Raw genomic sequence first — 1044112 nt, forward strand, 5'->3', positions numbered from 1 at the left:
AACAGCCAAACAAAACTCAATATTTATGGCCCTGATTCTGTAGTTTACAGAAACACCCCATATATGGTCGTAAACTACTGTACGGGCACAGAAGGAAAGTAATGCCATACAGTTTTTGGAAGGCAGATTTTTCTGGACTGGTTTTTTGGACACCATGTCCCATTTTAAGCCCCCCTGATGCACCCCTAGAGTAGAAACTCCAAAAAAGTGGCCCCATTTTAGAAACTACGGGATAGGGTGGCAGTATTGTTGGTACTAGTTTAGGGTACATATGATCTTTGGTTGCTCTATATTACACTTTTTGTGAGTCAAGATAACAAGAAATATCTGTTTTAGCACCGTTTTTATTTTTTGTTATTTACAACATTCATCTGAGTTTAGATCATGTGATATTTTTATAGACCAGGTTGTCACGGATGCGGCGATACCTAATATCACTTTTTGTGATGTAAGGTGACAAAAAATTGTTTATTTAGCACAGTTTTTATTTAAATTTTTTATGGTGTTCATGTGAGGGGTTAGGTCATGTGATATTTTTATAGAGCTGGTCGATACGGACGCGGCGATACCTAGTATGTATACTTTTTTTATTTATGTAAGTTTTACACATTAATATCATTTTTGAAACAAAAAAAATAATAATCATGTTTTAGTGTCTCCATTTTCTGAGAGCCATAGTTTTTTTAATTTTTCAGGAGATTATCTTAGGTAGGGTCTCATTTTTTGCAGGATAAGATGACGGTTTTATTGGCACTATTTTGGGATGCATATGACTTTTTGATTGCTTGCTATTGCACTTTTTGTGATTTAAGGTGACAAAAATTGGTTTATTTAACACAGTTTTTATTTTTTATTTTTTATGGGGTTAGATCATGTGATATTTTTATCGACCAGGTTGTCACGGATGCGGCGATACCTAATATGTATACTTTTTTTTATTTATGTAAGTTTTACACAATGATTTCTTTTTTGAAGCAAAAAAAATCATGTTTTAGTGTTTCCATATTCTGAGAGCTATAATTTTTTCAGTTTTGGGGCGATTACCTTGGGTAGGGTATGATTTTTGCGGGATGAGATGACAGTTTTATTGGCACTATTTTGGGGTGCGTGTGACTTTTTGATCGCTTGTTATTACACTTTTTGTGATGTAAGGTGATATGGCCAGTCGATACGGACGCGGCCATACCTAATATGTATACTTTTTTTTTCCCCTTATTTTTTACCCATTTTATTTTTAGTTTATTTGGGGAAAATTACGTTTTTGTTTATTTTTACTTGACACTTAATTTTTTGGGGGGAAAACTTTATTTTTTAAACTTTTTTTTCACTTTATTTTTTGTCCCACCCTGGGACTTAAACTTTTGGGGGTCCAATCCTTTACAATGCATTCCAATACTTCTGTATTGGAATGCATTGGCTGTATGAGTAATGCTGTGTGTATTACTCATACTGCTTCCGGCCTGTGAGATCCAGGGGGCTGGATCTCACAGGCTCGTCACCAAAAGGCAGCGCAGATGCCTAAGGAAGGCATCGCGCTGCCTTCCATGCCATCAGGTCCCCCCTACAGCCCCATGGGGACCCGATGGCACCAGCGCCGCCGCCGCACCAGGTAAAAGCCGCAAACCACAGGTCTGAATTGACCTGTGGTTTGCGGCGATCACCAACACGGGGGGGTCACGGGACCCCCCCGCGCATTTAGCCCAGGTGCCTGCTCAATGATTTGGTGATCGGAACTATACATGCGGTGATCGGAACTATACATGACGTACCGGTAGGTCATGGGTCCTTAAGGACTCGGGAACCATGCCATACCGGTACGTCATGAGTCCCTAAGGGGTTAGGCAAATGTTGGCAGAGATTAAGGAAACTGGAGAATCCTGAGGAAACACACCCAAACATGCTCCAGTTCCAAATTCGTCTGCAGATTTTTATTGCATGTCAACAAAGATGTAACATGCAACCAATGTTTTAGCTCCTTGGGTATTCTACAACATAGTTACATCCTTGTAAAGGAAACCTGTCCCTAGGACATTGTTCTATATGCATTATATATCCATGGTGTCATAATAACAAATCAAACAATGATTATATCCATTAGATGAAACTTATATAATACATTGTTTTAAAATAATAATAATGTATAATAATATTGGTTTCTGATTCCTAAGTTTTTTTTCTACCAATTTCACTGAATTTAATGAGGATTTGTCAAAGAGACAGAGTATCTGTTAGATGCCCTTATTAAAATAAAAACTAATGGTTCCTGTTAAATTATAGGACAGACAGTTTTGTTCTAATTAGAGCTTCCCTCTCAAATGGCTGGCCTTGAAGCGATAATGCAACCTTCTCAATGGCCCGTGTACAAAAAAGTAAACGTATCCACTACCTTAGTTTAATCAGGACACATAATAGATGCCCTAATAGATGCCCTGATATAAAGAAGACAGATGACAGATCATTTTGATTTTTTTCCTAAACAAAAAGTAATCTGAAATATGCAAACCATCAAAAAGACAAAAAACTAGTGATTCAATAGAAAGACAACTTACATTCAGTAACCTGATAATTCTGGTCATTAGCCAGCTCAGATAATGAAAACTGATGTAGTGTGAAACACATAGATGCAATTTACAGACTTTTTCATAATGAGATCTTTCTACCATTCTTAGTAAATACAAAAGATGGAAATTAAATTGTACCCTTGTAACACTATCACTACTACCATGAATACAGAAAACTACCTATAAAAAGTCAGCACAGTCAAGTGGCCTTTTTTTCTGTGTACAGCTTATATATGACATCACATTCCTGTTTGTTAGTAATATAGGCCATGAAAAATGCAGCAGTCACCGCATATTTTATAGATCCCAAACACAAATTATTGCGATCGATTAGCTAAGGAGATTGGCGAAGGAATTATAGTGTAAAGGAAAAGTAATAAATGAATTGCTTATATACAAATTTTTTCAATTATCCCAAACCTTCACTTCCCCTCCTAAATAACTACTATTTCAAAATCCTTACAGCTAAGCACATTAGTAATCTGGAAAATTAATTAGCGCAAAATACCTAGTAATACCTATCTAATGTACATAACTCAATTATTGGTGCTTATTCTGTCTATACGACACGTCTTTTTTCAACTGTATTAACTATGTAACTATGACACAGTGGGATATTATTTTGCTATCTTCTCCTCCAACCAAACAGAACACAAAATAACTAATCGATACATCACTGCTGCAGTTTATGACTGACCACTGAGCTCATTGCGCGGAAAACATTGTGCAGGACAGTCTAGGAATTAAAAAACTGTAAGAATTTTTAGGCATCTAGAGAAGGTATGGGCTATGCAACAAATTGAGTACTGAAAATCATTTATAAAAAAATTCTAAGAGTAAAACTGTCTTTGTTGCCCATAACAAATGATCAGAACTCAGTTTTTGTTTTTACAGCGCAGTTTAAGAAATAAAAGATGACCTATAATTGGTTGCTATGGGTAAGAAAGACAATTTTAGACAACTTGATAAATTAAGCCCATTTATCATTAAGGGGTTGTCCCACCCTTTACAACTGATGTCCTATCCACAAGGATAAGTGGGGCTTCGTACTCCCCATTAATCAGCTGTTCTGCAGTGGCTTTGGTTACGAAAGTTGACATTACACAGTTGGAAGTTGGAATTACACAGCTCCATCAACTGTACAGTGAATGGAACTCTTTAGTGGTTATTACACTTTATTACACTGCTTGTAGCAAGATGAAGTCTTATTGCAGAATCAGCCTTGTCAGTTATCTCTACCTCAAACTACTTATGAAAAAAGTAGCTTGGTCATGAGTATATAAATGCTAATGTTATGTTTTTTATTAGTGTTGAGCGAAGTGAAGCATTTGAAGTGGAATTTGGTCAAAAATGTAGGAAAACTTTGATTCGCAACTAATCCGAATTTTCTCATGCTTTGTGGTAACAAATCAGTTTTCCTAAAATGGCGGCTGCACATGTTACAAAGCGAAACTAAGCGTAGAGGAGACAAGCCCGGGACCGCAAGATGACCCATAATGCCATGCAGCTGGCCAATCTGCAGATAGCCATCCCCTGTAATGTCGCAGCCCTATAAAACCCTCATCCTATGCATTTGCGCCATTGTCTTGTGAGCTGAGCATAGGGACAGACGTGGCAACCGCTCATGTGCTAGGGACAGTGTTGCTGAAAGCAATTAATAGAAGAATATTGGAGAGGAAGAGTATAGGGACAGAGAGACCTATGCTGCATCCATTTTATTTATTCCTACATTCACTTATTCCTATATCAGCCGTAAACTAAGATATGTAATTCAATACCAATAAAATGAAAACCTTTATTATTATTGTACCAGCGTGCCAACCAATACCATCCAGTCTGTACCCCTTAGGAGGGTCAGGTCTTAGTGATGACCATCCTCATCTTTTGCTGGCTTTACTTCTTTCAAATCATTCTTCAAAGTCTCCATGTCCTAGGAATGTCAGCAAGATGCAAAGAGGAGGAGCTGGATGTTCCTGATGACATATTCTCATCGATGTTAGACGAGTAGAAAAGGAGGAAAAGTAGATGTCAGAAGAAGGGCTCCCACCTGTAGGGCAGGAAAGTGCTGGGGTTGAAGAAGTAGGTACAGCAGTGTCAGACTGGGGTGCCTAGGGCACACCAGTATAATTTATTTTGGGGGCCCACCGTACGAATACATTCAAATATTACCTACTCACAGAGCAGCAAGATGCTACCAGATGACTGAATATGGAAGTCCTTGCAGCAACTTTGAAAAGGAAGGTCCTGGGGAAAAGAGGATACTGGCTAGTTCCTCTATACCTAGAAGTCATCTCAGTTATCTGATCATGTCTATAATAATAAACTGGGGAGTTTCTTTAATAATCTATACATTTTTATATGAACATAGGCTGGTTGAGGTGCTGTACACTGAATATATGTATGTAGTGAAGTAAGTCTACTGTGTTATGTGCCACTTGTGATGGGGGATGAAGACTAGGGACCCACCTTGCTCAGTTCCCACCTGTGGATTCACCTGTACCACTGTGGGCCAGTCCGAGATTGTGGTACAGCCCCTGTTTAAAGGAGCATTAAAGATGCCACATGGCCATTAACAATACAGATCGACTATACAATGTGGTCTTCATTATTAAATGCATGGCAGTGCAGGCTAGATGTTTGCGCAGTTCTTCACCACAGCATGGCCTCAACCCACCCACAGCACGGCCGCTCCATGGTAGAGGACGTACCCACTCCAGTATTGCTAGGTTTTTTGACTAGGCCCATGTGCAGCACGAGGCCCCAAAACGTCCTCATCTCGACTGCACTGACCGGAATCCAGCCACCGGCCCTAGCCAAAAAGGAGCCCGGGTGTTGAGCATCGAACTGTTGGGCGTACAGGTTCGTTTGCTCCACCATCAGGTTCACAAAGTGGTCACTGAAAAAAAGACTAAAATAGTCATATTCAGTGAAGCCCACTGTGGGAATCTGGATTCCTGGTTGGCCAACAAAATCAGGAATCGCAGGCTCTAAATTCTCTGGGGTACACCATGCAAGTTCACTGGTAGGGTAGGGGGTTTCGGTGGACTTAACCGGTGGGCCGCAAAACTAGTACGAGCCCCAGAGCTGCTCGTACTAGTGTGGGCCACAGGGTCCCTAGCAGGCGGTCCCCTTGCTCCACCTGGTGGTGTCTCTGCCGCATTGGGGGCTCATCATCATCGCTAGATGATGAGGAGGACGCGGATGACAAAAGTAAAATGCGGTCATCCTCATCCTCACTGGGGCTATCTGACTCAGAGGCAAGCTGGGCGTATGCCTCCTCGGCCGAGAACATCCGGCGGGCCATAGTGGAGTGTGTGTGTGTGTGTGTACCTGCGTGGAAATCTTTATTTGGTGTGCGTGTGTGTGGGGGCACGGGTGTTCATGTACTTATCCCTAAACCTAACAGAATTTTTTTTTTTAATACATTTGAATAAGGCCCAAAAATGTGAAATAAATAAAAACAAAATCTAACTCGCTCATCAGCCGCCCGAAGCTGATCAGCAGTGGGGTGTGCGATGCGCTAACAGTGGCCGGATGCTAAGAGTGCCGGCACCAGTCAGCATATGCAGAAGAAAAAAAAACTTATTGCGCACCAAAAAAAAGTTGCAGGGGGGGGGGGCAAGCTGCAGCTTCTTCTTTTTTTTTCCACTGAACTTTCCCTGAATATCCCTTCCTAACCTAACCTTTCCCTAAATACCTTTTAGTGCCAGATGGCACTGTGGAGGGCCTGAAAAATTGAGTATTTTGCCCAAAAAAGGGTGTTTTATTAATCGAAGAATATAAGCCCTGTATATACAGGGTGTATCTCATACGCCCTGACCCACACTAGGCCGCAATTAAAGATTTGTGTACAAAAGGCCGTATTTCAAATAACTGAATAGAAAACCTGTATATAAAGGGTGTATCTCACACGCCCTGACCCACACTAGGCCCCTATTAAATAATTGTGCCCAAAATGGCTTTATTTCAAATAAGTGAATAAAACCACACTATGTAAAGGCTTTATCTCACAATGACATAAAAACCTTTTTTTCCCCCAAACTCGTGTTTGTTTAATAACTAAATATGACAGCAGTATATAATCCTTGAATTTCACACGTGCAGATGCTGGAAGGCCAGAAAAATAGTGGATTTTGGCAAAAAAAGTGTGTTTTTAAAAACCCAGAAAATTATGGCTGTATTTCTAGCTTAAATTGCACACTCACTAATACAGATGTTGTATATTGCCAAAAAAGTTTTTTTTTTTGGTAACAGAATATGAAAGCGGTATATATTAAACTTGAATTTAACACTTGTAGATCTGTAAAATAGGGATTTTTGGCAAAAAAAAAGTGTGTTTTTAAAAACCCAGAAAATTAGCGCTGTATTTTTAGCTTAAAATGCACACTGACTAATACAGATGTTGTATATTGCCAAAAAAAGTGTTTTTTTGGTAACAGAATATGAAAGCTGTATATATTAAACTTGAATTTAACACTTGCAGATCTGTAAAATAGTGATTTTTGGCAAAAAAGTGGGTTTGTAAAAACCCAGAAAATTATGGCTGTATTTCTAGCTTAAATTGCACACTCACTAATCCAGGTGTTGTATATTGCCCAAAAAGTTGTTTTTTTTTGTAACAGAATATGAAAGCTGTATATATTAAACTTGAATTTAACACTTGCAGATCTGTAAAATAGTGATTTTTGGCAAAAAAGTTTGTTTTTAAAAACCCAGAAAATTATGGCTGTATTTCTAGCTTAAATTGCACACTCACTAATCCAGGTGTTGTATATTGGCAAAAAAGTGTTTTTTATTGGTAACAGAATATGAAAGCTGTATATATTAAACTTGAATTTAACACTTGCAGATCTGTAAAATAGTGGATTTTGGCAAAAAAAAAGTGTGTTTTTAAAAACCCAGAAAATTATGGCTTCTACAGAATACTTAGAGGGAATCAACAAGGTAAAAGAGGAAAGAATATTTAAAAGAAGAAAAACTGCTACAAGAGGACATAGTTTTAAATTAGAGGGGCAAAGGTTTAAAAGTAATATCAGGAAGTATTACTTTACTGAGAGAGTAGTGGATGCATGGAATAGCCTTCCTGCAGAAGTGGTAGCTGCAAATACAGTGGAGGAGTTTAAGCATGTATGGGATAGGCATAAGGCCATCCTTCATATAAGATAGGGCCAGGGGCTATCCATAGTATTTAGTATATTGGGCAGACTAGATGGGCCAAATGGTTCTTATCTGCCAACACATTCTATGTTTCTATGTTTCTATGTTTCTCCTCCCTATCTGCTGCTCCATGTCTCCCTCTGAACTCCCTTCCTCTTCCTCTCTTGTGGGCACCCATGTGACATCCCTCGACAGGTCATCATCATCACCTTCACCACCACTGACATTAGAGATCTCATGATAGGCAGCAACAGCGAGGACCACCCTCCTTGGGCTGATCTGGGTACTGTCGTCAGACCGCTGGGTGGCAGCCGTTGCCACCTCCTCTTCCTCATCTGATGCCAAGAATGGCTGCGCTTCAATAAGGTCTGGGAATGGATGGGAAAATAATTTCTCTGACTCGAGTAGAGGGGCTATGGTGGTGGTGGTGGTCTCTTTGGTGGTGCACACAGCAGAGGGTAATGAGGGTGCATTTACAGAGGATGAGGAGGGCGCAGAAGCGAAAGGCTGAGTGAGACACTCATCCAACTCTGGTGCGTCCTTTGATGTAATCGCACGCACCTTCTCCAACTTCCCACTTAGGCTCCGGCTTGGTGCACCTGCCCGACCCCTACCACCCGACCCCTACCGCAGCCGGTATATCATATCCCTCAATCAGTATTTTGTGGAAGCAGGTATATAGAACCCCTTAATAAGTATTCTGTAGAAGCAGGTATATTGCACCCCTCAATCAGTATTTTGTGGAAACAGGTATATAGAACATCTAAATCAATATTTGGTGGAAGCAGGTATAGTGCACCCCTCAATTAGTATTTTGTGGAAGCAGGTATATCAAACCCCTCAATCAGTATTTTGTGGAAGCATTATATTAAACCCCTTAATCAGTATTTTGTGGAAGCAGGTATATCGCACCTCTCAAGCAGTATTTTGTGGAAACAGGTATATAGCACACCTAAATCAATACTTGGTGGATGCAGGTATATCACACCCCTCAATCTGTATTTTGTGGAAGCATTATCTCAAACTCCTTAATTAGTATTTTGTGGAAACAGGTATATCAAAACCCTTAATTTGTATTTTGTGGAAGCAGGTATATCGCACCCCTCAATCTGTATTTTGTGGAAGCAGGTATATCAAACCCCTCAATCAGTATTTTGTGGAAGCAGGTATATAGAACTCATTAATCAGAATTTTGTAGAAGCAGAAATATCACACCCCTCAATCAGTATTTTGTGGAAACAAGAATATAGAACACCTCAACCAATATTTAGTGGAAGCAGGTATATCACACCCCTCAATCTGTATTTTATGGTAGCAGGTATATCAAACCCCTTAATCAATATTTTGTGGAAGCAGGATTATCAAACCCCTCAATCAGTATTTTGTGAAAAAATGTATATAGAACCCCTGAATCAATATTTGGTGTAAGCAGGTATATCCCACCCCTCAATCAGTATCTTCTGGAATCCGGTGTATCGTAGGCCTCAATCAATATTTGAAGGAAGCAGGTATAACGCACCCCTCAATCAGTATTTTGTGGAAGCCGGTGTATCGCAAGTAGAGTTGAGCGAACACCTGGATGTTCGGGTTCGAGAAGTTCGGCCGAACATCCCGGAAATGTTCGGGTTCGGGATCCGAACCCGATCCGAACTTCGTCCCGAACCCGAACCCCATTGAAGTCAATGGGGACCCGCACTAAAAAGGCTGTAAAACAGCCCAGGAAAGAGCTAGAGGGCTGCAAAAGGCAGCAACATGTAGGTAAATCCCCTGCAAACTAATGTGGATAGGGAAATGAATTAAAATAAAAATTAAATAAATAAAAATTAACCAAAATCAATTGGAGAGAGGTCCCATAGCAGAGAATCTGGCTTCACGTCACCCACCACTGGAACAGTCCATTCTCAGATATTTAGGCCCCGGCACCCAGGCAGAGGAGAGAGGTGTCAAGGAACCATGAACCAGACGTACAACAAGAGATAAGAGGAAATAAGAAGGCTTTATTGAAAATCAAGCTGTAAGCAAAAGTCCAAACGGATGGCTAAACCGAAGCAGGGTCTTGCGTAGACAGAGGTCAGGAACCAGGAGGGTAGTCAGACGAAGCCTGGATCAGGAACCAGCAGGGTAGTCAGACGAAGCCAGGATCAGGAACCAACGGGGTAGTCAGACGAGGCCAGGATCAGGAACCAGAAGCAGCAGCAGTCTTAGAAGCATGTGAACACAGGAGGACCAAGCAAGGAACTGAAGCCACAGACCTCCTATATATATGAGCTAGGCATCCAGCTCCTCCCAGTGGGAAGGAGAAGCCGCAGGGTGGGAGGCTACAAGAAACCCAGAAACCAAGATGGCCGCCAGCACATGTCAAACGAAGGAGAATAGTAAGAAGGTAAGACCATAACAGTACCTCCCCCTCAAGGGCCCCTCCTCCGCGGAGTAAGGAACGGTTTCTGAGGGAAGCGTGCGTGGAAGGCTCGGAGCAAAGCAGGAGCATGGACATCTGCGGAGGGAACCCAGGAACGCTCCTCTGGACCATAACCACGCCAATGGACCAAAAACTGCAACCGACCGCGGACCAGGCGTGAGTCCAGGATATTGCTCACCTCATATTCCTCACGATTGCCCACTTGGACCGGACGGGGCCGAGGAACCGAGGAAGTGAAACGATTACACACCAATGGCTTCAACAGGGAGACATGAAACACGTTGGAGATCCGCATGCCAGGAGGAAGCGCAAGGGCATAGGCTACCGGGTTTACCCTGCGAAGCACTCAGAAGGGACCAACAAAGCGAGGCGCCAGCTTGGGAGTGGGCACTCGAAGGTTGAGGTTGCGGGTGGACAACCATACACGGTCTCCGACCTGGTAGGAAGGAGCGGGCGCTCGTCTGCGATCAGCCTGGAGTCTCTGGCGCTGCGCAGAGACCTCAAGGGACCTCTGGATCTGTACCCAAGAAGCACGTAGGACGGAAAGGTGATCCTCCACAGCCGGAATATCCTGGGGAGAGAATACCTCCGGTAACACGGCAGGTTGGAACCCATAATTGGCCATGAAGGGAGACGTCCCAGAGGAAGAGTTCATCGCCGTGTTCCTGGCAAACTCAGCCCAAGGCAGGAGGTCAACCCAATTGTCTTGGTGATCGGAGACATAGCAACGAAGGAATTGCTCCAAGGCCTGATTGGATCGTTCTGCGGCCCCATTGGACTGAGGGTGGTAGGCCGAGGAGAAAGAGAGATGAATCCCCAACTGGGAGCAAAAGGCGCGCCAGAACCTGGACACAAACTGACTCCCCCGATCCGACACAATCTCCTTGGGCAAACCGTGCAACCGGAAGACCTCCCTGGCGAAAATCGTGGCCAACTCTTGTGCAGAGGGTAACTTCTTGAGAGGAACACAGTGGCACATTTTGGAAAACCGATCCACAATCATGAGAATGACCGTATGGCCTCGGGATGCAGGGAGGTCCACAATGAAATCCATCCCCAGGTGTGACCATGGGCGCTCCCCGGTGGCTATGGGTTGCAAAAGGCCCAACGGAAGGTGCCGAGGGGACTTACTCTGGGCACAAACGGAGCATGCCGCTACATATGCGGCGATGTCGGAACGTAGAGAAGGCCACCAGAACAGACGTGAAACAGCCCAGGACAGCTGATTCTTTCCAGGATGCCCCGCGGCCTTGGAGTTATGGTAGGTTCGCAACAACCGAGTGCGCAACTCCTCAGGCACAAAACACCTGCCGTTGGGTCTCCCAGAGGGAGCACCAGATTGAGCCGCCAAAATCTGCTCACCCAGGGGAGAGGTCAGGCTGGTGCGAATGGCGGCCAGGATCTGATTCGGAGGTATGACCGAAGTCGGAATCGACTCCTCCCCGGACAGCTCGGAGTACTGCCGTGATAAGGCATCCGCTCTGATGTTCTTGGAACCGGGTAGGTAGGAGACCACGTAATTAAAACGTGACAAGAACAGAGCCCATCTGGCCTGACGTGGTGTCAATCTCTTGGCCTCAGAAAGGTAGGTCAGATTCTTGTGGTCCGTCAGGATGAGAACCGGAACCACCGCACCCTCGAGCAAGTGCCTCCATTCTTTAAGGGCCTGCACGATGGCCAATAACTCCCTGTCACCAATCTGATAGTTGCACTCCGCGGAAGACAGTTTCCGGGAGTAAAACCCACAAGGAAGCAGAGGACCCTCTGGTGTTCTACGCTGAGACAGAAGGGCGCCTACTCCCGTCTCAGACGCGTCCACCTCGAGGACAAAGGGCAACCCAGGGTTGGGATGCGACAGAATCGGAGCTGACACAAAGGCGGACTTTAGAGCCTCAAAAGCTCGGATGGCCTCGAGCGGCCAGACCTGGAAATTACTGCCCTTCCTGGTCAGATCCGTTAGAGGCTTGGCTAGCATAGAAAAGTCCCTGATGAACTTCCGATAATAATTGGCGAAGCCCAAAAAGCGCTGCAGGGCACGGAGACCACTGGGCTGGGGCCACTGTAAGACAGCCGAAACCTTCTCAGGATCCATGGAGAACCCCTCAGCGGAAATGATGTAACCTAAGAAGGTTACCTGGGATCGGTGAAACTCGCATTTCTCAAGCTTACCGAACAGCCTGTTCTCTCGTAACCGTTGCAACACTCGTCTGACATCCATAATGTGGGCCTCCATGGATTCAGAATATACCAAGATGTCATCCAAATAGACCACCACACACTGCTGCAACAGGTCACGGAAAACATCGTTGATGAATTCCTGGAAGACTGCGGGCGCATTGCACAACCCAAAGGGCATAACCAAGGATTCATAATAACCGGTCCTGGTGTTAAACGCGGTCTTCCACTCATCGCCCGCCTTGATCCTTACCAGGTTATATGCCGCCCTCAGGTCGAGTTTGGTAAAGACCGTGGCCCCTTTGAGGCGATCGAACAGCTCGGAAATCAAGGGTATCGGGTAAGCGTTCTTGATCGTGATGCGATTGAGACCCCTGTAATCGATGCAAGGCCTCAACTCACCGCCCTTCTTTTTCACAAAGAAAAATCCAGCCCCTGCCGGGGACGAGGATTTGCGAATGTGTCCGCGTGAAAGCGCCTCCCTCACGTACTCCTCCATGGCCTCATTCTCCGCTACCGACAGTGGATAGACTTTGCCAAGAGGAGGAACGGCACCAGATTGTAACTCTATGGCACAATCGTATGGGCGGTGCGGAGGTAGGGCAACCGCGCGCACCTTATCGAATACATCCCGGTACTCTTCGTATTCAGGAGGCAACAGAGAGTCCGAGGAAGTACACAGCAACTTGACAGGCCCATGGATGCAACTAGCCCCACACTGCGGTGACCACGAGAGGATCTCGGCCGATCTCCAATCGAAAGTCGGATTATGCTTCTGGAGCCAGGGGTACCCCAAGACCACCGAGTAGTGTGGAGACGAAATCACCTGGAGACAGACCGACTCTCTGTGAACGGCACCAATGGCTATCCCCACTGGAAGGGTCTCATGAGTCACGTGTGGCGGCAGAAGGGGTCTGCCGTCTATCGCCTCAAGAGCCAGTGGGGAACCTCGAGGCTGCAGAGGAATGGAATTGGCAGCAGCGAACACACTATCAATGAACAAACCACCAGCACCAGAGTCCACCAACGCCTGGGTCGTCACCGAGCCCCCGACCCAGGAGAGGACAACAGTGATCAGTGGTTTGTCAACACGGGAAACCGGGGACGAGGAGACTCCACCCAAGATCTGCCCCCGACAGGATCTCAGGTGCGAGCGTTTCCCGGACGGTTCGGACATGCCAACCGAAAATGCCCACCGAGACCACAGTACATGCATCGGCCCTCGCGTCTCCGGAGTGCCCTCTCCCCCTCGGACAGGCGAGCAAACCCCAGCTGCATGGGTTCACCTACAGACAAGTCATCCCCAGGAGGCGTGGGAGGAGAGGGAGGCACGGGTGGGACAGCAAACGTAGGCGCCAAACTGTTAGAAGACCTCCGCAGGCTCTCCTTAAAGGAAGGTCTCTCCCTGAGTCTGGTGTCAATCAAAATCAGGAAAGAAATAAGAGACTCGAGCTCCACTGGTAGGTCCTTAGCTGCAACCTCATCCTTCAAGGCATCCGAGAGACCATGAGAGAAAGCAGCGACCAGAGCCTCATTATTCCAGCCCACCTCTGCTGCCAGGGTACGAAACTCAATGGCGTATTCAGCTACGGATCGTGAACCCTGTCTGATGGACATAAGGAGCTTCGCAGCAGAGGCAGCACGAGCCGGCACATCGAATACCTTCCGAAGAGAAGCAACAAAACCGGAAAACTCGGCAACCACCGGATTGTTGTTCTCCCATAAAGGGCTGGCCCAGGCCAAGGCCTTGTCCGAGAGCAGCGAGATCAAGAAGCCCACCTTTGATCTCTCAGTAGGAAAGGCATGTGGCAGCAACTCGAAATAAATGCCCACCTGGTTAAGGAAACCTCGGCACTGAGTTGGCTCTCCCCCAAAACGCTGTGGAAGGGGGGCAGAACCGGTCATACCCCGAGACACCGCAGGCGCAGCAACAGGTGTCGGGATAGACTCTGGCGCAACAACCGGAGCGGCAGTAGGAGCGGGCCCAGGAGCGACAACCGACCCATCGGCAACGGAAGCAAAATGAGCCGTGCGTTCAAGCAGGGTTTGCAACGCCACAGCGAACCGACCCAACAGGTGATCCTGCTGATCAAGTCTGGCAACCAGCGTAGGTAGCGAGGATGGCCCTGAACCGTCAGAATTCATGGCTTGGTCCTAATGTCAAGGAACCATGAACCAGACGTACAACAAGAGATAAGAGGAAATAAGAAGGCTTTATTGAAATTCTAGCTGTAAGCAAAAGTCCAAACGGATGGCTAAACCGAAGCAGGGTCTTGCGTAGACAGAGGTCAGGAACCAGGAGGGTAGTCAGACGAAGCCTGGATCAGGAACCAGCAGGGTAGTCAGACGAAGCCAGGATCAGGAACCAACGGGGTAGTCAGACGAGGCCAGGATCAGGAACCAGAAGCAGCAGCAGTCTTAGAAGCATGTGAACACAGGAGGACCAAGCAAGGAACTGAAGCCACAGACCTCCTATATATATGAGCTAGGCATCCAGCTCCTCCCAGTGGGAAGGAGAAGCCGCAGGGTGGGAGGCTACAAGAAACCCAGAAACCAAGATGGCCGCCAGCACATGTCAAATGAAGGAGAACAGTAAGAAGGTAAGACCATGACAAGAGGTCCCGTAACAGAGAATCTGTCTTCATGTCAGCAGAGAATCAGTCTGCATGTCATAGTAGAGAATCAGGCTTCACATCAGCCACCACTGCAACAGTCCATTGGCATATATTTAGGCCCAGCACCCAGGCAGAGGAGGGAGGTCCCGTAACAGAGAATCTGTCTTCATGTCAGCAGAGAATCAGTCTGCATGTCATAGCAGAGAATCAGGCTTCACGTCAGCCACCACTGTAACAGTCCATTGGCATATATTTAGGCCCAGCACACACACAGGCAGAAGAGAGAGGTCCCGTAACAGAGAATCTGTCTTCATGTCAGCAGAGAATTAGTCTGCATGTCATAGCAGAGAATGAGGCTTCACGTCAGCCACCACTGCAACAGTCCATTGGCATATATTTAGGCCCAGCACCCAGGCAGAGGAGGGAGGTCCCGTAACAGAGAATCTGTCTTCATGTCAGCAGAGAATCAGTCTGCATGTCATAGCAGAGAATCAGGCTTCACGTCAGCCACCACTGCAACAGTCCATTGGCATATATTTAGGCCCAGCACACAGGCAGAGGAGAGAGGTCCCGTAACAGACAATCTGGCTTCATGTCAGCAGAGAATCATTCTGCATGTCATAGCAGAGAATCAGGCTTCACGTCACCCAACATTGGAACAGTCCATTGGCATATATTTAGGCCCCAGCACCCATACAGAGGAGAGGTTCATTCAACTTTGGGTAGCCTCGCAATATAATGGTAAAATGAAAATAAAAATAGGATTGAATGAGGAAGTGCCCTGGAGTCCAATAATATATGGTTAAGGGGAGGTAGTTAATGTCTAATCTGGACAAGGGACGGACAGATCCTGTGGGATCCATGCCTGGTTCATTTTTATGAACGTCAGCTTGTCCACATTGGCTGTAGACAGGCGGCTGCGTTTGTCTGTAATGACGCCCCCTGCCGTGCTGAATACACGTTCAGACAAAACGCTGGCCGCCGGGCAGGCCAGCACCTCCAAGGCATAAAAGGCTAGCTCTGGCCACGTGGACAATTTAGAGACCCAGAAGTTGAATGGGGCCAAACCATCAGTCAGTACGTGGAGGGGTGTGCACATGTACTGTTCCACCATGTTAGTGAAATGTTGCCTCCTGCTAACACGTTGCGTATCAGGTGGTGGTGCAGTTAGCTGTGGCGTGTTGACAAAAGTTTTCCACATCTCTGCCATGCTAACCCTGCCCTCAAAGGAGCTGGCATTGACACAGCTGCCTTGGCGACCTCTTGCTCCTCCTCTGCCTTGGCCTTGGGCTTCCACTTGTTCCCCTGTGACATTTGGGAATGCTCTCAGTAGCGCGTCTACCAACGTGCGCTTGTACTCGCGCATCTTCCTATCACGCTCCAGTGCAGGACGTAAGGTGGGCACATTGTCTTTGTAGCGTGGATCCAGCAGGGTGGCAACCCAGTAGTCCGCACAGGTTAAAATGTGGGCAACTCTGCTGTCGTTGCGCAGGCACTGCAGCATGTAGTCGCTCATGTGTGCCAGGCTGCCCAGGGGTAAGGACAAGCTGTCCTCTGTGGGAGGCGTATCGTCATCGTCCTGCCTTTCCCCCCAGCCACGCACCAGTGATGGACCCGAGCTGCGTTGGGTGCCACCCCGCTGTGACCATGCTTCATCCTCATCCTCCTCCACCTCCTCCTCATCCTCGTCCTCCTCGTCCTCCAGTAGTGGGCCCTGTCTGGCCACATTTGTACCTGGCCTCTGCTGTTGCCAAAAACCTCCCTCTGAGTCACTTCGAAGAGACTGGCCTGAAAGTGCTAAAAATGACCCCTCTTCCTCCTCCTCCTCCTCCTCCTGGGCCACCTCCTCTTGCATCATCGCCTAAGTGTTTTCTCAAGGAGACATAGAAGTGGTATTGTAACGCTGATAACGGCGTCATCGCCACTGGCCATGTTGGTGGAGTACTCGAAACAGCGCAACAGGGCACACAGGTCTCGCATGGAGGCCCAGTCATTGGTGGTGAAGTGGTGCTGTTCTGTAGTGCGACTGACCCGTGCGTGCTGCAGCTGAAACTCCACTATGGCCTGCTGCTGCTCGCACAGTCTGTCCAGCATGTGCAAGGTGGAGTTCCACATGGTGGGCACGTCGCATATGAGGCGGTGAGCGGGAAGGCCGAAGTTACGCTCCAGAGGCGGAGGAAGAGGCCGAGGCGGCAGCAGCAGAAGAGGCCGAGGCGGCAGCAGCAGAAGAGGGAGCAGGGGGAGCCTGAGTGACTTCCTTGGTTTTAAGGTGTTTACTCCACTGCAGTTCATGCTTTGCATGCAGGTGCCTGGTCATGCAGGTTGTGCTCAGGTTCAGAACGTTAATGCCTCGCTTCAGGCTCTGATGGCACAGCGTGCAAACCACTCGGGTCTTGTCGTCAGCACATTGTTTGAAGAAGTGCCATGCCAGGGAACTCCTAGAAGCTGCCTTTGGGGTGCTCGGTCCCAGATGGCGGCGGTCAGTAGCAGGCGGAGTCTCTTGGCGGCGGGTGTTCTGCTTTTGCCCACTGCTCCCTCTTTTGCTACGCTGTTGGCTCGGTCTCACCACTGCCTCTTCCTCCGAACTGTGAAAGTCAGTGGCACGACCTTCATTCCATGTGGGGTCTAGGACCTCATCGTCCCCTGCATCGTCTTCCACCCAGTCTTGATCCCTGACCTCCTGTTCGGTCTGCACACTGCAGAAAGACGCAGCAGTTGGCACCTGTGTTTCGTCATCATCAGAGACATGCTGAGGTGGTATTCCCATGTCCTCATCATCAGGAAACATAAGTGGTTGTGCGTCAGTGCATTCTATGTCTTTCACCGCTGGGGAAGGGCTAGGTGGATGCCCTTGGGAAACCCTGCCAGCGGAGTCTTCAAACAGCATAAGAGACTGCTGCATAACTTGAGGCTGAGACAGTTTCCCTGGTATGCATGGGGGTGATGTGACAGACTGATGGGGTTGGTTTTCAGGCGCCATCTGTGCGCTTTCTGCAGAAGACTGGGTGGGAGATAATGTGAACGTGCTGGATCCACTGTCGGCCACCCAATTGACTAATGCCTGTACCTGCTCAGGCCTTACCATCCTTAGAACGGCATTGGGCCCCACCATATATCGCTGTAAATTCTGGCGGCTACTGGGACCTGAGGTAGTTGGTACACTAGGACGTGTGGATGTGGCAGAACGGCCACGTCCTCTCCCAGCACCAGAGGGTCCACTAACACCACCACGACCATGTCCGCGTCCCTTACTAGATGTTTTCCTCATTGTTATCGTTCACCACAACAACAAAAATATTATTTGGCCCAATGTATTGTATTCAAATTCAGCTGGATATAAATTTGAGGCCTAGTATTTAGGCGCTGGGTGACAGGTATGGGTTTAGTGACAGAATTAGACTTGGAAATGCACAGTAGCGGGTGTGTGAAGTTATTCTGAATGACCCTATGTGCACCTTCAATATGATCTACCCTTTTAGGGATAGATTTCAAATAGCTCTGATACAGCAGAAACCACTAAATTTTTAAATTGCTAAATTGGGAATTGTATTTCAACCCAGAACAAAAAATGTGCTTTGACGGACACTAAATAACTTGCCCAGCAACAACAGTACAGCGGTAACGAGAGATTTAGCGGGATATAAATTTGAGGCCTAGTATTTAGGCGCTGGGTGACAGGTATGGATTTAGTGACAGAATTAGACTGGGATATGCACAGTATCGTGTGTGTGTGAAGTTATTCTGAATGACCCTATGTGCACCTTGAATATTATATACCCTTTTAGGGATAGATTTCAAATAGCTCTGATATAGCAGAAACCACTAAATTTTTAAATTGCTAAATTGGGAATTGTATTTCAACCCAGAACAAAAAATGTGCTTTGACGGACACTAAATAACTTTCCCAGCCACAACAGGACAGCGGTAACGAGAGATTTAGCGGGATATAAATTTGAGGCCTAGTATTTAGGCGCTGGGTGACCGGTATGGATTTAGTGACAGAATTAGACTGGGATATGGCCAAAAAATAACCACACTATTGCTGGTTAAATGCACTTGGTGACGGGCGCAGCTTGCCCCTGATGTAGTATATGGCCAAAAAATGAACAGACTATTGCTGGTTAAATGCACTTGGTGTCACAGCTTGACCAACCACACTACTGAGGGTTAAATGCACTTGGTGACGGGCGCAGCTTGCCCCTGATGTAGTATATGGCCAAAAAATGAACAGACTATTGCTGGTTAAATGCACTTGGTGTGATAGCTTGACCAACCACACTACTGAGGGTTAAATGCACTTGGTGACGGGCGCAGCTTGCCCCTGATGTAGTATATGGCCAAAAAATGAACAGACTATTGCTGGTTAAATGCACTTGGTGACAGGCGCAGCTTGCCCCTGATTTAGTATATGGCCAAAAAATGAACAGACTATTGCTGGTTAAATGCACTTGGTGTGATAGCTTGACCAACCACACTACTGAGGGTTAAATGCACTTGGTGACGGGCGCAGCTTGCCCCTGATGTAGTATATGGCCAAAAAATAAACAGACTATTGCTGGTTAAATGCACTTGGTGTGACAGCTTCACCCTGATGTAGGCTTTAGCCAAAAAACAAACGCACCATTGAGGGTTAAATGCACTTGGTGACAGGCGCAGCTTGCCCCTGATGTAGTATATGGCCAAAAAATAAACAGACTATTGCTGGTTAAATGCACTTGGTGTGACAGCTTCACCCTGATGTAGGCTTTAGCCAAAAAACAACCACACCATTGAGGGTTAAATGCACTTGGTCGCAGCTTGTGCCGGCGCACCACAAGACACAAAATGGCCGCCGATCACCCCAGAAAAATGTGACTGACAAACGGTCTGGGCAGCCTAAAAACAGTGAGCAATTGAGGATCAGCAGCTCAATGATCCACAGCTGCAGATCGATCAGTTAATCAAGTCCTTTGGAGGAGTTAATCTGCCTAATCTCGCCCTACTGTCGCAGCCGCAACCTCTCCCTACGCTAATCAGAGCAGAGTGACGGGCGGCGCTATGTGACTCCAGCTTAAATAGAGGCTGGGTCACATGGTTCTCTGGCCAATCACAGCCATGCCAATAGTAGGCATGGCTGTGATGGCCTCTTGGGGCAAGTAGTATGACGCTTGTTGATTGGCTGCTTTGCAGCCTTTCAAAAAGCGCCAAGAAAGCGTCACAAAAGCGCGAAGAAAGCGACGAACACCGAACCCGAACCCGGACTTTTACGAAAATGTCCGGGTTCGGGTCCGTGTCACGGACACCCCAAAATTCGGTACGAACCCGAACTATACAGTTCGAGTTCGCTCATCCCTAATCGCAAGCCTAAATCAATATTTGGTGGAAGCAGGTATATCACTCCCCTCAATCACTATTTTGTGGGAGCCGGTGTATCGCAGGCCTCAATCTATATTTGGTGGAAGCAGGTATATCACACCGCTCAATCAGTATTTTGTGGAACCAGGTATATCGCACTCCTCAATCAGTAATTTGTGGAAGCAGGAATATAGAACCCCATAATCAGAATTTTGTAGAATCGCACGCCTCAATCAGTATCTTGTGGAAACAGGCATATAGAACACCTGAATCTTTATTTGGTGGAAGCAGGTATATTGCAGCCCTCAATCAGTATTTTGTGGAAACAAGTATATAGAACCCCTGAATCATTATTTGGTGGAAGCAGGTATATCGCACCCCTCAATCAATATTTTGTGGAAGACGATATAACGCAAGCCTCAATCAATATTTGTTGAAGTAGGCATATCGCACCCCTCAATCAGTATTTTGTGGAAGCAGATATATAGAACACCTGATTTAATATTTGGTGGAAGCAGGTATATCACACCACTCAATCTGTATTTTATGGAAGCAGGTATATCAAACCCCTTAATCAATATTTTGTGGAAGCAGGAATATCGCACCCTTCAATCAGTATTTTGTGGAAGCAGATACAGCATGTGGTATGCTGGTCGGGCATAGTGTTGAGCGCGAACATTCGTAAAGCGAATTTTTATTGCGAATATCGGCACTTCGAGAATTCTTGAATATTTAAAATATAGTGCTATATATTTGTAATGACAAATATTTTTTTTTTTTTTTTTTTTACACAGTACACATCAGGTGATCATCCCTCCCTTCTTCTAGCTTGTGGGCCAATGAGAAGGCTTTGTCATAGCTTAGCAACATCCTTAGCAACCAATAGAAAAGTTGCCTACCCCACGCCAGTATTTTGCGCGCATTACACGTATAATACATTGCCGATTTTTGCAATCAAGAATGTATCTTGAATTTTCAAATTCACAAATATATGACGAATATTCTACAAAATATTTAATGAAATATCGGGAATTCTAATATTGCCCCTGTCGCTAGTTGGGCACTGGGACTTGTCCCGACAGTGGAGGCTGCGGACACGGTGCAGGATGAGGAGGCAGTTGATGGTGTGGCTGTGCAGGAACCACATTCACCCAGTGGGCTGTAAAGGACATGTACTGTCAATGACCGTAGTTGCAGCTCCACATGTCGGCGCTGCCGTGCACTTTGGCAGACACCGACAGGGTCAAGGACTGGCGCTCCTTCTGTTCTACATATTTGTGCAGGGCTGGCACTGCCTTTTTGGCAAAGAAATGACGGCTTGGGAATCTCCAACTTGGCTCGGCATAAGCCATTAGTTCTGAAAGGTGCAGAGTTCACCACTTGGAAATGGAGGGACTGCAGCACCAGCATCTTGGACAGGAGCACGTTCAGCTTCTGTGCCGTTGGATGCGTGCACGCATACTGCTGTCTCTCGACAATCGCTTCGGAGATCGATTGCTGACGGAATGCGTGACGAGGAGTAGGAAGAGTAGAAGCATCTGGACCAGCAGAAGATGGTATTGACAGACAGCTCCCTTCGGCTAAGGTGGTGGAGCCCTGACTGGCTGAAACCGGGTGCATGCCAGTGGGTGTTGCAGCGGTTGCTGCGGCAGGCTGGACCACCACATCGGAGCCACGGTTCTCCCAGGCCACAGTCTGGTGACGCTGCATATGTTGATGCATGGCCATAGTGCCAACATTGGCCCCATGGCCCCGCTTCACTTTCTGCCCACAGATCCTACATATGGCCACGTTCACCTCCTCCGGCGGCTTCACAAAAAACTGACACACCACCAAGTAGTTTTTTTTCTACAATAAGGTTTTTCAAATCGCTCCCCCTAGTGCCTTCTCACGTCTGTCCCTGCACTCTGAACGATGGAAAATGTCTGAATCCGCGATGGTCACTGTATTTATAGGGCTGTGACATCACAGTGCTGGCTGGTCGCTGAATGGCTGCATGCATGCATGTCAATCTGGGTGATCCCGCCTTCCCAGAGTTTGTTGCCCCATGTCCTCAGTCCTCACACTTGTAGCCACCATTTTAGGAAAAATGCAATTCATTACCACGAAGCGCAATGAAATTCGCATTCGTTGCGATTCAAATTTTTTATGACATTCCGAACAAATTCCACTTTGTCAGCTTCAATTCGCTCATCTCTAATGGCAACCATCGGCCCCCTGTCAGCGCAGCGCAGGGGGGCGATGGAGTCAGAGGGAGCCACCTCCCTTATGTAAACCCCTCCCTATGTGAAAGGGTTAATCCGCCAGCATCACTGTATACAGCGATGCCGGCGGATGCAGCAAGGGCCCGGCTATCAGTAACAGCCAGGCCCGTGCTGTGTATCGGGCGGGTGCAGCTCCTGCACCTGCCCGATCACATCACGTACAGGTACGTGGGAATGCAGTAAGGCATCACATTCCCCCACTTACATGTATCTGATTTTGCTTGAAGTGTTAATAGGCGTGAAGGCCTTACGACCAGACGTGTCGACAGTGGTGTGCAGAGGATGCTGGAGGTGGTCCCACCTGAGCTGAATTAAGAGGAGTAGGACAGGACAGCAGGTGTATGTAGGGTGAGTAGTGCGGCACCCATACCCGCAGGATAGAGCGAGGCACAACAGCATCATGGTGTGGGGGTGTTTTTCAGTGGTTTCGAGAGGGAGAGGGTTTTGAGAGGGAGACTAGTCAGTGTTGAGGAAAACAACACAGCAATGGCTTAGGGACAACTCTGTGAATGTCCTTTAGTGGCCCAGCCAGAGCCCTGACTTGAACCCAAGTGCACATCTCTGAAGAGACCTGAAAATGGTTGTTCTCTGTCGGTTCACAACAAGCCTGACAGAGCTTGAAAGGATCTGTAGAAAAGAACATCCGAAAATCCGCAAATCCAGGAGTGCAAACCTTGTGGCATCATACCAAAGAAGACTGGGGACTGTAATTGCTGCCAAAGATGCTTCAACTAAGTAATGATTAAAGGGTCTGAATACTTTTGTCAGAGCAATTTTTTTCTTTTTAAGAAATTAGCAAAGATTTAGAGAATTCTGCTTTCACTTTACCATTATGGGGTATTAACTGCAGATTGATGCGGAAAAAAACACAATTTTTCATTTATTTTAGCACAAGGGCTCACCATAACAAAATGTGAAAAAGTGAAAGGGTTTCAAGACTTTCCTAATGCACTGTAAAATGAACAGTTATTCTGTCTCAGGCCATTAAAGACAGAAATACAACACTGAAGAGTTGAAGAAACTGTTAACATAACAAAAAAAAGTAAATTCCTATCAAAGCCATTAACCTAATTCTATAATTTCCTTTGGGAAGCTATTAGGATGAAGACAGGTATATTATAATGTTATTACTAATGACAAATCATTAAACTACTTAATTATAGTACTGTACATTAAACTATAAGCAAATACTAAATTTTTATTACTAATTGGAAAGTTTTAAAATTGTCAACAGTCCCTGACAATGAAACTTATGTGGCCATCATAAGCGCTTTGTATTTAGATGGAGAACAATTATTGTTTTATTGTTTAATTTTTTTATATGATGTATTTTTATCAGGTTAGGCCCAATTCACACATAGCATTTTGATGCATTTTCGATGGAGTTTTTGTGTGAGGGGGGTGGACACATATTTAAAGTTCATTCATGTTCATTGTTTTTGGTGTCTTTGTAGCATTCTTGAGGTTGGAGGTATTTTTTACAAAATGCAGTAGGGTCTAACAATGTTGATTTTCTTCTGGTGTTTTCATTCATAAGCGCCTCCATAGAACCTAAGAAACTCCAGGAAAAAACAAAGGATGTACAGAAAATGCTAAACTAAAAAAAAAAGCAAACAAATTAAAAAATTACAGAAAAATGCTTGAAACACTTGAAAGAAAATTTCCCTACCCCATATGCCAGTTGCAAAAAGTCACAAGCCCCCAATTTTAAACTCCAGTGAGATTAAATTTAGTTGCAATTGATGTTTTTAAACTGCCCTTACCACTTTCCAAAAAATGCGGCATGGCAAGGACCGGGTATCTTACATCTTAAAAAGTGAGGTACCTACATTTTTAAAAATTTTCATTTTATTACAATAGGAGTGGTGGCTGCTCGGATGGCATTTCTGATGCTAAACTTCACTCACAAAAGAGAAAGATAAAATAATTATAAAAGTAACAAAATGAAGAAATGCTGAAAACTGTAGAATTCCAAAATTGAGACAGTAGGGTATTGGGAAAAGTGAGTTATTTTTTTTAAATGTTCTGATTCCTGGAGACTGGTTGATATAATGCACTGTATGCATTTCCCTACAGAAGAAAGAGAAATGTCACTTACATAGCATTGATTCACCAGGGACTGAACTCTGAATTATTAGTATTTACTATTCATCTCTGATGTACAATTGAACATGATAGAGTAGATAATGGAAGTGAAGTATGTCTCAGAACAAAGTTTTCTCATCCAATATGTTAACAAATTTGAGCTAATATCAGAGGTGGTAGTTTCAAGAATTATATATTATACACTATATACTCCTGCATAAAACATTTATAACTTCCTTCCTAATTTATAATCTAAAAAATTATGGTGGTCATTTATTATCAGATATATGCCATGTTTTGGTGTATATCTTGCCCATATTGTGGCGCAAAGGTTATTTGTGCTGCAATCTGTGACTTTTCCCCGCTCACGCCAGGTCTAAAAAAGGAGGCATGCCGTCTTATTTATCATTTTCTAAACCTGTTTTAGGCATAGAAAATGTTCTTTAGACAAGTGGTGGATAGAACGAAGTTATGTAGAGTCTGGCGCCTCAACATAACTTTGGCGGATCAGACGCCAGCGGAGGGGTTATTAAGACCACAATTCCTGACATTTAATTCTAGCACATAATAAACAAATACAATCAATTCAAAAATAAAAGCAAACAACCTTGTGGAGATGCTGGAGGAAACAGGTACAAAAGTATTTATATCAACGTTTTCTATATCGACATGTCCTTAAAGTCCATTTATCAATGGAGAAGCCACAGCTCCAAAACTGAAATAGGAAGGCCAAGTCACAGTTTGCAGCTGCCCATAGGGGTAAAGTACTTACTGGAGAAATGTCCTTGGTCTGATGAAACAAAAATGGAACTGTTTAGTCATGAGGGAGAGGCTTTCAAGCCAAAGAACACCATCCTAAGGGCTCATGCACACGAACGTATTTTCTTTCCGCTTCCGTTTCATTTTTTTGCGGACCGTATGCGGAACCATTCACTTCAATGGGGCTATAGAAAATATGGAAGTTACTCCGTGTGCATTCCATTTGTCCGCATGGCCGTTCCGCAAAAAAGTTGTAGTGCATGTCCTATTATTTTCTTCAAATCACGGTCCGAGGCCCCATTCAAGTCAATAGGTCCGCAAAAAATACGAAACGCACACGGAACACATTCGTATGCCATCCGTATTTCATCCCTATTTTGTGGATGCATACTGTAGAAATGCTATGCCCAGCCCATATTGATCATGTGTTTGGTGATTAATAAGTTACTGTTTCTGTTTCTGATCCGCAAAAAACTGATCAAATACGGAAACCATACAGATATGTTTTGTGCAATAACGGAACGGAAGAGGACTTAAATCAGAGGAAAAAAAACCTCAGATACAGAACAACGGATCTGTGAAAAACGGACTGCAAAACAACAATGGTCGTGTGCATGAGCCCTAACTGTGAAGCATGAGGGTGGCAGTATCATGTTGTGGGGGTGCTTTGCTGCAGGCGGGAGTAGTGCATTTAAAAAAATAAATAGCATTCAGGAGAAGGAAAATTATGTGGATATTGAAGCAACATCTCATGATATCAGGAAGTTGAAGCTTCATACAAATAGATCCTCCAAATGGACAAGGACCCCCAAGCACACTTCCAAAGTTGTGGAAAAATGGCTTAAGGTCAAAAAGTGAAAGTAATAGAGTTTACATCACTAATTTTTAACCTCAAACTTTTAGAAAATGGATGGGCAGAACTGAGAAGTATTTTAGCTACCCAAAGCATGATGATCTGCAAAAAAGAAACAATATAAAATATGTAATGGCTAACTAAAATAATTGATGCTATAAGACAAGCTTTCGAGACTCTGGGGTCCCTTCTTCAGGCCAGAGTCTTAAAAGCTTGCCATTAAAAGGTATCAAATTACAATATTTTATACTGTTTCTCTTTTGGAGAGCATCAAGACTTTTCACTACTGGCTACCAGTACCAAACTTTTTTATTTTTACCCAAAACATGTGATCCAAGTTAGACAACTTAAAGGCAATGCAACCAAATATAAATTTCATGTACATCAACTTAAAGGGGTTCTACAGTTTGTTTTAACTGATGATCTATTCTCTGTATACAACTGAACGGAGCTTACCGCGCCCAGGCCAGTTGATACTAGTCATGACGTCACTGGACCAGCGGTAAACAGTGAGAAGGCTGCCTTCTCAAACAGCTGATAGGCGGGGGTCCCGGGTGTCGGACTCCCGCCGATCAGATGCTGATGATCTATCCAGAGGATAGATCATCAGTTAAAACAAACTGTAGAACCCCTTGAAGTCGTTGGAGATTTGATGAAAGAAATAAAAGCTGAAATAAATACTTGTCTCTAGAATTATTCTGACATTTCACATTCTTGAATACGGCAATGATCCTCACCAACCTAAGAGAGCATATGTGTGCTAGGATTAAATGTAAGCAACTGTGAAAAGTGATGTTAATAAATGCATAAATGGTGCATGTAACATTTTGGCATCACTCTCTAAATCACTCACAAAATATCCTTGCATTGTGCCCAGATAAATGTTGCCATACTGCACAGATTAATACTGCTCTAGAGCTGCCATTTAAATATTGTAGTACACCAACGGTTTATCTCTGAATGGATGTTCTGAAACGTCCATTCAGAGATTGCAGCTGCATGCTAATCATGCAGCTGCCGAGTGGGGGGCCCGCACTCAACGAGCGCTGTATATACAGATCAGGAACCGCTATGCCGCTTCCTGTCCCAGCTCAGTGGTCATGTGAACGCCAGGTCCGGGGGAGTGCAGGAGCTGTTGGGCCTTCCATACACCACGATCAGCCCTGCACTGAGGCTGTACAAAATAAATAAATAAACATTGCGCCAAAACAAACTTTTTAGTGAGCTCACCTCTCAAAAAACATAATGTTTATCAATCAAAAAGTCGGATGTACCCCAAAATGGTAGCAATAAAAATGTCACCTCATTCCACAAAAAATGAGCACCATAACCAGAAAAATAAAAAAATATGGCTCTATAAAAAATTGCAACACAAAAACATGATTTATTTTTAAATGGTCTTATTGTGTAAAATGCAAAAAATAAAATAAAAATAGACATATTTGGTATCGCCGCATCTATAACAATTGGTTCCACAAAAATATCACTTGATCTACCTAATCAAGTGAATGGTGTAAAAACCAAATAAAAATTATGCCAAAACAATTTTTTTAGTCACCTCACCTCACATAAAACATAATATCAATCAATCAAAAAGTCTTATGTACTCCAAAATGGTAGCAAGAAAAACGTCACCTCGTCCCGCAAAAAACAAGCCCTCACACAAGACTTTAGCCATAAAAATGAAAAAATATGGCTTTAAGAAAATGTCAACACAAAAATATGATTTTTTTTCTAAAAATGTTTTTACTGTGTAAAACATAAATAAAAATTGGATATATTTTGTATTGTTGCGTCCATCATGACCAGATCTATAAAAAATATCACATGATCTACCCTATCAAGTGAACGTTTTTTTTTGGTGACTTCACCTCCCCAAACTGAGATAAAAAGTAACCAGAAAGCCAAATGTACCTCAAAATGGTGCCAATAAAAACTACTTGTCTTGCACAAAATAAGCCCTCACAAAGCTGATTCAACAATAAATAAAAACAAGTTATTCTTCTTAAAAACCATGACAGAAAATTCCATGTTAGAAAATCCAAATGCCGCTCCTTCCCTTCTGAGCCCTAGCATATCCCCAAATAACGATTTATGACCACAATTGGGGTGTTACTGTATATATGAGAAAGTGGGTAGCAAATTGGGGGGGATATTCTACTGTTATCTTTTGTGAAAAAGAAAGTTTTAGCTTAAAGCACAATTTTCTTGTAAAAAAAACTGTAATTTTTCATTTTCACACCCAAGTATTAAAAATTCTATGAAACAGCTGTTGAGTGAAGTGCCCGCCTTAAAAATTCCTTGTTGGTGTAGTATACAAAATGTGGTCATTTTTTAGGGGTTTTCACTGTGGGGTTACCTGAGGGCCTCTTCAGATGCAACATGGTGCCCAAAGACCATTCCAACAAAAAATCTGCCCTCCGAAAACCATATGGCGCCCTTTGCCTTCTGTGCCCTGTCGTGTGCCCAAACAGCAGTATACAACCACATATGGGGTGTTTATGCAAACTGCAGAATCAAAGTAATAAATATTGAGGTTTGTTTTGTTGTTAACCCTTCATGTGTCCCAGGATTTTTTTTATCAAAATGGAAAATCTGCAAAAAAAGGTGACATTTTGAAATTTCACCTCTATTTTTCTTTAATTCCTGTGAAATACCTAAAGGGTTAAAAACATTTCTAAAAAACAGTTTTGAATAGTTTGAGGGGTGTCATTTCATAAATGGGGCAATTTATGGGTTGGTTCTATTAGGTAAGCCCCACAAAGTGACTTTAGAACTGAACTGGTCCTTAAAAAAGTTGAGTTTGGAAATTTTTTTAAAAATAAAAAAAATTGCCTCTAAAATTCTAAACCTACTAGCATCCTAAAAAATAAAATTACATTACTAAAATGATGCCAACATAAAGTAGACACATGGGGAATGTTAATTAAATATTTTATGAGACATTACTATCTGTCTTAAGGCTCATTCACACAAACATGTGATGCCCGCTGCCGTATTGCGGACCGCATTTGTGGATCCGCAATACACGGGCACCATTCCGTGGCCATTCCGCATTACGGATGCGGACCCATTATTTCAATGTATCTGCAAATCCAGAGATGCAGAACAGTGCAGAACGGAAGAACGGAACACTACAGAAGCACTATGGAATGCTTTCTGGGGTTCCATTCCGTGCTTCCACACTGTTTTTGCAGAACGGAAGGATTGCGGACCCATTCAAGTAAATGGGTCTGCGATCCCCATGCGCCTGCCCCATGGACGGTGCCCGTGCATTGCGGATCACAATTTGCGGTCCACAGCACGGGCACGGGCTTCACACGTTCGTGTGAACAAGCCCTTAAAAGCAGAGAGATTCAAATTTAGAAAACAGTGAATTTTTTCACATTTCCGTTAACTTTTGGATTTTTTTTAAAACAAATGGACTCAAATTTACAATTAACATGAAGTACAATGTGTCATGAGAAAACAATCTCTGAATGGCTTGGATAAGTAAAAGCATAGTGGTTAATGACCTCCTGGGGGACATATGTGCCAAAAATTAATAAAAAATATAATAATAATAAAAAATACAAATAAAAACATTTTTACATTTTATTTAAAAATGCTGTCGCTAACAGAAACTGTCACGATAGTCGCCTCATTCTCTCAAACATATACATGTTATATATGAAAACGATCATCACAAAATTGGAAGCCTATTGCAATAATCCATTTTTGTGTCATTTTTAATATTTAAGAAATAAAAAGCTCTAATTAAAAAAAAAAATACTTTAATAATAATTAGCAGTTTTCCTCCAAATTAAACCTAAAAATAGAAGAAAAAAAATTCCTAAGTGTCAAGTAAAAAAAAAAAAAAACACAAAAATTATAAAAAAGCTATGGTCACTAAACCACCACGTGTACAAAATCACAAAATGTTGCCTGGACATTCAGGCCTTTTTTGGGCCCGGTCATGAAAGGGTTAAATCACATTTTTATGTTTAAAAAATATTTATACAGAATTTTTGGCCACTAAGCCTAATAATAGTGATTAATGATCAAAATAAAAACAAAACATTTTGATTCTCGTGTCCCTTTAAGCATTTGCCTACCAATTTACCAACTACAATGTTGGTATACACTCACCTAAAGAATTATTAGGAACACCATACTAATACGGTGTTGGACCCCCTTTTGCCTTCAGAACTGCCTTAATTCTACGTGGCATTGATTCAACAAGGTGCTGATAGCATTCTTTAGAAATGTTGGCCCATATTGATAGGATAGCATCTTGCAGTTGATGGAGATTTGAGGGATGCACATCCAGGGCACGAAGCTCCCGTTCCACCACATCCCAAAGATGCTCTATTGGGTTGAGATCTGGTGACTGTGGGGACCATTTTAGTACAGTGAGCTCATTGTCATGTTCAAGAAACCATTTTTCCAGTCTTCAACAGTCCAATTTTGGTGAGCTCGTGCAAATTGTAGCCTCTTTTTCCTATTTGTAGTGGAGATGAGTGGTACCCGGTGGGGTCTTCTGCTGTTGTAGCCCATCCGCCTCAAGGTTGTGCGTGTTGTGGCTTCACAAATGCTTTGATGCATATCTTGGTTGTAACGAGTGGCTATTTCAGTCAACGTTGCTCTTCTATCAGCTTGAATCAGTCGACCCATTCTCCTCTGATCTCTAGCATCAACAAGGCATTTTTGCCCACAGGACTGCCGCATACTGGATGTTTTTCCCTTTTCACACCATTCTTTGTAAACCTTAGAAATGGTTGTGCGTGAAAATCCCAGTAACTGAGCAGATTGTGAAATATTCAGACCGGCCCGTCTGGCACCAACAACCATGCCATGCTCAAAATTGCTTAAATCACCTTTCTTTCCCATTCTGCCATTCAGTTTGGAGTTCAGGAGATTGTCTTGACCAGGACCACAACCCTACATGCATTGAAGCAACTGCCATGTGATTGGTTGACTAGATAATCGCATTAATGAGAAATAGAACAGGTGTTCCTAATAATTATTTAGGTGAGTGTATATGTTTTGTTGTTAACAGTTGGCATTAGTAGAATTTTTCTAGATTTGTCTGTGACAAAAGTCCAATATGCATCAATGTCCCATTTTTAGCATGGATTGAAGGCTGAGATTCTCAGATCAGGCACATGGATCTGTGAAAAATGCGTGAATAGCCTCATAGAATTTTTTGAATCAGTGCGCTATCTGTTTAAAAAAAAAAAGTATCACGCTGAAGAAAAATAAGGTCACGAGGCCTTAAGCAGTATAATTTAGTTATTTATACTGGAGATAGAATTATTGTAGCCATCTACTGGAGATTAAGGGTATATTCCCATGTGGCAGATTTATTGCAAAAATTGTTGCGTATAAAGATAAGTTCCATTCATTTGAAAGCGGTTGTATTGATGGCAAGTACATGAATTTCTGAAAGCCTTATTCAGATGTACAGGACAGTCTCAGAAACGTCAGCAAAAAGTCTGCTGCTTGTGAATATACCCTTCGGCCCCTTTCACACGGGCGAGTATTCTGCGCGGGTGCAATGCGTGAGGTGAACACATTGCACCCACACTGAATCCTGACCCATTCATTTCAATGGGGCTGTGTACATGAGCAATGTTTTTCACGCATCACTTGTGCGTTGCGTAAAAATTGCAGCATGTTCTATATTCTGTGTTTTTCACGCAATGCAGGTGCTATAGAAGTGAATAGGGCTGCATGAAAATCGCATAGCATCCGCAAGCAAGTGTGGATGTGATTTCTACAGATGGTTGCTAAAAAGACGATTGATGAGCGACCCGGAACCCCATTTACTTTATTATTTTCCATTATAACATGGTTCTATCTTCATTCAGCAGGACCTGCGCTGATGTCACTGAGCTCACCACGTGGTGAGCGCGATGATGTCAGCGATGGTCCTTTTGCAGGTCCTTCAAAAAGAACAAATAAGAGGATCCCGGCTGCGCGATCAAGTGGATGGGGTGAGTAATGTTTTTATTATTATTTAACCTTCAATTGACTTTTAACTGCATTCTGTATTAAAGAATGCTATTATTTTCCCTTATAACCATGTTACAATGAAAAATAATAAAATCTACAGAACATCGAACCCAAACCCGAACTTAAGTGAAGAAGTCCGGGTTCGGGTCTGGGTACCAAACATTCAGTTTTTTATCACACGTGTGCAAAACGCATTGCACTCGCGCTGAAAAAACTGAAGAACACAGCGATTTTCCCTGAACGCACCCGCATCTTATCCGCCCGTGTGAAAGAGGCCTTAACCTCCAATAGATACTAATGAAAGAATCCAAAGAATACATGAGACAAAAAAATTATAATAATAATATTAATAATAATAATAATAAATTGTTTGTAAAAAATATTGATGCAATCGTAATGTTAGATTTACTGCTATTGTGCTATTTTATACAGTGAGTATACATTAAACCCTACTGCATATGTTACCAAAAACGGAGCCATAAAATCTAACGCATTTCCTCTTTATACAGCTAGGTAGACAATATTTTATAATTAAACATCTTACAAAAAGTATGCAGAGAGGCAAAATTCTTTTGGTCCTTCAGGGCATATTTGGCTTCATCCTTATTGGGTTAATCCTGTAGTCCAAGTATTATTCTCTAAGAATTATTCTCACCTGCTATAAAAATACAAAGTTTTGCTCTGATACGTAGGAAGACAATCTTGGTGAACAACCTTGCTTTAAAAAAATAAATAAAAAAACTTAAAACACATAATAAAGCTATATTAGACTGGAAGCAAGTCAAACTAAATCTATTATTATTGATACCAGCACCAACAAAAGATAGACACGTCAACTGCTGCCTCAAAGTTACAACTGAGAGTCCCCACCATGTTCACATGACCACTAAAATGCACAGGCTGGATTAGTGAGAATTTAATTAACTACTCAATATGGGATTGGGCTGTGGGAGGTATTCATGGCAACTAAAGAAAAAACATAAAAATATACAATAAGCCATTCTTCATACGTCAGAGATTCACATCTGTCTTAGTTATCTGCAAATTTTTTTTAAATCTTAATTTTCTCTTATCTTGGATGACATTTTGGGGCTTTGGAACCGATTACTCAACTTACAATGGTTTCAACATACAATGCTCATCCTGGAACCAATTAATATTGTATCTTGAGGGACCACTTTATATGCCAACATTATATATGTACTAAGCCCTCACTCTAATGATAAAGTCTGAGACTCTCAGCCAATATATTTTGATCAAAACACATCTGTGCCCACCTACCTGCGCCACGGTGGTCTCAGTCAGGCAGGTCTAATAATTTTAGTGCATTATTTTCTGTGATTTTATGAATGGAAAAAAAACAGAAGCATGCACAACTTTGGTCCATGTTGTGGACCAAACACACCAAATCAAGTCTATTGGCATCCATGTTTGGCCTGTTTTTCACTGATCATTCCACAAAAAATTTATACTAATTTTGTAAAAAAAACACAGACATGTCCTGACCTTGGATATTTGCAGATGCAGAACTTGGATACAACATGGTCTAATTATTTGCATTAGCAAAACAGACTTGGATGTGTGAATAAGCCCTGAAGACCTAACAGAGGGACAACAAGGTCAAGGTAAAAAGCAATAAAATAAGCCCCCTTTCACACAAGCGTGATGGATTAGGTCCGGATGTTCAGTGAAACTTGCACCATTTTGCAAGCAAGTCCAGTAAGTTTTATCTGCAATTGCGTTCAATTGTTCAGTTTTTGCCGCATGAGTGCAGTGCGTTTTGATGCAATTTTCACGCTCATGATTAAAAACTAAAGGTTTACAAACAACATCTCATAGCAACTATCAGTGAAAAATGCACTGCATCCTCACTAGTTTCCGGATGCAATGCGTTTTTCACTGAAGCCCCATTCACTTTTATGGGGCCAGAACTGTGTGAAAAACGCAGAATATAGAACATGCTACGATTTTCACACAACGCAGAACTGATCCGTGAGAAAAAAAACACTCATGTACACAGACCCATTGAAATGAATGGGTCAGGATTCAGTGCAGGTGCTATGCTTTAACGTCACGCATTTTACCCACACGGAAAACTCGCTCATGTGAAAGTAGCCTAAGAGTCAATAAAATTGAAATTGATTCTAATAAGAGTTTTCTATCTTTTCAATAATTATTGATTAATATTTAATTTTAATTATTGGAAAGAACTAGAGTAGAGCTTTTACTGATCTGAAAATAAACTCAAAATTGGACATGTATAATATGGGCAACTTTCTAGCATTCAGTAAAAGATAATCCAAGTGGCAAAACAAGTACAATTATATTTCAAGAAAATAGCATATGTACATTAAAAAAAATTATATCAACTAAAAAGGGTACATGTGTGATATTGATGTAATATCATGCTTAAAGGGTTCCCTGGGTGGTTTTTCACCCTTTTATTCATTAAGAAGGGCTTTCCAGTTACTTACATTAAAAACTAAACTTAAAGGGGTTGTGTCACTTCAGCAAATAGCATTTATTATGTAGAGAAAGATAATACAACCACTTACTAAAGTATTGCTATTATCCATACTGCTTCCTTTGCTGTCTTGATTCATTTTTCCATCACATTATACACTGCTCGTTTTCATGGTTACAACCACCCTGCAATCCATCAGTGGTGGTGGTCATGCCAGCACACTATAGGAAACAGTGCCGACCTCTCTGGTGGTGTAGACTGTGGGACCGCACATAGGCTAGTGCAGGGATGGCCAACCTGAGGCTCTCCAGCTGTTGCAAAACTACAACTCCCAGCATGCCTAGACTGACTACAGCTATCAACCTAAAGAAGGGCATGGTGGAAGTTGTAGTTTTACAACAGCTGGAGAGCTGTAGGTTGGCCGTCCCTGGGCTAGTGCTTTTTCCTATAGTGTGCAAGCATGGCCACAGCTGATAGATTGCAGGGTGGTCGTAACCATGGAAACGAGTAGTGTATAATGTGATGTAAAAATGAATCCAGCCAGCAAAGGAGGCAATATGGACAATCACAATACATTAGTAAGTGCCTTGTGTTCACTTTCTCTACATGATAGATGCCATTTGCTGAAATGAGACAGCCCTTTAATTTCCAACAAATGCAACAAAGTGAAAGTATTTTGATGAATTAAGTATAAAGCAGACAGCACCACTTGGTTTTCATTTAAACACTAACAGAATTGTTAGAATAAGTACATGGAATGAAGATTTGAGAGGATTTAATGGTGCCCTGCAGAGATATTTAAATGGCGTTTAAATTGAGATTAAAGTACAATATAAAATATGTTTACAGTTTCTTTATTATTAGACTGAAAACTAAGTTATGTTCCTGGAGGAAGAGAACAAAAAGTCAAAGTTGAAAATTGTCTCTTGAAGAATGTAAATAGCAGGAAATAGTAGAAAATAATGCATATTTTCACTAAACAGTTCGCTTTTATTCTGTTTAACATAATAACTGTCTACATGATATATACATCCTCAACTTTTTCTCAGCAATATTTTAAAAAATATGTTTTCTTGAAATCATTTTAACAGCCAGATGCAACAATCAAGCTACTGTAGCATAACATCTTCCTAATTACAACTGTCTGAAAAAAGCTATGATATATAGTCCATTTTTCTTCTACTGACAGTTCTGATGACACAGAGATAAAGGAAAGGCCGATGTGACTCTAAGCTGTATTCACTTAGTTGTCTTCTTATTTCAGGAGTGCAGTTATGGGGGATCAGTGGAACATGGTGTGCTGGATGAACAAGTGCAGTGACCAGGAACGGGTACACTGATGCCACTTTACTGCATTGGCAGGGTCAGGTGGATAATATATTCTGTATTTGTCATGAGGCCAATTGCAGCGTGCGCAGGGTACTATCTCAGGGCCCTTCCAAGGTGTTATAACGCACGTCCCAGATTAGGAATGCCAGAGTGGTGTGATGGCCTATAAATCTATAATGTCTCTGTAGGATAGTGATAATTGTGTCACGGTGTCTCCTACCTGGGTATGGCCAGAATTCTGGCTCCTGGCTCACTTGCAATAAATTTAAGTGTAGTGATAGCAGGAGTAATAGAGGAATTTAGCAAAATAAATAATGTCCAGACCTTTAGATGAAGTTCAAACGTTTCTTTACTTGAAATAACTTTCATCCAAGCAGTATACAGCTTTGGTCTCTTGGTCCCAGCAGGTTTTGGCAATCATTGGCAGGAATGAGTACTTCTGCTTTAAATGTGGAGCTTGCAGCATAAAACGTCTGCTTAATAGCTCTGTAATTGTGGCAGGGTTAGATTCTGCACTTATCTCGTACCTTCTGCTATGTGGGGACAGACTAGTTGAGGAGGAATTGACGTCTCCTAGGCACTGGACTTATCTCACAGATGGCTTCTCAGGGGATGCTTTCTTCCTGGAACTCTGGAGTTTGTCTGTAGTTTTCTGCTTTCCTTATCCGGCTGAGCTGAAGGTGCTCTAGCTGGGTATATGGACAAGTCTCAGCCGAGACTAGGTACTTGCTGTCTTCCCTATGCAGGGGTTCTCCTGGACACTATCACATAGTCTTCCCCAACAGGGGTGGCTGGTACACTAACTCTAACTTCCTTCTTCACCCCTGCTGTAGGATGTAGCACCAGCCCACCTCTCCACAGAGGGGGAGCTAAGCTGGAATAAACCATTCCAGCTTAGATGCATTAAACACTAAACTTGCACCTGCCAATGTGTTGCTGCCACCTACTGGTAAACAGGCAAATTACATGAACAATTGCATTTAACATGGTTTTGTATGCACATTTCTGGAAGACATGAGCAAAATCATATCTTATGACAGTACAAAAGGCTCTTAGAATATAGTAGGGGGTAGAGGCGTGTAATAACACAACTCTGGGGTGTTAAACAAGCAAAGAGCTATGCCACAGACAAGAGAAGATTAATTGGTATTGTGCATTAAAGAAGTTGTCTGCTTTTTACTATTGATGCTCAGGATCCTCAGGATATGTAATCAATATCAAGTCAGCGAGGGTTTAACTCCACTCACTGCTATGGGACAGCTCTGTCTGCTCAAGTGAATACTACAAAGCCTTCCCACAGAAGTGAATGTGTAATTACACTGCTCACCACTGCAATTGCTAGCAGATAAACAGAGCAGAGAAGGCATTGCTCCTACCAGCACTGTCTCCTCTTCAGGCAGCCTATTGGTATGGGGGCGCCCAGAGTAGGACCCCTGCCAATCTGATATTGATGACCCTTCTGATACTAAAGACGTTGTCCAGGCAGTAACATTTTTTAAGTGTCAGAATGGCTTGAAAATAATCCGATCCTCCACCAAACGTCTCCAATTTTTCACAGGTCCCCTGTTGGTCCATACTTCCTGGTCTCAATGGTGACCCATCTCAGCCACTGATTGGCTGAGCAGGTACATTTCCTTGTAGATACCTGTGGGGAACCGGGTAAGCATTGGAATGTGTCTTTAATTTTTGAAGCTATTGTGACCTTTTTTTTAAATTGTTACCAACCATACAACCCCTTTAAAATAAGAAAAGTAAAGGGATGGATTGCCGCTAGAGATGAGCGAAGTTAATGAGTTAATGAGGATACTCACCTCACTTCATAACGCTCACCACAGGTCCATTGGCAAGTTTTCTTGAATCAAGATGGGAGCAGATGGCTTATGGATGAAGTGAGTATAATTTTTTAATTTTCAGCCACCATTTTAGGAAAAATTGATTTGTTACCACAAATAACCAGCTCCATCTGCTACCTAACAGATGGAGCTAATTGGTTCTGCCTGGAAGATGCCTGCAGCCTACGCAAGTGGACAAACCCACAGTATTCATGGCGCATGCACCGTGAATACATGAGATAATTCACAAACTGATTTTTTTTTCTGCTGGATGCTAAGGACAGCAGAAAAAAAATCCTGTTTTTGCGGACTGTCTGTAAATCTACGGGCGGCTGGCAACCCTGGCCACCACTCCTGACAGATTTTAGTAAATAATTGTATTCCACATGAATTGACAATTCTGGAGCATTTATTCTTCTAAATCTTTGTTGTGCTATCTCTCTGTTATTAGAATTACTAGAATTTTATGACTAAAGGTACAGATGGGTGTCACCTGTGAGGAATGTGTCCCTGCACAGTCAGACACAATCCAATTATCATTGCTGCCAGTGTCAGACTGTACAGGGACACCCACCATCGTGTAACACCCATTAGTACCTTTAGTCATAAATTTCTAGCAAGAACAGAGCAACGGCACAACGTTTAGTTATAAGAAGAGTTGCTCCAGAATTGTTATTTCACGGGAAATGCCAGTCATTTCTAAAACAGATTTGTCAGGAGAGGAAACAGGTCCTCTTTTACTACAACAGTCTGATATCTATCCTTAGAAGTTGTGCAGTCAGTACCTATTGATGACCTATCCTCACGATAGGTCATCAATATCTGATTGGTGGGGTCCAACACCCGCAGCCCCGCCGATCAGCTGTTTGAAGAGGAGTCGGCACTAGTGCGACAATTACTTCTTTGTCAAGATTACATTCTGCATGGTTTCAGAAGTCTCAGCAGCGCAGTGTAATTATAAGCACGTGTTCCATTCACTTGAAACTAAGCCCATTGTAATCTTGAAGGGAAGCAGTGCTCGTACAAGCCTGACTGCTCTTCAAGCAGTTGATCATCGGGGATGCCAGGAGTTGGAACCCTACCGATCAGATATCAATAACCTCTCTTGAAGATAGGTCATCAATATGTACTGGCTGCACAACCCTTTTAAGCCAACTAAAAATCTACTGAACTATCCAGGGATTAAGTCCAGTTTTCAATAACGTACTATTCAGCTCTTTATATGGCACTTTATCAAAATCTTTGTTGATATTCAGATAGGAGGCATCCACAGCACCACCTTTATCCAACACTTTGGTAACATAGTCAAAGAAATCAATGAGATTAGTTTGACATGATCTTCCTTCAAATCATGTCAAACTATACATAATATACTGTGTAACATTAAAGGCTACAGTATGTGCATGTAAGTTTTACTCAGCAGTGCTTACATTATAATCTTCTGTTATGAATCCCAGACCAGGCTTAGCAACTGTTAAACAGATTATATGAGATTAGAAAAAGGTATTTTTTCAGGAACGGTGCTACTCTTGTTCAGGGGCTGGTTTTGGTATTACAGTTTTGCTGTATACTCTGAGACGCATAAACTGAGGAAGTTTTATTCAAATATATGGAAACAAGGGTACACATTAAATGGTAAAACATTGGGCAAATCTGACATGGAAAATTACTTTAGCTGGAATTTTAGTTCATAGAAAACTTAACTGTAGCAACCAGACTAATAGGATTATGTGGTGCATTAAAATAGGCATAGATGCACAGGACTAGAACATAGTCCTGCCCCTATACAACTCACTAGTCAGACCACGCATGGAGTACTGTGTACAGTTCTAGGCTCCTGTGAACAAGGCAGACATAGCAGAGCTGGAGGGGGTTCAGAGGAGGGCAACTAAAGTAATAACTGGAATAGGTGGACTACGGTACCCAGAAAGATTATCAAAATTAGGGATATAGCTCATTCTGGGACGACTTACATGAGAAAGGAGTTTTTGGGTTGCATCCAAGTGGCAATAGATTTTGCTTTGGAATTGCCAGTCGGCGAGTCGAGGTTCCAAGTTGTTATGGGGGGGAGGGGGGGATGTTGGGTTAGAAAATAGAAAATGGGAAGAAATAAGAATGTCGGTGGGAGAACTGGATAGATTCTAATCTATGGATGAGAATTGTATATCGTTTTGATACTGTCCTCATATGATCATTCATTTTTGTAATGCTGATTCCATTGATGTCAGTGTACATTTGATTATTTCCTTATTTTTCCTGAATACATTTTTTTACAAAAAATAAAAATAAATAAATAAATAATATAAAAAATTAGGGTTATTCAGTTTACAAAAAAACGACTGAGGGAAGAGCTAATAAAAATGTAGATATATATTAAAGATCAGTACAGAGATCTCTCCCATCATCTATACCCAGGACTGTGAAAGTGACAAGGCAACATCCATTATGTCTAAACGAAAGAAGGTTTCTACACCAACATAGAAGGGGATTCTTTACTGTAAGAGCAGTGAGACTATGGAACACTCTGCCAGAGAATTTTCTGATGATGAACTCATTATAAGAATTCAAGAGGAGTCTGGATGCATTTCTTGAGTATAATCATTTTACAGGTTCTAGTTACTAGATTTCTGGAGAAGAGTTGTTAATCCTGGGGGTTAGGCCTCATGCACACTCGGCCGTTCCGTGCATTGGGGATTGCAATTTGCGGTCCCCAAAAAACTGGCAACATCCGTACCGCTGCCACAATGGATCCAGACCCATTCAATTTTTTTGTGGTGCGGAGGCACGGAGAGAAATCCGACGGAAGCACTTCCGGATTGCAGACCCATTCAAGTAAATGGGTCCACATCCGTGTGCATGGGGCCTTATTCTGATTTTCTGATTAGAGTCAGGAAGGAATATGTTTCCTAAAATGAGGAAAACTGAATTCTACCTCACAGTTTGTTTTTCTTTTCTCTGGATAAGCTAGTCTAAAATGTTTGAAAAGGTTTTTTTTTCTGTCCTTACAAACTGTGGGGGAAAATTATCATGTCCTGTAGTCCAGAATTCTGGCTTCAAAATGCAGCAAAATATGATTTTTGTGACTTTTTGAGCTTACTTGCACAAACATTTGTGACATTTTAAATTTTTATACCACTCACTCCAGTAATGAAAAGTGGTTGAGCGAATGCGTGTGGTTAGCAATGTTAATTTGTTTAAACTTCAGATTTATCACCGTGACTGAAAAGTTGCAAACTCATTCCAGTAGGGAAGTGGTGTAAAAAAAGACTAGAGTAGCATTTCTAGAAAAAAATATTAGGTTTAAAGATGCACCAAATTTAACAAACAAATGGCTATTTGTTACAGTTCATTGTACATGTACCTTGCCTTTTGTGGCTCAGAAAAAACGTTCAACTACCACGGGGACAAAAAAACTAAAATATTGTCCAAATGAGAAGACGCAGTCAAAAAACATAAACAACTCAGACATATAAGGCACTAAATTGAAACTCTTCAATTATATATTTTTTTATAAAATAAAACAATGAGGTTCCTCATTACACTAGTACATTTCCAAACTTGCTTAAAATCTCCCTCTTTAAGTGTTGATAGGTTAGTGGGTTACCATTCTATCTACACTTATTTTTGGCCTCTCAACTTCAAAAGACTGATCTTAAAGGGAACCTGTCACCGGGATTTTGGGTATAGAGCTGAGGACATGGGTTGCTAGATGTCCGCTAGCACATCCGCAATACCCAGTCCCCATAGCTCTATGTGCTTTTATTGTGTAAAAAAAATTATTTGATACATATGCAAATTAACCTGAGATGAGTCCTGTCCCTGACTCCTCTCATGTACAGGACACAGGTTAATTTGCGGGTTTTTTTGCACAATAAAAGCACACAGAGCTATGGGGATTGCGGATGTGCTAGCGGCCATCTAGCAACCCATGTCCTCAGCTCTATACACAAAATCCCGGTGACAGGTTCCTTTTAATGCCCACAATCCAAGGTATTACCTTTTATTATGGTCAGATTGTGTACTGGCAACAATGGACATTTTCTCTCTTTGCCCCAATTTGCTAATTAAAATTGTAGGAAGGAGAAAAGGTCCGTCGTTGACACCAAGGTTCCTGGCCTCAGTGAAGTAAGAGCTGGTATTTTCAGATGTCAGCAACAGCTAATGCTGATTGACACTTTACTTTTTTAGTATGGCTGTATAGCTGATCCTGGACAGCTCTTACTGGGAGTAGGCAAAGTGTTGGGTGGGTGACTACTCCCCACGTTCCAGGCCAGGTCTTGACTGGTCTTTAAAAAACCCAGCTGGCAGTGTCAGCTGGAAGTGATTACCTCTCTCTGACAGAGGAGCTCTGGCAATCGCTGGTGTGGGAACTGAGCTCTGTGCTGGGCTGGAAAGCTGAGACCTATGTGTTGGAGTGCAGGCCATCTAAAGCCTTCATTTGGACTGCTGAAGGTATAACCGCTGACAAGGTGACTTTTTTTATGCACAAACTTTCTACTCGGTGTGAACAAACATCAACCTTGCAAAGAGTGTTTTTGTTTGACCTTATGTGTAAATAAACACGGATATTTGAATTACGAACTTGTACTTTGCCTATGTACTGCCGCTAGAACATCCGCAATACCCAGTCTCCATAGCTCTGTGTGCTTTTATTGTGTAAAAAAAAACGATTTGATACATATTCAAATTAACCTGAGATGAGTCCTGTCCCTGACTCATCTCATGTACAGGACAAAGGTTAATTTGCATATGTATCAAATCTTTTTTTTTTTTTTACACAATAAAAGCACAGAGAGCTATGGGGATTGGGGATTGCGGATGTGCTAGCGACCATCTAGCAACCCATGTCCTCAGCTCTATACACAATATCCCAGTGACTGGTTCCCTTTAAGATCAGTTTTTTGAAGTTGAGAGGCCAAAAATAAGTGTAGATTGGAAGGGAATCCCAACTACCAGAGCCAATCCCCACAGTATACAAGGATTACTGTAGACGCCAACAAAGTGTTGGTGCCCAGTGAAAGCAGCTATGCACATTGCTTATCAAGCCTCCTGATAATACCCAACATTTGTTGAACATTCTTGTAACAGAAAACTGTTAAAAGTTGATACTTTCTTCAGATTTCCTTGGCAATCTATGCCATTGGCATGCACATGCTATTACCAGGGGAATCCGCAATCATACATTTCCTCTATGGTGGCCACTCATGGTTGTCCATGGACGGGCCAGGATCTGTCAGTGGGTCTACCCTCTGAGTCACAGCCAGGTGGGAGACCCCTGGTATCTCCTCCTTAATACTCTAATAGGACATTAGAAAATGGTTGACAACTGCTTTAATTCCAAAAAGGCCACCTTTGAAAATATACAATTCAGGAAAGCTACAATGCTGGACTCTGTATTATAATTAACATTTTAATTAATACAGTATTTCCATAATGTATTTTAGAGAATAGCAAATCAATTCTAAACTAATCAGATTCATAACAAATTAAGCAAACATTTGTCCGCAAAACAAACCCAGTTTTTTAAGTGTTTCAGAAGAATCTCATAAATACAGCACCTAGCACCATTTTACTCTGAATATTGGTGGGGAAGAACAAGAGGGAGGAAGAAGATGTCAAATCACATGAAACTGTGAGGAAGTGTGGGGCTGACAGATAGCCTGGATCAGGCAATCCAGGGCAGAATTGAGGAAGGCTCTTTGCAGAGAACATCACAGAAGTAGTATTCTGTGTTCAGCTCCTGCCCTGCAAGGGTGTCATGTGGCAGTGTCTGACACAAAGCTATTGCAGACACAAGCCACTAATGTAGTGTGATAGTGACACTATAGGTAGAGTATAGGGAGCGAATAAGAAGATATAATTGTGTAGATTGCGCAGTTCTTTCCCTGAGGCTGATTCCAGCACAGGGAAGAAACACTATACCGGCACTGCGCATGCCCGAGCTCGCGCATCGCGAAATTACGGCAATCTATAGTTGATGAAAGGGGGACATAGGCAGTGCTGGGCTCCTTCACAGGCGGGCATGGCTGGGCACGGCTGGGCTCCAGGAAGGTTAGTACAGCCCATTGCACACATACAAGACTCATTTACATATCTATAAAATCCTTTTTTAAAGAAATTAAAACCACACAGCCCTATAGGACAGATATATTGCGGACATGCTAGCGGCGATCTAGCCGTGCATGTCCGCAGCTCTATAGCCCAAAACTTGATGACAGAATCCCTTTAAAGCAGGGGTGTTATATACCAGTAATATACTTTCTATATAGTGCATTTGGGTAGTGCAGCATTTGTCTACGGTTTTGCTGCGTTACCGCATCTACACAGAGTGACAAACGCTATTGGAACCAATAATTTCTACTGGTGTGATTTACCAGTTGCCCCCCAAAAAACTAATTGAAGCAGGGGTGTTATATACCAATAATATACTTTCTATATAGTGCATTTGGGTAGTGCAGCATTTGTCTGCGGTTTTGCTGCGTTACCGCATTTAAACAGAGTGAAAAACACTATTTGAAGAAATAATTTCTACTGGTGTGATTTACCAGTTGCCCCCTGAAAAAACGATTGAAGCAGGGGTGTTATATACCAGTAATATACTTTGTATATAGTGCATTTAGGTAGTGCAGCATTTGTCTGCAGTTTTGCTGCGTTAACGTATCTACACAGAGTGGAAAACACTATTTGAAGAAATAATTTCTACTGGTGTGATTTACCAGTTGCCCCCCTAAAAAAACGTTTGAATCAGGGGTGTTATATACCAATAATATACTTTCTATATAGTGCATTTCGGTAGTGCAGCATTTGTTGGCAGTTTTGCTGCGTTACCGCATCTACACAGAGTGACAAACACTTTTGGAACCAATAATTTCTACTGGGGTGATATACCAGTTGCCCCCCAAAAAAACTGATTGAGGCAGGGGTGTTGTATTCCAATAATATACTTTCTATATAGTGCATTTGGGTAGTGCAGCATTTGTTTGCGGTTTTGCTGCATTACCGTATCTACACAGAGTGAAAAACACTATTTGAACAAATAATTTCTACTGGTGTGATTTACCATTTGCCCCCCCAAAAAAATGATTGAGGCAGGGGTGTGATATACCTTCTTCCACAACTACTGCTCTTCTATAGGGACTTTTGTCACAGGGTCATTTTGAAAATGACAGGCAGAGGAAGAGGCAGGCCGTAGGGGTGGTAGGGGCTGGGCAGGTGCACCAGGCCGGAGCCAAAGTGGAAAGTTGCAGAAGGTGCGTGCAATTATGTCAAAGGACGCACCAGACTTGGTTGAGTGGCTCACTCAGCATTCAGCTTCTGCACCCTCCTTATCCTCTCTATCTGCACCCTCTTCACTCTCTGCTGTGTGCACCCCCAAAGACACCACCACCACCATATCCCCTCCGCTCGAGTCAGAGGAATTAATTTCCCATCCATTACAAGACCTTACTGATGCACAGCCATTATTGGAATCGGATCAGGAAGAGGAGGTTTCAACGGCCTCCACCCAGCAGTCTGATGACAGTACCCAGATCAGCCCAAGGAGGGTGGTCCCCGCTGTTGCTGCCTACTCCGAGATCTCTAATGTCAGTGGTGGTGAAATTGAAGAATCCGATGATGACGTGTCGATGAACGTCACGTGTGTGCCCACAAGAGAGGAAGATGAGGGGAGTTCAGAAGGAGAGATAAAGCAGCAGATAGGGAGGAGAAGGAGGAGAAGCAGGCAGAACTTACAGTGCACATGAGGAATAAAGCAGACTGCTAATGTATCTATAACGAGCCATCCACCATGCACGGTCACATCTGGCGCTCCCAGGAAGGCGGCACATGGCTCTGCAGTGTGGGATTTTTTTAAAGTGTCCGCTGCTGACAATAGTGTTGCCATCTGCAGCCTGTGCTGTCAACGCATAAGTGGCGGTAAGCCCAACACTCACCTAGGGACGACCACCTTAAGAAGGCACCTGGCCTCCCATCATCGAGCCCAGTGGGAGCAACACCGTCAGAACCCACAAAGCCACACTCCCGGCACTCCTCGTCCTGCAGCTTCTGCTTATCCTCTCTCCTTCCAGTTTTCCTTAACTCCACCTTCCACTGTGCCATCATCGCGTTCATCTGGCAAAAGGCAGGCTTCCTTGCCCCAAATGTTCGAGTGAAAAAAGATGATGACGCTGGATAACCCTCTTGTCCATTGGCTGACTGCTGGCTTGTCAGAAGTGCTAGCCTACCAACTACTGCCATATAAACTGGTGGACTCGGAGGCCTTTATAAAATTTGTGGCCATTGGAACACCGCAATGGAAGGTCCCCGGAAGGAAATATTTCTCCCAGAAGGGCATCCCAGAGCTATATGGCCACGTTTAGCGGCAAATGAATGTATCTCTGGCACACAGTGTCGGTGCCAAGATACATCTGACCACAGACACATGGTCTAGCAAACACAGGCAGGGTAGGTACATGCACACGTCCTGAACTTAGTCGTGCAGCGATTTGTTGCCAAATACTCTGGCCATTTTAGAAGATCTTACAAGGCCATGGCTCACCTTGCTGACATTCAGCAGCGACACTACCTGCCCGTCAGACGTCTGATTTGTGACTGCCCGACGCGATGGAACTCCACCTTGTATATGCTTGATAGGCTGCTCCAGCAGAAACATGCAGTTAACGACTACCTGTACGAACTCTGCGGCAAGACAGGTTCTGGGGAGCTTGTTTTTTTTTCACTGCGCCAGTGGCTGCTCATGACTTCTGCGGCTATTTGATGAGATCACCAAACTGGTCAGTCGCAGCCAGGGCGCCATCAGTGTCATCGTACCTTACGCCTTCTTTCTGGAGTGTGCATTGCGTTGAGTCATTGGGGGGGCTACTCCATCTGAGACAAGTCAACAACAGGAGTCTGAAGAGGAGTCAGAGGAGGTTGGTGCTGGGGCGGAGGAGGAGCAAGAAAAGCATGCTTTAAACTTTTCTGGGATCCCTGGTGTTGTCCGTGGCTGTGGGGGAGGAGAACGAGGACAACATTATGCTGATGATGAGCAGGAGCCAGGCCACTCCACTGCTTCCAGTTTAGTGCAAATGGGGGCCTTCATGCTCCAGTGTTTGAAGAGGGATGCCCGTATAAAAAGCATAAAGGGCAAGGACCAGTACTGGGTGGCAACATACTTAGACCCCCGGTACAAACACAAAATGGCGGACATGTTATCACCATCACAGAGGGCTGTCAGAATGCAACACTTCGAGGCCTTGCTTCGAGAAATTCTGCATTCTGCTTTTGCGGGCGCTGGCAGAGGAATTTCCACTCACAGAGAAACAGTTGTGGGTACCAATCCAACAGCGCATGCAAGAAGAGGGCGGTTTGAAGATGTATTGGTGACTTTGAATATGAGATCATTCTTGCAACCAACCCATCGACAGCCGTCCCCCGGATCCAGCCTCAGGGAACGCCTAGACCGACAGGTGCCCGACTACATCGGGTTAACGGCCGATGTGGACACTCTGAGAAGCGATGAACCCCTGGACTACTGGGTGTTCAGGCTTGACCTGTGGCCAGAGCTGGCACAATTTTCCATGGAACTGTTTGCTTGCCCCTCATCCAGTGTCCTGTCCACATATGACGAGTCAACCACGTTTGATTAAATTTCCTCATGACAGCCCACAAATATCCGACCATGACCACCCAGAACAAATCATGGTCCATGTCTTAGGTAAATACAGGTGCATAAAAGGCCTTTTATGTCCATTGAATGCCTAATTTTTGGGGCCTGTACTGGCCGACAGTTACATATTTATCCTGTGACCGCCTAATGTACCTCCAGCCACAGAATCCAAAGTTCTTTGCTGTCAGGTGAATGCCTATTGCCTAATTATTGGGGCCTGTACTGGCCGACAGTTACATATTTATCCTGTGAATGCCTAATGTACCTCCAGCCACAGAATCCAGGTGAATGCCTATTGGCTAATTTTTGGGGCCTGTACTGGCCGACAGTTACATTTTTATCCTGTAACAGCCTAATGTACCTCCAGCCACAGAATCCAAAGTTCTTTGCTGTCAGGTGAATGCCTATTGGCAAATTTTTGGGGCCTGTACTGGCCTACAGTTACATATTTATCCTGTGACAGCCTAATCTACCTCCAGCCACCGAATCCAAAGTTCTTTGCTGTCAGGTGAATACCTATTGCCTAATTGTTGGGGCCTGTACTGGCCGACAGTTATATTTTTATCCTGTGACCACCTAATTTACCTACAGCCACAGAATCCAAAGTTTTGTGCTGTCAGGTGAATGCCTATTGCCTAAGTTTTAGGGCCTGTACTGGCCGACAGTTCCATTTTTTATCTCTAGCAACATAATCTCACCCATGTCACTCCTCTGCCTCTCATTATGGTGGCGCATTCACCATAAGGACCTTCTAATGTCACAGGGTCATGTGACTGTGCCCCCCACCCTGTACTGTGCCCCTCACCCCGTACTGTGCCCTCTTATACCCTGCATTGTGCCCTCTTACCACACCCTGTGCAGTGCCCCTACTCATTCCCTGTACTGTGCCCTCTTATACTCTTTTATCTGGTCACGGTATGGCGTGTTATCCTGTCACTGTGCAGAGGTGAGGTGTTATCCGGTCAATGTATGGCGGTGGTATCCAATATCTGGATGGCCATAACTGTATCCCTTTCCCTGCCCACGACATCCTTTTTTAGACCTGGCATAAGCGGGAAAAATATGCAGATTGCGGTGCAAAGGACCTTTGCGCCACAATCTGTGTCAGAAATACGCCTAACATAGACGTATTTCTATATAATAAATGATCACCTAATTGTATTATCATTCGGGGGTAGGGCTAATAGCTTTATATTATATAGATTCTAGTGTATTATATTGTGCCCTGTATTTCCCAGTAGAAAATGATCCTTGGGAAACACAGTCCAAATCCATGACCACCAGAACCAGGTAGCGCTCTGTCAGTACATGGCAGCCTCCCCTATCCGCCACGCTGCTCCGATGTGTACTCGTGCTTATTCTGACACTAGGGCTGGGTTCACATCCTATTTTTGCCATCCATTTAATGCATACCAAAAATGTATGCGTTAACAGATGCCTCAATCAATCAGCTCGGCAGCAGACCCTCACCCCTAATGTTTTAGAAGGTCAGATCGGCAGCAGACCCTCACCCCTATTTTTTTAAATGGTAAGCTGAGCAGCAGACTCTCATCCCTAATGTTTTAGATGGTCAGCTTAGCAGCAGACCCTCACCCCTAATGTTTTAGATGGTCAGATCAGCAGCAGGCCCTCGCCCCTAATTTTTTAGATGGTCAGCTCAGCAGCAAACCCTCACCCCTAATGTTTTAGAAGGTCAGATCAGCAGCAGACCCTCACCCCTAATTTTTTAGATGGTCAGCTCAGCAGCAGACCCTCACCCCTACTTTTTTAGATGGTCAGCTCAGCAGCAGACCCTCACCCCTAATTTTTTAGATGGTCAGCTCAGCAGCAGACCCTCATCCCTAATGTTTTAGAGAGCCAGATCAGCAGCAGACCCTCATCCCTAATGTTTTAGAGAGCCAGATCAGCAGCAGACCCTTACTCCTAATTTTTTAGATGGTCAGCTCAGCAGCAGACCCTCACCCCTAATGCTTTAGATGGTCAGATCAGCAGCAGGCCCTCACTCCTAATGTTTTAGAGGGTCACCAGCAGGCTCTTTCTCCTAATGTTTTTGAGGGTCACCAGCAGGCCATCAATCATAATTTTTCAAGGGTGTGTATGATGCCCTCCTTTATGTGTAGTAAAGGGTGTTTTGGAGTGCCGATTCCTTGTAATTTTTGGCAGCTCTTTCACTTAGTGCATAGGCGTTATGAGTGTAGGAGTAACTCTACCTGAACAATTGTACCACAATGCGAATGAGGCCCTTTTTTATGTGATATACAGATTGTATTGGAGTGCCTCTTCCTTGTGATTTTTGGCAGCACTTGCACTTTATATACGTAAATATATAGGAAAGAATATTTCCTAACAATTTTTCCCCTAAAATCGATTTTATCTTTGGTTTTGTGCGTAATATTGTCAGTCTGTAAAAGTGGCATACTACTCGGACAACATCGTTCCCAGCAGCGGCCTGCGAGACCAAGATGCATCCAGACATCCTCCCAATGCTGTTCCCGGACCATTTCAGTGGTGTTTCCATCAATTTCTGACCTTTTCATGTAAACCAGACACCGTCCCCTCTTCAGGGCAAGGGGGTGCCTGGTTTAATGATCGGGTTCTCCCGTTGACTTCCATTGTGCTCGGGTTCTCGGTAGAGCACCAGAGCATCCTGAGGTGTTCTACTCGAGCACCCGAGCACTTTGGTGCTCGATCAACACTGATCTACTGCCTTGTCTGTTCCATGCTGCGCTGCAACTGCTGCTGCTACTATTGTGGCCACATGCCAGTATTATCCTACCCTTTCCACCTCCACACTGTACTGATGCTGCCCTCAATTAAAATAGATAATTTTTCCAGGCTCGTTCAGAACATGTCACTGTTTCTTCGAACAATTAACACTTGTGTGTGTATACTGTATTTTTAACTCTATAAGACACATCTGATCATAAACGCACCTGGGTTTTAAAAGGAGGAAAATACATGAAAAAAATATTTTGACCCAAATGGTGTGCTAAAATATTTAATAAAATAACAGAATAATATTTCAACGATATAAAGGTCAACAGCAGCATTAAGAACTGTTGCTGACACACTGTTATAGGGAGTTTGCGGATGACACACTAATATGGGGGATCTGTTAATTACACACTGATATATGGTATCTGCTGCTGACATACTGTTATGGGGAGATCTGCAGATGACACCGTTATGGGCAATCTGCTGCTGACACACTGTTATGGGTGATGGGTGGATCTGCGGAGGACACTCAGACCCCTATTAATGTGGGACCTCCACAGACCTCATTAAAGTGTGTGTGACACAGTGAAGGGTCTGTTAGTAGATGGGAGGTATTTTCTTCCCAGCATATGCCGCAGAGACTAGAGTGTGGGATATAGCTGTCTGTGTTAAGGTAAGAGGTTTGTTCCTGGATGAATGCTTGAGACCTGTTTGGGGAAGACAGGTCGACTAAATCCTGGACTTTGGTGTGGACCTGTTTGCAAAGTGTGAATACACACCAGGACTTTCAACTTAGGTGAAGTTGTTTGCTGAGCTGTTAAACCTGCTCGTGTGAATAAAACACTGGAGGTTGATTAAGAACTGTTTTTGGTGCGTCTGTTCTGCGTCCGCTCACCCTGCCTACCAGAGCGAATCCCCACATGTGTCAGCAAGTGTGTCAGCATTAGTATTGATCTCAAATATTCTAATCGCAAATTTTTATTGTAGGCCAATGAGAAGGCTGCAATATCTTTGTCAGAGCTTAGCAACATCCCTAGCAACCAATTGGAAAGTTGCCTACCCCTTACTATATAAGAAACTCCCCAGTAGCCATTTTCTGCAGTTTTTTGCCGTTCTGAGAGCGAGAGCAGTGTCATTGCTTTCATCTAGATCCTATTCCTTATCCAATTACATTCGATAGCTAGTTAGCTCATATATATGTAATACAGATAGTTAGTTGGATATAGTCAGTGTAGGTTAGATAGTGATGATAGGTTGCAGTGCAGGGTGTTAGGCAGTGTTATAGGAACTACTGTTTCTCTGCTGTCCATAGATACATGCTACAGACATAGTGCTGTGATGTCACAACAATACTTAGTGCACCAATCAGTAATATCTACTCAGACCTAATAAAATGTGAAGTTGCATGTATTGCGCAAAAAATATGCGCATCATTAGTGCCGATTTGCGCAATCGCAAAAATAATGACGAGATCACGAATTCTAGAATTTGTGAATTTATTGCGAATATTATGTGAAAAATGTGCGCAATATTGCGAAAACGAATGTTGCCTATGCCGCTCATCACTAGTCAGCATCAGAACTCCCATGACAGTATGTTCAATGCTGGGAAGGCTATATATATTCATACATCACTACTATGCTTATTGCTGGTAGGGCAGTATATACACATACACTTCTGAGCTCCTGACAGTACATAGCACCACCAGATTTTAAAAAGTTAGCTTATGGCCTCATGCACACGACCGTTGTTCTGGTCCGCATCCAAGCTGCAGTTTTTGCGGCTCGGGTGTGGACCCATTTACTTCAATGGGGCCGCAAAAGATGCGGACAGCACTCCGTGTGCTGTCCAAATCCGTTGCTCCATTCTGTGGCCCCGCAAAAAAAGACAACATGTCCTATTCTTGTCCTTTTTGCCGACAAAAATAGGCATTTTTACAATGGCCCGCCTGTTCCGTTCTGCAAATTGCGAAAGGCACACGGGCAGCTTTCTTGTTTTGTGGATCCGCAATTTGCGGACCGCAAAAACAGACCGGTCGTGTGCATGTAGCCCATATCTAATGTATTAAATTTTTTTGTTTTGTATAATATTGCACTATGCGCTTTAGTGATAATTATCATCTCAAGAGGAGAAACACAATACTAATTGATGTCAATGTGTAACATTAGCACATTTATATAAGAATATCTGCTATTCTTTGTAATCCATGAGAGATGTGAGATGCAGCTATTTATTAATGCTGCAATCTGCATACAGGCGTCTGTAGTGACTTCATATGCGAATCTATTATGATACAGCATCTGTTTCTTTGTAATAATTACAATTACTCCACTCTCTTTTCAGCTCCCACCAATGAATGATGGCAGATTTTCCCTCTGCATCTAGAAGTATCTATAAAATACTGAAAGGTGAACTGGAGTTGAATTAACAAAATATTTTCATTTTCTTTAGCGACATTCATACCTTACATTCAACTGTAATTTCTCAATATAATTTTCTTTCCGAATAAATGAATTATGTTATGAACGAATAAACCAAGGAAAAAGCTGTTCCATCATGTACTGAGTTCTTTTTTCCTGAAAAGAAATAGATTATTCTTCTGGGTTTATAAATCAAAGGGAGGACAAAAAGAATTAACAGATGAACCCTTCTCTTTCCAGACTGTGCTGTCTGTTTACTAAATGTCAATACATTCTGCAGTCAATGATAATGAAGAAACATAGAGGAGAGCACCACAGAAGTAACATGCCTTGCATAAAATATTAAGCAAATTGGCCTCTTAATGACCAGGCTTGAGAAGGCCTTCCCGTTTGCACCAAAATCCTTAAAAACAACCATTTATGGAGATAACTGTAATTTTGTAATGTATTTCTTTTACTTTTATTGCTCCTAAGTCCTATCTTCCATTCTGGGCTGTGGTTACATGACCATGTCCATGCAGCTCTTTCTTGTTTCCTGTTATGTCAATGGACATGTCAAAGCAGGGGATAGGGGAGTGTCTATGTAACTAGCCGGGGAAAATATACATGAGGTAATCAACAACAAAAGCATATATTTTAAAAACCATAGTAATCCCCCCCCCAAAAAAAATTTTTTTTTAATGACCAGCAACATTTTTCCACTGTGACTATTCCAGTTTGACTTTAGCCTATTTCTGAGGGCGTTATCCTGGCAGTCCCCTGGTTTTCACCCTTTAACCCCTATACAGAGATCTGTTTTTTGCTGCAGAGGAGCCACCAGGCTACTGCCTCTTGGAATAGTCCAAGTGTAGTTGGCTGTTGACTCACAGGAGTCAGAAATTCTGATGCAGAACACCAAGAGATCAGACTATACTCATAGTCGGGAAAAAAGCCAAGGTCATGGCAGACAGAGTATGTGCAAATTCTAATACAGAAAGGTTAGGGCAGGAGACTCATGGTCAGCACGGTAAGCAGGCATGGGTCAGGTTGGGCGGCAGAAAATCAGTCCAGGAGACAGATAGATTCCGGTAAACAGGCAAGCAAAAGGATATAGCTCTTTTACTAGTCGAGCAAAACTGAGAACCTTTTGCTTAGGCAATCACTAAAGGAAATAGCCAGGCATATATAAGGGCAGATGATTAGTGATTGGACACAGCCATGCAGCAGCTTATAGGGCAGAAAATTAATCCTTGCAGTGTTTCAGACTGAGGTTCAAAGAATGCAAGTCCTAATACAGACAGGACACTGATGCCCTGACCTGTTATCAGAGTGCTGGAATTACAACAGAGACAGGGTGAATGGAGCGGCAACCATTCCCAACTGGGAGAGAAGACAACAGTGGATATGAGCTGCCAGCATAACAGTACCCCTTCCCCCTCCACACCCTTTCTTTATTGGTGTGGAATACAAACACTGCTTCAGAAGAACAGGGGCATCAAAACTCTCAAGAGATCACCAGGATCCCTTCTCAGGAACGACACCTTCCTTCTTCATATCCAAGATGCTTTTTACTCTCTAGACACACTCAGTGCAGATGGGAGAAATAGCAGAATCAGAACATGTGTCATTCTGGTCTTGTTCAGTAACACTGTTCACAGGAGCTAAGATCTGCAGTAGGAAAGACTTAGTCACAGGCCAAATCTGAAAAAAATAACTGGCAGAAGCGACTAAAGCAGGGAGAGGCACTTTACTCTGGCTCTTAGCCAAACAAGTTTTTACACCTCTCTTAAAGAGGACCTTTCACCTGGATATCTATAATCAAATTATTATACTACCTTATAGTGCGTCCCCCAGTGATGTCTTGGCCATTTAATATTTTTTCTAAAGAAACCCCCGTTCGTCCGCTGTGGCCCCCGTATCTTTTATAGGCCTCATATGCCAAGAACTTGAGCTCCTTCTCCCTGGCTAAGAACGATGGCGCTCTGATTGTATGCGCTCGCAGCCAGGGAGAAGATAACTGCGCCCAGGAGAACTTCAAGTCCATGCCTAGTATAACCAAGTTGCCTCATTAGCATATGAGGTGCCAAAAGATATGGAGACCACAGTGGATGAATAACGAGGTTCTTTAGGAAAAAAAATTGCCAAGACATCACTGGGGGATGCACTATAAGGTAGTATAATAATTAGATTATAGATATCCAGATGAAAGGTCCTCTTTAAGGCTCTCTGAGACAAGTTCAGACTTAGTGTGGGCTTTAGGCATAGCCAAGGGGCATACTCAACCCTTGGGTGGATTAGTATCCGAAATAGGGACAAGTCTCCAGTCCTCTTCCTCATAAAGACCTCTGTACAACAGACATACAGTCATGTGAAAAAATTAGGACACCCTTTGAAAGCATGTGGTTTTTTGTAACATTTTTAATAAAAGGTTATTTCATCTCCGTTTCAACAATACAGAGAGATTAAAGTAATCCGACTAAACAAAGAAAACTGAAGAAAAGTCTTTTCAAGATCTTCTGTAAATGTCATTCTACAAAAATGCCTATTCTAACTGAGGAAAAAGATAGGACACCCTTGCCCCTAATAGCGAGTGTTACCTCCTTTGGCTGAAATAACTGCAGTGAGACGGTTCTTGTAGCCATCTACCAGTCTTCGACATCGGTCTGAGGAAATTTTACCCCACTCCTCAATGCAGAACTTTTTCAGCTGTGAGATGTTTGAGGGGTTTCTTGCACGTCCAGCCCTTTTCAAGTCACCCCACAGCATCTCAATGGGATTCAAATCTGGACTTTGACTTGGCCATTCCAGGACTCTCCATTTCTTCTTTTTCAGCCAATCTTTGGTTGATTTACTAGTATGTTTTGGGTCATTGTCATGTTGCATGGTCCAGTTCCGCTTCAGCTTTAATTTTCTAACTGATGGTCTCACATGTTCTTCAAGCACCTTCTGATACACAGTAGAATTCATCGTGGATTCTATGATGGTGAGCTGACCAGGTCCTGCTGCAGCAAAACAGCCCCAAACCATGACACTTCCACCTCCATGCTTCACAGTTGGTATGAGGTTCTTTTCTTGGAATGCTGTGTTTGGTTTACGCCAAACATGTCCTCTGCTGTTGTGTCCAAATAATTCAATTTTGGACTCATCTGTCCAAAGAACATTATTCCAGAAGTCCTGGTCTTTGTCAACTTTATCTCTGACAAATGTCAGTCTGGCCTCGATGTTTCTCTTTGAAAGCAAAGGTTTCCTCCTTGCACACCTCCCATGCAAGTTAAACTTGTACAGTCTCTTTCTGATTGTAGAGGCATGTACTTCTACATCAACAGTAGCCAGAGCCTGCTGTAGTTCTCGAGATGACACTTTAGGGTTTTTGGAGACCTCTTTTAGCATCTTGCGGTCTGCTCTTGGGGTGAACTTGCTGGGGCGACCAGTCCTGGGCATGTTGGCAGTTGTTTTGAAAGCCCTCCACTTGTAGACTATCTTCCGGACAGTGGAATGGCTGATTTCAAAATCTTTTGAGATCTTTTTAAATCCCTTCCCAGACTCATAGGCTGCTACAATCTTTTTTCTGAAGTCCTCTGACAGCTCTTTTGCTCTCACCATGGTGCTCACTCTCACTTCAACAGTCAGGAGCACACCAAACTAAATGTCTGAGGTTTAAATAGGGCAAGCCTCATTCAACATGCAGAGTAACGATCTACTAATTATGTGCACCTGGTGTGATATACCTGTGTGAGATCTGAGCCAATTTAAGAGGGAATACATGTGAGGGTGTCCTATCTTTTTCCTCAGTTAGAATAGGCATTTTTGTAGAATGACATTTACAGAAGATCTTGAAAAGACTTTTCTTCAGTTTTCTTTGTTTAGTTGGATTACTTTAATCTCTCTGTATTGTTGAAACGGAGATGAAATAACCTTTTATTAAAAATGTTACAAAAAACCACATGCTTTCAAAGGGTGTCCTAATTTTTTCACATGACTGTATGTGGACAGCAGACCTTGCGGATGTTGGGGTTATGGACAGGCAGAACAGTTGACAAGCATAACCCCAATGAATAATCTGCTCAGATGGAGTAGACAGAGCTAAGACAGTCCCAGAAGTGTACTAGTACACTGGCAGAACATATAGAAATTTTATCCAAAAAAGACGCACTCACTTGAAGCTTCAAGGGCTAAGTGACGTACTGGATGGTTTCAGAAAGAGTCTTTCCATTGAGGTAGGTATATGGTACTGGTTCGCAAGGACTGAGGAAGGAAGTTTTCTGACTAGCCAGAGTAATAAGAAAGGCCTGTGTGGCAAACTGCCTACCACCACAAGACAAAGACACAGAGAAGGTCAACTTAGGAGAGAGCTGGTCTTCATCTAGGGCCATCTCCCCTATGGTCGCTAAGCTAGGTTCTGCCTTGTGAGGACAAGTGCAGACATGGTGCCACAACACCACAATACATGCATAAGCCATTGGAATGCCCACACAGATGCTCCTCTTTGGTCAACTTTGGACCAAACCCTCCAGGGTCGCCAGAACTTCACCATACATCAGTTCATTCTTAATACAAGCTGACAGGCCCTCACAGAACGCTGCTTGCTCAGATGACAGTGGCGAATTGTATGGCATGTTGCATAACAGAAAGATTATTCTGGCAAAGTTGCAGAAAGGAGGAGGTGGTAAAAAGTATGCCTGGGTTCTCTAAAGACTGTACAGAACATGTTTAGAAATTATTGCAAATCACCTGTTGAAGGATCGCCTCTCTTATAATCAATTAGAGCAGGCAAGGGCCTCGCCACACAGGAATGAATTCATAAAGGCAACAGAAAACAGATGTGGCTGCAGCAGAAAAAGGACACTAGTTAATGAAGCCATGACACAGCTTGGGATCTCCACCATAATATATGAGAAGTGAGTGGCATAAACTGGAACCTTCTGCACACAAGACTTAAGATGGAGGTTGGTGAGGCAAAGATCAATGTGTTCAGGCAAGCAGAAATTCTGCGTATGAAATCCAGCAGTCGTGCATACTTCAGGCAAAATCATCTGGGTTATCCATGGTCTGTGGACACACTATGTCAAATAACCTTTGCGCTAATCCTGAGGTCGTTGTCTTGGCAGTAGTTTGGTTTTCAACCTTTCACCCCTATACAGGGATCTGCCATTCACTGCGGGGGAGCCACCAGGATGCTACCTCGTGAAATAGTCCGGGTGTACTTGGCACCTGAACTATGGGAGTCAGAGACTGTTGTCAGAGCAGGCAGAAAATGTGCAAATCCGAAAAAAGTCCAGAAGTTAGGGGAGGAGGCTCAGAATCTGTAAACAGGCATGGGTCAGGTGAGGTGGCAGAGAATCAGAGTCCAGGAGACAGGTAGATGTCGGTACTCAAACAAATGGCTATAGCTCTTTTATAGGTCAAGCATACCTGAGAACCTTGCATGATCTGTAGAGACCTAATACTTAGGCAACCACTGAAGTAAACAGCCATGTACAAACCGGATTCCAAAAAAGTTGGGACACGAAACAAATTGTAAATAAAAACTGAATGCAATGATGTGGAGATGGCAAATGTCAATATTTTATTTGTAATAGAACGTAGATGACAGATCAAACGTTTAATCCGATTAAATTTATCATTTTAAAGGAAAAATACATTGATTCAAATTTTCACGGTGTCAACAAATCTCAACAAGGTTGGGACAAGTAGCAATAAGAGGCTGGAAAAAGGAAATTTGAGCATAACGAAGAGCTGGAAGGCCAATTAACACTAATTAGGTCAAATGGCAACATGATTGGGTATAAAAAGAGCTTCTCAGAGTGGCAGTGTCTCTCAGAAGCCAAGATGGGTAGAGGGTCACCAATTCCCACAATGTTGCGCAGAAAGATAGTGGAGCAATATCAGAAAGGTGTTACCCAGCGAAAAATTGCTAAGACTTTGCACCTATCATCATCAACTGTGCATAACATCATCCGAAGATTCTGAGAATCTGGAACAATCTCTGTGCGTAAGGGTCAAGGCCATAAAACCATACTGGATGCCCGTGATCTCCGGGCCCTTAAACGACACTGCACCACAAACAGGAATGCTACTGTAAAGGAAATCACAGAATGGGCTCAGGAATATTTCCAGAAACCATTGTCAGTGAACACAATCCACCGTGCCATCCGCCGTTGCCAGCTGAAACTCTACAGTGCAAAGAAGAAGCCATTTCTAAGCAAGATCCACAAGCTCAGGTGTTTTCACTGGGCCAGGGATCATTAAAAATGGAGTGTGGCAAAATGGAAGACTGTTCTGTGGTCAGACGAGTCACGATTCAAAGTTCTTTTTGGAAATCTGGGACACCATGTTATCCGGACCAAAGAGGACAAGGACAACCCAAGTTGTTAACAACGCTCAGTTCAGAAGCCTGCATCTTTGATGGTATGGGGTTGCATGAGTGCGTGTGGCATGGGCAGCTTGCATGTCTGGAAATGCACCATTAATGCAGAAAAATATATTTAGGTTCTAGAACAACATATGCTCCCATCCAGACGTCATCTCTTTCAGGGAAGACCCTGCATTTTTCAACAAGATAATGCCAGACCACATTCTGCATCAATCACAACATCATGGCTGCGTAGGAGAAGGGTACTGAAATGGCCAGTCTGCAGTCCAGATCTTTCACCTATAGAGAACATTTGGCGCATCATAAAGAGGAAGGTGCAACAAAGAAGGCCCAAGACGATTGAACAGTTAGAGGCCTGTATTAGACAAGAATGGGAGAGCATTCCTATTTCTAAACTTGAGAAACTGGTCTCCTCGGTCCCCAGACATCTGTTGAGTTTTGTAAGAAGAAGGGGAGATGCCACACAGTGGTGAAAATGGCCTTGTCCCAACTTTTTGGGGATTTGTTGACACCATGAAATTCTGATTTAACATATTTTTCCCTTAAAATGGTACATTTTCTTAGTTTAAACTTTTGTTCCGTGATTTATGTTCTATTCTGAATAAAATATTAGAAGTTGGCACCTCCACATCATTGCATTCAGTTTTTATTCACGATTTGTATATGTCCCAACTTTTTGGGAATCCGGTTTGTATGTACAGGGGCAGTTGATTAGTAAATGGACACAGCCATGCAGCAGCTCGCAGAGCAAAAGATTAACCATTGTAGCGTTTTAGACTGAGGTTCAAAGAACACAAGTCCTAATACACACAGGACACTGAGGCCCTGACCTGCTGCCAGAATGCTGGAACTACCACAGACACTGAGTAAGTGGAGCTGGACAGCAGTGGACAGAGGCCACAAGCGTAACACGATATATATATATATATATATATATATATTTATATATACAGTACAGACCAAAAGTTTGGACACACCTTCTCATTTAAAGAGTTTTCTTTATTTTCATGACTATGAAAATTGTAGATTCACACGGAAGGCATCAAAACTATGAATTAACACATGTGGAATTATATACATAACAAAAAAGTGAAACAACTGAAAATATGTCATGTTCTAGTTTCTTCAAAGTAGCCACCTTTTGCTTTGATTACTGCTTTGAACACTCTTGGCATTCTCTTGATGAGCTTCAGGAGGTAGTCACCTGAAATGGTTTTCACTTCACAGGTGTGCCCTGTCAGGTTTAATAAGTGGGATTTCTTGCCTTATAAATGGGGTTGGGACCATCAGTTGCGTTGTGGAGAAGTCAGGTGGATACACAGCTGATAGTCCTACTGAATAGACTGTTAGAATTTGTATTATGGCAAGAAAAAATCAGCTAAGTAAAGAAAAACTAGTGGCCATCATTACTTTAAGAAATGAAGGTCAGTCAGTCTGAAAAATTTGGAAAACTTTGAAAGTGTCCCCAAGTGCAGTCACAAAAACCATCAAGCGCTACAAATAAACTGGCTAACATGCGGACCGCCCCAGGAAAGGAAGACCAAGAGTCACCTCTGCTGCGGAGGATAAGTTCATCCCAGTCACCAGCCTCAGAAATAGCAGGTTAACAGCAGCTCAGATTAGAGACCAGGTTAATGCCACACAGAGTTCTAGCAGCAGACACATCTCTAGAACAATTGTTAAGAGGAGACTGTGTGAATCAGGCCTTCATGGTAGAATATCTGCTAGGAAACCACTGCTAAGGACAGGCAACAAGCAGAAGAGACTTGTTTGGGCTAAAGAACACAAGGAATGGACATTAGACCAGTGGAAATCTGTGCTTTGGTCTGATGAGTCCAAATTTGAGATCTTTGGTTCCAACCACCGTGTCTTTGTGCGACGCAGAAAAGGTGAACGGATGGACTCTACATGCCTGGTTCCCACCGTGAAGCATGGAGGAGGAGGTGTGATGGTGTGGGGGTGCTTTGCTGTTGACACTGTTGGGGATTTATTCAAAATTGAAGGCATACTGAACCAGCATGGCTACCACAGCATCTTGCAGCGGCATGCTATTACATCCAGTTTGCGTTTAGTTGGACCATCATTTATTTTTCAACAGGACAATGATCCCAAACACACCTCCAGGCTGTGTAAGGGCTATTTGACTATGAAGGAGAGTGATGGGGTGATGCACCAGATGACCTGGCCTCCACAGTCACCGGACTTGAACCCAATCGAGATGGTTTGGGGTGAGCTGGACTGCAGAGTGAAGGGCCAACAAGTGCTAAGCATCTCTGGGAACTCCTTCAAGACTGTTAGAAGACCATTTCAGGTGACTACCTCTTGAAGCTCATCAAGAGAATGCCAAGAGTGTGTAAAGCAGTAATCAAAGCAAAAGGTGGCTACTTTGAAGAACCTACAATACGACATATTTTCAGGTGTTTCACACTTTTTTGTTATGTATATAATTCCACATGTGTTAATTCATAGTTTTGATGCCTTCAGTGTGAATCTACAATTTTCATAGTCAGGAAAATAAAGAAAAATTTTTGAATGAGAAGGTGTGTCCAAACTTTTGGTCTGTACTGTATGTATATATATATATATAGAAAAATAAATACACCGCAGCACGTCCATAAGGTGAAAATGTGGGATCCTTTATTCACCCAAACAGCGACGTTTCGGTCCGCTTGCTGGGACCATTTTCAAGCTTGAAAATGGTCCCAGCAAGCGGACCGAAACGTTGCTGTTTGGGTGAATAAAGGATCCCACATTTTTACCTTATGGACGTGCTGCGGTGTATTTATTTTTCTGGTTATTGGACACTGTGGTATAGTGTCGATACCGCTGGCACCCGACATCTGCCACAAGGAGTGCTGCCCTGAACTTTCATCTATATATATATATATATATATATATATATACACATTCATCTATCTCATATTTATAAAATCTATTACATTCAATGACCCATAAAGTAGGTGTGAGAGTAATGGGGTCATTGTCAGAAATTCTCCATAATATGAATGACTATATTATGCATATATTCATATAGGTAAAGTTTAGTTCTCAAAAAAGTATATTCACTGTGAAATTATCATTTATTCCACTGTTCATAATTTCTAGAACATATTCTGAAGGCCATCTGTAATTGTGCAATGAAATGAGTAGTGATGGATGAAAATCAGCCGGGACGGTTCCCGAATTGGATCGCGCGAATGCGGGCCCCATTCACTTTAATAGCAGGTGAACCTAAAAAAAACTTCAGCTCATATTTGCAGCCACCAAATACTTAGTAGAAGTGTACAAATAGTCCCACACCATGGACAGTGACATACTAGAGGGGGATCAATGACAAAAAATCCAAAAAATATGTATCTTAATCAGGGGACATTTTTATGCGTCTTAAAGGGAAATTCTCTGAAATGTGCCCTGTTGGAGCCTAGGAAAGTTTAATTTTAGGCCACAGGAGTACGGGCCTTAAAAATTAGGCATTGCTTCATGAGGGATAGGTCATGCAAAACTAATTTAATCAGTTTCTATGAGGAGGTATGTTCTAGACTTGACAGTGGCGAATCAATGGATGTCGTATATCTGGACTTCTCCAAAGCATTTGACACTGTACTACATAAAAGGTTAGTATATAAAATGAGAATGCTCGGACTGGGAGAAAACGTCTGTAAGTGGGTAAGTAACTGGCTCAATGATAGAAAACAGAGGGTGGTTATTAACGGTACAAACTCAATTGGGTCACCGTCCCTAGTGGGGTACCTCAGGGGTAGTATTGGGCCCTATTTACTTCAATATATTTATTAATGATCTTGTAGAAAGCTTGCATAGTAAAGTATCAATTTTCGCAGATTACACTAAACTGTGTAAAGTAATTAACACTGAAGAGGACAGTATACTACTACAGAGAGATCTGGATAGATTGGAGGCTTGGGCAGATAAGTGGCAGATGAGGTTTAACACTGACAAATGTAAAGTTATGCACATGGGAAGGAAAAATGCAAGTCATCTGTACATACTAAATGGTAAAACACTCGGTAACACTGACATGGAAAAGGATCTAGGAATTTTAATAAACAGCAAACTAAGCTGCAAAAACCAGTCTGGCAGCTGCCGCCAAGGCCAATAGGATAATGGGTTGCATCAAAAGGGGCATAGATGCCCATGATAAGAACATAGTCCTACCACTTTACAAATCGCTAGTCAGACCACACATGGAGTACTGTGTACAGTTCTGGGCTCCTGTAAACAAGGCAGACATAGCAGAGCTGGAGAGGGTCCAGAGGAGGGCAACTAAAGTAATAACTGGAATGGGGCAACTACAGTACCCTGAAAGATTATCAAAATTAGGGTTATTCACTTTAGAAAAAAGACGACTGAGGGGAGATCTAATTAATATGTATAAATATATCAGGGGTCAGTACAGAGAACTATGCCATCATCTATTTATCCCCAGGACTGTGACGAGGGGACATCTGGAGGAAAGAAGGTTTGTACACAAACATAGAAAAGGATTCTTTACGGTAAGAGCAGTGAGACTATGGAACTCTCTGCCTGAGGAGGTGGTGATGGTGAGTACAATAAAGGAATTCAAGAGGGGCCTGGATGTATTTCTGGAGCGTAATAATATTACAGGCTATAGCTACTAGAGAGGGGTCGTTGATCCAGGGAGTTAGTCTGATTGCCTGATTGGAATCGGGAAGGAATTTTTTATTCCCCTAAAGTGGGGAAAATTGGCTTCTACCTCACAGTTTTTTTTTTTTGCCTTCCTCTGGATCAACTTGCAGGACAATAGGCCGAACTGGATGGACAAATGTATTTTTTCGGCCTTATGTACTATGTTACTATGTGACCTGACATAAAAGAAATTCTGATTATGTGGCTCGAGGTACATTATGCGGTCAATGGATAAATTTTTTTACTGTAGGCCACTGGACAACAGGCCCCAAACTTTAGGCATTCACCGGACAGAAAAGAACAAGTGATTATGTGGCCGGAGGTATATTACACAGTCAATGGATATCAATTTTACTGCTGGCCCGTACAAATACAGGTCAAATACATATGTTTAAAAGAACTAAAAATATAAAATTGGATTAAAAACCAGGCTAACGAAATCCCCCCACTTGAAAAAAAACCAAATGATAATAGTTGAAATTCGATAACACGTGGTTGTCACTGGTGTAGAATTCCTCCGAGGTCGCAACCTTTTTATTCATTCACCGTACAGAAAAGAACAAGCAAGTATGTGGCTGGAGGTAGATTACATGGTCATTAAGTATCAATTTTACAGCAGGCCAGGGTACTACAGGCCCCAAAAAGTATGCATTCAGCATACAGAAAAGAACAAGTATGTGGCTGGAGGTAGATTACACGGTCATTGAGTATCAATTCTACAGCAGGCCAGTGTACTACAGGACCCAAAAATTATGCATTCAGCGGACAGAAAAGAACAAGTAAGTATGTGGCTGGAGGTAGATTACACGGTCATTGGATATCAATTTTACAGCCGGCCAGTGGACTACAGGCCACAAAAATTATGCATTCAGCATACAGAAAAGAACAAGTAAGTATGTGGCTGGAGGTAGATTACACGGTCATTGGATATCAATTTTACAGCAGGCCAGCAGACTACAGTCCCCAAAAATTATGCATTCAGCGGACAGATAAGAACAAGTAAGTATGTGGCTAGAGGTAGATTAGACGGTCATTGGATATCAATTTTACAGCAGGCCAGTGGACTACAGGCCCCCAAAATTATGCATTCAGCATACAGAAAAGAACAAGTAAGTATGTGGCTGGAGGTAGATTACACGGTCATTGGATATCAATTTTACAGCAGGCCAGTTGACTACAGGACCCAAAAATTATGCATTCAGCATACAGAAAAGAACAAGTAAGTATGTGGCTGGAGGTAGATTACACGGTCATTGGATATAAATTTTACAGCAGGTCAGTTGACTACAGGACCCAAAAATTATGCATTCAGCGGACAGAAAAGAACAAGTAAGTATGTGGCTGGAGGTAGATTACATGGTCATTGGATATCAATTTTACAGCCGGCCAGTGGACTACAGGCCACAAAAATTATGCATTCAGCATACAGAAAAGAACAAGTAAGTATGTGGCTGGAGGTAGATTACACGGTCATTGGATATCAATTTTACAGCAGGCCAGTGGACTATAGGCCCCAAAAATTATGCATTCAGCGGACAGATAAGAACAAGTAAGTATGTAGCTAGAGATAGATTAGACGGTCATTGGATATCAATTTTACAGCATGCCAGTGGACTACAGGCCCCAAAAATTATGCATTCAGCATACAGAAAAGAACAAGTAAGTATGTGGCTGGAGGTAGATTACACGGTCATTGGATATAAATTTTACAGCAGGCCAGTGTACTACAGGCCCCAAAAATTATGCATTCAGCATACAGAAAAGAACAAGTAAGCATGTGGCTGGAGGTAGATTACACGGTCATTGAGTATCAATTTTACAGCAGGCCAGTGGACTACAGGACCCAAAAATTATGCATTCAGCAGACAGAAAAAAACAAGTAAGTAGGTGGCTGGAGGTAGATTACATGGTCATTGGATATCAATTTTACAGCCGGCCAGTGGACTACAGGCCCCAAAAATTATGCATTTAGCATACAGATAAGAACAAGTAAGTATGTGGCTAGAGCTAGATTAGACGGTCATTGGCTATCAATTTTACAGCAGACCAGTGGACTACAGGCCCCAAAAATCATGCATTCAGCAAACAGAAAAGAAGAAGTAAGTATGTGGCTAGAGGTAGATTATACGGTCATTGGATATCAATTTTACAGCAGGCCAGTTGACTACAGGACCCATAAATTATGCATTTAGCGGACAGAAAAGAACAAGTAAGTATGTGGCTGGAGGTAGATTACATGGTCATTGGATATCAATTTTACAGCCGGCCAGTGGACTACAGGCCCCAAAAATTATGCATTCAGCATACAGAAAAGAACAAGTAAGTATGTGGCTGGAGGTAGATTACACGGTCATTGGATATCAATTTTACAGCAGGCCAGTGTACTACAGGCCCTAAAAATTATGCATTCAGCATACAGAAAAGAACAAGTAAGTATGTGGCTGGAGGCAGATTACACGGTCATTGAGTATCAATTTTACAGCAGGCCAGTGGACTACAGGCCCCAAAAATTATGCATTCAGCGGACAGAAAAGAACAAGTAAGTATGTGGCTGGAGGTAGATTAGACAGTCATTGGATATCAATTTTACAGCCGGCCAGTGGACTACAGGCCCCAAAAATTATGCATTTAGCATACAGAAAAGAACAAGTAAGTATGTGGCTGGAGGTAGATTACATGGTCATTGGATATCAATTTTACAGGAGGCCAGTGTACTACAGGCCCTAAAAATTATGCATTCAGTGGACAGAAAAGAACAAGTAAGTATGTGGCTGGAGGTCTATTAGACGGTCAATGGATATCAATTTTACTGAAGGCCAGTACAAATACAGGTCAAATACATATGTTTAAAAAACTAAAAATATAAAATTGGATTAAAAACATGGCTAACGAAATACACCTTCTTGAAAAAAACGCTAATGATAATAGTTGAAACACGTGGTCGTCACAGGTGTTGAATTCCTCTGAGGCCCAAAACATTAGGCATTCAGCAGACAGAAAAGGTCTTTTATGCCGCTGTATTTACCTAAGACAGGGACCATTATTTGTTCTGGCTGGTTGCGGATATTTGTGGACTGTCATGAGGAAATTCAATTAAACGTGGTGGACTCGTCACATGGGTTTAATTCATCCATGCCTCATTTATTTTTAGAAATGTGAGGTAGTCCACACTGTCTTGAGAGGGGCTAGGGGAGTGCGCTTATCGGTCACGATCCCCCCTGCTGCACTGAATGTCCTTTCGGACAGGACACTGGACGAGGGGCAAGCGAAGAGTTCCATGGCAAATTGTGCCAGCTCTGGCCACAGATCAATCCTGCACACCCAGTAGTCCAGAGGTTCCTCGCTTCTCAGAGCATCCACATCGGCCGGTAACCCGATGTAGCCAGGCACATGTTGGTCTAGGCATTCCCTGAGGCTGAATTCGGAGGGCGGCTGTCGATGTGTTGGCTGCAAGAATGATCTCATATCCGAAGTGACCAACACATCTTCAAACTGCCCTCTTCTTGCATGCGCTGTTGGATTGGTACCCGCAACTGTTTCTCTGTAAGAAGAAATTCCTCTGCCAACGCCCACAAAAGCAGAATGCAGCATTTCTTGAAGCAAGGCCTGGAAATGCTGCATTCTGACAGCCCTCTGTGATGCTGGCAACATGTCCGCCATTTTGTGTTTGTACTGGGGGTCTAAGTACGTTGTCACCCAGTACTGGTCCTTGCCCTTTATGTTTTTTATACGGGGATCCTTCTTCAAACACTGGAGCATGAAGGCCCCCATTTGCACTAAACTGGAAGCGGTGGAGTGTCCTGGCTCCTGCTCATCGTCCAGGATAATGTAATCCTCGGTCTCCTCCCTCCAGCCTCCTGTTTACTTGTCTCAGATAGACTAGCCCCCCTGGAAATTCATCCAGAATTGCGACTTCCTCATCTTCCTGCTCCTGCTCCTCGATGGCTTAATCAATGACACGACACAATGCACGCTCCAGAAAGAAGGCGTAATGTACAATGTCACTGATGGCGCCCTGGCTGGGGCTGACCAGTTTGGTGATCTCATCAAATGGCCGCAGACGTCTGATGCATCGCGCATGAGCAGCCACTGGCACAGTATAAAAAAAACAAGCTTCCCAGAACCTGTCCTGCCGCAAAGTTCGTACAGGTAGTGGTTAACTGCACGTTTCTTGTGGAGCAGCCTATCAAGCATATACAAGGTGGAGTTCCATCGCATCGGGCAGTCACAAATCAGCCGTCTGACGGGCAAGTGGTGTCGCCGCTGAACGTCAGCAAGGCGAGCCATGGAAAATCTTCTAAAATGGCCAGAGATTTTCCTGGCCTGCCGCAAGACGTCCTGGACCCTGGGGTATTTGGCAATGAATCGCTGCACGACTAAGTTCAGGACGTGTGCCATGCACGGCATGTGTGTCATTTTGCCCTTTTTCAGCGCCATGTTTCAGCACGCTCAGCAGATTGGCACTGTTGCTGCACACCACTTTACCAACTGTCAAATTGGGCAGGGTTAGCCACTGATCGGCCTGAGACTGCAAAGCTGAAAGGAGTGCAGGGCCAGTGTGTCATGCCCGGCTCTGACTATGTGCGGAGGTCGGACAGAATAGCAGCACGTGTTTAGTGTTTGTTTTGGAGTCGTGCTGGATCTGCCTACCATCAGGTGCACTGGGTGGGGTCATTAGTTTAAATGGCTCTCAATTCCAGTGCTCTGAGCAGGTTATAGAAATCAGTCTGGCCTAGGAAGCAAGCAAGGAAGGAAGGAAGGTTTTCTGTCCCATCTCTGATAAGATAAGTGTGGTTTCTGTTTTTGTTGTTTGCTGTTTTAGTTGTGTTTGTGTCATCTCTCCCTTCCAGGTTCTGTGCGAGCAGGCTGCTCCTATTTCCCCTTTTCACCATCTCAGGGAATTTAGGGTGTATTAGCCCAGGCACGAGGACACAGCATTCCTACCACCAAGGTTTGCCTGTGGGCTGAGCAGTGCAGGGAGAGAGGTCAGGGATTAGCTAGGAGGTGACCCTTCCCCTGCATCTTGCTCAGAGCCTGGTTGTTGGTGCTTGTCCGCCGTGACACAGTGTGGCTCTTGGCTTCCAAGCACAACAGCCATAACACAGCATGGCAATGTCTCACCTGGCACTGCGATAGGAGTGGAAAAGGAGGAGTCAGCCGTGGAGAAGATGGAGGATGGACTAGGAGGAGAGGAAGAAGAGACAGGTGTCATGGTCATATTGTTGTTTGACCGTGACGCGGTTGCCATGCAGACTGGTTGCCGGTGGCAATGTGTTGTTGGCAGTTTGCATGTGCACTTCCCCTTCAAGGTTTGCCTCCCTGCTGTTTGGTGAGCAAGGGGTTAATCTTCTTGCTAGTGGGGATTAAGGTGTTTGCTGGGTGTGGCCGCGGGCTTTATATATACCTGTGGCTTGCTGGCTGGGTGCAGTTGTACTACAGCCTTGCTTGGTGTTGGAGCTTTGCTCCTTGCCTGGGTTTTTCTGCCCAGTCATTGAGGGCCACCTTATGGAACATAAATTGCCCTCTCTTATGTACCTCACTTGTTGTATGTGTGAAGCAATTTGTTGGTTGTTACATGTCTGGGCTGTTGTTGGTGTTGGTCCCTGCATGTATGCTATACGTCACCCGGTATGTTGATACCTACGGAAGGGGGCTGGTTTCTCGGAGGGGTGAACCATAAGTCTGTATCAGGTGTGGTGGATTCCGGTGTGTGGTGTTTATACGGTGTCTTATTTGGTGTGTGGGCACCTGTACTTATGCACGGGTTCCAGTCATGGTAGCTGCAGCAGGTAAGTGTGTTTCTGGTGTTCTGACCTGCCGACTCTGTTGCTGTATTCAGTCGTCCACTTTTCCCTGCAGCTAGGCCTGTGGAGACTCTGGTTCATCCGTGTCTTGGATGAACCTGATTGTCTCTTGTCCCTGTCTCCTAACCTCAGGGATATTCAGGGATTTCACGATTCTGAGGTTCCAGTGTATTGGCCCTCCTACCTTAAGGGTCGGCTGATACAGTTAGGCGAACAGGGCCAGATTTAGGGATGCTATAGGAGGTGACCAGCTCCCTTTTCTTGGCAGCCTGGTCTAGCTGCTACCCCTATCCTGTTTAAATTGTACGGCGGGGGGTTTCCCTTCTCCCTTCTGGGAGAAATATTTCCTTCTGGGGACCTTCCATTGCGGTGCTCCAATGGCCACAAATATTCTAAAGGCCTCCGAATCCACCAGTTTATATGGCAGTAGTTGGGGGACTAGCAGTTCTGACAAGCCAGCGGTCAGCCATTGGGCAAAAGGGTTATCCGGCATCATCATTTTTTTTCGCTCAAACATTTGGGCCACGGAAGCCTGGTTTTTTGCAAACGATGGTACGGTGGAAGGTGGAGTGGAGGACAAATGGGAGGAGAGAGGAGAAGGCGAAGTAGAAGAGGCAGGACGTGGAGCACCAGGAGTGTAGCTTTGTGGGTTCTGACGGTGTTGCAACCACTGGGCTCGGTGATGGGAGGTCAGGTGCCTTCTTAAGGCGGTAGTCCCTAGGTGAGTGTTGGGCTTACCGCGAATTATGCATTGACAGCAAAGGCTGCAAATGACAACACTATTGTCAGCAGCGGACACGTCTGCTTTTTGCCTCCTGTGCACTGTAAGTTCTGCCTGCTTCTCCTTCTACTCCTCCCTATCTGCTGCTCCGTCTCTCCCTTCGAACTCCCCTACTCTTCCTCTCTTGTGGGCACACACGTGACATCCATCGACACGTCATCATCGCCACCTTCACCACCACTGACATTAGATATCTATCCTTGGGCTGATCTGGGTACTGTTGTCAAACTGCTGGGTGGCGACTGTTGAAACCTCCTCTTTCTGATCCGATGGCAAGAATGGCTGCTCATCGGTAAGGTCTTGTAATGGATGGGAAAATTATTTCTCTGACTCAAGCGGAGGGGATATAGTGGTGGTGGTGTCTTTGGGAGTTTTGAGGGAGCAGAGGGTGAAGAGGGTGCAGATAGAGAGGATGAGGAGGATGCAGAAGCGGAAGGCTGAGTGAGCCACTCAACCAAGTCTGGTGTGTCCTTTGACGTAACCGCATGCACCTTCTGCAACTTCCCACTTAGGCTCCGGCCTGGTGCACCTGCCCAATCCCTTCCACCCCTGCGGAATGGCCTGCCTCTTCCTCTGCCTGTCATTTTCAAAATTACCCTGTGACAAAAGTCCCTATAGAAGAGCAGTATTTGTGGAAGAAGGTATACAAATGCAAAAACACAAATGCAATCGCACTCTGCAACCAGCACTCTGCCCTGCCTTTATGCATTTGTGTTTTTGCGTTTGTATCTGTTTTTCGCCATAGCAATCTGCACCTGCATAGGGTTGTGCGGGCTGAATCCCCATATTTTTTCTTTGTAGTATATATTGGAGGCGTGGCGATCTCCAAGCAGTCATGCACACCTGACCAGTTAGTATGCCCTGGAGGCTGGTTTTAAAGTCAGTATAAAACTGAGTCTGCTTATATAGCACCTACCAGTAGCCATTTGGCTCCAGGAGAAGTATATAGTGGGCTCAGCATGCATGTTGGTACTTGCATCCCTGGATCCGATGAAAGCTGTAATGGCACCAGACGGGGTTAAAAGCAGAGTGTGCTTGGCGTGCATTCTGTACCTACATTCCCTGGACTTTGTGTGGTTGTCATGGCCCTAAACAGGTAGGAACTAGTGTTAGGGACCACTCATGAAGGCGACCTTGACGTGGTGAGTGGCTTATTACGCTTTGGCCAAAATGTACACCAATGCCTTATTCAACATCCAGCATAAAGGCAGGGCAGAGTGCTGGTTGCAGAGTGCGATTGCATTTGTGTTTTTTCGTTTGTATCTGTATTTCGCCATAGCAATCTGCACCTGCATAGGGTTGTGCGGGCTGAATCGCCCATATTTTAACTGGTATATCACATCAGTAGAAATAATTTGTTCCAATAGCGTTTGTCACTTTGTGTAGCTGCAGTAACGCAGCAAAACCGCAAACAAATGCTGCACTACTCAAATGCACTATATATAAAGTATATTATTGGTATATCACACCCCTGCTTCAATCATTTTTTTGGGGGGGCAACTGGTATATCACACCAGTAAAAATAATTTGTTCCAAAAGCGTTTGACACTTTGTGTAGCTGCAGTATCGCAGCATAACCACACACAACTGCTGCACACAACAAATGCACTATAATATAGTTTCTATGTTAGAAAGTATATTATAAGTATATTACACCCCTCAGTAAGTCACACCTATCGATAGCACACCTATACCAGTCCTTAAAAGGACTTTTGTGGCCCTATTAGCTAGCGTTTGGTGTCTCTAATAGTCTGTCCCTGCTCCACACAGTAACCTCTCCCTACACTGGCAAAAGACTGAATGTAAAATGGCGGCCAGATCGGGTTTATTTATAAGGTAGGGGGTATGTCCATATGTAGAGTTGAGCAAACCCGAACTGTAAAGTTCGGTTTTGTAACGAACTTTAGGTTTTTCGGCACCCAGACCCGAACCCGAACATTTACGTAAAAGTTCGGGTTCGGGTGCGGTGTTCGGCGATTTTGATGGCGCTTTTTTATAAGGCTGCAAAGCAGCCAATCAACAAGCGTCATACTACTTGCCCCAAAAGGCCATCACAGCCATGCCTACTATTGGCATGGCTGTAATTGGCCAACTGCAGCATGTGACCCAGCCTCTATTTAAGCTGGAGTCACTTAGCGCTGCCCGTCACTCTGCTCGGATTAGTGTAGGGAGAGGCTGCAGCTGCTGTGAGGGAGAGATCAGGGAGCGATCTTATCAAGAACTGGTTTATGTACTCAGCGATCTACAGAAAAAGTGTTTTGTGGGTGCAGTGCACAATTTTTTCAAGCCTGCCCTGAGCCAACTACTGCTGAAAACAACCTTTTTTTTCTTCATTTCATCAATATCAATACCTGATCGGCAGCCATTTTATGCAACGATAGTGCACCAGCACAGGCTATCTGCAAGTCCAGAAATACAGCTTTGGCATACTGGGGTGAAAAAAGCCTCTAATATACTGCACCTCTGTGATTACACATGCATAAGTCACTGTCACATTTAGGACAGAAATACAGCATTTTGGTTAGGGTGAAAAAACCCTCTAATATACTGCACATCTGGGATTAGACAAGCATAAGTGACTGTCACATTTAGGCCATAAATATGGCTTTTTGGTTACTGGGGTGAAAAAAGCCTCTAATATATTGCACATCTGGGATTACACGTGCATAAGTGACTGTCACGTTTAGGCCATAAATACGGCTTTGGCATAATGGGGTGAAAAAAGCCTCTCATATACTGCACATCTGGTATTACACATGCATAAGTGACTGTCACATTTAGGCCATAAATATGGCTTTTTGGTTACTGCGGTGAAAAAACCCTCTGATATACTGCACATCTGGGATAAGACGTGCATAAGTGAGTGTTACATTTAGGCCACAAATACCGCTGTCATATAGAGTAAAAAAAAAAAAAATTTGTGCAATACCCTACATCAGGGTTTATATTGGCGGTTTATTATTTTAAACATACTTAAACACTTTTTACTTTGCTTTGTGAACGCTAACTATGAGGCAAACATCTAATAAGGGACGTCATCATGGTCGTGGTGGTGGTGGATCCTCTGGTGCAGGGAGAGGACGTGGCCGTTCTGCCACAGCTACACGTCCTACTGAACCTACTACCTCAGATCCCAGTAGCTGCCAGAATCTACAGCGATATTTGGTCGGGCCTAATGCCGTTTTGAGGATGGTAAGGCCTGAGCAAGTATAGGCATTAGTCAATTGGGTGGCCAACAGTGGATCCAGCACGTTCACATTATCTCCCACCCAGTCTTCTGCAGAAAGCGCACAGGTGGCACCTGAAACCCATGCCCATCAGTCTGTCACATCACCCCCGTGCATATCGGGGAACCTGTCTGAGCCTCAAATCATGCAGCAGTCTCTTATGCTGTTTGAAGACTCTGCTGGCAGGGTTTCCCAAGGGCATCCACCTAGCCCTTCCACCCTAGGGGTGGAAGACATAGAATGCACTGACGCACAACCACTTATGTTTCCTGATGAGCATATTGGAATAGCACCTCAGCACGTCTCTGATGATGACGAAACACAGGTGCCAACTGCTGCGTCTTTCTGCAGTGTGCAGACCGAAAAGAAGGTCAGGGAGGAAGACTGGGTGGAAGACGATGCAGGGGACAATGAGGTCCTAGACCCTACATGGAATGAAGGTCGTGCCACTGACTTTCAGAGTTCGGAGGAAGAGGCAGTGGTGAGCCAACAGTGTAGCAAAAGCGGGAGCAGGGTGCAAAAGCAGAGCAGCCGTCGCCAAAACAGTTCGCCTGCTACTGGCCACCATCACCAGGGACCGAGCACACCAAAGGCAGCTTCAAGAATTTCCCTGGCATGGCACTTCTTCACACAATGTGCTGACGACAAGACCCGAGTGGTTTGCATGCTGTGCCATCAGAGCCTGAAGCGAGGCATTAACGTTCTGAACCTTAGCATAACCTGCATGATCAGGCATCTACATGCGAGACACGGGCTGCAGTGGAGTAAGCACCTTCAAAACCAAGAAAGGGCTCGGGCCCCTCCTGCTCCCTCTTCTGCTGCTGCCTCGGCCTCTTCCTCCGCCTCTGGAGGAACATTGGCACCTGCCGCCCAGCAAAGGATGTGCCACCAACAACACCACCTCCGTCACCAAGCATCTCCACCATGTCACACAGAAGCATTCAGCTCTCCATCTCACAAACCTTTGAGAGAAAGCGTACATTCCCAGCTAGCCACCCTCGATCACTGGGCCTGAATGCCAGCATTTCTAAACCTATGGCCTTTGAAATGCTGTCATTCAGGCTGGTGGAGACGGACAGCTTCAAACAGCTCATGTCGCTTGCTGTCCCACAGTACGTCGTTCCCAGTCGCCACTACTTCTCCAGGAGAGCCGAGCCCTCCCTGCACAACTAAGTATCGGATAAAATCACAAGGTCCACTTAAGGTCCACCAGCAAGGTCCACCTAACCACAGATACGTGGACCAGTAAGCACGGCCAGGGACGCTATATCTCCCTAACTGCACACTGGGCAAATGTAGTGGCGGCTGGGCCCCAGGTGGAGAGCTGTTTGGTGCAAGTCTTTCCGCCGCCAAGGATCGCAGGGCATCATTCTTTGCCTTCTGTTGCCTCCTCTTCCTAGTCGGCTTCATCCTCCTCTTCTTTCACCTCCTCATCCGGTCAGCGACAGACCTTCACCACCAACTTCAGCACAGCCAGGGGTAAACGTCAGCAGGCCGTTCTGAAACTGATGTGTTTGGGGGATAGGCCCCACACTGCGCAGGAGTTGTGGCGGGGTATAGAACAACAAGCTTGGCCTGGTGGTGTGCGATAATGGGCGAAATCTCGTTGCAGCTCTGGGACTAGCCGGTTTGACGCACATCCCTTGCCTAGCGCATGTGCTGAATTTGGTGGTGCAGAAATAAATTCACAACTACCCCGACATGTCTGAGCTGCTGCATAAAGTGTGAGCCGTCTGTGCGCGCTTTCGGCGTTATCACCCTGCTGCTGCTCGCCTGTCAGCGCTGCAGGGTAACTTCGGCCTTCCCACCCACCGCCTCATATGCGACATACCCACCAGGTGGAACTCCACCTTGCACATGCTGGAGAGACTGTGTGAGCAGCAGGCCATAGTGGAGTTTCAGCTGCAGCACGCACGGGTGAGTCGCACTGCGGAACAGCACCACTTCACCACCAATGACTGGGCCTCCATGCGAGACCTGTGTGCCCTGTTGCGCTGTTTCAAGTACTCCACCAACATGGCCAGTGGCGATGACGCCGTTATCAGCGTTACAATACCACTTCTATGTCTCCTTGAGAAAACACTTAGGGCGATGATGGAAGAGGATGTGGCCCAGGACGAGAAGGAGGAAGAGGGGTAATCTCTAACACTTTCCGGCCAGTCTTTTAGAAGAGGCTCAGAAAGAGGATTTTTGCAACAGCAGAGGCCAGGTACAAATGTGGCCAGCCAGAGCCAACTACTGGAGGACGAGGAGGATGAGGAGGAGGATGGGGATGAAGCCTGTTCACAGCGGGGTGGCATCCAATGCAGCTCGGGCCCATTACTGGTGCGTGGCTGGGGGGATACGGAGGACACAGGCGATACGCCACCTCTGGGCAGCCTGGCACACATGAGTGACTACATGCTGCAGTGCCTGCGCAATGACTGCAGAGTTGCCCACATTTTAACGTGTGCTAACTACTGGATGGCCACCCTGCTGGATCCCCGTTACAAAGACAATGTGCCGTCCTTAATTCCCTCACTGGAGTGTGATCGGAAGATGCGCGACTACAGGCGCACACTGGTAGACCCACTCCTGAGAGCATTCCCGACTGACGCCGGGGGACAAGTGGAAGCACAAGGTGAAGGCAGGGGAGGAGGAAGAGGTCGCCAACGCAGCTGTGTCAGCGCCAGCACCTCAGAAGGCAGGGTTAGCATGGCCAACATATGGAAAAGCTTTGTCACCTCGCCGCAACAACCGGCCCCAACTGCTGATATGGAGCGTGTTAGCAGGAGACAGCATTTGAACAACATGGTGGAACAGTACCTGTGCACACGACTACACGTACTGACTGATGGTTCTGCCCTATTCAACTTCTGGGTCTCCAAATTGTCCACATGGCCAGAGCTTACCCTGTATGCCTTGGAGGTGCTGGCCTGCACTGCAGCCAGTGTACTCTCAGACGCAGCCGCCTGTCCACAGCCAACGTGGACAAGCTCACATTCATTAAAATGAACCAGGCTTGGATCCCACAAGACTTGTCTGTACCTTGTGCAGAATAGACATTTATACCACCATCAAACATACATTCTTGTACTCAAGTCAAGTGCAATGATTCTTTGTTTTTATTTGTCCCAATATTTTGGGGGCTACCTACCCCAATAAAAAATAAAAAAAACATTGTTGGCTACCTCCTCCTGCTCCATTACTGCCTCCACCTACAACACCACATTCAACGCCTCCTCAACCTCCGACTCCATATCCACCTCCTTCTCTGAGTTGCAGGTTAATAATTTGAAATTTTTAGTTATTTTATTTCATTTTAAGTTATTTCCCTATCCACATTTGTTTGCAAAGCAGTTGCCATGCTCTTAAGCACATTTTACTGCCTTTTACATCCCTCTAGCCTTTTCAAGGACTATTTTAGAGCCATTTTAATTTAAAAAAGTGGCAATTTTAGTGCCCTAAATTGAAAAAATTCTTATTTTCAATTGTCGGGTGACATTTTACCATTTTTAGCGTATACAAACCCCTGCTGTGCCTGGGGGACAGGGGCCTAAATCTCTCAAAATCCTCTGTTGTACTGCTGGGTGACATGAACCCCCTTTTGCTGTGAATGAACCCCTGCTCTGCATTGCTGACAGGGGCCTAAATCTCTCAAAATCCTCTGTTCTATTGCTGGGTGACATGATCCCCTTTTGCCGTGAATTAACCCCTGCTGTGCCTGGGTGACAGGGGCCTATATCCCTCAAAATCCTCTGTTCTATTGCTGGGTGACATGAACCCCCTTTTGCCGTGAATAGACCCCTGCTCTGCATTGCTGACAGGGAACTAAATTTAGTGAAAACATCTGTTACTGATCGGAAGATGCGCAACTACAAGCGCGCGCTGATGATAGCATTCCCACCTGACAGCGGGGGCACAGTGAAAGTACAAGGCGAAGGCAGAGGAGGAGGAAGAGGTCGCCAACGCAGCTGGGGCACCACCAGCATCTGAAAAGGCAGGGTTAGCATGGCCAAAATGTGGAAAAGCTTTGTCAGCTTTGGAGGTGCTGACCTGCCCTGCAGCCAGTGTATAGTGTAAACGTGTGTTTAGTGTGGCAGAGAGCATTATCACAGGCCGCAGCCAATGTGGACAAGCTTACGTTCATTAAAATGAACCAGGCATGGATCCCACAGGACTTGTCCTTACCTTGTGCAGAATATACATTTATACTAGCCTCAACCATCCATTCTTGTACTTAAGTGCACTTATTCTTAGTTTTATTTTGTTATATAAATATAAGATAATGTCGCACTCGAATGAGGTGGGGATCCAAATAGAGGTGCTCCCACTATCAGACGACACCCAGCCTGAAAAAATGAAGTAGATAAATAGAATTGAAGTGGGGCACACTCTTTTAAGTAAAGGGATCTTTAATAGTTTATACAATAATACACAGTAAGTTTATAATACAATAGTAGATAAAAGAGAAGATAGTGACCCTATAAAAATAAAATAAAATTATATTAAATTACAATGAATAAAACATAAATCCCAATAAATGCACTAAAATGATTCATATAATATTCAATAAATAATCAGTGTAAATTGTGTATTAGCATAAAAATCTTACACTGATATTTATAAATACATCCGAGGAATAGATAAAGAATCTTGATTAAAACCAGTCTTTTGTGACTCAATTGGTGACTGAGCAAAGTCTTTCCTGATGTAGATAGTTTGTGTGCAATAAGTTAATAATACTGCAACATTATAACGATACACTTGTGTGTGCTTAATCGAATTCCAAGCAATGTAGCTTTCAACAGTTCAAATAGTAGCGTATAGCTATAAAGACATACAGCGGCGTCCCGCTGTGTTTGGAGAGAGCGATCGCTTGTGTAGAATCAATGCAACCTTACCCGGAGGTCTTTGGACCTGACGATGAGTCCTCGACTCGGTACGGTCAGCTTGTGATGTCCCGGTCTCAAGGGCTGTTACTGAATTGTAGCGTCAGTCAGGTTATGTTCCACGTGGTCTTTGGCATCTCCGATGACGCAGTAAGTTAGCTCTTACAATTGCTTCTTCTTGTAACAGTGTCCAGACCTTTACCGGGGTTGCAGTGTCCTTGCTGTCCTTAAGGGGGATTCACACCAGACGCGTTTCGGGGCTTTAGAGTATTGGCCCCTTCTCTCCAAACACAGCGGGACGCCGCTGTATGTCTTTATAGCTATACGCTACTATTTGAACTGTTGAAAGCTACATTGCTTGGAATTCGATTAAGCACACACAAGTGTATCGTTATAATGTTGCAGTATTATTAACTTATTGCACACAAACTATCTACATCAGGAAAGACTTTGCTCAGTCACCAATTGAGTCACAAAAGACTGGTTTTAATCAAGATTCTTTATCTATTCCTCGGATGTATTTATAAATATCAGTGTAAGATTTTTATGCTAATACACAATTTACACTGATTATTTATTGAATATTATATGAATCATTTTAGTGCATTTATTGGGATTTATGTTTTATTCATTGTAATTTAATATAATTTAATTTTATTTTTATAGGGTCACTATCTTCTCTTTTATCTACTATTGTATTATAAACTTACTGTGTATTATTGTATAAACTATTAAAGATCCCTTTACTTAAAAGAGTGTGCCCCACTTCAATTCTATTTATCTACTTTATTTTGTTATATGTCCCAATATTTTCAGGGATACCCCAATTTAAAAATAAACAATAACACAAATCAGTTTGGCTACCTATTCCTCCTTCACCGCCGCTTCCACCTACACCGCCACGTCAACCTACACCGCCACATCCACCCATCCATCGCCTCCTCAACCTCCTACTCCTAGATCCAGATTGTTATTTTAAATTTTTCTGTATTTAATGTTATTTTAGGACTATTTTAGAGCCATTTTAGTGCCTAAAAGTTCGGGTTCCTATTGACTTCAATAGGGTTCGGGGTCAAGTTCGGGTCCCGAACCCAAACTTTTTTTTCAAGTTCGGCCGAACCTGCCGAACCCGAACATCCAGGTGTCCGCTCAACTATAATGAGGAGGAATACATGGGTGGAGGAATAATAAGACAAGTTCCCACCAGGAGAGTACGTTTTAGTGTTGATACTTCTCCTGCGACTGCTCCCCCACCTGTATCAGGCACACAAAGCAGACTTTATCCAGATCTGTCAGGGTCAGAATTGACAATGCCCGGTAGTAGTACAGAATATGGTCATATGAAATATGATTAAAAAAGACATATGCTGGACCACCGACATATACCAGCACGATGCAGTGGAGACCTTCTCAGCCATCAACTTCCTCGACATCTTCCATGAGGGAGGGTTAGGAGGGCTGGAAATGTACATATTGTGGCCAATGCAACACCATGAATGTAAATCAATGTGAGAACTATGATACTCCCTGAAGTGATTTTGCAAGAACTTGTTCGAGAGGAGCCATGTCTGCAGACTCGTCTCGGAGCATTTTGTACGGTCCTCCTCAGAATGCCTCAACTCCTGCCCCAACTACTCCCCATTATACTCCTGAGCAGGCTATGAACTAACTATCAGCCACATGGATTTGTAAGTGTGGGGATTCTCATAGGCACAGGGACAGTCCAGGATGTACAAAATGTGGGTCTGTTACACCTAAAGTAGTGCCCCCTCCTACATTTGGGAATTATTCAGTAGTAGCTCAAGTTACTATGGCTTGCAATGAGTAGGGCAACCCAATCAGAGCTACCCAGCAGGTAGAGTGGTATAAGCCCATTCTAAAGATCATTTCACCGCATACAAGCAATCCCTTCTCATATTCAAATCCTCACTCGCTGATGCAAAACAGGCCTACTTCTCATCTCTCATATCTTCCCTGTCACACAGCCCTGAACAACTTTTTAGCACTTTTAACTCCCTTCTCCGTCCCCCAGTGCCCCCACCCTCTCCTCTCTTCTCAGCTGAGGACTTTGCCAAATATTTCAAACAAAAGATAGTCAACATCAGAGACAGCTTTACTACACAGTCCCCACAGACCCTCTACACAACTGCTCAGTCCTCTTCTCCCAAAACCTGCTTCTCCACCATTACAGAAGAAAAACTCTCCACTCTACTCTCCAAATCTCATCTGACCACCTGTGCACTTGACCCAATCCCATCCCACCTCATCCCTAACCTCACCACAGTGTTTATCCCAGCCCTAACTTATCTCTTCAACCTATCACTAAACTCTGGTTTCTTCCCCTCTGCTTTTAAACATGCTACCATTTCACCCATCCTCAATAAGTCTTCACTTGACCCATCTTCCTTGTCCAGTTATCGCCTCATATCACTTCTTGCGTATGCCTCAAAGCTACTTGAACAACATGTCCATTCAGAACTGTCCTCCCACCTCTCCTCCTGCCCCCTCTTTGACCGCCTACAATCTAGCTTCCGACCCCACCACTTGACCGAGACTGCCCTTACCAAAGTCACCAATGACCTACTGACAGCCAAAACAAAGAAACAATACTCTGTCCTCCTTCTCCTTGACCTGTCCTCTGCCTTCAACACTATTGAGCACTCCCTTCTCTTGCAAACTCTCTTCTGTTGCAAACTCCCTTCTCTTGCATTAGCTTTGGCCTACAGCCAAAGCTAATGCAAAAACAGTAGCCAAGAAAATTTTGTCTGAGCTGGTGTGCAGATTTAGAGTTCCAGTGACAGGGAAACTCATTTCACTTCAGAGGTTTTACAGGAGATACTTCACTCTCCAGGCATAGACCAGGCATTTCACACACCTCATAGGCTTCAAAGCAGCGGAAAGGTAGAACGCTTGAATGGAACCTTAAAGCTAAAAATCTAGAAAGCAATGGCCGAGACTGGTAATGGTAAGCCATGGACAGAGTGTTTACCAATAGCATTGTATACAGTTAGAGTAACCCTTCATAGGAAAACACAGTTAAGTCCCAATGAGATACTTTTTGGCACGGTGCCAAGGACAGGACTGTATTTCCCTCAGCAGCTCCAGACCATTCTTTCAGACTTGACAAAATATGTTGGCGCATTGCACAGGAGATTACAACAGGTTCATATTTGTGTTATCAGTTCTATTCCAGATGCCTCTTCACTGGAAGGGACTCATTCATTAAATCCTGGAGACTGGGTCACTGTGAAAAGATATGTAAGGAAAGCAATAGAACCTCGATTTGACGATCCATTCCAACCAAGTCCAGCTGACTACACCAACCTCTGTGAAGCTGGAAGGGAAACCAACTTGGATCCACACCTCCCACTGCAAGAAGCTGATAAAGCCATGATTTGGGGAAAGTATTTGTTCACAAGTATTGTAGTCCACTACACTTTTGGGGCATATGATGAAGATAGTAGTGAATGGGAAAATAAGTTTATCAAGCACCATAAAATAGTTTCCCATATGAGAAATTTATCTGACTGCTGGATTTGCAGTAATTCACCAATTACTACCAATTCCATGCCATATATTGCTAAACCCCTTTCAGAGAAGGAGCTATTAGATTTACCTTGCTGGGATATACCTCAGCTGACACTAGAATCACATTATAAGGAAACAGCTTTAGCATTAGAGATGTCGCGAACATAAAATTTTCCGTTCGCAAACGGCAAACGTGAATTTCTGCGAATGTTCGCGAACGGGCGAACTGGGCGAACCGCCATAGACTTCAATAGGCAGGCGTATTTTAAAACCCACAGGGACTTTTTCTGGCCACAATAGTGATGGAAAAGTTGTTTCAAGGGGACTAACACCTGGACTGTGGCATGCCGGAGGGGGATCGATGGCAAAACTCCCATGGAAAATTACGTAGTTGACGCAGAGTCAGGTTTTAATCCATAAAGGGCATAAATCACCTAACATTCCTAAACGTGCTTTAAAACATCAGGTATGATGTTGTGTCGATCAGGTAGTGTAAGGGTTACGCCCGCTTCACAGTGACAGACCAAACTATGACATGTGCGCCCTCATACGCCAATTTATTTCTTGGCTTTTGGGAACGTGAATATGTACAGCAGGCAATGGATGGAGCGGATGGACAGGTTATATCCTGGATCCGCTTTATAGACAACATTTTGTTTATCTGGAAGGGGTCTAGGACGGCATTGGATTCGTTTTTGATACAGCTTAACATGAATGATTGGAACATCAGGCTGACCCAGACCATTTCTCAACATCAAATGACCTTTTTGGATATCAACATCAAGACATCTGTAGATGGTACCTTGTCAACTGGAGTTCAGCATAAGGACACTGCTGTAAATGCTCTTCTGCATGCCTCCTCCTTTCATCCCCAACATCAAAAGCGTTCCATACCAATTGGACAGTTCTTAAGAGCCAAGAGATTATGTACAACAACAGAGGATTTTAAAGATGAGTTCCGACAGCGCTTTAAACAAAGAGGTTACCACCCTGGGGTTATTGAACGGGGTATCAACGGGCCCTAAATACATCTCGACAGGCCCTCCTTACAACAAAGCCCAAGAAAGTGTCGGATATCACATCCGACAGGGCGCCACCAGTCTGCATGATTACGGATTACAGCACACAATGGAAAAATATCAGGAAAACCTTTGTGAAGCTCTGGACGATCCTGCAGACTAATCATGTTCTAGACTCAGTGCTCACCTCGAGCCCCACTCTGGTATCCCGACGCAGCAAGAATCTCAATGACATCTTGGTATCCAGCCATTATGTCCCACCAAAACCCCAGGATTTTTTGTCCCAGTCTAGGGGGCCCAGATGGGGTTCGACATCTTGTGGGCATTGTAGTATTTGTAGGGCCATGGTTAAGAGTGATTCCTTTAATGATTCATCTGGCAAAAATGTATACAAGATTGTGTATTTCATTAATTGCAGCAGTAGTGGCGTCATATATTATGCAACATGCCCATGTGGATTAATCTACATTGGCACGACAATACGTGAATTGCGCATACGCATTCAGGAACACCAAAGTGATATACGTACGGCATCTAAAGTTGGTGATGATGACAGAGAACGGATAGTGAAGCTCAAACCAGTTGCGTGACACTTCAGTTTGAAACACAACAATCGATGGCAGGACCTGAAGGTCCGTGGCATCGATAGAGTAAACTTGAGTTCTCGGGGTGGTGATCTCTTTAGGCGTCTTGAACAGGTTGAAAGCAAGTGGATAATTAAACTCCAGACCCAAGCACCATATGGGCTAAACGATAAGGTACCCTTTGCATCCTTTTTGTGAATGTCTCCTCTTTGAATCTCCTTGCTGTGTCCAGGTCCCTTTATGTTTTATGTGATTGTCTTGGTTGTGTGTGGTAGAGTCTCCAGTGGGTTGTGGACTATGTGAGTGGCCAATCAAATCATGAGTATGTTTGTGCTATTGAGAGTGGGTACACATGGTGTGTTCTGCATGAGATTGCAAAGATATACAGGGGTTGTATTGATGCGACAAATAGATTATGGGGTTATTAAGGGGGCAGAATTCATGAAGAAATGGGTGTGGGGATATCATGATGTTATGCGTTTATTTATATTTGGGATACTATGAGGGGATTTGATTTAATTATATCACAGCATTTCTTATATGATGGATGTTGAATAACTCACTTCCTGTGCTTTTTTTAGTACATTATCATTATCTTTTCATCTACACTCACCTAAATAATTATTAGGAACACCTGTTCTATTTCTCATTAATGCGATTATCTAGTCAACCAATCACATGGCAGTTGCTTCAATGCATGTAGGGTTGTGGTCCTGGTCAAGACAATCTCCTGAACTCCAAACTGAATGTCAGAATGGGAAAGAAAGGTGATTTAAGCAATTTTGAGCGTGGCATGGTTATTGGTGCAAGACGGGCCGGTCTCAGTATTTCACAATCTGCTCAGTTACTGGGATTTTCACGCACAACCATTTCTAGGGTTTGGAAATAATGGTGTGAAAAGGGAAAAACATCCAGTATGCGGCAGTCCTGTGGGCGAAAATGCCTTGTTGATGCTAGAGGTCAGAGGAGAATGGGCCGACTGATTCAAGCTGATAGAAGAGCAACGTTGACTGAAATAACCACTCGTTACAACTGAGGTATGCAGCAAAGCATTTGTGAAGCCACAACACGCACAACCTTGAGGCGGATGGGCTACAACAGCAGAAGACCCCACCAGGTACCACTCATCTCCACTACAAATAGGAAAGAGAGGCTACAATTTGCACAAGCTCACCAAAATTGGACTGTTGAAGACTGGAAAAATGTTGCCTGGTCTGATGAGTCTCGATTTCTGTTGAGACATTCAAATGGTCGAGTCCGAATTTGGCGTAAACAGAATGAGAACATGTATCCATCATGCCTTGTTACCATTGTGCAGGCTGGTGGTGGTGGTGTAATGGTGTGGGGGATGTTTTCTGGGCACACTTTAGGCCCCTTAGTGCCAATTGGCCATCGTTTAAATGCCACGGGCTACCTGAGCATTGTTTCTGACCATGTCCATCCCTTCATGACCACCATGTACCCATCCTCTGATGGCTACTTCCAGCAGGATAATGCACCATGTCACAAAGCTCGAATCATTTCAAATTGGTTTCTTGAACATGACAATGAGTTCACTGTACTAAAATGGCCCCCACAGTCACCAGATCTCAACCCAATAGAGCATCTTTGGGATGTGGTGGAACGGGAGCTTCGTGCCCTGTATGTGCATCCCTCAAATCTCCATCAACTGCAAGATGCTTATCCTATTTCTAAAGAATGCTATCAGCACCTTGATGAATCAATTCCACAAAGAATTAAGGCAGTTCTGAAGGCAAAAGGGGGTCCAACACTATTAGTATGGTGTTCCTAATAATTCTTTAGGTGAGTGTATATTATTTATCATTCACTATCTTTCCCCAAAAACTTTTTCTCCTTGTGTGCACAATGTTGAGTACTACAGAGAGATAAATAGTTGAGCACGTTACTTCCAACCCCTTTGGGTTGGGTTAAATTGTCAATTTTGTGTTGCACGAGTCTATTATAATAAATCAACTCTTTGGGGTTGATCTAGATTGCTGACTATATATGATGCACTAGTGTATTGTGCATTATAATGCTGATTCCACATGTATTCACCTATTAATATTCATATTTTTTCAAGACAATATATGATCTTTTCATTTTTAGTCTTTTTATATTCTTCGCAAGCGTCAAAATCTTCCCATCCTTTTATCCTAGCTCCATTTTTAACACACTGAACTATTGTATAATCCAGTGTGTATGATGACTACCCCTGTGTAGTGTGTGGTATGTGTATAGCGCAATTGCGCTGCACATTCATGCACTATACTACTATATATATATATATATATATATATATATATCTCAAAAACAACTAAAATCTAAAATTAAAATATTAATAGGTGCCTATGTTTGTTACCTCTGCCTTTAGGATGCTGCATTAACATATTGTATATTGCATTTGAAACACACCATTTGGAGTGAATGTATATCTGTATGACTATGAATTGGTGGCCCATCTATATCAGGTCTGGATATTGTAAATACAATTATGTTGTATGCAACTGTAATGGCAGCCGGTCCGCATCACCTAACATGGTGGTTGCGGAGCGCCCGACATTCCACGCATGCGCCGGGCTGGGGCGCTGCCCGCCGCTCCCGGATGCCGATCGTCGCGCAGTAAGTGCGTGACTTCCCTCCTCCGGACCGGCGTGGCGTGGCCTGCAGCGCGGCGCTTGTGGTGGAATGCCGGGCGCCATGCACAGAGCACTCACCATGTGATAACATTCAGGTGAGTTGAAATAGACGGATGGCAGGCTAGCCAATGATATCAGTGATTTGATTGAATGACAGCCCACCAGCAAAGAAGATAAAGTCATCCCACCTACCCCTTGAAAAAGCTGTACGCGAAACGTGCGTTGGGGAGTGGACCGGTGGTGTTGCTGTACGGTATACTATAACTGTGTGGTCAGTATTTTTCTATGTGCTGGTTATAACTCTATTTACTCTACTGCCTCAGCTAGCAATCTGTGGTGTGTATTATCACTCCCATCTTGGTATCTGTTGTACAAATAATGCATTTAGGTAAATTATGAAATTTGGAGCCATAGTGTGTAGGTATAACATATCATCCTACTGGTGACCAATCAGGAAGTTTTTTGCACATGCACTTTATTTATATATACCGGCAGTTCACCATCGGTCCCCTTGGTTTTTAATATGTATTGTGGCCTGTATTAAATGTCTTTGTGTGACTTGTGTCAATCATGTGTCTTTCTGTGATTTTCTAATAAAATTATGCTATTTTTGGACTATCTTAGTACCACTAGTGTTATTTGTAATATATCTGACCCACTTATTTTGGTCGGTTTTCAAACTATGACAGACCAAACTCCCTGTTTAACGCACCGCAAACAACCGCAAACAGTCCATTTGCACAACCGCAAACTCCCCATTTGCACAAGGTTGGATACCAAGCTAGCCATGTCCCGTTCCTTGTCCTCACTGACGTCATTGAAGGTCTCTTCCTCCACCCAGTCATGTACAACACCAAGGGTCCCCGAAAGGTGACAACAAGCCCCCTGGGACGCCTGCTGTGGTTGGTCTTCCACCTCCTCAAAGCCACCTTCCTCCTCTGACTCCTCTTCTCCAGACTCCTCTCTCTGCGTTGCCGCAGGTCCAGCAATCGACGACGGCAAGGCTGCTTCTGGTGGTGATGGTGACCACAACTCTTCCTCTTCATGCTCATCTACGGCCTGATCCAGTACTCTTCGCAGGGCATGCTCCAGAAAAAACGCATATGGGATGAGGTCGATGATGTTGCCTTACGTTAGACTGACCAGGTTTGTCACCTCCGCAAAAGGACGCATGAGCCTACAGCCATTGTGCATGAGCGTTCAGTAACGCAGCCAAAAAATACCCAGCTCCGCAGAGGCTGTCCTTTTTTTTTTTTTATTAAAAAAATCTGTTCTTACCAGTTTAATCTCTGTTTTGTCCCCTATCAGGGGCCGGTGTATGGAATAGATTTTAGGAACCGGGAGATGGAAAAAGATGCTTGGTCGGTCCTCTTACTTCCAATTTGGGGCACTGCGCATGTGCCGTGCAATGTACTGTGCCACCCTATATGAGTGGTGTGTTAACTAGTACCCCCTATCAGGGGACGTGTATCGAATAGATTTTAGATAACCGCAAAGAGTTGTCAATAGTTGACACACTCATGACATAAATTTTATTCCTCTATGCGTCAATCTTGGTGTAGTGATGACTGTGCTCGTGCGCACGTTTGGGAGATTGCAGGCGATGGTGGTTTTTCAAAAAGCCTATGGTCGTGCTGAGGTAGTTCAGTGACAGTTAAGTGACCCAGAAAACAATGACTCTGCAGTGTGGGCCCATTGTTGGCCTAGTAGGCTTTAATGATCACCTTTGATGATCACAAAGAAAATTCATGTTTTTTTCTATGCAAAATTATCCAGCCGATCGCTTTTGGTCTGTTCACAATGAAGCAATGACCTTATCATCTGGGGTGTGCCAACATTGCGATTGCCAACATACTCATAGAGCTGATCGCTTCATTGTGATATGCAAGCCCCTTCACCACAACAAGGTAACGATCACGAAGGGCAATTGACACATGTATGTGCCTTTTTTTTTGTTTTGTTTTTGCAGCCACAGTGCAGCACCAGAGGCCAGAAAAATTAGGCATGTACACATGCCTGAAAAATTAGATATTGTTGCAGCCGCTGCTGTAGCAGAAGTCAGAAAGATTTATGTTTTCCAGGCAGAAACTGCACTAAAACATTGCGGCTTGAACCCTAGTTCGTGGCGAAGAAGTCACGGGATGCAGAGGTTAAATACAGCAGCGTGTGGACCATTTTTAGCCCAAGGCATCTCATCTCATCGGGCCTTTTTTAGTCAAATGTATCGCCCACTGTCAGTCCCTTCGGGATCCATGCCTCATTCATCTTAATAAAGGTGAGGTAATCTGTACTTTTTTTACCTAGGCGACTTCTCTTCTCAGTGACAATACCTCCTGCTGTTCTGAAGGTCCTTTCTGACAGGACACTTGAAGCGGGGCAGGCCAGAAGTTCTATCGCAAATTGGGATAGCTCAGGCCACAGGTCAAACCTGCACACCCAGTAGTCAAGGGGTTCATCGCTCCTCAGAGTTTCGATATCTGCAGTTAAGGCAAGGTAGTCTGCTACCTGTCGGTCGAGTCGTTCTCTGAGGGTGGACCCCGAAGGGCTGTGGCAATGCGTAGGACTTAAAAAGCTCTGCATCCTCCATCAACAACACGTCTGTAAAGCGTCCTGTCCTTGCCGGCGTGGTCGTGGTAGGAGGAGGATTACTTTCACCTCCTCCCCTGTTAGATTCCCGTTGTGCTGTGACATCACCCTTATATGCTGTGTAAAGCATACTTTTTAACTTGTTTTGGAACTGCTGCATCCTTTCCGACTTCTGGTAATTCGGTAACATTTCAGCCACTTTCTGCTTATACCAGGGGTCTAGTAGCGTGGCCACCCAGTACAGGTCGTTCTCCTTCAGCCTTTTTATACGAGGGTCCCTCAACAGGCATGACAGCATGAAAGACCCCATTTGCACAAGGTTGGATGCCGAGCTCCTCATGTCCCATTCCTCGTCCTCACTGATCTCACTGAAGGTCTGTTCTTACCCCAGCCACGTACAACACCACGGGTACCAGATAGGTGACAACGAGCACCCTGGGATGCCTGCTGTGGTTGGTCTTCCTCCTCCTCAAAGCCACATTCCTCCTCTGACTCCTGTTCCTCAGACTCCTCTTCCAGCGTTGCCGCATGTCCAGCAAGCGATGCTGATAAGGCTGTTTCTGGTGGAAGATTGGGTGTCCTGTGTTAGCCAGTTAACTATGTCACCAGAACTTTTCGAGTTCAGGGTACGTGGCCTCTGAACACTGGGCATTATTATAGGGCCAAAGAAAATCACAGCACCACGACCACGACGGCCCCTGCAGGGTGGCCTGCCTCTGCCTGTCATTTTTTTTTAGATTAGTGGTACTATGCGTGCAAGGTACTGTGCCACCAGATATGAGTGGTGGGCACTGGCAGTGGGCACAGTAAACTCTGTGGGCCTGACACACGCTGGCAGGCAACTGCAATTATATTACAGAGAAAAAATAGTTTTACTGTTTTAAATGCAAGCTACTGTGACACCAGATATGAGTGGTAGACACTGGCAGTAGTGGGCACAGTACACGCTGTGGGCCTGACACACGCTGGCAGGCAACTGCAATTATATTACAGAGAAAAAAAAAAAGAAAAAAAGCAGACTGATGTACTAGCCCTAAAAAGGGCGTTTTGGAGTGCTGTCCTTACAGCAGAGATCAGATGAGTCTTTCAGGACTGGAGTGGACACAGAACACTGGCCTAGCTAACGATTTCCCTAATCATCAGCATCAGCTGCACTGTCCCTGCTCTCACTAACACTGCAGCTTCAGAATGAATCTAAGATGGATGCTGTCCTTGCTTTTTGATAGGAGGTGGGAGGGTCTAAGAGGGTGGGTATGCTGCTGATTGGCTAGAATGTGTCTGCTGACTGTGAGGTACAGGGTCAAAGTTTGCTCAATGATGACAAATTGGGGGAGGACCGAACATCGAATATGTTCGCCTGCCGCGGCGGAAGCGAACAAGCGATGTTCGCCGGGAACTGTTCGCCGGGGAATAGTTCGGGACATCTCTATTTAGCATTACCTGTAACTGGATGGATAAAATATCCCTGGTGGTGGGTGAATATATCTACAAGGGTAGGTACTTTGTATAATTATGACAAGCGAGAGGATGGTTGGAAATAAAGACAGGTTGCTCTGATGGACGTGGGAGAAGTTCCTAGTCAAGAGATTAAAATAAGCTTTTCAGGCCAAGAAAGTAAACATAAATATTATTTGGCAAGGAAAATACATGATTCTAAGTGGAATTATAAAGTACAGTTTCCACTTGGAAATAAGGCACAGTGTGGGAGATTAGGTGCTTTTTTTTATCAGCAATGAGGAGTAGATTCAGAAGAAGTAATAAAAAGTATAAAAGGCGATGGGGCAGCAGTCTGTGGTCCATTGTTATATTATAATCTTATTACTAATGATATCAACCCTGAATCTTGGTATATGTATATATATATATATATATATATATATATATATATATATATATATATCAGGATACTAAGATATTCATTTCAATTGTTGATGCATTAATTAGAAAGGTTCAAATTCAATTAGCTGATGATGTCTACATAGTATGTTGCAATAAGGCATTCAAGTGGCTTCCACAAGGAGCTGGAGAAGTTTGTACCCTAGCTAGGCTTGAACCTGCCACATGGACATGGCAATCTGAGTGAGGACATCCCTTATCAGCATTTGCCTGGATATATGCTGACAAAGAGGAGTGCGCCTGTTATACCTGACATGCCTGAGAGATTACATTTTAAACACCCAACTAAATTGATTCATGCTGATCACCAACCATAGAAAAGGTGGGAATGTACTTCCCACTAATGAATACTTATTTCCTGTCCACTGTAATCGTCAAAAATGCTAGACAAATTGATGATTTAGGTGAATTTTTTGATATCACAGATTATTTGCTTGATGCTGTAGAAGAAAATTTAGTATACCTGAAGCAACTAATCATTAGCACACATCAGCATGCAATGGTCTTAGACTATCTTACAGCAGCCCAAGGAAGGTTGTGTCAAATAGTGAGTTCTGCATGCTGTCATTATATATCCCACAAGTATATTTAGAGTATCACAAGTAGGGATGAGCGAACTCGAACTCGAATTTTGGGGTGTCCGTGACACGGACCCGAACCCGGACATTTTCGTAAAAGTCCGGGTTCGGGTTCGGTGTTCGTCGCTTTCTTGGCGCTTTTGTGACGCTTTCTTGGCGCTTTTTGAAAGGCTGCAAAGCAGCCAATCAACAAGCGTCATACTACTTGCCCCAAGAGGCCGTCACAGCCATGCCTACTATTGGCATGGCTGTGATTGGCCAGAGCACCATGTGACCCAGCCTCTATTTAAGCTGGAGTCACATAGCGCCGCCCGTCACTCTGCTCTGATTAGCGTAGGGAGAGGTTGCGGATGCGACAGTAGGGCGAGATTAGGCAGATTAACTCCTCCAAAGGACTTCACTTGATTAATCAATCGATCTGCAGCTGTGCATCATTGAGCTGCTGAAATTCAAATGCTCACTCACTGTTTTTAGGCTGCCCAGACCGTTTGTCAGTCACTTTTTTCTGGGGTGATCGGCGGCCATTTTGTGTCTTGTGCGGTGCTGCGACCAAGTGCATCCAAGCTGCGACCAAGTGCATTTAACCCTCAATGGTGTGGTTGTTTTTTGGCTAAAGCCTACATCAGGGTGAAGCTGTCACACCAAGTGCATTTAACCAGCAATAGTCTGTTCATTTTTTGGCCATATACTAAATCAGGGGCAAGCTGCGCCCGTCACCAAGTGCATTTAACCCTCAATGGTGTGGTTGTTTTTTGGCTAAAGCCTACATCAGGGTGAAGCTGTCACACCAAGTGCATTTAACCAGCAATACTCTGTTCATTTTTTGGCCATATACTAAATCAGGGGCAAGCTGCGCCTGTCACCAAGTGCATTTAACCCTCAATGGTGTGGTTGTTTTTTGGCTAAAGCCTACATCAGGGTGAAGCTGTCACACCAAGTGCATTTAACCAGCAATAGTCTGTTTATTTTTTGGCCATATACTACATCAGGGGCAAGCTGCGCCCGTCACCAAGTGCATTTAACCCTCAGTAGTGTGGTTCGTCAAGCTGTGACACCAAGTGCATTTAACCAGCAATAGTCTGTTCATTTTTTGGCCATATACTACATCAGGGGCAAGCTGCGCCCGTCACCAAGTGCATTTAACCCTCAGTAGTGTGGTTGGTCAAGCTATCACACCAAGTGCATTTAACCAGCAATAGTCTGTTCATTTTTTGGCCATATACTAAATCAGGGGCAAGCTGCGCCCGTCACCAAGTGCATTTAACTAGCAATAGTCTGTTCATTTTTTGGCCATATACTACATCAGGGGCAAGCTGCGCCCGTCACCAAGTGCATTTAACCCTCAGTAGTGTGGTTGGTCAAGCTATCACACCAAGTGCATTTAACCAGCAATAGTCTGTTCATTTTTTGGCCATATACTAAATCAGGGGCAAGCTGCGCCCGTCACCAAGTGCATTTAACCAGCAATAGTCTGTTCATTTTTTGGCCATATACTACATCAGGGGCAAGCTGCGCCCGTCACCAAGTGCATTTAACCCTCAGTAGTGTGGTTGGTCAAGCTATCACACCAAGTGCATTTAACCAGCAATAGTCTGTTCATTTTTTGGCCATATACTAAATCAGGGGCAAGCTGCGCCCGTCACCAAGTGCATTTAACCAGCAATAGTCTGTTCATTTTTTGGCCAAATACTACATCAGGGGCAAGCTGCGCCCGTCACCAAGTGCATTTAACCAGCAATAGTGTGGTTATTTTTTGGCCATATCCCAGTCTAATTCTGTCACTAAATCCATACCGGTCACCCAGCGCCTAAATACTAGGCTTCAAATTTATATCCCGCTAAATCTCTCGTTACCGCTGTCCTGTTGTGGCTGGGAAAGTTATTTAGTGTCCGTCAAAGCACATTTTTTGATCTGGGTTGAAGTACAATTCCCAATTTAGCAATTTCATAATTTAGTGGTTCCTGCTATATCAGAGCTATTTGAAATCTATCCCTAAAAGGGTATATAATATTCAAGGTGCACATAGGGTCATTCAGAATAACTTCACACACACGCTACTGTGCATTTCCAAGTCTAATTCTGTCGCTAAATCCATACCGGTCACCCAGCGCCTAAATACTAGGCCTCAAATTTATATCCCGCTAAATCTCTCGTTACCGCTGTCCTGTTGTGGCTGGGAAAGTTATTTAGTGTCCGTCAAAGCACATTTTTTGTTCTGGGTTGAAATACAATTCCCAATTTAGCAATTTCATAATTTAGTGGTTTCTGCTATATCAGAGCTATTTGAAATCTATCCCTAAAAGGGTATATAATATTCAAGGTGCACATAGGGTCATTCAGAATAACTTCACACACACGCTACTGTGCATTTCCAAGTCTAATTCTGTCACTAAATCCATACCGGTCACCCAGCGCCTAAATACTAGGTCTCAAATTTATATCCCGCTAAATCTCTCGTTACAGCTGTCCTGTTGTGGCTGGGAAAGTTATTTAGTGTCCGTCAAAGCACATTTTTTGTTCTGGGTTGAAGTACAATTCCCAATTTAGCAATTTCATAATTTAGTGGTTCCTGCTATATCAGAGCTATTTGAAATCTATCCCTAAAAGGGTATATAATATTCAAGGTGCACATAGGGTCATTCAGAATAACTTCACACACACGCTACTGTGCATTTCCAAGTCTAATTCTGTCACTAAATCCATACCGGTCACCCAGCGCCTAAATACTAGGCCTCAAATTTATATCCCGCTAAATCTCTCGTTACCGCTGTCCTGTTGTGGCTGGGAAAGTTATTTAGTGTCCGTCAAAGCACATTTTTTGTTCTGGGTTGAAATACAATTCCCAATTTAGCAATTTCATAATTTAGTGGTTTCTGCTATATCAGAGCTATTTGAAATCTATCCCTAAAAGGGTATATAATATTCAAGGTGCACATAGGGTCATTCAGAATAACTTCACACACACGCTACTGTGCATTTCCAAGTCTAATTCTGTCACTAAATCCATACCGGTCACCCAGCGCCTAAATACTAGGCCTCAAATTTATATCCCGCTAAATCTCTCGTTACCGCTGTCCTGTTGTGGCTGGGAAAGTTATTTAGTGTCCGTCAAAGCACATTTTTTGTTCTGGGTTGAAGTACAATTCCCAATTTAGCAATTTCATAATTTAGTGGTTCCTGCTATATCAGAGCTATTTGAAATCTATCCCTAAAAGGGTATATAATATTCAAGGTGCACATAGGGTCATTCAGAATAACTTCACACACACGCTACTGTGCATTTCCAAGTCTAATTCTGTCGCTAAATCCATACCGGTCACCCAGCGCCTAAATACTAGGCCTCAAATTTATATCCCGCTAAATCTCTCGTTACCGCTGTACTGTTGTGGCTGGGAAAGTTATTTAGTGTCCGTCAAAGCACATTTTTTGTTCTGGGTTGAAGTACAATTCCCAATTTAGCAATTTCATAATTTAGTGGTTCCTGCTATATCAGAGCTATTTGAAATCTATCCCTAAAAGGGTATATAATATTCAAGGTGCACATAGGGTCATTCAGAATAACTTCACACACACGCTACTGTGCATTTCCAAGTCTAATTCTGTCACTAAATCCATACCGGTCACCCAGCGCCTAAATACTAGGCCTCAAATTTATATCCCGCTAAATCTCTCGTTACCGCTGTCCTGTTGTGGCTGGGAAAGTTATTTAGTGTCCGTCAAAGCACATTTTTTGTTCTGGGTTGAAATACAATTCCCAATTTAGCAATTTCATAATTTAGTGGTTTCTGCTATATCAGAGCTATTTGAAATCTATCCCTAAAAGGGTATATAATATTCAAGGTGCACATAGGGTCATTCAGAATAACTTCACACACACACTACTGTGCATTTCCAAGTCTAATTCTGTTAGTAAATTTATATCCCGCTGAATTTGAATACAATACATTGGGCCAAATAATATTTTTGTTGTTGTGGTGAACCATAACAATGAGAAAAACATCTAGTAAGGGACGCGGACGTGGACATGGTCGTGGTGGTGTTAGTGGACCCTCTGGTGCTGGGAGAGGACGTGGCCGTTCTGCCACATCCACAGGTCCTAGTGTACCAACTACCTCAGGTCCCAGTAGCCGCCAGAATTTACAGCGATATATGGTGGGGCCCAATGCCGTTCTAAGGATGGTAAGGCCTGAGCAGGTACAGGCATTAGTCAATTGGGTGGCCGACAGTGGATCCAGCACGTTCACATTATCTCCCACCCAGTCTTCTGCAGAAAGCGCACAGATGGCGCCTGAAAACCAACCCCATCAGTCTGTCACATCACCCCCATGCATACCAGGGAAACTGTCTCAGCCTCAAGTTATGCAGCAGTCTCTTATGCTGTTTGAAGACTCCACTGGCAGGGTTTCCCAAGGGCATCCACCTAGCCCTTCCCCAGCGGTGAAAGATATAGAATGCACTGACGCACAACCACTTATGTTTCCTGATGATGAGGACATGGGAATACCACCTCAGCATGTCTCTGATGATGACGAAACACAGGTGCCAACTGCTGCGTCTTTCTGCAGTGTGCAGACTGAACAGGAGGTCAGGGATCAAGACTGGGTGGAAGACGATGCAGGGGATGATGAGGTCCTAGACCCCACATGGAATGAAGGTCGTGCCACTGACTTTCACAGTTCGGAGGAAGAGGCAGTGGTGAGACCGAGCCAACAGCGTAGCAAAAGAGGGAGCAGTGGGCAAAAGCAGAACACCCGCCGCCAAGAGACTCCGCCTGCTACTGCCCGCCGCCATCTGGGACCGAGCACCCCAAAGGCAGCTTCAAGGAGTTCCCTGGCATGGCACTTCTTCAAACAATGTGCTGACGACAAGACCCGAGTGGTTTGCACGCTGTGCCATCAGAGCCTTAAGCGAGGCATTAACGTTCTGAACCTGAGCACAACCTGCATGACCAGGCACCTGCATGCAAAGCATGAACTGCAGTGGAGTAAACACCTTAAAACCAAGGAAGTCACTCAGGCTCCCCCTGCTACCTCTTCTGCTGCTGCCGCCTCGGCCTCTTCTGCTGCTGCCGCCTCGGCCTCTTCCTCCGCCTCTGGAGGAACGTTGGCACCTGCCGCCCAGCAAACAGGGGATGTACCACCAACACCACCACCACCACCTCCGTCACCAAGCGTCTCAACCATGTCACACGGCAGCGTTCAGCTCTCCATCTCACAAACATTTGAGAGAAAGCGTAAATTCCCACCTAGCCACCCTCGATCCCTGGCCCTGAATGCCAGCATTTCTAAACTACTGGCCTATGAAATGCTGTAATTTAGGCTGGTGGACACAGACAGCTTCAAACAGCTCATGTCGCTTGCTGTCCCACAGTATGTTGTTCCCAGCCGCCACTACTTCTCCAAGAGAGCCGTGCCTTCCCTGCACAACCAAGTATCCGATAAAATCAAGTGTGCACTGCGCAACGCCATCTGTGGCAAGGTCCACCTAACCACAGATACGTGGACCAGTAAGCACGGCCAAGGAAGCTATATCTCCCTAACTGCACACTGGGTAAATGTAGTGGCAGCTGGGCCCCAGGCGGAGAGCTGTTTGGCTCACGTCCTTCCGCAGCCAAGGATCGCAGGGCAACATTCTTTGCCTCCTGTTGCCACCTCCTCCTTCTCGGCTTCCTCCTCCTCTTCTTCCACCTGCTCATCCAGTCAGCCACACACCTTCACCACCAACTTCAGCACAGCCCGGGGTAAACGTCAGCAGGCCATTCTGAAACTCATATGTTTGGGGGACAGGCCCCACACCGCACAGGAGTTGTGGCGGGGTATAGAACAACAGACCGACGAGTGGTTGCTGCCGGTGAGCCTCAAGCCCGGCCTGGTGGTGTGCGATAATGGGCGAAATCTCGTTGCAGCTCTGGGACTAGCCAATTTGACGCACATCCCTTGCTTGGCGCATGTGCTGAATTTGGTGGTGCAGAAGTTCATTCACAACTACCCCGACATGTCAGAGCTGCTGCATAAAGTGCGGGCCGTCTGTTCGCGCTTCCGGCGTTCACATCCTGCTGCTGCTCGCCTGTCTGCGCTACAGCGTAACTTCGGCCTTCCCGCTCACCGCCTCATATGCGACGTGCCCACCAGGTGGAACTCCACCTTGCACATGCTGGACAGACTGTGCGAGCAGCAGCAGGCCATAGTGGAGTTTCAGCTGCAGCACGCACGGGTCAGTCGCACTACAGAACAGCACCACTTCACCACCAATGACTGGGCCTCCATGCGAGACCTGTGTGCCCTGTTGCGCTGTTTCGAGTACTCCACCAACATGGCCAGTGGCGATGACGCCGTTATCAGCGTTACAATACCACTTCTATGTCTCCTTGAGAAAACACTTAGGGCGATGATGCAAGAGGAGGTGGCCCAGGAGGAGGAGGAGGAGGAGGAGGAGGAAGAGGGGTAATTTTTAGCACTTTCAGGCCAGTCTCTTCGAAGTGACTCAGAGGGAGGTTTTTGGCAACAGCAGAGGCCAGGTACAAATGTGGCCAGACAGGGCCCACTACTGGAGGACGAGGAGGACGAGGATGAGGAGGAGGTGGAGGAGGATGAGGATGAAGCATGGTCACAGCGGGGTGGCACCCAACGCAGCTCGGGTCCATCACTGGTGCGTGGCTGGGGGGAAAGGCAGGACGATGACGATACGCCTCCCACAGAGGACAGCTTGTCCTTACCCCTGGGCAGCCTGGCACACATGAGCGACTACATGCTGCAGTGCCTGCGCAACGACAGCAGAGTTGCCCACATTTTAACCTGTGCGGACTACTGGGTTGCCACCCTGCTGGATCCACGCTACAAAGACAATGTGCCCACCTTACTTCCTGCACTGGAGCGTGATAGGAAGATGCGCGAGTACAAGCGCACGTTGGTAGACGCGCTACTGAGAGCATTCCCAAATGTCACAGGGGAACAAGTGGAAGCCCAAGGCCAAGGCAGAGGAGGAGCAAGAGGTCGCCAAGGCAGCTGTGTCAATGCCAGCTCCTTTGAGGGCAGGGTTAGCATGGCAGAGATGTGGAAAACTTTTGTCAACATGCCACAGCTAACTGCACCACCACCTGATACGCAACGTGTTAGCAGGAGGCAACATTTCACTAACATGGTGGAACAGTACGTGTGCACACCCCTCCACGTACTGACTGATGGTTCGGCCCCATTCAACTTCTGGGTCTCTAAATTGTCCACGTGGCCAGAGCTAGCCTTTTATGCCTTGGAGGTGCTGGCCTGCCCGGCGGCCAGCGTTTTGTCTGAACGTGTATTCAGCACGGCAGGGGGCGTCATTACAGACAAACGCAGCCGCCTGTCTACAGCCAATGTGGACAAGCTGACGTTCATAAAAATGAACCAGGCATGGATCCCACAGGATCTGTCCGTCCCTTGTCCAGATTAGACATTAACTACCTCCCCTTAACCATATATTATTGGACTCCAGGGCACTTCCTCATTCAATCCTATTTTTATTTTCATTTTACCATTATATTGCGAGGCTACCCAAAGTTGAATGAACCTCTCCTATGTCTGGGTGCCGGGGCCTAAATATATGCCAATGGACTGTTCCAATGTTGGGTGACGTGAAGCCTGATTCTCTGCTATGACATGCAGAATGATTCTCTGCTGACATGAAGCCAGATTGTCTGTTACGGGACCTCTCTCCTCTGCCTGTGTGTGTGCTGGGCCTAAATATATGCCAATGGACTGTTGCAGTGGTGGCTGACGTGAAGCCTCATTCTCTGCTATGACATGCAGACTGATTCTCTGCTGACATGAAGCCAGATTCTCTGTTACGAGACCTCCCTCCTCTGCCTGGGTGCTGGGCCTAAATATATGCCAATGGACTGTTGCAGTGGTGGCTGACGTGAAGCCTCATTCTCTGCTATGACATGCAGACTGATTCTCTGCTGACATGAAGCCAGATTCTCTGTTACGGGACCTCTCTCCTCTGCCTGTGTGTGTGCTGGGCCTAAATATATGCCAATGGACTGTTGCAGTGGTGGCTGACGTGAAGCCTCATTCTCTGCTATGACATGCAGACTAATTCTCTGCTGACATGAAGACAGATTCTCTGTTACGGGACCTCTCTCCTCTGCCTGTGTGTGTGCTGGGCCTAAATATATGCCAATGGACTGTTGCAGTGGTGGCTGACGTGAAGCCTCATTCTCTGCTATGACATGCAGACTGATTCTCTGCTGACATGAAGCCAGATTCTCTGTTACGGGACCTCCCTCCTCTGCCTGGGTGCTGGGCCTAAATATATGCCAATGGACTGTTGCAGTGGTGGCTGACGTGAAGCCTCATTCTCTGCTATGACATGCAGACTAATTCTCTGCTGACATGAAGACAGATTCTCTGTTACGGGACCTCTCTCCTCTGCCTGTGTGTGTGCTGGGCATAAATATATGCCAATGGACTGTTGCAGTGGTGGCTGACGTGAAGCCTCATTCTCTGCTATGACATGCAGACTGATTCTCTGCTGACATGAAGCCAGATTCTCTGTTACGGGACCTCTCTCCTCTGCCTGTGTGTGTGCTGGGCCTAAATATATGCCAATGGACTGTTGCAGTGGTGGCTGACGTGAAGCCTCATTCTCTGCTATGACATGCAGACTAATTCTCTGCTGACATGAAGACAGATTCTCTGTTACGGGACCTCTCTCCTCTGCCTGTGTGTGTGCTGGGCCTAAATATATGCCAATGGACTGTTGCAGTGGTGGCTGACGTGAAGCCTCATTCTCTGCTATGACATGCAGACTGATTCTCTGCTGACATGAAGACAGATTCTCTGTTACGGGACCTCCCTCCTCTGCCTGGGTGCTGGGCCTAAATATATGCCAATGGACTGTTGCAGTGGTGGCTGACGTTAAGCCTCATTCTCTGCTATGACATGCAGACTGATTCTCTGCTGACATGAAGCCAGATTCTCTGTTACGGGACCTCCCTCCTCTGCCTGGGTGCTGGGCCTAAATATATGCCAATGGACTGTTGCAGTGGTGGCTGACGTGAAGCCTCATTCTCTGCTATGACATGCAGACTAATTCTCTGCTGACATGAAGACAGATTCTCTGTTACGGGACCTCTCTCCTCTGCCTGTGTGTGTGCTGGGCCTAAATATATGCCAATGGACTGTTGCAGTGGTGGCTGACGTGAAGCCTCATTCTCTGCTATGACATGCAGACTGATTCTCTGCTGACATGAAGCCAGATTCTCTGTTACGGGACCTCTCTCCTCTGCCTGTGTGTGTGCTGGGCCTAAATATATGCCAATGGACTGTTGCAGTGGTGGCTGACGTGAAGCCTCATTCTCTGCTATGACATGCAGACTGATTCTCTGCTGACATGAAGCCAGATTCTCTGTTACGGGACCTCTCTCCTCTGCCTGTGTGTGTGCTGGGCCTAAATATATGCCAATGGACTGTTGCAGTGGTGGCTGACGTGAAGCCTCATTCTCTGCTATGACATGCAGACTGATTCTCTGCTGACATGAAGCCAGATTCTCTGTTACGGGACCTCTCTCCTCTGCCTGTGTGTGTGCTGGGCCTAAATATATGCCAATGGACTGTTGCAGTGGTGGCTGACGTGAAGCCTCATTCTCTGCTATGACATGCAGACTGATTCTCTGCTGACATGAAGCCAGATTCTCTGTTACGGGACCTCCCTCCTCTGCCTGGGTGCTGGGCCTAAATATATGCCAATGGACTGTTGCAGTGGTGGCTGACGTGAAGCCTCATTCTCTGCTATGACATGCAGACTAATTCTCTGCTGACATGAAGACAGATTCTCTGTTACGGGACCTCTCTCCTCTGCCTGTGTGTGTGCTGGGCCTAAATATATGCCAATGGACTGTTGCAGTGGTGGCTGACGTGAAGCCTCATTCTCTGCTATGACATGCAGACTGATTCTCTGCTGACATGAAGCCAGATTCTCTGTTACGGGACCTCCCTCCTCTGCCTGGGTGCTGGGCCTAAATATATGCCAATGGACTGTTGCAGTGGTGGCTGACGTGAAGCCTCATTCTCTGCTATGACATGCAGACTAATTCTCTGCTGACATGAAGACAGATTCTCTGTTACGGGACCTCTCTCCTCTGCCTGTGTGTGTGCTGGGCCTAAATATATGCCAATGGACTGTTGCAGTGGTGGCTGACGTGAAGCCTCATTCTCTGCTACGACATGCAGACTAATTCTCTGCTGACATGAAGACAGATTCTCTGTTACGGGACCTCTCTCCTCTGCCTGTGTGTGTGCTGGGCCTAAATATATGCCAATGGACTGTTGCAGTGGTGGCTGACGTGAAGCCTCATTCTCTGCTATGACATGCAGACTGATTCTCTGCTGACATGAAGCCAGATTCTCTGTTACGGGACCTCTCTCCTCTGCCTGTGTGTGTGCTGGGCCTAAATATATGCCAATGGACTGTTGCAGTGGTGGCTGACGTGAAGCCTCATTCTCTGCTATGACATGCAGACTAATTCTCTGCTGACATGAAGACAGATTCTCTGTTACGGGACCTCTCTCCTCTGCCTGTGTGTGTGCTGGGCCTAAATATATGCCAATGGACTGTTGCAGTGGTGGCTGACGTGAAGCCTCATTCTCTGCTATGACATGCAGACTGATTCTCTGCTGACATGAAGCCAGATTCTCTGTTACGGGACCTCTCTCCTCTGCCTGTGTGTGTGCTGGGCCTAAATATATGCCAATGGACTGTTGCAGTGGTGGCTGACGTGAAGCCTCATTCTCTGCTATGACATGCAGACTAATTCTCTGCTGACATGAAGACAGATTCTCTGTTACGGGACCTCTCTCCTCTGCCTGTGTGTGTGCTGGGCCTAAATATATGCCAATGGACTGTTGCAGTGGTGGCTGACGTGAAGCCTCATTCTCTGCTATGACATGCAGACTAATTCTCTGCTGACATGAAGACAGATTCTCTGTTACGGGACCTCTCTCCTCTGCCTGTTTGTGTGCTGGGCCTAAATATATGCCAATGGACTGTTGCAGTGGTGGCTGACGTGAAGCCTCATTCTCTGCTATGACATGCAGACTGATTCTCTGCTGACATGAAGCCAGATTCTCTGTTACGGGACCTCCCTCCTCTGCCTGGGTGCTGGGCCTAAATATATGCCAATGGACTGTTGCAGTGGTGGCTGACGTGAAGCCTCATTCTCTGCTATGACATGCAGACTAATTCTCTGCTGACATGAAGACAGATTCTCTGTTACGGGACCTCTCTCCTCTGCCTGTGTGTGTGCTGGGCCTAAATATATGCCAATGGACTGTTGCAGTGGTGGCTGACGTGAAGCCTCATTCTCTGCTATGACATGCAGACTGATTCTCTGCTGACATGAAGACAGATTCTCTGTTACGGGACCTCCCTCCTCTGCCTGGGTGCTGGGCCTAAATATATGCCAATGGACTGTTGCAGTGGTGGCTGACGTGAAGCCTCATTCTCTGCTATGACATGCAGACTGATTCTCTGCTGACATGAAGACAGATTCTCTGTTACGGGACCTCCCTCCTCTGCCTGGGTGCTGGGCCTAAATATATGCCAATGGACTGTTGCAGTGGTGGCTGACGTGAAGCCTCATTCTCTGCTATGACATGCAGACTAATTCTCTGCTGACATGAAGCCAGATTCTCTGTTACGGGACCTCTCTCCTCTGCCTGGGTGCTGGGCCTAAATTTATGAAAATGGACTCTTACAGTGGTGGGTGACGTGAAGCCAGATTCTCTGCTATGGGACCTCTCTCCAATTGATTTTGGTTAATTTTTATTTATTTAATTTTTATTTTAATTCATTTCCCTATCCACATTTGTTTGCAGGGGATTTACCTACATGTTGCTGCCTTTTGCAGCCCTCTAGCTCTTTCCTGGGCTGTTTTACAGCCTTTTTAGTGCCGAAAAGTTCGGGTCCCCATTGACTTCAATGGGGTTCGGGTTCAGGACGAAGTTCGGATCGGGTTCGGATCCCGAACCCGAACATTTCCGGGATGTTCGGCCGAACTTCTCGAACCCGAACATCCAGGTGTTCGCTCAACTCTAATCACAAGATCTACAGCAAGCCAAGCAATTAAAAGAAGGGTTCTGAAATGTACATCTGACACCTCCTGACCTTGCATTACCTGATTGGTTATCATGGCTTAATCCCCTTAATTGGTTCCGTGGGACAGGTGGATGGATTTCCGGATTATTCCATATGTTACTACAAGGATGTTTCCTAATATTATTGATTTTTATCGTTGTTAAACTTTTCCTGCTGATTCTTCAAAAAATATTAAAGTCTAAATGTTTTACAGGAAAATCTAAGGTAACTACTGTGATTAAGAACAAAGATACTCCCGCACAAGTGATGGTCATGACGGCTTCACCCTCAACATCTGCCACTGCAACAACTACGATTGTATCTCCTGTTTTAAAGTCAGCTACACCAAAGGACAGTTGTACCTACTGCGGACAGAAGACATTTGAGAATTTTACTAATTGCATTTATTGCAGAACATTATTGAAAACAAAAAGGAATAATGGTTAACTGATTGAGGTTCCCTAAGATGAATTAGGCAGGATAGGTAGTGCAGATGGTTTAAGGAAGTAGAATCTTCTGGATGGATGCTGATCATCCCACAATCTGCAAGAATTAGTATTCTTCCACTTTGTGTAAATAGGAAGATTCTTTAAACCTGTCTTCCTCTAGTAAGGAGGTAAGGAAATCTATACAGTCAGTGGAATAATGTAGGGCTTTCAGGATCGAGATTTATAATAGATGCACCATTAATTGCATTTTCCAGGGTCCTCCAGCAAACTTAATCTAATCCTACCAGTGGTATATCATACATGCTAGGACGAGCAACAACACCTTTTGCAACCTTAGATTGTCTTTTGGGATCTCTCTGCCAAAGATCCACGTTCAATAATTTTGAAATTAAAGATAATACTCATAAGAATTTGTGATAAGTGATATTTATTGATTGCATTGCCAACTTGTAAATAATTACAACATTTTGGACAAAACCATGCCCTACTTCAGACAGCATGTTATCAGTTTTCATTTATTGGTGGCAGCCTATGGTTGCCGAACATGCGAACATATGGCGATGTGCACCGGAGCCATTTTATTTTGCATTGTGCTGAACGTTGACCCATGACACATACATCAGGTGGGACAGGACAGCCTATTGAGATGTTTCAGCACATGGACACACCCCCACCCTATAACAGAACTCAATCTGGCAGCCATTTTACATTCTGTGTTTTTCCAGTGTTGGGAGAGGTTGCTTTGTGGAGCAGGGACACACTGTTAGAGACACCAAATGTTAGCTAATAGTCATTTTAAGGACTGGTATAGGTGTGCTATCAAAAGGTGTGATATACTGAGGGGTGTGATATACTTATAATATACTTTCTAACATAGAAAATATATTATAGTGCATTTGTATTTTGCAGCAGTTTTGTGCGGTTCTGCTGCGATACTAAAGCTATATAGAGGGAAAAATGCTATTGGAATGACTAATTGCAACTGGCGTCATATACCTGTTGCCCCCCAAAAAAACTAATTGAGGGGTGTAATATACCTATAATATACTTTCTAACATAAAAAGTATATTATAGTGCATTTGTATTGTGCAGCAGTTGTGTGCGGTTCTGCTGCAATACCAAAGGTATATAGAGGGACAAGCATTATTGGAACAACTATTTACAACGGGTGTGATATACCTGTTGATCCCCCAAAAAATTATTGAGGGGTGCGATATACCTGCTTCCACAAAATACTGATTAAGGGGTTTGATACACCTGCCTCCACAAAATACTTATTGAGGGCTGCAATATACCTGCTTCCACCAAATATTGATTCAGGGGTTCTATATACCTGTTTCCACAAAATACTGATTGAGGGGTGTGATATAACGGCTTCTAACAAATACTGATTAAGAGGTTCTATATACCTGCTTCCGCAAAATACTGATTGAAAGCTGCAATATACCTGCTTCCACAAAATACTGATTAAGGGGTTTGATGAACCTGCTTCCACAAAATACTGATTGAATTGTGCGATATACCTTCTTCCACCAAATATTGATTCAGGTGTTCTATATACCTGTTTCCACAAAATACTGATTGAAAGGTGGGATATAACTGCTTACACCAAATATTGATTGAGGGCTGCGATATACCTGCTTCCACAAAATATTGATTGAGAGGTACGATATACTTGCTTCCACCAAATATTGATTCAGGGGTTCTATATACCTGTTTCCACAAAATACTGATTGAGGGGTGCGATATACCTGCTTCTACAAAATACTGATTAAGGGGTTATATATACCTGCTTTGACAAAATACTGATTGAGGGTTGCTATATACCTGCTTCCACAAAATACTGATTGAGGGGTGTAATATACCTGCTTCTACCAAATATTAATTCAGGTGTTCTATATACCTATTTCCACAAAATATTGATTAAGGGGTTTGATATACCTGCTTCCACAAAATACTGATTGAGGCCTGCGATATACCTGCTTCCACAAATAGTGCTCTTCTCTAGGGACATTGGCACAGGGTCATTTTGAAAATGACAGGCAGAGGAAGAGGCAGACCATTCCGCAGGGGTGGTAGGGGTCAGACAGGTGCACCAGGCTGGAGCCTAAGTGGGAAGTTGGAGAAGGTGCATGCGATTACGTCAAAGGACGTACCAGAGTTGGTTGAGTGGCTCACTCAGCTTTCCGCTTCTGAACCCTCCTCATCCTCTGTATCTGCACCCTCCTCACTCTTTGCTCTGTGCACCCCAAAAGACACCACCACCACCACCATAGCCCCTCCAATCCATCCATTCCCAGACCTTACCAATGCACAGCCATTCTTGGCATCGGATGAGGAAGAGGAGGTAGCAACGGCCGCTACTTAGCGGACTGATGACTGTACCCAGTTCAGCCCAAGGAGGGTGGTCACCACTGTTTCTGCCTACTCCGAGATCTCTAATGTTAGTGGTGGTGAAGGTGACGATGATGACGTGTCCATGGACGTCATGTGGGTGCCCACAAGAGAGGAAGAGGAGTTCAGAGGGAGAGGCGGAGCAGCAGATAGGGAAGAGGAGGAGGAGAAGCAGGAAGAACTTGCAGGGTACAGGAGGCAAAAAGCAGACTGCAAATGTATCTGGAGCAAGCCATCCACCATGCACGGTCACATCTTGCATTCCCAGGACGCCGCCAAATGGTTCCGCAGTGTGTGCTTTTTTTAACGTGTCAGCTGCTGACAATAGTGTTGCCAACTGCAGCCTGTGCTGTCAACGCATAAGTCGCAGTAAGCCCAACACTCACCTTAGGGATGACAGCCTTAAGAAGGCACCTGGCCTTCTATCACCGAGCACAGTGGGAGCAACGCCATCAGAACCCACAAAGACACACTCCTGGCGCTCCACATCCTGCTCTTCTCCTTCTCCTCCCATTTGTCCTCCACTCCACCTTCCACCGTGCCGTCATCGCGTTTATCTGGCAAAAGGCAGGCTTTCGTGGCCAAAATGTTAGAGCGTAAAAAGATGATGACGCCGGATAACCCTCTTGCCCAACGTCTGACCGGTGGCTTGTCGGAACTGCTAGCCCGTCAACTACTGCCATATAAACTGGTGGACTTGGAGGCGCTTACAAAATTTTGGGCCATTGGCACACTGCAATGGAAGGTCCCCGGAAGGAAATATTTCTCCCAGAAGGGCATCCCGGAGATATATGGCACGTTCAGAGGCAAGTGAATATATCTCTGGCACACAGTGTCGGTGCCAAGATACATCGGACCACAGACATGTGGTCTAGCAAACACTGGCAGGGAAGGTACATAACTTTTACTGACCACTTGGTGAACCTTCTGACGACCGTCAAGCATGTAACCCGTGGCACCTGTGTGGATTTGGTGTTACCGCCACGGATTGCATGCAGGCCTGCCTCTTCTCCTCCTCCTACTCCATCCTCCATCTCCTACACAGCTGACTCCTCCTTTTTCACTGCTACTGCCTCTTTCGCAGCATCCCACAAGCTTCCCAGCACCTATTTGACGTGCCAGGTTAGACATTGCCATACTGTTCTGCGGCTGTTGTGCCTGGAAGCCAAGAGCCACACCAGTCCTGCACTGCTTTCAGCTCTGCGTTCACAGGCCGATAAGTGGCTAACCCCGCTAAATTTGACAGTTGGTAAAGTGGTGTGCCACAACGGTGCCAATCTGCATGGCACACATCCTGAACTTAGTCGTGCAGCGATTAGTTGCCAAATACTCCGGGGTCCAGGATGACTTGTGGCAGGCCAGGAAAATCTCTGTCCATTTTAGAAGATCATACACGGCTATGGCTCGCCTTGCTGACTTTCAGCGTCGATACCACCTGCCCGTCAGACGTCTGATTGGCAACAGCCCGACGTGCTGGAACTCTACCTTGTATATGCTTGACAGGCTGCTCCAGCAGCAACGTGCCGTTAACAACTACCTGTATGAACTCTGCAGCAGGACAGGTCCTGGAGAGCTTGGTTTCTTTCCACCGCGCCAGTGGCAGCTGATGCGCGACACATGTAGACTTCTGCGGCCATTTGATGAGATCACCAAACTGGTCAGTCGCAGCCAGGGCGCCATCAGTGACATCGCACATTACGCCTTCTTTCTGGAGTGTGCATTGCGTTGTGTCATTGATCAAGCCATCGAGGAGCTTGAGCTGGAAGATGAGGAAGTTTCAATGCCGAATCAATTCCCAGAGGGGCTATTCCATCTGAGACAAGTCAGCAGGAGACTGAAGAGGAGGATGGTGGCTGGGGGGAGTAGGAGGAGGAGCAAGAAGAGCAGGCTTTGAGATAGACTTTAAACTTTTCGGGGATCCCTGGTGTTGTCCGTGACTGGGGGCAGGAGACCGAAGACGACATTCTCCTGTGCGATGAGCAAGAGCCAGGGAGCTCCACCGCTTCCAATTTAGTGCATATGGGGGCCTTTATGCTCCAGTGTTTGAAGAGGGACCCCCGTATAAAACACATAAAGGGCAAGGACCAGTACTGGGTGACAACGTACTTAGACCCCCGATACAAACACAATAAGGCGGACATGTTACCAGCATCACAGAGGGCTGTCAGAATGCAGCATTTCCAGGCCTTGCTGCAAGAGATGCTGCATTCTGCTGTTGCGGGCGCCGGCAGATGAATTTCCACCCACAGTGAAACAGGTGCGGGTACAAATCCTACCGCGCCTGCAAGAAGAGGGTGGTTTGAAGATGTGCGTTTACAGGCCGATAAGTGGCTAACCCCGCTCAATTTGACAGTTGGTAAAGTGGTGTGCCACAACGGTGCCAATCTGCATGGCACACATCCTGAACTTAGTTGTGCAGCGATTAGTTGCCAAATACTCCGGGGTCCAGGATGTCTTGTGGCAGGCCAGGAAAATCTCTGTCCATTTTAGAAGATCATACACGGCCATGGCTCGCCTTGCTGACTTTCAGCGTCGATACCACCTGCCCGTCAGACGTCTGATTGGCAACAGCCCGACGTGCTGGAACTCTACCTTGTATATGCTTGATAGGCTGCTCCAGCAGCAACGTGCCGTTAACAACTACCTGTATGAACTCTGCAGCAGGACAGGTCCTGGAGAGCTTGGTTTCTTTCCACCGCGCCAGTGGCAGCTGATGCGCGACACATGTAGACTTCTGCAGCCATTTGATGAGATCACCAAACTGGTCAGTCGCAGCCAGGGCGCCATCAGTGACATCGCACATTACGCCTTCTTTCTGGAGTGTGCATTGCGTTGTGTCATTGATCAAGCCATCGAGGAGCTTGAGCTGGAAGATGAGGAAGTTTCAATGCCGAATCAATTCCCGGAGGGGCTATTCCATCTGAGACAAGTCAGCAGGAGACTGAAGAGGAGGATGGTGGCTGGGGGGAGTAGGAGGAGGAGCAAGAAGAGCAGGCTTTGAGATAGACTTTAAACTTTTCGGGGATCCCTGGTGTTGTCCGTGACTGGGGGCAGGAGACCGAAGACGACATTCTCCTGTGCGATGAGCAAGAGCTAGGGAGCTCCACCGCTTCCATATTAGTGCATATGGGGGCCTTTATGCTCCAGTGTTTGAAGAGGGACCCCCGTATAAAACACATAAAGGGTGGACATGTTACCAGCATCACAGAGGGCTGTCAGAATGCAGCATTTCCAGGCCTTGCTGCAAGAGATGCTGCATTCTGCTGTTGCGGGCGCCGGCAGATGAATTTCCACCCACAGTGAAACAGGTGCGGGTACAAATCCTACCGCGCCTGCAAGAAGAGGGTGGTTTGAAGATGTGTTCACTTCGGATATGAGATCATTCTTGCAGCCAACCCATCGACAGCCGCCCTCCAGATCCAGCCTCAGGGAACGCCTAGACTCACAGGTGTCTGACTACATTGGATTAACGGCCGTTGTGGACGCTCTGAGAAGCAAAGAACCCCTGGACTACTGGGTGTGCAGGCTTGACCTGTGGGCAGAGCTGGCACAATATGCCATGGAACTCTTGACTTGCCCCTCATCGAGTGTCCTGTCTGAAAGGACATTCAACGTAGCAGGGGGGATTGTGACCGATAAGCACACTCGCCTAGCTCACGACAATGTGGACTACCTCACATTTCACATTTCAAAAAATGAATGAGGCATGGATCTCGGAGGAATTCAACAACTATGACGACTACGTGTAATTGAATTTCCTCATGCCAGTCCACACATATCCGCCACCACCCAGTACAAAGAATGGTCCTTGTCTTATGTATATACAGCAGCATAAAAGGCCTTTTCTGTCAGGTGAATGCCTAATGTTTGGGGCCTCTACTCCACTGGCCTGCAGTAAAATTGTTATCCATTGACCGTATAATTAGTGATGGGGAAAGTTTGCGAATGCGATCGCGCGAACGTGATCATATGTTCAATCCCATTCATTTTAATAGCAAGCGAACCTGAAAAACCTTGAGCTCATATTTGCAGCCAAAAAATAATTACTAGAAGTGCACAAATAGTCCCACAACATGGACAGTGACAGACCAGATCTATTATTCGAATTTGCGATCTCCATTCATTATTTTTTTCAATGCGAAATATCGGCAATATAATTTTCGCGTACGCGCATGTGCAAATGCATTATACAGTACCCAAATGCACTATAACAAAAGTATATTGGTTTATAACATCCCGCTTCAATCAGGTTTTTTTTGTGGGACGACTGGTATATCACACCAGTAGAAATTATTTGTTCCAATAACACTTGTCCCTCTATATACCCTCTATATTATAAGTATAACCCCTCTGTGTATCACACCTATCAATAGCACACCTATACTAGTGTTTAAAAAGACTTTTGTGGCCCTATTAGCTAGCGTTTGGTGTCCCTAACAGGCTGTCCCTGCTCCACACAGCAACCTCTCCCTACACTGGCAAAAAACTGAATGTAAAATGGCGGCCAGAATAGGTTTATTTATAAGGTAGGGAGTATGTCCATGTGCTGAAACGTCTCTATTTGCTGTCCTGTACCACCTGATGGATGTGTCATAGGTCAAAGTTCTTCACAATGTAAAAGAATATGGCGGGAGCGAATATCTCCATATGTTCGCATGTTCGGCTAATCGCGAACACACAAAGTTCGCCGTGAAACGACCACCGGGCGAACCGCAAGGCCATCTCTACGTTTAATATACCTCCAGCCACATAATCACTTGTTCTTTTCTGTCCAGTGAATGCATAATTTTTGGGGCCTGTACTCCACTGGCCTACAGTAAAATTGTTATCCACTGACTGTCTAATATACCTCCAGCCACATAATCACTAGTTCTTTTCTGTCAGGTGAATGCCTAATTGTTGGGCCCCGTACTCCCGTGGCCTAAAATAAAAAATTTCTAGGCTCCAGCAGGGCACATTTTTGAGAGTTTCCCTTTAAGACGCATAAAAATGGCCCCTGATTAAAATGCATATTTTTTGTGGGAATTTTTCCATGTATCCCCCTCTGGTATCTCACTGTCCATGTTGTGGGACTATTTGTGCACTTCTATTAAGTTCGCCTGCCATTAAAGTGAACAGGGCCCGCCGCGAACACGCAGTTCGAGAAAAAATTTGCGTTTGCAAAACGTCCCGGCCGATGTTCGGCCATTACTAATCATGACAGTCAGCTATATCAAGCTTCTAATTAAATATGTTACAATTTAATTATCCTGTGGAATGAATATCTCATTCAGTTCACCTTGTCATGTTCACATTACTGGTTTATAATGCACATGTGAACTTAGGTTCTGAATTGCACAGTTAATATATCACCTTTTCTCAGCAATTTTTTTCTCTATTATACAATTAATTCCTTCCAAAGTACTAATGATTCATACCAGCGTTGCACACCACACCTCTACATGTTATTCATTTATTTAGATTACTCTGACTCAGGTAAAGGTAAATTCACTTAAATTAACATTATTCTATTTGTTTAGTAGCAAATACATTTCCTATTACAGTTCTGGATATCGTAATGATTCAGAGCTTAGGAGTATGATTTAAAATGTTACATGTAGTATTACTAATACTAATAGTATATTAGTAGTAATTAATGCATTGTATCTTCACAGATAGGTTCAGACATTGCAGCTTTATTAAAAGATGTTTGCACTTCATCTGCTCCATTCACTTCTATGAAAGTTCTAAAACCAATTATGAAATGTGCATGCTGGGAGTTGTAGTCTGTAGTAGTTCTGTAGTGCAGGAGTACGCTGACCCCTGACAGAGTAATATTATAAAACTCTAACTGCTGGAAGCCACTACTAGTGGAGCATTACTGTATAAGATCTGCACATAGAATAATAATAAATTAATATGCAGTAAGCTCCTAAATAAACCCTAACGTTCACTGGCCACAGTCAGAAAGTTAGAATTAAAAGATTGATGTCACGGTGACATATGAAAGGTTTTGAAGTGCTGAGACTGCTGCTGATCGCCAAATGAAAAGATAGAAGCACTCACACAAAGTGGTGGGTCTCCTTGTTGCAAAAGAAGGGCTCAATAGAAAGTCTATGAGCCCATCTCCGGTCCATTTTCAGTAGCGAGGAGAGACAACACTGTGTGAACTATTCTCTCTTCTTGTTCTAGCGATCAGTGGGGGTCTCAGCACTCAGGTCCCCATCAATCAAAACCTTTGATATGAACCAGCCCTGTACCTCCCATGTAACCAGAGATCTCCCCATTCATTGGTCTGCTAGATTTATATCAAGTTGGCTGCTCAAGGTTAGTGTATTTTCTGTTGCAGCTAAGGAGGCGTGTCCATGCTCTTCCTATCACAGCTAAGGAGGCGTGTCCATGCTCTTACTATCACAGCTAAGGAGGCGTGTCCATGCTCTTCCTATCACAGCTCAGGAGGCAGTTGAAGGATGAAACTGAGCATGTGTGGCCATCTCAGTGAGCAGGTCAAAGAAATAAGAAGAAAAAACAAACAGCAGGTAGCACTATACAGATACATTTAATTGAATAACTTAGTGGCTATGCTAAATTTTTAATTACATGCAATTACAAAAGTATTTAGATCCAGGTGCTAGTTTGAAAACTGTAGAATATTTTTTCGTGGGACAACCCCTCTAAATAAGCCTCACCAACTCAGTGAAGCGACGTGTACTGTCCTTTTCATCATCTTTGCACTGAGCATCCGCCATAATGCAGCTAAACTCTTCTCATAACTCTTCTCCAGTAACTTAAAGCATACGTTTTATTACGACTCCTTTTCATACACAATGCTAAAACGCAGTTTTGTGTGAGGCATATTTAGAAGACTAAACCCCCACAGTATAACATCATGATGGTGGGTTAACACCTTAAACTCTATTAATAATGTTGTAGAGAACATTAATTTACTTTATGGTCTGTTAGGGACTCAGGGGTCTCAGCCTTCTACTTGAATAAAGAATTGCCATGGAATATAGAACAGTAAATTGTGCTAAATAATAGAAGATCTGATTTTCTTTAAAATTTGTTAAAACTGGCTAACAAATATTATCTACTTTGGAAAATCCTTTTTTCTTGAAAGGATCTCTGACAAGAAGCTTAGTACAGGGTATCCCCATGTTGGGACTCCCAGTGAACAGTTGTATTCGCCAGTTGAATTTGCAGTTCCACCTCAGGGGAAATTAAACACTACACAATTCCCATTGATATCACTGGGCTGTCCATGTTATACCCATGTGTTAGGTCAAGACTCTGAAAATGTTTTTTGCATGGATACAAAATTATAGTTGTGCTATAATTGGTTGCCATAAGTAACAAGGAAGCCAGATAGCTAGTTTTGATAAATTAGGCATGTCAAGATCATGGACTTAGATTCAGGAGGGGAACCTGCAGGGTCACACTGGACATCCCTCTGTCAGCACTCTGTCATCTGAAACTAATTAATCTTAGCTGCTGCCAACCGTCAGATCAGGCTGACGAGACACCTTGCATGAAATACTCTCTACAACTGCTAGCATTCACAGGGTTAATAAATCAATCTAGGTAACACTTCTTCTAAGGTCATGGAATTGTTAGAACACAAGAAGGCTCTTATTAAAGGGGTTGTCCAGGTTCAGAGCTGAACCCGGACATACCCATATTTTCACCCAGACAGCCCCCCTGACAAAAGCATCAGAGCATTTCATGTTTCGATGCTCTCCCTTGCCCTGCATTTTCAGGAGATCCGGTGATGTACCGGGCTCTCCTTAGGGATGCTAGGCTGAAGCTTCTGCCCAGCAGTGTATTATTGTAAATAAAAAAGCCCTGCACGATCCAGCGCAGGGCAAGGGAGCACATCGGAACATGACATACTCCGATGCTAACATCAGGGGGGCTGCCTGGGTGAAAATATGGGTATGTCTGGGTTCAGATCTGAACCCGGACAACCCCTTTAAAGTGAAATTTTAATATAAAAAAGGACTGTGCATACAAACAATGGGGTTATCATAGAAAATATAACATACATTATACAGACATATACATACATTGCAAAATAACAGTTTGTAAAATAAAAGGGATAAAAACAGAACTTAATACATTACGCGTCGGTTAAGTCCGGTTGCCTGGGGAAGAAGAAATATTGGCCAGTCCATCAAACTAGTGATCCCCAAAGAAATTGCAGTTTACTTTTCTCCCTGCGTGTGTTAAAAAGGGTCAGTATCATTCCCCCATCAATTACACCCCCCCACACCTGTAAAGTCAGAGGAGGCCAGGGAGTATGGTAATGACCTTTTATTACAGTTTTTACGACCACTGTCTGGAAACCAAGTCTGCCTCAAACTCTTTATATAGAAATATCTTTTCAGGTATTCACCTTAGCAATTTCAGATTACCTCCATCCACTCTTTCCTAATGTCCCGCACACTTGCGTACTAAACATGGCGGAGGTAATAGCAGGATAGCTGTAGTTATCTAATTGCTCCCTGTTACTGAGCTGGGATCTATTTGATTTTGATACCATGTAAGAATATATCCATGGCCTGAGTTCTCAGGAGGAAGCACGTGGCTCAAATATGGATTTGTCCACGTATTTCTTTGATGTATATTGCAAAATAGGGGTTTCATGTGTGACCTTGGTGGAAAGGACACTAGCCTTTTCCTGACCCCTCTAACGGTTCTGGTCTGTATAATGCTGGTATGTGAGATATTCACATTTTATGATGGGGTCTCGGGTTTCTGTGAAGTTGTTCCATCATACTGGTTTTTATTGCTACAATCTCCGGACCTGTCTCTGGAAAGGACATGGAAGAGGTAATGACCCCCTACAGGAATGTAAAGGGAGGGGTTGCCTACTGCTAACAATAATTTTAATATCTGGATCCCTCTATCACCACAAGGCACAACACAAATGATGCATGTAGATATGGATGACAATTAAAGGGAGGATTCTGGAGGTATCTGTTCCCTATCCTGGCTGGGAGACTGGGACATCAGAAGCATATGGACACCAACAAAGGAGGAAAAAATGACACCCTCTTTGGTGCAGGCTCCCACAGACCATGGAATTATGTTTCTGTTCTACAGTTTATTAGTTATATTATGTCTCAAATACAACTCGTTTCGAGGAACAATAGTCCCCTTTGTCAAGTACCAATGTAAATTGCATGTCGCCTCCTGTTACTTGAGAAAGGGAATATTTGTTTCCGGAAACACGTAATTTCGGGGTCTGTTGGAGCCTGCGCAGGAAAGAATGTCATTTTTCCTCTGGATTCGTGTGTGGTCTACATCTTTCTGACAAACTAAAATACACCATATTAAAAATAAATCCTTTTTAGGGTATGTTCAGACGACAGATTTAAAAAATCTGCAAATTCTGTCTTTGTGGGTGTTTTTCAGCACATTTTTTGTATGGTTTTTCACATGTTTTTGATGTGGTTTTTGAATTATTTTAATTTTTTTGTTTACTTTAGTTGAAACTGCATTTTCAGCTCATGTTTTTTGCTGTGGATCTACTCCAAAAAGCACACAAAAAACATGCGGACATGTATGGAGCTATTTTTGATGCTTTCCACTCATTTCAATGCAGATTCTGCCCCAAGATACGGAATGCTGTGTCTTTTTCCATGTGGCTTCCCATTGAAATTAACAGGAGGCTGTTTTGACGCATTTTTGAGCTGATTTGGAAGAGAAAATGTGCCAAAATCAGCACCACAATACTCTGTATGAACTGGCCCTTACCATTTTCCTTTTCATCCTGAAGTTGATCATTATTATTATCAGCCATACTTTTTTAATAAGCATGCATTTCTTCGGAGTCAAAGATACAGTCGCAATACAATTTGTCATAAGATTAATTATTAACCAACTCCTTTTCACTGGACTTGAGGCTTGATTGGTTGGTTTCATATCTGTCATAGGTAAAGCAAAGATTACATTTTATTTGCACTACAACATTAATTTGTTACTTGGGCATGATTGATCGTTTGGCACACATACCTGGTACCAAGAAGTGCTTTCTTTTGTTTTAGGCAAACAAAATATGATACGTGTGTCAGATAATGAGGGTGGAGTCGGCACCTTCCATTCATAGGTTTCCACCACGCCTGCCACAGTCAGAGCCTGTACGTGTGTTCATCTCTTCACTAGCTGCACAAGACAACCAAGGCCACAATGTTTTCTGGGGGCTATGTAAGTTGCACTATTGATAACATACTGTACATCTGAATAACATGCCTTTAAGTCTGGATCTGAATATCTAATAATCATAATGGGGGGGGACGGGTCTTTTAAGAATAGTGTCCTGTGTAACAAGTCTGACAATTTCATGACACTTTACACATGAATCAGAGGAAAGGCTATAAAATAGGTCTCTCCACTTGCACAAGGTACACCATTATTTTGTAAATGGAACTGCCATACTCTGATCATGCATATATTGCTGACTGTGACTGTGCAACCATAACCCCTTTATAAGAATAAAGCATATTATTGGAGTTTTTGGAATTTGGGTTTAACATGGAACGATACAAGTATAGCTGATGTTCCAATTTTTGTGACCTGTTTTTTCTTGCTTGATTTATACACATCTTCCACTGTGTCTATCAGAAGTGCAAATTGTATATTTTATTGATGAGTTATTTTTATACATAATGTCTTATTTTTAGCATTTTTGTCAACATGGTTATATCTAAACGTAATTCTTTACATATCCTGTTTATATGCTGTTTTAGGGTTCATGCACACGACCGTCTGCTGGCCGGGCCCGTGCTGCGGACAGCAAATAGCGGTCAGCAATGCAAGGGCACCGACCGTGGGGCCGCTGCATGTGGATCGCGGACCCATTTACTTGAAAGAGGTCCACAATCCGCATCTGACGGTCTGCACGGCAAAAAAGTAGTGCATGCAGAAGGTCCTAATGAAAAAAGGGAATGCTGGACCCTTTGCAGCCCACCAGCTAAGGCTTCATTCACACTGGCGTTAGGCTTGTCCGACAGGGGAACAGCATGCCAAATACGTACTAACGCTTGCACACATGTGCTGCCAGAAGTCCACCGGGCCCAATTCACTATAATGGGGATGTGCCGGAGATGCGGCCAGACAAAAACTGCTTCTTCTTCTTAGAGGTCTGTGGTTGTCCATGTGTTAGAAACTCAAGCTGCCCCTAGTGACAACTACATAGAATGTGTCGGCAGATAAGAACCATTTGGCCCATCTAGTCTGCCCAATATACTGAATACTATGAATAGCCCCTGGCCCTATCTTATATGAAGGATGGCCTTATGCCAGCCATACAGCCAGTTAGAATGTTATTTTAATGATTCAATGTACAGAGGTATGTCATTGTGTGCTCCAACTTCTATAAGGATGAGGGGAGGAGCAGAAACATGAAAATAAGTGCAGAATAGTGCATATAACTGACAACAACAGAGCTGAACAGACTCCATTAACTACAAGTTCGTTCAGTTTCCATTCAGAATTCCGTTTTTTTTTTTACGGACAGAGAAAGTCCTGCATGCAGGACTTTTTTGTCCGGTCTTTTTGATGAAATCTGTCATGGAGGGCCCAAACAGAGCCTCCAATGCACATATGAACAAGCCCTAAGCTATACTATAAAATCCTAGATGTACTGTATGTTAGAAATTGTATAGCATGACAACAATTCTGAAATTGATGCCTTTGCAAAAATAAATTAATAATCTATTGATCTAGACACTATGGGTAACACCACCAGGCTTTTTCTACAGTGGCTTTTATTATGAGGCCCAATTTGGTTCTGATGTTAAGGACCCTATTTTTTACAATGTCACCCATAACAAAAGGCCTAATGAAAAATGTATCCATGCGTTTATCCATTGTTATCTCTTTTACCTTTAAATAAAAGCCTACTGGATACTTAGTAGTCAATTACGGTAGATATTATAAATTAGTTATTATTTATTAAAATTCATGTTAAATATATTAATATTAAATTATTAAATGTTACATTTTGCTAGAGAAAATGAACATTGTCCCAAGCCTACTAGATAATTATATGTACAGTCTATAGGAATCTATTAGGAGCTTGTGTATACTTGTGTATTTTCGTCAGTGAGTTTGTGCCTCAATAATGTAATTAAAAACTTCAATATAAATCAGGCTGCTTCATTTCAGGCTTCTGTGCACACAAACTGTATGAAGGTTTACCCAAAGACTAGGCTGCATTGGAGGATTTTCTAGAATAACAAGTAAAAAATTGAATTTTAGTTAAAGTTAGCAGCAACACTTACTATATGGATACCCATATACTTTCAGGGTTTGATCAGGTTTTTCATGCAGTTTTGAAGCCAAATCCTGGTGTGGATCATAAAGTATGAAGGACAGGTTATACTTCTATTCTTATTTGAATCCACTCCTTAACAAAACCTGATCGAAACCTGAACGTGTACTGACAGCCTAAAGATATGAAATATTTGATGATAAGTCCTTTCAGTCGGCCATATCAACAGCATACTGTAAGGTAAATGCACTTTCTAATGGGTTTGGTAGACAATGACTTTGTGATAAGCTTTGTCTGCAAATACAAGTATAGCTAATCAGCAGTTATGACGACATTTAGTATGATATTATGTAACAAATATCTGCCTATGTGAAATGATTTCTAATTGGCATATTAGTGTGACAATACTAATAGTCTGAAACTGAAAAAAAAAAATGTTAGGTAGTAGGTAGGTAGTTCTATGCTATTCTTCCAAAAACGAATAAAGGACGACAAATGTGAAAAATTGTGAATATATGAATAAATAATCAAATGAACAAATTATCTGCTGAATGAACTAAGGATGGCCATAATACTAAGGGTGGGTTCACACTAGCATAAGGGATTCCATTATGGCATAAGGGATTCACACTAGCATAAGGGATTCCATTATGGCATAACGGAAAATAGCGGAATCCATAAGACGGAAGGACGGATCCGTTCTTCTGCCTATAGACTTGTATTATGACAGAATGCAAAACGGAAGCCTTTAAAAGGCTTAATAGAAGTCTATGGGAATTAAAACGAATCCGTCTGGGTCCCGTTATGCAAGAAGGAAAGCAAAGTCCTGTCGATCCGTTATGCTTTTCCATAGAGTTCTATTTGGACGGAAAGCAAACGGAATGCCTTTTAAAGGCTTCCGTTTTGCATTCTGTCTGGGTATTCCATTATTTTCCGTTATAACCATGTTATAACGGAAAGCCATAACGGAATCCCTAACGCTAGTGTGAACCCACCCTAAGATAGCTGTGGGCAGACAGGTCTTTCTTTCAAATTCCCCAGACACATGCAAGCTCCTCTTGGCTGAGCATGCATGTGTTCTCAATGAAGAGAACAAAAGATTGGGCATGTTTAAATACAACAGACCAACCCTTCTTCCCTCCCACCATTGAGAGAATAACAAACCCATACACGTTAAGTGGTTGGATGATCCTGCTAAAATTGATGGATTCGGCCAATATTCATCTAATAAGAATGGTCAGTTGGTCACCTTAACAAACAGTCACAAAACTCCTAAAGGCTACTTATCAGGGGATTTGTAGTTTGTGCCTATGACACTGGCTGACATGTTACATGTGCGCTTGGCAGCTGGAGGCATCTGTGTTGGTCCTATGTACATATGTGCCCGCATTACTGAGAAAAATGATGTTTTAATATATGCAAATGAGCCTCTAGGAGTAAAAGGGACATTGTCGGTACATCTAGAGCAGGTGTGCACAACGTTTTCTGGTTGGGGGCCACATTGTCAGACTGAACCAACGTCAAGGGCCAAAAATAAAATTTAAAGAGGTATTAACAACTGAAATACTGTATTTATATTTGTGGCATATTGAACACACAGTATATAACATTAATATCTAGTTATGGTTCTAGGACTCCCATCTACTGGAAGAATTCATGAAAAATACATTTGAGCAGACACAAAACATAGACATACATGTCTGTTACCAGATGGTAGGGGGCCGCACAGAATGGTATCAAGGGCCGCAGGTTGTGCACCCCTGATCAAGAGGCAAAGCAGTCTCTGCAACTGCCGCGCCCTCTCTACTTTGATTGACTAAGCGCAATGCCATTTACACTGACTGACCCTGTAAAAGTGCAGAGAAAGCAGAGCCTCTAGGTGTAATGGCAATGCCCCCTGTTGCTCCTAGAGACTGATGTGCATTTATTCAAACATCATTTTTCTCAGCAATGTGGGCACATATGAACATGGGACCAACACAGATGCCTTCAGCTGCCAAGCGCACACGTAACAGGTCAGTCAGTGTCATAGGTGTCACAGATGCCCTTTACCCATTCCCAACTGCCTTATGCATATACATGTCGGCGATCGAAACTTTAAAGATGGCGCCCACTTGCAAGTGCAGCAGGCACCATATCGGATAGGTGTCTGCTGTTTCAAACAGCAGTCCCCCTGCGCTAGTGTATGCAATCAACAATAACGTAAATCACATACATTTAACCCCTCAAAAGACACCAATGCTAATTTTATATGGGCAAATTATCCCGCTTAGCCAAAAAAAAAAAAATTGGAGCTTGTAATATAAATCTTATTGTAATTGTTGTCTTTTTTCCATCTCTCTGGCAGCAATGTTAAGAGGTTTCTATTACACTTGTTATGGCAAGCATAGATCTCTACTGTAATACGGTTTCTTTTTTAAATATAATATATAAGAAAAGTTCCCCGGACATGGCCAAAACAAAAACCTCCATTGTTTACATTGCTGGTTGCATTCAGGGAACCAGAATATAATGTGCAATAGAAGTAAGGCTTATATTACACAGTGACACTTCATGAATAAATGGCTTCATTTATAGAAATACGGAGCCCCCATAAAGAGCAATTCTGCCCAAAATGCATGTCACACTGCACAATTCTCTCCATATTAATGGCCCGCAGAGCTCTGTTTATCCTGCTGAGCTAATCCCCATATAAACACGTTCTACAATAATGTTCTTATAGAAAAATCTTTCTGAAAGCTGCCAAATACCATGCATGAAAGGTAGCCACATTTCAATGAGAAGTTATGAATCTCATTCAGTGCACGCTGAAATTGAAAAGGTCCTACTGCAGATTATAATTTTTTTAAACCACAATATTTCTGTATATTTTTTTTTTTTACAGCATTACAGCCAATATTTTTTCATAGGAGACAGAAGGGCAAAAAATGTACCAATTTTCTACTTTTTCCTGCAGTTTTTTTGTAAAGTGAACATAGTGAACAACTGAATAAGGAGAGGGGTTTGTATAGTGTAAAAGCAAAGCTACGTGTATCTAACAGATTGGTGCAGCGGGATCATAATCTTATAACCGTAGACTTGGATTGTACAAACCACAAAGCTGTGAATGCTCCTGTTTTTCCACAGAACAGAAAAATTAGAGTTGCCTTTTGTCTGACAAATGAAGATAACTGAACAATTTTTACTTTTCTTTTGAAAAATAAAAATTAAATAGATGTTTGAAAAGGATATTGAAACATGATGTGAACCAAACCTGAATCTATGAACACATATGTGCAGATGCAGAACGAGCTAAAGGATTTTAAAGTTGTACAGTATTTCTGTACCCAGGCCTTAGGCGCACGTTGTTGGCTGATTTCTGCATTTCGTCCTTTATTTTCAAGTCTTGCTTTCACTGACATCCCTGACTGTAGACATGCATCTTTTCTTTGGTTTTAAAACAGGTGTTAGGCTGGCGTCACACATACTGTAGGTTCTTTTATGGCAATTTTTCGGTAGATTGATATCTTTGGTGAATTTCTTTCCTGGATTTCTTTGCAGTTTTTAGGCCAGCTACAGATGTTACATAGAAGTCTATGAGAAATATTAAACACAGCACATACAGACATTTTTCATTGTGATGTTTTTCGTTTTTTTTTAACAATGCTTTCTTCCCATACAGCTTCACAAAGTAATTGAAATTACAGGGGGATACATACTTTCTTCTAATAAATAGGTTAGGCATTCACAAAACACCATTAGAGGTTGTGTCACTTCAGTAAATTGCATTTATTATGTAGAGAAAGTTAATACAAGGCACTTACTAAGGTATTGTGATTATCCGTATTGCTTCCTTCGCTGGCTTGATTCATTTTTCATCTCATTATATACTGCTCATTTCCATGGTTACAACCACCCTGCAATCCATCAGTGGTGGTCATGCTTTCACACTATGTGCTGGCCATTCCATTCTGCAAAATGCGGAATGCACATGGCTGCAGACCGCAAAACACCCAATGGTCGTGTGCATGAGCCCTTAGTTTTAGTTATGGGCCAGATCAGACACTTCAGTTATTTTCGTTGTTGAGCTTCTATAACAACAATGAGAAAGCAGCCTTAGGGCTCATTGACGCGAACATAAGGGCTGGCCATTCATATGCAAATGCAACCATTTTCTTACGGCTTATTCATATGTGAGTGAATCACGGACATGTGCTGTCCGTGTTCTCCATGGACAGCACACATCTACTGATTGTGGTATATTTAGTCATACATTCTTGTTTTTCCTCTGTGCGACTTTGGTCCATCTTGTGGACCAAACATGCTGATTAAATCCTATGGCATTTGAGTTCTGTCTGTGGTTTCCACTGACCATTAGTAGGAGATGCTCTGGAAATCCTCTTTTTGGCCTATGAAATATGGATGCAACAGAGGCTACAAGATGGACATGAAGTAAAAAAACAAACGACCCTACACGCAGAGAGGCAGTTTCTCCAGAAGCTAAAGTGTAAGAGGGCACCCAGCCGCCTGGGCACTTACAGACAATGCCATTCACTCTGCTGCATGCAGCGCACTGGGAGCATCCCGCCATAGCCATTCAGGAAATCATTCACTAATTGGCGATGGTGGGATGCACGAAATGCAATGTCTCTGACAGAGCGAATGACATTCACTCACTCATATTCCACACACCATAGCCTGAGAACCCCAGCGCACGTGCACTGACAAGTCATCAGAGCATCAGAAGCCACTCCAGTAAAGAGCATCTGAGTTCAGAACGCAATCTACAGCATCTGATTCTCAACACTGAGCATTGTGTCCCTATAACAAGGATTATTATTTTCTGTTAAGGGGGAATTTTAGTGAGAGGGGCTGCCACCAGTGCCTAGTCAAGGGAATTGGAACTGGCTAATAGAGCATAACAAAGGACTAGTTTTTCCATCATGTATAACGGAAACAAACAGAAACGTTATTTTGCCCCATAGACATGTATTAGGAAGAAGCAAAATGGAATGCCTCTTAAAGGCCTCTTTCACACGGGCGAGTTTTCCACGCTAGTGCAATGCGTGAGGTGAACGCATTGCACCCGCACTGAATCTGGACCCATTCATTTCTATGGGGCTGTGCACATGAGCGGTGATTTTCACGCATCACTGGTGCATTGCGTGAAAATCACAGGAAGCTCTATATTGTGCATTTTTGAGCCCCTACCTAAGACAATTGCCCAAAAAAAAGAAAACTATGGCTCTCAGACTATGAAGACACTAAAACATGATTTTTTTGTTTGAAAAATGCTTTTATTGTGTTCAATGTAAAAAAAAAAAGTTGACATATTAGGTATCGCCGTGTCCGTAACAACCTTCTCTATAAAAATACCACATGACCTAACCCCTCAGATGAACACCGTAAAAAAATTTTAATAAATAAAATAAATAAAAACGGTGTAAAAAAAGCCTTTTTTGTCACCTTACATCACAAAAAGTGTAAATAGCAAGTGATCAAATAGTCATATGCACCCCAAAATAGTGCCAATCAAACCTTCATCTCATCCTGCAAAAATGGTACTCTACCTAAGACAATCGCCCAAAAAATAAAAAAAAATATGGCTCTTAGACTATGGAGACACTAAAACATGATATTCATTTTTTTTGTTTCAAAAAATATATTATTATTGTGTAAAACTTAAATAAATAAAAATAAGTAGACATACTAGGTATTGCCACGTCCGTAAGGACCTGCTCTATAAAAATATCACATGAACTAACCCCTCAGATGAACACAGAAAACTCTGTGGTATTCTCCTGATGCTGCTGCTGCTTCCATATCCACACTATGTCACCTTGCCACTCTTTGGTATCCTGATGCTGCTGCTGCCATATCCACACTATGTCCCCTTGCCGCTCTGTGGTATCTGGGAAGCTGATGCTGCTGCCATATCCACACTATATCACCTTGCCATTCTGTGGTATCTGGGATGCTGATGCTGCTGCCATATCCACACTATATCACCTTGCCACTCTGTGGCGTCCTGATGCTGCTGCCATATCCACACTATGTCACCTTGGCACTCTGTGGTATCATCCTGATGCTGCTGCTGCCATATCCACACTATGTCACCTTGTTACCCTGTGGTATCCTCCTGATGTTGCTTCTGCTGCCATATCCACACTATGTCACCTTGCCACTCTGTGGTATCTGGGATGCTGATGCTGCTGCCATATCCACACTATATCACCTTGCCACTCTGTGGTATCCTCCTGATGCTGCTGCTGCCATATCCACACTATGTCACCTTGTTACCCTGTTGTATCCTCCTGATGCTGCTGCTGCTATATCCACACTATGTCACCTTGCCACTCTGTGGTATCCTCCTGATGATCCTGCTGCTGCCGACTCCAGACTCTGTCATTGTGCCACTTGGTTGCCTCCTCATACTGCTGCCACCTTCAGACTCTGTCATTGTGCCACTCGGTGGCCTCCTCATACTACCGCCAACTCCAGACTAGGTCATTGTGCCACTCGGTGGCCTTCTCCTGATGCTGTCAACTCCATACTCTGTCATTGTGCCACTAGGTGGCCTTCTCCTGCTGCTGCCGCCACCTCCAGACTCGGTCATTGTGCCACTGGGTGGCCTTCTCCTGCTGCTGCCGCCACCTCCAGACTCGGTCATTGTGCCACTGGGTGGCCTCCTCATACTGCTGCCAACTCCAGACTCTGTCATTGTGCCACTCGGTGGCCTCCTCATACTACCGCCAACTCCAGACTAGGTCATTGTGCCACTCGGTGGCCTTCTCCTGATGCTGCCAACTCCATACTCTGTCATTGTGCCACTAGGTGGCCTTCTCCTGCTGCTGCCGCCACCTCCAGACTCGGTCATTGTGCCACTAGGTGGCCTTCTCCTGCTGCTGCCGCCACCTCCAGACTCGGTCATTGTGCCACTGGGTGGCCTCCTCATACTGCTGCCAACTCCAGACTCTGTCATTGTGCAACTCGGTGGCCCTCTCCTGACGCTGCTGCTGCCACCACCTCCAGACTAGGTCATTGTGCCACTTGGTTCACTGTTGTATAGGTGAAGCACCGCACACCATTGCTGCTGGTGCCCACAAGGACATGTAAGTCAAAGTAAAAAAGTAGGGAATTGCAGTACACAGTTTCTTTTGTCTGCAATTAGTTATTTATTTATATTACATCATATAAAGTTCATAATCCAGTTCCTTTTACAAGGGTTTTACAGTAATCACATAAATATGAGAAATAGCAAAAACATTTATCTGTGACATACAGTGTACTTTTTCAATAGACGGTGTCCTGCTGACAGTGACATTACCAGTGCCACATCTGCAGTGTAACATGTGCGCTGAAAAAATTTATCTGTGACATCCAGTGTACTTTTTCAATAGACGGTGTCTGCTGCGGACAGTGACATAACCAGTGCCACATCTGCAGTGAAACGTGTCCCCTGAAAAACTTGTGACTTACAGAGTACTTCATCTGCACTATTTTACAACCTTTGGTATGTGAACTATGTAAACATCTAGGTGGCAGCGCCATATTGTAATGGCTTCACACTAACATCAGTACAACATACATCAAATATGACACATCAAGGAGAAGGATCCTCTTGGGTTCTGAGTTAGATCCATTCCAGTATCAGAAGACATCATGGGCATGGTATCCTTCCATTATGGTTTATTACTTTCTTATCCAGGATTTTGACTTTATGGGTCTAGACCAGCAAGATGCTTGTACATATGAGTGTGCTTTAGACAAGATATTGCAATGTTAATTTAAGCTGTCTGCAGTAGGCTTCTATTGTTGAGCATACTGCTTATATTACCGTTGACATCTCTGCATAACTCAGAACATATCTATGATAATATATACAGTACAGACCAAAAGTTACGACACACCTTCTCATTCAAAGAGTTTTCTTTATTTTCATGACTATGAAAATTGTAGATTCACACTGAAGGCATCAAAACTATGAATTAACACATGTGGAATTATATACATAACAAAAAAGTGTGAAACAACTGAAAATATGTCATATTCTAGGTTCTTCAAAGTAGCCACCTTTTGCTTTGATTACTGCTTTGCACACTCTTGGCATTCTCTTGATGAGCTTCAAGAGGTAGTCACCTGAAATGGTCTTCCAACAGTCTTGAAGGATTTCCCAGAGAAGCTTAGCACTTGTTGACCCTTTTGCCTTCACTCTGCGGTCCAGCTCACCCCAAACCATCTTGATTGGGTTCAGGTCCGGTGACTGTGGAGGCCAGGTCATCTGGCGCAGCACCCCATCACTCTCCTTCATGGTCAAATAGCCCTTACACAGCCTGGAGGTGTGTTTGGGGTCATTGTCCTGTTGAAAAATAAATGATGGTCCAACTAAATGCAAACCGGATGGAATAGCATGCCGCTGCAAGATGCTGTGGTAGCCATGCTGGTTCAGTATGCCTTCAATTTTGAATAAATCCCCAACAGTGTCACCAGCAAAGCACCCCCACACCATCACACCTCCTCTTCCATGCTTCACGGTGGGAACCAGGCATGTAGAGTCCATCCGTTCACCTTTTCTGCGTCGCACAAAGACACGGTGGTTGGAACCAAAGATCTCAAATTTGGACTCATCAGACCAAAGCACAGATTTCCACTGGTCTAATGTCCATTCCTTGTGTTCTTTAGCCCAAACAAGTCTCTTCTGCTTGTTGCCTGTCCTTAGCAGTGGTTTCCTAGCAGATATTCTACCATGAAGGCCTGATTCACACAGTCTCCTCTTAACAGTTGTTCTAGAGATGTGTCTGCTGCTAGAACTCTATGTGGCATTGACCTGGTCTCTAATCTGAGCTGCTGTTAACCTGCGATTTCTGAGGCTGGTGACTCGGATGAACTTATCCTCCGCAGCAGAGGTGACTCTTGGTCTTCCTTTCCTGGGGCGGTCCGCATGTGAGACAGTTTCTTTGTAGCGATTGATGGTTTTTGTGACTGCACTTGGGGACACTTTCAAAGTTTTCCCAATTTTTCGGACTGACTGACCTTCATTTCTTAAAGTAATGATGGCCACTCGTTTTTCTTTACTTAGCTGCTTTTTTCTTGCCATAATACAAATTCTAACAGTCTATTCAGTAGGACTATCAGCTGTGTATCCACCTGACTTCTCCACAACGCAACTGATGGTCCCAACCAGGGCCGGACTGGGACAAAAAATAGGCCCGGGCATTTTTGACTGAGCAGCCTAATCACATGACACCCAACAGGCCCCACCCCCTTGCAGTCTAGGGGTGGAGCCAAAACCGGAAGCACAATTGACTTTGTTTTCCGACTTGCATAACAGGAACCAGATGGATCTGTTTTGATTCCCATAGACTTTTATGAGGACGGAGAGCAAACTGAAAGCCTCTTGCAGAGTCTGCACTGTACAAGAGAGAGATAGCAGTGGCTGTGAAGGGAAAAGTTCCAGAGCGCAATGACTGCCCCAGAGCCTTTCTGCTGCCTGACCAACCGTATGCTGCCACAGCACCAGCCTGCAGGACATCAGAGAGGCCTGGGGTCCACATTATAGCACCACTACATTTACTTACTACATTTATAATAAAACAATTTACTTACAAAAGAAGCTATTAAGTTGTCTGCTTTGCCGTCCTCTGCTTGCTTCCACTGATTATTTGCCCTCCTTTCTGTCTCTCCTCGCAGGCGCACTGTTATGGGCATCAGTGGATGACACACTGTTATGGGCATCAGTGGATGACACACTGTTATGGGCATCAGTGGATGACACACGGTTATGGGGGCATCTGTGGATGACACACGGTTATGGGGGCATCTGTGGATGACACACTGTTATGGGCATCAGTGGATGACGCACTGTTATGGGCATCAGTGGATGACGCACTGTTATGGGCATCAGTGGATGACGCACTGTTATGGGCATCAGTGGATGACGCACTGTTATGGACATCTGTGGATGATGCACTGTTATGGGAGGATCTGTGGATGACGCACTGTTATGGGCATCTGTGGATGATGCACTGTTATGGGGGCATCTGTGGATGACACTGTTATGGGCATCAGTGGATGACGCACGGTTATGGGGGCATCAGTGGATGACACACGGTTATGGGGGCATCTGTGGATGACACTGTTATGGGCATCAGTGGATGACGCACTGTTATGGGCATCAGTGGATGACACACGGTTATGGGGGCATCTGTGGATGACACTGTTATGGGCATCAGTGGATGACGCACTGTTATGGGGCATCGGTGGATGACGCACTGTTATGGGGCATCAGTGGATGACGCACTGTTATGGGGCATCTGTGGATGACGCACTGTTATGGGGCATCTGTGGATGACGCACTGTTATGGGGGATCTGTGGATGACGCACTGTTATGGGGGATCTGTGGATGACACTGTTTCTGTGGATGATGCACTGTTATGGGCATCAGTGGATGACGCACTGTTATGGGGCATCTGTGGATGACGCACTGTTATGGGGCATCTGTGGATGACACTGTTTCTGTGGATGACACTGTTATGGGGACATCTGTGGATGACGCACTGTTATGGGGGATCTGTGGATGACACACTGGTATGGGCATCTGTGGATGACACACTGGTATGGTGGCATCTGTGTGGATTGTGGAATGATGGAATCTGACACAGATACCGGGGGGGGGGGGCATCTGTGGATGACACTGTTATGGGTGGCCGGGGGGATCTGTGGATGACACACATATATGGCAGCGCAAGCATCTTGTGCTATATAAATGTGTCATCATCCACATATCACATCTCCCCCCCCCCATAACAGTGTCCCTCCCTATTGTAAGACGTCTGTTCCTTATGTAAGTGAGCTATTGAGCTTGTAAATAAACTTGTGCAAAGTATATGAGTAGTTAGTAACCAAACTACTCATATACTTTGCAGTTTGCACAAGTTTATTTACAAGCTCAATAGCTCTCTCACTTACATAAAGTTACTATCTAATATAATCTATCACTATCATCACTAACTTACCAAAGCCAGTTGGGCACTAGTACTGGGGCAGGCGGGCAGGCAGAAGCTGGTGGGCTGGTGCGGTGGTGGCTCCAGTCCAGTCCCGCTCTTCAACATTCAAACTAGGTGGCCGCGTAGCGTAACGTGCCGTCACTCACTACGTCACGTCGCACGCTCCTCCCTCTTTATTAATGAAGGCGGAGCAGGCGCGTGACGTCTGAGTGACGTTACACTGCCGGCCGCCGGAAGATGGAGTCACAGAGGCCGGGCACAGGAGGCGGAGCAGTGGGGGTGGACTCACACAGTGAGTAAGTATGAGTGTGAAGCCGGGGCTGGCAGGAGGCAGAGCACAGGGAGGGGTGTGATTAGGCCATACCGGCACACCCACTCGAGCCCTGAGGCGGCCCGGCCCTGATCAGACAGATTATTAAGATGTGCGGCCGGGGGTGGCAGGAGGCGGAGCACAGACAGACAGGGGTGTGATTAGGCACACCCACTCGAGCCCTGAGGCGGCCCGGCCCACCGGGCAAATGCCCGGTCTGCCCTATGGCCAGTCCGGCCCTGGTCCCAACCCCATTTATAAGGCAAGAAATCCCACTTATTAAACCTGACAGGGCACACCTGTGAAGTGAAAACCATTTCAGGTGACTACCTCTTGAAGCTCATCAAGAGAATGCCAAGAGTGTGCAAAGCAGTAATCAAAGCAAAAGGTGGCTACTTTGAAGAACCTAGAATATGACATATTTTCAGTTGTTTCACACTTTTTTGTTATATATATAATTCCACATGTGTTAATTCATAGTTTTGATGCCTTCAGTGTGAATCTACAATTTTCATAGTCATGAAAATAAAGAAAACTCTTTGAATGAGAAGGTGTGTCCAAACTTTTGGTCTGTACTGTGTATATATATATATATATATATATATATCATCTATTGTCATACCATTTAGGATTTTGTAGGCTATTGGTTTTATGGCTGATCCCCATAATATGTATCCTATGTATAAAGTTCTTTGGAGAGTCATCAACCAAGGTCTTTTTGTGTTTGGAAAAATCTTATACTTCAGAAACCCTGCAAGTTAAGAGCTCACACATTTACAGCTTTCACATGTGACATGTTCAGCTGGGGCCATATGTACACCTCTACGTTAAAGGGGTTGTATGGATGTAGCATTATGGGGATAGTGAAAACAATACTGAAAAGTGAATAACTTTACAATATATTTTAGTTTAAAATCTGGACTCACAGGATGTTAGAAAATAGTGTTATATAGGGCAGTGTTTCCCAACCAGTGTGCCTCCAGCTGTTGCAAAACTACAACTCCCAGCATGCCCGCACAGCCAAAGTCTGTCAAGGCATGCTGGGAGTTGTAGTTTTGCAACAGCTGGAGGCACAATGGTTGGGAAACACTGATATAGGGAGCACTTACTTCGCCATACATAGCCCATAAAGCTGTCCCTCGCTCAGTTGAATGTACCATGCATAGCAGTCACTATTTGGATGGCATTCCAATGATTCTGTAGCCATGCCACTTTAATTATTTCATTGCGCATTGTAATGGAATAAGTGTTCCATGTTACATTGCGGGTTATTTATGCAGATGCAAATGTATTAATACAGATGTAAATGTGACATTGTAGTTACCTTTCTCAGCATGTTAGGAATCATCTGTGATTGGTATAATGTACTTTGCGCAATGGAGGCAAATGTCGCATTGACTGCTATGCTCCACTGCACTTTTTTATTTGCACTTTTAAAATGTTTTCCATTATTCTAGTAAATTACACGTACACCTTTCTTTGGCTTTTATACTCCTAAGTGTTTCGCGTAAAGGTCAGTAATCAGTAAAGTAATGGATAGTTGTCCGTCCATCTGTCATTCTAATAATAAACCGATTGCAAGATATAGAGTACACAGAAGGGTTTTCGCAATAATATGAATCCACTAAACAATGTTGTAACCTAGTAACCCCTTTAACACTACCATTTAGGCCCCTAATTTCTATTTTTTCTATCAAAATTGGGATTTGCATCCAAATTATCTGTAGATAAATGTGTGGGGATCCGCTCTGGTAGGCAGTGGTAGCGAGTGCAGTATAGAGGAAACACAGACCGGTCTTGGTGTAAAACACGATGCTTTGTTTATTCACACGGTGCATACAAGTGAAAGATTGTGCAGTTCATAGGCAGGGTGGTCACACACAACAGCAAAATAATAGTTCAAACACAGCAAGTCCCTGCTGCAGGCTACTTGAGGCCTGTTTCCGTCACATAAAGCAAAGTCTATTTAAACCCAGGAGTAATGTCACCTTTTTTTCTCCTTGGTGAAGTAAGTCCCTGGGTCCGGCTTCTACCTACGGAACACGGAACCCTCCTGGCTTCAGCTGCGGGTTCCCGCACACTCCTTTACAGGCCTCAGCACACAGCCCAGCTCACCTCCACTTCTCACTCTCCAGAGAGCAAAGAAGCTCCACATTGCGCACCACACCCTTGTTGCTGGTCGGGTTTTAACCCTTCCCTGCAAAACCTGGCCTGGACCGTGGGGAGACAGGCACCCGCCCGTATATCTGCCTGCTCCCAGTAAGAGCCGGCCTGGATCCGCTGTGTTAACAGCATAACTGCTGCAAAATGCACTTTTCCGGCTCTTACTCCACCGGGGCCAGGACCCCCCGGGGGCACGTACCTCCCGTCTACCACCACCCCAGGTACTCTCCTACAAATGGTTCCTGGTGTTATAGAGTTATGTAGCAGACAATATTGTGACACCTCTGGCAGGATACCCTGTTAGCATAGGTAGGATACCATTAGTGTAGCTCTCCGTTCCTCATGATAGTGGCTGCTTTTTTATATTTAATATTTATAGTTTTATAAATGGAATGACCAATGTTAACTCATTTCTTCAAGTAGGCCTATAACTTTTCTTTCTGACACACTACCTGTCACGGCTTGGTGGTAGTTTGCCGTGACACTTTTGCCTCACATGCTGGTTGCCGGTGGCAATGAGTTGTATTGCATGCGTGGGTGCTTTCCCTTTTTTAGGCTGTTGCCCTTCCTTTCTGGTGTGCATGGGGTTAAGGTGTGAGCAAGGTGGAGCTGGGTGTGGTCTCAGGTCTCTTCATATACTGTTGCTGTGAGACTGAGATCATGGTTATGTCTGCCTTTGTATGAGAAGGAGCTTGCTCCTTTCTTGGATGCTATCTGAGTTTTTTTTCTTTTTTTTTTATCAGATTAGACCCCCAATTGTTCATCAAACCCCCAATCCTCATCAAACCTAAAATCAGACACCCATTCCTCATCAGACCTCAGATTAGACCCCATTCCTTATCAGACCTCAGATCAGACCCCCAAACTAATTCCCATTCATTATTAGACCTTAGATCAGACCCCCATCAGAACTCAGATCAGACCCTCATTCTTCATTAGACCTCAGATAAGACCCCCATCAGACATAAAATAAATGGCATGTCCCTCCTGTTTTGGACGGCACTGCCACTTTACAGACCCAGCAGCTGTTCATGCACTCACCACTCCGTGGTCATCTCTGGCTGGGAAATGGTTGCATGATGAAGGTGTTACACAGGATTGAATCTGATTTCTTAAGTGCCTGCATAATTAATACAGGAAATGGAAGATGGCCACTAGAGAATTAGATGCCTTCTTGATGCCCTTATAGATGTCCTACCTCTTTGGAAAATGTAGTTTGCTAATGGCTACTCCTTGCTACTATTCCCTACTTTGTTACACCATGTCAACTAATGGGAGAGCTAGAGAAAGTCTCCAGTGTGAGAGCTATAGTATCTGTTTCAACTGCGATAGCTAGATTTTGTGTGGGCTATGCTTAACCAATGTACCATAGAGAAACAGTTCACCATTCTTTTTTAGATGTATTTTGTTCATTATATACTGTGAAATCTCCCTTGTTTTCTTGTGTAATTATTCTTTATATTTTAAAATATCAGCAGGTCCAGGGGACAATATTTCCAAACCCCAACTGTGATCCAATGATGGACGCACAGCTCATTGGAGGAGCTCTACAAGGATTCGGTCTGTATTATATTGTAATGTTAAAGCATGTGTACCATAATTATACATGTCGTGTCCCATCTAAAAATAGTCATTCATTACATTTGTATGTTCAAATATGCTGAATCACATAATTTTTCACAACAAACTGTCATACACTCCAACATTTCGAAATGAAAATGGTACAAGCCTCCACCACACATACACACAAGTGCTAAGATGCTAAGCATATGAGGGAATAAACCCAATATGCTCCTTGTTTTCAGGATGTAGGTGGCGACTAGAGATGAGTGAAGTTTTGGGAAATTTGTTTTGGTTGCTTCGCCGAATTGTACCCAAAAATCTGCTTCGTGACTAATTACTTTGTCACGAAGCGCATTTTTTTATAAGTAGCCAGTGCAATGACAGGGAGCAGCGATAGCGCCGCTTCCTATCATTGTATTCCTCAGATGCCATGTTCATAGATGATCGCGGCATCTGAGAGTAATAAGATGGAGGAGGTAAGTATGATTATTTTTGTTTTTTACATTAGTTCAGGTTAAATCGGTTAGCTACCATGAAGCACGAGGAAATTCAGCTTTGCGTTGAATAAAATTTATCCTGAAATTCGGATAGAATTCCACTTTGTTGGATTTGATTCGCTCATCTCAAGTGGTGACATTCCAAATGTCTGAATTGCCATGCATCGTTATTCCATCTATAAAAGATGAAAAATTTCAGTCCTGTACCACCAAAATGGGTACAATTGGAGGGTCTGAACAGACCACCTGAATTAAAGGGAATGTGTCAACAGAAAAGTCAAATTTTTATGTTAAACATAATTTTAGAATTTTTGCTGATTTGTATTCCATGTCATTATCCAGATCTAAAAAAAAAGTATATACTGGTAATCCTGCAATTTTCACACTGGCCACTAGGCCTAATAATAGGTAATGATTATCTTTTCTGTATAGATAACTTTTCAGTAGCTATTATCATTATAATCACCGGCAGAATTACAATGACAAGTAATACCTCTATATAGATAACACAGAAATAAACATTCACAATAGGTGATATCACAGCCTGCCAGCTCCCTCCTGACCTCTGCACAGGTCACAGAGCATGCCTCAAAAGCTCTCCCTTAGGCCTCTTTCACACGGGTGAGTTTTCAGCACGGGTGCAATGCGTGCGGTGAACGCATTTCACCCGCACTGAATCCGGACCCATTCATTTCTATGGGGCTGAGCACATAAGCGGTGATTTTCACGCATCACTTGTGCGTTGCGTGAAAATCGCAGCATGCTCTATATTGTGTGTTTTTCATTCAACGCAGGCCCCATAGAAGTGAATGGGGTTGCGTGAAAATCTCAAACATCCGCAAGCAAGTGCGGATGCGGTGCGATTTTCACGCATGGTTCCTAGGAGATGATCGGGATGGGGACCCGATCATTATTATTTTCTCTTATAAAATGGTGATAATGGAAAATAATAGCATTCTTAATATAGAATGCTAAGTAAATTAAGGATGGAGGGGTTAAAAAAAAATAATAAAAAATTAAACTCACCTTATCCACTTGTTCGAGCTGCCCGGCTCGTCCTCTTTCTTCTTCTTTGATGACCTGGGAGGAAAAGGACCTTTGGTGACGTCACTGCGCTCATCACATGGTCCATCACATCATCCATCACCATGGTGATGGACCATGTGATGAGCGCAGTGACGTCACTAAAGGTCCTTTTCCTCCCAGGTCATCAAAAAAGAAGAAAGAAGAGAAGCCGGGCAGCGCAAACAAGTGGATAAGTTGAGTTTATTTATTTTTTTATTCAACCCCTCCATCCCTAATTTACTTAGCATTCTGTATTAAGAATACTATTATTTTCCCTTATAACCATGTTATAAGGGAAAATAATAAAATCTACACACCACCTAACCCAAACCTGAACTTCTGTGAAGAAGTCCGGGTTTGGGTCTGGGTACCAAACATGCCGATTTTTCTCATGCACGTGCAAAACGCATTAAAACGCTTTGCATTCGTGCATTTTCCCGCGACGCACCCGCATCCTATCCGGCCCTCACCAAAAATATGTTTAACATAAAAACATGATTTAAATAGGCCATTTTCTGATGACACATTCCTTTTCCTTGTATTTGCTTTATGCTCTTACTGTCAGGCAGTCCATAAAATACATATTTGACAAAAATTAGCACAGTCTCTAGTGCTATTCTTGCCATAAAAATACTGAATCCCTGCTAGTCAAAGGTATTTATCCAGATTATTTAAGAAACAGGTCCATCATAGTTGTCATGAACAGAAGTCATGATGCTTGTGTAAACCAGGTATAACATCTGCCAAAGCCTTCAACAAATAATTCATTATAGAAAAGAAGATCTTCTGATGCTTGTCCCCTCTCCTAACATGTTTCTTTTAGTAACTACATGCATTCCCCTTGTAATAATAACTCTGAGGTATCTGTTATAACTATGTTGTGTCAATCTTTTATTATCCCCTTAGTGACCACCCATACGTGTTTTTACAGCAGTCACTAAGGCGCCTTAGGCTGGGCCACCGCTTTTTGATGGCGGCCCAGTCTAAGCTCTGCACGGGTCCCCCGTGCAGCGTCGAGCGGGGCCCCGGCTCTCACATGAGAGCCACGGCCCTGCTTTAACAGCCCGGACCGGCAAGAGTGCCAATACTGGCTGTTTAACACTTTACATGCCACAGGAAATGGTGCCTGCCGCATGTAAAGTGCTGACAGAGGGAGCGGACTCCCTCTGTCTCCCATCCTTACCCCACAAATGCGATCGCGGGGTGCCGATAAGTGTGAAGGCTGGCTGGGGTCTCATGTAGGCCCCAAACCAGCCTTGAATAATTGCCAGCAGGCTGCAAACATTTATTCAATAAAAAAATTACCATTAAAAAAATTACTCTTTTTTACTATTTAAAATATGCTTTTCAATGAAAAAATTGCAAAAAAAATCCTTCCCCATATGTTTGGTATTGCCTCGTTTGTAATGACCTGGACTACATAAATATCATGTAAATTATCCTCTACGGTGAACGCCATAAAAAAATTTTTTTAAAAGACAGAATTGCTCATTTATTCTTAGTTGCCACCGAAAAAACGTAATAACAAGCAATCAAAAAGCGTAGTTTATTCCAAAATGATACCAATACAAGTTGTCTCACAAAAAGCAAGCCCTCACACAACTCCATATAAATAAAAAAAAAAACAGTTATGGGTCTTGGGAAAAGGCAATGCAAAAGAAAATTTTCTTAAAAAAAAGGGGGTTTATTGCAAAAAAGGAGTAAAACTGAAAAAAACGGTATGTATTTGGTATCACTGTAATCGTAGTGACCCAGAGAATAAAGATTTTATGTTATTTATACTGAAAAATGAACACCATAAAATTTATAATGTAAAAACGCAATGGCAGTATTGCTGTTTTTCCCATCTCCCTCCCAGAAAGAGTCATAAAAGTTAATCAGAAAGTTATGTGTACCCCAAAATGGCCATTAAAAACGACAACTTGTCCTGCAAAAAAACAAGCCCTCATAAAGCTATACAGACGGAAAAATAAAAAAGTTATAGCTCTTGGAACGCGACAATGAAAAAAGGAAGAAAAATGCTTGGTCAGTAAGGCCCAAAATACGCTGGTCACTAAGGGGTTATTCCTTCTATAAGTTATGAATCGAAAAAAGCAAGGGTGGTGCGCTTACCTGAGGCCAATCAAGGATGCATGGGCGACGCCGGGAACCTAGGCATGAATGTACATATCCAGATAAAGAAAAAAGAAAGTCCAGCTTCCAAATAATGTCGAATCTTTTAATAATTCAGTGAGATAAAAACCAAAAGCAATTCAGGCCTACTGTCATGGAACCATGAACCAGACGTACAACAAGAGATAAGTGGAAATAAGAAGCCTTTATTGCAAATCAAGCTGTAAGCAAAAGTCCAAGCGGATGGCTAAACCGAAGCAGGGTCTTGCGTAGACAGGGGTCAGGAACTAGAAGGGTAGTCAGACGAAGCCTGGATCAGGAACCAGCAGGGTAGTCAGACGAAGCCAGGATCAGGAACCAACGGGGTAGTCAGACGAAGCCAGGATCAGGAACCAACGGGGTAGTCAGACGAGGCCAGGATCAGGAACCAGAAGCAGCAGCAGTCTTAGAAGCATGTGAACACAGGAGGACCAAGCAAGGAACTGAAGCCACAGACCTCCTATATATATGAGCTAGGCATCCAGCTCCTCCCAGTGGGAAGGAGAAGCCGCAGGGTGGGAGGCTACAAGAAACCCAGAAACCAAGATGGCCGCCAGCACATGTCAAACGAAGGAGAACAATGAGAAGGTAAGACCATGACAGTACCTCCCCCTCAAGGGCCCCTCCTCCGCGGAGTAAGGAACGGTTTCTGAGGGAAGCGTGCGTGGAAGGCTCGGAGCAAAGCAGGAGCATGGACATCTGCGGAGGGAACCCAGGAACGCTCCTCTGGACCATAACCACGCCAATGGACCAAAAACTGCAACCGACCGCGGACCAGGCGTGAGTCCAGGATATTGCTCACCTCATATTCCTCACGATTGCCCACTTGGACCGGACGGGGCCGAGGAACCGAGGAAGTGAAACGATTACACACCAATGGCTTCAACAGGGAGACATGAAACACGTTGGAGATCCGCATGCCAGGAGGAAGCGCAAGGGCATAGGCTACCGGGTTTACCCTGCGAAGCACTCGGAAGGGACCAACAAAGCGAGGCGCCAGCTTGGGAGTGGGCACTCGAAGGTTGAGGTTGCGGGTGGACAACCATACACGGTCTCCGACCTGGTAGGAAGGAGCGGGCGCTCGTCTGCGATCAGCCTGGAGTCTCTGGCGCTGCGCAGAGACCTCAAGGGACCTCTGGATCTGTACCCAAGAAGCACGTAGGACGGAAAGGTGATCCTCCACAGCCGGAATATCCTGGGGAGAGAATACCTCCGGTAACACGGCAGGTTGGAACCCATAATTGGCCATGAAGGGAGACGTCCCAGAGGAAGAGTTCACCGCCGTGTTCCTGGCAAACTCAGCCCAAGGCAGGAGGTCAACCCAATTGTCTTGGTGATCGGAGACATAGCAACGAAGGAATTGCTCCAAGGCCTGATTGGATCGTTCTGCGGCCCCATTGGACTGAGGGTGGTAGGCCGAGGAGAAAGAGAGATGAATCCCCAACTGGGAGCAAAAGGCGCGCCAGAACCTGGACACAAACTGACTCCCCCGATCCGACACAATCTCCTTGGGCAAACCGTGCAACCGGAAGACCTCCCTGGCGAAAATCGTGGCCAACTCTTGTGCAGAGGGTAACTTCTTGAGAGGAACACAGTGGCACATTTTGGAAAACCGATCCACAATCATGAGAATGACCGTATGGCCTCGGGATGCAGGGAGGTCCACAATGAAATCCATCCCCAGGTGTGACCATGGGCGCTCCCCGGTGGCTATGGGTTGCAAAAGGCCCAACGGAAGGTGCCGAGGGGACTTACTCTGGGCACAAACGGAGCATGCCGCTACATATGCGGCGATGTCGGAACGTAGAGAAGGCCACCAGAACAGACGTGAAACAGCCCAGGACAGCTGATTCTTACCAGGATGCCCCGCGGCCTTGGAGTTATGGTAGGTTCGCAACAACCGAGTGCGCAACTCCTCAGGCACAAAACACCTGCCGTTGGGTCTCCCAGAGGGAGCACCAGATTGAGCCGCCAAAATCTGCTCACCCAGGGGAGAGGTCAGGCTGGTGCGAATGGCGGCCAGGATCTGATTCGGAGGTATGACCGAAGTCGGAATCGACTCCTCCCCGGACAGCTCGGAGTACTGCCGTGATAAGGCATCCGCTCTGATGTTCTTGGAACCGGGTAGGTAGGAGACCACGTAATTAAAACGTGACAAGAACAGAGCCCATCTGGCCTGACGTGGTGTCAATCTCTTGGCCTCAGAAAGGTAGGTCAGATTCTTGTGGTCCGTCAGGATGAGAACCGGAACCACCGAACCCTCGAGCAAGTGCCTCCATTCTTTAAGGGCCTGCACGATGGCCAATAACTCCCTGTCACCAATCTGATAGTTGCACTCCGCGGAAGACAGTTTCCGGGAGTAAAACCCACAGGGAAGCAGAGGACCCTCTGGTGTTCTACGCTGAGACAGAAGGGCGCCTACTCCCGTCTCAGACGCGTCCACCTCGAGGACAAAGGGCAACCCAGGGTTGGGATGCGACAGAATCGGAGCCGACACAAAGGCGGACTTTAGAGCCTCAAAAGCTCGGATGGCCTCGAGCGGCCAGACCTGGAAATTACTGCCCTTCCTGGTCAGATCCGTGAGAGGCTTGGCTAGCATAGAAAAGTCCCTGATGAACTTCCGATAATAATTGGCGAAGCCCAAAAAGCGCTGCAGGGCACGGAGACCACTGGGCTGGGGCCACTGTAAGACAGCCGAAACCTTCTCAGGATCCATGGAGAACCCCTCAGCAGAAATGATGTAACCTAAGAAGGTTACCTGGGATCGGTGAAATTCGCATTTCTCAAGCTTACCGAACAGCCTGTTCTCTCGTAACCGTTGCAACACTCGTCTGACATCCATAATGTGGGCCTCCATGGATTCAGAATATACCAAGATGTCATCCAAATAGACCACCACACACTGCTGCAACAGGTCACGGAAAACATCGTTGATGAATTCCTGGAAGACTGCGGGCGCATTGCACAACCCAAAGGGCATAACCAAGGATTCATAATGACCGGTCCTGGTGTTAAACGCGGTCTTCCACTCATCGCCCGCCTTGATCCTTACCAGGTTATATGCCGCCCTCAGGTCGAGTTTGGTAAAGACCGTGGCCCCTTTGAGGCGATCGAACAGCTCGGAAATCAAGGGTATCGGGTAAGCGTTCTTGATCGTGATGCGATTGAGACCCCTGTAATCGATGCAAGGCCTCAACTCACCGCCCTTCTTTTTCACAAAGAAAAATCCAGCCCCTGCCGGGGACGAGGATTTGCGAATGTGTCCGCGTGAAAGCGCCTCCCTCACGTACTCCTCCATGGCCTCATTCTCCGCTACCGACAGTGGATAGACTTTGCCACGAGGAGGAACGGCACCAGATTGTAACTCTACGGCACAATCGTATGGGCGGTGCGGAGGTAGGGCAACCGCGCGCACCTTATCGAATACATCCCGGTACTCTTCGTATTCAGGAGGCAACAGAGAGTCCGAGGAAGTACACAGCAACTTGACAGGCCCATGGATGCAACTAGCCCCACACTGCGGTGACCACGAGAGGATCTCGGCCGATCTCCAATCGAAAGTCGGATTATGCTTCTGGAGCCAGGGGTACCCCAAGACCACCGGGTAGTGTGGAGACGAAATCACCTGGAAACAGACCGACTCTCTGTGAACGGCACCAATGGCTATCCCCACTGGAAGGGTCTCATGAGTCACGTGTGGCGGCAGAAGGGGTCTGCCGTCTATCGCCTCAAGAGCCAGTGGGGAACCTCGAGGCTGCAGAGGAATGGAATTGGCGGCAGCGAACACACTATCAATGAACAAACCACCAGCACCAGAGTCCACCAACGCCTGGGTCGTCACCGAGCCCCCGACCCAGGAGAGGACAACAGTGATCAGTGGTTTGTCAACACGGGAAACCGGGGACGAGGAGACTCCACCCAAGATCTGCCCCCGAGAGGATCTCAGGTGCGAGCGTTTCCCGGACGGTTCGGACATGCCAACCGAAAATGCCCACCGAGACCACAGTACATGCATCGGCCCTCGCGTCTCCGGAGTACCCTCTCCCCCTCGGACAGGCGAGCAAACCCCAGCTGCATGGGTTCACCCCCAGACAAGTCATCCCCAGGAGGCGTGGGAGGAGAGGGAGGCACGGGTGGGACAGCAAACGTAGGCGCCAATCTGTTAGAAGACCTCCGCAGGCTCTCCTTAAAGGAAGGCCTCTCCCTGAGTCTGGTGTCAATCAAAAGCTCCACTGGTAGGTCCTTAGCTGCAACCTCATCCTTCAAGGCATCCGAGAGACCATGAGAGAAAGCAGCGACCAGAGCCTCATTATTCCAGCCCACCTCTGCTGCCAGGGTACGAAACTCAATGGCGTATTCAGCTACGGATCGTGAACCCTGTCTGATGGACATAAGGAGCTTCGCAGCAGAGGTAGCACGAGCCGGCACATCGAATACCTTCCGAAGAGAAGCAACAAAACCGGAAAACTCGGCAACCACCGGATTGTTGTTCTCCCATAAAGGGCTGGCCCAGGCCAAGGCCTTGTCCGAGAGCAGCGAGATCAAGAAGCCCACCTTTGATCTCTCAGTAGGAAAGGCATGTGGCAGCAACTCAAAATAAATGCCCACCTGGTTAAGGAAACCTCGGCACTGAGTTGGCTCTCCCCCAAAGCGCTGTGGAAGGGGGGCAGAACCGGTCATACCCCGAGACACCGCAGGCGCAGCAACAGGTGTCGGGGTAGACTCTTGCGCAACAACCGGAGCGGCAGTAGGAGCGGGCCCAGGAGCGACAACCGACCCATCGGCAACGGAAGCGAAATGAGCCGTGCGTTCAAGCAGGGTTTGCAACGCCACAGCGAACCGACCCAACAGGTGATCCTGCTGATCAAGTCTGGCAACCAGCGTAGGTAGCGAGGATGGCACTGTACCGTCAAAATTCATGGCTTGGTCCTAATGTCATGGAACCATGAACCAGACGTACAACAAGAGATAAGTGGAAATAAGAAGGCTTTATTGCAAATCAAGCTGTAAGCAAAAGTCCAAGCGGATGGCTAAACCGAAGCAGGGTCTTGCGTAGACAGGGGTCAGGAACTAGAAGGGTAGTCAGACGAAGCCTGGATCAGGAACCAGCAGGGTAGTCAGACGAAGCCAGGATCAGGAACCAACGGGGTAGTCAGACGAAGCCAGGATCAGGAACCAACGGGGTAGTCAGACGAGGCCAGGATCAGGAACCAGAAGCAGCAGCAGTCTTAGAAGCATGTGAACACAGGAGGACCAAGCAAGGAACTGAAGCCACAGACCTCCTATATATATGAGCTAGGCATCCAGCTCCTCCCAGTGGGAAGGAGAAGCCGCAGGGTGGGAGGCTACAAGAAACCCAGAAACCAAGATGGCCGCCAGCACATGTCAAACGAAGGAGAACAGTGAGAAGGTAAGACCATGACACCTACGCGTTTCAGATCCTACAGTATAGATCCTTACTCATGACAATGACGCTTTTCGGATCCTACAGTATAGATCCTTACTCATGACCATGAGTAAGGATCTATACTGTAGGATCCGAAATGCGTAGACCTGGATTGCTTTTGGTTTTTAGTGCACTGAATTATTAAAAGATTCCACTTTCTTTTTTCTTTATCTGGATAAGTTATGAATGAACTGCTAACAGTTTACAGTGAAGGTTTAGCTGAGTGTTTTCAGTAGGAGGTGTGTCCCTGCACAGTCTGACAGCACTAATTGGTTAGTGTCAGACTGTTTGGGGACACACCCACAACTTGTAACACCCAGTTGGACCTTCATTGCAGACCACTATCAATTAGAATAATGAATGGTACAACATAGATTCATAAGAATAGATGCTCCAGAATTAGTATTACATGAGGAATGAAAGCATTTGCTAAAAGTGACATGTCAGGGGAGGGGACAAGTTCTTTTTAACCCCTTAAGGACTTAGGGCGTACGGTACGTCCTAAGTTTAAATCGCGTTTGCGGCGCCCCGGGGGTTAATCCGAACAGGATGCTGGCTGAAATCATTCAGCCGGCATCCTGTCACAACGCCAGGGGGGTTATGTGACCCCCCCCCCCCCGTATCGGCGATCGCCACAAACCGCAGGTCAATTCAGACCTGCGGTTTGCTGCGCTTTCTGCAGTTTCTGCACATTGCTGACACTTTGCAGATGTCAGCCGTTTAACCCTTTCCATACCGCGGTCCGTACGGACCGCTGTATGGAAAAGGTTAACTGTCAGGGTCAGAGAGCTCCCTCACTCTCCCATCGGGGGGCTGCTGTGCCTTTGCAGCCCCCCGATGGAGAGGGAGAGAGCCCCCAGACAGCCCCGTCCTTACCCTTACCCATCTGCGAAGTTGTGGCAGATGGAAAAGGTTCCCATGGCAACAGGACGCCTTCTCAGGCATCCTGCTGTCCATGGTGCTGAACAGATCTGTGCTGAAGGCATAGATCTGTTCAGACAAAGTGTAAGTAAAATACAGTACAATACACTATATAGCGTACTGTACTGTATTATACAGACATCAGACCCACTGGATCTTCAAGAACCAAGTGGGTCTGGGAAAAAAAATAAAAATAAAAAGTGAAAAAATAATAAATAACTGAATAAAAATTTAAAAAATAAAATACACTACACATATTAGGTATCGCCGCGTCCGTAACGACCTAATCTATAAAAAGGTAATGTTACTTTCCCCGCACGGTGAACGCCATAAAAATTAAAAAATAAAAACTATGAGAAAATTGAAATTTTGCCCACCTTACTTCCCAAAAAAGGTAATAAAAGTGATCAAAAAAGTCGAATGTACGCCAAAATAGCACCAATCAAACCGTCATCTCATCCCGCAAAAATCATACCCTACCCAAGATAATCGCCCAAAAACTATGGCTCTTAGACTATGGAAACAATAAAACATTATTTTTTTTGTTTCAAAAATGAAATCATTGTGTAAAACTTACATAAATAAAAATAAAGTATACATATTAGGTATCGCCGCGTCCGTATCGACCGGCTCTATAAAAATATCACATGACCTAACCCCTCAGGTGACCACCGTAAAAAAATAAAAAATAAAAACGGTGTAAAAAAAGCAATTTTTTGTCATCTTACGTCACAAAAAGTGTAATAGCAAGCGATAAAAAAGTCATATGCACCCCGAAATAGTGCCAATCAAACCGTCATCTCATCCCGCAAAAAATGAGACCCTACTTAAGATAATCACCCAAAAACTGAAAAAACTATGGCTCTTAGACTATGGAGACACTAAAACATTTTTTTGGTTTTAAAAATGAAGTCATTGTATAAAACTTACATAAATAAAAAAATTTATACATATTAGGTATCACCGTGTCCGTGACAACCTGCTCTATAAAATTACCACATGATCTAACCTGTCAGATGAATGTTGTAAATAACAAAACAAAAAACGTGCCAAAAAAGCTATTTCTTGTTACCTTGCTGCACAAAAAGTGTAATATAGAGCAACCAAAAATCATATGTACCCTAAACTAGTACCAACAAAAATGCCACCCTATCCCTTAGTTTCTAAAATGGGCTCACTTTTTTGGAGTTTCTACTCTAGGGGTGCATCAGGGGGGCTTCAAATGGGACATGGTGTCAAAAAAACCAGTCCAGCAAAATCTGCCTTCCAAAAACCGTATGGTATTCCTTTCCTTCCTCGCCCTGCCGTGTGCCCGTACAGCAGTTTACGACCACATGTGGGGTGTTTCTGTAAACTACAGAAACAGGGCCATAAATAATGAGTTTTATTTGGCTGTTAACCCTTGCTTTGTAACTGGAAAAAAAATATAAAAATGGAAAATCTGCCAAAAAAGTGAAATTTTGAAATTGTATCTCTATTTTCCATTAAATCTTGTGCAACACCTAAAGGGTTAACAAAGTTTGTAAAATCAGTTTTGAATACCTTGAGGGTGTAGTTTCTTAGATGGGGTAACTTTTTTGGAGTTTCTACTCTAGGGGTGCATCAGGGGGGCTTCAAATGGGACATGGTGTCAAAAAACCAGTCCAGCAAAATCTGGCTTCCAAAAACCATACGGCGCACCTTTCCCTCTATGCCCTACTGTGTGCCCGTACAGTAGTTTATGGCCACATATGGGGTGTTTCTGTAAACGGCAGAGTGAGGGCAATAAAGATACAGTCTTGTTTGGCTGTTAACCCTTGCTTTGTTAGTGGAAAAAATGGGTTAAAATGGAAAATTTGGCAAAAAAATGAAATTCTCAAATTTCATCCCCATTTGCCAATAACTCTTGTGCAACACCTAAAGGGTTAACGAAGTTCGTAAAATCAGTTTTGAATACCTTGATGGGTGTAGTTTATAGAATGGGATCATTTTTGGGAGGTTTCTATTATGTAAGCCTCGCAAAGTGACTTCAGACCTGTAGTGGTCCCTAAAAATTGGGTTTTTGTAAATTTCTGAAAAATTTCAAGATTTGCTTCTAAACTTCTAAGCCTTGTAACATCCCCAAAAAATAAAATATCATTCCCAAAATAATTCAAACATGAAGTAGACATTTGGGGAATGTAAAGTCATCACAATTTTTGCAGTATTACTATGTATTACAGAAGTAGAGAAACTGAAACTTGGTAAATTAGGTATTTTTTTATGCAAAAAAATTATTTTTTTTTACTTCATTTTACCAGTGTCATGAAGTACAATATGTGACGAAAAAACAATCTCAGAATGGCCTGGATAAGTCAAAAGTGTTTTTTAAAGTTATGAGCACTTAAAGTGACACTGGTCAGATTTGCAAAAAATGGCCTTAAGTCCTTAAGATGAAATAGGGCTGAGTCCTTAAGGGGTTAAGGATAGCTATTGCAATGAAACAATCAATGATACAAATGCGTTAGTAAATAGTGTTGATCGCAAATATTCTAATCGTGAATTTTTATTGCGAATATTGGCACTTCGAGAATTCGCGAATATCAAGAATATAGTGCTATATCTTCGTAATCGCGAATATTCTAGATATTTTTTTTCATCAGTACCCTTGATCCCTCACTGCTTCTTGCTTGTGGGCCAATGAGTAGGCTGCAATATCTTTGACTTTAGGAGTAGTGTTGATCGCAAAATTTAGTATTGCGAATTTATATTGCGAATTTTACGATTGCCAACTTTTGCAATACAGAAAATAATGACTGGAGATCACGAATTCTCAAATTTGCGAATATTCGCGAAATATCGCAAATTTGAATATTGCCCCTGCCGCTCATCACTGTTAGTAAAGTCTTCATTTCAGCACCCACTTCATTTCATCAGCACAAGATGCCTATCAATAATGACTCTGAAATGGGTCTTACTTTAATTGTTTCTGGTATTTAGTGCACTTTTTTGATAAGTGATCATTTTAAGCACTTTAACAACTGTTCCACACAACACTCCATCTACAAGGAATTTAATCGAGTTTAATTACTAGCCACTGTATGCTTAAGGCAAAAATGTTGCTCATCTGAGATCCATTCAGTTTATAGTTTAAATGATGCATCTACATTGAATTTTAATCGGGTATATACGAATACTAGGCAGAGTTATGGGTAATTATAAATTTAGACATCTCATTAGCAATTTATTCTCAGCACAGATCAAAAGTTGTGAGCTATAAATTAACCAGCTATTCTTTTATGCAAAGATAAATGCGTACGTACAGTATATACTAAATTTACTGCAATACAATCTGATGTCTGCACTGCATAAACTATCCTGCGCACACTGCGCTCTCAATCATTATTGCAAATGGTACAAGAAGAGACATTTTGTTACTTACCTTCCTCCTTAAATTCTACCAATCTACAGAATGACTTTGCTCCCTACTACGTTTCACTATATCATTTTGATCAAGGGAGAACTTTATAGGTCGTGCTATGAAAGATTAAAGTTTATGCAGCTTTAGGCCTCAATTATGCATTTAATCTTCCACAGGTAAGAGGACTGTAAACTGCATCTTACCGAGTAATTGTCCTAATTTAAACCAAGGTTCTACACACTTTAAAGCATGGTTCCTCAACTCCAGTCTTTAGGGCCACCTGCCGGTCAGGATTTGAGAATATCCCACAGAATAAAATACCTGTGGTAAGTCCTGATGCATTGACAATAACTATATCACCTGCTCAATATCAAGGAAACCTTGAAAACATGGCCGGCAGGTGGGCTCTGGGGATTGGAGTTGAGGAACACTGCTTTAAAGGGGATGTATCATCAGGGAATTACATTGCTTAAATCGAGCTTTTATGTTAAACATATTTACTAAAAATGTTAAACTTTGCTTCTGCTTGACGAAAGGTGTAGTCCCATGGGAGCACATAAAAGTCCGATAGATGCAGTTCCCACCTCTGGTATCCATCTTTTTACAAGAACTGTACTAAATTGAAAAATGGCTGCCTACATGTCAATCCCTCCATTCTCTGCTCTGAAACTTTCAAAAGTAGCTGCATAACAATGCCCCTTCTGGAGACAGGTTCCATAGGTTGGACAAGCACCCAACAGACATTTTTATGGCATATCCACTAAAGCCTGTATTAGAAATTCTGCGAACCAAAGGAAAAATTGAAATATTTTTAACAAAACAGCGATCTTCGCACGTGTGATAGTTTCCAGCGATCATTCAAAAAATCATTTGATTCTTGCTGATTCTGATCTTTTAGCATGCCTAAAAATTGGCAGTCATTGAGCTTATATCTGAGCATGTCATAAGTCGTCCCCTGCTTTCTTTGTGTGTAATATGTGCATTGACGAATGATTAGCGAGTTTATACAGATCGAATTACCGATTAATACAGCAATCATTGCTCTGTGTAATGTCAGCGCTTTCAAATGCCAACGTGCCGCTAACTATTCAATCATCAATCATCATTTGTACAAAATGTACTTGTCTAATACTTCCCTAAATGTCCAGATGGAAATACTATCATGATAATGTGATGACTGCTGTCAGTCAGCAGTTATCATATTATCATTAGAGAGTAAAGGTGAATTTACACACCCAGATGAGCAGCAGATTGTTGAGAAGGAAACTTTTCTTTCCGACAGTCGGTTGCTCGCTCAGTGGAGGCGCAGCGATCACCTCCACAGTATGAGGGCGAACAGCTGCTATTACTATCGCTGGTCCTCATACAGCCGCATTTTTTCCAGGCAGCAAATCACTGTTTAGGCCGCACAATCTGCTCCCCAGAAAAAATAATTGGTGTGCCTGCACGAACGACAGGATCAACCGCTGAACAAGTGTTTTGCTTGTTCATGAGGTGATCAGTAGCACCCTTACACGGGCAGGTTGTCGGGAATGAGCATTTGCAGGGACATTTGTTCCCGATAATCTGCCCAATAATGCGCCCATCTAAAACCACCTTTACACGGGCCGACAATTGAACAGATCGTCGCTAACAAGCGCTACTAGTAACATTCGTTAGGGATTATCTGGCAGTGTAAATTTAGTCCACACAATGAATGCCACAATCACACAATTGCTATTTTTTGCTTTTTCAAAAACATGTGCCCCAACATTACAAAGATTTAATCTACCGAAACTAACCAAAGTAACCAAACAACCAAATGTTGGCAATTACTGTAACTTCTGATTTAGGGTGGGTTGACATCGGCGTTATGTATTCCATTTTGGCTTTCCGTTATAACATGGTTATAACGGAAAATAACAGAATCCATAAGACGAAAGTCAAAACGAAAGCCTTTAACCCCTTAGGGACCGGGCTCATTTTCACCTTAAGGACCAGGCCATTTTTTGCAAATCTGAACAGTTTCATTTTATGTCGTGATAACTTTAAAAGCCTTTGACTTATCCAGGCCATTCCTAAGATTGTTTTTTTGTCACATATTGTACTTCATGACACTGGTAAAATGGAGTTAAAAAAATCCATTTTTATTTATAAAAAAATACCAAATTTGCCTAATATTTGGAAAAATTTGCCAATTTCCAAGTTTTAATTTCTCTACTTCTATAAAACATAGTAATACCTACAAAAATAGTTATTACTTTACATTTCCCATATGTCTACTTCATGTGAGGATCATTTTGGGAATGACATTTTATTTTTGGGAGACGTTACAAGGCTTAGAAGTTTAGAAGCAAATCTTGAAATTTCTCAGAAATAAAAAAAAAATATACTTTTTAAGGACCAGTTCAGGTCTGAAGTCACTTTGTGAGGCTTACATAATAGAAACCACCCAAAAATGACCCCATTCTAGAAACTACACCCCTCAAGGTATTCAAAACTGATTTTACAAATTTTGTTAACCCTTTAGGTGTTCCACAAGAATTAATAGAAAATAGAGATACAATTTCAAAATTTCACTTTTTTGACAGATTTTCCATTTTAATAATTTTTTTCCAGTCAGTTACAAAGCAAGGGTTAACAGCCAAACAAAACTCATTCTGTAGTTTACAGAAACACCCCACATGTGTTCGTAAACCGCTGTACGGGCACACGGCAGGGCGCAGAAAGAAAGGAATGCCATACGGTTTTTGGAAGGCAGATTTTGCTGGACTGATTTTTTGACACCATGTCCCATTTGAAGCCCCCCTGATGCACCCCTAGAGTAGAAACTCCAAAAAAGTGACCCTATTTTAGAAACTACGGGATAGGGTGGCAGTTTTGATGGTACTAGTTTAGGGCACATATGATTTTTGGTTGCTCTATATTACACTTTTTGTTATTTACAACATTCATCTGACAGGTTAGATTATGTGGTATTTTTATAGACCAGGTTGTCACAGACGCGGCGATACCTAATATGTATACAATTTTTTTATTTATGTAAGTTTTACACAGTGATTTCATTTTTGAAAAAAAAAATCATGTTTTACTGTCTCCAGAGTCTGAGAGCCATAGTTTTTTCAGTTTTTGGGCGATTATCTTGGGTAGGGTATGATTTTTGCGGGATGAGATGACGGTTTGATTGGCACTATTTTGGGGTGCGTATGACTTTTTGATCGCTTGCTACTACACTTTTTGTGATGTAAGGTGACAAAAAATTGCTTTTTTTTTTACACATTTTTTTTTTTACGGTATTCACCTGAGGGGTTAGCTCATGTGATATTTCTATAGAGCAAATTATTACGGACGCGGCGATACCTAATATGTATACTTTTTTTTATTTATGTAAGTTGTACACAATGATTTCATTTTTGAAACAAAAAAAGCATGTTTTAGTATTTCCATAGTCTGAGATCCATAGTTTTTTCAGTTTTTAAGCGATTATCTTGGGTAGTGTATAATTTTTGCGGGATGAGATGACGGTTTTATTGGCACTATTTTGGGGTGTGTATGACCTTTTGATCGCTTGCTATTACACTTTTTTGTGATGTAAGGTGACAAAAAATAGCTTTTTTTACACTGTTTTTATTTTTATTTTTTACGATGTTCACCTGACGGGTTAGGTCATGTGATATTTTTATAGAGCAGGTTATTACGGATGCGGCAATACCTAATATGTATACTTTTTTTTATTTACTTAAGTTTTACACAATAACAGATTTTTAAAAACCAAATGTTTTAGTGTCTCCATATTCTGAGCCATAGTTTTTTTTGGGTGACTGTCTTTGGTACGGGCTAATTTTTTGCACAATGAGGTGACGGTTAGATTTGTACTATTTTGGTGGGCATATGCCTTTTTGATCGTTTGCTGTTGTACTTTTTGTGGTGTAAGGTGACAAAAAAATTGTTTATTTAGCACAGTTTTTATTTTTTACAGTGTTCATCTGAGGGGTTAGGTCATGTAATATATTTATAGAGCCGGTCGATACGGACGCGGCGATACCTAATATGTCAACTTTTTTCCTAATTTTTACCAATTTTTTTTAACTTTATTTGGGGAAAATTACGTTTTTGTTTATTTTTACTTGAAACTTTAAATTTTTGTGGTGAAAAACTAGTTTTTTCAACTTTATTTTTTCACTTTATTTCCCTCTTTGGGACTTCAACTTTTGGGGGTCTAATCCCCTTTACAATGCATTTCAATACTTCTGCATTGGAATGCATTGGCTGTATGAGTAATAAAGTGTGTATTACTCATACAGCTTCCGGCCTGTGAGATCCAGGGGGCTGGATCTCACAGGCTCGTCACAGGAAGGCAGCGCCGATGCCTAAGAAAGGCATTATGCTGCCTTCCATGCCATCGGGTCCCCCCTACAGCCGCACGGGGACCCGATGGCACCGCCGTCGCCGCATCATGTAAAAGCCGCAAACTGTAGGTCTGAATCGACCTGCGGTTTGCGGCAATCGCCAACACGGGGGGTCACAGGACCCCCCGCACCTTGTCCCCGGGTGCCTGCGCATTGTCCCCGGGCAGCGGTGATAAGAACTACACATGACGTACCGGTACGTCATGTGTCCTTAAGTACCGGGACATCATGCCGTACCGGTACGTCATGTGTCCGGAACAGGTTAAAAGGCATTCCGTTTTGATCCTCCATAATACAAGTCTATGGGCAGCATAATGCATCCATTATGCAGGAGTCCAGTCCTGCACAACGGAAACTAGGACAGATCTGTTATACTGCCCATAGACTTGTATTATGACGGAATGCAAAACGGAAGCCTTTAAAAGGCATTTTGTTTTGCTTTCTGTCATAATAGAAGTCTATGGGAATCATAATGGATCCATCCCATTTCCGTTATGCAGAACGGAGAAAAAAGTCCTGTCGACAGGACTTTGTTTTCTGTCTTGCATAATGGGAACCAGACGGATCAGTTATGATTCCTATAGACTTCTGTTATGACAGATCAAAACAGAATGCCTCTTAAAGGCTTCTGTTTTGACTTCCGTCTTATGGATTCCGTTATTTATCGTTATAACCATGTTATAATGGGAAACAATGATGGAATCCATAATGGTGATGTGAACCCGCCCTTACTTGTTTAAGGTAATTTCTACATTTCAGGTGGAAATCTCCTTAAGGCAGGCATCCTCAAACTGCGGCCCTCCAGCTGTTGCAAAACTACAACTCCCAGCATGCCCAAACAGCCTACAGGTATCAGCCTATAGCAGGGCATTGTGGGAGTTGTAGTTTTACAACAGCTGGAGGGCCGCAGTTTGAGGATGCCTGCCTTAAGGCCTCTTGCAAACGAATGTATTTTCTTTCCGTGTCCGTTCCATTTTTTTTGCGGACCGTATGCGGAACCATTCACTTCCATATGACTGTATTTCCATTCTGCAAAAAAAATAGAACATGTCCTATTATTGTCCACATTACAGACAAGGATAGTACTGTTCTATTAGGGGCCAGCTGTTCCATTCCGCAAAATAGGGAATGCACACGCATGTCATCTGTATTTTTTGTGAATCCGTTCTTTGCGGACTGCAAAATACATACGGTTGTGTGCAAGAGGCCTAAAGCTACTGCATAATCTTTATTTTCTTTAATCTAAATATACTGGATAGATAGATAGATAGATAGATAGATAGATAGATAGATATGATGTAGATAGATAGATCTTTGAATTCGAGATATTTTGTGAATTTTTGGCTAAATATTCGCCATAAATTCGCAAATTTGAGAATTCGTGATCTCCAGTCATTATTTTCTTGATTGTGAAAATCAGAAATGTAATATTTTCGTGATAACATTTTGCGATTAAAATATTTGCGATCAACACTAAGGGGTTGGAAACTTTCCTATTGGTTGCTAGGGATGTTGCTCAGTGCCGATATTCGCGATAAATTTGCGACTGGAATATTCGCGGACAACACTATTCACGTATACAAATATATAGCACTATATTCAAAATATTTGCGAATTCTAGAAATGCCGATATTCGCGATTAAAATTTGTGATTAGAATATTCGTGCTTAACATTAATAGATAGATATGATATAGATAGATAGATAGATAGATATGATTATCACTGAGACTCTGGTTAAGACTGGGGTCTAGGCGCAAAATCTGCATGGAGGTTCATTGTTCTTTATGTGCCTGTATACATTATTAATTAGTAGTTTGTAGAGATGCATATGTGAATGAGCTCTGTACTTGTATATTCCTGCTGGCCTTGAGAGGTCATCACAATGGCTACACTGAGCTCTACTGAGCCCTAGTTTTAGCAGCTCAATTCCCTTTCTGCCACCCCCACATAAGCAAAAGCAATGTTTAGAAGAAAAACATGTTCCTGTTAAATAATTCGAATAGGGGAATCACAATGATCAGATGCTTATTTATAAATCTGGATGAGAAACAATACTCTTACAAATTGTCACAAAGGAGCAGAAAGTGAGTGAATGGTTACTATGGAGCCTATTCACTACGTATAGCAAGGCTGTACTGTATATATGAGTTCCATGCCTTTGTGATGGTGTGATGGGGAGAACAGAGTATTTATCATTTCTCAAACAAGGGAAACTTTCCTTTCTTTTATTTCCTTCCTCTTGCAGTCAAGGCTCACCCAAGGCCAAAGCAGCTGTGACAACTGTTCAACATATGTACAAATCATAACATTTTCCGTGATATTTACGCTAGTTATTCACTTTAATTAAAGAAATTAGATCTTGACTTTTGTCTGTAGAGTGTACTGATAGATTTTTAATATTCAGAGTAGTCTAACGGGGGGTTAATAGGAAGGACACCTTGGTACGGGATGTTTCTTTAGGGTCACATTCACACTTGTGTACACTTGGCAGAAATTTCCTTGCAGAGTCATATGTTGACCATCTGGATGTTTTAAGTCATTTGGTGGTCTGCAAGTACTGTAGTTAAAATGTAGACAGACCTTGGACCTCCAATCTAAAGATGCACCAATTTTCAAAAATGAGTGGCTCATGGATGTAAACTTGGTGAATGGCTAAAGGCTATTATCCACCTTTACACCAACTAGTGGTTGGCCTACTTTACACCCCAAAAAATTGTGACACAGTCTTGGTGCATGTTGTTGCATCTTAAGTCATGTCCTTTTTCCGCCAAGCCACCCTACTTGTCAAGCTAGAAGACTGAAACGGGCAAGCTAGGCACACAGAGCATTATTCTATTTGCTTCATATATAGGTCTAAAACTTTATGGAACATTATCATCCAGAGATGTGCTTTATAACAGTCACATGGACATGGTAAGGGTCCATTCACACGTCCGTAAGTGTTCCGCGAATCCACAAAACACGGACACTGGCAATGTGCATTCCGCAATTTGCGGACCGCACATTACCGGCACTATAATAGAAAATGCCTAATCTTGTCCGCAATTGCAGACAAGAATAGGACATGTTCTATTTTTATGCAGAAACGGAAGCACGCATGCGGAAGTGCGGATCCGCAAATGCGTATGCGGACAGCACATTCCGGCCCCATTGAAAATGAATGGGTCTGCACCCGTTCCGCAAAATTGCGGAACGGATGCGGACCCATTTTGTGGACGTGTGAATGGACCCTAAGGCTCCATTCACACGTCCGCAACGTGCTTTGCGGATCCACGGAGCCGCGGATCCGCAAAACACGGAAAGCGGCAATGTGCGATCCGCATTTTGCGGACCGCACATTGCCGGCACTAATAGAATATGCCTGTTCTTGTCCGCAATTGCGGACAAGAATAGGACATGTTCTATTTTTTTGCGAAACGAAAGTGTGGATCAGCAATTCCGTGTCCGGGCAGCACATCGTGCTGCCCTATAGGAATGAATGGGTCCGCAATTCCGTTCCGCAAAATGCGGAACGAAATTGCGGAGGTGTGAATGGAGCCTTAACCAGTATCTGGAGATGACTCCTATGGTAGGGTTTTCTAGGGATGCTATATGTGCATTGGTCATTGTGCAGAGAGAGAATGATGTGCACTGTGACCATTGAAAATAGTGGATCCTGCTTGTAGCTTAATAATATTATAATCTTGCCCTGTGATGATAATGAGATGACTGCTGATAAGTAAACTCTACAGAACAGGAAATATCAGTCTATTCTAGTGATCTGTGGTTAGTATGTTTACTATATCTGCAGTTCCATTAAAAAACAGATAATGATTTCACAAAATATTGTACCAAATGACTTAGCTTTGTACAATAACCTAACATTTGTAAATGTCATGGTGTCTATAGCAAAACATAAAACTGCCATAAAGGCTTGTGGGGAAAAACTAGTAAGAATACTCAGTAATGATGGGGAGTAATGATATGTACAGCACACGTTACTAATTGTGAATAAGGGCTTGTTCACACGAATGTGTGAAGCCCATGCCCGCGCTGAGGACCTAAAATTGCGGTCCGCAATGTACGGGCACCGTCCATGGGGCATGCGCATGGGGATTGCAGACCCATTCACTTGAATGGGTCCGCGATCTTTCCGTTAAGCAAAAAGATAGAGCAAGTTCTATCTTTTTGCGATGCGGAAGCACGGAACAGAATCCCAGAAAGCACTCCGTAGTGCTTCCGTAGTGTTCCGTTCTTCCGTTCCGCATCTCCGAATTTGCGGACCCATTGAAATGAATGGATCCGCATCCGTGATGCGGAATGGCCACGGAACGGTGCCCGTGTATTGCGGATCCGCAAATGCAATCCACAATACAGCAATGGGCATTACACATTAGTGTGAACGAGCCCTAAGAAAAAGGTCACATGGAGAAAAGTGCAGTCGTGCAGAATCATATACGGTGAATGATAAATTTGATGAAGTGATATCTAAAGTTAACTATGTCATTCCTCTCCAGGTTGCGACAAGGACGTCTTGATTGATATTCTTACCCAACGCAGCAGTGCACAAAGAACTATGATTGCAGAGGCCTATGGCGGTTTGTATGGCAAGGTATAGAATATCTAAATATCTGGTATTTTCATAGAATTATGAATTTCTTTAAAGGGAGTCTGTCATCAAAGTTTCACCTTTTTAACCCTTCCCATAGCTTTCTAGCAGCCTTACAGTTAATAAAAACGTTACCTAAGTATAATAAAAAGCTCCAATCTACTTACTGGATCAGTTCTTCGTGGTTTTCAAGAGCTCTGCTTGCAGTCATTCAGAATGAATCTTCCCTGTCCACTCCATGGTCCATCTGATGATCACACAGGTGTATGGCTTGTTAGAAGGCACAGCTCTGGTAACTGTACTGTAAGGGCTCTTTCACACGAGCGGATCCCGTGTGTGTCATCCGCAGAGTCAATGAGAGCCGAGCCGCGTTCCGGACAGCAGAGACACGGAGCAGTAACATGACTGATAATGCTCCGTGCCTCTCTGTGACCTTTTAACTACAAAATCACGGTGAGATCAAGTTGTCACTGTGATTTTGTAGTAAAAAGATCACAGAGAGGCACGGAGCATTATCAGTCATGTTACTGCTCCGTGTCTCTGCTGTCCAGAGCGGGGCTTGGCTCTCTTTCGCGCAGCGTATTCCATGCACGGGATCCGCTCGTGTGAAAGAGCCCTTAGGGTATGTTCACATGTAGCATAAACGCTAAGGATGTTCTGCAGCAAAATTGTGCGCAGACAGTCTGCAGCATTTTACAGTAGCATCAAAGTAAAGCAGATGTCATCTAAGAAATCCATAGTGGAAGTTATCCTGTGGTGTGGATTTGAAATACGTGACATGCCAATTTGCATAGCATAGCGTGAAATCTGCTGCAAATCCACAACTCATGCAGATTGTGTTGCAGATTAAATGCAAATTTTCCTCCCAAAAAAAGTCCCATGTGGATGTACCCTAAGGTCTCATGCACACGAACATTTTTTTTCCCGTTAACGTATATGGACCGTATACGGAACCATTCATTTCAATGAATCCGCAAAAAAAACGGAAGGTACTCCGTATGCCTTCCGTTTCTGTATTTCCGTTTTTCCGTTCCCTTCAAAGATAGAACATGTCCTATTATTGTCCACATAACGGACAAGGATAGTACTGTTCTATCAGGGGCCAGCTGTTCCGTTCCGCAAAAAATGAAATGCACATGGATGTCATACGTTTTTTTTGTGGATCAGTTTATACTGAAAAAGACATACGGTCATGTGCAAGAGGCCTAACTGCGATGTGCCTCACACAAGTGATATGGCCCCTGGGAGTAAATAATATAATTAAATAAAGAGGTTATCTCATGACTAATGTAAAAAATTCTAATCAGACATCATATAGTACATGACAGTCCCTTTCCAACAAAGCCAGAACCAGCCCTGTACCTCACTGGATCCAGAGATCTCCCCATTCACTGCTCCAATTGTTCTGCTACGCTAACCCTGCTTTCACACCTGAGCGTTTCTCAAACGCGCGTTTTACGCGCGTTTTTGTCGTGCGTTTTTATGCGCGTTTTTTGTAAAAGTAAACGCGCGTTTGACGCGCGTTTGTGTGATTGACTGCAGTGTCCTATGGCCACAAACACGCGTCAAAACGCCCCAAAGAAGCTCAAGTACTTGATTATGCGTCGGGCGTTTTACAGCGCGATCGTACGCGCTGTAAAACGCCCAGGTGAGAACCATTCCCATAGGGAAGCATTGGTTTTCATGTGTTGAGCGTTTTACAGCGCGTTTGAACGCGCTGTAAAACGCTCAGGTGTGAACTTAGGGTCAGAGAACTGCATGTCGGCTCTTAGCTTAGCGGAGCCGGCGGAAGCAGGAGCCCACTCCGCTCAGCTAATCCTGGCATAGTACATGGGTACAGGAGATAGTAATCATCCAGAGAGCATGGCCAGGATCAGCAATGCGCGCTCCTGCCCGTACTGTCAGCAGTGTACAGAGAACACCAGTGAATGGTGCGCTTTAGGTAGGAAAAAGAGTAGTAAAAATAGAAAATTCACTAATAAAGTATATTAGCGTTAGGGAGCACATATTAAAAGCTTAGATAAAGGTTTAGTTACTCTTTGAGGCTATAGCGCCATAGCTTGATACAGATTGTGTGTATTAGTACATAGACTGTTTTATGCAATTCATTGACAGAATATCTATATAGTGAACAGAGCTGGCAACACTGAATTAAGTAACTGGTACACTGTAAGTAGTGCTGCATAGATTGCCTCCGTATTTGACAAGATTAATGGTAAAATCAAATATAACTGAAGTTTGATACAAATTTCATTCTGAGTGCACTGTAGCTGTGCATAAACTGCCAATTACATACACATTGCTGGCAGTATAAAAGCAATAAACGGACACATTACAGCACGCTGCACTCACAGAGCGTATCTTCTCTGTGTGATACAGTCCTTACTACAGAAAATCTAGCAAGTATATTACCTCCGTAGGAATTATTTGGAGATTTTTATAATCTGGCTGCTATAGGGATGAAAAGCTGAGTGCAGAAGAAAATGGATATATACAGTATATAGATAGTTCATAAGACACATGTAAAATTATAGCTAAAACAATAGTAAGGCAATGAACATACGATAGTAAGAAATGTTGTGGGGCATTTACTAAAGACTGGGGTTTCACACGTTGGTGTTAGTTAAATACCTCCTAATAGGGCCTCTTGCACACGACCGTATGTCTTTTTCTGTATTTTGCAGTTCGTTTTTCAACGATCACTTTTTTTAGTTTTTTGTTTCCGTTTCCTTTCCGATCTGTAGTTCCGCAAAAAATCTCCGTATAGTTTCCAAATGCTATCCATTTTTTGCAGATCGCAAATGGAAACATAAAATTTGTAATCATCACTGTAACGTACAGTAATGTTTTTAAACAGTAAACACATGTGCAAAGTGGGCATGGATCCGCAAAAATCTGATGACATACGGATGTGTTCTGTATGCATTCCGTATGTTTTGCGGACCTATTGACTTGAATGGAGCCACGGATCGTTATTTGCGGGCAATAATAAGACAAGTTTTATCTTTTAGGGGAATGGATATACGGAAATACGGAAACGGAATGCATACGGAGTACATTCATTTTTTTGGGGGAACCATTGAAATGAATGCTTCCGCATACGGACCGCAAAAGGAAGCCACAAAAATGGAACGGGCCACCAATGAAATTTAAACTGGGGAGGGAGGGGGGTCTGCCCCCTGCTGCCTGGCAGCCCCGGATCTCTTACAGGGGGCTATGATACGCACAATTAACCCCTTCAGGTGCAGCACTTGAGGGGTTAATTGTACGGATCACGGCCCCCTGTAAGAGATCGGGTGCTGCCAGGCAGCAGGGGGCAGTCATGTACACAGTTCGTTGTATATTCTAACTAGAAGCGTCCCCATCACCATGGGAACGCCTCTGTGTTAGAATATACTGTCAGATCTGAGTTTTCACGAAGTGAAAACTCAGCTCTGAAAAAGCTTTTATGCAGACGGATCTTCGGATCCGTCTGTATGAAAGTAACCTACGGCCACGGATCACGGACACGGATGCCAATCTTGTGTGCATCCGTGTTCTTTCACGGACCCATTGACTTGAATGGGTCCGTGAACCGTTGTCCGTCAAAAAAATAGGACAGGTCATATTTTTTTGACTGACAGGATACACGGATCACGGTCTCGGCTGCAAAACGGTGCATTTTCCGATTTTTCCACGGACCCTTTGAAAGTCAATGGGTCCGCGAAAAAAAAACGGAAAACGGCACGACGGCCACGGATGCACACAACGGTCGTGTGCATGAGGCCTAATGGTGGTGTTTTGGAGGTGGAACCACACAAAAAGAAAAAACTAGTGCCATGCTCTATCCATTTCTTCCAGGAGAGATAAAATCCGGCATCATATGGGGCCCACCTTCTAGCTCTGTATTGCTGGGTGTTGCTGTGTAGCCTCTGGCTCTGCTGTATATGTGAGGCCTAAGAGCACGGTAATTACTAATGATTCTGATGATATTTATAATCATTAGTGATCATTGTTAAGGGTATGACCACACAGAGTGATTGTGCCATGGTTGCAACTAGAGATGAGCGAATCGAAGTTGACGAAGTGGAATTCGAGCCAAATTTCTGTAAAAATTTGATTTGCACCAAATCCGAATTTCCTCACGCTTCGTGGTAACGAATTGCATTTTTTCCTAAAATGGCTGTTGCACGTGTGAGGACATGGAGCAAGGGTACGGCCACCCTAAAACTCTGATGATTTTTCAAAGTGGAGTGGCGTGGGGAAAATCTACAGCCCTTGCGGTAAAAGCATTTGAAAAAACCTCATCCACACAAGGCAGAAAGTCAATGAAATCTGCATATAACTTGACAAGCCGTGCAGATTTTTGACAACACATCAATTTATGCTGCAAATTTCCACTGTGATTTTCACCCTTTGAAATGCAGCACATTTACACTCTGTAGCCCGCAGTAATATCCACAGGATTGATGCAGATTTTGCCAATGCGGATTTCCGTCCGATGCACTGGATTTTATGCTACGGTCTACAAATAATCTGCAGTGGATGCCCATGATATGAACCATCTACATGGGGAAAAGGCAGACATATGATGGGGAATATTAACTCATGTATGCCATTTTCTCTTCCATTTAGTGCTTGGATTGAAACTGAAAACTGAAAAAAAAAAAAAGACTTTGTTTCAGCTCACAGACTGGTTTAGGTCACTGGCCAGGACTTGTCTGAGCAATAATTGTTCTCTGTAACTGTTGTCACATGGAGATTACAACTTTTTAATTGATATTATTATTATTATTATTATTTTTAAAGAACTTGCTTGAAGACTTGAGAGAAAATCTGGATGGCCATTTTAAGGAAGTTATGGTTGGCTTGATGTACTCTCCACCAGCCTTTGAGGCCCATGAACTATGGCATGCTATGAAGGTAATACTACAGCTCACAATGTAACCAATATTCTTTACTTTTTAATCTAAAGCTGAAATACTTAGTTTCACATTTATGATGTAATTTACACCTTATCTGAGTGGGAGATTGTACAGGTTAAAAAGTTGCATCAAAATTTGTGGCATGTTTTTGCTAGAAAAAAGGCACGTGCAAGGTGTAAGGATAGGTTCTTAGATAGGTTCTTGTAAGGACAGGTTTTTGGAGCAAGTTCTGAGGCAGATTTTCCTTTAGGTTTTTCAGGGAAAACCAGAAGTGGATCCAGCAGGAAGAAGTATAATTCTTTCAATTGTGGACAAGAATAGGCATATTCTATAGTGCCGGCAATGTGCGGTCCGCAAAATGAGGAAACACGTTGCGGACGTGTGAATGGAGCCTAATTGTGAGGCTGTGCTGCTGCTCCCATGTATCATATCTAATAATAATTGATACTGTGCGGCTTAACTGGTGTGTTCACATAAGTCTATCATTTAGATAGACTTGTGATACTGTGCCATTGTATCTAATCCTATCGTGTGATACTGTCTGCTGAGCTGCTGTATCCAACCGTAGCATGTGTGATATTCCTATGTGTGTAAAAACCCATACTTTAAACATGGAGGGGAACATTTATTAAGACCAGCGATTTATACCCTCTTCTAAATGCCGCATGGCATGGGTGGGGAAACTACTGTGACTTTTTCCCACCCTTGCCACTTTCCCGACAGGTCTAAAAAAGATAGCCGTGGGGGCGGGGAAGAGGGCCGACTGGCACACCCGTCTCATTCATAATTTTGCATGCCAGTTTTTGGAATATAAAATTATTTAAATTTACGCCAGCAATGGAGCTAACGTAGAGTTTAGATTGTCGCATGTCCTGCTGGAGGAAGCGACAAAGTTATGTAGAGGCCTGCACCTCCACATAACTTTGGCGCTTCCTTCAGCAGTGCAGGCACAATTAAGACTAGCATCTAAGTCTTAATAAATGTGCCCCTATTTATCTATAAGAGGCCTAAAGGTAGCAAGAATAGCGATCCGATAGCCCTGGAAGTCTGGTAATGCTGCAAGCTGCTCACTTAAGCCCCTTTTACACGGGCGTTGCGGGAAAATGTGCGGGTGCATTACGGGAACACCCGCGATTTTTCTGCGCGAGTGCAAAACATTGTAATGCGTTTTGCACTTGCGTGAAAAAAATCGCGCATGTTTGGTACCCAAACCCTAACTTCTTCACAGAAGTTCGGGCTTGGGATCGGTGTTCTGTAGATTGTATTATTTTCCCTTATAACATGGTTATAAGGGAAAATAATAGCATTCTGAATACAGAATGCATAGTCAAATAGTGCTGGAGAGGTTAAAAATTTTTTTTTAATTTTTAACTCACCTTAGTCCACTCGTTCGCGTATCCCGGCATCTCCTTCTGTCTCCTTTGCTGAACAGGACCTGGGGTAAGCATTAATTACATGAACAGGACCTGTGATTACGTCACTCCGGTCATGACATGGTCCGTCACATGATCTTTTACCATGGTGATGGATCATGTGATGGAACATGTGATGACCGGAGTGACGTCATCACAGGTCCTGTTCATGTAATTAATGCTCACCCCAGGTCCTGTTCAGCAAAGGAGACAGAAGGAGATGCCGGCTACGCGAACAAGTGGACTAAGGTGAGTTAAATCATTTTTATTTTATTTTTAACCCCTCCAGCGCTATTTGACTATGCATTCTGTATTCAGAATGCTATTATTTTCCCTTATAACCATGTTATAAGGGAAAATAATACAGATCGGGTCTCCATCCCGATCGTCTCCTAGAAACTGTGCGTGAAAATCGCACCGCATCCGCACTTGCTTGCGGATGCTTGTGATTTTCACGCAACCCCATTCACTTCTATGGAGCCTGCGTTGTGTGAAAAACGCAGAATATAGAGCATGCTGCAATTTTCACACAACGCACAAGTAATGCGTGAAAATCACCTCTCATGTGAACAGCTCCATAGAAATGAATGGGTCAGGATTCAGTGCGGGTGCAATGCGTTCACCTCTCGCATCGCATCTGCGCGGAATACTCGCCCGTGTGAAAGGGGCCTTAGTCCTCTGACCGTTACATGAGGAGAACGCTCTTGAAGGGGAGAAACCTGTCAATCAGCAGCTCCTCTCCAATCAGGCTCGCTGATAGGACCCTCCTCTTGAAGCAGCGCTCACCATCCTTCCAGTGGAATAAAAAAATCAGGTAATAGCACATCTCAAACTATAATTCCGGGACTCTTTTGCCCTCATTTTTAGAAATCTCCCCCTTTATGTGTTGAAATTTAATCTATTGTGCAGAACGGAGAATACAGACACTGCTGCACCCATTTGCACATGAGATAACCAAAAAACAAGGACCATACAACGAAAAACCATGTGTGGTAACATATCTATAAAACCAAACTACAAACACCACACATATAGTGCAAAATACATCTTTATTGTGTCTCATTAAAAAGACATACGTTGCCAAAACTGACCCATTCACACATGTTGGGACACTTTAACCATTATTATTTACAAAAGGTCCAAAGGACCAATAATTGTCTCTTAGCTACATGTGCTACTAGTTTCTCATCCTAAAACATAACGTTTATTTCTTATCATAAAATCATGCCTCTAATTTTCATGTGGTTTAAAACTATCAGCTGTGCCACCCTAGTGACCGCTAGTTGCCCTATTGAATAGACTAGCGCTATTTGTTTGCGGTGCAATGTGATCAATAACGGTGTGGAACAGTACTGTCCGCACCCTTTTAACTAGAGTCTTCTAGATAATACAAGTATTCCAATGCAGCCAAATCTAAGGTGCGCACACTGTTTAAAAACTTTTCACATGCTGCCCCCCATCACACAACCAAAAAGTCGTCACAATCCACCTAATGGGGATTTAGTTTGCCTCCTTTGAACGATGCTTAATAATGTAGCATGTAAAGAGTACAATGCATAGCTGGTACGGAGGTAAAAGAGCATACAGACCAGGAGCTGGGGGGGACAAGACAGACCCCAACATACGTTTCGCCGCGCTTCTTCTGGGTAAACTTTGTAAACGTTTTGATTCATTTACAGAGAACCCCTTAAAATCTTGAAAATTCTTGTATGTGGGCCATCAGTCAAAGTAACAATTTACGTCATCCCTAGTGTTCCTAGGGCAAAAGAACAGCATATGAATGACTATAATGAGCAGCGACTGTGTCACCATATTGTCATATGGAATCATATGCCTTCTTTTTCTTAGAAAACAGTCTCATTAAAATGTATAATTCAAGCCCATCTGAAACTGAGTGTCCCTAATTAGTCATCTGAAGGGGTGGGTTTATATGTACACAGAACATCATGGCATTATACACTTTGTGAAAAGCATTTAATTTGTTTACTTATGTCACGTCTTTTTCACTCCGCGCACTTGTTTACAGGGAGCTGGCACCGATGAAAATTGCCTTATTGATATTTTAGCTTCAAGAACAAGTTCAGATATAATTCAGTTGAAGGAAGCCTATTTATTGCGTGAGTATTCCTTTAGTCACAATATTCGGAACTAATTAGATCGCAGTGGTATTGTCTACGATGTAGCGTTCACAGCGGAAACAAACTCATTATTTTTGCACAATTTATCAAAGAGTGAACTGAAGCTGTGGTTGGGTTTGTTAAATGTATATATAGACATATCCTAATGTTATTCGCTCGTAAATGAAACAGAAACAGGAAAAAAACCATGAGAACAGACCCTAATAATGGCCTATTAGACAGAGAGATTATGGCTTAGATTTTCATATAATTGCATGAATTTGAGAAATTAGGGTACGGCCATACAGTCAGGTTTCTGGATGCAGTTTAGGAAGCCAAAATCAGGAGCGGATTGTAAAAGGAGAGAAAGTATAAGGCCTCTTCCAGACGAGCGAGTTGTACACTCCGGACTCGGAGCGTGAGTATAAGGCCTCTTGCAAACGACCGTATGCCCTCAGTGAGCGGGCCATATGTCCCGGAGCGGCAAACATCGTGTGCACGGGAGCGCACAGCATCATAGGTTACTATGATGTTGTGCGCATCGAGCCGCCCGCGGGACTATTGTCCCGCACTCAAATGATATTATGAGTGCGGGACAATAGCCTTGCAGGAGGCCCGATGCGCACAGCATCATAGTAACCTATAATTCTGTGCGTTCCTGTGCGCACGATGTTTGCCGCTCCGGGACATATGGCCCACTCACGGACCGTATGTCTTGAAGGGCATACGGTCGTGTGCAAGAGGCCTAACACAGCTCCCGTCCTGAACTCCCAGCACAGCCGGGGTCGCATAGCATTATATTGATTTATGATGATGCTATGTAACCCTTCAGAGGTCTGGAATGTATTAGATAACACTGACAGCATTATGTCAGTGTTATCCAATACATTCCAGAAAAGTAAGGGTTACATAGCATCATGAATCAATATAATGCTATGCGACCCCGGCAGTGCTGGGAGTTCAGGACGGGAGCTGTGGTATACTCACGCTCCGAGTCTGGAGTGTACCACTCGCTCATGTGAAAGCGTTCAAAAAGACAGCGACATGTTCTCCTCTTTATTTTTTTTATTTACAGATTTTGTTATTATCATTGCATGTATTAGCGTGTAACAATCAAATGAAAAGCAATAAATAGTTTTTAGTGCACTGGACTTATCTGCAAATGTCAGTCACCACCACATCCCCTCATCTAATCAGAAATCTGTTGTTAGTAGTGTAAAAGCTCTAGGGGAGGCCGTGCAACAATTGCAGCAATGAACAAACTGTAAAATAATTAGCGATTGTTTTGGGTAAATGAACAACTTTTATAAAGAAATGACTACAAAATTTAAAAATATCTGTCCGTTTAATAGGACCCTAAGTGATCAACACAAGGAAGGGCTTGTATGCCCGAAACGTGTAAGCAACAGTGGTTTTAATATTTTTCTACTATGTTCTTAGTCAATAAAGGAATTTGTTTATATTTGAGTGCCGGATCCGTCCATGTTTTTCCAACACAAAGGTTCGTTTGTCCTGTTGTAGTAGGGCTAGGTTCACATCTACAATATAATTACATTTATCAGAGTTGGTCTAGGTACTGAAAAATGAAGCAAATTGGACCAAGCACTAGATCCGTCATATGACAGATATCACCAGCACCTGAGGGTCCGTTATTTTGTATTATTATTAATATTAAAGTTTTGTTTTGGTTTTTGCTGTTTTGGCTAATAGGAGAGCAGACCTATCCCCACAGAACTCTGCCCTTCTGCACAAAAGGCTATTTTATTCAAAGATTTACATAAAAAGGTCAAAAAATATAAGCAGGACAAAACAACACTACAAGGACCTAAATGAAATGAAAAAATATAAATTTGGGTAACATGAAACAGACTTCCTTAAATGAACAATCATAGAGTTTACTTTGCTGTAGCTTCTTATAAAACACAGGCATATGGCTTTTGTACATTTCGGATACTTTGATCCTTTTTTCTATTATTTTGCATGTCTAAGGGGCCTCCGTGCAGCTAAACAAATGTATACATGCAGGCATCAAAGCCATAAGAGAGATAAAAAAAAAAGATTAAAGCCCCCCAAAAAAGCATGATTACTCAGCTTTCTGTAACCCAAATGCTAGCGAGGGGAGCTAATTCTACTGTGGGTGTCTGCTTTGTGTTGGTTACAGTACAATCTCATGAGTCTTAGATATTTCATGAATATCTGCCTGTAACTGTTCCTCACAGAAACCTTTCTGGTGACGTGCTCGGCACTTCAGATGTTTGATTAAACGCAATGGATGTTTTCACAGAACACATGCATGACATTTAAAATAACATGCCACCATTTGTTTCCTTTGTAGAATATGGCAACAATTTGGATCAAGAGATTTATTCTGAAACCTCAGGGCATTTTAGAGATGCTTTAATAAACTTAGCCCAGGTACTGTATAATGTATTCTACTCCAGATGGTAAACTAGATACTGGACATAGGCAGCACATGAAACATAAAAACAATATTACCCTGCTTTCACACCTGAGCGTTTCTCAAACGCGCGTTTTACGCGTTTTTGTCGCGCGTTTTTATGCGCGTTTTTTGTAATAGTAAACGCGCGTTTGACGCGCGTTTGTGTGATTGACTGCAGTGTCCTTTGGCCACAAACGCGCGTCAAAACGCCCCAAAGAAGCTCAAGTACTTGATTATGCGTCGGGCGTTTTACAGCGCGATCGTACGCGCTGTAAAACGCCCAGGTGAGAACCATTCCCATAGGGAAGCATTGGTTTTCATGTGTTGAGCGTTTTACAGCGCGTTTGAACGCGCTGTAAAACGCTCAGGTGTGAACTTAGGGTTAGGCCCCTTTCACACGAGCGAGTATTCCGCGCGGGTGCGATGCGTGAGTTGAACGCATTGCACCCGCACTGAATCCTGACCCATTCATTTCTATGGGGCTGTTCACATGAGCGGTGATTTTCACGCATCACTTAAGCATTGCGTGAAAATCGCAGCATGCTCCTCTTTGTGCGTTGCGGTGCGATAATCCACGCAACGCAGGCCCCATAGAAGTGAATGGGGTTGCGTGAAAATCGCAAGCATCCGCAAGCAAGTGCGGATGCGGTGCGATTTTCACGCATGGGTTCTAGGTGACAGTCTATTCACTGTATTATTTTCCCTTATAACATGGTTATAAGGGAAAATAATAGCATTCTGACTACAGAATGCATAGTATAATAGTGCTGGAAGGGTTAAAAAAAATAAAAAAGTTAACTCACCTTATCCTCTTGTTCGCGTAGTTCGTTCCCGGTCTGTTCTTTGCTAGCTGTGGGCTTGGGCTAAAGGACCTGTGGTGATGTCAGATCACATGCTCCATCACCATGGTGATGGACCATGTGATTGGAGCATGTGATCTGACGTCACCACAGGTCATTCAGCCCAAGCCCACAGCTAGTAAAGAACAGACCGGGAACGAACTACGCGAACAAGAGGATAAGGTGAGTTAACTTTTTTATTTTTTTAACCCTTCCAGCACTATTATACTATGCATTCTGTAGTCAGAATGCTATTATTTTCCCTTATAACCATGTTATAAGGGAAAATAATACAATCTTCAGAACATCAATCCCAAGCCCGAACTTCTGTGAAGAAGTTCAGGTTTGGGTACCAAACATGCGCGATTTTTCTCACGCGAGTGCAAAACGCTTGACAATGTTTTGCACTCGCACGGAAAAATCGCGCATTTTCCCGCATCGCACCCGCCTCTTATCCGGGCAAAAAACATGACGCCCGTGTGAAAGAGGCCTTAGGGGTTTTTCTCACATAAACTTGGCCCTGGCATTCTTTTAAGGGCTCTTTCTGGAAATCACACTCCGCGAGCGTGATCCTCCATTCTGGACACTGCTCGTCTTGCAGGAGCGCACAGCATTATACAGATTTAATATGCTGTGTGCCTCTGCCTGATGTTATTGCTACAGAATAGTGACAGCTTTATGTCAGTATGATCCTGCAGAAGGAAAGTCCAGAGCCGAGGATCACGCTCACAAACGGAACGTGATTTCTGGACTGCTCACGCTCTTGTGAAAAAAAATAATCAAAAATAATCACAAGCGGTTTTTTTTTCCGCCTGTGGTTTTTTATGCTTTTTTTTTCTAGCGTGGAGTGGAGTGCCGGAGGAAGGGGGGGGGGGGGGAAGGAGTGTCAGCTGTCAGGAGGGTTCAAGATCAGTGATGGCCGGTTCGCATTGTTCGCCCGCGAACATATGCGGGCTGCCATCTTTTTTCACAAGTCCGGCGAGGCACAGGTAAGCCCTTACCTGTGCCTGTGCGCGAGCCGGTCTAAAACAAGTGCGGTCAGCGGAAGCAGGCAGTTCCGAGAACAGCCACTGGGGGCCTTCATAGGGCTGTTCTCGGAACTGCCTGCTCCCGGTTACCGCATTTGTTTTCAGACCGGCTCGCGGCACAGGTGAGGGCTTACCTGTGCCTCGCCGGACTTGTGAAAAAAGATGGCAGCCCGCATATGTTCACGGGCGGACAATGCAAAATGGCCATCACTGTTCAAGATGCAATGAGCTCTTCCATCAATACAGACAGAAGCGCTCATTCCTTTCACTTACTGACCGCTTATCAGCCTCTGGCCAACCCTCGCACCAGTGTGATGCATTAAGTGAATGCATGGCACCCGCACTGAATCCTGAACAATTCATTTCAATGGGTCTGTGTACATGAGCGTTTTTTGTCACGCATCAGTTTTGCATTGCATGAGAATCGCAGCATGTTCTATATTCAGCATTTTTCACGCAGTCCTGGCCCCATAGAAGTGAATGGGGCTTCAGTGAAAAACGCATTGCATCCGGATGTAACCTGGATGCAGTCTGGATGCAATGCGTTTTTCACTGATGGCTGCTATAAAATGTGGTTTGTAAACCTTCCCTTTTTTTTTTTTTCACGCGTGTGAAAAACGCATCAAAACTGATAGCACACGTGTGGAAAAAATGGAACCACTGAACACAATTGCAGACAAAACTGACTGACCTTGCTTGAGAAATGGTGTGAGTTTCACTGAACACATCCTGACACAATCCGTATCGTTCGTGTGAAAGAGTCCTTAGGTTTGCAAGCTTTACCCCATGATTTGGTGGGGTGCGGCTTCATGAGAAAGACGTGGCTTTATATGCAACATTTTGCACCAAAATGACACCACTATTCTGATGCAACCAAAAGCTAGCATAAAGTTAGACTAAAGTGTCTAGCTGTGTGCCATCTACAGGATTAGTAAATCTGCCCCAATGTTTTTTTACTCCGGCATATGTGAAACAATACAGATATATTGCCATCTATTGGTAGAAACAACTAATGTATTGTGTTAGTTCTGAAAAATGCATTCCTTTGAGAAAATATATACAGGTCCTTCTCAAAAAATTAGCATATCGTGATAAAGTTCATTATTTTCTGTAATGTACTGATAAACATTAGACTTTCATATACTTTAGATTCATTACACACCAACTGAAGTAGTTCAAGCCTTTTATTGTTTTAATATTGATGATTTTGGCATACAGCTCATGAAAACCCAAAATTCCTATCTAAAAAAATTAGCATATCATGAAAAGGTTCTCTAAACGAGCTATTAACCTGATCATCTGAATCAACTAATTAACTCTAAACACCTGCAAAAGATTCCTGAGGCTTTTAAAAACTCCCAGCCTGGTTCATTACTCAAAACCGCAATCATGGGTAAGACTGCCGACCTGACTGCTGTCCAGAAGGCCATCATTGACACCCTCAAGCAAGAGGGTAAGACACAGAAAGAAATTTCTGAACGAATAGGCTGTTCCCAGAGTGCTGTATCAAGGCACCTCAGTGGGAAGTCTGTGGGAAGAAAAAAGTGTGGCAGAAAACGCTGCACAACGAGAAGAGGTGACCGGAGCCTGAGGAAGATTGTGGAGAAGGACCGATTCCAGACCTTGGGGGACCTGCGGAAGCAGTGGACTGAGTCTGGAGTAGAAACATCCAGAGCCACCGTGTACAGGCGTGTGCAGGAAATGGGCTACAGGTGCCGCATTCCCCAGGTCAAGCCACTTTTGAACCAGAAACAGCGGCAGAAGCGCCTGACCTGGGCTACAGAGAAGCAGCACTGGACTGTTGCTCAGTGGTCCAAAGTACTTTTTTCGGATGAAAGCAAATTTTGCATGTCATTCGGAAATCAAGGTGCCAGAGTCTGGAGGAAGACTGGGGAGAGGGAAATGCCAAAATGCCTGAAGTCCAGTGTCAAGTACCCACAGTCAGTGATGGTCTGGGGTGCCATGTCAGCTGCTGGTGTTGGTCCACTGTGTTTTATCAAGGGCAGGGTCAATGCAGCTAGCTATCAGGAGATTTTGGAGCACTTCATGCTTCCATCTGCTGAAAAGCTTTATGGAGATGAAGATTTCATTTTTCAGCACGACCTGGCACCTGCTCACAGTGCCAAAACCACTGGTAAATGGTTTACTGACCATGGTATTACTGTGCTCAATTGGCCTGCCAACTCTCCTGACCTGAACCCCATAGAGAATCTGTGGGATATTGGGAACAGAAAGTTGAGAGACGCAAGACCCAACACTCTGGATGAGCTTAAGGCCGCTATCGAAGCATCCTGGGCCTCCATAACACCTCAGTAGTGCCACAGGCTGATTGCCTCCATGCCACGCCGCATTGAAGCAGTCATTTCTGCAAAAGGATTCCCGACCAAGTATTGAGTGCATAACTGAACATAATTATTTGAAGGTTGACTATTTTTGTATTAAAAACATTTTTCTTTTATTGGTCGGATGAAATATGCTAATTTTTTGAGATAGGAAATTTGGGTTTTCATGAGCTGTATGCCAAAATCATCAATATTAAAACAATAAAAGGCTTGAACTACTTCAGTTGGTGTGTAATGAATCTAAAATATATGAAAGTCTAATGTTTATCAGTACATTACAGAAAATAATAAACTTTATCACAATATGCTAATTTTTTGAGAAGGACCTGTATAATCAAAGCACCAATGTTACATCTAGCAATAGTGATAAATTCAATGGTAACGCTGCCATGATTACATTCTGTCTAACTAAACTAACCTCATTTGGTGTTGGCTAACTGATACTGGACATCTCCTTCTATCTAATGCAAGACTAAATCATTATGAATGTATCTTTCAATGTCCTTATGCTTTGCGTGAGGGACATTAAACCAGAGACACTGTTGCATTTAATCTATATAATGGATTTGGGCTGCCTCAGTAACAATAAAACAGACACTATTTGCCAGCCACTTGCCCCTGCCTATATTGGTTCCAGTACCTCCTCCTCAACCTTAGTCATGACAAAGCCCCCACAGATTTGCCCTCTCTCGCTATGGGTACATGTCTACTGTGATAACATAAATATTAAAACTCATTTCCACGTTTAATTTTGTTGCTGCAGTTTTTTAAGCCAAAGCCAAGAACAGATCATAAGTGGACACAAGCCTTCTTCGCTTTCTGGATCAGCTTTTTTTTTTTTTGCTTCAAAAACTGCACAAAAATCCTGAATGTGGAAACCCAGCTTGAAACTCATGCTCCTAAGGTCTAGTATGGGTAGATTGATACATGTATATTATCTCTGTCTTATAGGGAGTAAGAGAGGAAGGATATGCAGATCCTGCAATGGCAGCTCAGGATGCCATGGTATGTGAAGAGCAGTACTTGTCTGACACTCGCTTTCCTGATTGATATTTTACTGTTTAAATATTCCTTTTAAATTTTGGCTGCAATATTAAAGTGTAACTGTCATTATTTTTTTTATTTTTGTAATGTATAGGGGCAGTGATACTGACCAGTTTTGTAATATACTTTAATTACTGAAATCTGAAAAATAGCTCCTAAGTGGCCCATTTTGAGTCTTAGCAACGCTCCTCTGTCTATAACACGGTCAATGTTGAGCGAGTCTCCACACTTATGTAAACAGAAGACAGAGGAGCAATGCTAAGGCTTAAAATGGGTCACTTTTGAGCTATTTTTCTAATAGAAATATATGATTTCAGTACTTTAACCTGTCAACAGAAGTCAATTGATTCTAGGTCCCAGCAGGTGATTTTATTGTACACTACATAAAGTAAAACCAAATGAAAACACAGGAAGAAACCCCGCAGAGTTATTCAGCCTTTCCTAATAATAGGTCATCAATATTAGATCAGCACTCTTGCCACATGCCAGTAAAAGTATGGGCATTATGCAGTAAGAACAGTGTGTAGATAAATTGGCGTAGGCTAAACTGAGATGTAAAGTCTAACAGATTATGTGTTCTTTGTCCTATGCCCTCTCCGAGGAGGGATGGACTTTATGGCAGTGAATTCCCTGGTTACTCTCACCTGGAGTAGTCAAGTGATGCAGAAACAGCATATGTTGTCCAGTAACAGGTAAAGGTCAGCAACAGAAGGTCAACAGAAGTACAATATCAGGAGTAAATAGACTAACAAAAGTCTTGAGCAAGCCAGTGTCAGAGCTGTGGAATCACAGGTCAATCCAAGGACAAAGAGTGTACCTAAGGCTCCTTTCACATCACCGTTTCTCCTTTCTGTTCTCTGGCTCCGTTGAGGAGTAGGAGAACAGAAAGGACAGATTCTGCAGATAACTGAGACCTAACTGAGCGTAACGGAGCCTAAAGACCCCATAGACTATAATGGGGTCCGTTCGGTGTCCGCTCAGAACATGATTTGGGAGCGGAGACGAAAGTCCATGGAGAAACGGTGATGTGAAAGGAGCCTAAGTCTTGAACACACCAGAGTCCAAACAATGAAACAAAAAGTTTCAATAGTCAAAGAAGCAAAGCATTAAACAGGTCAGAGAAGTCAAAGAGTCAGCAACAATCAGGAATTAAAGGGCTTTTCCAAGACTTTACTACTGATGACCTATGCTCTGGATATATCATCAATATCTGATTTGTGGGGGTCAGACACCCTGACCCCCACCGATTAGCTGTTTGAGAAGACACCAGCACTTGTAGCTTAGCCTTGACCATGTGATGTCATGTTCATTGGTCACATGGTCTACTGTAGGTGTAGCTCAGCCTCATTGGAGTGAATGTGGCAGAGCTGCAAAATCATCTTCAGACACTGGCTGCCTTGACAGAGCTGGACTGGAGTCTGGTGCAGACATAAGTAGAAGAGGCGTCGGGTTCCTGGACAAATAAGCAATAGATGCTGGAAGCTGTAAATGACTTTGTATGGTGAGGCAGGGGCTTCTTCAGGGTCTTGCATAGTGCATACAGTAGAGTACCAGAAAAATAAAATGGAGTTGCCGCTCAACAGGTGTCCAAAGTAGCAGCTCATCCAGGCACAGACCGGAGGCATTACAGAACATTTAGTACTGCAGAGGATCTACTAGACAACCAATAGAGGTGTGTTATCAGTGAAATGGCCATGTGGATTTGTTGGATCTGAGTCTGAGACATTGTATGTCGAGTCTAGTTTCAACTTATGATGGCCCAGAAAAGACCATTGTATGTTAAAAATATTGTATCCTGCAGCCATTGTATTTTGAAGTACCATTTGTATACACAATCAGAAATATTCAACCCCGCCTTCTAAAAAAAATGTAAGGATTTATAAGGTAAAGTTTTTTCAAAGAGCAAGATTCTGCTTTGGATGACTTCTTTATGAGTTGAGTTATAAATTCAACAAGAAAATGCATGATGTAGTATTTATGTGTAACAGTAGATTTGGCCATGTCACAGTTATTCAACCCCTATATAAGGGCTCATGCACACAAACTTATTTTCTTTCCGTGCCCGTTGTGGGTTTTTTGCGGACCGTATGCGGAACCATTCATTTCAATCGGTCCACAAAAAATAACGGAAGATACTTTGTGTGCATTTCGTTTCCGTATGTCCATATGTCCGTTCCGCTTCAAGTACAAGGATAGTACTGTTCTATTAGGGGCCAGCTGTTCCGTTCTGCAAAATACAGAATACACACGAATGTCATCCGTATTTTTTGCAGATCCGTTTTTTGTGGACCGCAAAATACATATGGTTGTGTGCATGAGCCCTAATACTGTTGATTTTAAAAGAAAGCCCAAAATTTCATCAAGAGCCCATAGCAACTTAGAACAACTAAGAAAACCCAACTACAGGATGACATGCTGAAGGCTGGTAAAAGTTCTTAAGTGGCAAGTATAAGAAGTGTATTGAATAAACAAGGATTTCATGTCCGTACTCCGCTCTTAACCACAAGGAACATCAAAAGTCAACTAGAATATGTCAGGAGGAATTTGGATAAGACTAAGACAGTTCCATGTACTGAAGGAACCGAATTAGACCTGTTTGGATTTATGGACAAGCAGCATGTCTGGCGTGTGAAAGGCCAGGCTTATGAAGAATATCATCTCCACAGTTAAGCATGGAGGTAGGTCACTGATGATGTGGGGCTGTTTTTCTGCGCAATCTTGATTGTGTACCTGGCATCATGGATTCCCAGAAATACCAGGCCATTTTCAAGAGGAGCAAGATGCCTTCTGTTGACAAATTAAACCTTGGTGATTAATGGACTTTCCAGCTCGACAATGATTCCAAGCACACATAAAGTCAAACAAAGGTTGGTTGGGAAAAAGATCCTCAAACATCCTGGAGTGGCCTTCTCAGTCACCAGATTTAAATCTGATTGAAAATCTTTGGCTTGTAAAGAGGGCAGTTGGAACACAGAAGCCATCAAACATCACTGAGCTAGAGGCTTTTGCACATGAAGAATAGCCAAAGATTCCAATTGAGAGATGTAAAAAGCTTGTTAATGTTTATTTAAAAGTTATAAAAGCTAAAGGATGCTCCACAAAGTACTGAATCTGGGAGTTGAATAAATGTTTTTTTTGTCATTTATTGTCATTATCTTTCATCAACATCACTATAATGTATTTTGAAGTGAGAGGATTAAATATTTCTGATTGTAACTTACATCGTAATAGTGTCACAACCAGACAGCTGAGAAGCTCTGACAGAGGCCTTTCAGAACCTCCTCCTTGAATTTCTGTGTTGTGGTATTCAGCTCCTCCTCTCGTCAGCCTCTCTCAGCTGTCATGTCTTAATTGCTTCCCTTTAAATGCCTCCTCAGAATGCTTTTCTGGGCGGCTTATATTTCCTCCTGGAGTGTGTGTGCACGCTGATCTGTCCTCCTCTTTGCTTCAAAGCTAAGTGTACTTTTATATGTTTATATCTGTTTGCTGGATCCCAGATGACCCTGACTCCCTCCGTGTCTTGTGTAGGGAGCCGGTGGTCGTGTCCCCTCACTATAGTAGGGTGCTCAGGGCTTTATAGTCAAGGTTCGTGGATATGCAAACCTCCACCATTAGGATCTTTGCATAGGCTGAGCAGCCAGGGAAAGTGCCAGGTCTTCTGCAGGGGTCTCCCTTGGTTCCTTAGTTTTTGGATCCAGCGAGTCGTTTATACATGTTGCTTTGCCTTGTTACCTGTACACATTCCGTGACATTATAAGCCGCCAAAACCGTCTTAAGCATGGATCCGGTTTCACTTTTGGCTGAACGCTTCCAGGGTCTTTCATTGGAGGTAGCTGACCTCCGTAAGACTTTGTCTCAGCTTCAAGTGACCGGTTCAGCTTGCGTTCATGGAGCTTGTTCTGAGCCTAAGATCTCGCTCCCGGATACGTTCTCCGGGGGTAGTGAGAATTTTGTGCGTTTTAGAGAGGCTTGCAAACTCCATTTTCGCCTTCTTCCCCATTCTTCTGGTGATGAGGAACGGAGGGTGGGGATCATTATATCGCTGCTCAGGGGTAACGCTCAGTCCTGGGCCTTTTCGCTGCCGGAGGGGGCACGGCCCCTCCGTTCAGTGGATGAATTCTTTTTAGCCCTGGGTCAGATATATGATGATCCGGATCGTATTGCTCTGGCGGAGTCTAGACTACGTCTCCTATGCCAGGGTAAACAATCCGCAGAAATATACTGCTCAGAATTTCGGAGTTGGGCAGCTGATACTGGTTGGAATGATGCTGCACTCCGAAGTCAATTTTGCCATGGTCTTTCAGAGGGATTGAAAGATGCATTTGCCTTTCATGAAAGGCCTATTTCTTTGGACTCTGCTATGTCTCAGGCCGTTCGTATTGACAGGCGTCTTAGAGAGAGAGGAGAGATCTCTCCTTCCTGTCATACTCGGTCCCAGGACTGTGCAGCGGTCCCATTCTCTGCGCAGGGGTCTCAGTCGCTGTCAGCCCCTTCTGAGCAGGAGCCCATGCAGCTGGGGTTGATTGCTTCTGACAATAGAAGATTCAGCCCGCATGAGAGGGTTTGTTTTTGTTGTGGAGGTATTAATCATTTGGCAAATATTTGTCCCTCTAGGAGATTCAGGCAGTTCTCTGGGTATAATAAAGAAACAAAGAGGAAAAAATCTTTGAAAAATGTTCCGTCTGTTACTATTGGCAGGATTGAGGCGGAAATTGAAGATTTTCCGTTTGCTTGTAGTTCCCGTTTTGTCCTGCCGGCTAGGGTGGCGCTAGAGAGCAAGAACATTTTTTGTGAGATTTTTGTGGATAGTGGAGCAGCGGTTAATCTCATTGATAATCACTTTGCGATAACTCATGGTTTCCAGGTGTGCGCTTTGAGAAAGGATATTCCTGTGTTTTCTATCGATTCCGCTCCACTTTCTCAGAAGTCATTAAAGGGCATAGTTCACAATATCCGTTTAATTGTGAGTGATGCTCATGTTGAGGATGTGTCATGTTTCGTCCTTAGCGGTTTGCCGACCCCTTTAGTGTTGGGGCTACCCTGGCTCACTAAACATAACCCCACCATTGATTGGCAAGCAAGGCAAATAAATGGTTGGAGTGACTTTTGCAGAGAGAATTGCCTCACGACATCTGTTTCTGAGGTTGCTACTAAGACTGTACCATCTTTTCTCTCTGAATTTTCGGATGTCTTCTCTGAGAGTGGAGTTCAGGATTTGCCCCCGCACAGGGAGTACGATTGCCCTATTAATCTCATCCCAGACGCCAAGCTGCCTAAATCTCGTTTATACAATCTTTCCCAACCTGAGAGGATCGCTATGCGTACTTATATCTCTGAGAGTCTGAGAAAGGGACACATACGACCCTCAAAGTCACCTGTTGCCGCTGGTTTTTTCTTTGTTAAGAAAAAAGATGGTTCTTTAAGACCTTGTCTGGATTTCAGGGAGCTGAATAATATCACAATTCGTGACCCTTATCCGCTTCCTCTGATCCCGGACCTGTTTAACCAGGTTGTTGGGGCTAAAGTCTTTTCCAAATTAGATTTAAGAGGGGCATACAACCTGGTCAGGGTCAGAGAAGGGGACGAATGGAAGACGGCCTTCAATACCCCTGAGGGCCATTTTGAGAATTTGGTTATGCCTTTTGGGTTGATGAATGCCCCAGCCGTTTTTCAGCATTTCGTGAACAGCATTTTTTATCATTTGATGGGAAAATTTGTATTGGTGTATTTGGATGACATTTTGATTTTTTCTCCCGATTTCAAAACTCATAAGGAACATTTACGTCAGGTCTTGCTCATCCTGCGGGAGAATAAACTATATGCGAAACTGGAAAAATGTGTGTTTGCGGTTCCAGAAATTCAATTTCTGGGGTTTCTTCTCTCCGCTTCTGGTTTTCGCATGGACCCCGAGAAGGTCCGCGCTGTGCTTGAGTGGGAGCTTCCTGAGAATCAAAAGGCGCTGATGCGTTTTTTGGGCTTTGCCAATTATTACAGGAAGTTCATTTTGAATTATTCTTCTATTGTTAAACCACTCACTGATATGACCAGAAAGGGGGTAGATTTTTCTTCTTGGTCAGTAGAGGCGCGTAAGGCCTTTTCTGATATCAAGGAGAGTTTTGCTTCCGCTCCCATCTTGGTGCAACCTGATGTTTCATTACCCTTCATAGTTGAGGTTGATGCTTCTGAGGTGGGTGTGGGGGCGGTCTTGTCTCAGGGTTCCTCTCCTGCCAATTGGCGACCGTGTGCCTTTTTCTCAAGAAAACTCTCCTCCGCAGAGAGAAATTACGATGTGGGAGATAGGGAATTGTTGGCCATCAAGTTGGCTTTTGAGGAATGGCGCCATTGGCTAGAGGGGGCCAGACACCCTATTACCGTATTTACTGACCATAAAAATCTGGCCTACTTGGAGTCAGCCAAGCGTCTGAACCCGAGACAGGCCAGATGGTCGTTGTTCTTTTCTAGGTTTAATTTTGTTGTCACGTTCCGCCCTGGAGTTAAGAATGTGAAGGCAGATGCCCTGTCACGTTGTTTTCCGGGAGGCGGGAATTTTGAAGACCCGGGTCCCATTTTGGCTGAAGGTGTGGTGGTCTCTGCTCTTTTTCCTGAATTGGAGGCAGAGGTGCAGGCAGCCCAGTCAGAGGCTCCTGATCTTTGTCCTCCTGGGAGGTTGTTTGTGCCTCTCGCTTTAAGACACAAGATTTTTAAAGAACACCACGATACGGTCCTTGCTGGGCACCCGGGGGTAAGAGCCACACTGGATCTCATCGCTCGGAGATTCTGGTGGCCTGCGCTTCGTAAGTCGGTTGAGGGTTTTGTGGCAGCCTGCGAGACTTGCGCTCGTGCCAAGGTCCCTCATTCACGGCCATCAGGTCCTCTCCTTCCCTTACCCATTCCTTCCCGTCCTTGGACACATCTGTCCATGGACTTTATCACGGACCTGCCTCGTTCCTCGGAGAAGACTGTGATTCTGGTGGTGGTGGACCGTTTTAGCAAAATGGTGCATTTCATCCCTTTTCCTGGTTTGCCCAATGCTAAGACGCTGGCGCAGGCATTTGTTGATCACATTGTCAAGTTGCACGGTATTCCTTCAGACATAGTCTCTGATAGGGGCACGCAGTTTGTTTCCAGATTCTGGAAGGCTTTCTGTTCTCGCTTGGGGGTTCGGTTGTCATTCTCTTCTGCTTTCCACCCGCAGTCGAATGGCCAGACAGAGCGCGTCAATCAGAATCTGGAGACATATCTGCGTTGTTTTGTGGCGGAGAATCAAGAGGATTGGTGTTCTTTTTTGTCCCTTGCTGAGTTTGCTTTAAATAACCGTCGTCAGGAGTCCTCTGATAAGTCACCATTTTTTGGTGCATATGGGTTTCATCCACAGTTTGGGACTTTCTCGGGAGAGGGGTCTTCTGGTTTACCTGATGAGGACAGATTCTCCTCGTCTTTGTCATCTATTTGGCAAAAGATTCAAGAGAATCTAAAGAGCATGAGTGAGAGATATAAGCGTGTGGCTGATAAGAGACGTGTGCTTGGTCCGGACCTGAATGTTGGTGATCTGGTGTGGTTGTCTACCAAGAATATCAAATTGAAGGTTCCCTCCTGGAAGTTGGGTCCTAGGTTTATTGGGCCTTACAAAATCTTGTCTGTCATCAATCCTGTTGCATACCGTCTTGATCTTCCTCAGACTTGGAAGATCCATAATGTTTTTCATAAGTCCTTATTGAAACCTTATGTTCAACCCATTGTACCCTCGCCTTTGCCTCCTCCTCCGATTATGGTTGATGGGAATCTTGAATTCCAGGTCTCTGGGATTGTGGATTCTCGTCTTGTCCGCGGTTCTCTTCAGTACCTTGTTCAGTGGGAGGGGTATGGTCCTGAGGAGAGGATGTGGGTCCCAGTGACGGACATTAAGGCCTCTCGTCTCATCAGGGCATTCCATAGGTCCCATCCTGAGAAGGTGGGCTCTGAGTGTCCGGAGTCCACTCGTAGAGGGAGGGGTACTGTCACAACCAGACAGCTGAGAAGCTCTGACAGAGGCCTTTCAGAACCTCCTCCTTGAATTTCTGTGTTGTGGTATTCAGCTCCTCCTCTCGTCAGCCTCTCTCAGCTGTCATGTCTTAATTGCTTCCCTTTAAATGCCTCCTCAGAATGCTTTTCTGGGCGGCTTATATTTCCTCCTGGAGTGTGTGTGCACGCTGATCTGTCCTCCTCTTTGCTTCAAAGCTAAGTGTACTTTTATATGTTTATATCTGTTTGCTGGATCCCAGATGACCCTGACTCCCTCCGTGTCTTGTGTAGGGAGCCGGTGGTCGTGTCCCCTCACTATAGTAGGGTGCTCAGGGCTTTATAGTCAAGGTTCGTGGATATGCAAACCTCCACCATTAGGATCTTTGCATAGGCTGAGCAGCCAGGGAAAGTGCCAGGTCTTCTGCAGGGGTCTCCCTTGGTTCCTTAGTTTTTGGATCCAGCGAGTCGTTTATACATGTTGCTTTGCCTTGTTACCTGTACACATTCCGTGACAAATAGCTTCAGTTTTGGAAGCACCATTGTTCTTGAAGACATTTTCAATTCAATTTTGGATGATCATTCTATATAATAAGAAAATGTATCTTATATATTGTGAAGCTTCTCAGGTAGTATATAATATTGGTTTATGTTCTAATGAATAAAAATAGCCTCCACTTAAATAGCATAAAGTTTATCATACTCTCTGTAATGTTCCAGGTTCTGTGGGAAGCATGTCAAAGAAGAACAGGGGAGCACAAAAACTTGATGCAAATGATCTTATGCAATAAAGGCTACCAGCAGTTATGGATGGGTAATGTTTCCTTATTATGGTACATCTAGATAACAATATGCTTTTAGTAACATAGTAACATATCGGGTCATTTATAAAATTGGTGTAAAGTAGAACTAGTTGCCCATAGCAACCAATAAGATTCCACCTTTCATTTTCCAAAGGAGCTGTCAAAAATGAAAGCTGGAATCTGATTGATTGCTATGGGTACTAAGCCAGTTCTACTTTACTCCAGTTTGTTAAATGACCCCAGTAGTTTATAAGCCTGAAAAAAAAAATACGTGGATCCAGTTCAGTCTGTAAACCCCCAAGTTGATCCAGATACAATTTTCCTCATTTTAGGGGAAAAAATTCCTTCCCAACTCCAATCAGGTCGTCAGAATAATCCCTGGATCAACGACCTCTCCAGAAATCTTATAACTATAACCTGTAATATTATTACACTGCAGAAATACATCCAGGCCCCTCTTGAACTCTTTTAGTGAACTCACCATCACCACTTCCTCAGGCATAATCTCACTGCTCTTACTGTAAAGAATCATCTTCTATGTTTGTGTACAAACCTTCTTTCCTCCAGGCGCAGAGGATGTCCCCCTGTCACAGTCACAGTTCTGGGGATAAATAGATGATGGGATAGATCTCTGTACTGACCCCTAATACAGTCAGGTCCATAAATATTGGGAAATCGACACAATTCTAACATTTTTGGCTCTATACACCACCACAATGGATTTGAAATGAAACAAACAAGATGTGCTTTAACTGCAGACTGTCAGCTTTAATTTGAGGGTAATCACATCCAAATCAGGTGAACAGTGTAGGAAGTACTCCCACATGTTAAGGAACCAAAAGAAATGGGACAGAATAATAATCATAAATTAAACTTTCATTTTTTAATACTTGGTTGCAAATCCTTTGCAGTCAATTACAGCCTGAAGTCTGGAACGCATAGACATCACTAGATGCTGGGTTTCATCCCTGGTGATGCTCTGCCAGGCCTCTACTGCAACTGTCTTCACTTCCTGCTTGTTCTTGGGGCATTTTCTTTTCAGTTTCATCTTCAACATGTGAAATGCATGCTCAATCGGATTCAGGTCAGGTGATTGACTTGGCCATTGCATAACTTTCCACTTTTTTCCCTTAAAAAACTCTTTGGTTGCTTTTGCAGTATGCTTTGGGTCATTGTCCATCTGCACTGTGAAGCGCTGTCCAATTAGTTCTGAAGCATTTGGCTGAATATGAGCAGATAATATTGCCTGAAACACTTCAGAATTCATCCTGCTGCTTTTGTCAGCAGTCACATCATCAATAAATACAAGAGAACCAGTTCCATTGGCAGCTATACATGCCCACGCCATGACACTACCACCACCATGCTTCACTGATGAGGTGGCATGCTTAGGATCATGAGTAGGGATGAGCGAACTCGAACTGTATAGTTCGGGTTCGTACCGAATTTTGGGGTGTCCGTGACACGGACCCGAACCCGGACATTTTCGTAAAAGTCCGGGTTCGGGTTCGGTGTTCGTCGCTTTCTTGGCGCTTTTGTGACGCTTTCTTGGCGCTTTTTGAAAGGCTGCAAAGCAGCCAATCAACAAGCGTCATACTACTTGCCCCAAGAGGCCATCACAGCCATGCCTACTATTGGCATGGCTGTGATTGGCCAGAGCACCATGTGACCCAGCCTCTATTTAAGCTGGAGTCACATAGCGCCGCCCGTCACTCTGCTCTGATTAGCGTAGGGAGAGGTTGCGGCTGCGACAGTAGGGCGAGATTAGGCAGATTAACTCCTCCAAAGGACTTGATTAACTGATCGATCTGCAGCTGTGGATCATTGAGCTGCTGATCCTCAATTGCTCACTGTTTTTAGGCTGCACAGACCGTTTGTCAGTCTCATTTTTCTGGGGTGATCGGCGGCCATTTTGTGTCTTGTGGTGCGCCAGCACAAGCTGCGACCAAGTGCATTTAACCCTCAATGGTGTGGTTGTTTTTTGGCTAAAGCCTACATCAGGGTGAAGCTGTCACACCAAGTGCATTTAACCAGCAATAGTCTGTTCATTTTTTGGCCATATACAAAATCAGGGGCAAGCTGCGCCTGTCACCAAGTGCATTTAACCCTCAATGGTGTGGTTGTTTTTTGGCTAAAGCCTACATCAGGGTGAAGCTGTCACACCAAGTGCATTTAACCAGCAATAGTCTGTTCATTTTTTGGCCATATACAAAATCAGGGGCAAGCTGCGCCTGTCACCAAGTGCATTTAACCCTCAATGGTGTGGTTGTTTTTTGGCTAAAGCCTACATCAGGGTGAAGCTGTCACACCAAGTGCATTTAACCAGCAATAGTCTGTTCATTTTTTGGCCATATACAAAATCAGGGGCAAGCTGCGCCTGTCACCAAGTGCATTTAACCCTCAATGGTGTGGTTGTTTTTTGGCTAAAGCCTACATCAGGGTGAAGCTGTCACACCAAGTGCATTTAACCAGCAATAGTCTGTTTATTTTTTGGCCATATCCCAGTCTAATTCTGTCACTAAATCCATACCGGTCACCCAGCGCCTAAATACTAGGCCTCAAATTTATATCCAGCTAAATCTGTCCCTAGTGCTGTAGCTGGGCGAGTTATTTAGTGTCCGTTCAAGCACATTTCTTGTTCTGGGTTGAAATACAATTCCCAATTTAGCAATTTCATAATTTAGTGGTTCCTGCTATATCAGAGCTATTTGAAATCTATCCCAAAAAGGGTATATAATATTGAAGGTGCACATTGGGTCATTCAGAATAACTTCACACACACCCGCTACTGTGTATTTCCAAGTCTAATTCTGTCACTAAACCCATACCTGTCACCCAGCGCCTAAATACTAGGCCTCAAATTTAAATCCCTCTAAATCTCTCGTTACCCACCGCTGTACTGTTGTTGCTGGGCAAGATATTTAGTGTCCGTCAAAGCACATTTTTTGTTCTGGGTTGAAGTACAATTCCCAATTTAGCAATTTCATAATTTAGTGGTTTCTGCTATATCAGAGCTATTTGAAATCTATCCCTAAAAGGGTATATAATATTGAAGGTGCACATAGGGTCATTCAGAATAACTTCACACACACGCTTCTGTGCATTTCCAAGTCTAATTCTGTCACTAAATCCATACCGGTGACCCAGCGCCTAAATACTAGGCCTCAAATTTAAATCCCTCTAAATCTCTCGTTACCCACCGCTGTACTGTTGTTGCTGGGCAAGATATTTAGTGTCCGTCAAAGCACATTTTTTGTTCTGGGTTGAAGTACAATTCCCAATTTAGCAATTTCATAATTTAGTGGTTTCTGCTATATCAGAGCTATTTGAAATCTATCCCTAAAAGGGTATATAATATTGAAGGTGCACATAGGGTCATTCAGAATAACTTCACACACACGCTTCTGTGCATTTCCAAGTCTAATTCTGTCACTAAATCCATACCGGTGACCCAGCGCCTAAATACTAGGCCTCAAATTTAAATCCCTCTAAATCTCTCGTTACCCACCGCTGTACTGTTGTTGCTGGGCAAGATATTTAGTGTCCGTCAAAGCACATTTTTTGTTCTGGGTTGAAGTACAATTCCCAATTTAGCAATTTCATAATTTAGTGGTTTCTGCTATATCAGAGCTATTTGAAATCTATCCCTAAAAGGGTATATAATATTGAAGGTGCACATAGGGTCATTCAGAATAACTTCACACACACGCTTCTGTGCATTTCCAAGTCTAATTCTGTCACTAAATCCATACCGGTGACCCAGCGCCTAAATACTAGGCCTCAAATTTAAATCCCTCTAAATCTCTCGTTACCCACCGCTGTACTGTTGTTGCTGGGCAAGATATTTAGTGTCCGTCAAAGCACATTTTTTGTTCTGGGTTGAAGTACAATTCCCAATTTAGCAATTTCATAATTTAGTGGTTTCTGCTATATCAGAGCTATTTGAAATCTATCCCTAAAAGGGTATATAATATTGAAGGTGCACATAGGGTCATTCAGAATAACTTCACACACACGCTTCTGTGCATTTCCAAGTCTAATTCTGTCACTAAATCCATACCGGTGACCCAGCGCCTAAATACTAGGCCTCAAATTTAAATCCCTCTAAATCTCTCGTTACCCACCGCTGTACTGTTGTTGCTGGGCAAGATATTTAGTGTCCGTCAAAGCACATTTTTTGTTCTGGGTTGAAGTACAATTCCCAATTTAGCAATTTCATAATTTAGTGGTTTCTGCTATATCAGAGCTATTTGAAATCTATCCCTAAAAGGGTATATAATATTGAAGGTGCACATAGGGTCATTCAGAATAACTTCACACACACGCTTCTGTGCATTTCCAAGTCTAATTCTGTCACTAAATCCATACCGGTGACCCAGCGCCTAAATACTAGGCCTCAAATTTAAATCCCTCTAAATCTCTCGTTACCCACCGCTGTACTGTTGTTGCTGGGCAAGATATTTAGTGTCCGTCAAAGCACATTTTTTGTTCTGGGTTGAAGTACAATTCCCAATTTAGCAATTTCATAATTTAGTGGTTTCTGCTATATCAGAGCTATTTGAAATCTATCCCTAAAAGGGTATATAATATTGAAGGTGCACATAGGGTCATTCAGAATAACTTCACACACACGCTTCTGTGCATTTCCAAGTCTAATTCTGTCACTAAATCCATACCGGTGACCCAGCGCCTAAATACTAGGCCTCAAATTTAAATCCCTCTAAATCTCTCGTTACCCACCGCTGTACTGTTGTTGCTGGGCAAGATATTTAGTGTCCGTCAAAGCACATTTTTTGTTCTGGGTTGAAGTACAATTCCCAATTTAGCAATTTCATAATTTAGTGGTTTCTGCTATATCAGAGCTATTTGAAATCTATCCCTAAAAGGGTATATAATATTGAAGGTGCACATAGGGTCATTCAGAATAACTTCACACACACGCTTCTGTGCATTTCCAAGTCTAATTCTGTCACTAAATCCATACCGGTGACCCAGCGCCTAAATACTAGGCCTCAAATTTAAATCCCTCTAAATCTCTCGTTACCCACCGCTGTACTGTTGTTGCTGGGCAAGATATTTAGTGTCCGTCAAAGCACATTTTTTGTTCTGGGTTGAAGTACAATTCCCAATTTAGCAATTTCATAATTTAGTGGTTTCTGCTATATCAGAGCTATTTGAAATCTATCCCTAAAAGGGTATATAATATTGAAGGTGCACATAGGGTCATTCAGAATAACTTCACACACACGCTTCTGTGCATTTCCAAGTCTAATTCTGTCACTAAATCCATACCGGTCACCCAGCGCCTAAATACTAGGCCTCAAATTTAAATCCCTCTAAATCTCTCGTTACCCACCGCTGTACTGTTGTTGCTGGGCAAGATATTTAGTGTCCGTCAAAGCACATTTTTTGTTCTGGGTTGAAGTACAATTCCCAATTTAGCAATTTCATAATTTAGTGGTTTCTGCTATATCAGAGCTATTTGAAATCTATCCCTAAAAGGGTATATAATATTGAAGGTGCACATAGGGTCATTCAGAATAACTTCACACACACGCTTCTGTGCATTTCCAAGTCTAATTCTGTCACTAAATCCATACCGGTGACCCAGCGCCTAAATACTAGGCCTCAAATTTAAATCCCTCTAAATCTCTCGTTACCCACCGCTGTACTGTTGTTGCTGGGCAAGATATTTAGTGTCCGTCAAAGCACATTTTTTGTTCTGGGTTGAAGTACAATTCCCAATTTAGCAATTTCATAATTTAGTGGTTCCTGCTATATCAGAGCTATTTGAAATCTATCCCAAAAAGGGTATATAATATTCAAGGTGCACATTGGGTCATTCAGAATAACTTCACACACACGCTTCTGTGCATTTCCAAGTCTAATTCTGTCACTAAATCCATACCGGTGACCCAGCGCCTAAATACTAGGCCTCAAATTTAAATCCCTCTAAATCTCTCGTTACCCACCGCTGTACTGTTGTTGCTGGGCAAGATATTTAGTGTCCGTCAAAGCACATTTTTTGTTCTGGGTTGAAGTACAATTCCCAATTTAGCAATTTCATAATTGAGTGGTTCCTGCTATATCAGAGCTATTTGAAATCTATCCCAAAAAGGGTATATAATATTCAAGGTGCACATTGGGTCATTCAGAATAACTTCACACACACGCTTCTGTGCATTTCCAAGTCTAATTCTGTCACTAAATCCATACCGGTCACCCAGCGCCTAAATACTAGGCCTCAAACGCAGCCGCCTGTCTACAGCCAATGTGGACAAGCTGACGTTCATAAAAATGAACCAGGCATGGATCCCACAGGACCTGTCCGTCCCTTGTCCAGATTAGACATTAACTACCTCCCCATAACCATATATTATTGGACTCCAGGGCACTTCCTCATTCAATCCTATTTTTATTTTCATTTTACCATTATATTGCGATGCTACCCAAAGTTGAATGAACCTCTCCTCTGCCTGTGTGCTAGGCCTAAATATATGCCAATGGACTGTTGCAGTGGTGGCTGACATGAAGCCTGATTCTCTGCTATGACATGCAGACTAATTCTCTGCTGACATGAAGCCAGATTGTCTGTTACGGGACCTCTCTCCTCTGCCTGGGTGCTGGGCCTAAATTTATGACAATGGACTGTTGCAGTGGTGGCTGACGTGAAGCCTGATTCTCTGCTATGACATGCAGACTGATTCTCTGCTGACATGAAGCCAGATCCTCTGTTACGGGACCTCTCTCCTCTGCCTGGGTGCTGGGCCTAAATTTATGACAATGGACTGTTGCAGTGGTGGCTGACGTGAAGCCTGATTCTCTGCTATGACATGCAGACTGATTCTCTGCTGACATGAAGCCAGATCCTCTTTTACGGGACCTCTCTCCTCTGCCTGGGTGCTGGGCCTAAATTTATGACAATGGACTGTTGCAGTGGTGGCTGACGTGAAGCCTGATTCTCTGCTATGACATGCAGACTGATTCTCTGCTGACATGAAGCCAGATCCTCTTTTACGGGACCTCTCTCCTCTGCCTGGGTGCTGGGCCTAAATTTATGACAATGGACTGTTGCAGTGGTGGCTGACGTGAAGCCTCATTCTCTGCTATGACATGCAGACTGATTCTCTGCTGACATGAAGCCAGATCCTCTGTTACGGGACCTCTCTCCTCTGCCTGGGTGCTGGGCCTGAATATATGCCAATGGACTGTTGCAGTGGTGGGTGACGTGAAGCCTCATTCTCTGCTATGACATGCAGACTAATTCTCTGCTGACATGAAGCCAGATTGTCTGTTACGGGACCTCTCTCCTCTGCCTGTGTGTGTGCTGGGCCTAAATATATGCCAATGGACTGTTGCAGTGGTGGCTGACGTGAAGCCTCATTCTCTGCTATGACATGCAGACTGATTCTCTGCTGACATGAAGCCAGATCCTCTGTTACGGGACCTCTCTCCTCTGCCTGGGTGCTGGGCCTAAATTTATGACAATGGACTGTTGCAGTGGTGGCTGACGTGAAGCCTGATTCTCTGCTATGACATGCAGACTGATTCTCTGCTGTCATGAAGCCAGATTGTCTGTTACGGGACCTTTCTCCTCTACCTGGGTTCTGGGCCTAAATTTATGAAAATTGACTCTTACAGTGGTGGGTGACGTGAAGCCTGATTCTCTGCTATGATATGAAGACTGATTCTCTGCTGACATGAAGCCAGATTGTCTGTTACGGGACCTTTCTCCTCTGCCTGGGTTCTGGGCCTAAATTTATGAAAATTGACTCTTACAGTGGTGGGTGACGTGAAGCCTGATTCTCTGCTATGATATGAAGACTGATTCTCTGCTGACATGAAGCCAGATTGTCTGTTACGGGACCTTTCTCCTCTGCCTGGGTTCTGGGCCTAAATTTATGAAAATTGACTCTTACAGTGGTGGGTGACGTGAAGCCTGATTCTCTGCTATGATATGAAGACTGATTCTCTGCTGACATGAAGCCAGATTGTCTGTTACGGGACCTTTCTCCTCTGCCTGGGTTCTGGGCCTAAATTTATGAAAATTGACTCTTACAGTGGTGGGTGACGTGAAGCCTGATTCTCTGCTATGATATGAAGACTGATTCTCTGCTGACATGAAGCCAGATTGTCTGTTACGGGACCTTTCTCCTCTGCCTGGGTTCTGGGCCTAAATTTATGAAAATTGACTCTTACAGTGGTGGGTGACGTGAAGCCTGATTCTCTGCTATGATATGAAGACTGATTCTCTGCTGACATGAAGCCAGATTCTCTGTTACGGGACCTCTCTCCTCTGCCTGTGTGTGTGCTGGGCCTAAATATATGCCAATGGACTGTTGCAGTGGTGGCTGACGTGAAGCCTCATTCTCTGCTATGACATGCAGACTAATTCTCTGCTGACATGAAGACAGATTCTCTGTTACGGGACCTCCCTCCTCTGCCTGGGTGCTGGGCCTAAATATATGCCAATGGACTGTTGCAGTGGTGGCTGACGTGAAGCCTCATTCTCTGCTATGACATGCAGACTAATTCTCTGCTGACATGAAGACAGATTCTCTGTTACGGGACCTCTCTCCTCTGCCTGGGTGCCGGGGCCTAAATATCTGAGAATGGACTGTTCCAGTGGTGGGTGACGGGAAGCCAGATTCTCTGCTATGGAACCTCTCTCCAATTGATTTTGGTTAATTTTTATTTATTTAATTTTTATTTTTATTCATTTCCCTATCCACATTTGTTTGCAGGGGATTTACCTACATGTTGCTGCCTTTTGCAGCCCTCTAGCTCTTTCCTGGGCTGTTTTACAGCCTTTTTAGTGCCGAAAAGTTCGGGTCCCCATTGACTTCAATGGGGTTCGGGTTCGGGACGAAGTTCGGATCGGGTTCGGATCCCGAACCCGAACATTTCCGGGATGTTCGGCCGAACTTCTCGAACCCGAACATCCAGGTGTTCGCTCAACTCTAATCATGAGCAGTTCCTTTCCTTCTCCATACTCTTCTCTTCCCATCAATCAGGTACAAGTTGATCTTGGTCTCATCTGTCCATAGGATGTTGTTCCAGAACTGTGAAGGCTTTTTTAGATGTCCTTTGGCAAACTCTAATCTGGCCGTCCTGGTTTTGAGGCTCACCAATGGTTTACATCTTGTGGTGAACCCTCTGTATTCACTCTGGTGAAGTCTTCTCTTGATTGTTGACTTTGACACACATACACCTACCTCCTGGAGAGTGTTCTTGATCTGGCCAAATGTTGTGAAGGGTGTTTTCTTCACCAGGGAAAGAATTCTTTGGTCATCCACCACAGTTGTTTTCCGTGGTCTTCCGGGTCTTTTGTTGTTGTTGAGCTCACCGGTGCGTTTCTTCTTTTTAAGAATGTTCCAAACAGTTGTTTTGGCCACGTCTAATGTTTTTGCTATCTCTCTGATGGGTTTGTTTTGTTTTTTCAGCCTAATGATGGTTTGCTTCACTGATCGTGACAGCTCTTTGCATCTCATCTTGAGAGTTGACAGCAACAGATTCCAAATGCAAATAACACACTTGGGAGGCACATATGCAAACTGTTGTAATTCCTACACCGTTCACCTGATTTGAATGTAAATACCCTCAAATTAAAGCTGACAGTCTGCAGTTAAAGCACATCTTGTTCGTTTCATTCCAAATCCATTGTGGTGATGTATAGAGTCAAAAATGTTAGAATTGTGTCGATGTCTCATTATTTATGGACCTGACTGTATATTTATACATAGTTATTAGATCTCCCCTCAGTCAACTTTTTTCTAAAGAGAGCAACCCTAATTTTGATAATCTTTCTGGGTACTGTAGTCCACCCCTTCCAGTTATTACTTTAGTTTCCCTCCTCTGAACCCTCTCCAACTCTGCTATGTCTGCCTTGTTCACAGGAGCCCAGAACTGTAAACAGTACTCCATGTGTGGTTTGACTAGTGATTTGTAAAGTGGTAGGACTATGTTCTCATCACGGGCATCTATGCCCCTTTTGATGCAACCCATTCTCTTATTGGCTTTGGCAGCAGCTGCCTGACACTGGTTTCTATAGCTTAGTTTGCTGTTCACAAAAATTCCTAGGTCTTTTTCCATGTCAGTGTTACCCAGTGTTTTACGATTTAGTATGTACAGGTGACTTGCATTACTTTTCCCATATGCATAACTCCCATTTGTCAGTGTTAGCCCTCATATGCCACTTATCTTCCCAAGCCTCCAATTTATCCAGATCCATCTGTAGCAGTATACTGTCCTCTTCAGTGTTAATTACTTTACACAGTTTAGTGTCATCTGCAAAAATTTATATTTTACTGTGCAAGCCTTCTACAAGATCATTAATAAATATATTGGAGAGAACAGGGCCCAATACTAACCCCTGTGGTACCCCACTAGTGACAGTGACCCAATCTGAGTGTGTACCATTAATAACTACCCTCTGTTTTCTAGCACTGAGCCAGTCACTTACCCACATACAGACATTTTCCCCAAAAAATTCCAAGCATTCTCATTTTACATATACTAGCCTTTTATGTAGTACCGTATCAAATGTTTTGGAGAAGTCCAGATATACGACATCCATTGACTCGCCGTGGTCAAGTCTAGAACTTACCTCCTCATAGAAACAGATTAAATTAGTTTGACAGACTATTTTGTTAGGCTATTATTAGAAAATGTTACTATGATAATTTTCTATTTACTATAAGGTGTATCTTCTATAATGTGTATCTAGCAATTCAAGAAATTGCTTATTCACACAGAAGCAGTCACAGGAGATCAACATTATCGTACAAAGCATTATGTTCTCTAGTAATTTCAGAGCTCCCATGCTGTGAATGCAAATGACTGACTCCTTATAACAGTCCTATGCAAGCACACAGAAAAAAGGCTGCCACCTGACACATACTGTATAGGACTAGGAATGTATCCTGCTTTCTATTCTAGGATTTGGTTCAAAACTTCAGAAATGGTGGTGTTCAAATCTGGCATAAATGTTGTGGTACTTTATAAATCAACATTATTAGGGATAAGCGAATTTCATATGTTGAAATTCGTTCACACTTCGTTTTGGTGGTAAAAGGTGAATTGCGTTATGGATTCCGTTACCACAGAACATAAAGCAATTCTATTACGGAATGCATAACGGAGTGCCTTTAGAGTCTATGGGCTGCAAAACGGATCCGTTTTACTACATTGCTTAGTATCATCTGCAAAAATAGAAATAATGCTATTAATTCCATCCTTGATATAATTAATAACTAATTTAAATACTAGAGAACCCAGCACTGAACCTTGAGGTACACCACTTATAACCTGGGACCATTCCGAATAGGAATCATTGACCACAACTCTCTGGACACAGTCCTTCGGCCAGTTTTCAATCCAATTACAAACTATACTTTCCAAGCCTATAGACCTTATGTCACGGATGATCCGCGAGAATATTGAACTGTCCTCCCAATATTATCAATATTACTCTGCCTTATTAAACAGTAATTATTTCCCTAGGCCCCAGAACCTACAATTTGATTATTCAGAGCGTCTCCTTCTGTTGTACCCAGAGAACAACATAGTCCTTTTGTTCAAGTCAGTCAATAGATGCCCAGCAGATAACGCAATTACAGCTGGCTTCCTATGGTTGACAAAAGAACTTCTCTTCCTGAAGAGATATCACAGCTAGGTGTGAAGACTGCACCTGGGGGGGGGAGACATTTGGTGTCGCTGCTATAAGGGTCTGTAAGCTGGCTTGCTGCAGACAGTCCGGCCCCAAGGTTTCCCAGATTGCAACATGAATCTGAGATATGATTTTTACCTTTTTAAGAGAGCCCATGCATCTTACGGACGTAAAAATTACATCATCGTGTCACTCAGAATTCACTGGTCGTTTACATAGGACAAACATAACTCTAAGATGTGCCCAGGTAAAGTTATGGTGTTACCCCATCATAGAACCAGTTATAATAGTAATATTTGGTATCCCTGAACTCCATATTTTGTGGGGAATGTGAATATGTGCTTGTTACTTGTGTACAGCGGAGACATCCCGCGATATGGCACATGACATATTTCAGAACTGACATTCACCTCAGGAATACAGCCTGCCCAGTAGGCGGACTCTCAATTCCCCGCCTTGATTCTAGGACCCTTTATAACACAGACCTAGGATCTGCTAAAGGAGTTCTCCACTTTTAACAACACCTAAAGAGGGCCTCAGCCAGAGAACCTGTGGGCTGAAGGCATATTACACTGGACAAAGGCTTCTTGGACTTTATCCCTGCAACAGACTATTTCACCAACGGACATCTTTTCTGCGGAAACTAAGTATTTTCTTTCTTTTCTCTCTTTTTGGTTTATTGGACTATACTTTCCTTGATTATTGTGTTATAATTACTGTGCATCGTGATAATTTGTATTGTATATAGATATATAATAAATGACCTCCAAGTCATTTCTCTAGCCATATGCCTGTTTTCAAACACTGCAAAAACTTACCCTAGCCTCTCCGAAGGGAAAGCTACTCGGTTGTGTTATCTAGATAGTGGGTTCCTCGCTCCCATAAATTGTGAGGTGGTGGCAGTTAAACTACCCTGTGTGTAGTTCCGGTCCAGTTCGTCACACGCTTACTTGCGGTCGGTCGGCGGTCCACTCCCTGCGCTTTCAGCCTATCGACTGTACGGACTCAAGTTAGACTGTCGGTGTGCTGAAAGTGGCTGGGAGGCCTGTTTGCGGATTGACCACTAGGGGCGCTGTGACGGTTTCGTGACGTATTGTGGCCGCGGCGGTCGCAGTTCGTCACATATTGGTAGGCAGCTACTGGGATTCCTTTTTGCATGTGTTTAGAACATCTGAACAGAGATTAACTAATTTACCTCTGTCAGAACCAAACCAATTTGGTGGTGGTGTGGCTGAGTGCAATACATTTATCTGTGTGTACAGAGAGACTGTGTAGTCCAGTACCCTCCCCGAAATCTTGTTTTCTTTATCTATCTTTTATTTGGTGTGAAAATGTCCGGGGAATACAAGAAAATGGCTTTGGCAGATCTGGAAAATCTGTGCCAAGAACGGGGCATTGAAGTCGGTCGCAAGACGAAGACCGACCTGATAAAAGACTTGTTCCGATGGGATAACCAACAACTGCGGCTGTTGGATGTGTCTACTGCGGGAGACACCGGCCCATCTGACTCAAGTCCTGAGGAACCGGAGACTGAGAATCCTGACTACTCGGAGGGGGAACAACCTGCGGGCCCTGTTGGCCCCCCAGCGCAGTATTTCAGTACGGATCCTAATTTTTCTTTAAGTACTCGCCCGGAAGCGGCCAGTACCGGACTATCTATTTGTACGGACCCTATGATGCAGCAGGCCCTCCAAAAACTAATGGACACTGACCCGGTAAAGTACCTGCAGTACATGGCGGAGCGCGAAGAACGCCGAGCTGAGAGGGAGGCCGCTGCTGCAGAAAGCCAACGTCGGCATGAACTGAGCATGGCCAGAATACATCAACCCAGCCGAAGCTCATCACCCAACTTTCCTGCAGAAGGAGCAGCATCACACGTGAGTGCAAAATTTAAATTTGCTCCCATTGAAAAGGACACTGACATAGACTTGTTTTTGCGATCCTTTGAGAAAGCCTGCCGTCAGTATCGTCTGCCCCAAGAGCAGTGGGCCAGACACCTGACCCCCCTGTTGCGCTACAAAGCGCTGGACGCGTTTGCGGAGTTATCCATGGAGCAGGATGAAGATTATTCCGCCATAAAAGACGCTATCATTGCTAAATACCAGCTGACCCCTGAAGTCTATCGGAAAAGGTTTAGGTCCTTACAAAAGGATCGTACGGACTCTTATCCGGATGTGGTCAGCAGCTTACGCACTACATTCCGGCAGTGGACTTTAGGCCTAACAAAGGGGTCTTATGACATCCTAGAGGACTTGATGGTGCTAGACCAGCTTCTTTGTATTTGCCCTGCGGATGTGAGACAATTCGTGCTAGAACGGAAGCCTGCGTCAGCAACCGCTGCTGCAGACTTAGCTGAGACTTTTGTCACAACCCGAGTGCCCGATCTGCGTAAATCTGCACCATCTCACTGGAGAGGAGGTCCGCCCAATGTCAGGGCAGACCCCCCTGCCTCTGTGGGCCGTCCACCACAGAGACCACCAAGTGCAGCTACTGCTTCCAGACCTGGGGCACCTAATGGAATCACCTGTCACTACTGCCGCAAGCCTGGACATATGAAATTCAACTGTCCTGAGCGGAGACAGCCACAGCCAGCATCTGAACCACCTGTACCTCGCCCACGACAGACACAGCCAGCCAGCGCATCCCAGCGTGAACCATCATCTTCAACTGTTTTGTTCGCCGGTGGGGAGGAGATTCACCCCATCACCAGCAATCACCAGCTTGTTACAGTGAATGACCAGCTAGTCACCGGTTTCCGGGACACGGGAGCCGATGTCACCCTGGTGCGTCCGCACCTTGTGCCCACAAAGGACATCATCCCAGACAAGTATCTCACCCTCACTGGGGTGGGGGGCACTCTTTCTCACATTCCCCAAGCCCGGGTTTCAATCGACTGGGGGGTGGGTGTTCAAGAAAAGGTAGTTGGTATCCTAGACCAGCTACCAGTTCCTGTTTTGTTGGGGTCCGATCTAGGCAAGCTGGTATCCTATTATGAACCCGCCACGAACCCCTCGGGTTCCCAGGAAGGGGGTCCGCCCTCTGCCCCCACCCAGGTGCTTGGCACCCGGGGGCAAAAGTCTGGGGGAGGGGGGTTGAATGTATCCAATATTAATGTTGATGATATGCATGATGTACCTGCTAATGTGATTTCTACATGTGATATTGAAAATGCTAATCTGCCTTGCTCCGAAGTCATACCTGTCCTAGCTGTGACTCGGAGTCGGGCCACCCAAAACTTGAACTCAGAACAGGGGGAAGAGGCTCCGGTCTCCTCCCACTCCTCTGACCCCAGGGAGGGTGACTGTCAGCCACAGGCCTCGTACGCCACGGGCCAGCTGGCTGAAACGGATCAGGCGGCCTTCGAGCACGCACTTCAAACCGATCCTAGCCTCGAGGGTCTCAGAAGACAGGCTGCTGAGCCCCTCGCGGATGGGGCCGGGTTCAAAGTGTACTGGGAAGGTGGGAAGTTGTATAGTGAGGCGATACAACCCACCGAAGGCGAAATGACCGTGAGTACCAAGTCGCTTGTGGTACCTAGTGCCTTCCGGGGGCATGTGCTGAAATCCGCACATGACATCCCCTTGGCAGGGCACCTAGGAATTCGCAGGACACTTGACCGTATTCAGGGGCATTTCTACTGGCCTAGAATGAGGATAGATGTCATCAATTATTGTCGCTCCTGTACGGTTTGTCAGAAGGTTAAACGAGCTGGGAATCCGCGCAGGGCTCCCCTGTGTCCACTGCCAATCATAAGTGAGCCATTTCACCGAGTGGCAGTCGACAGAATTGGACCTCTGCCCATTCCCAGCCACAGCGGCAAGAGGTACATCTTGACGCTGGTGGATTACGCGACTCGCTACCCAGATGCGGTCGTCCTCTCCTCCCTGAGGGCAGACAAGGTAGCAGACGCGCTAATTTCCATATTTTCCCGTGTAGGGTTCCCTGCGGAGATGCTCACAGATCAGGGACCCCAGTTTATGTCTGAACTGATGGACGCCCTGGCGGCAAAGATCCAGATGACGCACCTCGTCTCCAGTCCATACCACCCGCAAACCAACGGCCTCTGCGAGCGCTTTAACGCGTCATTAAAGCAGATGCTGGCCACATTCGTTGAGTCGCAGGGTGGGGACTGGGAACGGTACCTGCCTCATCTGCTGTTTGCCTACAGGGAAGTACCGCAAGAGTCCACCGGGTTCTCCCCGTTTGAGCTCCTGTATGGCAGGAACGTCCGAGGGCCACTACAGCTGATGCGAGAGACGTGGGAAGGCAAAGGTGATCCCACGGATGTCTCTGTAGTGGATTACGTCCTGAAGTTCAGAGACAAAATGGAGTCACTCTCTGCCATGGTAACGGAGAATCTGGCCCAGGCCAAACAGAAACTATGGTACGACCGCACCGCAGGAGACCGGGCATTTGAAACTGGAGACAAGGTCTATGCCCTTCTTCCCATACGGCACAATAAGTTACAGGCGGCATGGGAGGGGCCATACACCATAGAGAAGCGTTTAAACCCCCTGACATACTTGGTGAACATGGGGGGTAGAAAACAGAAGGCCTTTCACATTAACATGCTGAAGGCTCACCACGATAGAACCCAGTATGTACTCCCAGTGTGCAGCCGGTTAGAACAGGGCGAGACAGACCCTCTGGTAGATCTGCTGGCTGACACCCGGGAGACGGACGGGGACATCAATGTCAACCCACAGCTCTCCCCGTCCCAGAGAGAGCAGTTACAGGAGGTGTTAGGTCGGTACCACCGGACCTTCTCAGGTATCCCGGGACGGACCAATCTGGTCGCTCACCGGTTAGATACCGGAGCACATCCCCCCATCAAGCAATCCGCCTATCGCGTCTCTCCGGAGGTGCAGGCGGACATGCAGCGTGAGGTGGGGGAAATGCTAGAACTGGGGGTCGTTCAGCGGTCCTGTAGTCCATGGGCGGCACCCGTCGTCTTGGTACCCAAGAAAGACAACGCGGTTCTGCGTGGACTACCGGAAGTTGAACGCTGTAACCACTACGGACGCCTACCCCATGCCTCGCATCGATGAGATGCTAGATAAGCTGGCAGCTGCCAGCTATCTATCAATCATGGATCTGAGCCGGGGGTACTGGCAGATCCCTCTTGCCCCGGACGCGCGGCAGAAGTCGGCCATTATCACTCCCTTCGGGCTCTTCGAATTTACGACGATGCCCTTTGGAATGAAAAATGCGCCTGCCACGTTCCAGCGGGCTATGAACGACCTGCTGGAGGAAATGCAACCGTTCGCTGCAGCATATTTGGACGATATTGCGGTGTTTAGCCCCACCTGGGAAGAACACCTCAAACATCTGTCCCAGGTACTGCAACGGCTGGCTGCAGCCAATTTGACAGTTAAGCCAAGTAAGTGTCAGATCGGCATGACGGAAGTCCAGTATTTAGGGCACCGAGTGGGAGGGAACACCCTGAAACCGGACACGGGAAAGGTCGACGCCATCTTAGCGTGGCCTCGGCCTATCACCAAGCGACAGGTTCAGGCATTCCTGGGGACCGCGGGCTACTATAGGAAGTTTGTACCGGCCTATAGTGCCATCGCGAAGCCCCTAACAGATGCCACTAGGAAGAAGGAACCAAAAACCATTAGTTGGACACCTGAGTGTGAGAACGCCTTCCGGGCCTTGAAGCAGGCGTTAGCTAGCGCCCCTGTGCTTCAAGCCCCAGATTTCAGCCGTCGGTTCATAGTGCAAACCGACGCATCAGATTACGGTCTCGGCGCTGTCTTAAGCCAGGTGGATGGAAAAGGGGACGAGCATCCTCTTCTGTACCTGAGCCGGAAACTTCTTCCCCGAGAAGTCTCCTACTCAACTACAGAAAAGGAGTGTCTGGCGATTGTGTGGGCCCTGCAGAAGCTTCAATCCTATCTGTACGGCCGCTCCTTCACAATCATTACGGACCATAATCCTCTCAGTTGGCTGAACCGTACTGCGGGGTCCAACGGGAAGCTCCTACGTTGGAGCTTGTCGCTGCAGCAGTACGATTTTACCATCCAGCACAGGGCAGGCAGCAGACATCAAAACGCGGATGGCTTATTCCGGTGCAAGGGCGATCCAGACTGATCAGCGCAGGTTAGCGGCAACGCCACCCGTCTTGCAGACGGGTGTCTAGCCACAGACGCGGGGGGGAGGTGTCACGGATGATCCGCGAGAATATTGAACTGTCCTCCCAATATTATCAATATTACTCTGCCTTATTAAACAGTAATTATTTCCCTAGGCCCCAGAACCTACAATTTGATTATTCAGAGCGTCTCCTTCTGTTGTACCCAGAGAACAACATAGTCCTTTTGTTCAAGTCAGTCAATAGATGCCCAGCAGATAACGCAATTACAGCTGGCTTCCTATGGTTGACAAAAGAACTTCTCTTCCTGAAGAGATATCACAGCTAGGTGTGAAGACTGCACCTGGGGGGGGAGACATTTGGTGTCGCTGCTATAAGGGTCTGTAAGCTGGCTTGCTGCAGACAGTCCGGCCCCAAGGTTTCCCAGATTGCAACATGAATCTGAGATATGATTTTTACCTTTTTAAGAGAGCCCATGCATCTTACGGACGTAAAAATTACATCATCGTGTCACTCAGAATTCACTGGTCGTTTACATAGGACAAACATAACTCTAAGATGTGCCCAGGTAAAGTTATGGTGTTACCCCATCATAGAACCAGTTATAATAGTAATATTTGGTATCCCTGAACTCCATATTTTGTGGGGAATGTGAATATGTGCTTGTTACTTGTGTACAGCGGAGACATCCCGCGATATGGCACATGACATATTTCAGAACTGACATTCACCTCAGGAATACAGCCTGCCCAGTAGGCGGACTCTCAATTCCCCGCCTTGATTCTAGGACCCTTTATAACACAGACCTAGGATCTGCTAAAGGAGTTCTCCACTTTTAACAACACCTAAAGAGGGCCTCAGCCAGAGAACCTGTGGGCTGAAGGCATATTACACTGGACAAAGGCTTCTTGGACTTTATCCCTGCAACAGACTATTTCACCAACGGACATCTTTTCTGCGGAAACTAAGTATTTTCTTTCTTTTCTCTCTTTTTGGTTTATTGGACTATACTTTCCTTGATTATTGTGTTATAATTACTGTGCATCGTGATAATTTGTATTGTATATAGATATATAATAAATGACCTCCAAGTCATTTCTCTAGCCATATGCCTGTTTTCAAACACTGCAAAAACTTACCCTAGCCTCTCCGAAGGGAAAGCTACTCGGTTGTGTTATCTAGATAGTGGGTTCCTTGCTCCCATAAATTGTGAGGTGGTGGCAGTTAAACTACCCTGTGTGTAGTTCCGGTCCAGTTCGTCACACGCTTACTTGCGGTCGGTCGGCGGTCCACTCCCTGCGCTTTCAGCCTATCGACTGTACGGACTCAAGTTAGACTGTCGGTGTGCTGAAAGTGGCTGGGAGGCCTGTTTGCGGATTGACCACTAGGGGCGCTGTGACGGTTTCGTGACGTATTGTGGCCGCGGAGGTCGCAGTTCGTCACACCTTACTTTACATATTAAGAGTCTATGAGGGACAGTATCAAAAGCCTTTGCAAAATCCAGAAACACTACATCCACCGTCGCCCATCTGTCCAAGCTTCTACTCACCTCCTCATAAAAACAAATCGGGTTAGTCTGACAACTTCTGTCCTTGGTAAACCCATGCTGGTTATCACTTATAATATTATTTACAGTCACATACTCCTGTATATAGTCCCTTAAGAGTCCGTCAAACATTTTTCCAACAACAGAAGTTAAACTAACTTGTCTAAAATTACCTGTGGAGGACCTAGATCCTTTTTTGAATATGGGCACCACATTTGCCTTGCGCCAATCACTAGGCACTGTACCAGTACCTAGAGAATCTTAAAAAATTTAAAACTGGGGCACATCAATGATTGAACTGAGCTCTTTAAGCACTCTTAGGTGTAATTTATCTGGACCTGGAGCCCTGTTCACATTTATCTTAGCTTGGACCATATCTACAGTTAGCCAATTGAGTATATAGAATGGGCACTAATGTGAAGAAGACAATGAGACAAACACTTTTTTCAGTAAATTAAGTAATGCAAAGTATGTATATAAGATCTGTGTTAAGATAGGGGGATTTAAAGAGGACCTGTCACCACTCCTGACATTCCTGTTTTAATAGTTTCATGCATTCCCCATGTAATAACAATTCTGGAACATCTATTCGTATGGCTCTTTGTTGTACCATTCCTTTACTATTTCTGCTATAAGTTATGAATTAATTACTAGCAGTCTGCAGTAAGGGTACAGAGGGGAAGTTGGGTGTGTGTACCTGCAGACTCACTATATTCAATTCAAGGGTAGAGAGGGGTGGTAACAAGTTGGGGATGTGTACCTGCACAGACTCACTCTATCCAATCAGTTCTGTCATTTTCAGACTGTGCAGGTACACCCCCCCCCCCCAACTTGTTGCCACCCCTCTGTACCCTTACTGCAGACTGCTAGCAATTCATTCATAACTTCTAGCAGAAATAATAAAGGAATGGCACAACCTAGAGCCATAAGAATAGAGGCTCCAGAATTGTTATTACATGGGCAAAACATGCAGCTATTAAATCAGGCATGTCAGGAGTGGTGAAAGGTCCTGTTTACTGGGGAATTTTGGTTGCTACAATTATTCCCTATCCAGAGGACAGGGGCCAACTATTAGATAAGTGGGTGTCCTGTCGCTGAGACCCTTACTGAGCACAATAATGGAGACCCCATATCCCTTTGAGCCCTCCAAAATGAACAGAGCTGGAGGACCAGCATGTGCACTGCTGCTCAATTCCTCTCTATAAGAGTTCCAGAGTTAGCAGAGTACAACGGTTGTCTATTTCCGGAACTCCCACAGAGATGAATGAATTGGCACTTGGCAGTATGTACGCCCAATCTGCCACTCTGCTCATTTTAGGGGGCTATGAGGGCTACAGGGTTCCTGTTCTCAATGATAAATTTGGCACGTTGTATTCCGGTGGATATAAGTTTTCAAACCCTTTTATAGTTAATTCCATCTCATAAATGTGCTTCTCCATCAAATTACTGTGCAGTACCTGGAGTAAAGAATACACTTCCAGAAGGCACAAGACCAGGGGTGTAACTATTGGAGATGCTTAAGTTATGGTCAGATTTTGCCATGCATTCCCAGTGGATTTCGCACTATACATTGTGAACTATGGAATCCATGGTGAAAATATTTTTTACTGTGGATTTGAAAACAATCATTTCAGCATCTTCATTTATTGTGGCTTTGGATTTGCAGTGCATACAATTATGGCATGTCTGAACATAAGATTTTTAATAACGCAGTGCAGAAAATTTATTACAGCTTTTGTCCAAATCCTTGTTTTAATGTCTATATTATAGTGTATAAGGTCAAGGCAGTCCTTGTCTGTATTCATTGTTATATACAGTATTTGTGCTAGTATTTATTGCACATAATAATGATTCCGATTTTCATGCAACAGATGCGATTTAAAATAATGCCGCATAATACACTATTCACAATGTAGTCATTCTATTCACAAAACAGAATCTCCAAATAAATACAATATCTAAAAAAAATACATATAAAAGTAATCTGCACAGAACAAGAAAAAAGAGAGAAATAGCATACCATTTATAATTGTTAAAATAGTATTTGATTTATACTTCTCAATTCACGGACTTTAAATCTCCAAAGTGTTCCTTTTCATCTTGCCTAATGGCCTCAGTATTCTAACTATACATACTAGATTTATTTTATTCCATCAGCTAGTGGGTAGTTTTTAATCTGAAAGACTATAGAAAGCAAATTTTCTGATTTTTCTTTATTACAGTTTTTCTTTACTGCTATTAAAAATGAAATATAAATTGTTCTGCAAACCACGGATCCGCAAAATTACTGGTTGTTCACATCCTGCACTTTCTGCGGGTCCTATTATAGACATGCCTATTCTTGTCTGCAAAACGGATAATTTGCTTAACAGCCATGTGGATGCAGGCAGCACACAGATGATTTTCAAATGCTGTCTGCATTTTTTGCAGCCCCGTAGAAATGAAAGGGTTGGTGCACAATCCACAAAAAATGGGGATCAAAAAACAGACCCAAAATACGGTTGTGTGAATGTAGCCTTAAAGATCAAGATGCCCACAGAAGAGCATTGCACTTATCAGTGTAATGTGTGATAGTCTAATTGAGGCACTCACCATCTTCACTCTCTGGTCGGATGATGGCCTGACTGAAAAACTTAAAGAGGACCTTTCATCGGTCCAAACATTGTGAACTAAGTATCATGACATATACAGCGGCGCCCAGGGATCTCACTGCACTTACTATTATCCCTGGGCGCCGCTCCATTCTCCCGTTATGTCCTCTGGTATGTTCAGGGACTTGGTTATAGTAGGCGGAGACTTAGGGGACTTGGTTATAGTAGGCGGAGTCTGCCCTTGTTCTGCTGGGGGGCGTCTCCTTCTCCTAGGCTGTAGCGCTGGCCAATCGCAGTGCAGAGCTCACAGCCTGGGAGGTTTTTTCTCCCAGGCTGTGAGCTCTGTGATGCGATTGGTCAGCGCTACAGCCTAGGAGGAGGAGACGCCCAGCAGAACAAGGGCAGTCTCCTTCTACTATAACCAAGTCCCCGAACATACCGGAGGACATAACGGGAGAACGGAGCGGCGCCCAGGGATAATAGTAAGTGCAGGGAGATCCCTGGGTGCCGCTGTATATGTCATGATACTTAGTTCACAATGTTTGGACTGATGAAAGGTCCTCTTTAAGAGAGGCTGTTTGCTGTGCAAAAAAGCAAAAGAGGAAGTTAAAGAGCCAGGACCGGAAGTAGAATACATGGAGTGACTTCAAAACATTATATCCACAAAATTATTTACCTATAAGAAAAAAAAATTATATAGAATATTCACATATGGGTTCTTAACCCTTTCGCTACCAGTGCCGTACATTTATGGAGCTGAAGCGATGGGTAAACATGACACCCGCTCGCACATGCAGCAGGAGCCATGGCCAGCAGGTCTCCACTATTTCAAACAGCAGAGACCCGCGGCTAATGACCGCGACTGGGAATAATGCCGCAATTGTGATCACGGCATCTAAAACCCCAAAAAATCTGGAAGCTCGAGCTTCAGGGCTTTTCTGCGGCCAATGAGGATGCCAGTAATTGATTTCAATACGCCGAGAGCTGCAATTCTTATTTTGGCCAGCAGGTAATATTGAAGGAGAAAAAAATAAATAAAAAAGTCAGTCTTGTAGCCTCAAACATGAGCTACAAATACATAAAAAAGTAAAAATATATATATTTAAAAAAATAAAATAAATCACCTCCTTTTCCATAGAATAAAAAAATAAATACATAAATAACAAAAAATATAAACATCATGGGCATCACCGCGTCCAAAACGCCTGTACTATTAAAATATAAAAATATCTTTCCAATACGGCGAATAGTGTAACAGAAAAAAGGGTCAAAATGGACGATTCGCCATTCTTTCATCGCTTCTCTTGCCCAAATTTTTTTAATAAAATGTGATCAAAAAGTCAAACACACTCCAAAATGGTAAAAATAAAAACTACAGATCATCCCACAAAAAATGAGCTCCCCCGCTTTCAAAGTTTTCATAGTTTTCATCTAGTTTTACATTATTTAGGGTACTTTCACACTTGCGTTGTGAGGATCCGGCAGGCAGTTCCGGTGATGGAACTGCCTGCCAGATCCGGAAATCCGTATGCAAATGAATATCATTTGTAGACGGATTCAGACGCGGATCTGTCTGACAAATGCATTGAAATACCGGATCCGTCTCTGGTGTCATCCGGAAAAACGGTCCGGTATTTATTATTTTCAAATTTCTTAAGGTCTGCGCATGCGTAGTGCATATCCTAGCGATAGGCCCCCATTGTCTATGATGGGATAATCCCTTTAATACTTAGCAAACAACCTTTAGCAGTGCTGCAACATTTTATTTATTTTGTGATCTAATAGATTTGGATGAGCATGTTCTGACATATATCACTCTCATATTTAGGGCTCATTCAGACGGCCGTATGCTGTCCGCAGAAATACTGAATGCTATCCGTTTTTTTGCAGATCCGCAAAAAAACGGATCCGCAAAAAAACGGATAGCATTCAGTATTTTTGCTGACCCATAGACTTCAATAGGGCCATGTCCTGATTTTCACGGACAAGTATAGGACATGTTTCATTTATTTTGCGGAACCTTGGAATAGAAAAGGGCCCCATAGAAGTGAATAGGTCAGCATCTAATCCGCAAAAAAACGGATCCGCATTTTTGCGGATAGCATACGGCCGTCTGAATGAGCCCTTAGTCAAACTATTTTGAAAGAAAAAAGTTTTAAGCATGTGATTCAATTATCAAGATTTTATAGAGTGGCTATACAGGTCAGCAAGAACCTGTGTAGGACTCTTCAGAGGACCTACCTTGTCAACAAACAAGGGGTTAAGGAATTTGTTCAAGGGTAGGGATGAGCGAACCCGAACTGTATAGTTCGGGTTCGTACCGAATTTTGGGGTGTCCGTGACACGGACCCGAACATTTTCGTAAAAGTCCGGGTTCAGTGTTCGTCGCTTTCTTGGCGCTTTTTGAAAGGCTGCAAAGCAGCCAATCAACAAGCGTCATACTACTTGCCTCAAGAGGCCATCACAGCCATGCCTACTATTGGCATGGCTGTGATTGGCCAGTGCAGCATGTGACCCAGCCTCTATTTAAGCTGGAGTCACGTAGCGCCGCACGTCACTCTGCTCTGAACAGTGTAGGGAGAGGTTGCAGCTGCGACTATTAGGGCGAGATTAGGCAGTGATTAGCTCCTCCAAAACACTTAAGTCAGTGATCGATCTACAGCTGTGGATCATTGAACTGCTGCTATTCAATTGCTCACTGTTTTTAGGCTGCCCAGACCGTTTTTCAGTCACTTTTTTTCTGGGGTGATCGGCGGCCATTTCGTGTCTTGTGGTGCGCCAGCACAAGCTGCCACCAAGTGCATTTAACCATCAATAGTGTGGTTATTTTTTGACTATATCCTACATCAGGGGCAAGCTGTCATAAAGTGCATTTAACCATCAATAGTGTGGTTATTTTTTGGCTATATCCTACATCAGGGGCTTGGCTGTGCTTGCTATTTTATTAAGGGGTGAAATACAATTGCCAAAATAGCAGTACCCTAAATCTGGTGTTTCAGCTGTGGCCAGCCAATTGTAATACTGTCTGCTGTCTGGCAAAGGATATATTTTTGTTCAGGGTTGAAATACAATTCCCAACTTAGCAATTTCCTAAATTAGTGGTTTCTGCTGTATCAGGGCTACTTTAAATCTATTCATTAAAAGGGTATATTAGATTCAAGGTGCTGATAGGGTCATTCTCAATAATTTCACACACACGCTACTGTGCAATTCCAAGTCTAATTCTGTCTGTAAACGTATACCTGTCACCCAGCGCCTAAATAATAGGCCTCAAATTTATATTCATCTAAATCTGTGGTTATTGCTGAGGCTGGTCAAGTTATTTTGGGTCCTATGATGAAAATGATGATCAGCCGGCACTCCGTAACAAATGGCGTGGTGCTCGCGTTCGAGATCACGATCTCATAAATATAGTAAGAAAAGACCGGCACTCACTGTAGCTTGAAGAAAAGGAAATCTTTATTGTCACATATAATCCGTGACGCGTTGCGACTCACATCTGGAGCCTTCCTCAGACGTATAGGATATGGTACAAACAGAGATAAACACACGGCATTTAAGTAACCCGCCAAGGCGGAAATGACATCACATTACCATGGTGACGATATCAACAAAACAATTAAACAATTAAGGTGTAGCAGGTGAAGAAAATGAAGAGAGGATCCCAGCCGCAATCAATTGCAATTCAAATAGTAAGTATTCCATAATAGTAGTGATAGGGTTAAATGAAGTTTCAAAATAATGATGCCGCTGGGATGTCTTCAAGTTTTCTAAAAGTAAAGAGAAAACAAATTATTTGATACATTGGTTTGCAACAATGGTACATGTTATTCTATACAAAAGGGTTATACAACAAAAAATATATATATATCTCACAGGAACTGAAGATTCACAAAAAGCTGTGGAGGTCATACTCGCGGTTCAAGCCCTTGGGTTCCAATGTTTGCAAAGTGTGAATCCAATAGGACTCACGCTTTTTCAACATCTTAACCCTGTCACCACCTCTACGGGGTTGTGAAACATGTTCTATTATCTGGAACCGCAGTTGCGAAATATTGTGGTTACAACGTTCAAAGTGGTGCGGTATAGGTAGAAGCAGGTTCTTTTTCCGTATGGTAGATTTATGTTTGGAAAAATGATCCTTCATGCGCATCGAGGTCTCGCCTACATATAATAAGCCACATGGGCACTTTAGTAAATAAACAATAAAATTGCTATTACAAGTGTAGAAACCCTTGATGGGAAATTGTTTTCCTGTATGTGGGTGTGAGAAAGACTCACCTTTAATCACGCTGGAACAATGTATGCAGCCTAAACAGGGAAAAGTGCCATTTTTTTTGTGTAGATAAGGTCATTTGTCGTTGTGTCTTGTGAACACTGCCAATATCAGCCCGCACCACCATATCGCGTATATTTTTGTTTCGTTTATAACAAATCATCGGACGATTCTGGAATTCCTCAACTGAGGGATAAGCCCTAGATAATATATTCCAATGGTGATTAATAATTAATTATTTTGGGTCCGTCAAAGCACAGTTTTTGTTCTGGGTTGAAATACAATTCCCAACTTAGCAATTCTCTAAATTTGTGGTTTCTGCCGTATCAGGCCTACTTTAAATCTATCCCTAAAAGGGTATATTAGATTCAAGGTGCTGATAGGGTCATTCTCAATAACTTCACACACACGCTACTGTGCATTTCCAAGTCTAATTCTGTCTGTAAACGTATACCTGTCACCCAGCGCCTAAATAATAGGCCTCAAATTTATATTCATCTAAATCTGTGGTTATTGCTGAGGCTGGTCAAGTTATTTTGGGTCCGTCAAAGCACAGTTTTTGTTCTGGGTTGAAATACAATTCCCAACTTAGCAATTTCCTAAATTAGTGGTTTCTGCTGTATCAGGCCTACTTTAAATCTATCCCTAAAAGGGTATATTAGATTCAAGGTGCTGATAGGGTCATTCTCAATAACTTCACACACACGCTACTGTGCATATCCAAGTCTAATTCTGTCCGTAAATGTATACCTGTCACCCAGCGCCTAAATAATAGGCCTCAAATTTATATTCAGCTAAATCTGTCATTACTGCTGTGCCTGTATTAGTGTAATACGGTACCTAAATAGATAGCCAGATAGTGTTAGGTGTCTGTAAAAAAAGGCCTGAATTTGAATTCAATACATTGGGCCAAATAATATTTTTGTTATTGTGGTGAACGGTAACAATGAGGAAAACATCTAGTAAGGGACACGGACGCGGACATGGTCGTGGTGGTATTAGTGGACCCTCTGGTGCTGGGAGAGGACGTGGCTGTTCTGCCACAGCCACACGTCCTAGTGTACCAACTACCTCAGGTCCCAGTAGCCGCCAGAATCTACAGCGATATTTGGTGGGGCCCAATGCCGTTCTAAGGATGGTAAGGCCTGAGCAGGTACAGGCAATTAGTCAATTAGGTGGCCGACAGTGGATCCAGCACGTTCACATTATCTCCCACCCAGTCTTCTGCAGAAAGCGCACAGATGGCGCCTGAAAACCAAGCCCATCAGTCTGCCACATCACCCCCATGCATACCAGGGAAACTGTCTGAGCCTCAAGTTATGCAGCAGTCTCTTATGCTGTTTGAAGACATAGAATGCACTGACGCACAACCACTTATGTTTCCTGATGATGAGGACATGGAAATACCACCTCAGCACGTCTCTGATGATGACGAAACACAGGTGCCAACTGCTGCGTCTTTCTGCAGTGTGCAGACTGAACAGGAGGTCAGGGATCAAGACTGGGTGGAAGACGATGCAGGGGACGATGAGGTCCTAGACCCCACATGGAATGAAGGTCGTGCCACTGAATTTCACAGTTCGGAGGAAGAGGCAGTGGTGAGACCGAGCCAACAGCGTAGCAAAAGAGGGAGCAGTGGGCAAAAGCAGAACACCCGCCGCCAAGAGACTCCGCCTGCTACTGACCCCCGCCATCTGGGACCGAGCACCCCAAAGGCAGCTTCAAGGAGTTCCCTGGCATGGCACTTCTTAAAACAATGTGCTGACGACAAGACTGAGTGGTTTGCACGCTGTGCCATCAGAGCCTGAAGCGAGGCATTAACGTTCTGAACCTGAGCACAACCTGCATGACCAGGCACCTGCATGCAAAGCATGAACTGCAGTGGAGTAAACACCTTAAAAACAAGGAAGTCACTCAGGCTCCCCCTGCTACCTCTTCTGCTGCTGCCGCCTCGGCCTCTTCTGCTGCTGCTGCCGCCTCGGCCTCTTCCTCCGCCTCTGGAGGAACGTTGGCACCTGCCGCCCAGCAAACAGGGGATGTACCACCAACACCACCACCTCCGTCACCAAGCATCTCAACCATGTCACACGCCAGCGTTCAGCTCTCCATCTCACAAACATTTGAGAGAAAGCGTAAATTCCCACCTAGCCACCCTCGATCCCTGGCCCTGAATGCCAGCATTTCTAAACTACTGGCCTATGAAATGCTGTCATTTAGGCTGGTGGACACAGACAGGTTCAAACAGCTCATGTTGCTTGCTGTCCCACAGTATGTTGTTCCCAGCCGGCACTACTTCTCCAAGAGAGCCGTGCCTTCCCTGCACAACCAAGTATCCGATAAAATCAAGTGTGCACTGCGCAACGCCATGTGTGGCAAGGTCCACCTAACCACAGATACGTGGACCAGTAAGCACGGCCAGGGACGCTATATCTCCCTAACAGCACACTGGGTAAATGTAGTGGCGGCTGGACCCCAGGCGGAGAGCTGTTTGGCGCACGTCCTTCCGCCGCCAAGGATCGCAGGGCAACATTCTTTGCCTCCTGTTGCCTCCTCCTCCTACTCGGCTTCCTCCTCCTCTTCTTCCACCTGCTCATCCAGTCAGCCACACACCTTCACCACCAACTTCAGCACAGCCCGGGGTAAACGTCAGCAGGCCATTCTGAAACTCATATGTTTAGGGGACAGGCCCCTCACCGCACAGGAGTTGTGGCGGGGTATAGAACAAGAGACCGACGAGTGGTTGCTGCCGGTGAGCCTCAAGCCTGGTGGTGTGCGATAATGGCCGAAATCTCGTTGCAGCTCTGGGACTAGCCGGTTTGACGCACATCCCTTGCCTAGCTCATGTGCTGAATTTGGTGGTGCAGAAGTTCATTCACAACTACCCCGACATGTCAGAGCTGCTGCATAAAGTGCGGGCCCGTCTGTTCACGCTTCCGGCGTTCACATCCTGCCGCTGCTCGCCTGTCTGCGCTACAGCGTAACTTCGGCCTTCCCGCTCACCGCCTCATATGCGGCGTGCCCACCAGGTGGAACTCCACCTTGCACATGCTGGACAGACTGTGCGAGCAGCAGCAGGCCATAGTGGAGTTTCAGCTGCAGCACGCACGGGTCAGTCGCACTGCAGAACAGCACCACTTCACCACCAATGACTGGGCCTCCATGCGAGACCTGTGTGCCCTGTTGCGCTGTTTCGAGTACTCCACCAACATGGCCAGTGGCGATGACGCCGTTATCAGCGTTACAATACCACTTCTATGTCTCCTTGAGAAAACACTTAGGGCGATGATGGAAGAGGAGGTGGCCCAGGAGGAGGAGAAGGAGGAGGAAGAGGGGTAATTTTTAGCACTTTCAGGCCAGTCTCTTCGAAGTGACTCAGAGGGAGGTTTTTTGAAACAGCAGAGGCCAGGAACAAATGTGGCCAGCCAGGGCCCACTACTGGAGGATGAGGAGGACGAGGATGAGGAGGAGGAGGATGAGGATGAAGCATGGTCACAGCGCGGTGGCACCCAACGCAGCTAGGGCCCTTCACTGGTGCGTGGCTGGGGGGGAAACGCAGGATGATGACGATACGCCTCCCACAGAGGACAGCTTGTCCTTACCTCTGGGCAGCCTGGCACACATGAGCGACTACATGCTGCAGTGCCTGCGCAACGACAGCAGAGTTGCCCACATTTTAACGTGTGCGGACTACTGAGTTGCCACCCTGCTGGATCCACGGTACAAAGAAAATGTGCCCACCTTACTTCCTGCACTGGAGCGTGATAGGAAGATGCGCGAGTACAAGCGCACGTTGGTAGACGCGCTACTGAGAGCATTCCCAAATGTCACAGGGGAACAAGTGGAAGCCCAAGGCAAAGGCAGAGGAGGAGCAAGAGGTCGCCAAGGCAGCTGTGTCACGGCCAGCTCCTCTGAGGGCAGGGTTAGCATGGCAGAGATGTGGAAAAGTTTTGTCAACACGCCACAGCTAACTGCACCACCACCTGATACGGAACGTGTTAGCAGGAGGCAACATTTCACTAACATGGTGGAACAGTACGTGTGCACACCCCTCCACGTACTGACTGATGCTTCGGCCCCATTCAACTTCTGGGTCTCTAAATTGTCCACGTGGCCAGAGCTAGCCTTTTATGCCTTGGAGGTGCTGGCCTGCCCGGCGGCCAGCGTTTTGTCTGAACGTGTATTCAGCACGGCAGGGGGCGTCATAACAGACAAACGCAGCCGCCTGTCTACAGCCAATGTGGACAAGCTGACGTTCATAAAAATGAACCAGGCATGGATCCCACAGGACCTGTCCATCCCTTGTGCAGATTAGACATTAACTACCTCCCTTTAACCATATATTATTGTACTCCAGGGCACTTCCTCATTCAATCCTATTTTTATTTTCATTTTACCATTATATTGCGGGGCAACCCAAAGTTGAATGAACCTCTCCTCTGTCTGGGTGCTGGGGCCTAAAAATATCTGACAGTGGCCTGTTCCAGTGTTGGGTGACGTGAAGCATGATTCTCTGCTATGACATGAAGACTGATTCTCTGCTGACATGAAGCCTGAATCTCTGTTATGGGACCTCTCTCCTCTGCCTGGGTGCCGGGGCCTAAATATCTGACAATGGACTGTTCCAGTGGTGGGTGACGTGAAGCCTGATTCTCTGCTATGACATGAAGACTGATTCTCTGCTGACATGAAGCCAGATTCTCTGTTATGGGACCTCTCTCCTCTGCCTGGGTGCCAGGGCCTAAATATCTGACAATGGACTGTTACAGTGGTGGGTGATGTGAAGCATGATTCTCTGCTATGACATGAAGACTGATTCTCTGCTGACATGAAGCCTGAATCTCTGTTATGGGACCTCTCTCCTCTGCCTGGGTGCCTGGGCCTAAATATCTGACAATGGACTGTTCCAGCGTTGGGTGACGTGAAGCCTGATTCTCTGCTATGACATGAAGACTGATTCTCTGCTGACATGAAGCCAGATTCTCTGTTATGGGACCTCTCTCCTCTGCCTGGGTGCCAGGGCCTAAATATCTGACAATGGACTGTTACAGTGGTGGGTGACATGAAGCATGATTCTCTGCTATGACATGAAGACTGATTCTCTGCTGACATGAAGGATAGTTATATCACCCGAGGGTGATGTAAGACACCAGCGCTGGAATAGCAAAAAAAAATAAAAAAAATAAAAAAATAAAAACCCCGTCTGCTTAATCCCTATATTTCTAGAGTGTGTGAGTGGGTGTAGGGGAGGGGGGGGGAAAGAACAAAGGTGGGAAGAGAGAGAAGGTGCAAATGACAGAGACCTGGACTCACCAGTGGGCAGTCCGTAGCGTTCGCTGTCTGTGCTGAGGATGCAATGAAGGCCTATACAATCAGGTAATAGCGCAAGTCTTCCAGTGTGCAATATGAAGATGAAAGTGTACCTGGTAAGTTCCTGCTTTAATAGGTTCCGAGATGCGTCTTCTTCCAATTCTTTTTCTCTTTTTCAACGTTCTTGTCGGTGTTCTGCAATAAGTCCTTCTTGCTCACCTGCTAGCACGAACGCTGCCCCGGCCGGAAGCAAGCGTGGTGCGAGGGAGCTTGTTGTTACGGTCGTCCTGGAAACCGCTTCGGTGACGTCACCTCCGTGGATACCGTAGCCTCCGTGGGAAAAAATTACCTCCAACGCGTTTCAGAGCCTATCGGGCTCTGAAACGCGCTATTCCAGCGCTGGTGTCTTACATCACCCTCGGGTGATATAACTATCCTTTATATCGTATATCCAAGGAGGACAACAGCTCCTTTCCGACATCTAGCCGCAGGATCAGCCAGGCTTGGCTGATTTGTTGCAGACCCTTAGGCCGGGAGCGCAAGGAGGTCTATTTCTTATTTTAGATCATTCTGCTGACATGAAGCCTGAATCTCTGTTATGGGACCTCTCTCCTCTGCCTGGGTGCCAGGGCCTAAATATCTGACAATGGACTGTTACAGTGGTGGGTGATGTGAAGCATGATTCTCTGCTATGACATGAAGACTGATTCTCTGCTGACATGAAGCCTGAATCTCTGTTATGGGACCTCTCTCCTCTGCCTGGGTGCCGGGGCGTAAATATCTGACAATGGACTGTTACAGTGGTGGGTGACGTGAAGCATGATTCTCTGCTATGACATGAAGACTGATTCTCTGCTGACATGAAGCCAGATTCTCTGCTATGGGACCTCTCTCCAATTGATATTGGCTAATTTTAATTTATTTTATTTTTATTTTAATTAATTTCCCTATCCACATTTGTTTGCAGGGGATTTAACTACATTTTGCTGCCTTTTGCAGCCCTCTAGCCCTTTCCTGGGCTGTTTTACAGCCTTTTTAGTGCCGAAAATTTCGGGTCCCCATTGACTTCAATGGGGTTGGGGTTCGGGACGAAGTTCGGGTCGGGTTCGGATCCCGAACCCGAACATTTCCAGGAAGTTCGGCCGAACTTCTCGAACCCGAACATCCAGGTGTTCGCTCAACTCTATTCAAGGGTCATAAGTAGGTTTTCCGACCTGTGTGGCAAAACCTGCCATAATAACAGGGTGCTTAGTTTTATCTTTGCTGTTGGACACTGTCTCTTTACTGATGTACCCATTGTTTTGGTAGTCACATATTAACTGATGTATTAAGCAGTTGGTATAGAAACGAACTACAATTTATAATTTTCACTAATGATATTGAAAAAAAGATCTGAACTGTACATATTGCAATATATATATATATATATATATTATTTTTTTAAAGTTTTTCAGGAATTTCAGAATATTTCCGGACAGGACATAGCAGTAGCCATTGAAGAATGCTACGATGGATACTTTCAGCAGCTACTCTTGGCAATAGGTTAGTAGTTGAAAATCTAGAAAATCATCTTCTGTTTATAATGCTAGTATATAATTAGTGTGATTAAATCAATCTCATGTCTAGTATTTAAACTGTAGAAGTGGCCAATTATACCATATAATAGCCAGGACTTGAAATGTGAATAGGATGTAATTTATACAGTATGTTCAAGCCTTAACACTGCACTCTGACTAATACTCTGTATCCATACAGAAAATAATCATTTATATAAATGTAATTTCCTCTTGGGAGAATACTCTCTTAGTCTGCAAGTTGCTTGAGGCGGAATGCATTATTATGAAATGTCATCGTACATAAGAACTCCCGCTTCTCTTTCTACAAATCATATTTGTTGGGTCAGATGCTACCATGGAAAGAGACATGTGTGAAAATACTAAATCTGATCCATCTGCATTTACATTGTCACCTTCATTGCACCACAACGTTTATAAATAGGCTGTAATTAAAAATGTTCCCAACACACTGATGATTTCCCTTGGGTAAGTACCTGCATAGGGAATGGTGCAACACTTCTGCATCACTGCTATATCCACTATGAACATATCTACACAGGACAGATCCCAGTAGGAACCAATGAATTACATCGGCCATATAGTTAGAGATTTCATAGCAAAAAAAAAATATTGTGCAGAAGACCCTGCGAACATCTAGGTTTAAAGGGGTTTCCATTCTTAAGCCAGTTTCAGATGAGCAAGTTCACTGTGAGAAGCACGCTCCGTGTGCGAATGTGATTTCCCGTTCTGGACTCTGCTGCTGTAATGAAACCTCACAGCTTAATTTATAATGCTGTGTGTTCCTGTCCGACATCATCAGTAGAGAATTCTACTGACATATTGCCATCAGTAAAAATCATTATAGCAGAGGTCAGACAGGGACACACAGCATTAAAAATCATTATAATGCTGTGAGGTCCCATTACAAGAGCAGGATGAGAAATCATGTTCCCACACGGAGCATATTTCTCACAGTAAACTCACTCGTCTAAAACTGGTCTTATGGTCATTTTTAATTAGTGTTTTGTACCTAATGAAAAAAATCATGCTCCTCGCCACTCTGTTCCAGCAAGCTGGACCACCCCATGGTCTTCTGATCCCTAGCCCGTAAACTCCCAAACTGGGTGACACACACCAATCCAGTCTACGACTGGCCTCAGCAGTGACATGTCCCCAAGAGTCATTTCTCCCAGCAGTGATGTACTGCTTGTGGACACGTCACCGCTGAGGCTAGTCATTGGCTGCAGCGACACACATGGCCCTGGCCAAAAGTTGACAGCAAATTTTTGTACAAGTGCCAGGACACTGGAATGCAGTGGTAAGTACCCACTCCTTCGGCTAGTTAAAAAGCCCTAAGGCTGGAAAACCTCTTTGAATGCCACAGGGCCACTTGCAGTTTAGCACCACTGAATGGAGCCAAACTGTGAAAGAACACCAAGGGGTTTTGTACAGTAACCACATCATAAACTTCTGTGTAAACAGGTCCTTGAAAGGGGTTGGCCACCTTTTGTTTTTTTTTGGCACACTACATCCTGGTCAGACCTGCAGTGCTGTCAAACCGGAGAGAGGCAGCTGATGAAAGGTAGTGAAGGAGCTGGGATCCATCAGCAGGGAGCAGTTAAGTAGGCTTCCATTTTTCAGGTCTAGCCAGGAGGAGGGTTCGCAAAAATTCCCCAAATGGCAGCCAACCCCTTTAAGGAGCTCACTAGTGTTGGGCGAAGCAAAGCATTCAAAGCGGAATTCAGTCCAAAGTATAGGAAAACTTCAATTTGCAACTTCACCGCAACCCGTTCGCAGCATGGCCGCTCCATGTAGCTGTACCCTAAGGGCTCATGCACACAACCGTATGGCTTTTTCAGTGTTTTGCGGTCCGTTTTTTACGGATCCGTTGTTCCATTTTTTGTTTCCGTTTCCTTTCCATTTTTCCGTACCGTTTTTCCGTATGCCATGTACATTATACAGTAATTACATAGAAAAAATTGATTGGGCTGGGCATAACATTTTCAATAGATGGTTCAGCAAAAACGGAACAGATACGGAAGACATACGGATGCATTTCCATATGTGTTCCGTTTTTTTGCGGACCCCTTGACTTGAATGGAGCCAAGCACCGTGATTTGCGGACAGGAATAGGACATGTTCTATCTTTTCACTGTACGGAAATACTTAAATACTGAAACGGAATGCACATTTTTTTGCTGAACCATTGAAATGAATGGTTCAGTATATGTACCGCATACTGAACTAAAAAAACGGCCAGTATACTGAACGCAAAATACTGTTGTGTGCATGAGCCCTAAGGCAGAGTGACCTGGGTGTACCTGATTTATAGTAATTTGTGACTAATTAATTCACAATATATCTAATTTCTTGGCAAAATTCGGCGAAGCTGCTGAATTGAATTTTTGAAACTTCGTGTGCCCACACATAGTCAATAGCTATCAGCTAAACATTCTACTGGTAGAGGCTTATCTCCTGGGAGAACAAAAACATTGGGTGTAATTTGATTGTGCTCAGTCTAAATGATCTGGGGGGTCAGGAGCTTCCCATACACATAAAATTGTCATCCTTTCCCGCTGAAAACGGCAGGTTTGAATGACAATAGTCTAATGTGTAAGGTGCCAGCTGAGTGTACGGTGGTCCGGTGTACGGTGGTCCGGGGTCAAGGTAGCATTTGTTGCCTTGACAACACCTATTATTTTGCTTGCAGCTATTAGGCATTAGTGTGATTACTACTTAAATTGAATTACAAAACTGAATACAATCAATTTACCAAACATTAGCAATAATGGCTGTGCACTATATATGATGTTGTCTATGTCTGATGGCCTGCTTGTGCACTAGCTGTACTTATACATGGTTACATACGGTGCTTATTGATGCTGTAAACCTTTTGGAGCCAAATATGATGTCATAACATTTATTTTTTGCATATTTTTCAGTGTCTTGTGTTCGAGACAAGCCATCGTATTTTGCGTACAGGTTGTACTCTGCAATTCATGTAAGTGGCTATTCTTTATTATACATTTATACAAGCTAATGGGCAAACATTGCTTCCTAGTTCAGAGGTGATCTGGATTGGATGAGGTATTCGGGATCCATGGCTCAAAAGCATCATTCACATGTGGCAGGCTTGCTGCACAAATTTCTGTGTCAAATTTATTTGAATCAACTTATTTGCTGCAGAAACATCCCCTCTCATATGTACAATTTTCTTGGAGAAAATCTTCCACGTGTGAAATTATCCTTAGAGCAATGTGTTACTCATCAACAATATACCGTATTTTTCGCCGTATAAGACGCACCGGCCTATAAGACGCACCTAGGTTTTTGAGGAGGAAAATAAGAAAAAAAATATTTTGAACCAAAAGGTGCACTTTTGGTGGGTTTTGAACTAATTGTGGTCTGTGGGTGACACTTATGGGGGATCTGTGGGTGACACTTATGGGGGATCTGTGGGTGACACTTATGGGGGATCTGTGGGTGACACTTATGGGGGATCTGTGGGTGACACTTATGGGGGATCTGTGGGTGACACTTATGGGGGATCTGTGGGTGACACTTATGGGGGATCTGTGGGTGACACTTATGGGGGATCCTCTCTGGATGGCACTGTTATGAGGATCTGTGAATGACAGTTATGGGGGGGATCTGTGGATGACACATATATAGCATCTTATGCTGTCATCCACAGATCCCCTCCATAAGTGTCCCTGTAGTGAATGACCCTCAATACAGGGGCTGGGGGCGGCATCTGCATTAATAATGACAGCGGGGCCCGTGCAGTGACTATTCTACTACACGGGCCCCGCTCACTGTATAATCATATCTCTCTAATAGTTAATTGTTGTATGCATGTAATCGCATAATGAGCGCTAATGAGCGCTGTGTATTACCGTACTTAAAACTAGCAGCGCTCGCCGTTCGGAGCATAGAGGAGGCAGGCCGGGAGGACGGGAGGACGGGCGCTTGCAACGTGAGTCATACGTCACGCGCCTGCGCCGCCTGCTTCATTCATAAGTGGGCGGTGCAGGCGCGTGACGTATGACTCACGCTGCAAGTGCCCGTCCTCCCGGCCTGCCTCCTGCCTCCTCTATGCTCCGAACGGCGAGCGCTGCTAGTTTTAAGTACGGTAATACACAGCGCTCATTAGCGCTCATTATGCGATTACATGCATACAACAATTAACTATTAGAGAGATATGATTATACAGTGAGCGGGGCCCGTGTAGTAGAATAGTCACTGCACGGGCCCCGCTGTCATTATTAATGCAGATGCCGCCCCCAGCCCCTCCTCCCTCACAGCTGATACACCCGCCGCGCGGCATCGCGGCGGGTGTATCATTTAAAACTGGGCAAAATCAGCTACATTCGCCGTATAAGACGCACTGCTATTTTCCCCCCACTTTTGGGGGGAAAAAAGTGCGTCTTATACGGCGAAAAATACGGTAACTATAATTAAAGCTACTGCCCACTTCAGACAACCCAAAGGAATACTGCAAATCCTCCTGAGTGGGGCTGATTGCTAGAGGTCTCGATGATTGGGTCTGACTGACAACAGATGAATTAAAACAGTGTTGAGCCATATGTTTTACCAGGTGGTACAGAATCTAAAAATATAATACATTGGATACAAGTCACGTGGCTCATCCAGTCCATTACTACACTGCACTAGCTGTAAAATGATATTTTAAGGATAATAGTGACTTGTTCTAAGAAGATATAAGCAATACACAATTGCTTTAGAAAATTCTAGTTTGCAAATTCTACATCTACAGTATTCACCTAATGCATGGACTTTGCTGCCACCTGGTGTTGAAAGTTGTAATGAACACAACTATTACTTGACTGCAGATTTTTGATCTTAAGGCATTTATAACCCTTCTAGATCTCTGTACAGACGGCTCTTAAAGATCCATACAATATCTGACAAGTAAAAAGCTGTGATATGGCACAGATGGAAGTTTTTGGGGTCCTACTAAACTTATATATCAATTCAGTATGGAGGAATACAGCATTTTTGAATCCAGCAGAAAAAAAAAAGAAATACATTGTAATATGCTTCCTCATATTTCATACTACAGAGCTATGCTATGCTCTTGAAGAAACACTTTAGGCATCATGCACTTATGCACAAGTGCAAGATGCCTAAAACAAAAAAGCAAAAAAAATAATAATATATAAATATATTTGTGGTCATGGCTACGGCCAAGAGGTATCCGAAGAACCCTAGGGAGAAAACAACGGGAACAACCTAACCCAGCTAGGCGTGTCTTAGCTGACCTGACTAAATGGCTTGTTGTGTGCCCTAAGCCATGATCGTGGGTAGGCCTATAAGTGGGCATACCCTGTGGAAATGAGAAGATAAGGGAGGGAGGGTGGGGCACCTGAAAACACACACCTGTGAGTGAGGGTGTGGCTCGTATATGAAGAGCCTCCGCCCCTCCCACAAATGCAGGCTGACTAATCAGCCTTACCAACTTGTGGTCATGGCTACGGCCAAGAGGTATCCGAAGAACCCTAGGGAGAAAACAACGGGAACAACCTAACCCAGCTAGGCGTGTCTTAGCTGACCTGACTAAATGGCTTGTTGTGTGCCCTAAGCCATGATCGTGGGTAGGCCTATAAGTGGGCAAAAACCAAGCCAAGTAGGGTAGAAAAGGAATTTGAATGGCAACTGATCCCCAAGCCAACTGCAAGGCATCCAGGATCTAGAGCGAAAGTTCGGGGTGTGTGAGGCAAGACCAGTAGGAAACCTACAACCCATCTTGTGGATGACAAGGCCAGAGACATGATGCTCAATATTGCGGATACTGCACCAAATCGGAATGGAGGACCGAGAATACGTTGTGAAATGGATCATAAAAACCAACTGAAACTTGTAAAGTTTGGTTCTAGTGCGAGTACTGGCAATGCCCTAGCGTCAGGAGATCGTGGGACCAAAACCTAACTGCCTAGACTATGCAGGAATGAGGGCCAAAAAGAACCATGTAGATAGGAAGAGAATCCTTGAATAGTTACCCAGACAACAGCTATCCGCGCGTTGTTCTACTGTGCGCCCCTGAGAATTGTTTTTACGCTTGAGACGTGAAGACCGACCTACTATCTGAATCTTCTACCGTGAGAAAATGCTGGACCTTGTCCAAAATCCGATTCAACGTGGTTGTAGGGAGTCGGAGGTTAGTGGGGCAAGAAGCCATAATATACAAGATTCTGTCTATGCCCTCCCATGCGTGAGGGAATGCAATGCAATGAAGCTACTGGCGAAAATGAATTCCTGGTCGTGGTAAAAAGGCAAAGACTTTGCGCGGGGACCTGGTTGACAAGATATGATCGACTACGATCAGAGACTGAAATGCTAGAGCGAATTGCCCTACTTGTTCTTCCTCTGGCAGGACCTGAACGAAGGCATGAACAATTAAAGAAAGACGAAATATCTGCGTAAGACATGACAATAATGCTGTAGGGCGAACCGGACCAGTTTGCGGTCAAAACATAAAATGAGCGATCAACATGGATTATTAGGAAATTAGGGAAGCAGGTATGTATGCGATACATAGGGGCCAAATCAGCTTAGATGCACAGATGGACAACCAACCAGGCAATCAGCCCAGCAGGTTTGAAAACAGTCGTCGGGCCCCCGAAGCCATGGGGCCGAAGCAGGTCATCGGGCCCCCGAAGCCATGGGGCCGAAGCAGGTCGTCGGGCCCCCGAAGCCATGGGGCCGAAGCAGGTCGTCGGGCCCTCGAAGCCATGGGGCCGAAGCAGGTCGTCGGGCCCCCGAAGCCATGGGGCCGAAGCAGGTCGTCGGGCCCCCGAAGCCATGGGGCCGAAGCAGGTCGTCGGGCCCCCGAAGCCATGGATCAACATGGAGCGATCAACATGGATTATTAGGAAATTAGGGAAGCAGGTATGTGTGTGATACATAGGGGCCAAATCAGCTTAGATGCACAGATGGACAACCAACCAGGCAATCAGCCCAGCAGGTTTGAAAACAGTCGTCGGGCCCCCGAAGCCATGGGGCCAAAGCAGGTCGTCGGGCCCCCGAAGCCATGGGGCCGAAGCAGGTCGTCGGGCCCCCGAAGCCATGGGGCCGAAGCAGGTCGTCAGGCCCCCGAAGCCATGGGGCCGAAGCAGGTCGTCGGGCCCCCGAAGCCATGGGGCCGAAGCAGGTCGTCGGGCCCCCGAAGCCATGGGGCCGAAGCAGGACGTCGGGCCCCCGAAGCCATGGGGCCGAAGCAGGTCGTAGGGCCCCCGAAGCCATGGGGCCGAAGCAGGTCGTCGGGCCCCCAAAGCCATGGAGCCGAAGCAGGTCGTCGGGCCCCCGAAGCCATGGGGCCGAAGCAGTCGTCGGGCCCCCGAAGCCATGGGGCCGAAGCAGTCGTCGGGCCCCCGAAGCCATGGATCAACATGGAGCGATCAACATGGATTATTAGGAAATTAGGGAAGCAGGTATGTGTGCGATACATAGGGGCCAAATCAGCCTAGATGCCCAGATGGACAACCAACCAGGCAATCAGCCCAGCAGGTTTGAAAACAGTCGTCGGGCCCCCGAAGCCATGGGGCCGAAGCAGTCGTCGGGCCCCCGAAGCCATTGGGATTTTTATTTTATTTTTTTTAAGAATTATAACTATGAAAAGTGACATGAATAAGGTGCACGTGAATTAAACCATGAGCCTGACCAATGTGGCAGGTGATACCCAAGATAAACTACGTGGCCTGAATAAACATGCAAGGCGAAATATCGTTAGGAACGAGACCTGATCGACGTGGAAGGTGACCCCAATAGTTCAACTGCAGGACCTGAAAAGACGAAGGGAAACGTGACAGAAAATGGAGATAATAACGGACATTAACTAAAATTAATAACATAAGCTGGCAAGCAGGTAAAGATATGAGTCATTCAAAAGCATAGCTGCACAGGTGGACAGGCAACCATTGGTCAGACCCCTGAAGGCACCTGAAAACACACACCTGTGAGTGAGGGTGTGGCTCGTATATGAAGAGCCTCCGCCCCTCCCACAAATGCAGGCTGACTAATCAGCCTTACCAACATATACACTCACCTAAAGAATTATTAGGAACACCTGTTCTATTTCTCATTAATGTGATTATCTAGTCAACCAATCACATGGCAGTTGCTTCAATGCATGTAGGGTTGTGGTCCTGGTCAAGACAATCTCCTGAACTCCAAACTGAATGGCAGAATGGGAAAGAAAGGTGATTTAAGCAATTTTGAGCGTGGCATGGTTGTTACAACCGAGGTATGCAGAAAAGCATTTGTGAAGCCACAACACGCACAACCTTGAGGCGGATGGGCTACAACAGCAGAAGACCCCACCGGGTACCACTCATCTCCACTACAAATAGGAAAAAGAGGCTACAATTTGCACAAGCTCACCAAAATTGGACTGTTGAAGACTGGAAAAATGTTGCCTGGTCTGATGAGTCTCGATTTCTGTTGAGACATTCAAATGGTAGAGTCTGAATTTGGCGTAAACAGAATGAGAACATGTATCCATCATGCCTTGTTACCACTGTGCAGGCTGGTGGTGGTGGTGTAATGGTGTAGGGGATGTTTTCTGGGCACACTTTAGGCCCCTTAGTGCCAATTGGCCATCGTTTAAATGCAACGGGCTACCTGAGCATTGTTTCTGACCATGTCCATCCCTTCATGACCACCATGTACCCATCCTCTGATGGCTACTTCCAGCAGGATAATGCACCATGTCACAAAGCTCAAATCATTTCAAATTGGTTTCTTGAACATGACAATGAGTTCACTGTACTAAAATGGCCCCCACAGTCCCCAGATCTCAACCCAATAGAGCATCTTTGGGATGTGGTGGAACGAGAGCTTCGTGCCCTGGATGTGCATCCCTCAAATCTCCATCAACTGCAAGATGCTATCCTATCAATATGGGCCAACATTTCTAAAGAATGCTATCAGCACCTTGTTGAATCAATGCCACGTAGAATTAAGGCAGTTCTGAAGGCAAAAGGGGGTCGAACACCGTATTAGTATGGTGTTCCTAATAATTCTTTAGGTGAGTGTATATATATAATCATAAAAGCAGTATATGCTAAAAAAAATAATAATTCTCTGCTGATTAAAAATGTATCCCCATCAGCGTGTTATATGAACAATTAATAGAATACGTCATAAAACTATGGGACTTGATCACTGGGGCCCACTTCTGATCCCAATTTTAATCAAATATCCAATAGGAAAGCCGAAATTGGTTTGTCCCTTACAATGTTTTATGAGAAAACTCTGTTAAGGAGTGAAAACCTCCTGTCATCAAGTGATTAAACATACTGTATGGGGTTGGCCAAGATTTAAAAAAAAATCACTTGCTAGCGACATCTTTTAAAAGTGGCTCCCTATGAGTTAAAGTCCAACTTTTTAACAAACCTTGCAACATGACAATGGAAAAAAAACAAGCCAAATAACCATCTGCTGTTTTAGAGTCCTTGCCCTTCATCAGTACCGAGTAGGATTCTGTCTGGCTCAGTGCGATGCCTAGGATGCAGCTGGCTCTTTAAGGAGACCCTGCCTAAGCTGTGTCCAAGGCATGGTACTCAGCCAGCCAGATTCCTACTCTGTACTGATAAGGGGCAAGCACCCCGAAACAGCTGTCTGCGGATGGATATTTGGCTTAGCTATTTTCCCTTATGTCCCAAGGCTTGCTAAAAAAATAAAAAATAAAAAACGGACTTTGACTCATAGGGAGACACTTCCAAAAGGTGGCACTAGCGAGGTGGTTCTCTTCCCCTGGGAGATACCTCTTTGCATATTTTTACCCATAGTGCTTTGCCAATAAGTTTCCATACACAGTACCCTGCCTAAGCTAAATATACTGATAAAATATCCTCTAACACTACTTTACAATACAGCTGTCTTCTATCGACCAATATATAATATAGGGAGCACTTAAAGGGGTTATGCCATGATTGATGTCAAAAATAGAAATCATATAGTACATGACAATACCTTTCTAACAAAGCTATAACCAGCCCTGTACCTCACATTGATCCAGAGATCTCCAAATTCACTTCTACAATTGCTCTGCAAGACTCTCTTCAGCCTGGCAGCTCAGGGGGCATGTCCTCTCTGCTGCAGCTCTCTCTCTCTCTCTCTATCTCTCTCTGTAACTGACACAGCTTCTAACAGAACATGTGACTGGTTGCAGTTCAAGATTTAAACTTGGCACCTCAGCAGCTCAGTGAGAAAGACAAAATAGTAAGGAAAAGATCAAACAGCAGGTGGCACTATACAGATACATTTTGCGGAATACTAAATTATACAAAAAATGTTATTACATTCAATTACAAAAGTATTCAGATCAAGGAGCTGGTAGTATATGTTTTGTGACACAACCCCTTTAAGCAACCAACAATACATAAAGCCTCTTCGTGACCGTTATACAATACACAGAGTTTTAGCACTTATATAGCAGGCAGAATGAATCACACTTCATCACAGATGGCATTGTGTTTTTACAATGATACTTCAGAAAAAGAAAAAAAATTAGAGCAGAGAAAAAAGAGTGATGTAGAAAACTTTTTGTGGATTAAGGTTTCAGACCCAAGAGACAATTTTCCTGCCAATAGGTAAATACAGATACTGATCTAATTATCTAATTAATCATCACCCAACCACATTTACAGACATTGTCAACGTATTTGTATTTAAGGGGAAGAACGGACTGTGTATCACTGAGTTACAAAAGTCTATCTTTCTGTACAGAAGGTGCTACCTGGTGTGGCTCAGTATCAGTACGCTTTAATTACTTGTTGTGGTATCCTCTTGAACTTGTTTAGGGCGACCATTTGCATAAGGCCTGTTAGTCAACCGAGAGGCTCCCACACTTGGACTGTTTAATATCATGGGGACACGTTCATCTGAATGATGAAGTTGTAATAATTGTGGTAAAGTTGCTGTACAATACTGTCATATGTAACATGGATTTGTCCCTTGTTCACTTTAGGATTTTGGTTTCCACAATAAAACAATTATAAGGACCATCATAGCTAGAAGTGAAATAGATCTCCTGACTATTAGGCAGAAATACAAGGAGAGATATGGAAAATCCCTCTACCATGACATTAAGGTAAATTTATTTCTCTGGTCATACTGCTTTTTCTATCTCCCTTTATCATCAGTTAGTGCCTAAATAAATCACTGTAAGTACCTACCATGTTATTGCCACAAGGACAATGGAGTCTTTCTCACATGATATTCACTCCATCTTTTGGGTTTCTGCATTGACCTCTGGAAGCCATTGAATGACTTGCCTCAGTCAGTGAATAGCTGAGCAGGCATTTCCAGTGGGTCAAGCCATGACAGGAAGTGGACAGCGGCAGGGACCAGAGCAGCACTGGAACAGGCAGCATAAGTCCTAGTTAACATGTTAGTTTGTCTGTGCTTGGTCAGTGATGTCCATCAATGATTGTGAGCCAAAACCAAGTGCAGGTCAAATACACAGAACAGGTGCAAATCTTCCCATTATACCTTATTTCTTTGTAGGCTCAACTCCTGGTTTTAGCTAGGAATCACTGATGGAAATCACTGACCAAATCACAGACATGCTGATTCCAGTGTTGTCTTTTATGTGTGCATAATGTAGTTTCTAACAAATGTATAATGTACTAGTTACAGGGCTGGAAATGTGCAGTGGGCCCTCGTATTGGCAGGCAACGAGTATACCTCTACCCAGCCCTGCTTTTCAGTCAATGATTGAAACCTTCTCCCTATGCACAGTAATACAATGCATTCGGAAACTGTTCAGACCCTTTCACATTTTATGTTGTGGCCTTGTGCTAAAATAAAAATAAAAATCATTTTTGTCCCCTTTAACCACCTGCCGCCATGCTAACGCCGAAAGGCGTCATTGCGGCGACTCTCCCAGGTCACACTAACGCCGATTGGCGTCATCTCGCGTGAGCCGAGATTTCCTGTGAACGCGCGCACACAGGCGTGCGCGTTCACAGGAACGGAAGGTAAGCGAGTGGATCTCCAGCCTGCCAGCTGCGATCGTTCGCTGGCAGGCTGGAGATGCGATTTTTTTAACCCTTAACAGGTATATTAGACGCTGTTTTGATAACAGCGTCTAATATACCTGCTACCTGGTCCTCTGGTGGTCTCTTTTGTTTGGATCGACCACCAGAGGACACAGGTAGCTGTGTGAAGTAGCACCAAACACCACTACACTACACTACACCCCCCTGTCACTTATTAACCCCTTATGAACCCCTGATCACTTCATATAGACTCCCTGATAACCCCCCTCTCATTGATCACCCCCCTGTATGGCTCCATTCAGATGTCCATATGTGTTTTACGGATCCACACATCCATGGATCGGATACATGGATCCGCAAAACACATACGGACGTCTGAATGGAGCCTTTCAGGGGGGTGATCAATGACAGAGGGGTGATCAGTGACAGGGGGGTGATCACCCCATATACACTCCCTGATCACCCCCCTGTCATTGATCACCCCCCTGTAAGGCTCCATTCAGACATTTTTTTGGCCCAAGTTAGCGGAAATATTTTTTTTTTGTTTTTGTCTTTTTTTTCTTACAAAGTCTCATATTCCACTAACTTGTGTTAAAAAATAAAATCTCACATGAACTCACCATACCCCTCACGGAATCCAAATGCGTAACATTTTTTAGACATTTATATTCCAGACTTCTTCTCACGCTTTAGGGCCCCTAAAATGCCAGGGCAGTATAAATACCCCACATGTGACCCCATTTCGGAAAGAAGACACCCCAAGGTATTCCGTGAGGGGCATATTGAGTCCATGAAAGATTGAAATTTTTGTCCCAAGTTAGCGGAAAGGGAGACTTTGTGAGAAAAAAAAAAAAAATCAATTTCCGCTAACTTGTGCCCCAAAATTTTTTTTCTATGAACTCGCCATGCCCCTCATTGAATACCTTGGGGTGTCTTCTTTCCAAAATGGGGTCACATGTGGGGTATTTATACTGCTCTGGCATTTTAGGGGCCCTAAAGCGTGAGAAGAAGTCTGGGATCCAAATGTCAAAAAATGGCCTCCTAAAAGGAATTTGGGCCCCTTTGCGCATCTAGGCTGCAAAAAAGTGTCACACATGTGGTATCGCCGTACTCAGGAGAAGTTGGGGAATGTGTTTTGGGGTGTCATTTTACATATACCCATGCTGGGTGACATAAATATTTTGGTCAAATGCCAACTTTGTATAAAAAAATGGGAAAAGTTGTCTTTTGCAGAGATATTACTCTCACCCAGCATGGGTATATGTAAAATGACACCCCAAAACACATTCCCCAACTTCTCCTGAGTACGGCGATACCAGATGTGTGACACTTTTTTGCAGCCTAGGTGGGCAAAGGGGCACACATTCCAAAGAGCACCTTTAGGATTTCACAGGTCATTTTTTACAGATTTTGATTTCAAACTACTTACCACACATTTGGGCCCCTAGAATGCCAGGGCAGTATAACTACCCCACAAGTGACCCCATTTTGGAAAGAAGACACCCCAAGGTATTCCGTGAGGGGTATGGTGAGTTCCTAGAATTTTTTATTTTTTGTCCCAAGTATAAGGTCAAACAGCTGACAAAGCAAAAACCAAGCCGTGGGGAAAGAACGCCTGTGGAGCTCAGGGCTATATTACATACAGCTATGTAGCAGGCAATTGTCAGGAGGGAAGTGTTCCTTCCCGGCAGTCACCTGTTTGTTAGTGGAGGAGACTGCTGCTATTACATGCAGCGATCTCCTCCACAGCATATTGAGGCGCAATCGTTATACCATCGCTCATCCCCATACTCACTAATTGTTTGCGGGCAGCAGATCGTGATTATACAGCATGATCTGCTGCCAGCAAACAATGATTTTTAAGTATGCTTAAAAATCCAGATTGCCTGAAGAACAAGCGTTTGCTCGTTCATCGAGTAATCTGCAGCAGATTATCGCTAACAAGCGTTCCTGTTGAATCCAGCAATGCCGGATCTGGTGTACACAGGCAGGCTGTTCTCTACCGGAACAGCCTGTCGGAAACATTTACCGGAGATGTGAACGTAGCCTTAAAAGTAACTCTAATTCTAGTTAATGCAATATAATTTTATTTCCACAGTGTAGATAAGTAGATAACAAAGTGACTTTTGAGGGCCCCCTCTATCAGCTAAACATACTAGAATAGGGCATAAAACAAGGGCCTGTCTAACCCCTTTAAGTCAGCACTTTCTGAACTCCTTAAGCTTACTCCTATCTGCAAATAATGCGGAAGAATTACATTAGGATTTTATGTAGAGAGGATACAAAGAAGCATTCTTTTTCTCCAGATCTTCATTCTATGGCTTCCTGCACTGTTTATTGTCGATACAACAAATGCCATATGGTGTTCATCACATATTTAATTCACAATAAAGATTTATAGGTTGCTTTTTTGTCATTTCCTAATATAAAACATCTCAGTTGCAGCACATTTTAGCTAGAAGGGGTAATAATCCTATTTGCCCATGTTGCTGATTTGCAGCACGTCGCATATGTAAAATGTCAAATGCTATTAAAACAGCAAATTTACTTTTTTTTCCCATCTAATTTAGTAAGACTTTTCAGCAAACAGAAATCCAAACGTCTCTTTTGGCTTTTTTTATTTGCAAAGAGATGTTACGCTAGATATTAAAATCCACACTATATACGCAAGAACCCTGCTAATTTCATGTGGCACTGCTGATACTTGTCTACCCATTCATTTCTAAAGTTTATGTCTTCAATAAGAGGCTAAAATAAACTTTTTAATATAAGGAAAAAATAGTATAAAGGACACACTATAGGGAAATGAGATACTGACTTCTATAAGGGAACCAGGTGTCAACATTATGTTTTCCTCACTGAAGGAAGAATAAAGTAGTGACAAAAACCTTGATTTCATCAGCTTGTCACCCATGAGCCAATATTAGGTTGTTGCCTAGAACTTACTACAGGGTAGCCCAACCGAAAAGTAGCCCGTCTGACAAGATAAATAATCAAGTGGATTGTTTTTTTGTTTTTTTATTATTACCTACAAGTCACAAAAATGCTGCAAGTGTTCCCCGTTCACATCTATGCATCTTTGGGCACGTTGGATTATGTTGTCTGCTACTTCTTGCAGCTCTTCAACATTGAAGTTGAAGATAGTGTTTGTGATATTGGAGGCAGGCTACTTTAGTTGGCCACCCTATAACCGTATTAGTAACTGGACTATAAGAGGCACCTAGGATTTTGAGGATGAAAATAAGAAAAAAATATATTTTTCATCAGACCTCAGATCACACCCCCAATCCTCATCAGACCCCCAAATCAGACCTCTATTCTTCATCACACCTCAAAAATCAGACCCCCAAGCTCCATCAGCCTCAGATCAGCCCCTCCTCAGACCCCCCAGCTTCCATAAGCCTCAGATCAGACCCCTATCAGCCTCAGATCAGAGCCTCAGGTAAGACCACTATCAGCCTCAAATCAGTCCTCCATCGGACCTCAGATCCGACATTACAAAATAAATAAATAAATATACTTACCTCTCTTGCTCCGGACAGCTCTGCAACTGACTTACCACTCCCTGGTCTTTATCCAGCACTGCACTGTGAACTGACATAGCAGTGTCAGGTCACAGTGTGTGCCTAGGTGCAATACGTCCTAACGCTGTATGCAGTCAGAACACAGTAAAGAACGGAGCCCAGAAGAAGACCAAGAAGGCTGTTTAGAGTTAGTGTAGCATTTCCCTCACCGCTCCCCATACCTCCCGCATGCTGATGACCACTTCCCTAATGGAGGAATAGGAAAGAGAAGCACTCATAGGGAGGACTATATGTGTAAGGTACACTGTATAAGCCAAGTGTCTTATCTTATTGGGTTGTGCAGAAGGCAAAACACTTGACAGAGCAGAGGAAGAGAGTGTTCCACGGGCTTGCAGCAAGGCCGGTCAGGTGCCATACCGGCCGACCTGTAACTTGAATTTAGTGGATAAAGAAATAAGGTCTGCATGCTGCTCGGATCAGGAACATACTTAAGGCAGGGTTGGCATACAATATTTGCATCCACAATAAAGATATTGTATCCCAACCCTACCCGATGCTTTCAGTTACGTGGATACCTTTGGTCTAGTATAAATGCTTCCAGTGAAACATCAGGACTAGTCTTGAGGGAGACGAGCTTTGGATCATAGATTCAACTTTGCTTTTAATACTTCTCTGTACACCATACATTTTAATTAAAATCAAAGTTTTTGAACAAGTCGACTTCGGAGCTATGATTTGCTTGAGACTAATCAGGACTAAGGAGATCTTGCGGCTCCGATGCTGTATGCCATCAGGATGGTTATGGGTGCACCACTTGGCATGCCAGTACTCCATTGCCCAGAAGTTTGGACCCAAGTCCTGCAGGGAATCATGTCATTTGCATAAAGTACTTGACATTTGTGAAGTACTTTTTTACATCTTTTTTAATAACATACTTAGAAAATGTTTCCTTTATATGGGGCATATCAGTTTTTACGATACAACAGATAGGATGGTGAAGGTCACCTTTTTAGCATCATCTAGATATGCAGTAAATTGATATATCCTTTAATCCTGCATGATTGCATAATTATAGAGATTTTCTTTCAGGAATCAAAGCAGGGCATAGTTATAAGGCTTGCAATTGTAGCAGTCGTATCTGTGCTTGGAACCTGAGGGAGCCCAAAGGCCCCTTCTACCATTTAGGCAGAGAAACATAATAAATGGCATTGGGGCCTAGAATCTTTAAGATGTGACACAAAATCTAAGAATGCTAGGTGACAACACTTGGGGAAACTGTAAGCTTTGAACAGTCCGCATAAAAATCATATCAATGAGGATAATGTAAGAACCAAAATAACCTATTATAAATTCCTTTTCAGCACTTTGCTTCAGGACACTATGAGAAGGCCTTGCTTGCAATTTGTGCTGGTGATGGACAAGACTATTGAGAGACAGCTCGGGAAAAAATGTAACAAAGAAGTGAAAGAATAACTTGAATGATGAAAACATGAATAGGAACATGTTCATAATCTTGATGTGCCTAATAAAGAGTCATAGAAATTTCCATGAATACTAATTTATGCAAATCTGTGTTTCCATAGCAAAGATTTAACGATATTGCCTTGCAATTATCATGTCCAGTTGGCACTGTGCCATGTCTATACAATCTAATTTAATAGGCTTTCCTTTGAATAGCTTTTTTTTTTAAATAGTAGCTTTCCAGCCATGCTGGTGTTGGAGTCCGTTTATCTAATAGTTGTACAGGTCCTTCTAAAAAAATTAGCATATTGTGATAAAGTTCATTCTTTTCTGTAATGTACTGATAAACATTAGACTTTCATATATTTTAGATTCATTACACACCAACTGAAGTAGTTCAGGCCTTTTATTGTTTTAACCCCTTAGTGACCACCCATACATGTTTTTACTGACGTAAACAAAGGGGGTTTTAGCTAAATGGCTGGCTTTAATCAATCATTACATAAACTTAAAATTGTGCATTAAAAACTATAACTTGTCCTGCAAAAAATAAGACCTCATACAAGTACATTTATGAAAAAACAAAAAAGTTCTAGCTCTTGAAATGCAATTTTTAAAAAATGTGCTTGGTCACTAAGGGGTTAATATTGATGATTTTGGCATACAGCTCATGAAAACCCCAAATTCCTATCTAAAAAAATTAGCATTTCATGAAAAGGTTCTCTAAACAAGCTATTAACCTAATCATCTGAATCAACTAATTAACTCTAAACACCTGCAAAAGATTCCTGAGGCTTTTAAAAACTCCAAGCCTGGTTCATTACTCAAAACCGCAATCATGGGTAAGACTGCCGACCTGACTGCTGTCCAGAAGGCCATCATTGACACCCTCAAGCAAGAGGGTAAGACACAGAAAGAAATTTCTGAACGAATAGGCTGTTCCCAGAGTGCAGCATATAGGCACCTCAGTGGGAAGTCTGTGGAAAGGAAAAAGTGTGGCAGAAAACGCTGCACAATGAGAAGAGGTGACCGGACCCTGAGGAAGATTGTGGAGAAGGACCGATTCCAGACCTTGGGGGACCTGCGGAAGCAGTGGACTGAGTCTGGAGTAGAAACATCCAGAGCCACTGTGTACAGGCGTGTGCAGGAAATGGGCTACAGGTGCCGCATTACCCAGGTCAAGCCACTTTTGAACCAGAAACAGCGGCAGAAGCGCCTGACCTGGGCTACAGAGAAGCAGCACTGGACTGTTGCTCAGTGGTCCAAAGTACTTTTTTCGGATGAAAGCAAATTTTGCATGTCATTCGGAAATCAAGGTGCCAGAGTCTGGAGGAAGACTGGGGGAGGGAAATGCCAAAATGCCTGAAGTCCAGTGTCAAGTACCCACAGTCAGTGATGGTCTGGGGTGCCATGTCAGCTGCTGGTGTTGGTCCACTGTGTTTTATCAAGGGCAGGGTCAATGCAGCTAGCTATCAGGAGATTTTGGAGCACTTCATGCTTCCATCTGCTGAAAAGCTTTATGGAGATGAAGATTTCATTTTTCAGCACGACCTGGCACCTGCTCACAGTGCCAAAACCACTGGGAAATGGTTTACTGACCATGGTATTACTGTGCTCAATTGGCCTGCCAACTCTCCTGACCTGAACCCCATAGAGAATCTGTGGGATATTGGGAAGAGAAAGTTGGGAGACGCAAGACCCAACACTCTGGATGAGCTTAAGGCCGCTATCGAAGCATCCTGGGCCTCCATAACACCTCAGCAGTGCCACGGGCTGATTGCCTCCATGCCACGCCGCATTGAAGCAGTCATTTCTGCAAAAGGATTCCCGACCAAGTAATGAGTGCATAACTAAACATAATTATTTGAAGGTTGACTTTTTTTTGTATTAAAAACACTTTTCTTTTATTGGTCAGATGAAATATGCTAATTTTTTTAGATAGGAAATTTGGGTTTTCATGAGCTGTATGCCAAAATCATCAATATTAAAACAATAAAAGGCTTGAACTACTTCAGTTGGTGTGTAATGAATCTAAAATATATGAAAGTCTAATGTTTATCAGTACATTACAGAAAATAATGAACTTTATCACAATATGCTAATTTTTTGAGAAGGACCTGTATACTATTACAATTGCTCCCTTTACAAGTAGGAATGGTGATGAGGAACTTCAAATTTACTGCCTTTGTCATGAGAATCCAACTGCAGCATATAGGCTGCCCTTCAATGTTGTTCGACGTATCACAGCCTGTATCTAATGATGGGGATGGATTATCTAAAAGCCTTGGTGTACACTGAGTGATTCTGATTTTAGGTATCTGTTAGGCTATACTAAGAGGAATTCCAGTAGGCATATGAAATCACACCCACCTTCTCCGAACCTAGCCCACCCTCATGAAACTTGTGACTTGCTATCAGCAATCTAAATTCAGAAAATCGCTTACTGCAAGCTAGGGCCCAGTGATTAAAGGAATTTTTTATATTTTTTTATCAAAATCGACATAATCTTAATCTTGCCTATGTCAAGTATTTCAATTATTCTGGTTCCAGCTGGCATTGCTTTACCCGGAGTCTCCCCTCCCCTGCTCATTAGATGTTTGCGTCAGGCTCCTCCACTCACTTTAATTGTGTCCGCCTCCCTTCCACTGCTCTAACTGTATCCGCTTCCCCTCCACTGCTCCAACTGGGTCTGCCTCCTCCCCACTGCATACACCTCCCCCCAAATGCTCCAGCTGAGCCTGCCTCTCCTGCAATGCTCCAACTGCATCTGCCCCCCACTGCTCCAACTACATTCGCCTTGCCTCCACTGCTCCATCTGCACCCATGCCCCCCCCCACTGCTCCAACTGCCCCCCCCCCCCCTCCTTCCACTGCTCTAACTGTTAACAATAAACTATAAGGGCAAAACACAAAGCAAAACAAAAATTAAATAATCATTCATAAAAATAAAAAAAAATACTTAAATATTACTTTATTATAAACATTTTCCCATACACCTTTCATTAGTTCTAATGCCTTTTTTTTTGTCTAGGGAGCAATCATCGGGGCAAATAACATGTCTTGTGTCCTATTAGTACATATAAAACCTGTCCTAATCACACAGCATAAAAAGATACTTTACAACAGTGAGGTAAAAAGCTGCCTCACACTCCCCTCTGCTCTGCTTGTCAGGGATTATCATTATTTATATGTACTAATAGAGTGGCAGCCATTTTATTTCTCCTGATGATTGCTCCCTAGACAAAAAGGAGCCATTATAACTAATGAAAGGTATTTGGGAATATATATATATATATATATATATATATATAATAAAGTAATACAGTTTTTAAGTATTTTTATTTTCTTCCTGGAGAACCCCTTTAATCATAATCGAGGTAAAATGTTCAATTAATCGAGATTTTGATCATAATTGCCCAGCTCTGCTGCAGGCAGTAGCCCTGATAGGAAATTTTAGTTACAGTATATAGATCGTTCTAAAATGTGAAAAGGATGCTGAAGAGCCACATATTTAGGTGATAGATATGGATGAGCGAATCGACTTCGGATGAAACATGAAAGTGGTACCTTGGAACCGAACCAGAGTTCGGGAAATGTTTTTTTACAGTATGAATCAGTTTCTGAAGTTATTATGCGAAGTCTCACGAGACTTCGCGAAGTAATAACTTCGGCTCATCAGAGCCAATACATTCTAATACTATACGGAGCGCTTGCTTTATACAGTATTGAAACTAAGTTTTATGCGAATCAACTTCGGATGTTTGCCTCACAAAAAGAGTAATATATATATACACACACACACAATGCACAACTACCTCTAGCAAAATAATTATATACTGCAGGAATAACCCTAATACAGTGGCGTTGCTAGGGCTGTTGTCACCCGGTGCGGTAGAAAATGGTGTCACCCCCCCTGGGTGACACCTGACAGTGTAGGCTATATGTGTATAACAAACATATTTCATATGAACACTTACAATTTCTTGGCTTGGCCCTTGGGGATCTCGGATGCCACTTCCACACTTTGACCGGGGGCTCGGCGGAGCTGATGTTGTGTTTTATCCTAATGAGAAAGATTTCATAATAAGTATTTGGAGAAGGGGCAGAGGGATAGCAGAGCAGGGAGAGGCTGGTGCTGCTACTAGGGGGTCATACCATGGGGGAGTAATAAAACCCACCATAATGCCCCCCCAGTAGAAATAATTCTCCTTATAATGTGTCAGTGCAAAAAATACCCCCCTGTAATGTCCCCAGTTGAGCTAATGTCCCCATAGTGCCTCTATAATGTGCCAGTATAAAATACCCCTATATAGTGACCCCAGTAAATGCCCCCATAGTGCTCCTCTCCCCCCTAGTGCCCCCCATAATGTACCAGTATAAAATGCCCGATATATAGTGCGCCAGTAGATGCCCTCAGTGTCCCCCATAATTTGTAAGCATAAAATACCCCTTTTCAGTGCACCCGTAGTAGTCCTCTCCCCCCTTCCCCATAGTACCCACCACAATGTGTCCCAGTATAAAATGCCCCTATACAGAGCCCCCATATAAAATAACCGTTCTTTGTGGCCTCAGTAGATGCCCCTATAGTGCCACCAATAATGTGCCAGTAAGAAGTGCCCCCATAGATGTCCCCCAATAATGTGCCAGTGAAATGTGCCCTCATAGATGCCCCTTAATCATGTGCCAGTAGCCTAAGCCCCCCACCAACATGTGCCAGTAGCCATAGGCGCCCCCCCATCATGTGCCAGTAGCCATAGGGCCCCCCTATCATGTGCCAGTAGCCATAGGCGGCCCCCCATGAACATGTGCCAGTAGCCATAGGCGGCCCCCCATGAACATGTGCCAGTAGCCATAGGCGGCCCCCCATGAACATGTGCCAGTAGCCATAGGCGGCCCCCCCTATCATGTGCCACTAGCCATAGGGCCTCTCCTATCATGTGCCACTAGCCATCAGTATTGTACAGAAAAAAAAAGAAAAAAAAAGGAAAAAAAACACTTACCTCCTTGGCAGCGATGCGATGCAGGCCTCTTCTGGCCTGTGTCCCGCGCTGTGTACGGCTCAGGGCTCAGGCGGCGCGATGACGTCATCGCGCCGCCTGCGCCGGCCTCTGATAGCAGGGCTCCAGACTAAAAAAAATACCTAGTAGCCATTGGCTCCTGAACTGAAAAATTTAGGAGCCAAATTAAATTTTTAGTCGCCAAATCAAAACCGAATGAAAATTTTGGTATCGTGACAACGCTACGCCGATCAGATCGGCGTAGGGTTGTTTCAATACCAAAATTTTGATTCGCTTTCATCACCATAAAAAAGTATTGCGATACTCAATACCACGCAAAAAAGCCACGTGCATTTCGCATTTTATGAAACGTTCGGCCCATAATAGAACAGTCCTATCCTATTTTTTGGGGTGACAAGGTGACTAAAAAATGGTGAATGCTCACCGCATAGGAGATATTATTTAATAATTTAATAGTTTGGACTTTTCGGATGCAGCGCTATGTAATATGTTTATTTATTGTATATATTTTTTATATGTAAAATTGGGAAAGGGGGGATTTAAACTTAATATTTTAGAGTACTTTCACACTAGCGTTTTTCTTTTTCGGCATAGAGTTCCGTCACAGGGGCTGTATACCAGAAAAGAACTGATCCGTCATATCCCCATGCATTCTGAATGGAGTAATCCGTCCAGGATGCATCAGGATGTCTTCAGTTCAGTCATTTTGACTGATCAGGCAAAAGATAAAACCGCAGCATGCTACGGTTTTATCTCCGGCGAAAAAAACTGAAGACTTGCCTGAATGCCGGATCCGGCATTTTTCCCCATAGGAACGTATTAGTGCCAGATCCGGCATTCAAAATACCGGAATGCAGGATCCGTCCTTCCGGTCTGCGCATGCCGGTAAAAATGTGTAAAAAGATACAAGACGGATCCGTCTGTCCGCATGACAAGCGGAGAGATGGATTCATTCTTGCAATGCATTTGTGAGATGGATCCGCATCCGGATGCATCTCATAAATGCTTTCAGTCACATCAAGATCGGCGGATCTGGCACGCAGTTCTGACAACGGAACTGCTTGCCGGATCACACTACTGCAAGTGTGAAAGTAGCCTTAGTGTTTGTGTTTTATTTTCACTTACTATTAGCCCCCTTAGGGGCTGGAACCCTTGTCCTATTCACCCTTAGGCCCCTTTCACATGGGTGAGATTTCTGCGCGGGTGCAATGCGTGAGGTGAACGCATTGCACCCGCACTGAATCTGGACCCATTCACTTCTATGGGGCTGTGCAGATGAGCGGTGATTTTCACGCATCACTTGTGCGCTGCGTGAAAATCGTAACATGCTCTATGTTGTGCGTTTTCATGCCCCATAGAAGTTAATGGGGCTGCGTGAAAATCGCATTGTATCGGCAAGCAAGTGTGGATGCGGTGCGATTATCACGCTTGGTTGCTAAGATGAAAGTCTATTCACTGTGTTATTTTCCCTTATAACATGAGTGCGCCCCCCCAGTATAATAAACATTGAGTGCGCCCCCCCAGTATAATAAACATTGAGTGCGCCCCCCCAGTATAATAAACATTGAGTGCGCCCCCCCAGTATAATAAACATTGAGAGCGCCCCCCCCCCAGTATATCAAACATTGAGAGCGCCCCCCCAGTATAATAAACATTGAGAGCGCCCCCCCAGTATAATAAACATTCAGAGCGCCCCCCCCCCCAGTATAATAAACATTGGTGGCGCAGTGGGCAGTGCCAATGAGGGTTAAAAAAATAAATAAAAATTAACTCACCTCCTCCAATTGATCGCGCAGCTGCCGGTCTCCTGTTCTTTCTTCAGGACCTGTCAAAGGACCTGTGGTGACATCACTGTGGTCATCACATGGTACATCATATGATCCATCACCATGGTAATGGACCATGTGATTAGCTCAGTGACGTCACCACAGGTCCTGAAGATAGAACAGGAGACCGGCAGCTGCGCGATCAACTGGTGGAGGTGAGTTAATTTTTTATTTATTTTTTTAACCCTCATTGGCACTTCCCACTGCGCCACCAATGTTTATTATACTGGGGGGGGGGGGGAAGTTGGGCAATGTATAAAAAAAATGGGAAAAGTTGACTTTTAGAGAGATATTTCTCTCACCCAGCATGGGTATATGTAAAAATACACCCCAAAACACATTGCCCTACTTCTTCCGAGTACGGCGATACCACATGTATGACACTTTTTTGCAGCCTAGGTGGGCAAAGGGGCCCACATTCTAAAGAGCACCTTTAGGATTTCACAGGGCATTTTTAAACACATTTGTATTTCAAACTACTTCTCACGCATTAGGGCTCCTAAAATGCCAGGGCAGTATAACTACCCCACAAGTGACCCCATTTTGGAAAGAAGACACCCCAAGGTATTCCATGAATGGCATGGCGAGTTCCTAGAATTTTTTATTTTTTGTCACAAGTTAGCGGAAAATGATGATTTTTTTTATTTTATTTTTTCTTACAAAGTCTCATATTCCACTAACTTGTGACAAAAAATAAAAACTTCCATGAACTCACTATGCCCATCACGAAATACCTTGGGGTGTCTTCTTTCTAAAATGGCGTCTCTTGTGGGGTATTTATACTGCCCTGGCATTATAGGGACCCTAATGCGTGAGAAGTAGTTTGAAATCAAAATGTGTAAAAAATGACCTGTGAAATCTTAAAGGTGCACTTTGGAATGTGGGCCCCTTTGCCCACCTAGGCTGCAAAAAAGTGTCACACATGTGGTATCGCCGTACTCAGGAGAAGTTGGGCAATGTGTTTTGGGGTGTCTTTTTACATATACCCATGCTGGGTGAGAGAAATATCTCTCTAAAAGACAACTTTTTCAATTTTTTTATACAAAGTTGTCATTTGACAGATATTTATCTCACCCAGCATGGGCATGTGTAAAAAGACACCCCAAAACACATTGCCCGAATTCTACTGAGTACGGCGATACCACATTTTTGACACTTTTTTGCAGCCTAGGTGGGCAAAGGGGCCCACATTCCAAAGAGCACCTTTAGGATTTCACAGGGCATTTTTTACACATTTTGATTTCAAACTACTTCTCACGCATTAGGGCCCCTAAAATGCCATGGCAATATAACTACCCCACAAGTGACCCCATTTTGGAAAGAAGACACCCCAAGGTATTTCGTGATGGGCATAGTGAGTTCATGAAAGTTTTTATTTTTTGTCACAAGTTAGTGGAATATGAGACTTTGTAAGGAAAAAAATAAAGTAAATCATCATTTTCCACTAACTTGTGACAAAAAATAAAAAGTTCGATGAACTCACTATGCCCCATCAGCAAATACCTAAGGGTGTCTACTTGCAAAAATGGGGTCATTTGTGGGGTTTTGCAGAACCTCAGGAAACATGACAGATGCTCAGAAAGTCAGAGCTGCTTCAAAAAGCGGAAATTCACATTTTTGTACCATAGTTTGTAAACGCTATAACTTTTACCCAAACCATTTTCTTTTTTTTACCCAAACATTTTTTTTTATCAAAGACATGTAGAACAATAAATTTTGAGAAAAATGTATATAGAAATGTATTTTTTTTTAAAGAAATTACAACTGAAAAAGATTTTTTTTATTTTTTTTTTGCAAAAATTTCGATAAATAACAAAAAAAGTAAAAATGGCATGAAATACCACCAAAATGAAAGCTCTATTAGTGAGAAGAAAAGGAGGTAAAATTCATTTGGGTGGTAAGTTGCATGACCGAGCAATAAACCGTAAAAGTAGTGTAGTGCAGAATTATAAAAAGTGGTCTGGTCATTAAGGGGGTTTAAGCTAGGGGGGCTGAGGTGGTTAAAACCTTTTTTGCCCTATTGACACAGTTTGTATAATGTATATTAGTTTGGAGTGTTTAATATCGAGGTAAGCAGACTATACAGCCATCCAAGTGGTGATGGATATGCATGGAGGTGGACCAGTGTCCCAGATATGTGACCTGTGATACTCTATGCCTGCCACATCGCTCTGGTGGGAGATGTCTGTCTGAGTGATACAGTTCAGTTGTCAGAACTTGGACTGATCATAAGACTTATATTTTCACTGATTCTTCCTCTTTCTCTAGTGTTACATAGGAAATGGCGGGCACGGTTTGATTCGGAACTGGGGACAGACATTGAGCAACCTGTGCTGCCTTCTGACACATCTGATGCACATGAATTTGTGTGATCAGAGGTTGATGACCCTTGGATCACAATTACATAAATTACTTCGATTTATTCAACAACTTTTTTTTATAAATACCGTACTGATGGGTTAATGTGAGGATAACCAATGGGGTAAAATGGTATTGAATATTACCTAGTGGACTTGATTGTCATGTGATTCATTTGGTATGAGCTGTGGGCTGGGGGTGGTTGATCATGTGGTGGTCACATGAACGCTACTGAGACAACCCCTGCCCGGACCGACCATGTGACGGTGAGGTTTTGTGTCACATGATCGCATGGACACATGATCGTAGCGCATTGAATCAAGTCATGCGTTCCATTAAGTGCGCAATGTGTGATGTGTACTTCGCGCATGCGCAGTAAAACATATACCACGCCGAGTACCTCATGATGCCCAGGGATCCGAGCCAGGTTATTACTGTTCAATCACTTTCCTTTAATCATGATTTTAATCACACCTGCACACTTGTCAATGAATTGATCAGCACTTTATTATGAATTATGTTTTAGATATGAATTTTTTCATTTAATACACAGTATTTTTTCTATAATCATGTCTGCATTGTCAATTATTCATACCACATCTATAATCTTGTTTTTGTTATACATTTATACACATTGAAAATAGATTTTATACCTAATGATGTTGCTAATTGATTGTTATTGATCACCCTATTTATATGTTGAGAGCCCCCACTATTTGTATCACTGCTTGAGAAAGGTTCCAGTGTATGGACCATTTCATTTTTCACAGCTTCATTGGAAAATGAAAGGTGAAATCTGATTGGTTGCTATGGGCAACTAAAGCAGTTCTACTTTACACCAGTTTTGATAAATCTCCCCCACTATGTACTTCTATGTGTACATAGCATTGTGTGTCATCACACTGTACTAATCTGTGTGGGGAAAAGTGACAACTCACTGTGCGGACTGCACATAATACTGTATTTAGAAAAGAGTGCAGGTAGTGAGGGCTATCAGTAATGAGATCTATATCCTGCTTATAACGCCATGGTTATGACTGTAGATCGCTGCACTAATGTTATCAGCAGAAATATCTATTGTGTCTACAAATAATGGACTTTCTACAGAATGGAAAGTGAGAAACAGATCTGCTGATTACAGGTTGTAGAATACAAGTAGCTGTGCTGTGTAACAGGATGTGGGGGCGGGGCAGCAGATCCTGTGCTGGTGCATGTGAAATCAACAGGAACGCCCACAGGAGATGACAGCACTGAGCAAAACTCATAGAAGAGCATTTCTGAGGGCATGTGAAGCAAAGCTGATACCAGTAAACAAACAAGTGCAATTTTCTTATGTGCTGCATTACGGTAAGATATGGGTTATTGATCTTTAGTGGACAAAGGTGTCCATAGCCTTTAGTTGGTCACTTTCAGGGTACTGTTCATTTACCAATGTGTATGTGAGATGACTATATGGCACAGTGTGCGCAGGGTGTCTTAATAGCGTCTCTCACTGCAGTAAAGTATTACCAGCTTTTGGTAGCAGGTTACCTTAAGGGCTCAGTCGTGCAGTTTTCTGAACCTTCTTGTCGGACTCATTCGCTCCTTCTGTAGATCATGCGGAGATCGATAAGTCTCTGTAGCTTTTTTGACCTAAGAAGAGGAAGCACAAGTCACAGCTTCCACTCTTTTCCAAACTCCTACACTATAGATGGGGGTAGAGTCAGCCAACACCTAAACCTGGCTGTGCCATCCATCCATAGTTATGCTGGGTACAAAACATAACTTGACATAACATCAAATAACATTAGAGAATACACAATTTGCAGGCATCCTTTTGCTCTGGGGTACTGCACACCCCTTATAAAAAGGCAAGCCATCTGTCACGGAAGGTGTACAGAAAACTAGAAGACACAAAATGAAGATCTGACTGACTGGATCCAAAACTAAGGAACCAAAGGGAAAGCCCTGCAACAGACCTGGCTCTCTCCCTTACTGCTCAGCCTATGCAAAAATCTCAATGGTAGATGATCGCATATCCTCGTTCCTCAACTGTATAACACCTGAACACCCTATAATAGTGAGGGGACACGACCACCGGCTCCCTACACTTGATACGGAGGGAGTCAGGGTCACCTGGGATCCAGCAAACAGGAAAACACTAATGAATGAACAAAACTTATCTGTAGAAGACTCAGTAGTAGCATCCAGCATGCACACACTCCAGAAAGTTGTATAAACCGCAAAGTGATGCAGTATGGGAAGGGATTTAAAGGGATGCAACCAGTGCAACTACATGACAGCTGAGAGAGGCTAACGAGATGAGAAAACGACAGCAAAACAAAAGGAACCTTAAGCAGGAGGTTCTGAAGGACGTCTGACAGGCAGGTCCGTAATGAAGTCCAAGGACAGATGTGTCCAAGGACGGGAAGGAATGGGTAACGGAAGGAGAGGACCTGATGGCCGTGAATGAGGGAGGCTGCCACAAAACCCTCAACTGACTTACGAAGCGCCGGCCACCAGAATCTCAGAGCGATGAGATCCACTGTGGCTCTTGCCCCCGGGTGCCCAGCAAGGACAGTATCTCTCTGCGGAGGAGAGTTTCTTCGAGAAAAAAGCACACGGTCGCCATTTGGCAGGAGAGGGACCCTGAGACAAGACCGCACCCACACCCACCTCAGAAGCGTCCACCTCAACTATGAAGGACAGAGAAATATCAGGTTGTACCAAGATGGGAGCGGAAGCAAAAGTCTCCTTGATACTAGAAAAGGCCTTACGCGCCTCTAACGACCAGGAGGAAAAATCTACCCCCTTTCTAGTCATATCAGTGAGTAGTTTAACAACAGAGGAATAATTCAAAATAAACTTCCTGTAATAATTGGCAAAACCCAAAAAATGCATCAGCGCCTTCTGATTCTCAGGAAGCTCCCACTCAAGCACAGCGCGGACCTTCTCGGGGTCCATGCGAAAACCAGAAGCAGAGAGAAGAAACACCAGAAATTGAATTTCTGGAACCACAAACACACATTTTTCCAGTTTAGCGTACAATTTATTTTCCCGCAGGATGAGCAAGACCTGACGTAGGTGGTCCTTATGAGTTTTGAAATCAGGAGAAAAAATCAAAATGTCATCTAGATACACTAATAAAAATTTCCCCATTAAATAATAAAAAATGCTGTTCACAAAATGCTGAAAGACGGCTGGAGCATTCATCAAACCAAAAGGCATAACCAAATTCTCAAAATGTCCCTCAGGGGTATTGAAGGCCGTCTTCCATTCGTCTCCTTCTCTGACCCTGACCAGGTTGTATGCCCCTCTCAGATCTAACTTGGAAAAGACTTTAGCCCAACAATCTGGTTAAACAGGTCCGGGATCAGAGGAAGCGGATAAGGGTCACGAATAGTGATACTGTTCAGCTCCCTGAAATCCAGACAAGGTCTTAAAGAACCATTTTTTTTCTTAACAAAGAAAAAACCAGCGGCAACAGGTGACTTCGAGGGTCGTATGTGTCCTTTTCTCAGACTCTCAGAGATATAAGCACTCATAGCGACCCTTTCAGGTTGGGAGAGGTTGTATAAACGAAATTTAGGCAGCTTGGCGCCTGGGATGAGATTAATAGGGCAATCGTACTCCCTGTGCGGGGGCAAATCCTGAACTCCACTCTCAGAGAAGACATCCGAAAATTCAGAGAGAAAAGATGGTACAGTCTTAGTAGAAACCTCAGAAACAGATGTCGTGAGGCAATTCTGGAAAAGTCACTCCAACCATTTATTTGCCTCGCTTGCCAATCAATGGTGGGGTTATGTTTAGTGAGCCGGGGTAGCCCCAACACAAGAGGAGTAGGTAATCCGCTAAGGACGAAACATGACACATCCTCAACATGAGCATCACTCACAATTAAACGAATATTGTGAACTATGCCCTTTAATGATTTCTGAGAAAGTGGAGCGGAATCAATAGCAAAAACAGGAATATCCTTTCCCAAAGTGCACACCTGGAAACCATGAGTTATCGCAAAATGATTATCAATGAGATTTACAGCTGCTCCACTATCTACAAAAATCTCACAAAAAATGTTCTTGCTCTCTAGCGCCACCCTGGCAGGTAGGACAAAACGGGAACTACAAGCAAACGGAAACCTTCAATTTCCGCATCAACCTTGCCAACAGTAACAGATGGAACGCTTTTAGAGGATTTTTTTTTTTGTTTCTTTATTACTCTAAAAAAACTGCCTGAATCTCCTAGAGGGACAAACATTTGCCAAATGATTTATACCTCCACAACAGAAACAAACCTTCCTATGAGAGCTGAATCTTCTATTGTCAGAGGCAAGCAAACCCAGCTGCATGGGCTCCTGCTCAGAAGGGATTGAAAGCGACTGAGACCCCTGTGCACTGAATGAGACCACCGCACTGTCCTTGGACTGAGTATGACAGGAAGGAGTGATCTCTCCTCTCTCTCTAAGACGCCCTGTCAATACGAACGGCCCGAGACATGGCAGTGTCCAAGGAGGTAGGTCTCTCATGAAAGGCAAATGCATCTTTCAATCCCTCTGAAAGACCATGGCAAAATTGACTTCGGAGTGCAGCATCATTCCAACCAGTATCAGCTGCCCATCTCCGAAATTCTGAACAGTATATCTCTGCGGACTGTTTACCCTGGCATAAAAGACGTAGTCTAGACTCAGCCAGAGCAATACGATCCGGATCATCATATATCTGACCCAGGGCTAAAAAAAATTCATCCACTGAACAGAGGGGCCGTGCCCCCACCGGCAGCGAAAAGGCCCAGGACTGAGCGTTATCCCTGAGCAGCGAGATGATGATCCCCACCCTCCGCCCCTCATCACCAGAGGAATGGGGAAGTAGGCGAAAATAGAGTTTGCAAGCCTCTCTAAAACGAACAAAATTCGCACTACCCCCCGAGAACGTATCCGGAAGCGAGATTTTAGGCTCAGAACAAATTCCATGAACGCAAGCAGAAACGGTCACCTCAAACTGAGAGACAGTTTTCTGGAGATCTGCTACCTCCAGTGAAAGACCCTGCATGCAGTCAATCAAGGTTGAAACTGGATTCATGCTTAAGACGGTTTTGGCGGTTTATAATGTCACGGAAGGTGTACAGAAAACTAGAAGACACAAAATGAAGATCCGACTGACTGGATCCAAAACTAAGGAACCAAAGGGAAAGCCCTGCAACAGACCTGGCTCTCTCCCTAACTGCTCAGCCTATGCAAAAATCTCAATGGTAGATGATCGCATATCCTCGTTCCTCGACTGTATAACACCTGAACACCCTATAATAGTGAGGGGACACGACCACCGGCTCCCTACACTTGATACGGAGGGAGTCGGGGTCACCTGGGATCCAGCAAACAGGAAAACACAAATTAATGAACAAAACTTATCTGTAGAAGACTCAGTAGTAGCATCCAGCATGCACACACTCCAGGAAGTTGTATAAACCGCAAAGTGATGCAGTATGGGAAGGGATTTAAAGGGATGCAATCAGTGCAACTACATGACAGCTGAGAGAGGCTAACGAGATGAGAAAACGAAAGCAAAACAAAAGGAACCTCAAGCAGGAGGTTCTGAAGGACGTCTGACAGAGCTTCTCAGATGTCTAGTGGTGACACCATTCTCAGATTGGTGCTTGGATCACCATTCGTAGCAAGATGCATGAGCTCACAGATTCAGGTACTAGCTGGCTCCCTTCTCTTGTTCTTCAGATGCAAGATAAAGGGTGAGACACGTCGCTACAAATAAAAAGTACAAAGCCTAGGCACTAATTACCATGATGGCAAAAATACTTAAAGGCTATGTACACCTCTGGGGGCAAATTTCTTATTATATCATTGTACTCATTTTGAGTACAAAAAAATGAGTACAATGATATAATTAAAAATCTTTATTAAAAATTTGGAAACTCTGTCTCTGTGCAGCCTTGAGTTTCTCTAGTAGCAGGCTCTGTATTTTTAGTCTGTTCCGTCAGGCAGCTCAGCTGATCTGCTCCTTTTCTCTAATCTCTGACCTTCTAAATTCTCATTATAGTTTAATTCTTATCTGACTGATAAGAATGTAGCTTAAATAAGTGTTTTTGACATTTTAGTAATTTAGAGATAAAGTTTATTAGATGACGAACAAGTGGAAAGTAAAAAGTACAATTCACAAATCTAGACAAATAGTTAAAGGGAGTCTTTCGCGCCGATTGACACTATAAACCTATTAACAGACTAATGTCCATGGCATGCAATTAATAGGTTTATAGTGTCAATCGGCGCGAAAGACTCCCTTTAACAGAACAGCTCAATATTTTTAATAAACACCATGCAAATTAGGCAGTGAAGGTGCCCAGGGGCGGCCTTAGAACGGCCGGTGCCCAGGCCCCTGGGTCATCTTCATACTAATCCACTCCCCCATCCGCCGCGTCTTCCCGCCCATTCGCCGAGTCTGCCCGCCCATCCGCCGAGTCTGCCCGCCCTTGGTCTCATGTCTTTACCTTCCTCCTCCTGGCCGTAATCCCGCGCATGCGCCGATGACCGCGATGCGCTGGCCCCGGTCTCACTTACGTTCCTGCCATGCGTAGTCGCATCAGTAGTCGTTACGGCCAGGAGGAGAAAGGTAAAGACATGAGACCAAGGGCGGGCAGACTCGGCGGATGGGCGGGCAGACTCGGCGAATGGGCGGGAAGACGCGGCGGATGGGGGAGTGGATTAGTATGAAGATGACCCAGGGGCCTGGGCACCGGCCGTTCTAAGGCCGCCCCTGGGCACCTTCACTGCCTAATTTGCATACAGAATAAAAGTGTTTTTCGGACGAACGACTATAGCAGGGAACTAAGGGTAAGAACTGTTTTAATAGGGGGGATGCCATGGACATTAGTCTATTAATAGGTTTATAGTGTCAATCGGCGCGAAAGACTCCCTTTAACAGAACAGCTCAATATTTTTAATAAACACCAATTTATTTATTTTTTGCCCAAAATGACTAAAATTTAATCTTAAAAAAATTGCCCTCAAAGCTGTACATAGCCTTTAAATCCTGAGTAGCAGTCCATGGGATAGTGTACCTATGCAACTAGCTATAGAGGTTCAAATATGTCAGAGTCTATTCCTGAGAGCAAAGAAAATTAGAGAACGATTCTTGGATTTGCGTCTCTGTTATCATTAGTGTCCAAATAAATACAAGATCGGGGCACATTGCAGCTCCAGTACATGAAGGTCCATGGCAAAGTGTTTAAACATGATGTAACAGATTCTAGGGAGCTCAGGTTACATTTGAGTCTTTCCACTGGGCACATGGCTCTAAAACATCAACATAAAAGAGCAAAGAGCTCTAGTAACATCAGTGTAATTTACTTATCATCCCACGCGTCTACGTTGGGCTCTGTCCCAATGCGATTTATAGAACTTGAATTAATCGCATTGCGATTTGAACTTAGAGCTTCTGCTGACTTCCGTCCGTGCTCATGGAGCGTCCCCATCACCATGGGAACGGCTCCATGCTAGAATGTACTGTCGGATTTGAGAAAGCTGAAATCGCAATGCGATTAATTCAAATTCTATAAATTGCATTGCGATTTCAACTTAGAGCTTCTGCCAACTTCCGTGCTCATGGAGCGTCCCCGTCACCATGGGAACGGCTCCATGCTAGAATGTACTGTCGGATTTGAGAAAGCTGAAATCGCAATGCGATTAATTCAAGTTCTATAAATTGCATTGCGATTTCAACTTAGAGCTGCTGGGTTCCTAATGGTTGTATTGCTAGAATATAACGAAGATTGAGAATATAGTGCTATATTCGTTGTATTCGTAAATTCTAGCAATACAACCATAGGGAACTTAGCTCTAAGTTGAATTCGCAATGCGATTAATATAACCTGCATTATTCGCATTGCGGTTACAACTTAGATCTGAGTTCCTAATGGTTGTATTGCTAGAATTTACAACGAATATAGCACTTATTTCTCAATCTTTGTTATATTCTAGCAATATAACCATTAGGAACCCAGCTCTAAGTTGTAATTGCAATGCGATTAATATAACCTGTATAAATCGCATTGCGATTACAACTTTGTGACACTGCAGCTTCAGAATTAATCTAAGATGGATGCTGTCCTTGCTTTTTAATAGGCGGTGGGAGGGTCTGGGAGGGAGGGTATGCTGATTGGCTGGAATGTGTCTGCTGACTGTGAGGGACAGGGTCAAAGTTTGCTCAATGATGACGTATAGGAGGCAAACCGAACATCGCATATGTTCGCCCGCCGCGGCGAACGCGAACATGCGATATTCGCCGGGAACTGTTCGGGCCATCTCTACTCACTAGCATCTTTATTTACTGTGGATTCCAGACCTTGGCAACTTCTCTGACCCTGTTTTTGGAGTCTGATTTAGCACTATGGACTCTCCTGGTATTGGTCTGCTGATTTGGTCCTCTTTTAACTCTCCTGGTCTTGATCTGGTCTGGCTAGTTTCCTCTCTGCTTGTCAGTGTTTGTTCCTGTACTGATTGTGCCTGTCTGTCACTACGGTTATTATTTTCCTCCCTGATGTCTATTCCCTCTTAGGCCCCAGCACCTAGTTAGGAAGGGACAGTCGTCAAGTTGTGGGCTGTCGTTTTGGATGGATTGTGCAAGTAGCTAGGGACAGTGATGTGGGGGGAATTCAGCGCTTCACTCATCCTTACTGTGGCAGTCAGAGTGTTTCTTTGGGTACTGCTTCTTAGAAAGTTGTAAACAACTCAGGCTTAACTTGAGAAGGGATGGGATGGTGCAACATGCACAACTGGGATATATATATATATATATATTCTGACATGAAGAGAGTATAGCATTTAAATACAGAGTCATGCAGGCAGGCAATATGGCCCAGAAGAGACAGTTGTAGCACAAGGATAGAGAACCGCTGGCTCAAACGTCGGTGGCATAATGCTCCGTCCAACAGGCAATATGGCCAACTACACACAAAAACAGACAGGGGTCAGTCTATTACACACAGCTCTTGGCTCTGTTTCACAGCTTGAGCAGCTGAGACTAGGAAGAATCCCTCATCTTCTGGCTCCTTCACAGGGTTTCCAGTAATGATAGCTCCACAGTAGTAGACCTCTGCACTGTCACTCCTGTAGAGAGATCCATGAGGCTCTGCCTCCCTCCTTTTGCTTAATGCTGGACTGCAGGCTTACCAACTTTAGGGCATGAGCGCCTCCTTGGCCTAGAAGAAACAGTTTTAGCACAAGGATAGAGAACATCTGGCTCAAACGTCGGTGGCATAATGCTCCGCCCAACACTGCTTCCTTTACACTCCCTATGAGTACCACGTCTTGAGATGCACTATTTCACTCCACTCATCACTAGTAGTGAAGAATGCGTTTCATAAACAGTTTTTCTTACTTTTTTGAGGATTATCTGTCTTTTTTATTTTATCATTTATTTTCTGGATTTAGACTGCACTTCAGCTGAATTTGCCCTAATTATGTTGTCCCTTCCTGTTCCATCAATTTTATACTGAGCTGCTTTGCATTATGATATGTGAGGAAGAGAGTGGAACCCTTCCAAATGCAATGCACTTTACTGATTTAGCAACTTACATTTTGATTTAATACATTTTATATAAATGTTACCAGCACTCCAGAATCCCTATTGTATCCTTTTTCTTATTTTAATTTATACAAGACCATGATACTTGGTCCAGAGGGAAGTTAACTGTGCCTGTGGTGGGCAACTACACGTTCTCATGCCTATAGCCAGAGTTGTGCCTGAGACTGAATAACTCTATCTGATAAGCACCTGACATAACTGCATGTCTTTACATTGATTTTTTTTGGTAATGCAATAGGATGCATCCTTTGTGTTTCTTTCTTTTTAGACAATCAAATCGTGCAGTGACCCAATAGATCACTGCTAAGAGTTAATTTACTGTTAAAAGGGTTAAATGGGTTTTCCAATTCTTGTTAAAAGGGTTATTTAAGACTTAGCAAACCATCCCCCAACAATGCCCAGAACCATGGTGTTGACTTACTAGGTCCTTGTCACCGGGTTTCTTCCTGTTCACGCTACGGCTGTCTCCGCATCTCCCCTGTGTGCAGATAACAACATCCATTGCTAGAAGTGGGTCATGTGACTGCTGCAGCCAATAGCCAGCCACAGCAGTGACCTGTTAAACTTGCGACACATTTGACATCACATGTGATACAAGGGGATCAGTTCACCACTGCAGTGGTCACTTGACCTTTCCCCTCCTCACTGGATGTTGTTATCTACACGCGGGGAGATGCAGAGACGGCCATAGAGCAATCAGCATTGGGGACCAGGTAAGTATGGTCATCACCTCAAGTCCGGGCGATGTGGGGGGTTGTTAAGTCTTGGATAACCCCTTTAATGTCTGCCATTAGGGGTTAATGTACTTTCTATTCTTTAAACATGATTCCAAGAGCTATATACAGGTGGTGCAGCATTATTATAGTATCCTACTCAGCAGAGAGAAGGCTGGATCTTTTCCTCCGAGAGAGGAGTTAGGGTAGGCTGATTGCATCAGCCAGTGAGTCTGACCATAGCAGCTGAAGTATGTGTTGCTGCATGGGTCCGGTGTAGTGTGAAGTCTACTACAAGAGGTTCTCCATCCCTTCATGCTGAAGATAAGTACCGGACCCCTGAGAGAAGGAAGCGAAGAATCTATAGACTGTCTAGGATCACATGGGACTGTGCATGTTATCAAAGATAATACTCATTTATGGCTATGGAATTTGTTGCTTGTGTAGAGGGTATATTGTTTTTGCACCCACCACACTTATACAATGGATCAGTTTGAAAATCTGCACTCAGCTATGGGAACTGCAGTACTGATTGTGAGAGGTTTGCACACCTGTGGTCGATCTTGGAAACAACTGCAAAGTGTTTAGAAAGAGACTCAGGGACTATTACTACTATCATTGCCACTGCCTATACACCTATACACAGCCATTGGGAAAGGAAAGCTCTGTGGAATACCTAAAAATTGTGCCTGATATAATCTTGTAATGCATAACCCAACAGAACAAATCAAATTATTATATATTTTTTTACAATGGAACTGTATGGTGATGGATGGCATGTGTCTGAGGCATCCATTAACGTATACATTTTATTGTGTATGTAAGAGCCCATTCTTGTATTGCCCAATCTTGTATTGCATAACCCAACAGAACAAATCAAATTTTTTATTTTTTTTACAATGGAACTGTATGGTGATGGATGGCATGTGTCTGAGGCCTCCATTAACGTATAAATTTTATTTTGTATGTAAGAGCACATTCAGGCGACCATGATGTTTTGCAGATACGCAAAACACGGATACCGGCCGTGTGCGTTCTGCAATTTGTGGACCGCATATGGCCACAACCATAATATAAAATGCCTATTCTTGTCCGCGATTACTGACAAGAATAGGACATGCTCTATCTTTTATACGGAGCCGTGGAACGGAACCACGGATGCTGTCTGCAACTTTTTCAGCCCAATAGAAATTAATGGGTCCGCAACTCTTCCGCAAAATTACAGAACGGATGCAGACTCATTCATACAGCCGTCTGAATGAGCTCTTAAACATATGACAAAAACGTGATGTGAACCTCAAAAAAGTTGACCAAGAACTGCAATTCTGCCAATTTTTTTTTATGTTGTTCAACAAACAGGATACATAACATGACATTTTATCAGTTTAGACTTTAAGATGTAGATGTACAGTGCTGCGGACTGTGCCTTGAATCCCAGCACCATAGCGGGCTGTTCGGGCAGGTACGGGAGCTGCGCCTACCCAATGAGCAGCAGTCACTGATAGCCGGGCCCCTGCTGTATGCGCCGGAATGGGTGAAAACACTGATGCCAGCGCATTAGGCCTAGCTGTGCCCAGGGCCGGCGCCACCCATAAGCAGAGTAGGCAACCGCGTAGAGCGCACTCTGCCTGGGGGCGCTGGCCACCGCCTGCGCCCCGCCCCCTACTTGTGTCATCCATCTGACATCATCTCATCTCCTTCCGTTCTTGCCGGCCAGATGCGCTCCGATGAGTTCACTACGGGCAGAGAGAGCGGCACGCAGCTGAGACACCCTGGTGTATTTAAATCTCATCTAGGCTTTCTGTCAGAAAAGTTTCTCGTGGGATTCGAACTCACGACCTTGACACATCTGAGCCAAGGCATTTACCCTCACAGCCATGAAAGCTGTATTACTAGTTGCTTAAAAAAAAAAAAGTAATAAGACTTCTACTGTAACTTTGATACCTAGTGTACATCCATACACATGTCAGCTGCCCCAACACACCCAGCTCTAATACATCCATACACAGTGTACTGGGGCAGCTGTCATGTGTATGGATGTACACTATCAAAGTTACCTACAGTAGAAGTCTTATTTTTTTTTTTTTAAGCAATTGATAATACAGCTTTCATGGCTGTGAGGGTAAATGCCTTCCTTCTGATGTGTAAAGGTTGTGAGTTCGAATCCCAGAAAAACTTTTCTGAAAGTGTTTTTTTTTTTTTTTTTTTTTAATACCGGACTGTTACTTTACTGCCACGGGGGAGGGGGGGGGCTATTGGCACCATGATACTGGCACATGGAGGGGGGAGGAGAGAGGCACTTTATACTGGCACATTAGGAGGCAGGGGGAGAGGATGGCACTATGATATTATCACATGGGGGGCAAGAAATGGACATGAATCATGAGGGGCAGAAATGTGAAATGATGGGGAGGGGGCAAGAGATGGACATGAATTATGAGGGGCAGAAAAGTGAAATGATGGGGGGGGGGGGGCAAAATGTACATTTGCTTCTGTTGACAAAAATCCTTGCACCGGCGCTGACTTCGGGCGCGCAATCCCACGATATTATATATAAATGACCATAGTCGGACTGGCACAGGGTACACGACCATAGTTAAATGTTGCATGCAATAGGTGGCTGAAAAAGGGGCGGAAAAAGGGGTGTGGTCAATGGGCGGAGTCAAGGGGGCGGCAAAATTAGCTTTTGCCTAGGGTGGCAAAAATCCTTGCACCAGCCCTGGCTGTGCCGCAGTCAGCACTGACCACGGCATGTGCAATATGTGTGGAGGGAGGTCGCTCCCTCCCCATACCTATTGGGTCACCGCACTGCGGTGACGGAGACCTGATGGCTGGGACGGCAGCCTGATGCTTTCCTTAGGCATCATGCTGCCGTCCACGTAAACCTGTGTGACCCAGCCCCCTTGATGTCATCAAGACCCTGCATTTTTCAACAAGATAATGCCAGACCACATTCTGCATCAATCACAACATCATGGCTGCGTAGGAGAAGGATCCGGGTACTGAAATGGCCAGTCTGCAGTCCAGATCTTTCACCTATAGAGAACATTTGGCGCATCATAAAGAGGAAGGTGCAACAAAGAAGGCCCAAGACGATTGAACAGTTAGAGGCCTGTATTAGACAAGAATGGGAGAGCATTCCTATTTCTAAACTTGAGAAACTGGTCTCCTCGGTCCCCAGACATCTGTTAAGTGTTGTAAGAAGAAGGGGAGATGCCACACAGTGGTGAAAATGGCCTTGTCCCAACTTTTTGGGGATTTGTTGACACCATGAAATTCTGATTCAACATATTTTTCCCTTAAAATTGTTAATTTTCTCCGTTTAAACTTTTGTTCCATGATTTATGTTCTATTCTGAATAAAATATTAGAAGTTGGCACCTCCACATCATTGCATTCAGTTTTTATTCACGATTTGTATAGTGTCCCAACTTTTTTGGAATCCGGTTTGTACAATAGGGCTGGAAAAAAAATAATTAAACTCACCTTAATCCGCTTCTCTTCTTTCTTCTTCTTTGCTGTGCAGGAGGGAAAGGACCTGTGGTGATGTCACTGCGCTCATCACATGGTCCGTCACATGGTAATGGATCATGTGATAGACCATGTGATGAGCGCATTGAAGTAATCAAAAGGTCCTTTACCCAGGTCCTGAAGAAAGAAGACAGAAGAGAAGCCGGGCTGCGCGAACAAGTAGATTAAGGTGAGTTAAATTATTTTTTTAAAACCCCTCCAGCCCTATTTTACTAAGCATTCTGTATTAAGAATGCTATTATTTTCCCTTATAACCATGTTATAAGGGAAAATAATACAATCTACACAACACCTAACCCAAATCCGAACTTCTGTGAAGAAGTGGGTAACAAACATGCCGATTTTTCTCACGCGCGTGCAAAACGCATTAAAATGTTTTGCACTCGTGCGGAAAAAATCACACATTTTTCCGTGACACACCCGCATCTTATCCGGCCCAAATCCATGACGACCGCGTGAAAGAGGCCTAAGGGTTTACAAAGGTTGTAACACCAGTTTTGAATAATTTGAGGGGTGTAGTTTCTAAAATGGGGTGGTTTCCATTACGTAAGCTCCTCAAAGCACTTTATAACTGAATTGGTGTTTAAAAAAAAAGGCGTTGAAAATTTTGTTGAAAATTTTAAAAATTGCTTCTAAAATTCTAAGCCTTCTAACGTCCTAAAAAATAAAATGGCATTTACAAAATGATATCAACATAAAGTAGACATATAGGGAATGTAAAGTAATAACTATTTTGTGAGGTATCACTATCTGATATAAAAGCAGAGAAATTCATATTTAACAAATATTGACTTATTCCAAATTTTCTAAAATTTTTGGATTTTTTAATGAATAAAGGTTAAACATATTGACTTAAAGGGAACCTGTCACCGGGATTTGGGGTATAGAGCTGAGGACATGGGGTGCTAGATGGCCACTAGCACATCCGCAATACCCAGTACCCATAGCTCTGTGTGCTTTTATTGTGTAAAAAAAACGATTTGATACATATGCAAATTAACCTGAGATGAGTCCTGTATGTGAGATGAGTCAGAGACAGGACTCATCTCAGGTTAATTTGCATATATACCAAATCTATTTTTTACAGAATAAAAGCACAGAGAGCTATGGGGACTGGTTATTGCGGATGTGCTAGCGGCCATCTAGCAAGCCATGTCCTCAACTCTATACCCCAAATCCTGGTGACAGGTTCCCTTTAAATTTAACACTGTCACGAAATACAATTTGTCATGAGAAAAAATCTCAGAATGGCTGGGATAAGAAAAAGTGTTCCAGAGTTAGGGCGCATGCACACGAACATATTTTCTTTCTGTGTCCGTTCCGGTTTTTTTGTGGACCGTATACGGAACCATGCATTTCAATGGGTCCGCAAAAAAACTGAAGTTACTCCGTGTGCATTTCGTTTCCGTATTTCCATTCCGCAAAAAAATAGAACATGTCCTATTATTGTCCTCATTACGGACAAGGATAGGACTTTTCTATTAGGGGCTAGCTGTTCCGTTCCGCAAAATACAGAATGTACACGGACATCATCCGTATTTTTTGCGGATCCGTTTTTTGCGTAAAGAAAAATACATACGGTCATGTGCATGAGGCCTTATTACCACATAAAGTGACACATCAGACTTGCAAAAATCAGCCTGGTATTTAAGGTGAAAAGTGGCTCTTTACTAAAGGGGTTAAACAGACGTAGCCCTACCAATTATTTTTATCTTTTTCCTAAGAAATATATATTTTTTCTTTTAATATTTGATTTCAATTGGTAAATACTGTATTTTAAAGATAATATTATCTGGTTGTTGCAGAAAAAAAAATGGCGTCACAGTTAGATATAATAGTTTTAATCACATCCACTTTTTAGACATATAGAAATATGCGCTGAGTACATCAAAAGAAATCCCTAAAATCGAAAAAGAAAAAATAGGAAAAAAAATTAAATCAGTTGCCTCTAAAATAAAAACAAAAAACTATTCGGACTGAATAGTGTGTATATTCACTTTACCAGATTACGTTGTATTAAAGGGAACCTGTCAGCGGCAAAACCCATCCCAAACTGCCAGCAGTACCAAGTAGCCGGCAGGGAGTTTTTCATGATGATTTTCTTACTGTATTCAGATGAGGCAGAAGTATGAAAAACGTTCTTTTATCCTCCGTCCGTGCTATTTTCCAGTCAGGCTTGAAGTCAAGGGGGCAGCGGCCTCTTTGCTTCAAGTCAAGGTAACCGCACCCCCTTTGCCTGTGACTGACATCCTGCTGTTCAGCAAAGCCAGCCGGCTGTCGGGCATAAGCGCTGTCAGTCACAGTGAAGGGGCGGGGAAGGGGGGTGCTGTTACCTTGACTTGAAGCAAAGAGGCCGCTGCCCCCTTGAGTTCAAGCCTGACTGGAAAATTGCGCAGATGGAGGATAAAAGAAAGTTTTTCATACTTCTGCCTCATCTGAATGCAGTAAGAAGATCATCACTGCCGGCTACTTGAAGGTACTGCTGGCGGTTTGGGATGGGTTTTTCCTGCTCCTGAGAAAGGTAGACATACGGTGAGGGTCTGAAGATGAAGATTGAGGAGCGCTCCTCCTTGTTACAGATAAATGGATAGCACATAACCCAAAGTTCTCATCATAAGGGTATCGCTACTTTCAAGTGTACTGTCAATTGCTTAAAGGGAACCTGGCACTGGGATTTTGTGTATAGAGCTGAGGACATGAGCTGCTAGATGGCCGCTAACACATCCGCAATACCCAGTCCCCATAGCTCTGTGTGCTTTTATTGTGTAAAAAAAACGATTTGATACATATGCAAATTAACCTGAGATGAGTCCTGTATGTGAGATGAGTCAGGGACAGGACTCATCTCAGGTTAATTTGCATATGTATCAAATCATTTTTTTTACACAATAAAAGCACACAGAGCTATGGGGACTGGGTATTGCGGATGTGCTAGCGGCCACAAAATCCCGGTGACAGGTTCCCTTTAAAACACCAGACGCGTTTCGGAGCTCATGCTCCTTCATCAGTGGCAGACAATACACAAATATGAGGGAGGGAGGTATTCTATCACAATGGTATGAATAAATATATGGAGTGGATCCCATTCATCATGATTCCCCATATATAAAACAGACAGAAATACTCATAAAGGCAATATATACAAATTCCACCATATTCATCCTTACAGATCATATACAGATAGATTCAACGTCATAATATAATTAATATATTATATCAAATAGAAAAAAACGCATAAGCATTTCATATGCGATTTTAATGCGTTTTCTCCAATTTGCGCATATTTCATGCATCTTTACTTCATTATGTTTGCACTTCATGGATTATTGAGATAAAAAATAAACAATCACTTTCTGTTATTATGAGGAATATCATTTCAAAGAAAATATACATTTACTACATACATATCAATAACTGTTGGAACACTATATATCAAACGTATATACTAATCGATAGATGTCGATTTCCATCTGTGTTCATGCATCTCCCTAATTTCATCATTTTCTTCTGTATAAGTAATCGAATAATGTCCAGGGCTGAATCAAGGAGAATCTTTGAGTTTAATATGTTGATCCCCGCTGGTCTGAATGCAGAGATGGAACTGTTTGGTTTCTTATAGTCAGGTGGGTTGGGTGCCATTGACGACGGGACATCGAGGTCTGGCTGTTTATCAGCACCTCGATTTCCCCTCCTTGGTGTGCCCCCACCCCTATTTCTTCATTCAATTACTCTCATACCCTTGGTCTAGGATGAAATCTCTCATCACTTGGTCTAGATATATCCCACTGTTTTGTGTTAGAGAATTAATTCCTGGAACTATTGGGCGACCCCTTAAGGGACTTGTCCCCTTATGCACCTTAGGAAGGCTGTAAAAGGTGGCAATTTGTGGTGCAGTGGGAAGCATGAAGTCATATTCAGCCTTGCTAAAGACTTTGTTGCCAAGACCAAAATGAAGAATGGACCTGAGCCTCCCTTGGAAAACATCAGTAGGGTCTCCCGCTAGAATCCGATAACCATCTCTGTCCTTTAAAAGGTCTAAACACATTTTTGAATAGATGTCATGGTCCATAATCAGAAGATTACCGCCTTTGTCGGATTGCTTGATGACTATGGAACTATCCAATTCAAGTGTTCTCAAAGCCTCTAAATCAGGCAGAGACAAGTTCCCATGGCTGTTATAGGGGACTTTCAGGCGTTCTAGTTCAGAAGTTACGAGATGTTGGAATATATCAATGAACTCGTAATTTGAAGGAGGGGGTGTCTTAGTACTTTTTTAACTAAGTTTAGTGAAAGGGCCTTCACCAGGGTTCCTTGAGCCTTCTTCCTAAAGCTCCATCAAGAGTCCCAGGTGAGCCATGTCACTATCCTGTATTCCCAATCTGTCAAAGGACTGCCTATTGGAAACATCAACAAACATCCTCCATTTAAATTGTCTGCAGAAGAGGTTGTTGTGGCTGACCAAGGGTCAGTCATGTGATGATCGTTGCCTCGTGTTCAGGTGAATGACGTTGACGGAGGAAAATGACAGAAGTCTGAGTATAGTTCAAAATTCTGCCAGGAACCCAAAGTGGGAGTGTCCTAGGCCCTTTATTTATACCCCTTCCAAGGGTGTAACCTCTTAAAATATTGACATGATTGGTTTACAAATATTTCAATAATGGCTTTTGATTGGTACACAAATAATACTTCTAATTGGTTACAACTGAATCCATCTATTGATTGACTAATTCCAATAATGTGTTAACTGCTGAGTTAGGTTTTTAGAAAGAAATGCATATTTGCTACTAAGCACGTACAAACCTTATCTTATCACACATGGCTAACTTCTATAGTTTTTTTTAGCTTATGTCATTAGTATTTTCTTGTTTTTTTTCCAATTGTCACCACAATCTATCACGCACACAGACAAATGAAAACATCTATAAATATTTGATATTCACTTTCAGAAAAGCTGGATCATTTCCTTAACAAGGTCAAGGTCCTTTACCCAGGTAAAGACCTTGAAATCTGTAGTTGGGACAAAGGACAGACCCCTTCGCAGAACAGAAATCTCAGCCTCATTAAATACACGTGAAGAAAGATTCATTTACCTGTAGAGCCTCACTCATTTGGTCCTGTCTCGAAGTTGATAGGGGGCCTGGCCCTGTCCTAAAAAAGATGACGAAGAAGTGGATAAGGGTGCAGACCAAACAAAGTAGTGTATCCAAACCGGGATGGCGTTACCCCAATGCGTGTTTCGGTGTGCCTTCATCAGGGAACGCCTTTGGGCTAACGCCATCCCAGTTTGAATACACTACTTTGTTTGGTGAGTCTCCCCTATACATGTTCATCACCTGTTTCCCGGTCAGTACTCTGCTAGGCGCCATGCTTCCACTTGGTTTCCATATGGTTCAGCTATATTTGCAGGTCTGACTGTCGTTACTGTCTCTCTTGTCCTACATAGGGATATTGAGCATATTTATATAGGAGACTCTGCCACATATTATAGAGATTCATTATTGCTATTCATGTCATTATTTTTAATGTAGTGTACCACCGGGATGGTGTTTTTTTCCTGACTCATTGTAGTTTTGGCATGGGAATCAACGTTGGTCTTATATCGGTATTAATTGATACAATACGAGGTATAACTGAAGAAAAATATAAAGGACACTTATCTAAATTGGATCCTAATGTGTTCTGCCTTTTGGACTGCACAATAATACCCATACAAGGCATTGCTGATTACTTGTGTCATTTGGATTCATCACTTAGATTGTGGACTTGTAATGTGAGATAATGCATGTTTAAATGAGATGTGCCTAGCCACTTATCCGTAATCTGGTAACGTGGATACACACTATTCAGGCCGAATTGTTATATTTGTTTTTATTTTAGGGGCAACTGATTTTATTTATTTTAGGGGTTTCCTTTGATGTACTCAGCGCATATTTCTATGTCTGAAAAGTGGATGTGATTAAAGCTATTTTATTATATCTAACTGTGACGCAATTTTATTCCTGCAACAACCAGATAATTGAGTGCCCTCCTCATATATTATCTTTAAATCATTTGGTTGGTATTGGGTGTTGCCATAAGGAGAGTGCACCTTACCTCTGTGTTTTGTGCTGGCTCAGCCACTAAAATAATATATATATTGTTTTCTTTAAATACTGTATTTTACGCTGAAATTTCGCAAGAAATTCGTTAAGTCTGAAGTGGCTGCCCAACAAAAACCGTTAGGCCTATTAGACACAGAGCGCAGCCGCGCGCGCGCGTGACCCCGCCCCTCTGTGTACAGACGGCTCCTTCGCCTATAAAGCCACGTGTTACGGCCGGCGGTCACGTGGTGTGCGGCAGGAAGGAGTGCGTCTGGTTTGATTGTTTGTTCCCCGTGAGGCGCAGTAACTTTCCGTTGTGCAGTGCGGCTCCGCAGGTCTTCCTACCGAGTTGTTTGAGGAGATGGAGGCCAGCCTGACGTGCGCCGTGTGCCTCGGAGTGTTCCGGGAGCCGGTGACGCTGCCGAGCTGCTCCCATAACTTTTGTAAGAGCTGTGTGCTGGAGTGCGCCTCCCCGCTCGTGTGGACTGGGGCTCAGCCCAGGGCCGACCTCCATACCACCGTCACCTGTCCGCTCTGCCGCAGGGTGAGCAACCTGGCCGGCGGTCTGGCAGCGCTGCCAGTCAACACCACGCTGGCCGAGGTCGTCAGGCTGATACCTCAGAGCAAAGCCCGGGAGAGACCGGGGGCGAGCGGTGGGAACCAGGACTGCGGGGTGTCCGGGAAGGAGCCGTGTGTGGAGCACCCGGAGCTCAGGCTGGAGCTCTTCTGTAAGAACTGCGAGCTGGCGTGCTGCGGCAAGTGCATATTCCTCCGCCACCAGGGCATCTTCCACAGCGTCAACCTGCTGGACATGGTCTTCCAGGAGGAGAAGGTCAGATCGCCGGCACACGGCTACTAAGCGCCGTTCTTGTAGTGCTCCCCTAATAAGTGGTGTCTTTAGAGTATATTCAGAAGGTGCGGTTCTGCAGCTGAAATTCCCCTGACAGTCTCCTCCAGTAGCAAGTATGTGTATTCCTGGATATCCTCTGGAGCATCATTTCCCTCCTGCCTCTCCTCCATTGTTCCTCCTGGAAGTTTATGAATAAAGCAGGGGCTGTAGGGCGCTCTTGTCAGCAGTACATGTCACATGACTGCCGGGGGGGGTTCACTTATTACACCGTTTTTTTTATATATCCCCTCTGCCACAGGAGTGCAAATGTACAACGAGGCGCAGGCCTGGTCATAATCTAGGTGCCTCCGCTGCCCATCTGGTCGTCTAGGTTGACATCTACTCCAACATGTAGCTGGAGTAGATTTCTATTGTCATTATACTAGGAAACTGCCAAAAAACAGTGAATGTGCCAGGGCTGATGCCTCAGCTACTTCCCAGGTTCAAGGGTGGTGTAAAAACAGCGTGCGTCTAAATGAAGGCACATGAGAGTTAGTGGTTTTCCTCTGGGTAGGTAATCTGTATCTGATCAGTGGGCTTTGACACCAGAGACTCCCACCGATCAGCTGTTTGAGAAGGCACTTGCAGTAGTGCCATGGCCTTCTCCAGCCTTCCCTAGGCCAAGTTGACATCACCTTCATCAGGCACATGGCTGTAGAAGTGAATCTCAGGGCTCTGATTGGTTACTAGGACAGCCTGGGGCCTGTTGAAGGTTCCTAGGCGTGTCGTGGTAATCTGCCTGCTAAGTTGTGCACGAGGCAGAGCTCGCCATGTAGAGTGGCAGAATCCCATTCACCGTGATGGGACAAGGGATCAAAAGATCCCAGGTTCTGATCTAGGTAAACAGTTTAAAAAAAATTGTAATGTAAAGTTCATCTCTCCCCCTGATCCAATTTTACATATTAAAATAAACCATAAAAAAAAATCTGTGTGACAATATCTGAACTATTAAAGTATTAAATATTAAAATATTTTTCCATTTTTGTAGTTACCTTGTCCCTTCATCTCCCCCCCCCCCCCCACCCCAAAAAATTGAATAACTGTGATGAAAAAGTTTAACATAAATACTAACAAATGTTCATCGCTGGAAAAAGTCCTCATAGGTTTGTAGATAGAAACTTATGAGTTTCAGAAAATGGCAATAGAGAGATATCTATATCATATTCAAAATGAAAGCTATAAAAAATTTGCTTAAAGGGAACCTGTCACGTCCTAAATGCAGGTAAACCCGCCAGCAGTACCTCAGGGTAGCCCGCAGTGTGATACTGATCATACCTTTCATCCTGCAGTCTGATGCTGCATAAAGTCAGAAAACAATCTTTTATCCTCCGCCTGCGCTATTTGCATGTCAGCTTGAAGTCAAGGGGGTAGCGACCTTGCTTCAAGTCAAAGTAATCACGCCCCCTCTTGCATTTTGAGTGACAGCCCGCTTCGCTTTCCTAAGTCTCGCGCGTGTGGTGGTGCCCTGTTTTACTGCGTGATCCCATGTCAGGGCGGGTTTACATGCAATTAGGTGACGGGTTCCCTTTAATCATAGTGGCTCACAGAATTGGGACATGTCATTTTTAGTGCACAGTGAGCATCGTAATATCAAAAACCTTGGCTGGTTTTTCTTTTACAAAGAATATTTTTCCAGTTTTCCAATACAAGTCATGGTAAATTAAATGGTGCCACTAAAAATGCATCTTGTTTGTAAAAAAATAAGCCCTCATTTGGCTTACGGGAACGGAAAATTGAAGAAGTTATGGCTGTTGGAATGTGAGGAGGAAAAAATGCAAAAAACAGAATAGTCCCAGTCCTTAACCACTTCAACCCCCCTAGCTGAAACCCCCTTAAAGGGAACCCGTCACCAGAATTTTGGGTATAAAGCTGAGGACATGGGTTGCTAGATGGCCGCTGGCACATCCACAATACCCAGTCCTCATAGCTCTGTGTGCTTTTATTGTGTAAAAAAACGATTTGATACATATGTAAATTAACCTGAGATGAGTCCTGTACGTGAGATGAGTCAGAGACAGGACTCATCTCAGGTTAATTTGCATATGTATCAAATCGGTTTTTTTACACAATAAAAGCACAGAGAGCTATGGGGACTGGATATTGCGGATGTGCTAGCGGCGATCTAGCAGCCCATGTCCTCCGCTCTATACCCAAAATCCAGGTGACAGGTTCCCTTTAATGACCAGGCCACTTTTTACACTTCTGCACTACACTACTTTCACCGTTTATTGCTCGGTCATGCAACTTACCACCCAAAGAATTTTACCTCCTTTTCTTCTCACTAATAGAGCTTTCATTTGGTGGTATTTCATTGCTGCTGACATTTTTACTTTTTTTTGTTATTAATCGAAATTTAATGATTTTTTTGCAAAAAAATGACATTTTTCACTTTCAGTTGTAAAATTTTGCAAAAGAAAAGGACATCCATATATAAATTTTTCGCAAAATTTATTGTTCTACATGTCTTTGATCAAAAAAAAATATGTTTGGGCAAAAAAAAAAAATGGTTTGGGTAAGAGTTATAGCGTTTACAAACTATGGTACAAAAATGTGAATTTCCGCTTTTTGAAGCAGCTCTGACTTTCTGAGCACCTGTCATGTTTCCTGAGGTTCTACAATGCCCAGACAGTACAAACACCCCACAAATGACCCCATTTCGGAAAGTAGACACCCTAAGGTATTCGCTGATGGGCATAGTGAGTTCATAAAACTTTTTATTTTTTGTCACAAGTTAGCGGAAAATTATGATTATTTTTTATTTTTCTTGCAAAGTCTCATATTCCACTAACTTGTGACAAAAAATAAAAACTTCCATGAACTCACTATGCCCATCACAAAATATCTTGGGGTGTCTTCTTTCCAAAATGGGGTCACTTGTGGGGTAGTTATACTGCCCTGGCATTTTAGGGGCCCAGATGCGTGAGAAGTAGTTTGAAATCAAAATCTGTAAAAAATGACCGGTGAAATCCGAAAGGTGCTCTTTGGAATGTGTGCCCCTTTGCCCACCTAGGCTGCAATAGATGCGCAAAGCGGCCCAAATTCCTTTTAGGAGGGCATTTTTAGACATTTGGATCCCAGACTACTTCTCACGCTTTTACAGTCCCCGATCCTGCCTGCACAGCAGGAGACGCTGGCATTGAATAAGGGACGCAGGCGCACTGCGAGTGAGGGTGCCGGGCAAGTTATCCAGCGCACGTGCAGAAGGTACAATTGAGTTCAATGCCAGCGTCTCCTGCGCCGGCTCGGCAGGATCGGGGACTGTAAAAGCCGCCCAGCGCAGTGAATAATAATGAGCTGGGCGGCGCTAGGAAACGACAGTTGGGGCAAGGCTGGGCACAAAGGTAGGAGTAAAAAAACGGGCATAAAGGAAGGTGATTGACAGATTATAAAGTTGAATTTCTGTAGGAATGGAGTTCAAGAGCAGATGTGGATAATGAGCAGCAGCTCTTGTCCTGTCCGTCCACTCTGTACTTCATGTCTCATGAACTTTACTACAGGGAATCGGCTGAAGACCATATTAAAAATAGTCAGGATCATAATTAGGGATGAGTGAATATACTTCGGATAAAACATCCGACGTTGATTCACATAAAACTTTGTTTCAATACTGTATGGAGTGAGCGCTCCGTACAGTATTAGAATGTATTGGCTCAGATGAGCCACAGTTATTACTTTGCGAAGTCTCGACTTTGGGCAATAACTTCAGAAGTTGATCTATACTGTAAACCATTTCCCAAACTCTGGTTCAGTTCTAAGGTACCACTTGGAACTGAACCAGAGTTCGGGAAATAATTTCTACTGTAAAAAACTAATTTCTGAAGATATTACCCGAAGTCTCAAGAGACTTCACCAAGTAATAACTGTGGCTCATCTGAGCCAATACATTCTAGTACTGTACTGAGCGCTCACTCCATACAGTATTGAAATTAAGTTTTATGTGAATCAACGTCGGATGTTTAATCCGAAGTTGATTCGCTCATCCCGAATTATGATCCTGACTACAGTTTTTAATATGATCTTCAGCTGATTCCCTGTAGTAATAAAGTTCATAAGGAGACATGACGTACAGAGTGGACGGACAGGACAGACACTGGTAGTGGAGACTGCAGACAAGAGTTGCTGCTGATTAGCCACATCTGCTCTGGAACTCCATTCCTACAGAGATTCAGCTAAAAGTTCTTATCAGCTGTATTCAGGATCATAATCTCTGACAAGCGGAGAAGGGGATGAGGCAGCTCTTTAGCTCAGTCATGTGAAATAACTTGTCCTCCTGTGTGATTAGGACAGGTTTTGTGCGTACTAATAGTACAGAGGCCATTTTGATTTTCCTAATTGTTCCCCAGAGAAAACGAGCCATTATAACTAATGTAAGGTATTTGGGAATATATTTATAATGAAGTATTTTCATTTTCTTAATTCCCGGAGAACCCCATTAACCATATTGTTACTATTTGGCAAATACAACTTCTCACTTAAAGGAAACCTGTCATCATGATTTTGCGCATAGAGCTGGGGACACGGGCTGCTAGATGGCCACTAGCACATCTGCAGTACCCAGGTCCCATAGCTCTGTGCTTTTATTGTGTTAAAAAACCGTTTTGATATGCAAATTACCTGATATGAGTCCTGTAGCCGGAGAGGAGTCAAGCGTAAAGGAGCCCAGCACCGCCCCCTCCGAATCTCCTCCTTGCTGGCTGACGTCACAGAGCTGGAGTGCGGAAATCTCGCGATGTGCGAGCTAGCGCATGCGTAGTTTGTTCCCTGTGCTGATGCCAGTACAAGGAATGAACATGATGCCGACACTGCGCATGCGCTAGCTTGCGCATCGCGAGATTTCGGCGCTCCAGCTCTGACGTCAGCCAGCAAGGAGGAGATTCGGAGGACGCGGTGCTGGGCTCCATTCCGCTTGACTCATCTCCGGATACAGGACTCATATCGGGTCATTTGCATATCAATAAAAAGTTTTTTAACACAATAAAAGCGCAGAGAGCTATGGGACCTGGGTACTGCGGATGTGCTAGTGGCCATCTAGCAGCCCATGTCCCCAGCTCTATGCGCAAAATCACGGTGACAGGTTTCCTTTAACCAAGAGTAAAGGGGTTTTCCAACTACTTTTAACTGATGAGCTATCCTCTGAATAGGCAATCAGCCTTAAGGGGGTCCGACACCCAGGCTCCCACCGATCAGCTGTCTGAGAAGGCCTGGCACTCGCAGCCCACTGGGGCAGAGCTCCGCCTAGGCCACGTGACCGATGGCTGTGACATCACTGGCCGAGCAGCAAGAAGGGCTTCTATGAACAGCTGATTGACAGGGGGTCCCAGGTGTCAGACCACCACCAATCAGATGCTGTTGACCTCTCCAGAGGATATATCATTAGTTAGAAATAGTAGGATAACCCCCTTAATACCAAAACCTGTCCTTCCCGCAAATGTCTGATGGCTCATGGTTTTTTCTTTTCTTTCTAGCTTCTGTTTTTCAACAACTTAAAGACTCTGCGTGAATTGCATGGGAAGCTCACCAAGGAAATATCCGAGGCAGAGAAAAGCGCTGAGGTGAGTTGATGAATTCTGCCACTTATGGGTTCTTGTCCCAGAGGTATGCCAACTTGTGCGCTCAAAGATTTTGTTGCCTTACATTAGGAAAACCTTAGTGTATTCAGGGGCAATTAGTAAATGTTTTGCGTAGCTTTTGTGGTCTAAAAAAGTTGCATATTGTGATGCACGCAGTTTTTGCGACTTCACATCTCTCTCCTTCTTTGAAGTATGCAGAACCTTCTGCGGCTCAACAGATTTTCTATAATTTTTGCCAGAAACTGTTGTAAATGAGAATTCAAATGTACTCCAGCTCATAACTGGCTTAGATCTCAATTGGACAAAGCTTTGTGATTAGGATAGAGCTTATTGATTAGATTTAGGGGGTGTAATCCTACCGTTGGAACCCTCACAGATCATAAGAACGGGGGCCCCATACCCCCAGCTGCCCCCTAAAATGAACAGAGCAGCTGATTGAGCATGTAAGTGGCTGCTCCATTGTTTTCTATGGGAGTTCTAGAGAAGCTGAGGACTTTACTCCGGAATTCATATAAAAATGAATGGAGTGGCCACACACATGCCTGACCTGCCATTCCATTCATTGCATGGGAGCTGTAGTGGGTACGGGGCCCAGTTCTCATAATCGGGGTGGGGTCCCAACGGTAGGACTCGGCTGCCTATCACTTGACACAGTGGGTAGGGCAAAAATAATCCATTCAAAACCCACAAACTGTGGTGGGTCTGTGGTGGTCTCGGTTATCTACCATGTTGCTGTCCATACTACAGGACAACCCTATCAGACCCACCTCTTTGAATATAGCATTTTCCCATCTCTGTCTCTGGCTCTTTTTTTTTTTTTTCTTTTGCTGTTTCTGGAAAGGGCACCTTCCTAGCATTTAGTATTTTACTGTAGGAGCTGAATAACTTCATGTGCTGATTTGTTTCTGAGTTATATTTTCTATTTGTTTTGCTAAGCCTTTATTGTGGACCTCTTTGTGGTAAGTTCAGTTTTATTTATTTTTTTTGATTCTCAAAATTGTGCATCTATTAATGTGTAGAAATTAATATTTACCAGTTGCCCCTTTTTTTTTTTCCCCCCCCTCTTATCTTCTTTCCTATGAAAAAAGTATGTATTGCTCTGCCCATATGATGGAGAAAAGGAGACAGAAAGCAAGTCCTGTCTCCTAGATTCCTGTATTCATTAGTTCGTTCAGAACGGATCCGATCAAGCGCAAGTGTGAAAGTAGCCTTAGTCTTACAACTGCAGTGTATGGGGAAAATCACTGTGTTCCTCTTACCCCTTAAAGCATATTGATTTTCATGTATGGCGTAAGGGCTTGTATGGAGCGGGTCACTGCCCGCTCCATAATTGCAGGTGCCAGTTGTATAATACAGCAGGCAACCGGCTGCAATGACTGGGATTGGTGATGATGCTGAAAGTGGTTACTTAAACCCTCAGATGCTGCATTCAATAGTGATAGCGGCATCTTTGGAGTTCAGTGAAGGGTGGCAGTTCCTTCTGCCTTCCAATCGAAGCTCCCGCAGTGAAATAGCATGCCTCCAATTGGCCACTATGACAGCCTGGGGCCTACTGACGTTTCCTAGGCCTGTCATGGTAATCTGCCTGCAAAGCTGCGCACAAGGCACAGCTAAGTAGGCCGAGCAGCATCCCATGAATCTTTATTATTGAGTATGGGGCAGTGGAGCAAAAGATCCCAGGTACTAGCCTCTTAAGGGTGCTAAACGTTTTAAGTTTTTAAAAATAAAGTTTACAACAAAACTTTGAAATAAAACAAATAACAGTTTAAATTACTCCCCTTTTCCAATTTTACATATAAAAAATATACATAATAAAAATAAACAACTTGTATTGCCATGTCTGAAATATTATTCCTGCATGGTGAACGCTGTAACAGAAAAATCAATAAAAACATGCATTTTGCCATTTTGTCACCACCCAAAAAAAAATACAACAATTTGATCACCATTCAATTTTTTTTATGTGCCCCAGAAATGGGACTAACAAACTACAGTTTGTCCCACAAACATTTCCTCATAGAGCTCTGTAGACAAACATAAACGTTATGGCTATCAGAAAATGGCGATGCCAAGAAAATGTTAATTAAAAAAGTGTTATTTTAAAGTGGGGAAAAAAAATACAAATTTGTATCACTTTATTCATATTGACCCGTAGAATAAGGATGCAATGTCATTTTTAGCACACAGTAAACATTGTGGGTGGGGAATTTATTTTTTCAAGAACAAGACATGATAAATTGAATGGTACCATGAAAAATGCATCTTGTCCCGCAAACAATAAGCCCTCATATGGTTATTGGAACGGAAAGTGTAAAGTTATGGCTATTGACATGTGGGGAGAGAAAATTAAAATGGGCCTAGTCCTTAGAGGTTTTGCCATCTCAGACAATAGGGGCATATCGCTAGGGTATGCCTCCATTGTCTTATAGGTGTGGGTCCAAACTCTGGGGCCCACAACTACAATGACAACGGAGCAGGGAAATGAACAGAGGGCGTACGGTGCATGCGCAGCCGCCCTCCATTCATTTCTATGGGGCTGCCTAAAATAGCAGTGCTGGCTTGGCTATGCACTCCCATTCACTTCTATAGGAGCAGCGCTTGGTGGTCTCGTTGTAGGTGCGGGTCCCAGAGGTGGGGCCCGCACCTATGTAACAATGGGGGAATATCTTAGCTATATTCCCCCATTGTATGTGATGAGAATACCCCTTTAAAGTGTTATCCAGGACTTCCTAGCCTTAGCATAGGCCATCACTATTGGATTGGTGGCAGTCCAACACCCACACGATCAGTTGGCTTGATCAGCCAGGGGTAGGCAGTGCTGTCCTTTGGTTAAAGTGAACTGGACCTGGGCTATAGTATGCTGACACTGGAGACTATGCATTGGACGGAGCGCCTGCTTCCTGCTCTGTCCACTGTGTAGTTTCAGGCAGTTGATCGGTTTTTAAGCAGGGTGTTGGACCCCCACTAATCAAATACTGATGACCTATCCCAGTGTTCCTCAACTCCAGTCCTCAGGGCCCACCTTCTGGTCATAATTTGAGAATATCCCACCGAATGAACACCTGTGGTAAGTCCTGATGCACTGACACTAATTATATCACCTGCTCAATACTAAAGAAATCCTGAAACCATGACCGGCAGGTGGGCTCTGAGGACTGGAGTTGAGGAACCCTGACCTATCCCAAGGATAGGCTATCAATATCTAAGTCCTGAAAAACTCATTGAAGCCAGACAGGTAGGGCCAAAAGGAGCCTTCAGAAAGATATATAATCCTGCCATATCAACCGAACGGTTCTCGTGATCTCGAGGGGAAGGGTGAGGCTGGTCTTCAAGAATTGTCTGCTCTCTGTAAGTGACCTCTCAAAGGCCTTGGTCACAGTTGATCGGAGATTTCAACAGTCGGGCGCCATCTTAAACACCCCCTATACATGTACAGTGAATAACGGGAAGAGGTTAAAGGAAATCTGTCAGCAGATTTGTACCTATGAAACTGGCTGACCTGTTACATGTGCGCTTGGCAGCTGAAGGAATCTGTTTTGTTCTCATCTTCATATGTGCCCGCATTGCTGACAAAAAGGATGTTTTAATATATGCAAATGAGCCTCTAGGAGCATTACTCCCAGAGGTTCTGCTCTGCAACTGCTGCGCTCCCTGAAGTTTGACAGGGTCAGGTGTGAAGACCTTTTCACTGCCTTGTCCTGTCAGTCCTATCAAAGTGCAGAGGGCCTGGCAGTTGCAGAGAGCTTTTTTGAACCTCTAGCAGCTCCAGGGCTTTGCTGTTACTTTTAGAGCAGGGATATGCAACCTCCGGCTCTCCAGTTGTTGTAAAACTACAACTCCCAGCCTGTATTATTGCTCTGCTCTTCTCAGAACTCTCATAGAAATGAATGGAGCATGCTGTAGTGTAGTTTCAAGAAATCTGAAGGTTGCTGACGCCTGTCCTAGAAGATTGCTTTCTCTGCACCTGCCATATCCTCTCCACTTTGACAGGGCTAGGCAGTGTAAACATGATCAGGCACAGTACAGGTAAGAGGCTTGCAGTACAGAAGAGAACTGCCGGCAAGCATTTCTTGTATTGCGTCTGTTCCAGATACTGCAACGCGAGACCTAAAACGTCAGTCAGGCGTGATGTTTACACTGCCTGACCCTGTCACTCAAATTGCAGAGTGCTGCAGTTGCAGAGGGCAGAGCCTCTTGGAGTAATGGTAACGCCCCCATTGCTCTTAGAGGCTTACTTGCATATATTAAGACATAATTTTTCTCAGCAATGCAGGTACATATGAACATGGGACCAACACAGATGCCTTCAGCTGCCAAGCGAACATGTAACAGGTCAGTCAGTGTCATAGGTGCATATCTGCTGACAGGTGCCCTTTAACCCCTTTGGGACCCATGACGTACTGGTACGGCATGGATCAGAGTCCATAAGGACCCATGACGTACCGGCGGGCGGTGATCGGAACACTGTGCCTGCTCAAATCATTGAGCAGGCACCACCCTATGGCTCTCAGGCTATGGAAACACTAAAACATGATTTATTTATTTTTTTGCTTCAAAAAAGAAATCGTGTAAAACTTACATAAATAAAAAAAGTATACATATTAGGTATCGCCGCATCCATGACAACCTGGTCTACAAAAAATCACATGATCTAACCTGTCAGATGAATGTTGTAAATAAAAAATAAACGGTGCCAAAACAGCTATTTCTTATCTTGCCTCACAAAAAGTGTAATATAGAGCAACCAAAAATCATATGTACCCAACCTGCCACCCTATCCCGTAGTTTCTAAAATGGGGCAATTTTTTGGCGTTTCTACTCTAGGGGTGCGTCGGGGGGGGGGCTTCAAATGGACATGGTGTAAAAAAAAAAAAAAAAACTCCAGCAAAATCTGCCTTCCAAAAACCGTATGGCATTCCTTTCCTTCTGCGCCCTGCAGTGTGCCCGTACAGTAGTTTACGACCACATATGGGGTGTTTCTGAAAACTACAGAATCAGAGCCATAAATATTAAGTTTGGGTTGGCTGTTAACCCTTGCTTTGTAACTGCAAAAAAGGTTTGTAAAATCAGTTTTGAATACCTTGAGGGGTGTAGTTTATAGAAAGGGGTCATTTTTGGGTGGTTTATATTATGTAAGCCTCGCAAAGTGACTTCAGACCTGAACTGGTCCCTAAAAACTGTGTTTTTGAAAATTTCTGAAAAATTTCAAATTTTCTTAACTTCTAAGCCTTGTAACATCCACCAAAAATAAAATATCATTCCCAAAATGATCCAAACATGAAGTAAACATATGGGGAATGTAAAGTAATAACTATTTTTGCAGGCATTATATAGAACTAGAGAAATTGAGACTTGAAAATTGTGCAATTTAAAAAAAAAAATGGGTACATTTTGTATTTTACAAATAAATTATATTTTTTTTACTTCATTTTACCAGTGTCATGAAGTACAATATGTGACGAAAAAACAAACTTAGAATGGCCTGGATAAGTCAAAGCGTTTTAAAGTTATCACCACATAAAGTGACACTAGTCAGATTTGCAAAAAATGGCCAAGTCAGTAAGGTGAAATAGGGCCAAGTCCTTAAGGGGTTAAGGAGGATTTCTTCTCAAAACTGAAAATAAATGGTTAATATTTGGCTTGCAGACAAATTGACTTTGTCCAATTTTTGGGAAATGAAGAGAATAATTGAATGATTTTCCTAGTTTATGACGTAAAGTCATGATTTTATTAAAGACACGGAGGCTTCATATTGCTATCTCTTCCTTTACTAAATCCATAGCAGCAAGAAGAATAACCATGGTAACAAAAAAACGAAACACCCCCAAAGGTAACCCCTCCCTCCATACGTCCATAAATAGCCCTTCCTCAGGGAACACTTCCTCTTTCTTGGTCCAACTGAAACAGCACGACGATCCAGAAGACGCTGGGATCCACTAAACCGGTGCACTCCAACGGGAGACGAACAAAACCGAGACCCAGAGTCGCCACGAACAGCACAGACATGCGTCTAGAGAAGGAGAGTCAACCTAGGGGAAACGGAAACAAAACAGTATGGTAATCCCAGAGTATAGAACACTGCAAAAAGACAGCAGTAGTATCACAGCCAAAATAAACTGAGCAGTATATAGATACAAAATGACATAACAAAATGCAAATCACTGAAACAGCAGGCAAAAATCGACTGGCGCATAAATATAAATACAACATATAAACGGGAGGGAAAGGGTGGGCAATATTCGCCTCCGTGTCTTTAATAAAATCATGACTTTACGTCATAAACTAGGAAAATCATTCAATTTTATAACAAGACACGGAGACTTCATATTGCTAGTTCAAAGCTAAGGAATGACTGAAGAAAACGCATGAGGACCAGGCCTGAAATAAAAATCCCTAAACGTAGAGGCCCTGGACCAGTCCGCCAATTTCAAGATATCCTCCAAGCGGGCCCCCGACACCGCCATAGACGTCGCGGAAGCCCCACGAACCGAATGTGCGGTAAAGATGGAAGTATCGACGCCCGCAAGGGACAAAATCCACTTGACCCAGCGAGAAAGGGTAACACTAGTAACCGGGGCAAACGGCCTGCGAAATGACACAAAAAGCTGTGGTGAGTCCCTAGACCTAAGGGACGCCGTACGAGAAAAGTACTCCCTAAAACAGGATACCGGGCAAACAGCGGGGCAATCCGGAAAGGCCGGATAGGCCACCATTGAAATGCTCGTCTTGGTGCGACGAGAAACATTAAAAGAAATCCCCTCTGGAGTGAAAGAGACCGCGTCGAAGTCCAAGGCCCGGACATCCGACACGCGCTTACAAGAAACGAGGCAGAACAAAGTAACCAGCTTAGCCGAAAGCTGTCGTAAGGAAAGATCCGGGTTCGAAGGCCAACGAGATAAAAAGTCAATGACCAAGGATACATCCCACAAAGAGGAGAACCGAGGTCTGGGAGGCCTAGAAAGACGAGAACCCTTGAGCAACCGGCGAACCAGAGGATGTTGACCTGCCGGAAGACCCGAGAAACCTTGATGGCGGGAAGAAATGGCAGACCGGTACAAATTAATCGTACGATAGGCCTTGCCATCCTCGAAAAGGGAAGATAGAAACCGCAAAACATCCTCTACAGGAGCCGTAAGGGGATCCAGGTTCCGTCCCACGAACCAACCAGACCAGACTCCCCAGGCCGCCCGATAAGCCCGAATGGTACCGGGGGCCCACGCACTTTCCAGAAGGAATCTAGTCGTCTCCGATATTCAAGCGATGTCCCAACGGCCCCTGAGATCCTGCACGCCAGAAGACGGAGAGAATTGTCCAACAGAAGAGGGTGGTGCTGCCCCGAAGGAGATTCGTACGGGTCGGAAGAAGGACTGGGTCCGCAATCAACAGCTCCAACAGCTGTGGGAACCAAGTCTGCGGACGCCAAAACAGGACCACCAGGACTAACTCTGCCTGGTGATGACGCACCTGAGAAAGAATCCGAGGTATCAAGGCGAAGGGTGGAAAACCGTACAAGAGGGCGCCTGACCAATCCTGGAGCAATGCGTCCACCGCCTCCGAATGAGGGTCCGGCATCCAACTGTAATACCTGGGCAGCTGGGCGTTCCAACGAGAAGCAAACAGGTCCAACGAGAACGGGCCCCAAAGAGATTCGATGGAGGAGAACACCGCAGAATCCAACATCCAGTCGCTGAAGTCCGAGATGTAGCGCGAACTCCAATCCGCGTGGACGTTGAGGAGACCTGGAATATACTCCGCCACGACCGCGATCCCCCTGTCCAGACAATAGGACCAGAACTCCTTCGCCAGGTGAGTCAGCATTGCCGACCGAGTACCGCCCATGGAGTTCACATAACGAACGGCTGACACATTGTCCATCCTGAGTCGAATACAAGCATTGACCTTGCCGTTGACGAAGCTCTGAATCGCAAAGGATCCCGCCAGTAGCTCCAATGCGTTGATGTGCAGAGACGTCTCCGACGTGGACCATGGCCCTCCGGTGGACACACCGTTGCAGCGAGCACCCCATCCATGCAGGCTGGCGTCCGATTCTATCACCACGTCCGGCTGAGGACCTACGATGGCTCTGCCGTTCCACGCTTCGAGATTGTGAATCCACCACGTCAGCTCGTCCCTGGTGTCTTGATCCAGGACCACCGATTCCCCGTAGGAAACCCCCGCCCGCAGATGGGCGATCTTGAGCCGTTGAAGCGCCCGATAGTGGAGCGGGGCCGGAAAGACCGCTTGAATTGAGGAAGACAGAAGACTCAAGACCCGGGCCAAGTGACGTAGGGAAACCCGCGGCAACCGGAGATTGTGAAGTAACTCCCTGCGGATGGCTCGAACTTTGGACATTGGAAGACAAAGAGTGCGGGTGGAGGAATCCACACGGAATCCCAGGAACTCCATGGATCTGGAAGGTTGCAGACAAGATTTCTCGTGATTGATAACAAATCCCAGACCGGTCAGCAGGGAGACGGACAGACGCAGATGTGCCCGGAGGGCAGCAGGATCCTGGGCAATCAGGAGCATGTCGTCCAGGTAGATTATCAGACGGACACCCTGACCCCGAAGCCACGACACCACCGGCTTCATGAGTTTGGTGAAACACCAAGGGGCTGATGATAGGCCAAACGGGAGACATGTGAATCGCCATACCTGATCCCCCCCACAGGAAACTCAGAAGATCCCGGGACTGATGGGCAATGGGCACTGTGAGATAGGCATCCTTTAAATCGAGTTTGACCATCCACTCGCCCGGAAGGAGAAGGTCTCTGAGCAGATGAATGCCCTCCATTTTGAAATGGCGGTATCGCACATAAATGTTCAGATTCTTCAGGTTGATCACTGGACGAAACTGTCCCCCTTTCTTTTCCACAAGGAAAATATCGCTTAGCACACCCCCGTGGGGGTCTGGAGCCCTTTCTATGGCACCCTTCTCTAGAAGGGAGAAGAGTTCCTTGTCTATGAGAGTGCGAGACTCTAGAGAGAACACTCGTGGTTTGAATGGGGGCAGACAAATTGGGGTGTCTATCAGTTCGATTTGAAAACCCCTGATCGTAGACAGCACCCATGGATCGGTAGTGATGCGATCCCAGGCATGCAAAAAATGTCGGAGCCTGCCCCCAATGCATGGGGAAGAAGACAGAGGACAAACTTGGGGACTTACCAAACGGACGCCGGGAACCTGGAGTTCCTCTGGAACTTTCCGAAGGTACCCCTGGACGGAAAGAAAGGGGTCTGTCGCTGATCCTGAAACGTTTGGCGCTGCTGGAAGGAGCCTCGACCGGTGTTACGGGTCTGGAAGTGGGTACGGCCGGACAGACGGCCCCTTGAGCTGCCGGCCCTGGTAGAGACCCTATTCTGAAAAACCTTGCGCATATTAGATTGCGCCTTATCCAAAGCCGTGAAGGCTCCCACAAATTTTCCTAACTCCTTAATAAAGGAGTCTCCAAAAAGGAGTCCCTGTGCTTCTTTGCCAGTCTCGGACAAAGCCATGTTGGTTAATTTTGGCTCGATTTTCATGAGGATAGCCTTCCTCCTCTCGATCGCCAGGGAAGTGTTGACATTTCCCGTGACGCATACGGCCCGTTGCGCCCAGCCCCTGAGCTCATCCGGATCAATCCGGGTGCCATCCGCCTTGGCAGACTCCGCCAGCTCAAAAATTTTTGTGAGGGGCCCTAAGATGTCCAAGAGCTTATCTTGGCAAGCTCGCAGGGCCGAGTCAAGGCCCCTGCGAGGGTTAAAGCCAGTTTTGGCCAGAAATTGGACCATTTTAGGGTCTACGTTCGGTGTCTCACCGACTTTATTGGGGATAATGGGGCGTGGGCACTCTGCCCGTAGCTTGTTGCGGGTCTCCTTAGATAACGGGGTTCTAATTCTAGCCTCCAAGTACTGAGCCACATGGGATGTAGGGACCCATTCGGCCGACCTGGGATGATGGAGGCTATCGGGATCAAATAATGGCTCCCCAGCTGGGTCAGTAAGAGGGGTTTCACTAGAGACAGCCGCCGCTGAGGCCCCACTAGTGGATGGCCGGGAGGGGGGGACGTAATCGTCCACGTCAGGATCCACCATCACACCTGTAATATCATCATCCGAACCATCAGGGCGGAAACTCAAAGCCTTCTCATCAGACTCCTTTTCAGAGTGATCACTAAGCTCGAACTGATTGCGAGCAGATTTCCACCGGCGCGACTTTTCTGCCTGGCGCGGACAGGCTCGTTTGCGTGTGCTAGGCACGCTCTCATGTGATAGAACTGTGCTATCAGTGACAGGGTTTCTGGAGGCAGTAGCTGCAGGTGGTGGAATGCTGGGAGAAGCCATAGGGAGAAGGGCCTGTGAAATGGACTGTGTGATCACAGAAGACATAGATCCCATGCCAGAAGCAATCGCCTGGGATATAGACTGCTGCAGGGCCAGAGCTTGGGCCTCAGCAGAGGAGACAGGGAATGACCCCTGGGAAATGGGGATTAGAGGGCTGGGGACAGGGGTGGCCGAGTCCTGGGCAGACATAGTGAATATAGCTGGAGTTAGTCACTCCAGAGAAAGAAGCAACGAGGGGAGGCTGATCCTACCTAACCTGACGTTTGCACTAAAATGGCGCCGGGAAGTAAAACCGCGGTCGCCGGAATACAGGATCCCCTCCCCGGAAACGCCCCCTCCGCTCCCAGACCAATAGGAGCGGGGAGGAGGAGCTTGACGCCCACAGAAAGGAACCGCCCCTGGAGGCGCGAGCGGCGAGGGACACCAAGATGGCGCCCGAGACTTGTGGAGATGATTGGCAAGATGGTGCCCGAACTCTCGTGAATCGCGAGAGTTCGGGCGCAAGAAGAAGGGTGAAGAAGATGGCGCCGAAAGAGCCTAGGACGACGGGAACCAGACGGGGAACCGGTAAGAAGTTAACCGGCAGGAGGAGGAGGGGAGAGGAGGAAAAGAGGGATGAATATGCGGCACCCGAATGAGGAGAAAAAACGCGGCGCCCAAGGGGGTAAACCTAAACAGAAAAAGGAAAGCAGGAGCACCTTAATAAAATGGGAAAAAAACAAACAAAACGGCCAATAAAACGGGTAGGTGGCTGGGGAGACCACCGACAGAGATACCAAGCCAAACAATTTGAGAAACACAATGGGTTAAAACGAAGACACGAATATGACACAAATACACTACTTATCTGCCATGGAGCAGCAAGAAAGAGGAAGTGTTCCCTGAGGAAGGGCTATTTATGGACGTATGGAGGGAGGGGTTACCTTTGGGGGTGTTTCGTTTTTTTGTTACCATGGTTATTCTTCTTGCTGCTATGGATTTAGTAAAGGAAGAGATAGCAATATGAAGCCTCCGTGTCTTGTTATAAAATTGCAGCCATATTGATTGTCAGCCATGTATTACATTGTGACTTGACTAATTTGAAAGGACACCATGTAATACTAGGCTTGTCATTCCTCATAAAGAAGCATAGATGACCAGTTTTATTGTCCGGTTGGCCATTCAGTATTTGACACAACGCTTTTAATGCAGTTTGATTTTACGCTTTATTTTGTATTTATTTTATTTAGTCAATTCTAAAAGCAAATGAAGATGCAGTCATGTCCGCATTTGATGAAGTGCAGAAAGCTTTGGATTTAAAAAAGCAGCAATTTCGGGACATGGTTAAACAGCAGCAAGGCACCTCAATAAAGCGGTTTGAAGTACAGAAAGTAACAAAAACTCATAACAAAACTACAGTTGAAAGTCTCCTCAGTGCTTGTGAAACTGTTGTAGATGATTATGAACCAAGAAGTTTTCTTCAGGTAACCTGTATTTAATGTTTATCATACTGTTAATAGATTTTTGTGGTTTGTTTAGCTTGCAGGATATACAGTAGTCCTTTAAAGAGCCTTTTTCAGCATGATTGCTATTAAACAAGGCATACTGCCTGGTAGGGTTGATTATGCTGATTAAAACGATTCCTTTCTTTTGTCTGCATGTTAAACAGCTGCAGAGATCTTTGTTTTTGTTCATATACAAATGAGCACATTGGAGCACCAGGAGGCGGGGCTGAATCCTTTGAGCACTGCTTTGTAACGCCCCCTGTGCTCTGCACTCTCCTTCCTCCTCTTAATTGACAGGGCTAGGAATCGGCATGCTGCGGGCAGAGCTGTGTCCTGGCATGTACAGATCATCTACTCTCTACTGTAGCCTTACTATAATGGTACTATGTATTAGCTTTCTAAGCACAGAAAAGGCAGTCTTCTCTATATAGTAAGCCTATATCCTGGTGGTAAGTGGTCTGCTTTGCATGTAGCACAGGAGTGTTTACAAAAGCAGTGCTCCAAGGATTCAGCCCCAGCCCCCTGGTGCTCCAACTTGCTCGTTTGGATGTGAATAAAAAGATCTCTGCAGCTGTTTAACAAACAGAACGAAGGTATGGTTTTAATCAGCATAATCAACCCTACCAGGCAGTATGCATGGCTTATTGCATTCATCATGCTGACAGGAGGCTCTTCAAGTTCAGGAACAACAAATGTCAATTTAATCCATTGTAACTTCCATCCATAATTCTATGGAAAACTAGCGATTGGTTCCAAAGACCCAAATGTCTTCTCTATATAAGAAAAATAATCAGATAACGAATACAGATAAATCAACTACTACATAGAACAGTCAGGGTGCTGTAAATTGCTTTCTGTGATGAGGACAGAAGCTTCATTTGGGTCTTGTATAGCACACAATATGCCTGAAAGTGTTCGTTTTTTCAGTATTCAAATGCAGGAAATGCTATACATATGTGTTATTGTAATTGCACTGAAGAGTAGAATAAAAGTAAAAGGTCAGTTTTACCACATGGAGAATGCTATAAAAACAAAACCCATAAAACTGTGGCAGAATTTTATCCTCTTGGGGGCCCCCCCCCCCCCCCCCCCCCTTACTACAATGTGTGCAACTGTAAATGATGCCTTTTAGAAGGCAGCATATGTGAGCGGGACAATAGAAGTTTATTAGGGAAAACCGTAAAATTGAGATATAATACCTGTTGGGACGACTCTAGTCTTGATGCAAGATGAGATACGGTTGGGTGTCTTTTAGCGGTTTACCAAACACATTCTAGATAGTAATACAATCAATATGGGCTTAAAGGGAACCTGTCACCGGGATTTGGGGTATAGAGCTGAGGACATGGGTTGCTAGATGGCCGCTAGAACAGCCGCAATACCCAGTCCCCATAGCTCTGTGCGCTTTGATACATATGCTAATTAACCTGAGATGAGTCCTGTCCCTGACTCATCTCACATGCAGGACTCCTCTCAGGTTAATTTGCATATGTATCAAATTATTTTATTTATTTATTTTTATAATAAAAGCACACAGAGCTATGGGGACTGGGTATTGCAGATGTGCTAGCGGCGATCTAGCAACCCATGTCCTCAGCTCTATACCCAAAATCCCAGTGACTGGTTTCCTTTAAAGTGCAGACTCTCAGCTTTAATTTGAGGGTATTCACATCCTAATTGGAGGAAGGGTTAAGGAATTACAGCTCTAATATGTAGCTGCCTCTTTTTCAATGGACCAAAGGTAATGGGACCATTATCTGAAAAGCTATTTAATGGGCTGCATGGTGTCGGGTGGTAATAATTCAATTAAGAATTATTAATTATGGTCATAAAATTAACCATAAAAAAATAAAATTTGTCATAAAATCTTAAAATCATGACCTGGTGAATTGTAGACAACCTAATTGATACAATTCACATCTGAGTCCGATTATTTCCTCAGATAAATAAGTTCTTTTTGACGTGAGATGACGTTAATGATAAAACATGTAGTTCTGCATTATACAATAATACACAGGTATTATAAAAATATGCAGATTTATTGGTTACAAGATTATAAACATATATAAGTAAATAAACACAATGAAACATGCAAATGAATATATATATAATATAGCGTTAATATAAAGCATTACAAGCTTAACAATACATGTGAGTGGAAATAACTTGTCACATTATAACAAAGCTATTATTAGGTTAGGATATCAAAGTAGGAACATAAGTTATATATATTACCTCTGTTCAGAGAAAACCTCATGATATCAGGATGGGCATGTCTAATCCTAGACATAAATATGGAATGCTAAATACATTCCACCCCCCTCTAACCAACTACACATCACATGACTTCAGGATGGGAAAATCCATTCAAGGATATAACTTAGAAGAGATAACTGTATCCTTCCGCCCCATCCTGGACTATTTTCACACATATGACTTTGGTAAGACTATTAAGACAAATAACAGGGATCTAGGATCATTGCTAGATCATATCTTAAATGGGAAGGACTTTGAAATATGTCTTTCCTGTGGGAATCCATCAATTAGCTTATTAGCTTGGCGAAGAATGTTCTATCAAAATATACATAGATAGATAGTCTAAGCAATTATTTAATGCTTTGCTAGATTGAGTCTTGATTCTTCTGCAGGTAGAATGAAGTCTCACAATATCCTAAGACTACATCTCAAATATGGAGATGATCGATTAATTAATGCATTTATTCGCCAATCTAGATGGTATAATTTCACCCACACTATCAAATTAGTCTTAATAAAATGAAATATCATTTTCTGTGTCTCTTACCAAGTCCTAGTAGAAATCTTATTTCTGCTCCTAGGAAAGCTGGGTGGTCCATCATAGCGCATGTAACCATGGCTTTCATCCTGATAGACACCTAGATAGCTCAACTTCTCTTCTCTCTCCTCTTTCTTGTCTGTGTGTCCTTTCTCCCCCCCCGTGTATGGTTTATGATCACAAACTTATCAGTTAGACACACCTTCCTAATTTGGAAGTTTCCAATCATTGCCGGATGGGTGTGACTATTGATACGAAATATGACATCATAACCTTACCCAGAATGCACTTTTGCTACTGTTGTAATGTCACCTACTCATACCTAGGTGGCACTGCCGTGTAAGCTATTTACATCATAGTATAAAGGGTTAACTTCTGTAAGTCTGAATAAAGGTATAATATACATTTTGACCTTAAAAACTTTAATTCAAAGCTATAGGGATTAATTCTGACACTTGTAGCAATTAGAGACAGACCTCTAGGCGTCTCTGAATGTTTCTCACACTGTTTATTTGTGCATCGTAAATAACTTCAATGGCTTTGTTTTTCTCCTCTCATACCAAAGAGGTGAATAATTGTTACAAAACACACATCTTCACAGACACTCTTTTAGAGAGAAAGATTCTCCTAATGAGAAATGTATATAATATACTGGATACATGTTGTCTTCATAACATATACCAGTATAATATAATATATATCATATGTTCTACTGATTCTTATGCTAAGGACTAAGGCTCATTAAATGAATACATGAATATTATATATTTGCTTCATTGATAAATGCCTAATTGTATAGGTAATTATCACCAGCTGCATAGAGCTTATCTTTATCTTCCGTCATAAATTTATAAGTAGATAAGGAGGCCTCTTCTCAGACTGGTACATTCATGAGAAGAATAACACTAAAAAGTAGAAACCTTCGTGTGACCTTACTTTGGCCTTCTCAAGACATACAAAATTGTAACTATAGTCGAGCATGGCTCTTAAAGGTAATGAACATTCATCTAGACTAAAATAATTGGATATCAATGCATTTACCTATGAAAAGGCACAACAATGGGATATTCCCTCATTACTCAATTAAGCAGGTAAAAGATCTGGAGTTTTAGTTGTGGCATTTCCATTTGGAAGCTGTTGCTGTGAACCCACAACATCTGGTCAAAGGAGATCTCAGCAGAAGTGAAAACAGATAATGATTAGGCTGAAAAAAAAATCCATCTGAGATAGTGAAAATGTTAGGAGTGGCCAAATGAACAGTTTGGTACATTCTGGTTAAAAAAAGTGCGAAATGAGTTTGGGAATTCAAAAAGGCCTAGACATCCACGGAAGACTATGGTGGATGGTAGCAGAATCCTTTCCATGGTGAAGAAAAACCCCTTCACAACATCCACTCAAGTGAAGAACACTCCAGTGAAGAAGGGGTATCAGTATCCAAGTCTACCATTAAGAGAAGACCTCATGAGCGCAAATACAGAGGGTTCACAACAAGGTGCAAACCATAAATCTGCCTTAAAAATAGAAAGTCCAGATTAGACCTTGCCAACAACCCCCACCCCCAAAAGCCCACAATTTGCTGTGCTCTTTAAACTAACATTTCTGTACACCACGTAAGACACTTTATGAATGGGGCACGAGCGCGTGTTGCTTCTCCTGCCTGTGCACCCTGGAGGTTTACAAACTCCTGGCATAGCACACGGGTACCCATGTGCTATTCCAGGATTAGCAGGTTCCTGCTTGGTTAAGCTAAGTGCTGACATACAGGACTTTTAGCTTGGCGGAGCAGGCAGGAGCCCGCACCGCTCAACTAATCCTGCCATACCACCCATGTGCTATGCCAGTAGTTAGTAAACCTCCGGGGGGCATGGTCAGGAGCAGCAATATGCTTCACTGCCCTTACACACTGCTGCGGCCCAATTCATAAAGTGTCTACTGCCCTGGCTTGGTTATTTCTGTCTGCACCATAGAAATGAATGGGAGCAGGGGCTGCGTGTGCACAGTGCGCTCCCATTCAGTTGTATGGGAGCAGGGCTTGGTGGTGGACAAACCCCAGAAAAACCCGGGGTCCTCCAGCCACAGCTTTCCCCGCTCTGTTCTCCTTGTATGTGCAGGTCCCAGAGGTGACACCTGTACCTATCCAACAATGGGGGCATATCCTAGCGATATGCCCCCATTGTATCTGATGGGAATACCCATTTAAGACAAAAGGGAAGGCAGAAAGACCCACAAACAAGCAGCAACTGTGGACAGCTGCAGTAAGGGCCTGGCAAAGCAATCATAGGAGAAAACCTATGGTGGTCATTTGGTGGTGATCATGGGTTCCAGACTTCAGGGAATCAAGGGTTCTCTACAAAGTATTAAATCTTTTATTTATGGCGATTTTAATTTGTCATATTACTTTTGAGCCCCTGAAATGAGGCTTTGTAGAAAAATGGTTGCAATTTCTAAATGTTTCACGGGGTGTTTGTTCAACCTCCTTGAATTAAACCTGAAAGTCTAAACTTCAGTCATTTCGAATCCAATGTGGTGGCATGCAGAGCTCAAATACACTTATTTAATTTTTAGTGGTAATAGAAATAAAAGCAGTTTTGCCATTGTTCTTTGCACTTTACTTAGGATGTTCATGGTGCAAATACCCGGCTTGTTACTCCTAATCTATGGGTCAGTATGATTACTGTGATACCAAATATGTATAGACTTATTTATTTTTGTACACTAATGGCACAACACGGGGGGTGCCCATTACTGCCATTGATGGATGCTGTTGTCACTATTGACCATTGCATCTAAGGAGTTAAGTAGCTGCAATTGGAATTTTCTATTCTGACCATCACAGCGAGAGCCCAGCTAGTCAGTAGGGTCTCCAGCTGTGATGCCGAGCACTGTATCGGCACATCCTGTTTGGGGACTGCATCAGGGTTAATGACGAGGGTGCCTGGGACTGAACACTCCTGCTCTGAGATTATTATATCTATCCTCTGAAAGGGCAAATTAATTGAAAAAATTGGATTAATCGCCCACCCCTAGTTTATATATGGTCAGCCTGAGGCCTCAGGTGGCTCTGTACAATGTCCATATCCATAGGCCCTAGTCATAAATGATGTCAGATGACTTGTGTGTTTAGTTAACCTTTCTTTCCTTTCCATTTACAGGTGGCTTGTGGCCTTAATAAAAGGTGCGTATTTTGTCTAACTCCCAGGGGTGCCTCTCACTAACTTTGGCAATGTGTACTGTTCGCAGATGCCCTAAATATCTATTGATCTTGATGAATGTCATGTTTTTACATGTTCCTCAAAATTGCATTGAAGTGATGGTATTGTAGTCACATGGTACGGAGCTGGGGCATCGAAACCTAAATGGATAGATTAATTGCCAGACCCTAATTCTATTTACACATGAAGATTTGTGATCAGTGTGGAGGGGAATGTGTTAATCCCTACACGCTGGAATTTTGGTGTCCGTCCCAAATTACATATTTTGGGCCTTACTTGAGAAACAAAATTGTGACCCTACTCTTTTAGTATACTCCACTATTGAAACGTGGGTTGGAATGTGGTCATGTGTAGCTTGCGTAGCTAATGAAAGCCACATTTCAGGTACAACTCTTTCAAAATTGCAAAATTTGTTGCAACCTCAGTAACATCTCAGTATGTGAAAAATCTCCCCCAAAGTGTGATACATTTATCAAAACTGGTGTAAAGGAAAACTGGCCTATTTGCCCATAGAAAACGGATTCCACCTTTGATTTTCCAAAGGAGATTTTGAAAAATCCAGTTTTCCTTTTTATACCAGTTTTTATAAATTTCCTCCATTGTGACATTTGATAAAGAACAGCAACGCAGACTCTAACAACTGACTTAAAAAATTCTCAATTAATCTTCTCCAAATTAGCATATTAAAGGTAATGTGTCATCAGAAAACAACCTATTGTTTAAATCCCCTTTATATGTTTAACATGGTTTTTAGTGCTTTTTTTATTTTCCATGTCAACATCTATATTTAAACAAAGACGATAAAATCCTGCTGTTTTTGCACTGGTCACTAAGCCTAATGGGTACCACTTCTTGGTCTGTAAATATCATTTTACTGTAGTTGCCTGCTTATGTCATTCTAATCCTGCCTGTAATGATGAGATATATATATATATATATATATATATATATATATATATATATATATATATATATATATATATATATATATATATATATATATATATATAATATATATCCGAATTCACAATAGGTGATTGTCAAAGCTTATCTATTCTTTCCTTGTACAATGACTTCTGCACAGGTCATAGAGCATGCCTAGAAACCTCTCCCATAGTCAGTGAGGTCCCCTCCAACCATTGTCATGTTAGCACCTATGGTCCCGGCCACTAGAGAAGCAGTCACTTTTTCCTACAGTGTGCAAGCACGGCCACCACTGACGGATTGCAGGGTGGTTGTAACCATGGAAACGAGCAGTGTATAATAGGATGGATAAATGAATCAAGCCAGCAAAGGAGGCAATATGGACAATCACAATACATTAGTAAGACTACTTGAACGCTCACGTTTGGTGCGGGTCTGTCTTGAACACCATTGAAAGTCAATGGAGGATGGATGCGTTTTCTATTGTGCCAGATTGTCATAGAAAACGGATCCATCCCCATTGACTCCCATTGTGTCAGAATGGATCAGTTTGGCTCAGTTTTGTCAGACGGACACCAAAACGTTTCAAGCAGCGTTTTGGTGTCCGCCTCCAAAGCAGAATGGAGGCAAACTGATGCATTTTGAGCGGATCCTTATCCATTCAGAATGCATTAAAATGAACCTGTCACCTGGATTTTGTGTATAGAGCTGAGGACATGAGTTGCTAGATGGCCGCTAGCAGATCCGCAATACCCAGTCCCCATAGCTCTGTGTGCTTTTATTGTGTAAAAAAACTAATTGATACATATGCAAATTTACCTGAGATGAGTCGGAGCTTGAAAATGACTTCTCTGGTCACGTAAGATATGACTCTTATGTTTATTTGCATAAAAGGCTGGAAGTAAAAAATTGCATAATACTTATTGAATTTGTCTGCAAATGAAATTAAAGGGATTCTGTCACCTCCCCTCAGCCAAAAAACGATTTAAAAGCAGCCATGCAGCACAGCTTACCTGGATTAGGCTGTGCTGTTCTATCTTGAAATCCGTCCAGCAGTTACTTAAAAAAACGACTTTGATCAATAAGGAAATGCGTCCTGAAGGTGCCCAGAGGGGCGTTTTTTTCTTCCTAGTGAGCCCAGTACCGCCCCTCTTTCAGTGCCCAGCCCGCCTTCCTTGTATTTTCTAACCGCCGCCTCCAGCCTGCCACAGCCTCTCCTCCCTCTCCTCCCCCTCCCTCACGCCGAACGAAGTCTCGCACAGGCGCAGTACCCACTGAGGGCTGCGCCTGTGCGATCAGCAGGAGACTGAGGGCAGGAGCTTCATCCTCGTCACTGGGCATGCGCCGAGCCCAGTGACGTCCGATGCTCGCTCTTCCCTGCTGACTGAGGGAAGAGCAAGCATCGGACGTCACTGGGCTCGGCGCATGCCCAGTGACGAGGATGAAGCTCCTGCCCTCAGTCTCCTGCTGATCGCACAGGCGCAGCCCTCAGTGGGTATTGCGCCTGTGCGAGAGTTTGTTCGGCCGTGAGGGAGGGGGAGGAGAGGGAGGAGAGGCTGTGGCAGGCTGGGGGCGGTTAGACAGTGCAAGGAAGGCGGGCTGGGCACTGAAAGAGGGGCGGTACTGGGCTCTCTCAGAAGAAAAAAACGCCCCTCTGGGCACCTTCAGGACGCATTTCCTTATTGATCAAAGTCGTTTTTTGAAGTAACTGCTGGACGGATTTCAAGATAAAACAGCACAGCCTAATCCAGGTAAGCTGTGCTGCATGGCTGCTTTTAAATCGTTTTTTGGCTGAGGGGAGGTGACAGAATCCCTTTAAGTGTAATTTATATGTTTAGGGTAATATGATGAACATTTAGAAACGCTCAGTGAGGGTAGCATAGTAGAGGTGACAGGTTCCTGATCAGTTTTGGACCGCCTGTGAGAGCCCTGAACGGATCTCACAAACTGAAACCAAAACGCCAGTGTGAAAGTAGCCTAAGTGGCTTCCATTAACTTTCTCTACATGAGAATTGCTGTTTTCTGAAGTGACACAACTTCAACACTTTATGACAAAGCTGCAATATATTTTTACTAACGATCAATTAAAAATATATATTTAAAGCAATCATTAAAATTGTCCCAGAAGGTATACATGGCTTCTTAAAGGGGTTGTCTCACTTCAGCTAGTGGCATTTATCATGTAGAGAAAGTTAGTACAAGCCACTTATGTATTGTCAACACTTGAAAATAGATCACAGGTGGAGTGGCCCTGCTAGTTTTCCCCAATGTTCCCCAAAGCCTTGAAATGGACTTCAAGTATAATGCACATAAAGAGAGAAAACGAGGTGGCACTCGCCAAAGTCGTGAATTCTTCTTTTATTCAAGGCAGATACATGTTTTCATCAACCGGGGGCGGACAAGCGTACCAAGCAAGTTTGCAGCACAAGGCGACGACCACTACCACGCGCAAGCTGTACTTCCTCATCCCACTGAGGAATTGTGCCCAAAAGGTTTCCTTGTCTTGGTTAATTTTAGTCACATTATACACTGCTCGTTTCCATAGTTAAGTTAATCAGTGGTGGCTGTGCTTGCTGGTGACCAGGACCTTGGGAGCGCAAATGGGCTAGTGCGAGGAGGCGGGGAAAGCATCCTATGGTAGTAATGAGCCTAAGCCTGTACTAGGGTTAAAGGGTCATGTGTATATCAGTTCATGTCAGCAGGTGGCAGCACTGAACTGCGATAGTGATTTCTGTATAAGAATGGAGCTAATTCCATTATTTTATACAAGTTGTAGTCTGATTGCAAGGGGGGGGGGGGTGTAATAGAAATGGGCAATTTTGTTTTGTTTTTTTTCACTTCCCCATAAAATCAAATCAAAAGTAATCAGTAATTTAGACCCTGACATGGTATTAGCAAAAACTACAGATCATCCCCCAAAAATGAGCAATCATCTCCGTAAACATAATTATAAAAGTTATGTGAGTCAGAATACAGCGATGATGAGAAAAAAAATAAGTTTATTTTCAATATTAAAACGCAAGAATACGGTATCTTCATACTTGTACTGACCTGGAGAAAAAAAAGCACAAGCTGGTTTTACTACATAGTGAACGTCTTAAAAATAAAACCTGTAAAACTGGCAAAATCGTTTGTTTTCCATTTGGATTTTTTTCCCTGCTTCCCACAAACACAAAAATAAAGTTATGGCTCCAGGAAGGCAGGGAGCGAAAAACGAGAATGGAAAATTGATGTCAGGAAAGAGTTAAAGGAAGTTTGTCACCTCATTTTCACCAACATAACTTACCACACGCCCCACAGAAGATTGCGGACACATTCCAAGCATACCTGTGTGCACGGTCTGTAGTCCATGTCCAGGAAAAGCACTTTTATTCTGCTGGAAAACAGCTCCTAAGTGCCCAACTAGAAGTGAAAGTAAAAACGTCTTTCACTCCTCACTCTATTTCTAATGGCTATATCTTCTGATGTAGTGGATATAATGCTATGATATGGTATCATTTGAAAGGTTGGAATGCCAGCCTTCAAACCGGGTCAGGCCCATGTTTCTGGCTGGTACCAATCCTAAGATGTGAGCAGATAAAGCAGCCCTCCCCTCTTCAGTCTGGTTTGCTTTGGGCACTTAGCTGTTTTCCAGCAGAATAAAAGTGCTTTTCCTGGACATGGCATACAGACACAGTGCTCACAGGTATGCTTGGAATGTGTCCGCAATCTTCTATGGTACAGTGCTCTTAGATATATTGGTGAAAAATAGGTGACACTCTCCTTCGTGACCTCGTACAACCAACAGGCTACAGACCACTAGACTAAGCTTTGCTTGTAAAGCATAGGCTACAGATTGTGGTCACTTGCGTTCTGCTGCTGAAACCCAATACCTTTTTTAAAATTTCTGTTTGTCATTATGGTCATTCCTTGAAGCGTAATTTTACATTTATTTTTATTTTTGTTCCCAATTACAGGATGAAATCTAATCTTGAACTTATGCAGTTCTGTGGTGATCACGATGAAAAAGTCTTGACATTTGAACCTCAGTGTGTAGATGTACAGGCTGTACTAGATGCAGTTTCTGCCCTGAAAATTACAAGCCCCTCCAATGGTTAGCGGCTCTTACAGCTTTTTCTTGTCGTTATTTATAGCAGTCTGTTTCATCTTAGGCTACTTTCACACTAGCGTTCGGCTGTCCGCTCGTGAGCTCCGTTTGAAGGGGCTCACGAGCGGACCCGAACGCTTCCGTCCAGCCCTGATGCAGTCTGAATGGATGCGGATCCGCTCAGACTGCATCAGTCTGGCGGCGTTCAGCCTCCGCTCCGATCCGTCCAGACTTACAATGTAAGTCAATGGGGACGGATCCGTTTGAAGATGCCACAATATGGCTCAATCTTCAAGCGGATCCGTCCCCCATTGACTTTACATTGAAAGTCTGGACGGATCCGTCCGAGGCTATTTTCACACTTAGCTTTTATATGCCAAAATAATGCAGACGGATCCGTTCTGAACGGAGCCTCCGTCTGCATTATTATGATCGGATCCGTTCAGAACGGATCCGATCGAACGCTAGTGTGAAAGTAGCCTTACCTGTACCTCCCTTCCGTTCCTTATCTATCGTTTACTTGGCTTGAAAAAGGTTCTGGGAGAGAACCGAAATGTTGCTTTATGACATGTGTGAATAAATAGCACATTTTTTCATCTTTCACTGAGTGCTACGGATTTTTATTTGTTCATCATCCTGAATTGAGGGATTACCGCTGGCACCCATCTTTCAACTAAATAAAGGAGTGCTGCCCGGCTTTTTATGGGTCTATATTGTATAATATAATTTTTATTTTATATTTTGTGGAAAATGGAGTTGGCGCTCTTTTTGTTATTGAAAATCTTAATGTTTAGAACTGCAGTTAAAAATCTATGCACAAACTGTTTTGTTTCATTTTTGGCTCCTACCTGGATGATTATGTGATATAGCCTTACAGGGGGATTCCCTGGCGGGGGATGTCCTGACCAATCATAGTTGTACTGCAGACACATTGGTTTCCCTTAACTTCAGAGAACCATGCAGTGTAGCAGTATGTCGCATGCTATGGTGGAATACCATTTGTTAACCCCTTAGTGACCACTGATAAGTGTTTTTACAGCGGTCACAAAGGGCCCTTAGGCTGGGCCACTTTTTTTTTTTACTCTGGCCCAGTCTAAGCGTTGCATGGGTCTCCCGGACCTGGCTCTCATATGAGAGCCGCGGCCCCGCTCTAACAGCCCAGACCGGCAGGAGTGCCCATCCGGGCTGTTTAACACTTTACATGCCGTGGGCAATGGCGCTTGCCGCATGTAAAGTGGTGGCAGAGAGAGTGGACTCCCTCTGTCTCCCATCAGCACCCTGCAAATGCGATCGTGGGGTGCCGATGTGTTTGAAGGCTACCTGGCATTGGTTGTAGGCCCTGGTCCCAGCTGTAGTAATTTCCAGCAGGCTGTGCCTGAGAGGCAATATTGAAATAGCATTGCTATTAAAATTCAATGCATTATAGGGATAATACATTGCATTTTAAAAGCAATCAAAACACTGTTAGTCTCCTTGTAGGACTATTAAGTGGTAAACAAAGAGAAAAAACACATTTAAAAAAAATTACCTTTTTCCATTTGAAAATATGCTTTTTCAATGAAAAAAAATTGCAAAAACCCTCCACCGTATATTTGGTATTGCCGTGTCCGTAACTACCTGGACTACATAAATAGATCATAAATAATCCCCTACGGTGAACTCTGTAAAAAAGACAGAATTGTAAATTTATTCTTAGGGCTCTTTCACACCTGCGTTAATGTCTTCCGGCGTAGAGTTCCGTCGTCGGGGCTCTATGCCAGAAGAATCCTGATCAGTTTTATCCTAATGCATTCTGAATGGAGTGAAATCCGTTCAGGATGCATCAGGATGTCTTCAGTTCCGGAACGGAACGTTTTTTGGCCGGAGAAAATACCGCAGCATGCTGCGCTTTTTGCTCCGGCCAAAAATCCTGAAGACTTGCCGCAAGGCCGGATCCGGAATTAATGCCCATTGAAAGGCTTTGATCCGGATCCGGCCTTAAGCTAAACGTTGTTTCGGCGCATTGCCGGATCCGACGTTTAGCTTTTTTGAGTGGTTACCATGGCTGCCGGGACGCTAAAGTCCTGGCAGCCATGGTATAGTGTAGTGGGGAGCGGGGGAGCAGCATACTTGCCGTCCGTGCGGCTCCCGGGCGCTCCAGAGTGACGTCAGGGCGCCCCAAGCGCATGGATCACGTGATCGCATGGCACGTCATCCATGCGCATGGGGCGCTCTGACGTCACTCTGGAGGGAGCCGCGCGGACGGTAAGTATACCGCTCCCCGCTTCTACTATGGCAACCAGGACTTTAATAGCGTAACACTGAACACTGAAAGCATTTTGAAGACGGATCAGTCTTCAAATGCTTTCAGTACACTTGCGTTTTTCCGGATCCGGCGTGTAATTCCGGCAAGTGGAGTACACGCCGGATCCGGACAACGCAAGTGTGAAAGAGGCCTTGGGTGATCAAAACCGGCACTTACTCCAAAATGATACCAATAAAAATGACAAGTCGTTCTGCAAAAATTTAGCCCTCAATAGAAAGAAAAATAAGTTATTGGTCTTGGGAAGTGGCAATGTAAAAACAATTATTTTTAAAAAAGGTGTTTTACTGCAAAAAAGTTGTAAAACCTAAAACTAGATGTATTTGGTATCACTGTAATCCTACTGACCCAGAGAATAAACTGTTTATACCGAAAAATGAACGCCTTTAAAATTTATAACTTAAAAACGCAGTGGCAGTATTGCTGTTTATCCCATCTCCCCCCCCCCCCCCCAGAAAGAGTTAAAAAAAAAAGTTAATCAAAGTTGTGTACCCCAAAATGGCGCCATTAATAACTACAACTTGCCCTGCGAAAAACAAGCTTTCATAAAGCTATATAGACGGAAAAATAAGTTATAGCTCTTGGAATGCGACAATGAAAAAAACCTTGGTCAGTAAGGCCCAAAACAGGCTGGTCACAAAGTGGTTAAAGTAGTTGTTGCCAAAATCTGTGTAAGAGATGGAGTGTTTGTCCTGGGAGAAATAAGTGGAATTTCTAAATAGAATACCTGACTTAATAATTTTTTTATCTTTTTGTTGTAGATGTGCATAAGAAAAATGGAAGCTTTTCATTTAGGTCTGTGTCAAGAAGTTGGAATAATGCAGTGATAACTAATGAGAAGTATTGCGTAAGTAGCCACACCCTCTCTTAACAAGCAAGCTGTGTACTATGCATTATACATATACGGGGATGACCACAGACCATCTTTATTTCTTTCCAGCCTGTTCAGGATCAAGAACTTACTTATCTTCAAGGTCAAATGCAAAAAATGTCCATACGCTTTGTATGTATCACAAAGATGCCTGAGTATCAGCACTTGAGCTATGAGGTAACATCTGCTAAGGTGCTTTTCTTGCTAAAATTTTTAAAGAGCCTCTGTTAGCATGATCAACCCTACCAAGCAGTATGCCTGGTTTAATACGGTTGATCATTGTGACAGAGGCTCTTTAAATTAAGTTCTTACCTTTTTGCTTTGCAGAGGCTTTCCATAAAATATCTGAATAAAGCCTTATGCACAACACAGTATCAGTTTTGTGGTTGCAAAATGAGCTTCTGCCAAACACTGTTTTGTGTGCCCTCTATTTTATTTTTTACTGGTTCTGTTGACTTCAATGGTTCCATGGTCTGCAATTTGCGACCAAGTAAAAACATGTTCTGTATTTTTGCAGAATGGATATACAGATGTGGAAAGCACGTCCGTTCCATTCTGGAAAGTTGAATTGCCTATGGAGGCAGCTGTACTAAAGGTTGATTGTGTAGTTCTGTAAAGTACTGTACATATACTGACAAAACATGTAGCCCACGATTTTGTATTTAATCGGTAGGAACTTCGTCTGAAGTATTATGAGCCATCTGTCGTACAAGAAAAAGAGGCAGTCTCTGCGCCTGAAAGACAAAGGCCATTTGTTTGCAATAATGTTAATAATTTCACCTTCAAAATGTCACTAACAAATGGTGTAACATTCACTGGCCTGAAAAGACAAGAGACCTTTGACATGGATTGTACAGCTTACGGTAAAGATGTATTCAAAGACAAATCCACAAAAGCAGACTCTGGGAAAATGGGGCAAAAGGACAGCCATATTGCATGTGCACAGAAAAAGGATAATCCAGTCAAGACACATGACTTTCCTAGCACTTCCTCAGGTGGACTGACCACTAACTTGTCCTCTGATGTTAAAGGGTGCAAAACCCCTAAACTCTGTGATGCTACCAGCAGCAAAGCCTTGTTTCCAAATTTTTGCTTTGGAAAATCGGATATTGTAACTGTAGAGAGGCCTGCTAGGAAAGAGAAATTGTATAAAAAGCTGAGGTCCACAGCAAGCTTAGCAAAGAGTGCGGGGTCAGTTGTAACCGTGACTGCTGTGGCTGACAGATCAACTAATGTATTTAGCAATGGAGTTGGTAATGCAGAAGGTAGGACTCCTGGTTATCTAAATCCTCTCTTCCTCCCACTTTCCAAAAAGATCCGATGAGATTTCTCATGATGTCCGTATACAACAGTTTGAATAATATGTACTTGTTCAAGTATCTCACTACAGTAGAAGGGGTTCCTCATAGTTCTGATCTTGCCTAAATAGATACAATTTATACTTTTCCTGTTGGGAAATGTTGTGGGATTTTAATGTGTAAACCTTTTTCTTTTGAAAGGTTTTTTCATTTCCTCACTACTTTTGGACAATTTTTTTTTTTTTTTTTTCTAAGACCTAATTCAGATGATCAGGGTGGAGGAGAATCTGTTTATATCTGACCACCCAGACATATCTTTTCTTATAAATGTGTTTGTTTTAAATTTACAGAGAACATGTCTGTCAATTCTGCCTCCTCAGAAGAATTTTATGATGCAAGTTCTACTATAAATCCAGCTGCGGAGGAGACCTGTGAACAGAGGAGCAGGCCGAACGCCACAGACGGTGATGAATCGTCAACCTTACCAAGGAGTCCGCATTAATGCTGTTCTGCCATTTGTCGTAGTATAGTTAATGACGGGGTGCCTCCAGTTAACGTTTAGACTTGCCACAGTCCTGATGAAGGATTTGTCCTTGTGCTGGAACCCCTGTATATAACTGTTAAACCTTGTGCCCCATGGATATAAGCATTACTTACCAAAGCTTTACTTGCACTCCTAAAAGCTTGAATGGGTCCACAGTGCCCACCATCTAAAGTTCTCCCACCAAGGAAGGTTCTGCCAAGCTGGAGAGGTCTTCAGGTACCCCATTTTGTGCTCATTTACAATTTCTCTTGTACAGCTTTGCTCTGATCAAAACCTGACTGTGTAGGTAACCCTTGAGTCAAGGAAGATGCATAGAAAGTTTAGTGGGGTCTTCACCTTAAATTGTACAGTTACTTTAAATGTTTCAGCTTTTCTGTGGCAAAATGAATGGAAGAAAAGTGCCACTCTGCTTCAGCTGTGATCAGTGTCCAAAATAACAGATGAATGTTTTGGTGCAAGCGAAGGTAAACTCCTAAAGCAAAAAAACGCCTTACTACTGCATCACTATATGCAGTGCTCATCAGACTTTCACCTCCAAACTGTACACCGGATCTGTTTGATGTGCAAACACGTTCCCTGCAAACATTGGAGTTGATTAAGAAGAGGTCCGTTATATCGGACATGACACTGCAATGCCCAAACATCTCCAATAACCTGGCTTCCTGGACCCATGTTAATGTGCCATGGGAGTAGGAAAAGCCATCATTCTGTGTAAGCAGTGGGGGTCCTGGCTAGGACCAGTCACAGAATGACTGAACCAGTCACTTGAGAATTACAGATCCTTCATTGTAATACTAGAAATAATGTGGTTTCCTTTTGTTGATCCGAGGCTCTGTGCCAGAGTTATGATGGTGTTTTTTTTTTTTGGTTTTTTTTTTATATGCAAACTATAAATTTGGTGTAATTCGGTCATCACCATTGCTCTTGTTGCACCCAAGCTCTGCTCCTTTCTGTAGCAAGTCTTTCCCCGGCTGCCTTGCTTGAAAGGGACAGGCAGCGGCAAAGCAGTGAGGGTGGGGCTGGCCACGGAAAGGAATGGAGCTTGGGTGCAGTAAGAGCACTGGTGATTCCCTCATTGCACCAAAGACCTAATTTGCATATTAAGAAAAAGTATAGACTCTGGAACACATCAAAAGAAAAACTGCATTTTAATTTGATGAACTATAATTGTGTTTATGCAAACAGTTTCATAGGGAAGTCGCTGGTTAGTCTTTTTAATGACCTTAATGGTAAGCCATCAATGTTATTCCTGATAGATTATGTAACTTACTGATGTGCAAAACTTTAGATATAGTGCAAATTCATAAATTTATATGCAATTGTCACACATTACAAGGTTTATCTTAAAGGGGTTGTGCAGGGGGGGTTATATTGATGACCTATTCTCGGGATAGGTAATCAATATTAGATAATCGGTGGGAGTTAGATCTCCGCCAATCTATCTGAAGAGGTGGTGGTGCTCATCCTCTTCAATATTACGCTGTGCTGCAGCATATAATTAGAATTGCTTGTCCCACTCACTTGAATAGGACGAGCACTTGAAATTGTACTAGAAAACTTGCATGAGTGCTGCCTCCCCTTCAAACAGCTGATTGCTGTGGGTGCCAGCAGTCGGACCCCCAATCTTATATTGATGATCTATCCTGAGCGTAGGTCACCAATATACATCCCAGCACATCCCTTTAATCTCATAATAAAGGTCTGCAGCAGCAGCATTTTTTTTTTGTATTCATTGTTCATACAATAAACCTTACAATTATGTATGTAGCAGTGTGTGTCCTGACAATTCTTCCTGAAAATACCCTTTTGCAGTTTGCTGAAAGACATCTACAAAAATTAAAGTGCTTACGGTTCATGACACTTAGGGTACTTTAACACTTGCGTTTTTCTTTTCCGGCATAGAGTTCCGTCACAGGGGCTCTATACCGGAAAAAACGGATCAGTTTTATCCCCATGCATTCTGAATGGAGAGTAATCCGTTCAGTTTGCATCAGGATGTCTTCAGTTCAGTCGTTTTGACTGATCAGGCAAAAGAGAAAACCGCAGCATACTACGGTTTTCTCTCCGGCCCAAAAAACTGAATACATGCCTGAACGCCGGATCCGGCATTTTTTCCCTAAGGAATGTATTAGCGCCGGCATTCGGAATACCGGATCCGTCGTTCCGGCATGCGCATGCGCAGATCGGCAAAAATGTGAAAAAATGTACAAGACGGATCCGTGTGTCCGCATGACAAGCGGAGAGACGGATCTGTCCTTGCAATGCATTTGTGAGACGGATCCGCATCCGGATCCGTCTCACAAATGCTTTCAGTCAGCGGCAGATCGGAGGATCCGGCGGCCAGTTCCGACGACGGAACTGCCCGCCGGATCACACTGCCGCAAGTGTGAAAGTAGCCGTAAACTGTAGTGAAATAAGTAAGAATGCTTCTTGTGTTGGAAATTGGTAACATTTCTTTTGAAGTCTTGTCAAGACGGGGTTTACTTCTGTAGTAAAATGACTTGCTCTGGAATGCTACATCTCAAATGTTTTAACATTTGGTCCACACTGTTCATTGGGTGCTCCTTTTCATATGCAGGGGTGGCTGTGCCCGTCCAGTGTTTTTCAGTACACATCACTACTGCCAGTCCAGTACTTTACAGTAAAATGCATCTTTGCCCCATTGAAGAGAATTAGGCTAGGTTGCACAGCTTACTCGCTGAATAGGTGCTGATGGGGATGCTGTGCTTTACTACTTAGGATTTATTACGCCCAGAAAAGATCATGGTATACACAAAATCCCATAACTTAACTATTGCTTCAGACAACTGCCAGCTGATGCATCAATGCTACCAACTGAGAATTCCTTCACCCATACAGAATCTGACCGAATATAGCATGTTTTTTTGTTTTCCCTTTACCCATGACAGCACCCATGTCTGCTGTCTCCATGACTCCACGGCCAATAACCGGGTCAGCTGTATAGCAGTTACCTGTAAGTACATGCATGTCAGTGGACAACTAGACCCCTACTACAAAGGTGAGGAATGTAAACTGGAGTTAGAAATGGTGCATCATGGAGCCTGAGTGATAAACCTGAGGTAACTTTATTCAAGCCCCATCTTCGCTGGTGTCCTGTTAGTATCATACAGAGGCGTGTGTATATTTTGTTATACTGGCTCTGAGGTGACTAGCAGGGGCTCTCTGTAAAGGTACCATTACAGGGAATAAAACTGTGGGAGCATGTATAACTAAATTGCTGGCCAAAGGGTTAATTTTTAGTTTTTACATGGAGGGACTCTCTTCGTGGTAACAAATCAGTTTTTCCTAAAGTAGGGGCTGCCCTTGTCACAGTGAAAGAAGGAAGCCTGGGAATGTGAGATTACCCATAATACTGAGCAGTCAGCCAATCCACAGATGGCCAGCCCTATAAAACCCTCACCCCGCAGAGTCTCCACCATGGTCCTGTGAGCTGAGCTTAGGGAGAGATGTGGCAAGTGCTCAGGAACTGTATTGCTGAAAACGTCTGATAGAATATTGGAGAGAGACAGACTGCAGGAAACCTTATTCTGCGTCAGTTAGATTTATTCCTAAATTTACTTACTCCTACATCAGCCGTAAATGTAATTCAATACCAATAAGATGGAAGCCTTTATTATTCCAGTGGCCAGCATGCTAACAAATACCATCCAGTCTGCACCCCTTGGGGGGGGGGGCGCGCGGCGCAGGTATTAATGACCATGCTTATCTTTTGCTGGCTTTACTTCCAAATCATCCTTCAAAGTCCTAGAAAAGTCAGCAAGATGCAGAGGGATGAGGAGCTCTGTGTTCCTGATGACATATCTCCTCGATATTAGATTATGTGGGAAAGCAGATGGCAGGAGAGTGCTGTGGTTGAAGTAGGTATGCCAGAGCGGATTAATATTCTGTGTTTACTATCAAATAACCTGCAGGAGATGGCAGGCAAGAACAGCAGTAATATGCGTATTGTGCCACTACCTAACAGCCAAAACCCATACCAGCCCCAGTTTAAAGGTACCGCATGGCCATTATCAATGAAGACAGACTATACAGTGTGGTCTTTGTTATTAAATCAAAGGCAGCTGTGGGCTTATTAGCCGCATGGTTCTTCATCCCAGCATGGCCTGGGTAAACCTGATTTTATAGCTATTTGTGACCAAAATCAGAACTAATCAAATTTCTTGACTAACTTTAGTGAAGTTGCTGAATTTTTCACAACTCTAGTTATAATCCATTTGTAGTCTGTTATGGGCAAGTTTTAAGGCTGAGCTTTAGGACAGTTTTTGCATCTTGTCCATTATGGAGAGGCCTTCTCGTATCTGTGATTTTGGGATATTTATCTGTATAAATCAAGGCAGTTATCAGCAACCACAGACTGGTATTCCACAAATAAGTGTTTAAAAAAAATATATATATATATATATATATATATATATATATATATATATATATATTTTTTTTTTTTATTTTTTATTTTTTTTACATTACAACCTGGGGCAGATGCACACACAATGATACCCCCACAATTCACAATATAACCGAATAGCCTGGTATGATCTCCACTGGTTTAACCCCTTCAGTACCTTGCCACTTTTCACCTTAAGGACCAGCCATTTCTCGCCCATATTCATTGGGGGGGACACAGGAACTGTGGGTATTGCTATGTCCTCTAGGAGGTGTTGACACTAGTAAAAGCTGTTAGCTCCTCCCCTGGCAGCTATACCCCCTCCAGCCTGGAGAGAGAGAGCTTCAGTTATTTCTAGTGTCAATAGGAGGCAAGACCTTGCTGCTCTGCAGGGTAGCTCCGGGAGATTTTATTTTTCCTTCTTTCAGGTGGGAAACAGTGGTCGCCTAGCCTCCCTGTTCTTCCGGGGGAGCACGCCAGCGTTGGTCCGCCACGCCTCCTCCCCCGCAAGAAGACTAGGTGGACCAGGGCAGCCTCTCTCCTGCATCCCGCCAGCAGAAGGGTCACTCATTCAAGCCCCCTTTCCAGTGTCCTGCCACTACGGTGCCAGTAGCTGAAGGGGTGACCCTGCTGGAGAAGAGGAAGGGTAAAGATGGCGGCAGGACAGAAGATGAGGTGAGTACATGGGACTAGGTAAGTATTAACCTCTTCCCCCTCCCTCTTGGCATAGTTCTCTCCTGGTGCCCTCAACGGTTAACTGAGGGGGACACAGCAAGGCACAAAGCTGCCAGGGGCCTTTATTATCATGGGATGGAGGGCAGTCAAAGACCCCTAAAACAGTCCTTCTCACTCTCCCTCTAGGCCGACAGATGGTTAATATGGCAAACTACTACTAAATCGGCGGGAGAGAGAGGACTGCAGGTGCTCCTGCTATCCAGCTCCATATTCCGCCCCTGTCGGGAGCGGGCGCCAAGCGTGCTGCTCCGACAGGGTTAACGGCGGACACCTCATGCGCCGCATAGCTCCTTTACCACATGGGGGACTCCGGCTACGGGGGTGACTACCTCTGACTGATCTGCATCCAGCGGCAGTGTCTGTTTCCTCCCGGTGGCAGGCACCCCCGATGATGGGCGCAAGCTGGCACAAATTCTTCCCACCTAGCTGTTCCCTCTTCCCCAGAAGCTAGTTGAGCTCCGTCCCTGGTCTCTGCACTTTTAACCCTTCCTGGCCGGCCATTTCTTTTGGCTGGCGCTGGGTCTTCAAGGAGTTAGAAAACAGTGCAGTTACTCAAGAAGTAACCCTTCATACTTTTCTCCAGTATTATTAAGAAAAAGAAAGAAGCATTTAATACGGGCCCTCAGCACACATTCTGGGAAAGTGGTTATGCATAACTGTGGTACCAGACTGGGCCCGTACCCTGTCCCGGTCACAGGAGAACCTCTCATAGTCCCTATCCGCCCTTCACGGCCACTTGGTTGATACTTCTGCAAACACCTGCGTAATACAGGGAACCCTGAAGGATTCCCTATACGCCCTCCGGGGCCGTTGGCTGACAATCCTCCACCTGCGCAATCAAAGAAGGACCTCTGACATTGCCAATCCACCCTCCTGAGTCGTTTTGTTGATAATTCTCTGCCTGCCCAATTCAATAGAGGACCTCTGACATTTCCCAATCCACCCCTCTGGGTCGGTTGGTTGATCTGAAGAATTCCCAATCCCACCTCCCGGATCGTTTGGTTGATAATTCTCCACCTGCGCAATCCAGTGGAAGTCCTCTGGAGCTTCCCAATCCTCCCTCCAGGGTTGTTTGGTTGATAATGCAATCTGGTAGACGGGCCTCTAGAAGTTCCCACTTCACCCCCTGGGTATTTTGGTTGAGAAGTCCCCAACTGCGCAGTCCGCTAATGCCAGGGGCGAGATTCTGAGGGGTAGACTTACGTGCAAGTGGCCCACAGCAGGACATCTTTCAGATGCACCCTCCCTCCCCGGAGAGGGTCAGTCTAAGGAAGGGGGGGGGGGGTATTTTCCCTACCACTGGCTTAAGTACTTGCCGTATGCATTCCATCTTTCACAGGTAGAGTAATTGCACTACAACTGTATACGGTCCCGACTGTCGCGCTATCCCTTTCCATAGGCAGAGTGTTGTACTTTACCATGCTTCCTGTTGCATTATCCCCTTCCGCAAGTGATCCACTAGCGGGGAATAACTAAACATCTTGGTTGCAACTCAACTATGCCATGTCTCCAGGTGCCTTTGCTTTCACATGAGGGCGTGGCAACAGTCTGTACTTTTACTCTAGTGGTATACTGGTGCCGCCAGTTGATACGGTGGCCATTCATTCCTTCCTTCCTTTTGGCGTGGTTTTAAACATGCTCATCCTCTCTTTCCAGGGGGATGCCTAGTCACTTATATGTCCCAAAGACCCCTCATCTCCATGGGCCTCCACCATTCCTTTGTCATGATATTGTCTGCATCAATGCGTAGTGCGTGCACCATTGCACATATTTGGTGAGTACGTTCCAGCGACTTGTGTTTCACTGACTCTTTATTCTCTATCCACCACTCCTCCTTGTGAAAGTGGTTATGCTGGCACTCTCCACAGGTGCGGCCTTTTTTGCTAATGCTTGAGTTCGTAGTCGCTGCAGTGGGTCATCCCCCCCCCCCCCCCCCCTCCTCCTATCACTAGCTTTGGCAGTTGCTCCTGCTCAGCGCCCTTCCAGGTAGAGTTTTCATGAAAGCTTCCCACCTTTCTCTCCCGTGCAAGAGTTCCAGAAGCATTTGGCGTGGACACCCTGATATCTCCTTTTAAAGGGAGGTCTCCCTCCTTAAGTGTGTGGTGTTTTTTTTTTTTGTGTTTTTTTTGTGTTTTTTTTTCTTCCCCCCCCCTCCCTCCTACCCAGGTTTCTACGGAAGATCGAGGGCATTCCAATGAATTCTAGTTGCTTCGGATTGGACCTGTCGCGCGTGGTATGCCAACCTCGTTCTCCTTCTAGGAGACGTCCCTTGGTCACTGACACTCAGTTGACCTTCTTCACAGGGTCCAGTTTTACATCAGCATTTAGAGTCTTTGGTTGACGGTGTGGCTATTGAAACCGCCATTCTGACATGGAGGGAGTTTTCTGATGTCGTCCGCACTATGATCCAGGCCAGGAAGCCTGCATCGCCCAGGATCTATTAGGTCCTGGAGGTCCTTCCTGGGCTTCTGTGAAAGCCGGGACATCCCCTCACTCCGTGTGTTTTGTTTTCTCTCCCCATCCTATCCTATCCTTTCTACAATCAGGTATCTTTTTACCCCAAATACCATCTCAAAAAAGGTGTTACATATATGTCCATTCATATACCCAAACTGTGCCACCAAAAAATAAAAATGCCAGTTAAATATTGCCATTCCCCCTTCTTTGATAGGAAATCCTGCAATTGCCTTCCTTATTCTAGGACTACCTCCTTTCCAAATAAATTCCCTCATTATCTTATCAAATATATAAAAAATCCTAAATGGCAACCAGACCGGCGCACACTGTAATACATAAATAATCTTCAGGAGAAAGATTATCTTTATTAGATTAACCTGTCTTGTCATTAACATTGGTAATCTTCTTCTCCAAATATGAATTTTTCTTTTCAACTCCTCAATAAGAGGAATCCCATTTAACTTAATATATCCGGATAAACTCTTTGCAATATTTATTCCCAGTTATTTAAAACTACTATCACTACCCACAACATGTACATCAAGACACCATCTTGTTCCCTATCCCCCAGTAACATCAAGTGTGACTTTCCCCAGCTTACTTTCAAACCAGAATAGTATCCAAATTCACCAATTGTGTCTCTTACTCTGGCTAATTCTAAATCCATGTCAGCCAAAAACCATAAAATATCATCTGCGTAACTTATTTTCTTCCTTACATTACCATATTGAATTCCCCTAATACTATCATTCTCTCTTATGAAGGCACTATTGCAGTTGCAAAGAGCAACAGAGAGAGGACATCCCTGCCTAGTGCCCCTAAAAAGGGCAAAGGGCAGGGACAAAACCCCTTCCACTGTTACTCTCTCTCTCTGGGATGTGAGTAAATAAGCTTAATCTAACTTATAAAAGAATCCCCAAACCCAAAACGTTTGAGGACCTCCCACAAGTGTTCCCACTCCATGCAATCAAATGCTTTGGTTGCATCCAACGACCGTATTGCCCTTTTAGGATCTATACTTTTATTTCCTTCTATATTCATAAGTCTCCTAACAGAGTATATCAATCGCCCAGGGATAAAGCCACTCTGGTCTTGGATTAAAGGGGTTGGCCACTATATAGAAGTACTTTCCACTATATAGTGGGAGGTAGGGTAAAAAAGAGTTTCCTAATATACTTTATAAAAAAAAAAAATCCGAATGGTAATGTTTTTATAATGAGCTCAGCCCCACTCTGTGTGCAGCCAGTTCGTCAATGGCAGCACGCGACATGGAAGAGCTTTAGAGAAGGCTTTTCCACAGCTTTATTCTAACTGCACACGCGCTGCATTCCTAATAAGAGCAGCGCATGCCCAGTCTATACAGCTCCTAGTAATATTCCCCAAATGCTTCATTAATTTTAATAATTAATCTACCATAATATTATCAAGCACTGGCTTTTTCTTTTGGTGTATGGAAATGCTAACTCACCAGCAATATAATTTGTATACATTTTGAACCTTTCCATTATGGACACCAGGTCATGTCATATCCAGTCTGATCACCAGTCCACAGCTAATGTGAACAGAGCTGAAAAAAACTGCGTATATATCAAAATTTCACTACCCAAATGCAACTATTTTAATGGTGCAGCTATAGATTTCCACAGTTACGGTATAGTAAAATAGCTTGAATGTTGTCATGGTGCTCTGAGGAGGACTTGTTATACTACACGTAGTTTTTCCTCATACATCGTTTTCAGTTGTTCAAAGGCCAATGCAACTGGGTCCGATTCGCATAATTCGTTCAAAGCAACACTGGTAAAAAATAAATAAAAAAATCTGTTATTTAGATGTTCACCTTTTACATACAGAGAAAATCTAGAAATGTCTATCTGACCTTATTTAACCCCTTAAGGACACAGCCTTTTTACACCTTAGGACCAGGCCATTTTTTGCAAATCTGACCAGTGTCACTTTAAGTGCTGATAACTTTAAAACGCTTTGACTTATCCAGGCCGTTCTGACATTGTTTTTTCGTCACATATTGTACTTCATGACACTAGTAAAATGAAGTAAAAAAAATATTTTTTTTTGCACCAAAAAATACCTAATTTAACAAAAATTTTGAAAAATTAGCAAATTTCAAAGTTTCAGTTTCTCTACTTCTGTAATACATAGTAATACCCCCAAAAATTGTGATGACTTTACATTCCCCATATGTCTACTTCATGTGTGAATTATTTTGGGAATGATATTTAATTTTTTGGGGATGTTATAAGGCTTAGAAGTTTAGAAGCAAATCTTGAAATTTTTCTGAAATTTACAAAAACTCAATTTTTAGGGACCAGTTCAGGTCTGAAGTCGCTTTGCGAGGCTTACATAAAAGAAACCACCCAAAAATGACCCCATCTAAGAAACTACACCCCTCAAGGTATTCAAAACTGATTTTACATATACAAAAGATAATAAACAGGTGGCTCACTTTGATTTGCCACGACAGGTGCACAGGTTCAAAAAACACCCCTTGGTTCTAATGGATATACAGGTCCTTCTCAGAAAATTAGCATATTGTGATAAAGTTCATTATTTTCTGTAATGTACTGATAAACATTAGACTTTCATATATTTTAGATTCATTACACACCAACTGAAGTAGTTCAAGCCTTTTATTGTTTTAATATTGATGATTTTGGCATACAGCTCATGAAAACCCAAATTTCCTATCTCAAAAAATTAGCATATTTCATCCGACCAATAAAAGAAAAGTGTTTTTAATACAAAAAAAGTCAACCTTCAAATAATTATGTTCAGTTATGCACTCAATACTTGGTCGGGAATCCTTTTGCAGAAATGACTGCTTCAATGCGGCGTGGCAAGGAGGCAATCAGCCTGTGGCACTGCTGAGGTGTTATGGAGGCCCAGGATGCTTCGATAGTGGCCTTAAGCTCATCCAGAGTGTTGGGTCTTGCGTCTCTCAACTTTCTCTTCCCAATATCCCACAGATTCTCTATGGGGTTCAGGTCAGGAGAGTTGGCAGGCCAATTGAGCACAGTAATACATGGTCAGTAAACCATTTCCCAGTGGTTTTGGCACTGTGAGCAGGTGCCAGGTCATGCTGAAAAATGAAGTCTTCATCTCCATAAAGCTTTTCAGCAGATGGAAGCATGAAGTGCTCCAAAATCTCCTGATAGGTAGCTGCATTGACCCTGCCCTTGATAAAACACAATAGACCAACACCAGCAGCTGACATGGCACCCCAGACCATCACTGACTGTGGGTACTTGACACTGGACTTCAGGCATTTTGGCATTTCCCTCTCCCCAGTCTTCCTCCAGACTCTGGCACCTTGATTTCCGAATGACATGCAACAGTCCAGTGCTGCTTCTCTGTAGCCCAGGTCAGGCGCTTCTGCCGCTGTTTCTGGTTCAAAAGTGGCTTGACCTGGGGAATGCAGCACCTGTAGCCCATTTCCTGCACACGCCTGTATACGGTGGCTCTAGATGTTTCTACTCCAGACTCAGTCCACTGCTTCCGCAGGTCCCCCAAGGTCTGGAATCGGTCCTTCTCCACAATCTTCCTCAGGGTCCGGTCACCTCTTCTCGTTGTGCAGCGTTTTCTGCCACACTTTTTCCTTCCCACAGACTTCCCACTGAGGTGCCTTGATACAGCACTCTAGGAACAGCCTATTCGTTCAGAAATTCCTTTCTGTGTCTTACCCTCTTGCTTGAGGGTGTCAATGATGGCCTTCTGGACAGCAGTCAGGTCGGCAGTCTTACCCATGATTGCGGTTTTGAGTAATGAACCAGGCTGGGAGTTTTTAAAAGCCTCAGGAATCTTTTGCAGGTGTTTAGAGTTAATTAGTTGATTCAGATGATTAGGTTAATAGCTCGTTTAGAGAACCTTTTCATGATATGCTAATTTTTTTAGATAGGAATTTGGGGTTTTCATGAGCTGTATGCCAAAATCATCAATATTAAAACAATAAAAGGCTTGAACTACTTCAGTTGGTGTGTAATGAATCTAAAATATATGAAAGTCTAATGTTTATCAGTACATTACAGAAAATAATGAACTTTATCACAATATGCTAATTTTTTGAGAAGGACCTGTATATGGATTGGATAGAACCGGCACTCAAAACAATCGGATTGTACGTGGAAATAAATTGAAATTATTTATTAAACAATAAACGCTTAATAAGCTATATTCTGTGTACATCAGAGTAAAACTCATAAAAATGACATAAAAAGCATATAAAACATATATACCAAATGAATATCTCTGATATAGAGGAATCTTAAAGGCTGGGCACAGCAGGCTGCATCCGTGTCCCCCCCCAGTTGGGTAAGGTTATTAGATCGCAGGCGTCTGTGACAAAGCAGATTGGTGTATTTGAAATATATTCAGTGGTATTTATGCATAGAAAATAATGCTATGCATAAATGGATTCAATAGTCTATATCCCACATAATCCTAAATTTATCACCATATAGGATAAAGGATAGAAGATAGTCAGATATGGTCTGTATTTTAAACCATGAATAGATTGTCCAGCATCAATCTATTCATGGTTTAAAATACAGACCATATCTGACTATCTTCTATCCTTTATCCTATACGGTGATAAATTTAGGATTATGTGGGATATAGACTATTGAATCCATTTATGCATAGCATTATTTTCTATGCATAAATACCACTGAATATATTTCAAATACACCAATCTGCTTTGTCACAGACGCCTGCGATCTAATAACCTTACCCAACTGGGGGGGACACGGATGCAGCCTGCTGTGCCCAGCCTTTAAGATTCCTCTATACCTGATTTTACATATGTTGTTAACCCTTTAGGTGTTGCACAAGAGTTATTGGCAAATGGGGATGAAATTTGAGAATTTCATTTTTCTGTCTAATATTTCATTTTTACCCATTTTTTTCCACTAACAAAGCAAGGGTTAACAGCCAAACAAGACTGTATCTTTATTGCCCTGACTCTGCAGTTTACAGAAACACCCAATATGTGGCCGTAAACTACTGTACGGCCACACAGCGGGGCGTAGAGTGAAAGGTGCGCCGTATGGTTTTTGGAAGGTTGATTTTTATGGACTGGTTTATTTACACCATGTCCCATTTGAAGCCCCCTGATGCACCCCTGGAGTAGAAACTCCCTAAAAGTGACCCCATCTAAGAAACTACACCCCTCAAGGTATTCAAAACTGGTTTTACATATGTCGTTAACCCTTGTCGTGTTGCACAAGAGTTATTGGCAAATGGGGATGAAATTAGAAAATTTCTTTTTTTGCCTTATTTTCCATTTTAACCCATGTTTTCCACTAACAAAGCAAGGGTTAACAGCCAAACAAGACTGTATCTTTATTGCCCTGACTCTGCCGTTTACAGAAACACCCAATATGTGGCCGTACACTACTGTACGGCCACACAGCGGGGCGTAGAGTGAAAGGTGCGCCGTTTGGTTTTTGGAGGGCTGATTTTTATGGACCGGTTTATTTACACAGTGTCCTGTTTCAACCCCCCTGATGCACCCCTGGAGTCGAAACTCCCTAAAAGTGACCCCATTTTGGAAACTACGGGATAAGATGGCATTTTTTGGGGGGAGTATTTTTAGGGTAAATATAATTTTTGGTTGCTCTATATTACATTTTTGTGAGGCAAGGTTACCAAAAATTTAAATTCTGATATTTCATCTCCATTTGCCATTAACTGTTGAACACCTAAAGGGTTAATAAAGTTTGTATAATCAGTTTTGAATACCTTGAGGGGTGTAGTTTCTTAGATGGGGTCAATTTTAGGCAGTTTTTACTCTAGGGGGCATCAGGGGGGCTTCAAAAGGGATATGGTGTCAATAAAAAAGGCCATCAAGATCGGCCTTCCAGAAACCATGTCGGTCCTTTCCTTTTGCGGCCTCCCTTTTACGGATACAGCAGTTTACGACTACAAATGTGGCGTTTCTGTAAACTGCAGTATCAGGGTAATAAATTTTAACTTTTGTTTGGTTGTTAACCCTTGTTTTGTTACTGGAAAAAACGGACTGAAATGGAAAAGTGCCCAAAATAGCGGTTTTGGCACTTTTTTTTTTTTTTTTTTTAACCGTGTTAATCTGGGTAGTTAGGTCATGGGATATTGTTATAGAGATTCTTACGGACGCGGCAATACCTAATAAGTCTACTTTTTTTTTTACAATTATTTAGGTTTTTGACTTATCTTTTTTGATACAACATTTTTTTTTGGGTATCTCTAAAGTCTAAGTGTCATTTTTTTTATTTTCTTTTAGCCAATTATCTTATGTGGGGGCTCATTTTTTGCGGGATGAGCGGACGGTTTTGGGGGCTATATTTTGGGGGCTATATGACTTTTTGATCGCTTGCTATTAAACTTTTTGTTATGTAAGGTGACAAAAAAAAATTTTTTTGCACCTATTTTTTATTTTATTTATTTTTTTACTGTGTTAATCTGGGGGGTTGGGTCATGGGGTATTTTTATAGAAGAGATTCTTACGGACGCGGCGATACCTAATAAGTCAACTTTTTTTACAATTATTTAGGTTTTAGACTATATTATCCTTTTTGATACCCTAAAAAAAATTTTGTATGTCTAAAGTCTGAGTCATTTTCTATTTTTTTTTTTAATCCGATTATCTTATGTGGGGGCTCATTTTTTGCGGGATGAGATGACTGTTTTATTGGCACTAATTTGGGGGCTATATGACTTTTTGATCGCTTGCTATTAAACTTTTTATTATGTAAGGTGACAAAAAACTTTTTTTGCACTTTTTTTTTTTTTTTTTCTGGACCATGTTAATCTGGGGGGTTAGGTCATGGGGCATTTTTATAGAGGAGATTATTACCGACGCGGCAATACCTATGTCTACTTTTAATAAATTATTTTAGTTTTTTTGGGTGTCTCAAGTCTGAGAACCATTTTTTTTTTTTATCCGATGTCAGTGCTAAATTGGGATATAAATTTAGCACTCCATGGAAGTGTGATACTCCCTGAAGCAACCGTCAATGCAGAGGCCCGGATGATCGGGGCATGTGTCGCATTGAGTAGTCGTGTCCTTCCGTATCCCCCTCCTGCGACACACTCTGCACTTTTTTTGGGTTCGTCCCTTCTTTCCAGTATAGGGGGACCACACCTGGAAAGTGTTGGCCAGGGACGATCCGGGCGCCTACAGTTCCCGAGGTACTCCGGCCTGCTCTTTCCCGGTCCGAAAAGATCAGGGCCTTGAGGACTGCCTCATAGAACTGGAGGAATGTCCCTGTGCTGCCAGCGCTTCGGGATAGTACAAAAGAGTTGTACATGGCAACCTGTACCAAGTAGACCGCAACTTTTTTGTACCATGCCCGGGTTTTGCGCATGGCGTTATATGGCTTGAGGACTTGATCCGAGAGATCAACTCCTCCCATATACCGATTGTAGGCGACGATACAATCGGGCTTGAGGACCGTTGGCGCGGTACCTCGCACAGGGACAGGGGTGATGCCGTTACCATGAATTGTGGACAGCATAAGGACATCCCTCTTGTCCTTATACCTGACCAGCAACAGGTTTCCAGTGGTAAGGGCACGGGTCTCACCCCTGGGGATAGGTACCTGGAGGGGGTGGGCAGGGAAGCCGCGTTGATTTTTCCTCACGGTCCCACAAGCGGACGTGGATCTGGCGGCAAGGGACTGGAAGAAGGGGATACTGGTATAAAAGTTATCCACGTACAAGTGGTAACCCTTATCCAGCAGTGGGTGCATAAGGTCCCACACAAGTTTCCCGGTAACACCCAGAGTGGGGGGACATTCTGGGGGTTGAATCCGGGAATCTCGCCCCTCGTATACACGAAATTTGTAAGTGTACCCTGAGGTACTCTCACAAATTTTGTATAGCTTCACGCCATACCTCGCCCGCTTGGAAGGCACATACTGGCGGAAAATGAGTCTCCCCTTGAACGCAATGAGAGACTCATCAACCACGACCTCCCTTCCAGGTACATAGGCCTCCATGAATTTGGCCCCAAAGTGATCGATGACCGGCCGTATCTTATACAGACGGTCATGGGCAGGATCACCTCGGGGTGGACATGCTGCATTATCGGAATAATGCAGACATTTCCGGATGGCCTCAAACCGGGAGCGTGTCATAACCGTACTGTAAAGTGGGGTCTGATATAGGACGTCCCCACTCCAGTACAGCCTGGCACTGGGTTTCTTGACCAGGCCCATATGCAGCACGAGGCCCCAAAATGTCCTCATTTCGGCTGCACTGACCGGCGTCCAGCCACCGGGCCTGGCAAAAAAGGAGCCCGGGTGTTGAGCGACGAACTGTTGGGCGTACAGATTCGTCTGCTCCACCATCAGATTTACCAGTGGGTCACTGAAAAAATGACAAAAAAAGTCATATTCAGTGTAGCCCACTGTGGAAATCTGGATTCCTGATTGGCCTACGAAATCAGGAATCACGGGCTCGTATCGCTCTGGGCTACACCAGATAAGTTCACCGGCAGGGTGCTCCGGTGGATTTAACTGGTGGGCCGGGAAACCAGTACGAGCCCCAGAGCTGCTCGTACTAGTGTGGGCCACAGGGTCCCTAACATGGCGGTCCCCTTGCTCCGCCTGGCGGCGTCTCCGCCGCCTTGGGGGCTCATCATCATCGCTAGATGATGAGGAGGATGCGGATGACAACAGGAATGTGGGGTCATCCTCATCCTCACTGGGACTCTCGGACTCGGAGGCAAGCTGGGCGTATGCCTCCTCGGCCGAGAACGTCCGGCGGGCCATAGGGGAGTGTGTCTGCGTGTATATGTGCGTGTGTGTAACTCTTTATTTGGTGTGCGTGGGCACGGGTGTTCACGAACTCACCCTAAAACTAACAGAGAAAATAAATAAACTAACTAAAAAAATGTGGGAAAAAAAAATTCTAAACTGCTGATCCACCGTCCGAAGTTGATCAGCGGTGGGGTGTGCGATGCGCTAACAGTGGCCGGACGCTAAGTGCCGGCCACAGTCAGCGTACGCAAAAAAAAAAAAACACCCCAAAAAAGGTGGGGGGGGCAAGTGGCAGCACCCCTGGGGGGTCTAGGGTCACACAGCTGTGCTGTGGACCCCAGACACCCTAACTGGGGTGATGCAATAAAAGTTCAAAAAAAACTACCTTTCCCTTTTTTTTCCCTGCCTAAACCAAACTTTCCCTAGCTGTCCCTATGTACCTGATGGGGTGCTGGGGGCAGAGATCGGGTCCTGGGGGCACAGATCGGGTGCAGGCAGCGGTGGCAGCAGACACGTGCAGGCAGCTCCTCTCTCCTCCGGCTCCGGAACACAAAAGGAGGAGGAGAGGGGCGCCTGCCTCTTTTGAATCTGCCGCCAGACCGCCCACAGACCAATCAGAAAGCGATCCTGAGTGGTGATGTCACCATCACCACTCAGGATCGCTGGATGGTGATTGGTGGAGTGAAATCACACCACCATCACCATCCTGTTCCGGGTTATCGGGTCTTCAGAGACCCGAATAACCCGGAAACGCAGAAAACCGCAGGTCTGAATTGACCTGCGGTTTTCTGCGATAGCATACATGGGGGGGGTCACCGGACCCCCCGGCGCATTTGCCCCAAGTGCCTGCTAAATGATTTGAGCAGGCACGGGGTTCCGATCGCCGCCGGACGCGCGGCGGTGATTGAAAATACATGTACGCCCTGTGTCCTTAAGGGGTTAAAGGGGTTGTCCAACTTTGGGGTATTTTTAACTGATCAGCATTGCGTTGTACCTGTTAGGCTACTTTCACACTCCTGTTTGGTTTGGATCTGTCATAGATCTGCACAGACGGATCCGTTCAGATAATACAACCGTCTGCATCTGTTCAGAACGGATCAGTTTGTGTTATCTATAACATAGCCAAAACGACGGATCCGTCTTGAACACCATTTAAAGTCAATGGAGGACGAATCCATTTTCTATGGTCAGTGAAAACGGATCCGTCCCCATTGACTTGCATTGTGTGTCAGAACGGATCCGTTTGGCTCAGTTTTGTCAGACTGACACCAAAACGGCCTCCAACGCGGAATGGAGATGGAACAGAGGCAAACTGATGCATTCTGAGCGGATCCTTTTCCATTCAGAATGCATTAGGGCAAAACTGATCCGTTTTGGACCGCCTGTGAGATCCCTGAACGGATCTCACAAACTGAAAGCCAAAACGCCAGTGTGAAAGTAACATTAAAAAGTTCATTCTCCTGTTTCCCACTTCCAAACCTCTGCATGGATGGAGGCACATGCACCACTAATGTCAATGACTGATCGCTGTGACGTGTCCCCCAAATGGTATGCCACTGCTGAAGCCAGTTAGTGGCTGCAGTGGTGCATGTGAACCCATCCATTACCAGGAATGGTGCTAGAAGACTAGTTTAGTTAAAGGGGTCACTTTAGCAAATAACTTTCTCTACATAATAAACGCTAATACAAGGCACTTACTGATGTATTGCTATCCATATTGCTTCCATCGCTGGCTGGGTTCATTTTTTTTTTCCATCGCATTATACACTGCTCGTTGCCATGGTTATGACCACCCTGTAATCTGTCAGTGGTGGCCATGCTGGCACACTATAGGAAAAAGCACCAGCCTAATTGCCCTCCCACGGTGGATTACCACTGGCCACCACTGCTGGATTACAGGGCAGTCGTAACCATGGAAACAAGCAGTGTATGTGATGGAAAAATGAATCAAGCCAGTAAAGGAGGCAATATGGATAATACATTAGTAACCGTGCTTCAGAAGGTGACCAAAATGGTCACCAATGCGACTTAGAATGTGCAGATGGCAACAAGACTTTAGTTTTGTCTCCATCTGTGACTGGAACGCAGCCACGTCGCAGCTAAATACTGCGGCGGGGCACGGGAATACATGGTTCCCTGCCCTGCTGCCGATCTGTCATAGGCTTCAGGCCTATGTGGTAGTAAAATCCCAGCGCAGGCAGGCGTGATGACGTCATCGCGCGCCTGTGTCGGGACGCAGCCTGCCTCAGCATTCCGGTCCATAACATCTGCGAGCGGGTGTCGGGACACAGGTGAGTTTTAGCTTTTTTTCTTCTTTTTTTTTTTGCCAACTTTGGGGGCACAGGAGGCCATATTGCTGAAGGGACTGTGGAGGAAAACTACTACATGGGGGGGGGGGGGTGTCAGTGTGGGGACAAATTGCTATGGGGGGATTACTGTGTGGGGGAAATTATTATATGGGGTCAGTGTGGGAGACGTTGCTATTGGGGGGCACTTCTATTACAGGGACATTTTTGGGTACACTATACAGGCATTATTACCTGGAGCACAATATAGGGTGGTATTATTACTGGGGGCATTATTATTGCTGTAGATACTATACAGTGGCGGAAATAATTATTTGACCCCTCACTGATTTTGTAAGTTTGTCCAATGACAAAAAGAAATGAAAAGTCTCAGAACAGTATCATTTCAATGGTAGGTTTATTGTAACAGTGGCAGATAGCACATCAAAAGGAAAATCGAAAAAATAACTTTAAATAAAAGATAGCAACTGATTTGCATTTCATTGAGTGAAATAAGTATTTGAACCCCTACCAACCATTAAGAGTTCTGGCTCCCACAGAGTGGTTAGACACTTCTACTCAATTAGTCACCCTCATTAAGGACACCTGTCTTAACTAGTCACCTGTATAAAAGACACCTGTCCACAGAATCAATCAATCAAGCAGACTCCAAACTCTCCAACATGGGAAAGACCAAAGAGCTGTCCAAGGATGTCAGAGACAAAATTGTAGACCTGCACAAGGCTGGAATGGGCTACAAAACCATTAGCAAGAAGCTGGGAGAGAAGGTGACAACTGTTGGTGCGATTGTTCGAAAATGGAAGGAGCACAAAATGACCATCAATCGACCTCGCTCTGGGGCTCCACGCAAGATCTCACCTCGTGGGGTGTCAATGGTTCTGAGAAAGGTGAAAAAGCATCCTAGAACTACACGGGAGGAGTTAGTTAATGACCTCAAATTAGCAGGGACCACAGTCACCAAGAAAACCATTGGAAACACATTACACCGCAATGGATTAAAATCCTGCAGGGCTCGCAAGGTCCCCCTGCTCAGGAAGGCACATGTGCAGGCCCGTCTGAAGTTTGCCAATGAACACCTGAATGATTCAGAGAGTGACTGGGAGAAGGTGCTGTGGTCTGATGAGACCAAAATAGAGCTCTTTGGCATTAACTCAACTCGCTGTGTTTGGAGGAAGAAAAATGCTGCCTATGACCCCCAAAACACCGTCCCCACCGTCAAGCATGGGGGTGGAAACATTTTGCTTTGGGGGTGTTTTTCTGCTAAGGGCACAGGACAACTTATTCGCATAAACGGGAAAATGGACGGAGCCATGTATCGTGAAATCCTGAGCGACAACCTCCTTCCCTCTGCCAGGAAACTGAAAATGGGTCGTGGATGGGTGTTCCAGCACGACAATGACCCAAAACATACAGCAAAGGCAACAAAGGAGTGGCTCAAGAAGAAGCACATTAAGGTCATGGAGTGGCCTAGTCAGTCTCCGGACCTTAATCCAATCGAAAACCTATGGAGGGAGCTCAAGCTCAGAGTTGCACAGAGACAGCCTCGAAACCTTAGGGATTTAGAGATGATCTGCAAAGAGGAGTGGACCAACATTCCTCCTAAAATGTGCGCAAACTTGGTCATCAATTACAAGAAACGTTTGACCTCTGTGCTTGCAAACAAGGGTTTTTCCACCAAGTATTAAGTCTTTTTTTGTTAGAGGGTTCAAATACTTATTTCACTCAATGAAATGCAAATCAGTTGCTATCTTTTATTTAAAGTTATTTTTTCGATTTTCCTTTTGATGTGCTATCTGCCACTGTTACAATAAACCTACCATTGAAATGATACTGTTCTGAGACTTTTCATTTCTTTGTCATTGGACAAACTTACAAAATCAGTGAGGGGTCAAATAATTATTTCCGCCACTGTAGGGACATTTGGAGTAGAACTGGCTTAGTTGCCCACAGCAACCGATCAGATTCCACCTTTCATTTTTCAGATCTCCTTTGGAAAATGAAAGGTGGAATCTGGTGGCTTTGAGCAACTTAGTTTAGTTTTCCTTTTTACAGCAGTTTGATACTGTAAATCTCCACATTTTTATGTTTTTTACATTTTTAAACACAAGTTGTTCATACATGTTCATTCTTATATACTCTACTGGCAACAAAAAAAAAACTGAAGGAGGAAGAATGTAGGTTGCTAGAATAAAAATAAATACAAAATTACGCATATAGAGATCAGCATACAAAATACCTCTATATATTAGATCCAAAACAGGTATTTCACAAATTTAGGGCTTGTTCAGACGACCGCGGTTTTGTTCCGCATCCGAGCCGCATCTTTTGCCGCTCGGGTGCTGACCCATTCACTTCAGTGGGGCCGCAAAAGATGCGGACATCACTCCGTGTGCTGTCAGCATCAGTTGCTCTGTTACATGGCCCGCAAAATTTTTTACGTTTTGCGGACAAGAATAGGCATTTCTATAACGGGCCTCCTGTTCCCTTCCGAAAATTGCGGAAGGCACACAGGTGGCATCCGTGTTTTGCGGATCCGCAATTTGCGGACCGCAAAATACGGCATGGTCGTGTGAACAAGCACTTATACTTAGTTTTGTGCATACAAAATAAATATCATATGGTCCATACACTACATACTGGATTGAATGTGTCACATTTTTCTCATTACTTTTATTTTTTCAATAAGCGATTTTCAACTGGTGCAACAGTAATATACAAGCAGAGACGCAGTGAGTAACATTGATGTATCAAGTGACTGCTGAAAAACGTACCATACTCAGTGACTGTTTACAAATACCACTTGTAACAATTGTTTTAACCCCTTGAGGACAGTTATTTTTCACCTTTTAAACCCCTAAGGACCAGCGCTGTACATGTACGGTGGGCTGATCTGGCGGGTGCAGGAGCTGTGCTCGCCCGATCAGCGGCAGGGGTCCAGCAGTCACTGATAGCCGGACCCCTGCTGTATGCACCGGCATTGGTGAAAACACAGATGCTGGCACATTAACCCTCGCACTGCCGCGGTCAGCGCTGACCACGGCATGTGCGGAATCCTGTCATCGGGTCCCCGCACTGCTGTCACGGGGACCCGATGACTTGGACGGCAGCCCGATGCCTTCCATGACAGTCTGTGAGATCCATCCCCCTGGATCTCACAGGCAGGAAGCTGTAAGTGTATTACACTATGTAATTCACTTACAGCTAATGCATTACAATACAGAAGTATTGTAATGCTTTGTAAAGGGGATCAGACCCCCAAAAGTTGAAGTCCCAGAGTGGGACAAAAAAAGTAAAAAAAGTAAAAAAAAAAAAATTGTAATTAAGTTTCATGAGGGGAAAAAAAAAGCATTCCTTTCCCAAAATAAAGTAAAAAAAGTGTGGGGGAGGGGGAAGAAAAGTAGACATATATAACCTTTTTTGTCACCTTTCATCACTAAAAACTAAGTGATCAAAAAGGCGTATACCCCCCAACATATTACCAATCTAACCGTCAACAAAAACAATTAGGTATCGCCACGTCTAACAACCTGCTCTATAAAAATACCACATGACCGAACCCCTGTCAAAAAAGCTATTTTTTGTCACTTTACATCACAAAAAGTGTGATAGCAAGCGATCAAAAAGTCATATGCACCCCAAAATAGTGCCAATCAAACTTTCATCTCATCCCTCAAAAATGAGCGCCTACCCAAGACAATCATCCAAAAAATAAGAAAACTATGGCTCTCAGACTATGGAGACACTAAAACATGATCGATTGATTTTTTTATTTTTTTTTTCAAAAATGATATTTTTGTGTAAAACCTTAAATAAAAAAATAAGAGTATACATATTAGGTATTGCCACGTCTGTAAGGACCTGCTCTATAAAAATATCACATGATAAAAATAAAAGAAGTGTCAAAAAGGCAATTTTTTTTGGGTCACCTTACATCACAAAAAGTGTAATACTAAGTGATCCAAAAGGCATATGTACCCTAAAATAGTACCAGTCATCTCATACCGAAAAAAATGAGCACCTACATAAGAAAGTCGCCTAAAAAACAAGCTTTCAGAATATGTAGACACTAAAAAATCTTTTTTATATATTTTTTTTAAACCCCTTAAGGACTCAGGGCGTACCGGTACGTCCTAAGTTTAAATAGCGATTGCGGCGCCCCGGGGGTTAATCTGAACAGGATGCCGGCTGAAATCATTCGGCCGGCATCCTGTCACAACGCCAGGAGGGGTCGCAGCAAACCCCCCCCCCCCCCCCGTGTCGGTGATTGCAGCAAACCGCAGGTCAATTCAGACCTGCGGTTTGCTGCGCTTTCTGCAGTTTCTGATCCCCGCTGTCAGGGTCAGAAACTTTAGTGTGCCTAAAATAAAGATTTTGCACCCCTGCATGATTTTATGCCAGCGGGTGGTGCAGGGGGGGGGGGGGGGGTTGTGGGCTTTGCGGGAGGCGGGCGGTGCGGCAAGCGGGATCGCAATCCCCCGCCCGCCTCCTCTTGAAAATTCGTTGGTGTACAGTGGTTGTACCAGAGTGTCAGCACATTGCTGACACTCTCGCATAAACGGCTGACATCTGTGCAGATGTCAGCTGTTTAACCCTTAACATACCGCGGTCCGTACGGACCGTGGTATGGAAAAGGTTAACTGTCAGGGGGCTCCCTCCCTCTCCCATCGGAGGGCTGCTGTGCCTTTGCAGCCCCCAGACAGGATGGGGTGACAGAGGTAGGGAGCCCCCCTCCTTACCCTTCCCCGTCTGAGAAGTTGTGGCCAGAACTGAGCAGACGGGGAAGGTTCCCATGGCAACAGGACGCCTTCTCAGGCATCCTGCTGTCCATGGTGCTAAAGGCATAGATCTGTTCAGACAAAGTGTAAGTAAAATATAGTACAGTACACTATATAGTGTACTGTATTATACAGACATCAGACCAACTGGATCTTCAAGAACCAAGTGGGTCTGGGTCAAAAAAAGTGAAAGAAGTGAAAAAAGTTAAGATAAAAAAAAAAACATATCACTGAATAAAAAAAAAAAAAAAAATACACTACACATATTAGGTATCGCCGTGTCCTTAATGACCTTATCTATAAAACGGTCATGTTACTTTCCCCGCACGGTGAACGCCATAAAAATAAAAAAATTAAAACTATGAGAAAATTGAAATTTTGCCCATCTTACTTCCCAAAAAAGGTAATAAAAGTGATAAAAAAAGTCGCATGTACGCCAAAATAGTACCAATCAAACCGTCATTTCATCCCGCAAAAATCATACCCTACCCAAGATAATTGCCCAAAAACTCAAAAATGAAATCATTGTGTAAATCTTACATAAATAAAAATAAAGTATACATATTGGGTATCGCCGCGTCCGTATCGACTGGCTCTATAAAAATATCACATGACCTAAACCCTCAAATGACCACCGTAAAAAAAATAAAAACGGTGTAAAAAAAACCCCATTTTTTGTCATCTTGCGTCACAAAAAGTATAATGGCAAGCGATCAAAAAGTCATTTGCACCCCAAAATAGTGCCAATCAAACCGTCATCTCATCCCGCAAAAAATAAGATAATCGCCCAAAAACTGAAAACTATGGCTCTTAGACTATGGAGACACTAAAACATTTTTTTTGTTTTAAAAATGAAGTCATTGTATAAAACTTACATAAATAAAAAAGATTGTATACATATTAGGTATCACCGCGTCGTGACAACCTGCTCTATAAAATTACCACATGATCTAAACTGTCAGATGAATGTTGTAAATAACAAAAAAAGTTAGTTGCCGCAAACTAGTACCTTGTACCCTAAACTAGTACCAACAATACTGCCACCCTATCCCGTAGTTTCTAAAATGGAGTCACTTTTTTTGGAGTTTCTACTCTAGGGATGCATCAGGGGGCTTCAAATGGGACATGGTGTCAAAAAAACAGTCCAGCAAAATCTGGCTTCCAAAAACCATACGGCGCACCTTTCCCTCTACGCCCTACTGTGTTGCCGTACCGTAGTTTACGGCCACATATGGGGTGTTTCTGTAAAAGGCAGAGTCAGGGCAATAAAGATAGTCTTGTTTGGCTTTTAGCCCTTGCTTTGTTAGTGGAAAAAATGGGTTAAAATTGAAAATTAGGCAAAAAAATGAAATTCTCAAATTTCATCCCCATTTGCCAATAACTCTTGTGCAACACCTAAAGGGTTAATGAAGTTTGTAAAATCAGTTTTGAATACCTTGAGGGGTGTAGTTTATAGAATGGGGTCATTTTTGGGCGGTTTCTATTTAAGCCTCGCAAAGTGACTTCAGACCTGTAGTGGTCCCTAAAAATTGGGTTTTTGTAAATTTCTGAAAAATTTCAAGATTTGCTTCTAAACTTCTAAGCCTTGTAACATCCCCAAAAAATAAAATATCATTCCCAAAATAATTCAACATGAAGTAGACATATGGGGAATGTAAAGTCATCACAATTTTTGGTGGTATTACTATGTATTGCAGAAGTAGAGAAACAAACTTTGAAATTTCCAAATTTTTGGTAAATTAGGTATTATATTATTTTTTTACTTTTTTTTCGTCACATATTGTACTTCATGACACTGGTAAAACGATCTCAGAATGGCCTGGATAAGTCAGTGTTTTAAAGTTATCAGCACTTAGTGACACTGGTCAGATTTGCAAAAAATAGCCAAGTACTTAAAGTGAAATAGAGCTGAGTTCAAACCGTCATCTCATCCCGCAAAAAATGAGACCCTACGTAAGATAATCGCCCAAAAACTGAAAACTATGTATCTTGGACTATGGAGACACTAAAACATTTTTTGGGCTTTAAAAATGAAGTCATTGTATAAAACTTGCATAAATAAAAAAAAATTGTATACATATTGGGTATCGCCATGTCCGTTAAATGCTTTATGTAAAACTGAAACAAATAACCAAAAAAGTCATATTTGGTATTGTCGCGTCCGTAACAAACTGCTCTACAAAAATAGCACATGATCAAACCTGTCAGATGAACATTGTAAATAAAAACTGTGCCAAAACAGATTTTTTTTTTTTTTTTTACCTTGCCTCACAAAAAGTATAATATAGAGCAACCAAAAATCATTTGTACCCTAAAATAATACCAACAAAACTGCCACCTTATCCCGTAGTATTTTTTGGCTGTTAACTCTTGCTTTGTTACTGGAAAAAATTGATTAACATGGAAAATCTGCCAAGTGATTCTGAAAATTCATCTACATTTTCCTTCAATTCTTGTGGAACACCTAAAGGGTTAAGAAAGAGAAAACATTGAATACCTTGAGGGGTGTAGCTTCTAAAATAGGGCCATTTATAAGTGGTTTTGGATTTATGTACGCCTCACAAAGTGACTTCAGACCTGAACTGGTCCTTTTAAAAGGTAGGTTTTGTAAACTGTCTGAAAAATTTCAAGATTTGCTATTAAACTTTTATAAGCCTTCTCACATCCTAAAAAAAAAAAAAGTCATTTTACTAAATGATCCAAACATGAAGTATACATATGGGAAATGTAAAGTAATAACTATTATGTGAGGTATCCCTATCTGTTTTAAAAGCAGAGAAATTGAAATTTACAAAATTGCTAATTTTTCCAAAGTTTTGGTAAACTTGGTATTTTTTCATAAATAAAAATGAAATATTTTGACTCAATTTTACCACTGTCATGAAGTACAATTTGTGACGAAAAAACAGTCTCAGAATGGCTTGGATAAGTAAAAGCGTTTTAAAGTTATGATAAAGTGACACGTCAGATTTCCAAAAAATGGCAGGGTCCAGAAGAGGACCAGGCCTTTTTTTTTGCAAATCTGGCGTGTGCCTTTATGTGGAGATAACCTTAAAACGCTTTAACTTATCCAAGCGATTCTGAGATTATTTTCTTGTCACACATCGTAGTTCGTGACAGTGGTAAATTTAAGTAAAAATATATATATTTTTTTTTATAAAGAATTCCTAATTTACCAGCAATTTGGAAAAATTAGCAACTTTCCAAATTTTTATTTCTCTACTTTTTAAAACGGATAGTAATACCTCCTAAAATAGTTACTTTACATTTACCATATGTCTACTTCATGTTTGGATCATTTTGTAATTGCCATTTTATTTTTTTATGTTAGGTTTAGAAGCAAATATTTAAATTTTTAAGAAAATTTCTAAAAACCCACTATTTTAAGAACCAGTTCAGTTATGAAGTCACTGATTCTAGGCAGGGCTTACATATTAGAAAACACCCATAAAGGACCCAGTTTTAGAAACTACACGCTTCAAGGTATTCAAATCAGATTTTACAAACTTCGTTAACCCTTTAGGTGTTCCACAAGATTTTCAATTTGAATCCATTTGTTCTGTAACACATTAAGGGCTAACAGCCAAAACTCAATGTTTATTACCCTGATTCTGTAGTTTACAGAAACACCCCACATGTAGTCAGAAATTGACATATGGGTGCATAGATATGAGAGAAAAAAATGTAGAGGGTTAATCACAAGACTTACTTGGAACCCAATCCAAGAAGTCTATATAATTACTTGCAGGGCGCCAAAGGAGGAAAGAGCAGAGAATACGGTAGGGTAATCGGTAGGCAGCCGAATGTGGTCGGTAGTGTGAACTGGTTCAACACCTACATGGAGTGAAAGAGGAAAAATAAAGTAAGTGACCACAGTGTGAGGCGCCAGTCGAGAAAGGGAACAGTAGCTGAAAAATATATGTATATTTTTTGACCCTATAGATCAATGATAATGGTACCGGAGGTATCGAGATTTTAGACTAGTTATTGGTCAATGGATAGCAGTAAAAGCAATCTGGAGGGTGCAACACGGGATTAGACCCTGAGCATTCAAATCCTGAATAGGCTGAGTAGACAAAATCTGGAAACAATAAAAATCACACTGGTGGTCCTAGGTTTAAGACCCATACAGGGTCAATCCAAATGCATAAAAATGTATATAAATATAAATACATATAGTAGATTTAAAATCAATAGATAATAATAGTCACTACTCACTTCACAGGGAGGAAATTTTTGAGGGATAAAGCTCAAGACACCCAAAAAGAATTTCCTCCCAATCCTGGGGCGCTTCAAAGGTCTTAGGAAGAGGCGGCAGTTCCACACTTGGTACTTCTTGCAAATTCCTTTATTTCCAATAACACAAGAAAAATAGAGCTCTACGCGTTTCGGGGCACAAAGTAAGTCCCCTTCATCAGGAGCAGGGTGATAATACATAAGACAGACAGACATTTTATACCTAAAGTGTGAGATCAAACAATATGGTATCCTGGGGTTGGAGTGTCACTTCCGGGTCAAACATTGATGAAGTAATTATTGCCTAACTTTTTTTTGGGGCAGTTGAAGTGCGGCCAGAGGCCACACCATTTATTCCATATCTAGTTATATGATGTGGGTTTTATAGTGTGGGTCCTTTACCTTTAGAACCTGAAGCTGGAAGGCCAAAGGAGCGGAGTGTGCCGTGGGACCACTTCCGGTCTGTGGAACGCACCGCTGGAGCGCACGTTGGGTGAGTGCGCATGTGCCAGGTGAAATGCCGGGAATGTAGCGCATATGACCTGGCGTGCTTGGCGTAATGACGTCTTGGTGTCCCGCCCCATGTATCTGTTGAAGGGGAGGTGTGGAACGCAAAGTGCGTTCCACTCACGGCCTCGCATTGTTGTGGAAATCAGATACTGAATTATAGTGTCCTTGCGGGCGTATATGTTTAAAGAATGGAAGACTATAGGCATGATGATAATAAATATCTGGAAAATGGATGGGTGCATATGTGAATGAAAGGGTATATATATGAAGGGATATCATAGGGAAATCAATCGATATAACTAAAAGATGGGTGTATATACAAAAATGGGTATATATGAAACCGGTACAAAAATGAATGAACAGGTGTATATAAAAATGAAAGAATAGGTGTATAAAAAAATTAATGAATGTTTGTATATAGAAAAAGGGATGGGTATATATATATATATATATATATATATATATATATATATATATATATATATATAATATAAAAAAAGAGAAAATTGGACTACTGTGTATATATCTCTCAGGGGAAAATAAAATTAATTCCTAGAAAATGAATGGATATATATCTAAAAAGTGTGTGTGTGTATATGTATATATATATATATATATATATATATATATATATATATATATATATATATATATATATATATATATATATATATAGTAAAAAAAAAAAGGGGGGGAGACAGAGTGAGCAAGTTGAATTGCTGTGTGTGTGTGTGTATATATATATATATATATATATATATATATATATATATATATATATATATATATATATATATATATATATATTTTATTATTCAAGGCCCCTAGGGGATTAGGTCCTGGGATTCCAATAATAAGGGGAAAGTATATAAATATATATAAAAGCATAAATTCTTGCGATACATAAACTGTGTATGCATAAAATAAATATATATATATATATATATATATAACAATGCATGTAATATGTTTAAAATATATAAAGAATAAACATATAAATAAATAAAACACACATATATATGGATCAACTCGATAAATGGGTAATAGATAATAAATAAAAAATAAAAAAATAAGTAAAAATAAAAAAATTCACATTTGAGGGGTAATTGGTTTCGTAAATGAATTCAAACTTCAGAGATCAGTAATTAGTGTATTCGAGGGTTTCGTTAAGGCCGAAGGGGGACAGCGTGTTCAAACGATAGATCCAGTACATTTCTTTGCGTGACAAACACTGATATGACTGGGGTACCCATTCGAGGGGTGTGACCCTTAGGAGTGCTGTGTTGCTGTTGTGGGACTCATGGAAGTGTTTGGGGATACTGTGTGTGAAGATCTGTCTTTTTATGTTCGAGCGGTGCTCGTTCATGCGTTCCCTTAGAGTCTGTGTAGTTCTTCCTACATAGAAGAGCTTACAGGGGCATTCTAATAAATAGATGACAGATCTTGTCCCACAATTCATATTGTGTCTTAGGGTATAGGTATCGTTGGTACCTGGGATTTTAATTTCTGTTGTTCCATGGGCTATCATCTGACAGCATTTACATCTTTTCGTTCCACATTTAAAGACCCCTTTGATAATGTCCTTGTGGTTGTTTATTTTATTTTTTACAAAATTCGGACACAAAGGCGCCAGAATATTTTTCAAAGTGGGTGCCCTTTTTTTTTAGGCAACAAGGCTTCGGTTTGGCTTAGCTTTAGGGATCTTTTCATAGAAATCCTGAACTAGGGATCTGGGGTAACCCTTCTCTTTGAAGCGGGTCTGAAGAATAGACAGTTGCTCACGGAGAACTAAGTTATCGGAGCAATTCCTTCTGATCTGCTTCATTTGGCTGAATGGTATGTTCCTTTTCCATTTGGCAAAATGACAACTTTTGAATTCCAGGTAGCTGTTAGCGTCTACCTTTTTTAAAATGAGTCCCCCGTAGTGATGGTATCAGAATCGGATTCCAAAGGATGTCCAAAAAGATAGCTTTAGTGGGATGTTGTTCCATGGTGAAGGTTAGACCCCAATCGTTCATATTGAGCTCGTTAAAAAAGTGTGTGAGTTCTTCACTGTTTCCTTCCCAGATGAACAACATGTCGTCTATATAGCGTTTATAGAATCTTATTTTGGTGTGAGAAAGTAGGCCGAACTGTTTCTCAAACATCCCCATAAATAAGTTCCCATACGATGGGGCAAACTTAGTTCCCATCGCAGTACCTTTTGTTTGAATGTAAAATTGGTCATTGAAATTGAAGTAATTATGTAGTAAAATAAATTCTATTGAATTCAAAACAAATTATTTTTGTGTATCCGGCATGGAGGAATCTTGGCTGAGGTAATGTCTGACTCCTGCTATCCCAAATTCATGTTTGATATTGCTGTACAAGGAGGTTACATCTAGTGTTACCCAGATATACTCATTCTGCCACTGGAAGTCTTGTAGAAGCTTAATAAGGTGAGGGCTATCTTTAAGGTATGAAGGTAAAGATTGAACATGCTTTTGTAGAAAGAAATCTACATATGCTGAAAGATTTGAAGTCAGTGAATTTATACCAGAGATTATGGGACGGCCTGGGGGGTTATCGAGTGATTTGTGGATCTTAGGAAGGAAATAAAATTTGGCTAAAGATGGGTGAGACGGAGAGAAAAAGAGTTTTTCTTTTTTGTTGATAATATTCGATTGGAAGCCTTGCTCTACCAGTATTGTTAGGGCCTTTTTGAAGATATTGGTTGGATCTTCTATGAGGATTCTGTAATACTCCGGATCGGATAAAATCCTGTTGGCTTCGGTTAGATAATAATCGGTGTTAAGGATAACTACTCCCCCTCCTTTATCCGCATTTTTGATCGTGATGTCTTTATTATTTTTGAGTGTTTTTAGGGCCCTCTTCTGCTGGTTTTTAAATTCTGCCCTCTGGTTTTGATCTTGTTATTTTCACATAAATTTTTAAAGTCATCAAGGACCATTGTGTAATAGCTCTCTAATTGGGGGGCCTCGGTGTTCTATAGGATAAAATGTAGAATTCCTTTGTAGGTTGGATGGTATGGGGGGAGGTGATTTAGATAGTGTTTTCTCATTATTAGAATCCGAAGAGTACTCGTCGGGTGTATCAGTGTTCCCTACTTGTGGTGTAGTAAGTTCCTTTATTCTAAAATGGCATTTTAGAGTGAGTTTCCTAATGAATTTGTTTCAATCAATAAAAAGTTCAAATCTGGTGCGTTGGCGGGACAAAAGGATAGTCCTTCACTTAAAATTTTTATCTCGTCAGGTAGAAAGGTGTGACTAGAGAGGTTAAAAATACCCTTTTTCCTTTCTAGTTCTTTGTTGTTGGCGTAACCAGTATCGCCTGAGGGGGGGGGGGATTGAGATGGTGTCGACTGTTGGAGGTTTAGGGTTTTTAGGTAGTGGGTCTTTGGTTTCTTCTTTTCTGGTGCGTCTGGATTTTCCTCCTCTGCATCCTCTGGTCCTTCTTTTGGACGTTTTCTGGAGCTGGCTACGGGGGTGAAGAAGTGTGTAATCTTCAAATTTCTCTTTGCTTGAGGGGAAATTTTTGATATTAGGTTGGTTGGAGTGAAAAAGGGACTGATCGATTGAAAAGAGGTTAGTGTGACTCGCACAGGAGGGGTCAATCCTGGCGGGGGGGACTTTTCTGGTATTACAAGTCTTAAAAAAGGACTGTCCGAAAGATTAGTAGGGAGTGTTAGAAAAGTTTCTGACTGTGCAGTGGAATTGGAGTAGGTGGAGATATTGAGTAACGTAGACCCTTGGGTGGTAGGTGGATCTTCTGAATCCAATGTTATATGTGTGGCTATGGGCAGGTCATCTGGTGTTGCTGATGACATAGTACCTGATTTTTTTTTTTTTTAATATATATAGGGGTTCAGGAGTGGTGTATATGGAAAAATCTCCAGGGGTGTGGTCCACCAATGTAGTACCGGAGCTCTTATCGGTGGGTGGGGATCCATAAGTGGGGAGCTCTCCAACTGTATCTCGAGGAGTGATTGGAGAGAATTTGATCAGATTCATAATTGGGTTTTTTGTATTATTATTACCTCTATCTAATGAGTTTGTTATTTCTGCATATTAGCCACATTTATAGATTTAGATGTAAACAGTTTAGCGGTGTCGGTGGGATGTATCTGAATTTTATCAGAGTCTACCGGTCTGTATGGTTTTTGGAACTTGCTGTTCACAAAGGTCTTAGTATGATGTGATACTGTTGCAGCCGAAGCAATGGTATGATGGTGCACTGTGTTGGCCCGATCAGAGTTGGCCCGTTCAGTAGAATAAGACTTGTAAGAAGGATCATAGGATAGGGTGTGCAGGGGGGGGGGAGATCTATAATTGGTTTTCCTTTCCCATGTCCTAATTCTGTCTGTTTTATAGTCAGAAAGGTCTCTGAGTAGTTTTCTACACTTGGTCCGGACCTCATTATATTCAAATATTCTCAGTGTTATCCCCATTTGAGAATTTTTACTGTGTGTTTCTATTGAAGCCATGTTATAATTGAGTATTTGTTTACTTTATTTGTGCCCCGAAACATGTAGAGCTCTATTTTTCCTGTGTTATTGGAAATAAAGGAATTTGCAAGAAGTACCAAGTGTGGAACTGCCGCCTCTTCCTAAGACCTTTTGAAGCGCCCCAGGATTGAGAGGAAATTATTTTTGGGTGTCTTGAGCTTTATCCCTCAAATTTCCTCCCTGTGAAGTGAGTAGTGACTATTATTATCTATTGATTTTAAATCTACTATATGTATTTATATTTATATACATTTTTATGCATTCGGATTGACCCTGTATGGGTCTTAAACCTAGGATCACCAGTGTGATTTTTATTGTTTCCAGATTTTGTCTACTCAGCCTATTCAGGATTTGAATGCTCAGGGTTTAATCCCGTGTTGCACCCTCCAGATTGCTTTTACTGCTATCCATTGACCAATAACTAGTCTAAAATCTCGATACCTCCGGTACCATTATCATTGATCTATAGGGTCAAAAAATATACATATTTTTCAGCTACTGTCATTGTTGCTGTTCCCTTTCTCGACTGGCGCCTCACACTGTGGTCACTTACTTTATTTTTCCTCTCTTTCACTCCATATGGGTGCATAGCAGGGTTCAGAATGGAAGGAGCACCATATGGCTTTTGGAGAGCAGATTTAGCCGGAATGGTAATTGGGAGCTTTGTCGCATATGAAGACACCCTGAGGTGGCCATACAGTGGAAACCCCCAAAAAGTGACCCCATTTTGGAAACTACACCCCCTCAAGGAATCTTTCAAGGTGTATAGTGAGCACTTTGACCTCAACTGTGTTTCCTAGAATCATTATTCTAATCGTTTTCAGCAGTGAAAATGAAAAATAAAATAAAAATTTTCAATAAAAATTTGCTTTACACCCACATTTTTCCCTTTCACAAAGGGTAACAGGACAAAAAGCACCCCACATTTTGTTCCCCAATTTCCCCAGAATACAGCAACACCACATATGTGGTCAAAAACTGATGTCTGGGCGCACAGCAGGGCTCTATAGGTAAACTGCAAAATATGGATTTTGCAGGCCTGAATTGGCAGACATGGATTTTAGGTGCCATGTCGCATGTAAAAAATTCCTGAGATCCCCAGAAATTAAAAGCACCAAGAAGTGACCCTATTTTGGAATGGGCACCTTTTGAACTAACAGGTGTTTCAAAAAAGACAAACCCTTGTCAAAGTGTTTAAAAGCACACGGCTGTAAAAATTAAAAATTACTATCAGACCATATTTTTCACTTTCACAAGGGTTACAGGAGAAAATGGACCCCATGTGTTACCCATTTTCTCTCCATTATGACAACACCCCATATGTGCTTGTAGCCAGCTGTATGGGCGCACAGCAGGGCTCTAGAGGAAAACTGCAAAATATGGATTTTGCAAGTCTGGATTGGCAGACATGGATTTTAGGTGCCATGTCGCATGTAGAAAATTCCTGAGGTCCACAGAAATTAAAAACTCCAAGAAGTGACCCCATTTTGGAAAGTGCACCCCCTGTACACACATTTTAAGGGGTGGAAAGGGCACCTTTTGAACTAACAGGTGTTTCACAGAAATGAATATGTAGTGGTTAGTGAAAAGTGGATATTTAAGCTATTTTCACTAATGGCTCGTTCACACAAACTTTTTTTTGTGTTCCATATAAGGAACCATTCATTTCAATGGGTCCGCAAAAGATGTGGACAGCACTCCCTGTGCTGTCCGCATGCGTTGCTCTGTTCCGTAGCCCCGCAAAAAATTGAGTCCTGTCCTATTGTCCGTTTTGCGGAGAAGAATAGGCATTTCTATAATGGGCCTCCTGTTTTGTTCTGCAAATTGCGGAAGGAACACAGACTGCATCCGTTTTTTGCAGTAAGTAATACTTACCACAGGGTACACAAAGGATGGAAATAAATTAATATTCCATGGATGTGTTGTAGGTTTTGAAACAATCCTACATGCACAGGCCAGGTTTCGCATTGATAAATTGTGTCTTTCCTTATCCCCCTTTTGGAACACACACTGCATATTTTTTAGGTCTTTCCCTTCTGGGGGACTTGACCTGGAAAATGTTGCCCTGGTACAACACAGGCACCATGACTTCCTAAAGTACTGGGGCCCTCCCTGGCCTGGCTTTGAAAAATTAGGGCCTTGATAACCACCTCTTGGAACTGAAGGAAAGTTCCGGTGTGGCCTGCAGATTGAAAAAGAACGCATGCATTGTGTACATTGCTGTCTGTATGAGGTGCACGGACAGCTTTTTGTACCACACTTCAGAACTTGATCTGAAAGATCAACCCCTCCCATGTGCCTGTTGTTGTAATCAAGGATGTAAACTTGTTTAGGGACAGTGGTAACTTGTTCAGGAGCAGGGGAGCTGGTGTTACTGTGAATGGTGGTCAGTAAAAGGACATCTCTTTTGTCCTTGTACTTAACAGCCAGCATGTTTTCATGAAGGAGAGCTCTGATTTCACCCATTCTCAGTGGTTGCCCTACCAGGGATCTAGTAGCACCTCTCTGATTTTTACGTACTGTGCCGCAAGCCACAGTACCTCTGGCAGTTAGGGACATGAATAGGGGTATACTGGTATAATAGTTATCCACATAGGAGGTGGTAACCCTTATCTAACCCTCCCTTCGAAAAGTACTAGGGAGTCTCCCCCGACGTAGCATGTGGGCGAGGGAGACTCCCTCCCCCACCTGCTGCCTTGATACGCCGCTGAACCACTGACCTACCGCCGTTCATCATCCAACTGTCTTGCTCGCACTACTGACCTGCCGCTGTTCATCATCTGACTGTCTTGTTCCTGCTGAACATGCTGAGGTGTACAGGTGGCTGAATCGGAGCTGATCGTTGGGCCGAGACTGAAGGAAGGCTGAGTCGACTTGGTGGTTCTTGAGTGCCCTCCCCCCCCCTCTGTGAATGTGACGTGAGATGTGTGCCTCTCTTTTTGCCTGGAGATCTGGAGGTCTGTTGTTTTGGCAATCCGGGACAGCAGTGGAGAGAGGGAGCAGGCTGGGGACTGTTGGAAGGGGGTCACGGAACGGGTCCTAAAGGTATACACGTGGGATCTGTGTGGCGCCCTCTCCCCCCCGAAGGTCTGCGGAAAGTTTTGTGGAGAACTTCTCAATTAGCTGAGTTATGAAATTTGACTGCTATTGATTTGCATGATACTAACAGTTTGAGCGGCTAACACTATAAATATTGGAACCTGATACTGGGTATACTGCTCAAAATGAAATGGCTGGATGAACTGATGGTCTGAATTAACCTGATTAACACTGCAAATCAATTAAGCGAGTGTTACTGATCTCCATGTTTAATTGTCCTTGCTGTGAATTTTAAAATCATGACAGCCCTGCCATACGCTATACACTCACCTAAAGAATTATTAGGAACACCATACTAATACGGTGTTGGACCCCCTTTTGCCTTCAGAACTGCCTTAATTCTACGTGGCATTGATTCAACAAGGTGCTGATAGCATTCTTTAGAAATCTTGGCCCATATTGATAGGATAGCATCTTGCAGTTGATGGAGATTTGAGGGATGCACATACAGGGCACAAAGCTCCTGTTCCACCACATCCCAAAGATGCTCTATTGAGTTGAGATCTGGTGACTGTGGGGGCCATTTTAGTATAGTGAACTCATTGTCATGTTCAAGAAACCAATTTGAAATGATTCGAGCTTTGTGACATGGTGCATTATCCTGCTGGAAGTGGCCATCAGAGGATGGGTACATGGTGGTCATGAAGGGATGGACATGGTCAGAAACAATGCTCAGGTAGCCTGTGGCATTTAAATGATGGCCAATTGGCACTAAGGGACCTAAAGTGTGCCCAGAAAACATCCCCCACACCATTACACCACCAGCTTGCACAGTGGTAACAAGGCATGATGGATACATGTTCTCATTCTGTTTACGCCAAATTCGGACTCTACTATTTGTCTCAACAGAAATCGAGACCAGGCAACATTTTTCCAGTCTTCAACAGTCCAATTTTGGTGAGCTTGTGCAAATTGTAGCCTCTTTTTCATATTTGTAGTGGAGATGAGTGGTACCCGGTGGGGTTTCTGCTGTTGTAGCCCATCCGCCTCAAGGTTGTGCGTGTTGTTACTTCACAAATGCTTTGCTGCATACCTCGGTTGTAACGAGTGGTTATTTCAGTCAACTTTGCTCTTCTATCAGCTTGAATCAGTCGGCCCATTCTCCTCTGACCTCTAGCATCAACAAGGCATTTTCACCCACAGGACTGCCGCATACTGGATGTTTTTCCCTTTTCACACCATTCTTTGTAAACCCTAGAAATGGTTGTGCGTGAAAATCCCAGTAACTGAGAAGATTTTGTGAAATACTCAGACCGGCCCGTCTGGCACCAACAACCATGCCACTCTCAAAATTGCTAAAATCACCTTTCTGTCCCATTCTGACATTCAGTTTGGAGTTCAGGAGATTGTCTTGACCAGGACCACAACCCTACATGCATTGAAGCAACTGCCATGTGATTGGTTGACTAGATAATCACATTAATGAGAAATAGAACAGGTGTTCCTAATAATTCTTTATGTGCGTGTATACTGCAAACATGGGATGGCTGGATGAAGTGATGGTCTGAATTAATCCAACTGAGTAACTGCTACTAACTTTGGTGTTAACTGTTTGGGTTGCGGATATATGGCTGAATACGAAATGACTGGATGAACTGATGGTTTAAATTAATCTAACCTGACAAAATAATTGAGTTACCGTTGATTATTTCCATTCCATTAATTGTCCGAGTGCGAGCTCTATAATAACGCAGTCTTCAATCAAACTATCCGTATTATAACGGATTAGGCAGAGAAGGTCTATGGCTAGGTCTACACGGCGACATTTGTCGCACGACAATTTTTATAATGGCAGTATATGGTGTTGCACTGCAACATGCGACATGGTGCGACTGTGATGCAACAGTCGCAGAAAATCCATTCGAGAAAGGGGATGTAGTGGTGGGCAAAGAGGGGGAGAGTCTATTTTAGAGGGAAATTTTGGCCTGAGGGTACCTGAGATAGGCTTCCAGTCTGGGGAGATTGGTAGTAAAAAGTTAAAGGAGTTGGAGGAGAATGCCTTTACTAACCCCTAGCCTGCAAGATATATTCCAAGAAATAAAAAATTTTTGCTTGGCAATACAGGACCTCTCTCTCCAGACTGGAAACATTAGGGAGTCGGTGGGGCTTCTCCGAGCCGACGTGCAAAAATATAAAGAAAGGTTGATAGAAATTGAGGAAAGAGCATCTGACTCTGAGGACCTTTTACAGATAACTATTAAAGAAAAAAAAACTCCCTAAAGGAATAAAATAGGGATTTGAAAAATAAACTACTTGATTTAGAAAACGGATCCAGAAGGGTAAATCTGAGATGTCTTGGGATCCCAGAGGGTGCAGAGGGACAAGATCCCTGCACTTTTTTACAAACTTGGTTGATGCAACAACTGGGCCAAGACGTCTCGGATTATAAGAATTTTGTGGAGCGGGCCTATAGACTCTCGCTAAAACTGCCCCCACCTGGAATGAGACCAAGACCTATAATATTTAATTTATTATCGGTCAGGGATAAGGAGGAGATATTGCGTAGGTCAAGGAAAAACGGGAAGTTAGAATATTTGGGTACAACTGTAATGTTATTTCCTGATTATGCAAAAGAAACAGTAAAGGGAAGAAGTCAGTTTATTGATATGAAAAAAAAATTGCGCTTGAATAACGTGAAATATTCAATGCTGTTTCCGGCTAAATTAAGAATTGAATGGGAGAACAAAAATTGGGTTTTTGATACAGTGGAAGCGGTTGAAACGTGGATCAAAGAAAAGATAAGGAGCTGAGGGATAAGTGGGCTGGGGGTTGGTTGGGAGCGTGAACTGTTAAGATAGAGAACCAGGACTGAAGTTAGCCTGGCTCATTCAGAAGGGAGACTGGGTGGGTAGGTTAGTTATTCTATTGTACTGCTTGTTCTTGTTGAGAATTTTTTTTTTTTCCTCTGCCTTCTCTCTCTCCCTTCCCCGGGGCCCCTCCAACCACACTCTGGAAACGGCTAGAGACCTAAATAGGTCTTTATGAGAATTATCTTGTGGAATATCAGGGGACTGAGTAGGGGTGTAAAGAGTGGCAGTTTTTGACGCAATACACAGATCCCTACCTGCTATAGTTTGTCTACAAGAGACACATTTGATAGGTGAAACGATAAATGGGTTGTCTACGCCATGGATATTTATTCAGTTTACTCATCCGCTAAAGGGGCGAGTATGTTAATACACCGTGACATAGACATTAAAATAGGGAAAATAGCGATACATGAGGAAGGTCGATATGTCCTGATTTGTTTATTGGAAGGAAGACCATGGATAATGGCAAACGTTTATATACCGCCACCCTTTAAAATAGATGTTTTATTAAAAATTCACGATTTTGTGCTTAAAGGGAACCTGTCACAGGGATTTGAGGTATAGAGCTGAGGACATGGGTTGCTAGATGGCCGCTAGCACATCCGCAATACCCAGTCCCTATAGCTCTGTGTGCTTTTATTGTGTAAAAAAACTGATTTGATACATATGCAAATTAACATAAGAGTCATATCTTACTTGTGTGACCAGAGAAGAGTCATATTTTCAAGCTCTGACTCATTTTAGGTTAATTTGCATATGTATCAAATCGCTTTTTATACACAATAAAAGCACACCGAGCTATGGGGACTGGGTATTGCGGATGTGCTAGCGGCCATCTAGCAGCCCATGTCCTCAGCTCTATACCCAAAATCCAGGTGACAGGTTCCCTTTAAGTGATTTCAATAATGTTATGGATAGTAAAATAGATAGATGTAGAGCTGGTAATGCTCAAATTTTCAGCACGGAATCTAAGTTAAAAAATATCACAGAGGAAATGGGATGGATTGATATTTGGAGGGTAATGCACCCCAAATTAAAAAAAATACTCATGTTTTTCAAAGACTTATAGGAGTTTATCATGGATTGATTTAGTGTTTACTAATAATAAAGGCTCGTTTGATATTAAACAGGTGAAATATGGACAGCGTGGGATCTCGGACCACAATCCAATTATTATAAGCATAAGCACGATAAAAAAAACAAGTGATGCACATAAATATACTAGGGATACACAATAGGATTTTGAAAGAGAAAACAGATTTTTTTTTTATATGAATGAAGGGTCAGCGGCAAATAATATAGTATGGGAGGCTGCAAAGGCTTATATTAGAGGGATTTTTATAAAATATACAGCAATATATAAGAAAGAGACAAGGAAAAAAAATAATGGAGTTGGAACATGAAAAAAAGTATATTGAAAATCCCATAGATAAAAATTATGAAGAGTGGATAGAAAAAGCATCCCAACTGGAAGATGAGTGGCTTCTATTGGCGGAACAACAAGAAGAAAATTATGTGAGAGATAATTATATCTACCCTCATATCCCGGGTACAAAGCTAGCAGCCTTGGTAGCGACCCAGATTAAAAAAAAAAAACTATATCCATTGTTTACTAGACAAATCAGGACATAAAATTACTGAACAAGGGGCTAAAATATAACTGCTCAAAGAATATTTTGAAGACATATATGGTAGCAAGATAAATAAGAACTTGGCTCAAATACAACAGTTTTTTGGAGGAAATCACTATTTCTAGGCTAACAGATCAATTTGAAACCCTGGAAGCCCCCTTAAACCTCTAGGAAGAGGATAAAGCTCTATCCAGGATCACAAAGAATAAGGCCCCAGGCAGTGGCGTACATATAGGGGTCGCACTTGCGACCGGGCCTGGCACCCCAGGGGGGGCCGGCCGCCTGCGGACCCCTGGCCCCTGCTGCAGCTGCGTCTGGCATCCATCCGTCCGATTCACATCACATTTAAGTTGCCCCCCCCCGGGCCCGCCTCCTTCCCTCCTCCAGGCCCGCCTCCTTCCCTCCTCCTTCCTCCCTGCGGCCGGTGCCGGGCCCGTGAACTCCCGCGAGACCTGTGAACTCCTGTGCAGGTCTCGCGGGAATTCAGAGAGGACGTCACATTCGAGAAGAGGACCGCCGAGGCGCCGACCGGAAGAACAGAAGAAGAACTGAAGTTCCCCTGCCCTGCCAGCCGGTAACTCGACGGTAAGTAAAAGCCGGGGGGGGGGGGGGGGACCGGACCGGACCGGACCGGACCCTGGGCTGGCCTGGCAATCGTCGGCTCTCTGGGGCACAGGGCAAACTAGGCCCCCGGCATCCCCCCTGCCAGATGACCGGGGGGGGGGGCAGCGGCAGGCCGCAGCAGCAGGGCACATTAGGCCCCCAGGCACCCGGGGGGGGGGGGGGGGGTTTGAGCTGCCTGGCAGGAAAAGCCCGCCTCAGGCTGGGCCCCTGACTTGAATAGTGAGGGCCCCTGGGGGCCCTGGCCTACCATGACCCCAAAAGTGGCTGATGGGGGGTCTTTGGGCTGATCTGAGGTCTGATGGGGGCTGACTGGGGGTCTGGGCTGATCTGAGGTCTCATGGGGGCTGACTGGAGGTCTTTGGCCTGATCTGAGGTCTCATGGGGGCTGACTGGGGGTCTGATGGGGGTAGGAAACTAAGATGTCTGTCTGTCAAACTCTGCAGAGATGACTGAAAGAAATCATCATGGTGGTCCGGTCTGAATGGAGAAGATGAAGAAAGAGAACATCTACATCAAAGGAGACGTCACTGGATGTAAGAGGTATGGGCGCGATATATAGGTAGGGCTGTGCGTAGGTGTGGCTTGAGGGTGGGCGACTGGGCGGGGACACTGGGGGGCCCTTGGATCAGTTTCGCACAGGGGCCCCATGGATTGTGTGTACGCCACTGGCCCCAGGAATAGATGGTATTCCGTTTTGAAGTCTATGTCCAATATAAACAAATATTAACCCCAAAATTGGTAATGTGGGATGAGTCGAGGGCGGTAATGAAACTGCCAGACTCATTAAGAGAAGCTCTAATTACATTGATTTTAAAACCCGGAAAAGATCCAACTTTTCCGGACTCATACCGATTAATATGCGCTATTTTGTGAAAACCCAGCTTGAACCCACAAATTGTGGTGAACGCCTGATTACCATAGACGCCTCAAAGGCGTTTGGCCCTTTTTGATTACAACATTAGAGAAGATGGGATTTGGTGACAATTTCATATCATGGGTAAGATTGTTATACACAGAAATCTCAGCAAAAGTGATATTAAATGGGGAATATTCTGATGACCTAAAAATCTGCAGGGGGTTAGACAGGGGTGTCCCCTTTCCCCTCTGCTCTTTGCGATAGCAATAGAACCGTTAGCTGGTATGATTAGGCAAGATGAAGAAATTGTGGGTTTCAGGTTTGGGGAACACGAGGAAAAAATTGCTTTATATGCAGATGATATTATGTTTGTAGGCTCACATAGTTCACTCTTGAAGATTTTCCAGGTATTTGACCAATATGGCAAAAATGCTGGGCTCAATATAAACTGGGCTAAATCGGCCTGTGTCCCGCTTGATCCTCTGAACAACTTTTATACCCGGACCACTGGAAATTAAGAAGATTACTGAAACCATTAAATATCTGGGCATTCAAATAACTCCAAACCCCAAGGACTATATTCAGTTGAATGTAGCCCCTAAAATACAGGAAATTAGGAAAAAAATAGATGCATGGAAAAGACTATATGTGTTGATGGCAGGTCGTATTTCCTTGGTTAAAATGTGTCTACTACCTCCCTTGTATTATATTTTGTGGAATTCTCCGGTAATAATCCCCCCAAAAAATATTTAAAATAATAGCTAGCCTTTTAATGGATTTGATATGGCGAGGGGAAAAAAACAAGGATAAAAGCACAAATATTGTATATCCAAGAGAGGGGGGGCGGATTATCCGTCCCAGATTTAGAATTTTTTCATCGCTGGCCATATAAAAAACATGATAATGTGGAGTAATACGCAAAGATATAAGTCCATGATTGCAGGGATAAATTATAGGTTAGACAATTGTACTATTTTTCAATTAATAGAAGCGGGAATTTTGGCACAACAGGGAAGTAGTAAGATACCGCTATTTGAATTGATGGATAGGGTTTGGAAGGAGGCAAGAGTACTGAGGGCCCAGTTTGGACCCCATGCTGACACCTTATTCTGGGACAATACCCACTTTACAGAATTAAAGTCAATTGAGCAGAAAATTTGGTGGAAACATGGCTTCTACAGACTGGGTCAGGTATGGAGACAGGGGGATATAATATTATATGAAGATCTTAAAAATGAGTATGGTTCGAGCAATACAGACCTGAGGTTTTTCTATTTGCAATTAAAACGAGCTGTAATGACCGGCGTCACGCAAAGGGAGGGAAAAGGGAAGGCCCTGCCCAAGGGAGAGGGAAAGGTGGTGACCCCTGACTCACCTTGCGGCTGGCACCTGACTGCCCTGACGTCCCTAGACGGGTTCCTCACCCTTACGCCGATCACGTGCCTAAACCCTGGCTTTCCCTAAGATGAGCCCTAGGTAGTGAATGGGGCGGTGGGAGCACTAGTCCGCACCACTGACACTAAGAGGAAAACACCAAGGAGAGGACAGACAATACAGACAAACATATAATCCCAGGTGGGCGACAACAGCAGACCACAAAGGCCCAACAGGGATCCGGAGGGTAACGTTCTGGAACAACAACCAGGGAACGCAGCAACACAGCTCTAGTGGGTCAGTATAGAAGTCCAGGCAGGAAGCTCTATATCTGGCAACCAGAGAAGTGGGAGAGGGGAATATAAGGAGGGTGGGAGTGCTGGACAAGGAACAGGAGCTACGGATCCCTGAGTGAGCCAAAAAGGGTTGAAAAGCAAACCCAGAAAGCTACCATAAAGAAACAGCCCTATCTTTCTACATAGAGCGCGCAGCCAACCGCTACGACTTCCTGACCCCGGGTATAACGGAGTCAGGCGTGGTTCTTGACACCCTCGTGACAGTACCCCCCTCTCTACTAGGGGCCTCCGGACACTCAAGACCAGGTCTCTCAGAATGAACTAGCCTGTCGGCGTTTACCTCAGACGCAGGAACCCACATTCTTTCCTCGGGACCGTAACCTCTCCAATGCACCAGATATTGAAGAGAGCGGCGGACCCGACGAGAATTAACAATTTTGGATATCTGAAACTCTAGATTACCATCCACAACAACAGGAGGGGGTGGCAGCGGTGACGGTTCTAGAGGTGGAACATATTTCTTGAGTAACGACTTATGAAAGACGTTATGGATTTTAAAAGTCTGAGGTAGCTCCAGGCGAAAAGCCACGGGGTTAATGATGGCTACAATTTTGTAAGGGCCAATGAACCTAGGACCTAGTTTCCAAGATGGAACCTTTAATTTAATATTCCTAGTAGACAACCACACATAGTCATTCACTCCTAGGTCCGGACCTGGCGACCGTCTCTTATCAGCCATGCATTTGTATTTACCTCCCATATTTTTCAAGTTAGCTTGCACCTTCTGCCATACCGATGAAAGAGATGACGAAAACCGTTCCTCTTCGGGAACCCCAGAAGACCCCCCCTCTTTGAAAGTACAGAATTAGGGATGAAAACCATATGCACCAAGAAATGGTGACTTGCCAGTGGATTCCTGACGACGATTATTTATGTCAAACTCAGCTAACGGTAAATATGACCACAATTCTTGGTTTTCAGACACAAAACATCTTAGATATGTCTCAAGGTTTTGGTTGGTACGCTCAGTCTGTCCATTCGACTGAGGATGGAAAGCTGAGGAAAATGACAAGTGTACCCCCAAACGGGAACAAAAAGCTTTCCAAAATTTAAAAATAAACTGGGTACCCCGATCCGAAACATCGGAAGGGACCCCGTGAAGCTTCATGATTTCACTGATGAATACCTGAGCAAGAATCTTAGCATTAGGTAGTGCGGGTAACGCAATGAAGTGTACCATTTTGCTAAACCTGTCCACTACTACCAAAATAACTGTTTTACCTGCAGACAAAGGTAAGTCAGTGATAAAAGCCATTGACAGATGTGTCCATGGCCTATTGGGAATGACAAGTGGTAATAACGACCCTGCAGGACGTGTATGAGAGACTTTCGCGCGCGCACAAGTAGAACAAGAAGACACAAAATCCATTACATCCTGACGCAACCTTGGCCACCAAAAACGACGAGACAATAGCTCCAAGGTTGCTTTACTACCCGGGTGCCCAGCAAGTGCCGAATTAGGCCTCATGCACACGACCGTTGTGTGCATCCGTGGCCGTTGTGCCGTTTTCCGTTTTTTTTTCGCGTACCCATTGACTTTCAATGGGTCCGTGGAAAAATCGGAGAATGCACCGTTTGGCAGCCGCATCCGTGATCCGTGTTTCCTGGCCGTGAAAAAAATATGACCTGTCCTATTTTTTTCATGGCCAACGGTTCACGGACCCATTCAAGTCAATGGGTCCGTGAAAAATAACTAATGCACACAAGATTGTCATCCGTGTCCGTTTTTTCCTATCATTTTAATGGCAAACTATTTTTTTTTCATGTCCGTGGATCCTCCAAAAAACAAGGAAGACCCATGGACGAAAAAACGGTCACGGACCTACGGACCCCGTTTTTGCGGACCTTTAAAAAAAACGGTTGCGTGCATGAGGCCTTATGATGTTCTTTTAATAATTCGAAACGCAGGTTCAACGGTACAAACAATTTCTCTGAGGGGCAAGAGACCGGGGCGTCCCCCTGGGCCTCTAACACCTTCCCCTCCAGAGCTGAGTGTACCGCAGAGACAACCACTCCTCTTTGTAGAATGGGTACCGGATCACTCACATTACCCCCTCCAGGGAAACGACGAGATAATGCATCAGCCTTGGTATTTTTTCTCCAAGGACGATAGGTAATAACAAAGTTAAACCTGGTAAAAAAAATAGCGACCACCTAGCTTGTCTAGGGGTGAGACGCTTAGCTGATTCGAGGTACAGAAGTTTTTGTGGTCCGTAATCACAGTGACGGGGTGGATTGCCCCTTCTAAAAAGTGACGCCATTCTTCAAACGCTAGTTTAATAGCTAATAGTTCCCTATTGCCAATATCATAGTTCTTTTCTGCTGCAGATAGTGTTTTAGAAAAGAAAGCACAAGGACGCCATTTGCCAGGAGACGGACCCTGAGACAGCACAGCCCCCACTCCCACCTCTGACGCATCGACTTCAACAATAAAAGGCTGGGAGACATCAGGTTGGACTAGTACAGGTGCCGAGGTAAACCTCTCTTTTAGAGAGGAAAAAGCAATTTTAGCGGCGTCAGACCATTTAAAAAAACATCAGTCCCCTTCCTAGTCATGTCAGTAAGGGGTTTTACAATAACTGAATCATTTTTAATGAATTTCCTATAGAAATTTGCGAAGCCCAAGAACCGTTGCAGTGCTTTGAGGTTCTCAGGAAGATCCCAATCTAAAATTGCCTGGACCTTGCTAGGATCCATACGGAAACCTGAAGCAGATAATATATAACCTAGGAATTGTATCTCCTGAACGGCGAAGACACACTTTTCAATTTTTGCATATAATTTATTCGTCCGTAGGACCTGCAGTACTTGTCTGACATGCACCTCATGTGTTTTCAGATCAGACTAATAAATTAAAATATCATCTAGGTATATTACCACAAACCTGCCGATAAGATGACTAAAAATGTCATTAACAAAATTTTGGAAGACAGCAGAAGCATTGGTCAGACCAAAAGGCATTTTCATAATGCCACTCAGGGGTGTTAAAAGCTGTCTTCCACTCATCCCCCTCATCCCCCTCCTTGATACGAATCAGATTGTAGGCCCCCCTAAGATCAAGTTTGGAGAACCACCTAGCACCCGCAATCTGATTAAACAGGTCAGGAATGAGAGGAAGAGGGTATGGGTCTCGGATGGTTATCCAGTTTAATTCGTGAAAATCTAGGCAAGGACGCACGCCCCCATCTTTCTTTTTAACAAAGAAAAACCCTGCAGCCACGGGTGAAGAAGAGGGTCTGATGTGTCCCTTAGCCAAGCTCTCGGAGATATAATCTTTCATGGCTTGTCTCTCCGGACCCGAAAGATATATATATATATATATATATATATATATATATCTATATATCTATCCTGGTCTTGGGTAATTTTGCGCCGGGAAATTATAAGGGCAATCATAAGGACGGTGAGGTGGTAACTTCTGACAACCCTTTTCAGAAAAAACGTCCTCAAAGTCCGAAACAAATGTAGGTAGGGTAGCTATGGAGGTGACTAAGCAATTGCTATTTAAGCAATTTTCTCTGCAATGCTCACTCCACTCCAATATCTCCCTGGCCTGCCAATTCACCACTGGATTTTGCTCTACCAACCAGGGAAGGCCCAGCACCACCGGAGTGGGAAGCCCCTCCAGAACATAACATGAAAGCATCTCATATGGTGGTCCCCTACCCGAAGGTGTAATTTATGGACAACGTGGGTGAGGTTTCTCTGAGACAGAGGAGCAGAATCAATAGCGAATATGGGAATAGGTCTCTGTAGCGTACAGAGAGACAAACCCATAGTGTGGGCAAAATGGGCATCTATCAAATTTACTCCTGCTCCACTGTCTAGAAAAAAAAGAAATAGTCTCCGTCTTAGCGCCAAAAACAACAACCGCTGGCAACACAAATTGCGATGTTCGTAAGGAGGAAACATATACCCCCCAGCTGACATCCTCCACGCAGCCTGGGGTTAGTAGTTTTCCGACAGTCTTTTGTTTTTGAGGAAAGAAGGACAGACATTAATGAAATGACCCCTCTCCCCACAGAAAAAACAAACCCCGGAAGATGGACCTGATGAGTAGTTCCTCCTAGCTGCATAGGCTCGTCTACAGACTAACTGCTGCTTGGGAGGGGTTACCAATTGCTCCGGGTCTTTCAATCTGTCCCTAAGACGTCTATCTATTCGGATAGAAAGGGACATAACAGCATCAAGGGAAAAGGGGGTCTCATATAGCGCAAGCGCCTCCTTAACCCTTTCAGATAACCCAGAGCAGAACTAACTCCTGAGAGCCAGGCCGTTCCACTGGGTATCCGTAGCCCACCTACGGAACTCAGAGCAATACTCCTCTACTGGCCGCTCTCCCTGTAGGAGTCTCCGAAATTTTGATTCAGCCAGTGCGACTCAGTCAGGGTCGTCATATGAGACCCAAGGCCCCAAAAAATTCATCCACTGACCGGAGAGCCTGGGAATCAGTGGGTAAAGAGAACGCCCAGGACTGCGGGTCCCCCTGCAGCAGGGAAATAACAACCCCCACCCGCTGTTCTTAATTACCCGAGGAGTAAGGGCGCAGCTTAAAATATAATTTACAGGCCTCACGGAATGTCACAAACTTGTCCCTTCCCCCAGAAAATCTGTCAGGGAGAGCAACCTTGGGTTCCGCAACAACCTGGTTACCTGTAGCAACCGCTGGGCTTGCGGTCAGTTGTAATTGCTGCTGTTGCTGAAGGACCGACGCCTTCAATCCTGCCACCTCCAAAGACAGGCCATGAAATTGCTTTGACAAAGCAGCAATTGGATCCATACTGGATTCTAAGTAGGTAAAAAAAAATATATTTTTTTTACCTACACAAAATAAGGGCCAGATATAATGTAATGACCGGCGTCACACAAAGGGGGGGAAAAGGGAAGGCCCTGCCCAAGGGAGAGGGAAAGGTGGTGACCCCTGACTCACCTTGCGGATGGCACCTGACGTCCCTAGACGGGTACCTCACCTGTACGCCGATCACGTGCCTAAACCCTGGCTTTCCCTAAGATGAGCCCTTAGTAGTGAATGGGACGGTGGGATCACTAGTCCGCACCACTGACACTAAGAGGAAAACACCAAGGAGAGGACAGACAAACATAATCCCAGGTGGGCGACAACAGCAGACCACAAAGGCCCAACAGGGATCCGGAGGGTAACGTTCTGGAACAACAACCAGGGAACGCAGCAACACAGCTCCAGTGGGTCAGTATAGAAGTCCAGGCAGGAAGCTTTATATCTGGCAACCAGAGAAGTGGGAGAGGGGAATATAAGGAGATTGGGAGTGCTGGACAAGGAACAGCTGAGGAGAATGCGCTACGGATCCCTGAGTGAGCCAAAAAGGGTTGAAAAGTAAACCCAGAAAGCTACCATAAAGAAACAGCCCTATCTTTCTACATAGAGCGCGCAGCCAACCGCTGCGACTTCCTGTCCCCGGGTATAACGGAGTCAGGCGTGGTTCTTGACACCCTCGTGACACAAGCATTACGAACCTCGTTAGGAAAAGGTACACAAATTGATACCCTCCTGCAGCAGTTAATGAATATCTCCAGGATAACAGCAGGGGGGAAATTAATTTCTAAAATATATGAATGTCTGTTGCATCAAAAGACTAAGAAAAAAGCAGAATTTCAATACTGGAAAAATGCGTTTCTGGTTGTATAAAGAATTATCTATCACAGAGGTCAACCACCTAAAATATAACTTTTATTGAGTAATGTTAAAAATTACCGTGAATCCCTCACATGGGGAAAATTAGACTAGACAGACAAACAAACAAGCACAAGTAGGCTAAATTAAGGACAGGGGGATGGATGGTAAAGTAGGACTAAGGGCTGGCCAGAGGGGTCCCTAGTATAGCCCTAGGGTGTCCCTTACTCGTACTCAGCCCAGAGATGCACCCAGATGGTGGGAGCACTCTGTCCCTGTGCCTAACCTATCTGTCCTTAAAAAAACCTACAACACACAGTAGACCCTTATGGATGCCCAGGTCATATAATATAGTAAGATATCAATACAAAATGATTGTCTCAACTAAAGGTTCTCGCAGCCAATAGCTTAATGTTTAAATGGAAAGACAACATAAATCTAAGAACTTTTTCCATAGGATTACTCAATTTAATATATTATACCGTCTGTACTACTCCCCTAAGATATTAATGCAGTGTTATAAACCTAGGTAGGGGTGGACGATGTCCATATACTCTGGACATGTATAAAGACTCAAGAGTTTTAGGGAAAGGTCAATGACAGAATAGAGCAGTTTAAAGTCCCTAGCCAATTTGAGACACTGGGGGTGATGAAAATTGATGCCCCACAACATCAGGAAATTGCATCCAAACTCCTTTTCCAAGCTCGGAAGTGTATTATTGGACATTGGGGAGGCAGTGCAGCTCCTACAGTCAGGGAATGGGAGAAGTCTACTAAAATCTCACTTGCTAGAAAGGAATTTCATCTGGCAAATTATAAGAAAAAACTAAGATTTGTTAAAATATGGCAGAAATGGTTAATATAGTTACTCCCCAGGAGACGACGGGTGTTGTTGGTTGGGGCCGGGGGAGGGTGTCGGGGTGAGAGAGGGGCAAAAGGTGTGAGGATTTTTTTATTTTTATTTTCTTTCCTCTCTTCAAGAGGGAGTAGACAATGAATAAGGGAGGGGGGGGGGGTATATAATGCTATGTAACTAAAAGATTGTTATATTTTGTATGATGTAAAAAACAATAAAGATTTAAATAATAAAAGTACTAGGGAGTCATATTGACAGACATTTCTATCAGGGGTGTACACCTCAGCAAACCTGATGTTAAAGTGGTCGAGGACAGGCCTAACCTTGAACAGACAGTCAAATGTCAGGTCGCTATGGGGTAGGCACTGTGCATTGTCATTGTAGTGTAGGAATTTCCAAATTTTACTCAAATCGCTTCCGGGTCATGGTATTAGTGTAAATTGGAGTCTGGTAGAAAATGTCCGAACTCCAATATTGTATTACGTTTGGCTTCTTAACAAGGCCCATATGTAGCACGAGTTCCCAAAACTTCATAATCTCTGTTGCATTTACTGGGGTCTAGCGTATGGTGATGTAGGGTTCTGAGCAATGAATTGTTGGGCGTATTAATTGGTTTGGACCACCATTAAATTAACAAAATCTTCAGAGAAGAAGATTTTGAAAAAATCGAGTTCAGTGAAGCCTGCACAATCTGTATTCCGGAGCTGGCCTCAAAATCAGGAATCTACTATAGAGAGCAACCCCCCACCACCCACTCCTCCTTTCCCCTTGTTGTACCTTCCCCTCTGTCTATCTACGTCAAGTCTATGTCCCTTGTCTATATGTCTTTTTTTGAACAACCAGCAACGAAACTTGTAGGAATTATAGGTGCCTCCAAGAGACAATAGACTTTTGACATCTTATGCTTTTGGGTAAATGTCTCACGTTAAATAACAAAAGTTATTACATGTCCAAAGTTGTACTATCGTTTTCAACTAGATCTCTTTTTACATTATGTTTATTGTAGCTTGTTGTATGTCTGTGACAAAAACGTAATAAAAGAGAATTTACAAAAATAAAAAATCCGGAATTTGGGGCTGATAATCCTCAGGGATTAGGGTCCATAAGGGTTCACTCAGGGGGACTGCCTCCGCTGCTACCCTGGGGCACCTTCTTGAAGGTTCCTCATCACTGGATGATGATGAGGGAGTAGAGGAATGTGGCATCCACTTCTACCTCACTAGCAGATTCGGTATCGGAGGCAAAGATGGCATATGCCTCTTCAGCTAAGTATACTCGTTGGGATGGACGGGCCATTTTTATTTTATTGGGCTGTGATGTGTAAAGTGTTTTAGAGGTGAACGTAAACCGACTATATTTCAATCAGTGACTTGTAAAATGTGTAAACCTTTACACTTGTAAAATGTGTAAACCTTTATTTATTGTCAGGAGTGTGTATGTTGTGTTTTCACACATGAAGGGGCTTGTAATAAATTCAAAATGCAGAGAAAAGGAGGGGGGGGGGGGGGTGTATAAACCCCCCCCCCCCCCCCAAAAAAAAAAAAAAGATAATCCTGCACCTGTTTTTTTTTTTATCACTGAAAAATAATCTGCACGGTAAACTGAGCATGTGCAGGACACATGCACACCAATATTTTGCACGTGCAAAAATCCACTCAACACTACCTAAAATGTATATATTTCTATATAACACTAAATATTTTTTTTCACCCCCAGAAAAACCTGAGCACAAAAGCGACCAGTAAAAAAAAAATATTGTGCTCAGGGTTGCTGAACGCATGCAAGATGACGTTTGGTGCGTCAGTGAAGACATTGCAGTATAAAAATATACTGCAGATACAAAAAAACAAAAACAAACACTAGCTGAAAATTATATAATTATACCATGTTTTTCGCCCTATAAGACGCACCTACATTTTAGAGGAAGATGATAAGAAAAAAATATTTTTCATTTGACCTAAGGTCAAACCAGCAATAAGACCCCCAATATTAATCAGACCTAAGCTGACAGCCCCAATTAGACTCCCCAATGTTAATAAGACCCCAATAAAACCTCAGCTCAGACGCCACGGTGTACGACCCCCAATTAGACCTCAGATAAGTGCATCAGTATAAATGAGACCCCCATTCAGACCTCAGATCATTCCCCCCCCCCCAGCCTTTTATCATTTTCCCCCCCCCCAGCCTTTTATCAGCCCCCCCCCCTAGCCTCTTATCAGCCTCTCATCATCCCTCATACCTTGTACACGGGAGCAGACAGAGGCTGAGCAGACATGTGTGCACATTTGCTATTTGTTTGCCCTGTATTCACCCCATAAGACGCACTAGCATTTTAGGTGGGGGGGGCTTCTTATGGGGTGAAAAATACGGTGTATATAGTGACACAGTGAGAGGTTTGGTCTGGGAAAACTGTTATTTTCCTCCCAGCATGTGCTGCTGGGCTGATTTCTGGATTTTAAGTGCCGGTCTTGGTTTTGGCAGCACCTGACTGTCCTTTAAATAGACAGCTGGGCTCAGCAGCCAAGTCTGTGTACTGGGATCTGAGGCCTGTGCTGGGCTGGAGAGCTGAGACCCCATGTGTCGGGGGGAATATAAAGCCTGTATTTGGACTTTCTGAAGCAGAACTGCCACCAAGGTGACTTTTGTTATATTAACTTGCTATTGGGTGTGAAGTAACACCAATACTGCAAAAGTGATGTTTTTGTTTTTGGCATCATGTATGAATAAACAAAATCACAGAATAAATTATAAATAGACAAAAAATACTCAAGACCCCAAATGCTGTTGTGCATTTTTACCCGGGGGAGAAAATCCTGCCCATGTGATCCGTTGCTAACAGCAACCCCCAGCAAAAAAAAAATGCATACAATGGAGGATGCCGGCAGCGGACCACATGTACCTCAAAAACATCCTACACAGCTCTTAAAAGCAGAAAATGCTCAATACCCCATATGCTGTTGTTCATTTTTACCCGGGGGAGCAAATCCTGCCCATGTGATCCGTTGCTAACAGCAATCCCCAGCAAAAAATGCATACAATGGAGGATGCCCGCAACGGACCACATGTAAGATAAATGTGTGGATGTGGCAATAAGAAACAGAAAATCACTGAAAAATGGTGCACTACAATGGTAAATGCAATTGACAATATATGGCTAAACCCTCATGCTGATATTAAAATGAGATTTCACCAATATATTCTTATATCAAGAACATACCGGAGCCCATGCACCTTGTCAAGGTATCTCAGAACGGCACGGAACCTAACTCTAACCTACCTATGCCATATTGACAATTTATGATAGGTGCATAAAGTCCGACACACAGCCAGCAGCTCCCAGTTACCTCCAGCGGGAAATCACACATACAATGGGAGGAGGGAGGAGGCTGTGAGTCCCACCTATAACTGGCTCATGTGACGCAGGCTGCCCAGGTGCACCTGAATATTACCCATAGATCAAAATTAAGGCACATTCAAACCTGAGGTTGCCCCACCTCCTATATGTTCTTGATATAAGAATATATTGGTGAAATCTCATTTTAATATCAGTGTGAAGGTTTAGCCATATATTGTCAATTGCATTTACCATTGTAGTGCACCATTTTTCAGTGATATGATGTGTGAATAAACACTGAAGTTTGAATTACAAACTTGTATTTTGCCTCTGTACTGCGCCCGCTTATCCTAACTACCAGAGCGAATCCCCACTATATACAGACGTGGACAAAATTGTTGGTACCCTTTGGTCAATGAAAGAAAAAGTCACAATGGTCACAGAAATAACTTTAATCTGACAAAAGTAATAATAAATTAAAATTCTATAAATGTTAACCAATGAAAGTCAGACATTGTTTTTCAACCATGCTTCAACAGAATTATGTAAAAAAATAAACTCATGAAACAGGCATGGACAAAAATGATGGTACCCCTAGAAAACACAGAACATAATGTGACCAAAGGGACATGTTAATTCAAGGTGTGTCCACTAATTAGCATCACAGGTGTCTACAACCTTGTAATCAGCCATTGGGCCTATATATATGGCTCCAGGTAATCACTGTGTTGTTTGGTGATATGGTGTGTACCACACTCGACATGGACCAGAGGAAGCAAAGGAAAGAGCTGTCTCAAGAGATCAGAAAGAAAATTATAGACAAGCATGTTAAAGGTAAAGGCTATAAGACCATCTCCAAGCAACTAGATGTTCCTGTGAGTACAGTTGCACATATTATTCATAAGTTTAAGATCCATGGGACTGTAGCCAACCTCCCTGGACGTGGCCGCAGGAGGAAAATTGATGACAAATCTAAGAGACGGATAATCCGAATGGTAACAAAAGAGCCTAGAAAGACTTCTAAAGAGATTCAAGGTGAACTTCATGCTCAAGGAACATCAGTGTCAGATCGCACCATCCGTCGTTGTTTGAGCCAAAGTGGACTACATGGGAGACGACCAAGGAGGACACCATTGTTGAAAACGAATCATAAAAAAGCAAGACTGGAATATGCCAAACTACATGTTGACAAGCCACAAAGCTTCTGGGAGAATGTCCTGTGGACAGATGAGACAAAAATCGAAGTTTTTGCCAAGGCACATCAGCTGTATGTTCACAGACGAAAAAATGAAGCATATCAAGAAAAGAACACTGTCCCTACTGTGAAACATGGAGGAGGCTCTGTTATGTTCTGGGGCTGCTTTGCTGCGTCTGGCACAGGGTGTCTTGAATCTGTGCAGGGTACAATGAAATCTCAAGACTATCAAGGAATTCTAGAGAGAAATGTACTAGCCAGTGTCAGAAAGCTTGGTCTCAGTCGCAGGTCATGGGTCTTGCAACAGGACAATGACCCAAAACACACCGCTAAAAACACCCAAGAATGGCTAAGAGGAAAAAATTGGACTATTCTAAAGTGGCCTTCTATGAGCCCTGACCTCAATCCTATTGAGCATCTTTGGAAGGAGCTGAAACATGCAGTCTGGAAAAGGCACCCTTCAAACCGGACACAACTGGAGCAGTTTGCTCATGAGGAGTGGGCCAAAATACCTGCTGAGAGGTGCAGATGTCTCATTGACAGTTACAGGAAGCGTTTGATTGCAGTGATTGCCTCAAAAGGTTGCGCAACAAAATATTAAGTTAGGGGTACCATCATTTTTGTCCATGCCTGTTTCATGAGTTTATTTTTTTACATAATTCTGTTGAAGCATGGTTGAAAAACAATGTCTGACTTTCATTGGTTAACATTTATAGAATTTTAATTTATTATTACTTTTGTCAGATTAAAGTTATTTCTGTGACCATTGTGACTTTTTCTTTCATTGACCAAAGGGTACCAACAATTTTGTCCACGTCTGTATCAGTGAAGTACTGACTGTTCACAGCTCGCACACAGATAAAGTGGTGCAGAGCAGGAACAAACAAAAAAAAGCCAGATAAAAATGACAAAGCCACAATTTGTTCGCAGTCGGACAGGGGGAGAAGGGGGAATAGGGACAGAGATTAGGGCTTGGAAAAGGAGGGTGGATTATGATCTGGAACTGCAGCAAAAAAAAAATCACTGCAGCAAATGTTCTTTTTTTCTTTTTACAGGTACCAGTAAAAGCTGTGGTGGTGCACCACAAGTCCCAGCAAGCAGATACAGCCCAGAGGGGCACAGGTCCACTCTGCATGCAGTCGCTAGCTAGAATGGCTGCATGCAGAGGGATTCTGTTGTTCCAGCCAATTGCAGCGCTGGCAGGGGAGCCCAAACACTGGAGTCCCCTATATGACCTTGGGGGAGACTGGTGCTGACTAGTTCAGCATCAGTCACCTCCCTATGCCCCCCCCCCCCCCAATGCAGCTCCATACTGCTTACGGCACTGCGATCGGTTGGTCTTCATTGACCGACCAATCTCAGCGCTTGGAGCTGCAGGGGGAGGGTGGACAGACGCTGTGCTGCCCTTAGCCGGCATGCATGCTTGCCGGTAAGAGCGGCCTTGCGCCGTACATGTATGGCACTGGTCCTTAAGTTACAGCCATCTGGTACTCTACGGGTTAAGAGCCATACAAATATATTTCTTGGAAATGAGAATGGCAGATATATACCGCCCATTGTTGGTAATTACCATCCAACCAATAGGGATTGTTGGCTTGTGTCTGCAAGGACTCTTTCAACTTAAATAAAAGCATGCTATCGTAAAGATATTTGCCAACAAATAAAAAGTAGACATATATAGGTTTGTGGCAGTATGTATATTAGTTGAGAACAACTACCAAGCCATAATAAGGATTTATCATCGGCATGTGTCCGGAATGCAAAACTGTATGAAGTTGCATGTAGAGTGGGTTCAGGACATGGGCGGACGGGGAAATGAAAGTGGCCCTAGGAAAAAAAAAAAATGCAAGTGGCTCTATGTTGTATTGCTCTACCTTCTGGTCCATTTGGACCTGTCTATAAGTAGGCAAGGTCAGCAATACCATAACACAAAATACTTTCCCTAAACCACAGTGCAGCACAATATATTACCCCAAAAGCCATCCCTTTGTGGTGGCCATAAATAGCTACCATTTTCTGTCCTCCTCCCCCAGTTGTCTCTGTTTAAGATATGGAGCATGGGGCTTAGGAGGTGAGATGCGGGCCACAGCAGTTGAATTCAAGAGGGCATGTGTGTTTGCTAGCTGGATACATGAGTACCTGATTCTTAAAGTGTTAATTATCACCAAGAGCTCATTATGTACCTGGTCAGCGGCAGAGATGAGGGCTTGGCTTGGTTTTATTAACCATCTCCCGACCGCCTAACGCAGGGATGCGTCCTGCGGGCGGCCGGGTTATTCCTCGTAGACGCATCGGCGAGTCATCTCGCGACGCTAACCTGAGAAGTTGATCTACAGCCTGCCAGCAGCGATCATTCGCTGGCAGGCTGTAGATGCGTTTTTTTTTTTTTTACCCCAAAAAGGTATATTAGACGCTGTTTTGTTAACAACGTCTAATATACCTGGTACTCTGGTGGTCCCTTTTGCTTGGATCGACCACCAGTGGACACAGGCAGCTCTGTAAGTAGCACCAATCACCACACTACACCCCCCCCCCTGTCACTTATTAACCCCTGATCACCCCATATAGACTCCCTGATCACCCCCCTGTAAGGCTCCATTCAGAAGTCCGTATGTGTTTTGCGGATCCGTAAAACACGGACACCGGCAATGTGCTTTCCGCATTTTGCGGATCTGCACATTGCCAGAACTATATAGAAAATGCCTTTTCTTGTCCGCAATTGCGGACAAGAATAGGACATGTTCTATAGGCTCTACAAAAAACGCAGTGTTCGCATTCAGTCCGCCCCACCACAGTGACAGAATTTTTTTTCTTCAGATGACTGCAAAAACATTGCTGCGGCCCTATAAAGATCACTTTTGAGGGGCATGGCGAGTTCATAGAAGATTTTTTATTTTTTTTGGCACAGGGCACAAGTTAGCGGAAATTTTTAGTTTTTTCTTACAAAGTCTCATATTCCACTAACTTGTGACAAAAAATGAAATCTTACATGAACTCACCATACCCCTCATGGAATCCAAATGCGTAAAAATGCCCTGTGAAATCCTAAAGGTACTCATTGGAATTTGGGCCCCTTTGCACGTTTTGGCTGCAAAAAAGTGTCACACATGTGGTATCGCCGTACTCTGGAGAAGTAGGGCAATGTGTTTTGGGGTGTATTTTTACATATACCCATGCTGGGTGAGAGAAATAGCTCTGTAAAATGACAACTTTGTATAAAAAAAATGTAAAAAGTTGTCATTTACAGAGATATTTCTCACACACAGTATGGGTATATGTAAAAATACACCCCAAAATACATTGCCCTACTTCTCCTGAGTACGGCGATACCACTTGAGTGACACTTTTTTTGCAGTTTAGGTGCGCAAAGGAGCCCAAATTCCAATGAGTACTTTTAGGATTTCACAGGGCATTTTTTAGGTCCCCTAAAATGCCAGGGCAGTATAAATACCCCACAAGTGACCCCATTTTGTGAGGGTATGGCAAGTTTATGTAAAATTTTATTTTTTGTCACAAGTTAGTAGAATATGAGACTTTGTAAGAAAAAAAAAAATCAATTTCTGCTAACTTGTGACAAAAATAAAAACTTCCATGAACTCGCTATGCCCATCAGGGAATACCTTAGGGTGTCTACTTTCCGAAATGGGGTCATTTGTGGGGTGTTTCTACTGTGGGCATTGTAAAACCTCAGGAAACATGACTGGTGCTCAGAAAGTCAAAGTGCGTAAATTAATTTTTTTGCACCATCGTTTGTAAATGCTATAACTTTTACCCAAACCAATAAATATACACTTATTGCATTTTTTTTTTATCAAAGACATGTAGAACAATAAATTTAGAGAAAAATTTATATAGAAATGTAGTTTTATTTGAAACATTTTACAACAGAAAGTGAAAAATGACATTTTTTTGCAAAAATTTCGGTCAATTTTGATTAATATAAAAAAAAAGTAAAAATGTCAGCAGCAATGAAATACCACCAAATGAAAGCTCTATTAGTGAGAAGAAAAGGAGGTAAAATTCATTTGGGTGGTAAGTTTTATGACCGAGCAATAAACGGTGAAAGTAGTGTAGTGCAGAATTGTAAAAAGTCGTCTGGTCATTAAGGGGGTTTAAGCTAGGGGGGCTGAGGTGGTTAATATTGAAGTGTTAAAATTGTGGCAATGAAAGGCTTAAAAAAAAATACCATGAGTGGATCCTAAAAAAAAAAGTTTTAACCCTAGATATATTATAATAGTATTGTGTAGTAAATATGGAGTAATGTTTGAATAATGTAATTGGCACAGGAATGAATACTTTACCTTATAGCTGCAATGGTAAGGTAGAAGTCCCTCAATACATAATATGCATCTCCAGGATTAAACCTTGAAAAAGAAGAGACACCTTATACAGCTTGTCCAGGATAATGTGACCAGCATCCATGATTTTTTATATTTTTTTCCTGAAAGGTTGACTGTTCAAAAATGAATTTGTACTGTTAAAAACTCGGGTTCAGGAAAAGGTTTTTAACAGTACAAATTAATTTTTTAAGTTATTACCCGAAGTATCACGAGACTTCGCAAAGTAATAACTTCGGCTCATCTAAGCCAATACATTCTAATACTGTACAGAGCGCTCGCTCCATACAGTATTCAAACAAAGTTTTATGCGAATCAACTTCGGATGTTTCAGCCAAAGTCAATTCGCTCATCCCTAATTACAAACAGTCAACCTTTCAGGAAAAGGGACCTTGTTTTAAGTAACAATGGAAGTGCAGAGGTTGGACAACCACGTATCTTAAGGCCCCTTTACACTGCCCAATGTTGGGCAGATTATCTCTAATGAGTATTTGTAGAAATGCTCTTTAGCAGTTATCTGGTGGTGTAAAGGTGCCGCTGGTTACCGGATGAATGAGTGAAACACTCATTGACGGGCAATAGATGGTTGGTGTGGACACCTAAATCATTGTTTGCCGACAGCAGATTGTAGTGTCTAAACAGTGCTCTCCTATTTGCAAACAATGGTTCTGTGATGGCATTAGTGTCTGCTTCATTGAGCGGTGTGAAGGGGCCTGCATTTAGGACCTGGCTGAAGACCTGTCCTTTAATATAGTACGTGTAAGTTTTTGGTGGGTGTGTAAGAATGCTTTTAAAAATAGAAGTCTTAATTTTAAATTTATTCGGCAGCAGGACACAGACACCAGACATACAACTAATGTCATTAAAGGGACTTTCAAAGAAAAATTATTTTTTAACAAGTTTCTGCAGCATGACCTCTGAAACAGAAATTCATTCTTCTCCACACTGGCCTAGCCCTCCGTGCTGTCTCATCTCCTGTTCCCAGCACTGTTAGGTTTGAGTTCAGCTGCCTGTCAACTTTTACCCCTCTCACACATAAGGAGGACACAAGACCGATACTCTGCCCATGTACAGGTGCAGCAGATCACCCAATCATCATTTCTGGGTAGCACATTGGGCTGTGTGAACAGGAATCTGCTGCCCAAATACAGTGCAGCTGTATGAGGACAAGTGATAGCAGTAGCGACTGTTCATTCTCCTACAGTGGAACTGGTTTGATCCTTACTATGGGGCCCTTACTTCTCTATGTACGCCACTGGTTCTACCCCCAGAGGCAGTAAGTAATAGCAGATACTATGTCAGCATTGAAAAATGTCAAGATGCCTATCTAATAGCTAACAGCATTGGGGGGTTACAATTACTCTAACAATGTTGTATGATTGATCTGAGAAAGGTTGAACTTGATGGACCTGTTTCTTTATCAACCTGTGTAACTAATGAAAAACTAACAAAAGCTACCTTGTTGCTCATAGCGATTCACAGCTACTTACATTTAAAAGCTAAACTCTAAATTGCTGCTTTCGGTGAGGCTACACTCTCATGTGCTTACAGAGACCTTACCAGGAGTCTGTCAAAAAGGGCAGAGTGGCAGACCCCATTATAAACAAAGGCTAGCAAATTTTCCTTTTAGACAGAGATGCCCATTGTTTTTTTTAAGTTTATCTTTTTTTTTGTATTAACAGACAAATATATGTCAATGTGTTGCTGTATTTTCCTGTAAAGTACAAAACATACCCATTATCCTCAACAATGGCATCCAAGCTGCCGTGTTTGAAGAAATCCAGGGCATAGGCGTTAAGGTATCGTTTTCGTCCGAACATATCCGTTTTTTCAAAGGGCAACAGTGGAATATATCTCTCGGGAATGTGCGCCGTTTGCATCATCAGCTGATGGAATATTATAGGTAACATTTAAAATTCAAGAACAAATAAGACTGTTACTTTATACTGTGTATTTAAAGTAGCCCCTCTATCTCCTACTCAAGTGCAGATAGAATTAAGGCTCAAATATCTGTTATACAGGTATATTAAGAAGGAAGTTGATGAGATTCCCTCTGCTTACTTTTTAAATAAAGTTTTACAAAATATGCCAAACCAAGAAGAAAGACCTTTCCATCTGTAAGGGACCCATGTTGAAAGAATACCCCTCACTGAACTGCTTGCCTTCATGATAACCAGCAGGAGTCGCTAGGGAGAGCACACTATAGACAGACAGATACAGCTGCCACTGAGTTCAATGACAGCTGCATAAACACATGCAGAGAGCTCCACCTAGTGGTGCCTACAAAGGGCCATAATTTTATCTTCTAACTTTATCTAAGGATAAGGAGGGGATTCCCAAAGTACAAAAAAGGGAATTCTGACACGTGTTTTAGATTCTTCCTTTTACTTACACTGCTCAGGTTTTTCATACTCATCAAGTCATTATCTGTGTTTCCTGAGAGACATGCAAACGGAGTGATACCACTTATTCCTTCATAACACGACATCAAGTGATCCACCAATCCAGAATTCAAACACTCTTTACCTGAAAAATCTGAAAGTAGACCTTGCATTAAATAGAATATCTCAAACAAATGGTAAAAGAATCAAAGGTAGAAATAAACTTGAAATAAGGTAATTTATGTGTGCTCCCCAACTACATATATTTGAAAAATGGTGGAGCCATGTCGTAGGCATCTACATTAATGACCACATCCGATTACTTTGATGTTAATTGGCTAGACATGTAAAAAAGTCAATAGGGAATTAATATCTGTGTTCTCTGCCAGGATAACATTTACCATTAATTTCTAGGATTATTGTTTAATGCCATTAACCCATTAAGACACAGACTGTTTGGCATTAACCCCTTAACAACTTGGTGCAGCCAGCAAGGAGTTTTGCCTATAAGCTCCCAGTGATGTAGGGTGCAGATAGTTGCTATGTTAGCTCAAGGCTATACAAAGGCCTGTGTCAGCTACAGAAGCTTATGAAGCCCAGCCCCTGGCTTGGTCTCATAGGCAACTTTCAGTGTACAATGTATTGTACCAATGATCAAAAAAAATAAAAATTTGTGTTTTAGGCCTCTTGCGCACACACGTTATTTTTTTCCGTTCAGCAAAAAAAATGGAATGTATTCCGTTTCCGTTCAAAGAAAGAACATGTCCTATTATTGCCCGCAAATCACGTTCCGTGGCTCCATTCAAGTCAATGGTTCCGCAAAAAAAGGAATGCATCCATATGTCTTCCGTATCCGTTCCGTTTTTGCAGAACCATCTATTGAAAATTTTATGCCCAGCCCAATTTTTTTATGTATTTCTGTTTAAACATTATTATATGCTTCCGTTTCAGTTTTTTTCCGCAAAAAACTGATCACAAACGGAAACCAAACAGAAAAACGGAACCGCAAAAACTAAACGGAAACACTACTGAAACAAAAAAAAACGGAAAAATTTATACCATAGGGTTGTGTGCAAGAGGCCTTATAAAAATAGAATAAAATTCAAATATAAAAACCCTTTGCCCTCAACAACCATTTAAAAAAAAAAATAAAAAAAAAAGTTGACATATTGGCTATTACCAAGTCCATAATGATCTGCTCTACAAAAAAAAAAGATAGTCATGTTTTGGTCACTTCAACTCCCAGAAAAACATATCAGGCAATCAAAAAATCTTTAAAAATAAAAATCACCTCATCCTGCAAAAAAAACGAGACCTCACATGACCATCGCCATAAAAATTAAAAATAAAATATTGATCTTATTGTAATCTCTGTAATCCTACTGACCGGCAGAATAAAGATAACATGTAATTTTTTCCCACATTGTGAGCACTGCAATAACAAAACTCAAAAGCCAATTGCAGAATTGCTTCCTATTCTTAATCTTTTTTTTTTTTTTTTAAACCTGAATAAAAAGTGATAAAAAATTAATATGTACCTCAAAACAGTACACAGTCTGTTTGAAAGCAACAGTGCGCCAGTAAACAAACTCATCAAAATCTGCACTGCAAAAGCCCCAAAAAGTGGTCTATCCTTTTCTGAACCCTACAGAGTAACCAAGCAGCTGTTTATGGCCACATCTTGTTACCCCTTGTGAATATGAAAAAATCTGGGCCTAAAGCTACATTTTATTGCAAGAAAAGACATTTTTAATTTTCACAGCCAACTGTTTCTAAAGTCTATGAAATGTCTGTGGGGTCAAAGCACCACTCAGGGTCTCTTCAAATGCTAGAACAGCAAAATCTGCCCTCCAAAACCCTTATGTTGCACCTTCCGTAGTAAGCCCTGTAGTGTGCCCATACAGCAGTTATTAACCACATATGTGGTGCTTGTTTTAAACTGCAGAATCTGTTAACCTTTGCTATGTTACAGGAGAAAATGGATTAAAATGGACAATCTGCACAAATTTAATTCTTAAATTTCTTCATTTTGCTTTAATTCCTATGGAACACCTAAAAGGTTAACAAAGTTTTAAAAATGAGTTTTTAACCTCTTAAGGACACAGGGCGTACAGGTACGCCCTGATGTCCTGGTATTTAAGGACACAGGGCATACCTGTACGTCCTGTGTAGTTCCGATCACCGACGTGCGGCGGGCGGTGATCAGAACTGGGTGCCTGCTCAAATCATTGAGCAGGCACCCTGGGACAATGCATGGGGGGGTCCTGTGAACCCCCCGTGTCGACAATCGCAGCAAACCGATGGTCATTCAGACCTGCGGTTTGCTGCGTTTCTGGGTTATTCGGGTCTCTGGGGACCCGATAATCTGGAACAGGATAGTGATCGGTGGTGTGAAAATACACCACCAATCACCATCCTGCGATCCTGAGAGGGGATAGTGACATCACCTCTCAGGATCAGCTCTGATTGGCTGCAGGGGCGGGCGGGCAGTTCAAATTATTGCTCGGATCTCCAGAGCCAGCACCCCCATCTGTGCCCAGCACCCCCTTCACCTTCACTAAGGCTGAGTTCACACGGGCGAGATTTCCACGCGGGTGCAATGCGGTAGGTGAACGTATTGCACCCGCACTGAATCCGGCACCATTCATTTCAATGGGGCTGTGTACATGAGCGTTTTTTTTCACGCATCACTTCTGCAATGCTTTAAAATCGCAGCATGCTCTATGTTCTGCGTTTTGTAACGCAGGCCAGGCCCCATAGGTCTCTTTCACACGGGCGTCATGTTTTTGCCCGGATAAGAGGCGGGTGCTTTGCGGGAAAATGCGCGATTTCTCCGCGCGAGTGCAAAACATTGTCATGCGTTTTGCACTCGCGTGAGAAATATCGCGCATGTTTGGAACCCAAACCCGAACTTCTTCACAGAAGTTCGGGCTTGGGATTGATGTTCTGAAGATTGTATTATTTTCCCTTATAACATGGTTATAAGGGAAAATAATAGCATTCTGACTACAGAATGCATAGTATAATAGTGCTGGAAGGGTTAAAAAAATAAAAAGTTAACTCACCTTATCCTCTTGTTCGCGTAGTTCGTTCCCGGTCTGTTCTTTGCTAGCTGTGGGCTTGGGCTGAATGACCTGTGGTGATGTCAGATCACATGCTCCAATCACATGGTCCATCACCATGGTGATGGAGCATGTGATCTGACATCACCACAGGTCCTTTAGCCCAAGCCCACAGCTAGCAAAGAACAGACCGGGAACGAACTACGCGAACAAGAGGATAAGGTGAATTAACTTTTTATTTTTTTAACCCTTCCAGCACTATTATATAATGCATTCTGTAGTCAGAATGCTATTATTTTCCCTTATAACCATGTTATAAGGGAAAATAATACAGTGAATAGACTGTCACCTAGAACCCATGCGTGAAAATCGCACCGCATCCGCACTTGCTTGCGGATGCTTGCGATTTTCACGCAACCCCATTCACTTCTATGGGGCCTGCGTTGCGTGGATTATCGCACCGCAACGCACAAAGAGGAGCATGCTGCGATTTTCACGCAACGCATAAGTGATGCGTGAAAATCACCGCTCATGTGAACAGCGCCATAGAAATGAATGGGTCAGGATTCAGTGCGGGTGCAATGCGTTCAACTCACGCATCGCACCCGTGCGGAATACTCGCTCGTGTGAAAGGGGCCATAGAAGTGAATGGGGCTGCGTGAAAAACGCATTGCATCCGCAAGCAAGTGCGGGTGTGATGCGTTTTTCACTGATGGTTGCTAAGAGATGTTGTTTGTAAACCTTCAGTTTTTTATCACGCGCGTGAAAAACGCATCAAAACGCATTGCACCCGAGCGGAAAAAAAAATGAACAACTAAATGCAATTGCAGACAAAACTGACTGAACTTGCTTGCAAAATAGTACCCTGAACGCACCCTGAGCCAATCCGTCACGCCCGTGTGAACCCAGCCTAAAAGGTATTTAGGGAAAGGTTAGGAATAGGTTAGATTAGGCAGGGATATTCAGGGAATGTTTTTAGTTGAAACAAATAAAATAAAGTTTTTGGTTGCATCACCCTAAATCGGGTATCTGGGCTCCACAGCACAGCTGTGTGAACCTAGACCCCCCCATCCTCCCCCATGAGAGCTGCAGCTTGCCCCCCTGCACCCATCCACAACCTTTTTTTGGTGCACAAGCAGTTTTTTAGTTTTTTTCTGCGTACGCTGACTGTGGCCGGCACTCTTAGCTTCGGATGGCTGATCAGTGAGTTTGAATGAAAAAAATGTAAAATTTTTTTAATTTAGTTTTATTTTTTATTTTTTCTGTTAGGTTTAGGGTAAGTATGTGAACTCCCGTGCCCCCACACATGCACACCAAATAAAGATTTCAACACACACACTCCCCTATGGCCCGCCGGATGTTCTCGGCTGAGGAGGCATATGCCCAGCTTGCCTCCGACTCCGAGAGTCCCAGTGAGGACGAGTATGACCCCACTTTCCTTTTGTCATTCGCGTCCTCCTCATCATCTAGCGATGATAAAGAGCCGCCAAGGTGGCGGAGACGCCGCCAGGCGGAGCAAGGGGACCCCCATGCTAGGGACCCTGTGGCCCACACTAGTATGAGAAGCCCTGGGGCTCGTACTAGTTTTCTGGCCCACCAGTTAAGTCCACCGGAGCCCCCCTACCGGTGAACTTGCATGGTGTACCCCAGACCATTTTGAGCCTGCGATTCCTGATTTTTGTTGGCCATTCCAGGAATTCAGATTTGCACAGTGGGCTTCACTGAATATTACTATTTTTGCCTTTTTTTCAGTGACCACTTTGTGAACCTGATGGTGGAGCAAACGAACCTGTTCGCCCAACAGTTCATTGCTCAACGCCCGGGCTCCTTTTTGGCTAGTGCCGGTGGCTGGACTCCGGTCAGTGCAGCCGAGATGAGGATGTTTTGGGGCCTCGTGCTGCACATGGGTCTAGTCAAAAAACCTAGTGTCAGGCATTACTGGAGTGGGGACGTCCTCTACCAGTCCCCACTTTACAGTACGGCCATGACACGTACCCGGTTTGAGGCCATCCAGAAATGCCTGCATTATGCAGATAATGCAGCATGTCCCCCCCAATGTGATCCTGCCTATGACCGCCTGTACAAAATCAGGCCGGTCATCGATCACTTTGGGGCCAAATTTCTGTAGGCCTATGTACCTGGAAGGGAGGTCGTGGTTGATGAGTCTCTCATTGCTTTCAAGGGGAGACTCATTTTCCGCCAGTATGTTCCCTCTAAGTGGGCGAGGTATCGCGTGAAGCTGTACAAACTTTGTGAGAGTACCTCAGGGTACACTTACAAGTTTTGTGTGTACGAGCGGTAAGATTCCCGTATTTAACCCCTAGAATGTCCCCCCCCTCTGGGTGTTAGCGGGAAACTTGTGTGGGACCTAATGCACCCACTGCTAGACAAGGGTTACCACCTGTACGTGGATAACTTTTGTACTAGTATGCCCTTGTTCCAGTCCCTCGCCGCCAGATCCACGTCCGCTTGTGGGACCGTGTGGAAAAATCAACGCGGCCTCCCTTCCCACCCCCTCCAAGTACCTATCCCCAGGGGTGCGACCCGTGCTCTTACCAGTGGAAACCTGTTGCTGGTCAGATATAAGGATAAGAGGGATGTCCTTGTACTGTCCACAATTCACGGTCCTCAAGCCCGATTGTATCGTCGACTATAAATCGGTATATGGGAGGAGTTGATCTCTCTGATCAAGTCCTCAAGCCATATAATGCCATGCGCAAAACCCGGGCATGGTACAAAAAAGTTGCAGTCTACTTGGTACAGGTTACCTTGTACAACTATTTTGTGCTGTCCCAGATCACTGGCAACACAGGGAAATTCCTTCAGTTCTATGAGGCAGTCCTCAAGGCCCTGATCTTTTCTGACCGGGAAAGAGCAGGCTGGAGTACCTCGGGAACTGGAGGCGCGTGGATTGTCCCTGGCCAACACTTTCCAGGTGTGGTCCCCCATACTGGAAAGAAGGGACTGACCCCCAAAAAAGTGCAGAGTGTGTCACAGGAGGGGGATACAGAAGGACACCACCACTCAGTGTGACACGTGCCCCGATCATCCAGGCCTCTGCATTGCCGGTTGCTTCAGGGAGTACCGAACTTCCATGGAGTACTAAATTTATAATCTCCTTCCCCAATTTTAATTCCATTTAGCCACTGACAATCGAAAAAAAACTATGGTTCTGACTTGACACTAAAACAAAATAAATAAAAAAAAGTTGACATATTAGGTATCGCCATGTCTGTAAGAATCTGCTCTATAAAAATACCCCATGACCTAACCCCTCAGATGAACACGGTAAAAAAAAAAAAAAAGGTGCAAAAAATTGTATTTTTTTGTCACCTTACATCACAAAAATTGGAATAGCAAGCGATTAAAAAGACATATGCCCCCCAAAATAGTGCCAATAAAACCGTCCTCTCATCCCGCAAAAAATGAGCCCCTACCTAAAATAATCGGCTAAAAACTTACACGGTCAAAAAAATAAAATAAAAACTGTACCAAAACAGCAATTTTTGGGCAAATTTTCTATTTTAAACAGTTTTTCCCAGTAACAAAGCAAGGGTTAACAGCCAAACAAACACCCCATATGTGGTCGTAAACTGCTGTATGACCAAACGGCAGGGCGCAGAAGGAAAAGAACGCTGTATGGTTTCTGGAAGGCAGATTTTGAAGGCCTTTTTTTTGGGCACCATGTCCCATCTGAAGAATCCCTGATCCACACACTAGAGTAGAAACTCCATAAAAGTGAAACTATCTAAGAAACTACACCCCTCAAGGTATTCAAAACTGAGTTTACAAACTTTATTAACCCTTTAGGTGTTCCTCAACAGTTTATGGCAAATGGAGATGAAATTTCAGAATTTCTATTTTTGGTAACCTTGCCTCACAAAAATGTAATATAGAGCAACCAAAAATCATATGTACCCTAAAAATAGTCCCAACAAAACTGCCACCTTATCCCGTAGTTTCGAAAATGGGGTCACTTTTATGGAGTTTCTACTCTAGGGGTGCATCAGGGGGCTTCAAAAGGCACATGGTGTAAACAAACCAGTCCAGTAAAATCTGCCTTCCAAAAACCACACGGCGCACCTTTCCCTCTACGCCCTACCGTACAGTAGTTTATGGTCACATATGGGGTGTTTCTGCAAACTACAGAATCAGGGCAATAAGTATAGTGTTTTGTTTGGCTGTTAACCCTTGCTTTGTTACTGTAAAAAATGTATTAAAATGGAAAATTTGCCAAAAAATTTAAATTCTCAAATGTTATCTCCATTTGCCATTAACTCTTGTGCAACACCTAAAGGGTTAACAAAGTTTGTAAAATCAGTTTTGAATATCTTAAGGGGTGTGGTTTGTTAGCTGGGGTCACATTTATATGGAGTTTCTACTCTAGGGGTGCATCAGGGGGGCTTCAAATAGGACATGGTGTAAATAAACCAGTCCAGCAAAATCTGCCTTCCAAAAACCACACGGCGCACCTTTCCCTCTACGCCCTACCGTGTGCCCGTACAGTAGTTTACGGCCACATATATGGGGTGTTTCTGCAAACTACAGAATCAGGGCAATAAATATAGCGTTTTGTTTGGCTGTTAACCTTTGCTTTGTTACTGGAAAAAATGGATTAAAATAGAAAAACGCATCAAAACGCATTGCACCCGCGTGGAAAATACTGAACAACTGAAAGTAATCGCAGACAAAACTGACTGAACTTGCTTGCAAAGTAGTGCGAGTTTCACTGAACGCACCCTGAACGCATCCGGACCTAATCCGTCACGCTCGTGTGACAGAGGCCTAAGCCTTCTAATGTCCTAAAAAAAAATTAATGACATTTACAAAATGATGCCAATATAAAGTAGACATATAGGGAATGTTAAGTAATAAATATTTTATGAGGTATCACTTTCTGTTTTAAAAGCAGAAAATTTGGGATTTTTTCATAAATAAAGGTGAGTATATTGACTCAAATTTATGACCATCATGAAGTACAATGTGTCACGAGAATACAATCTCGGAATGGCTTGGATAAGTAAAAGAGTTCCAAAGCTATTACCACATAAAGTGACACATGTCAGATTTGCAAAATTAGGCCTGGTCAGGAAGCGGGTAAATGGCCCGGTCTGGAAGTGGTTAAAGGGGTTAACCAGTTTACTTTGCTAATTGCACATGTGCTGGTAACAGCACATGCATGCAGCTAGTAATGAGCATTACTGAACATTATCAGCACTGATGTCGGATAGTTCAATGAGAATAATTCGTATTGACAGGCAGCTACCCTGATGTGTGTGACAGCACTGTGTTCGGAACATGGCAGCTGATGGAGGATTCCGTCTGTCAGCAGCCTCCATTCACTTATACTGGGGATGGACAGGGGAACTAGCGCATGCGCAGTCCGTCTCCAGTATAATTGAATGAGGCTGCGGATGCAAGGGATCTTGTTCTGAGTGCAACACCGGTATGCAGATCAGGGGACCATTGTGTAAACAAGAATTCTTATTAAACTATCGGACATCAGTGCCATAGTTCATTACTAGCTGCATGCTTTTGCTGTTACCAGCATACATGCAGCTAGTCATAGTGTGGTCCACGAAAAAGTAGTCTTAGGCCTCGTTCACACTTCAGTGTTTGGTCAGTGATTTCCATCAGTGATTTGTGAGCCAAAACCAGAAGTGGAGCCTCCACAGACATGTGGTAGAAGGGAAAGATCTGCTCCTGTTCTGTGTTTAGAGTTGCACCTGGTTTTGGCTCACAAATCACTGATGGAAATCACTGACTAAACACTGACGTGTGAACGAGGCCTTAGTTGTCCATAGCAACCACTCAGAGCTCAGCTTTCATTTTTTCAGAGCCCTGTAGGAACATGGACAACTAAGACAGATTTACCATTAGATCAATTGGCACTCAATATCTGTTCCACGCTGGTAGCATTTTAATAATAAACAATAAAATAGTAAAAATGCAATTGCCAATTGTTCACACTAAAAACAAAATTGTACACTGTAAAAGCAAGATACACAAAAATGCGTAGCGTTGACCTAGTTTATGCTTGTATAAACACCAAAGTCCTGCATAAAACTATTCGAATGTCAGTGCAGACAATTTGTAAAAAATCGCACCAAGGTGGTATTGCTGTTCATCCGATTTTATTGCGATTATTGTTTGCGATTTTTACTCAATACATATTTATATCGATGCAACCTATTTCTGTATTGAGAATGAACTTGAATCCTATATTGGACTTAAATGATGGTTACTCAACAAAGTCACATCCGATTATTTGTAATGTTCGTCCTATTAGTAATCGCACAAATTGAACATTATTATATCTACGATTTTTCATAGATTATCCCAACATGTGTTTTCAGGATCTCTGCGGATTTCGATTTTACCACTTTAAACTTTCGTATATATACAGTCATGTGAAAAAATTAGGACACCCTTTGAAAGCATGTGGTTTTTTGTAACATTTTTAATAAAAGGTTATTTCATCTCCGTTTCAACAATACAGAGAGATTAAAGTAATCCAACTAAACAAAGAAAACTGAAGAAAAGTCTTTTCAAGATCTTCTGTAAATGTCATTCTACAAAAATGCCTATTCTAACTGAGGAAAAAGATAGGACACCCTCACATGTATTCCCTCTTAAATTGGCTCAGATCTCACACAGGTATATCACACCAGGTGCACATAATTAGTAGATCGTTACTCTGCATGTTGAATGAGGCTTGCCCTATTTAAACCTCAGACATTTAGTTTGGTGTGCTCCTGACTGTTGAAGTGAGAGTGAGCACCATGGTGAGAGCAAAAGAGCTGTCAGAGGACTTCAGAAAAAAGATTGTAGCAGCCTATGAGTCTGGGAAGGGATTTAAAAAGATCTCAAAAGATTTTGAAATCAGCCATTCCACTGTCCGGAAGATAGTCTACAAGTGGAGGGCTTTCAAAACAACTGCCAACATGCCCAGGACTGGTCGCCCCAGCAAGTTCACCCCAAGAGCAGACCGCAAGATGCTAAAAGAGGTCTCCCAAAACCCTAAAGTGTCATCTCGAGAACTACAGCAGGCTCTGGCTACTGTTGATGTAGAAGTACATGCCTCTACAATCAGAAAGAGACTGTACAAGTTTAACTTGCATGGGAGGTGTGCAAGGAGGAAACCTTTGCTTTCCAAGAGAAACATCGAGGCCAGACTGACATTTGCCAGAGATAAAGTTGACAAAGACCAGGACTTCTGGAATAATGTTCTTTGGACAGATGAGTCCAAAATTGAATTATTTGGACACAACAGCAGAGGACATGTTTGGCGTAAACCAAACACAGCATTCCAAGAAAAGAACCTCATACCAACTGTGAAGCATGGAGGTGGAAGTGTCATGGTTTGGGGCTGCTTTGCTGCAGCAGGACCTGGTCAGCTCACCATCATAGAATCCACGATGAATTCTACTGTGTATCAGAAGGTGCTTGAAGAACATGTGAGACCATCAGTTAGAAAATTAAAGCTGAAGCGGAACTGGACCATGCAACATGACAATGACCCAAAACATACTAGTAAATCAACCAAAGATTGGCTGAAAAAGAAGAAATGGAGAGTCCTGGAATGGCCAAGTCAAAGTCCAGATTTGAATCCCATTGAGATGCTGTGGGGTGACTTGAAAAGGGCTGTACGTGCAAGAAACCCCTCAAACATCTCACAGCTGAAAAAGTTCTGCATTGAGGAGTGGGGTAAAATTTCCTCAGACCGATGTCGAAGACTGGTAGATGGCTACAAGAACCGTCTCACTGCAGTTATTTCAGCCAAAGGAGGTAACACTCGCTATTAGGGGCAAGGGTGTCCTATCTTTTTCCTCAGTTAGAATAGGCATTTTTGTAGAATGACATTTACAGAAGATCTTGAAAAGACTTTTCTTCAGTTTTCTTTGTTTAGTCGGATTACTTTAATCTCTCTGTATTGTTGAAACGGAGATGAAATAACCTTTTATTAAAAATGTTACAAAAAACCACATGCTTTCAAAGGGTGTCCTAATTTTTTCACATGACTGTATATGCAGTACTCACTGGTAGATGGGTTTCTCCGGGTGTTTGTCCGTTGCTTTTACAGTGTACAATTTTGTTTTTAGTGAGAACAATTGGCAATTGAATTTTTACTATTTTATTGTTTATTATTAAAATGCTACTAGCGTGGAACAGATATTGAGTGCCGATCGATCTTTTTTAATATATAATTTTTACACGTGATTGGAGGTATCATACTGATCAGTGCACCTACCATTATTTCTGGGTTAGTTGTGCAACTCTTAATATATCCAGATTTACCATTAGGAAGTTTAATTTGGAGATATTGGAGGCGGGCTACTTTTTCGTGGGCCACTCTGTATAAACTGGCCAACCCCTTTAACCCCATTCAGCACTGGGCCATTTTCCTTTTTTCATTTTTGTTTTTACTCTCAGCCTTCCCACAGCCATAACTTTTTTATTTTTCCATTCAGAAAGCCATATGAAGGTTTTTTTTTTGTAGGACAAGTTGTACTTTCCAATGGCACCATCACTGTTGCATACAAGGTAGTGGTAAGCTGGAAAAATATTTCAAATGGGATGAAGTTCTAAAAAAAATAAAATAAAACACATTCCACCATAGTTTTATGGATGTTGTTTTTACAGTGTTTCCTGTGCGGTAAACCTGACCTGCTACCTTCATTTTCTGGGTCAGTACAATTACAATGATACCACATTTATATTATTTTAATACTGAAAAAACTAAAAACTTTGGAATAAAAACAAATTGTTTCTTTGCATCGACATATTAAGACCCCCAAAGCTTATTTTTGTATTTATTTTTTGTCTATGAAGCTGTGTGAGAGCTCATTCATGTGAACTATGCTTTGCAAAGGATATACTTACTGGTTTTTGAAAGTGGTAACTGGAGCTCCTTTTCCATATCTGCCACTTTGGAACCTGCAAGGATACAATGTCCAAATACAGTGGCAACTTTCTGGTTGTGTTCGTTGACAACAGAAGCAAAATCTTTTGGAAGTTTTTCAAGAAAGACCTGTGTGAAAACAAAGTGTGAAATTCTTTTTCTCGGCTAGTATATATAACGTATTTTTCGCTTTATAAGACAGACTTTTTAGCAAGAAAATCAATCTTGTGAAAAAGTGCGTGCATCTTATAAACGTCAGTCAGGGAAATCCAGCATCACCAGAGACCCCCTGACTGCTTCCTTAATGTTCCAGCAGAGCTCACATACATCGCATTGCCCAATGAGTGAGAGAACTGTGCCTCTGCACTAACCTCTCTCTCCCTGCCGACACCCATCTGTATGATCAGCGGCAGCAGGAGAGCACATGGGGAGGAAGGTCCTACAGCTGTACTGACGGGAAATAAAAACTCCAAACTAGTTTCTATCTGCCATTGGCTTCCCCCCTCCCCACCAACACCGGATGTTTTCATCCGCGCGCATGGAGAAACAGCAACGACGTGGGGTAAGTATATTCACCGTGAGGGGCCTGGCATATGCGAGGCAGTTTATAGTATTTATAGTTAACCACCTTTAATGATGTCATCAATGGGAGGAGCCAGAACAGAAGAACTATACAGTCGGCACTAGTGCAGGGAAATGTGAGTTATTTTAAAGATAAGTGAGATCATAAACTAGCATAGGAGGGATATTTAAACGGGGAGAGTGCTGGACAACAGACTATTGGATCCAGAGGAGTGAACATCATGGAGGACTAGACATTGCAAACACCGAATGTGAGTACCTTTTGGGCACCTCGTTCTTACTCTGAAGATACAGATGGTTAGTAACCGGGCATCTTTTTTAACACAGGCAACATAGTGCAATCAGCTGCCCTGCATCAGTTTGACTCTGCCCATTGTGTGGCGAATTCAAGGTAGCTTTTCATGATTTAGATGCTTTGATTCTGTGATTTATACAGGTTGGGTGTATCTATTGGCTGTACTAGCAAGTATATGTGCTTTTATTCTACAGCCATAATTCTTAATCTCGCTACTTGGTCTGAAAACATAATAATCATAAATGGATGCCACTCGATCATCATAGTTACTCCATGCTGCCTCATCAATTGTCTATCACTCTGTATTGAATTGAATTGAATTGGATAGGATATCCGGCACTTTGCTTACACAGTGAGTAGCCTCTTTGATCATGGTGCTTATGGGTGATGGCCATAATTTAAGTGTACCAACCACATTCAGCATTACCAATGTATAAATGTGTGTATGTATGTATATATATATATATATATATATATATATATATCGCTTCGAGACTACTATCTGTTCCTTCGGTGGTCACCGGACCGGATGTGCCTCTTCCTCCTCTAAATTATACTATTGGGTCCAATATAGTATATAACGACACCATGGCATCAATAACGGTGCTTCATACCCGTTTTACGGAGTTCAGATTATATGCCTGGTCTCCGTCACCTAACTTTATAATCTTATCTATTTCCATTATTTATCTATATATCTATTCTCATTCACCCCCTGATGATCCCACACCATGGGGGAAACGCGTCGGGGCTTTTCAGATCACCGATGTTATTATTACACTATTTCTTGGGGTGTTTTTAGATTTTTCGGTGCACCTTGTACCTTTTGGTGTGTTCTCACATCAACTGGGCTGTATACATAGGGCACCTTTGTATTCGTTTGTCTGTCTGTGTATTTGGTAGTCCACCACATAGCCAGCTTCCACCCCCTGTCAAGCATCGAGAGAACAGTAGGAGGTGGTAGTCGAGGCTCGAGGACATGGAGTCCCCACCATCAGGGGGCGTCCCTGGGCTGAGGTGTAGTCTCCCCAACCTTTATTAGCTCACCCGGCTATTGGTAGGCTCTACCTTAAATAGTTTAGTGGAGTATGTCATATGTGTTTGATCATTAATAAAATTATATATTATTTTATATAAGGGTTAATTCTATTGCTGGATCTGGTAAGTGTGTATGAATGTAGCAGAGCTGTATCTGTGTATGTATGACAGTGCTGTGTGTGTCGCAGATAAATACTTAAAAATAATGTAGAAGAACAAGAAGCATGGCAGGAAATAACAGAGCAATGACAGGAGACAAATTTGGATAGGTACATTTAATGAGTTGACCACATGCACCATTGCTGGTTGCTACAATGGTCAGCAGATGACTCACTAAGGGTAACAGGAGCGGACCATAACTATCCCCCACACGCTGCATCCTAAAGTTACTGACCTTGACCCCTCCACTTCAGTCAACCACATTCCCTTCATAGAGGACCTAAAAATATATTTTTTTTAAACTGGGGTGTGTCATATAATCCAGTGTGTCTTATAAAGAGAAATATTATTTATTTATTTATATATATATATATATATATATATATATATATATATATACACACAGTACAGACCAAAAGTTTGGACACGCCTTCTCATTCAAAGAGTTTTCTTTATTTTCATGACTATGAAAATTGTAGATTCACACTGAAGGCATCAAAACTATGAATTAACACATGTGGAATTATATACATAACAAATAAGTGTGAAACAACTGAAAATATGTCATATTCTAGGTTCTTCAAAGTAGCCACCTTTTGCTTTGATTACTGCTTTGCACACTCGTGGCATTCTCTTGATGAGCTTAAAGAGGTAGTCACCTGAAATGGTCTTCCAACAGTCTTGAAGGAGTTACCAGAAATGCTTAGCACTTGTTGGCCATTTTGCCTTCACTCTGCGGTCCAGCTCACCCCAAACCATCTTGAGTGGGTTCAGGTCCGGTGACTGTGGAGGCCAGGTCATCTGGCGCAGCACCCCATCACTCTCCTTCATGGTCAAATAGCCCTTATGGAACTTGAAAAAGGAATGGTCTCGGATTCAAATAGAGATCCTCTTAAAAACTTCTTCTTTATTGGTACATTCATAAACAGCAGACACAGCCACTTGGTACACAAGACAAGTTGATGCGTTTCGGGTACTTGACCCTTAGTCGTAACAATATCACATAGTGAGACACTGAAATTTAAATGCGTTGAGTGCTCACCCCTCCAAAGTTCGGGGGAGGAGAGCACATTCCTCATTGGTTGTCTCACTATGTGTCACACCCATCATCTAAGCTGCTAATCACAGGATAGATGTATTTCACATTGTGCAGAAGCTCTAGATCCAATTAACCCCTAGGGAACTATAGTCCCGTCATATTGACTAGAAAAAGGGGAAAGAGAAACCGCACAGTGTGAATGGTATACTACACATAAAAACATATAATATCATAACTAATATGACCTTGATCCTGCCGTTGGATTCCTATCATAAGGGATTACATCCATTACCCCTAGGAGAATGACATGTATAATACATTGCCTCCTGAGTTGTAAATTTACTGATAGATGTACATTAGCTCCCTTTTTAAATTTAAACCAGCCGGGACTCTACTGTTTAATCTGAATATCCAAAACGCCTCCCGTAGGAGGAGTTTTTTCCGGTGGTCACCCCCTCTCGTGGGTGCGAGCTCCCTCTCTATTGCAAAAGCATTAAAGCTTTTTACTTTACGGGCATGCATTTGCAAGAAATGTCTTCCTACATTGGAGATGTTTAATGCGTTGGGATTACTAATATAATTCAGATGCTCCAATTGGTCCAGAGTCCATTCTTGAACTTCCGAATAGTACTCCCAACGTACATCAAGTCACATTCGATACAACGGATAATGTAAACCACTCCTGCAGTGTTACAATTGATGTAACTTTGGATTGGAAAACTGCCGGAGTGGTACAAATTTTCAAAAGATTGCAAGGGAGTCACATAGTTGCAAGTTTTGCATGGATTGCCCCCGCACCTTGTGAACCCCTTGTAACTGAGCCAGCTTTGTTTTTTGTTAACCTCTGATCTGTTGGAGGTGAATAGAGACGGAGACAGAAAGCAGGACAATGCAGTAGCCCTCGTGGGTACGATTCTACAGCCAGATTTTAGTGCATTGTATAGGATCTCATCGTCATATAGGATAGGTAAACATCCCTTAATCACAGAGCTAATTTTATTAAATTCCTTACTGTATGTTATGGATAGAATCGGGATATTGTCCTGGTCCCTGTCTCCATGTACCTTCGCACTCCTTCCTGGAGTTTTGGATTTTCTCCTATCCTTTTCGGACCCAAAAAGCATGTCACATCTATTTTTTTGCATTGCAATGTTTCTACCCCTCAACAACATCCAGTCAGGGTAGTTTCTAGCTTTTAGCCTTTTATCCACTATACTAAATTCCTCTTCTAGGAGCATTGATGAACTGCAGTTTCTCGCAGTCCGTATGTATTCCCCAACGGGGATCGCTCTGATAGTGTGTAGGGGGTGATGGCTTCTGGCATTCAGAATCAAATTTCCAGCTACCTTTTTCCTATATGTTCGGGTGTGCACCACCTCACCTGGACAACCGTGGAGTGTCAAATCAAGGAAGTTGATGCTGGATTCATCTACTGTGCACGTAAAGCGCAAGTTATAATCATTGGCATTGAGATAGGCCTGGAGGTCCGGGACGGCAGACACATCGCCCGCCCAGATCATGAGCAGGTCATCGATGTATCTGCCGTACCAGACCAATCCAGACCTAAACGGGTTATTCAAGCTATAAATGAATTTTTCTTCCCCGTATGCCATAGTTAAATTCGCCAATGAGGGCGAGAATTTAGCCCCCATTGACACTCCACGTGTCTGTAGATAGTGCACACCGTCGAACATAAAATAATTATGAGTCAGCAAAAAAGCCGCAACCTCACACACATAGTCTATATCAGTGTTTTCCAACCAGCGTGCCTCCAGCTGTTGCAAAACTACGCCTCCCAGCATGCCCGCACAGCCAAAAGCTGTCCGGGCATGCTGGGAGTTGTAGTTTTGCAACAGCTGGAGGCACGCTAGTTGGGAAACACTGGTCTATATAACTGGAATTGGATCCCGTATACCTGTGGAGGTGATACTCCATAGCTAATAGGGCGACCCCGTGGGGAATAGAAGGATACAATGCTATTACGTCTGCCGCAATCCATTTATAATCAGCTTCCCATTTAAGACTGAACATGGCTCTTAACACGTCTGCTGTGTCTTTTAGGAAACCTGACGTGCGCCTGACCAATGGCTGCAGGATAGTATCCAGCCAGTTTCCCAGGCGCTCAGTCAGGGATCCAATGCTTGACACTATTGGACATGTGGGGGGGGGGGGGGGCATCCTTGTGGATCTTAGGCAAGGCATGCATAATTGGGGTCACAGGCGCATCCACGCACAAATACCTAAACTCGGTCTCATTAAATAGACCCGTATCTCTCCCCTTATGTATTAATGTCATATATTCATTATTGTACTCACTGAGTGGGTCTCTAGCTAGTCTCTTGTACGTGGATGCGTCTGATAACATGCCCTGCATTTGACTATTATATACCTCACTGTCCAGGATGACCACCGCCCCCCCCCCCCCCCCTTTGTCAGCCATTTTAATTACAATTTTGTTGCACTTTTGCAGTTCCATGAGGGCCTGGATCTGAGAGTGGGTTAAATTATCAGAGCTTCTGACATCATTCCTTTCTTGTTGTAATCTACCCAACTCTTTTTCCAGTACCTCCTGGAATATATCCATGCTGCCAGTGCGTGACATTACTGGGTAAAATTGGGCGTTGCGGGTCTGCAACTTTTTTCCAGATTTTTCTGGCTCCACGATTCCCTGCTCCTGCTGAAGCCCCGCAAGGCAACACAGTGACACCTGTTCATTGAACAATAAATCCTTATAGGAATTCTCTTCGTGGGTCTCCGTCTGTGTCAGCGGGGGATCAGCAGGAAAATCAGCATTGGTATTAAACATTGCCAAGGATTCCTTACAGAATTGTATGTCCAACTGTAAGGCAAGTAACTTTTCATTTTCATATGGCTTACAGTTGGACATACAATTCTGTAAGGAATCCTTGGCAATGTTTAATACCAATGCTGATTTTATAATCATGGAGGAGCAAATGAAAGTATCGATCAACCAGCTGGAGGATACCATTATGGATTATAAGCATACCAAATACCAGCGGGATCTCCACGATTATACGAACAATCAGGTCTATGAATGAGGGAGACAGGAGAACCTACACTCTACGCTTAAATCAATTAAAAAAAATCGCAAGAAAGCGAAACTGCAAAAAAAAGAGTATCCAGAGTTAGTTTTTCCTCGGACACTGATATGTCAGATCATTCAAATACAGTCGGGATATTGGAGTCTGGGTCTGGTGCGTCCGTCCTACCCATACCATCTGAAGATGGGGGTAATAAAGCCTCATATTATAAAAAATTTTAATCTGATAAAGATAAGAGGGATGTGGCAAGCGTTTCAAAAAACGCAGAACCAGGGCTGGACGGAAGCATCAGACAGCAGCATCCAAGATCAACCCGACTCCAGACAAAACACAAGTAATTCAAGATCAGTTAAATGTGGTGAATTTGTCCAATATTGTACTGAGCAGTGAACAAGAGTATGTCTTATCTTTAGGTCTGAATTTTGCGCCATCTGCACACTTTGACATGTTTTCACTATATTAGATATTAATAAGTTTGTTCGCAATCTGACAGTGTCCCGGCATTTCCATGATATCCATGCTCCTGCTGATCCCCTGCTGACACAGACGGAGACCCACGAAGAGAATTCCTATAAGGATTTATTGTTCAATGAACAGGTGTCACTGTGTTGCCTTGCGGGGCTTCAGCAGGAGCAGGGAATCGTGGAGCCAGCAAAATCTGGAAAAAAGTTGCAGACCCGCAACGCCCAATTTTACCCAGTAATGTCACGCACTGGCAGCATAGATATATTCCAGGAGGTACTGGAAAAAGAGTTGGGTAGATTACAACAAGAAAGGAATGATGTCAGAAGCTCTGATAATTTAACCCACTCTCAGATCCAGGCCCTCATGGAACTGCAAAAGTGCGACAAAATTGTAATTAAAATGGCTGACAAGGGAGGGCGGTGGTCATCCTGGACAGTGAGGTATATAATAGTCAAATGCAGGGCATGTTATCAGACGCATCCACGTACAAGAGACTAGCTAGAGACCCACTCAGTGAGTACAATAATGAATATATGACATTAATACATAAGGGGAGAGATACGGGTCTATTTAATGAGACTGAGTTTAGGTATTTGTGTGTGTATGCGCCTGTGACCCCAATTATGCATGCCTTGCCTAAGATCCACAAGGATGTCCACCCCCCCACGTCCAATAGTGTCAGGTATTGGATCCCTGACTGAGCGCCTAGGAAACTGGCTGGATACTATCCTGCAGCCATTGGTCAGGCGCACGTCAGGTTTCCTAAAAGACACAGCAGACGTGTTAAGAGCCATGTTCAGTCTTAAATGGGAAGCTAATTATAAATGGATTGCGGCATACGTAATAGCTTTGTATCCTTCTATTCCCCACGGGGTCGCCTTGTTAGCTATGGAGTATCACCTCCACAGGTATACGGGATCCAATTCCAGCTATATAGACTATGTGTGTGAGGTTGCGGCTTTTCTGCTGACTCATAATTATTTTATGTTCGACGGTGTGCACTATCTACAGACACGTGGAGTGTCAATGGGGGCTAAATTCTCGCCCTCATTGGCGAATTTAACTATGGCATACGGGGAAGAAAAATTCATTTATAGCTTGAATAACCCGTTTAGGTCTGGATTGGTCTGGTACGGCAGATACATCGATGACCTGCTCATGATCTGGGCGGGCGATGTGTCTGCCGTCCCGGACCTCCAGGCCTATCTCAATGCCAATGATTATAACTTGCGCTTTACGTGCACAGTAGATGAATCCAGCATCAACTTCCTTGATTTGACACTCCACGGTTGTCCAGGTGAGGTGGTGCACACCCGAACATATAGGAAAAAGGTAGCTGGAAATTCGATTCTGAATGCCAGAAGCCATCACCCCCTACACACTATCAGAGCGATCCCCGTTGGGGAATACATACGGACTGCGAGAAACTGCAGTTCATCAATGCTCCTAGAAGAGGAATTTAGTATAGTGGATAAAAGGCTAAAAGCTAGAAACTACCCTGACTGGATGTTGTTGAGGGGTAGAAACATTGCAATGCAAAAAAATAGATGTGACATGCTTTTTGGGTCCGAAAAGGATAGGAGAAAATCCAAAACTCCAGGAAGGAGTGCGAAGGTACATGGAGACAGGGACCAGGACAATATCCCGATTCTATCCATAACATACAGTAAGGAATTTAATAAAATTAGCTCTGTGATTAAGGGATGTTTACCTATCCTATATGACGATGAGATCCTATACAATGCACTAAAATCTGGCTGTAGAATCGTACCCACGAGGGCTACTGCATTGTCCTGCTTTCTGTCTCCGTCTCTATTCACCTCCAACAGATCAGAGGTTAACAAAAAACAAAGCTGGCTCAGTTACAAGGGGTTCACAAGGTGCGGGGGCAATCCATGCAAAACTTGCAACTATGTGACTCCCTTGCAATCTTTTGAAAATTTGTACCACTCCTGCAGTTTTCCAATCCAAAGTTACATCAATTGTAACACTGCAGGAGTGGTTTACATTATCCGTTGTATCGAATGTGACTTGATGTACGTTGGGAGTACTATTCGGAAGTTCAAGAATGGACTCTGGACCAATTGGAGCATCTGAATTATATTAGTAATCCCAACGCATTAAACATCTCCAATGTAGCAAGACATTTCCTGCAAATGCATGCCCGTAAAGTAAAAAGCTTTAATGCTTTTGCAATAGAGAGGGTGCTCGCACCCACGAGAGGGGGTGACCACCGGAAAAAACTCCTCCTACGGGAGGCGTTTTGGATATTCAGATTAAACAGTAGAGTCCCGGCTGGTTTAAATTTAAAAAGGGAGCTAATGTACATCTATCAGTAAATTTACAACTCAGGAGGCAATGTATTATACATGTCATTCTCCTAGGGGTAATGGATGTAATCCCTTATGATAGGAATCCAACGGCAGGATCAAGGTCATATTAGTTATGATATTATATGTTTTTATGTGTAGTATACCATTCACATTGTGCGGTTTCTCTTTCCCCTTTTTCTAGTCAATATGACGGGACTATAGTTCCCTAGGGGTTAATTGGATCTAGAGCTTCTGCACAATGTGAAATACATCTATCCTGTGATTAGCAGCTTAGATGATGGGTGTAACACATAGTGAGACAACCAATGAGGAATGTGCTCTCCTCCCCCGAACTTTGGAGGGGTGAGCACTCAACGCATTTAAATTTCAGTGTCTCACTATGTGATATTGTTACGACTAAGGGTCAAGTACCCGAAACGCGTCAACTTTGTGTACCAAGTGGCTGTGTCTGCTGTTTATGAATGTACCAATAAAGAAGTTGCCTAGTAATTAGATTTTTATTAGATTTTATTATCACATGGGGTTTATATAGTTTACTTTTAGAATTAGTGACTTTTAAAAATACCTTTTATTAGTGATCATGTGGGTATAGGTATGTATATACCAACAGAGTGTGCTACAATTTCAAAAGAATTTATATATGAATATTTCTTATGACCGGGGAGTAGTGACCCCTACACATTACATTTACTAGTGATACAATACGTCAGTAGGCTTAGGCAGTTCGAGGAACACGTCAGCAAAATAATAATGAGACAGGGTCTGAGGAAAAGGGCAGGGCAGACACAATGCTTACCCTACAGGGCCCTCAAAAGCTGCTCAGCCCAGGGTGACCCCCTGATGGTGGGGGTTCCCTGTCCCCGAACCTAAGACTAAACAAATCCCTAGGTTGACCCTAGCCAGGGAAAGATAAAAGATAAACAATAACCGTAATAGCGATGAATCGGGAATGGAGGGTGGTTCAGTATGAATAGGGTCACCACCTGCCCCTTCCGAAAATTGGAAATAGAAATGAAAATAACAATTAAGTTATACAAACAGTATACGAGTGGAAGGCGGTCCAAATAATACGGAGATCACCATTCCACTCATCAGTACAATACGCACGTTTTAAAACATACACATCTTATTACATACACCACGACGCGTTTCGCCTGTATACAATCAGGCTCATCAGGAGGTAGGTAGAAAAACGGACAGAGTCCAACTTAGATGTAGATGTGATCAATAGTATATAGATGGTAAAATAGATAGAGCGATACTTAGCTACCGATGTTCAGTAGGGAAGGCGTGGATAAGACATTACCAGAGGGCATGATAGTTACAGCCAAAAGGGATATACCTAAAAGGATGTAAAATATAAGAAGGACGCTTAGATAGGGATTCACCACAGCTCTAGGTAAAACAATTGCAAAAGCATTTAGATAACCTATAAGGACTTACATGGTAATGGTGCTTGGCAAGGTCTCCCCCAGTAGCCTATTTTGGGCCCAGGTACCGTGCCAATGGAATCGCAACCCATTTATAGGGACCGATTCTAGCTTCCGGACGCCGGAAGCGCACTTCCGGTCTCTTGGAACGCATGGTGGAACGCATTGGGGCTCTGTGTCTTACGTCACTTCCGGCGCCGTGGAACGCATCGTGAGCCGCATATGGCTCGATGCCGGCACCGGAGGACAGCTGGGGCCGGCAATCAATGCAGATTGAAGCAAAGGCGATTGCACAGATGGAAAAAGGACAGACTAAGAGGGAATTACGGAGAAGAATCTGTGAACACCTAAACGATATTAAAAAATCTAAAGATACTCCAGTGGCCAATCACTTTAATAGTTGCCACCAAGGTGATATAAGGTTGGCTCGCTTTTCGGTTTTGGAGGTGGTCCCCTTTCCTGAGAGGAGGGGTGACTGGGACAGAAGGATTCTCCAAAAAGAGTCCTCCTGGATTTATCGTTTGCAATCCCAGTCCCCCCTTGGTCTCAATGAAAGATTAAATTTTGCATGCTTTATTTAAATATCCTCCTTGTCTGTGGCAATTTTGACTTTCCTGAGTAATTTTTTACTGAATTATTGGTATGTGACCCAGGGCTTCTGTGCCTATCAGTGCGAAAAGCACCATATGATTAATGGGTTATTAAAATAATTGATTCCCCATATCTTTAAATACTACCTGGCACCTCTTAATTCTAATTAAACTACCATAGAGGCATGTCTGTATGTATTCTGCATCATGATCTACATCTGTCAATATTATATCTTGTTTGTTTTGTGATACATTTTTTTCTTTAGGGGGGCTGATATTGAGGGCCCTTTATGCCTCCAGGTTATATCTGTTAACTTTTGGCACATTTCTCGCTTTGGATATTAATATTGACAGCTCCTAATAACAAATTTTACTGTCCTTTTTCCATCTGTGCAATCGCCTTTGCTTCAATCTGCATTGATTGCCGGCCCCAGCTGTCCTCCGGCGCCGGCATCGAGCCATATGCGGCTCACGATGCGTTCCACGGCGCCGGAAGTGACGTAAGACACAGAGCCCCAATGCGTTCCAAGAGACCGGAAGTGCGCTTCCGGCGTCCGGAAGCTAGAATCGGTCCCTATAAATGGGTTGCGATTCCATTGGCACGGTACCTGGGCCCAAAATAGGCTACTGGGGGAGACCTTGCCAAGCACCATTACCATGTAAGTCCTTATAGGTTATCTAAATGCTTTTGCAATTGTTTTACCTAGAGCTGTGGTGAATCCCTATCTAAGCGTCCTTCTTATATTTTACATCCTTTTAGGTATATCCCTTTTGGCTGTAACTATCATGCCCTCTGGTAATGTCTTATCCACGCCTTCCCTACTGAACATCGGTAGCTAAGTATCGCTCTATCTATTTTACCATCTATATACTATTGATCACATCTACATCTAAGTTGGACTCTGTCCGTTTTTCTACCTACCTCCTGATGAGCCTGATTGTATACAGGCGAAACGCGTCGTGGTGTATGTAATAAGATGTGTATGTTTTAAAACGTGCGTATTGTACTGATGAGTGGAATGGTGATCTCCGTATTATTTGGACCGCCTTCCACTCGTATACTGTTTGTATAACTTAATTGTTATTTTCATTTCTATTTCCAATTTTCGGAAGCGGCAGGTGGTGACCCTATTCATACTGAACCACCCTCCATTCCCGATTCATCGCTATTACGGTTATTGTTTATCTTTCCCTGGCTAGGGTCAACCTAGGGATTTGTTTAGTCTTAGGTTCGGGGACAGGGAACCCCCACCATCAGGGGGTCACCCTGGGCTGAGCAGCTTTTGAGGGCCCTGTAGGGTAAGCATTGTGTCTGCCCTGCCCTTTTCCTCAGACCCTGTCTCATTATTATTTTGCTGACGTGTTCCTCGAACTGCCTAAGCCTACTGACGTATTGTATCACTAGTAAATGTAATGTGTAGGGGTCACTACTCCCCGGTCATAAGAAATATTCATATATAAATTCTTTTGAAATTGTAGCACACTCTGTTGGTATATACATACCTATACCCACATGATCACTAATAAAGGTATTTTTAAAAGTCACTAATTCTAAAAGTAAACTATATAAACCCCATGTGATAATAAAATCTAATAAAAATCTAATTACTAGGCAACTGTTTGAATCTAAGCATGGCCAGTTTCCTAACGGGTACTATTTTTTACTGAGGACCTTATTAACGAAGTCAAGGATATTTTCTCAGACAGGGAGGTTGCTGGACTAACGTCCGCAGCCAGTTGCAAAATTGTGTTTAAAGATCTATATCAGGGTTATAAGGACAATATTAAATCTTGGTGGGAAATCAAGTCCCTAGAAAACTATCTAGAGCATAAGATCGTACCTAGAGGCCTGCGTATTCCCCTTAGACCAGCAGAACGTGTTCAATCTCCAGAACTTATATCCAAGTGGGAACAAGAGATCACTAGTAGTTCCCTAAGACTGATGTCACTTCTCCTTGGTGAGGAAAAACAAATCTTTGAGAATACCTCATCTAAACTAAAGGGACTTATTGAGTCAGCGTTAAAACTCAAACTAGATCCCGATTTTGATAAAAGGGAATCCTCACTACAATCGGCTGTTGAAAGGTTCCAGAACCTCATCAAGGAGAGGAAACATCGTCAGTTCATTAAGGATCTGGGTGAATTCAGAGACAATAGAGCTTACACCACTCTGAGCACTAAAATTCCAGTGACCGATTCAGAGTTATCATCCTCTGATCAAGAATTCTCGGATCCAGAAACTACTGGTGTATCCTTTACGCGAGGAAGCATTAGAGGTGGCCGTTATTCAAAAGGGAGAGGGTCAGGTCAAAGATGGAGAGGACAAAGGGGGCAGAGAGGAAACTATTGGGGAGGACGGGGTTCTGGAAACAAAGGATCCGGACCATCAGGACCACAATATCATACACAAATGGACAATCCTTCCCAATATATTCCCTATCAAGGCCCGCCTCAAAACAAGACTGGAACTACTGTCGCCCCTATGGTGGATTCCAATCCTCCTTCACCTTCCTCTTCGTCTTCCTCTGCTTCTTTTTTAGCCAAGGGCCAGGCCGCGTACCAAACAAGGGCCAGGGACCGCAGTCGGAACAATTAACAGATCAGCTGCAGGTGATTAATCTGTCAGAGTACAGCCTGACCCCGACTGAGATCAACCTACTCCAGAAGGGTCTGTCCTTTGTGCCGACAACCAAACATGACACCTTTACCTGGGTAAAGGACTTGAATTTATTTGCCAGAAAATTGAAATGGCATAAATTCTTTAAAAATTATAATAAAAAAACATGTTTGGATTTGGGAATCAGCCCAGATGACTTCCCAGACTTCCAAAACCTATTAGATCTCTGTGAAGAGGGAACTAGGGTCCCAGGAAGGGGTCCTTTCACAGAATTACGGCCACGAAGCACCAGACTGCCACCACCTGTCAGTACCGAACATATTGATATTTTTTTACGCCTTGTTATTGCTGACATTGAGGGAATACAGGATATGCCCCTCCATTCAAATCTTTCGGCACCAGAGTTTCAGGCCCTGAAAAATCTGGAAAACAACAAGGACCTGATTATCAAACAATCAGACAAAGGTGGCAATCTGGTGCTTCTGGACCATCATAAATATCAGATAATGTGTATGACATTACTGAATGACAAAAACAACTACAAAAAAATCCCTGTAGACCCTACTGAGGTATTCCTCACCGATCTTGCGGGAGTCCTCAATCAGGGCCTCCAACAGGGTGTCATCAGTAAGACTGAATATGACTTCCTCCTTCCGAAAACCCCTCAAACGGCAACCTTCTATTGCCTCCCTAAAATTCATAAGGGGATACACCCCCTGAAAGGGCGTCCCATTGTATCGGGCATTGATTCATTGACACATCACGGTGGAATTTACCTTGATAAGGTACTCCGTGACTTTGTCTCTAGCTTACCATCATTCACCCGTGATACAATGGACTTTCTCCGTAAAATCGAAACCCTCACGATAAACCCGAAAAGTATCCTGGCAAGCATTGATGTGGAATCGCTTTATACCTCGATTCCACATGATAAAGGAATCATCGCTGTAAATTATTTCCTCAATACGAGAGGAACCCAGTTCATTACACATAATGGTTTTATCTTACAACTACTGGAATATATCCTCACTCATAATTTTTTTCTGTTTAGCGGCTGCTTCTACCACCAGCTCAGGGGGACCGCAATGGGGAATTCCTGTGCCCCCACCTATGCGAATCTCCTCCTGGGCTGGTGGGAGGATACTGTCGTTTTCCCAGATCAGCACCCTTGGTGGAGTGAAAATATCTCTTTTTGGACTCGTTATATAGACGATGTCTTCTTGATCTGGGAAGGAAGCATTCCAGCTTTCCACAGCTTCATCGATAGCCTCAATCATAATGACATCGGCCTGAGTTTTACCTATGAAACCCAATCGGAACGGATCACCTTTTTGGACGTAGTGGTCACCAAGGTGGAGGGTACCTTGAATACCTCGGTTTTCCGTAAACCCACGGCGACCAACAGTATCCTCCACTGGGAGAGCCACCATCCCACTGCGGTCAGAAAGGGGATCCCAAGGGGACAATACCTGCGGGTCCGTAGGAATTGTTCCTCGGGGGGTAACTTCTTCTATCAAGAGTCAGGAAAACTCAGGAAGAGGTTGATGGAGAGAGGTTATCCATCCAAGATTCTTAGGGACTCCTTTCAGTTCGCAGAGTCAAAGAAAAGAGAAGAACTTCTAATACCAAGAACAAGAGACATGGATGATAACTTGATACGTCTCATCTCCACTTTTGACTCTGGGAACAGGGAGGTGGTTTCGATACTGAGAAGACACTGGGCAATTTTAACTATGGACCCCGACCTTACACAGGCAATTGGGAATTATCCTCAGGTAACTTACCGTAAAGGAAGAAGCCTACGAGATCGGCTAGTCCATAGTCATTATGATGGCCCAAAGAGGGAGGGCACTTGGTTAGACCGTAGGCCACTCGGTGTTTTCAAATGCGGTTCCTGCAAGGCTTGCAATTTCATCAACTCATCCAAATCAATAATTTGTTCGGTGACTCAGCGACCGTTCTTGATCCGTGACTTCGCCAACTGTAAAACCAAAGGCGTAGTCTATATTTGCCAGTGTAGTTGCCCTCTGGACTACATTGGCAAGACTAAGAGGGAATTACGGAGAAGAATCTGTGAACACCTAAACGATATTAAAAAATCTAAAGATACTCCAGTGGCCAATCACTTTAATAGTTGCCACCAAGGTGATATAAGGTTGGCTCGCTTTTCGGTTTTGGAGGTGGTCCCCTTTCCTGAGAGGAGGGGTGACTGGGACAGAAGGATTCTCCAAAAAGAGTCCTCCTGGATTTATCGTTTCCAATCCCAGTCCCCCCTTGGTCTCAATGAAAGATTAAATTTTGCATGCTTTATTTAAATATCCTCCTTGTCTGTGGCAATTTTGACTTTCCTGAGTAATTTTTTACTGAATTATTGGTATGTGACCCAGGGCTTCTGTGCCTATCAGTGTGAAAAGCACCATATGATTAATGGGTTATTAAAATAATTGATTCCCCATATCTTTAAATACTACCTGGCACCTCTTAATTCTAATTAAACTACCATAGAGGCATGTCTGTATGTATTCTGCATCATGATCTACATCTGTCAATATTATATCTTGTTTGTTTTGTGATACATTTTTTTTCTTTAGGGGGGCTGATATTGAGGGCCCTTTATGCCTCCAGGTTATATCTGTTAACTTTTGGCACATTTCTCGCTTTGGATATTAATATTGACAGCTCCTAATAACAAATTTTACTGTCCTTTTTCCATCTGTGCAATCGCCTTTGCTTCAATCTGCATTGATTGCCGGCCCCAGCTGTCCTCCGGCGCCGGCATCGAGCCATATGCGGCTCACGATGCGTTCCACGGCGCCGGAAGTGACGTAAGACACAGAGCCCCAATGCGTTCCACCATGCGTTCCAAGAGACCGGAAGTGCGCTTCCGGCGTCCGGAAGCTAGAATCGGTCCCTATAAATGGGCTTGCGATTCCATTGGCACGGTACCTGGGCCCAAAATAGGCTACTGGGGGAGACCTTGCCAAGCACCATTACCATGTAAGTCCTTATAGGTTATCTAAATGCTTTTGCAATTGTTTTACCTAGAGCTGTGGTGAATCCTATCTAAGCGTCCTTCCTTATATTTTACATCCTTTTAGGTATATCCCTTTGGCTGTAACTATCATGCCCTCTGGTAATGTCCTTATCTACGCCTTCCCTACTGAACATCGGTAGCTAAGTATCGCTCTATCTATTTTACCATCTATATACTATTGATCACATCTACATCTAAGTTGGACTCTGTCCGTTTTTCTACCTACCTCCTGATGAGCCTGATTGTATACAGGCGAAACGCGTCGTGGTGTATGTAATAAGATGTGTATGTTTTAAAACGTGCGTATTGTACTGATGAGTGGAATGGTGATCTCCGTATTATTGGACCGCCTTCCACTCGTATACGGTTTGTATAACTTAATTGTTATTTCATTTCTATTTCCAATTTTCGGAAGGGGCAGGTGGTGACCCTATTCATACTGAACCACCCTCCATTCCCGATTCATCGCTATTACGGTTATTGTTTATCTTATATCTTTCCCTGGCTAGGGTCAACCTAGGGATTTGTTTAGTCTTAGGTTCGGGGACAGGGAACCCCCACCATCAGGGGGTCACCCTGGGCTGAGCAGCTTTTGAGGGCCCTGTAGGGTAAGCATTGTGTCTGCCCTGCCCTTTTCCTCAGACCCTGTCTCATTATTATTTTGCTGACGTGTTCCTCGAACTGCCTAAGCCTACTGACGTATTGTATCACTAGTAAATGTAATGTGTAGGGGTCACTACTCCCCGGTCATAAGAAATATTCATATATAAATTCTTTTGAAATTGTAGCACACTCTGTTGGTATATACATACCTATACCCACATGATCACTAATAAAGGTATTTTTAAAAGTCACTAATTCTAAAAGTAAACTACCAATAAAGACGTTTTTAAGAGGATCTCTATTTGAATCCGAGACCATTCCTTTTTCAAGTTCCATGCAGACTGCAATGGGGACACTCCCCTAAGGTTTCAGGAGTCGGGAGCATACATTGACCAGGAAGGTGAGCTGGATAAAGTGTGTTTGTTATATCAAATAGCCCTTACACAGCCTGGAGGTGTGTTTGGGGTCATTGTCCTATTGAAAAATAAATGATGGTCCAACTAAACGCAAACCGGATGGAATAGCATGCTGCTGCAAGATGCTGTGGTAGCCATGCTGGTTCAGTATGCCTTCAATTTTGAATAAATCCCCAACAGTGTCACCAGCAAAGCACCCCCACACCATCACACCTCCTCCTCCATGCTTTTCTTGCCATAATACAAATTCTAACAGTCTATTCAGTAGGACTATGAGCTGTGTATCCACCTGACTTCTCCACAACGCAACTGATGGTCCCAACCCCATTTATAAGGCAAGAAATCCCACTTATTAAACCTGACAAGGCACACCTGTGAAGTGAAAACCATTTCAGGTGACTACCTCTTGAAGCTCAGCAAGAGAATGCCAAGAGTGTGCAAAGCAGTAATCAAAGCGAAAGGTGGCTACTTTGAAGAACCTAGAATATGACATATTTTCAGTTGTTTCACACTTTTTTGTTATGTATATATTTTCCACATGTGTTAATTCATAGTTTTGATGCCTTCAGTGTGAATCTACAATTTTCATAGTCAAGAAAATAAAGGAAACTCTTTGAATGAGAAGGTGTGTCCAAACTTTTGGTCTGTACTGTGTATGTATGTATATGTATATATATATATATATATATATATATTTATATTTATTTATTTAACAATTTATTAATTCTATACAGGGATTGCAGAATTATTAGGCAAGTTGTATTTTTGAGGATTAATTTTATTATTGAACAACAACCATGTTCTCAATGAACCCAAAAAACTCATTAATATCAAAGCTGAATATTTTTGGAAGTAGTTTTTAGTTTTAGCTATTTTAGGGGGATATTTGTGTGTGCAGGTGACTATTACTGTACATAATTATTAGGCAACTTAACAAAAAACAAATATATACCCATTTCAATTATTTATTTTTACCAGTGAAACCAATATAACATCTCAACATTCACAAATATACATTTCTGACATTCAAAAACAAAACAAAAACAAATCAGTGACCAATATAGCCACCTTTCTTTGCATGGACACTCAAAAGCCTGCCATCCATGGATTCTGTCAGTGTTTTGATCTGTTCACCATCAACATTGCATGCAGCAGCAACCACAGCCTCCCAGACACTGTTCAGAGAGGTGTACTGTTTTCCCTCCTTGTAAATCTCACATTTGATGATGGACCACAGGTTCTCAATGGGGTTCAGATCAGGTGAACAAGGAGGCCATGTCATTAGATTTTCTTTTTATACCCTTTCTTGCCAGCCACGTTGTGGAGTACTTGGACACGTGTGATGGAGCATTGTCCTGCATGAAAATCATGTTTTTCTTACCTTGCAGACTTCTTCCTGTACCACTGCTTGAAGAAGGTGTCTTCCAGAAACTGGCAGTAGGACTGGGAGTTGAGCTTGACTCCATCCTCAACCCAAAAAGGCCCCACAAGCTCATCTTTGATGATACCAGCCCAAACCAGTACTCCACCTCCACCTTGCTGGCGTCTGAGTCGGACTGGAGCTCTCTGCCCTTTACCAATCCAGCCATCTGGCCCATCAAGACTCACTCTCATTTGATCAGTCCATAAAACCTTAGAAAAATCAGTCTTGAGATATTTCTTGGCCCAGTCTTGACGTTTCAGCTTGTGTGTCTTGTTCAGTGGTGGTCGTCTTTCAGCCTTTCTTACCTTGGCCATGTCTCTGAGTATTGCACACCTTGTGCTTTTGGGCACTCCAGTGATGTTGCAGCTCTGAAATATGGCCAAACTGGTGGCAAGTGGCATCTTGGCAGCTGCACGCTTGACTTTTCTCAGTTCATGGGCAGTTATTTTGCGCCTTGGTTTTTCCACACGCTTCTTGCGACCCTGTTGACTATTTTGAATGAAACGCTTGATTGTTCGATGATCACGCTTCAGAAGCTTTGCAATTTTAAGAGTGCTGCATCCCTCTGCAAGATATCTTACTATTTTTGACTTTTCTGAGCCTGTCAAGTACTTCTTTTGACCCATTTTGCCAAAGGAAAGGAAGTTGCCTAATAATTATGCACACCTGATATAGGGTGTTGATGTCATTAGACCACACCCCTTCTCACTACAGAGATGCACATCACCTAATATGCTTAATTGGTAGTAGGCTTTCGAGCCTATACAGCTTGGAGTAAGACAACATGCATAAAGAGGATGATGTGGTCAAAATACTCATTTGCCTAATAATTCTGCACGTAGTGTATTTGTAGGTGCACGATATACCGGGATCTCAACCACTTTGGGACGACTTGGACGTTAGTTTCCTCCATGAGTGCAGGAATCTATATTTCTTCACATGAGACTTAGTTTGTGGGGATCATTAGCTGGGCTGTGGAGCCGGAGGCAATTTTGGGTACCTGGAGTCAGAGTCTGCAAAAAATGAACTGACTCCGACTCCTACTAGATTTAAATTGGACAAAAAAAAAGCTATTTTAAATGTCCCAATTTACTAAAAGTTATAATTAATTACCGTATTTTTCGCCCTATAACACGCACCTGCCCATTAGACGCACCTAGGTTTTTGAGGAGGAAAATAAGAAAAAGAAAAATTTGTGCTTTTGGTGGGTTTTGAACTAATGGTGGTCTGTGGATGACACTATTATGGGGGATCTGTGGATGGCACTGTTACGGGGGCATCTGTGGATGCCACTGTTATGGGGGCATCTGTGGATGGCACATATATAGCTTCTTATCTTATGTGTCATCTACAGATCCCCTCCCCCCCCCATAACAGTGTCCCTGTGTAGTGAATGGGGGCCGAGATCTGTTTCTGTAATGGCAGCAGGGCCCTGTGCCTGTTTTATTCATAAAGTGGGCGGAGCAGGCGCGTGACTTAGTGAGCTATGCTACGAGCGCCCATCCGGCCTCCTGACTGCCAAGAAGTTAGTAGTAAGTAGTACAGCACTAGATTTAAGATAATTGGAATACTTTAACAATACCCACAAGTTAGATATGATTACCGTATACTACAGTGAGCGGGGCCCGGTGTAGTAGAATACAATGACTGCACTGGGCCCCGCTGCCATTACAGAAACAGATGCCGGCCCCCAGCCCCTCCTCCCTCTCAGCCTATTCACCGGACCGTCGCAGCATTCGCCCCCCATAAGACGTACTACTATTTTCCCCCCACTTTTGCAAAAAATACGGTACTTCTCTACTGTAAGATTAAAGGCCAATGCATGCAGTGTGTCACGTTACCACAAAACGAGCACGTTAAGTGACCTTGAAGAAGCATGCTTTTCATATGCTTCACTATATGGCACGCAACGCATAGTTAAGGAGCGGCAATACTTATACTTTCCATTGTGTTGTGTTCCGCTGTTACAGGGAACGCAACGCTCATGGTTAACCTAGCCTCTCACTGATAACTGATTAAGTAAATATGTTTTTTGCAGGACTAGAGACACTTGTATAAGTGACGGGAATGGATAGTCAATAGTTCAAGACTAAAGCTGGAAACCATTTGAAAAACTGCTGTCATTCAGCTAAGGCTATAAAAACTTGTAAACTCAGATTGTTAGCTTAAACTTTAAACATGACTAAGGGATTCTACTAGGGAAATTATGTTTTACAATAAATGCCTCTTCCTGGATCCTCCCACTGCCCTATCTTCAGCAGAAGATCAGCACACAAAGGAGAAGGCAGCAGCTTCCTAGCCAGTAGTTCTGTGGTAATGACATGTATGTTGCCTTTCTGTTCTTCAAGGAATGTATAAAAATGAATGTATAATCTAACTGTCACCTCATCCCGCAAAATATGAGCCCCTAAGAAAGACAATCGCTCAAAAAATAAAAAAAAACTATGGCTCCGAATATGGAGACACTAAAACATATTTCTTTTTGTTTTAATAAAGCTGTTATTGTGTAAAACATACATAAATTTAAAAAAAAGTATACATATTATGTATCGCCGCGTCCGTATCGACTGGCTCTATAAAAATATCACATGACCTAACCCTTCAGGTGAACACAGTAAAAAATAAAAACTGTGTTTAATAAACAATTTTTTGTCACCTTACATCACAAAAAGTGTAATAGCAAGTGATCAAAAAGTCATATGCACCCCAAAATAGTGCCAAACCATCATCTCATCCCGCAAAAATCATACCCTACCCAAGATAATCACCGAAAAACTGAAAAAACTGTCTCTCAGACTATGGAGACACTAAAACATGATTATTATTTTGTGTAAAACTTACATAAATCAAAAAAAGTATACATATTAGGTATTGCCGCGTCCATGACAACCTGGTCTATAAAAATACCACATGATCTAACCTGTCAGATGAATGTTTTAAATAACAAAAAATAAAAACTGTGCCAAAACAGCTATTTCTTGTTACCTTGCCTCACAAAAAGTGTAATATAGAGCAACCAAAAATCATATGTACTCTAAAATAGTACCAACAAAACTGCCACCCTATCCCGTAGTTTCTAAAATGGGGTCACTTTTTTGGAGTTTCTACTGTAGGGGTGCATTAGGGGGGCTTCCAATGGGATATGGTGTCAAAAAAACAGTCCAGCAAAATCTGCCTTCCAAAAACCGTATGGCACTCCTTTCCTTCTGCGTCCTGCCATGTGCCTGTACAGGGGTTTGACCAAATATGGGGTGTTTTTGTAAACTACAGAATTAGAGCCATAAACATTAAGTTTTGTTTGGCTGTTAACCCTTGCTTTGTAACTGGGAAAAAAATTATTAAAATAGAAAATCTGCCAAAAAAGTGAAATTTTGAAATTGTATCTCTATTTTCCATTAATTCTTGTGGAACACCTAAAGGATTAACGACGTTTGTAAAATCAGTTTTGAATACCTTGAGGGGTGTAGTTTCTAGAATAGGGGTCATTTTTGGGTGGTTCATATTATGTAAGCATCACAAAGTGACTTCAGATCTGAACTAGTCCTTGAAAAGTGTTTTTTTTTTAAATTTCAGAAAAATTTAAAGATTTGCTTCTAAACTTCTAAGCTTTGTAACATCCCCAAAAAATAAAATGTAATTGCCAAAATGATCCAAACATGAAGTAGACATATGGGGAATGTAAAGTAATAACTATTTTTGTAGGTATTACTATGTATTATAGAAGTAGAAACTTTGAAATTTGCAAATTGTTCCAAATTTTTGGTAAATTTGGTATTTTTTTTATAAATAAAAATGATATTCTCTACTCCATTTTACCAGTGTCATGAAGTACAATATGTGATGAAAAAACTATCTCAGAATGGCCTGGATAAGTCAAAGCATTTTAAAGTTATCACCACATAAAGTGACACTGGTCAGATTTGCAAAAAATGGCCTGATCCTTAACCGCTTGCCGCCACGCTAACACCGAAAGGCGTCATCGCGGCGGCTCTCCCAGGTCACACTAACGCCAATAGGCGTCATCTCGCGAGACGCGAGATTTCCTGTGAACGCGCGCACACAGGCGCGCGCGCTCACAGGAACGGAAGGTAAGCGAGTGGATCTCCAGCCTGCCAGCGGCGATCGCTCGCTGGCAGGCTGGAGATGTGATTTTTTTAACCCCTAACAGGTATATTAGACGCTGTTTTGATAACAGCGTCTAATATACCTGCAACCTGGTCCTCTGGTGGTCCCTTTTGTTTGGATCGACCACCAGAGGACACAGGTAGGTCAGTAAAGTAGCACCAAACACCACTACACTACACTACACCCCCCCCTGTCACTTATTAACCCTTTATGAACCACTGATCACCCCATATAGACTCCCTGATCACCCCCCTGTCATTGATCACCCCCCTGTCATTGATCACCCCCCTGTAAGGCTCCATTCAGAGGTCCGTATGATTTTTACGGATCCACGGATACATGGATCGGATCCGCAAAACGCATACGGACGTCTGAATGGAGCCTTACAGGGGGGTGATCAATGACAATGGGGTGATCACGCATATAGACTTCCTGATCACTTCCCTGTCATTGATCACCCCCCTGTGAGGCTCCATTCAGACGTCCGTATGATTTTTACGGATCCACGGATACATGGATCGGATCCGCAAAACGCATACGGACGTCTGAATGGAGCCTTACAGGGGGGTGATCAATGACAATGGGGTGATCACGCATATAGACTTCCTGATCACTTCCCTGTCATTGATCACCCCCCTGTAAGGCTCCATTCAGAGGTCCGTATGATTTTTACGGATCCACGGATACATGGATCGGATCCGCAAAACGCATACGGACGTCTGAATGGAGCCTTACAGGGGGGTGATCAATGACAATGGGGTGATCACGCATATAGACTTCCTGATCACTTCCCTGTCATTGATCACCCCCTTGTCATTGATCACCCCCCTGTAAGGCTCCATTCAGACGTCCGTATGATTTTTACGGATCCACTGATACATGGATCGGATCCGCAAAACACATGCGGACGTCTGAATGGAGCCTTACAGGGGGGTGATCAATGACAGAGGAGTGATCACCCATATAGACTCCCTGATCACCTCCGTCATTGATCACCCCCCTGTAAGGCTCCATTCAGACGTCCGTATGATTTTCACGGATACATGGATCGGATCCGCAAAACACATACGGACGTCTGAATGGAGCCTTACAGGGGGGTGATCAATGACTGGGGGGTGATCACCCATATAGACTTCCTGATCACCCCCTGTCATTGATCACCCCCCTGTCATTGATCACCCCCCTGTAAGGCTCCATTCAGACGTCCGTATGTGTTTTGCGGATCCGATCCATAGATGCGTGGATCCGTAAAACACATACAGACGTCTGAATGGAGCCTTACAGGGGGGTGATCAGGGAGTCTATATGGGATGATCACCCCCCTGTAAGGCTCCATTCAGACGTCTGTATGTGTTTTACGGATCCACGCATCTATGGATCGGATCCGCAAAACACATACGGACGTCTGAATGGAGCCTTACAGGGGGGTGATCACCCCATATACACTCCCTGATCACCCCCTGTCATTGATCACCCCCCTGTCATTGATCACCCCCCTGTAAGGCTCCATTCAGACGTCTGCATGTGTTTTACGGATCCACGCATCTATGGATCGGATCCGCAAAACGCATACGGACGTCTGAATGGAGCCTTACAGGGGGGTGATCAGTGACAGGGGGGGTGATCACCTCATATACACTCCCTGATCACCCCCTGTCATTGATCACCCCCCTGTCATTGATCACCCCCCTGTAAGGCTCCATTCAGACGCCCATATGTGTTTTACGGATCCACGCATCCATGGATCGGATCCGCAAAACGCATACGGACGTCTGAATGGAGCCTTACAGGGGGGTGATCAATGACAGGGGGGTGATCACCCCATATACACTCCCTGATCACCCCCCAGTCATTGATCACCCCCATGTAAGGCTCCATTCAGACGTCCGTATGTGTTTTGCGGTTCCGATCCATGTATCCGTGGATCCGTAAAAAACATATAGACGTCTGAATGGAGCCTTTCAGAGGGGTGGTCAATGACAGAGGGGTGGTCAATGACAGAGGGGTGGTCAGTGACAGGGGGGTGATCACCCCATATACACTCCCTGATCACCCCCTGTCATTGATCGCCCCCCTGTCATTGATCACCCCCTGTAAGGCTCCATTCAGAATTTTTTTTGGCCCAAGTTAGCGGAAATATTTTTTATTTAATTTTTTCTTACAAAGTCTCATATTCCACTAACTTGTGTCAAAAAATAAAATCTCACATGAACTCACCATACCCCTCACGGAATCCAAATGCGTAACATTTTTTAGACATTTATATTCCAGACTTCTTCTCACGCTTTAGGGCCCCTAAAAAGCCAGGGCAGTATAAATACCCCACATGTGACCCCATTTCGGAAAGAAGACACCCCAAGGTATTCCGTGAGGGGCATATTGAGTCCATGAAAGATTTACATTTTTGTCCCAAGTTAGCGGAAAGGGAGACTTTGTGAGAAAAAAATAAAAAATAAAAAATAAAAAAATTTCCGCTAACTTGTGGCCAAAAAAAAAAATTCTATGAACTCGCCATGCCCCTCATTGAATACCTTGGGGTGTCTTCTTTCCAAAATGGGGTCACATGTGGGGTATTTATACTGCCCTGGCATTTTAGGGGCCCGAAACCGTGAGAAGAAGTCTGGGATCCAAACGTCTAAAAATGCCCCCCTAAAAGGAATTTGGGCCCCTTTGCGCATCTAGGCTGCAAAAAAGTGTCACACATCTGGTATCGCCGTACTCAGGAGAAGTTGGGCAATGTGTTTTGGGGTGTCATTTTACATATACCCATGCTGGGTGAGATAAATATCTTGGTCAAATGCCAACTTTGTATAAAAAAAATGGGAAAAGTTGTCTTTTGCAGAGATATTTCTCTCACCCAGCATGGGTATATGTAAAATGACACCCCAAAACACATTCCCCAACTTCTCCTGAGTACGGCGATACCAGATGTGTGACACTTTTTTGCCGCCTAGGTGGGCAAAGGGGCACATATTCCAAAGAGCACCTTTAGGATTTCACCGGCCATTTTTTACAGATTTTGATTTCAAACTACTTCGCACACATTAGGGCCCCTAAATTGCCAGGGCAGTATAACTACCCCACAAGTGACCCCATTTTGGAAAGAAGACACCCCAAGGTATTCCGTGAGGGGCATGGCGAGTTCCTAGAATTTTTTATTTTTTGTCACAAGTTAGCGGAAAATTATGATTTTTCTTTTTTTCTTTTTTTTTCTTACAAAGTCTCAGATTCCACTAACTTGTGACAAAAAATAAAAAAATCCAGGAACTCGCCATGCCCCTCACGGAATACCTTGGGGTGTCTTCTTTCCAAAATGGGGTCACTTGTGGGGTAGTTATACTGCCCTGGCAATTTAGGGGCCCTAATGTGTGCGAAGTAGTTTGAAATCAAAATCTGTAAAAAATGGCCGGTGAAATCCTAAAGGTGCTCTTTGGAATGTGTGCCCCTTTGCCCACCTAGGCTGCAAAAAAGTGTCACACATCTGGTATCGCCGTACTCAGGAGAAGTTGGGCAATGTGTTTTGGGGTGTCATTTTACATATACCCATGCTGGGTGATATAAATATCTTGGTCAAATGCCAACTTTGTATAAAAAAATGGGAAAAGTTGTCTTTTGCCAAGATATTTCTCTCACCCAGCATGGGTATATGTAAAATGACACCCCAAAACACATTCCCCAACTTCTCCCGAGTACGGCGATACCAGATGTGTGTCACTTTTTTGCCGCCTAGGTGGGCAAAGGGGCACACATTCCAAAAAGCACCTTTCGGATTTCACAGGCCATTTTTTACACATTTTGATTTCAAACTACTAACCACACATTAGGGCCCCTAAATTGCCAGGGCAGTATAACTACCCCACAAGTGACCCCATTTTGGAAAGAAGACACCCCAAGGTATTTCGTGATGGGCATAGTGAATTCATGGAAGTTTTTATTTTTTGTCACAAGTTAGTGGAATATGAGACTTTGTAAGAAAAAAATAAATAAATAAATAAATCATCATTTTCCGCTAACTTGTGACAAAAAATAAAAAGTTCTATGAACTCACTATGCCCATCAGCGAATACCTTAGGGTGTCTACTTTCCGAAATGGGGTCATTTGTGGGGTGTTTGTACTGTCTGGGCATTGTAGAACCTCAGGAAACATGACAGGTGCTCAGAAAGTCAGAGCTGCTTCAAAAAGCGGAAATTCACATTTTTGTACCATAGTTTGTAAACGCTATAACTTTTACCCAAACCATTTTTTTTTACCCAAACATTTTTTTTTTATCAAAGACATGTAGAACAATAAATTTAGCGAAAAATTTATATATGGATGTCGTTTTTTTTGCAAAATTTTACAACTGAAAGTGAAAAATTTCATTTTTTTGCAAAAAAAATCGTTAAATTTCGATTAATAACAAAAAAAGTAAAAATGGCAGCAGCAATGAAATACCACCAAATGAAAGCTCCATTAGTGAGAAGAAAAGGAGGTAAAATTAATTTGAGTGGTAAGTTGCATGACTGAGCAATAAACCGCTAAAGTTGTGGAGTGCCGATTTGTAAAAAAGGGCCTGGTCACTAGGGGGGTATAAACCTGTGGTCCTTAAGTGGTTAAGGTGAAAATGAGCCCAGTCCCTAAGGGGTTAAGGTACACCACAATGTTGATGAATTTTTCACATATATAAATGTCTAAAGATGTTCAATTTTTATGCCATTCACCTACTGGATTTTGTGAAAACAAAAACAAAAAAACTTGCAGTTCATAAATGTGCCCAATACATTCAAAGTAAAACAATTTACATAGGATGTTGTTACTTTTCACGGCTATAAGAATATAACTTTTCACATATTGCATCTAAAAGCCTGTGTCCAATTCAAATAGAAATATACAGTAGGCATACCATATTCTCTATGGAAGCCTGTGGTTCATTAGCAGCAAACATCTGCAAAGTTACCTTTGACTGGTCAAATATATCTTCCCCTGGAAATCTGCAGCGTGGTAAGTAGCGTCTTCCAAACAGGTTTGCTAATATCAGCACAAGGGTTTCCATTACAGAGTCAGGAAATTTGGTAGAATCTATATAACATAAAAACAATGTATGAATAGTCATGCACCTGAAATGTCTCATTGTTTGATTTTCATTTTTTACATCAGTCATGGGATACATGATAGATGTAAAAAATGAATATCAGACATCATATAGTACTGATAATCCCTTTCTAACAAAGCTAGAACCAGCCCTGTACCTCACATGGATCCTGAGATCTCCACATTCATTGAACTGCTAGATTTATATCAAGCTGACTCAAGTGTCTTATCTGATGCAGCTCAGGAGGCGTGTCTTTTCTGGAGTTCCCACCCTATCACAGCTCAGGAGGTAGGTTAATGATGAAACTGAGCATGTGCGGCCTTCTCAGTGAGTAGGACAAAGAAATAATAAGAAAAAACAGCGGGTGGTACTATACAGATACATTTTATTGAATAAGTAGCTATGCTAAATTTTTTATTACATGCAGTTACAAAATAATTCAGTTCCAGGTGCTGGTTTGAAAAATGTATTCTATTTCTCATGGAACAATCCCTTTAACTTTTTTCATTAATATAGGGGAATTTTGTCACTAAATAGCTATTTCTTTATTAAAGTCCAATTTTGCATTTGGGTAATATTTAAAGGAGTCATGTATGACAATAACACAGCAATGTTGCACAACATTTTGGTAATGATAGTCAATGGTGTTGTACTGCAACATGCAAAATACTACGAAGCGACAGTCGTACCAAAGTCTATCCAAGCTGTATTTTTGTGCGATTGTCACTGTCACAAGGGTGTCAAGGGCCACGCCTGACTCCGTTATACCCGGGGTCAGGAAGTCGCAGCGGGTGGCTGCGCGCTCTATGTCTAAAGATCACGCTGTTTCTTAATAGTTTTTTGTGTTTGCCTAGCAATCCTTTTTGTCTCACTCAGGGATCCGTAGCTTCTTCTCCTCAGCTGTTTCTGGTCTGTCACTCCCAACCTCCTTATATTCTCCTCTCTCACTTCTCTGGTTGCCAGATATAGAGCTTCCTGCCTGGACTTCTATACTGACCCACTGGAGCTGTGTTGCTGTGTTCCCTGGTTGTTGTTCCAGAGTGTTACCCTCCGGATCCCTGTTGGGCTTTTGTTGTCCACTGTTGTTCCCCACCTGGGATTATATGTTTTGTCTGTCCTCTCCTTGGTGTTTTCCTTTAGTGTTAGTGGTGCGGACTAGTGCTCACACCGCCCTATTCACTACCTAGGGCTCATCTCAGGGAAAGCCAGGGTTTTAGGCACGTGATCGGGACGTCAGGGCAGTCAGGTGCCAGCCTCAAGGTGAGTTAGGGGTCACCACCTTTCCCTCTCCCTTGGACAGGGCCTTCCCTTTTCCCTCCCTTTGTGTCACGTATGTGATTGGCACGCCGGTCATGACAGTCACATTGCAGTCGCAGCACGTTGCAGTGCGACACCATTGACAATCATGGCAAAAGATGTCGTGTGAACATGTTGCAGTGTTGTTGTACCCTTTTTGTTGCATGACAAATGTCATGTAGCCCTGGCCTACAGGGGTTGTCCAGGTATATTCTCCTGACACTCCTTGTGCTGGATGGCCACAACTGCATACTGGGTGGTACTGATGCTGAGGCAGCTATCTATTTGAATTAATTGGATCCATGCACGTTACTCGATGGCTGTCAGGACAGTTGCCTTGACAACTACTTTGACTATTGTGCAGGAGCATCTCTCCACGCCTGATGGCAAATCAGACTGAAGAGTATTCCTACACAACCCCTTGAAAGAAAAGGGCCTATATTTTAGGGAAATAGCTCCACTCTTGAATAGTAGCAGTGCTGCAGTAACCAGGCACAGTCAATGTACAGTGTACAGAATTGTTTAGTTCCGGTGCCCAGTTTCAGTGATGGACCTTGTGAAAACATCTGATTGGCAGGCAGGGGCGGATTAAGTGCATGATAGGCCCGGGGCTGTCTACCCAATTCGGGCCCCCCCCCCCCCCCCCCTCCATTTTAGTTTTAGTTTTTTTTTCTATATGAAGAGGCTGCGGTGCTTCGTAAGCGCCAACGTCTCTTCCTAGGCCATATGACATCGTTCACATGGTCTAGGTGCAGCTCTGTCTCATCCGAGTGATTGCGGCTGAGCTGTAATACCGAGCGCAGGGCTATCAAATGGACATCGCTGTGCTTGGTAACGAGCAAAGAGGCTGCGACGCTCACTGGGACATCGCGGTCTCCTCAAACAGCTGATTGGTGGGGGTGCCAGGAGTCAGACCCCCACCATCTCATAACTCTCTGTGTACAGATGTCATAGATGTTACCTGCAGTCCTATGTAACAACCCACATAACACAGTGAACTATTGTGTTATGTGGGGTGTTACATAGGACTGCATGGAACATCTACTACATTATCTGTACACAGAAAGTAATCACTGTTATCTAGGCTGTTACATAGGACTGCAGGTGACAAATACAAATTTTAGTTGCCAAATTTAAAACACATACGATTATGATAAAAAAAAGACTTGGAGGAGGAGATGAGACGCAGGTCACAGTGGTGAGCCAGCTCTACATATAGGAGAATACTGCACCACATACCTGTTACATCCAGTGACATCTCCTGTCATGTAGATCCTCTCTTTCATCTTCTCCTCCGTTTGACCAAGACCGCCATGACAAATTCTTTCAGCCGCATCTCGTCTCTACAGAGTTTGTTACACAGACACGTTAGAGTTCTCATAATTGGGGTCATTTATCAAACTGGTGTAAATTACAACTGGCTTAGGTGCCCACAGCAACCAATCAGATTCCACCTTTAATTTTCCAAAGGAGCTGTGAAAAATGAAAGCTGGAATCTGATTGGCTGCTATGGGTAACTAACCCAGTTATACTTTACACCAGTTTGATAAATTACCCCAAAGGTCCCTATAGTGTCTACAGCAATTATAATGTCCCCTAGAGTGCCCCCAGTAATAATAACACCCTATATTGTGTTCCAGGTAATAATACCTGTATAGTGTCCCCAAAAATAATGTCCCCTAATAGAAAGGCCCCCACACTACCCCCATATAGTAATTTCCCCCACACTGCCCCATATAGTAATTTCCCCCACACTGCCCCATATAGTAATTTCCCCCACACTGCCCCATATAGTAATTTCCCCCACACTGCCCCATATAGTAATTTCCCCCACACTGCCCCATATAGTAATTTCCCCCACACTGCTCCATATAGTAGTTTCCCCACACTGCCCCATATAGTAATTTCCCACACACTGCTCCATATAGTAGTTTCCCCCACACTGCCCCATATAGTAATTTCCCCCACACTGCCCCATATAGTAATTTCCCCCACACTGCCTCCCATGTAGTAATTTCCCCCACACTGCCCCATGTAGTAATTTCCCCCACACTGCCCCATATAGTAATTTCCCCCACACTGCCCCATGTAGTAATTTCCCCCACACTGCTCCCATATAGTAATTTCCCCCACACTGTCCCATGTAGTAGTTTCCCCACACTGCCCCATATAGTAATTTCCCCCACACTGCCCCATGTAGTAATTTCCCCCACACTGCTCCCATATAGTAATTTCCCCCACACTGCTCCCATATAGTAGTTTCCCCCACACTGCCCCATATAGTAGTTTCCCCCACACTGCCCCATATAGTAATTTCCCCCACACTGCCCCATGTAGTAATTTCCCCCACACTGCTCCCATATAGTAGTTTCCCCCACACTGCCCCATATAGTAGTTTTCCCCACACTGCCCCATATAGTAGTTTCCCCCACACTGCCCCCACACAGTAATTCCCCCACACTGATCCATATAGTAATTCCCCCACACTGATCCATATAGTAATTCCCCCACACTGCCCCCATATAATAATTTCTCCCACACTGCCCCATATAGTAGTTTCCCCCACACTGCCCCATATAGTAGTTTCCCCCACACTGCCCCCACACAGTAATTCCCCCACACTGATCCATATAGTAATTCCCCCACACTGATCCATATAGTAATTCCCCCACACTGCCCCCATATAATAATTTCTCCCACACTGCCCCATATAGTAATTTCCCCCACACTGCTCCCATATAGTAGTTTCCCCCACACTGCCCCATATAGTAATTTCCCCCACACTGCCCCATATAGTAGTTTCCCCCACACTGCCCCATGTAGTAATTTCCCCCACACTGCTCCCATATAGTAATTTCCCCCACACTGCTCCCATATAGTAATTTCCCCCACACTGCTCCCATATAGTAATTTCCCCCACACTGCTCCCATATAGTAATTTCCCCCACACTGCTCCCATATAGTAATTTCCCCCACACTGCTCCCATATAGTAGTTTCCCCACACTGCCCCATATAGTAATTTCCCCCACACTGCCCCCACACAGTAATTCCCCCACACTGATCCATATAGTAATTCCCCCACACTGATCCATATAGTAATTCCCCCACACTGCCCCCATATAATTTCTCCCACACTGCCCCATATAATAATTTCTCCCACACTGCCCCATATAGTCATTTCCCCCACACTGCCCCATATAGTCATTTCCCCCACACTGCCCCATATAGTCATTTCCCCCACACTGCCCCATATAGTCATTTCCCCCACACTGCCCCATATAGTCATTTCCCCCACACTGCCCCATATAGTCATTTCCCCCACACTGCCCCATATAGTCATTTCCCCCACACTGCCCCATATAGTCATTTCCTCCACACTGCCCCATATAGTCATTTCCCCCACACTGCCCCATATAGTCATTTCCCCCACACTGCCCCATATAGTCATTTCCCCCACACTGCCCCATATAGTCATTTCCCCCACACTGCCCCATATAGTCATTTCCCCCATATAGTCATTTCCCCCACACTGCTCCATACAGTAATTTCCCCCACACTGCCTCCCATGTAGTAATTTCACCCACAAAGTAATTTGCTGCCCACACTGCCCCCATCAAGTAATAACACCACACACTGCCCCCCATTAGATCATTTTACCTGACACTGCCATCCATTAAGTGATTTGCCCCGACACTGCCATCCATTAAGTGATTTGCCCCCACACTGCCCCATCATTAAGTAATTTGCCCCCCACACTGCCCCATCAAGTAATAACCCCCCACACTGCCCCCCATTAGATAATTTGCCCCCACACTGCCCCATCAAGTAATAACCCCCCACACTGCCCCCCATTAGATAATTTGCCCCCACACTGCCATCCACTAAGTAAATAGCCCCCCACACTGCCCCCACAGTATTAATTTCTCCACACTGCCCTCACAGTATTAATTCCCCCCATGGTAGTAATTTGCCCCTACAGTATTAATTGTCTCCCACACTACCCCCACATTATTAATTTCCCCCATACTAGTAATTTGCCCCCACGTAGTAGTTTGCCCCCCCTGTTCCTTCAGTAATGTCCCCCAAAGTCGGCAGTTGGCACACAAAAAAATAAAAGCTAATACTTACCTGTGTCCCAGCCGGCGCTCACTCGTAGATGGTGCAGGCGTGCGCACACACGTCAGTGTGCTGCGTCCGGGCACAGGCACTGCGTGATGACGTCATCACGCCCGCCTGCATCGGGATTTTACTACCGCATAGGCTTCAGGCCTGAAGCCTATGGCGGTGATCGGCGGCGGGGCAGGGAACTATGCGCTCCCGTGCCCCGCCGTAGTTTGTGGGCGTTTGGGTCGTTGGGCCCCCCAGCGATGCCGGGCCCGGGGCTACCGACCCAAACGCCCCAATTATAATCCGCCACTGTTGGCAGGGGAGCAATGAGTCAGACCCCTTCCGATCTGATATGGATTAAATATCCTATGAATGCATTATTACCCTACAACCAAAAAATCTCTTTAGGCTTCCTACACATAATGATCTAGTGTGGATTTCAGCAACCTTTTTTCTTAGGTTTTGATAAATTTGATTTGCAGAGGGGTGTCCACGCTTTCCGCTAAGCCTCACCTCCATGCATGGTGGAAAATCTCATAAAGTTGCAAATTTTAGTGCTAAAATGTGCAACTTTTTGCCAGTAAACTGCCACACAGGCCATGATGCAAATTGTCCCTATTATACGTAATGAACCTTACAAGAAAAAAATATATACATACCTTTAAAAAGGAAAACAGCCCTATATGCCATGAAAAATATTTTGCAAAAAGTTAGAGCTCTTAAACCACCACCTGCACAAAAGTGCTAAAAAGTGTATGGCCATTAATGACCAACTACTGATTGTTAATGGTTAAGAGAAAACATTAATTTTTTTAGATTTATTAAGCAAAAAAAAAACAGTGTGCAGTTGCAGTATAAGACACACCTTTCAAGCTTGGTATGCACAGTTTATGAAACAAGCCTTTTTCTAGAAAGCGGACAAACACAAAATTTGATGGTTCATGGTAATGTAGGTGAGTAACAAGTCCTGTGAATGCAGTAGGCTCACAATCCTGATTCAGGAATCCCTACAGGAAACAAAATTTTGTTAATTTACATCTACTATTGTCAATATAGTCACTACTTCTATTAGTTATCAAGAAATTATTTTATGTAAAGTTGGTTGGGTTAATAAAGTGGCATATTTTTGTGGCAATTTTTGGCACCCCTCAAATGGAACCTGTCACTAAACCACCAATATTTTCTTATTCCCTTTTGGTTTAGCTTAAAAATGGTTGCCAGAGCCTATGCAAATAAGCTCTTAGCAAGTTCTGTCTCTAATGCCACAATTTCTGCATTATGTAGTAAAAGAGCTGATCTATTACCTAAGAAATCTGGTGACTTTAGACACATGCACATCGCACAAATAAAGCTGAGGACAGTGCAGATGATTTTATTACGCAGGATGTTTTACCGTTTTTAGATTTAAACCCAGTTAATACCTGTGAAAAATTGGGAGAGCATGACTCTCCTCTGTACTATACCTGCTGTGCTGGACTACATCTGATTACCTATTTCTGTCCATTACAGTTCCGCCTTTTTTTTTGCCGAAGATTGTCTACTTTTGCATAATGAAGGGCCTATTCAACTAGCTGGAGTAAATGTTAGCTGAGGATAGTGACTAGAGATGAACGAAGTTTTGAAAAATTCGATTTGCCGAACTTCAACAAGAGTCTCGATTCATTACAAATTAATTTGCCACAAATCACTATAAATCAGGTATACCCAGGCCTCTTAGTGTGAAGGCTTGGAAGTTAACCCTTTCCCTTCTGCTGCCATGGCCGCCAGATGTTTGCTGTTTTAAAGAGCAGACACCTGTCACTAATTTCTGTGACCGGCGGAAGTAGCGGTTACAGACTTTTAACCCTTAAGATGTCATTTGGTCATCATCTTATATGGCAGCTAGTTTTCAGATGGTCCACATCCAACATTTTTGAAGGACAAGTGGCGTTCAGCAATAACAAGATTGTGATGTTCTTATATGTCTGGGACTGCCTGCACACTACACTGAAGGGATTGCTGTGTGTCTACCCTTTGCCGACAGGTGTGGGTAACCCGCCCAATGCCGTTCGTCATAAGGATCAGGGATCGCAAAACAGACGCAGATCGTATTAGCGATGATGAATTTGGGTCCACTGCATGTATGTAACGCAACAGCATGCACTCGCTATGATAAATGTGAACCTACTGCACAATTGAACAGGGGAAAATATTACACCGTCCTGGAATACGGACGCAATGTAACTGTTTCTCTAACATAACGGATTAAGGCCCCATGCACACGGCCGTGTTTCACAGCCGTGTGCGGGCCGTGGAACCGCGGCCTGGATCCCTCCTGAGAGCAGGAGCGCACGGCGTCACTGGTTGCTATGACGCCGTGCGCTCCCTGCTGCCGCCGCAATACAGTAATACACTGGTATGATTTATACCAGTGTATTACTGTACTGTGCCAGCAGCAGGGAGCGCACGGCGTCATAGCAACCAGTGACGCCGTGCGCTCCTGCTCTCAGGAGGGATCCAGGCCGTGGTTCCACGGCCCGCACACGGCTGTGAAACACGGCCGTGTGCATGGGGCCTAGCTCTGAATGTGGGAGCAGTAGAACGTGCTGCCCACAATGATACACTCAACCTGCAGTCTCCCTACAGTCTCCCTGAACTGTCCCTGCTCTCGGCCTCTCCAATATTCTTTTTTTTAAACTAGTTTTTCAGCAACACTGTCACTAGCAAATGAGTGCTTGCCACTAGTGTTAGCTAAATATTTAAACATGGTCTTATACTGACGCTAGGTAATTCAACAGCTAACAGAATGCATTTGCTATGATATTGAACAAAACAATTCAGTTGTAGTTGAAGTTCAGACTTTCAGATTTAATTCAGTGAGGAACTAAAGCATTTTTTAAACTCAAAAGTAATTGGCCACATTAGATAATTGAAAATAAAATGTTAATTTATAATAAGTCTTGAACTCATGGACATCACCAGACTCTGTGTTTCTTCTTTTTTAATGTTTTGCCAGGCCTTTACTGCAGCGGTTTTGAGTTGCTGTTTGTTTGTGGGCCTTTCTATCTGAAGTTTCGTCTTTAACAAGTGAAATGCATGCCCTATTGGGTTCAGATAAGGGGACCGACTTGGCCATTCAAGAATATCCCACTTCTTTGCTTTAATAAACTCCTGGATTGCTTTGGCTTTATGTTTTGGGTCACTGTCCATCTGTATTATGAAACGCCGACCAATCGGTTTGGCTGCATTTGGCTGGATTTGAGCACACAGTATGTCTCTGAAAACCCCAGAATTAATCCGGCTGATTCTGTCCTGTGTCACATCATCAATAAACACTAGGGACCCGGTGCCACTGGCAGTCATGCATGCCCAAGCCATCACACTTCCTCCGCCGTGTTTTACAGACGATGTGGTATGCTTTGGATCATGAGCTGTACCATGCCTTCGCCATACTTTTTTTCTTTCCATCATTCTGGTACAGGTTGATCTTGGTTTCATCTGTCCAACGAATGTTCCTTTCAGAAGTGTGCTGTTTTTTTAAGATTTTTTTTTTAGCAAAGTCCAATCTAGCCTTCTTATTCTTAGAGCTTATGAGTGGCTTTCACCGTGCAGTGAACCCTCTATATTTACTTTCATGCAGTCTTCTCTTGAAAGATTTAGATATTGATACGCCTATATCCTGGAGAGTGTTGTTCACTTTGTTGACTGTTGTGAAGGGGTTTCTCTTCACCATGGTAATTATTCTGTGATCATCCACCACTGTTGTCTTCCGTGGGTGTCCAGGTATTTTTGCATTGTTGAGGTCACCAGTGCTTTCTTTTTTTCTCAGGATCTACCAAACTGTAGATTTTGTCACTCCTAATAGTGTGGCAATTTCTCGGATGGGTTTTTTCTGTTTTCACAGGAGAAGGATGGCTTGTTTCCTCTGCATTGAGAGAGCTCCTTTGACTGCATGTTTACTTCTCAGCAAAATCTTCAAAATGCAAGCTCCACACCTCAAATCAACTCCAGGCCATTTATGTGCTTAAGTGAGAACGAAATAATGAAGGAATTGCGCACAGCTGGCCATTAAAAAGGGTTTGAGTCAATTGTCCAATTACTTTTGGTTCCTTTAAAAAAAGGGTTCCATATGTAAAGGAGCTGAAACTCCTAAACCCTTTATCCAATTTTAATGTGGATACCACCATATGAAAGCTAAAAGTCTGAACTTTATGTCCATGTCCATTGTATAATTATAACTTGAATATGTTTTAGTAAACAGGTAATAAAAACATAATTTGGCTCCACTGCACTGGTGAACAGGGCAAAATATTACAGTCCTGGAATACAGACGCAACATAACTGTTTTGCTAACATAATGAATTAACTCTGAATGTGGGTGCAGTAGAATGTGCTGCACATGGCAATACACTCAATCTGAACAGTCCCTACTATCTCCCTACAGTCTCAAATCAGTCTCCCTGCACTGTCCCTGCACTTGCCCTCTCCAATATTTTTTAACCCAGTTTTCAGCAACACTGTCCCTAGTGAATGAGCGCTTGCCACTAGTGTTGAGCAAATCAAAGCAACAGAAGTGGAATTCGATACGAAGTTTAGGCAAAATTTGTGGTAACGAAACTTTTTTGTCCAAAAATGTCGGCTACACGTGTTACAAAGTGAAAGTAAGAAGCCTAGGCATGCAAATTCACCCATAATGCAGTGCAAACAGCCAATCAGCAGCTAGCCATCCCTTTTAAAACCCTCATCCCATGCAGTCTCTGCCATTTCACTGTGAGCTGAGCATAGGGAGAGGTGGGACAAGTACCAGGGACAGTGTTGCTAAAAACTTTTGTGTAATATTGGATAGGGTGATAGTAGGGAGAGTCTTTACACATGTAGGGAGAGCATTGGTAGAGCAGGATACTGCAGGAACAGTAATCTGAATCTGAAGGGATCCATAGAAGACAGAGCAGTTTGCATCAATTGCTGTGTAGGGCACAGAGCTATCTAATTTGTCTTGATTTTCAAATTGGTGAATAAGCTGTCTAGTTCTACTGTTATTGGTGAGTTCACCTTGTTTAATAGATAAGCAATTCATGTATGCTTTGATTCTCAAATTGGGGTAAATAAGCTGTCTAATTTTACTGTTATTGTGATATCCACCTTGTTTAATAGATAAAAAATTCTATTATAACAACCAAAAAGCAGACTGGCACTACTAGGACTGCTTTGCATATGTTGCTGTCAGTTCTTGGATCTCTAATCACACATAATCCTTAGTGGTGCTCTGTGTCTTTAACCATTTCACATCCACCAATAGGATATAAACGTCCTATGGGTGGTTGTTTAACTCTGAATGGATGTTCTGGAATGTCTGATCAGAGATCACAGCTGCACGCTAGTCATGCAGCTGTAGAGCGGGTTGCCCACTGTCAGTGACAGCAGGGCAACCCAGAGAGAAGGCAGGGACAGTTCCCAGGTGTCCCTGCCTTCTAGATCGCTGCAACAAGCGCTGTGTATACAGAGCAGGAAGCGCTATGTGACCGCCAGGGCCGGGAGAGTGCAGGAGCTGTCGGGTCTTCCATAGACCTCGATCAGGCCTGCACTGAGGCTGTACAGCTCACTATATTGCTGTACAGCCTCTCTGGGGGGCAGGGGGTGCATTTCCCCTGTAACTGGGCTACTATGTCAGCCACAGTTACAGGAGAAATCAATAGTGAAAAAAATAAATAAAAAATGTCCCCCAGAGGGGTTGTATGACCATATGGGGGACACAAAGTGTAAAATATAAAATAAAAAAATAGTGTTTTATAAACAAATAAAAAAAAGTTAAATAAAAGTTAAATAAAAAAAGTAATTAAAAAAAAATATATCACATGATCCACCCTGTCCGATAAACACCATCAAAAATTAAAACTGTGTAAAAATGTTTTTTGTCACCTTACATCACAAAAAATGCAACACGAAGAGATCAAAAAGGCGTATGTCCCACAAAATAGTACCAATAAAGCAGTCACCTCATCCTGCAAAAAATTAGCCCCTATATAAGAAATTTGCTCAAAAAATAAAAAAAACTATAGCTCTCAGAACATGGAGACATTAAAACATAATTTTTTGTTTCAAAAATGCTATTATTGTGCTAAAGTAAAATAAATAAAAAAAGTTTTTACGCCGCGTCTGTCACACAACCCAACCCCTCAGGTGAATGCCGTAAAAAAAAAACAATAATAGAAACAGTGCCACAAAAATAGTAATTTTTTGTCACCTTACATCACAAAAAGTGTTATAGCAAGCGATGAAAAAGTCATATGCACCCCAAAATAGTGCAAATCAAACATTCATCTCACCCTGCAAAAAATGAGACCCTACCTAAAACAATCACCCAAAAAATAAAAAAAACTATGACTCTCAGAATATGGAGACACTAAAACATGATTTTCTTTTGTTTAAAAAATGATATTATTATGTAAAACTTAAATAAATAAAAGAAAGTATGCATATTAGGTATTGCCACATCCGTAACGACCGGCTCTATAAAAATATCATATGACCTAACCCCTCATGTGAACACCGTCAAAAAAATTTAATAAAAACCTTTTTTGTCACCTTACATCACTAAAAGTGCAACACCAATCTATCAAAAAGGCATATGCTCCCCAAATAGTACCAATCTAACAGTAACCTCATCCTGCAAAAAATGAGCCCCTACCTAAATCAATCACAAAAAAAAAACTATGGCTCTCAGAATATAGAGATACTAAAATATCATTTTTTTTTGTTTAAAAAATGCTGTTATTGTATAAAACTTAAGTAAATAATAAAGTATACATATTAGGTATCACCGCGTCCGTACGAACCTGCTCTATAAAAATATCACATGACCTAACCTCTCAGGCGAACACCGTAAAAAATTAAAAATAAAAACCCCAAAATAGTACCGTATCAAACAGTCATCTCATCCCGCAAAAATTATACCCTACCTAAGATAATCGCCCAGAAAAAAAAAAAAACTATGGCTCTCAGACTATGGAGACACTAAAATTATGATATTATTATGATATTATTGTGTAAAACTTAAATAAATAAAATAAAGTATACATATTAGGTATCGCCACATCCCATGAACCTGCTGTATATTACATTACCTAACCCCTCAGGTGAACACCGTAAAAAAATAAAATAAAAAGTGTGTAAAATAAGCAATTTTTTTGTCATCTTACATCACAAAAAGTGTAATACCAAGTGATCAAAAAGTCATATGCATCCTAAAATAGTACCAATCAAATCATCATCTCATACCGAAGAAAATGAGCACCTACATAAGACCAAAATACAGGGAGTGCAGAATTATTAGGCAAATGAGTATTTTGACCACATCATCCTCTTTATGCATGTTGTCTTACTCCAAGCTGTATAGGCTCGAAAGCCTACTACCAATTAAGCATATTAGGTGATGTGCATCTCTGTAATGAGAAGGGGTGTGGTCTAATGACATCAACACCCTATATCAGGTGTGCATAATAGGCAACTTCCTTTCCTTTGGCAAAATGGGTCAAAAGAAGGACTTGACAGGCTCAGAAAAGTCAAAAATAGTGAGATATCTTGCAGAGGGATGCAGCACTCTTAAAATTGCAAAGCTTCTGAAGCGTGATCATCGAACAATCAAGCGTTTCATTCAAAATAGTCAACAGGGTCTCAAGAAGCGTGTGGAAAAACCAAGGCGCAAAATAACTGCCCATGAACTGAGAAAAGTCAAGCGTGCAGCTGCCGAGATGCCACTTGCCACCAGTTTGGCCATATTTCAGAGCTGCAGCATCACTGGAGTGCCCAAAAGCACAAGGTGTGCAATACTCAGAGACATGGCCAAGGTAAGAAAGGCTGAAAGACGACCACCCCTGAACAAGACACACAAGCTGAAACATCAAGACTGGGCCAAGAAATATCTCAAGACTGATTTTTCTAAGGTTTTATGGACTGATGAAATGAGAGTGAGTCTTGATGGGCCAGATGGATGGGCCCGTGGCTGGATTGGTAAAGGGCAGAGAGCTCCAGTCCGACTCAGACGCCAGCAAGGTGGAGGTGGAGTACTGGTTTGGGCTGGTATCATCAAAGATGAGCTTGTGGGGCCTTTTCGGGTTGAGGATGGAGTCAAACTCAACTCCCAGTCCTACTGCCAGTTTCTGGAAGACACTTTCTTCAAGCAGTGGTACAGGAAGAAGTCTGCATCCTTCAAGAAAAACATGATTTTCATGCAGGACAATGCTCCATCACACGCGTCCAAGTACTCCACAGCGTGGCTGGCAAGAAAGGGTATAAAAGAAGAAAAACTAATGACATGGCCTCCTTGTTCACCTGATCTGAACCCCATTGAGAACCTGTGGTCCAGGGGCGTACACAGACATCACTGGGCCCCATAGCAAGAGTCTGAATTGGGCCCCCAACCCCGCCCACTACCCACCCCTGGCCCATCCCACCCCCTGGCTCCTCCCCGCCACACCCCCATTTGCCAATAAGAAAATGTATACATGTTCTACTGAAACCGTTAGAAACCTTTAAGAAATAGGTGCTGAATTCAGGTGCTTATAGCGCTTTATAATCCATACTCTCTCTGTATGGGAGTAAGGATCTCAGCCATGTACAGCAGACATCACTGCTCCTGCCTGTCTGCTTTGGTAAAGTCGGGCATAAATGGGCGATGTCAGGCTTTAGCAGAGTGGGCACAGGGCGCCATATGTATGCGAGCATATATATCACTCCTCCTGCCTGTGCCCACTGCGGTAAAGCCTGACACAGCTTTGTTACCAGCACCATTTTTTCATCACTTCTCTCACCCCAAAAAATGTAATAAAATGTGATTTAAAAAGTCACACACACTTCAAAAGGGTATCAATAAAAACTACAGTTCATCCCACAAAAAATGAGCCCCCACACAACTCAGTAGATCATATAACTATAAAAAAGTTATGGGGGGTCAGAATATGGTGATGTAAAAAAGTAAATATTTTTTTTTAAATCAAAGTGTTAATGTATTTTTACACTATTTAGACATAAAAAACCTATACATATGTGGTATCGTTGTAATCGTACTGACCCAGAGAATGAAGGGCACAGGTCAGTTTTGCCACAAAGGTAAAGCTGTAGGAACAAAACCCCTAAAAAGGTGGAAAAATTGTGGGGTTTTCCCACAAAAAAAGTTATGGCTCAAGGAAGATAGGGAAGGAAAAATAAAATGCAAAAATGAAAAAACCTCTGGTATCCTAAGGGTTAAAGGGGCTATCTAATCCCTATTATGCCCCCCAAATTGCCCAGGCACCGCATACAGTTAATACTTATGCCCAATGGGGGGGTGCAGACAATAGCAGGCTGCGTCAGAAATGAGCCTCCCTAGCGTCACCCGCGATGCTAGGGAGGCTCGTTCCCATTGTGGCCTGCTATTGGCTGCTCCCCCCTATGTCGCAGGATGTATTAATCTGCGTGACGGGAGGGAGGCAGTGGCGGCTATGTGGGCATCAGGAGCAATGCGGGTGCTGGGGAATGAGGTAAGTAAGGTGCCTGGCCCCGAGCATTTTGGGGGGCATTATAGGGGTTGGATAACCCCTTTAACTCATTGCTGCTGATGCTAAGTGTGCACATAGCCACCAATCATATTCTCCCCCCACCCCTGCAAGGTGACTGATATGCTGGGGGGCCCTGTAGGATCATAGAGGACTCAGGAGGACAGTGTGCTTCCACCCTCTTCTCCCCGGGGAGTGAGGGGGGGGGGGGGGAGTAGGAGGAAAGCACACTGTCCTCCTGAGTCCTCTATGATCCTACAGGCCCCTTTCCCCCCAAACCCCACTGCTTGCTGCTGCCCTCCCCCTATCAAGAATACCCATATCCAACCAATACCATATATGAGCTTTATATTAAGTCTGCTGCTGTCCTCTTACTGTGGCACACTTCACTGACCAGTCCTTCAGTATGGGCCAGGGGTGTGGGGCACTCACTGGCTGATAACTGTCTTGAGGGCGGGCGGCAGATGGCGGGCAGCACGTGAGCGCAGAGGATAACTCTGCCACGCCGAGTGCACTGCTCTATTAGGGTGACCAGACGTCCGGTCTTTAGACTCCTGGTCCTCCGTCCGGCACAAGGCCAGGACGGACTGCCAGAAGTCCTCCTTTTTTGTGGTCATCAGCGACTCTAGACTCGACGAGTACGGGGCACTTTAAGGATCACTCGCATCACGGCGTAGAGCGCACCGACATCAGTCGCACGTCTGGCAGCGCCTGCATCGCGCCAGTCAATTCTGGTTTGTGCAGGCGCGGCCACGCAGGAAGTGGAGGAACAGACTCTGAGGAGCGCAGCTGCGCTGAGGTACTCACTGGTCTGTGCTGTGGGCTGTCGGGGATTGCTCACAGGGGGAAAAGGGCAGGCGCTGGTAATTTTGAAAGGGGTTAATAATACTTACTGTGTGGGTCCTGGGAACAGCTGAAAGGGGAAAATAAATAAGTGTGAAGAGGGGACTTAAAGGGGTTAAATACTGTGAATGAGGGACTGCTGAAAAGGGTCTATGTGAAGGCCCTTCACACTTTCACAGTATTTATTAACCCCTTTCAGCAGTTCCCCATTCACAGTATTTATTAAGCCCTCAGGGGACTGCTGAAAAGGGTTAATAAATACTGTGAATAGGGTACTGCTTAAAGGGGTTACCGTTAATAACTACTACTGTCCCTCCAGGACACACATGACCCCTCCACAAGTTCTTACCTCTCCTCCACCCGTTTCCTGACATGCGATGGGGGCGTGGCTTCGAGGAGGTGGGCGTGGTTTGTAAGTTCTGGGGGCGTGGCCGGCGAGGTCCGTGAAGCCAGTGGCCACCCTAGTCTCTATGTGTGCCTGGCTGCGCTGCTCCTGCTGCCTGATACACTGGCCAATCAGCAGCAGCAGGATCCTTGCCTGGGAGGGAGCTTCAGCCCGAACAATGGGTGGGGTTGAGGGAGAAGTTCAAGAACGCCGCCTGAAACTATGAATACACTGTAGTGTCACTGTCTTGTGCAGAGTAGGGGGCGGAGCCTTTCATGCGCTCCGGGCCCCCCTGTGCTGCGGGCCCCATAGCAACGGCGTGGTCTGCCTATATTGGCAGTACGCCACTGCTGTGGTCCATCATCAAATGTGAGATTTACAAGGAGGGAAAACAGTACACCTCTCTGAACAGTGTCTGGGAGGCTGTGGTTGCTGCTGCATGCAATGTTGATGGTGAACAGATCAAAACACTGACAGAATCCATGGATGGCAGGCTTTTGAGTGTCCTTGCAAAGAAAGGTGGCTATATTGGTCACTGATTTGTTTTTGTTTTGTTTTTGAATGTCAGAAATGTATATTTGTGAATGTTGAGATGTTATATTGGTTTCACTGGTAAAAATAAATAATTGAAATGGGTATATATTTGTTTTTTGTTAAGTTGCCTAATAATTATGCACAGTAATAGTCACCTACACACACAGATATCCCCCTAAAATAGCTAAAACTAAAAACAAACTAAAAACTACTTCCAAAAATATTCAGCTTTGATATTAATGAGTTTTTTTGGGTTCATTGAGAACATGGTTGTTGTTCAATAATAAAATTAATCCTCAAAAATACAACTTGCCTATATATAGATATGGCTTTCAGAATGTGGAGTATTTTTCAAAAATGCTTTATTATGTAAAACTGAAACATACAACCAAAAATAGTAGTCGTACTTGGTATTGTCGCATCCGTAACAACCTGCTCTATAAAAATAGCACATGATCTAACCTGTCAGATGAATATTGTAAATAACAAAAAATAAAAACTGTGCCAAAACAACTATTTTTTGTTACCTTGTCTCACAAAAAGTGTAATAAAGAGCAACCAAAAATCATATGTACCCTAATGTAGTACCAGCAAAAAATTTGCAAGCCACACTTCGGAAAGAAAGTGGTAAATACAACCTTTATTAAATGTAAAATGTTACAATACAATACACTGTCATTTAACCCTAGAGGGCCCAGTGCCCCGGTTTTTAAGATATATTCTGCCTCCGTTTGCAATAGCATTTTCTCTTTATCTCCTCCTTTTGTTACCTGTTGTAAACAGAATAAACCACAGAACCGCATTTTGCCAATATCCCCTCCATCTTGCTCGCACATGTGGTCGATCAATATCGGGGCTCCCACCTTAGTTCTAAGTGAGCGTGCATGCTCGCTAAGGCGAACATGCCTCGCCCTAAATGTTTTCCCTATATAGTATAAGCCACATGTGCATATAATGGCATACACTACATAATTAGTCTTACAGGTAAAAAACTCCTTTAAAAAGAATTCACTATTGCCCAATCTTACATTTGATCCCTTTAATAAATTTCTGCAAAAACAACACTGGATTATTACCCTCTGGCATTATACGTCTTAGCAAGTTGGGTCCCTGTTGAGGTTGTCTCTCAAACCTACCCTTCACTGCCAAATATCACAGGTTCTTACTGCGTCTAAACCTAACCAGTGGACACTGATCTGCTACCTCTTTTAGCTGGGGATCACTTGCTATTATGTGCTAATTCTTCTTTACAGAGGCCTTGATTGCATCAGCCATAGGACTAAACTGGAAAGAAAAAGTAAATCTTTTTTTCTTTTTCTTTCTTTCTTTTTTATTAGTTTGTAGTAACATATATTGATCCTGACCCCAATCCCTTTTATAGGCCTCCTGTATGACGTTACGGGGATATCCTCTGCCTTAGACGAAAGCTCAGATGCTGTGCTTGTAAATCAAATTGTTCAGTGCTACTGTTAATCCTTCGGAGTCATAAGAATTGACCATACAGTAGGGATTGTTTAATGTATGCAGGGTGGTAACTATCATATCTCAATAAGGAGTTAGTAGCTGTGCTCTTCCTAAATTCTCTAGTATGAATCACTCCTTCTTTTATCTCTATTTCAACATCTAGGAACTGTAGGATATTACCTCCAAACTGTGATGTAAAAAACATATTACAATTGTTATCATTTAAGTATGTCCTAAACTTGGTGAATTCCTCTTCCGACCCTGACCAAACCACAAACACGTCATCAATGTATCTCAAATATAACTTGATATATTATACAAATGTATTCCTCATATCATAAATCTTGTCATCTTTAAATTTTGCCAGGAACAGGTTAGCGAAAGTGGGCGCCACTGCAGTCCCTGTCCTTTGGCGGAACCATGACCCCCCAAACTGAAAAGCATTATGTTCCAACACAAATAGCAACAATTCCTGAATATATTTGGTAAATCCCGGGTCTGTACCAGAAGCCAGCAATCAATGCCCCACCGCCTGTCCACCTGCATCAGTAGGGATGCGAGTGTACAGGCTCTCAACATCAATGCTGACTAATTGGTATCTCTCCTGCCAGTGGAAAGACAGTAAGGTATCCAAAAACTGTGACGTATCCCGCAAATATGAAATCACTCCCTGCAATAAAGGTCTTAACCAATCCAAGTACCTAGAGATAAGCTTGGTCACCGAACCTCTCCCCGACACTATCGGGTGACCTGGGGGGCAGTCCCTATTTTTGTAAATTTTAGGGATCATATACCAATATGTTTTTTGCGGAAAATCATACATTAATTTACGAGCAAATTGTTCAGAAAAAAACTGACACTCTACTCCCTGTCTCAACTTGGTACGCAGTACGTTTTGGTAGTGTAAAGTTGGATCTGTACTTAGGGTCTCATACACTTTCAAATCTCCTAATTGCCTCCTTGCCTCTGTTTTTATAGGCTGACCTGGACCAGAGGACGATATTATCTGCTGGCTTCACCACTACCTCTTTAAGAGAGGTTAACCATTTCAATGCCTTTTTCTCACCTTCATTTAGATTAGAGCCCGCCATTGGATATATTTGGGCCCATATATCTTCCATAACCATTTTATTAAAAATATCAAGCGGTGATCCAGGAGACAAGGGAGGAGTCACCATAGATTTTCTACCTCCTAAGGGCTCGTGCACACGACCGTGCCTTTTTTTGCGGTCCGCAAATTCCGGATCCGCAAAAAAAAACAGATACCGCCCGTGTTCCTTCCGCAATTTGCGGAACGGAACAGGAGGCCCATTATAGAAATGCCTATTCTTCTCCGCTAAACAGACAAGAATAGGACATGCCTATTAAATTTTGCAGGGCCACGGAACGGAGCAACGGATACGGACAACACACAGAGTGCTGTCCGCATCTTTTGCGGACCCATTGAAATTAATGGTTCCGTATAAGGAATAAAAATGCAGCCCGTATACGGAGCGCAAGAAACGTTTGTGTGCATGAGCCCTAAAAAGATATTTCCTTATATCCCTATTTGCAACATGTTCAGCAGGTATATCCATCAATTCACATAACAATAACCTGTTCTCATGTGAGAAGTGTGTGTTCATACTAAACCCTAATGGGCCTATTTTTACCTTACTTTGGCCTCATGCACGCGGCTGCTGGGCAGCCGTGGCCGTATTGCGGCCCGCAAATGGCAGGTCGGCAATCCACGGCCGCCGGCCGTGTGCACCCGCATCACGGATGCGGACCCATTCACTTGAGTGGGTCCGCAATTCCGGAAATGCCGAACGGAACACCGGAAGCACTATGGAGTGCTTCCGTGCTGTTTCTTTCCGTGATTCTGCACCGCAAAAAAATATGACACGGACTCATTCAAGTTAAATGGGTCCGGCCCGCTGCACGGATGTTGCCCGTGCATTGGGGACTGCAATTGTGGCCCCCAATTCACGGAATGGCCGCGCAAGGCCGTGTGCATGAGGCCTTTCCCCTACTGGTCTTGTTTCCAGGGTTTCTTGATTTTTATTACCATATATTTCAAATAAATTCATTTTTCTTACAGCCTTAAATAAATCTATCTCAAACTGCACTTCATCAAATTCATGCACAGTGTATGTCTTACATACCTCATAGAGAAGGAATTGCAGTGAGAATATGCAGTACAGCTTTAACACCTGTGCTTCTTGGGGTCGTTTGAATGACATAAGTGGGTGCATCAAAATTGATAGAACCTATGAAATTGCATTGTTATGATTATTTAGTGATGTTTCATTTAAGCACAGAGTCTCAATTCAGTTATCCAAAGTAACCAAATATGCAAGGGAGGGGAAATATAATACAGCTGGCAAATCATATCACGGACAAAGCTCCTGAACCTCTTTGTGTTAACTACATTCTTGCCATATCATATTAATACCCACGTGGAAGAAAACGGTTAATAAAGAAAATACATTCTTTTCTACATAAAGGGCAGATTTATTAAAACTGGTGTATAGGAAAACTGACTTAGTTGCCCATAGGAAGATTCAACCTTTCATTTTTTAAAGCTGCTTTGGGAAATGAAAAGTGGAACATGAGCAACTAAGCTAGTTCTACTTTACACCGGTTTGCTAAATCTCCCCCACAGTATTTAAATTCAATCAGTGTTTAATATATCATACATCCCCACTAAGCTGATAGAAGGAAGGACTTGGTGTGGCTAGGTTTTCAAGCACCTGCTACATTTGTATTGCAAATATGTGAATAAATGGGCTTTTTCTTTGCCATAGAAGTAGCAATAAAGTAACAAAATAGTAATACAACAGTGTATTACCTCTATAGCAGCCTGTGCTGTGATAAAGCTTGTTAATGACATATACATGGATGAACCTAGCCCACCTCATGACTGGAAAACATAGTTCTATATAAAAGCCGCCTTCTAATGTAATGAAATATCTTGGGCATACCCCCCTTGTGCACAGACTTACCTTGGCCTTCGCATCCTTTTTGTCATCTGCTTTGGTGGCTAGTAACATTAATCTGAGAATGAAGGAAACACTTAGAGGAAACTGTCCTCTCAACTGAGGAACATTGGACTTCAAGAGCTTTTTCACCTTAGGCATGGGGATGTTGAAAAAATAGACATTCCCCAGCAGGTCATGGCCTCTTCTTCCAGCTCTTCCTGCCATCTAAAGAGGGAACAGTACAGAGGCAGACAACTTTTTTATTACTTTACAACTAGAATGTGGATACCCTGTACAGTGCTTCAGTGTGGGCACTGAATGCAGCAGAGGCTGCTGTGCACAGAAGCTGCTGTGCACCGTGCCACCCCAGCTTGGTACGACCCATATCATACTGTACATCCCTGTACAGAGCTTTCATGTGGCTGCTGAACGCGGCCGAGTTCAGGGCACAGTGGAGTGAGTTTGGATGAGACAGCACCCCCTCTCCACTCTTCCTACATGTTAACGCCCATATCATGCTGTACATTCCTGTATGAGTGCTCTGCCAGATCATTAAAGCAGCTGTCAGGTGGGTAAGTGCTTTAGTGTTTCATGTGGTCATCCAACCACATGGTGGCAGTATTTCTGTTAAAAAACAGACACAGGACAACCCTAAGGCATATACACTGACGAGCAAAAGGGTAACAATGTTTTGAACTTTTGACTTTCAGGCTTCATATCTCACCATCCACTACAGCTTCGAACGTGAGACTACCATTTTATCAGAAATAAGGATAGTAACATAGTTTATAAGGCTGAAAAAAGACATCTGTCTGTAACAAAATCTGAGGTAAATAGACAGATGGCTAGATATATAGATAGATAGATCTCATATTCTCCTAGACTTACATTATCAATAGCTGATTGAATAGCAGTGGCTAATTGATCTATTAAGCAAATGCACATGGGGCCTCTCGATGCCAGCCCTTCTGAAGACTAAGTGAGACACTCCACATTATCAGAGGCAGCCCCCATTTAGCACAGGCCTGCTAATTGAAAACCATTTGGGTGTCCTAATGAAGACCTGGGAGGGGGATACTTAAAATGCACAGCCACCCTAGACAAGTTGGCTGCTAGACCAGTGGGTGGTCTGGGTTTCATTCATTAGATGAATGAAATAATATCAGAAGCCATAACTCCGACCTCATGGCACCTACAGCCTCAGAACCCTAAGGCCTCTTTCACACGGACGTCATGTTTGCCCGGATAAGAGGCGGGTGCGTTGCGGGAAAATGCATGATTTTTCCGCGCGAGTGCAAAACATTGTCATGCGTTTTGCACTCGCGTGAGAAAAATCGCGCATGTTTGGTACCCAGACCCGAACTTCTTCACAGAAGTTCGGGCTTGGGATTGATGTTCTGAAGATTGTATTATTTTCCCTTATAACATGGTTATAAGGGAAAATAATAGCATTCTGAATACAGAATGCATAGTATAATAGTGCTGGAAGGGTTAAAAATAATAAAAAAGTTAACTCACCTTCTCCTCTTGTTAGCGTAGATCCCGGTCTGTTCTTTAGCTGTGGACTGAATGACCTGTGGTGATGTCAGATCACATGCTCCAATCACATGGTCCATCACCATGGTGATGGAGCATGTGATCTGACGTCATCAAAAGTCCTTTAGCCCAAGCACACAGCTAGCAGACCGGGATCTATGCTAACAAGAGGAGAAGGTGAGTTAACTTTTTTTATTATTTTTAACCCTTCCAGCACTATTATACTATGCATTCTGTATTCAGAATGCTATTATTTTCCCTTATAACCATGTTATAAGGGAAAATAATACAGTGAATAGACTGTCACCTAGAACCCATGCGTGAAAATCGCACCGCATTCGCACTTGCTTGCGGATGCATGCGATTTTCACGCAACCCCATTCATTTCTATAGGGCCTGCGTTACGTGAAAAACGCACAAAGAGGAGCATGCTGCGATTTTCACGCAACGCACAAGTGATGCGTGAAAATCACCGCTCGTGTGCACAGCCCCATAGAAATGAATGGGTCAGGATTCAGTGCGGGTGCAGTGCGTTCACCGCACGCATCGCACCCGCACGGAAAACTCGCCCGTGTGAAAGGGGCCTAATAATTGTGTTCAGCCTGACATGGGCTTCAGGCAGAGTCTATGCGCGCCATACTGGACCGGAGGCATTTCTCGGTATTCAGGATCTGGCCGTCTGGAAATCATAACTCAATTATATTTGGTGTCTGTATGACCGGGACAAAGCGATTCAGATTATGGATCATACCTGTACCCACAGTCCCTGTCATAAAGCGAGGAACCGCCGTGATCAGGGGCGTACATACAGGGGTCGCAGTTGCGACCGGGCCCGGCACTCCAGGGGGCCCGGTCATCTGTGGACCCCTGGCCCCGTCCTGCAGTAGTTCTGTGTGTGCTGCACCTGCCTGTATAACCCGGGTGGCCGACCCGGGGCCCGCCGCCCAGTGTTGCGTTTCTGCGCTGCAGTGCCAGGCCAGCCCTACCCTCCCTTGAGTCTCCTCCCGGTGCGGTGGTGCGGCGTGCCTTGTCATTTCCTGTTGGGCGGCCGCACCGAACATGATGTTTCCCTAGGCTGCGCAGGCGCACAACAACACCGAGACGCAGCAGGGAGAAGGCGCCGGAAAAGCTTTGAAAGAGCGCCAAAAAAACGGTCCGGAAGTGGAAGATTTGTAAAAAAAAAAAAGGTCTTCATAATTGCTCACCACATTTATGGTGAGTTCAGAACTTCAGAGTAGACCAAGAGTGGGGTCTGATGGGGGCTGAGAGGGGCTGACTTTAGAACTAACTCTGCTATATTTCTGTAGCCTGCAACCTCTGACTGCCCAGTTGGGCTGAAACTACTACACCCAACATGTTCTGGCAGTAATAGTAAATGGATATTGGTGCAATTCTGAGCTACTAGTCTATATAATACATATGTAGCCTACATATGTATTATATAGACTAATAGCTCAGAATTGCACCAATATCCATTTACTATTACTGCCAGAACATGTTGGGTGTAGTAGTTTCAGCCCAACTGGGCAGTCAGAGGTTGCAGGCTACAGAAATATAGCAGAGTTAGGCTACTTTCACACCTGCGTTAGGTTTGGATCCATCTGGTATCTGCACAGACGGATCCGCACCTATAATGCAAACGCATGTATCCGTTCAAAACGAATCCGTTTGCATTATTATTTAAAAAAAAAGTCTAAGTCAAAACAGATCCCTCCTGACTTACATTGAAAGTCAATGGGAGACGGATCAGTTTTCAATTGCACCATATTGTGTCAGTGAAAACGGATCCGTCCCCATTGACTTACATTGTAAGTCAGGACGGATCCGTTTGGCTCTGTATCGCCAGGCGGACACCAAAACGCTGCAAGCAGCGTTTTAGTGTCTGCATCTAGAGCGGAATGGAGGTGGAACGGAGCCAAACTGATGCATTCTGAACGGATCCTTATCCATTCAGATGGCATTGGGGCTGAACTGATCCGTTTTGAACCGTTTGTGAGATCCCTGAAACGGATCTCACAAACGGAATTCAAAACGCCAGTGTGAAAGTAGCCTTAGTTATAAAGCCATTGATAGGCCAATGAAGTATTTTACCATATGAAGGCAAAAATGCATGACAAAACCAGCTCTGCTACATAATGTAGCAGAGCTGGTTTTACATGGGAAATTCATTGCTGGTACCTGATGTTGACACCTGCAGTTCTGGGTAAAAGTACATAGTTATGGTTGAGGCCATTTGTTAACTCTGCTCTGCTACATCTGCTTATAAAGGGATGAACAGACTGCGCACATTGGGGTATACCTTCTTGTTCTTGCATTAGTCTTCTGCCTGTGGCTCTCTAGACCTGGTGGAAATACAAATTTAGGCATGCTGCTGTCTGGTGATGCTGGGAGTTGTAGTTGGGGCGTACATACAGGGGTCGCAGTTGCACGGGCTTACGTGACGTCACAATGTTATCAGCGCTGCAGGTCCGGCAGGAAGTTGGGAACAGAGGAGCGTGGGAGCCACTGCCCAGTAGTCTGACTCTATACTAAAGTCACTCACCTCGCCTCGTTCTCTCTCTCTCTGCCAGCCTGAGCCAGGCCCAGGAGCAGCCCTCATTCAGCCAGCCAGAGCCCACACTGAGCCCAGCCTCCAGCATTCAGCCTTGCCAGTTGCCACAGACTTTCAGCAGGTCGATTCAGCAGCTTTCAGCCTGAGCCAGCCCAGGTAAGAGTTACTATCTGATCTTTGGTATGTTCTGTATATTATTATATGTGAGCTGGCCTGGTATAAGTTATACATCTTCTGTTATATTAAGATGTAGAACTTATACCAGCTGTACATATATAATAATATAAGGAGATACCTAGGTAATATCATCAACGTGGTCTACTATATCACTATATACAAGAAGATGTTATACCGAATATCATCCTCTTGTATATAGTAATATACAGTGTGTGTATATATATATATAAATATATATACACACACACACACACACACATACATACACATGGGGGGGCGTCGACAGGGAGGGGGCCCCCATGGATCAGTTTTGCACCTGGGCCCCATGTATTGTGTGTACGCACTGGCCGTGATTCCTATTGCCACCTCAGTCAGTCTTCTGGGAAGGTGGGGCAGAAACCTGAATAATATCAGACATCCCAGAAGGCCGAACCGAAAGGAGGGAGGTTCCCTCACAGCCCATCCCAAAATGGGTGTTTGGGAACAGGTAATGATCAGTCATTTTGGGGATCCACATAGTTTGGAGTGACTGCCCATATCTTCAGCTGTCCCCACAGCCGGAATTTAACTGCTGCCTCTCAGTAAGCCAATATTCTGTATTTTATCCCGTTTATTTTATCTGTTCACTGCATTGTTATTGTATGTATATTTAGTTTTTATCTTTTATCTGACACTTTCTTTTTGTATTGCACTGCACTATTGTGTATTAAATTTAAACATTAATAAGTCCCTTCTTTGTGGTCTTATAGAACTTGCTCTTTCAGAGGGAATAACATTACCACTAGTGTTTCAGAGGATTTTAGGTTCCATATAGATAACCTGTGTTACTGTGCTAAATTTGGGTTGAGAGAATATCTGAGTATAGGCCCCTATATAGGATATCTGGCTTTGACTGTGTTGAAGACCCATAACTGGGGCTCCACAGCTATTTTGCATATTACGGTTTCCCAGGGAGCTTTGCACTTTGGATTGCTGTGTCGAGACTCTTAAATGGAGGCTCCACAGTGTTTTCTGTAGCTGGTCTCCCTAAGATCAGCCATTGTTTTGTTTGAGTTCTAAATGTAAGGCAGCTTCCTTGCTGTCTTACATTAAAGGGGTATTCTCAACACGTCCCTTTTTCTACACCTGAAACAGGTCCTCCTGGCCCTTCCCCTGGCCACCCACGCATGCCAACTTTTTTGGACCTGGCGTGAGCGGGGAAAAGTCACAGATTGCAGATTTCCGCATCATAAATGACCCCATAGTGAATTTCTCATAGGCTTTAATCGTTATGCATTTGAGTCTATGGGAGAAGCAATCTGATGATCGCTTGCTCAAGTCCCTAGGGGAACTTTTAAAAAGTGTAAAAAAAAGAAAGTTTTTAAAACTACAAAAGAATACAAATCACAACATACTATTAAAATAGAAAAATATTTATCCCATATGGCATAATGTTAAAAAAAGGCAGATTTGCTATTTACCTCCCCAAACAAACGTGAACAAAAAATAATCAAAAAGTCATACACGGCTCCGGGAAGGCCGGGACTAAAAAACAGAAACACAAACAAGGGAAATGCCCCACTTCTGGAAGTGTTAAACAGGAATACCTACTTGTCTGTAGTTCAGTGCATCTAGATACAAAGAATCTTGTATGAAAACCACTGATTTACATGGCATGTTAATTCCCAAAGCAAGTGAACTGGTAGAAGTTACAACCTGAAAAAAATAATAATTTAATATTAGCAAATGTATGTGTTCTTAATAAGGTGTGTACGTTGAATTTATTACCTGATTTGTCAGATTGGTAGATTCGCTAGCTGGAAGGTTAGGGCATCCTTCACAGGAATTGAACTATATACTAATTAATGAAGGGACCATGAATTCTGCACTTCACCAGGAGGCCCCTAGGACTAATGTATGGAATCGACGACAACGGTGTTCGCAGACATTTAACTCCTCAGATGCCATGGTCAAATGTAACCATGACATTTGGGCAGTGAAAAACCAGGAGAGTGCTCTACCAGCCATGCATCCTAGAGAGGATTGGGGGAACCAGATGGTAAGTGCCATACCCTTGGTTCTCCTGAATGATCTAAGGCTGCTGCACATAAGTTCCTATGGAAAGCCTGACTGAGGCAGGGCTCCATAGGAACATAGTATAATCCTCATGGACCCCAATTCCCATGCACTGGGGTCTGACAGAGGCAATCTACCTTCTAGGGAAAGTATTCAAAAGTAAAAAAAAAAGCTTTAAAAATATAAAAATTCTAATCACCCCACTATCTCCAAAATTAAAATACAAAAAAATTAAGTGAAAATAAAACATCATGGACATTTAATACAGCAAACTTTGAAAAGGAAAAAAAAAAAGAGGTAATAATGGACAATTTAAAGTTTTTTGGTCGCTTCACTTCCCACAAAAAAATGGACTAAAAAGCAATCAAAAAATCTTACAAACACTAAAACAGTATCAATTAAAAGTACACATCACCCCACAAAAAATGAGCTCTCACATAGGTCTGTACACATAAAAAAAAGTTATGGAAGCCATAATATGGCGATTAGGCTTGAGCGAATCGATCTTCGGAGGAAAAAAAAAGTGACAGACATTGTTTAGTGTTCTATTAATTTGGTCATTTTGCAATTAAACCTTTTGTGTACTGAAACTGCCTAGATTTTGTACCTCAGTTGAGTGCTGAAACCAATAAGCTTATTTTTCCTTTAAAGTAACAGTAACCAAATGATTGCGTGCCACTGTATCTGTACTCGTATTCAGCAGAGTTGAACTGTTGAAATAGTATTTGTTCTCATGAGGAACACATGTGACACAACATTGTGGAAATATGTTCAATATCCTTCCAAGTGAGGTATGTTTATGGCTGCAGTTAAAATACTTACTCTTACGTAACCCATCCTGAACAGCATCTCAACAAGTTGCCTTCCTTTTGCATCCACTGAGCCATGGTGATAACCAATTCCTTTACGTGTAAAAGGTATAAGATCGCCGTGTCTTGCTGAATATCTTCTTGTTCTCTCATACATTTGCAGTAATGTCTGTAACAGATAAGATTTTTACAAATTATATAATCCCGGATAGCAAAGCATACAGAAATAGAGTTTGTTATTGTTGCCACAATTAACAAGTTGTTAAACTAGGTGACACAGGTTGACACTGTGTTATTGTGATCTTCTGTGATGCAGCATACAGTATGTCATTTATGCTGCATATAACAAAATGATTCATCTACTAAATAATATTTATAAAGCTATTTTCTAAATTAAGTAATCAGGTAAGCTACAAAAGAAGCCTACAACAATGTGACCAACAGGCCCAAGGACCAGGGGCATGACAAAGTTCCCCATAGCACAGTATGAAATGGTATGAAACTCTACCACGAGCACCGTCAGAAGCAACGGAGCGCAGGACAAGAAAAATGTATCTGTATTTTGGTCCCCTATGTTTTTCCCTCCTTGTTCTCCCAGTTTTCCTTTGTGCCATTGACATCTGTTGGTTTGAGTTTTACATACTTTCCTCTATTTTATAATTACTATTTGCTAAGTTAGTTAACCTTAGATAGCTGTTCTTCTAAAAATGGGTTGAGTGGGTATGAGCTAACAATACCAATCTGCACAGTGTCTTCCTTCTGGCTTGTTAATATAACCCTAAATAGGTGGATCCATGGTCCCTCACATAGCTAAAATGACACTCTCCATATCTTAACACTTGTAAAACCAAAACATATATCTCTGGTTAGCTAAACTACCAAGTCATGTTTAAAGGGGCTGCTGGGTTCTGATTCCTTTGCTCTTCCACTACTGCTGCTGCCACTCTCCAGTATCCCTGTGTCAACATTTGTTTGACACTGGTCATGTGCCACTGCATCCAATTACTGCATCCAGTGACATGACACTCGGTGGACACTTCACCAAGCGGTCACCTGTGAAACCAAATGTTAACATGAGGATACATACACTTATCTGTTATATACGATGTACATAGATTAACCACTTTATTACCAGAGTGTTTATCCCCCTTCCTTACCAGGCCAGTTTTTCAGTTGTAGCAATGCATCTAACTGCAAATAACTGATTAATTTCTGAGCCAGCCGACATGTATTTGATCTTATTTTTCTTGGGACACCTTAGACCTTTCTTTTGTGCCATTAGATGACGGATATAATATATATAATAAAATAAATATATATATATATATATATATATATATATATATATATAAATATGTGTGTAAAAACTGAAAATTATGAAAAAATTAATTTCCTTTCTTATCAAAACAGACAAAACATTTCTAAAACCATTCTTGTACGCTTGTATTCTGAAAATAAGCGCTATTTATGCAATTTATCTATTGGCTGGGCCCACCGCAAGACTTCAAAAGACTGGAGCACATTTTGGAGGCCTTTTTTAATATTGCTGGTTCTATAGCACCGTACTGCCAGAAAAATCTTGTACAGTGCCAAAATGCAACAAGCCCCTTTAAAGTGACTTTTTAATGTTATTCTCCTAAGGGGAAAATTTGGACATTTTAGATTTTTTTTTTTACATTTTTGTGTGCGTTTGTATATTTTACGTAGAAAAAAAAACTGCTATAGAAAATATAGCTAAAAAAAAGATTTTTTAAATAAACAAATGTGTGTATGTTTGTATATTTTACACATATAAATTCCACTAAGCTATTGGTTAAACTAAACAAAAAATAAATAAATATATTAAAAAAAACAGGCCAAGCACTAATAACACCTAAGTACACTGTGTTTGAGCGCTACCTGCATCTATTATGGTAACCAATGTACCAGCTCAAAAACTGCAAACACCTTACAAAGAAGAAACAAGCCCAAAACAGTACCCATAAAATATAATAAAGCTTTATTGTATATACAAATATCATGAAAAAAAGTTTAAAAAAAAAAAAATCACATGATGCAAGGACAAGTGGCAGAAAAAGCATAATTTACAAATGGCGGTGAATATGGAAAGGTGTGTATATTATAATGTATGGTCTGGACTACATCCACTGGGATAATACACTGTAAATAACTTAACTACAAATAGTGCCAGGAATAAATAGTGGTGTCCAGACCAGAGTATAAAAAACGAATACCAATATTCAAACTCACCCATTTGCAATTGTGGTCAATGGTAGGCACGACCCCCCCCCCCCAACGCACTTTTTTGCCGTATCTTCATCTGGGGGTAACATCATCATTGCAAATCATGCCTAATAAACCCACCAACACCAATCACAAAGAGGCTCCTCTTAATTGTAAAAAGTATCACCTGAGTATAGGCTGCAACATGAGGGATGCACAACCGCACATCACTTCCAGGCCGAGCGTCACACTCGCATGCACACAGTCACGTGACAAAAGGTCAGCATATAGACACATGGCCAGAAGGTGTCATGTGAGAGCCATCAATCATGTGCTGATAGTCAGGGATAGTGAAGGGAAAGGCTAGAGTTACAAAGAAGAAGAATTGTGCGTGTAAAGTAGGGATAAGCATGGAAGCTACCTGCAAAGACATAATTTCCTCCCCCCACTTTCACGGAAATCCTTTTTTGGAGGTGTGGAGGAGTGGAATAAGTGAAAACTGTACAAAACGTGTTCTAACATCAATCAAGTATAGCATATAGAATACTAGTGAGAACTCTGTCATATCCTCTAACATACTTAATTAGTAAATAAATCAGTTTATTATCTACACACACACAATGTTGAATTTAATTAACCCTTTCTACCCCGGGCCACTTTTCACCTTCCTGCCCAGGCCATTTTTTGCAAATCTGACACGTGTCACTTTATGTGGTAATAACTTTGGAACACTTTTATTTATCCAAGCCATTCTGAGAATGTTTTCTCGTGACACATTGTACTTCATGATAGTCATAAATTTGAGTCAATATATTTCACCTTTATTTATGAAAAAATCCCAGATTTACCAAACATTTAGAAAAATTCACAATTTTCAAAATTTCTATTTCTCTGCCTATAAAACAGAAAGGGATACCTCATAAAATATTTATTATTTAACATTCCCCATATGTCTACTTTATGTTGGCATCATTTTGTAAATGTCATTTTATTTTGTTAGCATGTTAGAAGGCTTAGAATCTTAGAAACAATTCTTAAAACTTTTAAGAAAATTTACAAAACCCACTTTTTAAGGACCAGTTCAGGCCTGAAGTCACTTTGTGGGGCCTACATAGTGGAAACCCCTATAAATGACCCCATTGTAGAAACTACACCCCTCAAGTTACTCAAAACTGATTTTACAAACTTTGTTAACCCTTTAGGTGTTCCACAAGAATTAAAGGAAAATGGAGATAAATTTCAAAATTTAACTTTTTCGGCAGATTTTCCATTTTAGTCAAATCTGTTTTTATTGAAAAGGGAAATCTCACAATGTACATAAAGTGAAAGCAGGTTCCAAATAGGTACATCAATGCAGAAAACAGATTGCAGTGTTTCACAATAACACAGTCTAGTATGAATTAGGCTTCTAGGGCAATAGCCCGACAACACAGGAAGGTGAAGACATACAATCACTATAAGCTGGGGAAAACATGAGGAAATACAAAAACATAAAAACACAAAAATTATGACAAAAAGACATAATAAACATAATAGTCCTGTCATCCATGACTCTGTTTCAATATTCTCTAAGAATAGCCGTCTACTGGATCAAAAGGCTAAACCTAAAGGCCTAGTTGAAAGGTTCGGTCTAGATCCGGTCTAATGGTCAAACATGGTCTCCCTCACCAAGACTCAAACTGCTTGGAATGTGTGGAGTGATTCCATAAGGCAGGCTTACTCACCCCGCAGCACTAACACTTGCTAATCTCCACTATATCTATCTTCTTAGCGTACTTTATCCACGGTTCCCAGACCTGTAAATATCTATCTCTAGTATTATAAGTCCACCCCACTAACTCTTCCATTCTGCACATATCGCTTATTTTTTCGTGCCACATCTTTAGGGACGGCGGGTCCTTATCTTTCCATTTTACAGGGACTAACAACTTAGCCGCCGCGATCATATGCGTGGGTAGGTTCATTCTGCCCGGTCTGAAGCCAGCTAGGGGTAACAACAATATGACTAACTCCGGAGTGAGCTTCAGGTCAACAGAACAAATCTGATTAATCAGCTTTTCAATACCTTCCCAGAACTCCTTCAGATTCGGGCAGAACCACCATATGTGTGACAAAGAACCCTTATCTTTCCCACATCTCCAACAAAGATCATCCGGCACTAATCCCATTTTGAATAACAGCTCTGGTGTTCTATACCATCTAGTGAGAATTTTCAGGGAGTTTTCTTGGGTCAAAATACATTTGGAGAATCCATGTGAATGAGTCAAGATATAGCTCCTATCCCTATCATCCAGCACACAGTTCAACTCTCTCTCCCAGGCTCTAATATAAGAAGGTAAACAGTTGTTTCTATCCCTCAACAATTGCGTGTAGATGAGTGAGATGCATTTCGGGGGGAGTTTGGGAAGCAGGGTGTACGTTTCTAGCCAAGTAGGATCCATAAGAGGAACAAACTTGGACTTTTTGAACTTGGCACACGTGATCTCAAAATCCCTTTCTTGCAGGAAATCCCATTTGGTACTATTTTTCCCAGCAAAGGAGGCATAGTAATCATTCTGATTGGGCATTTTTCGCAAGATCCCCCAATACCACTCCCGGCAAAGAATTCCAGATGGGGCTTGATTCTACATATGATTTATTTAGTATCTGGGGCAGCATTCTAAGTTGTGTAAGAGGTGACAATTTCCCCCTCCCTATGTTAAGCGCCTCCGTTCTATTGCATGCAATGACAGTACTTTTCGTGATAACACTAATCAGAGATTCTTTATCTGGCTTTTTAAAAGGGAACCACAACATATAGTTTGCTGAGTTTCCCATTAGGGCAAGCTCCATCTCTACATGCAAGGGTGGGGGCGCAGGCCTCGTCAAGGCAATCCATCTCTCCAAGTGTATAGCTTTTATATATTGCTCCACATCTGGGAGTGATAGGCCTCCCTGTTTCCTTCTCCTAGTAAGCAGCCCAAAGGGGAGTCTAGCTTTTTTGTTCGCCCAGATATACCTCCCTATTATCCGTCTGATCTTGGATATGTAATTGGCCGGCAAATACAGTGGAAGAGATCTTAGGGTGTATAACAGCTGAGGTAGGATGTAGGCCGTAATCACATTTTTCCTCCCTAGGCAGGCTAGGAATGGCAGAGAACTTTTGGTTAGGAAGGTTTTAATCTTATTCAGCAGAGGAGGGAAAGTCTGAACAGCAGTCTAGGATCGCTAGATATATTAATTCCTAAGTACTTAATGGAAGTTGGTGGCCACTTAAAGGGTGTCCTATTCTTAAGTCTGATTTGTTGTGCAGAGCAGAGGGATATTCCTAATGCTTCTGACTTGTCCAGATTGATCTTAAAGTTGGACAATGCCCCAAACTGCTGGAAGATATTCAAAACCTCAGTCATAGCATTTACTGGGTCAGTTAACATGAGGAGCAAATCGTCGACGAACGCCGCCATTTTATGGGTGTATGTACCTAAGCGCAATCCCCGGATAGCAGGGTTTTGTCTAAATTTTAGAAGTAAGGTCTCTAAAGGTGAGTATAAAGAGCGTGGGGGATAGGGGGCATCCCTGCCGTGTGCCGTTACGTATCGAGAAGGCGTCCGACAGAGTCCCATTCACCATGATACGTGCTGATGACGAAGAGTATAGCGAAAATATGGCGTCAATAAACTGTTCTGGAAAGCCAAATGCTTCCAATGCGCTGCGCATGTATAGCCAACTGACCCTGTCGAACGCCTTCTCCGCATCAGTACCTAGTAGCACCAATGGGGTCCGAGTCTTCTTAGCATGACAAACAGCATGGACCACCCTACTAACATTGTGTCTCCCCTCCCGTCCTGGGACGAACCCCACCTGTTCCTCTCCCACAAGCTCAGGCAGAAGCTTAGAAATCCTGGTACTAAGCAATTTAGCCCACCACTTTAAATCAGTGTTGAGTAGGGAGATAGGCCTATAGGTCCCACAAACTTCTTGGCCTTTCCCCTCCTTATGTATCACTGTAATATGCGCTGCCTGAGCCTGTGGGGGCAGAGTCCCACCTCTGAGTTGGATAAACGAACAAAGTGAGGAACAAGTATATCCCTAAACTTTTTATAGTAAGCGATGGGGAACCCATCCGGGCCAGGGCTTTTCCCAGAGGGAATGGTGTCTAGAACTTGTGTCACCTCCTCTGCTGTAAAGGGCTTAAGCAACTCAAGGCTATTCGCCTCTGAAACTGATGGAATCTTAATGGAACTTAAAAATTCCTTAATCTGCAGGGCCATATCAGGACAAGGGCTACTATCCTTCAAGTTATATAGGGATTCATAGAACTTACAGAACTCCTTTGCTATGTCTGGCGTGTTTGTGAATCTATTCCCGTTTGAAGATTTTATCGCTTGGATAAAGGACTTATCTCTCTGATGTTTTAAAAGAGCGGACATTAATTTGGAGCTTTTGTTACCATGAACAAAGAGTTCAGCTCTTTCAATCTATGCCTCTTTATCCTAGTGCCCAGACTAATAAGTTCTCCTCTAATCACTTCTTTGTGAGCTTCCCACAGAATGGGGCTCGACACCTGACCTGAGTCATTATTCAGAAAATAATCTCTCCGCTTTTGTGAGATTGACTGTGCATGCAGTGCATCATCTATTAATGTGGTGTTTACTCGCCAAGTCCAGGATCTACGCGGCAAGTCCGCAAACTTCACACTTACACTTATGGGAGCATGATTAGAAATAACCGCATTGTCTATCTTGGCGTCCGTCACTAACGGGAGTGCTTGGTTAGACAAGAAAATATAATCCAGTCTCTGGTACGAATCATGTACTCTGGAGTGAAATGTATAATCTTTATCTTCTTGATGTAACAACCTCCATACGTCCGACACCCCCATGTCCGACAATGCAAGGTGAAGTTTGCGGAGTTGTTTAACCGACGTGCTCCTACCCCTAGATGTGGTGTCTTTCATAGGGTCAAAGATCATGTTCAGATCACCCCCCATGATTAATAAACCTTCCGCAAAGGGCTTCAAGGTGTCAAGCGTCCGTAAAATCCACCTAATCTGAATACAATTGGGAACATACAGATTCGCCGTAGTAACGGTTAAGTTAAGAATTTTCCCTTTAACCAAGAGGTACCTGCCCTCTGGATCTGCAATTTTTGCTAACATTTGGAACGGGATAGTCTTCCCAATACCTATAGATACGCCCCTTGAGGCCGACGAGTGGGACGCATGGTACCATAAGGGGAATTGTTTGCTGACCACATTAGGTATATGCATATGTCTGAAGTGAGTCTCCTGAATAAAAGCGATGTCAACATGTTCTTTCTTTAAGGTGTGATATAACTGGCTCCTCTTTTGAGGGATATTAGCGCCATTAACATTGAGAGAGTAAACTTTCACTTCAGCCATATCCAAATAAACATCTATCTAAGTGTCCAGCAATACAATGGATGTCAAGTAAGACAGGACAGAAACAACAACAGTCAAAAATGTCTATGAACAAAACAAGTGGGCTATGGGGCCCAATGGCGTCTTGCGACGCTGTAAAGCACACGCTGGCCAAATAATCAAGGCCAGTGGGGGGTAACATGTGTGGAGAAGTCACAGGACCCGTCTCCATCCACCCGGCCTATCAAGCTGGAAAAAGAGTACCCGTAATTACATCATGTAACAACATGTAAATACAAAGGGTTAAAACATGTAGGTTAGCATTCAGTTTAGCATTAAACCCCTAACTGGGGAAGATAACTTTGCTACCTCAGTGGTAAACTCAGACATATGTAAGGTGACCCACTATGAATACATATATAATGAACTGTCTAGAGGAGTAAACTTCTCTTATAGGATCAAAGTCCTGTTTCTCAAGTGGCCCTCTTCCTCAGCGAGCGGCCTTTGCTTGCCGTCTGCCACTGCAGGTTCTGCGGGAGCTGAGGTAGATCCGGCAGGAATGACGTCGGTAGCCATGATGGGATTTCCAGCGGGTCCATCTGCAATGCCTCCCACATCTTGGGTAAATCCTCTGGTGCTCGCACAGTAAATTGACGTCCCTCAATAGTGGTTGTTAAGCCAAAAGGGAAGAGGCATTTCACAGGGAACTTCCTCTCCCTTAAAGCATTAGTTAGTGGACGGAAGGCTCTCCTTTTAGCCAGTGTACTAGCCGCCAAGTCCTGAAACAATAGAATCTTATACTCTTCCAGCAAAAGGTCTCCCGCCTCTCTCGCAGCTCTAAGCAAGGCCGCAGTGTCCAGGTAGTTCATGAGAGCACATACCACATCCCTGGGTGGTTCTGTGGCCGGCAGTTTCGGTCGCAGGGCTCTATGAGCTCTTTCAATAACAATGGCGTCTGCGTGCTTTTTGCCTACAAGCATCTCAAACACATGGCGCACTGTGGGTATCAGCTCCTCTACAGTGACCGACTCAGGGATTCCTCTTAAACGGATGTTCTTCCGTCGGCCCCTGTTCTCTTGGTCTTCCAGGTACAAGAATGCGGTATTCACCTGTTTACAGACCGAGGCAAGTTGCGATTGCATCCCCGCACTGTGCTGTGTCATGAGGGAGTGTGAGTCCTCCAAGGCCTCTACTCTGTGGCCCATATGCAGGACCTCTGTTTTAATGTCCGACAGCTCTTTTAGAACTGGCGACAAAGCTTTGTCCAGCGATTGGGCTAGCGACTGTTGCAGGAAGGTTCTGGTAATCGGCAAGGCGTCATGCTCACCTTGAAGTTCAGAGCAGGCATCAGAGCTGTCGCCATCAGAGTAGTCTTCCCGCGTCTCCACTGCTGGTATAGATTGCGCTGCCTTCCCCCGCTCCGACTGAGAAGAAGAAGTCTTCCTGCTGAGGTATTTGTTCATGTCGCTTTGCGAGCTTTTCAGTTTCGGGGTGCTCTCCACTTCCCCTCTCTTTTCTCTACCAATCTTCCCCATAATCACGACGGGTAGCTTTAAAATAGAAGTGAAAAATAGCCAGCAGCACTCCAAATCAAATCAAATGTTGAAGATTTATTGGACCCAAAATCAGGCGACGTTTCAACAGCTTATTGCTGTCTTTATCAAGACAGCAATAAGCTGTTGAAACGTCGCCTGATTTTGGGTCCAATAAATCTTCAACATTTGATTTGATTTGGAGTGCTGCTGGCTATTTTTCACTTCTAGTACATTGGACCTAGGTGCTGGTCCACACTGGCCGGACGTGCACCCCCTGCTTATACAGTGTGCTGCTTCCTCACTTTCTTCAAATAGCTTTAAAATAGGCTAAAAGACCGGGCTTAAGGCGAGGAGCTCAGACGCACACGTCCTCCACCATGCTCAGTCGGCTCCGCCCCCCAGATTTTTCATTTTAATCCATTTTTTTCTTCAACACATGGAGGGTAACAACCAAAAGAAACCTCAACATTTATTACCCTGATTCAGCTGTTTACAGAAACACCCCACATGTGGTCGTAAACTGATGTGAGGGCGCACTGCAGGGCGCAGAATAAAAGGAACGCCATATGGTTTTTGGAAGGCAGATTTTGCTGGACTGGTTTTTAGATGCCATGTCCCATTTTAAGCCCCCCTGATGCACCCTTACAATAAAAACTCCCCAAAATTGACCCCATTTTGGAAACTAGGGGATAAGGTGCCAGTTTTATTGGTACTATTTTGGGGTACATATGATTTTTTATTGTTTTTTGTGAGGCAAGGTAACCCCAAAAATTTTTTTGCTACCGTTTACATTTTTTTTTTTGCAACATTCATCTGACAGGTTAGATCATGTGCTACTTTTATAGAGCAGGTTGTTACAGACGCAATAATATCAAATATGTCTACTTTCTTTGTTTGTTTGATTCAGTTTTACACAATAAAGCATTTTTGAAAAATAAGTATGTTTTTGTGTCTCTATTTCCTGAAAGCCATATTTTTTTTGTTTTTCTGCCGATCATCTTGTGGAGGGGCTTGTTTTTTGCAGGAAGAGTTGAAGTTTTTATTGGTACCATTTTTGGGTACATATGATTTTTTAATTATTCATTATTACACGTTATTAGTTTATATTAGTGTATTATAGTCTGAGAGCCATTGCTTTTTTTTATTTTTTAACAGTTATCTTAGGTAGGGTCTCCTTTTTTGTGGGATGAGGTGATCATTTCATTGGTACTATTTTGGGGGGCATACGCCTTTTTGATCGCTTGGTGTTGCAATTTTTGTGATGTAAGGTGACAAAAATTGCTTTTTTGGCACTTTATTTTTTTATTTTTTACGGTGTTCATCTGAGGGGTTAGATCATGTGGTATTTTTATAGAGCAGGTTGTTACGGACGTGGAAATACCTAATATGTCTACTTTTTATTTATTTATTTCACTTTAGCACAATAATAGCAGTTTTGATGCAAAAACAAAAATCATATTTTAGTGTCTCCATTGTCTGAGAATGATAGCTTTTTTATTTTTTGACCGATTGTCTTAGGTAGGATCTTATTTTTTGCGGGATGAGGTGACAGTTTGTTTAGTACTTTTTTGGGGGGAATATGCCTTTTTGATCACTTGGTGTTGCAATTTTTGGGATGTAAGATGACAAAAATGGCATTTTTTTAATACAGTTTTTATTCTTTGTTTTTTTACGTTGTTCACCTGAGGGGTTAGGTCATGTGATATTTTTATAGAGCTGGTTGTTATGGACGTGGAGATACCTAATATGTATACTTTTTATTTATTTATTTTACTTTAACACAATAATAGCATATTTGAAACAAAAAAATTATGTTTTTGTGTCTCATGTTCTGAGAGCTATAGTTTTTTTTATATTTTAGCGATTTTCCTATGTAGGAGCTCATTTTTTGCCGGATGAGGTGACGGTTTTATTGGTATCATTTTGTGGGACATACGCCTTTTTGATCGCTTGGTGTTGCACTTTTTGTGATTAAGGTGACAAAAAAAGCTTTTTTTGACACAGTTTTCATATATTTTTTTATGGTGTTTATTGGATGGGGTGGATTATGTGATATATTTATAGAGCCACGAACGTGGCGATACCTAATATGTATGTTTTTTCTTTTTTTTTCAATTTTTTATTATAAAATCAGGGGAAAAGGGGCGTTTTTCTTTTTTCACTTGAAACGTTATTTTTTTAACTTAAAAACACAGTTTTTTTACTTTGTTTTAACTTTATTCCTGACTAACTTTTGGGGGTCTGATCCCCTCGGCAATGCATTACAATACATCTGTATTGTAATGCATTGCCTGTTAGTGTATTACACAGAGTAATACACTAACAAGTTGCCTAGGAGACCCAGCCTGAGCCTGGATCTCCTGGGCACCCATAGAAGGCAGGTCCTGATGCCGTGCAAGGCATTGGGCAGCCTCTGCACGGCATTGTGCTGCCTTCTCACCCATGGGGTCCCCCCCACAGCAGCTCGGGTACCCGATGGGCTCACTCACCCGCAGCAAACCCCTTCTATGTCACGGTCAGTGCTGACCGAGGCATAGGAGGGGTTAATGCGCTGGCATCTATGTTTTCATGTCCTGCTGCGCCGTACTATTATGGCGCTGGTCGGGATGGGGTTAAACCAGCAAAGATGATCAGTACACCAATACACAGGGTAGGTGGTGGAATTGCATTTTGTTTCCAACTCCACCCCATTTGGATTTTTTTTCCTGCTTCCCACTACATTGTATGCCATATTAAATGGTGACATTGAAAAGTACAACTTTTTCCCGCAAAAAAAATCCCTCATATAGATACGTGAGCAGAAAAATAAAAAAGTTATGGCTCCGGGACGACAAATGAAAAACTGGTTACTCTGGGGGGGGGGGGGGGGGGTGCACTGGGGGTGTCATTATACTATATGGGTGCACTGGGGGTCATTATACTGTATGGGAGCAACAGGGGGACATGTAAATGTAAAAAAAAAAAAATAATTGTATTGTGGGGGAGGGGGGTGCCAGAGAAAGGATCTGCCTCGAGTGCCAAATACCCTAGGCACACCACTGCAGCTCCAAAATTCCGGCGGCTGCAATAGAAACTGTCCGGCAGCCGCCCGGACGAACTATTGAAGGCCCGAGGCACTTTAAACTATCAATGCAGTCTGCGCATATAGCAGCAGATACAGTCTGTATCTTACAGACTGTACTGGCTGCGCAGTGTAATGATCGCAATGCTGGCACTTGTCGTGGCTTCATTGCACGTCACACCTCAGCCCTCAGCCAATAGTAGCTGGCATCTTTGTGATCTGTAATGAAGGCACAGAAAAGCCCAACAGGATAGGTGCCAGCATGGAGCAGGCAGGAGAGGCAGACTGCACATCAGCATCATAAGCATAAAGTGGGGCAGTGTGTCTGTTTGGCAAAGTGCCTCCAGCTCAGCAACCCTCTCCTAGTCTGCAGTATATGACTAGAGATGAGCGAATCGAAGTTGACGTAGTGGAATTCAATCCGAATTTCAGGAAATTTTTTATTCATCCCGAAGTCGAATTTCCTGGCACTTCGTGGTAACAAATTGTATTTTTTCTAAAATGGCTGCTGGACATGTTACAAAGTAAGAAGCCCGGGAACGAGGGAGCACCCATAATGCCATGCAGACAGCCAATCAGCAGATAGCCAGCCCCTGTGATGTCACAGCCCTATAAATAGCCTTTACCATCATGGTCTCCACCATTTTACAGTGAACTTAGTGCACGGAGAGACGTCAGCAGGCACTAGGGACAATGTTTAGAAAAGACTTTAAATAAAAAAAATAAAAAAAACAATTGAGCAGTACAGGGAAGGATTATTCATAGTGTAGAGAAAGGATAGGGAGGGGCAGGGACCAATTGCACAGTGTAAAGCCTGGGTAATAGGAGCTAAGCTATTACACCTTGCTGCACTAATTGGGGTTACTAAAAGTGATCTATTACTGCAGATTTTAGGTTGCAAATGCAGTAATCCAAGCATCTGTTTTTGGGTTGAAAGTGTGGTCTGATACAAACAGTTTTGGGGTGTGTTTATTCTAAATACATAAAAGTACGTCCATTCATCCTTGCTTTTGGTGGGAAATTGCAGCCTGATACAGTTTTGGGGTGTGTTCATTTCATATATATAAAAGTATGTCCATTCATCCTTGCTTTTGGGGTGAATTTGCAGTCTGATACAAACAGTTTTGGGGTGTGTTTATTTCATATATAAAAATATATTGCGTGTAACAGAACAGGTTCTGTAGAAATCTATGTGGAATCAGCTGAAGACGGTGTAAAAGAAGTGCGCTCGTTCACGCTATAGTAGGAGCTTGGGCCTCTGCACGGTTCTTTATACCTGACGCTAACATCGACCTGTAAGGCTGAGTTCACACTTGAGATATTTGGTCAGTTTTGGCCCCGTAACTGCCCAAATAAGTGACGTGTGCAGTGATTCTAAGAGCGACGCCTGTCATCTGCATGTCATACTGACTCACAGTATTGTTTCACTACCACAGCAGACTCCCTATGCGTGTTTCTGCAAGGCAGTGTTCTACACCAGCGGTCTCCAACCACTGGGCCGCGGACCAGTACTGGGCCGTAGAGCATCTGGTACTGGTCCGCGGAGTGTGCTGGTGTTAAATGATGGGGAAAGGGACTATACTGTCCTCATACATGTTAGCACGGTGTGTAATCTGACATGTAGCTAAACCACGAAATAGAAGGAAGGCTCCAGCACAAAAGATGGACGTTGTGAGTAATCCCGATCTTTATTTGTCACCAAAATTCAGGTAAGTACAGCAAACGGTAACACTGAAGCCCACTTGTTCCCAAGATCTACGTGTTTCGAACAGTAGTGTTCTTAATCATGATCCAAGGTGTCTGACATGTTCCAAACTGAAATAGGGTTCACCTCCGACATCCCCGCCCCCAGGGAGGGGTGTGGGGAAGCAGGGTGGACGGAAAAATCAGCTGGGTTCATGCAAGACACCTGTGCAAACCTTTTCGCCCGTATCATATAGTAATACACCTAATAGTGCCATAAATAAACAGTGAAAAATACATAAAAAGTATGTGACATAAATAAAACCCATGTAGCCCTTTCTTAGATGGTATAAACATGATATCCCTGTGTGGTACAGATTACATTGCTTATAACCATGAGCAATAGAAAAGCAATGATTTCATGAAAATATATTCGGCCACTGGTTGATTGCATCGTGTTTTATGTCTGGTTTTAAATTATTATTATTTTTAATTTTTGGTTTTCAATTTTTTAATATGATATTTTATTTTAATTATGGTTTATTTGGTATATCAGTGCCGGTAATATATGTACACGCCTTACCGTTCTTATGATGAGTCAATATAAAATTCTATCAACACCATGCTCATATAATACCGCATGGTGTGAATTGAGGCTGAAGTGTATACCTATATAACCGTCGGACAAGTGGTGGTAAACACGATGCATTCAAAGATTGCTGTCCATGACCATTTTCCCAGCTTCATTACATTGGTCCAGTAAATCCATGAATTCTTTATTTATAAAAAGTCGCACGGTATGAACTATGATATGTGAGGAACTCAGAGACAATTCATATAACAGGTACAATGCAATTAATAGTTGTTATCCACAATGATTTTTCCTGATATAATATATTATCTTCCGAATTCTCATTGATAAAATCGCATGGTATGTACTATGACATATCTTCGGAGATATAAACTGGTCAGTTGGTTATGACCAGACATATAGAACATGCAGGTATAGAGAGGACCGGCACTCGCTTTAGTTATGATTTTCAATTAATTTTAATGGTCACATACAAGTGGTAAGTGACGCGTTTCGGCTGCTATGAGCCTTTGTCAAACATAATCTTTACAAGCAACAAACATGTTTAAATAGCCCGCGATGGAGCCGGAAATGACGTAGGTAACCATGGCAACGTTGTAAACAAAGGGCACAACAATACAAAAGTAGGATTTTTGTGCAAAAATGTCATTAGTGGTTCGGGCACCATGCTTTATAGTGCTGTATTTTGCTGCACATTGTTATAGTGGTGTATAGTGCTAGAAACTGTAAATAGAATCCGCTGGAAAAAAGTCAGCTGGAAAAAAACATGTCATAAATTCACAAAGCACCATGCTTTACACTGCTGTAATATGCTAAGCATTATGTTATAGGTACAGAATGTTGCAAAAAAACTTACATAATAATGATTATTGAATACTGAATGGTAAGCTTGCGTGATGCTATGTTATACTTTACAGTGCTAAACACCATACTTTACACTGCTATATTTTGCTTCATATTATTATAATAGTGTGAAAAGCTGGAAGCTGCATGCTGCAATGAATTCGCAGGAACAGAGATGATGAATAGGCAGCACACCATACTATACAGTGCTCAGGGCCGTCTTTAATATTGATTGGACCCTGGGCAAAAATTTACTTGGGCCCCCTGGAATCCGCCTTCCCACACCTTAGCAGGCAATCACGCCCTCCACCACAACACACACACAAAAAATCCACACATCTGGTAGAGTACAGTGAATGACTGTAAATACTTCCAGTTCTGAAGACTCCAGCGGCTCAGGATCAGTGCTCTTGGCAGCTGGGCTCAGGCTGGAAGTGGGCACCGCTCTGCAGGAAGGAGACCGGGGCTTGGCCCTAGTGTTACAGTGCACCCCAGCACCCCACAGTATGCAGTATAGCACCCTATAGTATACAGCACCACACAGTATGCAGTATAGCACCCCACACTATACAGTACCCCACAGTATATAGTAGAGCAGTATAGCAGCCCACAGTATACAGCACCCCACAGTATACAACACCTCACTGTATACAGCACCCAAACTATACACGATACAGCCCCCCACACTATACAGTACAGCAATATAGCACTCCACACTATACCGCACCCACAGTATACAGACCCCCACAGTATACAGTACAGCAGTATAGCACTCCACAATATACAGCCCCCCCCCACACTATACAGGTCTCCCACACTATACAGCCCCCCCCACACTATACAGGCCCCCCATGCTATACAGGCCCCCCCACAGTATACAGACCCCCACACAGTATACAGCCCCCCACACAGTATACAGCCCCCCACACAGTATACAGCCACCCCCACACAGTATACAGCCCACCACACAGTATACAGGCCCCCAAACAGTATACAGGCCCCCACACAGTATACAGCCCCCCACACAGTATACAGCCCACCACACAGTATACAGCCCACCACACAGTATACTGCCCACCACACAGTATAAGGCCCCCCACAGTATACAGGCCCCCACACAGTATACAGCCCACCACACAGTATACAGCCCCCACAGTATACAGGCCCCCCACAGTATACAGCCCCACACAGTATACAGCCCACCACACAGTATACAGTCCCACACAATATACAGCCCCCCACACAATATACAGCACCCCACTATACAGTAGTTTACAGTATATTAACATAACAGCCCCTGTCACCTTTTTCTGATGTAATCTTCACACAAAAAAGCTCCACAGTTAACTTCTGCAACACTCCTGCTAGGACCTGTGATGACCTCATAGCCATGTGAACAGTAATTGCTAGGTTACTGGTCACATGGTGATGATGTCATCTAAGGTCCTAGATCACAACGTTAAAGTACACAGACAGCTTGACACCCGGGGCAGTAGCTAGCAAGGCTCAAGAGGCAGCTGCCTTGGGCCCCCCAGGAACAACTGGGCCCGGGGCAGCTGCCCCTTTTGCCCCTTGGTAAAGACGGCCCTGACAGTGCTGCAGCATACAAAGCACTGTCGTGATGGTAAAAAATATTAGATATTAGACATTATATGTTAAACGGTGAACTTACGCCCTGATCAGACACTAAATGACATAGATTTTAGAATGCATTAAGTTCTCTGTGGAAGAAAGAAAAAGGGAATATGTTGAAAGGGTAACTACAGGCAATATCTTATAGGAAACTATTCAGATCATAGTCACGATTTAACCCCTTCGGTTCTAGGGTTTGCAGGCGATGAATCCAGTAGGCTTCTAGTTTTTTGAGCATTTTAAGTCTGTCTCCTACTCTCCAGGGTAGTGTTACGTGTTCTATTATCTGGAAGCGCAATTGGGGAATGGTCGGTATCTCTCAAAATGATACGGAATGGGAAGTAATACATTTTTCTTTCTAATTGTGGATTTGTGCTTACAGAAGTGATCTTTCATCCTCATGGAGGTCTCACCGACATACACAAGTCCACAAGGGCACTTCAAGAGATAGACTACGAAATTACTATTGCAGGTAAAGAAACCGTTAATTTTAAATTTTTCCCCTGTGTGTGGGTGAGTGAAGTATTCTCCTTTGATGGCACTTGAGCAATGTATGCATTGAAGGCATGGGTATGTTCCATTTTTAGGAGTGGAGAGGGTGGTCTGTCGAAGATTTAGTCTGTCACTGCCCACATCAGCTCTAACTAAGATATCACAGATATTTTTGGACCTTTTGTAGCACAACATAGGGGAGGACTGGAATTCCACAATATTCGGATAGGCTCTGCTAATAATGTTCCAATGTTTATTGATGACGGTTCTACATTTATTTACCCAAGGGTGATATTTCACCACAAAGCGAATTCGTGGTGGTTTATCACTAGTAGAGATAGTTCCACTGGATTGTTTTGTCCGTTGTGAAATTAATAAATCACTCGGATAGCCTCTGTTGCGGAATTTGTCTAACATCTCATCTTCTCGTATTATTCTCATATCCGTGTCAGATACTATCCTGTTCACCCTCTGGAGTTGTGAATGGGGTAGTGATTTTTTGACAGCCGGTGGATGATTGCTCGTGAAGTGTAGTAAACTGTTGCGGTCAGTATTCTTGGTGTAAAGGTCCGTATGTATCTGACCCCTCTCGTCCTTTATGACCCATGTGTCCAGGAAATTAATTCTGGACACGTCTGAGTGTATGGTGAATTGCAGTTCTGTCCAGATAGAGTTCATGTGCTGTAAAAATTGTTCGAGGGTTCGAATGTCGCCCCGCCACACGCAGAATATGTCGTCGAAAACCTGCGCCAGAAAATGCAATGATCCTTATATAAGTAATTTTCATAGATGTATTCTTTCTCGAACCACAACATATAACAATTAGCGTAAGGCGGTGCGGCATTCGAACCCATCACGGTCCCCCGCCGCTGGCGGAAATAGGTGTCCTGAAATAGGAAGTAGTTCTCATAAAGTATGGTGGTGAGGAGACTCAGGAAAAAATTCCTTTCATTAGCATTATACGTAGATGATGCCAATAGCCATTCTACTGCTCGGATGCCTTTCTGGTGTTCAATGGATGTATATAAGCTGCACACATCAAATGTGGCCAATATATCACTCTCCCTTAATTCAAGGTCACGTATTTGTTTAAAAAAATCATTGGTATCCAGGACATATGACGGTGCCTTTTTTGTGAGTGGAGTGAGGGCTTTTTCTAGAATAATAGCTGAGGCTGACAGAATGGAATCTGTAAGTGCAACTATCGGGCGTCCTGGGGGGCTGTTTAGGGATTTATGTACCTTGGGTAATGTATAGAATACAGGTATTGTGGGGTGTTGATGTATGATATATTCACCCATTTTTATGTCAATAGTGTTATTTTTCACATATTCATTGGTGATCCCCTGTAATTTTGCTTTAATGGTGTATACGGGGTCTGTTGTTAGTGGCTGATATGTATCGACATTAGACAATTGTTGCAAAATCTCATCCACATAATAATCCCTATCCAGTACGACCAGGGCTCCCCCCTTGTCTGCAGGCTTCACGATTAAGGACTTATCCTCTAAAAGCTGTGCAAGGGCATCCCTTTCCAGACGTGACAGATTTTGTGACATATGGTAGTCACCTGTCCGGAAGCCATGCGTATTTTGCAAGATATCACGTTGTACCAGAGATATGAACGTTTCAACAGGATGGTACGTTTTTGGGGGCTGAAATTTACTTTTGGTCCTTAAACCAAACTGTTGTAGGGATAATTTCAAAACGTCCATTATCTCATTGGTACATGGTGATTTTTCAACACTGGCAAAGTGTGCTTTAAGCCGTAGGTTGCAATAAAACCTTTGGCAGTCCATTTCAAGTTCAAATGTGCCCAAATGTCCAGTGGGGCTGAAGGATAAATCCTTCTGCAGCACTTGCAATTGAAGTGGACTCAGTATTTTTGATGATAAGTTCAGGACTAAGGATGTGTCAGTACCAAGCTATGTGAGTCAGGCAAGTGATCGCATGGACAAGAGATCTCCAAGTAGAAAACCTACTGAATGTATGGGATTTCAGGTGGTGGTCTAAAGTGTATGCAACACAGATACCTGAGGACGTATCTCAACATCAGTATGTGGGTCTACTAGTTCAAACATGGCAGTTTCTGCTGTGTTGGACGTCGGCCTATACAAAAAGGTGGGGCCTGTAAACCAAATTGTATCCTTGAGACAGTCAGCAGCGATGGATCTAGTTGCTTGGTCCGCAGTGTTGAGATGCGTACATATTTCCATTGTTCAGGAGAGGTAAATCTTCTGATCCTTAGCACTCTGTTGTTGACGTAGACATAGAAGCGTCTAGCTTTATTATAGATATATTCTAGTACTATCTTACTATTGGTATAGAACTCAGAGTCTTTAATCTCCAGGTCCATTTCTGTAGCGATGAGTTCGGCTAACTCCACCGCTAACACTGTGGCACATCGTTCCAGACGTGGTATTGTGAGTTCATGGAGTGGTTTTAGTTTCGCTCTGCTCGTGACGAACCCTACATGGCATTGTCCGCTGGTATCTAACATCTTCAAGTAAGCTACAGCAGCAATTGCTTTGATTGAAGCATTGCAGAAAACACAAAGTCTTTGTGTCTCAACCTTAGTAGTTGGTACAGAAACATATGGGCGAGCTATGTGAAGATCAGATAAGGTTGTAAGGGAATTTTTCTAGGCCATCCACATGGCTCTTTCCTTCTCTTTCCCAGTTTGACGCTTCTTTGGTGAAGTCTCTTAACATAGCTTTATCTTTGATGAGTATAGGAGCTGCAAATCCCAATGGGTCATATAAATTGCTTATGGCTGACAGTACTCCTCTGCGAGTAAAGGGTTTTTCTTCTCTGCTAACCTGGAAAGTGAAAGTATCAGCTTTTATGTCCCAGAGTAGGCCAAGGCTCCGTTGCATCGGAGGTGAGTCCCAGCCTAGGTCTAAATCTTTTAAGCCATCTGAATGGTCCTGAGACTGAAAGGCTTTCATCAATTTCTGTCTATTAGAAGCAATCTTGTGTAGCCTCAGGTTAGACAGAGAGAGCATCTCCTGTTTTTTTTTTTAAGAAGACTGATTGCAGTCTCATCCGAGGACATTGATTTCAGACAGTCATCCACATAATCCACATAGAAGTCCTTCTCTACAAAGAGTCTGACATCCGCTCCGTACTTCTCTTCTACTTTCTGAGCTGCACGTCTTAAGGACTATTGCCAAAGATGTTAACTTTTATACGATACTCTGTAACATCGTTAGAGGGATCGTTGTCCTTGAACCATAGGTATCTCAAGAAATTTCTATGTTCCCTTTTAACTAGGAAGCAATGGAACATCTGTTGGATATCAGCCGTGAATGCAACGGAGTCTCTGCGAAAACGGAGGAGCACTCCTATGAGCTTGTTGTTTAGATCTGGGCCTGACAGCAAAACGTTGTTCAATGATATGCCTTCATACTTGGCACTTGAGTCAAACACTACTCTGATCTGTATAAATAGTAATAGAGGGGCACTCAAATATCAAGGAGCCTCGGACAGCAAATACGTGAAAAGTGGAGTATTTAATAAACACCAATAAAACTAAATCAAATTATATTGCAGAAAAATGACATAAAATGACATAAAACTTGCATAAAAAATGGCTAATAATGTTAATAGGCAGATCAAAGGTAAAGTAGCACATACATGTGATCATGCACAATGGTATAACAGATCTGTGGTTCCATATATAGCCGTATAGGACCCTGGATGAAAGGCTAATGGGTCCCTATGGAGCTTGATGGAAAACTTGCTGCTTGATCAGGGAACACTGTGGACAATTGTCCCATACGAGGATGGAAAACAAAAAGCGAAAACGTGTCACTCAGGAGCGTGTCTCCTTTGGTATGTACCTTGTAAGGTAAATGAATAATAGAAGTACGTCCGTATCTCAAATATCATAGGTACATGCGGTAAAAATCATACATTACCACCGGATCGTAGGCCAGTTGTCAAGTGCCTAATTCGCACTGTCGGTTACAGACCTTACTGCCAGGTTAGTAGATAGTTGTCAAGTGTCTCCTCTCTCTCCACTGCCGGAATCACTAGCGGCGTCCCGTGTGGTCTCAACGTGGCGTCCCACGTGACTTGGCGGTGGTTCACGTGACTGAAGGTATGTCCACGTGATCAGAGGGTCGTGTACTACGAGAGATACGTCTTTTAGTTCCGCGTCTCCAAGTAGATTGTTCAATAAAAAATTATTCTGTACTCCTGGATCAACAATGAATGGCTGTAGTAAACCAATAAAGTAATCCACATGAGGCAAAGTCAATTTAGATGTGTTACTTGCTACTCCTACCAAACCAACCATAAGCGTTTCGTGGTACCTCCCCTTCTTCAGTGGCGGTATTTAGCAAGCAAGAAGTGCAACGTATTTGTACTCAATTCTAAACCTGGTCGAGAACTACAGGAAACATTTGACCTCTGTAATTGCAAACAAAGGCTTCTGTACCAAATATTAACACTGATTTTCTGAGGTGTTCAAATACTTACTTATGTTCAGTAGTGCAAAACAAATAAATTCTTGAAAAACATTAGCTGCGGCGCCATCTTTAAAGACCCAGCCAGCGCTGTACTAGTACGATGCTGGTCGGGAAGGAGTTAATTTTCACATCTGAGTTTTGTTTTTTGTTGCTCTGCTCTAACATGGGAGCATAACAACGAAAATACCAAAATTGCTGACACCCTGGCCCAAAGACCCGTATAGTATCGCTGCATCTAGTGGTGAGCGAATCGAAGCATCCACAGTGGAATTAGATCCGAAGTTTAGGAAAAATTTGATTCAACACGAATCCAAATTGACTCGCGCTTAGTGGTAACGATTCTTTTTTTTTTTCTAAAATGGCGGCTGCATGTGTTACAAAGTAAAAGGAACAATCCCAAGAATGCGAAATCACCAATAATGCCGTGCAGCCGGCCAATCCACAGATAGTCATCCCCTGTGATGTCAAAGCCCTATAAAAGTCTCCATCTCGCGCGGTCTCCAGTGCTGCGACACTCATAGTTAATCTGTTATTTTATACCTAGACTTATTGTGCGTCAGCCTCAGTATTGCAAGGAGGTCTAATATATCGCTGCGTGCATCTTGATCAAATGCTGCGACATTCATAGTTAATCTGTTATATTACTGATACAGTTACTGTACACTATGGCCAGTTGTCTGGGCCCTACAAAGGAACGGGCAGTGGCAAAAATGTAGTTGTACCCTGCACAAGTAGCAGCAGAAGGGGTGGTGGTAGCAGCTGCTGCAACAAGCCAGAACTGCCACTGTCATCTGGCAGTAGTATTTTGACCAACAATGCAGCGGTACTGGAATGGTCGACTCGCTCTTCAACATCATCTCAAGTGAAAACAGAAACATACAGTCATGAATCAGTGGGCTCCTCTGGCACCACACTTAGTTGGCATGGCCCAGGAACTGACTCTTGCCCTCAACTGTCCTGAGCTTGTCTCTTGCTTTTGCTGCTCCTTCTACTAGCCAAATAATGTATGCCGTCGGCTCTACTCTGCTTTTTAGCGAGGATGATCTTTGTGAGGACAGTCAGCAGTTATAGTCAAGCAGTTGCAGGCCAGCATAGACTTAGAGGGGAGGTTTGCTGCGGACTCCTTTAGGTCTACAACTACCTATGATCACAGTTGGGTGAAGAGGGGGCATCGTCATCATCAGGTGGCAGTACGTCTGTGAGACAGCAGGGTGGAAGTGTGCCTTTGAGACAACAGGGTAGAAGCAGTGGGAGACCTGCAGCCAAATTCAGGAGAGGTACACCGTCTGCTACTCAGGAGACTACCTGTGAGGAATACACTAGCAGTGCCCGGGTTCATAAAAGCAGCAACAGGCAGGCATCACGCAGTGGTGGAGGAAAAATGCTACACTTGCTAGTCTGGACATTTTTCAGCAAGTTGCTGGAGGACGTTAGTGTAGCGGTATGCAAGATGGCAGAAGGTGAGGGGCGGCCAGGGTGCTAATGGTGGCACGACGGCCCTGTGTCAACACATGGAGCCAGGGCCGTCTTTAATATTGATTGGGCCCTGGGCAAAAATTTACCTGGGCCCCCTGGATTCCGCCTTCCCACACCCTTGCATGCAGGGAACCCAGGAACGCTCCTCTGGACCATAACCACGCCAATGGACCAAAAACTGCACCCGACCGCGGACCAGGCGTTAGTCCAGGATATTGCTCACCTCATACTCCTCACGATTGCCCACTTGGACCGGACGAGGCCGAGGAACCGAGGAAGTGAAACGATTACACACCAGTGGCTTCAACAGGGAGACATGAAACACGTTGGAGATCCGCATGCCAGGAGGAAGCGCGAGGGCATAGGCTACCGGGTTTACCCTGCGAAGCACTCGGAAGGGACCAACAAAGCGAGGCGCCAGCTTGGGAGTGGGCACTCGAAGGTTGAGGTTGCGGGTGGACAACCATACGCGGTCTCCGACCTGGTAGGAAGGAGCGGGCGCTCGTCTGCGATCAGCCTGGAGTCTCTGGCACTGCGCAGAGACCTCAAGGGACCTCTGGATCTGTACCCAGGAAGCACGTAGGACGGAAAGGTGATCCTCCACAGCCGGAATATCCTGGGGAGAGAATACCTCCGGTAACACAGCAGGTTGAAACCCATAATTGGCCATGAAGGGAGACGTCCCAGAGGAAGAGTTCACCGCCGTGTTCCTGGCAAACTCAGCCCAAGGCAGGAGGTCAACCCAATTGTCTTGGTGATCGGAGACATAGCAACGAAGGAATTGCTCCAAGGCCTGATTGGATCGTTCTGCGGCCCCATTGGACTGAGGGTGGTAGGCCGAGGAGAAGGAGAGATGAATCCCCAACTGGGAGCAAAAGGCACGCCAGAACCTGGACACAAACTGACTCCCCCGATCCGACACAATCTCCTTGGGCAAACCGTGCAGACCTCCCTGGCAAAAATCGAGGCCAACTCTTGTGCAGAGGGTAACTTCTTGAGAGGAACACAGTGGCACATTTTGGAAAACCGATCCACAATCATGAGAATGACCGTATGGCCTCGGGATGCAGGGAGGTCCACAATGAAATCCATCCCCAGGTGTGACCAAGGACGCTCCCCGGTGGCTATGGGTTGCAAAAGGCCCAACGGAAGGTGCCGAGGGGACTTACTCTGGGCACAAACGGAGCATGCCGCTACATATGCGGTGATGTCGGAACGTAGAGAAGGCCACCAGAACAGACGTGAAACAGCCCAGGACAGCTGATTCTTTCCAGGATGCCCCGCGGCCTTGGAGTTATGGTAGGTTCGCAACAACCGAGTGCGCAACTCCTCAGGCACAAAACATCTGCCGTTGGGTCTCCCAGAGGGAGCACCAGATTGAGCCGCCAAAATCTGCTCACCCAGGGGAGAGGTCAGGCTGGTGCGAATAGCGGCCAGGATCTGATTCGGAGGTATGACCGAAGTCGGAATCGACTCCTCCCCGGACAGCTCGGAGTACTGCCGTGATAAGGCATCCGCTCTGATGTTCTTGGAACCGGGTAGGTAGGAGACCACGTAATTAAAACGTGACAAGAACAGAGCCCATCTGGCCTGACGTGGTGTCAATCTCTTGGCCTCAGAGAGGTAGGTCAGATTCTTGTGGTCCGTCAGGATGAGAACCGGAACCACCGAGCCCTCGAGCAAGTGCCTCCATTCTTTAAGGGCCTGCACGATAGCCAATAACTCCCTGTCACCAATCTGATAGTTGCACTCCGCGGAAGACAGTTTCCGGGAGTAAAACCCACAAGGAAGCAGAGGACCCTCTGGTGTTCTACGCTGAGACAGGAGGGCGCCTACTCCCGTCTCAGACGCGTCCACCTCGAGGACAAAAGGCAACCCAGGGTTGGGATGCGACAGAATCGGAGCCGACACAAAGGCGGACTTTAGAGCCTCAAAAGCTCGAATGGCCTCGAGCGGCCAGACCTGGGGATTACTGCCCTTCCTGGTCAGATCCGTGAGAGGCTTGGCTAGCATGGAAAAGTCCCTGATGAACTTCCGATAATAATTGGCGAAGCCCAAAAAGCGCTGCAGGGCACGAAGCCCACTGGGCTGGGGCCACTGTAAGACAGCCGAAACCTTCTCAGGATCCATGGAGAACCCCTCAGCGGAAATGATGTAACCTAAGAAGGTTACCTGGGATCGGTGAAATTCGCATTTCTCAAGCTTACCGAACAGCTTGTTCTCTCGTAAGCGTTGCAACACTCGTCTGACATCCAGAATGTGGGCCTCCATGGATTCAGAATATACCAAGATGTCATCCAAATAGACCACCACACACTGCTGCAACAGGTCACGGAAAACATCGTTGATGAATTCCTGGAAGACTGCAGGCGCATTGCACAACCCAAAGGGCATAACCAAGGATTCATAATGACCGGTCCTGGTGTTAAACGCGGTCTTCCACTCATCGCCCGCCTTGATCCTTACCAGATTATATGCCGCCCTCAGGTCGAGTTTGGTAAAGACCGTGGCCCCTTTGAGGCGATCGAACAGCTCGGAAATCAAGGGTATCGGGTAAGCGTTCTTGATCGTGATGCGATTGAGACCCCTGTAGTCGATGCAAGGCCTCAACTCACCGCCCCTCTTTTTCACAAAGAAAAATCCAGCCCCTGCCGGGGACGAGGATTTGCGAATGTGTCCGCGTGAAAGCGCCTCCCTCACGTACTCCTCCATGGCCTCATTCTCCGCTACCGACAGTGGATAGACTTTGCCACGAGGAGGAACAGCACCAGATTGTAACTCTATGGCACAATCGTATGGGCGGTGCGGAGGTAGGGCAACCGCACGCACCTTATCGAATACTTCCCGGTACTCCTCGTATTCAGGAGGCAACAGAGAGTCCGAGGAAGTACACAGCAACTTGACAGGCCCATGGATGCAACTGGCCCCACACTGCGGTGACCACGAGAGGATCTCGGCCGATCTCCAATCGAAAGTCGGATTATGCTTCTGGAGCCAGGGGTACCCCAAGACCACCGAGTAGTGTGGAGACGAAATAACCTGGAGACAGACCGACTCTCTGTGAACGGCACCAATGGCCATCCCCACTGGAAGGGTCTCCTGAGTCACGTGTGGCGGCAGAAGGGGTCTGCCGTCTATCGCCTCAAGAGCCAGTGGGGAACCTCGAGGCTGCAGAGGAATGGAATTGGCGGCAGCGAACACACTATCAATGAACAAACCACCAGCACCAGAGTCCACCAACGCCTGGGTCGTCACCGAGCCCCCGACCCAGGAGAGAACAACAGTAATCAGTGGTTTGTCAACACGGGAAACCGGGGACGAGGAGACTCCACCCAAGATCTGCCCCCGACAGGATCTCAGGTGCGAGCGTTTCCCGGACGGTTCGGGCATGCCAACCGAAAATGCCCCCCGAGACCACAGTACATGCATCGGCCCTCGCGTCTCCGGAGTACCCTCTCCCCCTCGGACAGGCGAGCAAACCCCAGCTGCATGGGTTCACCCCCAGACAAGTCATCCCCAGGAGGCGTGGGAGGAGAGGGAGGCACGGGTGGGACAGCAAACGTAGGCGCCAATCTGTTAGAAGACCTCCGCAGGCTCTCCTTAAAGGAAGGTCTCTCCCTGAGTCTGGTGTCAATCAAAATCAGGAAAGAAATAAGGGACTCGAGCTCCACTGGTAGGTCCTTAGCTGCAACCTCATCCTTCAAGGCATCCGAGAGACCATGAGAGAAAGCAGCGACCAGAGCCTCATTATTCCAGCCCACCTCTGCTGCCAGGGTACGAAACTCAATGGCGTATTCAGCTACGGATCGTGAACCCTGTCTGATGGACATAAGGAGCTTCGCAGCAGAGGCAGCACGAGCCGGCACATCGAATACCTTCCGAAGAGAAGCAACAAAACCGGAAAACTCGGCAACCACCGGATTGTTGTTCTCCCATAAAGGGCTGGCCCAGGCCAAGGCCTTGTCCGAGAGCAGCGAGATCAAGAAGCCCACCTTTGATCTCTCAGTAGGAAAGGCATGTGGCAGCAACTCAAAATAAATGCCCACCTGGTTAAGGAAACCTCGGCACTGAGTTGGCTCTCCCCCAAAGCGCTGTGGAAGGGGGGCAGAACCGGTCATACCCCGAAACACCGCAGGCGCAGCAACAGGTGTCGGGGTAGACTCTGGCGCAACAACCGGAGCGGCAGTAGGAGCGGGCCCAGGAGCGACAACCGACCCATCGGCAACGGAAGCTAAATGAGCCGTGCGTTCAAGCAGGGTTTGCAACGCCACAGCGAACCGACCCAACAGGTGATCCTGCTGATCAAGTCTGGCAACCAGCGTAGGTAGCGAGGATGGCCCTGTACCGTCAGAATTCATGGCTTGGTCCTAATGTCAAGGAACCATGAACCAGACGTACAACAAGAGATAAGTGGAAATAAGAAGGCTTTATTGAAAATAAAGCTGTAAGGCAAAAGTCCAAGCGGATGGCTAAACCGAAGCAGGGTCTTGCGAAGCCAGAAGTCGGGAACCAGAAGGGTAGTCAGACGAAGCCAGGATCAGGAACCAGCAGGGTAGTCAGACGAAGCCAGGATCAGGAACCAGCAGGGTAGTCAGACGAAGCCAGGATCAGGAACCAGAAGGGTAGTCAGACGAAGCCAGGATCAGGAACCAGAAGCAGCAGCAGTCTTAGAAGCATGTGAACACAGGAGGACCAAGCAGGGAACTGAAGCCACAGACCTCCTATATATATGAGCTAGGCATCCAGCTCCTCCCAGTGGGAAGGAGAAGCCGCAGGGTGGGAGGCTACAAGAAACCCAGAAACCAAGATGGCCGCCAGCACATGTCAAACGAAGGAGGACAGCAAGAAGGTAAGACCATGACACCTATAGAATACAGCACCCCACAGTATACAGCACCCCAAAATATACAGCCCCCCACAGTATAAAGCACCCCACAATATACAGTATACAGCACCACACAATATACAGCACCCCACAGTATACAGTAGAGCAGTATAGCACCCCACAGTATACAGTAGATCAGTATAGCACACCACAATATACAGCACCCCACAGAATACAGTAGAGCAGTATAGCACCCCACAGTATACAGCAATCCACAGTATACAGCCCCCACAGTATACAGCACCCCACAGTATACAATAGAGTAGTATAGCACCCCACAGTATACAGTACCCCACAGTATACAGTAGCTTACAGTATATTAGCATAACAGCCCATGTCACCTTTTCCTGATGTAATCTTCACAAAAAAAGCTCCACACTTAAGGCAAACGTCTCCTGCAGCAACACTCCTGGTAGAAAGGACCTTTGATGGACTCATAGCCATGTGACCAGTAATATTGCTAGGTTACTGGTCACATGGTGATGATGTTATCTAAGGTCCTTTCTTCTAAGAGAATCACAGCTCTCACAGCTCGCTGCCTGGAGTGCCGGCAGGCATGGCATGACAGCACCCTCCTGTGTAGCTGACAGCCTGACACCCGGGGCAGTGGCCCCAGGAGCAACTGGGCCCAGGGCAGCTGCCCCTTTTGCCCCTTGTGAAAGACGGCCCTGCACGGAGCATCACTATAAAGTGGCATGGGAAAACCATGGTACTCATTTAGTGTTACAACCTGATGCAGCAAACGCTGCATCTCCCACCAGCCTGCACCCCCTCTTTAGCAGTCAGGGCTCCACAACGTCAGCAGAAGGAAACTGTTCCTTCCCATCTACTTCAATGTTGTCTGTTGCTCCTGAAGCTCCTCCTTCTAGTCTACTCCTCCTACTCTTATTCCTCCTCGTCACTTTTTCGATAGCAATCACCGAGGCTATTACAAAAATACAAAAGTATGTGTGCACTTATCCAAGGGTGCAGAAGCTGGACATGCACCTGGCCAAGTTGCTGGTACTACAGTCCCTCCCTTTCCATGTAGTTTACTCTGTACATTTCAGAGAACTGATGGCTTGTGCCCACCCAAGGTGGAGAGTCCAAAGCCGACATTACTTTCCCAAAAAAAAAACATACCAGCCTTGCACATGTACATGTCACGGACGGTGTACAGGAAACAAGGCAAAGCAACATGTATAAATGACTCGCTGGATCCAAAAGCTAGGGAACCAAGGGAGACCCCTGCAGAAGACCTGGCACTTTCCCTGGCTGCTCAGCCTATGCAAAGATCCTAATAGTGGAGGTTTGCATATCCACGAACCTTGACTATAAAGCCCTGAGCACCCTACAATAGTGAGGGGACACGACCACCGGCTCCCTACACAAGATACGGAGGGAGTCAGGGTCACCTGGGATCCAGCAAACAGAAAATAACAGATAAAGGTACAACACTTAGCTTTGTAGCAAACAGGAGAACAAAGTCAGCATGCACACACACTCCAGGAAGAAGTATAAGCCGCCCAGAAAAGCATTCTGGGGAGGAATTTAAAGGGAAGCAATTAGTCCAACACATGACAGCTGAGAGAGGCTAACGAGAGGAGGAACTGAATACCACAACACAAACTCAAGGAGGAGGTTCTGAAAGGCCTCTGTCAGAGCTTCTCAGCTGTCTGGTTGTGACAGTACCCCTCTCTCTACGAGTGGACTCCGGACATTCAGAACCCACCTTCTCAGGATGGGACCTATGGAAAGCCCTGATGAGATGAGAGGCCTTAATGTCCGTCACTGGGACCCACATCCTCTCCTCAGGACCATACCCCTCCCAATGAACAAGGTACTGAAGAGAACCGCGGACAAGACGAGAATCCACAATCCTAGAGACCTGAAATTCAAGATTCCCATCAACCATAATCGGAGGAGGAGGCAAAGGCGAGGGTACAATGGGTTGAACATAAGGTTTCAATAAGGACTTATGAAAAACATTATGGATCTTCCAAGTCTGAGGAAGATCAAGACGGTATGCAACAGGATTGATGACAGACAGGATTTTGTAAGGCCCAATAAATCTAGGACCCAACTTCCAGGAGAGAACCTTCAATTTGATATTCTTGGTAGACAACCACACCAGATCACCAACATTCAGGTCCGGACCAAGCACAAGTCTCTTATCTGCCACACGCTTATATCTCTCACTCATGCTCTTTAGATTATCCTGAATCTTTTGCCAAATAGATGACAAAGAGGAGGAGAATCTGTCCTCATCAGGTAAACCAGAAGACCCCTCTCCGGAGAAAGTCCCAAACTGCGGATGAAACCCATATGCACCAAAAAATGGTGACTTATCAGAGGACTCCTGACGACGGTTATTTAAAGCAAACTCAGCAAGGGACAAAAAAGAACACCAATCCTCTTGATTCTCCGCCACAAAACAGCGCAGATATGTCTCCAGATTCTGATTGACGCGCTCTGTCTGGCCATTCGACTGCGGGTGGAAAGCAGAAGAGAATGACAACCGAACCCCCAAGCGAGAACAGAAAGCCTTCCAGAATCTGGAAACAAACTGCGTGCCCCTATCAGAGACTATGTCTGAAGGAATACCGTGCAATTTGACAATGTGATCAATAAATGCCTGCGCCAGCGTCTTAGCATTGGGCAAACCAGGAAAAGGGATGAAATGCACCATTTTGCTAAAACGGTCCACCACCACCAGAATCACGGTCTTCCCCGAGGAACGAGGCAGGTCCGTTATGAAGTCCATGGACAGATGTGACCAAGGACGGGAAGGAATGGGTAAGGGAAGGAGAGGACCTGATGGCCGTGAATGAGGGACTTTGGCACGAGCGCAAGTCTCGCAGGCTGCCCTAAAACCCTCAACCGACTTACGAAGCGCAGGCCACCAGAATCTCCGAGCGATGAGATCCAGTGTGGCTCTTACCCCCGGGTGCCCAGCAAGGACCGTATCGTGGTGTTCTTTAAAAATCTTGTGTCTTAAAGCGAGAGGCACAAACAACCTCCCAGGAGGACAAAGATCAGGAGCCTCTGACTAGGCTGCCTGCACCTCTGCCTCCAATTCAGGAAAAAGAGCAGAGACCACCACACCTTCAGCCAAAATGGGACCCGGGTCTTCAAAATTCCCGCCTCCCGGAAAACAACGTGACAGGGCATCTGCCTTCACATTCTTAACTCCAGGGCGGAACGTGACAACAAAATTAAACCTAGAAAAGAACAAAGACCATCTGGCCTGTCTCGGGTTCAGACGCTTGGCTGACTCCAAGTAGGCCAGATTTTTATGGTCAGTAAATACGGTAATAGGGTGTCTGGCTCCCTCTAGCCAATGGCGCCATTCCTCAAAAGCCAACTTGATGGCCAACAATTCCCTATCTCCCACATCGTAATTTCTCTCTGCGGAGGAGAGTTTTCTTGAGAAAAAGGCACACGGTCGCCAATTGGCAGGAGAGGAACCCTGAGACAAGACCGCCCCCACACCCACCTCAGAAGCATCAACCTCCACTATGAAGGGTAAAGAAACATCAGGTTGCACCAAGATGGGAGCGGAAGCAAAACTCCTTGATATCAGAAAAAGCCTTACGCGCCTCTACTGACCAAGAAGAAAAATCTACCCCCTTTCTGGTCATATCAGTGAGTGGTTTAACAATAGAAGAATAATTCAAAATGAACTTCCTGTAATAATTGGCAAAGCCCAAAAAACGCATCAGCGCCTTCTGATTCTCAGGAAGCTCCCACTCAAGCACAGCGCGGACCTTCTCGGGTCCATGCGAAAACCAGAAGCGGAGAGAAGAAACCCCAGAAATTGAATTTCTGGAACCGCAAACACACATTTTTCCAGTTTCGCATATAATTTATTCTCCCGCAGGATGAGCAAGACCTGACGTAAATGTTCCTTATGAGTTTTGAAATCGGGAGAAAAAATCAAAATGTCATCCAAATACACCAATACAAATTTTCCCATCAAATAATAAAAAATGCTGTTCACGAAATGCTGAAAAACGGCTGGGGCATTCATCAAACCAAAAGGCATAACCAAATTTTCAAAATGGCCCTCAGGGGTATTGAAGGCCGTCTTCCATTCGTCCCCTTCTCTGACCCTGACCAGGTTGTATGCCCCTCTTAGATCTAATTTGGAAAAGACTTTAGCCCCAACAACCTGGTTAAACAGGTCCGGGATCAGAGGAAGCGGATAAGGGTCACGAATTGTGATATTGTTCAGCTCCCTGAAATCCAGACAAGGTCTTAAAGAACCATCTTTTTTCTTAACAAAGAAAAAAACAGCGTCAACAGGTGACCTCGAGGGTCGTATGTGTCCCTTTCTCAGACTCTCAGAGATATAAGCACGCATAGCGATCCTCTCAGGTTGGGAAAGATTGTATAAACGAGATTTAGGCAGCTTGGCGTCTGGGATGAGATTAATAGGGCAATCGTACTCCCTGTGCGGGGGCAAATCCTGAACTCCACTCTCAGAGAAGACATCCGAAAATTCAGAGAGAAAAGATGGTACAGTCTTAGTAGCAACCTCAGAAACAGATGTCATGAGGCAATTCTCTCTGCAAAAGTCACTCCAACCATTTATTTGCCTCGCTTGCCAATCAATGGTGGGGTTATGCTTAGTGAGCCAGGGCAGCCCCAACACCAGAGGGGTAGGTAAACCGCTAAGAACGAAACATGACACATCCTCAACATGAGCATCACTCACAATTAAACGGATATTGTGAACTATGCCCTTTAATGATTTTTGAGAAAGTGGAGCGGAATCGATAGCAAAAACAGGAATATCCTTTCCCAAAGTGCGCACCTGGAAACCATGAGTTATCGCAAATTGATTATCAATGAGATTGACCGCTGCTCCACTATCCACAAAAATCTCACAAAAAATGTTCTTGCTCTCTAGCGCCACCCTAGCCGGCAGGACAAAACGGGAACTACAAGCAAATGGAAAACCTTCAATTTCCACCTCAACCCTGCCAATAGTAACAGACGGAACATTTTTAAAAGATTTTTTCCTGTTTGTTTCTTTAATACTCCCAGAAAACTGCCTGAATCTCCTAGAGGGACAAATATTTGCCAAATGATTTATACCTCCACAACAAAAACAAACCCTCCCATGCGAGCTGAATCTTCTATTGTAAGAAGCAATCAACCCCAGCTGCATGGGCTCCTGCTCAGAAGGGGCTGACGGCGACTGAGACCCCTGCGCACAGAATGGGACCGCTGCACTGTCCTGGGACTGAGTATGACAGGAAGGGGACATCTCTCCTCTCTCTCTAAGACGCCTGTCAATACGAACGGCCTGAGACATAGCAGAGTCCAAAGAAATAGGCCTCTCATGAAAGGCAAATGCATCTTTCAATCCCTCTGAAAGGCCATGGCAAAATTGACTTCGGAGCGCAGCATCATTCCAACCAGTATCAACTGCCCATCTCCGAAATTCTGAGCAGTATATTTCTGCGGATTGTTTACCCTGGCATAATAGACGTAGTTTAGACTCAGCCAGAGCAATACGATCCGGATCATCATATATCTGACCCAGGGCTAAAAAGAATTCATCCACTGAACGGAGAGGCCGTGCCCCCTCCGGCAGCGAAAAGGCCCAGGACTGAGCGTTACCTCTGAGCAGCGATATAATGATCCCCACCCTCCGTTCCTCATCACCAGAGGAGTGGGGAAGAAGGCGAAAATGGAGTTTGCAAGCCTCTCTAAAACGCACAAAATTCTCACTACCCCCGGAGAACGTATCCGGGAGCGAGATCTTAGGCTCAGAACAAACTCCATGAACGCAAGCTGAACCGGTCACTTGAAGCTGAGAAAAAGTCTTACGGAGATTAGCTACCTCCAATGAAAGACCTTGGAAGCGTTCAGCCAAAAGTGAAACCGGATCCATGCTTGAGACGGTTATGGCGGCTTATAATGTCACGGACGGTGTACAGGAAACAAGGCAAAGCAACATGTATAAATGACTCGCTGGATCCAAAAGCTAGGGAACCAAGGGAGACCCCTGCAGAAGACCTGGCACTTTCCCTGGCTGCTCAGCCTATGCAAAGATCCTAATGGTGGAGGTTTGCATATCCACGAACCTTGACTATAAAGCCCTGAGCACCCTACAATAGTGAGGGGACACGACCACCGGCTCCCTACACAAGATACGGAGGGAGTCAGGGTCACCTGGGATCCAGCAAACAGAAAATAACAGATAAAGGTACAACACTTAGCTTTGTAGCAAACAGGAGAACAAAGTCAGCATGCACACACACTCCAGGAAGAAGTATAAGCCGCCCAGAAAAGCATTCTGGGGAGGAATTTAAAGGGAAGCAATTAGTCCAACACATGACAGCTGAGAGAGGCTAACGAGAGGAGGAACTGAATACCACAACACAAACTCAAGGAGGAGGTTCTGAAAGGCCTCTGTCAGAGCTTCTCAGCTGTCTGGTTGTGACAGTACATTGAGCCGAAGGTGGGCCAGTCCTTGGGCCTCTCAGTGTCTGGTAGAGTTCACGCCAGTGCTGACATATGGAGTTGAAACTATGGTCAAGGACAGCCCACTGGGTAAATGTTGTTCCAGGCTAGGCACACCAGCAAGGTGGCCAGGTGATGGCAGTGCCACCCCCACAATCCTTTTCCCCAACATCGCCTGATATGCAACATTTCCACCCCTTGGAACTCCACGCTCCATCTGTTACACCACGAGAAGAGGAAGGCGGTCAATGATTTCTTAATACAGCAGATGGGCAGGTCTACTCCACGGTGTAACTTGCGAGTTGGCAAGTGGCAGCTCATGCATAACACATGCTATTTGCTCAGGCCCTTTGAGGAGACCACTTTGTCATTTGGCAGAACTAAGCAATAAATCATGTCATTCCACTCCTTCACATCATGGAGGGGATGCTGACAAATCTGATTGGCGAGGGGACACGTGGCACCTACATCTCACAGCCACCTGAGCCCTGAGGAGGGTGAACTGGCAGAGGAGGAGGATGAGGACATAAACACCCAGGAATTTTTTACACAACTAGTTGGTTTATCTGCCCAAGCAACAGGAGGAGCATGAGAAGCTGGAAGGCAATGACGAAGATGACACAGATGACCCCGACAGACCGTGGCAGTATGCAGTGGAGATGGAGGCAGGGAGGCCCTCCATCTCCCTTGTGCAAATGTCCAGATGCATGCTTACTTGTTTGTGTAGTGACAGCCACACTTTCAGGATTTGGCAGAGCGATAACTACTGGAAATCCACATTGTAAGACCATTGCTACAGGATGGGTGCATTTCTTAGACCTTCCGAGAGGGATGCAAAAATGCACTATTATAGAGACATGCTGTGTAGTCGGTTGGTTGCTGACTAGGTTCCCCTCTGCACTTATGCTCTAGTGCCATGACTGGTGGGGGGAGGGGGAGGAGCAGCACCAGCTGCATATTCAGCAACTTCAGTCTGCAATCTCTGACGAGCAATTTTCTTCAGCTGCCTACTGAAGAAACCACCTAGCAGCAGCAGCAGGACATGCAGCAGAAACTCAACCAGCAGGTGGTGACATACTTGGACTGCACCCTGTCACCCATGATCCAAGATCCCCTGGACTACTGGGCATGCAAACTTGAAGTGTGGCTACAACTGGCCGAGTTTGCCATGGACATGCTTTCCTGCCCAGCCAGTAGTGTGGCATTAAAGCAGGTGTTCAGTGCGGCGCCACCTTTCCTCCTAAAATGTTGAGAGACTGACCTTTATAAAGATGAATCAGGCGTGGGTCAACCAGGAACTCCAGATGCAACAGAATAGATACATTCTGCCACTAATGATCATAGTGTTGTGTGCTGCCACACCGGAATATTCTGCAAAATGGGCCGTTACTTCTGGTCACGTGCTACTGCCATCATTCTAAAGCTGCAACCTGTCTGATGCCACCCACCTGCTGCCTCTACTGATATTACTACAATGGGGCTTCTTGACCTACTGATATGTAAATGTTAAACTTTTAAAAGGATATGCATGCCACTGGGCCTTGCTATCACACTGCTGTTGTTGGGTTCTGCTACTATTGTGATCTGCTACCATCTTGTGCTGTATGCCACTGCTGCTGCCCAGCACCCCACTTTGTTATGGGGCCACTATTGTCCCTGTTACTGCAACTGCTGTTGGCCCCCATACGCACTCAGTTATTGGGGTGTTACGGCTGTGTCTAGTGTGTAGTTTAAGCAGCATATGTGTACACTTCTCCTTTAAGGTTTGTTTCCCTTCCCCGTCTTGTGCTTGTGGGGTTAACAACCTTGCTGGGTGTGGTCACTAGGTGCTTATATTGCCTGTGCCTGGTAGTCTGGGGTTTAGTTGTCCTCCAGCCTCTATTGGTGCTGGAGCTATGCTCCTGTCCTGGGTTTCCATCTGCCCAGTTATTGAGGACCACCTAGTGAGACATCAATGTCATCCCGTTGTTACCATGTCTTGCTACCTTACCCGTTTCTATGTATGGTGTGGTTTATGTTCAGGGTTTGTGCTGTAGGTCTAGTTGTTGTTCCATGTCTGGTCAGTTTTGGTGTGTACAGTCCTGAATGGATGCTAGACACTCCCCTGTCTGTCTGTGCCTTCGGTGAGAGAGCTCCAGGGTCAGGCTACTACTCACCTCCTCATAAAAACAAATCAGGTTAGTCTAAAAACTTCTGTCATTGGTAAACCCATGTTGGTTATCACTTATAATAATATTTACAGTCACATACTCTTGTATATAGTGTCTTAAGAGTCCTTCAAACATTTTTCCCACAACAGAAGTTATACTAACTGGTCTATAATTACCTGTGGAGGACCTAGATCCTTTTTTGAAAATGCCTTGTGCCAAACACTTGGCACTGTACCAGTACCTAGAGAATCTTTAAAAAATATAAACGGGGGCACAGCAATGACTGAACTGAGCTCTTTAAGAACTCTCGGTTGTAATCCATCTGGACCCAGAGCCTTGTTCACATTTACCTTATTTAACTTAGCTTGGACCATATCTACATTTAGCCAATTGAGTAATTTACTGGGTATACTAACAGCCCCAGCACCACAGATATCAGCTCCTTTCTCTTCTTTACTATATACAGAGCTAAAAGAAAATAACATTTAGTAACTCTGCCTTTTCCTCATCTTCAGTGACTAATCTCCCTTTACCATTATTTAGGGGACCTACCTGCTCAGACCTTGTTTTTTTTGCTTTTATATATTTAAAGAATTTTTGGGGATTTGTTTTGCTCTCTTTTGCCACTTGCTGTTCATTTAGTATTTTTGCAAATTTTATCTCCTTCTTACAGATTTTATTAGGCCTTTGTAGACTTCAAAGGCTACAGCTGACCCCTCAGATTGGTATTTTTAAATGCCCTTTTTTGTAATTTAAATCTCTCCCATTTATCCTCAGTATTATTATGTGACAGTAGCTGATCCCAGTCTATGCCCTGAAATGCTGCCCTCAACCCAGGGAAATTAGCCATTTTAAAATTCTGTGTTTTTGCTCTGCCTGTCAGAGTTTGCTTCTTATAGTTTAGGGGGAATATAATTATATTGTGGTCACTATTACCTAGTGTTTCTTGAACAGTAACATTTCTAACAAGCTCTGCATCATTAGAAATTACCAGATCCAACAGAGCATTGCCCCTAGTGGGAGCTTCTGCAAACTGGCCCAAGTTGTAGCAAGTTGAGGAATCTTCTCCCCTTTGTGGTTGAGGCAGAACCATGACCCCAGTCAATGTCTGGGAAGTTAAAATCTCCCATTTTGACCACTGTACCAGCCTGTGCAGCCCGCTCTATTTGGTTATACAGTTGAGCTTCTATCTCCTCTGTGATGTTAGGGGGTCTATAGATTACACCAAGCATTATTCCACCTATAAGGTTTCAACATCCTCACCATCCGCACCCACAATTGCCTCTTTCACACTTGTCTTCAGATCACTCCTCACATGCAGGCACACGCCACCACCTTTTCTATCAGGATTTTTTTGTTACCTTGGTTGATGTTTGTATGTAACAGGTTCTTGTTACCAGCAGCATTATTTTTAATTAGTGTACAGCTTTGCCCAGTCTTCTCCCTACTTTCCTCACTAACCCCAGCACCCACTAAATCCCCACTGTCCCCTCCTATATCCCACTCTCTATCTACACCAGGCATCCTCAAACTGCGGCCCTCCAGATGTTGCAAAACTACAACTCCCAGCATGCCCGAACAGCCTACAGGTATCAGCCTACAGCAGGGCATTGTGGGAGTTGTAGTTTTACAACAGCCAGAGGGCCGCAGTTTGAGGATGCCTGATCTACACTATCTACCCCCTTATTAGTATGACCCCCCCCCCCCAGATCCTAGTTTAAAAGCTCCTCCAGCCGTTTAACCATTTTTTTCCCCAGAGCAGTTGCACTCTCCCCATTAAAGTGCAGCCCATCCCTAATGTAGAGCCTGTAAACGACAGAGAAGTCGGCCCAGTTCTCCATGAACACAAACCCTTCCTGACTGCAACAGCTTCAGAGCCACTTATTTAACTCGCTAAGCTCCCATTCTCTCTCTGGTGACGCCCTTGCACTGCTAGTATTTCTGAAAACACTACCTTGGAGGTCCTGGACTTGAGCTTCTCTCCTAGTTCCCTAAAATCATTTTTAAGGACCCTTCATCTCCCCATGACTTTGTCATTGGTGCCAATGTGTACCATGACCGTCGGGTCTTCCCCAGCCCCACCCAGCAATCTGTCAATCCCATCCACAATATGCCAAACCTTAGCACCCGGAAGACAACACCCTGTTCTACATTTATGGTTTCGGCGACAGATGACCCTGTCTGTACTCCTAATAATAAAGTCCCCTACCACTAGCATCTGTCTGACCTTTGCTGCACTCCTTTTCCCATCCTTCCCGCAAAGGTCATCCTTCTGGTTGCTAGGAAAAACGCCCTGCTGCAGTGTTACTGGCCCTGGTCTTTCATCCCTAATATCAGCCAGGCATTATTACTAGGGCGTTCCAGCTCATGACTAGGTTCCAGCTCATGACTAGCCTCCCTGGCACTTTTCCCTCTACCCCTTCTTCCTACATTAACCCAACTGCTGACCTGATAATCCCGATCTTGCCCTCCTCCTCCCACCTCCATTTCACTGACCCCAGTTGGTGCCTTCACAGTGAGGTCTAAGCCTCTCTCCAGGTTTGCAATGCCACTAAGCATTTCAAACTGCCTATTTAGATCCAAGATCTGGGCTTACAAATATGCAACATGCTTGCATCTAGTGCAAATGTATTTACCCTCGATGGCTCTTCAAGGCACGCATACATTGCACAGGACATACACTTAGTAGCATTGTCCATGGAGCACATGTTTAAATGGGGATTAACAGGAAAGAAGAAAACAGTAAATATGAGTTAGATTTAGACTCTTAATGGTAGACTGGCACACTATATCTGGTAAACATGTAGAGGACAGACAAGTGGTGTTTAAATAAATAAAAATATATTTTCCTATTTACTCTATATCTAGGTTAAAGGTATGCATATATCAAAAAGTATCTAAAAAATATTATAAAGGATAAAAATAGAAAATAGAAAAAGTAGGAATGGTAAAATAGTAAGGTAAAACTTCAGAAGTCTTCACAAGTGATGGTTGGAGGTATATAGTCAATGTGGCCACAAGGGTATGGCCAGCAAAAGTAATAATAATCAGTAGTTAGTAGTATAATAATAGTGGTAAATGCTCCTATTTGGCCAAGGAGTAGATAAGATTCACTTAAATTTTCAGTAGTCACAGTGGGTCACAAAAGAGTTAATACATTCCAGAAGGTTATTGAAATCCAATGGCAGGCAGTGTGTATTGTATCGCTCCTGTGGCGTCCCACAGGAGAGTATTACACTGCCTGCTGTTACCTAACTGGCGTCTTCATTCACGGCAGGCAAAGATCGTCGTCCCACGTGGTGCTGTATGAATTCAGCACGCTTAGAGCGCTTGGCGCCCCACATGGTGTTATATAAATTCGGAGTACCACGTGGTCCTATGTGGAGTCGGCATGTCACGTAGTAACTAGAGTTGAGCGAACACCTGGATGTTCGGGTTCGAGAAGTTCGGCCGAACATCCCGGAAATGTTCGGGTTCGGGATCCGAACCCGATCCGAACTTCGTCCCGAACCCGAACCCCATTGAAGTCAATGGGGACCCGAACTTTTCGGCACTAAAACGGCTGTAAAACAGCCCAGGAAAGGGCTAGAGGGCTGCAAAAGGCAGCAACATGTAGGTAAATCCCCTGCAAACAAATGTGGATAGGGAAATTAATTAAAATAAAAATTAAATAAATAAAAATTAACCAAAATCAATTGGAGAGAGGTTCCATAGCAGAGAATCTGGCTTCCCGTCACCCACCACTGGAACAGTCCATTCTCAGATATTTAGGCCCCGGCACCCAGGCAGAGGAGAGAGGTCCCGTAACAGACAATCTGGCTTCATGTCAGCAGAGAATCAGTCTTCATGTCATAGCAGAGAATCAGGCTTCACGTCACCCACCACTGTAAGAGTCCATTTTCATAAATTTAGGCCCAGCACCCAGGCAGAGGAGAGAGGTCCCGTAACAGAGGATCTGGCTTCATGTCAGCAGAGAATCAGTCTGCATGTCATAGCAGAGAATCAGGCTTCACGTCAGCCACCACTGCAACAGTCCATTGTCATAAATTTAGGCCCAGCACCCAGGCAGAGGAGAGAGGTCCCGTAACAGAGGATCTGGCTTCATGTCAGCAGAGAATCAGTCTGCATGTCATAGCAGAGAATCAGGCTTCACGTCAGCCACCACTGCAACAGTCCATTGTCATAAATTTAGGCCCAGCACCCAGGCAGAGGAGAGAGGTCCCGTAACAGACAATCTGGCTTCATGTCAGCAGAGAATTAGTCTGCATGTCATAGCAGAGAATGAGGCTTCACGTCAGCCACCACTGCAACAGTCCATTGGCATATATTTAGGCCTAGCACACAGGCAGAGGAGAGAGGTCCCGTAACAGACAATCTGGCTTCATGTCAGCAGAGAATCAGTCTGCATGTCATAGCAGAGAATGAGGCTTCACGTCACCCACCACTGCAACAGTCCATTGGCATATATTTAGGCCTAGCACACAGGCAGAGCAGAGAGGTCCCGTAACAGACAATCTGGCTTCATGACAGCAGAGAATCAGTCTGCATGTCATAGCAGAGAATGAGGCTTCACGTCACCCACCACTGCAACAGTCCATTGGCATATATTTAGGCCTAGCACACAGGCAGAGCAGAGAGGTCCCGTAACAGACGATCTGGCTTCATGTCAGCAGAGAATCAGTCTGCATGTCATAGCAGAGAATGAGGCTTCACGTCAGCCACCACTGCAACAGTCCATTGGCATATATTTAGGCCTAGCACACAGGCAGAGGAGAGAGGTCCCGTAACAGACAATCTGGCTTCATGTCAGCAGAGAATCAGTCTGCATGTCATAGCAGAGAATGAGGCTTCACGTCACCCACCACTGCAACAGTCCATTGGCATATATTTAGGCCTAGCACACAGGCAGAGCAGAGAGGTCCCGTAACAGACAATCTGGCTTCATGTCAGCAGAGAATCAGTCTGCATGTCATAGCAGAGAATCAGGCTTCACGTCAGCCACCACTGCAACAGTCCATTGTCATAAATTTAGGCCCAGCACCCAGGCAGAGGAGAGAGGTCCCGTAACAGACAATCTGGCTTCATGTCAGCAGAGAATTAGTCTGCATGTCATAGCAGAGAATCAGGCTTCATGTCAGCCACCACTGCAACAGTCCATTGGCATATATTTAGGCCTAGCACACAGGCAGAGGAGAGGTTCATTCAACTTTGGGTAGCCTCGCAATATAATGGTAAAATGAAAATAAAAATAGGATTGAATGAGGAAGTGCCCTGGAGTCCAATAATATATGGTTATGGGGAGGTAGTTAATGTCTAATCTGGACAAGGGACGGACAGGTCCTGTGGGATCCATGCCTGGTTCATTTTTATGAACGTCAGCTTGTCCACATTGGCTGTAGACAGGCGGCTGCGTTTGTCTGTAATGACGCCCCCTGCCATGCTGAATACACGTTCAGACAAAACGCTGGCTGCCGGGCAGGCCAGCACCTCCAAGGCATAAAAGGCTAGCTCTGGCCACTTGGACAATTTAGAGACCCAGAAGTTGAATGGGGCCGAACCATCAGTCAGTACGTGGAGGGGTGTGCACACGTACTGTTCCACCATGTTAGTGAAATGTTGCCTCCTGCTAACACGTTGCGTATCAGGTGGTGGTGCAGTTAGCTGTGGCGTGTTGACAAAAGTTTTCCACATCTCTGCCATGCTAACCCTGCCCTCAGAGGAGCTGGCCGTGACACAGCTGCCTTGGCGACCTCTTGCTCCTCCTCTGCCTTGGCCTTGGGCTTCCACTTGTTCCCCTGTGACATTTGGGAATGCTCTCAGTAGCGCGTCTACCAACGTGCGCTTGTACTCGCGCATCTTCCTATCACGCTCCAGTGCAGGAAGTAAGGTGGGCACATTGTCTTTGTAGCGTGGATCCAGCAGGGTGGCAACCCAGTAGTCCGCACAGGTTAAAATGTGGGCAACTCTGCTGTCGTTGCGCAGGCACTGCAGCATGTAGTCGCTCATGTGTGCCAGGCTGCCCAGGGGTAAGGACAAGCTGTCCTCTGTGGGAGGCGTATCGTCATCGTCCTGCCTTTCCCCCCAGCCACGCACCAGTGATGGACCCGAGCTGCGTTGGGTGCCACCCCGCTGTGACCATGCTTCATCCTCATCCTCCTCCACCTCCTCCTCATCCTCGTCCTCCTCGTCCTCCAGTAGTGGGCCCTGGCTGGCCACATTTGTACCTGGCCTCTGCTGTTGCCAAAAACCTCCCTCTGAGTCACTTCAAAGAGACTGGCCTGAAAGTGCTAAAAATGACCCCTCTTCCTCCTCCTCCTCCTCCTGGGCCACCTCCTCTTCCATCATCGCCCTAAGTGTTTTCTCAAGGAGACATAGAAGTGGTATTGTAACGCTGATAACGGTGTCATCGCCACTGGCCATGTTGGTGGAGTACTCGAAACAGCGCAACAGGGCACACAGGTCTCGCATGGAGGCCCAGTCATTGGTGGTGAAGTGGTGCTGTTCTGTAGTGCGACTGACCCGTGCGTGCTGCAGCTGAAACTCCACTATGGCCTGCTGCTGCTCGCACAGTCTGTCCAGCATGTGCAAGGTGGAGTTCCACCTGGTGGGCACGTCGCATATGAGGCGGTGAGCGGGAAGGCCGAAGTTACGCTGTAGCGCAGACAGGCGAGCAGCAGCAGGATGTGAACGCCGGAAGCGCGAACAGACGGCCCGCACTTTATGCAGCAGCTCTGACATGTCGGGGTAGTTGTGAATGAACTTCTGCACCACCAAATTCAGCACATGCGCCAAGCAAGGGATGTGCGTCAAATTGGCTAGTCCCAGAGCTGCAACGAGATTTCGCCCATTATCACACACCACCAGGCCGGGCTTGAGGCTCACCGGCAGCAACCACTCGTCGGTCTGTTGTTCAATACCCCGCCACAACTCCTGTGCGGTGTGGGGCCTGTCCCCCAAACATATGAGTTTCAGAATGGCCTGCTGACGTTTACCCCGGGCTGTGCTGAAGTTGGTGGTGAAGGTGTGTGGCTGACTGGATGAGCAGGTGGAAGAAGAGGAGGAGGAAGCCGAGAAGGAGGAGGTGGCAACAGGAGGCAAAGAATGTTGCCCTGCGATCCTTGGCGGCGGAAGGACGTGCGCCAAACAGCTCTCCGCCTGGGGCCCAGCTGCCACTACATTTACCCAGTGTGCAGTTAGGGAGATATAGCGTCCCTGGCCGTGCTTACTGGTCCACGTATCTGTGGTTAGGTGGACCTTGCTACAAATGGCGTTGCGCAGTGCACACTTGATTTTATCGGATACTTGGTTGTGCAGGGAAGGCACGGCTCTCTTGGAGAAGTAGTGCCGGCTGGGAACAACATACTGTGGGACAGCAAGCGACATGAGCTGTTTGAAGCTGTCTGTGTCCACCAGCCTAAATGACAGCATTTCATAGGCCAGTAGTTTAGAAATGCTGGCATTCAGGGCCAGGGATCGAGGGTGGCTAGGTGGGAATTTACGCTTTCTATCAAATGTTTGTGAGATGGAGAGCTGAACGCTGGCGTGTGACATGGTTGAGACGCTTGGTGACGGAGGTGGTGGTGGTGGTGTTGGTGGTACATCCCCTGTTTGCTGGGCGGCAGGTGCCAACGTTCCTCCAGAGGCGGAGGAAGAGGCCGAGGCGGCAGCAGCAGAATAGGCCGAGGCGGCAGCAGCAGAAGAGGTAGCAGGGGGAGCCTGAGTGACTTCCTTGGTTTTAAGGTGTTTACTCCACTGCAGTTCATGCTTTGCATGCAGGTGCCTGGTCATGCAGGTTGTGCTCAGGTTCAGAACGTTAATGCCTCGCTTCAGGCTCTGATGGCACAGCGTGCAAACCACTCGGGTCTTGTCGTCAGCACATTGTTTGAAGAAGTGCCATGCCAGGGAACTCCTTGAAGCTGCCTTTGGGGTGCTCGGTCCCAGATGGCGGCGGTCAGTAGCAGGCGGAGTCTCTTGGCGGCGGGTGTTCTGCTTTTGCCCACTGCTCCCTCTTTTGCTACGCTGTTGGCTCGGTCTCACCACTGCCTCTTCCTCCGAACTGTGAAAGTCAGTGGCACGACCTTCATTCCATGTGGGGTCTAGGACCTCATCGTCCCCTGCATCGTCTTCCACCCAGTCTTGATCCCTGACCTCCTGTTCAGTCTGCACACTGCAGAAAGACGCAGCAGTTGGCACCTGTGTTTCGTCATCATCAGAGACATGCTGAGGTGGTATTCCCATGTCCTCATCATCAGGAAACATAAGTGGTTGTGCGTCAGTGCATTCTATGTCTTTCACCGCTGGGGAAGGGCTAGGTGGATGCCCTTGGGAAACCCTGCCAGCGGAGTCTTCAAACAGCATAAGAGACTGCTGCATAACTTGAGGCTGAGACAGTTTCCCTGGTATGCATGGGGGTGATGTGACAGACTGATGGGGTTGGTTTTCAGGCGCCATCTGTGCGCTTTCTGCAGAAGACTGGGTGGGAGATAATGTGAACGTGCTGGATCCACTGTCGGCCACCCAATTGACTAATGCCTGTACCTGCTCAGGCCTTACCATCCTTAGAACGGCATTGGGCCCCACCATATATCGCTGTAAATTCTGGCGGCTACTGGGACTTGAGGTAGTTGGTACACTAGGACGTGTGGATGTGGCAGAACGGCCACGTCCTCTCCCAGCACCAGAGGGTCCACTAACACCACCACGACCATGTCCACGTCCGCGTCCCTTACTAGATGTTTTTCTCATTGTTATGGTTCACCACAACAACAAATATATTATTTGGCCCAATGTATTGTATTCAAATTCAGCGGGATATAAATTTGAGGCCTAGTATTTAGGCGCTGGGTGACCGGTATGGATTTAGTGACAGAATTAGACTTGGAAATGCACAGAAGCGTGTGTGTGTGAAGTTATTCTGAATGACCCAATGTGCACCTTGAATATTATATACCCTTTTAGGGATAGATTTCAAATAGCTCTGATATAGCAGAAACCACTAAATTATGAAATTGTTAAATTGGGAATTGTATTTAAACCCAGAACAAAAAATGTGCTTTGACGGACACTAAATAACTTTCCCAGCCACAACAGGACAGAGTTAACGAGAGATTTAGCAGGATATAAATTTGAGGCCTAGTATTTAGGCGCTGGGTGACAGGTATGGGTTTAGTGACAGAATTAGACTTAGAAATACACAGTAGCGGGTGTGTGTGAAGTTATTCTGAATGACCCAATGTGCACCTTGAATATTATATACCCTTTTAGGGATAGATTTCAAATAGCTCTGATATAGCAGAAACCACTAAATTATGAAATTGCTAAATTGGGAATTGTATTTCAACCCAGAACAAAAAATGTGCTTTGACGGACACTAAATAACTTTCCCAGCCACAACAGGACAGCGGTAACGAGAGATTTAGCAGGATATAAATTTGAGGCCTAGTATTTAGGCGCTGGGTGACAGGTATGGGTTTAGTGACAGAATTAGACTTGGAAATACACAGTAGCGGGTGTGTGTGAAGTTATTCTGAATGACCCAATGTGCACCTTGAATATTATATACCCTTTTAGGGATAGATTTCAAATAGCTCTGATATAGCAGGAACCACTAAATTATGAAATTGCTAAATTGGGAATTGTACTTCAACCCAGAACAAAAAATGTGCTTTGACGGACACTAAATAACTTTCCCAGCCACAACAGGACAGCGGTAACGAGAGATTTAGCGGGATATAAATTTGAGGCCTAGTATTTAGGCGCTGGGTGACCGGTATGGATCTAGTGACAGAATTAGACTGGGATATGGCCAAAAAATAACCACACTATTGCTGGTTAAATGCACTTGGTGACGGGCGCAGCTTGCCCCTGATTTAGTATATGGCCAAAAAATGAACAGACTATTGCTGGTTAAATGCACTTGGTGTCACAGCTTGACGCACCACACTACTGAGGGTTAAATGCACTTGGTGACGGGCGCAGCTTGCCCCTGATGTAGTATATGGCCAAAAAATGAACAGACTATTGCTGGTTAAATGCACTTGGTGTGACAGCTTCACCCTGATGTAGGCTTTAGCCAAAAAACAACCACACCATTGAGGGTTAAATGCACTTGGTGACAGGCGCAGCTTGCCCCTGATTTAGTATATGGCCAAAAAAATGAACAGACTATTGCTGGTTAAATGCACTTGGTGTGACAGCTTCACCCTGATGTAGGCTTTAGCCAAAAAACAACCACACCATTGAGGGTTAAATGCACTTGGTCGCAGCTTGGATGCACTTGGTCGCAGCACCGCACAAGACACAAAATGGCCGCCGATCACCCCAGAAAAAAGTGACTGACAAACGGTCTGGGCAGCCTAAAAACAGTGAGTGAGCATTTGAATTTCAGCAGCTCAATGATGCACAGCTGCAGATCGATCGATTAATCAAGTGAAGTCCTTTGGAGGAGTTAATCTGCCTAATCTCGCCCTACTGTCGCATCCGCAACCTCTCCCTACGCTAATCAGAGCAGAGTGACGGGCGGCGCTATGTGACTCCAGCTTAAATAGAGGCTGGGTCACATGGTGCTCTGGCCAATCACAGCCATGCCAATAGTAGGCATGGCTGTGACGGCCTCTTGGGGCAAGTAGTATGACGCTTGTTGATTGGCTGCTTTTCAGCCTTTCAAAAAGCGCCAAGAAAGCGTCACAAAAGCGCCAAGAAAGCGACGAACACCGAACCCGAACCCGGACTTTTACGAAAATGTCCGGGTTCGGGTCCGTGTCACGGACACCCCAAAATTCGGTACGAACCCGAACTATACAGTTCGAGTTCGCTCATCCCTAGTAGTAACCCTTCTTTACTCTGCCGGGGAGGTTATGATGGATTTGAAGGCTGATAATAGATGGAAGCGCTTCCTAAAGTGTTGTCCTCTCAGTTTCTTGGACAGACGGGCATTTGGTTTCTTATCCTGCCGTGAATGAAGACGCCAATAAGGTAACAGCAGGCAGTGTAATACTCTCCTGTGGGACGCCACAGGAGCAATACTATACACACTGCCTGCCATTGGATTTCAATAACCTTCTGGAACATATTAACATTCCTACTTTTTATATTTCCTATGTTTATATTTTCTATTTTTATACTCTTACTTATACCCCTCTTCTGACTGGGTGAGCCAGCCAGTTCTTGAGCACCTTACATGACAATAGATGGGTGAGCATTTATATAACCCTGTTTTTCTACATACAGATGTAGCAGGGGTAACACACACTCTTAACTCAAATTTCTTAACTCATCGCGTTATCTTGAAACAAAAGCCATTGAAAAGCAATTGCTTAATGCATTTAGTTGCATTTAGTTTAGATAACATGTCTCATAAAGCATGTGTGTTAACCCTGCTACATCCGTAGATTTAGACTCTGTTTGCTGTAGTTGGAGAACTTGCTAGAATCAAGCCAACACACAAGAAACATCTATCAAACTTTAGTTTCTTGCTCCTTGTCTTAAACTTTGGTTCTTTAAACTCCACTTATTCAGAAGGGTGCTTTATGCTTTTATTTTTGTTTAACAGAAGTGATTGCTATGAATCTTTGTGCACACTGTTACTGCCACTGCTGCTGATGACCTTGAATCTTGGCGCACTGCACAGTTAAGTCCATGGCAATAAATTAGACCTGATGATAACATTCATCTGTAATACTGATGCACAGTAAGGCTACTTTCACACTAGCGTTTTGGCTTTCCATTTGTGAGATCCATCATAGGTAGAGATGTCGCGAACATAAAATTTTCTGTTCGCGAACGGCGAAACGCAAATTTTTGCAAATATTCGCGAACGGGCGAACCAGATAAACTGCCATAGACTTCAATAGGCAGGTGAATTTTAAAACCCACAGGGACTCTTTCTGGCCACAATAGTGATGGAAAAGTTGTTTCAAGGGGACTAACACCTGGACTGTGGCATGCCGGAGGGGGATCCATGGCAAAACTCCCATGGAAAATTACGTAGGTGACGCAGAGTCGGGTTTTAAACTATAAAGGGCATAAATCACCTAAAATTCCTAAATTGTTTAAAATAACGTGCTTTAAAACATCCAGTGTGTGTATACGATCAGGTATGATATTGTATCAATCAGGTAGTGCAAGGGTTACGCCCGCTTTACAGTGACAGACCAAACTCTGACAGACCAAATACCCCGTTTAACACACCGCAAACAGTCCAATTATATTACAGTCAAAATTATTTATATTTGTTTTTTAAATGCAAGCTAATGTGACACCAGATATGAGTGGCACTGGTGGTACTGTGCACTGGCAGTAGTTGGCACAGTACACACTGTAGGCCTGACACACATGCTTGCAGGCAACTAACTGCTATTATATTACAGTCAAAATTGTTTATTTTTTTTTTTTTAATGCAAGCTACTGTGATGCCAGATATGAGTGGCATTGGCAGAAGTTGGCAGAGTAGAAGCTGTAGGCCTAACACACACGCTTGCAGACAACTAATTGTTATTATATTACAGTCAAAATTGTTGTTTTTCTTTTTAAATGCAAGCTACTGTGACACCAGATATGAGTGGCACTGGCAGAAGTTGGCAGAGTAGACGCTGTAGACCTAACACACACGCTTGCAGACAACTAACTGCTATTATATTACAGTCAAAATATATATTTTTTTTTATGCAAGCTACTGTGACACCAGATATGAGTGGCACTGGTGGTACTGTGCACTGGCAGTAGTTGGCACAGTACACGCTGTAGGCCTGACACAAACGCTTGCAGGCAACTAACTGCTATTATATTAAAGTCAAAATTTTTGTTTTTCTTTTTAAATGCAAGCTACTGTGACACCAGATATGAGTGGCACTGGCAGAAGTTGGCAGAGTAGACGCTGTAGGCCTAACACACACACTTGCAGACAACTAACTGCTATTATATTACAGTCAAAAAATATTTATTTTTTTAAATGCAAGCTACTGTGACACCAGATATGAGTGGCACTGGTGGTACTGTGCACTGGCAGTAGTTGGCACAGTACACGCTGTAGGCCTGACACACACGTTTGCAGGCAACTAACGGAAAAATTATTATTAGTTTTTTTAAATGCAAGCTGCTGTGACACCAGATATGAGTGGCACTGGCAGAAGTTGTCAGAGTAGACGCTGTAGGCCTAACACACACGGTTGCAGACAACTAACTGCTATTATATTACAGTCAAAATTGTTGTTTATTTTAAATGCTAGCTACTGTGACACCAGATATGAGTGGCACTGGCAGAAGTTGGCAGAGTAAGCGCTGTAGGCCTAACACACACGCTTGCAGACAACTAACTGCTATTACAGGGATGGCCAACCTGAGGCTCTCCAGCTGTTGCAAAACTAAAACTCCCAGCATGCTTAGATTGTCTACAGCCATCAGCCTACAGCAGGGCATGGTGGGAGTTGTAGTTTTACAAAAGCTGGAAAGCCTCAGGTTGGCCATGCCTGTGCTATTATATTACAGTCAAAATATTTATTTATTTTTAAATGCAAGCTACTGTGACACCAGATATAAGTGGCACTGGCAGAAGTTGGCAGAGTAGACGCTGTAGGCCTAACACACACGCTTGCAGACAACTAACTGCTATTATATTACAGTCAAAATTGTTGTTTTTCTTTTTAAATGCAAGCTACTGTGACACCAGATATGAGTGGCACTGGCAGAAGTTGGCAGAGTAGACGCTGTAGGACTAAAACACACGCTTGCAGACAACTAACTGCTATTATATTACAGTCAAAATATATTTATTTTTTTAATGCAAGCTACTGTGACACCAGATATGAGTGGCACTGGTGGTACTGTGCACTGGCAGTAGTTGGCACAGTACACGCTGTAGGCCTGACACACACGCTTGCAGGCAACTAACTGCCATTATATTACAGTCAAAATTGTAGTTTTTCTTTTTAAATGCAAGCTACTGTGACACCAGATAGGAGTGGCACTGGCAGAAGTTGGCAGAGTAGACGCTGTAGGCCTAACACACACGCTTGCAGACAACTAACTGCTATTATATTACAGTCAAAATTTTTGTTTTTCTTTTTAAATGAAAGCTAGTGTGACAGCAGATATGATGGGCACTGGAGGTACTGTGCACTGGCAGTAGTTGGCACAGTACATGCTGTAGGTCTGACACACACGCTTGCAGGCAACTAACTGCAATTATATTACAGTCAAAAATATTTTTATTTTTTTATGCAAGCTACTGTGACACCAGATATGAGTGGCACTGATGGTACTGTGCACTGGCAGTAGTTGGCACAGTACACGCTGTAGGCCTGACACACATGCTTGCAGGCAACTAACTGCTATAATATTAAAGTTAAAATTGTTGTTTTTCTTTTTAAATGCAAGCTACTGTGACACCAGATATGAGTGAAACTGGTAGAAGTTGGCAGAGTAAACGCTGTAGGCCTAACACACACGCTTGCAGACAACTAACTGCTATTATATTACAGTAAAAATTGTTTTGTTTATTTTAAATGCAAGCTACTGTGACACCAGATATAAGTGGCACTGGCAGAAGTTGGCAGAGTAGACGCTGTAGGCCTAACACACACGCTTGCAGACAACTAACTGCTATTACAGGGATGGCCAACCTGAGGCTCTCCAGCTGTTGCAAAACTACAACTCCCAGCATGCTTAGACTGTCTACAGCCATCAGCCTACAGCAGGGCATGGTGGGAGTTGTAGTTTTACAACAGCTGGAGAGCCTCAGGTTGGCCATGCCTGTGCTATTATATTACAGTCAAAATATTTATTTATTTTTAAATGCAAGCTACTGTGACACCAGATATAAGTGGCACTGGCAGAAGTTGGCAGAGTAGACGCTGTAGGCCTGACACACACGCTTGCAGGCAACTAACTGCCATTATATTACAGTCAAAATTGTAGTTTTTCTTTTTAAATGCAAGCTACTGTGACACCAGATAGGAGTGGCACTGGCAGAAGTTGGCAGAGTAGACGCTGTAGGCCTAACACACACGCTTGCAGACAACGAATTGCTATTATATTACAGTCAAAATTGCTGTTTTTCTTTTTAAATGCAAGCTACTGTGACACCAGATATGAGTGGCACTGGCAGAAGTTGGCAGAGTAGACGCTGTAGGCCTAACAAACACGCTTGCAGACAACTAACTGCTATTATATTACAGTCCAAATTGTTGTTTTTCTTTTTAAATGAAAGCTACTGTGACAGCAGATATGATGGGCACTGGAGGTACTGTGCACTGGCAGTAGTTGGCACAGTACACGCTGTAGGCGTGACACACACGCTTGCAGGCAACTAACTGCAATTATATTACAATTAAAAAAAGTTTTTTTTTTTTATGCAAGCTACTGTGACACCAGATATGAGTGGCACTGGTGGCACCGTTCACAGGCAGTAGTTGGCACAGTACACACTGTAGGCCTGACACACACGCTTGCAGGCAACTAACTGCAATTATATTACAGTCAAAAATATTTTTATTTTTTTATGCAAGCTACTGTGACACCAGATATGAGTGGCACTGGTGGTACTGTGCACTGGCAGTAGTTGGCACAGTACACGCTGTAGGCCTGACACACACGCTTGTAGGCAACTAACTGCTATTATATTACAGTCAAAATTGTTTTTGTTTTTTTAAATGCAAGCTACTGTGACACCAGATATGAGTGGCACTGGCAGAGGTTGGCTGAGTAGACGCTGTAGGCCTAACACACACGCTTGCAGATAACTAACTGCTATTCTATTACAGTCAAAATTGTTGTTTTTCTCTTTAAATGCAAGCTACTGTGACACCAGATATGAGTGGCACTGGCAGAAGTTGGCTGAGTAGACGCGGTAGGCCTAACACACACGCTTGCAGACAACTAACTGCTATTATATTACAGTCAAAATTGTTTTTAGTTTTTTTTTTAAATGGAAGCTACTGTGACACTACAGTTACAGTCAAAATGTTTTTTTATTTTTTTATGCAAGCTACTGTGACACCAGATATGAGTGGCACTGGTGGTACTGTGCACTGGCAGTAGTTGGCACAGTACACGCTGTAAACCTGACACACACGCTTGCAGGCAACTAACTGCTATCATATTGCAGTCAAAATTGTTGTTGTTTTTTTTAAATGCAAGCTACTGTGACACCAGATATGAGTGGCACTGGCAGAAGTTGGCAGAGTAGACGCTGTAGGCCTAACACACACGCTTGCAGACAACTAACTGCTATTACAGGGATGGCCAACCTGAGGCTCTCCAGCTGTTGCAAAACTACAACTCCCAGCATGCTTAGACTGACTACAGCCATCAGCCTACAGCAGGGCATGGTGGGAGTTGTATAATACAGTCAAAATTGTTGTTTTTCTTTTTAAATGCAGGCTACTGTGACACCAGATATGAGTGACACTGGCAAATGTTGGCAGAGTAGACGGGGTAGGCCTAACACACACGCTTGCAGACAACTAACTGCTATTATATTACAGTCAAAATTGTTGTTTTTCTTTTTAAATGCAAGCTGCTGTGACACCTGATATGAGTGGCACTGGTGGCACTGTGCACTGGCAGTAGTTGGCACAGTACACGCTGTAGGCCTGACACACACGCTTGCAGGCAACTAACTGCAATTATATTACAGTGAAAAATATTTTAATTTTTTTATGCAAGCTACTGTGACACCAGATATGAGTGGCACTGGTGGTACTGTGCACTGGCAGTAGTTGGCAAACTACACGCTGTAGGCCTGACACACATGCTTGCAGGCAACTAACTGCTATTATATTAAAGTCAAAATTGTTGTTTTTCTTTTTAAATGCAAGCTACTGTGACACCAGATATGAGTGGCACTGGCAGAAGTTGGCAGAGTAAACGCTGTAGTCCTAACACACACGCTTGCAGATAACTAACTGCTATTATAATACAGTCAAAATTGTTGTTTTTCTTTTTAAATGCAGGCTACTGTGACACCAGATATGAGTGGCACTGGCAAAAGTTGGCAGAGTAGACGGGGTAGGCCTAACACACACGCTTGCAGACAACTAACTGCTATTATATTACAGTCAAAATTTTTGTTTTTCTTTTTAAATTCAAGCCACTGTGACACCAGATATGATGGGCACTGGTGGTACTCTGCACTGCCAGTAGTTGGCACAGTACACGCTGTAGGCCTGACAAACACACTTGCAGGCAACTAACTGCAATTACATTACAGTCAAAATGTTATTTTTTTTATGCAAGCTACTGTGACACCAGATATGAGTGGCATTGGTGGTACTGTGCACTGGCAATAGTTGGCACTGTACACGCTGTAGGCCTGACACACACGCTTGCAGGGAACTAACTGCTATCATATTGCAGTCAAAATTGTTGTTGTTTTTTTTAAATGCAAGCTACTGTAACACCAGATATGTGTGGCACTGGCAGAAGTTGGCAGAGTAGACGCGGTAGGCCTAACACACACGCTTGCAGAAAACTAACTGCTATTATATTACAGTCAAAATTGTTTTTAGTTTTTTTTTTAAATGGAAGCTACTGTGACACCAGATATGAGTGGCACTGGTGGTACTGTGCACTGGCAGTAGTTGGAACAGTACACGCTGTAGGCCTGACACACACGCTTGCAGGCAACTAACTGCTATCATATTGCAGTCAAAATTGTTGTTGTTTCTTTTAAATGCAAGCTACTGTGACACCAGATCTGAGTGGCACTGGCAGAAGTTGGCAGAGTAAGCGCTGTAGGCCTAACACACACGCTTGCAGACAACTAACTGCTATTATATTACAGTCAAAATTTCAGTTTTTCTTTTTAAATGCAAGCCACTGTGACACCAGATATCATGGGCACTGGTGGTACTGTGCACTGGCAGTAGTTGGCACAGTACACGCTGTAGGCCTGACAAACACACTTGCAGGCAAGTAACTGCAATTACATTACAGTCAAAATGTTTTTTTATTTTGTTATGCAAGCTACTGTGACACCAGATATGAGTGGCACTGGTGGTACTGTGCACTGGCAGTAGTTGGCACAGTACACGCTGTAGGCCTGACACACACGCTTGTAGGCAACTAACTGCTATTATATTACAGTCAAAATTGTTTTTGTTTTTTTAAATGCAAGCTACTGTGACACCAGATATGAGTGGCACTGGCAGAAGTTGGCTGAGTAGACGCTGTAGGCCTAACACACACGCTTGCAGATAACTAACTGCTATTCTATTACAGTCAAAATTGTTGTTTTTCTCTTTAAATGCAAGCTACTGTGACACCAGATATGAGTGGCACTGGCAGAAGTTGGCTGAGTAGACGCGGTAGGCCTAACACACACGCTTGCAGACAACTAACTGCTATTATATTACAGTCAAAATTGTTTTTAGTTTTTTTTTTAAATGGAAGCTACTGTGACACCAGATATGAGTAGCACTGGTGGTACTGTGCACTGGCAGTAGTTGGCACAGTACACGCTGTAAACCTGACACACACGCTTGCAGGCAACTAACTGCTATCATATTGCAGTCAAAATTGTTGTTGTTTTTTTTAAATGCAAGCTACTGTGACACCAGATATGAGTGACACTGGCAGAAGTTGGCAGAGTAGACGCTGTAGGCCTAACACACACGCTTGCAGACAACTAACTGCTATTACAGGGATGGCCAACCTGAGGCTCTCCAGCTGTTGCAAAACTACAACTCCCAGCATGCTTAGACTGACTACAGCCATCAGCCTACAGCAGGGCATGGTGGGAGTTGTATAATACAGTCAAAATTGTTGTTTTTCTTTTTAAATGCAGGCTACTGTGACACCAGATATGAGTGGCACTGGCAAATGTTGGCAGAGTAGACGGGGTAGGCCTAACACACACGCTTGCAGACAACTAACTGCTATTATATTACAGTCAAAATTGTTGTTTTTCTTTTTAAATGCAAGCTGCTGTGACACCTGATATGAGTGGCACTGGTGGCACTGTGCACTGGCAGTAGTTGGCACAGTACACGCTGTAGGCCTGACACACACGCTTGCAGGCAACTAACTGCAATTATATTACAGTGAAAAATATTTTTATTTTTTTATGCAAGCTACTGTGACACCAGATATGAGTGGCACTGGTGGTACTGTGCACTGGCAGTAGTTGGCAAACTACACGCTGTAGGCCTGACACACATGCTTGCAGGCAACTAACTGCTATTATATTAAAGTCAAAATCGTTGTTTTTCTTTTTAAATGCAAGCTACTGTGACACCAGATATGAGTGGCACTGGCAGAAGTTGGCAGAGTAAACGCTGTAGTCCTAACACACACGCTTGCAGATAACTAACTGCTATTATAATACAGTCAAAATTGTTGTTTTTCTTTTTAAATGCAGGCTACTGTGACACCAGATATGAGTGGCACTGGCAAAAGTTGGCAGAGTAGACGGGGTAGGCCTAACACACACGCTTGCAGACAACTAACTGCTATTATATTACAGTCAAAATTTTTGTTTTTCTTTTTAAATTCAAGCCACTGTGACACCAGATATGATGGGCACTGGTGGTACTGTGCACTGGCAGTAGTTGGCACAGTACACGCTGTAGGCCTGACAAACACACTTGCAGGCAAGTAACTGCAATTACATTACAGTCAAAATGTTTTTTTATTTTTTTATGCAAGCTACTGTGACACCAGATATGAGTGGCACTGGTGGTACTGTGCACTGGCAGTAGTTGGCACAGTACGCGCTGTAGGCCTGACACACACGCTTGTAGGCAACTAACTGCTATTATATTACAGTCAAAATTGTTTTTGTTTTTTTAAATGCAAGCTACTGTGACACCATATATGAGTGGCACTGGCAGAAGTTGGCTGAGTAGACGCGGTAGGCCTAACACACACGCTTGCAGACAACTAACTGCTATTATATTACAGTCAAAATTGTTTTTAGTTTTTTTTTTAAATGGAAGCTACTGTGACACCAGATATGAGTAGCACTGGTGGTACTGTGCACTGGCAGTAGTTGGCACAGTACACGCTGTAAACCTGACACACACACTTGCAGGCAACTAACTGCTATCATATTGCAGTCAAAATTGTTGTTGTTTTTTTTAAATGCAAGCTACTGTGACACCAGATATGAGTGGCACTGGCAGAAGTTGGCAGAGTAGACGCTGTAGGCCTAACACACACGCTTGCAGACAACTAACTGCTATTACAGGGATGGCCAACCTGAGGCTCTCCAGCTGTTGCAAAACTACAACTCCCAGCATGCTTAGACTGACTACAGCCATCAGCCTACAGCAGGGCATGGTGGGAGTTGTAGTTTTACAACAGCTGGAGAGCCTCAGGATGGCCATGCTTGTGCTATTATATTACAGTCAAAATATTGTTTTATTTTTAAATGCAAGCTACTGTGACACCAGATATAAGTGGCACTGGCAGAAGCTGGCAGAGTAGACGCTGTAGGCCTAACACACACGCTTGCAGACAACTAACTGCTATTATATTACAGTCAAAATTGTTGTTTTTCTTTTTAAATGCAAGCTGCTGTGACACCTGATATGATGGGCACTGGTGGTACTGTGCACTGGCAGTAGTTGGCACAGGACACACTGTAGGCCTGACACACACGCTTGCAGGCAACTAACTGCAGTTATATTAAAGTCCCTAATTTTTATTTTTTTTATGCAAGCTACTGTGACACCAGATATGAGTGGCACTGGTTGCACTGTGCACTGGCAGTAGTTGGCACAGTACACGCTGTAGGCGTGACACATACGCTTGCAGGCAACTAACTGCAATTATATTACAATTAAAAAAAGTTTTTGTTATTTTTTTAATGCAAGCTACTGTGACACCAGATATGAGTGGCACTGGTGGCACCGTTCACAGGCAGTAGTTGGCACAGTACATGCTGTAGGCCTGACACACACGCTTGCAGGCAACTAACTGCAATTATATTACAGTCAAAAATATTTTTATTTTTTTATGCAAGCTACTGTGACACCAGATATGAGTGGCACTGGTGGCACTGTGCACTGGCAGTAGTTGGCACAGTACACGCTGTAGGCGTGACACATACGCTTGCAGGCAACTAACTGCAATTATATTACAATTAAAAAAAGTTTTTGTTTTTTTTTAATGCAAGCTACTGTGACACCAGATATGAGTGGCACTGGTGGCACCGTTCACAGGCAGTAGTTGGCACAGTACATGCTGTAGGCCTGACACACACGCTTGCAGGCAACTAACTGCAATTATATTACAGTCAAAAATATTTTTATTTTTTTATGCAAGCTACTGTGACACCAGATATGAGTGGCACTGATGGTACTGTGCACTGGCAGTAATTGGCACAGTACACGCTGTAGGCCTGACACATACGCTTGCAGGCAACTAACTGCAATTATATTACAATTAAAAAAAGTTTTTTTTTTTTTTAATGCAAGCTACTGTGACACCAGATATGAGTGGCACTGGTGGCACCGTTCACAGGCAGTAGTTGGCACAGTACATGCTGTAGGCCTGACACACACGCTTGCAGGCAACTAACTGCAATTATATTACAGTCAAAAATATTTTTATTTTTTTATGCAAGCTACTGTGACACCAGATATGAGTGGCACTGATGGTACTGTGCACTGGCAGTAGTTGGCACAGTACACGCTGTAGGCCTGACACACACGCTTGCAGGCAACTAACTGCAATTATATTACAGTCAAAAATATTTTTATTTTTTTATGCAAGCTACTGTGACACCAGATATGAGTGGCACTGATGGTACTGTGCACTGGCAGTAGTTGGCACAGTACACGCTGTAGGCCTGACACACACGCTTGCAGACATCTAACTGCTATTATATTACAGTCAAAATTGTTTTGTTTATTTTAAATGCAAGCTACTGTGACACCAGATATGAGTGGCACTGGCAGAAGTTGGCAGAGTAGACGCTGTAGGCCTAACACACACGCTTGCAGACAACTAACTGCTATTATTTAACAGTCAAAATTGTTTTGTTTATTTTAAATGCTAGCTACTGTGACACCAGATATGAGTGGCACTGGCAGAAGTTGGCAGAGTAGACGCTGTAGGCCTAACACACACGCTTGCAGACAACTAACTGCTATTATATTACAGTCAAAATTGTTTTGTTTATTTTAAATGCTAGCTACTGTGACACCAGATATGAGTGGCACTGGCAGAAGGTGGCAGAGTAGACGCTGTAGGCCTAACACACACGCTTGCAGACAACTAACTGCTATTACAGGGATGGCCAACCTGAGGCTCTCCAGCTGTTGCAAAACTACAACTCCCAGCATGCTTAGACTGACTACTGCCATCAGCCTACAGCAGGGCATGGTGGGAGTTGTAGTTTTACAACAGCTGGAGAGCCTCAGGATGGCCATGCCTGTGCTATTATATTACAGTCAAAATATTTATTTATTTTTAAATGCAAGCTACTGTGACACCAGATATAAGTGGCACTGGCAGAAGTTGGCAGAGTAGACGCTGTAGGCCTAACACACACGCTTGCAGACAACTAACTAATATTATATTACAGTCAAAATTGTTGTTTTTCTTTTTAAATGCAAGCTGCTGTGACACCTGATATGATGGGCACTGGTGGTACTGTGCACTGGCAGTAGTTGGCAGAGTACACACTGTAGGCCTGACACACACGCTTGCAGGCAACTAACTGCAATTATATTAAAGTCTAAAAAGTTTTGTTTTTTTTTATGCAAGCTACTGTGACACCAGATATGAGTGGCACTGGTGGTACTGTGCACTGGCAGTAGTTGGCACAGTACACGCTGTAGGCCTGACACACACGCTTGCAGGCAACTAACTGCAATTATATTACAGTCAAAAATATTTTTATTTTTTTATGCAAGCTACTGTGACACCAGATATGAGTGGCACTGGTGGTACTGTGCACTGGCAGTAGTTGGCACAGTATACGCTGTAGGCCTGACACACACGCTTGCAGGCAACTAACTGCTATTATATTAAAGTCAAAATTGTTGTTTTTCTTTTTAAATGCAAGCTATTGTGACACCAGATATTAGTGGTACTGGCAGAAGTTGGCAGAGTAGACGCTGTAGTCCTAACACACACGCTTGCAGATAACTAACTGCTATTATATTACAGTCAAAATTGTTGTTGTTTTTTTTAAATGCAAGCTACTGTGACACCAGATATGAGTGGCACTGGCAGAAGTTGGCTGAGTAGACGCTGTAGGCCTAACACACACGCTTGCAGAATACTAACTGCTATTCTATTACAGTCAAAATTGTTTTTAGTTTTTTTTTAAATGGAAGCTACTGTGACACCAGATATGAGTGGCACTGGTGGTACTGTGCACTGGCAGTAGTTGGAACAGTACACGCTGTAGGCCTGACACACACGCTTGCAGGCAACTAACTGCTATCATATTGCAGTCAAAATTGTTGTTGTTTCTTTTAAATGCAAGCTACTGTGACACCAGATATGAGTGGCACTGGCAGAAGTTGGCAGAGTAAGCGCTGTAGGCCTAACACACACTCTTGCAGATAACTAACTGCTATTATATTACAGTCAAAATTTCAGTTTTTCTTTTTAAATGCAAGCCACTGTGACACCAGATATCATGGGCACTGGTGGTACTGTGCACTGGCAGTAGTTGGCACAGTACACGCTGTAGGCCTGACACACACGCTTGCAGGCAACTAACTGCAATTATATTACAGTCAAAAATATTTTTATTTTTTTATGCAAGCTACTGTGACACCAGATATGAGTGGCACTGGTGGTACTGTGCACTGGCAGTAGTTGGCACAGTATACGCTGTAGGCCTGACACACACGCTTGCAGGCAACTAACTGCTATTATATTAAAGTCAAAATTGTTGTTTTTCTTTTTAAATGCAAGCTACTGTGACACCAGATATTAGTGGTACTGGCAGAAGTTGGCAGAGTAGACGCTGTAGTCCTAACACACACGCTTGCAGATAACTAACTGCTATTATATTACAGTCAAAATTGTTGTTGTTTTTTTTAAATGCAAGCTACTGTGACACCAGATATGAGTGGCACTGGCAGAAGTTGGCTGAGTAGACGCTGTAGGCCTAACACACACGCTTGCAGAATACTAACTGCTATTCTATTACAGTCAAAATTGTTTTTAGTTTTTTTTTTAAATGGAAGCTACTGTGACACCAGATATGAGTGGCACTGGTGGTACTGTGCACTGGCAGTAGTTGGAACAGTACACGCTGTAGGCCTGACACACACGCTTGCAGGCAACTAACTGCTATCATATTGCAGTCAAAATTGTTGTTGTTTCTTTTAAATGCAAGCTACTGTGACACCAGATATGAGTGGCACTGGCAGAAGTTGGCAGAGTAAGCGCTGTAGGCCTAACACACACTCTTGCAGACAACTAACTGCTATTATATTACAGTCAAAATTTCAGTTTTTCTTTTTAAATGCAAGCCACTGTGACACCAGATATCATGGGCACTGGTGGTACTGTGCACTGGCAGTAGTTGGCACAGTACACGCTGTAGGCCTGACACACACGCTTGCAGGCAACTAACTGCAATTATATTACAGTCAAAAAAGTTTTTTTTTTAATGCAAGCTACTGTGACAACAGATATTAGTGGCACTGGTGGCACTATGCACTGGCAGTAGTTGGCACAGTACGCGCTGAAGGCCTGATAAACACACTTGCAGGCAAGTAACTGCAATTACATTACAGTCAAAATGTTTTTTTATTTTTTATGCAAGCAACTGTGACACCAGATATGAGTGGCACTGGTGGTACTGTGCACTGGCAGTAGTTGGCACAGTACACGCTGTAGGCCTGACACACACGCTTGTAGGCAACTAACTGCTATTATATTACAGTCAAAATTGTTTTTGTTTTTTTTAAATGCAAGCTACTGTGACACCAGATATGAGTGGCACTGGCAGAAGTTGGCTGAGTAGACGCTGTAGGCCTAACACACACGCTTGCAGACAACTAACTGTTATTATATTACAGTCAAAATTGTTTTTAGTTTTTTTTTTAAATGGAAGCTACTGTGACACCAGATATGAGTGGCACTGGTGGTACTGTGCACTGGCAGTAGTTGGCACAGTACACGCTGTAGGCCTGACACACACGTTTGCAGGCAACTAACTGCTATCATATTGCAGTCAAAATTGTTGTTGTTTTTTTTAAATGCAAGCTACTGTGACACCAGATATGAGTGGCACTGGCAGAAGTTGGCTGAGTAGACGCTGTAGGCCTAACACACACGCTTGCAGAATACTAACTGCTATTCTATTACAGTCAAAATTGTTGTTTTTCTCTTTAAATGCAAGCTACTGTGACACCAGATATGAGTGGCACTGGCAGAAGTTGGCTGAGTAGACGCGGTAGGCCTAACACACACGCTTGCAGACAACTAACTGCTATTATATTACAGTCAAAATGGTTTTTAGTTTTTTTTTAAATGGAAGCTACTGTGACACCAGATATGAGTGGCACTGGTGGTACTGTGCACTGGCAGTAGTTGGCACAGTACACGCTGTAGGCCTGACACACACGTTTGCAGGCAACTAACTGCTATCATATTGCATTCAAAATTGTTGTTGTTTTTTTTAAATGGAAGCTACTGTGACACCAGATATGAGTGGCACTGGTGGTACTGTGCACTGGCAGTAGTTGGCACAGTACACGCTGTAGGCCTGACACACACGTTTGCAGGCAACTAACTGCTATCATATTGCAGTCAAAATTGTTGTTGTTTTTTTTAAATGCAAGCTACTGTGACACCAGATATGAGTGGCACTGGCAGAAGTTGGCAGAATAGACGCTGTAGGCCTAACACACACGCTTGCAGACATCTAACTGCTATTATATTACAGTCAAAATTGTTATTGTTTTTTTTAAATGCAAGCTACTGTGACACCAAATATGAGTGGCACTAGCAGAAGATGGCAGAGTAGGCGCTGTAGGCCTAACACACACGCTTGCAGACAACTAACTGCTATTATATTACATTCAAAATTTATAAAAAATTTTAAATGCAAGCTACTGTGACACCAGATATGAGTGGCACTGCCAGAAGTTGGCAGAGTAGACGCTGTAGGCCTAACACACACGCTTGCAGACAAGGAACTGCTATTATATTACAGTCAGAATTGTTGTTTTTCTCTTTAAATGCAAGCTACTGTGACACCAGATATGATGGGCACTGGTGGTACTGTGCACTGGCAGTAGTTGGCACAGTACACGCTGTAGGCGTGACACACACGCTTGCAGGCAACTAACTGCAATTATATTACAATAAAAAATTTTTTTTTTTTTTTTTATGCAAGCTACTGTGACACCAGATATGAGTGGCACTGGTGGCACCATTCACAGGCAGTAGTTGGCACAGTACACGCTGTAGGCCTGACACACACGCTTGCAGGCAACTAACTGCAATTATATTACAGTCAAAAATATTTGTATTTTTTTATACAAGCTACTGTGACACCAGATATGAGTGGCACTGGCAGAAGTTGGCAGAGTAGACGCTGTAGGCCAAACACACACGCTTGCAGACAACTAACTGCTATTTTATTACAGTCAAAATTGTTTTGTTTATTTTAAATGCTAGACACTGTGACACCAGATATGAGTGGCACTGTCTAAGTTGGCAGAGTAGACGCTGTAGGCCAAACACACACGCTTGCAGACAACTAACTGCTATTATATTACAGTCAAAATTGTTTTGTTTATTTTAAATGCTAGCTACTGTGACACCAGATATGAGTGGCACTGTCTAAGTTGGCAGAGTAGACGCTGTAGGCCTAACACACACGCTTGCAGACCACTAACTGCTATTACAGTGATGGCTAACCTGAGGCTCTCCAGCTGTTACAAAACTACAACTCCCAGCATGCTTAGACTGTCTACAGCCATCTGCCTACAGCAGGGCATGGTGGGAGTTGTAGTTTTACAACAGCTGGAGAGCCTCAGGTTGGCCATGCCTGTGCTATTATATTTCAGTCAAAATATTTATTTATTTTTAAGTGCAAGCTACTGTGACACCAGATATAAGTGGCATTGGCAGAAGTTGGCAGAGTACACTCTGTAGGCCTAACACACATGCTTGCAGACAACTAACTGCTATTATATTACAGTCAAAATTGTTGTTTTTCTTTTTAAATGCAAGCTGCTGTGACACCTGATATGATGGGCACTGGTGGTACTGTGCACTGGCAGTAGTTGGCACAGTACACACTGTAGGCCTGACACACACGCTTGCAGGCAACTAACTGCAATTATATTAATGTAAAAAAAGTTGTTGTTTTTTTTATGCAAGCTACTGTGACACCAGATATGAGTGGCACTGGTGGCACTGGACACAGGCAGTAGTTGGCACAGTACACGCTGTAGGCCTGACACACACGCTTGCAGGCAACTAACTGCAATTATATTACAGTCAAATTTTTTTTTAAATTTTTTATGCAAGCTACTGTGACACCAGATATGAGTGGCATTGGTGGTACTGTGCACTGGCAGTAGTTGGCACAGTACATGCTGTAGGCCTGACACACACGCTTGCAGGCAACTAACTGCTATTATATTACAGTCAAAATTGTTGTTTTTCTTTTTAAATGCAGGCTACTGTGACACCAGATAGGAGTGGCACTGGCAGAAGTTGGCAGAGTAGACGCTGTAGGCCTAACACACACGCTTGCAGACATCTAACTGCTATTATATTACAGTCAAAATTGTTATTGTTTTTTTTAAATGCAAGCTACTGTGACACCAAATATGAGTGGCACTAGCAGAAGATGGCAGAGTAGGCGCTGTAGGCCTAACACACACGCTTGCAGACAACTAACTGCTATTATATTACAGTCCAATTTTTTTTATTTTTTTAAATGCAAGCTACTGTGACACCAGATATGAGTGGCACTGGCAGAAGTTGGCAGAGTAGACGCTGTAGGCCTAACACACACGCTTGCAGACAAGGAACTGCTATTATATTACCGTCAGAATTGTTGTTTTTCTCTTTAAATGCAAGCTACTGTGACACCAGATATGATGGGCACTGGTGGTACTGTGCACTGGCAGTAGTTGGCACAGTACACGCTGTAGGCCTGACACACACGCTTGTAGGCAACTAACTGCAATTATATTACAGTCAAAAAGATTTTTTTTTTTAATGTAAGCTACTGTGACAACAGATATTAGTGGCACCGGTGGCACTATGCACTGGCAGTAGTTGGCACAGTACACGCTGTAGGCCTGACACACACACTTGCAGGATACTAACTGCAATTACATTACAGTCAAAAAAGTTTTTGTTTTTTTTATGCAAGCTACTGTGACACCAAATATGAGTGGCACTGGCAGAAGTTGGCAGAGTAGATGCTGTAGGCCTAACACACACGCTTGCAGATAACTAACTGCTATTATATTACAGTCAAAATTGCTGATTTTCTTTTTAAATGCAAGCTACTGTGACACCAGATATGAGTGGCACTGGCAAAAGTTGGCCGAGTAGACGCTGTAGGACTAACACACACGCTTGCAGACAACTAACTGCTATCATATTACAGTCAAAATATATATATATTTTTTTATGCAAGCTATTGTGACACCAGATATGAGTGGCACTGGTGGTACTGTGCACTGGCAGTAGTTGGCACAGTACACGCTGTAGGCGTGACACACACGCTTGCAGGCAACTAACTGCAATTATATTACAATTAAAAAAAGTTGTTTTTTTTTATGCAAGCTACTGTGACACCAGATATGAGTGGCACTGGTGGCACCGTTCACAGGCAGTAGTTGGCACAGTACACGCTGTAGGCCTGACACACACACTTGCAGGCAACTAACTGCAATTATATTACAGTCAAAAATATTTTTATTTTTTTATGCAAGCTACTGTGACACCAGATATGAGTGGCACTGGGGGCACTGTGCACTGCCAGTAGTAGGCACAGTACACGCTGTAGGCCTGACACACGCTTGCAGGCAACTAACTGCTATTATATTGAAGTCAAAATTGTTGTTTTTCTTTTTAAATGCAAGCTACTGTGATACCAGATATGAGTGGCACTGGCAGAAGTTGGCAGAGTAGACGCTGTAGGCCAAACACACACGCTTGCAGACAACTAACTGCTATTCTATTACAGTCAAAATTGTTTTTTTTTTTTTTAAATGCAAGCTACTGTGACACCAGATATGTGTGGCACTGGCAGAAGTTGGCAGAGTAGACGCTGTAGGCCTAACACACACGCTTGCAGACAACTAACTGCTATTATATTACAGTCAAAAATTATATATTTTTTTAAATTCAAGCTACTGTGACACCAGATATGAGTGGCACTGGTGGTACTGTGCACTGGCAGTAGTTGGCACAGTACACGTTGTAGGCCTGACACACACGCTTGCAGGCAACTAACTGCTATTATATTAATGTCAAAATTGTTGTTTTTCTTTTTAAATGCAAGCTACTGTGACACCAGATATGAGTGGCACTGGCAGAAGTTGGCAGAGTAGACGCTGTAGGCCTAACACACACGCTTGCAGACAACTAACTGCTATTATATTACAGTCAAAATAGTTTTTCTTTTTTTTATGCAAGCTACTGTGACAACAGATATTAGTGGCTCTGGTGGCACTATGCACTGGCAGTAGTTGGCACAGTACACGCTGTAGGCCTGACACACACACTTGCAGGCAACTAACTGCAATTACATTACAGTCCAAAAAGTTTTTTTATTTTTTTATGCAAGCAACTGTGACATCAGATATGAGTGGCACTGGTGGTATTGTGCACTGGCAGTAGTTGGCACAGTACACGCTGTAGGCCTGACACACACGCTTGCAGGCAACTAACTGCTATTATATTACAGTCAAAATTGTTTTAGCTTTTTTTAATGCAAGCTACTGTGACACCAGATATGAGTGGCACTGGCAGAAGTTGGCAGAGTAGACGCTGTAGGCCTCACACACACGCTTGCAGACAACTAACTGCTATTATATTACAGTCAAAATTGTTTTTTTTTTTTTTTTTTTAAATGGAAACTACTGTGACACCAGATATGAGTGGCACTGGTGGTACTGTGCACTGGCAGTAGTTGGCACAGTACACGCTGTAGGCCTGACACTCAAGCTTGCAGGCAACTAACTGCAATTATATTACAATTAAAAAAAGTTTTTGTTTTTTTATGCAAGCTACTGTGACACCAGATATGAGTGGCACTGGTGGCACCGTTCACAGGCAGTAGTTGGCACAGTACACGCTGTAGGCGTGACACACACGCTTGCAGGCAACTAACTGCAATTATATTACAATTAAAAAAAGTTGTTTTTTTTATGCAAGCTACTGTGACACCAGATATGAGTGGCACTGGTGGCACCGTTCACAGGCAGTATTTGGCACAGTACACGCTGTAGGCCTGACACACACGCCTGCAGGCAACTAACTGCAATTATATTACAATTAAAAAAAAATTATTAATTTTTTTATGCAAGCTACTGTGACACCAGATATGAGTGGTGGCACTGGGCAAGTGAGCACAGTATACGCTGTGAGCCTGACACACTAGCAGGCAACTGCAATTAGATTATAGAGGAAAAAGAAAAAAAAAGCAGACTGATGTACTAGCCCTAAAAAGTGCTTTTTGGGGTGCTGTCAGGACGCTGTCTTTACAGCAGAGATCAGATGAGTATTTCAGGACTGGAGTGGACACTGAATACACTGGCCTAGCTATTGATTTCCATATTAAATCAACAGAAGCTACATTGTCCCTCCTCTCACTAAGACTGCAGCTTCCGAATGAATCTAAAATGGATGCTGTCCAGGAGGTGGGAGTGTCTGGGAGGGAGGGTCTGCTGCTGATTGGCTGGAATGTGTCTGCTGACTGTGAGGTACAGGGTCAAAGTTTGCTCAATGATGACGAATAGGGGGTTGACCGAACATCGCATATGTTTGCCCGCCACGGCGAACGCGAACAAGCAATTTTCGCCGGGAACTGTTCGCTGGCGAATAGTTTGGGACATCTCTAGTCATGGGCTCTCACAAGCGGTCCAAAACTGATCAGTTTTGCCCTAATGCCTTCTGAATAGAAAAGGATCCGCTCAGCATGCATCAGTTTGCCTCTGTTCAGTCACCATTCCGCTCTGGAGGCAGACACCAAAACGCTGCCTGCAGCGTTTTGCTGTACGCATGACGAAACTGAGCCAAACGGATCCATCCTGGCACACAATGTAAGTAAATGGGGACGGATCAATTTTCTTTGACACAATCTGGCACAATAGAAAACGGATCCGTCCCCCATTGACCTTCAATGGTGTTCAAGACGGATCCGTCATGGCTATAGAAGACATAATACCACCGGATCCGTTCATGATGGATGCATGCAGTTGTATTATTCTAACGGAAGCGTTTTTGCAGATCCATGACGGATCAGCAAAAGAAGCTAGTGTAAAAGTAGCCTTACTCAACAGCTAACATAAGGGATTAGCTATAAATCTTGATGCATTGCATAGTGATGCAGACGTTGACAAATTACAACTGTCTGTAATACTTACGCCACAGTACCTACAGAAACTATGAATGTGGGTGCACTTCAGCGTAATGCACAAAGTGATACACTCTCCCTGCAGTTTAACTTCCAAGTCTTCACACTGAGATTGGGCCACCAAGTGGGATGAATATGATTAGGCAGAGTGGCCTGCGGGTACCTGATTTATCGTGATCAGTGACAAATTAATTCGGAACAATTCAAATTTCTTGTTGGAATATGGCGAATTGGCAAATTGAATTTTTCAAAACTTTGCTCATCTGTAACCGTATCATACAGTGTCACAATTGAAACCCATATGGGCAAAAAGTGTGTAATGCCAAACTTCATGGTTTTTTTGCCACATACCCCACAAAAAATTTAATAAAAAGGAATCAAAAAAGTTTTTGTAATGCAAAAATGATACAAACTGGGAGTAGACCTGAGGGACTGAAACACTGGGTTGCTAAAAAAAAAAAAGTAGGCACATAAGGACTGATTCACATATATCCACTCTGTAGCATGCTCTACATTTGGCAACATCTATAATACATGTAGTTTTATTGCTGCGACTTTATTGCCCATAAATATTGGGACATCTACACAATTCTAACATTTTTGGCTCTATACACCACCACAATGGATTTGAAATGAAACGAACAAGATGTGCTTTAACTGCAGACTGTCAGCTTTAATTTGAGGGTATTTACATACAAATCAGGTGAACGGTGTAGGAAATCCAACAGTTTACATATGTGCCTCCCACTTGTTAAGGGACCAAAAGTAATGGGACATAATAATAATCATAAATCAAACATTCACTTGTTAATACTTGGTTGCAAATCCTTTGCAGTCAATTACAGCCTGAAGTCTGGAATGCATAGACATCACCAGACGCTGGGTTTCATCCCTGGTGATGCTCTGCCAGGCCTCTACTGCAACTGTCTTCAGTTCCTGCTTGTTCTTGGGGCATTTCCCCTTCAGTTTTGTCTTCAGCAAGTGAAATGCATGCTCAGGTCAGGTGATTGACTTGGCCATTGCATAACATTCCACTTCTTACCCTTAAAAAACTCTTTGGTTGCTTTTGCAGTATGTTTTGGGTTATTGTCCATCTGCACTGTGAAGCACCGTCCAATGAGTTCTGAAGCATTTGGCTGACTATGAGCAGATAATATTGCCCGAAACACTTCAGAATTCATCCCGCTGCTTTTGTCAGCAGTCACATCATCAATAAATACAAGAGAACAAGTTCCATTGGCAGCCATACATGCCCACGCCATGACACTACCACCACCATGCTTTACTGATGAGGTGGTATGCTTAGGATCATGAGCAGTTCCTTTCCTTCTCCATACTCTTCTCTTCCCATCACTCTGTTACAAGTTGATCTTGGTCTCATCTGTCCATAGGATGTTGTTCCAGAACTGTGAAGGCTTTTTTAGATGTCGTTTGGCAAACTCTAATCTGGCCTTCATGTTTTTGAGGCTCACTAATGGTTTACATCTTGTGGTGAACCCTCTGTATTCACTCTGGTGAAGTCTTCTCTTGAGTGTTGACTTTGATACTCATACACATACACCTACCTCCTGGAGAGTGTTCTTGATCTGGCCAACTGTTGTGAAGGGTGTTTTCTTCACCAGGGAAAGAATTCTTCGGTCATCCACCACAGTTGTTTTCCGTGGTCTTCCAGGTCTTTTGGTGTTGCTGAGCTCATCGTTGCGTTCCTTCTTTTTAAGAATGTTCCAGCCTAATGTTTTTCAGCCTAATGATGGCTTGCTTCACTGATAGTGACAGCTCTTTGGATCTTATCTTGAGAGTTGACAGCAACAGATTCCAAATGCAAATAGCACACTTGAAATGAACTCTGGACCTTTTATCTGCTCATTGTAATTGGGATAATGAGGGAATAACACACACTTGGCCATGGAACAGCTGAGAAGCCAATTGTCCCAATACTTTTGGTCCCTTAACAAGTGGGAGGCACATATGCAAACTGTTGTAATTCCTACACCGTTCACCTGATTTGGATGTAAATACCCTCAAATTAAAGATGACAGTCTGCAGTTAAAGCACATCTTGTTTGTTTTATTTCAAATCCATTGTGGTGGTGTATAGAGCCAAAAATGTCAGAATTGTGTTGATGTCCCAATATTTATGGACCTGACTGTAAGTCTGTTCTTTAGGAATACTAATTGGCCTGCTGGAGATCGTCTTCTTGATAAGGTAAACTGCTGAAAAGCACATTGTTGTCAGAAATATATTACTTGAGTACACAGTTATTCTGAAAATTCACCTTATCTTTGAATTTCCACTAAGGTTAAGAAGACATGACGCTTCTCTATATGGTGTCTTACCTTCTCATCCACAGCTTTGACATCAGCATAAGTACAATCAGATGGTATTTCTTTAAACTTTTCAATCTTTTTAATTAAACTGTCATACTCGGCTTGTTTGATCATCAGTTCTTCATTTTTACTTGGTGATCTGTTAATAACAGTGGAATAAGTATATGGCCTATGGCTAAGTAGTCACAAGCAACTTAAACAATTTTTATTATTAACAGCTAGGGATCTAACAGTCAATAAATAATATGGAATCTTCAGCTGTAACCATGCTTCTATACAATATAGATAACAACCATCCAGGATAGATATAAAAAATATTGATGATGTTGAACTTTGGTGGCATTATGAGAATTTCTAAAATGGCAAGGTGGATCCTGAGTAAATCAAGCTCATCTTTATACTTAAAACATATTGGAGGAAACATTATAAGTGTGAGGTGCATAAAAAACACTGAGCACCATAATTGGGGGCCGAGTTAAAGGGCGTCTGTCATAAGATTTGTACCTATAAAACTGGCTGACCTCTTGCATGAGCGCTTGGCATCTGAAAACATCTATGTTGGTCACATGTTCATAGATGTCCGCATTGAGGGAGAAAAATGAAGTTTTAATATATGCAAGTAATGTCGCGGTCTCTCGCTTGACAGGTGTCAGAAGATCTAAGAGACTGGCGGCACGTGATGTCATCTGACAGCCTCTTTGGTTTCACTTGTTTCTGTGTTGTTGCTGGTTATGACCACACCTCTTGTCTCAGGTGTAGCTTAAGTGGTCATTCCAACTCCTCTATTTAGTCTGGTCTCACCCATCATGCTATGTGGTTGATAGCTCCTTCTGGTTGTGGAAGTGCTGGTGTTTGGTTCTCCTCTGAGTTCCTGCTCGTCCGTGTACTTCGGAGTTAAGTGTCTTTTTCCTATTTCTAGTTTGTTGTATTTCCCCATATTTTGGTATTAGGCCTGAGGGAGCCCCCTGTTCCTTCAGCTGGGAAGGAACAGGTCGTCTTTTGTCCTGACACTATTTCCAGGGCCCTTTAGGGTCAGATTGGGCTATAGGTTCCTGCGTATGAACATTTTTACCATCGAGGTCTGTTCATACTGATAGTAGTCAGGGCTCAGTTTAGGGATTCACTAGGTGGTGACCTTTCCCTAGTTTCCAGGCCTAGCACCTCTTCCCTTCCCTCCTGTGTTCGGTGTGGAGTTTACCTCCCACACTGCGCCGTGACAAGTAAGCCTCTATGCCAGGGATGGGCAAACTACAAATCCCATCATGCCCTGCTGTAGGCTGATAGCTGTAGGCAGACCAGGAATGATGGGATTTGTAGTTTTACAACAGCTGGAGGGCCAAGTTTGCCCATCCCTGCTCTAGGTGCAACAAGGGTGTTGTTACACCTACAGGCTCTGCTCTCTCTGCAATTGTCTTGCCCTCTGCATTTTAATTGACAGGACCAGGCAGTGTAAACATGATAATACAGTACCTGGCCCTATCAATCATAGTGCAGAGGGCGCAGTAGTTGCAGAGATTGCTGAGCCTCTATTACCAATGGTAACGCCTGGTTGCTTCTAGAGGCTCATTTGCAAATATTGAAATGTCATTTTTCTCAACAATGCGGGCACATATGAACATGAGACCAACACAGATGCCTTCAGCTGCCAAGAGCACATGTAACAGATCAGCCAGTTTCATAGATACAAATCTGCTGACAGATGCCCTTTAAATTTTTATTGTTTGGACCTGGTTATTTTATGCACACCACAGGTCCCAGCTGTATACATTATGTGCTGATATATAAAAAAATATATAACAAAAATCCTTAGCATATGTCATGTTTTTAATGATGGTTATCTTGATTAATCAATATGAAAAGGCTACTTTCACACTGGCGTTTTGGTTTCCGTTTGTGAAATCTGATTCAGGGCTCTCACAAGCGGTTCAAAACGGATCAGTTTTGCCCTAATGCATTCTGAATGGATAAGGATCTGTTCAGAATGCATCAGTTTGCCTCCGTTCCGCCTCCATTCCGCTCTGGAGGCGGACACCTGATGATGGGGAGGCAAACAGATCCATCCTGACACACAATGTAAGTCAATGTGGACGGATCCGTTTTCACTGACACAATATGGCACAATAGAAAACGGATCCATCTTCCCTTGACTTTCAATGGTGTTCAAGATGGATCCGTTTTGGCTATGTTACAGATAATACAAACGGATCTGTTCTGAATGGATGTAGACGTTTGTATTATCTGAATGGATCCGTCTGTGTAGATCAATGACTGATCCGCACCAAACGCGAGTGTGAAAGTAGCCCAATACAGATAAAGCTGGGACCTTTACAGTTTCTTTTGAAAAGACCTAAACCTCCTTCTGTTACAGCTAAAGATTTACACAACTTGTCTGACTTCTAATTTCAAGGGTTTATCTGGGATTGAGAAACTTATTTCCATAAATAGCAACCCTCTTACCCACGATCTGGTATTTAGGCTCACCCCAATCCAAATGATCCATATATACAAAAAGAAGTATGGAGACAGCACGTCCTTTTTTGTGAAATTTATTCCAGATGAAACATAAGCACGCAATTTCACAAAAAAAAAGGACGTGCTGTCTCCATAATTCTTTTTTTATATACTGATCATCCGACCAGCAAGGGGAGGCTCACCACTTTCCTCGGAAACGTGCACCCACCACACCACTATCCAAAATAGGTGTGCTGTCCGCTTTTTCCCAATTCAAATAAATGAGGCCCATATTTAATGCCAGTCACAACCTATTGTAACAGTTTCTGAAAAAAAGCACACTTATTACCAGGGTGCACACACTAAAGAGTGTGCACCCCCTTCCCCACCCTTGCCACACCCCCTTTAGGGAAAGTGGCAAGGATGGCATAAAACTGATGGATGCAACAATTTTATAAAAAGTCGAGGTTAAAAAAAAAAGTTACACGTGCGACTTTTTAATGTCACTTTTCAGGTGCAAGGGAGAAGATAAATCTCCTCTTATGTGTTTCATTGATTTCAATCAAGGGGGAACTAACTCTCCTTAGGTAGAGAGCACCTTAATCAGTGTGAGGAGACTTATAGGCCATACATGCTCCTCTGGAATTCTGGGAGGGAAGAAATGCAAATGAGCTCTTAACAAGCTTTGCCTCTAATGCCACCAGATGTAAGGCAGCTATCATATAAGTCAATATTCAGCTCTTAAAATAAGCCTTGAGACATGACTTAGATATTAAATAAGCCAGCACCTCATCTGCAGACAGCTGTTTCAGGGTGATTGCCCCTCATCAGTGCAGAGCAGAGAGTACTGGCTTAACTGGGTAGGAGGCCTGTGTCCGAGCAAGGGGGGAACTAACTCTCCTTAGGGAGAGAGCACCTTAATCAGTGTGAGGAGACTTATAGGCCATACATGCTCCTCTGGAAAATAAGCCTTGAGCTCTTAAAATAAGCCTTGAGACATGACTTGGATATTAAATGAGGTGCTGGCTTATTTAATATCCAAGTCATGTCTCAAGGCTTATTTTAAGAGCGGAATACTGACTTATAGTATAGCTGCCTTACATCTGGTGGCAATACATGTAAGAGAAAAGGACGGCACTCACCCCTTCTTTGCGCTGAATCAAATCTTCTTTATTTGCAGTGGTGAGCGGACACAGACATAGGAATGCAACCAGGTGAATGGGCGACGGCCGTTTCGCACCGAAGTGCTTCCTCTGGCCCGTAATCAGGTGCTCGATTCACCTGGTCTTTTTAAAACACTCAGGTAATGACGTGGAATTACATGCGCATGAACGGCATAACACCTGAGCGGTGCTTACCGGCCTGCCTCATTGCCAGCCACGTCACAACTGAGTATCACGAATCACATGTAACAATTAAAAAACGTAAGCACGCAATTTCACAAAAAAAGGACGTGCTGTCTCCATACTCTTTTTTTATATACTGATCATCCGACCAGCAAGGGGAGGCTTACCACTTTCCTCGGAAACGTGCACCCACCACACCACTATCCAAAATAGGTGTGCTGTCCGCTTTTTCCCAAATCAAATAAATGAGGCCCATATTTAATGCCAGTCACAACCTATTGTAACAGTTTCTGAAAAAAGCACATCCCTTCTTCCAAACACAGAATTCCCTTAATGCTGCAGAGTGAACCTGCTTCTACAACCTACCAAGAATTCTTACTTGTCCTGTCCAACCCAGACCTACCATGCTCCGGTATCATGTATTTTAAACATGATACAGTATCTTTAGTGTGTGCACCCTGGTAATAAATCAGAGGAGAGATCTCGATACACCAATATTAATAATCCCCCCCCCCCCCAGTATTTTCACATTTGCATACAGCACCCATACAATAAACTTAGTAGAGAGAACATTAATAAGTACTGTTGTTTGCTTGTATATGACAGTGAATTCCGAGGGAAATGGAAAATGCATTTAAATGTGGATTTTACCTTGAAATACTTGTTTCTGTTTGTGTTCCCCTGAATAAAAGCAAAGCATGATTTTATTTACTGCTCGTCATATGGTTGTAATATTTTATATACAGCACCGAGAAAGGAACATTATACCATATATAGACAATAAGAATTAACAACCTTAAAAATGTAGACACATACAGTATGACAAACATGAACACCAATTTACTGTTTATTTAATGTAACTAACTACATAAAAATCTGACTGACTATATAACATTATCTGGTGGAGATCCTGAATTACAGCCTTTAATATATAGTCCAGAGCTTAAATCAAAGATCATACGGTCTTCAGCGCAAAAATCTCGCAGTATTCATCTTGCTTACATTTTGTTCATTAAAGGAGTTGTCTCACTTTAGCAAGTTACATTTGCTAATTTTCTCTCATGTGTTCGATTAGACGCATGCAACCTCTCCCTGAAGATAGTGAATTAAGGTGTTCTCTAATTCTCTCATGAAGACCCCTAATCGTCTTTCCTATATAAAACCTCCTGCAACTGCATTTCAGGAGATATACAACATACCTACTTTTGCATGTAATAAGAGAGGTGACCTTATGTTGAACCCCACCAAATTCCAAGACCTTCCATTGGGGGTTAAATTTACAACAGGAGCAATGTCCACACTTGCGGTTGCCTTTTGGGCCCCAGCTTTCCAGCCATGTGGCGTTTTTTTTTTCTATAAATCTGCTGTGGACCAGCTTGTCCCGCAAGGTGTGGCATCTCCTGAAGGCTATGATGGGCGTCGTACTGCACACCTCTTTTAAAATCTCGTCTCCCTCAAGTATGGGCCAATTGTCCCTGATGACCCTCTTAATGAGGGGGGCCATTGGTCCATACTTGAAAGAGAAGACAAAGGGGTGTGCTCCTCCCATGGGGCCCGTCTGTTGCGAGCCTACATTCTCACTGGGTGAAGGGCACATCTGAGGAATTACAGCCTTTATTATATAGTCCAGAGCTTAAATCAAAGATCATACGGTCTTCAGCGCAAAAATCTCGCAGTATTCATCTTGCTTACATTTTGTTCATTAAAGGAGTTGTCTCACTTTAGCAAGTTACATTTATCATGTAGACACAGTCAATACAAGTCACCTTCTAATGCACTTTTATTATCCATATTGCTTCCCTTGCTGGCTGGATTCATTTTTCCATCACATTATACACAGCTTGTTTCCATGGTTACATCCACCCTGCAATCCAGCAGCAGTGGCCGTGCTTGCACACTAAGAAAAAGCACCAACCTCTCTGGTGGCCAGGACCATGGCAGTGCACCTAGACTGGAGCTTTTTCCTATAGTGTGCAAACACGGCCACCGCTGCTGGATTACAAGGTGGTCGCAACCATAATGTGATGGAAAAATGAATTCAGCCAGCAAAGGAGGCAATATGAGCAATCACAATACATTAATAAGTGCCTTGTATTAACTTTGTCTACATGATAAATGTTATTTGCCAAAGTGAGACAATCCCTTTAATTTGACATAGGAAATACTAACTCACTGCAACTCAACTCTTAGCTGATAACTGCAAACTTTTTCCAACAAGCAGAATTGTGAATGAATCTTTGGACCGGCTCAGGGTTGCCAACCTACATTTTTATTTTTTCTGGACAAATTTATCCAAAAATCACGAACAGCCAACATTTTTTACAGACAAATTGGAAAACTATAATGAACTATGAAAATTATAAGTAACAGAAGTCTATAGGTCTATAGATATAGTCTATACTAATACTGTACACATTACCAGCATTTACTGTGATCTATAAAATGCAGGGATTTACAATTGCAGTGACCTGCTCAAGTACCACCAGCTTAAAAAGACCATCACAGAAACATCTAATTTTTTCATGGACACTGGAAAAAAGTCGGCTATTTTTATGGAATCTCCAGGAATTTCTGGACGGTTGGCAACCCTGGGAAGGCTGTAAGTGAGAATCAGAACAATGTAAGTAATACATGGTATTGGTACAGTATATACTGTTCAAAAACATTTCATTTTATAATAAAACTAAAAACTGATGTTTTATGGTATAATTACATTCTGGCATTTGTTTATTAAAGGGAACCTGTCATCAACTTTTTGCTGCCCATACTAACGGGCAGCAAAAATGTATCCCCTATCCACAGTTAAGCATGCATCTTGCTGCTCTATTCATTCTCTATGGGACTACAAGAGATAGGAGACTACAGCAAATCACTATTTCCAGTAGACCCATAGAGAATAAATAGAGCAGCATTCTCAGCGGTGGTCCCAGCAGTAAGACCCCCACCAATCAGTTATGCCCTATCGTATGAATAGGGAATAATTTTCATTCTTGGCACAAACACTTGTCACATAAAATAAAGGTCTAAGCAATATGAGGTTGATTTATCAAGCCAAGCGCTTTCTGCCCCAGTCTTGAAATCCCCTGCACTGCCAGAGGATGAGCCTAATTTATGATGAGGCGCTTGCCTCATCATAAATTAGGCTCATGCTTCTGCAGTCTGTCTGCCTAAACAGAAATATATGACATCTCAGAGCTGCCGTAGATTTCTGGTTTTATTTGTGCCAGAAAACTGGAGTAAATAAAGATAAATATGTTGGGGTGGCTGGTCACGCCCCCTTCCCCACCCCCTTTAGGGAAAGTGGCAAGGATGGCATAAAACTGATGGATGCAACAATTTTATAAAAAGTCGAGGTTAAAAAAAAAAGTTACACGTGCAACTTTTTAATGTCACTTTTCAGGTGCAAGGGAGAAGATAAATCTCCCCTTATGTGTTTCATTGATTTCAATCAAGGGGGAACTAACTCTCCTTAGGTAGAGAGCACCTTAATCAGTGTGAGGAGACTTATAGGCCATACATGCTCCTCTGGAATTCTGGGAGGGAAGAAATGCAAATGAGCTCTTAACAAGTTTTGCCTCTAATGCCACCAGATGTAAGGCAGCTATCCTATAAGTCAATATTCAGCTCTTAAAATAAGCCTTGAGACATGACTTAGATATTAAATAAGCCTGCACCTCATCTGCAGACAGCTGTTTCAGGGTGATTGCCCCTCATCAGTGCAGAGCAGAGAGTACTGGCTTAACTGGGTAGGAGGCCTGTGTCCGAGCAAGGGGGGAACTAACTCTCCTTAGGGACAGAGCACCTTAATCAGTGTGAGGAGACTTATAGGGCATACATGCTCCTCTGGAAAATAAGCCTTGAGACATGACTTGGATATTAAATGAGGTGCTGGCTTATTTAATATCCAAGTCATGTCTCAAGGCTTATTTTAAGAGCGGAATACTGACTTATAGTATAGCTGCCTTACATCTGGTGGCAATACATGTAAGAGAAAAGGACGGCACTCACCCCTTCTTTGTGCTGAATCAAATCTTCTTTATTTGCAGTGGTGAGCGGACACAGACATAGGAATGCAACCAGGTGAATGGGCGACGGCCGTTTCGCACCGAAGTGCTTCCTCTGGCCCGTAATCAGGTGCTCGATTCACCTGGTCTTTTTAAAACACTCAGTTAATGACGTGGAATTACATGCGCATGAACGGCATAACACCTGAGCGGCGCTTACCGGCCTGCGTCATTGCCAGCCACGTCACAACTGAGTAAACGAATCACATGTAACAATTAAAAACAATGTTTAAATGCTATAGTATCATGAAGCACACACTGAATAGGCATCAGGTATTTACAGGAATATACTCATGTCGATCTTATCATTTAACCCCAGGGGTCCCATTGCGTTGGAGCGCAATATCCATCTGCTCTCCCGTCTAAGGAGTTCTTTTTGCTTATCACCCCCCTGTGGTAGATTATGTAATATTTCTGTGCCTGCAAAGCTGAGCGCTGAACTGTCACCTGCATGCTCTTCTCTCATGTGTTCGATTAGACGCATGCAACCTCTCCCTGAAGATAGTGAATTAAGGTGTTCTCTAATTCTCTCATGAAGACCCCTAATCGTCTTTCCTATATAAAACCTCCTGCAACTGCATTTCAGGAGATATACAACATACCTACTTTTGCATGTAATAAGAGAGGTGACCTTATGTTGAACCCTACCAAATTCCAAGACCTTCCATTGGGGGTTAAATTTACAACAGGAGCAATGTCCACACTTGCGGTTGCCTTTTGGGCCCCAGCTTTCCAGCCATGTGGCGTTTTTTTTTTCTATAAATCTGCTGTGGACCAGCTTGTCCCGCAAGGTGTGGCATCTCCTGAAGGCTATGATGGGCGTCGTACTGCACACCTCTTTTAAAATCTCGTCTCCCTCAAGTATGGACCAATTGTCCCTGATGACCCTCTTAATGAGGGGGGCCATTGGTCCATACTTGAAAGAGAAGACAAAGGGGTGTGCTCCTCCCATGGGGCCCGTCTGTTGCGAGCCTACATTCTCACTGGGTGAAGGGCACATCTGAGGTTTTACTCGTTCGGCCTTCTTCATGGCCTGGTTAAGTAATAGCGAGGTACCCCCTCGCCAGCAATCTATTTTTAAATTCTTGGGCCTGGCACTGATAGTCTGTCTCGAACTTATTTATGCGCCGTAAACTGACAAATTGGCCGTAGGGTACCGCCCTCTTGACACTTGGATCGTGGTAACTGGAATAATGTAATAGAAAGTTGGTGGCCGTGAGCTTACGGTAGCCCTCGGACACCAACTCCCCATCCCTTACTGAGATCTCCACGTCTAGAAACTCTAGACGATCCCCCCCAAATTTATACGTGAATGACATATTCATGTCATTCACCTCATTCAGGTATTGTACGAATCTCAGGAAATCTGGTTCTGTCCCTGTCCATACAATAAGTACATCATCAATATACCTAAGATAAGTATGGATATACTGTGCAAAAGGATTTGAGACAGTATATACATATCTGTCTTCGAATTTGGCCAGATATAGGTTTGCAAATGTGCATGATACTGGTGTGCCCATTGCAGTGCCGAACTTTTGCCTGTACCACGCATCCCCAAATCTGAAGGCATTATGCTTCAGACTAAATTCCAATGCATCATGTACAAAACTGGTGAATGCTGTGCTCTTGCCAATCTCTGACAAAATATCCGTTACCACTTTCATGCCTTCATCTTGGGGGATGCGTGTGTACAGGCTCTCTACGTCCAACGACACTAGCTGGAAGCCCTCCTGCCAAGGGAGGAACCTTAGTGTCTGGAGAAGATCCGACGTGCCCCTGACATATGAGGGTATGCTGCTAACCATGGGTCTGAGCAGCCAATCCACATACTTTGACAGGGGTTCAGTCACTGACCCAACCCCCGATACGATGGGTCTACCAGGGGGGTGGGTCAGTGACTTATGGACCTTAGGTACAAAGTACCACGATGGTTTAGATGGGAAGGGTGGCAATAATTTTTCCGCCATTTTTTGCGAGAGCGTGCCATTTTCACAATATTTGTGGAGCAAGTTCCTCAAGAGGCCTTGTACCTGATGCGTAGGATCTATCTGAATGGCCTCATAGATCTCTTTATTATGCAATTGGCGGTGGGCTTCTGTAACATAGTATTCCTTTGTGATCAGAAGAACCACATTGCCCCCCTTGTCCGCTGGTTTTATTACAATATCGTCCCGTGTTCCTAGCCATTTAAGGGCCTTTTCTTCATCAGCATTCAAATTTTTGGGTGCCCTGGGGTATACTAGAGCCTTCACCCCAGTTAGCACCTTTTGCTGAAACACGTCAATTGGACTCCCAGCGGGCAAGGGGGGGTTAAATGTGGATCTGACCCCTCCCCGGAAACCAACCTCCTCTGAGTGTGGCCCCAACATGGGGGTACTGAGTGACTGATTAAGGTGCTCTCTCCCTAAGGAGAGTTAGTTCCCCCCTTGCTCTGACACAGTTCTCCTACCCAGTTAAGCCAGTACTCTCTGCTCTGCACTGATGAGGGGCAATCACCCTGAAACAGCTGTCTGCAGATGAGGTGCTGGCTTGTTTAATATCCAAGTCATGTCTGAAGGCTTATTTTAAGAACTGAATATTGACTTATAGGATAGCTGCCTTACATCTGGTGGCATTAGAGGCAAAGCTTGTTAAGAGCTCATTTGCATTTCTTCCCTCCCATTGATTTCCATGTAATGCAAAGGTAAGCTCACATCAAGGGATCACATTGGGATCATCAGCTTGCAGTTTTCACCTGTCCCAAAGAGTCAGATGTTGCTTCTCAGGGTAATACATACGAATGTTGCATAATACCACATCATGATATAAGACCTTTGACACTAGACTTACTGAATACTTTTTTGTAATTTTTCTGCTCTTGCTTCAAGTTTCTGGATATTCTTCTTCTCCTCCTCAGTCTGTTTCATTTCCCACTTTTCACTTAGATGCTCATAGACCATTTCTGCTAAACCTTCTACTAAATTAAGTTTAAATCTAAAAGAAAGATTGCAATAATAATCAATATGTTATTAGTTATTTATGTCAAATAATTTTCAATAAATAAGTAAAAAATAGTCTAATAGTTTTGTGCTTGCTTGTCTCATACTACATAGAAATCAGATATATTGTATCCAAGTTTAAAATGGCTAGAGTAATGGTGGCTATAAAAGCACAATTAACTTGTCCCCTTTTTATTTTGATGGAATCTTGAAAAAAGGGGCATTAAAGGAAATGTAACACCTACAGATTTCAAAAACGTAATTTTTTTTTTACTTTTAGGACGCTACCCCTCAGCTCCCCTACAGCTTTAAATACTCCTGTTGACAAGGTTGCTACATACTCTTCCTTACTACTTTGTCTAGCCTAAGAAGGACCTTTAGGTCCAAAACATTTCTACTCAGTAACCATTTTACTGTCACTATCATGACACTCTCATGAAATAAATAGATTAATATTTGAAGCAAATAGTCTGGAGTGCTGTTTCTTATTTCTCGCTATTCTTGGATGCGATTGGTCCTATGGCAACAAGGACCAGAACTGGTGCTTGGCAACTCCTCCTTTTCAGTGCCTTGAAAAAGCAATCATATCTCTTGAACTTTTTGAAATATTTTCACGGTACACCCACAAACTTAAATATATTTTATTGGGATTTTATGTGATAGACCAACACAAAATAGCAAGTATGTGTTAAGTGAAAAGAAAATGATACATGGTTTTCAAAATTCTTGATAATGAAAAGTCTAGAAAGTGTGGCGTGGATTTGGATTCAGCTCTCCTGAGTTGAGATGATCGAGCACCAAAGTATTCGGCCTGAACACATTGCTATATTCGTGTGCTTGACTGAGCATCTGAGTATAATGGAAGTCAATGAGAGACAACCAGGCACCCCTTGCTCTGACGAGGGAAGGGTGCCTGGTCCATTGGAAAAGGTCAGAAAGTGACAGAAAGACCACCGAAATGGATCGGGAACGGCAAGGGGACTATGTCTGGATGCATCTTGGACTCCCAGGTCGCCGCTGGGAACCATGTTGTCCGAGTTGTACACCACTTTTACAGACTGACAAAAATACACACAAAACCCCCCCCAAAAAAATCTATTTTACAGAAAAAATTGTTAGGAAACATTCTTTCCTGTATATTCAATTGTATATAAAGTGCAAGTGCCGCAAAAAGTTACAAGCAAGAGGCACACCGAAACAGCCTGTATATCACATAAAGGAGGGCCTCATTCACATTGTGGTACAACTGTTCAGGTAGTGGGACTCCTACACTCATAAAGCCTATGCACTAAGTGAAAGGGCTGCCAAAAATTACAAGGAACCGGCACTCCAATACACATAAAGAAGGGCATCATACACACCCTTGAAAAATTATGATTGGTGGCCTGATGGCGACCCTCAAAAACATTTGGAGCAAGGGCTTGTTGATCTGACCATCCAAAACATGAGGGGCGAGGGCCTGCTGCTGAGCTGACGCTCTAAAACAATATATGCGAGTGCCTGCAGGTGAGCTGATGCTGTAAAACATTATATGCGAGTGCATGCTGTTCAACTGACGCTCTACTATATGGTGTCCGCCTCCAGAGCGGAATGGAGGCTGAACGGAGGCAAACTGATCCTTTTCCATTCAGAATGCATTAGAGCTAAACTGATCCGTTTTGGGCCGCTTGTGAGAGCCCTGAAACGGATCTCACAAGCGGACCCAGAAAAGCCAGTTTGAAAGTAGCCTTATCTGTTATAATGCCACCAGCACCACTAAATACACGCTCAGACAAAACGCTGGCAGCAGGGCAGGCGTAGAGCGCAAGTTCGTGCCACGTGTCCACCTTGGACACCCAGTAGTCGTAAGGCACTGAGGGATCATTTAGGACTCTGACACGGTCTGCTATGTATTCCTTCACCATCTTCCAAAACTTTTCCTTCCTTGTACCACTAGGCCACGCTTCAGGGTGAGGTTGCTGGCGGGGTGTCATGAAAGTGTCCCATGCCTTGGAGAGTGTTGCCCTGCCTTTGTTGGAACTGCTGTGTGTTTCCCTTGTCTCCCTTCCTCGGTTGCCTAAGGAAGTACGGACTCTGCCGGCCGCGTTGTCAGATGGAAAATTTCGGAGCAATCTCCCAACAAGTACCTTCTGGTATTGCACCGTTTTACTCGTCCTCTCCACCACAGGAATGAGAGATGAGAAGTTATCTTTGTAGCAGGGATCGAGAAGGGTTAACCTCCAGTAAACTGTGTTATCTAAAATGCGTATAACGCGAGGGTCGCAGGAAAGGCAGCCTAACATGAAGTCAGCCATGTGTGCCAGAGTACCAACAGGCAAGACGTCGATGTCGACATCAGGATGACTCTCCATCTCCTCATCCTCCTCTTCTGCCCATCCACGCTGAACATATGGAATTAAAATTCCAAGGGTACCACCCTCTGTAGCAGAGGCAACTGTCTCCAGCTCCTCCTCCTCCTCTTCATGGTCGAATTCACGCTGAGAAGACGAACTGTGGGTGGTCTGGCTATCACCTTGTGTAATGTCCTCCCCCATTTCCTCTTCTGCCACATTCAGAGCGTCGTCCTTAATTGTGAGCAGCGATCGTTTGAGTAGACACAGCAGTGGGATGGTTACGCTGATAATAGCGTTATCACCACTAACCATCTGTGTGGATTCATCAAAGTTTTTTAAAACCTCACAGAGGTCTGATATCAATGCCAACTCCTTGCTTGTGAATAGTGGCAGTTGATTCGAAAGGCGATGACCATGTTGCAGCTGGTATTCCACAACTGCCCTCTGCTGCTCACAAATAGAGATGTCGCGAACATAAAATTTTCCGTTCGCGAATGGCGAATGCGAATTTCTGCAAATGTTCGCGAACCGAGCGAACCGCCATTGACTTCAATAGACAGGCGAATTTTAAAACCCACAGGGACTCTTTCTAGCCACAGTAGTGATGGAAAAGTTGTTTCAAGGGGACTAACACTTGGACTGTGGCATGCCGGAGGGGGATCCATGGCAAAACTCCCATGGAAAATTACATAGTTGACGCAGAGTTGGATTTTAATCCATAAAGGGCATAAATCACCTAACAATCCAATTTTTTTTTTGAACAACGTGGTTTAAAACATCCAGTGTGTGTATACGATCAGGTATGATGTTGTATCGATCAGGTAGTGTAAGGGTTACGCCCGCTTCACAGACATTGACAGACCAAACTCCTCTTTTAATGCACCACAAACAACCGCAAACAGTCCATTTGCCCAACCGCAAACTTCCCATTTGCACAAGGTTGGATACCAAGCTAGCCATGTCCCGTTGATGTCATTGAAGGTTTCTTCCTCCACCCAGCCACGTACAACACCAAGGGTCCCCGAAAGGTGAATTGAATTGATTTTTCGAATGGGGAGATGGTTAAAAAAACGCTGGCTCCCTCCCCTTTGTTTGAATCCACGCCACGGTCACTGCGTCTGCGCCGTGCAATTTACTGTCACACCCGATATGAGTGGTATTTTCTGTAGTACTATTGTCATCAGTTTAATCCCTGTATGGTCCCCAATCTGGGATCCATTTATTAAATAGATTTTTCGAACGGGGAGATGGTTAAAAAAACGCTGGCTCCCTCCCCTTTGTTTGAATCCACGCCACGGTCACTGCGTCTGCGCCGTGCAATTTACTGTCACACCCGATATGAGTGGTATTTTCTGTAGTACTATTGTCATCAGTTTAATCCCTGTATGGTCCCCAATCTGGGATCCATTTATTAAATAGATTTTTCGAACTGGGAGATGGTTAAAAAAACGCTGGCTCCCTCCCCTTTGTTTGAATCCACGCCACGGTCACTGCGTCTGCACCGTGCAATTTACTGTCACACCCGATATGAGTGGTATTTTCTGTAGTACTATTGTCATCAGTTTAATCCCTGTATGGTCCCCAATCTGGGATCCATTTATTAAATAGATTTTTCGAACGGGGAGATGGTTAAAAAAACGCTGGCTCCCTCCCCTTTGTTTGAATCCACGCCACGGTCACTGCGTCTGCACCGTGCAATTTACTATCACACCCGATATGAGTGGTATTTTCTGTAGTACTATTCTCATCAGTTTAATCCCTGTTAGGTCCCATATCAAGGATTGCCTTTTGTGAAAAAAAAATTTGGCCGGGTACCTTCGACTGCTTTCAGTGACAGACCAAACTCTGATACACCAAACTGAATTGATTTTAGGAACCGGGAGATGGAAAAAGCAGCTTGGTCGGTCCTCTTACTCCCAACTTGGGGCACTGCGCGTGCACGGAGCAATGTGCTGTGACACCCTATATGAGTGGTGTCTTAACTAGTACTATTCCTATCAGTTTAATCCCTGTTACATCCCCTATTCGGGGACATGTGTCGAATTGATTAACCATTGTCGAATTAACAAACCATTACGACATCCTGAAATAATTTAGTTCTGAGCTCTGTACTTGCTTTGTATTGGAATGGATGGGGATTTTTTAAATTGTCTGCATTATTTCTAATAAACTATTAAGAGACTTTATTATGATTTTTTTATTTTATGTATTAAAAACCCATACAACTTAAAAAAAAAGAAAATGTATGTTTTTTCTATGAAAAATTATCCAGCCGATCGCTTTTGGTCTGATCATAATGAAGCAACGGCCTTATCATCTGGGGTGTGGCAACATTGACAACACACTCATAGAGGTGATGATCGCTTCATTGTGATACGCAAGACCCTTCACCACAACAAGGTAACGATCACGAAGGGGAATTGACACTTGTATGTGCCTTTTTTTTTTTTTTTGCAGCCACAGTGCAGCACCAGAGGCCAGAAAAATTAGGCATGTACACATGCCTGAAAAACAATGTTATTGTTGCAGCCGCTGTTGTAGCAGCGGCCAGAAAAATTGAGGTTTTCAAGGCAGAAAGGTGACTAAAACATTGCGGCTTGAACCCTAGTTGGTGGCGGAGAATTCACGAAAGTCATCCGATATGACATTAAATACAGCAGCGTGGGGACCATTTTGAGGCCAAGGCATGTCATCAGGCTGCACTGCACTGAAGGTCCTTTCTGACAGGACACTTGAAGCGGGGCAGGCCAGAAGTTCTATCGCAAAATGGGATAACTCAGGCCACAGGTCAAGCCTGCACACCCAGTAGTCAAGAAGTTCATCGCTCCTCAGAGTGTCGATATCTGCAGTTAAGGCGAGGTAGTCTGCTACCTGTCGGTCGAGTCGTTCTCTAAGGTTGGATCCCAAAGGGCTGTGGCGATGTGTAGGACTGAAAAAGCTCTGCTTGTCCTCCATCAACAACACATCTGTAAAGCGTCCTGTCCTTGCCGCCGTGGTCGTGGTAGGAGGAGGATTACTTTCACCTCTTGCCCTGTTAGATTCCCGTTGTGTTGTGACATCCCCCTTCTAAGCTGTGTAAAGCATATTTTTTTGTTTGTTTTGAACTGCTGCATCCTTTCTGACTTTCGGTAATTTGGTAACATTTCCGCCACTTTCTGCTTATACCGGGGGTCTAGTAGTGTGGCCACCCAGTACAGGTCGTTCTCCTTTATCCTTTTTATACGAGGGTCCCTCAACAGACATGACAGCATGAAAGACCCCATTTGCACAAGGTTGGATGCCGAGCTACTCATTTCCCGTTCCTCGTCCTCACTGATGTCATTGACGGTCTGTTCTTCACCCCAGCCACGTAGAACACCACGGGTCCCAGAAAGGTGACAACAACGAGCACCCTGGGATGCCTGCTGTGGTTGGTCTTTCTCCTCCTCAAAGCCACATTCCTCCTCTGACTCCTCTTCCTCATACTCCTCTTGCAGCGTTGCCGCAGGTCCGGCAAGCAATGATGACAAGGCTGTTTCTGGTGGTAATGGTGACCACAACTCTTCCTCTTCACGCTCATCTACAGCCTGATCCAGCACTCTTCGCAGGGCACGCTCCAGGAAGAAAACAAATGGAATGAGGTCGCTGATGGTGCCTTCGGTGCGACTGACTAGGTTTGTCACCTCCTCAAAAGGACGCATGAGCCTACAGGCATTGCGCATGTGCGTCCAGTAACGTGGCAAAAAAATTCCCAGCTCCGCAGAGGCAGTCCTAGCACCCCAGTCATACAAATACTCGTTGACGGCTTTTTCTTGTTGGAGCAGGCGGTCGAACATTAGGAGTGTTGAATTCCAACGTGTCGGGCTGTCGCAAATCAAGCGCCTCACTGGCATGTTGTTTCGGCGCAGAATGTCTGAAAAGTGCGCCATGGCCGCGTAGGAACGCCTGAAATGGCCACACACCTTCCTGGCCTGCTTGAGGACGTCCTGTAAGCCTGGGTACTTAGACACAAAGCATTGTACGATGAGATTCAACACATGTGCCATCCACGGCACATGTGACAAAATTGTCCAAATTCAATGACGCCAACAAATTGCTTCCATTGTCACACACCACTTTGCCAATCTCCAGTTGGTGCGGGGTCAGCCACTGATCCACCTGTGCGTTCAGGGCGGACAGGAGTGCTGGTCCGGTGTGTCTCTCTGCTTTTAGGCAAGTCAACCCCAAGACAGCGTGACACTGTCGTATCCGGGATGTGGAATAGCCCCTGGGGAGCTGGGGGGATTCAGTTGATGTGCAGCCAGACGCCGCAGCAGAAGAGGACTCAGCCGAGGAGGTTATGGAAGAGGATGGAGTAGGAGGAGTAGAGGAGGTGTCACCAACTCCGCTGCAGAGCCACGCATTCCATGCTTGGCAGCCGTCAGCAGGTTGACCCAATGCGCAGTGTAGGTGATATACCTGCCCTGAGCGTGCTTTGCAGACCAGGTATCAGTGGTCAGATGGACCCTTGCCCCAGAGAGTGGGGAGAGTGGTAACTTGAGAGCAGGTGACCAAAACTGAGCTGGAGGAGGATGGTGCGTCAAGGTTCTTAGCAGAAGCTGTTGAAGATTGGGTGTCCTGTGTAAGCCAGTCAACTATTTTCTCCGAATTTTTTGGGTTCAGGGTACGAGGCCTCTGAACACTGGGCATTATTCGAGGGCCAGTGGAAATCACAGCACCACGACCACGATGGCCCCTGCGGGGTGGCCTGCCTCTGCCTGTCATTTTTCTTTAGATAAGTGTTACTATGCGTGCAAGGTACTGTGCCACCCTATATAAGTGGTGGGCAGTGGGCACAGTACAGTCTGTGTGGGCCTGACACACACTGGCTTGCAACTGGGATTATATCACAGAAAAATATTAAATAGAATTTTTTTTATTTGCAAGGTATTTGAGTGAGTGACACCCTGTAACGGTATGAGTGGTGGACTAGCCAGTGGCCACAATACAGTCTGTGTGGGCCTGACACACACAGGCTTGCAACTGTGATTATATCACTGAAAAATATTAAATATAATTTTTTTATTTGCAAGGTATTTGAGTGAGTGACACCCTGTAACGGTATGAGTGGAGGCCTAGCCACTAGCCAATGGCCACAATACAGTCTGTGTGGGCCTGACACACACGGGCTTGCAACTGTGATTATATCACAGAAAAATATGAAATATAATTTTTTTTATTTGCAAGGTATTTGAATGAGTGACACTCTGTAACGTTATGAGTGGTGGCCTAGCCAGTGGCCACAACACAGTCTGTGTGGGCCTGACACACACGGGCTTGCAACTGTGATTATATCACTGAAAAATATTAAATATAATTTTTTTATTTGCAAGGTATTTGAGTGAGTGACACCCTGTAACAGTATTAGTGGAGGCCTAGCCACTGGCCACAATACAGTCTGTGTGGGCCTGACACACAAGGGCTTGCAACTGTGATTATATCAGAAAAATATTAAATATAATTTTTTTTATTTGCAAGGTATTTGAGTGAGTGACACCCTGTAACGGTATGAGTGGTGGCCTAGCCAGTGGCCACAACACAGTCTGTGTGGGCCTGACACACACGGGCTTGCAACTGTGATTATATCACTGAAAAATATTAAATATAATTTTTTTATTTGCAAGGTATTTAAGTGAGTGACACCCTGTAACGGTATGAGTGGAGGCCTAGCCAGTGGCCACAATACAGTCTGTGTGGGCCTGACACACACGGGCTTGCAACTGTGATTATATCACAGAAAAATATTAAATATAATTATTTTTTATTTGCAAGGTATTTGAGTGAGTAACACCCTGTAACGGTATGAGTGGAGGCCTAGCCAGTGGCCACAATACAGTCTGTGTGGGCCTGACACACACGGGCTTGCAACTGTGATTATATCACAGAAAAATATTAAATATAATTTTTTTTATTTGCAAAGTATTTGAGTGAGTGACACCCTGTAACGGTATGAGTGGAGGTCTAGCCACTAGCCAGTGGCCACAATACAGTCTGTGTGGGCCTGACACACACGGGCTTGCAACTGTGATTATATCACAGAAAAATATTAAATAGAATTCTTTTTTATTTGCAAGGTATTTGAGTGAGTGACACCCTGTAATGGTATGAGTGGAGGCCTAGCCACTAGCCAGTGGCCACAATACAGTCTGTGTGGGCCTGACACACACGGGCTTGCAACTGTGATTATATCACTGAAAAATATTAAATATAATTTTTTTTATTTGCAAGGTATTTGAGTGAGTGACACCCTGTAACGGTATGAGTGAAGGCCTAGCCAGTGGCCACATTACAGTCTGTGTGGGCCTGACACACACGGGCTTGCAACTTGGATTATATCACAGAAAAATATTAAATATAATTTTTTTACCTGCAAGGTATTTGAGTGAGTGACACCCTGTAACGGTTTGAGTGGAGGCCTAGCCAGTGGCCACAATACAGTCTGTGTGGGCCTGACACACACTGGCTTGCAACTGGGATTATATCACAGAAAAATATAAAATATTATTTTTTTCTGTGAGGTATTTTCTGTCACACCCTGTATGAATGGTGTGCACACAGTACTGTCTGTGACTGAGCCTGCAGCCTCTCACACACGGGCAGGCAACTGCAATATATATATATATATATATAAAAATATAAAAAAAAGCAGACTGATGTACCAGCCCTGAAAAGGGCTTTTTGGGGTGCTGTCAGGACGCTGTCCTTACAGCAGATGAGTCTGTGGACACAGAACACTGCCCTAGCTAGCGCTTTCCCTATTGAATCAGCAGCAGCAGCACTGTCCCTCCTCTCACTGAGAATGCAGCTTCCGAATGAATCTAAAATGGATGCTGTCCAGGAGGTGGGAGGGTCTGAGAGGGAGAGTCTGCTGCTGATTGGCTGGAATGTGTCTGCTGACTGTGAGGTACAGGGTCACAGTTTACGCAATGATGATGTATAGGGGGCGGACTGATTATCACACGTGTTCGCCCACTGTGGCGAACGTAAACAAGCTATGTTCGCCGGGAACTGTTCGCCAGCGAATAGTTCGGGACATCACTACTCACAAAGCCTGGCCAACATGTAGAACGTGCTCAGGTCGCACAACAGTCGGTGAGCTGGAAGCCGCAAGCGCTGCTGCAGCATTGACAGACCGGCTGAAGCTGTGGACGACTTGCGGAAATGGGCACACACATGACGCACCTTCACTAGTAGCTCTGGCAAATTAGGGTAGGTTTTGATAAACCGCTGAACCACTAAGTTTAAGACATGGGCTAGGCATTGGATGTGTGTCAGGTTGCCGCGGATCATGCTGGTGGTGGTGAGGTTGCTAGTGTTCACGTCCTGGCTCATTTTGGTAAGGCACAGGTTGCAAACTACCACTCTTTTGTCATCTGCACTTTCCTCAAAAAAGCGCCATACTGCGGAACACCTACCCCTTGGCAAGGTAGATTTACGCATGGGAATGCTCGGTGTAACGGTTGCGGGCCTGTTTGGTGTGGGCCGACTTCTCCCTTTTGCAACCCCACTGCCTCTTCCAGCCTGTTGCGGTGCTGCAGATCCCTCCCCCTCTGTACTGCTGTCCTTGCTCGGCTTTTCACCTTCCCATGTTGGGTCAGTGACCTCATCGTTCACCACCTCCTCTTCCACTTCCTTACTCTGCTCATCCTCCTGACATGACCTAACCACAACCTCAGTGATTGACAACTGTGTCTCATCATCATCCACCTCGTGAACAAATAATTGCCGTTCACCACCGTCATCCTCTTGAGACTGTGAAGGCTCAAGAGGTTGGGAATCAGGGCACAATATGTCAGGTCCCTCTTCAAGCGTGCTGGGCGCGAGGGCCAAATCTAATTGTGGCGCTGGAAAGAGCTCCTCGGAATATCCGAGTGTGGGATCACTCATTTAGCAAGCCTCTCCATGGTGGGAGGAAGGATGATCAGAGTGAGGATTCAGTTGACCAGACTCTTGGCTACAGAGACTGGACTTGGTGGAAGAGAGGGTGGTGCTTAACCGACTAGAAGCATTATCTTCAGCAATCCAACCGACCAACTGTTTGCACTGGTCCGACTTGGACAGTGTGTCATGGTCTTACCTTCTTACTGTTCTCCTTCGTTTGACATGTGCTGGCGGCCATCTTGGTTTCTGGGTTTCTTGTAGCCTCCCACCCTGCGGCTTCTCCTTCCCACTGGGAGGAGCTGGATGCCCAGCTCATATATATAGGAGGTCTGTGGCTTCAGTTCCTTGCTTGGTCCTCCTGTGTTCACATGCTTCTAAGACTGCTGCTGCTTCTGGTTCCTGATCCTGGCCTCGTCTGACTACCCCGTTGGTTCCTGATCCTGGCTTCGTCTGACTACCCCGTTGGTTCCTGATCCTGGCTTCGTCTGACTACCCTGCTGGTTCCTGATCCTGGCTTCGTCTGACTACCCTTCTGGTTCCTGACCTCTGTCTACGCAAGACCCTGCTTCGGTTTAGCCATCCGTTTGGACTTTTGCTTACAGCTTGATTTTCAATAAAGCCTTCTTATTTCCACTTATCTCTTGTTGTACGTCTGGTTCATGGTTCCATAACATTAGGACCAAGCCATGAATTTTGACGGTACAGGGCCATCCTCGCTACCTACGCTGGTTGCCAGACTTGATCAGCAGGATCACCTGTTGGGTCGGTTCGCTGTGGCGTTGCAAACCCTGCTTGAACGCACGGCTCATTTCGCTTCCGTTGCCGATGGGTCGGTTGTCGCTCCTGGGCCCGCTCCTACTGCCGCTCCGGTTGTTGCGCCAGAGTCTACCCCGACACCTGTTGCTGCGCCTGCGGTGTCTCGGGGCATGACCGGTTCTGCCCCCCTTCCACAGCGCTTTGGGGGAGAGCCAACTCAGTGCCGAGGTTTCCTTAACCAGGTGGGCATTATGTTGCTGCCACATGCCTTTCCTACTGAGAGATCAAAGGTGGGCTTCTTGATCTCGCTGCTCTCGGACAAGGCCTTGGCCTGGGCCAGCCCTTTATGGGAGAACAACAATCCGGTGGTTGCCGAGTTTTCCGGTTTTGTTGCTTCTCTTCGGAAGGTATTCGATGTGCCGGCTCGTGCTGCCTCTGCTGCGAAGCTCCTTATGTCCATCAGACAGGGTTCACGATCCGTAGCTGAATACGCCATTGAGTTTCGTACCCTGGCAGCAGAGGTGGGCTGGAATAATGAGGCTCTGGTCGCTGATTTCTCTCATGGTCTCTCGGATGCCTTGAAGGATGAGGTTGCAGCTAAGGACCTACCAGTGGAGCTCGAGTCTCTTATTTCTTTCCTGATTTTGATTGACACCAGACTCAGGGAGAGACCTTCCTTTAAGGAGAGCCTGCGGAGGTCTTCTAACAGATTGGCGCCTACGTTTGCTGTCCCACCCGTGCCTCCCTCTCCTCCCACGCCTCCTGGGGATGACTTGTCTGGGGGTTAACCCATGCAGCTGGGGTTTGCTCGCCTGTCCGAGGGGGAGAGGGTACTCCGGAGACGCGAGGGCCGATGCATGTACTGTGGTCTCGGTGGGCATTTTCGGTTGGCATGTCCGAACCGTCCGGAAAACGCTCGCACCTGAGATCCTGTCGGGGGCAGATCTTGGGTGGAGTCTCCTCGTCCCCTGTTTCCCGTGTTGACAAACCACTGATCACTGTTGTCCTCTCCTGGGTCGGGGGCTCGGTGACGACCCAGGCGTTGGTGGACTCTGGTGCTGGTGGTTTGTTCATTGATAGTGTGTTCGCTGCCGCCAATAACATTCCTCTGCAGCCTCGAGGTTCCCCACTGGCTCTTGAGGCGATAGACGGCAGACCCCTTCTGCTGCCACACGTGACTCATGAGACCCTTCCAGTGGGGATAGCCATTGGTGCCGTTCACAGAGAGTCGGTCTGTCTCCAGGTGATTTTGTCTCCACACTACTCGGTGGTCTTGGGGTACCCCTGGCTCCAGAAGCATAATCCGACTTTCGATTGGAGATCGGCCGAGATCCTCTCGTGGTCACCGCAGTGTGGGGCTAGTTGCATCCATGGGCCTGTCAAGTTGCTGTGTACTTCCTCGGACTCTCTGTTGCCTCCTGAATACGAAGAGTACCGGGATGTATTCGATAAGGTGCGCGCGGTTGCCCTACCTCCGCACCGCCCATACGATTGTGCCATAGAGTTACAATCTGGTGCCGTTCCTCCTCGTGGCAAAGTCTATCCACTGTCGGTAGCGGAGAATGAGGCCATGGAGGAGTACGTGAGGGAGGCGCTTTCACGCGGACACATTCGCAAATCCTCGTCCCCGGCAGGGGCTGGATTTTTCTTTGTGAAAAAGAAGGGCGGTGAGTTGAGGCCTTGTATCGATTACAGGGGTCTCAATCGCATCACGATCAAGAACGCTTACCCGATACCCTTGATTTCCGAGCTGTTCGATCGCCTCAAAGGGGCCACGGTCTTTACCAAACTCGACCTGAGGGCGGCATATAACCTGGTAAGGATCAAGGCGGGCGATGAGTGGAAGACCGCGTTTAACACCAGGACCGGTCATTATGAATCCTTGGTTATGCCCTTTGGGTTGTGCAATGCGCCCGCAGTCTTCCAGGAATTCATCAACGATGTTTTCCGTGACCTGTTGCAGCAGTGTGTGGTGGTCTATTTGGATGACATCTTGGTATATTCTAAATCCATGGAGGCCCACATTATGGATGTCAGACGAGTGTTGCAACGGTTACAAGAGAACAGGCTGTTCGGTAAGCTTGAGAAATGCGAATTTCACCGATCCCAGGTAACCTTCTTAGGTTACATCATTTCCGCTGAGGGGTTCTCCATGGATCCTGAGAAGGTTTCGGCTGTCTTACAGTGGCCCCAGCCACCTTTTCTATGCTAGCCAAGCCTCTCACGGATCTGACCAGGAAGGGCAGTCATTTCCAGGTCTGGCCGCTCGAGGCCATCCGAGCTTTTGAGGCTCTAAAGTCCGCCTTTGTGTCGGCTCCGATTCTGTCGCATCCCAACCCTGGGTTGCCCTTTGTCCTCGAGGTGGACGCGTCTGAGACGGGAGTAGGCGCCCTTCTGTCTCAGCGTAGAACACCCGAGGGTCCTCTGCTTCCTTGTGGGTTTTACTCCCGGAAACTGTCTTCCGCGGAGTGCAACTATCAGATTGGTGACAGGGAGTTATTGGCCATCGTGCAGGCCCTTAAAGAATGGAGGCACTTGCTCGAGGGTTCGGTGGTTCCGGTTCTCATCCTGACGGACCACAAGAATCTGACCTACCTTTCTGAGGCCAAGAGATTGACACCACGTCAGGCCAGATGGGCTCTGTTCTTGTCACGTTTTAATTACGTGGTCTCCTACCTACCCGGTTCCAAGAACATCAGAGCGGATGCCTTATCACGGCAGTACTCCGAGCTGTCCGGGGAGGAGTCGATTCCGACTTCGGTCATACCTCCGAATCAGATCCTGGCCGCCATTCGCACCAGCCTGACCTCTCCCCTGGGTGAGCAGATTTTGGCGGCTCAATCTGGTGCTCCCTCTGGGAGACCCAACGGCAGGTGTTTTGTGCCTGAGGAGTTGCGCACTCGGTTGTTGCGAACCTACCATAACTCCAAGGCCGCGGGGCATCCTGGAAAGAATCAGCTGTCCTGGGCTGTTTCACGTCTGTTCTGGTGGCCTTCTCTACGTTCCGACATCGCCGCATATGTAGCGGCATGCTCCGTTTGTGCCCAGAGTAAGTCCCCTTCGGCACCTTCCGTTGGGCCTTTTGCAACCCATAGCCACCGGGGAGCGCCCATGGTCACACCTGGGGATGGATTTCATTGTGGACCTCCCTGCATCCCGAGGCCATACGGTCATTCTCATGATTGTGGATCGGTTTTCCAAAATGTGCCACTGTGTTCCTCTCAAGAAGTTACCCTCTGCACAAGAGTTGGCCACGATTTTCGCCAGGGAGGTCTTCCGGTTGCACGGTTTGCCCAAGGAGATTGTGTCGGATCGGGGGAGTCAGTTTGTGTCCAGGTTCTGGCGCGCCTTTTGCTCCCAGTTGGGGATTCATCTCTCTTTCTCCTCGGCCTACCACCCTCAGTCCAATGGGGCCGCAGAACGATCCAATCAGGCCTTGGAGCAATTCCTTCGTTGCTATGTCTCCGATCACCAAGACAATTGGGTTGACCTCCTGCCTTGGGCTGAGTTTGCCAGGAACACGGCGGTGAACTCTTCCTCTGGGACGTCTCCCTTCATGGCCAATTATGGGTTCCAACCTGCCGTGTTACCGGAGGTATTCTCTCCCCAGGATATTCCGGCTGTGGAGGATCACCTTTCCGTCCTACGTGCTTCTTGGGTACAGATCCAGAGGTCCCTTGAGGTCTCTGCGCAGCGCCAGAGACTCCAGGCTGATCGCAGACGAGCGCCCGCTCCTTCCTACCAGGTCGGAGACCGTGTATGGTTGTCCACCCGCAACCTCAACCTTCGAGTGCCCACTCCCAAGCTGGCGCCTCGCTTTGTTGGTCCCTTCCGAGTGCTTCGCAGGGTAAACCCGGTAGCCTATGCCCTTGCGCTTCCTCCTGGCATGCGGATCTCCAACGTGTTTCATGTCTCCCTGTTGAAGCCATTGGTGTGTAATCGTTTCACTTCCTTGGTTCCTCGGCCCCGTCCGGTCCAAGTGGGCAATCGTGAGGAATATGAGGTGAGCAATATCCTGGACTCACGCCTGGTCCGCGGTCGGTTGCAGTTTTTGGTCCATTGGCGTGGTTATGGTCCAGAGGAGCGTTCCTGGGTTCCCTCCGCAGATGTCCATGCTCCTGCTTTGCTCCGAGCCTTCCACGCACGCTTCCCTCAGAAACCGTTCCTTACTCCGCGGAGGAGGGGCCCTTGAGGGGGAGGTACTGTCATGGTCTTACCTTCTTACTGTTCTCCTTCGTTTGACATGTGCTGGCGGCCATCTTGGTTTCTGGGTTTCTTGTAGCCTCCCACCCTGCGGCTTCTCCTTCCCACTGGGAGGAGCTGGATACCCAGCTCATATATATAGGAGGTCTGTGGCTTCAGTTCCTTGCTTGGTCCTCCTGTGTTCACATGCTTCTAAGACTGCTGCTGCTTCTGGTTCCTGATCCTGGCCTCGTCTGACTACCCCGTTGGTTCCTGATCCTGGCTTCGTCTGACTACCCCGTTGGTTCCTGATCCTGGCTTCGTCTGACTACCCTGCTGGTTCCTGATCCTGGCTTCGTCTGACTACCCTTCTGGTTCCTGACTTCTGTCTACGCAAGACCCTGCTTCGGTTTAGCCATCCGTTTGGACTTTTGCTTACAGCTTGATTTTCAATAAAGCCTTCTTATTTCCACTTATCTCTTGTTGTACGTCTGGTTCATGGTTCCATGACACAGTGTTGTCCTGCGCGGCCCAGCTAAGTTGGACATGAAGCTGGGTACGGTGGATTTTTTTTTTTTCTGGTGCACTGGCAGCAGGCACAGTTTTTTTGCACCTAGGGCCACGGCCTCTGCATGCACCATCAGCATCACGCCCACTTCCCCGTCCCTTAGTGCTCACTTTCTTCATATTAATGTTTTTGTCACTAGATGTGGCGCAGATTGTTTTACTGTCCGCTAACGACACAGTTTTCGGATGCAGGACAGTATATGTCACAGAAACCCACAGAATATGGACACTATATTAGGCCCAGATTATTGGAATTTGCAATACAGACACAGTTTTCTGATGTAGTACAGTATTGGTTATAGAACAACACAGATTATGGACACTATATTAGGCCCAGATTATTGGAATTTGCAATACAGACAGTTTTCGGATGGGTTGCTGTATATGTTCCAGAACATGGCTATGGGCATTACAGTGAGGGCAGTACTTACCTGCACCTTTATTGGCTGCTTAAAACCCACAAAATGTGCGGGAAGAGTCTCGAGCATTGCGCTCGAGCACATGCAGTACTCGGTCGAGTACCGCCATGTGCCGAGCATAGCAATGCTTGAGCCGAACAGATATTTGGCCGAGCATGCTCGCTCATCACTACTCCTGAGTCAATACTTTGTTGGACCATCTTTCACTGCAATTACAGCTGCAAGTCTTTTGGGGTATGTCTCTACCAGCTTTGTACATCTAGAGGCTGATATTTTTGCCCATTCTCTTTTGCAAAATAGCAAAAGCTCAGTCAGATTGGATGGAGAGTGTCTGTGAACAGCAATTTTCAAGTCTTGCTACAGATTCTCAATGGGATTTAGGTCTGGATTTTGACAGGACCATTTTAACACATGAATATGATTTGATCTAAACCATTCCATTGTAGCTCTGGATGTATGTTTAGGGTCGTCCTGCTGGAAGGTGAACCTCTGCCTCAGTCTCAAGTCTTTTGCAGCCTCTACCAGGTATTTAGCTCCATCCACCTTCTTACCAGTTTCTCTGTCCCTGCTGAAGAAAAGCATTCCTACAGCATGATGCTGCCACCACCATGTTTTATGTGGGTGGAGATGGTGTTTTCAGGGTGATACGCAGTGTTAGTTTTCCTCCACACATAGAGTTTTGCATTTAGGCTAAAAAGTTTTACTTTGTTTTCATCTGCCTAGAGCACTTTCTTCAACATGTTTGCTATGTCTCCTACATGGCTTGTGGCAAACTACAAATGGGACTTCTTATGGCTTTCTTTCAAAAATGGCTTTCTTTGTGCCACTCTTCCATAAAGGCCAGATTTGTGGAGTAAACGACTAATAGTTGTCCTGTGGACAGATTCTTCCACCTGAGCTGTGAATCTCCACAGCTCCTCCAGAGTAACCATTGGCTACTGAAGGGTTCTATTACAGTCCAAAACCTATTTTTTTTATATAAGCTTATATTCCATCACTATCTATACATTAGTACATCACGCACAGGAACACGTAGGGGGCGAAGTTCTTGGAAAACTAAGAAGTGGTTTTGCTCACATATCATATATAGCCTTGGACTCTGGTAAAGGATAAGATAACTGAAATGCGTAGCGGACTAAGATGCGTGTTACTGGTTAACTTAAACATCATGTCATTTAGGACTATATATGTCTCATGAGATCAATAAAGATGCAGAGTGACTTTGAACTGCACAGAAGTGTGTCTCGTGTCATTGTCGCTCTCTCTGGTGCTAGATAAGGATCAAATCAAGCTGAATACTGAAGTCTTGTACAAGGGGTACACATAAGGGGGAACGTAAAGAATATTCCTTACAACTTGGGGGCTCGTCCGGGATTGAGAAGGTCATCCTCAGGTCTGGTGAGAAGAAGCACCTGTCCTCTGGCCATTCCAGGGGCACTGGCCACATCTCAATTCAAGTAAGTACATAAGGGACCCTTAGATAGACTTCGAGTAAAGTACTGTGTCAGGGATACAGTAAGCATAACTCAGGGAGTTTTTGCCTTAGGACTCAGGGAAGTCCAGTAACAAGAAAAGTGCACTTCAGAGGGCTCAGGGAGCCCCGTAAAAGATCTGTTCCGGGAACAGAAAGGACTCAGGGAGTCCAGTAACAAGAAAAGTGCACTTCAGAGGGCTCAGGGAGCCCCGTAAAAGATCTGTTCAGGGAACAGAAGGTTTTACAGCTTGATTTGATTCTTAAATAAGATAATTGTAGAAGTTTTGCATGATAAGTTGCTTTGCCTAACAACAGTTATATAAGGGGAAGTGACAGGCTGGGTCGTAAGTGTACAGCTGTCGTCCCAAGACTAACATTCTGTTTTGTTTTTGCTATTACTGTTTTGAATTCTTTTTGTAAGAAAATAAGTTTTGATAATGGGTAGTCAAAAAAATCTAAGACAGATTACCCTAAACCAGAACCAGGAGAAACATGTAAACAATATGTTGCCCGAGTCAGTCCTACAAAGTATTACCTTGTTAACCCATGGGTAGATAATTTGGCAGGGTGGACGGAGGCAATGGAAGCAGTAGACCCCTTTCCCAGGGAAGGAGACAATAGCATATATCACATGTACATGGTCAAGGGTCTATGCTTAGGCGACACTGCCGCCTGGCCGTATTTTGAACCTGACCCATCATGGGATATGGAATTATGCAGAATAAGTAATGTTATATGTGTAGCAATCCAGCTTTTAACAACATTTATTATATATGTGCAAACACTAACTAAGACCACCTGGCATATAAGATGATTTGGGTTTAACAAAATTACTGTATGATTATAACATGTATATTGTCTTCTTATAAGCTGGGTGTGGTGTGGTTATCTGTTTCCAGAAAAGCTGTGTTTGTCTGTGCTGAAAGTTTTGAAATGAAACAAAGAAATTGTGTAAATAGGTTGGAATACATGATTCAGTGGAATGTGAATGGGTGTGGCTTTGAGTTGTAGAGGAGTTGAAAATGTAGGAAGACTAAGATGTTTTTAGCAGAGCTGTGTATGCAATTCAGTTTTTATGTATGAGGGCGAGGTTATGAGCTGTTTGTGAAAATAAATACATGAAAATGTGAATGTGTATGGAGTACGGTATTTGTTCTCATATAATATGCGCATTGAGAATTTAATTTAATTTTTCTTGGAAGTTTTTGGTTTTTATTGGTGCCAACAGCATTGATCAAGCTGTACATTTTTTTTATTGAAGTCAATGAAAAGTTTTTATGGGCCCTTTGTGTGTTCATGTCTGTATTGTCCGATCTGTTTGTTTCAATGTTTGGAGTTATGTGTTATATGTTAAGTGTTGAGCTTAACATCAGAGCTCTGTTCTTATGGACAGCTGGCACACTACTGATGGACAAAAGGAGGACCACAGCGTCCGACTAAAACGGGTGGACTTAGATGACTAAAGAGTGGGAGGAAAAAGAATCTTCTATGTGAATTAATAGGGTTTTAACAAAACCTTTCAAAACTGACTCACTACCACTTAAGACCATGGACAGGGAATACATCACAGATCATGTATTTAGCATTATACTAAGATTGCCCAGTCAGCCTGTTAGGGAGAGATTTGTTCATTAAGCTTGACTTGCAGGTATCAGCAAAGAATCAGGGCATAAGAGTACACTCAGGTCTCATTCCAATCTCTACACCGGGGCCACTGATTCTTGCAAATATACGGGACCACCCAGAACTTAAAGGGAACCTGTCAACAGGATTTTGTGTATAGAGCTGAGAACATGGGTTGCTAGATGGCCACTAGCACATCCGCAATACCCAGTCCCCATAGCTCTGTGTGCTTATATTGTGTAAAAATAATAATTTGATACATATGTAAATTAACCTGAGATGAGTCAGAGCTTGAAAATATGACTCTTCTCTGGTCAGACAAGTAAGATATGACTCTTTTATGTTAATTTGCATATGTATCAAATCTTTTTTTTGACACAATAAAAGCACACAGAGCTATGGGGACTGGATTCTGCGGATGCGCTAGTGGCCATCTAGCAACTCATGTCCTTAGTTCTTTACCCAAAATCCCGGTGACAGGTTCCCTTTAATAACATTAATCCTGCATTATGGTCCTCAAATGAATATGACACAGGATTCATAGATTGCACACTTTACACAGCTACTGTGAAACCAGGTGTTATCTCAGTATATCAGAAACAATACCCGCTGTCAAAAGAGAAACTTGATGGACTTAGGCCAATGATAGAAGAATTCCTACAAAAGGGAATCCTGGCAGAGGTGATTTCACCCTACAGCACGCCCGTGAATCCAGTGACAAAGGCAGATGGTACTACCCGCTTTGTACAGGATTTAAGGGCCATCAACAACATCATTGTGCCTAATAGCCCCTGTTGTACCTGATGTCACTTAATTATTATCTGCCATTCCAGCAGATGCTGTCTGGTTCAGTGTGATAGATCTGAAAAATGCATTCTTTTCTATCCCAGTTGATAAGATAACCAGACTACTTTTTGCTTTTTCCTTTGATGGACGTCAACTGATCTGGTGCAGACCCCAGGGATATGCTGATTCACCTGTAGTGTACAGCATAGTCCTCCAAGCCACGTTAAAACCACGGTACCCCCCCCCCCCCAAGGTTCTGTGCTGTTGCAATATGTCGATGATTTGCTACTGTGTAGCATGTCAGCAGAGGCCAGCATTCAGGATGGTTTATCACTGTTATAATGATTGTCAGGATGTGGTCACAAAGTGACACTTAAGAATATGCAATAGTGTAAAATGCAGGTTGAATACTTGGGCTTTGTCCTCACAAAAGGTGAAAGTAGAATCAGCGCAGAAAGAGTCCAGTCTATTGCGGGTCTGGTCACCCCGCACACCAAGAAAGAAATGTTATCTTTCCTTGGGATGATAAACTACTGTAGACAATGGATTCCTGATTGCTCCTATTATAACAATGTTTTGAGGCAAGCCACTCTGGACGAAAATCCAGATTTGATTAAATGGTCTTCTGAAATGTACAATGCATTTGATTATCTGAAATGTTCACTCATGACGAGTCTAGGGCTGGGCCTCTCTGACTATAATATGCCCTTCCACATGTTTGCACGCCAAATTTGTAAAACCATGGCGGGTGTACTGACACGAGAAAACGGAGGCAAGTTGCGTCCTTGTGTATTTTTCTCAAGAGATGCCGGCATGTCTGTGTTCTCTTGCAGCCTGTGCTATGATGGTAGAATTGGCAACTCTTTTCACAATGTGACATTACACCATTTTGCACACCACTCGTAATGTTGTGGGCCTACTCAAGGACATCCACACTCAACACAGCGGGCAGCTGAGCTCATTGCACTCACTAGGGCATGTATTCTACATACTGATAGACCTGTCACCATCTATACTGAGAGTAGGTAGACACATGGGGTAGTGTGGGACCGTGGTGTGATTAGGGAGAAGAGAGGAATTACGGCAGCAGATGGTAAGGATCATGTCTCACAGGGCAATGCGCTGGCAGATAGGGTGGCAAAATGAGTGGCCAAATGCAACCCCACAGGTTTGTGTAACCATTGGGAGATGCCATGTCTGGCACCTCCAACCCCTGAGATGTTGCAAATACTTACTGATCTTCAGTGGTATGCCACTGAACATGAACAGTAAGACTGGTGTTATCCAGTATTGCAGAAAAATCCTAATATAGGATTAGTCTGCGAAGTGGGGAAATTATGCATTCCCCCAACACAGTGCTTCCATCTTAATAGCACATTTCCACGGAATAGGACATAAACAGCATTGAGATACTCATGGGGAGGCCTTTCCCCACCCCCTGGGTCCAATGATAGTGCAGGAAGAAGACTTTGATTTAATAAGGGAGGACTATGTCACCAAATTGATACAGGTACAAAACTGAGGATAAAGTTGCTTGTAAGTCTCCCTCTTTTCCACAGGAACCCACCCACCCATACAGGGTGGGGGATGAGGTGGTGGTCGAAAACACTGAAGAAGGGAAGAGCTCAAGGTGATTTCGTATATGGCCCACCTACTACCGTGGTTGCAGTAACCAGAACAGCTGTGCTAACTGAATAATCTCCAATTTGGATCCACGCCACCCGAGTGAAGCTTGTGAGAGAAAGAGAGGAGGCAGAAAACTGAGGCAGACAGCCTTGGCCTTGAAGAAGGACAGGAGGTACTAACGGGGGCAGACAGCCCTGACCTCCAACGAGGCCCAGAGGTACTAACGGAGGCAGACAGCCTTGACCTCAAAGAAGATAAATTCCTCGAGATGGCTGAAATGTTGTGCCTTGATAATTGCAGTCCCCAACCCAGTAGATGTATGGACGGGGCTCCTACGTTCCCAAGCGAATGACACAGATTTACAGGATCATGATGTTAAATATGGATATGTAAATCCTTATCATGCTCGTTATAACTGTCCTACATATGAGACTCTGCAAAGTAATATGATAGAAATAATCACAGGTCTTGTTACAGCGGCAGAAATATGTTATAATTTCACCTGTGATGAGACATTATTGCCTCCCTACATACAAGCAAAAATGCAGAACAAAGAGTAAGCCAAATATTTGTGATAGAGATCTAGGTAACTGTAAAAAGATAGTATCAGAAAAAAATATGAAATGTAATATTACAAAAACAGTACCATCCCTAGACAAACATGTACCTCTACCAACAGGATGGGTATTGGCCTGTGGAAATACTAGTCACACATATACAGTGGGGGAAATAATTATTTGACCCCTCACTGATTTTGTAAGTTTGTCCAATGACAAAGAAATGAAAAGTCTCAGAACAGTATCATTTCAATGGTAGGTTTATTGTAACAGTGGCAGATAGCACATCAAAAGGAAAATCGAAAAAATAACTTTAAATAAAAGATAGCAACTGATTTGCATTTCATTGAGTGAAATAAGTATTTAAACCCTCTAACAAAAAAAGACTTAATACTTGGTGGAAAAACCCTTGTTTGCAAGCACAGAGGTCAAACGTTTCTTGTAATTGATGACCAAGTTTGCGCACATTTTAGGAGGAATGTTGGTCCACTCCTCTTTGCAGATCATCTCTAAATCCCTAAGGTTTCGAGGCTGTCTCTGTGCAACTCTGAGCTTGAGCTCCCTCCATAGGTTTTCGATTGGATTAAGGTCCGGAGACTGACTAGGCCACTCCATGACCTTAATGTGCTTCTTCTTGAGCCACTCCTTTGTTGCCTTTGCTGTATGTTTTGGGTCATTGTCGTGCTGGAACACCCATCCACGACCCATTTTCAGTTTCCTGGCAGAGGGAAGGAGGTTGTCGCTCAGGATTTCACGATACATGGCTCCGTCCATTTTCCCGTTTATGCGAATAAGTTGTCCTGTGCCCTTAGCAGAAAAACACCCCCAAAGCAAAATGTTTCCACCCCCATGCTTGACGGTGGGGACGGTGTTTTGGGGGTCATAGGCAGCATTTTTCTTCCCTCAAACACAGCGAGTTGAGTTAATGCCAAAGAGCTCTATTTTGGTCTCATCAGACCACAGCACCTTCTCCCAGTCACTCTCTGAATCATTCAGGTGTTCATTGGCAAACTTCAGACGGGCCTGCACATGTGCCTTCCTGAGCAGGGGGACCTTGCGAGCCCTGCAGGATTTTAATCCATTGCGGTGTAATGTGTTTCCAATGGTTTTCTTGGTGACTGTGGTCCCTGCTAATTTGAGGTCATTAACTAACTCCTCCCGTGTAGTTCTAGGATGCTTTTTCACCTTTCTCAGAACCATTGACACCCCACGAGGTGAGATCTTGCGTGGAGCCCCAGAGCGAGGTCGATTGATGGTCATTTTGTGCTCCTTCCATTTTCGAACAATCGCACCAACAGTTGTCACCTTCTCTCCCAGCTTCTTGCTAATGGTTTTGTAGCCCATTCCAGCCTTGTGCAGGTCTACAATTCTGTCTCTGACATCCTTGGACAGCTCTTTGGTCTTTCCCATGTTGGAGAGTTTGGAGTCTGCTTGATTGATTGATTCTGTGGACAGGTGTCTTTTATACAGGTGACTAGTTAAGACAGGTGTCCTTAATGAGGGTGACTAATTGAGTAGAAGTGTCTAACCACTCTGTGGGAGCCAGAACTCTTAATGGTTGGTAGGGGTTCAAATACTTATTTCACTCAATGAAATGCAAATCAGTTGCTATCTTTTATTTAAAGTTATTTTTTCGATTTTCCTTTTGATGTGCTATCTGCCACTGTTACAATAAACCTACCATTGAAATGATACTGTTCTGAGACTTTTCATTTCTTTGTCATTGGACAAACTTACAAAATCAGTGAGGGGTCAAATAATTATTTCCCCCACTGTATACCAGCTAATATTACAGAGGGACCCTGTACAATAGCTAGGTTGACATTAGCAATGATACCACTATTCCCAGCAATGCAGACACGACACACGAGAGACACTTCCCTACAGCTACCAGAAAATTGTTACTATAATGTGAATCTCTTCTCTAGATCAGAATACATGAGTTTAGGGATGTCTTTGATAGGGGTACCAGGGTTGGCCATATATAACCACAGGACAATATAAAAATTTGCCTGTTTTATGGTAAAACAGATAAATGTCACTAGTGCAGTTCTGCAAGATATGCTGCTGGATATACAATCATATAAAAAAGCTATCTTGCAGAATAGGGCAACTATTTACTATTTATTGCTTCAACATGGTATAAGATGCTCAGCGTTCGCAGGGATGTGTTGTTTCAATTTATCAGATCACTCCCGTGGAATAAAAGATTAAATAGGCCAACTAGAAGAGATGATCAAACATATAAAACAAGATGTTGACCAAGGATGGTGGGACTGGCTTTTTTTGCTGGATACCTGACTTTGGTCAAATAAGGTATGTCTAAGGAGTGGTACTCGCCGTGGTTGCTGCAATAGTGTGCCTCTGCTGTTGTCTACAGTGCGTGCCCTCCCTTCTTGCCATATGTTAAAATGTGGCCGAAAGAGGGGTACACTCAACATTCCTCTATACTCCGGTAGAGGTAGAAGAGGCAAACACAACCTCGACAAAGCCTGAGGATTATACTCCTGAAGGGTATATGGAATACCTAAAGGCTTACAAACAAACAAGAAAGGAACAAAATGAAAAAAACCACATTCTATAGAAATATGTAGTTTTTAAGAGGGGTTGAAGGGTTCTATTACAGTCCAAAGCCTATTTTTTTTATATAAGCTTATATTCCATCACTATCTATACATTAGTACATCACGCACAGGAACACGTAGGGGGCAAAGTTCTTGGAAAACTCACATATCATATATAGCCTTGGACTCTGGTAAAGGATAAGATAACTGAAATGCGTAGTTGACTAAGACGAGTGTTACTGGTTAACTTAAACATCATGTCATTTAGGACTATACTGTATATGTCTCATGAGATCAATAAAGATGCAGAGTGACTTTGAACTGCACAGAAGTGTGTCTCGTGTCATTGTCGCTCTCTCTGGCGCTAGATAAGGATCAAATCAAGCTGAATACTGAAGTCTTGTACAAGGGGTACACATAAGGGGGAACGTAAAGAATATTCCTTACAGCTACTTGGCTGCTTCTCTAATTAGTTCTCTCTTTGCCTGGGCTGTCACTTTAGGAGGACAGCCATGTCTTGGTAAGTTTTCAGTTCTGCCATACTCCTTCCATTTTTAAATGATGGATTGAACAGTGCTGGGTGAGATGTTCACAGCTTGGAATATTTCTTTTTAACCTAACTGTTTTACACTTCTCCACAACTTTATCCTGTTGTTTTCATGAAGCTGTTTGATCACTTATGTTCACAGAACAGCTGTAGGTATACTGAGAAATTATACACAGTTGCACTCTATTTACAAATTAGGTTAATTCTGAAGGCAGTTGGTCACACTGGATTTTATTTAGGGGCATCACGGTACTGGTGACTGAAAACAAATGCATGCTCCACTTTTCAGGCTTTTATATATTAGAAATTTTGAAAACCATGTTTGTGTCCCTTCACACATACTTGCTACTTTGTGTTGGCCTATCACATAAAATCTCAATAAAATAAATTTAAGTTTGAGTGTAATGTGAAGAAAATGTGGAAACGTTGCATTCCCCCTGTGATAATTCTGGAGCATCATTCTAGAGCATCTATTCTTATGGCTCTGTGTGGTGCATTCCTTCATTATTTCTACTAGAAGTTATGAATGAATTGCTAGAAATCTGAAGTAAGACACCCCTCTGTACTCTTACTGCAGACTGCTAGCAGGAACTTCTAGCAGGAATAATAAAGGAATGGCACCACACAGAGCCATAAGAATAGGTGTTCCAGAATTGTTATTACACAGAGAATGCATGTAGCTATTAAAACAGGCATTTTAGGAGTGGCGAAAGTTACAAATAGGGTTGAACGAACCCAAACTGTAAAGTTTGGGTTCGTATCGAACTTTAGGATTTTTGGACCCCGGACCCGAACATTTCAGTAAAAGTTTGGGTTTGGGGTTCGGCGACTTATTGGCGTTTTTTGAAAGGCTGCAGAGCAGCCAATCAACAAGCGTTTAACTCTGTGCCCTTAGAAGCCACCACAGCCATGCCTACTAAAGGCATGGCTGTGATTGGCCAGTGCAGCATGTGACCCAGCCTCTATATAACCTGGAGTCACATAGCACTGCACGTCACTGTGCTGTTACTAGTGTAGGTAGAGGATGCTGCTGCTGTGAGGGAGAGAATAGGACAGAATCTTTAATTAGAAGTGCGATCTACCAAGATTTTGTTTTGTTGGTGCAGTGCACAATCTTTTTACCCTGCCCTGAGCCCAGTGACAGAGAAAAATAGCTTGTATCCGTCTGTTAGTTAGGTGGGCTGCGGTGGCCATTTTATTCAAGCTCAGTGCACCAGCACAGCATATGTGCTTTTGTGACATTGAAATCCAAGCTTGAAATACTGCAATAATAATCTGGGTTTAAAAAAACACAAATTTTTGGCAATATCCTACATCTGGTGCCTTTACAGCCCTTGCTGCATCTGTACGTGTGAAATTCAAGCGTTATATACTGCTGTCATATTCTGTTAATAAAAAAACACCCTTTTTGGGCAAAATACTTAATATTGCAGCCTTTTCTGCATCTGTGATTGTTAAAAACAAGCTTGAAAAACTTCAATAATTTTCTGGCTTTTAAAAAACACCAATTTTTGGCAATAGCCTCCATCTGGGGCCTCTGCCGCATTAGTCAGTGTGCAATTTAAGCTAGAAATACAGCTATAATTTTCTGGGTTTAAAAAAACACATATTTAGGGCAAAATACTTACTTTTACAGCCCTTGCTGCATCTGTACGTGTGAAATTCAAGCGTTATATACTGCTGTCATATTCTGGTATTAAAAAAAACACCCATTTTGGGCAAAATACTTAATTTGCGGCCTTTTCTGCATCTGTCAGTGTGAAATTCAAGCGTTATATACTGCTGTCATATTCTGTTATAAAAAAACACCCTTTTTGGGCAAAGTACTTAATATTGCAGCCTTTGCTGCATCTGTGATTGTTAAAAACAAGCTTAAAATACTTAAATAATTTTCTGGCTTTTAAAAAACACCCATTTTTGGCGATAACCTCCATCTTGGGCCTCTGCCGCATTAGTCAGTGTGCAATTTAATCTAGAAATACAGCTATAATTTTCTGGGTTTTAAAAAACACCCATTTAGAGCAAAAATCTTAATTTGCGGCCTTGTCTGTATCTGTACGTTTGAGATACATGCTTTAGATACTGCTGTGCTATTCTGGTATTTAAAAAACACAAATTTTGGGCAAAATACTTAATTTTGCAGCCTTTGCTGCATATGTCATTGTGAGATACACTCTTTAGATACTGTTGTTGTATTCTGCTATAAAAAAAACACCCATTTTTGGCAAGATACTGTTGTTCTATTCTGCTATAAAAAAAAACACCTATTTAGGGCAAAAACTTAATTTTGCAGCCTTTTCTGCATATGTCATTGTGAGAGACACCCTTTACATATTGCTGTGTTATTCTGGTATAAAAAAACCCCACCTATTTTGGGCTAAAAAATCTCAATTTGCGGCCTTGTCTGCATCTGTACGTGTGAGAATCACACTTTAGTTACTGCTGTGCTATTCTGGTATTAAAAAACACCTATTTTGGGCAAAGTACTTAATTTTGCAGCCTTTGCTGCATATGTCATTGTGAGATACACCCTTTAGATACTGTTGTTGTATTCTGCTATTAAAAAAACACCCATTTTTGGCAAGATCCTAAATTTGAGAAGAGCGTCAAAAAAGGGACGTGGCCCCGGTCATGGTGCTGCTGGTGGAGCTCCTGTTGCAGGGAGAGGATGTGGTCGATCTATGCCAGCTAGACGCACAAGTGAAACACCTTCCTCAGGTGCGAGTAGGCGACAGAACCTTCAGTGATATTTGGTCGGGCCTAATGCGGCTCTACGAATGGTGAGCCCAGAACAAGTACAGGCGATAGTAGATTGGGTTGCTGACAGTGCCTCCAGTTCCTTTACATTGTCTCCCACCCAGTCTCCTGCTGAAAGATCAGAGTTGGCACATGTAGCCAATGTCCATCAGTCTTTCACCTCACCCCCTTGCAAATCAGCCAAGCAGTCTGAGCCCCAAGTCATGCAGTAGTCTCTTCTGCTTTTTGATGACTCTGTTACCAGGGTTTCCCAGGGCCCTCGCAGCCCAACCACCATTGCCCAACCACTTATGTTTCAAGGTGAGTACATGGGAGGACCATCACTGCACGTCTCGGATGATGACAAAACACAGGTGCCAACTGCTGTGGCTTTCTGCAGTGTGCAGACCGACAAGGAAGGCAGGGGTGAAGACTGGGTGGAAGATGATGTGGAGGACGATGAGGTCCTCGACCCCACATGGAATCAAGGTCATGCGAGTAACCTGTGTAGTTCGGAGAAAGAGGCGGTGATCGCACAGAGCCACCAGCACAGCAGAAGAGGGAGCAGGGTACAAAAGCAGAGCGGCCGTCCCCTAGACAGTACACCTGCTACTGCCCACCGCAGCAAGGGACCGAGCACAACAAAGCCAGCTCCAAGGAGTTCCCTGGCGTGGCAGTTCTTCAGACAATGTGCTGACGACAAGACACGAGTGGTTTTTACGCTGTGCAATCAGTGCCTGAAGCGAGGCATAAACGTTCTCAACCTGAGCACAACCTGCATGACCAGGCATTAGAGTTGAGCGAACACCTGGATGTTCGGGTTCGAGAAGTTCGGCCGAACATCCCGGAAATGTTCGGGTTCGGGATCCGAACCCGATCCGAACTTCGTCCCGAACCCGAACCCCATTGAAGTCAATGGGGACCCGAACTTTTCGGCACTAAAACGGCTGTAAAACAGCCCAGGAAAGGGCTAGAGGGCTGCAAAAGGCAGCAACATGTAGGTAAATCCCCTGCAAACAAATGTGGATAGGGAAATTAATTAAAATAAAAATTAAATAAATAAAAATTAACCAAAATCAATTGGAGAGAGGTTCCATAGCAGAGAATCTGGCTTCCCGTCACCCACCACTGGAACAGTCCATTCTCAGATATTTAGGCCCCGGCACCCAGGCAGAGGAGAGAGGTCCCGTAACAGACAATCTGGCTTCATGTCAGCAGAGAATCAGTCTTCATGTCATAGCAGAGAATCAGGCTTCACGTCACCCACCACTGTAAGAGTCCATTTTCATAAATTTAGGCCCAGCACCCAGGCAGAGGAGAGAGGTCCCGTAACAGAGGATCTGGCTTCATGTCAGCAGAGAATCAGTCTGCATGTCATAGCAGAGAATCAGGCTTCACGTCAGCCACCACTGCAACAGTCCATTGTCATAAATTTAGGCCCAGCACCCAGGCAGAGGAGAGAGGTCCCGTAACAGAGGATCTGGCTTCATGTCAGCAGAGAATCAGTCTGCATGTCATAGCAGAGAATCAGGCTTCACGTCAGCCACCACTGCAACAGTCCATTGTCATAAATTTAGGCCCAGCACCCAGGCAGAGGAGAGAGGTCCCGTAACAGACAATCTGGCTTCATGTCAGCAGAGAATTAGTCTGCATGTCATAGCAGAGAATGAGGCTTCACGTCAGCCACCACTGCAACAGTCCATTGGCATATATTTAGGCCTAGCACACAGGCAGAGGAGAGAGGTCCCGTAACAGACAATCTGGCTTCATGTCAGCAGAGAATCAGTCTGCATGTCATAGCAGAGAATGAGGCTTCACGTCACCCACCACTGCAACAGTCCATTGGCATATATTTAGGCCTAGCACACAGGCAGAGCAGAGAGGTCCCGTAACAGACAATCTGGCTTCATGACAGCAGAGAATCAGTCTGCATGTCATAGCAGAGAATGAGGCTTCACGTCACCCACCACTGCAACAGTCCATTGGCATATATTTAGGCCTAGCACACAGGCAGAGCAGAGAGGTCCCGTAACAGACAATCTGGCTTCATGTCAGCAGAGAATCAGTCTGCATGTCATAGCAGAGAATGAGGCTTCACGTCACCCACCACTGCAACAGTCCATTGGCATATATTTAGGCCTAGCACACAGGCAGAGCAGAGAGGTCCCGTAACAGACAATCTGGCTTCATGACAGCAGAGAATCAGTCTGCATGTCATAGCAGAGAATGAGGCTTCACATCACCCACCACTGCAACAGTCCATTGGCATATATTTAGGCCTAGCACACAGGCAGAGCAGAGAGGTCCCGTAACAGACAATCTGGCTTCATGTCAGCAGAGAATCAGTCTGCATGTCATAGCAGAGAATGAGGCTTCACGTCACCCACCACTGCAACAGTCCATTGGCATATATTTAGGCCTAGCACACAGGCAGAGCAGAGAGGTCCCGTAACAGACGATCTGGCTTCATGTCAGCAGAGAATCAGTCTGCATGTCATAGCAGAGAATGAGGCTTCACGTCACCCACCACTGCAACAGTCCATTGGCATATATTTAGGCCTAGCACACAGGCAGAGCAGAGAGGTCCCGTAACAGACGATCTGGCTTCATGTCAGCAGAGAATCAGTCTGCATGTCATAGCAGAGAATGAGGCTTCACGTCACCCACCACTGCAACAGTCCATTGGCATATATTTAGGCCTAGCACACAGGCAGAGCAGAGAGGTCCCGTAACAGACAATCTGGCTTCATGTCAGCAGAGAATCAGTCTGCATGTCATAGCAGAGAATCAGGCTTCACGTCAGCCACCACTGCAACAGTCCATTGTCATAAATTTAGGCCCAGCACCCAGGCAGAGGAGAGAGGTCCCGTAACAGACAATCTGGCTTCATGTCAGCAGAGAATTAGTCTGCATGTCATAGCAGAGAATCAGGCTTCATGTCAGCCACCACTGCAACAGTCCATTGGCATATATTTAGGCCTAGCACACAGGCAGAGGAGAGGTTCATTCAACTTTGGGTAGCCTCGCAATATAATGGTAAAATGAAAATAAAAATAGGATTGAATGAGGAAGTGCCCTGGAGTCCAATAATATATGGTTATGGGGAGGTAGTTAATGTCTAATCTGGACAAGGGACGGACAGGTCCTGTGGGATCCATGCCTGGTTCATTTTTATGAACGTCAGCTTGTCCACATTGGCTGTAGACAGGCGGCTGCGTTTGTCTGTAATGACGCCCCCTGCCGTGCTGAATACACGTTCAGACAAAACGCTGGCTGCCGGGCAGGCCAGCACCTCCAAGGCATAAAAGGCTAGCTCTGGCCACGTGGACAATTTAGAGACCCAGAAGTTGAATGGGGCCGAACCATCAGTCAGTACGTGGAGGGGTGTGCACACGTACTGTTCCACCATGTTAGTGAAATGTTGCCTCCTGCTAACACGTTGCGTATCAGGTGGTGGTGCAGTTAGCTGTGGCGTGTTGACAAAAGTTTTCCACATCTCTGCCATGCTAACCCTGCCCTCAGAGGAGCTGGCCGTGACACAGCTGCCTTGGCGACCTCTTGCTCCTCCTCTGCCTTGGCCTTGGGCTTCCACTTGTTCCCCTGTGACATTTGGGAATGCTCTCAGTAGCGCGTCTACCAACGTGCGCTTGTACTCGCGCATCTTCCTATCACGCTCCAGTGCAGGAAGTAAGGTGGGCACATTGTCTTTGTAGCGTGGATCCAGCAGGGTGGCAACCCAGTAGTCCGCACAGGTTAAAATGTGGGCAACTCTGCTGTCGTTGCGCAGGCACTGCAGCATGTAGTCGCTCATGTGTGCCAGGCTGCCCAGGGGTAAGGACAAGCTGTCCTCTGTGGGAGGCGTATCATCATCGTCCTGCCTTTCCCCCCAGCCACGCACCAGTGATGGACCCGAGCTGCGTTGGGTGCCACCCCGCTGTGACCATGCTTCATCCTCATCCTCCTCCACCTCCTCCTCATCCTCGTCCTCCTCGTCCTCCAGTAGTGGGCCCTGGCTGGCCACATTTGTACCTGGCCTCTGCTGTTGCCAAAAACCTCCCTCTGAGTCACTTCGAAGAGACTGGCCTGAAAGTGCTAAAAATGACCCCTCTTCCTCCTCCTCCTCCTCCTCCTCCTGGGCCACCTCCTCTTCCATCATCGCCCTAAGTGTTTTCTCAAGGAGACATAGAAGTGGTATTGTAACGCTGATAACGGTGTCATCGCCACTGGCCATGTTGGTGGAGTACTCGAAACAGCGCAACAGGGCACACAGGTCTCGCATGGAGGCCCAGTCATTGGTGGTGAAGTGGTGAAGTGGTGCTGTTCTGTAGTGCGACTGACCCGTGCGTGCTGCAGCTGAAACTCCACTATGGCCTGCTGCTGCTCGCACAGTCTGTCCAGCATGTGCAAGGTGGAGTTCCACCTGGTGGGCACGTCGCATATGAGGCGGTGAGCGGGAAGGCCGAAGTTACGCTGTAGCGCAGACAGGCGAGCAGCAGCAGGATGTGAACGCCGGAAGCGCGAACAGACGGCCCGCACTTTATGCAGCAGCTCTGACATGTCGGGGTAGTTGTGAATGAACTTCTGCACCACCAAATTCAGCACATGCGCCAAGCAAGGGATGTGCGTCAAATTGGCTAGTCCCAGAGCTGCAACGAGATTTCGCCCATTATCACACACCACCAGGCCGGGCTTGAGGCTCACCGGCAGCAACCACTCGTCGGTCTGTTGTTCAATACCCCGCCACAACTCCTGTGCGGTGTGGGGCCTGTCCCCCAAACATATGAGTTTCAGAATGGCCTGCTGACGTTTACCCCGGGCTGTGCTGAAGTTGGTGGTGAAGGTGTGTGGCTGACTGGATGAGCAGGTGGAAGAAGAGGAGGAGGAAGCCGAGAAGGAGGAGGTGGCAACAGGAGGCAAAGAATGTTGCCCTGCGATCCTTGGCGGCGGAAGGACGTGCGCCAAACAGCTCTCCGCCTGGGGCCCAGCTGCCACTACATTTACCCAGTGTGCAGTTAGGGAGATATAGCGTCCCTGGCCGTGCTTACTGGTCCACGTATCTGTGGTTAGGTGGACCTTGCTACAGATGGCGTTGCGCAGTGCACACTTGATTTTATCGGATACTTGGTTGTGCAGGGAAGGCACGGCTCTCTTGGAGAAGTAGTGCCGGCTGGGAACAACATACTGTGGGACAGCAAGCGACATGAGCTGTTTGAAGCTGTCTGTGTCCACCAGCCTAAATGACAGCATTTCATAGGCCAGTAGTTTAGAAATGCTGGCATTCAGGGCCAGGGATCGAGGGTGGCTAGGTGGGAATTTACGCTTTCTATCAAATGTTTGTGAGATGGAGAGCTGAACGCTGGCGTGTGACATGGTTGAGACGCTTGGTGACGGAGGTGGTGGTGGTGGTGTTGGTGGTACATCCCCTGTTTGCTGGGCGGCAGGTGCCAACGTTCCTCCAGAGGCGGAGGAAGAGGCCGAGGCGGCAGCAGCAGAATAGGCCGAGGCGGCAGCAGCAGAAGAGGTAGCAGGGGGAGCCTGAGTGACTTCCTTGGTTTTAAGGTGTTTACTCCACTGCAGTTCATGCTTTGCATGCAGGTGCCTGGTCATGCAGGTTGTGCTCAGGTTCAGAACGTTAATGCCTCGCTTCAGGCTCTGATGGCACAGCGTGCAAACCACTCGGGTCTTGTCGTCAGCACATTGTTTGAAGAAGTGCCATGCCAGGGAACTCCTTGAAGCTGCCTTTGGGGTGCTCGGTCCCAGATGGCGGCGGTCAGTAGCAGGCGGAGTCTCTTGGCGGCGGGTGTTCTGCTTTTGCCCACTGCTCCCTCTTTTGCTACGCTGTTGGCTCGGTCTCACCACTGCCTCTTCCTCCGAACTGTGAAAGTCAGTGGCACGACCTTCATTCCATGTGGGGTCTAGGACCTCATCGTCCCCTGCATCGTCTTCCACCCAGTCTTGATCCCTGACCTCCTGTTCAGTCTGCACACTGCAGAAAGACGCAGCAGTTGGCACCTGTGTTTCGTCATCATCAGAGACATGCTGAGGTGGTATTCCCATGTCCTCATCATCAGGAAACATAAGTGGTTGTGCGTCAGTGCATTCTATGTCTTTCACCGCTGGGGAAGGGCTAGGTGGATGCCCTTGGGAAACCCTGCCAGCGGAGTCTTCAAACAGCATAAGAGACTGCTGCATAACTTGAGGCTGAGACAGTTTCCCTGGTATGCATGGGGGTGATGTGACAGACTGATGGGGTTGGTTTTCAGGCGCCATCTGTGCGCTTTCTGCAGAAGACTGGGTGGGAGATAATGTGAACGTGCTGGATCCACTGTCGGCCACCCAATTGACTAATGCCTGTACCTGCTCAGGCCTTACCATCCTTAGAACGGCATTGGGCCCCACCATATATCGCTGTAAATTCTGGCGGCTACTGGGACCTGAGGTAGTTGGTACACTAGGACGTGTGGATGTGGCAGAACGGCCACGTCCTCTCCCAGCACCAGAGGGTCCACTAACACCACCACGACCATGTCCACGTCCGCGTCCCTTACTAGATGTTTTTCTCATTGTTATGGTTCACCACAACAACAAATATATTATTTGGCCCAATGTATTGTATTCAAATTCAGCGGGATATAAATTTGAGGCCTAGTATTTAGGCGCTGGGTGACCGGTATGGATTTAGTGACAGAATTAGACTTGGAAATGCACAGAAGCGTGTGTGTGTGAAGTTATTCTGAATGACCCAATGTGCACCTTGAATATTATATACCCTTTTAGGGATAGATTTCAAATAGCTCTGATATAGCAGAAACCACTAAATTATGAAATTGTTAAATTGGGAATTGTATTTAAACCCAGAACAAAAAATGTGCTTTGACGGACACTAAATAACTTTCCCAGCCACAACAGGACAGCGTTAACGAGAGATTTAGCAGGATATAAATTTGAGGCCTAGTATTTAGGCGCTGGGTGACAGGTATGGGTTTAGTGACAGAATTAGACTTAGAAATACACAGTAGCGGGTGTGTGTGAAGTTATTCTGAATGACCCAATGTGCACCTTGAATATTATATACCCTTTTAGGGATAGATTTCAAATAGCTCTGATATAGCAGAAACCACTAAATTATGAAATTGCTAAATTGGGAATTGTATTTCAACCCAGAACAAAAAATGTGCTTTGACGGACACTAAATAACTTTCCCAGCCACAACAGGACAGCGGTAACGAGAGATTTAGCAGGATATAAATTTGAGGCCTAGTATTTAGGCGCTGGGTGACAGGTATGGGTTTAGTGACAGAATTAGACTTGGAAATACACAGTAGCGGGTGTGTGTGAAGTTATTCTGAATGACCCAATGTGCACCTTGAATATTATATACCCTTTTAGGGATAGATTTCAAATAGCTCTGATATAGCAGAAACCACTAAATTATGAAATTGTTAAATTGGGAATTGTATTTAAACCCAGAACAAAAAATGTGCTTTGACGGACACTAAATAACTTTCCCAGCCACAACAGGACAGCGTTAACGAGAGATTTAGCAGGATATAAATTTGAGGCCTAGTATTTAGGCGCTGGGTGACAGGTATGGGTTTAGTGACAGAATTAGACTTAGAAATACACAGTAGCGGGTGTGTGTGAAGTTATTCTGAATGACCCAATGTGCACCTTGAATATTATATACCCTTTTAGGGATAGATTTCAAATAGCTCTGATATAGCAGAAACCACTAAATTATGAAATTGCTAAATTGGGAATTGTATTTCAACCCAGAACAAAAAATGTGCTTTGACGGACACTAAATAACTTTCCCAGCCACAACAGGACAGCGGTAACGAGAGATTTAGCAGGATATAAATTTGAGGCCTAGTATTTAGGCGCTGGGTGACAGGTATGGGTTTAGTGACAGAATTAGACTTGGAAATACACAGTAGCGGGTGTGTGTGAAGTTATTCTGAATGACCCAATGTGCACCTTGAATATTATATACCCTTTTAGGGATAGATTTCAAATAGCTCTGATATAGCAGGAACCACTAAATTATGAAATTGCTAAATTGGGAATTGTATTTCAACCCAGAACAAAAAATGTGCTTTGACGGACACTAAATAACTTTCCCAGCCACAACAGGACAGCGGTAACGAGAGATTTAGCAGGATATAAATTTGAGGCCTAGTATTTAGGCGCTGGGTGACAGGTATGGGTTTAGTGACAGAATTAGACTTGGAAATACACAGTAGCGGGTGTGTGTGAAGTTATTCTGAATGACCCAATGTGCACCTTGAATATTATATACCCTTTTAGGGATAGATTTCAAATAGCTCTGATATAGCAGGAACCACTAAATTATGAAATTGCTAAATTGGGAATTGTACTTCAACCCAGAACAAAAAATGTGCTTTGACGGACACTAAATAACTTTCCCAGCCACAACAGGACAGCGGTAACGAGAGATTTAGCGGGATATAAATTTGAGGCCTAGTATTTAGGCGCTGGGTGACCGGTATGGATTTAGTGACAGAATTAGACTGGGATATGGCCAAAAAATAACCACACTATTGCTGGTTAAATGCACTTGGTGACGGGCGCAGCTTGCCCCTGATTTAGTATATGGCCAAAAAATGAACAGACTATTGCTGGTTAAATGCACTTGGTGTCACAGCTTGACGCACCACACTACTGAGGGTTAAATGCACTTGGTGACGGGCGCAGCTTGCCCCTGATGTAGTATATGGCCAAAAAATGAACAGACTATTGCTGGTTAAATGCACTTGGTGTGACAGCTTCACCCTGATGTAGGCTTTAGCCAAAAAACAACCACACCATTGAGGGTTAAATGCACTTGGTGACAGGCGCAGCTTGCCCCTGATTTAGTATATGGCCAAAAAAATGAACAGACTATTGCTGGTTAAATGCACTTGGTGTGACAGCTTCACCCTGATGTAGGCTTTAGCCAAAAAACAACCACACCATTGAGGGTTAAATGCACTTGGTCGCAGCTTGGATGCACTTGGTCGCAGCACCGCACAAGACACAAAATGGCCGCCGATCACCCCAGAAAAAAGTGACTGACAAACGGTCTGGGCAGCCTAAAAACAGTGAGTGAGCATTTGAATTTCAGCAGCTCAATGATGCACAGCTGCAGATCGATCGATTAATCAAGTGAAGTCCTTTGGAGGAGTTAATCTGCCTAATCTCGCCCTACTGTCGCATCCGCAACCTCTCCCTACGCTAATCAGAGCAGAGTGACGGGCGGCGCTATGTGACTCCAGCTTAAATAGAGGCTGGGTCACATGGTGCTCTGGCCAATCACAGCCATGCCAATAGTAGGCATGGCTGTGACGGCCTCTTGGGGCAAGTAGTATGACGCTTGTTGATTGGCTGCTTTGCAGCCTTTCAAAAAGCGCCAAGAAAGCGTCACAAAAGCGCCAAGAAAGCGACGAACACCGAACCCGGACTTTTACGAAAATGTCCGGGTTCGGGTCCGTGTCACGGACACCCCAAAATTCGGTACGAACCCGAACTATACAGTTCGAGTTCGCTCATCCCTACCAGGCATCTAAGTGCAATACACGAGCTGCAGTGGAGTAGACACCTCAAAAACCTGGCTCCTCCTGCTTCCTCTTCTGCTGCAGTCTCAGCCTCTTCATCCACCTCTGGAGTGACAGTGCCACCTGCAACCCCACAAAAAGAGGATCTGCCAGCAACACCACCATCTGGGTCACCAAGCATCTCCACAATGACCCATGGAAGCGTTCAGCTCTCCATCTCCCAAACACTGGAAAGGACGAGGAAGTACCCCCTACCCACCCGTGATCCATGGCCCTGAATGCCAGCATTTCGAAATTACTTGCCTTTGAAATGTTGTCATTCCGTCTGGTGGAGACGGAGAGTTTTAAAAGCCTTATGGCGGTGGCTGTCCCACAGTACGTCGTGTCTAGCCGCCACTACTTTTCCAGGTATGCCATCTCTTCCCTGCGCAACCAAGTGGGGGACAAAATCAGGTGTGCACTGCGCAACGCCATCTGTGGCAAGGTGCACCTCACTACGGATACGTGGACCAGTATGCACGGTCAGGGACGTTATATCTCTATAACAGCACACTGGGTAAATGCAGTGGCGGCTGGGCCTGAGGCGGATAGCAGTTTGGCGCATGTCCTTCCACCACCGAGGATTGCAGGGGCGCTTCAGTTTGGCTCCTGTTGCTTTCTCCTCCTACTCCGTTCCCTCATTGTCTACCGGCTTCTCATCCGGTCAGCGTAACACCTTCAGCTCCAACTTCAGCACAGCCAGAGGTAAACGACAGCAGGCAGTTTTAAAACTTATCTGTTTGGGGGACAAACCCCACACCGCGCAGGAGCTGTGGACGGGCCTTGAACAACAGACAGATGAGTGGTTGGTGCCAGTGAGCCTCAAGCCCGGCCTGGTGGTGTGCGATAATGGGCGAAATCTCGTAGCAGCTCTGGGACTAGCCGGATTGACGCACATCCCTTGCCTGGCGCATGTGCTGAATTTGGTGGTGCAGAGATTCCTTAAAAATTACCCTGATATGTCAGAGCTGCTGCATAAAGTGAGGGCCATCTGTGCGCGCTTTCGGTGTTCTCACCCTGCTTCTGCTCGCCTGTAAGGCGTAACTTCAGCCTTCCCGCTCACTGCCTTATATGCAACGTGCCCACAAGGTGGAACTCCACCATGTACATGCTGGCCAGACTGTGCGAGCAGCAGCAGAGATAGCAAAAACATTAGGCGTGGCCAAAACAATTGTTTGGAACATTCTTAAAAAGAAGGAACGCACCGGTGAGCTTAGCAACACCTAAAGACCCGGGAGACCACAGAAAACAACTGTGGTGGATGACCGAAGAATTCTTTACCTGGTGAAGAAAACACCCTTCACAACAGTTGGCCAGATCAAGAACACTCACCAGGAGGTAGGTGTATATGTGTCAAAGTCAACAATCAAGAGAAGACTTTACCAGAGTGAATATAGAGGGTTCACCACAAGATGTAAACCATTGGTGAGCCTCAAAAACAGGAAGGCCAGATTAGAGTTTGCCAAGTGACATCTAAAAAAGCCTTCACAGTTCTGGAACAACATCCTATGGACAGATGAGACCAAGATCAACTTGTACCAGAGTGATGGAAGAGAAGGGTATGGAGAAGGAAAGGAACTGCTCATGATCCTAAGCATACCACGTCATCAGTGAAGCATGGTGGTGGTAGTGTCATGGCGTGGGCGTGTATGGCTGCCAATGGAACTGGTTCTCATGTGTTTATTAATGATGTGACTGCTGACAAAAGCAGCAGGATGAATTCTGAAGTTTTTCGGGCAATATTATCTGCTCATATTCAACCAAATGCTTTAGAACTCATTGGACGGGGCTTCACAGTGCAGATGGGCAATGACCCAAAGCATACTGCAAAAGTAACCAAAGAGTTTTTTAAGAGAAAGAAGTGGAATGTTATGCAATGGCCAAGTCAATCACCTGACCTGAATACGATTGAGCATGCATTTCACTTGCTGAAGACAAAACTGAAGGGAAAATGCCCCAAGAACAAGCAGGAACTGAAGACAGTTGCAGTAGAGGCCTGGCAGAGCATCACCAGGGATGAAACCCAGCGTCTGGTGATGTCTATGCGCTCCAGACTTCAGGCTGTAATTGACTGCAAAGGATTTGCAACCAAGTATTAAAAAGTGAAAGTTTGCTTTATGATTATTATTCAGTCCCATTACTTTTGGTCCCTTAACAAGTGGGAGGCACATATACAAACTGTTGTAATTCCAACACCGTTCAATTGATTTGGATGTAAATACCCTCAAATTAAAGCTGACAGTCTGCAGTTAAAGCACATCATGTTCGTTTCATTTCAAATCCATTGTGCTGGTGTATAGAGCCAAAAATGTTAGAATTGTGTCGATGTCCCAATATTTATGGACATGACTGTATAACAGCCTTAACCAGCCTTTGTTATGCTACAGCGCAATTGCTCATTATTGTATTTTGGATATTTCACACTCTTTTGGAGTGTACCCTAATAAAAAAAAAATATATCAAAACCAAAATCCAGTGTTGGCTACTTCATCCTCCTCCACCGCCGCTTCCACCTACACCACTACGTCCACCGCCTTCTCAAACTCCTACTCCATATGGACCTCCACCTCATAAATCAATTTTTTTATTTGTACATATTTTATTTTATGTCATTTCACTAATTTGTCTGTTACATTTTCGGGTGAAATTCACAAATTTTTGGGTGTGATATACCACTGCTCTACCTAGTAGACAGGTAAAAAAAAAAATCACTTATTTGTCTTTTACATTTTCAGGTGAAATTCACCAATTTTTGGGGGTGATATACCACTGCTATACCTAGTAGACAGGTAAAAAAAAAAACAACACTAATTTCTCTGTTACATTTTCGGGTGAAATTCACCAATTTCTGGGTGTGATATACCCTTGCTCTACCTAGTTGACAGCTTAATAAATTTCACTAATTTGTCTGTTACATTTTCAGGTAAAATTCACAAATTTTTGGGTGTGATATACCACTGCTATACCTAGTAGACCGGTTAATAAATTTCACACATTTTTCTGTTATATTCATGGGTGACATTTTACAATTTTTGCCGTTAATAAACCCCTGCTCTGCATAGGTGACAGGGACTGAAATTTTTTAAAATAATCTGTTCCATTGGTGGGTGACATTAACCCATTTCTGGCGATTAAAAAACCCCTGCTCTGCATAGGTGACAGGGACTTAAATTTCCAAAATTCGTCTGTAATTGGCCCTTTCATTCGATCCTTCTGCTTTAATAACTTGTCCCACATTTCCGCTTCATCCCATTGCAGCCATTGACCTCCCTTGGATGAGGTCTCCCTTTCTTACGCTCCCTCTCCGGCGTGGAACCCTGATTCGCCGATAATCGTGATCAACATGGTAGGCTCAGAAAAGAACATCGAAAGTTGATAGAGAAGATATCCAAATGGATGCTGGACGTCACAGGGACGTGCGATCAGGCAGAAGTGATCTATAGTCAACAAAGCGGCAGCAGGGCCTCTCCTGGCTAATGTTTCCAAATCCAAAATACCCTAGTGACATTCCCCATAATTTTTTATTAATCATTCCAATAACAGGGCATCTTAAGAGCCATGTATTGTTATTTATCGTCACTACCTCCCCGTGTCGGGAATGGGTAATTGCTGCGCGCCCCCTCCTTTCCTTCGATTCTTCCGTTTTAATAACTTTTCCCATATTTCCGCTCGATCACAATTAAATTTCATTCATTGATCTCCCTTGGATGTGGTCTCTCTTTCTCACGCTCCCTCTCCGGCGTGGAACCCTGATTCGCCAATAACCGTGATCAACATTGTAGGCTCAGAAAAGAACATCGAAAGTTGATAGAGAAGATATCCAAATGGATCGTGGACGTCATGGTGACGTGTGACATGGTGGGGCAGTATGTGTGCACACGCCTACATGAACTGACTGAGGGGTCTCTAAATTGGGCACATGGTCTGAGCTTGCCCTTTACCCCTTGGAGGTGCTGGCCTGCCCTACAGCCAGTGTATTGTCTTTTTTTTATAATTGTATGTTTATTATGGTATATAAAACATAAAACGTGAATACACTCATATAATGTCATAATGCACAGAAGTTCCAAGGAGCACATCACATACATATTGGATGAGCATATGTAACACTTGAAAATATTCAATGACAGAGCAATAAAGACCAGACAAAAATAAAGCGTTGAATTAATCCAACTGAGATTATGTCCATCTCTAACTAGCCTAAGAAGCAGAAAAAGAAAAAAAAAAAAAAAAAAACTGCTGTGCAAAATATCAGAAACAGAAAACCAACAAACAGGACAAGCGACATGAACAAAGACAGAGAGGGAAGGGAGGGGGGGGGGGGAACCAAACCCTTCATCCAGATTCCTCAAGGTTGCCTAGTAGCCCAATAAGTGTCCCAAATGTCCCATACAGCATTGAAGAGTGCCATTTTGTCCTGATACATAGCAGTGGAATACTCCATAGTGCGGACCTCCATTACCCTGGCATACAAGTCAGAGACCCGTGGTGGGTCGGGGCATTTCCACGATCGGGAAACTAGACAACGAGCTGCTGTTAGAATCAGAAGCAGCAGTTTAAGTGCGGGTTTTTTGACTTGTTTGGGGACCACATTAAGCAGGAAGGACATGGGTTCCGGTCGGATTTCGGTTCCAATAATGCCGGTCAGAAGAGCGCCAACCTCAGACCAGTAAGGGCCTATCTTGGGACAATCCCAGAAAATGTGAGGTAGTGTGCCTCTATGTAAGCCACATCTCCAACAATCACCCGGGACCACTGGATTCATTCTATGGAGGAGGTCAGGAGTGTGATACCAGTACATTAAGATCTTATACTGGTTCTCCTGATGGAGTACCGACATAGATGATTTCGCTGCCCTCCTCCATATAAGGTGCCAGAGCGAGTCCGGTAAGGCCCTCCCCAAGTACTCCTCCCACTTCACCATGTAGGAATGCCTTTGGGCTCGGTCAGGGAAGGGAGTCAGCAATATAGAGTAAATCTCAGAAATCAAACCTTTCGCTTGAACCCCTTCCCTGCATACGCGCTCAAAGGGGGTCGGAAGGGAAACCGTAACCCCCGAAAAGATGGACTGGGCAAAGTGCCTAATCTGAACATAGAAAAAATTGGAGGAAGGTGGGAGATCATACTTGGCCTGCAAGGTAGTGAACGGTAGGAGGACCCTAGTGAAGGGGTCCACAATATCAGCATATCGAAACACCCCCCGTTGAAACCACGGTCTCGTTGTGGACGTGATAAGACTAGCAGGAAGCATAGGGTGATATAGGAAGGAGGTCATGGCGGAATGAGTGGACTCTAGAGGGAATTTACTACTGCACTGCCGCCATATACGTCTAGTACACACCATGGGCCCTAGGAGATCCTTGTCTGGCTGATTCCTGTCAGGCCCAGCCCAAAGCATGGAGTTAGGGTGTACAGGAGCTAGCCAGAGTCTTTCTACCTGCATCCAGACAGAGTAAGGGTGCAAGGAAGCCCAGGCCGTAACGGGGCGTAGCTGGGCTGCCCAGTAATATTTAGTTAGGTCTGGAACCCCCAGACCGCCCTGAAGCTTACTAGATAGAAGAACCGACCTCGGGATTCTGTGCCGCCCTCCCGCCCATATGAATCTGAGGAGGTGGGATTGAATGGATCTCAGGTCCTTAAGAGGGACTTTAATCGGTAAAGTCTCAAAAAGATACAAGAGCTTAGGTAGAATCGTCATCTTAGTCGCAGCAATACGCCCCAAAAAAGAGAGAGGGAGAGGGTGCCACCTATCTAAAAGACCCCTAATCTCCGTGTACATGCGTGGGAAATTAGCCTTGTAAAGCTCGCCATATCGGGGAGTGAGGTCAACCCCCAAATATCTCAGTGAATCCGTCTTCCAATGGAAAGGAAAGTTCACTTTGAGAGAGCTCAGGGCCGCCTGAGAAAGATTGAGAGGAAGGGCCTCAGTTTTATGGGTATTGACCTTATACCCCGAAAGGCGACCAAATTCCTGTAATATGGAGTGGAGATTCGGTAAGGAAATGTGAAGCCTGGTAAGAGTAAGGAGAATGTCGTCAGCATATAGTGATAGCTCAAACTCCCTATCCTTGACCATAACACCCCCAATATCCGGACAAGCCCTGATCTTGGCCGCCAGGGGTTCGATACACATAGCAAAAAGTAGAGGAGATAGGGGGCAACCCTGCCTCGTCCCATTAGTAATGTTTATGGGTGAGGATTGAGCATGAGGAAGTCTGATCGTCGCTGTGGGGGAGGAGTACAGGCTATGGATGGCGTTAACAAACGGGCCAGAAAGGCCGTATGCCTGGAGGGTAGCAAAGAGAAACGGCCAACCCAAATGGTCAAAAGCCTTTTCTGCATCCAAACTAAGAAGTAAAGCCTCCTCCCCCGAGCGAGATACGACATCTATCAGGTCAATGTTTCTTCGTGTGTTGTCGGCCCCCTGACGGCCCGGAACAAATCCCACCTGATCCTTATGAATCAAGGAGGGGAGAAAGGCGTTTAGTCGGGTAGCCAGGATTTTGGTGAAAATCTTAAGGTCAGAGTTAAGTAGAGCAATGGGCCTATAGTTAGGACATTCGTGCGGATCCTTCCCAGGCTTCGGGATCATCGTGAGATAGGAGTGAGACATTGGGGCAGGGACAGCGTTGCCCCCTAAAAAATGATTAAATAGGGCAACTAAGTGAGGAGTTAGCTCAGCCTTAAAGGTCTTATAATATTTGTATGAAAAGCCATCAGGCCCTGGGGATTTACCCTCAGGTAGATGTTCCACTACCTCCTCAATCTCTTCCGATACGATCGGACTATTAAGGGCAGCAAGGTCCGGAGCTAATAGGGTAGGAAGATGACAGGACGCCAAATAAGACCTGAGCATATTATCTCTCAGTCCTTCATCCGTGGGAAGGTCGGAGGGTAGATTATACAGGGAAGAATAATAGGCTGAAAACCTCTCCGCAATCACCCTGGGATCATAGTGGATTGTCCCATCAGACCCCCTAATAGCATTCGGCCCCACTTGGGAGCTATGGTTCCTAAGTTGTCTGGCCAGCAGAGTGTGGGGTTTGTTTCCCCAGGCATAATAGCACTGTCGAGTGTAGAGTAGCAACTTACTAACGCGGCCTAAAGCTAGGGTTTTCAATTGGGTCCTAGCATCTACAATTTGTCTCAGTGTGCAGCGTGAGGGGTGAGCAGCCATCTTACCTTCTAGTGACTGAAGGCGGGACTTAAGGGTATTAACTAGGGTAGTCGAGTCTTTCTTTAATTTTGAGCTTATTGCGATGCAATGGCCCCTCATGACCGCCTTATGCGCCTCCCACAAAGGGCGGATATCTCCCACCGATCCCTCATTAAGTTCAAAATACGTCTTCAGGTGTTCACGTAGTTCCTCCCTAGTAATAGGTTGTTTCAGGAGGGAGTCATTCAGTCTCCAGTGGCAATGGCGTACATGACCTGACCCATTACTAATGTCAACTAGTACAGGGGCATGATCTGACCAGGTGATTTGGCCCATGTCTGCTCCCTTCTAACAATCTGAGGGTTGAAATGGTCCCAAACAGATAATCAATATGGGTGTGTGAACCATGCGGGGCCGAGTAATAGGAGAAGGACCTATCCGTGGGATAAGTGAGACGCCAGAGGTCATACAGGGAGTATTTCCGTACCAGTTTACGAAAATCTCTGGCTAAACGTTGCTGTGTCGAGTGTATTGGTCTACCTGGGAGGGCCAGACGATCCATCGATTCAGAGAACACTGCGTTAAAATCCCCACCTAATAGGACCAAGGGCTCCGGGGAGTCCATACTTCCATCGAACACTTTGCGGAAAATTCCGCCAAGAAAGCGAATCTGTGACGTGTTTGGTGCATAAACATTACACAAGGTAATAGGTCTATCCGCCAGACGGCCCCGTAATATAATGTAACGACCCTGTGGATCCAATATTGAAGATTCAATCCTGAGGGGACACTGTGCAGACACCAAGATGGCAACACCTGCCCTCCGACGGCTATGAGTGGCCGAGTAAACAGTAGGATAAAGGTGAGAAGCAAACCGGAAGGAGGAGCCGCCATCAAAGTGTGTTTCTTGTAAGAACACAATGTCCGCCTTAAGGGATTTCAATTCCAAAAGCAAGAGCTTCCTCTTGGCGTTGGAGTTTAGCCCCTTGACATTAAAAGTTATGCACCTCATCGCGCGGAAAGGAGTTGGTACACAATGTATGTAGGATACAGCTCACCAAGAGGGTCCGTATATATCAGGAGATTCACACTAGTCGGACAACGGGACGGAGGCAGAGTTGAAGTACACGCTCACCGCAGGCAAGGGGGTTCAGGTACCTACAACAAGAGAGAGAACACAAGGGGGAGGGGGAAGAGACAGGACAGGAAAACACAAAGACAGACCAACAGATAGCAATAAAACGCTTTTCCCAGGGAGATAATCCCTGCTAGGGCACCAAAAAAAAAGCCCTTTCGAGGAAGTAAGTGTCGGAGACCAACAGGTGAAGGCTAACCGGAACGTTGACTACAAACAAATTGAGAGAAACTAAAACAAGGTACTACTAGGTGGAGCCTTCTAAGAGCCTGCACCATAATGTAGAAAAAAGAAGGCAATGACTGGCTAAACAGAGGAAATGAGTGATCAAAGATGGAGGCCCCTCTACTCAGAGGGTAGAAGGGGTTAAGGACCAGTTCTGGACCAACTTAGTCCTCAATGATCAAGCAGATGGACGATGTCCCGACGACGGAGGAGATCGTGGGGAAGAAGGCACACTTGGACCAGGTCTTCTTTTCCTGGTTACAGGGGACCAAATGCGGGGTGGTGGAAGCGCCAGAGACTCAAACTCCCAGTCCGACATGTCAGGAATAGGTATTCCAATTGCCTCGCAGAAGGGTCGAAGATCCGAGTAGGAACGGAGAGTCTCTGTTCTTCCCTGATGACGGACCGTCAGAGCGAAAGGGAATCCCCAACGATATGCAATCTGGCGGTCCCTGAGTAACATGAGGAGAGGCTGGAGGTGTCTCCGCTTCTGAAGTGTGAACCAGGATAAGTCCGGAAACAATTGAACCGGAGCGCCATCAAAATCAAAGTTGCGTAGAACTCTCGCCTTCGCCATAATGGATTCTTTGAGGGCAAAATCATGGACACAACAAATAACGTCCCTAGGACGCGCCGCAGATCCCTTAGGCTTGAGTGCTCTGTGAGCTCTGTCCAGCTTGATCTTATGTGATGATGGTTGCCCTAGGATCATATTAAAGATGGCTTCCAGTGTAGCAAAGAGATCCTCGTCCCCAGTGGCCTCAGGAAGACCCCGAACACGGATATTATTCCGACGCCCTCGGTTATCTAAGTCCTCCAAATGGCGCCCCATACCCCTGAGCACCGCCGTTTGAGCAGAGATGGATTCATGAAGCGTGGAAATATACTGCCTAGTATCATCATGGGCATTTTCTAGGGAGTCAACCCGATCCACCACATGTTTAATATCGGTGCGAACAGCCGCAATTTCAGCTCTGCAGGCTTCCGTGACTTCAGAGATAAGAACCCGAAAGTCATCTTTAGTAGGGAAGCGATTAAAATAGCTCGCCCAAGGCTGCGGGAGTTCAGGCAGGGGCGGAGGGTCCACAGCGACAAGTGCTGGAGGGCTTGGAGATCTGGCCCAGATGTCAGAAGGGAGGGGAGAGCTGCTGTCCCCTTGGTCCAACGCTGGGGACTGCATAATTTTCCGGGGTTCGTATGGGGGGGTCCCGGGGAGTACAGATGTAGAGTCCCCTGGGATACCATCCCGTCCCCTGGGGGTCACAGCACCTTTAATTGCAGTCGTCCCCTGAAGAGCGGATCCCGAAGTCATCTTGGCGGAAATCCCTCTCCCAGCAGCGGCAGGCAGGAATTCCGGAGCGGCCGGCGAAAGCCCCAGGTCGGAGGATCCGCATGCAGACACTGTGGGCCAAGGCCCGGATCCTGGAAGAGGTCCAGCAGGGGTGGGTAGCACTGGGTCTTTCTCCCTAATCAAGGCGTGGGAATCCAACGGGGGAAGAGAGGAATGGCGCGCAGCCCTCTGCACCTTGTTGCTGCGAGGAGGGAGCGCCGGACTTGACGTGCGATCCCAATACTGGTCTAGAGTCCTAGCAGGCGAGGGTGATCGGGGAGGGATAGGGGGTCTTCTTTGATGCCATCTTCTTCCCCATAGGATCACAAAACTGTATGTAGCTAGCCAGAAAGTTGCGGTGCAGGCGAGAGCAGCTCCTTCAAGCAGCCATCACCGTCGGCAACCGGACACGCTCCCCAACAAGGCTGCTCCTTCTAATGGGTAAACAATGATCTTGTGCAACCCTTTTCCACTCAGGAAAGGGTATTATAAAAAAAAAAAAAAAGGAAGGCTGTGTCTTTAAGAAGATGCAGCAGTGCTGCTATGGTGCAACTCTCACAAGGCCCGCTCGTCAGACACTTGTATCCTTGCAGATTATCAGCAGGCTGGAAGCTCTCCCTAGCGATCACTCACTCCTTATGGGTCCGATGGTCTGCAGAGTCTCCACACACCTACAGGAGGATACTGAAGAGGGAGAGCGCCACCTCCAAGATGAAGCCCCTGCCGAGCCGACGACCGTCTTCTGAGCCAGTGAGTGAGGAGAAGCAGGGGGAGAAAGCTGACCTTATGAAGCCCGGTCTCCACTTAATCCCTTCCAGGTTCTGCAAAAGTCCGAGAGTGGATCCTAGGGCCTCCGGAACAGAGCGCCTGCACTCTGGCCGCACTGCAGCCGAAAATCAAGGCCGGGGATCCGCCTGGACAGCTAGGCCGCAGCTGTATCTCAGGCCTCCGAGATCGTAGGAGGTTCCCACCTGGATCAAACAGTTCCGGGAGGTGAGTGGGACACAGTAATGGGGAAACTGGGGCACTGTGGCGACGGGAAAGCGGTGGATTAGAAAGGATAAAGTCCCAACCGCAGGAGCTGTGGAAGATCGCGTCCTCACTATCCGGCTGCAGGCCACGCCCCATCTCCAGTGTATTGTCTGAACGTGTGTTTAGCACGACTGGAGGGGGTTATCACAGGTTATATTAGGTTATATTTCCCAATGTTTTGGGGTGTACCCTAATTCAAAAAAATAAAAATAAATTTAAAACCAAAAAGCAGTGAAGGCTACATCCTCCACCACCGCTTCTACCTACACCGCTACATCCACTGCCTCCTCAACCTCCTACTCCATATTGACCTCTTCCTCCTAGATCAAGATGATTATTTTTATGTATTTTATGTTATTTAAAGTCATTTCCCTATCCACATTTGTTTGCAGAGCATTTGCCATGCTCTTAACCACATTTTGATGCCATTTGCAGCCCTCTAGCCCTTTCCATGACATTTTTGGTGCCATTTTAGTGCAAATTTTTTTTGAGTCCTCATTGACTTCAAAGGGGTTCGGCTTCGGGGTCAAGTTTGGGTCCTGAACTCAAACTTTTTTGTGAACCCGTCGAACCCGAACATCCAGGTGTCCGCTCAACTCTAGTTGCAAACTGACACATTTTTTTCTTATATTTCTGTTTGCAGATTATTTTATTTCTCATATATGCTGTTAACAGTGGTCCAGAGGGTTTGCTTTATCGCCTCCACATAGAAACTTCAAGATTACAGATTTTTTTTTTTCATATAGATAATGACTTGGCTGTTTCTGGGCTTGCTGTACTAAGTGGGCTTGCGAATAAGTGGTGTTTAAAGAACTAGAATTTAAGACAAGGAGCAAGAAACTATGGTTTGATAGATTTGCCTTGCGTGTTGATTGCTTGATTATAGCAAGTTCTTCAATTACAGCAGACAGGGTCTAAATCTAAACTCATATTTACTGTTTTCTTTCTTTCCTGTTCATCACCATTTAAACATGTGCTCCATGGACAATGCTACTAAGTGTGTGTCTGTGCAATGTATGCGTGCCTTGAAGAGCAATTTGAGGGTGAATACATTTGCACTAGATGCCAGCATGTTGCATATTTAGAAACACAGATCTTGGATCTAAATAGGCAGCTTGCAGACCTGGGAAGAGGCTTAGACCTTACTGTGCAGGTATTGGCTGGGGTCAGTGAAATGGAGGTGGGTGGAGGGCATAATCAGAATTATGGGGTCAGTAGTTGGGTAATGTTGGAAGAAGGGGTAGAGGGAAAAGTGCCAGTGGGGCTAGTCCTGAGCTGGAACGCCCTAGTAAATATTTATGTTTGGCTATTAGGGGTTAAAGCCCAGGGCCAACAACACTGCAGCAGGGCGTTTCTCCTAGCAACCAGGAGGATGACCGCTGCAGGAAGGATGGGAAAAGGAGAGCAGCAAAGGTCAGACAGATACTTGTGGTAGGGGACTCTATTATTAAGCGGACAGACAGGGTCATCTGTCGCCGAAACCATGAATGCAGAACAGTGTGTTGTCTTCCGGGTGCTCGGGTTTGGCATATTGCATATCAGATAGACAGATTGCTGGGTGGGGCTGGGGAAGACCCGACGGTCATGGTACACATTGGTACCAATGACAAAGTCAGGGAGAGATGGAGGGAACTAGAAGAGAAGCTCAAGTTCCAGACCTCCAAGGTACTGTTTTCAGAAATACCACCAGTGCCATAAGTGTCACTAGAGAGACAGCGGGAGCTTAGGGAGTGGAAGTGGCTCATAAGCTGGTGCAGGAAGGAAGGGATTGGGTTCATGGAGAATTGGGCTGACTTCTCTGTCGTCTACAGGCTCTACAGTAGGGGGGGGTGAGGGGGGTCATACTAATAAGGGAGTAGATAGTATAGATAGAGAGTGGGATATAGCAGGGGACAGTGGGGATTTAGTGGGGGCTGGGGTTAGTGAGGAACGTAGGGAAAAGACTGGGCAGAACTGTACACCGATTAAAAATAGACATGGTAACATAGACCAAAAAAAAAATCACAGATATTAACTTTATGGGTAACAGTAATTTCAAATGTATTTTCACAAATGCCAGAAGTCTAGCAAGCAAAATGGGGGAGCTGGAGGCTATGGTACTAGAGGAACACTTAGATGTAGATGTCATGACTGGGCTGTTAATATTCAGGGTTTTATACTACTTAGGAAAGACAGGGTCAATAGAATATGTGGTGGTGGCATGTGCCTGTTTGAGAGGTGTAATCTGAAGGCGAGTGTAAAAGAGGGAAATGTGGGTGAGGATGGTGAGGATGTTGAAACCTTATGGGTGGAATTACAAAGGGATAGAAACAATTAAAAAATAATACTTGGTGTAATCTATAGACCCCCTAACATCACAGTGGAGATAGAATCTCATCTGTATAACCAAATAGAGCAGGCTGCACTGGCTGGGACAGTGGTCATAATGGGAGATTTTAACTTCCCAGAAATTGACTGGGGTCATGGTTCTGCCTTAACTGCAAAGGGGAGAAGATTCCTCAACTTTCTGCAGGACCCCTTTATGGGCCAGTTTGTAGAAAATCACACTAGCGATGCTCTGTTGGATCTGGTAATTTCTAATGACAACCGAGGGTGTCAATAGCCTTTATATAGCCTAGTATATGTACACACAATGGTGCGGCTTCATACAAAAAGACTACCCAATGTCCCAATGTAACTGGACAAGCTTTCGTACATACACGAAGAAAACAGAGAACTAAAAGCTCTTAGACGTCCAATAGTGAAAAAATATTAGGCTTTATTAAATACTCAATTAGTGAATCATAAAATGCCATAAAAACAAGGGGAGTAGGGAGCACAGACGCCATCCCAGCTCTACAGTGTCAACATAGAAAATCACAATTAAGTTAAACATAGAATAAATTACATATGAGTCCAAAATATAGGGTATGGCTACGCTATTGAGGAGATATGGGTAGTGACCAGAGGATAATCCACACACATATGCAGCCCGTGCACCCGGCGATGGTGTGACCTGACTGGGCCTATATCCTGTCTGTGTAACAGTTAGCCAGACCAAAAGATGGATGGTAAAGGAGGACTCACCAAAATGAATGCGACCTGGATGTCTGGGGTGACTCATATGTAATTTCATCTATGTTTAACTTAATTGTGATTTTCTATGTTGACACTGTAGAGCTGGGATGGCTTCTGTGCTCCCTACTCCCCTTGTTTTTATGGCATTTTATGATTCACTAATTGAGTATTTAACCACTTCAGCCCCGCTAGGTGAAACCCCCTTCATGACCAGAGCACTTTTTACACTTCGGCACTACACTCCTTTCACCGTTTATCGCTCGGTCATGCAACTTACCATACAAATGAATTTTACCTCCTTTTCTTCTCACTAATAGAGCTTTCATTTGGTGGTATTTCATTGCTGCTGGCATTTTTACTTTTTTTGTTATTAATCAAAATGTAACGATTTTTTTGCAAAAAAATGACATTTTTCACTTTCAGCTGTAAAATTTTGCAAAAAAAACGACATCCATATATAAATTTTTCGCCAAATTTATTGTTCTACATGTCTTTGATAAAAAAAAAATGTTTGGGCAAAAAAAAAATGGTTTGGGTAAAAGTTATAGCATTTACAAACTATGGTACAAAAATGTGAATTTCCGCTTTTTGAAACAGCTCTGACTTTCTGAGCACCTATCATGATTCCTGAGGTTCTACAATGCCCAAACAGTAGAAAAACCCCACAAATGACCCCATTTCGGAAAGTAGACACCCTAAGGTATTCGCTGATGGGCATAGTGAGTTCATAGAACTTTTTATTTTTTGTCACAAGTTAGCGGAAAATGATGATGATTTTTTATTTTATTTTTTTTCTTACAAAGTCTCATATTCCACTAACTTGCGACAAAAAATAAAAAATTCTAGGAACTCGCCATGCCCCTCACGGAATACCTTGGGGTGTCTTCTTTCCAAAATGGGGTCACTTGTGGGGTAGTTATACTGCCCTGGCAATTTAGGGGCCCAAATGTGTGAGAAGAACTTTGCAATCAAAATGTGTAAAAAATGACCGGTGAAATCCAAAAGGTGCACTTTGGAATATGTGCCCCTTTGCCCACCTTGGCAGCAAAAAAGTGTGACACATCTGGTATTGCCGTACTCAGGAGAAGTTGGGGAATGTGTTTTGGGGTGTCATTTTACATATACCCATGCTGGGTGAGAAAAATATCTTGGTCAAATGCCAACTTTGTATAAAAAAATGGGAAAAGTTGTCTTTTGCCAAGATATTTCTCTCACCCAGCATGGTTATATGTAAAATGGCACCCCAAAACACATTCCCCAACTTCTCCTGAGTACGGCGATACCAGATGTGTCACACTTTTTTGCTGCCAAGGTGGGCAAAGGGGCCCATATTCCAAAGTGCACCTTTCAGATTTTGCAGGCCATTTTTTACACATTTTGATTGCAAGGTACTTCTCACACATTTGGGCCCCTAAATTGCCAGGGCAGTATAACTACGCCACAAGTGACCCCATTTTGGAAAGAAGACACCCCAAGGTATTCAGTGAGGGGCATGGCGAGTTCCTAGAATTTTTTATTTTTTGTCACAAGTTAGCGGAAAATGATGATTTTTATTTTTTTCTCTTTTTTCCTTACAAAGTCTCATATTTCACTAACTTGCGACAAAAAATAAAAAATTCTAGGAACTCGCCATGCCCCTCACGGAATACCTTGGGGTGTCTTCTTTCCAAAATGGGGTCACTTGTGGCGTAGTTATACTGCCCTGGCAATTTAGGGGCCCAAATGTGTGAGAAGAACTTTGCAATCAAAATCTGTAAAAAATGGCCTGCAAAATCTGAAAGGTGCACTTTGGAATATGTGCCCCTTTGCCCACCTTGGCAGCAAAAAAGTGTGACACATCTGGTATCGCTGTACTCAGGAGAAGTTGGGCAATGTGTTTTGGGGTGTCATTTTACATATACCCATGCTGGATGAGAGAAATATCTTGGCAAAAGACAACTTTTCCCATTTTTTTATACAAAGTTGGCATTTGACCAAGATATTTTTCTCACCCAGCATGGGTATATGTAAAATGACACCCCAAAACACATTCCCCAACTTCTCCTGAGTACGGCGATACCAGATGTGTGACACTTTTTTGCAGCCTAGATGCGCAAAGGGGCCCAAATTCCTTTTAGGAGGGCATTTTTAGACATTTGGATCCCAGACTTCTTCTCACACTTTCGGGCCCCTAAAAAGCCAGGGCAGTATAAATACCCCACATGTGACCCCACTTTGGAAAGAAGACACCCCAAGGTATTCAATGAGGGGCCTGGCGAGTTCCTAGAAATTTTTTATTTTTTGCATATGTTAGCGGAAATTGATTTTTTTGGTTTTTTTCTCACAAAGTCTCACTTTCCGCTAACTTAGGACAAAAATTTCAATCTTTCATGGACTCAATATGCCCCTCAGCGAATACCTTGGGGTGTCTTCTTTCCGAAATGGGGTCACATGTGGGGTATTTATACTGCCCTGGCTTTTTAGGGGCCCTAAAGCGTGAGAAGAAGTCTGGAATATAAATGTCTAAAAATGTTTACGCATTTGGATTCCGTGAGGGGTATGGTGAGTTCATGGGAGATTTTATTTTTTGACACAAGTTAGTGGAATATGAGACTTAGTAAGAAAAAACAAAAACAAACAAAAAATTTCCGCTAACTTGTGCCAAAAAAAATGTCTGAATGGAGCCTTACAGGGGGGGGTGATCAATGACAGGGGGGGTGATCAATGACAGGGGGGTGATCAATGACAGGGGGGTAATCACCCATATAGACTCCCGGATCACCCCCCTGTCATTGATCACCCCCCTGGTAAGGCTCCATTCAGACGTCCGTATAATTTTTACGGATCCATGGATCGGATCCGCAAAACACATGCGGACGTCTGAATGGAGCCTTACAGGGGGGTTATCAATGACAGGGGGTGATCAGGGTGATCACCCCCCTGTCACGGATCACCCCCCCTGTAAGGCTCCATTCAGACATCCGCATGATTTTTTACGGATCCATGGATACATGGATCGGATCCACAAAAAACATGCGGACGTCTGAATGGAGCCTTACAGGGGGGTTATCAATGACAGGGGGTGATCAGGGTAATCAGGGTGATCACCCCCCTGTCACGGATCACCCCCCCTGTAAGGCTCCATTCAGACATCCGCATGATTTTTTACGGATCCATGGATACATGGATCGGATCCACAAAAAACATGCGGACGTCTGAATGGAGCCTTACAGGGGGGTTATCAATGACAGGGGGTGATCAGGGTGATCAGCCCCCTGTCACGGATCACCCCCCCTGTAAGGCTCCATTCAGACATCCGCATGATTTTTTACGGATCCATGGATACATGGATCGGATCCACAAAAAACATGCGGACGTCTGAATGGAGCCTTACAGGGGGGTTATCAATGACAGGGGGTGATCAGGGTAATCAGGGTGATCACCCCCCTGTCACGGATCACCCCCCCTGTAAGGCTCCATTCAGACATCCGCATGATTTTTTACGGATCCATGGATACATGGATCGGATCCACAAAAAACATGCGGACGTCTGAATGGAGCCTTACAGGGGGGTTATCAATGACAGGGGGTGATCAGGGTGATCAGCCCCCTGTCACGGATCACCCCCCCTGTAAGGCTCCATTCAGACATCCGCATGATTTTTTACGGATCCATGGATACATGGATCGGATCCACAAAAAACATGCGGACGTCTGAATGGAGCCTTACAGGGGGGTTATCAATGACAGGGGGTGATCAGGGTGATCACCCCCCTGTCACGGATCACCCCCCCTGTAAGGCTCCATTCAGACATCCGCATGATTTTTTACGGATCCATGGATACATGGATCGGATCCACAAAAAACATGCGGACGTCTGAATGGAGCCTTACAGGGGGGTTATCAATGACAGGGGGTGATCAGGGTAATCAGGGTGATCACCCCCCTGTCACGGATCACCCCCCCTGTAAGGCTCCATTCAGACATCCGCATGATTTTTTACGGATCCATGGATACATGGATCGGATCCACAGAACGCATGCGGACGTCTGAATGGAGCCTTACAGGGGAGTTATCAATGACAGGGGGTGATCAGGGTAATCAGGGTGATCACCCCCCTGTCACGGATCACCCCCCCTGTAAGGCTCCATTCAGACATCCGCATGATTTTTTACGGATCCATGGATACATGGATCGGATCCACAAAAAACATGCGGACGTCTGAATGGAGCCTTACAGGGGGGTTATCAATGACAGGGGGTGATCAGGGTAATCAGGGTGATCACCCCCCTGTCACGGATCACCCCCCCTGTAAGGCTCCATTCAGACATCCGCATGATTTTTTACGGATCCATGGATACATGGATCGGATCCACAGAACGCATGCGGACGTCTGAATGGAGCCTTACAGGGGAGTTATCAATGACAGGGGGTGATCAGGGTAATCAGGGTGATCACCCCCCTGTCACGGATCACCCCCCCTGTAAGGCTCCATTCAGACATCCGCATGATTTTTTACGGATCCATGGATACATGGATCGGATCCACAGAACGCATGCGGACGTCTGAATGGAGCCTTACAGGGGAGTTATCAATGACAGGGGGTGATCAGGGTAATCAGGGTGATCACCCCCCTGTCACGGATCACCCCCCCTGTAAGGCTCCATTCAGACATCCGCATGATTTTTTACGGATCCATGGATACATTGATCGGATCCACAAAAAACATGCGGACGTCTGAATGGAGCCTTACAGGGGGGTGATCAATGACAGGGGGTGATCAGGGAGTGTATATGGGTGATCACCCCCCTGTAAGGCTCCATTCAGACGTCCGCATGTGTTTTGCGGATCCGATCCATGTATCCATGGATCCGTAAAAATCATGCGGACGTCTGAATGGAGCCTTACAGGGGGGTGATCAGTGACAGGGGGGTGATCAATGACAGGGGGTGATCAGGGAGTGTATATGGGTGATCACCCGCCTGTCATTGATCACCCCCCTGTAAGGCTCCATTTAGACGTCCGTATGCGTTTTGCGGATCCGATCCATGTATCCGTGGATCCGTAAAAATCATACGGACGTCTGAACGGAGCCTGACAGGGGGGTGATCAATGACAGGGCGGTGATCAATGACAGGGGGGTGATCAGGGAGTTTATATGGGGTGATCATGGGTGATCAGGGGTTTATAAGGGGTTAATAAGTGACGGGGGGGGGGGTGTAGTGTAGTGTGGTGTTTGGTGCGACTGTACTGACCTACCTGAGTCCTCTGGTGGTCGATCCTAACAAAAGGGACCACCAGAGGACCAGGTAGGAGGTATATTAGACGCTGTTATGAAAACAGCGTCTAATATACCTGTTAGGGGTTAAAAAATTCGGATCTCCAGCCTGCCAGCGAACGATCGCCGCTGGCATGCTGGAGATCCACTCGCTTACCTTCCGTTCCTGTGAGCGCGCGCGCCTGTGTGCGCGCGTTCACAGGAAATCTCGCGTCTCGCGAGATGACGCGTATATGCGTGACTGTGCGCAGCGCTGCCACCTCCGGAACGCACATGTGCGTTAGGCGGTCCGGAGGTGGTTAATAAAGCTTAATATTTTTTCACTATTGGACGTCTAAGAGCTTTTAGTTCTCTGTTTTCTAATTTCCAATGATGCAGAGCTTGTTGGAAATGTTACTGTTCAAGAAACACTAGGTAATAGTGATCACAATAAAGATATATTCCCCCTGAACTATAAGAAGCAAACTCTGGCTGGTAGAGCAAAATCACAGAATTTTAAAAAGGACAATTTCCCCGGGTTGAGGGCAGCATTTCAGGGCATAGACTAGGAGCAGTTACTATTACATAATAATACTGAGGGTAAATAGGAGAGCTTTAAATCCACATTGAGTAATTACACTACAAAAGTGATTCCTGTAGGTAAAAAGGATAAATTGCTAAAATTAAACCCTCCATGGCTTATAGCTACTGTAAAAAAGGCAATAAATGGCAAAAAAAGGGCACATTTGCGGGATCAGCTGTACCCTTTGAAGTTTACAAGGGACTTAATAAAATCCTTAAAAAGGAGATAAAATCGCCAAAAATACAAAACGAACAGCAGGGGGCAAAAGAGAGCAAAACAAATCCCAAAAAATAATTTAAATATATAAATGCTAAACCAAGGTCTGAGCAGGTAGGCCCCCTAAATAACAGTAAAGGGGGGTTAGTCACTAAAGATAAGGAAAAGGCAGAGTTACTTAATATCGGTAGTGCCAGGGCTGTTAGTACATCCAGTACTAACTCAACTGACTAACTTGTAGATATGGTCCAAGCTAAGTTAAATAAGGTAAATGTGAACAGGGCTGCGGGTCCAGATGGATTACACCTAAGAGTTCTTAAATAACTCAGTTCAGTCATTGCTGTGCCCCTATTAATAATTTTTAAAGATTCTCTAGGGACTGGTATGCCCTGTATGTTTTAGACACCGGTCTTAATAACCCCTAAACTGGAAGTGGTTCTGCTGATGTTATGAAGAGGCGCCAGTCTCTCCATAACTTCAGCGCATCCAGCGCCAGTGTAAATACATATCATCCAGACTGAATCCTGACCCGTTCATTTCAATAGGTCTGTGTGAGGAGGCATACGTCTGGCAATAACTACTGTGAGGGGCACATATCTGGCCATAGCTAATGTGAGGGGACGCATATCTGGCCATAACTACTGTGAAGGGGGGACAATATCTGGACATAACTACTGTGAGGGGCACATTTCTGGACATAACTACTGTGAGGGGGGATAATATCTGGGCATAGCTACTGTGAAGGGGCACATAATCTGGCATACCTACTGTGAGGGGGGCACATATCTGGACATAACTACTGTGAAGGGGGGACAATATCTGGGCATAGCTACTGTGAAGGGGCACATAATCTTGCATAACTACTGTGAGGAGGCACATATCTGGACATAACTACTGTGAAGGGTGGGACAATATCTGGGCATAGCTACTGTAAAGGAGGCACATATCTGGCCATAACTACTGTGAGGGGGCACATATCTGCTATAACTACTGTAAGGAGGCACATATCTGGACATAACTACGGTTAGGGGGCACATATCTAGCCATAACTACTGTGAGGGGGCACATATCTGGGCATAGCTACTGTGAGGGGGCACATATCTGGCCATAACTATTGTGAGGGGGCACATATCTGCTATAACTACTGTGAGGGGGCACATATCTAGCCATAACTACTGTGAGGGGGCACATATCTAGCCATAACTACTGTGAGGGGGCACATATCTGGGCATAGCTACTGTGAGGGGGCACATATCTGGCCATAACTACTGTGAGGGGGCACATATCTGGCCATAGCTACTGTGACGGGGCACATATCTGGCCATAACTACTGTGAGGGGGCACATATCTGCCATAACTACTGTGAGGGGGCACATATCTGGCCATAGCTACTGTGACGGGGCACATATCTGGCCATAACTACTGTGAGGGGGCACATATCTGGCCATAACTACTGTGAGGGGGCATATATCTGGCCATAACTACTGTGAGGGGCACATATCTGGCTATAACTACTGTGAGGGGCACATATCTGGCCATAACTACTGTGAGGGGGCATATATCTGGCCATAACTACTGTGAGGGGCACATGTCTAGTGATAACTACTGTGAGGGGGGAACATATCTGGCCATAACTACTGTTAGGGGGCACATAATCTGGCATAACTACTGTGAGGGGGCCACATATCTGGACATAACTACTGTGAAGGGTGGGACAATATCTGGGCATAGCTACTGTAAAGGAGGCACATATCTGGCCATAACTACTGTGAGGGGGCATATAATCTGTCACAATTACTTTGAGGGGGCACATAATCTGGCATAGCTACTGTGAGGGGGCACATATCTGGAATAACTACTGTGAAGGACACATGATCTAGCATAACTACTGTGATGGGCAAATAATCTGGCATAACTACTGTGGTGGGCACATATCTGGGCATAACTACTGCGAGGGGGTACATATCTGTCCATAGCTACTGTGGAGGGGGCACAATGTGGATATTACTACTGTGTACTGGCACAAAGGGGCAAAAATTACTATATAGAAGCATTAAGAGGACATTAATACACACACAGTATCTTTGATGCGACTTATCACCCCTTCCTCTCTCTGTAGGATTAGGGGAAGATGACAAATTGGGGTCCCTTCTGCTGCCACATCTCATTGTATTTATCTTTACCTATGGCCTATGTTTATTTCTATATGTGTGGTTGGGGGTTCCAGGCACATTCTTTGCACAGGGGCCCTCTGCTGCCAATGTCCGCCCCTGGTACCAGGTTATAAGTGATGTACCCCAATATTCAGTGCTGGGTCCTCTATTATTTAATTTATTTATTAATGATATTGAGGATGGGATTAATAGCACCATTTCTTTTTTTGCAGATGACACTAAGCTATTTAGTACTGTGCAGTCTATGGAAGATATCTATAAAATGCAAGCTGATTGGGCATCAACTTGGCAAATGATGTTCAATGTGGATAAATGTAAAGTTATGCATCTCTGTGCCTCATATGTCCTAGGAGATTTAACATTGGGAAAGTTACTTGTAGAGAAGGCCTTGGGTGTCCTTGTAGATCATAGATTAAATAACATACAATGTTAATCAGCTGCTGCTATTGGCTTGCATTAAACAAGGCATGGACTCACGGGGCAGGGATGTAATATTACCACTTTACATTGCTTTGGTGTGGCCTCATCTGGAATATGCAGTTCAGTTCTGGGCACCAGTCCACAGAAAGCATGCTTTGGAACTGGAAAAAAGTACAGAGAAGAGCAACTAAACTGATAAGGGGCATGGAGGGTCTTAGTTATTAAGAAAGATTAAAATAATTACATTTATTTAGTCTTGACAAAAGACGCCTAAGTGGGGGCATGATTAACCTATACAAATATATAAATGGGCCATACAAAAAATATGGTGAATAACTGTTCCATGTAAAATCTCCTCAAAAGACAATGGGGCATTTCAAAGTTTCTTTACTGTAAGAACTGTGAATCTGTGGATTAGACTACGTCTGGACATGGTCACAGCAGGAACAGTGGACAATTTTAAAAAGGGCTTAGATGAATTCTTAAATGTAAACAACATGAATGTTTATGAAAACGTGTAAAGGAGTTTCACTTCCTTCTGGGATTCGCGTTCCTACCTATCCCTTTGGTTGAACTTGATGGACTTATGTCTTTTTTCAACCGTATTAATTATGTAACTATGAATAGCCCAAAAAAATCATTAGATTTAAAGGAAGTCTGTCACCACATTTGAGCCTATTAGACAGATCCAATAGCGTTATATGTGCCACCCAGAAGTTTAAAACGGTACCTTTGTTGCATATACCGGAGTCTTGTTTCAGCCAAAAATGAACTTTGTAGGTTCTGTAAATGCGTCCTCTCAATTGCCCAGGGCGGCGTCTCAATCTTCCGAGCCCAAGATCGGACCTCCCCAACGGCTCATAACCCCGCCCTCCGTGTGCCTCTGCCCGCCCACTCTCCTCCTCTCTCCTTTTCCACTGCGTGGAAAAGGAGAGAGGAGGAGCGTAAACGGGTGGCACTGCGTGGAAAAGGAGAGAGGAGGAGCATAAACGGGTGGGCAGAGGCACACGGAGGGCGGTGGTTATGAGCCGTTGGGGAGGACCGGTCTTGGGCTCGGAAGATTGAGACGCCGCCCTGGGCACTTGAGTTAATTTTTGGCTGAAACAAGACTCCGGTATATGCAACAAAGGTACCGTTTTAAACTTCTGGGTGGCACATATAACGCTATTGGATCTGTCTAATAGGCTCAAATGTGGTGACAGACTCCCTTTAAGAAAAAAGATATGCTTACTATAAAAACATGATTTGATTCTGCCGATATATATAAATGTTTTTGGACTCAGGTTTTCAAATCTGGAGCCAATCAAATAAGCCAGCAATTGACTGAGTGGGCATTTTTATGTGCATCAAGAGGCACAAGAAAGCAAAGTTCAGTGGTGAGGGTTGGAATGGGAGTAGCCGAAGATTGGCGAGTATGACTTATTTTGTTTTTCCTCTTTTTTTATGCCACGCTGAGCCTTTTAAAATTTGAATAAGTCACTCTATAACATTGAATAAAATAAAAAAATTTAAAGAAGATTTACAACATTCTTAGCAGTTCTTTGCAGATTCTGTAATCTTGGCTGCAATCGCGTGACCACCATGTGGGCTTTTCCACTGAGGTCCTAGATATGAGTAAATCACTCGAGATTCATTTTGATTCAGGTTCACCGAAGTTTGGTTTTGACCCCAAACGATTTGGGCTGAACCGAAGTTGCTCCAATTGCCCTAAAAATTGGAATATAACCACCTGTAGCCTCTTAGGACTCAGAATTTTTGGGAAAATTTGTTGAAATCTCTTTTTGTTTATTTTTTATGCATTTTTTCTATAAAACTCTGGATGGAACTCTTGTTGCAGTAGCTGGCTGTCACCTTTGCTTGCCCACAGGATGGGCTGATGCCACTTCATGTGGTTAACTATGGCTGTGGTGGCTACATTTGTGTGTGCCTGCCCACGTCTTATTTTGCTCTTGCACAGCTTGCACAAGGCAATGCTATTTATTGTCTTCCCGCAGCGTGGAGAAAAAAATGCCAGATGGGAGATACTCACACAGATCTAGAAGCAGCCGAGGTCATCAGAGGCATCACCAGATCCCGAAGCACATGTGGCCCTGGCTGTTCTGTGGGAGGTATGCGGCCTCTGGTCTTTATTGCTGCCGCCATCACCCTCCTTGTCTGATGTTGCCTGCTTCTTAGCACCCCAAACTGTCTCCCAGGTCCTGTTTAGCACACAATCATCATTGGAGTCCTCACCCTCCCTGCCACTTCTATCTATGACTGCCACTGTTGTTGCCCCCAACAGCAATACTGCAGTTACAGGTGTCACTACTACCTCCACCAATATGGCTATGCTTGGGGTCTGCAGCCTCCTCCTCAGGGGAGTACAAAAGGTTACTGCTCTCACACATGTGGTCAACATGGAGACTCTCTGGACTATCTGCTTCTGGGGAGTGTGGTGGGGTTTTCTTGCCAATTTTTAGGAAAAAGGAAGGAGCCCCACTAGGAAGGGGCAGTGAAGATTGAGATAACTCCACTGAAAGCCTTCTCTGGGGCTGCAAGGAATAGTAGAAGAAACGCTGTGAACCCAGGCTCCACTACACAGTGTGAGACTCCGAAGTCACCTCCACGTCATCCTGCTGCGACTGGGAGGAGTAGTGAGCCATCCAATCCAAAATCTCATCCTCATCTCAACGATAATGTTATGTCTTTCCGAAGCCAGCAAGGACAACTGCAGCCTACTACTACTATTTCTGGCTGGATACCTGGTGCTGCTATTACCCACATTATGGCTCTGGGTCTTTTGTTTGAAATCCTTCCGTAGCCCTGACATTTTTGGGTTCTCAGATAATATTGTTTGCTACCCTGTGTATTGGTGTAGTAATCACATATATGCTGGTTTTAATAATTTCAACAAACCCTCAAATAATTATTTGATGTGAAATGTGTGACAACAGAAATAAAATCAAATGGATTTGGGCTTAACTTCGTTATCACTTACAGATAATTTTGTGTGCTACCCTGTGTATTGGTGTAGTAATCACGTATATGCTGGTTTAAATATATTTAACAACCCCCCTACAAAAAAATTTACTCAGTGTTGAGATAATTTGGTGCACTACCCTGTGTATTGGTGTACAGATAGCCTTTATGCTGGTTTAATTAAGTAGAACCCACCCAAAAAATTTAATTCCAACTGTGTGGATATAGAATAAATGGAAATGGATTGAGGCCTGACGCTTATTTTCATGTTAACACTCATAGGTAAATTGGTGCCCTGCCCTGTGTATTGGTGTACTGATCAACTGTATGCTGGTTTAATTAAAGGGGTTGTTCGAATTATAAAAAAAGATATATATATAGCACTGTAAATCTAATGGTCAGCAATATATAACTAAGCTAAGCAATTTTTAGGCAAAAAAATATATATTTCCTAATTTCTCTGGTTCTCTTCTGGTCCTTTGTTTACCTGCAATAACAACAATCTCTGCCCCTCCAGCTGCTCTGCAAAGGTGGTGAATAAGTCTGCCCTGAGTGAAATGTCTGCCTGCTGGGATACTGAGCAGCATGTTGTATGTGTAGGACTACAAATCCCAGCTGTACAATGACGCTGCTGATACACACAGGATCTTCCCCCTACCTGTGCTTATGCAATGCTCTGCAGAACTCCTCCAGTCTGTCAGCTCCTATGCCTAGCATTTGTCTCCTCACTGCCTGCAGCTACTCAGTAAAGCCTTCAGCCCTGAGTCTGTGCTGCTGAAGGGGTTAACATTTTCAGGGAGAGGGCAGACAGCAGCAGACAGCAATGCAGGGGGCGTGGCCAGCACAGTGACCTCGTGTACAGACACATATCTGGTCTCTCAGGCTTGTGCATGAAACATCATCAGAGCAGGGAGAGAAGCTGACATCACAGGTCATGTGACCCTCAGTGAAATCTGAGAAAGGAGCAACTGCAGATGCAGTAAGTTAATTGTAAAGCCCTTACATTTGATTAGTTAGAAACATACAAAGAACAAAATAATAACTCAGACAACCCCTTTAAATTGAACAATTTCCAAAAAAGGAAATTCCAATCATGTGGAAATACAATAAACAGAAATGGACGATTGAGGCCTGATGTTTATTTTCATGTTAACACTCACAGGTAAGTTGTTGTCCTACACTGTATATTGAGTAATGATCACCTATATTTTGTTTTAATTAAACTGAACCCACAAAAAAAAAAAAATCCCATTGTGTGGAAATACAATAAGCAGGAATGGATTGAGGCCTTGTGCTTATTTTCACGGTTACACTCACAAGTAAGTTGTTGCCCTACCCTGTGTATTGATGTACTGATCACCTATATGCTGGTTTAATCAAATTGAATCCAGAAAAAAAATTTTTTACAACCGTGTAGAAATACAATAAACAGAAACAGACAATTGAGGCCTGACACTTATTTTCATGTTAACACTCACAGGTAAATTGTTGCTCTACCCTGTGTATTGGTGTACTGATCACCTACTGTATATGCTGGTTGAATTCAATTTAATATCCCCCCCCCCCCCCAAAAGAAAATTGGAACTGTTTGTGTGTGGAGATAATAAAGTACAATTATTATCAATAAGTACAGCTGAAACTCTATCCCTTCCACAGGTTAGCTGAAACAAAGAATTTTCCCTTAAAATCTTATGTACTTGTCATGTACCCTCTCATTCTGTATTGTTCACTAAAAGCAACAATGAAAAGTACAGAGCTTACATTGTAACCAATAAAATTTAGGGAGTACTCAACTAGATGACGGGGGTGCTGGGAGTCCGACACGACCATTTTGATATTTATAGCCAACAATACATGGGTCTAGCAATACTCAATTTGTAAATGCATGTAATGTTAACACATCGTGGTTTGCACAAATACATATATTGGGACATTTATGAAATCTGGTATGCCAGTTTTCTGATGTTAAATTTTTGCAAGTGCTGGTGCACGTGACTTTTGGCCTCTTTCAAAAGTGGACTTGGATTAAGGCCAATGAGTACATTTATCAAAACAGATATGCTTGTTTTGTGGCATTTGCAGCGTTTTTTTTGCCACATTTGGTCACATTTTGCGACATATAATTACCCTTCCTACTTTTCAAAGTGGTCTATGTTTAAAGGCTATGTATACCTACTGAGGCAATTTTTGTTTATGATTGCATTTTACTAATTTTTGGCTAAAAATCATATTTTCAGTTGGCAGTTATTTAAAATATTGAACCATTCTGTCACAATGGGTTAACAGTTTTATTTAACTGTGTGACTGATCCTTTCACTTTCACTTTGTGCTGGTCATCTAATAACCCTTATCTCGAAACTATTAAGAGGTCATAAACACCTAGTTAAGCCACATTCTTATCAGTAAGATAAGAACTGAGCTATAATGAGTATTTGGGAGGTCATAGAGCGGAGATAAGGAGTCCTTCTGCTTCCCAGATGACAGAAAATCCAAAAGGTGCTACTAGAGCATGTCAACTCTGTACACAAAAAAATATTCCCTATTTTTAATAAAGACCAAAATGATAAAATTCCCCAAAAGGTGTACATAGATTTTAAGAGGACCTTTCATGTTTTTTTTTTATTCTAGATAAATGACTTTACTTGCGGGGTACCTCCGCTGATGCTGCCACCCTGCCTGTTCTTTTAAAATATCGCTCCTATGCCCCGCTGTGCCAATGGGCGTCTCCTTCTCCCTGGCTGTGCCGTGATCCAATCACAGCGGAGAGCGTCACAGCCAGGGAGAAAAAAAAAAAGCTCACCTTTTCCCTAGCTGTGACGCTCTCCGCTGTGATTGGATCACGGCACAGCCAGGGAGAAGGAGATGCCCACTGAGAAACCCTGGCATCTCCTCCTCCCTGTACCGATGCTCAGTTTTAACATACTGAGCGGGAAAACTACAGGGGGGCACAGGAGGACGTAGTAGCAATATTTAAAAAAAACAGGCAGGATGACAGCATCAGCGGGGGGTACCCCGCAAGTAAAGGTATTTATCTAGAATTAAAATAAACCATGAAAGGTCCTCTTTAAGGGCTAAGTGAGATTATACCTGGGTTATGGCACATTTACTATTTGCGAGTTTTGCAAAAGTCCCAAAAAGGTCGCAACTACACCCCAGGCAACCCCCTGGTCTACTTTTACACATATAGGTATAAACCACATTGCACTCACTGAATATATATATATATATATATATTAAGGTGTACCAGGAGCCTTGCTAGGTTAAAACATTCGGGGCCTGGGCCCCTGATGTTTTGTCCCAGCCCCCGAATGTCCTGCCTGTCAGCTACATACAACTGTATTGTTGTCCTCAGGACGGCAATACAATTGAATCTAATGCACTGGAAGAGCTAAAGGACCTGTGATAACATCGTAGGTCATGTGACCAGTAAAACAGGCAGTGGTTGAGAAGGAACTGTGATGATGTCAGCATCATGTGACCAGGGGTATGTCCATGTGCTGAAACGTTTCAATTGGCTGTCCTGTACCACCTGTTGGATGTGTCATGGGTCAAAGTTCTTCACAATGTAAAAGAATATGGCGGGCGCTAATATCTCCATATGTTCGCATGTCGGGGAATCGCAAACACGCAAAGTTCGCCGCGAAACTATCGCCGGGCGAACCGCAAGCCCATCGCTAATGAGGTGGCTGAGAGAAGATGTCCAGACAGAATGGAGAAGATGATGACAGAGATGATCTACATCAGAGGAGACGTCACCTGGGAGGCACTGGATGTGAGAGGTATGTGCTGCTGTATAGCAAGTACAGGAAATGCAGTGTGCGGTGGAAGGGTCGATTTAGAGAACTGGGCCATATTCATTGGGGCTTGGGCCCCAGATCTTTTGAGACCCTAGCAACACCCCTGAGGTGCACCATTTCATAAACTTGGCACAAGCACACAAAGCAAAGGCAGACTTAAAACTGACACAAAAACAACCGATAAAATAATAAATGTCTTCCCCAAAGTTGCAGATTAGCTCCCCTTTAAGTCTCATTTATCTTCTCCAAAAGTTACAAAAGTCGCAAACATATTACAACTCCATACCAGACAAGCCCCAGATGTACTTAAAAGTCCTTGTACATAAAAGATATAGGAGTAAACCACATCACACTTGCACCAAATTCATTATTACTTTTCATAAATTAGGTGCACTGGCTTAAACCAAAGACAGACTTAAAAACTGCAGAAACACTGCAAATGCTAAATTAGTTTTCATATCTGGTAGTTTTTTAAAGTAGTTAAAATGCACTCACGCAAAAAATATAGCAGGTAGCTTGTTCATTTTGTCTAGTTTTTCAACAAGCTGAGGAAAATATTTCTTGCATTCAACCTCAGATGGCTCCATAGGTTTAAGGCTTTCCAGCACTTTTGCAACCTTGAAAACAAAACATATTAGTGATCATATAGTGATGGATGCATCTATAGATAATATAGTTTTACAGAAGAGCATGATGACTTTCTTTCAGAAACAGCTCCAGCTCCATAGAAGTGAATGGGGCTCATCTTACACACAACCTGTGGACTGTTTTAGTAAGAAAGCAGACAGGTTTTTCTAGTCACGTATACCCAGTTTAAAACATACTGGAAAAAAATATCAACTCACTTAAATTCTTCAATACAGAAACCTTACTCTATGCCCTTTTAAAGGAGTTTTCCCATCTTAGACATTGTATATGGAGCCCCACCACAGGGACCTGCACCTATCTACAGAACGAGAATCCCACTACCTCTTGTGGTTGATGTGAATGGACAGGTGGCTGTGCATGCACATCTCCATTCATTTCCTTGGAAGTTCTGAAAACAGCTGACATATCCTGTAGATATGCCACACAATAAATGTCTAAGATGGGAAAACGTATTTAAATGAAACCACAATCGTAAAAGTTCTTAAACTGAATACTAAATCTGAAACTTTGATGAGCAGTAGAAGAACTGTGCTGCTATATCTTTTCACAGAATAAGAATAGGCTAATGGAAAGTAAAAGTGACTAGGGATGAGCGAACTCGAACTGTATAGTTCGGGTTCGTACCGAATTTTGGGGTGTCCGTGACACGGACCCGAACCCGGACATTTTCGTAAAAGTCCGGGTTCGGGTTCGGTGTTCGTCGCTTTCTTCGCGCTTTTGTGACGCTTTCTTGGCGCTTTTTGAAAGGCTGCAAAGCAGCCAATCAACAAGCGTCATACTACTTGCCCCAAGAGGCCATCACAGCCATGCCTACTATTGGCATGGCTGTGATTGGCCAGAGCACCATGTGACCCAGCCTCTATTTAAGCTGGAGTCACATAGCGCCGCCCGTCACTCTGCTCTGATTAGCGTAGGGAGAGGTTGCGGCTGCGACAGTAGGGCGAGATTAGGCAGATTAACTCCTCCAAAGGACTTGATTAACTGATCGATCTGCAGCTGTGGATCATTGAGCTGCTGATCCTCAATTGCTCACTGTTTTTAGGCTGCACAGACCGTTTGTCAGTCTCATTTTTCTGGGGTGATCGGCGGCCATTTTGTGTCTTGTGGTGCGCCAGCACAAGCTGCGACCAAGTGCATTTAACCCTCAATGGTGTGGTTGTTTTTTGGCTAAAGCCTACATCAGGGTGAAGCTGTCACACCAAGTGCATTTAACCAGCAATAGTCTGTTCATTTTTTGGCCATATACAAAATCAGGGGCAAGCTGCGCCTGTCACCAAGTGCATTTAACCCTCAATGGTGTGGTTGTTTTTTGGCTAAAGCCTACATCAGGGTGAAGCTGTCACACCAAGTGCATTTAACCAGCAATAGTCTGTTCATTTTTTGGCCATATACAAAATCAGGGGCAAGCTGCGCCTGTCACCAAGTGCATTTAACCCTCAATGGTGTGGTTGTTTTTTGGCTAAAGCCTACATCAGGGTGAAGCTGTCACACCAAGTGCATTTAACCAGCAATAGTCTGTTCATTTTTTGGCCATATACAAAATCAGGGGCAAGCTGCGCCTGTCACCAAGTGCATTTAACCCTCAATGGTGTGGTTGTTTTTTGGCTAAAGCCTACATCAGGGTGAAGCTGTCACACCAAGTGCATTTAACCAGCAATAGTCTGTTCATTTTTTGGCCATATCCCAGTCTAATTCTGTCACTAAATCCATACCGGTCACCCAGCGCCTAAATACTAGGCCTCAAATTTATATCCAGCTAAATCTGTCCCTAGTGCTGTAGCTGGGCGAGTTATTTAGTGTCCGTTCAAGCACATTTCTTGTTCTGGGTTGAAATACAATTCTCAATTTAGCAATTTCATAATTTAGTGGTTCCTGCTATATCAGAGCTCTTTGAAATCTATCCCAAAAAGGGTATATAATATTGAAGGTGCACATAGGGTCATTCAGAGTAACTTCACACACACCCGCTACTGTGTATTTCCAAGTCTAATTCTGTCACTAAATCCATACCGGTGACCCAGCGCCTAAATACTAGGCCTCAAATTTAATTCCCTCTAAATCTCTCGTTACCCACCGCTGTACTGTTGTTGCTGGGCAAGATATTTAGTGTCCGTCAAAGCACATTTTTTGTTCTGGGTTGAAGTACAATTCCCAATTTAGCAATTTCATAATTTAGTGGTTTCTGCTATATCAGAGCTATTTGAAATCTATCCCAAAAAGGGTATATAATATTGAAGGTGCACATAGGGTCATTCAGAATAACTTCACACACACCCGCTACTGTGTATTTCCAAGTCTAATTCTGTCACTAAACCCATACCTGTCACCCAGCGCCTAAATACTAGGCCTCAAATTTAAATCCCTCTAAATCTCTCGTTACCGTTGTCCTGTTGTAGCTGGGAAAGTTATTTAGTGCCCGTCAAAGCACATTTTTTGTTCTGGGTTGAAGTACAATTCCCAATTTAGCAATTTCATAATTTAGTGGTTCCTGCTATATCAGAGCTATTTGAAATCTATCCCAAAAAGGGTATATAATATTGAAGGTGCACATAGGGTCATTCAGAATAACTTCACACACACCCGCTACTGTGTATTTCCAAGTCTAATTCTGTCACTAAATCCATACCGGTGACCCAGCGCCTAAATACTAGGCCTCAAATTTAATTCCCTCTAAATCTCTCGTTACCCACCGCTGTACTGTTGTTGCTGGGCAAGATATTTAGTGTCCGTCAAAGCACATTTTTTGTTCTGGGTTGAAGTACAATTCCCAATTTAGCAATTTCATAATTTAGTGGTTTCTGCTATATCAGAGCTATTTGAAATCTATCCCTAAAAGGGTATATAATATTGAAGGTGCACATAGGGTCATTCAGAATAACTTCACACACACCCGCTACTGTGTATTTCCAAGTCTAATTCTGTCACTAAATCCATACCGGTGACCCAGCGCCTAAATACTAGGCCTCAAATTTAATTCCCTCTAAATCTCTCGTTACCCACCGGTGTACTGTTGTTGCTGGGCAAGATATTTAGTGTCCGTCAAAGCACATTTTTTGTTCTGGGTTGAAGTACAATTCCCAATTTAGCAATTTCATAATTTAGTGGTTTCTGCTATATCAGAGCTATTTGAAATCTATCCCTAAAAGGGTATATAATATTGAAGGTGCACATAGGGTCATTCAGAATAACTTCACACACACGCTTCTGTGCATTTCCAAGTCTAATTCTGTCACTAAATCCATACCGGTGACCCAGCGCCTAAATACTAGGCCTCAAATTTAAATCCCTCTAAATCTCTCGTTACCCACCACTGTACTGTTGTTGCTGGGCAAGATATTTAGTGTCCGTCAAAGCACATTTTTTGTTCTGGGTTGAAGTACAATTCCCAATTTAGCAATTTCATAATTTAGTGGTTTCTGCTATATCAGAGCTATTTGAAATCTATCCCTAAAAGGGTATATAATATTGAAGGTGCACATAGGGTCATTCAGAATAACTTCACACACACCCGCTACTGTGTATTTCCAAGTCTAATTCTGTCACTAAATCCATACCGGTGACCCAGCGCCTAAATACTAGGCCTCAAATTTAATTCCCTCTAAATCTCTCGTTACCCACCGGTGTACTGTTGTTGCTGGGCAAGATATTTAGTGTCCGTCAAAGCACATTTTTTGTTCTGGGTTGAAGTACAATTCCCAATTTAGCAATTTCATAATTTAGTGGTTTCTGCTATATCAGAGCTATTTGAAATCTATCCCTAAAAGGGTATATAATATTGAAGGTGCACATAGGGTCATTCAGAATAACTTCACACACACGCTTCTGTGCATTTCCAAGTCTAATTCTGTCACTAAATCCATACCGGTGACCCAGCGCCTAAATACTAGGCCTCAAATTTAAATCCCTCTAAATCTCTCGTTACCCACCACTGTACTGTTGTTGCTGGGCAAGATATTTAGTGTCCGTCAAAGCACATTTTTTGTTCTGGGTTGAAGTACAATTCCCAATTTAGCAATTTCATAATTTAGTGGTTTCTGCTATATCAGAGCTATTTGAAATCTATCCCTAAAAGGGTATATAATATTGAAGGTGCACATAGGGTCATTCAGAATAACTTCACACACACGCTTCTGTGCATTTCCAAGTCTAATTCTGTCACTAAATCCATACCGGTGACCCAGCGCCTAAATACTAGGCCTCAAATTTAATTCCCTCTAAATCTCTCGTTACCCACCGCTGTACTGTTGTTGCTGGGCAAGATATTTAGTGTCCGTCAAAGCACATTTTTTGTTCTGGGTTGAAGTACAATTCCCAATTTAGCAATTTCATAATTTAGTGGTTTCTGCTATATCAGAGCTATTTGAAATCTATCCCTAAAAGGGTATATAATATTGAAGGTGCACATAGGGTCATTCAGAATAACTTCACACACACGCTTCTGTGCATTTCCAAGTCTAATTCTGTCACTAAATCCATACCGGTGACCCAGCGCCTAAATACTAGGCCTCAAATTTAAATCCCTCTAAATCTCTCGTTACCCACCGCTGTACTGTTGTTGCTGGGCAAGATATTTAGTGTCCGTCAAAGCACATTTTTTGTTCTGGGTTGAAGTACAATTCCCAATTTAGCAATTTCATAATTTAGTGGTTTCTGCTATATCAGAGCTATTTGAAATCTATCCCTAAAAGGGTATATAATATTGAAGGTGCACATAGGGTCATTCAGAATAACTTCACACACACGCTTCTGTGCATTTCCAAGTCTAATTCTGTCACTAAATCCATACCGGTCACCCAGCGCCTAAATACTAGGCCTCAAATTTATATCCCGCTGAATTTGAATACAATACATTGGGCCAAATAATATATTTGTTGTTGTGGTGAACCATAACAATGAGAAAAACATCTAGTAAGGGACGCGGACGTGGACATGGTCGTGGTGGTGTTAGTGGACCCTCTGGTGCTGGGAGAGGACGTGGCCGTTCTGCCACATCCACACGTCCTAGTGTACCAACTACCTCAGGTCCCAGTAGCCGCCAGAATTTACAGCGATATATGGTGGGGCCCAATGCCGTTCTAAGGATGGTAAGGCCTGAGCAGGTACAGGCATTAGTCAATTGGGTGGCCGACAGTGGATCCAGCACGTTCACATTATCTCCCACCCAGTCTTCTGCAGAAAGCGCACAGATGGCGCCTGAAAACCAACCCCATCAGTCTGTCACATCACCCCCATGCATACCAGGGAAACTGTCTCAGCCTCAAGTTATGCAGCAGTCTCTTATGCTGTTTGAAGACTCCGCTGGCAGGGTTTCCCAAGGGCATCCACCTAGCCCTTCCCCAGCGGTGAAAGACATAGAATGCACTGACGCACAACCACTTATGTTTCCTGATGATGAGGACATGGGAATACCACCTCAGCATGTCTCTGATGATGACGAAACACAGGTGCCAACTGCTGCGTCTTTCTGCAGTGTGCAGACTGAACAGGAGGTCAGGGATCAAGACTGGGTGGAAGACGATGCAGGGGACGATGAGGTCCTAGACCCCACATGGAATGAAGGTCGTGCCACTGACTTTCACAGTTCGGAGGAAGAGGCAGTGGTGAGACCGAGCCAACAGCGTAGCAAAAGAGGGAGCAGTGGGCAAAAGCAGAACACCCGCCGCCAAGAGACTCCGCCTGCTACTGACCGCCGCCATCTGGGACCGAGCACCCCAAAGGCAGCTTCAAGGAGTTCCCTGGCATGGCACTTCTTCAAACAATGTGCTGACGACAAGACCCGAGTGGTTTGCACGCTGTGCCATCAGAGCCTGAAGCGAGGCATTAACGTTCTGAACCTGAGCACAACCTGCATGACCAGGCACCTGCATGCAAAGCATGAACTGCAGTGGAGTAAACACCTTAAAACCAAGGAAGTCACTCAGGCTCCCCCTGCTACCTCTTCTGCTGCTGCCGCCTCGGCCTATTCTGCTGCTGCCGCCTCGGCCTCTTCCTCCGCCTCTGGAGGAACGTTGGCACCTGCCGCCCAGCAAACAGGGGATGTACCACCAACACCACCACCACCACCTCCGTCACCAAGCGTCTCAACCATGTCACACGCCAGCGTTCAGCTCTCCATCTCACAAACATTTGATAGAAAGCGTAAATTCCCACCTAGCCACCCTCGATCCCTGGCCCTGAATGCCAGCATTTCTAAACTACTGGCCTATGAAATGCTGTCATTTAGGCTGGTGGACACAGACAGCTTCAAACAGCTCATGTCGCTTGCTGTCCCACAGTATGTTGTTCCCAGCCGGCACTACTTCTCCAAGAGAGCCGTGCCTTCCCTGCACAACCAAGTATCCGATAAAATCAAGTGTGCACTGCGCAACGCCATCTGTAGCAAGGTCCACCTAACCACAGATACGTGGACCAGTAAGCACGGCCAGGGACGCTATATCTCCCTAACTGCACACTGGGTAAATGTAGTGGCAGCTGGGCCCCAGGCGGAGAGCTGTTTGGCGCACGTCCTGCCGCCGCCAAGGATCGCAGGGCAACATTCTTTGCCTCCTGTTGCCACCTCCTCCTTCTCGGCTTCCTCCTCCTCTTCTTCCACCTGCTCATCCAGTCAGCCACACACCTTCACCACCAACTTCAGCACAGCCCGGGGTAAACGTCAGCAGGCCATTCTGAAACTCATATGTTTGGGGGACAGGCCCCACACCGCACAGGAGTTGTGGCGGGGTATTGAACAACAGACCGACGAGTGGTTGCTGCCGGTGAGCCTCAAGCCCGGCCTGGTGGTGTGTGATAATGGGCGAAATCTCGTTGCAGCTCTGGGACTAGCCAATTTGACGCACATCCCTTGCTTGGCGCATGTGCTGAATTTGGTGGTGCAGAAGTTCATTCACAACTACCCCGACATGTCAGAGCTGCTGCATAAAGTGCGGGCCGTCTGTTCGCGCTTCCGGCGTTCACATCCTGCCGCTGCTCGCCTGTCTGCGCTACAGCGTAACTTCGGCCTTCCCGCTCACCGCCTCATATGCGACGTGCCCACCAGGTGGAACTCCACCTTGCACATGCTGGACAGACTGTGCGAGCAGCAGCAGGCCATAGTGGAGTTTCAGCTGCAGCACGCACGGGTCAGTCGCACTACAGAACAGCACCACTTCACCACCAATGACTGGGCCTCCATGCGAGACCTGTGTGCCCTGTTGCGCTGTTTCGAGTACTCCACCAACATGGCCAGTGGCGATGACACCGTTATCAGCGTTACAATACCACTTCTATGTCTCCTTGAGAAAACACTTAGGGCGATGATGGAACAGGAGGTGGCCCAGGAGGAGGAGGAGGAGGATGAGGAAGAGGGGTCATTTTTAGCACTTTCAGGCCAGTCTCTTCGAAGTGACTCAGAGGGAGGTTTTTTGCAACAGCAGAGGCCAGGTACAAATGTGGCCAGCCAGGGCCCACTACTGGAGGACGAGGAGGACGAGGATGAGGAGGAGGTGGAGGAGGATGAGGATGAAGCATGGTCACAGCGGGGTGGCACCCAACGCAGCTCGGGTCCATCACTGGTGCGTGGCTGGGGGGAAAGGCAGGACGATGACGATACGCCTCCCACAGAGGACAGCTTGTCCTTACCCCTGGGCAGCCTGGCACACATGAGCGACTACATGCTGCAGTGCCTGCGCAACGACAGCAGAGTTGCCCACATTTTAACCTGTGCGGACTACTGGGTTGCCACCCTGCTGGATCCACGCTACAAAGACAATGTGCCCACCTTACTTCCTGCACTGGAGCGTGATAGGAAGATGCGCGAGTACAAGCGCACGTTGGTAGACGCGCTACTGAGAGCATTCCCAAATGTCACAGGGGAACAAGTGGAAGCCCAAGGCCAAGGCAGAGGAGGAGCAAGAGGTCGCCAAGGCAGCTGTGTCACGGCCAGCTCCTCTGAGGGCAGGGTTAGCATGGCAGAGATGTGGAAAACTTTTGTCAACACGCCACAGCTAACTGCACCACCACCTGATACGCAACGTGTTAGCAGGAGGCAACATTTCACTAACATGGTGGAACAGTACGTGTGCACACCCCTCCACGTACTGACTGATGGTTCGGCCCCATTCAACTTCTGGGTCTCTAAATTGTCCACGTGGCCAGAGCTAGCCTTTTATGCCTTGGAGGTGCTGGCCTGCCCGGCAGCCAGCGTTTTGTCTGAACGTGTATTCAGCACGGCAGGGGGCGTCATTACAGACAAACGCAGCCGCCTGTCTACAGCCAATGTGGACAAGCTGACGTTCATAAAAATGAACCAGGCATGGATCCCACAGGACCTGTCCGTCCCTTGTCCAGATTAGACATTAACTACCTCCCCATAACCATATATTATTGGACTCCAGGGCACTTCCTCATTCAATCCTATTTTTATTTTCATTTTACCATTATATTGCGATGCTACCCAAAGTTGAATGAACCTCTCCTCTGCCTGTGTGCTAGGCCTAAATATATGCCAATGGACTGTTGCAGTGGTGGCTGACATGAAGCCTGATTCTCTGCTATGACATGCAGACTAATTCTCTGCTGACATGAAGCCAGATTGTCTGTTACGGGACCTCTCTCCTCTGCCTGGGTGCTGGGCCTAAATTTATGACCATGGACTGTTGCAGTGGTGGCTGACGTGAAGCCTGATTCTCTGCTATGACATGCAGACTGATTCTCTGCTGACATGAAGCCAGATCGTCTGTTACGGGACCTCTCTGCTCTGCCTGTGTGCTAGGCCTAAATATATGCCAATGGACTGTTGCAGTGGTGGGTGACGTGAAGCCTCATTCTCTGCTATGACATGCAGACTGATTCTCTGCTGACATGAAGCCAGATTGTCTGTTACGGGACCTCTCTGCTCTGCCTGTGTGCTAGGCCTAAATATATGCCAATGGACTGTTGCAGTGGTGGGTGACGTGAAGCCTCATTCTCTGCTATGACATGCAGACTGATTCTCTGCTGACATGAAGCCAGATCCTCTGTTACGGGAGCTCTCTCCTCTGCCTGGGTGCTGGGCCTAAATTTATGACAATTGACTGTTGCAGTGGTGGGTGACGTGAAGCCTGATTCTCTGCTATGACATGCAGACTGATTCTCTGCTGACATGAAGCCAGATCGTCTGTTACGGGACCTCTCTGCTCTGCCTGTGTGCTAGGCCTAAATATATGCCAATGGACTGTTGCAGTGGTGGGTGACGTGAAGCCTCATTCTCTGCTATGACATGCAGACTGATTCTCTGCTGACATGAAGCCAGATTGTCTGTTACGGGACCTCTCTGCTCTGCCTGTGTGCTAGGCCTAAATATATGCCAATGGACTGTTGCAGTGGTGGGTGACGTGAAGCCTCATTCTCTGCTATGACATGCAGACTGATTCTCTGCTGACATGAAGCCAGATTGTCTGTTACGGGACCTCTCTGCTCTGCCTGTGTGCTAGGCCTAAATATATGCCAATGGACTGTTGCAGTGGTGGGTGACGTGAAGCCTCATTCTCTGCTATGACATGCAGACTGATTCTCTGCTGACATGAAGCCAGATCCTCTGTTACGGGAGCTCTCTCCTCTGCCTGGGTGCTGGGCCTAAATTTATGACAATTGACTGTTGCAGTGGTGGGTGACGTGAAGCCTGATTCTCTGCTATGATATGAAGACTGATTCTCTGCTGACATGAAGCCAGATTGTCTGTTACGGGACCTTTCTCCTCTGCCTGGGTTCTGGGCCTAAATTTATGAAAATTGACTCTTACAGTGGTGGGTGACGTGAAGCCTGATTCTCTGCTATGATATGAAGACTGATTCTCTGCTGACATGAAGCCAGATTCTCTGTTACGGGACCTCTCTCCTCTGCCTGGGTGCTGGGTAGTGTTGAGCGCGAATATTCGAAAAGCAAATTTTTTTCGCGAATATCGCAACTTCGCGATTTCGCGAATATTTCGAATATAGTGCTATATATTCGTAAAAACGAATATTCGTTTTTTGTTTCCCCCCCCCCCCCCACAAAATTACAGTACACATATAATTGATTGTTTCCCAAAGGTCCAACAGCTCAGATCTTACTCACATTGCCTAGAAAGTGATTGAGGCGCGAATCTTCGTAAGGCGATTTTATTAGCGCACATGCGAATATCGGCACGTCCCAGAACAGAGGCAAAGGGCTTTGCATTCATACATTAGTGAATTGAGTTGCGAATCTTCGTAAGGCGATTTTATTAGCGCACATGCGAATATCTACACTTGTCCCAGAACAGAGGCAAAGGGCTTTGCATTCATACATTAGTGATTGAATTGAGCTGCGAATCTTCGTAAGGCGATTTTATTAACGCAAATGCAAATATCTACACTTGTCCCCAGAACAGAGAGGCAAAGGCCTGTGCATTCATATAGTATAGCACCATATTCGCGAATACGTAGAACTTCGTAAAAGTCGATTTACGAATATTCGTATTTTTTATTTTACTTTCCACCTTACAGATTACATTGATCTGTACTCTGTCAACTACTGTCATCACCCCCCACTGTATCTCGATTGATTCCCAAAAGTCTCACATTCCCTAGAAAGTGATTGAGGTGCGAATCTTCGTAAGGCGATTTTATTAGCGCACATGCGAATATCTACACTTGTCCCAGAACAGAGGCAAAGGGCATTGCATTCATACATTAGTGATTGAATTGAGTTGCGAATCTTCGTAAGGCGATTTCATTAGCGCACATGTGAATTTTGCATAGCATATGTATTATGCGATAATTCGAATTATCGCATATGCGAAATAATAACGAATTTGAATAATCGCGAATATTTTACGAATATTCTTTCGAATATTCACAAAATTTCGCGAATTCGAATATGGGACATGCCGCTCAACACTAGTGCTGGGCCTAAATTTATGACAATGGACTGTTGCAGTGGTGGGTGACGTGAAGCCTGATTCTCTGCTATGACATGCAGACTGATTCTCTGCTGACATGAAGCCAGATTGTCTGTTACGGGACCTCTCTCCTCTGCCTGGGTGCTGGGCCTAAATATATGCCAATGGACTGTTGCAGTGGTGGCTGACGTGAAGCCTCATTCTCTGCTATGACATGCAGACTAATTCTCTGCTGACATGAAGACAGATTCTCTGTTACGGGACCTCTCTCCTCTGCCTGGGTGCCGGGGCCTAAATATCTGAGAATGGACTGTTCCAGTGGTGGCTGACGTGAAGCCTCATTCTCTGCTATGACATGCAGACTAATTCTCTGCTGACATGAAGACAGATTCTCTGTTACGGGACCTCCCTCCTCTGCCTGGGTGCTGGGCCTAAATATATGCCAATGGACTGTTGCAGTGGTGGCTGACGTGAAGCCTCATTCTCTGCTATGACATGCAGACTAATTCTCTGCTGACATGAAGACAGATTCTCTGTTACGGGACCTCCCTCCTCTGCCTGGGTGCTGGGCCTAAATATATGCCAATGGACTGTTGCAGTGGTGGCTGACGTGAAGCCTCATTCTCTGCTATGACATGCAGACTGATTCTCTGCTGACATGAAGCCAGATTCTCTGTTACGGGACCTCTCTCCTCTGCCTGTGTGTGTGCTGGGCCTAAATATATGCCAATGGACTGTTGCAGTGGTGGCTGACGTGAAGCCTCATTCTCTGCTATGACATGCAGACTGATTCTCTGCTGACATGAAGCCAGATTCTCTGTTACGGGACCTCTCTCCTCTGCCTGTGTGTGTGCTGGGCCTAAATATATGCCAATGGACTGTTGCAGTGGTGGCTGACGTGAAGCCTCATTCTCTGCTATGACATGCAGACTAATTCTCTGCTGACATGAAGACAGATTCTCTGTTACGGGACCTCCCTCCTCTGCCTGGGTGCTGGGCCTAAATATATGCCAATGGACTGTTGCAGTGGTGGCTGACGTGAAGCCTCATTCTCTGCTATGACATGCAGACTGATTCTCTGCTGACATGAAGCCAGATTCTCTGTTACGGGACCTCTCTCCTCTGCCTGTGTGTGTGCTGGGCCTAAATATATGCCAATGGACTGTTGCAGTGGTGGCTGACGTGAAGCCTCATTCTCTGCTATGACATGCAGACTGATTCTCTGCTGACATGAAGCCAGATTCTCTGTTACGGGACCTCTCTCCTCTGCCTGTGTGTGTGCTGGGCCTAAATATATGCCAATGGACTGTTGCAGTGGTGGCTGACGTGAAGCCTCATTCTCTGCTATGACATGCAGACTAATTCTCTGCTGACATGAAGACAGATTCTCTGTTACGGGACCTCCCTCCTCTGCCTGGGTGCTGGGCCTAAATATATGCCAATGGACTGTTGCAGTGGTGGCTGACGTGAAGCCTCATTCTCTGCTATGACATGCAGACTAATTCTCTGCTGACATGAAGACAGATTCTCTGTTACGGGACCTCTCTCCTCTGCCTGGGTGCCGGGGCCTAAATATCTGAGAATGGACTGTTCCAGTGGTGGGTGACGGGAAGCCAGATTCTCTGCTATGGAACCTCTCTCCAATTGATTTTGGTTAATTTTTATTTATTTAATTTTTATTTTAATTCATTTCCCTATCCACATTTGTTTGCAGGGGATTTACCTACATGTTGCTGCCTTTTGCAGCCCTCTAGCTCTTTCCTGGGCTGTTTTACAGCCTTTTTAGTGCCGAAAAGTTCGGGTCCCCATTGACTTCAATGGGGTTCGGGTTCGGGACGAAGTTCGGATCGGGTTCGGATCCCGAACCCGAACATTTCCGGGATGTTCGGCCGAACTTCTCGAACCCGAACATCCAGGTGTTCGCTCAACTCTAAAAGTGACCAACATGATCAGCTGTTTCTGTATCTGTACCTCTCATCGGCTATAACGAGGAATATTACATACACAGCAGGTTTACAGGCGGACACGGGATCTCTGAATTATTGAGGATCCAAGCAATCAGACCTTCAATAATCAATTGTTAACTGTAAATTCTATGTCTATTATCAAGCAAGTTATGGGTTCTTTGTTTCACATTATGTTGTTGTGCTTTGGAGAGATGCACCCTCTTGGTAACTATTTTAAGAAACATTTCCATGCAGACACCCAGAAGGTGTCTGTTATAAAATCTGGGGGATTATGCACTACCCACCAAGGCAGCCCACACTAGGTCAACTGGTACTAAAAAATAAAATTTGAAAAACTTGAGATAATGTCCTGGAAAAGGTGCTATAATCTGCTTCTTTCTTGTGGGTCAATGGGTCATTGGCCCACAAGCAACTTAAGCAGGAAGGAATCATGTTTTCATATGAAAAAAAAAATATACGAATATTCTAAAAAACTAATATATAGCAATATAGCCAATATATTCGTTATTTTTAATATTTGCCTTTTTTTTCCCCAATCTGTACAGTTGTTCGCATACTTCTCTCCGACAAGCGTCCCGTCACCATGGGAACGGCTGTGGGTTAGAAAATACCATCGGATCTAAGTTTTCCCTGAGATCGTGAAAACTCAGATCCGATGGTATATTCTAACCCACAGGCGTTCCCATGGTGACGGGGACGCTTGTCGGGGAGGAGTATGCCAAAGTGGAATAACAGTACAGATTGAAAAAAAAAAAAGTCGAATATTCTAAATAACGAATATATTCGTTATATTGCTATAACTTAGTTTTTTAGAATATTAGTCATATTCTTAAAAAACAAAGATATAGCAATATAGCGAATATTCGTAAAATACACATATAGACTGCAATTTAGCTAATATAGTGCTATAGTATTTTTTTTTTATAGTGTACATTTTTTCCAAATCTGAAGTTCAGAAGAGACAAAAAAATTTGACTAAAAAAAAAGATTATAGCACTATATTAGCAAAATTACAGTCTATATGTGTATTATACGAATATTCGCTATATTGCTATAACTTTGTTTTTTAGAATATTCGTTGTATTCTAAAACAAGAATATATAGCAATATAGCGAATATTCGTAAAATACACATATTAGCCAATAGCCATAGCCAACCAATAGGAAAGTTGCCTTATACAGTTAAAAAAAAAATCGCAATACGCGAATAATTAAATCACATATTATTCGCGATAAATAGAATAATGACGAATATCCGATTTCAATGAATATCAATGGTATTTTTTTGTACTGGCGCACATTACTGTATAAGGGGGTATTTGCACTGATGCACATTATAAGGGTGTTGTTTTTGTACTGGCAAACATTAGTGGTAATTTTCTACTGGCACACATAAGGAGAAGTATTAGTACTGGGGAGTTTCGGGGAACATGATAACTAGTATGGGCACAAAGGGGGCATTATGACTATTATGCGCACTATTAACACTATGCACTGTGGGGGACACATGGCACAGCTTAGCACAATAATTTTTTAGGACATTATGGTTACACTATTAGTGTTGGACACTATTTGCCAGGTGCAGTTATTTTTAAGGGCACTACGATGTCTGTTTGTTAAACTCTGCAGAGAGAAGAGATGGCTGAAAGAGATCATCATGGTGGTCTGGTCTGAAGGGAGAAGATGAGGAAAGACACATCAGAGGAGACGTCACTGGATGTAAGAGGTACAATATGTGGCGCTGTATTACCCTGTATGTTCTGTAGTGCTGTATGTAACGTTTTCCAAGTATGTCTTTAAAGGGGTTGTCAACTTTTTACTATTGATCAATATAAGATCAGCGTAGGTCTGACTCCAGGCACCCCCGCCAATCAGCTGTTTATATGAGCGCTGCCTTCTCTGCTTTGTTTACCTGCTCGCCATAGCAATTGCAGTGGTGAGCAGTTTAATTGCAAGTATTGTACGTCCCCCTTCACTTCTATGGGATGGCTCTTTAGTATTCAATTGAACAGACAGAGCCGTCCTATAGAAGTGAATGGGGACGCCATACTTGTAATTACATCTGCTCACCACTGTAATTGCTGCGGCGAGCAGGTAAACAAAGCAGAGAAGGCAGCGTTCTTATGAGCGCTGCCTTCTCTTCAAACAGCTGATCGCAGGGGTGCCAGGAGCCAGGCCCCCGCTTACCTGACATTGATGCCCTATCCTGAGGATAGGGTCTTCAATAGTAAAAAGAGGACAACTCCTTTAACAGTAGGATTGGAGGGAAGGGGTTAGGTTGAGAATCTGATATGGGGGGCATTGAAATTTTTACCTCAGGCAGCAGAAAAGCTAGGTGCATCCTTGCAACTTCACAAAGCAGGGGAGGGGAGAGGGGCAAACTGAACTCTTGCACCAGGGCCCATCTAATGGCAGCAGGGGTCAGGGCGCCACACAAGCCACTAATGGTGCCTGTGTGGCGCCCTGACCCCTGCTGCCATTATATTTTATGCGTCTGTTGACGAAAATAAAGAAAAGTTGGACAATTGCGGTAAGTGCCATCATTTCTTCATTATTTTGATATTTGGTGTGCTGTTTTCTTCGCTCTGCGCATAGCATTTTTAAAAATAACAATTCAGACTAATTTAACAGGAGTTCTACACTTTTGTAGTTTGCACAAGTTGTTCACTGCTACACCACTTTACGTTTCTGTTCTTTGTCCTACCACATACTGTACCTCCATCTTCTTACTTGATACTTGATATATTTTAATACTTAATTACCTGTTCATCATGTCCTTTTTGCACCCAGTCCACAAATTCTTTTTTCAGCTCCTCTTCATAATCAGTTGCATCATTTTTTGTTATAGTTATCTTGTCCTTCAAATGTATGTTTTCCTCAGGATCTAATTTCTTTAGTTTTAAGAAAATGAAAACATTTAATAGTATATGTACTATATTAAAATATAGCACATTAAAATATCCCATAATAAAATATAATGTTGTTAAATATACAAATACAGAAACAAGTGAAGAGTACACAAGAGTGTGTAAGTAATATAGTTAATAGTAAAAAAAAAAAAAGACTTTATAAGGCTACTTTCACACTAGCGTTTTTCTTTTCCGGCGCTGAGTTCCGTCCTAGGGGCTCAAATCCGGAAAATAACTGATCAGTTTTATCCTAAAGCATTCTGAATGAAAATAAATCCGTTCAGGATGCATCAGGATGTCTTCAGTTCAGTCTTTTTGACTGATCAGGCTTTTCAGAAAACCGTAGCATGTTGTATTTTTACCTTCGGCCAAAAATCCGGAACACTTTGAACGCCGGATCCGGCCTTTTTCCCATTGACTTGCATTAATGCCGTGTGTTTCGTCAAAACAGTCCTGGCTTTTGCATGTTAAACCCGAAAAATGTGAAAAAAAAGTTAAAGTCCATAAATGGCGGATCCGTTTTTTCCAATGCATTTTTTCATTGTGATCAAAATCCTGATCAGGATTCAAATGTAATCAGTTTTCACACGTTTTTCCGCATCCGGCGGGCAGTTCCGTTGACGGAATAGAAAGCCGGATTCAAACAACGCTAGTGTGAAAGTAGCATAAGGCGTACCTAACATTTCAACCTTTATTGTGTAGTAGTGTAATAACAATATTCCTGACTTCAAAGTTGCCTGTCTGATGTATTTTTCACCAATTTTACCACTGTACAGATTCTGGATCTTATTGTCTGAACTTATCCTATGATGTTCTCGCACAACCAGGAGCCCTGCACTCTGTCTCCCAACCTTCAGTTATGTCCGTGCTTCTAATGAATTTGCAGAAAGTTCTGATCATTATTCAGAACTTTAAAGAAATTGTCCGATGGTTAACCCCTTCCCTCAATGTAGGTTTTTACCTATGAAAATGGCTGACTTGTTGCATGTGCGCTTGGCAGCTAAAGACATCTTTGTGGGTCCCATGTTCATATGTGCCCACATCACTGAGAAAAATGATGTTTTAATATATGCAAATGAGCCTCTAGGAGCAACAGGGGTGTGACCGTTACACCTAGAGGCTCAGCTCTCTCTGCAATTGCTGCACCCTCTCCACTTTGATTGACAGGGCCAGGCAGTGAAAACTTCTTAATGCCTTGTCCTGTCAATCAAGTGCAGAGAAGAAAGAAAAGAGTTCCTGCTTCCGCGCTCCAAATCCACGAGCCGGTCTTTTAAAATAGAATTCTTCTTTATTTGAATAAAAAGTGTGCATGCAACTACAACGCGTTCCGGGGAATCTTAAGTCTCCTTCATCAGGTTAAAAAAGTACCGTACTTTTTTAACCTGATGAAGGGGACTTAGGATTCCCCGAAACGCGTTGTAGTCGCATGCACACTTTTTATTCAAATAAAGAAGAATTCTATTTTAAAAGACCGGCTCAAGTGGTTTTGGAGCGCCGAAGCAGGAACTCTTTTCTTTCTTCTCAAACAATCCTCCGGAGGGACTGGACATCTCTTCTGGGGAACCCTATACCCTGCGGCAGCACACCCAAGAACCGGATCTTACTTATCAAGCCCTCAATAGAGTTAAGCCTATTCTAGCGTAACCATATAAGGTGAGCCTCACATTAACTCTATTTGATCTACCAGTGTGAACATACTACCCTATTGTGCGCCATCTTTATCAAGCTTTAGGCACGTCCAAAATCTCTAAAAATCAAGTGCAGAGGGCATGACTGGTGCAGAAAGAGCAGAGCCTCTTGGTGTAATGGCAACCGCATTACAAGGTGTAATGGTTGCTCCTACAATCTCATTTGCATATATTAAAACATTATTTTTCTTAGCAAAGTGGGCACATATGAACTTGGGAACAAAACAGATGTTGTCAGCTGAAAAATGCACATGCAATAGGTCAGCCAGTTTCATAGGTACAAATCTGCCGACAGCTACCCTATAAACTATTATCAGTTACTACATATGCAGCAGGACAGTATGCCTTAGGCTCAAATATAACATCGTTACATGGGGCAACACACTGTAGTAGAGAGTTTTCCAGGGCTAAGCAGGTAATGTCCACCTTGACAGGTGATTAGAAAGGGAAAGCAAATATTTGTTATGGTCCCTCTCTCATCCCCCATGCATCCTGGTTCATCACAGGGATATAGACAGGGGAACCTCTATCCTTGGCATACTGGCCTAAGCTGTCCCTACTTCTGTTATCTCACAATAATATCAATATAAATAATAGACCCTATGCATTTCTAATTGTCCCTTATCCTCAGAGGTCTATACATATAGGTCAACTAGTTTCAGTTGCTAAATTGCCAGGTACACTTTAATTTTACGTATATAACTGGCATTTCAACAGTAAGGCCTTAGCACTGACTGTTAGCTGTTATATACTAGTGCATCTCAATAAATTAGAATATCCTCAAAGTTAATTTATTTCAGTAATTCTATTCAAAAAGTAAAACTCATATTTTATAGATTCACTACACACAGAGTGATCTACAGTATTTCAAGTCTTTATTTCTTTTAATGCTGATGATTATTGCTTACAGCTAATGAACACCCAAACGTCAGTACCTCAGAAATTTAGAATATTGAATAAGACCAACTTAAAAAATTATTTTTAATACAGAAATATTGGCCTACTGATAAGTTTGTACAATATATAGACAATACTTGGTCGGGGCTTCTTTTGCATAAATTTGTGCATCAATGATGCATGGCACAGAGACTATCTGTCTGTGGCACTGCTGAGGTGTTATGGAAGCCCATGTTGCTTTGATAGTGGTCTTCAGCTCTTCTGCAGTGTTGGGTCTGGTGTCTCTTATCTTCCTCTAGATTCTCTATGGGGTTTAGTCAGGAGAGTTTGCTGGCACAGTCATACTGTAGTTAGTTAAACCAAGTATTAGTACTTTTGGCAGTGTAGCCTGGTACCAAGTCCTGCTGGAAAATAAAATCAGCATCTCCATAAAGCATGTCAGCAGGGGGAAGCATTATGTGGTGTAAAATTTCCTGGGTAAATTGTTGAGCTGACTTTGGACTTGATATAACACAGTGGGCCAACACCAGCAGGTGATATGTCTCCCCAAACAATCACTGACTGTGGAAACTTCATATTGGACCTCAAGCAACTTGGATTGTGTGCCTCTCCACTCTTTCTCCAGACTCGGACCTTGATTTCGAAATGAAATGCAAAATTTTATTTAATCTGAAAACAGGACTTTGGGCCACTGAGCAACAGTCCAGTCCTTTTTCTCCATAGCCCAAGAAAGACGCTTCTGACGTTGTCTCTGGGTCATGAGTGGCTTGATACAAGAAATGTGACAGTTGTAGCCCATGTCCTGGATACATCTGTGTGTGGTGGCTTTTGAAGCACTGAATCCTGCAGCAGTCCACACCTTGTGAATCTCCCCCAAATTCTTGAAAGGCATTTGCTTGACAATCCTTTGAAGGCTGCGGTTATCCATGTTGCTTGTGCACCTTTTTCTATCACACTTTTTCCTTCCACTCAACTTTCCATTATGCTTGGATACAGCACTCTGACTTGCCAACTGTCAAGCAGTCTTCCCTATGACTGTGTAACCTGCTGAACCAGACTGAGGGACCATTTAAAGGCTTAGGAAACATTCACATGTCTTGATTATCTATAATATTTATCTTTTTTACGATCTAATTTTCTGAGATACTGACTTTTGGGTTTCTATTAGCTGTAAGCCATAATCATCAACATTAAAATAAATAAATGCTCAAAATAGATCACTCTGCATTACTAAAAAATAAATAAACTTTTTGATGATATTCCAATTTATTAAGATGCACTGGTATACTATATTTTTCCACTTTTTAATATAACACTCAAACACGTTATCAGATCTCCATAATAAATGCAGTCCTACCTTTAAATTTGCCATTTGTGGCCATGCAGCTGCCATGCAATCATACAGCTGTATGCTTTCCCTTGGAGAGAATGTAAGATCCTTTGGAATTCCACAGTTCTTCATCTAATTCATAATGAACAAAACATTAACATATATCACATATTAATACATAATAATTGTAATTTCATGTCAACAACTCTTAAATATATTGCAAGAAACCACAAAACAAACATTCTCACCACAACAATGTCCAAATATATATAGCTAAAGCACCTCAAACCCCAAGTTTCAACCTGAACCAGAATATTATTACTCCAAGTTAGTCTTTTACTCTAATGCGCTGTTAGAGCCATGGATTGTTTATAGTTCTGGTGGGACAGAGGTACTTCTTGGGCTACAATAGGTTTCAGGACCAAGGTACAGCTGTATATTGTGCACATGATCCAGGCCTGGCTGTAACCCGCAGTGTATGCGGGTTGTACTTGGCAGTTAGTTCACAGTGCTCGAAGCTGCCTGACTGCGCAGGCCAGGACTGTGACTGACGAGGGGACATTGTCTGCGTCTGGAGGAAAGAAGGTTTCTACACAAACATAGAAGAGGATTCTTTGCGGTAAGAGCAGTGAGACTATGGAACTCTCTGCCTGAGGAGGTGGTGATGGTGAGTACAATAAAGGAATTCAAGAGGGGCCTTGATGTATTTTGGGAGTGTAATAATATTACAGGCTATAGCTACTAGCAGGGCCGGACTGGGGATAAAAACCAGCCCTGGAAAAAGTTGCACACCAGCCCCACAGCGTTGCGTCATTATTTACTTGTTTATAAAAGGGGAAAGCATTCATTTTAAAACACGTGTGTAAACACGAATATGAACTTTGCCCCACAATAGCTCTTTTGTAGAACCCCATTGTTCATATTACTGTTTTACTGGCTAGGGCAGCGCTAAATCCCGCCCATCAGTGACGGTGACGTCACTGGGCTTCCTGGCAGCCCCATGGAGAGCCCCGGTACGTCACCAGATCTTCAAAAAATGCATTAGCCCTGCGCGATTTAGCGCAGGGCAAAGGAGAGCATTGGAGCATGAACTGCTCCGATGCTCAAGTCAGGGGGGCTACCGGGGTGAAAATGGAGGTATGTCCGGGTTCAGCTCTGAACCCGAACAACCCCTTTAATTTATACTCAGATATAGTCCTCCTGTAAGTACCTGGCCTTCCCCCTCTGTCCTCCTCTTCCTCACCCCCTTCCCCTTCTGTCCCCCTTGAATGTATGTCAGCAGCAGCACCAGGAGAAGGACTGGAGCTGCAGGCTGCACAGGGACAAGTGAGTGACTGGCAACCCCTTCCTGCTGTCACAGAGTTGCTGGGTTCTCCTGGAAAAGTTGTTGAAGTGCAGCTGCCTGGAGGTGGTGGGCTCCAAGCTTCTCACAGCCACTCTGACCTTCATGCATGGAGTTTCAGCTGCCTGGAAGTGACCTCCAGGCTTCTATGTATGAAGGCACAGTAGACTGCTGGGAGCTGCCTGTGTGGAGGCTGAGCAGCCTGCTGGATGCAGAGAGCTGTGTGATCACTGTCCCCTCCTGTACAGAGAGCAGCAAGGGACTCTCCAGGAGTAGCATCGGCTGGGCAGATCCGCTTCTAGGATCTGGGCACCATGGACATTCTGTAGCCCTCACATGCTTCTTTATGTATCACAGCAAGGAGATTGGGGCAGTTGACAGCAGGGCTCCGGCTGGAGGTAGCACTTTGTGAAAGGTTGTCACACAGGTTGTCAGGGGCTGGGAGTGGAGAACATCTTGGTGTGTAACCTGGTGTCACTGTGCTGTACAAAGGATCTGCTGGGCATGGTGCCTCCACAGAGGGCAGGGAATCAGATTGACTGAGGAGGGCTTGTACTTTGGAGAAGAATATGTGGCTTCATGTGACAGAGCAGAGGAATCGCACAGAAGAGTGTGTGGATGAGGATACGTCGTGTCTCCAGGAGCTCTGCCCCTGACATCTCCAAGTGACAGACACTGCTGGACCCCCCTGGCACCCTGCACACAGAGCCTTCCTGTATGTATGGCTGGTGCCAACTTGTGATCAGATCTGACAGTCTGAAGCCAGGAAGCGCTGCCACCCTGTCCCCAGGTCTGCTCTGTGCATGCACCCGGAGCCCTCTGTGCCCACGCCGGTGATGCCATGCCCCGCAACCATAGTGGAGGTGATGTGGGAGGCTCTGGGCTCTGGATAAAAAGCAGCTCTGGAGGTAAAGGCAGGGGCAGGGACCGTTACTACGGCATGAAAGATGTGGAGTCGGGTCGGGGCAACAGGGTGCTGTTAAACTCCAGTAGAGGGGACGGGCTGCTTCTCCTGGGCACCAGTGACACTGGCAGGGGCAGCGGTGTGGGACCGGGAGGAAGCTTGCAGGAGAGCCACCGAGGGAAGCAGGGAGCTTGCATGAGCTTATTGGGGAAGCCGCTATCGTACAACAGCAGCCAGAGCTGCCGGAGGAACGTGAAGTAGCGGAGGCTGCATAACTACCTGTGCAACGTGCTGGAGAGACCCCGGGGCTGGGCATTTGTCTACCACGTCTTTGTGAGTACCGGACACCGTGCTGCTGTGTATAATGCACCGCCACTCGCCACATGTGGGCATGGTCCTGGCATTCAATACATATCAGGGAAATCTATACTGTGCATTTATAATGTGTGCAGGGTGCCTGGGGGGTCCAGCAGGGTCTGTCACTTGGAGATGTCAGGGGCAGATCTCCGGGAGACACGACGTATCCTCATCCACACAATCTTCTGTGCCATTCCTCTGTCACATGAAGCCACATATTCTTCTCCAAAGTACAAGCCCTCCTCAGTCAATCTGATTCCCTGCCCTCTGTGGAGGCACCATGCCCAGCAGATCCTTTGTACAGCACAGTGACACCAGGTTACACACCAAGATGTTCTCCACTCCCAGCCCCTGACAACCTGTGTGACAACCTTTCACAAAGTGCTACCTCCAGCCAGAGCCCTACTGTCAATTGCCCCAATCTCCTTGCTGTGACGCATAAAGAAGCATGTGAGGGCTACAGAATGTCCATGGTGCCCAGATCCTAGAAGCGGATCTGCCCAGCCGATGTCACTCCTGGAGATTCCTGTAAACTAGAGACTGTATGTAAACTAATAATATACACCACATAACCCTGACAGCCTGCACAGTCACATGTGGGCACAGCCCTGGCATCCAATACATGTCACAGAGAGCTATACTGTGCATTATAAGCTATACTGCACAGTATAGCTCTCTGTGATATATATTGGATGCCAGGGATGTGCCCACATGTGACTGTGCAGGCTGCCAGGGTTATGTAGTGTATATTAGTGTACATACAGTCTTATAATTTATAACACTGTATGTAAATAATATACACTACATAACCCTGACAGCCTGCACAGTCACATGTGGGCACAGCCTGGCCCCTTCTTACCCCCAGTATTTGCGGCTCCTCAAGTCCTCTCAGGGCATCGGTCATGACGGTGGCATACATAGGGGTCGGGCTCTGCTTCCGGTCTGCGGCCTGGGCCCGGCATATTGAATCTGGAGGTGAGGCGGCGGGAGCCTGCCTGAGGCCACTTGCAGGAAGAGAGGGGCGGCCACACACAGGACAGCCAGGCCGGGCCAGGAGGATCACGGGCTGCCGCTCACAGCGACACCAGGTGGTCGGAGGGAGCAGTGCCGCTCCCACGGAGGCCGGCCTGCTCAGCTCCACCTACCGTCCACCACATCAGAGCTTTCTGATTCGGCACGCCGGCCAGAGAAAAACTGCAGGCACATCTTAAAGCGGCCCCAGGGCCGGCGGCCTACCGGGAAATTTCCCGGTATCCCGGTAGGCCAGTCCGGCCCTGGCTACTAGAGATGGGTTGTTGATCCAGGGGGTTATTCTGACTGCCTAATTGGAGTCGGGAAGGAAAATTGGCTTCTTCCTCACAGTTTTTTTTTTTTTTGCCTTCTTCTGGATCAACTTGCAGGATAACAGGCTGAACTGGATGGACAAATGTCTTTTTTTCAGCCGTATAAACTATGTTACTAAGGAGCCTAATTAGGGCACATTCACACAACTGTATTTTTGAATCCGCATCCGTTCCGCAATTGTGTGGAACGGGTGCAGACCCATTCATTTCAATGGGGCTGCAAAAGATGCGGACAGCACACAATGTGCTGTCCGCATCCGTAGATCCGTTCCTCAGCCCCCCAAAAAAAGATAGAGCATGTCCTATTCTTGTCCGCAATCGCGGACAAGAATAGGCATTTCTATCATGGGGCTGGCTGCATTCACGCGGCCGGTATCCGTGTTTTGCGGATCCGCAATTTGCGGACCGCAAAACACATATGGTCGTGTGAATGTACCCTTAGACTGAGGAGCGCAGTGCTAGCACAGTAGGGACATTGTCATCATTACTAATGTCTTAGTTGTAAGCCACATGAAAGGGGACACACTAATTGATATTGAGTGATTATTTCACATCCTATAAAATGTAAGGTGTTTTCTTGAAAAAAAAAAAACAAACACATTAATGTCTTATCCTTAGCATCAGAATGGGAGTGCCGGAGGTTGGTATAACCAGTTGGCCCCTTGAATGAATATCCAAGTGCATCATTATGTTTATTGTGGGGATCCTAATGGTCAAAAACTCCTGATCACATATTGATGGCCTCTTCCAATGACAGTGTCAGTGTGATGCAAACAATTAACTTTGCATTTTCCAATCATTATTCAATTATATAACTAAAAGGATCACAATTGTTCAAGTACATTTTATCTGGGTAAATACATACTATATTCAGTACTTACATGATCTATTGTCAAGGACGCGCAGGGATGGTAGTGTTCAAAGTTAAGGTTGGAGTCTTTCTCAGAACATATATATTTCTCCAGATCATTGTATCGTTTATTGTACTGAACTATAAAACAGAACATTCTGATCTTAATTCATTAAATATGTACAATAATGTCCATGGAATAAATAAGATCCACTTAGTTTCTTCATCACGTTCTTGTACTTTACATTGTTAATGTATGATGGACTGGCCACCAAGTAACCAGAGGATCCCCTAGGGTCCCAGGCTAAACATAGTAATTCACTACAAAGTTCCCACAAATGACAACCCCATTTGGAGCCAATCACTTACAACTTGTCACTTCCAATTAACCTATTAGACCATATTTTTGATATGCCATACAATTAAAAGTAGGCTTGTTTTGTCCTGAAACTCTTTGTCTGATGGGTTCAAGAAACCCTGTATGACATTGCATATATGGGCGATATGTACTGTATATCTAATAATCCTAGAACCCATGATAAGGAGATTTCTGACACCATCAACAAAGTGACACAATCTTACAAATTAACATTATGTTAACATGAAAGTGGTTATCAGAAATCTGTTCACACAACACATTTAAAGGGATATTCCCATCTCCTAAAGTGATGGCATTTCACTAGATAGAACATGCCATCACGCTATAATTGCTCTGGATCTGACCTCCGGGATCCCAACTGATTGAAAGGGCCACAGTGTTATTTCAGTCTTTCCCTGTGCAGTGGTACACCCACTGTTTCGGGGAACAGCTCCACTAAACTGAATGCGACTGACTGCGGTTCACTAGAGTCCTAGAGTTTGGATACCACTGATAATAAAATGATGACATAACCTAGTGATATGCCATCATTTTACAAGATACGAGTACCTCTTTCAGGGCAGCATGATACAGTTGAATATTTGCTGAGCAGAATGGAGTGATGTGTACCTATTTTTTTAGCAATCTGAGCAGAGAATGATTATTTGTTCCGTACAAAGGTTTTGCTCTGTAAAACATTGCCTTTTAATAGGATACATTATCAGGCTGACAGGTCTACTTTAAAGGGAATCTGTCACCTCCATATGGCCATATACAGTGCTTACATGACTCTGTAGCACACCTATACAGGATTGTAATGGTACCTTTGTTCTTTTCTTTAGACTTGCACCAGCAGGAAAAACAAAGTTTGATTCATATGCAAATGATCACTCGCAAGTGCCCAGGGAGGAGTTCAGTGTGTAAGTGCCCAGGCTGCTCTGCCTTCTTTTCACTTTACTCCTCCCCAGCCTCTTCCTTTGCCCGCCCTCCAAGTCCAGACCTATCGATGAGGCAAGAGCCTTGGAGGGCGGGCAAAGGCAGAGACTGGGGAGGAGTAAAGTGAAAAGAAGGCAGAGCAGCCTGGGCACTTACACACTGAACGCTGCCCCTGGGCACTTGCGAGTGATCATTTGCATATGAATTCAACTTAGTTTTTCCTGCTGGTGCAAGTCTAAAGAAAAGAACAAAGGTACCATTACAATCCTGCATAGGTGTGCTACAGAGCCATGTAAGCACTGTATATGGCCATATGGAGGTGACAGACTCCCTTTAAAGACACTGAATAAAAAGTTCATCTTCTGGCATATAGGTACCTAGTCGAACATTGTAAGATCTTCTTTCGGTTTTTGCTGTCTTTTTCTTTGACCCTTTGTGTGAGGATTCAGACATATGACTCATTTTTCTATCATCATTGTGCTGCCAATATTTTTGGACTGATTGTAGCCACCTAAATAAAATAAGGCAACAAAAAACAATATGGCTTAATGACATGTATTGTAAATGAAATAATGATGAATCTTATTTATATCTGTCCAGTATACACTGGCAGGGTATAGATGAGAATCCTCAATCTGATATGCAAAGGATAATAGAAATTTACAGAACATACTCGGTTAAGTGTTCTGGATTACTGATGGTTGCAGACAAGGCCAGGAATGGACACCGAATCATGGATAGTATGTGGTCCCAGGTTTCTGCTCCAATTTCTCCTCCTAAGCAATGCACCTGGCAATGAAAATAGATTTTTAGTCTTCTGGTGTCAGTGTCTACAGACAAATATTATTTTATTAATATTAATTTACTATTTTATAATATTTCATGTAAGCCTACATTTTAGAGAGCTTTTTTTTTTGCATATTGAAGAATAAGGCAGAAGACTTTAAAATATGAGTTTCACTTTGAGTGGCTTGAAAGTTGTGACTAGTGTTGAGCGAATCGAAGTTGACGAAGTGGAATTCGATCCGAATTTCAGGAAACATGCGATTCATGGTGATTTGTGTTAACTAATCAGATTTTTTCTAAAATGGCTGCTGCACATGTTACAAAGTAAGAGTAAGAAGCCTGGGAAGGAGGGATCACCCATGATGCCTTGCAGCCAGCCAATCAGCACATAGCCAGCCCCTGTGATGTCACAGCCCTATAAAAAGCCTCATCCTGCTCGGTCTCCTCCATTTTACTGTGAACTTAGTGCAGGGAGAGACGTGACAGGCGCTAGGGACAGTGATTAGGAAAGACTTTCTTTACAAAATATTACTTTTTAACAGTTCAGGGACAGCTTAGAGATAGTGTAGGTGTCACGGCGGACAGGATCTCAGATACATAGACAACCAAATACACAAGTGTCTAGGCTAGATGCTGGGGACAGGTCACCTCCTAGCACATCCCTGACTTCTCTCCCTATGCTGCTAAGCCCACATTCAGACCTTGATGGTAGGTATGAAATGTCCTCGTGCCTGGACTGCAGACACCCTAGAATCCCTGAGATGGTGAAAGGGGAGAAGGGGCAGAAGACACACAACTAGCCTAGACCGCAAACCACACAAACAGAAAACAAACTTATCTGAGCTGGAACAGACAATCCTTCCTTCCTTGAATCCAAGGCCAGACAGAAATCTATAACCCGCACTGCCCTCTGGGATTGAAGGCAATTTAAGCCAATGACCCCACCCAGAGCACCTGAAGGAAGGCGGATCCAGCATGATTCCAGAACAAACAAAAGGTTAGACACGTGCTGCCAATCTGACAGACCTCCGCACACCGTCCGAGCAGGGCATGACAGTAGGGATATAATAGGGAGACTTTATCCACACTATTGGGAGAGAACAGGTGCCAATTAAACAGTGTAAAGCTTGGCTAATATGAGCTATTCTATTACACTTTGCTGCACTAAATGGAGTTAAAAATTGTTCTAATACTGCTGATTTTAGGTTGTTCACATTCTTCTTCTTTTATACATAAGTAATTCCATTAATACTTGATTCTGTTATTGGGGTGAAATTGCGGTCTGATACAACTAATTTTGCGGTGTTCACATTGTTATTTTACATAAGTAATTCCGTTAACCTTGATTCTGTAATTGGGGTGAAATTGCAGCCTGATACTAGTGATTTTGGGGTATACACGTTCTTTTATACATAAGTAAATCCATTCATCCTTGATCCTGGGGTGAATTGAGGCCTGATACTACTGATTTTGGGGTGTTCACAATGTTATTTTGCATAAGTAATTCTGTTAATCCTTGATTCTGTAATTGCGAAATATGGTGGAGACTTGTCTGGTTTCGCCTTTTTTTTTTTTGCTTGGAAAGAGTTAACCATCTAATCAGGGGAAGGGACTGGAGATGGCTCCTTCTAAGAAAAACACACTACTTACATAGTAGTCTTTATTTTGGATACTGCTTCTCCTCAGGAATAGGGATGAGCGAACTCGAACTGTATAGTTCGGGATCGTACCGAATTTTGGGGTGTCCGTGACACGGACCCGAACCCGGACATTTTCGTAAAAGTCCGGGTTCGGGTTCGGTGTTCGTCGCTTTCTTGGCGCTTTTGTGATGCTTTCTTGGCGCTTTTTGAAAGGCTGCAAAGCAGCCAATCAACAAGCGTCATACTACTTGCCCCAAGAGGCCATCACAGCCATGCCTACTATTGGCATGGCTGTGATTGGCCAGAGCACCATGTGACCCAGCCTCTATTTAAGCTGGAGTCACATAGCGCCGCCCGTCACTCTGCACTGATTAGCGTAGGGAAAGGTTGCGGCTGCGACAGTAGGGCGAGATTAGGCAGATTAACTCCTCCAAAGGACTTGATTATTGATCGATCTGCAGCTGTGGGTCATTGAGCTGCTGATACTCAATTGCTCACTGTTTTTAGGCTGCCCAGACCGTTTGTCAGTCACATTTTTCTGGGGTGATCGGCGGCCATTTTGTGTCTTGTGGTGCGCCAGCACAAGCTGCGACCAAGTGCATTTAACCCTCAATGGTGTGGTTGTTTTTTGGCTAAAGCCTACATCAGGGTGAAGCTGTCACACCAAGTGCATTTAACCAGCAATAGTCTGTTTATTTTTTGGCCATATACTACATCAGGGGCAAGCTGCGCCTGTCACCAAGTGCATTTAACCCTCAATGGTGTGGTTGTTTTTTGGCTAAAGCCTACATCAGGGTGAAGCTGTCACACCAAGTGCATTTAACCAGCAATAGTCTGTTCATTTTTTGGCCATATACTAAATCAGGGGCAAGCTGCGCCCGTCACCAAGTGCATTTAACCAGCAATAGTCTGTTCATTTTTTGGCCATATACTACATCAGGGGCAAGCTGCGCCTGTCATCAAGTGCATTTAACCCTCAGTAGTGTGGTTGGTCAAGCTGTGACACCAAGTGCATTTAACCAGCAATAGTCTGTTCATTTTTTGGCCATATACTACATCAGGGGCAAGCTGCGCCCGTCACCAAGTGCATTTAACCCTCAGTAGTGTGGTTGGTCAAGCTATCACACCAAGTGCATTTAACCAGCAATAGTCTGTTCATTTTTTGGCCATATACTAAATCAGGGGCAAGCTGCGCCCGTCACCAAGTGCATTTAACCAGCAATAGTCTGTTCATTTTTTGGCCATATACTACATCAGGGGCAAGCTGCGCCGGTCACCAAGTGCATTTAACCCTCAGTAGTGTGGTTGGTCAAGCTGTGACACCAAGTGCATTTAACCAGCAATAGTCTGTTCATTTTTTGGCCATATACTACATCAGGGGCAAGCTGCGCCCGTCACCAAGTGCATTTAACCAGCAATAGTCTGTTCATTTTTTGGCCATATACTACATCAGGGGAAAGCTGCGCCCGTCACCAAGTGCATTTAACCAGCAATAGTCTGTTCATTTTTTGGCCATATACTACATCAGGGGCAAGCTGCGCCCGTCACCAAGTGCATTTAACCCTCAGTAGTGTGGTTGGTCAAGCTGTGACACCAAGTGCATTTAACCAGCAATAGTCTGTTCATTTTTTGGCCATATACTACATCAGGGGCAAGCAGCGCCCGTCACCAAGTGCATTTAACCCTCAGTAGTGTGGTTGGTCAAGCTATCACACCAAGTGCATTTAACCAGCAATAGTCTGTTCATTTTTTGGCCATATACTAAATCAGGGGCAAGCTGCGCCCGTCACCAAGTGCATTTAACCAGCAATAGTCTGTTCATTTTTTGGCCATATACTACATCAGGGGCAAGCTGCGCCCGTCACCAAGTGCATTTAACCCTCAGTAGTGTGGTTGGTCAAGCTATCACACCAAGTGCATTTAACCAGCAATAGTCTGTTCATTTTTTGGCCATATACTAAATCAGGGCAAGCTGCGCCCGTCACCAAGTGCATTTAACCAGCAATAGTCTGTTCATTTTTTGGCATATACTACATCAGGGGCAAGCTGCGCCCGTCACCAAGTACATTTAACCCTCAGTAGTGTGGTTGGTCAAGCTGTGACACCAAGTGCATTTAACCAGCAATAGTCTGTTCATTTTTTGGCCATATACTACATCAGGGGCAAGCTGCGCCCGTCACCAAGTGCATTTAACCAGCAATAGTGTGGTTATTTTTTGGCCATATCCCAGTCTAATTCTGTCACTAAATCCATACCGGTCACCCAGCGCCTAAATACTAGGCCTCAAATTTATATCCCGCTAAATCTGTCGTTACCGCTGTACTGTTGTGGCTGGGCAAGTTATTTAGTGTCTGTCAAAGCACATTTTTTGTTTAGGGTTAAAATACAATTCCCAATTTAGCAATTTCATAATTTAGTGGTTTCTGCTATATCAGAGCTATTTGAAATCTATCCCTAAAAGGGTATATAATATTCAAGGTGCACATAGGGTCATTCAGAATAACTTCACACACACGCTACTGTGCATTTCCAAGTCCAATTCTGTTAGCAAATCCATACCGGTCTCCCAGCGCCTAAATACTAGGCCTCAAATTTATATCCCGCTACATCTGTCGTTACCGCTGTCCTGTTGTGGATGGGCAAGTTATTTAGTGTCCGTCAAAGCAAATTTTTTGTTCTGGGTTGAAATACAATTCCCAATTTAGCAATTTCATAATTTAGTGGTTTCTGCTATATCAGAGCTATTTGAAATCTATCCCTAAAAGGGTATATAATATTCAAGGTGAACATAGGGTCATTCAGAATAACTTCACACACACGCTACTGTGCATTTCCAAGTCCAATTCTGTTAGCAAATCCATACCGGTCTCCCAGCGCCTAAATACTAGGCCTCAAATTTATATCCCGCTACATCTGTCGTTACCGCTGTCCTGTTGTGGATGGGCAAGTTATTTAGTGTCCGTCAAAGCAAATTTTTTGTTCTGGGTTGAAATACAATTCCCAATTTAGCAATTTCATAATTTAGTGGTTTCTGCTATATCAGAGCTATTTGAAATCTATCCCTAAAAGGGTATATAATATTCAAGGTGAACATAGGGTCATTCAGAATAACTTCACACACACGCTACTGTGCATTTCCAAGTCTAATTCTGTTAGTAAATCCATACCGGTCACCCAGCGCCTAAATACTAGGCCTCAAATTTATATCCCGCTACATCTGTCGTTACCACTGTACTGTTGTGGCTGGGCAAGTTATTTAGTGTCCGTCAAAGCACATTTTTTGTTCTGGGTTGAAATACAATTCCCAATTTAGCAATTTCATAATTTAGTGGTTTCTGCTATATCAGAGCTATTTGAAATCTATCCCTAAAAGGGTATATAATATTCAAGGTGCACATAGGGTCATTCAGAATAACTTCACACACACGCTACTGTGCATTTCCAAGTCTAATTATGTTAGTAAATCCATACCGGTCACCCAGCGCCTAAATACTAGGCCTCAAATTTATATCCCGCTACATCTGTCGTTACCACTGTACTGTTGTGGCTGGGCAAGTTATTTAGTGTCCGTCAAAGCACATTTTTTGTTCTGGGTTGAAATACAATTCCCAATTTAGCAATTTCATAATTTAGTGGTTTCTGCTATATCAGAGCTATTTGAAATCTATCCCTAAAAGGGTATATAATATTCATGGTGCACATAGGGTCATTCAGAATAACTTCACACACACGCTACTGTGTATTTCCAAGCCCAATTCTGTTACTAAATCCATACCGGTCACCCAGCGCCTAAATACTAGGCCTCAAATTTATATCCCGCTAAATCTCTCGTTACCGCTGTCCTGTTGTGGCTGGGAAAGTTATTTAGTGTCCGTCAAAGCACATTTTTTGTTCTGGGTTGAAATACAATTCCCAATTTAGCAATTTCATAAGTTAGTGGTTTCTGCTATATCAGAGCTATTTGAAATCTATCCCTAAAAGGGTATATAATATTCAAGGTGCACATAGGGTCATTCAGAATAACTTCACACACACGCTACTGTGCATTTCCAAGTCTAATTCTGTTAGTAAATCCATACCGGTCACCCAGCGCCTAAATACTAGGCCTCAAATTTATATCCCGCTAAATCTGTCGTTACCGCTGTCCTGTTGTGGATGGGCAAGTTATTTAGTGTCCGTCAAAGCACATTTTTTGTTCTGGGTTGAAATACAATTCCCAATTTAGCAATTTCATAATTTAGTGGTTTCTGCTATATCAGAGCTATTTGAAATCTATCCCTAAAAGGGTATATAATATTCAAGGTGCACATAGGGTCATTCAGAATAACTTCACACACACGCTACTGTGCATTTCCAAGTCCAATTCTGTTAGTAAATCCATACCGGTCACCCAGCGCCTAAATACTAGGCCTCAAATTTATATCCCGCTGAATTTGAATACAATACATTGGGCCAAATAATATTTTTGTTGTTGTGGTGAACCATAACAATGAGGAAAACATCTAGTAAGGGACGCGGACGTGGACATGGTCGTGGTGGTGTTAGTGGACCCTCTGGTGCTGGGAGAGGACGTGGCCGTTCTGCCACATCCACACGTCCTAGTGTACCAACTACCTCAGGTCCCAGTAGCCGCCAGAATTTACAGCGATATATGGTGGGGCCCAATGCCGTTCTAAGGATGGCCTGAGCAGGTACAGGCATTAGTCAATTGGGTGGCCGACAGTGGATCCAGCACGTTCACATTATCTCCCACCCAGTCTTCTGCAGAAAGCGCACAGATGGCGCCTGAAAACCAACCCCATCAGTCTGTCACATCACCCCCATGCATACCAGGGAAACTGTCTCAGCCTCAAGTTATGCAGCAGTCTCTTATGCTGTTTGAAGACTCCGCTGGCAGGGTTTCCCAAGGGCATCCACCTAGCCCTTCCCCAGCGGTGAAAGACATAGAATGCATTGACGCACAACCACTTATGTTTCCTGATGATGAGGACATGGGAATACCACCTCAGCATGTCTCTGATGATGACGAAACACAGGTGCCAACTGCTGCGTCTTTCTGCAGTGTGCAGACTGAACAGGAGGTCAGGGATCAAGACTGGGTGGAAGACGATGCAGGGGACGATGAGGTCCTAGACCCCACATGGAATGAAGGTCGTGCCACTGACTTTCACAGTTCGGAGGAAGAGGCAGTGGTGAGACCGAGCCAACAGCGTAGCAAAAGAGGGAGCAGTGGGCAAAAGCAGAACACCCGCCACCAAGAGACTCCGCCTGCTACTGACCGCCGCCATCTGGGACCGAGCACCCCAAAGGCAGCTTCAAGGAGTTCCCTGGCATGGCACTTCTTCAAACAATGTGCTGACGACAAGACCCGAGTGGTTTGCACGCTGTGCCATCAGAGCCTGAAGCGAGGCATTAACGTTCTGAACCTGAGCACAACCTGCATGACCAGGCACCTGCATGCAAAGCATGAACTGCAGTGGAGTAAACACCTTAAAACCAAGGAAGTCACTCAGGCTCCCCCTGCTACCTCTTCTGCTGCTGCCGCCTCGGCCTCTTCCTCCGCCTCTGGAGGAACGTTGGCACCTGCCGCCCAGCAAACAGGGGATGTACCACCAACACCACCACCACCACCTCCGTCACCAAGCGTCTCAACCATGTCACATGGCAGCGTTCAGCTCTCCATCTCACAAACATTTGAGAGAAAGCGTAAATTCCCACCTAGCCACCCTCGATCCCTGGCCCTGAATGCCAGCATTTCTAAACTACTGGCCTATGAAATGCTGTCATTTAGGCTGGTGGACACAGACAGCTTCAAACAGCTCATGTCGCTTGCTGTCCCACAGTATGTTGTTCCCAGCCGCCACTACTTCTCCAAGAGAGCCGTGCCTTCCCTGCACAACCAAGTATCCGATAAAATCAAGTGTGCACTGCGCAACGCCATCTGTAGCAAGGTCCACCTAACCACAGATACGTGGACCAGTAAGCACGGCCAGGGACGCTATATCTCCCTAACTGCACACTGGGTAAATGTAGTGGCAGCTGGGCCCCAGGCGGAGAGCTGTTTGGCGCACGTCCTTCCGCCGCCAAGGATCGCAGGGCAACATTCTTTGCCTCCTGTTGCCACCTCCTCCTTCTCGGCTTCCTCCTCCTCTTCTTCCACCTGCTCATCCAGTCAGCCACACACCTTCACCACCAACTTCAGCACAGCCCGGGGTAAACGTCAGCAGGCCATTCTGAAACTCATATGTTTGGGGGACAGGCCCCACACCGCACAGGAGTTGTGGCGGGGTATAGAACAACAGACCGACGAGTGGTTGCTGCCGGTGAGCCTCAAGCCCGGCCTGGTGGTGTGTGATAATGGGCGAAATCTCGTTGCAGCTCTGGGACTAGCCAATTTGACGCACATCCCTTGCTTGGCGCATGTGCTGAATTTGGTGGTGCAGAAGTTCATACACAACTACCCCGACATGTCAGAGCTGCTGCATAAAGTGCGGGCCGTCTGTTCGCGCTTCCGGCGTTCACATCCTGCTGCTGCTCGCCTGTCTGCGCTACAGCGTAACTTCGGCCTTCCCGCTCACCGCCTCATATGCGACGTGCCCACCAGGTGGAACTCCACCTTGCACATGCTGGACAGACTGTGCGAGCAGCAGCAGGCCATAGTGGAGTTTCAGCTGCAGCACGCACGGGTCAGTCGCACTACAGAACAGCACCACTTCACCACCAATGACTGGGCCTCCATGCGAGACCTGTGTGCCCTGTTGCGCTGTTTCGAGTACTCCACCAACATGGCCAGTGGCGATGACGCCGTTATCAGCGTTACAATACCACTTCTATGTCTCCTTGAGAAAACACTTAGGGCGATGATGGAAGAGGAGGTGGCCCAGGAGGAGGAGGAGGAGGAGGAAGAGGGGTCATTTTTAGCACTTTCAGGCCAGTCTCTTCGAAGTGACTCAGAGGGAGGTTTTTGGCAACAGCAGAGGCCAGGTACAAATGTGGCCAGCCAGGGCCCACTACTGGAGGACGAGGAGGACGAGGATGAGGAGGAGGTGGAGGAGGATGAGGATGAAGCATGGTCACAGCGGGGTGGCACCCAACGCAGCTCGGGTCCATCACTGGTGCGTGGCTGGGGGGAAAGGCAGGACGATGACGATACGCCTCCCACAGAGGACAGCTTGTCCTTACCCCTGGGCAGCCTGGCACACATGAGCGACTACATGCTGCAGTGCCTGCGCAACGACAGCAGAGTTGCCCACATTTTAACCTGTGCGGACTACTGGGTTGCCACCCTGCTGGATCCACGCTACAAAGACAATGTGCCCACCTTACTTCCTGCACTGGAGCGTGATAGGAAGATGCGCGAGTACAAGCGCACGTTGGTAGACGCGCTACTGAGAGCATTCCCAAATGTCACAGGGGAACAAGTGGAAGCCCAAGGCCAAGGCAGAGGAGGAGCAAGAGGTCGCCAAGGCAGCTGTGTCAATGCCAGCTCCTCTGAGGGCAGGGTTAGCATGGCAGAGATGTGGAAAACTTTTGTCAACACGCCACAGCTAACTGCACCACCACCTGATACGCAACGTGTTAGCAGGAGGCAACATTTCACTAAAATGGTGGAACAGTACATGTGCACACCCCTCCACGTACTGACTGATGCTTCGGCCCCATTCAACTTCTGGGTCTCTAAATTGTCCACGTGGCCAGAGCTAGCCTTTTATGCCTTGGAGGTGCTGGCCTGCCCGGCGGCCAGCGTTTTGTCTGAACGTGTATTCAGCACAGCAGGGGGCGTCATTACAGACAAACGCAGCCGCCTGTCTACAGCCAATGTGGACAAGCTGACGTTCATAAAAATGAACCAGGCATGGATCCCACAGGATCTGTCCGTCCCTTGTCCAGATTAGACATTAACTACCTCCCCTTAACCATATATTATTGGACTCCAGGGCACTTCCTCATTCAATCCTATTTTTATTTTCATTTTACCATTATATTGCGAGGCTACCCAAAGTTGAATGAACCTCTCCTCTGTCTGGGTGCCGGGGCCTAAATATATGCCAATGGACTGTTCCAATGTTGGGTGACGTGAAGCCTGATTCTCTGCTATGACATGCAGACTGATTCTCTGCTGACATGAAGCCAGATCCTCTGTTACGGGACCTCTCTCCTCTGCCTGTGTGCTGGGACTAAATATATGCCAATGGACTGTTGCAGTGGTGGCTGACGTGAAGCCTCATTCTCTGCTATGACATGCAGACTGATTCTCTGCTGACATGAAGCCAGATTGTCTGTTACGGGACCTCTCTCCTCTGCCTGGGTGCTGGGCCTAAATATATGCCAATGGACTGTTGCAGTGGTGGCTGACGTGAAGCCTCATTCTCTGCTATGACATGCAGACTAATTCTCTGCTGACATGAAGCCAGATTGTCTGTTACGGGACCTCTCTCCTCTGCCTGGGTGCTGGGCCTAAACTTATGAAAATGGACTCTTACAGTGGTGGGTGACGTGAAGCCTCATTCTCTGCTATGACATGCAGACTAATTCTCTGCTGACATGAAGCCAGATTGTCTGTTACGGGACCTCTCTCCTCTGCCTGGGTGCTGGGCCTAAATTTATGACAATGGACTGTTGCAGTGGTGGGTGACGTGAAGCCTGATTCTCTGCTATGACATGCAGACTGATTCTCTGCTGACATGAAGCCAGATTGTCTGTTACGGGACCTCTCTCCTCTGCCTGTGTGCTGGGCCTAAATATATGCCAATGGACTGTTGCAGTGGTGGCTGACGTGAAGCCTCATTCTCTGCTATGACATGCAGACTAATTCTCTGCTGACATGAAGCCAGATCCTCTGTTACGGGACCTCTCTCCTCTGCCTGGGTGCTGGGCCTAAATTTATGAAAATGGACTCTTACAGTGGTGGGTGACGTGAAGCCTGATTCTCTGCTATGACATGAAGACTGATTCTCTGCTGACATGAAGCCAGATTGTCTGTTACGGGACCTCTCTCCTCTGCCTGGGTGCTGGGCCTAAATATATGCCAATGGACTGTTGCAGTGGTGGCTGACGTGAAGCCTCATTCTCTGCTATGACATGCAGACTAATTCTCTGCTGACATGAAGCCAGATTGTCTGTTACGGGACCTCTCTCCTCTGCCTGGGTGCTGGGCCTAAACTTATGAAAATGGACTCTTACAGTGGTGGGTGACGTGAAGCCTCATTCTCTGCTATGACATGCAGACTAATTCTCAGCTGACATGAAGCCAGATTGTCTGTTACGGGACCTCTCTCCTCTGCCTGGGTGCTGGGCCTAAATTTATGACAATGGACTGTTGCAGTGGTGGGTGACGTGAAGCCTGATTCTCTGCTATGACATGCAGACTGATTCTCTGCTGACATAAAGCCAGATTGTCTGTTACGGGACCTCTCTCCTCTGCCTGTGTGCTGGGCCTAAATATATGCCAATGGACTGTTGCAGTGGTGGCTGACGTGAAGCCTCATTCTCTGCTATGACATGCAGACTAATTCTCTGCTGACATGAAGCCAGATTCTCTGTTACGGGACCTCTCTCCTCTGCCTGGGTTCCGGGGCCTAAATATCTGAGAATGGACTGTTCCAGTGGTGGGTGACGTGAAGCCAGATTCTCTGCTATGGGACCTCTCTCCAATTGATTTTGGTTAATTTTTATTTATTTAATTTTTATTTTAATTCATTTCCCTATCCACATTTGTTTGCAGGGGATTTACCTACATGTTGCTGCCTTTTGCAGCCCTCTAGCCCTTTCCTGGGCTGTTTTACAGCCTTTTTAGTGCCGAAAAGTTCGGGTCCCCATTGACTTCAATGGGGTTCGGGTTCGGGACGAAGTTCGGATCGGGTTCGGATCCCGAACCCGAACATTTTCGGGAAGTTCGGCCGAACTTCTCGAACCCGAACATCCAGGTGTTCGCTCAACTCTACTCAGGAACAAAATTCTAGAACTGATTTAATATAGCATTTTTGATAGAATATGTATGATCTTGGTCTTGGTCTAAAGACGCATTCATACAGGCCAGAGCACGAAAGGGGGCACTGCAGGGGGCATTCTAACTACATGGAGCACAGCTGTAGGCATTCTAACTTTATGAGGCACTGCAGGGGGGCATTATAAATACTGGCACTACTACAGGGGACATTATAACTACTGGAGCTACTACAGGGGCCAGGGGTGTTGCCAGGTTAAAACATTCAGGGCCTGGGCCCCTGATGTTTTGTTCCAGGCCCCGAATGTACTTCCTGCCAGCTACTGTAGATACAACTGTATTGCCGTCCTCAGGACAGCAATACAATTGAATCTAATGCACTGCAAGAATTGAAGGACCTGTGATGACATCACAGTCACGTGATCAGTGCAAAAGGCAGTGGTTGAGGACCTGTGATGATGTCACTAGTGCACGAGAGGACAGCGGCACCCAGCAGTGAAGAGGAGAAGTCCTGGTGAAGAGGCTGTGGTGAGGTCTGCTACATGAGGAGAGGTAAGTGGAGGGATAGATTCTCAGTGTGAGAGGCAAAGGAATGCTGGGAGTTGTGGTTATTTAACTGTGACTGCATGTTAGGGCTGTAGGGAGTAATGTTATTTTTATGGGACTGAATGTTGAGGGGATGATGTTATTTAAATGAGACTGCATGTTGAAGGCAGCTATGGGAGGGGATGATGTTATTTATATCGGACTGTATGTTGAATACGGCAATGGGAGGGAGTGATGTTATTTACATGGGACTGTATGTTAATGGCGGCTGTGGGAGGGAGTGATGTTATTTACATGGGACTGAATGTTGAGGGAGTGATGTTATTTACATGGGACTCCATGTTGAAGGCAGCTGGGGGAGGGAGTGATGTTATTTACATGGGGCTGTATGTTGATGGCGGCTGTGGGAGGGAGTGATGTTATTTACATGGGAGTGAATGTTGAGGAGGTGATGTTGTTTACATGGGATTGCATGTTGGAGGCGGCTGTGGGTGTGTGATATTATTTACATGGGAATGTATATTGAAGGTGGCTTGGGTGGTAATGTTATTTACATGAGACTGTATATTGGAGGGGGCTGGAGAGCTGGTGTGATGTTATTTACATGAGACTGCATGTTGGAGGTGGCTGGGGCAGGGTGATGTTATTTACATAAGACTGTATGTTGAAGGCAGCTATGGGAGGGGATGATGTTATTTATATCGGACTGTATGTTGAATACGGCAATGGGAGGGAGTGATGTTATTTACATGGGACTGTATGTTAATGGCGGCTGTGGGAGGGAGTGATGTTATTTACATGGGACTGAATGTTGAGGGAGTGATGTTATTTACATGGGACTCCATGTTGAAGGCAGCTGGGGGAGGGAGTGATGTTATTTACATGGGGCTGTATGTTGAGGAGGTGATGTTGTTTACATGGGATTGCATGTTGGAGGCGGCTGTGGGTGTGTGATATTATTTACATGGGAATGTATATTGAAGGTGGCTTGGGTGGTAATGTTATTTACATGGGACTGTATATTGGAGGGGCTGAAGGGAGGAGAGTAATGTTATTTACATGGGACTGTATTTTGGAGGGGGCAGGAGAGATGGTCTGATGTTATTTGGGACTGTATGGTGGAGGGAGGAACATAACTACAGGGGGCATTGCAGGGGGCATTATAAATACTGGGGGCACTTTAAAGCGAGCATTATAACAGTAGGGGGCAATATAAATACTGAGGGTTCTTCAGGGGGAGCATTATAATAGTAGGGGGCAATATAAATACTGGGGGCACTGTAGGGGACATTAAGCATTCCTATTTCTACTGGGGGCTCAATCAGAGTGACTTATAGATCCGCCTTTTTTCTACTAAGAGCACTATGGGGGTCTTATTACTACTGGAGAGAGCTTTATTACCACTGGGGGAACATTAGGGGGCCTTATTTCAACTAGGGGCTCTGTGAGGGCATTAATAATACTGGAGGGCTCTTCTACTAATGGAGGCACTCTTCCGGAGCATAATCACTGTTGGCACTGTAGGCGTCAGTATTACTAATGAGGATATTCTAGAAGGGAATTACTATTAGTGGGACTTTAAGGAGCACTGTTACTAGGGGGGGGGGGGCACTCATTTTTTTTCAGGAAAGTATTTGGGGGTATTGGGGAGCACAGCAAGCAGCAGGATAACACTGTTGGGACTCGAGATTGGGGGATGATAATAGAAGGGCCCCGGATCTTTTGAGACCTTAGAAACGCCCCTGCAAGTGGCTTAATAAATATTAGGGCCACTATAAGAGGCATAATAACTACTGGGGACACTACAGCTGCCCTGCTATATAAAAAACACACACCAGTTCTGGGTTAGCTTTTCACAAGAAGAATTGCCTGATGTGAATGATGCCTCGCATATAAGACCTCTCAGAAGACCTACGATTAAGAATTGTTGACTTGCATAAAGCTGGAAAGGGTTATAAAATTATCTCCAAAAGCCTTGCTGTTCATTAGTCCACGGTAAGACAAATTGTCTATAAATGGAGAAAGTTCAGCACTGCTGCTACTCTCCCTAGGAGTGGCCGTCTTGTAAAGATGACTGCAAGAGCACAGCGCAGACTGCTCAATGAGGTGAAGAAGCATCCTAGAGTGTCAGCTAAAGACTTACACAAGTCTCTGGCATATGCTAACATCCCTGTTAGCGAATCTACGATACATAAAACACTAAACAAGAATGGATTTCATGGGAGGATACCACAGAGGAAGCCACTGCTGTCCAAAAAAAAAATTGCTGCACATTTACAGTTTGCACAAGAGCACCTGGATGTTCCACAGCAGTACTGGCAAAATATTCTGTGGACAGATGAAACCAAAGTTGAGTTGTTTGGAAGAAACACACAACACTATGTGTGGAGAAAAAGAGGCACAGCACACCAACATCAAAACCTCATCCCAACTGTAAAGTATGGTGGTGGGGGCATCATGGTTTGGGGCTGCTTTGCTGCGTCAGTTCCTGGACGGATTGCTATCATCAGGAAAAATGAATTCCCAAGTTAATCAAGACATTTTGCAGGAGAACTTAGGGCCATCTGTCCACCAGCTGAAGCTCAACAGAAGATGGGTGTTGCAACAGGACAAAGCATAGAAGTAAATCAACAACAGAATGGCTTAAACAGAAGAAAATACGCCTTCTGGAGTGGCCCAGTCAGAGTCCTGGCCTCAACCCGATTGAGATGCTGTGGCTTGACCTCAAGAAAGCGATTCACATCAGACATCCCAAGAATATTGCTGTAGAGAGGAATGGTCAAGAATTACTCCTGACCGTTGTGCATGTCTGATCTGCAACTACAGGAAACATTTGGTTGAAGTTATTGCTGCCAAAAGAGGTTCAACCAGTTATTAAGTCCAAGGGTTCACATACTTTTTCTACCTGCACTATAAATGTTTACATGGTGTGTTAAATAAAACATGGTAACATTTAATTCTTTGTGTGTTTATTAGTTTGAGCAGACTGTGATTGTCTATTGTTGTGACTTAGATGAAGATCAGATCACATTTTATGACCAATTTGTGCAGAAACCCTTATAATTCCAAAGGGTTCACATACTTTTTCTTGCAACTGTATACGACCAACTTTGAGATCCCTGGCTTATATAGTATTTGTCGGGCCACACATGGACTTGCCACGTGAAACAAAGGTGCTTCTGTGAAGTAAATTCTTTGCATGGGTTTGCTGTAACTCAGTGGGGGAGATTTATCAAACTGGTGTAAAGTAGAACTGGCTTAGTTGCCCATAGCAACCAATCAGATTCAACCTTTCATTTTCCAAAGGAATCTGATTGGTTTCTATGGGTAACTAAACTAGTTCTACTTTACACCAGTTTCATAAATCTACCCCTTTATTTTTAATGCGTTATGTTTAACGTTTAATGTTTTCTACAGTACATTCCTAAGTTTAAAAAAAATGAAGTAGTTCTGAAGGTAGTCTCGATTTTTTCACGTTTTGATTTTATATATTGCATACATGTTAACTAGAAGTAGCTCATAGAAGGGAGTATGTTTGAAGGATCAGATTTGTTTGTAGTCTGTTATTGTAAAGACATATCAATTTGCACAGTCACTGGAACACAGATCACTGGGACAACTTTAGACTGTTGCAAAGTTGTTTACTTTTTAGATATTTTTCAATGGTGGACATAGCCTTTAAATGAAATAGAATTACAATTTAGCAAAGAAATATACAAAAGAAAAATCAGTCAATATTGCAGATTTTCATCTCCATTGCATTACATATATTGCATACAGTTTTACTATTTAAATGAGTAGTTTGAGATTTGAAAAAAAATAAAGATTCAGAAACGGCACCGTTATTCACGACTGACAGAGCCAATAGATAACCGTGGCCTTGTTTTTGGAGAAAAGACCATATGTTTCTAATCCCACACAATCCTTATGAAATGGAATGCTACATACCTCATCCAATATAACATATTTGATTCTTTTCACCCATTCTTGTCGATGTGGAGCCAACAGGAGAATTTCCAAACATTGTGGCACAGTGACCAGCACCTGGAATGAAACAAATGAAGAACAAAGATCAAAACTAGGATTGGACCCTGTAGGCCAAAAAGTTGAAATCAAAAAGCATTTTGCCCAGTATAACATGCATGTTAGCAAGGGTGCACCTACAATGAGGCGAGGTCTTGGGAGGCACCACCTAGCAACAAGTGGGGGTGGGAAGAGGCCTTTTCCCTGCACCGCATCCTGACCGCAGCGTGAAGGTAAGTAGTTGTGTTGATTATTTTTAATTTGGCAGCATGTCATTGGCCTACTATGGGGAGGGCGTTATTATAACTGACAGAGAACTATGAGGACATTGGCTCTACTGGGGGTACTAAAAGGGAATATTTTTTGTACTGGCACACAGAAGGGGCATTTTTTGTACTGGCACACATTATAAGGGAGTATTTTTTTGTACTGGCACACATTATAAGGAGGTATTTTTTGCACTGGAACAGATTTTAAGGGGGCACTTTTTGTAATGGCACACGTTATAAGGGGTATTTTTTCGTGCTGGCACACATTATAAGGGGTACGTTTATACTGGCACACATTATAAAAAGGTATTGTTTGTATTGGCACACATTATAAGGGCATTGTTTGTACTGATGCACATTATAAAGGGGTACGTTTGTACTGGCGCACATTACAAGGGACTTTTTTTTGCATGTGTGCACATTATAAGGGAATATTATTTGTACTGGCACACATTATAAAGGGTATTTTTTGTACTAGAACACATTATAAATGGATATTTTTGGGTTCTGGCACATATTATAAGGGTATATTTTTTGTAACGGCACACATTATAAGGGGATTTTTTTTTTTACTGGCTGACATTATAAAGGGGGATTTTTTCTATTGGCACATAGTATAAGGAGAGACTTTTGTACTGGCAAACATTTTATAGGGTGTATTTTTTACTGGTACACATTATAATGGGATATTTTTGTACTGCCACTAGGGATGAGCGAACTCGAACTGTATAGTTCGGGTTCGTACCGAATTTTGGGGTGTCCGTGACACGGACCCGAACCCGGACATTTTCGTAAAAGTCCGGGTTCGGGTTCGGTGTTCGTCGCTTTCTTGGCGCTTTTGTGACGCTTTCTTGGCGCTTTTTGAAAGGCTGCAAAGCAGGCAAGCGTCATACTACTTGCCCCAAGAGGCCATCACAGCCATGCCTACTATTAGCATGGCTGTGATTGGCCAGAGCACCATGTGACCCAGCCTCTATTTAAGCTGGAGTCACATAGCGCCGCCCGTCACTCTGCTCTGATTAGCGTAGGGAGAGGTTGCGGCTGCGACAGTAGGGCGAGATTAGGCAGATTAACTCCTCCAAAGGACTTGATTATTGATCGATCTGCAGCTGTGGGTCATTGAGCTGCTGATACTCAATTGCTCACTATTTTTAGGCTGCCCAGACTGTTTGTCAGTCACATTTTTCTGGGGTGATCGGCGGCCATTTTGTGTCTTGTGGTGCGCCAGCACAAGCTGCGACCAAGTGCATTTAACCCTCAATGGTGTGGTTGTTTTTTGGCTAAAGCCTACATCAGGGTGAAGCTGTCACACCAAGTGCATTTAACCAGCAATAGTCTGTTTATTTTTTGGCCATATACTACATCAGGGGCAAGCTGCGCCCGTCACCAAGTGCATTTAACCCTCAGTAGTGTGGTTGGTCAAGCTATCACACCAAGTGCATTTAACCAGCAATAGTCTGTTCATTTTTTGGCCATATACTAAATCAGGGGCAAGCTGCGCCCGTCACCAAGTGCATTTAACCAGCAATAGTCTGTTAATTTTTTGGCCATATACTACATCAGGGGCAAGCTGCGCCCGTCACCAAGTGCATTTAACCCTCAGTAGTGTGGTTGGTCAAGATATCACACCAAGTGCATTTAACCAGCAATAGTCTGTTCATTTTTTGGCCATATACTAAATCAGGGGCAAGCTGCGCCCGTCACCAAGTGCATTTAACCAGCAATAGTCTGTTCATTTTTTGGCCATATACTACATCAGGGGCAAGCTGCGCCCGTCACCAAGTGCATTTAACCCTCAGTAGTGTGGTTGGTCAAGCTGTGACACCAAGTGCATTTAACCAGCAATAGTCTGTTAATTTTTTGGCCATATACTACATCAGGGGCAAGCTGCGCCCGTCACCAAGTGCATTTAACCCTCAGTAGTGTGGTTGGTCAAGCTATCACACCAAGTGCATTTAACCAGCAATAGTCTGTTCATTTTTTGGCCATATACTAAATCAGGGGCAAGCTGCGCCCGTCACCAAGTGCATTTAACCAGCAATAGTCTGTTCATTTTTTGGCCATATACTACATCAGGGGCAAGCTGCTCCCGTCACCAAGTGCATTTAACCCTCAGTAGTGTGGTTGGTCAAGCTATCACACCAAGTGCATTTAACCAGCAATAGTCTGTTCATTTTTTGGCCATATACTAAATCAGGGGCAAGCTGCGCCCGTCACCAAGTGCATTTAACCAGCAATAGTCTGTTCATTTTTTGGCCATATACTACATCAGGGGCAAGCTGCGCCCGTCACCAAGTGCATTTAACCCTCAGTAGTGTGGTTGGTCAAGCTGTGACACCAAGTGCATTTAACCAGCAATAGTCTGTTAATTTTTTGGCCATATACTACATCAGGGGCAAGCTGCGCCCGTCACCAAGTGCATTTAACCCTCAGTAGTGTGGTTGGTCAAGCTATCACACCAAGTGCATTTAACCAGCAATAGTCTGTTCATTTTTTGGCCATATACTAAATCAGGGGCAAGCTGCGCCCGTCACCAAGTGCATTTAACCAGCAATAGTCTGTTCATTTTTTGGCCATATACTACATCAGGGGCAAGCTGCTCCCGTCACCAAGTGCATTTAACCCTCAGTAGTGTGGTTGGTCAAGCTATCACACCAAGTGCATTTAACCAGCAATAGTCTGTTCATTTTTTGGCCATATACTAAATCAGGGGCAAGCTGCGCCCGTCACCAAGTGCATTTAACCAGCAATAGTCTGTTCATTTTTTGGCCATATACTACATCAGGGGCAAGCTGCGCCCGTCACCAAGTGCATTTAACCCTCAGTAGTGTGGTTGGTCAAGCTGTGACACCAAGTGCATTTAACCAGCAATAGTCTGTTAATTTTTTGGCCATATACTACATCAGGGGCAAGCTGCGCCCGTCACCAAGTGCATTTAACCAGCAATAGTGTGGTTATTTTTTGGCCATATCCCAGTCTAATTCTGTCACTAAATCCATACCGGTCACCCAGCGCCTAAATACTAGGCCTCAAATTTATATCCCGCTAAATCTGTCGTTACCGCTGTACTGTTGTGGCTGGGCAAGTTATTTAGTGTCCGTCAAAGCACATTTTTTGTTCAGGGTTGAAATAAAATTCCCAATTTAGCAATTTCATAATTTAGTGGTTTCTGCTATATCAGAGCTATTTGAAATCTATCCCTAAAAGGGTATATAATATTCAAGGTGCACATAGGGTCATTCAGAATAACTTCACACACACGCTACTGTGCATTTCCAAGTCTAATTATGTTAGTAAATCCATACCGGTCACCCAGCGCCTAAATACTAGGCCTCAAATTTATATCCCGCTAAATCTGTCGTTACCGCTGTCCTGTTGTGGATGGGCAAGTTATTTAGTGTCCGTCAAAGCAAATCTTTTGTTCTGGGTTGAAATACAATTCCCAATTTAGCAATTTCATAATTTAGTGGTTTCTGCTATATCAGAGCTATTTGAAATCTATCCCTAAAAGGGTATATAATATTCAAGGTGCACATAGGGTCATTCAGAATAACTTCACACACACGCTACTGTGCATTTCAAAGTCTAATTCTGTTAGTAAATCCATACCGGTCACCCAGCGCCTAAATACTAGGCCTCAAATTTATATCCCGCTACATCTGTCGTTACCACTGTACTGTTGTGGCTGGGCAAGTTATTTAGTGTCCGTCAAAGCACATTTTTTGTTCTGGGTTGAAATACAATTCCCAATTTAGCAATTTCATAATTTAGTGGTTTCTGCTATATCAGAGCTATTTGAAATCTATCCCTAAAAGGGTATATAATATTCAAGGTGCACATAGGGTCATTCAGAATAACTTCACACACACGCTACTGTGCATTTCCAAGTCTAATTCTGTTAGTAAATCCATACCGGTCACCCAGCGCCTAAATACTAGGCCTCAAATTTATATCCCGCTACATCTGTCGTTACCACTGTACTGTTGTGGCTGGGCAAGTTATTTAGTGTCCGTCAAAGCACATTTTTTGTTCTGGGTTGAAATACAATTCCCAATTTAGCAATTTCATAATTTAGTGGTTTCTGCTATATCAGAGCTATTTGAAATCTATCCCTAAAAGGGTATATAATATTCAAGGTGCACATAGGGTCATTCAGAATAACTTCACACACACGCTACTGTGCATTTCCAAGTCTAATTATGTTAGTAAATCCATACCGGTCACCCAGCGCCTAAATACTAGGCCTCAAATTTATATCCCGCTACATCTGTCGTTACCACTGTACTGTTGTGGCTGGGCAAGTTATTTAGTGTCCGTCAAAGCACATTTTTTGTTCTGGGTTGAAATACAATTCCCAATTTAGCAATTTCATAATTTAGTGGTTTCTGCTATATCAGAGCTATTTGAAATCTATCCCTAAAAGGGTATATAATATTCAAGGTGCACATAGGGTCATTCAGAATAACTTCACACACACGCTACTGTGCATTTCCAAGTCCAATTCTGTTAGTAAATCCATACCGGTCACCCAGCGCCTAAATACTAGGCCTCAAATTTATATCCCGCTAAATCTCTCGTTACCGCTGTCCTGTTGTGGCTGGGAAAGTTATTTAGTGTCCGTCAAAGCACATTTTTTGTTCTGGGTTGAAATACAATTCCCAATTTAGCAATTTCATAATTTAGTGGTTTCTGCTATATCAGAGCTATTTGAAATCTATCCCTAAAAGGGTATATAATATTCAAGGTGCACATAGGGTCATTCAGAATAACTTCACACACGCTACTGTGCATTTACAAGTCTAATTCTGTTAGTAAATCCATACCGGTCAACCAGCGCCTAAATACTAGGCCTCAAATTTATATCCCGCTAAATCTCTCGTTACCGCTGTCCTGTTGTGGCTGGGAAAGTTATTTAGTGTCCGTCAAAGCACATTTTTTGTTCTGGGTTGAAATACAATTCCCAATTTAGCAATTTCATAATTTAGTGGTTTCTGCTATATCAGAGCTATTTGAAATCTATCCCTAAAAGGGTATATAATATTCAAGGTGCACATAGGGTCATTCAGAATAACTTCACACACACGCTACTGTGCATTTCCAAGTCTAATTCTGTTAGTAAATCCATACCGGTCACCCAGCGCCTAAATACTAGGCCTCAAATTTATATCCCGCTAAATCTGTCGTTACCGCTGTCCTGTTGTGGATGGGCAAGTTATTTAGTGTCCGTCAAAGCACATTTTTTGTTCTGGGTTGAAATACAATTCCCAATTTAGCAATTTCATAATTTAGTGGTTTCTGCTATATCAGAGCTATTTGAAATCTATCCCTAAAAGGGTATATAATATTCAAGGTGCACATAGGGTCATTCAGAATAACTTCACACACACGCTACTGTGCATTTCCAAGTCCAATTCTGTTAGTAAATCCATACCGGTCACCCAGCGCCTAAATACTAGGCCTCAAATTTATATGAATTTGAATACAATACATTGGGCCAAATAATATTTTTGTTGTTGTGGTGAACCATAACAATGAGGAAAACATCTAGTAAGGGACGCGGACGTGGACATGGTCGTGGTGGTGTTAGTGGACCCTCTGGTGCTGGGAGAGGACGTGGCCGTTCTGCCACATCCACACGTCCTAGTGTACCAACTACCTCAGGTCCCAGTAGCCGCCAGAATTTACAGCGATATATGGTGGGGCCCAATGCCGTTCTAAGGATGGTAAGGCCTGAGCAGGTACAGGCATTAGTCAATTGGGTGGCCGACAGTGGATCCAGCACGTTCACATTATCTCCCACCCAGTCTTCTGCAGAAAGCGCACAGATGGCGCCTGAAAACCAACCCCATCAGTCTGTCACATCACCCCCATGCATACCAGGGAAACTGTCTCAGCCTCAAGTTATGCAGCAGTCTCTTATGCTGTTTGAAGACTCCGCTGGCAGGGTTTCCCAAGGGCATCCACATAGCCCTTCCCCAGCGGTGAAAGACATAGAATGCACTGACGCACAACCACTTATGTTTCCTGATGATGAGGACATGGGAATACCACCTCAGCATGTCTCTGATGATGACGAAACACAGGTGCCAACTGCTGCGTCTTTCTGCAGTGTGCAGACTGAACAGGAGGTCAGGGATCAAGACTGGGTGGAAGACGATGCAGGGGACGATGAGGTCCTAGACCCCACATGGAATGAAGGTCGTGCCACTGACTTTCACAGTTCGGAGGAAGAGGCAGTGGTGAGACCGAGCCAACAGCGTAGCAAAAGATGGAGCAGTGGGCAAAAGCAGAACACCCGCCGCCAAGAGACTCCGCCTGCTACTGACCGCCGCCATCTGGGACCGAGCACCCCAAAGGCAGCTTCAAGGAGTTCCCTGGCATGGCACTTCTTCAAACAATGTGCTGACGACAAGACCCGAGTGGTTTGCACGCTGTGCCATCAGAGCCTGAAGCGAGGCATTAACGTTCTGAACCTGAGCACAACCTGCATGACCAGGCACCTGCATGCAAAGCATGAACTGCAGTGGAGTAAACACCTTAAAACCAAGGAAGTCACTCAGGCTCCCCCTGCTACCTCTTCTGCTGCTGCCGCCTCGGCCTCTTCCTCCGCCTCTGGAGGAACGTTGGCACCTGCCGCCCAGCAAACAGGGGATGTACCACCAACACCACCACCACCACCTCCGTCACCAAGCATCTCAACCATGTCACACGGCAGCGTTCAGCTCTCCATCTCACAAACATTTGAGAGAAAGCGTAAATTCCCACCTAGCCACCCTCGATCCCTGGCCCTGAATGCCAGCATTTCTAAACTACTGGCCTATGAAATGCTGTCATTTAGGCTGGTGGACACAGACAGCTTCAAACAGCTCATGTCGCTTGCTGTCCCACAGTATGTTGTTCCCAGCCGCCACTACTTCTCCAAGAGAGCCGTGCCTTCCCTGCACAACCAAGTATCCGATAAAATCAAGTGTGCACTGAGCAACGCCATCTGTAGCAAGGTCCACCTAACCACAGATACGTGGACCAGTAAGCACGGCCAGGGACGCTATATCTCCCTAACTGCACACTGGGTAAATGTAGTGGCAGCTGGGCCCCAGGCGGAGAGCTGTTTGGCGCACGTCCTTCCGCCGCCAAGGATCGCAGGGCAACATTCTTTGCCTCCTGTTGCCACCTCCTCCTTCTCGGCTTCCTCCTCCTCTTCTTCCACCTGCTCATCCAGTCAGCCACACACCTTCACCACCAACTTCAGCACAGCCCGGGGTAAACGTCAGCAGGCCATTCTGAAACTCATATGTTTGGGGGACAGGCCCCACACCGCACAGGAGTTGTGGCGGGGTATAGAACAACAGACCGACGAGTGGTTGCTGCCGGTGAGCCTCAAGCCCGGCCTGGTGGTATGTGATAATGGGCGAAATCTCGTTGCAGCTCTGGGACTAGCCAATTTGACGCACATCCCTTGCTTGGCGCATGTGCTGAATTTGGTGGTGCAGAAGTTCATACACAACTACCCCGACATGTCAGAGCTGCTGCATAAAGTGCGGGCCGTCTGTTCGCACTTCCGGCGTTCACATCCTGCTGCTGCTCGCCTGTCTGCGCTACAGCGTAACTTCGGCCTTCCCGCTCACCGCCTCATATGCGACGTGCCCACCAGGTGGAACTCCACCTTGCACATGCTGGACAGACTGTGCGAGCAGCAGCAGGCCATAGTGGAGTTTCAGCTGCAGCACGCATGGGTCAGTCGCACTACAGAACAGCACCACTTCACCACCAATGACTGGGCCTCCATGCGAGACCTGTGTGCCCTGTTGCGCTGTTTCGAGTACTCCACCAACATGGCCAGTGGCGATGACGCCGTTATCAGCGTTACAATACCACTTCTATGTCTCCTTGAGAAAACACTTAGGGCGATGATGGAAGAGGAGGTGGCCCAGGAGGAGGAGGAGGAGGAGGAAGAGGGGTCATTTTTAGCACTTTCAGGCCAGTCTCTTCGAAGTGACTCAGAGGGAGGTTTTTGGCAACAGCAGAGGCCAGGTACAAATGTGGCCAGCCAGGGCCCACTACTGGAGGACGAGGAGGACGAGGATAAGGAGGAGGTGGAGGAGGATGAGGATGAAGCATGGTCACAGCGGGGTGGCACCCAACGCAGCTCGGGTCCATCACTGGTGCGTGGCTGGGGGGAAAGGCAGGACGATGACGATACGCCTCCCACAGAGGACAGCTTGTCCTTACCCCTGGGCAGCCTGGCACACATGAGCTACTACATGCTGCAGTGCCTGCGCAACGACAGCAGAGTTGCCCACATTTTAACCTGTGCGGACTACTGGGTTGCCACCCTGCTGGATCCACGCTACAAAGACAATGTGCCCACCTTACTTCCTGCACTGGAGCGTGATAGGAAGATGCGCGAGTACAAGCGCACGTTGGTAGACGCGCTACTGAGAGCATTCCCAAATGTCACAGGGGAACAAGTGGAAGCCCAAGGCCAAGGCAGAGGAGGAGCATGAGGTCGCCAAGGCAGCTGTGTCAATGCCAGCTCCTCTGAGGGCAGGGTTAGCATGGCAGAGATGTGGAAAACTTTTGTCAACACGCCACAGCTAACTGCACCACCACCTGATACGCAACGTGTTAGCAGGAGGCAACATTTCACTAACATGGTGGAACAGTACATGTGCACACCCCTCCACGTACTGACTGATGGTTCGGCCCCATTCAACTTCTGGGTCTCTAAATTGTCCACGTGGCCAGAGCTAGCCTTTTATGCCTTGGAGGTGCAGGCCTGCCCGGCGGCCAGCGTTTTGTCTGAACGTGTATTCAGCACGGCAGGGGGCGTCATTACAGACAAACGCAGCCGCCTGTCTACAGCCAATGTGGACAAGCTGACGTTCATAAAAATGAACCAGGCATGGATCCCACAGGATCTGTCCGTCCCTTGTCCAGATTAGACATTAACTACCTCCCCTTAACCATATATTATTGGACTCCAGGGCACTTCCTCATTCAATCCTATTTTTATTTTCATTTTACCATTATATTGCGAGGCTACCCAAAGTTGAATGAACCTCTCCTCTGTCTGGGTGCCGGGGCTATTGCGAGGCTACCCAAAGTTGAATGAACCTCTCCTCTGTCTGGGTGCCGGGGCCTAAATATATGCCAATGGACTGTTCCAATGTTGGGTGACGTGAAGCCTGATTCTCTGCTATGACATGCAGACTGATTCTCTGCTGACATGAAGCCAGATCCTCTGTTACGGGACCTCTCTCCTCTGCCTGGGTGCTGGGCCTAAATTTATGAAAATGGACTCTTACAGTGGTGGGTGACGTGAAGCCTGATTCTCTGCTATGATATGAAGACTGATTCTCTGCTGACATGAAGCCAGATTGTCTTTTACGGGACCTCTCTCCTCTGCCTGGGTGCTGGGCCTAAATATATGCCAATGGACTGTTGCAGTGGTGGCTGACGTGAAGCCTCATTCTCTGCTATGACATGCAGACTAATTCTCTGCTGACATGAAGCCAGATTGTCTGTTACGGGACCTCTCTCCTCTGCCTGGGTGCTGGGCCTAAATTTATGACAATGGACTGTTGCAGTGGTGGGTGACGTGAAGCCTCATTCTCTGCTATGACATGCAGACTGATTCTCTGCTGACATGAAGCCAGATTGTCTGTTACGGGACCTCTCTCCTCTGCCTGGGTGCTGGGCCTAAATATATGCCAATGGACTGTTGCAGTGGTGGCTGACGTGAAGCCTCATTCTCTGCTATGACATGCAGACTAATTCTCTGCTGACATGAAGCCAGATTGTCTGTTACGGGACCTCTCTCCTCTGCCTGTGTGCTGGGCCTAAATATATGCCAATGGACTGTTGCAGTGGTGGCTGACGTGAAGCCTCATTCTCTGCTATGACATGCAGACTAATTCTCTGCTGACATGAAGCCAGATTGTCTGTTACGGGACCTCTCTCCTCTGCCTGTGTGCTGGGCCTAAATATATGCCAATGGACTGTTGCAGTGGTGGCTGACGTGAAGCCTCATTCTCTGCTATGACATGCAGACTGATTCTCTGCTGACATGAAGCCAGATTGTCTGTTACGGGACCTCTCTCCTCTGCCTGGGTGCTGGGCCTAAATATATGCCAATGGACTGTTGCAGTGGTGGCTGACGTGAAGCCTCATTCTCTGCTATGACATGCAGACTAATTCTCTGCTGACATGAAGCCAGATTGTCTGTTACGGGACCTCTCTCCTCTGCCTGGGTGCTGGGCCTAAACTTATGAAAATGGACTCTTACAGTGGTGGGTGACGTGAAGCCTCATTCTCTGCTATGACATGCAGACTAATTCTCTGCTGACATGAAGCCAGATTGTCTGTTACGGGACCTCTCTCCTCTGCCTGGGTGCTGGGCCTAAATTTATGACAATGGACTGTTGCAGTGGTGGGTGACGTGAAGCCTGATTCTCTGCTATGACATGCAGACTGATTCTCTGCTGACATGAAGCCAGATTGTATGTTACGGGACCTCTCTCCTCTGCCTGTGTGCTGGGCCTAAATATATGCCAATGGACTGTTGCAGTGGTGGCTGACGTGAAGCCTCATTCTCTGCTATGACATGCAGACTAATTCTCTGCTGACATGAAGCCAGATCCTCTGTTACGGGACCTCTCTCCTCTGCCTGGGTGCTGGGCCTAAATTTATGAAAATGGACTGTTGCAGTGGTGGGTGACGTGAAGCCTGATTCTCTGCTATGACATGAAGACTGATTCTCTGCTGACATGAAGCCAGATTGTCTGTTACGGGACCTCTCTCCTCTGCCTGGGTGCTGGGCCTAAATATATGCCAATGGACTGTTGCAGTGGTGGCTGACGTGAAGCCTCATTCTCTGCTATGACATGCAGACTAATTCTCTGCTGACATGAAGCCAGATTGTCTGTTACGGGACCTCTCTCCTCTGCCTGGGTGCTGGGCCTAAACTTATGAAAATGGACTCTTACAGTGGTGGGTGACGTGAAGCCTCATTCTCTGCTATGACATGCAGACTAATTCTCTGCTGACATGAAGCCAGATTGTCTGTTACGGGACCTCTCTCCTCTGCCTGGGTGCTGGGCCTAAATTTATGACAATGGACTGTTGCAGTGGTGGGTGACGTGAAGCCTGATTCTCTGCTATGACATGCAGACTGATTCTCTGCTGACATGAAGCCAGATTGTATGTTACGGGACCTCTCTCCTCTGCCTGTGTGCTGGGCCTAAATATATGCCAATGGACTGTTGCAGTGGTGGCTGACGTGAAGCCTCATTCTCTGCTATGACATGCAGACTAATTCTCTGCTGACATGAAGCCAGATCCTCTGTTACGGGACCTCTCTCCTCTGCCTGGGTGCTGGGCCTAAATTTATGAAAATGGACTCTTACAGTGGTGGGTGACGTGAAGCCTGATTCTCTGCTATGACATGAAGACTGATTCTCTGCTGACATGAAGCCAGATTGTCTGTTACGGGACCTCTCTCCTCTGCCTGGGTGCTGGGCCTAAATATATGCCAATGGACTGTTGCAGTGGTGGCTGACGTGAAGCCTCATTCTCTGCTATGACATGCAGACTAATTCTCTGTTGACATGAAGCCAGATTGTCTGTTACGGGACCTCTCTCCTCTGCCTGTGTGCTGGGCCTAAATATATGCCAATGGACTGTTGCAGTGGTGGCTGACGTGAAGCCTCATTCTCTGCTATGACATGCAGACTAATTCTCTGCTGACATGAAGCCAGATCCTCTGTTACGGGACCTCTCTCCTCTGCCTGGGTGCTGGGCCTAAATTTATGAAAATGGACTCTTACAGTGGTGGGTGACGTGAAGCCTGATTCTCTGCTATGACATGAAGACTGATTCTCTGCTGACATGAAGCCAGATTGTCTGTTACGGGACCTCTCTCCTCTGCCTGGGTGCTGGGCCTAAATATATGCCAATGGACTGTTGCAGTGGTGGCTGACGTGAAGCCTCATTCTCTGCTATGACATGCAGACTAATTCTCTGCTGACATGAAGCCAGATTCTCTGTTACGGGACCTCTCTCCTCTGCCTGGGTTCCGGGGCCTAAATATCTGAGAATGGACTGTTCCAGTGGTGGGTGACGGGAAGCCAGATTCTCTGCTATGGGACCTCTCTCCAATTGATTTTGGTTAATTTTTATTTATTTAATTTTAATTTTAATTCATTTCCCTATCCACATTTGTTTGCAGGGGATTTACCTACATGTTGCTGCCTTTTGCAGCCCTCTAGCCCTTTCCTGGGCTGTTTTACAGCCTTTTTAGTGCCGAAAAGTTCGAGTCCCCATTGACTTCAATGGGGTTCGGGTTCGGGACGAAGTTCGGATCGGGTTCGGATCCCGAACCCGAACATTTTCGGGAAGTTCGGCCGAACTTCTCGAACCCGAACATCCAGGTGTTCGCTCAACTCTAACTGCCACACATTTTAAGGGCGTATTTTTTCTACTGGCACACATTATAAGGGGAATTATTACTATTGGGGGCAAACATTCATTTTGGTTGAAATCATCCATTGTGATCAACTTGATATTTACGTGATGATGGGGGTAATGCTATTTTAAACTGTTTGTAATGTAAGGGAAAAGAGCGAGGAGTGAGGGAGAGCCTCCTGAGAGCCTGTTGAGTCTCAGGCCACAGAAATCTTGGAGACCACAACATATTACTGTGAACAGAGTGAACAAGCTATATAGCCAGCACTGCAAGGTGAGGGGAAACACATTAAAGGGGTTATCCAACCCCTATAATGCCCCCCAAAATAAAATGCCCGGTTACCTCATACAGGTTATACTTATCCCGCTCCCCAGCACCCGCGTGGCTCCTGATGCTTGCACTGCCACTGCTGCATCTCCCCTTAGCGCAGATCAAAACCTCCGTCCATGTGGGGGGTGCTGGTGTCAGCCTATAGCAGGCTGCGACAGGAATGAGCTTCCCTAGAATCACCCGGAGAGCGGGGTAAATATAACCTGTATAAGGTGCCTGGGCATTTTGGGGGGCATTATAGGGGTTGGATAACCCCTTTAAGACACCCCAACAGCAGTTCAGGACCTACAGCCATAGCTGCCAGATTTAAGTTGTGGAAAAGGGAATCAGAAGAGATTCCTGCCACATTGCCATCCACATAAGAGAAGGACAATTTAGAAAACAACCTGAAGAGGAGATCATATGGAGTATGTAAAGTTTAAAAAATAACTTTTAATACATATTATTAATATAAGATATCCCTGAAAATGATAAATCACAATACACAAAAAAAAGTGGTAGGAAAAAGCCTGATGCACGGCTGCACCTGATATTGATAACCAAATGTCCTACCACAACCCGGAACGCTCCAATGATCCACGATCCCAGGAAGGAAGCTGAAATGAAGGTGAAAGCTATCCCTGGGCTAAATAACGTGGTGATGAAAAACGGCAGGGTCGGGGGAAAAAATCTGTAATAAGCCCTAAGTAGGGAGGTACTGCTCTGGCCCTGATAACTAAACACAAGTAGCAGCCTAACAGCAGAGCACCCGCCCTGATAATGGCGACCCTGTCAGGAACCTTGCCCTGAAATAAGTAGCCCTAGTAAGCCCTGCTCCTATCTATCCCTACATGCATGTTTCGCATTCAGAAGAAGACTCATCAGGGGAAACATGGGAAGCTGAGCAAAATATAGTTGGAGTCAAGGAGCCGCGGTGCGGGCCATAATGCATTGGCCCCGAACCGCCGGTTCCCAAGTAACGGAGCTGAGTCCGGATGTGAAGTCAGCTCAAAAGGCAAAATAGGGGGCGGTATTGTGGCATGTGATAATAGCCACAATCCTCCCTGACTAGGGGCCTAGTATTTGCAGGCGATGAAAAGCCTAACTTACATGTGAAGGCCGCCGGTCTTTTAAGCAGAGCGCCATCCCAAAACGAGGCTTGGCTCTCTCCTTGACGACATGGTGAGAATTGATGACGTCACCGCGTTTGAACGCGACGGGACATGCGCAGTTCATTATGACAGGGTTGCCTAGTGACCGGGACGCGTCCCCGGCAGCTGTCAGTGATGCGGTCCACCAGGTAAGCGGCCGCAAAGGAAAAGACGGTATTTAAGGCGTTATAAAAGGATAATTTTTAGCTGATGGCATCAGGCAATTAGGAACACAAGTCTGCCCATGTAAGGGTCACAGAGGGTCGGCAATCTGCAATAGCAATGTAAATGGCGCGCATATAACATCAATGTGTATAGTAATCAGCAGTCTAAGATGAAAAATGCAGCACGTATGCAACGCGGCACACGTGCAGCATACATGCAACATAGACAGATGTGCTGATAAGAAATCAAAGTGGATCAAATAAAACAACTATAATTGAGTTGCTCCTTTAATCCTTATGGAGACATGGTGCGTAAAAGATAGGTCCACCGGGCCTCATGCTGTAATAAGGTGCGATCCCAATCTTCACCACGTATGGGTGGGTGAACCATCTCAATGCCTACGGCTTTAATGCATTTGGGGTTGCCCTGGTGACACTCGTGTACGTGTCTAGACACAGCAGTGTCTCTGCCATTAACAATGTCTCCCAGGTGTTCCCCTATGCGACGACGAAACTCCATTTTTGTTTTACCAATGTATTCCTTTTTACAGTCACAAGTAATCTTATAGATGACCCCCTTCGTCCTGCAATTAATAAATTGCTTATTGTGAAGGATCTCTTTAGATTAGTGCTGTAAAAGGTTTTACTACATTGGATCGTGTTGCATGCAACACAGCCGCTGCATCTGAAACATCCTTTGGGTTCTTGATCCAGCCATGTGCCCTTTTGTGGGGCGGGGGTATAATGGCTTTGGACCAAGAGATCCTGTAGGCTACTGCCCTTCCTGAATGTAACTTGTGGGTAGTCATGGATGACCTCCCTGATGTCGGGGTCCATTAACAGGATAGGCCAGTGCTTTTTGAGGATCTCCTTAGCTCGTCCTGACGCACCATCAAAAGTGGCGATGAGGCGTATTTTCTGATCCCCAGGTATAAGTAGTTTGGTACAATCAGTAGAGAGGGCTGTCTGAAAGGCAGGTCTGAGTGTATGGTCTGGGTAACCCCTAGAGGAAAATCTTGCCCTCAGCACATCAGCCTGTTTGATAAATTCAGATTTTTCAGAACAGTTACGGCGGAGTCGCAAATACTGACCCTGCGGGATCCCTCTTTTGAGCGATGTAGGATGACTGCTATTCCAGTGCAGCACTGAATTAGTTGCAGTTGGCTTTCTGTAGATTGTAGTAGAAAGTTCACCAGAGGTGTTTTTATAGATATACACATCTAAAAAGGGTAGGGTCTCTGTATTGGACTCATGTGTGAACCTTAAGCCAATGGTATTGGTATTAAGTCGTTGGACAAAATTACTGAAAGACAGGGAAGTATCATTCCAGATGATAAAAATGTCATCTATGTACCGGGCCCATAACGAAATGGCACCGGTACATAGTGAGGAATCATCATTGAAAACAATAGCAGACTCCCACCAGCCCAGGAGCAAATTTGCGTAGGATGGCGCACACAAACAGCCCATAGCTGTGCCCCTGAGCTGGTGATACAGTCTGCCATCGAAGAGGAAGAAATTATGGGTCAGCAAAAAATGGAGAAGTCTCAGGACAAATTGATTATGGTCATAAAATTGTTGTCCTCTCATGCTTAAAAAATGTTCAACGGCCTTAAAGCCTATGTCATGAGGAATTGAAGAATAGAGAGCTTCCACATCAATGCTGCCCAGAATGGATTCCTTCTCAATGCTGATGCCATCAAGGTGCTTCAACAGATCCATGGTGTCTCTCGTGTATGATGAGAGAGACACCACAAATGGCATAAGAATGCGATCCAAATAGATACCCGGATTTTGGCCAATGCTGTCTATCCCTGGTACAAAGAAACTGCTCAGATAAAGAAACACTCACCAAACAAATAGAATTCTTGGGTAAGAGATTTTACGAAAAGGGATACCCCAAAAAACTAGTCATAGACTCCAAGAAAAGGATTTTGACAACCGAACGAGATATCAAATATGGAGAATCAAAACCAAAAAAGACTAAAAATACTAATAATTTCCCACTAAATCTTATCACCCGCTATAACACCCAACACACCGCGATTAGAAAAATACTAACTAAACACTGGCCAATACTACTAAAGGACCTAATCATCGGCCGCACCATTCCTCAAAACCCGATTCTCACATTCCAGAGAGCCAAAACACTGAAACAGATCTTAGCCCCACCCTGCCCCAAATTCAATGCCACCAGAGGGGTTGATCTATTTGGAAAGCCCTCGAATCATAAAGATACATCCAGAATAGGGTCTTTTAAATGCGGTGAAACTCGCTGCAAATGTTGCGCCATGATCGCACACGACGTCAGGGAAATTTCCCAATTTCCCTCACCAACCTTGAAGAGTCCCTCTCTCTGAGACATGAAATGACCTGTGGCACAACATTTGTTGTTTATCTCCTCTACTGCTCCTGCAACATCTATTACATAGGACGTACCACTCAACCCCTACGAGAGCGCATGAACAACCACCGATCTAACATCTCCCGTAAAGTAGTTACTCACAGCGTATCACGCCACTTTGCAAACTGCCATGATGGTGACCCCTCCTCACTTCATGTCATCCCTTTAGAATGGGTCCCTGAATCGTACCAGACATTGTGCCGTAAGGAAATGTTCTGGATTTACAAACTCAACACACTCACTCCGTTCGGACTAAATGAATCTCTAGAATACGTCAACTACTAAACTACCTACTCACCCACCTTGTTCTCCGGCCACCCTACCGTCACCTTGTACATCAACCACCAACAACTGATACCAATAACTAGATATCTTTCCACAACCCTTCTTCGGATATGAGAACAAATACACACACACCACTTGCCCGCACCAGCCCCTTTCATCCCAAACCACCCACTCTTCCAGCAACAAGAGACCTATACATTTCCTCATTACGCTTCACCCCCCCCTCTTGTAGACCACACGTGTGTGTATATATACATCCCCCTTATATACATACATGTAGACCATGCATGTACATATATATGTAGATTCTATGCGATCCTCTCTAGACCTTTATACGGCTATACATGTATTCATCCATTTATCCTTTTTAATTTGCGTATTCATCCATCTATCAATTTGCTCCCAAGCTCTGTATACTCATCCTCCCATATGCATATCTATATTTACATTCTTTATGTGTAATTTTATATACACAAGTATATACCACTGGCCCTTACCTCTACTGCCCACTACGCGGATTATATATAACTATATTTATTATATATACATATGCTCTCGTCCCATTACGCATCCACTCTGTCACTCATCTATTACACTGTATATGTGTCCTTGGGGGTCAATCACCACCCATTGTGTTCAATAAGAAGCTACCTTAACTGTATCTTTCCCATATGTATACATAAACGTTTACTTTGTTTTTCGTTTTCTATTTGTTTATATTTGTTTATATTTATCTTTATCATTATTTATTATTTATTTATTTATAATTTTATTATTCATTTATTCATTTATTATTTATCACTCATTATATATATATATATATATATATATATATATATATTTTTTTTTGTTCTCCTTTTTGTTCTCCTTTTTGTTTCCCTTCAATTTTTTGTTTCCCTTCAATCCTTTCACACGTTTTGTTTTCATCGGTGTAATTCCACACACATTTCTTGAAATATTCATCTAGAACAATTTATTCTTCAAAATATGTATCCATTACACTGTATATATGTCCTATGGGGGTGAAATGTCCACCCACCATGTCTACTTATCTTTGTCATGCCATGTGTTTTTCATATATGCTTATATATACGGTTTTATATTCATATTTATCTACATGTATATCTATATCTTTTGCCCCCCATATGCTATGATCCCATATCAGTCTCCTTTTCCACTATCCCTCCTCTTTCTACTATCCCTCTTTTTACTATCCCTCAATTTATTGCCCATTCTTATGCCCCTTTTGTATCCTTAATTAGTACATTCTCCCTCCTTTCAGCAACACATGTGACCACACACACAACACCCCTCCGCACTGCCGGTCCAGCTACTCCCAGTACATAGCGATGTTCACCAACTGATAAAGCCGCCCCCCGGACGTGCGTTCCCCTATGCGGTCCACATGACGCCAACGCGTCCCTGCCCTGTAGTAACACCTCCCCCAGCCACGTCCGCCCAGCCTCAGCCGTCTGCACCTAGCTAACACGTCACCCGGTGACAAGCCAACAACTCCTCCCCCTCCACATCCACTCCGCCCTCTCACCCATGCGTTCCACCAAGCGTTCCACCGCTGGGAACGCCTGCCCTGATCGCCCCATAGCGCCCCACTCTCCAACCAGCCCCCGGCCGCCTAATACATAACACATCAGGCTCTTTTACCACCTCCCCATAGTCTCCCTTATTATTATTATGTCTATTACCTTTATTACTTTCTAACTTACAATCCGACCGGCCACTTCCGCCTTTTGGAACGCAATTTGCGTTCCACCTACTGGAAGTGACACCATACCACTTCCGTTTTCGGCATTTTCGATGTTTTGGCGCCATTTTACCAATTAAATCACTAATTGAACTGTGTAATTATAGACCTAGCCTGCTACATGTTAACTATAGCCACTTGCTCCTGATGAAGGGGAAACCTTGATCCCCGAAACGCGTTGAGCCACATATCTGCTAATAAAGGTGATTTGATCTGAAGCACACTGCCTTGCTGCCATCATTCACTCTACACACGATCCTGGCCAGGGGGGAATCGTCACAGGTGTTTTATGCTTATCCTGCTGACGACCCCCCAGTGAAGTAAGTGCCTCACTGGATGTTTATTCATCCATCTTATTCCTTGTTTTAATCTTGGTTTTTAACCTCTACCTTAAACCTTCTGTGTAAACCACAGTAGGGACCTCATTTTATTTCAACTATTTTATTTCAACTGGTTTTAAAAAAAGTTTTTTCATTTATATAAAAAGTCTTTTATATATAAAAAGTTTTTTTACCTATATGTATAATATGCTAGCATTTTAGCACCATGATACCAAATTTTTGACATTTCTTAGTGCATTTTTGCTCGGTTTGGCGCCTTTCTGTACCTTCCCCCCACCTTTATTTTTTCATTTTCAAAATCTACATTGAGTGCCCTTCCTGGACACTTTTCGGCTGCCACCCTTGCGCTATTTAGACTCCAGTCACCACCACTGTCGGCGCCCACGGTCAGACACAAGGGGATTTTCTTCTCCAGATCCTTTACCCTGCTTTCACACCTGAGCGTTTCTCAAACGCGCGTTTTACGCGCGTTTTTGTCGCGCGTTTTTATGCGCGTTTTTCGTAATAGTAAACGCGCGTTTGACGCGCGTTTGTGTGATTGACTGCAGTGTCCTATGGCCACAAACGCGCGTCAAAACACCCCAAAGAAGCTCAAGAACTTGATTATGCGTCGGGCGTTTTACAGCGCGATCGTACGCGCTGTAAAACGCCCAGGTGAGAACCATTCCCATAGGGAAGCATTGGTTTTCATGTGTTGAGCGTTTTACAGCGCGTTTGAACGCGCTGTAAAACGCTCAGGTGTGAACTTAGGGTTAGTGTCTAAATAAAACTTCCTCCTTTTTTCCTTTCTCTTCCCATTTTAGGGGATTAGTCCCTTTGTGTATCTTAGGTAACCTCAATCTGGGCCTTCAGTTTGATACTCAAATTTTCTAGGATGATTTTTTCTTCCTCTAGTAGAAGTGTCATAAACTGTAGAGAACTGCTAGTAGCCAGTTGCTCCCACTCGTTACCAAAGCTACGTTGTTTGTAAACAGGGGTCAGTAGAATTCTAAGGCCTCTCTGGACAATAATATAATTACTATAATTATCCAGACTCTGGACCTCCCACCAACTTAGAAGATGCTCTCTATACAATTTGTTTAATTCCTTAAATGCAATTTTGAATGAAGGAGTGAACTTTTTCTGATTGTAGGTTTTGTCTGAAAAAACCTCCTTGGCCTTATTAAGCCAACCATCTGTGTTCAAACCGCCAGCCAAAAAGCCCGCCATACCATAAACAAAATAAGTAATAAAGAATATTTAAGGAATATTAATGAAAATCGTGTTTGATCACCTATTAATTAAGAAAACAACCTGAAGAGGCGATCATATGGAGTATGTAAAGCCTAAAACATAACTTTTAATACATATTATTAATATAAGATATCCCTGAAAATGATAAATCACAATACACAAAAAAAAGTGGTAGGAAAAAGACTGGTGCACGGCGGCACCTTATATTGATAACAAAATGTCCTACCACAACCCGGAACGCTCCAATGATCCACAATCCCGGGAAGGAAGCTGAAATGAAGGTGAAAGCTATCCCTGGGCTAAATAACGCGGTGATGAAAAACGGCAGGGTCGGGGGAAAAAATCCCTAATAAGCCCTAAGTGGGGGGTACTGCTCTGGCCCTGATAACTAAACACAAGTGAAGAGAAGTACGCTACACCTTAAGTGGAGCGTGTGGACTGCTGGGGGCGCACGAGACAACCAAACAAGGACCGTGTTTTAATTTCGGCAGTATTCCATTTATTCGTAAGACAACGCGTTTCGGGGTAAAGTCCCCTTTATCAAGTCTGAGCCGGGAGGGTTAGGAGAGTGTCACGGCTCATCTGAAGAGGCACGTGTAGAACGCTGACCTTTTCAGTGCCCGCGCTGCTGAAGAAAAGGGGAGTGGGTGGAAGGGACTGGCCGGGTCCAGAGGAGAGGCCTCAATAGGGAGGTGTGGTTGGGGAACACGAGCGGGGCCTGAGGTGGGCGGTGAAAGGAGGGACTTTCACCGCCCACCTCAGGCCCCGCTCGTGTTCCCCAACCACACCTCCCTATTGAGGCCTCTCCTCTGGACCCGGCCAGTCCCTTCCACCCACTCCCCTTTTCTTCAGCAGCGCGGGCACTGAAAAGGTCAGCGTTCTACACGTGCCTCTTCAGATGAGCCGTGACACTCTCCTAACCCTCCCGGCTCAGACTTGATAAAGGGGACTTTACCCCGAAACGCGTTGTCTTACGAATAAATGGAATACTGCCGAAATTAAAACACGGTCCTTGTTTGGTTGTCTCGTGCGCCCCCAGCAGTCCACACGCTCCACTTAAGGTGTAGCGTACTTCTCTTCATTTCCATTACCCTAGTGCAGTGGTCAGCAACCTGCGGCTCTAGAGCCACATGCGGCTCTTTAGCCCCCTGATATTGGCTCTTCCAGGTGCGGGCTCACATGTACAGTGCGATAGCATTTTCGTTGCCCGTAGCAAAAATAGGTAGGAGGGTGAAGACCAGGAAGCGGTGAAGGCTCTGTACTCACCGCTTCCTGGTCCTCGGTTGTAGGCTGTGCAGGGCTGCGCACAGTGTGAGGCGCTCTGTGGCGTCACTCTGTGCACGCCAGTTCACAGCACAGCCGACAGCAGGAGGAACACAGAGCGCGGGTGGTGAGGAGCAGCGGCATCCAGGAGCCGGAGAGGTAAGTGCTTTTTTATTTTATGAAACTTGGGGCTGATCTGAGGCAATGAGGTGATGAGAATCATAATGGGGGATATGAGAGGCATCATGGATGATAATGGTGATGATGAGAGGCATCATGGTTGATAATGGGGATAATGAGAGGCATGGGGCTCTTATCTGAGGTCTGATTGAGGGGGTCATTTACTTTGGGGTCTGAGCTGACATCTGATCTCAGGGAGGTCTTATTAACATTGAGGTTCTGCTTAAGTGCTTGAGGCATAAGGTCACTGACTTTTTGAATGTTCGTATTGCGCTTCAAACAATACCTTCATGGGAATAGGGGTTCTAAGTTAGTCTCCAACCTTATTAAGAACCAAAGAAATAAATCCTTTATTCAAGCCATCAAATCAGCCTCAGGCCCCCGACTTATTAATACTCCAGCGATAGCTCAGGAGTTTTTCTCCTTTTATTCAAATCTGTATAACCTCCCAATACCCCTCACCAGCCAGCAAATCGAGACACGCACGTCGGAGTTCCTTAGCTCTATTAACATCCCAAGAATTTCTGAGGTCGATATACATCAGCTGCTTCAACCGTTTACAATGGAAGAGGTAGAAAAGGTTCTAATGTCTATCCCTTCAGGCAGGAGTCCCGGACCTGACGGTTTTCCAAGCTCATATTACAAAAAGTATAAAGATATTTTAGTCCCACATTTTGTCACGGCATGCAATCTCCTCCTTACAGGTGGCTCTCTGACCCCACAAGCCTAGGAAGCGCACATAACGATTATCCATAAAGAAGGGAAGGATAAGGAAGCATTTGGAAGTTACAGGCCGATTTCACTGCTGAACACCGATTTGAAGTGATGGGCTAAACTGCTTAACAGCAGGATGTCAGGGTTGCTCCCTGGGCTTGTGGGTGAAGAACAGGTAGGTTTCGTTGCAGGTAGAGAGGGTAGGCATAATATCAGTAGAGTCATACATGCGATCACCCACGCCATCAAATCTAAGTCCCCTCTTGTACTCCTGGGCACAGATGCGGAGAAGGCGTTCGATAGGGTTAGCTGGGCCTATATGGAGAAAGTACTACAAGCCTTTGGCTTCCCTGAAGGCCTCATCAGAGCTATCTATACTCTATACTCTGCACCATCTGCGAGAGTACTAGTCAACGGCACCCTGTCGAACGCCTTCCAAATTAGAAACGGTACTCGTCAAGGATGCCCATTATCCCCCACCTTGTTTGTACTCACCCTAGAGATGCTTCTTCTTAAGTTCCGCCAATCCCCCACGATCAAAGGAGTGAAACTAGGCAGATTTACTGCTCCTGATGATTTACTGCTCCTGTTGTCAAATCCTGAAGAGGCTTTGCTGGAGGTTATGCAGATTTTCGAAACTTTTGGGGTTATCTCAAATTTTAAGATAAATTTCGATAAGTCGGAGGCCCTTGGCGTTTCCCTCCCAGCTGTCCTGCGTACTAAGGTCAAAGCCCTCACACCATTCAAGTGGCCTACACAAGCAATAAAATATTTGGGGGTGACGATCCCGATGGACCCCAAGTTGTTGTTTAGTCTTAATTTCCCCCCGCTACTCTCCAAAGTCACCTCTATTCTCTCTAAGAGCAGCTCTCCTTTCCTAACCTGGCTAGGCAGGAAAAATGTCCTCACCACCTACATCCTGCCGCTGATAATGTACACCTTGAGAGCCCTACCCATATCGGTACCTGTTAGTTTCATTAATAAACTACAATCCATCATGAGCAGTTATTTGTGGGATAAGAAGCGCACTAGAATGTCCTTTCGCCTTATTTCCCGAAGAAAGAAACATGGGGGTATCTCCCTCCCTGACCTATCAACCTATATACAGGCTATTAGTTTGGAAAGGTGGCTTAAACTGGCCAGACAAGAGACATTCTGTATGCATGTAGATTTAGAATTGGCCCTGTTGGGTAAGGAATTGTTCCATAGGTTATGGACACCTGAGAGGACAGGAGAAGGGACCAAAGTAGATAGCGTACTCACCAGAGGAATGCTGCATATTTGCCATAAGTCTTTGGTCTTAACATCTGCTCAGGACAAGATTTCTCCCTTAGCTCCTATCTCAGTTATCCCCACACTACTGTTCCCACAAATTAAATCTCCATCATTTAGCTATCAATGTCACATCACAGATTAGGAGATTTGAAAGGGTTACAGATCACTTCCGGCTTCTATACTGCCCTCTCGGGTGTACCTGCCCTTGGTAAAGATTTTATTCAAAGAAATGACTTTGAGAATGCTTGTAGGCAGTTTATGATTTCCAAATTTACCCCTCTCCCTGATCCATCATGGTTGGAGAATTATGTTCTGCTGCCAAATTTACCTCATAAATGCACCACCCTCATTTATAGGCAGATTCTAAGTGAGAGCTATTCTAGCGTACCGCCCTGGGTTGCTGAGTGGGGAAAAGAACTCCACCTTGAATTTAGTGACACTGACAGTAAATGGATTCAGAAATCTTCGCACGGCTTTTCCAAGTGCATAAAAATTCAAGAAAACTCTGTTAAGACAGCGTTGCGTTGGTACAGAACCCCCGAGTTCCTTTTTAAAATCCGGTTGCTCTCTACGGATCTTTGTTGGAGGTGTGCTGCTGCTACCGGATCCTTATCCCACATCTGGTGGTTATGTCCTGCCATCAGATCCTTCTGGACAGATGTAGAAAGCGCCATTAACAGGATCTGTGCAATGACCCTGAAACTTTCAGCCCAGCTAGTACTACTCTGGATCCCTACCCCAGATTTTCGCCCCGGAAAAAAAATAACTTGGCCACGCATCTGCTTATGGCCGCAAAGCTCTTAATCCCAGTAAAATGGAGATCAGTTGACCCACCAACACTGAAGATGTGGCGGAGTAGGGTCCAACAGATATGCCAGATGGAGGAACTGATAGGCTGGACATACCATAGCAGAAATAGATTTTTACAGATCTGGCAACCGTGGTTAGATTATAGGACAAACCTTCTCAACGCTCAACAGTGGGACTCTGATTAAGGATATGGGAAGACGGTCACTTCTTTCAATCAATATGCAGAACCCCCTTTTTTATTTTTTATTTTTTTATTTCTTTTATTTCTTTTTATTTCATTACATTCCTTCTTTTCGGCACGCCTCCCCTGTAGTTGTCTCCATTGATATAGTCAAAACTTGTTTGTGCCAGGTTATAGATAAATATACATAACCTTAGATAAATATAACTAGTCTTAGTTATATAGACGTTCCTGAGTGGGACCCTAACTGCACCTTGGGTTGACACACTGTTAGGGCTGTTATCCCCATCCCACCTCCCCTCCCCTTACTGTTATGTATCTAATGTTACCCGCATTTGTTTTGTAAGATCAATCACTTTAAGGGCCCCTTGCCCTAGCTGAGTGGTTGTCACATCCTAACCTGTATTGTTAGGCTATGCCTTCGATGATCTATGACTAGATTTGATTGTGATGTGTCACCCGCTGTACTGCGCTACATGCGATTTGGTGATATTTCTTTGCTTGTCTAATAAAAAGAGATTTCAAACATTGAGGTTCTGATTAGTGGTCTGACCTGAGGTGTAATGAAAAATATTTTTTTCGATATTGTCCTCCTCTAAAACCTATGTGCGTCTTATAGGATAAAACGTTGTGGAGTGAAAGAAGATGTAGTGTCGAGGATTGAGAAAGGTATGTTCAGATGGTTAGGAATACCCTTATGAAGTAAATAACAATGTACCTTCCTATATATTTGAATTTTAAAAAATTTGGCTCTCAAAAAAATAAAAATCGCTGTTTTGTCGATATTTGGCTCATTTTACTAATAAGGTTGCCCACCACTGCCCTAGTGGCAGGGTGGCCCCTGCCCAAGGTGTTAGGACGGATCTTGGCTGCACCAACCATCCCTTATCTATACTTGATCTCCATTGCAGTTGCATCCAATTGATGCAACCGCAGTAGGTGAGCAAACCATTTCTTTCATTAGAAATCTGTTTGTTTGAATTTACTTACCCTATGAGCGCCTTCTCTATCCCATTGGCCATCATTAACTAAACACAAGTAGCAGCCTAACAGCAGAGCACCCGCCCGGATAAGGGCGACCCTGTCAGGAACCTTGCCCTGAAATAAGTAGCCCTAGTAAGCCCTGCTCCTATCTATCCCTTCATGCATGTTTCGCATTCAGAAGAAGACTCATCAGGGGAAACATGGGAAGCTGAGCAAAATATAGTTGGAGTCAAGGAGCCGCGGTGAGGAGGACAATTTGGCTAAATGCTCTATTCTCATTTCCCCATTTTGTATACATGCTAAACTCCTGATAGTTGAAGTAACTTGAGGAAGTTAAAGTGTTTGCTGAGGCCAGAAGTTATAATTGTCCAGTCTTATCATAAGAAGTAGAAGCCTGCCTATTCCAAGAAACTGAGGTGATAATGTGTTATGTGCCATATGTTTCTATAGGTCCTTTTTGTAAGGCCTCATACACACGACCGTTTATCGGGTCCGCATCTGAGCCGCAGTTTTTGCGGCTCGGGTGCCGACTCATTCACTTCAATGGGGCCGCAAAAGATGCGGACAGCACTCCGTGTGCTGGCCGCATCCTTTGCTCCGTTCCGTGGCCCCGCTAAAAAAATATAGCATGTCCTATTCTTGTCCGTTTTGCGGACAAGAATAGGCATTTCTACAATGGGCCGCCCGTTCTGTTCCGCAAATTTTGGACATGGAACGGTCGTGTGCATGAGGCCTAAGACTGATGCTTGGCTTATTAACTCAGTAGGCTGTTTTCTATGGGATTTTATTGGACACTTTTGAATACTCAAACAAAGCAATTCTAAAGGTTTTGTATGTGTCTTCAATAAACCAGAGTAAGTTTGAATCACACCGTGTCTGTGCCTCAAGTCTTGCTCTCTAGCAAAATGCATCTAATTGGGAACTATCTAGAAGACTAGAAGGCCTGAGCCTCAGTCTAAATTATTTCCTAATGGCTTTGGGGTTGTTTCCCTGACAAGGGAGTGATGGCCTGAGTTAGGACTCAACATCTCATCAGGGCCACTCCCATCCCTTGCATCGGCTCCTCAGTGTCTCGCTGCACATTGATCCCTACAAACCACCATATGCCCTGGGGAAAAAAAAAAATCTAATAAATCAATTCAACTAACAAAGCCCATGGGTTGCATTATCTACAACAGACAAAATACTATACTGTGGGGGAACATTTATCAAGAACAGTATTTTCTAATTCGGTCTTGATATCCCCTGAGCTGTTGGAGAATGCACTTAATTTTGTCTTAAAGTAAGCATGTCCTATGGCAGTCCATGCACCTAGAATGATATCTACACCAATTGGTAGCTAGCATAGATTTCAGTCATCATTTACACCAGAAAACTGACATAAATGATAATAAATCTCCTGGGGAAAATGGTCCTGTCCACACCTTATCTCCTTTCTGGAAGGTGGCAAAGGTGGTGTAAAAACGCATGTCAATTTCTTTCGCAACCTGTGGTTTTTTACATTTTAGGCCAGTTTGCTGGTGTAGCGGCCTGATAAATGGCAACCATAGATGGCACTACAATTTTGTTAAAAGCAAATAAAAATTTTGAGGAAGGAGGCTTTTACAAAGAAGAATGATATATGCACATACAAGACAAAAAATTATATCAAAATAACTATGTACCAGTCCTGCAAAAAACCTTGGTTACTGGATATACAGTGGATATAAAAAGTCTACACACCCCTGTTAAAATGTCAGGTTTCTGTGCTGTAAAAAAATGAAACAAAGATAAATAATTTCTGAACTATTTCCACCTTTAAGGGCTCTTTCACACCTGCGTTCTTTTCTTCCGGCATAGAGTTCCGTCATCGGGGCTCTATGCCGGAAGAATCCTGATCAGTTTTATCCTAATGCATTCTGAATGGAGTGAAATGCTGCGCTTTTTGCTCCGGCCAAAAATCCTGAAGACTTGCCGCAAGGCCGGATCCGGAATTAAAGCCCATTGAAAGGCATTGATCCGGATCCGGCCTTAAGCTAAACGTCGTTTCGGCGCATTGCCGGATCCGATGTTTAGCTTTTCTGAATGGTTACCATGGCTGCCGGAACGCTAAAGTCCTGGCAGCCATGGTAAAGTGTAGCGGGGAGCGGGGGAGCAGCATACTTACCGTCCGTGCGGCTCCCAGGGCGCTTCAGAGTGACGTCGGGGCGCCCCAGGCGCATGGATGACGTGATCGCATGGCACGTCATCCATGCGCATGGGGCGCTCTGACGTCATTCTGGAGCGCCCCGGGAGCCGCGCGGACTGTAAGTATACCGCTCCCCCTCTCCCCGCATGGCAACCAGGACTTTAATAGCGTCCTGGCTGCCATAGTAACACTCAAAGCATTTTGAAGACGGATCCGTCTTCAAATGCTTTCAGTACACTTGCGTTTTTCCGGATCCGGCGTGTACCTCCGGCAAGTGGAGTACACACCGGATCCGGACAACCCAAGTGTGAAAGAGGCCTAATGTGACCTATAAACTGTACCACTCAATTGAAAAACAAACTGAAATCTTTTAGGTGGAGGGAAGAAAATTAAAATAATGTGGTTGCATAAGTGTACGCACCCTCTTATAACGGGGGATGTAGCTGTGTTCAGAATGAAGCAATCACATTCAAAATCATGTTAAATAGGAGTCAGCATACACCTGCCATCATTTATAGGGCCTCTGATTAACCTCAAATAAAGTTCAGCTGCTCTAGTTGGTCTTTCCTGAAATTTTCTTAGTCGCATCCCACAGCATTAGATATACCATGGAAGACAGTGAAGACAGTCATCATCAAGTGGAGAAAATATGGCACAACAGTGACATTACCAAGAACTGGACGTCCCTCCAAAATTGATGAAAAGACGAGAAGAAACAACACTGCACATCACCAAAAGAACACCGTACCCACAGTGAAGCATGTATTATGTATTATATTGGCACAAAACCTTCTGCTAGAAAGCTGAACATGAAGAGGAACTTCATCTTTCAGCATGACAACGACCCAAAGCATACATCCAAATCAACAAAGGAAAGGCTTCACCAGAAGAAGATTTAAGTTTTGGATTGGCTCAGCCAGAGCCCAGACATGAATCCAATTGAAAATCTGTGGAGTGACCTGAAGAGAGCTGTGCACAGGAGATGCCCTCGCAATCTGACAGATTTGGAGTGTTTTTGCAAAGAAGAGTGGGCAAATCTTGCCAAGTCAAAATGTTCCATGCTGATAGACTCATACCCAAAAGACTGAGTGCTGTAATAAAATCAAAAGGTGCTTCAACAAATATTAGTTTAAGGCCTCATGCACACGACAGTTGTTTTTCTCGGCCTCAGTTCAGTTTTTTTTTGCGGATAGGATGGGGACCCATTCATTTCAGTGGGTCAGCAAAAAAATGCTGATAGTTCATCCGTTTGTGTTCCGCGTCCGTTGTCCGTGTTTCCCTTCAGCAAAAAAAATTGTGCATGTCCTACTTTTTTCACATTTGCGGACAAGGATAGGCATTGCTTACAACGGATCTGTGGAAAGAAAACGGATCCTCCAAAAAAAAACGGATGCCGCATCCGCTTTTTTTGCGGACGCAAAAAACAACTGTCGTGTGCATGAGGCCCAAGGATGTGCACACTTATGCAACCATATTATTTTATTTTTATATTTTTTTCTTCCCTACACCTAAAAGATTTCAGATTTGTTTTTCAATTGAGTTGTACAGTTTATAGGTCAAATTAAGGCTACATGCACACGACCGTTCCGTTTTTAGCGGTCCACAAACTGCGGATCAGCAAAAAATAGAAGCCGCCCATGTGCCTTCCGCAATTTGCGGAACGGGCGGCCCATTGTAGAAATGCCTATTCTTGTCCCAAAAAACGGTTGTGTGCATGAGGCCTAAAGGTGGAAAAAGTTCTAAAATAATTTTTCTTTGTCTAATTTTTTAACATCGCAGAAACCTGACATTTTAACAGGGGTGTGTAGACTTTTTATAGCCACTGTATGTGAGTATGCACTGTTCACAATACAAATAGACATAGTCAATAGCTAAGAGGTACATAACTCCACCTCAGACACTGACATCTCCCCTCATGGCTTCTCTCAGGTTAGTTATACTAATTGTATATTCACATTTATAAATCAGAATAAAAGGTACATACCTGGCTGTTTAAAGCATCTGTGCGATAATCACGAGTGAAAACTCCACACAAAACTATTCCACCTGGTAGATCTTTATTGAACTGACTAATAACAGTCGCTACAACTTGATTTACAAGAGCCTAGATGAGACAAATGTATTGCATAAAGGTAAATCGCTTGCTATCTGCAACTGTTAGAATTGGTATGTGTAAATTCTACAATAGTAGTAATACAACCTAACAAGTTTCTCATTAATGTTGCCTCAACATTAAAAGGGTTGTCAGCTGCCAAGCACTTTTGGACATCTACCCCTCCCTGCCGGACCTGTGAAGGGAAGAATACTTACCTGCTCCCCACTGCTCTGTTCCGGCTCCTTTAGTCCAAAGCTGCACCCACCGCTGTCCAGGCCTAACTTGTAAATTTCTGGAATCTTTGGGGGCAGGGACAGACTAGGAAGTGGCTCTGGAAAAAATAAAACTAAACGTAGCTCCATGTTGTAGGAGGGCTTAAACCGACAGAAGGTGGTGCCAACACGAGTAGTCGTGTCAACTCAAGAAGGTGGGGTTAACAAATGTAGGCAGGGCCAGTGATACCGTGAAAATACTGTGCTTTACTTTGGTATTTGGTTGTAAAGCAGAACTAAATACCACATTGCAGCACAATATACAACCCCAACAGGACCAAATACCATAGTGCAGTAGAATATACAACCCCAACAGGACCAAATACCATGGTGCAGCAAAATATACTGCCCTAGTAGAACCTTTCTGGAGTGCAAAACTATTATAGGTTAGAATTGCTAGATTTCTGGAGAATGGTCATAGAACCAGGGAGTTATTCTGATTGCCTGAGTTGAGAATGGTTTTTGTTCCCCTAAAATGAGGAAAATTCGCTTCCACCTCATGGTTTTTTTTGCCTTCCTCTGGATCAACTTGCAGGTTAACAGGCTGAACTGGATGGACAGATGTCTTTTTTTAACCTTATAAACTATGGGGGGGGGGGATTTATCAAACTGGTGTAAAGTAGAACTGGCTTAGTTGCCCATAGCTACCAGTCAGCTTCCACCTTTTATTTTCTAAAGCACATGTCAAAAGAAAAGGTGGAATCTGATTGGTTGCTATGGACAACTAAGCCAGTTCTACTTTACACCAGTTTGATAAATGTATTACTATGTTATCTGCTGGGACAATATATTGTGCTGTGCCGTGATATTTGGTTCTTCAGAGCCAGTATATTGTGCTGCAGAACCAAAAAGCACACTGCAGCAAAAATACTGCCCCAGCAGAACCAAATACCACAGCGTCCCAGCAGCACAAAGTATCTCCCCAGAAGCTGTCCCACTGTGGTGGCCAGCACAAGCTGCCTCGTTTTGTCATCTTCCTCTTCCTACAGTTGTCTCTACGATATGGAGGAGAGGCTGATGAGATAAGACAAGGGCCACAGCAGTGAGGCAGCTCTATCAACAGCATAATACCTGGTCCCAATACCTTTCCCAAACATACAGGTTAATACAGCACTACATACCTCTTACATACAGTGACAGCTTCTCTTATGTAGTTGCTCTCTTTCCTCGTCTTCTCTATTCGGTCAAGATCACAATGGCAAATTCTTTCAGCCACGTCTGTTGCTGCAGAATGGGAGGGACCCCCAGACTGTTTTGCTTGGGGGACACATGGGGGCAATGGCACCTCACATATATGTACAGTACACTATTAGGATGGCTTCCCTTTCTCTCCCCCCCCACCCTCCCTTTCTTGTTCTCCTGTCTCTTTTCCCGCTTTTTCTTACAGGTTACCTCAGGCTGATTTGTTTTGATTTACCTGTGAGCCCTGGTGACAGCTGGCGCCTCAGCTGGTTGGCCGCTGCTGTTGCTGAGGGGATTCAGGGACCCTGGTTGGTGGTTAATGCTGTGGCGGGAAGTGCCCGGTCTTTATATTGCAGGTGCGGCGCAGTTTCTGGGCCAGTTGTCAAGACCGGATCGTTGCATCGCTGTCTACAGGATGGAAGCCTTACTTAGTCGTCTGATTGAGAAAGCCGAGGGTGCCGGAGGGGAAGAATGGTTGAGAGCCTGCCTGGAGATGCCGCCGTGTCATGGGCCGACTCCTTCTGCGCTTCACTCACCTCCTCTTCTGTCGCCGGCTGATCCATCTCTCCTCTTTTCACCGCTGCCTACATCGCTGCTTCCTGCTGGGCTGATGTCGTTGCCTCTTCTGCTATCAACGCCTGTGTCTCTGTCTGAGGTTCCGAGATCAATGGAGAGAGGACGTTGCGCTGTTTCTTGTGCTGGTCCGGTCCTGCCTGTGGTTCCTGTGCCGGGTATGAGCGGGGGGGGGGGGCAATGGTGCGCCCAGGCAAGAGAGCCCGTAAAGGCAGGGCTGCTTATACCCCTCCCCCTGATGCTGGCCATAGCAGGAGCGGTTCTCGCGAGACATCGGCTCAGTCTCGCCGGCAGAGTCTGCGGTCCTCTAGCACCATGGAGAGGTCCGTACAGAGGGGCCGGAACAAGAGAGAAGCCGGCATCTATGTGGGGGACATCCTTTCTCAGCGGAGCCAGGAGGCTGTGGGCACCATCGATCCCGTTCAGGTGGCTGGCAGCCGACGTCAGGAGGTGCTGGGGTCACCTGTTGAGGGGCTCCCACAGTATGTGGTTGAGCCTTCTCCGGGCCCCCATGAATCTTCAAGACAAGCAGTACCCTCAACCTCTGGTAGTTTCCAGGAGGTTCATCAGAGTGGTAAGAGTGATGTCCCTGTCCCTGAAACTTTAAATGGTTTTATTAAGTTAGTTATGGATTGGGCTGGTAGTCAGAGGGTTAACGCAGTGAGCAGGTTAACAGGTAATGCTGCTGCGGATGTATGTGTTAATGCGGGTAGTCAGAGGGTTAATGCAGTGAGCAAGTTGACAGGTAATGCTGCTGCGGATGTATTGAGCTCAGGCTCCAAATCTCTTAATGCTGATGTTTATGTTCCGCTGCTGGATAAAGGCAGTGGTGTCAGGGAAACGTGTGTTAAAGAGGCGCTGGAATGTGAAGTGTCACCTCTTGGGTTTCATTTAAGCATCAGCATTAAGGAGAGGATTTGGCGTGCTAAGTATATTGATATTACGTCATTACTGCCTTCTGTTAAGGAGCACGTAGCTAAGTTGGATAAAAAGGATGACAAAAGTGATGAAGAAAGGAGGAGTACTATGCCTAGATCACTTAACAATTGGATTCAGGCGTTTTGTATTTTTTCCGCTGTCTTGGGTAAGAAGCACCCGGAATTCTGTACTGGTTTGTTTCAGCACCTGGATATCATCATTGAGGCGTATCGCAATTTTGGGGGCTTAGCCTGGTTTTATTATGATAAAACTTTTCGCCAGAAATTGGCAGTCCACCCTGCGCTTAAGTGGGGTGTGAAGGACATTGGTCTGTGGGTGAATTTATTGCTTCCTCAGAAATCTGCCCCAGTCAGGACTGCGAATACAGCTCAGCTTGCTATAAGGAAAGGTCTTTGTTTTGCATTTAATGAAAGCTCATGCAAATGGTTAAATAATTGTCGTTACAGGCACGAGTGCTCTTTTTGTGGGGGCACACATCCCATGGTGCGTTGCTTCAAAAGAAACTCTCAGTCAAGTGAACAGCAGCCTGGTACCAAGGAACAGTTACTTAAAAGCATGGAGTCCAGTGAAATTGTCCGCAATGCGCCCATGGTTAGAATGCTTCCCAGAGCGACAGAAAGCTAAGTTGATTTTTTATGGTTTCAATGATGGTGTTGTTGGGTTAATAATTTGAAATCAGTTTCTGTCCATAGGGATGTTGTTAGGTTGAAGTTGCAGAAAGAATTGGAATTGGGTAGGATCGCAGGCCTGTTTAGAGACCCGCCTTTTGTGAATTTTAGACTATCTCCGTTAGGTATTGTACCGAAAAAAGAGCCGAGGGAATTTAGGCTGATACATCACCTGTCTTTCCCGGAGCAGAGTTCTTTGAATGACATGGTAGATAAATCGGTTAAGTCAGTTAAGTATTCTTCATTTGATAATGCTTTAGCTTTGCTCAGGTGCTATGGGGAAAGGTCATTATTAGCCAAAGCCGATGTTAAATCAGCCTTCCGTCTTCTCCCAGTGAAGCCGTCTGGTTTTAGTTAGTTGGGTTTCCAATTTGACGGTTTTTATTACCGTATTTTGATAAATGTCTCTCTATGGGTTTTGCTTTATCTTGTTTTTATTTTGAAGCGTTTTCTAGTTTTATTCATTGGGTTTTGCATTTTCAGAGTTGTTTGGGTGGGATTTTGCATTATCTGGACGAATTTTTGTTTGTTGGCCCCCCCCCTGTTCTAGTGTTTGTTCAGGATTATTGTTGACATTTTTTGACGTGTGTAGTTCATTTGGTATTCCAGTGGCGGAGGAGAAAACTGTTTTACCGTGTCATTGTCTTGAGTTTTTAGGTATCACGATTGATTCGGCTAGGATGGAATTTCGGTTGTCGGAGGTGAAGTTAGACAAGCTGCGGTATTTGGTGGTTTCTTTGTTGAAGAAAAAGAAATGTACCTTGAGGGAGATGCAATCGGTTTTGGATTCGCTTAATTTCGCAAGCAGAGTTATCCCCATTGGGAGAGTCTTCTCTAAGCGCTTGTATTTTTCTACTAGAGGTTTAAAGTATCCTGGTTCTCATATCCCCTTGGTTAGGGGTTTGAAGGATGATTTGGCTATTTGGTTTGAATTTCTGCGGGATTTCAATGGTTCTAGTTTATGGCAGGATGATTTCATTGATTCTGAGGCGCTGGGCTTGTTTACTGATGCCGCAGGGAGTTGCGGATATGGTGTTTTTTGGAAAAGTGAGTGATCTGCGGAGGAATGCCCGGAGGAATGGGTCAGGTGTGGTGTCACCAAAAATATTGTACAGACATCTTAGATTCCTTACTTTTCCATCATCTGCCCCACCTTCTCAACACAAACTCCCCATCCTCGGTCCCCAACAGTGTCATCCTGCTGTCACCCAGAATGCTGTGCCTGCTGTGCTCTTTAGTGCCCCCAAATACTATACTGCTGAAAAAGTAGTGCCCCCAGTAATAGTGCTACTATTAAAATGGCTCCAGCAATAATGATCCTCTATATTGTCTCCAGTATTAATAATCCCCATAGGGCTCAAGTAAGAATAATGTCCCTTAAAATGCACCAGTATTAGGCTACTTTCACACTAGCATTTTTAATGGATCCGACATGGTTCAGCAAAAACGCTTCTGTTACTGATAATACAACCATCTGCATCTGTTATGAACGATCCGGTTGTATTATCTTTAACATTGCGAAGATGGATCCGTCATGAACTTCATTGAAAGTCAATGTAGGACGGATGGTTCTCATATCCCCTTGGTTAGGGGTTTGAAGGATGATTTGGCTATTTGGTTTGAATTTCTGCGGGATTTCAATGGTTCTAGTTTATGGCAGGATGATTTCATTGATTCTGAGGCGCTGGGCTTGTTTACTGATGCCGCAGGGAGTTGCGGATATGGTGTTTTTTGGAAAAGTGAGTGGTCTGCGGAGGAATGGCCGGAGGAATGGGTCAGGTGTGGTGTCACCAAGAATATTGTGTTTTTGGAGTTGTTCCCGTTTGTCGTGGCGGTTGTCATCTGGGGTTCAGAATTCAGGAATAGGAGAATTTTATTTCATACGGACAATAAGGGAGTTCTTTTTGCAGTTAATACGCTATCATCCAAATCCGATTCAGCAGTTAAGCTCTTAAGGCATTTAGTTTTGTTTTGCATGAAATTTAATATTTGGGTCAAAGTGAAGTATGTGGAGGGAGCAGCGAATAGTTTGGCTGATTCTTTGTCTAGCTTGCAGTTTACACGGTTCCGGGAGCTCGCTCCGGAGGCAAATCAGCAAGGGATTCCATGTCCTCGTCATCTATGGGACCTGATTTGGGAATAATCTCGGACAACATTGTACGATCTTTAGCCCCGAGAACATGGGCCGCCTATGCGGCTGCATGGCGCGATTGGTTGTCATTTCCATGTGGCATTGATGGGAGTGTTAGTGTTCATGGGAAAGGTTTATTATTTGTGGCTGGATTGTGTGACAAGCATCTGTCCTTTTCTGTGGTTTCTAGGACGGTCGCAGGGGTTTCCTTTTTTCAGAAATTGTATGGGGATCCACCTCTTTCTTCCTGTTTTCAGATTAAGCAGATGTTGAAGAGGTATAGGAAGCGGTTCTCTACTATTGATGTTAGGAGGCCAATCTCGATTCAGTTGCTGTTGGATTTGTCCAGAGTCTTATCGGATGTTTGTTTTGATGAGTTTGCGGTGCTTTTATTTAGGACGGCTTTTAGTTTTGCCTTTTTTGCTGCTTTGCGGATTGGGGAATTGGTGGCGGTGAGTAAGTCGGTTTGTTCTGGGTTAGCATATTCGGATGTGACGGTTAGGGAAGCATCGGTGGATATATTGTTGAGGTACTCTAAGACGGACCAGTTTGGGAGAGGAAGGGTTATTAAGTTGAATCAATGGCCGGGTTCGGTGCTTTGTCCAGTATCGGTGGCTAAGTCCTGGATAGCTGTTTTTCCTTCTAAGTTGGGCCCGTTTTTATTGCATAGGGATTGTTGTCCGATGACTAGATTTCAGTTTGGGTCAGTTTTAAAAAAATGTTTGGGGGTTCTGGGGCTTAGTTCTCTTAAGATTTTGTCGCATTCGTTTAGAATTGGCACGGCTACTGAAGCAGCCAGGTGTGGTCTTGATGATTCAGTGATTCGCAGGATCGGGCGTTGGGATTCTCATAGAGTCAAGCTTTATGTGAGACCAGATTTGTTAATATCCAGCTAATATGTGTTTATTCTTTGCAGGCAACCAGGTTGTGGTCTGGATTCTGGGCCATTCTTTTATATACTGGGCTCAGAAGCTAGCTGAGAAGAGGTCTTATTTATCAAATCTAGCTTCTGACAGTTCATCGTTGCAGTTATTTTGGTGGGGTGTTCGGGGTCTGGCTTGGAAAAGGGTAATGTTATAGATTAGGAAGCTTATTGCTATGTGGCCTTTGCCTGATTTGATTATTATTCATGTCAGGGGTAATGATATTGGCAAGGTTAATACATGTGATTTGTTGTGGGAGGTGAAGAAGGACCTCTAGCTGTTGCAGTGTATGTTGCCGAATACTAAGTTGGTCTTTTTGGAGATAAGTCCGAGACTGTGTTGGGCGCAAGCAGACTGCCTTTTTTGAGAGGATTAGGAAGCGGGTGAATAGGGCCATGGCGAAATTTCTTCCGCTGTTGGGCGGTTTTAGTTATAGACATGTTGATCTGGAAGGTTTTGAGTCAGGGTTGTATAGAGCAGATAACGTGCATTTGTCTGAGGTGTGTCTTGACATTTTTAATGTGGGTTTGCAAAACGTGGTTGAGAAATGGCTGCAGTGCTTGTGGGGGGCCTCGCCTTGTTGAGGCTTGGCTTGTGGAGCTGTGTCACTCAGCTATTGCTGAGTGGATTTCGGTGATTAGTACAATTTCAAATAGGTTTATTTAATGATCTGTTGGTTGTAATTGTGGTTCAGTTATTTATTGAAGTATGTATTTTAAGGTCACTCTTAATAAAGCTTTGCGGCCATTTTTATTTGACCACATATTGTTTGTCTTTATTTATTATTAGTTGTTAAAAAATTGTTATGTAATGAATGGTGTCATTTGCATCCATGAGAGGGCCCCCCAGAGTGTTTCGCTTGGGGGACACATGGGGGCAATGGCACCTCACATATGTGTACAGTACACTATTAGGATGGCTTCCCTTTCTCCCCCCTCCCTTTCTTGTTCTCCTGTCTCTTTTCCCGCTTTTTCTTACAGGTTACCTCAGGCTGATTTGTTTTGATTTACCTGTCAGCCCTGGTGACAGCTGGGGCCTCAGCTGGTTGGCCGCTGCTGTTGCTGAGGGGATTCAGGGATCCTGGTTGGTGGCTAATGCTGTGGCGGGGAGTGCCCGGTCTTTATATTGCAGGTGCGGCGGCGCTTCTGGGCCAGTTGTCAAGACCGGAACGCTGCCCCGCCCTCCCTCCCTGTGTTTATGCTTTTGTCGCTTTGCTTTTTTTTTTTTTTTTTTTCTTTCCCACTTCCCTAAAGTTGTTCTTACCTGTCCTTTGGATTCCTGGCTTCCTAGCTGCTCCAGTCAGTGCCCGTTGCCGCTTCTGCCGACTTCCATGCTCATGGAGCGTCCCCATCACCATGGGAACGTCTCCATATACTAGAATGCACTGTCGGATTTGAGAATTACGTTGAAATCGCAATTCGATTATTTCAAGTTATAATAATCGAATTTTGATTTTAACTTAAAGGCTACTCTCCTATTGAAATAGCAATGCGAATAATTCAAGTTATAAAAATCGAATTTCGATTTTAACGTAGCAGCACTGCTATATTCTATATTAGGCTAGAATTAACGAATATGGAATATAATAGCAGTGCTAAGTTAAAATCGAAATTCGATTTTTATAACTTGAATTAATCGAATTGCTATTTCAATAGGAGAGTAGTCTTTAAGTTAAAATCGAAATTCGATTATTATAACTTGAAATAATCGAATTGCGATTTCAACGTAATTCTCAAATCCGACAGTACATTCTAGTATATGGAGTCGTTCCCATGGTGATGGGGACGCTCCATGAGCATGGAATATAGCATTACTAAGTTAAAATCGCCATGCGATTACTTTGAGTTATATTAATCGCATGGCGATTTCAACTTGGACCTGGTTTACTATATGGTTGGCTTCAATGGCTTGGTAGAATTAGCGAATATGACGAATATATTAGTTATATTCCACAAAACTAAGATAACGAAGTATTCTGCATCTTCGTTTTAGCTACCTATTCGTCAACTTCGCTAATTCTAGCAATCATATAGGAAAGTTGACTATAGAGACAGCTAAGTTTAATTCGCTATGCGATTATATTACTTTGCTTTTTTTTTTAATAAATAGAATAATTATAATACCTGATAATTATTATAATTTTGTGTAATTTTACAAGTTTGCGGTGCCCACGGTCACGTAGTGGGACACTGCACGTTGCCTAAGACAGGAGAGAATCAGCCAGTCTTCTGTTTATTCAATGACGTGGTGTTGCGATGGAGAAAGCATGCCAAGAAAACAATTCCTCTCCACCTGGAGACAAATACTGTCAAGATTGCTGCAAGTGCAGTATTGGCTGCTCATCGACCAAGATACTTCTGGGGGAAACCTGCCTGGCATGAACGGGCCTCCAGTAGCTACAGACAATGAGAATAGAAAGCTTCAACATAGCTTGGAGCCCGGAAGAGTCAATTCGCGAAGTTAGTCAAGATTAAAACCAACAGGACCCGATCTCCTCGTCCGGTAAAAACATCACGGGTTCCCAGTCATCATGGAAATGAAAAGAAGGGCATCCTGTGGTGCACGGAGATGAAGAGGGTCTTCGGATTCCGTGCTGTCCGCAATGCACAGGCACCCACCGTGGCCCAGCCACATGGGGATCGCAGACCCATCCACTTGAATGGGTCCATGATTCTTCCGTTCCGCAAAAAGATAGAGCATGTTCTATATTTTGGCGGTGTGGAGGCACGGAACGGAACCCCAGGAAGCACTCCGTAGTGCTTCTGTAGTGTTCCGTTCTGTACTTCTGTTCCACATCTCCGGATTTGCAAACCCATTGAAGTGAATGGGTCTGCATCCGTGATGCGCAATGCACACGGAACAGTGCCCGTGTATTGAGGATCTGCAAATGCGGTCCACCCTTACACTAACATCGACCTGTAAGGCTGAGTTAATACTTGAGTTATTTGGTCGGTTTTGGCCCCGTAACTGCCCAAAAAAGTGAAGTGTGCAGTGTGATTCTAAGAGCGACGCCTGTCATCTGCATGTTATACTGACTGACAATATTATTTCACCACCCCAGCAGACTCCCTATGTGGGTTACTGCAAAGCAAGTGTTCTACACCCATATAAAGGCTCTATGCAGCTCGGAAATTAGCTGTTTTTTAATGTGATTCATCGCAAATTAATTCTGATCGTAGCTAAGCGAACCGGCCGAATCAAATTTTTGAGAAATTCACTCATCTCTAATAGCCATATAGTGCCCCCAGCATTAAAAATGCCCCCTATAGTGCCTCTGGCAATAATAATGCCCATCCTTTAATGTAATGAGTAATGTCCAACGTTCTCCAGCAATGCTCCCAATGGTCCCCAAGTGCCCAGGAAAGAAAAAAATATATAAAAATTCTCACCTGTCCCGTTTCCTTGTGCTGTCCTCGATGCAGACCTCTTCTGGCCTACAGCCTGAGTAACCTGCATCCCAGTGCAGGTGATCAGTTGTTATGAAGTCACTGCAATGCATCTTGGCACAGGCAATACTGATGACGTCATAGCAATGCTCAGGACCCAGTGCCAACAGTAGTAATAACATTGCTTTACGACAGATTTACTTCCTCATAAGCCTTACGCCTACTAGAGTAGACCTGTGAATGAGTGGGAACAGCAGGGCAGGGAACCATCGGCTGCCATGCCCTGTCACAGTATTCAATTGCATCCCTGTCCTGAGGATGATGATACAGTTAAATTCAGAAGAGCGATCTGCAGCCGCTGGCCAGGTATCTATTGGGAGTGCCAGATTATGTTCCTGGTCGGCAGCAGTGCAGGGGATTCAGGCTGTCCACTGGGAATCAGAATCTATGGCCAGTCCACCCCTTTACAGGGATCATGTGCACCACTGCAGTCAGTGACTGAAGGAGCCAGAAACAAGCGGCAGGGAGCAGGTAAGTATACTTTCCTCCACAGGTCTGACAGGGAGCAGGCTGCCCAAGAGTATTTGCTGGACAACTCCTTCCTATAGCATTAATGTGTTTCATAAAGCTGATCACAAAAGATGATGGCCATACTTATTAAAGTGTACCCCATATTTATTAACATACCACAGACTATTATAAGAACTACTACTGAGTTATGCCAGGTTGTACTTGTGCAGAAACATAGTGGCTATTTTTGGGTTAAATAAATCACCAGAGATGCCCCCTTTATTTTTGATACTTTACAAGTGTCCGAATAAGTGTTGAGTGGGCTTGTATTATGGTTATCAGCTTTCTTTTCTGAAGGTAGATAGAAGAGCTGCTAACTAAAGCTTATAAGAAAACGAAAGTCTTACCTTAGTGGGAGCAACATAAACTACAACTGCTTCATTGCTTTGTGACAAAACTTTCTCCATGCAATAATAAGATGCATACGTTTTTCCTGAAGATGTTGGGGCCACTATGACTGCAGATTCATTGTTGTCAACAGCATCAAGAAGTTCTCTCTGAGAATAGAAAAGTAGATTAATGGGCTGGTACTAATCATTTTTGCTTCTACATTACATAAGGAAATGTCATATCTACACCAGCTGAAGTATCTTCAAGGCATACCGAAGGCATAACGGATGCTACAGGGCCCAGAGCTAAACTTTTTCTATTCCAGTCATAAAAACACTGGATTTTCATGAAGCAGCCACTAGGGGAAGCTCAATGCAAGGAGATTAATCAATGGTATTAGTATAAATTTTCATGCACTAAGCTCCCAATGGCTGCAGCCAGTCAGCTAAGGCTACTTTCACACTTGCGTTAAACTTTTCCGGTATTGAGTTCCGTCATAGAGGCTCAATACCGGAAAAAAACTGATCAGTTTTATCCAAATGCATTCTGAATGGTGAGCAATCCATTCAGTATGCATCAGGATGTCATCAGTTCAGTCACTGTACGGTTTTTGGACGGAGTAAATACTGCAGCATAACAGTTTGCATAGGGCATGTATCCTACTATTCCACCAAGATTAGTCTCCCTGAAGTATTTAAGGAGCTAACTAATCAGTGTGGTAGCCAGGGGCAAATTCTGCAGTACTTAAACACCATTTCAGCTGACCTAGATGCTTGAACTACTTCCACCCAGACACCTCCACCTCCTGTCGCTGTGTCTGCACTACCACCTGTGCCAGGCTTAGCTTGCAGCCTGCATCATCCATTACCTCTTCATTATGAAGGAGATCCCAAATCATGTTTTGTGTTTTTTAACCAGTGTACAATTTACTTTGCATTACAGGCTTACCAGCTAACCAGCTTTCCACAAATCAGTCTAAGGTGGCATATATATTTTCACTCCTGTCCGGTAAAGTGCTAGTTTTGATTACAACCCCCCCCCCCCTGTCCCCCCAAGAAATGGAGTGATCCCCTGACTAATAATTTGCAGGAATTTCTTACTACTTTTCACAAGGTTTTTGAGTAGCCTGATATTTCCACTTCTGCAGCCTCATCTCTTTTTGCCCCTCCATCAGGGCAACCTCACTGTAGGCCAGTATGCAATAAAGTTCCACACACTAGCCACACACTGGCGTGGAATATCGGGGCCCTGGTGGCTGCGTTCTGGGAGGGTTTGTCTGGCGTTTTTAAGGATGAGCTGCCTTCATCGCCTCTTCTGAGCCTATGCAGATAGACAAAGTGAGATTGTCTGAGGAGAAGAAGCAACTTCATTGGAGAAATAATTTATGTATTTGTGTATTGTGGAGCTCAAGGTCACTATAAGACCCTTAAGTTGGGTCCAGTGCCTAGGTTCGGTTGGAGAGACGACCCTAGGTGAAGACAAGCTCTCTACAAAACTGTTCCAGTAACTGTCATACAGTGATCTCTGGTTTGCCAAACTGGCCTTTTTGGAATCTGGCTCAGCAGAAAATTTCCTACATCAGATCTTGGTAACCTGCTTCCGCATCCACACCAAACTATTAGAGAGGTTCCTGGTGGTGACTTCTGTCAAGGAAGTGCCTCTGCTAGAGATAATACACTATGTCAAGGAGCCCATGGATCTTCAATAGAGGTTCTTACACTCTGAGAAGATTTTTCATTGTATGTCCTGCCTGTTTTAACTAGTCCTCTCATACTGGGGCTGCCATGATTCTGGCTACATTAGTCCTGTTATTGATTGGAACTCAGACACCTGCTCCTACAGCCCAACTCCACTGCCACCCTCCATTACGCTCACCTCATTTGAAGTACACTCTGTTCTCATTTACTCTCCCTCCAACCTTCAAGTAGCTGTCATTTAGGCCCAGCCACCATCTTTCTTGACCACTTTAACACCTCGCTACTACACTTTCTTTCTGCAGACATCCCCACTATCATCATGGGCAACTTCAACATTCCTATGGACACCTCCCACTCACCTCTCGCCTCTAAACTCCTATCACTCTCATTTTCCTTCGACTTCTCACAGTGGTCTTCAGCTCCCACCCACAGAGATGGTCACACTTTGGATCTTATCATTACCCACCTGAGCCGCCTCTGCTCCCTATCTAACCTGTCTAATTCGCCTCTCCCCCTATCCGACCACAACCTACTCTCCCTCTCTTCACTGGTCTCTTCTGCTGTTCCCCCGGTCCACACACTAACACCCCCCTGCAGGAACCACAATAAGTACAGCTCTGGACACTGTTGCCCCCCTCACACACAACAAAACCCAAAAAATCAACAGACAACCCTGGCACACCAACCTGACCAAAAAACTCAGACAAGCTTCCAGGGCTGCTGAGCGGCGATGGAAGAAATCCCATTCTAAGGATCACTTCACCGCATACAAGCAATCCCTTCTCATATTCAAATCCTCACTCGCTGATGCAAAACAGGCCTACTTCTCATCTCTCATATCTTCCCTGGCCCACAGCCCTAAACAACTTTTTAACACTTTTAACTCCCTTCTCCGTCCCCCAGCGCCCCCACCCTCTCATCTCAGCTGAAGACTTTGCCACATACTTCAAACAAAAGATAGTCAACATTAGAGAAAGCTTCAGTACACAGTCCCCACAGACCCTCTACACAACTGCTCGGTCCTCTTCTCCCAAAACCCACTTCTCCACCGTTACAGAAGAAAAACTCTCCACTCTACTCTCCAAATCACATCTCACCACCTGTGCACTTGACCCAATTCCATCCCACCTCATCCCTAACCTCACTACAGTGTTTATCCCAGCCCTAACTCATCTCTTCAACCTATCACTAATCTCTGGTGCCTTCCCCTCTGCTTTTAAACATGCTACCATTACACCCATCCTCAAAAAGCCTTCACTTGACCCATCTTCTTTGTCCAGTTATCGCCCCATATTGCTTCTTCCGTATGCCTCAGAGCTACTTGAACAACATGTCCATTCCAAACTGTCCTCTCACCTCTCCTCTGGCTCCCTCTTTGACCGGGTACAACCTGGCTTCCCACCCCACCACTCGACTGAGACTGCCCTTACCAAAGTCACCTACTAACAGCCAAAACCAAAAAACAATACTCTGTCCTCCTTCTCCTTGACCTGTCCTCTGCCTTTGACACTGTCTACCACTCCCTTCTGTTAAAAACTCTCTCATCTCTTGGCATCACTAACCTGTCCCTCTCCTGGATCACATCATACCTCACAGACGTTTAGCGTCTCCCACTCTCACACCACCTCCTCGTCTCATTCCCTCTCTGTTGGTGTCCCGCAAAGCTCTGTCCTAGGACCCCTGCTCTTCTCTATCTACACTTTTGGCCTGGGACATCTTATGGAGTCCCATGGCTTTCAGTATCACTCTTATGCTGACGACACACAAATCTACCTCTCTGGTCCAGACATCACCACCTTATTATCCAGAATCCCACAATGTCTATCTGCCATATCATCCTTCTTCTCCTCTCGCTTTCTAAAACTTAACATGGATAAAACAAAATTCATCATCTTTCCCCCATCTTGCTCAACCCCCCTAACAGACCTATCTATCACGATCACTGGATGCACACTCTTCCCGGTCAACCAAGTCCGCTGCCTTGGAGTGACCTTGGATTCTGCCCTCTCCTTCCGACTGCACATCCAAGCCTTTTCCACCACCTGCCGCCTCCAACTCAAAAATATCTCCCGCACAGTGGTAATGGAACTAGATTTGAGTAGAAAGAATAATTTTTAATTGTTCAAGTTTAACGCCCACTGGTTGTCATTTATTTCAGATACAGAGAGTATAATCGAGGAATTAACTTTTTATTTCCAGGAGAATAACAATTCTGCCAATAGACTGATAGTCTGGGACACAGCCAAGGCAGTCCTGAGAGGACTTCTGTTTAAAAAGGTAAACTACTGGAAAAAATGTAATAAGGAAAGTGCCAATCTATTAGAAAAGAAAATACAAGAAGTAAGTAGGGCATGTATGATTAACCCTACTGAACAAAATAGGAAGGAATGGGAGGGAAGAACAGGAAAAACTAAAAATACATCAGCTTGAGAAAAGTAGGAAAGAACTGTTCTTCCAAGGGGTCCGACTGGCTTCAGAGGGAGAAAAAGTGGGAAATTTTTTGGCAGGTATTGTAAAAAACCAAAGAAGTAAATCTTGGCTGGGGGTAATTAGAGATAATAAGGACAAAATAATTACCACACCGGAAGGAGTCAAAAAGGTTTTTAGGGAGTACTTCCAGGAACTCTATGAAACTAGGGTACGATATTCAAGATTAGAGTTGGACTCATATTTAGATCAGGTTGTTTGGAGAAAGATATCCCAGGCCCAAAAGGAATATTTGGATAGAGAAATATCAATCGCTGAAATTAATGACGTTTTGGGTAAAGTAAAATCCGCAAAAACACCAGGGTGCGACGGCCTTCCCTTTGAAATATATAAGGTCTTTGCCCGGGTTTTAATACCGGAACTAATAACAACATTGAAGGAGGGACAGAAGTTAGGGGATCTACCAGACTCTATGAAAGAGGCAATTATTACAATGATCCCAAAAAAGGGCAAAGATCAACTGGACCCTGGATCCTACAGACCAATATCTTTGTTGAATACGGATGTTAAAATCCTGGCAAAGGTTCTGGCAGGGAGGCTCTACAGAGTGATTAAAGGTATAATCCATGAAGATCAGACTAGTTTTATACCTGGTAGAACAATATATTCAAATATAAGAAGGTTGTACCTTAATATTGAGGCTAACAGAATAGAACCAGGTGACAAAGCAATACGTTCATTGGACGCTCAAAAGGCATTTGACTGTATTGAATGGGAGTATCTATGGGCAGTCTTGGAAAGGGTTGGTATAGGCGAGTTTTTTTTTTTAATGGATTCAGCTTATATATTCCATCCCAAGGGCTAGAGTGATGGTGGACGGGAGCTTGTCCCTGCCTCTTGCCCTTTCCCGGGGCACCAGGCAGGGATGCCCTCTCTCCCCACTATTATTCGCTATAGCAATTAAGCCCCTCGCAAGTATAATAAGAAACGATAGGGAGATAAAAGGTTTTCAATATGCGGAAGGAGATGAAAAATTATTAATGTATGCCGATGATATTTTGATATTTATGCACAACACAGGGGATCAGTTTACCAGGGTATTAGATAAAATAGATAAGTTTGGTGCTTTTTCTGGACTAAATATTAATTGGGCGAAATCCCATATGATGGTATTGGGTGATGGGCAGTTAGGGAGGGATTTAAGGGTTCAAGTACTTGAGAAACACGAGTTTTAAATATTTAGGCTTACAAATCTCCGGCAATATAGAAGACTTTGAAAAATTAAATCTACTCCCTGTAATAAAAGAACTTAGAACCAAAATACATATTTGGAAAAGACTACCACTCTCTATTCAAGGTCGGGTAAATTTAATAAAAATGATTTTTCTACCAAAGGTACTTTATGTGTTACAAAATGCCCCAATAAGACTCCCGCAGAAGATATTTAGATTACTTGATCGCCTAATGGGGGAATTCATATGGAAAGGCTCTACCCCTAGGATAAAAAAAGAAGTGCTTCAGCTCCCAGTGAGAGAGGGTGGTTTGGCGGTTCCTAACTGGTTTATGTATTACTTGATAACACAATATAGTCAGATAAGAGATAGCTTGAATAGTTTAGTGGGAAGACAGGAGCTAGATAAAATGGGTTGGAGAGGGGAACTCAATCACTTACCCTAAGTTCACACCTGAGCGTTTTACAGCGCGTTCAAACGCGCTGTAAAATGCTCAACACATGAAAACCAATGCTTCCCTATGGGAATGGTTCTCACCTGGGCGTTTTACAGCGCGTACGATCGCGCTGTAAAACGCCCGACGCATAATCAAGTACTTGAGCTTCTTTGGGGCGTTTTGACGCGCGTTTGTGGCCATAGGACACTGCAGTCAATCACACAAACGCGCGTCAAACACGCGTTTACTATTACAAAAAACGTGCATAAAAACGCGCGACAAGAACGCACGGAAAACGCGCATTTGAGAAACGCTCAGGTGTGAAAGCAGGGTAAGAGATAATGGAATCGGGTACACTTGATAAAAATATCACAGGAAATAGAATTATGAATGCAATGGATCACATATGGGGGCACATTAAAAAATTATTTGGGATAAATTTGAAGGAACTCCAAACGATCAGGAGTTATATTGACTGGGAAAAAAAGGGGATAAAATATTTAGCTCAGGTATTTGAAGAAGATAAATTGAAGGATTTTAATACACTTGTGAGGGAGTTAGGGATCCCCCAAAAGGATATTTACAAATATTTTCAGTTCAGGATCGCTCTGAGGACAGGGCTAAAATTAGATAAATATAGAAAGGAACAATCAGACCGGATATACAAATTCACTGATGGAGGAGAAAAAAGAGGTACTACAAAAAAAAGATACGGGATATTGATGGAAGGAAAGAAAGAACGGATTACAATACTAGCTAAAAAAAAATGGGAAAAAGAACTTCAGCCTCTCCTTTCTGGTGAGAAATGGAAAGATGCCCTTATCCAACGGTGTCGGATAGGGGTTCACATAAAATATCACAGTTTTTTATAGTACACAGATTACATAGATCTCCTAAGATGTTAAAGAAAATGGGTGTAAGAATGTCGGATAATTGCCCAAAATGTAGGGAAAGGGATGCAGATTTAATTCACTGTTTTTGGAGATGTCCCAGACTTTTCAGATATTGGAAAGAGATAGCAGAGAGTGTATCTGTATTTCTGGATGTTCAGATGATCGAAGATCCAGTAGTTTGTATATTGGGAGCAACTGAACATCTGAAATTAAAGAAGGAAGCACGATTGGTTTTGGGTAAAATATTATTTCAAGCTAGACTCCTTATACTCAGGAAATGGATAAAAGAAGATCCGCCCACAGTGGGACAGTGGCGTGAAGCAGTAGTTAATCTTATTAAAACTCAACGGGTTTCTGAGTGCTATACTAAAAATCCACCAGGAGTTGACGAGATTTGGAATAAATGGGCATATTAGGTTGAGGTTTTTTTTTGTTTTTTTTTCCTCTTCTCGTTCCTCTCTCTCCCCCTCTTCCCCCAGGGGTGGTGGGTGGGTTCCCGGGTGATAACTAATAATATTTGTTATAGTAGTAATATTGAATATGCTATATTATGTTATTGATGCGATGAAAGATTATATGTTGTAAGAAAGAAAAGAATAAAGTTTATACAACAATAAAAATATCTCCCACATCCGCACTTTCCTTAACTTTGAATCTGTGAAAATGCTTGTACATGCCCTCATCATCTCCTGCCTAGACTACTGCAACACTCTTCTCTGTGGCCTTCCATCTAGCACACTCGCACCCCTCCAATCTATCCTCAACTCTGCTGCCTGACTAATACATCTCTCACCCTGCCAATACCTTCACTGGCTCCCCATTGCCCAGCGAATTCAGTTCAAAATACTAACAAATACATACAAGGCCGTCCACAACCTGTCCCCTCCCTACATCTCTGAGCTACTTTCCTGATACATCCCCACACGCAGTCTCCGATCCTCACAAGACCTCCTTCTCTCCTCTCCTCTTATCACCTCTTCCCACAATCGCCTCCAAGATTTTTCCTGTGCGTCCACCACACTCTGGAACTTGCTACTTTAACATATCAGACTCTCACCTACAGTGGAATCCTTCAAAAGAAACCTGAAAACTCACCTCTTCAGACAAGCCTTCAACCAGTGATCCTGCTGCCTCTATACTGCCATGACCAGCTTTATCCTCACCTACTGTGTCCTCCCATACCATGTAGATTGTAAGCCTCGTGGGCAGAGCCCTCTCTCCTTCTGTACCAGTCTGTAACTCGTCTTGTTTATGCTTAGTGCAATTGTCTGTATTATGTATGTGTACCGCTTATCATATGTACAGCACTATGGAATGAATGGTGCTTTAATAATAAATAATAATAATAAAAATAATAACTCTGGGCAGTTTCTGCACTGTCACTCCCTCTGCCTGGCTTCTATGAAACCTGCCTGCCCAGGCTCCACAGGTTTTCCTTGAATTTGCAGGACCTATCATTAACCTATGCTATTTATGCAGAGGTAGAGACCTTGTCTCTACACCAACCCTAAGACAGTCCAATAGACTTTCATCCTGGTACTATGCCTCCTCCTGGCCAAATCTACTTGAGAATCAGGCCTTCCTATGCTTGAGCTAGATTCTTTTTTGTGAAGAAGGATGGGTCTTTGTGACCCTGCAAGAAGAAGTATCCTTTGCCACTGATCTCCGAACTCTTTTATAGGCTCTGTGGATTCAGATGTGAGAAGTCTATGAGTGGAACACAGTATTTTACACCAGAGATAGGCATTATGGATATCCCTCCATGCCTTTTGGCCTTTCTAAAGAGTTTGTAAATGATATCTTCAGAGATTTTCTGTATGTCTGCTTAGTGGTCTACCTGGACAACATCTTGGTATTCTCTCCTGATCTGACTGCACATCGGAGGCATGCCGGGACTGTCCTCCATTATCTGATGGACAATAGTGCTGAGCGCGAATATTCAACTATCGATTTTTTTTTGCGAATATCGACACTTCGCTAATTCGGGAATATTTCGAATATAGTGCTATAAATTCGATATTTCGAATATTCTTATTTTTTTTTTGTTCTTACCTGTCCTTTGGATTCCTGGCTTCCTGGCTGCTCCAGTCAGTGCCCGTTGCCGCTTCTGCCGACTTCCGTGCTCATGGGAACGTCTCCATATACTAGAATGTACTGTCGGATTTGAGAATTACGCTGAAATCGCAATTCGATTATTTCAAGTTATAATAATCGAATTGCGATTTCAACTTAGTACTGCTATATTCCATATTCGTTAATTCTAGCCTAATATGGAATATAGCAGTGCTAAGCTGAAATCGCAATTCGATTAATTCAAGTTATAACAATCGAATTGCGATTTCAACTTGGACCTGGTTTACTATGGTTGGCTTGGTAGAATTAGCGAATATGACGAATGTATTCGTCATATTCCACAAAACGAATATAACTAAGTATTCATCATATTCCACAAAACAAAGATTACGAATGTATTCGTCATATTCCACAAAACGAAGATAACGAAGTATTCTGCATCTTTGTTTTAGCTACCTATTCATCAACTTCGCTAATTCTAGCAATCAAATAGGAAGGTTGACTATAGAGACAGCTGTGTTTAATTCGCTATGCGATTATATTACTTTGCTTTTTTTTTATAAATAGAATAATTATAATAATTATCAGGTATTATAATTATTCTATTTATTTAAAAAAAAAGCAAAGTAATATAATCGCATAGCGAATTAAACTTAGCTGTCTCTATAGTCAACTTTCCTATATGATTGCTAGAATTAGCGAAGTTGACGAATAGGTAGCTAAAACGAAGATGCAGAATACTTCGTTATCTTCGTTTTGTGGAATATAACGAATATATTCGTCATATTCGCTAATTCTACCAAGCCAACCATAGTAAACCAGGTCCAAGTTGAAATCGCAATGCGATTAATATAACTCGAAGTAATCGCATGGCGATTTCAACTTAGTAATGCTATATTCCATATTCGTTAATTCTAGCCTAATATGGAATATAGCAGTGCTAAGTCGAAATCGCAATTCGATTATTTCAAGTTATATATGCTTGGACCTGCTATATTCCATATTAGGCTGGAATTAACGAATATTGAATATAGCAGTGCTAAGTTGAAATCGAAAGTCGATTATTATAACTTGAATTAATCGCATTGCTATTTCAATAGGAGAGTAGCCTTTAAGTAAAAATCGCAATACGCGATTATTAAAATCGCATATTAATCGCGATAACGAGAATAATGACGAATATTCGATTTCGACGAATATAAAACGAATATTATTTCGAATATTCGCGAATTTCGGCAAAATCGAATATGGCACCTGCCGCTCATCACTAATGGACAACAGATTATATGCAAAGTTTGAAAAGTATATCTTCGAGAGAAAAAATGTTGCCTTTCCTCGGATACATAATCTCTGATCACTGAATTAAGATGGATCCCTACTGTGCTTTTGCACAGGCCCCATCCTACAGGGTCTGGGAGCTATTTAGCGGTTCCTGAACTTGACCAAGTACTACTGACAATTTATTCTGCACTTTTCTGCCCTTATAGCCCCAATTTCAGCTTTCACTTGGAGGGGGTAAATGCCAAGGAATGGACATCGGAGGCAGAAATCACATTCCAGTCCCTGAAATGGGCTTTCCTATCACCATGATATTACACCATCCTGATGTCACAAAGCAGTTCTTTCTTGAGGAGCTTGCTTCCTCCGTGTGTGCCCGAGACAGCCTTACTCAGAAGGGAATCTCAGGCAAGATGCTCACCTGTGGCTTCTTCTTGAAGGCTTTCTCCTCAGCAGAGCTGAATCATTTTACTGGGGACAGAGAGTTGCTTGCTATCAAGTTGGCCCTAGAAGAGTGATGCCATCTGCTGCAAGACCGCCGTCATCCTGTCATCATTTACACAGACCACAGGAATCTGACCTATCTTCAGTCACCTCAGTGGCTTAAACTTCATCAGGTTCAGTGGTAACTTTTCTTTGCTCAGTTTTCATTTTGCATTTCCGTCCAGCAGACAAGAACACCAATACAGAAGCACTCTCTCATTTGTTTGACCCTGCTGACCAGTTCAGGGACATCCCTCATTGCTAGACTTACAGTCATGTGAAAAAATTAGGACACCCTTTGAAAGCATGTGGTTTTTTGTAACATTTTTAATAAAAGGTTATTTCATCTCCGTTTCAACAATACAGCGAGATTAAAGTAATCCGACTAAACAAAGAAAACTGAAGAAAAGTCTTTTCAAGATCTTCTGTAAATGTCATTCTGCAAAAATGCCTATTCTAACTGAGGAAAAAGATAGGACACCCTTGCCCCTAATAGCGAGTGTTACCTCCTTTGGCTGAAATAACTGCAGTGAGACGGTTCTTGTAGCCATCTACCAGTCTTCGACATCGGTCTGAGGAAATTTTACCCCACTCCTCAATGCAGAACTTTTTCAGCTGTGAGATGTTTGAGGGGTTTCTTGCACGTACAGCCCTTTTCAAGTCACCCCACAGCATCTCAATGGGATTCAAATCTGGACTTTGACTTGGCCATTCCAGGACTCTCCATTTCTTCTTTTTCAGCCAATCTTTGGTTGATTTACTAGTATGTTTTGGGTCATTGTCATGTTGCATGGTCCAGTTCCGCTTCAGCTTTAATTTTCTAACTGATGGTCTCACATGTTCTTCAAGCACCTTTTGATACACAGTAGAATTCATCGTGGATTCTATGATGGTGAGCTGACCAGGTCCTGCTGCAGCAAAGCAGCCCCAAACCATGACACTTCCACCTCCATGCTTCACAGTTGGTATGAGGTTCTTTTCTTGGAATGCTGTGTTTGGTTTACGCCAAACATGTCCTCTGCTGTTGTGTCCAAATAATTCAATTTTGGACTCATCTGTCCAAAGAACATTATTCCAGAAGTCCTGGTCTTTGTCAACTTTATCTTTGGCAAATGTCAGTCTGGCCTCGATGTTTCTCTTGGAAAGCAAAGGTTTCCTCCTTGCACACCTCCCATGCAAGTTAAACTTGTACAGTCTCTTTCTGATTGTAGAGGCATGTACTTCTACATCAACAGTAGCCAGAGCCTGCTGTAGTTCTCGAGATGACACTTTAGGGTTTTTGGAGACCTCTTTTAGCATCTTGCAGTCTGCTCTTGGGGTGAACTTGCTGGGGCGACCAGTCCTGGGCATGTTGGCAGTTGTTTTGAAATCCCTCCACTTGTAGACTATCTTCCGGACAGTGGAATGGCTGATTTCAAAATCTTTTGAGATCTTTTTAAATCCCTTCCCAGACTCATAGGCTGCTACAATCTTTTTTCTGAAGTCCTCTGACAGCTCTTTTGCTCTCACCATGGTGCTCACTCTCACTTCAACAGTCAGGAGCACACCAAACTAAATGTCTGAGGTTTAAATAGGGCAAGCCTCATTCAACATGCAGAGTAACGATCTACTAATTATGTGCACCTGGTGTGATATACCTGTGTGAGATCTGAGCCAATTTAAGAGGGAATACATGTGAGGGTGTCCTATCTTTTTCCTCAGTTAGAATAGGCATTTTTGTAGAATGACATTTACAGAAGATCTTGAAAAGACTTTTCTTCAGTTTTCTTTGTTTAGTTGGATTACTTTAATCTCTCTGTATTGTTGAAACGGAGATGAAATAACCTTTTATTAAAAATGTTACAAAAAACCACATGCTTTCAAAGGGTGTCCTAATTTTTTCACATGACTGTATATTCCTATGGCTAAGAGAGGATAGACCTTGACTTGGGGGTCATCGCTCTAAAATTTCCAGTCATGCAGGTTTTCTCTAAGTAGTATGATTTTGCAGTATGATTTTCTGACACTATTGGTTGCCTGTGATTACTTAGGATATTCGGGATTATGTGGCTTACTGCTCCACTTGTGGCCAGAACAAGACTCCCAAACAGAGATCTGCAGTACTCTTACTGCCTTTGCAAGAGCCCATGACAACACATAGCCATAGACTTTATCACTATGATGAAATCACAGATCTGAACAGTCAACCGTCAAGCGGTTCAGCAGGGGCTTATCATATTCAAACATAAGAGACAGGATATTGGTATGACAGGAAAAACAGACTTGCTTTCCACCTCCCCCTCTTATAAATCTTAGTCAGGACACAGCTAAATAAACACAGTATACAGTGCTGCCCATAATTATTCATACCCCAGGCAAATTTTGACTTAAAGTTACTTTTATTCAACCAGCAAGTAATTTTTTGATGGGAAATTACATAGGTGTCTCCAAAAAGATAATAAGACAATGTACAAGAGACATTATTGTGGGAAAAAAAAAACATTTCTCAGCTTTTATTTACATTTGAGCAAAAAGTGTCCAGTCCAAAATTATTCATACCCTTCTCAATAATCAATAGAATAGCCTTTATTGGCTATTACAGCAATCAAACGCTTCCTATAATTGCAGACCAGCTTTTTGCAAGTCCCCACAGGTAGGGATGAGCGAACCCGAACTGTATAGTTCGGGTTCGTACCGAATTTTGGGGTGTCCGTGACACGGACCCGAACCCGGACATTTTCGTAAAAGTCCGGGTTCGGGTTCAGTGTTCGTCGCTTTCTTGGCGCTTTTTGAAAGGCTGCAAAGCAGCCAATCAACAAGCGTCATACTACTTGCCCCAAGAGGCCGTCACAGCCATGCCTACTATTGGCATGGCTGTGATTGGCCAGAGCACCATGTGACCCAGCCTCTATTTAAGCTGGAGTCAAGTAGCGCCGCACGTCACTCTGCTCTGATCAGCATAGGGAGAGGTTGCAGCCGCGACGTTAGGGCGAGATTAGGCAGTGATTAACTCCTCCAAAAGACTTCATTCAGAGATCGATCTGCAGCTGTGGATGATTGAACTGCTGCTATTGAATTGCTCACTGTTTTTAGGCTGCCCAGAGCGTTTTTCAGTCACTTTTTTCTGGGGTGATCGGCGGCCATTTTGTGTCTTGTGGTGCGCCAGCACAAGCTGCCACCAAGTGCATTTAACCCTCAATGGTGTGGTTTTTTTAGGCTAAATCCTACATCAGGGTCAAGCTGTCACACCAAGTGCATTTAACCAGCAATAGTGTGGTTATTTTTTGGCTAAATCCTACATCAGGGTCAAGCTGTCACACCAAGTGCATTTAACCATCAATAGTCTGGTTATTTTTTGGCCATATACTACATCAGGGGCAAGCTGAGCCTGTCACCAAGTGCATTTAACCCTCAATGGTGTGGTTGTTTTTTGGCTAAATCCTACATCAGGGTCAAGCTGTCACACCAAGTGCATTTAACCATCAATAGTCTGGTTATTTTTTGGCCATATACTACATCAGGGGCAAGCTGAGCCTGTCACCAAGTGCATTTAACCCTCAATGGTGTGGTTGTATTTTGGCTAAATCCTACATCAGGGTCAAGCTGTCACACCAAGTGCATTTAACCATCAATAGTCTGGTTATTTTTTGGCCATATCCCAGTCTAATTCTGTCGGTAAACGTATACCTGTCACCCAGCGCCTAAATAATAGGCCTCAAATTTATATCCAGCTAAATCTGTCGTTACTGCTGTGGCTGGTCAAGTTATTTAGTGTCCGTCAAAGCACAGTTTTTGTTCTGGGTTGAAATACAATTCCCAATTTAGCAATTTCCTAATTTAGTGGTTTCTGCTGTATCAGAGCTATTTTAAATCTATCCCTAAAAGGGTATATCAGATTCAAGGTGCACATAGGGTCATTCTGAATAACTTCACACACACGCTACTGTGCATTTCCAAGTCTAATTCTGTCAGTAAACCTATACCTGTCACCCAGCGCCTAAATACTAGGCCTCAAATTTATATCCAGCTAAATCTGTCGTTACTGCTGTGGCTGGTCAAGTTATTTAGTGTCCGTCAAAGCACAGTTTTTGTTCTGAGTTGAAATACAATTCCCAATTTAGCAATTTCCTAATTTAGCGGTTTCTGCTGTATCAGGCCTACTTTAAATTTATCCCTAAAAGGGTATATTAGATTCAAGGTGCAGATAGGGTCATTCTGAATAACTTCACACACACGCTACTGTGCATATCCCAGTCTAATTCTGTCAGTAAACCTATACCTGTCACCCAGCGCCTAAATACTAGGCCTCAAATTTATATCCAGCTAAATCTGTCGTTACTGCTGTGGCTGGTCAAGTTATTTAGTGTCCGTCAAAGCACAGTTTTTGTTCTGGGTTGAAATACAATTCCCAATTTAGCAATTTCCTAATTTAGTGGTTTCTGCTGTATCAGGCCTACTTTAAATTTATCCCTAAAAGGGTATATTAGATTCAAGGTGCAGATAGGGTCATTCTGAATAACTTCACACACACGCTACTGTGCATATCCCAGTCTAATTCTGTCAGTAAACCTATACCTGTCACCCAGCACCTAAATACTAGGCCTCAAATTTATATCCAGCTAAATCTGTCGTTACTGCTGTAGCTGGTCAAGTTATTTAGTGTCCGTCAAAGCACATTTTTTGTTCTGGGTTGAAATACAATTCCCAATTTAGCAATTTCTTAATTTAGTGGTTTCTGCTGTATCAAAGCTATTTTAAATCTATCCCTAAAAGGGTATATCAGATTCAAGGTGCACATAGGGTTATTCTGAATAACTTCACACACACGCTACTGTGCATTTCCAAGTTTAATTCTGTCAGTAAACCTATACCTGTCACCCAGCGCCTAAATACTAGGCCTCAAATTTATATCCAGCTAAATCTGTCGTTACTGCTGTGGCTGGTCAAGTTATTTAGTGTCCGTCAAAGCACAGTTTTTGTTCTGGGTTGAAATACAATTCCCAATTTAGCAATTTCCTAATTTAGTGGTTTCTGCTGTATCAGAGCTATTTTAAATCTATCCCTAAAAGGGTATATCAGATTCAAGGTGCACATAGGGTCATTCTGAATAACTTCACACACACGCTACTGTGCATTTACAAGTCTAATTCTGTCAGTAAACCTATACCTGTCACCCAGCGCCTAAATAATAGGCCTCAAATTTATAGTCAGCTAAATCTGTGGTTACTGCTGTGCCTGTATTAGTGTAATACGGTACCTAAATAGATAGCCAGATAGTGTTAGTTGTCTTTATTTGAATTCAATACATTGGGTCAAATAATATTTTTGTTGTTGTGGTGAACGATAACAATGAGGAAAACATCTAGTAAAGGACGCGGACGCGGACATGGTCGTGGTGGTGTTAGTGGACCCTCTGGTGCTCGGAGAGGACGTGGTCGTTCTGCCACAGCCACACGTCCTAGTGTACCAACTACCTCAGGTCCCAGTAGCGGCCATAATTTACAGCGATATTTGGTGGGGCCCAATGCCGTTCTAAGGATGGTAAGGCCTGAGCAGGTACAGGCATTAGTCAATTGGGTGGCCGACAGTGGATCTAGCACGTTCACATTATCTCCCACCCAGTCTTCTGCAGAAAGCGCACAGATGGCGCCTGAAAACCAAGCCCATCAGTCTGTCACTTCACCCCCATGCATACCAGGGAAACTGTCTGAGCCTCAAGTTATGCAGCAGTCTCTTATGCTGTTTGAAGACTCCGCTGGCAGGGTTTCCCAAGGGCATCCACCCAGCCCTTCCCCAGCGGTGGAAGACATAGAATGCACTGACGCACAACCACTTATGTTTCCTGATGATAAAGACATGGGAATACCACCTCAGCATGTCTCTGATGATGACGAAACACAGGTGCCAACTGCTGCGTCTTTCTGCAGTGTGCAGACTGAACAGGAGGTCAGGGATCAAGACTGGGTGGAAGACGATGCAGGGGACGATGAGGTCCTAGACCCCACATGGAATGAAGGTCGTGCCACTGACTTTCACAGTTCGGAGGAAGAGGCAGTGGTGAGACCGAGCCAACAGCGTAGCAAAAGAGGGAGCAGTGGGCAAAAGCAGAACACCCGCCGCCAAGAGACTCCGCCTGCTACTGCCTGCCGCCATCTGGGACCGAGCACCCCAAAGGCAGCTTCAAGGAGTTCCCTGGCATGGCACTTCTTCAAACAATGTGCTGACGACAAGACCCGAGTGGTTTGCACGCTGTGCCATCAGAACCTGAAGCGAAGCATTAACGTTCTGAACCTTAGCACAACCTGCATGACCAGGCACCTGCATGCAAAGCATGAACTGCAGTGGAGTAAACACCTTAAAAACAAGGAAGTCACTCAGGCTCCCCCTGCTACCTCTTCTGCTGCTGCCGCCACGGCCTCTTCTGCTGCTGCCGCCTCGGCCTCTTCTGCTGCTGCCGCCTCGGCCTCTTCCTCCGCCTCTGGAGGAACGTTGGCACCTGCCGCCCAGCAAACAGGGGATGTACCACCAACACCACCACCTCCGTCACCAAGCATCTCAACCATGTCACACGGCAGCGTTCAGCTCTCCATCTCACAAACATTTGAGAGAAAGCGTAAATTCCCACCTAGCCACCCTCGATCCCTGGCCCTGAATGCCAGCATTTCTAAACTACTGGCCTATGAAATGCTGTCATTTAGGCTGGTGGACACAGACAGCTTCAAACAGCTCATGTCGCTTGCTGTCCCACAGTATGTTGTTCCTAGCCGGCACTACTTCTCCAAGAGAGCCGTGCCTTCCCTGCACAACCAAGTATCCGATAAAATCAATTGTGTACTGCGCAACGCCATCTGTGGCAAGGTCCACCTAACCACAGATACGTGGACCAGTAAGCACGGCCAGGGACGCTATATCTCCCTAACTGCACACTGGGTAAATGTAGTGGCAGCTGGGCCCCAGGCGGAGAGCTGTTTGGCGCACGTCCTTCCGCCGCCAAGGATCGCAGGGCAAGATTCTTTGCCTCCTGTTGCCACCTCCTCCTACTCAGCTTCCTCCTCCTCTTCTTCCACCTGCTCATCCAGTCAGCCACACACCTTCACTACCAACTTCAGCACAGCCCGGGGTAAACGTCAGCAGGCCATTCTGAAACTCATATGTTTGGGGGACAGGCCCCACACCGCACAGGAGTTGTGGCGGGGTATAGAACAACAGACCGACGAGTGGTTGCTGCCGGTGAGCCTCAAGCCCGGCCTGGTGGTGTGCGATAATGGGCGAAATCTCGTTGCAGCTCTGGGACTAGCCGGCTTGACGCACATCCCTTGCTTGGCGCATGTGCTGAATTTGGTGGTGCAGAAGTTCATTCACAACTACCCCGACATGTCAGAGCTGCTGCATAAAGTGCGGGCCGTCTGTTCGCGCTTCCGGCGTTCACATCCTGCCGCTGCTCGCCTGTCTGCGCTACAGCGTAACTTCGGCCTTCCCGCTCACCGCCTCATATGCGACGTGCCCACCAGGTGGAACTCCACCTTGCACATGCTGGACAGACTGTGCGAGCAGCAGCAGGCCATAGTGGAGTTTCAGCTGCAGCACGCACGAGTCAGTCGCACTACGGAACAGCACCACTTCACCACCAATGACTGGGCCTCCATGCGAGACCTGTGTGCCCTGTTGCGCTGTTTTGAGTACTCCACCAACATGGCCAGTGGCGATGATGCCGTCATCAGCGTTACAATACCACTTCTATGTCTCCTTGAGAAAACACTTAGGGCGATGATGGAAGAGGAGGTGGCCCAGGAGGAGGAGGAAGAGGGGTCATTTTTAGCACTTTCAGGCCAGTCTCTTCGAAGTGACTCAGAGGGAGGTTTTTTGCAACAGCAGAGGCCAGGTACAAATGTGGCCAGCCAGGGCCCACTACTGGAGGATGAGGAGGACGAGGATAAGGAGGAGGATGAGGATGAAGCATGGTCACAGCGGGGTGGCACCCAACGCAGCTCGGGACCATCACTGGTGCGTGACTGGGGGGAAAGGCAGGACGATGACGATACGCCTCCCACAGAGGACAGCTTGGCAGCCTGGGCAGCCTGGCATACATGAGCGACTACATGCTGCAGTGCCTGCGCAACGACAGCAGAGTTACCCACATTTTAACGTGTGCGGACTACTGGGTTGCCACCCTGCTGGATCCACGGTACAAAGACAATGTGCCCACCTTACTTCCTGCACTGGAGCGTGATAGGAAGATGCGCGAGTACAAGCGCACGTTGGTAGACGCGCTACTGAGAGCATTCCCAAATGTCACAGGGGAACAAGTGGAAGCCCAAGGCCAAGCCAGAGGAGGAGCAAGAGGTCGCCAAGGCAGCTGTGTCACGGCCAGCTCCTCTGAGGGCAGGGTTAGCATGGCAGAGATGTGGAAAAGTTTTGTCAACACGCCACAGCTAATTGCACCACCACCTGATACGCAATGTGTTAGCAGGAGGCAACATTTCACTAACATGGTGGAACAGTACGTGTGCACGTACTGACTGATGGTTCGGCCCCATTCAACTTCTGGGTCTCTAAATTGTCCACATGGCCAGAGCTAGCCTTTTATGCCTTGGAGGTGCTGGCCTGCCCGGCGGCCAGCGTTTTGTCTGAACGTGTATTCAGCACGGCAGGGGGCGTCATTACAGACAAACGCAGCCGCCTGTCTACAGCCAATGTGGACAAGCTGACGTTCATAAAAATGAACCAGGCTTGGATCCCACAGGACCTGTCCATCCCTTGTGCAGATTAGACATTAACTACCTCCCCTTAACCATATATTATTGTACTCCAGGGCACTTCCTCATTCAATCCTATTTTTATTTTCATTTTACCATTATATTGCGAGGCTACCCAAAGTTGAATGAACCTCTCCTCTGTCTGGGTGCCGGGGCCTAAATATATGCCAATGGACTGTTCCAATGTTGGGTGACGTGAAGCCTGATTCTCTGCTATGACATGCAGACTAATTCTCTGCTGACATGAAGCCAGATTCTCTGTTACGGGACCTCTCTCCTCTGCCTGGGTGCTGGGCCTAAATATATGACAATGGACTGTTGCAGTGGTGGCTGACGTGAAGCCTGATTCTCTGCTATGACATGCAGACTGATTCTCTGCTGACATGAAGCCAGATTCTCTGTTACGGGACCTCTCTCCTCTGCCTGGGTGCTGGGCCTAAATATATGACAATGGACTGTTGCAGTGGTGGCTGACATGAAGCCTGATTCTCTGCTATGACATGCAGACTGATTCTCTGCTGACATGAAGCCAGATTCTCTGTTACGGGACCTCTCTCCTCTGCCTGGGTGCCTGGGCCTAAATATATGCCAATGGACTGTTCCTGTCACGGCTGTTTAAGGGTAACAAGAGCATACACAGTAAAAAGAGCTACTGACCGGACCCAAACTAGGGAAGAGAAAGGGTGACCCCTGTCAGACCCTCAACACTCTCCCTATGCTGCTAAAGCACATGCCCGGATCCATGTGGTGGAACGAGGCATGCCCGCGTGCCTAAGACTGATGAGCCCTGTAACCCCTACAATAGTGGAAGGGGCACGGCCACCAATGCCCTGCTCAGAATATGGAGGGAACCGTGGCCACCTCAGATCCAGTCAGAAAATCACCAGGTACACAACAATGTCTGCACACTTAGCTGATGGAGCTGCAGCCGCAGAGAAGACGGATCCAAGGGCCGCTGGCAATATCCGGAGTGCTTGCAGCAACAGAACACAGGTCCAGAGAACTAATAGCTTAACAAGTGAAGATACTCAAGGCAGAGCTACAACTGAAAAGAGAAATATAATCCACGCCCTGCAATAGGAGGAGGGGTGATTTAAAGGCAGGGAAATCAAACGCAGGAGGAACAGCTGGGAGTAAAGACCTCATCACAGGGGCGGAGAAACAGAACAGTGAGAACACCTCCAAACTCTAAGTGACATCATCACAGGGGTGGAGACACAGAGCTGTGAGAACGTCTCTAAGCTCTGGTAGTGACAGTACCCCCCCCTCTACGGGTGGACTCCGGACACCCAGGACCCACCTTCCCAGGATGAGCCCTATGAAATGCCCTGATAAGGCGAGTGGCTTTAATGTCCGACATTGGAACCCACATCCTCTCCTCAGGACCATAACCCTTCCAATGAACGAGGTACTGAAGAGAACCGCGGACAATGCGAGAGTCCACAATTCTGGAAACCTCAAACTCCAGATTGCCATCAACCAAAATCGGAGGAGGAGGCAAAGAGGAGGGTACCGTGGGCTGGACATATGGTTTTAGGAGAGATCTGTGAAATACATTATGTATCTTCCAAACCCGTGGAAGATCAAGGCGGAAGGCAACAGGATTGATGACTGACAAAATTTTATAAGGCCCAATAAACTTGGGACCCAATTTCCAGGAGGGAACCTTCAGTTTAATATTTCTTGTAGACAACCACACCAGATCACCCACATTCAGGTCCGGACCAGGCACACGTCTCTTATCAGCCACACGCTTATACTTCTCACTCATCTTTCTGAGATTACTCTGAATCTTTTGCCAAATGGTAGACAAAGACGAGGAAAATCTCTCCTCCTCAGGTAAACCAGAAAGAGCCCCTCCCGAGAATGTCCCAAACTGCGGATGGAACCCATATGCACCAAAAAATGGTGACTTATCAGAAGATTCCTGACGACGGTTGTTCAAAGCAAACTCAGCAAGAGGGAGAAATGAACACCAATCCTCCTGGTTCTCCGCCACAAAACAGCGCAAATATGTCTCCAGATTCTGATTGAGGCGCTCAGTCTGACCATTCGACTGCGGGTGAAAAGCAGAAGAGAAGGACAGCCGAACCCCCAGGCGAGAACAGAAAGCCTTCCAGAACCTGGACACAAACTGCGTGCCTCTATCGGAAACAATATCAGAGGGAATGCCGTGCAATTTAACAATATGGTCGACAAAAGCTTGCGCCAACGTTTTAGCATTGGGTAAACCAGGGAAAGGAACGAAATGAGCCATCTTGCTAAAACGGTCCACGACCACCAGGATCACCGACTTCCCCGAGGAACGAGGAAGATCCGTGATAAAGTCCATGGACAGGTGTGTCCAAGGACGGGAAGGTATGGGTAACGGGAGAAGGGAACCTGAAGGTCGTGAACGAGGGACCTTAGCGCGAGCGCACGTCTCACAAGCCGCCACAAAACCCTCCACAGACTTACGAAGAGCCGGCCACCAAAATCTCCGAGCAATGACATCTACCGTGGCTCTACTCCCGGGGTGACCAGCAAGAACCGTATCATGATGTTCCTTAAAGAGTTTGTGACGTAGCTCAGGAGGCACGAACAACTTCCCGGAGGGACAACGGGCAGGTGCCTCAGACTGGGCAGCCTGGACCTCGGCCTCCAAATCGGAATATAGAGCAGAAACAACTACCCCCTCCGCCAAAATGGGACCCGGGTCCTCGGAGTTTCCTCCTCCCGGAAAACAGCGAGAGAGAGCATCAGCCTTCACATTCTTGATCCCAGGGCGGAAAGTAACAACAAAATTGAATCTGGAGAAGAACAGAGACCATCTGGCCTGTCTCGGATTCATACGCCTGGCCGACTCCAAGTACGCCAGATTCTTATGGTCGGTAAAAACGGTGATAGGGTGCCTGGCCCCCTCCAACCAATGGCGCCATTCCTCGAAAGCCAACTTGATGGCCAACAACTCCCTATCTCCCACATCATAGTTTCTCTCTGCCGGGGAGAGTTTTCTAGAGAAAAAGGCACAAGGTCGCCATTTGGCAGGAGATGGGCCCTGGGACAAAACTGCACCCACACCCACCTCGGAAGCATCCACCTCAACAATAAAAGGTAAGGAAACATCGGGATGCACCAAGATGGGAGCAGACGCAAAACTCTCTTTAATCTTAGAAAAGGCTGCAAGCGCCTCCTCCGACCAAGAGGAAAAATCCGTCCCCTTTTTTGTCATGTCAGTAAGGGGTTTGACAATAGAGGAATAATTCAAAATGAACTTTCTGTAGTAGTTAGCAAAACCCAGAAAGCGCATCAATGCCTTCTGATTTTCAGGAAGCTCCCACTCCAGCACGGCACGGACCTTCTCCGGATCCATGCGAAAACCAGAAGCAGAGAGGAGAAAACCCAGAAATTGAATCTCCGATACCATAAAAAGACATTTCTCCAGCTTGGCATACAGTTTATTTTCCCGCAGTATCTGCAGGACCTGAAAAAGATGATCCTGATGGGTCTGAACATCAGGGGAAAAAATCTAAATATCATCAAGATACACCAATACAAATTTCCCCATTAAATGATAGAAAATACTATTAACAAAATGCTGAAAGACGGCCGGAGCATTCATCAGGCCGAAAGGCATAACGAGATTCTCGAAATGCCCGTTAGGGGTATTAAAGGCCGTTTTCCATTCATCCGCCTCTCTGACCCTGACCAGGTTGTACGCGCCTATCAGATCCAATTTGGAAAACACCTTGGCCCCAACAATTTGGTTGAAGAGGTCCGGGATCAGAGGAAGGGGATAGGGATCGCGAATCGTGATACGGTTCAGCTCCCTAAAATCTAAGCAAGGTCTCAGAGAGCCATCTTTTTTTTTAACAAAAAAAAAAACCCGCGGCAACAGGTGACTTTGAGGGACGAATATGCCCCTTCTCGAGACTCTCGGAGATATAGGTTCGCATTGCGAGTCTTTCCGGTTGTGAGAGATTGTAGGGGCGTGCTTTTGGCAGCTTGGCGCCGGGAATGAGGTTAATGGGACAGTCAAACTCCCAGTGAGGAGGTAGCTCCTGAACACCGCTCTCGGAAAACACATCCGAGAAATCAGAGAGAAATGATGGCACAGTTTTAGTAGACACCTCTGCAAAAGTCGCTGTGAGACAATTCTCTCTACAAAAGTCACTCCACTCATTTGTTTGCCTTCCTTGCCAATCAATAGTGGGGTTATGTCTAGTGAGCCAGGGTAGCCCCAAAACTAGAGGAGAAGGCAATCCGTTAAGGACAAAACAAGATATCTCCTCCACATGAGTGTCACCTACAGCTAGCCGGATATTGTGAACAATGCCTTTCAGAGATCTCTGCGAGAGTGGGGCAGAGTCAATAGCAAAAACAGGTATATCCTTTTCTAATGTACAAACCTGAAAACCATGCAAGGCTACAAATTGAGTGTCAATAAGATTGACGGCCGCTCCACTATCGACAAAAATCTCACAAGGAATGACTTTGCTCTCTAGCGCCACCCTGACAGACAGGAGAAAACGGGAACTGCAGGTCAGAGGAATAGCATCAATTCCCACATCAACTTTGCCCAAAGTAGCAGATGAAGCAGAACTTGATGATCTACCTCTTGAGGTTTTTCTCTTATTATCACTCTTAGTACAGTTCAGGAATCTCCTAGACGGACAAACATTTGCCAAATGACCTATGCCCCCACAACAAAAACACACCATATTCTGAGGACTAAATCCTCTTTTATCAGGGGCAAGTCGGCCTAGCTGCATGGGCTCCTCCTCAGAGGGGAGCGAGACAGGATGAGACCCCTGCATACTGAATGAGTCCGCACCATTGCCCCTAGACTGACAATGGCTGGACGGAGAGGTCTTGTTTCTTTCCCTTAGACGCCTGTCAAGGCGTACCGCCAATGACATGGCAGACTCTAAGGACGTTGGTCTCTCATGGAAAGCAAAGGCATCTTTCAAATCCTCTGAGAGACCATGACAGAACTGACTTCAGAGTGCAGCATCATTCCAGCCTGAATCAGCTGCCCATCTCCGAAATTCAGAACAATAAAGCTCCGCAGACAGTTTGTTCTGGCATAAAACACGTAAGTTCGATTCTGCCAGAGCAACACGATCCGGGTCATCATATATCTGCCCCAGGGCCACAAAAAATCTTTCCACGGATCGAAGGGAAGGATCCCCTGATGGCAGCGAAAAAGCCCAAGTCTGAGCATTACCCCTGAGCAGGGAGATGACAATCCTCACCCTCTGTTCCTCATTACCAGAGGAGTGGGGACACAAACAAAAATGGAGTTTACATGCCTCTCTGAAGCGAACAAAATTCTCACTGCCCCCGGAGAACGTTTCCGGAAGTGAGACCTTTGGCTCGCAACAGACTCCATGAGTCGGAGCAGAGCCCAATGCTTGTAGCTGAGTCACAGATTGACGGAGATCCGCTACTTCCAAAGAAAGACCCTGCATGCGGTCAACCAAGCCAGAAAGCGGATCCATGTCAACAAGGACGGTTTTGGTGGATTATAATGTCACGGCTGTTTAAGAGTAACAAGAGCATACACAGTAAAAAGAGCTACTGACCGGACCCAAACTAGGGAAGAGAAAGGGTGACCCCTGTCAGACCCTCAACACTCTCCCTATGCTGCTAAAGCACATGCCCGGATCCATGTGGTGGAACGAGGCATGCCCGCGTGCCTAAGACTGATGAGCCCTGTAACCCCTACAATAGTGGAAGGGGCACGGCCACCGATGCCCTGCTCAGAATATGGAGGGAACCGTGGCCACCTCAGATCCAGTCAGAAAATCACCAGGTACACAACAATGTCTGCACACTTAGCTGATGGAGTTGCAGCCGCAGAGAAGACGGATCCAAGGGCCGCTGGCAATATCCGGAGTGCTTGCAGCAACAGAACACAGGTCCAGAGAACTAATAGCTTAACAAGTGAAGATACTCAAGGCAGAGCTACAACTGAAAAGAGAAATATAATCCACGCCCTGCAATAGGAGGAGGGGTGATTTAAAGGCAGGGAAATCAAACGCAGGAGGAACAGCTGGGAGTAAAGACCTCATCACAGGGGCGGAGAAACAGAACAGTGAGAACACCTCCAAACTCTAAGTGACATCATCACAGGGGTGGAGACACAGAGCTGTGAGAACGTCTCAAAGCTCTGGTAGTGACAGTTCCAATGTTGGGTGACGTGTAGCCTGATTCTCTGCTATGACATGCAGACTGATTCTCTGCTGACATGAAGCCAGATTCTCTGTTACGGGACCTCTCTCCTCTGCCTGGGTGCCTGGGCCTAAATATATGCCAATGGACTGTTCCAATGTTGGGTGACGTGAAGCCTGATTCTCTGCTATGACATGCAGACTGATTCTCTGCTGACATGAAGCCAGATTCTCTGTTACGGGACCTCTCTCCTCTGCCTGGGTGCTGGGCCTAAATATAAGACAATGGACTGTTACAGTGGTGGCTGACGTGAAGCCTGATTCTCTGCTATGACATGCAGACTGATTCTCTGCTGACATGAAGCCAGATTCTCTGTTACGGGACCTGTCTCCTCTGGCTGGGTGCCTGGGCCTAAATATATGACAATGGACTGTTACAGTGGTGGCTGACGTGAAGCCTGATTCTCTGCTATGACATGCAGACTGATTCTCTGCTGACATGAAGCCAGATTCTCTGTTACGGGACCTCTCTCCTCTGCCTGGGTGCCTGGGCCTAAATATATGCCAATGGACTGTTGCAGTGGTGGCTGACGTGAAGCCTGATTCTCTGCTATGGGACCTCTCTCCAATTGATATTGGTTAATTTGTATTTATTTTATTGTTATTTTTATTCATTTCCCTATCCACATTTGTTTGCAAGTTTTTTACCTACATGTTGCTGCCTTTTGCAGCCTTCTAGCTCTTTCCTGGGCTGTTTTACAGCCTTTTTAGTGCCGAAAAGTTCGGGTCCCCATTGACTTCAATGGGGTTCGGGTTCAGGACGAAGTTCGGATCGGGTTCGGATCCCGAACCCGAACATTTCCGGGAAGTTCGGCCGAACTTCTCGAACCCGAACATCCAGGTGTCCGCTCAACTCTACCCACAGATATTTTTGCCCATTTATCTTTAGCAATGAGCTCCAAATCTTTCAGGTTGGAGGGTCTTCTTGCCATCACCCTGCTTTTTAGCTCCCTCCACAGATTCTCAATTGGATTCAAGTCTGGACTCTGCCTGGACCACTCCAAAACGTTAATATGGTTGTCTGTTAACCATTTCTTCACCACTTTTGTTGTGTGTTTTGGGTCATTGTCATGCTGAAATGTCCACTGGTGCCCAAGGCCAAGTTTCTCTGCAGACTGCCTGATATTGTCGTTGAGAATCCTCATGTATTGCTCTTTTTTTATTGTGCCGTTTACTGTGATACGGTTCCCTGGTCCATTGGCTGAAAAACACCCCCAAAGCATTAGGTTCCCAGCACCATGTTTGACAGTGGGGATGGTGTTATTTGGATTGAAGGCTTCTCCTTTTTTACGCCAAATGAAGGAAACATCATTGTGACCAAACAATTAAATTTTTGTTTCATCTGACCATAACACAGAAGACCAGAAGTCTTCTTCTTTGTCCAGATCAGCTTTTACAAAGGCCAAGCGACCTTTTGTATGCCTTGTCTGCATCCGTGGAACTCAGCTCAATGCCTTGAGACATTGCCACCAGCAGAGTCTAGATTCACCAGGATGGCCTTGGTGGTGATCCTTGGATTCTTTTTCACCTCTCTAACTATCCTCCTAGCCAGCACAGGTGTCACTTTTGGCTTCCAACCACAGTGCGGAACATCTTGTATTTTTTGCTCAAATGTAAATAAAAGTTGAGAATTGTTTCTTTTTCCACAATAATGCCTCTTGTAAATTGTCTTATTATCTTTTGCGAGACACCTATGTTATTTCCCGTCAAAAAATTACTTGCTGGTTGAATAAAACTAACTTTAAAGGGGTTCTGCACTTTCATTTAACTGATGATCTATCCTCTGGATAGATCATCAGCTTCTGATCGGCCGGGGTCCGGCACCCGGGACCCCCGCCGATCAGCTGTTTGAGAAGGTAGCGGCGCTCCAGCAGCGCCGCGGCCTTCTCACTGTTTACCGCCGGGCCGCGCGCCCACTGACGTCACGACTTGTATCAACTAGAGTGGGTGTGGCTAAGCTCCATTCAAGTGAATCTTGAGGAACTAGCTAGTATTGTCAGTTGCATATCATTTTGGTGCATTTTCTGCAGTGATTTGTGTATGTATATATTTTTTCATCTGCACAATGTATCATTTTGTGTAAGATGTCCTTGTGGTGCATGCGGTCCGCCCCTGCATCCTCCATAGTATGCATTTTTTGCTGGGGATTGCCGTTATCTGTGGACCGCATGCGGAGGAATTGCTCCCCCGGTTATAGACGCGCTACAGTGTCTGGGTTTGGAGCATTTCCACCCGTTTAGGCCACTTTTTTCAGTGAGTTTTTGTCTTTATGTGTATGGAATGTGCCACTTTATTTTGTTGGTAACATTCTTTTGCACCTGGTAGCTTCTGTGTCACATGGTCTGTTGTGGGTGCGACTCACAGCTTTATTTTACCTCACATTCCATGGGTGATACCACTATAAAGGCATGTGAGAGCCTGGCTGTGAGTCAATTTCTAGCTTTGTTCAGACCCTGTTCACACACCACGGGCAGTGTAGTGGAAGGACCCCATGCGTGCTGAGACACCGTGACGTGATGCATGAGGGACTCCGATATGTTCCTGACTGGAAGATATTGCCAAAGTTCTCAACTTTTAACAGCGGCTTGAGGAACAAGCTAGTATTGTCAGTTGCATATCATTTTGGTGCATTTTTTGCAGTGATTTGTGAAGCTAGGTGATATACCTGGACTTGGGGGATACTATCCCAACAAAATATGAAAGGATAAAACCTTCACCCCGATGTTAGGCAGATTAAATCAAAGTTGTTCATTCAGGCCCAATGGGTGTACAGTATGCATCCTGTATATCCACTAGGTCTCTTCATAAGTATCTTCTTGTCCCAGTCGCCCCTCTGTATGGGTTCCTCAACTTCTTCAAGGGTAAAAAAAATCGAATAACCTTGGGGTTGTTGTTATGACATTCTTTCACATGTCTGGCTAGTGGTTTATCTCTTTTATTTGTAATGTCACCCACAAGTTCCAGAATCCTAGTGCTAAATTCCCGAATAGTTTCCCAATGTTTAGGATTCCGCATATACACATACATACATAAACACATACATGCATACATAATGTAGATCACTCCTTTTGTGCGGCAGTTGGTAAAAGTTCTCCTCTTAAAGGACTGTCCAGTTCTTGGGTGTATAAACACCCTGCCTGTGTCGCTAAACCTACAGGCCTTGCAGCCGCAACAGCAAAAGGTGCCTCTAGTTCATTTATCCAACCAAGTATCACCCTTTATGGGGGCTACAAAGTGGCTCTTTACTAACCTGTCACGCAATTTCCTCCCTGTCCTAAGTGTGATGGCAGGTTGTTCTGGTAGCTAGGTCTGGATCAGTTTTGAGTAAAATCCAATATTTTGTGATTAGTTTACGCACAATTTAAGGCCTGTGTACTGTATGTTCCAATAATACATAATTTACCATCTGACTTTGTTTCCCTGGCCCTGGATAATGTTTCTTGAATGTGAGGATGATAATTTCTTTGACTCATGGTCAACCGAAATATCATTAGAGCAGTTTCGCCAGACCAAACTATTACTAGCGTTTTCTTTCCGAAACAGCGTGGTCTGTATGCTATTGTCTGCCACCCTGAATATGCATACATCCAGAAAAGCCAAGGACTTTTTTTTCCTATTTTGAAGGTAAACTTTAAACCTACATCATTTGTGTTCAGATGATTAGAGGGGCAGTTCCACTACTAGGCAGGGACAGATAGGGACACTTTAGGTAATTTTCTTTTTATTCTTGTGGGTCCCTTTTTTTAGTTTGACTAAAGGTTACGTTTTATAGGGAAGTGTTTAGTTTTTTTTTGCTGTGAAGGTATACTTCTATATTATTTCTCCAAGATACTATGACCAACTGATGATTGACTGTTCAGAAAAACTGTGGACAGTCCTTTAAGAGGAGTGGCCTAGGTGCGATGATGGTGCCACACACTGAGAAGGAGATATCAGGTTTAGGTAGGTTAGTAGATGGACAGAGCACAAAAAGTTCAGTTTTTGAAAGATTCCGTTTCAGATAGAAGGAGGACATGATGTTAGAGACAGTGGACAGACACTTGTGTTTTGTAATACAGCAGGGGTGATGTGGGGAGATGAAGTGTATAGTTGTGTGTCATCAGCATAGAGATAGTACTGGAAACCAAATCTGCTAATAGACTGTCCAATTGTGGCTGTGGAGAGGGAGAAGACGGAAGGGCCTAGGACTAAACCCTGAGAAAACTAAAAAGCAAGAGGGAGAGTAGAAGAAGTGGAGCCAGTGAATGATACACTGAAAGAGTGATCAGAGAGATATGAAGAAAACCAGGAGAGAGCAGTGTCCTTTAGGCCGATAGATTGGAGCATCGTGAGTAGCATAGAGTGGTCTACAGTGTCAAAAGTTGCAGGGAGATCTAGAAGAATGAGCAGAGAGTAGTCACCGTTGCATTTTGCTGTCAGGAGGTCATTTTTCATTTTGGTGAGGGCAGTTTCTGTAGAATGTAGGATGTAGAAACCAGATTGTAATGGATCAAGGAAAGAGTGAGCAGAAAAATAGTGGATGAGGTGAGAGTAGACCAGACACTCCAAGAGTTTAGAGATGAAGGGAAGAGAGAGAGGTTGAAGATTTTTGTTGGGTGAGTTGACAGCCGGAGAGAGAGACTGGTGTAGGTGTGAGGGAATGGGGTCAGAAGTGCATGTGGTAGGACAAGAAGAAGAGAGGAGCCTTGAGACTTCTTCTTCCGTGACTGGGTCAAATGTGAACAGTAAGCCAGATGAGATGGGGGGGGGGGGGATGAAATCAATGACAGTGGCTGGGAGATGACTTCCATTTTCTCTGTGAAGTAGGCGACCAGATCTTCAGCACAAAGGTCTGTGATAGGCACCTGGACTGAGGAGGGAGTGAAAAGTGTCACAGAGTTTTTTTGGTTGTTGGACAGTGAGGAGATTAGGGTGGTGAAGTAGGTTTGTTTGGCAAGGTGGACGTCAGAGTTATAGGTTCTTTGCATAAATTTGTAATGGAGGAAATTTTCCAGTGTATGTTTTTCTCCATAGGTGTTCAGCACTCCTGGAGCAACATTAGAGAAAGCACGTTTGCAGTGTAAGCCAGGGATGCTTTTGTCTCTGTTTATAGGTGTTTCAGAATGTGTCATTATAGTGATTTACAGCCAGATCAGGACAGGAGAGGGAAGAGATTGGGGAAATGATGAGTGTAAAGTGTCTGTAAGCGTATAAGGGTCAATGGCCTGTAGATTTCTGGAAGTGTAATGTTGTGCATTTTCATACGTATACAATATTATCTAATGACATTATGATCGAAATGTATGCTCATCTCATTGCCTTTAAGAATAAAATCAGCCTGAACCAAAGTTCTATTATGTGGCTGAGGAAGCCAAGATGAGTTCATGGCATGAGTTCATGGCAAGTTCAATTTATAAAAAAATAATTGTGAACATAAACGGACATTGTGTTTAAAAGTTATTGCTAAAGATATGGGACCATCTGTAAGGAGTAAGTCAACTCCCTAAGACATATATGTCTGGAGGGAACAAGGTTACTTGATAAGGTTTCATATCCTTGAGGCACACCTGCTGTATGAGGTTAAATTTTTATATTCATAATTATATTATATATATCTCAGCATGGTATATTTAGATTACAACATATGTTAATCAATAATTCATATAATATATTATCTATGTGTAACAATGTATCGATTTATATATATGTCATACCATGTATTTACCATTTAGAAGATATTTTAGAAGGTATATAAACAAGTAAGTTTATGTTAATTGGATTTCTGGGAAGAGTAAATGCCATTTCAAAACAATAGTCATTCATGGATGTAGATAAGTGAAATGTACAAGTTCCGATGCCATACATCAAAGCCGCTATATAAAATTTTCATCAAGTCAACCTATATTTTAAAAAGATAGGAGAAGACAGTCAACTCCAACAAGTCCAGGATATAGGTAATTAAAAGTGTCAGGAAAAGACCTTCCTCAATGATTTATTAAGAATCGGTCAACGAGGTCCTGTGAACGTATTATTAGATATTTAATTTTAATGCTAAAAAGTTGTGATGTTCATTTATAATACCGCAGTGCCATCTGGAGGCAGATGGACAATATCATATTATTCCATTATTTGTTCTTTACCATATTAGGAGTTGATATGACATCATGGTGTTATTAGCATGCAAGTACACCCACCTTACCTGATTGGGAATCCCTAATCTAAAGGGGGTGATTCTTAGATAAGGGGGGGAATAATTACTTGTGTGCGGGGTAGCAAAGAGAACTAGAGAGAGGAAAAAAGATCCATATATCCATTGATCCATTCATTCAATCAAAAAGAAAAACTTTATCAGAAGAAACTTGGATTATTCTTTTTGGATTACTAGGAAAGTCCTTCAGAACTGGTCCTATCTGAACTCTGTCTACCTTTGACCCGGTAACGTATATTTAGTTTACTACTCATGATATTAATAATATATTTCTCTCGGTATATAGCCAAGAGTTCTCATACTGTGGGAATATATAGTCTTAGGTGCCTCCATAATGCTGATTATTCTCTTAGCAAAGATGCATATTGTTAATGGAAGATCTGACATTATTTGAAAAGAGGACTAAATCCTTGGAAAGTTATTTTCCTTAGTCTGATTGCCGAGCTGAATATTTTATCATATTAATATCATATATTTCGATTGGTCATAGGAAAACAGAGTCAAGGGATAACAGTTATTTTCCTGTAAATCCGTGTTTTATTGTTATAGCCTGTTTAATAACAGAAGATCCTAAGTTTCTCTTGGTATATGAGTCCGTTTGTTAAAAGTATGACACTGGTCGTCATAAATCATTAAATCATACTGTGCTGATCAGATAGGGGTGTGTCAACACCACCGTGTGGTACATTTTGGGTGTTACTTTGTAACTTCATCATTTGTTTTGCAGTTGCATTGTTTTATATTCTTGGTTTTTATAATAAACGATTATATATTTTTGCACATACAATTGTTCCTTTGTTTCACTGCTTGCACAAATCAAATTAAGATCTGGGGGTAACTTTGGATTCTCCCCTTACCTCCACCTGCCGTTTTCAACTGAAGAACATCTCTTATATTTGCGTCTTCCTCGCCCCTGAGTCAACTAAAATACTAGCGCATGCTCTCATCATCTCCCGACTGGACTACTGCAACATCCTCCTGTGTGGCCTCCCATAAAGCGCTCTCACTCCCCTCCAATCTATTCTCAACTCCACTGCCCGGTTAATCTACCTCTCCCCTCGTTTCTCCTCTGCCTCGCCCCTCTGCCAATCCCTTCACTGGCTCCCCATTGCCCAGCAAATTCAGTTTAAAATACTTACAACTACATATAAAGCCGTCCACAACCTGTCCCCTCCCTACATCTCTGACCTGCTTTCTCGATACATCCCCACACGTAATCTTAGATCCTTACAGGACCTCCTCCTCTGTTCTCCTCTCATGTGTTCTTCACACAATGGACTACAACATTTTTCATGTGCCTCTCCCCTACTCTGGAGTCACTACCCCAACACATTGGGCTCTTCCCCAACATCCCCAACAATGAATTTGTGAGAGAGCTTATTGTGCTGCACCATGGGTCAAGATGGGATAAGATAATACAGGACGGTGAATAAAGCACAAGCAGGATTCTACTCAGATCCTGCTTGTGGAGAATATCAGTGGAGCCACAGGAAACGGAAGCCAAGGAACACAAGCACCATCTCAGGTCACTACCTCTACTACCTCCTCACCCTTTTTTTAAGAGTAGACCCTGTTACCAACAGGCTACTCATTAAGGGAGAGGAAATAAGGCAACAAACTGAGTCAGACATGCCTTAGATTATTGATCTCTCTCTGGGTCAAAAATCTGAACCTATTTGCTAGTAAATTGAGATGGAAGATTATTACATCCAGTAAAAAGAGGAAGTGCTGGGAACTGGGTCTAGAATTTACAGATTTGGGTTGCTTTGAGGATTTAGCAGAATTAGAAAACGAAGGTAATAAAAATCCCTGTATGGGCCCATTTACACATCTAAAGAATGAGTACACTTTTACCACCGAAGGGAGGTGATAATAATATTGATATTTTTCTCAAATCAGTAGTGGATGAACTTGAAGGGATTCAGGAAACCTCCAGAAATCAGACTAAATGGAGGCCTTAGGCTACATGCACATGATAATGTCTGTGTGATGGCTGTTTAAGTAACGGCCATCACACAGCCATTTTTAGCACCAATAAAAGTCTATGGGGCTATTTACATGGCTGTTTTTTTTTAATGGCCAGTGAATAGCGGCCATCAAAAAATAGGACATGTCCTATTTTTTGGTTGTTTTCATGCTGGGAGCTTACACCAACTGCCACACAAAAGGAGTGTGAAAACTATTTTGGAATTCCGTACTAGGTTTCTAGAACGTGTGGTTGACATTACAAATAAAAGAGATAAACCGCTAGCCATACATGTGAAAGAATGTAATAACAACAACCCCGAGGTTATTAGATGTTTTGCCCTTGAAGTAGTTGACGAATCCCTACAGAGGGGCAACTGGGACAAGAAGATACTTATGAAAGAGACCCATGTATACTGTACATCCATTGGGCCTGAATGAAAAAATTAATTATTTGTATTTCATTTAATCTGTCTAACATAGATAGGTGAAGGTTTTATCTTTTGCTATTTTGTTGGGATAGTACCCTCCAATTCCAGGTTTATCCCCTGGCTTCGCCTGTGGACTTCCTATAAACTAAAGGCCGGCTTGCATTCCCCTCCCCCTTACGTATGTCAGAAAAGCGATTATAGGTGATCTGTAGAATGTGGATATACAAGTATGTGCCCTAACTACCTTATACAGGGGTGTGCTGTTATAGATTTGTCTGCCCGTGTACCGACTTCTGACAGCTTTCTGGATTTGGCTCTTTGCTTTCTAACCTGACCTCTGCCTGATTTCCATACTAACTTTTCACTGCTTGGCCTGACTATTCATCAAATTGCTCACACTTTGCCAGCCCTGACTTCAGTCTGTCCCAGACTATGGTTTTGGCTGATCCCTCGGTGCTCCACACTGGTGTTTCTTGAACCTTGTGGGTCAGCAGTCAAGAACAGAGAGTACTGGCAGCTTGGTTGCTCTCCTGCAGCATAATCAAGATCCCTGGATAGGAGTTAAAGGTTGAATACCAGGGGGCCACCTTGATAATACCTTTGGGAGTAGCCCCAAGTCAAATCTGTTTTAGTGACACAGTGGGTCCACACTTGCTGCATAACAGTGTTATATTTTGTTTATCTGTTCGATTACATCACCTTTATTAGAGATGAACAAATTTCATGTTATGAAATTCGTTCACGCTTCGTATGGTGGTAAAAGCAGAATTGCGTTATGAATTCCGTTACCACGGACCATAACGCAATTCTATGACAGAATGCCTTTAGAGGCATTCCGTTATTTATTCCATCGTAATAGAAGTCTATGGCCTGTATAACTGATCCATCCTGTTTCCGTTATGCAGGAGAGGACTCCTCTGCATAACGGAAACGGGACGGATCAGTTTTGCAGCCCATAGACTTCTATTATAACGGAATGCCTCTAAAGGCATTCTGTCAGAGAATTGCGTTATGGTCCGTGGTAACGGAATCCATAACGCAATTCTGTTTTTATCAGCAAACAAAGCGTGAGCGAATTTCAAATTATGAAATTGGCTCATCTCTAACCTTTATCTATGTAGGCAGTTTGAAAGTCAGTGAATGATTTTGTATTCAGTTTGATAAAAGTGGCCTATTGTATCAGAAAGATTGTATTCTTCCTGGAGCAGCAAATAGTTATTGTGGAATTATGAAATTCGCTCATCTCTAACCTTTATCTATGTAGACAGTTTGAAAGTCAGCGAATGATTTAGTATTCAGTTTGATAAAAGTGGCCTATTTTATCAGAAAGATTGTATTCTTCCTGGAACAGCAAATAATATTGTGGAAGGCTATGTGCAAAGCAGATCGATTACGTAACACAATAGACCTTTGCCAACAAGTGCCCAGGAACAAAACCACCAGCTAAATGTTGTATTCAGGGTCTGGTTTGGAAATGGCATCAAACTGGCTCCATCAATCAGGACGGCTGAAGTTGTGCATGAAATTACGCAGCGGATTGCAAGTAACCCCCAAAAATCTACTCAAAGACTGTCAAATGATATATCAGAGAGTGCTGAAACCTCTGGACCTGAAACCGCACCCAATAACGTGTGTGCAGGAACTGAAAGACTCTGACAAAGCTAAATGCATAAATTACTGGACTTGGTTTCTGACTATGATTGCTGACAGACATTTGGACCCATTGCTGTACTTCATGATGGACGAAGCTTGGTTTCATTTATCAGGTCACGTAAATTCCCAGAATACGAGGTACTTGTCCTCTGAAAATCCCCATTTGACTCACGAATAGTGTGCCCAATTTCCTTCAAATCAACTGTGAATAACTCAGTTTACCTGGACATCTTTGAACAGTTTTACAACCAACTAACACCAGAAGAAAAAATGCCCTGCTTTTTCCAACAAGATGGGGCAACAAGTCACACCTCACGGAGCTCATTGGTACGGGTTCATGAACTGTTTACAGAGGAGCGAACTATGAGCAAGGGGTTATGGCCACCACGTTCCTCAGACTTGTTTACATGCCATTTTTATCTGTGCGAAAATGTAAAACAGAAAGTGTCTGCTAACAATCCACATACCTTGGATAAACTCAAGGAAAATATCACAAACACTATCCGCAGCATTATAAGATGGACATGCCCAAAGATGCATAGACGTGAACTACTTTCAGCATCTTTTGTGACTTGTGGGTAATTAAACAATCCACTTGATCTTTCATCTTGTCATACTATCGCTGGAGGCGGGCTACTTTTTTGTGGGCCACCCGGTATAAGTCCAGTAGTCACATTATATATGAGCCCTTAGTTATGTAAAAGTTTAAATTTGCCAGGGTAAATATCTCACAAGGTACTTTTTGTTGTTGTTACCTTTGTAGCATTATTATTAGCAAGAAATGTGTCACATGTGATTTGTTTCCTATAGAACAAGAAGCCTTTTGCGCCTCCATATTTGTATTATTTACCTGCCATGTGTCTGGAATGAAGTGTTGCACTCTTGGATCTGGATCACTTCTCTCTTCCCTCAGCAAATGCGGTCCCATATACTGGAGTTGGAAACGAGTTGAGCCAACTCCAACTGCATATTTCCTTTCTGTCCCCTCTTCCTTATAGTCGTGTAACTATTAAAACATATATTTGCTTATTTCCACTCCTTCATTTAGATTGCAGTTTGTTGCATTAAAATATATTAATCATTTAAGGCTCTGTTCACATTTCTATTGTGGCTGGCTGTTGATAAAAATACTACCTGACATCCCAAAGGATGCAAATGTAAAGACCTAGTTACAGTCACCATAGACTTACACATACAAATATCGCACTTAATGCACTTTAGCTTTGTTACGTTGCAAACTGCACAATATGGAATTAAATAACATTCTTTTATGTGAATATGCATTTTGGTGCTACAAGATGTGTGATATGTTTTGGTGCTGCTGTACAGCCTCTTGCACGCCGCTCTGACATGTGCATAAGATTTAAAGCCCTTTTCATGGGCTGATTTTCAGGCATATTATTGGGATACAAGGCCGAACTGGATGGACAAATGTCTTTTTTCGGCTTTATATACTATGTTACTATGTAAACATTTGGTCTATGTAAAGGTGCCTTCAATCAACTGAAGAAAGGGCAAATGCTTGTTCATGGAATGAAAGCACTGTTGATACAGGAACCACAATCTTTCAAGGCAGCAGAGTGTCCTTTATAAACAGCAACCTGCTATCCAGAAACAATGATTCTCTATGGGGAGGAGAGTGCACAGTAGCGATTGCTCACCTGCTTATAGAGGAGATGATTGCTGCATGCAATGCAGTTTTGCCTTCTCTGCCAAGCAGGCAGTTATCAGGAAGGAACAGCTCATTCCCGATATTTGCCTGCAAAGTTGGCCAGTCTAAAGGGTCCATTATTGAATTGCAATGCTGTATATAGTAGTCAACAGATGACTGCATAGTAGTGGCATCCAGAGAGGCAACATTTTTTGATGTAAGAAATTTTTACTATTTGGCTACTTTCACATCCATTATAAGAGCAGAAAAATGAAAATAACAGAAGTAACAGCACATAACAGAAATAAACAGATTATAATAGGATCCATAAGGTTTCCATTTAGGAGAATGTTTTTGTAGCAGTGAAAAAAAGTCCTGCATCCATCACTGTGGAGAAAATACATCCGAAAAGCCAAAGTATACTCTGTTGCAAATCAGCTTACTTTCCGGTATGCTTTAGGATTTTGGTAAAACATTAAGTTCCCTCTCCACTTGTTGGCCTGGTGGAAAATTAACCCCATGTTCCCAGTGAACCATCAATTTGTCACCACCATAACAAATATCTTAAGAACGTGTAGAGGGCGAGCACAACCACAAACACCAACCAGTTTTGTACAGTGAAATAACTGATGTGGAGTAAAAGGTCAACTTCTTGCACATACATTTCTGGTTGGAAGATAATTTACGGCGACAAAAACTATTCTCTTTTGTATCTCTTTCTGACATATAAACCAATGTACCTTTGTTCTGGCTTGTGGTTGTATAATAAATAGACTAATGTACCTTGTCTGGCCTCAGTGAACAGGCAAGGTTGTCAAAGCCAAGTTTGCTGAGATAACCAGCTATCCGGTATTGATCTTCCTTTTTGAATAAGTCCTGGTTACTGTCCATGATATCCTGAATGATTTTCATTATCTCCACAACAATCTTTATGTCTCTTTCATCTTTAGCTGAAACATATAATAAAAACAAAATAACCAAAACTCCTATAAGAAGACCGGAGACTGCAAAACCTTAAGGGGGAAAAAAAATGAAAAAACAGACATGCAAAAAATTGTGCATATACAAACATGACCTATTTGGTGTGTATTATGTGATGCAAATCAGTAATTAAAAATAAAGTTGTTCAGTAAGACAACTATTGATGTGTCATTGTAATGTACACCTACCTTTTTGTATGATGGTCTTTTATATGCCAATACAGTGCAACAGCATAAGTTTCTAGAAGCTTCTATGAACTATGATCACATGACTCTGTGTCATCATGCTTGGGAATGATGGACAATGTAAAAAAGTCTGTACAACCTGACAAATTAGAATGTATTTTTCCCATACCCTGTCAATACCCTAGATTTGACTAAAATCATACATCCAGATAAAATTTAAAATAAATTAATGGAATAATATTATGAGGAAAAACATAAATTATCATCATATGCGGATGACGTAATCCTGACATTCCCTTACGTCCTACCAGCAGCACAGATGGGGGTTAACTGCCCCTGTGGACTGGTAGGACCGGCGGAATTTTAATGAGCCCAAGAACCAATAAACGATCTTCAGCTCCCTGAAAAGGAGGAGATCACCCCCCAGCCCACCGTGTTTTTTTCTGTCCTCTGGACAGGTGGACTGGCATATCGCTCCCCCTCAGGGAGCTGAAGAGTGCTTAGGGGCTCTTTTTTTCCTTAAGCTAAAGCATCGCTTTTTTCCTGCTTTCAGTGCCTTTATTTTAGGCCTGATCGCAGCGATTTTTTGTCGCTGGGGTACCGTCGGGGAAGGGGGTGTCCCCTCCCCTCTTCTTTTATCTCAGCATGCGGTGTCCCGTCTCTCCAACTGCATGTGTGCGGCGCTATGGGCGCCGCCATCTTCCGGAAGTGACGCTCACTGGGTGCGCTACGTCACTTCCGGTTTTCCGGAGCGATGCGGTGAGGTTGTAAAACTCACCATTTCTATTAACTGTCTCCTTATAAAAGACATCCTGGGACCCAGGATTAAATCTAGGGAGACATTTAGAACAGCTGAGCTATTATAGGCTCTGTTATTTTGCTGGGCTAATTACGATCAAGGAACCGCCCAAGGGGCGGGGCTTCCTCCTTTAAAGCACCCAAGAGCCTGTCAGTCAGTGCTCTGGTTGCGTCGCTTTCACGAGTTAGCTCCAGAGTTCCCTGTGCCTTGAGATATTTTCATATTGCTTGGCTTGGGGTTTGTTGTTCCTCTTTTTCACAGCTCTAATGTCTTCTAGTGCTGGTGGGCCCCCTTAAGGTCTTGTTTCTCCACCTCCAGGTATTGTAGGTGTTATGACCTGTTTTTTTCTTTCCAATTACAGACTATGGCTTCCCCTAAGGATCCGGATCAGCGGAAGGCTGGGGCCAAGAGGAAGCATTTGGCGTGTTACGAATGTAACACACCCTTAGATGACGGCTGTCCTTACTCCAGATGTGAGAATTGTCGCACGGCATCCACGGAACCCACGATGCAGGAGATGTTCCAGTGGACAAAAACATACGTGGATGATTCCATTAAGGGAGTGGTACGGCTGCTTAATGAGAGGCTACCAGGTCCCTCTCAGACTCCCATGGAGGTGGTCGCACCGGTCGAAAGACCTACCCCCTGTTCTGTAGGGTCTTCTTCCGAGGAAGAAGAATTTACTTCTTGCTTTTTCCCTCCAGAAAAGACGCAGAAGTTACTCAAGTCCATCAGGTCGGGGGACCAGGATGTTGACATGGGGGAGTCTTCCGATCCTGCCGGACGGACACAGCGTGTCTTTAGAGCGGATGAGACCCTCCTCTCTGTGATGCGCACAGAGTGGAGAAAGCCTGAGAAAGGTCCAGTACTCACCAGAAAATTCAAACTTATGTACCCGATGGCTAAACCCTTGGTGGAATCATGGGGTTCCGTTCCCAAGGTGGACATGGCTATAGCCAAGTTGTCCCGGCGCACTCTAGTTCCTGCAGACGATGGGTCTAGTCTGCAGGACCCTCTAGACCGGAGGGCAGAGTGCACCCTTAGAAGGAGTTACGCGGCGGCTGCTGCCTCTGCAACAACTTCAATTGCGGCCACGGAGGTAGCCGCCTATTTACGCTCCAGGCTCAACCAAATCCAGACGGACGTGGATCAGAGCGTATCAAGAGATGACATCCTGGCAGCCTTCAAGTCAGCCAATCTGGCTATGGACTTTCTGGTTGATTCCACCCAGATGCAGTTGAAGCTGGCCGCCAAAACTATGGCCCTAGTTTCAGCTGCCCGCAGGCCACTTTGGCTGAAACCATGGATCGCTGACAACGCGTCCAAGTTCAACCTTTGTGGGCTCCCCTTCGTACCGGATAGGCTGTTCGGGTCCGAATTGGACAAGATAATGGAGGGGCTCTCCGATAAAAAGGGGAAGAGCCTCCCCCAGCAGCCCTTTCGGGGACGCCCCAGACAGGAGAAGAAGCACGAAGGTCATCCGGGGCAGCAGTCTAGGCGCAGAGATTGGGGGGGGCCGTCTCGTAAATATTCAAGACGCTCCCGTAAACCCACCAGGGAGGCAAAACCCTCCTGACTATGGGCCTCCTCGAGGCTCTTGGATAAGCCCTGCTGCCCCTGCAGTGTCTCCTCTAGATTTTCCCGTACCCCTCGCCCAGATTCCCGTGGGGGGCCGTCTTACCCATTTCAAAGACTCTTGGAGCCGATTGATTGCAGACCCCTGGGTCCAGGACATAGTTTCCGTCGGGTACCGGGTAGATCTTATCTCTCTCCCCCCAGAGAGATTCATCGCCACACGAAATTTCGGGTCTGCCAAACAAGTGGTCCTAGAATCTTACATTCAGGACTATATCTCCAAGGGAGCCCTAGAGGAGGTGCCGGCAGGGGAGAGGGGTCTAGGGATTTATTCACCAGTGTTCCTGGTTCCCAAAAGGGACGGGAGATCTCCAGATGATCATCGATTTGAGATTTCTCAATCGATTTATAAGAAAAACAAGATTTCGCATGGAAACCATAAGGTCAGTCAGCCATATCCTCAACGTTGGGGACGTCATGGCTACTCTGGACCTCAAGGATGCGTACCTTCACATCCCGATCCATTCCGCGTCCCGGAAACTCCTCAGGATCGCGGTCCAGATTTCAGGGGTCCGCAGGCACTTTCAGTTCGCCGCGCTTCCCTTCGGAATCTCTTCTGCCCCCCTTATCTTCACCAAGGTGGTGGTGTCGGTGGTGGCAGCCTTGAGACTTCAAGGACTGACCATTATTCCTTATCTGGACGATTGGCTTTTCAAAGCCTCTTCAGTTCCGGTCCTTACCCACCATCTTCAGATCGCAATTTTCTTTCTCCTCCGCCTGGGCTGGATTATCAACTGGCAGAAGTCGAATGTGAGCCCATCGACTTCAATCCATTATTTAGGATTCGTGGTCGACTCTGTGGAGATGTCCCTCCGGTTGACTCTAGAAAGGAAAGCGCGGATTCAGGACCTGGCAAAGGTCCTTTATGTCCCTCGTCGAGTCTCTATCCGGACTCTCATGAAGATGCTGGGGCTCATGTCAGCGGCTGCGGACGCAGTCCCTTGGGCACTATGGCACCTCCGTCCTCTTCAGTCGGAGGTCTTACACTTATGGAACGGCAGCCCTGCGGGGCTAGATTCCCTGTGCTCCCTGTCCGGTCAAACCCGGAATTCCCTCAGATGGTGGTTTCGGCTACCAGCAGGGAAGTCTATGACCCAACCAGCTTGGGTCATATTGACTACAGACGCGTCCCTGGTAGGCTGGGGCGCTCACCTGGACGGATCCCCAATACAGAGATCTTGGTCCCCTCTGGAGCGGCGTCTTTCTTCCAATCTTCGCGAGATGCAAGCTATCCGGCTAGCCCTCCTTCACTTCGCCCCTCAGATTCGGGGCAAAGCGGTGAAAGTCCAGTCAGACAATATGACTGCGGTTCTCTATATAAACAAACAGGGAGGCACAAGGTCATTGCCCCTTCTATCAGAGATCGGGGTGATCCTTCGGTGGGCCGAGTTGAACCTTTCCCATTTATCTGCCGTTCATATTCGAGGCTCCCTCAATATGATAGCGGACCGCTTAAGTCGAGGTTTACTGACCATGGAGTGGTCTCTGCATCCGGAGATCTTCAGGCAGCTAGTTCACAGTTGGGGTATGCCAGAGGTGGATCTCATGGCAACCAGGTTCAACGCCAAGGTGCTAAGGTTCTGTTCCCTGTACAGGGAAGACAACCCCCTGGCGATAGATGCTCTGTCGATACCGTGGAGGTTCAGGCTGGCTTACATCTTCCCTCCGTTTTCCATGATACCGAGGGTATTGATGAAAATCCGTCAGGATCAGGCCTCAGTAATAGCCATCATACCGTTTTGGCCCAGGAGATCCTGGTTTACCCAGCTCATTCAGATGAGTCGGGGACAATATTGGAGACTCCCCCCGGAGCAGACCCTGGTGTCGTGGGACACTCACCTCTGCTCAGATCTGCACAGGTTCAACCTGACAGCCTGGAGGTTGATCAGTCCCTTCCCAACATAGATAGATGCTAGGATGGCAGAGTTTTCGGCTTTTGGGCAGACTGTTCTTAGTTCTGCCAGGCATGAGGACCCTCCCTAGGGGATTCTTCTTGCTATCTCCCCATCTGTGCTGCTGGTAGGACGTAAGGGAATCGTTAATTTCTAACGATAATTTGTTTTCCCTTAGTCCTAACAGCAGCACACAAATATCCCACCCTAGATACATTATGCTTGTTAAAAACACGGTGGGCTGGGGGGTGATCTCCTCCTTTTCAGGGAGCTGAAGATCGTTTATTGGTTCTTGGGCTCATTAAAATTCCGCCGGTCCTACCAGTCCACAGGGGCAGTTAACCCCCATCTGTGCTGCTGTTAGGACTAAGGGAAAACAAATTATCGTTAGAAATTAACGATTATGTCACCCTGAAGAATCCATGGCCTCAGGCAGCCATTGAAATAATTATGGTATTTGGTTATCTATCCACAATAAATTAAATAAAGGGAAATCTCAGATTATGAGATAAATACAACTATTGAAACAAATAAAAAAAGTGCACAGTATCCCCCCCCATATTAGACATTTGTATTACTTCACCTACCGTATCATCCATTATTGGCTTCCACTATAAAATAGACTTAATAGTCTTGACTAGTGTCGGGCACGAATATTCGAATTGCGAATATTATTCAAGAATATCGGAAGTTCGAGAATTCACGAATATTTAGAATATAGAGATATATATTCGTAATTTAGAATATTCTACTTTTTTTTTTCATCAGTAACCTCCCTTCTTGCTTGTGGACCAATGAGAAGGCTGCAATGTCTTTGTCTGAGCTTAGCAACATCCCTAGCAACCAATAGGAAAGTTGCCTACCCCTTACTATATAAGAACCTCCCCAGCAGCCATTTTCTACAGAGAGAGACAGCAGTGTCATTGCTGTGCTCTGTGCTTTCCATACTACATTAGATAGATAGTTAGATAGCTTATATATACAGTATAATACAGCTTGAGAAAGGCTCTATTGTGGAGCCGAAATGTCGCTTCTTTTTGCCACATGGGTGAATACAATTTTGTTGTTTTTGGAGTGCTGTCCGATTTTAGTTTTTCACAGTATAATACAGATAGTTAGTGGGAGATAGTCAGCGTAGGTTATATCCTGATATAGTGTAGCTGTTGCAGTGCAGGGTGTTAGGTAGTGTAATAGGTTCTGCTGTCCATACAAACATGCAGACCTGCTAAAATGTGAAGTTTTACTTATTGCGCCAAAATATTCGCATCATTAGTGCCGATTAACGCAATCACGAATATATTGGAGCACTCTAACTGCATATAAAGCCATTTTTTTTATGTTCTGCCGTGCCAACCATTTTATCCAGTCTCAGGAAACTTCTAGCATCTTGGAAAATGTAGCAAAAGTGACCCACGCCTGTATTTCGTACGCATTATGCAAACATTATATTGCCGATTTTTCCAATCAAGAAAATAATCTCGAATTCGTGAATATATGGTGAATATTCGCCCAAATATTCGTGAAATATCGCAAATTCGAATATAGCCCCTGCCGCTCAGGACTAGTTCTGACCCAATACGCCAAACATGAAATTTCCTGGGTGAGTCCGATAGCAACATACCAGATGTTCAACCTTCACCTTCCAAAAATCCTATATATCTATAGCAGGGGTAGGCAACCTCTGGCACTCCAGCTGTTGTGAAACTACAACTCCCAGCATAGCAAAAACAGGACTCACCCAAGCAAAGTGTGTACACCAGGATGGCGCTACCCCGATGCCCCTTTCGGGGGTAACACCATCACGAGTAACGCCATCACAGTTTTTGCTATTGTCTTCCTGGAGTTTTGGCTAAGATTCTTGCAGGATTGTTCCGCATATACTATTAGTTTGCCAATATCCTTACATTTACTGTTGATGACTTTTGCAACCATTGACTCACCCCATTTTTATCTTCTACTCCTATAGTATATTACTTTTAACATCAATTTATATATATGGAACATTTATCTCTATTTATTTCTCAATATGATATATTTTTGTGGTGTGTGTACTGCCGGGATGGTGTCTGTTCTGCCACGTCCCCCTTTTTAATGGTATACATTGTTATACACTATGTTTCAATAAAATATTTTTAAAAAATTGATATGGTTGCTATGTGAGCTCCTCCAGTCACCAGGACACATCAGCAGAGCTGTCATTCTGCATATCTCCTTCTCAAACTCCACCATCCTTGTAAAATCATATCTGGTGAGAGATCTACCTATGTTTCAGGAATATTATGTCATGCAGAGCTGTTCACTCAGTTGTAATTGTTACTCTGGGACTGGTTACTACTGTTAGTTAGACATGTAGTCCTATGTTAGGCAGCCATTTTACCATATGCTTCATGAAAATGTTACAACACATGCTATTCTATACATTATACTTATACATGTTATTTGTATTCTTGTAGTTTTACTACACACTTGTACAATCTCTTACTCACACGCATTGCGAGAGTACAACCTGTTGACCAATAAACAAATTAGACTACAAAGAACAGTCCTCTTATTTGGAAGACAGGAATGGTTTATTCTGAATGTCAGACTGCACACTGTGTTAACGTGTAGGAAGACAGAACAGTCTGCAAGGATGGATTAATACCCAAAACAGCTGAGAGTGCCTTCCACATGGATGAGTTGGCCCAGAGAATGCCATGAAAACATTCCCTAGACCATAACACTGCCACCACCTGCTTGTGTTCTTTCAGAAATAGCTGTACGCTGGATGTTTGTTTTCTGCTGTTACTTGCCTGACACACCAACTTCCATTTGTTTAGAAGAAGCAGAAAACCGGACTCATCGAAGAAGGCAACCTATCAGAGGTTCAATTCCAAAACTGCCATTAAAAAAATTGCAGCCTTTTCTGCCAAAGCAGTAAAGTTATCAGAGATATAGTGGCATACTGTACATCTGCTTCAGATCCTCATATGCAGTAGGGTTGGCAGAACTGTTGTTTTGGACACACATCTGGTAGGTGATCCATCCTCACACACCTTCATAGCTGACATTCACCTCTCACATCAATGGCATGTGGTGCTCCACAGTTTTCATGATGCATATTCACAATGGTGCCATTTGCCACTCATGGTACACTTTTACCACAGCAGCACGCAAACTGTTCAGAAACTGCACAGATTCAGAAATACTGCCACCTTTGTCCCGAAAGCCAATTATCATCTCTGTTTGCAACTCCTCTTTTACCAATGACAGCAGCAAGGGATATGTGTGCAGACAGGCTATTACACACCTTATATACCAGGACAGCTCACGACACATGACTTCCATCGTGAGCTACATGCTGCCAATGTCGAAAGTAGGAAGTGGTCATAATAATGTGACTCATCCATATATTTCTATATTCTATGAGATCCTTTTCACACAAAATAGCAGAGGTGTATTTAAGAAGTTACTGTACATTTTTCATATATTTCTTGCAATGTCATAAAGCATTAAAAACAGCAAACATAAAGATTTGAATACAGATAAGAGAGGTTATCTAAAATTCAATTTGTTTGCTTTGCTGAAAAACAAAAAAATTTGCTTTGTGACTAATTACTTAGTTATGAAGCCCATTTCTTTGTAAATAACAGGTGCAATAACTGGGAATGGCAATTGCACCCCCCCCCCCCCCATCATTGAACCCCTTAGATGCTGAATTCATCACTGATCACATCATCTGAGATCTTTATTAAGGCATTTGTCATGCCCGGCTCTGACTATGTGCGAAGGTCGGCCAGAATAGCAGCACGTCTTTAGTGTTTGTTTTGGAGTCATGCTGGATCCGCCTCCCATCAGGTGCACTGGGTGGGGTCATTAGTTTAAATGGCTCTCATTTCCAGTGCTCTAAGCGGGTTATAGAAATCAGTCTGGCCTAGGAAGCAAGCAAGCAAGCAAGCAAGCAAGGAAGGTTTTCTGTCCCAGCTCTGTTAAGATAAGTGTGGTTTCTGTTCTTGTTGTTTGCTGTTTTAGTTGTGTTGATATCTTCTCTCCCATCCAGGTTCTGTGCGAGCAGGCTGCTCCTATTTCCCCTTTTCACCATCTCAGGGAAGTTAGGGTGTATTAGCCTAGGCACGAGGACACAGCATTCCTACCACCAAGGTCTGCCTGTGGGCTGAGCAGTGCAGGGAGAGAGGTCAGGGATTAGCTAGGAGGTGACCCTTCCCCTGCCTCTCGCTCAGAGCCTGGTTGTTCGTTTTTCTGTGTGTCTGAGTGCTTGTCTGCTGTGACAGCATTTTAGTGTTTGCAATAAAAAAAAAATTGTACTTACCTCATCTAATTGATCATGAAGAGGCCACTGTGCCATCTTGCTTGAAGATCCAGCGCAAAATCTCAGGCGATGCATGATGATGTCACCACCTTGGCCGGCGTGGTGACCGCATACGTCACCGTGGACGAGATTTTGCATGAGATCTTTTAGCTAGATGGCCACGGCTGCCCCTTCGCACTCAAATGGATGAGGTAAGTATGATTTCTTTAATTTTTACAGCCATTTCAGGGAAAAATTGATTCATTACTACAAAGCACAAGGAACTTGCTCAACACTAAATTTGAATAATGACTTGCAATCACATACCATCTGTAATTTCAAACATAAGTTTATACACCACATAACAGCTTCACTTCAAGATGCCTTCATCTTACCATTTAATGCATTGCCCAAAAAATATCAGATTTTTTTAAAGTAAGATTTTAAACTAGCATTCCCAAAATCATGTTTTTATGACATATCAATAAGTCAGATAAAACAGAAATCATTGGGTGTTAGACCGTCACACCAAACCTTAGAACTGGCAGGTTGCTCTGTATTCAGATAGATGGGAATTACAAGAAATGGCTGATAACTAGAATTAGTTTATGAATCTACTTTTAGAACTTCAATAATTTATGCTGGAATAGTATCCCTTGCTAGGTAAAATGAAGAATAAAATACTGTATTATGTAGTTTTTAATGGCTAGAGTAAAAATACCTACATTTCATTTTGCACTCTTCTGTCCATTTATCAAAGCAGATTGCTAATGCTTTTAACTGTGCTTGGTATCTCACATTTGGTGTCCGGAAAGATTTGATTAAGTTTTCAAAGTTTTGCAATCCAGAGAAGAAATCTGCCATAATTTCTTTTTCCAAAGATGCAACCTTATTCTTCCATTTTACCTGCTCCTTTTTCTCTTCTTCAGCTTTGCTCTTCTTTTGATTTTCTTCTATTATTTGATCTTTTTTTTTCTTCTGTAAAGGAAGTAATATTTAAATAAATTTGACAGATGCCTGGTAAAAACTATTCCATGTTGAAACATTTTAATATAGTTATTTTTTTCTGGTTTTAAGTTAATAATAGCTAAATAATTGAAAATGTGTCCAACCTACGTTTTTTTTTGTTTCAATTTCTTGCCATTCTGAAGATATATAGGTTATAATAATAATAATAATAATAATAATAATAATAAAAATATATATATATATTATATAGCGCCACAATATTCCGCAGCGCTTTACAAATTCATAGGGTTCATATACAAAACAAAAATAACTGGATAATATGCAACTGAAACACTAGGAGTCAGGGCCCTGCTCGCAAGAGCTTACAATCTATGAGGAATTGGGGGTGACACACAAGGTAGTTGATTGTGATTATGTCACGGCTGAGGATGGGGGAAATCCTCAGCCGTTCGGTGGTGGAGGATGTCCAGTCGCTACTCGGCCAGGACGACAGAATTAGGGAGCAGGTCACCTCCTATTGCGTCCCTAATGCTGACCCTGTCTCCTGTCTGTATGAGCCGACCTTGGTGGTAGGAGGGCTCATACGCTGGAACCTTATAGTCCCTACAAGCCCTCAAGCAGGGCGGCCATCAGGGGGGTACAGCCGATACCCCAGTAAGGGGCCCGGACCCTTGGGGGGGCACGGCGAGTTCCAATTTAAAAAAAAAATTGATTTTTTTAAAAAACAATTCCCCTCCCATTTGTCAGTGACTTGAGTTGAACTTTATTGCATCGCTAGAGGGGGGCAATTGATTATTCCTTGCTAGTGATGTCCGGTTCATGAACAAATCATTCATTTGAAGGGATTCAGTTCACTGAACCGGAGGAGTCGATTCACCTGACTGAGCTGATCCGAGTGAAGACGCTCAGTCTGACCCAGCACACAATAGCAGAGCCGCTGGCAGCAGGGAGGGGAGGGACTCAGGAGGAGTGTAATCTGATCCTAGAGTGGAAGCTGCTTCTGCCAGCCCCTCCCCTCCCCACCCACCAACCAATCAGAGCTGAGGCAATGCAAGCACTAGCAGCTCTGAGTCTGAGTCACTGATACAAGTACAGGGAGGAGTGTAATCTGATCCTAGAGTGGAAGCTGCTTCTGCCAGCCCCTCCCCTCCCCGCCCACCAACCAATCAGAGCTGAGGCAATGCAAGCACTAGCAGCTCTGGGTCTGAGTCACTGACACAAGTACAGGGAGTCTGAAAATCGAATGAGTCTCAGGTTAAAAGAATCTAAAGATCTGACTTAGTGACTCATTTGATTCTTTGAGTTAAAAGAACCATCAGTCAGACTCTAGAACAGTTTACACTGAGGCTGATGCTTTTGTTGCAGCAGTGATAAGATTAAGGGACAGGAGCAGAGAGATAAGAGAAGTGACAGATGACTGTGAAGACCACGCAATCTGTTGCTCAGAAGCCATGAGATTGTAAGGCTACTTTCACACTAGCGGCAGGACGGATTCGACAGGCTGTTCACCCTGTCGGATCCGTCCTGCCATTATTTCACCAGACCGCCGCTCTGTCCCCATTGACTATAATGGGGACGGGGGTGGAGCTCCTGCGCAGCACGGCAGTGCATGGCGAAAGGCCGCCGGACTAAAAGTACTGCATGTCCAACTTTTTAGTCCGGCGGCCTCTCACCGCGAACTGCCGTGCTGCGCCGGAGCTCCACCCCGTCCCCATTATAGTCAAAGGGGATGGAGCGGCGGCAGGACGGATCCGACAGGGTGACAATCTCTCTTCAGGTTTATTAGAAAATCTGTTATCAACTTAGCACATACAGTTTTCCCTGTGCATTCACTTCACTTGGTTGTACTGCTGTCAGACTGCTGTCACTGTGGGTAACAATGCCCACCACACAGCTCCTGAGTCCTCCTGTCCGCTCACCTTCATTCCTGACTCACTCAGTCAGAGAGCTCAGACAATGTACCAAGAGCCGACTCAGCAAGTGAATCGAAGCATCCGCGCATGCGCACCACCTAAGCTCTTCAGTCAGTAGACTCAGCAAGTGAACCAAAGATCCGATTCATGAATCGGTTCATTTGAATGAGCTGATTCAAATGAAACGATTGATCTGAAAGATCCGAACTTGCTATCTCTATTCCTTGCCCGTCCCCCCCCCCCCCCCCCCCCCGCTCTGCTGATTCCCGTATTATACCTGGTATACCGGCTCCGGCTGCATTCCCCTTTAAAAGGCTCTGAGCCCCTGCGCAGAGGAATGTAGCTGCGCAGCGGCAGGTGACATCAGACGCTGTCCGCTGCCTGCTGCCGCCTCATGCCGTGACGCCGCCTTCAGATTAGCGCGCCGCAGCCTGCCTGCCACTGCCAGACACAGTCAATTCTGGTTTGCAGGCTTGCAGCCAGGCGCGGCGGCGGGAACTTCTGTTCTGGCCTCTGGGAGTGGGGCTGGAATCGAATCTTGAAAGAATTGTGGTGGAAGCCTGTCCAGCTGCCCTAGTGCCCTCGCCCCTCGCCCCACTTCCCCCAGGAAGGAGTCAGTGCCGGCTCCATGCTCCACTCCATCACATGTTGGAACGGATGGACTCCAATGATTCATTAAGGTCCATTAGGTTACTTGTTTCCATAAATAATGTTATAATTTTACTGTTAATGGTGGCATACAGTATTTTTTCAAAGCAGAACACACAGCTAAATAGCTGGGGCTTGGTGGGCTGGCAAGGGAGGGGTTAATAACAATAAGTGATGGAGGATCCTGGCCCTGTGGGATAATCCAGAAAACAGCTTTGCATTTTACTAGTGTTGAGCGCGAATATTCGAAAAGCGAATTTTTTTCGCGAATATCGCAACTTCGCGATTTCGCGAATATTTCGAATATAGTGCTATATATTCGTAAAAACGAATATTCGTTATTTTTATTTTTTTTTCACAAAATTACAGTACACATATAATTGATTGTTTCCCAAAGGTCCAAAAGCTCAGATCTTACTCACATTGCCTAGAAAGTGATTGAGGCGCGAATCTTCGTAAGGCGATTTTATTAGCGCACATGCGAATATCGGCACTTGTCCCAGAACAGAGGCAAAGGGCTTTGCATTCATACATTAGTGATTGAATTGAGTTGCGAATCTTCGTAAGGCGATTTTATTAGTGCACATGCGAATATCTACACTTGTCCCCAGAACAGAGAGGCAAAGGCCTGTGCATTCATATAGTATAGCACCATATTCGCGAATACTTAGAACTTCGTAAAATTCGATTTACGAATATTCGTATTTTTTATGTTAGTTTCCACCTTACAGATTACATTGATCTGTACTCTGTCAACTACTGTCATCACCCCCCCACTGTATCTCGATTGATTCCCAAAAGTCCAAAAGCTCAGATCTTACTCACATTGCCTAGAAAGTGATTGAGGCGCGAATCTTTGTAAGGCAATTTTATTAGCGCACAGGCGAATATCGGCACTTGTCCCAGAACAGAGGCAAAGGGCTTTGCATTCATACATTAGTGAATTGAGTTGCAAATCTTCGTAAGGCGATTTTATTAGCGCACATGCGAATATCGGCGCAAACAATCTCATCACACTTATTATTTTAGGTGGTTATGTAGCGAATAAACGAATATAGCGAACGTACGGAAAACTTAGATCCGATGGTATATTCTAACAACACAGTGAAGTGACGCTTGTCGGGTTAGAGTGTTAAATGTATCGCATAATATGTATTATGCGATGCAAAAATTCGTATTATCGCATATGCGAAATAATAACGAATTCGAATATTCGCGAATATTTTACGAATATTCTTTCGAATATTCGCGAAAATTCGCGAATTCGAATATGGGACATGCCGCTCAACACTACATTTTACCCCCGAGCAAAGACCACACAACATAGAGCTGCCGAGCCAAGTAGACAACATAAGGATTGCTGTGGCAGGCCAAGGGTCAGCCACGTGATGATCGTTGCCTCGTGTTCAGGTGAATGACGTCGACGGAGGAAAATGACAGAAGTCTGAGTATAGTTCAAAACCTTGTCAGGACCCTAAAGTGAAAGTGTCCTGCACCCTTTATTTATACACAGTTCAAAGGGTGTAACCCCCTCAAAGTAAAACATGATTGGTTTACAGACATTTCAATAATGGCTTTTGAATCCATCTATTGATTGGTTAGTTATTTTTCAAGTTTCACTTTTACAAAAATGTGTTTGGAGCCTTTGAAATAGCTCAGTATGCGGCATAGGCTATTTTCACACCTGCATTTAGGTGCGGAGACGGATCCGCACCTATAATGCAAACGTTGGTATCCGTATCCGTCTGCATAACTCAGTAAAAAAAAAAGTCTAGGTCTAAGTGTAGGTCAAACGCACCATATTTGTGTCAATGTAAACGGATCCTTCCCCATTGACTTACATTGTAAGTCAGGACGGATCTGTTTGGCTCCGCACGGCCAGGTGGACACCAAAACGCCGCAAGCAGCCCCCAGAGCGGAATGGAGGCGGAACGGAGCCAAACGGATGCATTCTGAATGGATCCTTATCCATTCTGAATGCATTGGGGCAAAACTGATGTGTTTGGGGCCGCTTGTGAGATCCCTGAAACGGCAGTGTGAAAGTAGCCTATGCCGCATACTGAGCTGAGCTATTATTTCTTATTATATTGATCCTTATGTTGTCTACTTGGCTAGGCAGCTCTATGTTGTGTGGTCTTTGCTCGGGGGTAAAATGCAAAGCTGTTTTCTGGATTATCCCACAGGGCCATGATCCTCCATCACTTATTGTTATTAACCTCTCCTTTGCCAGCCCACCCAGCCCTATTTAGCTTTTTGCTCTGCTTTGAAAAAAATGTTTAGGCCATGAAGGGGTTAATTAAGTGTTGGAGGGGGTGGGGGGTGTTATTGTGCATATTGTGTTTGGGATCCATTTAACAAGTTTGACCAGTTGGGTTTGAGAGTGGTTGAGTGTCATCCACAGATCCCCCATAAAAGTGTCATCCACAGATTCCCCATAACAGTGTGTCATCCACAGATTCCCCATAACAGTGTGTCATCCACAGATCCCCCATAACAGTGTTCGTCATCCACAGATCCCCCATAACAGTGTTCGTCATCCACAGATCCCCCATAACAGTGTTCGTCATTCACAGATCCCCCATAACAGTGTGTCATCCACAGATCCCCCATAACAGTGTGTCATCCACAGATCCCCCATAACAGTGTGTCATCCACAGATCCCCCATAACAGTGTGTCATCCACAGATTCCCTATAATAGTGTGTCATCCACAGATTCCCCCATAACAGTGTGTCATCCACAGATTCCCCCATAACAGTGTGTCATCCACAGATTCCCCCATAACAGTGTGTCATCCAGATTCCCCCATAACAGTGTGTTATCCACAGATTCCCCCATAACAGTGTGTCATCCACAGATTCCCCCATAACAGTGTGTCATCCACAGATTCCCCCATAACAGTGTGTCATCCACAGATTCCCCCCATAACAGTGTGTCATCCACAGATTCCCCCCATAACAGTGTGTCATCCACAGATTCCCCCATAACAGTGTGTCATCCACAGATCCCCCATAACAGTGTGTCGTGCACAGATTCCCCCATAACAGTGTGTCATCCACATATTCCCCCCATAACAGTAACTTATCCACAGATTCCCCCCATAACAGTACGTCATCCACAGATCCCCCCCATAACACTGTAACAGTAAACCTTGTGCTTTTAAGGTGTTTTTTCTTAAATGTGCCAATTAGTGTTAGTGTAGGGTCCTGCTTAAAAGAGTCTACCTTGTCGTGGTAGCAGGGTTCATATTATTTGGTCAAAAATTAATTCCTTACTGAAATCACTGATTATCACTTTTTACTGTAGTTGTAAAAAAATAATGAAATTGGGGGTAGGTCCTTGGGGGTGGAGGGGAGGTGGAGTCAGGACGGATTCTAAAGGGGCGGGGTAGGAGGGGGGGCCCAGGCCTTGAGCTGTATAAGGGGCCCCAAAATTTCTGATGGCAACCCTGCCCTCAAGTCGGCCCTGAACTAGAGAACAGAGTAAGACAACCCACTCCTCCTAGGCACGGAGGAGCAGGAGTCTCACTGGCCAAGCAGCATGAAGATGGGGAACATAAACAGGACTATGGATAAGACAGGTGAACCAAACTGTTCCACACAAACCTGTCTCAGCCTTGCTGACTGGAACCTGTGCTCAGAAAACGCTGTCCACACAACATAAGAGAAACAGCACACAACATACGAACACTCAGGAACCAGGACATCCATAGCCGCACTAAAAAGCAAAGACATAAGACATCAAACACATCACGGTAATAGAACTTATGACCGGAAGGGTGGCCCTTACAAGAAGATGGAAATCACAGGAGGCTGCTACAGCAAAGCATGACTGAAGCAACCTACTGAGCCATGCCAAAGTGAGAGGCTTTATAGGCCTAAGAGGCCACACCCAATGGTCAGACACACCCAGTGACTTACACACACTGGGAAGGGAGTTAACCCTTCCAGCACCAGGGAAGGGAAACACCAACTTAAAGGAAAAGTGTCCAACACAACAAACGCACTGTGGTTGTTGCCGCAGGCAATGACATGGGTGGCAACCGTGTCCTGGGAGTCAGCCCAAAGGCCGGGACACTGCCACCACATGTACACATCACCAAACGTTGCCACGGGCAACCACAGTGCAGGAAAGGTGTCAGTGCACACCACACAATACAGAGAGTGCACACAGACAAACAACAATGCATACATACACGCACACAAACTCCAAGGGAACCGCACACATACCTGTTGTCCACGGCAACCGCACTTGAGGCAAACAACATCATGCCTCAAGCTGCGGTTGAAACAACAACCCAAACCGCGGGCAGCTGTATGCGGCTCCCAAGGAGTCACGGCCATAACCGTGGCCATGACAGATTAGTAGGATTTGAGCCATTATTGAACTGACAGGAGTGGTGCCGGCCGATCTGCTTAGGATTTGGGACTACTAGAGGATAGAGTTTAGGCCAGAGGAGTTGGTGGGGGGAGGTTTAGTCGGGGAATAGTAAATTTAGGTAGCTTGATAAGCCTGCCTGAAAAGATGTGTTTTTAAGGCACGTTTGAAGGTGAAGTTGTGGATTGAGTATTCCAGGGAGTAGGTGCAGCTCGAGAAAAGTCTTGAAGACGGGAGTGAGAGGTACGAATTATGGAGGTTATTAATCTTAGGTCGCTAACAGAACGGAGAGCATGAGTAGGGTGGTAGTTGGAGATGAGGGAGGAGATGTATGGAGGTGCAGCACTGTGGAGAGCTTTGTGGGTGAGGGTGAGAAGTTTGAACTGTATTCTGTGGTGGATGGGCAACCAGTGAAGTGACTGGCACAGACTAGTAGCATAAGTGTAGCGGTTGGATAGATAGATGAGCCTGGCTGCAGCATTTAGAACAGACTGAAAGGGGGAGAGTTTAGTGAGAGGGAGACCCAATTAGTAATGCGTTGCAGTAGTCAAGACGAGAATGAATCAAGGCAACAACAAGAGTTTTTGTCGTTTCCACCGTAAGAAAAGGGCGGATTCTGGCAATATTCTTGAGGTGCAGACGACAAAAGTGTGTAAGTGATTGAATATGGGGAACAAAGGAAAGATTTGAGTCAAATGTGGCCCCAAGACAGCAGGTATGTTGCACAGGAGTTATGATACTGCTGATGACCGAAATTGAAATATTAAGTTTAGGTGAGTTAGTAGATGGGGGAAAGACAAGAAGTTCCGTTTTTGAGAGGTTCAGTTTTAGATACAGAGGGGACATGGATGCTAGAGACAGCTGCCACACAATTACTGGTGTTTTGGAGTAAAGCAGGGGTGATGTCAGGGGACGAAGTGTATAGTTGGGTGTCGTCAGCATAGAGATGGTATCGAAAGTCAAATCTACTGATAGTCTGTCCGATGGGGGCTGTATAGAGGGAGAAGAGTAGAGGACCTAGTACTAAGGCCTGAGGAACTCCAACATCAAGAGGAAGAGGAGAAGAAGACGAGCCAGCGAATGATACACTAAAGGAGCGGCCAGAGAGATAGAAAGAGAACCAAGAGAGAGCAGTGTCCTTAAGGCCAATTGAGTGGAGCATGGTGAGGAGTTTATGATCTACGGTATCGACCGCTGTAGAGAGATCCAACAGAATCAGTAGAGAATAGTCACCATTTCTTTTTGCTGTTAGGAGATCATTAGACACTTTAGTAAGGGCAGTTTCTGTACAGTGAAGAGGGCGGAAGACAGATTGTAAGGGGTCAAGAAGAGAGTTTGCAAAGAGATAGCTTATTAAGCGAGAGTAGACAAGACGTTCAAGGAGTTTAGATATGAAGGGGAGGTTAGAAACAGGTCGGTAGTTAGCAGCACAGGTCGGGTCAAAAGATGGTTTCTTTAGTAGTGGGGTTATAAAAGAGTGTTTGAAAGAGGAGGGAAAGATACCACAAGAGAGAGAGGTTAAAAATTGCAGTTAGGTGAGTAATGACAGCCGGGGAGAGAGACTAGAGGAGGTGTGGTGGAATAGGATCTCTGCTACAGGTCGTGGGTCGAGAAGAAGAGAGAAGCCTGGAGACTTCTTCCTCTGTTACTAATTTTCTGTCAATTAATCTGTTTTTACATTCTTAGGGTAGGTTCCCACAGTTTTTGTAGGGGATTTTGAGGAAGATTTTCCTGCTGTTGTATTAGCCACAGCCAGAAGTAGATTCGAAAGGAAACTGAAATATAAAGAAAGGATTTGTACTTCTCTTTCTTGCTGGATCCACTTTTGGATTTGTTTGAAAAATCTGCCACAAAACCCCATGTAAACCTACTTTTTTAAGGCATCAAACCCATACATACATAATTCTGTTGTCAGCTCTGTAAGCGAAATCAGCAGCTGCACATATCTCTCAATATAAGATACTAATTTGCTGTCAGTGAATGTGAACATTTGTTTTTACATTCTTATGCCACTTTCTCATTAGCGTATTTCCAATCCGTGTATGGTACGGACTTTTTGTACCAGAATCCGCGACTAATGTTAATAAACAGGACAATTCATATGGGCATATAATTTCTGTCAGTATTTGAAATGCGCAGCTCGTCCAGGTTTTGTGCGTATTTGGTTTCAAATACGCAGATTGAAGTCTGTGGAAGTGCATCAAAAATGAGTAAAGAAGAAAAATGCACCTAATTCCGGATAAAATACTTAAGCAATAATGATGACAATACTGATAGAAAAACATCTGCAATCTGTGCGTACTACAGAGATGGATTTCACATGGATTTCGATATGTTCATGTGAAAGCAGATTTAGGGTAGGTACACACTGAGTTTTTTTGTAGGGCTATTTTCCTGCAGTTTTGATAGCCAAAGCCAGAGGTAGATTTGAAAGGAATCTGAAATAGAATGGAAAGAATTACACTTCTCCTTTTTGCAGGACCCAATTCCGGATTTGCAACTCTATGTGAACCTATCCTTATAAGGCACCAAACTGATACATACATAGTTCTGCTGTCAGCTGAGAAGTATATCCTTTGTAAGCAAAATCAGCGCTGCACATATCATACTTCAAGGTTGTAACAATGGGAGGAATTTATTGTTACATTTTTTATGCAAAATTTGTCATTTTACACTGCTATCTCCACCTTTGAAAAGTGGGTATGAAAGTGGGCATGGATTTTTAGCATTATTAATAGTTGTATAGCACATTTGTCAATTGACACTTTTTAAAAAGTCACACAAATAAACAAGTTTAAAGATGGGCCAACTGGCTTATTCAATTCTTTGTCATGCATCGTTTATATTACTCCCCTGCCAAACTTATGAAATATTATAAGAACAAGGTATTTAGATGTTTAAAATGTGGAGAGATTAGAGTTGAGGATGTGCATCTACTGTGGGAGTGCCATTCTCTCAAAAATTTTGGGAATGAAGTGCTTGGTTATATTAAGGTACTTCATAAGGTGGATATCCCCCTAACCTTTAGGGCATGTGTGCTGGGTTTGGTGGAGGACATAGGGGATTCCGGGAAATTCTTAATAATAACTAAATTGTTATTTCAGGCTAGGAGATGTATTGTAAGAAAATAGATAGAGAAAACCGCACCAACAATAAGTATGTGGCTCAGTCTGGTCAAATGTTCGCTGGCTTGTGAGAGATTACATATAGTTACAAACCCTAAAAGGTGGAGGTTTGAGAGTATGTGGGCAGAATCGCTGAAAAACTGATTAAGGCCTCTTTCACACTACCGTTTTTTGTTTTTTTTCCGTTTTGCGGGCCGTTTTTTGTGTTCCGTACACGGAACCATTAATTTCAATGGTTCCGCAAAAAAAACGGAATGTACTCGGTATGCATTCCATTTCTGTTTTTCGTTGAAAGATAGAACATGTCCGAGAGGGCGGAGCTTGACCACTGACTGGAATGGCTGCGTGAGTCTGAGCTCTACCGCCTTACACACACTCATATAGCCTGGAATACCTTATTTTTCGCTTGAAAATGGGCAAAGTCGGACGATATCAGCAGGGAGAAAGCAGAGCTCCTGGTAAACCTGCCGTAAATCAGGTGGATGTTGCTGATTTCTTTGAAAAACACCACAAGCATATCCCCCGCGTCTCCCTCCAAGATGGCGCAGGATGCCAACTCGCAGCCAGAGCAGGAAGATGAGAGAGCCTCAAGTGACGATGAGGACTTGAACAGAGAACAGGTACTCACAGCAGCGGTTTTGAAACAGACACTGCGACAGGCACTTCAGCCGGTGAGAGATGATCTTGCTGATATTAAAGCGGATCTCCAAGCCATAGGCACTCGTACAGAGGCCTTGGAAAATAAATGCCTCAGCCTCAACTCTCATGCAGAGACCCTGGCTGCCAGATCGAATCAGCTAGAGGTACATGTAAATACTGCCATCACCCTGATAGAAGATCAGGAGAACAGAAGCCGCAGGAGAAATATAAGATTCAAAGGAATCCCTGAATCCTGGGCAAGTGACGCTCTCCCCAAGGTGGCAATGGAAACATTCGCCGGCCTGCTAGGCCAAGAACGCGCAGACAAAATTGTTATTGAGCGCATACATAGATCTCTCCGTCCTAAGCCCAGACAGTATGAGGCACCCAGAGATGTTATCTGTGGATTGCTGTCTTATGTGGACACTGCACTTATACTATAAAGTGCAAGGGAACAAGCTCTAATACGCTATGGAGAAGCGGAGGTTGCTCTTTAACAGGACATAGCACCGTCCACACTGCGGAAACGCAGGATATTAAAACCGCTGCTAGACCAACTTAGAACAAGAGACTTGCAGTACTCCTGGTTATTTCCTTTTGGATTGTCGATCCTCAAAGATAATAAGCGCATTATTATAAAGACTCCCTCGGATCTTGAAGAAGCTTGGCAGAAGCTGAAGATGGACCCGATAGACATACCTTCTTGGTCGCTTGAAATGGATGTGGCGGTCTTACCCCCCTTACCAGCCAGAGAAGAGTGGATCACCGTGACACGTCCTAAGCCCCAGAGATCCAAGCCTTACATAGGAGCTACATTTGCACCACATCGTTGAAAAGAGCGACAATGAGACGTTCCTCTCTCTCTTTTTCCACTCTTGTGATGAACACTCAAGAAGATACCCAAGAAGTCGACTAAATTGTTCCCTGGATGGCGCTTAACCTACGGGTTGCCTAAAGAAGGCACAGAGCCACTCACCCTTACAGTGCTGGATCACGTACAGTATTACAAATGATATGCTGAAATGCAATTTTTACCTTGTCTTCACCCCCCCCTCCCACCCGCCCTCTTTACCCTAATGTGGATCATATTAGGTGGAGCATATGGATCTTTTAGTTGGCAAGCAATATCCTTTAGTACGTGGCTCCTGTTAGATACCTGATTACAAACGATAGGTTGAAATGCAACTTTAACCTTGTCTTCACCCCCCCCCCCCACCCACCCACCCTCTTTACCCTGCTGTAAATCACCTTGGGTGGAGCATATGGATCTAATATGTTGACAGGCAATATCCTACAGTGAGTGGCTCCTGGTAAATACATGCTGATTAATTATTAACTGTTGCTGTTTCTCTCAATGTTGTTGATTGGTTGTCGAGCGGTAGAATACGCTCCAGAAATGTTTACTGAGTAGGCTTACCTTTATGTATCCCATAAAACTGCCTCTCTCTACTCATGGGTATTACCCCCACGCTGAATTTCACCAGCCGCCCTACAATAAGGGCCCTGATGATCTCTAGCGGAAACACAAAAGAGGTTTTATTGTTAGACACTTTTCTGTGTGTAATTGATTGTCACGTTAAATGTGCAGAAATGTTCTTCAGTGTTTGGTATGGATGGGTAGGCTTTGACTGATGAGCTCCCTTAAATTGTAGCCCAGCTATATTAGTTAATTGACAAATAAATGTTAATTTAGGGGCAATGTGTCCACCTGTCCACTAGGATCAGATAGCTTGACATCTGGAGCAAGAGTAGTCTATAGGTGACTGCCAGAAGTGTTACTTAAACTTTTAAGATATCCCCTCTCTCATTAAGGCCTATATGGTACTGACCCCATTTTCTAGGTTTTTTTCCCCTAGATGGAGCGCTATATGAGTGTGTGCCACAGGTCAAGGCACATCAATTAAATTTGACCGACCCCCCCCCCCTCATTTCTGAACAAATACACCCGTACACGATATACGCAGCTCCTATCTGACCTCCCTAGGTCAATCTACAGTTGGCTGATTGCTAACTCTCGTTTTCTGTCCTCCCTTTATAAACCTTTTTTTTTTTTTTCGTTCTCTTCTCCTTACACCACCTTCCCTTATACCTCCCTTCATCCCTCTCCCCCATTCGCCCAGCACCTCATTGGGTATTTTTGTAGTACGCTGAGGAAAACTACAGTTCACTGACCTCCCCCTTCCCCCTTACAAAGTCTAATCACGCCCTTGCTGACATGCTGACATTGTCTGCCATCTCAGGGGAATCCGGTGCTGAAAGATTATGAGTGGTCTGGGAATAGTTTCCTTTAACGTTAGAGGACTAAATACTCGTAATAAGCGGTACCATGTCCTAGATATTGCTAAGAAATTGAAGGCCTCTATAGTCTTCTTGCAGGAGACACATTTTAAGCAGACTAAAATACCCAAACTGCCTACGAAATTGTTCAATAGTTGGTTTCACTCATGTCACCCCTCCTCCGCCTCCAAAGGCGTGTAAATTGCCATACACATCTTTGCCGTTGAAGATTACAGGTCAATACACTGACTCTGAAGGCCGTCTACTATTTTTAAGGGCTCAGATCTACACAACGAAAATCACATTAGCAAACATATATGCTCCCAACCAGGACCAAGTACCCTGGCTGCTGAAGGCGCTAGATGCACTTCAGCTCTTTGCAGAAGGACCAATCATTCTAGGTGGAGATCTCAATACACTGCTCAACCCTTTGCTAGATTCCTCTACTAACAGATCGTCTATCTCCATGACAGCTTTGGCTAAATTACGCTTTAAATTGTCTGATCTCTCTCTTGTAGATGCCTGGCATACCTGGAACCCCTCCGCCCGTGACTACTCCTTCTTCTCGCAGGTGCACAACTCTCACCAGCGACTTGATTATTTACTGGTACATAAGTCGCTTCTTCCGTGTATTACAACCACAGGTATCTCGGTTATCTCCATCTCAGATCACGCTCCAGTGCATTTGTCCCTCGACTTAACAGATCTCCCCCAAAAAATGTGCCGATGGAGACTCAATGAGTGTATTCTGGAGAACGCTGCTGCCTCGGTAGATGCTGAATCCTAGTTAGCAGACTTCTTTAGACACAACATTGACTCAGGCCCTTCCATACCGTTTGTGTGGGAGGCCCACAAAGCTTTCATAAGGGGTATCTTTATCTCCTGGGGCTCAAAACTGAAAAAAGATAGGCAAAAAGAAGTAGACACTTTGTTAAATCAGATAGCAGAGCTAGAGAAGGAACACAAACGTACCAGATTACTTAGTACCCAATCTGAACTAAAAACACTGAGAGAAAGACTTATTTCGGCCCTTCAGAATAAGTCAGCGAAGGCCTACCTTCACTATAGGTATAAGTTGTATGCACATGGGAATAAAGGTGGGAAACTTATGTCCTCCCTTTTAAAAAAGGAAAGAGCGAAACAACACATTCATGGAATTAAGAATACCTTAGGGTCAATGACCTTATCCCCCCTAGAGATGGCAGAGGCGTTCCGCCAATATTACTCGGCCTTAACAATTTAGAAAAGGAGTCTCCCCCAGACGCGACCCCCTCGAAACAAGAGTTAATTGATAGCTTCCTGAAGAACTTGAACATGCCAGGACTAGACCAGGCAATGTCAGAACTATTGGGTATGAATAAAGTCCATAATTATAAGGCCTATATAAGTGTATGGACATGAGCCTAAGGGACAACCATTTTGTCTTATTAAAAGACAGAGTGATTTTTTTTTCCTTTACTCTGAAATTGCTAACCTAAGGTTTACGATATATACCAAAGTGTTTACCTAAGTCTGTTTTGTGAGAAGGAGATGTCCCAAGGTCTAATGAGATGTCATGGCCTAGATAAGACAATGTATTTGAATTCTGATGATTTTAGTGAATAGAAAGACTCTAATCTTTCTTTGGGGTTTTTATATTAATCAATATAGGAGTAGATTGATTTTATATAATCAATTTTAATAGGTGTGCTGAATATATAGTATATATATAAGAGTATAGTCCTCATAGATATATTCAATTGTAAGATTAGAAATGAGGTATAAACTCCTCTGTCATGTTTAGAATCTGTCTCAGTGGAACACACAAATTAATTATTTCTTTCCTGGAATGGAAAAATGTGGACACAGGTGATCATGAACAAACCCTGTCTCCTCCACGAACAATAAATTAAGATAGCCCTATTTATCTTGATTTAATCAAGTTTGGTCAAAAGACTTAAGGATACACAAGTTAGTTGACCAAGTATAAAACTCATTGTCTCTTCAAGATCTTCTCAAGGTTTCGTCTGAAACCTTAGATTACATTTTATTGCTAGTATATGAAAAAGAGAAATAAATTAATGCTTCGATTTTTGTATGGAATACTAGTGCCATCTAGTGTTAGGGTAACAAAGATCTAGGGTATATTTTTCCCTAGAGGGAGGTTCTATTAATTATAAAGTGAGGTCACTAGTTAATGATAAAACTTGTCCAAGCCCTTTCTAAGAGAGGATAAAAAGATGGTATGGGCTGACAGAATGGTCGATCTCGCTCTCTCTCTGGACATCATCTTGACCATCTTGCCAGTCATTGGAGGCAGCCATCTTAGAACCATTGAAACTGATTTCTGCTAGCTGACATTTTGGTATAGTATAACCTTACCTATATTTTATAGGATAATTAATTAATATAATACATATCTATAGATATATTCAATTAACCATACTTTGTGTATAGTATCTGTTTTGGAATAAGATTGGGGTGTACCTGCAGCATCATCCTGAAAATTAATCCAATACAGGGAGATTAAAAATATACTAGTGAAAACACGGTATTATCTCCAAGGAACTGAATTCAGTTCTAGACCAGTATGGTTGATAATATATATATATTTATATAGATAAAAGATAAACCAGATTTGGGTTTAATCGGACATTTGTCGGCTGAGAGAAATCAAGTATTAAATTGACTTTTAAAATAAGTGAGGGGTATTATTATAAGAAGGCATAATTGTGTATATATATATATATATGTTCTCAATAATTTTTGTCTTTACCACTATTTTGCATATCATTGAGTGAATTTTATTACCGCCAATTTTATTATATATATTATTTTGCACTATAAATTGTATTAATAAATTACATATATATTTTGTCTGTAACTGGGTTTTGTCTTCAATTCAACGCAGATCACGAGCTTGTTTTAGCTTGATATTTATGATAATAAGTTAGAATCTCCTTTATTACCGATTTTAATTTATTCACATAAATCATATAGACTGTCAATCGGAGACAGCATAAATATTCCGACATTAAATTGGAGGTCCCTACCGAGATCTGCTTGTAATAGAAACAAAATTTTGGGGTGCAAAATATATATTTGATAAAGTTATTGTGGTACTTGTAGTGCAACAAGTAAAAAAATGTCTGATAACAATGGCGAGGCTAGCCAAGGCATGCAGGCTGCTGCTGCAGTAGTAAAGACTGATATGCATGATAGAAAGACTCAAGAATTAATTGAATATATTGTGTTGGGTCATATGCATGACAGGTTGGATATTAAGAGAGAGTTAAAGGATTGGAGGTTTGAATTGGAAAAGAAAGCTGTAGAATATGCAGATGATGTCTGGTCTGATAAATCCCGGTTTGCTGATTATCTCTGTCACATTTCCCAAGCTAAACATAAGAAAGATAAGGATTCATTAATCCTTCAATCTTGGCCTGAATTTGTATATTTAGTTATTGAAATAGCAAAGCAATTAGAAAAAGCAAAATATAAAAATGTTGAACAGGCATATGAAATTGATAAATTTCAAAAAGATTTATCTGAAATGGAAAATAAGGCGGCCATGGTTTCTGGTGAATTAGCACAATGGTCTGCTAAATTATCAGAATATAATGACAGAGACAGTCAACAGCAAGAAGTTATTAGGACTCTGGAATGGAAATTAAGTCAGGCTACTAATGAATTGTCTAAATGTCAATTGTCTATGGTGGATCTAGATGAGGAATGTAAAAGGTTGTATAAGGACAATAGAAATTTACAAACAGAATTAGATAACCGGGATCTTGACCCTCTTCAATTCAGACAGCCTAAGGATTCTAATAGAGTGCAGGTAAAATATTCCAGGGGGGAATTAGATGCAGAAAGTAAATATGACAACCCCTTTAATGGAGAAGAATTATTGGCTCTGAGAGAACATTCTCTTCCTAAATTAAGACCGATTTCACCTCCTAGGTCCTCTAAAAGTTCAGTACAGAGATCTTATCAACCCATGATAGACACTACTAAAGTGATCAAATTTCTCAAGGAAACTGTGGGTCAATTTGCAAAAAAGGGTTCACCCTCCATAATAAGTCATTTGGAAATATATGAGGAGGCCATGAAAACTTTACATTTAGAAAAGGACATACAGAAACTTGAATTTATTACCTGGGTTTTCGAACCAAAACACCGGTATTTCTTTAATTCCCTTAGAGATATGGGTAGGGATTCTTGGTCAGATGTAGTCGCAGAAATAAAAACTGAATTTGGTCCCTATAAGTCCACTACTGCTGCAAGGAGGGCCTTATTTACCCTGAAATGTAGACATAATCAAAGTCCCAGGGAATTTTTGTCAGTCCTCAAAAATGCCTATAGTTTATCTGAAAAAGATCCCAATTTTGAAGGTAGTGAATTTATCCAGTTATTTTATGACTCTTTGCCCAATAAAATAAAATTTATTTTGGCCAGGGATTACCATCCCAGAAAGACTCTGGATTGGTTACTCACTAAGAGTACAACTCTGTACGCTGCAATACAAAATTGTGATGAGTCTCCTGATAGAAAATTTAAAAAAGCGAGTGAGGAAATAGCAGAAACTCACATAAAAAGAGATCAGGGAAAATTTGAAAGCCCTAAAAGAAGTTATGCTGATGTGTTAAAAACTCCTAGACCTTCCGAGCCAAATAAAATTCAGCCTAGGCCAGATGGGAATAAGGGTCCAAATGTTGCTGAAAAGAACCCAAACCACCAGAAGGAGTTTAGAAATAGACGGTTCCCTCCTTTTCAAAGATATCAAAATAATTATTATAGGGGATATCAACGTAGGCCAGAAAGGGCTCAAAGTGGTTCTGAGTCAGATGGTTCTGGGAGATCACAATCATATCGGTACCAAAATCAATCTCCCAAAGATTATGGGAGAAAGAGAAGTAACCTATATGATCGAATGGATCAAATCCAAGATCAGTTTGGTATGTTGATGCAGCGGATGGAGGAATTGTCTAAAACAATCACTGCTAACCCTAAAAATCCTTTTTTAGGGGTAACCCCTCCTGTAGAGAATCCTCCCCAAATATAAAGGGGGAGAAGCAGGTAAGTATGTCAAATGTTGCAGGGGTTGATGACTTAAATGTATGTAAAGTGGAGCAATCTAATATAATTGTCTTTCCCTTTAAAAAGAATTTAACCCTTACAAAGCCACATGGCAAGGGGGAGGGGAAACCTGTTTGTTCTGTCTTACAGCACACAAAGTCTTCAGCTGCACAGAAGAAGACATGCGATCCTGCTCATAAAAGGAAGGAGGAGGAGTTGAGGACAAGTCTAACTGCTGAGCAGGAAAACCATTTCAATAATCATGCCAAATATCTTTGTTCCATACAGGAAATAGATAATAGATATTATATGAAAGTTGAATTATTTGATAATTTCTCGCCAATAATAGCCTTGATAGATACAGGTAGCCAAGCAACTTTATTATCTGTAAAATACTTCCAACAATTGCAGGATGTATCTTCTAACAGGTATAAGTTAAAAAGTTTTAATGCTAACCTGGTAAGTGTCTCAGGCAATGCCCTCAAGGTTTTAGGTAAAGCTTGGCTGGATTTTAAAGTAGGAAACAAAGTAATTAGCCATCCTACATTGATCGTGGATATGCCCATTGATAGATTAATTATTGGCATCGATTTCCTGAAAAGATTAAGTCCAGTTATTGATTTTGTTAATAAGGTGATATGGTCTCAAGTGAGGATGCCTATTAATTATGAACAATCACAATCCTATCACAATAGGCGTAACTGCCATGTGATAGAGGAAAGGCCGGATTCCATTGAGGTACATTTCCGAAATAGCCAAGTCCCTGATGTCTCTTTCCTGCAAATCACTCCAAATTCCACTATAGGTGAACAGGAAGATAACACCATATGTGTGTCTCCTGAACGAGTAAAAGATGTATGTTTGGAAGGGGATGTTCTTACAATCCACCTACACCCAGAAACTACTGACCCTATTGGGTTTAATGGTCACGAACAATTCCTAGTGGGAATGGAAAAGGTGGATGATGAGATGTTCTTCCCAGTACAGGTGAATGACTTAGGAAGAACTAAGAGGGCTAAATTGGATTTGCGCCATGAAAAAAGTTATATTAGTAGGGATCTACTAAATCAAGTGGCCAATTCTAAAGTGATTCGATATCCAAATCCACAAGATAATTGGATACATGACTTAGATAATGATTCTGATGATCATAATATAATTGCAAAATGTATATTAACCATTTCTATTGCAGGAAAATCGGCTACTCATTTATTCCTGGTGCTTGATGAACCCAGATATCCTATGTACATTGGCAACGATATTTTACATCGTTTTGCTATCCATGTGGATATAGTGAATTCCACATTGTGGACAAGATTAAAAGGGAATCCTGAAGGTTTTATGGATGAACATGAAGCACTCAAGTCATCCCAGATACTGCCTTATGCAGTCAGTGTATTAGTGCCACAAGATATAATCATCCCTCCAGGTACTAATAATTTCCTGTTACCCATTCAGGTGTCAAAAGGCCAAAAATTCAAGAATGGTGATGCATTGATATGCCTATCAAACAGAATGCAACAATTAGGTATTTCAGTAAATCATACCCCTATGGTGAATTTACAAACCTTTAAAACCCAAATAATTGTGAATAATGGTATGCCAAATGAAGTTCATTTGTCTAAAGACACTATCATTGGTATGGCATTAGATTCAGATTATTATACTTTTGGGTTTCAGAATCTAATTATTGGCCTAATACCTGAATCGTATCTAACAGAAGAACAATTGGTTGAACAAACATTTTATTCTTCTCCTGAAGGATTGTTCACCATTAGTTCAGTATATCCTTTTAATCTTGAAGAAGGTACCTGTAAGGTAGAGGAATCCTCTCTTACCTTTGATCATACAATCAATGAGCAGGAAGCCCAGGAATATCATGAGTTTGCTGAAAAAGCAGGTAAGTCAAATCATGACCTCACTGACAGGTTGGAGGAAACCTATGAAATAGGTCAACCAGAAGTTTTTCCAGGGTTTATGGAAATGGTCCAGCAACAAATCTCATTAGCTAATGGATGCTCCAATGACCCAGAGCGACAACAACTAAAGGAAGTTCTCTTAGAATTCAAGGATATCTTTGCTAAAGATTCCTTTGATTGTGGTCTGACTGACATACACATTGCTAGGATTCAGACTGATCCTGAGGCACCTCCCGTTTATATCAAGCAATATCGTCTTCCGCTAGCTTGTTACGACTCGCTAGCGGAAATAATCCAAAATCTCAAGGAGAGAGGTATTATAAGACCAGTGCACAGTTCTTATAACAATCCTATTCTTGGAATTCTTAAACCGAATGGTCAATGGCGTTTATGTGCTGATCTTCGTCAGCTAAATAAACGTGTATATATGTCCGGCTGGCCCGTGCCATATATAGACCAATGCTTGGTACAAATGCAAGGCGCCAGGATCTTTACCACCTTAGATTGCGCTCAGGGATATTGGACCATCAAAGTGAGCCCTGAAGATCAATACAAATTAGCCTTTACTTTTGGTAAAGAACAGTTTGCCTGGACTAGACTACCGTTTGGGTACATAAATTCAGGTCATGAATTTGCTGTATTTTTACATAAGGCTATGCCTGATGCCACAGAAAGAGGAAATTTAACTTATGTAGATGACATTTTGATGAAAAGTACTTCATTTGACCAGCATATTCAAGAAATTAGGCATGTACTGAATCAGTTGAAAGAGGCAGGTGTGAAAATTTCTTTACAGAAAGCCCAGTGGTGTCGAACTAAGGTAAATTTCCTTGGACATGAGGTTACCTGTGAAGGCCTGAATCCCCAGAAGAAAAAGGTGGAGGCTGTTATGAAATCTAAAACGCCTACCAACATTAGTGAATTAAGATCATTTCTGGGTATGATGAATTACTCCCGTAAATTCATTGATAACTATGCTGAGATTAGTAAACCATTGCTGACATTGTTAAAGAAAGGTGTACCCTGGACATGGGGGGAGGATCAGGAACAAGCTATGTCTGAGCTTAAAAGGAGACTCACCCAAGCCCCATGTCTAGCTTATCCCGAGGGGGGTAAACCCTTTTATCTGGAAACTGGTTTTACAAATCTTAGTATTAGTGCTGTCCTATGCCAAAAACAAGATAAATTGCATAAAGTTATAGCTTATGCAAGTAAATCACTGTCACCAGTAGAAATAAAGTTTAGCAACTGTGAAAAAGCTTTACTAGCCACAGTCTGGGCGCTTCAAAACTTTAGAAGTTTTGTACAGGGTGAGAAAATCATTGTTGAAACGGCCCATCAACCCCTACAATATCTACAGAGTGATAAAATTAGGGATGGTAACTTGTCTAACAGCAGGATCACTGCTTGGACCTTGTCTTTACAAGGATGGCCGTTGGAAGTTCAGTATAAGCAAAATAAAAAGTGTCCAGTAGCCCAAGGACTTGCTGAACTGCATAATTGCGCTGCTAATTCTCAAACGGAAGAACTGATAGATGATTTTCTAGAGGAACAAAAATCTTCCCCTTACAAAGTGTATGAAGACGACTATTGCTCTCTACTCCCCTGTGCGTACATAGATGGTTGTGCTTACCACACCATTGTAGGGGACGAAAGAAAACTAGTGGCAGGAATTGGTATAACGTGGATAGATGGGTGCCCGAGTATTTCAATAGGTTATAGTATTGGTGCTAAGAGTAGCCAGGTAGCTGAATTAGCAGCTGTCTACCAAACCGTTAAAATTGCTATAGAGCACAATATAAAGGAATTCGTCATAGTTACCGATTCAAATTATGTGCGGAACAGTTTTGTAGAATATATGCCCACATGGAAGAGGAGTCATATGTTACGGTCCAATAACAAACCAGTGAAACACGCCAAGTTGTTTTGTGCCATAGATGAGCTAGTCCGACATAATGATCTAACCATTTATTGGAAAAAGACTAAAGGTCATTCCAAAACCCAAAATAAAGATAAAGAGGGTAATGACCTAGCTGACAAACTAGCCAAACAAGGAGCCATAAATGGTGATCATGTGAATATCGATCATCTACTAGAGATGATTCCCATTGACGCTATCACTAGACAACAGGCTAAGGCCCAAACTGAAAATAGTATAGTTCAGTGGAGCCAAGAATCTTCTAGTGAGGATCTGATTAAAAGCCAGAAGGAAGATCTTATATTGGGAATCTTCTATAAACATATTGAGGATCCTAATAATAATCCCATATCGGAGGATAATTATACTCAAAAAGAAGACCTCCGATTACTTATGAAATCCAAATCCCAATTTAGTATTCAGGATGGGTTATTAATGAGAACCTCTAAAAATGGTATTCAGCAGTGGGTAGTTCCTACTACATTTAGAGGTTTAATGTTACAGCATGCCCATGATGCACCTACAGCTGGTCATCGTGGAGAAAAGATTACATATGAGTCACTACGTGATTATGCCTACTGGCCTCATATGTTAAAGGATGTCCAGAGTTATTGTCAAGGTTGTTTGGTATGTGCGCAATTTCAACCGCAAGGTCCTAAACATCGTGCTCCACTTCAGAAGAAAGGTTTTTCATTACCATGGTCTGACATCCAAATCGATTTTATTGGTCCTGTTACCCGATCATCCCGAGGAAATAAATACATGTTAACCGTCACTTGTGTATTTACAAAATGGGTAGAGTGTCTACCGGCCCGCAATAACACAGCCGAGACCTGTGCATTTTTGTTGATTAACCATGTATTTTCCAGATTTGGGTTACCGTTAAGGATTGATTCAGATCGTGGATCACACTTTGTAAGTGAGGTAATGGCGAAGATGTGGAAGATGTTGGGTGTGAAGAGAAAATTACACATTGCTTATCGTCCAACATCTAGCGGATCCGTTGAGCGCTATAACCAGTCTATTGTCAACATCCTTAAGAAATATGTTAAGGAGTCGGGTAAAGACTGGGATATAAGGTTACCATTAGTACTCATGGCCATTAGAGCTACTCCAAGTACGGCTACCCAGATGTCACCTTTTGAGCTGATGACAGGAAGAAGAATGGTACTTCCTCAACATCTGTTGTATCGCACATCAGATCATAACCTGATCAATGCAGCCACGACACATCAGTATGTGGAGGACCTTCGTAAGTATCTTCAACACGCGTTTGCTTTCGCGCAGAAGAATCTTGAGAAAGCCGCCGTAAGTAACAAAACTTATTATGACTTGAAAACTACAAAAAAGGAATATGAGGTAGGAGATAGAGTGTATCTCTATAACTTTGCCCGGGATCGGGTAAAAGAAAGAAAATTTCTCCCATCATGGAAAGGTCCGTATGATGTAATTGATAAAATATCACCTGTAGTTTATAAGGTGAAAATTAATACCAAAGATGGTTTCATCGAGAAATGGGTCCATGTAAATCAATTGCAAGTATGTCATCCAAGATCAGAACTGAGAATCATAGAAGATGACGCTGAATAAGAGAATGAATAAGGATGCGTTAATCTGATTTCTCTCAGTTCACAGATGTTCCAATTCTGGGGTTTCCATATAAAGCATTTTACATAGCAACGCTAGGGAAACTGTATATCTCGAAAGAAAAAATAAATAAATATATATATATATATACTGTATTCATACTTTCATTTTCCTTTATAGAAAAAGGATGGGTGGAACCAGACGTGATTCCTGGCGATGATGATGACAACAAAGATACAGATATCGTGCAGATGGTGTTGATTCAAGAGGTCCAATTAAAGACGGAACTAATCATCAACCCGAATCTACAGTCGTGTTTCAGATGTCCCAGGATTGTGAATGATGGCTAGGAAGATTATATTTCAAGAATCTTTGCGAAACTGGATCCAAGGACATTCATTGGATGAAGATACCGGATATCACCATTTTAGCTTGGGAAAGGAACCAAATTGGTACATTATGCATGAGAACAAAGTCACAGCAATAATGGCATGATTGGTGCCAAGTTTTGCATTTTTCTCACATGCTAAAACCATTGGACACAGAATCTCTGTGATAATATACTTTTCCAGGATTGACGTTATGATGCGATAAAAGACTCAGATACAATATTGATGAACATGAAAATTCTTCCGACCTTCTCCCAGTTAGGTCTTAAGGGGATCCTTGACTAACGTGGGAAGAAGGGGGGGGATTTGTCAGAACTATTGGGTATGAATAAAGTCCATAATTATAAGGCCTATATAAGTGTATGGACATGAGCCTAAGGGACAACCATTTTGTCTTATTAAAAGACAGAGTGATTTTTTTTTCCTTTACTCTGAAATTGCTAACCTAAGGTTTACGATATATACCAAAGTGTTTACCTAAGTCTGTTTTGTGAGAAGGAGATGTCCCAAGGTCTAATGAGATGTCATGGCCTAGATAAGACAATGTATTTGAATTCTGATTATTTTAGTGAATAGAAAGACTCTAATCTTTCTTTGGGGTTTTTATATTAATCAATATAGGAGTAGATTGATTTTATATAATCAATTTTAATAGGTGTGCTGAATATATAGTATATATATAAGAGTATAGTCCTCATAGATATATTCAATTGTAAGATTAGAAATGAGGTATAAACTCCTCTGTCATGTTTAGAATCTGTCTCAGTGGAACACACAAATTAATTATTTCTTTCCTGGAATAGAAAAATGTGGACACAGGTGATCATGAACAAACCCTGTCTCCTCCACGAACAATAAATTAAGATAGCCCTATTTATCTTGATTTAATCAAGTTTGGTCAAAAGACTTAAGGATACACAAGTTAGTTGACCAAGTATAAAACTCATTGTCTCTTCAAGATCTTCTCAAGGTTTCGTCTGAAACCTTAGATTACATTTTATTGCTAGTATATGAAAAAGAGAAATAAATTAATGCTTCGATTTTTGTATGGAATACTAGTGCCATCTAGTGTTAGGGTAACAAAGATCTAGGGTATATTTTTCCTTAGAGGGAGGTTCTATTAATTATAAAGTGAGGTCACTAGTTAATGATAAAACTTGGCCAAGCCCTTTCTAAGAGAGGATAAAAAGATGGTATGGGCTGACAGAATGGTCGATCTCGCTCTCTCTCTGGACATCATCTTGACCATCTTGCCAGTCATTGGAGGCAGCCATCTTAGAACCATTGAAACTGATTTCTGCTAGCTGACATTTTGGTATAGTATAACCTTACCTATATTTTATAGGATAATTAATTAATATAATACATATCTATAGATATATTCAATTAACCATACTTTGTGTATAGTATCTGTTTTGGAATAAGATTGGGGTGTACCTGCAGCATCATCCTGAAAATTAATCCAATACAGGGAGATTAAAAATATACTAGTGAAAACACGGTATTATCTCCAAGGAACTGAATTCAGTTCTAGACCAGTATGGTTGATAATATATATATATTTATATAGATAAAAGATAAACCAGATTTGGGTTTAATCGGACATTTGTCGGCTGAGAGAAATCAAGTATTAAATTGACTTTTAAAATAAGTGAGGGGTATTATTATAAGAAGGCATAATTGTGTATATATATATATATATGTTCTCAATAATTTTTGTCTTTACCACTATTTTGCATATCATTGAGTGAATTTTATTACCGCCAATTTTATTATATATATTATTTTGCACTATAAATTGTATTAATAAATTACATATATATTTTGTCTGTAACTGGGTTTTGTCTTCAATTCAACGCAGATCACGAGCTTGTTTTAGCTTGATATTTATGATAATAAGTTAGAATCTCCTTTATTACCGATTTTAATTTATTCACATAAATCATATAGACTGTCAATCGGAGACAGCATAAATATTCCGACAGCAATGGCGGGTTCCCTTCTAGCTCCAGTAACTGTGGAGGAGGTCCGATCGGTTGTTTCATCCTTCCCCCCGGGTAAAAGCCCCGGACCTGATGGTCTGCCTTAGCTTTATTACAAAAAGTTCAATACAATTTTGATACCCCAGCTAACCAAATTATGTGAATCCCTGTTGAGAGGAGAACCCCTTCCCAAGCAGTTGCAAGAGGCACATATCACGCTTATTGCTAAGGAGGGTAAGAACCCTGTGGAATGCGGAGGCTATAGGCCTATCTCACTCCTCAACCTGGATATCAAAATGTGGGCGAAACTCCTCTCAATTCGGATTAAAGTGCTTCTTCCGCATCTGATCGGGGAGGAGCAGTCGGGATTTGTCCCTGGCAGGGAGGGCAGGGCTAACACTGCCAAACTTCTCACAGCAATACAACATGCCCACCTGTCGAATGTCCCGATGGTTCTTCTTGGAGTGGATGCCGAGAAGGCATTTGAGGGTGAGTTGGGTGTTCATGAAATCCGTCCTTCTCAAGGTGTGTTTCCCAATCCCTTTCTTAGAAGCGATATTTACTTTGTGCTCCCAACCATCGGCTCCCATAATAGTAAACGAACACCTTTCTGCCCCCTTCTTAATCACTAATGGCACACGCCAAGGATGCCCACTGTCCCCTTCACTTTTCATAATGGCAATGGAGGCGATGTTACAAAGTGTAAGACAAAACCCCAACATCAATGGAATTCCTACACTCAAAGGTGAGCTTAAGATGTTAGCATTCGCGGACGACCTACTCTTTCTCCTATCTGACCCCTCGAAAGGTCTCCCGGAGGTAGTGCAGATATTTGATAGCTTCAGTGATGCCTCAAACTTCAAGGTTAATGTGTCAAAATCGGAGATTTTAAACATAACGCTTGACAAACGACGTGTAGATCTACTCAAAAATAGCTCGCCGTTTGCGTGGGCTACGTCCACTATTAAATACCTAGAAGTTCATATCCCACCCAAGTTATCTAAATTATATGACACCAATTTTAAGCCCCTACTAGAGGAAATAAAATCAACCTTGGCAGAATATGACATACTCTAATTTCATGGATAGGAAGGAAAAACGTCATACAAACGTACGTAATCCCCAAGATAACCTATAAGCTACAGATGCTCCCAATTGCACTCCCGCAGTCCTTTTTCAAGGCTGTGAAAACTACCCTCTCGAGATACCTGTGGAAACTAAAGAAGCCGCGTTTAGCCCACTCGCTATTATTTAAAACTAAGGACAGAGGTGGACTTGGACTGCCTGATGTCCAGACCACATATAAAGCTATACAACTGGGTCGATGGTTGACCCTGGCCTTCCCTCAGGACTACAATCCAAACAAAGCAGAGTTGTCAGACTCTCTGAAATGGCACTCACTCAAAGATCCCCCCTAAACAAGCAACCAGAATTACAAATCTGAAGCTGACTTGCTGATTAGAGGGTCTTCACAAACCTGGAACTCACCTGCTCCACATCTAGCCCCTTCCCCTTCACCATTACTTCCGGCAAGCCTGATACCTGTGGTTGTAGGGAAAGACTCACCATCCTTCGAGCCAATGTGGGAACATTTAAGTCACGTGTCGGTTGGGGAGTTCCTTGCGGGCGGAGTGGTTCCTGACCTAGCGACTCTAAAGGAATACCTACCAAACTTTTCACTCACATTCTTACACATTGCTCATTTTAATAGCTGTTGCAAAGAGTTTATTGGTAGTTTCTTCCCATTCAGGGAAAAGACAAATTTTGAGCTATCTATATCCAGACCTGAAAGCCGTAAGAGAAAGTTGTCAAAACTATTGCGCATATGCAGAGAGGCCATGGAGACTGGCATTCCAGGGTATATCGCTTCTTGGGAAAAGGAATTAAACATCACGATTTCAAATGCAGATAAAAATCATATACTTCAAAACTCACATGGTTACTCCAGGTGTGTCCGGTTGCAAGAGACTCAGTATAAAGTTATCTCAAGATGGTATAAGACTCTTGAATTCCTTTATACACACGGTTTGTCGCCCACAAATTTATGCTGGAGGTGCAAAACACAGATTGGCTCACTCACCCATATATGGTGGTCTTGCTCTATGATTAGACCCTTTTGGAGTGAAGTGGAGCGAGTGATAAATGAATTCAGAGATAAACACTTGACTTTAACCCCTTCTATAGCCCTTTTAGATTGTATCTTGGAAAGTTATAGACCTTCATCCTCAAATTTAACAACCCATCTGTTGATGGCGGCCAGGTCCCTGATCCCCCTGAGATGGTTGGATACTTCTCCTCCCACGATTGATCAATGGTTGGCGAAAGTAGGGCAAATTTGTAGATTTGAAGAGATGTGCAGCAGATCATCCAGGTCTCACCACAATTACCTCCTAGTCTGGGCTCCATGGTTATCATCCTCCCACTGCACGTGGAATAAGTAACAAGTTCAGAAGCTAATCTTGTACGTTATGAGACAATTCCATGGCGAGAACCCCCCCCCCGTCCCTCATCTTTCTTTCACTGTAGTCTTTATTTATCCCCCACTTTTGAAGTTCTTCTACACCAAATCCCAGTCATGTCGCACTTTAACCGATTACTAATAGTCCGCAGAGTATTTGGTTTCTACTGTTCTGTTATTGCACATATTACTCAGTACTTGCATTAGTTAGTGTAAGTGCCAGTTTTGTCAGAGACAAAAAAAAAATTGTTCCTTTGCCTATGCTATACTGTAAATGTCTGACACTGTTGTATGGGAGTCTGCGAACTCCTTTATAATTTTTCGGATCTATTGAAAGCTATAATTGTTGACTTGATGGATACTTTTGTCAATAAAAACATAGTTGATAAAAAAGAAAGATAGAACATGTCCTATTATTGCCCGCAAATCACGTTCCGTGGCTCCATTCAAGTCAATGGGTTCGCCAAAAAAACTGAACACATACGGAAATGCATCCGTATGTCTTCCCTATCCGTTCCGTTCTTGCGGAACCATCTATTTAAAATGTTATGCCCAGCCCAATTTTTTCTATGTAATTACTGTATACTGTATATGCCATACGGAAAAACGGAATACAAAAATGGAACAGAAACGCAACGGAAACAAAAAAATGGAAAAACGGATCCGTGAAAAACAGACCGCAAAACACCGAAATAGCCATACGGTAGTGTGAAAGAGGCCTAAGATGGAGGTTGGACTGGGGTGTGGGCGGAGGGGTTGGGGATGGAGAGAGATGAGAGAGTTTTCCTTTTTTCTTCTTTTTTTGGGGGGGGGGAAAGGGGAGGGGAGCTGGAAAATTATAAATTGTGATGTGGTGATATACAATTTTGTAATACTGATTTTACATGCAGCTAAGATACGTATGTCCTTTTTTGATATTGTAAAAGCATAAAAACAATAAAAAAAAATTTTTTAAAAGATGGGCCAACACTGTCCCCTGATAGTTACATTTGGTGCAAATTACAGTAATGCAAAAACATTCAAAAATTCCCATTGTGATAAGTTCACAGATCATTCCTTAGAATTTAAGAATTATACCTAGTGTTGGGCGAGCATGCTCGGCCAAACACTAATTTTACTTGAGCATCGCAATGCTCGGCACATCGCAGTGTTCGGCCGAATACCACGTGTGCTCGAACACGATGCTCGAGTCTCCTCACTGCACGTTTGTTGGCTGCTACGCAGCCAATAAACGTGCAGGTAAGTACTGTCATTCACTATAATACCGTAGCCATGTTGTTTACTAGCATTACAGTGATTGGCTGGCTGGAACGTGTCATCAGGTGCTATATAGCACCCGATGACACGTGTTCGGCTCAGTCTTAGTCAGGGAGAGCTGGAGAGCAGAAGGGAGAGATAGTGTAGGGAGTGCAATAAGAATATTTTAGTTTTTATACTTGTTATAGACCCAAAAGTCTTTTTAAGGACTATTGTAGTATGTGGCAGCAATACATATTTTTAGCGCAACCTGCGCTAAATTGCTAAAACTTGTTAGAGACCCAAAAGTCCTTTTAAGAACTATTGTAGTATGTGGCAGCAATACATATTTTTTGTGCAACCTGCACTAAATTGCTAAACTTGTTAGAGACCCAAAAGTCATTTTAAGGACTACAAATGTATCTGGCAGCAATATATATTTTTAGCCCAACCTGCGCTAAATAGCTTGCAAATGTTTGGCCGCTGCAGACAGCGACATTATCTGCGCTACATCTCCTATCTAATGTGTGCGCAGCCTAAAAAGATCTGTGACATCCAGTGTACTTGTTCTGTATACGGTGTCCGCTGCGGACAGTTACATTACGTGCGCTACATCTCCAGTATAATGTTAGCGCTTCCGAAATATCAGTGACATTCAGTGTAATTTTTTTCGCCGCAGGTGACAGCGACATTATCTGCGGTACATCTTCTGTGTAACATGTGCGCAGCCTAAAAATATCTGTGACATCCAAAGTACTTTTTCTGTAGACGGTGTCCGCTGCGGATAGTTACATTACCTGCGCTACATCTCCTGTATAACGTTTGCGTATCCGATATACCAGTGACATTTAGTCTAATTTTTTTGCTGCTGGTGGCAGTGACATTACCTGCGCTACATCTCCTGTATAACATTTGCCCATCCTAAATATCATTGACATTAATTCAGTGTAATTTTTTATTAGCTGCTGGTGACCGCGACATTACCTGCGCTATACCTCCTGTATAACGTTTGTGCATCGTAAATATCAGTGACATTAATTCAGTGTCATTTTTTATTAACCGGTGATGACAGTGACATTACTGTCACCTGTATAACGTTTGTGCATCCTAAATATCAGTGACATTATTTCAGTGTAATTTTTTATTAGCCAGTGGTGACAGCGACATTACTTGCGCTATACCTCATGTATAACATTTGCCCATCCTAAATATCAGTGACATTCATTCATTGTAATTTTTTATTAGCCAGTGGTGACAGCAACATTACTTGCGCTATACCTCCTGTATAACGTTTGCCCATCCTAAATATCAGTGATATTAATTCAGTGTAATTTTTTTATTAGCCGGTGGTGACAGCAACATTACTTGCGCTATACCTCTTGTATAAGGTTTGTGCATACTAAATATCAGTGACATTTATTCAGTGTAATTTTTTATTAGCCGGTGGTGACAGCGACATTACTTACGCTATACCTCCTGTTTAACGTTTGCCCATACTAAATATCAGTGACATTAATTCAGTGTAATTTTTTATTAGCCAGTAATGACAGCGACATTACTTGCGCTATACCTCCTGTATAATGTTTGTGCATCCCAAATATCAGTGACATTCATTCAGTGTAATTTTTTATTAGCCGGTGGTGACAGCGACATTACTTGCGCTATACCTGCTGTATAACGTTTGCCCATCCTAAATATCAGTGACATTAATTTGGTGTAATTTTTTATTAGCCGGTGGTGACAGCAACATTGGGCTATACCTCCTGTATAACGTTTGTGCATCCTAAATATCAGTAACATTCATTCAGTGTAATTTTTTATTAGGCGGTGGTGACAGCGACATTACTTGCGCTATACCTGCTGTATAACGTTTGCCCATCCTAAATATCAGTGACATTAATTTGGTGTAATTTTTTATTAGCTGGTGGTGACATTTATTTGAGCATACACTTACAAAACCTGCGCTACTGTACGTGTGACATACTTGACAAGAATATATACCATTCAATATGCGCAAGGCTCGCAGTAACGGATGGGGAAGAGCCCATTGCCCTGGGCGCGGTGAAACTGTGCCTGCTGCCAGAGCACAATAAACACACTCATCAATGACACCTAGCTTCATGTCCCAGTTTTCATGGTGGCACTCAGACCAGCGCAACCAGGTGGTCGGTTGGATTGCAGCAGATAATGATTCCAGTCGGTTAAGCACCACCCTGTCTTCCACAAAGTCCAGTCTCAGTAGCCAAGAGTCTGGTCAACAGATTCCTCACCCTGATACTCCTTCCACCCACCATGGAGAGTCTTGGCATCGAAGGAGCTTTTTGGGCCTCTCGCCAAGCCCGCTTGAAGAGGGACATAAGGAGATCTTGTGCCCTGATTCCCAAACTCTGGAGCATCCACAGTCAGAAGAAGATAACGGTGGGGAATGGCAATTAGTGTTTCACGAGCTAGATGATGATGATGAGACACCGTTGCCAATAAGTCAACAGCAATTAGTGTCTCAAGAGGTTCATGATGAGGATGAGACACAGTTGTCAATAACTGAGTTTGTTGTTAGGTCAACTAGTTAGGGGGCTGACCAGAGTGAGGAAGTGGAAGAGGAGGTGCTGGACGATGAAGTCACTGACCCAACCTGGGAAGGTAGCAAGCCGAGCGAGGGCAGCAGTACAGAGGGGGAGGGATCCACAGCACCACAACAGGCTGGAAGAGGCAGTGGGGTGGCCAAAAGGAGAATGCGGGCCACACCAAACAGGCCCTCAACTGTTCCCAGGAGCACCCCCTTGCGGCAATTTCCCTTGCCAAGGGGTAGGTTTTCCGCAGTCTGGCGCTTTTTGAGGAAAGTGCGGATGATAAAAGAATTGTCATTTGCAACCTGTTCCGTACCAAAATGAGCAGGGGCGTGAACACTAGCAACCTCACCACCACCAGCATGATCCGCCACATGGCATCAAAGCACTCTAATAGGTGGGCCCAATGCCTTGGTCCACAACCAGTGTCTGTGGGTCACACCACTGCCTCCTCTTCCCCTGTGTTACGCGCTGGCCAATCCCCTGTCCAAGATGCAGGCCTGGATGCCTCCCGCCATGCACCTGGACCTTCGCAAGCACCATCAGCTAGCACATCCACTTCTGTGTCCCAGCGCAGCGTACAGATGTCTATATCCCAGGTCTTTGAACGAAAGTGCAAATACCCCGCCACCTGCCCACAGACCATAGCACTAAATGCGCACCTTTCCAAATTGCTGGCCCTGGAAATGTTGCCATTTAGGCTTATGGACACTGAGGCTTTCTGCAGCCTGATGGCGGCGGCGGCTGTCCCGCGGTACTCTGTCCCTAGCCGCCAATATTTTTCACGGTGTGCAGTCCCAGCCTTACACCAGCATGTGTCCCGTGTCATCACCCGTGCCCTGACCAACGTAGTTATTGGGAAGGTCCACTTAACGACTGACACATGGACAAGTGCTTTTGGCCAGGGACGCTACATTTCCCTGACGGCACACTGGGTGAACGTTGTGGAGGCCGGGAGCGAGTCGTACCCTCGTATGGCACAGGTGCTACTGATGCCAAGGATTGCGGGCCCTACTTCCATCAGGCTTTCCGCCGCTACCTACGTTAGTGGCTGCTACCCCCCCTTCTCCTCCTTCGTCTCCTCCTCCACTTTCACCTCTGAATTATCATCTTGCAGAACCAGTCAGCCATCAGTCAGTAGCTAGAAGCAGTGTAGCACTGCAGTGGGGAAGCGGAAACAGGCAGTGCTTAAACTGATCTGCTTAAGTGACAAACAGCACACCGCCACAGAGCTCTGGCAGGGGATAAAAAGACTGAGCTGTGGCTTCCGCTACTCAATCTACAACCAGGCATGGTTGTGTCTAATAATGGCCGTAACTTGGTGGCGGTGAAGGTGCGCCACGTGTGCCCATTTCCGCAAGTCATTGACAGCTTCCGCCGGTCTGGCAATGCTTCAGCTGCGCTTGCAATTGCCAGCTCACCAACTGTTGTGTGACGTGAGCACGTGCTGGTACTCCACGTTCCACATGTTGGCCAGGCTTTGTGAGCAGCAGAGGGCAGTAGTGGAAAACCAGCTGCAACATGGTCGTCACCTTTCCAGTCAGCTTCCTCTCTTCACAAGCGACGAGTGGGGATTGATGTCTGACCTCTGTGAGGTTTTACGCAACTTTGGGGAATTAACACAGATGGTGAGCAGCGATAACGCTATCATCAGCGTAACCATCCCACTTCTGTGTCTACTCAAACGCTCGCTGCTCACAATTAAGGCAGACGCTTTGCATGTGGAAGAGGTGTAAATGGGGGAAGTACACAGGGTAATGGCCAGACCACCCTCAATTCATCTTCTCAGCGCAAATTGGATGCTGAGAAGGAGGAGGAGCAGGAGACGGTTGCCTCCGCTACAGAGGGTAGTACCCATGGAAGTTTTATTCCATCTGTTCGGCGTGGATGGGTAGAAGAGGAGGAAGAGGATGAGGAGATTGGGAGTCATCCTTCTGATGAGGACAACAAAGTCTTGTCTGTTGGGACTTTGGCACACATGGCTGACTTTATGTTATGCTGCCTTTCCCGTGACCCTCGAGTTGTACGCATTTTGGCCAACAACGATTACTGGTTGTTCACCCTTCTCGACCCCCGCTACAAAAAGAACTTCTCATCTCTCATTCCTGTGGTGGAAAGGATGAGCAAAATGGTGCAATACCAGAAGGTCCTTGTGGAAAAATTGCTCCCAAAATTTCCATCTGACAATGCTGGAGTACATAGTTCTTTGGCCGAGAGAAGAGGGGAACAAACAGCAGTTCCAACAGAGGCAGGGCAACACTCTCCAAGGCCTAGGACAGTTTTATGACACTCCGCCAGCACCCTCAAACTGATGCGCAGCCTAGTGTCACATGGAGGGAAACATTTTGGAAGATTGTGAAGGAGTACGGAGCAGACCGTGTCAGCGTCCTCAGTGATCCCTCTGTGCCTTACAACTATTGGGTGTCCAACGTGGCACGAACTGGCGCTCTAAGCCTTGGAGGTGCTTGCCTGCTCCTCTGCCAGCGTTTTGTCAAACTGTGTATTTAGTGCTGATGGGGGCATGATAACTGATAATCGCATCCGCCTGTCAACTAAAAATGCTGACTGATTGACTCTTATAAAAATGAACAAGGCCTGGATTGACCCTGACTTCTCTACTCCACCAGAGGAAAGCGGCTGAACATAAAGGCACTCTAAATGTGGCTTTTATGGTGTATTGAATACACTGTATTCCCATGCACCCCTTCCACCACTAAAAACGGTATATGGTTCAATCTCCCTTTTCTCGTCGTCCTCCTCCTCCATCATATCAATATGCTTATTAGGCTGCCCTCTCTCCTAATGTTTTAGAGGGTCAGCTCAGCAGCGGGCCCTCACCTATAATGTTTTAGAGGGTCACTAGCAGGCCCTCGCCCACAATTTTTTTTAGATGATCAGCAGGCCCCTCGCCCACAAAATTTTCTAGATTGTCTGCTGTAGTTCTTTCAGAAAGAACGCTGTACTGAACATGTTTTTCGCACATGGATATCTCTTTACTTGCCTGAAGTAAATTGCGAAATATTTGGGTTGAGATAAGGATGAGCAAATCCATTCTACCATTTGGGAATCCATCCAAGATTTCCCCATAAATTTGGATGATTCTAACAAACCAGAGAGAGACCCCCCAATGTAATATTCAACTGAAAATGTAATATTCAACTGAAAACCTAGAATATCCCAACCAGGATTACACTTTTCTCAATGAGACGTGCAAAGTAGCTAAAATTAGCTTTTCTTCCAAAAAAGTAGTGTCGCCTGGCATACAATACACATCATGCTTATTTTTGGGGTCTCCCTAATAAAAAAAAGCACCCCCAAGGCCAGTCAGCTAAGCAAGGCAATTTCTTTTGAGACATTGTGGTTATCTTGTCCTTCTGGAAGTAGAGAAGACTTGCATTTCTTATTGAGAAAAGTGTAATTCTGGGTGGGATATTCCAGTAGTTTTGTATGGAATATCAGTTGTATATTATGTGAACAGAATTTCTCAAAAATTTGATTCGGTCGGTTCGCCGAATTTTCAGAAAGGATTTGATTCGATGCGAATTTTTTTATGGTGAAACGCACTAAAAAACAGCTATTTCCTGGCTGCAGAGAGCCTGTATAGTGGTGTAGAACACTGTGCCTTGCAGTAACATGCATAGGGAGTCTGCTGTGGTAGTGAAACAATACTGTGAGTCAGTATGACACGCACATGACAGGCGTCGCTCTTAGAATCACTGCACACTTCACTTATTTGGGCAGTTACGGGGCCAAAACTGACCAAATAACTCAAATGTGAACTCAGCCTATGGCCTCATGCACACGACAGTATTTTTTCACGGTCCGCAAAACGGGGTTCCGTTGGTCTGTGATCCGTGACCGTTTTTTTGTCCTTGGGTCTTCCTTGATTTTTGGAGGATCCACGGACATAATGGCCAGTGCGGCCCCCCTTCCCTCCCTCTATTGTATTATCATTAGTGGCACAGTGTGCGGCCTCCCCCCCGACCCCCTCCCTCCCTCTATTGTATTTAACTCATTGGTGGCACAGTGTGCGCCCCCCCTCCCTCTATTGTATTTAACTCATTGGTGGCACAGTGTGCGGCCTCCCCCCCCCCCCCCGATCATTGGTGGCAGCGGAGAGTTCCGATCGGAGTCCGATCGGTAACCATGGCAACCAGGACGCTACTGCAGTCCTGGTTGCCATGGTTACTTCGCAATATTAGAAGCATCATACTTACCTGCTGGCTGCTGCGATGTCTGTGACCGGCCGGGAGCTCCTCCTACTGGTAAGTGACAGGTCTGTGCGGTGCATTGCTTAACAGTCTGTCACTTACCAGTAGGAGGAGCTCCCGGCCGGTCACAGACAGTGCAGCAGCCAGCAGGTAAGTATGATGCCTGAATGGGTCCGTGAACCGTTGTCCGTCAAAAAAATAGGACAGGTCTTATTTTTTTGACGGACAGGATAAACGGATCACGGATGCGGCTGCAAAACGGTGCATTTTCCGATTTTTCCACGGACCCTATGATAGTAAATGGGTCCGCGAAAAAAAACGGAAAACGGCCACGGATGCACATAACGGTCATGTGCATGAGGCCTTACAGGTCGATGTTAGCATCAAGAAGAATCACACTGCCTTTACACCATCATCAGCTGATTCCACATAGATGTCTACAGAACCTGTTCTATTAAACACTTATAGAGTGTAGTAAAGCCCCCGACAGAGTGGAGAAGGTGTCAGCAGTAAGTTTGTGTTGACATCGTTGATTAGTCAGAACAATAACCCCCAAAAAAGTACCCTGTCTGTTGAGCATCAGCCTTCACTCGTCAGCATTTTGTCAGTAATCCATCAGTATTGCTAAAGCCAAACAAAATAGGAGTGCATCCATAACAGAGATGACACGTGAATAGAATATTTGCATGTCTTCTGTGTTTTGTACCCACTCCTACTTTTGAGGTGGCAGCAGCATGAGGAGACTATAGAGTGGTGATGTGGCAGCAGCATGAGGAGACCACAGAGTGGCCCAGTGACATAGTGTTGAGATGGCAGCAGCATGAGACCACAGAGTGGTGAAGTGGGAGCAGCATGAGGAGACCACAGAGTGGTGATGTGGCAGCAGCATGAGGAGACCACATAGTGGTGATATGGCAGCAGCATGAGGAGACTACAGAGTGGTGAAGTGGCAGCAGCATGAGGAGACCACAGAGTGGCCCAGAGACATAGTGTTGAGGTGGCATCAGCATGAGGCCCAGTGACAGAGTGGGTAGGTGGGGGTAATATAAGTACCAGCTGAAGATGGTGGTTGACAGTAGGAGCACCTGGCAGCAGGTGTGGCATCATGCGGGTGGCAGCATCAGAATAGTAGCTGAAGCAGGTGGCCAGAAGAAACAGGTCTCTTTTGTCAAAGTATTGGCAGGGCACCATGCAGGATCTAGTCTGAAGCATCAGGCATTGGTGTTTGAAAATCCTGGCTGATCCACGTCTGATTCATTTTCACAAAGGTCAGTTTCTCTACATTTTGGGTGGACAGGCGAGCTCTCCTTAGGATAACTATGGCCTGCGTCGAACTAAACACCTGCTCTGATGCCACACTGCTGGCCGGGTAGAAAAGCTTGTCCAGGGCAAATTCGGCCAGTTGCGGCCACAAATCGAGTTTTGCTGCCCAGTAGTCCAGGGGATCTTCGATGTGGGGTGACAGGGTGCACTCCAAGTATGCTACAACATGCTGGTTCAGGTTCTGTTCTATGTCTAGCTGCTGCAGCTGGTGAGTAGTTTCTTCAGTAGGCGGTTGAAGAAAACTGCTCATCAGCGACTCTAGACTTCAGTTGCTGAAGGAGCTGGTACTGCTCCTGCCCCCTCACCCCCCCCCCCCCCCAGCAGCCATGGCAGTGGAATGTGAGCACAGAAGGCCCCCCGGTCTGACCTGCGTGAGGATGGGCGATGACGCACATAGGCAGCGGCCAACTGACTACATATGATGTCTCGATAGTAGCTCAGTTTGTCCTCCCTCTCAGGGAATGTAGCGAGGGTCTAACATGGTGGAAAGCCAATAGTCATCCCTCTGGCGAATGGTAACAATTCGGCTGTCACTACGCAAGCAAGTGAGCATGCATCGGGCCATTTGCACAAGTGACTCAGAGGGACTCCCTGCCTCTATCTCCACTGCATACTGCCATGGTGTGTCTGGGTCCTCTGCCTCATCTTTCTCAACGCCCTTTAGCTCCTCTGGCTGCTCCTGCTCCTCCTCTCCTGTCACCTGTGTAGAAAAAACACCAATTTCTCAACGCATTGCTACCGCAGAGTATGGCATTTTCCACCAACACTCCGTGCTGACTGCCTGCTGCCTCCGTGAACCCCTGCACCGCTACTTTTGGACCTGTAGGCTCCTAGGAAGCGGGTGGTCTACCCCGGGCACGTTTGGCTCCCAACCTCCCACTGCTGCTGACTCAGCTGCTGCCTGATGCGCAAGCTGCCACCCTCTTCTCCTGATAATGAAGCCCCTTTTTCACCCGGCTCCCAAGTGCGATCGGCTACATCATCATCATCATCCGCTACTGTATGCACGTCACTGATGTCCCCCTCAACGGTTTCAGGGCCAGGAGCCTGACCCCTTGCAACACCTGCTCGCATATGACTCTCCTCATCACTACTTGCCCGCCTACCGGAGGAAGCGGTGGATGTCTCCTCCAGATCTTGGCTGGGCAGTAGCTGCTGACTGTCCTCTAGTAGCTCGTCCTCGCTGAAAAGTGGAGCAGAGCCTATGGCATATAATACTTCTTGCGCTGAGGGAACTGAAAATGACAGAGGAAGGTTCAGGACAGGTGGGGGCACAGGGCCTGCTCCAGGGCCATGCCAACTAAGCGTTGTGTCAGAGGATCCCACCGACTCTTGGCTGGGGGTGTCTGATATCACTTGCAACGAACTTGAAGACCAAGTCAACCATTCAAGCACCACTGGGTTGCTGGTCAAGTAACGACCGTTAGATGACACTGGAAGCTCAGGCCTCTCTCTGCGACTACTGCTGCCACCCTCCCTTCTTCTGCTGCCTGCGACAGAAACATTTTGGCCACTGCCCATTCCCTTTGAAGGGCCTGTCACCTGTCTGTCTGACATACTGTATAATAAAAGAATTAAAATTAAAATAATACCCCCCAAAACAGACTGTAGTACAATGTTACTTGATCGCTGAATGGCAAATAAGACATATACAGTTGTGTTCAAAATAATAGCAGTGTGTTTAAAAAAGGGATTAAAGCTCAAAATCCTTCTAATAACTTTTATTTTACAAATGCATTGGGGACACTACACGTTCTATTCCAAATCAAAACATGAAGAAAAAAAATATCAAATTTGTGTTGTTCCTCTAAAGAAAATGAAGAAAATGTAATATTAGACTGTTAAAAAAATAGCAGTGTTTGTATTCTTCTTTACAAACTGAAACATTCACTATATAAGCTGAAAAATGTTTGAAGATTTTGCTTTCCTTTGAATCACTTAACTAATATTTAGTTGTATAACCACTGTTTGTGATAACTGCTGTACATCTGTGTTGCATGGAGTCAACCAACTTCTGGCACCTGTGAACAGGTATTCCAGCCCAGGATGATTGGACTACATTCCACGGTTCTTCTCTATTTCTTGGTTTTGCCTCAGAAACTGCATTTTTTATGTCACGCCACAAGTTTTCTATTGGATTAAGATCCGGGATTGGACTGACCACTCCTTAATGTCAATCTTGTTGGTCTGGAACCAAGATGTTGCACGTTTACTAGTGTGTTTGGGGTCATTGTCTTGTTGGAACACCCATTTCAAGGGCATTTCCTCTTCAGCATAAGGCAGCATGACCTCTTCAAGTATTCTGATGTATTCAAACTGATCCATGATCCCTGGTATGCGATAAATAGGCCTAACACCGTAGTATGAGAAACATCCCCATATCATGATGCTTGCGCCACCATGCTTAACTGTCTTCACAGTGTACTATGGCTTGAATTCAGTGTTTGGGGGTCGTCTGACAAACTGTCTCCAGCCACTAGACCCAAAAAGAGCAATCTTACTTTTATCAGTCCACAAAATCTCTCTTCAGGCTAGTCAATGTGCTCTTTGGCAAATTGTAACCTCTTCAGCACATGTCTTTTTTCAGCAGTGGGACTTTGCTGGGGCTTCTTTCAGATAGCTTGGCTTCACATAGGCGTCTTCTAACTGTAACAGTACTCACAGGTAACTTTAGACCTTCTTTGATCTTCCTGGAGCTGATTGTTGGCTGAGTCCTTCTTCTATCCATTTGAATGGTCGTTTTTTTCTTTCTTCCACGTCATTTAGGTTTTGGTTGCCATTTTAAAGCATTTGCGATCATTTTAGCTGAGCAGCCTATCATTTTATGCACTTCTTAATATGTTTTCCCCTCTCCAATGAACTTTAATCAAGTTACGCTGTTCTTCTGAACAATGTCTGGAATGACCCATATTCCTCAGAATTTCTGAGAGAAATGCACTGCAACCAGCATGTACAACATTTGCTTCCTTCCTTCCTTAAATAAGAGCAATAATTGCCACCTGTTTTTCAAAGAATGAATGACCTCACTAATTGAACTCCACACTGCTATTATTTTGAACTTGCCCCTTTCAATTAGTGATTCAATTACACAGAATGTTATGACTGTTGGGTCTGTTGGATTTCTATTTCTCTACTACACCTTCTAGTAAATTATTTGCCATGTAGAAATATCATTTTCTACCAAAAAGAGTGATCGATCAGGTTAGTGATGTCTGACTGCTATTATGTCTGACTAGTGATGTCAGACTGCAATTAAGACATACAGACATATTCTTTTTTCTATTTCTACACCCCAAAAGAAATATAACAATCGCAATTCACTGCAGAACGGGTAATGGGACATACGTATCTTTCCTATTAATACACCACGTAAATGGCTGTAGTACAATGTGACTTCACCGCTGAATGCCAATTATGACATATATTTTCTCCTTTTTCTTCCTATTTCTACACCCACCCAAAAAATATAACAATCACAATTCACCACAGAACGGGTGATGGGACGCACGTATATCTTCTTTTTCTATACCACGTAAATTGCTGTAGTACAATGTAACTTCACAGCTGAATGGCAATTAAAATATATACAGTACAGACCAAAAGTTTGGACACACCTTCTCATTCAAAGAGTTTTCTTTATTTTCATGACTATGAAAATTGTAGATTCACACTGAAGGCATCAAAACTATGAATGAACACATGTGGAATTATATACATAACAAAAAAGTGTGAAACAACTCAAAATATGTAATATTCTAGGTTCTTCAAAGTAGCCACCTTTTGCTTTGATTACTGCTTTGCACACTCTTGGCATTCTCTTGATGAGCTTCAAGAGGTAGTCACCTGAAATGGTCTTCCAACAGTCTTGAAGGAGTTCCCAGAGATGCTTAGCACTTGTTGGCCCTTTTGCCTTCACGCTGCGGTCCAGCTCACCCCAAACCATCTCAAAACTTTGACAGTGTCCCCAAGTGCAGTCACAAAAACCATCAAGCGCTACAAAGAAACTGGCTCACACGCGGACCGCCCCAGGAAAGAAAGACCAAGAGTCACCTCTGCTGCGGAGGATAAGTTCATCTGAGTCACCAGCCTCAGAAATCGCAGGTTAACAGCAGCTCAGATTAGAGACCAGGTCAATGCCACACAGAATTCTAGCAGCAGACACATCTCTAGAACAACTGTTAAGAGGAGACTGTGTGAATCAGGCCTTCATGGTAGAATATCTGCTAGGAAACCACTGCTAAGGACAGGCAACAAGCAGAAGAGACTTGTTTGGGCTAAAGAACACAAGGAATGGACATTATACCAATGGAAATATGTGCTTTGGTCTGATGAGTCCAAATTTGAGATCTTTGGTTCCAACCACCGTGTCTTTGTGCGATGCAGAAAAGGTGAACGGATGGACTCTACATGCCTGGTTCCCACCGTGAAGCATGGAGGAGGAGGTGTGATGGTGCGGGGGTGCTTTGCTGGTGACACTGTTGGGGATTTATTCAAAATTGAAGGCATACTGAACCAGCATGGCTACCACAGCATCTTGCAGCGGCATGCTATTCCATCCGGTTTGCGTTTAGTTGGACCATCATTTGTTTTTCAACAGGACAATGACCCCAAACACACCTCCAGGCTGTGTAAGGGCTATTTGACCATGAAGGAGAGTAATGGGGTGCTGTGCCAGATGACCTGGCCTCCACAGTCACCGGACCTGAACCCAATTGAGATGGTTTGGGGTGAGCTGGACCGCAGCCAACAAGTGCTAAGCATCTCTGGGAACTCCTTCAAGACTGTTGGAAGACCATTTCAGGTGACTACCTCTTGAAGCTCATCAAGAGAATGCCAAGAGTGTGCAAAGCAGTAATCAAAGCAAAAGGTGGCTACTTTGAAGAACCTAGAATATGACATATTTTGAGTTGTTTCACACTTTTTTGTTATGTATATAATTCCACATGTGTTCATTCATAGTTTTGATGCCTTCAGTGTGAATCTATAATTTTCATAGTCATGAAAATAAAGAAAACTCTTTGAATGAGAAGGTGTGTCCAAACTTTTGGTCTGTACTGTATATATATATATATATATATATATATTGTGAGGATTTGCTCTGGTAGACAGGCTAGCGGATGCAGTACAGAGGCAACCATAAAGTCTTTAACTTAGATTCACACTGAACATAGTTCAGTGTTTTATTCACACAAAGGGAAAAACAAAAAGTTACGGTTTGCAGTCTCGGTGTTTGTTCACGCTATAAAAAGTCCACAGAACAAAAACCTTCACCTAGTCAGCAGTTTTTCCATCCGCAGTCCACAGCAGGCTTTAGGGCCTGTCTCCCAGCAGGCGTCTCTCAGCCCTTTAGCACGGCACAAGTTCTCAGTTCCAAAAACACACAGAGACTGACAGTGCTCCACTGTCAGATAGAGGATAATCCACACCCAGCTGAGACTGCTGGCTGGGTTTTATATAGGCCAATAAAGACCCGGTCTGGAGCGTGGGGAGAAGCCACCCACCCAGCACTTTGGCTACTCCCTGTAAGAGCTGGCCCAGATCAGCTTTACAGCCACACTAACAACAGTGTCAACCAGCACTAGCTGCTGCTGACATTTAAAACTACCGACTCTTACCTCACCGAGGCCAGGAATCTCGGTGACACATACCTTCCATCAATGACGGCCCCTTACGCCTTCCTACTATATATATATATATTTATTTATGTTTTTGTTCCTAATAAAACACCCACATTTTTTTTGTAAAACAATGTAAAATATTTTTCCCTTTTTTTTCCTATTAATACACCCCCCAAAAAAATCAAACCAGAACGGCTAATGGGACGTAAGTATCTTTCCTATTAATACACCCTGTAAATGGCTGAAGTACAATGTAACTTCACAGCTGAACTGCACTTAAGACATATTTCATTTTTTTTTTTTTTTCACCCCCCCCCAAAAAAAAGTTCAACAATGTTAAATCAACGCAGGACGGCTAATAGGACGTACGTATCTATAATATTAACACACCTCATAAATGGCTGTAGTACAATGTAACTTCACCGCTGAACAGCAATTATGACATATAATTTTCCCTTTTTTTCCTAAAAATAAACCCCCCAAAAAAATAACACAAAGTAAAAGCAACGCAGAAAGGCTAATAGGACACATGTATCTTTTCTATTAATACACCCCGTAAATGGCTATATCACCGAACTTGCACCCCAATCACAAGCAAGGTTTGCTAGAATTAGTGATGTATCATATAGTGCAAACAACCTAAAAGCAATTTAGATCCCCAATAAGTGCAGAAAGGTGTGATAGAATCGCTCATATTGCACCGTGTTCTCCTTTTATAGCATAGATAATGCCTCCCTATCCTTTCCCTACACCTTGACTAATCTTTCCCTGAACTTGTAAATAATTTTTTTAGCACAATGAAGTCTTTCCTAGCACTGTCCCTGGCGCCTGCTGACGTCTCTTCCTGCACTAAGCACACTGGAAAATGGCAGAATCTAAAATGGCTGAGGCTATTTATAGGGCTGTGACATCACAGGGGATGGCTGGCTGCTGATTGGCTGCATGCATGGCATTGTGGGTGATCTCTCGTTCCCAGATTTCTTTGCTCCATGTCCTAACACGTGTAGCAGCCATTTTAGGAAAAAATGCAATTCGTTAACATGAAGCCTGAGGAAATTCGGATTCGGTGCAAATCGAATTTTTCCTGAAATTTGGATTGAATTCCACTTTATCAACTTTGATTCACTCATCTCTAATTATGTGTGTGTAGGGGTCTTCTCTTCTAGACTTATTTTTATTTGCTGAGGCTTTTTAGAAAACATGTGAGTCCTAGGAGACTAGAAATGTGTTATATACCAATTTTACAAATTTTTGGGACAATTCAGACCTTAAACAAATTTGAGGTCTGCTCATCTCTAGTTAAAATCCAATTTTCTTTTTTAACTCAGGATTAGGGTTGAGTGAACCCGAACTATAAAGTTCGGGTTTGTACCGAACTTTAGGATTTTTGGACCCCGGACCCGAACATTTCAGTAAAAGTTTGGGTTTGATGTCTTAATGGCGCTTTTTGAAAGGCTGCAGAGCAACCAATCAACAAGCATTTAACTTGTGTGCCCTTAAAAGTTATCAAAGCCATGCCTACTAATGGCATGGCTGTGATTGGCCAGTGCAGCATGTGACCCAGCCTCTATATAAGCTGGAGTCACGTAGCGCTGCACGTCTGTCACAACCAGACAGCTGAGAAGCTCTGACAGAGGTCTTTCAGAACCTCCTCCTTGACTTTGTTGTGGTATTCAGTTTCTCATCTCGTTAGCCTCTCTCAGCTGTCATGTGTTGGACTAATTGCTTCCCTTTAAATTCCTCCCCAGAATGCTTTTCTGGGCGGCTTATATTTCTTCCTGGAGTGTGTGTGCACGCTGGTCTTGTTCTCCTGACTGCTACAAAAGCTAAGTGTTGAACGTTTATCTGTTACTTTCTGTTTGCTGGATCCCAGGTGACCCTGACTCCCTCCGTATCTTGTGTTGGGAGCCGGTGGTCGTGTCCCCTCACTATCGTAGGGTGCTCAGGGGTTATATAGTCAAGGTACGTGGATATGCAAACCTCCACCATTCGGATCTTTGCATAGGCTGAGCAACCAGGGAAAGTGCCAGGTCTTCTGCAGGGGTTCCCCCTTGGTTCCTTAGTTTTTGGATCCAGCAAGTCATTTATGCATGTTGCTTTGCCTTGTTTCCTGTACACCGTCCGTGACATTATAAGCCGCCAAAACCGTCTTAAGCATGGATCCGGTTTCACTTTTGGCTGAACGCTTCCAGGGTCTTTCATTGGAGGTAGCTGACCTCCGTAAGACTTTTTCTCAGCTTCAAGTGACTGGTTCAGCTTGCGTTCATGGAGCTTGTTCTGAGCCTAAGATCTCGCTCCCGGATACATTCTCCGGGGGTAGTGAGAATTTTGTGCGTTTTAGAGAGGCTTGCAAACTCCATTTTCGCCTTCTTCCCCTTTCCTCTGGAGATGAGGAACGGAGGGTGGGGATCATTATATCGCTGCTCAGAGGTAACGCTCAGTCCTGGGCCTTTTCGCTGCCGGAGGGGGCACGGCCTCTCCGTTCAGTGGATGAATTCTTTTTAGCCCTGGGTCAGATATATGATGATCCGGATCGTATTGCTCTGGCTGAGTCTAGACTACGTCTATTATGCCAGGGTAAACAATCCGCAGAAATATACTGCTCAGAATTTCGGAGATGGGCAGTTGATACTGGTTGGAATGATGCTGCACTCCGAAGTCAATTTTGCCATGGTCTTTCAGAGGGATTGAAAGATGCATTTGCCTTTCATAAGAGGCCTATTTCTTTGGACTCTGCTATGTCTCAGGCCGTTCGTATTGACAGGCGTCTTAGAGAGAGAGGAGAGATGTCTCCTTCCTGTCATACGCAGTCCCAGGACAGTGCAGCGGTCCCATTCTGTGCGCAGGGGTCTCAGTCGCCGTCAGCCCTTTCTGAGCATGAGCCCATGCAGCTGGGGTTGATTGCTTCTAACAATAGAAGATTCAGCTCGCATGGGAGGGTTTGTTTTTGTTGTGGAGGTATAAATCATTTGGCAAATATTTGTCCCTCTAGGAGATTCAGGCAGTTTTCTGGGAGTAATAAAGAAACAAACAGGAAAAAATCTTTTAAAAATGTTCCGTCTGTTACTATTGGCAGGGTTGAGGCGGAAATTGAAGGTTTTCCATTTGCTTGTAGTTCCCGTTTTGTCCTGCCGGCTAGGGTGGCGCTAGAGAGCAAGAACATTTTTTGTGAGATTTTTGTGGATAGTGGAGCAGCGGTCAATCTCATTGATAATCAATTTGCGATAACTCATGGTTTCCAGGTGCGCACTTTGGGAAAGGATATTCCTGTTTTTGCTATCGATTCCGCTCCACTTTCTCAGAAATCATTAAAGGGCATAGTTCACGATATCCGTTTAATTGTGAGTGATGCTCATGTTGAGGATGTGTCATGTTTCGTCCTTAGCGGTTTGCCTACCCCTCTGGTGTTGGGGCTGCCCTGGCTCACTAAACATAACCCCACCATTGATTGGCAAGCGAGGCAAATAAATGGTTGGAGTGACTTTTGCAGAGAGAATTGCCTCATGACATCTGTTTCTGAGGTTGCTACTAAGACTGTACCATCTTTTCTCTCTGAATTTTCGGATGTCTTCTCTGAGAGTGGAGTTCAGGATTTGCCCCCACACAGGGAGTACGATTGCCCTATTAATCTCATCCCAGACGCCAAACTGCCTAAATCTCGTTTATACAATCTTTCCCAACCTGAGAGGATCGCTATGCGTGCTTATATCTCTGAGAGTCTGAGAAAAGGACACATACGACCCTCTAAGTCACCTGTTGCCGCTGGTTTTTTCTTTGTTAAGAAAAAAGATGGTTCTTTAAGACCTTGTCTGGATTTCAGGGAGCTGAACAGTATCACAATTCGTGACCCTTATCCGCTTCCTCTGATCCCGGACCTGTTTAACCAGGTTGTTGGGGCTAAAGTCTTTTCCAAATTAGATCTAAGAGGGGCATACAACCTGGTCAGGGTCAGAGAAGGGGACGAATGGAAGACGGCCTTCAATACCCCTGAGGGCCATTTTGAAAATTTGGTTATGCCTTTTGGTTTGATGAATGCCCCAGCCGTTTTTCAGCATTTCGTGAACAGCATTTTTTATCATTTGATGGGAAAATTTGTATTGGTGTATTTGGATGACATTTTGATTTTTTCTCCTGATTTCAAAACTCATAAGGAACATTTACGTCAGGTCTTGCTCATCCTGCGGGAGAATAAATTATATGCGAAACTGGAAAAATGTGTGTTTGCGGTTCCAGAAATTCAATTTCTGGGGTTTCTTCTCTCCGCTTCTGGTTTTCGCATGGACCCCGAGAAGGTCCACGCTGTGCTTGAGTGGGAGCTTCCTGAGAATCAGAAGGCGCTGATGCGTTTTTTGGGCTTTGCCAATTATTACAGGAAGTTCATTTTGAATTATTCTTCTATTGTTAAACCACTCACTGATATGACCAGAAAGGGGGTAGATTTTTCTTCTTGGTCAGTAGAGGCGCGTAAGGCTTTTTCTGATATCAAGGAGAGTTTTGCTTCCACTCCCATCTTGGTGCAACCTGATGTTTCTTTACCCTTCATAGTTGAGGTTGATGCTTCTGAGGTGGGCGTGGGGGCGGTCTTGTCTCAGGGTTCGTCACCTGCCAATTGGCGACCGTGTGCCTTTTTCTCAAGAAAACTCTCCTCCGCAGAGAGAAATTACGATGTGGGAGATAGGGAATTGTTGGCCATCAAGTTGGCTTTTGAGGAATGGCGCCATTGGCTAGAGGGAGCCAGACACCCTATTACCGTATCTACTGACCATAAAAATCTGGCCTACTTGGAGTCAGCCAAGCGTCTGAACCCGAGACAGGCCAGATGGTCTTTGTTCTTTTCTAGGTTTAATTTTGTTGTCACGTTCCGCCCTGGAGTTAAGAATGTGAAGGCAGATGCCCTGTCACGTTGTTTTCCGGGAGGCGGGAATTTTGAAGACCCGGGTCCCATTTTGGCTGAAGGTGTTGTGGTCTCTGCTCTTTTTCCTGAATTGGAGGCAGAGGTGCAGGCAGCCCAGTCAGAGGCTCCTGATCTTTGTCCTCCTGGGAGGTTGTTTGTGCCTCTCGCTTTAAGACACAAGATTTTTAAAGAACACCACGATACGGTCCTTGCTGGGCACCCGGGGGTAAGAGCCACACTGGATCTCATCGCTCGGAGATTCTGGTGGCCTGCGCTTCGTAAGTCGGTTGAGGGTTTTGTGGCAGCCTGCGAGACTTGCGCTCGTGCCAAAGTCCCTCATTCACGGCCATCAGGTCCTCTCCTTCCCTTACCCATTCCTTCCCGTCCTTGGACACATCTGTCCATGGACTTCATAACGGACCTGCCTCGTTCCTCGGGGAAGACTGTGATTCTGGTGGTGGTGGACCGTTTTAGCAAAATGGTGCATTTCATCCCTTTTCCTGGTTTGCCCAATGCTAAGACGCTGGCGCAGGCATTTATTGATCACATTGTCAAATTGCACGGTATTCCTTCAGACATAGTCTCTGATAGGGGCACGCAGTTTGTTTCCAGATTCTGGAAGGCTTTCTGTTCTCGCTTGGGGGTTCGGTTGTCATTCTCTTCTGCTTTCCACCCGCAGTCGAATGGCCAGACAGAGCGCGTCAATCAGAATCTGGAGACATATCTGCGCTGTTTTGTGGCGGAGAATCAAGAGGATTGGTGTTCTTTTTTGTCCCTTGCTGAGTTTGCTTTAAATAACCGTCGTCAGGAGTCCTCTGATAAGTCACCATTTTTTGGTGCATATGGGTTTCATCCGCAGTTTGGGACTTTCTCGGGAGAGGGGTCTTCTGGTTTACCTGATGAGGACAGATTCTCCTCGTCTTTGTCATCTATTTGGCAAAGGATTCAGGATAATCTAAAGAGCATGAGTGAGAGATATAAGCGTGTGGCAGATAAGAGACGTGTGCTTGGTCCGGACCTGAATGTTGGTGATCTGGTGTGGTTGTCTACCAAGAATAGTCAAATTGAAGGTTCCCTCCTGGAAGTTGGGTCCTAGGTTTATTGGGCCTTACAAAATCCTGTCTGTCATCAATCCTGTTGCATACCGTCTTGATCTTCCTCAGACTTGGAAGATCCATAATGTTTTTCATAAGTCCTTATTGAAACCTTATGTTCAACCCATTGTACCCTCGCCTTTGCCTCCTCCTCCGATTATGGTTGATGGGAATCTTGAATTTCAGGTCTCTAGGATTGTGGATTCTCGTCTTGTCCGCGGTTCTCTTCAGTACCTTGTTCATTGGGAGGGGTATGGTCCTGAGGAGAGGATGTGGGTCCCAGTGACGGACATTAAGGCCTCTCGTCTCATCAGGGCTTTCCATAGGTCCCATCCTGAGAAGGTGGGTTCTGAGTGTCCGGAGTCCACTCGTAGAGGGAGGGGTACTGTCACAACCAGACAGCTGAGAAGCTCTGACAGAGGTCTTTCAGAACCTCCTCCTTGACTTTGTTGTGGTATTCAGTTTCTCATCTCGTTAGCCTCTCTCAGCTGTCATATGTTGGACTAATTGCTTCCCTTTAAATTCCTCCCCAGAATGCTTTTCTGGGCGGCTTATATTTCTTCCTGGAGTGTGTGTGCACGCTGGTCTTGTTCTCCTGACTGCTACAAAAGCTAAGTGTTGAACGTTTATCTGTTACTTTCTGTTTGCTGGATCCCAGGTGACCCTGACTCCCTCCGTATCTTGTGTAGGGAGCCGGTGGTCGTGTCCCCTCACTATCGTAGGGTGCTCAGGGGTTATATAGTCAAGGTACGTGGATATGCAAACCTCCACCATTCGGATCTTTGCATAGGCTGAGCAACCAGGGAAAGTGCCAGGTCTTCTGCAGGGGTTCCCCCTTGGTTCCTTAGTTTTTGGATCCAGCAAGTCATTTATACATGTTGCTTTGCCTTGTTTCCTGTACACCGTCCGTGACAACGTCACTCTGCTCTAAATAGTGTCGGGATAGGATGCTGCTGCTGTGAGGGAGAGAATAGGACAGAATCTTTAATCTGAAGTGCTTGTTAACTCAGTGATCTACCTAGATTTTGATTTGTGGGTGCAGTGCACAATCTTTTACCCTGCCCTGAGCCCAGTGACCCAGAAAAATTACTTTTATCCATCTGTTAGTTAGGTAGGCGGCGGCCATTTGATGCAAGTTCTGTGCACCAGCACAGCATATGTGCATTTGTGTCAAATAGAAGCTTGAAATACTGCAATTATATTCTGGGTTGAAAAAAATCGCCCATTTTTGGCAAGACCCTACATCTGTGGCCTTTGCAGCATTAGTCAGGGTGCAATTTAAGCTAGAAATACAGCAATCATTTTCTTGGTTTTAAAAAAACACCCTTTTTGCGCAAAATACTCAATTTTACAGCCCTTGCTGCATCTGTCAGTGAGAAATTCAAGCGAAATATACTGCTGTCATATTCTGTTATTAAAAAAACACCCATTTAAGGCAAAATCATAATGTTGAGGCATTTGCTGCATCTGTCATTGTTAAAAACAAGCTTGAAATACTTCAATAATTTTCGGGGTTTTAAAAAATCACCCATTTTTTGCAATACCCTCCATCTGGGGCTTATGCCGCATTAGTCAGTGTGCAATTTAAGCTAGAAATACAGCAATAATTTTCTGGGTTTTAAAAAACACCCTTTTTGGGCAAAATACTCAATTTTACAACCCTTGCTGCATCTGTCAGTGTGTAATTCAAGCGTTATATACTGCTGTCAAATTCTGTTATTAAAAAAACACCCATTTTGGGCAAAAAACTAAATTTGCAGCCTTGTCTGCATCTGTCAGTGTGAGATACAAGCTTGAAATACAGCAATAATATTCTGGGTTTAAAAAAACACTAATTTGGGGCCAAGTACTTAATAATACAGCCCTTGCTGCATTTGTCATTGTGAGATACACGCGTTAGATACTGGTGTTCTAATCTGTTATTAAAAAGCACCCATTTTGGCCGAAAAACTAAATTTGCGGCCTCGTCTGCATCTGTCATGTGCTTTTGCTGCATCTGTCATTGTGAGATACGCCCTTTAGATACTGTTGTTCTATTCTGTTATTAAAAAAACACAAATTTTGGGCAGGATCCTAAATTTGAGAAATATGAGGAGAGATTCAAATAAGGGACGTGGCCTTGGTCGTGGTGCTGCTAGTGGAGCTCCTGTTGCAGGGAGAGGATGTGGTCGATCTGTGCCAGCTACACGCACAAGTGAAACACCTTTCTCAGGTCCGAGTAGATGACAGAACCTTCAGCGTTATTTGGTCGGGCCTAATCCGGCTCTACGAATGGTGAGGCCAGAACAAGTACAAGCGATAGTAGATTGGGTTGCTGACAGTGCCTCCAGTTCCTTTACATTGTCTCCCACCCAGTCTCGTGCTGAAAGATCAGAGTTGGCACCTGCAGCCGATGTCTGAGCCCCAAGTCATGCAGCAGTCTCTTCTGCTTTTTGATGACTCTGCTAGCAGGATTTCCCAGGGCCATCTACCTAGCCCTGCCCCAGAAGTGGAAGAGATTGAGTGCACCAATGCATAACCACTTATGTTTCAAGATGAGTACATGGGAGGACCACCGCAGCACATCTCGGACTAAACACAGGTGCCAAATGCTGTGGCTTTTGAAAGTGTGCAGACCGACAAGGAGGGCAGGGGTGAAGACTGGGTGGAAGATGATGTGGTGGATGATGAGGTCCTCGACCCCACATGGAATCAAGGTCATGCGAGTGACCTGTATAGTTCAGAGGAAGAGGCGGTGGTCGCACAGAGCCACCAGCACAGCAGAAGAAGGAGCAGGGTGCAAAAGCGGAGCTGCCGTCCCCTAGACAGTATGCCTGCTACTGCCCAACGCAGCAAGGGACCGAGCACACCAAAGCCAGCTCCAAGGAGTTCCCTGGCGTGGCAGTTGTTCAGACAATGTGCTGATGACAAGACACAAGTGGTTTGCAAGCTGTGCAATCAGAGCCTGAAGCGAGGCATAAACGTTCTCAACCTGAGCACAACCTGCATGACCAGGCATCTAAGTGCAAAGCATGAGCTGCAGTGGAGTAGACACCTCAAAAACCAAGAAAGGTCTCTGGCTACTCCTGCTTCCTCTTCTGCTGCAGTCTCGGCCTCTTCATCCACCTCTGGAGTGACAGTGCCACCTGCCACCCCGCAAACAGAGGATCTGCCAGCAACACCACCACCTGGGTCACCATGCATCTCCACAATGTCTCACGGAAGCGTTCAGCTCTCCATCTCCCAAATACTGGAGCGGAAGAGGAAGTACCCCTCTACGCACTCACGATCCCTGGCCCTGAATGCCAGCATTTCAAAATTACTGGCCTTTGAAATACTGTCATTCCGTCTGGTGGAGACGTAGAGTTTTAAAAGCCTTATGGCAGTGGCTGTCCCACAGTATGTCGTGCCCAGCTGTTTTCCAGGCGTGCCATCCCTTCTCTGCACAACCAAGTGGGGGACAAAATCAGGTGTGTACTGCGCAACGCCATTTGTCGCAAGGTCCACCTAACTACGGATACGTGGACCAGTAAGCATGGTCAGGGATGTTATATCTCCATAACAGCACACTGGGTAAATGCAGTGATGGTTGGTCCTGAGGCGGATAGCAGTTTGTTACATGTCCTTCCACCACCGAGGATTGCAGGGCGCTTCAGTTTGCTTCTCTTGCTTCCTCCTCCTACACCGCTTCCTCATCCTCTACCGGCTCCTCATACGGTCAGCGTAACACCTTCACCACCAACTTCAGCACAGCCATGGGTAAACGACAGCAGGCAGTTTTGAAACTTATCTGTTTGGGGGACAAACCCCACACCGCGCAGGAGCTGTGGACGGGCCTTGAACAACAGACCGATGAGTGGTTGATGCTAGTGAGTCTCAAGCCCGGCCTGGTGGCGTGCGATAATGGGCGAAATCTCGTAGCAGCTCTGGGACTAGCTGGTTTGACGCACATCCCTTGCCTGGCGCATGTGCTAAATTTGGTGGTGCAGAGGTTCCTTAAAAATTACCCCGATATGTCAGAGCTGCTGCATAAAGTGCGGGCCGTCTGTGCACGCTTTCGGTGTTCTCACCCTGCTGCTGCTCGCTTGTCAGCGCTGCATCGTAACTTCGGCTTTCCCGCTCACAGCCTCATATGCGATGTGCCCACAAGGTGGAACTCCACCTTACACATGCTGGCCAGACTGTGCGAGCAGCAGCAGGCAATAGCGGAGTTTCAGCTGCAGCACGCACGGGTGAGTCGCTCTGCAGAATAGCACCACTTCACCACCAATGACTGGACCTCCATGCGAGACCTGTGTTCCTTGTTGCGCTGTTTTGAGTACTCCACCAACATGGCCAGTGCCGATAACGCAGTTCTCAGCGTTACTATCCCACTTCTATGCCTCCTTGAAAAAACGCTGCTGGTAATGATGGAAGAGAATGTGACACAGGAGGAGAAAGAGGGATCATTTCATAGGGTTTCCGGCCAGTCATTCACAAGTGGCTCCGAGGGTGGGTTCCTGCACCCAAAAATGCCAGGTACACAATTGTCCAGCCAGGGCACAGTTCTGGAGGATGACGAGGTGGAGGATGAGGAGGAACTGTGTTTACAGCAGGATGGCACCCAAACCAGCTCATGGCCATCACTGGTGCGTGGCTGGGGGAATACAGAGGACACAGACGATACACATCCCACAGTGGACAGCTTTTTGTTGCCTCTGGGCAGCCTGGCACACATGAGCGATTACATGCTGCAGTGTCTCCGCAACGACCACTGAGTTGCCCACATTCTAACTTGTGCTGATTACTGGGTGGCCACGCTGCTAGATCCCTGTTACAAGGACAACGCACCGTCCTTAATTCTATCACTGGAGCGTGATCGTAAGATGCGCAAGTACAAGTGCACGCTGGTAGACGCGCTGCTGGTGGCATTCCCACCTGACAGCGGGGGCACAGTGGAAGCACAAGGCGAAGGCAGAGGAGGAGGAAGCAGTCACCAACGCAGCTGGGGCACCACCAGCACCTCAGAAGGCAGGGCTAGCATGGCCGAAATGTGGAAAAGCTTTGTCAGCACGTAACAACAACCAGCACCACCAGCTGATATGGAACGTCTTAACAGGAGGCAGCATTTCAGCAACATGGTGGAGCAGTATGTGTGCACATGCCTACACGTACTGAATGACGGGTTTACCCCCTTCAACTTCTCGGTCTCCAAATTGGGCACATGGCCTGAGCTTGCACTTTACGCCTTGGAGGTGCTGGCCTGCCCTGCAGCCAGTGTATTGTTTGAACGTGTGTTTAGCACGGCAGGGGGCTTTATCACAGACAAGAGCAGCCGCCTGTCCACAGCCAATGTGGACAAGCTCATATTCATTAAAATGAACCAGGCATGGATCCCACAGGACTTGTCCGTACCTTTTGCAGAATAGACATGTATACCGGCCTTAACCAGCCATTGTTATACTACAGCGCAATTGCTCATTGTTGTATTTTGGATATTTCACACTCTTTTGGATTGTACCCTAATTTAAAAATACATAAAAAATTTAAACCAAAAACCAGTGTTGGCTACCTCGTCCTCCTTCACCGCCACTTCCACCTACTCCGCTACGTCCACCGCCTACTCAAACTCCTACTCCATATGGACCTCCACCTCATAAATCAAGTTTTTAATTTCTACGTATTTTATTTTATGTCATTTTACTAATTTGTCTGTTACATTTTCAGGTGAAAATCACCAATTTTTGGATGTGATATACCACTGCTATACCTAGTAGACAGGTAATCAAATTTCACTAATTTGTCTGTTACATTCTTGGGTGACATTTGACCATTTTTGCCGTGATTAAACCCCTGCTCTGCATAGGTGATAGGGACATAAATTGCAAAAAATCGTCTGTTACATTGTCAGGTGACATTTTACAAATTTTGCCGTATATAAACCCCTTCTCTGCATAGGTGACAGGGAATTAAATTTAAAAAAATATTATTTAATTGATGTGTGCCCCCTCCTTTCATTCGATGCTTAAACTTTAACAACTTGTCCCACATTTGCACTTCAATAATTTGTCCCACTTTTCTGCTCGATCATATTTAATTTAAAAAAATTAACCTCCCTTGGATGTGGTCTCTCTATCTCACGCTCCCTCTCTGGCATGGGACCTTGATTCGCCGATTACCGTGATCAACATGGTAGGCTCAGAAAAGAACATCGAAAGTTGATAGCGAAGATATCCAAATGGATCATGGACGTTACGTTGACGTGCGATCAGGCAGAAGTTATCTAGAATCAACAAAGCAGCAGCAGGGCCTCTCCCGTCTAACGTTCTAAATCCGTGGAACCCTGATTCGCCGCTAACCGTGATCAACATGATAGGCGCAGAAAAGAACATCGAAAGTTGATAGTGCAGATATCAAATTTGATCGTGAACATCACGGTGATGTGCGACATGGTGGGGCAGTATGTGTGCACACGCCTACACGAACTGACTGATGGGTCTGTCCCCTGCAACTTCTGGGTCTTCAAGTTGGGCACATGGCCTGAGCTTGCCCTTTACGCCTTGGAGGTGCTGGCCTGCCCTGCAGCCAGTGTATTGTCTAAACGTTTGTTTAGCACGGCTGGATGGGGTTATCACAGGTTATATTTCCCAATGTTTTGGGGTGTACCCTAATTTAAAAAATAAAAAATTAAATTTAAAACAAAAAAACTGTGTAGGCTATGTCCTCCCGCCACTTCCACCTACACCACCAAATCCACTGCCTCCTCAACCTTCTACTCCATATGGACCTCGTCCTCCTAGATCAAGATTATTATATATTTTTTTTACTTATTTTATGTTATTTTAAGTCATGTCCCTATCCACATTTGCTGGCAGAGCACTTGCCATGCTCTTAACCACATTTTGCTGGCATTTGCAGCCTTCTAGCCCGTTCCATGACTTTTTAGAGCCATTTTAGTGCTCAAAAGTTTGGGTCCTATTGACTTCAATGGGGTTCGGGGTCAAGTTCGGGTCAAGTTTGGGTCCCGAACTCAAACTTTTTTGTGATGTTCGGCAGAACCCGTCGAACCCGAAACATCCAGGTGTCCGCTCAACTCTACTCAGGATTAATTCCAAATTAATAAAACTGATTTGCTTAGCGCTTTTTCACAATAAGATTGTTCTATCTATTGCTGTACTTGCATCTCCACATAATGTTTCTGTATCCGCAATCGTTTATGGACTGTTTGAATTTTCTTGGTTCTTTAGCATTATAATTAATTTCATACCATGATACATGTAGTAAAATGGTAAACAAATACCACAAGCGGCTGCTCAACTGTATACCACATGTGGTCAGCCACTGCAAGTAGCAGGATATGTTTTACATGTAGTCAACCTTACGTACATCAGGTGAAGTCATCACAACTATGAAAGTGCCAGATATGTCTCAGAAATCTATTTTTCCATTGACTTGTTCCTAAACGCATCATGACCTCATCACGACCATGCCGTGTGGTGTCTTGATCACACACCTATATATATACAGCATGTGAATATCCCCTGTGTTTAGTTTGGAACCTCTTATTATTAACAAGAGTGCGTTGATTCAATGGCAGCAAGCTAGTACTGTAACTTGGAATGGGAAGCAAATGAAACACGGGGGGGGGGGGGGGGTTATCATAGGGAAATATTTGAAATCAGTTTTGCAGGAGTCTGTGTTGGAGTACTTTGTACCAAATTTATCAAATGTCGCATGTTGTTTGTGAAATCTGCTGCATCTTTAAACCTAACACTTTTGTCTAGAAGTACTACTCCAGTTTTCCTACTCAGCCCTCCTACTGGAGTCTGCAACTTTTTTGTGACTTTTTAAAAAGTCTAAGCTATAAATCTTGAGTGAAACTCATTAACTTACAGTCAGGTCCATAAATATTGGGACATCAACACAATTCTAATATTTTTGTCTCTATACACCACCACAATGGATTTGAAATGAAACAAACAAGATGTGCTATAACTGCAGACTGTCAGCTTTAATTTCAGGGTAGTTACATCCAAATCAGGTGAACGGTGTAGGAATTACAACAGTTTGCATATGTGCCTCCCACTTGTTAAGGGACCGAAAGTAATGGGACAATTGGCTTCTCAGCTGTTTCATGGCCAGGTGTGTGTTATTCCCTCGTTATCCCAATTACAATGAGCAGATAAAAGGTCCAGAGTTAATTTCAAGTGTGCTATTTGCATTTGGAATCTGTTGCTGTCAACTCTCAAGATGAGATCCAAAGAGCTGTCACTATTAGTGAAGCAAGCCATCATTAGGCTGAAAAAACAAAACAAACTCATCAGAGAGATAGCAAAAACATTAGGCGTGGCCAAAACAACTGTTTGGAAAATTTTAAAAAAGAAGGAACGCACCGGTAAGCTCAGCAACACCAAAATACCTGGAAGACCACGGAAAACAACAGTGGTGGATGACCAAAGAATTCTTTCCCTGGTGAAGAAAAAACCCTTCACAACAGTTGGCCAGATCAAGGTACACTCTCCAGGAGGTAGTTGTATGTGTGTCAAAGTCAACAATCAAGAGAAGACTTCACCAGAGTGAATACAGACGGTTCACCACAAGATGTAAACCATTGGTGAGCCTCAAAAACAGGAAGGCCAGATTAGAGTTTGCCAAACGACATCTAAAAAAGCCTTCACAGTTCTGGAAGAACATCCTATGGACAGATGAGACCAAGATAAACTTGTACCAAAGTGATAGGAAGAGAAGAGTATGGAGAAGGAAAGGAACTGCTCATGATCCTAAACATACCACCTCATCAGTGAAGCATGATGGTGGTAGTGTCATGGCGTGGGCATGTATGGCTGCCAATGGAACTGGTTCTCTTGTATTTATTGATGATGTGACTGCTGACAAAAGCAGCGGGATGAATTCTGAAGTGTTTCTGGCAATATTATCTGCTCATATTCAGCCAAATGCTTCAGAACTCATTGGACGGTGCTTCACAGTGCAGATGGACAGTGATCCAAAGCATACTGCAAAAGCAACCAAAGAGTTTTTTAAGAGAAAAAAGTGGAATGTTATGCAATGGCCAAGTCAATCACCTAACCTGAATCCAATTGAGCATGCATTTTACTTGCTGAAGACAAAACTGAAGGGAAAATGCCCCAAGAACAAGCAGGAACTGAAGACAGTTGCAGTAGAGGTCTGGCAGAGTATCACCAGAGATGTCTATGCGTTCCAGACTTCAGGCTGTAATTGACTGCAAAGGATTTGCAACCAAGTATTAAAAAGTGAAAGTTTGATTTATGACTATTATTCTGTCCCATTACTTTTGGTCCCTTAACCGCCTCCGGACCGCCTATCGCAGATGTGCGGTCCGGAGGCGGCAGCCCTGCGCACGACGACGCATATACGCGTCATCTCGCGAGGGCCGGGATTTCCTGTGAACGCGCGCACACAGGCGCGCGCGCTCACAGGAACGGAAGGTAAGCGAGTGGATCTCCTGCCTGCCAGCGGCGATCGCTCGCTGGCAGGCTGGAGATCCGAATTTTTTAACCCCTAACAGGTATATTAGATGCTGTTTTGATAACAGCGTCTAATATACCTCCTACCTGGTCCTCTGGTGGTCCCTTTTGTTAGGATCGACCACCAGAGGACACAGGTAGTTCAGTAAAGTCGCACCAAACACTACACTACACTACACCCCCCCGTCACTTATTAACCCTTTTTGAACCCCTGATCACCCATGATCACCCCATATAAACTCCCTGATCACCCCCCTGTCATTGATCACCCCCCTGTCATTGATCACCCCCCTGTCAGGCTCCGTTCAGACGTCTGTATGATTTTTACGGATCCACGGATACATGGATCGGATCCGCAAAACACATGCGGACGTCTGAATGGAGCCTTACAGGGGGGTGATCAATGACAGGCGGGTGATCACCCATATACACTCCCTGATCACCCCCTGTCATTGATCACCCCCCTGTCATTGATCACCCCCCTGTAAGGCTCCATTCAGACGTCCGTATGATTTTTACGGATCCATGGATACATGGATCGGATCCGCAAAACACATGCGGACGTCTGAATGGAGCCTTACAGGGGGGTGATCAATGACAGGCGGGTGATCACCCATAAACACTCCCTGATCACCCCCTGTCATTGATCACCCCCCTGTCATTGATCACCCCCCTGTACGGCTCCATTCAGACGTCCGTATGATTTTTACGGATCCATGGATACATAGATCGGATCCGCAAAACACATGCGGACGTCTGAATGGAGCCTTACAGGGGGGTGATCAATGACAGGCGGGTGATCACCCATATACACTCCCTGATCACCCCCTGTCATTGATCACCCCCCTGTCATTGATCACCCCCCTGTAAGGCTCCATTCAGACGTCCGTATGATTTTTACGGATCCATGGATACATGGATCGGATCCGCAAAACACATGCGGACGTCTGAATGGAGCCTTACAGGGGGGTGATCAATGACAGGCGGGTGATCACCCATATACACTCCCTGATCACCCCCTGTCATTGATCACCCCCCTGTCATTGATCACCCCCCTGTAAGGCTCCATTCAGACGTCCGCATGATTTTTACGGATCCATGGATACATGGATCGGATCCGCAAAACACATGCGGACGTCTAAATGGAGCCTTACAGGGGGGTGATCAATGACAGGCGGGTGATCACCCATATACACTCCCTGATCACCCCCTGTCATTGATCACCCCCCTGTCTTTAATCACCCCCCTGTAAGGCTCCATTCAGACGTCCGCATGATTTTTACGGATCCATGGATACATGGATCGGATCCGCAAAACACATGCGGACGTCTGAATGGAGCCTTACAGGGGGGTGATCAATGACAGGCGGGTGATCACCCATATACACTCCCTGATCACCCCCTGTCATTGATCACCCCCCTGTCATTGATCACCCCCCTGTAAGGCTCCATTCAGACGTCCGCATGATTTTTACGGATCCATGGATACATGGATCGGATCCGCAAAACACATGCAGACGTCTGAATGGAGCCTTACAGGGGGGTGATCAATGACAGGCGGGTGATCACCCATATACACTCCCTGATCACCCCCCTGTCATTGATCACCCCCCTGTAAGGCTCCATTCAGACGTCCGCATGTGTTTTGCGGATCCGATCCATGTATCCATGGATCCGTAAAAATCATACGGACGTCTGAATGGAGCCTTACAGGGGGGGTGATCAGTGACAGGGGGTGATCACCCTGATCACCCCCTGTCATTGATAACCCCCCTGTAAGGCTCCATTCAGACGTCCGCATGTGTTTTGCGGATCCGATCCATGTATCCATGGATCCGTAAAAATCATACGGACGTCTGAATGGAGCCTTACAGGGGGGGGTGATCAGTGACAGGGGGGTGATCACCCTGATCACCCCCTGTCATTGATAACCCCCCTGTAAGGCTCCATTCAGACGTCCGCATGTGTTTTGCGGATCCGATCCATGTATCCGTAAAAATCATACGGACGTCTGAATGGAGCCTTACAGGGGGGGTGATCAATGACAGGGGGGTGATCAGGGAGTCTATATGGGTGATCACCCCCCCTGTCATTGATCACCCCCCTGTCATTGATCACCCCCCTGTAAGGCTCCATTCAGACGTCCGCATGTGTTTTGCGGATCCGATCCATGGATCCGTAAAAATTATACGGACGTCTGAATGGAGCCTTACCAGGGGGGTGATCAATGACAGGGGGTGATCCGGGAGTCTATATGGGTGATCACCCCCCTGTCATTGATCACCCCCCTGTCATTGATCACCCCGCTGTCATTGATCACCCCCCCCCTGTAAGGCTCCATTCAGACATTTTTTTGGCACAAGTTAGCGGAAATTTTTTGTTTGTTTTTGTTTTTGTTTTTTCTTACTAAGTCTCATATTCCACTAACTTGTGTCAAAAAATAAAATCTCACATGAACTCACCATACCCCTCACGGAATCCAAATGCGTAAACATTTTTAGACATTTATATTCCAGACTTCTTCTCACGCTTTAGGGCCCCTAAAAAGCCAGGGCAGTATAAATACCCCACATGTGACCCCATTTCGGAAAGAAGACACCCCAAGGTATTCCGTGAGGGGCATGGCGAGTCCATGAAAGATTGAAATTTTTGTCCTAAGTTAGCGGAAAGTGAGACTTTGTGAGAAAAAAACAAAAAAAATCTATATCCGCTAACTTATACAAAAAAATAACTACGCCACAAGTGACCCCATTTTGGAAAGAAGACACCCCAAGGTATTCCGTGAGGGGCACGGCGAGTTCCTAGAATTTTTTATTTTTTGTCACAAGTTAGCGGAAAATGATGATTTTTCTTTTTTTTTCTTTTTTCCTTACAAAGTCTCATATTCCACTAACTTGCGACAAAAAATAAAAAATTCTAGGAACTCGCCGTGCCCCTCACGGTATACCTTGGGGTGTCTTCTTTCCAAAATGGGGTCACTTGTGGCGTAGTTATACTGCCCTGGCAATTTAGGGGCCCAAATGTGTAAGAAGTACCTTGCAATCAAAATGTGTAAAAAATGGCCTGCGAAATCCGAAAGGTGCACTTTGGAATATGTGCCCCTTTGCCCACCTTGACTGCAAAAAAGTGTCACACATCTGGTATCGCCGTACTCAGGAGAAGTTGGGGAATGTGTTTTGGGGTGTCATTTTACATATACCCATGCTTGGTGAGAAAAATATCTTGGTCAAATGCCAACTTTGTATAAAAAAATTTGAAAAGTTGTCTTTTGCCAAGATATTTCTCTCACCCAGCATGGGTATATTTAAAATGACACCCCAAAACACATTCCCCAACTTCTCCTGAGTACGGCGATACCAGATGTGTGACACTTTTTTGCAGCCAAGGTGGGCAAAGGGGCACATATTCCAAAGTGCACCTTTCGGATTTCGCAGGCCATTTTTTACACATTTTGATTGCAAGGTACTTCTTACACATTTGGGCCCCTAAATTGCCAGGGCAGTATAACTACGCCACAAGTGACCCCATTTTGGAAAGAAGACACCCCAAGGTATTCCGTGAGGGGCATGGCGAGTTCCTAGAATTTTTTATTTTTTGTCGCAAGTTAGTGGAATATGAGACTTTGTAAGAAAAAAATAAAAATAAAAAATCATCATCATTTTCCGCTAACTTGTGACAAAAAATAAAAAGTTCTATGAACTCACTATGCCCATCAGCGAATACCTTAGGGTGTCTACTTTCCGAAATGGGGTCATTTGTGGGGTTTTTCTACTGTCTGGGCATTGTAGAACCTCAGGAATCATGACAGGTGCTCAGAAAGTCAGAGCTGCTTCAAAAAGCGGAAATTCACATTTTTGTACCATAGTTTGTAAACGCTATAACTTTTACCCAAACCATTTTTTTTTGCCCAAACATTTTTTTTTTTATCAAAGACATGTAGAACTATAAATTTAGCGAAAAATTTATATATGGATGTCGTTTTTTTTGCAAAATTTTACAGCTGAAAGTGAAAAATTTCATTTTTTTGCAAAAAAATCGTTACATTTCGATTAATAACAAAAAAAGTAAAAATGTCAGCAGCAATAAAATATCACCAAATGAAAGCTCTATTAGTGAGAAGAAAAGGAGGTAAAATTCATTTGGGTGGTAAGTTGCATGACCGAGCGATAAACGGTGAAAGTAGTGTAGTGCCGAAGTGTAAAAAGTGCTCTGGTCATGAAGGGGGTTTCAGCTAGCGGGGCTGAAGTGGTTAAAAAGTGGGAGGCACATATGCAAACTGTTGTAATTCCCACACCGTTCACCTGATTCGGATGTAAATACCCTCAAATTAAAGCTGACAGTCTGCAGTTATAGCGCATCTTGTTTGTTTCATTTCAAATCCATTGTGGTGGTGTATAGAGCCAAAAATCTTAGAATTGTGTCAATGTCCCAATATTTATGGACCTGACTGTACCTAACCACATACACTTTCCACCCATTTTTCTAAACTGGAGAGAATGGTGTTGCAAAATGTTTGCGCAACGGATCTAAAAATTTGCAAACTTCCTATTAAGTGACTATTTGAAGACAGAATTCTGGAGTGCAGGGTGTGATAAATTCCCCCAACAGTATATTAGAAAGTTGTACAAGTTTTCATTTACACAGTGATTGCGCATTATTTATATGAAAGTGTAAAATGCTTTTAGGCCACTTTCACATGGTCAGTATTTGGTAAGTATTTTGCATTAGAGATGTCGCGAACATAAAATTTTCCGTTCGCGAACGGCGAACGCGTATTTCTACAAATGTTCGCGAACCGCCATTGACTTCTATAGGCAGGCAAATTTTAAAACCCACAGGGACTCTTTCTGGCCACAATAGTTCCCTCCCCTTTGTTTGAATCCACGCCACGGTCACTGCGTCTGCGCCGTGCAATTTACTGTCACACCCGATATGAGTGCTATTTTCTGTAGTACTATTCTCATCAGCTTAATCCCATATCAGGGTGGGATTGCCTTTTGTGCAAAAAAATTTAGGCCGGGTACCTTCGACTGCCTTCACAGTGACAGACCAAACTCTGATACACCAAACTGAATTGATTTTAGGAACCGGGAGATGGAAAAAGCAGCTTGGTCGGTCCTCTTACTCCCAAGTTGGGGCACTGTGCGTGCACGGAGCAATGTGCTGTGACACCCTATATGAGTGGTGTCTTAACTAGTACTATTCCTATCAGTTTAATCCCTGTTACGTCCCCTATCCGGGGACGTGTGTCGAATTGATTAACCATTGTCGAATTAACGAACCATTACGACATCCTGGAATAATTTAGTTCTGAGCTTTGTACTTGCTTTGTATTGGAATTGATGGGTATTTTTTTAATTGTCTGCATTATTTCTAATAAACTATTAAGAGACTTTATTATGATTTTTTTATTTTATGTATTAAAAACCCACCCATACAACTTTAAAAACTTTCTATGAAAAAACATCCAGCCGTCCCGATTGCTTTTGGTCTGATCATAATGAAGCAACGGCCTTATCATCTGGGGTGTGGCAACATTGCCAACACACTCATAGAGGTGATGATCGCTTCATTGTGATACGCAAGCCCCTTCACCACAACAAGGTAACGATCACGAAGGGGAATTGACACTTGTATGTGCCTTTTTTTTTTGTTTTGTTTTTGCAGCCACAGTGCAGCACCAGAGGCCAGAAAAATTAGGCATGTACACATGCCTGAAAAACAATGTTATTGTTGCAGCCGTTGTTGTAGCAGCGGCCGGAAAAATTTATGTTTTCAAGGCAGAAAGGTGACTAAAACATTGCGGCTTGAACCCTAGTTGGTGGCGGAGAATTCACAAAAGTCATCCGGTATGCAGACATTAAATACAGCAGCGTGGGGACCATTTTGAGGCCAAGGCATGTCATCAGGCCTTTTGTTAGTTAAACGTATCCCCTACTGTCAGTCCCTTCGGGATCCATGCCTCATTCATCTTAATGAAGGTGAGGTAATCAACACTTTCTTGACTGAGACGACTTCTTTTGTCAGTGACAATGCCTCCTGCTGCACTGAAGGTCCTTTCTGACAGGACACTTGAAGCGGGGCAGGCCAGAAGTCCTATCGCAAACTAGGATAGCTCAGGCCACAGGTCAAGCCTGCACACCCAGTAGTCAAGGGGTTCATCACTCCTCAGAGTGTTGATATCTGCAGTTAAGGCGAGTTAGTCTGCTACCTGTCGGTCCAGTCGTTCTCTAAGGCTGGATCCCGAAGGGCTGTGGCGATGTGTAGGACTGAAAAAGCTCTGCATGTCCTCCATCAACAATACATCTGTAAAGCGTCCTGTCCTTGCCACCGTGGTCGTGGTAGGAGGAGGATTACTTTCACCTCTTCCCCAGTTAGATTCCCGTTGTGCTGTGACATCCCCCTTATAAGCTGTGTAAAGCATATTTTTTAGTTTGGTTTTGAACTGCTGCATCCTTTCTGACTTCCAGTAATTTGGCAACATTTCCGACACTTTCTGCTTATACCAGGGGTCTAGTAGCGTGGCCACCCAGTACAGGTCGTTCTCCTTCATCCTTTTTATACGAGGGTCCCTCAACAGACATGACAGCATGGAAGACCCCATTTGCACAAGGTTGGATGCCGAGCTACTCATTTCCCGTTCCTCCTCCTCACTGATGTCATTGACGGTCTGTTCTTCCCCCCAGCCACGTACAACACCACGGGTCCCAGATAGGTGACAACAACGAGCACCCTAGGATGCCTGCTGTGGTTGGTCTTCCTCCTCCTCAAAGCCACGTTCCTCCTCTGACTCCTCTTCCTCATACTCCTCTTGCAGCGTTGCCGCAGGTCCGGCAAGCGATGATGACAAGGCTGTTTCTGGTGGGGATGGTGACCACAACTCTTCCTCTTCACGCTCATCTACAGCCTGATCCAGCACTGTTCGCAGGGCACACTCCAGGAAGAAAACAAATGGGATGAGGTCGCTTATGGTGCCTTCGGTGCGATTGACTAGGTTTGTCACCTCCTCAAAAGGACGCATGAGCCTACAGGCATTGCGCATGAGCGTCCAGTAACGTGGCAAAAAAATTCCCAGCTCCGCAGAGGCTGTCCTAGCACCCCGGTCATACAAATACTCGTTGACGGCTGTTTCTTGTTGGAGCAGGCGGTCGAGCATTAGGAGTGTTGAATTCCAACGTGTCGCGCTGAAGTGCGCCATGGCCGTGTAGGAACGCCTGAAATGGCCACACACCTTCCTGGCCTGCTTGAGGACGTCCTGTAAGCCTGGGTACTTAGACACAAAGCGTTGTACGATGAGATTCAACACATGTGCCATGCACGGCACATGTGATAACTTGCCCAAATTCAATGCCTACAACAAATTGCTTCCATTGTCACACATTAGAGTTGAGCGAACACCTGGATGTTCGGGTTTGAGAAGTTCGGCCGAACTTCCCGGAAATGTTCGGGTTCGGGATCCGAACCCGACCCGAACTTCGTCCCGAACCCCATTGAAGTCAATGGGAACCCGAACTTTTCGGCACTAAAAAGGCTGTAAAACAGCCCAGGAAAGAGCTAGAAGGCTGCAAAAGGCAGCAACATGTAGGTAAATCCCCTGCAAACAAATGTGGATAGGGAAATGAATAAAAATAAAAATAAAATAAATAAAAATTAACCAATATCAATTGGAGAGAGGTCCCATAGCAGAGAATCTGGCTTCACGTCACCCACCACTGTAACAGTCCATTGTCAGATATTTAGGCCCAGGCAGAGGAGAGAGGTCCCGTAACAGAGAATCTGGCTTCATGTCAGCAGAGAATCAGTCTGCATGTCATAGCAGAGAATCAGGCTTCACGTCAGCCACCACTGTAACAGTCCATTGTCATATATTTAGGCCCAGGCACCCAGGCAGAGGAGAGAGGTCCCGTAACAGAGAATCTGGCTTCATGTCAGCAGAGAATCAGTCTGCATGTCATAGCAGAGAATCAGGCTTCACGTCAGCCACCACTGTAACAGTCCATTGTCATATATTTAGGCCCAGGCACCCAGGCAGAGGAGAGAGGTCCCGTAACAGAGAATCTGGCTTCATGTCAGCAGAGAATCAGTCTGCATGTCATAGCAGAGAATCAGGCTTCACGTCAGCCACCACTGTAACAGTCCATTGTCATATATTTAGGCCCAGGCACCCAGGCAGAGGAGAGAGGTCCCGTAACAGAGAATCTGGCTTCATGTCAGCAGAGAATCAGTCTGCATATCATAGCAGAGAATCAGGCTTCACGTCAGCCACCACTGTAACAGTCCATTGTCATATATTTAGGCCCAGGCACCAAGGCAGAGGAGAGAGGTCCCGTAACAGAGAATCTGGCTTCATGTCAGCAGAGAATCAGTCTGCATGTCATAGCAGAGAATCAGGCTTCACGTCAGCCACCACTGTAACAGTCCATTGTCATATATTTAGGCCCAGGCACCCAGGCAGAGGAGAGAGGTCCCGTAACAGAGAATCTGGCTTCATGTCAGCAGAGAATCAGTCTGCATGTCATAGCAGAGAATCAGGCTTCACGTCAGCCACCACTGTAACAGTCCATTGTCATATATTTAGGCCCAGGCACCCAGGCAGAGGAGAGAGGTCCCGTAACAGAGAATCTGGCTTCATGTCAGCAGAGAATCAGTCTGCATATCATAGCAGAGAATCAGGCTTCACGTCAGCCACCACTGTAACAGTCCATTGTCATATATTTAGGCCCAGGCACCCAGGCAGAGGAGAGAGGTCCCGTAACAGAGAATCTGGCTTCATGTCAGCAGAGAATCAGTCTGCATGTCATAGCAGAGAATCAGGCTTCACTTCAGCCACCACTGTAACAGTCCATTGTCATATATTTAGGCCCACGCACCCAGGCAGAGGAGAGAGGTCCCATAACAGAGAATCTGGCTTCATGTCAGCAGAGAATCAGTCTGCATGTCATAGCAGAGAATCAGGCTTCACGTCAGCCACCACTGTAACAGTCCATTGTCATATATTTAGGCCCAGGCACCCAGGCAGAGGAGAGAGGTCCCGTAACAGAGAATCTGGCTTCATGTCAGCAGAGAATCAGTCTGCATGTCATAGCAGAGAATCAGGCTTCACGTCAGCCACCACTGTAACAGTCCATTGTCATATATTTAGGCCCAGGCACCCAGGCAGAGGAGAGAGGTCCCGTAACAGAGAATCTGGCTTCATGTCAGCAGAGAATCAGTCTGCATGTCATAGCAGAGAATCAGGCTTCACGTCAGCCACCACTGTAACAGTCCATTGTCATATATATAGGCCCACGCACCCAGGCAGAGGAGAGAGGTCCCGTAACAAAGAATCTGGCTTCATGTCAGCAGAGAATCAGTCTGCATGTCATAGCAGAGAATCAGGCTTCACGTCACCCAACATTGGAACAGTCCATTGTCATATATTTAGGCCCCGGCACCCAGACAGAGGAGAGGTTCATTCAACTTTGGGTTGCCTCGCAATATAATGGTAAAATGAAAATAAAAATAGGATTGAATGAGGAAGTGCCCTGGAGTACAATAATATATGGTTAAGGGGAGGTAGTTAATGTCTAATCTGCACAAGGGATGGACAGGTCCTGTGGGATCCATGCCTGGTTCATTTTTATGAATGTCAGCTTGTCCACATTGGCTGTAGACAGGCGGCTGCGTTTGTCTGTAATGACGCCCCCTGCCGTGCTGAATACACGTTCAGACAAAACGCTGGCTGCCGGGCAGGCCAGCACCTCCAAGGCATAAAAGGCTAGCTCTGGCCACGTGGACAATTTAGAGACCCAGAAGTTGAATGGGGACGAACCATCAGTCAGTACGTGGAGGGGTGTGCACACGTACTGTTCCACCATGTTAGTGAAATGTTGCCTCCTGCTAACACGTTGCGTATCAGGTGGTGGTGCAGTTAGCTGTGGCGTGTTGACAAAAGTTTTCCACATCTCTGCCATGCTAACCCTGCCCTCAGAGGAGCTGGCCGTGACACAGCTGCCTTGGCGACCTCTTGCTCCTCCTCTGCCTTGGCCTTGGGCTTCCACTTGTTCCCCTGTGACATTTGGGAATGCTCTCAGTAGCGCGTCTACCAACGTGCGCTTGTACTCGCGCATCTTCCTATCACGCTCCAGTGCAGGAAGTAAGGTGGGCACATTGTCTTTGTACCGTGGATCCAGCAGGGTGGCAACCCAGTAGTCCGCACACATTAAAATGTGGGCAACTCTGCTGTCGTTGCGCAGGCACTGCAGCATGTAGTCGCTCATGTGTGCCAGGCTGCCCAGGGGTAAGGACAAGCTGTCCTCTGTGGGAGGCGTATCGTCATCGTCCTGCGTTTCCCCCCAGCCACGCACCAGTGATGGGCCCGAGCTGCGTTGGGTGCCACCCCGCTGTGACCATGCTTCATCCTTATCCTCCTCCACCTCCTCCTCATCCTCATCCAGTAGTGGGCCCTGGCTGGCCACATTTGTACCTGGCCTCTGCTGTTGCAAAAAACCTCCCTCTGAGTCACTTCGAAGAGACTGGCCTGAAAGTGCTAAAAATGACCCCTCTTCCTCCTCCTCCTGGGCCACCTCCTCTTCCATCATCGCCCTAAGTGTTTTCTCAAGGAGACATAGAAGTGGTATTGTAACGCTGATAACGGCGTCATCGCCACTGGCCATGTTGGTGGAGTACTCGAAACAGCGCAACAGGGCACACAGGCCTCGCATGGAGGCCCAGTCATTGGTGGTGAAGTGGTGCTGTTCCACAGTGCGATTGACCCGTGCGTGCTGCAGCTGAAACTCCACTATGGCCTGCTGCTGCTCGCACAGTCTGTCCAGCATGTGCAAGGTGGAGTTCCATCTGGTGGGCACGTCGCATATGAGGTGGTGAGCGGGAAGGCCGAAGTTACGCTGTAGCGCAGACAGGCGAGCAGCGGCAGGATGTAATCGCCGGAAGCGCGAACAGACGGCCCGCACTTTATGCAGCAGCTCTGACATGTCGGGGTAGTTGTGAATGAACTTCTGCACCACCAAATTCAGCACATGCGCCAAGCAAGGGATGTGCGTCAAACCGGCTAGTCCCAGAGCTGCAACGAGATTTCGCCCATTATCGCACACCACCAGGCCGGGCTTGAGGCTCACCGGCAGCAACCACTCGTTGGTCTGTTGTTCTATACCCCGCCACAACTCCTGTGCGGCGTATGGCCGGTCCCCCAAACATATGAGTTTCAGATTGGCCTGCTGACGTTTACCCCGGGCTGTGCTGAAGTTGGTGGTGAAGGTGTGTGGCTGACTGGATGAGCAGGTGGAAGAAGAGGAGGAGGAAGCTGAGTAGGAGGAGGTGGCAACAGGAGGCAAAGAATCTTGCCCTGCGATCCTTGGCGGTGGAAGGACGTGCGCCAAACAGCTCTCCGCCTGGGGCCCAGCCGCCACTACATTTACCCAGTGTGCAGTTAGGGAGATATAGCGTCCCTGGCCGTGCTTACTGGTCCACGTATCTGTGGTTAGGTGGACCTTGCCACAGATGGCGTTGCGCAGTGCACACTTGATTTTATCGGATACTTGGTTGTGCAGGGAAGGCACGGCTCTCTTGGAGAAGTAGTGGCGGCTGGGAACAACATACTGTGGGACAGCAAGCGACATGAGCTGTTTGAAGCTGTCTGTGCCCTCCAGCCTAAATGACAGCATTTCATAGGCCAGTAGTTTAGAAATGCTGGCATTCAGGGCCAGGGATCGAGGGTGGCTAGGTGGGAATTTACGCTTTCTCTCAAATGTTTGTGAGATGGAGAGCTGAACGCTGCCGTGTGACATGGTTGAGATGCTTGGTGACGGAGATGGTGGTGTTGGTGGTACATCCCCTGTTTGCTGGGCGGCAGGTGCCAACGTTCCTCCAGAGGCGGAGGAAGAAGCCGAGGCGGCAGCAGCAGAAGAGGCCGAGGCGGCAGCAGCAGAAGAGGCCAAGGCGGCAGCAGCAGAAGAGGTAGCAGGGGGAGCCTGAGTGACTTCCTTGTTTTTAAGGTGTTTACTCCACTGCAGCTCATGCTTTGCATGGAGGTGCCTGGTCATGCAGGTTGTGCTAAGGTTCAGAACGTTAATGCCTCGCTTCAGGCTCTGATGGCACAGCGTGCAAACCACTCGGGTCTTGTCGTCAGCACATTGTTTGAAGAAGTGCCATGCCAGGGAACTCCTTGAAGCTGCCTTTGGGGTGCTCGGTCCCAGATGGCGGCGGTCAGTAGCAGGCGGAGTCTCTTGGCGGCGGGTGTTCTGCTTTTGCCCACTGCTTCCTCTTTTGCTACGCTGTTGGCTCGGTCTCACCACTGCCTCTTCCTCCGAACTGTGAAAGTCAGTGGCACGACCTTCATTCCATGTGGGGTCTAGGACCTCATCGTCCCCTGCATCGTCTTCCACCCAGTCTTGATCCCTGACCTCCTGTTCAGTCTGCGCACTGCAGAAAGACGCAGCAGTTGGCACCTGTGTTTCGTCATCATCAGAGACATGCTGAGGTGGTATTCCCATGTCCTCATCATCAGGAAATATAAGTGGTTGTGCGTCAGTGCATTCTATGTCTTCCACCGCTGGGGAAGGGCTGGGTGGATGCCCTTGGGAAACCCTGCCAGCGGAGTCTTCAAACAGCATAAGAGACTGCTGCATAACTTGAGGCTCAGACAGTTTCCCTGGTATGCATGGGGGTGATGTGACAGACTGATGGGCTTGGTTTTCAGGCGCCATCTGTGCGCTTTCTGCAGAAGACTGGGTGGGAGATAATGTGAACGTGCTGGATCCACTGTCGGCCACCCAATTGACTAATGCCTGTACCTGCTCAGGCCTTACCATCCTTAGAACGGCATTGGGCCCCACCAAATATCGCTGTAAATTATGGCGGCTACTGGGACCTGAGGTAGTTGGTACACTAGGACGTGTGGCTGTGGCAGAACGGCCACGTCCTCTCCCAGCACCAGAGGGTCCACTAACACCACCACGACCATGTCCGCGTCCGCGTCCCTTACTAGATGTTTTCCTCATTGTTACCGTTCACCACAATAAGAAAAATATTATTTGGCCCAATGTATTGAATTCAAATTCAGGCCTTTTTTTACAGACACCTAACACTATCTGGCTATCTATTTAGGTACCGTATTACACTAATACAAGCACAGCAGTAACGTCAGATTTAGCTGAATATAAATTTGAGGCCTAGTATTTAGGCGCTGGGTGACAGGTATAGGTTTACTGACAGAATTAGACTTGGAAATGCACAGAAGCGTGTGTGTGAAGTTATTCAGAATGACCCTATGTGCACCTTGAATCTTATATACCCTTTTAGGGATAGATTTTAAGTAGCTCTGATACAGCAGAAACCACTAAATTAGGAAATTGCTAAATTGGGAATTGTATTTCAACCCAGAACAAAAACTGTGCTTTGACGGACACTAAATAACTTGACCAGCCACAGCAGTAACGACAGATTTAGCTGGATATAAATTTGAGGCCTAGTATTTAGGCGCTGGGTGACAGGTATAGGTTGACTGACAGAATTAAACTTGGAAATGCACAGTAGCGTGTGTGTGAAGTTATTCAGAATGACCCTATATGCACCTTGAATCTTATATACCCTTTTAGGGATAGATTTAAAGTAGCTTGGATACAGCAGAAACCACTAAATTAGGAAATTGCTAAATTGTGAATTGTATTTCAACCCAGAACAAAAACTGTGCTTTGACGGACACTAAATAACTTGACCAGCCACAGCAGTAACGACAGATTTAGCTGGATATAAATTTGAGGCCTAGTATTTAGGCGCTGGGTGACAGGTATAGGTTTACTGACAGAATTAGACTTGGAAATGCACAGTAGCGTGTGTGTGAAGTTATTCAGAATGACCCTATGTGCACCTTGAATCTTATATACCCTTTTAGGGATAGATTTAAAGTAGCTCTGATACAGCAGAAACCACTAAATTAGGAAATTGCTAAATTGGGAATTGTATTTCAACCCAGAACAAAAACTGTGCTTTGACGGACACTAAATAACTTGACCAGCCACAGCAATAACCACAGATTTAGCTGACTATAAATTTGAGGCCTATTATTTAGGCGCTGGGTGACAGGTATACGTTTACTGACAGAATTAGACTGGGATATGGCCAAAAAATAACCACACTATTGATGGTTAAATGCACTTGGTGTGACAGCTTGACCAACCACACTATTGAGGGTTAAATGCACTTGGTGACACCTTGCCCCTGATGTAGTATATGGCCAAAAAATAACCAGACTATTGATGGTTAAATGCACTTGGTGTGACAGCTTGACCCTGATGTAGGATTTAGCCAAAAAACAACCACACCATTGAGGGTTAAATGCACTTGGTGACAGCTTGCCCCTGATGTAGTATATGGCCAAAAAATAACCACACTATTGCTGGTTAAATGCACTTGGTGTGACAGCTTGACCCTGATGTAGGATTTAGCCAAAAAACAACCACACCATTGAGGGTTAAATGCACTTGGTGACAGCTTGCCCCTGATGTAGTATATGGCCAAAAAATAACCAGACTATTGATGGTTAAATGCACTTGGTGTGACAGCTTCACTCTGATGTAGGATTTAGCCAAAAAACAACCACACTATTGAGGGTTAAATGTACTTGGTGGCAGCTTGTGCTGGCGCACCACAAGACACAAAGTGGCCGCCGATCACCCCAGAAAAAAGTGACTGAAAAACGCTCTGGGCAGCCTAAAAACAGTGAGCAATTCAATAGCAGCAGTTCAATCATCCACAGCTGCAGATCGATCTCTGAATGAAGTGTTTTGGAGGAGTTAATCACTGCCTAATCTCGCCCTAACGTCGCAGCTGCAACCTCTCCCTATACTGATCAGAGCAGAGTGACGTGCGGCGCTACATGACTCCAGCTTAAATAGAGGCTGGGTCACATGCTGCACTGGCCAATCACAGCCATGCCAATAGTAGGCATGGCTGTGACGGCCTCTTGGGGCAAGTAGTATGACGCTTGTTGATTGGCTGCTTTGCAGTCTTTCAAAAAGCGCCAAGAAAGCGACAAACACCGAACCCGAACCCGGACTTTTACGAAAATGTCCGGGTTCGGGTCCGTGTCACGGACACCCCAAAATTCGGTACGAACCCGAACTATACAGTTCGAGTTCGCTCATCCCTATCACACACCACTTTGCCGATCTCCAGTTGGTGCGGGGTCAGCCACTGATCCACCTGTGCGTTCAGGGCGGACAGGAGTGCTGGTCTGGTGTGGCTCTCGGCTTTCAGGCAACCCCAAGACAGCGTGACACTGTCGTATCCGGGATGTGGAATAGCCCCTGGGGAGTTGGGAGGATTCAGTTGATGTGCAGCCAGACGCCGCAGCAGAAGAGGACTCAGCCAAGGAGGTTATGGAAGAGGATGGAGTAGGAGGAGTAGAGGAGGTGGCAGTAGGTCTGCCTGCAAGTCATGGCGGTGTCACCAACTCCGCTACAGAGCCATGCATTCCATGCTTGGCAGCCGTCAGCATGTTCATCCAATGCGCAGTGTAGGTGATATACCTGCCCTGAACGTGCTTTGTAGACCAGGTATCAGTGGTCAGATGGACCCTTGCCCCAACACTGTATGCCAGAGATGCCATGACTTCCTTTTCAATCACTGAGTAGAGGTTTGGGATTGCCTTGTTAGAAAAAAAAAATCATCCGGGTACCTTCCACTGTAGTGTCCCAATAGCGACAAATTTTTTGAAGGCCTCAGACTCCACCAGCTGGTATGGTAAAAGCTGGTGGGCTAAGAGTTCCGTCAAGCCAGCTGTCAGACGCCGGGCAAGGGGGTGACTCTGTGACATTGGCTTCTTACGCTCAAACATTTCCTTTACAGACCCCTGACTGTGGGCAGATGAGATGGAACTGCTCAAGGTGAGAGGCGGAGTGGCGGGTGGTTGAGAGGGGGCAAGGAGGACAGCAATGGTTGACGTGGCTGAAGATGCTGGACCAGGAGGAGGATGGTGGCTTTGAGCTTGTGTGCTGCTTCTACTCGTCATCATGTGTTGATCCCATAGGCGTTTGTGATGTGCGATCATGTGCCTTCGCAAAGCAGTTGTACCTAGGTGGGTGTTGGATTTCCCACGACTCCGTTTTTTTTGGCACAGGTTGCAAATGGCATCGCTGTTGTCAGAGGCAGACACACAAAAAAAATGCCACACTGCTGAGCTTTGCAATGACGGCATTCTGGTGGAGGCAACAGCATGCGTTGATTGGCGTGCTGTCTGGCTGACCCCGGGTGCCGATACATGCTGTCTGACTGTGCCACTAGCTCCTTGCGATGACCTCCCCCTGCTTCCAACTCATCTCCTCCTTCTCTCTGTCTCCCCTTCTGAACTTTCCCCCTCTTCTTCTTCTCTTCGAGCAGGCACCCACGTGGCATTCACGGACACATCGTCATCATCAACCACTTCACTTGTATCTGACACCTCAGCAAAGGAAGCAGCAGCGGGTACAACATCATCATCATCATCACACTGTACGTCCATGTGTGTAATGCTGCCTGACTGAGACATATCCCTGTTATCTACATCCCCTGGCAATAATGGTTGCGCATCACTAATTTCATCCAACTGATGTGTAAATAACTCCTCTGAGGGATCAAGTGAAGCGGCTGTGGTGGCTGTGGTGGTAGTGGTGGTGGTGGCGGCGGGGGGGAGAGTGGTAACTTGAGAGCAGGTGACCAAAGCTGAGCTGGAGGAGGATGGTGCGTCAAGGTTCTTAGCGGAAGCTGTTGAAGATTGGGTGTCCTGTGTAAGCCAGTCAACTATTTTCTCCGAATTTTTTGGGTTCAGGGTACGTGGCCTCTGAACACTGGGCATTATTCTAGGGCCAGTGGAAATCACAGCACCACGAACACGACGGCCCCTGCGGCATGGCCTGCCTCTGCCTGTCATTTTTTATTAGATAAGTGTTACTATGCGTGCAAGGTACTGTGCCACCCTATATAAGTGGTGGGCAGTGGGCACAGTACAGTCTGTGTGGGCCTGACACACACGGGCTTGCAAATGTGATTAGATCACAGAAATTTTTTAAATAGAATTCTTTTTTCCTGCAAGGTATTTGAGTGAATGACACCCTGTAACGGTATGAGTGCAGGCCTAGCCACTAGCCAGTGGGCACAATACAGTATGTGTTGGCCTGACGCACACGGGCTTGCAAATGTGATTAGATCACAGAAAAAATTTTTATAGAATTTTTTTTTTCTGCAAGGTATTTGAGTGAATGACACCCTGTAACAGTATGAGTGCAGGCCTAGCCACTAGCCAGTGGGCACAATACAGTATGTGTTGGCCTGACACACACGGGCTTGCAAATGTGATTAGATCACAGAAAAATTGTAAACAGAATTTTTTCCCCCTGCAAGGTATTTGAGTGAATAACACCCTGTAACGGTATGAGAGAAGGCCTAGCCACTAGCCAGTGGGCACAATACAGTATGTGTTGGCCTGACACACACGGGCTTGCAAATGTGATTAGATCACAGAACATTTTTAAATAGATATTTTTTTTCCTGGAAGGTATTTGAGTGAATGACACCCTGTAACGGTATGAGTGCAGGCCTAGCCACTAGCCAGTGGGCACAATACAGTATGTGTTGGCCTGACACACACGGGCTTGCAAATGTGATTAGATCACAGAAAAATGTGAAATATAATTTTTTTTCCTGCAAGGTATTTCAGTGAATGACACCCTGTAACGGTATGAGTGCAGGCCTAGCCACTAGCCAGTGGGCACAATACAGTATGTGTGGGCCTGACACACACGGGCTTGCAAATGTGATTAGATCACAGAAAAATTTTAAATAGATTTTTTTTTCTGCAAGGTATTTGTGTGAATGACACCCTGTAACGGTATGAGTGCAGGCCTAGCCACTAGCCAGTGGGCACAATACAGTATGTGTGGGCCTAACACACACGGGCTTGCAAATGTGATTAGAAAAATATTAAATATCATTTTTTTTTATCTGCGAGGTATTTTCTGTCACACCCTGTATGAATGGTGTGCACTGTGCACACAGTGCTGTCTATGACTGAGCCTGCAGCCTCTCACACACGGGCAGCCAGGCCACTGCAATATATATATATGAAAAAAAATTATAATAAAGCACACTGATGTACCAGCCCTGAAAAGGGCTTTTTGGGGTGCTGTCAGGACGCTGTCCTTACAGCAGATGAGTCTGTGGACACAGAACAATGCCCTAGCTAACGCTTTCCCTATTGAATCAGCAGCAGCAGTACTGTCCCTCCTCTCACTGTGAATGCAGTTTCCGAATGAATCTAAAATGGATGCTATCCAGGAGGTGGGAGGGTCTGGGAGGGAGGGTCTGCTGCTGATTGGCTGGAATGTGTCTGCTGACTGTGAGGCACAGGGTCAAAGTTTACTCAATGATGATGTATAGGGGGCGGACCGAACATCGCATATGTTCGCCTGCAGCCGGTAACTATTCGCCGGCGAATAATTCGGGACATCACTATTTTGCATCAGTAGTATACTGTAAGCCAAAAAGCATGGAGTGAAACCTACAGAGAATAAGGAAATAGAAATGGAAAGATTTGCATCTCTTCTGTGTTTTAGACAAATTCATGTCACATGCCGTATACCTGCACATCACCGCTACAGCTTTAGGGCTCATTCACACAAGCGTTTTTTGCGTTCTGTATACGGGCCGTTTTTTTGCGTTCCGTATACGGAACCATTCATTTCAATGGTTCTGCAAAAAAAAACGGAATGTACTCCGTATGCATTTCATTTTAGTATTTCCATTTTTCCGTTAAAAGATAAAACATGCCCTATTATTGCCCGTAAATCACGTTCCATGGCTCAATTCAAGCCAATGGGTCCGCCAAAAAAACGGAAAACATACGGAATGTACTCTGTATGTCTTCCGTATCCGTTCCGTTTTTGCAGAACCATCTAATGAAAATGTTATGCCCAGCCCAATTTTTTCTATGTTATTACTGTATACTGTATATGCCATACGGAAATACGGAACGGAAAAACGGAATGGAACGAAAAGTAAATAATAGCATTCTTAATACAGAATGCTTACTAAAATTTAGCATGAGGGGTTAAAAAAATATATATATTAACTCACCTCATCCTTTTGTTTGCGCAGCCGGCATAGTCTTCTTTCTTCTTCTTTCAGGACCTGCAAAAGGACCTTTGATGATTTCTATCTTCATTCAGCAGGACCTGCGCTCACCACGTGGTGAGCGCGATTACGTCATCAAAGATCCTTTTCCAGGTCCTGAAAGATGAAGAAAGAAGACAATGCCGTCTGCGCAAACAACAGGATGAGGTGAGTTAATTTTTTATTTTTTTTAACCCCTCAAGCAACATTTTAGTAAGCATTCTGTATTAAGAATGCTATTATTTTCCTTTATAACTATGTTATAAGGGAAAATAATAAAATATACAGAACACCTAACCCAAACCCGAACTCCAGTGAAGAAGTCCGGGTTCGGGTCTGCGTACCACAGTCAGTTTTGTCTCACGCGCGTGCAAAACGCATTGCACTTGCACGGAAAAAACTGAACATCGGAACGCAATCACAGTCAAAACTGACTGCAATTGCGTGCCTACTCGCATGGTTTTCCCGCAATGCACAAGCGACGCATCCGGAGAAAATCCGGGACGCCCGTGTGAAAGAGGCCATATTGTTTTGGAACTGGGCAGAGGCAAACTACCAATTAGGCAAGGGGAGACAGTCTCAGGCAGTGCAACCCCGGAGACAGGTGGAGGCGGCGACAGGGTCGAGGGAAATGAGTGCTTCCATTATCGAAGCGCTCATCTCTCTATATTCAACTGTATCGCTGTTGATGTCTCCATGCCTCTTTCTCTCCGATAGGCTTCAGGTTTCAAACCTGTAGTCTAACAGAGACCGGCGCAGGCGTCACAATGATGTCATCATCATCGTGCTGCCTGAGCCAGGCAGCATACAGCGTAGAACACAGGCCGGAAGAGGACTGCACTGCATCGCTGACAGATGCATGGAGGTAAGTATTTTAGTTTATTTTTTTAATTGGGTGCCATGCAGTTGGGCTACTATGAGGAAAGGGGGAATGTAGCACTATGGAGGCATCTACTGTGTGCACTAAATAGGGGTATTTTGTACTGTCATACATTATGGTGGGGCGCTATGGGGACATTAGCTCAACTGGGGCCACTAAGAGGGGGTATTTTTGTACTGGTACACAGAAGGGGGCATTGGCAAACATTATTGGGGCACTATGGGGACATTGGCTCCAATGGGGGCACATATTATAAGTTGAGATGAGTGAATTTCCTGTTATGAAATTCGTTCATGCTTCGTTTACTGGTATGGTTACCACGGACCACGGATCACAACGCAATTCTATGATGGAATGCATAACGGAGTGCCTTTAGAGGCATTCCGTTATTCATTATGCCATAATAGAAGTCTATGGGCTGCATAATGGATCGATCCCGTTTCCATTATGCATTCCGTCATAGAATTGCGTTATGGTCCGTGGTAACGGAATTCATAACGCAATTCACCTTTTACCAGTAAACGAAGCATGAACGAATTTCAAAATATGAAATTCACTCATCTCTAATTGTATACCTTATAAGGAGGAATTTTTGGGACTGGCGTACGGTGTGAGTGTCATTTTTTTCTACTGGCACACATTATAAGGAGAATTATTACTAATGGGAGAATTATGCCTCATTTACACATCAGTGTTCGGTCAGTGATTTCCATCAGTGATTTTGAGCCAAAACCAGGTGTGGCTCTAAACACAGAACAGGTGCAGATCTTTCCTTTATACCTTATGTCTATGGAAGCTCCACTCCTGGATTTGGCTCACAATCACTGATGGAAATCACTGACCAAAATACTGACGTGTGAATGAGGCTTTATGGCGAGCTTTATTACTACTGGGGGACTATGGGGAACATAATTACTTGTGTGGCCACTATTGGAGAATTATTACTTCTGGGGCACAGTGGGGGCATTATTACTGTTGGGGCAAATTTAGGGTCACTATTACTACTAAGTGAACTTTGGCAGAGAATTATTACATTGGTGGGACTTTTGGGAACACTATTACAATGGGGGGGACACTGGCACAGTATCGCTTAGCACAATTATTTTTGGGGGACACTATGTTTATAGCACTATTACTTTCAGGGGCACTATTTGCTGGCCACAGTTATTTTTTAGGGAACTGTGTGCCAATAATTATTGCAGGAGGCACCATCTAACTGGTACTTGTATTTTCCGAGGGACTGTTTCTGTAGTAAAATACTAGAGAGCACAGCGGCACAGTAATGAGGGTAGTAGGATGGGGTGTTCAGAAGGTGGGAGGATGATGGAAAAGTAGGAAACTAAGACGTCTTATTGTTTCTGCCGTGACAAGAGATGGCTGAAAGAAATCATTATGGCAGTCTGGTTCGAATGGAGATGAGGACAGAGAACATCAGAGGAGATGTTAAATGAACGTATGTGGCAATGTATTACCGTGTATGTTTTGCATTGCTGTATGTAATGTTCGTAGGTTAGGTTGACAATTTGGTATGGGGGGCACCATTTCAATTTTCGCCTCAGGCAGCAGAAAGGCAAGGTGTACCCCTGGACCTGGGTAACTAACAGGAGGGAAGAGATCCCTCTAGTAGGCAAGTTTCACCCATGCTGGGAGGAACTTGCCTACCAGAGTGCCGGAAGATCATCCTGTGAGACAGGGTTTGACACAGTAATTGGCCACAATGGTCCAGCAGAAGCCAACCCCATTTAGAGCAGATTTTGAACTAATCATTTACTGCTAGTGACAATTCTTGTGGGTTAATTTCCAAAAAACATATTACAATTTACTAATGATGTATGGTCTGTGTGCAATAACTTCATGATTCAGCTTGTAACTACAATTATTCGTGCACATGTTCTTTAACCCCTTCCCGACTGCCCACTGGGTATATACGTGCTATCTGCACATGCCCTGTGCAGATAGCACGTATATACACATGCAGGCAGCGCTTTAATCCCAGTGCTGGTCAACAATGGGATTAAAGCTCCTGCAATCTAGCAGGAGCAGGTCGGGTCTTGGCTGACAAACACAGCAGGGACCCTGAGGAGAAGACAGGAGTGGTTTATTACCGCTTCTTCCTACTCCTGTGCCAGCAGAAGATCCATGCAGGATCGCAGGGGGGAGAGCAGGAAGCGGCCGAGGCACTTCTTCTGTTAGTCCTAGCGGTTACATGACCGCTGGGGGTGTCAGGGGCAGGAGCATAGCTGCAGGATCTAAGGAGACCCTGATCAGCTCTGCCTGTGTGTAATGCCCCCACAGGGGCTGTTTTCCCCTGTAACTGGGTCTCCTGTGAAAAAAAGGTAAAAAAATAAAATAAAGGCTGTGTCCTCCAGAGGTCTTTTAAAAATATAAGTAAAAAAATATATATAAATATATATATATATATATATAAAAATGCAGTAGCCAACAGAAACCGTCACCATAGTTGCCCCGTTCAATCAAACCTACACATGTTATATATCAAAACGATCATCACAAATTAGGGAACCCATTACAATAATACGTTTTTGTGTCAGTTTTAATATTTAAGAAATAAAAAGCTATGATTAAAGAGAATTAGTTTTTTTATTAAGAATAAGTGGTTTTCCTCCAAATTAAACCTAAAAAAAGAAAAAAAAAATCTCTAAAAAAGTCCTTTAAAGAAATAAAATAGCATAAATTATTTTGGTAGTCAAACAAATAAAAAAGTAAGAGTCACTAAACCACCACGTGCACAAAAATCACAAAAAGTTGCCTGGACATTCAGGCCTTGTTTAGGCCCGGCCATGACCGTATTTTTTTGCGGTCCGTTTTAAACAGATCCGGTTTTCAGTTTTTTTGTTTCAGTAGTGTTTCCTTTTCCATTCCGCTTCCGTTTCCGTATGGTTTCTGTAGTGATCCGTTTTTTGCATGTCATATACAGTATACAGTAATTACATTGAAAAAAAAAAATTTCAATAGAAGTTTCCGCAAAAACTGAACGGATACGGAAGACATATGGATGCATTCCGTATCAGTTTTTTTTTACAGCCCATTGACTTGAATGGAGCCACGGAACGTGATTTGCGGGCAATAATAGGACAAGTTCTATCTTTTAGCAGAACATAAATACGGAAAAATGGAAACGGAATGCATACAGAGTAACTTCAGGTTTTTTTGCGGACCCATAAAAAAGAAATGCAAAAAACGGAACGGAACAAGCGTATTCAGTGCGAGAAATGCGCTCCATGTGTCAGAGGTATTGTGTTCCTTCCTGACCTCAACTCTAATGATTCATACTCACATAAAGCTGTCAGTACGAATTGTTAGGGGCCCCTCACAGGTAATATACTTGCCCTGCTCCCCACTCCCCGCTGCAGCTTCTCCCTGTACACGGATGAAAATATCCAGTGTCGGAGGGGAGCTGCCAATGGCAGATGGGGATGGGGACGAGCCTCCCTAGCATCGCGGGTGACGCTAGGGAGGCTCGTCCCCGTCTGCTATTGGCTGCTCCCCCCGACACCGGATGTTTTCTTCAATGTACAGGGAGAAGCAGCAGTGGAGGTGCGAGGACCAGGAGCGACGCTGGGAGCAGGGTAAGTATATTACCTGTGAGGGGCCCGGCACATGTGGGGTGTTTTTGAGAAATTGGATAACCCCTTTAGGCCCCTTTCACACGGGCGAGTATTCCGCGCGGGTGCGATGCGTGAGTTGAACGCATTACACCCGCACTGAATCCTGACCCATTCATTTCTATGGGGCTGTTCACATGAGCGGTGATTTTCACGCATCACTTATGCGTTGCGTGAAAATCGCAGCATGTTCTATATTCTGCGTTATTCACGTAACGCAGGCCCCATAGAAATGAATGGGGTTGCGTGAAAATCGCAAGCATCCGCAAGCAAGTGCGGATGCGGTGCGATTTTCACGCATGGGTTTTAGGTGACAGTCTATTCACTGTATTATTTTCCCTTATAACATGGTTATAAGGGAAAATAATAGCATTCTGAATACAGAATGCAGAGTATAATAGTACTCGAGGGGTTAAAAAAAATAAAAAAGTTAACTCGCCTTATCCTCTTGATCGCGTAGTTCCCGGTCCCTTCTTTATTAGCTGTGGGCTAAAGGACCTGTGGTGATGTCAGATCACATGCTCCATCACCATGGTGATGGACCATGTGATTGGAGCATGTGATCTGACGTCACCACAGGTCATTTAGCCCACAGCTAGTAAAGATGGGACCGGGAACTACGCGATCAAGAGGATAAGGTGAGTTAACTTTTTTATTTTTTTTAACCCCTCGAGTACTATTATACTCTGCATTCTGTATTCAGAATGCTATTATTTTACCTTATAACCATGTTATAAGGGAAAATAATACAATCTTCAGAACATCAATCCCAAGCCCGAACATCTGTGAAGAAGTTCGGGTTTGGGTACCAAACATGCGCGATTTTTCTCACGCGAGTGCAAAACGCATTACAATGTTTTGCACTCGCGCGGAAAAATCGCGCATTTTCCCGCAACGCACCCGCCTCTTATCCGGGCAAAAATACTGACGCCCGTGTGAAAGAGGCCTTAAAGTTGAGGTTGGGCAGGAATACACAGCAATATACATCATTGTAATGCAGTGGGTCCACGTCATAGGAGCAGCATTCAGGACGGGAAATACCTGACACACTCAGCGCATTTCTCACTGAATACGCTTGTGTGAAATTGCCCATTGTATAGAGAAACTTGTTGGATATATACTTTTTCTTAGGGCCTCTTTCACACGGGCGTCAGTATTTTTGCCTTTGTGGGTCTTTGGCCGTATTGCGGCATTTACTTGAATGGGTCCACAATCACGGAGATGCGGAACGGAAGCACGGATCTGAGCCCCACGGAAGCACTAAGGAGTGCTTCCATGGTGTTTCTGGCCTCCGCACTGCAAAAAGATAGAACATGTTCTATTTTTTTGCGGTGCGGATGGATCACAGACCCATTCAAGTTGAATGGGTCTGGATCTGTCCCGGCCGCCGCACGGATGTTGCCCGTACATTGGGGACCGCAAATTGCGATCCCCAAAGCAGTGAAAGTCAGCACAATGGCATTGTGAACAAGCCCTTATTGTTACCAAACAGCTACCTGTACCCAGTATTTATAACATATCACAACAAATATCATTTCACTGGTTGTACTTGCTATCTCCTTGATACATTATTGTAACATACTATGTTCTGACCTGGGGCTCCTTTTTCCTTACAACAGTCACATGAGTAGAACTTTTCACTTCTGGTTGATCTTCCTGCAATACAATCTTCTTAGGAGTTTTCACACCTAAAGATTGTCCATACCGATATTGAAAAGTCTGTAGTTTTTGATAGTTACGTTGTGAATACTTATCCTTTCTTATGTCTGTCAGAATATAAAAAAAAAACATTTTACTAAAATTATTTCCATTGGATTATTTTATTTTGACTATGATACATATAGGGGCTCATAGGAATGATGCCTTGTGTAATAACATTGAATTAAAGCTTATCTGAAATAACTGGGTACAAAGTATACATGTGGTAGATGTATTGGGGAAATATCTTGATACTGCAGCATGTATGGAATAGATGACTCATGTACTGTATGCATCACGTGAATTCATCAGATAAATGGGAGAGTTGTACAACTTTCTGAAACGAGTCTATTGCATGTGTACTTACCCTTGCTTGTCTAAATTTTCTTGTAGTATATATTGAGGGTTGCTGCCTCTTTTAGACTAAGCAACGCCCATCTGCCTGGGGCTTCTGAGCAGAGTATAAATGTAGCTGGGCCCTACACTTCCCTGAATATTGTAGGCTTAGGCAAGTCCAATAGAGGCAGTTCTGTAAGGCCTCTTTCCCACAGGCAAGATTTCCGCGCGGGTGCAATGTGTGAGGTGAAAAAATTGCTCCCGCACTGAATCCGGACCCATTCACTTCAATGGGGTGATTTTCAATCATCACTTGTGCGTTGCGTGAAAATCACAGCAAGCTCTATATTGTGCGTTTTTCACGCAACGCAGGCCCCATAGAAGTGAACGGGGTTGCTTGAAAATCAAAAGCATCCGAAATCAAGTGCGGATGCGGTGCGATTTTCACACATGGTTGCTAGGTGACGATCGAGATGGGGACCCAATCTTTATTATTTTCCCTTATAACATGGTTATAAGGGAAAATAATAGCATTCTTAATACATAATGCTTAGTAAAATAGGGCTGGAGGGGTTAAAAAAAACTAATAAAAATATTTACTCACCTTTTCCGCTCGTCGCGCAGCCCGGCTTCTCTTCTGTCTTCTTCTTTGCTGTCCAGGAGGAAAAGGACCTGTGGTGATGTCACTGCTGGATCATGTGATGGACCATGTGATGAGCGCAGTGACGTCACCACAGGTCCTTTTCCTCAAAGAGAAGCCGGGCTGCGCGAACAAGTGGATGAGGTGAGTTAAATTATTATTTGTTTTAAATTAACCCCTCCAGCCCTATTTTACTAAGCATTCTGTATTAAGAATGCTATTATTTTCCCTCATAACCATGTTATAAGGGAAAATAATAAAATCTACACAACACCTAACCCAAACCCGAACTTCTGTGAAGAAGTCCGGGTTCGGGTTTGGGTACCAAACATGACGATTTTTCTCACGCGCGTGCAAAACGCATTATAAATAATGTTTTGCACTTGCGCAGAAAAATTGCGCATTTTCCCACGACGCACCCGCATCCTATCCGTCCCAAATCCATGATGCCCGTGTGAAAAAGACCTCAGTGTTAGGTACCCATCTGTGGAAGCCATCTTGACGCCTGGTAGATGGGCCCGACACACATTTAATAAAATATGTGCGTAAAGAGCTTCTATCTTTTCATTTATAATAGATACAATACCACTTTAATTTAGAATGATCCCCATTTCTCAGTTCTATTGTTTGCATGTGAAATGTTGTGCAGCCATGCTTTTATTAGTTCTACTTACCCTTGTCAAGTCAGTATTTAGCAAAGACACCTGTTACATTGGCGGTCCGTGCCTGCCTGAGTTCCTCTGCTCTGAGTGCATATATGGGGTCATTTATCAAACTGGTGTAAAGTAGAACCAGCTTAGTTGCCCATAGCAACCAATCAGATTCCACCTTTCATTTTCCAAAGTAGATGTCAACAATGAAAGGTGAAATTTGATTGGTTGCTATGGGCAACTAAGCTGGTTCTACTTTACACCAGTTTGATAAATCTCCCTCATAATGTAGTAGATGTTACCTGCAGTCCTATTTACCCCACAGATAACAAAGTGATAACCCTCTGAGTCAGAACATCTAGCAAATGTCACCTGCAGTCCCATGTAACACCACAGATAACACAGTGAAAACTCTGTCTACAGATAATGCAGTAGATGTCACGTGCAGTACTATGTAACACCAAGACTGACAGAGAGACTATTGCTTGTTTATAAGTGATTTACTAATTTAACTGCTGGATTCATATCTAAATTGCTCTGAAGTTGTGCTGTAAACAGCTAGGACGCAGAATCTCCTGTATGTTCGCATCCTGTGTATGGGCAGACATGATCCCAGCTTGTCCCCTCCCACCAGCTCAGAAACAATTTTGAATTGCAGACAGATTGCAGAGGGAAGAGTAACTAAAACTGCTAGATATGATGGCCAGAAACAGTGTTATTCTTCATGTACACACACATGGCAGCGTGTTCTAAAAATTACCTGAAACCATAGTTACAGATTAAGCCATAGTACTACTATGGCTCAAATAAAGAAAGCATCCGATTCAGAAGTCTGTGACAACACTACTTTAGTAGCATCTGAAAACAATTTTTTTTTTTGGTGCCGTAAATTCAGCTAAATACACTTCAGATACACCTCCTATTCATCAATGTATTTTACCCCATTTCCATTGACTTCTATGAGAATAACACTGAATCTACTGAAAGATGTAACTATTGTGCCTGAAAGGCCCGCAGCAGGCTCTTATTAGGCAAATTTAGCCACACTGTTTAGTTGGTCTGTATTGTTAACTAGCTGAAGGATCCAGCTTTGCACGGGTATATTTGATCCATTTCATTTAATGTTTGTGTGTGTTGTTAAAAGATATCGACAGTATCCACTATAACAGTGACAACTACAGCACCCCACCCCCTTAACAGTAACCTCCACAGCCCCCCACCTCTTAACACTGCCCCCCCCCAGTGCCCCATCTCCTTAAAATAGGGCCTTCACAGCAGCCACCCCCTTAAATTTGAACTTTAAAGCAGCCTGCCCCTTTAACAGTGAGTTCCACAGCACCCCACCCCCTTGACAGTGACCTCCACAGGGGCCAGCCCCCTTAACAGTGACCTCTACAGCAACCGCCCCTTAACACTGACCATAGTTTACAATCCCCTTAACTGACCTCCATCATTCCCGGCCCCCGTAACAGAGACCTCCAAAGTGAATGCCCCTTTAACAGTGATTGCCACAGTACCCTGCTCCCTTAACAGTGACCTCCACTGTTCCTCGCTCCCTGAACAGTGACCTCACAGTACCCAAAAGGTGAGGTTTAATTCCAGATGCAACGTTTCGGCTTAGTGATAGCCTTTGTCAAGCATGACAATGCTTGACAAAGGCTATCACTAAGCCGAAACGTTGCATCTGGAATTAAACCTCACCTTTTTGGACGTGCTGTCTCCATTTTTTTATTTTTTGGACATCTACAAGTTGTTAATATTGGGGAGCCTTTTACCACCTCCCTTGGAGACGAGCACCCGCAGCATTTTTTCTTAGGAGTGCTGTCCACCCATGTTTTTTCTACCTCACAGTACCCCACTGCCTTAACAGTGACCTCACAGTACCCCGCTGCCCCTTTAACAGTGACCTCCACAGCTGCCTGCCGCTTAACAGTAACATCAACAATGCCCTCCCATTTAACAGTGACCTCCACAGAGCTCTGTTCCCTTAAAATGTGACTTCCACAACACCCCACCTCCTTGACAGTAACCTCCACAGAAGCCCTCCCCTTTAACAGTGACCTCCACAGTGGCAGCCCCTTTATTAGTGACCTCCAAAGTACCCCGTCTCATTGATTTCCACAATAACCCGCCCCTTTAACAGTAACCTCTACAGAACCCCACCTACATAGCGGACCGTCCCCTAAATTGTGACCTCAACCATTTCCTGCCCCCTTAACAGAGACCTCCACAGTGCCTGCCCCTTTTAACAGTGACCTCCACAGCATCCCGCCCCCTTAATAGTGACCTTCACAGTGGCCGCCCCTTTATAAGTGACTTCCACAGTACCCCAGCTCCTTAACCGCCTCCGGACCGCCTAACGCAGGATCGCGGTCCGGAGGCGGCTGTCCCAGGCAGAGTGACGCATCGGCGCGTCACAGGCGCGCGCGTTCACAGGCGCGCGCGTTCACAGGAACTGCAGGTAAGCGAGCTGATCTACAGCCTGTCAGCAGCGATCGTTCGCTGGCAGGCTGTAGATGCGATTTTTTTTAACCCCTAACAGGTATATTAGACGCTGTTTTGATAAAAGCGTCTAATATACCTGCTACCTGGTCCTCTGGTGGTCCCTTTTGCTTGGATCGACCACCAGAGGACACAGACAGCTCTGTAAAGTAGCACCAAGCACCACACTACACTACACCCCCCCCTGTCACTTATAAACCCCTTATTAACCCCTGATCACCCCATATAGACTCCCTGATCACCCCCCTGTCATTGATCACCCTCCTGTCATTGATCACCCCCCTGTAAGGCTCCATTCAGACGTCCGTATGTGTTTTACGGATCCACGGATCCATGGATCGGATCCGCAAAACACATACGGACGTCTGAATGGAGCCTTACAGGGGGGTGATCAATGACAGGGGGGTGATCACCCCATATAGACTCCCTGATCACCCCCCTGTCATTGATCACCCCCCTGTAAGGCTCCATTCAGACGTCCGTATCTGTTTTACGGATCCATGGATCGGATCTGCAAAACACATACGGACGTCTGAATGGAGCCTTAAAGGGGGGTGATCAATGACAGGGGGGTGATCACCCCAAATAGACTCCCTGATCACCCCCCTGTCATTGATCACCCCCCTGTAAGGCTCCATTCAGACGTCCGTATGTGTTTTGCGGATCCGATCCATGGATCCGTGGATCCGCAAAACACATACGGACCTCTGAATGGAGCCTTACAGGGGGGTGATCAATAACAGGGGGGTGATCAGGGAGTCTATATGGGGTGATCACCCCCCTGTCATTGATCACCCCCCTGTAAGGCTCCATTCAGACGTCCGTATGTGTTTTGCGGATCCGTGGATCCGCAAAACACGGACACTGCGGATCCGCAAAACACATATGGACGTCTAAATGGATCACCCCCCTGTAAGGCTTCATTTAGACATTTTTTTGGCACAAGTTAGCGGAAATTGATTTTTTTTTTTTTTTCTTACAAACTCTTATATTCCACTAACTTGTGTCAAAAAATAAAATCTCACATGAACTCACCATACCCCTCACGGAATCCAAATGCGTAAATTTTTTTTGACATTTATATTCCAGACTTCTTCTCACGCTTTAGGGCCCCTAAAATGCCAGGGCAGTATAAATACCCCACATGTGACCCCATTTCGGAAAGAAGACACCCCAAGGTATTCGCTGAGGGGAATATTGAGTCCATGAAAGATTTAACTTTTTGTCCCAAGTTAGCGGAAAGGGAGACTTTGTGAGAAAAAAAAAAAAAAAATCTATTTCCGCTAACTTGTGCCCAAAAAATCTTCTATGAACTCGCCATTCCCCTCATTGAATACCTTGGGGTGTCTTCTTTCCAAAATGGGGTCACATGTGGGGTAATTATACTGCCCAGGCATTTTAGGGGCCCTAAAGCGTGAGAAGAAGTCTGGAATCCAAATGTCTAAAAATGCCCTCCTAAAAGGAATTTGGGCCCCTTTGCGCATGTAGGCTGCAAAAAAGTGTCACACATGTGGTATTGCCGTACTCAGGAGAAGTTGGGCAATGTGTTTTGGGGTGTCTTTTTACATATACCCATGCTGGGTGAGATAAATATCTTGGTCAAATGCCAACTTTGTATAAAAAAATTGGAAAACTTGTCTTTTGCCGAGATATTTCTCTCACCCAGCATGGGTATATGTAAAATGACACCCCAAAACACATTGCCCAACTTCTCCTGAGTACGGCGATACCACATGTGTGACACTTTTTTGCAGCCTAGGTGGACAAAGGGGCACACATTCCAAAGAGCACCTTTAGGATTTCACAGGGCATTTTTTACACATTTTGATTTTAAACTACTTCTCACACATTAGGGCCCCTAAAATGCCAGGGCAGTATAACTACCCCACAAGTGACCCCATTTTGGAAAGAAGACACCCCAAGGTATTTCGTGATGGGCATAGTGAGTTCATGGAAGTTTTTATTTTTTGTCACAAGTTAGTGGAATATGAGACTTTATAAGGAAAAAAAATAAAAATAAAAAATAAAAAAATCATCATTTTCCACTAACTTGTGACAAAAAATAAAAACTTTCATGAACTCACTATGCCCATCAGCGAATACCTTAGGGTGTCTACTTTCCGAAATGGGGTCATTTGTGGGGTTTTTCTACTGTCTGGGCATTGTAGAACCTCAGGAAACATGACAGGTGCTCAGAAAGTCAGAGCTGCTTCAAAAAGCGGAAATTCACATTTTTGTACCATAGTTTGTAAACGCTATAACTTTTACCCAACCCATTTTTTTTTACCCAAACATATAGAACAATAAATTTAGAGAAAAATTTATATATAGATGTCGTTTTTTTAAAAAAATTTACAACTGAAAGTGAAAAATGTCATTTTTTTGCAAAAATTTCAGTAAATTTCAATTAATAACAATAAAAGTTAAAATGTCAGCAGCAATGAAATACCACTAAATGAAAGCTCTATTAGTGAGAAGAAAAGGAGGTAAAATTCATTTGGGTGGTAAGTTGCATGACCGAGCAATAAACAGTGAAAGTAGTGTAGTGCAGAATTGTAAAAAGTGGTCTGGTCATTAAGGGTGTTTAAGCTAGGGGGGCTGAGGTGGTTAATAGTGATTTCAACAACACCCCACCCCATTAACAGTGGCCTCTACAGCAAGCTGCCCCTTAACACTGACCTCCACAGCAGCCTCCCCCTAGGGCAGCCAGAGGTCTGGATTTAGGCCGGATAATCTGGCTTTCAGACTCCCTATCCTCTGTCCGGCGCAGGACCTGGATGGACGCAGGGATGTCCTTTTGAACAGCTCACTTTCAGACAACAGCACTGTGCTGTCTGAGCGTGAGCTGCAGGGAGAAAGTCATCGGATCATGGGCGTGGCTTAGAGGGACCTGAGGACAGGGTTTTTAAGTCTGTCTTTTGAGGGTGGCCTGAATGGCCACCCTACCTGCCCCCTGAACTGTGACCTCCACAGTACTCCGCTCCCTTAACAGTGTCATCCACAGCACTCTGCCCATTTAAAACTGACTTGCAGCAGTGAAAAAAAATGGCTGGGTTGTTATGGAAACCTGGTGTAAAACTGTGTGTATGCGGAGGTCTGTGAGCTTCTATTGGCTGATAAGGGACATGTGACTGTGTGTATGGCAGTTGGGATAGGAAGAGAAAGACCTGCAGGCTTCTATTGGCTAATGTAGGTTATGTGATGTGCCATATATGTATTTTTATGGAATATCTCAGGATCTGTACATCCTAGAGAGGTGAGACTCAGACTAAAAACTTCACGAACACCTGATTTTGTGATTGTAAATGCGACTCCTTTAGTGCGGATTCCTTTAGTGGACTTACACACATACACACACATACACACAGCTTTATATATTAGATGGTCAAAGGCACCTTAAATACAGCGAGGCAATTAACAAACCAACTAAACAGTGCAATCGTCATTAGCTTAGTTAGAGCGTTAATTGAAGGCAGCACGTACACATCACAAGCACCACATGACTGCACCGTGTAGTTGTATTCTAACAGCTTTACCTGCCGTAGACCTTAACATTTTTAACTCTTTCAATTCCAGAGTACATAGCTTACACAGAACAGTGGATATAACATGCCAATCAACAAGCGTCATACTACTTGCCCCAAGAGGCCGTCACAGCCATGCCTACTATTGGCATGGCTGTGATTGGCCAGTGCAGCATGTGACCCAGCCTCTATTTAAGCTGGAGTCAAGTAGCGCCGCCCGTCACTCTGCTCTGATCAGTGTAGGGAGAGGTTGCAGCTGCGACGTTAGGGCGAGATTAGGCAGTGATTAACTCCTCCAAAAGACTTCATTCAGTGATCGATCTGCAGCTGTGGATCATTGAACTTATGCTATTCAATTGCTCACTGTTTTTAGGCTGCCCAGAGCGTTTTTCATTCACTTTTTTCTGGGGTGATCGGCGGCCATTTTGTGTCTTGTGGTGCGCCAGCACAAGCTGCCACCAAGTACATTTAACCCTCAATAGTGTGGTTATTTTTTGGCTATATCCTACATCAGGGTCAAGCTGTCACACCAAGTGCATTTAACCATCAATAGTGTGGTTATTTTTTGGCCATATACTACATCAGGGGCAAGCTGAGCCTGTCACCAAGTGCATTTAACCCTCAATAGTGTGGTTGTTTTTTGGCTATATCCTACATCAGGGTCAAGCTGTCACACCAAGTGCATTTAACCATCAATAGTGTGGTTATTGTTTGGCCATATACTACATCAGGGGCAAGCTGAGCCTGTCACAAAGTGCATTTAACCCTCAATAGTGTGGTTGTTTTTTGGCTATATCCTACATCAGGGTCAAGCTGTCACACCAAGTGCATTTAACCATCAATAGTGTGGTTATTTTTTGGCCATATTCCAGTCTAATTCTGTCTGTAAACGTATACCTGTCACCCAGCGCCTAAATAATAGGCCTCAAATTTATAGTCAGCTAAATCTGTGGTTATTGCTGTGGCTGGGCAAGTTATTTAGTGTCCGTCAAAGCACAGTTTTTGTTCTGGGTTGAAAAACAATTCCCAATTTAGCAATTCTCTAAATTAGTGGTTTCTGCTGTATCAGGCCTACTTTAACTCTATCCCTAAAAGGGTATATTAGATTCAAGATGCTGATAGGGTCTTTCTCAATAACTTCACACACACGCTACTGTGCATATCCAAGTCTAATTCTGTCCCTAAACGTATACCTGTCACCCAGCGCCTAAATAATAGGCCTCAAATTTATATTCAGCTAAATCTGTGGTTACTGCTGTGCCTGTATTAGTGTAATACGGTACCTAAATAGATAGCCAGATAGTGTTAGGTGTCTGTAAAAAAAAGCCTGAATTTGAATTCAATACATTAGGCCAAATAATATTTTTGTTGTTGTGGTGAACAATAACAATGAGGAAAACATTTAGTAAAGGACGCGGACGCGGACATGGTCGTGGTGGTGTTAGTGGACCCTCTGGTGCTGGGAGAGGACGTGGCCGTTCTGCCACATCCACACATCCTAGTGTACCAACTACCTCAGGTCCCAGTAGCCGCCAGAATTTACAGCGATATTTGGTGGGGCCCAATGCCGTTCTAAGGATGGTAAGGCCTGAGCAGGTACAGGCATTAGTCAATTGGGTGGCCGACAGTGGATTCAGCACGTTCACATTATCTCCCACCCAGTCTTCTGCAGACAGCGCACAGATGGCGCCTGAAAACCAAGCCCATCAGTCTGTCACATTACCCCCATGCATACCAGGGAAACTGTCTGAGCCTCAAGTTATGCAGCAGTCTCTTATGCTGCTTGAAGACTCTGCTGGCAGGGTTTCCCAAGGGCATCCACCTAGCCCTTCCCCAGCGGTGGAAGACATAGAATGCACTGACGCACAACCACTTATGTTTCCTGATGATGAGGACATGGGAATACCACCTCAGCACGTTTCTGATGATGACGAAACACAGGTGCCAACTGCTGCGTCTTTCTGCAGTGTGCAGACTGAACAGGAGGTCAGGGAGGAAGACTGGGTGGAAGACGATGCAGGGGACGATGAGGTCCTAGACCCCACATGGAATGAAGGTCGTGCCACTGACTTTCACAGTTCGGAGGAAGAGGCAGTGGTGAGACCGAGCCAACAGCGTAGCAAAAGAGGGAGCAGTGGGCAAAAGCAGAACACCCGCCGCCAAGAGACTCCGCCTGCTACTGACCGCCGCCCTCTGGGACCGAGCACCCCAAAGGCAGCTTCAAGGAGTTCCCTGGCATGGCACTTCTTCAAACAATGTGCTGATGACAAGACCCGAGTGGTTTGCACGCTGTGCCATCAGAGCCTGAAGCGAGGCATTAACGTTCTGAACCTTAGCACAACCTGCATGACCAGGCACCTCCATGCAAAGCATGAACTGCAGTGGAGTAAACACCTTAAAAACAAGGAAGTCACTCAGGCTCCCCCTGCTACCTCTTCTGCTGCTGCCACCTCGGCCTCTTCTGCTGCTGCCGCCTCGGCCTCTTCTGCTGCTGCCGCCTCGGCCTCTTCTGCTGCTGCCGCCTCGGCCTCTTCCTCCGCCTCTGGAGGAACGTTGGTACCTGCCGCCCAGCAAACAGGGGATGTACCACCAACACCACCACCTCCGTCACCAAGCATCTCAACCATGTCACACGGCAGCATTCAGCTCTCCAGCTCACAAACATTTGAGAGAAAGCGTAAATTCCCACCTAGCCACCCTCGATCCCTGGCCCTGAACGCCAGCATTTCTAAACTACTGGCCTATGAAATGCTGTCATTTAGGCTGGTGGGCACAGACAGCTTCAAACAGCTCATGTCGCTTGCTGTCCCACAGTATGTTGTTCCCAGTCGGCACTACTTCTCCAAGAGAGCCGTGCCTTCCCTGCACAACCAAGTATGCGATAAAATCCAGTGTGCACTGCGCAACGCCATCTGTGGCAAGGTCCACCTAACCACAGATACGTGGACCAGTAAGCACGGCCAGGGACGCTATATCTCCCTAACTGCACACTGGGTAAATGTAGTGGCGGCTGGGCCCCAGGCGGAGAGCTGTTTGGCGCACGTCCTTCCGCCGCCAAGGATCGCAGGGCAACATTCTTTGCCTCCTGTTGCCTCCTCCTCCTACTCGGCTTCCTCCTCCTCTTCTTCCACCTGCTCATCCAGTCAGCCACACACCTTCACCACCAACTTCAGCACAGCCCGGGGTAAACGTCAGCAGGCCATTCTGAAACTTATATGTTTGGGGGACAGGCCCCACACCGCACAGGAGTTGTGGCGGGGTATAGAACAACAGACCGACGAGTGGTTGCTGCCGGTGAGCCTCAAGCCTGGTGGTGTGCGATAATGGGCGAAATCTCGTTGCAGCTCTGGGACTAGCCGGTTTGACGCACATCCCTTGCTTGGCGCATGTGCTTAATTTGGTGGTGCAGAAGTTCATTCACAACTACCCCAACATGTCAGAGCTGCTGCATAAAGTGCGGGCCGTCTGTTCGCGCTTCAGGCGTTCACATCCTGCCGCTGCTCGCCTGTCTGCGCTACAGCGTAACTTCGGCCTTCCCGCTCACCGCCTCATATGCGACGTGCCCACCAGGTGGAACTCCACCTTGCACATGCTGGACAGACTGTGCGAGCAGCAGCAGGCCATAGTGGAGTTTCAGCTGCAGCACGCACGGGTCAGTCGCACTGCGGAACAGCACCACTTCACCACCAATGACTGGGCCTCCATGCGAGACCTGTGTGCCCTGTTGCGCTGTTTCGAGTACTCCACCAACATGGCCAGTGGCGATGACGCCGTTATCAGCGTTACAATACCACTTCTATGTCTCCTTGAGAAAACACTTAGGGCGATGATGGAAGAGGGGGTGGCCCAGGAGGAGGAGGAGGAGAAAGAGGGGTCATTTTTAGCACTTTCAGGCCAGTCTCTTCGAAGTGACTCAGAGGGAGGTTTTTTGCAACAGCAGAGGCCAGGTACAAATGTGGCCAGCCAGGGCCCACTACTGGAGGACGAGGAGCACGAGGAGGAGGTGGAGGAGGATGAGGATGAAGCATGGTCACAGCGGGGTGGCACCCAACGCAGCTCGGGCCCATCACTGGTGCGTGGCTGGGGGGAAACGCAGGACGATGACGATACGCCTCCCACAGAGTACAGCTTGTCCTTACCTCTGGGCAGCCTGGCACACATGAGCGACTACATGCTGCAGTGCCTGCGCAACGACAGCAGAGTTGCCCACATTTTAACCTGTGCGGACTACTGGGTTGCCACCCTGCTGGATCCACGGTACAAAGACAATGTGCCCACCTTACTTCCTGCACTGGAGCGTGATAGGAAGATGCGCGAGTACAAGCGCACGTTGGTAGACGCGCTACTGAGAGCATTCCCAAATGTCACAGGGGAACAAGTGGAAGCCCAAGGCCAAGGCAGAGGAGGAGCAAGAGGTCGCCAAGGCAGCTGTGTCACGGCCAGCTCCTCTGAGGGCAGGGTTAGCATGGCAGAGATGTGGAAAAGTTTTGTCAACACGCCACAGCTAACTGCACCACCACCTGATACGCAACGTGTTAGCAGGAGGCAACATTTCATTAACATGGTGGAACAGTACGTGTGCACACCCCTCCACGTACTGACTAATGGTTCGGCCCCATTCAACTTCTGGGTCTCTAAATTGTCCAAGTGGCCAGAGCTAGCCTTTTATGCCTTGGAGGTGCTGGCCTGCCCGGCGGCCAGCGTTTTGTCTGATTGTGTATTCAGCACGGCAGGGGGCGTCATTACAGACAAACGTAGCCGCCTGTCTACAGCCAATGTGGACAAGCTGACGTTCATAAAAATGAACCAGGCATGGATCCCACAGGGCCTGTCCATCCTTGTGCAGATTAGACATTAACTACCTCCCCTTAACCATATATTATTGTACTCCAGGGCACTTCCTCATTCAATCCTATTTTTATTTTCATTTTACCATTATATTGCGGGGCAACCCAAAGTTGAAAGAACCTCTCCTCTGTCTGAGTGCCGGGGCCTAAATATTTGACAATGGACTGTTACAGTGGTGGGTGACGTGAAGCCTGATTCTCTGCTATGACATGAAGACTGATTCTCTGCTGACATGAAGCCAGATTCTCTGTTACGGGACCTCTCTCCTCTGCCTGGGTGCCAGGGCCTAAATATATGACAATGGACTGTTACAGTGGTGGGTGACATGAAGCCTGATTCTCTGCTATGACATGCAGACTGATTCTCTGCTGACATGAAGCCAATTTCTCTGTTACGGGACCTCTCTCCTCTGCCTGGGTGCCGGGGCCTAAATATATGACAATGGACTGTTACAGTGGTGGGTGACATGAAGCCTGATTCTCTGCTATGACATGCAGACTGATTCTCTGCTGACATGAAGCCAATTTCTCTGTTACGGGACCTCTCTCCTCTGCCTGGGTGCCGGGGCCTAAATTTATGACAATGGACTGTTACAGTGGTGGGTGACGTGAAGCATGATTCTCTGCTATGATATGAAGACTGATTCTCTGCTGACATGAAGCCAGATTCTCTGTTACGGGACCTCTCTCCTCTGCCTGGGTGCCGGGGCCTAAATATATGACAATGGACTGTTACAGTGGTGGGTGACGTGAAGCCTGATTCTCTGCTATGACATGCAGACTGATTCTCTGCTGACATAAAGCCAGATTCTCTGTTACGGGACCTCTCTCCTCTTTCTGGGTGTCGGGGCCTAAATATATGACAATGGACTGTTACAGTGGTGGCTGACGTGAAGCCTGATTCTCTGCTATGACATGCAGACTGATTCTCTGCTGACATGAAGCCAGATTCTCTGTTACGGGACCTCTCTCCTCTGCCTGGGTGCTGGGGCCTAAATATATGACAATGGACTGTTACAGTGGTGGGTGACATGAAGCCTGATTCTCTGCTAAGACATGCAGACTGATTCTCTGCTGACATGAAGCCAGATTTTCTGTTACGGGACCTCTCTCCTCTGCCCGGTGCCGGGGCCTAAATATATGACAATGGACTGTTACAGTGGTGGGTGACATGAAGCCTGATTCTCTGCTATGACATGCAGACTGATTCTCTGCTGACATGAAGCCAGATTCTCTGATACGGGACCTCTCTCCTCTGCCTGGGTGCCGGGGCCTAAATTTATGACAATGGACTGTTACAGTGGTGGGTGACGTGAAGCATAATTCTCTGCTATGATATGAAGACTGATTCTCTGCTGACATGAAGCCAGATTCTCTGTTACGGGACCTCTCTCCTCTGCCTGGGTGCCGGGGCCTAAATATATGACAATGGACTGTTACAGTGGTGGGTGACGTGAAGCCTGATTCTCTGCTATGACATGCAGACTGATTCTCTGCTGACATGAAGCCAGATTCTCTGTTACGGGACCTCTCTACTCTGCCTGGGTGCTGGGGCCCCAATTTTATGACAATGGACTGCTACAGTGGTGGGTGACGTGAAGCATGATTCTCTGCTATGATATGAAGACTGATTCTCTGCTGACATGAAGCCAGATTCTCTGTTACGGGACCTCTCTCCTCTGCCTGGGTGCCGGGGCCTAAATTTATGACAATGGACTGTTACAGTGGTGGGTGACGTGAAGCATAATTCTCTGCTATGATATGAAGACTGATTCTCTGCTGACATGAAGCCAGATTCTCTGTTACGGGACCTCTCTACTCTGCCTGGGTGCTGGGGCCCCAATTTTATGACAATGGACTGCTACAGTGGTGGGTGACGTGAAGCCTGATTCTCTGCTATGACATGCAGACTGATTCTCTGCTGACATGAAGCCAGATTCTCTGTTACGGGACCTCTCTCCTCTGCCTGGGTGCCTGGGCCTAAATATCTGACAATGGACTGTTCCAGTGTTGGGTGACGTGAAGCATGATTCTCTGCTATGATATGAAGACTGATTCTCTGCTGACATGAAGCCAGATTCTCTGTTACGGGACCTCTCTCCTCTGCCTGGGCCTAAATATCTGACAATGGACTGTTACAGTGTTGGGTGACGTGAAGCCTGATTCTCTGCTATGACATGAAGACTGATTCTCTGCTGACATGAAGCCAGATTCTTTGTTACGGGACCTCTCTCCTCTGCCTGGGTGCCGGGACCTAAATATATGACAATGGACTGTTACAGTGGTGGGTGACGTGATGCCAGATTCTCTGCTATGGGACCTCTCTCCAATTGACATTGGTTAATTTGTATTTATTTTATTTTAATTTTTATTCATTTCCCTATCCACATTTGTTTGCAGGGGATTTACCTACATGTTGCTGCCTTTTGCAGCCCTCTAGCCCTTTCCTGGGCTGTTTTACAGCCTTTTTAGTGCCAAAAAGTTCGGGTCCCCATTGACTTCAATGGGGTTCGGGACGAAGTTCGGGTCGTGTTCGGATCCCGAACCCGAACATTTCCGGGAAGTTCGGCTGAACTTCTCGAACCCGAACATCCAGGTGTTCGCTCAACTCTAATCACCTGCTGAAAAAACAACACCATGTAAACATGGGCAATTTTTTTTGTTTTAGTTTTTACATTGAAGTCAATGGGATGATGACATTTTGATTATGTATTACACAATGGAAAATACTCATTACTTATCTTAATTATCTTCATTTTTGAATCCACTCCTGGTTTTAGTGTTAGAAACTGCATTGCAGAGAGCAGAACAAAACCTACACAGTGCATATACTCTTATGGCCTTAAGGACACTGCTATTTTTCCCCAATCTTTGTAAAACTGTTTAACCTTTTTCAGGTTGCAAGCCATATGGACACTACCGCACTGTCACCACCAGACATCTGAGAAGCTCTGACAGATGTCCTTCAGAACCTCCTCCTTGAGGTTCCTTTTGTTTTGCTTTCATTTTCTCATCTCGTTAGCCTTTCTCAGCTGTCATGTAGTTGCACTGATTGCATCCCTTTAAATCCCTTCCCATACTGCATCACTTTGCGGTTTATACAACTTCCTGGAGTGTGTGCATGTTGGATGCTACTACTGAGTCTTCTACAGATAAGTTTTGTTCATTCATTTGTATTTTCCTGTTTGCTGAATTCCAGGTGACCCTGACTCCCTCCGTATCAAGTGTAGGGAGCCGGTGGTCGTGTCCCCTCACTATTATAGGGTGTTCAGGTGTTATACAGTCGAGGAACGGGGATATGCGATCATTTACCATTGAGATTTTTGCATAGGCTGAGCAGTTAGGGAGAGAGCCAGGTCTGTTGCAGGGCTATCCCTTTGGTTCCTTAGTTTTGGATCCAGTCAGTCGGATCTTCATTTTGTGTCTTCTAGTTTTCTGTACACCTTCTGTGACATTATAAACCGCCAAAACCGTCTTAAGCATGAATCCGGTTTTAACCTTGATTGACCGCATGCAGGGTCTTTCACTGGAGGTAGAAGATCTCCGGAAAACTGTCTCTCAGTTTGAGGTGACCGTTTCTGCTAGCGTTCATGGAATTTGTTCTGAGCCTAAAATCTCGCTTCCGGATACGTTCTCCGGGGGTAGTGAGAATTTTGTTAGTTTTAGAGAGGCTTGCAAACTCCATTTTCGCCTACTTCCCCATTCCTCTGGTGATGAGGAGCGGAGGGTGGGGATCATCATCTTGCTGCTCAGGGATAACTCTCAGTCTTGGACCTTTTCGCTTGCCTTTCATGAGAGACCTACCTCCTTGGACTCTGCCATGTCTCGGGCCGTTCGTATTGACAGGCGTCTTAGAGAGAGAGGAGAGGTCACTCCTTCCTGTCATACTCAGTCCAAGGACAGTGCGGCGGTCTCATTCAGTGCACAGGGGTCTCAGTCGCTCTCAATCCCTTCTAAGCAGGGGCACATGCAGCTGGGTTTGCTTGCCTCTGACAATAAAGGATTCAGCTCTCATAGAAAGGTTTGTTTCTGTTGTGGAGGTATAAATCAGTTGGCAAATGTTTGTCCCTCTAGGAGATTCAGGCAGTTTTTTGAGAGTAATAAAGAAACAAAAAGAAAAAAATCCTCTAAAAACGTTCCATCTGTTACTATTGGCAAGGTTTATGCGGAAATTGAAGGTTTTCCGTTTGCTTGCAGTTCCCGTTTTGTCCTACCTGCCAGGGTGGCGCTAGAGAGCAAGAAAAAATTTTGTGAGATTTTTGTAGATAGTGGAGCAGCTGTCAATAGCATTGATAGTAAATTTGCTATAACTCATGGTTTCCAGGTATGCACTTTGGGAAAGGATATACCTGTTTTTGCTATTGATTCCGTACCACTTTCTCAGAAATCGTTAAAGGGCATAGTTCACAATATCCGTTTGATTGTGAGTGATACTCATGTTGAGGATGTGTCATGTTTCGTCCTAAGCGGGTTGCCTACTCCTCTAGTGTTGGGGCTACCCTGGCTCACTAAACATAACCCCACCATTGATTGGCAAGCGAGGTAAATAAATGGTTGGAGTGACTTTTGCAGAGAGAATTGCCTCACGACATCTGTTTCTGAGGTTTCTACTAAGACTGTACCATCTTTTCTCTCTGAATTTTCGGATGTGTTTTCTGAGAGTGGTGTTCAGGACTTGCCCCCTCACAGGGAGTACGATTGCCCTATTAATCTCACCCCAGGCGCCAAGCTGCCTAAATCTCGTTTATACAATCTCTCCCAACCTGAAAGGGTCGCTATGCGTGCTTATATCTCTGAGAGTCTGAGAAAGGGACACATACGACCCTCGAAGTCACCTGTTGCCGCTGGTTTTTTCTTTGTTAAGAAAAAAGATGGTTCTTTAAGACCATGTCTGGATTTCAGGGAGCTGAACAGTATCACAATTCGTGACCCTTATCCGCTTCCTCTGATCCCGGACCTGTTTAACCACTTCAACCCCGCTAGCTGAAACCCCCTTCATGACCAGGCCACTATTTACACTTCTGCACTACACTACTTTCACCGTTTATCGCTCGGTCATGCAACTTACCACCCAAATGAATTTTACCTCCTTTTCTTCTCACTAATAGAGCTTTCATTTGGTCGTATTTTATTGCTGCTGACATTTTTACTTTTTTTGTTATTAATCAAAATGTAACGATTTTTTTGCAAAAAAATGACATTTTTCACTTTCAGCTGTAAAATTTGGCAAAAAAAACGACATCCATATATAAATTTTTCGCCAAATTTATTGTTCTACATGTCTTTGATAAAAAAAAATGTTTTGGCAAAAAAAAAATGGTTTGGGTAAAAGTTATAGCGTTTACACACTATGGTACAAAAATGTGAATTTCCGCTTTTTGAAACAGCTCTGACTTTCTGAGCACCTGTCATGATTCCTGAGGTTCTACAATGCCCAAACAGTAGAAAAACCCCACAAATGACCCCATTTCGGAAAGTAGACACCCTAAGGTATTCGCTGATGGGCATAGTGAGTTCATAGAACTTTTTTTTTTTGTCACAAGTTAGCGGAAAATGATGATTTTTTTTATTTATTTTTTTTCCCTTACAAAGTCTCATATTCCACTAACTTGCGACAAAAAATTTAAAATTCTAGGAACTCGCCATGCCCCTCACGGAATACCTTGGGGTGTCTTCTTTCCAAAATGGGGTCACTTGTGGCGTAGTTATACTGCCCTGGCAATTTAGGGGCCCATATGTATGAGAAGTACTTTGCAATCAAAATCTGTAAAAAATGACCTGTGAAATCCGAAAGGTGCACTTTGGAATGTGGGTCCCTTTGCCCACCTAAGCTGCAAAAAAGTGTCACACATCTGGTATCGCCGTACTCAGGAGAAGTTGGGGAATGTGTTTTGGGGTGTCATTTTACATATAACCATGCTGGGTGAGAGAAATATCTTGGCAAAAGACAACTTTTCCCATTTTTTTATACAAAGTTGGCATTTGACCAAGATATTTTTCTCACCCAGCATGGGTATATGTAAAATGACACCCCAAAACACATTCCCCAACTTCTCCTGAGTACGGCGATACCAGATGTGTGACACTTTTGCGCATCTAGGCTGCAAAAGTGCCCAAATTCCTTTTAGGAGGGCATTTTTAGACATTTGGATCCCAGACTTCTTCTCATGCTTTAGGGCCCCTAAAAAGCCAGGGCAGTATAAATACCCCACATGTGACCCCACTTTGGAAAGAAGACACCCCAAGGTATTCAATGAGGGGCATGGCGAGTTCATAGAAATGTATTTTTTTGGCATAAGTTAGCGGAAATTGATTTTTTTATTTTTTTTTCTCACAAAGTCTCACTTTCTGCTAACTTAGGACAAAAATTTAAATCTTTCATGGACTCAATATGCCCCTCAGCGAATACCTTGGGGTGTCTTCTTTCAAAAATGGGGTCAGTTGTGGGGTGTTTGTACTGCCCTGGCATTTGAGGGTCTCCGCAATCATTACATGTATAGCCAGCATTAGGAGTTTCTGCTATTCTCCTTATATTGAGCATACAGGTAATGAGATTTTTTTTTTCCGTTCAGCCTCTGGGCTGAAAGAAAAAAATGAACGGCACAGATTTCTTTATTCGCATCAATCAATGTGGATGAAAAAATCTCTGCCCAAAAAAATAAAAGGAGGAGAAAGGCGTCTGCCAGGACATAGGAGCTCCGCCCAACATCCATACCCACTTAGCTCGTATGCCCTGGCAAACCAGATTTCTCCATTCACATCAATCGATGTGGATGAATAAATCATTGCCGGTATTTTTTATTTATTTATTTTTTTACATACAAAGTGTTTGCCAAAGCATAGGAACGCCGCCTCCTCCTCAGCTCGTATGCCTCGGCAAACGTATCTGTTACTGCAGAGTAGAAATCTCGTCTTGCAGCGCCGCATACACCGACTTGCGTGTAATCTGACAGCAGCGCAATGCTTCTGTCAGAATGCACATCAGTGCTGCAGCTAGTCGATCGGTTGGTCCACCTGGAAGGTAAACAAAAAAAAAAAAAAAAAAAAAACCAGGCCGCAACGCAATAATTTTATTAACTTTGGAACAGAACATATAAACTTTAACTTTTTGAACTAAACATTAACCTTTTTGCTTACTGGTGTTTTTTTTACCTTTATAGAACAAACCTCTCCTTCCCCATGGGTCAATGTGCAAAGCGCAAATCGCCCAAAGATGTGGCGAAGTGCGTTATGCACTTTGTCCCAGGTGAAAGGAGACGTTTGCAGCAGCTGTGTGAGTGAATGGGCCCTAATAGCCCTGTGTGCCTGTCATGATCCCTATGCTAGGTGTACCTGTGTGTGGTACTTCCGGAAACACTCCCCTAAGCATAGGGTAGGGTGGTTAGGACAGTCAGGACAGAAATAGCGGGTGTCACGCCTTATTCCACTCCTGCTACAGACACAACATCTTTTTCGGGGTGACGGTTGGGTTGAGGTACCAGCAACGACATTGGGGAAATGTCGCTCGTGTAGACGGCTAACTACACTGGTGGATGGGGCCACGGAACCTCCTGGGTACAGGAGGTTCGCGATGATCTCTTCCTGAAATTTGAGGAAGGATCCAGTTCTCCCAGCCTTACTGTAGAGAACAAAACTATTATACAGAGCCAATTGAATTAAATATACAGACACCTTCTTATACCAGCGTCTGGTTCTGCGGGAAACTAAATACGGAGACAACATCTGGTCATTGAAGTCCACCCCTCCCATGAGCAAATTATAGTCGTGGACTGAGAGGGGCTTTTCAATGACACGGGTTGCTCGCTCAATTTGTATTGTCGTGTCTGCGTGAATGGAGGAGAGCATGTAAACGTCACGCTTGTCTCCCTTGCAAGACGGGTGCTAACGAGCCGTTGGGGGAAGCCCGCGCGACTAGTTCGCACGGTACCACAGGCGCCAATCCGTTCTAGAAACAAATGCCTAAAGAGGGCCACACTTGTGTAGAAATTGTCCACATAAAGATGGTACCCCTTGCCGAATAAGGGTGACACCAAGTCTCAGACTATCTTCCCACTGCTCCCCAGGTAGTCAGGGCAACCGACCGGCTCCAGGGATCTTTTCCCTCATAGACACGAAATTTGTGGGTATAGCCTGTGGCCCTTTCACAGAGCTTATACAATTTGACCCCATACCAGGCGCGCTTGCTTGGGATGTATTGTTTGAAGCCAAGGGATTCTAGGGGCTCTACGGGCACGTCTTTGCGGTGGCTGCGACGGGGTCACTACTGCACGTGCCACCGTACCAGCTTCAACTGCCCTTCTGGTGCTCGCTACTTCACCATGTTCTACGGCAGTGCTGGTACTAGGTCCAGGAAGGGCTGCGCTGCTGGTGTATGCCTCACCACGTAATCCGACAGCACCAGCCCCACTCTGCTGCTCTTGAAGCGGATCCTGCGCAACCTGCGGTCTAGCGACACAGGGCCGGGTACGCCTGGTGCTATCAGGGACCTCAGCCTCCTCGTCCGAACTTTGGGTCAGAGAGCCACTGCTTTCTACAGCTTCGTATTCTGACCCGCTAGATTCATCAGATGAGGGTTCCCATTCCTCATCCGACTGGGTCAGAAGCCTGTAGGCCTCTTCAGAAGAATACCCCCTGTTTGACACGTGGGCAACTAAATTTAGGGGTATTCCCTGAGACTACCCAAGAAAAAAAAAGCAAGCCTGTCTTACAAATGGGAGGCTAGCGAAGTACCGGAGGCCGCTGCGGTTGATAAAAAATATCAAAACTGATTTTTTTATCGCCGCAGCGCATGTAAAGTGAATGTGCAGTGATCAAAAAAAAATATTTTTTGTCACTGCGGTGGGGCGGGCGTGGGTGAACGCACGTGTGGGCGACCGATCAGGCCTGATCGGGCAAAAACTGCGTTTTGGGTGGAGGGCGAACCTAAAGTGGCACTAATACAATTATAGATCTGACCGTGATCAGTTTTAATCACTTCCAGATACTATAAAAGTACAAATGCTGATTAGCGATACGCTAATCAGCGAATCAGTGACTGCGGTGCGGTGGGCTGGGCGCTAACTGATCCCTAAACTACCTAACCAAGGGGCCTAAACTATACCTAAAACCTAACGGTCAATACCAGTGAAAAAAAAAGTGGCAGTTTGCACTGATCACTTTTTTCCTTTCACTAGTGATTGACAGGGGCGATCAAAGGGGTGATCAAAGGGTTAATTGGGGTTCAGGGGGTGATCTGGGGCTAGTATGTGGTGTTGGTGTACTCACTGTGTAGCCTGCTCCTCTGCTGGATCCAACCGACGAAAAGAACCAGCAGAGGAGCAGGCCAGCCATATAACAGATCATATTTACTAATATGATCTGTTATCTGGCACTCTGATTGTTTTTTTTTAAAATCAGCAACCTGCCAGCCGCGATCATTGGCTGGCAGGTTGCTGCCGAAATACTCCTTGACGAAATGCCGGCCCGCGATGCGCATGCGCGGGCCGGCTGTGACGAAATCTCGCGTCTCGCGAGATGACGCGCCGATGCGTCCAGGAGGAGTAAATCAACCACCTCCCGGACGCATAGGTGCGTTAGGCAGTCGGGAGGTAGTTAACCAGATTGTTGGGGCTAAAGTTTTTTCCAAGTTGGATCTAAGAGGGGCATACAACCTGGTCAGGGTCAGAGAAGGAGACGAATGGAAGACAGCCTTCAATACCCCTGAGGGCCATTTTGAGAATTTGGTTATGCCTTTTGGTTTGATGAATGCTCCAGCCGTCTTTCAGCATTTTGTGAACAGCATTTTTTATCATTTAATGGGGAAATTTGTATTAGTGTATCTAGATGACATTTTGATTTTTTCTCCTGATTTTAAAACTCATAAGGAACACTTACGTCAGGTCTTGCTCATCCTGCGGGAGAATAAATTGTACGCTAAACTGGAAAAATGTGTGTTTGCGGTTCCAGAAATTCAATTTCTGGGGTTTCTTCTCTCCGCTTCTGGTTTTCGCATGGACCCCGAGAAGGTCCGCGCTGTGCTTGATTGGGAGCTTCCTGAGAATCAGAAGGCGCTGATGCGTTTTTTGGGTTTTGACAATTATTACAGGAAGTTTATTTTGAATTATTCCTCTGTTGTTAAACCACTCACTGATATGACTAGAAAGGGGGTAGATTTTTCCTCCTGGTCGGTAGAGGCGCGTAAGGCCTTTTCCAATATCAAGGAGAGTTTTTCTTCCGCTCCCATCTTGGTACAACCTGATATTTCTCTACCCTTCATAGTTGAGGTTGATGCTTCTGAGGTGGGTGAGGGTGCGGTCTTGTCTCAGGGTCCCTCTCCTGCCAAATGGCGACCGTGTGCCTTTTTCTCGAAGAAACTCTCCTCCGCAGAGAGAAATTACGATGTGGGAGATAGAGAGTTGTTGGCCATCAAGTTAGCTTTTGAGGAATGGCGCCATTGGCTAGAGGGAGCCAGATACCCTATTACCATGTTTACTGACCATAAGAATCTGGCCTACTTGGAGTCAGCCAAGCGTCTGAACCCGAGACAGGCCAGATGGTCTTTGTTCTTTTCAAGGTTTAATTTTGTTGTCACGTTCCGCCCCGGGGTTAAGAATGTGAAGGCGGATGCCCTGTCACGTTGTTTTCCGGGAGGTGGGAATTTTGAAGACCCGGGTCCCATTTTGGCTGAAGGTGTGGTGGTCTCTGCTCTTTATCCTGAATTGGAGGCAGAGGTTTAGGTAGCCCAGTCAGAGGCTCCTGATCTTTGTCCTCCTGGGAGGTTGTTTGTGCCTCTCGCTTTAAGACACAAGATTTTTAAGGAGCACCACGATACTGTCCTTGCTGGGCACCCGGGGGCAAGAGCCACAGTGGATCTCATCTCTCGGAGACTCTGGTGGCCGGCGCTTCGTAAGTCGGTTGAGGGTTTTGTGGCAGCCTGCGAGACCTGCGCTTGTGCCAAAGTCCCTCATTCACGGCCATCAGGTCCTCTCCTTCTGTTACCCATTCCTTCCCGTCCTTAGACACATCTGTCCATGGACTTCATTACGGACCTGCCTCGTTCCTCGGGGAAGACTGTGATTCTGGTGGTGGTGGACCGTTTTAGCAAAATGGTGCATTTCATTCCTTTTCCTGGCTTGCCCAATGCTAAGACGCTGGTGCAGGCATTTATTGATCACATTGTCAAATTGCATGGTATTCCTTCAGACATAGTCTCTGATAGGGGCACACAGTTTGTTTCCAGATTCTGGAAGGCTTTCTGTTCTCGCTTGGCGGTTCGGTTGTCATTCTCTTCTGCTTTCCACCCGCAGTCGAATGGTCAGACAGAGCGCGTCAATCAGAATCTGGAGACATAACTGCGCTGTTTTGTGGCGGAGAATCAGGAGGATTGGTGTTCGTTTTTGTCCCTTGCTGAGTTTGCTTTAAATAACTGTCGTCAGGAGTCCTCTGATAAGTCACCATTTTTTGGTGCATATGGGTTTCATCCGCAGTTTGGGACATTCTCTGGAGAGGGGTCTTCTGGTTTACCTGATGAGGACAGATTCTCCTCGTCTTTGTCATCTATTTGGCAAAAGATTCAGGATAATCTAAAGAGCATGAGTGAGAGATATAAGCGTGTGGCGGATAAGAGACGTGTGCCTGGTCCGGACCTGAATGTTGGTGATCTGGTGTGGTTGTCTACTAAGAATATCAAATTGAAGGTTCCCTCCTGGAAGTTGGGTCCTAAGTTTATTGGGCCTTACAAAATCTTGTCCGTCATCAATCCTGTTGCCTACCGTCTTGATCTTCCTCAGACTTGGAAGATCCATAATGTTTTTCATAAGTCCTTATTAAAACCTTATGTCCAACCCATTGTACCCTCGTCTTTGCCTCCTCCTCCGATTGTGGTTGATGGTAATCTTGAATTTCAGGTCTCTAGGATTGTGGATTCTCGTGTTGTCCGCGGTTCTCTCCAGTACCTCGTTCATTGGGAGGGTTATGGTCCTGAGGAGAGGATGTGGGTCCCAGTGACGGACATTAAGGCCACTCGTCTCATCAGGGCTTTCCATAGGTCCCATCCTGAGAAGGTGGGCTCTAAGTGTCCGGAGTCCACTCGTAGAAGGAGGGGTACTGTCACCACCAGACATCTGAGAAGCTCTGACAGACGTCCTTCAGAACCTACTCCTTGAGGTTCCTTTTGTTTTGCTTTCATTTTCTCATCTCGTTAGCCTTTCTCAGCTGTCATGTAGTTGCACTGATTGCATCCCTTTAAATCCCTTCCCATACTGCATCACTTTGCGGTTTATACAACTTCCTGGAGTGTGTGCATGTTGGATGCTACTACTGAGTCTTCTAGAGATAAGTTTTGTTCATTTATTTGTATTTTCCTGTTTGCTGGATCCCAGGTGACCCTGACTCCCTCCGTATCAAGTGTAGGGAGCCGGTGGTCGTGTCTCCTCACTATTATAGGGTGTTCAGGTGTTTTACAGTCGAGGAACGAGGATATGCGATCATCTACCATTGAGATTTTTGCATAGGCTGAGCAGTTAGGGAGAGAGCCAGGTCTGTTGCAGGGCTATCCCTTTGGTTCCTTAGTTTTGGATCCAGTCAGTCGGATCTTCATTTTGTGTCTTCTAGTTTTCTGTACACCTTCCGTGACACGCACATAAAGGGTATGTGATGGAAAATACAGTGAAAAAGTCTGTGGTGGATTTTGTCACGGAGCATAGCAACATGTACTACTTGTGGTTTTTGCTGCAGAAATGGCTGTGGTGAAAATCTGCAGCAGAGATTAGCAAATTTCTAGAAATTTATTTGTAATCCATCAAAAATTTGCTTTGGGTACAAACTAATTCTACCCAAATCAAAAGTGCTCAAATTGATCTGAAAATTGATGCATTACACTCTGAGGTTTCCTATTTTTTTCTTTCGTGTCTCTTTCTTGTATCATAAAAAAACAGTAGCTCCCCTAGTTGGGACCAACTATACACTGCTATTGATGTACTAAAATAAACTTAAGTGTGTACTTAAAAATTGCAATCTTTTTTTTTTTTTAAATACAGGCCCAATTGGACGTCCCCTGGCTCTGACCACACTAAACACTGCAATTGACAAGCTAAAATATGCTTAAAGGGGTTGTCCAGGTTCAGAGCTGAACCCCGACATACCTCCATTTTCACCCAGGCAGCCCCTCTGACTTGAGCATCGGAGCAGTTCATGCTCTGATGCTCTCCTTTGCCCTGTGCTAAATTGCTCAGGGCAAAGGCATATTTTGTACATCCGGTGACGTACCAGAGCTCTCCATGGGGCTGCCAGGTAGCCCGGTGATGTCAGCCGCAGTGATGGGCGGTATTTAGCGCCGAACACACTGCCAGGCGGAAGTTTCAGCCTGGCAGTGTGTTATTGAAAACTAAAGAGCCCTTGCCGTGTGCGATTTAGCTCAGGGCAAGAGAGCGCATTGGAGCATGAGATGCTCCGATGCTAGCCTCAGGGGGGCTGCCTGGGTGAAAATAAGGGACTGTCCGGGTTCAGCTCTGAACCTGGACAACCCCTTTAATTGTGCACTTTTATATAGTAGAAAAATTGCAACAGGTATTTTGGAAAAGTTATAGGCCTAATTCGATGTCCCCTGGATGCGACCACACTATACACTGCAATTTACCAGCCTAAATATGCTTAAAAAAATTGCAACAGGTTTTGGGAAAACAGAAAAAGGTGTAATTGGACACAATTATCTGGTTGCGAGCAAATTATACACTTCAATTGACAAACTAAAATGCTCTTAATTGCGTACTTATACAATAGAAAAATTGTACACTTATAAACAGTAGAAAATTGTAACAGGTTTTTAAAAAAATATAGGCCTAAATAGAATCCCCTGGCTTCCACCAAGCTATACATCGCTAATGACGCACTAAAATAACATTACCTGCCCACTTACAAATGGATGTTCCCTGAGCAACCAAACTATACACTTCAATTGATGCATTAAATTGCGCTTGATGGAGCACGTATATACGGCAGAAAACTTGCACTGCTGCTAACACACTAAAATACTCCTAATTTTCCAAAAAGAATCAGGTCTTCAAGACCAAACTGGCTTTTTGACATGTCTGTTTTAATAACTACTTGCATTTCCGTTGTAACAATTCTGGAGCATCTATTTTTGTAATATCAATAGTTTTATAAAAAACTCAGTGAGCCTTTAAAAATATTTAAGACATACGGTTGTATTTTCTACTTCTTTTATGTTTGTGTATGTACGGTATCTCTTGAATCTTAAAATCAAGAGAACTCTGGAAATATTTTAACTTTTTTTAGCATTATACATTAATATAGAATCATACTATATAGAAATACAAAGAAAAATAGATATGGTATCAGGGGCGTAGCTAAGGGTTTATGGGTCCTGGTGCAAGGGTCCAGCTTGGGCCCCCCCTTCCCTCCGTGCTTTGTGGCCAGGGGCAGGGAAGCCTTTGTGCTGCTTGAGGCAAAAGTTTAAACAGCAACCACCCTCCCCATGCCAAATTTTTGACCTACCCCCTTCCCTCCAGCCAAAGGTGTAACTTGGCAAGCATGCAATTTCTATAATACTGGTGTCTTCTTCTGCACCACAAGGGTCTTTGGGCCCCCTCAGGCTCCTGGGCCCAGTAGTATGTGCTACCTCTTCACCCCTATAGCTACGCCTCTGTATGGTACTATATTTTAATATTTATCATTCTATTTTATTACCTTCTTGATCACATTTGGTTCTGTCATAGTCATCACTTAGTGGACGGTCTGTATGCCAGTGCAAAAGTTCATCATATGTTTTTGTGTCCATCAAGGAGGGAATACGTGGGTCTTCACTAAAATAATAAAAAATAAATAAATAAAACAATAAAATAAAATCAATCTATTTAAAATCTTCTATAAAAGTGTATAGCCCAATCCTACTCTCTACAAATCTGTATACCTGTTTAATACTGGTAGTTCCTTTATCATATCTCCAGCATAATCATCAATGACATCAGATCGGAGTGGTATCAACCCAACAGGTAGAAATTCTTTCCTTTCAACTTGGCAAAATAAAATTATACAAATTACAATATGATTCATAAATAATAAAATATAATATTATTAGTGGTACATTGGTAGCTGCACACTTTAATCGTCTTTTTGCTGACGATAATTTCAATATGTCTAATCGTTTTGTTCTTGGTGGTGATATGCAGCAGCTTAAGGTCCTTTTATATGGGACAATTTAGCAGGCGGGAAGGAAGCATTCTTTCCTGGCAAGCACCTGTTCCCCAGTGAAGGAGACCAGTGCATTTATTCTCAGCAATCTCCTCCATCGTTTACCCCCATACAGAATCATTGTTTGCTAGCAGCAGAAACTATTTAGACAGCACAATCTGCTGCCGGTAAGTGATGATTTAGGTGCCTGCACAAAGGATCCAATCACCTGACGAATGAGCATTTTGCTTGTTCGTTGAGTAGCCGGCGGCACTTTTACACTGCCAGATAATTACTAACAAGTGTTCCTATGAACGTTTATTAGCAGTAAGCTGTCGGATTCTCTGCCTGGGAAAAGGGGCCTTTACTCCCCTCTCCCCACTGGAACTACATGATCATCTGGAATCTAACCATTGCTCAGGAGCAACACTGACAACAATATTTTGGGCAACGTGTCCTATTTCTTAGTACAATTTATATGCTCTACACCCATTTTGGGCATGTCCAAGACTTGACCATACTATTCCTTACCACGATTATATGTATAAACCTAAAGGGCCCTTTACACTTCTCAATATTTCGTCAGATTATCGATAATAAGCGTTCATACGAATGCTCATTAGAAATAATTGGTCTGTTTAAAGGTGCCGCCGATTACCCAATGAACAAGCTAAATGCTTGTTCATCAGGTAATAGATGGTTGGCACAAACACCTAAATCATTGTTTGCGGGCTGCAGGGTCTATTTGGGCGGCAGAATCTGCTGCCCGCAAACAATGATTTAGTTGTTTGCACCAACCATCTATTACCTGATGAACAAGCATTTAGCTTGTTCATTGGGTAATCAACGGCACCTTTAAACAGACCAATTATTTCTAATGAGCATTCGTATGAACGCTTATTATCGATAATCTGACAAACAATGATTCTATATGGGGATAAGCGATGGCATTAGCAATTGCTCCTCCCCATACTGTGGAGAGAATCACTGCATGCAAATGCAGTGGTCATCTCCACTGACAAGCAGGTGATTGTTTTGATGGAATGTATCCTTCAGGTCCCTTTATACTACTCGTCTCACTGGGCGAACAAGTGAACCCTAAATTCTACCTATACCTCTGACACTGCCTACTTGCATGACTGCCCTAAGTGGCAGACCCCAACTAGTCAATAGTCCCTGCTTATTTACGTGCTGGGGCTTACCAGGGAAAAACAGAGAGAAAAAACAATAAACAAAGTGACAAGCAGGCACACAAATACTAAGAAAAAAACCCTCAGACTAAAATGTATCGATCAAAACCAAGAGAGAACAATGAAGCCAAATCAGAAAGCAGATCACTAAACAATACCAAGCCAATATAATACACGAGCAGTCAAGTCCAGGTCAACATATGTCAGACAGAATAGAGTCAAAGAACCAAGATAGGGTCAAACCAAGAGATGCAGAAAAGCCAAATCAGAATCCAAGAATCAGGGTCAAAAGGAGTAGCCAAAGTCAGGAGGTCAGAACAATACACAATCCAAACCACTGATGAGGTATATAGAACCATTTACAGATTTCCTGTTTATATACCCTGCACTTCCTGGTCACGTAATGCACTGCATGGTCACATGGCACGCCTGGCCTCACGTGACCTATGACGTCAAAACACCTGATGTGGTCTCCCTCGCAACCGGACACCGGAAAGTACACAGAGATTTGCGTCTGTCGACACTGGTAGTGACAGCTCGATTGAGCAGACGATTCTCAGGAAGGAAGAGTCTCTTCCTAACAATTGCCTTCTCTCCAATTGAGGTGATTGCTGCATTTACATCCAATGATCCTCTCTACAGTATAGGGAGGAGTGCTGTTTAGACAGAATGACCTGCAGCCAACAAATAATCATTTAGGTGACCACATGAATGATCTATTACCCAATAAACAAGCTTTTCACTTGTTCATTGTATAATCAGCGGCACCTTTAACCAAGCCAATTATTGCTCGTTTGAATGCTCATTAACGATAATCTGCCTGAATATCGGCCACTGTAAAGGGGCCTTTCCCAACAATTCTCTGCTCCACCGAGCAGTTAAAAGGGGCTATTACTTAAAGTGGTTTTCCAAGATTTAATATTGATTAAATATTGAATATCCTCAGGTCATGAATAGTCCAACACCTGGCACCCTCGCCAATCAGCAGTTTGTTTACTTTCCCGACATCTCATTTTCAGGACATCCCTTCTTTTAAAGGGGTTCTCCAGGAATTAAGAACATAAAAATTCTAAAATTTTACTTTATTATAAATATATTCCCAAATACCTTTCAATAGTTATAATGGCTTGTTTTGTCTGGGGAGCAATCATTAGGAGATATAAAATGGCCGTCGTTCTACTAGTGCACATAAAAACCTGTCCTAATCACACAACAGCACAAGCCACTTTAGAGCAGTGAGCTAAATAGCTGCCTTATCCTCCTCTCTGCTCTACTTGTCAGGGATTATGAACAAGAAGTCAGTTTAATAGGAGACATGATGTACAGAGAGGAGGGTAGGGATGTGGTTAATGAGCAGCAGTACTTGTATGCAGTCTCCATTACCACAGCCCCACATTACCACAGTCTGTCCTGTCCATCATCTCTGTACTTCATGTCTCCTCATGAACTCCATTCCCACAGAGATTGATTTGAAGATTTTCTTATCTGTAGTCAGTATTCTAAACTCTGACAAGTAGGAGAGCAGGATTAGGCTAGTTTCACACTAGCGTTCGGCTGTCCGCTCGTGAGCTCCGTTTGAAGGGGCTCACAAGCGGACCCGAACGCTTCCGTCCAGCCCTGATGCAGTCTGAATGGATGCGGATCCGCTCAGACTGCATCAGTCTGGCGGCAATCAGCCTCCGCTCCGCTCAGCAGGCGGACACCTGAACGCTGCTTGCAGCGTTCGGGTGTCCGCCTGGCCGTGCGGAGGCGTGCGGATCCGTCCAGACTTACAATGTAAGTCAATGGGGACGGATCCGTTTGAAGATGCCACAATATGGCTCAATCTTCAAACGGATCCGTCCCCCATTGACTTTCAATGTAAAAGTCTGGACGGATCCGCTCAGGCTAATTTCACACTTAGCTATTTTTTGCCAATATAGTGCAGACGGATCCGTTCTGAATGGAGCCACCGTCTGCATTAATATGATCGGATCCGTTCAGAACGGATCCGATCGAACGCTAGTGTGAAAGTAGCCTCAGGCAGATCTTTGGCTCAGAGTTCTGAAGTAACTTTTACTGTGTGATTAGGACAGGTTTTGTGTGAACTAATAGGATGGCGTCCATTTTATTTCTCCTAATTATTTCTCCCCGGACAAAATGATCCATTATTACTAATGAAAGTTAATTAGGATTATATTTATAATAAAGCAATATTTAGGTATTTTCATTTTTTAAATTCCTGGAGAACCCCTTTATTTACACCTGCTCGCTGCTGCGATGTCGACAGTGAGCGGGTAAACAATGAAGGGAAGCAACGCTCGCATGAGCACAGCCTTCTCTTCAAACAGCTAATTGGTGTGGATGCCAGGTCTCGGAACTCCCCTCCGTTCTGATATTGCTGAGGATAGATTATTAATATTAAAATCCCGGAAAACCCCTTTAAGAAATTAACATACTACAGTACACATCTAGAGGAATATCTAAATATGCAAATGCTAGTACATATTGCTAGTTAAATTAGAGTACTAACTTCATACACATACCTTGTACAGAAGAGTCATGTGAAAGAAAAGGTTTTGATGTCTTTCGGAGTTCATAGCACAGCAAATGTTCACTTTCAGGGACTAAATTCAATACAGTCTCCCAGAGACATTGATATAATTGATTTATTTCGTTACCAAATTCCAGTTTACATTCTATAACAAAACATAATACTTGAGGCAGTGACTTAAAACACCAATGACCTACCTGTATTGTTCATTTTGGATAAATTACAATTCATTAAAATCTCAAACTTTTTTTTGCATTTGCACTTGCACAATATTTTAGTGTATTGTGCATTATGGCTACAGATGAGTGAAGTTTTCAAACATTCAATTCAGTCACTTCACTAAATTTTTTCCAAAAATTTGCTTGGATCCGAATTAATTTTATAACGAAGCATGTTAAATCAGGTCTATCCTAGACTGCAGTAAAACTTTAGGGAGAATGTATCCTGGTGTACATCACTCTGTAGTGCAGCAACATGCATAGCTAGTCCTTTCTGGTAGCAAAACAGTTACTGTTCATCAAAATGACAGGCAGGTCACTTATATGGACATGATGCGCATTATCGTGCAGGCTACCCACATTCCTAGCTAACCCCCAGCTAAAAAAAACTGCATACAGCAGCCTTCAGTAGAGCAAAAACAAACAACGAAAGCTCCAGCTGGTGTCCCAATGACTCTTTAGTGGAACGAAATGAGGACATAGTCAATAAAATAGCGGAGAAAAATAAAGGTTCTTTTAATCCATGTTATGGCAGTGCAAACACCTGTTTGAAAACCTTCTGTTAACTGTAGAATGACTGTGCGTCACTATAAGGCCTCATGCACACGACAGTTTTTTTTCACGGCCCGCAAAAACTGGGTCCGTGGGTCCGTGATCCGTGACCGTTTTTTCGTCCGTGGGTCTTCCTTGATTTTTGGAGGATCCACGGACATGAAAAAAAAGTCGTTTTGGCGTCCGCCTGGCCGTGCGGAGCCAAACGGATCCGTCCTGAATTACAATGCAAGTCAATAGGGACGGATCCGTTTGAAGTTGACACAATATGGTGCCATTTCAAACGGATCCGTCCCCATTGACTTTCAATGTAAAGTCTGGAGTTCTTTTATACCATCGGATTGGAGTTTTCTCCAATCCGATGGTATATTTTAACTTGAAGCGTCCCCATCACCATGGGAACGCCTCTATGTTAGAATATACTGTCGGATATGAGCTACATCGTGAAAATCAGATCCGACAGTATATTCTAACACAGAGGCGTTCCCATGGTGATGGGGACGCTTCAGGTTAGAATATACTGAAAAACTGTGTACATGACTGCCCCCTGCTGCCAGGCAGGTGCTGCCAGGCAGCAGGGGGCAGACCCCCCCCCCCCTGTTTTTAACTCATTGGTGGCCAGTGCGGCCGCCCCCCCTCCCTCCCCTGTAGTAAACTCGTTGGTGTCCACTGGGCCCCCCTTCCCTCCCCTGTAGTTAACTCATTGGTGGCCAGTGCGGCCGCCCCCCCCCCCTCCCTCCCCTGTGCGGCCGCCCCCCCCCCTCCCTCCCCTGTAGTAAACTCGTTGGTGTCCAGTGGGCCCCCCCTCCCTCCCCTGTAGTTAACTCGTTGGTGGCCAGTGGGCCCCCCCTCCGTCCGCTATAGATAACTCATTGGTGTCCAGTGGGCCCCCCCTCCGTCCGCTATAGATAACTCATTGGTGTCCAGTGGGCCCCCCCTCCCTCCGCTGTAGATAACTCGTTGGTGGCCAGTGGGCCCTCTCCCCTCCCTCCCCCTCCTAATTAAAATCGCCCCCCTATCATTGGTGGCAGTGGTGAGTACCGATCGGAGTCCCAGTGTAATCGCTGGGGCTCCGATCGGTAACCATGGCAACCGGGACGCTACTGCAGTCCCGGTTGCCATGGTAGCTTAGCAATTTGTAGAAGCTTCATACTTACCTGAAGAGCTGCGATGTCTGTGACCGGCCGGGAGCTCCTCCTACTGGTAAGTGAAAGGTCTGTGCGGCGCATTGCTTATAGCGCAGACCTGTCACTTACCAGTAGGAGGAGCTCCCGGCCGGTCACAGACATCGCTGCTCTTCAGGTAAGTATAAAGCTTCTACAAATTGCTAAGCTACCATGGCAACCGGGACTGCAGTAGCGTCCCGGTTGCCATGGTTACCGATCGGAGCCCCAGCGATTACACTGGGACTCCGATCGGTACTCACCACTGCCACCAATAATAGGGGGGCGATTTTAATTAGGAGGGGGTGGGAGGGGAGAGGGCCCACTGGCCACCAATGAGTTATCTATAGCGGACGGAGGGGGGGCCCACTGGACACCAATGAGTTATCTATAGCGGACGGAGGGGGGGCCCACTGGACACCAATGAGTTATCTATAGCGGACGGAGGGGGGGCCCACTGGACACCAATTAGTTAACTACAGGGGAGGGAGGGGGGGCTGGCTACCAAGAAGTTAACTACAGGGGAGGGAGGGGGGGGGGGGGCGGCCGCACTGGCCTCAAATTAGTTAAAAACAGGGGGGGGGGGGTCTGCCCCCTGCTGCCTGGCAGCACTTGCCAGGCAGCAGGGGGCAGTCATGTACACAGTTTTTCAGTATATTTTAACTTGAAGCGTCCCCATCACCATGGGAACGCTTCTGTGTTAGAATATACTGTCGGAAATGAGTTTTCACGAAGTGAAAACTTAGATCAGAAAAAGCTTTTATGCAAACGGATCTTCGGATCCGTCTGTATGAAAGCAACCTACGGCCACGGATCACGGACACGGATGCCAATCTTGTGTGCATCCGTGTTCTTTCACGGACCCATTGACTTGAATGGGCCCGTGAACCGTTGGCCGTGAAAAAAATAGGACAGGTTATATTTTTTTCACGGCCTCGAAACACGGGTCACGGGCGCGGTGTAAAAACGGTGCACAAGCCGAGTTTTCTACGGCCCCATTGAAAGTCAATGGAGCCGTAGAAAAAAACGGAAAACGGCACAACGGCCACGGGTGCACACAACGGTCGTGTGCATGAGGCCTAAGGCTTAGTTCACACTTCAATTATAAGGTCAGTAATTGTCAGCCCAAAGCAGGTGAGGGTCAAACTCACAAAACAGAGGCAGATCTATTCATGATACCTAATCCGAGAGTAGGCATGGCTCCTGAATTTGCCTCACAATAATTGATAGAAATTACTGACCAAATAACAGAAGCGTTCACTCCGACTTACAGGTCAATGTTAGCATCAGCTCTAACTCATCGGCATGGACTTAAAGGGGTTGTCCGGGATTGGGGACATTACTCTAATAGTACAAGTGTGGCATACACATTACATACAAGCAGGTAGTACCTTTGGCACAGATTTCTGCAGCCCCGTTTTCATCTTTGAAATTCCTGGCCGGAAGTTACTGTTTTCTTCTCCTCAGTGACGTACCGGATCCCTTGCAGGCAAGCAAAGCTTCCTCTTCCGCTGCTCAGGGAGCCCGGTGACGTCACTGGCAGCAAATGAATCGAGGTGAATATGGATGAGGGGGCGGAGTTACAGTGGCTGGCCGACATCCCGCTAAGCCCCGCCCCTTAACCAACAGCTCAGCTCCGCCCCTTGGCAACCCACTCAGCCCCGCCCCGCCCCTCCAGTGGTGAGCTTCAGAACGAATTGAGGCGAATATTCATGAGGGGGCGGAGTTACAGCGGCTGGCCGACATTCCGCTAAGCCCCGCCCCTTAACCAGCTCAGCTCCGCCCCTCCAGTGCGGTTGTAACTACCTGATGCTGCGCTGCCCCAGGACCCACAGGGCAGTGCAGCCGGAAGTCAGGTAAAGATAAACAGATATATAAACAATGAGTGGGGGACCGTTGGAGCCACATAGAAGTGGCAAAAATAGCTGAAAATGTATGGAGGTCTTTACTTAGCTGTACATTGTGAGTAAACGTGTTTTTTTAAAAAACATTTGGTCCCGGACAACCCCTTTAACCGTGCAGTGGACCAAAGTTCAAGGAGTGTGCCCATGACAGTGTGGAGGGTGTCAGCAGTAGGACTGTGTTCACATCACTGTTTATTGTTCCATTCTTCTGATCCATCAGAAGAACAGGCCAAAAAAAGCAGATCCTGTTGTAGTGTACGGGAGTGTAATACCCCGTCACTACAGAAGGGTCACTTGTGTGCTGTCGTTCCCCCCAGTATTTATGGGGAGGTTGGTATAAAACATCTTGCTAATGTAATGCTATGTACTTCCCTGTTACTGTGAAATTTGCATGTGCAGGCCGGCTAGGGGTGTTATTCCAGCTCTGAGTCACTAGAGGGAGCTAGGGAACCCTAGTTTATATAAGGCCCAGTCAGGGAGTAGAAAGCAGGCAGACAGTGGGAGAAGGAGTAAGAGATGATACTGTGTCTGAGTCAAGGCCAGGCCATGGGCCTGTGAGAGTAAAGCAGGCCTGGAGCCTGCCGACTAGGAGAGGGTAGTATAGGCCCTGTAACCGGGTTCCGGATCCAAGGAAAAGGTTCCCCTCCTGAGTCATTAGCCGTTTTAGCCGAAACGTCATATTCAACCAGCCGGGACACAGAATAAAACAGAGGCAACCTGATGAAGCAAGAGGTACTCAAGGTAACAGAGGAGGTACTTGGTAAAGACAGATTCAAGGATACGCCAGAGATAGGGCATTAGACCTTGGAGAATAAGTCGCATGTTTCAGGACCAGTCAGGAATTGAGTGCAAGCCGCCTGTACTGCAACTCCTGTAATTAACACTCTGTAATGCACCTTGCTATAACCGGCCAGTCTGTAACTTCTATGAAACCACTGTCAACCTATGTAAAACCAACTGTCTGCAATGGAACTGCGCTTCCAATGATGTCCATGCTTGATGACTATTGACCATTCCAGTAAAGTTCCAGTTTTGGTTGGCTATCACGTGGTTACTCCATTATTCCACATAACATTACACGGCGTGTCACCGTTCAATTGACACTGGCGTCACGAACATTTATGAACTGCCTGTTCCAGTCGCTGCCCAGATTGAAGACGACAGTGAATCCCAGGTTAGTGGGTTGCCCTGCACTACAAAGCCCAGCATATCTAAGGCTACACTACTGACCCCCTGGGACACTGCATCGCTCTTTTTGGCGTCACGAACAGGATCCGCATGCTTCTGGAGTGCAGAGAAGTGTGAACTCTGTGCTTTAACTATTCCACCACCGTATTGCAAGGACTGTACCCTTTATTTCCAAGCCGGTGGATTACAATTGTGCCTGGGAGGAATCGGAGGCGCTGTATTGTGTTGCGCTACCCCCAGAGAGAAAATCGTATTGGTGGACTGTAATTTATTGGACTTTTCATCATCCTGCTTGCTGTCACTGAATAGCAGCATCAGGACATCCAAAATGGCCGCCGATGCCATGGAATTCCTTACTGCGACATCACGGAGTGCAGAGGCGCGAATATTTGGCGCCAAAACCTTCCAAGAGGGAGGAGGAGAATGCCCTGGAGCGCCACCCACCTTGAAGAGTCATGATGCGGCTGCCTTCCCTGAAATGTTACGCCTAGGAGGCGGGCCTGTGACGGAGGTAGGCCTGCCCAGTCTGAGGGAGGAGTCAGTGTGGACGCTGAGTGCAGCAGATGAGGAGATGGCAATGGCGGACGCTGAGAGGTCCGAGTTTGATTCCACGTGTGAGTGGGGCGCCACTCCACCGGACTGTCCTGCTTTGGAGGCATGGGATCCCCCAGCCTGGGCAGCCGGTTTCCAGGAACAAGCCGTAGATCTACGAGTGACCCGTCGCCGGCCTGCGCAATGGCCGACACTAATGGCTGAATTGAGAGCTGCGGTCGCAAGGAAGAACACTACCAGGAAAAAGCGATTTGAGGAGATGGCCAAATCCATACAGGGAGACTCCTTCCCAGGTAAGCCCCAGCTGGAAAGGCGCCGCGGGATCGTGGTGGCCTTCGATAAGGAGCGGGGGTTTGGATTTATCCAGGAGCTGGGAACTGGCCGGGACTTCTTCGTTAACCGGCGTTCAGTAAAACGCCATTATCTGCCGGAGCGCCTCCACAATTTAACATTGGGGGAGATAGTCGAGTACACCCCAGCAGAGAGTTTAAGGGGCCCCTCTGCCACCGCCGTCACCCGCCCCAGGGCGCCGCCCGAAACTTGGGATCTAGACAAGGAGGGTGCTGACCCGATTGAAACAGAGGAGGCGAGAGTTAAACCGTCCCGATCCACTCACCTACACAGCCAGATCTACCTCGGGCCCGACGTCTTCTGAGAGCCCATAGTGTTGCAGGGGCCGGCTGAGCAATATCCCCCTCCTGAAGCAGTGAGGCGGGAGATGGCAAAAGAGAGGCAAGACAGCTACCAGCGGTCGGAGGACTGCGCTGAGGCCCGGCGTCTGGTGGCAGCCACTGCAGTTACACTGGAGGCCACCGTTACCGGACCCCCGGTGGAACCACTGACTAATGAGAAGGTGGACATAGAAGCCCTGCGGAAGAGGATCTACTGGGTAGAGGCCCTTGGGTACGCAGGCTGCGTCCAGTGCATCCCGTTCCCCAGAACCCAGGATGAAATAGAGGCAATGAAGGATAAACCTCCTCCTCTGAAAATCATACGAGGGGATGGGTTCCAGATGTGGCCTGCTTTACCCGAACACTTGCTGCAGGAACCTTTTGTGGAATCCTCTTCTGATGAGGAATATGATACCCGACTGTAAGTAGGCCGGCTAGGCCTTGCTATATGTTTCCACAGACGTGTATCCATCGTGGCTGAGTTGTTCCCTCCTGTTGGCGAAGCTGGTGAAGCTTGCTGCCAGTTCTACACGGCCGGTGGCATTATAACCAAATGAAAGTGCCATTGAATACCACTGCTTCCAGCCTGCCCATTTTATGTTTGGGACACCCGGCCTGCTGCTGAAATATCCCGGTTGTGCCTTAAGTTTGCACCATTTTCCCCTTTTTACCCCCATTTCAGGTTGAAAAGACATTTTTATGTCAGCACTATTTTAAAGGGTAAGCAGGACTTGCCAGGATAACATGGCCCTGGTATTGTCAGAGTCCTGTATTGTCATTTTATATATGTGCTGCTGACTGTATTTAATAACCGGTTTTTATTCACGTCTATGTGCCCAGAGATGGACTTCCTATGTGCAAGCCTCTGAGAGGTTGGTTTTATGATGGACTTATTTATTGTCATGGACTATCCTGGTTCTTTAAACATCCGCTGTGCCAGGTCAGCGCCCCCGTTCCACTCACTATCCTGAGAGAAGAGAACGACGCCCCTTGTCACCGCACTTCACCTTTGCCAATTGGGTCTGATATGAGTATAAATGACATATCTGTATGCATGCATGTGTCTTTCTCTATTTCAGGTAATGATTCCAGTTGGGCGGGCCCTGATGGAGTACGAGGTCGTACTCAGCTTAAAGCAGCGGTGTATGTAGTGTACGGGAGTGTAATACCCCGTCACTACAGAAGGGTCACTTGTGTGCTGTCGTTCCCCCCAGTATTTATGGGGAGGTTGGTATAAAACATCTTGCTAATGTAATGCTATGTACTTCCCTGTTACTGTGAAATTTGCATGTGCAGGCCGGCTAGGGGTGTTATTCCAGCTCTGAGTCACTAGAGGGAGCTAGGGAACCCTAGTTTATATAAGGCCCAGTCAGGCAGTAGAAAGCAGGCAGACAGTGGGAGAAGGAGTAAGAGATGATACTGTGTCTGAGTCAAGGCCAGGCCATGGGCCTGTGAGAGTAAAGCAGGCCTGGAGCCTGCCGACTAGGAGAGGGTAGTATAGGCCCTGTAACCGGGTTCCGGATCCAAGGAAAAGGTTCCCCTCCTGAGTCATTAGCCGTTTTAGCCGAAACGTCATATTCAACCAGCCGGGACACAGAATAAAACAGAGGCAACCTGATGAAGCAAGAGGTACTCAAGGTAACAGAGGAGGTACTTGGTAAAGACAGATTCAAGGATACGCCAGAGATAGGGCATTAGACCTTGGAGAATAAGTCGCATGTTTCAGGACCAGTCAGGAATAGAGTGCAAGCCGCCTGTACTGCAACTCCTGTAATTAACACTCTGTAATGCACCTTGCTATAACCGGCCAGTCTGTAACTTCTATGAAACCACTGTCAACCTATGTAAAACCAACTGTCTGCAATGGAACTGCGCTTCCAATGATGTCCATGCTTGATGACTATTGACCATTCCAGTAAAGTTCCAGTTTTGGTTGGCTATCACGTGGTTACTCCATTATTCCACATAACATTACACGGCGTGTCACCGTTCAATTGACACTGGCGTCACGAACATTTATGAACTGCCTGTTCCAGTCGCTGCCCAGATTGAAGACGACAGTGAATCCCAGGTTAGTGGGTTGCCCTGCACTACAAAGCCCAGCATATCTAAGGCTACACTACTGACCCCCTGGGACACTGCACTGTAGTTTCAGCATCCATCTTCACACTGTAAGGATTTGGTCAGCATTTGGTCAGCATTGGTAAGGCAAAACAGGATAACATGTGATATTTTCATGTCTTCTGGGTTTTGGACCCACTCATTCTTTTGGCTTCCGAATCCTGATCAAATTCCAATGCAAAATACTGACCGTGTGATAGAGGCCTTATGCTCAATTTGTGTGAGTTTTGGCAATTTGCCTCTGAAATCAGCTTTATTGCATGCAGGACTTTAATGGCCTCTATCACACGGTCAGTATTTGGTCAGTTTTTTTGCATCAGTATTTGATCAATATTGGTAAGGCAAAAACAAGAGTGGGTCCAAAAAAGAGACACATGGACACTTAATGGCCCTGTAACAGACTAGTAAGGGTGGCACCAGCATTAAAAGTCACAATTTTGGCCCCATGACAGATAGGGGAGGGTGGCAAAAACATGAAGAGTCACAATAGTGGCCCCCTACACTATCCCTATCCAATATTCTACAAATAAAAGATTGCTAAAACACTGTCCCTAGCACCTGCCACTTCTCTCCCTGTGCTCAGCTCACAGTAAAATGGCGGAGAACAGACAGAATTAGGCTTTTCATAGGGATGTGACATCACAGGGGATGGCTATCTGCTGACTGGCTGGCTGCATGGCATTATGGGTCATATCTCCTTCCCAGGCTTCTTACCTTCCCTTTGTAACAGGTGTAGCCGGCATTTTAGGAAAAAATTGTTTCGATACAAAGAAGTGAGATGAAATTTAGGATTCGTTGCAAATCTGTTTCCCTGAAATTCTGATTGAATTCAATTTGTTTCACTTTGATTTGCTCAACATTAATTATGGCACATACATACCAGTGTAGTGCTCTTTTTCACAGTAATATGCAATGTTTTTCAGCAGTAAACCATCACTTATGTCAGAGACATAGGTCCAGTCAACTATAATATTCTTGATGTGATCTCTCATCTGAGTTAAAGCATATTCTTCACATGAAGTGTACTAGGAAAAAGAAGATTGTTAAAAATAATAATCAGACAGTAGATTTCATTAGTTTACGTTGTGACATAACCAGTATGCAGACTTCTGTAATACAATCAGATACTGATCAAAACGACACCTATCAACAGTAAGAAGCCAGTAACAGAAGTGGTGTACACAGTAACATAAGAAGAACGATGCTAGGAAACGTACCTTGGTCCATCTAGTCTGCAATTATGTCATTTTTATTTTTCTCTTAGGATAGCTAGATGTTCACCCCTGGCATGTATAACTTTACTTACAGTAGTTCCAACCACATCTGAAGTTTATGCTAAGCATCTACCACTTTTTCAGTAAAATAATACTTTCTGACATTGTTTCTGATCCTCCAACCACCTAATTTTAGATTGCACCCCTTGTTAACGTGTTCATGTTCTTATGACAAGCACTTCCCTCCCAAACCTTATTTAACTCATTTACATTTTTAAAGGTTTTAATGTTGCCACCTCTTCATCTTTTTTTTTTTTTTTTTTTTGCAAAGTTATGGAAATTTAATTCTTTAGGTCTTTCTTGACAAGTTTTATGTTTAAAACCTTCCACCATTTAGTAGACTGTCTTTGCACCCAACACAGAGCTGAGAAAAATAGCAGAGAGCACGCCTCCAGCACAGCTCCAAATCCTGGGCATTTGCAGGACCAGAACCTGGCAAAAGTTCATATTCACACTACTTCTTATAAGAAAAGCTCCATAAATGGCATGTTTGTGCTGTTCCCCCCCTACTTAGCCAAAACTACTAACAGTCTTATTTTAAAGTATAAATGGCATTTATTTATTTTTTTATGTGTAGGGCCAGTGATTCAAATTTATTAGGGAAATGTAAACTTGCAAACTTTAATAAAAAATAAAATAAAAAATAAAATCTATAAATGTCCCATTAGAAACACTCTGAGCATTGCTAACTAGCTTTACACTAGCGGCAGGGGAGTCCCGCATGCTGTTCCGGCGGGTGAACAGCCTGTCGGATCCGTCCTGCCGCTAGTGACCGTGTGCCTCCGGACTGCCGCTCTGTTCCCATTGACCATAATAGGGGCGGGGGCGGAGTTCCAGCGGCAGAACAGGAGCACACGGTGAGAGGCAGCCGGACTAAAAGTACGACATGCAGTACTTTTAGTCTGGCTGCCTCTTGCCGTGCGCTGCCGTGATTCTGCCGGAACTCCGCCCCTGCCCCCATTATAGTCAATGGGGAAAGAGCGGCAGTCCGGGGGCACACGTGAACTAGCGGCAGGACGGATCCGACAGGCTGTTCACCCACTGGAACAGCCTGCCGGAGTCCCCTGCCACTGATGTGAAAGTACAAAGAGAATCTGTCTTCAGCATGAACTGCACATGAAGTCAGATAACTGTAAAATGCAGAGGCTGACTTCTCCGCCTGCCTCTCCTCTTTTTCCCCCAGGTGCTGTCTACCTGAATACATAGAACATATTTTACCAAGTAATTTACTAGATTTATTACTAAGAATCCTAACCTGTTTAATCTGTTGCCAATACTTATTGCTGCCAGCTCTGCTCCCCTATTTCTTCCCTCCACATTTCTGGTTAGTAAGTAAGCGCTGGAAACAGGGCCGCCATCAGGGCAGTACTACTGGAAGGGGCTCTGCTGCAAAGAAGCAAAAAGGGGCACGCTCACAGGACAGCACAAACCTTACTGACCGCAAGAGAGAAGACAGCCTCCCCCTCCTCTCTCCAGTCCATGTGAGGAGGGTCTGAGAATGCTGCCAGACGAGCCGTGAAAACAGCCGGCAAAAAGTCTGCACCTTTCGACCTCCTATTACTGTGCCTCAAGTGCCTGCTGGAGGTAGAAATCTCAGTCCCCTCCCTGGTCCCTGCATTCTTCTTCTACACACAGCAGCAGGGGGCTAAATTAATCTGGGAGGCCATGAAGGTGCCGCCTATCACCTGCCTGTGTTGAACACAGACAAGCTTCAGTACAACAAATGTCTGTGCTCCCCTGACCTCACAGAGCCCCTGCAAATCTTATGTCCCTTGGTTGCCCTTGCCCCATCACAGATCCCTCCCTTCTATCTCACCTTTACCCCCCGCCCCCCCCCCCCTTCCCCCAGCAGAGCCCCTGCTTACTGTATCACCCTACATTACAGAAGGAGCTATGGAAATATCTCTGGAGGTTATATTAGTACTGGAGCATTATAAGAGGAGCGGCTGATATCAGTTACATGTTATGCAAATGTATATGGCGGTTTTATTAGTACTGGAGCGTTAAAAGAGGAGCGGCTGATATCAGTCACATGTTATGTAAATGTATATGGAGGTTATATCAGTACTGGAGCATTATAAGAAGAGCTGCTGATATCAATCACATGTTATGTAAATGTTCTGGAGGTTATATCAGTACTGGAGTGTTATAAGAAGAGCGGCTGATATCAATCACATGTTATGTAAATGTTCTGGAGGTTATATCAGTACTGGAGTGTTATAAGAAGAGCGGCTGATATCAATCACATGTTATGTAAATGTTTTGGAGGTTATATCAGTACTGGAGTGTTATAACAAGAGCGTCTGATATCAGGCACATATGATGTAATGTCTCTGGAGGTTATATCAGTACTGGAGTGTTATAACAAGAGCGTCTGATATCAGGCACATATGATGTAATGTCTCTGGAGGTTATATCAGTGCTGGAACGTTATAAGAGGAGTGGCTGATTTCAGTCACATATGATGTAATGTCTTTGGAGGTTATATCAGGCAGGAGCGTTATAAGAGGAGCAGCTGATATCAGTCACATATGTAAATTCCTCTGGAGGTTATATCAGTGCTGGAGCGTTATAAGAGGAGTGGCTGATATCAGCCTGGGTGGGTCACAGGGGGGCCCCAAAAAATGTTGCCTGTAAATTCCTGATGGCAACCCTGGCTGGCAAGATAGAGGGGAGTGGGCCACCACCAATCAGCGCTGTTAATAAATGTACTATGTTCCAGTTACTAAATATATAAAATAGCTTTTAGTACGTTGCCTTTAGTGCGTCGCAGGTCCCAATCGTGAAGTGGGTACAGTTCACATTCAAAGGTGTGTTTTTCAGTCGGACCGCGCTGCTCTATGGAACAGAAAATTCCTCACTCAAAATTCATTCAGATGTTGATGGATATAGGAAAGCACTCAGGCCACAGAAAGTCACCTTCTCCTCCCCTTTACAAGCTTCTGTCAAAGACCAAAAGTTTCAACAATAGTAAAGCACCGTCACACACCGGTTGAAATGAAAAGGGTTTTTTATACTCACAAGGTTAAAACGATAATAAACAGTATATAAAAGATCAAACATCCGACCCGGGTTCCGCTCCGAAAAGCTTTTTCAGGGGCATCTATTCCGCCCATTCCAGGGAGGTCTTTTTAAACCCACAGGTAGGTATACACCCCACCTCTATAAAACGTCATATTACAATCATTACAAAATATCCCCCACATGTAGGGTGTGACGTGGGTGTAATTTTCTGAATGAAAGAGGGTGGGCCTTAGGATTAGTGAACTATGATTGGTTTATAAGACGTCTTGAGTTATGTCACGTGAGGGATGTGTAAACATGAATGAGGAGTAACCACGGAGGTTTTTAAAGTAAATAGAGCATTTACTGTCTAATTTATATGAGGAGAGGAAGTTTGATGACATGTATTTATATTGTTTTTTGTTTTAGTAATATGTTATGGTTTTAAGAGTATATTTTATAATGATTGTAAGATGACGTTTTATAGAGGTGGGGCGTATACCTACCTGCGGGTTTAAAAAGACCGCCCTGGAATGGGCGGAATAGATGCCCCTGACGAAGCTTTTCGGAGCGAAGCCCGGGTCGGGTGTTATCGTTTTAACCTTGTGAGTATAATAAAACCTTTCCATTTCAACCTATGTGACGGTGCTTCACTATTGTTGCAACTTTTGGTCTTCGACAGAAGCTTGTAAAGGGGAGGAGAAGGTGGCTTTCTGTGGCCTGAGTGCTTTCCTATATCCATCAGCATCTGAATGAAGCTTGAGTGAGGAATTTTCTGTTCCGTAGAGCAGTGTGGTCCAACTAAAAAACGCAAATGTTCCAGTTACTGTCTGCACTGAATGCTGCCAACCAGCACCCTCTATCTCCCCTCTAAGCCCTGGACAGAGCAGCCATCAGAGCTGGCAGCAGATCAAATAGTCAGGGCTTTAAATATGCCACCTGCTCAGGAGGCCATGGTAAATATATAATCATTACCCTTTCCCTATTTTAAAAATAAACAAAAAAATACCTGTATGCCTTAAAAAAATATTGTGCAAGTTGGACATTTAAAAAAAAATTGTTAAATAAGAGTCATGACAAAAACTACATCTTTCATGGAAGATATAATATAGGCCTGCGGAACACAGTCAACTAGAATCAGCTGTCATAATATATATATATTTGTTCTCCAGCAGTATGCATCACTGACCTCTATACTGCTAAAGTAATTAATAAATGCTCACTGCGGAAATAAATGAGGAGGCAATTCCGTTCCATTTTGCATTTAGCCTTCTTATTCTTGCTCGCTGTGAAAGTGGCAAAGTGATCATTAGCGCCACACACAGACATTGCATTTTGCACAAGTCACTTGCTTCTTCCAATGTCAGGCGCATGTTGTCATCCTTTAAGAAAGGAAGAATGACTTTAATATAAAGCGTCATTTGTATTACAATGTAGATATTAAATAATTTTCCAAAAAGAGCTTAAATGGACTACAAATTTTTTGAAATTCATTTTGGCAGGACTGTATACAATTCCTTTCAAGCTCTTCAACACCAAGACAGCATCAGTAATGTCAAAGTGACAGCGTCATATATAGCCATGGGTAAATGGATGATAGCCAGTGGTAGCTGGCCAGCGTGGTGATGTCATACGACACCGCACACAAGATTTTGCGGGGGGTTCTTCAAGCAAGATGGCCACTACGGCCTATTTGCACTCAAATCATTAAGGTAAGTACAACTTAATTTTACCACCATTTCAGGGAAAATTGATTCTTTACCACGAAGCACAAGGAAATTTGGCTTTGCAGCCAATCAAATTTTCCCTGAAATTTGGATCAAAGTTCCTTACCTCTAAATTACTAATACCTGTAGCTCAAAAACACTTATCAGTAAAGATAAGAATTGAGGTATAATATGTGTTTACAAGGTCAGAGATCAGAGAAAAAGCATTGTATGTCCAAAGTTTGGTTGAGTTCCATCAAGCCATGTAGGAGCCTATGAAGAGCAAATGTACAGCCAAATAAACACATTTTCACAAGTAGATATATATATATACAGTACAGACCAAATGTTTGGACACACCTTCTCATTCAAAGAGTTTTCTTTATTTTCATGACTATGAAAATTGTAGATTCACACTGAAGGCATCAAAACTATGAATTAACACATGTGGAATTATATACATAACAAAAAAGTGTGAAACAACTGAAAATATGTCAAATTCTAGGTTCTTCAAAGTAGCCACCTTTTGCTTTGATTACTGCTTTGCACACTCTTAGTGGGGTGACAGAAGCCCTTTAAGATGTGACCTTTACAACATTTCGACCCCTTAACAGTGACTTCTACAGCACCCTGCTCCTTAACACTAAGCTTCACAGCTAACCGTCCCCTTAACTGTGACCTCCACCATCCCCTTCCCCCTTAACAGAGCCCTCTACAGCGCCCACTCCTTAACACTGACCTCCACAGCATCCCGCCCCCTTAACAGTGACCTCAACAGCGGCCCGTCCCCTTAACTGTGAGCTCCACAGCAGCCTGCCCCTAGGTTGGCCAGAGGTCCGGTTTTAGGCCGGATGTCCTTTTGAACAGCTCACTCTCAATACCCGTCGGCTGCTAAATGTGAAGGGCGTGGCCTAACTAGGTCAGGGGCAAGGCTTAGTGGGACCTGGGGGGGTGTTTTTAAGTCCGTCTTTTGAGGCTTGTACTTCGCAACCTTAAAGGGAACCTGTCATCTGGATTTTGGGTATAGAGCTGAGGACATGGGTTGCTAGATGGCGGCTAGCACATCCACAATACCCAGTCCCCATAGCTCTCTGTGCTTTTATTGTGTAAAAAAAAAACGATTTGATACATATGCAAATTAACCTGAGATGAGTCAGAGCTTAAAAATATAACTCTTCTCTGGTTACACAAGTAAGATATGACTCTTTTATGTTAATTTGCATAAAAGGCGGGAAGTAAAAAAATGCATAATACTTATTGAATTTGTCTGCAAATTAAATTAAAAGTGTAATTTATATGTTTAGGGTAACACAATGAACATTTAGAAACGCTCAGTGAGGGTAGCATAGTAGAGGTGACAGGTTCCCACAGCTCCCTGCCCCTTTAAAGCTGACCTACAGCAGTGAAGAAAAATGGCTGGGTTGTTATGGAAACCTAGTGTAAAACTGTGTATGTGGAGACTAGGGGCCTGCGAGCTTCTATTGGCTGAGAAGGGTCATGTGACCATGTGTAGGGCAGTTGGGATATGAAGAGAAAGATCTGCAGGCTTCTATTGGCTAATGTAGGTCATGTGATGTGCCATATTTCCATTTTTGGGAAATATCTCAGGAACGGTACGTCCTGGAGAGCTTAGACCCGGTCTAAAACCTTCCCGGACACCCGATGTACATGTGTGCCAAATGTTGTGATTGTAAATGCGACAGTGCGAATTCTTTTAGCGGACATACATCTATATATATAAAGAAGGACGTATATATGTGTGTGTGTGTATGTTCCGCAATCACTCAAAAACGCAAGCATCGATTTCAACGGAACTTGGTATACACATCCCTTGCTACCTGGAAAGAAATCTTGTGGGGGTCACAGCTCTCTAGGACGTACTGTTCCTGAGATTTTCCCAAAAAATGACCTACATTAGCCAATACAAGCCTGCAAGTCTTTCTCTTCATATCCTAACTGCAATACACACGGTCACATGTCCCTTATTAGCCAATAGAAGCTCGCAGGCCCTTAGTCTCCACATACACACAGTTTTACTCCAGGTTTCCATAACAACCCAGCCATTTTTCTTCACTGCTGTAGGTCAGCTTTAGGCTAGGGCTACACGACGACATGTGTCGGCCGACAATAGGTCGCACGACACATAGGGCACAACTACGCTGCTACATGTGTCGCGCAACATTGATGTCGCATGACAATTTTTATAATGATGGTCTATGGTGTTGCACTGCGACGCGACAGTCGCAGAAAAATCTATCTTGTCACCAGAGCCTATCATTATAAAATTGTTGAGACAAAATGTTGCACGACACATATCGTCGTGTAGCCCTAGCATTAAAGGGGCGGGCACTGTGGAGGTCACTGTTAAAGAGGCATTCACTGTGGATGTTACTGTTAAGGGGGCAGGCCGCTGTGGAGGTCACTGTTAAAGGGTCGGACACTGTGGAGATCACTGTTAAGCGGGCAGGAGCCACTATTAAAGGGGCAACTGCTGTGGAGGTCACTGTTAAGGCAGCAGGGTACTGTGAGGTCACTGTTAAGGCAGCAGGGTACTGTGGTGGTCATTGTTAAGGGGGTGGGCCCCTGAGGAGGTCACTCTCAAGGGAGTGGGGTGCTCTGAAACTCACTGTTAAAGGGACGGGCTGCTGCGAAGGTCAAAGTTAATGGGATGGGCTTCTGTGGAGGTCCCATTTTAAAGTGGCGGGGCACTGTGTGGGGGGGGCATCAGTGTTAAGGGGTGGGGGAGTGTGGAGTTCACTGTTAAAGGGGTGGGGTGCTGTAGAGGTCCCTGTTATGGGGATACTGTTGATATCTTTTAACAACACACACATTAAATGAAATTGATGAAATATACCTGTGCGAAGCCGGGTCCTTCTGCTAGTAAAATATATACTAAAGGCATAACATGAAACTCTTGGGCCCTCTTGCAGAAATCTGTAACAGGTTCCCACACCTAGCAGGTGTGATATATGATACTGTGATTTTCTTATGCAGCCTCTAAGGCCTAGGTGCAACTCATACCTATAGCTATGCCCCAAAATAAGAAGAGCCATTGATTTAAGTAGAAGATGAACCTCACTGCTGCTCCAATCCCCAGATTAGTTCTCTCTACTACATGCAGACTGTACCTGTATGGGTTTAGGTTCAGCATGTATTCTCAGCGCCATTGAACATGCAACAACACAAGTGATTGCCCGGGCATCTTTAAGATGTGTAGGAAGAAGGGAAATGCTTTTCTGCACCTATGGAAGAGAGGTAAACTTTAAATCTGTTAGTTTAGTTTATACCATTGCTATAAGGCCTCTTGCACACGACAGTATGTATTTTCCGTTTCCATTCCATTTTTCGCTTTCCGTTTGTGGTCCGTATGTGGAACCATTCACTTTAATGGGTCCTTAAAAACAACGGAAGGTACTCCGTATGCATTCCGTTTCCATATTTCCATATTTCTGTTCCATTCAAAGATAGATTATGTCCTATTATTGCCCGCAAATCACGTTCCGGTGCTCCATTCAAGTCAATGGTTCCACAAAAAAACGAATGCATACGGTATGTATCCGTTTTTGCGGAACCATCTATTGAAAATTTTATGCCCAGACCAATTTTTTTATGTACTTACTGTTTAAACATTATTGTATGCTTCAATTTCTGTTTGCGATCCGCAAAAAACGGATCACAAACAGAAACCAAACGGAAAAACGGAACAGCAAAATGGAATGGAAGTGGAACAGAAACGGAAACACTACTGAAACAAAAAAAAAAGAAAAACTATATTATAGCACAAATTTGATTTTCAACAGCACAGTTTGGATTGAGACCGGTATATTAAATGGGTGGTTTTAGGGTACATCCACACATTATTAGGCCTCTTTCACACGGGCATCCCGGATTTGCTCCGGATGCGTCACGTGTGCATTGCGGGAATGCGCACGCAATTTCAGTCATTTTTCACTGCGATTGCGTTGTTCAGTTTTTATCGCGCGGGTGCAATGCGTTTTGCACGAGCGTGATAAAAAACTGAATGTGGTACCCAGACCCGAACCCGGACTTCTTCACTGAAGTTCGAGTTTGGGTTAGGTGTTCTGTAGATTTTATTATTTTCCCTTATAACATGGTAATAAGCGAAAATAATAGCATTCTTAATACAGAATGCTTAGTAAAATGTGGATTGAGGGGTTAAAAAAATAAAATAAATGTATTCACCTCATCCACTTGTTTGCGCACCTGGCATCGTCTTCTTTCTTCTTCCTTCAGGACCTTCAAAAGAACTTTTGATGACGTAATGGCGCTCACCACTTGGTGAGTGCGGTGACAGCGCAGGTCCTGCTGAATGAAGATAGAAGATCCTTCTATCTTTTTTATTTTTTAACCCCTCAATCGACATTTTACTAAGCATTCTGTATTAAGAATGCTATTATTTTCCCTTATAACCATGTTATAAGGGAAAATAATACTGTGAATTTACGTTAATGGGGTCCGGGGTTGCTCATCACTATCATCTCCTAGCAAACATGCGTGAAAATCGCACCGCATCTGCACTTGCTTGCGATTTTCATGCGAGGAACCAAACGGAACCGTTATGTGTCCCCATAGACATGTATTAGGATGGAACAACACTTAATGCCTCTTAAACGCTTCCGTTTTGCATCCTGTCCTAAAATTCCGTTATATTCCATTATAACTCTGTAATAATGGAACCTATAACGGGATTCCGTAATACCAATGCGGACCCGCCCTTATGCACATTTGACATCTGTTTTAGCCATTTCGTGAGGTCCGTTATTTTAGATGGTAATAAAAGTCCTACACGCAGTGATGTGAACTCGCCCTAAGGGCTCGTTCATCCGAATGTGTGAAGCCCCCGCCTGTGCTGTGGACCGCAAATTGCGGTCCGCAATGCACGGGCACCGTTCGTGGGGCATGCACATGGGGATCGCAGACCCATTCACTTGAATGGGTCTGCGATCCTTCCGTTCCGCAAAAAGATAGAGCAAGTTCTATCTTTTTGCGGTGCGGAAGCGCGGAACGGAACCCCAGAAAGCACTCCGTAGTGCTTCCCTAGTGTTCCGTTCTTCCGTTCCGCATCTCCGGATTTGCGGACCCATTGAAATTAGCGGAACGGTGCCCGTGTATTGTGGATCCGCAAATGCGGTCCGCAATACGGCAACGGGCATCACACATTCGTGTGAACGAGCCCTAAGTGGGTAAAATTTGTACCTGCTCCTTCCAGTCCATCTTCTTCAGAAGTTCAGAGAGAGGGTTGGATGAGTTATGTCGCTGAAACCTAATGATTGCTTTTGGAGCTGAGTTAAACATTTCCGTTATCTAAAGAAAGAAGAAAACAGGATTCTAGGCTTTAATATGCATTTCACATGCAACACTTTAATTAGGCTACATGACCACGACCGTATGTGTTTTGCGGATCCGCAAATTGCAGATCCGCAAAAAAAACGGATGACATCCGTATGCCATCTGTTTTTTTTTGTGGATCCATTGTAACAATGCCTAAAACGGACAAGAATAGGACATGTTCTATTTTTTTCACAGAGTTATGGAACGGACATACTGATGCGGTGTGCTGTTTGCATTTTTTGCGGACCCATTGAAATGAATGGGTCCGCATCCTATCCGCCCAAAAAACTGAACGGACACAGAAACAAACAACGTTCGTGTGCATGAGGCCTTATAGCAATAATGAAATAAGACCTTGTTGCCCCTTCCTGAAATGAATCATTTATAACGGGGCCTCCATTCCCGCGCTGCAAGCCCAGGAGGAGCACAGAGGAAAGTGGGAGTCGGAGTGGCTCTGTCAATGACAGTTCACAAAAATCATAGTGGCAATCCTCACACTGATGCTCCCTAGAGCTGCACAGTGACAGCATGGATCACCATTTCCTCCCTCGGGGCCCACCTTGATGTAGTTGGGGTGCCCTTAGTGTCTAGCGTTTTGTAAGGTTGCAAGGCTGGAGTTGTATATTGTGTCTGGTGGATGGTGCTAGAGTCTGTAACTAGTCCAGTGGTAGGAAATAAATAAGTCTCTACTAAATTGCAAAATGGGAATTGTAGTACAAACCGGATTCCCAAAAAGTTGGGACACTATACAAATTGTGAATAAAAACTGAATGCAATGATGTGGAGGTGCCAACTTCTAATATTTTATTCAGAACAGAACATAAATCACGGAACAAAAGTTTAAACTGAGAAAATGTACCATTTTTAGGGAAAAATATGTTGAATCAGAATTTCATGGTGTCAACAAATCCCCAAAAAGTTGGGACAAGGCCATTTTCACCACTGTGTGGCATCTCCCCTTCTTCTTAAAACACTCAACAGACGTCTGGGGACCGAGGAGACCAGTTTCTCAAGTTTAGAAATAGGAATGCTCTCCCATTCTTGTCTAATACAGGCCTCTAACTGTTCAATCGTCTTGGGCCTTCTTTGTTGCACCTTCCTCTTTATGATGCGCCAAATGTTCTCTATAGGTGAAAGATCTGGACTGCAGACTGGCCATTTCAGTACCTGGATCCTTCTCCTACGCAGCCATGATGTTGTGATTGATGCAGAATGTGGTCTGGCATTATCTTGTTGAAAAATGCAGGGTCTTCCCTGAAAGAGATGACGTCTGGATGGGAGCATATGTTGTTCTAGAACCTGAATATCTTTTTCTGCATTGATGGTGCCTTTCCAGACATGCAAGCTGCCCATGCCACACGCACTCATGCAACCCCATACCATCAGAGATGCAGGCTTCTGAACTGAGCGTTGATAACAACTTAGGTTGTCCTTGTCCTCTTTGGTCCGGATGACATGGCGTCCCAGATTTCCAAAAAGAACTTCGAATCGTGACTCGTCTGACCACAGTTTGCCACACTCCATTTTAAATGATCCCTGGCCCAGTGAAAACGCCTGAGCTTGTGGATCTTGCTTAGAAATGGCTTCTTCTTTGCACTGTAGAGTTTTAGCTGCCAACGGCGGATGGCACGGTGGATTGTGTTCACTGACAATGGTTTCTGGAAGTATTCCTGAGCCCATTCTGTGATTTTCTTTACAGTAGCATTCCTGTTTGTGGTGCAGTGTCGTTTAAGGGCCCGGAGATCACAGGCATCCAGTATGGTTTTACGGCCTTGACCCTTACGCACAGAGATTGTTCCAGATTCTCTGAATCTTCGGATGATGTTATGCACAGTTGATGATGATAGATGCAAAGTCTTTGCAATTTTTCGCTGGGTAACACCTTTCTGATACTGCTCCACTATCTTTCTGCGCAACATTGTGGGAATTGGTGGTCCTCTACCCATCTTGGCTTCTGAGAGACACTGCCACTCTGAGAAGCTCTTTTTATACCCAATCATGTTGCCAATTGACCTAATTAGTGTTACTCGGATTAAACGTTTGATCTGTCATCTACGTTCTATTACAAATAAAATATTGACATTTGCCATCTTCACATCATTGCATTCAGTTTTTATTCACAATTTGTTTAGTGTCCCAACTTTTTTGGAATTCGGTTTGTACTTCCAGTGGTTAAAAGATAAAAATAATCACAATGCAATTCCTCCCCAATAGCAATGTATGGTTAGCAATAAGGTGGCAATAAGGTTCTTGCAAACTTTTCTGTAATTCCCAGGCTGAGGGGTATAGAATTAAGATACGGTTGGCCAGAACTGTGTCAATGTGTGAAGAATGTACTGTATTGGCAATGTCCCCTTTCCCAGCTGCAAAGTCTGTCAGCCCTAAATGAGTACAATACCTGGCTGATTCTAGTGCATGACCACGTAGATTCTGGATCTTCTAGTTCTTCCTTTCCTCTCTCTGGAGTACTGTAGAGTAGAGATGGCTTTCTTGATGCAAATGTCTCAAAGATTGTGGTTCTCTGGGACACAGGCTTAGTTCTCTGAGGAGTGAGCACATGTAGCTTCTCTCCCTCATCTAGCACACAACACTCACAAACTGAACTAGGGGCGGACCTAAGTCCATCTCCAAGCTTCCTAATACAGAACTATTGATAGAAACAATTCAGTAAATCAGATCAATCCATTAAACCTATTATAACGAGAAAGCCATTTGCAGTTATCCTGTTCTGGGGTACTGTACCCGTGGCTGTATAGCAGCTGCTTGGGCACCTTATAGTGTATGTAAAAACCTTCATTAGTATGGCACTTTTCAGCTTTAGTGTTAATCAGGGGTGTTGCTAGGTTAAAATATTCGGGGCCTGGGTAATGTTTTGTCCCACTCTCCAAATGTCCTGCCTGCCAGTTTATACAACTGTATTGCCATCCTTAGGACAGCAATACAATTGAATCAAATGCACTGGAAGAGCTGAAGGACCTGTGATGACATCACAGGTCATGTGACCAGTAAAACAGGCAGTGGTTGAGAAGGACCTGCGATGATGTCACCATCATGTGACCAGTGCAGAGAGGACGGCAGTAATGAGGAGAAGACCTGGGGGAAGACGCTGTGGTGATGTCTGCTACATGAGGACAGGTAAATGAAGTGAGAGGCAGAGCAATGCTGGGAGTTGTGGTTATTTAACTGGCACTGTATGTTAAGGCTGAAGGGAGGGATGTTATTTACATGGGACTGTGTGTTGGAGGTGGCAGGGGGTCATATTATTTACATGGGACTGTATGTTGATAGTGGTTGTGGGAGAGAGCCATGTTATTTACATAGGACTGTATGTTGATGGCGGCTGTAGGAGGGAGTGATGTTATTTACATTGGACTGTATATTGAAGGTGGCTGGGGCACAGTGATGTTATTTACATGGGACTGTATGTTGATGGCATCTGTGGGAGGGGATGATGTTATTTACATGGGACTGCATGTTGGAGACGGCTGTGGGAGGGAGTGATGTTATTTACATGGGACTGTATGTTGGAGGGGGCTGGGGTAGGGTGATGTTTTTTTACATGGGACTATATGTTGATGGCGGCTTAGGGAGGGGATTATGTTATTTACATGAGACTGTATGTTAGAGGCAGCTGTGGGAGGGAGTGATGTGATTTACATGGGACTGTATGTCGGAGGGGGCTGGGGCAGGGTGATGTTATTTACATGGGACTATATGTTGATGGCGGCTGTGGGAGGGGATGATGTTATTTACATGGGACTGTATGTTGGAGGCGACTGTGGAAGGGAGTGAAGTTATTTACATGGGACTGTATTTTGGAGAGGGCTGGGGCAGTGTGATGTTATTTAAATGGGACTGTATGTTTATGGCGGCTGTGGGAAAGGATAATTTTATTTACATGGGACTGTATGTTAGAGGAGGCTGTGGGAGGGAGTGATGTTATTTACATGGGACTGTATGTCAGAGGGGGCTGGGACAGGGTGATGTTATTTAAATAGGACTGTATGTTGATGGCGGCTGTGGAAGCGGATGATGTTATTTACATGGGACTGTATGTTGGAGGTGGCTGTGGGAGGGAGTGATGTTATTTACATGGGACTGTATACCAAAGGGGGCTGGGGCAGGGTGATGTTATTTACATGGGACTGTATGTTGATGGCGGCTATGGAAGGGGATGATGTTATTTACATGGGACTGTATGTTGGAGGAGTCTGTGGGAGGGAGTGATGTTATTTACATGAGAGTGTATGTTGGAGGGGGCTGGGGCAGAGTGATGTTTTTTAAATGGGACTGTATGTTGATGGCGGCTGTGGAAAGGGATGATGTTATTTACATGGGACTGTATGTTGAAGGCAGCTGGGAAGGACGTGATGTTATTTACATAGGACTGTATGTTGAAGGCGGCTGGGGGAGAGAGTGATGTTATTGACACGGGACTGAATGTTGAGGGGTGATGTTTACATGGGATTGCATGTTGGAGGCAGCTGGGGAGGAGGTAATGTTATTTACATGGGACTGAATTTTGGAGGGTGCTGGAGAGATGGTGTGATGTTATTTACATGAGACTCTATGGCGGAGAGAGGGAAATAGTGTTATTTACATGGGACTATATATTGGAGGGGCTGAAGAAAGGGGAGTGGTGCTATTTACATGGGACTGTACTTTGGAGGGGCTGAAGGGAGGGGCAGTGATGTTATTTACATAAGACTGTATGGTAGAGGGAGGAATATAACTACAGGGGGCACTGCAGGGTGAGAATTATAACAGTAGGGGGCATTATAAATACTGGGGGCACTTCAGGGTGAGAATTATAACAGTAGGGGCAGTATAAATACTGGGGGCACTGTAGGGGTATTATAAATCCAGGGGACATTATAGGCGTTCTTATTAACACTGGGGGCTGTATAGGAGGGACTTATAGATCCGCATTATTTCTTTTAAGAGCACTATGGGGGGCCTTATTATTACTGAGGGATCTGTAGAGAGCTTTATTACCACTTGGAGAACAATACGGGTGTCTTATTTCTACTTGGGGCTCTGTGAGGGCATTTTTAATACTGGAGGGCTCTTCTACTAATGGAGGAACTCTTGGGGAGCATTATCACGGGTGGGGGCACTGTAGGGGGCAGTATTACTAATGAGGGCATTCTAGAAGGGAATTACTATTGGTGGGACTATAAGGAGCACTATTACTATGGGGGTCTCTAATTTTCCCTCAGGATAGTATTTGGGGGTATTGGAGAGCACAGCGAGCAGCAGGATGACACTGCGGGGACTCCAGGTTGGGGGATGATGATAGAAATGTGAGGAAGCTAAGATGTCCGTGTGTCACACTCTGTAGAGACGAGGCTTCTGAAAGAAGTTGTCCGGACTGAATGAACAAGAAGATGACAGAGAAGATCTACATCAGAGGAGACGTCACCCGGGAGGACCTGGTTGTGAGAGGTATGTGCTGCTGTAAAGTGAGTACAGGAAGGTGCGGGGGAGGGTCGATTTAGAGAACTGGGCCATATACATTGGGGCTTGAAACCCAGATCTTTTGAGACCCTAGCAACACCCCTGGTGTCAATTATTCTAAACCATAAAACATTCACTATATGAGACTAGTCCATAAACGTGTTCTTACCATTGTCTTGGTTTTAAGTGAAGATATGATGTGGTATCCATAAACCCTGAGGTGATCAGACTCCTGTCCAGCAGTAAGCACAACATCAAGGTTGTTTCCCAGAGAATCTAACATTAGCAGATTTAAAAAATATGTTTGCTGAGGATTCATTCCTTTATCAGAAACCATTAAAAAGTAAGGAGACTGGTCTCTGAGAAAAGATTTCCATTGCGAAGAGTGAAAGTTTGAGAATAAGTATACGGTTGTGTTCGCATTTTTCTCCAGATGAATTATCAACTGAGTACGCCAGGACTTTATCTCAGGATATTGGGAATATGTTGGTTCCATGTCCTGTGAATGGCACAAAACACATCTATAAGAGAAGCAGTGGCGGTGACGCATTTCTTCATGGCTGCATGATTGAAGATTTTCCGTTTAGAGTGAAAATTGGATTTTTTTTTAGTTTTCCAGCATTAGTAAAGTGCAGCTGCTAGGATTTTGTGTATAGAGCTGAGGACATGGGTTGCTAGATGGCCGCTAGCACACCTGCAATGCCCAGTCCCCATAGCTCTGTGTGCTTTTATTGTGTAAAAAAAAACGATTTGATACACATGCAAATTAACCTGAGATGAGTCCTGTATGTGAGAGGAGTCAGGAACAGGACTCATCGCAGGTTAATTTGCATATGTATCAAATCAGGTTTTTTACACAATAAAAGCACACAGAGCTATGGGGACTGGATATTGCAGATCTGCTAGTGGCCATCTAGCAACACATGTCCTCTGCTCTATACACAAAATCCCGGTGACAGGTTCCCTTTAACCCCTTAAGGACTCAGCCCTATTTCACCTTAAGGACTTGGCCATTTTTTGAAAATCTGACCAGTGTCACTTTAAGTGCTGATAACTTTAAAACACTTTGACTTATCCAGGCCATCCCCAGGCTGTACGGGGACACGGCAGGGCGCAGAAGGAAAGGAATGCCATACGGTTTTTGGAAGGCAGATTTTGCTGGGCTGTTTTTTTTTACACCATGTCCTATTTGAAGCCCCCCTGATGCACCCCTAGAGTAGAAACTCCAAAAAAGTGACCCCATTTTAGAAACTACGGGATAGGGTGGCAGTTTTGTTGGTACTAGTTTAGGGTACATATGATTTTTGGTTGCTCTATATTACACTTTTTGTGCAGCAAGATAACAAGAAATAGCTTTTTTGGCACAGTTTTTTTTTTGTTATTTGCAACATTCATCTGACAGGTTAGATCATGTGGTATTTTCATATAGCAGGTTGTCACGGATGCGGCGATACCTAATATGTATACAATTTTTTTATTTATGAAAGTTTTACACAATGATTTCATTTTATAAACAGAGACATTTTAGTGTCTCCATAGTCTGAGAGCCATAGTTTTTTCAGTTTTGGGGCGATTATCTTAGGTAGGGTCTTATTTTTTGTGGGATGAGATGACAGTTTGATTGGCACTATTTTGGGGTGCATTTGACTTTTTGATCGCTTGCTATTACACTTTTTTGACAAAAAATAGCTTTTTTTACACCGTTTTTATTTTTATTTTTTACGGTAGTCACCTAAGGGGTTAGGTCATGTGATATTTTTATAGAGCCGGTCGATACTGATGCGGCGATACCTAATATGTATTAAATTTTTTTTATTTATGTAAGTTTTACACAATGATTTTATTTTTGAAACAAAAAAATCATGTTTTAGTGTTTCCATAGTCTAAGAGCCATAGTTTTTTTTCAGTTTTTGGGCGATTATCTTGGGTAGGGTATGATTTTTTGCAGGATGAGACGGTTTGATTGGTACTATTTTGGCATACATGCGACTTTTTTGATCACTTTTATTACCTTTTTGGGAAGTACGTTTTTTTTTTTTATGGTGTTCACCGTGCGGGGAAAGTAAGATCCAGTGGGTCTGATGTCTGTATAATACAGTACAGTACCCTATATAGTGTATTGTACTGTATTTTACTTACACTTTGTCTGAACAGATCTAAGCCTTTAGCACAGATCTGTTCACCACCTGAGAAGGCGTCCTGTTGCCATGGGAACCTTCCCCGTCTGCTCGGTTGTGTCCACAACTGAGCAGACGGGGAAGGGTCAGGAGGGGAGCTCTGACACTGACTGTTATCCTTTTCCATACAGCGGTCCGTACAGAGTCTGAGTCGGATCAGGAGGAGGACGCTGACCTCGCAATGTGCTGACACTCTGGTATATACCCACTGGACACCAATGAATTTTCAAGAGGAGGCAGGCGATCGCAATCCCGCCTGCCTCCCGCACCGCCCGCACCGCCAACAACCCCCCCCCTGCACCACCCACCGGCATAAAATCATTCAGGGGTGCAGGGGGGGTGAAAAATCTACATTTTGGGCATTTTAAAGTTTCTGATCCCTGCGGTCAGGGACCGCGGGGATCAGAAACTGCAGAAAGCGCAGCAAACTGCAGGTCTGAATTGACCTGCGGTTTGCGGCGATAGCCGATAAGGGGGGTCATCGGTACCCGTACGCCTTAAGGGGTTAAAGAGGTTGTCTCACCTCAGACATTGGGGGCATATCACTAGGATATGCACCCAAAGTCTGATAGGTGCGGGTCCCACCTGCATCTATACTTACAATACAGCCTGAATAGTGAAGGAGGGTGCACCGCACATGCGCAGCCGCCCTCCATTCATTTCTATGGGAGCACCGAAAATAGCTGAGCAACAGGATCAGATACGGTCTTAGAGATTCTGTCCAACAGGATTGGTTGACAATGAAAAGTGTATGGGGTGTCCGGACTCACCGCCATTGGCAGAGGTCAAGGAAAAGAGGGATTGGGTATATGAGATATAATCATGCCCTGTCCTTTTCTCTAGAAAAGATAGGATGCTGCCAGAGAGGTCTCATCATTGAAATAAACATGCACGCTATGCCTATCTTGCATATTTATGGTAGAATCAGGATAAACCGATGGTGGACAAATGATGGTTTGGTTGACAATTATGTAAAGAGGTTGTCCAGGATCTTACTATATATGGCCTATACTCAGGATAGGCAGTCAGTATCTTAAACATCTGATTGGTGGGGGGTGCAGAATGTGAGACATTTCAGAATAGATTCCTCCAATGTATAGTAGATGGAGGTGGTTACTCCAGAGCTGCTCCTTTTTGCGTGAATGGGAGCAGTGTTGTGTAACCAGCTCCATCCATGACACAACTGATGGAGCTGTGTAGTTCTAGCTTCAGAGCTGCCCCAAAACAGCTGACTGATGGGTGTTGGAAACCAGCCAATGAGGTATTGATGGCCTATCCTGAGGATAAGATATCAATAGTAATATCTTGGACAACACCTTTAATGTGTATGGTCAGCTTCAGGTCACTAAAGGCTGCCTACTACTGTATTTAGTCGATATGTGTATTTCTCTTGCATGTTCTGACATGACACTATGCCCATTTGGGCTAAGCAGTAGTTACCAACCTGGAAGAAGACAACAACATATCTTGCTCCTTTGTCTGTAAAATTAAGCAAGAAACGTTCCACCAAGAAGAAGAAATGCAAACTCTGTCCTTTCTTCAGGGATTTATCCAAAGCACAGGATAATAATAGGGAATCTCCATCAATGACAAAAACATCCGATTCTACATAATCATTAAGAAGACTTGCATACCTAGCGGAAGGAAAAGAACACGTGTAGTACACTGTACACTTACTAGTTGGTTTTGCAACACAGTATGTGCCTAAAATACAATAAGTTTGCCCAAAGTATGTAAATATTCTTTTGATTTGTAACCAGCCAACATGACACAAGATTGTCACATTGAAAAACTATAAGTATCATGACTAACTAGGTATACTCGGGGACACCTCTCCCAGTACCAGGTCCAGTACATAGGCACACAGAGCTGTGCCTTCAGTGGTTCCATGGAACTGAGATTCAGGCTGTGCCAAGGGCATGTTAGGGGTGCAGTGGTGGTAGAGTATACTAGAACTGAAAACTATTTCAGCAAATAGTTGAAGTACACATTTCTTAGGCTAGTTTTACACTACTGTTAAAATCTCCCGCAGGCTGTTTCAGCAGAGGAACAGCCTGCAGGAGTAAATCGTATCTGCCTTTCCCAGCTGCAGCCCATTGACTATAATTGGACCCGGCAGGGATGCAGTCTGTTTCCGGCATTTATGCTGAGATTTAGCCAAACAAAAAACTTTGAAAGCCGTCTGGTCACAGGGTCGGCTTTGGATGAAAATAAAACACCAAAAGAGCAGGGTTTTCACCGCATAGGAGATATTTTTTAAGATTTTAATAGTTTGGACTTTTTCGGATGTGGTAATATGTAGTATGTTTATTTTTTCATTGTTTATATATTTTACATGTAAAATTGGGAAAGGGGGTGATTTAAACTTTTAATATTTGGTGGGTTTTTTTACTTTTTTTTTTTAGACTTTTTTATTTCATAACCCTTGTCCTTGTCCTATTGTCTAATAGAGCTCTATTAAGGTAAATAGGACCTCACACTCTCCCTGCTGCCCTGTGCATAGTACACACAGCAGCAGGGAAGTAGTTCCTGGCTGCCATGGTAACTGATTGGAGCCCTGCAATTTCACTGCTGGGGCACCGATTGGAAGCTGCCACTGCAACCAATGAATTGACAGAAGGGGAGGGGACCCTGTGGCCATTGCGCCACCAATGATTATAATACTGGGGGCACCAGAGGAGTTAATTGCCATGGTTTGCGGGATCACATGCCCTGTCACTGAGGCCGGGACCCGCAGCCTACATTTGAATTAATGGGTTAATTATATTCATTGGTGTCGCAGAGGCCATAGCCCCTCCTCTTCAGTATTAAATTCTCATTGGTGGCAGCGGCACAGTGAGGAGGGAGGGAATCCCTCCTTCTCAACTGTGCTGCTGAGGAGAACATGGCGCTGGCTGAGATCGGCGTGTGCCATGTTCTATAACTGATACTAGGCTGCGCAGTAGCACATCCTTGTATTAAGAAATAAATTCCGGTATCGAATCGATCCAGGTCTCAAAGTATCGATTGGGTATCGATACTTAGATACCCGGTAAAACCCTAGTCTATAGGCCGAGAAAGTATACCATAGTTTGTAATTGGATTAAAAACTGGCTGAAGGACCGTCTGCAGTTGTGGTCAATGATTCCTATTCTGAATGGTCCCCATTTATAATCGGTGTACCCCAAAGTTCAGTGCTGGGTCCTCTATTATTTCATTTATTTATTATTATAATGGTTGGAATTAATAGCACTGTTTCTATTTTTGCAGATGACACCAAGTTATGTAGTACAGTGCAGTGTAAAACTACAAGTACAAGCTGATTTGGACACTCTGAGTGATTGGGCAACCATTTGGCAAATGTGGTTCAATGTGGATAAATGTTAAGGTATGCATCTGGGTACAAAAATTTTACATGCATCTTATGCCCTAGGGGAGTAAGTGGTCTATGTACGTGTATATCATAGACTAAATAACAGCATACAATGTCAATCATCTGCTTCTAAAGCTAACAGGATATTGTAATGTATTATACAAGGCATGGCAGCAATACACTACACAGTAGCGATACACTATGAAGTGCAAAAGAATGTATCTCTATGTAATGTATGTCTTTACTGTATATGAGTGCACAAGGTATTAATAGGCCATATTTACAGCTCTCCCTCCATATAGAGAAAAAGAACATTCTAGAGATGGTACCAGCCAAGGCAAGGCCATATATATTGATTTGGTATTAGAAAGCACATCCACATGTTTTCAGTATGTAGATAATGTTTTCCCATTGTGGATAAGAGATGAGGTGTCCCTTTTGAAGTCCGTTGAACAGTTGAATGGACATCATCCAACTATTAAAACAGTTGCACCCTCTCAGACATTGAGGGCATAACACTAGAATATGCCCCCAATGTCTGATAGGTGTGGGTCCCATCTCTGTGGCCTGCACCTATAGTTAGAATAGAGCTGGCAAAGTCCCGGACGGCTCACCGCTGGCGCTACTACTTCCGTCAGTCCCACAGAAGTGAATTGAGCGGTGCCCCTCTCATTCTTTTCAATGGGACTTCCGAAAATAGCCGAGGCAGCACTATTTTAGGCACTCCCATAGCATGTGCGGGGCACCCTCCGGGACTTTGCTGGCTCCATTCTAAGTATAGGTGTGGGTCCCAGAGGTGAGACCTGCACTTATCAGACATTGGGGGCATATCCTAGTGAGATGCCCCCAATGTCTGAGATGGTACAATCCCTTTAACCACCTCCGGACCGCCTAACGCACATGTGCGTTCCGGAGGTGGCAGCGCTGCGCACAGTCACGCATATACGCGTCATCTCGCGATACGCGAGATTTCCTGTGAACGCGCGCACACAGGCGCGCGCGCTCACAGGAACGGAAGGTAAGCGAGTGGATCTCCAGCATGCCAGCGGCGATCGTTCGCTGGCAGGCTGGAGATCCGAATTTTTTAACCCCTAACAGGTATATTAGACGCTGTTTTCATAACAGCGTCTAATATACCTCCTACCTGGTCCTCTGGTGGTCCCTTTTGTTAGGATCGACCACCAGAGGACTCAGGTAGGTCAGTACAGTCGCACCAAACACCACACTACACTACACCCCCCCCCCCCCCGTCACTTATTAACCCCTTATAAACCCCTGATCACCCATGATCACCCCATATAAACTCCCTGATCACCCCCCTGTCATTGATCACCGCCCTGTCATTGATCACCCCCCTGTCAGGCTCCGTTCAGACGTCCGTATGATTTTTACGGATCCACGGATACATGGATCGGATCCGCAAAACGCATACGGACGTCTAAATGGAGCCTTACAGGGGGGTGATCAATGACAGGCGGGTGATCACCCATATACACTCCCTGATCACCCCCTGTCATTGATCACCCCCCTGTCACTGATCACCCCCCTGTAAGGCTCCATTCAGACGTCCGCATGATTTTTACGGATCCATGGATACATGGATCGGATCCGCAAAACACATGCGGACGTCTGAATGGAGCCTTACAGGGGGGTGATCACCCATATACACTCCCTGATCACCCCCTGTCATTGATCACCCCCCTGTAAGGCTCCATTCAGACGTCCGCATGTTTTTTGTGGATCCGATCAATGTATCCATGGATCCGTAAAAAATCATGCGGATGTCTGAATGGAGCCTTACAGGGGGGGTGATCACCCCCTGTCATTGATAACCCCCCTGTAAGGCTCCATTCAGACGTCCGCATGCGTTCTGTGGATCCGATCCATGTATCCATGGATCCGTAAAAAATCATGCGGATGTCTGAATGGAGCCTTACAGGGGGGGTGATCCGTGACAGGGGGGTGATCACCCTGATTACCCTGATCACCCCCTGTCATTGATAACCCCCCTGTAAGGCTCCATTCAGACGTCCGCATGTTTTTTGTGGATCCGATCCATGTATCCATGGATCCGTAAAAAATCATGCGGATGTCTGAATGGAGCCTTACAGGGGGGGTGATCCGTGACAGGGGGGTGATCACCCTGATTACCCTGATCACCCCCTGTCATTGATAACCCCCCTGTAAGGCTCCATTCAGACGTCCGCATGTTTTTTGTGGATCCGATCCATGTATCCATGGATCCGTAAAAAATCATGCGGATGTCTGAATGGAGCCTTACAGGGGGGGTGATCCGTGACAGGGGGGTGATCACCCTGATCACCCCCTGTCATTGATAACCCCCCTGTAAGGCTCCATTCAGACGTCCGCATGTTTTTTGTGGATCCGATCCATGTATCCATGGATCCGTAAAAAATCATGCGGATGTCTGAATGGAGCCTTACAGGGGGGGTGATCCGTGACAGGGGGGTGATCACCCTGATTACCCTGATCACCCCCTGTCATTGATAACCCCCCTGTAAGGCTCCATTCAGACGTCCGCATGTTTTTTGTGGATCCGATCCATGTATCCATGGATCCGTAAAAAATCATGCGGATGTCTGAATGGAGCCTTACAGGGGGGGTGATCCGTGACAGGGGGGTGATCACCCTGATTACCCTGATCACCCCCTGTCATTGATAACCCCCCTGTAAGGCTCCATTCAGACGTCCGCATGTTTTTTGTGGATCCGATCCATGTATCCATGGATCCGTAAAAAATCATGCGGATGTCTGAATGGAGCCTTACAGGGGGGGTGATCCGTGACAGGGGGGTGATCACCCTGATCACCCCCTGTCATTGATAACCCCCCTGTAAGGCTCCATTCAGACGTCCGCATGTTTTTTGTGGATCCGATCCATGTATCCATGGATCCGTAAAAAATCATGCGGATGTCTGAATGGAGCCTTACAGGGGGGGTGATCCGTGACAGGGGGGTGATCACCCTGATCACCCCCTGTCATTGATAACCCCCCTGTAAGGCTCCATTCAGACGTCCGCATGTTTTTTGTGGATCCGATCCATGTATCCATGGATCCGTAAAAAATCATGCGGATGTCTGAATGGAGCCTTACAGGGGGGGTGATCCGTGACAGGGGGGTGATCACCCTGATTACCCTGATCACCCCCTGTCATTGATAACCCCCCTGTAAGGCTCCATTCAGACGTCCGCATGTTTTTTGTGGATCCGATCCATGTATCCATGGATCCGTAAAAAATCATGCGGATGTCTGAATGGAGCCTTACAGGGGGGGTGATCCGTGACAGGGGGGTGATCACCCTGATCACCCCCTGTCATTGATAACCCCCCTGTAAGGCTCCATTCAGACGTCCGCATGTGTTTTGCGGATCCGATCCATGGATCCGTAAAAATTATACGGACGTCTGAATGGAGCCTTACCAGGGGGGTGATCAATGACAGGGGGGTGATCCGGGAGTCTATATGGGTGATTACCCCCCTGTCATTGATTACCCCCCTGTCATTGATCACCCCCCTGTCATTGATCACCCCCCCTGTCATTGATCACCCCCCCCTGTAAGGCTCCATTCAGACATTTTTTTTGGCACAAGTTAGCGGAATTATTTTTTTTTTTTTTGTTTTTTCTTACTAAGTCTCATATTCCACTAACTTGTGTCAAAAAATAAAATCTCCCATGAACTCACCATACCCCTCCCGGAATCCAAATGCGTAAACATTTTTAGACATTTATATTCCAGACTTCTTCTCACGCTTTAGGGCCCCTAAAAAGCCAGGGCAGTATAAATACCCCACATGTGACCCCATTTCGGAAAGAAGACACCCCAAGGTATTCCGTGAGGGGCATATTGAGTCCATGAAAGATTGAAATTTTTGTCCTAAGTTAGCGGAAAGTGAGACTTTGTGAGAAAAAAACCAAAAAAATCAATTTCCGCTAACATATGCAAAAAATAAAAAATTTCTAGGAACTCGCCAGGCCCCTCATTGAATACCTTGGGGTGTCTTCTTTCCAAAGTGGGGTCACATGTGGGGTATTTATACTGCCCAGGCTTTTTAGGGGCCCGAAAGTGTGAGAAGAAGTCTGGGATCCAAATGTCTAAAAATGCCCTCCTAAAAGGAATTTGGGCCCCTTTGCGCATCTAGGCTGCAAAAAAGTGTGACACATCTGGTATCGCCGTACTCAGGAGAAGTTGGGGAATGTGTTTTGGGGTGTCATTTTACATATACACATGCTGGGTGAGAGAAATATCTTGGTCAAATGCCAACTTTGTATAAAAAAATAGGAAAAGTTGTCTTTTGCCAAGATATTTCTATCACCCAGCATGGGTATATGTAAAATGACACCCCAAAACACATTCCCCAACTTCTCCTGAGTACGGCGATACCAGATGTGTGACACTTTTTTGCAGCCAAGGTGGGCAAAGGGGCACACATTCCAAAGTGCACCTTTCAGATTTCACAGGCCATTTTTTACAGATTTTGATTGCAAGGTACTTCTCACACATTTGGGCCCCTAAATTGCCAGGGCAGTATAACTACGCCACAAGTGACCCCATTTTGGAAAGAAGACACCCCAAGGTATTCCGTGAGGGGCATGGCGAGTTCCTAGAATTTTTTATTTTTTGTCACAAGTTAGCGGAAAATGATGATTTTTCTTTTTTTTTCTTTTTTCCTTACAAAGTCTCATATTCCACTAACTTGCGACAAAAAAAAAAAAATTCTAGGAACTCGCCATGCCCCTCACGGAATACCTTGGGGTGTCTTCTTTCCAAAATGGGGTCACTTGTGGCGTAGTTATACTGCCCTGGCAATTTAGGGGCCCAAATGTGTGAGAAGTACCTTGCAATCAAAATGTGTAAAAAATGGCCTGCAAAATCTGAAAGGTGCACTTTGGAATATGGGCCCCTTTGCCCACCTTGGCAGCAAAAAAGTGTGACACATCTGGTATCGCCGTACTCAGGAGAAGTTGGGGAATGTGTTTTGGGGTGCCATTTTACATATAACCATGCTGGGTGAGAGAAATATCTTGGCAAAAGACAACTTTTCCCATTTTTTTATACAAAGTTGGCATTTGACCAAGATATTTTTCTCACCCAGCATGGGTATATGTAAAATGACACCCCAAAACACATTCCCCAACTTCTCCTGAGTACGGCAATACCAGATGTGTCACACTTTTTTGCTGCCAAGGTGGGCAAAGGGGCACATATTCCAAAGTGCACCTTTTGGATTTCACCGGTCATTTTTTACACATTTTGATTGCAAAGTTCTTCTCACACATTTGGGCCCCTAAATTGCCAGGGCAGTATAACTACCCCACAAGTGACCCCATTTTGGAAAGAAGACACCCCAAGGTATTCCGTGAGGGGCATGGCGAGTTCCTAGAATTTTTTATTTTTTGTCGCAAGTTAGTGGAATATGAGACTCTGTAAGAAAAAAAAATAAAAATAAAATCATCATCATTTTCCGCTAACTTGTGACAAAAAATAAAAAGTTCTATGAACTCACTATGCCCATCAGCGAATACCTTAGGGTGTCTACTTTCCGAAATGGGGTCATTTGTGGGGTTTTTCTACTGTTTGGGCATTGTAGAACCTCAGGAATCATGATAGGTGCTCAGAAAGTCAGAGCTGTTTCAAAAAGCGGAAATTCACATTTTTGTACCATAGTTTGTAAATGCTATAACTTTTACCCAAACCATTTTTTTTTTGCCCAAACATTTTTTTTTTATCAAAGACATGTAGAACAATAAATTTGGCGAAAAATTTATATATGGATGTCGTTTTTTTTGCAAAATTTTACAGCTGAAAGTGAAAAATGTCATTTTTTTGCAAAAAAATCGTTACATTTTGATTAATAACAAAAAAAGTAAAAATGCCAGCAGCAATGAAATACCACCAAATGAAAGCTCTATTAGTGAGAAGAAAAGGAGGTAAAATTCATTTGGGTGGTAAGTTGCATGACCGAGCGATAAACGGTGAAAGTAGTGTAGTGCCGAAGTGTAAAAAGTGCTCTGGTCATGAAGGGGGTTTCACCTAGCGGGGCTGAAGTGGTTAATAGTTGGATGACATTCATTTGACTGTATAAATAGCCGAACATTCATTCAACTGTTCAACTGTAAAATAGCCGACCCACACCTATCATACATTGGGGGCATATTCTAGACTTATTTTATGTACTGAGGAAGAGTATGAAATCAGTGGGAAAAAGTTGAGTAAAAAGTGTATCATTTGTGGATATCCAAAACGACTGATGAAAAACACAGCAAATGTACTTGGCTTGAGAAACAAAATGATTTGTGAAGGAAAGTGGAAAAAATGATAAAAGTGAGTGGTGTGTATTTGTGTTTGTATATGAAGCTGCATTGGTAAGGAAAACTGTTAATAAGTATTGGAAAATGCTGAAATTAGATAGTAAATATGGCATGCGTTTAAAGGAGCACGTTTTTAAAGAGGACCTTTCATCACTCCTGACATGCTTGTTTTAATAACTTCATGCATTCCCCATTTAATAACAATTCTGGAGCAATTCTTATATCTTATGTCTTTATGTTGTGCCATTCCTTTATTATCCCTGCTAGAAGTTATAAATGAATTGCTAGCAGTCTGCAGTAAGGGTACAGATGGGTGTTACCAGTTGGGGGGGTGTGCCTGCACAGTCTCACTCCATCCAATCAGTGCTGCCATTTTCAGACTGTGCAGGTACACACCCCCTAACTTGTTACCACCCTTCTGTACCCTTACTGCAGACTGCTAGCAATTCATTCATTGCTTCTATTAGAAATAATAAAGGAATGGCACAACTTAGAACCATAAGAATAGACGTTCCAGAATTGTTATTATATCGTGAATGCATGAAGCTATTAAAACAGGCATGTCAGGAGTGGTGGAAGGTCCTCTTTAACTATGGTGGAGGAAAGTCCTTAGGCAATATGTTGGTTAGAGGGGATATTGTCCCCAAAAAGAAGGATAAACAAGCATTTTTGGCTACTAGAATAAAAGGCATCTTTCTGGGTTTGGGGAGCCAGAATTGTAATGTGGTGATTAGAGATCATACTGTATATCATCCAAGACAAGGATACCGACTAAGCTGAGAGGCTATGCCACCTGTTGTACTAGAAACCTTATCTATTGTTTGAAGTGCTCCTGTTCAATTAGGCAAACACAGAGGGAAATTAGAGTTCATGTGAAGGCGCAAACGGCAAGCATTAGGAAATATAGGGAGATAAAGTTGCAGCAGGGAAGTAATAGTGCACAAGATATGAAGGAAATAGAAAAGGAGAGATACTTTGGTAAAACTACTTTTTTGAACAGAACCGCTAGCTGTGTGATCTAAAATGGTTGGTCTTGGAATGTGTGAACAGGGCTGATCATGAGTTGGAGAATAAAAGAAGGTTGTTTGAGCAGGAAGTATATTGGATTGCTAGATTAGTGGTACCACAGTGGTTAAATTAAGTATACAATTTTGGGGTATTCTTGTGATCCTTTGTGATTGATTTTTTTATACCTTTGTATCCTTTTTTATAATTTGATAATTATATCTATGTAAAGCTTTTGTATAGCAATGTAACATCAACAAACAGGAAGATGTAAATCTAGTTCCAGCCCTCAATGTTACGCAATAGCCATGTCTGCCTGATGAGGATTGGTTGGGGGTCTGGATCTCCCAGACTGCTATTTGTGTTGTAAATCGCTGTTTGGAGAAAATACAGGTTGTGAAGAATAAAGAAAGGGTATTGTTATACCAAGAGAAGAGTGAGTAGTATGTCTTTCACATGCTAACATTATTCATCATCAGACTTGATATCTGCATGTGTTATTGACTTGCCTGGATTTGTATATAAGGAGTGTGGTGGAACTCTGGTGTAAAAGCCAATTTAACATTGTAATAGATTGTCTAGGAGAACCCCAGAACCAGAGTGTGCCCTGAAGGGAAGGACAGTGCACTCTTCCCATCACTGCACAGCCCAGGCGAGTGACAGAGTAAGCAGTAAAACTCTGATTCTTGCTATTACCATTCTTCTTCTTCTCTGCTTTCCCTGCGTTGCAGTGCACATGGACTCACAGGACAGCGACATAATACTACCACTTTAGAAAGCTTTGGTATGGCCTTATCTGGAATATACAGTTCAGTTCTAGGCACCAGTTTAAAAGAAAGGATGCCCTGGAGTTGGAAAAGGTACAAAGAAAAGAAACTAAACTAATATGGGGCCTAGGGCATGGAGGGTCTTAGTTATGAGGAATTACATTTATTTAGTGCTTGAGAAGTGGTGTCCAAGGGGGAGGGGGGCATTATTACCCTATATGAGTATATAAATGGGCCATACAAAAATACAGTGAAAAGTTGTTCCATGTAGAATCCCTCACTAGACAAGGTGGCACTGCCTCTATCTGAAGAAGGAAAAGTTCTCCAGAGGTGTCAAGGCCTCTTTACTGTAAGAACTATGAATCTGTGGAGTAGTCTACCTCAGAATGTGGTAACAGCAGGAATAGTGGACAGTTTTAAAAATCCTTAGAGGAATTCTTAGAACTAAATATCAATAATATTTATGAAAATGTGTAGAAATCTGGGTCTCGCTCACCTTTTTCTAAACTTCACATCCTCACCCATACCTTGGTTGAACTTAATGGATTTATCTTTTTTTTCCATGCTAACTATGCAATTACTGTATGTAACTTTCCTAGGAGGCCTCAGAATGTCACACATGACTTTTCAGCAAAATCTGAACAATTTTGGTTTGAGCTGAATTTATTTGTACATGAATCAATTCTGCTGACCGATTTCTTAGAATTGAATAAGACATAAATCAAGAAATATTTTCATCGCGAGTCATCAATATTTTATTGATGGAGGTCCAACTCCCCCTAGGCCAGTGACATCACGTTCATTCGTCACATGGCCTATGTGCAGCTTAGTCCCATTCAAGTGAATGAGCCTGGGCTGCAATGCCAAGCACAGCTCAACATAGTTGCTGGTGGGGACACCATCTTCACTAGGACTAGATAATCTTTTTCACCATAGGATCTACTTTTTGAGGCATCTGAGTTAGGTGATCTACCAGGTCAACTGATACAGTTACAAGGATGACACTGTTATAATTATTTGTCACTTGCATTATCATCAACAAGCCATAAAATTATATAAATCCATACTTACATAGATTTTTGATGTATGACATCTTTAGAGAGTCTAGCTATGATTTCAGTAAGCTTCTTAAAACCTGTATATGATCAAATCAGGACAGAGAAACAGTGGCTTAATATTAACGATTATAGACATCACAATATATTGGGATAAATGGATATTTTTTTTATTTTTTTATGCTTGCAAATATTTGCTAATGGAATATATGACAGCACAATGACTAAACATGGTGTCTGAGCTGCAGGCAATGTGTTACAGAGCAGGAGAAGCTGAGCGGATTTGTGGGAACTTGCAACTTATTCAGATAAATTCATAGTCATTCTGGGCTTTGAAGTCAAAGTGGCGGTCCTGTCCTGTGATTGACAGCCTCCCCTCTATGACTGTGTATACAGAGATAGCTGTCATCACTGATAGGACGGTCTCCTGGACTTCAAAGCCTAGAATAAACAGGAATATAAATGAATAGAATACAAGTTAGGCCTTATGCACACGACCGTTGTGTGCATCCGTGGCCGTTGTGCCATTTTCAGTTTTTTTTCGCGGACCCATTGACTTTCAATGGGTCTGTGGAAAAATCGGAGGATGCACCGTTTTGCAGCTGAGACCGTGATCCGTGTATCCTGTCCGTCAAAAAAATAGGACCTGTCCTATTTTTTTGACGGACAACGGTTCACGGACCCATTCAAGTCAATGGGTCCGTGAAAGAACACGGATGCACACAAGATTGGCATCCGTGATCCGTGGCCGTAGGTTACTTTCATACAGACGGATCCGAAGATCCGTCTGCATAAAAGCTTTTTCAGAGCTGAGTTTTCACTTCGTGAAAACTCAGATCCAACAGTATATTCTAACACAGAGGCGTTCCCATAGTGATGGGGACACTTCTAGTTAAAATATACTAAAAGAACTGTGTACATGACTGCCCCCTGCTGCCTGGCAGGTGCTGCCAGGCAGCAGGGGGCATACCCCCCCTCCCTCCCCTGTAGTTAACTCATTGGTAGCCAGTGCCCCCCCCCTCCCTCCCCTGTAGTTAACTCATTTGTAGCCAGTGGGCCCCCCTCCTCCCACCCCTGTAGTTAACTCGTTGGTAGCCAGCCCCCCCTCCCTCCCCTGTAGTTAACTCGTTGGTGGCCAGTGGGCCCCCCTCCTCCCTCCCCTGTAGTTAACTCGTTGGTAGCCAGCCCCCCCCCTCTCTCCCCTGTAGTTAACTCGTTGGTGGCCAGCCCCCCCTCCCTCCCCTGTAGTTAACTCATTGGTGGCCAGACTCCGATCGGTACTCTCCACTGCCACCAATGATATGGGGGGGAGATTTTAATTAGGAGGGGGAGGGAGGGGAGAGGGCCCACTGGCCACCAACGAGTTAACTACAGGGGAGGGGGGGGGCCCACTGGCCACCAATGAGTTAACTGCAGGGGAGGGAGTTGGGGCCCACTGGCTACAAATGAGTTAACTACAGGGGAGGTAGGGTGGGGCTGGCTACCAACGAGTTAACTACAGGGGAGGGAGGGGCGGCCGCACTGGCCACCAATGAGTTAAAAGAGGGGGGGGTCTGCCCCCTGCTGCCTGGCAGCACCTGCCAGGCAGCAGGGGGCAGTCATGTACACAGTTTTATAGTATATTCTAACCTGAAGCGTCCCCATCACCATGGGAACGCCTCTGTGTTAGAATATACTGTCGGATCTGAGTTTCACGATGTAACTCATATCCGACAGTATATTCTAACATAGAGGCGTTCCCATGGTGATGGGGACGCTTCAAGTTAAAATATACCATCGGATTGGAGAAAACTCAGATCCGATGGTATAAAGGGACTCCTGACTTTACATTAAAAGTCAATGGGGGACGGATCCAGTTGCAATTGCACCATATTGTGTCAACGTCAAACGGATCCGTCCCCATTGACTTGCTTTGTAATTCAGGACGGATCCGTTTGGCTCCGCACGGCCAGGCGGACACCAAAACAACTTTTTTTTCATGTCCGTGGATCCTCCAAAAATTAAGGAAGACCCACAGACGAAAAAACGGTCACGGATCACGGACCTACGGACCCCGTTTTTGCGGACCGTGAAAAAATACTGTCGTGTGCATGAGGCCTTATACTGAATCTTTTCCAAGAAAACTATATATGAATCTGCTCAGCTCCTCCTGCACTATAACATGCTGCCCACAGATTACACTGCATTTTCAGGGTGACAGGTTCCCTTTAATAGTTTCATAGACATGTCAACGCCTACAAAGAAGATAGTTTCTTTCATTAGACACAGACTTAGATCTGAACTAGAAACATTCTTTCAAGGGATATTCCGGTAACAATATCACTGGGGGCCCGACCAATCTAATAGTTATCCCCTATCCTAAACAATTGTGAGCTCAAGTGTTAGGCTTGGGTAGAACGCTCCTCTGGGCAGCTCTACTCCTAATTTGTATATAGGCAGCTACCAGCAGATACTTCTCCCCAAACCTAGCACTTATTAGAACTATGATTTCGTTAAAATGCTGTAGCATTGGTTTATTGGAAGCAGAGCAACCTAAAATCTGCTGCCCGCAGGTATTTCATAGAGAATGTGCTGATAAGTACTCTTTAAAGGGGTAATTTAAAATTTCAAACAAACCCTGCAAAAGCCTAAAATAAAATAAAAGTATCTTATACTCACCCCTTTCTCCAACGCTGCTCTTATTCTCTGTGGAGCTGGTCTGCTTCTCCTGCCGCTGCTTGTTAAACAAACTGCAGCAGAACTACGTCTGTATACAGCACATGACAACTGCAGCCAATCACTGTCCACAGTGTTAGAACAATGAGGATTATGATTGGCCACATCAATCATATGCCCTATGCTAGCAGTTTGTAAACATGCAGCAGCAGGAGGACCAGATCAGCTCAGCAGAGAATGGCACTGGGGAAAGTGAGTATAAGGCCAGGTTCACATCACTGTTTAGTTTTCCGTTGACAGAAAAAAAAAAATCCTTTTAAGCATCCGTTATGCTCAGTATGTACATTGTGAATCCATTTTAGCCATTTCCGCCTGAGATCCGTTAATTTAAAGGGGAAAAAAAAAAAGTTTTTTTTAGTCAATTTCTTTATTATCTAAGGCGGAAATGGCCTAAACAGATGTGCATACAGTAGATATAAAAAGTCTACACACACCTGTTAAAATGTCAGGTTTCTGTGATGTAAAAAAATGAGACAAAGATAAATCATTTCAGAACTTTTTCTACCTTTAATGTGACCTATAAACTGTACAACTCAATTGAAAAACAAACTGAAATCTTTTAGGTAGAGGGAAGAAAAAATATAAAAATAAAATAATATGGTTGCATAAGTGTGCGCACCCTTAAACTAATACTTTGTTGAAGCACCTTTTGATTTTATTACAGCACTCAGTCTTTTTGGGTTTGAGTCTATTAGCATGGCACATTTTGACTTGGCAAGATTTGCCCACTCGCTTTGCAGAAACACTCCAAATCTGTCAGATTGCGAGGGCATCTCCTGTGCACAGCCCTCTTCTGATCACCCCACAGATTTTCAATCGGATTCAGGTCTGAGCTCTAGCTGGGCCATTCAAAAACTTTAATCTTCTTCTGGTGAAGCCATTCATTTGTTGATTTGGATGTATGCTTTGGGTCGTTGTCATGCGGAAAGATGAAGTTCCTCTTCATGTTCAGCTTTCTAGCAGAAGCCTGAAGGTTTTGTGCCAATATTGACTGGTATTTGGAACTGTTCATAATTCCCTCTAGCTTAACTAAGGCCCCAGTTCCAGCTGAAGAAAAACAGCCCCAAAGCATGATGCTACCACCACCATGCTTCACTGTGGGTATGGTGTTCTTTTGGTAATGTGCCAAACATATCTTTTGGAATTATGGCCAAAAAGTTCAACCTTGGTTTCATCAGACCATAACACCTTTTCTCACATGCTTTTGGGAGACTTCAGCTGTGTGTTTGCAAAATGTAGCCTGGCTTGGATGTTTTTCTTCGTAAGAAAAAGCTTTTGTCTTGCCACTCTACCCCATAGCCCAGACATATGAAGAATATGGGAGATTGTTGTCACATGTACCACACAGCCAGTACTTGCCAGATATTCCTGCAGCTCCTTTAATGTTGCTGTAGGCCTCTTTGTAGCCTCCCAGACCAGTTTTTTTCTCGTCTTTTCATTAATTTTGGAGGGACATCCAGTTCTTGGTAATGTCACTATTGTTCCATATTTTCTCCATTTGATGATGACTGTCTTCATTGTGTTCCATGGTATATCAAATGCCTTAGAAACTCTTTTGTAACACTTCTCCTGACTGATACCTTTTAACAATGAGATCCCTCTGATGCTTTGGAAGCTTTCTGTGGACATGGCTTTTGCTGTGGGATGCGACTAAGAAAATTTCAGGAAAGACCAACTAGAGCAGCTGAACTTTATTTGGGGTTAATCAGAGGCACTTTAAATGATGGCAGGTGTATGCTGACTCCTATTTAACATGATTTTAAATGTGATTGCTAATTCTGAACACAGCTACATCCCCAGTTATAAGAGGGTGTGCACACTTATGACACCACATTATTTTAGTTTTTGTTTTGTTTTCTTCCCTCCACCAAAGATTTCAGTTTATTTCTCAATTGAGTGGTGCAGTTTATAGGTCACATTAAAGGTGGAAAAAGTTCTGAAATGATTTATCTTTGTCTCATTTTTTTACAGCACAGAAACCCGACATTTTAACAGCGGTGTGTAGACTTTTTATATCCACTGTAACTGAGCATAATAGATGCTTAAAATACAGGACCCGTTTTTTTTTTGTTTCTTTTTCTGTTCTTCTGATTGGTGTGAACCCGGCCTAAGATAATTTAAAATTTTAGGCTATTGCAGGGCTTATTCGAGGATTTTAATTCTCTCAGACAACCCCTTTAACAAAAACAACCTCCCAATAACATATTTAATTGTTCTCACAACTCTGTGAATTTTTTTATGCAATCACACCATATAAGAGCTTATTCACACAATCATGTCCATGAAAAAACGGATAGCTTCTCTTTGCATTCCATTTTATTTTTCTCTCACATCAATAGAAATGACTATCCTGATCCACCAAAATGGACCAGAATAAGAAAAAGTCTACCAGGAACATGGATCTATTAAAAAAAAAAATGGATGTGTGAATAGCCCCATATGACTAAGGGTCCGTGTGCTTTTGTTTTTAGAAACAGATAGCACAAGGGAAAAAGTGTTGTGTTCTGCAAAATTATATAATTTGTTTTTTTTAAATGAGGCATATACTCAATGAAAACTATAATGACATTGAAAATTATAAATCACCAAAAAAAATGTAAAAACATATTAGACATATAAACGTGAAAGGAATACTGTATAATTTAAAATTTCCCACTGTCAGTAATGTAAACTCACTGTACCTGATTGTTTCTGCTTTTTTTTTGTGCTGGTGCCAGGAACACTGAGATCAACGGGTTCTCTGCTATCAGACATCACTTTTCCGCTGGTGCCAGGAACACTGAGAGCAACTGATTCTCTGCTATTAGATGTCACTTTTCCTTCAAAAGTATCAGCATCAGCAGATACTTTATGTATTGCAACGTTCTCTGGGTTTGGACCTCCGGAGTCCATAATTCCTTGTTGAAAACCTGTAAGATGCAATTCAAAATGATTGCCATATTTGTATCTGTGATCCCTGCCACATATGCAGGTAGAAGAGATGCAGTGATATAATTATACCTGCCTTGAGGCATTAAGGGGCATCATTACTGTGTGGAGGCATTAAGGGGCATCAATACTGTGTGGAGGCATTAAGGGGCATCATTACTGTGTGGGGGCATCATTACTGTGTGGGGGCACTAAGAGGAATTCCTTATAGTGTGGCATGGATTATAACTGTGAGGTACTAAGGGGGCATCATTAGGCATTACTGTGGATGGAAAAAGTATAGACAGTATTTGGTATGAAAATTTAGGACAAAAGCAGCGGTGCCCTTAATGGAGTAGGTTCAGTCTCCTAAATGACAAAATTAAACAATGGGTGCGGGAACCACGCTATATGTCAGTGATCTATGTCAGTCGTTCAAATGGAATCCTATAAGGATGGGGGACTGAAATCGCATCCAGCTTTCCGAAGCAACAGTCACAGGTACGTATTTCTCATACAGGGAAACTGTTATACACCTCCTGCTGGTCCTCAGATCCCGTCATGAGCCACCAACCGCTGATTCCAACACCGGGTCAAGATGCCTTCATAAAGGAACAGAAAAGATGGTGCAATACCCTTGATATCTTAAAGGTAACAGGGTTTTATTGTACTCACAAACTTAAGATGGTTAGCATGCACATAGAATTGCCCGACCCGGGTTTTGCAGTTAGCTTCTTCAGGGGCTGCGGTACAAACACCGCCGTAGACCACTCGTTTGTGAGTACAATAAAACCCTGTTACCTTTAAGATATCGAGGGCATTGCACCATCTTTTCTGTTCCCGCACCCATTGTTTAATTTTATTACTGTGGAGGACCTATTACAGAGTGTCACACAACGTGTGCCCTATGACAGTATGTGGTAACACAAAGGGGCGCTATTACTATCTGGGGGTACAAATACTATATTCTGGGCACAAATGGGACACTGTTAAGGTGGGTTCACGTTTAATGCCTCCATTTGATGTATACATTAAGAAAATAAAGGATGCAAAAACAAAGCACACCACGTTCTTGTATCCTGCAGAGTCCAGTAAAGAAAAGTATATGTTATATATATGTTATATATATGTTATATATAATAGGATGGAAAGCATGGAGTGAAGATGCATACTGAGTCTTCTCTTCATATAGTCATGTAGAGACCATGTGCAACAGTGATCTAATGGCTGTTATCATAATTAAAGATGAGTGAATCGAATCCAACGACGTGGAATTCAATCTGAATTTCAGGATAAATTTGATTCTCCGCAAAGCCGAATTTTCCTCGTGCTTTGTGGTAGCAAATCGATTTAACCGGAAATAGTGTAAAAAAACGACAAAAAATCATACTTACCTCCTCCATTTAATCACGTTGGGTTGATTGAAAATCTCTGCCGAAATCCCGTGCGTGGTGACGTATGACGTCATCACGCCGGCCTCGCTACTTATTTAAAAAATGAGCTTCGTGACAAAGTACCGTAATTCGTCATGAAGCTAATTTTTTTCTACAACTTGGCTAAGCAGCCAAATCGAATTTTGCAAAAGTTTGCTCATCTCCAATCATAATTACACTGTTTTCAATTAACTTTTTATGGTGACAGCAGGAAACACACATAACGACACCTGCTAACCTGAGCCACAATAGTGTAAAACAATATATAAACAATTACACTGAACAAAATTATAAACGCAACACTTTTGGTTTTGCTCCCATTTTGCATGAGCTGAACTCAAATATCTGAAACATTTTCTACATACACAAAAGACCCATTACTCTCAAATATTGTTCACAAATCTTTCTAAATCTGTGTTAGTGAGCACTTCTCCTTTGCCGAGATAATCCATCCCACCTCACAAGTGTGACATATCAAGGTGTTGATTAGACAGCTTAAATATTGCACAGGTGTGCCTTAGACCGCACACAATAAAAGTCCACTCTGAAATGTGCACAGTTTTGCCTTACTGAAGGGGAGGGGGGTCAGAAAACCAGTCAGTATCTGGTGTGGCCACCATTTGCCTCAGGCAGTGCAACACATCTTCGTCGCATAGAGTTGATCAGGTTGTTGATTGTGGCCTGTGGAATGTTGGTCCACTGCTCTTCAATAGCTGTGCAAAGTTGCAGAATATTGGCAGGAACTGGAACACGCTGTCGTATACGCCGATCCAGAGCATCCCAAACATGCTCAATAGCTGACATGTCCTGTGAGTATGCTGGCCATACAAGAACTGGTATGTTTTAAGCTTCCAGGAATTGTGTACAGATCCTTGCAATATGGAGCCGTGCATTATCATGCTGCAACATCAACATGAGGTGATGGTCGTGGATGAATGGCACAACAATGGGCCTCAGGATCTCATCATGGTATCTCTGTGCATTCAAAATGCCATCAACAAAATGCAACTGTGTTTGTTGTCCATAACATACGGCTGCCCATACCATAACCCCACCGCCACAACGTTGACGTCAGCAAACTGCTCACCCACATGGCGCCACACACGTTGTCTGCCATATGCCCTGAACAGTGAAAACCGGGACTCATCCATGAACAGAACGCCTCTCCAACGTGCCAGACGCCATTGAATATGAGCATTTGCCCACTCAAGTCAGTTACGACTACAAACTGCAGTCAGGTCCAGACCCCGATGAGGACGACGAGTATGCAGATGAGCTTTCCTGAGACGGTTTCTGACAGTTTGTGCAGAAATTCTTTGGTTATGCAAACCGATTGTTTCTGCAGCTGTCCGGGTGGCTGGTCTCAGACGATCATGGAGGTGAACATGCTGGATGTGGAGGTCCTGGGCAGGTGTGGTTACACCTGGTCTGCGGTTGTGAGGCCGGTTGGATGTACTGCCAAATTCTCTGAAACGCCTTTGGAGACGGCTTATGGTAGAGAAATGAACATTCATTGCATGGGCAACAGCTCTGGTAGACATTCCTGCAGTCAGCATGCCAATTGCACGCTCCCTCAAACGTTGCGACATCTGTGGCATTGTGCTGTGTGATCAAACTGCACATTTCAGAGTGGCCTTTTATTGAGGGCAGTCTAAGGCACACCTGTGCAATATTCATGCTGTCTAATCAGCACCTTGATATGCCACACCTGTGAGGTGGGATAGATTATCTCGGCAAAGGAGAAGTGCTCACTAACACAGATTTAGACAGATTTGTGAACAATATTTGAGAGTAATGGGTCTTTTGTGTATGTAGAAAATGTTTCAGATCTTTGAGTTCAGCTCATGCTAAATTGGAGCAAAACCGAAAGTGTTGCATTTATATTTTTGTTCAGTGTATATAAAATAATGAAATAAGCAATTTTACCTTGGCCAGGGTATTTAGATGGACATGAAGCTACAGTAGGTTAGCGCACCAGGAGAAGAAAAACCTAGCCATGATTTTGAATAATGAATCTCAGCAATGTACAGGCAGCAAGTTATATCCTAGCTTTTTACATGTAGGAGTCCAGTGGGTGGTTTTATCAGTGACTGACAGCTATTAGGCTACTTTCACACTAGCGTTTTAGTTTTCCGGTATTGAGATCCGTCATAGGGGCTCAATATCGGAAAAAATGCTTCAGTTTTGTCCCCATTCATTGACAATGGGGACAAAACTGAACTGAACGGAATGCTCCAAAATGCATTCCATTCCGTTTAGTTGCATTCCTGTCTTGCTGGGATGCAGAGCAAGACAAATCCGGCATGCAAATCCAATGCAAGTCAATGGGGACGGTCCGTTTTCTCTTCCACAGTCTGCGACAATAGAAAACTGATCCGACCCCCATTGACTTTCAGTGAAGTTCATGACGGATCCGTCTTGGCAATGTTACAGATAATACAACCAGGTCCGGTCATAACGGATGCAGATGGTTGTATTATCAGTAACGGAAGCGTTTTTACTGAACCCTGCCGGATACAGTAAAAACGCTAGTGTGAAAGTAGCCTCACTCTATGCACAGCCATACAGGGAAGGCTGCAAATCACTGAGTAGGTTTTCTCTTCACATGTCTGGTGATCTGGTTCAGTTCCCCTCTGGCGTGAAGTAGAAAAGTGCCGAAGGGGAACTGAAGCCAGAACTGATCCGATTGCAACATATCTGTGCATCAATTGTGATGCTGGATGCCAATGCCAAATAGCTCTGTGAAGAAAAATGCTGCATGCTTAGTTTTTCTGTCTGTCTATGTGAGAGACAAAATTAAGATTTCTCCTGTAGTACACATTTGTCTCCACTAGATGGCAAAAACTCAATTAGGAGCCTCATGTACATTTTCTTTGTCCTAAGTTCATTAGTGAAAGAAAGGAGGAGTTAAGTTGCTATCTTTCGAATGTGCCAATCAACTCAGGAATGGAGTTAGTAAACCAACCCTTTTTGTCACAGAGCCAATGAACTTTCATCTAGGACTACCCTTTTTGTCTACCTCATGTTGCCTATATAAGTGTATGTAACTGTAATAAAGAGAGATATTTTTCCATGATACCAGCCTGCATTGGTCTCTGAGAGAAAGCTGTATGAGCTCATACTTATAATTCTAACTGATTTGGAGCCACACAAAAGAAGAAGTTGTGTCGTAGATTTTGCGACAACAATTTGGCGCCCAACGTGGGGCAGACAGCTTGCGTAACTTCCGATTCAAACGCCAGGAGAGGACTTGCGTAAAACCATCAGACGAGGCATAAACTGCAGTAAAGGTAAGAAGCTTTTATTCTTACAACCTCCTCTGTGTCTTTTGCCCAGGTGTTTTCTCAAGAGTTGAATTGGTGTTATCGCGATATAAGGGTTCAAATTATAGCTGATCTGTCCGTTAGAAAGAACCTGTTGAAATATTCCTTCTTTGTGTGGTGGAACATGCTGAAACTAAACGGAAGTTGTTAGACAGCTGAGTCGGATATCCTGTGACGTAGAATTGGATCCCAGCCAAGTTCTGACGAGAGCGTTTGGAGATTCATGAGTAGTGACTAGGGGTCCTCATGAGTGTGCAGGATTAACACTGATTGCATAGTAATAAGCAATTGGAGGTTATTAAGTTGGTGCCCTGTACAAGAGAGATTGTGGGTTCAATACTATTATATCATTTGAGCTTTGTGCAACTGCGTTTGAGTTAGTGGGTTCGGTGGCGATTACTTATAGTAATCGGATACCGTTTGAGCTTTGTGCAACTACGCTTAAGTTTGCGGGTTTGATAAGTAGATATTGTTAAGTTGGTGCCCTACAATAATGGGAAATTCTAATGTTGCAGGACAGAGTGAAAAAATGTTAACAGCAGCTCAGTTGATGAGAGAAAGAGAAGGAAAAGTTTCAGTAACTAAGTTAAAATCATTCATGCAAGCAATTGGTATGCATGAAACTGGAAGATTAAATGAAAGTTTATGGAAAAATATATTGCAAGAAAAGAAAGGTTGGCTGAGAGATAATAATAGGCTGGTGCAAGCAGAGTTATGGTGGAAGTTGTCTGCAGATGTGACTGATGGAAAGTTGAAAGAAATTGAGAAGAATGGTCAATATTGGTATAGTAAGATGGAGGATTTGGATGTGATAAGGAACAAAGAACAGGACAGTTTGCCATGCGGCATCCCTTCCCCCACCACATCTGTTGTAAGTAATCCTGGGTCTAGTGGTCCAACAAACAATCCATGTGTCAGTCCCTCCTCTACACCATGTGCTGGAATGTGCTCATCAGGACCACCCACTGTGCTTTCTGCTTCCTCTATCCCTTCTCCATCCCCCAAAACTGTTTCCTTTGAACAACAACCCCCTCCTTATGGGGGGTGGGAGTGTGTGTGCAAACACAAGAATGCTGAGAGGAATAACATGTGTGCTGTTTGTGGATCTCAAAGACAGGACACAATTCCTATCATAGGTCCCAGCACTGGATTATATCCAGTGATGTCTTCCAATAACCCTTCCCAACTGTATGTCCCAACAGTTAAAAATGTACCTGCAGTAATTGCCCCTATGATGCCTACTAGAAATATTCCAGACCAGTCTACCCAATCTAGGATTGCACCCACTTTAAGTCCATTTTCAGACTTGAGTGGATTTCTATCACAGGAAAGTATGGGATATCCAACATCAATGTTGGATATGCAAAATCTCATGCACCCAGTTTCCCCTATTATACCATCTCCGCCAAATCCACCCCGACCAAATATATCCTATCGTACGCCCAGGTACCTAACCCCTGGAGCTGCTCCTCTCAGAGGTCCAAATGACATCCCTGATGAACCTGTGTATCGCCCTTGGTCCCCTAGTGAGATGCTGGCCATGATGAGTAGAATCCCCAATCCAGAGGACTTACCCATGCCATTCTGTAGGGAGTTAGCGAAGATAAGGAAAGCGTTCTCCTGTTGCTGGAGGGATCTAGAAGATTTAGTTCAGTGTAAAGCTGGTGACTCCTTCTCTCAGATTATAGCCTCTGCAGTGGGATCTTATGAGGGAGATGATACTACTTTGTTGTCCGGTGAGCGATACATAGTAAGACTCACGGAATGGGGGAGAAAAAGATTAGGTGATCAGTCTGTTACGTTGTCGGATATGCATCAGGATAAAATGGAGAGTGTGGAGAAATTTTACACTAGACTCCAGCAGAGATGGGTGGATTTGGGCTTTGAGTATACTTCAGACATGCATGAGAGGATTTTGAGTGCTGCTTTTGTGGGTGGTGTTAGGGAAAGCATTCGCAAAGGTCTGGTATCAGCTAGGCCTGAATGGAGAACTATACAGCCCTCCATTTTGTTACAAGTAGCAAAGGGGGTAGAAGCTGAATTGAACAAAAGACCTAAGGCGGGTGTGGCCGCATACCAGCACTTTCCCCAAAAAGGGGGAAGGAAACCATATTATAATTCCATAAGATGTTTTAACTGCGGCGGGGTGGGGCACTTTGCACGTTGTTGCCGATCTCCACGCCCATGGGAGGAGGAAGAGGAGGAGAATGCTCAGCAGCATCCCCAAGTGCGACGCCCATAGGAAGTTGGCAATCCAGAGTCAAATGCTGTGCCCCTATTAAAAATTCAAACCTTAGGGCCTGCCCCAGTTGTCTCCTTGGCAATTAATGGGGGGGAGCCCATCCCCTTTTTGATTGACACTGGAGCAGCCAAAACTGTTATTCGCAGCAAACATGTAAAAAGATCCCTCATGTCTAAAGATAGTATTCCATGTGTAGGAGTAGACGGGAATGAGATTCCTACTCCTCTCACAAAGCCAATACAAATTGCATTTGCCCCAAACCAACAAATGCTAAGTCGCCTCTTAGTCAGTGACACCGCCCCTGTTAATTTGCTAGGAGCAGATTTGTTGCAGAGAATATATGCGCAGATAACATATCTTCCTGATTGTACTGTGAAGTTACAAGGCAAACTAGGAGAAGAGGATATATGTCTCTTAGCAGCCTGTGATTATAATCCATTTCACATGTACGTGTCTACACTCTCTGAAGAGGGCGTGTCCCTTCTGCTGCAACAATTACCTGCACATCTGTGGGCCTGCGGACCTACAGATGTTGGCCATTTATCTGTCCCTCCAATGATGATAGAACGTAAACCTGATGCTCCTTTACCTCGGAAGGCACAATATCCCCTTAGTATACAACAAACGGATGCCATCACCAAAATAGTACATGATTTTGTCAGTAATGGGGTACTAATTGAAACCACCTCTCCATGTAACACTCCCTTGTACCCCATTAAGAAAAGGGGGGAAAAGGGTCAGCCAGTGCAGTATAGAATGGTACATGATCTTAGGGCTGTTAATGAGGCTACAGTTTTTAATACCCCTGTGGTACCAAACCCACATACGTTGTTGGCACAGATTCCCCACAGTGCTACCCATTTCACTGTGGTGGATCTTGCAAATGCATTTTTCTCAGTTCCGTTACATCCAGATTGCAGATATCTTTTTGCTTTCACACATGACAGGAAGCAATACACCTGGACGGTCTTACCACAAGGTGCCCATAATTCCCCCAGTATGTACAGTACTGCCTTAGCCCAGGTTTTAGCAGATTGGCCCATTCCATCTGAAGTTGTCTTACTTCAATATATAGATGACTTACTTCTTTGCTGCCCGGGAGAGGAGGTGTGTAAACAAACCTCAGTGTCTCTTCTCACCTTCCTGGCTGCAAATGGCTGTAAAGCTTCCCGCAAGAAGCTTCAATTCTGTTGTACCACTGTCACCTTTCTAGGGCACTGTATATCTGCTGGGATTAGACATCTCACCCCAGACCGTATAACTGCAGTTGAACAAATTCCTTTGCCTACTACTGTGGGGGCTCTGAGAATTTATTTGGGTCTAGTCTCATACTGTAGGCCTTGGATCAGAAATGCCTCTGCTCTTTTGCAACCCTTGTATGATTGTCTCACCTCTCTTCCTTTTTCATTGACAGATAAGGCCGTGGAGAACTTTCATACATTAAAATTAGTCATCAGTTCGACACCAGCATTGGGTCTACCGGACTACAATAAGGATTTCAGACTTTATTGCACTGAATGTCTTGGCCATGCTTCAGCTGTTCTCACACAAGCTAGGGCTGGCCAACAGCGTCCAGTGGCGTATTACTCTGCCAGACTCGATCCAGTGGCTAGAGGAGCGCCATCTTGTGTCCGTGCGGTAGTGGCTGTACAACTCATGCTTGACAAGAGCTCTGAGATTGTGCTCAATTATCCAATCACTGTTTTTGTCCCTCATGACATCTCGGCCATTCTCACACAAGTACAGCCTAAACACCTGTCCACTGCCAGACACCTTAGACTAGAATGTGCACTACTTATGCCACCAAATGTCACCATCAAAAGGTGCACAACTTTGAATCCAGCTACTCTGCTGCCTCTGGAGGGGGGAGGGAGTAGTGGTATGAGTCATCTAGCCGAATATCTTCCTGACCTGGAAGATAAACACGACTGTCTCCAATTAATGTCCCAAGAGACAGCAGGGTTTGATCACGTGGTAGATACTCCCTTAGGAAACCCAGATTTAGAGCTCTTTGTGGATGGATCGCGGTATGGTGTCCAGGGGAAGTTTTATACTGGGTATGCAGTTGTCACTCAGCACGATACGATCAAAGCGGAATCACTGCCCTCTCACATGTCTGCACAGGAAGCTGAACTTAAGGCTTTGGAAGAGGCCTGCAGGTATGCGGAGGGAAAAACTGCAAACATCTATACAGATTCCAGGTATGCTTTTGGGATCACCCATGATTATGGTCCAATTTGGAAGGCTAGAGACTTCCTTACAGCAAATGGCAAGCCAATTAAAAATGGCAAAGGGGTGAAAGCCCTAATGGATGCTCTGCTGTTGCCAGCGAGGGTGGCCATTATGAAAATTAAAGGCCATTCGTCAGGAAAAACTCTTGAAGCTCGAGGAAATCATCGAGCTGATCTGGCAGCAAAAGCTGCTGCACAGAAACCCAGAGATGATCCTGTAGGGACAGCAGCAGTACAAGAGCAAATTTCCCTGCCTGTCAACTATGAAACATTTAAAACCTTACAGTCTCAAGCAACCAAAGAGGAAAAGGCAGTATGGATAGAGAAAGGAGTTGTGGTGACCCCAAAAGGAACATGGCAACTTAGAGGAAAGCTGTGTTTGCCCCGTGCTTTATTCCCAGTCACAGCCCAGGCCACTCATGGGAATACTCACCTGTCCAAAACTGCCATGACTGCTCTTGTTAATAGTCACTGGTATGCCCCAGGATTCAGTGTAACTGCAGCCAAATTCACTCAGGCTTGTATGATTTGTGCACATCACAACATAGGAAGGACGGTAAAAACACCTTTGAGGCACACTCCCAGGCCCGATTTCCCCTTCCAAAGACTGCAAATAGATTACATCCAACTACCCAAAGTGGGGACCCTAGAATACGTCTTGGTATGTGTAGATCTGTTTTCAGGGTGGCCAGAGGCCTACCCTGTGGCCAAAGCCACTGCACAAAACACAGCCAAGAAACTTCTGAATGAGATAGTTTGCCGTTATGGGGTCCCAGAGACAATTGAGAGTGACCGAGGTTCTCACTTTACTGGGGAGGTCATGCGTGAAATTATGGGAGCCCTGGGTATTGAACAAGCCTTCCATACTGCGTATCACCCACAAAGCAGCGGTAGAGTAGAGCGACTCAACGGCACAATTAAATCAAAAATACAGAAGGCCATGGCTGAACTGAAAAAGCCATGGACAGAGTGTCTACCCTTGGCACTTTTCTCCATCTGGTATACACCTAACCGGAAGACAGGCCTGAGTCCATATGAAGTACTCTTTGGGAATGCCCCTAGACTAGGACTCTATTTTCCACAGCAACTCCAGATGCAGCATAATAGTCTTTCAAAGTACGTTATCTGTCTTACAAACAGACTGTCTAATGTGTATTCCCAAGTTTTTGCTTCTCTTCCAGATCCAGACAGCATAGAGGCAACTCATTCTCTACAACCAGGAGATTGGGTAGTGGTGAAACGACACGTGCGGAAAGTTCTAGAACCACGATTTGAGGGTCCACATCAAGTACTGTTAACCACCGCCACTGCTGTCAAGTTGGAAGGAAAGCCTAATTGGGTCCACGCATCACACTGCAAAAAAGTAGCAGAACCTCAAGTGCTGGAATGACTGCAAGGGCCGTAATATCTTTTCATTTTTTACTATTCGTTTTATATTGTACAGGGGAACATGCACAGTCAGATCAAGTCCCAAATTCCATATTTAGAACAATATTAACACAAGGGAATCAGAATACAATTACATCTCCTACAGATTCACCCATGATTGACAAAATGGCCTTAGAGACAGGGTTTTCAGACACAAATGTATGGCTAGAATGGATCCGCTATACGGTTCTTTCCCAGAAGCGATCCAATTGCATAGCATGTGCTGCAGCTCGACCTCATTTGGGTACGGTACCTTTCCCTTTGAGTGAGGTTGCCGATCCTGAGGGTTTCAAGTGTATCCTTAAGATGTACACTGAAACCATTCCCAGTAATGACACCTCCCGCTGCAGGACATTAGAATTACTCTATCCTATTGTTCATGATAAAGATCATATGGGTTTCGGTATAACGCCATACCCTGGAAATTATACCTGTTTCAATCGTAACCATACAGGCAAAGACATTGGTGTTTTCCCTCCAGGATATTGTTCCTATAACATCTATCTAAATGAGACAAGTAGTGACTCTGATGCTTACCCTGACAAATGGTTTGTCCACCAAGGTTATCAACATTCGGATATCTGGTGGTTGTGTGGAGACATGAAGCTCCGACCCAGGATACGAATGGAATGGATTGGCCAATGTACCTTGATTAAGGTGCTGATGCCATTTGTTCTATTTTCGACTCTTGAGTGGGAGCAAGTCAGTACGCAAGCCAATGTCCGGTCAAGGCTAAGGAGGTCACTCCCTACATCTTTTGATTCTCATGTATACATAGATGCTATAGGAGTCCCTAGAGGAGTTCCTGATGAATTCAAGGCTAGAAACCAGATAGCTGCTGGTTTCGAATCAATACTTCCCACAATTGGCGTAAATAAAAATGTAGGATGGATTAACTATTTGTATTATAATCAACAGAGATTCGTGAATTATACCCGAGATGCAGTAAAAGGAATATCGGAACAACTGAGCTCTTCATCGGTGATGGCGTTACAGAATCGACTGGCCCTCGACATGATCCTAGCGGAAAAAGGAGGCGTCTGCAAGATGATCGGAAGTTCCTGCTGCACCTTCATTCCGAACAACACTGCCCCTGACGGAAGCATCACAAAGGCTTTGAATGGACTGACTTCGTTATCAAATGAACTAGAGGAAAACTCTGGAATCAACAACCCCATTAATTCATGGCTAGAACAGTGGTTTGGGAACTGGTCTAATGTGTTAGCCAATATGTTAATGACACTGGTGGTAGTACTTGTAGTATTGGCATTAATAGGGTGTTGCGTGATTCCTTGTTTTAGGAAAATTGTTTTTAAAATGTTCAACTCAACCACACCTGCAACAACCATGTACATGCATTGTGAAACTGACAAACCTAAAGATTATTTGGAGAACCTCTTTGAGGAACGCGATTCCGTCCTAAAACAAATGAAATCTTGTTGATAGTTGCGGAATAAATAGAACCAGATGAAGGCAAACCCGAAAGGGAGTTGGGGGGATCTGGTGAAGCAATAAGGAAAGTCCAGCTCTTCGCCGTTTAGGGCGCTGGGAGAGTACCTCACATTGCTTATTCATCTTGTATCTATTTACCGCAAAAAGGAGGGATTTGTGAGAGACAAAATTAAGATTTCTCCTGTAGTACACATTTGTCTCCACTAGATGGCAAAAACTCAATTAGGAGCCTCATGTACATTTTCTTTGTCCTAAGTTCATTAGTGAAAGAAAGGAGGAGTTAAGTTGCTATCTTTCGAATGTGCCAATCAACTCAGGAATGGAGTTAGTAAACCAACCCTTTTTGTCACAGAGCCAATGAACTTTCATCTAGGACTACCCTTTTTGTCTACCTCATGTTGCCTATATAAGTGTATGTAACTGTAATAAAGAGAGATATTTTTCCATGATACCAGCCTGCATTGGTCTCTGAGAGAAAGCTGTATGAGCTCATACTTATAATTCTAACTGATTTGGAGCCACACAAAAGAAGAAGTTGTGTCGTAGATTTTGCGACAACATCTATCAGTGTACAGACGCCGGATCTATGCACTAAAGTGCGTACACATATGTCAGTTAACATATGTGAATCGGGCCTAGAACCTGAATCAGAAATGAATCAGAAAAAGTTACACTGAATCTTTTCTACAAAACAAATACATTTTATTCCTTATTGTACACGATCACAGTTATGACACAGTTTATCTTTTTTCTTGCGCGCTTCATATTTTTAAAATCACAATTTTGAATAACAAATATTACAATCTAGAGATTAAACTGGACTGCTTAATAAAAAGAGACCGTGACAGTAACAGTGACAGTAGTGGGAAGGCTGCCAGCCTAATGCACACAGCGATATAAAAACACCTGCCTTTAATAGTAAGGCAAACTAACTGTATCCCTAAGGCCTCATGCACACGACTGTGCTGTTTTTTTGCGGTCCGCAAACCACGGAAACCACAGCCGCCCCTGTGTGTCTTCCGCAATTTACGGAAATGCCTATTCTTGTCCACAAAACGGACAAGAATAGGACATGCTATATTTTTTTTGCGGGGCCACGGAACGGAGCAACGGATGCGGACAGCACACAGAGTGCTGTCCGCATCTTTTGAGGCCCCATTGAAGTGAATGGGTCCGCACCCGAGCCACAAAAAATGCGGCTCGGATGTGGACCACAACAACGGTCGTGTGCATGAGGCCTAACATAACGGATTAAATATGAATGTTTGTGCACTACACAGTGATGCACACGGCGATACACTCTCCCTGCAGTCTCCCTGCAGTCTCCCTGCACTCTCCCTCTCCAATATTGTCTTATTAATAGTTTGCAGCAACACTGTCCTAGCGCATGAGCGCTTATCATGTCTCTCCCTATGCTCTGCTCACAGGACAATCATGAAGACCGCTCGGGATGAGGCCTATATAGGGCTGCGACATCACAGGTGATGGCTACCTGTGGGTTGGATGGCTGCACGGCATCATGGGTGATCTCATGTTACCCGGCTTCTTACTTTCACTATGTAACACGGGCAGATGCAATTTTAGGAAAAACGTATTTGTTATTGTGGAGAGCGAGGATATTCAGCTTCATTGCAAATCAAAGTTTTCCTAATCTTCAGACCAAATTCCACTTCAGGTGCTTTTATTCATTCAACACTAATAGATAATATAAAATATTACTAATGTTGCATAGCTTTTTTTTTGTCTATAAGATGCACCCTTGTTTAAATAAAGAAAAAACATAATATACTGTATATCAATTACTCCAATAATTCAATTAACAACACGTCCTATTTCATTATAATATACTGTAGACCGTCCTGTAATTCTCTACCCAGATGAATAAGACCAATGATCATCAATTACTCTTATTGCCCTGAATGTAACAACTACTCCACGCCCCCTTCTTATTAACCATAACATCCCCTAAATACAAATACCCAAAGCTGATGACTTTCCTACACAAAACTAAGACTATCAGATCTCCATATATGAATTCTACAAAGATCAGCATTCTTTATCCGTCGGTCTGCACACCTCACTTGTATGGAATCTTTCTTTTCATGTTTACTATCTTTATATTTGTTTGTAGATGTGGTAGAGAGGATTTTAGTTATGGATATATCATATTTCTGAAATTGTAAGATGGGGGGCTTGGTGTGGGTTTAGTGGGCCGGGCCCCTCAGTATGAAGGATTTGCTGCCAGTGCCTCATATGACCGTCCTCATATGACCTGCGTGGGCCCCCCTTTCAGAATTTAGATGGTGAGCTGCTGTGTGTGTCGACCATTAAGTTTATCAAGTGCGGTGTGTCACTGTGCCACACTGCCGCCACTGCCAGGTGAGTATAAAGTCGGCGGTGTGCACACATTACACATACAAAAAAAAAATACTTACCTACTCTGCTCCGCTCCGGACTTCAGTTGATGCCGTCCTGTTCTCACGCAATCCCGTCATTCGGCGTGCGCCGCGTCATCCCGTCAGACCCGGCGCTGAGGTCACGGGTCTCGCAGGATTATCACAGCAAGGAGTGTCTGGTGGCGCAGCGAGGGAGAAGGTATGGGTGGGTAAGGTTAGGTAACTAACTGCACAGTGCTGCGCCACCGGCCAGGCACAGAGGCCCTGACTGGCCATTAAAAGCACTTGCGGGGCTGCGGTCGCACCCTCTGCGTTACGTTTACGTCGTTATGCCCCTGGGTGTGATGTTGAACAGCGTTATTCACTCAGAAAAAAAAGGCAGATTTGTTAATCATATTTGGAGATCTGGTAGTCTTTAGATTTCTGTAGGAAAGTCATCAGCTGTGGGTATTTGTATTTAGAGGATGTCATGGTAAATAAGAATGGGGGGTGGTGTAGTTGTGGTGTAGTAGGACGGTCTATATTCTTACAAAATAGGAAGTGTTGTTAATTTTTTTACTTTATTTAAACAAGGGTGTGTTTTATAGACCAAAAAATAAGGTACCAAATAGGAACCTTTGGTCCTTTTTATTTCTACAATATATTTATATGTAGCTACAGTTGTATCTTGGCAGACACTTGAGTGTAGTTTTTGTAGGACCACAGTTTAGAAAGACACTGTGTTATAAATAAATAAATAATAATGATATAAAGTAATAAAAGTTCATTGTTCACGGACAAATATGCTGAAACAACATAATCTGGAGCTTAAACCCTCCCAACAGTCACATTAAAATTAGAAAAACGCTCTTGAAAATGTCACTGTTTTATTGTACTGTATATTTGTAATAAATGTCTGAAGTAAATATTGGTGGCACACAACTTAGGGAACACAATTGAATTTTTAACCCCTTAGTGAAATAAATAATTTTAGTCTGAAGGACCTTTTTAACTTTTTTCTTCTAACATTTTTTTATTTTATTTTGCGGGATGACTTGTATTTTTTTTAGGAACCATTTTGGGGTACATATAGTGTATTAAAATAACTTTTCTTATTTTATACCTAAGGGTACAGTCGCAAAGACAGTTTTCTGCATGCAGTTTTGGCAGCCAAAATCAGTAGTGGATCATAAAAGGAGAGAAAGTATAAATGACAGATACGACTTCTCTCTTTTGAATTAGTTCTTGGTTTTGGCTTCCAAAATTGCATCAGAGACCTGACCTGTCCTATTATTGGAAGGATTGGACTGTTCTATTAGGGTCCAGCTGTTCCGTTCCGCAAAATACGGAATGCACACGGATTTCATCAGTATTTTTTGCGGATCCGTTTATTGCGGATCGCAAAATACATACGGTCATAGGCATGAGACCAAACTCGCAGTATGTGTCAGTGAGAGGTCCCGTTCTGGCAGGATCTCACAGAATTATACTTAATTATAATGCTGTGTAAGAGCTCATTCACACAGCCATTTTGCGATCCCCAAAGCATGGGCACCATACGTATGGCTGCCATGATGGATCTAGACCCATTCAACTTAAATGGGTCCATGATCCATCCGCACCGCAAAAAATAGAACATGTTCTAACCTTCCGCGGGGTTCCGTTCCTCCGTTCTGCACCGACCTTCCAGATTGTGGCACCATTCAAGTGAATGGGTCCGCATCTGTGATGCAGGGTGCACACGGGCACGGCCGACAAACGGCCGTGTGAATGAGCCCTAACCATGAGGGGCACATCTATCAAGCTCGCCTGCTTTTGGCCCTAAAATTAAACAGGCTTACTTTATTCAGCTATCTTTCTTTTGCAGAGTATTTATTAAAAGTCGCACAGCAGTTGATTAAATATACTTGGCGCATTTTTATTAGTCTGACCTCTGGTGGTTGTTTTTCAGTTAGACATGCTTATGGTTCCGTATACGGTCCGCAAAAAAAACAGAACGGACACGGAATGAAAATATGTTCGTGTGCATGAGGCCTTTATCACATTGCACTCCCTTCTGTGTCTCTGGCCTCAAGCGTCTTTCTCACAAACTATGCTGATTCTGTCAAGTGCAAATGAAACTTGCACCATTTCACAAGCAAGTTCAGTCAGTTTGGTCTGTAATCGCGTTCAGTGTTTCATTTTTTTCCGCGCGGGTGCAATCAGTTTTGATGCGTTTTTCACGCGTATAAAAAAAAACTTGCAAACAACATCTCCTAGCAGCCATCAGTGAAAGCGCAATGCATCCAGATTGCATCCAGGTTACATCCGGATGCAATGCATTTTTCACTGATGCCCCGTTCACTTCTATGGGGCCAGGACTGCGTGAAAAACACAGAGTATAGAATATGCTGCTATTCTCACGCAAAGCTGAAATGATGCGTGAAAAGCCACGCTCATGTACACAGACCCTTTGAAATGAATGAGTCAGGATTTAGTGAGGGTGCTATGTGTTCAATACACTCATTGCACACGCGCGGAATACTTGCTCGTGTGAAAGAGGCTGTTAAGGAAATTATCCAGCTTTTCTGAAAGTGGATATTAAAATGCATTTATGGTTTAATTTTCTCTGTGTGCGGCGAAAATTGAAAAACAAGATGACATAAGCAAAAACTATAGAAGTTAGCCGTGTGTGTTAAGATAAGATAAGCGTATGTACAGTCAGGTCCATAAATATTGAGAAATTGACACAATTCTAACATTTTTGGCTCTGTACACCACCACAATGGATTTGAAATGAAACGAACAAGATGTGCTATAACTTCAGACTGTCAGCTTTAATTTGAGGGTATTTACATCCAAATCAGGTGAATTACAACAGTTTGCATATGTGCCCCCCACTTGTTAAGGGACCAAAAGTAATGGGACCGAATAATAATCATAAATCAAAATTTCTCTTTTTAATACTTGGTTGCAAATCCTTTGCAGTCAATTACAGCCTGAAGTCTGGAACACATAGACATCACCAGATGCTGGGTTTCATCCCTGGTGATGCTCTGCCAGGCCACTACTGCAACTGTCTTCAGTTCCTGATTGTGCTTGGGGCATTTTCCCTGCAGTTTTGTCTTCAGCAAGTGAAATGTATGCTCAATCGGATTCAGGTCAGGTGATTGACTTGGCCATTGCATAACATTCCACTTCTTTCCCTTAAAAAACTATTTGGTTGCTTTTGCAGTATGCTTTGGGTCATTGTCCATCTGCACTGTGAAGCGCTGTCCAATGAGTTCTAAAGCATTTGGCTGAATATGAGCAGATAATATCGCCCGAAACACTTCAGAATTCATCCTGCTGCTTTTGTCAGCAGTCACATCATCAATAAATACAAGAGAACAGAATCAGAACGGCGGGATGACGTGAACACAGCACGTCTCGCTCTCCCGCGCCAGCCTCCTCCCCCCAGGCTCCCGGCTTACCCGATCAGCTGACTAGCCGATGCTGTGCAGCTGACGCTGAAGCGTTGATGCGCTGAGCGGCGTCTCTGTGCTGGACGTGGCTCCTGGATCCTGGATCACCTTACCTGCCGCTCATCGGTGCTTGGCTGCTGGACGCGCTGCATGGGACCCTCCGCTGTTCTTCTCTTGCTGTCGGTTCTCCCCCCCGCTTGTGCTTGACTTCGGCTGCTTCACTGCTCCAGGGACTTCCTTTCTCCTTCCTCGTCGGCTGGCTCTTGTCTCCTGTCTTCTCCCTGTTTTGGATCCGGTGACCTCGCTGTTCTGCCTGCGGCTTCTCCTCTGCTGTCTCCCTGCAACTTGGACTGCCGGCCAGCCCTGGACATTCCTGGACACGTGAGAACACAGCCTTGGTTGACCCTGTTTTTGTATAGTGCTGGTTTCTGTGTTGCTGAGTTGCTGGGAGGACGTATATTTAGTGCCTTGCCTTTTTCCGCTTTCCTTTTGCGGTGTCAGGTAGGGGGGGAGGAAGCGGCGGTTAAAAGGGGGAGAAGAAGGTGAGAGAGAAGCTATAAGGAGGTTCTAAAGGAGAGCATAAGCTGGCAAAAAGAAAGAAGCAGTGAGGTGTGAAATCAACAGGGATAAAAGGAAGGAAGAAAAAAGAGAGAAAAAAAAGCAAAGAAAGGGGGGAAAAAAAAAAAAAAAGGGGGAGACATAAAGAAACTGGTAAATTAATAAAAAAAGGGAGAGTACCAGCCAGAAAAAAAAAAAAAAAAGGGGGAAGAGAATGGCCCCAAAGCGACGATCAGTGGACTCCTCGGCAACCAAACTGGGGTCTAAAACACCAGAAAACAAGATTGATAAGTTTTTGAAATCACCCTTCCCTATTGAAAAAAATCCACCTAAAATTAAACCCTCTGCTAACGTGAAGAAAAATGCTAAAACGCCCCAGTTTGAGGAACCCTCTGAGGACGGATCAATGGAGGCAGATCAGGAGACGGTAGAGGAGGGTTTCCCTGTACAAACGCGAACAGAATATGATCCATCGGTATTAGATAAGATCCTTTCTGCCGTGGAAAACAACGGCTCCCTGGTCCAGGGGATGTCCACTCAATTGGGCTCAGTGCAGAGCGATATTACCCTAATCAGGGAAGATTTAGTAAAGATCCGTGACCGAGTTCTCAATGTGGAAAAAACTGTCGTTTCACTGCAAACCGATATAGCCACATTAAAATCTCAAACTTTGCTTCTCGCCTCAGAAAACCAAGCGCTACAACACAAGCTGGAGGACCTTGAGAATAAGTCAAGGCGGAACAATGTCCGTATAATTGGTTTCCCAGAAGGGGCTGAGGGTCGGCAGCTAGAGGAGCAACTCAAAGATGTCGTCACACACAATCTAGGCAGCGAGAATTTTTCTTCTATGTTCCAAATAGAAAGAGCTCATCGAATACCAGGAGGAAAATCTATTCCAGGGAGGCCGCCGCGCACAATTTTAATGAAACTTTTATTGTCCGCTGATAGGGATATGATATTAAGAAGAGCTAGAGAATGTACTCCCATTGAATATCAGGGCTCTAGGTTGCTCTTTTTTCCTGACTTTGCTCGCCAGACTCGGGAAAAGAGACGCAATTTTATAGAGATAAAGAAGCGCTTGGCGCTAAAGGATATTAAATATTCTTTACAGTATCCAGCGAAATTAAGAGTGATCTACAATGGGACTTCCTTGTTTTTTGAGACACCACAACAAGCGTCAGACTGGATCGATCAAACAGGCATTTGAAATTGCGTAATATTATGTTTGAAGGGATGCTGGGGGGCGGGGCTTGGCTGGGGGAGAGTGGCCGGGGGTTAGAGGTTCGCTGAGTAGTTCGGGCGGTCAATGGAGAGGGGGTTGGGAGGGTGGGGGGGGGGCTGGGAACACACCTTGCAGGCTGGGCTTTTTTTTTTTTTTTTTTTTTTTTTGATTGATGTCTATCAGAATTGTATCTTGGAATGTTAGAGGGCTTGGGGAAAGGGTTAAAAGGCAAGCTGTTATGGATGCAGTAAAAAGATACCTTCCAGCAATTATATGTATAGTAGAAACTCACCTTACTAAAGAAACCCTGCGCCGTCTGACAACGGGATGGCACTCCCAGTCTTATCACTCCACTTTTAGTGGATCCTCCAGGGGCGTTTCAGTCCTGATTCATAATTCTGTAGACTTCATCCTTATAAAATCCTTTATAGATGACCAGGGTAGATTCATTTTCCTACATGGCAAGCTGTATGGCCACAGTTACATTCTGGCTTTCTTTTATATACCCCCTCCATTCTCAATGTACCCCCTGACTCAGCTATTGCTCTTTGCTGAAAATAGACCAGAATGCCGGCTAATCCTGATGGGGGACTTTAATGCGGTTATGGACCCCAACAAGGATAGATTTACTTTAGATGCAGATCGGGGGAGGAACCCCTGTAACTCCTTGTTGCCCCAGTTCTGTTTAGAGGTAGGAGTGGTAGATATATGGGAACATCTCGGCGGAGGAAAGAGAGTATACTCCTGCGTTAGCAGGGGGGGGAGAGCAATGTCTCGGATTGATCTAGCACTCACTAATGAGAGCAATTTGAGTAATATCAGCAAGATTCGATACGGAGTACGAACCGTTTCGGACCACTCACCCGTACTAATTGAGGTTCGCACTGGGGAGAACAAGGCCATAAGGGGGCTAGGATTCAAGTTGAACCCATATTGGCTTGCCGTTATGGAGAATCCTCAGTCTATTACATTATTGATATCCTCCTTTTGGGAGGTAAATTTTCCCTCTGCTAATATCAATGTAGTATGGGATGCCTTGAAAGCGTATCTAAGAGGGGTCTTTATCAGTGAGATCGCTGCAGCAAGGAGAATATTTAGGTGTAAAGAGGAGGAATTGGTTAAGATCGCTGTCTCTACCAATGAGTGTTTTACCAGTCAACCCACGGAACACAATAGGGAAGACATGCAGAAGGCTAGCTGCTGCTTGGAAAGGTATTTAGTAGAGAAAGCAAATCATAGAGTATTCTTTAAGGGGCTTAAATATTTTTCGGAGTCCGGACGTCCTGGTAAGCTCCTAGCAAGAATAATTACTCAACAAGATAGGAAAAATCAATCCATCACTTTAATTCGTAATTTAGAGGGGGAAACCATAACAAATTTAGAGGGGATTAGGGATACCTTCTTACAATATTTTGCTCAGATATATAGACCCCCTCCCGATACGACACCCGAACTGGCGATGCGATTCTTGGAGAGGATTCCACTTTCTACCTTGAATGAAGCTCAGGTGGAATTTTTGGAGGAGGAGCTGTCCCTTTCTGAGTTGAAGGAGGCTCTGGGGTCTATCTCGGGGAGCTCATCGCCAGGATTGGATGGCCTCCCATATGAAGTTTACCGTAGGTATGGTGAGACGCTCCTCCCCCAGTTACTTGAGGTGTTTTCCCAAGCGATCCAGGGAGGGGCCTTACCATGCTCTATGATGGAGGCTCTTATTGTTTTAATTCCGAAAAAGGATAAAGACCCGGCAGAATTGAGCTCCTATAGACCAATTTCCTTATTAAATACCGATGTTAAGCTACTATCAAAAATTTTGGCTAGGAGGCTCTCGCGGGTTATATCCACTATTATCCACCCAGATCAAAATGGTTTTATGCCAAGAAGGGGCACCCATCATAACTTGCATAGGCTATTTATGAACATCCAGTCCCCGGGGAGCGGCGCCCGCTCCATCCTGTCGTTGGATGCTACTAAAGCCTTCGACAGGGTCGAGTGGACCTTTCTCTGGGAGGTGATGAAGAAAATGGGCTTTGGCCCAAGATTCTTGGCGATGGTACAGCTCCTATATAACTCCCCAGTTGCTAGGATAAGGATCAATGATATGATAACAGAGAGTTTTATATTAGGAAGAGGTACCCGTCAGGGCTGTCCTCTCTCCCCCCTGTTATTTAATATTTACATTGAACCCTTAGCGGTTAGTATTAGGCAGGATCCGAGGGTGGCTGGTTTTGGCACAATGGGGAATCATGATCGAGTATCACTTTATGCAGACGATATCTTGATTTTTATACATCAGACAGACACTACTCTTCCTCGCATAATGGACCTGGTTGGTCTCTTTTCCGGTCCTTCCGGTCTCGAGATCAACTGGGAGAAGACCGTTCTCCTCCCTATAGATGAATTACGGGGCGAACGGTACAACCAGCTAACGATCTCAGATTCAATAAAGTACCTGGGGATAACAGTTTCTGCCAAACCACAGGAATATCTACAACTTAATCTGCTCCCTCTGTTGACAAAGCTGAGGGTTAAAATAAAGATATGGCAAAAAATCCTGTCGGCAAGAGCCGACAGAATTTCATTAATAAAAATGGTGGTGCTGCCCCAGGTTCTATATATCTTACGCAACTCGCCTGTATGGATTGTAGATAAGTATTTTAGATTGATAGAGCGGATGCTTAATGATTTAATATGGGGGAGGAAGCGTGTGAGATTGAAGGTACTCTATTTTTCTATGCCCTATAGTCGGGGAGGCCTTAACCTCCCCTACTTTAGGGGGTACTTTATGGCCTCTCAACTCTGCTTGTTTAATGAATGGGAAAATAGCCAGTTCTGCAGCAGGGTGGTGAAAGACTCAGGCTTTGCAGATTTTTTTACAGTACTTGAGTCTGACTATTTACTAAATGCATTAAATGGGTATACACTCTTCTGCAGAATGGCTATAAAGTCTTGGCGAAATATAAGGAACTGGTGTGGAGCTGGGGCATCACTTATTTGTACTCCACTGTGGCATAACCCAAAGCTCTTGAATTTAAATGACCTTAGTTGCAGCCAGTATTGGAGGACCAAGAATATTCAGTACCTGCATCAAGTTGTCAGTGGTGGACACATTTTGCCCCTTGCGGATTTAAAGCAAGGGGCAAATCTAGGTGAGGTGGCTTGGTATGCATATTTTCAATTAAGGTTAGCACTTTCTAGCACTGCGAATCGCTATCTTCTTATTATAGAAACTCCTGAATTTTTACATGATTTAATTTCCAAGAAAATTGGCACGAGAATTAAAGTATCTCACTGTTATAGACACTTAATGAAAAAGTTTTTTTCTGATGTTCTTTCACCAGGACAGAGAGCCTGGTCATCTTCGCTTTCAGCGACGGGCTCTCCAAACTGGGAGAATATAGGGGAAAGTTTAAAATTGGTTTCGCATAACTTTAATCACATTGTGGTACAATTTAATATTTTGCACAAAATATATGTGACACCCGCATGGTTATATAGGAGAGGACTTAGAACCTCCTCTGACTGCCCACGCTGTGGTAAATCCGAGGCAGATCACTTACATCTGTTCTGGGACTGCCCAATGGTGAGCAGGTACTGGAGATCGGTTCAAACCAATCTGGCTCGTAAACTCAACATTGCTGTTCCCTTTACTCCCAGGATATGGGTTCTGGGAGACCTATCGGAGGTCAATTACCAACCCGCAAATGGTCGATTGTTGATCAAGGTGATGTTTCTGGCTAGGCTTCTCATTTCTAGAGTATGGTTTTGCTCCTCCGCTCCAGATTGTAATAATTGGCTGGGTTTGGTTGAGAAGGTGAAAAGCTACGAGAAGATCTTGTATAAACAACGAGGATCATACTTAAAGTGGGATAAATTGTGGAAAGACTGGGATATGACCAACTAATTTAAATATTTTACCCCTTTTTTTTTTTTTTTTTTTTTTTTTTTTTGTCTGCAAGGTGGGGGGTGGGGGGGGGGTAAGGTGGGGGATTCTTTGGGGAAGATCCAATTTGTCCGGCTTCTTTTTGTATGCAATGTATTAATGCAGAATGTGAAGCCATAATAGAGCATTGGAGCATCTTTAGAAATGCCGGGGGCTGGCAGGACTCACCGGTATTAGATATTGGTTAGTTTTTGATTAATCTAAAATATTGACTAACATTCGGGTGAGGGTTCGGGGCTCGGAATCTTGGGTGGTCCGGGCATCGGGTGCGACCCGGGATGCGGCCCTTCCTCTTGGACGTGAGTTTTTACTACGGGCAGCGATTTGACACGGGTGTGGTCTGGGTCCCGTAATTGTCCCTTCTTAAATGAACTGGAGCTGATGCCGGGCTCTGCTCTCTTAATGAGACAGTGCTGGCTGGCTACGTTTTTTTTTTTTTTTTTTTCTTCCCTCTCCCCAAGTGTTGGAGATTGCTGAGCGACACTGTGATTTGTGTCCCCTCTCCATGAGACACCATGGTGAACCCATGCGAGTTATGTTTAAACAAGCTATTAACATTTAATCCAACTATATGGGGATGAGGCAGGAAATCCTGGGAGTGGGTTTTATACCACTGGGATAGAAGACTGCTGGACCCCCCTCCCCTCTCCTTCGGCTCTACGGAAGGGTGCGATCAAAGATCGCTGTGAGCTTGCCCCATACGGGATAGGTGAGCACCAGAGATTCGCCCCACGGGTGTTGGTCCTGCCCGTGGTGCTTACTCGCGTCTGAGGGAGGCCGTGGGGGGTGCGTGTTCGCTGCTCGGTGAGCCGCCCGGGTCTCGGGCCTATGCTCCCTCCCAGTATGGAGATAATAATATTAAATAAGATCTCGTTTTCTATCTGTAATCCTTAACCCTTTGATGCCGGGTTGGTCCTGCTTCCCCCCCCAGGCAGTGAGACCTCTATTTGATATTTGATTTGATTTTAGTCAATATCTATATAATTATGGGTATTTGCATGAAATCATATTTAATTATGCTTTAAGGACTAGAACTGACGGACTTTTGGATTTTATAGCATTGTAAATGGTATATTGTTATGTATCTTTTTGTATGATAACTAAAAAATAAAAGTTTATAAAGGGGAAAAAAAATAAATACAAGAGAACAAGTTCCATTGGCAGCCATACATGCCCACGCCATGACACTACCACCACCATGCTTCACTGATGAGGTGGTATGCTTAGGATCACGGGCAGTTCCTTTCCTTCTCCATACTCTTCTCTTCCCATCACTCTGGTACAAGTTGATCTTGGTCTCATCTGTCCATAGGATGTTGTTCCAGAACTGTGAAGGCTTTTTTAGATGTCGTTTGGCAAACTCTAATCTGACCTTCCTGTTTTTGAGGATCACCAATGGTTTACATCTTGTGGTGAACCCTCTGTATTCACTCTGGAGAGTGTTCTTGATCTGGCCAACTGTTGTGAAGGGTGTTATCTTCACTAGGGAAATAATTCTTCGGTCATCCACCACAGTTGTTTTCCGTGGTCTTCCGGGTCTTTGGTGTTGCTGAGCTCACCGGTGCGTTCCTTCTTTTTAAGAATGTTCCAAGCGGGTTTTTTTGGCCACGCCTAATGTTTTTGCTATCTCTCTGATGGGTTTGTTTTGTTTTTTCATACTAATGATGGCTTCCTTCACTGATAGTGACAGCTCTTTGCATCTCATCTTGAGAGTTGACAGAAACAGATTCCAAATGGAAATAGTACACTTGAAATGAGCTCTGGACCTTTTATCTGCTCATTGTAATTGGGATAATGAGGGAATAACACACACCTGGCCATGGAACAGCTGAGGAGCCAATTGTCCCATTACTTTTGGTCCCTTAACAAGTGGGGAGGCACATATGCAAAATTCCTACACCATTCACCTGATTTGGATTTAAATACCCTTAAATTAAAGCTGCAGTTAAAGCACATCTTGTTCGTTTCATTTCAAATCCATTGTGGTGGTGTATAGCAGTGTTTCCCAACCAGTGTGCCTCCAGCTGTTGCAAAACTATAACTCCCAGCATGCCTGGACAGCCTTTGGCTGTGCGGGCATGCTGGGAGTTGTAGTTTTGCAACAGCTGGAGGCACACTGGTTGGGAAACACTGGTGCAGTGGCGTTGCTAGGGCTGGTGTCACCCGGTGCGGTAGAAAATGGTGTCACCCCCCCTGGGTGACACCTGACAGTGTAGGCTATATGTATATAACAAACATATTTCATATGAAAACTTACAATTACTTGGCTTGGCCCTTGGGGATCTCGGACGCCACTTCCACACTTGGCCGGGGGTTCGGCGGAGTTGATCTTGTGTTTTATCCTAATGAGAAAGATTTCATAATAAGGATTTGGAGAAGGAGCAGAGGGATAGCAGAGCAGGGAGAGGCTGCTGCTGCTACTAGGGGGTCATACCATGGGGGAGTAATAACGCCCACCATAATGCCCCCCCCCCCAGTAGAAATAATTCTCCTTATAATGTGTCAGTGCAAAAAATACCCCCCTGTAATGTCCCCAGTTGAGCTAATGTCCCCATAGTGCCTCCATAATGTGCCAGTATAAAATACCCCTATATAGTGACCCCAGTAAATGCCCCCATAGTGCTCCTCTCCCCCCTAGTGCCCCCATAATGTACCAGTATAAAATGCCCGATATATAGTGCGCCAGTAGATGCCCTCAGTGTCCCCCATAATTTGTAAGCATAAAATACCCCTTCTCAGTGCCCCGTAGTAGTCCTCTCCCCCCTTCCCCATAGTACCCAACACAATGTGTCCCAGTATAAAATGCCCCTATACAGAGCCCCCATATAAAATAACCGTTCTTTGTGGCCTCAGTAGATGCCCCTATAGTGCCACCAATAATGTGCCAGTAAGAAGTGCCCCCATAGATGTCCCCCAATAATGTGCCAGTGAAATGTGCCCTCATAGATGCCCCTTAATCATGTGCCAGTAGCCTAAGCCCCCCATCAACATGTGCCAGTAGCCATAGGCGCCCCCCCTATCATGTGCCAGTAGCCATAGGGCCCCTCTATCATGTGCCAGTAGCCATAGGGCCCCCTATCATGTGCCAGTAGCCATAGGGCCCCCCTATCATGTGCCAGTAGCCATAGGCGGCCCCCCTATCATGTGCCACTAGCCATAGGGCCTCTCCTATCATGTGCCACTAGCCATCAGTATTGTACAGGAAAAAAAAAAGGAAAAAAACACTTACCTCTTTGGCAGCGATGCGATGCAGGCCTCTTCTGGCCTGTGTCCCGCGCTGTGTACGGCTCAGGGCTTAGGCGGCGCGATGACGTCATCGCGCCGCCTGCGCCGGCCTCTGATAGCAGGGCTCCAGACTAAAAAAAATACCTAGTAGCCATTGGCTCCTGAACTGAAAAATTTAGGAGCCAAATTACATTTTTAGTCACCAAATCAAAACCGAATGAAAATTTTGGTATCGTGACAACGCTACGCCGATCAGATCGGCGTAGGGTTGTTTCAATACCAAAATTTTGATTCGCTTTCATCACCATAAAAAAGTATTGCGATACTCGATACCAAGCAAAAAAGCCACGTGCATTTCGCATTTTATGAAACGTTCGGCCCATAATAGAACAGTCCTATCCTATTTTTTGGGGTGACAAGGTGACTAAAAAATGGCGAATGCTCACCGCATAGGAGATATTTTTTAATAATTTAATAGTTTGGACTTTTCGGACGCAGCGCTATGTAATATGTTGATTGTATATATTTTTTATATGTAAAATTGGGAAAGGGGGGATTTAAACTTAATATTTTAGAGTACTTTCACACTAGCGTTTTTCTTTTTCGGCATAGAGTTCCGTCACAGGGGCTCAATACCGGAAAAGAACTGATCCGTCATATCCCCATGCATTCTGAATGGAGTAATCCGTCCAGGATGCATCAGGATGTCTTCAGTTCAGTCATTTTGACTGATCAGGCAAAAGATAAAACCGTAGCATGCTACGGTTTTATCTCCGGCGAAAAAAACTGAAGACTTGCCTGAATGCCGGATCTGGCATTTTTTCCCATAGGAACGTATTAGTGCCAGATCCGGCATTCAAAATACCGGAATGCAGGATCCGTCCTTCCGGTCTGCGCATGCCGGTAAAAAGATACAAGATGGATCCGACTGTCTGCATGACAAGCGGAGAGATGGATTCATTCTTGCAATGCATTTGTGAGATGGATCCGCATCCGGATGCATCTCATAAATGCTTTCAGTCACATCAAGATCGGCGGATCCGGCACGCAGTTCTGACAACGGAACTGCTTGCCGCATCACACTACCGCAAGTGTGAAAGTAGCCTTAGTGTTTTATTTTCACTTACTATTAGCCCCCTTAGGGGCTGGAACCCTTGTCCTATTCACCCTTAGGCCCCTTTCACATGGGTGAGATTTCTGCGCAGGTGCAATGCGTGAGGTGAACGCATTGCACCCGCACTGAATCCGGACCCATTCACTTCTATGGGGCTGTGCAGATGAGCAGTGATTTTCACGCATCACTTGTGCGCTGCGTGAAAATCGCAACATGCTTTATGTTGTGCGTTTTCATGCAACGCAGACCCCATAGAAGTTAATGGGGCTGCGTGAAAATCGCATTGTATCCGCAAGCAAGTGCGGATGCGGTGCGATTTTCACGCTTGGTTGCTAAGATGAAAGTCTATTCACTGTGTTATTTTCCCTTATAACATGGTTATAAGGGAAAATAATAGCATTCTGAATGCTTAGTAGAAGGTCAATATAATAAACATTGAGTGCGCCCCCCCAGTATAATAAACATTGAGTGCGCCCCCCCAGTATAATAAACATTGAGTGCGCCCCCCCAGTATATCAAACATTGAGAGCGCCCCCCCAGTATAATAAACATTGAGAGCACCCCCCCAGTATAATAAACATTGAGTGCGCCCCCCCAGTATAATAAACATTGAGTGCGCCCCCCCAGTATAATAAACATTGAGTGCGCCCCCCCAGTATAATAAACATTGAGTGCGCCCCCCCAGTATATCAAACATTGAGAGCGCCCCCCCCAGTATAATAAACATTGAGAGCACCCCCCCAGTATAATAAACATTGAGTGCGCCCCCCCAGTATAATAAACATTGAGTGCGCCCCCCCAGTATAATAAACATTGAGTGCGCCCCCCCCCAGTATAATAAACATTGAGAGCGCCCCCCCAGTATAATAAACATTGAGAGCGCCCCCCCAGTATAATAAACATTGAGAGCGCCCCCCCCAGTATAATAAACATTGAGAGCGCCCCCCCCAGTATATCAAACATTGAGAGCGCCCCCCCAGTATATCAAACATTGAGAGCGCCCCCCCAGTATAATATACATTGAGAGCGCCCCCCCAGTATATCAAACATTAAGAGCGCCCCCCCCCCCCCAGTATAATAAACATTGAGTGCGGCCACCCCCCCAGTATAATATACATTGAAAGCGCCCCCCCCAGTATAATATATAATAAACATTGAGTGCGGCCACCCCCCCAGTATAATATACATTGAGGGCGCCCCCCCCAGTATAATAAACAATGAGTGCGGCCACCCCCCCCCCCCGTATAATATACATTGAGTGCGGCCCCCTCCCAGTATAATAAACATTGAGTGCGGCCACCACCCCCCAGTATAATATACATTGAGTGCGGCCCCCTCCCAGTATAATAAACATTGGTGGCGCAGTGGGAAGTGCCAATGAGGGTTAAAAAAATAAATAAAAATTAACTCACCTCCTCCAATTGATCGCGCAGCTGCCGGTCTCCTGTTCTATCTTCAGGACCTGTGAAAGGACCTGTGGTGACATCACTGTGGTCATCACATGGTACATCATATGATCCATCACCATGGTAATGGACCATGTGATTAGCTCAGTGATGTCACCACAGGTCCTGAAGATAGAACAGGAGACCGGCAGCTATGCGATCAACTGGAGGAGGTGAGTTCATTTTTTTTAATTTTTTTTTTACCCTCATTGGCACTTCCCACTGCGCCACCAATGTTTATTCTACTGGGGGGTGGGGGGGTGCACAAAATGTTAATTATACTAGGGGGGGGGGTCGGGTGCACAAAATGTTTATTATACTGGGGGGGGGGGGGGGGCGCACTCAATGTTAATACAAATACAGGAGGCGGGTGCCGGAATGAAATAGCCGGCACCCGACCTCTATGATAGGGGGGCTGCGATCAGTGGCAGTTAAAGGGGTTGTCCCACTTTGCTTTTTTAATCTTATCAGCAGTAGATGACCTGATAACTTCCTGGTTCTCAGGCAGTTGAGTGAAGGCCACGCCTCCTCATGACTCACCCTGCGTGCTCGTTCATGTGTATGAGTCATCCACATGGAGCCGTATGTGAGGTCCCGCCCCCCCCCCCCCAGTATAATAAACATTGAGTGCGGCCCCCCCAGTATAATATACATTTAGTGCGCCCCCCAGTATAATATACATTCAGTGCGGCCACCCCCCCCCCCCCCAGTATAATATACATTCAGTGCGGCCACCCCCCCCCCCAGTATAATATACATTCAGTGCGGCCACCCCCCCCCAGTATAATATACATTCAGTGCGGCCACCCCCCCCCCCCCCCTTCCCAGTATAATATACATTCAGTGCGGCCACCCCCCCCCCCCCCCAGTATAATATACATTGAGTGCGGCTCCCTCCCCCCAGTATAATATACATTCAGTGCGGCCACCCCCCCAGTATAATATACATTCAGTGCGGACCCCCCCAGTATAATAAACATTGGTGGCGCAGTGGGAAGTGCCAATGAGGGTTAAAAAAATAAATAAAAAATTAACTCACCTCCTCCAATTGATTGCGCAGCTGCCGGTCTCCTGTTCTATCTTTAGGACCTGTGAAAGGACCTTTGGTGACATCACTGTGGTCATCACATGGTACATCATATGATCCATCACCATGGTAATGGACCATGTGATTAGCTCAGTGACGTCACCACAGGTCCTGAAGATAGAACAGGAGACCGGCAGCTGTGCGATCAATTGGAGGAGGTGAGTTAATTTTTTATTTATTTTTTTAACCCTCATTGGCACTTCCCACTGCGCCACCAATGTTTATTATACTGGGAGGGGGCTGCACTGAATGTATATTATACTGGGGGGGGGTGGCCGCACTGAATGTTTATTATACTGGGGGGGGTGGCCGCACTGAATGTATATTATACTGGGGGGGGGCGCATTAAATGTATATTATACTGGGGGGGGGGCGCACTGCGCCACCAATGTTAATACAAATGCAGGAGGTGGGTGCCGGAGTGAAATAGCCGGCACCCGACCTCTATGATAGGGGGCTGCGATCAGCGGCAGTTAACCCCTAAGGTCCCGCTCCCTGTCATAGAGGTCGGGTGCCGGCTATTTGATTCCGGCACCCGCCTGCTGTATTTGCGCATGCGCGGGCGTGCGCGTACTTGTAAGAATGGAGAGGCGGCCCGAGTACTTGTTCAGCTGTTGTGCGCAGGCGCGGCACAGCGATGCGGCTGGACAAAGGAATCGCTTTACATGATTTTTTGAATGAAAGGTAGCTTTTGGATAATAACATGGATAGGAAGATATGTTGTGTGGGGGTAAATAGATTAGATAAAACCTATTTTATGAAGTGGGACAACCCCTTTAACCCCTCAGGTGCCGCTCACTGTCATAGAGGTCGGGTGCCGGCTATTTGATTCCGGCACCCGCCTCCTGTATTTGTATTACAGGTCAGTTTTCTTCATTGGTGGCGCAGTGGCCACAGCCCCTCCCCTCCTCCTCCCATCCCTCTTCTCATTGGCGGAGGCAGCGGCAGCAGCAGCACAGGGGGAGGGAGAGAGCCCCCCCCCCCCGACTCTATGGAAGTTAGTTAGGAGAACTCCGGCGGCCGGCGGGTGACACCCCATCAGACTGGTGTCACCCGGTGCGGCCCGCACCCCCCGCACCCCCCTCGCAACGCCACTGCACTGGTGTATAGAGCCAAAAATGTTACAATTGTGTCGATGTTACATTATTTATGGACCTGACTGTACGTACTAATAACCAAATATGCATTTCTTGCCAATAAACCTAACTCAGCAGTTAACACATTATTGGAATTAGCCAATCAATAGATGGATTCAGTTCTAACCAATCAGAAGTATTATTTATGTTCCATTTAAAAGACATTATTGAAATATCTGTAAACCAATCATGTTTTACTTTGAGTGGTTACACCCTTTGAACTGTGCATAAATAAAGGGCCCAGGACACTCTCACTTTGGGATCCTGGCAGAGTTTTGAACTATGCGCTGACCTCTGTCATTTTTCTCCTTCAATGTCATTCACCTGAACACGTGGCAACGATCATCAAGTGACTGACCCTTGGTCTGCCACAACAATGCCTTAGGGTAGAGACAAACATTCTACACATGTTTCACATGATTCCATGCTTTGTCAAGGCCACAGTATTCACCTGAACCCTTCCCCTCCTAAATACAAATGATTTTTATGATACATAAACTTGCAAAATAAAATTAGTAAAAGCAACAAATATGATATAAATCCACAAAGAGAACAGGCTATGCATGGTACATAACCAAATATTCATAAAATGCTGTACACACCACAGTCAGTTTTGACTTATATTAACCACTTCAACCCGCTAGCTAAAACCCCCTTCATGACCAGAGCACTTTTTACACTTCGGCACTACACTACTTTCACCGTTTATTGCTCGGTTATGCAACTTACCACCCAAATGAATTTTACCTCCTTTTCTTCTCACTAATAGAGCTTTCATTTGGTGGTATTTCATTGCTGCTGACATTTTTACTTTTTTTGTTATTAATCGAAATGTAACGATTTTTTGCAAAAAAATGAAATTTTTCACTTTCAGCTGTAAAATTTTGCAAAAAAAACGACATCCATATATAATTTTTTCGCTAAATTTATTGTTCTACATGTCTTTGATAAAAAAAAAATGTTTGGGCAAAAAAAAATGGTTTTGGTAAAAGTTATAGCGTTTACAAACTATGGTACAAAAATGTGAATTTCCCCCACAAATGACCCCATTTCGGAAAGTAGACACCCTAAGGTATTCGCTGATGGGCATAGTGAGTTCATAGAACCTTTTTTTTCTTTTTTGTCACAAGTTAGCGGAAAATGTAGATTTATTTATTTATTTTTTTCTTACAAAGTCTCATATTCCACTAACTTACGACAAAAAATAAAAAAATTCTAGGAACTCGCCATGCCCCTCACGGAATACCTTGGGGTGTCTTCTTTCCAAAATGGGGTCACTTGTGTGGTAGTTATACTGCCCTGGCAATTTAGGGGCCCAAATGTGTGAGAAGTACTTTGCAATCAAAATGTGTAAAAAATGGGCTGCGAAATCCGAAAGGTGCACTTTGGAATATGTGCCCCTTTGCCCACCTTGGCTGCAAAAAAGTGTCACACATGTGGTATCGCCGTACTCAGGAGAAGTTGGGGAATGTGTTTTGGGGTGTCATTTTACATATACCCATGCTGGGTGAGAGAAATATCTTGGCAAAAGACAACTTTTCCAATTTTTTTATACAAAGTTGGCATTTGACCAAGATATTTTTCTCACCCAGCATTTCCGCTAACCTGGGTCAAAAAAATGTCTGAATGGAGCCTTACAGGGGGGGTGATCAATGACAGGGGGGTGATCAATGACAGGGGGGTGATCACCCATATAGACTCCCTGATCACCCCCCTGTCATTGATCACCCCCCTGGTAAGGCTCCATTCAGACGTCCGTATGATTTTTACGGATCCATGGATACATGGATCGGATCCGCAAAACACATGCGGACGTCTGAATGGAGCCTTACAGGGGGGTGATCAATGACAAGGGGGTGATCAATGTCAGGGGGTGATCAGGGAGTGTATATGGGTGATCACCCCCCTGTCATTGATCACCCCCCTGTAAGGCTCCATTCAGACGTCCACATGTGTTATGCGGATCCGGACCACCAGAGGACCAGGTAGCAGGTATATTAGACGCTGTTATGAAAACAGCGTCTAATATACCTGTTAGGGTTAAAAAAAATCACATCTCCAGCCTGCCAGCGAGCGATCGCCGCTGGCAGGCTGGAGATCCACTCGCTTACCTTCCGTTCCTGTGAGCGCGCGCGCCTGTGTGCGCGCGTTCACAGGAAATCTCGGCTCTCGCGGGAGGACGCGTATATGCGTCCACCCAGAAGAGCAGGGCCGCCGGCAGGACGCAATCCTGCGTACGGCGGTCCTGAGGAAGTTAACATGGACTGAGCTCATTACAGTCTTTGAGGCCAAGTGGCCCTAGTGCCTCTGGGGGACATTTATGAAGACAGGAATGCATTTTTTTGTCTAAAAAAGACACAAACAGCGTTTTTGCTACTTTTTTATGCCACTTGCGACTTTTTCGTTTCTTCACGAATTCCTCTTGAGGTGTATTTTCTAGACAAGAATATCAGATTAGACTGGAATTACTTTTCTAAATGTCGCAAAAAAGTCACATCTCACCCGCATGTTTGTTGGCTGCTACGCAGCAAATACATGTGCGGAGAAGTACTGGCACTCACTGTAATGTCATAGCCATGTTGGTTGGCAAGAATGCGTCATCAGGTGATATATAGCACCCGATGACACATGGTTTAGCTCAGTCTTAGTCAGGGAGAAAGGACAGACAGCAGAAAGGACAGACAGTGTAGGGACAGGAATTGTTTTTTTTTAGGCAGGGTTTAGTGTTGAAAGGTGTTAGAGACCCAAAAGTCCTTTTAAGGACTATTGTTTTATCTGGCTGCAATATATATCATTAGCGCAACCTGCCGCTACTATTGTTTTATCTGGCTGCAATATATATCATTAGCGCAACCTGCGCTAAATTGCGTGCAATTGTTTGGCCGCTGCTGACAGTGACACAACCTCTACTACATCTGTTGTGTTACATTTGCGCATACTAAATATCTGTGACATACAGGGCAATTGTTTGGCCGCTGCTGACAGCGACATTACCTGCGCTACATCTCCTGTATAACGTTCGCGCATCCTAAATATCTGTAACATTCACTGTAAAAAAACAAAATCAAAGCAACAGCTCTCTGCAAACCAAATAAGGTACAAAAATGCATAATAATTGCTAGTGCTATACTTATAAATTAGAGATGCTTGGCAAATCATTTTGTACAAAATTATTTGAGCCCGTCTGCCGCACGTCAAGGCGATCTCAACAGGTTCCTAACACTAAATGTCTGTAACATTCAGTCTAATTTTTTCGCCGCTGGTGACAGTGACATTGCCTGTGATTCATCTCCTGTATAACATTTGCGCATCCTAAATATCTGTGACATTCAGTCTAATTTATTTGCGCATACACTTACAAAACCTGCGCTACTGTACGTGTGACATACTTGCAAGCATATATACCATTTAATATGCTCAAGGCGAGCAGTAAGGGACGGGGAAGTGGCCGGCTGCTGATGGTGCACGCAGAGGCCGTAGCCCTGGTGGCGGTGAAACTGTGCCTGCTGCAAGAGCACAAGAAACACACTATCCACGATACCTAGCTTCATGTCCCAGTTTGCAGGGCGGCGCAGGACACCACTGTCGAAGTCACACCAGTGCAACCAGGTGGTCAGTTGGATAATGCTTCCAGTCGGTTAAGCACCACCCTGTCTTCCACAAAGTCCAGTCTCAGGTGCAGCAAGCACAGCAGCGCCGCCACTACAGGACACTCTCCAGCTTCATCAACCAGCGCTGACTAGCATTCCTACTGAAAGGGACCCTCCAGGAGAGTGTACCAGCGGGCTCACGGTGCCGAGGATACAGACTTGATAAAGGGGTCCTGAGTCGTATTTTCGCGTTGTATTTTCAAAATAAAAAATCTCGTATCCAAGCTCGGGTTGTGATTTGCGCCTTAAGTCCATCGGCTCACCGCACGAATCCAGTGCAGACGAGACCTTTTTTTATATATCCACATATCTACCCAAGCGGCGGTTTGGCCCCCGCCCAGGGTCGTCTCGGACACCTACTGGCAGCACCAACCCAGACAACCTCCACCATTCGAACCTCCCTCCACTAAGGTTGCACCACAATCAGTGCAAACCAAACCAGAGTGAGTAACTTCACTCATCCTGGGTAGGGGGAAGAGACTTCAATTTGCTTTACCCTCACCTATGAGCGCCTTCTCTCCTCTCTTGGCCATCTGATCTCAGTAGCCAAGAGTCTGGTCAACAGAATCCTCACCCTGATCCTCCTTCCTCCCACCATAGAGAGTCTTGGCAAACAAGTGATCCCACGCTCAGATATTCCGAGGAGCTCTTTTCATCACCGTTCTTTGATTTGGCCCTCTCACCAAGCCCGCTTGAAGAGGGACATGATGAGATTTTGCGCACTGATTCCCAAACTCTTGAGCATCCACAGTCAGAAGAAGATGACGGTGTTAGGATCTGGACTTGAACCTGGGACCTCTGCTGTGTCTGGTGGTGCCTCTACTTGCTGAGCCACCTGAAGTGCTGGACAGTTGCTTAGACTATTCCTTGAATGATCTTGTCTTGAATCTTGTTTGCCTTGAACCTTGAACCCCTTGCTCCTCCCATGAACTTCCTGATTTAAGCCATGTCTCTGCACTTCCTGGTTGCCAGATTATTGTGCCTTACCAGCCAATATCTTGCTCTTGTCTTTACTGCTGCCGACCGTATCTCCGCTACCATCCGTTACTGACATTTGGCTTGTTCCTCGACTACGCTCCTGCTTAATCCCAACCTGCACTATTTGTTACCGACTTTGGCTTGTTATTCAACCACGCTTCTGCTTGATCCCTGTCTGCTATATCTGCTACTGGACCTCGGCTTGCTCACCTCCTGCTGGGGCTATCCTGAGGACCGCGACCTGGTACTAACACGCAGCAAAGTCCATCTCCACCATCAGGAGCTCTGGCGAATACCGGTTAGTACTTAGACCCCGCACCTCAGGTGAACCCGTGTCATCAGCCAGGGTGACCAGTGTGAATATCTGCTCTGCTGCTATAGCTACTGGCCTCCGACCCTGACTCCAGACCCTGACAGAATAATCTGGCCCAAAACATGGAGGCCGCTGTAGCAGCTGCTGTGGCTCCTCTCAGGGTACAAATCTCTGAGTTGCAGGCATTTGGTGTTAACTACCAGGAAAAGTTTGCTGATTTACAAATTGAAGTGAAAGGGCTACAAGAGGACATCCTTGATCTGCATAGACAATTGCGGGACTTTCGTTCCCGTGACACTGCTGCTGTAGATACTAATGCACGAATGCCCCTACCACTCAAGTTTAATGGAGACCGTCACCATTACAGAGGTTTCCTTAATCAGTGTCGTATATACTTTCAGATGCAACCAGCTGCATTTACTTCTGACAGGAAAAGGGTGCTGTTTATTATTAATCTCCTGACTGAGGAAGCCTTAGCCTGGGCCTCCCCTTATGTGGAGAAAGATGATGTCATCCTGGATAATTTCAATAATTTTGTGGCTGCTATGAATCAAGTTTTCGATGATCCTAACCGCTGCGCTACTGCTGAGGCAAAATTACACAAATTAAGGCAGGGCAGACGCTCAGTTGCAGAGTACACCACAGAATTCCGACGTTGGATCTCAGATACCAATTGGAATCCAGCAGCACAAAAGAGTCAGTTCCGTCAAGGACTCTCTGAACAAGTAAAAGATGAGCTAGCCAGAGTAGAAAGTCCTGAAGACCTTGAGGCTTTTATTAAATTATGTATTCGAATTGATCAGAGGCTTACTGAAAGGAGAAAAGAGAGACTGGGAATCCTAGGCAGTAATGGTGACATGCGTTTTTCTACTAGCCAGTTTACTCCTAAGGGTCCAAGAGTTCTTCCAGATTCTGACAGTGCTGAACCTATGCAGGTGGATGCTATTAAAAGATCTATTACTACTCAGGAGAAAGAAAGACGACGTTCAGAGAACTTATGTCTTTATTGTGGAAACGCTGGACACTACGCAATTAATTGTCCCAATAAATTTAGAAGAACAATTGCGGCAACTGATGTTGTATCTGAACAAATAAACTCAATTTCTCAGTCTGTCTCTCCTTTGATTCAGGAAGCAAATAAAGTTCATTCTTTATCAACTCATTTTATCATCCCTATAAAGCTTATCGTTGAAGATGGTGAAATACCTTGTTCTGCTATGCTGGACTCAGGGGCCGGGGGAAACTTCATGGACATTGAATTTGCCCAAAATCATAACATTCAAATAAGAAATAAACTCACCCCTGTTGATATGGAAACTGTGGATGGCTCACCCTTATCTTCAGGACCTGTTACCCAGGAGACTGTTTCACTTAAACTCCTAATTGAGACTGACCATCAGGAGACTATCAGTTTTCAGCTGATCACATCACCCAAGTTCCCTATCATCCTGGGCATTCCTTGGTTCTCTATCCATAATCCCTCCATCAACTGGGAAACACGTTCTTTAAGTTTTACCTCTGACCATTGCAAAAAACATTGCAGGGAATCTTATCAAATAAGCCCTCCACCAACCCTGGTTTCACAAGCAGTTATGGTAACTACCCAGTCATATGACAAGCTACCTCCACAATATCTTGAGTTGTGTGACGTTTGTGATAAAAAGAACGCCGATCAGCTGCCTCCTCATTGCTCGTATGATTGCCCCATTGAATTGCTTCCAGGGGCAGAAATACCCTTTGGTCGCCTTTTTTCTTTATCAGAACCTGAGCTGAAGGTGCTCCGGGAGTGGCTTAATGAGAATCTGGAGAAGGGTTTTATCAGACACTCAACCTCTCCTGCTGGGGCAGCCTTGTTCTTCGTGAAGAAAAAGGACTCAACCCTGCGTCCGTGTATCGACTACAGAGATTTAAACAGGATCACAATTAAAAATCGCTATCCACTTCCACTGATTCCAGAAATGCTCGAGAGACTCCGCTCCGCCAAGCTCTTTACCAAATTAGATTTACGGGGGGCATACAACCTTGTCCGCATTCGTCCTGGAGATGAATGGAAAACTGCTTTCAGAACCAGATATGGACATTTTGAGTCTTTGGTCATGCCCTTTGGACTGTGCAATGCTCCCGCAACCTTTCAGCATTTTATTAATGATGTTTTCCGAGATTTGCTGGATCAGTTTGTAATAGCCTATTTGGATGATATTCTAATTTTTTCTGATAATTTGGAAGAACACCGCAAGCATGTCTGTATTGTCCTCAAGAGACTAAGGCAGAATCAACTTTACATAAAACTAGAGAAATGCGAGTTTGAACAAAGTCAGATCCAGTTCTTGGGTTACATAATTTCTTCTGAAGGGGTAAGCATGGATCCCGATAAGATCAAAGCAGTGCTGGATTGGCCTGTCCCTACGAATGTTAAGGAGATACAACGATTTGTTGGATTTGCTAACTTTTACAGGAGATTTATAAGGAATTTCTCCAAGGTAATAGCTCCAATTACACAGATGACAAAGAAAGGAATACCCTTTTTGTGGTCATCTGAGTCACAAGCTGCCTTTAGTAAACTAAAGACTCTCTTCACTACTGCACCAATACTGGTACATCCAGATCCTGAACTACCTTTCATCGTAGAAGTTGATGCTTCAGATTCTGCTGTGGGAGCTATTCTTTCTCAGCGAATTGGAGAAAGAATGCAGCTTCATCCTTGTGCTTATTTCTCTCGACTGATGTCTCCAGCCGAGAAGAATTATGACATTGGAAACAAGGAGCTGCTGGCAATTAAGCAAGCATTTTCTGAGTGGAGGCATCTGCTGGAAGGGGCTAAGCACCCTGTAACCGTTCTCACGGATCACAAAAATTTAGAATTTATTCGTTCTGCCAAGAGGTTGTCATCTAGACAAGCACGTTGGACTCTATTCTTCTCGAGGTTCAATTTCGTTATCTCGTACCGCCCTGGGTCAAGGAATGGTAAGGCTGATGCCCTGTCACGGATGTTGTCTGGGCCTCTCCAGGAAAGCAACTCCGAATGTACGATCCTGCCTCAAAAGAACTTTCTAGGGGCCATGAGTTCTAAGACCTTTCTTAATCTTCTCAAGAAGGGGTATGAGAATGACCCACTTCTTAATCATCCTCCTAAAGACTTTAACCTCAAGTACAGCAACGGTTTTTGGACTCAAGCACATTGCCTCTATGTACCTGAATCAGTTCGAGTAGAAGCCCTCAGGTTGGTTCACGACTCTAAACTTGCTGGTCATTTTGGGGTTTCTAAGACAGAGGAACTCTTATCACGTTCCTTTTGGTGGCCTGGGTACAAGAAAGATGTCAAGAATTATGTGGCTTCGTGTCGAACCTGTGCTCGCAATAAGACACCCCGATCGTCTCCTCTGGGGTTACTTCAACCACTGCCTGTTCCATCAAGACCATGGGGGTCAATTTCGATGGACTTTGTGGTTGACCTTCCCCTTTCTAAAGGGATGACCACCATCCTGGTAGTTGTGGACCGTCTCACTAAAATGGCTCATTTTATTCCAGTTAAGGGGGTACCCTCTGCCGAACATACTGCAGAAGTAATGGTCCGGGAAGTTTTTAAACTACATGGAATTCCTGATGATGTGGTGTCTGACAGAGGAGTACAGTTTACCTCTAAATTTTGGCGAAGTTTTTGCTCAGCGTTGGGTGTAACAATTAATCTGTCCTCAGCTTTTCATCCACAGTCTAATGGTCAGACCGAGAGGACCAATCAAACCTTGGAGCAATACCTTCGATGCTTTGTGAGTTATCTTCAGGATGATTGGGTGGACTACCTTCCTACGGCAGAGTTTGCTTACAATAACTCTAAACATAGCTCCACTTCCCAAAGCCCCTTTTTCCTAAACACTGGGTATCATCCAGTTTTTATTCCAGGGCTACCTATTTCAACTCCAATTCCTGCTGTTACAGACAGATTAACTTCATTACAGGAGATCCAGGAGAAATTGACGGACACATTGAAGGAGGCTCAGGAATATTACAAGAAAGCTGCTGACAGACATCGGAGATCAATTCATTTCAAGTAGGTGACAAAGTTTGGTTATCTACCAAACTACCAAAAATTTGAAGGTTCAGGTTCCATGTGCTAAGTTGGGTCAAAAGTTTGTGGGACCTTTTGAGATTTCTTCTCAAATCAACCCGGTCACTTTTCGCCTAAAACTTCCCGACAATATGAGGATTCACCCTGTTTTTCATGTATCGCTACTTAAAACGTTTCATGAAAATACTTTTTCTGGAAGAATTCATCCTCCTCCTCCACCTGTTGAAGTACAGGGTGAAGAAGAATTTGTGGTGGAAAAAATTCTTGACTCCAGGATCTTTCGGAAAAAATTACAATATCTGGTTCAATGGGAAGGATATGGGCCAGAAGAAAACTCTTGGGAGCCGGCTGAGAATGTTCACGCCCCTAGATTAACAAAGGAATTCCACCAGAGGTTTCCTCACAAACCTGGCCCTAAGACATCCAGGGGATGTCCTGGGAGGACAGGAGTACTGTTAGGATCTGGACTTGAACCTGGGACCTCTGCTGTGTCTGGTGGTGCCTCTACTTGCTGAGCCACCTGAAGTGCTGGACAGTTGCTTAGACTATTCCTTGAATGATCTTGTCTTGAATCTTGTTTGCCTTGAACCTTGAACCCCTTGCTCCTCCCATGAACTTCCTGATTTAAGCCATGTCTCTGCACTTCCTGGTTGCCAGATTATTGTGCCTTACCAGCCAATATCTTGCTCTTGTCTTTACTGCTGCCGACCGTATCTCCGCTACCATCCGTTACTGACATTTGGCTTGTTCCTCGACTACGCTCCTGCTTAATCCCAACCTGCACTATTTGTTACCGACTTTGGCTTGTTATTCAACCACGCTTCTGCTTGATCCCTGTCTGCTATATCTGCTACTGGACCTCGGCTTGCTCACCTCCTGCTGGGGCTATCCTGAGGACCGCGACCTGGTACTAACACGCAGCAAAGTCCATCTCCACCATCAGGAGCTCTGGCGAATACCGGTTAGTACTTAGACCCCGCACCTCAGGTGAACCCGTGTCATCAGCCAGGGTGACCAGTGTGAATATCTGCTCTGCTGCTATAGCTACTGGCCTCCGAGCCTGACTCCAGACCGTGACAGACGGTGGGGAACGGCAATTAGTGTTTCACGAGGTGGATGATGATGATGAGACACAGTTGGCAATAAGTCAATGGTAATTACTGTCTCAACAGGTTGATGATGAGCATGAGACACAGTTGACAATCACTGAGGTTGTGGTTAGGTCAACCAATCAGGAGGATGACCAGAGTGAGGAAGTGGAAGAGGAGGTGGTGGACGATGAAATCACTTACCCAATCTGAGAAGGTGGCAAACCGAGCAAGGACAGCGGTACATAGGGGGAGGGATCTGCAGCACCGCAACAGGCTGGAAGAGGCAGTGGGGTGGCATAAGGGAGACGGCGGGCCACACCAAACAGGCCCACAACTGTTCCCCAGAGCACCCCCTTTCGGCAACCTCCCTTGCCAAGGGGTAGGTGTTCCTCAGTCTGGCGCTTTTTTGAGGAAAATGCGTACGATAAAAGAATTGTCATTTGCAACCTGTGCCGTAGCAAAATGAGCAGGGACATAAACATAGAATGTGTCGGCAGATAAGAACCATTTGGCCCATCTAGTCTGCCCAATATACTGAATACTATGAATAGCCCCTGGCCCTATCTTATATGAAGGATTGCCTTATGCCTATCCCATGCATTCCTAAACTCCTTCACTGTATTTGCAGCTACCACTTCGGCAGGAAGGCTATTCCATGCATCCACTACTCTCTAAGTAAAGTAATACTTCCTGATATTACTTTTAAACCTTTGCCCCTCTAATTTAAAACTATGTCCTCTTGTAGCAGTTTTTCTTCTTTTAAATATTCTCTCCTCTTTTACCTTGTTGATTCCCTTTATGTATTTAAAAGTTTCTATCATATCCCCTCTGTCTCGTCTTTCTTCCAAGCTATACATGTTAAGGTCCTTTAATCTTTCCTGGTAAGTTTTATCCTGCAATCCATGTACTAGTTTAGTAGCTCTTCTCTGAACTGTCTCCAAAGTATCAATATCCTTCTGGAGATATGGTCTCCAGTACTGCGCACAATACTCCAAATGAGGTATCACTAGTGCTCTGTAGAGTGGCATGAGCACCTCCCTCTTCCTACTGGTAAATCTGCTAACATTTCCTGCTGCTCTATGACATTGTCTGCCTACCTTTAAGTCTTCTGAAATAATGACCCCTAAATCTCTTTCCTCAGATACTGAGGTTAGGACTGTATCACTGGTTTTATATTCTGCTCATGGGTTTTTACGCCCCAGGTGCATTATCTTGCACTTATCAACATTAAATTTTAGTTGCCAGATTTTTGACCATTCCTCTAGTTTTCCTAAATCCTTTTCCATTTGGTGCATCCCTCCAGGAACATCAACCCTGTTACAAATCTTTGTGTCATCAGCAAAAAGACACACCTTACCATCAAGGCCTTCTGCAATTTTGCTGATAAAGATATTAAACAATATGGGTCCCAGAACAGATCCCTGAGGTACCCCACTGGTAACAAGACCATGGTCTGAATATACTCCATTGACTACAACCCTCTGTTGTCTGTCCCTCAGCCACTGCCTAATCCATTTAACAATATTGGAGTCCATGCCCAAAGACTCTAATTTATTGATTAGCCTTCTATGTGGGACAGTATCAAAAGTCTTACTAAAGTCTAGATATGCGATGTCTAGTGCACCTCAGCCATCTATTGTTTTAGTCACCCAATCAAAAAAAATCTATAAGATTAGTTTGACATGATCTCCCTGAAGTAAACCCATGCTGTTTTTCATCTTTCAATCCATGGGATTTTAGATTTTCTACAATCCTCTCCTTAAGTATGGTTTCCATTAATTCACCCACTATTGATGTCAGGCTTACTGGCCTATAGTTGCCCGATTCCTCCCTACTACCTTTCTTGTGAATGGGCACAACATTTGCTAATTTCCAATCTTCTGGGACGACTCCTGTTACCAGTGATTGGTTAAATAAATCTGTTAATGGTTTTTCTAGTTTACCGCTAAGCTCTTTTAATAGCTTTGGGTGTATCCCATCAGGCCCCTGTGACTTATTTGTATTAATTTTAGACAGCGGACCTCTTCCTCTGTAAAGACACATGCATCAAAAGATTCATTAGTTTTACTTCCTAACTGAGGTCCTTTTCCTTCATTTTCTTTGTAAAAACTAAACAGAAGTATTCATTGAGGCAGTCAGCTAGTTCTTTATCTTCTTCCATATACCTTCCTTCTTTTGTTTTTAATTTGTTAATTCCTTGTTTTAGTTTCCTTTTTTCATTTATGTATCTGAAGAATGTCTTATCGACTTTTTTCACTGACTGAGCTAATTTCTCTTCTGCCTGTGCTTTAGAAGCTCTTATAATCTCTCTGCCTAATCTTATAAATTTCCCTGTCATCCTCATTTAGTTTTTTTTTTATATAATTACTAAATGCTATCTTTTTGTTTTTAATGATTTTGGCCATGAACACTAGCAACCTCACCACCGCCAGCATGATCAGCCACATGGCATTAAAGCACCCTAATAGGTGGGCCGAACGCCTAGGTCCACAATCTGTGTCTGCGGGTCACACCCCTGCCTCCTCCTCCCCATGTTACGTGCCAATCCCCTGTCCAAGACGCAGGCCCGGAAGCCTCCCGCCCTGCACCTGGACCTACGCTAGCTCATCCACTTCTGTGTCTCAGTGCAGCATACAGATGTCCATACCCCAGGCCTTTGAACGAAAGCGCAAATACCCAGCCACCCACCCACAGGCCATAGCACTAAATGCACACCTTTTCAAATTACTGGCCATGGAAATGTTGCCATTTAGGCTTGTGGACACTGAGGCTTTCCCTCGTTACTCAGCCGCCACTATTTTTCCCAGAATTCCGTCCCTACCTTACACCAGCATGTGTGCCGTAACATCACCCGTGCCCTGACCAACGCAGTTATTGGCAAGGTCCACTTAACGACTGTCACATGGACAAGTGCTTTTGGCCAGGGACACTACATTTCCCTGATGGTACACTGGGTGAACGTTGTGGGGGGAGTGAATCGTACCCTGGGATGACACAGGTGCTACCGACGCCAAGTATTGTGGGCCCTACTTCCATCAGGGTTTCCGCCACCACCTACATAAGTGGCTGCACCCTCCCCTTCTCCTCCTCCACCTCCACTTCCACCTCTGAATTCTCATCTTGCAGCACCAGTCAATAACTATAGGACCAGACTAGGGCAAGGTGATTACCCTACCACGTCTGCAACTATTGGCTATAGTGACATCTAATTGCCTTGCTTTCACATCTGCTGCATGTATACTGGTGTAAGATTTGAATCATCAAAACACCCAGGCAAATAAAGATGCTACCTATCTCCTGCCTATTGGTCCAGACGTGGATTGCACTACTAAATCTCCTATAGATACCAACTACTGTCAGTGATGAGACTGTAATCCATCCGGACTACTAATGAGAAATACACAGTAGGAAGGTGACCGCATGTTAAAACCTAACACTGCCCCCCAGTGGTTTGGTGGCTGTGTTTTTAATACCCTACTTACTTTTCTGTTCCAATGGTCTGTACCATTGCGTTCTATGCACCTATTTAGGTTTTAATGTATACCGAATAAAAGTGATATATTAATTTGACCTGGGCCAAGATAGGTTTCTCTGCCTGCTTAGGCATTTGTAAATAAAGCAGCACCAGTCAGCCATCAGTCACTAGCTGGAAGCAGTGTAGTGCTGCAGTGGGGAGGCGCCAACAGGCCGTGCTGAAACTAATTTGCTTAGGTGACAAACAGCACACTGTCGCAGACCTGTGGCAGGGTATAAGGGACCAGACTGAGCTGTGGCTCTCGCCACTCAACCTAGAACCAGGCATGGTTGTCTCTGATAATGGCTGTAACTTGGTGGCCGCTTTGGAGCTCGGCAAGCTCACACACATACCTAGCCTACATAATTAACTTAGTGGTTCAGCGGTTTCTCAAAACCTACCCCAATTTAACTGAGCTACTGGTGAAGGTGTGTCGCGGTGCCCATTTACAAAAAAGTCATCTACAGCTGCCGCCAATCTGACAACACTGTAGCAGCACTTGCAATTGCCAGCTCACCGACTGTTGTGTGACGTGAGCACGCGCTGGAACTCCACGTTCCACATGTTGGCCAGGCTTTGTGAGCATCAGAGGGCAGTAGTTGAATACCAGCTGCAACATGGTCGTCGCCTTTCCAGTCATCTTCCGCTCTTCACAAGTGATGAGTGGGCATGGATGTCTGACCTCTGTGAGGTTTTACGCAACTTTGAGGAATCAACACAGATGGAGAGCGGCGATAACTCTATTATCAGCATAACCATCCCACTTCTTTGTCTACTGAAACGCTCGCTGCTCACAATGAAGGCGGATGCTTTACATGTGAAAGAGGTGGAAATGGGGGAAGACAGTACACAGGGTGATAGCCAGACCACCCTCAGTTCGTCTTCTCAGCGCAAAATGGATGATGATGAGGAGGAGCAGGAGACGGTTGCCTCCGCTACAGAGGGTAGTAACCATAGCAGGTTTATTCCATCTGTTCAGCGTGGATGGGCCAAAGAGAAGAAAGAGGATGAGGAGATTGAGAGTCATCCTCCTGATGAGGACAGCAAAGTCTTGTCTGTTGGGACTTTGGAACACATGGCTGACTTTATGTTATGCTGCCTTTCCCGTGACCCTCGCGTTATACGCATTTTGGCCAACACCGATTACTGGTTGTTCACCCTTCTCAACCGCCGATACAAAGAAAACTTCTCATCTCTCTTTCCTGTGGTGGAGAGGACTAGAAAAATGGTGCAATAACAGAAGGTCCTTGTGGAAAAATTGCTCCAAAAATTTCCAGCTGACAACGCTGGCGACAGAGTATGTACCGTAGTTCCTTGGGCAACACTCTCTAAGGCCTGGGACAGTTTCATGACACCCCGCCAGCACCCTCACCCTGATGCGCAGCCTAGTGTCACAAGGAGGTGCTGGCCTGCCCTGCTGCCAGCGTTTTGTCTGAGCGGGTATTTAGTGCTGCTGGGGGCATAATAACTGATAAGCGCATCCACCTGTCAACTGAAAATGCTGACAGGTTGAAAAGGCCTGGATTGCCCCTGATTTCTCTTCTTCCCCAGAGGAAAGCGGCTGAACATAAAGGCACTCTAAATGTGGCTTTTATGGTGTACTGAATACACTGTATTCCCATGCACCCCTTCCACCACAAAAAAGGGTATATGGTTCAATCTTCCTTTTCTCGTCCTCCTCCTCCATCATATCAACATGCTTATTAGGCTGCCCTCGCTCATAATGTTTTAGAGGGTCAGCTCAGCAGCAGACCCTCACCCCTAATGATTTAGAGGGTCACCATCAGGCCCTCACCCATAATGTTCTAGATGGTCAGATCAGCAGCACGCATTCACCCCTAATGTTTTAGAGGGTCAGCTCAGCAGCAGACTCTCACCTCTAATGTTTTAGATGGTCAGATCAGCAGCAGGCCCTCGCCCCTAATGTTTTACAGGGTCAACTCAGCAGCAGGCCCTCGCTCCTAATGTTTTAGAGGGTCATCTCAGCAGCAGACTCTCACCACTAATGTTTTAGATGGTCAAAACAGCAATAGGCCCCCGCCCATAATGTTTTAGAGGGTCACCAGCAGGCCCTTGCTCCTAATGTTTTTGAGGCTCACCAGCAGGCCATCAATCATAATTTTTCAAGGGTGTGTATGATGCCCTCCTTTTATGTGTAATAAAGGGTGTATTGGAGTGCCGGTTCCTTGTAATTTTTGGCAGCGCTTTCACTTAGTGCATAGGCTTTATGATTGTAGGAGTCCCACTACCTGAACAATTGTCCCACAATGTGAATAAGGCCCTCCTTTATGTGATATACCGGTTGTATCGGAGTGCCTCTTCCTTGTAATTTTTGGCAGCACTTGCACTTTATATACAAGTAAATATACAGGAAAGAATGTTTCCTAACAATTTTTCCTCTAAAATCGATTTTATCCTCGGTTTTGTGCGTATTATTGTCAGTCTGTAAAAGTGGCGTACTACTCGGACAACATCATTCCCAGCAGCGATCTGGAAGTTCAAGATGCATCCAGACATCCTCCTAATCAGTGATGGCCAGTTCGCATTGTTCGCCAGCGAACATATGCGGGCTGCCATCTTTTTTCACAAGTTCGGCGAGGCACAGGTAAGCCCTTACCTGTGCCTGTGCCACGAGCCGGTCTGAAAACAAGTGCGATCACCGGGAGCAGGCAGTTCGAGAACAGCCCGATGAAGGCCCCCGGTGGCTGTTCTCGGAACTGCCTGCTCCCGCTGACCGCACTTGTTTTCAGACCGGCTCGCCGGACTTGTGAAAAAAGATGTCGCAGGCGAACAATGCGAACTGGCCATCACTGCTCCTAATGCTGTTTCCGGACCATTTTAGTCGTGTTTCCATCAATTTCTGACCTTTTCCTGTGAACCAGACAACCTCCCCTCTTCACAGCAGGGGGTGCATGGTTTAATGCTCTGGTTCTCCCATTGACTTCCATTGTGCTCGGGTGCTCCCAAAGTGTTCTTCTCGAGCACCAGAGCACAACACTAGACAGAATGCTTGTTTGTAAGGTATATTAACCCCTTGAATACTGGAAGTTTTTCTGTTTTTGCATTTTAATTTTTCTTCCCTGTCTTCATGGAGCCATAACGTTTTTATTTTTCCATTCACATCGCCATATAAGGGTTTGTTTTTGTGGGACAAGTCATACTTTCTAATGGCCTTATTTAATACAATGTAGTGGTAAGTGGGAAAAAAATGGTTTGGGTTTAACAAGTTTTTTCCCTACGGCATTCCCTATAAGTCAAAACTGACCTGTGCCCTTCATTCTCAGGGTCAGTACAATTTTAAAAAAGATACAACATTTGTAGAGGTTTTTTGTGTTTTAACAATTATTTTTTTTTTTTAGCATTGCCATATTCTGACTAGAGATGAGCGAACTCGAACTGTATAGTTCGGGTTCGTACCGAATTTTGGGGTGTCCGTGACATGGACCCGAACCCGGACATTTTCGTAAAAGTCCGGGTTCGGGTCCGGTGTTCGTCGCTTTCTTGGTGCTTTTGTGACGCTTTCTTGGCGCTTTTTGAAAGGCTGCAAAGCAGCCAATCAACAAGCGTCATACTACTTGCCCCAAGAGGCCATCACAGCCATGCCTACTATTGGCATGGCTGTGATTGGCCAGAGCACCATGTGACCCAGCCTCTATTTAAGCTGGAGTCACATAGCGCCGCCCGTCACTCTGCACTGATTAGCGTAGGGAGAGGTTGCGGCTGCGACAGTAGGGCGAGATTAGGCAGATTAACTCCTCCAAAGGACTTGATTATTGATCGATCTGCAGCTGTGGGTCATTGAGCTGCTGATACTCAATTGCTCACTGTTTTTAGGCTGCCCAGACCGTTTGTCAGTCACATTTTTCTGGGGTGATCGGCGGCCATTTTGTGTCTTGTGGTGCGCCAGCACAAGCTGCGACCAAGTGCATTTAACCCTCAATGGTGTGGTTGTTTTTTGGCTAAAGCCTACATCAGGGTGAAGCTGTCACACCAAGTGCATTTAACCAGCAATAGTCTGTTTATTTTTTGGCCATATACTACATCAGGGGCAAGCTGCGCCTGTCACCAAGTGCATTTAACCCTCAATGGTGTGGTTGTTTTTTGGCTAAAGCCTATATCAGGGTGAAGCTGTCACACCAAGTGCATTTAACCAGCAATAGTCTGTTTATTTTTTGGCCATATACTACATCAGGGGCAAGCTGCGCCCGTCACCAAGTGCATTTAACCTTCAGTAGTGTGGTTGGTCAAGCTATCACACCAAGTGCATTTAACCAGCAATAGTCTGTTCATTTTTTGGCCATATACTAAATCAGGGGCAAGCTGCGCCCGTCACCAAGTGCATTTAACCAGCAATAGTCTGTTCATTTTTTGGCCATATACTACATCAGGGACAAGCTGCGCCCGTCACCAAGTGCATTTAACCCTCAGTAGTGTGGTTGGTCAAGCTGTGACACCAAGTGCATTTAACCAGCAATAGTCTGTTCATTTTTTGGCCATAAACTACATCAGGGGCAAGCTGCGCCCGTCACCAAGTGCATTTAACCCTCAGTAGTGTGGTTGGTCAAGCTATCACACCAAGTGCATTTAACCAGCAATAGTCTGTTCATTTTTTGGCCATATACTACATCAGGGGCAAGCTGCGCCCGTCACCAAGTGCATTTAACCAGCAATAGTGTGGTTATTTTTTGGCCATATCCCAGTCTAATTCTGTCACTAAATCCATACCGGTCACCCAGCGCCAAAATACTAGGCCTCAAATTTATATCCCGCTAAATCTGTCGTTACCGCTGTACTGTTGTGGCTGGGCAAGTTATTTAGTGTCCGTCAAAGCACATTTTTTGTTCTGGGTTGAAATACAATTCCCAATTTAGCAATTTCATAATTTAGTGGTTCCTGCTATATCAGAGCTATTTGAAATCTATCCCTAAAAGGGTATATAATATTCAAGGTGCACATAGGGTCATTCAGAATAACTTCACACACACGCTACTGTGCATTTCCAAGTCTAATTCTGTCAGTAAATCCATACCGGTCACCCAGCGCCTAAATACTAGGCCTCAAATTTATATCCCGCTGAATTTGAATACAATACATTGGGCCAAATAATATTTTTGTTGTTGTGGTGAACCATAACAATGAGGAAAACATCTAGTTAGGGACGCGGACGTGGACATGGTCGTGGTGGTGTTAGTGGACCCTCTGGTGCTGGGAGAGGACGTGGCCGTTCTGCCACATCCACACGTCCTAGTGTACCAACTACCTCAGGTCCCAGTAGCCGCCAGAATTTACAGCGATATATGGTGGGGCCCAATGCCGTTCTAAGGATGGTAAGGCCTGAGCAGGTACAGGCATTAGTCAATTGGGTGGCCGACAGTGGATCCAGCACGTTCACATTATCTCCCACCCAGTCTTCTGCAGAAAGCGCACAGATGGCGCCTGAAAACCAACCCCATCAGTCTGTCACATCACCCCCATGCATACCAGGGAAACTGTCTCAGCCTCAAGTTATGCAGCAGTCTCTTATGCTGTTTGAAGACTCCGCTGGCAGGGTTTCCCAAGGGCATCCACCTAGCCCTTCCCCAGCGGTGAAAGACATAGAATGCACTGACGCACAACCACTTATGTTTCCTGATGATGAGGACATGGGAATACCACCTCAGCATGTCTCTGATGATGACGAAACACAGGTGCCAACTGCTGCGTCTTTCTGCAGTGTGCAGACTGAACAGGAGGTCAGGGATCAAGACTGGGTGGAAGACGATGCAGGGGACGATGAGGTCCTAGACCCCACATGGAATGAAGGTCGTGCCACTGACTTTCACAGTTCGGAGGAAGAGGCAGTGGTGAGACCAAGCCAACAGCGTAGCAAAAGAGGGAGCAGTGGGCAAAAGCAGAACACCCGCCACCAAGAGACTCCGCCTGCTACTGACCGCCGCCATCTGGGACCGAGCACCCCAAAGGCAGCTTCAAGGAGTTCCCTGGCATGGCACTTCTTCAAACAATGTGCTGACGACAAGACCCGAGTGGTTTGCACGCTGTGCCATCAGAGCCTGAAGCGAGGCATTAACGTTCTGAACCTGAGCACAACCTGCATGACCAGGCACCTGCATGCAAAGCATGAACTGCAGTGGAGTAAACACCTTAAAACCAAGGAAGTCACTCAGGCTCCCCCTGCTACCTCTTCTGCTGCTGCCGCCTCGGCCTCTTCTGCTGCTGCCGCCTCGGCCTCTTCCTCCGCCTCTGGAGGAAAGTTGGCACCTGCCGCCCAGCAAACAGGGGATGTACCACCAACACCACCACCACCACCTCCGTCACCAAGCGTCTCAACCATGTCACACGGCAGCGTTCAGCTCTCCATCTCACAAACATTTGAGAGAAAGCGTAAATTCCCACCTAGCCACCCTCGATCCCTGGCCCTGAATGCCAGCATTTCTAAACTACTGGCCTATGAAATGTTGTCATTTAGGCTGGTGGACACAGACAGCTTCAAACAGCTCATGTCGCTTGCTGTCCCACAGTATGTTGTTCCCAGCCGCCACTACTTCTCCAAGAGAGCCGTGCCTTCCCTGCACAACCAAGTATCCGATAAAATCAAGTGTGCACTGCGCAACACCATCTGTAGCAAGGTCCACCTAACCACAGATACGTGGACCAGTAAGCACGGCCAGGGACGCTATATCTCCCTAACTGCACACTGGGTAAATGTAGTGGCAGCTGGGCCCCAGGCGGAGAGCTGTTTGGCGCACGTCCTTCCGCCGCCAAGGATCGCAGGGCAACATTCTTTGCCTCCTGTTGCCACCTCCTCCTTCTCGGCTTCCTCCTCCTCTTCTTCCACCTGCTCATCCAGTCAGCCACACACCTTCACCACCAACTTCAGCTCAGCCCGGGGTAAACGTCAGCAGGCCATTCTGAAACTCATATGTTTGGGGGACAGGCCCCACACCGCACAGGAGTTGTGGCGGGGTATAGAACAACAGACCGACGAGTGGTTGCTGCCGGTGAGCCTCAAGCCCGGCCTGGTGGTGTGTGATAATGATGGGCGAAATCTCGTTGCAGCTCTGGGACTAGCCAATTTGACGCACATCCCTTGCTTGGCGCATGTGCTGAATTTGGTGGTGCAGAAGATCATACACAACTACCCCGACATGTCAGAGCTGCTGCATAAAGTGCGGGCCGTCTGTTCGCGCTTCCGGCGTTCACATCCTGCTGCTGCTCGCCTGTCTGCGCTACAGCGTAACTTCGGCCTTCCCGCTCACCGCCTCATATGCGACGTGCCCACCAGGTGGAACTCCACCTTGCACATGCTGGACAGACTGTGCGAGCAGCAGCAGGCCATAGTGGAGTTTCAGCTGCAGCATGCACGGGTCAGTTGCACTACAGAACAGCACCACTTCACCACCAATGACTGGGCCTCCATGCGAGACCTGTGTGCCCTGTTGCGCTGTTTCGAGTACTCCACCAACATGGCCAGTGGCGATGACGCCGTTATCAGCGTTACAATACCACTTCTATGTCTCCTTGAGAAAACACTTAGGGCGATGATGCAAGAGGAGGTGGCCCAGGAGGAGGAGGAGGAGGAGGAAGAGGGGTCATTTTTAGCACTTTCAGGCCAGTCTCTTCGAAGTGACTCAGAGGGAGGTTTTTGGCAACAGCAGAGGCCAGGTAAAAATGTGGCCAGACAGGGCCCACTACTGGAGGACGAGGAGGACGAGGATGAGGAGGAGGTGGAGGAGGATGAGGATGAAGCATGGTCACAGCGGGGTGGCACCCAACGCAGCTCGGGTCCATCACTGGTGCGTGGCTGGGGGGAAAGGCAGGACGATGACGATACGCCTCCCACAGAGGACAGCTTGTCCTTACCCCTGGGCAGCCTGGCACACATGAGCGACTACATGCTGCAGTGCCTGCGCAACGACAGCAGAGTTGCCCACATTTTAACCTGTGCGGACTACTGGGTTGCCACCCTGCTGGATCCACGCTACAAAGACAATGTGCCCACCTTACTTCCTGCACTGGAGCGTGATAGGAAGATGCGCGAGTACAAGCGCACGTTGGTAGACGCGCTACTGAGAGCATTCCCAAATGTCACAGGGGAACAAGTGGAAGCCCAAGGCCAAGGCAGAGGAGGAGCAAGAGGTCGCCAAGGCAGCTGTGTCAATGCCAGCTCCTCTGAGGGCAGGGTTAGCATGGCAGAGATGTGGAAAACTTTTGTCAACACGCCACAGCTAACTGCACCACCACCTGATACGCAACGTGTTAGCAGGAGGCAACATTTCACTAACATGGTGGAACAGTACATGTGCACACCCCTCCACGTACTGACTGATGATTCGGCCCCATTCAACTTCTGGGTCTCTAAATTGTCCACGTGGCCAGAGCTAGCCTTTTATGCCTTGGAGGTGCTGGCCTGCCCGGCGGCCAGCGTTTTGTCTGAACGTGTATTCAGCACGGCAGGGGGCGTCATTACAGACAAACGCAGCCGCCTGTCTACAGCCAATGTGGACAAGCTGACGTTCATAAAAATGAACCAGGCATGGATCCCACAGGATCTGTCCGTCCCTTGTCCAGATTAGACATTAACTACCTCCCCTTAACCATATATTATTGGACTCCAGGGCACTTCCTCATTCAATCCTATTTTTATTTTTATTTTACCATTATATTGCGAGGCTACCCAAAGTTGAATGAACCTCTCCTCTGTCTGGGTGCCGGGGCCTAAATATATGCCAATGGACTGTTCCAATGTTGGGTGACGTGAAGCCTGATTCTCTGCTATGACATGCAGACTGATTCTCTGCTGACATGAAGCCAGATCCTCTGTTACGGGACCTCTCTCCTCTGCCTGGGTGCTGGGCCTAAATTTATGAAAATGGACTCTTACAGTGGTGGGTGACGTGAAGCCTGATTCTCTGCTATGATATGAAGACTGATTCTCTGCTGACATGAAGCCAGTGTCACGGCTGTTTAAGGGTAACAAGAGTATACACAGTAAAAAGAGCTACTGACCGGACCCAAACTAGGGAAGAGAAAGGGTGACCCCTGTCAGACCCTCAACACTCTCCCTATGCTGCTAAAGCACATGCCCGGATCCAAATGGTGGAACGAGGCATGCCCGCGTACCTTAGACTGATGAGCCCTGTAACCCCTACAATAGTGGAAGGGGCACGGCCTCCGATGCCCTGCACAGAATAAGGAGGGAACCGGGGCCACCTCAGATCCAGTCAGGAAATCACCAGGTACATAACAAAGTCTGCACACTTAGCTGATGGAGCTGCAGCCGTAGAGAAGACGGATCCAAGGACCGCTGGCAATATCCGGAGTGCTTGCAGCAGCAGAACACAGGTCCAGAGAACTAGTAGCTAAAGGAGTGAAGATACTCAAGGCAGAGCTACAACTGAAAGGAGAAATATAATCCACGCCCTGCAATAGGAGGAGGGGTGATTTAAAGGCAGAGAAATCAAACGCAGGAGAGACAGCTGAGAGTAAGACCTCATCACAGGGGCGGAGAAACAGAACAGTGAGAAAACCTCCAACCCTAAGTGACATCATCACAGGGGTGGAGACACAGAGCTTTGAGAACGTCTCAAAGCTCTGGTAGTGACAGCCAGATTGTCTGTTACGGGACCTCTCTCCTCTGCCTGTGTGCTGGGCCTAAATATATGCCAATGGACTGTTGCAGTGGTGGCTGACGTGAAGCCTCATTCTCTGCTATGACATGCAGACTAATTCTCTGCTGACATGAAGCCAGATCCTCTGTTACGGGACCTCTCTCCTCTGCCTGGGTGCTGGGCCTAAATTTATGAAAATGGACTCTTACAGTGGTGGGTGACGTGAAGCCTGATTCTCTGCTAGTGACAGTACCCCCCCTTCTACGGGTGGACTCCGGACACCCAGGACCCACCTTCCCAGGATGAGCCCTATGAAATGCCCTGATAAGGCGAGTGGCTTTAATGTCCGACATCGGAACCCACATCCTCTCCTCAGGACCATAACCCTTCCAATGAACGAGGTACTGAAGAGAACCGCGGACAATGCGAGAGTCCACAATTCTGGAAACCTCAAACTCCAGATTGCCATCAACCAAAATCGGAGGAGGAGGCAAAGAGGAGGGTACCGTGGGCTGGACATATGGTTTTAAGAGAGATCTGTGAAAAACATTATGTATCTTCCAAACCCGTGGAAGATCAAGGCGGAAGGCAACAGGATTGATGACTGACAAAATTTTATAAGGCCCAATAAACTTGGGGCCCAATTTCCAGGAGGGAACCTTCAGTTTAATATTTCTTGTAGACAACCACACCAGATCACCCACATTCAGGTCCGGACCAGGCACACGTCTCTTATCAGCCACACGCTTATACTTCTCACTCATCTTTCTGAGATTACTCTGAATCTTTTGCCAAATGGTAGACAAAGACGAGGAAAATCTCTCCTCCTCAGGTAAACCAGAAAGAGCCCCTCCCGAGAATGTCCCAAACTGCGGATGGAACCCATATGCACCAAAAAATGGTGACTTATCAGAAGATTCCTGACGACGGTTGTTCAAAGCAAACTCAGCAAGAGGGAGAAATGAACACCAATCCTCCTGGTTCTCTGCCACAAAACAGCGCAAATATGTCTCCAGATTCTGATTGAGGCGCTCAGTCTGACCATTCGACTGCGGGTGAAAAGCAGAAGAGAAGGACAGCCGAACCCCCAGGCGAGAACAGAAAGCCTTCCAGAACCTGGACACAAACTGCGTGCCTCTATCGGAAACAATCTCAGAGGGAATGCCGTGCAATTTAACAATATGATCGACAAAAGCTTGCGCCAACGTTTTAGCATTGGGTAAACCAGGGAAAGGAACGAAATGAGCCATCTTGCTAAAACGGTCCACGACCACCAGGATCACCGACTTCCCCGAGGAACGAGGAAGATCCGTGATAAAGTCCATGGACAGGTGTGTCCAAGGACGGGAAGGTATGGGTAACGGGAGAAGGGAACCTGAAGGTCGTGAACGAGGGACCTTAGCGCGAGCGCACGTCTCACAAGCCGCCACAAAACCCTCCACAGACTTACGAAGAGCCGGCCACCAAAATCTCCGAGCAATGAGATCTACCGTGGCTCTACTCCCGGGGTGACCAGCAAGAACTGTATCATGATGTTCCTTAAAGAGTTTGTGACGTAGCTCAGGAGGCACGAACAACTTCCCGGAGGGACAACGGGCAGGTGCCTCAGACTGGGCAGCCTGGACCTCGGCCTCCAAATCGGAATATAGAGCAGAAACAACTACCCCCTCCGCCAAAATGGGACCCGGGTCCTCGGAGTTTCCTCCTCCCGGAAAACAGCGAGAGAGAGCATCAGCCTTCACATTCTTGATCCCAGGGCGGAAAGTAACAACAAAATTAAATCTGGAGAAGAACAGAGACCATCTGGCCTGTCTCGGATTCATACGCCTGGCCGACTCCAGGTACGCCAGATTCTTATGGTCGGTAAAAACGGTGATAGGGTGCCTGGCCCCCTCCAACCAATGGCGCCATTCCTCGAAAGCCAACTTGATGGCCAACAACTCCCTATCTCCCACATCATAGTTTCTCTCTGCCGGGGAGAGTTTTCTAGAGAAAAAGGCACAAGGTCGCCATTTGGCAGGAGAGGGGCCCTGGGACAAAACTGCACCCACACCCACCTCGGAAGCATCCACCTCAACAATAAAAGGTAAGGAAACATCGGGATGCAGCAAGATGGGAGCAGACGCAAAACTCTCTTTAATCTTAGAAAAGGCTGCAAGCGCCTCCTCCGACCAAGAGGAAAAATCCGTCCCCTTTTTTGTCATGTCAGTAAGGGGTTTGACAATAGAGGAATAATTCAAAATGAACTTTCTGTAGTAGTTAGCAAAACCCAGAAAGCGCATCAATGCCTTCTGATTTTCAGGAAGCTCCCACTCCAGCACAGCACGGACCTTCTCCGGATCCATGCGAAAACCAGAAGCAGAGAGGAGAAAACCCAGAAATTGAATCTCTGATACCATAAAAAGACATTTCTCCAGCTTGGCATACAGTTTATTTTCCCGCAGTATCTGCAGGACCTGAAAAAGATGATCCTGATGAGTCTGAACATCAGGGGAAAAAATCAAAATATCATCAAGATACACCAATACAAATTTCCCCATTAAATGATAGAAAATACTATTAACAAAATGCTGAAAGACGGCCGGAGCATTCATCAGGCCGAAAGGCATAACGAGATTCTCGAAATGCCCGTTAGGGGTATTAAAGGCCGTTTTCCATTCATCCCCCTCTCTGACCCTGACCAGGTTGTACGCGCCTCTCAGATCCAATTTGGAAAACACCTTGGCCCCAACAATTTGGTTGAAGAGGTCCGGGATCAGAGGAAGGGGATAGGGATCGCGAATCGTGATACGGTTCAGCTCCCTAAAATCTAAGCAAGGTCTCAGAGAGCCATCTTTTTTTTTAACAAAAAAAAAACCCGCGGCAACAGGCGACTTTGAGGGACGAATATGCCCCTTCTCGAGACTCTCAGAGATATAGGTTCGCATTGCGAGTCTCTCCGGTTGTGAGAGATTGTAGAGGCGTGCCTTTGGCAGCTTGGCGCCGGGAATGAGGTTAATGGGACAGTCAAACTCCCGGTGAGGAGGTAGCTCCTGAACACCGCTCTCGGAAAACACATCCGAGAAATCAGAGAGAAATGATGGCAGAGTTTTAGTAGACACCTCAGCAAGAGTGGCTGTGAGACAATTCTCTCTACAAAAGTCACTCCACTCATTTATTTGCCTTCCTTGCCAATCAATAGTGGGGTTATGTCTAGTGAGCCAGGGTAGCCCCAAAACTAGAGGAGAAGGCAATCCGTTAAGGACAAAACAAGATATCTCCTCCACATGAGTGTCACCTACAGCTAGCCGGATATTGTGAACAATGCCTTTCAGAGATCTCTGCGAGAGTGGGGCAGAGTCAATAGCAAAAACAGGTATATCCTTTTCTAATGTACAAACCTGAAACCCATGCAAAGCTACAAATTGAGTGTCAATAAGATTGACGGCCGCTCCACTATCGACAAAAATCTCACAAGGAATGACCTTGCTCTCTAGCGCCACCCTGGCAGACAGGAGAAAACGGGAACTGCAGGTCAGAGGAAAAGCATCAATTCCCACATCAACTTTGCCCAAAGTAGCAGATGAAGCAGAACTTGATGATCTACCTCTTGAGGTTTTTCTCTTATTATCGCTCTTAGTACAGTTCAGGAATCTCCTAGACGGACAAACATTTGCCAAATGACCTATGCCCCCACAACAAAAACACACCATATTCTGAGGACTAAATCCTCTTTTATCAGGGGCAAGTCGGCCTAGCTGCATGGGCTCCTCCTCAGAGGGGAGCGAGACAGGATGAGACCCCTGCATACTGAATGAGTCCGCACCATTGCCCCTAGACTGACAATGGCTGGACGGAGAGGTCTTGTTTCTTTCCCTTAGACGCCTGTCAAGGCGTACCGCCAATGACATGGCAGACTCTAAGGATGTTGGTCTCTCATGGAAAGCAAAGGCATCTTTCAAACCCTCTGAGAGACCATGACAGAACTGACTTCGGAGTGCAGCATCATTCCAGCCTGAATCAGCTGCCCATCTCCGAAATTCAGAACAATAAAGCTCCGCAGACAGTTTGTTCTGGCATAGAACACGTAAGTTCGATTCTGCCAGAGCAACACGATCCGGGTCATCATATATCTGCCCCAGGGCCACAAAAAACCTCTCCACGGATCGCAGGGAAGGATCCCCTGATGGCAGCGAAAAAGCCCAAGTCTGAGCATTACCTCTGAGCAGGGAGATGACAATCCTCACCCTCTGTTCCTCATTACCAGAGGAGTGGGGACACAAACAAAAATGGAGTTTACATGCCTCTCTGAAGCGAACAAAATTCTCACTGCCCCCGGAGAACGTTTCCGGAAGTGAGACCTTTGGCTCGCAACAGACTCCATGAGCCGGAGCAGAGCCCAATGCTTGTAGCTGAGTCAGAGATTGACGGAGATCCGCTACTTCCAAAGAAAGACCCTGCATGCGGTCAACCAGGTCAGAAAGCGGATCCATGTCAACAAGGACGGTTTTGGTGGATTATAATGTCACGGCTGTTTAAGGGTAACAAGAGTATACACAGTAAAAAGAGCTACTGACCGGACCCAAACTAGGGAAGAGAAAGGGTGACCCCTGTCAGACCCTCAACACTCTCCCTATGCTGCTAAAGCACATGCCCGGATCCAAATGGTGGAACGAGGCATGCCCGCGTACCTTAGACTGATGAGCCCTGTAACCCCTACAATAGTGGAAGGGGCACGGCCTCCGATGCCCTGCACAGAATAAGGAGGGAACCGGGGCCACCTCAGATCCAGTCAGGAAATCACCAGGTACATAACAAAGTCTGCACACTTAGCTGATGGAGCTGCAGCCGTAGAGAAGACGGATCCAAGGACCGCTGGCAATATCCGGAGTGCTTGCAGCAGCAGAACACAGGTCCAGAGAACTAGTAGCTAAAGGAGTGAAGATACTCAAGGCAGAGCTACAACTGAAAGGAAGAAATATAATCCACGCCCTGCAATAGGAGGAGGGGTGATTTAAAGGCAGAGAAATCAAACGCAGGAGAGACAGCTGAGAGTAAGACCTCATCACAGGGGCGGAGAAACAGAACAGTGAGAAAACCTCCAACCCTAAGTGACATCATCACAGGGGTGGAGACACAGAGCTTTGAGAACGTCTCAAAGCTCTGGTAGTGACAGCCAGATTGTCTGTTACGGGACCTCTCTCCTCTGCCTGTGTGCTGGGCCTAAATATATGCCAATGGACTGTTGCAGTGGTGGCTGACGTGAAGCCTCATTCTCTGCTATGACATGCAGACTAATTCTCTGCTGACATGAAGCCAGATCCTCTGTTACGGGACCTCTCTCCTCTGCCTGGGTGCTGGGCCTAAATTTATGAAAATGGACTCTTACAGTGGTGGGTGACGTGAAGCCTGATTCTCTGCTATGACATGAAGACTGATTCTCTGCTGACATGAAGCCAGATTGTCTGTTACGGGACCTCTCTCCTCTGCCTGTGTGCTGGGCCTAAATATATGCCAATGGACTGTTGCAGTGGTGGCTGACGTGAAGCCTCATTCTCTGCTATGACATGCAGACTAATTCTCTGCTGACATGAAGCCAGATCCTCTGTTACGGGACCTCTCTCCTCTGCCTGGGTGCTGGGCCTAAATTTATGAAAATGGACTCTTACAGTGGTGGGTAACGTGAAGCCTGATTCTCTGCTATGACATGAAGACTGATTCTCTGCTGACATGAAGCCAGATTGTCTGTTACGGGACCTCTCTCCTCTGCCTGTGTGCTGGGCCTAAATATATGCCAATGGACTGTTGCAGTGGTGGCTGACGTGAAGCCTCATTCTCTGCTATGACATGCAGACTAATTCTCTGCTGACATGAAGCCAGATCCTCTGTTACGGGACCTCTCTGCTCTGCCTGGGTGCTGGGCCTAAATTTATGAAAATGGACTCTTACAGTGGTGGGTGACGTGAAGCCTGATTCTCTGCTATGACATGAAGACTGATTCTCTGCTGACATGAAGCCAGATTGTCTGTTACGGGACCTCTCTCCTCTGCCTGTGTGCTGGGCCTAAATATATGCCAATGGACTGTTGCAGTGGTGGCTGACGTGAAGCCTCATTCTCTGCTATGACATGCAGACTAATTCTCTGCTGACATGAAGCCAGATTGTCTGTTACGGGACCTCTCTCCTCTGCCTGGGTTCCGGGGCCTAAATATCTGAGAATGGACTGTTCCAGTGGTGGGTGACGGGAAGCCAGATTCTCTGCTATGGGACCTCTCTCCAATTGATTTTGGTTAATTTTTATTTATTTAATTTTTATTTTAATTCATTTCCCTATCCACATTTGTTTGCAGGGGATTTACCTATATGTTGCTGCCTTTTGCAGCCCTCTAGCCCTTTCCTGGGCTGTTTTACAGCCTTTTTAGTGCCGAAAAGTTCGGGTCCCCATTGACTTCAATGGGGTTCGGGTTCGGGACGAAGTTCGGATCGGGTTCGGATCCCGAACCCGAACATTTTCGGGAAGTTCGGCCGAACTTCTCGAACCCGAACATCCAGGTGTTCGCTCAACTCTAATTCTGACCCCTATAACTTTTTAATGGTTTTATCTAATAGTTTTTTTGGGATGATCTGTAGTTTTTATAGATACTATTTTGGAGTGTGTGTGACTTTTTGATCACATTTTAATACATTTTTTGGGGTAAGAGAATCGAAAAAATTGGGAATCAGTCATTTTGATTTTTTTTTCTGTTAAGCAATTCGCCATATGAGATAAATATTTTTAGATTTTAATAGTATGGGTGTTTTTTGACATGGCAATAGGGCCCACAGCAAATGATGTGACTTAACTCTCTCCCCCCCCCCCCCCCCCCCTTACTCAAGCAACTCCCTCCTCGCGTGCAACCCTGTTATGTTCCCAAAAGTGCTGTAGTGTTCGATTTGATGTTGTGGCACAGTTTTCTAGGCTTCCCATTTTTGCAGAAAGAAACTCTGCTAAGAGGTTGGCCATGTGTTGCGGGTCACCTCCATAATGTGTCATATCTGTGTAGAAGAGTTGTGGTCTAATTTGGACACTTTTTATAGGTGCAGAGTGGAAAAGTTTCACATCTATATTTGCAACAAATGTATCAATAACATGTGACTCTTGGTAAATCTCACTCAAAATGGATCGCCTGTTTCAAATTAGACTTGTCTCAAATCCTGTAATTTCTCTATGTATGGTGGCTCATCCTTATTGGTCTATAGAAATAGGTGCACTGTATGCAGACTGCCCCCCAGTCTGTAATCAAAACAGGAGTAAATATAGGATAATACAGGCACTCTCACATCAAGAATGTATCCCGGCAATTGTAAAAAAAATAGAGGACTTTATTCACAAATTGATCAAATCATACATAATTCATCAGGAAAAATCATTAAAATTGGGGGTCATGCACACGGGGGTGCAATTCTCCACCCAGCCCGGAGACACAATAGTGTAGTCCGGGGCAGGTGAAGGCGAACACCACCGTATGCAAGCCACCCAAAGGGTCCTAGCTGGGTACATATAACATAAATCCCACCCTAAAAATATGAAGCCCACCCTAAAATAAAAAGATAATTATAAATAACTGCAAGAAGTGTGTATTAGTAGATTATGCAAATATCATAATTAAGTAGTCAATTTGGATCCATAATTGTTGTTAATTCCTGAATTCATAAATTGTCCACAGTGTTACTCAATGTATCAGTTCAAATATTGCTATTAAATGTGAGTATTGAATTATATATCCCAAATATAAAGGTTGCAGATGAGGTCAGCAAAATGATCAGAGCTGATGCTCATAGGGCGTTCAGTAGCACAGTGTCAGCGTATGTTACCGCATGTACCGCAATGGTCTCAGTCTCCAGGACTCTGCCTCCCGACTCTCCCTGCTGCTGCTGGCGTGCGCTGCTCCTTGGCGTCCCATGTGGTGTCCCACCGGAATAAGACTCTTGAAAGTTGGTGGAGGTGCGCTTGTATCGCTTAGAGTTGTCCAAGTTTCTTCAACAGAATTATTTCTGTATTCGCCGGTCATCCAGTGCAGCTCTGTCAGGGGTCTTTTGGGGCTGCTTATAGTACCAAACGTATTTCAGAGCAACAAGCTCCTTCCTCAGTGGCTCCTATTCGCAGTCCCTGCTTCCTGCTTTTTATACCCAAAATATGGGTGGGACAACATATTCCAAAGGTCTCACGAAACATTGAGATGGATATCTGGACGGATATATGAGATAGACTCATTACATGCAAAGCGAGATATTTCAAGCCTGTTATAATTTGGATGATTATGGCTTACAGCTTATGAAACCCCAAAGTCACAAGGTATCCTTTGCTCAGGGGGTATGGACTAATTAGCTTAGAATATTGAACCTTTTCACAAAATTCTAATTTTAAGCTGCATTAATGCAATTCCCTTTAATTTGCATTACTGAAACAAATGGACTTTTGCACGATATTCTAATTTTTCGAGTTTCACCTGTATATGCTTAACATAATAAATAACATAAGTACATATAAGATATAGATTTCCTTAATACCTTCTTAGATATAATCCTATTGAGCAATATCCATTTAAGATCATAAATGTACAAACAAGAAAACGCATCTGATCATAATGCGTTTTTTTATGATCAGATGAGTTTTCTTGTTTGTACATTTATGATCTTAAACAGATATTGCATACGGTGGTGTTCGCATTCACCTGCCCGGACTACACTATTGTGTCTCTGGGCCGGGTGGAAAATTGCACCCCCAATTTTAATGATTTTTATTGATGAATTATGTATGATTTGATCAATTTGTGAATAAAGTCCTCAAGTTTTTTTTACAATTGCCTTGATGAATTCTTGGATGTGAGAGTGCCTGTATTATCCTATATCTACTCTTGTCTCAAATCCTGTCTTAAATGATAAATGTGCGTCTCTGCCTTTAGAAATAATTCACCTTGCTTCTTAGATAAGAGATTGTGTTTATCACTTCCCCACAAAAGGGATTATGGAATATTGTTTAACCGCTTCCCGACTGCCTAAAGCAGGATTGCGTCCTGGCGGCGGTCGGGTCATTCCTCCTGGACGCATCCGTGCGTCATCTTGCGAGACGCGAGATGACGCACCAAGCCGGCCCGCACATGCACAGTGAGGGCTGGGAATCGTCGCAGGAGAAGTTCGTCACCAGCCTGCCAGCCAATGATCATCGCTGGCAGGCTGGTGACTTTTGAAAAATCGAATCACAAGCCATATAACTCATTATATTTATAAATATAGTGTGTTAAAGAGGACCTTTCCCTACTTTAAAAACTAACAACTAACTATATCAGCGGGCAGAGCGGCGCCCAGGGGTCCCCCTGCACTTACTAGTATGTCTGGGCGCAGCTCCGTTCGCCCGGTATAGGCTCCGGTGTCTGCAGCTCCCTCTGTTGTATTGGGCAGAGTTTTTGTATTAGGCGTGTCCCTTGCTGCAGCGCTGGCCAATCGCAGCGCACAGCTCATAGCCTGTGACTCCCAGGCTATGAGCTGTGCGCTGCGATTGGCCAGCGCTGCAGCAAGGGACAACCCTAATACAAAAACTCCGCCCAGTACAACAGAGGGAGCTGCAGACACCGGAGCCTATACCGGGCGAACGGAGCTGCGCCCAGACATACTAGTAAGTGCAGGGGGACCCCTGGGCGCCGCTCTGCCCTCTGATATAGTTAGTTTTTAGTTTTTAAAGTAGTGAAAGGTCCTCTTTAAATGGCTTCTGTGCTCTCTGGTGGTTCTTTTTCGTCGGTTGGTCCCAGCAGAGAGCACAGATAAACTGTAAGTGCACAAAACACCTTACATTTAGCCCTAGATCACCCCCCATCACCCCAATTAACCCCTTGATCTCCCCTGTCAATCACTAGTGAAAGGGAAAAAAGTGATCAGTGTAAACTGTCACTTTTTTCACCAGTATTGACTGTTAGGTTTTAGGATAGTTTAGGCCCCTTTGTTAGGTGGTTAGCGCCTAGCCCACCGCACCGCAGTTACTGATTCGCTGATTAGCGTATCGCTAATCAGCATTGGTACTTTTATAGTATCTGTAAGGGATCAGAACTACTGATCACAGTCAGATCTATAAATAGTATTAGTATCACCTTAGTTCGCCCTCCACCCAAAACGCAGTGTTTGCCCGATCAGGCCTGATCGATCGCCCACACGTGCGTTCACCCACGCCCGCCCCGCCACAGTGACTATTTTTTTTTTATCACTGTGCAATCACTACACAAGCGCATGTGGTATCGCCGTACTCAGGAGAAGTAGGGAAATGTGTTTTGGGGTGTCTTTTTACATATACCCATGCTGGGTGAGAGAATATATAATAAAAATGGGAAAAGTTGACTTTTAGAGAGATTTCTCTCACCCAGCATGGGTATATGTAAAAAGACACCCTAAAACACATTGCCCTACTTCTCCTGAGTACGGCGATACCACATGTGTGACACTTTTTTGCAGCCTAGGTGCACAAAGGGGCCCAAAATCGATTAAGTATCTTGAGGATTTCACAGGGCATTTTTTACGCATTTGGATTCCAAACTACTTCTCATGCTTAATGGCCCCTAAAATGCTGGGGCAGTATAAATACCCCACAAGTGACCCCATTTTGGAAAGAAGACACCCCAAGGTATTCCGTGAGGGGCATGGTGAGTTCATGTAAAGTTTTATTTTTTGTCACAAGTTAGTGGAATATGAGACTTTGTAATAAAATAAAAAATATAAATAAATAAATCATTTTCCGCTAACTTGTGCCCCAAATTTTTTTGGAGGAACTCGCCATGCCCCTCACAGAATACCTTGGGGTGTCTTCTTTCCAAAATGGGGTCACTTGTGGGGTATTTATAATGCCCTGGCATTTTAGGGGCCCTTAAGCGTGAGAAGTAGTTTGGAATCCAAATGCGTAAAAATGCCCTGTGAAATCCTGAAAGTACTCATTGGAATTTGGGCCCCTTTGCGCATCTTGGCTGCAAAAAAGTGTCACACATGTGGTAACGCCGTACTCAGGAGAAGTAGGGCAATGTGTTTTGGGGTGTCTTTTTACATATACCCATGCTGGGTGAGAGAAATATCTCTGTCAAATGACAACTTTGTATAAAAAAAGGGAAAAGTTGTCTTTTAGAGAGATATTTCTCTCACCCAGCATGGGTATATGTAAAAAGACACATTGCCCTACTTCTCCTGAGTACAGCGATACCACATGTATGACACTTTTTTGCAGCCTAGGTGCGCAAAGGGGCCCAAATTCCAATGAGTACTTTCAGGATTTTTGTAAACACTATAACACTATAGTGTTTGTAAACACTATAACTTTTACCCAAACCAGTAAATATACACTTATTGCATTTTTTTTTATCAAAGACATGTAGAACAAAAAATTTAGAGAAAAATGTATATAGAAATGTAGTTTTATTTGAAAAATTTTACAAGTGTAAGTGAAAAATGTCATTTTTTTGCAAAAATTGCGGTCAATTTCAATTAATAACAAAAAAAGTAAAAATGTCAGCAGCAATGAAATACCACCCAATGAAAGCTCTATTAGTGAGAAGAAAAGGAGGTAAAATTCATTTGGGTGGTAAGTTGTATAACCAAGCAATAAACCTTGAATTGTAAAAAGTGGTCTGGTCATTAAGGGGGTTTAAGCTAGGGGAGCTGAGGTGGTTAAAGCTAAATCCAGCACATTATAATAAACTTTCTTGTATTACAAGTATTTAAAGAAATGCTTATATTTGTAGTTATTCTAAGAATACTATGAGACTGGCACCACCTACTGTTTCTATTGAGCAGCCTTTCTGTGTCTCACTTGCTCAATCCTGCTCCTTTGTGTGTGCGAGGAATTCCTGGTATGATGAGTCGGCTGCTTCTGAAACAGCATCTTCTCTGCTTCTCAGAGGAAATACTGAGCAAGTGCAATTATAACTGTGTCTCACTCTATTATTAATTACCCCAAATCTGCTTTAAGAAGCAGAGAAGATACATATCCTCCCTCATTTCTGTTTACCATCCTACTCCCGAACTCCGTTCTGCCAACGGATTAACATCCTCCATAATTCATCCTCTCATTCCCATCTTCAAGACTTTTCATTAGCTGCACCAGCTTTCCAGAATGCAATGCAGCGGACAACCAGGTTAAATACCAACTTCCTTAGCTTTTTAGGTAGTCTTATCACATTTCCTAAACCGACTCTTTACCCTTTAACCCGTGACCCTCATTCTTCAGATCAGAACACCATCATCCAAAAGTAATCCTATGTTTCATAGTATAAAAATGTCATTTTTGAACCAGTGATATTAAACGCAATTTGCATAGTTCAAATACATTTTGCAACATTATTATTGAGGACAAAGATGATGAGATTGTGGACTGGATGGCTCACTTCTCTTCTCAGTCACAGCAGGACAATGTAGAGGCTACCTCTGAGTCTGACACTGTGCTTTGCAGCCAGAGGTCACAGCATTCATCCTGCTCCTGCTTGCAACCCCAGATAAGTCTTTCAGTTCCACCCTCTTTGTTTTCACTGCATCATCCTAGTTGGGCGTCTTCTTTTTTCCAAAATAAGGTAACAAAAACCCACCACAAGCTACAGAAGATAGTCAAGAGTGTCTCTGTTTATGAGGTGTGAGAGCAATCAGCGTTTATACTGCCATGAGGAGGTGGGAAGGGGCGGCATAGCTGTGTTGATGGTAGTGATAATAGTGACATCTCTAGCCAAAGTGGTGGCAGTAATAGCAACAGTGGCACTCAGGACAAATACAGAGCAGGGAACATTGTTGGGTGCCCCTCCCCCTGCCAACACGCCTAGAGGAAGAAGGCACAAGGACAGAGCATATCAGAACTGTAAGTATCTTTTCTATCTGCGATGCACCCCTGACCAGCTCCCCCTGCGTTACATGCACCCCTGACCAGCGCCCCTGCGTTACATGCACCCCTGACCAGCGCCCCTGCGTTACATGCACTCCTGACCAGCGCCCCCTGCCTTACATGCACCCTTGACTTGCGCTACAAGCACCCCTGACCAGCGCACCCTGAGTTACACGCACCCCTGACAAGTGCCCCCTGCATTACACACACCCCTGACCAGCGCCCTCTGCATTACATGCACCCCTGACCAGCGCCTCCTGTGTTACATTCATGTCTGACCAGCACCCCCTGCGTTACATGCACCCCTGACCAGCGCCACTGCGTTACATGCACTCCTGACCAGTGCCCCCTGCCTTACATGCACCCTTGACTTGCGCTACAAGCACCCCTGACCAGCGCACCCTGAGTTACACGCACCCCTGACAAGTGCCCCCTGCATTACACACACCCCTGACCAGCGCCCTCTGCATTACATGCACCCCTAACCAGCGCCCCCTGTGTTACATTCATGCCTGACCAGCGCCCCCTGCGTTACATGCACCCCTGACCAGCGCACCCTGAATTACATGTACCCCTGACCAGCGCACCCTGCATTACATGCACCCCTGACCAGCACCCCCTGCGTTGCATGCACCCCTGACTAGTGCACCTTGTGTTACAAGCACCCCTGACCAGCGCACCCCGAGTTACACGCACCCCTGACCGCCACACTACGCATTACACGCACCCCTGACCGCCGCATTCTGCGTTACAAGCAGAATAAGTAGCATTAGTTGCAGTCACCAACAACACCCACAGGGTTATTTCACAAAAGGATGAAGAGTTTAGAGAAGTCAGGAGAAGTGAACAATATAGGACAACATAACTGATTTGAAAAAAAGTTATGTTGTCCTAGACAGTGATGGTCAGTTCGCAGTGTTCGCCAGCGAACAGATGCGGGCTGCCATCTTTAGTAAGGTAGACTCACCCGTCCGGCGATGCACAGGTAAGCCCTTACCTGTGCCTGTGCTGCAAGCCAGTCTGAAATCAAATGCGGTCACCGGGAGCAAGCAGTTCCGAGAACAGCCACCGGGGGCCTTCATCGGGCTGTTCTCGGAACTGCCTGCTCCCGGTGAACGCATTTGATTTCAGACCGGCTCGCGGCACAGGCACAGGTAAGGGCTTACCCGTGCATCGCCGGACGGGTGAGTCTACCTTACTAAAGATGGCAGCCCGCATGTGTTCGCTGGCGAACACTGCGAACTTACCATCACTGGTCTTAGATTGTTCCCTTCTCCAAACTCTTCTTCACCCTTTTGTGAATAAGCCTGCGAACTTCTGTTCATTGGTCTTCTTAAGGACGAATGCACACGGCCGTGTTCCGTGGCCGTGAGCGGTCCGTGGTATGCCGGCCTGGATTCCTGCTGACAGCAGGAGCGCACAACGTCATTGGTTGCTATGACTCCGTGCGCTTCATGCCGCCGCTGCACTACAGTAATACACTCGTATAGATCATGCGAGTGTATTACTGTAGTGCAGCGGTGGCATGAAGCGCACGGCGTAATAGCAACCAATGACGCCGTGCACTCCTGCTGTCAGCAGGAATTCAGGCCGGCATACCATGGCCCGCTTACGGACGCGGAACACAGCCGTGTGCATTCGGCCTTAGTGACATGTTTAACATATGGGATTATTTACACAGCCCTGGTGTTTGCTGAAACTGCTTTAACCCCTTAAGGACTCGGCCCTTATTCACCTTCTGGACGTGGCCATTTTTTGCATATCTGACCAGTGTCACTTTAAGTGCTGATAACTTTAAAACGCTTAAACTTATCCAGGTCATTTAGAGATTGATTTTTCATCACATGGTAAAATGAAGTAAAAAAAAAATCTTTTTTATTTATAAAAAAATACCAAATTTACCCAAAATTTGTAAAACTATTTAAATTTCCAAGTTTACATTTCTCTACTTCTATAATACATAGTAACACCTCCAAAAATAGTTATTACTTTACATTCCCCATATCTACTTCATGTTTGGATCATTTTGGGAAGGATATTTTATTTTTTGGGGATGTTACAAGGCTTAGAAGTTTAGAAGCAAATCTTGAAATTTTTCAGAAATTTTCAAAAACCCATTTTTAGGGACCAGTTCAGGTCTGAAGTCACTTTGCGAGGCAAAGTGACCCCATTCTATAAACTACACCCCTCAAGGTATTCAAAACTGATTTTTACAAACTTTGTTAACCCTTTAGGTGTTCCACAAGAATTAATGGAAAATAGAGATACAATTTCAAAATGTATCTTTTTTGGCAGATTTTCCATTTTAATAATTTTTTTCCAGTTACAAAGCAAGGGTTAACAGCCAAACCAAACTCAATATTTATGGCCCTGATTCTGTAGTTTACAGAAACACCCCATATGTGGTCGTACACCGCTGTACGGGCACACGGCAGGGCGCAGAAGGAAAGGAATGCCATATGGTTTTTGGAAGGCAGGTTTTGCTGGACTGGTTTTTTTGACACCATTTTCCATTTCAAGCCCCCCTGATGCACCCCTAGAGTAGAAACTCCAAAAAGTGACCCCATCTAAGAAACTACACCCCTCAAGTTATTCAAAACTGATTTTTACAAACGTCGTTAACCCTTTAGGTGTTCCACAAGAATTAATGGAAAATAGAGATACAATTTCAAAATTTCACTTTTTTGGCAGATTTTCCATTTTAATAATTTTTTTCCAGTTACAAAGCAAGGGGTAACAGCCAAACTAAACTCAATATTTATGGCCCTGATTCTGTAGTTTACAGAAACACCCCATATATGGTCGTAAACCGCTGTACGGGCACACGGCAGGGCGCAGAAGGAAAAGAATTCCATACAGTTTTTGAAAGGCAGCTTTTGCTGGACTGGTTTTTTTTGACACGATGTCCCATTTGAAGCCCACCTGATGCACCCCTAAAGTAGAAACTCCAGAAAAGTGACCCCATTTTAGAAATTACGGGATAGGGTGGTAGTATTGTTGGTACTAGTTTAGGGTACATATGATTTTTGGTTGCTCTATATTACACTTTTTGTGAGGCACGGTAACAAGAAATAGCTGTTTTGGCACCGTTTTTAATTTTTTTGTTATTTACAACATTCGTCTGACAGGTTAGATCATGTGATATTTTTATAGACCAGGTTGTCACGGACGCTGCGATACCTAATATGTATACTTTTTTTTATTTATGTAAGTTTTACACAATGATTTCATTTTTGAAGCAAAAAAATCATGTTTTACCCTGGGTTCACACCTAGGCGTTTCTCAAACGCGCGTTTCTATGCGCGTTTTTGTCGCGCGTTTTTATGCGCGTTTTTTGTAATAGTAAACGCGCGTTTGACGCGCGTTTGTGTCATTGACTGCAGTGTCCTATGGCCACAAACGCGCGTCAAAACGCCCCAAAGAAGCTCAAGTACTTGTTTGAGCGTCGGGCGTTTTACAGCGCGTTCGTACGCGCTGTAAAACGCCCAGGTGTGAACCCTTCCCATAGGGAATCATTGGTTTTCATGTGTTAAGCGTTTTACAGCGCGTTTGAACGCGCTGTAAAACGCTCAGGTGTGAACCCAGGGTTAGTGTTTCCATAGTCTGAGAGCCATATTTTTTTCAGTTTTTGGGCGATTACTTTGTGTACGGTATGGTTTTTGCTGGATGAGATGATGGTTTTATTGGCACTATTTTCGGGTGCGTGTGACTTTTTGATCGCTTGCTATTACACTTTTTGTGATGTAAGGTGACAAAAAATAGTTTATTTAGCACAGTTTTTATTTTTTACGGTGATCATCTCAGGGGTTAGGTCATGTGATATTTTTATAGAGCCGGTCGATACGGACGCGGCGATACCTATTATGTATACTTTTTTATTTATGTAAGTTTTACACAATAATATTTTTGAAACTAAAAATAAATCATGTTTTAGTGTCTCCATATTCTGAAAGCCATAGTTTTTTCAGTTTTTGGGCGATTATCTTAGGTCAGGTCTCATTTTTTGCGGGATGAGATGATGGTTGGATTGGCACTATTTTGGGGTGCATATGACTTTTTGATCGCTTGCTATTACACTTTTTGTGATGTAAGGTGACCAAAAATTGTTTATTTAGCACAGTTTTTATTTTTTATTTTTTACTGTGTTCATCTCAGTGGTTAGGTCATGTGATATTTTTGTAGAGCCGGTCGATACGGATGCGGCGATACCTAATATGTATACTTTTTTTTATTTAAGTTTTACACAATAACAGCTTTTTTAAAACAAAAAAAAATTATGTTTTAGTGTCTCCATATTCTGAGCCATATTTTTTTTATTTTTTGGGCGATTGTCTCAGGTAGGGGCTCATTTTTTGAGGGATGAGGTGACGGTTAGATTGGTACTATTTTGGTGGGCAAACGCCTTTTTGATCGCTTGCTGTTGTACTTTTTGTGATTTAAGGTGACAAAAAAAAAGGTTTATTTAGCACAGTTTGTATTTTTTACGGTGTTCATCTGAGGGGTTAGGTCATGTGATATGTTTATAGAGCCGGTCGATATGGACACGGCGATACCTAATATGTATACTTTTTTTCCCCCTATTTTTTACCAATTTTTTTTAACTTTATTTGGGGAAAATGAAAAGGTAAAATTTTTGAGGGGGATAACTTTCTTTTTTTAATTTTTTTTCACTTTATTTTTTGTCCCACTTTGGGATTTGAACTTTTGGGAGTCTAATCCCCTTTCTAATGCATTCCAATACTTCTGTATTGGAATTCATTGGCTGTATGAGTAATACTGTGTGTATTACTCATACAGCTTCCGGCCTGTGAGATCCAGGGGGTACGCCCTAAGTCCCTAAGGGGTTAAACTATAAAGAAAAGTTTTGGAGAGTGTTTCTCTCTTTCTCAGGTCTGAAGCAATACCGAGGAAGAAAGAAAAACTCTTGAAAGCTTGTCTTGTAAATATTAGGTTAGTACAATAAAAAGGTATCCCTGCATACCGCAATACTCTTGTATTTTGTAATCTTATTTATATATACTTATTTAGGTTTTTTTCCGTAGTATGATTAAGTGGTGAAAATTATTAGTGCCCCCCCCCCCCCATTTTTGACTGTGGTATCTTATGTGCCCCCCCTCCATATATTGTTTCTAGAGTTGCCACTGCTTTGACACTAGCGTTTTAGCTTTCCGTTTCTGAGATCCGTCATGGGCTCTCACAAGCGGTCCAAAACGGATCAGTTTTGCCCTAATGCATTCTGAATAGAAAAGGATCCGCTCAGAATGCATCAGTTTTCCTCCGTTCAGTCACCATTCTGCTCTGGAGGCGGACACCAAAACGCGTTTTTCTGTTTGCCACGAGGTGCGGAGCAAGACAGATCCACAATGTAAGTCAATTAGAAGGGATCCATTTTCTCTGACACAATAGAAAATGGATCCGTCCCCTAATGACTTTAAATGGTGTTCATGACGGATCCGTCATGGCTATAGAATACATAATACAACCTGATCCGTTCATGACGGATGCATGCGGTTGTATTATTGTAACAGAAGCGTTTTTGCTGATCCATGACGGATCCACAAAAACACTAATGTGAAAGTAGGCTAAGTCTGAAGCATTCCTTCTGCTCAGGTCTCCTGAGCTGTCACATCCATAAGCACTGAAATGGACGCTGCTTGGGCTGCAGATAATGCTGGTGATGTGCAGCATCACTTCTCCATACCTCCTCCAAACTACACATGCAAAGCCCTTCTTTTCATAACCGTTATAGCATCTCATACAGTACTGCCATTACTAGTTTCTGTAGTAGCATCGAGCGTGCCCATATCATGTGATGAAAATGGAAAAGTACCGCCAACATTGCTTCAGAGCTGGAGAACAAGGAAGAGAAAAAGTCGACAGCAGGAGATGAAAGTGGTGAGATGGGAATACCTCTCCCACCTGGCCAAGTTGCTGGTGGTTCCATCTCTGCTATACCATTTAGTAGAGTCTTCTGCCTTTAGGGAGCTGATGTGTGTGATCAGCCTCGCTGGAAGATACCTAGCTGAAATTATTTCTCCCAAAATGCCATACCTGCCTCACGAGGTGGAGAATGTGGGATGTTCCTTGCAAATCCCATTGTGCAGCAAGATGTACGACACCATGGACACCTGGAGCAGCTGTTATAGGCAGGGACAGTAAATGTCTTTCATGGCCCACTGGGTCAATGTTTTGCAGAACTGCAGCACTAAGACCAGGTCCTACTGTCACCTCCACATTTGTTTCATTCTGGTTTCCACACCAGGCACTTATCTGTTTGGTATTATGACAAGACTGGTTTTGGTGTAACAGATCCACAGTACTTTACTAAGGCCGGTTAGCAGGTCATCGACACAAGCACTACTCACATGAAATGCAGTCTTCACATTCAACTCAAGTAATTTCAAAACTTTGTATATGGAGGCTAACTTCTCTCTCTTACAATCAGACTGCTCAATCTCTCCTTTGTCCACCCTAAAGGGGCACTTTCTGTATCATAACATTTATACATATATATATATATATATATATATATATATATATATACATAGGGCCTGGACGGACGCAAGGATATCCTCCTTTTCATTAGCTCACTCTCATACAGTAGCTTTGTGCTATCTGAGCGTGAGCTCCCAACACAAACTGACTGACTTCCAGTCTTCTCTCACCCCCAGTCAGTCACTAGAGCCCAGCAGACCAGTTACTCTATGGCTGACGGAGGGGGAGAGAAGCACCTGTAGGTCACCTGATGATCTTCCCATACTTTTTTTTTCCCTTTGGCAACGGGGTGTGTGGCTTTGCTAAATCGAGGTCGTGACTTAGTTGTGTCCTGGGCATGGCTGCAGTTTCCAGATTTTAGGGGTGAACCAAGTGACCACTCTACATGTAAAGGAATCTATAGCCAGATGAGTGGCAATTAGCTTCCTTGCTAAAGTGGTCTGCAATCCCTTTGTGTCAGCTAAACCTTCTGTAGATCTTCTCCCTTGAAGGGCGGGTACATCAACTGCTGGTAGTCTGTAGGGGAATTGGATCTCCCTACTTGAGCTGCTCCTTGCTGCTCTGAGGTGTTTTCTCCACATCAGACAGCCATAAACTCCAGAGGAAGGGTGGAGGCTGCCCTGTCTAGCCACATGGCACCTTCCCTCCCTATACAACCAGGGCCGTCTTTAACAAGGGGCAAAAGGGGCAGCTGCCCCGGGCCCAGTTGCTCCTGGGGGGCCCAAGGCAGCTGCCTCTTGAGCCCTGCTAGCCACTGCCCCGGGTGTTAGGCTGTCAGCTACACAGGGGGTGCTGCCATGCCTGCCGGCACTCCAGGCAGCGTACTGTGAGAGCTGTGATTCTCTAGGACCTTACATGACATCATCACCATGTGACCAGTAACCTAGCAATATTACTGGTCACATGGCTATGAGGTCATCAAGGTCCTTTCTACCAGGAGTGTTGCTGTAGAAGTTTGCCTTTACTGTGGAGCTTTTTTTTGTTAAGATTACATCAGAAAAAGGTGACAGGGGCTGTTATGCTAATATACTGTAAACTACTGTATAGTGGGGTGCTGTATAGTGTGGAGGCCTGTATATTGTGAGGGGCTGTATACTGTGGGGGCCTGTATACTGTGGGGGGCTGTATACTGTGGGTGCTGTATATTGTGGAGTGCTATACTGCTGTACTGTATAGTGTGGGGGCTGTATACTGTGGGTGCTGTATATTGTGGAGTGCTATACTGCTGTACTGTATACTGTGGGGGGCTGTATACTGTGGGTGCTGTATATTGTGGAGTGCTATACTGCTGTACTGTATACTGTGGGGGCTGTATACTGTGGGTGCTGTATATTGTGGAGTGCTATACTGCTGTACTGTATACTGTGGGGGGCTGTATACTGTGGGTGCTGTATATTGTGGAGTGCTGTACTGTATATTGTGGGGGGCTGTATCATGTATAGTTTGGGGTGCTGTATACAGTGAGGTGCTATACTGCTCTACTGTATACTGAGGTGTTGTATACTGTGGGGTGCTGTATACTGTGCGCTGCTATACTGCTCTACTATATACTGTGGGGTACTGTATAGTGTGGGGTGCTATACTGCATACTGTGTGATGCTGTATACTATAAGGTGCTATACTGCATACTGTGTGGTGCTGTATACTATAGGGTGCTATACTTCATACTGTGGGGTGCTGGGGTGCACTGTAACGCTAGGGTGAGGGTGAGCCGAGCCCCGGTTTTCTTCCTGCAGAGCGGTGCCCACTTCCAGCCTGAGCCCAGCTGCCCAGAGCACTGATCCTGAGCCGCTGGAGTCTTCAGAACTGGAAGTATTTACAGTCATTCACTGGACTCTACCAGATGTGTGGATGTTTTGTGTGTGTGTTGTGGTGGAGGGCGTGATTGCATGCTAGGGTGTGGGAGGGTGGGATCCAGGGGGCCCAAGTAAATTTTTGCCCAGGGTCCAATCAATATTAAAGACGGCCCTGTATACAACCTTATGTGGTACATGCACATAATACATGAAATACAGTGAGATTAACACTGCAGAGTGCTTCTTTAATATAGGATGTTAATAGATTGATTGTGAATTGGGAGGAGATACTGGGAGTGATATTCTACCCAATGTGTCCTGTTTTAATTTTTGTCTGCTCTTGTCTATGGTTCCTCCTATCTTTGGCAATAGCGCTGCTCAGATGGTGATTGGGGAGAAAGTGGAGTGATCACGAGCATGGAATTAGGGGGCCAAAGTAGAAAGAAGCAGAGGAAGGATCTATGGTTGCACAAGTTGACGAATTTGAACCTTGGTCAGCCAGTGACAAGAGACACTTTGAACACTTACATTAGAAAATGATTAGTATGCTTTGAGGGTTACATTGATTCTCAATTAGACCTGTGATTTTGTATGACCCAGACGTTTACAAGTATCAAGATCCTGGCATCAAATAAGTCACACCAAATACTTGTACCCCCACATACAAACATCAATAAAGTTTTAGGCTGGATTCACATCACCGTTTCATTTTCCATTCGTCAGATACATCAGAAGAACACAAAAAAGAAACAGGATTCAGTTAAAAAAATGGATCCTCTGCATGCTCTATGCACATTTTGCATCCATTTTATCCATTTTTGTCTGAGACTTTTTTTTCCCTTCTAAAAAACGCTTTCCCCTGTTCTTCTGGTGGATCAGAAGAATGGAAAATTAAATGGTGATGTGAAACCAGCTTTAGGGCTCAGGCACACAAACGTATTTTCTTTCCATGTCCTTTCCTTTTTTTTTTTGCATACCGTAGGTGGAACCATTTATTTCAATGGGTCCGCAAAAAAAAAACGAAGTTACTCCGTGTGCATTCCGTTTCCGTTGTTCCGTTCCTCAAAAAAAAAAAAAAATAGAACATATCCTATTAATGTCTGCATTTTGGACAAGGATAGGATGTTGTATTAGGGGCCAGCTGTTCTGTTCCGGAATGCACACGGACGTCATTCATATTTTTGGCGGATCCGTTTTTTGGGGACCGCAAAACACATACGGTCGTGTGTATGAGCCCTTACACTGTTTTTCGTGTCCATATCCTATCTTTACTACACAATATTTAAAGCACTTCTCTAGCAATACTGATTACATGCTACAGCAGGGATCAGCAACCTCCGGCACTCCAGCTGTTGTGAAACTACAACTCCCAGCATGCTCCTTTCACTTCTGTGAGAGTTCAGAGAACAGCCAAGCATGTGTGCATGATGGGAGATGTAGTTTCACAACACCTGGAGTGCCGGAGGTTGCTTATCCATGTGCTACAGTAATAGACATAACAATTACCACTAGAAAGGAATCTATTTATTTCTTTATATCTGACAGTCAGAAAAGACATTTCTCTGAATGACTGTCGCCAAGAAACAATCATGTTCATTTAGTTTTATATAGCAAACTAAGGCAAGCTGGGCTCCTGCATAGGGCTGCATGGCACAAAGGGCCGCACTAAAATACAGTAGGTATAGGCACAAAACATCAAGTATGCACAAACCACTGGTGTCAAATACCACTTTAGTTAAGCCCCCCCCCCCCCCCCCCCAAAAAAAAAAAAAAAAAAAAATTTTGATCTGTGTCAACTTGGGTGGTATTTTTTTGGGGGAAAAGGTCGCAACCCTAAATATACTGCATCCGTAACGACTCATATTATAAATTTTAGGCTACTTTCACACTCGCGTTTGGTGCGGATCCGTCATGGATCTGCACAGACGGATCCGTTCAGATAATACAACCGCATGCATCCGTTCAGAACGGATCTGTTTGTATTATCTTTGACATAGCCACGACGGATCCGTCTTGAACACCATTGTGCCAGATTGTGTCATAGAAAACGCTTTGGTCCGCTTTGGAGGCAGACACCAAAACGCTGCCTGCATCGTTTTGGTGTCTGTCTGACAAAACTGAGCCAAACTGATCCGTCCTGACACATAATGTAAGTCGATGGGGACGGATCCGTCTGGCTCAGTTTTGTTAGACAGACACAAAAACGCTGCAAGCAGCATTTTGGTGTCTGCCTCCGAAGCGGAATGGAGATGGAACTGATGCGTTCTGAGCGGATCCTTTTCCATTCTGAATGCATTAGGGCAAAACTGATCTGTTTTTTTGGACCGCTTGTCAGAGCCCTGAATGGATCTCACAAACGGAAAGCCAAAGCGCTCGTGTGAAAGTAGCCTAATACATTTATGGTAAAAAGCACAGTACCAGCAAAGTATATGAGATCACACAAATCTTATGTACACTTTGCAGATTTTTCCGTGCAGAAATTGACCTGCATTGCGGATTTCCAAATCTGCAGCATGTCAGTTATGTTAGCGGTTTTGGGGTGCATTCACATCACCGTTTAGCTTTCAGTTCTTCTGATCCGTCTGAAGAAGAGAGAGAGAGAAAAAAAACTGGATCCAGTAAAAAAAAAGGAACCTGTTTCATCAGTAGTCATCCGTTTCCGCCATTTCCATCTGAGATGCGTTTTTTTTAGACGAGAGAAAAGTCCTGCATGCAGTACTTTTGTTTCCGTTTAAAAAAAAACGGATCTCAGATGGAAATGGCTCAAACAAATGACTACTGATGCAACAGGATCCGTTTTTTTACTGGATCCTGTAAAAAACAGATCCTATGCAATCTTATGCATAAGGGCTTGTTCACACGGCCATGTTGTGTTTTGCGGTCCGTAAATTGCTGATCCACAAAACACGGACACTGCCCGTGTGCCATCCGTAGTTTGCGGAGCGGAACAGGAGGCCCATTATACACAGAGTGCTGTCCGCATCTTTTGCGGCCCCATTGAAGTGAATAGGTCCGCACACGAGCCGCATGCGGCTCCGATGCTGACCAAAACCACAGTCGTGTGAATGAGCCCTAACTGATGCAACAGGATCTTTTTTTTTTTTTTTTTTTATTCTCTCTCTTCTGACGGATCAGAAGAACGGAAAGCTAAACCGTGATGCACACCGCGGCCCCTAATAGAACAGTCCTATCCTTGTCCATAATGTGGACAATAATAGGACATGTTCTATTTTTTTGCGGAACGGAAATACGGACATACAGAAATGGAATGCACACGGAGTAACTTCCGTTTTTTGCAGACCCATTGAAATGAATGGTTCCGCATACGGTCCTAAAAAAAAAAAAGGAGCAGACACAGAAAGAAAATACATTTGTGTGAAACTAGAAAATTAGAAAATGTTGGATTTTGGTGTAAATATTGTACAGAAAAGCACATAAATCCAAACTCAAACTCGTGCAGATCTTATACGTCTTCACCCGAACTCATCAGGCAGCATAAAAACCCTGACAATCAGTATTTCAGAAGGGGTTGTCCAAGTATTATGCAAAACAAGGTGGCTTGCACTTACCTGACGTATCCAAGCAGCTATTACGCTGAAAGCTGTCAGGTCTGCTCCTTCTGACGGCCAATGTGTGCCTCAGCTCTCTGCCGTCTGATATATTGTGCTGGAAAGGAGGCGTGCTGCATCACAGGGGAGACGTTTAGTTTCGTTTCTCAGGCTTGTAGCAAAGTAGAATTGGTTTCTGTTTCTGACTAAATTTCTCTCTATCTTTTTATTGTATTATGTTCTTTTTATATTTTATCGTGTCAACACCAGCAACAGTCAAGATGACAGTCATAAGTAGTGTTGAGCGAAGCAAAGCATTCGAATTTGGTCCAGAGTTCAGGAAAACTATGATTTGCAACAATTCCGAATTTCCTCGCGCTTCGTGGTAACAAATCAGGTTTTGCTAAAATGGTGTCTGCATGTGTGACAAAGTGAAAATAAGAAGCCCGGTAAGGCGAGATCACCCATAATGACGTGCAGCCAGCCAATCTGCAGGTAGCCATCCCCTGAGATATCATAGTCCTATAAAACCCTCATCCCGCTTGGTCTCTGCCATTCTCCTGTGAGCTGCGCATAGGGAGAGATGTGGCAAGGGCTCATGCACAAGGGACAGCGTTGCTGCAATAATCTAGCGGCCATGTTTTATCCATCCGCCATGTTCTGCATCTGGTTTTAATCCTAATAATTTTAAAAGTAAAATACCATTAGGTTCATAGTAGGGTGGGATCCCGGACCTTATGGAGGAATCCACATAGGATTATGATCATCCCTGTTGTGAATCCCTCAATTTTATTGCTTTCCCGTCTCAATGCTGTGTACCATCTCTGGTACCATCACACAGGAGGATAGTGGCTGCTGCGTACATGCTTGGATGACCATGGCATCTGAAGGGTTAGACGTCCGCGACCAGCATTAGCACCGGTCGCGGACATTAGTGCCAGGTGTATGACCTTTAACCACCTCCCGACCGCATAACGCACGGATGCGTCCGGGAGGTGGTTGATTTACTCCTCATGGACGCATCCGTGCGTCATCTCGCGAGACGCGAGATTTCGGTCACAGCCGGCCCACGCATGCGCATCGCGGGCCGGCAAAAGTTCAAGGAGCATTTCGTCAGCAACCTCCCAGCCAATGATCGCAGCTGGCCGGTTGCTGATTTAAAAAAAAAACAATCAGAAGCCACATAGCAGATCATATTAGTAAATATGATCTGTTATATGGCTGCCTGCTCCTCTGCTGGTCCTTTTCGTCGGTTGGATCCAGCAGAGGAGCAGGCTACACAGTGAGTACACCAAACACCTCATACTAGCCCCAGATCACCCCCCTGAACCCCAATTAACCCTTTGATCGCCCCTGTCAATCACTAGTGAAAGGAAAAAAGTGATCAGTGCAAACTGTCACTTTTTTTTTTCACTGGTATTGACCGTTAGGTTTTAGGTATAGTTTAGGCCCCTTGGTTAGGTAGTTTAGGGATCGGTTAGTGCCCAGCCCACCGCACCGCAGTCACTGATTCGCTGATTAGCGTATCGCTAATCAGCATTTGTACTTTTATAGTATCTGGAAGTGATCAAAACTGATCACGGCCAGATCTATAATTGTATTAGTGTCACTTTAGTTCTCCCTCCACCCAAAATGCAGTGTTTGCCCGATCAGGCCTGATCGGTCGCCCACACGTGCGTTCGCCCACGCCCGCCCCACCACAGTGACAAAAAATATATATTTTTTGATCACTGCACATTCACTTTACAGGCGCTGCGGCGATTAAAAAAAAATCAGTTTTGATATTTTTTATCAACCGCAGCAGCCTCCGGTACTTCGCTAGCCTCCCATTTGTAAGACAGGCTTGCTTTTTTTCTTGGGTAGTCTCAGGGAATACCCCCAAATGTCAAACAGGGGGGTATTCTTCTGAAGAGGCCTACAGGCTTCTGACCCAGTCGGATGAGGAATGGGAACCATCATCTGACGAATCTAGCGGGTCAGAATATGAACCTGTAGAAAGCAGTGGCACTCTGACCCAAAGTTCGGACGAGGAGGCTGAGGTCCCTGATAGCCAGAGACAGGGGAAGAAAAAAAGAGGGTTAGTCACTGGGCCTTCAGGAGTGATGGTCCAGGGGTAACTTCGCAGGGCGCCAAAGGTAGGGCAGACTAGGTATAGTACGATTGTGTATTATATATTTAAAAATAATGAAATAATATATCTTAGGAATATATATATTGATCAAAAGATTATGGTACAGAGATAATGGTAAAACAGAAGGGGGCCGGCTGCCGGTGGTCTCAACCCACCCTGATCTCTCAAGGTGGGTGATTGGAAAGAAAACAGTGGGGTTGCGTGAAAGCGCAATAAAAAGGACCACAGGGAGGCGCCAGTAACCCTAAAATCTATGGTTATGATTGTGTAAAGCACAACGATAGAGGCTTATCCTTTTGTGTACACTCACCGGATAATGTAGTTGATTGGTATACAATGGGTAAAAAATAGGTTGTTAGTGGTTAGGACTAAGATAACAGTATTGATAAAATATATAAAATCAACTTATAAGATCCCAAAAATGGGTTGTAAAATCAAATCAAAAATTTTAGTGACTCACTTCACCCAGGAGGGTAATGTGGGATAAAGCTCAAGACACCCACATCACACCTCCTGCGCCTGGATCGCCAGTAGAATCTCAGAAACGAACAGTGATCACTCTGGAGTCCTATGTTCTTTCTTTCAATCTTTTATTTCAAAGCCAGGGTGGGGGAGTGAGGAGCTCGACGCGTTTCGGGGCCTCTTAATGGGTCCCCTTCATCAGGAGCAAAGAAGAAATCTTTGCTCCTGATGAAGGGGACCCATTAAGAGGCCCCGAAACGCGTCGAGCTCCTCACTCCCCCACCCTGGCTTTGAAATAAAAGATTGAAAGAAAGAACATAGGACTCCAGAGTGATCACTGTTCGTTTCTGAGATTCTACTGGCGATCCAGGCGCAGGAGGTGTGATGTGGGTGTCTTGAGCTTTATCCCACATTACCCTCCTGGGTGAAGTGAGTCACTAAAATTTTTGATTTGATTTTACAACCCATTTTTGGGATCTTATAAGTTGATTTTATATATTTTATCAATACTGTTATCTTAGTCCTAACCACTAACAACCTATTTTTTACCCATTGTATACCAATCAACTACATTATCCGGTGAGTGTACACAAAAGGATAAGCCTCTATCGTTGTGCTTTACACAATCATAACCATAGATTTTAGGGTTACTGGCGCCTCCCTGTGGTCCTTTTTATTGCGCTTTCACGCAACCCCACTGTTTTCGTCCCTGATAGCACCAGGCGTACCCGGCCCCATGTCGCTAGACCACAGGTTGCGCAGGATCCGCTTCAAGGGCAGAAGAGTAGGGCTGGCGCTGTCGGATTACGTGGTGAGGCATACACCAGCAGCGCAGCCCTTTCTGGACCTAGTACCAGCACTGCCGTAGAACATGGTGAAGTAGCGAGCACCAGAAGGGAAGTTGAAGCTGGTACGATGGCACGTGCAGTAGTGACCCCGTCGCAGCCACCGCAAAGACGGGCCCGTAGAGCCCCTAGAATCCCTGAGGTGCTGGCAAACCCTGACTGGCAGTCCCCAACTTCAGCCGCACCTGTAGTTCCCCCTTTCACCGCCCAGTCTGGAGTTCGGGTTGAGACAGCTCAGATCGGTTCGGCCCTGGGATTTTTTGAGCTGTTCTTGACTGCGGAGCTTTTAGACTTAGTTGTGGCAGAAACAAATCGGTATGCCACACAATTTATAACCGCTAACCCGGGAAGCTTTTATGCCCAGCCTTTCCGGTGGAAACCAGTCCAAGTTTCAGAAACTAATTTTTTTTTGGGCCTTCTCCTCAACATGGGTCTAACTAAAAAGCATGAATTGCGGTCATATTGGTCCACGAACCGAATTCATCACATGCCCATGTTCTCTGCTGCTATGTCCAGGACACGATTTGAGACCATCCTGCGTTTCCTGCACTTTAGCGACAACACCGCCTCCCGTCCCAGAGGCCACCCTGCTTTTGACCGGCTCCACAAAATTCTGCCCCTCATAGACCATTTCAACCTGAAATTTGCAGATTTGTATACCCCTGAGCAAAACATATTACATTTTACTGGGCGCCTTGGCTTCAAACAATACATCCCAAGCAAGCGCGCCCGGTATGGGGTCAAATTGTATAAGCTCTGTGAAAGGGCCACAGGCTATACCCACAAATTTCGTGTCTATGAGGGAAAAGATCAGACCCTGGAGCCGGTCGGTTGCCCTGACTACCTGGGGAGCAGTGGGAAGATAGTCTGGGACTTGGTGTCACCCTTATTCGGCAAGGGGTACCATCTTTATGTGGACAATTTCTACACAAGTGTGGCCCTCTTTAGGCATTTGTTTCTAGAACGGATTGGCGCCTGTGGTACCGCGCGAACTAGTCGCGCGGGCTTCCCCCAACGGCTCGTTAGCACCCGTCTTGCAAGGGGGCAGAGGGCCGTACTGTGTAACGAAGAACTGCTTGCGGTGAAATGGAGAGACAAGCGTGACGTTTACATGCTCTCCTCCATTCACGCAGACATGACAATACAAATTGAGCGAGCAACCCGTGTCATTGAAAAGCCCCTCTCAGTCCACGACTATAACCTTCACATGGGAGGGGTGGACTTCAATGACCAGATGTTGTCTCCGTATTTAGTTTCCCGCAGAACCAGACGCTGGTATAAGAAGGTGTCTGTATATTTGATTTAATTGGCTCTGTATAATAGTTTTGTTCTCTACAGTAAGGCTGGGAGAACTGGATCCTTCCTCAAATTTCAGGAAGAGATCATCGAGAGCCTCCTGTACCCAGGAGGTTCCGTGGCCCCATCCACCAGTGTAGTTAGCTGTCTACACAAGCGACATTTCCCCAATGTCGTTGCTGGTACCTCAACCCAACCGTCACCCCGAAAAAGATGTCGTGTCTGTAGCAGGAGTGGAATAAGGCGTGACACCCGCTATTTCTGTCCTGACTGTCCTGATCACCCTGCCCTATGCTTTGGAGAGTGTTTCCGGAAGTACCACACACAGGTACACCTAGCATAGGGATCATCTCACCAGGGGCACACAGGGCTATTAGGGCCCATTCACTCACAGCTGCTGCAAACGTCTCCTTTCACCTAGGACAAAGTGCATAACGCACTTCGCCACATCTTTGGGCGATTTGCGCTTTGCACATTGACCCATGGGGAAGGAGAGGTTTGTTCTATAAAGGTAAAAAAAAAAAAAAGAAAAAAAAACACCAGTAAGCAAAAAGGTTAATGTTAGTTCAAAAAGTTAAAGTTTATATGTTCTGTTCCAAAGTTAATACAATTATTGCGTTGCGGCCTGTTTTTTTTTTTGTTTTTTTTACCTTCCAGGTGGACCAACCGATCGACTAGCTGCAGCACTGATGTGCATTCTGACAGAAGCATTGCGCTGCTGTCAGATTACACGCAAGTCGGTGTATGCGGCGCTGCAAGACGAGATTTCTACTCTGCAGTAACAGATACGTTTGCCAAGGCATACGAGCTGAGGAGGAGGCGGCGTTCCTATGCTTTGGCAAACACTTTGTATATAAAAAAAAATAAAAAATTCCCGGCAATGATTTATTCATCCACATCGATTGATGTGAATGGAGAAATCTGGTTTGCCAGGGCATACGAGCTAAGTGGGTATGGATGTTGGGCGGAGCTCCTATGTCCTGGCAGATGCCTTTCCCCTCCTTTTTTTTTTTTGGCAGAGATTTTTTCATCCACATTGATCAATGCGAATGAATAAATCTGTGCCGTTCATTTTTTTCTTTCAGCCCAGAGGCTGAACGGAAAAAAAATTCTCATAATGCCAGGGCAGTACAAACACCACACAACTGACCCTGTTCTGCTTCGCGTTATTGACTGTTGTATAACACTAGTCAGACAGCTTAACAATAATTCAGAAGTCAAGAAACGTGAGACATCAGATCTGTTTGTATTCTCTTTTCTGAATAACTTTGTAAAACTACAATATAAACATAAACAAAACATATGTATCAGTACATTACATATAATACAGTAGCCTCACTTCATCAGTGAGAGTACTCACAGACAATTCCACCATTAGTCCAGGAATAAATCAAGAGCTCCTCTGCATGCAGCCTGCAAGATCCAGGAGCAGTGATGAAATGGAGGAAATACAGTTCCAGGTTAAAGGTTACTGCCTCTGGCTCAGAGAACAATACACTTCCAGTAAAGTTCTGGCGAAGTAGAAACTAACTTTGACCACTAGATGGCAGCAACGTCAAACATAATATTTCAGTACAATCTTTACAGCACATTACATACATTATAATGCAAAATAGGCGGAACACTCCCTGTCTGGCATAATTAGTATTATGTCACTACCTAAATAACTACTGCTATGCAGAAAAAACATATAAACAGGAAATGGAATCCTAGCTAATCTGAAACCAAAACTATGACGTCAGTTAAAGGTCTAAGATAAATTTTGGAAGTCCCATTCTTCGCAATCTTGACCTCTACCTTCCTAACATTGCCATCCCTGCTTGGTAGAGCATTGACAATAAGTCCTACAGGCCACTCGTTCCTGCTCTCTTGGCTGTCCTTCAACAGAACAACATCACCCACTTTTACATTTGGGCGATCCTCAGTCCATTTCCTACGGCGTTGTAGATTTGACAGATACTCCCTCTTCCATCTTTTCCAAAAGGTGTCTTCCAAGCATTGTACTTGCTTCCATTGTTTAGCATGAACTTGTGTTGTACTTATGGTTCCGGATGGAGCAGACAAAGAGTTCACCTTTTGAGTCAACAACATTGCTGGGGTAAGGACCATAGGGGTATCTGGGTCTGAGGACACAAGAACTATAGGCCTGGCATTCATAATAGCTGTAACCTCTGCCATAAAGGTGCTTAAAGTCTCATGGGTCAAGTGAGCAGTTTTAGTTTGTAGCAACATAGCGTCCAAGATTCGCCTGGCAATACCTATAAGTCTCTCCCAGACACCACCCATGTGTGAAGAGTGTGGAGGATTAAAGACCCATGTACATCCTCTGTCTTGGAGAAAGTCTTGCAATTGTGATTCACTGGCACAAATGTTAAGTTCCTTGCAGGCTCCTACAAAGTTTGTTCCTCTGTCAGAACGGAGCAGTTTTGCTGGGCCATGAATTGAGAAGAATCTCCTCAAGGCATTAATAAAGCTTGATGTTGACATGGTTTCAAGTAGCTCTATGTGTACAGCTCGGGTGGACAAACAAGTGAAAAGGACTGCCCATCGTTTACTGTCTGCGCTGCCTCCTCTAGTGCGGTGGGTTAAGACAGACCACGGACCAAATACATCTAGGCCCACATTGGTGAAAGGTGGTTGAGCAATTACTCTGTCCTCTGGTAGCTCTGCCATCTTTTGACTTTGTAACCTTCCTCGCAGCTTGCGGCAGATGACACATTTGTGTATAACAGCTGATACCAAGCGTTTGCCACCAAGAATCCAGAAACCTGCGGTTCTAATTGCACCTTCTGTGATGTGTCGCCCTTGGTGAACTACTTGTTCATGATAGTACCTAACAAGCAGTGTTGCAATGTGGTGATTATAAGGTATAATGACAGGCTGTTTCTCTTCCTCTGAAAGTTCTGCAAGAGACAAACGTCCACCTACTCTCAACAACCCATTTTTGTCTAAAAAGGGGCTAAGCTTCCTAAGACGGCTTTGTTTCGGGAATGTCTTTTGTTTTTTGATGCAGTCAATTTCCTTCTGGAAATGTTTGTTTTGAACAGAAGAGATTATAACAGACTTTGCCTGAGCAAGTTCTTCTAGATTGACTTGTTCATGGAAACTTTCCCACCTTCTGACCTGATTGCTGCTGGTTTCCCTCTGGAAGGTTTTAGCGACATGGATGAGTCTGGCTAGGGTCTTAACTAATATCTTCCAGCAAGAAAATCTATCAAAGCAATGTGAGTGAAGTGTGGCTTCAGAAGCTCTGGTGCTGAAGCTCGTAATCTCAAATCTGATTTCAGGGTCAGCTTCAGGCTCTATGAGTGGAAAAGCAGTGTCTATATCCTCACAGTGTGGTTGGTACAGAAAGGTTGGGCCTGAGAACCAAATAGGGTTCTGAAGGCATGCTGCTTGAGTAGGCCTAGTGGCATAATCTGCAGGGTTTTGATCTTCTATAGAGAGGGCCTGTTTATCATCATCTTTAGTTTTCTGAAATACTGTTATCCCTAGCTTGTCTGTCTCAATGTTGGAATTGACTTCTTCTTTACCATATAGTGTAGAAAAGTCACAGTGTTGTGTTGACCTGCCAAAGCTTTCCTTGACAATGAAGTTGTTGTGACAGGGACTGAGAAGGGATGTGCGTCCATTTGTTAACACAGACGTCTTCAAAGTGCTAACGTTGTCAGTAGTGGCGTCGCTAGAGGGGGGCGAGGGGGGGCAATTGCCCCCCCTATGTTGTTCCTTGCCCCCCCAGGTGCCCCCCCGCTGATTCCCCCGAGTGAATACTAATGAGCGCTTCCATTAAGGAAGCGCTCATTAGTACAGAAGGACCAGGATGTGGTGAACGCTCTGTACTCACCACTTCCTGGTCCTCGGCTGTCGGCTGTGCAGGGCTGCGCACAGCGTGAGGTCGCTCTGTGACCTCACGCTGTGCGCGCCAGTTTAGAGCACGCACAGTCGACTGAGGAGGGAGAAAATGGCAGGCGGCGTCCGTCCAGGAGCAGGAGAGGTAAGTGTTTTTTTTTTTTAATTTTATAAAAAATGTGGCTGCTGGGGGCATTATGGGGGCTAATAGGAGGCATATGCGGCTAATAGGAGGCATATGGGGCTAATTGGAAGCATATTTGGGGGCTAATTGGAGGCATATTTGGGGGCATTTGGAGGCATATTTGGGGGCTAATTGGAGGCATATTTGGGGGCTAATAGGAGGCATATGGGGCTAATAGGAGGCATATGGGGCTAATAGGAGGCATATGGGGCTAATTGGAGGCATATGGGGGCTAATAGGCATATGGGGCTAATAGGCATATGGGGCTAATAGGCATATGGGGCTAATAGGAGGCATATGGGGGCTAATTGGAGGCATATGGGGGCTAATTGGAGGCATATGGGGGCTAATTGGAGGCATATGGGGTCTATGGGGCTAATTGGAGGCATATGGGGGCTAATTGGAGGCATATGGGGGCTAATTGGAGGCATATGGGGGCTAATTGGAGGCATATGGGGTCTATGGGGCTAATTGGAGGCATATGGGGTTAATTTGAGGCATATGGGGGCTAATTGGGGGCTAATAGGAGGCATATGGGGGCTAATAGGAGGCATATGGGGGCTAATAGGAGGCATATGGGGGCTAATAGGAGGCATATGGGGGCTAATAGGAGGCATATGGGGGCTAATAGGAGGCATATGGGGGCTAATAGGAGGCATATGGGGGCTAATTGGAGGCATATGGGGGCTAATTGGAGGCATATAGGGGCTAATTGGAGGCATATAGGGGCTAATTAGGGGCTAATAGGAGGCATATGGGGGCTAATTGGGGGCTAATTGGAGGCATATGGGGGCTAATTGGAGGCATATGGGGGCTAATTGGAGGCATATGGGGTCTATGGGGCTAATTGGAGGCATATGGGGTTAATTGGAGGCATATGGGGGCTAATTGGGGGCTAATAGGAGGCATATGGGGGCTAATAGGAGGCATATGGGGGCTAATTGAAGGCATATGGGGGCTAATTGGAGGCATATGGAGCTAATTGGAGGCATATGGGGGCTAATAAGAGGCATAATGGGGGCTAATTAGAGGCATAATGTGGGCTAATGAGGCATAATGGGGGCCAATGGGGCTAATAAGAAGAATAATGGGGGCTAATGAGGCATAAGGGCTTATATGGGGGCTGATATGGGAGTGATGAGAGGCATAATGAGGGCTAATGAGAGGCATAATGTGTCATCCACAGATCCCCCATAACAGTGTGTCTTCCACAGATCCACCATAACAGTGCGCCTGTGCACTGACGAGAGACAGAAAGAAGGGGAAAGAATCCGTGGAAGCAAGCAGAGGACGGCACAGCAGACGACTGAATAGCTTCTTTTGTAAGTAAATTGTTTTATTATAACTGTATCCCTGCAGACCGCAACTCTCTCGTATTTTGTAATCTTATTTTGTTTTTGCCCCCCCATTTTTGACTGTGGTATCTTTGTGCCCCCCCTATATATTGTTCCTAGAGTCGCCACTGGTTGTCAGGCTGGTGCACTGTCCCCAGGCAAACTTCTCCTACAATGACCCATCCCAGGTCCAGTCTCTGTGCATAGGGGGCATTATAAGGTCCATTGATTTGCTGGCGTACCTTGTGTACCTGAAGGATATCTCTTCCAAGAAGTAGAAGGATAGAAACATCTGGCTCAACAGCTGGGATCAGGTGAGCAATTGAGCCGAGGTGGGGGTGGTGATGAGCTACTTCTGGAGATGGAATCTCAGTTTTGTCGTCAGGTATCATGCCACACTCTATTAGGGTAGGAAGTGGAAACTGCACTTTCTTATTGAAGGATTCAATGGTAAAGTCAGTAGCTCTTCTCCCTGTGGTTTCAATTGTCCCCGCACATGTCCTTAGAGTGTATGGAACTGCACTTGCCTTAAGGTTAAAGATATCAAAGAAATCTGACTTTGCAAGAGATCTGTTACTCTGTTCATCTAGCGCTGCATACATTTTCACCGCCCTTTCTCTCTTGCCAGTGGGATACACAGTCACTAGACAGATTTTAGAGCATGATCGTGCACTCTTGCCTTGTCCACATACTTTGGTGCAATTGGACATTACAGAGGAGAGTGAGGTCTCTTGTTGCTCCCTGCCCTGATCTTTCCTGGGTTCTACAGTCTCTAGTGGGGCAGGAGCAGGGCCGGGGTGCAAAGCTGCAATATGTCTCTCACTGCCACATTCTGTACATTCTACTGGTATTTTGCAGTCTTTGGCAATGTGATAAGTAGATCCGCAGCACTTGAAACAGATGCCGTTTTGTTTAAGGAAGGACATCCGCTCTGCGATGGGTTTGCTTCTAAAGCCTTTGCATTTCTTTAGTGGATGTGTTTTTTTGTGTATTGGACAATGTCTATCAGGGTTTTCTATGGTGTGTACCTTGTGGGTGCTTTGGTAGTCTGTGACTTCTGAAGGTACAGCTGTTTTGTGTGTGGATACATAGGTCCTACCGTGAGGTCTGTGAGGTCTCTCAGGTCTGTGTGATTGATTGCCGTTGGTGGTGAAGGCGAAACTGGGATCACTTCGGATTTTCGCTTGCTGTCGGACAAACCTAGAAAACACGGAGAAAGGAGGAAAAGAGACTCCATAATCTTCTTTGAATTTACCTCCTACAGACATCCACTTGTCTTGCAGATTTGAGGGTAGCTTCTCTACTATGGGATTAGTGCCTCTAGCCTTATCTAGATACGAAAGTCCTTGCAAGTAGCCATCCTCTTTGGCATATTCTATCTCTAGTAGAAGATCACTTAGTTCTTGTAGCCGCACGTTGTCTCTGTAGCCCACCTTGGGAAAGACTTCAAGTTTTTTCAACAGTGCTCCTTCTATTACCTCTGGGGATCCATACGTTTCTTCTAGTCTTTTCCAGGTCATGTTGAGTCCTGCTGCAGGGTTGAACAGGTTTGCTCTTCTCATCCTCTTAGCGTGCTCTGCTGACTCGGTGCCAAGCCATTTTATCATTAAATTAAGTGTTTCTGCTGGTGATAAGTTCAGACCTTCAGTGGCATTCAGAAAGGAAGATTTCCATGCCCAATAGTTTTCAGGACAGTCATCAAATTGGAGAAAGCCTGAGCTAACCATTTCTTTGCGGATGAGATATTTGGTGACATCCACTGCACATTGTTGTTCGCGCATGTAATCTATAGGTTGAGGTGATGGGAACACTTGTTTTTTGTTCTTAGGGGTTTCTGGTGCTTCATTCTTGGTTTGCTGGCAGCCGCTGACCTCATGAGGTTGATTGGGCCTGCTCAGGGGGTATGTTGATCTCGGCCTGAATTCCTTTGCTTCAGTCTGTCGCTGCAGGATGAGCAATTTTGATTCTAAAACCGCTTCTTCTTGCGCTATTGCAGCTTCCCTAGCTGCTCTCTCTTGTGCTATGGCAGCTTCCCTAGCTGCTCTTTCTTGTGCTAGGGCGGCTTCCCTAGCTGCTGTCTCTTGTGCTATGGCAGCCTTCTTTGCTGCTAACTCCTGCATCATCATGGCTTCTTTTTCTGCGTACTGTAGCTGGACGCGGGCAGCTTCTGCCTTGGCACGAGCTCTAACTGCTGAGGAACTTGCTGAGGACATCTTGCTAGCTCGTGAAGTTCTGGACACATAAGACTTTGCATCGTCTTGCTGGGCACTGGGAATGTTCTCCCTGCCTTAATGTGTCGGCGGTAGCGTGGCATCAGCCTGGTACTTTGTTCCTGATCTTAGACTCATGCTGCAGTAATGGCGTCTCAGTTTATTCCAGACCGCCACGTGGGTTGTCTTTTTACTGTTCTGCTTCGCGTTATTGACTGTTGTATAACACTAGTCAGACAGCTTAACAATAATTCAGAAGTCAAGAAACGTGAGACATCAGATCTGTTTGTATTCTCTTTTCTGAATAACTTTGTAAAACTACAATATAAACATAAACAAAACATATGTATCAGTACATTACATATAATACAGTAGACTCACTTCATCAGTGAGAGTACTCACAGACAATTCCACCATTAGTCCAGGAATAAATCAAGAGCTCCTCTGCATGCAGCCTGCAAGATCCAGGAGCAGTGATGAAATGGAAGAAATACAGTTCCAGGTTAAAGGTTACTGCCTCTGGCTCAGAGAACAATACACTTCCTGTAAAGTTCTGGCGAAGTAGAAACTAACTTTGACCACTAGATGGCAGCAACGTCAAACATAATATTTCAGTACAATCTTTACAGCACATTACATACATTATAATGCAAAATAGGCGGAACAGACCCCATTTTGGAAAGAAGACACCCCAAGGTATTCGCTGAGGAGCATATTGAGTCCATGAAAGATTTAAATTTTTGTCCCAAGTTAGCGGAAAGTGAGAAAAAAATTAAATAAATCAATTTCCGCTAACTTATGCCAAAAAAAATTAAAATTCAATGAACTCGCCAGGCCCCTCATTGAATACCTTGGGGTGTCTTCTTTCCAAAGTGGGGTCACATGTGGGGTATTTATACTGCCCTGGCTTTTTAGGGGCCCTAAAGCGTGAAAAGGAGTCTGGGATCCAAATGTCTAAAAATGCCTTCCTAAAAGGAATTTGGGCACCTTTGCACATCTAGGCTGCAAAAAAGTGTCACACATCTGGTATCGCCGTACTCAGGAGAATGTGTTTTGGGGTGTCATTTTACATATACCCATGCTGGGTGAGATAAATATCTTGGTCAAATGCCAACTTTGTATAAAAAAATTGGAAAAGTCTTTTGCCAAGATATTTCTCTCACCCAGCATGGTTATATGTAAAATGACACCCCAAAACACATCCCCCAACTCCTCCTGAGTACGGCGATACCAGACGTGTGACACTTTTTTGCAGCCACATTCCAAAGTGCACCTTTCGGATTTCACCGATAATTTTTTACAGATTTTGATTGCAAAGTACTTCTCACACATTTGGGCCCCTAGCAGTGGCGTAACTGCCAGGGAAGCAGGGGAAGCAGCTGCTCCGGCAGCGTGTGTGACAGTTTATTTTCAAGTTAGTTAAATATCGTGTTCAGGGCCCCTTCACAGCAGCCGCTAGTGTGATCTAATTTTAGTGTCTGCTAAAGTCTCCTGGTCTGGGATTCGAACCCACAACCTCCAAACTAGCAGTGTATCAGTGGCAAAGCATTTACCCTCACAGCCATAAAGGCTGCATTATAACTCATTGAAAAAATATGAGACTTCTACTGTTATAGCTGGCTAATTGTACATCTATACACATGACAGCTGCCCAAACACACCTAGCACTGCTATATCTCTATATGACAGCTGTCCCTGCACACTCAGCTCTGCTATATCTCTATATATGACAGCTGCCCCAGCAAACCCAGCTCTACTACATCTATACACATGACAGTTCATTTTCAGTATTGGTGTTAGTTCACACCCAAAATAGTTCATACAGAAAAAACATTCACCTTTGATCCTGGGTGTTTAATCCACACCCGGCTGAATGCTCAGCCACAGAAAGTCCACCTGCAGGCTTTAGGCGGGGCCTGCTCGCCTGACACACTGTCTTCAGCTTTCAGCCCACACACAGGCCTCAGATCTCAGTGTCAGAGAGGAGTAATCCACCCACCTGACACTGCTGGCAGTTTTTTTATAGGCCTGTCAAAACCCAGCCTGGACCAAGGGGAGTAGTCACCCACCCAGCACTTTGAATGCTCCCAGCAAGAGCTATCCCGGACCAGCTATTTACAGCCATACTAGATAGCAAGGTGTCAAACAGAACCCGCTGGGAATCAAATGTCAGGAACGGAGCGACGACTTCGGCCCACTGGTCTCGGGGTAGCTTCTCCCTTGTGGCCACTTTCTCGTACATCGCCAGGTAGGTTTCGATGTCGGCTGCGGGTGTCATCTTAGGAATCGCTGCATGTACTGCCTTACGGGCATCGTGGATGCTCGGGTTGCTCCTGCTGTCTGCAAAGCCATCACATGTTGTAGCAGCAACTGGTTGGTCTCTTGCTGCTGCTTATTAGCCTCGTGTTGGTGCAAGTTTGTTTCCCGCTGCTGCAGATTAGCCTCCATGAGGGCCTTCACAACAGTCTCCATGTTGTCGTGGAGCACTGGTTGTAATACAGCTGGTTTTAATGTACGACATACAATCGTGCCTGAAAAAAAGCAGAAACCAAAAATATTAGCGTTCACGCCAGCCTCACCAATTGTGGGGATTCGCTCTGGTAGACAGGACAAGCGGGTACAATATAGAGGCAAAGACACATTTGTAACTCAAAAACTGCAGTTTTTATTCGCAATAGTTGCAGGTTCACAGTATGACAGTTAGTTCACACCCAAAACAGTTCATACAGAAAAAGCATTCACCTTTGATCCTGGGTGTTTAATCCACACCCAGCTGAATGCTCAGCCTCAGAAAGTCCATCTGCAGGCTTTAGGTGGCCTGCTCGCCCGACACACTGTCTTCAGCTTTCAGCCAACACACAGGCCTCAGATCTCAGAAGAGTTTCACACAGCTCCAGTGTCAGAGAGGAGTAATCCACCCACCTGACACTGCAGGCTGTTTTTTTATAGGCCTGTCAAAACCCAGCCTGGACCAAGGGGAGCAGTTACCCACCCAGCACTTTGACTACTCCCAGTAAAAGCTGTGTCGGATCAGCTAATTACAGCTATACTAGATAGCAAGGTATCAAACAGCAACTGCTGCTGACACCGAAAACTGGCTCTTATTCCACCGAAGCCAGAAACCTTGGTGACACATACCTATCATCTACGATGACTCCTTGTACCTTCTTACAGTAGGTTCAAAAAAAGTAGGTGCATAAGGACTAATTCACATATATCCACTGTGTAGCATGCACTGTCTATTGTATTTGGCAACATCTAAAATACATGCAGTTTCATTGCCACATGCGTCATGCAAAATGCCACATGTGGGCCCACAGAGAGTTTATCGCCCAAGGGCCCACATGTACTTGGAGCCGGCCCTTTATCCAGCCATCCACCCCCACACACACACTGCAGCCTGGTCACTGCAGTTGTTTCCTATGACTATTGAGTAAAAAATGTTCACACCTGACAGAAGTGTCCCTTGAAGGCTTTACAATTAATTGCTTAGTCATCTGGTATAACCTCTTCTTTACTTTTTCTAGTAAATCAGGATTTCTATGTAACCTGGAGAGAAACAGCATACACAAACATAAATCTCCAAGGGTTTCACTGGCAAATAGCTGAATACAGAGTCAGCCCTGTTACACAATTAGACAAACAAGAGACCTTAGATGCATATAGAAACATTTGTTCACCTTTTTGCATCTAAGGCCTCGTTCACACCAGCGTTCAGCCTTTCCGTTCTCCTGCTCCGTTATAGACTATAATGGGGTCCGTTAGGTTTACGCTCAGAAAATGATTTTGGAGCGGAGACAAAAGTACTGCATGCAGTATAGTCTATGGGGTCCGTAGGCTCCGCTCGTCTCAGTTATGTGCCCAATCCGTCCTTTCCGTTCTCCTGCTCCTATAACGGAGCAGGAGAACGGAAAGGCTGAACGCTGGTGTGAACGAGGCCTTAGGTCTTTTGTTTGTCTGATTGTGTTACAGGGCTGACTACCTACCACATGCTATTTGTAAAAGAAAGGTTCCCCCATGTGTCAGTTAGGTTTTTGAGCTCCCTCAGGTACCAGGACCCAGTTGACCCTACATGCCCTGTACCTACACCAATGTCTGCCTGGATGTAAACGTTTACGGTCAGACAGCTGATCCGCTATCAAACATCTGACAGCACTTTTTCAATGATATTGTCCCTCTGCAATGAGCATCAAGAGATAAAACTAAGGACGGGTTCATATCAGTGTTATGAATGCCATTATTGCTTTCCATTATAACATGGTTATAATGGAAAATAACGGAATTCCCAGACGGAATGCAAAACTGAAGCCTTTAGAGGCATAATAGAGGTCTATGGGCAAGCATAGCGGATACGTCTGGTTTCCGTTACGCAGGACGGAAAAGAAAGTCCTGTCCTAAATCAAAATTTGCCAGCGGCAGATTGTGCTGTCTAATCACGCTCTGCTGCTGGCAAACAATGATTCTGTAGCTAGGCTTTCTAGCGCACAGGGCAAAGATTCAGCGTGGTGCTGCACCCACTCGAATTTACATAAAGAGTATAGCGTGCTGCTGCAAGTTTTTATCCACTAAGCCACTCCTCTAATTCCACCCAATGTATAACTACACTCTTCCAGTCCCACTTACCTAAAAAAATCATAGGGTACACAGCGGTACCAATACACCTTGCAATCAGTGAAAGAACCAGCTGGTTCTACCTCATCCAGGGTGTCGCTGGCATGTAGGTGTGATGTCCTCTGGATCTAGAACAAGGTCCCTGTGGTGATAAAGCAAAAAGAATAATCACATAAGGAAGGGATGGTAACTGTGCTGCCCTGTAAGACCGAGCTATCCCAATATATAACAGGGTAATCTAGGGCATTTTCTCTTAGTGCTACCACACAGTACTAATGCCCACATTGTGCTCCCTCACAGTAGTAATATTCACATTGTGCCCCTCACAGTACCAATGCCTACACTGTGTCTCATTCACAGTAGTTATGCCCACATTACAGCACAAATGCCCTCTTACAGTAGTTATGTCCTCCTTGTGGCCCCTTCACAGTAGTTAGGCCCACTTTTGTGCCCCCTCACAGTAGTTATGGCCACCTTTGTGCCGCTTCACAGAAGTTATGTCCTCCTTGTGGCCACTGCACAGTAGTAAGGCCCACCTTTGTGCCCCCTCACAGTAGTTATGTCCTCCTTGTAGCCCCTTCCCAATAGTTATGTCCCCCTTGTGGCCCCTTCACAGTAGTTATGTCCTCCTTGTGGCCACCGCGCAGTCGTAAGGCACACTTTTGTACCCCCTCACTGTAGTTATGTCCTCCTTGTTGCCCCTCTTTCACCCATAGTGCCCTCTACAGCTCCATAAAATAAAAAAACCACAGATACCTATTTCCCTGATGATCGGCACATCCTGCGGTCCCCAGCAGCAGAAGCGGTCACACACACATCGCTCTTCTGGCGGTGCAGGAGGCTGATTCCTGAGCTTTTACCGCTCCTCCCACAGCCAGCAATGTGCTGTGCGGCCTGCAAGGAGTTTCAGGAGATAACAAATATTTTTTGCAATTATATTGTGGCAGAATAGAATTTTGCACAACGTCATATGTCATAAATAGTAAAATAAAAGCTATCCTCCCTGGCCTAATACTATTAATGGACAAAAGGTAGAGGTTGTCAGCAGCTATAATTACCTGGGGGTTTACCTGGGCGAGAAAGCACTGGCAGACAAACATTGATAAGATCCGCAAAAAGGAAACAAACCGACTGCATTTTATGAGAATGCTTCCAATAACATAATGAAATGTTTTATCACTCAGCTATGGAGGGGGGTAATATTCTTTACAATGGTGTGTTGGGGAAGCAGTACTAGGGTAGCAGATGGGAATAAGATCAAGAAATTGATCAAGAAAGCTGGGGAGGTTGTGAGCCCCCAGCTGCTAGTGTTTGAGAGAAGGACACTCACAGGGGGGGATTTATAAAAACTGGGGGGAAGGAAAACTGCCTTAGTTGCCCACAGCAACCAATCAGATTCCACCTTTCATTTTCCAGAGCTCCTTTGGAAAATAAAACATGGAATCTGATTGGTCACTATGTTCAACTATGCCAGTTTTTCTTTACGCCAGTTTGATAAATATCCCCCACAAAGTTCACAGGGATCACTAAGGTTAGGGCTACGCTGCGACACTCGTCGTGCTACATCTGGGATTGCTGAGTAGCGGTGATTCCATAGAAATGAATGGGATCGCCAAGGCACTTACAAGAAATCCAACACGGCTGGATTTCTTGCAACTGTCGCGGTGATCCCATTCATTTCTATAGGATCACTGCTACTCAGCGATCCTCGCCACGACCAGTGTCGTCGTGTAGCCCTTGCCTTATACACTCACTAGTGCAAAACAAGCTGAGTAGCTTCAGTGAGAGGTTCATCCAACTGAAGTGGGGTATAGAGAGGTTTAGGAACTCATTCATACCGGCTGCTATTACATCGGAACAGTATCGGTTTAGACCGGGTGCCAAGTCTGTCCTTCATAATAACCATCTAGGAACAGAAATAGCTATGGAAGGGTATTATCGTATCGCAAGGTCAATAGTACTGTAACTGCAACACGTATTTGTGTTTGTACTGTGTTGTATTGTCTAATACTGTATTGCAGTGTTCCTTCAGTCCTCGGGACCCACCTGCCGGTCATGTTTTCAGGATTTCCTTGGTATTGACCAGGTGATATAATTAGTGTCCATGCATCAGGACTTACCACAGGTATTCATTCTGTGGGATATTCTCAAATCATGACCGGCAGGTGGTCCTGAGGACTGGAGTTGGGGAACACTGCTGTATAATATTGCATTGTATTACATAACAATTGAGAAAAAAAGCTGCTCTCACCTGCTCCTTCTCTGCTGTGAGCACGGAAAAAAACGCCCCTGGATGCAAAATCCAGCTCAGTCTCGCAGAGGTAAAATCGATACTTTATTGACGCGGTATAAAAATACATCCAGGAAAACCAATCTTAGTCTACATGTTTTGGGCTACTTAGAATGCGAGCCCTTACTCATGACATAGTAAGATACAAATGAATGCAGCAGATATAGTGGACTCCCACCTGCGCTCCTGATTGGGTTATCCCATGACCTAAATTCCATGCTGCCATTCACATGTATCAATCTTCAAATAAAAAAGCAGTTTACATTGTGTTAAAAACATAACATTATTCAACCATATATCGGAAATGGAAAGCATATTCTACATATTTATTATCTTACAATTGCAGGATGAAATCCAATCTTTTATTGAGTCCCTCGGGGTGACGGGTGCTCAGCTGAAATATCCAGAAGGATTCCTTATTCAGGAGCTATCTCCTGTAATCGCCTTCTCTCGTGGGTACTTTAACCCTCTCAATGCCTTGAATCAACATGCTGGATGTGTCCCCATCATGGAAAACCGCAAAGGGCAGGCTCGCCGCAGACACTCCGCGGCTTCCATGATGCGGCACATCCGAGATGCGCTTATGTATTCTCACCTTGATGGAATTTGTAGTGCAGCCTACATATTGTAAGCTACAAATTCGACATGTGATTAGATATACTGCACAAGTGGTATTGCAGTTGAGATAAGATTTCACTGGGAAGACCTTGTTATTAGCTGTGGACTTAAAAGTCCTAGCCACCACGGTATGGTCACAGCATATACATCTGTTATGTCCACATTTGTAGCTGCCCTTTGTCTTTAACCAATTAGCTTGTGATGTCTTTCTATCCTGAAATAGGCTTGGACTAGCATAGGTAGCTACTGTGGAGGCTCTGCGGGCCGCGCATCTTACACCCCCTCTGCTATTTTTTCCCATTGTTTATCGAATGCCAGGACCGGAAAATGACGCTTAATGATCTTACAGATCTCAGGAAACTCCACGCTATATTGTGTTACAAATGTACTCTGGGCGGTTATGTCTGATGATACCCGTGCTTCAGTTTGTATCTGTCTCCTCGCCGGGTAAACTAGCAGGTTTCTATCCATGTCCAATGTCTGCTGAACACAACTATCTATATGTTTACGTGAATATCCCCTTTGTGTCAATCTGCTCATAATTTCCCCTGCTGCCTCCATAAAGGAGTCCACATTTTTGGAGTTCCGTCTAGCACGGATCATTTCACCCTTTGGTATATTATGTACTATGTGTGGTGGGTGACAAGAGGATCCGTGTAATATAGTGCTGCCTGCCAGGGATTTCCTAAAGGTGGAAGTGTGTACAGTAGCAGTGGCCGAGTCCCCCTTCAGGCGCAAGTCCAAGAAGGAAATCTCCTGTGGTTCATGGTGCACCACAAAATAGATAGCATTAACACAAGAATTGAGGTATTGGGCAACCACAGTACCCCGTTCCCTTAACAGTGACCTCCACAGTACCCCACTCCCTTAACAGTGACCTCCACAGTACCCCACTCCCTTAACAGTGACCTCACAGTACCCTGCTGACTTAACAGTGACCTCCACAGCAGCTGCCCCTTTAATAGTTGGGCCTGCCCCCTTAACAGTGACCACCACAGTGCCTGCCCCTTTAACAGTGAGCTCCACAGCAGCTGCCCCTTTAATAGTGGCCCCTGCCCCCTTAACAGTGGCCTCCACAGCGCCCTGCCCCTTTAAGGCTAGGGCTACGCGATGACATGTGTTCCGTGACATTTTGTCGCACCAATGTCGCACGACAATTTTGTATAATGATAGGCTATGGAGTCGCACTGCGACATGCTGTGACTGCGACACGACAGTCACAAAAATCCATCCAACAGTGACCTCACAGTACCCTGCTGACATGCAGACTAATAAATGCAAAAAAATGACAGACACAAAATTTAAATTTAGTTCTGCTAAAGTCCACATTTATTTCTTAACCAGGGCAATGTGTTCATCATATCTACTGCACTTTGTACATTACTAATCTCAGAATTGGAAAAGTTGCTTTCTGTCATGCTGGTCACATTTATTGAACTGCAACATTAAAAATCTAAAAGGCTAGTTTGATGCTTAAATGGGACCTTTCACCGGTCCTGACATTATAATATAAGTACCCGGCACTGTAGGGCATTATTAGTAGATGTCATCACTGTCATTTTTTTTAGATCAGCAGCTCTGCCCCCCCCTTCTGTATTTGCGCCCTGTACGCTAATAGATAGCATCGGTACAGGGAGGAGGAGACAGGCGCATTTCTCAGGGAGGTGAGATTTTTTTCCCCTGGCTGTGATGTGATCTGCTGCAATTGGTATATCGACAGAATTGTGGCGTATAGACAAATTTTTGGGGCATGGACAGAATTCTATTGTAAATCTGTCATGAGATTTGTATAATATTAAAGGGCATCTGTCAGCAGGTGTGTACCTATGAAACTGGCTGACCTGTTACATGTCCACTTAGCAGCTGAAGACATCTGTGTTGGTCCTATGTTCATACGTGCCCGCACTGCTGAGAAAAATGATATATGTAAATGAGCCTCTGGGAGCAAAGGGGGTGTTGTCGTTACACCTAGAGGCTCTGCTGTTTCTGCAGCTCCCACGCCCTCTGCACTTTAAATGACAGTGGCCAGGCATTGAAACCATCATAATCCCTGGCCCTGTCAAACTGCAGGGGACCAACACAGATGCCTTCAGCTGCATGGCATACATGTAACATATCAGGAAGTTTCATAGGTACAAATCTGCTGACAGTTAAGACTGGAGTTTGTATTCTTAGACAGTGCAAAGTTCAACAGTATTACTAAATCTGCCAGGATATGAATATAGTCTAAGTGATTTTGTAACTTATACGGAGTGGAAAGAAATTTGGGGGTGGGGGGTTTTCATCAATGTAATATTAGAAGTTAATTTTGCTTGAGTCTGTGTTGACATACATTATGCCACATTTATCAGATGTTGCATGTTATTTGATAAGGCGTTATTTGCTTATTTCCGTTAAGATGCTCTAACATAGCATCTCTCAGAAAACCTTCAAACAGTTTACCCACAACAGATGTTAAACTTACCGGCCTATAGTTTCCAGGCTCTGTTTTTGGACCCTTTTTGAATATTGGCACCACATTTGCCATGCGCCAATCCTGTGGGACATTCCCTGTCAGTATAGAGTCTGCAAATATCAGAAATAAGGGTCTGGCTATGACATTACTTAATTCCCTTAGGATACGGGGGTGTATGCCATCCGGTCCTGGCGATTTGTCTTTTTTTAATCTTTTTAAGTCGCTGTTGTACTTCTTCCTGGGTCAGACAGGACACTTTTAATGGGGAATTTATTTCAACATTCAGCATTTCCTCTGACAGTTTGTTTTCCTCAGTGAATACATTGGAGAAAAAAATATTTAACAGCTTTGCTTTCTCCTCGTCGCTCTCTGCGACTCCCCCCTCATTACTCTTTAACGGGCCGACACCTTCAGATTTATACTTTTTAACTTTTATATAATTGAAGAACATTTTAGGGTTAGTTTTACTCTCTTTGGCAATTAATCTCTCAGTCTCTAGTTTGGCCGCTTTTATTTGTTTTTTACATGTTCTATTTTTTTCCTTATAGTTTATCAGTGCTTCCGTGCTACCTTCCTGTTTTAGTGTTTTTATATGCTTTCTTTTTGTCATTTATTGCTTTATTTACAGTTCTGTTTTTCCACATTGGTTTCTTTTTGTTCCTTAACCTTTTATTCCCATACGGTATGTACCTCTCACAATGAGATTTCAGGATGCTTTTAAAGATATCCCATTTTATCGCTGTATTTTTATTTTTGAGGGCTTTGTCCCAGTTAGTTAGGCCTATGGCCTCTCTTAGTTGGCTAAATTTAGCTTTTTTGAAGTTTGGTATTTTTGTTCCTCCCTGTAGAAACGCTCTTTTGAATGATAATTGGAAGGTTATTACTTTGTGGTCACTATTTCCCAGGTGTCCCCCACCAGTTGGGAGAGGTAATTGTCTTTGATTATAAAAAAATAATAATAATTTATGCCATGAAATTGAAAAAGCCCCACAATTCCAACAATACTTTTTTGGTTTATATATTACTGTGCACTAAAAATGACATGACATCCTTATTCTGGGAGTCAATACAATGACGGTGAAACTAAATTTGTATAGTTTTTTTTTTGTTTTACTACTTTGACTTTTTTTTATATTTCTGTATGAAGGCATGTGTTTTGCAGGATGAACTGTGGTTTTTTATTGGTACCATTTTTGGGTTACATACTACTTTTTGATCACTGTTATTTAACTTTTTGGAGGGGACACTGTGACCAAAAAATGGCAAATCACGTGCTTTCATTTTCTTTTCCATTTTGGCGTACACCACACAGGAAAAATATTTTTACATTTTCATAGCCTAGACATGTTTTTTTGCATAATAACTTTTATCCCTCTTAGGGACCTAGAACGTGTGATCTTCTGATCTCTTGTCTCATAGATCATAATAAAGAGCTATTATTGTCTATGAGATTCTGATGCTCTGCCTTCTGAGCTGTTCCTCGTGCATGGCTTAATAGGCAGTTTACCTTAAGAGGCCTGGGACCCTTCAGCAGAACCCAGGCTGTCATGGTAACAAATCAGAGCCCTGTGATTTCACTGTGAGGGCTCCAATTGGAAAGCAGAGGGAGCTATTGACCACAGCATCTGCGAGGTTAAATGAACAGCCTGCTCTATACATTCTCTCCGTCACAATGGCATAGCGGTACATCATTGTGGCTGAAGGGGTTAATTAGGGGGTGGTGTTACACCGGAAAATCTCTTTCTGACAGTGTATGTTTGTACACAACAGACAAAGAGATGAAGAATGAATGAGAGAATGAGAAAACTAATGAATAATGGACAGACAGCACCCATTCATGCTTGAGAAAGGAGTGTGTGTACCTGTTGCATGAAGATAATCAGTGTGTATGGTGTGACTAGTGTGATATATAGTAGCTCCTATTAGTCAGGACACCAAACCTAAACAATAGGATAGATTGCTGCTGCAGCAAGCCACTGAGAAGCTAGAGCAGATGATGTGAATGGTAGTGGACCTGATAAGGTGTTGTGTCACGGTCTACTCCCTCATGTCAGTTCTCCCTAGCGATCAATGCAGTAGAAAGGTGGTTTTAAGAACAGGCTAGTAAAAATACAAAGGTCTCTGATTACTTAGTGCAGAAAATAACTTGAGTCACATCCAGCAGTATAAAGTACAAAATCCAGTTTCTGACACTAGAAGAGGAGGTATGGGGGCTGTTTGGATGATAATTGAAGATTATGCTAGCGCTAGTGTACTTATAATCTTAATTTTAGTAATGACAGGAGGCGAGTATTTTGCATTAAACTCTCTTTACTTACTCCACATAGCAGTAAAGAAACAGTTAAAACAGTAACCAATCAAAATGCAATAGGAGGTAATATATTCTGAGCCGTGAGACTCCTCCTCCTCTTTCGCATGCGACATCAGAAAAAACTGGACAAACTAAAGTCAATGTCTCTTAAACCACGAACCACCGAACGAACTCCTTGTCCTGTAACTGTAAGGCATGAAGAAAATCCGGAATGAACTGTAACCGGAATCAAAAGACCTTCTGTCCGCATTCAGATCTCCGTGAGACGAAGTCCGATCGATACGAAGAAACTCCCTGAAGTTGGACCGGAAACTTCAAGCATTTATACTGAAAAACAATGTGAAATGGGTTAGGAACCGAAACTGAACCTGCATGCAGGCATGACCCCCATAAAATGACAGTAAATGACATCACTTAAAAGGATCTTGGCTGCTAAAACGCAAAAGGGAATGAAACCATATACTTACCCACGAGCACTTACCAAGGGTGGGAAAGAGGTGGGAAAATACTCGCCTCCTGTCATTACTAAAATTAAGATTATAAGTACACTAGCGCTAGCATAATCTTCAATTTTACCACATGACAGGAGGCTTCGTATTTTGCATTTTTTAACGCTGATTCACAAGACACATAGCCGCCCCCGTGCTTGGACGAAAGTAGAATGTCCTGAAGGTAGACTCCCTCGACCAGTCCGCCGAATGTAGGATGTCTGTCAGAGAAGCGCCTGCCGAGAAGGCCGAGGAAGCAGCCGCCCCACGAACTGAATGTGCCCCAGAACAGGGGTCCACGCCCGCCAGAGACAGAAGCCACCGTATCCACCTGGCGAGTGTAGTAGTTGAGACGGGAACGTGAGGCCGAACGTAGGACACCAAAAGCTGTCCCGAGGCAGAAGTTCGAAGCGCGGAAGTGACCTCAACGTACCGAGTAAGGGTAGAAACGACACAAAGTTGCGGTTCTGAGGCAAAGAAGGGATAAAAGACCGACGTAGAGTTGGACTTGGTACGTCTAGACACCCGAAAGGTAACTCCCTCCGGAGAGACCGAAAAGGCGTCGACGTCAAAAGCCCGTACGTCCGAAACTCGACGAAAGGAAACGAGGCAAAGTAACAAAGTCAACTTGGCCGACAGCTGTCTTAGAGAGAGGGAGGTATTAGTCGGCCAATCTCTCAGAAACTGAAGAACCAAGGCCAAATCCCAGAGACGAGAATATCTGGGGCCCGGAGGTCTCTGCAACCTTATACCCCTAAGTAAACGGCAAACAAGTGGATCCCTACCGATTGGGATACCAAGAGAGGGAACGTGCGCCGCCGAAATAGCGGAGCGCACCACGTTGAGAGAACGATAGGAGCGGCCCAAAGAGAACAAATGTGACAGAAAATTCAATATGGCGGTCACAGGTGCCGTAAATGGATCGAAGTCCCGTTCACAGCACCAAGAGGACCAGGAATCCCAAGCTGATAAGTAACATCTTCTAGTTCCAGGAGCCCAGGAGTCCCATATGAGGTCTCTAGCTGCCTGCGATAAATCGCTGGTCTGCCAGGCTCCCCGGAAAGAGCCCAAGCCACCAGAAGGAGACGGCCCTCGAGTACCAGGGAATGCGGATTCCCTTTCGGGTCCGTGAGGAGCATCGGGAAAGATGGTAGAAGCAACAGATCGATGTAGGAGAGCTCCAGAAGGGCCGGGAACCACGGTTGACTCCGCCAAAGCGGAGCGATGAGCAGGAGAGAAATGCGTTGATTCCTCAGGAATTGAATTGTCCGTGCGATCATGCTGAAAGGGGGGAAGGCGTACTCTCCCTTGGCTGGCCACTGTTGGAGAAACGCGTCCACCGCTAAACTCTCCGGATCCGGTAGCCAGCTGAAGTAGGCCGGAGTCTGCCTGTTGTTGCGGGAAGCGAATAGGTCCAGTCGGAAGGGGCCCCTCCTGACCGAGAGTCGTTGAAAGACCTGAGGATCCAATCTCCAGTCGCTGCTGTCCCTCCAGTGACGTGAGAACCAGTCTGCCGTCAGATTCGTCTCCCCCGGAAGGTATTCCGCCTTGAGTGAAATGTTGCGGGGAAGGCAGAAGTCGAAGATCTCCTTCGTCACCTCCGACAGTAGACGGGAACGGGCTCCGCCCAGGCGGTTGATATAGCGGACCGCCGAGATGTTGTCCATCCGCAAGAGAATACAGCAATGTGACTTGTCCTTCGCCAGACTGCGGATAGCGAACGACCCCGCCAACAGTTCCAGGCAGTTGATGTGGAGAAGACTCTCTTGAGCGGTCCAGGCGCCTCCTGTTGATCTGCCTCCGCCCGTCGCGCCCCAGCCCCAAAGGCTGGCGTCCGACTCCAAAACGACGTCGGGAGAGCTCCCGAAGATGGCTCGGCCGTTCCAAGCCTCCATGCTGTCTAGCCACCATCTGAATTCCTCCCTGACCTCTTCCGTTATCGGGATCGATTGATCGTAGGAAGGATTCCGATGGAGAAAGTAGGTCTTCAGACGTTGCATCGCCCTGTAGTGGAGCGGTCCCGGGAAAATGGCCTGAATGGAAGCGGATAGTAGACCTACGATCCGAGCCAGAGTACGGAGTGGAATGGAGAAGCAGCGGATGACTCTGCGCAATTCCTTCTTGATAGCCGCGATCTTCGTCGCTGGTAAACGTAGTGTGCTGGACCTGGAGTCTATCTCGAATCCCAGAAACTGGACAGTCTGAGTCGGGGACAACACCGACTTCAAGAAGTTCACCACGAACCCTAGGGAGGTCAGGAAGTCGACGGTAAAACGTGTGTGCCGAGTCAGTCCGGACCTGTCGTCGCAAAACAGAAGCAGGTCGTCCAGGTATATAATGCACCGAATCCCTTGAGCACGAAGATGTGCGACCACAGGCTTCAGCAACTTGGTGAAACACCACGGGGCTGAACTGAGGCCGAAAGGGAGGCACGTGAACTGCCACGGCCGACCTTGCCACAGGAATCTGAGGAAACGTCGGCAGGTCAAGTGGACCGGTACCGACAAGTACGCGTCTTTGAGGTCCAGTCTCGTGAACCAATCTCCGTCTCGAAGGAGGTCCCTCAGAAGGTGTATGCCCTCCATCTTGAAGTGCCTGTATCGCACGTAGGAGTTGAGCTTTTTTAAGTTTAAGACTGGTCTGAAATCCCCGGTCTTTTTCTTCACCAAGAAAAGATTGCTGAAAAAGCCTCCCTGATCGTGTGCGGGCTCCACCGCACCCTTGGAGTGGAGGTCTAGTAGCTCGTTTGCTATCAACCTGTAGTCCTCTGCGGAGCAGAGAAAAGGATGTGGCAGGATCGACTGGTCTGGACGTCCCACGAAGTCTATGACGTAACCCTGCACCATCTGGAGTATCCATGCGTCCGACGATATAGCCGCCCAGTTCTGAAAACAAAGGGAAATACGATCTGCTGTATGAGTGAGAAGAGGTACCTGCAACAGGTGACGACTTACCGGTGGAGTTGAAGCGAGCCCTGCCCCGGGCACGTGATCCACGACCTCTGTCGGCTCCTCTGGTGAAGGAGAAAGGCTGTCTATAGCCTGTTTCTGGGTAGAACGGTTGAGGCCTTTGAGAACTGGGGCCCGAAGGCCAGAATCGGCTGGCTGCTCGGCCTCTGTGGCGGCCAGCCCTTCCAAAAACACCCCTTTGGGAGTTAGCTCGGAAGACCCGCTTCATGGAGGTCTGTGCTTTGTTAAGCGAGGTAAAGACATTCACATGTCTATTGAGCTCTTTCAGAAAAGTCTCACCAAATAGCTTGCCCTGTGCCAAAGGTCCTAGTTCTTTGGTGCCCAATTCCACCAATTTTCCGTCAAGACGGAGTAATGCTGCTTTCCTCCTCTCAGAAGAGAGGGCTACGTTGGCGTTGCCTACAAAGCAGAAGCACCGTTGAGCCCATTCTCTAATGTCGTGAGCCCATTCACGAACCATATTAGCGTCAAACTCCTCTGATCGCGCTAGGGCATCATCCGCCAAATACAAAATGCGGGAAAGTGGACTAATGGAGTCCAACAGCTTATCCTGCACACCGTGGAATGCCTTCTCAACCCCTTTGCGAGGGTCCCGACCACCCCTAGACATAAAGGTGGTCATGATCTGGTCGAACTCCGGAGTTTGCGCCACGAAGTCGGGTAACAGAGGGCGAGGGCATTCGGATCGTAAACGGTTGCGAACCGTTTTGTCCATAGGTTTGCGTAGCCATAGGTGCATAAACTTTGCGAGGTGATCCGGAGGCGTCCAGTCCCCAGAACGTGGATGACGGATGTTTCTCGGATCGAAGAGACGTTGGCCGGAGGGGTCCAGGATGGTTTCCTCATCCTCCAGCGGTGGCGCCGAGTCGTCGGGTAGCTGGGCGGTGTCGGGAAAGGTGCCCTTTTGGTCACCGGAAAACGCGCCCTCATCTGAGCCCCAGGCGTCCTCCGGAACGTCAGAGTCCGCGGCCTGCCACGAGTCCAGAATATTCATGGAGGGAGAAAGCTTATCCTCCTCGTCCGAGGAGTATTGATGTTCAGGCGAGGGAGCGAGAGGAGACGGTTTGTCGCGCTTGGCGGGGGCCTTGCCCCTGTCCGGATTAGCAGAGCCCTTCTCTCCTTTCCAATGGCGTTTTTGTGGCCGAGAGTCGGCACGAACCTGTGACTCCGAAGCCTCGGAATCGTAGTCCTGTTGCGGTACCTCAGCGAGGTTATCTGGCCCATCAGCCGCTGTCATAATTCTGGAGAAAGCCTTCTCCATCGAGGCAGCAACTGCCTCATTAATCATGGCCTGAAGCTGTGCAGCGTTCTGGTCCATTGTCCAACAACACCCTGGCACAGGGTAGTATAAAGTATATAGAGATGGTACCAGCAGTACCTATAACCCCAGCAGGGTAAATTGGGATTTTTACACTGGGCAGCACCCAGGAATAGAGGATGTATGTCTGACACCTCTGTAGCAGCAGCAATTTCGGGGCGACACCCCAAAGCCCAGGGAATGAACCCTGCAGTGGTGAGGCCTGGACAAACGGCCACAGATTTGAGAGCCCTGCCTGGTCGTCTGACAGGCTTATGCAATCCGAGCTGTGAAGGAGGAGAGACACAGTGAGGGCTCTGACACGGAGCACAATAGCAAATAGTAAGAGGAAATGGTTGTAATGGACTTACCGCAAAAACCGAGCGCTGAGGACATGGAGTCTCTATCCAAAATGGCGGCCACAGTTCTCGCGAGACGCGAGTATAATTCCCGCCGTTGCCGCAAGCGAAAATGCGCGGCAAAAATTTTCGCTGAAAATGCGCGGCGAAAAAATCGCGACGCGATATTCGCAGATGGGGTGAACGTTACCCCTCACCATAATCCTTTGGGGGGGGGAGGGGGAGGGGGGGGTGCTAGTAAATAAATAAATTGGCTAGTAAAGCTTATCCTCCACGTCCGAGTGAGAAGGCCAGACAGGGACGGGAGACCAACTGAGGAGAAAAATTTTTGCTTGAGCCACAAACCCCCCAAAATGTAGTAGTAGACATTAAATATTACCACAAGGATAGATAGAAAAACACTCAAATGGAAATACGTAACCCCCAAAGCCTTATAACTGGGAGAGCAGAAACTCTGACCTGTCTGTCTAATGGAGCAGTAAAGAAAGAGGAGGAGGAGTCTCACGGCTCAGAATATATTACCTCCTATTGCATTTTGATTGGTTACTGTTTTAACAGTTTCTTTACTGCTATGTGGAGTAAGTAAAGAGAGTTTAATGCAAAATACGAAGCCTCCTGTCATGTGGTAAAATTTAATGGCACTTCCAGGTACTTGATACAGGTGTCCACTATATGACACAGGCTTAAAGTTATTATGGAGGTTATTTTAGATGATGGGTGTCTGAGTTGTTTTCCCTAACTGGCAGCAGGGTCTGTGAAGCTATGGTTTTGATGATTGCTCTGCTGTCTTTATCCTCTGTAGCTTTTGGAAAAGCTGCCTTTTGGATTCTAGTATTCTCCCTGTAGTTATGTTCTCACAGGATAACTGAGTACAGTCCATTGGGATAGAGGCTCTCACATGTGCTTCCTATCTCCTTGCTGTCTGGACTCAAAATCCCTCTACTGGAAGGAAGTAGGACCAGCCTACTCCCACTAAGAGGGGAGGAACAGTTTAGTTGGCCCTGTTCATGCCAACTGTTACCAACTATACCTCTTCTGCTGTAATACCCAGCCTGATCACAACATAAAGTAACAATACATAATAAAACATTTACAGATACCCCCAGGTCTGGGGTACTGCACTATATATTCAATCCAATTAGTAAATCAATGACTAGGTAGCCCAAAGATTATGTGCAAAATACTACAAACCAAAGGTAAACATACAGGGTAAGTATCATACATAAGAAAGAGTCCAGGATAAGGGAAATGCCTTACAGGTGCATCTCAATAAATTAGAATATCATTGAATAGTTATTTTATTTCAGTAATTCAATTCAAGGAGTGATACTCTATATTCTATATAGACTATATAAGCTATATATTCTATAGTTTCATTACCTACAGAGTGTTCTATTTTAAGTGTTTATTTATTTTAACGTTGATGATAATGATTTACAGTTAATGAAAACCCAATCTCAGAAAATTAGAAAATTGTGAAAAAATTTCAATATTGTAGACTCATAGTGTAATACACTAATTAGCTAATAAACACAAAATACCTAATAAAAGCAAAGGTTTCCTAAAAACCTTTTTAGTTAGTAACACACTACCCTGTCATGGATTAAAATCCTGCAGGGCACGCAAGGTCCCCCTGCTCACTCCAGCACATGACCAGGCCCGTTTGAAGTTTGCCATTGACCATTAGGTTGATCATAAGAGGCATGGGAGAAGGTCATGTAGTCAGATGAGACCAAAATAGAACTTTTTTGGTATCACCTCCACTCGCCATGTTTGGGGGAAGTCAGATGAGTACAACCCCAAGAACACCTTTCCAACACCTTCCCATGAAGCATGGGGGTGGAAACATCATATTTTGGGGATGCTTTTCTGCAAAGGGGACAGGACGACTGCACCGTATTAAAGGGAGGATGGATGGGGCCATGTATCGAGATTTTGGCCAATAACCTCCTTCCCTCAGTAAGAGCATTGAAGATGAGCTCCAGGGCTCTGAAAATATTCAATGACCACTCCCATCCGGGCCATCATCTCTTCAAACGTCTAAAGTCCGGCCGCAGGTATCAGGCCATCCCTGCAAGGACATCGAGGAGGCTGAACACTTTCTTCCTAACGGCCGTCAGACTGCTGAACTCATCACGCCCCATCTCCCCCCCATAATCCCTCCCTCGCCCCTAATTTGCCCATTGCTTAACCCCCCTTCCCCCCCTAGTTACTATGCCTGTACCTGTGCCTAACCCAATTCCGAGCACGATCGACTGTGTCGTGTTTGGCGAATAAAGCTAATTCTGATTCTGATCTGATTCTGATTCTGCTGGGTCTTCGAGCATGACAATGACCCAAAACACACAGCCAGGGCAACTATGGCAACTAACATTTCAGGGTCCAGGAGTGGCCTAGCTAGTCTCAAGACTTGAACCCAATCGAAAGGGAGCTGAAACTCAATGTAGCCCAGTGACAGACCCGAAACCTGAAAGTCCCTGCTGCAGTGTGTGCAAACTTGGTCAAGAAGAACAGGAAACGTCTGGCCTCTGTAATTGCAAACTAAGGTTTCTGTACTAAATATTAAGCTCTATGGTATGAAATAATTATTTCTTGCAATAAAATGAAAATTAATTATTTTACCACCTCCGGACTGCCTAACGCAGATTCGCGTTCCGGAGGTGGCAGCGCTGCGCAGTCACGCATATATATGTCATCTCGCGAGACGCAAGATAACGCGCTTAGCCGGCCCGTGCATGCGCATCGCGGGCCGGCAAAAGTTAGAGGGGGGTCACGTCAGCAACCTGCCAGCCAATGATCGTCGCTGGCAGGTTGCTGATTTTTAAAAATCCAATCAGAAGCCATATAACACATCATATTAGTAAATATGATGTGTTAAATGGCTTCCCTGCTCCTCTGCTGGTCCTTTTCGTCGGTTGGTCTCAGCAGAGGAGCAGGCTTCACAGTGAGTAGCACCAAACACTACACTTAGCCCCAGATCACCCCCCTGCACCCCAATTAACCCCTTGATCACCCCTTCTTGCCCCTGTCAATCACTAGTGAAAGTGAAAAAAGTGATCAGTGCAAGCTGTCACTTTTTTTTCCCACTGGTATTGACTGTTAGGTTTTAGGGATAGTTTAGGCCCCTTGGTTAGGTAGTTTAGGGATCAGTTAGCGCCCAGCCCACCGCACCGCAGTCACTTATTCGCTGATTAGCGTATCGCTAATCAGCTTTTGTACTTTTATAGTGTCTGTAAGTGATCAAAACTGATCACAGTCAGATCTATAATAGTATTAGTGTCACCTTAGCTCACCCTCCACCCAAAACGCAGTGTTTGCCCGATCAGGCCTGATCGGTCGCCCACACGTGCGTTCGCCCACGTCCGCCCCGCCGCAGTGACAAAAAATACATATTTTTTGATCACTGCACAATCACTTTACACGCGCTGCAGCGATAAAAAAATCAGTTTTGATATTTTTTATCAACCGCAGCGGCCTCCGGTACTTACCATTTGTAAGACAGGCTTGCTTTTTTTCTTGGGTAGTCTCAGGGAATACCCCTAAATTAAGTTGCCCAAATGTCAAACAGGGGGTATTCTTCTGAAGAGGCCTACAGGCTTCTGACCCAGTCGGATGAGGAATGGAAACCCTCATCTGACGAATCTAGCGGGTCAGAATATGAACCTGTAGAAAGCAGTGGCACTCTGACCCAAAGTTCGGACGAGGAGGCTGAGGTCCCTGATAGCACCAGGCGTACCCGGCCCCATGTCGCTAGACCACAGGTTGCGCAGGATCCGCTTCAAGGGCAGCAGAGTGGGGCTGGCGCTGTCGGATTACGTGGTGAGGCATACACCAGCAGCGCAGCCCTCCCTGGACCTAGTACCAGCACTGCCGTAGAACATGGTGAAGTGGCGAGCACCAGAAGGGCAGTTGAAGCTGGTACGGTGGCACGTGCATTAGTTACCCCGTCGCAGCCAACGCACAGACGGGCCCGTAGAGACCCTAGAATCCCAGAGGTGCTGGCAAACCCTGATTGGCAGTCCCCAACTTCAGCCGCACCTGTAGTTCCCCCTTTCACCGCCCAGTCTGGAGTTCGGGTTGAGACAGCTCAGATCGGTTCGGCCCTGGGATTTTTTGAGTTGTTCTTGACTGCGGAGCTCTTGGACTTAGTTGTGGCAGAAACAAAACGGTATGCCACTCAATTTATATCCGCCAACTCGGGAAGCTATTATGCCCAGCCTTTCCGGTGGAAACCAGTCCAAGTTTCCGAAATTAAAATTTTCCTGGGCCTTCTCCTCAACATGGGTCTAACCAAAAACCATGAATTGCGGTCATATTGGTCCACGAACCCAATTCATCACATGCCCATGTTCTCTGCTGCTATGTCCAGGGCACAATTTGAGGCCATCCTGCGTTTCCTGCACTTTAGCGAAAACACCGCCTCCCGTCCCAGAAGCCACCCAGCTTTTGACTGGCTCCACAAAATTCGGCCCCTCATAGACCACTTCAACCAGAAATTTGCCAGAGATTTGTATACCCCTGAGCAAAACATCTGCGTAGACGAGTCCCTTATACATTTTACCGGGCGCCTTGGCTTCAAACAATACATCCCAAGCAAGCGCGCCCGGTATGGGGTCAAATTGTATAAGCTCTGTGAATGGGCCACAGGCTATACCCACAAATTTCGGATCTATGAGGGAAAAGATCAGACCCTGGAGCTGGTCGGTTGCCCTGACTACCTGGGGAGCAGTGGGAAGACAGTCTGGGACTTGGTGTCACCCTTATTCGGCAAGGTGTACCATCTTTATGTGGACAATTTCTACACAAGTGTGGCCCTCTTCAGGCATTTGCTTCTAGAACAGATTGGCTGCTGTGGCACCGCGTGAACTAGTCGCGCGGGCTTCCCCCAACGGCTCGTTACCACCCATCTTGCAAGGGGGGAGAGGGCTGCCTTGTGTAACCAAGAACTGCTTGCGGTGAAATGGAGAGACAAGCGCAACGTTTACATGCTCTCCTCCATTCACGCAGACACGACAATACAAATTGAGCGAGCAACCCGTGTCATTGAAAAGCCCCTCTGTGTCCACGACTATAATGCGCTCATGGGAGGGGTGGACTTCAATGACGAGATGTTGTCTCCGTATTTAGTTTCCCGACGCACCAGACGCTGGTATAAGAAGGTGTCTGTATATTTGATTCAATTGGCTCTGTATAATAGTTTTGTTCTCTACAGTAAGGCTGGGAGAACTGGATCCTTCCTCAAATTTCAGGAAGAGATCATCGAGAACCTCCTGTATCCAGGAGGTTCCGTGGCCCCATCCACCAGTGTAGTTAGCCGTCTACACGAGCGACATTTCCCCAATGTCGTTCCTGGTACCTCAACCCAACCGTCACCCCGAAAAAGATGTCGTGTCTGTAGCAGGAGTGGAATAAGGCGTGACACCCGCTATTTCTGTCCTGACTGCCCTGACCACCCTGCCCTATGCTTTGGAGAGTGTTTCTGGAAGTACCACAAACAGGTACACCTAGCATAGGGATCACATCTCACCAGGACAGGCACACAGGGCTATTAGGGCCCATTTACACACAGAGCTGCTGCAAACCTTTCCTTTCACCTGGGATAAAGTGCATAATGTACTTCGCCACATCTTTGGGCGATTTGCGCTTTGCACATTGTCCCATGGGGAAGGAGAGGTTTGTCCTATAAAAGGTAAAAAAAAAAAAACACACAAAAAAAAACACCAGTAAGCAAAAAAGTTAAAGTTCAGTTTCAAAAGTTAAAAAAAGTTTATATGTTCTGTTCTAAAGTTATTATAAAGTTAATAAAATTTATTGCGTTGCGGCCTGGTTTTTTCTTTTTTTTTTTTACCTTCCAGGTGGACCAACTGATCGACTAGCTGCAGCACTGATGTGCATTCTGACAGAAGCATTGCGCTGCTGTCAGATTACACACAAGTCGGTGTATGCGGCGCTGCAAGACGAGATTTCTACTCTGCAGTAAAAGATACGTTTGCTGAGGCATATTAGCTGAGGAGATGGCGGTGTTCATATGCTTTGGCAAATACTTTGTATATATAAAAAAAATAAAAAATCCCCTCAATGATTTATTCATCCACATCGATTGATGTGAATGGAGAAATCGGGTTTGCCAGGGCATACGAGCTAAGTGGGTATGGATGTTGGGCGGAGCTCCTATGTCCTGGCAGATGCCTTTCCCCTCCTTTTTTTTTTTTGGGCAGAGATTTTTTCATCCACATTGATCGATGCGAATGAAGAAATCTGTGCCGTTCATTTTTTTCTTTCAGTCCAGAGGCTGAACGGAAAAAAAAATCTCATTACCTGTATGCTCAATATAAGGAGAATAGCAGAAACTCCTAATGCTGGCCATACATGTAATGATTGCAGAGACCCTCAAATGCCAGTGCAGTACAAACACCCCACAAATGACCCCATTTTGGAAAGAAGACACCCCAAGGTATTTGCTGAGGGGCATATTGAGTCCATGAAAGATTTAAATTTTTGTCCCAAGTTAGCAGAAATTGAGACTTTGTGAGAAAAAACTAAAAAAAAAAACAATTTCCGCTAACTTATGCCCCAAATTTTTTTTTCTATGAACTCGCCAGGCCCCTCATTGAATACCTTGGGGTGTCTTCTTTCCAAAATGGGGTCACATGTGGGGTATTTATACTGCCCTGGCTTTTTAGGGGCCCTAAAGTATGAGAAGAAGTCTGGGATCCAAATGTCTAAAAATGCCCTGCTAAAAGGAATTTGGGCACCTTTGCGCATCTAGGCTGCAAAAAAGTGTCACACATGTGGTATCGCCGTACTCAGGAGAAGTTGGGGAATGTGTTTTGGGGTGTCATTTTACATATACCCATGCTGGGTGAGAAAAATATCTTGGTCAAATGCCAACTTTGTATAAAAAAATGGGAAAAGTTGTCTTTTGCCAAGATATTTCTCACACATATGGGCCCCTAAATTGCCAGGGCAGTATAACTATGCCACAAGTGACCCCATTTTGGAAAGAAGACACCCCAAGGTATTCCGTGAGGGGCATGGCGAGTTCCTAGAATTTTTTATTTTTTGTCGCAAGTTAGTGGAATATGAGACTTTGTAAGGAAAAAAGAGAGAAAAAAAAAAATCATCATTTTCCGCTAACTTGTGACAAAAAATAAAAAATTCTAGGAACTCGCCATGCCCCTCACGGAATACCTTGGGGTGTCTTCTTTCCAAAATGGGGTCACTTGTGGCGTAGTTATACTGCCCTGGCAATTTAGGGGCCCAAATGTGTGAGAAGTACCTTGCAATCAAAATGTGTAAAAAATGGCCTGCAAAATCTGAAAGGTGCACTTTGGAATATGTGCCCCTTTGCCCACCTTGGCAGCAAAAAAGTGTGACACATCTGGTATCGCCGTACTCAGGAGAAGTTGGGGAATGTGTTTTGGGGTGTCATTTTACATATACCCATGCTGGATGAGAGAAATATCTTGGAAAAAGACAACTTTTCCCATTTCTTTATACAAAGTTGGCATTTGACCAAGATATTTTTCTCACCCAGCATGGGTATATGTAAAGTGACACCCCAAAACACATTCCCCAACTTCTCCTGAGTACGGCGATACCAGATGTGTCACACTTTTTTGCTGCCAAGGTGGGCAAAGGGGCACATATTCCAAAGTGCACCTTTTGGATTTCGCAGGCCATTTTTTACACATTTTGATTGCAAAGTTCTTCTCACACATTTGGGCCCCTAAATTGCCAGGGCAGTATAACTACCCCACAAGTGACCCCATTTTGGAAAGAAGACACCCCAAAGTATTCTGTGAGGGGCATGGTGAGTTCCTAGAATTTTTTATTTTTTGTCGCAAGTTACTGGAATATGAGACTTTGTAAGAAAAAATAAAAAAAATAAAATCATCATCATTTTCCGCTAACTTGTGACAAAAAATAAAAAGTTCTATGAACTCACTATGCCCATCAGCGAATACCTTAGGGTGTCTACTTTCCGAAATGGGGTCATTTGTGGGGGTTTTCTACTGTTTGGGCATTGTAGAACCTCAGGAATCATGACAGGTGCTCAGAAAGTCAGAGCTGTTTCAAAAAGCTGAAATTCACATTTTTGTACCATAGTTTGTAAATGCTATAACTTTTAGCCCAAACCATTTTTTTTTTGCCCAAACATTTTTTTTTTATCAAAGACATGTAGAACAATAAATTTGGCGAAAAATTTATATATGGATGTCGTTTTTTTTGCAAAATTTTACAGCTGAAAGTGAAAAATGTCATTTTTTTGCAAAAAACCCGTTACATTTTGATTAATAACAAAAAAAGTAAAAATGCCAGCAGCAATGAAATACCACCAAATGAAAGCTCTATTAGTGAGAAGAAAAGGAGGTAAAATTCATTTGTATGGTAAGTTGCATGACCGAGCGATAAACGGTGAAAGTAGTGTAGTGCCGAAGTGTAAAAAGTGCTCTGGTCATGAAGGGGGTTTCACCTAGCGGGGCTGAAGTGGTTAAAAAGAAGACACCCCAAGGTATTCCGTGAGGGGCATGGCGAGTTCCTAGAATTTTTAATTTTTTGTCACAAGTTAGCGGAAAATGATGATTTTTTTATATATTTTTTTTCCTTACAAAATCTCATATTCCACTAACTTGCGACAAAAAATAAAAAGTTCTAGGAACTCGCCATGCCCCTCACGGAATACCTTGGGGTGTCTTCTTTCCAAAATGGGGTCACTTGTGGGGTAGTTATACTGTCCTGGCATTTTAGGGGCCCATATGCGTAGGAAGTAGTTTGCAATCAAAATCTGTAAAAAATGACTGGTGAAATCCAAAAGGTGCTCTTTGGAATGTGTGCCCCTTTGCCCACCTTGCCTGCAAAAAAGTGTCACACATGTGGTATCGCCGTACTCAGGAGAAGTTGGGGAATGTGTTTTGGGGTGTCATTTTACATATACCCATGCTGGGTGAGAGAAATATCTTGGCAAAAGACAACATTTCCCATTTTTTTATACAAAGTTGGCATTTGACCAAGATATTTATCTCACCCAGCATGGGTATATGTAAAATGACACCCCAAAACACATTCCCCAACTTCTCCTGAGTACAGCGATACCACATGTGTGACACTTTTTTGCAGCCTAGGTGGGCAAAGGGGCACACATTCCAAAGAGCACCTTTCGGATTTCACCGGTCAGTTTTTTTTACAGATTTTGATTGCAAACTACTTCTCACGCATATGGGCCCCTAAAATGCCAGGGCAGTATAACTACCCCACAAGTGACCCCATTTTGGAAAGAAGACACCTCAGGGTATTCCGTGAGGGGCATGGCGAGTTCCTAGAATTTTCTTTTTTTTGTCACAAGTTAGTGGAATATGAGACTTTGTAAGAAAAAGAAAATCATCATTTTCCGCTAACTTGTGACAAAAAATAAAAAGTTCTATGAACTCACTATGCCCATTATTGAATACCTTAGGGTGTCTACTTTCCGAAATGGTGTCATTTGTGGGGTGTTTGTACTGTCTGGGCATTGTAGAACCTCAGGAAACATGACAGGTGCTCAGAAAGTCAGACCTGTTTCAAAAAGTGGAAATTCACATTTTTGTACCATAGTTTGTAAACGCTATAACTTTTACCCAAACCATTTTATTTTTACCCAAACATTTTTTTTTATCCAAGACATGTAGAACAATAAATTTAGTGAAAAATTTATATATGGATCCCTTTTTCTTTGCAAAATTTTACAACTGCAAGTGAAAAATGTCATTTTTTTGCAAAAAAATCGTTATATTTCGATTAATAACAAAAAAAGTAAAAATGTCAGCAGCAATGAAATACCACCAAATGAAAGCTCTATTAGTGAGAAGAAAAGGAGGTAAAATTCATTTGGGTGGTAAGTTGCATAACCGAGCAATAAACGGTGAAAGTAGTGTAGTGCAGAAGTGTAAAAAGTGGCCTGGTCATTAAGGGGGTTTCAGCTAGCAGGGTTGAAGTGGTTAAAAATCATACAATGTGATTTTCAGGATTTATTTTTTGTCTCTCACAGTTGAAGTGTACTTACGATAAAAAATTACAGACCTCCCCCTTATTGGCCTTAGAGATTCACCTTTATCCACTTGTTCGCGCACCCGGCATCTCTTCTGTCTTCTTTTGTGAGGAATAGGACCTCTGATGACGTCACTGCACTCATCACATGGTCCGTCACATGATCTTTTACCATGGTGATGGATCATGTGACGGACATTTGATGAACGTAGTGACATCATCAAAGGTCCTATTCCTCACAAAAGAAGACAGAAGAGATGTTGGCTGCGCAAACAAGTGGATTAAGGTGAGTTAAATTATTATTATTTTTTTTTTTTAACCCCTCCAGCCCTATTGTACTATGCTTTCTGTATTCAGAATGCTATTATTTTCCCTTATAACCATGTTATAAGGGAAAATAATAATGATCGGGTCCCCATCCTGATCGTCACCTAGCAACCGTGTGAAAATCGCACCGCATCCGCACTTGCTTGCGGATGCTTGCGATTTTCACGCAACCACATTCATTTCTATGGGGCCTGCGTTACATGAAAAACGCACAAAGAGGAGCATGCTGCGATTTTCACGCAACGCACAAGTAATGCGTGCAAATCACCGCTCATGTGCACAGCCCCATAGAAATGAATGGGTCCAGATTCAGTGCGGGTGCAATGCGTTCAACTCACGCATTGCACCCGTGCTGAAATCTCGCCCGTGTGAAAGGGGCCTAACCCATCCAGGCTCTAGTAATGCATCATACTCCTCCCAGCCACCACCGAATCTGTCAGGAGTGGTTGTATCAAAAATACTGTATCTGTGCAGAGTAAATCAGGTGGTGGGAGATGTAGAATGCTGAACAGATAAAATTCCAAGGGAAGTACTTGCTCTTGCTAGACTTGTCCATGACACCTCGCTTGAGTGTTTGAGCTCTCGCGAGATCTCGCTTTCCTTCATGATGATAGAGAGAGACGGTTGCCTACACCTAATAGCTGTAGCTAGGTGGCTGTCCCTTCACTAAGGAGCGCATTTGCCTTCAAAACCAGGCTCGGACTGGCCTACAGGGGTACAGGGGAATCCCCCGGTGGGCCCCTGAGCAAGGTGGGCCCCTAGTCTCCCACCCCCTGCCCAAGTGGCACATAATACAGTAGACTTACTGCACTACATACATATATACACTGTACAGCACCTCAAACAGTCTATGTTCATATAAAAAACTTGTTAAAATATGCATTATATTTGAATGTATCCGTACGGTGGGCCCTAGGTTCCCCAGTCCGACACTGTTCAAAACACATTAATTCTTGGGGAGTGGCCTGGCAGGCATGGTGTGAGGATGCATTGAAGAAGGCTCTCCATACATCCTGACAATAATCCTGCTCATTCCCATCTTCCTCTTACCTGCTACTTGTGCTACATCCCTGGAAGAGACCTCTTGAAAACCCTGTGGCGTTTGAGCTGATCGGTGGTGAGGAGGGAACACGAGGTCCACACCGAATGCACTGCATCTGAGGAGCACTGTATCTGAGGACACTGTGCCTGCCATTGCAGAAGAATAGGAGAGGGAGAGATAGGCTGAGGAGGAACAGCGTGGAGGGGGTCAGAGGCCACAGTATTCCTACTTTAATAAAAGTAATGGGGACATTACAGAATGGTGGTTCCTGCTGTCTGGGGAGAGAGATAATCACTCTCTGGAGATAAGGTGGAGCAGAGGCCATCTTATCAGCAGGGTCTAGGCTGCAGATAACAGTGTAAACAAAGTTAGCAGCTTGGGCATATCATTCAGAGGCTTGAGCTGCATTAACCCCTATAGTGCTGAGAAACCTGCTGTGCTGAGCCAAATAGTTACTGGGACTGGTTACTGTGAAATAAAGCTGACAGACATAGGCTATACAGTATATGAATGGTGTTCAGTTAGTAGTGTCCTTCTGCAAGATTCGTTACTTCACACACGAAGCTGTATATGGGGCGAAAAACAACTTCGGTGCCTTCTCAAGCTTCTGGCGAACTTCTGATAGACAACATGAGTCCAACAGTGAAGGAGGACACAGCTACAACTCAACCTGCTGGTATGCCTCAAACTGATACAATTATGTCAGCCATAGCGGCATGCCAGTCCGCCCTAACTGCAAAAATAGATCACCTACAAAGTGATATTGAGAAAAGGAGATACCGTACTGCTGAGGTGGAATGCAGGGTTGGAGAAATGGAAGACACAGTATATGGTACCTCTGAACTGACAAACTCGCTTCAGCAGCAACTCTTCAAGCTAGAGCAGAGGATGCCGAAAACCGCAATAGGTGTAACAATATCCGCATCCTTGGCCTCCCAGAGGGGGCTGACGGCACAGAGCCTGAGATCTTTGCTGAGAACTTGATAAAGTTGTTAGTGTCGCCATTGCAGCTCTCTCAATGTTTCGTAATCGAGCGGGCGCATATAATTCCTACTAGGCCTCTGGCCCCTGGAACCCCGTCTAGACCCTTTATAATGAAGGTCCTCAATTATAGAGACCGGGACAATATCCTTGCCACAGCCAGAAAGAAGGGAACCATGCCATATGAGAACACCAAAATATCCTGATTTCACTGCTGAGGTGCAAAAGAAAAGAAGACAATTCACACAAGTCCGGGTTAGACTGAGGGAACTTGGCATAACATATGCAATGTTATATCCAATGAGAATGTGAGTCGAGGTGAATGGAACCACTTGTTTCTTTCAAACGTCAGAGGAAGCGTCAGACTGGCTGAACAATCGTTATCCTCAGGAAAGACGGAAATTATTTATCAGCATAGTTATACAGAGAATACTTCATATACAAATGTGCATACTTGTTCAAGTCTGATGCTAAATTGACGCAGGTTATTGGAAATATGGTGATTTGGTTGGGAGAGAGACATACCTCGAGATGGGAACAAGTATAAGGTTTAATGGAGATTTCCTTTTACGCTTTATAATACCAGTTTGAATAAGTTAGGTTATATAGGGATCAAGTTGGGATGAATACTTTTCAGTGAGCGGCTTTTCTTAATAGTTTTCTCCTTCTCAAACTATTGGTTGAGGGCCTTACCTCAGTGGGAAGGGGGAGGAAGATGGAGGAAGAAACCACCCCAATAAAAATAAAATAAATAAAAATTAACCAATATCAATTGGAGAGAGGTCCCATAGCAGATAATCAGGCTTCATGTCACCCACCACTGAAACAGGCCACTGTCAGATATTTAGGCCCCAGCACCCAGGCATAGGAGAGAGGTCCTATAGCAGAGAATCAGGCTTCATGTCATAGCAGAGAATCAGGCTTCACGTCACCCACCACTGGAACAGGCCATTGTCAGATATTTAGGCTCCGGCACCCAGACAGAGGAGAGAGGTCCTATAGCAGAGAATCACGCTTCATGTCATAGCAGAGAATCAGTCTGAATGTCATAGCAGAGTATCAGTCTGCATGTCATAGCAGAGAATCAGGCTTCATGTCATAGTGTAACATCCCAGAGTATGTCACTAAACTCTGTCTCCCTGCTACCATATGTTAGGTTATGTATGTATTATCATCTTGTGTAATCTAACACTGCACTCTCCATTATGTGTATTTTCTATGCCTGTTTCATATAATTGCTGTGATTTCCATGTACGCCAGCAGGTGGCAGCAATGTGTTTAGCATAGACTTAGACAGTTTAGCATAGCTGGACTGGAATAGTACATTCCAATCTAGCTCCCCCCTCTTTAAGGAGGTGTGGAATGTTCCTACTTCCTGCCTCATGGGGAGGAAAGAAAGTTCTAGTTAGTGTACCAGCCATCCCGGCTAGGGGAAGGCTGTGTTAGTAGGAGCTCCCAGAAACAGGGATCCCAAGACAGGAATGAGCCTCGGCTAAGGTAAAGATCACCCTTCCCAGCCTGAGCCATCAGCCTCAGCTGGTTGACAAGAAAAGCAACCACCTCCAACCTCCAGGAAGAAGCATCCCCTGTGAACCAAGCTGTGAGTACATATCTAGAGGCCAGGAGAAGCCAAATTCCTCCTCAGCTAGTCAGGCCCATTACAAGCAGAAGACAGACAGAGCAGAAGATAAATACCTGCCAGATTCTCCAGGCACATAGTATAGAAGCAGAAGAGATAGTGATCCCTGCCATACATTGCCTATACCTGCTGGGACCCAAGACTATTGCTGTAAATTATATGGATTTAAGGCTGCCATTCAGTAAAGACAAGTTAGATCATATTACCTGTTTGGATCTTATTTACTGCTACCAAAGTTCCTCAATTGCTCCTATTAACAACACTCATTTTATTGCAAGTGAGCCAGGATCCAGGAGTCTAGCAGTACCAAGGTCGGATGCACCATTGACACTACCATATCTGCTATACAGAGACATTATCCCCCTCTGGCATTCCTCACCTGGTACGTGAGTTATAACATCTTAAAGGGCCCTGCTATAGTACCTGCGCAAGCTGCAATTGGCGTCACAAACTATTACACTTATATACTGACCCACTGCATAGCAACCCCACTGACCCAGTGTCCTGCTCATTGCAATAGCAGAGAATCAGGCTTCACGTCACCCACCACTGGAACAGGACATTGTCAGATATTTAGGCCCCGGCACCCAGACAGAGGAGATAGGTCCCATTGCAGAGAATCTGGCTTCATGTCACCCACCACTGGAACAGGACATTGTCAGATATTTAGGCCCCGGCACCCAGACAGAGGAGAGAGGTCCCATAGCAGAGAATCAGGCTTCACGTCACCCACCACTGGAACAGGCCATTGTCAGATATTTAGGCCCGAAACCCAGACAGAGGAGAGAGGTCCCATAGCAGAGAATCAGGCTTCATGTCATAGCAGAGAATCAGGCTTCACATCACCCACCACTGGAACAGGCCATTGTCAGATATTTAGGCCCCGGCACCCAGACAGAGTAGAGAGGTCCCATAGCAGAAAATCAGGCTTTATGTCATAGCAGAGAATCAGGCTTCATGTCATAGCAGAGAATCAGGATTCACGTCACCCACGACTGGAACAGGCCATTGTCAGATATTTAGGCCCGGGCACCCAGACAGAAGAGAGAGGTCCCATAGCAAAGAATCAGGCTTCATGTCATAGCAGAGAATCAGGCTTCACGTCACCCACCACTGGAACAGGCCACTGTCAGATATTTAGGCACCGGGACCCAGACAGAGGAGAGAGGTCCCATTGCAGAGAATCAGGCTTCATGCCACCCACCACTGGAACAGGCCACTGTCAGATATTTAGGCCCCGGCACCCAGACAGAGGAGAGAGGTCCCATAGCAGAGAATCAGGCTTCATGTCATAGCAGAGAATCAGGCTTCACGTCACCCACCACTAGAACAGGCCATTGTCAGAAATTTAGGCCCTGGCACCCAGACAGATGAGAGAGATGCCATTGCAGAGAATCAGGCTTCATGTCACCCACCACTGGAACAGGCCACTGTCAGATATTTAGGCCCCGGCCCCCAGACAGAGGAGAGAGGTCCCATAGCAGAGAATCAGGCTTTATGTCATAGCAGAGAATCAGGCTTCATGACATAGCAGAGAATCAGGCTTCATGTCATAGCAGAGAATCAGGCTTCACGTCACCCACCACTGGAACAGGCCACTGTCAGATATTTAGGCCCCGGCACCCAGGCAGAGGAGAGAGGTCCCATAGCAGAGAATCAGGCTTCATGTCATAGCAGAGAATCAGGCTTCATGTCATAGCAGAGAATCAGGCTTCATGACATAGCAGAGAATCAGGCTTCATGTCATAGCAGAGAATCAGGCTTCACGTCAGCCAACACTGGAACAGGCCATTGTCAGATATTTAGCCAGCACCAGAGGGTCCACTAACACCACCACGACCATGTCCGCGTCCCTTACTAGATGTTTTCCTCATTGTTACCGTTCACCACAATAAGAAAAAAATGATTTGGCCCAATGTATTGAATTCAAATTCAGGCCTTTTTTTACAGGCACCTAACACTATCTATTTAGGTACCGTATTACACTAATACAGGCACAGCAGTAATCACAGATTTAGCTGAATATAAATTGTAGGCCTAGTATTTAGGCCCTGGATGACAGGTATCCCTTTTACGGACAGAATTAGACTTGGAAATGCACGGTAGCGTGTGAAGTTATTGAGGATGACCCTATCAGCACCTTCAATGTAATATACCCTTTTATGGATAGATTTAAACTTGGCCTGATACGGCAGAAACCACTGATTTAGGGAATTGCTAAGTTCGGAATTGTATTTCAACCCAGAAAAAATATATATCCTTTGCCAGACAGCAGACAGTATTACAATTGGCTAGCCACAGCTGAAACACCAGATTTAGGGTACTGCTATTTTGGCAATTGTATTTCACCCCTCAATAAAATAGCAAGCACAGCCAAACCCCTGATGTAGGATATAGCAAAAAAAAAAAAAAAACACTATTGATGGTTAAATGGACTTGGTGGCAGCTTGTGCTGGCGCACCACAAGACACAAAATGGCCGCCGATCACCCCAGAAAAAAGTGACAGAAAAACGATCTGGGCAGCCTAAAAACAGTGAGCAGTTGAATAGCAGCAGTTCAATGATCCACAGCTGTAGATCGATCACTGAATTAAGTCTTTTGGAGGAGTTAATCACTGCCTAATCTCGCCCTAACGTCGCAGCTGCAACCTCTCCCTATTCTAATCAGAGCAGAGTGACGGCGGCGCTACGTGACTCCAGCTTAAATAGAGGCTGGGTCACATGCTGCACTGGCCAATCACAGCCATGGCTCTTATAAGATAAATAAGATTTTGTTCCTCAAAATGAAAGTAAAGAGGTAGGTAATCGTAGATTGCTCACAGTATCCCACGATATACCGTATATCGTGGGATACTGTGAGCAATCTATGATTACCTACCTCTTTACTTTCATTTTGAGGAACAAAATCTTATTTATCTTATAAGAGCTAGAATAAAAGCTAAGTTTTAATTCATCCAGATCACTAAAATACGGTTTCAAAGATTTATGTGAGTGATTATATGCAAATAATCCATATTTAAGTTTACTCCAATCACAGCCATGCCAATAGAAGGCATGGCTGTGATGGCCTCTTGGGGCAAGTAGTATGATGCTTGTTAATTGGTTGCTTTGCAGCCTTTCAAAAAGCGTCAAGAAAGCGCCGAACATCGAACCCGAACCCAGACTTTTATGAAAATGTTCGGGTTCGGGTCCGTGTCACGAACACTCCAAAATTCGGTACGAACCCGAACTATACAGTTCGGGTTCGCTCATCCCTACTCTACATCAAAAGATATACTGTACATGTGCAGTAAACTGGATTGGAATAATCCACTCTGGCGCTATGATATGCAATGACTGGGTCAGGTGTAAGTAACAGTTAAAGGGTTTCTACCACCTCATTTTGACCAAATTATCTTTCAGACACTAGCGATCTGCTAGTGTCTGATCTCAATAACCATGCAATTCTCAGACCTTTGTGTGCAGCCGTTACATTAAAAAACTAACTTTTATTACTATGCAAATGAGCCTCTAGGTGCTATGGGGGCATCTTTTCAGCACCTAGAGGCTCGGTCTACTCACACTGTATGCCGCCCCGCTCGTCAGTCACGCCCGCCCATCTCGTCTTGAATGCCTGTCTCCATCTCAGCCATCGGACGAATTCTCGCGCCTGCGCCGTTCACTTCTGTCTTCGGCACAGGCGCAGTGAGTGAAGGCCGCTCTCCTGATGTCGGCTTCCTCACTGTGACGTAGTCGGCGCAGGCGCAGTGAGGAATCCGGTACCAGGAGTGCATCATTCACTCACTGCGCCTACGCCGAAGACAGAAGTGAGCGGCGCAGGCGCGAGAATTCATCCGATGGCTGAGATGGAGGCAGGTATAGAGAGAGAGAAAAAAGGCGAGGGTTATTCCGATCAAGTAGAAGGATATAACTAGAGGCGCCAGTGGATGGAGGTCAGAGAAAACAAGCAGAAGAAAGAGAAAGAAAATGTGTAGATAGGGAGGCAGCTGGAAGGGGTGTTCACACCGAAGGAATTCGGTGTGTAAGGGAATAAAGGAGAGTGACTAAAAGGTCATAAAAATTTACACCCCTATGAGAAGCGCCAAAATCCCCAGAATATACGGAAAATAAAATTAGGTAAGCGATTAGGGTATGGTAAATCATATAACAAAGTCAGGGTAACCAGGAGAAGGAGGTGAACCCAGTGACCAATAGACACATAAATATGGCGTCATAAAGAGAACAATAAATAGAAGTATTCACATATGGTTAACTTATAAGGTATATTGGAAAAGCCAAGAAATAGTCAACTCACTTCACGGGGGGTGGCCAGCTGGATAAGCTCAAGACACCAGCATGAACACAAACCCCCCAATCCGGAGTGCCTGTAGAGTCGTCCAACACTGACGATTGCCCAGTATGGAAAGGAAAGGCTTCACTTCAGTGGTATTGTTTGAAGGCTTTTGCTTCTTTATTAATTCATAAAAGGCTCTTCATAAAAGGCTCAACGCGTTTCGGGGTATGCAAACCCCTTCTTCAGGAGCAAGTACAGACAGAATAAAAAACAAGCTTTATGACGCCATATTTATGTGTCTATTGGTCACTGGGTTCACCTCCTTCTCCTGGTTACCCTGACTTTGTTATATGATTTACCATACCCTAATCGCTTACCTAATTTTATTTTCCGTATATTCTGGGGATTTTGGCGCTTCTCATTGAGATGGAGGCAGGCATTCAAGACGAGATGGACGGGCTTGACTGACGAGCGGGGCGGCATACAGTGTGAGTAGACCAAGCCTCTAGGTGCTCATTTGAGGAATAAAAGTAAGTTTTTTAATGAAACGGCTCCACACAGAGGTCTGAGAATTGCATGGTTCTGGAGATCAGACACTAGCAGATCGTTAGTGTCTGAAAGCTAATTCGGTCAAAATGAGGTGGTAGAAACCCTTTAATAGTTTATGTTCGTGACGCCAAAAGCAGCGTGTGCAGGGTACTAACACAGGGTCCTTTAAGGTGTTGCAACTCACGTACCAGGTTAGGAATGCCAGAGTGGTGTAATGTCTCTGTGTGGTAATAGTAATAGTGTCAACGGTGTCTCCTACCTTGGTACGGCTGGACTCCTGGATCCTGGCTCACTTGCAATAAAATGAGTGTTGCTAGTAGGAGTAATTGAGGAACTTGGTAGCAATGAATGAGATCCAGACTTGTAATATAATTCAAACTTGTCTTTACTCTGGTGCAGCAGTAATCCATACAAGGTACAGCAATAGTCTTGGGTCCCAGCAGGTATTGTCAATATGTGGCAGGAATTACTATCTTCTGCTCTGTCTATCTTCTGCTTTGTTGGGGACTGACTAGCTGAGGAGGAATTTGGCTTGTCCTGGTCTCTAGATGGTACTCACAGTTATGCTCACAGGGTATGGTTCTTCCTGGAGTTCTGGAGGTGGCTGCTTGCTTACTACCAGCTGAGGCTGAAAGGCTCAGACTGGGAATGGTGATCTTTTGTCTCAATCGAGACAAGATCCTGGTTTGGATCCCTATTTCTGGGAGCTCCTAAAAGCACAGCCTTCCCCTAGCAAGGGTGGCTGGCACACTAACTGAACTTCCTTCCCCACCCATGAGGCAGGATGAGGGAGGATTCCACACCTTCTCAAAGGGGGGGGAGCTAAACTGGAATGTACTATTCCAGTCTAGATATGCTAAACTGAACTAAGGCCCTGCTGAACATTGCTGCCACCTGCTGGTGTACATGAAAATTACAGCAAAATATATTTAACAGGGCTTTCAATATGCAAATTTGTGAGACTATAAGATAAAATCACATTAGCTGACAAGGCACATGTTACCAACAAATAGTAGCGGGGGAAAAGTGTTTAGTAACATAACTCTGGGATGTTACACATGTCAGCATTCATTATGGCAATGCTTAAGATAATCTCATGTAACGTGAGGGGCTTGAACTATAAAATCAATACAGCTTTGGTTTTTAATTATCTTAAACCCTATAATCCTGATATGATTATTTTACAGGAAACTCATTTGCGGAAATGTAAGGTAATGGCTCTCCATCGATCTTGGGTGGGACAAACCTATCATGCGACATACACGAATAACGCAAGGGGAGTGTCTATTCTTGTCAGCAAGAAAACTGCACTGCAGCTACAGACGGTTCTGACCGACTCCCATGATAGATATGTTATTTTGAATTGTTTGATCCGGGGGAGCCCACTGATGATAGTGGGACTATACCTCCCACCTCCTTACTGCAGGGCCCTTCTAGATGAGATTATGACTAAGATATCACAACTACCGCAATCCCCTTTTAAAGTACTAGGAGATTTTAATGCAGTGCTAAATAATGAGCTGGATAGACTCAAAGCCCCAATTCGACATAAGCCATCTTTGAGCGATTAGGCAATAGCACATAATTTAGAGGAATTGCGGAGGTGGAAAAATCCTACTGTCAGGCAGTTTTCCTGTCACTCAGCATCTAACAATACCATATCACGTATTGACTTAGCATTTGGTAGCCCGGACTCATTACTTATGGTGAGGGATGCGAGCTATTTACCATGGGGCATCTCAGACCATGCACCGATGCAGGTGATCCTCTCTCAGCCATTAGAGGGCCCAGCTAAAATTTGGAGACTTATTCCTATGTGGTTACAGGTGTTACCAGTAGAAGTTAGCTGTAGACAGGAGCTAGAGGAATATTGGAAGGTGAATGAGGGATTGTCTAATCCACTCACTGAATGGGAGGCATGTAAAGCAGTGATGAGGGGAGTCTGTATCTCAGCCATTGCCACCCATAGAGCCATGGAAATTGGCAGGCTAACGGCGGGATGACGTGAACACAGCACGTCTCGCTCTCCCGCGCCAGCCTCCTCCCCCCAGGCTCCCGGCTTACTCGATCAGCTGACTAGCCGATGCTGTGCAGCTGACGCTGAAGCGTTGATGCGCTGAGCGGCGTCTCTGTGCTGGACGTGGCTCCTGGATCCTGGATCACCTTACCTGCCGCTCATCGGTGCTTGGCTGCTGGACGCGCTGCATGGGACCCTCCGCTGCTCTTCTCTTGCTGTCGCTTCTCCCCCCCGCTTGTGCTTGACTTCGGCTGCTTCACTGCTCCAGGGACTTCCTTTCTCCTTCCTCGTCGGCTGGCTCTTGTCTCCTGTCTTCTCCCTGTTTTGGATCCGGTGACCTCGCTGTTCTGCCTGCGGCTTCTCCTCTGCTGTCTCCCTGCAACTTGGACTGCCCTGGACATTCCTGGACACGTGAGAACACAGCCTTGGTTGACCCTGTTTTTGTATAGTGCTGGTTTCTGTGTTGCTGAGGTGCTGGGAGGACGTATATTTAGTGCCTTGCCTCTTTCCGCTTTCCTTTTGCGGTGTCAGGTAGGGGGGGAGGAAGCGGCGGTTAAAAGGGGGAGAAGAAGGTGAGAGAGAAGCTATAAGGAGGTTCTAAAGGAGAGCATAAGCTGGCAAAAAGAAAGAAGCAGTGAGGTGTGAAGTCAACAGGGATAAAAGGAAGGAAGAAAAAAGAGAGAAAAAAAAAGCAAAGAAAGGGGGGGGGGGGAAAAAAAAAAGGGGGGGACATAAAGAAACTGGTAAATTAATAAAAAAAGGGAGAGTACCAGCCGGAAAAAAATAAATAAAAAAGGGGGAAGAGAATGGCCCCAAAGCGACGATCAGTGGACTCCTCGGCAACCAAACTGGGGTCTAAAACACCAGAAAACAAGATTGATAAGTTTTTGAAATCACCCTTCCCTATTAAAAAAAAATCCACCTAAAATTAAACCCTCTGCTAACGTGAAGAAAAATGCTAAAACGCCCCAGTTTGAGGAACCCTCTGAGGACGGATCAATGGAGGCAGATCAGGAGACGGTAGAGGAGGGTTTCCCTGTACAAACGCGAACAGAATATGATCCATCGGTATTAGATAAGATCCTTTCTGCCGTGGAAAACAACGGCTCCCTGGTGCAGGGGATGTCCACTCAATTGGGCTCAGTGCAGAGCGATATTACCCTAATCAGGGAAGATTTAGTAAAGATCCGTGACCGAGTTCTCAATGTGGAAAAAACTGTTGTTTCACTGCAAACCGATATAGCCACATTAAAATCTCAAACTTTGCTTCTCGCCTCAGAAAACCAAGCGTTACAACACAAGCTGGAGGACCTTGAGAATAAGTCAAGGCGGAACAATGTCCGTATAATTGGTTTCCCAGAAGGGGCTGAGGGTCGGCAGCTAGAGGAGCAACTCAAAGATGTCGTCACACACAATCTAGGCAGCGAGAATTTTTCTTCTATGTTCCAAATAGAAAGAGCTCATCGAATACCAGGAGGAAAATCTATTCCAGGGAGGCCGCCGCGCACAATTTTAATGAAACTTTTATTGTCCGCTGATAGGGATATGATATTAAGAAGAGCTAGAGAATGTACTCCCATTGAATATCAGGGCTCTAGGTTGCTCTTTTTTCCTGACTTTGCTCGCCAGACTCAGGAAAAGAGACGCAATTTTATAGAGATAAAGAAGCGCTTGGCGCTAAAGGATATTAAATATTCTTTACAGTATCCAGCGAAATTAAGAGTGATCTACAATGGGACTTCCTTGTTTTTTGAGACACCACAACAAGCGTCAGACTGGATCGATCAAACAGGCATTTGAAATTGCGTAATATTATGTTTGAAGGGATGCTGGGGGGCGGGGCTTGGCTGGGGGAGAGTGGCCGGGGGTTAGAGGTTCGCTGAGTAGTTCGGGCGGTCAATGGAGAGGGGGTTGGGAGGGTGGGGGGGGGGGCTGGGAACACACCTTGCAGGCTGGGCCTTTTTTTTTTTTTTTTTTTTTTTGTTTTGATTGATGTCTATCAGAATTGTATCATGGAATGTTAGAGGGCTTGGGGAAAGGGTTAAAAGGCAAGCTATTATGGATGCAGTAAAAAGATACCTTCCAGCAATTATATGTATAGTAGAAACTCACCTTACTAAAGAAACCCTGCGCCGTCTGACAACGGGATAGCACTCCCAGTCTTATCACTCCACTTTTAGTGGATCCTCCAGGGGCGTTTCAGTCCTGATTCATAATTCTGTAGACTTCATCCTTATAAAATCCTTTATAGATGACCAGGGTAGATTCATTTTTCTACATGGCAAGCTGTATGGCCACAGTTACATTCTGGCTTTCTTTTATATACCCCCTCCATTCTCAATGTACCCCCTGACTCAGCTATTGCTCTTTGCTGAAAATAGACCAGAATGCCGGCTAATCCTGATGGGGGACTTTAATGCGGTTATGGACCCCAACAAGGATAGATTTACTTTAGATGCAGATCGGGGGAGGAACCCCTGTAACTCCTTGTTGCCCCAGTTCTGTTTAGAGGTAGGAGTGGTAGATATATGGGAACATCTCGGCGGAGGAAAGAGAGTATACTCCTGCGTTAGCAGGGGGGGGAGAGCAATGTCTCGGATTGATCTAGCACTCACTAATGAGAGCAATTTGAGTAATATCAGCAAGATTCGATACGGAGTACGAACCGTTTCGGACCACTCACCCGTACTAATTGAGGTTCGCACTGGGGAGAACAAGGCCATAAGGGGGCTAGGATTCAAGCTGAACCCATATTGGCTTGCCGTTATGGAGAATCCTCAGTCTATTACATTATTGATATCCTCCTTTTGGGAGGTAAATTTTCCCTCTGCTAATATCAATGTAGTATGGGATGCCTTGAAAGCGTATCTAAGAGGGGTCTTTATCAGTGAGATCGCTGCAGCAAGGAGAATATTTAGGTGTAAAGAGGAGGAATTGGTTAAGATCGCTGTCTCTACCAATGAGTGTTTTACCAGTCAACCCACGGAACACAATAGGGAAGACATGCAGAAGGCTAGCTGCTGCTTGGAAAGGTATTTAGTAGAGAAAGCAAATCATAGAGTATTCTTTAAGGGGCTTAAATATTTTTCGGAGTCCGGACGTCCTGGTAAGCTCCTAGCAAGAATAATTACTCAACAAGATAGGAAAAATCAATCCATCACTTTAATTCGTAATTTAGAGGGGGAAACCATAACAAATTTAGAGGGGATTAGGGATACCTTCTTACAATATTTTGCTCAGATATATAGACCCCCTCCCGATACGACACCCGAACTGGCGATGCGATTCTTGGAGAGGATTCCACTTTCTACCTTGAATGAAGCTCAGGTGGAATTTTTGGAGGAGGAGCTGTCCCTTTCTGAGTTGAAGGAGGCTCTGGGGTCTATCTCGGGGAGCTCATCGCCAGGATTGGATGGCCTCCCATATGAAGTTTACCGTAGGTATGGTGAGACGCTCCTCCCCCAGTTACTTGAGGTGTTTTCCCAAGCGATCCAGGGAGGGGGCTTACCATGCTCCATGATGGAGGCTCTTATTGTTTTAATTCCGAAAAAGGATAAAGACCCGGCAGAATTGAGCTCCTATAGACCAATTTCCTTATTAAATACCGATGTTAAGCTACTATCAAAAATTTTGGCTAGGAGGCTCTCGCGGGTTATATCCACTATTATCCACCCAGACCAAAATGGTTTTATGCCAAGAAGGGGCACCCATCATAACTTGCATAGGCTATTTATGAACATCCAGTCCCCGGGGAGCGGCGCCCGCTCCATCCTGTCGTTGGATGCTACTAAAGCCTTCGACAGGGTCGAGTGGACCTTTCTCTGGGAGGTGATGAAGAAAATGGGCTTTGGCCCAAGATTCTTGGCGATGGTACAGCTCCTATATAACTCCCCAGTTGCTAGGATAAGGATCAATGATATGATAACAGAGAGTTTTATATTAGGAAGAGGTACCCGTCAGGGCTGTCCTCTCTCCCCCCTGTTATTTAATATTTACATTGAACCCTTAGCGGCTAGTATTAGGCAGGATCCGAGGGTGGCTGGTTTTGGCACAATGGGGAATCATGATCGAGTATCACTTTATGCAGACGATATCTTGATTTTTATACATCAGACAGACACTACTCTTCCTCGCATAATGGACCTGGTTGGTCTCTTTTCCGGTCCTTCCGGTCTCGAGATCAACTGGGAGAAGACCGTTCTCCTCCCTATAGATGAATTGCGGGGCGAACGGTACAACCAGCTAACGATCTCAGATTCAATAAAGTACCTGGGGATAACAGTTTCTGCCAAACCACAGGAATATCTACAACTTAATCTGCTCCCTCTGTTGACAAAGCTGAGGGTTAAAATAAAGATATGGCAAAAAATCCTGTCGGCAAGAGCCGACAGAATTTCATTAATAAAAATGGTGGTGCTGCCCCAGGTTCTATATATCTTACGTAACTCGCCTGTATGGATTGTAGATAAGTATTTTAGATTGATAGAGCGGATGCTTAATGATTTAATATGGGGGAGGAAGCGTGTGAGATTGAAGGTACTCTATTTTTCTATGCCCTATAGTCGGGGAGGCCTTAACCTCCCCTACTTTGGGGGGTACTTTGTGGCCTCTCAACTCTGCTTGTTTAATGAATGGGAAAATAGCCAGTTCTGCAGCAGGGTGGTGAAAGACTCAGGCTTTGCAGATTTTTTTACAGTTCTTGAGTCTGACTATTTACTAAATGCATTAAATGGGTATACACTCTTCTGCAGAATGGCTATAAAGTCTTGGCGAAATATAAGGAACTGGTGTGGAGCTGGGGCATCACTTATTTGTACTCCACTGTGGCATAACCCAAAGCTCTTGAATTTAAATGACCTTAGTTGCAGCCAGTATTGGAGGACCAAGAATATTCAGTACCTGCATCAAGTTGTCAGTGGTGGACACATTTTGCCCCTTGCGGATTTAAAGCAAGGGGCAAATCTAGGTGAGGTGGCTTGGTATGCATATTTTCAATTAAGGTCAGCACTTTCTAGCACTGCGAATCGCTATCTTCTTATTATAGAAACTCCTGAATTTTTACATGATTTAATTTCCAAGAAAATTGGCACGAGAATTAAAGTATCTCACTGTTATAGACACTTAATGAAAAAGTTTTTTTCTGGTGTTCTTTCACCAGGACAGAGAGCCTGGTCATCTTCGCTTTCAGCGACGGGCTCTCCAAACTGGGAGAATATAGGGGAAAGTTTAAAATTGGTTTCGCATAACTTTAATCATATTGTGGTACAATTTAATATTTTGCACAAAATATATGTGACACCCGCATGGTTATATAGGAGAGGACTTAGAACCTCCTCTGACTGCCCACGCTGTGGTAAATCCGAGGCAGATCATTTACATCTGTTCTGGGACTGCCCAATGGTGAGCAGGTACTGGAGATCGGTTCAAACCAATCTGGCTCGTAAACTCAACATTGCTGTTCCCTTTATTCCCAGGATATGGGTTCTGGGAGACCTATCGGAGGTCAATTACCAACCCGCAAATGGTCGATTGTTGATCAAGGTGATGTTTCTGGCTAGGCTTCTCATTTCTAGAGTATGGTTTTGCTCCTCCGCTCCAGATTGTAATAATTGGCTGGGTTTGGTTGAGAAGGTGAAAAGCTATGAGAAGATCTTGTATAAACAACGAGGATCATACTTAAAGTGGGATAAATTGTGGAAAGACTGGGATATGACCAACTAATTTAAATATTTTACCCTTTTTTTTTTTTTTTTTTTTTTTTTTTTTTCTTTTTTGTCTGCAAGGTGGGGGGTGGGGGGGGGTAAGGTGGGGGATTCTTTGGGGAAGATCCAATTTGTCCGGCTTCTTTTTGTATGCAATGTATTAATGCAGAATGTGAAGCCATAATAGAGCATTGGAGCATCTTTAGAAATGCCGGGGGCTGGCAGGACTCACCGGTATTAGATATTGGTTAGTTTTTGATTAATCTAAAATATTGACTAATATTCGGGTGAGGGTGAGGGGCTCGGAATCTTGGGTGGTCCGGGCATCGGGTGCGACCCGGGATGCGGCCCTTCCTCTTGGACGTGAGTTTTTACTACGGGCAGCGATTTGACACGGGTGTGGTCTGGGTCCCGTAATTGTCCCTTCTTAAATGAATTGGAGCTGATGCCGGGCTCTGCTCTCTCAATGAGACAGTGCTGGCTGGCTACGTTTTTTTTTTTTTTTTTTTTTTTCTTCCCTCTCCCCAAGTGTTGGAGATTGCTGAGCGACACTGTGATTTGTGTCCCCTCTCCATGAGACACCATGGTGAACCCATGCGAGTTATGTTTAAACAAGCTATTAACATTTAATCCAACTATATGGGGATGAGGCAGGAAATCCTGGGAGTGGGTTTTATACCACTGGGATAGAAGACTGCTGGACCCCCCTCCCCTCTCCTTCGGCTCTACGGAAGGGTGCGATCAAAGATCGCTGTGAGCTTGCCCCATACGGGATAGGTGAGCACCAGAGATTCGCCCCACGGGTGTTGGTCCTGCCCGTGGTGCTTACTTGCGTCTGAGGGAGGCCGTGGGGGGTGCGTGTTCGCTGCTCGGTGAGCCGCCCGGGTCTCGGGCCTATGCTCCCTCCCAGTATGGAGATAATAATATTAAATAAGATCTCGTTTTCTATCTGTAATCCTAAACCCTTTGATGCCGGGTTGGTCCTGCTTCCCCCCCCCAGGCAGTGAGACCTCTATTTGATATTTGATTTGATTTTAGTCAATATCTATATAATTATGGGTATTTGCATGAAATCATATTTAATTATGCTTTAAGGACTAGAACTGACGGACTTTTAGATTTTATAGCATTGTAAATGGTATATTGTTATGTATCTTTTTGTATGATAACTAAAAAATAAAAGTTTATAAAAAAAAAAAAAAAGTGGGAAAGTGCATCTTAAAGGGGTTGTCTCACGCAAAATATTCTACAGTTTTCAAACCAGCACCTGGATCTGAATAATTTTGTAATTGCGTGTAATTAAACATTTAGCATAGCTGCTGAGTTATTCAATAAAATGTATCTGTATAGCCCCACCAAAAAAAAAAAAAAAAAAAAAAAAAAAAAAAGAATATCTTTTCGGATGGAGACAAAAATGGGAAAGCCCTAGCCTATTTTGCAGGGACAGAAACTCCCCAAAAAATAGTGGCAGCAATTAAACTAGATTGTGGGGTGGAGGTGTCTAAGCTAGAGGAGGTCTGTGCCCAATTTTCATCTTATTACAGTAAACTTTATGCATCAAGACATGCCCCCATGACTGACAGTTTGAGGACATACCTAGATCAGATTAAATTCACGAGACTATCTAGGGAAGATAGCTGTAAAGGAAGGATCGGCACTCGGGCTTGTTTCTTTTGATGCAGAATTTTATTTAAGTCACCTATTCATTCATAGTGACGCGGCGTTTCAGCACTCACATGTGCTTTCATCAGACTATACATAAGTATCCTCAATACATGTCTTAAATAACAGAAAAATGAAAAAAAAATACAGAGGAACTGACGTCATACCACTGGCTGTAAGAGTGGCCTAGGATAACCTCTGGCTAAAAATGTATTCTCCATTTCCTCAAGCCTAGTTTCACGGACCTCAGTGTTGCTAACAATTTTCCTAACCCGCTGAAATTGAGAAAAGGGAATCGATTTCTTTGTAGAGACCGGATGACTGCTGGAGAATGCAAGTAAGCTATTGTGATCGGTCTCCTTTGTAAACAACTCAGTATATAATCTACCCTCTTCCCCCTTCAGGACCCATGTATCTAGAAAGGAGATTTTATCCATGTCATAATGCATGACAAATTGTAGCTTCGTCCAGATTAAGTTCAGGTGCATAGCAAACTCCGTGAGGGATCGAATGTCGCCCCGCCATACGTAAAAAATGTCGTCGATGAAACAACGCCAAAAGATGCAATGCTGTGTGTACAGTGGGTCAAGGTAAACGAAATGACTCTCAAAATATGACATATAGCTATTTGCGTACGGCGGTGCGACATTCGATCCCATCGTGGTCCCGCGGCGCTGTTGGTAAAAGGAGTCTTGAAATAGAAAGTAGTTTTGTTCAAGCACTATATTCAAAAGTAATAGAAAAAAATATTTTTCTTTTGTTACATATGTGCTAACCTCTAACAGTTCTGCAACGGCTGCAAGTCCCTTCTCATGTGTCATGGAAGTGTAGAGACTGCATACGTCAAATGTGACTAATATGCAGTCCCTATCTACTAGGAAGGGTAATTTATTGCTCCCCATACCATATCATTTTCATGAAAAGAAACACACAATAGCACAATTACGTTACCAGGTGATTGAGGATGTACCACTACCTCGCCGTGGCGGTGATCGAAATAAATTACTTTTGCAAAAAGAAGCGTATTGGATCCATCGCTTACAAACGATGGATCTAAGAGGCTTGAACCGAGAATATAAGCAGTTTGATTTGATGTTTAAAATCTCTGTTTTACTTTCCAGCGGAATTGATTATGGGACTCTTCTCATTGCCACAAATGGAGACACATGGAGCTTCCTTACCTATAATTGTATCTTGTCAGGGGGAGGAGCGAGTGGTATGACGTCAGTTCCTCTGTATTTTTTTCATTTTTCTGTTATTTAAGACATGTATTGAGGATACTTATGTATAGTCTGATGAAAGCACATGTGAGTGCTGAAACGCCGCGTCACTATGAATGAATAGGTGACTTAAATTAAATTCTGCATCAAAAGAAACAAGCGCGAGTGCCAGTCCTTCCTTTACAGCTGTAATACTGGGATGCCTGCCCGCTGACACGTACACCGCCGAACAACCTTAAGGAGCAGTGCCGGCCATTTCACTTTACACATATCTAGGGAAGATAGAGATATACTGCAGAGATTCAGATAGCAGTAGGAGGTATGGCCCTTCATAAGACCCCAGGTCCGGACAGCTTTCCTGCCGAGTTGTACAAACTATACGTCGAGAATATGGGCGCACAATTAAGTAGACTGTTTATATATGCCCTGCAGAATTCAGAATTACCACCGTCTTTTTCTGAAGCTACAATAGTCCTGATTCATAAGGCGGGGAAGCCAACGGATCAATGTAGTTCATACCAGCCCATCTCACTTATAAATTTAGATGCCAAAATCTTGGCCAAGGTGTTGGCCATACAATTGACATGGGTTATCCTATCTATCGTGGGGGCAGACCAATCTGGCTTTATGCCGGGAAAATCTTTACACCAATTTACAGATTGAGCATGACAATATAGGCAATAGAGACATAGCCTTGTTAGATAATGAAAAGGCCTTTGACTCAGTGTCCTTTGAATGGACCTTTCTACTAGTTCCAGGGAACTTTGTGCAGATTCCTGTATCTGAAACCCACAGATCATGTCAGAGTTAATGGATATTTGTCAGAACCATTCCCCATACATAGAGGCACACGACAGGGATGTCCTTTATCCCCTTTGATATTTGCATTGGTGATGGAACCTCTGTTGTGTCTCTTAAATAGTTGTAGTCGTATAGAGGGCTGGAACATCGCAGGGATAACTGAGAAGTTATCCTTATACACAGATGATATGCTGGTGTATTTGGGAGACACAAGTGGGTCGCTGGAGGCGCTTCTGGAAGTAGTGAATGAACATGGTGGATTTTCTGGTCTGAGTGTTAACTGGGCTAAATCGGTGCTATATCTAGTAGATGGAAGGGAGGGGACACCGGTCTCTTCCAGATCTAAGTTGTTGGTGGTGGATCAATTTAAATGACTGGGAATTATCATACATAAAGATATACAGCAATTTATCCCACTTAATATTTCACCGATCATGGAATACATCAACTGAAAAAAGAGAGGCATGGGAAACCCTTCCTCTGTCACTGGTGGGACGTATCAACATTTTTAAAATTATAATTCTACCCAAATTACTATATGTATATGGAGCGGCGCCAGTTGTCCTACAGAAACCTTGACAAACTACTGACTCCATTCCTCTGGACTAACATGAAACCTAGATTGGCTAGGGAAACTCTAAAAGTGCCATACACTCGGGGTGGCTTGGCTCTACCGGACATGTATAGATATTACTGTGCTGTTCAGTTGACGTATGCAAGCTGGTGGGTAAGGGCAGATGCTAACAATCCGGCAGGGGTGCTGGAAGCGGCACTCCTTGGATCATATGAGGCTTTGACAAATTTTCTGTACAGAATGGGTAAATATCCAGTTGAACACCTCACTTCTAACATGACTGCGGGAATAAAAATATGGAAAGAACATGTGTGGGTTTCGGGTAATAGGGGAGCTGGAGAGGGATTGTGCCCTGTGTTGCCATTGTGGAGGGATGTAAAATTACCGGAACTAGATTCACTTCCCGATTTTGAGTTTTGGCCAAAACATAGAATTATATATTTGACTCAGTTTTTCTCCAAAACAACTTTTAAAACCTTTCCTGAGTTAAAAGAGGAGTTCGGCCTACCCAAGAATAGCCTATTTAGATATTTTCAATTGAGACATGCCTGTGCAGAGCAGTTTGGTAGTGGGAGCTCAAGATAGAATATGGAGAGACTGAAAACATTGCTAGACACACAAATCTATGTAAACTAGAATCCTTCTTTCATACAGTACTCATGTCCCAATTGGCTTCTCCGCTGACCAAAGCATTGGCAAAGTGGCAGGAGGATATCCCTAGACTAGAAGACAGGCATGAAAGAGAGCTCAAGTATAACTGGAGGAGTACAGTCATACGTGCTATGGATCAGTGGATATAGGTGAAATGGTTGCACAGAGTCTATTTGATTCCAGTCAGGCTGGAACGAATGCATTAACTTTATAGTTCTGTATGTTCTAGATGTAATAGAGCGACTGGCACTCTAATGCATATGATCTGGGAATGTCCAAAAATTGCGGCATTCTGGTCAGCAATTCATGATTTTTTTAACTTGAAACTGGGATGCCGGCGGTATGCTCCCCTGGAAATAGCCTGTTAGGACTTGTGGATGATCTGTTGCAAACCAAATACTCGAAAAAACTATATCAACTTCTAATGTTCTATGCTAGGAAGTCTATCCTATTGAATTGGAAGCCAACAATCCAACTTATAGATGAAGCCTTACCAATGTATAAAATGACATATTTGGCTAGAAATAATCCTGAGAGATTTGACAAAATATGGGAACTGTAGTTGACTGCTAGAACGTTGGTGGTCTGAAGGAATGCGGGAGCCCGGCGGCGCTGCGGGGGTGTGTATGAGAGTGAATGAGATTAAAATGTATAAGATAATTATTATGAAGCAACGGCGAAAAAGGCAGCCCTGAAGGAAATACACTGCCAGACTTTTATGACATCTGTTTAATGTGCCAAACCATTGCCAACATGTTTCACTGAATTGTGTGAATCTGGTTCTTTGAAATGTTCTAAATGTTTATTTCTTAAAATTACAAATAAAAACTTTAAAAAAAACATTAATTCTTCTAAACATACTTCCATGGCAAGGAGATTGTTCACAACATCATGAGAAATAACCAATGATTTTTTGTGGACATAGTCCTGCTCAAATCCCTCTGTCTCTTTCTGTTACATAGTGACATAGTTACATAGTTAATAGGGTTGAAGAAAAACCTAAATCCATCAAGCTCAACCAAGGGATAGGTGGGGATGCATGTAATCACAGACATATTTAATAATAACATTTCTATTTTTAAAACATTCTTTGCAGTATTTTCCCACACCTTTCTAAATTTGTGCACAGTACTTTATATCTGCTGCATATTGCTTGTGGACAGCCGTCATTTAGTCATCTTTACTCACTCACAGTATGAAGAGCATTATGTACTTTTCCTCAGGAAAATCTGTACTTTGTGTTATACAGGACCTCATTATGCTACATATAGAATGGAAATATTTCTAGCCATCTGGAACGGAGAGCGTTAAAAAAGCAAATAAATGTCCTTAAAGGGTTTCTCCGGGAATTAATAAAATAATGTAATACCCCTTTGGGCAGCCCTCAGTAGGCAGGGTGTATGGTGCTTCTCACCTCACTATGACGCAGTGCCTCCACATAAATCTTGCTTAAAACTCTATAGGGTAGAAGGAGAGTATTTTTCTTCTGCCAGGGGCCGACTTGGGAAACCCCTGCCCAGCTCAGTATACACTCACCCCCATAAAGGAGTTAACTGATCAACAGATTTATTTGGGAAAGGATGAACAATGGTGAAGAACATAACGATAATGCAATAAAAAGAACAAAAAAAAATTGCAGTTCTGTCTATGGAAAACCCCAGGTAAAGGGGGGGGGGGGGGCTATTTGTAACCAGTGATGGTGTTCACACACACTCTACTTATGAAGATAAAGAAAGGATGCACTTCCCAGCTATATAGCACTCAGCTTACTATTCCCTACTGAGATGAGGCACTGGGGGCTGGAAAGGGGCTGCTGGGGGGGCTGAAGAGGGGCTCTGAGGACTGATATGAGGCACTGGGGCTCTTATCTGAAGTCTGATTGGGGGTCATTCACATTGGGGTCTGATCTGAGGTCTTATTGGGGTCTTATTAACATTTGGGTTCTTATTGGGGCTGTCAGCTGAGGTCTGATTAACATTGTGGGTCTGAAAAAAAAAAGATCTTATTGTCCCCCTCTAAAACCTAGGTGCGTCTTATGGGCCGTAGCGTCTTATAGGGTAAAAAATATACGGGTAAGTTTAAAAATGTATGTATGTATGCAGAGTGTATTTGTGTATATATATATACATATATATATATATAGATATATATGTGTGTAATGCAATAGGCTGCGCACGCCTATGCTGGTGGGATTTTTTTTTATTAGGCTATTCCTAGCCGCCTGGGCAATCCCACAGATCATCCCCCAATCCCCCTTGTACTTGTTCCGCTAATTGCAGGTTGCACGGGCATGAGTCACTTCGGTCCGAAGTTCTGAACTCAGCCTGCAAGTAGCGGAACAAGTACAAGAGGGGTTGATGAGTTCCAAATTCTGTGATTAGATTATAGTTGGGGGGGGTTTGCTCAATTTTAAATTAGGCTGACCATAGGTTAAGATGATCTGTGGGGTTATTAACCCCTTTCAGCAGTCTCCCATTCATTGAAGGGGTGACTGCTGAAAGGGGTTAATAACTACTGTGAAGGCCCCCGATGCCGATGAGGGCGTGGCTTCATGGGGTGGTGGCGTTGCTTCACGTGGGCTCGAGCCCTAGATGTCTTCAGACCCTAGCAATGCCCCTGCAGTGGAGATGCCCGTGGCGGACCACAAGTACCACAATAGACATCCCACACAAGATAGCAATTATGTGGATGTAATAATCAATATAACAATATAATAATAGCAAAGACAGGTGCACTCTGCAGACTTACCAAACCCTGAAACTGATGATAAAATTGAGAGATTAGCCACCATGTCCTACTAGGAGGACATGTCTGAGCCCGAGCACCGCGCCAAGGTTTCTCAAGTAGCTCGGGTCCTAACACTCAGCTAAATACAAACTGAAAAGAATGGCGTGGTATTAAACAAGCAGAAAGTGCTCAAACCCACATGCAGTTGTGCATATATATAGGGGAGAAAATCCCCTATATTGCTATCTTGTGTAGGATGTCTATTGTGGTACTTGTGGTCTGCCGCGGGCATCCTCCACTGTATCCATTTTTGCTGGGGATTGCCATTAGCAACGGGCCACAAGTGCAGGATTTGCTCCCCTGTTTATAAATGCAAAACTGCATATGGGTTTGAGCACTTCCTGCCTGTTTAACACCACACCATTTTTTTCATTTGTTTGCATATAGAGAGTCTCACTGTAAGAAGAGACAGCATGCCTGCAAGTGTCACTGGAAAAACTCGCCGCAGAGAAAGAAGCGGCAGCCGCAGTAGCCAAAACAGAGTTCCTAGAAGTCTAGGAGTTCCCCGAATCCAAGAAACACAGCCCAGTACTTGTGCCAGACCTAGATGAACAAGATCCAACACAAAATATGTCCATCAGCATCCTAAAACAGATGACGACTACGATCAGCCAGCTTATATAGAGTGCCAATGATCCTACCTTGAACCGCAGTACATTGAGCAGGACAGTATGCGACAAAGGGATGCTGACCACAACTACAGTCCTACAGAACGAAAGCTACAGCCTTCGCTTCGACTTAAGCGGACAACCTTTTGCGTCAGAACGGTATTATACAGACTTCCCTAAGCCAAAAAACCCTAAAAGCATACCACACACGCAGCATAACAGCACACTGGGTAATATTGGCACTAACCAGGCTGCCATAGACTTCGCTAAGTTCTTTGCTAAACGTAAACTGGTTACCAAAGGACTTATAAAGTTTACCTATCGCCCTGAGAACTACAGGGCATGACGAGCTTCCTTCCAGAACGCCATAAGGGACTTAGTTCTTTCCTGTAGTGAGGAGTTAGATCTCTTGGTAAAGTGGCTCGGAAGCGAGTCTGCTGAACATGCGAAAAGAATCAGAGACATTAACATAAACTATCCGGGCAAAGTCCTAAAGATGGTGTGGGAAAGACTTGATGACTGTTATGGGTCAATAGAAGCTATAGAAAATGCTTTATATAAGAGAATTGATAATTTTCACAGAATAGTGGGTAGGGGTTACCAGAAGCTCAGGGAACTCAGTGACTTGTTGATTTAGGTACAGGTTGCTCAGGCAGAAGATCTGCCGGGGCTAGTATTCCTAGACACCGTCAGCGGTGTCAATCCAATTGTCAAAAACTCCCTTATAATCTACAGGAGAAGTGGATCACGCATGGTTCCAATTATAAGCAGGTTCATAATGGTGTTTGTAGACTTTTTTGCTCAACAGGCAAGGATCAGAAATGATCCCAGTTTTGACTTTACTTTGTCATGTACCTCTACCCCTGGTGTCAAACCTCATAGAACACCAGTGGCAGTCCACAAAACTAAACGTTGCCTCCACATGTTCTCCTTACTGTCATGGAACCATGAACCAGACGTACAACAAGAGATAAGTGGAAATAAGAAGGCTTTATTGAAAATCAAGCTGTAAGGCAAAAGTCCAAACGGATGGCTAAACCGAAGCAGGGTCTTGCGAAGCCAGAGGTCAGGAACCAGAAGGGTAGTCAGACGAAGCCAGGATCAGGAACCAGCAGGGTAGTCAGACAAAGCCTGGATCAGGAACCAGCAGGGTAGTCAGACGAAGCCAGGATCAGGAACCAGAAGCAGCAGCAGTCTTAGAAGCATGTGAACACAGGAGGACCAAGCAAGGAACTGAAGCCACAGACCTCCTATATATATGAGCTGGGCATCCAGCTCCTCCCAGTGGGAAGGAGAAGCCGCAGGGTGGGAGGCTACAAGAAACCCAGAAACCAAGATGGCCGCCAGCACATGTCAAACGAAGGAGAACAGCAAGAAGGTAAGACCATGACAGTACCTCCCCCTCAAGGGCCCCTCCTCCGCGGAGTAAAGAACGGTTTCTGAGGGAAGCGTGCGTGGAAGGCTCGGAGCAAGGCAGGAGCATGGACATCTGCGGAGGGAACCCAGGAACGCTCCTCTGGACCATAACCACGCCAATGGACCAAAAACTGCACCCGACCGCGGACCAGGCGTGAGTCCAGGATATTGCTCACCTCATACTCCTCACGATTGCCCACTTGGACCGGACGAGGCCGAGGAACCGAGGAAGTGAAACGATTACACACCAGTGGCTTCAACAGGGAGACATGAAACACGTTGGAGATCCGCATGCCAGGAGGAAGCGCAAGGGCATAGGCTACCGGGTTTACCCTGCGAAGCACTCGGAAGGGACCAACAAAGCGAGGCGCCAGCTTGGGAGTGGGCACTCGAAGGTTGAGGTTGCGGGTGGACAACCATACGCGGTCTCCGACCTGGTAGGAAGGAGCGGGCGCTCGTCTGCGATCAGCCTGGAGTCTCTGGCGCTGCGCAGAGACCTCAAGGGACCTCTGGATCTGTACCCAAGAAGCACGTAGGACGGAAAGGTGATCCTCCACAGCCGGAATATCCTGGGGAGAGAATACCTCCGGTAACACGGCAGGTTGGAACCCATAATTGGCCATGAAGGGAGACGTCCCAGAGGAAGAGTTCACCACCGTGTTCCTGGCAAACTCAGCCCAAGGCAGGAGGTCAACCCAATTGTCTTGGTGATCGGAGACATAGCAACGAAGGAATTGCTCCAAGGCCTGATTGGATCGTTCTGCAGCCCCATTGGACTGAGGGTGGTAGGCCGAGGAGAAAGAGAGATGAATCCCCAACTGGGAGCAAAAGGCGCGCCAGAACCTGGACACAAACTGACTCCCCCGATCCGACACAATCTCCTTGGGCAAACCGTGCAACCGGAAGACCTCCCTGGCAAAAATCGAGGCCAACTCTTGTGCAGAGGGTAACTTCTTGAGAGGAACACAGTGGCACATTTTGGAAAACCGATCCACAATCATGAGAATGACCGTATGGCCTCGGGATGCAGGGAGGTCCACAATGAAATCCATCCCCAGGTGTGACCATGGACGCTCCCCGGTGGCTATGGGTTGCAAAAGGCCCAACGGAAGGTGCCGAGGGGACTTACTCTGGGCACAAACGGAGCATGCCGCTACATATGCGGCGATGTCGGAACGTAGAGAAGGCCACCAGAACAGACGTGAAACAGCCCAGGACAGCTGATTCTTTCCAGGATGCCCCGCGGCCTTGGAGTTATGGTAGGTTCGCAACAACCGAGTGCGCAACTCCTCAGGCACAAAACATCTGCCGTTGGGTCTCCCAGAGGGAGCACCAGATTGAGCCGCCAAAATCTGCTCACCCAGGGCAGAGGTCAGGCTGGTGCGAATGGCGGCCAGGATCTGATTCGGAGGTATGACCGAAGTCGGAATCGACTCCTCCCCGGACAGCTCGGAGTACTGCCGTGATAAGGCATCCGCTCTGATGTTCTTGGAACCGGGTAGGTAGGAGACCACGTAATTAAAACGTGACAAGAACAGAGCCCATCTGGCCTGACGTGGTGTCAATCTCTTGGCCTCAGAGAGGTAGGTCAGATTCTTGTGGTCCGTCAGGATGAGAACCGGAACCACCGAGCCCTCGAGCAAGTGCCTCCATTCTTTAAGGGCCTGCACGATGGCCAATAACTCCCTGTCACCAATCTGATAGTTGCACTCCGCGGAAGACAGTTTCCGGGAGTAAAACCCACAAGGAAGCAGAGGACCCTCTGGTGTTCTACGCTGAGACAGAAGGGCGCCTACTCCCGTCTCAGACGCGTCCACCTCGAGGACAAAAGGCAACCCAGGGTTGGGATGCGACAGAATCGGAGCCGACACAAAGGCGGACTTTAGAGCCTCAAAAGCTCGGATGGCCTCGAGCGGCCAGACCTGGGGATTACTGCCCTTCCTGGTCAGATCCGTGAGAGGCTTGGCTAGCATGGAAAAGTCCCTGATGAACTTCCGATAATAATTGGCGAAGCCCAAAAAGCGCTGCAGGGCACGAAGACCACTGGGCTGGGGCCACTGTAAGACAGCCGAAACCTTCTCAGGATCCATGGAGAACCCCTCAGCGGAAATGATGTAACCTAAGAAGGTTACCTGGGATCGGTGAAATTCGCATTTCTCAAGCTTACCGAACAGCTTGTTCTCTCGTAACCGTTGCAACACTCGTCTGACATCCAGAATGTGGGCCTCCATGGATTCAGAATATACCAAGATGTCATCCAAATAGACCACCACACACTGCTGCAACAGGTCACGGAAAACATCGTTGATGAATTCCTGGAAGACTGCGGGCGCATTGCACAACCCAAAGGGCATAACCAAGGATTCATAATGACCGGTCCTGGTGTTAAACGCGGTCTTCCACTCATCGCCCGCCTTGATCCTTACCAGGTTATATGCCGCCCTCAGGTCGAGTTTGGTAAAGACCGTGGCCCCTTTGAGGCGATCGAACAGCTCGGAAATCAAGGGTATCGGGTAAGCGTTCTTGATCGTGATGCGATTGAGACCCCTGTAATCGATGCAAGGCCTCAACTCACCGCCCTTCTTTTTCACAAAAAAAAATCCAGCCCCTGCCGGGGACGAGGATTTGCGAATGTGTCCGCGTGAAAGCGCCTCCCTCACGTACTCCTCCATGGCCTCATTCTCCGCTACCGACAGTGGAAAGACTTTGCCATGAGGAGGAACGGCACCAGATTGTAACTCTATGGCACAATCGTATGGGCGGTGCGGAGGTAGGGCAACCGCACGCACCTTATCGAATACATCCCGGTACTCCTCGTATTCAGGAGGCAACAGAGAGTCCGAGGAAGTACACAGCAACTTGACAGGCCCATGGATGCAACTAGCCCCACACTGCGGTGACCACGAGAGGATCTCGGCCGATCTCCAATCGAAAGTCGGATTATGCTTCTGGAGCCAGGGGTACCCCAAGACCACCGAGTAGTGTGGAGACGAAATAACCTGGAGACAGACCGACTCTCTGTGAACGGCACCAATGGCCATCCCCACTGGAAAGGTCTCCTGAGTCACGTGTGGCGGCAGAAGGGGTCTGCCGTCTATCGCCTCAAGAGCCAGTGGGGAACCTCGAGGCTGCAGAGGAATGGAATTGGCGGCAGCGAACACACTATCAATGAACAAACCACCAGCACCAGAGTCCACCAACGCCTGGGTCGTCACCGAGCCCCCGACCCAGGAGAGGACAACAGTAATCAGTGGTTTGTCAACACGGGAAACCGGGGACGAGGAGACTCCACCCAAGATCTGCCCCCGACAGGATCTCAGGTGCGAGCGTTTCCCGGACGGTTCGGGCATGCCAACCGAAAATGCCCACCGAGACCACAGTACATGCATCGGCCCTCGCGTCTCCGGAGTACCCTCTCCCCCACGGACAGGCGAGCAAACCCCAGCTGCATGGGTTCACCCCCAGACAAGTCATCCCCAGGAGGCGTGGGAGGAGAGGGAGGCACGGGTGGGACAGCAAACGTAGGCGCCAATCTGTTAGAAGACCTCCGCAGGCTCTCCTTAAAGGAAGGTCTCTCCCTGAGTCTGGTGTCAATCAAAATCAGGAAAGAAATAAGAGACTCGAGCTCCACTGGTAGGTCCTTAGCTGCAACCTCATCCTTCAAGGCATCCGAGAGACCATGAGAGAAAGCAGCGACCAGAGCCTCATTATTCCAGCCCACCTCTGCTGCCAGGGTACGAAACTCAATGGCGTATTCAGCTACGGATCATGAACCCTGTCTGATGGACATAAGGAGCTTCGCAGCAGAGGCAGCACGAGCCGGCACATTGAATACCTTCCGAAGAGAAGCAACAAAACCGGAAAACTCGGCAACCACCGGATTGTTGTTCTCCCATAAAGGGCTGGCCCAGGCCAAGGCCTTGTCCGAGAGCAGCGAGATCAAGAAGCCCACCTTTGATCTCTCAGTAGGAAAGGCATGTGGCAGCAACTCGAAATAAATGCCCACCTGGTTAAGGAAACCTCGGCACTGAGTTGGCTCTCCCCCAAAGCGCTGTGGAAGGGGGGCAGAACCGGTCATACCCCGAAACACCGCAGGCGCAGCAACAGGTGTCGGGGTAGACTCTGGCGCAACAACCGGAGCGGCAGTAGGAGCGGGCCCAGGAGCGACAACCGACCCATCGGCAACGGAAGCTAAATGAGCCGTGCGTTCAAGCAGGGTTTGCAACGCCACAGCGAACCGACCCAACAGGTGATCCTGCTGATCAAGTCTGGCAACCAGCGTAGGTAGCGAGGATGGCCCTGTACCGTCAGAATTCATGGCTTGGTCCTAATGTCATGGAACCATGAACCAGACGTACAACAAGAGATAAGTGGAAATAAGAAGGCTTTATTGAAAATCAAGCTGTAAGGCAAAAGTCCAAACGGATGGCTAAACCGAAGCAGGGTCTTGCGAAGCCAGAGGTCAGGAACCAGAAGGGTAGTCAGACGAAGCCAGGATCAGGAACCAGCAGGGTAGTCAGACGAAGCCTGGATCAGGAACCAGCAGGGTAGTCAGACGAAGCCAGGATCAGGAACCAGAAGCAGCAGCAGTCTTAGAAGCATGTGAACACAGGAGGACCAAGCAAGGAACTGAAGCCACAGACCTCCTATATATATGAGCTGGGCATCCAGCTCCTCCCAGTGGGAAGGAGAAGCCGCAGGGTGGGAGGCTACAAGAAACCCAGAAACCAAGATGGCCGCCAGCACATGTCAAACGAAGGAGAACAGCAAGAAGATAAGACCATGACACTTACAGGTCGTATAAGTCTTCTCAAGAAGAGAACATACCCAAAGATCTTACCAAACAATGCCCCCTGCACCAGAAACTACATATTCTGCTAAAATGCAGAGGGAGAAGTGTTTAGAGGACCACAAAGAATTCCTCAAAGAATACATCTGCTTCAGGTGCTGCACTACAACATCGCACTTCGCCAGGAACTGTAAGGTCAGTGTCACATGCACAGAATGCGGTAGCACAGAACACAACACGGCTTTACACCCTGGACCAGTGGCGCACCTACAAGATCCTGGCTTTGGATCCCTATATCTGGCAGCTCCTACACGCACACCCTACCCCTAGCAGGGGGTGGGTTACACTAACACTAACTTCCTTCTCTCCCCATGAGGCAGGACATGGGCGAGCCCACTCGGCTCAAAGAGGGGGAAGTCAAACTGGAATAAACTATTCCAGTCTAGAAACACTAAACTGGCTTAAGTCCCTGTTAACACATTGCTGCCACCTGCTGGTGAACATGAAAATTACAGCAATATATATTTACAAGGCTTAGAATGCACATTTGTGAAGAAATTACATGAAATTACACAGGATGACAATGTTAATGCTCTTAACAGGTTGTAGCGGGGTAAAAGAGTTTCGTAACATAACTCTGGAATGTTACATATGCTCACCAACATGCTTGAAAATGGATGCCCTTCCCTATTCCAGCCATATCACAGTAGTTTCCTGATAAAGGAATTGCCACACAGCACTCCTGTTCCTTGTCCTTTCACAGATTCCTCCTGTAAAGACCACGCCTGCGATGGTGAGCAAGATCACTTAGGGTGCACAGTCTTCCACAGGACAAGAGAAGACAGCAGGGTCACAATGTCAATAGTAGACAGGCTGTTCTTGGGTATCATGGATCAAGGAATAGTAAAAGACAAGTCAAAAAGCTGGGTGGCACCTTTACCATTTAAACCCCAGAGACATTGTTTACCTAACAACAAAGAACTTGTCTACAGTTGATTCATTCCCCTTAAGCACAAACTTCAAAACTTCAGAGGACACTGGAGACGAAAGAACATTTCTTTACCTTCATGGAAAGAATATTCAAGAACAACCATGCAGAAATGGCACCCACCCTCCAAGACTCCGAGGAGTGTTGGTACTTACCCAGCTTCAGCGTGTATCATCCTAAAAAACAGGGCAGATACGAGTAGTATTCGACTCGAACACCATGTCCGAAGACGTCTCGCCAAATGATGTCTTACTGTCTCCACGTTTCCAGAGATTCCGTATCATTTATGGCCGATATACAACAGATGTTCCACTGCTTCCACGTCAAGGAAGAACATAGAAACTACTTGAGGTTTTTCTAGGACCGCAACAATGACCCCAATGAAGACATTGTAGAGTACTGGATGAGAGTGCACATCTTCGGAAACAGTCCTTCCCCTGCAGTCGCTATCTACCATCTCAGATATTCAGCCCGAGAAGGTGAAGCAAAGTATGGGTCAGATGTCAGATCCTTTGTGGAAAAAGACTGAAAAGGGCTCAAGAGATGCTCGCTCTATCTGATCTGAGGTTGCACAAAATCGCCTCCAACAGCGGTGAGTTAATGGAGGCCTTCTCATTCAAGTGATCCAAAGGACTTGGATCTTAGCACAGACTCCCTCTCTTGGTTTGCTCTAGGATTTGAAGGCAGACACATTCACCTTCCAAATCAGCAAGGAAGAAAAGCCCTTCACACGCAGAGGAGTCCTGTCCACCATAAACAGCTTATATGATTTGTAGCACCTGTTACCATCCAAGGTAAAATGATGTTAAGAGACTTCACCACAGAGACGACTGATTGGGATGATCCGCTTCCCATAGAGAAAAAAGAACCTGTGGACAGGTTGGAAGAAGTCTCTTGAAGCTTTGTTCAGCCTTCATGTGACACGACCATATGCTTCCGTGCCATCTACTGAAGTCAAGGCAATTGCTGCCGTAGCAAACCTAAAGACCATTGATGTCAAAGAACAATGCCATATAGGGTTTGTCATGAGCTGGACCAAACTAGCGCCACTCCGTGAACACACGATTCCCAGGCTGGAGCTCTGCACTGCTGTGCTTGCAGTGGAGTTGGCTGAACTTATAACAACAGGAATGAACCTAGACATCGAGGAAGTAGAGTTTTACACAGACAGCTAGGTAGTCCTAGGATATATTTGCAACAAAACCAGACGCGTTTATGTCTACGTCTGCAATCGGGTGCTAAGGATCAGGAGATCCACTTGTCCTAAACAGTGGCACTATGTGCCCACACACCATAATCCTGGAGACCACGCGACTAGATCCGTCATACCAGGCCACCTTAAGGACACAACATGGCTTACGCGTCCTGCATTCCTGTATCGTTCAACATCTTGCAGTACCAGAGCCGACACGTTTGAATTGGTAGACCCAGATGCCGATGAAGAGATCCGATCTGAAGTGTCCCATCATTTGAACAGGTTCTCCACCTGGATGTCTCTCGTTCGTGCTATAGCTTGTCTAGTTCATATAGCTTAGTCTTACAAATCGACATTACCTACAGTCGTGGCCAAAGGTTTTGAGAATTACATAAATATTGGAAATTGGAAAAGTTGCTGCTTAAGTTTTTATAATAGCAATTTGCATATACTCCAGAATGTTATGAAGAGTGATCAGATGAATTGCATAGTCCTTCTTAGCCTTGAAAATTAACTTAATCCCCCAAAAAACTTTCCACTGCATTTCATTGCTGTCATTAAAGGACCTGCTGAGATCATTTCAGTAATTGTCTTGTTAACTCAGGTGAGAATGTTGACGAGCACAAGGCTGGAGATCATTTTTGTCAGGCTGATTGGGTTAAAATGGCAGACTTGACCTGTTAAAAGGAGGATGACTCTTGAAATCATTGTTCTTCCATTGTTAACCATGGTGACCTGCAAAGAAACGCGTGCAGCCATCATTGCATTGCATAAAAATGGCATTACAGGCAAGGATATTGTGGCTACTAAGATTGCACCTCAATCAACAATTTATAGGATCAACAAGAACTTCAAGGAAAGAGGTTCAATTCTTGTTAAGAAGGCTTCAGGGCATCCAAGAAAGTCCAACAAGCACCAGGATCGTCTCCTAAAGAGGATTCAGCTGGGGGATCGGAGTGCCACCAGTGCAGAGCTTGCTCAGGAATGGCAGCAGGCAGGTGTGAGCGCATCTGCACGCACAGTGAGGCAAAGACTTTTGGAAGATGGCCTGGTGTCAAGAAGGGCAGCAAAGAAGCCACTTCTCTCCAAAAAAGATATCAGGGACAGATTGATCTTCTGCAGAAAATATGGTGAATGGACTGCTGAGGACTGGGGCAAAGTCATATTCTCCAATGAAGCCTCTTTCCTATTGTTTGGGGCATCAGGAAAAAGGCTTGTCCGGAGAAGAAAAGGTGAGCGCTACCATCAATTCTGTGTCATGCCAACAGTAAAGCATCCTGAGACCATTCATGTGTGGGGTTGCTTCTCATCCAAGGGAGTGGGCTCACTCACAATTTTGCCCCAAAACACAGCCATGAATAAAGAATGGTACCAAAACACCCTCCAACAGCAACTTCTTCCAACAATCCAACAACAGTTTGGTGAAGAACAATGCATTTTCCAGCACGAGGGAGCACCGTGCCATAAGGCAAAAGTGCTAACTAAGTGGCTCTGGGACCAAAACGTTGACATTTTGGGTCCATGGCCTGGAAACTCCCCAGATCTTAATCCCATTGAGAACTTGTGGTCAATTCTCAAGAGGCGGGTGGACAAACAAAAACACACTAATTCTGACAAACTCCAAAGAAGTGATTATGAAAGAATGGGTTGCTATCAGTCAGGAATTGGCCCAGAAGTTGATTGAGAGCATGCCCAGTCGAATTGCAGAGGTCCTGAAAAAGAAGGGCCAACACTGAAAATACTGACTCTTTGCACAAATGTCATGTAATTGTCGATTAAAGGCTTTTGAAACGTATGAAGTGCGTGTAATTATATTTTACTACATCACAGAAACAACTGAAACAAAGATCTAAAAGCAGTTTAGCAGCAAACTTTGTGAAAACTAATATTTGTGTCATTCTCAAAATTTTGGGCCACGACTGTACAGAACACCAAATCCGAACTTCCGTTAAGTAGTCCGGGTTCGGATCTGGGTGCCACATTCAGTTTTTTCTCACACGCGTGCAAAACGCATTGCACTCACGCGGAAAAAACTGAGCAACGGAACGCAATCGCAGCCGAAACTGACTGAAATTGGGTGCCTACTCGCGCGGGTTTCCCGCAATGCACCCTGAACGCATCCGACCCTCCCCCGCGACGCCCATGTAAAAGAGGCTTTAGAGTATGATTACAGTGCACGGCAGTGAACTGGCTGAGAACCACGCTTTCCTGAAAACCATGCCCGTATTGAAGTACCTAATTACAAACTGATTGGTTTTTCACAGTGCATTGCTAATGTCCACATGGTAGCCAAAAAACAGTGCAGCTATTAACAATGCACAATGAAAGAACAATTATTGAAATTAGCTACTTGAATACCGGTAAGAATTGCTGGGCTGTGCGGTTCTTGCCACAGCCGCTAATCAGCCACTTATAGCCAAGCAATGTGGCTGTAGCTGTATAGTACATCAGTTTTAATATATTTTCGCCAGTGTCCCACTTTCCTATACACATCAATGTCCAGAATATTTACTGCTGAATTCATAAATTTACATGTACTTTAGCCACCACATTCATAAACACTTACTTTTTCACAATTGCTGACATTTAATCCAATTCAAATTGACTCTCTTAGCAAGGATCACTACTATAGTTCAAGAATGTGAAACTTCAGAATAATACTAGAGACATTGATTTATTTCAGCTTCTATTTCTTTCATCACATTCCCAGTTGCTCATAAGTTTACATACACCAAGGTGACTGAGCCTTTAAATAGTGGTCATGTCTTTAGAAGCTTCCGACAAACTAATTGACATCATATTAATTAATTTGAGGTGTACCGGTAGCAGTATTTAGGTATTTAGGGGGTTATTTATTAAGACCAGTGTTTTAGACGGGGTCTTAATAACGCCTATAGCTGGCAGTAGATCTGCCGAAGTTATGAAGAGGGGCCGGCCTCTACATAACTTCAGAGTATCCTGCACCAGTCTAAATGTAAGATAGCTTCCTTGCCTGCTAAGGTAAGTAGTTCTGTTAGTGTTAGATATTCATCTGCAGAAGCCACCTTGATGTTGGAAGATGGGCCTGACACACGTTTGATCAAAAGTGTGCACAAAGAGCTTACATTTTTTATGTATAGTAGGTATCGTACCACTGTAATCCAAAATAATTCCTAATCCTTACTTCTTTTGTTTGCATGTGTGCTTTTATACCTATTTTGTTTGCTATCAATATCTGATTGGCGGGGGTCCGACACCTGGCACCCCTACCGATCAGCTGTTTGAAGGGGAGGTAGTGCTCCACGCGACCGCTGCTTCCTTTTCATTACACTACGTGTTGTCTCCCTTCCACCAGTGGCATAGTATAATTACAACAACTCACTCCATTCAAGTGAATGGAGCACGTACTTGTACTTGCACTGCACCGCCAAGACTTCCGAGATGACAGGCAGTGTAATGAAGAGAAAGTAGCGATCGCATGGAGCGGCAGGGGTATACACAGTCAATATATATACAGTCTGCACAAACCCTTTAAATCTCCTGTCCTGAAGCACCAATTAAACCAATTATAAATACATATAAATTACAATTGAGTCATAAGGAGGATAAATCATTCCTTTTATTCAGTCCACAATGTTCTAGCAGTGATGGCTAACCTCCGGCACTCCAGCTGTGGTGAAACTACTACTCCCAGCATGCTCCATTCATTTCTATGGAGTTCTGGGACCAGCCAAGCATGTGTACATCTTGGGAGTCGTAGTTTTACCACAGTTAGAGTGCCAGAGGTTAGTTATCACAGTCCTAGAGCTTCCGTCTGAATAATTCTGAAGCCAGTTATCCTTTTTCATTCCCTATATAATATTCCCTCACTAGTTAATCTCTAAGGTTTTTACACCTACAGAATGTCACTATTAGGTGTGGGGAAGGGGGGTTCTGCCAGATCTTCATCAAAGATTAATGTACTTTGGAGTGAAAAATACAAATTAATCCAAGAAAAACAGCAAACAATGTTGTGGAGATGCTGAAGAGGCTGGGTTTCGGGTGGCCTCAAGGCTAGGCTACACTTGGTCCCCTGGACACCGTTGAGGTGTCACCATTAGAGTTGAGCGAACACCTGGATGTTCGGGTTTGAGAAGTTCGGCCGAACTTCCCGGAAATGTTCGGGTTCGGGATCCGAACCCGATCCGAACTTCGTCCCGAACCCGAACCCCATTGAAGTCAATGGGGACCCGAACTTTTCGGCACTAAAAAGGCTGTAAAACTGCCCAGGAAAGGGCTGGAGGGCTGCAAAAGGCAGCAACATGTAGGTAAATCCCCTGCAAACAAATGTGGATAGGGAAATGAATAAAAATAAAATAAATAAAAATTAACCGATATCAATTGGAGAGAGGTCCCATAGCAGAGAATCTGGCTTCACGTTACCCACCACTGGAACAGTCCATTCTCAGATATTTCCCCGGCACCCAGGCAGAGGAGAGAGGTCCCGTAACAGAGAATCTGGCTTCATGTCACCAGAGAATCAGTCTTCATGTCATAGCAGAGAATCAGGCTTCACGTCACCCACCACTGTAACAGTCCATTGTCATAAATTTAGGCCCTGGCACCCAGTCAGAGGAGAGAGGTCCCATAACACAGAATCTGGCTTCATGTCAGCAGAGAATCAGTCTTCATGTCATAGCAGAGAATCAGGCTTCACGTCACCCACCACTGTAACAGTCTATTGTCATAAATTTAGGCCCCGGCACCCAGGCAGAGGAGAGATGTCCCATAACACAGAATCTGGCTTCATGTCAGCAGAGAATCAGTCTTCATATCATAGCAGAGAATCAGGCTTCACGTCACCCACCACTGTAACAGTCCATTGTCATAAATTTAGGCCCTGGCGACCAGGCAGAGTAGAGAGGTCCCATAACACAGAATCTGGCTTCATGTCAGCAGAGAATCAGTCTTCATATCATAGCAGAGAATCAGGCTTCACGTCACCCACCACTGTAACAGTCCATTGTCATACATTTAGGCCCTGGCACCCAGGCAGAGGAGAGAGGTCCCATAACACAGAATCTGGCTTCATGTCAGCAGAGAATCAGTCTTCATATCATAGCAGAGAATCAGGCTTCACGTCACCCACCACTGTAACAGTCCATTGTCATAAATTTAGGCCCTGGCACCCAGTCAGAGGAGAGAGGTCCCATAACACAGAATCTGGCTTCATGTCAGCAGAGAATCAGTCTTCATATCATAGCAGAGAATCCAGCTTCACGTCACCCACCACTGTAACAGTCCATTGTCATAAATTTAGGCCCTGGCACCCAGTCAGAGGAGAGAGGTCCCATAACACAGAATCTGGCTTCATGTCAGCAGAGAATCAGTCTTCATATCATAGCAGAGAATCCAGTTTCACGTCACCCACCACTGTAACAGTCCATTGTCATAAATTTAGGCCCTGGCACCCAGGCAGAGGAGAGAGGTCCCGTAACAGACAATCTGGCTTCATGTCAGCAGAGAATCAGTCTGCATGTCATAGCAGAGAATCATGCTTCACGTCACCCAACATTGGAACAGTCCATTGTCATATATTTATGCCCCGGCACCCAGACAGAGGAGAGGTTCATTCAACTTTGGGTTGCCTCGCAATATAATGGTAAAATGAAAATAAAAATAGGATTGAATGAGGAAGTGCCCTGGAGTACAATAATATATGGTTAAGTGGAGGTAGTTAATGTCTAATCTGCACAAGGAATGGACAGTTCCTGTGGGATCCATGCCTGGTTCATTTTTATGAACGTCAGCTTGTCCACATTGGCTGTAGACAGGCGGCTGCGTTTGTCTGTAATGACGCCCCCTGCCGTGCTGAATACACGTTCAGACAAAACGCTGGCCGCCGGGCAGGCCAGCACCTCCAAGGCATAAAAGGCTAGCTCTGGCCACGTGGACAATTTAGAGACCCAGAAGTTGAATGGGGCCGAACCATCAGTCAGTACGTGGAGGGGTGTGCACACGTACTGTTCCACCATGTTAGTGAAATGTTGCCTCCTGCTAACACGTTGCGTATCAGGTGGTGGTGCAGTTAGCTGTGGCGTGTTGACAAAACTTTTCCACATCTCTGCCATGCTAACCCTGCCCTCAGAGGAGCTGGCCGTGACACAGCTGCCTTGGCGACCTCTTGCTCCTCCTCTGCCTTGGCCTTGGGCTTCCACTTGTTCCCCTGTGACATTTAGGAAAGCTCTCAGTAGCGCGTCTACCAACGTGCGCTTGTACTCGCGCATCTTCCTATCACGCTCCAGTGCAGGAAGTAAGGTGGGCACATTGTCTTTGTACCGTGGATCCAGCAGAGTGGCAACCCAGTAGTCCGCACATGTTAAAATGTGGGCAACTCTGCTGTCGTTGCGCAGGCACTGCAGCATGTAGTCGCTCATGTGTGCCAGGCTGCCCAGAGGTAAGGACAAGCTGTCCTCTGTGGGAGGCGTATCGTCATCGTCCTGCGTTTCCCCCCAGCCACGCACCAGTGATGGGCCCGAGCTGTGTTGGGTGCCACCCCGCTGTGACCATGCTTCATCCTCATCCTCCTCTACCTCCTCCTCATCCTCGTCCTCCAGTAGTGGGCCCTGGCTGGCCACATTTGTACCTGGCCTCTGCTGTTGCAAAAAACCTCCCTCTGAGTCACTTCTAAGAGACTGGCCTGAAAGTGCTAAAAATGACCCCTCTTCCTCCTCCTCCTCCTCCTGGGCCACCTCCTCTTCCATCATCGCCCTAAGTGTTTTCTCAAGGACACATAGAAGTGGTATTGTAACGCTGATAACGGCGTCATCGCCACTGGCCATGTTGGTGGAGTACTCGAAACAGTGCAACAGGGCACACAGGTCTCGCATGGAGGCCCAGTCATTGGTGGTGAAGTGGTGCTGTTCCGCAGTGCGACTGACCCGTGCGTGCTGCAGCTGAAACTCCACTATGGCCTGCTGCTGCTCGCACAGTCTGTCCAGCATGTGCAAGGTGGAGTTCCACCTGGTGGGCACGTCGCATATGAGGCGGTGAGCGGGAAGGCCGAAGTTACGCTGTAGCTCAGATAGGCGAGCAGCGGCAGGATGTGAACGCCGGAAGCGCGAACAGACGGCCCGCACTTTATGCAGCAGCTCTGACATGTCGGGGTAGTTGTGAATGAACTTCTGCACCACCAAATTCAGCACATGCGCCAGGCAAGGGATGTGCATCAAACCGGCTATTCCCAGAGCTGCAACGAGATTTCGCCCATTATCGCACACCACCAGGCCGGGCTTGAGGCTCACCGGCAGCAACCACTCGTCGGTCTGTTGTTCTATACCCCGCCACAACTCCTGTGCGGTGTGGGGCCTGTCCCCCAAACATATGAGTTTCAGAATGGCCTGCTGACGTTTACACCGGGCTGTGCTGAAGTTGGTGGTGAAGGTGTGTGGCTGACTGGATCAGCAGGTGGATGAAGAGGTGGAGGAAGCTGAGTAGGAGGAGGTGGCAACAGGAGGCAAAGAATGTTGCCCTGCGATCCTTGGTGGCGGAAGGACGTGCGCCAAACAGCTCTCCGCCTGGAGCCCAGCCGCCACTACATTTACCCAGTGTGCAGTTAGGGAGATATAGCGTCCCTGGCCGTGCTTAATGGTCCACGTATCTGTGGTTAGGTGGACCTTGCCACAGATGGCGTTGCGCAGTGCACACTTGATTTTATCGGATACTTGGTTGTGCAGGGAAGGCACGGCTCTCTTGGAGAAGTAGTGGCGGCTGGGAACAACATACTGTGGGACAGCAAGCGACATGAGCTGTTTGAAGCTGTCTGTGTCCACCAGCCTAAATTACAGCATTTCATAGGCCAGTAGTTTAGAAATGCTGGTGTTCAGGGCTAGGTGGGAATTTACGCTTTCTCTCAAATGTTTGTGAGATGGAGAGCTGAACGCTGCCGTGTGACATGGTTGAGATGCTTGGTGACGGAGGTGGTGGTGTTGGTGGTACATCCCCTGTTTGCTGGGCGGCAGGTGCCAACGTTCCTCCAGAGGTGGAGGAAGAGGCCGAGGCGGCAGCAGCAGAAGAGGCAGAGGCGACAGCAGCAGAAGAGGCCAAGGCGGCAGCAGCAGAAGAGGTAGCAGGGGGAGCCTGAGTGACTTCCTTGTTTTTAAGGTGTTTACTCCACTCCAGTTCATGCTTTGCATGCAGGTGCCTGGTCATGCAGGTTGTGCTAAGGTTCAGAACGTTAATGCCTCGCTTCAGGCTCTGATGGCACAGCGTGCAAACCACTCAGGTCTTGTCGTCAGCACATTGTTTGAAGAAGTGCCATGCCAGGGAACTCCTTGAAGCTGCCTTTGGGGTGCTCGGTCTCAGATGGCGGCGGTCAGTAGCAGGCGGAGTCTCTTGGTGGCGGGTGTTCTGCTTTTGCCCACTGCTCCCTCTTTTGCTATGCTGTTGGCTCTGTCTCACCACTGCCTCTTCCTCCGAACTGTGAAAGTCAGTGGCACGACCTTCATTCCATGTGGGGTCTAGGACCTCATCGTCCCCTGCATCGTCTTCCACCCAGTCTTGATCCCTGACCTCCTGTTCAGTCTGCACACTGCAGAAAGACGCAGCAGTTGGCACCTGTGTTTCGTCATCATCAGAGACGTGCTGAGGTGGTATTCCCATGTCCTCATCATGAGGAAACATAAGTGGTTGTGCGTCAGTGCATTCTATGTCTTCCACCGCTGGGGAAGGGCTAGGTGGATGCCCTTGGGAAACCCTGCCAGCAGAGTCTTCAAACAGCATAAGAGACTGCTGCATAACTTGAGGCTCAGACAGTTTCCCTGGTGACAGACTGATGGGCTTGGTTTTCAGGCGCCATCTGTGCGCTTTCTGCAGAATGCCTTTACCTGCTCAGGCCTTACCATCCTTGGAACGGCATTGGGCCCCACCAAATATCGCTGTAAATTATGGCGGCTACTGGGACCTGAGGTAGTTGGTACACTAGGACGTGTGGCTGTGGCAGAACGGCCACGTCCTCTCCCAGCACCAGAGGGTCCACTAACACCACCACGACCATGTCCGTGTCCTTTACTAGATGTTTTCCTCATTGTTATCGTTCACCACAACAACAAAAATATTATTTGGCCCAATGTATTGAATTCAAATTCAGGCCTTTTTTTAAAGACACCTAACACTATCTAGCTATCTATTTAGGTACCGTATTACACTAATACAGGCACAGCAGTAACCACAGATTTAGCTGACTATAAATTTGAGGCCTATTATTTAGGCGCTGGGTGACAGGTATACGTTTACAGACAGAATTAGACTGGGATATGCACAGTAGCGTGTGTGTGAAGTTATTGAGAATGACCCTATGTGCACCTTGAATCTTAGATACCCTTTTAGGGATAGATTTAAAGGAGGTCTAATACAGCAGAAACCACTAATTTAGAGAATTGCTAAATTGGGAATTGTATTTCAACCCAGAACAAAAACTGTGCTTTGACGGACACTAAATAACTTGACCAGCTACAGCAATAACCACAGATTTAGCTGACTATAAATTTGAGGCCTATTATTTAGGCGCTGGGTGACAGGTATACGTTTACAGACAGAATTAGACTGGGATATGCACAGTAGCGTGTGTGTGAAGTTATTGAGAATGACCCTATGTGCACCTTGAATCTTAGATACCCTTTTAGGGATAGATTTAAAGGAGGTCTAATACAGCAGAAACCACTAATTTAGAGAATTGCTAAATTGGGAATTGTATTTCAACCCAGAACAAAAACTGTGCTTTGACGGACACTAAATAACTTGACCAGCTACAGCAATAACCACAGATTTAGCTGACTATAAATTTGAGGCCTATTATTTAGGCGCTGGGTGACAGGTATACGTTTACAGACAGAATTAGACTGGAATATGCACAGTAGCGTGTGTGTGAAGTTATTGAGAATGACCCTCTCTGCACCTTGAATCTAATATACCCTTTTAGGGATACATTTAAAGTAGGCCTGATACCGCAGAAACCACTAATTTAGAGAATTGCTAAATTGGGAATTGTATTTCAACCCAGAACAAAAACTGTGCTTTGACGGACACTAAGTAACTCGCCCAGCCACAGCAATAACCACAGATTTAGCTGACTACAAATTTGAGGCCTATTATTTAGGCGCTGGGTGACAGGTATACGTTTACACACAGAATTAGACTAGTATATGCACAGTAGCGTGTGTGTGAAGTTATTGAGAATGACCCTATCAGCACCTTGAATCTAATATTCCCTTTTAGGGATAAATTTAAAGTAGGCCTGATACAGCAGAAACCACTAATTTAGAGAATTGCTAAATTGGGAATTGTATTTCAACCCAGAACAAAAACTGTGCTTTGACGGACACTAAATAACTCGCCCAGCCACAGCAATAACCACAGATTTAGCTGACTACAAATTTGAGGCCTATTATTTAGGCGCTGGGTAACAGGTATACGTTTACGGACAGAATTAGACTGGGATATGCACAGTAGCGTGTGTGTGAAGTTATTGAGAATGACCCTATCAGCACCTTGAATCTAATATTTCCTTTTAGGGATAAATTTAAAGTAGGCCTGATACAGCAGAAACCACTAATTTAGAGAATTGCTAAATTGGGAATTGTATTTCAACCCAGAACAAAAACTGTGCTTTGACGGACACTAAATAACTCGCCCAGCCACAGCAATAACCACAGATTTAGCAGACTACAAATTTGAGGCCTATTATTTAGGCGCTGGGTGACAGGTATACGTTTACGGACAGAATTAGACTGGGATATGGCCAAAAAATAACCACACTATTGATGGTTAAATGCACTTGGTGTGACAGCTTGACCAACCACACTATTGAGGGTTAAATGCACTTGGTGACAGGCTCAGCTTGCCCCTGATGTCGTATATGGCCAAAAAATAACCAGACTATTGATGGTTAAATGCACTTGGTGTGACAGCTTGACCATGATGTAGGATTTAGCCAAAAACAACCGCACTATTGAGGGTTAAATGCATTTGGTGACAGGCTCAGCTTGCCCCTGATGTAGTATATGGCCAAAAAATAAGCAGACTATTGATGGTTAAATGCACTTGGTGTGACAGCTTGACCCTGATGTAGGATTTAGCCAAAAAACAACCACACTACTGAGGGTTAAATGCACTTGTTGGCAGCTTGTGCTGGCGCACTACAAGACACAAAATGGCCGCCGATCACCCCAGAAAAAAGTGACTGAAAAACGCTCTGGGCAGCCTAAAAACAGTGAGCAATTCAATAGCAGCAGTTCAATCATCCACAGCTGCAGATCGATCTCTGAATGAAGTCTTTTGGAGGAGTTAATCACTGCCTAATCTCGCCCTAACGTCGCAGCTGCAACCTCTCCCTATACTGATCAGAGCAGAGTGACGGGCGGCGCTATGTGACTCCAGCTTAAATAGAGGCTGGGTCACATGCTGCACTGGCCAATCAAAGCCATGCCAATAGTAGGCATAGCTGTGACGGCCTCTTGGGGAAAGTAGTATGACGCTTGTTGATTGGCTGCTTTGCAGCCTTTCAAAAAGTGCCAAGAAAGCGACGAACACCGAACCCGGACTTTTACGAAAATGTCCAGGTTCAGGTCCGTGTCACGGACACCCCAAAATTCGGTACGAACCCGAACTATACAGTTCGGGTTCGCTTATCCCTAGTCACCATATGTTGCTGCTCTCTGGAAGAGATTGTAAGGTGTGGTGCACCCAAATTGGAAATAAGTCCACAAAGTCAGCATCTGCAGTAAATCAGTATTTATTTCCTTCTTTACTGGAGGAACTCAAGTGCAAAACATTACAGGCAAGGCACTGAGCTGGCTTCTCCAGCCTCCTCTTAGGCAGAAGAAGGTTTCTTGCTAAGGAAAGGCCTGAGCTAGCTGTCCCTCTCTCTCTCTCTTAGAAGGCTGGTACCCTAGCCAAAGGCTGGTGGCTCAAGGTCTGTGGCTCAGTCATCTCACTAGCTCCCTGGTCACCGGGCTAGTATCCTGGGGTCGGTGGCTCAGCAACCCCATCTCAGCGTATTTTTCTTGTCACTCATGCGGTCAGGCAGAGTCTCTTCTACTAAGCACTGGTCCCTATCTGCACACAACTAAGGGCTCTGACTTCTCTCCTTATATACAGTTTCTAGCTGAGCTAGACATTTCTAGTGGGAGGGGTGGAGTGGAGAAGCACAGCCTAAACATATACAATGTTGCAATTTCTTTCTTTTATAAATTTGTAAGCAGTTTTTCCCAACATAAACAAGTCTTCAGACATAAACAACATAGCTAAACCTGACAGTCAGAAGGTCAGTGTGTCTGTTTTTTCCCTCCAAATCTATACATACTGTAGGTAGAAAGTCATAATGGCTCTCAATAGCTGGCTGTGCATTAACCCTTTCTGCAGTACAGCTATAGTGTAATAACAGTGCAAATGAATAGGATATATTACAATATACAAGTAAATGTGGTTCATCAATATGAAACAGCATAAGTGCACACAATAGCATAAATCACAGTGCAAGTTAACCCTTCAAAGTGTAATAAAGTAGGGAGTTGATGGCTTTACATAGTAGCAATAAGGCCAAAATTCCATAGTCTAAAGTACTCCCAGGGCACTACATTTTTCTATACTTTGTGGCAACCTCGACACTGTCAGGATGGTTCTCAGCTGACATCCGGATGGTTATCGGAATGGTCATTGCAGGTAACCACTGGGGCAGAAGAGGATAGCGGGTACTGTAGTAAAGTCACAGATATTAGACATGTAGGGCTGGCACTCTCCCCTATTTTATCACGGACACTCCAGCCGGCATAACAAGTACAATATAAACAGTGTACATGAGAATAAGATCCTTCTTAGGGTAATTGTCATATCAAAGATCATTTTGACCATTCTTCACTTAACCTTTATATGGCTAATCATAATACTTTTACCTTTTATCATGGCTGGCAATAAACCACTCTTCCCTGGCTGACTTTGACCACTACATAGCCTTTTACATAGCTTTTATCTCGACAATAGTGGTTTTCAGCTTCATCAAAACACTTTTCTGAGGATGGATAGATTGTCAACATCATCCACAACACAAACAGCATTACAGGTGGATTTTCTGCACCTTCTACAAAGACATTACTTTACAATGACATTTCCTCACTAGCAAAGATCAATGATGACTTGCGCTGCCGGTGCCAGGCCATATCCAGCTTGTGATGCCAAATTGCAGTGGCCTCGAACCGTATCCTGTTTGTAATGCCAAATTGCAGTGGCTAGGTTTGGGGTGGCCCTAATGCTACACTGGGTCCCTCGGACACCATGAAGGTGTGACCATGTGTTGCTGCTCTCCAGAAGATTTGGTAAGGCATGGTGCACCCCAATGGGAAATAAGTCTAAATAGTCAGGGTCTGCAGTAAATCAGTACCTTGGCCAAGTGGCCCATGGTCTGTGGCTCAGTCGCCCTGTAAGATGGGGAAACAGCTCTCATTGTCTGAACACTGTTTGTATAGATTAAATTAAATTATCTGGACTGAAATTCTGCTGTTTGGCCACAATATGTCGCTGTTTCCAAAACACAGCTAACAGACTGCATATACAGTAAGGTCCATAAATATTGGGACATCATAACAATTGTAACATTTTTGGCTCTATACACAACCACAATGGATTTGAAATGAAACGAACAAGATGTGCTTTAACTACAGACTGTCAGCTTTAATTTGAGGGTATTTACATCCAAATCAGGTGAACAGTGTAGGAATTACAACAGTTTGCATATGTGCCTCCCACTTGTTAAGGAGCCAAAAGTAATGGGACAATTGGCTTCTCAGCTGTTCCATGGCCAGGTGTGTGTTATTCCCTCATTATACCAATTACAATGAGCAGATAAAAGGTCCAGAGTTAATTTCAAGTGTGCTATTTGCTTTTGGAATCTGTTGCTGTCAACTCTCAAGATGAGATCCAAAGAGCTGTCACTATCAGTGAAGCAAGCCATCATTAGGCTTAAAAAACAAAACAAACCCATCAGAGAGATAGCAAAAATATTAGGCGAGGCCAAAACAACTGTTTGGAACATTCTTAAAAAGAAGGAACGCACCGGCGCGCTCAGCAACACCAAAAGACCCGGAAGACCACGGAAAACAACTGTGGTGAATGACCAAAGAATTCTTTCCCTGGTGAAGAAAACACCCTTCACAACAGTTGGCCAGATCAAGAACACTCTCCAGGAGGTAGGTGTATGTGTGTCAAAGTCAACAATCAAGAGAAGACTTCACCAGAGTGAATACAGAGGGTTCACCACAAGATGTAAACCATTGGTGAGCCTCAAAAACAGGAAGGCCAGATTAGAGTTTGCCAAACGACATCTAAAAAAGCCTTCACAGTTCTGGAACAACATCCTATGGACAAATTAGACCAAGATTAACTTGTACCAGAGTGATGGGAAGAGAAGAGTATGGAGAAGGAAAGGAACTGCTCATGATCCTAAGCATACCACCTCCTCAGTGAAGCATGGTGGTGGTAGTGTCATGGCGTGGGCATGTATGGCTGCCAATGGAACTGGTTCTCTTGTATTTATTGATGATGTGACTGCTGACAAAAGCAGCAGGATGAATTCTGAAGTGTTTCGGGCATATTCAGCCAAATGCTTCAGAACTCATTGGACGGCACTTCCCAGTGGAGATGGACAATGACCCAAAGCATACTGCAAAAGCAACCAACGAGTTTTTTAAGGGAAAGAAGTGGAATGTTATGCAATGGCCAAGTCAATCACCTGACCTGAATCCGATTTTCACTTGCTGAAGACAAAACTGAAGGGAAAATGCCCCAAGAACAAGCAGGAACTGAAGACAGTCGCAGTAGATGCCTGCCAGAGCATCACCAGGGATGAAACCCAGTGTCTGGTGATGTCTATGCGTTCCAGGCTTCAGCCTGTAATTGACTGCAAAGGATTTGCAACCAAGTATTAAAAAGTGAAAGTTTGATTTTTGATTATTATTCTGTCTCATTACTTTTGGTTCCTTAACAAGTGGGAGGCACATATGCAAACTGTTATAATTCCTACATCGTTCACCTAATTTGGATGTAAACGATCAGGTATGATGTTGTATCGATCAGGTAGTGTAAGGGTTACGCCCGCTTCACAGACATTGACAGACCAAACTCCCCTTTTAATGCACCGCAAACAACCGCAAACAGTCCATTTGCCCAACCGCAAACGCCCCATTTGCACAAGGTTGGATACCAAGCTAGCCATGTCCCGTTGATGTCATTGAAGGTTTCTTCCTCCACCCAGCCACGTACAACACCAAGGGTCCCCGAAAGGTGAATTGAATAGATTTTTCGAACGGGGGGATGGTTAAAAAAACGCTGGCTCCCTCCCCTTTGTTTGAATCCACGGTCACTGCGTCTGCGCCGTGGTCGGTCCACTTACTCCCAAGTTGGGGCACTGCGCGTGCACGGAGCAATGTGCTGTGACACCCTATATGAGTGGTGTCTTAACTAGTACTATTCCTATCAGTTTAATCCCTGTTACGTCCCCTATCCAGGGACGTGTGTCGAATTGATTAATCATTGTCGAATAAACGACATCCTGAAATAATTTTGTTCTGAGCTCTGTACTTGCTTTGTATTGAAATTGATGGGGATTTTTTAAATTGTCTGCATTATTTCTAATAAACTATTAAGAGACTTTATTATGATTTTTTTATTTTATGTATTAAAAGCCCATACAAAAAAAAAAAAAAAAAAAAAAAAGATAAATAATGTTTTTTCTATGAAAAATGATCCAGCCGATCGTCACGGCACATGTGACAACTTGGCCAAATTCAATGCCGCCAACAAATTGCTTCCATTGTCACACACCACTTTCCTGATCTCCAGTTGGTGCGGGATCAGCCACTGAGCAACCTGTGCGTTCAGGGCGGACAGGAGTGCTGGTCCGGTGTGGATCTCGGCTTTCAGGCAAGTCAACCCTAAGACAGCGTGACACTGTCGTATCCGGGATATGGAATAGCCCCTGGGGAGCTGGGGGGATTCATTTGATGTGCAGCCAGACGCCGCAGCAGAAGAAGACTCAGCCGAGGAGGTTATGGAAGAGGATAGAGTAGGGGGAGTGGAGGAGGTGGCAGTAGGCCTGCCTGCAAGTCGTGGCGGTGTCACCAACTCCGCTGCAGAGCCACGCATTCCATGCTTGGCAGCCGTCAGCAGGTTGACCCAATGCGCAGTGTAGGTGATATACCTGCCCTGACCGTGCTTTGCAGACCAGGTATCAGTGGTCAGATGGACCCTTGCCCCAACACTGTATGCCAGAGATGCCATGACTTCCTTTTCAATCACTGAGTAGAGGTTTGGGATTGCCTTTTTTGAAAAAATAAATTGTCCGGGTACCTTCCACTGTGGTGTCCCAATAGCGACAAATTTTTTGAAGGCCTCAGACTCCACCAGCTGGTATGGTAAAAGCTGGCAGGCTAAGAGTTCTGTCAAGCCAGCTGTCAGATGCCGGGCAAGGGGGTGACTCAGTGACATTGGCTTCTTACGCTCAAACATTTCCTTTACAGACACCTGACCAGATGAGATGGAACTGCTGAAGGTAAGAGGCGGAGTGGCGGGTGGTTGAGAGGGGGCAAGGAGGACAGCAGTGGTTGAAGATGCTGGACCAGGAGGAGGATGGTGGCTTTGAGCTTGTGTGCTGCTTCTACTCGTCATCATGTGTTCATCCCATAGGCGTTTGTGATGTGCGATCATGTGCCTTCGCAAAGCAGTTGTACCTAGGTGGGTGATGGATTTCCCACGACTCAGTTTCTTTTGGCACAGGTTGCAAATGGCATCGCTGTTGTCAGAGGCAGACACACAAAAAAAATGCCACACTGCTGAGCTTTGCAATGACAGCATTCTGGTGGTGGCAACAGCATGCGTTGATTGGCGTGCTGTCTGGCTGACCCCGGGTGCCGATACATGCTGTATGACTGTGCCACTAGCTCCTTGCGATGACCTCCCCCTGCTTCCAACTCGTCTCCTCCTTCTCTCTGTCTCCCCTTCTGAACTTTCCCCCTTTTGTTCTTCTCTTCGAGCAGGCACCCACGTGGCATCCACGGACACATCGTCATCATCAACCACTTCACTTGTATCTGACACCGTTACAGGGTGGCCCTGTAAAGGTATGAGTGGAGGCCTAGCCAGTAGCCAGTGGACACAATACAGTCTGTGTAGGTCTGAAACACACGGGCTTTCAAATGTGATTATATCACAGAAAAATTTTAAATATAATTTTTTTTATTTGCAAGGTATTTGAGTGAGTGACACCCTGTAACGGTATGAGTGGAGGCCTAGCCAGTGGCCACAATACAGTCTGTGTGGGCCTGACACACACGGGCTTGCAAATGTGATTATATCACAGAAAAATATTAAATAGAATTCTTTTTTTATCTGCAAGGTATTTACCCCCTCGCCTATGACAGCACCCATGGATAGCATCCGCCCCCTTCCTCAGGACAGGAAACAGGAAGCACAGCCTCTTCAAAAGGGAGGTACAACCCCCATCATGCCAGTTCTGTTTCCTGTCCTAAGGGACAGGGTGGATGCACAGCGGTTAAAGAGCAGAGCTGCGGGAGCCCCTTGGTTGATACCCGTGGGAGGAGGGCCTACCCGAGCGGCGTAAGTCTTCTTCGGAAGTCTGGCCCCTTTGGACTCCCTCTCGTCCGGTCACTCCCCCGTCGGGGCTGCTTCGGTGTCCCCGGTTTGGCGAACCTCTGCGGCCGTGCCGTATGTTCGGCTGCCGCTGGCGTTCGCGCAGGCGCGGCGCGTTTACTTCCGGGAGGTCAGGCCGGCGCTGACGTCATCAGTCGGCGCCGGATCTTGGCCTCCGGCTTTTGGCAGTGGGAGAAGGCGGGCCTTGGACCGGAAGGGGAGGGTGCCGGCGCGCGCCCGGCAAGTTCAAAACCCAGCCAGCTCTCACTGCAGGCTGGTGTTTTGGCCTGCAGTGAACTCCATGGATGAGAGCCAGTGGCAGAAAATGGAGCCCACACAGCGCGCAGAACCCACTGAAACCACCAACGAATCCTCGGTACCGGTGGGGGTAAGAGGGGCGAATGCCCTGCTTTTTCCATTTATCTCAGTACCTGATGGTTGTCTTTGCTTTGTGTGTTTAGACTTCTAAAGAGAGAAGGGGGTCAAGATCCAAGGAGCGGGGCTGTGCTATTTGCAAGAGGAAGCTACCGTCCGGTTGGGGCAAACCTGCATGTCAGGCCTGCGTAGGCAAATTATTGGAGGATGAGGCCCCCTCTCTCTTATCAAGCCTAAAGAAGATTATCAAGGATGAAGTCAGAGAAACAGTTAAAGAATCCTTGAGTAATCTGCTTGAAGATCGCCCTAGTACTTCCGCCGCGGTCTCTATTCCAGCTTCAAGCGATCAGGAGCTGTTATCCGGGTTAGAGGAGGAGGGAGAACTTCCATCCTCGGATCATTCGCAGGACGAGCAGCTGGCGGGGAGACCCTTGTTCCTCCCAGAGAACATTAATGCTCTAGTCGGGATTGTCAGGGCAACTATGGGGCTTGATGATCAAGCAGAACCCCAGTCTATGAGGGATTCCATGTTCGAGGGCCTAGGTCCCAGAAGATTGAAATGTTTTGATGTGCACGAGAACATAACTTCGGTTATTAAGAATGAATGGAGCAGGCCGGACAGAAAATTTTTCGTGCCTTCTGCTTTAAAAAGGAAGTATCCCTTTGAGGACAAAGCCTCTGCTGATTGGGATAGAGCCCCAAAGTTGGATGCTCCGGTAGCAAAAATCTCTAAGAGAGCAGCCCTCCCGTTTGAAGATGCGGGAACTCTTAAAGATGCTATGGACAGAAGAGCAGAGGTCTATTTAAAGAAGAACTGGGAGCCGACGGCTGGTTCTTTTAGGCCCGCTATAGCCGCCACTTCTGTGGCCAGGTCCTTAAAGGTCTGGATGAAGGAGATGGAGGAGCAGATGAAGAAAGGAGCGCCCATGGAACAACTCCTCTCGTCATTCCCGACTCTGTACAGTGCCATTGACTTCTTAGCGGATGCCTCAGTGGACTCCCTGAAGCTGTCAGCAAGAGCCGCAGCTCTTTCAAATTCCGCCCGTCGGGCGATTTGGCTAAAAGACTGGAAGGGAGATGCGGGGTCGAAGGCAAAATTGTGTGCTATTCCCTGTCAGGGTGAATTTCTCTTCGGGCCCACGTTGGATGATCTGCTGGAAAAGGCCTCTGACAGAAAAAAGGGTTTCCCTTCTATTCATCAGCAGCCTCCTAAGAAGCCCTTTCGTTCTCAGTCGGCCAGATTTAACTTTAAGAGAAGAGAAACTCCCAGGCAGTCTGGTAATGTGCCCAGAAGGAGCAAAGGGTTTCTTTTTTCAGGTGGAGAGGCCTCTAAGAAGCCTCCGCAATGACGCCAGATGCCCGGTTGGAGGTCGTCTCTCCCTCTTCGCAGATCAATGGCGGAAGATCTCAAACAGCCCCTGGATCCTCTCAATCATTTCACAGGGCTATTGCCTGAACTTCCTGAGAACTCCTCCAGAAAGGTTCGTTTTGACGGACTATCGCTCCAGCCCAGAGAAGCTAGAAGCATTGCGTCTGGAAGTTGCAGATTTACTAAAGAAGAGGGTCCTGCAGGAGGTTCCAGCTCAAGAGAGGGAGAGGGGCTATTATTCGACACTTTTTCTTGTAAAGAAGCCGAATGGCACCTTCCGAACCATAATAAATCTGAAGCTGCTCAACAAATACCTGGTGTACGAGAGGTTTCGTATGGAGACTATCAGTTCCATAATTCCGAATTTATTCCTGGGCTGCTACATGGCGACCCTGGACCTCAGGGACGCTTATTACCACGTCCCAATCCATCCCAGTCACCAGAAGTACCTGAGAGTAGCAGTTCAGTTCCCGGACAGACTCCTACACGTACAGTTTCGGGCCCTGCCGTTTGGGTTGTCTCAGGCACCCAGGCTTTTCACGAAGATTGTAGCAGAGATGATGGCTCATCTGAGGGAGAAGGATCTGATTGTCATTCCCTATCTAGACGATTTCCTCCTTCTCTCTCAGACACCGGGACAATTATCCGAAGGGATTGCCTGGGTCAGGGAGGTGCTGGTAACGTTAGGTTGGGAGTTAAATCTCCAGAAATCCAATCTCGTACCAAGCCAGATATGCACCTTTCTGGGGCTGCTCCTGGACTCCCAGAAGCAGATGTGTTTTCTCCCGACACAGAAGGTTTCTCTGCTAGTCTCCAGGGTTCAGGACATTGTGACTCGCTGTTCCATCTCTCTAAGAGAGGCTATGTCAGTTCTGGGCCTAATGACGGCCACAATCCCGGGGGTGGAATGGGCCCACTTCCACTCGAGGTCACTTCAGCTGCAGATCCTGGGAGTTTGGGACAAAGATCCCCTATCCTTGGATTCCCTCTTCTCCCTTTCAACTCGTACAATAAAAGATTTAGAGTGGTGGACGGTGCCTTCCAACCTTCAGAGAGGAGTCCCTTGGTCAAGGCAGGATCCCCTCTCTCTGACTACAGACGCAAGTCCTTGGGGGTGGGGAGCTCACACAGAATCTCTACTTCTGCAGGGACAGTGGGATCAGGAGATAGTTCCCAGATCTCACAACTTCAAGGAACTCCTGGCGATTCTCATGGCCTTGAAGAAGTGCCTCCACCTTTTAAAAGGCAGAAACGTCTTAATCTACTCCGACAACATGACGGCAGTAGCCTATATCAATCGTCAAGGGGGGACGAGATCTCCAGATCTAATGTCTCTCACCAGGGAGATTTTCGAGATAGCAGAGGATTTCCTTCCATCGATCAGGGCGGTACACTTAAAGGGAAGGGAGAATGTGAAGGCAGACTTTCTGAGCAGGCATTGTGTTCGGCAGGGGGAATGGTCCCTAGATCAGCAGGTCTTCAGCGACATCGTGGCTCTCTGGGGTCTCCCGGTGGTGGATCTCTTTGCCACAAGGGGAAACAGAAAAGTGAAAAGGTTCTTCTCTCTATCCCCACTAGAACGGCCCACGGCAGTGGACGCTTTGGCGCAGTCATGGAGAGTAGGCCTCCTGTACGCCTTCCCTCCTATAAAGCTACTCCCGAGAGTACTGAAGAAGATTCGGGAGGAGAAGGCCCTAGTAATTACTATAGCCCCCTTTTGGCCCAGGAGGGTCTGGTTTTCCTGGCTAAGAAGGATGTCGGTAGCAGACCCCTGGGTACTTCCCGTCTTTCCGGGGCTACTAGTTCAGGGGCCATTACTTCATCCACAGTTGGAGAGCCTGCACTTGACAGCCTGGCTGTTGAGAGGCAGATCCTAGGGATGAAGGGTCTTTCCGGGGAGGTGATAGACACCCTTTTGTCCAGCAGAAAACCTGTTACCTCTAAAACCTATTTGAGGGTCTGGAGGGCCTTCCTTCGATTTGCAAACAAGCCAGTTAATGTCTTGGAACCCCCGGAGTTGCCTCTAGTCCTGAGCTTCCTCCAGGAAGGCTGGAATAAAAAACTGAGGCCCAGTACTTTAAAGGTCCATATCTCTGCCTTAAGTGCTCTCTTTGAGTATAAGTTGGCAGACCACCCCTGGATTAAGAGATTTGTAGTTGCAATTTCTAGACTCGCTCCCGTCCAGAAATCCAGAGTTCCCCCCTGGGATTTGAACTTAGTCCTGTCTGCCTTAACCGGAGATCCCTTTGAGCCCATTGAGGACGTCTCTATTAAAATCTTGACCTTTAAATTAGTTTTCTTGCTAGCCATTACTTCCGCTAGAAGAGTGAGTGAGATTTCGGCCCTCTCTATCGAAAAACCTTATCTCAATATCTTAGAAGATAGGGTTATTTTATCTCCTGACCCTGCCTTCCTTCCAAAGGTTTCATCATCCTTTCATCGGTCTCAGGATATAGTTTTACCTTCCTTCTGTTCCTCACCCAAGAATCAGAAGGAAAGGGAGTTTCATTGCCTCGATGTTAGAAGGTGTCTAATCCAATACCTTTCGGCCACTCAGGACTGGAGGTTGTCCTCTAAGCTGGTGGTTTCCTTTCAGGGACAGAAGAAGGGCTCCCCTGCTTCCTCTCAGTCCATAGCCAGGTATATAAAACAGGCCATCTATCTGGCATATTCCTCTAAGGGGGTTCCTCCTCCTGCCGGGTTTGGAGCACACTCAACAAGAGCAGTGTCTACATCCTGGGCAGAAAGAGCTTCTGCTTCTATTGACCAGATTTTCAGAGCAGCTACATGGAGTTCTGCTCATACCTTCTTTAAGCACTATAGGCTGCAGCTTCCTTCACAGGAGGGTTTAGGGTTTGGGCGTAAAGTCCTCCAAGCAGTTGTCCCACCCTAGGTTGATCTCGCCTAGATATCCATGGGTTCTGTCATAGGCGAGGGGGGAAATATGGGATTACACTTACCGGTAATCGTTTTTCCTTGAGCCTATGACAGCACCCGCCTAATTCCCTCCCCTACAATAAAGAAAAAATAAAAATAAAAAATATAATATAAAAAAAAAGAAAAAAGAGAATTTTAGAATATATAGAGAGATATATATATACGTGTGTTTGCACACAGAGATGAGCATTTGTGGTGTAGTGTTTTTTGTCTCCTTAGTTCTTGAAATAGGACTGGCATGATGGGGGTTGTACCTCCCTTTTGAAGAGGCTGTGCTTCCTGTTTCCTGTCCTGAGGAAGGGGGCGGATGCTATCCATGGGTGCTGTCATAGGCTCAAGGAAAAACGATTACCGGTAAGTGTAATCCCATATTTTCTGTCACACCCTGTATGAATGGTGTGCACACAGTGCTGTCTGTGACTGAGCCTGCAGCCTCTCACACACGGGCAGCCAGGCAACTGCAATATATATATATATATATATATATATATATTTTTTTTTTTTTTTAAAGCACACTGATGTACCAGCCCTGAAAAGGGATTTTTGGGGTGCGGTCAGGACGCTGTCCTTACAGCAGATGAGTCTGTGAACAATGCCCTAGCTAACGCTTTCCCTATTGAATCAGCAGCAGCAGCACTGTCCCTCCTCTCACTGAGAATGCAGCTTCCGAATGAATCTAAAATGGATGCTGTCCAGGTGGTGGGAGGGTCTGGGAGGGAGGGTCTGCTGCTGATTGGCTGGAATGTGTCTGCTGACTGTGAGGTACAGGGTCAAAGTTTACTCAATGATGATGTATAGGGGGCGGACCGAACATCGCATAAGCTATGTTCGCCGGCGAATAGTTCGGGACATCACTACTGAGGAACTGTGTGAACAGAGAATCCGACGGCATCCAGGTGTGAAAGCATCCCTCAGTGACCAGAGCTGCAGCTAAGTAAATCTGACCGTGTTCAAGACACTGATCCTGTCCAGAGGAACGAGGATTGCTTCCAGGAACACTGATGAGAGCTGAGGGGCAAAGGTACATAAACTGCGGTACCGCGTGCTTGTTGGAGCCTTGCATTGGCTCCCTGTCCAACAACGGGTGATGTTCAAGATTGGATGCTTCATGCATAGGGTATTCCATGGTGTGGGGTCCTTGTACCTGCGACGTAAATTCACAAGGTATGCCCCGTTGAGGACATTGAGGTCTAGTAACTCTGCGAATTTTAACATCCCACAAGTTAATAAGATCAGACGTGGAGGTAGATCCTTTTCGGCTCAAGGGGCCAGATTTTGGAACCACCTACCTCTGGCCATGAAAATGATTCCCAGTCTTCTCTCATTCAGACTTGCACTGAAAACCTTACTTTTCAAACAGGCGTTTGATCTTCCTATATAACACTTATTTTTGGTTCATATAATTTTGGGGGTTTCTTAAATCTTAATCTATAAATTCACAGTTGGTAATGTCCCTTCTATTTTAAAGATACCTTTCCTTCACGTTTATTAATTTAGTTCTCTTCACATTTTCTATATCTCGTCCGAATCCTTTGAACCTTGAGATCCCCTTACCTTCCTTCCCTTCCCTGACTTCCCTTTTTCTTGATTTTCCATTTGATAAGTGCTAGGAAATCGGTCTCTGGAATAGGTGCCTTATTCTCTAGGCCTTTGCGGCCCATGGCAAAGTGTCATGCCTTCTTTTCAGCCAGCTAAGCGCATCGAGGCCCTAAGGGTAAGACTGTGTGTACACAAGACTATACATCATCATCATTTGTGGTTGTGTTTATTGCCACATTTAAGTAAAATTCTGTTTTGGCAAAAGCTGGTGTTGAGGTTGCTTTCCTCGTTCGTGACGTCACTGTATCCTGCGGAGCCCACCCTGGTACACGGCTTACAACCCAGCTGGCTCCCTGGTCACTGGGCTGGTAACCCCAGTTCGGTAGCTCAGCATACTCGAGAAGCATAGCCTAAACAGATACAATATTGCAATTTTATCTATCATAGACTTGTATAAAGTTTCAATCCATGTATAAGGGAATGACTAAGCAGCTTTTTCAGACATAAACAAGTGTTCAGACAAAACAAATGTCAGTTTTTTTCCTGCAAATCCTTGGGGGATAGTTACATACAATACATACAATACCACGTACCCCAGTTAAAACAACCTAAAATGTAAATGTAGTGTTTGCCATTCAACGGATATACTGTACATTGTGAAGAGGTTTTCACTTATACTTACTGTATGTGACAGTCTCTGTGTCTTGAGAAAGACCTGGAAAATCCAGAGCATTTGATTGAAAAAAAACTACATTATTCAGTATTAGGATACTTGAAATTGCAGTAGGGGTTTTATGTTGTTGTAGTGTTGGTTTTAGTGTAACTTTGATTCTATTACTTATTTAATAATTCCACAACATATTTTCTAATTGTAATCAGCTTTTTATCAGAAGAAACACTGATGGTACCCAAAATAAAATGTACATCTAGCACTGCATTGTCTGACCCTTTAGGGACCCTTAATGGGTGATTGAGGACAAGACAAGGGGACAAGGTTTTCTGATATCATTGCTGCACAAGGACCATTCGGTAGGATGTAAAGTTATTCTTGAACGGTGTCCAAAACTATTTAAAGACTTAGTCGAGTGCCTGACTTGCCAAAGTGTTGTGCAGCTGTGATACACTATGTGCTCTCTCTTGCCATTTTCACAAAGCCAACACAAATGTTTGAGGAGACACATTTACTGTATCTGTTCTCAGATGTCTATTCTATAAAAGACAAAAGTATCATATATTTCCTTCCTTGTCCAGGGGAATGTATAAATATGTCTGCCAAGCTTATCTTGTTCTTGCAAACATTTTCATTCAAATACAGTACATTGAAACTTGCAATATTAGGAAGATTAAAGGGGTTCTGCACTTTGTTTAAACTGATGATCTATCCTCTGGATAGATCATTAGCTTCTGATCGGCGGGGGTCCGACACCCGGGACCCCCGCCGATCAGAAGCTAATGATCTATCCAGAGGATAGATCATCAGTTTAAACAAAGCGCAGAACCTCTTTAATGCAGACAGGCTATTCTCAACAATGTATTGTTTATGTGTCCCTGTGTGCGCCCTAGCAGGTCTATTTGCTCAGAACCAAATATTACAATCTTTAGTACAGATGATATTTAAGGAAAGCAAATCAACCCTGATTTTTTTATAACTGGCTCGGAGTGCCTTAAATGTTTTTTTTTTAAAGTCATTTTTTAAGTCATACTCAAGTCACCACACCAAATCATTGGCTAAGACTACTTTCACATATGCGTTTTTGCTGTCCGGTTGTGAGATCTGGCATGGGATCTCAAAACCACAGCAAAATGTATCCGTTTGAATAATATAACTGGCTGCATCCATTCAGAACGGATCCAGTTGTATTATATCGAAAATTAGCTTGCCGTATCTGGCACTAAAACCATTGTAAGTCAATGGGCGCCAGATACTATTTTTTCATGTCCAAAGAAAACTGATCCGGCACCATTGAC

The 1044112-nt window shown here is 44.6% G+C and overlaps 3 protein-coding genes and 1 long non-coding RNA gene across 9 annotated transcripts; 3 read left to right on the top strand and 1 right to left on the bottom strand.

Annotated features, from left to right (window-relative positions):
- The first annotated feature begins 82955 nt into the window (after positions 1-82955).
- ANXA10 (annexin A10) lies at positions 82956-230759 on the top strand. Its single transcript, XM_044276203.1, has 12 exons — positions 82956-83108; positions 133297-133378; positions 155726-155820; positions 160606-160719; positions 164160-164250; positions 166586-166665; positions 171851-171904; positions 180662-180755; positions 213673-213768; positions 216725-216783; positions 224773-224895; positions 230691-230759. The coding sequence occupies exons 1-12, from the start codon at positions 82956-82958 to the stop codon at positions 230757-230759; spliced, it is 1110 nt and encodes a 369-aa protein (XP_044132138.1).
- A 10517-nt stretch (positions 230760-241276) lies between these two features.
- Positions 241277-295180, top strand: LOC122940324 (E3 ubiquitin-protein ligase TRIM63-like). 3 transcript variants are annotated; one of them, XM_044296961.1, is made up of 9 exons: positions 241277-241338; positions 266241-266327; positions 277898-278131; positions 284099-284121; positions 289039-289175; positions 292233-292318; positions 292412-292519; positions 293016-293607; positions 293991-295180. In XM_044296961.1, the coding sequence occupies exons 1-9, from the start codon at positions 241324-241326 to the stop codon at positions 294140-294142; spliced, it is 1434 nt and encodes a 477-aa protein (XP_044152896.1). In that variant the 5' UTR covers positions 241277-241323; the 3' UTR covers positions 294143-295180. The 3 variants fall into 3 exon arrangements, with proteins under 3 accessions (XP_044152896.1, XP_044152885.1, XP_044152889.1); XM_044296950.1 differs by lacking the exon at positions 241277-241338 and adding an exon at positions 260127-260718; XM_044296954.1 differs by lacking the exon at positions 241277-241338 and adding an exon at positions 260127-260718 and having other exon boundaries at positions 293016-293205.
- A 3674-nt stretch (positions 295181-298854) lies between these two features.
- DDX60 (DExD/H-box helicase 60) lies at positions 298855-945401 on the bottom strand. 4 transcript variants are annotated; one of them, XM_044296973.1, is made up of 39 exons: positions 945335-945401; positions 865513-865740; positions 860133-860196; positions 849052-849241; positions 845600-845929; positions 839839-839946; positions 837750-837863; positions 834139-834297; positions 829519-829663; positions 820262-820414; positions 816287-816389; positions 816064-816179; positions 788775-788947; positions 704597-704849; positions 694875-695041; positions 693291-693446; positions 656756-656905; positions 645654-645773; positions 615640-615735; positions 599447-599562; positions 599151-599284; positions 597511-597620; positions 592711-592815; positions 588622-588750; positions 572865-572986; positions 505241-505384; positions 498996-499025; positions 494557-494686; positions 423856-424011; positions 422569-422673; positions 416739-416939; positions 415899-416003; positions 401882-402023; positions 395478-395599; positions 367311-367458; positions 355377-355519; positions 354719-354870; positions 352949-353011; positions 298855-303575 (listed from the first exon to the last, which is right to left on the bottom strand). In XM_044296973.1, the coding sequence occupies exons 2-39, from the start codon at positions 865721-865723 to the stop codon at positions 303482-303484; spliced, it is 5259 nt and encodes a 1752-aa protein (XP_044152908.1). In that variant the 5' UTR covers positions 865724-865740; positions 945335-945401; the 3' UTR covers positions 298855-303481. The 4 variants fall into 4 exon arrangements, 3 of the variants coding, with proteins under 3 accessions (XP_044152908.1, XP_044152923.1, XP_044152916.1); XM_044296988.1 differs by lacking the exon at positions 505241-505384; XM_044296981.1 differs by lacking the exon at positions 498996-499025.
- Positions 420611-527678, top strand: LOC122940366. The gene is made up of 3 exons (XR_006390269.1): positions 420611-420957; positions 441153-441242; positions 526988-527678. It is a non-coding gene; the product is annotated as an uncharacterized LOC122940366 (long non-coding RNA).
- Positions 945402-1044112: the final 98711 nt, after the last annotated feature.

Source organism: Bufo gargarizans, chromosome 1 (assembly GCF_014858855.1).
Source record: "Bufo gargarizans isolate SCDJY-AF-19 chromosome 1, ASM1485885v1, whole genome shotgun sequence".
Lineage (NCBI taxonomy): Eukaryota > Metazoa > Chordata > Amphibia > Anura > Bufonidae > Bufo > Bufo gargarizans.

Coding starts and splice junctions, on each gene's coding strand:
- DDX60 (XM_044296973.1), bottom strand. CDS start 865,723: ATGGACTCCGGAGGTCCAAACCCAGAGAACGTTGCAATACATAAAGTA. Junction 849,242..860,132: donor GTCATACATCAAAAATCTAT/GTAAGTATGGAT, acceptor TCCTTCCGCTAG/GTATGCAAGTCTTCTTAATG. Junction 816,390..820,261: donor ACATGACTCTTCTGTACAAG/GTATGTGTATGA, acceptor TATTTTGCCAAG/TTGAAAGGAAAGAATTTCTA.
- LOC122940324 (XM_044296950.1), top strand. CDS start 260,248: ATGGAGGCCAGCCTGACGTGCGCCGTGTGCCTCGGAGTGTTCCGGGAG. Junction 260,719..266,240: donor TGGTCTTCCAGGAGGAGAAG/GTCAGATCGCCG, acceptor TTTTCTTTCTAG/CTTCTGTTTTTCAACAACTT. Junction 284,122..289,038: donor GCTTGTGGCCTTAATAAAAG/GTGCGTATTTTG, acceptor TCCCAATTACAG/GATGAAATCTAATCTTGAAC.
- ANXA10 (XM_044276203.1), top strand. CDS start 82,956: ATGATTACGGATTACAGCACACAATGGAAAAATATCAGGAAAACCTTT. Junction 160,720..164,159: donor AACTATGGCATGCTATGAAG/GTAATACTACAG, acceptor ACTTGTTTACAG/GGAGCTGGCACCGATGAAAA. Junction 164,251..166,585: donor GAAGGAAGCCTATTTATTGC/GTGAGTATTCCT, acceptor TTTCCTTTGTAG/AATATGGCAACAATTTGGAT.